Here is a 1153433-nt window from a genome sequence, read left to right as displayed (position 1 = left end):
TATGCAGTATACCTTTCTACTCTAACATTCCTATGTGACTCTTGCACTACATCTATTCATATCCCTTCCATATGTATATAGAAATATAACGAGAATCAACAGTCTCTTCTTTGTGTGACTACATCTAGTACATTTCAATTGTTTTCCTGTTTGTATCTTTTACTTAACGCATGTAAATCAAAGTCTTTAGGTTTGGCAACTGGTTCTTATGTAAAGCGCTCTGACACCTTCGGGTAAAGTTCGCGCTACATAAAATCACATTAAATAAAACTTTACCCCACAAATCCAACCATCCATTTGTGCCTAGGCTTACATTTTACGGCCTCGAAGCACACAGAGAAGGGACAGTTTACTAAGTTGAGGCTTTGTAGGGTGCATGGCAGGGGACAGTTTTAGGCGCCAAGGGAGGGTAGGGAGCAGAGTCAGAGTACTTCACGGAGGTAGGGGAAGTATTTTATGGTTCAGGGCAGGGGGCTGCGGTACTTTTTGGAGCATGGCCTTATTTTAAAGGGCTCAGTTCAGGCGGAGGAACGGCACAAAACACCGGGGAGCCCAACCCAGGGAGCTCTGCAGAGGGGGTGATGTGGAGCCCGACTCACCTTCAAGCAGCAGTGTTGTAGGCGCTCTCCGGGGGGTGGGGGGGATCAATGCATTTTTTCATTACTCACTGTACCCCGTTGTGGCAGCTGGTCGCAATGCTGTCCTCAAAGTCCCCGTCACTCCCACAGTCGCGGCAGGGGCGGTGAGCAGCCGCCTGGGGCTCCACGCGGACGTCCCGCCCCACCCGCAAGGAAGGGATGGCCTCTTCAACTCAGGATCCCACAGTTGTGCTTTCAGACTCACAGGTATGGCCAGCAGGCGGGAGAGTTCGGGGTTGTCAGTCCTGCACCTCCCAGGCACCGCACCCAGTCCCCCGTCGCAGCCTAAGCAGGGAGTAGAGGGCCGAGAGCGCCCACAGCAGTCAGGCCAATGTTGGGTGAGGAGAAGGGGGGCGGCCCCTCGGCAGCACTGTGTCCAATCTGGGCAGGTGGGGAAGCGGGCTGTATGTTACTCACCGCTAACCATAGCCGCGATGATGCGCTCTCAAGCTGCGGCGCAACTTCTCTCACCCGGCCACGGCACGTTGGAGTCCGGCCATAGCGATCCCCATGCGGCGGTGCTCCGTATCTTCTCGGGCCACCCGCTCACCTCCCCAGAGCCAGTCGGATGAATTCCGACGTTCAGTAGGGAAGACTAAGAAACACCCATGTTAACACGGGGAGGGCCTCTGGAGAAGCAGTCTGGAGAGGGGTGTCCCTAGCTGCGTCAGGTGCGGCTTAAAACTGGGCTTCACGCAGCCTGCGGCCTGGCCAGATCTGGGTGCCTCTCACCGAGGTCTCCGTTATTCTACTCCGAGTCTCCGATTATGTGCAATTTAAACGCCTAAAAGACTCACCCAGTGTGATTTTCGGAGGCTGAATACCTGATCCGGTGTGGTGAGAGGGGGCCTCGGCATACGGGAGAAGCATCAGCCTGGAGTTTGGTGTCCTGAATGAAAAAAACATGGCGACGAAAACAAACAAAAAAACTCCGCCAAAGAAAAACAAGTCAGGTCCCGGGCCGGCAGCCAATCACAGCGCGGCCCGGGAATGACGTCACGGGGGTGTCCCGGGCCGGCAGCCAATCACAGCGCGGCCCAGGACAAAGGGGCGGAACTTAAAAAAACACCGCGAAACGCCCCCGAATCGCGTTTTCAAGAGAAAGCGTGATTGACAGCCTCTGTCTCCCAATGGCTAGCCTCCATTTATGGAGCTAGCCAATGGTAGACAGAGGCTGAACCAAAGTACATATGTAGGATCATGAGGTTTCGCCGTGGGCGGAGCAACTGCTACGCAGTTGCAACGCCCAGGGCGAAACCTAAAAAGGAATAGCGTAGTAAGGCGATTGTATAAGGTTTATCCATCCAGCTAATGTTCTAAGGACTTGCAGATTTGGGAAGAACGTCTGGCTATGGTAATGTTGATTTAAACCAAGTTGGAACTTCTCTGACTCCTGTTCATTGTTAGTCATTAGTCCAAACAGGGTCTCATTAGGGATGTATGTGTGTATAGTCCGGATACAAAGTGGGTTTGAAAGGCCCACTCGGGGTCATTGCAAGTATAGGTTACAAGCCAGTGATTTTTAGGAAGCTCAAGCTAATCCTGGTTTGCACCAAGTTAATCGAAAGTAAAGTTGACACCCCTTTCTTTATCATGTAAATGACTGAAAAAGAAGTCTGAGATCTTTTGTATTGTTGCATGTTTTTAATAATCTCACTCAGCACTGCATGCCTTCGTCACGTAACTGTGAGCACCTTTTCATAATTAAAAATTGTTTCAAAAATATATGCAATTAATAAATTAATTGTATTACGAATTTAAGTACTGTCCTGCTTTTACACTTGCTTGTTATGTATTATGCATCGCTGGGTCTTTTGAAAAAAAATGCCCAAGACCTATTGGGTTTTATACACCATGGAGACCATATGGCCACTGTGAACCACTGCTCTTTTTTTTCCTCCCAAATACATTTATTGCCACAGGGCCCCAGGTTCTCAAAAACTGTGGGCTCACCTTGTTCTATAATACAGACATTTGACAAGAGCACAGATTGAAATTTGATTCAGTTTTGGAGAGGTTGGTTTGATTTGGTGATTTAGGATGTTAGGTTAATAGTTTTAGAGTATTACAGGATTATAGAGATGAGTGAGCTAAGTACATTGAGCAGCATAGAGAGTACTATTGAGGAGAGGATTATGAAAATGCTGTCAAACCTCTCCATGGATTTTAATAATTAGATGGAGAGAAAGCTGTATGACTTAATTCAGAGTAAAGGGTTAGCCACTCTGGATGAGAGATGTTATTCTGCTGTTCAGCTGGAGAGGTTCTGGCAGAAAGAAAGAATGGGAAAGTGAGTGGAAACATAAAACACCTTATTGAGGTGCGGAATCAGGCAAAGAAATTACAGACCTACTGGTGCTGAATAAGGAATTTGTGGGCACACGAAACATTATGGTGCCATGGACGTATAAGGGGACCAGAGAAAGAGTCTAGAGAACTCAGTAAGGAGGATAACTGAGACTCACAAACATTCTGCATTGTTGTATGATGAGTCCTCTGGCAGTGTGGAGGTATAGTTAAGATGTTCTTCTGATTTCAATTCAGATGTTGAGAACAGAGGAAGCGTTTGGAAATCAGCACCCGTGGTGGGCGAGAAAGATGGAGAAACGGAGGCATTTACAGATTGGTTGGGGGAGTATATGTTCGACCCAGTGCCTTTAAAACATTTATTCTCTAGGAGGCGCTAGGTGGCGCTTGACCAAGATGGCTGCGCTACTGTGAGGCTCCAGCCCCTCTGAGCCTTACATGAACCTTCATCCCATCCTGAGGTGCACTATTATACCCGCACTCATCACCGTTAGCATCGCGAAGTGGTAAGGACTCTGGCGATACCACACACACTGCACTTATTGCCAGGATCGTCGCACTAAGTCCGCCTTAATCTGTATGCGGACCACGCCGGCCTCCCTTGGAGCTTCAGGTCCGGACACGACTGCCACTGCACACCGTGGCTTGCGGGCCTGTCCGGACTCACGGAGCTGCCTGCCCGGGAGCCCCTCGCCAGTAGGAGCGGAGCACGCATCCTGCTGCCTGGAGCAGGTGACAACCTGCGCGACGCTGAGGTGAGGAACTCGTCTGCTGAGCCCCTGCCCCGCTGCCCTGCGTTCATACGGGAACACAACCCTGCCGTGCCCGGACTCCCGTGCGGCTGGCGGAGCCACTTTAGACCAGGGCTTAGGGCCTTCTCCCCTGCACTCTGGGACTGCCTGCTCTTCCAACACAATACGGGACATGAGGAACCCGACGCCTACACTGAACACTGAGACACGCTAATGATTTCAAAGCACTGTGCCGAGAAGTTGCCTCGAACTCCACCCACTGAGTTGCTCCCGCCACGTCTACCAGGTGTGGTGCGGCCTTACGGACTCCAGACGCCCGCTACCTGAGGCGCAAAAGTGGGGGACATTGCCATTTAAAGACCGCAACGCCAGTAGCGCTAGCTCACAGTCCTGCCCCCCGCACTGAGCTTTGCCCGGCGCGGCCTTGATGACGCCTGGCGCTGACTCCTTGGCCCCCCCCCAGCGAACAGGGCTGTCTCCTCGGCGGAGGGGAGCAGCAAACATCTGTGCCCTACCACCACTCCACACAGCCAGGTATACCGAACCTGCCTGAAGTCCCGTGGCCTTCATCCTCTGGGACAGCCCAGCCGCGCAGCCCTGTTAATACCCCACCTCAGTGGCCGCCGCAGCCTGGGGGGCTCATTATTGACTTTTCTGAACCTGCTCTAGATACACACTCCCCCCCCTTCCTGAGCGCTGAGAGCGGGGTCCAGTTAAGCGCCGCCCGGACCCTGGCCGGCATTCTCGCGTGGGCTACAGGAGCAATCTTGGAAGACGCCATTTTGACTCGACCTCCATTTTGTGAGTCACCCTCCTTTTTCTGTGGCACCACTGGCTCTGGCTGCTCTTTCCTGGATAAACCACGCTGTTAGTACTACCCGGGCTGCTCAATACCAGCATCACTACACGCCTACAACGGATATCTGAACATTCAACCTCACCTGCCTCGGGCCCCGGGGGGCAGACACCAGTTCCCATTGGTCGCTGTTCAACGCACTTCGCTGGCCGCAGTCTGCCACCTTGGGCGCTTGCATTTCCTGCTGGGCCTGGAGCGCCCTATGGCTCGACCCTGCTTCACCTGCACTGCCGGATTGCATATCGAACAATCACTGGCTTCTGCTTCCGCGCGGCTCCGCTGACTCCTGGCAGCCTGCATCGCATCTTTTTCGTCACTGGTTACAATACGGGGCGTAATGATGCCTGACAATCCAAACTGCCCTATGAAGCCTGGAAAACCCCACAATCCCAGCCTGTGGAGCAGACCGCTACTGGGGATGCAGCTCCACCTGACGAAGACTGGAAGTCACTCCTCCTGGGCATGAAACAAAGCCTCACTTCAATCGACTCCAAGATCGATGCGCTCAACACCAGAATGGACACTGTGGTGGCGAAGCTAAGTCAGCATGACACTCGCTAAAAGGAGGCTGAGAGTAGAATCTCAGAGCTAGAGGACACCGCCACAGCCAACGGTCGCCAGGTCACTCAAATGGACAAGCTACTTAAAATCATAGCTGACAAAAATGAGGACCTTGAAGCTAGATCACGGAGGAACAACGTGCGAATTTTAGGCCTTGCGGAGACAACCAATACTGGACACATGGAGGACTTCATAGAAAAACTTATAGCTGACCTGTTTGGCAGGGACTCCTTCTCTCCACACCTCACGATTGAGAGAGCGCACCGTTCCCTTGCGGCCTGTCCCCCCAGTCCCCCCCCCCCCGGCGCTCCACCCAGGCCTATTATTGCGCGGTTCCTAAACTATCGGGACTGGGACATGGTTCTGCGGCTGGCATGAGAGAAACAACATGTCCCATATGAGAACACCTCGCTGTCCTTCTACCCGGACTTTACAACTACGGTGCAGAAGGCGCGCTGCAAATTCACTGGAGTCAAGAAGAAGCTGCAATCCCTTGAAATTACCTACGCTATGCTATATCCGGCCAAACTTAAAATCACTCATCGTGGCAAACAACACATCTTTGTATCCCCACAGCAGGGGATAATGTCACAGACAAGCGACTTCCAAGACAACGGAACCCAGTAGCTGCTCCAGATCACCCTCACCTCTTTCCCAGCAGGACTGACTCCTTAGACTGTTACGTTTCCCAGAGGAAGACCTTGCCTCACTTGCTATGATGCGACATTCTGAACTGCTTGGTGATGTATAAGACTGTTCTAATGTTTGTTAATGCACTCATTATATTGCTCAGATTTCCATCTCCGTCCCACGCTCGCGTACTGGGCTTCTGGCTAAGGTACCAGTGGGTGAAAGTAGGGAGATGAATGGACGGGTCAATGGCCCCTAGCGACTCTTCCCTCGTTACAGGGCGAACCCCTGATCTTCCTTTACTGCTATCTGGGTAGGGGGATCACTGTTTTATGATGAGTTTTAGATTCATGGGAGGGATTGTGATGCCCGGTAAGTTGGAGAAGCCGAAGTGGGGGGGGGAGGGTTTACTGTACAACGTACCATATTTCATGCCAAAGCATTGTCTGAATCTGTGCCGCACTCTGGGTCCGATTCGTGGGACCAACTGCTCTTTTCCACCGCACACTCCACACATTCACCCCTGATGACACAGGACACGCATGGTGATAGGCTCCTTGGGTGAGAATGGGACACTACAGCACATTAAATTGACCTCCTGCAACATACGCGGTCTAAACGACCCTAGGAAGTGCAGACAGGTGTTGGGGTACCTGGACAAGCATGGGATCAACATCGCACTCCTACAAGAGACATCTGGCTCCCGGTGGGACTGCGCAGTTCGCATCTAGATGGGCCATGAGCCGCACTTTTTCCTCCTATTCTAGCTACTCCAGGGCGGTTACCATTCTTATTAAGCGGGGGTGGCAGTCACGCCCAAAGGTTTAGACAATGATGCAGAGGGCAGATTCTGTCTAGTATGGGGACGACTACATGCCCATGATATCCTCTTTGCAAACTACTGTGGCCCGAATATAGACAACCCTAATGCCTTACTCGTACTGTGGGGGAAGATCCAAACGCTGGGCATTACACATGTCATTTGGGGCGGGGACTTTAACACTGAATTGCGCCCCCCGATGGACAGATCTAGAATGCTCCCCTCCCACTACAATACCATGCAGAGGACACTCTGTAGTATAGTAGATGACAACAACTTAACTGATGCTTGGAGACATGCTCATCCCACCCTCAAGGAAGGCACACATTACTCTTACGTGCACTCTACATGGGCGCGACTAGACCATATTTTCATATCGGCGGGCTTGGCGCCCTGGCTGCTGCACGTGAAGCATTTAGCCCGCACTTATTCGGACCATTCTCCGGTCCTCTTGGAACTTGGCATGTTTACCTTACTCAAGCTGGCGGCTTAACCCGGCACACCTTAACGATGCCGTTTTTAAGGCCGAAATGGAACAAGACATTCGAGACTTCTTTGAACGCAACTTGTCCTTGGTCGATAGTGTCTCTACAGTCTGGGAAGCCTTTAAGGTTACAGTTAGGGGTTGGTGTATAGCCAAAGGCGGTGGCATCCTGAGATCCTTACACACAGACCTACATAATTTCGAAAAAGACCTACGAGAGCTCGAGCGTTCCACTGCTCAAAACCCTAATGATTGCGCAGCACAAGCCCGTATGTGAGAAAAACTCACTGAATACACTCAGGTGGCAGATAGGGAATGTAAATTCCTTGGGCGTCCACACAGGGTTGGCATTTACGGGGAGGGGGACAGACCTGGCAGGGCACTGGCGAACTCGATCAAACCCCCCAGGTTCCATAACTACGTCACCGAACTACATGACCCTGACGGTAACATACATAGGAACCTCCCAGACCAGCTCCGCATATTTCAGGACCACTATCGTGAGCTATACTCCTCGCACAGGACGGAACCTCTTGACCTCCCGGCATATTTCAGCGATGTGGCATTGGCCTGGCTAGGCGATACCCAGCAGAAATTCCTGCATTTAGAGCTGGAGTTGGATGAGATAACTGAGGCTATTATGGGTATGCGATCTGACAAAGCTCCCGGGTCCGATGGTCTACCCATTGACTTTTACAAACTTTTTGCTCCCCTTTTGGCCCCCATTTTTAAACAAATATATTATGCAGCGCTGGAGGAGGGAAGTCTCCCCCGCACCATGCGTGAAGCGCTCATAACCTCCCTGCTCAAGCCTGGTAAGCCCCCCACGCAATGTGACTCCTACTGGCCCCTATCGCTTTTAAATTGCGACACTAAGATCCTGGCTAAAGTACTAGCTACACCCCTTAATCTTCTCATGGAACGATTAGTCTTGCCAGATCAAGATGGCTTTGTTCCGAACCAGGCAACCTCACACAACCTTCGCACTCTATAGGCGGTACTACAGGACATTGACCCAAAATGCGAGGCCGTGGCGGTGTTCTTGGATGCCACCAAGGCTTTCGATTCGTTAGAGTGGGACTACCTGCTGGGCACACTTCAGCACATGGGGATGCCGTTTAGCTTCTTAGACTGGGTTAGGCTATTATATCATCAGCCAATGGCTACTGTATTGCTCAACGGTGCCAGATCTACCCTCTTTACTGTCCAGAGAGGCACACGACAGGGCTGCCCCTTATCCCCTATTCTTTTCGCAATCGCGATTGAGCCCCTAGCCGCGAAACTCCGTCAAATTCACAATCATCGCGCCCTCATCTACCCTGCCCGTCAACTGCTCGTATCGCTTTACGCGGACGATATGACGCTCTATATTAAGAAGCCCCAAGATAACTTAAACCCAGTGCTACGTGAAATCCCCAAATTTGGGGGTCTAGCTGGCGTGCAAATCAACTGGGCCAAATCTGCCATTTTCCCGTTAACTGACAACACTCTTCCACACCAGCTCGATTACCCTCTTGTATGGGAACAGGACGAATTGAAATACCTGGGCATCCGAATCTCCAGGCAAAGGGATGCCATGATGCGCACCAACTATGGCACTGTAATAGATAAAATAACGGATAGTGTCACCAAGTGGATCCACCTTCCATTATCAATGGCAGGGAGGATAGCCCTTGCTAAGATGGTACTTTTGCCAAAACTCCTATACCTCTTTGTCAACATTCCGTATAACTCAGGGAGGTTCTTCTTTAGTTCCCTGAGGTCCCAACTCACGAGACTAATATGGGGCGGGAAACAGGCACGCCTCGCCTTGACACACTTATGCTCCCCTTCCATTTAGGTGGATTCGAAGTTCCCAACTTCAAAAGATACTATGACTGCGCCCAAGCGCACTTTGCTGTATATTGGTATCATCCTCCACCGTACATGGCACATCTTGCCGTGGAAGATGGCTATATGGCTCCAACTTCTAGAACCAGATATATTCACACCCCAGTGAAGCCCAGAGAGCGCGACCCTACAACGGTTGGTTGCACTGCGGCTGCATGGGGCCGAATTGCACATACCCTCGACTGTCCGTTTCTATACTCACCCAAGCTGCCACTGGACTGTGATACCAGGCTTCAGGTTACTTGCGAAGCGATTGGCCACAAAATGCTCAGGGAACTGGCATATTGCCTTTGGGGCGATATATATGTAAATGGAACTTTTCGGACCAAGGAGCAGTTTTTTAAGTAGAGGTCAGCATCTATTATGGATACCTTTTTATTCGCCCGGCTATGTCAGAATGTCCGTGCGATCACTCCTTCTTTTCCCACTGAGTCCGACACTTTTGGGCTACTACACGCCATTGTACACACAGATGTACCACGACACATTATCTCACAGCTTTACAAACACGTACAGGACGCGCCACGATCCACCACATCGAGGGCTCGACTTGAATGGGACAGGGACCTTACAGAACCATTAACAGATGAACAATGGGAGCTCAGCTGCACACAAACAAAAGCAATCACTGGCAACAATAGATTAAGGCTCATACATTACAAATTCTTGCACCGGGTATCTCACACCCCTGCTCGGTTAAATAAATTCCATCTGCGTGAATCGGATTGCTGCCTCCGCTGCAGATCAGCGGGGCTGACTTCATGCATCTAGCCAGGTCCTGCCCCAGGGTTGCCACTTATTGGACACAGGTATTTGAGGGGCTCTCCACCATGCTGGGCGTCACAGTGATCCCCTCTCCGTTAAAGGCGCTTCTGGGCCTGACCAAGCTGTGGTAACTGTGCATAAGAAATTCCTGGCACTTAGCCTCTTACTAGCCAAACGCTTAGTGGCGTGTAGATGGGGGCGAGGGCGGGGTCCAAAGTTTAAGTGCTGGATCAGTTCCATGTCCACATGGCAAGTACATCTGCACGACTACGCAGAATTACTGCCTTTAAGATCCAGGCCTAGAGACATCTGGGGTCCTCTCATGTCCTTTCTCCTACGACAGCAGGGGGAGGATGAGGACGGGCGGGAAGCACCACCCACTGCGGGCATCAGTGCATCGCAGGCCTCAGCCTCAGGATAACACCAATAGAGAAATAAACACCTGTGGCCTCACGGCGACACACTTGATGGGCGAACATCCCTTAACGTACATGCTGGAATGTCTGTAAAATGCCGAACACCCATACATTGTTATTGACTTGGGTCATGTTGTACCTTGCTGTTTCTATTACTGAACTGAACATCTGAAAGTAATTGAGGTCGTTCACAATTCGCTACTTTGTCTCGGACTTGGATGTGCCATTTGCTTCAGAGATCCCTATTATATTGTTTTACTGGGGGTACTGTTGGTGGGGGCCGTGGGTTAACCATCTAGTTCCTTTCGTAAGAAGAGGCTATTTCATGTAGGACGTCTAGCATGGGAAGATGCCCACACTTTGTAAATTACGTGACACACAGTTGCTCGATTGCATTGCATTGATGTACCATGCGTCATTTTCTACAATAAAGGTTTTTGAAACTTAAAAAACAAACAAAAAAAACCCAAACATTTATTCTCTAGAGTGATCTCTGGCAGCCCACGTGGTGAAGTATGTGGAGACCTGGATAGGAGGTAGATACCTAAGGATGTTACGCTTCACTTGAGATCTGAGTGCCCGAGACATAGTCTGGCAAATAAGATTATGTTGATTTCTGACCTTGATGCAAAAATGATGGCCTTCATAGGCAAAGGGGGACGGGACCCCAGGAAAGGTTTTGATAAAGGACTTAAAATGTGCCAAGATCAATTATTGGACCTGACTGACCAATCGCAAAGATTTTCAATATGGCTGAGGAGGTGTAGTTTACAAAAAAAAACTTTAAATGTGGTAGAGCTAAGGCAGTGGATGCAAAGGGCATCGTGCCTTTTAGGAAATACAAAGAGTGGCCCGAAGTTGGTTGAGTTGGCTAACAACGAGGCAGGTCAGGCAGCAATATACTTTGCTGTTGGGAGTTATGCAAACAGCAGTGTGGGCAATAGGGGCAGCACAGTGTATTTAATTTTCATATATGTATAGTAGAGATGCTCAATTTTTCCCGTGACCCCACCGCTAAGAAGTCACAAATATAAGAGAAAAGACTTTCTCTCAAAGTAATTAGATTCTGAAAAGGAGCACACAATTGAACATAATACCTTCATTAATTGTGCACAAGCATGTAATGAAACATCTTTTTTTCCTTTCTTTCCCCCAAATTATACAAAATGTAATGGGATCCACAAAATACATGCAAAAATGGAGTGCAAGGAGTCTTGAGATTTCTTATTTTCAATTATTCTTTATTTGTAGGCAAATGCATCAGCCCAGCCAACTCGTTTCGTCCAACATACATGGACTTCATCAGGGCTGAAAAGACAATAATAAAACGTATGTCGCTTAAAGTATCTCATATACACCAAAAAGTTTGTAAAACCTAGGCGCAAAGACTAGATAGACATGAAATACAAAAATAGCCAAAACAAATCAACCTTTGAATGAACAAACATCAATAATCCAAGAGAGTTGTTACCTCTCATCAAAGGCTTCCTGCCTATATACAATCACAATATAATATTACAAATAACAATTGATTGGTTAATGAAACACAGTAGCATTATGAATTAAAAAAAAGTGACTCCAATTACTAAACATCAGACATGGATAATACAACATAGACTTCATTGTTAGTCTTAAAGTTTTCAAATTGCACATGTTCAGTCAGCCATTTTTGAGACAACACATATGTTTATCAAAAGCTAAAAATAAAGGAGAAATTCTCCATTCAAGATCTAAGGGTCCTCTTCAGTATGACCAGCAAAATAAATTACTTCCTGGTTAAATGGTAGCACCAAAATCAAATTCTCAAGAAAGACTCGCTTGGAATGGTCTTTTTGAAGATCACCAATATGTTTCTCTATTATAACCACCGTAGCATCTGTTAGATAAAGACTTTGAAAGAATTAATAACTTAGATTCATACTGAAAAAGGAACAGTAAATCGTTTACTATTAAAGCTTAGTAATCTCTCTTCCAACGATTGGATTAAGAATATTATACCATGGTATGGCTACAAATTAGCTATCAATTTGAGATCTATAAATCCTCATCATTGTAACCGTTTTTTTTAAATTTCTGGCTAAATATATAGACCACTAACCATAGGACTAAGATCGCGGCACCAAGATTCAAGAGTTCACTTCATTGTGACCATAAATGATTTAAATTATAATTAAGTATAAAGACCATTTACCATATGACAGCAACCAAATAAATCTCTCAAAAATAGACTCACTTGAGATTAGCGTATTGATGATCACCCAGAAGCTTAATTTATTGCCAGATGTAGTCTCAATGCGCTGGTGATCACCGTTGCTTCTGTTCAATAAAATCTTAAAAGGATAATTGCCTTTAGATCATTACTAAAAGACAAGAGAATTTCATTTGCTATTTAGGATCAAATAGTATAGTATACCTTCCTAAAAATCCAGATGGGAATAGTAACTAATTAAGAATAGTCCCATGGTCAAGAATGGTTTCCCATTAATAACAATCTTCCTGGACAAATATAAGGGTCCAATAACAAGCAAGGTTACTTGTTCTCACATTTAAAATACTGCAAAGTGATAAAAAAATCCAGCCGCCCCGTAGAGGTCCCTTCCTTCAGGAGGACTCAGCTAGCATGTTATTCGCTTGGGTGCGTGAGGCTGTCTTTCTATCCATTGAGGAATGTGATGGTTTCTCTGTCCCTTAGATATGTTGTATCAGCCGATCGAAAAGCTTGTTGCGACCTCCAAGTGCATCATAGGAGAAACTATTCAGTCTGGGAAAAGGTTCCCTCTCTGCTCCTTTTATGAAAACAACTAATCAAAACGTGTCATTTGGATCCTAGCCCAAGAAGACTGTGACCACTTCCTGTTTTAACAGGAAGTTTCATTCAAGCTCCCCAGAAAAAAGAATACTGAATCTGAGCGTATGTTCCCTTTCTGGTCCGGACAAGAGTCTACCAATCATAAGAATCCCTGCTCCAAGTACATCATAGGAGAAACTATTCTGTCTGGGAAAAGGTTCTCTCTCTGGTCCGTATATCAAAGCAACCGATCAAAGCATGTAATTTGGATCCCAGCACGAGAAAACTGTGACCACTTCCTGTGTTAACAGCAAGTTCCTTTCAAGTTCTTCAGTAAAACAATACTGAATCTGAGCGGATGTTCCCTCTCTGGTCCAGACCGGAGTCTACCAATCTGAATGTGCTATATCAATCCTAACAAAAAGGAGCAGTAATCTTTCTCTCTCTCTGGTCCATTTGCTGTTCAAGGATGATTTCAATATGAAAATGTCCAAATATGAGGGTGGGGCATTTAGTTTGTTGCAGAACAGGGTACCAAAGGGACAGGTACAGCACAGACTTGTTCAGTTTTATGGAAACTGGACTCGGGTAGCAGGGGATCCATGGGATATGACAGATTTTTTGGAAGAGCCTATTCAGTATCATTATTCAGGGATAATTAGGGTCAATGCAGAACCTTCGGCTTGGGTGAGCAAAGAGGTTCAGGAATTAGAGGCAAAGGGAGCAATTGTGGAGGTAAGGCACCATGTGAAGGGGTTCATGACTAATATTTTTCTGGTAGAGAAAAAAGACAAGATGTGAGGCCTGAGGTAAATTTGAGGGGCCATAAAACGTAGATTTTCCTCTACTCACATGGACAGAAAATCTGGATTTTATTAAGGACACAGAAGCTAATATCATTTACTTGTTCTCAGCCCAGAATAAATTGTGTTATTTATGTTATAGCTCGAGCACAACAATAAGGATGAGGAGGAGCTACAGAGGACATCGGAATCACTGTAAATATTTGTTGGATGTTCTGGAGGACTGTTTTGGTTTAACTTGGACTTTGAGTATATTGTGGACTTTGTTACTTAATTTCGAAAGTTGTTTGGTACTTTCTTTGAGTTTGACACAGAAAGATAAAACAAAGAAGGATGATCAATGGGTGTTCTACTGTTTTATATTGTTGGAACTTTGTTGTTTCATGTTCTTTAAGGGGCTGCTGAATTGTGGTGGCATTAAAGGAGACTGCAATAATATTAGCCACTGTGTCTTTAATGAAATCCAGATTGTTTGTCCACCGGAGCTGAGGAAAATCGACATTTTCAAGACAGGAATTCTCATGCCTTAGAAACAGAGTGAAATCATTTACTGGATGTCCATGATCCTCTGTGGAGGAGGAAAGGCATAAATATGGGTGATGTCCAGTACTGACCATATGAACTGGAGATGTTGGGAGTGTCGTAGGTGAGAGTTGGGCTTGTTGATTGAAAATACCAGGTCTAACAACTGGGATGTTGTTGTCTGCAAATGGCGGGCAACCAACTAGAAAACTGGCTTTAATCAGTCATCCAGATCAAGATTTGAATGCCCGACCTTCTGGGATGGACCACAACTACTGCCATCACCCTCATGCTGAAGTAAGACCAAAAGGTAGTACCGCAAACTGGTAGTACGTAGAACCCACTATAAATCGCATGTACGGATAAGAATATGGTAGTATGTATCCTACTGGTTGAGCAACACCATCCGGTCTCCACATCCAAGTGCCAGCAGTACTTTAGCTAAGTCAGCATCTTGAATTTCTCAATTTTAATGAAAGAAGTCAGGCTCCTGAGATCTAGAAATGAACGAAGCTCACTGTCCTTTTTAGGTCTCGGCCTAGCGTTACACTGCGCAGCAGTGTTTGCGCAGTCGAGATTTAATGTCAACAGTATTGGGGGTTTAAACCCGCCCCTCTTCTCCATTGGCTGGCCTCGTAAATGCTGGCCAGCCATTGGAGGAAAGGGGCGTCACTCCATTTAAGCCCCGTCTTTTTGGGACAGAGGGGTGTGTTTTTGCTCTTCTTTCTCTCCCTGACGTCATCGGGAGAGAGCACGCCCCTCATCATGCTGCCTGCACGCGCCAGTCGGCCATCTGATAGGTGTTCCTTATTAACCAATCAGAGGGCCGACTTGCGCGTGCAGGCAGCGTGAGAAGGAGCCCTGCTGTGACTGCGAGGGTATTAAATAATCTTCAGAGAGCACAATGGAGCATGCTTGCTTTGTAACGCCGTTGCTGCGCCTAGGTTTTGCCCATCAACTTTAGGGAAATGCTAATCTTGTCACATTCAGCAGCTGGGCCTGTGCAGTATTGCCTTCCTTCTCCTAGGGGTTAATTAGCCTTCTTTCAAAGCGTGGCCTATTTAGCTGCAGCCTCACATGATTCAGCCAGCGCTGGCTGTACAAAGCAGAGTCGCGAACAGGCGGGTGTGTCCAACTGCTTAATTAGCCAGAATAATAAAAAGGTCCTTTGTCAAACAAGCATCTGTTGCTTGTTACACACCTGACAGCCGCATTAGGCAGGGAAGGCTGCCTCGAAACCGTGCACATCTCCCGCTCTAAGAACGTGCCGCTCATTTGCATCCGCTCAGCACCTGGGGCCGGCTGCATGGGGCTCGTGCAGCTCCTCAAAATGGATGCGTGTGTGACTGGTAAACCAACATTGCCAAAACGAGCTCCGGAGCCAGCTAAACTCAGCAGGCTGCCTTTAAATATGAACCACTTGCACCCTACCCCGAAATATGAACAGGAGCGAGGCAGAGCGCAGTGTTTAAATAATGTATACCCTTGAGGCTGAACGTAAGGCATACTTTTCAGCACTCAGAAATTCCGATGATATATGGAAGCATATTTCATTCTAGAAAATGTGAAGACAGGCCAAATGCTTTTTTGAGACATCCATGCCAGGAGATTAGGAATACATTATCCGCCTAGTGACAATTGGCAAGGCTGTTTCACACCTAACGCATTTTTGAATTTTAATTAATCAACTGTGAAATCATGATACTTATTTTATCGCTTAAGGGAGTTCCCAAATTTTTCCCGCAACCTTAGATGACAAGTGTTCCACTTAAAGGAGCCAAGAAAGCAGAATGTGTTTGTTTTATAAAGACAACACTATTTGTTGGTGGATTGTACTCCAAATGTAACTAATCTGTCACTTGTTAATGTCATCCGTGGTAGGCTTCCCAGGACAGTGCTGCATGCGTTTCCAGTCGGAGGGGGGCATGGGCAGGTGATGCCTACGGGAGCATGCTGCTTGTGTTCGCAGCTGACAAGACTCTAGGAGAGATCCACTGCTAATCTCCCTTCTTTCTCCGCGGTTACTGGGATAGGGTTCACTGCACCCGATGTATACCGGGCAGCCACTTCCTCGATACCCTCCCCGTGAAGTACCACCTCGGTTCCGGCACCAGGAACAGAAACAGCTCCTGAAGCGGGGCCAGCCGTTGCCTACTATCGCTGCCAACCTAGAATCTGCTGCTAAATTGTTGAACGGCCAATCAGGGAGCAGCACTGTTAAAAGCAAGAGCCGGTCGCCAACGGAGAGGTACCGACCAGCGATAACAACCATTCAGGTAAAATGGAGGGGGTGTGGGGGTGTTTGGGGGTACTCTAGCAAACCCAAAGCCGACTCCTTAGGCTCATTTATAAGCCCTTGTTTGTGTTTTTGTTGTTAAAGTGACTCTGTGTGTGTGGCTAATTACTTCTAAAGCACTGCTAATATGCAGACTTTGTATACATCTTTGTTTGTGGAGTATGTGTTGCATACCGTTGATATTTGTCAGCTTATGATTTAAGATCGTGCATTGCTACAGTGGATTATGATATAATTATGGTGGTCTGCAGTGCCGACTAGTTGGAAGGCAATATGTAGCTTGGTTTCAGTCAGCCCTGTTGTCCCCCAATGTCTGATCTGATAGAAGTGTTGACTTCCCTTGGGCTGAGTCGGGTTATTTTTAACAGTACTGTGCAGTTGGCCACCCTTGAGGCAGCTGCCTTTTGTGTGCTCAGCTGTTGCATTTATTCCGATCAGTGTGACTGTGTGAAGGGAGAAGTCACTTGGGGGTAGCACTAGCAGGTGGAGACGATTACCATGGTTAATAGCCCCCTCGTTGCTTGTGCTTGCTGTCCTGCCCCCTCGTTGCTTGTGCTTGCTGTCCTGCCCTCTCGTTGCTTGTGCTTGCTCTCCTGCCCCTCCCTCGTTGGTTGTGCTTGCTCTCCTGCCCCTCCCTCGTTGGTTGTGCTTGCCCTCCTGCCCCCCTCACTGGTTGTGCTTGCTCTCCTGCCCCCCCCTCGCTGGTTGTGCTTGCTTTTCAGCCCCCCCCCCCTCGCTGGTTGTGCTTGCTCTCCTGCCCCCCCCTCGTTGGTTGTGCTTGCTTCTGCCCCCCGCCCCCTCGTTTAGTTGTGCTTGCTCTCCTGCCCCCCCTCGTTGGTTGTGCTTGCTCTCCTGCCCCCCTCGTTGCTTGTGCTTGCTCTCCTGCCCACCCCCTCGTTGCTTGTGCTTGCTCTCCTGCCCCTTAGTTGCTTGTGCTTACTGTCCTGCCCCCTCGTTCCTTGTGCTTGTTGTCCTGCCCCCTCGTTGCTTGTGCTTGCTCTCCTGCCCCCTAGTTGGTTGTGCTTGCTGTCCTGCCCCCTCGTTCGTTGTGCTTGCTCTCCTGCCCTGCTATTGGCATTGTAAATGACAATGCCATTTATTTATGTTTTAAAAACAAAAACATAAATAGAAATGTCATGAGCAATGCCAATAGCTCTAACTTTAAGAATGCCGAGACCATTGCATTGTAAATGCTTGTTGTGCATTAGGAAGCAATGTGCTTACAATACCATCTCCATTGCTCCTTTGAACAGAAGTGCTGCCACTTCCTGTTGCAGGATTGCCGAGTGATCCATGCAGGGGTGGATGGATGGGGGATACAGAATCTGGGGCCTGCAGGAAGGGAAGGGCATAACCTCTTTCCAGAATTTGAAGGACATTCTGGTCTGAATTAATGGCCTTCCAGGCCAGTAGAAAGGAGAACACAATTCCCCCCACATGAGCCAAGGACAGACTGGGAAGAGAAATAGGACTGCTTTCCAGTGAGTTCTGAGAGTAAGAGGATGATGGTTGTTGATGAGAACAGCATTTTCTGCTTTTACTCCTTCCTTTATATTGGTGGACCAAAGGATTTTGTAGCTGAAGACCTTGTGGTTGGAAAGTTTGAAGGTCCCTAAATGAGAATCCTCTTGCAAAGCCACAATAAGATTTATATTGATGGTAATCTCTTTGAAGTTGGTTTTGCTGAAGCTCACAAGAATGCACAGTGGTTTTGCTAGCTTTAAAATACTGTAGTGCTGCATTTGACTTTCCCTAAATAATTTGGTACAATCAAATGGTAGGTCCAATAAATTAGATTGTACGTCATAGGAAAATCCAGAGCTTCTGAGCCAGCCATGACATCGATTTTCTTTTTTTTTTACGGAGTTGTTTATAGCGCAAACTTGACCTGAATCAGGTATCAGAACACTTTACATAGCACCAGTTGCGTTACATCAGGACACACATTCATTTTTGTTAGACACGGGGAGATTAAGTGATTTGCCCAGAATCACAGGATGTTCAGCGTCATTTCCGAGACTCGAAACCAGGACCCCAGATTCGAGGTCGTCCTAGCCATTAGGCCAATTCCTCTCCCCTTCTATTGGAAAGGGCTACCAAACCGGCGGTATCTAGCCAAGATTTAATAATGTGACGAGCTGCGTTCTGACCATCCATAAGGTCTTCTTGGAAATGGTCTTGCAGGTCTTTAGCATGAGAAATCACTTTTGCAACACACCTAATAAGGAATTTATATATCGAACTGACAAGCAATTTGCACTTAAGGATTTTAACACCATATTGTTGGATGTGAATACTTTCTTCACCCTTGCCACCCTGTCCACTGCGGTAGAAGGGAATGCCCCTTGAAGCTGGCTGTAAGAGCAGAAAACTTGAATCACCAGACTCTCTGGTGAGGGGTGAGTTGACAAAAAGGTAGGGCCTCCCAGACAGGGCGGAAACGTCTGGCCACCATTTGGTTTATTGGTTAAGTAGGTTTCTCCCAGGCTGCCAGACAGGGTCAATAAAAGCCTCATTAGAAGGCCCTTCAGGGCACCTGGTGGAGGGCACAGTTTATACAGTACATAACCGCATGCGTGCGGCCGCTATTTTTGCGCTGTGCGGCTTTTTGCGAAAAGCCGCGTTACATGACGAGCTGAGCTCGTCATGAGCATGCGAGCGGCGCAACTCATGACGAGCTCAGCTCGTCATGCGCATGGAAGGGGTTAAAGCATATAGAAGGATGTTGTGGCATCTTGATTGGATTCTTCTGGGTGAGGTATTGGATGTATTTTAATGACCTGTAGGATAACCTCGATTAACGTTTGCGGCCTCAATGAAATTAATAAGAGACAGAGTGGCGGCGTTGCTTAGAACTCTGCACCTAGACCTGGTATGTCTCCAGGAAACCCACATAGAAGTAACAAAGTCATATCTTTTGGATCAATTGGGGTTTACAGTTTTAGCAAATAGTAAACAGGGGACCAAAACTAGAGGTGTGGCAGTATTGGGGAGAAGTAGGGATGTGGTGCTAAGAAGGAAGAAGGAGGACCAGTGGAGGAGGTGGGTAATTCTGGAAATAGATTTTAAAGGTGAGAAGTTAACGCTGGTTACAATATATGGCTCCACAGAGGATGATCCTGATATCTTTCAGTTTATGGATGCAGAGTTGGCTCAGTGGCCGGAGCCCATTATATGTTGTGGTGATCTTAATATACATGATCCGACGAGCTCATTTTTACAGCCGGGGGGAAGCTATGTGGGGAGAAAAGGGAAACGTATAGAGCTCTTTCAAGTATGGTATTTCACAATTCCCTGGGGGATTCTTGGGTCAAGTTGCAACCGTTTTTGGACGGTAGTACTTTTATTTCCGCACCTCACAAAATCTTGGTCAGGCTGGATTATTTTCTGATTTCCAACTTCTTGATTCCTGGCTCACAGATAGAGAAACAGCCCAGGATTGTCTCAGATCACAGCCCTCTGGTGTTGACATTAAAATTGGCCCAGGTTCAAAGAATAAATATGCAGTGGACCTTTGAACGAGCTTTATTAAAGGATTTGGCATAACGGGAACACATGGAAGCATGGATTACATTTTTTGGGGATATTAACAGAGGGACAGCCCCCCGGGGGTGGTGTGGGACACTTTCAAGGCTGGGGTGAGGGGGGAAACATTGAGTTTTGTTCTAGCAAGACAAAAGAGGGAGAGAGCGAAGATAGAGGAAATACGGCAAATTCTACTTAAAGAGGAAGAGGATCTAGCCTCAGCTATACGGCAGAATTCCTCGCTTGAACCACATTTGCTTAAAATTATAGCGCTTAAAGCAGAAGCTATAGAAAGTATTGTTAGGAAAGCAGCGGAGAAGTATCTGACTAATAGGGAAACTACGTATGAATTAAGTGAAAGAGTAGGGCATATTTTAGCCGTTCGCACTCGGCAGAGATCAGCCACAGCCGATATCAAAGAGATTGTGTATATGCAGGGTAATCTGGTTGTGGATGCCGAACTGGTGAGGGAAGTCTTTAGGAACTTCTACACAGATCTATACGCCTCTGAAAAAGTGGACGGATTGGCAGAGATAGAAAGTTATCTTAGGGATACCTCTCCCCCGTCTATGTCTGAGGAGGAAAGGGAGGTATTAGACGCCCCATTACATCTGGAGGAATTCATTGTTGCCTTGAGTAGTCTACCCTCGGGAAAGGCAGCGGGGCCGGACCAACTTCCGGTGGAGTTCTATAAAGTGTTTAAAGGTGTACTCCTGGTAGATATGTTTAATATTATGCTGCAGGCACAAAGAGGGGAATCGAGTCCGGAATCGTGGGGCGGGGCCGATATTTTCGTTATAGTAAAAAAAGGGAAGCCCCCGACGGCGCCTGGATCATATAGGCCAATCACCCTGATGAATTCGGATGTCAAGATCTATTCCAAAATGTTAGCAAAAAGGTTGTCAGGGATAATCGAGCATCTTGTAAGTTCCTCACAACACGGGTTTATACCCGGTAAAGGCACAACACAGCATGTTAGGATGGTTGTCACAATGTTCGTTGTGGCGGGGGTCCTGGGAGACCCTATGGCGGCGCTGTTCTTAGACGCAGAGAAGGCGTTTGATAGGGTCTCCTGGGACTTCCTATGGCTAGTTATGAGGTCGTGTGGCATAGGAGAAGGGTTTATTATGGCTATACAGGCTCTGTATAATGAGCCAACCGCCAAGATCAGAGTAAACAGGGGACATTCAGCAGCAGTGAAGATCAGGAGAGGGACTAGGCAAGGGTGCCCCTCGTCCCCGCTGCTATTTGTGCTGTATCTAGAACCACTTCTGCGTAGGTTTGACAGTAATCCTCGGATTCCCCCAATGAGGGTAAACGGTTGTACGGTAAAAACCCTGGTTTATGCTGACGATGTGGCCATATTAACTCCCAACCCAGTACAAGCTATAAGAGAGGTGGAAGCTGAGGCCCAGCTGTTTGGGCAGGTCTCTGGCTATAGCCTGAATAAATCGAAGACCCAGATGGTAGAAAATGGGCACTCCAGTAGCAACGATTTAAGGGTGCTTAGTTCCGCAGTATATCTTGGGGTGGCAATTTCGGCGAATCTTGATACTGTGGTGGAGAATAATGTGTCCCCATTAATGTCTAAGGTAAAGGCGGATTTGGAAAGAATGACTAATCTACACCTTTCTTTAGTGGGTTGTACCAATGTCATTAAAATGCTGATTCTGCCCAAATTTCTTTATTTTTACAGGTCTATTCCGTTATTTTTTTAATCTAAATGGTTTAATGCACTGGAGATAATCCTGAATAGGTTTATCTGGGCGCATGGTAAGACCCGGAGGGCCTATAGATTCATGACTCTCCCAAGAGAAAGGGGGGGTTGGAGGGCCCCTGATTTTAGATTTTATTATTGGCTGCTGCCATACAGTATATGCAGGGATTGATTGGTGGTGGGGGTACTGAGCAAAGAGTCACAACTAAGTCTACTGAAGTGTATGCGTTAGTTTTGGGTGTAGAGGCAGAAAACAGTTTTTTGAACTGTACCGAGTTTGGATACCTTAAGAGGACAAGATTCAAGACGGTTAATGCAGCAATCAAAATATGGAACGCCTTTTTGAAAAAATCTGGATTAGGGAGATTTAATAGGTACACTAGGTTGTATAACAATAAGTCCTTCACAGCAGAAGTTTTTGCCGATTTAACAATGGCTGGATGGGCGGAAAAGGGGATCGTGCAGATTAGTGACCTGATGGACTCGGAGGGGGTTGTACAGTTTATAGATCTTATAACCAAATATGGCATAGACAGAAGGTTTTTTTTTTTAAATACCTGCAGGTTAGGAGTTTCTTTAGTAATAAGCAAGGTGGGCCAGCAGGGTACAACTGTAATGAAATTTTGGAGAAAATAAAGTTAGGTGGGGACTGCACGATTAGATCTTTCTATGCATGCTTGGTGAAGGGGAAAATGGACGATATCGATAAATATAGTACCAAATGGGTCGAGAAACTAGGTAGAGAAGCCAGAGGATTTCAGGAATCACTGGAACTGGGTCGCACAATTCTGTGCTCAGCTGCTTTACAATCCCAGCATTACAAAACTCTGTATTCACTGTATTTTACCCCAGCTAGGATAGCAAAGTGGGGGGGCACTGTGGGTACCTCCTGTCCTTGATGTAATTCGCTGAAGGCAGATATTATCCATATATTCGCTACCTGTCCCCAACTACATACTTTGATTAAAGACATAGAGGGATTCTTGGATAGGTCATTAGGGATACAATCAATTTTAACTCCTACTTGGATTTTGTTAGGGATTGGTCCGGAGGGGAATAACCCGCAGAGGTAATTTATGTTTGTGGCCACCGCAGTTTACAGATTGACTATAGCTAGGGCATGGCTGGATAAAAATCTTCCGGTTATGCAAGTTTGGCTGGCGAATTTATTGGCCGCGAACAACTTGGAAAGACCCATATATGCACGGAAAGGGAGGAGGGGTAGGTTGCGAGGATTAAAAATCTGGGATCCTATATCCAGTTGGAGGGAGGGGCTGGGGTTGAACTAAGACCGCTAGTTTGAATCCAGTTTTGGTCGCTGTTATTTCTCTTGGCTTTTTCTTTTCCGGTTTGGGTTTTTTGTGTTGTTGAAAGTCTATTATGCCATATTATATTGTAATTAGTTTGGAACCCAAGATGAATTGCAAAGAGTATGTACTGTATATACATAATGCTAACTGTTGAAATACCAAATGTCAAATGTATAATGTGTGTTAAAAGGAAAAATAAAAAGAGGAAAAAAAAAAAAAAAGAAGGCACTTCAGGGCTCAGAGGTTGGGCAAAAGTAAGGAGGACCACTTAATACATTCGTTTTGACATCATGCAGGAAGGCACAAGTCAAGAACGTCAGCCTCTGAATGATAGATGTCTTGGGACATCAATGGAAAACTGCTTTTATTCACACAAACTGAGCTCAGTGACACTTGCCTGCCATGGGTTTGTTGCAGAAGTTTCCACAGTCCTCCACTGTCAGATAATTCCATTTGCCCCCTATAAGCAATATGCATGGCCACTAAAATTATGTGATTGTTGCAGTTACACGCTTTCCGCACTATTGTGGATTTGCAGAATTTGCCACACAATCCATCATCTGTTAGATAATCTGCAAATCTATCAGAAAAACGTGTTTCTTGCTCAAATGGATCAGAAGTTACTAAACATTCAGCAACACACGATGCCGTCTAGTTGGAGGCCCTTCGCAAAGGTTGACTGGTCAATTTTGTATCACTTATTTCTGTATTTGGGTGTTAAAGTGGTACTAAGAAGGTGAAAAGTTGGCCCCGAAAGAGTTAACGTGTACAAATTTCAAAATAATTAGCTAATGCGAACACAAAATGTGCAACATTATGCTGCATAATTTGCCCTTTCCTGGTGCATTATTTATTCAACTCCAAAACTTGGTCATCTCATGATGCATAATTACAGTGGCCCGGGCAATATGCAAGGCGCAGAATTGATGTAAAAGTGAAACTAATAAACATAAGCAACATAATCCAAGTAAACTGTGAATCGTGAACTAGGTCTGCTGTTTGAGATGTGAGCTGGTAAGTTGTAGGAAACATGAGGGGTAGCTCTGCAGTGTGATGCCCTCGCCTACAAGGTTTCTCCAGTCAATTAGATTTTTTGTTAAAATCCACATTCTATTTGGCTCTATGGTCTAATTCGTCTTCGTAAGGTCTGACGCTGGAAGTTGGGTGTACCTATATTTGACCATTGATTGAAACCTTTCTAGACAGAGGAGAATCCCTTTAAAGTTTGCTCCCAACAAAACTGTTCCTTATCAGAACCTCCTCACTCAATAATCCTGGATTTGCCCCAGAACTGCAAGCGCGGCTCCACCCTGAATCACTGAAGTATAACGACATAGCCTCACTATTGGACCCAACACTGATCAGCAAGAACATCCTTTCAGCACTTCCCACTCAGGAGCATCAAACAGAAGTTAACAAATCACTGTCCAGCCAAAGAACATACTTTACATGTGCTCACGCGATCAATGCAAATACACGGGTAATTTACAGTGGATATATCTTACGGATACTAATGGTTACAGTACCTACCATAGGTATAAGGATAGGTTACTATGGTAACTGTACTTTGGCCCAATACCCTGGAGGTGAGGAATCTCTGGGGTACAATGGGTAGTTTCTCTCTGCTCTCCACCTTATGTCAGAGTTCAGTGTCACAGTATCTTTGCCAAAGTATGTATTCATTGAGGCAGGGCGCAGCGGCTGGCATCTTTCGCGCTGGGGGCACACTGACCCAATGGGGTATTTCCTAGGACAGAGAGGTTGGCATAGTTGTCCCCACCCAACTTACATGCTTGCGCTCTGGAGATAACTTTTAGATTGATAACAGTGTCCATTGTAGTAAATGAAATGTAAATATGACACCAAATGTCACCAAGTTAGGGAGAGGTGTGGTGCTGCGGCCAGGGTGACTGGCGCTGGAATCAGGGGATCACGGTTCGATTCCTGGCGCCGGCGGCAGATTAGCCCAGCACCATGGGACTCTGGGCAATATCTTGCTTAATCTTCCTGACAGCCCCCAGCGCCTGGAGACCCTTACGGGTGATTGTTTGTGCTTTACAAATGTGGATTATTATTATTAATGAAACATTTTTTCCATCATTTGAATTTAATTTACTTCGTTATGGTTCTTGTTTGCTTACTGACAAAAGCGCCAAGTACATCAAGTGGGGCTGTTTAAACTATCAGGTGACAATTGTCACCTCTTTCAATGCTTGAATAGAGCAATCAACAGCTAAAAGGTGACTAACTAACTCTTGACAGTACCAGGTGCAATGTTCACCCCAGGTGGAGCATGTATATAACATTTGATGTGATTGCACTAGAAAATGTTTTGGTTGCAATCTGCATATAACTGACAACACCCCTCTCTGAGCTTTTTATACGAGGACAAGTCTGGAGTGAAAACCACAGCACTGGCACTGGGGCCCCAGGACTCTACAACAAACCAAGGAAACTGCAGGAAAATTTAACCAAGGGTGAGACAAGGCAAATCACACAGACATTTATCAACAGCTGTCATGAAGCAGAGAATACAAAAGCAGAACAAGAGATAATGTAAGGAGGACTAGAGTTTACTGCCATACGCAGTCCGCTGACCACATAAGTCAGTGGCGGTGGAAAGGACATAGTTTGTTAGACATCATGGGTCATGGACCAGGACTGCATTAAGCAGTTTTACAACCTAATACAGCTGTAACACAGACCCCTGTGGTGGCCGCAAAGCCAGGGTGCCACAAAGTTTTCAAGGGGCCCCTAACCCCACAGGGAACCTCTATTTAGCCTAATGTCAATGTGTATCTGTGAGATGGGCGCCCCTCATCACATTCCGCAAGGGTGTCCATCATTCTGCATTATGCCACTGCAACCTGTTTAAGTAGTGCTGTAACCGGGTAATCAGCCGTATGCATCTATGCACGTACTTGCCTTATACAGTGTGTCTTACCGTAAAATTAAAGAGTACATATCGATCTGCTCTTAAGTCCACTCCACTTTATGAACTACCAACATATCGTCAAAGCGGCAGATGTGGAGTTAGGAGTAGTAAACTCACCCTTACCTGTGGATGTGATGGAGTGTAAATTTTGCATCTGCATTTATCTATTTGTAGGGGTGCATTATAATCATGTGTACAGCACACCTGCATAAATTCTTGTTTTATGTAAACATGAGTATTGGAAATGTGAACCATGTTGATGTAGTTACGTGACATATTTAGTTTAATACTAAACAGTGTAAAATGCTAACATAAGGTATAAATGTGACTATCAGAGAACATTAACATGAAGGGACCGTGTTTTGAAGTATTGACACTGCTCAAGTATTAGATATGGTTTAATAATAATACCTCTCGTAAACGTGAAAATGCAATATAGCTTTATGCAAAATCATGATGCTTAGTAATGTACTCTTATGTTAGTCGACGCTGAAACAACTCTCGCTTTAGGATTAATGCTCAGAATTTCATGTGTATTGTGCAAGTTGTTCCTTCTCAAGTTTTACATTGCAGTTGACAAATAATTTTTGGGGGCAAATGAAGGTCTTTGTTTTAGCTGCTAGATAAGGAGAAAAGAAGTTACAATTGCGTTGCCTAGAGATGATAAGAGAGAGGAGTCGGTTTCACACGGGAGAAGGCAAGGGAACCAAGGACGAATTGTTGCAAGAGATCTACATGAAGAACACAGTGGAAAAGTACGCTGACTGTACCCATTGTAGAGTATGTGAGAGAGGTGCATCATGGGACTTCTACCCAAGGATGAATGTTAGAATTAGGGCTAGAGCCCCATTTTTTCCTTGCCTTTGGAGAGGGGGCATCTCAGAGCGAACTCATTCTCTTGTGATAATGGATTCATGCTGCTTGACCCATCTCAACAGTGTAGAGGCTTCTTAGGAAGACTCCAGGACTGACACCTTTCCTTTTAAAGATGCTTATTCATTAACTTAGGGATAGTGATAGGGATTATCTTAGTGATAGTGTAGGGATTGATTCTAAATGCTCTTTACTCATCAACCCTCGATGCAGGGGAATTTGGACTCTTGGTTTTTGATCGACTGTAATCATCATCCATGAGCTACTAGTTTTGTTTATGCTGCACCGGATGAACTGGTTTCGGAGGTTTGGCTTCATGCTATTTCCTTTGTATTTTTATACCATTGTGTTGAGGTGTGTCTATTGCCAGTTATTTTTGGCTTTGTACTAAATTCCAACTAACTTTCTTTAATTGTCCTTTAGTAATTTTGTATCGGAAAGAGCTACTTTGAACTAAAATGTTGCCTCCACGATTTTCCTCCCCTTCACACGTTCATGCTGCTTTACAGAACCACTGGAGTGTGACTCTAGATAAGTTTCAGAAGGAATAGGCCCGGCCCTTTCAGATGTCTCCCTGGACTATACGTTGGTTACAGTGAAGTCCATATATACGCAGGCTGACAATCGTGCCCTTGACACTTAACCAACAACACTAAAAACTGAAGCCTAGCTGTAAAGAAATGTGAGGGCTTCACAAGAGTCAAGAATAGTGCAACAAGGTAGGGGGTGAGGGACAGAAGAGGGGACGTGGTGAGAGAATACCCAGGGCCTGGAGCGGTGGGGGAGAAGTGGTGAGGTAGAAAGGAGTACCACGGGGTGAATTGGGAGGAGAGAGATGGAGTAAAGGCAACCACGGGTGAGAGAAGAAAAGGAAACACATACTATAGGATGATATATTACGGCAAGATGTACAGGTAAATCTGTTTATATTACATTTTGCATATAAATTGCAGAAGTGCCCTATTCATCTTCATAAGCAGTGTAATGCAATATAAATACAGTACGTCTGCTTGACGAATGTTACAGATGTGGTCGAGCAAAGTACAACAGTTAGAGCCCCTTTCTGCTAGGGGAGGCCAAGAAGAAAGTGTTACAATCAAGATCATAGCATCGTGGCTGCTCATAAGTAACAACTGCAGTGAGCGCCACAATACATTTTTACCCAGGCCTGCTGAGCTGCTCTCACTCTTGTGTCACCAGCAGGATCTGCAGCGCCCCGTATCCCCCCCCCCTCCATCAATGCGTCCCGGACTGATGAAGGTCCGCAGGGTGTGGGGGGGAAGGAGACCCCGGAGAAGGTGGAGAGCAGAGATCGGTTACCCACATTGTACACCAAGGTCCTTCCCGCCTCATAGTCCTGGAAGAGACCCATAGAAATGGGGGCCACATGGAGGGGACGGTCAGAAGGGTGGGAGAGGAGGCGAGAGCTTTGTATTCACCATGTCTGAACTGCACTGTCCAGAATCCATTTTCCGGTGATAGATATTTCCCTTCCTGCTCACAGCCTCGTCACACACCCCCAGGTCCTGGGCCGTCTTGTCTCCCACCTCCACCTCCCAGTAATGCCTCCCGTAGCTCAGCCTATCTCTCCCCAGGACAGCTCCGACAGGGTTGAATCTTTGGGGCGTGTCCGGCAGAGCCTGAGCTCTGTCTCCCAGCCTCACGCTCCTTTTGTCCTCAGACGGGATGAGGTTCCGATGAGCACTGTCAGGATCCAGGGTCACTGCAGTTGCGGGAGAGAGAAGCAGAGATCAGCGCTCAGAAATCTCCCGTCCACAATAAACCCATCACTCGTACTCAGCCGGTCCCAGCAGCAGCAAGTGAGTTAAATTCAATCCTGATGGAAAACCCTTGGATGACTTCACCCCATGTCAGCAGCACGCAATAAAGGCAGCCATTAGAACAGCTCAGACCACATTATAAAAGGAGAAACAATTTTTAATAGTCAAATTGTACAAGTCATAGACAAAAGAGGGGGCACTGACATGTAGGCCTGTGGAACTCAGGACACTTGCCCACCGGATCAAGGGAACCCACTTAACCTTTGACACTGGGCTGCAGTAATGAACGAGAGAGAGATAACTCTCAAAGTAGACACTGCTGACTGTGAGAGGTAGTCACTGGCACTGGGCCAGGCATTGCTGTAAGGTGGTGTGGAGAGTCATCCACTGTACCTGTAGCAACACTTGACTAGACAAGGGCCAGAGTTCAGCTCACTAGACACGCCCTCACCAGTGCAATCCCTACCACCAAAAAGTCGCTGTGACTCTTGCAAACAGCCTACTATGAGCAATGATCGTTTACACCTGATGTAACAATCCCTGACGTACAGCAGCTAGCTGAGCACCACCACAGCCAGGATGAGCAGTCGCACACTTGCTGCGGCCCCTGCAGTCCACTCTGCAGATGAGGGAGGTCTGTCGAAGCAGTACCCGGAGCAGAGCGAGAGACGACCGTCATTAACAGGCACACTTTGCACATTTGCACTTTGCATCACAAAAGCTTAAGGTGTGACCTCAGAGACTACTGACACTCCCAGCATTCTGAACGTCCACATGACCAGCAATGGACTGCGGATCTGTTATGCGTTCACATGACATTGCATGGGGACTCCACTTTACAGCTGCCTATGTGATGACAGGGGGTGGGCGGTAAACTCCGCTGGCAGAGATTTGCTGAACTACGCACTTAAAGCGAAGAGTAGAGTCGGCAAAACTCCTCAAACTCCATTGGCGGCGCAGAGTTCATTGACCACCCTTACTTTAAACCAGTCCGCTTACGCAAGGACTGGGCCCGAAGCCAGCCTATACCGCTACATCTAAGTATGTATCCACCACAAACGAGATATTGCCAGGAGCTGAGATTAATTCAAGTATTCCATCAATCACCTTGTTGCTGTTTCAAAGGGAAGGAAGTGATAGGTCAGAGAGAATGAAAGAGCTGGTCATCAGCTCCATGGAGTTGAGTGTTACTTGTTTTCCTACGGTGCAGGACCATGAGTTCTAGATTAAGAATCTTCATATTTGCATGGTCCACACAGTGGATTCTATACCCTGAGGGAAGGACAATGAGAATGAGGTGAACCAGGTGTGATGAAGACGGTGTGGGCGCGGGATACCCCTTAAATTCTACAGAACAAAAATACTTCAAGAGTACGCCCAAGGGTTGGTGGATTGGAATGGTGTTAAACCTCAATTTCATGAGGCAGTGTGTCCCAGGATAGGCTACCAATCAGCAACGTAAAAATACAGTCAATAAGTGAGCTCTAGGGCAGAGTGAAGAATTTAGATAATTTATAACACAAATTCAAAGGGTACAATAAAGGATAATCAGAATGCAGGTGCATAAGATCATTGCCATAAAGGCCATCAGACCACCCTAATTCCCAAGTCCTAAATGTGTGGGAAAATCAATAAGGAAATCGAGAGCATCACCAGCAGATCCAAATGATTTGAGGGTTTACATAGGAAATCTTCTAATAGGAATTCATTGAAAGTGCAGATTCATCAGATTCATCATGGTGTGAGCAAAATAATACAATTTCAGCAAATCAAAACATAGAAATATTAAGCGTCATATAGTGGTAAGGCTGTAAGCACTAACCCACTATTCAATATTAGTTCAGCCCCCTCTTACCTACTGTCATCCAAAGATATCAGAACAAACTAGTTTTTAAAAAAACAACATTGCACTATTATGAATAAATACAATACCGCATGAATACAAAAGGACAACGAGAAAGATTCAATGCTGGCCCCTTGTTTTGGGAAGGTAAAGTCCTCTGGGTGGTAATGAACCTGTAACCTTGTCATGAGTGCCCAACCGGACTGTCTGTATCCCTAATGCTGATATTTGTTGTCATAGGCAAACTTGTATCCTGCGTGTGCACCCTGACATAGGCCTGTCACAAGCACTGTGGTCTTGTAGGACCAGGGTAGAGCGCCCAAAGCACAACAACCGTGGTGGTGTTAATATGCTGCCTTCACCAGGAGTTACTGTTGAAAAGCACAAGGGAACCCAATAGTCAATTGGTCAGGGACCTTGGGTAGGTTAACTATTTATAAAGACAGTGGTCCCTAGACAGTATTCTAGTACAGTATAAATTAATATAGACTTGATCAGTGCTATATTTCTGTCCTGCATGCATATCCAGCCCAGTCTAGTTGTGCACACCACTACCCCCATTTTGCCTAAGGAGGGAGCCAGAGAGTCATTGAACGCCGAAAACGCCAGATCGCCATTCCGCCATCATCCGGAGACGGGAGCAGGCTGCCGTTTTGCCGTCTTCATCCCGTCGCTATCCCGTTGTGCCCGCCAATGGTCCAGCAGGGGTTCAAGAAGAAATCAGGGAAGAAGCAGCGGAACGGGAGTGGGAGCGGGAGCGAGAGCACCGGGGCCGTCCAGCGGCCAGCCTGACCACAGCCGACCGCACAGCTACGTAATCGGTGAGCAGGAGTCGAGGAGGGCGGGTGAGACTCCGCAGAAGCAGGCGAGTTGCAGGCAGGTGTGAGCACAGCAATGCGCTGAGACAACAACACCGCCTCCACTCTGCCACCGCCACCACCATCGCCATCTCCTCCTCAATCACCGTAAGAATCCACACCACGAGCCACGAGCCCAAAGCCTCCAGCAAGGTGCAAGGTAAAAGGTGCCACAGGTGGGGGTGAGCGCTATTCCAATGCTACCCCAAAAGCGCCGAGAGCCCAACGCCAGCCCCCGTTGTTGATGCGCTGGAGGTGGGCATGAGCGCTGAGCTCCACGGCGGAAGGGGAGCCCGCCTGCCTGTCCAGCCTTGCTAGTCTTGCCCAGCTCGCCTTGCCCCTGAGTGGTCCAGCCCCCGAAAAACCCCCAGGGGGGGCCCAAAAAGCCGAGCCGGAACCCTAAAGTTGGAAGCAGAGGAAGGGCGTTGGGGAGACAGAGAGTATTGGAGCCAACGCTGTAGTCGGAATCGGAGGATAAGAGGACCCACCCACTCAGCCACCCCATCCATCGGTGAGCCAAAACAGAGGCAGCCAGACAGCAAGCACCAGCCGGGGACAGGGCGGGGGGGGGGGGGGGGACTCGCAGCGCACGCACGCACGCAGAGTGAGATCAAGACCAAGAGCGAGAGCAAAGTTTCATTCCACTCACAAGGTCGTGCTGATCCGAAACCGACTCATACCGGACCACGCCAAGACGCCGTGTCTATTACACCCCTCTTTTAATGATCAGGGGTTTAGGGGTTAAGGAACACAGAGAAGTGGGCTAAGAGCCCTAACCGGGGGATAATGAGGTCAGGGAGAACTCGACACCCAGTGGAAAACAAAAAGCCCCCAAAAAATTTAAAGAAGTCAAACGTAGCAGACACATCTTTGGGGGCTTAAGCCGGCCTAAGGGAGAGGTTGGTCTCAAGAGGTTGGTCTCAGCGCCCACCCCCGAAACGACATCAAAACTCACAAGAAAGTCGGGGCTCCTAAAATTCTTTTACTTAAAAGACCCAATTGCAGCGATCTACACACCAACAGCTGAAGCCAGCAACTTACCAAACCCAATTTCTCCAATTAATGTACTATCCTCTCTGGACAAAAACAAGCCAAGCATGAGCGACGGGCCAAATCCCTGCACACAATCCAAGGGTCCCACACCCAAGGGAAGCACACTGACTGTTACCGCACAAGTACACCATCTAAACCCCCACTCAGGGGAAAACAACCACGCAGAAACTCGAAAGCACACCTTGGCTGATGCCACCATAAAGGACTGCAGCCGGAAAACAATTGATAGCACAACACTTACCGACGTGTTGGAAGTAAATGATCCCAAAGGTCCGATAAGACCCAATGAGGGCCCAACAAGCCACAGCAACCTACATGCAGAATCCCCGTGCGACAGTGACCCATGGCACAAACCATTGTTTTTGTCAAACGACTCCGAATTGGAAGAACTGACGGAAAGAATATCAATGTACCTAGAAACGCAAGGCAGAGCATTACGAACTGAGCCAAGTCCGAAAAATCTACACCAGAGTCTAGGTCTGGCGATGTCTACTCCTCGAGGGCCAGTAGAAAAAAGAAACCATCAAAACCTTACTATAAATGACAGTAACATCATGACAAGAAACGATCCTTACGTGAATCAAACTGCACCAATAACCATCTCGTCGGGCAGCTCGATGGACATTGATACTAAAGTTCCAAACAAGACACAAGGAGATCAGTCGTCCATTTGGATTAAGACCTTACTAAGCTCTTTAGATCAAGCCATAAAAGTCCTGAACGTTCAATCAAATAAAATGGAGGTGCAAATCGACCTCATCACCCTAGTGGCAGGCCACATTGCGGGCTTAAACTTAAAAATGGACGCACTTACCTCACTTTTAAAAAATATGGGGAAATTAGAGGCCCAAACAGGCTCCAATAAACAACAGCTTTGTTGTGGTTGTGGTTCAATAATTGAAAAATTAGCAAGCTTGCCGGCCATTCTGATGGACATTTTACAGGAGGTAAGACACCCTCATAATCCAGCCGAAAAACCACAAATATTACCCCGGAAAAATCATACTCCCCCCCCCCACAGGCCAATCATAAAGGAGCATTCAACCAGTAACTACCTAAAGGATTTAGAATACAACCCGAGGGAAGCGGGGCTAGAAAGATCAGCACAAGACCAGGAAACATCACTGTCCCCCCAAATATCAGTTGAAGAGGAAAAAATTGCAGTTAGAGAGGAAAAAATAGCAACCAAGAGACAAAAGAAAAAGGCCAAGAAAGCCAGATTAAAGTACAAGCAGCAACAAAATACAGAACCAGGCAAGCTGTTTCCGATCTTCAACGCAAACTCCGCCCAGGACTCCAACCCCCATTCTCCTACCACGCCGCAAGACGGCAAGGAGGGACTAATTCAGCCGCCAGTAAAACTAGAGTCCCAAATCCCCTCGAGGGAGGATGAACCAAGGCAGAGCGCGACAATAACATCTGTTAACCAATCCTGCACAATGAACTTCGTACCAGCCAAAGCTCTTAGCGGCCCAAAGGAAAAAACACCAGTACCAAAGAACGACCAGATTCACAGGGAAGGAACTCCTAATTTTACCCAGATTACTGAAAAGCGAGGCCCAGAGCAAATAAGGCCCAGAGAAAACACGGGAGACCACATAGGGGGACAACGTCTGTCAAAATTGGCTGACAATAACAGCCCGAATTCCACCGGAACACAGTCCAGCCGCCTGAAACCGGTATCCCTCCTAATTAAAAAGTCAGGAGAAACTCTAGGACCACAGTTAAAAACTGTACCTACCCGCATGTGCGTTACCGTTTCGGAAAATGAGCGCACCTGTGCCCTACTACAAACTCGGCAAAACTCTTTTTCAAAGGAGCATCATAACCCAGGTCTAAACCAAAGTCCAACTAATCTGACGACGTCAGCAAATATGGACCGGGAACGAGACCCCCCTTGTACAATACCCAAACTCAATGAATTTACGAAGCCTCAACAGTCTAAATATCCCAACGAATTCCTTCATCATCCTCAAACTATACACCACAACCTAACATTTATCCCGGAATACCCATCAGAGGGGCCTCAGGACTTCTTAAACCGAGGCAACCTGCTAAAACTGTTCCAGGAAATAGAGGCGCTAAACGAGATAACATCACAGGACCTTCTGACAGTCGAATTTAAAAGAAACCCTCATCACACAGAGTTTGAAGTCACCGTCACAACGTGGGCCTCAAAAGCCATCGCTGACAAGATATTCTCCACAAAAGATCACTTCGAAACATGGGGAATCTTGCTTGTACGAAACTCACGCCCAAGATATCCATTTCCTTTACAAAAAAACACCCACAACGAATCAAAGGGCAACGGAAAAAAACGTTCCCCGTTCTCCTGTCTACTAGGAGCACGTGCTACCTCACCAGCCGCTGCAAGTTCAGCGGACGGGGTAATCTCTATAGATACCAACCAACCAACCAGGCAGCATGGCCGGGACAAAACGGACTGGTCCTGGCCCCCCACGTTTCTGTGTAAAAAGGGACCCTAACACGGAGAAACATTTTTCATCGTCTCCATGTAGGAGGGAGGAAACGCAGAGTGCCAAAATAATCTCAACAAATATCTCAGTATGCGCATGGAACGTACATGGATTCCAAGAAATGGAGCTGGACTACGATACACAATCCTTTTTTTCCAACCAAGACATAATAATGATTCAGGAGTCATGGAAATTAGCACCAACTGTAATACCAGGCTATAAGGCCCACCACATCCCGGCAGAAAGACATTCAAACTTTGGGCACCCCCGGGGAGGTCTATCAACTCACATAACTCAAAAATGTAACTGGTCATCAGAAGCACTGGATGTAGGCCTCAATTGGGTACAAGTGACCAGAATCACTGAATCCATGTCAGCTGGGCCTAAACAGTGGCAAATCATAATCCTCAATGTTTATATCCACCCGGATCGGAAGTTACACCATGAAAAACAAATTAGCCTGACGTCGCTGATTAAAATGATGCAAAAAACCCATTTAGGATGTCCACAATTAATCTCTGGGGACTTCAACTGCGACATAATTGGTAAACATAGGGCAAAAGGAATCACGCGACAGCCCAAAGGAGGCCTCAGGTTAGCCTTCGATCTAAGAGACCTCATCTGACGATCTTGAACGGCACCACGACGGGGGATAGGCCGGCAGGTATTACGTACCTGAGTGGAAGGGTCCACTCAACAATAGATTACACAATAGTAAGTGACGACCTAATTCCAGGCATTGAGACCTTCAAAATTGTCCAACGGCCAGAAAGTGACCACTTTCCCCAAATAACTTCCCTAAATACTGCGCCCAACGTGGCACCGAAAATATCAAGTTTACTTCACCAAGCTTCTAAATTCAATTTAAAGAAACTAAAATGGCGAGGAGAAATGCTGGAAAAAATCCAGCTCGCCGCAACAGCTCGAAAACTCGAGTTAGGGCTGCAAAAAAAGGAGGACCTGGTAAAAAATTGGGAGCAATTGGTCCTGGACCTTCTCCACAAATTTCCAGCAACTTCAGGTGTACCGAGCAAGTCTACCCTTAAAAAGGAGCCCTGGTTCTCCAACGAACTAAGAACAAAAAAAAGGAGGGTAGCGAATGAGGACCGACTTCTAGCTCGGCAAAAAAGACTGGGGTTACAAACAAACAAGGGGGACCTGATAGAAGCCAGAAGCGCTTATAGGAAGTCACTAAACATCGCAAAATCTGCCTATGAGGAGAAGCTATGGAATAAACTGCTAAGTGCAGGAAAACACCCCAACAGTCGAGAATTTTGGGGCATCATTAACGAACTAAATAAAGGACCAAAACTCTACCAGGAACCGGGAGTAGGAGCCGACTCTTGGTCCCAACATGTGCAATCCCTTTACAGCACAACAACAGCAGGCCTCTCGAACAATACACGGGTAACAAATCCAGTAGAGAATGGCCAGTTGGGAATTTACAACATAGATACAGTAGGACCGGGGATAAAGGATTGTTCAAAAGAGGAGACGATAGTCCCAGAACTAACCACCAGAGGGGAACTCTGTAAAATCATCACAAGGCTAAAGGCTGAAGGAGCACCAGGCCCGAACGGGCTGCCCAACGCCATCTTTAAACACGACCCGGAATTCTGAGCAGAAACCCTAACGCCACTTTTTAATCAAATCTATCATGACACACAGGTACCTGCATCTTGGAAGGGCAACGTGATTCATCCAATATTTAAACATGGCGACCATGGCAACCCAATAAATTACAGACTTATATCGCTGATAGACGTTGAAGCAAAGCTCTACGCCTCTTGTATCCTCCTAAAGCTGCAAGACTGGATCGAAGAATCTCACAGAATCCCCTGGTTCCAGACAGGCTTCAGGCGGAATATGGGAACAATTACCAACTTAACTTGCCTGTCACTATTAATGGATAGAACAGCAGCAAAGGGCGCACAATTGTATGCCTGTTTTGTAGATATTAAATCTGCCTTCGACAGAGTTAACCGAGAGCGTCTATGGGGTAAACTGCAGCATTGGGGGACGCCAACAAAACTAATACAGGCAATAAAAGTTTTATATGAAGACACATGGGCAAAGGTTAAATTGGGAAATGGAGCTTACACAACGAGGAACATACCAACGCACCAGGGCCTAAAACAAGGCTGTGTTTTAGCACCCACCCTTTTTAACCTTTTCCTTTCCGATCTTGCAACAGTGCTGTACACAGATGAAGTGCACCCACCTTCATTGGCAAACCTGCGAATTCCCTGCCTGCAATACGCAGATGACATAGTCCTGCTGAGCAAAACCCCAGTTGGTCTACAAAGAGCCTTAAACATACTAGCAGCGTACTTAAAACAAGAAGGTCTGGATCTAAATAAAGAAAAAACCAAAGTGGTCCGTCTAGTAGACCCAAAAAAACTTAGATACACATGGACGTTCAACGGGACGAAGGTGAACGAACAAGGTTCGTATAAATACCTCGGAGTTACAATATCCCAGGGAGCAAAACAAACAGAGCATATAACTGCAATACGCGCAAAAGCCCAAAGCCTAATTTTTGCTTACCGGTTGCTAAAAACAAAAATGGACTGTCCGAACTACAATCACCTCTTGAAGGTCATGTCGGCACAAACTTTACCATCCTTGTCTTATGGTCTCGTCACCTGGTGTGGCAAGGAAATAGACCTACTAAATGAGCTCCAAACCAAAATCTATAAAGCAGTTTTTAACCTTCCAAAGTGTGCTTCAGCCCCGCAAGTCAGGCTGGAATTTGGTCTGCAAAACCAGAAATATAGGAGCATGAGCGGCTTCATAAAACTGTGTTATAAGCTAAGATCAGCAGATCCGGATTCAATGGATTGGTTAAACTGGGAAGTTATAAAAAATCAAGGAGTGAAGGGAACCCCTTGCCCTTGGGGAAAACATCTGAAAATCTGCGTAAAAGAGCTGGGGTTGGAAGCCGCATGGGAGTCCGTGACGGATAAAGCAACCATAAGTAGATTAGCCAATAAGGCAGCAAGGACGAAATCTTTCCAAGATGACAAAGCGTCACTTCTTAAACGGCGACATGGTTGGACCACAATCAACTCCTTCAAAGCTGGACTACCGCATGCTTACTTATCCTCTCACTTCAATGTGCACATAAAAAGAGCCTTTACAGACTTTAGGATGGGTATGCACATCTCGAAGGATCTAGCGCCATCCTGGAAAGGTAACTACCAGACCGAGAGTTGTAGACTATGTGGCTACAAAACAGAATCACTAGCTCACTTTTTGTGTGTCTGTCCGGCTCTCCCGGCACAACGTCGTCGATTATTAAAACAGATCTGCAACGAGCTAAAAATCCGCACCTGCAGGCAAGCGGTAACTTGTTGGCTGGGAGGGAGCTCAATCATTATGGCTTGTCGGGGAACAAAATTCTTGGCAGAAGTGAAAAAATGCCTGAGTCTCGTGGAACAAGGACAGGGTTAAGAAGCGGGTCACCAACGCTGCCTTGATCCTAATGACTGGTAAACCTTGCACAAACATGTAAAAACATTTTGACCTCCTAAGCCAGTGGGAGTATCCCCGGAAGAAATTTTTTACACTGTTACATCATTTTAACAAGGAGGAGTCTAATCTTTTTAGTAAGCATCTTGACTTTTTGTACCATAAAATTACCATGTGGAAATTGTAATGATTTTAATTAAGTATGCAATAAATCTTTTTTTGACCTTTGACCTTGACCTGTCCTGCCGGACAGGAATTTAATATATAATAAATGTATAACATTAAGTAGGGTAAAAAAATCCAAGTGGGACACAACCTGCATCCTACTGACATGAACAGACAAACAACATTAAGCAAAGGGTTCACACAAAGAAAACGTGTCTGGATACAAGTTGGATACAAATGAAACAGACAGAATATCGTAGAGACACCATTACATATTTTAACAAAGCAGTTTAGTGAATGTATATGTGTACATTTTGTCGATGGCATTTTGATCCCTTAAATAAATAGTGGGATCATCTTCAGGACATTAGAGAGACATGCCTGTATAGAAAAAGCTATAATTGCGTAAACCATGGAAAAAATAGTGGTCCATACAGTGCTCAAAGGTTATCTCGATTGAAATATCAGTCGTGATGTGCGCAATTTATTAAGGTCAAGGTGAACAAGAAATGGCCGTATTATAAGGATGGCGACGAGAAAGCGGGAGGGATAAAGGATCAAGGACAGAGTAGAGCCAGGAGTCATGTGTCATGATCTGGCGAGAGGAGAGCGAGGTGAAGAAATCGAGGTAAGGATAGAAAGGAAAAAATGACGAGTGATTCGTGACGAAGCAGGCGAGATGAGAGGAGCATTAATAGTGGCTAACCCGCTGGCAGGGCAGGATTTGTGATGCCAGTGCTTGTTGGACAATAGTGTCCTGTGCTAGGAACTTACCAGATGGGCAGGGCTCGCAGTCGTCAATGAGATGGCAGGACACCATCCAGTTTGAGACAACTGGTGGCTGGCTGCAATTGGAACAATGTAATTTAAATGAATGTGCCCATTGAGTGTGGAAGAATGCGGCCAGCTACTGTGGTGAGGACGTTTACCAGAGAACCGGGAAGGTCCAAAGCGGTATGAAAGCACTAAGGAAGTTGCATCTGGCGTCTTGAGGGCGTGGTGTAAGCCTGCATGGGGAAGGGAAGCTAAATTACACGTGTGCTAACGACTGTAGGCGCCTGGGGGTGCACTATACTCTGCCATGCGCTTACTGTGAAAATTCGAGTGCCGAGTGGCACAGCGATTGTAGAGACCGCGTTGGGATAGGATGAAGCCTAAAACAAACAAGCATTTACAATGCAATAGGTCTAGCATTTGCGAGAGTTAAAGCTATTGGCATTGTAAATGACAATGCCTTGTATTTATGTTTTAAAAACCACCACGTAAATAAAAGGCATAGCTATTTACAATGCCAATAGCTCAAACTCTCACAACTGCGAGACCTATTGCATTGCAAATGCTTGTTAGATATTGACTACAGGCAGCCTTTATTTGTGAAAGATCTAATGTGGACAATTCAAATACGTATGGAGGACTTTGGGAAAGCCTATTGTTTACTCCTGGTTAGCTTTCTTGTCATCCTCATTTGCTTGCATCTAACTCAATGCCTTTCCTTCCTCTTTTTGCATTTAGCATCCTAGTGACCTCGGTACCATTCTACTTGTCCTTCCACTGAAGAAACAAAAAAGTGATTGATGAGCAGAATGCTTTAATTATTCACCTCTTGCATGGCCTGATCCCACTATTTGGAAACTCTGTTCCAGCCTCTGCTGTTACCAGTAATGTATGTGATCGTCTGCATGTGTGTGCATGAGAGGCATGCACTCCACTTGCCTGAGCTGTATCCGTGTGTGTGCAGACATGCACTGCTCCTGCTTGTGTTTTAACTTGTGTGTGGGAGTGTACACGAGTATGGTGGGCATGTTAGTATAGTATATACAGCATGCCCTGTTTCCACTAGTTGTGATGTCTGCATATGTTGGAGAATGTTGTATTGCTGCTATTCATGCTGTGCACTTTAGTGAAGTCCATAAGTGCTAAATAGAAGCTCTGTAGCTGTAAGAAGGCGAACAGCTGAATCCATCCATCTCCTAATTTATATTCATATATTTTGAGAGCTAGTAGGATTGTACTAGCATGATTAAGATAATCAATATTAATGACATAAAGTTGTTCATTCAAAGTATGATTCAGCTAAGACTGAGATGCCTATATTTTTGCCATGTGGTGTCTCGGTGAATCAATGGCAGCTTGGTACATTTCCTTAGCCACAACAATTCTCTTACCGACTGTATATTTTTGTCATTACCTATCAAACGTGAAAGTGGATTGGTCTTGGAGGAAATTGTCACCTCATTTGAACTAGAAACATAAAACAAGTTGCACAGCATCCAACACGCGTGACTAAAGTTAAGTAAAAAAGAAAGCATTTGATGCCCACACCAAGCATGCGCACCTAGAATATGTTATAGATGCTTTTTTTCTTTTTACCTTCTAATCCGAGTTGAATTTGTAACTAAAAAGAAAAGAAAACGAGCAAAATCATGTTTTTAAGACACAGGGAGCAGAAGCATCATTATGGAAGGTGGTGGGAACATCAGACCAACATGGGAGACATTAGTGGGCAAACGGCAAAGCAACACAGGCGCTTGAGGGAGAGGACGAACGGTGAAGCTACACGGGGGAGGTGGGGATGCAGAAACAACGGGAAAGGCTGGGGCGTAAAAAGCAACAGGTGGTGGCAGGAGCAGAAGCAGCACTAGGGATGAGGGAAAGGAGAACAGTAGGCGGACACGAGTAGAAGCACTGGAGAGAAGCACGCAGGCGAGCGCGAGGGAGGGGCAGGGGCATGCAGCCAGGCAACAGGAGTGTAGGGGAGAGACTACACGAGGGAGATGGCTTAAAACGCGTGCACTCTATAGGAGTGTTTCACACAAAAGGGAAACTAGACAACGAGATCTTACCTTATCCCTCTTCGGCCAGTGCACAATGGGCAGCCCCGTCAAGGCAAGCTTCTTGGGGTCGTTGGCGTGTTCCTCCAGCAACTTCTGAACGAGTGGTGCGCGCGCGCCACAGCGAGACATGTGGTTTCAATTATCACGCCTGTGTCTGGGCACAATAATTGAAACCACATGCCGGCCGTGCGGGTAACCGACACCAATAGGCCATGGCGGAGCAATGCGCCCATCTTTGGCCACATGCGTGCTGGCTTTGTTAAAAAGACGCACACAAAGGCCAATAGCGTAGGACAAAAGAAAAAGCATACACACAAGCGTGTGCGTGTGTGAGTGCAGATTTCAAAAGCCCCTACATAAAGTCGTCGCCAGAACAGCGCATGCGCGCGGTTACAGGCTCGACCTAAACAGCATGGCACTCTGTGAGGGGGAAAGCAGGGTTTATGCCATCCTGCCTAGCGTACCGCATTTTGGGCGCGGGCTTACCTTGAAAATGTAAGTTGCAGGGATAGAAAGGAGCCACACTCGCGATCTCCGTAATGGGCAGTCCTGGGGGGGTCAAAACCAGATGGGGACTGGATTAGTAACAGTGATTCAAGGTCCACCATCCCTTTCCTCGATTTGAACATCCAACATAAAGACAGACAACTGATAACCAGTTTATTCAGGAAACCCACAGAGCGTAACACACTGCTCAGATATGATAGCCACCAACCCCGTGCCCTCAGGGATTCACTCCCCTACTCCCAGTTCCTCCGATTCAGGAGGAACAGCTCACTAAAAGAAGATGACTTTAAGGAAGCACAGGTCCTAAGTAATAAACTTACAACACATGGTTATCCCCGTAGGCTAGTCCGGAATTCGCTCAAGAGAGAGTGGTACTGCCCCAGAGACGTACTCTAGGAGCCCAAAACCAAGAATGCGCTGAACCGGATGGTCTGTGTAACAACCTGTTCACCGGTCTCTCACCACATTCGCAAAAGTGTCATCAAACATTGGAAAGTACTAAATGCAGGAGTGCTTAATCTAGACCACCCCTTGTTAGCTTTTCGCAAAGCTAAAAACATTAAAGACCATCTAGCGTGCGCAGACCTACCACCAACAGATGTTAAGAGCACCCTGAATGACCTCTGGGGCCTACCGCCGCTTACTGGCCATGCAAAATGTAGGGAGTGTAGTGTTTGCCAAACAACAATAGAGGGTAAAGATTTTGTGTATGATAAGATTAAGTTCAAACGTAAATTCTTTTCAAATTGCAACACCTGTAATGTAATATACGCTATATTTTGTCCATGTAACAACATATATATTGGCCAAACAACTCCCCAAACGCACGAATGATATGAAATGGACAATCATCTACGTGATTAAACCACCTCTTAGGGGCGCCAACATCCATCAACTCCTTAACAAAGAGGAACTTAAATGGATTCTGAAAACGGGGGGTATACATACTGGCCTCAATCACCTTGAAGATTGGACCTCTTTACTCTAATTGCCCCCCCCTGGTCACCACTGTTACAAGACAACTTCAGAGGAATTACAAATGTTTTTATTTTTAAATGAAAAGAAAATTTTAAAAATGCTTGCATCTTCACACTTTCTTCCTTTACCCTCCACGGGCATTAGTGCAAGTAATCTATTGGAACTGTTCACCTTCCAAGATGGCCGCCATGGTGGGCTCACTTTGTCGGCCTTCCACACGGGTCACATGACCGCCTACCACATAGCCGCGCACGACTGAAGACAGACGCCGAGATTCACTCAGGCTGTTGTCCTTTGAGACCGCATCCGGAAGCCAGACACCGAGATCCCCTCGGTAAGCGTCCCCACCCTACCGCCCTCCCTTGTAGAGGTAGCTAACTACCGCTTCAATCACTGTTACTAATCCGGTCCCCATCTGGTTTTGACCCCCCAGGGCTGCCCATTACGGAGACTTTCATTTTCAAGGTAAGCCCGTGCTCATAATGCGGTACCCTAGGCAGGATGGCAAATAGCCTGCCTTCCCCCTCACAGAGTGCCTTGCTTTTTGGGTCTCGCTGGCAAAATGCATCCGCAAGGATGCATGTGTCCAGCTGGAGACCTATAGCGATCAGTCTGGGGGGAAGGAGGACAAGAGGGTGCACGAGCTTTTTCAGGCTGGATTCGTGTGCGCGAACGCGCACGTTCCGTCCTGCGCCGCCCTCCCATACTCCCAGCCTAACGCGCATGCATGCATGCACACAGACACACACACACACACACACACACACGCGCGCGCACACGCACTTACACAGACACGCAGGCACCCAGACAGGCAACCGCCTCCTCCTCCCCCACAGTCACACACGCATACACACAGACTCCAAGACGCACGCTCACACACATACACAGCCCGCCGCCGCGCGCGCGCACACACACATGCCCCCCCCGCCCTCGCAGGCCAGCCACAAAGCCCCACTCACCGGCAGCAGGACTCTTCCTCCCTTCTTCGGCACCGGGGCGCAGGGTAGGCTCCTGCCTGCTCCGGTGCTGCAAACAATCGCGGCTCTTCCGGCTCTTCCGTGGGAGGCGGGGTAGGCTCCCGCCCTCCTACTTCCTGTTTCCGGTTGTCCCGCCCGGCCTGCCTGACTTCCTGGTCGCAGGCCGGCGGCGTAGCGCGGTTGCGCTTCTGGGATGCCATGTAAGTTATGTAAATACAAAACATATTGCATTACAAATGCTATAGGTATCACATTTGCGAAAGTTATAACTATTGGCATTGTAAATGACAAAGCTATTAATTTAGCTATTTAAAAAAAAAACATAAATAAAAACTTTGCCATTTACAATACCAATAGCTCAAACTTTCCTAATGCGAGACCCATTGCATTGCAAATGCTTGTTTATTTTAGGCTTCATCATATCCCAACGCGGATTCACAGTAAGCGTGCAGCAGAGTATAGCGCACCCCCAGGCGCTTACAGTCAGTAGCACACGTGTAATTTAGCTTCACTTCCGCTTGCAGGCTTACATCAGGCCCTCAAGATGCCAGATACAACTTCCTTTGTGTTTTCATACTGCTTTGGACCTTCCCGGTTCCCTGGTAAGCGTCCTCACCACAGTAGCTGGCCGCATTCTTCCACACTCAATGGGTCACTCACCGTGCATTCATTTAAAATTGCAGCCAGCCACCAGTTGTCTCAAATCGGATGGTGTCCTGCCACCTCATTGACGACTGCGAGCCCTGCCCATCTGGTAAGCTCCTAGCCCAGGACACTATTGTCCAACAAGCACTGGCATCACGACTCCTGCCCTGCCAGCGGGTTAGCCACTATTAATGCGCCTCTCATCTCGCCTGCTTAGTCACGAATCACTTGTTTTTTCCTTTCTATCGCACAGCCAGCAACCTTACCTCAATTCTCTCACCTCGCTCTCCTCTCGTCAGATCATGACACATGACTCTTGGCTCTACTCTGCCCTTGATCCTTTACCCCTCCTGTTCTCTCGTCGCCATCCTTATAACACGGCCATTTCTTCTTCACCTTGACCTAAATAAATTGTGCACATCACGACTGATATCTCAATCGAGATAACCTTTGAGCACGACTGTATGGACCATCAGCTGTCCCTTTTAATCTTGTGTTTCTCTTGCTTCCGCCCTATTTGTTCCATGGTTTACACAATTGTAGATTTGTATATACAGGCATTTCACTCCAATGTCCTGAAGATAATCCCACTATTTATTTAAGGGATCGAAACGCCGTCTACAAAATGTACACCATATACATTCACTAAACTGCTATGTTAAAATATGTAATGGTGTCTCTACGGTATTCTGTCTGTTTCATTTGTATCAAACTTGTATAAAGACACGTTTTCTTTGTCTGAGCCCTTTACTTAATGTTGTTTGTCTGTTCATGTCAGTAGGACGCAGGTTGTGTCCCACTTGGATTTTTTTCCCCTACTTTATGTTATACATTTATTATATATTAAATACCTGTCCAGCTGGACAGAAATATAGCACTGATCGAGTCTATATTAATTTGTACTGAACTAGAATACTGTCTATGGACCACTGTGTAGGAGAGTAGGATCTGCTTACTATGGTTACCCCCACTTTTTGCTGGGGTTTCAATGTTTTTCGCATTTAGTCTGGCTGGGGCCCTGCTATTCAGGAACCCAGCCTAGCTGCTTCCTCTCTAAATTGACTGCATGTACTTTAGGTACACTCCAGATTGGTTACTGGGTTACCCTTGTGAGTCCCTAGTATATGGTACCTTCGGTACTAAGGGCATGGGTACCCCAGAGGCCTACCAGGGGCTGATGCATGTATTATGCCACCCCTGGGAAGCCTTCAAAAATGGCACCACAAGTCTGCTACTGCAGCCTGGGAAAGGTGGTGCCTGCACCCCTTACTAAGATATAGGCTACCTATATCTACCTTTAATCACTGACACATATAAACCTATAAGTCACTCCTATGGCAGGCCTCATCAATCCTGAAGGCAGAATGCTTGGTTTTGTCTGAGAGGGTGCCCAAGCATGAGCTGGTGCTCCCTTGTGGGGTTTTTCGCCACAAGGGAAAATACAAATCGCAGAAAATACTTTCCTTAGAACACTGCTTGGAGTTCCGCAATCAACACCAGTTTTTTCCTTGCACACTGAATTAGGCATAGGCTATGTCACTGATGAGTTACAACTGGCCCCCCTAGTTTATTGGGCAAAAACCTGGCTAAACAACGAGATCCCCTTGAACCATTGCATCCTTAAGGATTGTTTGGCGCTAGACAAAGTGTCAAAAATTCCCTGGCTAGCATATATTAAGAATACGGTGAATAAAATGGGCAGGCCAGATCTCTACAAACACCCGACCAACATAGTTAAAGGGGACATAAAATGGATCAAGGAAAACTTCTTGCTAAGGGCGTACCAGGCCAGGGAGGAGGAGGAACTAACTAAGCCAAAAGTTAGAGGAAACTTTCTGCTCTTAACCACTCCTTCTCTAGAACCCAACCTAAAAATTTTAAGCAAACCATTTCACCGCCACCTCCTCATTAGATTCAGGTTCAACATTATCCAAAACTCCCTGGGGGACTTCCCAGTGTGGGGGGTACCTGATTCATCAAGTCCTTGCAGTTGTGACAATTTTTCAGAGCAGACCCTGATGCATTTTGTCATGTTCTGTGAGCACTTTAAGGAGGGTAGAAGGCGGTTCTTAATTCCTATCCTGAGAGAAGCGGGCTTCCTACAAGTACGCCCAGCCTTGTTGTATTTACAACTATTAGGAACTACAAAAGTAATTTTCGGGGTTGCTAGCTTCCTGGTAGCTGCTATGCGTATCAAGACCAGGAAGCTATCCCCGAGTACTCAGGTGGAGTGATTAAAGACACGGTGCTTGTTTTTACTGTTTTTTAACCATTTTTAGCATGCCCACTTTTAATAATTATGGAATGTACTTTTATTATTACGATGTTGTATGTTTTTTAAACCGATGAAATGTGACATTTTTATTGTATTGATTCTGCTTTTATGATTTTAACAATCAAATAAAGCTTGTTTTGACTGACTGACTGAGCTGAGCCCCTCTGCAGCTTTCGGAATCTATTCTCTGAGGCTGTTCTGCGATGCAGCCAGACCATATACTCCTAAGTGCATTATAACCTCACGGTAAATGCTAACTTTGGAATGGCTGCATGGAAACATGTCGTGTTTGGTGTCAAACACTTTGGAAACCTACCCCCCTCACCCCCCCCACCAGTCCTGGCTGCGGGGGAAGAATTCCACTCTTCTAGAGGGAGAAGACATGCAAACACTTAACTGGTAATAGTTTTAAAGAGCCCTGGCAGCACAAAATGGATGCTGCAGCCACAGACACGAGTCTGACCTCATACTGCTGTACGAAACACCAGCAGGGGAGGCCTGGACTATAGGTTTCCTGTCACAGGGAGGTGTAACCACCTCCCAGACAGGCTTTAGTGTATTGGGGCTGGGTAGGTGCATTCATAGAATGCTTTTTTCGACAGTGGGCACACTTGGTGTCCCTGTGCATACCCCAGTTTAAGCCGGTTGTAGGGGCACTCAGCCCCTGCTCTGGCGCGAAACTGGACAAAGGGAAAGGGGTGTAACCACTCTCACCCTGGGTCCTCCCATAGGTGGGACCCTAGAGTAAGTCCAATCCCTAAACTTAGTATAAGTACAGGAACCCAGTCCTTGGGACTTTAAATTCCCCTGGACGAAACTCTGCAACATATATCCTGGAACTTCGATATTCTGTTTCGACTAGAAGACAGAAGAATCTCCCTTGGGGTCAAGGAGTGACTCCCCTGTTCAAACAGGCACCAAAAAAGCATCTTGCTGGTCTGCATTGCTAAGGCTCCCGCCGGATTTGCGACACAGGACCCAGACTTCCAGACTTCTCCGAGGCCGACCAGAGATCCCAGCAAAGCTGAGACCCGCAGCCCTCACGAGTGACGTGGAACCGGAACCCCTGGACACCATGCACATTTGCTAGTGCATCGACTTCCCGAGCTTTCCCAAAGTTGTGCATTGGGCTACTTGTAGTCCAAGCCCCAAGCACCATTTGCATCGAAGATTGTGGGCCTACACTCCACGAGTGTTCCGTGGGCCCGCTTCTAGCATTTCCGATCGAGGCTCTTCTGTTTCTTGGGCTTTCCTGGTTGCTCCAGATGTGCTCTGACTCCCCTCCAAAGGGTAAGTCCCTCATACCTTGCTGGTCTGCACCAAAGCCAATGTTTGTTTTCCGCGTGGGTTACTGTTGCCAAGGCTTGTTGGGTCCAATCCGGAAACCAACACCGCAGTACTCGACATCCTTTGTGGGACAGCTCGAATCCAGCTCCTGGTCATCGTCGACACCTCCTGATCCTCGTGGCTGAAGAGTCAAGCTTCACCTTTTGTCACCTGAAATCACCCGACATTGGTTGGCATCTTCTCCTCCTCGTCAATGGCTAGTGACCTAGACTCTGTCCTCTGCTTTCAGGTTCTTCAGATCTCCGATCCACCCTTGGATCCACCCGGACACTTTCGACTTCGTTGCCTGCAGCGCTTTCCAGCAGCTCGCCATTGAAAACGACAACGAAACCAGACACCAAAAGACACCTATGCACCCGGCTTCCCTGGGTGAGGTAACTCGAGTACTCCCATGCTCCCATGGGTATTGACTCTAGAACTGCCTAGTTCTAAAGGAGTTGGCTCCAAGTCATCTTCTAAGTGTCCTTTATCTGTAATTTTCAAACTGCAACTTTCCCCATAGAAGTTAATGGTAATTCGCGGCTTTGTTTAGACCCTGCACGCGTCCCCGTGGGTCCCCTGTGTCATTACCATGGGTGGTTCCTGGTGGCCCCAGCGGTTCTAAAGGCTCTAGGCCTTGTATCTATGTCAGTCGTGGTTCTTATACCACTTTCTTAGTATATGGTTTGTGACACCCCTAGGGCTAATCATATATTGTGCTAATTTACTGTGTGCTAAATACGTTTACTTTATGTACTTGTGCCTCTAGCCTCATAAAGAAACTAGAGGGATGTGTTTAGAATAAATACATATATTTTATATTTATACCTGGGGTGCTTCTCCTTTCATTTGGTCATTTCATGAGATTATAAACTGGTAAAACAAGCTGCTTACATTCTTTCAAGACTTAGCCTGAAAGCTGCTCTCCACAGCTACCACTAGGATAGCTTTCTATAATGTTGTCTTTAACCTACCATCAAGAAGGGGTCGTTTGGACTGGAGCAAGGCACCCACTAGAATAGTGGACAGCATAGGCCAGGCCAACTTCTCACACACTGTCTTTAGAAATAATTCACGAGGAGTTAAGTAGCACCTGTGCGTTGGTGTCAGCATACCATCCAGTAATCAGTAGGAGTGAACAAGTTCTTATTACCCTGTGTCACTGGAGTGTCACCTGTTTTAAAGTTCCACTGGCCTACATCAAGTAGATGTAGAATGCTGCACGAGACAGGATTGGTGACACTGCCCTGGATTTATGTGTGCTGGGAAAGGGTACAGCAAAGGGATAGAGCGATGTTGTTCAGTGCATGCAGGATGAGTGTGTGCACTGGGTGGATGCATACCGTAGAGGAATACATTACACGAGTGATGTAGTGCTGTGCAGTGCATACCCAGTGAAATCATGTGCTGGGTTTATGTGTGCTTGCAAGAAGTACTATACATGAAGGGTGCTGTATTTGTATAGGATTGTAAAGTGCTGGAATCGCCCCAGAAGAGGTATCTCCGCGTTGCAGAAGAAGAGTATGCCAGGTCAAAGCCACTAGTAATGAAACAGTTCTGTCTTTAGGAGTTTCCTCAAGAGAAGAAGGTTGGTGGACTTACGTAGCTCAATGGGCAAAGAGTTCCAGTATTTCGGAGCGAAGTAGGCAAAAGTATTGTCCCCAGTTCAAAGTTTTCTAAAGCGTGGGACAACAAGCAGCCCTTTGCCCTCCGAACACAGAGATCTGCCAGGATGGTAGAGTTTATGTTTTTCTGCCAGATAGCTTGGGCTACCGCCATAAAGCGTCTTGTGGGCTAAACAGCAGATTTTGAATTTAATTCTCTGGCGGATGGGAAGCCAATGCAGCTGCTTCAGCAATGGCCTAGAATATGTTCTGGGAAGCATATTGAGGGCGAGGTGAGCTGCTGTATTCCGAATCACCTGTATTCTATTCAGAAGAGATTTATTGGCTGTAGCAAGGAGAGCGTTGCAGTAATCAAGATGGCTTATAACCAAAGCCTGAATCAGGGTTCTGAGGACTGATAAAGGAAGAATCTGGAACACTCTGCGTAGAAGAATAAGTGTGTGGTTGCCGATGCCTGAGGTGGCCATAACTTGGTCTCTCATAGAGAGGGATCCAGTCGGACCCCCAGATTTTTAGCCATAGCTTTGGGATGGGGGCTGAGCCCAGCTCGGTGGACCACCAGTCTGGGGACCAGATCTTCTGAGCGGCGCTAAATAGTAGAATCTCAGATTTGGTAGCATTCAGCTGGAGGACATTATCAGTCATCCACCTAGCTATTGCTAACATGCCCTCAGCGGAGACGTTTGGTCGAGGCTTTATCATTATCAAAAGATAAAAGCAATTGTGTATCATCTGCAAAGGAATGGGGCATGAACCCATGGTCTCTGTGGATTTTTGCAAGGGGGGCCACATACACACTAAACAGGGTGGGGCTAAGGCAGGAGCCCTGGGGTACCCCTTCAGTGAGCTTCAGGGTGCAAGAAAAAAACAGCATTTCTGGCGGCCCACTGGCAAGTGAGCTTATGGATCTTCTCACAGGGCTCAATTTCTGCCACCATATTAATTCTGCGACCCACATCAAAGGGCACACGTTGGATCAGATCTGGAGCGCCAATCTTAGTATTTCGCCCCCTACTATCTCTCCATGCATATGGTCTGATAATTTTCTAGTCAAATTTCACATCTTCGTTCCTAATCCCCCGGTAAATCAAGACACCAGAGAAGGTTTTATTAGGAAGTGGGGCTCTCTCAACTTGCCAGCCTTTCTGGAGAGCCTGAAGAACTCAGTCCCGGCGTGCAATACTGATCTTAACCATTCCGTAGCCAACATTTCTGAATGGCTCTCTAAAGCTAGTGATACACACGCCCCTTTGAAAAAACTGAGGACTCTGCGTCAATCTGACGCGCACAAATGGTTCTCTCCAGACCTTAGGGCAAAAAAACGAATTGTTCGCCAAAAAGAACGCGAGTGGAGAAGGAACTATGACCCTCTCAGAAAGACTGATTATGTAGTTGCCCGCTCCGTCTATATGAAAGCCATTTTCCTAGCAAAAACTGAATTCTTTTCTAATGCAATTGAAAAGTCCAATAATAAATCTAAGGAAATTTTTTCGATCGTTGATAAACTATCGAACCCTGCCAGAACTCAGCCTAAACCTATAATCACTCAAGAATTTTGTAACACCCTCAACCAGTATTTCCTGGATAAAATTACACTTATAAAGTCCATTATCCTACCTACCTGCCCTGTGTCCCCTGATTTCACTCATACCCCCAATAAATTCTCCCTTGATCGTTTTCGTGTTGGACGTCCCGTCCTTGTGCGTCCTTACGGCAAGAATTAAATCGGGATCTCCACGAGACTGCTGCCCCCCTCACGTCCTAAAAAATGTAATCACTGACTTTCCTCTTCCCATATTGGCTATCCTTAATTCTTCGATAAATCAAGGTGTAGTACCTATTTCTTTTAAGGAGGCAGTGGTAATGCCTTTGCAAAAAAAATCAGGCATGGAACCCACTACCCTATCTAACTACAGGCCAATATCTTTGTTACCATATTTAGCTAAAGTACTTGAAGCCCACGTTACATCTCATTTGTCTAGCTTCATTGAACAGTCATTTTGGACCCTGCACAAGCCGGTTTTCGTCAGGCGCATTCAACTGAGGCGGTCATTACTGCAGTCCTAGATTCCCTACGCCACAATGCAGACTTGATTCATAAAGGGGGTGGTGATGGACAGAGCATCTGAATTAAGCAGAACACTCCTACCCAGTCGAAAGATCAGGGCTTGATCCATCACCGTTTTTTAGCTCACTGCACCATCCCAGTTCAGAACCTGGCTACATGCAAATTAGTCTGTCCTGCACTGGGAACAGGGTAGACCAAACTACCAAGCCAATTCTTTACTGGAAAGGAAACAAGCTTCCGGGGACCGGTTTCTGGCAAATCATTTTGGCCACCACAAGTGTGGAAGGGTATGCTCAGATGTGAGTCCCTTGCTCACTGCACCATCAGGATTCAAGCAAGCCGGGCCGAAGACGGCTGTAATGCCAGAAACCGTTCCCCGGAAGCTTGTTCCCTTTCCAGTAAAGAATTGGCTTGGTAGTTTGGTCTGCCTTGTTCCCATGATGCACTGGGCCAGGGTCTGACTAATCTGCATGTAGCCAGGTTCTGAGCTGGGATGGTGCAGTGAGCTAAAAAACGGTGATGGATCAAGCCCTGATCTCTTGACTGGGTAGGAGTGTTCTGCTTAATTCAGATACTCTGTCCATCACCACCCCCTTTATGAATCGTTTTGGCCACCACAAGTGTGGAAGGGTATGCTCAGATGCGAGTCCCTTGCTCTCTGCACCATCAGGATTCAAGCAAGCCGGGCCGAAGACGGCTGTAATGCCAGAAACCGGTCCCCGGAAGCTTGTTTCCTTTCCAGTAAAGAATTGGCTTGGTAGTTTGGTCTGCCTTGTTCCCATGATGCACTGGGCCAGGGTCTGACTAATTTGCATGTAGCCAGGTTCTGAGCTGGGATGGTGCAGTGAGCTAAAATACCGTGATGGATCAAGCCCTGATCTCTTGACTGGGTAGGAGTGTTCTGCTTAATTCAGATACTCTGTCCATCACCACCCCCTTTATGAATCGTTTTGGCCACCACAAGTGTGGAAGGGTATGCTCAGATGTGAGTCCCTTGCTCACTGCACCATCAGGATTCAAGCAAGCCGGGCCGAAGACGGCTGTAATGCCAGAAACCGGTCCCCGGAAGCTTGTTTCCTTTCCAGTAAAGAATTGGCTTGGTAGTTTGGTCTGCCTTGTTCCCATGATGCACTGGGCCAGGGTCTGACTAATTTGCATGTAGCCAGGTTCAGAGCTGGGATGGTGCAGTGAGCTAAAAAACGGTGATGGATCAAGCCCTGATCTCTTGACTGGGTAGGAGTGTTCTGCTTAATTCAGATACTCTGTCCATCACCACCCCCTTTATGAATCGTTTTGGCCACCACAAGTGTGGAAGGGTATGCTCAGATGTGAGTCCTTTGCTCACTGCACCATCAGGATTCAAGCAAGCCGGGCCGAAGACGGCTGTAATGCCAGAAACCGGTCCCCGGAAGCTTGTTTCCTTTCCAATAAAGAATTGGCTTGGTAGTTTGGTCTGCCTTGTTCCCATGATGCACTGGGCCAGGGTCTGACTAATTTGCATGTAGCCAGGTTCTGAGCTGGGATGGTGCAGTGAGCTAAAAAACGGTGATGGATCAAGCCCTGATCTCTTGACTGGGTAGGAGTGTTCTGCTTAATTCAGATACTCTGTCCATCACCACCCCCTTTATGAATCGTTTTGGCCACCACAAGTGTGGAAGGGTATGCTCAGATGTGAGTCCCTTGCTCACTGCACCATCAGGATTCAAGCAAGCCGGGCCGAAGACGGCTGTAATGCCAGAAACCGTTCCCCGGAAGCTTGTTCCCTTTCCAGTAAAGAATTGGCTTGGTAGTTTGGTCTGCCTTGTTCCCATGATGCACTGGGCCAGGGTCTGACTAATCTGCATGTAGCCAGGTTCTGAGCTGGGATGGTGCAGTGAGCTAAAAAACGGTGATGGATCAAGCCCTGATCTCTTGACTGGGTAGGAGTGTTCTGCTTAATTCAGATACTCTGTCCATCACCACCCCCTTTATGAATCGTTTTGGCCACCACAAGTGTGGAAGGGTATGCTCAGATGCAAGTCCCTTGCTCTCTGCACCATCAGGATTCAAGCAAGCCGGGCCGAAGACGGCTGTAATGCCAGAAACCGGTCCCCGGAAGCTTGTTTCCTTTCCAGTAAAGAATTGGCTTGGTAGTTTGGTCTGCCTTGTTCCCATGATGCACTGGGCCAGGGTCTGACTAATTTGCATGTAGCCAGGTTCTGAGCTGGGATGGTGCAGTGAGCTAAAATACCGTGATGGATCAAGCCCTGATCTCTTGACTGGGTAGGAGTGTTCTGCTTAATTCAGATACTCTGTCCATCACCACCCCCTTTATGAATCGTTTTGGCCACCACAAGTGTGGAAGGGTATGCTCAGATGTGAGTCCCTTGCTCACTGCACCATCAGGATTCAAGCAAGCCGGGCCGAAGACGGCTGTAATGCCAGAAACCGGTCCCCGGAAGCTTGTTTCCTTTCCAGTAAAGAATTGGCTTGGTTGTTTGGTCTGCCTTGTTCCCATGATGCACTGGGCCAGGGTCTGACTAATTTGCATGTAGCCAGGTTCAGAGCTGGGATGGTGCAGTGAGCTAAAAAACGGTGATGGATCAAGCCCTGATCTCTTGACTGGGTAGGAGTGTTCTGCTTAATTCAGATACTCTGTCCATCACCACCCCCTTTATGAATCGTTTTGGCCACCACAAGTGTGGAAGGGTATGCTCAGATGTGAGTCCTTTGCTCACTGCACCATCAGGATTCAAGCAAGCCGGGCCGAAGACGGCTGTAATGCCAGAAACCGGTCCCCGGAAGCTTGTTTCCTTTCCAATAAAGAATTGGCTTGGTAGTTTGGTCTGCCTTGTTCCCATGATGCACTGGGCCAGGGTCTGACTAATTTGCATGTAGCCAGGTTCTGAGCTGGGATGGTGCAGTGAGCTAAAAAACGGTGATGGATCAAGCCCTGATCTCTTGACTGGGTAGGAGTGTTCTGCTTAATTCAGATACTCTGTCCATCACCACCCCCTTTATGAATCGTTTTGGCCACCACAAGTGTGGAAGGGTATGCTCAGATGTGAGTCCCTTGCTCACTGCACCATCAGGATTCAAGCAAGCCGGGCCGAAGACGGCTGTAATGCCAGAAACCGGTCCCCGGAAGCTTGTTTCCTTTCCAGTAAAGAATTGGCTTGGTAGTTTGGTCTGCCTTGTTCCCATGATGCACTGGGCCAGGGTCTGACTAATTTGCATGTAGCCAGGTTCTGAGCTGGGATGGTGCAGTGAGCGAAAAAACGGTGATGGATCAAGCCCTGATCTCTTGACTGGGTAGGAGTGTTCTGCTTAATTCAGATACTCTGTCCATCACCACCCCCTTTATGAATCGTTTTGGCCACCACAAGTGTGGAAGGGTATGCTCAGATGTGAGTCCCTTGCTCACTGCACCATCAGGATTCAAGCAAGCCGGGCCGAAGACGGCTGTAATGCCAGAAACCGGTCCCCGGAAGCTTGTTTCCTTTCCAATAAAGAATTGGCTTGGTAGTTTGGTCTGCCTTGTTCCCATGATGCACTGGGCCAGGGTCTGACTAATTTGCATGTAGCCAGGTTCTGAGCTGGGATGGTGCAGTGAGCTAAAAAACGGTGATGGATCAAGCCCTGATCTCTTGACTGGGTAGGAGTGTTCTGCTTAATTCAGATACTCTGTCCATCACCACCCCCTTTATGAATCGTTTTGGCCACCACAAGTGTGGAAGGGTATGCTCAGATGTGAGTCCCTTGCTCACTGCACCATCAGGATTCAAGCAAGGCGGGCCGAAGACGGCTGTAATGCCAGAAACCGGTCCCCGGAAGCTTGTTTCCTTTCCAGTAAAGAATTGGCTTGGTAGTTTGGTCTGCCTTGTTCCCATGATGCACTGGGCCAGGGTCTGACTAATTTGCATGTAGCCAGGTTCTGAGCTGGGATGGTGCAGTGAGCTAAAAAACAGTGATGGATCAAGCCCTGATCTCTTGACTGCGTAGGAGTGTTCTGCTTAATTCAGATACTCTGTCCATCACCACCCCCTTTATGAATCGTTTTGGCCACCACAAGTGTGGAAGGGTATGCTCAGATGTGAGTCCCTTGCTCACTGCACCATCAGGATTCAAGCAAGCCGGGCCGAAGATGGCTGTAATGCCAGAAACCGGTCCCCGGAAGCTTGTTTCCTTTCCAGTAAAGAATTGGCTTGGTAGTTTGGTCTGCCTTGTTCCCATGATGCACTGGGCCAGGGTCTGACTAATTTGCATGTAGCCAGGTTCTGAGCTGGGATGGTGCAGTGAGCTAAAAAACGCTGATGGATCAAGCCCTGATCTCTTGACTGGGTAGGAGTGTTCTGCTTAATTCAGATACTCTGTCCATCACCACCCCTTTATGAATCACAATGCAGACTTGGGCACTCCTCAGGCCCTGGTCCTGCTTGATCTGTTGGCTGCGTTTGACACGGTCGACCATGATATTCTGCTCGACCGTGTCAAACTAGCCGGCATATGCGGCCTCGCACATGACTGGATCAGATCCTTTCTTTGTGACCGCTCTCAAGCCGTCGCTCTACCACCTTTTTCATCCTCCAAACTTCTTACCACCTGTGGGGTTCCTCAGGGCTCCTCCCTATCACCCATTTTGTTCAACATTTATATGCTTCCCTTGCTTCACTCCCTAAAAACTTTTAAAGTTACTATCGATGACTCCCCAGAATCTGTCCACCAATTTCAGTCCACCATGCTCTTTATACGCCAGTGGATGGACGGTAATCAACTGAAGTTGAACCCGAGAAGACAGAGCTGTTCTCTTTGGCAAAAGTAAGATCTTTTGGGGCCCACATTATTGGCCTTCAAATCTGGGCCTTCCCCCCATTCCTTTCAGCTCTGTCAAAAGTTTAGGGGTCCTTATTGATGAAGAACTATCACTGAGACCTCAAGTTAACTCCGTGGTATCATCGTGTTTCTTCCAACTTCGGAAAATAAGGAAGATTAGACGGATGCTCACTCAATCTGCTCTGACCCAAGTGGTGATGGCCCTGGTGCTGTCGCATCTAGACTACGCCAATGCCATCTACCTGGGTCTTCCGGCTACTCTCAGTAAACGCCTCCAAATGGCTCAAAATCATGCAGCCAGACTTATTTACCGTCTCCCGCGTTGGCAATCTGCAAGACCACTGTTGAAGCAACTTTATTGGCTTCCTATTACACAGCGCATACTCTTTAAAGCCTATGACGTTTAAGTCCCTCCATACACGCAGCCCTAAATTCATGCAAGAACTTTTGCCCAAGTATACTCCTTCGCGCAACCTACGATCTGCATCACAAACTCTTCTGATTGTCCCCCGTTATAAATTCCAACGCAAAGGAGGACGCAGGTTTGCAACTCTTGCCACTAAACTGTGGAACTCTCTTACCTGGGAAATTCGCTCCTGTGTCACTATTCTCCAGTTCAGGCGACTCCTCAAGACATGGCTGTTTGCCCATGCATTGGCTTAATCCCTCTCAGCCTCTGAGCAGTAATTTCCCAGAGTATATCAGTAAGCGCCATGAAACCCTTGGGTGAACGTGCGCTCTATAAATTCTTGATAAGATAAGATAAAAATAAATGGACCCAGGTTCACAGTATGAGTGCGCTGGTCCAGTAAGTTTGCAAGCCATTTTGGCGCCTGTCCCTGAATACCGTTCTCTCTTAGTCTATGAACTAGCTTCTGGTGAGACACCGTTTCAAAGGCGGCTGTCAAATCCATCAAAACAAGCAGCACTGCCTTGTTATTGTCAATTTGATGTACTCTGTGACACCTATAAGGGTGGTCTCGGTAGAATGGTTAGGTCTGAACAGTTACTGTCAGGTTACTGTCAGTGTGTGTTTGCAAGACGGCAAAACACACAAAGCTTACAGTACTGGGGAAGGAAGAGCTAGGCTCCCTAGGTACACCTCAGAGGGTGCTCTCTGATTTAGTGAAAGATCGCAAGTAAAGGACCTGGACACATCTCAGGAAGAATGGTGTTGATAAGATAATCATAAAGAGTAGGGCTGGGAGCCCAGGATTAACCTTTTCATGCACCTATCCCTGTGGCCGAAATCCAGGTGTGAAATCTAGTCACTCCCATGGTCTGTGTAGTGGGACTATCGGCTTCAGAATCTCTCCTGCTTCTACAGGCAGTCTTTTAAGAGGAATAAGAGAGATAAAAGTGTACACTTCAAGAGTAGCATAACCCCAGCATAAAGCTTCAAAGACCAAGGCACTAAATCACATTTGGAGTCTGGAAATTGACTATAAGCAGCAGCTGAGACCCCAAAATTGGTCATCTGCCAAGCAGCCAAACAGGCCTTGTGAGGAGAGAAAGCGCTGCAAGACTTCTGCCCGTGGCCAGGTATAGAGGCCAAGGCTTGCTAGACTCCCTGCTAGGTGAGGGTATATCACCCAGGGAACCAAGACCACCTGCTCTGGAGCCTGGAGAACTAGCACCTGCCTGCTTGCCAGGACCAGTGTGCCCTGTGAGATCTTGTTGGAGGGAGCGAGTTTCGGTTGAAGCACAGCATGTTGAACTCCCGATGCAAGGAGACAGCTGTTGCACTGGTTGGGCTGTTGAGTGTGCATATTCCATTCAGTGACCCTCGTAAGTCAGGAGGTGGCTGCCGTGAAAGGAGTGTTAATGTGGGAGGAGTGAAGCTGTGCAGTAGCTGTTACGGTGACCTCGCATGCCAGGTCACTTTGGTGTTTTACAACCAATGACAGCAGTAATGCAGAGCCCTGTGGTGGCTGCAAAGCCAGGGTGCAGCAATGTCTTCAAGGGGCCCCTAACCCTACAGGGAGCCCCTATTCAGCCTAATGTCAAGGTATATCTGAGACACATAGGACCCTCACCACATTCTGCAGGGGGCCCCATCATTCTGCATTGTGCCACTGGAACCTATTTGAGTTTGAGTAGTGCAGTAACAGGGTAATCAGGAGTATGTACCTATGCACGCACCTGCCTTATATAGTGTGTCCTACCATAATATTAAAGGGTGGTGAGCTGAACCCACAGCGGATCAAGAGGGGCATGGGCGGCTGGGAGCGGAGAAAGATTAGCTCCGCTCGGCACCAAAGTTGCTGTAAGCGGAGGCAGAGGGGACCGCAAGGTGGAGGCGGGAGTCCTGGGTGCCCTCTGCCGGTCGCACTGGTGCAGACACAGGAGGAGGGCCCTGGACGAGTGCTGCAGACCTGTAGAGCTGCCTCTCTCTGAGATTGTCTGGTAATCGAGGCCCGCAAGAGGAGGGTGGCGGTGCTCGTGACCGGAGAAGAGACTAGTCTCTGCCTGCCCGGAGAAATCTCAGAAGAACATGGGCACAATTGAGGAACGGTGAGCGTGCCCACCCCCCGACTTCACCATATTGGAGGGGAAAGTGGCCGAGGTGAAGTGAACACGCAGGGTGCCTGAATTGCTGCATGAGCGCCCAAACTGAACCGGAGCCCACCAGCGGTGATCCGGGGTCTGAGCTCTGGGCTTATGTGGTTTTATAGGCCAGATTCTGTAGCAGGGGACTCCAAAACAGTTTATTGCAGGGCCTGGAACATCCTTGAGAAACTGTTTTCTTGCCGATGATGAGACTGGCCCGGACATGTCCATCAGCACATTATTGGTTGGTGTGGGGGGTTGCTGGGCCACTGAGGCGACCAAAGCCTGACCACACCACGGGACCACTGTGTGGGCGACCGCAGCCATAAGGTCTTCAGCTACTTTGGAAACTCTAACACAGGAGACGAACAAGAACTAGGGCATAAACAGCCAAAGGAGAATATGGGGCTGACCCGCGATGATCTCCTGGCCACACTCGGGGACTTTAAAAGAGAGCTGCGCGACAACATTAAAGCCAACATCAGCGCTTCTCTTGATGCCTTCAAATCTGCCCCTTACCCTTCTTTGCTCCATCCACCTTGCCCCCTATGTTCCCCTTACAATTCCTTGCTTCGTCCACCTTGTCCCCTACGTTCTTTAAATGCTTTTCTTGATAATTATGTAACTTTTAACTGATGTAAATTGCAGCATTATTGTTCCTCATGTAAAGCGCTCAGATTCCTTTGGGTCTGGCCAGCGCTCTATATAACTAATTAATTAAATATGTTCCCATTTAGTACCCTTTCTCTCTTTGTCTACTTTCCTGGCTCCTATCCCCTCTCCTATTGCCTGCTACTCTGCCTAGCCCCCTGTCCTTTGTGCCCTTTGACTAAGCACTCCTTATCCCCTTGTTGGGGAAAGATCCAATATTTATACTCTGGAGTCTCAGCGAACCCGCTGAGAGAGTCCACTGCGCCAAGGGAGCCACTCACACTTGAGGTATGGTATGGCACCCCTTGCCAAAGCACTCCCTCGCCCCTTTTTGGGGAAGGATCCAGTATGTAGGCCTTGGAGTCTCAGAAATGTAAATGTAAATGTACAGGAATTTATATAGCGCAAAAAATCACCGAGCGGTTTCTAAGCGCTTGCTTAGGGAACCCGTCCTGGTATTCCCCTGTGAGATAACCCCGGCAGGGTATCCGCAAGGTGAAAGCCAGGCATCCCGCCGCGAGGGGCCGTTGTGGAGATTAAGCAAGCTATTGCCCAGAGTCGCAGAGTGTGAACCCGTGAATCCATTTTAGGACTCAAGACCCCGCCGAGCCGGGAATTGAACCCTGGTCCCGGGCTGACCTCTGCTTCCAGGTCTGCCTCCTCTAACCAGTGAGCCACACTTCTCCACTGAGAGAGTCCACTGCGTAAAGGGATACATGTAAATAGGGGGTCCCCGCAGGAAGGGTGTATTGTACTCGCTACACACACTAACAATGCTTCAATGGCTAACAAAAACCAAGTCAAAACAAAAAATCAACAATTTCAAAAATTTCAAAAGTATTGCAATTTATTTACAACACCCGACAACTACAATAATAGAATTACTTCATATTACTTCATATTAGATGAATAGCCCCAGAGGGGAGGAAGGAAGGAAGGGGGATGCTCAAGGGTGTGAAAGTTGAAGTAATAGGCACAGTTAATCAAAGAAACACAATTATTGATACCACAATCAATAGGGAATCAAACATTTCAAATACAAAAGCCGAAATTTATGGCCTCCATTGATAAATTAATACAAAAAGACATTCTACGGTCACGGACTGTGAAGGAAACTGTCAGGGGCATGTGCCGGATGTCCAAAAGAAAAGAGCCGTCGACGTTTTGACCCCTATCTGTAGGTTAAGTTAGATCCTTAGGCGGGGTCTTCATCAGGACATACAAGGGGGGGTGTGGGGCAATTGTATCATGGAAATTAGGCCTGGAAAGCTCTAATGCAGGAACTAGACTTGACCGCTCAAAGTAGTGGTCAATCTCAACGATACAGATTCGCAAAGCAAACTCCACTCATTCATCCGAATGGTGAGGTTATATGAGATCGCGGTTTTCACTCGCCGTCTGAAGGGTGTGTCCCAGCATGATGGATAAGGAACGGGCGCAATCAACAGTTATGATCTTTAGTCATAAAAGTACACCAATTTACTTGAATGGAAATTAGGCCACCACGATCCTCGACTTCCAATTGTGAATAGAGGAAGGGCAGCTAGTTCCTAAAGCGTCAATGCAGTAGGGCGATCACTCCAAATTGGAAAAACGGCACAGCACGGCAGACACTCCGCAGCCGGCACGGTTTGAAAAGGCAAATCTAAGATCAGGCAAAAGCTCCGTGATGGTAACGATTCAATCCAATTATCGAGGCACCGCTCACGGCACACCAAGTCACTTGGATTGGTGTACTTTTATGACTAAAGATCATAACTGTTGAGATTGCGCCCGTTCCTTATCCATCATGCTGGGACACACCCTTCAGACGGCGAGTGAAAACCGCGATCTGATATAAACTCACCATTCGGATGAATGAGTGGAGTTTGCTTTGCGAATCTGTATCGTTGAGATTGACCACTACTTTGAGCGGTCAAGTCTAGTTCCTGCATTAGAGCTTTCCAGGCCTAATTTCCATGATACAATTGCCCCCCCCCCTGTATGTCCTGATGAAGACCCCGCCTAAGGATCTAACTTAACCTACAGATAGGGGTCGAAACGTCGACGGCTCTTTTCTTTTGGACATCCGGCACATGCCCCAGACAGTTTCCTTCACAGTCCGTGACCGTAGAATGTCTTTTTGTATTAATTTATCAATGGAGGCCATAAATTTCGGCTTTTGTATTTGAAATGTTTGATTCCCTATTGATTGTGGTATCAATAATTGTGTTTCTTTGATTAACTGTGCCTATTCCTTCAACTTTCACACCCTTGAGCATCCCCCTTCCTTCCTTCCTCCTCTCTGGGGCTATTCATCTAATATGAAGTAATATGAAGTAATTCTATTATTGTAGTTGTCGGGTGTTGTAAATAAATTGCAATACTTTTGAAATTTTTGAAATTGTTGATTTTCTGTTTTGACTTGGTTTTTGTTAGCCATTGAAGCATTGTTAGTGTGTGTAGCGAGTACAATACACCCTTCCTGTGGGGGACCCCCTATTTACATGTATCACATAGCGCCCAGGTCCCCGTGACTGCATGGGTTCAACCCCCCTTTTTGTAACGCACTGCGTAAAGGGAGCCTCCAGCAACAGAGATAGGGAAGTGATACCACTTCCCCTGGGATCACAGCTACTGGACTTTGGACGTTTGCCTTGACTCGTCTACCGGTTTGTCTCCCCATCGCCCTTCCCCTCCTCTTTCCATGCTTTGTCTCTCACCCTCCCCTCCTCTTTTCCGCCTTCATTATCTGTCTACTTCCCCAGCTCCTACCCCCTCCCCTGAAGCTCTCCCCTTGCTTGCTTTTCCCCTTACGTAGTTGCGCTTATTGTTTATCTGGACCTTACAAGTAAATATGTTGCCATACTCTTATAACTGTGTAACCTTTGTAACGATGTAACCTGTAACTATGATCTGATGCTCATGTAAAGCGCTCTGATACCTCCGGGTCTAGCCAGCGCTATATAAAACCTTTAAAATAAATAAATAAATAAAGCTTAAATATTTATCCACACTTATGTGAACTCCACTTTATGAACTAGCAACATATCATCAAAGCAGCAGAAGTGGAGGTAGGAGTAGTAAACCAGCAAGTGCCTATGGATGCCTCCCTGGACTGTATGTAAACACACAGGCTGACATTTGTGACCTTGATACTTAATACAACACTATATAATGGTAACCTGGCTGCAAATAAATGAATGTGAGTGCTTTAGAAGAGTCAAGTCTAGAACAACAAGGGAGGGGAAGAGGGACAGAAGAGGGGAGTGGGGAGAGAATACCACGGCCTGGAGCGGTGGGGGAGGAGTGGTGAGGTAGAAAGGAGTAACACCGGGTGAAATGGGAGGAGAAAGGTTAAGTAAAGGCAAACACAGGTGAGAGAGAAAAGGAAACACATAGTCCAAGAAAGTAAAGGAAGATGAATGACGGTGAGATGTATAGGAAGAGAGACAGAGTCAGCGGGAGACAAAATATAATCCTTGCATGTCATTTCTAAGGGGGTGGGGGGGCATGCTCCTGCCCCCCCAAAATATACTCCTGACTACAATCCTCACTTGAGCAGAAGGTGGTAAAGTACGATTGAACAGATAAAAAAGGTTCATTTTAAAAAATTTCCATATGGAACTGCTCAATGAATGATTTTAAAAAGTAACTGACATGGTGTTTTATGGAAGATTTTTTTTTTTTTTTTTTATTAAAACTGATAAAGGAAACAAGGCACAACTGGTTCCATTCTATTGAGATGTTCTGGTCAGTGTCAAGACAATTTCCAAATCAGAAAGACAGACATGATAGGGGTAAAAGTTTATTGTTCAGTCCTTCCTGATACAGGAGTGGAATATGGAGTGTGGGCTTCATTGAACTAGGCCCTGAAAAATGTGGGCAGTATCCTAACTCCCAGCACTGTCCCTGACTGGGCAGAGAGCGGTATCCCGGGGTGTCGGCAGGAAGCTATATTTTGCACTTACCGGCCAGTGCTCAGCAACACGCCCAATTACAAAGGGGTAACGCAACACCGGCCCTGCATCGCACTGATCTGAAACAAATCCTTTGCCGTTTTCACCTTTAGTGGATGCTGGGAGTGCAGAGACAGATATAGAAACTGCACTGCTGTTCTAATTAGACTGTCTACAAGCTTACCATTGCAGAGAAACAGTATGTGGCGGAGGGGGAAGGTTGATTGGGCACGGGCTGAACTGCACGCGGTGAGTTGCAGTGAGGGCAGTGAAGGCCCGAATACATTTTCACCCACCGCTGCTGCTGAGGGCTGCTCTCACTCTTGTGTCACCGGCCGGATCCGCAGCGCCCCCGGATTCACCCCTCCCTCGTTGAGTCCTGGACTGAAGAAGGGCCGCAGGGTGGGGGGGAAGGAGGCCCCGGAGAAGGTGAAGAGCAGAGACCGGTCATCCACATTGTACAGCGAGAGCCTGCCCGCCTCATAGTCCAGGAAGAGACCCACAGCCCAGGGGGGCGCAGGGGGGGTCAGGAGGGTGGAGGGGGAGGTGGCAGCTTTATATATACCATCTCTGAGCAGCATTCTCCAGTATCCATCCTCAGGTGCTGCTGTGATCATCATCCCCTTCCTACTCACAGCCTCGTCACACACACCCAGGTCCCACTCCGTCTTGTCCCCCACCTCCACCTCCCAGTAATGCCTCCCGGAGCTCAGCCTCTCTCTCCCCAGGACAATGAGGTGTTTAGTGAATCTCTGGGGCGTGTCGGGCAGATCCTGTTCTCTGCCTCCATCTCTCACGCTCCTTCCGTGCTCAGACAGGACGAGGCTCCGCTGAGCAGTGTCAGGATCCAGGGTCACCGCAGCTGCAAAACAGAGAGAAGCAGAGACCAGAGGTCAGAGATCACCCATGCACAATAAACACATCACTCATACTCAGCCGGTCCCAGCAGCAGCAAGGGAGCTTCCTTCTATCCTGAGGCCCCACCCTCGGCTTATGGCATCCCCGTTTCATCGCAGTAATCATAAAGGTGCATAATAATCATCAGAAGGCACTTCATGTGCAGTATTAGTATTGTAGTCTGTAAGTAGCAGGTTATTATAGTGCACAGGTTTTTATAGTTTACAACTGAATCAAGAGGGGGCGGAAAGAACCGCCCCCCTGAGCGGAGGGTGTTTGTGAACAGGAGCACTGAGTTACTGGCTTTCACCACATGTTTAAAAATGTAATCAGAAAACCATCTCTCAAATATCACATGAACCCCTGAAGGGCTCTGTAGTCCTCATTTCATCCAAACATGTTTTTTGCTGTCAGATGCCACTTTATGTGTGCATGTAAGGACAGCCCTCCCACTGACGCCATTAACTCCAGATCTACCAACTTACATAGTGCCACCGTGTGTCACACGGTATCAGCATCTTACACACAGGCACACAGCCAAGAGCCTTCCATACACAGGAAGCACAGAACTGTGGTGATCACCTTTGTTTGCCTATTAGGGAGAGTAGTGTGTGAAAGCTCCAGGTAATACCTCTGACATGTCCACCAGAGGTTTCCCAGTGATAGAGCAGGTGGTGGCTAGTCATCAGGAAAACCATCACTTGACCTGTGTCTGGTAGATGTCCCATTACCGCTCATCCAGACATAGTGACCATAATATCTTGAAGGAATGAGCCATGTTACTTATATTAAATGATGTGGAGTTTACAATCCAAGTTGGAGAGGTAGACAAGGCATGTTTGGAAAGGAAGCTTCGCTGAATGAGGTGAGTCGAGTAAGAGACGAACAAGTATACATTTATTTGTAGGTTTAGTTTGAGATGATTAAGAGCCATCCACAGCTTATTTTGTGAAATGCTCAAGAGAGTGAGAAGATCTTTAAATATAATTAATGGTATGACATGCAAGGCAATGTAAACAATGAAACACTTTGTGAGAGAAACAAGGGCCAGAAAAGAGGCCCCCACCTTATGTGCTGTGAGGGATTTATCCAAGAATAGCAGAAAAACTCAAGACAATACTATCTAGACATTTAGAATCTTTAATGTCCAAGAAAAGCCTTACGAATGGCCATACCAAAGGTGCAGCTAAATCTAAGAGGACCAATATACACAAGCGACCATCGAAATATACAGAAAGCATTATCAACTTACACAAGCGACCATCAAAATGTACAGAAAGCATTATCAACTTAATGCAGCAGGAGTTTCATTACTGTGATCGGGTCAGAAGTCAGAGGGTAACTCTTCCAGCAGGTTCATTCCAAATAAGAAATATCTTTGTAGGGTGGTCATGCAACCTTCCCGGGCTTCAGTATCAATTGAAGTCACAAGACTGGACACAATTATTTAGATACTCTGTGTCTACAGAATGATTTTTCAATTGAGCCTCAGTCTGGAACGGTTCAGAGAGAGTCCAGATGTTTACTTATGTCTTTTACAAGTATTCCCCGAGAGGGATCAGCTGATGGTTTGAATTTGAGATTATATTGGTTCCACCCCTTTCAAAGACAACCAGTTAGATGGGAAGGTTCTGAGAAGCAGCCAAAGATGATGTTTGTGAGAAGGGATTGGAAGTGACACTTTTCTACTGGAAAAAAATAGCACAATCTTTGATTTCTCCTCTGATTCAGATAAAATGACGAGGAGTGGTAGATTTTAATTAATTTGGGACTTGATGAAAGAGCTAATATGATTTTTTATATGTTAAGACATATTTTTCGCAACAATGCAGAAGGAGCACAGACAATCTCAGAATGGTCATATCCTATGAGTAGAGAAAATTAATCTCAGTTTTATTGATTTCCATTAAATTAGCATGTCAGCCCGGCCAATGAGTTTAGTCCAAAAGAACTTCATGAGGGTAGGTATTTCCATAAGCCAAATATCTCCATGCTTCCTTTAACAGGATTGGTCGGTAAACAATCACTATTTGTAGATTTATGTATCTCATCCTCAGTGAGACCATCACTATTTATGACTCTGATCCAAAACATGGGAAATTCCTCTAAGCCTAAGTTGGTTGGGCTGACATGTATCTTTTATGAAAATCAATAAGATTTGTCTTAGAAAAGAATACACAACTCCTTCATACAATGATGGATATTATTGGTGATATTTGGAGAACATTCTATGAATAGGAACCCAATGCCATTTCATTTTTAATTGAATTGTCTCTACTCAAAGGATATCAGCATTTTGAGATTGTCTGCTCTTATTTTGCATTATTGTTTTGTGATTTTGTTAGTGCTTCTAAGCAGTGCAGTCACGCAGAGTTAAGCGCAAGAGGTTGCACTGAAGTATAAAAGAGGAAACTATACACAAGTGCGACCCTTAAAGGTCTACAGTGCTTTTTCGTTGTTTATTTTAACATATCTTTCACAGTGTAAACTCTGATGGGTGTTGTTTCCCTATCCTTTCAGTAGCACCAAGTGTTTTTCTTTCTTCAATCAGTAGACAGTGAAGAACTGTGCTTAAACTATCCTTTCAGTCTTTTTTCTTAACCTCTTGCATGCTCATGACAAGGTGAGCTCGTCATGAGGCACACTGGAGCTGTGCTCATGACAAGGTGAGCTCGTCATGTATAATGGGATTATCAATCAATCAGCACAGGAGGGGAAAAGCCTTAGCAGCCAAGTGGTTAAAGAGGGGCTAAAATATTATCTCAATAGAGTGCAAAGTTAATGAATTTATATCTGCTTTTACAAAATTTGATTTAAAAAACAGTGCCATAAAGAACATTCCATTACATTTTTCATACCATAATGCAAGAACCTAAAAAGAACAACACAGCTATGAATTCATCATTCGTACATATCATGACTAGTGGTGTAACCAATAATTCATACACCTTGAGCGGGGTCACATGGGATCACCAATGCGATCTGTGAACAGGAATGCAAGTAACCTAAGACCGGTTTCGCCCTGATAAGATCGGAGCTGTTCTTTAGATGTGCCTTGCACCATAAGCAACAGCACAGAATGAAACAAGATTTTACAGCTTCATTTCGATATGTCTTTAAACCAGTCTACATCCCCAAAAAATACCTCAGCAGTACGACCAGGGGTTGGTGGATCGGGATGGTGTTAAACCTCAATTTCATGAGGCAATGTATCCCAAGATAAGGTACCAATCAGCATCTCAAAAATACAGTCCATTCGGAAAGGACAGACTCAATAAGTGAGTATGAGGGCAGAATTAAGAATTCAGAGGGTTTATTAAAAAACATTCATAGGATAATTAGAATGTAGGTGCATCAGAGCATTGCCACAAAGGCTATCGGGACAGAAAAGTGACACAATCAAGAGAAAACCCCAAGTCCCAAATAAGCAGCAAAATCAATAAGGAAATGGTCAGCCTCCCAAGAAGAACCCGCAAGATTCAGACTCACCCACAAATTTGAGGGTTTACATAGGAAACCTTTCCAAAGGACTACATTGAAAGTGCAAATTTGTCATGGTGTGAGATAAATAATACAATTCCAGCAAATTAAAACACAGCAATATTAAGCGTCGTACGATGGTAAGGCTATGTGTACTAACCCACTATTCAAAATCAGTTCAGCCCGCTCTGACCCACTGTCATCCAAAGATGTCAGAACAAACTAGTTACAAAAACAACAGTGAACTATTATGAATAAATACAACACTGCATGCAATCCAAAGGACCTTGAAAAAGATACAATACGGACCCTATTAGTTGGGACGGAAAAGTCCTCTGCATGGTAATGGACATGTACCCCTGCCTTGTGTGCCCAACTGTACTGTTGCCTGGATCCCTAATGCTGAATTTTGTTGTCATAGGCAAACTTGGATCATACGTGTGTGCCATGGCATAGGCCTGTCACACGGACTGTGGTCTTGTTGGACTGGGAGGGGTGCCCAAAGCACTACATTCGTAGTGGCGGAAGGCTACTGCCTACACCAGGAGTTAAGCAGCCCGTGCGCGGTGGTGGCAGCATTCCGTCTAGTGATCAGTAGGAGTGAGCAGGTTCTTATTACCATGTGTTACATGAGTGAGGCCTAAAGGCTCACTCACCTCTTTTAAGGCCCCACTGGCCTACATCAGGTAGACGTAGAATGCTGAACAGCACATATGTGGTGACACTGTGCTGGATATATGTGTACCTGGGAATAGTATAGTACAAGGATAGAGCAGTGCAGTTCAGTGCATGCATGGTGAGTGTGTCTATTGGGTGAATGTATGCCCAAGAGGAATATATTACATGAGAGATGTAGTGCTGTGCAGTGTGTGCGCAGTGAAAGCATGTGCTTGCGGGAAATAAAATACATGAAGGGTGAAGTGTTGTGCAGTGCATGCAAGGAGAATATGGGTAGTCGTGTGTGTTTTCAGGTAACACCCCATGGCAAAACACAGGAAGGCTACAGTACTGAGCAGGGCACACAGAATGAAGATGTGGGTTGCATGCGTGTGTGTCTGGGATGGCACAATGCATGAAAGTAACAGTACTTAATAGTGTATGTTATGCCTATACACTGAGTGAAAGTGTGCCGGTAATTTTACATTACATGTAGGATTCTGGGTTTCATATTGGGAGGCCAAGCCTGCCAGGTGAAGACATAAGGAATAGAGGAATCCCCCCCTCCCACAGACAGATTTGTTTATTGCTGTATTCCTGTGAGCTGGGTTGGAGAAACAGGGGAAGGGAGGGATACACTCCCTCCTCTACAGTTCAAAGGGTGCTCTTTGATTCAATGATAGATCACAAGTAAAGGGCCTGGACATATCTTAGGAAGGAAATGGGGCTGATATGGGAACCATAACGAGTAGGACTGGGAGCCCAGGATTAATTTTTTGATGCACCTATCTCTGTGGCTGACATCTAGGTGTGAACTCTAAGAAGTCCCATGGTCTGTGTTGTGGGACTTTCAGCTTCAGGGCCTCTCCTGTAGTTATAAGCAGCCTTTTAAGAAGAATAAGAGAGATAAAAGTGTACCCTTTAAAAGAAGCAAATGTCCAGCATAAAACTTCAAAGACCCAGACTCTAAATCACATTTGGTGTCTGGAAATAGATTATAATGGGGATTTGAGACCCCAAAATCGGTCATCTCCCAAGTAGCCAGATGGGCTGCGTGAGGAGTGGGAGCTCTGCAAGACTTTGTCTGTGAATAAGACTGAGGGCCAAGGCCTTCTAGTCTCCCTAAAGGGTGAGGGGACATGACCAAGAGAAACCAATACTTGCAACACGGAGTGTTCGGATGTGCATTCTGACATCTTCAACAACATTAGCCACTTAAGTTCTTACGATTGAAATAGCATCTTTAGCTGGCCTTGTGGAATTTAAAATTGTAAATGGTTGTTTCTTGTGCCATGTTATTATAGTGAACAAGTGACAATGTATGTATGCCCGCTATATTCTGCTCCCAGAGCTAAATGGCTCGGACCGGTCTGTAGAAATCTAGGTACCCGAATGGCTGTGGAAGCCACTAGATTGTTAAGAACTAATCTAGATTCCCTTATTGTTGTCGGGGTTGCTAAATTTCTAGGCTGGGCCTGGGTGCTTAGAAGTAGGTATAATAAAAGTACTCAAATGGTGACAGCTTAGTTTTTGTTAATCATCTGTCCTTCGGTTGCACTAGAGCTTTCATGTAAAACCTAGCATATTTGTTTAAGAAATTGATTAATTTTAAATGATTTATATACCTGTTTTAAATTGATTTATGGCTGTATTCAAGTCCCATTATAAAGTTGCTTATTTATCTGTACAAGAAGCTGATTAGTTATAAATGATTTAATACTTGTTTAATTTCACATGTATGTTTATCTTGTATTTTATGTCTTTTATGATGAACTAATCGAATAAAGACTTCTTGAAATTGAATTGAACAAGTGACAACTACTCAGTGTCAATTAGTTCTTACACCATATTCCAGTCGCTCCAGTTCAAGCCTTTGGATGGTTTCTTTACTTTATATTTGAAAAGCCCTGAGGAAGTCTAGTAGACAAAACACGTGTAGACTGTTTGCTCAGACTGGACATAAAACAGCCTGTTTGTTCATATTTCAATGTCTGATTTCTCTTGCGCAAGCATTGAGACTGGACGAACAAATTACTCCCTTCCAAGCCTCAGAATACAGGTGCAAACTAGCCCTATACGTGGACGTATATTGGTTTATACCAACAACCCAGCAAGACTGAGGTAATGTGCTGGGGTGTTGATAACTGGTCTGGAAGCTGCAGTAAGGAGCTTAAGTACTTGGGGATAACTATAGTACCAGATTTAAGTAACATCCCCCTGATTAATTTGAGGAAAGTGGGTAAGGAAATCGACCATCTTTTTTCTAGATGGCAGAATTTACCCCTCACCATCTATGGCCGTGTAAACTTAGTTAAGATGGTTATTCTGCCTAAATTGACGTATTTATTTAGCACTATTACCCTTGATTTCCCAGGTAAGCTCTTGGGTAAAATCCAAAGTAAAATAGGCAGCTTCATATGGTCTAATAAAAACTCCAGGTTATCCTGGAAGAAGTTAAAACAAAGACTTTTAAAGGGCGGTCTATTCTTTTGCCTTCCAGTTCAAAAATATATGCTCTCTACTCTCAAGTCCCGATGATACCAATTGGGGGAGGATTCTGAGGGTCATGGCTAACTTTGAGGGAGTGGGTATTGGATTTCTGTATAAGTTCGGGGCGCCAAGGTTTTTTAAGAAGGTTCGCCTAAAGGTTTTAAAATCAGCACTCAATGTGTGGCATAAAGTTAAGGCGAGATGGGGGATAAGATATTATTCAGACTTCGCTCCAATCGGGGACTTCCCGGGACTGCTTGTGTGCCTGGAAGACAATTTAGCGTCCCCCGCTAAGAAGGCAGGAATCATGATCTGGTCCGACCTAATATCGTCTGACGGAGTCCTTCCTTGGGAGGTTTTAAGATCTAAAATTGGTGACTCTCTCTCTAGATTCAAATACTTGCACTTGTGCTCCTGGTTTTCAGCAGAGAAGGAGCATATAGCTGGAAATTGGGAGATTGAGTATATACTTCAGAATGTAAACCCAAGAAAAAAGGAGGTTGGATTCTGGTATATCTATTAGACGCCGAGGATGTAGAGTTTCCCCCTTCTCATCTTGTATGGAATTCAACCGTATTGGGAGATGCATTTGTTAGTTTATATGCTCTATCTCTTCAAACCCTATATACGTTTGTTAAACCGGCTTCTCTTAAAAAGAACCACTTTTATGTTGTTAATAGGCTGTACTATACGCCTAAGAAAATTGCAAAATTCATTTCCTGCCCACCGCCCAAGTGCCCTATATGTGATTTGGTTGAGGCGGATGATATACATATTTTTTTGGAAGGTATTCATTTAAGAGACTTCTGGTATAATGTGGAGCGCGCCCTGGAAGGCATTTTTAAATTTTTTTTTTTTTTTTTTAAATATGTTTTTATTGCAGATTTATGGACAAACATCGGGATAGCCCAACCGACATCACCACCTCAATACAACAATACAAGGTACCATACAGTCTCAAGGTTGTACACAGCCCATCAGCCCACATCCCGGAGGCCGGGCGGCGTCAGTACAAAGTCCATTAATAGGTCTCCTATCATGGTACAGAGGGGTTTCCGGTCAACAACCTAATTATGCATCTGCTTTTTTGTGTCCCCTCAACTGCTCTCCCCCTCCCCCCCAGATCCCCCCTGGAAGAGCCGTGCCAACTATACGAGCAGCCCCTGCTCCCACTAAAGCCGGTGATCAGGATACCGCTAAAACCCTACGATTGCGATGTGCAATGTACCCTTCCCATCGCTACCTGCGTCCCTAGCCCTACCAGGGTGGTCAAAGAACTCCCCCAATCCCGCCCTCCCCCTAACTGCTGCCGATGCGGGTTGTGATTATCGGTGTCATACATAAAGGAGTGCTCTCGATAGCGTTCGGATGTACGCGCCTTCAGCCTCATGGAACCGCAGTCTCAGAAAGTCTCTCCTCCTCAACCCCTGTCAAATAATCACACAAAGCCTGCACAATCGTCTCCCAAGCCCTAGCCGGCTCCAGGCTCCTGTCATTCCCCAATCTGGTGGCCTGGCGCATCCTCAGTACACTTTCGCATCGCGACCATTTCAGCAACCTATTCGTCCACCTCCTAATCGACGGGCCTTCCCTGTTTTTCCAGCGCCATGTAACCTCCCTCTGAGCTAGCATGAGCCCCAAATCAATAAATTTGCTTGTGACTTTCGTCCTCGCTGTGTGAGGAAACCAAAGCAACAGACATGCCGCCATATCAAACTCCACCTCCCTATCCGTAATCTCATTCAGAAGAGCACCCACCTCAGACCAGTACGTACCCAATTTTGGGCAGTCCCACATCATATGATCCAGTTCAACCCCTGGCGCCGAGCACCTGGGGCTCTCCGCGTCCTGCACTTGAAAATGCCGGCGTAGCTTCCCCGGGGTCAGGTAAGCTCTATGCAAAAGGAAAAAATTGACCTGCTGGAACCTAGCATTCCTACTACCTTTCCATGTGCGCGCCAGGATGTGGCCCCACTCTGCATCTGGAATAGGCTTGCCTATGCTATCCTCCCACTTAGCCTTCAGTGCCGTGAGCGGTGCCAGCCCTTCGCTCAACATCCGAGATTGGAGGCAGGTTACCGCCTTGACCGTTCCCGCGGCCATCACCACATACTGGCAGGCCATGGTCGTAGTCGGCTCCGTCAGTCCCACCCTCCAGTGTTTTTGCATCGCTGCAGAGACCGCCGCATGTAGGAGATAACTCCCGTCCGGGAGGCCAAACTGCTCCTGCAACACCGCAAAAGGGGCCATCACACCCTCCACGAACAGATCACCTATGACGTGTAAGCCTAACTCCTCCCAGGCCAACAGCTGCGACCAGTCTCCCCCGTGCGGCAGCCCGGTCAGCATCCCAATCGGTATCTCCGGGGCATAGGGTCGCGCCGCCCGTGCACGTTTCAAGCTCCTATTCCAGAACAACCGAAGGGTTTGTTCCTCTAAGGTTAACTCGTGTAGAACCAGTCTTTGCTGCATAACTATATAGGAGAGGACATGCCTCTGGATACCTGTCCCACGGGTCTGATCCGGGCCCCTGAATTCTCTAGCAACATTCTGTGTCAGGACCTGAAGCTGAGCTGCTAGGTAGTATAGTTCGAAATCCGGCACTGCCATCCCGCCCTCGAGTTTGGGTCTAGTCATGGTATGCAGCGCCACCCTACGTCTGCCATGCCCCCAGATGAACCCAACAATCATCGACCGCAGGTCGCGAAAGACCCTCTGAGGGATCCAGATAGGTAATGTTCTGAAGTAATACAGCATCCGAGGGAGAGCCACCATTTTTACCAATGCCACTCTACCCTGTACCGACAAAGGGAGAGAGGCCCAGAAAGACATGCAGCCACGAAGTCCCCTGATACACCTCCCTACATTTCCTTCTAAAAGGCTCGTCGCATCGTGGTAGATCCGAACTCCCAAGTACGTAAAGCATCTGTCCGCCCAGATCACATCCACTGCCAAAGGAGGGCGCTGGATTTCCATGCACAGCGGAAAAACACAGGTCTTGGCCCAGTTCACCTTAAGTCCCGACATACCGCCGAAGGAGGAGAGCATCCCCTTGGCCCCATCCAGTGCCCCTCCCGTGTTTTCTAAATACAGCAATAGGTCATCCGCATACAGCGAGATGTAATGAGTAGTCCCTCCGTGGCGGATTCCATTAAAGGAATCTCCCAACCTAGCCTTCGCTGCCAGTGGTTCCATCGCGAGAGCGAACAGAAGGGGAGAGAGTGAGCACCCCTGCCTGGTGCCTCTGCGCACCGGATAGGCGGGCGATATGAGCGGGCCCACTCGCACCCGTGCAGTAGCAGAGGAATAAAGGACTTTCGTCCAACGTCCAAACCCTCCGCCCAGTCCGAACTTCTCCAGTACCCCATCCAGGTAACACCACTCGAGGCTATCAAAAGCCTTCTCAATGTCTACCGATAAGACAGCAGAGTCATATTCCGAGCTCGAGGCCCCTTGCAGTATACGGATCAGTCTATGGGTGTTTATGGCCGTGTTTCTAGTAGGGATGAACCCTGCTTGGTCCTCATGGACCAGCTTGGTCATGTGCGGCAGCAGTCTGGTGGCCAATATGCGGCTCAGAATCTTGTAGTCCGCCGTCAGCATAGAAAGGGGTCTATACGACGTCACCTCCAACGCATCCTTGCCTGGCTGCAAGAGCGGCACCACCAGTGCCTCCCTCATAGAGGCAGGGAGGCATCCCATGGCCGCCGCCTCCGTGTACACGGCCAACAATCTAGGCGCCAATACCTCGACATACTTCGCATAAAACTCAATTGGCAGGCCATCTACCCCAGGCGTCTTGTTCCTGGCCATCTGCTTAATAGCCCCTCTGATCTCCATCAAGGAGATCGGGCCGCCCAATTCCTTCGCCGTCTCCTCAGTTAGCACCGGGAGCTGAACCTCGCTCAAGTAATCACTCATTCCAGAGGGTCCCACCTCCAACTGAGTATCGTAGAGGCCCGTGTAATACCCCTGAAACCGACGCAATATCGCTGTTGGGGAGTGGACCACCTCCCCCACATCGGTACGTATACTCATAATCGTGCTACTTCTTGGGTCTTGCCTAGCCAGTTTCGCCAGCAATGTACCCACCTTATCCCTTTCCGCATGGACTTTTGTGAGGTATAGTTTATAGTCGTAGCATCGCAATCTCTCCGTCTCTCTCGCCACCACCTCTTTCGCTTCCAACAGTCGATCCTGCAGATCCAGCCGCTCAGGTCTACACCGCTCAATCTCTCTCAGCGCACATTCCGCCTTCTCCAGATCTGCCAGAACCGTTGCCCGCACATTCGAGAAGCTGCCCATGCAGACACCCCTCACCACCACTTTCATTGCGTCCCATTCTACCGACCTCGTGTCGGCCGAGCCCTCGTTCTCACTGAAATAGTTCTCTATTTCCTGTCTGACCCTGTCACCAAACACCAAGTCCTCCAGAGTATCCGGCCGCAGCTTCCATGTCGGGATCGCAGACCTCGCCCGTTGCCATCTCATCGCCATCAGCAAGGGATTGTGATCCGAGATGGTTCTAGAAAGGTATTCAGTGTGTGTCACCATGGTTGCTATGGGGGCGCTACACAGTATGGAATCTATTCTGACATGCAGAGCGTGCAATGCCGAGTAGAAGGAGTAATCCCTAACAGTAGGATGATGCGTTCTCCACACATCCAGCAGACTCCACCCATTCTGCCATTCCCGCCTACGCTCTGACAATCTGCGCACCGGGGAGTCCACCAGTGGTGGATCCGATCTATCCCATTCTACATCAGCAATTGAGTTAAAGTCTCCTCCCAGTATAATGGGGCCCGCCAAAAAGTGGGCCAGCGATCCCTTGAGGACGTCAAAAAAACAGGCCTGATCAACATTGGGAGCATATATACTACACAAAACCACCTCACAGCCGTACAGTCTCCCCTCCACCGCCACAAACCTACCCCCAGGGTCCACCAATTGACTCGTGATCTGGAACGGGATCCCCGCCCTAACACATATCAGTACCCCCCTTGCAAACGCTGAGTACGAGGTACCAAACACCTGGCCACGCCACCTTTTTTGCAATGCCTCACACTCTTGCTTAGTTAAATGAGTCTCCTGCAACATAGCAATTTGAACTCCCCTCCTCACTAGATAGGCATGCACTTTGTATCGTTTTGACATATTCCTGAGTCCACGAACATTCCATGTTAGGCATTTCAAATCAGGTAACGACCCCATCACTGACATCCCTCCTCCCCTTCAGCAGCGTCAGATTACTCCCCGCATCGGTGCAGCCATACCCTCCCCCCAAAACACCCCAACAAACTTCCCCAACCCCACTCCCCAGGACAGGACCTAATAGCACTGCTTTAGCCCCCATCCAAACCTGTAACATCACTCACAGTCTACTAACCTGTGGCAATCACCACAGAAAGCCTTAAGGGCAATGGGGGTTGTTCCAGTACCGCCCCGGGGCAGGTCAACCCGTACACCTTGTCCGTGATCCCATATGAAAGTGTCAACAGAGTACCTGCCAAGTGCCAGCCATCAGTATAATCATGCTCCAGCGGTGAGCCACCACCAAACCCACAGTTTATTCATTGAACAGTCCATCCGCCGTCTGAGGTGTGACCGTCGGCCCCGCAGAACTGTCCGCCTCCGAAAGTTCTCCTCCAGACCTCCTTCCCCCGCTCTCCGATTCCGATTCCTCCACCACCTCTCCACGCTGTGACCCCGTGATCGTCGCCGTCGCAGCAAGCGCTCCCTTCCTTTCCGCTGCCATCATGTCTTCTCCCATTGTCCGCTTGAGCCTGTCTCGTTTGCGAATCCGCTGAGATTTTCGGATCTGAACTGGTCCCTTTTTCTCCTTCCCACTTTTGGGCTGACGGTCAGTTCCTGCTCTGTACATTTCCAGCCACGACCAAGCCTCATCCGGAGTTTGGAAAAATTGGGTCGCACCATCTAGAATCACTCTCAGTCTAGCAGGAAAGAGTAGCGAGTATTGTATTCCCTCCACTCTCAATTCCTTCTTGACCGCTAGAAATGTAGCCCTGCTCCGTTGAACTTCCTGTGTATAGTCCGGGAAGATTGTGACCGAGCTATTGTCCACCTGGAAGGGGCCCTCTGCTCTCGCTCTTTGTATTAACAAGTCTCGGTCTTTGAAATGTAGAAGCCTAGCAACCATCGGTCTGGGGGGTCGACCCTGCATGGGTGGGCGAGAAGGGACCCTATGTGCCCTTTCAATCGAAAAGAACGGAGATAAGCCTTCAGGAGCAACCGTGGACCTGAACCAGTGCTCCATATATGCCACTGCATCTTCCCCCTCGATTTTTTCCGGCAGGCCCACTACCCGTACGTTGTTCCTCCGGTTGCGACTTTCGGAATCCTCCGCTCTTCTCTCCAGCGTCGCCAGTCGGGTCAGGATGTCCGACAGTTTATGCTCCGCAGTGACCACCGCCGGTTTTAGCTCCTGGAGGAGCAGTTCGTTGTCCTTTACTCTATCCGAGAGTTTGGCGTGATCCGCCCTCAATAGACCCAGTCCCGTGGCCACCTGCGCAATATCTTGATGCAGTGCCTCCTTGGTCGCTGTAATCGCTTCCAATATGTTGTCGAGGCGTGCATTCAGTCTGCGTTCCTGCGCCGTAGCATCCGGGCATTCCTGGAGCGTGCTAACCATGTTCGGCCTTTCCGCGTGGTCCTGAGCCAGCCCCGCCGCCGCCGCACCACCGACATCAGCCATCTTGGATACCACTCTGTCCTTCGCGACAGCACTCAGATGCAGCCTGCGCAGTCCCAGTACCAACTCCCCGGGAATGGGCCCCCCTATACTTTAGCACTGTGGGTGCCCCGGGTATGTACTGTCTCCTGTGGGCCAAAGACCGCCCGGTGTACGGAAGTTTCCTCAAGCGATCAATATGGCCGGCTTCCACTCGCTCCTCTCGGGGGCCAACCTCCCCATGGCAGTCGACTGTCCTCGCCACAGTCCGACCTCCCGACCAGGCTCCCTACGTTCCGGTGCCCGCAGCTGGACCCCTGCTACTCCGCACTCTGTAGCACGCGCGGGCGTCAAGCCTGAGGGGGGAAGGGGCTCACCGTTCCCCCACCTCCGTGGAGCTCCCAGCCCAAATCTTCACTTCTGGCCCCGCAGGAGCCCCTGCTGCTCAGCACGACATTCGCCGTCGTCTCCCGCGCCTGTCCACTCCAATTGTGAGTGGCAGCGCAATCGCAATCCAGCTCCACATCAGCACAAAAGCCTCACAGTAAACCCTCCAGGGGCCGGCATCCAGCCTCCCGCCACCACTGCCAGCCCTTCCTACCTGCCGGATATCGCACAGGGCCCCCTCGTCGATTGGACGACCAGCCGCCGGGTCGGGGATCCGGGGGGGGGGGACCGGGGGCTGTTTCTCAGTGCGTTTGCCCCCCTTCTCAAAAGGCCCCCGTTCCTGCCTTCTCGGACCGGCGACCAGTGCCGGTCCCGCCGCCTCCGTCTCTCTGCACAGGGCGGCCCGCGTCCTAAAGCAGCCGAGGACAGCGGTTGGGGGAGGGGTCTCCCGGTTGCCCACCGCCGGGTAGCCTTGCTCACCCCTCTTCGCGGATTACCCCAGCCTCCACCGCAGCAACGGGCCACTGTTTCTCCGCGTCTCCCGGTCAGCAGCGCACCCTTCACCTCTGCTGGGAGGCGCCGCGGTCCACAGTCCCTCCTCCTCCAGCCGGAGCCGCCGCCATCTTGGGGTCTCGGTCGCGATCCCCGACAAGGACCGTTCTGGCTCCCTACCCCGCTCTGGAGCAACCGCCGTCGCTGCAAAGTATGCCTCGGCAAAACCCGCTTCTATGGCGAGGGTCCCGGGCTCTCCGCCGGCGTTTCGACGAGGTTCAACAGGATAACTTCGGGATCCTAGACGAAGCCCCGGGCTCACGCCGCCATCCGAGTCGGCGCCCAAACCACGCCCCAAGGCATTTTTAAACTTAAGCTGCATTTGAACCTAGCCCGAGTTATTTTTGGTTTGGATAATGATCTTATAAGTCAGCTCTCTGCGGTGCAAGTGGGCTTATTTTTCTGCTTGATTTTGATAGCCTGCAGGGAGATCTGTAAATTGTGGAAAGACCCCAGACCCCCGCTTTATGAGAACTGGTTGGGTGCGGCATTGAGCACAGCGCGATTGGATCAGGGCTTGGTAGACAATAGGAACAACAACATCTGGTCACCACTGATTTCCTGGGGTATGGAAATGAGGCTGGTCTAAGGTCTCAAAGGTCCAATGATTACACCAAGCCTCAAACAAAAGAAGCTGGCCTGGTTGGCCTAAAGCAAATGCAATAACATAGGCCCTGGGTGCCCAGGTTGGAATGGGCTTTTTTTGTTAACTTTGCAGACGCTAAATGGTGAAATGAGGACTAAAAAAAAAAAAAAGAAATGTCTGATTTTCTAGTCAATTACAAATATATTAAAGACTTTCATAAGTTCTATGTATTCCTTATATTTTGGTTGCGTCTAATATATCAGCACATTGTCCAATTCTTGCCATGTATTGAAGAAAAAAATAGTTTTGGCTTTATTTTAAAATTGCGCTGTGTATGTTTAATTAATGTGGAATATTTGTAAGATATAGATTGTAATAAATCTGATATTGCTGTAATTTTATGTGACATTGAATTGATATAGTGCGCTCCAGACAACAATATATGAAATAATAGAAATAAAGTACTTCCTTTTATTATAAAAAGATGTATTAGCCTGGACATTGATTTTTGACACTACTGTGCACTCTTTGCGTTAAGACTCGTGTTCACTGACCTATATTCACGGACCTTGGACTGCTCAACCATACCTACCACTGAGTCAAGTGCAGAAAGGGTATTCTACCAGTTGCTCAGGATCCATTCTAGGTAGGGCTCCAGCGCATTAGTAGTAAAAATCCTAAAACATCACGGTCGGGCCCAGTAACCCATGCACGCCCTGGTGCCGTCTGAAAGTGCTTCTGACACCATGTTAGAGAGCTTCCTTTTCAGTTTCAATAAGGAATAAACAAACATGACTTTGCTTGACTGGGTGCAGCAGTGAACAGTAAGCAGTGAATGCGACATCCATTTTGAACAAGATGGCATCAAACCCTTTTTTAGGCATAGTTAGCCAAAACACAGAAAATGGACTTTAACAAGTTATATCTATATCGTTTCATAGGCATTAACATAATGCCAGTATATAAATGCAAATTCAAGCGTAAAACCACATTCTGCATGTTGTTAACTATGCCACAAAAAATATAAAGTACAAAAACATCTCCAAAGGCATCAAACTTGTGATAGGTGATAAGGTCTGCAATATTGGGTGCCTGGAGTGCTGCATGATGAGAGTTAATGCGCATGTGTGGATGAGGTTGGATCTATGTCTCATGGGAATGCTAACTGAGTGTTTGGGTCATCTAGATCTTTGTGTAACAGTTGAGATTGCAGTATGGGGTACTGGATGAGGCACATCATTATATTTTACTTTGTAGATTTCAGGGGAACAGGGGTTCTGGCACAACCACAAAGCCCTTCCTAGCTCTAACAGGCCCAAAGAGGTAGTGCCCTTGGTGTGTGTTACCCCTTTTCTGGGGTCGCCCAGGCGATGGGACCCCATGAAAAGTTGAATGAAGTAAGGAGAAGGCAGAAAGTGATGTCACATTCTGTGCTGATTGACGATGGAAAGCGCCCTGAGACCTTTTTTGGTGAATTGTTGGGCTATACAAAAGCCTTTGACATTGACATGTCACTTCCTGTTCAAATGGATGATGGGAAATTAAGTCCTTTAGCTTGGCCTCTTTTTTGAAAGGTATTGCTGCAAAGAAGCCAATCATGTAACTTACGGGGGAGAAGAATCATGGTGAATGAAGTCCTTGCTTCTTTTAAAGATGATTTTGGCGGGAAACAAGTGATGTCTCTTCCTGTGCAGATGGATGATGGGAAATGTCCCTAAAGTCACCACGGTTTAACAAGTATTACAAAGCATAAGCTGAAAAATCTTAATTACATGCCAAGCGAATTTAAAAAGCCTTATGTTTATATGAGAAAAGTCTAGCAGGCACAGTTCTAATCGATGCCTTACATCATCCTGATGTTAATTAACATTAAGCCTAAGCTGAGCTAGAAGTCTATCATGCCCCGCCCCTTGTTCCATTTGCGTAGTAAGGATGTGCGTGGACATAGAAAGTCATTGCTGCTATGCAGGCCAACACAAATGTTCAAGCATTTAATGTTACTGAGTGCCCAGCTGGGTCAGAGTTTCAGCAGGGCCATGAAAACACTGTACACCAACCCATCCACTTCATACTCCCAGAGTGCAAATGCTGTCCGTGCCACACAAAATAAACAGTGCCAATCAGGAAGCACCCCAGTAACCCAGGCTAGTTGTGATAATACCCAAAGCACTTCAGGAATATTACCCAGCAGAACAGTTCAAACTCACGCCTCCCCAGCAATCCGATCCACCCACCCATGGGCCCTTGTAGTGACCAATTGCAGCGAGAACGAGCATCTCAGAGTCCGGCCCACAGTGCTGCTCAAATATTGTGAATGCTCCTGCACTCCGCCCCCTCAATTAGGGGGTCTCAAAACTATCAGGATCCCAGAAACAGCACAAGTTCAATTTAGTAGCAATGGCTAAGGTAGCAGCCACATCAGTAAAAAAATAAAATAAAATAAAAGTGAGATTTGACCTGCAATATTATAATGATCTTTTCAGGCTGTAGCATGGCAGCTCAGTTGTTGTTGGCTCTCACAACCTCCTTAAGGCATCCAAAGTGCTTGCGCAACTCCTGCACTGCAGTCATGAAGTAATTATAAATACTTTGTGACTAACATTCAAAAAGTCTCCAAACTCGCTAGCAACCCTCAGAACTGATCCACAGGCACTTTAGTTCTGAACCTTTGCATTGATAAGTATGGGATTGTCTCCAAGCTTCGTTTTGGGACCCAGTGACCTGTGGGCCCTTTCAACAGGAAGATATTAGATAGAGTTGCTCCACAAAATGCTCCTTCGGGTCCTATTACACCCTCTTTGGCACACCAAGCAGACAAATATTATTCCTTTGAGCTCCCCCTTCTTGATCTTCCATTCTGAAATGCACAGCTTTAAGTTCTTGAGTGAGTGTCTGAACCCTTCTTTCCAAAGTGTGCAGGCCACCCTGAGTAAAGCTCACCCTGTCCTACATTTCAGTGACTTTACCCGTTAAGGTTCAAATGCTTCTGCTTTAGGTCCAATTTAATATAGAAATAGTCCACTTCGTATGCTAGGGTAGCTCTCATATCCCTCATAACACCCGGAGAGAAACCTATTCAATTATTGACTGAATCCAAGAGAAAGAAGGAATTAGAAGGTAATCAGAGTGGTCTGATCAGGCTACTAGTAAAGGGATAATTCACTCATAAGAGACCCCTTTAAAGATTATGCGGTCCAATAGAGGGCTCTTTTCGTGTTGGGGTTAAGTACAGTAATGCATAAGATCATTATTCTTAAAATGTCAATTAGGATACAACTGAATCCTTGTCACCACCAAAATGTAGATTTAAATCCTCAAGGAAGACAGGAGGTGCCAAAAATATGTAAGCAGGAATGTCATCAATTTATTGCAGCACAAAGGAGGAATGTTCACACACAGGATGGTACAAAACATTCCATCCTGTGGATGTAGTAGGATTAGATTTCAGCACCACACAAACATCGAAAGGTGGAAAGAGATCCTGGAATAATGTATTCACTTTGTAGGGAGTGTTATAACTAATTTCATCTGATTTTCTGTTACAATCTAGATAAATATAAAGAAATAATCAGCTGGGAGTTGAGAATCCACTTTGATTTAGGAGGAAAAATGTATCCAAGTTTCAATCAATCAATGTTCATTGATGACACCAGCAATGCCTCTTTTTGGAGATGGAAAAGAATAGTAACTGGAGTTTTAGTGTAGGTCTAGGAATGGGGAATGGAGTGATCCGAAGTAGGTTACAGTGTTCAGCCTATAGGACACAAGATCGGTGAAGGTCCTTGTAATGAAATGGTAGAAATATAACACTCATCTGTAGGTCAGAAGAGAAGCAATTAAGGACGCATCTAAAGGGTGTCTTCAGTAATTCTAGGAATAGCATTTATGATCTGTGATTCCTGAAAAGAGGATAATTATTTCAGGAAAAGTGTATTTTTATCCAAGCACCATCCAAGGGATGTTCTAATAAAACGTTTACCATTTCCATCCTGTTTCAATTTCTAATAGAGAACATCAGTGTCTAGGGAAGCAAATACTGCTCTGTAGAGTTGATCCTGTCACATGAGAGCGCATGGCACTCAGAGAACCTGAAAAGTGTTTTTCTAATTACCAACTCTAGCAATTTAGGACATAACCTAACACTTTTTCAGCTGCCCTACTGGTTTTAGGCAGCAATCCTGGGTGAGAAGAAAGCAGGGGAGTGAGGAGAGGGGCAGTGAGGGGAGAGGTAACTCTAGAATTCTGCCACTGAAAGCCCCTCCTCATATCTCAGGTGGCCCGTTTTTGGCACATAACCCTTTGATTTTAACAACCCCAAGACCTTCCCACCTGTGGTAGATCTGGAAGATAGAGTTTAGTCACACGTGCGTAGGAGGGGCGACCGTGGACACTGACGCACAGTTTCACAGGTTGCATTACTTATTCCTTAAAAATTCTTATTATATGCAACATTATGTTTTGATGTAGGAAAACACATAATATTACCTATATTTATTATCTATTTTGCGGAAATGCAGTGTTTAAATATAAAAAAATAAAAAGCCCCCCCCCCCACCACCACCCTAGTTAACTGAGGTTGGCATGTACCACAACTGAGTTAACTCGGATTTTAATATACAAAGTTGGATGGCTGTGCCTGCCATCTGTCTGCCAAGTTCTCTCCACAAGGGGCCATGATAGTGTTGCATTTTGAATTTCCCCTAGTGCTTGACCACTGATAGCTGCACTTTAGACGCCCATATGGTCTCATGAGGTCCTGTAAAATCAGAAGGACCAACACCCCCAAGGGTCACTTTTCTAAGAGAGAGAGTGCTGGGATTGTGCTCTTGAAACACTTTTCAGTCAACTATTCAACAGCACATCTCTGGGTTTGTGAATAAACAACATATACTGTTTCAGAGGTGTAAATTAGCTGAATTCAGGAGGGTGTTTTTTCAGCCAGTCGAGGTTTATCATTAAACAATCATGCGAATGCTGGAATTTGTATTTTGATTTTACCACACTAACAGTATGAGTCAATAAGTCCCAAAATATGTTCTCAAATTGGATGAACTAAATACAAGTCTCTCTAATGCCATAAGGGTACACAAATTTGAAGTTCATAGCCCATCCATGAACCCTAAAACCCCACATTATCCTTAAACTTCACCCATCCCTTAAACCTAAAAAACACCTCACACTTCTAAACACCACTCATCGTTGAACACTAAAAATCTCTCATCACCCCTACACTCAATCCATCCCTGAACCCTATGCCCGAACTTCAAGTATTGCTGACCCTAAAGCCCCTCATCACCCTAAACATTACCAATCACTGAACCACCCCAAAATCCCATAGTAGTCATAAACTCCACCCAAGTTGAACATCATTTTGGATTTCCTTAAAATAGTCTTTCCTTAAAATTGATTGATTTTCCATGATTTAGTTTTCACCAATATGGTTTCTCAGTTTTTGTTTTCCATTAATTCCGCCACATGAGTAAATATGTATGGTAGGAGCGCCTAGTTGACGGTATGTATATCTCACATCACTCTGATGGTTTATCGTCCTGTGTGGTTCCACTGACCTAGGCAAATACTTTTGATATAGGCACTATATATACTGCTATCCAGGATTGTTCCACTTTCATATGTTCAGGTTTAGTTAGGGAGTACATGAAACAATCCTGCAATTCCTGTCTTTCCCTCTCTAGGTTTATAGAGACCAAGAAGGCAGCATTATGTAAAGGTCCTACTGTCCCTGCTTGGGCCTTGATGCATCTTTAAACAAGATGCTCTGAGGGCAAACAGGGATAGTACGTACGCCATTTACATTTACCCATCCAGGGTTAAGAGTTTGTGACTGTCAATATGAAAGATTTGTACTCACTTGCCCAGGTTTTAATGTATATCCACTCTGAAAGTAAGAAGAAAATGGAGGACATGTAAAATCAAATCGAACAACAAATAGGTTATACTAAACCATTTATAAATATTTATTAAACTTACCCCGTTCTGTAGGAAAAGTGGCTGTTTAAAAAAAAAATCATACATTAGATCTCAAATCATATCAGTCCATTCTTACTTGTCTTCGTATGAATTGAAACAATCTTCTACCTCCACATAATCCCACCCTTCCCTCCACCTGTTACCACTCATCCCAGTATTCTATGTACCCCTCATTCCTCTGTCCTTTCCACCCCAGCGCCCCACTAGCTGACCAGTGAGCATCCAGGGGTGATGTACCAGATGATTTCAGGGGGAAGACACATCCCGGACGTTATTCCAACTCCAAACTACACAGTACAGGGTGAGAAGTAGGCACAACAGGAATCAGGTACAATATTCTGGAACACAATACTGTATTTGGGGGGAAGGCAGGTTAATATCCACTTATGGTATTCGTTTATAAATGATGTGATTTCCATATTTTCTCTTGCGATGACTAAATCCTACTGTCTCTTTTTATGAGATGATATTCTATATCAGTTTCACACCTCTTGTCACCTTTCTGATAACTGTGACAGAAGTTTTGTATCATACTAACAGGCCAGATTCATTGCTACACTTGAAGAAGACAAATGATCTAAAATGGAGGCCTCTTGCCTCACTTGAGTTTTTTCTGACCAGCTTCTTTGTCTGATTTCCAGGTAGATTTCCCCCTCTCCTATTGCATTATAATTCAAGCTCCTCTTTGTCCTTTTCTCGGACATTGATTCCTCCACATATTTTCGAACTTTCCCCACAAAACTGTTCCACATCGCCTCCTTGGGCTGTGACAAGTGAATATAAGAACTAAACCAAAAGCAGTAAATCTTCAGCTAAGCAGGGAAGCATAGAAGTGAATGCAGGTCAGCCATGCAGCCTTGGCAAGTGGGCACTCTTACCCTCCACAAATAAATCTCAAAGAGTGAATGGGGTGTTTTATATGGTGTGGTTCTGCAGCTTCACCATGTAATAATACACTTATCAACCCCTTTAAGAACCTAAGGTTACGCCTGTTAACCCCTCAGCTCAACCCTGGGTAGCTGTGGCACTGAGCAGCGAAGCTTACACAGAGGAATAAGTGTATAGTATTTGTACAGCAACAAAAAAATTGACAAAGAATTCAACACGACACTTAAGAAATCCAACAACAATTTATAAAAATAGACAGTATTTTTATAGGAATTTAGACACTAGCAAAAAAAAAAACATGAGAGGGTCCTGGAGATATGGATTGCACAAGAAATAATAAATCAAATAATTTTCACTGAACTGCGAACAAGCCTTGGCAAATTTGATGAATTTGATACTTATAAACTTGTTCCAAGAAAACTTGGGTAGGTGTCTTAGCGCTCGGGTAGAAGCACTTGGGGCAGCCAACTCCTGCAATGATTTAATCAGGGGACCAGCAAGGTCCTTATAAACAATTAACTTCACAGAAGAAGCAGTCCTGGAGCAGTTGCAGACACTCTATTCACGTTGCAATGGATTCCTTAGGAGTGGTCCTGATGCAAGGGATGAAGGATGCTGAAGATGCTCCAATGAGGCTTTGGACACGACCCCATCTACAGGGGTCTTCATTTGGGATTTACCTAGTCCACAGAAATGGTGAGGGTGTCCTGGTTGCAGGGTCGGTGTCCCACGAGGTCCTCGCGGGTCAATAACTCGCCTTCTGTGTGTCCTAACACCTCTCTGACAGCACTCCTGGGCTCAGTGTACTCAGGTGCAACTCTGCGTCAGGTCTTTGTCCTTGGTGCTGCACGGTGGTGGTGGTAGGAACTTTAAAAGCTTGGGCTACCAACTGGCTCCAGTTGTTGTGCCCTGTGCTGTGAACAGGAGGACGGCCAGCTGGCCCTTTGCGTTCTCCTCGCTTGACTGGGCTCTGGAGACAACTTCTGCTTGAGCATGACACAACAGGCACAGTGCCTCACTTTGCTAGACACCAGGTGCAATCTTCGATGATGCAGCCTCTCTTTGCTGGTTCTTCAGTGCAGCAGGGCAGTCCTTCTTCCAAGTCTGTTAAGATCTTAGGTCTGGGTGCCAGGGGTAGCCCCTTTATGCTGAGAAGGTGTCCTCAGGGCAGCAGAATGCAGTTGGTAGCCAATAGGCTACCAGGTTCCCTCCCACTTGGTGACTACATCCTGTGGAGTGCAGCATTTGGCTATCCCAGGAAGCACTCTTCTGCCCACTCCCCAGATGGCAAGACACCTCTCTTTGTATTCAGACCTCTGTAGCCCACCCCTGGGGTGTGGCTACCCCCGGGCTACACACCCCTGGGGAAACAGGCTTGGCAACTGGTTCTCACCTTTTGCTCTTTGTGCCAGCCTGTATGCCTAAACAATGGGGCAGCCGTATTCTCTAGTGTTCTCTAGTGTGATACATCTGCCCTTCAAAGGTGTCCTCCCATATGAAGCCTACCTTTCGGGGATAACACCCAAGTGGCATCCTACAGAAGGGAGGTAACATCTCCATGACCTGCAATCCCTCATTGTTCACCGTCCTGAGAATCTTTGACACATCTCTGCAGGAGGACAGAAAGCGCTACAGTGGAACAGGCTCAATGTGTGCCCTGGAAGGCACGGGAGATTTAGAGGCAACAAAGTGTCAGCTTGCTAAAGCTGCACACTGCAACAAGTGAAATTCATTGCGCCTTGAGATACAAGTCGGGCTTAATGTAAGGAGTGGTTTGATACCTTCGTATGCCCATTTTGGTCACACCGTTCTGGAGTTAGCAAGGCTTAGGGATCAGCATGTAACCTTGTACTTGCCAATTGCCGGCCAAGACTTTCCACAGTAAAAACTGTAGTTTTGCAGGTTTAAATGTCAGATCAAGTAAGATATATGTCCTGCGTGTGTCATATATTGCACCCTGACTTTAGGACTTGGTAGGCATGCCACAGGGGTGACTAACACAAATGTACAAGAGAAGTGGTGGCTTTACCATTCCTTTCAATGGCAACGATGGGCTAGCAGTGCAGGACTGCTCTATCAGTCTGCAATGGCGGACTGGGAGGCTTGTCTTACCTGGAGGAATGCCAGGGAGGCACAAACAGTCCTGCAAGCCTTGGGTTACCCCTCTAACTTACATGCCCAGAGTACCTGTGAGCCATTTACTAGCAACTTATAGGTAAGTTAGCCATTTCCAAATAGGTACAGCCAACTTGACATACACTTTAGGGCCAGGGCACTGGCACGGAGGTCTGGTTAGCAGGCCTCAGTGCACTCTGAGTCAGAAAACCAGCAGCATCAGTCGAAAAACGTGGGTGTGACCATACAAAATAGAGGCTTTTCCTTACCAGAAGACTTTTTATACAGAAATAAAAAACTAATGTCTCTAATGACCAGGGAGGTGCAATTCTTTATCGGGACCATCATGGTTCATATGGAGAACCCGGACAGCTGATATGGCTTTGTATCTCCAAGAGTGTGTGCTCCTGTTGTAGGGATTCTGCTCAGACACAGAACTGTGCACAAAGACCCAGGACCTCAGTGAACTGTGGTGGACCAAAAAACGCACCTCAGTACAACTGACTAGCATCAGTGTCACATTAGATCTTTGTTCTATAGCAAAGGAACCAATAATTAGACAACCGAGAACATGCGACTTAGGTTATACTCAGGAATGGTGGGAATCAAGAACACTCTTTCGTTTGTTATTCTCATACCAGTCCACAACAGGAGTAAAAAGAGACATGGGAAAGTTTAAAATGTTTATTTTAACGACGTGCTCTAAGATGCAGCATTTTTACTAATACAAAGACGTATGATTAGAAATAATATCAGCATTGTTACAACTCCATAAAACACAAAAGGAGAAATCATATTATAATGATTGTGAAAACAGGTTATATAGCGCCTAGTATATCACCCTCCCTAGCAAGGAACTTAAAATAAAGAAGGTCTGGTAGGCTTGAATAGGGGATCCCATACTTCCAAGATCAGCAGGAATGAATCACATCAGAATCTGCAATAGCTCTTTCTCTATGGGAATCAGATTTCCTCCAAGTGTCTGAAACCATGCCTACAGTGCAATATTAAAGACGCCGAATCACAGTTGGCTGCAGCTGCATGTATGTTATGTCTAAAACGTGAGTCGATCAGCCCGAACAGCAGCTACCTTGTTATGATAACCTTGGAGGCTTTAGCGCTCACTGTGCAGACTAAGGTCGCGATGCAAGTCTAGGGATGCCGAAAACAAGCCTTTCTCATGTGAAGTAATTCACGGAGCAACAACAACTATATGCAGTGTGGTGTGCAAAAGCAACAAAAGGTAAAATGGCGTTTAAACTTCTAATAAGCCTATGCTAACATAGCAATGCGCGCAAATGAGGTTCAGCCCTCACTACACCCTCCCTTGATCGGAACACTTACAAACACGGGGCAAATCAGGAACGCAGAGTTCAAGTGCGAGAGATAGAATCACGTTCAAATTTGCCAAAATGGAAAATTGGGAGTAAATTCTGAATTATTTAACGACATATCATTTAAAATCCAAGTCGGGGCAGTTCAGTTTCAGATGCAATGAATATGTGGAGAGAGAGAAAAAAAATTGAAAAAAGCTCGAGTCCAGTACACGTTTTGAAGCAGGAAAAAATGACACCTCAATCCAACAGTGTATAGGCACAGTACATTTCAACTGCCTCCAATAGGAAGTCATTGTTCTCATCCGAAAGCATTTCAGCCATCCAATTTAGTAATGGAAAGGAACAAACATGTTCTTCGATAGCCGGAGCCCCTAGCACCATCAGAGGACAACTTGGGTATTCTTCAATATAACTGCGTGCCAGAAAGTCATGTGCTGCTGCACAGATATTCCATGCATCGCTGCTAAGGCCATAATCCTGATGCCAGAACAGTGCAGTTCATGAGCAAGGAAGGGGCTCATCAGCCGATCATAATCCGGATTGGGAGACACCGTATTGCAGAGACACAAATCCAGAGCCCATTCAAAATCGCAATCCAGGCAATGGAAGACAGGTTGCACGCATGTAAAATAGGAAAATCGAAATGATAATCCATATGCTGCACTCAATGTAGCCAGAGGCAGCGTTCCATAGTAATCAAGCATCCGGTTGCGAAACAGCAGCAGCCGGGGCAGATTGTCGTGTGACACAGGTTGTTCAGCCATTTTTAAGCAGACAAATTAGCAGCAGCACACTGGTAGCCCAGCAAGAATTAACGTGAAACCGCCAAAGAGGCTGGAAAAAAATAGAATGAAAAAATGCCGGTATCACACCAAATATAGTTTGGAATGAAGTCACAAGGCCAGAACTTACTACTTTAAAAAAGTGCGCCAAGCCTGAGGTCGACGAGGCATTGAATATAGTCTGAATCAACGCTCCAGAATGCAGGGGGAGATCAGTATTCAGTAGGGCATGTACCTCGGTACGAGAATTAGCTACATGAAGGACGAATGTTTCACGCGCTAATGTAAGGGCGACTTCTTTTTGAGACAAACGCGCCCTTATTCGACTTATCTTGTTGAACTCTGCTTTCAAGGTCAGAATGGAAGGCCAGATGGATATATCGAGCTTCCCATGTGGAGGAGGAAACGGCACATTCTTACAACAGACTACACGTTGGGAGACAGTCACTATGTACGGTATCCCTGCCAGCATACCACAACAATCTTCATTAATTAATAGTTAATAACTACCGTTTGCTAACAACGTGAAAGTCGGTGTAATAGCCAGGGCAGGTGTACCTTTTAAAATACAGGCCAAATTTGGTGCGTCTGAATTACAAGAGCCATGCAATATATATTCCATCAGACCAATAAGTGGTCGGGAGTTGAAATGCAATCTTCACCTTTTAAATAAACCTCTTTATCCTTCATGGAGATATGCGCTACCTAATGGTTCATATCTGCCAATGGCATAATGCTTCATGCAAGCTTAAACAGTGGGAAAGGTAGCGTTATTAACCCATGAATAAGACAAACTGCAGAATTTGTTTCGGCCACAGAAAACAGTAAAGGTTCTAACTTTTCAATATGCAATAGTAAAGACGTAGCATCTTTCATTGACATAAATTGTTGTTTAACAGTCAAATTAAAGGGCAAAAATAGCGAAGAAGTGTTCATGTAGTCCCAAGAGAAGGAGCATTTCATTTTTTAGACGTAGCCAATCCAAAGCAGGTGGTTTGTGAAATAGTCGAATTCAGAAACAACATATGGTTTGGGATGAGACATGCACGATGCAAAGCCTCAGTGCCTTGCACTTGCCAGTTTTTACAACCCCAAACATATTTAAGATCAATGGTATCTTTTCACAGCTCATAGCCTCCTATTGCCAATTGTTCGATAAAGGACTTTGAATACAATAATTTAGTGTGGGTATGTCTAACTTTGGAAGAGGACTTCTCAGTCATCTTAAAATAAAATGCATCAGGGTTGGATTGATTAAAATCAGTAAAGTAAGAAAACTTTTTTTAAAGAGTTTTGGAGCTGCCTTCAACAGGAGTGGGACAATGTTCCCATTGTGTGCAGCTAATCACATTTATAAATGTGTTTGCCTTATGCATAAAGTGATTGCCATAATGTTGATAGCTGAATGAATTAGCATAATTTGCGGAATATAAGTAAAAATCTTCAGCATCAAAGGCAGCATAATATTTCAAATCAGAAAACAGAGCCTCTACGGCTTGGACATCAAAATGATCAGAGCGTATATTTTGTTTAACCACATCCCGCATTGAAACACGAAGTACATTAGGGACATTAATAACCTCTGTGCGTCTGTGTATCTGAAATTTCACAGCATTCCATACAATCCCATCCAAGACAGGCCAAGCAGTGATATTCACAAAAGTCTGGTCCCTCTTCATGATGTGTGATGAGGAGAGGGGTGCCAAAGTTCCATCAATTAGTCTAATTGTAGTTCTTAAATTAACATCGTGTCCATTCACAAGACAGAAAAAATACACCACAAATTCAATGGACATGAATAAAAAAATTGAAAAAACACCAGCCAAATGTAAGTCCAAGAGGGAATCAAAAAATGTTTCTTAAACCAAACAGCAAAAATCGAAACCTTTGAGGGGGACTTTGATGTGGTAGAGTCAGAGTCAAATGAAAAAAGTACTGATTAGCCACACAGGTCTCTAAATCGGGCATAGATAAGTCTGTGGGATAAGTGTACTCAGTATCATCAGGGGGATCACCAGCCAGTGGATTCAATAAAGGATTCGTAACTGTATTCATCTCAATGGCAACATCAGGCCTGGTGGTAGATGCCGGAGCAAAAACAGAGTTTCTCAGCATTGCTGGACAAGAGACCGCAGGTGTCATACTAAGAAGTATCGGCCACTCTGTGTAGTTTGACATTGTCAATGGAGATGTACCTGTTTTCCTTAAGACCAGGTTGTGGAGGTAAAATGACAGTTCTTGTACCCTGCATGCCAAGCACAGGAACTGGAGCACGATATGAGGGGCCAAATTCCTTCTTGTTCTCGACCTTCTCTCGGACCAGTTCACCAACTCGGGGTAGCCAGTCAACTACCGGAATCTGCAAAGCAGCATCAGATGTGGAGGGCAAGTTTTTCTTTGCAAAACTGTCATGGGTCTTTTGTAGATTCTGGAAAACAGCACAATGTTCATCTACGTCAAAGGGAGCGGCAGACGCCACCTGGTCTAGACCCGGAACAAACATTTTGATGCCAAAGAGCATTTCGTATGGGGTCCGCCCACCCAGAGACCTTCTAGGGAGATTATTTAGTGCGCGCAGAACGCTATTGAGGTGGGCTAGCCAGCTCTGGCCTGTACCTAATAGCTGTCAAGGATTGCTTTAAATTACAGTTCATCTGCTCCACAACACTTGCCCTCAGGCCTGTATGGAGATGAAAATTTTACTTGGAACCTCAAGGAACACATGGCATCCTTGTACGCCTTAGAGGCGAACGCTGGACCCTGGTACGAGTGGAAGTTACCACATGCAAAAATTCCTACAAAGACACACAAATCCCTTATGACAGTTCGAGAATCAGCACTCCTTTGGGGCCACACCCACACAAAGCGCGTGCAAGAATCAACTGCAACTATGATGTACTTATACGCAGTATCTGAGGAGAAAGGACCACAGTGATCCAAGTAAACACAACCAAGTGGTTTATTAGATATATACAACTGTCTGGGGCGGGCATGCAGCAGTTGAAGGTTTAATCTGCTGGCAAATGTCACAATGAAGGACATAATCACAGGTTTGTTTGTAGAATCCGCACCACCAGTAACGCTGTTGTAAAAGAGATACAGTCGCAGAGATGCGGGCATGAGCAGCTGTTATCAGTGTGGACCTGCGGTCCGCGTTGGGAATCAACCTGTCACCATAGTCGTTAATTCACACATAAGGAACTTTATCAGGACTTAAATGATCAGAGTATCTGGAAGGGAAACCTCTGGGGTAATTACTTCACTTCTCTGTTGCGGCAATAGCTGCCAAGATGTCATCATGCCGGGTCTGGTGGCTCAGTGGACTAATGCATCCACTGCAGGGGCCTGTGTTTCCCGGCGGGTCCACTCAGCCTTTCATCCATTTGAGGTCAATAAAATGAGTACCATTGAGTTGGGTAACAATATACATCTGTTATTTCAGCGCCAAGATGCCCCGTTGCTGGGGTGAAAGTGCGCTTAACAAATACACCTGTTATTTTATGTTATCAATCTTACTTTTGGAACGTGTAACTGCTGCAACCAAATATGTCGCTACTGCTGTCTTTGCCGCTTCATCAGCAAGAATATTGCCAACAGCATGAACTCCAAAACGCTGGTGATCAAGAGTATGAATCACAAACAGGAGTGGCAGCCGTTCTTTAAGCTCGGCCACTGGAACCCAGATCATTTTGTGTTTTATTGAACTACCTTTGGAATCACGATATTCATTTTGAATCCAAAAGAACAAATTGTCACTGTAAGACTGTACGCAGTAGTAAGAGTCACTTACTATAAGAGTAGTCACACTAGGATCAGCGTACTCCAATGCAAGCATCAGAGCTCGGAGCTCTGCCAATTGGGCGGTACAGTCCCCTAATGTCTGTGTATGCACGACATCGAACTTGAACTCTCCATTCACCATAGTACCAACCACTATTGCGCAGGCCGAAGAATAAGCATGTTTTTTAGCCCGTCGCTGGTTGCGCAGAACCGTCAGTGTAAATGATACAATGGAAATTCTCCAGCGGGCGCATGATCACGAGGAGCCGGATGAACGAATTCATACTGCAAATACTCCTGAGTTTGCAAAGAGGAATCAAAAAATGAACGTGACATCTGGAGATGTCAAGGACGTAGCCCATTGTATCCACCTCGGATGCAAAGCTTTTGAATTTGGTACACTGGCTTTCGTCACTGCCTCCAGGGCAGGATACGGAGTAACAACCAACATGCATTTTCCCTGCGACAGTGCACGTTCTTTCAGAATCGCCATTTGCACTGCTGTCAAAACTTTTTCCACAGTGGAAAACCGCAGATCAGCCGAAGTGTATAAGTGTGACTTGTAAGCGATAGGGACTGTGTTTCCCTCATTAAAAGTTAGGTACGTGATACCCACCGCCCCAGGTACGATTCTTATCACCAGGTTGGTATGGTTATCACGAGTCAATAAGAATTTAGATTCTAGAAGATCAGCCTGCAAGGATTGCAAGATGGCTGAATGAGCAGGCAGCCAGCAAGATTTGGAGAAAATAGGTTGTACCAAGGCGTAAAGAGGCTTGATATGCAGGGCATATTCGGGAATGTAAGTATGCCCGAAATTCAAAAAGCCCAGTAAAGATTGTAGTTTCTTCAGTGTCGTAGGAGCGCGCAGCTGTGGGCATTTCTCCAATAAGTGAGGTGCTAAACCTCGACCTTCATTGTTGAACTCATAGCCCAGGAACAACACTGTTCTCAGCAATGTGAGATTTTGCAAAGTTACATTTATAGCCAAAGTCTGCAAAATGGCAAATTATGCGGTCAACGCGCCACAGATGCGGCCATAATTCGTCGTCTGTGAGATAAATGTCATCCACATACAAGCATGCAGCTGGGTCAAGTCTCTCCAAAAGAGAGACTATGTGGGCAGCAAAGATGCCTGGACGGTTCTTATAGCCCATAGCCAACCTTCTGAACCGGCGTTGTTTGCCACCACTGGTAAAAGCGGTCCATTGACTACTAATAGAGGACAGGTTGTGGCTGAAAAAGCCATTGGATATGTCAAGTGCGGTCTTAAACATTTTACGCACGAGACTATCCACAAGGGCAGAACTGTGAGTGTTTTGTACCACGCACGTACGACAATGAGAATTTAAGTGCCGGTAATCCAATACCAAACGGTACGCGCCATCAGGCTAAGTCACAGTAATAAGAGGGTTAATCATCGGAGACACACACGTTTCAATCACACCTTGAAATTCCAATTGTTCAAAGATCTCTGCCACAGGAGCTTTCGCTTCACGGCGCATGCTGTATTGGGGTTGAGGCTGTGGCATAGACCACAATTGTATCTCATGGTGGGGGTAAAGTTTGTCCCAGCCACAGTGAGTACGGTACAAAGGCGGTGCAAGCACCGTAGCCCAATCTTCTGCAAAATGCAGTGCCTGCTCCTTCGGCACCGTGTGCGCGAAACTAGGGAGGATTACCTCGTCCCCTTGCGGAGCTGCGAGAACAAAAGATGGGGGCCAATCTGCCTCTGCCAACAAAATGTCATAGGTAGTAGTTAGATTCTCCCAAAAATCACCTTTTAAAGTACGTTGTATGTCACCTTCAATTAAAAGGACAATTTCAAAAAGTCTTTCAGGGGGAGCCACTCTAGTGTCAGCAGTCTCAACAACAACAAACGTGTCAGTTGCTGTCACCTTCAGAAGTGGAAGCATGCTTCCCGCACTATGGTAGTTTCCGCTGCGCTGTCTAGTAGCGTCAGCGCCCAAGTCAGGTTCCGAAGCAGTATTCTCACTATCCGTGGCATATCTCGCTGTTAGAGCAGCAAATTTCTTGTTCTGAAACTGGGGTTTTGAAGTGTAGAGTAGTCATGCTTGCCTTTACCGTCTGTCTTGCGGGGTTGCTCTTGTTTTGCACCTCGTCCTCTGCTGCGGTCTCCTCCACCGGTGGGTGAAACCGATGTGTCCTGCGCGGAGAATGTTGATCAGGAACCTGAAAACGATCAGGTGACTTAATCGTAGTGCGGTCGCGCAATTCATATGTGCGCTCAGCAGACGCAGGTATTGGTGAAGCAGGACGGGACCCTTGTTTCTGTTGCTGTTTCCTCTGTTTTTTATTCTTATTCCAATTCTGCTTTGGAACAAAGGGTCAATCATCTTTGTCAGACTTCGCCGCCTGAGTTTGCTTTTGCTTTGTTGTAGCAAAAGGCTTAACACCTAAACTATTTCGGCCAATGGTCTTATAAGCCGCCGTATAATTTTCGGTAACTGACGGGGTTTCTCGGCATCGGGGACATCGCGCAAAGCATTAGACACCTGGATGCTTACAGCATGTCCCTTTACATTAGAAAGGACAAGATCGGAAACTACGTCAAACACTCCAACGAGTCTCATTCCTAATTCAACAGCCACCTCCGGTCCGTGCTCATCCTGAACATGCTTAATGACGGAGGGTAGGACAGCCATGGACAGAGTGCCAATATCATACCCCATGTGTTACAATCAGTCACTTCCGTCACTAAATCTTTCTGCAAACTAATTGTAGGAATCCTGTGTTTCTCCACAGGAGTCGTATTAGGAAATACTGTCTCCAGTTGGTCAAATTTCTCGGCAAGCCAAAAAGGCATCTCATCCTTATCCTGGGGACGCTTGCCCATAACCGCATTAACCATGACGGGACTAAGCTTCATCTCGCCGGCCCAATTGGATGCGCCCAGCACCAGGTGCCCCACCCTGGATGTTGCGGGTTATGTATTGAACCAAGGCCCGTATAACCCCTACAGCTGAGGTATAAAGGGGCCTCAATTCAGCAACGGAAACCACGAAGGAACGTGGGTGCGGGGTAAATCCAGCCAAAACAGGCCAAGAACCGCCTGGGATGGACAAAAGACCTAACCGAACCGCCGTTAAAGAGTGGGGAAGGGCGCCATTAAACCAAATTCGATGCTGCCAAGCTGAAATTGGAATCTCCTGTGTCCTATAAGGAGTGTACTGCATAGACACGGCTGTGGGAGCATAAACATGAAGCGTATTGCTATCTGCATTCACCGCAGGGAATGTAACCCATGAGTAGAAAAGCTCAAACGTGTATACCGCATCAGGACTCACCACAAAAACAACTACCATGCCCTCCAAGGGAACGGTATAAGTCTGCAAATGGTTGTGGACCGCCATACGACTATGCTGGGGTATATCAACATCACCCATAATGACACAGCAGAGATAAAAGACAATACAAAGTAACATAGCACAACTGGGTAGTAACTCAATAGAAACAGTTTTAAATTATCAAGCTTAAAAAGATCTATTTAACTATAGGTAGATTTATCTGTCATCAATGTCAACTGGAAACCATAGTGAGGGGGCCGTGGACTGATATAAGCACTACTCGAGTCACAAAATAAGACCACTAAGTTGGGTGCGCCATGTTGAAGGGATTCTGCTCAGACACAGAACTGTAAATAGAGTGTAGTGTAGTTCCTATATTCCCAATAGGCTCTGCGCATTGGAATAATATATCCTATAGATTTGACGTAGGACTGAGGTCTACTAGGTCTCTATTGAATGTACTAGACTTAATTGTGAGTGCCAGCTAGTTCAGAGGTCCCTAGAAACTTTCTCGAATAAATAAGAAGGGATTAGTTTCGGACAACCGCATAAACATGACAACTTTGTTTCCCAAGAATAAGAAATATATCTCTAGAGTCGCAGAAACAATAGATAGTTATTTCACTCAGTCAATCGTGCATGCTTCGTTTCACGAGAGGTGCAGCGAAATAGAGAGATGGGCGTTTTCAATAAAAGGGTATTTATCGAACAGTCTTCTTTCTCATGCATAAGAAAGGAACTGTTACAATCGTAATACTGGTTGCAAAGTACAATGCGTACAGTACGAAGAGTATTATGAAATAATACTGTAAAAGCATAATAAGGTTTCCAAGCCATAAAATATATAAAATACAAACATCAATAAATAAAGACTAAAAGTACTCAACTGGTGCTTCTAAAATACGCCTACCCTACCTAACCTAGGTCTAGTACAAGGGAAGAAGTAAGTGAGGTGTAGCTTAGTTTAAGTATTCTTTGCCAAGAATCTTATCCAAGAATTCTCTAAGGGTCTAATCAGCTCTATACCTTTGTTTCAGAATGAAGGAGGTCTTGTATCTCTCTCTCTTAGGACTCGATTTCCCAGCAACCCGCAAGGGTAGCCTGGAAACACTGGAGCTGGATTTCTCAGCAAGAGAAAAGACAGCGTCTCTCTCAGTGAGTCTGCTAGAGGGTCGGCGTCCTTCGGCACTTGCTGCAGCAGGGTGTCGGGCAAGTGGATAGTCGAACTGCTCCAAACCACCGTGTGTTTGCCTGAGCAAGTGTGGGCATATTTTTACCTTGAAGGTGCCTTCTTTGATGTAAGGTTGGACATAATGTAAATGTAAATGTAAATGTAGTATACTTGTAAAGCGCACAGCTGCCCCAGCAACGGGGCGTCCCGGCGCTGTATAACTCTGGGGAACCCAGATAATAATAGCGTCATCAAAGACTCAGTTCTTTGAAAACTCCATGAGTTGTTGGATAAATCAATATTCAAGCAAGGGGAGTCCTTGACTGCTGAAGGCGGGTTTTTCCAAGAAATCGATTTTCGGAACTAATGGAAGTAGCCTGCCGTATTTGGACTGCATAGGCTAAGTCTAAATATGGTTATGATTTCAAAGCCTATATAAGGATAGGGTGATTTATACCTATATATGGGCATGAATCGAGAAAATTACACTAGGGTCCTAAATTCATATACAACACCCACTCCACTTTATTATGTTTAACATTACTAAATTATAAGCACTAAAACATATCTAAAGCATGTGTTTACAATCCCACCCAAAAATACACAAAATGCATTTGAAGAAGGTTTGTACACGAAAAAATTAGCATTTGGCTGTACGCATTTAAGAATAGTGTTTTCATACTAAGTATAAAGCATAGAAGCATTAATACTAACTGAATCAATAATAAAAATGTACATTCATGAAATGGCTCTTAATAACAGAAAAAAGTTGAGACCATCCCTTAGCAGAATAATATACTGTTTTGGGTTTGAGGACAAGATCAAATATTGTCTCTAGGAAGTGTTCAAGAGTGAATTTCTTGTTCTCTAAGAATAGTTCTACTTTAAGCAGATTACTTTGTGCCAAAAAGAGTTAAATTTTGGGAAAAAGTCAAAAAATAGTAAAAAAAATTAGAGTTCCAAAGTTAGAAGCTTTGTTTTTGAAAAACGAAGACCGAATTCAGAGTTCATGGAACGCTGCGTGCAAATTTCAAAAGTTATTCTCGGTGTCAGGAGAGAACATCAAATCGTCTAAGCTAGCAAAGAAGTCGTCTACCACAGTAGGTGAAAGTGGAACTACTTCAGTAAGTAGGTCAATTGTGCACAGATGTGAAGCATCGCCGTCAGCGTCAGTTGCCGCGTTAGCAAAGTTTAAATCGGATGGTACCTGTGTGCCTGTTGTTCCTCATAACTCACCTCCAGTTGGATTTGCTGGTGAGATCTCAATGATCCCCCACCGCCACCCTCCGCACCTGGACCCCAGTGACCACCGAAGACACAGACCGCACGATGAACACCATCCACTCAGGATCTCCGACCGACCCCTGCCCCCACCACATCTTCAACAAGGCTGACTCCACCATCGCACCCCAACTCCGAGACGTCATCAACACCTCCTTCGACACCGCCACCTTCCCGGAGAGCTAGAAGCACGCCGAGCTCAGCGCCCTACTGAAGAAACCAACAGCGGACCCCAGCAAACTCAAAAACTTCCGCCCCATCTCGCTCCTCCCTTTTCCGGCGAAAGTCGTCGAGAAGATCGCCAACAGACAGCTTGCCGCCTTCCTCGAGACGAATGGATCCCTCGACCCCTCGCAGTCCGGTTTCAGAGCCAACCACAGCACCTAGACCGCCCTCATCGCAGCCACCGATGACATCCGAGCCCTTCTCGACAACGGGGAAACAGCGGCACTCATCCTCCTGGACCTCTCCGCGCCGTTCGACACTGTCTGCCACCGCACCCTAGTCCAACGCCTCAGCAACACCGGCATCCAAGAGAAGGCACTGAAGTGGATCATCTCGTTCCTCGCTGGAAGAACACAGAGAGTCCGCCTCCCCCTGTTTCGATCCGAGGCCACCGAAGTCATCTGCGGCATCCCGCAAGGATCATCACTCAGCCCCACCCTCTTCAACGTATACATGAGACCTCTCGCAGCCATCGCTCGCCAACACAACCTCAACATCATCTCCTATGCCGACGACACCCAGCTGATCCTCTCCCTCACCAGAGACCCCGACACCGCCAGAACCAGCCTTCACGAAGGGATGAAAGACGTCGCAGAGTGGATGAAGAACAGCCGCTTGAAACTGAACTCAGACAAGACGGAAGTCCTCATCCTTGGACCTTCACCCTCCGCCTGGGACGACTCCTGGTGGCCCCCAGCCCTGGGGACCGCCCCCACACTGACAGACCACGCACGCAACCTGGGCTTCATCCTGGACTCCTCCCTCTCGATGACCAGACAAGTCAACGCCGTTTCCTCTTCGTGCCTTCACACCCTCCGGATGCTCCGCAAGATCTTCCGATGGATCCCGATCGAGACCAGGAAAACGGTCACCCAGGCCCTCGTCACCAGCCGACTGGATTACGGAAACACCCTCTACGCCGGAACCACAGCCAAACTATAGAAAAGACTACAACACATCCAGAACGCCTCCGCCCGACTCATCCTGGACATCCCTCGACAGAGTCACATCTCCGACCCCCTAAGGAACCTGCACTGGCTCCCCGTCAACAAGAGGATCACGTTCAGGCTCCTCACCCACGCACACAAGTTTCTCCACAACCTGGGCCCCAAGTACCTCAACGACCGCCTGACCTTCCACACGCCAGCTACGATCCGCTAGTCTCGCCCTCGCCACCGTACCACGCATCCGAAGAGCCACCGCCGGAGGCAGATCCTTCTCCTACCTGGCGGCCAAGACATGGAACTCCCTCCCCATCCACCTTCGGCTGACCCAGGACCACCTCGCCTTCAGGAGACAACTCAAGACCTGGCTGTTCGAGCAGTAGCAACACCCTTCCCCCAAGCGCCTTGAGACCCTCCGGGTGAGTAGCGCGCTATACAAGTGCCGTGATTGATTGATTGATTGAATGAACGCCGTCATCAGGATCGGTAGCCGTTGGGGGCAACACAACACGTGAGCCGTTACCGGACCCAGTAATGCGTCTGCATCCCTTGGCGCAACCGATGGTAGTGTTAGACAAACATCTAACACACCTTCTTCTCCGCAAAGCAGGCATCGTAGAACAGGTAAGATGCAATCTTGCCAGATTGGTCTGAATGAAAGAAACCATTTGGTATTCAGTTCTCTTAAACGAGCCAAGCCAAGAATCTATGCAATCCTGTCACGATACCACATGGCTAGGAGAGCTTCTTCCATGGTAGTCTGGGTACCGTTGGTGACTGGACTTGCCATATCGGAGCAGAATAAACAAAAATAGAATTCCTGCTACAAGTCCCAAAATGAGAGGCAGGCCACCGAACACAGAGTGCATGAAATTTGGAAAAAAGCAGAGGACTGCTTCAAAGGGTGCTAACAGTCCCGAAAATTCGTCTTAAATACATGTGCAATGCCACTGGTATCAGACATGTTTAGGATTTGACCTAACATTTCTGTGAAATGTACTGGGCAGTTGGTTGATAATAATGCATGTATCTCTGCAGAAGTCCTTGCAACTTACAGATCATACGTTTCTCTAGACGAGGTCAGTGGCACAGTTTTTTGCAAAAGAATGGCTTTCATTCTGCTTAAAGTATCAATTCGTATAGAAGAGATATTCAGTGAAGACCATAACGCTAACTCCCTGTCTGTCTTGCTTTATGGATACAATACTTGCACACAACAAGTGACCCTGGCCGACACACTAACTAGATAAGCTTTTCCTGGCACCATGCCACAGCAGCTGTAATCCTAGAGCATAACATAGCTGCCAGAAAATTGTTTCTATCACTGCTGCTGGTGAGAAAGGTTATTTGAAGAACCTTCGCAGGCTCCGTGTAAATTAATACTTTGACACAAAAGTGTACCGCTTAGTGAGTTCTTACAATTTTATCCACTAAGAAATACTTCCTTTCCCCCACTCCAACATTTGCGTGTGTATGGTAAATTCCAGGTTGACTTAATGTATCCTTTACCCAACCTTTCATACAGGCCTGCTGGCATATGCTGTAGACAATACTGAAATTGGAAAATCGTCACTGGTATCGTGATGGTGCCATGTGTTATCCATTCTAAGACAGGTTTCTCAGAAACGGTTAATGGTAATCTTTCCAGTTTTTCTAATGCTCAGCACCGTATAGTCTGCTCCTCTTTGTGCCAACAAGATTTGTTTATCTGTAAGGTTAAACACAGTAAACAATGACGTGGTATTAATTAGACGCCATGGCACGTAGCCTGAACGGAGATTTTGTAACGTCCAGCCTAGCAGCATTATAGAACGTAATTGAGACCGGCCATGTAACATTAGCAAGCCCTGGTCTATGTCATAGCAAGCCCTGGTCTATGTCAATGGCAGATGATACAATGCTGTCCAAAGAATAAATTCTGGAGGACAGAGAGAGCTTTCACTAAATTAATATGATCAATTTCTCGTATTCTTTCTGCAGTTTCCATTTGCGTGATTTTCCATGCTTCATTGTAAGCAGAATATATCACGGGGTATATGAAACGTTTTTGACGTTGTTTACGAGGTCCAAGTAAGAAGTCTTGTAAGTCAACGCCTTCTTTAAGTAAAGTAAAGTGTTGTTTAATTTCTGGAAGTGTAGATTTCTCTAGCCACTCAAGGCATAGTTTTCCTACACTGTATGTGGTAACTATCCCTGGATGTTGTCTCTGGGAATATCTTGGATCTGGCCTGTTCATTTTGAACCCTTCTGTTTCGTTCAGAAATCTATCTTGACAGTTATTCGTGTCTGTGGGCCAGAGTAACCATTTTTTCCAATTAGTATTAGTTCTGTTCTAAAATATAATTTAAGTCTACCTCCTCATCGAAAGTCAAATTACTGTCAGGTGTGGCTTTAGGTATGGATGGTTTGTTTAAATCTTTTATTAGCTAAGCCAAGACATGATGTTTGTTGAACAGTGTCATTTAAAAACATTATTTGTTCTGGGATAATGCAGGCTCTTAATAAGGCTTCTAAACCTTGCACCTGCCAGTCCTTTGTGCCCCGACAGTTTTTGTCTCAATGTTGTCTTTCCAAAAGTTAAAACCTAATGTAGACAGCTGAGCATAAAAGTTTGCAGAATTAATTTGTTTAGTATTGGTCAACATGTTTTTCATTCCTGTCTTCTTCACATTTTTTAAATAAAACGTTTCTGGATTTGTGACGTTAAAACCTGAGAAGTATGGAAACTTTTCATAAAATGTTTTTGAGCTGCCCTTTGGCGGCGTTGGACAATGTTCCCATTGGTTATAAGTACAAACATTTCTAGAGTTTGCAGATGTGTGCAAGTAATGGTGACCATAATGATTAAAACAGTACATTTGTTCATAATCTGATAAACCTTCTAAGTATTCATGTTTAGTGAATTTAGCTGACATTTCTAAATCGGTCATCATGTTATTAACAGTTTCAAAGTCCCAATCATCAGAAAATGTGCTCGGTAAGACAAAGTCACTCAAAGAAACCTTAAACTTGTGTGGAATCTTCAACAGCTCCACCTTGCCATAAATGTCATAATCAGTTGTGTCCCATGCTATACCACCAGGTATAGGAATGGCTGTGATGTTCACTGATGACAGGTCTCTTCGTTCACGATGAGATGATTTGTAAGGTTGCAGGAGCAAGTTGATGTTCTTACTTGCTGTGTCCATTGTACTGTAATTTCCATCTATCATTTTTCCCAAACTTAAAACAAGAATGAGCAGGAGAAAAAGTACACCTAATACAATCCAAAATTCAACCCATGGTGAAACCAGATATGTTTTTTCAAGTTGATGAACGAGTTCTGTTATTTTTTCTTTGAAAGTTTTATTTACTGGCATAGTTTCAGGTTCACTGGGATCCTCAGAAAAGTTGATAAAAATAGCCAGAGGCAGTTCTGTCACAAGTTCCATGGCTTTGTTGCCTAGTCCTTCTTTTCTCACTGCAGGTTTATCAAATGTGATAAGTCTTTCAGTTTGAACCTCTTGGATTGTAGCAAGATTTGGGTCTGCTACATCTTGGGAGTCCACTTGGCCTACTACTTATTATCTGCCACATGATGTGGTTTTACCAGGTCGATGGATATGGTTCTGTTCTCCCTTTTACCAGCAAGCGGCGGTAGTAACACTGATCTTGTTCCAAGGATTGCTAAGAGAGGTACTGGTTTTCTGTAAGAAGGCCCAAATTTCTTCTTCACTGCGATCTTTTCCCTGACTAGATCCCCAAATTTTGGAATCCAGACAGGTCTTGCTGGGACAGGTGGTTTTTCTTCAGTGGTCGTTGGCTTTTGTGTTGTGTTACTCAGACTTCTTCTTGATTCATTTAAGTCCTGTAAAACACCCAAACGGTTTTTGATATCAAAGGGTTTTTGTTCTACCGAACAAGTTACTTACCTTCGGTAACGATATATCTGTAAGAAACAGTAGTTAGTATTAGATTCCTTACCTTAGAATATCCCCAGGCGTCAGTCTGGATCCGGAAACTTTTGCGTAGCAGTACCCCTGCGTGTCGGTAGGCGTCGTCTGCAGGCGTCCCCTGCGGCTCCGCGGCGTCGTGCGCCGTGATGACGTCGCTGGAGTATATAGACGCCGCCTCCGCGCGCTGACGTCAGTTCTTTACACACAGCTTTTCCGCGCCAGAACACGCAGAGCCATGTGAGAACCAACACTGGTGCCATGTGAAACTAGGGCCCTGAAAGGGATGTCCTTAACCCTAGGTATCAGTTCGCAGAACGGGGAGGATGGGTGGGGCGGTAAGGAATCTAATACTAACTACTGTTTCTTACAGATATATCGTTACCGAAGGTAAGTAACTTGTTCATCTGAAAGAAACAGGTTAGTATTAGATTCCTTACCTTAGAATAGATACCCCAGCAATACCAACCCCGGTGGTGGGTCTGCAAACCAATACAACCTACACCAGAAAATCCTGGAGGACCGAACGGCCAAAGAAGCCATCCCTCCGGACTTGACTGTCCAGGCAGTAGTGCCTCGCAAAGGTGTGCAGCGAGGCCCACGTAGCCGCCTGGCAAATGTCCTGCAAAGGGACTCCCCGGCCCAGAGCAGTAGTAGCCGCCGTGGCCCGAGTGGAATGGGCTCTCAGCCCGACAGGAGGCTCCTTCCGAGCCAAAGAGTAGCACGCTTTGATGCACAGGACGACCCAACGGGAGATGGTTCGTTTCTGTACCGCCCGTCCCTTCTTCTCACCCACGCAGCCAACAAACAGTTGGTCATCCACCCGGAACTGGCGTGTGCGATCCATGTAAAATGAAAGCGCACGTTTTGGGTCCAGACGATGGAGCCGCTCCTCATCTTTTGAAGGATGCGGAGGCGGGAAGAAGGAGGGTAAGGTGATGGACTGCCCGATGTGAAAAGCAGAAACTACTTTGGGCAGGAAAGAAGGTCTAGTTCTTAGAACCACCTTGTCTGGATGAATGGACATGAAAGGAGGTTTGACAGAAAGAGCCTGGAGCTCACTCACTCTCCTGGCAGAGGTGATGGCAACCAGGAAGGCCGTCTTTAAAGTGAGGAGACGGAGAGGACAGGAATGAAGCGGCTCAAAGGGAGCGCACATCAAGAAAGTCAGAACCAGGTTCAAGTCCCACTGAGGCATCACGAACAGAACAGGTGGATACATGTGCGTGATGCCCTTCAAGAATCTCGTTACAATAGGGGACTTGAACAAAGATGGCTGATCAGGTAGCCTTAAGAAGGCGGAAAGGGCAGAAAGGTAGCCCTTGATAGTGCCCAGAGCAGAGCCCTGCTGGGCAAGAGAGAGAAGAAAGAGGAGAACCTCGGAGAGAGGGGCAGAAAGGGGATCCACAGCCTCTGCTGTGCACCATGCCACAAATCTGTTCCACCGGCAGGCGTATACCGACTTTGTGGCGGGACGCCTGGCTGCCAGAATCACATCACAGACTTCAGGAGGCAAGTCAAATGGCCTCAACTGTCGCCGCTCAATCTCCAAGCATGGAGGTGGAGACTGGACAGGTTCGGGTGGAGGACCGTCCCCTGCTGCTGCGACAGAAGGTCCTCCTGAAGGGGCAGGCGGATCGAGGGACCGACTGACATGCTGAGTAGCTCGGGATACCAGTACCTTCGAGCCCAGTCCGGAGCCACAAGGATAACTTGGGCCCGGTCGCGCCTGATCTTCTGCAGCACTCTGGGCAGAAGTGGTATAGGCGGAAAGGCGTACAACAGACCGCAACTCCACTCGCGCCGAAAGGCGTCGCCGAGCGAGTGCCGTCTTGGAAACTCCAACGCGCAGAACTGATGACATTGCGCGTTCTCTTCTGTGGCGAATAGATCTAACCAAGGCTCTCCCCATTGCAGAAAGAGACCTTTCGCCACGTCCGAGTTCAGACGCCATTCGTGATCCACCGAGCACCGACGGCTGAGTTCGTCCGCCCTGGCGTTCAGAGAACCTGCCAGGTGTTGAACCGTCAGAGTCACGCCCTGACGTTCCAGCCATTGCCAGAGGCGCAGAGCCTCCTGGCAAAGGGTCCACGACCCCACTCCGTCCTGCTTGTTGCAGTACCACATGGCGGTGGTGTTGTCCGTGAACACCTGCACTACACTCCCGTTGACAAAGGGGAGGAATGCCTTCAGTGCTAGGCGAATCGCCCGCAGCTCCAACATGTTGATATGGAGCCGGGACTCCGCCGGAGACCAGATGCCTCTGATCTCCGCCTCTCCCAAGTGGCCTCCCCAGCCCTGGAGGGACGCGTCCGTCACAACTACGTGCTCCGGTTGGGGAAGGGAGAGGGATCTGCCTCTGACCCAATCGCGGTCCGTAAGCCACCACTGCAACTGTCTCGCAGTGCCCTCCGAGATCAGGACATGGCCGGATAGGTTGCCTTGATGCTGGGCCCACTGAAACTTCAGGTCCCACTGCAGAGCCCGCATCCGCCACCGGGCGTGATGCACCAGAAGGATGCAGGAAGCCATCAGACCCAGCAGCCGCAGCGTCAACCTGACCGAAACCCGGGATAACGGCTGAAAGATGGGAATCAAAGCCTGTATATCCCGGACCCGCCGTTCCGGAGGATAAACCCGAAACTGCACCGAGTCGAGAACCGCTCCGATGAAAAGGAGCTTTTGAGAGGGACACAGGTGTGATTTCGGCACATTGATGGAAATCCCCAGCTCGTGCAGGAGGTCTGCCGTCATCTGAAGGTGGTGGACGACTGTTTGGGGCGAGCCCGCCTTCAACAACCAGTCGTCGAGGTAGGGGAAGACTGAAACCCGTAACCGGCGCAGATGAGCTGCGACCACCGCCATCACTTTCGTGAACACCCGTGGGGCGCTGGTAAGGCCGAATGGGAGCACGATAAACTGAAAGTGCTCGTGGCCAACCGTGAACCGCAGGTAACGCCGGTGGGCCGGCAGGACGTAGATGTGAAAATACGCATCCTGCAAGTCCAACGCCACCATCCAGTCTTGCGGGTCTAGAGCAGCCAAGACCTGAGCCAAAGTCAACATCTTGAACTTCTCCTTCCGGAGGAAGCCGTTGACGTTCCGTAGATCCAAGATGGAACGCAGGCCCCCCTTGTCCTTCTTGGGTACCAGAAAGTAGTGGGAATAGCAACCACACCCTACTTCTGGCCCAGGAACGCGCTCGATGGCCCCCTTGGCCAAGAGGGCCGCAACTTCCTCCTGCAGAAGTGTCAAGTGGTCCCCCGACACACGGTGGTTCTGCGGTGGCATGGCTGGAGGAGTGGTCTCGAAGGGGAGGGAGTAGCCCCTTCGGACGAGCTGCAGCACCCACCTGTCCGATGTGATAGTGCGCCAGCGGGAGTGGTGATGGCGAACCCTGCCACCCACTGGCGTCACATGGGCCTGAAAGCTCGGACTAGGAGGATTTGGAGGCTGCTGCGGGGGGAGGTGTGGCCTGACCTCGCCGCTGTCCCCGACCGCCTCCACAGCGGAATCCACGGCCGCCACCGCGTTGAGAAGTGTTCTGCGGTGCGTGGCTGGCAGCACGTGTGGGACCGCCCCTCCCTTGGCCACGAAAGGAGCGAAACGAACCCGTTTGCTGGCGCTGGGTCGAGAGACCCAAGGACTTGGCCGTGACCCTGGAGTCCTTGAAGCGCTCAAGCGCGTTGTCCGCTTTGTCGCCAAACAGGCGACTGCCATCGAACGGCATGTCCATCAAGGCATTTTGGACATCTGCCGAAAAATTGGCGGATCTCAGCCAGGCGTGGCGACGAATTGCCACCGTCGTGGACATCGCTCTGCCCAGCGAGTCGGTCGTATCAAGACCACACCTGATGGAATACCTTGCCGCGTCTCGGCCTTCAACCATAGCCTGGCCGAGCTTGTCCCGTACCTCCTGCGGGCATTGCGGCAGACACTCCGCGACCGTATCCCACAGAGAGTGGGTGTAGCGGCCCAAGAGGCATGCAGTGTTGCAAGACCGCAGTCCCAGACTCAGGGACGAGAAGACCTTTTTGCCATACTGGTCGTACCTCTTAGATTCCCGGTCGGGCGGGGCCGACGGGAATGCAGATTGGGATGTTGAGGCCTGGATCACCAGACTCTCAGGGGTGGGATGGGTGGACAGAAACTTAGGGTCGTCCGAACACGGACGGTGGCGCCTGGCAACGTTCCTATCAACAGGCGAACCTGAAGCGGGTCTGGACCACGTGCCCAAAAGAACGTCCGTCAAGGCTTCATTGAACGGCAGCAGAGGCTCCTGCGGGCATGACTGCGGTTTGAAGACCTCGGTGAGGATGTTAGGCTTCACTTTTGCGACGGGGAGCTCAAGGCGCAAGGCCTTGGCAGCCCTCATCAGCACCACAGAATAAGCAGCCCCAGCCTCCGACGCCACAGTGGGAGGCGAGACAAAACCAGGGTTAGGAGAGTCGTCCAGACCACTGGCATCACCCAAGTCACCTGTCCAGTCCACGTCGTACTGACACTCGCGTGACAGAGGGTCCTCAGACCCCTCCCAACCCTCTCCATAATCTTCATCATCACCATATAGTGATTCAACGATGTAGACCGGCTCCTCGGGGTCAATGGGCCCCATCGGCGCCGGACGACGCCGGTCCGACTCCGCGGCCGGAATAGGAGAGGGAATGGGGGTGGCGCCACCCGGAGCCGGCGCCGGAGCCCCGACGCCGGCCGGAGCCGGCGTCGGAGTCACGGCGCCGCGCGGAGGCGGCACCACGGGTTGCCCCGATGGAATCGGTGCCGGAGAGGCCGGTTGACCAGCCGGCGACGACCCAGAAGGGCCCAGCGGCGCCGGGGCCGGAGCCGTCGGGGCCGGAGCACCCGACGGCGTCGGTGCAGGAGCACCCGAACCGCTCGGGCCCCCGGACGGGACCACCGGGCCCGCAGGCGCCGTAGGCCCCGTCGGAGGAGACAGCGCCCTCCTGGCCATGAGGAACTCCTCTATCTCCTCGCGCGACGCGCCTTGCCCAGGGACCGACGGGTATGGAGCAGGCAGCGTCGGCGACCCACGCGGGGCCACGGGGTGGGGCTACCCGAACCCCAGGCCGCATCGCACGAGCGTCGGGGGGAGTCGGGGGTGCGATGACGACGCCCCGACTTCTTGTGTTGCTTACCTGAGGAACCGGAGGAATGGTGACGACTCCCGGAGCGCTCGTGGCGGCTCCGCGACCGTTCTCTCGACCGCTCCCTCGACCTCCGGCCGGACCGGGACCGCTCCCGGCGCGGGGCCGACAGCCGGAACTTGAGCAGCTTGCGGGCCCGCTCCCGTCTAGCCTTACCCGTCAAGGCCCGGCAGTCGACGCAGGACTCCACGTCGTGGTCGGCGCCCAGGCACCGGAGGCAGAGTCGATGGTGGTTGGTGACCGACATCAGGCGGTCGCACCCGTCACAATTTTTAAAACCGGGCATCCTACCGGCACCTAAAGAGTTAGAGTAATCAAAAAACTTTGGTCAAAAGACCGGAGTACTGCTCTTCGCATCTGCGCTAACTGGCGCGGAAAAAAGAAGAACTGACGTCAGCGCGCGGAGGCGGCGTCTATATACTCCAGCGACGTCATCACGGCGCACGACGCCGACGACGCGGAGCCGCATGGGACGCCTGCAGACGACACCTACCGACGCGCAGGGGTACTGCTACGCAAAAGTTTCCGGATCCAGACTGACGCCTGGGGATATTCTAAGGTAAGGAATCTAATACTAACCTGTTTCTTTCAGATACTGAAGTTTGACAATTAAGATCCTGGATGAGCATTCTAGTACCAAATAGTAGTTCATATGGATTGACTCCCCCCAGAGAATTTCCTGGCAGATTATTAAGACTACGTTGGACACTTATTAGATGTTTGACCCACCCATCACCCGAACCTAATACCCTAGCTGTTATAGATTGCTTTATGTCATGTTTTTTTCTTTCCACTACCGCATTTCCCTCAGGATGGAATGGACTTGAGTACCGCAATGCAACGCCCAAGCTAGCCATGGCCTCCTTGTAAGCCAGAGAGCTAATCGCAGGACCCTGGTCAGAATGTAGCGTGCCGATTACGAATGTGCCGATAAAGACTCGCAAATCTTTGGATATGGCCTCAGCCGAGTGCTGAGGCCATATCCAAATGAATCTTGTGCAGGAATCCACTGCGACCATGATATATTTATAATTGCCATCCCTCTATAAGAGACCACAGTGGTCCAGGTAAACGCACGCTAATGGTTTATCTGAGATCAGAAGGTGCGTCTGTGCAGGTCGTTTGACGGTCGGGAGTTTCATCTTCTAGCAGATTTCACATTCTAGAACATAGTTTCTAGCTTGTTTCCTCATGCACGGCCACCAATTTCTCTGTTTTAGTAAAGATACGGTGGTGGAAACACCTGCGTGTGCAGAGGCAAGCCCTTCATGTGCTGCTAAGATTAGTCCTAAACTATGTTCCATGTTTGGGATTGCCCTATCCCCCACTCCAGGGATTGAAGCAAAAGGAGCATTATTTGCATCAGTTATATATGAGTACTTTACTGGAAAGCCTTTTGGGAGTGTTTTACCACTGTCTTTTACAGAAGCGGTGACAGCCTGCATTATTTCGCTGTCTATTTTCGTTCTTGAACGAGTGATTGCAGCTACGGAAGCAGTTTGCACAGCTGCCTTTGCGGTCTCATCAGCCAATGAATTACCTGCAACGTGAACGCCATCACGCTGATGACTCAGTGTATGAATCATATGATTTTTTTGTAGTTCTTTCTGTAATACAACTACTTGTTCCCAAAGCGTGTTGTGCTTAATTGTGCCACCATTTGCATCTTTGAAACCGTTTTGAACCCAGTTCTGCAGATATTCATTGTAAGACTGGACGCAGTAATACGAATCGCACACTATGAGTGTGGGGAATTCGCGATCAGTATTTTCAAGCGCCATCTTGAAAGCCTGTAGTTCAGCTTGCTGAGCTGTACAGTCTCAGAGCGATTGAGTTTTAGTGACCATAGGTCAAAATTTACCTTCGCGCCAGCGACCTTTAACAATCATGCACGCAGCACTATAGGCTTGTTTACCCCCAATTGTGGGCTGTGCTGATCCGACTGTATAGATTATACAGTCGTAATGTTCTAGAGGCAGAATTTCAGTCGGCAGAGGACATTCTTGTTTGTATTGGAGAAATTCTTATGTCTTCAAGTATGGGTCAAAAACGTATTCAACGTCTGTTGCAGCAAAAGAGTTAACCCTTTGTATCCATCTCGGATGTAAAGCTTTAGCATTGGGAATGCTTGCTTTTGTTACTGCCTCTAAGGCAGGTACAGGTGTAACTATCATTATGCGTTTACCCTGCACTAGAGCTCTCTCTTTTGCTAATGCAGTTTGAACCGCTGTCCGAAATATTTCCGTAGAAGTGAATTTCATTTCAGCTTGTGTGAACAAGAGTGATTTGTACACTATTGCTACCTTTTCACCTTCATTAAAGGTTAGGTATGTGAATCTGCATCTCCCTGGGATGATTCGGATTACAAGATTGCGCACGTTGTCGCGTGTCTGTAATTGTGTTTTTGCTAACATGTCTGTTTACACTGAACGCAAAATTCCTGTATGTTCTTGAGTCCAATTAGTTGGTTTGAAATCAGGTTTGATTAGTTCATAGAGAGGTTTAACCCTTTTTGCATAATTTAGAACTTAAGTTCTTCCGAAATTCAGGAAACCTAGAATTGACTAAGTTTTTCAGTGTTTTTGGAGGTTGAAGCAGCGCACAATTCTCTAGAAAGTTGGCTGCCAGGCTTTTGCCTTCACTTGATAACTCGTATCCTAAGAATAGGACGTTGAGGTGGGCAATACGTGATTTCTTGACATTGAATTTGTACCCTGCAGAAGCGAACCCAAGTAATATGGTGTTCACTCTTTTCAAGTGCACGTCCAAGTTGTCGTCTGTAAGATAGATGTCATCGACATAAGATAATGCCTCATCATCATACATTTGTAGTAACTCTGGACTATTCTTGAATCCCTGGGGGAGCCTGCAAAATTGTCACTGTGTCCCCATATTTGAGAAACCGGTCAAATACCTGCTTTCTGGTGCAATGTTTTGACAGAAAAAAACATTAGAAATATCTAATGTGTTTTTTTAAAAACTCTTTTTATTAATAAACAAAGACAATACAAAAAAGAAAATTAAGGACATCAGGTGATCTCATACAATCTAATACACACAGGTCATTCTGGCCAGGTACAGAATGTCAAGCAATAATATACAATGCTAGGATCAAGGGGATTCCTGCACTTCCAATGCCAAACTTGGTAGCGGTGGTTCACAAATCTCTCCCCGGTGAGTATTCCATGATCACCCCACACCTTCTCCCACTTCCTCGGACATCCCATGGCTATGAACACCAACTTTTCCCTGAGCATGCACCAGTCAAGGTCTTCGGCCCACTGCGTGATTCGGGCGGTTGGCTAGCTCCCCAAAGCCGGGCAATGTTCCGCTTAGCCACCATATATGACAGAGTGACCCACTGCTTCTGGTATACATTCAGGTCCGTAGGCTCCCAAACATTCAACAGACACCGCCGGGCTTCTGGTAATATCTCCGCTCCCAAGACATCTCTCAATACATCATGAATCTTGATCCAATAAGTTTGTATCACTGCACAATGCCATAATATATGGATCAGGGTGCCAGATTCTCCACACTCTCGCCTACACTCCCCACTCTCTCCCTGTCCCATTCGTACCATTCAGGGCCCTGTGATATACGATCTGTGCAGTATCTTCAATTGCACAAGTCGGAGCCTCATCTGAATAGCAACAACCTTAGGAGAGGAAACCGCTTCCACCCAGTCCTCGTCATCCAGTTCCAACCCGTCCATACACCACTGGACTCAAACGCGCCACAGTGGATTCTCCATGTTGTTGACCAGCTTATATATCAAGGAGAGTCTTCTCGGGAATATGCCCGTCGAGCACACGGTCTTCAAGGGGAGACGACTCAGGGAGAACCGAGTCTTTAGGTATATGTGTAGTAAGAGCATGCCTCACCTGCAAGTACCGAAAATGCTCATTATTATGTAGACTATATGTTTTTTGGAGAGACTTGAATGGAAGCACCGCATCTTTCCCCCAGACATCTTTTATATGAGTGATACCAATAGTGTCCCATTTATTGAAACCCTTAGTTTTCCACAGGCTACCCAGCTTCTCTGAATTCAACAGGGGAGTAGCCAATGTAAGTCTACCTTCCCACCCTAGACATCTATTAGCCACATGCCACACTTGCACCGCGTGCGCAGTCGGGGCAGTTAGTGCGAACTTCCCCAGTTTGGCATATAATGCTCTGTCTAACATTCCTCCTGGTGCCTGACCTTATTGGTATATCGCAGCCGCGGATCCAGCGTGATGTAAATACCCAAGTACTTGAATCCTATCGTCTCAATCTGGATTGGACATGATCGCGGGACCACTGGCGGATCACCAACCAGGACAAGAGCTCCGACTTTGTCCAATTTATGGCCAAACCCGAGTACCTGCCGAAGATATCCAGGACATCCGAGAAGTTGCTCAGGGAGTCTTTCGGATTGGTAAGATAGAGCAAAACATCATCCGCATAAAGCGAGATCTTATCTTCCCATTCAGGCGTCCACCTTAAGCCTCGTATCGACCTATCCCAACGGACCCAGGCCGCCAGGGGTTCCATAGCAATCGCAAAAAGTAGCGGGGACAACGGGCATCCCTGCCTCGTGCCCATCTTCAGGGAGAAATCGCTGAACCTGCAGTTATTAACCACCACTCTAGGTGGTTAATAAGGTTCCGCATACAGCAGTCATACCCAACTAACAAACTCTCGCCCAAAGCCCAACTTTGCCAACACTGCAAACAAATACTGCCATTCTACCCTATATCTAATGTGGTTTTATACTTTTTGCGCACAATGTTATTCATCAGTGCGGAACTGTGTGCATTCTGTACTACAAAAGTTTAGCAACAAGAGTTTAAATGTCTGTAGCCCAAAACTAGACAATATGTTTTGTCTGGTTTGGAGACAGGAAACAAAGGATTGTTCATAGATGAGGTGCATGTTTCAATCACCCCCTGGTATTCAAGTTGATCTAAGATCTCCCTGACCTGTTTTTTAGCTTCTTATCTGGATACTGTGTCTGTGCAGTAGGTTGATTTTTTAACTGGATTTTATGGTGAGGAGAGTCCTCATCCCATCCCACATGATTTTTATATAATGCTGGAGCCTGGAAAACAGCCCATTTTCTGGCATAGGTGCATTTTTTATGAATTGGAATGTGATAAGACAAGGCTGTCATAATTATCTCTTCGCCATGTGGGCACTCCCTGACAAATTCAGGTGGCCAGTCTTGTTCAGCTAGAAGAATGTCATAACCCTTAGATAGCTTCTCCCAAAAGAGTGCTTTTATTTTCCTAGTTATGTCCCCCTCCATCCGGAGTGTTACTTCATATAACTTATGGGGTACACTAACCCTGGTGTCGGCAGTTTTCACTTGAATGCATTCATTCAAGTCCACTGTCTCCGGATGATCCATCAGGTTCTTGCGAGCTATGTTTAACTCTGCTGCGCTGTCTAGCATTGTCTGGGCCCACTCCCCGTTCTGGAGTTGTGTCCTCCAGATCCTCGGCATGTCTGATCTTTAGACTTGCTACTTTCTTTTTGGGAAATTGGCTTTTCTTATTTTTTGGAACGTGCTGTTCGTCTTTGGCCTTCACACGTTCTTCTTTTTGTTCTGATCGTCCTCTTCGCTCGGATTTCTGCGAAGAAGTCAGAAAGGTACAAGAGGAACGTGTATCAGTATCTTGATATCTATCAGGACTTCTCAAAATATCCCTATTTCTAAGGTTATATCTTTTTTCAGAGGGCTCCTGCACTGGGAACGCTTCTCTCTAGTAAGCGTCTGTTCAGTGTTCTCCCACATTTTTTTTTTTAGGAGTAGTGAGATTATTTTTAATAAACACTTTTTCAGGATTTTCAGTTAGTTGGGGCTTTACTGGTTTCCCACCCAAACTATCTCTACCTAGTTCTTCATATGATTTTTCAATAATTCTGGCAAGCTCATATGGTTGCTCAGTAATATCTTTTTCTTTTATTTTTTTGAGGATCGCCACTGATGCTGCTTTACCTTTAATGTTAGCTAATAGTATAGCTGAGACCTGTTTGAAATCTTTTAGTAACTTCATACCAAGATTCAAGGCCGGTTCTGGACCGTATTCATTTTGAATCTGTCTTAGAACGTCTGGTATTACCGCCATAGACTGAACACCATGTGTTTTTGTGTAGATTGAAGCATAGCCTGTGTAATGTATTTACTATGGGAACTGTACCGATATTCCTAGTTCTGACCCTTGTCCGGTTAATAACTCACTAGCAGCCATACAACGACACAGAAACCCGTTCTCTGACTAAGTCATAGCACGTGCTGTCAGAAATTAGGCAAGCAATATCCCTCCAGCCCCCCTAGAAAGCATACAGAGTTCTCAAAACAAATCAAACCTCCTGCCAACCTGGGAAATCCCCCGAAGCTATTGTTTTGATTCAGCCAAGAACTCCGTAAAGAATGGAAGAACGACCAGTTCTTATGACATCCTTATTGACGTATTTATGTCCATCCTTACGTCAAACTCGGGACCTTTCAGATATAAATATTACCGACATTGCCCTAAGCAACACACGGTGGTGACGAGTTGGAGCAGCGCTACTTTCCGAGGAGCCCAGCTGATGCAGAAAAAGCCCACGGACGCTGCCCCTCCCTTTTGACGCGCTGAGAGAGAGACGCTGCCTTTCTCCTGCCGAGAAATCCAGCTCCGGCGTTCCCAGCCGCCCTCGCGGGCAACTGGGATATCGAGTCCTGAGATTGAGATACCAGCCCTCCAGCCTTCTAAATCCCAGGTACTGAACTGAATAACCCCTTACAGAGAATTCTTGAGTCAGATCCTTGGCAAACCAAACTTAACTAAAACTGCTACTTATCTACTCCCGCCCAAGTATTAGGCTTAGGTCAGGTACACCGGGGTAGGCGTAGCTAGAAGCACCAGTTGAGTATGATTAGTCAATGTATATATGTATGTATCTATTTTATCCATTTTAAGTATCATATGGCTAAGAAACCATATCAATGCTTTTCCAGTATTATTTTATAATCTTGCTTTTACTGTATGCACTTTACTTAACTATAAGTATTGCAATAATAGCGATTCATTTCTCTTGTATGAGAAAGGAGACTGATCAATAAATAACACCTTTTTATTTGTAATTTGTAATTTGTAATTTGTAACTGTGTTTTGTATCGCGCCAACTCACCGACAGGTCTCAAAGCGCTACTGACCAAGTACAGCAACAAAGATGGAATAAAAAAAATACGGGGGTGTCTGATCTTATAGCCGATTATTGGGATGGAAAAGCGTCCCTGAAGAGTAAGGTTTTCAGGGACTTTCTAAAGTGAAGGAGGTTAGGTTCCAAGCGCAACGCCTCCGGTAACTTGTTCCAGATGGTTGGTGCCTGAACTGAGAAAGATCTGCCTCCTTTAGTTGTTAACTTGAAGCGTGGACAGGATAACAGGAAAGATCCGGACGATCGCAGGGCACGCTTTGGTTCGTATAGCTTGAGCCTTTCTTTTACATAGGCTGGCGCCTGTCCGTGGACTGCTTTGTGACAGATACACATACTCTTGAATTCAACTCTCTGCGCTATAGGCAGCCAGTGTAGCCTATAGAGCAGAGGGGAGGCATGAGACCTCCTCGGCAATCCAAAGATCAAGCGTGCTGCATCATTCAGGATAACCTGAAGACGGTTGATGGAACTCTTTGGGAGGCCGAGGTACAAAGCGTTGCCATAGTCTATTCTAGACACTATGGTGGCTGATACAATGGTTCGCAGCATGTTTCTCGAGAGCAAGGGGGCAAGTTTTCGTAGTTGTCTGATCAGGTTGGTGCAGGAGCCAACTACGGTGGATACTTGGTTGACCATCGAGAGTTCCTGGTCAATTTTCATGCCAAGGCTCTTAACACTGGGGCAGGGCTTTGGGGTAGGTCCTAACTCTTGTGGCCAAAACAAATCATTCCAGGGGGAAGTAGAGGTGGAAACTACAAGCACTTCCGTCTTGTCTGGATTGATTTTCAGCAAATTGGACGACATCCAATTCACTGTAAATCGTAGAATGTCTTGGGCCAGGGACTGAGCCGATGGAGTATTGTCGATGCTCAGCAGCAGCTGAGTGTCGTCGGCGTAGTTAAAGACTTTGCAATTCATGTTTGCCAGGGACTCAATCAATGGTTGTAAGTACATGTTAAATAAAAGCGGAGAGAGTGCCGATCCCTGCGGGACTCCACAGGCCAGCATGCCCACATCTGAGACCTGGTCTGCCAACTGGATCTTCTGCGTCCTTCCTGTCAGAAAAGCTGTTAGCCATTTAAAGGCTTGCTCTCCTATCCCACATCTAGCCAATCTGTCCAGGAGCAATGCATGGCTGACGGTATCAAACGCGGCTGAGAGATCTAATAAAATCAGGGCGCTTGGCTTTTTACCGTCAGCCATGCATCTTAGCTCGTCTAGTACCGACAGCATTACTAGTTCTGTGCTATGGTGGGCACGAAAACCAGCTTGCCGCTCCTGGAGAAGATGGTGAGATTCCAGGAGGGATGACAGTGATTTTAGTACATGCTGTTCTAGTACTTTTGACAGAAATGGCAGCTGGGAGATTGGCCTGTAGTTCTTTAAGTTAGTTAGTTAGTTATTGAACACGCCCGTCTCTTCCTTTTCTCTACAATCTGGTGAAACTAAGAATGCACGTACTGACTGAGTGAAATAGTTGTCTTTTGTTTTCACACAACTCTAGAGATATACTCTTGATTAGGGGGAGCAAAGTTGTCATGTTCTATGGTTGTCAGAAACTAAATCCCTTCTTGTCTATCCAGGGAGGTTAAACTCCTCCTTGCCTATTCGAGAAAGTTTCTAGTGAACTCTGAGCTAGCTGGCACACATAACTTTAAGTCTAATATCGTCGGTAGAAGACCTAGTTAACCACAGTCCTACGTCTATACTATTGAAGATATTATTCCAATGCGCAGAGCCTATTGGGAAAATAGGAACTACACTACATGGCGCCCAATGTTTGGATAGACGATAAATCTAACGCAAGACATTAGAGTAACTCAGTCGTGCTTTTTCACACAGACCCTTTTTTCCCATAAAACTCCAAAGACGTCTGGAGTGGGTGAAAGGTTAAATCCGCCAAACTTAGTAGGAGGAGACTCCTATGTATGGTTCTTGGTTTATTCAACGTTGAAGGATACAGTGTTCCAAAATATTGTGCATCTAATCTTTGTTTCCATAGAAACCTGATCTGCAAATAAACAAAATAACCTTCTTGTCAGTAAAATGTCAGAGACTGAAGAAGAAAGAGAGGCAGCTAGAATAGCAGCTCAACTCATAGCAGATGACACAAGTCTCGTACAGCAAGACCCGGATGCAATACTCATCCCGGTCAGCATAAGAAAAACTATAACTTTAAAACTTATAGAAAATGGACTGACACCGAGAGGTGGTACAGTCATATTCGTAATTGAGGCACACGAATATCGGCAGACAGAGGTATTCTATTCATGGATAAACTTTCCAGCAGCAAACGCTGTAACAAAGGAGTTCCACTATTATAAAATAGAGGAACCACCGGATATCTACAATCCTTTCGAGGAGGTGGAGATACCACTCAAATACCAAGAGCACCTGCTCTGGTTTAATGGCGCCCTAAAACATAATAATCACATCACCAGGCTAGGTCCACTAGGTAGACCAGGAGCAACGTGGCCGGTCCTAGCCGGATACACACCACCTCCAGACATTGAAGAAATGACTGCACCAGATCTTTTAGCACAGCTAAAACAAGTAATAAAAATACACAGACAATTAGTCCAATATGTAATGCGGACTTCAACAATCCAACCAGCTATTAAAATTCCACAGCTGACCCCTCATCAGGGGAACACAAATAAAATTACACCACAGAACATACAGTCCTGTCTAGGTAAAGTACCCGCTAAACGGGAACAAATTCCATTCTGGTTAGCACAAAAAATCACTCAAATAGAGGCGGTATTTCCAGATACCACCCCTGTTGAGAAACACAGGATTCTGACTATCTGTCTTCCAATGGGAATCGCACCACATGTGGGGCACAGTTTTTGCATCCGTTTACACAAAAACACATGGTGTTCCATCCATGTCGGTAATACCAGATGTGCTAAAACAGATTCAAAACGAATACGGTCCAGAACCTGCTTTAACTCTTGGTATGAAATTACTAAAAGACTTCAAGCAGGTATCGGCAATATTACTAGCAAACATAAAGGGGGAAGCAGCAAATGTGGCGATCCGCAAGAGGTTGAAAGAAACAGATATAGCAGACCAACCATTTGAAATTGCCAGAATCATAGAAAAATCCTATGAAGAACTAGGAAGAGATAGTTTGGGTGGAATACCAGTAAAACCCCAACTAATTGAAAATCCTGAAAGGTATTTATTAAAAATAATCTAAACAATTCAAAAAAGAGCTGGGATGGAAATAAACAATCCACTCCCAAAGAAAAAAGATTCCAGTCCAGAGGAAGGTCTCCTCGGCGGAGAGAAAGATCTCCAGACCAAGGACACAAGTCTCCCCAGAGGGAGCCCTGTGAGAAAAAATACAACCTTAGAAATAGGGATAATTTGAAGAAACCTGATAGATATCAAGATATTGATACACGTCCCTCTCGATCTTTTCAGACTTCCTCGCAGAAATCCGAAAGAAGAGGACGGTCAGAACACAGGGAAGAGCACGTCAAGTCCAAAGACAAGGAACCTGCTCACCAAAATAAAAAGTTACAATTTCCAAAGAAGAAGGTAGCCAGTATTAAAGTAATCAAACATGCCGAGGATACTGAGGACACAGCTGAAAACGGAGAATGGGCTCAGACAATGCTAGACAGCGCAGCAGAAGTGAGCATAGCTCGCAAGATCCTGATGAATCATCTGGAGACAGTGGACACGAATGAATACATTCAGGTGGAAACTGCAGATACCAGAGTTAGCAAACCTCATAAAATATATGAAATAACATTGCGTATAGAGGGGGATAAGACTAGGAAAATAAGGGGTCTATTTTGGGATAATCTCTCCAAGGGCTATGACATCCTTCTAGCTGAAAAAGACTGGACACCAGAGTTTGTCAGGGAGTGCCCTCATGGCGAAGAGATGATTATGCCTGCCTTCTCAAATCAAATTCCAATTCATAAAAAATATACACTTGCAAGAAAGTGGGCAGTAGCCCAAGCTTCTGCATTATATAAAAATCATGTGGGATGGGATGAGGACTCTCCTCCTCACAAAATCCAGTTAAAATCTCAACCTACTGCACAGAGGCAGTACCCAATTAAGCAAGAAGCTAAAAAACAGGTAAAAGAGATCCTAGATCAACTTGAATACCAGGGTGATTGAAACTTGCACCTCACAAATTAACAATCCCTTGTTTCCTGTCTCCAAACCAGATGATTCATATCGTCTAGTTTTGGACTACAGACACCTTAACTCATGTTGCAAAACCTTTGCAGTACAAAATTCACACAGTGCAGCACTAATGAATAGCATAGTGCGCAAAAGATACAAAACAACAATAGACATCTCTAATGGATTCTTTTGTCAAAATATAGCACCAGAAAGCAGATATTTGACCGCGTTCTCAATAAATGGCTCGCAGAAAAATTTCTGTCGTTTACCCCAGGGGTTCAAGAACAGCCCAGGATTATTCTCAGCAAGGGTAACAGAGTTACTACAAACATATGATGACAAGGCATTATCCTACGTCGATGACATCTATCTAACAGATGATTACTTGGATACTCACTTGAAAAGAGTGAACACCAAGTATACTTGGGTTCGCAGCAGAGGGTTACAAATTCAACTTTAAAAAGTCAAGAATTGCCCATCTAACTGTCCTGTTTTTAGGATATGAACTATCAAGTGAAGGCAAAAGCCTGGCTGACAATTTCCTAGAGAAATGTGCTGTAATCCAAGCACCTAGAACACTGAAGAACTTGCAATCAATTCTAGGTTTTTTGAATTTCGGAAGAACATATAATATAAATTACGCAGAGAGGGTTAAACCTCTCTATGACTTAATAAAACCAGATTTTAAAAGAATCAACTGGACTCAAAAACACACAGAAATTTTGAGATCTTTACAAACAGATATGTTAGTTAAAACAAAACTGCAAACACGCGATAACACACGCAACCTTGTAATCCGAGTCATCCCAGGAAGATGCGGATTCACGTACCTAACCTCTAATGAGGGAGAAACGGTACCAATAGCATACAAATCACACTTGTACACAGAAGCTGAAAAAACGTTCAGCATTAAGGAAAACATTGTTCAAGCGGTTCAAACAGCTGTAGCAAGAGAAAGGGACCAAGCTGACGGCAGACGTATTACAGTCAGAACAGCAGAATCAGCTTTTGAGGCATTAACAAGCCCATGTAATTTACCTACTATGGCATTAAATCCAAGATGGATACAATGGGAAAATTGTCTTGCTACAAACAAAGTAAAATACTATTTTGACCCGGAAATGACAAAATTAAAATATCTAGAATATGAAAGAGAATATCCTCTGCCAATCGACATTCTGGGCATACGACAGTACGCCTGTGTAATAAATACAGACGGACATGCTCAACCCTCAGTTTGGGGAGAGCAAGCATACAACGCCACATGCGAGATTGTAAAAAATGTGTGGCGTGAAGGTAAGTTAAAACCACTGTTGACAAAAACACACTCAGTGGAAAATAATTCAGAACAACAGACTGAAATATTAGCGTTAAAAATGGCGCTAGACAATGCCGATCGCGAATTCCCGACACTAATAGTGTGCGATTCGTATTACTGCATCAAAACTTACAATAATGATTTACAGAAATGGATTAAAAACGGTTACAAAGATGACACAGGTGCCACAATAAAGCACAAATCGCTTTGGGAACAAGTAGTTCTTTTACAGAAAGAACTACCAAAGACTCACGTGATACACTCACTGAGTCATCAGCGTGATGGCGTTCACGTTGCAGGGAATTGATTGGCTGAGACAGCCACAGCGGTAGCAACTGAAACGGCTTCCGTAGCTACAAAAAAGCGTACAGAAAAACACATTGACGGGGAAACAATGCTGGCGGTAAAAACGTCATCAATGGGCGACTGTTCAGCGCTACCCATCATGTATCCACTCAATTATACATACATAATCGATGCAAACTCCGTTCCTTTTGCTCGAATCCCTGGAGTGGGGGATAGAGTGATTCCAAACATGAACAGGAGAGTCTTGTTAATAGTAGACGCACATATTGGTGAGGATCTTAGACATCGCACAATTAAGGATTCTCTAGAAGAATTACAATCAACATACTGGTGGCCAGGAATGAGTCTGGACCATCACCTATTCGCGAAAAACTGTCCAAACTGCAACAGAGATCGCAGTGGCGAACGAAACGGTGTCTTCCCACGGCTTTTCGCTCAATAAGGAATAGGCTATCTACATAAAGAACCCAGTATGAATAATGCGTCATATTAACATATAGAGACTATTTTTCACTTATAATGTAGACCCCAACTCTCGGCTGAAGCCAGAACTGTTATAAAAGATTTGCGAGTCTATAATGGCATATACGCTAGAAGAATGTTATGTTCTGACCAAACTCTTTCCTTTAGCTCTAAAAAGCTGATGGGGGGTGCCTGGCCAGAATGAACATTGCATTGCGGGACTCTTCTCACTTCCACCCTGAGGGAAACGGAATTGTGGAAAGAAAAAACCGTGACATAAAGCAATCTATAACAGCAAAGGTATTAGGTTCGGGAGCTGGGTGGGTCAAACATTTAATAAGTGTCCAACGTAGTCTTAATAATCTGCCAAGAAATTCTCTGAGAGGTTTCAGTCCGTACGAACTATTGTTTGGGACTAGAATGTTAGTCCAGGACCTAGATAGACTTCAGTGGTTAAAGAAAAATGCTTTGATATCAAAGATCGTTTGGCTATTTTACAGGACTTAAATGAAACAAGAAAAAACCTGAGCAACATAAAGTTGAAACACCAGCCAACAACCACTGAAGAGAAACCACCTGTCCCAGCAAGACCTGTCTGGATTCCAAAGATCGGGGATCTAGTCAGAGAGAAGATCGCGGTAAAGAAGGAATTTGGGCCTTCTTACAGGAAAGCAGTTCCTGTCTTGTCTGTCAACGGGACAAGATCAGTAGTACTACCGCCCCTTGCTGGTAAAAAGGAGAACCGAGTTGTATCCATCGACCTGGTCAAACCACAATCATGTGGCCGATAACAAGTAGTAGGCCAAGTGGACTCCCAAGAAGTAGCAGAAGACAAAAGTTTGCTACAACCACAGAGGTTCAAACTGAAAGACTAATCACATTTGATAAACCTACAGTGAAACAACAAGGACTATGCAACAAAGCAATGGAACTTAAACCTCTTGAAACCCAAATCAAAGCTTTACATCAAGAAACTGCATTCTATAGTGATGTAAGCACAGACTATGCTAATGAAACAAAACAAATTCCAAAAGCAAAAAGTAATCCAGAAGCAATTGACACGATTGACAGAACAGCATCAGGCTACTTCATCAACTTCGATGATTTTTCTGAGGATCAGAGTGAACCTGACGATCATCCAACAAAAAAAACTTTTAAAGACAAAGCAAAGGAACTCTTTCATCAACTAAAAGAAACCTATCTGATTTCTCCATGGATTGAAATTTGGGTGGCACAAGGTGTATTTATCCTCATACTTTGGCTCATCATGGTACTATGCTTGGGACATTTCATTGAGGGAAAATATGCTACAATGGACACAGCAAGCCAGAAAATCAACTTGGTCCTTAAACCACACACGTCTTCACACGTTGAGAAAAGAGAACTTTCTTCAGTAAACTTCACAGCCAATCCTATACCCGGCGGGGTAGCTTGGGACAAAACTGAATATGAAATATATGGTCCGGTTGAACTCCTAAAGTATCCACACCAATTTAAGATTTCATTAAGTGACTTTGTAAAACCTAGCACTTTTGCTGATGAATGGGACTTTGAAAGTATTAATGATATGATGTCTGATCTAGTAATGTCAGCTAAATTTACAGAATATGATTATTTGCAAGGTTCATCTAATTACGATCAAATGTTTTGTTACAACCATTATGGTAACCATTATCTGCATAAATCTACTCAACCTAGAAATGTTTTAAATTTTAACCAATGGGAACATTGTGCAACTCCACCAAAAGGCAGTTCAAAAACATTTTATGATAAATATTCATATTTTTCAGGGTTCAACACAAGTAATGCAGAAACATTCTATTTCAAATTGTTAAATAAGACAGGAGTGAAAACCATGCTTACAAACACAAAATTGATATATTCAGACTCATTTTTTGAAAAAATGAATACATTCGGTTTTGATTTCTGGAACAATAACATTGAAACTAAAACGATCTGGGGCACAAAAGATTGGCAAGTGCAAGGTATAGAATCATTATTTAGAGCCTGCATGATCCCAGAACAAATTATATTTTTGAATGACAATTCAACAGACTACCTGTCTTGGCCTAGCCAAAATCAAAGACTTAAACAAACCGTCTATTCCAAAGCCAACAACGGATAGTAATAGCACTACGGATGTTGAGATAGACGTATCCCATATTTTAAACCAAAACAGAACACATCCTGATTGGAAACAATGGTTGATCTGGCCCACAGACACAAATAACTGTCAAGACAGATTCCTGAATAAATTACAGGGGTTTACATTGACCAGGCCAGACCCAAGATACTCCCAGAGACAACATCCAGGGATAATAACCACTTACAGTGTGGGAAAGCTCTGCCTTCATTGGCTACATACATCCACACTGGCAGAAATTAAGCAACACCTAACTTTACTTAAAGAGGGTGCTGACTTGCGTGATTTCATTTTGGGACCACGCAAACAGCGTCAAAAACGTTTCATAGCGGCCTCTATATATGCAGCTTACAACGAAGTTTGGAAAGAAACTCAAATTGAAACAGCAGAAAAAATACGGGAAATTGACCATGTTAATTTGGAAAAATCACTTTCTGTTGTGGACAATGGGTTAATGACTCTGTCTTCCAGAATATATTCACTGGACAGTATTGTATCTTCTGCAATCGATATAATAGAACAAGACTTACTGATGTTACAACACGGTCAGTCTCAATTACGTTGTATTGTACAGCTTTGCTGGACGTTACAAAATCTGCATTCAGGCTATGTGCCTTGGCGTCTAATCAACATAACGTCACTATTTAATATCTTTAACCTTACTGATAAACAAATCAGTTTGGCACAGAAGGGTGCTGACTATACAATTCTGAGCATTGAAAAACTTGAGAGATTACCATTGACAATGTCAGAATGACCTGTCATTGAATGGATAATACATGGGATAATAAATAAATATTCCGATAACAACTTTCCAGTTTCAATACTGCCAAAAATATATACAGGCAGGCCAGTATGAAAGGTTGGGTAAAGGATACATTAAGTCAACATGGAACTTGCCCTATACACACACATGTGTCAGTAACAAAGGACAGAGTGTATTTCTTAGTGGTAATAATTGTGAAAAGTCACTAAGTGGTATACTTTTGTGTCAGGGTATTAGTTTGCATGGGGCCTGTGAGGGGACTTCAAATAACCTTTCATGTCATCAGCTCGGCACACCTGCAACACGAATAGAACCATTCTTTAGAAGACTTTCGAACGGGAGTTACATTATAATTGTAGATCGCAGATGTTGCAGCCTGCTGCCAGGAAAACCTTATCTCATAAGCGTGACTACCAGGGTCATGTGCTGTGAAAGAGTATTGTTCCCGAATGATACTCCAGACAGGGAGGGAAGGTTATGGCCCAGTTTAAATTTCTCTTCTATTCGAATTGATACTTTAAGCAGAATGAAGACTGTGCTCCTACAGACGCCAACCCAGTTGACGTCATCAAAAGAAACGTATGATCTCCAAGTTGCAAGGACAACGGCAGAGATTCATTCACTGTTATCAACGAATAGCCCCCTACACTTCGCAGAAATTCTAAACGAAATCTTAAATATTTCTGATACAAGTGGTATCGCAAGTGTATTTAAGACAGTTTTGTCAGGAGCTTTGACCCCATTTAAAGCCATCCTGGGTATTTTTCCTAACTTCGTCCATGCCATCTTTGGCGGACTTCCTCTCCTGTTGGGACTAGTAGCAGGCGTCCTATTTTTGCTACTTTTGCTTCGCTATGGCAAACCGTGTCACAGACATGACTCCAGCAACAATGGAAGAAACGATCCTAGCTATCCGCTACCGGGACCGCATAACTAAAGTCCTTGGATTAGCACGGCTACGAGATTTAAATATGACCTGGTTTCTTTCATTCAGACCCTTGTGGCAGACTTGTGTTATGCCTTTATTAAGGTGCTTGCTATGCGGCGAGGAATGCCTGTTGGACACCTGTCTCGCACTACAATCAGAAGTGCCATTGGATGCAGAAACATTGTTGAGTCCAGTAAAGGCTCATGCATTGTGCTGTCCCCAGCGGCTACCTATCCTGATGACGGCATTCGTGGAGACTTCACCACTACGATTGAAGGGTAGTGAAGTACTAGATGAAAGCAGCATCGATCAGGTACGACCATCTGTCAGCTATGCTGATCAAACCATCATTGAAAGCAATCATGCGCATGAATGCATGGTAGCGACATTTTCCAATCTAGCCGAACTCTCACCTGAAGCTGTAGACTGTTTTTTCGAACATCTGAATGATATGATGTTTTCACCAGAACAGAAAGAATGACTTTGAGCAACGTGCACACAGCGTTCCCTGAACTCTGAATTTGGCCTTCAAACTTTGAAAACAAAGCCACTAAGAATTTTTTCCAGTTTTTTTTTCAAGAAAACATGAACCTTTTCTCCAAAAATCAAAATATTTAAAAAATTTTTGGGGCACTTATCTTCTGCTTAAAGTAAAACTATTCTTAGAGAACAGAAAACCTCTATTTTTAGGTAACCCTAGAAGACATTACCTCGACCTCTAGGTTGTTTACAAGTAGAATTATATTTTATGTGATGAAGTGGTCTCGCACTTTTTCTTCTGTATTAGGAGCCATTTCATGTGTTATTTTGGCAAATCATTCATGCTGATATAAAAATGTGCATCTCTTTTGAATGATTACACTGCTTAAATGCATACAGTAGCTATACTCATTTTCATGTATTGCGCATAACCATTTTTTGAATACAAATTAATGTATTTTGGGGTGGTTTCATATACACATACACTGTAGTTATGTTTACTATGCTTAGGTTAGTAAATATGGACATAGATTCCGTGGAGTGGGTGTAATGTATTTACTATGGGAACTGTACCGACATTCCTAGTTCTGACCCTTGTCCGGTTAATAACTCACTAGTAGCCATACAACGACACAGAAACCCGTTCTCTGACTAAGTCATAGCACGTGCTGTCAGAAATTAGGCAAGCAATATCCCTCCAGCCCCCCTAGAAAGCATACCGAGTTCACAAAACAAATCAAACCTCCTGCCAACCTGGGAAATCCCCCGAAGCTATTGTTTTGATTCAGCCAAGAACTCCGTAAAGAATGTAAGAACGACCAGTTCTTATGACATCCTTATTGACGTATTTATGTCCATCCTTACGTCAAACTCGGCACCTTTCAGGTATAAATATTACCGACATTGCCCTAAGCAACACACGGTGGTGACGAGTTGGAGCAGCGCTACTTTCCGAGGAGCCCAGCTGATGCAGAAAAAGCCCACGGACGCTGCCCCTCCCTTTTGACGCGCTGAGAGAGAGAGAGACGCTGCCTTTCTCCTGCCGAGAAATCCAGCTCCGGCGTTCCCAGCCGCCCTCGCGGGCAACTGGGATATCGAGTCCGGAGATTGAGATACCAGCCCTCCAGCCTTCTAAATCCCAGGTACTGAACTGAATAACCCCTTACAGAGAATTCTTGAGTCAGATCCTTGGCAAACCAAACTTAACTAAAACTGCTACTTATCTACTCCCGCCCAAGTATTAGGCTTAGGTCAGGTACACTGGGGTAGGCGTAGCTAGAAGCACCAGTTGAGTACGATTAGTCAATGTATATATGTATGTATCTATTTTATCCATTTTAAGTATCATATGGCTAAGAAACCATATCAATGCTTTTCCAGTATTATTTTATAATCTTGCTTTTACTGTATGCACTTTACTTAACTATAAGTATTGCAATAATAGCGATTCATTTCTCTTGTATGAGAAAGGAGACTGATCAATAAATAACACCTTTTTATTGAACACGCCCGTCTCGTCCTTTTCTCTACAATCTGGTGAAACTAAGAATGCACGTACTGACTGAGTGAAATAGTTGTCTTTTGTTTTCACACGACTCTAGAGATATACTCTTGATTAGGGGGAGCAAAGTTGTCATGTTCTATGGTTGTCAGAAACTAAATGCCTTCTTGTCTATCCAGGGAGGTTAAACTCCTCCATGCCTATTCGAGAAAGTTTCTAGTGAACTCTGAGCTAGCTGGCACACATAACTTTAAGTCTAATATCGTCGGTAGAAGACCTAGATAACCACAGTCCTACGTCTATACTATTGAAGATATTATTCCAATGCGCAGAGCCTATTGGGAAAATAGGAACTACACTACACCTGTACCCAAGTGTCACAGTCCTCTACTTGTGGTGCAATCCCCATTGGTAAACAGATTGTCAGAATTCTGTGTTTCTCATGAGGTGTACTATCAGGGATTACTGCCTCTATTTGATTAATTTTCTGGGCTAACCAGAACAGAATTTGTTCCCGTTTTGCGGGCAATTTACCGATTACTGACTGTATAGTCTGTGGTGTAATTTTGTTTGTGTTCCCCTGATGAGGGGTGTGCTGTGGAATCCTTATAGTAGGATGGACTGTTAAAGTCCGCATGACATATTGAACCAATTGTCTATGTATTTTAATTAATTGTTTTAGCTGAGCTAATAGTTCTGCCCCTGTCATTTTGTCAATGTCAGGATGTGCTGTATAGCTGGCTAGTACCGGCCATGGTGCTCCTGCTCTACCTAGTGGACCGAGCCTGGTAATGTGATTTTGATGTTGTAGGGCTCCATTAAACCAGAGCTGATGCTCTTGGTAAGTTAGTGGAATTTCAACGTCCTCTAAAGGAACGTATTCCGCTGGAGGTTCCTCTACTTTGTAGTACTCGTATGTTACTGGATTTGCTGTAGGGAACAGAATCCATGATTAGAATACCTCTGTCTGCCGATATTCATGTGCCTCTATAACAAAGATTACTTTACCTCCTCTCGATGATACTCCATTTTCTATACGTTTTATAGTGATGGTTTTCCTTATATTTACCGGGATGAGTATAGCATCCGGGTCATTTTGTTGGAGATTTGCGTCGTCTAAAACTGCCTGAGCTCCTTTCGTCGTCACTCTCCGTCATTTTGTTGACCGAAAGTGTACAGAGCAAGTTTCAAGGAAGCAAAGATTAGGTGCACAATATTTTGGAACACTGTATCCTTCAACGTTGAAAAAAACAAAAAATAATACATAGATATTATATCCTTTTAACCCACTCCAGACGTCTATTGGAGTATTTTACGGGACAAAGAGGTCTGTGTGAAAAGCATGACTAAGTTACTCTAGTATCTAGCGTTAAATTGTCGCCTTACCAAACGTTGGGCGCCATGTAGTGTAGTTCCTATATTCCCAATAGGCTCTGCGCATTGGAATAATATACCCTATAGATTTGACGTAGGACTGAGGTCTACTAGGTCTCTATCGAATATACTATACTTAATTGTGAGTGCCAGCTAGCTCAGAGGTCACTAGAAACTTTCTCGAATAAACAAGAAGGGATTGATTTCTGACAACCGGATAAACAGGACAACTTTGTTTCCCAAGAATAAGAAATATATCTCTAGAGTCGCGGAAACAATAGATAGTTATTTCACTCAGTCAATCGTGCATGCTTCATTTCACCAGAGGTGCAGAGAAGTAGAGAGACGGGCGTTTTCAATAAAAGGATATTTATTGAACAGTCTTCTTTCTCATGCATAAGAAATGTACTGCTACAATCGTAATACTGGTTGCAAAGTACAATGCGTACAGTACGAAGAGTATTATGAAATAATACTGTAAAAGCAGGATATGGTTTCTAAGCCATAAAATACATACATCAATAAATAAAGACTAAAAGTACTCAACTGGTGCTTCTAAAATACGCCTACCCCGGTGTACCTAACTTAAGTCTAGTACAAGAGAAGAAGTAAGTCAGGTGTAGCTTAGTCTAAGTATTCTTTGCCAAGAATCTTATCCAAGAATTCTCTAAGGGTCTATTAAGCTCCGTACCTTGGTTTCAGAATGAAGGAGGTCTTGTATCTCTCTCTCAGGACTCTATTTCCCAGCAACCCGCAAGGGTAGCCTGGAAACACTGGAGCTGGATTTCTCTGCAAGAGAAAAGACGGCGTCTCTCTCAGTGCGTCTTCTGGAGGGTCGGCTTCCTTCGGCACTTGCTGCAGCAGGGCGTCAGGCAAGTAGATAGTCGAACTGCTCCAAACCACTGTGTGTTTGCCTGAGCAAGTGTGGGCATATATTTATACCTTGAAGGTTGGACATAATAACGTCATCAAAGACTCAGTTCTTTGAAAACTCCATGAGTTCTTGGATAAATCAATATTCAAGCACGGGGAAGTCCCTGACTGCTGAAGGTGTCGATTTTCGGAACTAGTCGAAGTAGCCATGCCGTATTTGGACTGCATTGGCTAAGTCTAAATATGGTTATGATTTCAAGGCCTATATAAGGATAGGTTGATTTATACCTATATATGGGCATGAATCGGGAAAATTACACTAGGGTCCTAAATGCATATACAACAAAAGACCCAGGATCTCAGTGAATTGAGGTGGACCAAAAAAACTCACCTCAGTACGTAGAAACCCTAACCGACCAGCATCAGTGTCACATTAGGGCTATATCCTATAGCAAAGGAACCAATGATTAGACAACCCAGAACATGCGACTTAGGTTATACTCAGGAATGGTGGGAATCAAGAACACTCTTTCGTTTGTTATTCTCATACCAGTCCACAACAGGACTGGACGGGACTGGGAAATTTTATAGCGCCCAGTATATCACCCTCCCTAGCTAGGAACTATGTTTTATAAAATATACAAGGTCGCTTAGGCTTGAATAGGGGGCCCCATACCTCCAAGCTCAGCAGGAATGAATCACATCAGGATCTGCAAAAGCTCTTTCTCTCTGGGAATCGGATTTCTTCAAAGTGTCTGAAATCATGCCTAAAGTGCAATATTAAAGGCGCCAGAATCACAGTTGGCTGCAGCTGCATGTATGTAATGTCTAAAACGTGAGCCAATCAGCCCGAATAACAGCTACCTTGTTATGATAACCTTGGAGGCTTTAGCACTCACTGTGCAGACTAGGGTCGCGATGTAAGTCTAGGGCTGCCGAAAACAAGCCTTTCTCATGTGAAGTAAATCACGGAGCCTAACTTATAACAACAGCTATATGTAGTGTCGTGTGCAAAAGCAGCAAAAGGTAAAATGGCGTTCAAACTTCTAAAAGCATATGCTAACATAGCAATGTGTGCAAACGAGGCTCAGCCCTCACTACACTCCGGAGGAAGGCTTACCCAACGGCAGAGTCATTGGCACTTTTGACTCCCAACTATAAATGAGGAAGAATTATATAGCTTTTAGATATTTTTCTGGTTTTCTTACCTTTAAATAAAACGTTGGAACCTTTTCCGAAACCTTCTCTCACGATGCGTCTTGAACCCATCACTACCACATCAGTATCTGCCATGGACTTGTGGCCTCTGCAGACACAACTGCCTACGTGAAGGCTATCTAAGCTTGGTCAAGACATGGAGTGTGAAGGACATGGCGTGCTGTTACCACATTGTGGAGGATTACTCTCACCAAGAGTCTCAAAGCTCTTCCTCAATGTTGGCTGTGGTTGTTTATTTATTTTTTTACATCTTTTTATGACTGTGGTCATTATTAAAACGATATTCATTTATTAGATGCATTTTCGTTACACTATTGTCTGAAGCTCAGAATAAAAATTATCCCAGCTCTGGAGGCTACTGACTGATCTGCCAGTCCTATAATCCCAAACCATGTTCCTTTAATTAAGTAATCCATATAACCGCTCTGTCGGATTATATGAGGTCCTGTAAGAAATCTCTACTCTGTTTCCTTTTCTTATCCCAATCTGCTATTGTTTTAATCTAACATCGGATTTAGCCCAGATTTAATGACAAAGTTATCCATTTACCACAACAGGTTTCAATTATTTTCCATTATTATAATTTTGTGAATTCCCTGATATGTAACATTAAAAGTTAGTTTTCAAAAACAAAAACAGCTGCATCGCCTTTGGTAGCTCATCGACAAAGAGATCCAAATTTCAAAAACGATTGAAGAGAAAACACCAAACGTTAGGCCAGATAAGTAAACAATTCTGCCAGCAAGCACATCACTTTATTAATCCCAAACTGAATAAATCTTGGAAAAAACAAAAGAGTCCTAAAGCACACGGTCATAAGTGCTCAATAAGCACAACTCCTTTGAACCCCCAAGTGGAACTTCTGCAGTCCTGTACCCTGAGGCTTCGCAAGTGCTACATCTACAAGTATACTGATGTTACTCACATTCACCAGGTTTGATGTATCTGCTCTCTAAAATTAAGAAAAGAATAGGAGGGTATGTGAAATTAGAAAACAAAGTGTAAATATCATATATTGAAAAATGTCATGTCCTTTATTAAACTTACCCAGTTCTGCAGGAAACATTTCTGCATAAAAAGACACAAAATTCTAGATTAGATCCCACATTATTATATAGCTTTTTAATATGTCATATCTTTTGAGGTAAGGTTTATTATAATTTAAGTGGTTAGATGCTCATTCTGTACATTTGCCCAGAAGGGATGCAACTGAACAAGTTAAACACCATGGGTAATGCTCTTTCTTGTGGAAACTCTATCCAACCACAGATTCTTAACCTTTATAATATTGCCCAGGCCCAAGACTGGATCCGGAAGCATATTTCTTCACAGTTTTCTAAAAGTGCTATACATTACTCTAAATTTGCTCTTCTGATGGATACTTCTATTCACAGATGTCTCACCTTTGGAATTGATACCAAAGCAGTGCCTCCCGAAAGCAGAGAGTCTGTGGCGTGGACTTAAATTAAAAAGTCATGCATGACCGGACTTGCAAAAAGCCCATCCTGACCGTCCTGGTTGTCAAGTCAGTATTGCTTTGTGAACCTGTGCATCAATGCCCACGTCACAACCTTGCTGATGTCAAGGACAAAAGCCACTGCAGCGGGAGCAATCTTAGCCCTGGTGGAATGGGCCTTAATTTCTGGCAGAGTCTGTTTTTTAGCCAGTGTGTAGCAGATCTTAATGCAAAGAGCAATTCACCCTGATAGAGGACTTTTTCCCTTGTTTGGCCCACTGAAATCAACAATAAGCTGTGTGTCCATCCACTAGTCCTTGGTACCAAAAAGTTTAAAAGCTCTTTTAGGGTCCAACTGATGGAGAGTGATGGATTGCCCTATGTGAAAAGAAGTTATGACTTTTGACAAGAAGGCCACCAAGTCCTGAGCACCAGTTTGTGTGCAGAAAGGCTGTTGTAGGGCAGTTGCATCAACGGTGGCTGCAGCTCACTCAGAAAATGAGCTTAAGTGATTGCAATGAGGAATACCGTTTTTGGAGTCAGAATATGATTGCAATGAGGTAAACAGTTTGTGGAGTCAGATTATGAAACCAGCACTTTGCATCAGGTAGAAGAGGGTGCACATGAGAACCATCAAGACCAAGTTAGGTTCCCACTATTGGATTGCAAAATGTTTGGGAGGGAACAAGTGTGTCAGAACTTTAATAAACCTAATCACAACAGGAGGTGTAAACAGGGACAGTTGGTCCAGAAAACACAAAAAGCCAAAAGGACTGTCAAATAAACTTTAATAGTGACCACTCCCTAGCTGGGTAAAAGGCAAAACAAACAATACAACATCCAATAGTTTGGCCTGTGGGCTCCACCCCAGGACACAAATGTGTCCCATCACCTGGTATGGAAGGATGTCTGACAGCCAGGATGACCTCCACAACTTCGAGAAACAGATGCATGCAGGTGTAGATTGCTCAGATTCGAGAGACAGAGCCTGCCCTGCTCCTGCGACACAAGATCATGTCTAAGTGGTAGCCCGAAGAGAGGGCAGATGCCCATTCCCTGATGTTCAGGGTATCACCCTCTCCTGGCCCAACCCAAAGCCACAAAGATGACTTGGGCCTGACATTTTCTGATCTGACCAACAGCAACCAATCCCTGTGCAATAATCTAGTCTCCTTCTTTCAGGTGAAGATAAAAGATATTTGCAATACCTTCATGGCAAATTTTTAGCAGACCACTCCACCTCAAAGGGAGCTCTCGCTGGAGGCTGAACCGGAAGCATCATCCCAGAGTCATAGGAGAATAGCCATCCTGCAAAGTAATCTAGAAATTCTTTCATCCTTTTCAGCACTGACGGCTGATCAGGTGTTGGACTTGCTTCAATCTTCAAAATCGGGCTCCGCTTTGGGCCCCTGACCCCCTAACATAACTCAATTGGCTCCCAAAGTAATAGCTAGCCATCTGGTGAAAATATTTAACAAAATGTTTAACAGAGGTTATTACCCTAAAGCCTGAAAAGTAGCCTCCATGTCGCCCTTACACAAGAAAATAAATATCAGTCCATCGAACCCCAGGCAATTAATGACAAATATCACACAGCCCTTTTCCAGCCAAAATTGTCAAAAAGGTGTTAAGCAAAGAACTGGTCTTGTTTCTTCAATCCAATCATCTCCTGGACCCCTCTTAAATTGGTTTCAGGACTGAACACAGCACCGAATCAGACCTGATCATGGTATCCGAAGAGCGGTGAGCCACCTTACACAAAGGAGGATTTGCAGCTTTGATCATACTTGACCTCTCAGCTGCATTTGACACCGCCAATCACAACTTGCTGATTGACCGTATCCACTCTATTGGCATCAGGAGAGCAGCACTTACTCTTCTAAAATCATTCTTATCAGAGAGACTACAATTTGTCGCTATAAATCGCTTTACAACTAACATCTACTCTTTGCCCTGTGGGGTGCGTCAAACTTTTTAATCTATATGCCATTCATTAAAACCTTCAGTTTCTCAGTGTGTCCTACGTGGACGATATCCAGATAGTGGTTTCAGTGTCTGGGAATCTTGATGTCTAATAACTGGCTAAAATTTTACTCTGGGAAAACCGAAGTACTTCTGCATGGCAATAACATATCCTTTCGGTTCACAGCCTCGTGGCCGCAGGACTTAGGAACACTGCCAACTTCTGTTTCTCAATTGAAAAATCTTGGGATTCTTTTTGATGACAAATTGTCATTTGAGAATTAAATCAATGCTGCGACCTTTTTATTCTTTTTCTTAGAAATCTTGAGGAAGGTTTTCTCTTTTAATCAGCATGATTTGCAGAAGACAGTTGTTAACGCTCTTGGGCTCTCCAAGTTGGATTACTGCAATGCCTCACACACCTACGTGCAGCAAAGACGTTTAAACAAATTGCAAGTCTTGCAGAATGCTGCGGCTCCCATGCTGCCTGCGATCCGTAAACATCAGTCTGCATCGCAGGCCCAAATCCAGCTCCATTGACTTTAAGGCCTTATGTATGGCCTTTAAATATCTGCATGATCCAGGTCCTGTCTATCTAAAACAGAACTTCACACGGTATACCCCGTCTAGAACTCTGCACTTTCTTCTGCTTACAATGTAGTCACTCCCAAATTCAAAAGAGCCCCTTGGGGCGGCAGACGCTTTGTACACTGCACGGCTAAGTTGTGGAATGTTCATCCGCTGTAGCTGAAGAAATGTGCAGGCCTCTTTCCGTTTAGAAAGGCGTTAAAAACATGGCTTTTTAATCATTAGGTTTATTCTCTCAGCCAGGCTTCTGATTTAGTCTCTGTTTTCACTCTTTTTGTCTTTTTATTGCTGGCAGCGCCAAGGCTGGTCCTCATCATCAGTACGACAAAAAGCATATCTGACGTCCTAATCATCAAGATTAACTTTGCAGAGAATGTTCTCAAGACAAGCATAACCATTTCTACCTTTAAGTCATGTCTGGCAGAAATAAACACTGAAATAAAAGAACACATGAATTACTCGATGCAACAGAGGATACAGAAACTCCAAAAGGACATCCGAAGATTTGATAAGAAGATATACCCTTATACCAAAGAAGACCACCAACCGTCCGGCAGCGACCAGTCATCTGATGATGGCTCAATATCGTCTCAGAGGGCACCCCAGTCATCCAACAGTGACTCCAGCAATACAGCCTAGACAGTAACAGCCATCAGGGACTACTACCAACGCCCCCGATGTATGGTTTCCATGCACCACCATTCCCAGGTATCCCGGCTCTCCTGGGCAACAACAACTATTCCAACACTTCTTACAACACCCTGTCCCCCAACCTTTTGGGAGCAGAGGCAGAAGAGGCAACTACAAACAAATACGATGGCAGGAGACTGAGACCTAATGCCAAACCAGGGGCCAGACAGCCACAAAAAACGAATCCTCAGATCATCAGATAGCATACTAAGTGAAGACAAAACCACAGTCCTACAGCGAGGACTTGGTTTTATCCCCACCCCTCGTGAAGACTAGTTTCTTAACAGGTGCGTTCCCAGCTGCCCAGCTAGTAGTGGGCAGCTGCCACATTTAGGTTTGCGGCAAGTGCGCCCCCATGACCGTCGCTGCATTGGCAGAGTGCCCTGACTTATTGGGCAGAGAGCATTTGAGCCCCTTATAGATGGCCAGTTGGCCCAGGGGACTATTAGGTTTGTAGGGCGCAAGGCCCTAGTGTACCTTTTATAGGCGCTAGGAAATTTAATGTTTGTAGTGTGATTTATGCATCTTGATTTATGCTTATAGATGTGCTTTTATGCTTACTAGGTTTTACCTACTGTCTTATGTTTTCTACTGTGGTCTAGGTTTGATTTATTCCCTACTGCAGCTATGTTACTTAGTTTAAGTCTATTTCCTAATGCAAGTAATGTTAGTAGTTGTGGTCTACTAGATTTAGGCTTAGGAGGTTGGTGCAGAATAGAGTTCTCGCCTTATGTGCTACAGTGCCTGTTCTTTGATGTAATTATGTACGCGAAGAGCTTGTATGCTTGATGGGGCTGCAGAACGGGAGGGCTCCCTGATTATTGCAGAATGACTCTGGAGACGCCACGCCAGACCTGCCACTCACCCCCTCTGAAAACATGCGGACACAGGCCCTGTCCTCCTGCCGCTTCACGGCATAGATTACACCCCCTATGCTTTTGCTTTGGGAATTTTGGGAACCAACTGAACTTAACACCAAAGTCTCGACCCCCCTGCCTGACCTCAAGTTGGCAGCCTCAGTCGGTCTGGCTATTTGACAAATAATGTACCCCTTCCCCAAGCGCCTTGAGACCCTCTGGGTGAGCAGTGCGCTATACAAATACCCGAACTTGAACTTGGTCTCTCCCTGATGCTCTTACGCTCCCGGACAATAGAATTGGTCAGCGTACTGAGCTTAACCACATCCCTCACCTGACCATGATCCTGCTCTCCCTCCTGGACATGTACTCTGAACCTTCCCTCGACTGTAGAGACCCTGCTATTTGTCCGATGTCCAGTGGAACTACCTGTTAGCTGAAGAGGAGATGGGTTGTGGATTCGCCCTCGTCCGTCACCTACCCAGCCGGTTTTGGGCAGACTTTCCTTCGTCTCTCTGTCGTTTCCCCCTCCTACCCTTTCACCTCACCCCCTTCCCCCTCTACGTTCCCTTCTTCTCGCCCTCTTCCCCTTTAATTGTTTTTCTGTTGAGACCTAGCCATTTGACCGATGCCCAGTGGACCTACCGGATAGCTGAAGAGGAGATGGACTGAGGATTCCCCCTCGGCCTTCACCTACCCAGCCGGACCTTGGACAAACTTTTCCTTTGTCTCTCCGCTGTATCTATACACTACCCCTTTTGCCCTCACCCCCTTTTCATTCCTCACCCCATTTTCCTTTTCTTCTATGCTCCTAAAAAGTTTTTTCTGGTATCTTTTGTAACTATTTTCCCCTCATCTCTACGTCCTGTCTTCCTCCTACCCCTCTACCCTATCCCCTTACACTTCCTGCTCCATTCACCTTGTTCCCCTATGTTCTTTAAATGCTTTTGTTGATACTTATGTAACTTTTAACTGATGTAATTTTCAACATTATTGTCCCTCATGTAAAGTGCTCTGATTCCATCGGGTCTAGCCAGCGCTATATAATAACTCATTAATTATGAGCCCCAACAGCGCTAGGATGCCTGGCTGCACCTTGGGGGTGCCCAGGAGTGGGCGCCTCACAGGGAAAAAGCCAGGAAGGGTTCCACAGCGGTATGCGTAGAAGCGCCGGAGAGACCCTATGTGGGGTGATTCGGGCGCTATACAAGTACTACAACATTTATATTTAATTAAATTTGTTCCCATTTAGTACTTTTTCTCTCTTTGTCTACCTCCTGAATCTCTCACCTTGCCTGCTAGTCTGCTTAGCAGGCAAGGTGCCCTTTGACTAAGCACTCCTTCTCCCCTTGTTGGGGAAAGATTCAATATTTATACTCTGGAGTCTCAGCCTACCTGCTGAGAGAGTCCACTGCGCCAAGGGAGCCACTTACAGCTGAGGAATGGTATGGCACCCCTTGCCAAAGCACTCCCTCTCCCCTTTTTGGGGAAGGATCCAGTATGTAGGCCTATTGAGTCTGTTTCCCGCTTTCATTACCTATCTACTTCCCCAGCTCCTTCCCCCCTCCCCTGAATCTTTCCCCTTGCTTGCTTTTCCCCTTTCGTATTTGTGCTTATTGTTTATCTTGACCTTACAAGGAACTATGTTGCCATGCTCTAATAACTGTGTAACCTTTGTAATGATGTAACCTGTAACTACGATCTGATGCTCATGTAAAGTGCTCTGATACCTCTGGGTCTAGCCAGCGCTATATAAAACCTTTAAAATAAAATAAATAAATAAAATCCACAAACCGGCTGATAAAGGAGGCTCCACTGTGATTCTGAAGACAGATGACTAGGATCTAGAGTGCCAAAGACAACTGGCAAACACTGGATATTACAAAGGATTGGATACTGACCCTACTAGCAGTCTTCTCAAATGTATCAAAATAATGGTTAACTCGGTGGAGAACCAGGGTTGGATCTCAAAAAGAGAAGCAGCCTTCTTGGTGAACGATTCACCCACCACACCCTACTTATAAGTATTAACTAAAATACATAAGGAGACACGCCCACTTCCCAGCAGACCCATTGTCTCTGGGATCGGGTCAGTCTTGGAACCTTTGAACCAGTTCTGTGATTACTCACTTCAACCACAAGTCCAACCAACACCGTCATTTCTGAAGGATACCAAGGATGTACTTAACCTAATCATCAGCATGGAGAATCCAGAGGAGATGTCCTTCCTAATGCCACTCAATATGGAGGCTTTATACACAAACATCCCTCAAGATGCCACAATAGAGGTGATCAACACATTTCTAGTGACAGCCACCTTATCGACCACCACTGCGGTGGATTTCATAATCGAATGTGCTTCCCTAGCTCTGAAAAAAAACTTCTTTATGTATAAAACCCAAATATACCATCAAATAGAAGAAGTCTCGATGGGAAGTACCTTAGCCCCCTCAGCCTGACCTGCCTCTATATGGCCGACTTCGAGTCAAGGCACATTTTCTCTTCTCCAACCCATTCCAGGCAAACATTAGCTCATGGAAGCGGTATACAAACAACATCCCCGTCTTCTGGAAAGGAGACAAGACTATCTCGGAGGCCTTTGGAAACTGGTGCAACTCCCTTAACCATTTTCTACGTTTTGCAAGATCGATCACAGATGAAGTGATCCCATTTCTGTACCTTTGAATCTGTCTCACTCAAGGTCAGATACACATCAGAACCTACAGGAAAAACACAGACTGTAACAGCCTTTTGTCTTTTGAGAGTCACCACTCTAAAGCTCTCTGTGAGAACCTCCCATATGGTCAATACCTTTGTGTCTGGAGGAATTGCAGCAGCTAGAGGTGACTACGACAAACAGGTGAAAGACCTCAGCAAGAATTTACTTGAAAGAAACTAACCTCCAAGAGTAATCGGAATGATGAAAAGAGAGCCCACAACAACAACAGAGAGACCCTACTAGACAACACAACATGACCTAAGCATGATGCCATGAAATGTGTCACCACATTTACGCCCTTATCCAATAAGGTGAAAAGCATAATAATAAAACATTGGAAAATTCTCAATACAGGCAACTTGGATCTTGAACACCCTGGTTTCGCTTTCAAGAGAAGTTTGACTTTAAAGGACCAACTGGTGAACACAAAACCACAGACAAGAGAGTCCAGATCTCAAGCCACACTCTGGAATTTACAACACGTGAGTTGGCACTATCCTTGTGGGAACTGCACCACATGCACCTCAACCAAACACTCTAAGACGGTACAGTTGGGATTGTTGTCCTGGACATAGAAACCACACAAATTGCAATACCAAACATTTGATCTATCTTATACATGCCCTTGCCATATGCTTTATATAGGGATTGCGACTAGGCCAAAAAAAAATATGAATAGGGGAAAACAAGAGTACTATAAGATGTGGACGCAATGCCACTAAGATGTGTAACCACTTCAATAACCTGAAACACTCCACTGACTAATTGAAATGGACGATCCTAGAATCAAACCCATAGTGGAACCCCACCACATTATTCAGACGAGAACAAAGCTGGGTGTTCCGCCTCCACACCAATCATGAATGTCTCAATTATGATATTCCTTGGATCTAAATGTAGGCTCCCCGCCGCTGGCCACCCACGACATACAGCAGTAAGACTATAAGGTGATATGAACAGATACTTTGGCCGCCCCATGACACTTCATATATCCGTCCATGACATACCTCTGGATGCTACAATAAGACTAGGGTTGTTCAAACATCACCACCTTACACAGAGGGATACAGTTTCCACCCATCTATACCACCAACAATTGTAGATGGTCTTGGGAATTAGACGATAACAGCCATTAGAATATATCCACCCTTTCACTCCCATCACTAACCCTCAGGAAACTGTGTGGCAACATATCACAGCCACCAATGACATATAATCCTGCTTTACTTATTTCAAGATTCTCATAGTCTCCACTCTAACTATAATATAGAGTCTCTTCATTATGACAAGAGAGCAACCCCAACATGGCCCCTAATGATTATTACCAACTGCATGCAACTGGCCATCCCCAACATGTCTTTTTGACATGCTGGTTCCAAGACATACATTTTCTATGTTCAACACCATTATTGAGAGCCATTCCAATTATGGCCACTTTGCATATGAACATACACAGAAATCAACTACATGCGACAAGGCAACCAAGAACATATCATTCTGAAATAATTGTGTCGTATTAGACACATTCTCTATTCACAACCTTAAGAAAGAACCACTTCAATTTGGCCACCAATCAATCAATCAGACCATTTATGGTGCACGCTACTCACCTGCGAGGGTCTCAAGGCGCTGGAAGGGGGGGGGTGTGCTACTGCTGCTCGAAGAGCCAAGTCTTAAGGTGTTTCCTGAAGGCGAGATGGTCCTGAGTAGTTCTTAGGTGTGCGGGCAGGGATTTCCATGCTTTGGCCGCCAGGTAGGAGAACGATCTTCCACCAGCAGTGGTTCTGCGGATCCGTGGGACGGTGGCGAGGGCGAGGTTGGCGGATCTGGCAGGTGGGCGTGTAGAACGAGAGGCGATTGTGGAGGTATTCGGGGCCCATGTCGTGGAGTGATTTGTGTGCGTGGGTGAGGAGCCTGAAAGTGATCCTCTTGTTGATGGGGAGCCAGTGCAGGTGTTTCAGGTGGGCGGATATGTGGCTGTGGCGAGGAATGTCGAGGATGAGGCGGGTGGAGGTGTTCTGTATGCGTTGTAGTCGTTTCTGAAGCTTGGCGGTAGTTCCTGCGTATAGGGTGTTTCCGTAGTCCAGTCGGCTTGTGTCGAGGGCATGTGTAACTGTCTTTCTGGTTTCGGTGGGAATCCACCGGAAGATCTTACGGAGCATGCGTAGGGTGTTGAAGCATGATGACGAGACGGCGTTGACTTGCTTGGTCATCGTGAGGAGGGAGTCCAGGATGAACCCCAGGTTGCGTGCGTGATGGTGCCCAGAGCCGTGGGCCACCAGGAGTCGTCCCAGGCGGAGGTGGATTGTCCGAGGATGAGGACCTCCGTCTTGTCTGAGTTCAGCTTTAGGCGGCTGAGCTTCATCCATACAGCGACATCTTTCAATCCTTCCTGTAGGTTGGTTTTGACGGTGGCAGGGTTTTTGAATATATTGACCTCCTGAGGCGGAAGCCGGGAGAGTCGCTCCTCGTTTTTTAAAAAATTGTGTAACTACTGTGATTTTAAAACCGCTTTTACTTATTTGAGTGTAATTTTGTGATCTGCTACAAAACCTACCTCTCTCCTCTGGGCACCCCCGCGCAGCTGCAGGAACGCTTCCGCGGGACACTTCCTGGTATTGACGCCCCCCCTGGGACACTCAGGCCACGCCCACCACCTGTCAGGCCACGCCCCTTTTTACGAGCGGATAAAAGCGGACCAAAAAAAGCGCGAGTCTGAATACATTGTCCTCCTGAGGCGGAAGCCAGGAGAGTCGCTCCTCATTTTTTTTAAATTGTGTAACTACTGTGATTTTAAAACAGCTTTTACTTATTTGAGTGTAATTTTGTGATCTGCTACAAAACCTACCTCTCTCCCCTGGGCACCCCCGCGCAGCTGGAGGAACGCTGCTGCGGGACACTTCCTGGTATTGACGCCCCCCCTGGGACACTCAGGCCACGCCCCCTACCCCACCTCCTATTTAGTATGTGCTTCCACCGGAAGCGCAGCGGACGGGCGCAGCGGGCAAGCCCGTAAGCCCGTCTGCGCCCGTCCGCGACCAGACTGCGGCCGGGGCCAGGCATGCTGCCGGTAAAGGGATGCGCAGTGTGGTCAGGAGAGGACCTATGGGCTTTTAATTCCACATCTGAGTGCTGCACTCACGAGATAGACCCTCAGACCTTTGCGCCCCCTCATACCTGTGGGACCTGTGGGGTATCTCTCGGTCCTAGAGACACGGTGAGGCTCCCCAAACCATCAATTCACAAAGGCCTCAGAGCAGGCCCGCTGAACTGCAGATCCCTAGTCAAACATACAGACGATGTCTGGCTTTTACTAGAAGAGCAGGAGTGGGACGTTCTGTTTTTAACAGAAACTTGGATCAAGGAGGATAATATGACCGCCATCGCGCTAGCTGTCCCTCTGGGATTTAAAATATGTCTCGCTAATCGCTCAGGCACTAAAAGAGGTGGAGGTGTAGCTATCATCTTTAAAGAACAGCTAATGTTAACCTCTTCGGCCCCTACCATGATTCAGGGAATTGAGGGCCTTCACTTCTGTTTTCAGGTGAGCCCTCAGCTATCTTTAGCAGGATTAGTGATCTATCGCCCTCCAGGCGGTGAGGATCCCAATTTAGTTGCTCTGCTAGATACGATTGTTCAGAGCTCCTTCCTCCACCCTCAATTCATCGTGGTCGGAGATTTTAACATTCATATGGACAAAACGGACTGTGCTGTTGCTGAACTGCTCAGATCCACACTAAATACGGCCAAGCTGAGGCTGATTAATGACGGACCCACGCATAGAGCAGGCCACACGCTCGATCTCATCTTTTCTAATATTAAGGATGTGCAGCCAGAGGCACCACTACCACTAACATGGTCAGACCACTCATTGATTCCATTTAATCTGAATTTGGCATGCGATAGTCCGGCTTCAAGTAAATGCTCTTTCTTGAAGAGAAAATGGAATAAACTTGTCCCCGATATTATGGGCCCTGTCCTGGTGCAGAACACTCCATCTCTCACCGCCAACGCGAACATAGACGCACAGCTTCTCAATGACTGGGTCGGGAATATGGTTTCTTCCATTGCACCGGCCTCACGAGCTCTATCGAAGAGGGACTCCCCCTCCGCCCCCTGATTCTCTCAGGACCTTAGAAAGGAGAAAGCAGCCTGTAAAAAGCTGGAGAGACTATGGAGAGTAAACTGCGGGCTGGCAGAAAAAGCCAAATATAAGGAAGCATCCAAAAAACTAAAAAAAGCTATTAGGAAAACAAAAAAACAATTTTATGCGGAATCTATCCAACAGCCTGAGCAGTCAAGCAAACAGATCTTTAAGGTGGTACAGTCCTTTTTTAAACCCAAATGCATCGAGAGGGAGGTTCCCCCGTCACCTACTATATGCGAAAACATCTCTGACTTCTTCGACCTAAAAATTTAAAAAGTTTACGAATCCTTTAGGCCAGAAACAAAAACAGTGAAATCGGACCTAGCGACTAAAGATGTGATGGGTGAAACCCTTACTCAATTCGAGATTATACCTCTGAGTGAGGTGAAACAAGAACTTACCCGATGCAAATCCGGCTCCCCGGACGACCCATGCCCAGCCAAACTATGGGGCACCATAGCTGATTTTGTGGCCCCCACAGTACAACAAACCTGGAACTCCTCCACCGCTTCGGGGATATTCCCGAACGTTTGGAAACATGCAACCCTCCTCCCGCTTACAAAAAAACCTAATGGGGATCCAGAAGACCTCAGCAATCTTCGCCCGATCTCGTTGTTAGCTGCCCCGGGAAAAATGTTCGAGACATTAATACAGCGCCAGCTGAGTAAATTCATCGAAGCAAACAAGATTCTTCATGAGACGCAATCAGGCTTTCGTCCCGGCTTTAGTACGGAGACAGCACTAATTGAGGTGGCAGAGTCAGTAAGGTGGTCGATGGATGCAGGAAAGTCAGCGATGCTGGTACTCCTGGATCTGTCGGCCGCCTTCGACACGGTTGACCACGCCAGACTCCTGATGCGACTGGCCGAGATAGGCATCCGTGACAAAGCACTGGGGTGGATACATTCATATCTGTCCCAGAGAGCACAGAAGGTGGCACTAGGGACGGTCTCTTCAGCACCCAAAGTCCTCAGTTGTGGAGTCCCGCAAGGGTCGGCACTCAGCCCCCTCTTGTTCAACATCTATCTTGCTCCTCTCTTTACATTGATTGCCAACTGGGGTGTCAAGGCAATCTCTTATGCCGATGACACCCAGTTGGTATTTCCGTACTCAGAGGTGTCACAGGAGGCCTTCTCGAACTTTAAGGGCTGTCTCCAAGACATAGCCTGTTGGATGAATACGAACAAATTAAAACGCCAATAAGACTGAAGTGATCTTCTTTGGAAAAGGCCCCCCCCCTCCCTCAGAATTGTGGTGGCAAACGGAGATGGGCCAAGCCCCCTCACCCAGCCGCACAGCAAAAAATCTTGGAGTAAGATGGGATGATAGCCTGTCCTTTGCCTCGCACATTCAACAAGTAGCCGGCTGTTGTCTGAGTAAGCTGAGGAACCTCCGTAAGATTCTGAGACTTCTCCCGGAGAGTTGCCGGAAAACTGTAATCCATGCCACAGTTACATCTAGGCTGGACTACGCCAACGGACTCTATCTGGGCCTACCAAGATACCTGACTCAAAAACTTCAGGGGGTCCAAAATGCGGCTGCGAGACTGCTGTTGCGAATCCCTTTTAAGCAGTCAGTCTCTCCGCATTTGCGATCACTGCACTGGTTACCAGTTGCCAGCAAAATCAAATTTAAGGCACTTACGCTGGCCTTCAGATCTCTGTTTGGCACCTGCCCGGAGTACTTGAAAACTCGGCTCCCGAGATACTCCCAAGCCCGCGCGCTTCGTTCCAATGTCCGCGTTCAACTGGCTGTCCCACGAACAAAAAGAGCTCGATTAGGAGGTCGAACTTTTTCGGCAAATGTTGCTGCCCCTAGCAGTTCAGCAGGCCCCCTCTGAACCTTGCTTCAAGAAGTTGATAAAGACTTGGCTCTTCACTCAGCCTCGCTAAAACACCCTCTCTTCTTTCCTCTAGGTCAACTGTGTTCTTCTAGCGCCGGGACACCTCCTAGTGAGGTAGCTGTTCGCGCTTTACAAAATGCTGTATTATTATTATTATTATTTGGTGAGGGAGAGTATCAGCTGGGTGTCGTCGGCATAGGAGATGATGTTGATGTTGTGTTTGCGTGCGATGGCGGCGAGGGGGCTCATGTAGATATTGAAGAGGGTTGGGCTGAGTGAGGATCCTTGGGGTACGCCGCAGATGATCTTGGTGGCTTCTGAGCAGAAGGCAGGGAGGCGGACTCTCTGGGTTCTGTCGGAGAGGAACGAGATGACCCAGTCCAGGGCCTTTCCAGGGATTCCAGTGGTGCGGAGGCGGGTTATTAGGGTGCGATGGCACACGGTATTGAAGGCTGCCAAGAGGTCCAGGAGGATGAGGGCGGTTGTTTCTCCGTTGTCCATCAGGGTCCTGATGTCGTCGGTGACTGCGATGAGGCCGGTTTCCGTACTGTGGTTGGCTCAAAATCCAGACTGGGATGGGTCGAGCGAGTGGTTTGCCTCGAGGAAAGCGGTCAGCTGCTTATTGACGGTCTTCTCGATGACCTTGGCCGGGAAGGGAAGAAGAGAGATGGGGCGAAAGTTCTTCAGGTCATTGGGGTCTGCTGTGGGTTTTTTCAGAAGGGCGTTGATTTAATCCTGAACATTTTTACTTATTTTTAAAATTGTATTGAAATTGAAACTGGACACAAATAGAATTTATTAGTGGCACACTGTTCTAAATACCACATACTCACACGCATTGAGGGATCGGCTTCAAAGGTAGCTCGACCTGTGCCTGCACGCCCGGTCCGACCCTCCATCCAATCACGGGTGCGGAAGGCGGGGCAGAGCCAGGCACATTAAGGGAGGCGAGCGGTTAGCGCTCTAGCTCTCCCTTACTCGAGGGGTATAAAGCAACTCGTCGGCTACAACGCGCAGTGTTGACGCGCAGTGTGGCGCCTATTCCAGCGCCTAAGACGAGCCGAAGACTAGCCCGTCTGCGCCCGTCCGCGACCGAACGGGACCAGGGGCAGAGGGCTATGGCGGATTGCATTTCTCATCAGGATATATTCTCCTGTAGTAGACTTACATATACCAGCCAGACACTATTGGATATTGGTAGGTACACTCCTATACCATGCACTCACAAGGTGGGAAATAACCTAGTGGGGCCTTTTTCTTGCTGGGTATGTCATGAGCAATTCTCTATCTGCGCTGAAACCGGACCAAGTCAGCTAGGGTCTCGGTTACTGGTCCCTATCACACATCCTGCAGAACTGTTTGACACTCCACTTAAGGGCCCACCCCTAAATTGTAAAAGCTTATTGTGTAACATCCGCTCTTTAGTCAGACATGCAACTCAGGTATGGGATCTCATAACATCTGAGAGACCACATCTATGCTTTCTCACTGAGACATGGCTGAAGCCACATACTGTCTCGGCCATAACACTTGGGGTAACGCTAGGGTATAAAATGGTGAGGATGGACCGCCCAATTAAAACAGGAGGGGGGATAGCCATTGTGTTCAGACAGGAGATGGATGTTATTATTACTGAAACAATGTGCACTCCCCAGATGGAGCTCCTGATCTTTACAATTAATCCTAGTTCAAGGGAAACCAGGAAGGGGGCTTTAGTCTATCGCCCCCCAGGCCCGAGTGAGAATTTCTCTATTCAACTTGTTGAAGCTTTGGCACCTCATGTGCAGGAGAACTCGGATTTCATCCTGGTAGGGGATTTTAACGTCCACAGCGAAATTGCCAACTGTGTTGAGGCTCAGACTTTACTAACTGACCTGGGTACACTGGGGCTAAAAAAGATAAATCAGGGGCCCACACACTTGGCAGGCCACACATTGGACTTAGTGTTGTCCAATTCAACTGCCATAAAATGTATGCCGCCCACCCAGGTGGAATGGACAGACCATTCCATCATCAGTTTTTACACCCGCACCAACCATAAACCAAAGGCTACTCAGAGGGTGATGGCAGACATCAGGAGACCCTGGCACAAACTAACACTAGAGGGTTTTAGGGGGAAATACATTGAACCCAGTTGGGAGGAATGTGGGGGCAATGCTACCACTGCACTGCACAAGTTTGATGAAGCGGTGACAGTGGCTATAAACTATGTTGTACCTTTAAGAACATTTAAACCCCGACCCGCTCCCAAACAAGAAGTCTGGTATACGGATGACTTGAGACAATTAAAACTAACTATGAGAAAGTTAGAAAAACTATGGAGGATTACTCACAAGACTGAGGACAAGGAAAACTATAGTATTTCTCTAAAAAGCTATCATAAAGCCATTCGGGCTGCACGAAAACATCATATAGCAGCCCAACTATTGCAAAAGTTTTATATCAAGTACTACAAACCTTCATTAAGCCTGCTGCTTGTGAGACCGCGGAGATAGCATCCCAGGAACTTTGCAATAATATCTCTCAGTTCTTCACTAGAAAGATTGAGGGCATATATGATAAAATATTGGCCTCCAAGAACATTAGTAATAACATGGCCACAGCTGACAACATTGCTCAGTCACCCACTGGAGTACAAACGAACTGCGTTGGTAAGCTTGCAGAATTTCCTCCCATATCAACGGAGGAGGCCATTGCCTTAACTACTCAAATAAAGAGCGGGTGCCCTTCAGATATCATCCCGGCACGCATCATGCCATTATTGGCTAATGATTTGGGTGCCGGAATTCGACACATAGTTAACTTGTCCTTGAGTACAGGGGAAGTTCCCCCTGATTGGAAGCATGCACTTGTGAGACCTCTGAGGAAAAACAACACCATCCCTTTGACTGAATTGACAAACTTGAGACCAATCTCACTTCTCCCTCTATTCGGGAAGCTTACTGAGAAGTTTGTTAATCAGCACCTGTCAAATTATATCGAAAGTGCAGGGGGGGCTAGATCCCTCCCAGTCTGGGTTTAGGCCGAGGCATAGCACCGAGACTGCCTTGATGTCCGTCGCTGACGATCTTCATATGCTACAGGATAGAGGTTTTTCCGTTATCCTGGTGCTTTTAGATCTGTCAGCGGCGTTTGACACTGTGTCATATGACATCATGATCTCCAGATTAATTGACATCGGGCTGGAGGGCAAGGCGTTGGCCTGGCTAAGGAGTTTTCTTACAAAGCGTACCCAGAGTGTCATCTTGGGTCCGTATCGGTCGGAGGAGGTGGAGATCTCAAAGGGGGTGCCACAGGGCTCTTGTTTGAGCCCCACGTTATTTAACATCTACGTGGCACCCCTGGCTAACATCATGAGATCCCACGGCTTCATCCCGGTATCGTACGCGGACGATACTCAACTCCTCTTTCCGTTCAAAACGATGACACCTGAAGTGCGAAACTCCTTTGCCAGGGGGATGAAAGAGGTGGCCCACTGGATGGCATCAAACTTCCTGCAATGCAATGTTTCCAAAACGGAGGTGAAGCTCTTCGGGGAAGCTAAACGCCTGTGGACTCCTGACTGGTGGCCTCAAGATCTCGGCCCAGTCCCTGAGCCCAAACAGGTTGTAAAAGATCTTGGAGTAAAATTGGATCAGGAGCTTGCCTTGAAACAACATGGAAATCAAGTGGTTGGCTCCTGTTTCCATGTTATTGGGCTTCTCCGGAAAGTGTTCCCCCTGCTCCCTGATACCACCAGAAGAACTCTGGTACAGTCGCTCGTGTTGAGTAGATTAGATTATTGCAATGGATTGCTGCTAGCTGCCATCGAGGGGATCATTGCAAGATTACAAGTCGTGCAAAACACCGCTGCACATCTTGTTCTTAATGTCCCTGCTCGTACTCCATCTAAACCTCTGTTAACCAAACTTCACTGGCTTTCAGTGAAACAAAGGGTGAGGTTTAAAATATGCTGTGTCATTCACAAATGTCTCACAGGGAATGGCCCTGGCTACCTGACTAAAAAGTTTAACTTATATGTCCCCTCCAGATCTCTTAGATCAGGAGATCAACAACTGCTATGTGTTCCCAAGTTTAAGAAGACAAGACAAGGGGGTAGAGCTTTGTCAGTGGCTGGCCCGAAGCTGTGGAATGATCTCCCCATGGAAATCAAACTATGCAGAGAACACCTTCCTTTCAGGAAAAAATTAAAAACTTTTCTCTTTCAGTACTAGGTCATCTATCTAGGGATGACCGCCATATGTTTGGGTTTCTTTGCTCTTAGATGATGCCAGAGGCGCGGAGATACTCCTTCGGGAATCGAGTCCTAGCGCGGTATAAGTTTGCAAATAAATAAATAAATACATTTCTGCGTGCTTCCAGCTCCTGGGAAATGTGGCTGATGCGAACAAGCTATGTTCTGGAGATGGGGTGCGATGATGGTGTCAGCTTTGTTGAAGATGTGATGAGGGCAAGGGTCCAAGGGGGAGCCGGAGTGAATGGTGTTCATGATGCTTATGGTCTCTTCAGAGCTGATAGGGGTCCAGGAGCTGAAGGTAGTGGTGGGGGCTGCTGGTTCGGTGGTTGGAGGCAGGGTCTGGGGTCCGAAGCGGTCGTGTTGATCTGCGATCTTTCCGTGGAAGAACGTGGCCAGGGAGTTGCAGAGTTCTTGTGATGGTGTGATGTCGTTGGAGCTGGCGCTGGGGTTGGAGAGCTCTTTGACGATGTTGAAGAGTTCCTTGCTGTTGTGGGTGTTGGTGTCTAGTCGCTCTTTGAATGATGTCCTTTTGGTGGAGCGGATCAGCTGGTGGTGTTCACGGGTGGCGATCTTGAGGAGGGGATGTTTTCTGAGGTTCGTTCGCGGCGCCAGGTTTTTTCGAGGGTTCGGCAGGATTTCTTAGATTCTTTGAGGGCGTCCGTGAACCATGGGGTTTTCCTGTTGCTGGTCACGCATGGGGGGTTCTTAAGTGGTGCGAGGTTGTCGGCGCAGTTGGTGATCCACTGTGTGAGGTTGTGGGCTGCGTTGTTGGCGTCAGTGGAGTTGGCTGGTGGGTTCTGGCTCAGTGTTGAGGAGCTGGTCTGTGGTGATTTTGCTCCAGCATCTGTGGGGGATTTGTTGTGTGCGATGGTGGTGAGTATCCCTTTTGAAGGTGAAGTGGATGCATCTGTGGTCGGTCCAGTGTTGTCCGGAAGAGTGGCTGAAGGAGACGTGGTTGGTGGCGGAGAAGATGGGGTCAAGAGTGTGGCCAGCGATGTGGGTGGGGGTGCTCACCAGTTGCTTGAGTCCGAGGTTGGCGAGGTTGTCGAGCAGGGTGGTAGTGTTGATGTTGTTGTTTTTCTCCAGGTGGAAGTTCAGGTCCCCGAGGAGGATGTATTCTGGTGAGGCTAGGGAATGCGGCCTGATTAAGTCGGCGATGGTTTTGCTGAATTGCGCGCGTGGGCCTGGGGGTCTGTAGATGAGTGTTCCTCTGAGGGTGGTCTTGGGGTCGGTGTGAATCTGGAATTGTACGTGTTCGGCGGCGAGGGGTCGGGATGTTGATGGTGTACCTGTAGATGATGGTGATTCCTCCTCCGGTTTGGTTGACGCGGTCCTTCCGGGCGATCTTGTAGCCGTCGGGGATGGCTATGGCGATGTCTGGGGCCGAGGAAGCGTTCATCCAGGTTTCCGTGATGAAGGCGACGTCTGGTGCTGTTAGGTCCAGGAGGTCCCATAGTTCGACGGCGTGCTTTTGGACGGAGCGTGTGTTGAGGAGGATGCACTTGAGGTGGTTGTTGTTGTTGCGAGGTCCGGTGGGTGGTCTGCACATACGGAGGCATGTGTATTTGCAGGCTTGACAGGTGAGGGGTCCATGGGTTCGCTTTGGGGTGGCTTGGTAGCAGGCTGCTGTTCGTCCGGTGTTGAGGGCGTTGAGGGAGGCGGAGTCGTGTCTCAGTTGATATGTAAAATAGAAAACAGACAGGTTCACGACCCTTGCGGTCTAATCCTGCCGGCAAAACTCCTTTAAGATAGGACCTCATTTTTATGAAACGCTATTACAAAGTGAGATTTACTTACATTTATGCTGCACAATGTCTATTTGTTTCACTGGGCAATATGAATTAGTTGCACAGTGGCAACAATTTTACAAACAAGGCTGATACTCATTCTCAAAAAACACCCACATTTTATTTATTTATTTGTTTATATAGCGGTAGAATCGACCCCTGAAGGGGTATCTCTGCGCTTGAAGCAGACTGTGAGGGTATGCAGCAAGTTCCAGCAAGATCAGCAAACACAGAACAGGAAGGTCTTAAGCAACTTACTGAACTGTAGGTGATCTATACACCGTCTTAGAGGTAAGGGGAGCTCGTTCCAGTGGCGGGAGCCAAGGTGGGAGAGAGCTTTTCCCCCTAATATTGCCTTTCTTACTCGAGGTACCACCAAAAGATGTTTGGAACTCGAACGGAGGGATCTTGATGGAACACATGGCAAGAATTTCTCAGAGAGATAGGAAGGGCCCAGGTTGAGCAGTGCCTTGTGTATGGTGCTTTTGTGAATTTGCCAACAAGGGAATTTGTTGATGCCTAAGTTGCAGGTAATTGATCAATCTAAACCTTTACGATTGGGATCAATTTGATTCAATCATAACCTGTTGTAAATCTATTTTGTCACTTCAGTTCTTGACACAATGGTAAATACTCACAGGAAAAGGAAAAACTACACGGGGAGTAGATTTAAAGAATTTAAACTTTATGTAAAGTTTTCATCATTCAGGGTACATTATTTTTATCTTCAGCAAAAAAAGAAAATAAATCAACAGTATACAAATGGACAAGAAGTAAATTAATTATTCTTAAAATCCAGTTGCGTTGTATTCCTCTCTTTAAAGATATATAGCAGCAAATCTTGTTAATTATAAACAAAGATCACGTTGTCCAGAATAAATCGGTTTAAAAAGATGTGGATTTATAAGTGGACGTTTCGGCCTTATTGTTGTCAAATCCTTAAGGTCATCTTCAGGACCTTCAATCTTTAAAACAATTATGAACCCCTGAGTGTCCGCTTGATCGTGTCTTAATACCGTGTTTGTAAGGGATTTGCGTCTTTGAGTCTCCTTATTTTATTAAGACTCGGACACGAAAAGGACGAAGAAGAGGTTTGATGCTGCGTACTTAATCCGCTTCACCAATTTATTATTTCAGTAATCTGATTTAGAGAACAGAACTTCATACGGCATGGCGTAGTCTCGCGAGGAAGTTGATCAGGAGGAGTGGAATACAATGCAACTGGATTTTAAGAATAATTAATTTACTTCTTGTCCATTTGTATACTGTTGATTTATTTTCTTTTTTTGCTGACGATAAAAATAATGTACCCTGAATGATGAAAACTTTACATAAAGTTTAATTTCTTTAAATCTACTCCCCGTGTAGCTTTTCCTTTTCCTGTGTGTATTTACCATTGTGTCAAGGACTTGAAGTAACAAAATAGATTTACAACAGGTTATGATTGAATCAAATTGATCCCAATCGTAAAGGTTTAGATTGATCAATTACCTGCAACTTAGGCATCAACAAATTCCCTTGTTGGCAAATTCACAAAAACAAATTTTAGCCCAAGCTCGCAAGGGTTTATTGGGTCACCCACTCCGAATAGAATTGTGTATGGTGCAGCATGTTTTAAATTTGACCCGTTGGCGGATAGGAAGCCAGTGCAGCTTTACAAGGAGAGGGTGGGAGGGGGTCTGGGGCAGGACATTAAGGACCAACTGTGCCGCCGTGTTCCTAACTACCTGCAGTCTGCTGAGTGAGGCATTATTAGCCGAAATCAACAGGCCATTACAATAGTCCAGGCGGCTTAGTACCAATGCCTGGACTAGAGTTTTGCGGGTAGAATCAGGAAGCAGAGGGAAAACTCGGCGGAGTAGGCCTATTACATGAAAACATGAACCAGCTGTTTGGGAGACATGCTCCTTCAGGCTGAGGGCTTGATCTAGGCGGATACCCAGATTTTTAACTGTAAGCTTGGGAGCAGGATGAGGACCCAGATCAATTGGCCACCAATCTGGTGTCCATTAGAAAAGGCCAGCCGCACTGTTGACGTGAGTTTGTTGAATGGGAAGAGTAGCTGGGTATCGTTGGCGTATGATTTGGGAATGAAGCCATGTGTCCTCAGAAGATTGGCCAAGGGAGTAATATAGAAGTTAAATAATGTAGGGCACAAACATGAGCCCTGGGGTACTCCCTTGGTCAATTCCATAGGGGCCGAACGATACGAGACTAGATTAACAATGTGAGAACGATCAGACAGAAAGCTCTTCATCCATAATAAGGCTGATTCTCTTAGCCCAACCTCTTCCAATCTTTTGATCAAGATACTATGGGAAACTGTGTTGAACGCTGCGGATAGGTCCAACAGCACCAGAATCATAGAATGGCCCTTAATCAGGGTTATCCTGATATTATCTGTAACTGCAAGTAAGGCAGATTCGGTGCTGCATTTGGTCCTAAAACCGGACTGGGAATGGTCTAAACATCCAGTCAGTTCGACATAGTTGGAAAGATGGGTATTAACATGTTTCTCCATTAGTTTGCTCAAAAATGGAAGAAGTGAGATGGGACGGAGGTTGGAAAGATCCATCCACGGAGTTTTAGTATTCTTGCGAATAGGCCTAACCTGGGCAACTTTCCACTCCTGCGGTACATGTAAGGGAGAGATTGATAAGAGATTGCACCGAGGGAGACAGCTGTTTAGCCAAAGATGGAATGACTTTGGCTGGAACGTGGTCAGAGGGGGACCCAGACTTTATCTTATGGATCCGTGCTTCAACCTCTACTAAAGTAATAGTGGGAAAGCTCTCTAGCAACTGAAAGTTATCCATATTCAGTTGGTCCAAGGCCATAGGAATGTGCTGCAGATTACCTGCTGCCGTGATTTTTGCATAGATGAGCTCTATCTTTTGAGTAAAATATAGAGCAATATAATCGCACAACTGTTGGGAGGGGCCTCTAAGCTTTCACATGCCTTGGGATTGATAAAATACTGAAGGATTTGATGCAGGGTTTTAGAGGAGTTGCCGGCCTGGGTTAACTGGGATGTTCTGTGGGTTTTGTGTGCTATTTTTATGTTTTTATGATAACTGGACAGAGTGGAATGATACTGATCTCTTTCCGCCTCATTATGTGAGGCACGCCATATTCTCTCCAACTTCCTGCAAAGTTGTTTTTGCACTCGCAAATGAGTTGAGAACCAGGTTGCCTGTGGGCGATTAGGATGGCTCAAAAAGGATTTCAGAGGTGCAATGTGATCAATGGCTATTGAGATAGCCGAATTATATTTAGACAGTGCTTCCTCAATATTGTCAGATGCAGAACATTGGGGCCTCGTAAAAACACTTTGGAAGTTTTCCGCAGAAACTTTCTGCCACTGCCTACGCAAATAAGATGTAGCTGGTTCAGAGATTTTAGAATCTGTGAGTTCCTGAATATAAAATTCAATACATGAGTGATCTGACCAGATAACTTGTTGGGGGGGGTTCTAACTTGATCTTAGTGGAATTAGAGAACATAATATCCAGACTATGACCAGCTATATGAGACGGGCCTTCATTAAGCTGGGATAAGCCTAGAAGGGATAGGTCCGCTAAGAGTCTTAGCAGAATGACATTCACTGTGGATATTAAAGTCTCCTAATAGTAAACATTTTTGACATACCTTCATATGCGGGGCTAGTAGTTCAACCAGTTGTAAGGAGAAGTCTGCTATGGGTCCTTGGGGGCGATAGATTAATGCCCCTTTCCAGCTAGCCTGCAGAGAGGAATCTATTCTAAAGACCAACATCTCCATAGTAGCGTCACTACGTTGGTCTAGGACAGAGATACTGATTCCATCTTTATATACAATGGCAATGCAACCCCCAGTTTTTGTGGTCCTGTCCAATCTAACCATTTTGTATCCTTCTGGTATGCCTAGAGTTATAGCAGGCACAGAGTGGGACTTTAGCCACGTTTTAGTAAAAAAAGCTCAATTCAGGTTGAGCTGAAGACGCTAGGTCCCATACCTCAACTGAGTGTTTGGGCAGGGATCGGGTGTTACACAGCACATTTTTCCACCCCTTCTGTGAGTTATCCACAGAAGAGTTATTAGGTCGACCGGGAGGGATAGAGTTTGCCTGAAATTGGCATGCTCGGAAAGAAAACGGACCTTCTGGACACTGCCAGAATTCAGTTTGGCAAATAGGGGATACTTTGGTCTGTAAATCAATGAGTTCTTGTCTGGTATAGCATAATTGCATAGGGGAGCTATTGTTTGTAGGAAATCAACCAGGGTCTCTGGCTCCTGGCGATGTCCTGGAGCGGACAGGCGCAGACGAGCTTGCCTTTGGCTCGCCGCCGGCGCGTCCACTGCGCGCTCCGCTCTGCATGCCTATTTATGTCCGAATCAGGCTGAGGACTAGACCGCCAACCGGAAGTTGCTGCTTCCCTCCACACAAACGGGACTAGGACCCGCGGTGGACCGGGGAAGAGAACCGGAAGTGAGGCCAGGTAGGGAGAGGACGAGACAACCGGTAATTCCCTCGTTATAATTTAAAATATTATAGAATGTGTGCGCAATAAAAAAAATGAAGATACTTTTTAAAATTCAGCAGCAACAAGTGTCTTACAAGCGTCATACAACTAGTGCTGGGCAGTATCAAATGCAAACATGCACACCTACCGCACGCGCATTTATACTGCACAATGTCCATTTGTTCTACTTTCTTCTATGACGTGTTTTTTTGTATTAATTTGCACACGTCTGAAAGCCATTTCAGCGCCAAACACACATTCTGGTCCACGAGAAGGGACATTCTTATGCCTGAAATATGATGATTTTGTTGCTATATTCTTCTCTTTCCTAACAGGTTGTACAGCCAACACTGAGACAAGTAGGTATCACTCATAGGGCACTTGTATCAAAACAATTGTGTCACTCATAGGGCACTTGTATCAAAACAATTGTGGGGTAGAAAATTGTAAATGAAAAACAGGTCACTAACCTGTTATCGTGCCTTCCCTTACCAGCCAAAATTCTCGAAAAAGCTATGAACCAGGAGCTAATGGAATTCATAGACCAAAATAACGTACTAGATTCCACCCAACATGGCTTTAGGTCTTGTCATTCCACGGAATCCGCTCTAATCATGGCCACTGAGGAAATCCGCAGGACCTTGGATGAAGGAGGAAGAGCTGCCCTGATCTTGCTAGACCTTACGGCAGCATTTGATACTTTCAATCATGGGGTCCTAGTGAATAGACTCGGAACAATAGGCATCACAGACACTGCCCTAACTCTACTCAGGTCCTTCTTAGAAGCCCGATTACAGCTAATCCACTGGGAGGGTCTTCAATCAAGAGAGTTCTCTCTCCCATGTGGCGTCCCCCAGGGATCGGCGCTCTCCCCTACTCTATTCAATTTGTACGTGACCCCTTTGGCTGTACTCATTAAATCTCATGCCCTGTGTCTAGTGTCTTATGCCGACGACACCCAATTAGTGGTGTCACTCTCCCAGACGGTGGAAGCCACAGCAGAGCGCTTTCGTAACTGTCTTTTACACGTTAAGAACTGGATGAGTGAGAACTTTTTAAAACTCAACGCTGAAAAAACCGAGGTGATTGAGTTTGGCCAAAAACCCTTCATCTGGAGTCACCTTTTGTGGCCTCCAGAAGCTGGCATATGTCCAGACCCAGCTAAAAAGGTTAGGAACCTCGGTTTCATGATTGATAAAGAACTAACCTGTACAGCTCAAATCAGTCAGGTTACCTCGGCCTGCTTCTTCACAATCAAGGTTCTCCGTAAAATCCTCCCATATATCCCTTTCACTTTGAGGAAAACGGTGATGGGAGCTTTGGTATTGTCCCGTGTAGACTACTGCAACGCACTTTACCTAGGCACGGGGGAAGAACAGCTCGCAAAACTCCAATCAATTCAAAATGCGGCAGCCAGAGTCTTACTAGACCTCCCTAAGCGCCATCCGACATCGCACGCCATACGGCAGCTTCATTGGCTCCCTGTCAGGCGTAGAGTCCAATTTAAGGCTCTCTGTTTAGTCCATAAGTCCCTTAATGGAACAGGGGCGAAGGACTTGACTAATCTATTCCCTCACTATGTGCCATCCCGCTTACTAAGATCTAGCAGCCGAGACCTAATTTGTATGCCTAAAATAAGGAGAGCTCAATGGGGCGGCCAGTCTTTCTCTTACCAGGCAGGGAAACTGTGGAACACCATGCCCATAGCGCTACGCTCTGACACGAACAAAACCAGTTTCAGGAAAGCCTTGAAAACCAGGCTTTTCTCTAGGCTCTAAGTGCCAATCCTATTTTGTCTTCTGTCTATAGCACCAAGACGCCTCGGCATAAGCGCGCTTTATAAATAATTCAGTCAGTCAGTCAGTAGGAAGATTCATCCATTATTTTTCTCCTGAAGAAGCGCCTCAGATCTTTCTGAACACTAGGGGTGCGAAACATGTTGACCAGAGGTTGACCCTAATAAGGGTACGAATGACAAGCTACTAGGGTATTTTATTACCCCATTAGTAGCACTAACCTATGAAGGTTTTTTAATCTGAGAGGGGAGTCAAGATATTAAAAGTTTCAGTGATATCCTTAACCCCTTCCATGCTCATGATGGAATGGTTCCGTCATGAGCATCGGTGCTCCTGTGCTGACGACGGAACCATTCCGTCATGAGGCCAGGGGCACGAAATCCCTCTGCTGCAGACAGCAGAGGGATTTCCTTTTCACCCCTCTGACCTTGGGAGCTGGGGAAGAGCTTCCCCAGCTCCCGAGGCCCCCTCCCTGGTTTCTGTTCAATGACCATCAGCGCGCACGTTGCGCTGTCGTCATTGAACACAAACCGAAACAAAAATGAGCCTTTAGGCTCATTTCAGTTTCACTTTCTACATGCTCAGTGGGCTATCTCAGCCCCCTGAGCACGTAGAAAGACGGGAGAGGTACCATTGGAAAGGGGAGAATCTCCCCTTTCCAATGGTACCCGTCCCGAGTGGATCCCTGCTTGGGGATCGTCCCTGGAGGGCGATCCCATGGCAGGGATCCACCTACTAGACACCAGGGAGGGGGGAGCGGCCCCTTGGACAAGGGCCTTCACTCCCCCCATAAATAAATTTGTAGTATTTAGTCTTTCTGCCCCCCTCTGGGGGGCAGATGGGGCAATAGCCCCCCAATCTGCCCCCCCGGGGGGGGGGGGCAGAAAGCCCACTATACACCAGGGAATTTATTTGGTGGCACTTTGTTTAGGGTGGGAGCTGCCCGAAATGGGCGCGCCAATGCCCCCACCCCCGGCACCATTACAGCCTTTCTGCCCCCCCTGAAGGGCAAATGGGAGCAGTAGCCCCCAATTTGCCCCCCCGGGGGGGGCAGAAAGCCCACTATGCACCAGGGATTTTATTTTGTGCACTTTGTTTTATGGTGGGGGCTGCCCGAAACGGGCACGCCAATGCCCCCACCCCCGCCACCATTACAGACTTTCTGCTCCCCCCTGGGGGGTCAGATGGGGGCAGTAGCCCCCAATTCCCCCTCCCGGGGGGGGGGGGGCAGAAAGCCCACTAGACGCCAGGGATTTTTTTGTGGGCAAATTTTAATTTGGATGGGCTTGCCAAAACGGGCATGCCTATGCCCCCACTCCCTCCCCCACAAAAATAACAGCCTTCCTGTCCCCCCTGGGGGCTGATGGGGCAGTAGCCTCCAATCTGCCCCCCAAGACACCAGGGATTTTTTTAGGCAAATTTTTATTAGGGTGGGGGCATTGGCATGCCCGTCTTGAGCAGACCCCATCCAAATTTAAAATTTGCCCCAAAAACTCCCTGGCGTCTAGTGGACTTTCTGCCCGCCCTGGGAGGCAGTTGGGGGTATTAGCCCCCAATCTGCCCCGCCAGGGGGGGGGCAAAAAGCCCACTAGACGCCAGGGATTTTTTGAGGGGGCAAATATGAAATAGTGTGTGGCTGCCCAAAACAGGCATGCCCATGCCCCCACCCCCTCCCCGCAACAATTACAGCCTTCCTGCCCCCCCTGGGGGGCAGATGGGGTAGTAGCCCCCAATCTGCCCTCCCAGGGGGACAAAAAGTCCACTAGACACCAGGGATTTTTTTAGGCAAATTTTTATTAGGGTGGAGGCATTGGCATGGCCGTCTTGGGCAGACCCCTCCCTAATTAAAATTTACACCAAAAACTCCCTGGCGTCTAGTGGACTTTCTGACCCCCTGGGGGTAGATGGGGGCATTAACCCCCAATCTGCCCTGCCGGGGGGGCAAAAAGCCCACTAGACGCCAGGGATTTTTTGGGTGGGGGACAAATTTGAAATAGGGTGGGGCTGCCCAAAACTGGCATGCCCATGCCCACCCCCTCCCCCGCAGTGGCCCCAATCTGCCCCCCCCTGGGGGGGGGGGGCAAAAAAACCACCAGACACACAGGATTTTTGGGCACATTTGCCTTAGGTTGGAGGCTGCCCAAATTGGGAATGCCAATGCCCCCAACCCCGCACCCGCAATAATGACAGCCTTTCTACCCCCCCCTGGAGGGAGGATGGGGGCAGTAGTCCCGAATCTGCCCCCCCCGGGGGGGGCAAAAAGCCCACTTGACGCCAACGATTACGCTGGCTTTTTTATGTGTGGGGGCTGCCCAGAAAAGGCATACCAATGACTCCTCCCCCTACCCCCAAAAAATATAGTCACAATGTTTCTGCCCCCCCTTGGGGGCATATCGGAGCAACCCCAGCCCCAAAATCTTCCCCCCAGGGCAGCAGAAAGCCGACAAGGCAAGGATTTGTTTTTAGCAATACGCCTACCAGTGGATTTTGGGCCCTAGCGCAGCTGCCACATAGGGAAACCTAGCAAACCTGTACATTTTTGAAAACTAGACACCCAGGGGAATTCAGGATGGGGTGACACGACTGCCTCTCACCGGGTTCTGTTACCCAGAATCCCTTGCAAACCATAAAAATTGACAATAAAACGCATTTTCCTCACATTTCTGTGGTTGAAAGTTCTGGAATCTGCGTGGATCAACAAATTTCCACACACCCCGCGTTCCCCCAGGTCTCCCTTGCGTGGGTAGGCATAGTGGCTGCAACAGGAAAAGGCCCAAATCGTACGGTGGAGAATTTAAAATAACCTATAGCAAAACTACCTTATTTTTTGGGGGGGGGGACCTGAGTTTTTGGCCCGGGGCTCGGCGGCAAACTTGTGAAACTACCAAACCCAAACAGTTCTGAAAACTAAACATCCGGGAGAGTCCAGGGAGGTATGGCATGCGTGGGTCCCCCAATGTTTTCCTACCCAGAATTCCTTGCAAACCTTAAATTTAGGTAAACAAATCACTTTTCCAAACTTTTTTGTGTGGGATCTCCGTGCCGGCACAAATGACCTACCACCCCGCGTTCCCCTTGTTCTCCCAAGTAAAATGATACCTCGTTTGTGTGGGAAATTTGTGTGAGCCCAGTGGTGCCACGCATTTCCACACATAAAGGTGTGATAAAAACGTTTTTGGGGACATTTGGGTTTTTGGCCCCGAGCTAGACGGCCATCTAGGGAAACCTACCAAACCCATACATTTCTACAAAGTAGACACCCGGGGGCTTTCAAGGAGCTATGGCTTGCATGGATCCCCCAACGTTCTCTTACTCAGAATCCCTTGCAAACCTCATTTTTTGCTGAAAAAAAATCTTTTTTCCACACATTTTTGTGTGGAAATGCGTGGCACCAATAGGCTCACACAAATTTCCTCCCACCGAGTGTTCCCCTAGGTCTCCCGATAAAAATGGTATCTCACTTGTGTGGGTGGCTCAAGGACCCGCGACAAGCAAGGGCCCCAAATCTAAGGAGGCGACATCAAAATAACCAAAGACTAACCAACCTGTTTTTGTAAGGGGGTTCCCATGTGTTGTTGGCCCGGGGCTCGGCGGTCATCTAGGGAAACCTACCTAACCCAAACAGTTCTGAAAACTAGACACCCGGGGGAGTAGAGGGAGGTATGGCATGCGTGGGTCCCCCAATGTTATCCTACACAGAAATCCCTGCAAACCTTAAATTTAGGTTAAAAAAAACACTTTTCCATACATTTTTGCGTGGGATCTCCGTGACGGCACAAATGTCCTACCACCCAGCGTTCCCCTTGATCTCCCGAGTAAAATGATACCTCACATGTGTGGGTGGGCCAATGGCCTGTGACTAAGGTGAGGTGCTTAATTTGTCAATCCTAAATACTACAATTTTTAAAAATTAATTTTTAGCCTGTTCTGCTTTGGGGCACCCACACAAGGTGGCAAAACCTTACACCACTTGGCCTCCAAAGCCTGGAACCACCTGCCCAAAAACATAAGATTTGTAACCCACGAAAAACTTTTCAAAAAATTGCTCAAAACCTGGATCTTCAGCCTTAAGGATGATTTCATCAAAGCCGCCATTTAACTTCCTTTCCCCCTACTACGGGATGCCTCTTCCACCGGGAAATATCAGCGCCAAGATGCTCCTTCCGGAGCGACCGTTGCGCTCTATAAATACCACCACAAATACAAATACAAATACAAGTGAGGTATCATTTTACTCAGGAGAACAAGGGGAACGCTGGGTGGTAGGACATTTTTCCAGGCACGGAGATCCCACGCAAAAAAGTTTGGAAAAGTGATTTTTTTACCTTATTTTAAGGTTTGCAAGGAATTCTGGGTAGGAAGACATTGGGGGACTCACGCATGCCATACCTCCCTGGACTCCCCCGGGTGTCTAGTTTTCAGAACTGTTTGGGTTTGGTAGTTTCCAAAGAAGGCCGCCGAGCTCCGGGCCAAAAACTCAGGCCCCCCCCAAAAATCAAGGTAGTTTTGCTATAGGTTATTTTAAATTCTCCACTGTACGATTTGGACCTTTTCCTGTTGCAGCCACTATGCCTACCCACGCAAGTGAGGTACCATTTTTTTCGGGAGACCTGGGGGAACGCTGGGTGGGTGGAAATTTGTTGATCCACACAGATTCCAGAACTTTCCACCACAGAAATGTCAGGAAAATGCGTTTTTTTTGTCAATTTCTTAGCTTTGCAAGGGATTCTGGATAACAGAACCTGGTGGTAGGCAGTCGAGTCACCCCATCCTGAATTCTCCTGGGTGTCTAGTTTTCAAAAATGTATAGGTTTGCTAGGTTTCCTTAGGTGCCGGCAGAGCTAGGGTTCAAAAACAAAAAGGTAGGCTCTTTGCCAAAAAAGGGCACGATTTCACTGCGAAATTGAGGTGCGACCACGTTGCATTTTGCGCTGTTTCCTGTCGCAGCCACTAGGTAGACCCAGGCAAGTGAGGTACCATTTTTTTCGGGAGACCCGGGGGAACGCTGGGTGGGTGGAAATTTGTTGATCCACGCAGATTCCAGAACTTTCCACCACAGAAATGTGAGGGAAATGCGTTTTGTTTGTCAATTGTTTAGCTTTTCAAGGGATTCTGGGTAACAGAACCTGGTGGTAGGCAGTTGAGTCACCCCATCCTGAATTCCCCTGGGTGTCTAGTTTTCAAAAATGTATAGGTTTGCTAGGTTTCGCTAGGTGCCGGCAGAGCTAGGGTTCAAAAACAAAAGGTAGGCTCTTTGCCAAAAAAGGGCACGATTTCACTGCGAAATTGAGGTGCGACCACGTTGCATTTTGCGCTGTTTCCTGTCGCAGCCACTAGGTAGACCCAGGCAAGTGAGGTACCATTTTTTTCGGGAGACCCGGGGGAACGCTGGGTGGGTGGAAATTTGTTGATCCACGCAGATTCCAGAACTTTCCACCACAGAAATGTGAGGAAAATGCATTTTTTTGTCAATTTCTTAGCTTTGCAAGGGATTTTGGGTAACAGAACCTGGTGGAAGGCAGTCGAGTCACCCCATCCTGAATTCCCCTGGGTGTCTAGTTTTCAACAAGCATTTACAATGCAACGGTTTCGCCTTTGGAAAAGTTAGAGCTATTGGCATTGTAAATGACAAAATTTGTATTTATGTGTTGCACCAGATGACGACGGTCATAGTATTTTATGCCTGGTCAATAAAATGCATTGACAGCCATCCGAGCCCTGTGTAGATTTAGCTGAGCTTCGGCAGAGACGTTCTAATCTTAGGGAAGGTAGGCGCAGGCCCCCGCCCGGCTCCTCTTCCCCCTCACGTAAAATGAGGTTACAATCCGGAGTTGGTGCTGGGCTGGGCCCGAAAGGAAGGTCTCCTTGATGGACTAGGTTAATGAGGCGTTAAATCCTCACCTGCAGAGAGCGGGAGGGGCTCTGTCCTCGGAATGTTTTAAAAAAAATATATATATTATCACACTCCGCATTGTGAAGTGGCTGCTCAAGTGGGACATGGGAAGTGTTGAAAAAACAAACCCTGTTCGGGGTCATAAAGAGTGAGCGCTTCCTGCCCCCGCTCCCTGGGGGGGCTTACGGCTCTTTGCCGCTCCCATTGCGGGGCCAGCGGGGAGCTGTGTGCAGGGAACGGGCCGCAGACCTCCGACCCCCGCCCCGTCACATCGAGGCCCCTAACCCTGCATTTAAGACCCGTCTGTAGCAAGAGCTCTGTTACTTGGCGATCTGCTCAGTAACTGTATAAAGGGCCCACCGCTTACACAAAGGAGATAGATACAATTATAAAGCACTGCTCAATCACAAAAGCCATTGAACTGAGTTTATCCACCAACCCTGGGCTGCCTGTGTACACTTGCATTTTCAGAACTGCCTTCTCTTCCACGAAGGAGGTGGGATGTGTGCTCACAGCGGGTGCTGCTTTATCCGTAGACCCTGTGTTGACAACCAGAAGGGCCGGGACACCTGCTCGATACCCGCCACGCTGCAGAGTGGAGTCCCTTCTATGGATTCTGGAGCACAAGGGCAGCTCCGCCTCCAACCGCACAAAGCACTGCTTGCCACCGAGGGCAAGTACAAACCACTCTGGAGCCAGCACAATGCTTTACAACGCTCCACAGAGATCAGGAACTCGTACTAACACTATGTACGGAGTTACAAATGCAGTGGAGAAAAAAATGCACTAATTTCCAGAATTAGAACATTCTCAGCTCTAAATAGTCACAGCAATAGCATTGCTGCAGTAACTAATTTATCTGATGCCACTGACCAGCATTGGCAAAGACAATTGGTGTGGCTTGTTTTAGGCGACTGTCACCCAACGCAAAGCTCGTCATTTGGAGGAATGCCCTCTCCCCTCCCCCTCCCACACAGACACTCACAGACACACACGCACACTCACACACACACTCACATGCACACACACACACACTATCTCTCTCACACACACACCTGGAACGTCCCCCGTGTTTCCACTGGTCCTGGGTCCGAGGCTGGTGTTTCCCGCGGGTCAGGCTGAGTCCAGTAGGGTTACTGTCCTTTCACCAGCAGGGGCAAGGGAAGGGAGCCCCGGGAGTGCCAGCCAGCACCATGCTGCTGTGACCTCAGGGGGGTCCAGGGCACGGGGTGCAGGACCATCCTAGTTCTGTGTCCTCGGGTGTGGGACCAGCCTAGTTCTGTGTCCTCGGGTGCGGCGACCATCTGAACGCACTCAGATGAACCGGGGTTCAGCAGCAAAGTAGGGCGGGGCGGACACGACCACGCGGAACCCCCACTCAGTCTGTCCCCTGAAACGCCGACACGAGATAGCCACACAATACACTTTCCCAGAGACTCGAGGCTAGTAGGAACGAGGGGCGCCCTTCGGGCTGAGGGCAGACGCAAGAGGGAGGGGGCAACGAGGTGGCTGCAAGGGGCGTTCAGAGGGAGGTATGGCCAACACTACCGGTGGTCTCTGCTGTCCAGGAGAGCCTCTTTTAGAGAGTAAAACTAGTGACCAAAGCTCCCTCCGAGAGGGCAATTTGACCAGGGAGTGATAAACTTTACAGATCTGTAAAAAGGTGGGATCCGAGAATGGGGGGCAAGGGGGCAGTCCCCCGGCGTCTTTCTGACAGTGCTGGGGGTGAGAAGGAGTTGTGCTTCAAAGCTTCGATCACGCAGTTTTTGTGATGGGGTGCCTCCCTCAACAGGCATCCAACTGTGTACAATATAGTTAATTTAGTGCACTTTGCCGACTGAAACACACACACGATGTAAATCTGCAGTTTTTGGTATGGACAGCGCTTTATATCGCAGGAAGTATTTCCAATGTATTAACGTATTTAGGGACTGAGACTCAGGGAGGAAAGTGAATTTACTAGGATCACACATTTTGTCAATTCAGCTATCAGACCAAATCAAACCCCACTACAGCATCCTCCCCCCACACACACACACTATTGCTGCATGGAATGTCATTACCAATCTGTACACCTTGTTATTTTTGTTCTGAGTGTGTGTGAACGATGTTTCTGAGTAGTGCTCGGGAGAACGGATGAGAAAGAAACCTCCCCCGCCAAAGATGTTAATCCTTTACTCGCGCAACCCACAGAGCAAGTTTTATTTCTGTAGACACAGCAGAGCTACAGCCCATACTTATCTCCCCACCGGCCAGTCTGCCACAAAGGTATCACAATTCCACTCGGGTGATGTAATAAAAAACAAGATTTGCAGTGCTGAAGGTCGGGCGGATCAGGTTACGCTGCTCTCTGGAGGCCGTGGCTTGCCTGCGTGGAAACGGACATCCCGGCGGCCCTTGAACACACCAGCACGTACATATCGTTTGCTTTCACTTGTAACACTCCGTCCTATTAGTGTTTGTAGAAAGTACTCTTACCATCAATCTTTATTAACAAGCATCGTGGAACAGATGCAATTTACAGTGCGATTTCTGGACGATTTCTTCCGGCGGGCGGCGGTCCGGGGAAATGAGTAAAAGCCTACCTCCGAATGACGCAGAGAAAAGGGGCGGGACTTAAAAAAAGACCCAGAAACGCCCCCGAATCGCGTCGTGACGGGGAAAAGAGTAACGGACACCCATCTCTTCCAATGGCTAGCCTCCATTTATGGAGCTAGCCAATGAAAGAGAAGGAGGACCAAAGCCCCACACTGTAGGATCATAAGATTTCGCCGTGCGCGAGCACTGCTGCGCAGTGCTACGGCCAGGGCGAAACCTAAAAATGTATAGGTTTGCTAGGTTTCCCTAGGTGCCGGCAGAGCTAGGGGTCAAAAACAAAAGGTAGGCTCTTTGCCAAAAAAGGGCACGATTTCACTGCGAAATTGAGGTGCGACCACGTTGCGTTTTGCGCTGTTTCCTGTCGCAGGCACTATGCAGACCCAGGCACGTGAGGTACCATTTTTTTCGGGAGACCCGGGGGAACGCTGGGTGGGTGGAAATTTGTTGAATCACGCAGATTCCAGAACTTTCCACCACAGAAATGTGAGGAAAATGCGTTTTTTTGTCAATTTCTTAGCTTTGCAAGGGATTCTGGGTAACAGAACCTGGTGGTAGGCAGTCGAGTCACCCCATCCTGAATTCCCCAGCGTGTCTACTTTTAAAAAATGTATAGGTTTGCTAGGTTTCCCTAGGTGCCGGCAGAGCTAAGGTGCAAAAACTACAGCTAGGCACTTTGCCATAAAAGGGTCAATTTTTAACTGCAAAATTGAGGTGTGACCACGTTGCATTTTGCGCCGTTTCCTGTCGCAGGCACAAGGCCGACCCACACAAGTGAGGTACTGTTTTTATCGGGAGACTTAGGGTAATTCAGATTGGTAAATCAACTGTTATTACCAATTGAGTTTTCATGCATTTCTCCCTTCCCAATGAAAGACATTGTGTAAAAAAAAAATCTTTTTTAAAAATGACCAATAATTCTCATGCTAGTATGAGTATTCCCAATTTTGAAAATGTGCAAATATATACTGTTTTTAAACTCTATCATTTGTACCCAATTCAGAAATACATAGGTGTCTTTCATACAGATTCTTCCATGTATACATTTTCCAAGAATAAGTGCTCTATACCCAGTAAATAATAAAATACCATTGCAAGTTGCTGCTCAGTTTTTGGATCTGGGTTCGTCGGGTTCTTGGTGAAAATACAAGTCCTATATATCCCCACAACCAGGAAGGTCTAACGGATGTAACGGTATATTGCTTTCCAAGAGCTGTCAAAATTATAAGAAGTTATAGGTGAAAACGTTGAGACAAAAGGCTGTTTTTTTCAACAAATTTTCAATTATTCCAATATTTTACTGTTAGTTTCTATAAGGAAACCTTCAAGGATTTAGACAAATGGCCCCTTTCTGAATTTAGAATTTTGTCTACTTTTGGAAAATGTATAGCTTTCCAGGATCCATTATTGCTTTCAAACTCATTTCTACCTTTAACTGGAAGGAGGTTGAAAGCTCTAAAAATAGCAAAAATAGGCTATGTCCCAGAAAAATGCCAAAACTGTGAAAAATGTTGGTGCTCTGACAAGACTGTCATTCCCTAAAAGCTGAGAAAATGGAGATTTCAGCCCCACAAACCCTTTTTTGATAACATTTGCAGGGAAAACCCCAGAGGCTTTCATTTGCAGCCCGTTTTTCGAATTTGTCTGAAAAAAACTTAAATGTCACTGTATTTTGGTTAATTTCTGGGACCCCTCCAAGGGAATCCACAAACCCTGGGCACCTTTAGAATCCACATGATGTTGGAAGAAAAGGACGCAAATTTTTCGTGGATACCTTATGTGGTCAAAAAGTTACAGGGGCCTAAGCGCGCACTACCCCAAATCGCCAAAAAAAGGCTTAGCACAGGAGGGGAAAAGGCCTAGCAGCGAAGGGGTTAATCAGTTTTAACTCGCATCACAGCACACCCAACACCATCTCACATAGACTATCACTCATCATATGGCAATAAAAGCAAAAGATCTCCGCCAAAGTGACCATTCGGGGGACCCATAGGGAATCGCTTTGCAGGCCTGATTAGGGGCAACCACCCTATGATGAAGCGTGACATTCCTCGGGGTGTGTGAGGGAAACATGAAAATCTTGTTGACTGCCACTCTAAATGTGTCTAACTGAAAAAATCCTCTTTCGTTCTCCTTTCATAACTAGGAACAGTGACCTCAAGTTTTTGCAATCATATCAGGAGCACGGGCACTGGATCTCCTTCCAGTTGCTACTCCCCCCCTCATATTTTTTTAAAGAGTGCCAAGACGCCTCCAGGCAAAAGCGCACTTTACAAAATATATTTTAATTTAATTTAATCTTTTTCAGAACTTGGGGCAAAAGAGGTAGGGTTGAGAAGGCCAGAACACATATCATGGTGACTCTCATTGTGGAAAGTCAAACGAGCAAAATGAAAACTATTGGCACTGCACCACCTTGTGATACAGACATCATTAGTGATCTGTCAGATGTTGTTGGCTGAGCTCGTCTGCCCAGGCATTCATAAGGTGGTTCAAGACGAGGGAAATGACCCGATGCACCAGCCAACTCTACAGGCAAAGGACCCAGGGCCATACTCTGCCCCACTTGTTGCAGTACCACATGGTGGTGGTGTTGTCGTTTCTTTAATAGACTATCGGAAGTCCTTGAACATCAATTGAATGCCTGCAATGGCAACAGATTGATACGGAGCCAGGTTTCTGCAAGAGACCACGTTCCTCTGATCTCTACCTCGCTCAGCTGGCCTCCCCAACCCAGCAGTGATGCACCTATCACCACCATTAGCTCTGGGTGGAGAAGGGAGCGGAGTCTGCCGTTGGTGCAAGTGAGCTCGTTTGGGCAGATGAAGTGCAGTATCCGAAGTAATCGGAACGGCATCCAACAGATTTCCTTGGTGCTCCGGCTCATTGGAACTTGAGATTCGATTGCAGAGCCCACGTGTCCCATCTGGTCTAGTGGATAAGAAAACTCATCTCTGCTCACACAGATATTAAGGATAGAAGGTGAAACATCTGGATCATAACATGAATGTCCTGATCTTGTTGCAACAAAGGACAATAACTGACAGCTCCTATGAAAGGAAGCCTCTAAGATGGAGTCAGATGTGACTGACTCATTGACGGAGAACCCCAACAATGTTAGGAGGTCACTGTCTTGTGGATGTGTTCTACGACTGACTGTGGTGTGCCTAGCTTCAACAACTAGACATGAGGTAGGAAAAAACTGCTATTTACAACCTCCAAAGATGCGTAGCTACCACCTCAATGACTTTCATCAACACCCAGGGGCACTAGTGAGGTCAAGGGGAGCACTTCAAATTGAAAAATACTATTGGCTGCCCTGGGACAGCAAGTAATACCAGTGGAAATATTTGATGACCATATAGAAATATGCATCCTGCAGGTCAAATGATACCATCCAGTCACCCTTGTGCAAGACAGAGAATCATCAGCCCATTTCCGTATTACCATTCCTGGCTGAAAGCCCAGAAAAACACATTCATAGACCATTATGAGACTACCTGGAATCTTACAAACTCCTGCAATTGTCTCAATTGGATTTCCCTCCGAGCCACTGTACGGACTCTGTATGCCTCTGAATCTCAGAAAACCTAAAACAGACATTAGACAGGGGTGGAACTGCAGCACTGATCCTTTTGACATGATATCCCACACTTCTCTTCTGAGGAGAATCTAGAACTGTGGGGTTACTGGTAAGGTCTATCACTGGCTCACTCCCTCTTGGTGGCTCACTTCCTTCTTCGAGCATCGATCTTTTCAGTTTGCATCTAAACCTTATGCATCCACAAAATATTCCATAATTTGTGGGAAGCCAAGGAATGTTTTCTGATGTCTTTTAATATCTATGCCCACCCATAATCTCTAACGAGGACGATACTCTGATAGTATTCTCCTTGAATCGGGACTCCGATAAGTCCCTTTCAACTCAAACTCCGTTTGGAAGTGGTTGCCCATTGGAAGAGGCTGAATTGCCTCAAACTCAATGGCAGCAAAACAGAGATTTTGATAGTTGGGTACCAACCAACCTGTGGGATTCACCTCGGTAACCGCACTTATTAGGGTCATTGCAGCAAGTCATAAAGGTGGTGAAGAATTTGGGAATATCATTGGATAAGGAACTGAGATTAGATGATGGGACCAACACTGTGACTGGCTGTTGCTTTGGTATGTTGAGAGGCAGGAGGAAGATTTTCTGGCTCCTGTCTGCATCCACCTAAAGGGCCATTGTCCATGCATTGATCATAACACAGACGGAGTATGCCAATATTCTGTATCTTAGAGCTTCAATGGTCTCAACCAAAAGACTCCAAATAACCCAGAATGCAGCCATAAAGTTTAATGGCCACATATTTAGGTGCTGAACTGGCTTGACTCAGCTGAGGAACCTCCCCTGCTGAAGTGCATCCAATTAATAGCACTTTGATTTGTCTGTACAGTGCTGTCACCATCAAGATCTCATTATCTGAGGCAAGTTGTGACTTCTTACTGTCTTTCTAGCTTCTTGCACTCTGCTATTCTTAGTCTGGCTCAGGTACCACAAATTTGCAGACAAGGAGGGCATTCCTTTAGATATTTGGCACAAAAATTATGTAACTCCCTCCCCCTCTACCTCAGTACAGCAGAGGCATTATTATGCAAACATCTGAAGACTTGACTGTTTAAAAGGGTGGCGTTTGCTTCGGGTGGCTGAGATTCTATTTGGGCATCCATGTGTTTTATATCTCTCTACAATAGTAGTAGAAATCTTGGTCTGCGTGAGCATTTGGAATCAGTTCTTCTGCAGCGGGCGGAGATCTAAGATACATCAAAGGCCTCCATCCATCTTCGAAACAATGATATAGCAGGAGCAATACCTCTTTCTTATTTCAGAGTCGAGAACTCTATTGATGGCTTCTTGCATTAGAATGGAAAGGGGCTCGTCTGAGACCCGCTTCAATGTGGGGGGAAGGTGTGGAGGGCAGAAAGAAACATCAGGGCAAAGCAGCTGAAAGATTTGAAGGGCCCATTTGTCAAGAGTGATGACTCGCAACCCTGGGAGAAAGTGCTGGATCCTCCCCCTCTGGGTGGCTGTGTGCTACTGATGGTATGCTAAAGAGGCTTGGAAACAGCATTTACAATGCGGTTGTTACCACGCAGGTAGATAGCAACGCAGTCGTTACAAAGACCGCGTTGTTACCACACGTGGTTTTGCATCGCAAGTCGTTTCTACGACTTGCACTAGGTGGTGTGCAACACTAGGGAATGTGTTGGATTTTAAGTCCAACACATTTCCTGCTGTTGCGCTAACTGGAGTAGGAATAGTAATTTACACTATTCCTAAGTCCAGCGCGCCATCTAGCAAAATTCGTAGAAACGACTTGCGATGTAAAGCCACGCGTGATAACAACGTGGTTGTGGTAACGACCGCGTTGTAACCTACCACGTGGTATTTGCTGGCGTAGTAACGTCATACATTCAAAGAGGCTTGATGGCTGTGGTAGCAAGGGAAGTGGACTGGCAGAACTGATACCATTGATGACCTGCTCGCTGCCTGCAAAATTCACGATCAGACTTCTAATGGACTTGGGTGATTGCCGTAGGGGCTGAGGAGACTGGCAGTGCCTCTACAACAGCACCCTGGAGTAGCCTTGGAATTTCATGAATTTGTGCAGGAAACAGTTTGGCAGTTCTTGCCAGGCAGAAATGTATTTTTCTCTTCACAGCGTCTTGCCCATTCTGAATAAACTGAGCTAGTGATGTCTTCCTGAGCCGTCGGCAAGATCTTCTTGGCCATGTCTCAGAGGACAGGAGCATAGACCCACTGCAGTTTTAGGAGGGGGTAATGGTTCTCTTGACTTAACTTAAGACCACTCTCTGTACTCTCAGCTCGGTTATTACTAAGTGCAATTCTTGGACCTTCTCATTTAGTTTAGCAGAGCTCTATATTCTCTATTATAATCTGAGATCAAGTTAATGCATTTCCACATCTATGTACAGTTCTAATCTAGTTTCTTTTCCCTTCCTAAATTCTACATTTTGAAATATATTATTTTTAACTAAAAACAGCAAATTTCTAGCAACTTCAGAAAGTTAGGTTTTCCTTGACGGAAGCTCCTGAGGGCTAATTTCCATTGATCTGACAGCAGCAGGCCTGCCATTGCTTAATGTAATGAGGTGTGAAAGCTGCCGCCAGAGCAGAAACAATGTCTGGGTGTGGGGAGCTGTTAGTCTTCCCTTACAGGAAGACCAGCCTTGGTAGATCCAGGATCTTCATTAACTTGTAGAGGGCCTGTCCTTTCACAAGTAAATGTAAGGTAAGTTCTTTGGAGGGCACCCGAGCTGGCTAAAAATGAATTGGGAAAAAAACCTAGCTAGCTCCAATACCAGTTTTGAGTGACCACAAAGGCAGGGGCACTCATTTCCCTGAGCACACCTCTGGGCAGGCACAAAGACTCTGCACAAGGGACAAAGTGTTCCCACATCTTATATTTAAGGAAGAAGGCGCAATTGTGGGACTGTTTGCAGTAGGGCAAACAGGAACTGCTAAAAAAGTGGATAGGGTTGCATCTGGGAACTTTTACCCGACTAGCTAGTGCCAACAATAAATGCAGCACTCAAAGGAACCCTCTCCAGATCATTGGACCTGTGAAAGATCACCTGCTGTTCGAGACATGTGAGGAGACCTGAAGGACTAGACCTCCTCCCACTTATACCCAGGACAAAAAAGTAGACACCAGGATCAGCTGGCCCTCGGGTGTGTGTGCAGGGATACAACAAGCTGCACAGGGTCTTTTTCCTAGAGAGAGCAGTTGCAACTGGAAGAGGACGGGGAGCCTGCTAAACAGCTCTGCTGGAATAAGTTCTGACCCCTAAGTGATGTCCACGAAGTCCTGGGACCCTTGTCTGTAGCTAGTCAGACCACTGGAGGACCAGGACTGACCCAAGTCAATCTGCCCAAAGCGCAACTTCGCTGGACAAGAAAATCAAGTTGGTGACGCTCTGAGGTTTTGGACGCTCAAACGGCCCTTTGAGTGGATCTTCGCGACAAGCCTACCCAACTTAAATGTGAACGTCCTGGATCCAGCCCACAGCCCTTCCCCGCTGGAGGATTCTGAGCTCCAAAAGACCAAGTACGAACTTTCCTGGGTGGCAAATTTTAACCTTCTTGGATAAAGTCTGCAACCTAGCCCCACTGAAGTATTTTGACTTCCATTTCAGAGACTAAGTCCTCAACTGGGATGACTCTTGGTGGCCTTCCGCTCTAGGCATAGCTCCCACACCCACAGACCACGCACGTAACCTTGGCTTCATTCTAGACTCCTCTCTCTCAATGTCCAGACAAGTCAACGCTGTCTCGTCCTCCTGCTTCAACGTCCTTCGCATTCTCAAAAAGATCTTCCGCTGGATCCCCCTCGAGACAAGAAAGACTGTCACCCATGCACTGGTCACGAGTCGTCTGGACTACGGCAACACACTTTACGCCGGAATTACAACAAAATTACAGAAAAAACTCCAGCGCATCCAAAACGCATCAGCGAGACTCATATTAGACATCCCGCGCCAAGAACACATCACCGGACACCTAAAAGACCTCCACTTCTCCTTCCTGCCTGCCAAGACCTGGAACTCACTCCCCAACCACCTCCGCCTTACTCAGAACCACATCTCCTTCAGAACAGAACTGAAAACCTGGCTATTCGACAAATAATGTTCCCCTCCCTCTAGCGCCTTGAGACCCTCTGGGTGAGTAGTGCGCTATATAAATGCCGAACTTGAACTTGAACTTGAACTAAAAGATCTGACTGTGCTGAACCTGCTGGTCGTACCTGACCTGCACCCCCCTCGAACAGTGACTAACAATTTACTTTTGGTTAGCTTTTTTTCTTAATATCTTACAAAATTAATACCTGTGGTTTAAATGTTTGTCTTTTTGATGTCATTTGTCATTTTTATGTCATTTTAGTTGTTTTTTTGACATTTTCTAACTGCTTTGGTACTACTAAATGCTTTACACATTTCTGCTAAGCCTGTCTGCTGTGTGTCATAGCTATCCCGGGTTAAGCTCAGGTTTAAATTTCTGAAACCTTTGCCTGGACCACACAAGTTAATGCCTCTATTTCTTGTGGTGGACTACCATCCACTCCAATTAATAATCCACTTTGTTACACTATTCAGGTATTTATAACTACATGTGAGCAACGATTCCTTCCTGGGTCGCAGGCCTCAATTAATTTGGAAATACAGTAAAGTTTCTCAGATCCTATTGCCGCATCCTGCTGAACACATTCTATATGAAAGAAAGAAGTGAAGCATTCTCTCAAAGACGTCTCTGCAACACTCGTCCTGATCAAGAAGATTCCCAAAATACAGACTGCACAACACATTCATTGACATCCATGCAACCGTACATAGATTCCCGCACACGACACAGATCTTCAGTTCAAATCCAGTGTCACGGGCCTCCTTTGGATTACGTGCATTAGTGTCTCACAGTGCTGCCTGTCCAATCATACTTTCATTAGCACCGTTTACAACTACTCCATTCTTGCTATACTCATAATTTTCTTTTCTCTCGCTCTTTATTTTCTTTCACTTCTGAAAACAATCCTTTATTTGTTTACACGACCCTCCAACCTAACGTCACTGAACAAGGACAGTACTTGTGTATCCTTTGCCTGTGTGTAAAGTATTCTTCGTAGGATGCATTTGTCATGAACAGTTCTTACTTGGGCTTTCCCTTTCAATCTGATGTCCGTTTACCTTTTAATTCCAAGAGTTTATCCTGCAAGGAGGAATGTTCGCCAATGCTCTTCAGAGTCTGCTCCACGACCATATCTTCTGGAGGTTTCTGAGCCTTCACGTTATTACACCTGTGGATTACAGAGTGATGCAATAAATGGTCCTCAGAAGCATACTCTGCTCACTCTCACTGCATCTTTTCGTCTACACCAAGGTCTAGCACACTCTGCAGAATCGCATTGCTACATCCTATGTGGCATTCTCTTATGGATCTCACTGCACTCTCAACAGCCTTTACTCTGGGTCCTGGATCAGTCAATGGTTACAGGAAATGTTTGGTTCTCAGTTATTTCACTCTGACTTTGTTTCCAGTCCCCAGTCACACAAATAAATAGTGCTAGACAAGACGTTGCTGCTAAGATACAACAGCCTTTGTTCCAGATTCTCAGCAGCAATGAGGCACAACTCGTGGGGTTCAGACGAGATCACTGACAATTTACAGAAGCCCAAATGTTTTATGGTGTAACAGCACATGACCATAAAAGACATGCTCATACAAATTCATTTGCAGTGCAGATTCACAAAAGGAGGAACCATTTTGTTACATACCTAAACCCCTATATTTTAAGTGCCATCATTAAACACAGTAAGAAAGTTTCATGTCTCAACTCTTAAAATAACAAAGTAGGTGAGGGTAATGCCATGGTAACGCAAAACACAACCAACAAAGAAGGACATATGATTCTTCTAATCTAAAACAGGGCACAAATGAAGATTCAGAAAGAACCCCACACCATGCCTTACGAGAGCCAAGCATCACACAATATGGACTATGAGGACTGCCATTAGGTGACAATTAGGAGCATCACAAGAACACATTAAAGCAGTGGTATCCAAGCCTTAATTGCAGGATACCAACAACAAAACCTGCGGGTCCGTGTGCATGTGTTGAAAACTGCATTGCACTGTAATGTTTTGGGTAAATTGCTGAAGCTATTTACATTTTCTGATTTTATGTGCCCTACGTGAAAAGGTTTTTGGATTTCGGTATAAGGTTGACAGATTTATAGAAATCCAAGTTCTCAAGATAATTTTATGAGGTTGTTTGCTGAAAAGACATGTGGAGTCAGGTCAAGTTATAGGTTAAAGTCCTGTAAAACCCTTCATAGTCTAGCTGTCTATGAACTCATCTGGGTAGTGTTGTTTATTCTTTTGTGCACGAGGATAGACACGCTGACTCTAAAGGTAGGTTACTGCTCATCAAGAACCTATATTGGTGTGGATGAAAGCACTTAAGGCATTTTTCCCTTTCTGTAGTTAGGTCCGTATCCTGATGGACAGACACATGTTTATTTGTTTTGGTTCCTGCATTGTGTTTAAATTCTCATTTTGCAATTGTATTGTGATTGGTTGTATTGGTGTTGTGGGCATTGTGAGCTCGGTTGAGATTTCAATGGGTGCACTTTTGAATAAATCTGCGATTCTGGATAGCGGAGGAGTGTCTCCACCCTCAATTGGTACCCCGCCTATGAGATGCTCTTGGATCATGGATTTCATACAAGTTTGCGGCTTAGAAAATGGAATGCAATTACTGCTGGCAATAAAAAGTTTCCGTTTACGGTGTATGGTAAATTGGATGTGAAAAAGATTGAGAATTTGAGGCGTGCCATGATTGGGATGAAAAGCAGCTCTGACTTGTACAGTTTGAAAGCTTGAATGAGTGGGACTATGTGATGAATGAGAAAGCGCACAAGAAAATGCTGAAAGCGCAAATTGGTAAGGTTCGGAAGAAACAAAGAGACAGGAAGTGTTAGAAACTAAAGCTGTGATTACTGATGAATAAAACAAAAAGAAAACAGAAGATAACAAAAATGAGAACAACAATCTCAAACCCCTCCTACCTCTCACCTCTTTATGTCCCACCCCCTTCCCCTCTAATCGTCACAATTCCCCCTCCGATGGCCCTCCCTCCCCATCTGACCTTCAGTCTCAAACGCCGCCTACCTCTCACCTCTTTTGATCCACCCTCCTCTCCTCTCTTTTTTTCCTCTCAACTTCCCCCCTGACGGCCCATCATGCCCCCCCCCCAATCTCCCGTCCCCACTCCCCCAGATCCCGCCTTCTCTAGACATGGTCCCAATTCCTGGAACATCGTATACCCATCCAATCTATCCAAACATGCCAAGAAAAACTTTAAGCATAAGTTACTGACTCATCACCCCGAAACGCTCATAGTTTACTCCTACCCTAGCCTCACCTCGTCTATAAAAACAAACCTTATTTTCTTCTACCAACAGCACTCCAAATGGAAAAGAATCCTCCTGAACTATCTCACAATCACCAAATCCGGCAATATCCCATATGGTTTCAAACTATATACCTTCCCATCCCCAGCTTTTAACAGAAGTTGACATCTCAATTTATAAAACCGGCAACATTCTCATTCAAGCACCCGAACACCACCTCAACACCTTCGACCACCTCTACAGTTCCCTGACAGACCTATTGAAACCTGCCCCTAAACCCTCTCCCTTCCAAATGTCGGTCACCCACATTTCCCTCCCACCAGCCCTGAGCCCACACACCCTAGACACCCTAATTGAGCATCCCTCCACCCAAATCCCCTCCTTATCTAACGACCGACATCCCCAAATCCACCTCGCTACCGATGACCTCTCTACATCTCCCGAATCCCTCCCCCTGAGCGTCAACCCTCTCGCCGCCCAAAACACCTACTACGAACTACGCTCCCCCCACGCACGCTGAGACAATTAAGTCCCGGCTCCTTCTCCCACTGCTTTCCACCACTCCCCCCACTACACCTATACCTCTACTACCGAATATCACTCCTCCCCTCATCATGACATCACCTCCCCCCTCTCCTCTCTCCAACATATCCCCTCCCCCGGCCTCACAACCTACCTGCATGAGTGACCCCTCTCCTCAACGTCCCACCTCACTAGCTCCCCACTGACCCCGCCACACTGCATCTCCCCCCGCCACCCATCTCGTCTCCGGCCAACATCAAACCCTCATGTTCCACCCTCTCCTCCCCGCCCGAGATAACACTCAACCTTATCGCTCGGACATTCTCGAATATTAGAGAAGACTTCAGGGTTCTGAACAACAAGGCCCTCCGCAATCTGGATCCCCCCCACCCCACGCTCTTGCCTCACTCACCCCTCCCAATAGAAGCTCTGGAAATCTATTCCCCTCTACAACAGATCTACTAGGCTGCATCGTGCTAGGTACAGTCTCTCCCCCTCTGCCACTATGGACCTATGCAACTTTTACCTCCCCAAACCCCTGATCCCTGAACGCACCCCCCATTTCTCCAGCATCCCAGTGATCTTGGGAACGAGCAGAACCCCCTCCTCTCCCATCTCACCCAACTCTCCTACCCAACTTACCACGATAGACTCGTGCACTACCGCCAAAGCCAACCCTAAGCTCCTATCCTGCATGCTCGTTAACTGCAGCTCAGCTGTACGACACAACTGAAATATCCAAAACCCTCTGTAGTAATCAGGAGACCACATCCATTGTGCTATGCACGTGTGGGTTCGGATCCCATCCTCGTCGCCAAAACTAAGTGTAGTAATCAGGAGACCACACTGGAGTGATTATGTAAACGTAGGTTTATTCAGGTATCAGGTAAATAGGTAAACAAGTCCAGGTAGAAGTCATAGCAAACCCCACCGGGAGCAGGCTGCTAGCTGCTCAGCCCCATCCATCAACTGTCATCTCTCATTCAGTCACCCAAGCATTCCACTCATAGTCCACACACCAAGCATTCCATTCAGAACACTCACACAGGCTGAGCAGCCAGGGACAGGGAAACATGGGAGAGGCAATCCACAACATCAGGACACTACACCCTCCTTAGTGAATCCATTGACATCGCCTTCCTTACAGAAACCTGGCTTAATGACCACTCAATGGCCATCTTTGACCTACTCACGCCCCCAGGCTACTCCGTCATTAGGAAAGACAGCACAGACAGAATTGGTGGTGGCCTAGCTATTGTTTACAAAAATGAAGTGCAACTCTCCAGGGTTAAAAACGCCGAACACTTAACCTTTGAATACCTTGGCGCTGAACTCATTATTCAGGGTTCCCCCCCCAACTCGCCTACATAACATCTACCACCCTCCGGGTGATCCACTTCCCTTCGCTGAGGAACTATCCAACTTTCTTTCACAATCCTCTCTTCTCCAACTCGAAACACATCTTCCTTGGAGACTTTAACACTCACTGGAACAATACTACTGACCCCACAGTCACCCATCTCTTCAATCTTCTAGAAATCAATGGCCTTGTTCAACTTTGTCACTCGCCCACCCACACCAAAGGTGCTACTCTTGATGCCATCATATCCAATAATGACCTGGCTACCATCTCCAGCATCCTTCCCATTGACTGGTCTGACCATCACCTCATCCTGTTCAAGATCGAATCCGCTCCCCTCCCCCTCCTATTAAAAATCACCCACCCTTGAAATGGACCAGAAACCTCAACCAAATCCCTCCTGGCAAGCTGGAGTCTAAACTACAAGCTCAACTTCTTCTCACCCCTCTCTCCCAAGACGCAAATTAGCTCACAGAACTCTTCAACAAGACCACCAGTGAGGTCATAGACCTCCTAGCCCCTCCCAAACTAAAAAAAACTAAGAACCATTCCATCTAAAACTTGGTTTAACTCTGGTCTCAATGACGAAAGGCGTTCACTTAGACGGACTGAAAGATCTTGGAGACAACACTTGTCCGCCGCCCACCTTGCCTGTCTCAGAGCCGCTAGATCATCCTATAAAAAACAGATCTTCAAGGAAAAGACCTCCTTTTTCCAAATACAGCTCAATCGGGCAAAAAACAGACCCAGAGAACTATTTAAAATTGTTCACAACCAAACATCCACAGCCTCCCCTAAACTTACTACCTCAACAAATAAATGTGAAGAAATTGCCAACTTCTTCTCGGATAAAATTGCAAAACTCGAACACTCCTTCCACCTAACTGAGATCATACCCAATTCCCCTCTCGTTGCTGACAATACACTTATCGATCCTCCCGTATTGAATCCGTCTCCTTACCCTTCCACTCCCCCTCCTGCTACTACCCCTCCAGATCCAAGCCTTCCCCCTCAGCAACTAAAAAACTATGCATCTTGGTCTAATTTCCATCCTGTGACTGAACTCGAAGTCTCTAACATCATAACCAAACTTAAACCGTCCTCACACACCAAAGACCCTATCCCCTCCAGTCTTATCCAGAATCTCAACCACATCATTGCCCCTTATTGGACCAACATTATCAACACCTCCTTCTCCACAGGTTGTGTCCCGGACTCAACTTGGTCAAATCACGCCTATCCCTAAAAATACCACCTCAGACCCTAATGACCTGAACAACCTCCACCCTATCTCTAACCTACCTTTTCTTTCCAAAGCCCTGGAAAAATGTGCTCTGCTTCAATTAGATAAACACATTAACAACTTCAACCTTCTTGACCCCTTGCAATCCGGCTTCAGAAAAGGCTGCAGCATGGAAACCGCCATGCTAAATATAATCAACGACATTCACGCTTCCCTTGACAACGATGAATCCTGCTTACTCATTCTCCTCGACCTCTCGGCTGCCTTTGATACAGTCAACCACAACTCCCTTCTCAACTCACTCAAGTCCCGCTTTGGCCTTAACGGTCAGGTCCTTAAATGGTTGACCTCATTTATCCAACACAGAACACAACAAGTCAAAATGAACGACTGTCTATCCAACCCCTCTCCGGTTTCCCTAGGCGTCCCCCAAGGTTCTATTCTTTCCCCTTCACTCTTTAACCTCTTTATGGAACCTCTTACCCTCATCCTGAAACAAGCAGGAATCAACTACCACCTCTATGCCGACGACACACAACTGTACTATAAGATTAGGTCCCATACCTTAAACAAGATCCAATAATGGTTCCACTTCAACCAACTCAAACTCAATCCCAAGAAAACTGAAATCATCCTCTTCTCCCCTAAAAACAACTGACTCCCCGTCCAAATTTCTGACCTCAATGCACTCAACTTCTCGCTCTCTTTGTTCTTTACTCTTTGACAAAAATCTAAACCTCAACGACCACATAAAAAGCTATGCTAAAGGAGCTCTCTTCACTCTCCGTCACCTGAAGAAAATCAAACCCTTCATTCCACCGGAAGACTTCAAATGGGTCGCCCAATCCCTGGTACTCTCAAAAATCGACTATGGGAACGCTATCCTCACAGGAACCCCCAAAGTCCACCTAGCCCCACTCAGATCTGTGCTCTGCCTAGCAGCCAGGCTCATCACTGGCTACAAACGCTTTGATCACATCTCCCCTCCCCTGAAGGCTCTCAACTGACTACCCGTTGATGGTATATCCTCCTACAAGACAGCATGCTTCACACATAAAGCCCAACACCAGAATGCCCCACTGTACCTCACAAACTTAAAAAAGCGGGCAGCTCCAGAACGATGAGGAGCACAAACGCTTTCCTCCTCATCCCTCCCTTATTCAAAAAGAAAACCACTCAATTTCGCTCTTTCTCTGGAAATGCGACGATCGTCTGGAATGCCCGCCCTAAGGAATTGCACTGCAACCCCCCTACATTGCCTTAAAAAAGATCTTAAACTGCACCTCCTCGGCAAATACTGGGGTCCTTAAATCTTACCTCGGACGACCCTATCCTCTTCTACTTCCCTCCCTCCCCTCACCTCTCCCCTCCCTCTTCTATCTTCCCCAACCTATATAAAAATGTATGTAAATGTATCTGCTATTGGTATGTCTCTGTTTATTAGACCTCAATGGAACGTTTGTTTTTATTTATTGTTTCATACTGTGCTTTTGAGCAACTCCTGAAATCTTGTTTTTCGCACATGTAAAGCGCTCAGATACTCCCGGGTCTAGCCAGCGCTATATAAAACCTTTCAAATAAATAAAATAAATAAATAAACAAAAATTAGACGGAGAGGGATTTTGAAGGAGTGGATGATGAGATAGTCAGACTGTTGACTGAAGTGACACCACCTCTTTGTAATTAGGCTCGTTCGTAAGTGCAAGGGGAATAGATAAGAGCAGGATAGCCGAGGAGAGATGAGACGGTGTCTAGTTCATCTTCACGTACTGAGACGAATGTGATGGAGATTGATACTTTCAAACTCAAATGAGATTTGGGTATAAAGGCAGGAACAAGAATTTATAAAGACAAAATCTGAATGTATAATAAAAATGAATTGCCATTTTTGAATGCAGAAGCAGGAAAATGTGCATATCGTGCATTTGAGAAAGTTCAAGAATTGACAGGCTAATTAAAAGTAGATTAAAGACAAAAAGAATTTGTGAGTCATATAAGATAGGGTTGACTGAAAATGAATGAATGAATCAGACTTAAAAAAAGTCTCATAAAAATGTTATACATGGTTAGAAAATGTGACGAGGTATCAAAAAATAAATGGATGAAACCACCTGATAATTCTGGGGTGTCGACAAAGACAAATATGAATATGAATGATTCTGAATGTGAAGTGGTTCTTGACAAAGGGTTACCAGTGACAGACGTGCAGGGAGGAAGATGTGTGCATGTCATTTGGGCAAGGAGCGATCTTTAGACATTTATATCAAGAATTTCTCAAAGCTCAGAGTGGTGGCCAACAAGTGGTACACAGAGGTGAAAAGGATTGTGCCAATTTCAAATGTGCTTTGGATAGATTTCGATCCTTTATTTTCAATGGTAGTGCCTCAATATATGTGGACTGACTGTGTTTTTTTTCTGGCCACTGTATTATGGTCTCTTATAGAAAGAAGCCCTTCAAAATAAGCCTTCTCCAATTATTATGGAGAACTGTAATCAGGTTATCGAGTATTTGAAAGCAAATGTTCCACAGGAAAAGTACATTGGGAAAAGACCATGAGGGCAGCACAAGATCCAGGTGCATGCATAGCATGAGAGATTGATGCAAATTTACAGACCGTATAGTCATAGCTGCCAAGGTTTCAGATGGCTATGTGTGACATTTTAATAATTTCAGTGTAATTATGAGTGACATTTCAACGACTATGAGTGACACTTTCTCACGAGCAAAAATCAAGCAATTAAACATATAGGGAAACATATAAATATCAGAAATTACACCCATTTGAGCAACAAGAAACTCTACTTCAATTACTTCACTAAAGTGCACCAACGGGGGTTGTGCAAAAGCGACGGCGAGCTGCTCTGCCAATCAGTGCGCCTATGCTGAGTGATAGACTGAGTAAAAGCATCTATGAAAACTAAAAATAAGGCATACATAAGTAAATGCGCAACTTACAATATGTGTAGAGAGAAGATCCAGTGTGGAAAGCAGCATATTCAGGGCAATGTCGGTGACTTACCCGCCCATTACACAATCCCTAATACAAATAAAAGTTATCCTCCAAGCAAAGTGATAGTCCGCAAACTCGTCATATACAACACAGGTGGAAACAATCCTTTTAAACATGCAGCAGAGCTAATCTACAGATATGTGACTGCAAGCTGAGCCAAGAGATAAATGAAATACGTGACTCTCTACAATGATACTGTGCTCATTCACCATGTTTACTACGTGAAAATAATACCAAGCACAATGCAAGGAAAAGTGATAATCAAAACAACTGTAAACAGCCCAAAATGCAGCGATTGCTGCCTAAATTAACAATCAATTATTACCTTAAACCTGATGATGCAGCACCCTCACAATCTCGATTCAAAACATAAACGATGAAAATACTTTAGTAGTGCATCAGTCACCAATGTTTAAATGCACCCTTTCGTCGAAAACAAAACGCAAAAGAAAAAAAAATGAAACAATATCCCTTGCATAATTAATTACCATTTGGTGTTGTATAAAGATGACTCCTGCTTATGCACAGAATACCAGTCGATTTTTCCAGGGGGCTTCTGACTTTTCGTAATATGCAACTGCTCTTTCAAACGCTCAGGGTGCAACATAACCAGGCGGGACAGAAATAAGAATGAATGATAGTCTGAATGCACTCCGTTTTTTCCCAAAAAGTTATCTTAGATGCTGGAAGGCATGAATATCAGGAACGAGACCCGAGAATGACCGCCCAGCGTGACTGGACGAGTAGTGTGCCCCGCGAGCCTCCCAACAAATAGAACAGACGAATCATAATATTTATGAACCGGCGGTTAAGTGTGCCCCGCTGCGCAACATGTGAAGGTCTGTGCAGGTGAATGTTGCGAGTGTGGGTCGGCCGTAATACAAGAGTCGACTCCGAAATTAAAATTAAAACCTGTCCCCTTCCTCATAGTTTTCTCCAACACAAGTCTGCTGCCAGAGACGGGCATGCTAGGAAAATAAAAGCCTTGCAGCCTAGAAGGCCAATTACCCTGCAAGCAGTAACCAGAAAGCGTGCCTTGATAAAAACAACAACGAGGATGAGCTGCAAAAGACATCTTGGATGTGCTGTAGATTATTGATTGACCAGGCTTCACTTCGCTCCAGTTCACTATGTATTTATTTAAGTTCCTAACACAGTCAGACACATGCACGCTTTCTATCGCACAGTGAGCTCCCAGTTGCAGTTCCTTGTAACAGCATGCGATGGGGGTCCCTAATTATGCGTGACTAATGCATGTAGTGCGGGGATGCGGACACCAGCACTGAAATGCCTTGGTGTCACGCCTGATGCGTGACACTTGGCAGGGCTGTATAGTATAACCTCACAAACGAAGACGTTTCTGAATTCATTTAAGCTTTTGTGTTTGGATTGAATCTGGAGATTAGTTCACATAATCAGCAAAGTGTTATGTATTAAAAGGCCAAATTGTTGGATAAAATAATGAATAATGGGCAATGCAAAGTATTGTAGAGATTGCTGCAATGGAAAGAAGAAAATGATGGTGACTCGGACAAATGTTTCCAAAAGGGTGGCCAGGATGTTTTTCAGGTTCATTAGTGGTGCAGCTATTGGTGTGCAAGGGGTTAATGCACAAGTCTAAAAAAAATTTTTTTTTATATCTTTATTAAATTTTTTATATTTTCCCATACAATAGTGTACAGGCATCCATATGCATCTCTCTACAGTTACAATAGCAGTTGCTCGACAGCATTATACATGTAAACCAGGACATTACTCTCTCACTGTTTCCGCGCCGTTTCCTGTTGTGGCATGATGCTACTACACGTGCGTTTATAGGTTATCTTGGGCTCCTAAAGCCCGTACATTCTGTCATCTCCAATGGAGGGCCGGAATAACAGTATATATTTCGTAATTTTGTACTCGTATATGGTAATACGGGAAAGCGATAGTACATGCATATCAAGGCTTTACATAACTGGTCTCAGCTCTTTAATAGAGGCGGGTATCGCATCATAATCAATTAAAACAGTAGATATGCAAGTGTCAGGCCTGTATGCTTAGAGATTGATTCTTATAATAAGACAACTACATTTTAACAATAACCCATACTAAATCTAAACCCCCCCAATAAATAATAAGGGGGGGGGACATCAGATGACCGAACGTGTATGTAGCAAGTGTTTAGTGTGTCAATTGAGCATTATCGCAGCTGGGTATATCGCGCTGGTATAAGGTGTGGGCCACCACTCCCGCTACCTATGATGTAACATGTCTTTTCTTTGTGGGAAGATGTCGTTTGATAGGTGTTATATCTGTTGAATGTCTCCAAAGAATACGATGGCCTCGCCTAGTTCAACAGCGACAGTCAGAGTGGCATAGAAAGACAGCAAATCCTCTACCCCCGAGTGGCTCCCTAAGTCTCTGGTCCTGCTCGCTGCGCAGGGAGTGGCTGCTGCAGTGCGGCGTCCGGAGGTGTGAGTGTTCTGAGCATACCATCCCAGGTCTGCGCGATGGCGTACTTGCGCAGCCTCGCGGTTTCTTCCCGATGGAGGGTAGTGCTTTCCGCTCGTGCCCAGACTGCAAAGGATTTGACCCAATGCGATGCCTCCGGTGGATCCTTGTGCTTCCACCTCTTAGTTATAAGGCGTTACGCTGTTATGAAGCCTAAGTTCCAGAGCCTGGAGCTCACCCTGCTCGTCTTGGTTCTCTTATACAAGCCCAAATTGCAGACCTCCCACGTAGTAGGTGCCTCAGTGTTAGTGCAGCTAGCAAGTGTTTCCGATATTGTACACCAGTAATGTGTAAGCAGATGGCAAAACCATAGCATGTGTAATATGTCAGCACCTAAAAGGTGACACCTCGGGCATTCGGAGGTGTTGATATTAAAATATTTGTTAATTTTGTCCGGTGAAAGATACGCACTTTGCAGGATGTATGACGTTACAACGCATGCTTTTACCACGCATGCTGTTACAACGCAGTTTTTACAACGCATGCTGTTACAAAGCATAGCGCTTTGGGGTGCTGGATAGTGAATAGTTTAATTTACTATTCCAACTCCAGTCCCCATGGATAGTAGGGAAGGTGTTGGATAGTAAATTAAAACTATTCCCTATCCTAGAGCACCCCCCAGTGCAATGCGTTGTAAAAGTTTCATTGTAAAGGATGTTTCCCCCCTGTGCAATATATAAGTTTGTATAAGTTTGAATCGCGCATTTCGTGGTATATGTGTGGCGCCAGCTAAAACTCGATACCATTCTTTATCTGTCCAGGGGCGGCCTCTCTCTTCGGTCCAGTATGTGCAGAGTTTGTGTAGTGGCTTAAGTACATGGGCCAGCAAGGCCTGCACCAGCCAATGTATCACATGCGACCCCTCCCCCATTACATGCAAATACAGCAACTGATGTGTCGGCGGTTCGTTAGTCAAATCACCCCACGCTAGTGTGAACGTCTGCGTAATGGCTGCAGTTAGGATAAACGGCCCACCGGCAAACCACTGTCAGCCAACAGTGTCGCAAATGGCTGTAGTGTACTGTCGGCGTATAGGTCCCCCAGTGTCTCCAACCCCGCCTCCACCCAGGATGTCAGTGCCACGTCCGTTATAAAGTCCCTGCCTCTGGGCGTCCCAAGAAGTGGCAGTACCAGGGCATACAGGATGACGTCCTTCGTGAGGTAAAGGCTCCTCTTATAACACCTATGTGCAAGTTCCACATGAATTTGGGACGGACGAGGGAGTTTCGATAGCAGGTGAAACAGTCCGCAGACTCGGGCTTGTGTCCACATTGTCGTGCCGGTTGCCATATCCGCCAGGCTCCTGCCACTAAGCCACTGCATAACCCATTGTAATTGCGCCACCAGGAAATATAGTTCCAGGTGTGGAACCGCTAGGCCACCACTTTCCGGGGGTGCATACATTTCTGCAGTGCTACCCTAGGCCGTCCCACATTTCAAATCAGACCTCAAACTAACCCTTCTAATTCTCTAAAGATCTTCACTGGGACATACACCGGAAGGTTCGCAAAAAAATATAATAATCTGGGTAGTACTATCATTTTGGTCAAGGTGACACGGCTCATCACATTAAGTGGCAAGGTCTTCCAGAATTGTATTTGCGACCGTATTGAGGAGATGGCACGGACCAGATTACCTTCTAGTATGTCCGCTGGGGTCCTGTAAACATATATACCTAGGTACCTGAATGTGGTCGGATACCAGCTAAGTGTAGTTCTGTCTAATATTATTTCAGTCACAGCTACGTCCTCGTGAAAGGAGTAAGTGCCCGACTTTGCCCAGTTTACCCTGAGGCCTGATACTGCCTCAAATCTACAAAACAGTTCTGATATCTCCAGCGGCACAGCGTGGAGATCTCGTATGTACAACAGCAGGACATCCGCATATAAGGACACCGTATGCAACCCATCGCTCAATGGGATGCCCCAGCCTGCGCCACCCTCTCGGAGGAGCGCTGCCAACAGCTCCATGGCAAGGGAAAAGAGTAACAGGGACAGAGGGCACCCCTGCCTGGTCCTTCTTCTTACCCTGATTTTGTCTGATATGAGCCTGCCCGTACGAGCCCGGACTGTGGGGTCGCTGGTACAACAGTTGTACCAGCTGCAAGTAGACATCTCCCAGCTCGTATTTGAGTAGGACTGCCGCAAGGTAAGGCCACTCCAGCGAATCAAAGGCCTTCTCCAGGTCTAATACTAGACAGACTGTTGTATATGAATTTAGGACCCTAGTGTAAATTTCCCGATTCATGCCCATATATAGGTATAAATCACCCTATCCTTATATAGGCATAGAAATCATAACCATATTTAGACTAGGCTGTGCAGTCCAAATACGGCAGGGCTACTTCCACTAGTTCCGAAAATTCACAACGATTTCTTGGAAAAACCCGCCTTCAGCAGTCAGGGACTTCCCCTTGCTTGAATATTAATTTATCCAAGAAATCATGAAGTTTTCAAAGAACTGAGTCTTTGATGACGTTATTATGTCCAACCTTACGTCAAACTCGGCACCTTCAAGGTATAAATATGCCCACACTTGCCCAGGCAAACACACGGTGGTTTGGAGCAGTTCGACTATCTACCTACACGACACCGTTCACCGCAGCAAGTGCCGAAGGAAGCCGACCCTCCTGCTGATGCACTGAGAGAGACGCTGTCTTTTCTCCTGCCGACAAATCCAGCTCCAGTGTTTCCAGGCTACCCTTGTAGGTTGCTGGGATATTGAGTCCTGAGAGAGAGAGAGATACAAGACCTCTTCATTCTAAACCAAGGTACGGAGCTGATTAGACTCTTAGAGAATTCTTGGAATAGATTCTTTGCAAAGAATACTAAAACTAAGCTACACCTCACTTACTTCTTCCCTTGTACTAAACTTGGGTTAGGTACACCGGGGGTAGGCGTATTTTAGAAGCACCAGTTGAGTACTTTTAGTCTTTATTTATTAATGTATGTATTTTATGTATTCTATGGCTTAGAAACCATACCATGTTATTACAGTATTATTTTGTAATACTCTTTTTACTGTACGCACTTTACTTCATGGCAAGTATTGCGATTGTAGCAGTTAATTTCTTTAGCATGAGAACGAAGACTGTTCAATAAATACCCTTTTATTGAAAACGCCCGTCTCTCTATTTCTCTGCACCTCTGATGTAACGAAGCATGCACGATTGACTGAGTGAAATAGCTATCTATTGTTTCCACGACTCTAGAGATATATTTCTTATTCTTGGGAAACAAAGTTGTCATGTTTATGAGGTTGTCAGAAACGAATCCCTTCTTGTTTATTCGAGAAAGTTTCTAGTGACCTCTGAGCTAGCTGGGACTCACAATTAAGTCTAATATATTCGATAGAGACCTAGTAGACCTCAGTCCTACGTCACATCTATAGTATATATTATTCCAATGCGCAGAGCCTATTGGGGATATAGGAACTACACTACAAGACAGATCTGGGCTAGACTTCCTTTTTTTTTTTTTTTTTATATTTTTATTAAAAATTTTCTTGTTCCATTGGCACACAACATACAAGAGAAAAACAAAAAGAAATTGCCATTTGTTTAAACAGAGATCACAATGCGAAACTTAAACAAACTAATTACTATAAAAAAGATTTAAAGAAAAACATATAAAGGTGGAAAAAAGAAAAACAAAAATCTTATTGACTATGGCGTGCACTTAGTCTCTCTTTCCAGCAATATACAGGTTCCCATATTTTCAAACCTAGTCTTCTTGCTCTTTTACCTTTCCTAGCATATATACCTTTTTCGAGGTTAAATATCCCCAATAATAAAGCAATCCATTGTTGTGTTGTGGGAGGGAGAGGGTCCCGCCATACTCTAGCAATTAACAACCTATACACTGCCATTGCTAAGAATACAAATTCAGTATTATCACCCCTAAATCCCCTAACCCCTAGCATAATAACAGTTGGTGTTAGAGTCACATTTAAACCAAGTGTATGTCGAATGAATTCTTCAATACCCTTTCGTAAATTATCTAATTGAGGACAGAGTGCAAAAATATGAATACTATCTGCTGCCGGAGCGTCGCAGCGAGGACAAGTTGTCCCTGTAATCGCACCCCACTGTGCAATGCGGTCCGGTGTATGATAAAGTTGATATAAAGTTTTAAAATGCTGCGATTGAAGAGAAGCAGAGCACAAAGCAGAACAACCTAAATCCAATGAATCCAAAAAGCACTGATTCTGTACCCCTAATTTTCCTGCCCACTTATCCCCGAATTTCCCAGTGTCATCCTTCTTTAATTCTGCTAAACTAGCATAAAAAAATCGTATAGAGCACTCTCCACCCTGATCTATGGATTCCATAAGATTATTTTTCCGAAATCCACATTCTCCTCCTTTTTTCTTCTCCAAAAAGCTCCTAACTTGCAAATATTTAAAAAAGCTATTTCTTGTTATATCAAATTTCGCGATCAAATCTGAAAATTGTAAGATGTTCCCATCCATCCCCATCAGGTCCCCTATTTTCTTTATACCTTTCATATTCCAGTCTGCCATTATAGAGTCAGAGAAGATCAAGGGTGGTAGTGTTCTATTCCTATATATTCTAGTATACCTATTGTATCTTCCCAATCCGCATTTTTTTACTACCGCTATCCAGATATTATATGCAGCTTTAACTGTTTTAAAACGTGTATGTTTATAGTAAAGGAAATCCGCACAATTTAGAAAAGCATTTGAAGCATCTGCCCCCAATACGATAGAGTATACCATTGTCGAAAATGATCTAACATTCAAATCTAAATCGCCTGCACCCAGCAAGCCCTGAGTGAATTGTAGTACAGATGCCCAATAATACAACCTGAAATCCGGGACCCCCCATCCTCCAGTAGCCCTCGGCAAAGTCATAAACTTATAGGCCCTTCTAGTCTTCCCATATGACCATATAAATTTATTTAATATCGATTCCAACTTATTAAACCAGATTGATTCAAAAAAAAGAGGGATGGTGCGAAAGAGATAAAGGAATTTGGGGAGTATAATCATTTTTATAACATTTGTACGCCCGACTAACGTAAGCCTAAGATTATTTATTCTGACCAATTCTGTGCTTACGTTCCTAATTAAAGGGGAGATATTCCGTTCTACCACGGTGTCCAGATTAGGTGAGATCTCGACTCCTAAATACACTGCTGCTGGAACCACCCGTGTATCGATATATTGAACCTTTGTATTTTTAATAATCTGTGTTTTTGCGCTATTTAATTTGTATCCAGATATTCTGCCAAATTTACTAGCCTCCAGCTCAACCTCCCCCATTGCTTTAGATGGATCTGGGGTGATTATAGCAACGTCGTCTGCATACGCTAATACGTTAACCTCTAATCCGTTTGAGACAAGAGGTATGATATTAGGATTCAACTTCAGATAACGCAAATACGGATCCATATATAGTGCAAATAGGAGAGGAGAACTAGGACAGCCCTGTCTAGTACCTCTTTTTATTTGTACAGATGCGGTTAAATCTCGATTTACTTTAATTCTAGCTGTAGGTGCCTTGTATAGAGCCTGGATTGCCCTAATATATTTGTTGCCAAAGCCATATAATTTCATTATTTCCCACATATAATCCCATGCGACCCTGTCAAAGGCCTTCTCGGCATCGAGGAATAAGGCTGCCACAGGGCCGCCGGCAACTTCCATAGCATCAAAGCAAGTAATCACGGTTCTAACATGTGTTGTGGTGCCTTTCCCGGGGATAAAGCCATGTTGTTCCGGCAAAACTAATTTGTCTATGACAGTGGACAGCCTTGTTGCCAAAATTTTTGAATACAGTTTCACATCTGCATTCATAAGGGCGATTGGTCGATATGACCCTGGGGCTGTGGATGGCTTGCCTTTTTTTAAAATAACTATAATCTCAGTGCCTCCCCAGGAATCTGGGACTGACACTTCCCTCTGTGCTTGTAAAAGGGTATCCAATAACTCCAGACTTATAGATGAAAAAAAAGTTTTATAAAATTCGATTGGGATGAGGTCTGGTCCTGCAGCCTTAGAGGATGGAAGTTCTAGTAATGCTATCGTAACTTCCTCCAATGTTATGTCAGAATCCAGCTTAATCTGATCTTCCATTTCCAACATATCTAGCTGAATATTTCCCAAATAGTCTCTTATTTCATCCCTTATTTCATTGCTACCCACTCTGGTATCAGAATCATACAAGTCCGTATAATATTTCCAGAATTCATTCCTTATACCATTAGAGTCTAGGATCACATTTCCTGAATTATCTATTATATTTTTAATATCCCCAGCAGACTTCCGTAGCATATTTTTTAACTCTAAATAGTTGTCGAATATTGAGAGAGGTGCTTCTAGTGGGCACAAATCCATTCTGGTCTGCATGCACCAGACTTGGCACGAACGGAGCAATTCGTCTGGCTAAGGCCGAGGCTAGGATTTTATAGTCGGTGTTCAGCAGGGCCAGTGGGCGATAAGAGCCCATTAGACCAGGCTCCCTGCCGGGTTTCAAAAGGGAAACTAGTGTTGCTTCGTTTTGTGTGTGGGTGAGCATTGCATGTTCTAGCGCTGCCGCATATACTCTTATCAATTCTGGCACTGACACATCTGAGTATGCCTTATAGAATTCAGCCGCAGTCCATCAGGACCCGGCGTCTTTCCATTCGATAAAGAGAAAATACTGTCTCTTATGTGTTCCAGTGATAGAGGAGCACCTACTTCTTCCTGCTCGCTATAAGCTGTGGTAGTGTTATTGTAGATAGGAAACTCTGTAGCTTTGAATCTGTAGCTCTCAAACAGGATTTGTATATTGTGGAGTAGTGTGTCAGAAATGCGCAGTGGTTATCATTTTGAGTGTACACCATGACTCTGTATTGCTGTCACAGGTGTTGTGGTCATGTCTTGCCGTATCAGCCACAACATCAGTCTACCGGACTTGTCTCCCATATGATGGGTACGCACTGAGTGTGCTGCGTAGTTTAGATTACGGAGCCATTCAAGGAACCTGGAGTGTTCTTCCCGAAATTGTTCCAGAGGCCCAGTGTTTTCCTCCAGCGCTTCCCCCCTCCCTGCGAGCGAGCCAGTCTCAAGGGGCATGATGTCAGCCTCCAGCTGTCGCCGCATACCTGCTAGTGCACCTAGGCATTCCCCCCTGATCACAACCTTGAAAGCGTCCCATTCTACTAAAGGAGTCGTGGCTGTGCCGGTATTATCCTCGAAATACTGGTGGATAGCAGCAGCTAGCAAGTCACGGAAAGGTGCATCTAAGAGTATGTCCGGCTGCAGCCGCTATGTTGGGATTGTCAGGCGGGGGTGCTCTCATGCCAATTCTAAGATATGTGGGTTGTGGTGAGAATGCGTCCAACCCAAATAATAGACCGCCGACACATATGGGAGCAGTACATCCGAGAGCCTGTATCGGTCTAACCGCACATGCAGATCATGAGCCCCTGAATAATAAGAATATATCCTGTCAAGGGAGTATCAATGCCTCCAGTCATCACTGAAATGCCACTGTGCTGCCCAATTAGTCAGTGCCCTCATAGCAAGGTGCGTGACCGTGCCTGGGAGAGGTGGAAAGGATCTGTCCAGGGACACGTCGAGGACACTATTGTAATCGCCCCCAAGCCACATGGGGATGTCGTGCCAAGGTGCAAGAATGTGTGATACTCTGTCGAGGAATGCAGCCTGTTCCGTGTTAGGAGCATATATCGATGCAAGCACTATTTGGCGGCCATCTAGTGCACCCCTAACTATTACATACCTTCCCTATGCGTCTACCAGGGTTTGTGTTACTGTGAGTGGAACGCCCGACCTCACCCATATTAAGGCACCGCGCGCAAAAGCTGAATACCCTGTGGCAAATAATTGACCACGACAGCGGCGGTGTAAGCGCTGTATCTCTACCTTGGCCACATGGGTATCTTGCAGTAGGGCGATTTGTGTATGATGTCACTTGAGGTACGAGTAAATCTGATACCTGCACGATGGCGAGTGCATGCCCCTCACATTCCATGTACCATTTTTAAACAATGACATAAACCCTATAATATATCAGGTGAACGGGTGTCTGCGGCAGCCCATCAAGCACATACATTGAATAAGACTTAGAATTGCACATTTTACCTAGCATAGTGACACCACAAATCGCAAAGAAATATATGAACATAAATAATACCAAAAGGGAGAATATGCAACCTGCAATCGTCCAAACCTCCAGTGGGAGATAACAGTCAAAACAATATGGGGGTGTACTACAATCTGCCCTACTTTAGTTTACAAGCTGCTTGTCAATCGCCCTAGAGGCCCCCCATGCACAGGCGAAACATATAATAGAAAAGAGCAGAGTATATACGTCAACTTAGGGGTACATTTCCAGTGTGTTATGCATATAGGTGTCCATAAAGTAACAACAAGCCATATCTCATTGAAGTAGAGTAACGATACATGCAACGGATACACCATGCAGGGTCTCAATAACGTACATTGTAAATGTCTATGCGGCTAGCGACAACATGTCTCAGTTCATGCATCTCAATACCTTAAGTTGTAGTCCATACCAATGCAGGAGCTTGCAACGTTTATGAGATCAAGGCCGCCATCTGCGGAGTGACATCTGGCTGGTCATTAGAGTCCTGTGTATTCTGCAAGCCATATATTTGTTCATCGCCACTAGTCCGCTCATGTTGGCTGGAGTTAGATGTATCCTCCGTCCGCAGCGAGTCACTAATTTCTGCTATGGCTTGTAGAGCATCCCGTTGCCTGCTGAGGATCAGCTCTGAACGTTGACCCACAGAGGCGAAGGCGGCGTCCCCATTCGCGTAGCTCTGCGCTCCCTCCGCCGATGGCGAAACGGGCCTTTTAGTTTCAGTGATGCTACAGTCGCAGCCCTGTCTCGGGGTCCTGCACTGGTGAAGGTATCCAGCCAGTCTTCTGCTTCCTCCTAGGTGTTAAAAAAGTGTGTTTTATCACCGGCGATCACACGCAGTCTTGCAGGGAACAGCAGAGAATATTTCAAGTCATAATGACGAAGGCGCTTCTTTACTGCCATGAATGAGAATCTTTGACGCAGCACCTGGATGGTATAGTCCAGAAAGAACATTACTCTGTGGTTGTCAATGTGGACATCTTGGAGATTCCTGGTTTCTTGCAATATGGTATCTCAGTCTCGGTAATTAAGGATCCGAAGGAGCAGGGGTTGCGGATTCGAGCCAGTAGGGGGAGGTCTCATCGGGACTCTATGGGTAGGTTCAATGACGAAGTGCGGCGAAAGGGATCCCTCCGGTAGCAGACCCCTGAGCCAATCCTCCATATGCAGGGCAGGTTCGTTCCCTTCCAGTTTTTCCGGTACACCTACTATACGGATGTTGTTCCGTCGAGTCCTTCCCTCAGCGTCCTCGGCTCTGTCTTCTAGGAACTCCACATGATTCAGCAAGTCTTGTACATGCTCATCCGTCTGCGTCACCTGTGGTTTGACGTCTTCCAGTGTAGCTGCTAGCACAGTGGTACGGCCCGGCAGCTTCCGATGATCCACATGCAGGTGAGTGAGGTCAATAGCACCTTGTCTATTTTTTGATTCCAGGGAGGTGAAGGTTTGATTCATAGTTTCCTCCAGATGCTCCATTGCAGCAAGTACTGCGTCCAGCTTGCTTGCGGTCTGATCCGCCGGCCCCTGTTTCGTCATGTTTTCTGTTTTGGGCTTGGATGTTGTCGGTATGGCTTGCACTCCCCCCGTTCCGGTCTGCGCTCGGGTGCCACCCGACATCTGGTGCAGAATCTACTCACTTATGCCTCTTTTACATCCAGGGAAAGCGCAGTGTAGTGCCGCCAGGGCTCGAGGACCTCTTTGGAGCTCTCCACAATGCCAATAGGCTGTAGTTAGTAGGCAGCCAACAACTCACGGCCGGAGCAGCAGGGCCCCGCCCACCACTTTCCAGTATCGTCCCCGCGATTTAGTCATCCACCCCTGTATTCAGCCACGCAGACCTCAGCTATTGAGGGTGCAGCAGCGTGTTCTGCAGCAGATGAGTAGGCCAGGCCTGGATTAGTGGGTCATCCATTCGCAAACATCCACCGCCGCAGTCTGAGCTTATAGGACACGCCAGGGACAGCCCAGTCGGACAGCAGCAAGCCAGCAACAGCTGCACGGTGGCCGTTAGTGCAGTATCGTAGAATGCACCGCTGCCTCGCAATAGTTCCGGCCTCAAAGTCGAGTCCCTACGTCTTCACGATGACGGCTTGGTAGGGGCGCCAGCTACAGGCACTCCTCGCATCAAACACAACAGGAGGGCCTCCGGGGTAGTGAAGTACTGCTGCTCAGTACATTAAAGGGGGATGTCTCATCCGGGGGGAGGGCAGCCGGAGTCCAGCACGGTGTCTCACTTGGCAGTTCGCTAAATCAAACTCCGGCTGGTGGCGCTCACTGGCGCCGGTGCAGAGCATCGGCACGCAGTGGGTGCTCCTTAGTAGGTGGGGCCCCCTGCCCTCGGGTAGCAACACTAGTGGTGAGGCGGCCGCAATGGCCAATGTGGTGTCACTGCAGCGCGTCCTCCCATTCCACAGCCTCCACAATCAGAGCTTTCATGCACAGGGGTCGCCTCCACTACATCACCCCAGCGTCCACAGAAATATAGTAAGAGCAGGGAGGGCCAGACGCAGCTCCCGGCACAGCAGCGGGGGTGTAATTATCCTGATCCCTCTCCGGCGGTGGTAGCAGACTCTCAATCAGGCCACGTCCCCAGCCGGTCAGTGGAGGAGGGGGGGGGGGCATCCTCTCGGTGTCCCTCGCGGTAGTGGTGTTAGCTTGACAGGTCCAAATGGGAGCTACCCGCACCTCATCCCCTCAACTGCCACAGCCATTAAGCACAGAGCCAGGCGACTGCAAGACCTGGGAGCATGCGGTGATTCCGCCGGGGCTTAAACACCTGACTTGCCTCCCCCAGCAGCAACACTCAGCAGGACGTGAGGGTGAGCGCTTACAACAGTGCGCCGGGGGCCGCAGTTCGCTCACTGTACCTCCAGAGCAGCTGCCATGACGGGAGTCCGGGCGCCATCGCCGCATGCAGCTCCTCCTCTCATGGCGTGGCGGGTGGCTGCCGGCTCCGATGAGGACACAGTAGTGTGGGTAGGTTGCGCCGCGGGGGTCCCGGTGCAGACACCCTACAGCCCAGCGAGCTTCAGGGCAGCAGGCATGATTTCAGCCTCCGGCAATCTGTTTCTTTCCACTGCGCCATCACTCGCGGCCGTGTGGGCGGGGTCAGACCTCAGGCTTGCGTAGCCGAGGCCGACCGCTCTGAGGCCACACCGCAGGCAGCTCCTCCAGTCAGGAGAGTCACAGCATCACAGCAGACTCGGACAGGGCCAAATTATCACCGCCGCTTCAACTTCTGGCATTCAGTCCGGTCAGTCACTGTCCCCAAAAGCGACTACATACGGAGATATTGGCCTGTTTAGAGGAGCCTCCTACAGAGCTCTACCCGAACACATCTGTCTCTATTGCAGCTGTAGCTACGCCCCCGTTAATGCACAAGTCAATGGTGCAGAATGTGTGCCAGGTGGAAATGGTGGGCCTAATGGCAGAGTCTTTAGTAATAACATGCCTAATCTGTTCTTACTGCTCTGTGTACCTGCAGCCTGTCTCCAAAACACGTCTGGGGCAAGTGACAACTACACTTTTTTGCATTCCCTCTAGGCAGCACAAACACAGGTAGGGTATGTGTGTCTGACTACTCATCTGCATTCTGATGGCTCTTCATGGGCAGGAAGGGAGGGGGGAGCTGACACTTACACCTGAATAGGCTGTATCCTGCTCCCACACAAATGGCTGATTACCCTCTACTGGTAGTCTGGTAGTCTGGAGCCAGGGCTGAGAAGAAAGACCTCTGTGCACTTCAAATAACCTTCTTTGAAGTAACTCTCACTTCAAAGGCAGAACTGGGCATAAGTACTGGGTCTCTGACCCTACCAAGGGAGTACACTACTGGACTTGTGAAGAACTCTGTCAGGAAGAAGGACTGCTGTGCTGCTACAAGGAGTGCCACTCTGCTAAACTGCTGCTCTTTAAGAACTGTTTTCTACTCTGATGTGCTTCCTGTTGCCTGCTACCCTCTGCCCTGCTGAGCAAAAGGACTTGACTCATCTCGCCTGAACCTAGAGTGACTACAAGGGATTTCTGGCTTGCCCCCTATTCTGAAGTCTCAGGGCCATCAAAGACTTTCTACAACCCTGCAACAGCACCTGGACTGTGCCATCTGTGAGTTGTGCCTTGTCAGGCGGTGCCAATCCAGTCCTGAGCCTTGGATGTGACTTTTCTATGCTGACCCAGCAGAACCCACGCATCGACGACTTTGCGCCAATCGAAACCAACATATCTCATTTAATGGCGACGCAGTTGCTGCTCGATGACATCACTGTGACGGACTGCCCGGCTCGACAACGACAGACTGCGCGGCTCGACGATGACGCATCGCAAAAGGGTTTGTCGATGAGGGTTCACTGACTGTGTGGATCCGAACCGATGCAAGACCTACATCCACGGGATCGATGAAAATGGATCGCCTCCTCTGCTCCTCGTATCGGGTTGTCAATGTCGACTCTACCTCCATCCAATGTACTTTTTCAGCGGGACCTGTGTCGATCTTGTAGACAGCCTGCGCTCCATCGCGGCCAGCCTGAACTTTGGATTTACCCTGGTCCAGAGCAACCAGATGTCCCTGGTTGGAACTTTATGATTAAGCACTATAATTTCATTTTATCTTTAAAATGTCCTACTTCGGGTTCTACTAATTCGATTTTTGTCGTTTTGGTCACAAAAATATTATCTATGATCTAACCCTGTGTGAGTATTTTTGCAGTGTTATCATTGTAATTCATTCATTAAAATCGTTCCACAAGCTGATAAAACATGAATAAAGTATTCATAACATAGAATGGCAGAATGATTCAACAATTACAGAAAAAAGATTTCGAAACAATTAAAAGATACCAATATTAATTTAAATTGTTTGGGAAAGTTTTTAAAAAATAGATTGAAAAACCTTTGCTCCGTGACAAATCTCAGCTATGCCTTTAGTGTTCAGGCAGAGTCCCAATGGCTCACTTTAACTTGTCAATTTATCTGTGAGCACCTGGGACCCAAGTACCTGAACGACCGCCTGACCTTCTACACGCCCGCCCGCCAGCTACGATCGACCAGCCACGCACTCGCCACCGTACCACGCATCCGCAGAGCCACCGCCGGAGGAAGATCCTTCTCCTACCTTGCAGCCAAGACTTGGAACTCCCTCCCCACCCACCTTCGGCGAACCCAAGACCATCTCTCCTTCAGGAAGCAGCTCAAGACCTGGCTGTTCGAGCAGTAACATACCCCTCTCCCCCAGTGCCTTGAGTAGCGCGCTTTATAAATGCTGTGATTGATTGATTGATTGAATCTGCATCGCTTGTACTGTACTATCAGGCAGCAGCATAAAAGGTGGACTAGGGACTCCTGTTTATAGTCAAAGTCTGCATTGCGACTGTGTAAAAGATTCCAAGCACCCAGTTTATCAGAATTTCTTTATTTGAAAAAGCATAAATCTCAATATGATTATTTTGTTGATTTAAGTACCTGCACAAATAAGTAATAATGAGCATCCAACAAGTTGTAGGAGTTCATGATTAAACAAGACAATTTTCTTTTGATTAAATCTAAAGTGTCTCCAACTCGATTTAACCAAGTCATTTGAGATTCAATTCAGTTTCCAGAGCGAGTTAATCTATACAGTTTGCTTTGCCTTGTACGATCTACTCTTCTGACACTGTGCACTGGTGTGGATACCTATAGTTCTAGTACTCTGAGACAAGCGGTCTTCAACGGATTTGACCACTTTTGACAGCATTGATAAAACAATATCCCCCATCCCTGTTTGTAGCAGAATGCGTAGTTTCTGACTGTCATGCTTATTTTGCCATTGCTTGAACTGTTCTAAAGTACTAGCATTACAAGTCCTTGGTCTGGACAACAGATAAGTTTCTGCTAAAACTAACTGCTGTCACATGATCCTACTACACTGACTTGTATTAAAAGAAAATGTATATGGACTGGAGTGAATTATATGTAAAGCACACTAGTCCAACAAGAATTTAGAGCCTGGTTATGATCTTGACAGATGGGATACTCTGTCACAAACGTTTCACAGGTTATAATGGAATTATAGTTCAAAAACAATACTGAAGGGGGCGTGGCCAAGGCGGCGAGCATGGCGGACGCAGCTTAAACGAGCTCCGTCCCGCCGGCACAATATCCTGCAAAGTATCCTGCGTTGCCTGAACTGAGGCGGGGTGCGTGGGGACAAGGTGCTGGCGCCAATACTGTGAGCCTTCAGTTGGATGCGAGCGAGAGCGCCAACCCCCCAGAACCCCGTGTGTGCTTCCCCCCAGACCTCGAGGGAGCGGCAGAGGTGGGGGTCGGTGTTCCCGCGCTCCCCACGGCCTGGCATTTTGCCCTAAGCTCAACATGACGAGAGGCGGAAACAGCGGCGGCACCACGAAACAAGGCCCGATGGACAAATTTGCGGGGCCGAGCGGAGGTGCAGGGGCACCCGGAGGTCAACAAAGCTCGGGACCGGATAATGCTGTTCTGATGGCAGCTATTACGCAATCAAGGGACATGCTGGATGCAAAAATTGGGGCAGTCGGGGCTGATGTGACCTTGCTCCGACAAGATTTACGTAACGCTGTCGCCCGCATCACCGAAACAGAAACCAGAATCACGGAGGTGGAAGATGATGTGGTGATTCTCAAGAAGAAGGTGGCCGCCATGGAGGGGATTCAAAAGGGTCTTGCACTCCGGGTTGAGGATGCGGAAGGACGGGCCCGGAGGAACAACCTACAGTGCGTGGGATTTCCGGAGGACAGTGAGAAAGGCAACATAGAGGCCTTCCTGACCCAGTGGCTGGAGGGGTGGCTTCCCCCGGAGTCCCTCTCGCGCTGCTTTGTCGTGGAGCGGGCACATCGTGCACTTCTTCCGAAGCCGCCAGTGGGGGCTCGCCCCCGATCAGTGATTGCCAAACTGCTCAATTATCATGATCGGGACACTATCTTGCGACAAGCCAGCGCCAAAGACCCTCTAATGCACGAGAACCACAAAATTCTGATATTCCCGGACTACACTAAGCTAGTGCAGCAGCAACGACAGTCCTTTACTGCAGCGAAAGCGAGAACTCAAGATTCAGTATGCCCTACTTTATCCGGCCCGCCTGCGGGTGGTGTTCCAGTCCCGTACCCAGTTTTTTAACTCCCCGGAGGAGGTCTTTGCTTGGACAGATGAAACGGTTCGCGTTAAAGTACACACCCCTCCGAGACGTGACTCTGACTCGTCATCCACGGCGGGAAGGACTCCCCGACGATCACGGAGTAGGAGCAACTGGAGATCGCGCTCACAGAAGCGCCCACCGCCTCGGGAGGAGGCGACGGAGGATGCGGAAGCGGCGGACTCTCAAATCCTGAAGCTCGGAGACCTTATATTACTTTGAGTCCGCCTGACACAGAGGCCCCCGGTGGCTGTTGAGGGACCGTGATGGCGCAGGGGACGAAAATGCTTCTTGCTGACACGCCACCTGAACTTTTGCTTCACAGTGAATGTACGTAGGTGGGACATGGGTCGGGGGACGCCCGAGAGAGGGCGGGTCTACTCCCGAAGTTCATTTTGTAAGTTGGGTAAGGGGTAGACTAAGATCAGGTGGGTAGTTGGGTGGGATCCATTGGCGTAGTGGGTCTCTGACCTCCCGTTGGAGGGTGGGGATCGCCTGCACCGCGACAGGTACTTCAATGTTGCTGAGGTATGGGGTGGTGGGGATGGAGGGGGAGTTGTGGGCACTGTTTGGGGCGGGGTGGGAGTGGAGGGAGGTCGGGGGAGACCGGGGGGGTGGGGCGGTCTGGGGGGGATTTGGGGGGGTTGGGGTAGTTAGCATTAGCACAGTGTGTACGAGAGCCTGTTCGATTTTATGTATCTGTGTGTGGTCTCTGACGCCCAGCACTCTGAAACTTTGGCCTGTGGATGGCGGCTGATGTACAGGAGACGGGCCTCCCGCGGGCATCACTGCGGATTATGAGCTGGAATGTGAGGGGGATGCTTGACAAAGTTAAAAGAGGCGCAGTCTTGCGACTGGGGAAGAGGGAGAAGGAAGATGTGTTGCTCTTACAAGAGACACACCTCCTGGGAACCAAAACCCTTAGCTTAAAAAGATATGGCTATGATCAGGTATTTCATGCTGGTTTTGCGAGAGGGTCCCGGGGGGTTCTGGTACACCGTAGGGTGTCTTATACGCATGAGACGCAATGGATGGATGCCCATGGCGGATTTGCTTTCATTAAGGGAATGGTGGGGGATGATCCCATGGTGTTTGGCAGTGTGTATGCTCCCCCCCCCCGCCGCAGGAGGCCCTTGTAGAGCGGCTGTTCGATATTTGGGTTGAAGTCCAGAGTGTGCTGACGATAGTGGGCGGTGACTGGAATGACGTGATGAATGGGCGGTTGGATCGCTGTAGGTCCGGAGGGGGTCTGGTTGCGGACACTCCCACTAAATTGAGCAGCTTGGTGCGGGGGATGGGTTGGATAAACGCATGGCGATACCAACATACCCATAGCCGTGAATTCCCTTATGTTTCTGCAGTCCACAAATCCTTCTCTAGACTCGATTACCTGTTCATTCCTCAACCCTGGATTGGGAGGGTGAACTCTACGTCCATACTCCCGCGTGGCCTGTCGGATCACTCCCCGATAACAATGGACTTGCTCTTCGATAGGAGGCGGCAGCCTTTTCGATGGCGCCTTTCCACGTGGCATCTGCAACAAGACAACTACCAGTCGCACATGAGAGAGGCCATAGCACACTACTGGGACGACAACGATAGGCCAGAGACCGATGCCATGACCCTGTGGGAGGCCCTGAAACCTGTGCTTTGTGGCATAGACATTGCTTGGTGCGCTGCGAACCGTAGGACCCGCAGGGGGGCCATTGAGGAGGCAGCGGCTCAGGCCCGCAATTTAGAGGCGGAGTGTGCTTCGGGGGGGGAAGTTGATGCTGTAGGGCGTTTGCTATGTCTTCAGCAGTCGTACACATCCTTATTACTAGATGAGGCCCGTCAGCTATGGCTGGCTACGCAGAGTAGGATATACCAATGGGGTGACAAGTCCAGTACGATGCTGTATAGACTCTGCCAAGGTGCCTTCCAGGCACAGTCCCTACCGGGACTCCGAGATGAGGCGGGGGACCCTGTGACTGCCCCCGAGCTCCTGGCCGCTACCTTTGCGCATTACTATGCGGCTCAGTACACCCCCGGGAGGCACTCCCGGCAGAGGAGGTCGATATATTCCTTGCGGACCTTCCACCCAGGGCGCTTTCGGATGAAGGCCGTGCTCGGCTTGGACTCCCGCTGTCGGCGGAGGAGCTGGGAGCGGCGCTGGGGGAATTGAATGCTGGAAAGGCCCCTGGGCCCAACGGCTTCCCGTGCGAGTTTATGAAAATGTTTCATCTCCAGCTGGGGATGCGCTACAGAAGGGCGCTGGAGGCGGCAAGAGACTGTGGGCGCCTGCCGGCGGACTGGCGGCATGCGGAGGTTGTGGTTTTTTGTAAACCTGGGAGGCCCCCGGACCGCCCTGAATCATACCGACCGATCTCGCTTCTCAATGTTGAGGCAAAAATCCTGGCAAAGGCCTTAGCTAATCGTCTCCTCCCATATATCGCAGACTTGGTCCACCCGGATCAGGCCGGGCTTATGCCCCACAGGGCAACGAGATACAACATAAGACGGGCGCAATTAGTGGTGGAGGCGGCGCGGGCAGCAGGGATTCCGGCGGCACTTCTCCTTGCCGATATTGATAGAGCTTTTGATTCGCTGAGTTGGACATATCTCCGAGCGCTCCTGTTTCGCCTCAATCTGGGACCACATTTCCTGTCCTATATACAGCTATTGTATACGGACCTGATGGCATCTGTGAGAGTGGCGGGGGCGGTCTCCAGCCCCTTCCCTATAAGCCGCGGCACCCGGCAGGGCTGTCCCCTTTCACCCTATTTATTTGCCCTAGCCATGGAGCCGCTGGCGGCGTGGGTGCGAATGGACGAACAGCTGCGAGGTGTTGAGTGGGAGGCGGGGCCGTCAGATAGAATCGCGCTCTACGCCGATGATGTTCTTTTCTTCCTAACGGACCTAAATAGATCTGGGCCCAGGGTCCTTGAAATATTGCGAATATTTGGCGAAGTGTCTGGTCTCCACTTGAACGTACAGAAATCAAAGCTGTGGGTGCTGGGGGAGCGTAGTGGTGTGGGTTCCTGGGCATCGACCCTACAAGAGGCGGCAGGCGGCGTGCGGCATTAAGTACCTGGGCGTTTTTCTGACAGATGTGCCCGGAGTCTCCTGGTCACGCAATGTACTACCTGTTTGGGACAAAATACGATCTGATATGAAAACGTGGTCTAGGATGCCTTTGAATGTCTATGGCCGCTCAGCCATATTCAAGATGGTGGCTCTCCCTCGTATTCTATATCAATTAAAAAACCATCCATATCCTATCTCGCTGCAGTGGTTTCGTCAGGTAGATTCGGCGCTACGCCAGTTCTTATGGGCCGGTGGGGCGGCGAAAGTAGCGCTCCGCACCTGCTTCCTCTCTACCTATTGTGGGGGGCTGGCCACGTCAGACGTCCTGTCTTACTACCAAGCATCGCATCTTTTGGTCCTAAACGAGTGGTGGTATGGGGACCGGGGCGACCCGGCCTATGCCCTGGAAAGATACCTGATGGATCCGGACACGCTGCACACTATCTTGTACTCGGCAGCCATCAAAAAGAGGCTCCCGATGGTCACCCATGTGATCTTTCAGGTGTGGCGTGGAGCTCTCCGCCGCATGGGGTGGTGGAACACACTGACGAGGGAAACCCCGTTGTGGCACAATGGGAGGTTTCCAGCACTAGCGTCCTTACGGGGATTCAGTGGCTGGGATGCGATTGGTATTTCGGCGCTGGGTCACGTTATGAATGGCACGACCCTTAAGTCCTTTCAGGCACTACGAGAAGAATACGATATGCCCCATACCCAATTCTTTAAATACTTACAGCTCCGACACGCCCTGTCCCCCACTTTGGTTGGCTTGGAATCTTTGCCGGAGTTCAGTCCCCTGGAGGCAAAGGTATTCATGGGGGAATTAGAAACTAAGAAAATATCTAATATATATCAAACACTCGTTACACATTGCTCCTCTTCCCTTGATAAGTTGCGGTCTGCATGGGAGGGAGACGTAGGAGACTTGGAAGAGGAGGATTGGAGAGAGGCCCTGGAGGCCCCAAGTGGGGCAGCGGTGGCGGTGCGCTTGCGCTTTATTCAATTTAAGTACTTGCATAGGGCCTACGATACTAGGGACCGCCTATGGCGGGCTGGTCTGATAGCCTCCCCTGACTGCTTGCGGTGTGGCTGTTCAGTTGGCACCTTTCTACATACGGTGTGGGCGTGTGCTGGGTTGCTGCGGTTCTGGACCGGTGTGTGGGATTGTCTGACGGAGGTGTTGGGCTGGGACCTCCCCCGCTCACCGAAGCTGGACCTTCTCCATGTCATGGAACACGTAGGAGGAAATATCTATAAACGCCATCTGCTGCTCCTGGGCCTTACGGTGGCTAAAAGAGACATAGCTCAGGCCTGGAAGGACGCTAGGGCCACCCTGGTGGAGGTGTGGAAGAGGGGCATGGACTTTAACATGGGGCTGGAACGCCCGGTATTTGAGGCCAGGGGCTGTCCCAGAAAATATTTTAAAATCTGGAAAAGATGGGCGGACTACAGAGGTCTGTGGCTGGAACCTCCGGCGCCACAGGATACTGATGCAGAACATTTACTTGTTGACTCTGGGTGAAACGATACACACATAGATGCTGAATTAACTATGCTCTTTATCATGAACCATGTAGGCACTGTGCGGGGATGGGGGTGGGAACCGGGCGGGAAGTTATAAAGGTGGGAGTTTGGGGGCAGGGAGTTCGGGGCAAGGTAATTATATCGAAATGTTGATTGAATAACTGGTATGTGATGGATAACTATATACACGCTGCCTCTCTGGCTTCTAGGGAGCGGTGCCTTCTTTGTATTCGGTCAACAGCAAAAAATCCAATAAAATTTTGTTCTGAAAAAAAAAAAACAATACTGAAGCACTCAGAGAGGTCAACAGTATTATATGTCTGTTCAATGAAGTAGTGAGACGAAGTTGCAATTGACTTACGTGATTTCACAGAACCAAGTATGGAGCGTGCTGTAACAGGCCTTGATAAGCCTGTGTGCGAGCAGTAAAATGCCTGTATGCAAGCAGCAAGAAAAGTCAGAAGAATATGGGCTCCATAAAAGTGAAATCACGTAACAAGAGAGAGGCACCATACGTGCGCAATGAAGATGGCCGCGTGGGCCGGTGCCTCCGTGGAACCCGCGCCCGACCCGCAAAATCCTGAACCTCTCCTGAGGCGCCGTGGAGGGGACCGGCTATCAGAAGTGAAACAGTGCTCACCGACGCCGCTCCGGTCCCGCTACGACATCGGGAGCCCAAGCGGTGCATCCCCGAAGTTTGGGCCACCGAGGCGGCTGGAGCCGGGGACTCGCATGGTGGCGATGGCCGGCTGCGAGTTGATCAACACCCGGGGCGGCGACCTGAGATTGCCGGTCGCGCCCGGGTCCAAAAACGCTTCTGGTACAGGTGGGGGGGGGCGCATTGGAGGTGGCGCAGAGAGAGCGCTTCCCCCTGAGGGCCCCTCCCCCCCTTCTGGCCATTAAAACGAACTGCTGCAATCGGTGGAGCCCCCGGGGGCGCCTGGCCCTGATGGTGGATAAAGCGATACAAAAGGGGATGATGGACGGAGCATTTGAGCTAATCAAACACTCACCCCCAGTCACCTGATCTGGGTTTAATCCATCACCATTCTTTAGCTCACTCAGCCACCCCAGTTTGGCAAATCAGTCTGACCCTGTGCCTCATGGGAACAGTCCAGCCCGAACTGCCAAGACATGTCTTCCCTAGACAGGAAACAGGCATCATGGGACGGGTTTTGGATTCATAATCCTCATCAGCCAGGCTATCTTGAATCCAGTGGCCAAGTGAGCAAGGGACTCACGTCGGAGCATACCCTGCCAACTTAGGGCGAACAAAGTGATACAACTGATCTGGGTTTAATCCATCACCATTCTTTAGCTCACTCAGCCACCCCAGTTCAGACATGGCCATATGCAAATCAGTCTGACCCTGTGCCACATGGGAACAGTCCAGCCCGAACTGCCAAGCCATGCCTTCCCTGGACCGGAAACAAGCATCAATGATGAGTACTGCCGTCGCTTGTGATGTATGGTCTTTCTGGGGGGGGGCTACGTACGAGACATTTCTACGGGTATGCTCTTCGAGATTGAGAGTCATAGTAGGCGCAAGATCTATTATCCTAAGGGCGGGTGCGGGGATGCGGGGTGGCGACTTCCTCCTCAGATCTACTTTTAGATAGTTGGTTAGTTAGAATATGGGGCGACAGGCACACTGCAAATTGGGGGTTGGCGAATGCCGCGAGCAGGGGTGCAGGGTGAGGGAGGGGGGGTGGGAAAGTTGTTGCATAGTAGTTGTTTTCTTTTTCTTTTTTCCCTTTTGTCAGGAGATGGAGTAGTGGTAGTATGGCGTGTTTTTTTTTCTTTTTGCATCAGGTGAGAATGAGGTGAACAGAGTTTTGTTGTGTGGGGCCGATGACACAGGTTAATCAGGGATTGGGATAAAGGTGCTAAGCTGGAACGTGAATGTTCTGGGAGATAGGATTAAGCGAGGGATGGTTAATCAGCTCATTAGAAGACATGCACCGGATGTCGCATTATTACAAGAGACACACCTTGGGGGTAATTGCTGCATGGCCCTCCATAAAGGGGGCTATAAGTTAGCGGCACATGCTGGATTCACAACTGGCCCCAGAGGGGTGGGGGTTTTGATCAAGAATTCCTTTCCTATGGCAGTACAGTCAACGTGGCTGGATGAGAGGGGTCGATATGTTGGTGTGTCGGGGCAAGTATGGGGAAAGAAAGTTACCCTTTTGTCACTATATGTGCCGCCTGGTCTACAGTCCGACACCTTTCGTGACCTGAGTACAGTGTTCCTCTCCTTGCCCGTGGGCCTTTTGATATTGGGGGGTGATATTAATGCGGTGCTAGATGGAGAGGCCGATAGGAATCCGCCACGACCACTTCCACCATCGCAAAGATGACTTTCGAATTTCCTTGAGACTTTGGGACTGGTGGATAGCTGACGTGTACGTAACCCGACACAGACACGTTTTACCCACATATCAGTGGCACACAAGAGTTTATCTAGACTAGACTACATATTGCTGCCGGCGGCTATGGCGGCCACTATCCTGGAGGTACGGTACCTAGGTAGAGTTATATCCGATCACACTCCACTATGGTTACGTCTTGCGTTTGGGCAGACTGCGGTGGGTAGGGTGGCCCTATTAGTGCATGGCAACTAAAAGATCCGACTACCAAAAAGGAGGTTATCCAGATGTCAGATCGCTATTTTCGGGAAAATAAGGGTACTGTTGAATCGGCTCAAACCCTTTGGGAAGCATACAAAGTAGTGGCTAGGGGAGAGGTCTTATCCTTGGTAGCGGGGAAAAAGAGAAAACGGTGGCTAGGATGGAAGCTGAAGTGTTGCGATTAGAGGAGAGGGTAGCTAGAACGTCGGCATCGGAAGATATCCATCATATGAAGCTACGTCAGGACGAATACAGAAGCCTAGCCAGAGATAGAGCTACAGCTCAAAATGAAGCTATACAAAGCAGAATATATGAGCATGGAGACAAAACCGACAAGTTGATTGCGTGGCTTGCACGAGGAGCGGGCATCTAGGTCAGTACCTGAGATAGAGGGAACCGATTCAGAAATAGTGACGGACCCACAAGCGGTTGCAGACACCTTTTTAGAGTATTATAGGTGTGTATATACCGCCGGTACTGGATTCACAGAGGCTGAGAACAGTGAAATGATCAAAGATATTGTCATGCCAGGGTTATCAGCGGAGGAGGAGGACTATTTAGACTCCCCCCTCACAGACGATGAAGTGGCACAGGCAATCAGGGGGATAAAATCCGGTAAAGCGACTGGCCCTACCGGGATACCAATAGAGTTGTACAAGTTATATGCTCAGAACCTCGCTCCATACGTCTGTGCCATGTTCTTGGAGAGTAAAGAGAAGGGCCAGCTCCCTTACGACCAGCGTGTAGCAAATATAGTGGTTATTCATAAACCGGGTAGGCCCAAGAAGCAGTGCTCTTCTTATAGGCCGATCTCGCTCCTCAATGCAGAGCCCAAACTTTTGGCAAAACTGCTGGCTACTAGATTGGTCAAAGTGGTCACCACCCTCATACACCCAGATCAATCCGGCTTTATGCCGCGCCGCAACACAGCACTGAACCTGCTGCGGAGGTTGCATGGAATTCTTGGGGGTGCTTCGAAAATACTGGAGCCGGCGATCCTGGTGTCTTTTGACGCCACTATGGCGTTTGACCGGGTTGAATGGAACTATCTTTTTGCGGTTCTGGCGAAGTGATTTTTCACTGGAGAGGGGCACGAGACAGGGATGCCCACTGTCCCGCTGCTTTTTGCACTGGCACTGGCACTGGAGCCGCTTGGGTCAGATGGGATCGAACGATACGAGGCTTGAGGTGGAAGCCAGGCTGGGAAGATAAAATCTCGCTATATGCCGATGATATCTTGTTATACCTTACCAACCCCAGAGCGTCTTTGATTTGTTTCCTGGATGTACTGGATACTCTGGGTTTTTTGTCCTTGCATGCAAACCCCCGGTGATTCCGCAGTCCTTCCCCATTCAGATAGAGTTGACTGGGTTTAAATATCTGGGTATCTATATAACGCTTGACCCGAAGCTTAGTTATACCAATATTTTGGTCTCCCCCTTGAGTAGGTTTAGGAAAGATGTGGAGCGCTGGAGAGCCCTTCCGCTTTCATTACTTGGAAGGGCGACGTTGTTGATGATGGTCTTGCCTAGATTTTTATACGCATTACAGAACTCAATGGACCCGGTGCCGGTCTCCTATTTGAAGGAGATTGAAGCGCTCCAGAGACAACTTCTTTGGGACAGCAGACCCCGAATAGCGTTCGTGAAATTAACTCTCCCGTGGTATGACGGGGGAATTGGACTCCCGGATTTACGGAAGTATTATTGGGCGTCGCAATTAGCAGTGGTGAACCATGTGGTCTGTGGTCCCCCTGGAGACGCGGAATACGCTATGGATCGTGGGCTGGCGCCGGGTGGAGATATTAACAGAGCTTTGTATGCCAAGCCAGGGCGATTTGATTTGACAGGCCCAATGGCACATGCGGTACAGGTGTGGCACCCGCTAATAGGTGTTTGGGCTGGGAGGGCAAATTGACCTTGGCAACCCCTCTGTTTAGTTCGGAGAAACTTGGGAGCCTGTGGAAGACCAAGGGGTTTGACAAGTGGGAACTTGTAGGGATTGCCCAGATAAAGGATATGTGGGGAGGAGGGGAGATACATACGTTTGACTTTCTTAAGCAACAGTACAGTATGCATGATACTGAACATTATCGATACCGACAGGTGAGACATGCTCTCCTGACCCATGTATCTAGGGGTGCCACGATTCCAGAGGCTTCCCCTCTTGAAGATCGGATACTTGACGGACACCTTCCCGAGAAGACTATCTCCTTAATATATAAGAAGTTAGTCAATAATACGGAGGACCCATTGGGACGTATTACAGAGCAGTGGAATGCAGAGGGTCTGGAATTGGATGATGAGGATTGGGTGCGGCGGTCTCCTCCCCGAAAGTAGTTGCGATTCAGATGAGGCTTCGCTTGGTGCAGCTAAAGATCTTGCACAGATCATATATCACAGGACCCCGGTTGGTGCGTATGGGGCGAGCGGAGAGTGGAGATTTTAGGAGGGAATGCGAAGAGCCTGGCACCTTCATACATATTCTTTGGGATTGTGGGGTGATTCAGGCATACTGGATGAAAGTTCATGATGAGATGAAAGAGGTGCTGGGTGTGGCCATGCGTCCGGAGGCTCGGAGTGGTCTGTGGAACGTGTTAGAACCTACTGATGTGAATGTGAGCCAGAGGCAATGGGCTACACTCGCCTACATGGTGGCGAAACGAAATATATCTCCGCTGTGGGGTGCGGGTCAACAGCCTCGGGTTTCCAGGTGGGCCGAAGACTTGGACTGGTGTATGTTCAGGGAAAAATCTGTGTATGTGGCCAGGGGGTGCCCGGAGAAATGGAGAAAGGTCTGGGTGGCGTGGAATAGGCACCGTGGAGATATATGTGAACCACCAGCGCCACGAGCGGTATCAGTGGCGCAAGAATCCCCATGATCCCCTATTATGTAAATAATTGTAAGTAATTCTGTACTTGTGATACACGGACTAACACGATAAGAAAATGTGACTCACCTGATGCTTGTTTAAGTTCTTTTGTATTATGGTTCTTTTTCATTTTTGTCAATAAAAAGATTTCTTTTTTTTTTTTAAAGAGTGAGGCACTATATTGAGGCGCACTCTATCATCATTCTCTTCATTGTACTTCCTATTCCAGCCTTGAGAAAATCTCTTTGACGAAACACGTGTCGGATGCCTTTCTGCATTTGGGTATCAATAATTGACAAATAATGAACAGCATTGTGAAAGAAAAAAACCACACGGAAGTCAATCACAACTTTGTCTCACCACTTCGTTGAACAGACATATATTAATGTGGACCATGGTGTGTTTTGAACAATTATACACCGAACTGGACTTTTCCTGGTCTGGTTTTGAACCCCAGGTGGCAGGGTGCACATACCATGGTAGCACCAAATCTTACCGGATTGCTTGTATTTTACATTTGAATTCCCGGAGATGTGTGTACAAGCTCTGAATGTGCAGGCATTCTTTGCATAGCCACTGATCATGTGTTTATTATATAATGGAATTGTTATTTGGTGGACAGGATATCCGTCAAGTTTGTGACAGAGTAACCTGTCCGCCAATATCGAAATCAGGCCCTTAGTTGTAATGAAATTTGTCTACTGATATTTTGCTTTGTTGCCTGCTATGTTGCGCTAAATCCTGTTTCAGACTTGGGCTACCCAAGCTGCTATGTTTTATTTTTAACAAATACTCCTGCAAAGGCACATTTTTCCAGCACCTTGACAATTGTGTTCGCTGCTTTAGGAGAAGTATACAATGATTAACACAGTTACAGGTCTATCCATGATTCTGCCCACATTTACCTTTGCTAATGGCCTAGGCACAACCTTATGAAGTTACCATGCCTGTTTATATTTGGAGCAGCAATTGCTCTTGTTTGCTCAGACCATATTCCACTCTGTGATCCTCTTAAGGAGTTGGCCTAACGGCTAGGGCGGTCAACCTCAAATCTGGGGAACTGGGTTCGAGTCTCGGCAAGGACGCTGAACATCCTGTGATTCTGGGCAAATCACTTAATCTCCCTGTGCCTAACAAAAATGAATGTGGGTCCTCTTGTAACGTAACTGGTGCTATGTAAAGCGCTCTGATACCCGATTCGGGTCAAGTTCACGCTATATAAAACTCTGCAAAAAACAAAAACAAATGTAGAATGTAACCTTCAGGCGCAAGCTTCATACTATGCCCCAAAAGTGACAAGAAACCACGTTTTGGTGAAAGGGGACTTTTTCAAAAACGTATACCATAATGAAAGGGTATTTGAAAATCAAGCATGGGACAAAGGCAAGTCTCAAATGTACATAAGAGGAAGAGAACGTACCTGCTCAAGATGATCTGCACTTCCTAGGGAGGAAAAGAGAAAAAAGAAGATAAATATTCATCCTCCACAATGCTTAGCATAGATATAGTTTGCGAAGAGACATTGAGCCGCTACTGGGGGACAAGAGGTTTTTCAGACAGATGGGAAAGACACTTGTACCGTATCTAGCCACCAGCCAAGGATGTGGATTGTGACTGAATTAACAATTACAGTATATAACACATACTGAATTGTTATGCTATGTTATTAAACACTTACACAGGATCATCTTGGCACAACATTCACAACAAAGAATGTCTATTGATGCAAAAAGCAAGGTCTTAATCTACTTCCTGGAGCCTTAATGAAGGCAGATGCTTTTAATGGTTACAGCAACACCTTTCAGAGACAGAACCAATACATTCATAGGACCTTTTGTAATAACTTCACTATTAGCCTATGTAAAAAGGTAGAAACATACTTAAAATACTTACTACAGCCACTAAACAACTCGAAGTGGCAGATTTGGAAGAACAACAGCCACCCAGCACACCTCCAAAGCAACCCCCTCTCACTCAATAGGCGGTACACCAAATTATGGAAAATATAATGTATGACATTGCAGATCTGCACGAAATATTAAATACGATCTGAAAACCCCTTGTGTAGCATCTTCTGGGGATTGAGTCAGGCCTGACAAGACCCCGCATTAGCATAACCAAAACCTGTCAACAATGATCAGACTGCCCTTCACGAGGAGCGGTGGGGAGGGGGGAGGGGGAAATAAAAAAAGCACCAGCAAATAAAAAAACATGTCCTTGTGTGTGCAAGGGCGGGTGACAAGGATAACATGAATAGTTTGTTATTTGCTGTTGGACCTGGCCCTTTTGGCAGGTTCACCCCGAAACTTTTTGCTTTTTCCTAGCCAGTTTCTGTAACCTGGAGTTGGTGATTTTAGGCCTCTGCGCACTTTTTCACTGTGGTACAGTGTAAAGTGCGTGAGATCTCTGTGTATGTGTGGTGAGTGACCTGCCCTCCCATAGGAATGCATGGGGAATATATGTGACCATGGTAGTTCCTGATGTGTGGGGAGTGCAGGATCGAGTTTGGTATGTGCGAACTCGTGAGATTGAATGCTGCGCAATGATGTATGCAGCATTTAGTGTTATCATTCTCCCCTGAGGCGGAAAGCCGGGGGTTTTAGACTCGCTGCAATTTTATACTTGTGTTAGTTTATTTCTGTTGTATTTCGAATTTTATCTCCCTCCAGCCACTTTACCTACTTTCCCTCGCCGTATCTTGAACCTTGCTCCCCGCGCAGCCGACTAGGCGCTGACGCGGCAGGAGATAGGGGTGGACGCCATCTTGGGTGTACAGCAAGGTAGCGGACCAGCTGTTGACTGCCTCCCGCCCTCCAGGATATTTAAATCGCGCTGTAGCGCGCGCACAAGATTTACCCTGAGGCGGAAAGCCGGGGGTTTTAGACTCGCTGCAATTTTATACTTGTGTTAGTTTATTTCTGTTGTATTTCGAATGTTATCTCCCTCCAGCCACTTTACCTACTTTCCCTCGCCGTATCTTGAACCCTGCTCCCCGCGCAGCCGACTAGGCGCTGACGCGGGAGGAGACAGGGGTGGACGCCATCTTGGGTGTACGGCAAGGTAGCGGACCAGCTGTTGGCTGCCTCCTGCACTCCTCCTTTGCCTATAAAATGATCACCAGATCCTGACCGCGCAGCGGGCGGGTGCACCAAAGGCAAGCCCGTCTGCGCCCGTCCGCGCCCTGAGACGCCCAGCGGCCAGTAACTCTGCTCAAAGTGAGCCCGAAATCCGTGGCCCAGCCTCGTATTCAGCTGAGGAGTTACGCCGATTTGGTGGTGGCTCTCCCTTTTGCGTGCCACTCGACTGCTTGGCTAAAGAGCCGGTGAAATGTTCACACTGTAATTTTGAATTTACTCACAACACTGTGCCTTCAGTGCCATCAACTCCATCTTATAAGTTTTGGAGCATCAACTGTCGCTCTCTGCCAAAAAACAGAGACCATATTTTTGACTTACTAACCTCCACCCAGCCAGATGCTTTGTTTTCAACAGAAACCTGGCTTCATGCCAGTTCTGGACCAGATGTGGCCAGCGCCCTGCCATCCGGCTATGTCATAGTTAGACAAGACAGAGATACTGGGAAAGGTGGCGGGATAGCGATTATTTTCAAGGCTATCTATTCTTGTTAACTGGAAGCTCTTTCATTTCCAGACTGCGAAGCCGCACTGTTCAAACTAGCGGTCACCCCCCAACTGACATTATCGGGAATGCTTATTTACCGCCCTCCTGATAAATCCACTCAGTGGCTATCATCGTTTATCGAGCGTGTAGCCCCATATGTCCTGAAGTCAGCTAATTTCACCATTTTGGGGGATCTGAACCTCCATCTAGAAGACACTGAAAATGGCTTAAGTAGAACGTTCCTATTTGACTGTGAGGCCATTAATCTAATATTACGCAATCAAGGTCCTACTCACCAGGCTGGCCATTTACTCGATCCTGTCATATCTAACATCCCACTTGACTGCACCTCTCCTGCTCTCCCCCTTGAATGGTCCGATCACTTTGCCATTTACTTTAGTCTGCTCGTTGAGACTGCTAAGGAAATGCCTTTCTCTGGCACCAAGGGTAGCTACAGAGCCTGGACTAAGCTGAATATCTCGGCGTTTAACGCCTCACTCACTGCTAGCCGCCCTGATACAAAGCTAATGTGTACTTCTCTGAATCAGGAAGTATCCCACTGGCTGACCTCTAACACTAACCGCCATCTGCCGCCATGTCCCAGACGACCTATTTCACATCTTTCTCCAGCCCCATGGTTTACGGACGATCTGAAAACACTGAAGTCCGAATGTAAACACCAGGAGAGATCTTGGAGAAAAACATTTGCTCTTAGTGACAAATTGACATACCGATCAGCACTCAGGCAGTACCACCGAGCCTGTAGAAAGGCGAAAGCCTGCTATGTCTCGGAGTCTATCAAAAGGGCCATTAATCGGCCGAAAGCTCTTTTCTCAATGGTAAAGAAGTTAGCAGGTTCGAATACCTCCCCCACTCCACCTGCTTTAGGGGAATCTAAATGCAATGAAATCGCAGACTTTTTCCTATCTAAAGTCGAAACAATCTATAACTCCCTCTCATCGGCTCCCCCTAGGATATCTCCTGATCTCCCCACTCTGGATATATTGGGTTTTCCATCTCCGGAGGTACAGATCTCGGAGTGGCCCTTGCTAGATCAGAATTCTTTTCTCGCCTGCATGGCTAAGGTAAACTCAGGCTCTCCCCTGGACCCAATTCCTATGGGTATCCTTCGACAGCTATCTCCTGACTTACTTTTGGTCATTCAAGAGCTCTTGAATTCTTCATTACGGGAATCCATTGTCCTGGATGAATGGAAAAGAGCCATGGTGGTTCCACTTCTAAAAAAAACCTGGCGCAGACCCCAAGACGCTTTCCAACTTCCGGCCAATCTCCTTGCTGCCTATGTTCTCAAAGATCCTGGAGAGGCATATTAATATACATCTCACCTCATGTGGAGACTACAGGATTTTACATCCGTCCCAGTCTGGGTTTCGTTTCCATTTCTCCACAGAGACAACCCTCTTGGGGGTCACGGAGAATCTACGCTCTCGTCTTGATCAGGGCGAAACCTCGGCGCTTATTCTTTTAGATTTAAGCGCCGCATTTGATACAGTTTCGCACCCTATCCTTTTGAAAGCATTGAAAGCGGCCGGGGTGACTGGTCCTGCTCTGGCCTGGTTGTCCTCTTTCTTGAGCCGCCGGTCATATCAGGTTATTTCCTCCGACTCCTCTTCTTCCGTCCGTTCATCTGCGCATGGGGTGCCGTAGGGGTCCTCACTGAGCCCTATGCTCTTTAACATCTATGTGAGGCCCCGGGCAACCATCGTGGAAGACGCTGGTCTTTCCCTCTTCTCATACGCAGATGACACTCAGATCATTTTCTCCCTTTCCTCGGCTGAATCAAGTACTTCATCTGTTCTTAAACAAGGACTCAGCCGAGTGGCAGAGTGGATGCAGGCGAATCTCCTGAAATTGAATGGAGACAAGACGGAGGTGGTTATTCTGGGAAAGCATAAGCACCTCTGGAGCCCCCACCATTGGCCGTCGGAAATGGGCTCTCCACCCCTCCCAGTTACGCAGGTACGAAATCTTGGTTTTGTTCTGGATGACTCGCTCTCCATGCGGCAACAAGTGGTCAAGGTGGCGGCCACCTGCTTTTCCATCTTAGGGTGGCTTCAGAAAATCCTCTGGATGCTCCCTGTCTCAACAAGGCGCACAGTGGTCCAGGCTTTGGTCACCTCTCGACTGGACTACGGCAATGTGCTTTACCTTGGAGTCACCTTGGAGATTCAGAGGAAACTCCAGCTTGTCCAAAATTCGGCTGCTCGCCTTCTATGTAAGGTCCTGTGGAGATCTTCCATCTCCCCCTTTCTTAAAGACTTACATTGGCTTCGTATTGAAAGGCGAGTCAAATTTAAAGCCCTCTGCTTTATGTATAAGATCAAGCAAGGGTTGGCCCCGGCCTACCTACAGTCTCTCGTCCAACAATATTCCCCATCTTGCCTTCTTAGATCCTCATCTCAAGGAAACTTTTTGATCCCGCGTTTCAAACTGATGAGAATGGGTGGACGCTCCTTCTCTTGTGTGGCTCCCAGGCTGTGGAATTCTCTCCCGGTCACACTGAAACTTGAGCCACCCTTGATGAAATTTTGCAGAGACCTTAAAACCTAGCTCTTCCCTCAATGATAACTGCTAGCTTTACCTTAGCGCTATTTCAAGCGGCGCCGGGAGACCCCATGTGGGTAGCTGTGCGCCTTATAAATGTAATTACAAACACAAATACAAATGAATGTGTCTAGTGTGGAAGTGCCACTTCTAGAAGTTGGCATGTTAGTGTAATTTGTGTCTGGCGTGTGATTGGCTGGAGCCTGGCTCCAGGAGTCTGGATGGGTCTGCCCAGTGGTGAGTGTTGAGATTAGCATGCTGATGTGAGGTGAGGGGTGCACCTGGGCCCTGTTAGGACTGGGCTTCCCCTCCACAATGCTGGCTCCACCCCCTGTGGTGCGTCTGATGTCCCTAGCCTGGCCAGTGACAGGAGTTCCCCATAACCAGTTGTAGCTGGTTCTCACACTGCCTATACCCTGCTAGACAAAGGATTTTGGGTATAAAAAGGGTGCTGTGACACTCTGAAAATTTTCTTGTTTCTGACTTGAATCCTGCCAGGGGCGTGCTGCTGCTTAGGCCCAGGAGAAGGCTTGCCTCCCTGGGCCCTGCCCAGCCCCTGGATGTCCTACCCCTGGAGGCTGGAGGACTTTCCTTTTTCTTAGGGAGCTGCTTGCTCCATATGGTTGGTGTCCAGGACTGCTGGGATCCTTTCCTTTCTAGAGGATTCCTTCTTTGGGGGGTTTGTAATTACCTTGCCCCAGTGCCTGGTAGGCACTTTTCTTTTCAGTATGGGCAGAGCGCTGTCGTGTTCCCTGTGGGGGGAAGCGCTCCTGCCCTTTTGTGGCCCTCAATGCTGGATTTGCTCGCAGCAGCGGGAGTGCCCACCTCGCCCATTGTGGATATTTTAGCAGGTGCTCACCCTGCATGATGGCCGCCGTGCCGATGTACCTTTAATTCAGGGCGGGTGCCCACCCCGCAATTACCGCTGAAGAACCTCGCCGCCATCAGCCTCAGGGCCGCGTTGGGACCGGGCCGCCGAGGGAAGCTTTTCTAAGGAGCCGCGCAGCCATTGGTTGGCTGCGGGAGGCTCGTCCTGTGGGCCGCGTGGTGATTGGGCAGCGCGAGAGGAGCTGCCACGTCAAAGGGAGGCTCGTCCAGAGAGCCGCGCTGCGGTTCGACCACGCCGGAAGAAGCTGCGGCGTCACAAGGGGCTAGACTTAAAGGCTGCGCTGAGATTGGCCCGGCGCTCGTGAGGGTTCAGTGCTCGTTGCCACGTCCGAGGGAGCCCCGGCAGAGAAGTCCCGCGCCGCCTGCTCAGAGAAGCGCCGCCCGAGGTCCGGTGAGTCAGGGCTGGGCCGGGTGATGCGGGGGCAGTTCCCTTTCTGCTCCACGAGGGAGCTAATGGATTATTTTGGTGCCGGTGCGAGGCACTACGTCAGAGCGGCTCAGTGGGCCGCTCCAACGTGGGGAGAGTTGTTCCCTGGGCTAGAAGGCCCGTGATGTGTTCAGCTAAGGGTGTATTTTGATTTAGAGCCCTGAGGGGTTCCGTGGGGGCGCAGGTCGGTGCCTGTGTAGGCACAGCGTCCGAGGGGCATGATTGTTTTAGGAGTCAGAGTGCTCCGAGGGGCATAATTGATGTTTCTAGCCCAAAGGCTCCAACGAGGCCCACAGTGACTTTAGGGTCCCCACGAGGGACTTGGGGGGCATTATGTTGTTGAGGAGCCAGAGTGCTCCAGAGGGCCCATGTAGTGTGTGCAGAGCCTAGAGGGCTCCCCCCATTTTAGCGCAATGTGTTTCCAGAGCCAGATGGCTCCGTCTGTCGCAGTTTTGTCTCCAGCTGCCCAGCAATTAGTGGGCAGCTGCACCATTTAGGCGCCAAGGGAGAGAGAGTCCCTGTGTGGGACAGAGATGGCACAGAGGTGCCAGGCCTTCTACAGCTGCGCAGCACTTAGTGCCAGCTGCAACGTTTAGGCCCTGTTATTGTCATCAGCTGCCCAGCAATTAGTGGGCAGCTGCAACGTTGACCGTCCTGATCCCCTCAGACGCGGTCGCTCCTCACGCTGCTCCCTGATCTGCTTGCCGCCTGTGGTATCGTAGCGCTATACTCCCGAATTGCTCTCTGCTACCTCGCATTGCTCCCACAATTATCAGTGCCTGAGTGCATATTACATTGGTATTGTAGCGCTATTATTCGTGCCTGATTGCATATTACATTGATATTGTAGCGCTATTGCGAAAGTGCGCTTTCAAGAGATTTAAATTGTGCTGCGCTGCCTTTTTGCCAGAATATTTCAGTTGTGCTTGTCTGTGCCGGTGCCACTGCCATTTTCATTGCGTTCATTTCGATTGTGCCCCAATCCTGTTTCGCTTTTGGCTTGCTGCCATCTTGTTGTTTGTTGTTGTGCCTCCCTGCCCGGCTCTCCACCCCGCTCCTGCCTCCCAGCTGCTCCTCCCTCGCCCCCGCCCCCTCCACTATCCACATATGACAGATGCTTTTGCGCGCAGCGTTCACGCCCAATGCGCGCCGAAGGTGCGCCAAAGGTAAGCCCGTCTACGCCCGTCCGCGCCTGGACCGCGCCCAGCGCCAGACCCTCTGCCCCCCGCAAAACCCATTCCACCCGCATTACTTACGACACCGCAACCCTCTCAGCCCTTAACCCCGGCCGACTCCCAAACTGCTATCTAGCCGCGCCTGGACACACCCATGGACCCTTCACCTGCCACTCCTGCAAGTTTGACTGCATCAGGACCCACACCAAATCCATAAACGCCAAACAGAACTCCGACACTAACCACCTGAAGTGCATCCTGCTCAACACCCGCTCAGTCCACAGACACTCCATTGAACTCTGGAACCTACTCGATACCACATCGCCGGACGTCGCCTTCCTTACAGAAACATGGATGAACGCCTCATCAGCACCCGACATCGCCATTGCCATCCCGGACGCCTACAAGATCATCCGAAAAGATCGCACCAACCAACCAGGAGGAGGCATCGCTATCGTCCATAAGAACACCATTCGCATCACGACTTCCGACGATAACCTCACTTCCGCCGAACACCTTCACTTCCAGATTCACACCGACCCCAAAACCACACTCAGAGGCACCCTCATCTACAGACCACCAGGACCCCGCACACAATTCAGCGAAGACATCACTGACTTCATCAGCCCACATGCCCTCCCCTCCGAGAACTACATTCTACTGGGAGACCTCAACTTCCACCTGGAAAAGAAAAACGACAGCAACACCACCACCCTCCTAGACAACCTGGCCAATCTCGGACTCAAACAACTTGTTGACACCCCCACCCACCTTGCCGGACACACGCTCGACCCTATCTTCACCTCCAGCAAGCATATCTCCGTCAATCACACCACAGCTCTCCATTGGACGGACCACAGCTGCGTTCACTTCAACTACAAAAAGACCACGACCCACAACCCCCCACAACCTATTCCTCGAAGAAATTGGAACAAAATCACCACCGACCAGCTCTTCACATCGCTTCACCAAAACCCCCATGCCATATCATCGGACCCAAACCAAGCAGCCACTAACCTCACACAATGGATCACCCACAGCGCCAACGTACTAGCACCCCTGAAAAACCATCTAATCAAGCAAGGTAGCAAAAAAGCCCCCTGGTTCAACGATGACCTTAAGAAATCCAAGAAGCTCTGTCGTACTCTCGAGAAAACCTGGAGAAAAAACCCAACCACTGACAACCTAGCCACCTTCAAGAACGCCACCCGCAAACACCACCAACTGATCAGATCCACTAAGAAATCAGCATTCAAGGATCGACTTGACAACAATGCCCAAAACAGCAAGGAACTATTCAACATCGTCAAAGAATTTACTAACCCCACCGCCGGCACCAACGACATCACTCCCTCCCAAGACCTCTGCGACTCTCTATCCTCATTCTTCCACAAAAAAATCGCCGAAATACATAACAGCTTTGAAAACCAGTCCGAAGACCAGTCCACTCCACCTACCCCCGAACCAAAACCGCACTCTAGCAACCTCTGCGCCTGGAACCCAATCACCACCGAAGACACCATCCGCCTGATGAACTCCATCCACTCAGGATCGCCTACCGACCCATGTCCCCACCACATTTTCAACAAAGCAGACTCCATCATCGCACCTCACCTCCGCGATGTCATCAACTGTTCCTTCAACTCCGCTACCTTCCCGAAAAACTGGAAACATGCCGAACTCAGCGCCCTTCTGAAGAAACCCACAGTAGACCCCACCGAACTTAAGAACTACCGCCCCATCTCGCTCCTCCCATTCCCCGCCAAATTCATTGAGAAAGCCGTCAATAGTCAGCTCGCCGCCTTCCTCGAATCCAAAAATCCCTCGACCCTTCACAGTCCGGCTTCCGAGCCAAACACAGCACCGAAACCGCCCTCATCGCAGCAACAGACGACATCCGAACACTACTGGACAACGGAGAAACAGTCGCCCTCATCCTACTTGACCTATCCGCAGCCTTCGACACAGTCTGTCATAGCACCCTCATACAACGCCTCAGCAACGTCGGAATACAAGGAAAAGCATTGGACTGGATCATCTCATTCCTCGCCGGAAGAACCCAGAGAGTCCGCCTCCCCCCTTTTAAATCAGAGGCCACCGAAGTCATCTGCGGCGTACCACAAGGATCATCACTCAGTCCCACCCTCTTCAACGTATACATGAGTCCCCTCGCATCCATCGCACGCCAACACAACCTCAACATCATCTCTTACGCAGACGACACCCAGCTAATCCTCTCCCTCACCAAAGACCCAAACACCGCCAAAACCAATTTACACGAAGGAATGAAAGAAGTAGCCGAGTGGATGAAGAACAGTCGTCTTAAACTTAACTCGGACAAAGCGGAAGTCCTCATCTTAGGGTCATCCCCCTCTGCCTGGGACGACTCATGGTGGCCACCGGCCCTGGGAACCGCACCCATACCTACAGACCACGCACGTAACCTGGGCTTCATCCTGGACTCCTCCCTCTTGATGACCAGACAAGTCAACGCCGTCTCATCATCATGCTTCAACATCCTACGCATGCTCAAAAGAATCTTCCGTTGGATCCCCACCGAAACAAGAAAGACGGTCACCCAAGCATTGGTCACAAGCCGACTGGATTACGGAAACACCCTTTACGCCGGAACCACAACCAAACTACAGAAACTACTCCAACGCATCCAAAACGCCTCAGCCAGACTCATTTTGGACATCCCTCGGCAAGCTCACATTTCCGGCCACCTGAGAGACCTCCACTGGCTCCCTGTCAACAAGAGAATAACGTTCCGTCTCCTCACCCACGCACACAAAGCCCTCTACGACCTAGGACCCGAATGCCTCAACACGCGACTTTCCTTCTACACCCCCTCCCGCCAACTACGATCGTCCAACCAAGCCCTCACCGCAATTCCGCGCATCCACAGATCCACCACGGGAGGAAGATCCTTTTACTAGTTAGCGGCCAAGACCAGGAATTCCCTCCCCATCCACCTCAGTCTTACACAGAACCACCTCTCCTTCAGAAAACAACTAAAAACCTGGATATTCGATAAGTAAAGCACCTCCCTCCCTCAAGCGCCTTGAGACCCTCTGGGTGAGTAGTGCGCTATACAGATTTCGCAACTTGAACTTGAACGTTTGACTGGCGCTGCGTGGCAGCGCGCCCTGACATTCTGGACACAGGGCTTTTTGAGTCCCCTTCTTGAGATGGCCAGTTGGCTGGTATGTGGGTAGGGCGCAAGGCCCTAATGTGATTTCTGCGCAATGTGATTTTGCTATGTTTTTGATAGTAATTGCCTAAGGTGATGTTTTGTGCAATTGTGTTTTCTTACACCTCTGAATGTGTTGGTTATACATCATGTGTTTTCCTGTGTTGCACCTCTGAATGTTTTAGGCATCATGTGTTTTCCTTCCCTACACCTCTGAATGTTGTGATGCATCATGTGTAATGTGTTCTTGCATATACCCCTAAATGTATGGTGATACTTAGGTGGTTGTTCTTTCTAGTACAGATGTGCTAGTGAAGCCCAGGTTCCCGGCGTAATATTCTCCTAAGGTGGTTAGGGTTGTGTAGGTGGTACTTACCTGTTACCAGTAGTTACTGGTTGTGTGCTAAAGTGATTATTATTCTATGATCTACAAAGTGATATTTCTAACAGTATTTCTAGTTCTAAAAGTGTTGATTCTGACAGTGGCCCATGTGGCCCTGTCCTGTAAATAATCCCTTGTGAATATTGCCCGTGCCAGTTGGCACAATGTACATGTGTGATTACTATCTGATGTGTTTTGACAATACAAAAGTTATTTTTATATAACCTTGTGTGGAGTTCCTTTTGTGGTGTGCCTAGGATGTTGTTGCTGTTGTGTGCGTGCACAAATGCTTTACACATTGCCTCCGGGATAAGCCTGTCTGCTCGTGCCAAGCTACCAAGGGGGTGAGCAGGGGTTATCTTGGCATGTGACTCCCTTGCCCCGACTAGAATGGTGGTTTCTGCCTGGCTTTAGCGTAAGCCTTAGCTAACCAGAAATCCCAGTTCTAACATTTGCAAGTTAAAAAGTAAAATGGAGACGTTTTGATATAATATTTTGGAAAGCTTTGTATGAATGTATCTGAAAGTTTCTCAATAAAATAGTTTGAAATTAAATAAAAAAGAAACCGATACAATTTTTAAGAAATAATGCTGTAATCATGAACATCGATTACACTCGAGAAGAACACAGTTGTTGTGATCATTATTTCATGAAAGAGGTGGAGGACAACGTTTTCAAAATGTCTGCAAACTCAAGATTCAAATAAAGTATCCTCCTGATCAAAATGCCTCTACTGGGCCACCGAGAATATACCCACAATGTCCATCTCCACTGCCCCAAGATTAACAAGCAATGGCATAGCCAATAGGCCTCGCCTTTAGGTCTATATAAGTGTTTAGCCATACAGCAGATTAACCTGGGTCCTACAACATCTATTGTTACTTAATGAGCAGCACATTATCCAGTGTATGTGTGTGTTCAATCAATCAATCAAGAATTTGTAGAGCGCACTACTTATCCGTGAGGGTCTGAAGGCGCTGGGGGAAAAAAAGTAGGGGGCGCTACTAGTCGAACAGCCAGGTCTTGAGTAGCCTCCTTAAGGTCAGCAGGTCTTGGGTCTGTCGTGGGCTCAGTGGGAGGGTGTTCCAGGTCTTGGCGGCGAGGTGGGAGAAGGATCTGCCGCCGGTGGTTGTTCTTCGGATGCGAGGGACGGTGGTGAGGGCGAGGTCGGCGGAACGGAGCTGGTGGTTGGGGATGTAGAAGAAGAGTCGTCTGTTGAGGTAGGCTGGGCCAGTCTTGTGGAGTGCCTTGTGTGCGTGGATGAGGAGCTTGAAGGAAATCCTCTTGTTGACGGGGAGCCAGTGCAGGGTTCTCAGGTGGGGGGTGATGTGGCTCTGGCGTGGTACGTCGACGATCAGGCGTGCAGAGGCGTTTTGAATGCGTTGCAGTTGTTTGATGAGCTTGGCCGGAGCTCCCGCGTAGAAGGCGTTTCCATAGTCAAGTCTGCTACTGACGAGGGCCTGGCTGACTGTTCTTCTTGTATCTGTCGGGATCCACCTGTAGATCTTGCGGAGCATGCGGAGGGTGTTGAAGCAGGAGGAGGAGACTGTGTTGACTTGCTTGGTCATGGAGAGTGTTGAGTCGAGGATGACTCCCAGGTTGCGTGCGTGGTCGGTGGGTGTCGGGGCTGCTCCCAGTGCCGTAGGTCACCAGGAGTCGTCCCAGGCTGAAGGGTTGGAGCCAAGGATGAGGACCTCAGTCTTGTCCACGTTCAGCTTCCGTCGGCTGATCTTCATCCAGTCTGCGACGGCCTTCATTCCTTCGTGGAGGTTGGATTTGGCCTGAGGGGGTCCTTAGTGAGGAAGAGGATAAGTTGAGTGTCGTCTGTGTAGAAGATTATGTTGAGGTCGTGCTGTCGGGTGACTTGTGAAAGGTCCTTTGGGCTAGAAGTTCTTTCCTACGCCGACGACACACAGATCATGGTCTCCATAACACAATCTGTGAATATTACAGCTTTTAACTTTAAAAACTGTATGGAGGCGGTCGCTGGTTGGATGCTCAAGAACTTCCTCAAGTTGAATGCGGAGAAAACCGAGGTCCTCATTTTTGGAGGCAAACATGAGACCTGGTCGATGGACTGGTGGCCTCCTGCCCTTGGTGCTTGCCCTACGCCATCCTCCTCTGCCCGCAACCTGGGCACCACTCTTTCCCTTGACAAACAGGTTAGCAGGACAGTTTCCACCTGCTGTGGTGCCCTTGGGATTTTAAGAAAAATCACCCACTATCTCTCCCTAGAAGCATGCAAACAGGTCGCGGTGGCTCTTATAGCCTCCAGGTTGGACTACTGCAATGCACTATATCTAGGCATTAACAACGGCTTGGTCCAACGCCTTCAGATTGTGCAAAATGCAGCGCCCCGGTTTGTCGTGGATGCCCCTTCAGGTTCTGCCATCAGAAAGATCCTGCACTGGCTCCCCATGCAGGCTAGGATACATTTTAAGGCCCTCTGCCTTACGCACCGTGCCCTGAACAGGACTGGGCCCGAAGATATCCGTTTACTTGTGTCCCACTATGTTCCCGGTAGGGCTCTTCGCTCCGCCAACAAAAATCTGCTGGTTGTCCCCCGAGTATCCAAGGCCAGATGGGGTGAAAGGGCCTTCCGATTTCTCGCACCCAGACTTTGGAAAACTCTCCCTGAGGACCTTTAGGGTCTTGCTTCCCATGCCCTTTTTCGCAAAGCACTCAAGACCTGGCTCTTTCAAGAAGCCTACCTGTAGCCCGCCCCCTGTCCTCCTCTGATCAAACAGTTGTACCACCTTTTAGCGCCTTGATGCCTATGGGTTTAGTTGCCCTCTACAAATTCAAATTCAATTCAATTCAAGCGGGGCCATGTAGATGTTGTACAGTGTCGGGCTGTGGGATGATCCCTGGGGTACGCCGCAGATGATCTTGGAGGGTTCGGATCGGAATGGGGGGAGGCGGACGCTCTGGGTTCTGCCGGAGAGGAAGGAGGTGGTCCATTCCAGGGTTAGGGTACACTATTCCATCCAGGCGGCTGGGGAAGGGGATCATAACTTTTAAAGCTGGTTTAAATCACACATGCCCCCCCACACACACACTCACTCAAAAAAAAGCCAACTTTGGCGGACTCTAGAAAACAGCGCAATCTCTGAGCGAGGTGCGTGGGACGAGGGACACAATTGAGGAAGGGAAGGAAGTGACAGGCTCTTCCCAGATCAAACAGGAGGGACAGAGGCCCTTGGCAGAGAGTGGGCACAAATGAGCTTTGTGTGAGTGAGGAGATGTGAGGAGAGCCGCGTTCATCAAAGACATCCCGCCTCGTCAGCGTCAAGAACCTCGCAGAAAAAGGTATCCGATCGTGGAATCGATTCAGAAAGGAAATTATAGAGTTTGCATTTTACAATTCAACTTAAAACACCAGGTTAAACCTGATCTGGTCAGGACAAGCGTCACTTTGTGAATGCTAATACTTATAGAAAACCGGGGGTCTGATGCAAAGCCAAATCAATAGGCTATAAAACAGGCATGACTGTTTCCAAATCAGTCAAGGATACAAAATTCCTATAAAGCCTATAAAGCAAGACATAACAGTGAACAAAACCCAGAGCTGCAAGTGATTGTTGGTGAGACTCAAAAGAAATATCTATGTGGTCAATGGATTCCCATCAAATGTCATGCGATGATCAATAATCTCATTTGGTCATCCAGAGTCTTGGGGTGGTCTTTCTCTTGATCATTGAGACCATTTCCACACCCAATATGTAAATATTCAATGGGTCAAGCACACAATCACTGTGCTGACCATGAGAGAAGTAGAATCATATGGGAACTAGTGCAGTGCAAAAAAGGAAAAAAAGTGGTGAAATAGAGTGAAGAGACGAAAAAAGGGGGCTTTTATTTGAGATATTGTCTCTTCCCCTAATTAAAACCAAGAACAGTGCAATAAGGCAGTATCAAACAAATAATTAACTGCCACGAGGGGCCAACATGTTTCAGCCAGTAGGGAAAAAGGTCCCACGGTTTTCTTCAGGGCCTCTGTTCTACAAAATATTGCTACCGCAAGTGTGAATACAAAAGAATAAACTAATAAATCATGAAAAGGATATGGATGGACATATTAGTCTGTGTTCATATTCCTCCGTATCAAACGGTGTGTCTCACATCTAAAAAGACAGATATAATGGAGTCCAAATTAAACATTCACTGTATGTCTCAAACAAACAAATGCTTTTATGATAACAATTATAAGTTTACACTCACCCAGAATGACCGGGGACAAGACCTCACCTCCCGTGGATCAAGCTCAGGAAGATGGAGGCCCCGCTCTGTGAAAGCAAGGTATGGGGTGCATTGAGTGAAGAACGGGCTATGAGCACGCCTGATTTCTTCTAAACATAAAATACACCCTTCCAGAACTCTCTCTCACTGACACACGTTTAATCTGATTAAGGACAAAGCCAAGGCTCACTAGAGTCAACAACCCTCGCAAAGCCGCTAAATTGTGCTATTATTAAGTGTGTTTAAACACCCATTTGTTTACATGGAACCCAGCTCGAGCTTTTAAAACAAGTTACCAGTCATTAGATAGGTTCAAACTCCCCTACGGTTTGTGTTTCGATCGACAGATTCAACTTCCAGCAAAGGAAGCAACGACCAGGGGAATCAGAGGAAGAGTACGTGGCGGCGTTAAGGAAGTTGGCGTCCACGTGTAAATACGATACATTCCAAGATGAATTCATCAAGGATCAAATTGTGATGCACACCACGAGCACGGCCGTGCAAGATAAGCTGTGGGCCAGCGGCGACGCCACGCTGAAAGAGGTGATGGTAATAGTCAAGAGGGTGGAATTGGCGCGAAGGTGCGCGGAGGCGGCAAAGAGAGAGACCGTAGCAAGTCCAATGGTGAACAGGGTAGAAGACGAGGAGCCCCGCAAGGACAATAGAAACAAAGGGTCCTCATCCAAGGGACCGAACAGGTGGCAAGGAAATCCAGGACCACCGGGGAAACAGACAGGGAACAACAAGAAGGCCTGTTATAGATGCGGAAGCTGGGCACACGAAGCACATGACAGGAAGTGTCCGGCGTTTCGCGTCAAATATATGTACTGTGGGATCGTAGGACACTACGAGAAAGTGTGCCGCAGGAAATCCTCTAGGAACATGGTGAAATACATCGACCAAGGACAAGAGGACCGGGAAGAGAATGACGATGAAGATGACAACACCATACTCTGCATCTACGACCAAGTGTTAAGCGTGGACAACAAAAGATCAACCAAGCCGGTGCTGGACAAGACGATCGGAGGAGTGCCAATAAGTATAGTGGCAGATACTGGATCGCCCTACACCATAGTCCAGAGAGCGGTGTGGAACGAAACCTTCAAGCCACACGGGCCCGGACCTGGAGAGACTGGACATACGGCCAGTCACGTACAATGGTGATCGCATACCCATGGTAGGATTCAGGCCATTAAAGTTTGAATTCAGAGGACGCAGCGCCAACTGCAAACTGTACATATCTGAAAAGGGACCATCGGTGCTGGGATGGCAAGACCAGGGCGACCTGGGCATCAAACTGGACCCAGGAGGGAAAGAGCAGATCCTACTTACTGAACCTGAAGTTTGGCCAGACCTGGACAAGTGGAAGAGAGAGTACCCCAAATTATTCGGAGGCACGGTGGGGAGGCTGGAAAAGTTCGCGCACAAAATTGTTCTCAAGGTAGATGCCATACCGGTGTCTCACACAGTGAGAAACGTACCCCTCGCAGTGAGAGAGGCGGTGCAAGAAGAACTGCAAGAATTATAAAGAAAGGGAATCATTGAACCGATCACGTGCGCTGAGTGGCTGGCGCCATTGGTGGTGGTCATGAAACCCAGCGGGAAGGTCAGGCTATGCGTAGACCTGCGCGAATTGAATAAGAACATTGTGGTGGAGAAGTTCCCCTTGCCAAGGATCGAAGAGATGTTGGCCAAGACGAGAGGAATCAAGTGGTACTCAACCATAGATCTGACCTCAGCCTACCACCAAATCGCATTGCACCCGGAGAGCAGGAAGTTGACATCATTCATTACCCCCTTCGGGTGCTACCAGTTCCGTCGCATGCCGTTTGGACTAGCATCGGCGGCAGCGGTGTTTCAGAAATTGATGCACCAATTGTTTATAAATATGGACGGCATCCAGTACTTCCAGGATGACATCCTAGTGATGGGGCGAGACAGGTTAGACCACGACGCAAAACTAACCAAAGTGCTGAGAGTGTTGGAAGGTAAAGGCCTCACGGCGGAGTGGGCAAAGTGCCGCCTGGGCATGGGATCAGTGACCTACTTAGGGCATGAAATCGGAGTGCAAGGGATCACACCCAAGACTGAAAACGTAAAAGCGATCTGTGATGCACCACCACCCGCCAGCAAGGAAGATGTCAGGTCCTTCTTAGGAATGGCAGAATACTATAGTAAATTCGTGCAGCATTTCGCGACAAAGACGCACCACATGAGAAAGTTGTCAAGAGAGAGCTCAGTGAGAGAGAGAGCTGGACGGAGGAAGCACAAGGGGAATTCGAGAACACCAAGAAAGACGTGGTAGGAGCCATACCCCTGCAAGGATACGATCCCCATGGTAGGACGGTACTCACGACAGACGCCAGCGACAAAGGATTGGGCGCGGTGTTGATGCAGGACCGAGAGCAAGGAGTGATGGAAACCCTCAGTTTTGCCTCTCGCACATTGAGAGACACAGAAAGGAAGTAAAGCGTCATTGAAAAGGAGATGCTGGCTGTTGTGTGGGCAATGACAAGGTTTAGACAATTCTTGTGGGGCACACGGTTTCAGTTAAAGACGGACCACAAACCCTTGGTGAAGGTACTAACGTCCAGTGGGCACGCGAGTGCTACCCCCAGGATTTCGAAAATGACATTGAAGCTACTGGAATTTAGATATGACGTAGAATACATTCCAGGCAGTCGGAACAAAGTGGCCGACTACCTAAGTAGGGCGGCGGCCATGGAACCTGGAGAAGAGTACCAGACAGGTGGGGAAGAAATGGTGGCCCTGACGGACGACCAGGAAAGGGTTATCAGCAACCAGGAATGGAATGAAGCCTACAGTGAAGATCAGGCCATGCAGGAGGTGAAAAAATGCATTGTAAAGGGCTGGCCAAAAAAGAGACATATCAGCGAAAACCTAAGGCTGTACTACGAGGTCAGGGAAGAGTTGTCAATGGATGATCAAGGAGTGTTTGTTTATAGGGGAGACAAGGTCATCCCCCCAGCAGGCATAATTCCTAAACTATTGGCGATACTCCATGAAGGCCATTTGGGGATAGGTAAGATGAAATTGGGGACCAAGCAAGGATACTGGTGGCCAGGCATGGATCTACGGGCTGAGCGGTATGTCAGGGATTGCTCACAGTGCCAGGGAGCGGACAAGACACTCAAACCTCTGCGACCGACGCTGGGAAGATTTGACCCCCCACAGAACCCGTGGGAGGAGCTGTCCATAGACATCTTGGGCCCGATCTTAGATGGACAAGGTATCCAAAAGTATGTGTGCGTCCTCATTGACAGATATTCGAAATGGCCTGAAATGAAGGTGGAGGAAGTCATGGACACAGAGACTATCTTAAGGTTTTTGAACGGCACGTTCGTGAGAGAGGGCATTCCCAAATCCATTCTGAGTGATAACGGCCCCCAATTTACCTCAGACAAGTGGATCAGCTTTATGGAAAGGAATGGTATCCTCTCCAAACACAACTCAATCTATCACCTGGCCGGAAATGGACTGGTAGAACGTTACAATAGAGTGGTGATGGGGTCAGTGCAAGCAGCGATATCAAACAACAAGGACTGGGAGAAAGAAATATGGCACATGATATGGGCGTACAGAATCACCCCCACAGGAACGGGATATAGCCTCTTCCAAATATTGAGAGGCCGTGACCCCTTCACGAAGGACAATCGAGTATGGAAAGAGAAAACCATAACGAGCAAATGGTCCCCTGCAGTGGTCCAGGCAAACTTGGAGAAAGCACAGGCAGTATACGCTAAATACTACAACAAGCGTAGGAACGTGAAGGACACTGGGTTAGAAGAAGGCGAGTGGGTGCGAGTCAAGTTGGCGACAATGCAAAGGAAAGGGGACAGCAAATACAGTAAACCTCTGCAGGTTAAGGAGGTGTATGACAGAGCAGCCTTGCTGAGCGACGGGAAAGTATGGTCTCAGGACCGCATGGCGAGATGCAAAAGTATTAGAGTGGAGCCAAGGTGGACAGGATCTGGAAGGTGTGGAGGAACCCAATGCAGAACATGAACAATTCGATGAGGAAATGGACATGAGGGGAGGAGAAATTGGCGAAGAACAAAGTGACAGCAGCGGCCTCGGGATGGTGAAGGAAGTGAACACAAGGAGATCAATGGAGAGCTCGGCCGCGCCGAGCAATGAAGGAGGTGGCGCAGAGACTCATGAGAGAGAGGCCACGGCTACCCCGGTAAGACTGACCCGGAGGGGAAGAACAGTGGTGAGACCTGCCAGGTTTCAAGACTTTGATATGAGCAGCGGACTGTAAGTTAAAAGTTCCATTGTTTGGAAAAAAGGGAGATATGTAATGTTAGCGTTCTAGTGTACGCGCGTCGCGACGAGACGTGCTGGTGGCCATTTTAGGGATGCGCGCGCATCCAGAGAGGAAAGGCGGGAGCGTTGGAGCACGGAGGTTTACCGGCTCGGCGCTCTCGAAGTGTGTAACCTGAATAAACAGCGTACCTCCAGCAGTGGTGTTGTCATCTTTATAGGGAGACCTGCACCTTTACAGATAACACCGACATCCGCAGCGGCCACACACATTCTGAGCTCAGTAACGCATTCATAAAACGCCCAGTGGGTAGAAGCCTTTTTTTTTTTTACATTACACTGGGGGCGTACTACCTTTTAATAAAGGGTTAAAACATTAGAAACGTGCTAATGTTAAGGGCAGTATGGTTTATTACATCAGTGAGGCGCACATTACAAAGTTACAATTTATAAAGTCACAGCAAAGCTTTCAATGGAAAATTATCGTTAAGAGGCACTGTAGCGCCGAGTGCTGTTTGGACACGAGTAACGCCTAGTGCTGTATAGACAAAGTGCGAAGCGGTCACTGGTTTTTCTGAGAGAAATGTTTGCTCTGCAATTTCTCAAAGTCTCAGTTACTCCAGGAAAAAGAAAACGATAATTTTGATTCTGACTTGTGGTCTCTTCCCGTCCTGTCACTGCATAATCTCAGCTGCCAGCGAAACCGAGAGTCCAAAGAGAATCTAGCGCTATAATACGGGCCTGATGCTTCTTTGTGTTGTTGTATACAGGAGGACCGTCTGCCCCAAATGTGCTGCACTGAAAGTGCACGTGCTCCTTTGAAGGTACAGGGGGAGGGATCTGATAAAAACATTATGGGAGAGGCTGTTACTGAAGTTTTGCAGGTGCTCTGCACGCAGGGGATTGCTTTCTTCCGGGCGTGAAACGCACTGGTGCATTCCTACTTTGATTATAGTTACATCAGTATCCTGGTATCTTATGTGTTTTTTTTCTATCAGTTTCTACAGCTTTCACTTGGATGTTTACCTGGTGAGTTCTGGTTTGCTGCTAGATGTCGACAAGCCCATCACTCTTTGATGCCACCGGAAGGTATTTTCTGAGTTTTGCGCTGGAATATTCATCAAAGTATTTTCCCCGTATGGTGCCAGTAATACAGTTGCCAAAAAAAATCCAGAGGTGCATTTCTGTTTTGTCAGAAACTGTTAAGCCACGAATATTCGTTACTGCGAGGAAACGTAGTCTCGTTTTTGGGATGAGGAACCCCTGCTAATCAAAAACTTCATATATTCACAGTGTTTAAAAAAAAAAGTGAAAGTTCCCTAGATGGCAAGGAAAATATATTGGATCTTTTGTGGTGAACCCATGTACATTTAACATTTAAGTCTTGGTGCATTTGCCTACTTGAGCAGTATACAACAAAGAACTTAACTGGAAATGGGTCACTGAATGAGTCATGTAGAAACTAGTGCCACGAACATGAAAATAATAAGAAGTATTTGATAAATTTGTTCATGTTTTCAGGCTGGCTTGTTTTGCTTTCAAGGGGAAATCATTATTATTCATGAATTCTATTAACGTGTATTAAAATGTTACGATTCGATTGGGCGCCACAAACCAAAATAGAAAGCCCACGCTGATGACTGGTTTGAAAAGGGCAGCGTGGGTGCCCACCGGTGTTGGCACCATTTGCTGTGTGGGATTAAACTGCTTTGACTGCTCCTGCTTCTGCCCACAGCTTTAGCCGCGCCACATCCAGAAGTGGTGTGCAGCCCTGGGGTTCGGTGCTGACCGAGGGTCTCAGGGAGAGTGAGGGGGGCCGCATCGAGAGATGCTTCTGGACCATCAGCAGCACACCTCTGGGTAAGGTGCGGCAGATTTAACCAACTCCTAAGAAGCCACGCCAAGCTCTACCTCACCGCTCTTGTGCGCACTTAGCTCTGCACCAAGCTACTCTTCCAACTGAAGATAAAGTCTTTGAGCGCACAGAACTGTTCTGTCACTTTATGAGGGACATCGGGTCAAAGAAAGGTGAGTCACTGTGTTAGCCCACTTAAAACAAGTGCAGATTGCAGCCAAATCAAAGCGCGACAGTGTGTTCATAATTGGAAACAGATGGCACTAGGAATGCAGCAGGCACAGTGCAGGGCCGCTGCTCGCCCCCGAGCTCCCTAGGCCAGGGGAGAGAGAAGGCGGGACATGCAGCTGCCTTTGGCCAATTGTGTGCTGTCTTTCTTAGAAAGAAAAACCAAAGGTGGTGATGGACGGATCGCTGACAATACAAACACTCACCCCCAGTCAACTGATCTGGGTTCAATCCATCACCGTTCTTTAGCTCAGTCTGCCACGCCAGTTCAGACATGGCCATATGCAAATCAGTCTGACCCTGTGCCTCATGGGAACAGTCCAGCCCGAACTGCCAAGCCATGTCTTCCCTGGACCGGAATCAAGCTTCCCAGGACCGGTTTCTGGCATTACAGCCGTCTTCAGCAGGGCTTGCTAGACTCCAGTGGCAAAGTGAGCAAGGGACTCACGTCTGAGCATACCCTGCCAACTTAGGGCGAACAAAGAAAAACCAAAGGTGGTGATGGACGGATCGTTGACAATACAAACACTCACCCCCAGTCAACTGATCTGGGTTTAATCCATCACCGTTCTTTAGCTCACTCCGCCACCCCAGTTCAGACATGGCCATATGCAAATCAGTCTGACCCTGTGCCTCATGGGAACAGTCCAGCCCGAACTGCCAAGCCATGTCTTCCCTGGACCGGAATCAAGCTTCCCAGGACCGGTTTCTGGCATTACAGCCGTCTTCAGCCAGGATTGCTTGACTCCAGTGGCAAAGTGAGCAAGGGACTCACGTCTGAGCATACCCTGCCAACTTAGGGCGAACAAAGAAAAACCAAAGGTGGTGATGGACGGATCGTTGACAATACAAACACTCACCCCCAGTCAACTGATCTGGGTTTAATCCATCACCGTTCTTTAGCTCACTCCGCCACCCCAGTTCAGACATGGCCATATGCAAATAAGTCTGACCCTGTGCCTCATGGGAGCAGTCCAGCCCGAACTGCCAAGCCATTTCTTCCCTGGACCGGAATCAAGCTTCCCAGGACCGGTTTCTGGCATTACAGCCGTCTTCAGCCGGGCTTGCTTGACTCCAGTGGCAAAGTGAGCAAGGGACTCACATCTGAGCATACCCTGACAACTTAGGGCGAACAAAGAAAAAACAAAGATGGTGATGGACGGATCGTTGACAATACAAACATCCACCCCCAGGCAACTGAGCTGGGTTTAATCCATCACCGTTCTTTAGCTCACTCCGCCACCCCAGTTCAGACATGGCCATATGCAAATCAGTCTGACCCTGTGCCTCATGGGAACAGTCCAGCCCGAACTGCCAAGCCATGTCTTCCCTGGACCGGAATCAAGCTTCCCAGGACCGGTTTCTGGCTTTACAGCTGTCTTCAGCCGGGCTTGCTTGACTCCAGTGGCAAAGTGAGTGCTGTTTGGACACGAGTAGCGCCTAGTGCTGTATAGACAACGTGCGAAGCGGTCAATGGTTTTTCTGAGAGAAATTTTTGCTCTGCAATTTCTCCAAGTCTCAGTTACTCCAGGAAAAGGAAAACGATAATTGTGATTCTGACCTGTGGTCTCTTCCCATCCTGTCACGCCATAATCTCAGCTGCCAGCGAAACCGAGAGTCCAAAGAGAATCTAGCGCTATAATACGGGCCTGATGCTTCTTTGTGCTGTTGTATACAGGAAGACCGTCTGCCCCAAATGTGCTGCACTGAAAGTGCACGTACTCCTTTGAAGGTACAGGGGGAGGGATCTGATAAAAACATTATGGGAGAGGCTGTTACTGAAGTTTTGCAGGTGCTCTGCACGCAGGGGATTGCTTTCTTCCGGGCGTGAAACGCACTGGTGCATTCCTACTTTGATTATAGTTACATCAGTATCCTGGTATCTTATGTGTTTTTTTTCTATCAGTTTCTACAGCTTTAACTTGGATGTTTACCTGGTGAGTTCTGGTTTGCTGCTAGATGTCGACAAGCCCATCACTCTTTGATGCCACCGGAAGGTATTTTCTGAGTTTTGCGCTGGAATATTCATCAAAGTATTTTCCCCGTATGGTGCCAGTAATACAGTTGCCAAAAAAAATCCAGAGGTGCATTTCTGTTTTGTCAGAAACTGTTAAGCCACGAATATTCGTTACTGCGAGGAAACGTAGTCTCGTTTTTGGGATGAGGAACCCCTGCTAATCAAAAACTTCATATATTCACAGTGTTTAAAAAAAAAAGTGAAAGTTCCCTAGATGGCAAGGAAAATATATTGGATCTTTTGTGGTGAACCCATGTACATTTAACATTTAAGTCTTGGTGCATTTGCCTACTTGAGCAGTATACAACAAAGAACTTAACTGGAAATGGGTCACTGAATGAGTCATGTAGAAACTAGTGCCACGAACATGAAAATAATAAGAAGTATTTGATAAATTTGTTCATGTTTTCACGCTGGCTTGTTTTGCTTTCAAGGGGAAATCATTATTATTCATGAATTCTATTAACGTGTATTAAAATGTTACGATTCGATTGGGCGCCACGAACCAAAATAGAAAGCCCACGCTGATGACTGGTTTGAAAAGGGCAGCGTGGGTGCCCACCGGTGTTGGCACCATTTGCTGTGTGGGATTAAACTGCTTTGACTGCTCCGGCTTCTGCCCACAACTTTAGCCAGCGCCACATCCAGCCCTGGGGTTCGGTGCTGACCGAGGGTCTCAGGGAGAGTGAGGGGGGCCGCATCGAGAGATGCTTCTGGACCATCAGCAGCACACCTCTGGGTAAGGTGCGGCAGATTTAACCAACTCCTAAGAAGCCACGCCAAGCTCTACCTCACCGCTCTTGTGCGCACTTAGCTCTGCACCAAGCTACTCTTCCAACTGAAGATAAAGTCTTTGAGAGCACAGAACTGTTCTGTCACTTTATGAGGGACATCGGGTCAAAGAAAGGTGAGTCACTGTGTTAGCCCACTTAAAACAAGTGCAGATTGCAGCCAAATCAAAGCGCGACAGTGTGTTCATAATTGGAAACAGATGGCACTAGGAATGCAGCAGGCACAGTGCAGGGCCGCTGCTCGCCCCCAAGCTCCCTAGGCCAGGGGAGAGAGAAGGCGGGACATGCACCTGCCTTTGGCCAATTGTGTGCTGTCTTTCTTAGAAAGAAAAACCCCAGTTCAGACATGGCCATATGCAAATCAGTCTGACCCTGTGCCTCATGGGAACAGTCCATTTCCGAACTGCCAAGCCATTTCTTCCCTGGACCGGAATCAAGCTTCCCAGGACCGGTTTCTGGCATTACAGCCGTCTTCAGCCAGGCTTGCTTGACTCCTGAGTCCCTTGCTCACTTTGCCACTGGATTCAAGCAAGCCGGGCTGAAGACGGCTGAAATGCCAGAAACCGGTCCTCGGAAGCTTGTTTTCGGTCCAGGGAAGGCATGGCTTGGCAGTTCGGGCTGGACTGTTCCCATGAGGCACAGGGTCAGACTGATTTGCATATGGCCATGTCTGAACTGGGGTGGCAGAGTGGGCTAAAGAACGGTGATGGATTAAACCCAGATCTGTTGACTGGGTGTGAGTGTTTGATTGGTTCAGATGCTCCTTCCATCACCACCCCCTTTTGTACCACGTCTTTCTTAGAAAGACGCACGCAAAGGCCAATAGCGTGGGCACCAAAAAAATAACGCGCATGCACAAGCGAGTGGTCCCAGTTAGAAGCCCTTACACAAAGCCTCGCAGCCAGCGCATGCACACTGGCTCAGACGAGACCTAAAAAGTAGGTCCAATCTCTTTAACCTTTTTAAGGCAGTCACATAGGAAAGAGACCATACTTTCATAAAATGTGAGATGGGTATCACTGTGCGCATGCAATATATAGATCTATAAAACATTTAAATTCCAATTGAAGGCCCCACTTTATGTCCCTTGCGATATTTCACATCTGTATGTGTCATCCAGCAGTCTTATAAAGTCTCTCCTATCTATTTTAATATTTTACATATTTGTGTAAAAGATGATTCACTGTACAACTGAGGAAGTATAGGATTAAGAGTACGGGCAGCAGTATCCAGGTGAGAAATTTGCCATTACTCTTTACAGGACAAAAAAAAAATAACACAAGTCTACTTTTGAAGCGCGTACTCGCAGCTAGAGTTGTATCTTTATGTGGACAATAGATGGTTTTTGTTACCCAGTTTAATGGTGCTAATTGTACCAGCCTCAGAATGAGGAAAGGCTGAGCGGAGCCAGTACTTTACACCGGCCACTTAGTACATTATGTCACTAATTTATTCACTCATACATAGTCACCTCCACCTGCAAATGGTGAGGTGAAGACACAATAGGATGATGGAGACAAAATGTGTTTTGCTGAGATTACCTATAGAAAATTCTCTTACTGGGAGGCATTGCAAACATACCTTTTTCCTTTTTTTAAGCTGCAACAGGGCTATTTTCTGGATTGAAGGTGCAAGAGAGATATTGAGCATCCACTCAACTTGTTCATTCTCTGATTTGGAAGATGAATCCTCTGTACTTCAGTACAGCCCAAGTGGAGCCATCATCCTTGGAGCTGTAACAATGAAGTAGCACTGGATTTTGCTACCATGGTGTGATTAGTAAAATCTTTCTGCTAAATTCTTTGCTCAAATAATTTCACACAGTCAGCTTAATTACCAACAGGCGTGGGTGATAACACAAAGAGCAGAATTAAAAGGATTTCTGTGCAAAACAAAAAGGTGTGGAAAAAAACAGAAGACAGAAAAAAAACAGTTATTCCATAAAACCTGTCCCATGGTCACAATCCTCTCTAGGACTTTGGTAAATAAAATTCTTCTGATTTTGAAGTGCTTTTGATGTCAAGTGTTTTTTTTTTAAATATTTTAATTTTTCCACAGTTGGAGCATATGGAAAAGAGCAAAAAGTCTTTAAATGTGAAGAAGGGAGAAAAAGAAAACAACAAAAAAACAAAAAAAGGAAGAAAGAATACATCAAACATCATATCTCCCTATAATCATAAAGAGACCCCCAGATAAGCATACCCATTTTACGCTTTCTTGCTCCCTTAACAGAATAGAGACTCCATTCCAAATTAAACAGATTATACAGTTTGGCCCACCAGAATTCAAATGCTGGGGGCTCCGATTGCAGCCAGTCTGTTGCGATACATAAACGTGCAGCAGTCATTGCAACAAATAAACAAGCGAGCTCCGCACTGCTTGGTGCCGGTAGGAGAGGGGGGTGAGGGGGAGGGGGGCAGAGGATCGGGTGCAAGCGAGCTCCGCACTGCTTGGTGCCGGTAGGAGAGGGGGTGCTGGCCAGAGAGGTAGCACTGAAAAGAATATCGCGCAAGAGCATTACAGAGTGAGGAAGGTGTAAATCAGTAGGGAGCTGGTGGGGCGTGGAGGGTTAAAAGGGTGCGAGAGAGAGTGCTTGGAAGTCTGGGAAGATGAGGACATGCGTGTGTATAGAAGGAAAGCAAATGAAAATTACAGGGGTGGGAGAGATAGGAGGGAAGGAGGAAAGTAAAAAAAGAGGAAGACTCGTGAGAAAAGGAGCGAGTGGGGCGTCATGCAAGCCGAGGGAGGGTGCCGTTGTGAGAGCAACAAACATTCCGAGAACTGGTTCACACACAAGAGCTCAGAGAACTACGCAGAGCCCGCAGAGCCGGGCGAGGGAGAGGGTAAAAGATAGCGAGAGAGAGAGATCAGGAGGGTCTGAACTGAAGAAGAGAAGGAGAGCGTTGGCAAGAGAGAAAGAGAGGGTTAATGAGATGGGTGGAGAAAGATCGAAAGGGAGAGAGGTTGAGGAACAGGTTTAGAGAGGCAGAGACAATCAGAGTGATGGAAAGAGAGAACGCACAAAATTGGGGAGGGAAGACGAGGGAATGCAGCCAACTAAACAATATGCAAAGCCGACCTACGAAAATGACGGCGGGACTTTACAACAACTGACAGGAAAAAACGAGCACCTACGGGCACACGGACAGCGGGAGTGGGGGCGGGAACGGACAGCGGGAGGGGGTGCGGGAACGGGCACACGGACAGCGGGAGGGGGCAGGAACGGGCACAAGGACAGCGGGAGGGGGGCGGGAACGGACAGCGGGACATCGCGCAACCTACCCCTGCAAACGACACTTCCAAAATGGAGAAAACAAAGCTTAAAAAAAAAAAACACCGCCGCATGACGATCGCATGGGGGCGGGATGAGTCAAAATCGCGGGAACGCCCACGAATCTGCTCCGGCAATGACGGACAGATCGCTCTTCCAATGGCTAGCCTCCATTTATGGAGCTAGCCAATGGGAGAGAAGGCGGGACAAAGTGCCCATACTGTGAAACATAAGATTTCGCCAGCGCGACGCTGCTGCGCAGCGGACGCCAGGCGAAACCTAAAAAGACCTATGTTTATACAGGGGAGTCCCCTTTTCGACAGCTTGCCCAATCCCCAATAGCATAAGAGCGGGAGAAATCCTAAACATAGTCCGTAACATTCTTGATAAGAAATTTTCAATACCATGCAAAAAATGAGACAATTTAACACAACTATAAAATATATGCAGAATATCTGCGTTATCACTCCCACAGCGAAAACATTTGCCGTCATATCGGGCTCCCCACTTAAGCATACGATCCGGAGTATAATTCAACCTAAATACTGTTTTAAAAAACTGTGCTTTTAAATTAGCCGAGAGGAGGACTTCGCCAGAAGTAATAATGGCATTTTCTATTGAAAGATCTTGCTCCCCCAACATTGATTGCCAATATATATTATGTTTCTCAATATCATCTGGTCTAGTTGATAATATTTGATATAAACCCTAATTTTCTCCTGGCGTCGAATCGCCTCAACCAAATCATTCGGTGCAAGGGCCATATGTTTTCGTCTAAGAAAGTTGCGAATCTGGAGGTATTTAAAAAACTATGTGTTGGGTAAATCGTATTTCCTCACAAGGTGATCATAGAGCGGTATCAAACCCCCAGCTTCATAAAGATCCCCAATTTGCACAATGCCCTTACACAACCAATCTCTAGCTACCCTGTCCCAAAATATAGAGGGGAGCAATTTACTAGCATTCGTGGGGGTATAATAAGGTAATCCCTCCAAGACCAATATTTTTCGTACCCTTCTCCACACTTTGAATGCTGCTTACAAAACTTTAAACCGGGTCCGTTTGTAGTAGTTGCCTTCTAGCTCTCTAAATAGACATATGTTAGCCTCAGTCCCTAAAATTAATTGAAATATAGACGGTGCTTCAGCTATATTGCCAATCTGTTCCCCAGACAATATTATACGCATTCTCTGCCAAAAACAAACATAATAATAAAGAATAAAATCTGGTATGGCCCGACCGCCTCTTTCAATTGGAAGTGTCATCAATCTCATAGCCCGGCGCGGTTTACCAGGAGCCCAAAAGAATTTAGAACATAAAGATTGCAGCTGTTCAAATGACTTTGTGGTATCTCCAGAGGGATAGATCTAAATAAGTATAATACTTTAGATAGAATGCTCATTTTTATAATATTCCCTCTTCCAATTATAGTAAAATGAAGACGTCCCCATCTATCAAAGGATTGTCTTAAATTCTGTAATAGAGACGACCAGTTTACTTCTACTATGTCTTTCATTGACGTTTTAATTTTGATACCCAAATACGTGACTTCAGAGACTACTCTAGGATCCTGTATTAAAATATTATCAGCACATAGGACTTGTGTTTTTGAAACATTAAGTTTGCACCCAGAAACCTGGCCGAACTCAGATGCTAACCACTCGATCTCTAAAAGGGCCGTAGCCGGCTCACCAGACGTCACCGCTATGTCATCTGCATACGTGAAGACTGAGTGCGGAACATCCTGAACAAAGAAAGGTCTAATTAACTGACTATTAGATAACATTTAAACAAAAGGGTTTATATACAGCGCAAATAGTAAAGGGGAGCAAGGGCACCCTTGCCTTGTTCCTCTTGTTATTTTAATAATCTCAGATCTCATACCCAAGGCAGCGATTCTAGCACTTGGAGAAGCATACAGCACCTGAATTGCCGTCATAAAACCTTTCCCAAACCCTGCCCGGTTCATCAAATCCCAAAGATAATGCCATTCCACGCGGTCGAACGCTTTCTCAGCGTCTAGTAAAATTAACCCAAGTTTCCGTTTTTCAACTTGAGCAATATCAAAAAGAGTAATAACTTTATTTATATGTGTAACGGTTCCTCTATCAGGACTAAATCCATGTTGATTTATTGAAACTAATGAGGTTATAACTTTTGCAATGCGGTTGGCCAAAATTTTTGAGTAAATTTTACTATCGCAATTAAGTAAAGAGATCGGACGATATGAACCTGGCAGCTCTGGAGGCTTACCCTTCTTATTAAAAACCACTATGGTGGCTTCATCCCATGATTTAGGTGCACCCCCTTTTTGCGCTGCGTTAAATGTTTCAAGCATTACATATTTCCGCTGACTAAAGAAAAGCTTATAAATCTCTCCTGGGATAAAATCGGGACCGGCCGCCTTCCCTGATGCTAAACTTTTCACTGCATTTTCTAGTTCTTCCATCGTAAGAAGACAATCCAACCATTCTATCTCGCTAGGGTCTAACTGTTAAGAGCTCCCCCCAGGTATTACAAAATCAACTTCCTCATCCCGCCTTTGTTGTGTATATAACGCTGTATAAAACTGATGAAAAATAGTTAAAATCTTCTCCGAGTCCTGGCACAATTCTCCTGTAGAATCTATTAAACCCTCAATACGTCGCGAGGTTTCCTGCAGACGTAATCTTAACGCAAGGCACCTCCCTGTTGCTTCCCCATACTCATGACATTGTTTTTTAAATGCCAGGTATTTCTTCGCAGTCTCAATATTCCAAACCCCAGTAATTTTAGCTCGACCCCTAGCGACTGCATCTTCAAAATCCGAAATATTCCCCCCATTGGTCATCCCTTGAATTTCTTGAGTCAACCTCTGCTCCGCTACTCTTAGTGCGGAATAAAGGTATCGCATTTCTGCTTTAAGTTTCTTTTGATGAGAGATGCCATAGCTCAAGACTTCACCTCTAAAACATGCCTTAAATGAATCCAATACGATATCTATACGAGCAGAGTGTGCATCAATACCAAAAAATTCTGTAATCCATTTTGACATGTACCTCTTAAATTGATCATCTGCACATAATTTCCGATCAAGGGTGAGGCCTCTACTTCTGTGATCTTTCCGTAAAACGGGTATTTCTAACATAATAGGAGCATGATCAGAAGAGATCCTAGGGAATAATTGCATCCTCGCCCCAGTTAACAAAGATGAAGGCATAAAGAAGTAATCCAATTGTGCCATTTTTTTATGGGGAAAACAAATTGTAGGTATAGCCTGAGTTGGTGGGGTACAAACTGCTCCATACATCCACTAAACCATGATCTTCTAAAAAAATGTAAAGAGCCTTAAAGGCCCGTGGTTTGCGTCCTATATAATTTGTAGTTCCTCTTATAATTTCTTGAGGAGTTAAACTGATATTGATATCTCCGCATACAACCAGGGGAGTTGCCCATGCCGCCAATTCTAAGTTCAGACCCTCCAGAGTCACTGCCTCATCCAGATTGGATCCATAAATGGAACATGAAGTAATTTGAGAGCCACCCATCCTTAATTCTACTATGGCCCAGCGGCCCCATTTGTCTGTTAGACTTCGTCCGATTGAACAGACATTTGATTTGATTAATATCATGACTCCTCGGGTCGTGGATGACTGTTGTGAGGCGGCAATTAAAGAATACCCCAGATCAGCTACTAAGTGTCGATTACTCCAGGGCAAATGTGTCTCCTGGAGACATAAAATATCAGGTTGTATATGCCGTAGCTCTATAGCTACCCTCTTCCTTTTGTTAACATTATTGAGAACCGAGAAATTTAAAGAGCATATTTTAATTCCCCGGAGCACCATAATAAAGAATGAATAACATAGACGACTGAAAATTAATTAACATTTTACCATAAACTGTCTGGTTGTTTGGAAGCTTTTTATCCGTTCTATCGCTCCTCTCTTGCTCCAGCTGTGGTTTTTAACCCATTTTCACCCCACCTCAGTGCCCCTAGCCCCCAAACCCCTCCACCCCTGATCCACCCTAACTTCCCCCCTCCCCTTCCCCTTATAGAGGCTTTAGGACTTATGGTCCTGTAGATGTAAAGCTTCCCGTATTTCCCTACCTTCTCTCACAAGAATATACATTCAGAAAAAACATATTACACTTTACAAATTTAGGAGAAGCAAAAAAAATCTAAGCAAAGCCCTCTATCTACTTCAATATAGAATAGAAACCTAAATGGAATTCAAGAACTCTTTTGCGCGCACGTCACATGTGAAAAACCAAATGCGTTCCTGAAAAATAACTTTTAGCTTGGCAGGGTTCATTAAGAAAGCTTGAGCCCCCTTGGCCTGAAATTGAGTAATCAACTGACGGAGTTGCCAGCGGCTCTCCATTGTATAACGACAAAAATCAGGCGTAGCAAAAAACTCAAACCCCACCCCAACCCTTTTCTTATTGGGACGTGCCAGCAAAAAAACATCCTCTTTAGCTAAGAAACTATTGAAAGAGATCAAAAAAGGTCTAGGTTAAGCCTCAGCCTGACCTGCCCGAAGAAGGATATTTAACGGAAATCTATGCGCTCTTTCAATTTCCCTGTCCCAGTCCCATTTAGTCAGCTCAGCAAAGGCATTTTTAAAAAGTTCAACTATAAACTTGCGAGGGTCCTGTCCCTCTTTCCCTTCTGGAATCTGCATCAATCTCAGATTATTGCGTCAAGCACAATTTTCAAAGTCAGCTATTTTCCATTGTGTATCTTTTTTAATGTTACGTAGTGATTCTGTAATTGCCTTCTGTTGAGCCAATTCATCTTCCAAGTTTGAAGTCCTCGACTCTTCCTCGGTAAACCTTGAAACAAAATCTGCCTGAGATTTAACCAGACGTCGCACCGAATTCTGCAGCTTACGACATGAGTTTTGCGCCCTTTGACTCTCCTCTCGTGTCTCATCTCGGTGAGACATAATGGACTGGTATATCATTGATAAAGTGAGGTCTTCATCAGTATATTCTTTTTGTCCTTTATTGAAGTATAATTGGTCAGTCTCCACACCCCCCCTTATCCAAGACTATATCACCTTTTTTCCACACTGTATGAGGGCTGCCATCAATAAAGTCCGCCGAGTCCTCCAAACCGATACTACTGTGGGCACTATCATCAGCCATATTCATTTGCCTAGAGTACTGCAGCGCCAGATCTTCACAAGAAGAAGTAGAGTGTTCTGAGAGAGAGTAAAAATCCCCAGATTCACCGTCCAGTGTATATGCTTGTGTCCGTACCTGTGCTTGCCCTTTCCTTTGTTGCACCTTTTGAGTCTGGGGGTCAGCACCTTGTTCTAAATCCTCTGAAATAATATCTACATCACCGGGGCCATTCAAGATCTGAGCAGTACTCCGATCATTCAAACGCTCACCATCCCCCGAGCCCGGGTTAGCCTCTAATAAAGTTACCTCAGCAGAAACAGTAGTAATATGTCGCACCAACTCGCTGCCTTCAGTGGCATCCTCTGTCTCAACCACAGACCCTTCAATGTAAATGTAAATGTAAATGTACCGGCATTTATAGAGCGCACAGCTACTTCCCTGAGGTAGTGTCCCAGCGCTGTACGTATACCGCGTAGGAACCCTTCCTCGTTTTCCCTGTGAGTGTCCACTCCTGGGCACCCCCAGGGTGAAACCAGGCATCCCAGCGCTTTTGGGGCCGTTGTGGAGATTAAGCAAGCTATTGCCCAGAGTCGCAGAGTGGGACCCATGATTAGAATAGGCACCGAGGCGAGAATTATCAGGTCCGAGGAAATTGAGCCCAAGACCCGCCAAGGCGGGTATTGAACCCTGGTCCCGGGCCAGACCTCTGCATCAGGGTCTGCCGCTCTAACCATTTGAGCCACACAATCTCTGCTGTGCCGACATTCGATCCTACTTGTCTCACTTCCAGGGCAGCGAGTATCTTTTTCCCCTTCCATTTCTCTTTAGAGGCTGAAAAGATTGCAGGAATAGTTCTGTTATCGCCCACGTTTGTTTCAACTTTAACCATCTCGATATCTGAGTTTTTATTAGCGCTGGTGGAACTTTGGGCAGCTTTCTCAGTCTCTATCTCGTCCTGACCTCGAGGTCTGCCGCGGGTTCCCTTCGGCGGCATGGCTGCTTCGGCATTCTTCCCAGCAGAGTAAGCCCAGGAGGAAACACTCGCAGCCTCCCACGCAGCCTCCCTCAGCCGTGCAGCAGCAGCGGTACCCGTCCACCAAGTGCGCCGGCACCTAGTGATTCCGATCGCGAAAGCCGAGAACACTTCTAACATCAGCCGTCTCCTCCTCTGCACAAACAGAAGAAGCAGCCTTTCAGTGCACTCGCGCAAAATCCTTTTCGGATCGTAAGTGGCTTTAAAAATGATATCTTTCGAGGTTCATTCCCCTTGTTTCTGAATGACGGTTCTTTGCTCCTCCACCAGCTTCTTGTGAGGTCCGGCGGAAGCGGTAAGCTTACGCGTCCACTCGTGTGGCCGCCATCTTTTGCCTCTCTCGGGCACCGAACCAAACACGATGTCAAGTGTTTCTTAATAAATTGTTGAAGCTGCTTTTCAGTTCCCTTCATGCTGGCTTCTGAACTCTATGGTAGAAAAAAGAATCTGAAGATGCTGGGTACGTATCGTGTGGACGTCATTGTGACAAATTACTCCTAGGGTCTACACTCAAAATAAAACACTTAGATTTCTTAACATGTTTTTCCCGACACAAGAAATATATGAAGGGGAAATGTAGAGTATGTGCCCCTAGAATAACCCCACACTGCAACATGAAGGCAGTTCACCAAGAAACCTAGAATCTGTAGCATATCCAAGATTGCCAACAAGTTCATCAGGGTCTGTGTGTAGAGAAGACCATGTTTATTGGTTGATTGTGGAGATATAGATGCTAGTTTCTTATAGAAACCTAGGTGATCACCACTACTCTCCAATGCGTACAAGTTCCTGAACTGATCCCGGTCTGTATTAAAAATCATGACATTTCAAGAAAGTCTCCTCATCAAGAAGGTATCCTGATCAGTTTGAAAGTCCCAAAGAAACAAACGGTTCAGTGACATCAGCCTTCACTGACCAGTACTGGTCCAACTCAAGAAAGAGTTAAATCCAGCCTCCACTTCTATACAACTGTACTCGAGGATGGATTGGATGTAACACTCAATCTTCCCCTTCCTACCAGGACTTTGAATGTCCATCAGTTGCTATTAGATGTTATAGTTACCAACTCTCCCTCTGCCGCCTTCTGGGGCTTGTTTGGCAATTGCTATGGCAGAGGGGAGCTTGTCCTGCGGTGGCGGCTATCCATTTCTTCTCTGTTCTTTTGTGCCAGATCTCGTGAGAACTGCGGCTGCAGCGCCCAGAACAATGAGTGCTCTTTATGGCTCAGCTTTCTGGTTCCTCCATGCAACTGCTCAGACTTGCCGAGTATCTCTGGTGCTGTGAGCTGGTGGCCTTTTGGGTCCACGGCTCCTTAGGGGATGGGTACTAGTGGTCATTTCCTTCTGATCAGTGAAAATCTTCTACCAATTTTCCCATTTCCCCTTGCATTGTCACCAGCACTTGTTCTGGGTAACTCTGATCCAGAATGATACCCAAAATCCACTGTTCCCTCAAACCTAGCAAGGTTTAACCTATCTCTACTACAAACAGTTTTTCTTTTGGCCGATTTGTTTTTAGTTGACTAATGCCGCATGGAAGTACCCAAACATGGCCAGTTTCTACCCACAATATCCTTCGGGTTCAACATCTTTTTTCCATAAGTTCACTCTACCCTGTCCCAGGCATTTCTATTTATCAGTGTGTAGAGCAAAACAAGTACACCAACAATATGGTTTATCACAATATGTCTATGGCAGCAGGACATAATATATTCCACAAATCAAAGCTATGATGGAGGTAAACGACTCAAGCTAGGAAGACTGCCTATAACTTTACAAGAGGGATGGCAGAAGGTAGTTCTCCGAGAGTAGCACAGATAGAAAAGCCTTTCTTCTCACTATGATTACACGGCCACCTCTTCCCCAGAGCTGTGTCAATTAATTAGATAACTCAGTAATACTGCATGAACCACTGAACTCACTGGGACTTCTGTGAAGGGCAATTCAGAAAATCATTTAGGGCAAGGCAGTGCTGCTTTCCAGTGCCAGGCAGAGAACTTCCATCCCAACAAATTATTTGATGAAACAGACTTGTTGAAGAAGGGCGGATGGTATTGTAGATAACAAAATATTAAGGCAGAGCACTTACTTTTTTAAAATAATGCACATTGCTGATAAGGTTTGCTGAAAAGAAACAGGCTAACGAATGCAAGCTGTCTCAGAGTGATGGCGCATGGGCACAGCATTTAATGGGAGTCTCTTTGCCAGTGTCAATATGCAAAACAGTGGGGTAACCCAGTATCCCTCAGAACCTGGGCCTATGCACTATGAACAACAATCGGTTCTGTCAGGTCAAACAATTTCTTTGTGGTATTAAATATTTGAGTAAACATAACAAAGGGACACACAAAGAAAGAAACAACGTATGTTTTCAAAAAGATAATATTTTACTTTATATTATCAAATTATTCAGAAAAGGTCAAAAATTACCACAACAAAGAAGGGAAGGCTGTCTGATAATTAAAATGGTGAAGCGGCACATGTGAGCGTGATTAAAGTGACATAGCGAGTGTGGGGACAAAGTGACGAAATGTGTGTATTAAACACAAGAACACACATAATACTGTACATCAAAGAACAAAGTACATCAAGAACAAAAACACACATAATACTGTACATCTATTTACAATAAAAACTTTTTTGAAGGCAAGCTCCAATTTCAAATTCAAACAAACAATAGCACCAGCTAGAAAATTGAATTATGTGAATGTATGCGCTAGCAGGCCTGATGAAGCATGAATGGAAAAATAACTGTCACGTTTCGACCCTGACAAACAGCATGAATTAAGTTGTCGTCCTGATTGCTATACAACACAGAATATTAAAATAAACTTTACTAAAAGATGTATTTTATTATTCTGAGTTCAGGCATACTGAACTCAAATTTCTACCATGTTCTCTGAGCCTGTTAGGATTATAAAATGTAACAATTCTAACAGCCCATTCTGGCCTATGGAGAACAGGTAGCCTTGCAATAGTGAAAAACGAAAATGGCTGTAATTCATGATTAGGACATGCCACACACATCAGGGCTTGTCCTACCTTATACTTACAATGCACCCTGCCCTTGGGCCTACCATAGGGGTGACTGATATGAACAAAAGGGAAGGTCTAGGGACTGGCAAGTGGGTGCACTTGCCCAGTCAGCATGACAGTACCAGACTGCACGCAGGATCTACAATGGCAGACCTTAGACACATTTTACAAGGCTGCTTCTGTGGGTGGCACAACCAGTGCTGCAGGCCCACCAGCAGCATTTGGATTACACGCCCTGGCACACTCAGTGCACTAGACTAGGGTCTGACAAGTAAACCAAAATAGCCAAACATGGAATCACTAATCCATACATCAATTTACAATAGGGAGCACTTGCACTGTGGCACTGGACAGCAGTGGCACAGTGCCCAAAGCAACTAACACCAGCAAAAATACACGAGGCAACAGCAAAAAAATGGAAGGGAGACCCACGCCAATGGCGCCAGGTCTAACAGAATGGCATTCTGTTTAATTTGAGTAACTCTTGCCCTCCCAATACAATTTTATGTGAATCTCAAGCAATACTGAGTGGTGTACATAAAAACAAAAACTAAGTTTAAATAAAATATTTCAGTAGTTCCCTCTAGTTCTATAGATGGTTAACTCTCACCTTCAGTAGCTCCACATCCTGCTGCTGACACTTTCCCTCTACCTCTGTGATCAGGTCCCGGTGGGTGGATTGCTGCTTCTCCAGTTCACGCAGTTTCTCTTGAATGTTCTTCATATTTTCTTTATGCTCGTTTTCCAGCTTACTAATAAGTTGCTGCTCTTCCTTGTCCAGAAACTTTTTCAGAAGCTCAAATGTACTACGGATCACCTCCACCTGGCTCTTGAAGTTTCCCTTCATTAAAAACAACAAAACAAAGCATATAATTTTTGTATTTGTATGCCACACCAAACTGTAATCACACTGTCTGCATCTGACGCAAACAGTGGTATGTGCTTACCACAAATATACACATAGAATTATATACCTAACCATTTCTTTGTGATGCAGAACACAGTCAAAGACATATGCAATAAAATTGAGCAACAACTGGCAGACAATTCAACTCTCTATCACTCATTATTTGATCCATCTCCCAGCACTAAGTTTAGAACTGATTTACTGGTAATATAGGCTGTAAGCCTTTAAAACCCATCAGTAGTGGATTTACTTTTTTTAAAAAAAACATTTGCAAAATAAAAAACTAGAAAAGGCAAACTAAAGTCAATTCAATTACACACACATCCAGGAGGCTCTTAACTATTCAGTGACATACTTTGCCAAGAGTCGAACCATCTATTAATCCTTTAATGCTGGCAAGAACAATGGACATGGGCTAGTGTGGTAAGTTGTTGTTTAGCCCCAGTGAACTCTCATCACAGAAGGTTAAAAAGATTAACATCCCATGTATGAACAAAATACATCTGCAAAGATATACCACACACACCTATCAAATGTTTCTATCTGCAGATGTCAGCAACATGTCTTGTAAAGTGGCTCGTAAAGAAAGGTGACCTGGACACCAGTATCCATGTTTTTCTTGTACCAAAGAGCTTCTAGCAGTACCGAGATGTGCACTCCGTGGCACACTATACCCTTGGTTACTGAAAGACGTCCTGAGAGTTTCCAGGTGACTCCAGCCATCTTCGCAGTTTTTAAGATCGGACCTGTAGGCAGCGTACATGCCCTGTTGCTATGGAGACAATCTATTGAATCTAAAAAGAAAAAAAATCGAAAAAGAGCCTTTTAGCCCACCCATTACTTACCATTTGTTAGGATCATAATACTCTTCTTTGCTGATTCTAATTCGACAGCGTGTGAGAGGCCTCACTTCCTGCCTCAGTTCATTTCCTTGTGTGGAGCATGGACCAAGTACACATCGATTTACCCAATTAGTGTCCATCAGCTGCTCACGCTGTGATTGAGGTACTATTTTTTTCCTTTTTGCCATTTTTATATAGCCTGACCACAACCTGACCTGAAGGTATTGGAGCTCTTTACAAGAGCACAGTTCACATTACTTTTTTGTAGTATGAGAGATTAAGTTATTTGTACAGGATAACAGGATGCTGAGACTAGGCTCGAATCTGGTTCTTCCTTTTGCGATGGTCAGTGCTGCTCTGAGGTCGCAAAAACAATTTTCGGGATTTTGCACTCTTTTTAGGGCTGCACTTTTCAACTAATATAACACAATGTTTCTGAAGGTCATTACCCACAAGTCAGATATGTGGTGTTACTGCCTCCTCTCTCACATTTAACCTGAAACAAAGCTCTATTTGTAGGTTTTGTCTGCTTGTGAAATCTCTTGTATTAAAAAAAGAATATCTTAAAAATGGGCTTAGAATCCACCCAATGTTTACCTGAACTTACCATTGGTTGATTCCAACGTCACTCTAATTTACATGCTTCTGAGTGGACAGAACATCTACTTTGCACGTCTTGTTGCTCTGCTTTGCCTGTCCACGCAGTGGCGCGGAGCTTGGACCAAGTACAGCTTCAGGTCACTGGCCAATGGCTACTACCCAGTGTCCTTCCACTCGCTGCTACTCTGAAGGTACAATTTTCCCAGCTTGTTGCTGCTACTTTTCCCACTCACTCTCCTCCCCCTGTTGCTGTTCCTCCCCGTACACCTGCCTCCTGTTTATTTACAAACTGCTTCTCAGAAAAACCTTGAGAAGCTCAGATTAAAAGTGCAGCCCACTTCTAAAGAGCCTTTCCTTCACTCTTATAAAAAACAAATTGTGTCTGTGTTCGCTCGTACTGTGCTCCTATTCAATACAGACAACCAATGCATGTGGAGTCAAAGTCTGTCTTTCCTTTTTCAAGTGTGAAATAATCTTTGGAGCCCGTGATTCTGGCTATAATATGGCCTCCATAGTGTTGGCCTCCGTAGTAAGTGTTGGATCATGTCAGCAGAGTGTGGATGTCTTTTTTTGTAGGTTTATAGCACAAGCTCATCCTGATGGTATTGGAGCATTTAACATGGCCACAATTTTCTTTGCACAAGGTACACACATTTTTTTAAATGATTTTGCCTCGAGGGTTTTTAGTGGGTAGGTCAGAATCACAGGGTGTTGTGCAGATGCTGAGACTCGAACCTAGCTCCCCAGTTCCAGAGGTGCAAGTTCTGGTTACATTACTCGCCATTCCTTCCCTCCTGCAATATGCTTTCCCTTACATTTGCCTTCCATTTCGGTTGTGAACCATTTGCCCGCCCGCCCGCCCCAAAGAGTACTTTCTGGGCCATGGCCCCTTTTCGGCCACTACTGCTTGGTCCCACCATTAAATGCAACATTTCATCCCTCGACTTTTGCCTTTCTGTGATCCCTATCTCCTGTTACTCCCCCTTTGGTTTAAATGTTTTAGACCACATTTCCCCACCATAATCCTGCATGTTCCACCCCACATTTCTGCCACATTCTTGCTTGTAATTCTGTCTCTTTGTTTAAACATTCTCCTTGTTCTCTAATGCACTTAACATATACGCCTTCTCCGAATCTCCGATTACTCTACATCCACTGGACATTTTTACTTCTTACTCGCCCCCACCCCTCAATATTGGGTTTTGCTGTAACCCTTTTCCTCTGCAACACTGAACTGCAATCTGCCTCCTTCCTTCCCTACCCCTAAGTCTTCCCGACTTCTTTTAATTATATGCTTCATTGCAATCTCGCTTATGCTCATGCTTTCTGTTTATTATTCCACTGGTGACCTCCATTTACCCATTTCTCACCACCTCCTGCTTGCCTTGTTTCTTCTGTATCGACTATCATTCTGCATCCTGGTATTTTCTGAACGGGAAAAAAGCGCAGTGACTGAGGGTGAGTGTCTGAAAAGTTTCAGCGCTCCATCCATCATCTCCTTGTGTTTGCTTTAAAACTGCAAGCCATGTTGCACAGCAGCATGCTGCTGTGCAACAGGCACAAAAAAAAAAAAGAACAATTGGCAAGGCCAATAAATTTTGCATTGGCGAAACCAATGCCTGTTTTTCTCTTCGGTACTTACTCATCGAAAAACAATAACACTTGTACAACTGGAGGAGAAGCAAGTGCTGGCAATAAGCACTGTGCTCTGGTGCCATTACATTGTACTGTTGCGAATGATTTCAGATTTCGACTCGTCTATGCCACACTACTCTACGCCACTGTACTCCCCTCTAATCTACACTACTCTGCTCTACATCACTCTACTCTATGCCAGTCTTCTCCACCCAATCCACTCCATGCCGCTATACTCTATGCAATTCTACTTTACGCCATCCTACTTCATGCCACTCCACCCTACGCTACCACACTCTATGCCTCTCTACTTTTCTGAACACCACTCTACCCAATGTTACACCACTCAACTCTAATCCACTTTGTCGTCCACCACTCCATCCTACGTCACTCCACTCAACTCCTCTCCATTCTACGCAATTCCACGCCACACTACTCTACTTCACTCTGCTCTATGCCACTTTTCTCTATGTCACACCACTAACTTTTAGCCATGCAGAAAAGCAGTCACACTTCTGTACAAAGAGGCTAAAAGACATTGGCAAAGCCAATAGCTATCAATTGGTTTTGCCAATGCTTGTTTACTTCTACAGTCTGTTGTCACTCCTCTTGGACCAACTTAGCGGTTCTGGTGGCTGCCCTATGGGACTTGTTTTACTGCCAGGCAATTGACTAGTTGAACGTCAGTTACCTATACCAGATTGGTAGAATTGTGGCACTGAACAACAAAGTGATGGTCTTCTCCATGCAGCTGAAATGGTAATTTCCATTGTTATGTGCTCGAGTTAGGCCCAAGTAGCAATGCTGCAAATTTTTCTTGCATTGTCTTCTCTCTGCACAATAACATTTACGGTAACCTTTTGCACAAATTTGTGCGGTGACAATCAATCAATCAATCAATCAGCAAATTTGTAGAGCGCGCTACTCACCCGCTAGGGTCTCAAGGCGCTTGGAGGGGGGGGATTCGCTACTGCTCGAACAGCCAGGTCTTGAGTTGCTTTCTGAAGGAGAGATGGTCCTGGGTCATCCGAAGGTGGGTGGGGAGGGAGTTCCATGTCTTGGCCGCCAGGTAGGAAAAGGATTTTCCTCCGGCGGTGGATTTGCGGATTGGTGGGACGGAGGCGAGGGCGAGGCTGGCGGATCGGAGCTGGCGGGTGGGTGTGTAGAATGTGAGGCGGCTGTTGAGGTATTTCGGGCCCATGTCGTGGAGAGCCTTGTGTGCGTGGGTGAGGAGTCTGAACGTGATCCTCTTGGTGACGGGGAGCCAGTGCAGGTCTTTCAGATGGGCAGAGATGTGGCTGTGGCGAGGGATGTCCAGGATGAGTCGTGCAGAAGCGTTCTGTATGCGCTGGAGTCTTTTCTGGAGTTTGGCTGTGGTTCCGGCGTAGAGGGTGTCCCCATAGTCCAGACGGCTGGTGACGAGGGCCTGGGTGACAGTCTTCCTGGTTTCGGTGGGGATCCACCGGAAGATCTTTCGGAGCATGCGCAGGGTGTTGAAGCAGGAAGACGAGACGGCGTTGACTTGCTTGGTCATCGTAAGGGATGAGTCCAGGATGAAGCCCAGGTTGCGTGCATGGTCCGTTGGCTTGGGTGCGGTGCCCAGTGCAGGGGGCCACCAGGAGTCGTCCCAGGCGGAAGGGGATGGTCTGAGGATGAGGACTTCTGTCTTGTCGGAGTTCAGTTTCAGATGGCTGATCTTCATCCATTCCGCGACGTCTTTCATTCCTTCCTGGAGTCTGGCTTTGGCGGTGGCGGGGTCGTTGGTGAGGGAGAGGATCAGCTGGGTGTCGTCGGCGTAGGAGATGAGGTTGAGGTTGTGTTGGCGTGCGATGGCAGCGAGAGGGCTCATGCAGACGTTGAAGAGGGTGGGGCTGAGTGAGGATCCTTGCAGGACGCCGCAGATGACTTCGGTGGCCGCGGATCGGAACGGGGGGAGGCGGACTCTCTGGGTTCTTCCGGCGAGGAACCAGATGATCCACTCCAGGGCCGCTCCTTGGATTCCGGTGTTGCTGAGGCGCTGGATCAGGGTGCGGTGGCATACGGTGTCGAAGGCAGCTGAGAGGTCTAGGAGGATGAGGGCAGCAGTTTCGCTATTGTCGAGCAGGGATCCGATGTTGTCGGTAGCTGCGATGAGAGCGGTCTCGGTGCTGTGGTTTGCTCGGAAACCGGACTGTGATGGGTCGAGGGACCTGTTGGTCTCGAGGAAGGCGGAGAGTTGTCTATTGACGGTCTTCTCAATGACTTTGGCAGGAAAGGGGAGGAGCGAGATGGGGAGGAAGTTCTTGAGGTCCGTGGGGTCCGCGGTGGGTTTCTTCAGGAGGGCGCTCAGCTTGGCATGTTTCCAACTCTCCGGGAAGGTGGTGGTTCCGAAGGAGCTGTTGATGATGTTCCAGAGCTGGGGTGCGATGATGGATTCGGCTTTGTTGAATATGTGGTGTGGGCAGGGGTCGGTTGGAGAGCCGGAGTGGATGGTGTTCATCAGGCGGGTGGTGTCTTCGGTGCTGACAGGGGTCCAGGTGCAGAGGGTGGTGGTGGGGGGCGTTGGTTCGGTGGTTGGGTGCGTGGTCTGTGCGCCGAAGCTGTTGTGTATGTCGGCGATCTTGCGGTGGAAGAACGAGGCGAGTGAGTCGCAGAGGTCTTCGAGGGTGTGATATCGTTGTTGCAGGTGCTGGGGTTGGAGAGCTCTTTAACGATGCTGAAGAGTTCCTTGCTGTTGTGGGTGTTGTTGTCCAGTCGTTCTTTGAATGTTGTCCTTTTGGTGGTGTGGATCAGCTGGTGGTGTTTGCGGGTGGTGTTCTTGAGGGCTGTCATGTTTTTTGTTGTCTGGTCGTGGCGCCAGGCTTTCTCGAGGGTGCGGCAGGTTTTCTTGGAGCTTTTGAGGTCGTTGGTGAACCACGAGGCTTTCCTGCTGCCGGATCTTCTGGGAGGGTTCTTCAGTGGTGCGAGGTCGTCGGCGCAGGTGGTGAGCCACTGTGTGAGGTTGCGGGCTGCTTCGCTGGGGTCCGGCGTGTTGGTGGGTGGGTTCTGGCTGAGGGCGGTGGTGAGCTGGTCGGCGGTGATCTTGCTCCAGTTTCTGCGGGGGACCTGATGCGGGTGGTGGTGAGTCGTGGTTCTCCTGAAGTTGAAGTGGACGCAGCTGTGATCTGTCCAGTGTAGTCCGGAGGAGTGGCTGAAGGAGATGTGCTTGCTGGAGGAGAAGACGGGGTCAAGCGTGTGGCCGGCGTAGTGGGTGGGGGTGTTCACCAGTTGCTTGAGTCAGAGGTTGGTGAGGTTGTACAGCAGGGCGGCGGTGTGGCAGTCCTTGTTGTTCTCTAGGTGGAAGTTGAGGTCCCCTAGGAGGATGTAGTCTGATGAGGTGAGGGCGTGTGGACTGATGAAGTCTGCGATGGTTTCGCTGAATTGTGTGCGTGGTCCCGGGGGTCTGTAGATGAGAGTGCCTCTGAGGGTGGTCTTGGGGTCAGTGTGTATCTGGAAGTGAAGGTGCTCGGCGGCGGTGAGGGTGTCGTCGGAGTTGGTCGTGATGCGGATGGTGTTTCTGTGGACGATGGCGATGCCTCCTCCGGTTTGGTTGACGCGGTCCCGCCGGGTGATCTTGTAGCCATCCGGGGTGGCTATGGCGATGTCGGGGGCTGAGGAGGCGTTCATCCAGGTTTCTGTGAGGAAGGCAACGTCTGGTGATGTTGAGTCGAGGAGGTTCCAGAGTTCGACGGCGTGCCAGTGGATGGAGCGGGTGTTGAGCAGGATGCACTTAAGGTGGTTGTTGCTGGTGCTCGGCTTGGCGGGTGCGGTGCAGGTTCGGAGGCAGGTGAATTGGCAGGCTTGGCAGGTGAAGGGTTCGTGGGTGCGTTTCGGGGTGGCTCGGTAGCAGGCGGGGTTCCGGCCGGCGTTGAGTGCGTGGAGGGTGGCGGCGTCATGGGTCCGCCGGGTGGGCTGGCATCGTTGAGGACCAGGGTTCCTGGCGCTGTGCGCGGTCCAGGCGTGGACGGGCGTAGACGGGCGTAGACGGGCGTAGACGGGCTTGCCTTTGGCGCGCAATCGGCGCGCCCGCTGCGCGTACGCGCGGTCCTCGCCATTTATGGTGAAGTGGGAGGGAGGAGCAGCTGGGAGGCGGGAGTGGGGCGGCGAATGGGGAGCGGGAGACAGGAGAGGGGGGCGGGCCGCAGGGGAGCAGGGGCGGGGAGCAGAGGGGGGGAAAGAGCGGGAAAACGAAGCGGGGGATAGCAAGGGCAAGCCTGAGCAAGCCTGGAGATCGGGGCAAGCCTGGAGAGCGAGGGCAAGCCTGGAGAGCAGGGGCCCTAAGAAGATGCGGCAGCAAGAGGGCCAAGCAGGCAGCGGCAGCAGAATCCGGGCACACGGGGGCCGTGCGGCAGTGGAGTGACCGGGTCAAGGGTCAATGTTGTATTTGTTCCATTGAAACGGTTTACTTATACATCTGGCTTCGTACAACATTATCATGATGCCTTGAACATTAAACACAAGGCCTTTATGCACGCTGTACAAATGGCATTCCATCTTCAACCACGGGCCGGCAGGACTATCAGCATACCCACATAAATGCTAATCTGCATATACATCACAAGGATGTTTTTTATTCTAAATAAAGTACAATTTCCGGGGGTTGGCCAGAGGAGAAACTTCTGCTGACATCGAGGGGTCCCTGCCTGCTGAGGCTTCACCAAGCAGCTGCCTAACATTTCCGTAAGTGGCTTCCAGTTTGTGAACAAGACAGGGTCCTACATTCTTTCCCACTCGTTAATGGTGTTTGATCATGCTGTGGGGGATTCTTGGCTATACACCAACATACACTCTAGACGCACATAGAGTAGAGATTGCATAGTAGGAGTACGCCTTATTACTACCTTGTTTTATATGCCTGCATATAGATACTGTTCTTAGCACCATGGTGGATCTATATCTGCTATTTACTATTCTGGTGCTTGTAATCACCTTTCTATGCTTCTGTCTACTGATTATCGCAGCACATGTATTCTATACAAGAATAACGTTAGTTCAATAAATATATAGAAGAAAGCCCCCTTGTGTATTATTTGTATATTTCTCTGAGAACAAGAGAACACGAACGCCTGAGCGAAAGGGTTCTAGATCTGTTACCTGGGAGATCGGGGTTGTCATGTTCAGTGGTAGCCAGAAACCATTCACTCCCAGTTTGGGTTAGGGGGCTTATGGTGGCACTGCCCGCTAGCAGGTCTATATGCCAACCTACACTGCGGGCTGCCTGGAATCAGTCTAGGCACCTCACCCAAAGTTTATGTTGTCCACAAACATGCAGATCCTACAGATTAGTGGGAACTACACAACATCATCAGCTTTGCTTACCCATCTAAATGAAATGGTAGGTTTCCCTGCTCTTTCTATAGTTTCAGGTCTTTCTCTGTCCTTGTCTGGTGAGCACTTCTCTCGTCTACCGCAAGATCTGTCATGAATTCCACCACATCTCTAATCTCCAATTCTTACTGTCAGAAGTACTGCCTTGTCTCTCAGCTTTTTTTTAAATCAGAGCCCCCCCCCCCTCTCATCTATCTACAAATACAGTCAGGAAACCTCTCACCTCCACCTTGGACACGGTCCTTTTTTCTTTAGCTGCCCATATCTGCAGGCTCTCCAGCTCCTTTTTCAGTCGTTCCACGTGGCCATAAAGTGTTTTCTGAAAAACAGACCATGTGTTAATCTTATCCAACATCTATTCTGTATATCAATATTTAGCTAAATTACTCCAAGCAAGCATGAATATTTCATCTTTGCAGCTGCCCTATTATGCCACAGACTGCTTTTGTTGTGGTATACAGTCCACACTGTAAGTATAGGCCATTATGTCAAGTTTCTGCTTAGACACGATCTTCTATAGGCTTCAAAGGTGAACATCACCGTTATAGGAATGTGACGCCACATAGACACTTCGTATTCTCCCACCTCTTCACCAATTCGTTTCTGTTTATCCTTCTTAGAAATCTTCCTCAATGCATACAAAAGTCTCATCTGCAGCAGAAATGCAACGCCTCAAACACTACCTGCACCTCATCAAGACCGGATGACCCGCACCTACCTGAAGCTCAACCCCACCAAGACAGAGATCCTGTTATATGCCGAGAGCAGCAAGCAAGAACCAGTACAAACCCGGCTATAAGACACAGACCTGCAAGGATTAGAACCCAAATATTTCACCCAATGGCAAGCCACTCAGATGCGCACTTAGCACTGAGTGCATACTCAAGGAACACATCACCAAGAAAAGACTGTCTGATACCATGTCTCTACTGAATAAAGTGAAATCATCCCTCCTAGACAGGGACTTCATAACTGCTCTTCAAGCCCTCACATCTGCTCATCTAGACAGTGACAATGTCCTAATACCCGGCCTTCCATATCCACCCTGGACCCCCTTAAAAGCATCCAACATACTACAATACACCTTATGAAGGGCATGAAAAAAATATGACCACATCACTAGGCCCCACACTCTGGCTCAGTATCTCTCAGCACAACTTTGGCCACGACAATATCAGAATGAAGATGAAGAAAATGCAAAAATAAATAAATATTAAGTAACCACCCACATGCAGTAGCAAGATACCAGCTACCGCTCCAATCACGTTAAAAGCTTTTCACACTGTACATTGTGCTTTTAGATATGTTTCTGCTCTACAACTACCACATACAGCAAGAAGCACCCCAAGAAACATACTCACCACAATATTAATTAAATTGAGAGGATTTTATTTTGGAAAAAATTAACAAATAGATCGATAAAGGAGGCAATACCTTCATTCCCAAATGGTATTCTTCAATGCAGCTCATCCACCAGGTTGCTCCTTAACTGCTCAATCACTCTCTGGATACGCACCTTATCCTATATTTCGGTCTCTACAGCCTATGGAATGTTCAGCTCCTTACATCCCAGCTTCAAGGATACCCCACATTTTCCTCTTCGAGGATGTTACAGATTTGGGCAAGTCTAAACTTTTCCAAGAAGCGAAATAGAAGCCTACTATTTTTCAGAACATATTCTAGTAGGCAAACAACATTCCTATTTACAGATAACAATGAACATGTGTCTCCTGCATCTCCCTTGTACATTTAAATCATCACACAGCCTGCATGCTTCTTAGGTTTCTCTCTGTCCTCTTCCTCAGGTTAAGGAATAACAAGAGAACTATCTCTTTACAGTCTCTAATTTCCATAACTTTGTCACTCGTTTTAACAACTCCACTCAAAATGTACGCATGTGAATCCTTTGCTGCAACTGCATTAAGTGAACAAATTTATCACTATAATGGATTACAGAACTTACACTTCTTCTCATTTCGCACCAATGCATATCTTCTTTACATCCCCTACACTTTCTTTTGTAATCCCTTTTGATTTCTTCCATTCAAAATGTTCCTTTCCTTATCAAATCATCCTTTCTGTGTACCCGCTTTTCATCTTGGGTGGCATTTTCAACATTCTTCACTTGATTGACCCTCTCTGGACTCACAAATGAGTTTAGTTTCCTCCCTCTGAATAGCACATAAGGTATTCTTCCCAGGACAGCATGCAGGGAATTCTGCATCCATTCTCTTTTGTAACGCTACCTAATTTCTCCCATTGCCTTTTGACAAATGCATTCCTTCTTTTCCCACGTTGTTCACTCTTTCAACCCTTCCATTTGCTTCTGGGTAGTTCAATGCTGTTTTCTTATGTATGTATGTATGCATTCATGTATGTATGTATCTGTGTAGCTATGTATGTGATATTTCAATTGCACAAACCTAGCAGAGCGCTCTACAGGGTCACTGACAAGCATTAAGTTAGTGAGTGATAGGACAGGAAACTGGGTGGTGGATGGTTCATGCACTAATTTGTAGTGTCCTTTAAAGAAGTGTTGCTTCAATTTTTGTCTGAATTGGAGCAACATGGAAGTGGTAGTGATTTTTTCTTCTTTACACTTCTTAGTCTGATGGTATCCTGGCTGCAGGAGTGCAGTTCACCACCTGAGATGGTGAGCTTGTCTGCAAGATGAGTAGGGAGGCTGGTCATCAAGGTTTTGTAACTGATGCAAATGGCTCTGAAGATATCGTGGCCATGTAAGAGGAGCCAATGGAGTTTCTTCATGATGGGGGTGATGTGATCATGTTACTTCAGGCCCTGCATGGACGTGTTACAGTGTGTAGGGTGCCCTCAAATATTGCCAGTGTGGAGTCTGGGAGGTCATGGAACAGGCGTTACTACCATCCTGAAGCACGAGTACAAAGGCTTGGAGAGCACTTCTGGAATAAATGGCGTAACTTTCTTTAGAAGAGATAGCTGGTACCAGGCCTCCTTTGTTTTTCAAAATGTTTTCTTGAGGGTGAGGTTGGTATTGATAGTGAATCCAAGAGGTTTGGCATTCAGTGAAAGTTGGGGTTCATAGGTAGTTCAAGTCATTAAACGAGGTTTGTAATATTTGTGGTGTTTGGGGGGAAAAAGGAAGTCAGTCTTGAATGGTGTGGGAGCTTCATGGAGGAGCTGGAAATCTGGATGAATGGCAAGCTGTATTTGAGGCATTGGGCATCTGAAGCAGAGAAGACTTTAAACTACAGCTGTGTATCATCAGCATATTGGTGAATCGTGATGCGGTTATCTGCGAGTAAAGCACCAAACAGCTCCAAGAAGAAGTTGAAGATGACAGCGGACATCATGGACATAATGTAAAGTAGGGGGACTCTGCAGCTGAGGTGGATCTTTTCGGACCTGGGATTGCCCATGTGAACAAAGAAGTGTTGGTTAGAAAGGTGGGAAGAGACCCAGTGGAGGACACACGCTGGCCACCCTCTTCCACCGCAAGATCGCAGACATCCACGAATGCTTCAACGCCACGACCGCCCCGACAACCACGGAGACCTCCGCCCCCACGTCCACCATCCGCCTGCTCTCCTGGACCAACATCAACGACGACGGCACCATCAAGATCATGAACACCATCCACTCCGGATCTCCGTCAGACCCATGCCCACACCACATCTTCAACAAAGCCAGAACAGCCATCGCACCCCTTCTCCAGAAAGTCATCAACACCTCCTTTGAGACAGCAACCTTCCCGGAGAGCTGGAAGCACGCCGAGATCAACACCTTACTTAAGAAACCCAAGGCGGACCCCAAGGACCTCAAGAACTTCCGGCCCATCTCCCTGCTTCCGTTCCCGGCAATGGTCATCAAGAAGACTGTCAACGAACAACTGACCCACTACCTCGAGGAGAACAACATCCTCGACCCTTCCCAGTCCGGGTTCCGGAGCAAACACAGTACCGAGACTGCCCTCATCGCCGCCACCGATGACATCAAGTCCCTGCTGCACAACGGAGAAACGGAGGCCCTCATCCTCCTGGACCTGTCAGCCGCCTTCAACGCGGTCTGCCACCACACACTACGAACAGGCCTCCACAACGCCGGGATCCAAGAGAAGGCCCTGGACTGGACCACCTTCTTCCTCTCCGGCAGAACACAGAGCGTCCGCCTTCCCCCCTTTCGTTCTGAAGCCACCGAGATCATCTGCGGCATACCCCAGGGCTCATCCCTCAGCCCAACTCTGTTTAACATCTACATGGCACCGCTCGCCCACGTCACCCGTCGGCACAACCTCAACATCATCTTCTACGCCGATGACACCCAGCTGATCCTCTCCCTCACCAAGGACCCCCACACCGCCAAAACCAACCTTCACGAAGGAATGAAGGCCGTCGCTGAATGGATGAGGAACAGCCGACTGAAGCTGAACTCGGACAAGAAGGAGGTCCTCATCCTCGGATCCACCCCTTTGACGACTCCTGGTGGCCGACCGCACTGGGAACCGCCCTAACGCCCACCGACCACGCAAGCAACCTAGGGGTCATCCTCGACTCCACCCTCACCATGGCTAAACAGGTCAACGGTGTCTCCTCCTCCTGCTTCAACACCCTCCGCATGCTCCGCAGGATCTACAAGTGGATCCCCACTGAAACGAGAAGAACGGTCACACAGGCCCTCGTCAGCAACAGGTTGGACTACGGAAACGCTCTCTACGCAGGAGCCTCGGCCAAACTCCTGAGATGGCTCCAACACATCCAGAACGGCTCTGCACGCCTGATCTTTGACATCCCTCGCCGCAGCCACATCACACCCCACCTGAGAGCCCTGCACTGGCTCCCGGTCAACAAGAGGATAACCTTCAAGTTCCTCACCCACGCACACAATGCACTCCACAACACTGAACCAACGTACCTCAACAGACGACTCAGCTTCTACACCCCCACCCGCCAGCTCCGCTTCGCCGACCTCGCCCTCGCCACAGTCCCCCGCTTCTGAAGAGCGACCTCCGGCAGCAGATTGTTCTCCCACCTCGCCACCAAGACCTGGAACACCCTCCCCTTCCACCTACAGCAGACCCAAGACCTGCTGACCTTCAGAAAACTCCTCAAGACCTGGCTTTTCGGGCAGTAGCAGCATTCCCCACCCATGCGCCTTGAGGCCCTCATGGGTGAGTAGTGCGCTTTACAAATGATATGATTGATTGATTGCATGTTTTATTTGGGGTGTGGATTTTCAAATTTTTCTAAAATGTGTTAAAGCAGTTTAGAAGGGTATAGGGTTGGTGTCAGACGTGGAGTTAATAGGGTGAAAGATGAGTTCAATCATTAAGTTGTCTATGGAGAAGTTTTTGACCTTGGTTTGTGGTAGGATGCTGGGCAAGGGAATAGGGTTGGCTAAGTGGTGGGGCCAGTCCAGGGGTATTGACGATGTGGCCTTTGGAGGGTGTTGGTTGTGTGCCCTGCTGTACCACGTTGAGTGGAACGAGGTTGAGGAGAGCGTGATTCACTAGTTCCAAAGCCAGTTGCTCTGGACATTATGCCACCTAGGACCACAAATTGCTCAGTTCCTGAATACAAATCCAGGGTGAATACAGATACACAGGAGGAGCTGAAGATGGCACAGGAATAGTGACAAATTATGAACAAATATTTTGCCAGGCACATTCTTCCTTTACCAGCCCCAACATAAAGCTACTGCTTACTCTCACCTACTCACAAACATCACAGGGTTGTGCATCTGTCTTTCAGCAGCCCTGCAGCCACATTCGAATGAATGAAACTACACCACGGACTCTCATGGACTTCTTTACTTTTCTTTTGTCCTGGCCGCCATTTTGCTGCTGTTCTCATCCGCTTTTCTCTGGAACCTGGCCCGCCATCTTGTCCATTCCCTCGTCCTTTACCCTTTTCCCTTGTTTCCCCCCTTAACGATCCTCAAATGTTTCTTCCCTTTTCTGATTTGCCTTTTCTCCATACCCTTGTATCCCTCCCACCCTCCCATGGTGCTGTGAATGCGTCCCCCGCCCGACCTCACTTAATGGAACTCTGCTCTTCTGTTTTTAGGTCGACCTCTGCCAATGCGCTTGCGCATTGCAGATGTCGATCTATTGTAGCTGAAACAAACTCTTTGAACCAAGCGCGGATTCGGATTACATGGAGTTCATGTGCCCGTGCTTCAGACCCGCCACAGCAATGCCGAGAGAGCTTCACACTTCAAAGGTTCCCTCTCACCCTTCCGACTTCAGGCATTCAAGCGTGAATTTTCCCCAGTGCTGTACTCTGTCCATCTGCGGCTCTCAATGATTAGTCTCTTCACCTTCTCTTTCAACAACTCCTTTCTCTTATGTTTCTTTCTCCTACTGCATTCTCCATTACATATTTTTGTCCATCTCTCTACAGTCTCTCTGAGTCTTCTCCTGGTGCGAATGTCTCTTTCATTCTCCCATATCTCTCTCGAAGTTCTACACTTTATTCTATTAATCATTTCTAAACAGTGCCTGTCTTCTAGAGAGCCTTTTTCTACCACCTCTCTGCAATATTTGCCCCACTCTTTCTGCTCATTCTCCCAGCAGTAGCCATTTTCTGTCTCCTCGTCTTTCCAGTCACTCCCTCTCTCTTTGCAAGCCCCCAATTATTTATTTTCTCCTCCTCCTTTCAGTGTTACTTTCACAGCCTCCCTTTCCCAAATGTACACTTCCCGTCCCTCGCAGAGATTTTTTTTTCTCCCATCTCTCTCGAGTGTATTTTTTCAGTGTTTTTCACCCACCTCCCACACCCCCGCCATCTCCCACCCCCATTCCACGCTCTCCGTTTCATCCTGCCTCTATCTAATTCTCTATCCCCTCTGCTCTCTTCTCTCTACTTTGTCTTTGTGCTAGAGCCCGGAAATCACAGTACTGCTGCCCGTGTCTGCTGCTTTCGTCACATATTGCTTTTTCTTGCACCGGTACCTGAGCAGATATGCTGGAGAGATATTATGAGGGAAGTGTTCAGGGTCAGATTTAAACATAAAAAAACACATCCAATACGTACTCCAGACGTGTGCTCTGATAGTACAGTATGGCAAACAAAGCAGAAACTGTCGACAAGCACAAATTTCTTAAACATGAGCAGTAAACTAAGTAAGACATTTATTGTTCGTGTTCCTGCAACTCTAAGGTGTGTGATATGTTCCTCTGTTCGCTGGTATGTGATAGAGTTGATTAAAAAAAGGGGGCAGTAATTTCACAGGTGATAATTGATACTTACTATGACCACAGGTTAGATTGGGAGAAAAAGCAGACCTGCTTGCCAATCAGTTGTGAAAGATTTCCAAATCACCATGAAGAGCTCACAGATTGATTAACCTGTATAATGTTACAATTTTGTCACTCAGGTAAAATTTCATGACGTCTGTAAATATAGTTTTTTATTGCTTCACTATTTGAAGGAAATACCTTATTACAAGTAGTGCTGTTAGGTAGATGCTCTTCTTAGTGAAAGTGCTACTAGTTTCTTGAGGGTGTCAGACACTAGTGTGAAAAACTGTCGCACCCTGTAAAGTCAGATTTTCTGTTTACTAATTGAACTGGCCTCCCACCCTGGTACAGGTGTTCTAAAACGTATGCACAGGCATAGATAGAGGCAAGGCAGACAGGGTTCATATATCCTGCTCTCTTGATAGAGGCTTTTACAGCCCATCTTGTTTATTTAAGATTTTTTCCCTCGTAGTTTTATATAGCGCACTTTGACCCGAAGATTTCTGGTATCGGAGCGCTGTACATGAGCACCAGTTTCCTTACAGATGGACACATTCATTTTTGTTACGCAAGAGGAGATTAAGTGATTTGCCCAGAATCACAGGGTGTTGAGCGTCATTGCCAAGACTCGAACCCGCTCCCCAGATTTGAGATCGACCGCCCCAGCTGGTAGGCTACATCTTCTCCCCATTTGAGTGCTTCACATGGATGTTACCATTTTAAATGTAAAATGGCGGTAGTTGCCCTCTAACTCAACCCTCCAAGTCAACACTCAAAAACCACCATCCAACTACAAATCCACCCTCCAACACCGCCCTCGAACTCCACCCTCCACCTCCACCTTCCTCCAACTCCACCCTCCTCCAACTCCACCCTCCACCTCCACCTTCCTCCGACTCCACCCTCCTCCAACTCCACCCTCCACCTCCACCTTCCTCCAACTCCACCCTCCTCCAACTCCACCCTCCACCTTCCTCCAACTCCGCCCTCCTCCAACTCCGCCCTCCTCCAACTCCGCCCTCCTCCAACTCCGCCCTCCTCCAACTCCACCCTCCACCTCTCTCCAACTCCACCCTCCTCCAACTCCACCCTCCTCCAACTCCACCCTCCTCCAACTCCACCCTCCTCCAACTCCACCCTCCACCTCCACCTTCCTCCAACTCCACCCTCCTCCAACTCCACCCTCCTCCAACTCCACCCTCCTCCAACTCCACCCTCCTCCAACTCCACCCTCCTCCAACTCCACCCTCCTCCAACTCCACCCTCCTCCAACTCCACCCTCCTCCAACTCCACCCTCCACCTTCCTCCAACTCCACCCTCCTCCAACTCCACCCTCCACCTCCATCCACCTCCACCTTCCAACTCCACCTCCACCCTCCAACTCCACCCTCACTCTATCTATCTATCGCCCTCACTCTATCACCCTCACTCTATCTATCGCCCTCACTCTATCTATCGCCCTCACTCTATCTATCGCCCTCACTCTATCTATCGCCCTCACTCCATCTATCTATCGCCCTCACTCCATCTATCTATCGCCCTCACTCCATCTATCTATCGCCCTCACTCCATCTATCTATCGCCCTCACTCCATCTATCTATCTATCGCCCTCACTCCATCTATCTATCTATCGCCCTCACTCCATCTATCTATCTATCGCCCTCACTCCATCTATCTATCGCCCTCACTCCATCTATCTATCGCCCTCACTCCATCTATCTATCGCCCTCACTCCATCTATCTATCGCCCTCACTCCATCTATCTATCGCCCTCACTCCATCTATCTATCTATCGCCCTCACTCCATCTATCTATCTATCGCCCTCACTCCATCTATCTATCTATCGCCCTCACTCCATCTATCTATCTATCGCCCTCACTCCATCTATCTATCTATCGCCCTCACTCCATCTATCGCCCTCACTCCATCTATCTATCTATCGCCCTCACTCCATCTATCTATCTATCGCCCTCACTCCATCTATCTATCTATCGCCCTCACTCCATCTATCTATCTATCGCCCTCACTCCATCTATCTATCTATCGCCCTCACTCCATCTATCGCCCTCACTCCATCTATCGCCCTCACTCCATCTATCGCCCTCACTCCATCTATCTATCGCCCTCACTCCATCTATCTATCGCCCTCACTCCATCTATCTATCGCCCTCACTCCACCCATCTATCTATCGCCCTCACTCCATCCATCTATCTATCGCCCTCACTCCATCCATCCATCTATCTATCGCCCTCACTCCATCCATCTATCTATCGCCCTCACTCCATCCATCTATCTATCGCCCTCACTCCATCCATCTATCTATCGCCCTCACTCCATCCATCTATCTATCGCCCTCACTCCATCCATCTATCTATCGCCCTCACTCCATCTATCTATCTACTCTATCTATCTATCTACTCTATCTATCTACTCTATCTATCTACTCTATCGCCCTCACTCTATCTATCGCCCTCACTCTATCTATCGCCCTCACTCTATCTATCGCCCTCACTCTATCTATCGCCCTCACTCTATCTATCGCCCTCACTCTATCTATCGCCCTCACTCTATCTATCGCCCTCACTCTATCTATCGCCCTCACTCTATCTATCGCCCTCACTCTATCTATCTATCGCCCTCACTCCATCTATCTATCGCCCTCACTCCATCTATCTATCGCCCTCACTCCATCTATCTATCGCCCTCACTCCATCCATCTATCTATCGCCCTCACTCCATCCATCTATCTATCGCCCTCACTCCATCCATCTATCTATCGCCCTCACTCCATCCATCTATCTATCGCCCTCACTCCATCCATCTATCTATCGCCCTCACTCCATCCATCTATCTATCGCCCTCACTCCATCCATCTATCTATCGCCCTCACTCCATCCATCTATCTATCGCCCTCACTCCATCCATCTATCTATCGCCCTCACTCCATCCATCTATCTATCGCCCTCACTCCATCCATCTATCTATCGCCCTCACTCCATCCATCTATCTATCGCCCTCACTCCATCCATCTATCTATCGCCCTCACTCCATCTATCTATCGCCCTCACTCCATCTATCTATCTACTCTATCTATCGCCCTCACTCTATCTATCGCCCTCACTCTATCTATCGCCCTCACTCTATCTATCGCCCTCACTCTATCTATCGCCCTCACTCTATCTATCGCCCTCACTCTATCTATCGCCCTCACTCTATCGCCCTCACTCTATCTATCGCCCTCACTCTATCTATCGCCCTCACTCTATCTATCGCCCTCACTCTATCTATCGCCCTCACTCTATCTATCGCCCTCACTCCATCCATCTATCTATCGCCCTCACTCCATCCATCTATCTATCGCCCTCACTCCATCCATCTATCTATCGCCCTCACTCCATCTATCTATCTACTCTATCTATCGCCCTCACTCTATCTATCGCCCTCACTCTATCTATCGCCCTCACTCTATCTATCGCCCTCACTCTATCTATCGCCCTCACTCTATCTATCGCCCTCACTCTATCTATCGCCCTCACTCTATCTATCGCCCTCACTCTATCTATCGCCCTCACTCCATCTATCGCCCTCACTCCATCTATCGCCCTCACTCCATCTATCTATCGCCCTCACTCCATCCATCTATCTATCGCCCTCACTCCATCCATCTATCTATCGCCCTCACTCCATCCATCTATCTATCGCCCTCACTCCATCCATCTATCTATCGCCCTCACTCCATCCATCTATCTATCGCCCTCACTCCATCCATCTATCTATCGCCCTCACTCCATCCATCTATCTATCGCCCTCACTCCATCCATCTATCTATCGCCCTCACTCCATCCATCTATCTATCGCCCTCACTCCATCCATCTATCTATCGCCCTCACTCCATCCATCTATCTATCGCCCTCACTCCATCCATCTATCTATCGCCCTCACTCCATCCATCTATCTATCGCCCTCACTCCATCCATCTACTCTATCTATCGCCCTCACTCTATCTATCGCCCTCACTCTATCTATCGCCCTCACTCTATCTATCGCCCTCACTCTATCTATCGCCCTCACTCTATCTATCGCCCTCACTCTATCTATCGCCCTCACTCTATCTATCTATCTATCGCCCTCACTCCATCTATCTATCTATCGCCCTCACTCCATCTATCTATCTATCGCCCTCACTCCATCTATCTATCTATCGCCCTCACTCCATCTATCTATCTATCGCCCTCACTCCATCTATCTATCTATCGCCCTCACTCTATCTATCTATCGCCCTCACTCTATCTATCTATCGCCCTCACTCCATCCATCTATCTATCGCCCTCACTCCATCCATCTATCTATCGCCCTCACTCCATCCATCTATCTATCGCCCTCACTCCATCCATCTATCTATCGCCCTCACTCCATCCATCTATCTATCGCCCTCACTCCATCCATCTATCTATCGCCCTCACTCCATCCATCTATCTATCGCCCTCACTCCATCCATCTATCTATCGCCCTCACTCCATCCATCTATCTATCGCCCTCACTCCATCCATCTATCTATCGCCCTCACTCCATCCATCTATCTATCGCCCTCACTCCATCTATCTATCTACTCTATCTATCGCCCTCACTCTATCTATCGCCCTCACTCTATCTATCGCCCTCACTCTATCTATCGCCCTCACTCTATCTATCGCCCTCACTCTATCTATCGCCCTCACTCTATCTATCGCCCTCACTCTATCTATCGCCCTCACTCTATCTATCGCCCTCACTCTATCGCCCTCACTCTATCGCCCTCACTCTATCTATCGCCCTCACTCTATCTATCGCCCTCACTCTATCTATCGCCCTCACTCTATCTATCGCCCTCACTCTATCTATCGCCCTCTATCTATCTATCGCCCTCACTCCATCTATCTATCGCCCTCACTCCATCTATCTATCGCCCTCACTCCATCTATCTATCGCCCTCACTCCATCTATCTATCGCCCTCACTCCATCTATCTATCGCCCTCACTCCATCTATCTATCGCCCTCACTCCATCCATCTATCTATCGCCCTCACTCCATCCATCTATCTATCGCCCTCACTCCATCCATCTATCTATCGCCCTCACTCCATCCATCTATCTATCGCCCTCACTCCATCCATCTATCTATCGCCCTCACTCCATCCATCTATCTATCGCCCTCACTCCATCCATCTATCTATCGCCCTCACTCCATCCATCTATCTATCGCCCTCACTCCATCCATCTATCTATCGCCCTCACTCCATCCATCTATCTATCGCCCTCACTCCATCCATCTATCTATCGCCCTCACTCCATCCATCTATCTATCGCCCTCACTCCATCCATCTATCTATCGCCCTCACTCCATCCATCTATCTATCGCCCTCACTCCATCTATCTATCTACTCTATCTATCGCCCTCACTCTATCTATCGCCCTCACTCTATCTATCGCCCTCACTCTATCTATCGCCCTCACTCTATCTATCGCCCTCACTCTATCTATCGCCCTCACTCTATCTATCGCCCTCACTCTATCGCCCTCACTCTATCGCCCTCACTCTATCTATCGCCCTCACTCTATCTATCGCCCTCACTCTATCTATCGCCCTCACTCTATCTATCGCCCTCACTCAATCGCCCTCACTCAATCGCCCTCACTCAATCGCCCTCACTCAATCGCCCTCACTCAATCGCCCTCACTCAATCGCCCTCACTCAATCGCCCTCACTCAATCTATCGCCCTCACTCTATCTATCTATCGCCCTCACTCCATCCATCTATCTATTGCCCTCACTCCATCCATCTATCTATTGCCCTCACTCCATCCATCTATCTATCGCCCTCACTCCATCTATCTATCTACTCTATCTATCGCCCTCACTCTATCTATCGCCCTCACTCTATCTATCGCCCTCACTCTATCTATCGCCCTCACTCTATCTATCGCCCTCACTCTATCTATCGCCCTCACTCTATCTATCGCCCTCACTCTATCTATCGCCCTCACTCAATCGCCCTCACTCAATCGCCCTCACTCAATCGCCCTCACTCAATCGCCCTCACTCAATCTATCGCCCTCACTCTATCTATCGCCCTCACTCTATCTATCTATCGCCCTCACTCCATCCATCTATCTATTGCCCTCACTCCATCCATCTATCTATTGCCCTCACTCCATCCATCTATCTATCGCCCTCACTCCATCTATCTATCTACTCTATCTATCGCCCTCACTCTATCTATCGCCCTCACTCTATCTATCGCCCTCACTCTATCTATCGCCCTCACTCAATCTATCTATCGCCCTCACTCTATCTATCGCCCTCACTCTATCTATCGCCCTCACTCTATCTATCGCCCTCACTCTATCTATCGCCCTCACTCTATCTATCGCCCTCACTCTATCTATCGCCCTCACTCTATCTATCGCCCTCACTCTATCTATCGCCCTCACTCTATCTATTGCCCTCACTCTATCTATTGCCCTCACAGGGGTGTGGAATTTAATGAAATATGTACTTGTCCAAGGGACAAGTAGCTTCATAAATCTACTTGTCCTGTAACAAAATCCACTTGTCCCTTTGGTGCCACATAGTGCGCCGTAAAATAATAGCAGCCATCTCAATATAGAAGAGCTCTGATAGTAGCCTCTCTGGTAATGTCAGGCTAATACTATAAAAGGATTTGACTTTTGGGGGTTTTCACTAGCTTTTCTCTAATCTTTTCCCATACTGAGAAAGGTTGGAAATTTACTACCCCTGACAACAGCAGAAGTAAAGTTTCTTCCAGGGCTGGGAAAATATGGTTCGAGAAAAAGTTGACTTGTAAACACTCAGATTTCCACTGGGGTACATTCATCTTTGCTCATGCTAAAATGCAATTCGCAATTTTTCTAGAATTACGGTTTCCTGGCCTACTTAAGGAAATTCATGTGAATTCATGAAAAACGTAAATCTGCATTAATATAAGGACATATATCCTGGGTGCACTTTAGTGACTTTCTTTAACATTTGAGCCCCTAATTCAATCTGACTTAACCAAGACTTTTTGTTTTTATTTAAATGCTTTCTCATCCTATCTATCGGCTGGCTTCATTGTGTGTGACAACATTCTGCTCTTTTACAAAGTAGTTTTGTTCAGTACCAGGAATTTCTATGGCAATGAGGCCTTTATGAGACCAAATACTGGCTGTCTAGTAAGAACGTGCTGGCGAACAGCACCACACCTACCTGATAATCTCTAGGTAGAGGAAGGAGCATAGTGCAGGCCAAGTGAGTAACCAGAAAATTGAAATACCCCCCCACTTTGATCCAAAGCTCTTATGCCACCAAGCAAGCGAAAAGTGTCACTGGAGTCCTCTCTAGAATTGCTCTGTCTCTTCCATCTAAGCATCCATCCATTCATCCTTTCACCCACTGATATCTAGCATTTCATCTTTACATGGTCATCCATTCATTCTTTCATCCATTAGCCTTTCACCAATATGTTCGTCCATCTGTTGATTTGTCAGTCCATCCGCTCCTCAATATCCAAACCCACCCATCCATCTGCAAACCTAACAATTTCAGCCATCTGTCCATCCTTTCGCTCAACCATACAGTCACCCTTTCCCTCCATCCATCCTTTCACTTATCCATGCCTTTCACTCATCCAGTCACCCTTTCACTCATCCATCCACCCAACCTACAAATCCATCAATCCATCCTTCCACTCATCCATGTATCCTTTACACTCATCCATCGTTTCGCTCCCTAATCCATACACCCTGTAACCCATCCATCCATTCAGCTTTTCCTTCATTATAACATCCTTTGTCCATCCACTATCCCCGTCACTCAACCATCCCTGTCACATATTCATCCATGCATTTAGCCAGCAACACTTACACTTACTCATCCTTTCACCCACACATTCATCCATCCTTTCACTCACACCCACCCTTTCACATTAATTATGAGCCTTTGTCTGTCGAGCTGCAGACAGAAGAGGCCCATCAAGAGCTCCACCTCTACAGTAGCTGCTAAAGTGGGGTGTTCACGAAGCCCCTGTTCATACCTATCCTTCCATCTCCAAACCTATCTATCAAACTCATCCATCCCGCCTTCCTTTCACTCATCCATCCTTTTGCTCATCCATCCATCCATCCATCCATCCTTTCACCCCATACATCCTCTTTTTCGCTCATATTCATCCACCCTTTCACTCATCCCTCCATCCATCCTTTTGCTCATACATCCATCCTCCTTTTCACTCGTATATCCTTCCACCCTTTCACTTCCTCCATTTATGCTTTAGCTCATCCATCCACCCTTTTACCCCATCCATCTTCCATTTCGCTCATATATACATCCACCCTTTCACTAATCCCTCCATCCATCCATCTTTACACTCAACTATCCACCCATCCATCCACCCTTCCACCCAGCTAGCCACCTACCCACCCACCGATTCATCCACCCACCCAGCCATCCATTCATCTACTCTATCTCTCACCCATTAATCCCCCTTTCATTCAGCCATCCATCCTTTCACTCATCCATCCACTTTCACCCCATCCATCCACTTTCACCCCATCCATCCACTTTCACCCCATCCATCCTTTCACCTTTGCCCATCCATTCTTTCACCCATCCTTCCTTACATGCATCATTTCACTCATTCATTCATGCATCTATCCATCCACCCTTTCACTCCACCCATTCATCCATGCACCTATCCATCCAACCTTTCACTCATTCATAAATGCATCTACCCATCCACCCTTTCACTTATTCATCCATGCATCCACCCTCTCACTTACTCTTCCATGCATCTATCCATCCACCCTTTCACTCATTCATCCATGCATCTATTCATCCACCCTATCACTCATCCACCCACCCCTTTCAAATTCATTAGGGGCCTTTGTGTGCAGACCTGCAAACTGAAGAGGCCCATCAAGAACTCCACAGCTGCTGTATTGCTATGGCAGTGTGTTCAAAATGCCCCTGGTGTATGCACAAAGTGAGATGAGAGGCCTAGTGCTAAGACAGAAATGGGGGTGGCCTTAGGACTGCATGAAAGCCTCATGGAGAAACTTATGAGCTTTAATGTAAGCCCTGAATGACTGAGAAAACGAGAGGCCAAGGGGGGCAGGTCCGGGCTGTCAGAGAGGCCGGTGTTAGCAGGTTTAGGCACCGGGTGAAACATAAAGTGTACAGGAAAGGCAAAGTGGAAAGAAGGAGGGGCACGAGGTGCACGAGAAGGGAAAGCACTGCTCTTGGGGCCGTATGAGGCCCAAGAGTGGAGCAGAGATTAAAACGCAGGGGTCATAGAGTTCAAGTCAGAGCAAGGGGCCAAGAGGCAGATAAGGCAGCCTCTTACATGACAGTGCTGCGAGTGTTCTGGAGCTGCAGAAGAACGATGTTTGTCTCATGCTCAAAGAAAATAAAAGGAACAGGGGCGGACCTGGGGGCCACACAAGCTTATGGAGCTGGCTGCAACTTTGAGCTCTGCTTTATCTCTGTTCTGCTCTAGGGAAAATTAAAGTGCGGGCCCCAGCACCATTAAACTGTCTACTTGTCCTTTGGACAAACTGCTAATTAAAACCTCTTGCCCTCCTAAGAAATCTAGATGTCTCGGGCGTCGGGAGATAGGAATTCCCCACCCCACCCCTGCCTCACTCTATCTATTGCCCTCACTCTATCTATCTCCCTCACTCTATCTATCTATCGCCCTCCCTCTATCTATCTATCGCCCTCCCTCTATCTATCTATCGCCCTCCCTCTATCTATCTATCGCCCTCCCTCTATCTATCTATCGCCCTCCCTCTATCTATCTATCGCCCTCACTCTATCTATCTATCGCCCTCACTCTATCTATCGCCCTCACTCTATCTATCGCCCTCACTCTATCTATCGCCCTCACTCTATCTATCGCCCTCACTCTATCGCCCTCACTCTATTGCCCTCACTCTATCTATCTATCTCCCTCACTCTATCTATCTATCTCCCTCACTCTATCTATCTATCGCCCTCCCTCTATCTATCTATCGCCCTCCCTCTATCTATCTATCGCCCTCCCTCTATCTATCTATCGCCCTCCCTCTATCTATCTATCGCCCTCACTCTATCTATCGCCCTCACTCTATCTATCGCCCTCACTCTATCTATCGCCTCACTCCATCTATCGCCCTCACTCCATCTATCGCCCTCACTCCATCTATCGCTCTCCCTCCATCTATCGCCCTCACTCCATCTATCGCCCTCACTCCATCTATCTATCGCCCTCACTCCATCTATGTAATGTAAAATAAATTTATAAAGCGCATAAATCACCCGAAGGTCTCAGAGCGCTGGCAGGATCCTCAGAGCAGATAGACAGAGCAGGTCTATGGGCTAGCAGCCAAAAAGAGCCAGGTTTTTAAGTGTTTACGGAACCTTAGATGGTTAGGTTCAGTCCTAATCTGGAGGGGAGGGGAAGGGAATTCCAGGCTACGGGGACAGTTTTACTGAAGGCCCTATCGCCATTTCTGACTGTGCGTTCCCTGGGGATTGTCAGCAGAGACTTGCCAGTGGATCTGAGGGTTCTTAACGGGTTGTGGGGTTTAAGCTTTTGTTCAATATACATTGGTCCATGTCCATTGAAGGTTTTGTGGACTAGGCAGCATAGCTTAAATTTGATGCGCTTTTTTATTGGGAGCCAGTGTAGGGTTTTAAGGCAGGGCAGAGATGGGGTGCGCGGGGGGAGATTTAACACCAGTCTAGCCGCAGTATTTTGGAGAACCTGCAGGCGGGCCAAGAGGGTTGAGTTGACTGAGGACAGTAGCGAGTTCCCATAGTCTATCCGATTGATAATGAGTCCCTGGACAACGGGCATGCGAGATGGGAGAGGGATCCATTTGAAAATCTTCCTCAAGCTGCGCATAAGGCCGAAACTGGTCTGAACTACTTTGTTGACGTGTTCAGTCATTGATAACTTATTATCAATGATCACCCCAAGATTTCTGACTGAAGATTTGGGAGCGGGGCAGGGGCTGAGGGAAACTGGCCATCAGTCATCGGACCAGGTCTTATCGGCCTTTCCAAATAGCACAATCTCCGTTTTGCTGGCGTTCAGCATCCGGAAGTTCTTTGTCATCCAGTTTTGAACGTCAACCATGCACTTTTTAAATCTCAGTTTGGTCTGATCTGGATCATGGTTAATTGTGATCAGTATTTGGGTGTCATCTGCGTAGGACACGGTTTCAAAGTTGTGTGCTCGAATAACCTTTGCCAAGGGGGAGACATAAAGGTTAAAAAGGGTGGGGCTCAAAATTGACCCCTGTGGGACACCCTTGTCATTAGCATGAGAGCAGGAGGAGTGGGAGCCAACTTGGACCTTTGACCGTCTCAGCAAGACGTTTTAAAAGAATGTAATGCGAGATGGTGTCGAAGGCTGCAGACAGGTCAAGTAGGACAAGTATGGCCGACTGTTTAGAATCCAGGGTCATTCTGATATTGTCAATGATCTCAAGCAGGGCAGTTTCGGTACTGTGGGATGCCCTGAAACCCGACTGTGATGGGTCCAGAAGTCTGTAAGACTCAAGGTGGGTGATAAGCTGCCTATTTATTAGAGATTCCATGATTCGGGTAAAGTTCACGCTATATAAAAATCGCATTAAATTAAAAAGACTGATCTCAGTACCATGCTGGGAGTCCAGATTTTCCCTTTCCATTTTTGGGATGCGTAATCCTGCTTTTATAATAGAAAAATAAAACTACACGTCCCAGAATGCAAAGAAAACCATCTGGAATATTAGGAACCTATGACTCTACAGGTGCAAATATGAAATAAAAACGTTTCCGATTCAGAACCTATGGAGGGCAAATCGGTGGCATACCCACCTTGTAATCCTGGCAATTAGACGAGTCTGGAGAGGGCAATACCCAGATCACACATCTGGATTTTACTCACCTTGTACTCCTGAGCAGCTTCTTGCATGGGAAGTACTGAGTGAGCTTTGTGGACCCTGGACTCTCGACAGATCAAACAGATGGGCTCCTGGTCATCTTCACAGAACAGTTTCAGCTTCTCTTCATGTTCTCTGCACAGATTCTCCCCCTGGACGGACGCACTCGGGGTGTGAAGCTGTTTCAACAGTTCCACTATGTTTCCCAGCTGTCTGGCGGGTCTTAATATTTTGTTCTTAGAGGTTTCTCTGCACTGAGGGCAGGGGAAGTCTGTCTGCAGCCCCTCCCAGCACCGAGTGATACATGACAGACAGAAGGCATGTCCACAGTCCGCAGCCACGGGGTCTGTGAAATATTCCAGACATATGGAGCAAGTGGCCTCCTCCCTGAGCTGTTTGTTTGCCGCCATTTTCCTATATGAAAGTTTCGTTTCTCACAGTCTGTGAAGTGGGCGTGTCTTTGCCTGTTCTTCGGGCGTCTCAGGGCTGGATCCAACAGAGGTGGGAGTGTCTGCAGACGAACTGGGCGTGGTTTCTGTGAAGGGGCGTGTCCGCATTTGTAACTGGGCGAGCCTGCAGCAAGACAGTCTGGCGTGTGGACATCTGTAAATAGGAGTTTCTGCAGCGGCAGAGGCGTGGCTCCAGGTGTAATTGGGCGTGGCCCCAGCTGAGCTGGGCCTCTCGTTAATTAGTTTCTGCCTGGTTTGGCTAAGACACGCCCCATGGTTAGTTCAGGCACTTGTGCTTTGCTCTGGACCCGGTGACTAAGGGCGGAGTTTTTACTTCCCCACAATTCAAAACCGGCAGGATTATAATTTCGAGTCCTGATCAGATGTCATAACTTTCTTTGTGTTTGTATCCTAGCGCGCTTCATGCTATAAGTATAATAAAAATAAATGTGAACTACAAGTTCCAGCCCCAGAGGCACAGAATGAAGTGCCTCTTTATTCTTGAGTTTTATGTAGCTCGACCTACGCTATAGTTAGGGCATTGGAGCGCTTTACGTGAGTTCCCCTCGCCGTCAAGAGATGTGGGTTTACTGCACTGTAAGATACCTGGCCATAATGTTCGAGTCCCAGTAAACAACACACAGCAACAAACGTGACGTCACAAGCAACCATCGGCACCGGAATCCCCATTCACACATACAGACCAGTTACAACACAGGCAGCAGTTCATGTATATCAGCAATACACACAGCACAGGCACATTATGAGCAGTAGCACAGCAGCAAGCTCCCCTCACACCTAAAAGAACAGGCACAGTATGGACAGAGCACACTGCAGGCTTATCATATAGATTACAAGGAGCACCAACAACAGCAGTGTGAGCTCACCTCACAAATGGAACACGCTAGCATTAAACAAGCTACCTTCACACACAACATGTGGAACAAGGGAGGTGGTAGTATTCACACTAAAAGCCACATTCCCCTGATGTACAAAACCAGGCGGGCAACTAGAGCCAAATTTCGGGGGGGGGGGGGCTAATTCTTCCAACCACGGACAGAGTGGCTGGAAGAAGGGGTGAACACACCACAAAAGCCTCATTTACAAGTAAATGGTCTTTTAAAGACCTGTTAAGTACTCGGGTGCGGCTGCAATTTGATGCTCGCCAGCCCGCGAAGCTGTCACACGACGGGGGTGGCTGAAGCCCCTTGAGCCCAATGGGTGTTGCGCGCCTGTATAAAACATGATACCGGGCCATAATGTTCGGGCCATAATGTTCGAGTCCCAATAAACAACACACAGCAACACACGTCACTGTAATATTCTATTACAGGACCGGAGGCTTCAGATTATGCTTCTCATTCTTTACTGCAAACATCACAGCAGCCAATGAAAATACGTATTTTTCATTAAATAACAGTAAACAACTACATTTCCCATCATGACTTGTACATAGGCACGCCCCCATAGTCCATAAGAACCCCTTGTGTGCGGCCATCTTCCTCTTTCTTTGCTGCTCACAGCAAGAGATAAGTGCACCTTGTTCCCTCCTATTGCTGTAGTGCATGGCCTATATGGTTATACTTGTTTAATTGACTTATACTTGTTTATTGGACTTTATGTGTGCTTACACATTATTCTGGCGATACTTGCTTTGTATTTAATGTGTTCGAGCGTAGCCTCTCATACCTGCCTTGTATTTCATTGTTGAGGGATTTTTGGGTGCTCGGCGGGCGAGCGCGTGACTGCAATGCGTCTCCTTAGCCCGCCTTCAGTCATTCCTCTGTGCTTGCGCGAGCGCCGCGCCGCCGGCGGGCGCCTAGAGATCACGGTCGCTGACCGGGGGCAGACCGTCACCTTCACATCCACCGAGCCTTGGTCCTGAGTGTTCCCACGGTGATAACGCGCTTCAGGCGCACGTGCAAGGGCTTCCCTCATCGCCTTATGACGCGGTACAGTCCGGGTGGCTCTCTGCTGTAGTGCGCTCCTCAACGTGCTGAATTTGGGCTCCTTTTGGGATGGTTTTGGTAGTGTTTGGCGGCACGTTCTCGGCGCGTATCCCCTGCATTACAAAACTCGTGTTTTTTCATCGGTGATAGCCCTGCCTATACTAGCGCCTGAAAAGGTTGTAAAATTCTGGCCTTTAGGAGTGAGCACACGCTCTGTGTACAGTGCTACTGGCCTGGATCACTGATCCTACAGACTACAGCTTTGGTGAGGGGGCTTAATTGATTTGCATTTTGTGTGCTGTTGGGCTGACTCCCCCATTACCCTCCTTGTGAATCAGTAAGGGGACTTAGTACCATGTGATACAGATTATTAGTAGGATCTGTTTATAATTCAAGCCTACACGATGGCGGAATGGGGAGAATACCAAGAAGAGTTTGCTGAGGAGGAGACTTATGAGGGACAGCAGGAGGCTGTCTTGGAGGACAATTTAGTTAATGCTTTGACGCAGTCCTCAGTGAACAGGGCCATGGAGACCACGGTCCCCCAAACGGTTCAACAAGCCCTAGCAGCAGCCCTACGCCCGATCAGGAAACAGCTGGAGGGCTTCGCCAAGAGACACGGCTACGACAAGCCGCAAAATAAAAAAGCAGAGGCATCTACTTCTGGCACAAGCTCGTCTGACGCAGTTAAGTGGCCACATGCGCAAGCTCTCGCGGAGTTGCCTGCCAGCGAGGCAGCTGATCATTCATATTCAGAGGGCAAGGCTAAAGCCAAACGTAAGACCCAGTCCGATACTGACACCGACACTAACACCACGAACACCACGAACACGGACACTGATACAGACACATCGGAAGAGCCTCCTCCACCAAAAAAGGCGAAGACACCTCTGCCAACCTGGGGCGACACCTGTCATTACCCCATTTACCTTCGACCCTTCTGATATAATGCACCCCAGATCCTCTGAATGGGTGCCTCCTACAGCAGTCGCAGCATACCTGCATGAGAACCTTACGAAGAGTTTCCCAAGGGAGGTGCGCAATCGCCTCAAATCAGAGTGTCCACGGCCGGAACTCCCGGACAAGGTGGCGGAAACGCCAGAGATTGATTGATGCTAGCCTCTTGACCTTTCCATGCAAATTTTCTAAAGACCCTAGGCGAGGTCTTGACCGAGCATGGAGAGGATGCCAGGACAAAATGCTGAATGTGGTGGGCCCCTTGGCCAAGATCCTAGAGATGGCCTTAGCGGCCAAAGAATCCTCTACCCCAGTAGATCCGGATGTATTGGCAGGATGGACCCAGAGGGCCATATGCCTCATTGGCAACGCCAACTGTGCCATATCTTCCGAGAGACGAAAGTCTCTCTTAATCAAAATGGATAGTAACCTGACCGAGTTGGCAGATGCAGAGCCAGGACCCCTAGCAGCAGGTCAGCTCTTTGGCAACAAGTTCGTAAAGGACGTCTCAAAGTACGTTGGGACTTTCACAGCCTTGGATAAGGCGCAGACCGGGATCAAGAGAGCCCTTAGCCAGGGTGTTTTTAACAGGGCCGGACGAGGCGGGGGTCGCTCGTCAGGCCGTGGAGGTCCCCAAGGCTCCCAGAGAGGTGATTATGGTCGTGGAAGAAGTGACTACGACTCCACCAGAGGCGGGACCTTCTACCCCGCCCGCAGGAGGTTCAACACGGGATGCTACCAGTCAAATAACAACAGAGCGAACTTCAAGGTTCAGCAAAACACAGGTGAGCGTTTCAGACCTTTCTCTTCTTCCGTTGGGGGGTCGGATTCAACACTGCCTGCGGCAGTGGCAGGACTTAACACAGGACGCCTGGGTGTTACAAACAGTGCAGGGTTTTCACTTAGAGTTTTATTCTCGTCCTGTTCAATCAGGCATGCCTGCAGATCTCCATTTTACCCAACAAGATCGCAGTTTTATAAAGGAGGAGATCGTTGGTTTGCTGCAAAAGCGGGCGATAGCACGAGTCACCCAAGGGCCTCGCGGCTTCTGCAGCAATATCTTCATTGTACAAAAGAAGGGAGGTGGAAACAGACTGGTTCTGAACCTCAAGGATTTCAATCAATTTCTAACGTACAATCACTTCAAGATGGAAGGCATCCATCTGCTAACGGTATTGTGTTTTTATCTAGGAACCTAAATCGATATTTCCATTTTTATGCCATTATACGGTTATAATCAATAATATCCCTATGGAGGCATAATAATCATATCCAGATTTAAGTTGTAGCCCATGCAGTCACATTAAGCAAGGCTACTTCCCCGGACTCCTAGAAAGCACAACGAGTTCTCTAAACAAACCAAACCTCCAGCAACCTGGGAAATCCCTGTTTGCTTTTGTTTTGATTTCATCCTAGAACTCCTGTGAAGCACGGCAAGAACGGCCAGTTCTTGGTGACATCTTTATTGACGTCTTATGTCCAAACCTTACGTCAAACCCGGCACCTTTCAGGTATAAATATACCAACGTTGCCTTAAGCAAACACACGGTGGTGGTTTTGGAGCAGAGCAGCTTTCTACTTGCCCGAGAGCCCAGCTGATGCGAGAGCCCACGGACGCTGCCCCTCCCTTTTGACGCACTGAGAGAGACGCTGTATTTTCTCCTGCCGAGAAATCCAGCTCCGGTGTTGTCAGCTGCCTTCGCGGGCTGCTGGGATATCGAGTCATGAAAGAGAGATACCAGACCTCCTGCTTTCTACTACCAAGGTACGGAGCTGACTAAACCCTTAAAGAGAATTCTTGATTCAGATTCTTGGCGAAACCAACTTAACTTAAACTGCTACTTACTTACTCCTTCCCACGTATTAGGGTTAGGTCAGGTACACCGGGGTAGGCGTAGTTAGAAGCACCAGTTGAGTACGTTAGTCAATTTATATATGTATGTATATGTTTTATCTATTTTAAAGTATCATATGGCTTAGAAACCATATCAATGCTTTTACAGTATTATTTTATAATCCTCCTTTTACTGTACGCACTTTACTTTACTATGAGTATTGCAATTATGGCAATTCATTTCTCTTGCATGAGAAAGAAGACTGCTTAATAAATTACACCTTTTATTGAAAACGCCCGTCTCTCTTTTTTCTGCACTCTGGTGAAACTAAGTACGCACGATTGACTGAGTGAAATAGCTGTCTTTTGTTTTCACACGACTCTAGAGATACACTCTTATTCTGAGGGAGCAAAGTTGTCATGTTATATGGTTGTCAGAAGCTAATCCCTTCCTGTCTATCCAGGGAGGTTAAACTCCTCCTCGTTTATTCGAGAACGTTTCTAGTGACCTCTGAGCTAGCTGGCAAACCTTAAGTCTAATATAGTCAGTAGAGACCTAGTCGACCTCAGTCCTACGTCTACACTGCTGAATATATTATTCCAATGCGCAGAGCCTATTGGGAATATAGGAACTACACTACATGGCGCCCAACGTTTGGTAAGGCGATAAATCTAACGCAAGACGTTAGAGTAACTCAGTCGTGCTTTTTCACACAGACCCTTTTTCCGTAAATACTCCAAAAGACGTCTGGAGTGGATAAAAGGTTAAAATCCGCCGGAACTTAGTAGGAAGAGATTCCTATGTATAGTTTTTGGTTTAGTCAACGTTGAAGGATACAGTGTTCCAAAATATTGTGCACCTAATCTTTGTTTCCTTGAAACTTGATCTGCAACAAAAACCTTTCTGCCAGTAAAATGGGGGAAAGTGAAGACGAAAGGGAGGCAGCTAGAATAGCAGCTCAACTCCTAGAGGATGACACAAGTCTCCTACAGAGTGACCCAAATGCTATACTCATTCCGGTCAATATAAGAAAAACTATAACTCTTAAACTTATAGAAAATGGACTGACATCACGAGGTGGTACAGTCATATTCGTGGTAGAGGCCCATGAATATCGGCAGACAGAGGTATTCTAATCATGGATAGATTTTCCAGCAGCAAACGCTGTAACACATGAATTCCACTATTACAAAATAGAGGAACCTCCGGAGGAATACACTCCTTTCGAGGATGTTGAAATTCCATTAAATTACCAAGAGCACCTGCTCTGGTTTAAAGGCGCCCTAAGACATAATAATCACATCACCAGGCTCGGTCCACTAGGTAGACCAGGAGCAACGTGGCCGGTTCTAGCCAGCTACACACCACATCCAGACATTGATAAAATGTCAAACGAAGAACTCTTAGTTAAAATAAAAGAATTAACAAAGGCATATAGAGAGTTAGTTCAATTGGCAATGGGGGATATAACTCACCTCCAGAAATTGAAGGAAACAGATATAGCAGAACAACCATTTGAACTTGCCAGAATCATAGAAAAATCCTATGAAGAACTAGGTAGAGATAGTTTTGGTGGGAAACCGGTAAAACCCCAACTAACGGAAAATCCTGAAAAGATATTTATTAAAAATAATCTAAACACTCCAAAAAAGAGCTGGGATGGAAATAAACAATCCACTCCCAAAGAAAAAAGATTCCAGTCCAGAGGAAGTTCTCCTCGGCGGAGAGAAAAATCTCCGGACCAAGGAAACAAGTCCCCCCAGAGGGAGCCCTCTGAGAAAAGATACAACCTTAGAAATATGGATAATTTGAAAAAACCTGATAGATATCAAGATATTGATACACGTCACTCTCGATCTTTTCAGACTTCCCCGCAGAAATCGGAAAGAAGAGGACGGTCAGAACACAGGGAAGAGCACGTCAAGTCCAAAGACAAGGAACCTGCTCAAAGTAAAAAATTACAATTTCCAAGAAAGATGGTAGCCAGTATTAAAATAATCAAACATGCCGAGGATACTGAGGACACAGCTGAAAAACGGGGAGTGGACACAGACAATGCTAGACAGCGGAGCAGAAGTGACAATAGCTCATAATACCCTGATGAATCTTCTGGAGACAGTGGACACGAATGAGTACATTCAGGTTGAAACTGCAGACACACGAGTTAGTGTGCCCCATAAGCTATATGAAATAACATTACGTATAGAGGGAGATAAAACCAGGAAAATAAAAAGTATTTTTTGGGAAAAACTTTCAAAAGGCTATCACATTCTGTTAGCTGAGAAAGACTGGCCACCAGAGTTTGTCAGGGAGTGCCCTCATGGCGAAGAAATAATTATGCCTGCCTTCTCGAATCACATCCCGATTCATAAAAAATACACATATGCAAGAAAATGGGCAGCAGCCCAAGCTCCGCCTTTCATATAAAAATCATGTAGGATGGGATGAGGACTCCCCTCCTCACAAAATCCAGTTAAAATGTCAACCCACTGCACAAAGGCAGTACCCAATTAAGCAAGAAGCTAAAAAACAGGTCAGGGAGATCTTAGATCAACTTGAATACCAAGGGGTGATTGAAACATGCACCTCTCAAATAAACAATCCTTTGGTTCCTGTCTCCAAGCCAGACGATTCATATCGTCTAGTCTTGGACTACAGACACCTTAACTCATGTTGCAAGACATTTGCAGTACAAAACTCACACAGTGCAGCACTAATGAATAACATTGTGCGCAAAAAATACAAAACTACATTAGACATCTCTAATAGATTCTTTTGTCAAAACATTGCACCTGAAAGCAGGTATTTGACCGCTTTCTCAATAATGGGGTCGCAATAAATTTTTTGTCGACTCCCACAGGGATTCAAGAATAGCCCAGGATTATTCTCAGCAAGGGTAACAGAGTTACTACAGATATATGATGATGAGGCATTATCTTATGTCGATGAGATCTATCTCACGGATGATGACCTGGATACTCACTTGAAAAGAGTGAACACCATAATACTTGGGTTCGCATCAGAGGGTTGCAAATTCAACTTTAAAAAGTCAGGAATTGCCCATCTAACTGTCCTGTTTTTAGGATATGAATTATCAAGTGAAGGCAAAAGCCTAGCAGACAACTTCTTAGAGAAGTGCGCTGTACTCCAAGCACCAAAAACGCTGAAGAACTTACAATCAATACTAGGTTTCCTAAATTTCGGAAGAACTTACATTCTAAATTATGCAGAGAGGGTTAAACCTCTCTATGAATTAATAAAACCTGATTTTAAACCAATCAATTGGACTCAGTCACACACAGAAATGCTGAGATCATTGCAAACAGACATGTTAGCTAAAACAAAATTAGAAACTCGCGACAACACACGCAACCTTGTAATCCGAGTCATCCCAGGAAGATGCGGATTCACGTACCTGACCTCTAATGAGGGAGAAACGGTACCAATAGCTTACAAAACACATTTGTACACACAAGCTGAAAAAACATTCAGTCTTGCGGAAAATATTGTAAATGCGGTTCAAACAGCTGTAGCAAAAGAAAGAGCCCTAGCCCAAGGCAGAAGAATAACTGTTTATACAGCAGAATCTGCCTTTGAGGCGTTAAGAAGCCCAGTCAATCTAAAAACAGTGGCTTTAAATCCAAAATGGATACAATGGGAAAATTCTATTGCTGCAGAAGACGTGAAATACTATTTTGACCCGAAACTGAAAAAACGAGAAAATCTAGAATACGAAGAAGAATATCCTCTGCCAATCGAAATTCTGCCTCTCCAACAGTACACATGTGTAATCTATATGGACAGATTTGCACAACATTACGATGTAGAGAAAAAATCCTACAACGCGGCATGTGCGATTGTTAAAGGTTGCTGGCGCTGTGGTAAATTCAGACCGAAAATTACAAAAACTGAATCACTTAGAAATTGCTCAACTCAGCGAGCTGAAATAAGATCTTTAAAGATGGCGCTTGAAAATGCTGATCGTGAATTCCCGACACTAATTGTGTGCGATTCGCATTACTGCGTCCAGTCTTACAATAATGACATGCAGAACTGGGTTCAAAACGGTTACAAAGATGACACAGGTGCCACAATAAAGCATAAAAAGCTTTGGGAACAGGTAGTTCTTTTGCAGAAAGAACTACAAAAGACTCACGTGATACATACACTGGTCATCAGCGTGATGGCGTTCACGCTGCAGGGAATTCATTGGCTGACACAGCCACAGCGGAAGCAGCTCAACCGGCCTCCGTAGCCAGAAAAAAGCGTTCAGAAAAATACATAGACAGGGAAACCATGCTAGCAGTAAAAACGTCTTCCAAAGGCGACTGTGCAGCATTACCTGTGAACTATCCACTCAATTATACATACATAATAGATGCAAACTCCGTTCCTTTTGCTCGAATCCCTGGGGTGGGGGATAGAGTAATTCCAAACACGAACAGGAGAATCTTCTTACTACAGGAAGCACATATGGGGTTGGGTCTGAGGCACCAAGAAATCCTGCAATCTTTGATGGACTTACAATCAGAATACTGGTGGCCGGGAATGAGCGTAGATATCCATTATTTTGCAAAAAATTGCGAGGACTGCAACAGAGATTGCAGTTGTGAACCGGTCCAGCCTGTAGCCCAGATACCTTTTCTAGATAGATTAAGGCTATCTATACGCAATAATGCGCCCCATAATATTTAAGACTAGATTCACTTAAAAATGCAGACACCAGCGCTCGGCTGACGCCAGAACTGTTATAAAAGATTTGCGAGTCCTTATCGGCACATACGCAATTAGCATGCTACATTCTGACCAGGGTCCTGCTTTTAGCTCTCGAGCTTATAAGGAGGCCATGACCAGCATGGGCATTGCATTGCGGTACTCTTGTCCCTTCCATCCTGAGGGAAATGGGATTGTGGAAAGAGAAAACCGGGACATAAAGCAATCTATAACGGCAAGGGTATTAGGTTCGGGTGCTGGGTGGGTCCAACATTTAACAAGTGTCCAACGTAGTCTTAATAATCTGCCAAGAAATTCTATAAAAGGTTTCAGTCCGTACGAACTATTGTTCGGTACTAGAATGCATATTCAGGACTTAGATAGTCAGACTTCAGTTGTAGAAGAAAAAAAATGCTTTGATATCAAAGATCGTTTGGCAGTTTTACCTGACTTAAATGAAACAAGAAAAGCCCTGAGCAACATAAAGTTAAATCAACAGTCAACAGCCACTGAAGATACACCACCTGTCCCAGCAAGGCCTGTCTGGATTCCAAAGATTGGGGATCTGGTCAGAGAGAAGATCGCGGTGAAGAAGGAATTTGGGCCTTCTTACAGTAAAGCAGTACCTGTCTTAGCTGTCAGCGGAACAAGATCAGTTGTACTACCGCCCCTTGCTGGTAAAAAGGAGAACCGAGTTGTATCAATCGACCTTGTAAAACCACAATCATGTGGCCAATAATAAGTAGTAGGCCCAGTGGACTCCCAAGAAATAGCAGCGTACCAAAATTTGCTACAATACAAGAGGTTCAAACTGAGAGACTGATCACATTTGATACCCCTGCAGTGAATAAAAAAGGACTATGCAACAATGCCATGGAACTTGTGCCTCTTGAAACCCAAATTACAACAGTTCGTCAAGAAACACCTGTCTACAACGATATAGCCTCAGACTATGCTAATGAAAGAAAAAATCCAAAAGCAAATGAAGATTTGGAAGCAATTCAAACAATTGACAGAACTGCATCTGGCTACTTTATCAACTTCGACGACTTCTCCGAAGATCCAAGCGAACCTGAAGAAACGCCAGTAACAAAATCTTTCAAAGACAAAGTAACTGAACTCGTTCATCAACTCAAAGAAACCTATCTGATTTCTCCATGGATTGAATTTTGGATTGTGTTAGGTGTACTTTTCCTCCTGCTTTGGCTCATCATGGTTCTTTGGTTGGGAAAATTCATTGAGGGAAAATACAGAACAATGGACACAGCAAGCCAGAACATCAACTTGGTCCTAAAGCCACACAAGTCATCTCACATCGAGAAAAGAGAACTATCATCAGTGAATGTCACAGCCATTCCAATACCCGGTGGGGTAGCTTGGGACAAAACGGATTACGAAATCTATGGCCCGGTTGAACTCTTGAAATATCCACATCAGTTCAAGGTTTCATTAAGTGACTTTGTAAAACCAAGTACATTCTCTGATGATTGGGACTTTGAAAGCATAAATAATATGATGTCAGATTTAGTTATGTCAGCAAAATTTACAGAACATGATTACTTACAGGGTTCATCAAATTATGAACAAATGTACTGCTACAACCACTTTGCACACCATTATTTGCATAAATCTGCTCAACCTAGAAATGTTTTTAATTATAATCAATGGGAACATTGTGCAACTCTACCTAAAGGCAGCTCGAAAACATTTTATGAGAAATTCCCATACTTCTCAGGGTTTAACACAAGTAATGCAGAAACGTTTTACTTCAAACTGTTAAATAAGACAGGGGTAAAAACAATGCTGACAAATACTAAATGAATCTATTCGGAAACATTTTATGAAAAAATGACTACATTTGGTTTTGATTTTTGGAAAGATAACATTGAAACAAAAACCATCTGGGGTACCAAAAATTGGCAGGTCCAAGGTTTAGAAGCATTATTTAGAGCCTGCATGATCCCAGAACAAATTATATTCTTGAATGACACCATTCAACAGACAACCTGTCTTGGCCTAGCCAAAATTAAAGACTTAAACAAACCGTCTATTCCAGAGCCCATACCTGATAGTAATAGCACTACTGATATGGAGATAGACGTATCCCATATTTTACACAAAAACAGAACAAATCCTGATTGGAAAAAATGGTTGATCTGGCCCACAGACACAAATAACTGTCAAGATAGATTCCTGAACAAAATACAGGGGTTCAAAATGACCAGGCCAGACCCTAGATACTCCCAGAGACAACATCCAGGGATAGTTACAACATACAGTGTAGGGAAACTATGCCTTGAGTGTCTAGAAAAATCCACACTGGCTGAAATTAAGCAACACTTGACTTTACTTAAAGACGGTGCTGACTTGCGTAATTTCTTAATGGGACCACGCAAACAGCGTCAAAAACGTTTCATAGCGGCCGGTATATACGCGGCATACAATGCAAATTGAAACAGTAGAAAAAATACGAGAAATTGATCGTATTAATTTGGAAAAATCACTTTCTGTTGTGGACAATGGGTTAATGACTCTGTCCTCCAGAATATATTCACTGGACAGTATTGTATCATCTGCTATTGATATAATAGAGCAAGACTTACTAATGTTACAACACGGTCAGTCACAATTACGTTCTATTGTACAGCTTGGCTGGACGTTGCAAAATCTGCGTTCAGGCTACGTACCATGGCGTTTAATCAACACAACGTCATTGTTTTCTATCTTTAACCTTACTGATAAACAAATCAGTTTGGCACAAAAAGGAGCAGACTATACAATTCTGAGCATTGAAAAACTTGAGAGATTACCATTGACAATGTCAGAAAGACCTGTCATTGAATGGATAATACACGGAATAATTACAATCCCGATAACAACTTTCCAATTTAAATACTGTCAAGAGTATATACCAGCGGGCCAGTATGAAAGGTTGGGTAAAGGGTACATTAAGTCATCATGGAAATTGCCTTACACACACACATGTTATAGTGAAAAGAAACAGAATGTATTTCTTAGTGGTAACAATTGTAAACGACCACTGGGCGGTACACTTCTTTGTCAAGGCATTAACTTGCATGGGGCCTGCGAAGGATCTTCAAACAACCTTTCATGTCACCTGCACGGCACTCCTGCAACACAGATAGAGCCATTCTTTAGACAACTTTCTAACGGGAGTTACATTCTAATAAACGACCACAGATGTTGTGGCATGGTGCCAGGGAAAGCCTATCTCGTAAGTGTTAGTTCCATGGTCACTTGCTGTATGCAAGTATTGTATCCAAAAAGCACTCCAGATACGGAGACAACAATTTGGCCTTCTTTGAATATCTCTTCTATTCGAATTGATACTTTAAGCAGAATGAAGTCTGTTCTTTTGCAGACAACTGTGCCTATAACGTCATCAAAAGAAACGTATGATCTTCTGGTTGCAAGGACAACTGCAGAGATACATACCCTTTTATCAACAAATTGCCCCGTGCATTTCGTAGAAATGCTAAGCCAAATCCTAAATATGTCTGATACAGTGGCATCGCACATGTATTTAAGACAATTTTTTCGGGACTGTTAACACCCTTTGAACCAGTTCTGGGCATCTTTCCCAATTTTGTCCATTCTGTCTTTGGCAGCCTACCACTACTTTTGGGACTCGTAGCAGGAATTTTATTTTTGATCCTTCTGCTCCGATATGGCAAGCCAAGTCGCAGACAAGACTCCAACAACGATGGAAGAAACGATCCTAGCTATACGCTATCGGGACCGCATAACTAAAGTCCTTGGATTAGCCCGGCTAAGAGATCTGAATATGACCTGGTTTCTTTTATTCAGACCTATCTGCCAAAATTGCATCTTACCTGTGCTTCGATGTCTGCTATGCGGAGAAGAATGCGTGTTGGACACCTGTCTTACACTACAATCAGCAGTACCAATGGATATCGATACTTTGCTAAGTCCTGTAACGGCTCATGCATCGTGTTGTCCCCAGAGGTTACCGATTCTGATGACAGCATTCGTTGAGACTTCACCACTACGATTAGGTGGGAGTGAAGTACAAGATGAGAGCAGCATCACCCAGGTACGACCTTCTGTGAGCATTGCTGATCCTGACATCGATGATAGCAATCATTCTCACGACTGCACTATTGCAGCATTTTCGAACTTGGTCGAACTTTCACCTGAAGCTGTAGACAACTTTTTTGCGCATCTGTCTGAAATGATGTTCTCCCCTGAACAGAGAGAATAACTTTTTTAAACGACTAGCACACAGCGTTCCCTGAACTCTGAATTTGGCCTTCAGCTTTGTTAAAGAAAAGCTACTGAAAACATTTGGAACTATTTTCTCCCCTGAAAGCGAAATTATTTTTTTTCAACTTCCAAAATATTTACCTTTTTCTGGCACACATACTCTGCTTAAAGTAGAACTATTCTTAAAGAACAGAGCTTCTATTTTTAGGAACTCTAGAGACAATATATTACCTCAGCCTCTAGCACACTTACAGCCATTGTATTTATATGTGATGGAATGGTCTCGACCTTCTTTTCTGTATTAAGAGCCATTTCATGTGTCAATTTCGCAAATCATTCAGCTGATATATATATGCATCCTTTTTTCCTGAATGATTACACTGCTTGAAAAGCGTACAGTACCAATAATCATTTTCGTGTATTTCGCATACACCATTTCAAATGCAAAAAATATATTTTGGGGTGGGTTGGAATACACATGCACCTTTAAATGTTTACTATTGCTTAGTTTTAGTAATGATGGACATTAGATCTTGGAGTGGGTATTGTGTTTTTATCTTGGAACCTAAATCGATATTTCTATTTTTATGCCATTATACGGTTATAATCAATAATATCCCTATGGAGGCATAATAATCATATCCAGATTTAAGTCGTAGCCCATGCAGTCACATTAAGCAAGGCTACTTCCCCGGACTCCTAGAAAGCACAACGAGTTCTCTAAACAAACCAAACCTCCAGCAACCTGGGAAATCCCTGTTTGCTTTTTGATTTCATCCTAGAACTCCTGTGAAGCACGGCAAGAACGGCAAGAACGGCCAGTTCTTGGTGACATCTTTATTGACGTCTTATGTCCAAACCTTACGTCAAACCCGGCACCTTTCAGGTATAAATATACCAACGTTGCCTTAAGCAAACACACGGTGGTGGTTTTGGAGCAGAGCAGCTATCTACTTGCCCGAGAGCCCAGCTGATGCGAGAGCCCACGGACGCTGCCCCTCCCTTTTGACACACTGAGAGAGACGCTGTATTTTTTCCTGCCGAGAAATCCAGCTCCGGTGTTCTCAGCCGCCTTCGCGGGCTGCTGGGATATCGAGTCCTGAAAGAGAGATACCAGACCTCCTGCTTTCTACTACCAAGGTACGGAGCTGACTAAACCCTTAAAGAGAATTCTTGATTCAGATTCTTGGCGAAACCAACTTAACTTAAACTGCTACTTACTTACTCCTTCCCACGTATTAGGCTTAGGTCAGGTATATATGTATGTATATGTTTTATCTATTTTAAAGTATCATATGGCTTAGAAACCATATCAATGCTTTTACAGTATTATTTTATAATCCTCCTTTTACTGTACGCACTTTACTTTACTATGAGTATTGCAATTATGGCAATTAATTTCTCTTGCATGAGAAAGAAGACTGCTCAATAAATTACACCTTTTATTGAAAACGCCCGTCTCTCTTTTCTCTGCACTCTGGTGAAACTAAGTACGCACGATTGACTGAGTGAAATAGCTGTCATTTGTTTTCACACGACTCTAGAGATACACTCTTATTCTGAGGGAGCAAAGTTGTCATGTTATATGGTTGTCAGAAGCTAATCCCTTCTTGTCTATCCAGGGAGGTTAAACTCCTTCTCGTTTATTCGAGAAAGTTTCTAGTGACCTCTGAGCTTGCTGGCAAACCTTAAGTCTAATATAGTCAGTAGAGACCTAGTCGACCTCAGTCCTACGTCTACACTGCTGAATATATTATTCAAATGCGCAGAGCATATTGGGAATATAGGAACTACACTACAACGGATTTTCTACAGGAAGGGGACTGGATGGTCAGGTTAGACCTCAAAGACGCCTATCTCTCAGTTCCCATCTTCCCTCCGCATCGCAGGTACCTACAGTTCAGGTGGAACGGCCGATGGTACGAATATTTGGCTCTGCCTTTCAGGCTCTCCTCGGCTCCTTGGTGCTTCACCAAGATAATGAAGCTGGTAGTGGCTCACCTTCGAGAGAGGGGGATACGTCTCATAATTTACCTGGACGACATCCTGATAATGGCACAGAGTCAACAGGTTCTTCTGCGGCACCTCGCCCTTACGACGACGCTGCTTCAAACCTTAGGATTTGTCATCAATTCAAAGAAATCTGTGATAGTTCCCACTCAAGTAATAGATTTCCTGGGTTTCACGATAGACTCGATGTCGGCCCAGCTGTGCCTTCCAAAGGCGAAACTGAAAGATCTCAAGAAAGAAATCCGGAAGTTGTTGAGCAGGCAGACAGTAACTCTCAGGGCGATTGCCAGAGTAGTAGGGATTTTGGCCTCATCTGTCCAAGCGATATTCCCGGGCCCTCTTCACTACAGGGCCCTACAAAGGCTAAAGATCAGACATCTTCAGAAGGGACTGTCCTATTCGGACATCATCCCTCTATCAGAGGAAGTACGGACCAAGCTACAATGGTGGCTCGGCCATGTAGACGCCTGGAACGGCAGGGCGATTTTCGGTTCCCAACCAGAAGTCGTAATCGAGTCCGACACCAGCCGGTGGGGCTAGGGGGCGCGCTGCGGAGACATCTCGACAGGTGGCAGATGGTCTCCACAGGAGCTTGCTTTGCATATAAATTGCTTGGAACTACTCGCATGGTCGTTCGCAGTGCGGACGTTATCCCCGAGGCAGACCTCTTGTTGTATCCTCCTGCGCATGGACAATGTTTCAGCAGTGAGGTACATCAACAAGTTGGCCGGCACGAGGTCGTCGCTTCTTGTGCAGATAGCCAAGGATTTTTGGCATTATTGCCTGACGAATCAGATATCGGTAGTGGCAGAATATCTTCCAGGCCAGTCCAATTTGGGGGCGGATTGGAATTCGAGGTACCTCAGAGACTACAGCGACTCGAAGCTGTTTCTGGAGGTATTTCAGTGGATACAGACCATTTGGGGTCCATTCCGGACGGACCTCTTTGCCTCCAGACTAACATGCCAACTTCCGCTTTTCTTCAGTTGAAGGCCGGATCCATTAGCGATAGCGACAGATGCCTTTCTCCAGGATTGGTCGAAGGCGACCCAATATGCCTTTCCCCCTTCATGTTCATCCCCAGAGTGATGTCACAGGTGATCAGACAACGGGCGGAGATAGTCATGGTGACGCCGTGGTGGACGTCCCAGTCGTGGTTCCCCAAGTTATTACAGTGGAGTTGCGATCTCCCCAGACTCCTTCCGGAGTCGGAGTTGCTATTGCTGGGCCCTCATCAGGAGCGGCACCCACTGGTAGTGGAAGGCAGGCTCCAGCTGATGGCCTGGAGGCTTTCCGGGAGCAGTGGCAACTGCCAGGTGTTTCGGACAAGACTTCCGAGTTTATCAGGCAAGCCTGGGCACCATCCACAAGAAAACGGTATTCCTCGGCCTGGAAAATCTGGGTGGATTAGTGCGTGGAACGACATTTGGACCCCGTGGGGGCAGAGTTACCCCACGTGTTGAATTTTTTTATCGGATAAAGCAGCGGAAGGATTGGCTTATAGATCGGTGAACAATTTCAGGTCCGCAATTTCAGCGGGACATGCCCAGATAGACGGGAAACCGGTAGGCATGCACCCAGTGGTGTGCAAGTTGCTTAAAGGAATTTGGGTGGCTAATCCACCTAAACCCAAATATACAGGTTTGTGGGATGTTTCACTAGTTCTCGCATTGTTTAACAAATGGCCTGTCAACACTCTCTTAAATAGGAAACAATTATCGGCCAAATTGGCCATGCTACTTTGCCTTTCTGCATGCCGACGTTCGTCGGACGTGCGAGCTCTCGACGTTACAGGTAGAGTATTTACTCCGGAAGGAGTTTCATTTATCATTATAGGACGCACAAAGACAATGTCACGTCATATTAGTTATAATGCATTTCATGATAATGAGAAATTATGTGTAGTACAATGTTTGAAGACATATGAGGAATGCACAAAGGCCTTCAGGCCTCAGGGCTGTTCACAATTGTTGATTACATTGCAAAAACCTTTTAAAGCTGTGGCGGCCGCCACCATTGCCAGATGGCTTTGTTATGTTATGAAAGAAGCTGGCATTGACATCACCATTTTCGGTGCTCATTCTGTAAGAGGCGCTATGGCGTCAAAATCATTTATGTTGGGTTCCAGCATTCAAGACATTATGCGTAGCGCAGATTGGTCCTCAGAGTCTACTTTTAAGACGTACTATTATAAGCCAGTGGGGGATATTACCTCTGTTGTTTTCAATGAGCGTTAAACTAGCATAATCTGAAGCCTCCGGTCCTGTAATAGAATCAAAAATTAGTTAGCATTCGCGGCAAGAATTTTCAATTCTATTAAGGACACGGAGGTGAGGATTATCCCACCCGGCTTGGTTATGTGTAACAGCTTACCCATGTAACAACCATTGAGGGAGAGTAAGGGAATTTTTCACCAGAAGTGAATGGGGATTACTCCTGTTCCCTTGAGTAGGTATGTAGCAAACAAAAGAGGAGTATCACCATAAAGATTCAAAAAATCTTAATCTGTTATGTTTGCTACATAACAGTTTACCCACCCAATTATTTTCGGTGGTTACGGTTTCATCTCCTTTGTTTCAGGTTCAGACAAGAAATCTGATTAAACGCAGAAGACTGCCAGGATATTCAACCTGAGGAGGACGTTCTTTCTTCCATCTTGGAGGAGTTATGATGTTATTCAAGTTATTTTGGACTTGTTCGCTACAAAGAAAGAGGAAGATGGCCGCACGCAAGGGGTTCTTATGGACTATGGGGGCGTGCCTATGTACAAGTCATGATGGGAAATGTAGTTGTTTACTGTTATTTAATGAAAAATAAGTATTTTCATTGGCTGCTGTGATGTTTGCAGTAAAGAATGAGAAGCATAATCCTCGCCTCCGTGTCCATAATAGAATTGAAAATTCTTGACGCGAATGCTAGCTAATTTTTGATCCTCCGGCTGGGTAGAGTTTCAGTCTACCCACGCCAGAAGTGACGAAGGAGCGCTGACGCATGACGCCAAGTGCGAATATAAAATAAAGAGGCGTGGCCCATCTCCGGCAGTCGGGACCACACTATGAAAGTAATTAGAGTGTTGAGTCATTATTCCGGCCCCTGCCGTGCTCGGTAATTACCGCGCCGCGGCAATTATCACGCCAAGTGGTAAACTAACGCATTTTAAGTTAGGTTACCGCATTGCCGCATGTAAAACTATTGTCACGCAAGTCAACTTACATAAAACTAAATGTATCACTGGTTTTCATGGTTCGCAGAGTCCGATATTTTGTATGGGTACACTTTAAGGAAAGCAAGCAGCGCACAGCAGCCAATGCGAGTTCTGCTGTGCTGGTTTAGCCTGATTGGACGGTGTTTTTTGCTTGTGGTACGTAACTTACATAGAAGGCTGACCTGACTACATCGCCCGGTACAGGCGTGCAGCGGTATGGCCTGCCCACACAGGAAAGTTACATTTTACTATTCAGCAGTGCGTCACCGTGCAGCATCAGTGCTTCTAAAAGAATAAAGTTATTTAATCAAGAAGCGCGAAGTTTCGAGGAAGGCGCGCCTCCGCGCTGGCTGGTTTGCAGAAGGTTCCGAAGTAACATTAGGCAAGAAAGAAACCTGGTGGCAAGAGATTCTCTCGCATTAACCAGGGAAACGTCATAAGCTAGCATCTGACAGTATCAAGTGGAAAAGTTGATATCTGTTCAGACAGCGCTGACTTTCGCTTTCCGGAGAGATCAGAGAGCACGTACCCGGTGGACTCTCTTGACAGCCTTGATGAGAAGATGTTCTCTGCAGCAGGAAGAGAGGTTCCGCTGCAGGGTGATCCTTGAGAAGCTTGTCTGTTCTAAAACCGATGGCAAAGCATAAATGCACTAAGTCAGTTTAAAATGACATAAACTGTTTAAATCTGCTAAAGAGTACATGCAGTTCTCTTAAGTTATTAACTCGCCCAAGTAAGTTAATTGTGTAGGTGGCGGTGCGCCGGGCCCCGGGCCTCTCACTATACTGGTGTGGCATTTGGAAATACTACAGCCAGCTGTGTGTGTCTCACAGCCTCTCCTGAAGCCTGCCCAGCAATCATTGCTGTTAGCCTGTAACACATGTGTGGACTGAGGCGGCTGGAGTCTGTGAGTCAGCTTACTCTGAATAATTTATGGTATAGGCTCTAGGCAGCTCATCCCTGTGTTAGGGCCATCACATCCCGTTTAGGGTCATATGGTTCTGCAGTCTAAATGCTAGTCCTTTCTCTTTTTGCTACTAATTCTTAGAAGAGCCATGTGACCTATTTTTTAAATGTCCGCTTTTTATTGTTTTGTAGTGGTGGCATCTGAGGCTGATATTAATAGTTACTTGAAAAGTCTTACATTCCAGATTACAGCATTTTCTTATGGATAAGGTGGCCCCTGCAGAGATAAACCTTTTCCCATCACATTCATTTTTTGCATGATAAGTCTTGGACAACAGCCACCACATGGTAAAAGTGATTTGTTTTATTCTCCTTGTTTTAACGTGCTCCTTTTCTTTTATTTTTGCCTAATTAGCTTAATTTTCGCCTTTTTCCTTATTGGTCAATACATTATTCTATCCAAAATTCACAAGTTTATTATACACCCACCATTGTACAAGGGCAACAATTAAATAGCAATATAAGAAAGCACATACTTCCTATCTACACTTTTATGAAATATGTTCGTATGGACATGATCTTCAAAGCTTTGTCATGTGAAGTGATGCCCACCCTCTTTCATAGCTGCCAAGGTTTCAGATTGCTATGTGTGTCATTTTGATAATTTAGTTGTAATTGTGAGTCGGCCATATCAGGTATTTGCAGCAGTTTTAAAGTCTTCTTGAAGTTTCTCGATGTTTCCCTCGTCTTTATTGCTTGATTTCCTGCTTGCAAGACAGTGTCACTCATAGTAGTTGAAATGTCACTCCATAATTACACTGAAATTATGAGAATGTCACACATAGCAATTTGAAACCTTGGCAGCTATGTACTGAGTCGGCTTGGAATTCGTACACCATTGCATTTGTGTAGAAAGCTTTACGCCAAAAGCATGAGGAATACTATCCCACGCCTTCGTTTATTCAAATCAGGCCTGCTTGGACTTCCTGCTTCATATTTGCTGCATCCATTTGAAAAGTGTGTGTGTGTGTGTTTGTGTGTGTGCCGTGATCTTCCACCCAAGAGGGGCTGGTATTGTTCAATATTGACAACCAACACTGTGGGCTGATGCCTCAAGCGTTTTTGCCACCCACTTCGCCAAATCCAAATAATTAGCAACTGGTTGTATTTGCAGAGCCTTCTCATTGCTTGCAGTAGGAAACCAAATGAGTCAATTACCTTTATCGTGTTTTCGTGAGAAAGACAATCTGCACATTGCCGGAAACCAAAATATGAAATTAAATTACGTTCATCAATCAGAGAATACTCCGCTTGAAAGAAAACATATTCTAGCGATCATTTCTTTTCCTCACGTTTGATGCGAATAATTCATAATCGCACCTGTTGTTGATGTAGACAACATCATCCTACCAGAAACCCCCAAACAGATGCCAATGATTGATGTTGGAGGAAGCCGTAGAGTTGCAATACCTACATCATCACGTGACCACTCCCAGCCCAGAGGCTGCAAGAAGTAATGCTTTATTCATCATTACTGGTTCATAAAGAGGCCTCTCACTTTCCAACTATTCATAGCATAATCTAGGCCTCTATATGACCTACGTATTTAGTTTCAGGCACACTCTTACCAGTTGCGACTCTGTGCATCATTAAAACAAAAGCATTTCAAATCAATTTTTCCACACTATTTGCACATTTTGTATATTTGAAAAACCCTTCGACAGATGTTTCATCCTGCACTTTCACTGTTTATTATTTATGTTTCACGTATTCATACAAGCTATGTTTATTTTATCATAATGCTGTTTTTGAGGAAGAGTCTTCGGCATGGGCTCAATATCGCAATGTTCTTCTGTCTGTTTGTGGTATTATATTTATTCACAATGGTTCATTATTGTTTTGTCACCAGTTTGTTCACCATCTATGGATGACATTAGGTCAGAGGGGGCAGAATCAATGCTCATGTAGTTGGATAGTGCTTAGCTGGACTGGCAATATGATGCTGCTGTAGAACTCCCTTCTGTCCTTCCTTATTTGACTGTATTTGGATATCCTGTTTTGTACCTTATCTTGGGACACACTGACTCATGAAATTGAGGTTTAACTCCATCCCCGATCCACCCACCCGTGGGTGTGTGACTGTGGTGTCTTTTAAAAAAAGACTAAATGTAATTTAACAAGGTGGGTTGTGCACTATCAGGTTTCAGTGTTTATCAGAAATTAACGTAAGATCTGCTCATTATGAAGGATTTGGAAAAAAGCAAGAGCAGATTGCACTTCAACCGGTCTGGGAGCTTCCTCTGCACACTGAAAGGTGTTGCTGGTCAGGCTCCTTTTTCAAGCATTTTCCTGTGACGCAAACAACTAATTCCCCAATTACAAATTATTCAGGTATTGTTGGTGTACCAGTTGCCTGGTGGACAGCGAATGGGTCAGTGTACACACTGCTAGACCCATCTGCTGCTCCACTCACAGCAAGATCGGAGGACCAGCTTCTCACTTTAAATGATTCACCATGTTCTAGTGATAGCACAAGGCGAGTCAGCACACAGTTTAAACGCCCCATGTGCTCTTCTCCTAGCCTCGACTGGCTGCAGCAGTGCCCGACACATCCCGCTGTGTCTCCCGGCCTGAGGAAAATGCACCATGAGCACTTTGAAGTGACATTCAGAAAACAGAGGGTGGAGAATCCAGCTCCTCCTGTAGTGGCCAGAAGAGTTCTGTATGAAACTTGAATGGCCTCGCTCTGTAGTAGCAAACTGTGCAGACAGAACTGTGCCCACCCCTCCTCTGGGACCTGATGCACTCTACCAGCTGCATGACTGCCTTTCTACAGCTGCGCAGACAGTGGTGTTGCTACCAGAGACCACCGGGCTCATTTTACTCCACTGAGTGACTTGTTGCCTGCCCCAAGTCACAAACTTAGGCCTGGTGTCAGTGTGCACTGTCAAAACCCCACAAACCGATACTGTATCGCTGATGTCCTTCCCCCTTTCTGTCTGGTGACTTAATACAAGATGATGACACCCCACTCCGAATGTCATAAGGGGGTGCGAGAATCTCTATCTCACACATATGTACGGGTTTAATGTGGTATGGGGGCCCCCTGAAGTATGGAGGCAGAGCCTGTCTTTTGCCCATATCTGGCTCAAAGCACAACTCCCACCAACTCTGACAAAAACAAATGCAGTGGGACTCAGGAAATGGTGAACTCAAAAGCGCTAATGAGGGCAGGAGTGAGTTTTGGTATAAGGGCTTTAATGCACTTAGCAGGTGGAGCCATTAGGAACATAGGTGTTGTAGTGTACTGCTGGACTTGTAGTTGTTTCCAGCCACACCCTGTGGGCTGGCTTTACATCCCCCCCACAACCATCAATACAGGTGTCACCGGTCAGGCGACCAATAAAAGAACCTGAGCGCATGTGCTCGTGGCCAGCTGACTACCGCTAATACCATTGTCTGTGTCATCCTTTATTGATCATGAGGGCCAAGGACCCAGAACATTACATTGGTGACAAGCGGTCTGACCCCATCTGCTGGGAAGCAAGGAGCACAATGTTTCCCCGTGTGGAAGGTGTAGGATGAGTCTGGAGCACCTCGTCCAATTCTCTAAGAGATGCAGCAACCAAAGTACAACGGTTGCTGCACCTTGTGATGGGATGAAGGGAAAGTCTACACGCTGCCGAGGACAGTTGCCATCATCGTCCCTCGACACCATCCCCATGAGTTGACTCTGACCCTCTCCAGCACCTCTAGCTGAGGCTGTGCCCCGCAATGTCCCAGCAGTGAGCAGAAAGCCAGGACGCATCACATGGTCTGTTGGGTCTCCGAGGGTCACAGCAAGGCATCTCAATCTTGCCGGAGAACAGTTCTGTGGCTGAGAGGAAACGTGAGGGTGCTTCATCTGGCGAGGCCACATAAGGGCAGGAGGTGCACAGCTGCTTAGTGCCAATATCGGCAACACACTCCCCATCACACATACAGCAATCTCCTGATGAAATAAACAGACAAGACACCTTTTTCGTGGAAAAAATAGCTACAGGTTTATTTGCATACCAAATATGCCAACATGGTTGGTTAGCTTACAGGCAATCTAAGGGCAGCAGCCCCTCCGCCACCTGCCCACCTGACGAGCCAAATTGCATTGTGGCCCTAGCCAATCAGTGCTTACCAATATTGGGGGAGCGTTTACCCCACCTGTGGACCACCAGTCTAGCCCTATACGTACGCACCCTGAGTGGGGTGGAGCATTCCAGGCAGCCCCCGGTTGCTCAGGTTTAAAACCACCCTTAGGACTAGCGGGGCGCTGTTGCTCCCACAGGGTCCACCGTGAGAACTTCCCAGGAATATTTGCATTTGCACCCTTGTTGTGCTCCTTAAGAGGGTACCCGTGTGTACCTTTCAGCCTCTGGATCACCCTGTAACACCACCACAGCTCTGGGTGTGGCCACGTCACAACCAGGGCCCCCCCACCAAGGCCAGCATTCTTACCTACATTCTGCTGATTTCAGGGTCTCTCCCAGATCTAGCAAAACAAGTCCATGCCCACTCTAGACAGGTGAACCCCATCTTCTTCAAAACACCCTGTGGACTTGGCATGCATTTCCCTCCTCCCCAAGAGAGTTGGATCATTGCCTCCCAGGTGTATGACAAGGATGTTGAGAGGGGAGACACCCTCCCTAATCTGTGCTTCAGCTACTTCAGCAAGCTGTTCCACTGCATGCCTGGGTACCCCAACCAAATTATCTCGTTGGAGGAAAACCCCTGCCGCCATTTCCTGCTTTCTGCCCACCGTGCCACTCTCAAGAGGCGGCCCAAATGGCCAATCACCCAGTCCTCCGATCCTGGTCCAGCAAAAACAAGTGCATGCTCACTCTAGACAGGTGAACCCCGTCCTCTTCGAAAAACCCTGTAGGCTCGGCATGCAGCAGACCATGCCTGATAAAGCCAAACCCCCACTGTTCAGTGAAATTGCGCATGGCACTGTTAACTATCCTGCGTGAGGTTTCCATGTCATCCCCTGACTGCGCTCCTCGCCACACTAAACGTGGGGTTATCTCTGACCACTATAACTCACATGCCCCCAATTGGTTGCTGAACTTACACATGGAGGATTTAATTTCTTGCAGCAGTGCCCTCCTACCCATGAGAGTCAAATCATTGCCTCCCAGATGTATGACAAAAATGTTGAGGGGAGACACCCCCCACCCTCCAGCCTGTGCCGCAGCTTCTACAGCAAGCTGTTCCAGCACATGCCTGGGACCCCCAACCAAATTAACTCAGTGGAGGAAAAATCCATGCCTCCATTCCCGTGCCTCTCTCAAGGCGCATGAAGGCCATTCACCCGGATTTTTGATCGTGGAAAAATAAAGAAATGCTGGGTTGCCAAACACATTTATTGAAGCACTGGGCAACATTCTATACCGCTAGTCAAGATTGCCCATAATTTCACACAATAACACTGCACCCGGCCAAAATTGAATGCACCACAGGGTTGCCATCGGTAGACTCAAAATTCACACTGTACATAATTCACTTAACTGTCCTCCAGCCTCTCCCCTGGGTGGCTTACCGACGGAAGTACCGTCAAAACATTGGGATTCCCATTGTCCCACCTGCATGATGCGCTCTGCTACATGCCCGCCCTGAAGACAAGTCGCTGCCCCTCCAGAAAGAGTGACTGCAAAAGCGCTTGCCAGGACCCGCATTGCCTGACATTGTAAAGTATGCCTACATTACCTGCTCAACCTGGACTTTGGTAATGGGTGAGCTGTCAGCATGAATCAGTAAATAACCCTCTTCTGAAGGGCGAAGGGCCAGACCTCCTTGGAGTCACAGCACACCCATATATGGAATGACAGCCCATGATTGCCCATAGCTAGCTTCAGAAATCAGGCTGCTCCTGGCACTGTACCCTTCTGCCCTTGTATGGCCAATGTAATACCCTGGCATCACACCTGACCCCCCCGTATTCTGCTTTATAACATGGCCATGTAGCATTCTGGCCCCTCACCTTCTGCCAGCGGTGTATAACTGCTGTGATTCCAGGCTGCTGTCCCCTCCTAGCCCAAGTCATGCATTTTCAAACTTCGCCAATGTGAGCCATGGCGCAGACAAGTGGATGGGGACGGGGGGGGGGGAGGGCACTATAAGTACAGCTACCTGCCTTCGCTTAAATCATGGACATGCCAACTTTTCCTAATACATTGTAGCCTTTTACTGCTTTAATACCTTGTTTCCCCAACTATGAGACAGCAGCACCCTTGTAGATGTCCGCTTCCTCAACCGGCCTAGCTCGGCTGGCGATCCGGGCAGGGAAAGTTTTTTAACCAAAGCAACCTGTAACATGGCCCCGGGTCCAGTGTGCAACTACTCTGCTGAGTTAGCCCAGATTTTTGCACTGCCTTTCTGATTGCTAAACCATGGCGAACCCCTGGATGGTGTCAAATCCGGTTTGGGGGAATATTTGTATTGTGTCAACTATTGCAGACACTGCACCCTCTTTGGAGTGACAACTTACACAGCCCCCAAGACTTACTTACTGTAGTCCGATCCTAGGTACACCCTACCTGCTGACCAACTGTGACCCTTGGTGCTTCAACCAGCAATAGCCCTAGTTTGCTTTGTTATTCCCGGAATTGTTAGCCCTACACAGAAGCAAAGCTGAGTACGGCTTCCCTTCTAGTTACCTTGTAATTACTGCTGGAACGGTTTTACTCCACTGCAAAAGAGTCTTGCGTATATTAAACCAATAAAAATGTGTCAATTTGAGGTTCCCAGATTCATGTTTTGCCGCAACCCACCTTCTGTGGGTCCACTGAAATCCCTCTGCCCCCTGCACGTGACCTTGTAACTTAAAACCTGTTCCCTTATTGCATTTGCCTGTCACTCCAAGACATCTGGGAACAACCTGATGCAGCAGCTTGACGAATGAGCAGGTGCAAATATGACTTAGGGAATCCCCAGTTGCAACTAGAAATGTTTTACTGTCCATCCCGATGTGTTACATAGCGAGCTATTAAGTACCTAACATATCTCTTCCCCTTGGGAAGATACAACAATCGCTTTGGTTTTGAGGACCTCACTAAGCACAACATTTTATCATGGACCTACCTCTAGAGAGGTAACAACCCTTCAGCCTCTGAAAATCATACTGCGATCAGCTGGCTGAAGCCGCGGCTAAAATTCATTACAATTGTTTGCACTCGGGCCTGTCGAAAGTAAAAGTTATTCCACTTATTACCATTGTGCAAGATCCAATACCATTGGCTCTCCATGTGTTTGTTCCTGTCTTTACCGCATAGTCAGGAAAACTTGCTGACTGTGATTGAAATCGTCTATGCCAAAATTAACAGGAGTGTGCTTGTGCACCATCCCCCCCCCCGAGGGCTATCCCGCCACTGATTAACAGGTGTTTATTGCTACCCAACTCGATGTTACACACTTTATCAACCTCAGGAGGGTGAAAGGCTAAGGGGGCGGGCGACACACTATCAGATGGAAAATTACTAATCATGAGCCTGGAAAGGGTGTCCCATTGGATCTTTCATAGGCATAGCCAACAAATGGGGGACTGTACGCCCCTCCTCTATTTGGAAGGGATGGGGAGGCTTCCCAAGTTAAATGAAGGTAGGTTCTGTGTCGACGTATGGGATGTGTCTCCCCGTGCTCTTCTGAATCCTGACTGGTGAAGAACCCATTCCCCTGAGCAACCCCATGTCTGTGCAGCCTCCCCAAGACGGCAACTGCATGTACTAAGAAGCCAGATACAGCTTCCTGTAACCTAAAATGCCGGTTGCCTTACCAATACCGACCACAAGAATGCATGATCCGGTATCCTTTTACCCCTGTATGCTGGCACCTCCGTCTTCCTCCTAGCTCTCTCCCCATACTTGGCGCCGCTGCCGCCCCTACTCCATCTGGAATGTCTTGTCCATCTTTCTGCAACCAAGCTGCCACTATCGTAGCACGGTTCAACTCCCAGCTATCGCAGACAGATACCATGTATGATAAATAAAAACGCATATGATCAGTGCATTCTCCAATTGCCATAAAGAACGAGCTCACATGCCAGCTTAATTGTTTGCTTCATGGAAAAATAGTTTCCCCCCTTATATCCCGCACCAAAACCAGCCCCATCTTACAAAGAGGACCCAAACCCTAAGGAAGGGTAGCACTCATCTTGTGGTGCAGCACCTAGGGGAGTGGTAGAAGTGTGCGAAATGGGCATGTAGGTATATTGAAGGCTGAATGTAATTTTGCAGGTCTTGTGCTATGCTGTGCCTTCATAAAACATGCAATAGGATTGCGCCATGATTACAGCAGGGAGCTCTGCCCAGTAACTGCCCACCCATTTTGAGACCCGGGCAGGAAAGGACATGCAACATCCCAAATATCGTTGACCTAACAGTGGCCCAGCAGCTGTGCCCACAGAGCTCACAGATAGCAAACGATAAGTGATTACATTTTGGAGAACCAGATGCCAGGACGGCGTCAGGCGGGCACTCAAGTTTGCACCACACATTGCTCCTGCCGTGCTGCCAATCATAGTAACATCCCAACTACTAACCCTGACACTTGAGCAACTAGATGCCAGGGCTCACAACAGGCGGCCACTTCAGGTTGCACGGCACATCGCTCCTGCTGTGCTGCCAAACCTAGTAACATCACAACTACTAACCCTGACACTTGTGCAAGTGTGATGATTCAGTCTATTCCAGGCCCCCAAGGCTATAGGAATGGCTTGGGCAGCAGGCAATAGTAATTTTAATGTATATTGAATTAATCAATGCCTGCTGTTGTGGTCATCTCTAAAACAGACAGACAGCGCTGACTTGTGGCAGGCTGTCACAAGCGCCGGTGTTGACAATTAAGTGACGGTGCCGAGCACCAGAAACCACCCGGTCCAATATAGCACAGGTAAACTAGATGTTGTAATATAGTATTAGTAGGCCATTGCAGCACTTTATTAAAGTCCATGGGTAACTTTCTCACAGTGTGGCATTAAACAAAAGAGGGTGAAAATTTAAAGCGGGGTCGAATATGTAAAGTGTGTATCACTGTGACTTTTTGTGGCGGCGTGAAATATGTTTGTGTCCCTCCCTCTGCAGTATTCAATTCCCAATTGTATATCAACTAAATGATCTGTAGATGAATGAATGTAAGAGTCATCCTTGTACATCACAATATAATCCAATTAAGGGACAGGCGACTGAGGTTGTATTTTATACCTTTATAATCCTATGATTTTTTAGTCCATCCTAGTGTTATTCTTCACTACACCATTTGTACAGACATCCACGTGAATGAGAAGCTCTGGTGTTTTGACACCTCTTAACTTGAACAACAGGCTTGTCACAATAGTGAAATATTTGATGTGCTAAGAAGTCCAGAGCTGCTGGCTCTGAGCTCTGTCCCTTGTAGATAGGTCCACGCGCCGGACCAGTTTATGACTTCCCCTCAAAGCCACTGCACATGCTATAATAGTAGGAGGCAGGCAGGAAGTGTAGGGTTTCTGATAACAGCCTGAAAAGGATATGCAAGCTCTTGAAAGAGAGCAGATCAACCCGGCCCGCACTCCAACCCCGCTGATCTTTAATCCCAGGATTACGGTTGCATGCACATTTCCTTACAGCTGCAGATGTTCTGTGCTGGTTCACTGTTCGGAGGGACAGACAGGTAACACAATTAATTGTGAGATACGGGAGACTTGAGTGCCCCACATTACATTCATGTCAGAAGTTGGGGGGCAACTATTTGCGTTACCTCGAAAGGGATAATGCAGTAGCGTAATGTCTTGGTTTCTGGTCCTTCGCCACTAGGCTTTAAACACAGTCACCTTCTCTACCTGAACTGGTAGACAGTGGCTTCTGACTGCTATATCTCTGTGAGAGCTCTCTACTCACTTGGCATTTGTAGTTTCAATTATCTGTTACTTGTACTTTTTCTTATTGCAAATTTCTCTTAATGGTGATTCTTTATTTTCCATTTAATATATTCACAATGTTATCAATTTTAGAATGCCTATGGTTGTTTCTAATGCCTTTTCCTTTTTTCTATGACTGGTAATATTCATATTATGTCCTGGAATGTGAAGGGTCCACGAAACCCTATAAAGAAACAAAGTGGAAGATGTGTCATCTTTGGAGTTTGCGAGTCTTTAATAGAGAATTTTAGCGATTCGCTATTAAGGACTCGCAAAATACAATGTATGTAGGTTTCGCAATAATAATTGCGATTCCTACATATTTTTTAATTGCGAATCGCAAGTTGCGATTTGCAATTAAGGAATATCTACCCATTCATTCCTTTAGCAATGAATGGGAAGATTTCAAGGGTGCAAGGGCGCGAAAAGGACACCCTGTTGCACCCCTGAAATATGCATGTGTGCACATGTGGCGCACATACATGCCCTAAGGGCATATTTGTGCACCACATAGCACTTTGAAAAATGCAAAAAAGTGCATTTTTCAAGGAAATCGCGAATTAGAAACAACTTTAAGTTGGTGACAATTTGCGCTTTCTTAAGGTAAAATCGCACAACTTGGGTGCTTTCAGAATTGCATTTAAGGAATCGCAATTTGCGATTCCTTAAATGCATTCGGAAAATTTTGCGAGGGCCTCTTGGGATGATACATCTCAAAAGGTTTTCTCCTCTTTGCAAATGGGCCGATTCTGAGAATCGGCCCGTTTGCAAACGGGAAAAAGGCTTCATACATCTGGGTCAAAGAGTCCTTACGCATTTATCTAGACTACAATGTAAGATTGCAATGCTACAAGAGACGCATCTTACTGAAAGTGATATATACTCAAGTCAAGTCAAGTCAAGTCATAAAATTTGTATAGCGCACTACATACCCAGAGGGTTTCAAGGCGCTTAGGAAGGGGAGGAGGATTATTTGTCAAATATCCACGTTTTAAGCTGCTTTCTGAACGCTAGGTGATTCTGGGTGAGGCGAAGGTAAGCGGGGAGTGAGTTCCATGTTTTGGCAGCCAGGTATGAAAAGGATCTGCCTCCCATGGTGGTCTTGTTGATGCGAGGTACAGTGGCGAAGGCTTGGCTGGAAGAGCGAAGTTGGCGGGAGGGGGAGTAGAAGGACAGTCGAGAGTTGAGGCAATCTGGTCCGATGTCGTAGAGTGATTTGTGTGCGTGGGTAAGCAGTCGGAAAGTACTCAAGAAGCATTGGGTGGGTCATGTTTATTGTTCCCCAGTTAAAGAAAAAAAGAATGGTGTGGTGGCTCTATTTCATAGGTCTCTTTCCCTAACTATTGAACGGGAGAAGGATGCTGATGGTAGATGGCTTTCCCTTCACTTTGTTATTAATGGCATTCCATCTTCCCTCCTTAATATTTATGGTCCCACTGGCTTAGACGTACAGTTTTGGCAACACATGTCCTACATTCCTGTTCAAACACTAATCTTCTCGTTGATGGAGACTGTAATCAAATTATGGATCCTTTCATCAATAGAAAATCTGTTTCCAGATATGTTCCTAACAAAATGCATACAACTTTTGCAAACTCTATCCAATCCAGAGGTTTGGTTGATGCTTGGAGGATTTATAACCCGGAAAATTTGGAATTCACTTTTTATTCCCCCAGACATAATTCAGAATCTAGAATTGCCAACAATGTTGTGACCCCTCAATTTCTTACTAACTTAATTCATGTAGAAATTGGATCCATACTTATATCAGATCACCGGTTTCTATTGATATAAATCTCCCATCCTAACCCTCCAAACCTTGTAGGTGATGTTTTAATAACTATCTACTCAAAGATCCTATTTTTGTGGAACATCTCAAATCTTTTCTAGTGGACTATTTTCATACTAACACTACCCCTGACATGCCATTTCAAATTGTATGGGATGCTTTCAAGGGAACAGGCAGAGGTTATATTATTGATTATGTTGCTGTTAAGAGGAAGAAACTTCTCAAGGAATCCTCATCCTTATTATTGTCTATTAAGCAACTCGAACAAGCTTATTACACTTCTAACAATGATGATACTAGGCTAAAGTGAATTTCAACAGAAAGTCTACTGAGGAGGCATCAGTGTATTATTAAAGATCAACTCTAAATTTTATGGCGGGCGCAACAGAGCAGGTAAATTGCTCGCAAATTATTTGAAGGTTAAATCCCAAATATCCCAAATAGTCAATATCATTGGATGATAAAGGTATAAATCATCATAAAGATGAAGAAATGTTGCTTTGTTTTACAGAGCTTTATAAAAATGTATATACTCCTGAGTCCTTCCCTTCAGATGCTGCCTTGGATTTGTTTTTTGATTCTCTTTCTCCTAGTTCTTCCCCCTCTCCGGACTGCTTTTTTCTTGATCAACAAAACACACAAGATGATGGACGGAATGTTGCACAATGCCAAAACATTCACCCCCAGTCACAGTTTTTCTTGATCAAGACTTATCTTTATCTGAAATTAAGGCGGCTCAGGCTCAACTACCTAGGGATAAAGCTCCCGGTCCAGATGGTTTTACAGCTGAATATTTTTTGCTTTTCGCAGACTCTTCTCCCACATCTCCTCTCCCTATATCACTAATTCCTCTCGCAGAATGAGACTTGCAGCATTTTTGGGAAGCAATGATCTGTTTGATTCCAAAGACAGACAAAGACCCCTCATCTTGTGCTAATTATTGCCCTATTTCCTGTATAAAGTTAGACTGCAAAATGTTTGCGAAAATGTTAGCTCTCCGCATTAATCAGTTGATTCCCGACCTGAATGGTATTGAACAAACTGGGTTTGTTAGGGGTAGAACTTTGGCTGACAATTCTAGAGCTTTTTTGAACATTATACATCTTGCATCTAAGAGTTCCCCCCCTTTAGCTGCTATTACCCTAGATGCAGAAAAAGCCTTTGATCGCCTACATTTACTTTTTATGATAGCGGCACTTCAATGGCATGGTTTTGGCCCTGTTATTCTGTCTCTTAGAAGCTTGCTTAATTCTTCTCCAACTACTTCAGTTTTTTCCATGTGGAATCGCAAAATTCATGATTTTAAAATGTTGCAAGTTGACGCTTTCTGTTTTTGATGGCATAACTGTTGGTCTTTGTTAAAATAGATAAAGAAAACAAACTCACAACTGGCATCCATTCTACGAAGATGATCTAGCCAGTCTCAAGACAATTTCCAAATCAAAAAGACAGACATGATAGGGTTACCATTTTATTTTTCAGCTCTCCTCAATACTAAAGAGGAATAAGGGGGGTGAGCTCCATTGAACAATGCCCCTGAAAAGTGTGGGCTGCATCCTCACGCACCACAGTGTCCCTGAATGGGAAGAGAGCTGTATTCTAGGGGCATGCAGGTGGATGGGAGGGGGGCAGTGGGCAGACGTACTCCGCACTTACTGGCCCGTGCTCAGCAACACTCAAGTACAAAGAGGCAACACTGGTCCTGCGCCGCACAGCTTCTGAAACAAATGTTTGTTGGTTTCCAGTTTAGTGGATGATTGGAGTGTAAACAGAGACGGATATAGAAACTATACTTCTGTGCTAATGTGACTTTCTAGCAGCTTAAAACAATGAATAGAAACAATATGTGGTGGGGGGCACTGGATACGCTGTGGTTGTAGTGAGTCCCAGAATATATGATTACTAAGCTGTGCTGAGAGTTGTTCTCACTTTTGTTTCACTTGCAGGATCCGCAGCGTCCCCGCATTCCTCCCTCCGTCATTAGTACATGGATTGAAGAAGGGCCGCAGGGTTGAGGGGAAGGAGACCCCAGAGAAGGTGAAGAGCAGAGACCGGTCATCCACATTGTACACTGTGAGCCTGCCCGCCTCATATTCCAGGAAGAGACCCACAGCCCTGGGAGGAACACAGGGGTTCAGGAGGGTAGAAGGGGAGGTGAGAGCTTTGTATTTTCCTTCTCTGAGCCACACTGCCCAGTATCCATTCTTAGGTGTTAGTATGATCTTTCCGGTCCTGTTCACAGCCTCATCACACACACCCAGGCCGTCTTGTCCCCCACCTCCACCTCCCAGTAAAGCCTCCCAGAGCTCAGCCTCTCTCTCCCCAGGACAATGACAATAGGACTGAATCTCTGGGGCGTGTCAGCCACATATCGAGCTCTGTCTCCCAGCCTGATGCTCCTTCCATCCTCAGACAGGATGAGCCACCGATTTGCAGTGTCCGGATCCAGGGTCACCGCAGCTGCAAAACAGACAGAAGCAAAGATGAGCTTTGAAACTACCCGTCCACAATAAACATTTCAATCATATTCAGCTGGTCGCTGCATCAGCAACAGTGCTTCATTCAATACTGATGCACAACACCCGGCTGACGTCATCCCTATGTCAGCAGGACCCCGTCTAATCGTAGTAATAATATTGTATAATCATTGTTGCAGCTGTTTTCCAAAACACACTTCATGCTGCTGTATTTCAGTCTTTAAGTGCTGTAAATATCAGGTTATTATAGCTCACAGGTTGTAATAGCTCACAACTGAATCGGAAGTGGCACAGCTTTAAGTAGGATGGGTCCTGCCGGTGCTCAGCAGTGGCAGTTCTAAAAAACCAAGTGCCAAGACTGGTCCCTATCGGGCTCTCCAATTTTGCCCTCAACCTCAGTGTGAGAAAAAAAATCTAAACTCGCAGGCAGTACCAGCCATCACCGACCGGCCTTCCAAGAGACTCCTTTGTTTGATAATGATCTGAAATCCGCAGGGAACAGAATAGGTGGAGAGCAGAGCTCAGGCTCTAAATGTAACACCAGCTTCTCCATGTTTTTGTCATCAACGATAACTTTCTCAAATGAAAAAAGAAATGTGTCCAGTGAAGGAAAAGTGTAGAAGAAAGAATCAGGACCCAGTGAGAAACTGAGACTAAAGAAGTCTCTATTAAAATTGGGCTAGACTCACACACAACCTTGTCACTTTTATTCCGAACTGTGAGTCTGCCCAATGTTGGCGCCCGCGCTTTCTCTAATGCTGAGGAGCACGCAACGGGGTCATGTGATTGAGATACGTCAAGACGCGCATGGAGTCAGAGCGTGTCTTGTTTAAATAGATGAGATCTGCCCGTGTACGGCGTGCCGGGTTGAACTACCACTTAAAGTCCCTGGGGAGGAGCGGTAAGAGTGTGTTGGTTGTGAACGATGGCGGCAGGAATATTGAAGCCCCTTGGAATAGTTATGAGGCTGTGAATGAGGGTGAAGTAGAGTGAGTAATACATCACTCGAGGCCAGATGTAGGTAGGCCGTTACCGGTCGGTAACGGCCGAAAATACCGATTTTCGGCCGTTACCGACCTGTATTGAGCGTTCGGTATGTAGGTGACCAAAAATAGGCTGAATCGGTAAATTTACCGATCGGTAAATTTACCGATCAGTAAAATACCGATAACGGAATTTTACCTAGCGGTAATGTTACCGATCGGTAATGTTACCGATCGGTAATGTTACCGATCGGTAAATAAGGATAGGTAATGTTGCCGATCGGTAATGTTGCCGATTGGTAATGTTACCGATCGGTAATGTTACCGATCGGTAAATAAGGATAGGTAAAATTGAACATTGAGATGTAGGGAGGCTCAGAAATACCGATTTTGAGGGTCGGTATTTACCATGGATTCAAATCAGGTGGTAACCAGGTGCAGCCTATAAAAAAGGACCCAAAATGCAATTCAGTTTGCACAATGGCGGCATTCTATGTAATAGCAAGACGTCTATGGCTATGGGAGGAAGGAGAGAGGGAATGGCTGAGACAGGAGCAGGTCTACAGGCAGACGGTCACCCTGTTCATGCTGACAGAGGAGGAGATACTACAAAGGTACAGGTTGGCTCCAGACACCATCATGGAGCTCATCAGGGACCTTAAACCACTGTTGGAGCACCCCACCCCAAGGGCACATGCAATTCCAACACATGTACAGGTGCTGTGCAGCCTCCACCTGCTGGCGTCAGGGAGCTACCAGAGCGTGGTTGCTGTGGTGGGAGGGGTGACCCAGAGCAGCCTCTCAAGGTTTTTTCACAAATTCCTTGACGCCATGTTGCACAGGATGGAGCATTACATTTCATTTCCATCCACCCATGCTGAACTGGTACAAACGAAATCAGACTTCTACCAGATGGCAAGATTTCCCCATATCATCGGATGCATTGATGGGACACACATCCCCATTTGTCCCCCTGCTGCCACAGAATACATTTACCGCAATAGGAAGTCAAGCCACACCATCAACGTCCAGGTGATTTGTGATGCAAAGTACGTCATCACAGACCTTGTAGCTAAATTCCCTGGAAGTACACATGACTCCTATATATTTCAGAACAGCGGCATCTATGAACGGCTGTCAGCAGGGGAATTTGGCGAAGGATACCTCCTAGGTAAGACAGAGTCTGCGACAGCATTCACACATATTGCAGTGAGATTTACAAGTATGCATGTGAGTAATGTATTCCCATTTCCCTTTTAGGAGACAGTGCATATGCCCTACGTTCTTTTATCCTCACTCCCTACCTCAACCCCTCCACACCCAGCCAAAGGAGGTATAACCGGGCACACAAAAGTACAAGGAATGTGGTAGAACGGACATTTGGCATCTGGAAGAGCAGATTTAGATGCCTTCACAAGAGTGGAGGCGCAAGGCAGTATACCCCCACAACATGCTGCAAAATCATAGCTGCCTGTGCCATGTTGCACAACTTGGCTGTGAGAAAGGGTACAGAGGTGGAGTTGTCAGACTACGAGGATCATGACGACGACAATGCCGTGCCTGACATACAACCTGCTGGAGTCACAACACCAAGTGATGGGAGATACAGGCGTGAGGAAATAACAAGCAACTATTTCTGAGTAAGTAATGACACACAGACAGGTTGTGAATGGAAGTAAAGTATTTATCTGTTGGCACGAACTTACAGCACTTAGGTGCAACAAATCAAAATGTACAAAGGTGGGGACAACATGTCCAGGGTTACTTCACCCAAAATTGGAGAGTCACTTTTTCTGCCGCTTCCCAGACACACTGGGATTATCCCCACTGCCTTCCTCCAGGCTTGAAGGCTCAGCTGCGCGCCTCCGGCTCCTACGAGCAGGCACCACAGCACTACCCAAGCTGCTGCGGCTACTACTGTCCTCTCCTTCAGCCACATCCAGGGCAGGATTGTGAGCAGCATTAGTGATCATCATTGCCTCTAGGGCACTGGTTATTTTGGCTATGCCCCTTGTGACCTCTGCCGTATTTTGTGTTAGGCTTTCCTGCATATTGTTTCCTCTCCTGCATAGCTGTGCAGTGGCAGTGGCAAGGCGATTCAGCGCCCTGTTGGTAGCGCGGGTGTCCCTGCGCCTTGCGTTCTCGATGTGGTCCCTCTTATCGCACAGCTGCGTGATAGCAGACGTAATACCAGCAGCTAGGTTGTCATTCGATTTTACCATGTCCCTGTTGCTATTGGCTATATCATTAATGCCCTTCCCCATCTCTCCTACAGTTTGATTGAGGGCACGGAATTGCCGGTGGCATGCCTGGATGGATCTGCCCTGCATGCGCTGGATGCGCACCATGCTTCCTTCCAGCCCCCGGAAGACAGTGCCTTCTCCAGTGCCTCCTGCAGTGCTGGGCATGCGGCGACGTCTGTGCATGGTGTCTTGATGAGTGTTTGCCTGCAGTGCAGCATGAGGCATAGGTGGAGTTTGCTCAGCCTGATCTAATGCTGCCTCCATCAAGGGCAGTGTGGCCACGAGTCGCCTCCTGGCTGGTGGTGTTGCAGGTGCAGCCTGTTGCATTACTGGGGAAGTCTCCGGAGAGAATACTAATGCAGGTGATTGTGACAGGTGTGGGGAGTGTGGAAGGTCGGGGGTGAGGTCTGTCTCCTCCTCCTGTGCAATGCCACTTGTGTCCTCCTCATCTTGTGATGCTTGCACATGGCTTGGCCCTGCCTCCTCACTCTCCTCCCTCGCTGCTGCAGTCCCTGGTGTCGATGTGCCTTGCCTGGCTGATGGTGCCCCTAGGTGTAAATAAGCGTATGAACATTGATTGTTACTGTGTCACAGTGACTAAAAATAAATCTTTACACATTTAACTTTCATGATTCTGCAATACTTTCACTGCCTTGCTGATGTCTGTTCAGTTATACATGGTCTAATATATGGTGACTACATTTCCCATAATGCATTGCTCCTGTATAGTGCTAGCAGTACTGGACTGGGCTTGGCCTGTGCACAGAGGTTTAAGGGATGCTGCTTGGTATGGGGTGTTGTGCTGCGCATGCATCTTACCTTTTGATTTGGCTCGGGCTGAGCTGTCCACTGCTCCCAGTCCCACCACACTGTCTCGCTCGATGGTAGACGCCACCAACTCCTCCAGCTCAGTCAGGGGGGGTGCTGGATTCCTGCCTCCTCCAGTGACACCAGCCTGTTTATGCTGCTCTGCAAGCTTCTTCTTGGTTTGGCTCCTGAGGTCATAAAATCTTTTCTTTAAATCCTCCATGCTCCTGCTGGTGACTCCCACTGCATTTACCCTTTCCACTATGTGCAGCCACAGCTTTCGCTTAGCTGACTCAGCCAGGGTGAGGGACAGCTTCCCAAATAGTTGGGTGTGCACCCTGACCACCTCCTCAACTAGGACTTGAAGCTAAGTGTTGCTGAACTTAATTTTTCTCTTTTTCTCACTGCTGCTTGCCATTATTCCTGGGTTTTAAACACAAACAACTCTCTCCCTGCTCCTCTCTCTGTGTGCTCTGCTCTGCCTGTCTCCAGAACTTTCTAATGAGTTGCAGCTGGCTGGGCAGGCACTTCCTGGGAGGAAGGGGGAGGGTGGTTGCACCTGATTGGCTGTTGTGTTAAGTTTCACTTTTGTTTGCGGCACGTTTTTTTGTAATACCGATCGGTATTTACCGATCGGTATTTGCCGATCGGTATTTACAGATCGGTATTTCCAATGCATTCCTATGGGCCAAAAGGCCCATAGGAATGCATTGGAAATGCCGATCGGTAAATGCCGATCGGTACATACCGATCGGTAATACCGATCGGTAACTACCGATCATCCGATACCGACTTTTACCGAATCGGTAAATTATACAGATTTTTTACCTACATATCATTTTCCGATTTTTAAATACCGATTCGGTAAAATTCGGTATTTAAAAATCGGTAAAATGGATTTACCTACATCTGGCCCTCAGTTACCACGTTCAGGGAGTCGGTAGTGGCTGGCGCATGGCTGGAAATCAAAGTACCTAATGCCGCATAGCGAGGATGTCAAGTGTTGTTTTAAACTGAAGTGTGTCCGCGCCTTGAGAGTTCAGCAGGCTAGACATTGGGGCATACTTATCAGGCGGACTGAGGGAGAGTGTGTTGGTGGATGCATGGCATGGATGTTGTGCTAATTTCGATGCCATGATTTAGACACACTAAATGATATATGTATATTTCCACAGATAAAATTGTAAGCAATGACTGTGCTATATCAAGGAAATGAAAGAATATATGATATACATTCCTACGACTCAGTGGGAGCTGGTATGTGGGTCCATGACTCCTGCTAGGTAAATACCATGTATTTTAATACAGGACCAGTTGCTAATACCTAGTCTCTCGTGTGTTTTTTAATCCATACCTGTACTGAAAGTAGCCTGAGGTTGGGGGTGTTTTCTCTAAACACCCCCCTTTTGTACCGCGTGGGCTACAAAAGCATTTAATTTTAAAAACGTTGTTTACACATGCATGCAGGGACATTTGGCTTGATACCGGTATATATTGTAGCCCCAACCGGAGCCTGGAGAAAGACAAGCCTCCACAAGCTCCGCTCTTCTCAACCGTCATCCCCGCTCACTTCTGTTCCCTAATGCCACCAGATGAGTGCATTTCACTCGGCAAGCACAGAAACACCACATTCCTAAAACACAAGCCGAGATGAAAAACAAAACGTGTGCACCGTAACGAGCATAAATCGTCAGGAGAGAACTGGTACATGTAATAGGGCCAGTTGCCATGGGAGGAAGCCACAAAAAACACAGTGGATGGACAGAATGTAGAACAATGTCATACAATCACCCCAGTACAAGGATCTGGGCCTAAATCCATCCTTTTTTTGCACTCCACACCACCCTGGGTTAGACACTGGCTATATGCAAATCAGCTCTGACCCTGTGCCTCATGGGAACAGTCCAGTCCGAACTACCAAGCCATGTCTTTCCCAGACCGGAATCAAGCATCCAAGGACCGGTTTCTGGCTATCAGCCTTCATCAGCCTGGATAGCTTGACTCCAGTGGTGTGGAGAGCCTGGGACTCACGTCTGAGCATACCCAGCCAACTCGGGGTGAAAATTACAAAAAACACAGTGGATGGACAGAATGAAGAACAATGTCATACATTCACCCCAGTACAAGGATCTGGGCCTAAATCCATTGTTTTTTTGCACTCCACACCACCCTGGGTTAGACACGGGCTATATGCAAATCAGCTCTGACCCTGTGCCTCATGGGAACAGTCCAGTCCGAACTACCAAGCCATGTCTTTCCCAGACCGGAATCAAGCATCCAAGGACCGGTTTCTGGCTATCAGCCTTCATCAGCCTGGATAGCTTGACTCCAGTGGTGTGGAGAGCCTGGGACTCACGTCTGAGCATACCCAGCCCACTCGGGGTGAAAATTACAAAAAACACAGTGGATGGACAGAATGTAGAACAATGTCATACATTCACCCCAGTACAAGGATCTGGGCCTAAATCCATCATTTTTTTGCACTCCACACCACCCTGGGTTAGACACTGGCTATATGCAAATCAGTTCTGACCCTGTGCCTCATGGGAACAGTCCAGTCCGAACTACCAAGCCATGTCTTTCCCAGACCGGAATCAAGCATCCAAGGACCGGTTTCTGGCTATCAGCCTTCATCAGCCTGGATAGCTTGACTCCAGTGGTGTGGAGAGCCTGGGACTCACGTCTGAGCATACCCAGCCCACTCGGGGTGAAAATTACAAAAAACACAGTGGATGGACAGAATGTAGAACAATGTCATACATTCACCCCAGTACAAGGATCTGGGCCTAAATCCATCGTTTTTTTGCACTCCACACCACCCTGGGCTAGACACTGGCTATATGCAAATCAGCTCTGACCCTGTGCCTCATGGGAACAGTCCAGTCCGAACTACCAAGCCATGTCTTTCCCAGACCGGAATCAAGCATCCAAGGACCGGTTTCTGGCTATCAGCCTTCATCAGCCTGGATAGCTTGACTCCAGTGGTGTGGAGAGCCTGGGACTCACGTCTGAGCATACCCAGCCCACTCGGGGTGAAAATTACAAAAAACACAGTGGATGGACAGAATGTAGAACAATGTCATACATTCACCCCAGTACAAGGATCTGGGCCTAAATCCATCGTTTTTTTGCACTCCACACCACCCTGGGTTAGACACTGGCTATATGCAAATCAGCTCTGACCCTGTGCCTCATGGGAACAGTCCAGTCCGAACTACCAAGCCATGTCTTTCCCAGACCGGAATCAAGCATCCAAGGACCGGTTTCTGGCTATCAGCCTTCATCAGCCTGGATAGCTTGACTCCAGTGGTGTGGAGAGCCTGGGACTCACGTCTGAGCATACCCAGCCCACTCGGGGTGAAAATTACAAAAGACACAGTGGATGGACAGAATGTAGAACAATGTCATACATTCACCCCAGTACAAGGATCTGGGCCTAAATCCATCGTTTTTTTGCACTCCACACCACCCTGGGTTAGACACTGGCTATATGCAAATCAGCTCTGACCCTGTGCCTCATGGGAACAGTCCAGTCCGAACTACCAAGCCATGTCTTTCCCAGACCGGAATCAAGCATCTAAGGACCGGTTTCTGGCTATCAGCCTTCATCAGCCTGGATAGCTTGACTCCAGTGGTGTGGAGAGCCTGGGACTCACATCTGAGCATACCCAGCCCACTCGTGGTGAAAATTACAAAAAACACAGTGGATGGACAGAATGTAGAACAAGGTCATACATTCACCCCAGTAGAAGGATCTGGGCCTAAATCCATCGTTTTTTTGCACTCCACACCACCCTGGGTTAGACACTGGCTATATGCAAATCAGCTCTGACCCTGTGCCTCATGGGAACAGTCCAGTCCGAACTACCAAGCCATGTCTTTCCCAGACCAGAATCAAGCATCCAAGGACCGGTTTCTGGCTATCAGCCTTCATCAGCCTGGATAGCTTGACTCCAGTGGTGTGGAGAGCCTGGGACTCACGTCTGAGCATACCCAGCCCACTCGGGGTGAAAATTACAAAAAACACAGTGGATGGACAGAATGTAGAACAATGTCATACATTTACTCAAGTTAAAGGATCTGGGCCTAAATCCATCGTTTTTTTGCACTCCACACCACCCTGGGTTAGACACTGGCTATATGCAAATCAGCTCTGACCCTGTGCCTCATGGGAACAGTCCAGTCCGAACTACCAAGCCATGTCTTTCCCAGACCGGAATCAAGCATCCAAGGACCGGTTTCTGGCTATCACCCTTCATCAGCCTGGATAGCTTGACTCCAGTGGTGTGGAGAGCCTGGGACTCACGTCTGAGCATACCCAGCCCACTCGGGGTGAAAATTACAGAAAACACAGTGGATGGACAGAATGTAGAACAATGTCATACATTCACCCCAGTACAAGGATCTGGGCCTAAATCCATCGTTTTTTTGCACTCCACACCACCCTGGGTTAGACACTGGCTATATGCAAATCAGCTCTGACCCTGTGCCTCATGGGAACAGTCCAGTCCGAACTACCAAGCCATGTCTTTCCCAGACCGGAATCAAGCATCCAAGGACCGGTTTCTGGCTATCAGCCTTCATCAGCCTGGATAGCTTGACTCCAGTGGTGTGGAGAGCCTGGGACTCACGTCTGAGCATACCCAGCCCACTCGGGGTGAAAATTACAAAAAACACAGTGGATGGACAGAATGTAGAACAATGTCATACATTCACCCCAGTACAAGGATCTGGGCCTAAATCCATCGTTTTTTTGCACTCCACACCACCCTGGGTTAGACACTGGCTATATGCAAATCAGCTCTGACCCTGTGCCTCATGGGAACAGTCCAGTCCGAACTACCAAGCCATGTCTTTCCCAGACCGGAATCAAGCATCCAAGGACCGGTTTCTGGCTATCAGCCTTCATCAGCCTGGATAGCTTGACTCCAGTGGTGTGGAGAGCCTGGGACTCACGTCTGCGCATACCCAGCCCACTCGGGGTGAACATTACAAAAAACACAGTGGATGGACAGAATGTAGAACAATGTCATACATTCACCCGAGTACAAGGATCTGGGCCTAAATCCATCGTTTTTTTGCACTCCACACCACCCTGGGTTAGACACTGGCTATATGCAAATCAGCTCTGACCCTGTGCCTCATGGGAACAGTCCAGTCCGAACTACCAAGCCATGTCTTTCGCAGACCGAATCAAGCATCCAAGGACCGGTTTCTGGCTATCAGCCTTCATCAGCCTGGATAGCTTGACTCCAGTGGTGTGGAGAGCCTGGGACTCACGTCTGAGCATACCCAGCCCACTTGGGGTGAAAATTACAAAAAACACAGTGGATGGACAGAATGTAGAACAATGTCATACATTCACCCCAGTGCAAGGATCTGGGCCTTAATCCATCGTTTTTTTGCACTCCACACCACCCTGGGTTAGACACTGGCTATATGCAAATCAGCTCTGACCCTGTGCCTCATGGGAACAGTCCAGTCCGAACTACCAAGCCATGTCTTTCCCAGACCGGTATCAAGCATCCAAGGACCGGTTTCTGGCTATCAGCCTTCATCAGCCTGGATAGCTTGACTCCAGTGGTGTGGAGAGCCTGGGACTCACGTCTGAGCATACCCAGCCCACTCGGGGTGAAAATTACAAAAAACATAGTGGATGGAAGAATGTAGAACACTGTCATACATTCACCCCAGTACAAGGATCTGGGCCTAAATCCATAGTTTTGTTGCACTCCACACCACCCTGGGTTAGACACTGGCTATATGCAAATCAGCTCTGACCCTGTGCCTCATGGGAACAGTCCAGTCCGAACTACCAAGCCATGTCTTTCCCAGACCGGAATCAAGCATCCAAGGACCGGTTTCTGGCTATCAGCCTTCATCAGCCTGGATAGCTTGACTCCAGTGGTGTGGAGAGCCTGGGACTCACGTCTGAGCATACCCAGCCCACTCGGGGTGAAAATTACAAAAGACACAGTGGATGGACAGAATGTAGAACAATGTCATACATTCACCCCAGTACAAGGATCTGGGCCTAAATCCATCGTTTTTTTGCACTCCACACCACCCTGGGTTAGACACTGGCTATATGCAAATCAGCTCTGACCCTGTGCCTCATGGGAACAGTCCAGTCCGAACTACCAAGCCATGTCTTTCCCAGACCGGAATCAAGCATCTAAGGACCGGTTTCTGGCTATCAGCCTTCATCAGCCTGGATAGCTTGACTCCAGTGGTGTGGAGAGCCTGGGACTCACATCTGAGCATACCCAGCCCACTCGTGGTGAAAATTACAAAAAACACAGTGGATGGACAGAATGTAGAACAAGGTCATACATTCACCCCAGTAGAAGGATCTGGGCCTAAATCCATCGTTTTTTTGCACTCCACACCACCCTGGGTTAGACACTGGCTATATGCAAATCAGCTCTGACCCTGTGCCTCATGGGAACAGTCCAGTCCGAACTACCAAGCCATGTCTTTCCCAGACCAGAATCAAGCATCCAAGGACCGGTTTCTGGCTATCAGCCTTCATCAGCCTGGATAGCTTGACTCCAGTGGTGTGGAGAGCCTGGGACTCACGTCTGAGCATACCCAGCCCACTCGGGGTGAAAATTACAAAAAACACAGTGGATGGACAGAATGTAGAACAATGTCATACATTTACTCAAGTTAAAGGATCTGGGCCTAAATCCATCGTTTTTTTGCACTCCACACCCCCCTGGGTTAGACACTGGCTATATGCAAATCAGCTCTGACCCTGTGCCTCATGGGAACAGTCCAGTCCGAACTACCAAGCCATGTCTTTCCCAGACCGGAATCAAGCATCCAAGGACCGGTTTCTGGCTATCACCCTTCATCAGCCTGGATAGCTTGACTCCAGTGGTGTGGAGAGCCTGGGACTCACGTCTGAGCATACCCAGCCCACTCGGGGTGAAAATTACAGAAAACACAGTGGATGGACAGAATGTAGAACAATGTCATACATTCACCCCAGTACAAGGATCTGGGCCTAAATCCATCGTTTTTTTGCACTCCACACCACCCTGGGTTAGACACTGGCTATATGCAAATCAGCTCTGACCCTGTGCCTCATGGGAACAGTCCAGTCCGAACTACCAAGCCATGTCTTTCCCAGACCGGAATCAAGCATCCAAGGACCGGTTTCTGGCTATCAGCCTTCATCAGCCTGGATAGCTTGACTCCAGTGGTGTGGAGAGCCTGGGACTCACGTCTGAGCATACCCAGCCCACTCGGGGTGAAAATTACAAAAAACACAGTGGATGGACAGAATGTAGAACAATGTCATACATTCACCCCAGTACAAGGATCTGGGCCTAAATCCATAGTTTTTTTGCACTCCACACCACCCTGGGTTAGACACTGGCTATATGCAAATCAGCTCTGACCCTGTGCCTCATGGGAACAGTCCAGTCCGAACTACCAAGCCATGTCTTTCCCAGACCGGAATCAAGCATCCAAGGACCGGTTTCTGGCTATCAGCCTTCATCAGCCTGGATAGCTTGACTCCAGTGGTGTGGAGAGCCTGGGACTCACGTCTGCGCATACCCAGCCCACTCGGGGTGAACATTACAAAAAACACAGTGGATGGACAGAATGTAGAACAATGTCATACATTCACCCGAGTACAAGGATCTGGGCCTAAATCCATCGTTTTTTTGCACTCCACACCACCCTGGGTTAGACACTGGCTATATGCAAATCAGCTCTGACCCTGTGCCTCATGGGAACAGTCCAGTCCGAACTACCAAGCCATGTCTTTCGCAGACCGAATCAAGCATCCAAGGACCGGTTTCTGGCTATCAGCCTTCATCAGCCTGGATAGCTTGACTCCAGTGGTGTGGAGAGCCTGGGACTCACGTCTGAGCATACCCAGCCCACTTGGGGTGAAAATTACAAAAAACACAGTGGATGGACAGAATGTAGAACAATGTCATACATTCACCCCAGTGCAAGGACCTGGGCCTTAATCCATCGTTTTTTTGCACTCCACACCACCCTGGGTTAGACACTGGCTATATGCAAATCAGCTCTGACCCTGTGCCTCATGGGAACAGTCCAGTCCGAACTACCAAACCATGTCTTTCCCAGACCGGTATCAAGCATCCAAGGACCGGTTTCTGGCTATCAGCCTTCATCAGCCTGGATAGCTTGACTCCAGTGGTGTGGAGAGCCTGGGACTCACATCTGAGCATACCCAGCCCACTCGTGGTGAAAATTACAAAAAACACAGTGGATGGACAGAATGTAGAACAAGGTCATACATTCACCCCAGTAGAAGGATCTGGGCCTAAATCCATCGTTTTTTTGCACTCCACACCACCCTGGGTTAGACACTGGCTATATGCAAATCAGCTCTGACCCTGTGCCTCATGGGAACAGTCCAGTCCGAACTACCAAGCCATGTCTTTCCCAGACCAGAATCAAGCATCCAAGGACCGGTTTCTGGCTATCAGCCTTCATCAGCCTGGATAGCTTGACTCCAGTGGTGTGGAGAGCCTGGGACTCACGTCTGAGCATACCCAGCCCACTCGGGGTGAAAATTACAAAAAACACAGTGGATGGACAGAATGTAGAACAATGTCATACATTTACTCAAGTTAAAGGATCTGGGCCTAAATCCATCGTTTTTTTGCACTCCACACCCCCCTGGGTTAGACACTGGCTATATGCAAATCAGCTCTGACCCTGTGCCTCATGGGAACAGTCCAGTCCGAACTACCAAGCCATGTCTTTCCCAGACCGGAATCAAGCATCCAAGGACCGGTTTCTGGCTATCACCCTTCATCAGCCTGGATAGCTTGACTCCAGTGGTGTGGAGAGCCTGGGACTCACGTCTGAGCATACCCAGCCCACTCGGGGTGAAAATTACAGAAAACACAGTGGATGGACAGAATGTAGAACAATGTCATACATTCACCCCAGTACAAGGATCTGGGCCTAAATCCATCGTTTTTTTGCACTCCACACCACCCTGGGTTAGACACTGGCTATATGCAAATCAGCTCTGACCCTGTGCCTCATGGGAACAGTCCAGTCCGAACTACCAAGCCATGTCTTTCCCAGACCGGAATCAAGCATCCAAGGACCGGTTTCTGGCTATCAGCCTTCATCAGCCTGGATAGCTTGACTCCAGTGGTGTGGAGAGCCTGGGACTCACGTCTGAGCATACCCAGCCCACTCGGGGTGAAAATTACAAAAAACACAGTGGATGGACAGAATGTAGAACAATGTCATACATTCACCCCAGTACAAGGATCTGGGCCTAAATCCATAGTTTTTTTGCACTCCACACCACCCTGGGTTAGACACTGGCTATATGCAAATCAGCTCTGACCCTGTGCCTCATGGGAACAGTCCAGTCCGAACTACCAAGCCATGTCTTTCCCAGACCGGAATCAAGCATCCAAGGACCGGTTTCTGGCTATCAGCCTTCATCAGCCTGGATAGCTTGACTCCAGTGGTGTGGAGAGCCTGGGACTCACGTCTGCGCATACCCAGCCCACTCGGGGTGAACATTACAAAAAACACAGTGGATGGACAGAATGTAGAACAATGTCATACATTCACCCGAGTACAAGGATCTGGGCCTAAATCCATCGTTTTTTTGCACTCCACACCACCCTGGGTTAGACACTGGCTATATGCAAATCAGCTCTGACCCTGTGCCTCATGGGAACAGTCCAGTCCGAACTACCAAGCCATGTCTTTCGCAGACCGAATCAAGCATCCAAGGACCGGTTTCTGGCTATCAGCCTTCATCAGCCTGGATAGCTTGACTCCAGTGGTGTGGAGAGCCTGGGACTCACGTCTGAGCATACCCAGCCCACTTGGGGTGAAAATTACAAAAAACACAGTGGATGGACAGAATGTAGAACAATGTCATACATTCACCCCAGTGCAAGGACCTGGGCCTTAATCCATCGTTTTTTTGCACTCCACACCACCCTGGGTTAGACACTGGCTATATGCAAATCAGCTCTGACCCTGTGCCTCATGGGAACAGTCCAGTCCGAACTACCAAACCATGTCTTTCCCAGACCGGTATCAAGCATCCAAGGACCGGTTTCTGGCTATCAGCCTTCATCAGCCTGGATAGCTTGACTCCAGTGGTGTGGAGAGCCTGGGACTCACGTCTGAGCATACCCAGCCCACTCGGGGTGAAAATTACAAAAAACATAGTGGATGGAAGAATGTAGAACACTGTCATACATTCACCCCAGTACAAGGATCTGGGCCTAAATCCATCGTTTTTTTGCACTCCACACCACCCTGGGTTAGACACTGGCTATATGCAAATCAGCTCTGACCCTGTGCCTCATGGGAACAGTCCAGTCCGAACTACCAAGCCATGTCTTTCCCAGACCGGAATCAAGCATCCAAGGACCGGTTTCTGGCTATCAGCCTTCATCAGCCTGGATAGCTTGACTCCAGTGGTGTGGAGAGCCTGGGACTCACGTCTGAGCATACCCAGCCCACTCGGGGTGAAAATTACAAAAAACACAGTGGATGGACAGAATGTAGAACAAGGCATGTCTTTCCCAGACCGGAATCAAGCATCCAAGGACCGGTTTCTGGCCCAGATCCTTGTACTGGGGTGAATGTATGACATTGTTCTACATTCTGTCCATCAACTGTGTTTTTTGCAATTTTCACCCCGAGTGGGCTGGGTATGCTCAGACGTGAGTCCCAGGCTCTCCACACCACTGGAGTCAAGCTATCCAGGCTGATGAAGGCTGATAGCCAGAAACCGGTCCTTGGATGCTTGATTCCGGTCTGGGAAAGACATGGCTTGGTAGTTCGGACTGGACTGTTCCCATGAGGCCCAGGGTCAGAGCTGATTTGCATATAGCCAGTGTCTAACCCAGGGTGGTGTGGAGTGCAAAAAAAACCGATGGATTTAGGCCCAGATCCTTGTACTGGGGTGAATGTATGACATTGTTCTACATTCTGTCCATCAACTGTGTTTTTTGCAATTTTCACCCCGAGTGGGCTGGGTATGCTCAGACGTGAGTCCCAGGCTCTCCACACCACTGGAGTCAAGCTATCCAGGCTGATGAAGGCTGATAGCCAGAATCCGGTCCTGGGATGTTTGATTCCGGTCTGGGAAAGACATGGCTTGGTAGTTCGGACTGGACTGTTCCCATGAGGCACAGGGTCAGAGCTGATTTGCATATAGCCAGTGTCTAACCCAGGGTGGTGTGGAGTGCAAAAAAAAACGATGGATTTAGGCCCAGATCCTTGTACTGAGGTGAATGTATGACATTGTTCTACATTCTGTCCATCAACTGTGTTTTTTGCATTTTTCACCCCGAGTGGGCTGAGTATGCTCAGACGTGAGTCCCAGGCTCTCCACACCACTGGAGTCAAGCTATCCAGGCTGATGAAGGCTGATAGCCAGAAACCGGTCCTTGGATGCTTGATTCCGGTCTGGGAAAGACATGGCTTGGTAGTTCGGACTGGACTGTTCCCATGAGGCACAGGGTCAGAGCTGATTTGCATATAGGAAGTGTCTAACCCAGGGTGGTGTGGAGTGCAAAAAAAACCGATGGATTTAGGCCCAGATCCTTGTACTGGGGTGAATGTATGACATTGTTCTACATTCTGTCCATCAACTGTGTTTTTTGCAATTTTCACCCCGAGTGGGCTGGGTATGCTCAGACGTGAGTCCCAGGCTCTCCACACCACTGGAGTCAAGCTATCCAGGCTGATGAAGGCTGATAGCCAGAAACCGGTCCTTGGATGCTTGATTCTGGTCTGGGAAAGACATGCTTGGTAGTTCGGACTGGACTGTTCCCATGAGGCACAGGGTCAGAGCTGATTTGCATATAGCCAGTGTCTAACCCAGGGTGGTGTGGAGTGCAAAAAAAACGATGGATTTAGGCCCAGATCCTTGTACTGGGGTGAATGTATGACATTGTTCTACATTCTGTCCATCAACTGTGTTTTTTGCAATTTTCACCCCGAGTGGGCTGGGTATGCTCAGACGTGAGTCCCAGGCTCTCCACACCACTGGAGTCAAGCTATCCAGGCTGATGAAGGCTGATAGCCAGAAACCGGTCCTTGGATGCTTGATTCCGGTCTGGGAAAGACATGGCTTGGTAGTTCGGACTGGACTGTTCCCATGAAGCACAGGGTCAGAGCTGATTTGCATATAGCCAGTGTCTAACCCAGGGTGGTGTGGAGTACAAAAAAACCCGATGGATTTAGGCCCAGATCCTTGTACTGGGGTGAATGTATGACATTGGTCTACATTTTGTCCATCAACTGTGTTTTTTGCAATTTTCACCCCGAGTGGGCTGGGTATGCTCAGATGTGAGTCCCAGGCTCTCCACACCACTGGAGTCAAGCTATCCAGGCTGATGAAGGCTGATAGCCAGAAACCGGTCCTTGGATGCTTGATTCCGGTCTGGGAAAGACATGGCTTGGTAGTTCGGACTGGACTGTTCCCATGAGGCACAGGGTCAGAGCTGACCCTGGGTGGTGTGGAGTGCAAAAAAAACGATGGATTTAGGCCCGGATCCTTGTACTGGGTTGAATGTATGACATTGTTCTACATTCTGTCCATCAACTGTGTTTTTTGCAATTTTCACCCCGAGTGGGCTGGGTATGCTCAGACGTGAGTCCCAGGCTCTCCACACCACTGGAGTCAAGCTATGCAGGCTGATGAAGGCTGATAGCCAGAAACCGGTCCTTGGATGCTTGATTCCGGTCTGGGAAAGACATGGCTTGGTAGTTCGGACTGGACTGTTCCCATGAGGCACAGGGTCAGAGCTGATTTGCATATAGCCAGTGTCTAACCCAGGGTGGTGTGGAGTGCAAAAAAAACCGATGGATTCAGGCCCAGATCCTTGTACTGGGGTGAATGTATGACATTGTTCTACATTCTGTCCATCAACTGTGTTTTTTGCAATTTTCATGGGAGGAAACCAAGCACACAAAGGAGGGACAAATACAACCAATGCACCAATGCAAAGCCACAATGTCAAAACGGCACATAAAATAACAAACGGAAAATGATGGGCGTGTTCAAAGCCCAAAGAGCTGCCAAGGAAAGACCTAAAAATGTAACTTTGAAGATCACTTTGTTAGAGAAACATGGGCCAAAAAAGAGGCTCCTAACTTGTATGTGCTGTAAGTGATTCAGCCAAGAACAGAAAATCTTCTACCATTACTAAAACGTCAAATGTAACTTTATTCGGTTGATTAAAACCATCAAATTGCATGACAAAACAAAACAATTCAAGCACAGTATATAAATACATTAAAATGACTCCATCAAGTTATGATGCCCTCCTCAAAATTGCACTAAGACATCATATAACATAGTCAAACCCCCAAACAGTCCCTGGTAGGAGAAACAAGAATTAGGTACTCCAACCAAATTTACTCAGTCCTGGGAGTTAAATAAATATCTAGGATAAAAGTTGGCCAGGTCAGAACTTAACCGTTATCAAACGAGGTTAGAATAAAATAGTAACTAAGTAACATAGTTTAAAACTGAGTTCACACTATGGTTCAGTGATAGCCTATTCCTACGCCTGATTGCGCCTAACTTGCAACCCCAAAACACACCACTGGTGACACCAGCATTTGCAGATATGCCAGTGCTGGCCTGACTTGTTCAAAGTTATGACCTCTTAGGAGGGGGATAATACATTTCCTACGTAGTGAGTCATAATAAGCACAGAAAAATATCAGATGGAGAGTATTCTGTTCAAGGAAGTTGTCACATGGACAGGGACTTAATGACCCTTCTTTAAAAAATCCTTTCGGAAATGTTAGGAGCCAGGAAACCATATTATGCTTGAATCTTATTAAGACAAATAGATGGTAAGGTTTGTTTATATAAGATAAATATGGTTGCAACTGCTGTCTACCTAGACTCAACGTGACAAAACTTCTCACGGTAGGTTTAACCAATTCCCTTTCCTCCCTTATCAAGCTCGATCTGTCCAAAAACTGCCACTTAAACCCTCTAATGGCTGACTTACCCAGAGCTCTGGGTCTCAAAAATAAGTCAGGACATCCATGAATTTCCATTCTACCAATACTAACTATCTAGACCTTTAAAATCTTTAAGAGTCCAAATAGAGCCTTATGAATGACCATACCAAAGCCACAGCTAGATCTAAGAAGACCTTTATACACTAGCGACCACTGAAGTATACAGAAGGCATTGTCAACTAGTTGTAGCAGGAGTTTTATTACTGGAATCTGGTCAGAAGTTAGAGGGTAACTCATTCAGCAGGTTAATTTCAAACAAGAAATAGCTTTGTAGGGTGGCCATGCAACTCTCCCGGGCTTGGGCAAGAATTGAAGTCTTGACACTAGACAAAATTATTTAGATACTCTGGGCCTGTGATTTCATTCGCTGCCCCGCTCCAGCCACCCAGCTGCTCCTCCCTCCCGGCTCCTTACTTATGACGCCCCCAGAGCGACCGCGCAGCGGGAGCGCCGATTGAGCGCTGAAGGTGCGCCAAAGGTAAGCCCGTCTGCGCCCGTCCGCGCCTGGCCCGCGCCCAGTGCCAGGACCCCTGGCCCTCCCCGCCGAGGCAAGACGACCCGACTTACCTACGACGCCGCCACTCTCAACGCACTCAATGCCGGCCGGACCCACGCCTGCTGCCAAGCCACCCCGAGACGCACCCACGGACCCTTCACCTGCTGCACCTGCAAGTTCACCTGCCTCCGAACCTGCCCCGCACCCGCCAAGACAAACACCAGCAGCAACCACCTCAAGTGCATCCTGATCAACACCCGCTCCGTCCACAGACACGCCGTGGAACTCTGGAACCTCCTCGACGCTACATCACCGGACGTCGCCTTCCTCACGGAAACCTGGATGAACGCCTCCTCTGCACCCGACATCGCCATCCCGGACGGGTACAAGATCATCAGGAGGGACCGCATCAACCAGACCGGAGGTGGCATCGCCATCGTCCACAGGAACACCATCCGCATCACGACCGACGCCAACGACTCCTTCGCCGCAGCCGAATATCTCCACTTCCAGATTCACACCGGCCCTAAGACGACCCTCAGAGGCACCCTCGTCTACAGACCCCCGGGACCACGCACACAATTCAGCGAAGACATCACAGACTTCATCAGCCCGCACGCCCTCCCCTCCACTGACTACATCCTCCTCGGGGACCTCGACTTCCACCTGGAGAACAACAAGGACCGCAACACCACCGCCCTGCTGGAAAACCTCGCCAACCTCGGACTCAAGCAACTGGTCAACACCCCTACCCACTACGCCGGCCACACGCTTGATCCCGTCTTCTCTTCCAGCAAGTACATCACCTTCAGCCACGCCACCGGACTCCACTGGACCAACCACAGCTGCGTCCACTTCAGCTTCAAAAGATCCATGACCCACCACCACCCGCAACAGGTACCTCACAGAAATTGGAGCAAGATCACCGCAGACCAGCTCACCACCTCCCTCAGCCAGAGCCCACCCGCCAACACAACGGACCCCAACGAAGCAGCCCGCAACTTCACACAGTGGCTGACCGCCTGCGCCGACGACCTCGCGCCACTAAAGAACCCTCCCAGAAGACCCAGAAGCAAGAAGGCATCCTGGTTCACCGACGACCTCAAGGACTCCAAGAAGACCTGCCGCACCCTCGAGAAAGCCTGGCTCCTCGACCGGACCACCGACAACATGACCGCCCTCAAACGCGCTACCCGCAAGCACCACCAGCTCATCCGCACCACCAAGAAGAAATCCCTGAAGGAACGACTGGACAACAACGCCCCCGACAGCAAAGAGCTCTTCACTATCGTCAAGGAGTTCTCCAACCCCAGCACCGGCACCAACGACATCACTCCATCACAAGACCTCTGCGACTCCCTCGCCTCGTTCTTCCACCGCAAGATCGCCGACATCCACAACAGCTTCGGCGCCCCACCCACGCACCCAACCGTCGAACCAACGCCCCCCACCGCCACCCTTCGCACCTGGACCACGGTGACCACCGAAGACACAGCCCGCACGATGAACACCATCCACTCCGGATCACCGACCGACCCCTGCCCACACCACGTCTTCAACAAGGCCGACTCCACCATTGCACCCCAACTCCGGAACATCATCAACGCCTCCTTCAACACCACCACCTTCCCGGAGAGCTGGAAGCACGCCGAGATCAGCGCCCTCCTGAAGAAACCTACAGCGGACCCCACCGATCTCAAAAACCTCCGCCCCATCTCGCTCCTCCCTTTTCCTGCTAAAGTCATCGAGAAGATCGTCAACAGACAGCTGACCGCCTTCCTCGAGATGAACGGATCCCTCGACCCCTCGCAGTCCGGCTTCAGAGCCAACCACAGCACCGAGACCGCCCTCATCGCAGCCACCGACGACATCAGGACCCTGCTCGACAAGGGGGAAACAGTGGCCCTCATCCTCCTGGACCTCTCCGCTGCGTTCGACACGGTCTGCCACCGCACCCTAGTCCAGCGCCTCAGCAACATCGGTATCCAAGAGAGGGCACTGGAGTGGATCATCTCGTTCCTCGCCGGAAGAACACAAAGAGTCCGCCTCCCCCCGTTTCGCTCCGAGGCCACCGAAGTCATCTGCGGCGTCCCGCAAGGATCTTCACTCAGCCCCACCCTCTTCAACATCTACATGAAACCTCTCGCAGCCATCGCACGCCAGCACAACCTCAACATCATCTCTTACGCCGACGACACCCAGCTGATCCTCTCCCTCACCAGAGACCCAGACACCGCCAGAACCTGCCTACACGAAGGGATGGAAGACGTCGCCGAGTGGATGAAGGACAGCCGCCTGAAACTGAACTCGGACAAGACGGAAGTCCTCATCCTGGGATCTTCGCCCTCCGCCTGGGACGACTCCTGGTGGCCCCCAGCCCTGGGCACAGCACCCAAGCCAACCGACCACGCACGCAACCTGGGCTTCATCCTGGACCCCTCCCTCTCGATGACCAGACAAGTCAACGCCGTCTCCTCATCGTGCTTCAGCACCCTGCGTATGCTTCGCAAGATCTTCTGCTGGATCCCGACCGAGACCAGGAAGACTGTCACCCAGGCACTCGTCACCAGCCGACTGGACTACGGAAACGCCCTCTACGCCGGAACCACAGCCAAGCTACAGAAAAGGCTCCAGCGCATCCAGAACGCCTCCGCCCGACTCATCCTGGATGTCCCCCGACGCAGCCACATCTACAGCCACCTGAGGCTCCCCGTCGACAAGAGGATCACGTTCCGGCTCCTCACCCACGCACACAAGTCTCTCCACGACCTGGGCCTCAAGTACCTCAACGACCGCCTGACCTTCTACACGCCCACCCGCCAGCTACGGTCCACCAGACTCGCCCTCGCAGCCGTACCACGCATCCGAAGAGCCACCGCCGGAGGAAGATCCTTCTCTTACCTGGCTGCCAAGACTTGGAACTCCCTACCCATCCACCTTCGGCTGACCCAGGACCATCTCGCCTTCAGGAAACAACTCAAGACCTGGCTGTTCGAGCAGTAGCATACCCCTCCCCCCAAGCGCCTTGAGACCCTCCCGGGTGAGTAGTGCGCTATACAAATGGCATGATTGATTGATTGATTGGGCCTGATTGACAAAGGTATGCTCACACAGTCTTATCTTTTTATGTATGGAGACTCTGCACACGTGAAGATACTACTCATAAATTCTGTTGTGACTACCAATTGTAAACGTACACAAACGTGTACATTTACCTTTGTGAATTAGGCCCTCGGTGTCCACAGAATAACTTTTCAATTGAGCTTCAGTCTGGAACTTTCCAGAAAGGGTCCAGATGTTTGCATATGTCTTTTACAAGTACCCCTCGAAAGGGATCGGCTAATGGTTTGAATTTGAGCTGATGTTGGTGTATCCCATGTAAAGCCAACCTGTTGGAAGGGAATGTTAGGTGAAGCAGAGAAAGAAGCTTGTAGGAAAGGATTGGACTGATAATTTTCTGGTGGGAAAATTCAGCCCAATTTTTGATTTCCCCACTGGTTCATATCGGATGAGGAGGATTGGTATGTTATAATCAATTTGAGACTTGATGAAACAGCATATATGCTTTTGTATATGTTTAGACATATTTTTTGCAATTTAAACTCAGATTGGTGTTTTTTCCATGTCCTTTCAGTAGCTCCAAGTGTTTTTCTGTCTTCAATCAAATCAACAGCGAAAAATTATGCTGAAACTATAATTTCACTCTGGTTTCTTAAAGAGGGGCAAACACACTCCCTCAATGGAGTGCAAAGTTAATGAATTTATGTCTTTTTTTCAAAAAATTGATTTGGAAAAACAGTGCCATAAAGAAAATTTCATTTTATATTTCACAATATAATGCAAGAACCTAAAAAGAATAACACATCTCTTAATTCATTGTTCGTACATATCGTATCTAATGAGGTAACCAATACATCATACACTTGGAGCAGGGTCACATGGGATCAGTATTGAGATCTGAGCTGGTCTTTAGATGTGCCTTGCAACATAAGCAACCAGCATAGAATTAGCTTTTTAGCTTCATTTAGGTAGGTCATGTCTTTAAACCAGTCCACGTACTCAAGGACTGGGCCCAGAAGCCAGCCCATACCTCTACATACATATCTACCACGTCCCGAGCGACTGCCAGTGGCTGAGACTAATTCAAGTATTCCATCCATCACCATGTTGTTTCTGTTGCAACTGACACACTACATGTGACGGGTATGCCCAGACGTGGGTTCCGCACTCATTTTGCCACTGAAATCAAGCTATATCTGGCTGATGATACCTTATCAGGGCTAAAACGCTCCCAGGTTACTTGTATTCTGGTTTAAGAGGAACTCGCTTGGTAGTTAAGACTGTACTATTGCCATTAGAGCAGGGTCAAAATTGGTTTGCATATGGCTGGGTCCAGACTGAGGTGACATGGTGGGCAAAAAACTATGGTTTGGAATGCCATTGAACAATTGTCAATGGCTGAGATTTATTCAAGCATTCCACCCATCACCTTGTTGTTGTTGCAAGGAGAAAGATGTGACATGTCAGAAAGATGGAATTAGTATGCCATCAGCTCCATAGATCTGGGTGTTGCTGGCTTTCCTAAGGTGCGGGACCAGGAGGAGTTATGCATGACAGAAAGGCCTCCTCTCTTTTTATGTGCATGGTCCACACAGTGGATAGTAAAGCCTGAGAGAAGGACATTGAGGATGTGGGGTTTAACCATGGTATTGTGATGAAAATTGAGTGGGCGCGGGGGTATCCCTAAAATTCTACACCCCCAAAAATACCTCAACAGCACATCCATGGGTTTGTAGCTCAAGATGGTGTCAAACCTCAATTTCATGAAGCAATGTGTCCCACTATAAGGTACCAATCAGCATCTCTAACAAACAGTCAATTAAGAAAGGACAGACTCGATAAATGGGTTCTAAGGCTGAATAAAGAATTCATTCAGCTTTTGATTTTTACTATTCGCAGCGGCATCATGAATATTAAAACGTATTTATAAAGAAAATTGTCAACATTTTGGGCAAAAGGGTGGCTCTGAGCCGAGCCTTTGTTTTCATTGTATGTGACAGCTAAACATAAGACAGGATACAGAGTTTCAGGCTGCTGAGAAACACTGTTACCTTTGTCTGTAAAGTGAACAACATCACTTCTACAGTGTCCATGCATGTCAAAACATAGGTTGTTGTTGCAGATAGAGCCCGTGTTATGGTCTCTGAGAAATGTAGAAACAGTTTTATTAACATGTTTTCTGGATTTTTCAATTTGTGGACAAAATTGATTTGATCACTTTAATTTCTGCCTTTGGCATATGTTGGAGTATACCAAGACAGAGTGAGGGTAAAAGTGTCATTAATTGTGCAACGGTATCCTCCAGTAGGATATTCAGTCCTACCCCAGTCAGTGTGCCTAGGTCCTTGCCACCACAGTGCACAATCATGAGGTCATGGGGTGACAATCCACAATACTTTTAACCAAAGGCAACAATTGATACAACTTTAACCCTCTCAGGCAAGTCCAAGTTATGCCCATATTCGCCAAACCCAAGTCCCTGTCAATACCACTCTTTTTCACAGACTCGCTAGCCCAAATCACATAGCTCTGGCCCACAATCATCCACACTCTAAGCATTTTGAAGTGAAGCATCTGTAGCAGACAGGGGAAGGCTGGAGCTGAATGAGACAGTTTTCAAAATGAAAGACAGTTAAAATAGAGGTGTGCTCCGGTTTATAAAAACATATTTGATTGGATGCTGTGAATATGTAGGTGAATAAAATTAGGTAGTGTCTTGAAAGGCTAAGTACCTAGACCTGTGATTGCCATAAAGCATGGTGCTTTTTGCTTAAAAGATGAGGGATGTCCTTTTGAGTTCAACAAGTTATGAGTGCGCTTGCAGGCCCCTATGCCAAGTACTATAAACAGTATGCCACCCATAAAGCAACAGACATACATCTTCACAAAAACATAGAGACTCTCACCCAGCCAGCCAGATAGGTACAGAAGAACTTGTACATTCAGTCATACACTCAGAAACTACTTATGTATGCAGCCACACCTACATACCCATTTAATTCCTAACACAGGAACTGAGGTATTTGTTCAGCCACTTACATACACATTTATGGTTTAAATCTTTTATTAGGTTTTCAATAAAAAAAAACAAGACCCCCAGCTCCATGTAGACAGTGCGATACAGACAACAAGTGTCTTAGATAATAGTATTACCAAGGTAAGATGAGTGGAGCAGGTCAACTATAAACAGAAAAAAGAAACGGAAAAAGGGAAAAGGGAAAACACATAGAGTGAAACCAACATTGCCTCCCCCCACCCCCATCCACCAAAAAAGGGAAGAAGTAATGTGGAAGTCACCGTCGTCGCTTATGCTGTTGTGAGGCATCATGGTTTTGGGAGTTGTGTGTCAGAAAGACGGAGAAGCCTGAGTTATCTGGGACACGGTAATTCACGGAACTCCGACGTGAGGAGGGACAGAAAGGGCTGCCAAAGTTCTTTGAAGTCGGACCCATGCCAGCTAGTGTAAGGGTTAGCTTCTCCATACCTAATACCTACCATTGCCCTTGTAGCCATCCCGTAAAGGTGAGAGGCTGGGGAGTGCACCAATGAGTCAGGATTTTCTGTGTAGCTGTGCCCAGTGCAATGGCTATCAATCGGCCTCTCCGGGATTTAAGCGGATATGTTAAGGGATTGGGTAGCCCCTGGAGGGTATATGCAGGAAATCTTGGAAGAAGTGCCTTCAAATGGGTGTCTACTTCATCGAGCACCTGTGACCAGTATGATTGGATGTAGTCGCAGTCCCACAGAAGATGCACTAATGTGCCAACCTTCCCACAGCCCCTACAGCAGTTAGTGGTTTGTCGTGGGTCAAAATGGTGTAGTTGTTCCGGTATGTAATACTAGTATGTGGCTACTTTAGTCAGTGTCTCAGTGAGTCCCATGTGGTATGCTGAGTGTTGGGCCCTATGATATATACCCTCCCTTTCTTAGTGTCATGCTCCCATCATGCTCGGCTGGTGTTGTACGTGTGTGTGTTCATTGCCAATACCATTTTATAAAGGTCTGAAATTAATTTTTTAACTGATGTGCGGGTGATGAGCCATTTTTCGTAAGGGGTCAAAAAACGTTGGGCCTCAGGCCTGGTGTGTGAGTAGAGTGCCCAGTGGCAGGGCTGTAGATAAGGCAAGCGTTCCGATTCGGCGAGGCTATAATCTGCCTTGAGCTGTGGGAATGGGATAATCCCTTCTTAGTCGAAAAGGTGGCCTGGTGATCGACATGTGGTGGGGAGCCAAGCGGAAAAGGCCTTCTCACACAAACCTGGTTGAAATTCTGGATTGTCGAATAGTGTGGTAAGATATGAGGGAAAGGTGGTCAAGTTATGGGTAATGTTAGTGCAGCCCCAGGCCTCGAGAGTCGTACTCGTGATATATGATGCATAGAGATTGGGCGGTGTGGCGGGGTTGGGGTAGGAGAAATGGACTGGAGACTGGATCTAGGTAGGTAAGGCTTTATTTTGATAAAGGACTTCTTTTTCTTGGTCAACAGTCTTTCTCTGGAGGAAGCAGCAGGATCCGTGGTAGCGCTGGTTACAGGGGGTGGTCCTGCTTCTTAGGGGTCCTTTCTGTCCAGGTTCTATAACAAGGCCAGGAGCTCTTGGTATTGCCGGGTGTTCCCACCGGGGTATGAGCCACAGGGCAAATGGGAACAAACAAAAACAGAAGGGTATAATCAGATCTCTGTCTGAAATATCGTCTGTCAGGGAGCCCAGGGAATGAGGGAAATCTCCGGTGCTATTGGTCGTCAGACTGCCCCAAGTGCACTTTGTGAAGGGGAGTAGTGTAGGAGGGGGGAACAGTAGGGGTGTACGGAACAAGGGAAGAGTGCCTCAGAATTATATATACACGGACACTTAACTCCTCTCGGACCCGCCCCGCCTCCCGACCCAGTTCGACACCCTTTGTCGTACCTGGGAGAGCCACACTCCTCCATGAGTGTGGCTGGGCGACTCGTAGGAACGTTGACCTCCAGGCGTATCCTCTCCTTCTCCGACTCTCGTTCTTTGCACAGCTTCGCATCCTTCTTCCTCCGGTATCCGTCTCAGTTCCTCTTCTCTCGCTTCCTCCTCCGTGTCGTCACACGCCGAGTCCCGGACTTCCTCTCTTTTGACCAATCGACAGGCTGCGACGTCATGCCAGGGAGGTTCCTCTAACTCCGTGCACGCCCCCTTAAAGGAATATTCCTTGTCTTCTTCTGATTGTCGTCCCCAGAGCGGCTCCGTGTCGGTTCTCCAGTCGTTCTGGGATGTCTGGAGAGAGGGGAGAGGTGAGGCGTCAGCAACCCACCAGTCTGTAGAGGGAGCCTTATTTCTGTGGGATTTATGAAGGAATGGTATGCCTTGGAGAGGTGTGGCAACAACAGCCTGATCTTGAAACAGCCAGTGTTTCTCCGATTTCGGGCGATGCCATTCCACTAAATATCTTAACTGTGAGGCGTAGAAATAAAGTTGGAGATCCGGCACCCCTAGGCCCCCCTTCTCCGGTGGGAGGATTGATATTGCATGTTTGAACCGAGGTTTGCGGCCCTGCCAGATGAATTGTGCAAGGTCCGATTGGGTCTGCTGAATCCAGCCTGGAGGAGGGCGAAGGGGCAAGGTCTGAATTAAGTACAAGATCTGAGGAAGGATGGTAATTTTAGTTGCTGTGATCCTGCCAAGAGAGGGAATGGTGTTTCCACCGGCCCAGCTCCTTACGTCTAGGTGAGCACAGTTTAGAGTAAATAGCTGTGGCCTGTAAGGGGGGAGCTAGTTGGACCCCTAGGTACGGGATCGAAGAAGCTGACCATTGTATGGGGTGTTCTTCTTGAAGGTGGGTAAAGGTGTGCGGAGAAAGAGACATGTTAAGTGCTACTGATTTGTCCATATTGATTTTAAACCCCTAAGCTTGTGCGAAGCTATGCATTTCAATGAAGAGGGATCGTAACGCAGGGATCGGGTAAGATGTCATCCGCGTACAGCTAGTGTGTATGGTCCACCAAACTTGATCCCGGATATGAGGGGATGACGTCTCACCCGTAGGGCTAAGGGTTCCATGTATAGTGCAAATAGAAGGGGTGAGAGGTGGCACCCCTGTCTAGTGCCCCTGCCAATGGAGAAACGAGAAGACGTGTAGCCATTAACCTGGACCGTTGCTTTGGGGAACTGATAACAGTTGAGGATCTGAGTGCACAGTTTCTCACCGATGCCTACTTGTGCGAGGACTTCTTCCAGGTATGGCCAGTGCACCCTGTCAAAGGTCTTCTCCGCGTCAATGGCAAGTAGCATGTATTCTCCTTGGGTGCGAGAGGCTTTTTCGATTAAGTGAAGGACCTGTTTAGTATTATCGCTCGTTTGTCTCTGTGGGATAAATCCCGCCTCGTCTGGCTCGACTAACTGGGACATATATGGCGCTAAACGAGATGCCAATATACTGGTGTGGAGTTTAATATCTATATTCAGAAGGGATATTGGCCTGTACGCGCCACAAGATGTTCTGTCTTTACTTGGCTTCGGAATGACTACTATGGACGCTTCAAGCATATCCTCTGGGATAGCCCCGGTCTATGCAAAGGAGTTGAATAAGCCTGTCAAAAAGGGTGCTACCAGGTTGCAGAAGATTCTATAGAAGGCTGCCAAGTAGCTGTCTGGCCCTGGTGATTTGCCTAGTTTGAGGCGTGAGTTAGCTGCAATTACTTCTTCTGTCCTAATGTCCCTACCTAAGTGACATGTGCCTGGGTGAGAGAGGGCATGTTTGCAGCTGCTATATAATCGGCATTAAGGGAGGTATCCAGGGGTTGACTAGAATACAGCCCGGCGTAGAAGTCTCGAAAGACTTCAGCTATTGCAAAGTCCTCTGTGATGAGTTCGACCCTGGCAGAGCGGATGGCCTGAATGCCCTCCTTTTGCCTGGCTTCTCGCAATTTGTGGGCCAGTAGGCGGCCACACCTGTCGCCGCTGGTGTAGTATGAGTGACGGAGATGGAGAGCTGCAAATTCAGCCCTGTCCCGGTCTAGTGCTGCGAGATGTTTCTGTTCTGCGCACAATTGGCGCCAGACCTGGGAAGCTCCGGTCCGCTGGTGCATTTGCTCAAGTTCTGTAACACGTTGAGTAAGATCGCCCACTTGCAACTGAGTTCAAGGTTATTGGCTGTGGAGATGGCTATGAATTCCCCCCGTATGACCGCCTTGCGCACCGCCCACAGTGTCGCTAGGGTAGTGTAGGCGTTGGCGTTGTGGGTAAGATATTCCTTAATAGCTTTCCTAATTTGGTCTACCACGGTGGTTTGGTGGAGGAGAGTGTCGCGTAGGCGCCAGTGTCGAATGGGCTGTTGTGTCGGTGGGAGCTGGAAGGTGGCCATAACTGGGGAATGGTCTGATAGAGAGGCTGTCAAGATCTAGGCGCCTGAGTAAAAAGTATATGCGCGACTGTGAGGGTGAAAGTGCCGCCCTAGATCTATAAGCCGTAGATCTTGTAGATGGGACCTTCCAGCAGGTGAGAGCGAACCAGTCGGACCTGTCCTCTGGCAGGAGCGGTCGTGAATGTTGTCAAAGACAAGATTTCAGTCGCCCCCCCAGTAGTAGGCGTTGTGCTGGTGTGGCCGTTGAGTCAGTGAGGAAATCATGGAGGAATTTGTCTTGTCCCTCGTTGGGCGCATACACCGACCCCGCAATGAATGTCATCCCACCAACTAGGAATTGGTATGTGAGTAGTCGACCTCTGATCTCGGTTTCCTTCTGTAACACTCTACCCTGAAACCAATATCGCAAATCCAGCAGATTTGGTGGGGTTAGACGAGAACATCTGGGTTGGAAACATGCGGGATTTCATCCTATGGTAATCTTTGGGGAGGAGATGGCTCTCTTGTAAGAGGCATATGTAAGCTTTGGAGTGTTCCAAGTAATGAAGGACGGCCCTGCGTTTGATAGGATTTTTCAATCCTCGCACATTCAGGGTGAGAATTTTGAGAGAGTTATGTGGCATCCAGAATTGGGAGGAGATGGATGCGATGGCAAGGGCCGTATATTTCCACAGAATAAGGAGTCACGGCGGGGAGAGGCCCAGAGTCGTGTATCAAATAACATCTAAAGCACATCGGCGGAAGGTGGACGAGAGAACCCAAACCCCCAAAAACAGAAAGTCCCAAAAAACTATGGCTCCATACTAGAGCCGGAACAATAACATTCAGGAAAAATAGCATCAGGAAAAATTGTCCGTCATCTCGGGATGACCAGAAGAACATTGAAATAGGGTCCATGTTGCGGCCAAGTGTGGAGGTCCCAGCCCCACCCGCCGCCTGCCCATGGTAAAAAGAAAAAGGTGCAAGTAAATCGAGCACCCCGGCCCCTTCACTTGTCACTAGAGCATGCTCTCGCAAGGACGTCTGATATGGAAGCGAGGACTCCTGGGTATTTCTGCTTTGTTCGGTTTCTGGAAGCGCCACCGCCAGCCTTGTAGCTGCCATCCCGATGGGGAGATCTCAGGTCATCATCGCATGTTGGGGTGAGGCCAAGGAGGCGGCAGGCTTCCGTGAATGAGCAGGGTTGATGGAGCTTGCCATTTTGGCAGAATATGAGTCTGAAGGGGTGTCCCCAGGAATTTTTATGTACGAATCTAGGACCCTAGTGTAATTTTCCCGATTCATGCCCATATATACGTATAAATCACACGATCCTTATATAGGCATAGAAATCATACCCATATTTAGACTGAGCCTATGCAGCCCAAATACGGCATGGCTACTTCCACTAAGTTCAGAGAATCCACAACGATTTTTTAGAGAATCCCGCCTTCAGCAGCTAGGGACTTCCCCTTGCCTGAATACTAATTTATCTAGGAAATGATGGAGTTTTCAAAGAACTGAGTCTTTGATGACGTTATTAAGTCCAATCATACATCAAACTCGGCACCTTCAATGTATGAATATGCCTACATTTGCCCAGACAAACACACGGTGGTTTGGAGCAGATCGACTAACTACTTGCCCGACACCCTGCAGCAGCAAGTGCCGAAGGAAGCCGATTTTCCAGCAGACGCACTGGGAGACTCTGTCTTTTCTCCTGCCGAGAAATCCAGCTCCAGTGTTTCCAGGCTACCCTTGCGGGTTGCTGGGAAATCCAGTCCTGAGAGAGAGATACAAGACCTCCTTCATTCTAAAACCAAGGTACGGAGCTGATTAGACCCTTAGAGAATCCTCGGATAGATCCTTGGCAGAGAAATACTAAACTTAAGCTACTCTTCACCTACTTCTTCCCTTGTACTAGACTTAGGTTAGGTAACCGGGGTAGGCGTATTTTAGAAGCACCAGTTGAGTACTTTTGGTCATTATTTTATTACTGTATGTATTTTATAAGTTTTAGGCAATTTATGGCTTAGAAACCATATCATGCTTTTACAGTACTACTTTATAATACTTTTCGTAGTATATGCCCTGTACTTTATAACCATTATTTGTTTGTTTGTTTATAGCTTTATTTCGATTTCATTTGATATCTTAAAAGCATTACATGGACATTAAAACAGTTAAAAAAATGAACAGTACAAAATACATAGCTCTATGGAACACTCTATACAAATGACTCAGTAAAACAGTACAGCAATGTAAAATGGGCTCAGACAAGATGAGAAAGTCTATTAAGTCTAATACGCCATGCCCAACCTAAAAACTTGGCCCAGTATTACGATTGTAGCAGTTCATTTCTTATGCTTGAGAAAGCAGACTGTTCAATAAAAACCCTTTCATTGAAAACGCCCGTCTCTCTATTTCTCTGCACTTCTGGTGAAACGAAGCATGCACAATTGACTGAGTAAAATAGCTATCTATTGTTTCCGTGACTCTAGAGATTGATTTCTTATTCTTGGGAAACAAAGTTGTCATGTTTATGTGGTTGTCAGAAACGAATCCCTTCTTGTGAATTCGAGAACGTTTCAAGTAACCTCTGAGCTAGCTGGCACTCACAATTAAGTTTAATATATACGATAGAGACCTAGTCGACCTCAGTCCTACGTCTAAACAATAGTATATGTTATTCCAATGCGCAGAGCCTATTGGGAATATAGGAACTACACTACATGGCGCCCAACGTTTGGTAAGGCGATAATTTTACGCTAGATACTAGAGTAACTCAGTCATGCTTTTCACACAGACCCCTTTTTCTAGTCAAATACTCCAATAGACGTCTGGAGTGGGTAAAAGGATAATATCTGCCAAAACTGAGTAGGATGAAAATCCTATGTATTAGATTTTGGTTTGTTCAACGTTGAAGGATACAGTGTTCCAAAATATTGTGCACCTAATCTTTATTTCCTTGAAACTCGCTCTGCAAACTCTTCAGTCAGTAAAATAATGATGTCTGACAAAGAACTATCTGCAGCAGCAGCTCAAGCAGTTTTAGATGACACAAATCTCCAACAAAATGAACCGGATGCAATAATCATCCCGAGAATATAAGGAAAACCATAACTATAAAACTTATAGAAAATGGAGTATCATTGAGAGGTGGTAAAGTAATTTTTGTCATAGAGGCACATGAATATCGGCAGACAGAGGTATTCTATTCATGGATTCTGTTTCCTACAGCAAATCTAGTAACACTTGAGTTCCATTACTACAAAGAAGAGGAACCTCCAGCGGAATACGTTCCTTTCGAGGACATTGAAATTCCACTAACTTACCAAGAGCTCTGGTTTAATGGCGCCCTAAAACATCAAAATCACATTACCAGGCTCGGTTCACTAGCTGGACCAGGAGCAATATGGCTGGTACTAGCCAGCTATACACCACATCCTGACATTGACAGAATGACAGGTCCAGAACTGTTAGCTCAGCTGAAACAGTTAATTAAAATACACAGACAATTGGTTCAATATGTCATGCAGACTTTAACAGTCCGACCAACTTTAAGGATTCCGCAGCACAACCCTCACCAGGGGAACACAAACAAAATCACACCACAGACTATACAATCAGTCATTGGTAAATTGCCCGCAAAAAGGGAACACATTCCGTTCTGGTTAGCTCAGAAAATTACTCAAATAGAGGCAGTATTCCCTGATAGTACACCTCATGAGAAACACAGAATTCTGACAATCTGTTTACCAATGGGGAGAGCACCACATGTGGAAGACTGTGACACTTGGGGTACAGTCTTTGCTTCAATCTAAACAAAAACACATGGTGTCCCGTCTATGGCGGTAATACCAGATGTCCTGAAGCAGATTCAAAATGAATATGGTCCAGAACCGGCCTTAAATCTAGGTATGAAATTACTGAAAGATTTCAAACAGGTCTCAGCTATATTATTAGCTAACATTAGAGGTGAAGCAGCATCCGTGGCAATCTGCCAAAAGTTACAAGAAACAGATATAACAGACCGACCATATGAGCTGGCTAGAATTATTGAAAAATCTTATGAAGAATTAGGAAGAGATAGTTTGTGTGGGAAACCAGTAAAACCCGAATTAACAGAAAATCCTGAAAAGGTGTTTATTAAAAATAATCTCACTACTCCCCAAAAAAAAGTGGGAAAATACTAAACAGACACTTCCTAAAGAGAAACGTTCTCAGTCCGGAGGAAGATCTCCCCAACGGAGCCCTCTGAAAAAAGGTATAACCTTAGAAATAGGGATACTTTAAGAAAACCATATAGATATCAAGATAATGATACACGTTCCTCTCGAACCTGTCAGACTTCCTTGCAGAAATCCGAGAGGAGAGGACTATCAGAACAGAAAGAGGAACGCGTGAAGTCCAAAGAAGAACAGCACGTTCCAAAAAATAAGAAAACTCAATTCACCAAAAAGAAGGTAGCAAGCGTAAAGATCAGACATGCCAAGGATCTTGACGACACAACTCAAGAACGGGGAGTGGGCTCAGACAATGCTAGACAGCGCAGCAGAAGTTACCATAGTTCGCAAGATCCTGAAGGATCATCTGGAGACAGTGGACTTGAATGAATCCATTCAACTTGAAACTGCAGTCACCAGGGTTAGTGTACCCCACAAATTATATGAAATAACACCCCGGATGGAGGGGGGACATAACTAGAAAAATAAGAGCACTCTTTTGGGAGAAGCTCTCTAAGGGCTATGACATTCTTCTGGCTGAACAAGACTGGCCACCTGAATTTGTCAGGGAGTGCCCACGTGGCGAAGAGATAATTAAGCCAGCCTTCTCAAATCACATTCCAATTCATAAAAAATACACATATGCCAGAAAATGGGCAGTAGCTCAGGCTCCAGCATTATATAAAAATCATGTCGGATGGGATGGGGACTCTCCTCAGCATAAAATACAGTTAAAAAATCAACCTACTGCACAAAGGCAGTATCCAGTTAAGCAAGAAGCTAAAAAGTAAGTCAGGGAGATTTTAAATCAACTTGAATACCAAGGGGTGATTGAAACATGCACCTCGACAATGAACAATCCTTTGTTTCCTGTCTCCAAACCAGACAATTCATATCGTCTAGTATTGGATTACAGACACCTAAACTCTTGTTGCAAAACATTTGCATTACAAAATGCACACAATGCTGCATTGATGAATAACATCGTGCGGAAAAATTATAAAACCACATTAGATATTTCGAATGGGTTTTTCTGTCAAAACATAGCACCTGAAAGCAGGCATTTGACCGCTTTCTCAATTATGGGGACACAGCGACAATTTTGCTGTCTCCCCCAGGGATTCAAGAATAGTCCAGGGTTATTTTCAGCCAGAGTAACAGAGTTACTACAAATGTACGATGATGAGGCATTATCTTATGTCGATGACATCTATCTTACAGACGATGATTTGGACGTACACTTGAAAAGAGTGAACACCATAATACTTGGGTTCGCATCTGAAGGGTATAAATTCAATTTTAAGAAATCACGAATTGCCCACCTCAACGTCCTATTTCTAGGCTACGAGTTATCAAGTGAAGGCAAAACCCTGGCAGCCAACTCTCTATAGAAATGTGCGCTCATCCAACCTCCAAAGCTGCTGAAAAACTTACAGTCAATTCTAGGTTTCCTGAATTTCGGAAGAACTTATGTTCTGAATTACGCACAAAGGGTTAAACCTCTCGAATTAATCAAACCTGATTTCAAACCAACTAATTGGACTCAAAACCACACAGAAATTTTGCGTTCAGTACAAACAGACATGTTAGCAAAAACACAATCACAGACACGCAACAACGTGCGCAACCTTGTCAATCATCCCAGGAAGATGCGGATTCACATACCTAACCTTTAGTGAAGGTGAAAAGGTACCAATAGCATACAAATCACACTTGTACACACAAGCAGAATTAAAATTCACTTCTACAGAAAAAATTCTGACAGCGGTTCAAACTGCAGGAGCAAAAGAGAGAGCTCTCGCACAGGGAAAACATATAATGATCGTTACACCTGTACCTGCCTTAGAGGCAGTAAAAAAGGCAAGCATTCCAAATGCTAAAGCTTTACATCCGAGATGGATTCAATGGGTTAACTCTCTTGCTGCAACAGACGTTGAATACGTCTTTGACCCCTACTTGAAGACACAAGAATTCCTACAATACGAACACAAATGTCCTCTGCCGACCGGGATTCTGCCTCTAGAACATTACGGATGTATAATCTATACAGACGGTTCAGCACAGCCCGCAATTGAGGGTAAACAAGCCTATAGTGCTGCGTGCGCGATTGTTAAAGGTCCCTGGCACGAAGGTAAATTTAGACCTATGGTCACTAAAACTCAATCACTCGGAGACTGTACAGCTCAGCGAGATGAACTAAGGCTTTCAAGATGGCGCTTGAAAATACCGATCGCGAATCCCCACACTAATAGTGTGCATTTCGTATTACTGCGTCCAGTCTTACAACGAATACCTGCAAAACTGGGTTCAAAATGGTTTCAAAGACGCGAAAGGTGGCACAATTAAGCACAAAATGCTTTGGAAACAAATAGTTATTTTACAGAAAGAACTACAAAAGACTCACGTGATTCATACACTGAGTCATCAGCGTGATGGAGTTCAGGTTGCAGGGAATTCATTGGCTGACGAGGCTGCGAAGGCAGCTGTACAAAGGGCTTCCGTTGCTGCAATCAATCGTTCAAAAACAAAAATAGCGAAATAATGCAAGCTGTCTCTGCTTCAGTCTAAGACAGTGGTAGGACACTCCCGAAAGGCTTTCCAGTAAAGTACTCATATATAACTGATGCGAATAATGTTTCTTTTGCTCAAATCCCTGGAGTGGGGCAATGGGCAATTCCAAACATGGAACATAGGTTTGGGCTAATCTTAGCAGCACATGAAGGACTGGCCTCTGCACACGCAGGAGTTTCCGCCTCAGTATCATTATTAAAACAGAGATATTGGTGGCCAGCATGAGGAAACAAACTAGAAACTATGTTCTAGAATGTGAAATCTGCCAAAAAATGAAAGTTTCTACAGTAAAACGTCCTGCACAGACGCCCCTTCTGATTTCAGATAAACCTCTAGCATGTGTTTACCTGGACCACTGTGGTCCCTTAACAAGTCGCAGTGGATTCCTGCACAAGATTTATTTAAATGTGGCCCCAGCGCTCGGCTGACGCCAGAACTGTTATAAAGGATTTGCGATTCTTTATCGGCACATACGCAATCAGCAAACTACATTCTGACCAGGGTCCTGCGTTTAGCTCTCGAGCTTACAAAGAGGCCATGGCTAGCTTGGGCGTTGCATTGCGGTATTCTAGTCCCTTCCATCCTGAGGGTAATGCGGTAGTGGAAATAAAAAACTGTGACATAAAGCAATCCATAACAGCTAAGGTATTAGGTTCGGGTGATGGGTGGGTCAAACATCTAATAAGTGTCCAACGTAGTCTTAACAATCTGCCAAGAAATTCTCTGGGTGGAATCACTCTAATATGAATTACTGTTTGGTACTAGAATGATAATCGAAGACCTCGATTGACAAAATTCAGTGGTGGAACAAAAACCCTTTGATGTCAAAGATCGTTTGGCTGTTTTACAGGACTTAAATGAAACAAGAAGAAGTCTGAGTAACACAACACAGAAGCCAACGACCACTGAAAAAAACCACCTGTCCCAGCAAGGCCTGTCTGGATTCCAAAGATTGGGGATCTAGTCAGGGAAAAGATCGCGGTACAGAAGGAATTTGGGCCTTCTTACAGAAAAGCAGTACCTGTTTTGGCAATCCAAGGAACAAGATCAGTAGTACTACCGCCCCTTGCTGGTAAAAGGGAGAACAGAGTTGTGTCCATCGACCTGGTTAAACCACAACATGTGGCCAATAATAAGTAGTAGGCCCAGTGGACTCCCAAGATGTAGCAGAAGACCAAATCTCGCTACTATCCAAGAGGTTCAAACTGAAAGACTTATCACCTTTGATAAACCTGCAGTAAGAAAAGAAGGACTATGCAACAAAGTCATGGAACTAGTGCCTCTGGATACCCAAATAACAGTTTGTCAAGAAACACCTTTCTACAATGATGTAGCCTCTGACTATACGAATATGACAAAGAAAGAAGAAGCTCCAAAGATTAATAACAATCCTGATGCAATTGCAACAATTGACAGAACTGCCTCTGGCTATTTTATCAACTTTGATACCTTCTCTGAGGATCCCAGTGAACCTGAAGAAATGCCAGCAAATAAAACTTTCAACAACAAAAATAACAGAACTCTTTCATCAACTTGAAAAAACATATCTGGTTTCACCATGGATTGAATTTTGTATTGTGTTAGGTGTACTTTTCCTCCTGCTCTGGTCATTCTGGTTTTAAGCGTGGAGTAGTGTGGCTCACTGGTTAGAGGCGGCAGACCCGAGAGCAGAGGACGGCCCGGGACCAGGGTTCGATTCCCGACGCGGCAGGTTTCTGGACCAGGGTCAGCGGACTCGATAATTCTCTCACCTCGGTGCCCACTCTGATCAGCGATCACACTCGGCAACTCTGGGCACTAGCTTGCCTCATCTTCACTAACGGCCCCACCAGACCGCCGGGGATGCCTGGTCTCACCCTGGAGATACCCATTAAGGGACCATCTCTCAGGGAAGCCAGGAAGGGTTTCGCAGCGGTCGAAGCGCGGAGGTACCCCTTCGGGAGTGATTCCAGCGCTATATAAGCACATAATTAATTAATTAATTAATTAATTAATAGATGGAAAATACAGTACAATGGGCACAGCAAGTAAGAAAATCAACTTGGTCCTGAAACCTCACAAATCTTCTCATTGTGAACAAAGAGATCTCTCATCAGTGAACATCACAGCCATTCCCATAACTGGTGGTATAGCGTGGGACAGAACTGATTATGACATCTATGGCCCGGTGGAGCTGCTGAAGATTCCACACCAGTTCAAGGTTTCTTTGAGTGACTTTGTATCACCCAGCAAATTTTCTGATGATTGGACTTTGAGACTATTAATAATATGATGTCAGATTTAGAAATGTCTGCAAAATTTACGGAACATGACTATTTAGAAGGGTCATCAGATTACGAACAAATGTATTGTTTTAATCATTATGGTCACCATTATTTGCATAAATCTGCAAGCCCTAGGAATGTTTTTACATATAATCAATGGGAACATTGTCCAACGCCGCCAAAAGGTAGCTCAAAAACATTTTATGAAAAGTTTCTGTAGTTCTCAGGGTTCAATGCTACAAATCCAGAAACGTTTTATTTCAAAAATGTAAATAAGACAGGAATGAAAACAATGTTGACCAATACTAAACAAATGTATTCTGCAAACTCAGCTGTCTACACTAGGTTTTGACTTTTGGAAAGACAACATTGAGACAAAAACTGTCTGGGGCACGAAAGACTGGCAGGTGCAAGGTTTAGAAGCCCTGTTCAGAGCCTGCATTACACCAGAACAAATAATGTTTTTAAATGACACTGTTCAACAAACTTCTTGTCTTGGCCTGGCTAAGATAAAAGATTTAAATAAACCGTCCATACCTAAGCCTAGATCTGACAGTAATGACACTGTAGAAGAGGAGGCAGACGTGCCCTATATTTTAAAACACAACAGAACTAATTCTGATTGGAAAAAATGGTTTATCTGGCCTACAGACACAAATAACTGTCAAGATAGATTCCTGAACAAAACACAAGGGTTCACAGTGAATAGACCAGATCCAAGGTATTCCCAGAGACAACATCCAGGGATAATAACAACATACAGTGTAGGAAAACGATGCTTTGAGTGGCTACAGAAATCTACACTTCCCGATATCAAACAACACTTATCTTTACTTAAAGAACGCAATGATTTGCGAGATTTCTTAAGGGGGCCTCGCAAACTACGTCGAAAACGTTTAATATACGCCGGTATTTACGCTGCGTACAACGAAGCTTGGAAAATAACGCAAATGGAAACTGCAGAAAGAATACGAGAAATTGATTGTATTAATATAGAGAAATCTCTCTCTGTAGTGGACAATGGGTTAACGACTCTGTCATCCAGAATATATTCATTGGACAGCATTGTATCCTCTGCAAAAGACATAATAGAACAAGACTTACTAATGTTAAAACATGGCCAGTCTCAATTACGTTCTTTAATGCAGCTAGGCTGGGCGTTACAAAATCTTCGTTCAGGCTATGTCCCATGGCGTCTAATCAACATAACGTCATTGTTTGCTGTATTTAACCTTACAGATAAACAAATCTCTTTGGCACAAAGAGGAGCAGACTATACGGTGCTGAGCATTGAAAAACTGGAAAGATTACCATTGACAGTACGCAGAAATGTTAAGTCAAATCTTAAACATGTCTGATACCAGTGGCATCGCACATGTATTTAAGACGATTTTTCGGGACTGTTGACACCATTTGAAGAAGTCCTCTGCATTTTTCCAAATTTCGTGCACTCTGTGTTCGGCGGCCTGCCTCTCATCTTGGGACTCGTAGCAGGAATTATATTTTTATTCCTTCTGCTCCGATATGGCAAGTCCGGTCACCAGCGATACCCAGACTACCATGGAACAATGCTTCCTTGCCATGAGGTATCGTGAGAGAATTACACAGATTCTTGGCTTGGCTCATTTAAGAGATCTGAACACAACTTGGTTTCTATCGTTCAGACCAATCTGGCAAGATTGCATCTTACCTGTTCTATGATCTCCTGCTTTGCGGAGAAGAATGCGTGTTGGACATTTGTCTTACACTTCCATCAGTCCTGCCATCGGATGTTGACGCTTTGCTAGGTCCGGTAACGACTCATGCATCATGTTGCACCCAACGGCTGCCTATTCTGATGACAGCATTCATTGAGGTCTTACCGGCAAGTCTAACTGAGGGTGAGATACGTGGATCAACAGGCACACAGGTACCACCTACTGCGGACATTGCTAATGCATCAAACGCTGACGGCGATGTTCCTCATCTATGCACATTTGACCTGCTAACTGAAGTGGTTCCACTTTCGCCTACTATGGTAGACAGTTTCTTTGCCAGCCTAGACGGTCTGATGTTTTCTCCTGACACCGAGAATTACTTTTGATTCATGCACACAGCGTTCCCTGAACTCTGAGATTCGGCCTTTGTTTTTTCAAAACAAACTAGCTAACAAATTTAACTTTTTCAAAATAGAAACTTTTTATACACAAAGTAATCTGCTTAAAGTAGAACTATTCTTAGAGAACAAGATTTCTTTTGAAAACTTCCTAGTGACAATATTTGGCCTAATCATCATAACAAAAGGATTTAAATATTGTGCTATGAGACAGTCTCGGTTTTTTTTCTGTATACTTCAGAGACGTTTCATGAATGTAATTTTATATTTTATAAATGTTTATAAATGTTAGAATGTATGCTCTCATACTATGCTTCATAACTATAGAGAGCTGATTTTCATACAGTCTATCCTCATTTCATGTAAACAAGCCTTTTCAAATGCAATTTGTATTTTGTACTTTGGGTGGGATTGTAAACACTTGCCTTAGATATGTTCAGTGCTTATACATTTAGTTTTATTAAAGTTAATATCGTGGAGTGGGTGATATGTACGAATCTAGGACCCTATTGTAATTTTCCTGATTCATGCCCATATATAGGTATAAATCACACGATCCTTATAAATGCATAGAAATCATACCCATATTTAGACTGAGCCTATGCAGCCCAAATACGGCATGGCTACTTCCACTAAGTTCCGAGAATCCACAACGATTTCTTAGAGAAACCCGCCTTCAGCAGCTAGGGACTTCCCCTTGCCTGAATACTAATTTATCTAGGAAATCATGGAGTTTTTAAAGAACTGAGTCTTTGATGACGTTATTAAGTCCAATCATACGTCAAACTCGGCACCTTCAAGGTATAAATATGCCTACATTTGCCCAGACAAACACACAGTGGTTTGGAGCAGATCGACTAACTACTTGCCCGATTCTTGGATAGATCCTTGGCAGAGAAATACTAAATTTAAGCTACTCCTCACCTACTTCTTCACTTGTACTAGACTTAGGTTAGGTACACTGGAGTAGGCGTATTTTAGAAGCACCCATTGAGTACTTTTAGTCATTATTTTATTACTGTATGTATTTTATACGTTTTAGGCAATTTATGGCTTAAAAACCATATCATGCTTTTACAGTACTACTTTATAATACTTTTCGTATTATATGTACTTTATAACCAGTATTACGATTGTAGCAGTTCATTTCTTATGATTGAGAAAGAAGACTGTTCAATAAAAACCCTCTCTATTTCTCTGCACTTCTGATGAAACGAAGCATGCACGATTGACTGAGTAAAATAGCTATCTATTGTTTCCGCGACTCTAGAGATTGATTTCTTATTCTTGGGAAACAAAGTTGTCATGTTTATGCGGGTATCAGAAACGAATCCCTTCTTGTGAATTCGAGAAAGTTTCTAGTGACCTCTTAGCTAGCTGGCACTCACAATTAAGTTTAATATATACGATAGAGACCCAGTCGACCTCAGTCTTACATCTTAACTATAGTATATGTTATTCCAATGCGCAGAGCCTATTGGGAATATAGGAACTAGACTACAGAATATGGAATTCCTTGTTGGCGAAGGTGGTCTGTTACAGGGCGGAATTGCCGACGTCGCTGAAGAGTAATCAGAGCCAGGTCTTCGAATAGCACTGGAAGTTGCCCCTGGAAAGAGATGGGATGCAATGATCTCGCCTTGGTGAGAATGGCCTCCTTGGTCTTGAAGTCCTGGACATACACAAGAATGTCCGCTGGGGGGGCGTTGTTCACCCGACGGGGTCCGACTGTGTGTGCTCGGTCTAGTTTTGATTTATCAAGTGAGTCACCCAAAATATGATTGAACAGCCCCCTGGCAAATCACCAGTATCCCCTGTAGATTTAACCCCGTGAATCCGGATATTGTGTCTGCATGACCGGTTCTCTAAGTCCTCCAGATGGGTTTGTATGTCGAGTTGTTGATCCTGCAATCTAATCACCTCTTGTTGGAGGATGGTTGACTCAGACACTGCGTTGTCGTTTTTCTCCTCTAGTGCAGCCACCCGCTCTCCGATATCATCCATGTCCCAGAGGATGTGTTTGGTCTCAGCAGTGAGGTCTTTTTTCACCATCTGCAGGTCCTCTCTGAGAGTTAGGAAGAGGGACTCCAAGAATGCTTTCGTTATGGGTTCATCCCCAGTAGAGACAGTCTGGGTCGACATTGTGACTTCAGAGGGGATACTTGCCATATCGGGGTTGGATTGCAAGCGTCCGAAGATGTCTTTCAGGGGCTTAACCTTCTTCGTCCTGGAAGAGGACATAATCAGATGTCTCCCCCAGGTGAAGCGCTGACCAGGCCGGAGACACCGGTGAGTTAGCAGTAGTGGGGAACACAGGCAGGGATTCGCTGGTGTGCCGGTTCCGCAAGCTACGCTAGACGTGAGGAGTGAGGTGGCGACTTCCCCCTGGGCGTGTAGTGCTCGTGCCGTTCTTGGTGACCAGCATGTTGGTCTCACGATCGGGTACAATATAGGCAAGGGGCGCCAGGCACGTAGGGCTCCAGAGGAGAGTACAGGATGTCCGCGCTGCTCTCCACAACTGGCTTGAGGTACTCACTGGCGGACACTGCAGCAGGGTAGTAGGCTGTAACGAAAAAGCGTAGCGCAAAGTCACGTGCTCCACCAGTTTTCAGGCCGCTATGTCACAATGAGGGCTCACTGGTCAGTGTCCGGTCTCCTGGGAGGGTCGCGGGTCCCCCAAGGCTTCTTCGGGGCCCAGGCACTTCAACCCTCAGCAGCGGCGATTTAAGGGCTTTCTGCCAAGGAGAAGCGCTCTGCCCGCCAGATCGTATGGGCGACGATCAGCAGCACCCCCGTCCCGGTTTGTGGAAAAGTAAATTTTGCCATGTTGTATGTGCCTACGTGTTCCCCATATTATGCTATATGTGCATGATCAATATACATGTATCCCCCTCTGACCGATTAAAGACGCAATTATAGTTGTGTCCATCTCTAGTATGCCAGTTTCCAGTTCTCGTGAAAGCAACGAGTATTAGGCCTATGTTGCCACATTTTACAGTGTGCACGTTAATTCATTGAATTATCCCCGTTTCTAGGCCTCAAAATGGCCCGGACATCATATTCAAGCTCCAGTCTCCTGAACCCTCTCCGAGGAGCGATACAGCCCCCACCTGCATCCCTGACCCTTCGCTTACTTCCTGCCTCACAGTGCCCGGCCCGGCCTGGCTCTGCCTGCCAGTCTGCCAAGAGTATGTTATGCTTCTAGTTATCAGTCCAGCCCTCCTTCTCTGCATTCCTAAGCTACTGAATCGCATCAATAGTTTCCGTCATGGTCTAGCCTTCCTGTCTCCATGTAAGAGAAATACTGTATTAATATTCATAGAATATTCCTCGCACACGCAATACATGTAGAATTATGCATGCACCAGTCTTAATGTCTAATAGCCTTTGCCCTGATAACTTTTGGATTCTATCAACATGTACTCCAAACACTAGATACTAGATATGCTTTAGGTACATGTCGCTCTGACACTACAGACTTTAGTCTCCTCTTCTAGCGCAGAAGTCATAGCCCCCAGTTCTTCCTGGTAACACGTCATTGCCCGTTTGCGCGCACCACTAGGTCAAAGGTCCCAGCTGCTCAGGTAGCCCCCTCCATGTTTCCGCCCCGTTTATGACATTTCTGTTACGTTTACATCACATGTCTATGTATACGCCCTGTACACGCCTTCTTGTTACTCCCATTTTGTCCTTATCTTTCGCGACTGCTACAAGTTACGCCTACTGCTACGCCTACTGTATGGAATGTAATCTATTTGTTTAGTATATATACTGTGCACTGTTACTAAAAGTTACCCTTCTTACCCTTATCCTTCCCCATGCCATTTCCCGTGCAGCTGCCGTCCCGTGCTTTCTATTGCAGGCTGTCCTGTTCCTGTCCCTTTTGCCTGATTAAAGCCTGTAGACTCAAGATACCTCGAATCCTGTCTCTTATTTATTGAGCTATCTGTTTTATTCATTGTATTCAAAAATAGTACCGGTAATTAATTATTTATTTACCACATAATGGCGCCCGAATAGGGACTTGCCCTTTCCCCACGCGCCGGCGAAGCCACGCAGGCCCCCTGATCCTCTGCAGCCGTGACGGAACCATACCGTGCACGTGCAGATATTTCTGCTTCAAGTATCCCTCAGGCCCACGGAGGAGACGGAGGTTGCGGTCCAGCATCCAGACGAGGCGGTGAGGAACGCGGCGAGTCCCGACCAGAGCCCAAGCCGAGAGTCCAAGGTCCGAGGTATCCGGAGGCCCACCTGTAACTGAAGTCCGAAGTTCGTAGTCCGACGTCGTAGTAGTCCAGTCCAGTCCGAGGCCTTCCGTTCTTGCTGCCCGGTGAGTACCGTTGCTGGGGTAGTATCTAGACAGGGTCAATTAATTTGTCTCTGGTCCGTGGGTTTGGGTACACAGATCCAATACGAAGTGTTCACCTAGGTGGACGCGGGTCGACGTGTCTCTTTATGGGACCGGTAAGTTTCGTACTGTTTAGCAGTGCATCTAGTCATTCTAGTAAGTTTCGTTCTCGAGAAATTCATGTGTTCTGTTCTCAGTATACCAGGTAATATTCTGTCCGAACTGTTATTTTAAATGTCGTTTAATGTGTTGTCAATGTCGTGGTATGAGTGATTTGTTTTTCCAGTCATTATTGTGTTTATCGTGTATTGTATTGTGTTCGGATTCCAGCCTAGAGAATGCCTCTATTCTCCAAATTACGTCAGTTAAAAACCAGAAAAGGGTTATTAGAGGAAGCAGTTCCTGTCCCGCCTAGGGACAGTCCAGGTCATTTTATGTATCATAAGCATGGCTTAAGTGCCATATTATATCTAGACTTATGGGTGGATTATACCAAGGAGTTAGAAGAGAAGTATAGATGGCCCATGTCAGGTACATGGGATGCCGAGTGCATCATGCGAGTAGAAGAAGCATTATGGAAAAAGAAAGCCAGACAGTCCCAGAAAGATGCCATCGAGTTATGGCGCAAAGAATCTCACAAAAGAACCGAAAAAGAAATCAGAAAAACAGAATTAAGTAGGGAATCCTCAGAAAGAGCCCAAGAAAGGGAATTAATCGAAGTCGGTGAACGAGTTAAAGCAGAACAGTCAGACAGACAGAGAAATGCCCTTATTAAGGGTATGTATCCTCTTCTTGCCGAGGGCTTGCCAAAAGCAACCCCGGAAGCACTATGTAATTTTCCGCCGCCATTAGTTCCGATTAAGCTACGTCACAAACCGACCGCAGCTGATATTTTTCTCTCGTCCTATTTGGACGATACAGTCCCGGAATATGCAAATCCTGTTCCGCCTGCTCCCGTAAATAATGTAATTCCTGTTCCTCCAGCCATAATGGGCACCCGTTGAAGCATCTGTTACGGTACCCCCGGTCCAGCCTACCGTACATGTACCCGCTACATCAGTCACTCTACCAGCACGTACAGTACACACCGACGATTCTAGTTTAGGAGCCGCGGGGGGAAGTCCTCCTGGAACCCCGCCTCAACACCGACGTATGACGCTGCTTGAGCTACATGAACGAGCGTCACAGCGTTCGCCAAAAATTCAGACATTTGCAGATATCAAGCGAGCACTTACCGAATGTCGTTATGATCCAGTTTCAGGCGATGGTAATATGGTCATATATTCATTACGTTTAAGACGGGTGACCGAATATTTGGACACCCTGCCCAATATGAAAGAATATCTAGACAGAATATATCGTTTTATCCGTACAGGAGTGGATCCAGAGAGTGTTCGCGACGCCATGATTCAAAGAAAAGTCGAGATTCAGCTCATGCTTTTAAAGTTTTTAATTAATTGTTTAATAAGAGAACAAGATTATCCGGATAAAGATCCAGAAGAAATGAAAGTCCTGACCAGGTGGAGTGACCATATAAGTGAGGGAAGACACAAGACACAAAATTGTATAGAGAGTATGTACAAGAAAATTCGTAGGGAAATAATAAAGTTACACGAGAAACGAGAAGCAGCACAAGTAACCGAGAAAGAAGACAACTCTGATAACGAAGAGGTAGACGACGAAAATCCCTCCAGAATAGCGTATGTAGGTAGAACTAGACTTCCCGACCGACATTCACGCCTAGATCACAAGAAAGTTTTCCCTCCTCCAGCACCAGAACAGGGTTCTCTTGAGCAAGTATTCCAAGCTACCGATCACATTCTGAAATCACGAATAGGTTATAGTGAACTTAGTACAATGCATGAACAAGAATTAGCCCGATCAGCAGTCCGATGGACTACTGATTCTACCACTTTTCCAGACGAAATAGTGGCACAAATGTTTCTGAAACTGCCCCCAGCCGAGCAGCGACTGGTGGGTATGTATATGATCCAGCACCTCATTACACTGTATGAGGGACAGCATTCTGATCCAGGTCCGTTACATGATGTTCTGAACGAGTTACTCCAGTATAGATGGAGAGGTCTAGGTACTGATTTAATTAGTGTCATTCTAGAACAGCGCCACAAATATCGAACGTTTCTAAATCCGCATTTTGTTCACGTCTCACCTCCAGAAAGTAAATCATTTTACATAGATAGACAGCATCCGTTACGAGAAGTACACCCAGTTAGAGGAACGGGTGGTGAGCTAGAACGAGTATTTGTTTACACCCCTATCACAAAGATGGAACTCTTAGAGATGAAAAAGTTAATTCCCTGTCACGACAAAGATCCAGCAGGGTTCCATCGAGAATTAAAAGACATGCTCCGTATGGGAGAATACACGTATCCTGATATCATTAAAATGTTAAAGGTTCTGTTGCCCGCAGGGGTATATGAGAAACTCAAGGAAAAAGAATGGGAGGTGGGAGAGAAAAAGATTGATTGGACAGCTCTAGAAGCTGAAGATGGTTTACGAGTACCAGGTACCGGTCTTGGAGATAAATGTAAAGATTTGCCCGAGTTATTGATACAAGTTTTGCCAAGGTTACTAGCCACGAAAAAGGAAGATTGGGATGCAATCTCAGCTTGTAAACAGAAACAAGATGAAGATACTAGTGATTTTTATTCTAGATTTGAAAAATGTTTTATTATTAACAGTGGTCTGAAAACAAGTAGTGAATCGTACCCTCATCTTTTTGTTACCAAACTAGTCGAGAATTCAAGTCCACAAGTTAAGAATCGAGTTTTGAAAGTTGAAAGTACCTGGCAAGCTAATACTCCGTCACAGATGTTACAAATGCTCCAGTATCACCAGAACAGAATCAGGGAAGAGCAAGAACACGAAAGGAGACGTATGAAAGACACGAAAATGAAAGTATTAGTTGCACAATCGGTTCCACAAGACAGTCAGAAGAGGGGTCCGAATCAAGCCAGTCATCCTGCAGCTCCCGTTAAAGGGACATGCAATTACTGTAAACAGCCAGGTCATTTTATAAACGAGTGTGCAGTTCTGAAACACAACATAGCTACTGGTAAAACTAAAGAAAGACCACGTCCGCCCAGACAAGAACAAGTTTCACAGACTTCTCAGCCACAGAATGCACAACAGACAGTTACAGCACCGCAGCCTATCGCTGCAACACAGCATGTTACACAGCAGATGTACCAGTATGCCCAGACAGAGTATCCAGATTATCAGCCGTATTCATGAAACAGCCTAGAGAGGGAGGTATGATTTATAAAAAGGGGGTAACCCTGTGTCCCTTAGAACCTGGGTATATGCGATTAACAAACAAAATGGTTCTGTTGGGTAGCAAAAACAATTCCTTTGGGAGAGGCTTAGAACAGCTCAAAAGACAAGCAACAAGCACACACTCTCTGATATACAAAGTTTTTATATATATTAAAAACCGAACAAAAGACAATATCCTGGAATTACTTCATTCCCTTACATTGCTAGTAAATGCATTAACTTTGTGAAAAGGTGACAATGGTGATTAAGGTGACAAGTGTAATGTATACAGTGACACTTATATACACAACAATTATTTACAATAAAACCTTAAGGAGAAATGACCAGGGGCGGTGGGGGGATTGGTTTGGAGAGGAAGGAGGAAAACGAGGTATTTTTTGTCGTTTAAGAGGCCAGTTTTTTCAAGTAGATATTCCAAGGAAAACAAAATGGTTGTTATCCAAGTTCCTGGAGTTTTAACTTGGCCAAGGTAATAGCGTCGACGTTTCGACCCTCGTTGCACCCCAGTTGGTGGTTGCGGCGGGTCTTTATCAAGACAGGGGAAGGGACGGGGATCGGTCAAATGGTGAACGTATTCCTGAAGGTAGCCCGATGGTCAACCTTCGATGCAGTATTTATCTGCAGTTAAACACAGCGACCTGGAAATGAGCGCCAAACCGAGCTGTCCGGGAGAAGGAGGGAGAGGGAGGTAGGTTTGCCTCTCATCGAGATACCTGTAGAGCAAGAGGGTCCCTATGTACACAGTCAAGTATTAGGGAAAGATAGAAAGTTTCTGATTGATACAGGGGCAAGTAGGACTACCATCAGTCATGACGAGGTTCCAGGGGCTCCGCTCTCAGGCTCTAAAAATGTTTCCCTTGGATTTTCAGGAAAGCCGATTGTTAATGATATATCGAAACCAGTTACTCTAGAAGTCGGTCCATTGTCCCGAACTACTGATTTGTTACTTCCGAAATCTTGTCCAGAAAATTTGTTAGGCATTAAGACATTGAAAGAATTAGGAGCAGTTATTTGCTGTTCCCCAGAAGGGGTCCGCTTGTTTTTGAGAGACTTCAAAGGTCATTATGTATTACGTGATTTTGATCCAAGATTGTCGAATGTACCACAGCATTTATGGGCGCAAGGCCCAACTGATGTAGGTTGTATGCATATCACACCCCATCGTGTGACTCTGAAGCAAGGTGTAGTTTTGCCACGAATCAGACAGTACAAATTGCCACCTGAGGCTGTAGCAGCCTTATCCAAAATTATTGACGAGCTTATTGCTCAAGGAGTGGTTGTAGAAACTGACTCCAATGTATGTAATTCTCCTATCATTCCAGTCCTGAAACGTACTGATCCAAATGCACCTCCAGTATATCGATTAGTGATTGACCTTCGAGAGCTTAATAAATGTATCATACCTCAGTATCCAGTAGTCCCAGATATTTCATCCCTCTTGACAGCCATTGATTCTGAAGCTACGTTCTTCACAGTTATCGATCTCAAGAACGCATTTTTCAGTGTCCCCATTCATCCAGACAGCCAGTACCTTTTCGGTTTCTGTTTATATGGAAGAAGCTATAAATTCACACGAGCTCCTCAAGGTTTTACAGAAAGCCCTAGTATTTACAGTCAAGCACTTAAGAGACAACTAGACAATATTCACATGCCAACTGACACTGCCCTGCTCCAGTATGTCGATGATCTACTGATCACAGCCCGTTCTGAACGTGACTGCGAGCGTGCGTCACTTACAGTTCTGTATTTTCTGGCCGAGCAGGGGCACAAGGTGTCCCCTTCCAAATTGCAATTCTGTGTCCAGCAAGTGGTATACTTGGGACACTTGCTGTCCAAGTGGGGTAGGCAGTTGACACCTGACCGTATTCAGTTAATAGCGAGTCTTCCACAGCCCAAGACACAGAAGGAGGTACGAGCTTTTATCGGCCTCACTTCTTACTGCAGACAATGGATTCCTCAGTATGCATTTCTAGCCAAGCCACTGATACAGTTAACGACACAGGAGGCAGCCGTATCGACTGTCCTCCCTTGGACCAAGGAACATACACTTGTTTTCAATGAGTTAAAGAAAGCCTTATGCCAAGCACCTGTTCTAGCAACACCGAACTACAGTAAGCCTTTTACACTTTTTGTCACAGAACGTGATGGTACTGCATTATCTGTTCTCACACAAGACCAAGCAGGACAATACAAGCCCTGTGCTTATTTCTCGAGCACATTAGATCCAGTGGCCCAGGCTCTGCCTGCGTGCCTTAAGTCAGTTGCAGCCACAGCTCTAGCTATCAGACAAAGTGATTCCATAGTGTTAGGGCACTCCCTGACAGTACAAGTTCAACACTCCGTGGAAGTTCTTTTAAACCGAACACAGACTCAGCACTTGACAATTGCACGTTTAACAGGGTATGAACTGACACTGTTTCAGCCACACATAGAAATCAGACGCTGCAACATTCTAAATCCTGCTACACTGTTACCGTCAGTCACTTCCAATTCTGCCACACATGACTGTGTGGAAGTTGTTAACACTATGACGAAGCCAAGACAAGATCTGACAGACATTGCATTACCTAATCCCGACCTGACACTTTATGTGGATGGTTCATGTATGAGAACAAGTACAGGAGAACTAGTAGCCGCGTATGCAGTGACTACTGAAACTGAAGTTATAGAAACACATCGTATTGACACCCTGTCTGCTCAAGCAGCAGAGCTAGTCGCTCTGACCCAAGCCTGCATACGTGCCAAGAACCAGAAAGTAAACATATACACAGATTCACGTTATGCATTCGGAGTCGTACACGACTTTGGAGTACTCTGGCAGGAGAGAGGTTTTATGACTTCTCATGGAACCAAGATCCAGCATGGTCTTCTCATTCAAGCTCTGTTAGATGCAATACATTTACCGACAGCTATCGCTATCATGAAGTGCAAGGCACATACGAAAGTCACTGACATCATTTCCCAAGGTAACGATCTAGCAGATCGAACAGCCAAGCTTACAGCTCAGACTCCAGACATTCCAGTTAACACGACACAGACACTTACTCCAGACCAGACTACTTGTATGACAGTTAAAGACCCTACACAAGATGTCATAGACATACAGTTACATGCTACTCCTGAAGAAATCAAGAAATGGTCCGAACAAGGAGGGGTCCAGACAGATCAAGGATGGTTGACGAAGGGAAAAGCCACATGGTTTCTCCCCGACTCTATGGTTCAAGTCATTATTAATACCGCACATAGTCCAGCACATCTAGGAGAAAAAGCTATGTTAGACAGTATTCAGAACCTTTGGTTCAACAAGCATTTACGAGCTGCAGCCAAGCAGAAAGTCCGTGCCTGTATGATATGTTGTCAGTTCAATCCAGGTAAAAGTGTCCCGGTGGAACAAGGTGGATTCCAACCTCCTGACCACCCTTTTGAAGTCCTCCAGATGGATTATATTCAGATGGAGCGATGTCGAGGTTTCAAGTATGTCCTCGTAGTTGTATGCGCTTTGTCCAGGTGGACAGAAGCATATCCAGTTCCAGATTACACAGCCGCGACCACTGCCAGGCAGTTGGTTCGTGAGTTCTTTCCCCGCTATGGACTACCTAGGGTCGTGTATTCAGATAACGGCCAGCCATTCTCATCCGAGCTCATGAAACATGTTTCCCTTCTGTTAGGGTACCAGTGGAAGTTCCATTGTGTGCGCCATCCTGAAGCAGCCGGTCTCGTAGAGAGACATAATCAGACTTTGAAAATCCGCATTGCTAAAGTATGTAGAGAAAAAGGTGTAGATTGGTTAGTTGCCCTGCCAGTCGCTTTATTCTACATGAGAATGGTTGCACATTCCAGATCAGGTCTGTCCCCGTATGAGGTCGTATTCGGCCGTCCTCCAAACATGTGGGGTACACCTAGACCCCGTAGTATTACAGATGTTTCCAGTAATATGCTGACAGATTACCTAGCTTCCTTGATGTCTGCCCTACACTCTTGTCGTTCACAGGTTGCCGCTGCATTTCCAGACAACACTGAGGTGAAACCGCATGAAGTCGTTCCGGGAGACCATGTCCTGGTGCGCAATTTTGATCGTTCAAGTCCGCTGGAGCCCCGGTGGAAGGAGCCTCAAATGGTGTTGTTGACAACAAGGACCGTGGTGAAACTTGAAGGCAGGAAGGGGTGGGTCCACACCAGTCATATCAAGAAGTTCCATGGACTGCGACAAAAGACATTTGTTAAGGACTGCCTTATTCCTAAAGACTGCCCAAAAACAGACTCTGAGTTCAAACTTCCCCTGTTAGAGAAAACTCCGCAGCAGGAGTATAAAACGAAACTCCGGTCTAGTAAAATAAGTCAGCCAGTTTAATTGTCTAAGTCCCTCTCGGGTGAAACGGTTAGACAGGTTCCTGACATGTATGAGACAGACCCACACAGTGAGAGAGTTAGTCAAAACTCTAAAAGATGTATTATTGTTCTATTCTTCTTGTTATTTTTGAGTCTTATGGTTACATGCATAAGTTATGCTTTACATTTATGTTTTCCAATTTCACATGTACATATGTTTTCTAATGCTACAGTAGAGCACACATTTAGTGATCTGCCTCCTCACGAGCTATCTTATCGTCTTGCTATGCGTAACAATAAATTCATCCGAATGTTGCACTATTCACACCAGACCAGCAATGCCACTAATTGTTGGGTGTGTGGTCGACTCCCTCCTTTCCAAACACCGAAGGGAGTTCTGCCACTCTTTCCTTATCCGTTTTCACATAATGGTTTGTGTGGAGCATGGTCCACGTTAACGTCATCCTCTACTGATATGTCCTTTCTGAATCGAACATGTTTTCCAGACAAGCAAGGTCTTTCCCATAGAACAGGGTTAGATCTAGAAAATGAAGTATATGATTTAGGTAATTATTCTTCGAATTTCATGGTCCTGAATGTTCAGTCCGATACTACCCCAGATTTGCCTGCTATTTCAGTACTACCAGTCAAAGGCGAATTATGTATCAGAAAGAATGGTTCCGCACATGTAGGACATAGTGATTGTACTACTACTGTCGAGTATAGTGGCAGTGGGAAATCTATTTTCAAAGCCTCACGTCATTCTTATTTTGTTTGTGGTCAGACCGCATATGTTCGTCTGCCCCTCGATTGGGATGGAACATGTTACATTGCCTTCCTACTGCCACCAGTTTTTCTAGCCCCATCAGATTATCACAGAAACACACATCTAGTACACGTCAGACATAGAAGGGAGATCGAGTCCCCGATTGTCGATCAAACTGACACTACTCTAGAACAGTATCAAGACTTCAATAAAGGTTTCTTTTTCTTTATAGGACCTGTCCAGAATAGTAAGTTAATACGTAGGTTAACCAGAACCCTTGAAGCAGTAGTGAATGAGACTACTTCTGCTCTAGGTAATTTAACTGAAGAGCAATCTGCTATGAGATTTGTCGTGCTCCAAAATCGTCTCGTTCTTGACGTCATACTGGCCGATAGAGGAGGAGCTTGTAGAGTCATCGGATCTAGTTGCTGCATTTTCATTCCTAATAACGCGCCGTCTGTTTATTCAGCTATAACCAGACTTCATAAAATTGCCCATCAGTTACACCAGAATCCAGGCACCTGGACATGGTCCGGTTGGCTCTGGAGTATCATATCTGCCTGGGGATGGAAGGTATTGTCATTCCTAGGTATTGCAGTAATGATTATTTTCAGTTGCTGCCTCTGTATACAATGTGGCCCTGCGATTTGCGGCATGTGTGCTACCTCTTGTATTCCTAGTCCTAAATCCCGTTCCAAGACAATTCGAGACGAGCAAATGATGCTATATGAAATGATAGATGGTATCATGAATATTGATGTTTCCTGATGGAAACGTAGGGCACAAGGAGGGAATGTGGAAAAGTAAATTTTGCCATGTTGTATGTGCCTACGTGTTCCCCATATTATGCTATATGTGCATGATCAATATGCATGTATCCCCCTCTGACCGATTAAAGACGCAATTATAGTTGTGTCCATCTCTAGTATGCCAGTTTCCAGTTCTCGTGAAAGCAACGAGTATTAGGCCTATGTTGCCACATTTTACAGTGTGCACGTTAATTCATTGAATTGTCCCCGTTTCTAGGCCTCAAAAGGGCCCGGACATCAGATTCAAGCTCCAGTCTCCTGAACCCTCTCCGAGGAGCGATACAGCCCCCACCTGCATCCCTGACCCTTCGCTTACTTCCTTCCTCACAGTGCCCGGCCCGGCCTGGCTCTGCCTGCCAGTCTGCCAAGAGTATGTTATGCTTCTAGTTATCAGTCCAGCCCTCCTTCTCTGCATTCCTAAGCTACTGAATCGCATCAATAGTTTCCGTCATGGTCTAGCCTTCCTGTCTCCATGTAAGAGAAATACTGTATTAATATTCATAGAATATTCCTCGCACACGCAATACATGTAGAATTATGCATGCACCAGTCTTTTTTTTTTTTTTTTCCAAAAACACTTTTATTGGTTTTAACAAGAATTCAGCAACACAATAAAAAAAAACAGTAGGTCCCAGTTGAAGCTGTGATCCCTCTCCCACTCACAGTTTCAGTAATTTACACAGATATCGTCTCATCTTCAGGTGCATTCCCCTCTGTGGAGTACAGGCAGTACTTTCAGAATCTGTCCCAGGTTTTGGGGAATTTCCAAAGACAACCCAAGGAAATAAAAAATTGGTTCTTCTTGTTTAGCACACCAATCCATGCTGGATCTCCACAATCTCTTTTTTTTTTTTTTTTTTTTTTTCGTTGGCAAATTCAGACAAATAAAACAAATACACAAAAATAAACAAAGCAGATAGGTACGATGTGCATGTAGTACAGCATAGAAACATGTCATATGTTGAAGTAAGTAGCCAATATAATACCAAGAAAATATAAAACATCTTTAAATTAAAGATATCTTAATGGATTAGAAATCAATAAAACGGGAAGCGAAGAGGAGCATAATATCAAAATACATCAAACATCCAACACTTGATTTCCACTTTCGCAATTATACCACCTAATAATAGGTTCCCATATCTGTTTCCCTATTGCCCTCATTTTCCTACCTCTTGTGGCATAGATTGCAATTTCTTGTTTATAAATAGCTATAAATCGACTGAGCCACATATGAAAGGTAGGGGGCTCTGCATCTTTCCATCTAGCTGGCAAAATTATACGAAGCACGGCGTATCCCAGAAAAAGCACCGCCTGTTCTTCACTGTTGTGCTCCAAAGAATCATCATGGCCTAATAGGAGCAATGTTATAGAGTCTTTTATTTGATGCCCAAAGATTTGGGCCCAATATTCCAGCATCATAGCTTTGACTGTAGTTAATGCGGGGCATTCAGAAAACATATGCAGGAGATTTGCAAGTGGCTGATTACATCTAGGACAATTATCATCAGTCCTGAGCCCCCAAGCAAGCAATTTAGCTGGCGTATAGTATAGGTTATAAATGGTTCTGTAATATTGAGCCTTTAAATTAGAGGCGATAAAATATTTTGCTGCGAGGGCTAAGGAGAGATCTATATCTACATTGGGATTAGCTAATTTCAAGGCCCAAGATTGTTCCGTGCGCTCAAGGTCATCAGGGGCGTTGACCATAAATAGCTGATATAGGACCCCAATTCTTGTGGAATTTTTCCCTATAATATCCAGTAGTGGTATATTATCTAGTATAATTTTTGGTGTAGTATTACAGATAATAGATGAGATTTGATAGAATTTTAGAAAATCAGAAGCGGGAATGTTGTATCTTTCCTGAAAAGACTCAAAGGATAGGGGAGTACTGTTACCAAAAAAATCGCCTATTGATTTTATGCCTAGTAGCTCCCAACTCTGAAATCTATTGTCGTTAAGAATGGAGGGAAAAATTTTGCATTGCCATAATGGTGTATATTTCGTAAATGTAGGAATACCCAGATGTTTGCAAATAGCTTTCCATACTACTCGAGCGTCTAGAACTGTCTTTAATTTAATTTTTTTGTAATATGATAGTTCTGGCTGCCTTAAGAACAGAGCCTTGTGTTTTTCACCTAAACTAAGCTCATATATTGATGGAATATATGAAGCTATAGGGGTTAAGACTCCGGGTTTAGTAGTCACAAGAGGGTCCATATGTTGTACTAGTGTTGCCCAAAAATATAATCTCAAATTTGGTAGAGCTAAGCCACCTCTATCTTGAGGGAGCGCTAACAGGGGAAGGGCACGTCTTATTTTACCATAGCTCCACATGAACTTTGCAATAAGGGAATCTATAGTCTTAATAACGTGTTCTCCAGGTAATAGAGGGATTGCTCTAAAAAAATATAAAACCCGTGCGAATATGTTCATTTTAATATAATTGGCCCTTCCTATTATCGAAAGGTGCAAGCTATCAATCCTTCTAAGATCAATTTTGATTTTATCAATAAGGGGAGAATAATTTATTTCACCAATCTTGCTTATCTCCGCAGAGAGGCCTACTCCTAGATATGTAGCCTGTTTAACCCTGAGTGTACTTTCATAATGGGTGTTATTAGTGGCTAATACCACCGTTTTATCTCTATTCAAAGAGTACCCTGAATATATCCCAAATGCCTGAGTAATTATCTCGATTTCAGAGATTGCTTCAGACGGATTGGTGGTTATTACAGTGACATCATCAGCATATGCCATGACTTTAGTGGAAAAGGGTCCAGTAATAACTGGTTGAATTGCGGGTGAGGTCAATAATTTCTGAATAAGAGGATCGATATATAGGGCAAATAAGACCGGGGAGCATGGGCAGCCCTGTCTTGTGCCTCTTTGAACCTTAATGAACTCCGACTCGACACCAGCTATAGAAATTTTGGCCGTGGGGTTGATGTAAATGGCTTTAATGGCTTTAATAAAGTTGTTTCCAAAATTTTTTCTTTCCAAGATATTCCAAAGAAACTGCCATGATACTCGATCGAATGCCTTTTCGGCATCGAGGAGGATCATCGACATCTCACCCCCGTGGCGCCCATGATGTCAAACAGGGTTATGGCTCTCCGAGTATGGTCAGTAGTGCCCTTGCCGGGGATAAAGCCATGTTGCCACGGGGACACAAGATGTTCGATGACCCTGCTCAGTCGATTTGCAAGTATTTTAGCATATAGTTTTGAGTCGGAGTTAATCAGGGATATGGGCCTATATGAAGAAGGGAGGTGAGGTGGTTTACCCTTTTTATGAAAAATTATTATATTTGTTTGCTTCCATGACTCTGGAGGAATTGTGTGGTATTGCACTCCAAGAAACAAATCAAGCAGGAAAGGGGTTATTTGGTTACCAAGAATTTTATATAGATCCAATGGGATTTTATCCGGGCCTGCCGCCTTGCCTTTGGCCATATCGGCTAGAGCAATTTCCACTTCAGTAATCGTAATTTCTCTATCCAGATTGGCCTTAGTCTCATCATCAATAAATTTATGTAAAGTCCGATCTGGAAGCCAGTTATTTAAGAATGTTGTTATTTCATTATTAGGATGTGAAATATCGCTACCGTAGAGTTTTTGATAATATTTTTGAAATACTTTAACAATCTCTTTAGGAGTTGTATGCTCATTACCCTCAAATTCGATCTTCTTAATACTACCTAGTGATTGTTTTTGTCGAGTACGTAATGCTAACTGCTTCCCCACATTTTCTCCTGATTCATACAGACTAGCCTTATGAACCTGGTAAGTTTCGGCAGCTTTTTGGATAAGCATGCTATTGATCTCATTTTTAATAATCATTATTTTGTTTAAAGTTTTCCCAGGATCTGAGGTAGAATCAACTTGCCCTCTTTGAGACTGATTTATTTGGGAGGCATGAAGGGTCTCGAGATTAGAAAGCTCTTGCATCAGTTGTATATTAGTCTGCTTTTCCTTCTTTCGTTGATTAGCTACAAATGAAATGGTTTCACCCCTCAATGCTGCTTTAAAAGAGTCCCAAACTATTAAACGGGATGCACTGAACTGGTTACAATCAAAAAAGGACTGGGCCCATGATGTAATATACGTTATGTATTCCTGATTAACCAGTAACCTCCTGTCAAAAGTCCACTGGGTCATTGGTCTAACCAAATTGGCCGTATCGAAGATGAAGGTCAGCGCATTGTGGTCGGATATTGTTTTCGGGGATTTAGTTATTTCTATAATGTCCCTCTCCTCTATAGTTGACATAATATAGTCGATTCGGACGTATTTATTGTGGGGGAAAGAGAAGTAAGTAAAACCATCTGCATTAGGCCCCTGGAGTAAACCCCAGACGTCCACTAAATTATAACTTTTCATCATCTGACCTAGAGCGCTGTATACCTTCGGTTTCCGCCCTTTATAATTTAAAGATAGGTGATTCCCTGTGGGCAACCCTATATCAATATTAAAATCCCCGCAAAGGACCAGAGAGCCAGACCAAGAGGCCAGTTCGATTTCGAGCTCCCGAAAAGTATCAGGATCGTCTAAGTTTGAGCCATAAATTGCACAGATAGTAATACCCACCTGTAGCTGAATTATGACCCATCTACCATGTTTGTCGGCCAATTTACGAATTGGGGAGCCTATTATAGGTTTAGCCAAAATGGCTACCCCTCTAGTTTTGGATGTTTGGGATGTGGCTGCCATTAAATTATAACCAGGTAATTTGAGTAAATCTTTGTCAGTATATGCAATATGTGTCTCTTGAAGACATATTATGTCAACTGGGTTTTGACGTGTTAATTGAAATAGCTGGGCCCTTTTATTTTTATGATTGAGGCCTGCCACATTCCACGTGCATAAACTTATTCTCCCCATTTATTAGTATAAGAATCTGACCCAGGTTTAATATTTTGGAACCAAAAACCTCCATTTATCTTGAAATGCATAATACAGTTTTGCTTTTTACAATTTTTACAATTTCGTTTTTTGTTTAAACTATATTGGTTCACATCATACCATAATCTTCTTGTGCATCGTAACACATGACTGAGCTTGCCAAAACTTTTTTTTTTTGCATTTCCCCCCCCTTCTCAAGTACCTCCCCGAACCCCAACCCCCTCCCCCCACACACCACCCTTTGAGGCATAAAGACTCTTACTAGAGTCTATAGCGATGGAGAAACACCCCTGCGCCGCGCCATATTATTACTTCCATTTTCATCTAATAACACATGTGCGGACTGATAGAGAGGTATAAAGCGTAAGACAGATAAATCTAGAATAGAATAATCAATCTAGGACCCTGTGGTACCCACTGAGCCGAAAAGAGAACCCGTAAGTGCTAGCCAATCATACATCGGAGCAGTAATACAAACAACAAATTCTTATTCATATTCTAGGTGACTATCAGAAAAAAATAGGAGTTAATATCAAGCTTAGAACTTCATAATTCTATTAATTATACTTATTCCTCCTATGTCATTAAGCATAACCCACCGTCCGGGGGTTATGTATTGTTCATAATAGCCACTGTATTTAGAGTTCCTGGAAAAAAAAAAAAAAAAAAAGAAGAAGAAGAAAGAAAAGTGCTATTATTTCGTATTTATGTCAGGCTATCTAGAAAGGCCCTCGCTTTGATTTCAGAGGAAAAAATTTTTACCTGACCATTATACAGAACTTTGAGTGTGGCAGGATTGTTCAAATAAACCTTGGCCTTTTTGTCCAAAAAGGGTTTGATTAGCTGTCGGAGTCGCCATCTCCGCTCCACAGTTGTGTGGCAAAAATCCGGCCTAACAAAGTATGAAATGTCGCCTCGAGACCGATGGGCATCAGGCCTCGCTTTCTCTGCAATAGCTTGACGTAGTAGAAAGTTGCCGAAATAGACCAATATCGCCCTAGGATATTTGCTTTGCGAATTGGTAGCTCGTAATGTAGCCGGGGTTCTGTGGACACGCTGAACTTCTAGTTCCCAATTCCATGAGGATAACTCGGGGAAAGTATCTTTAAAGAGTTGAATCACAAAAACGCGTATGTTATCCCCTTCGCTTTTCTCCGGAACCCCCAGTATTCGGAGGTTGTTTCGGCGCATGCGATTTTCCATCTCCTCGAGCTTCCACCTTACATCAGTCAATTCAGCGTCATGGGCATCGACCTGATCTTTCACCACAGTTGCTTCAGCCTCGTTAACCACTATTCGTTCTTCCATATCGGCCATTCTTGCATTTGAGGCCGCCACAGTTTTGGAGAGCTTGCGCACCACTCCTTGTACCTTTTGTAGGGCTTGCTGAGCTTTCCGGCCATCTTTAGAGGTTTGTTCCCTGTGGGATGCGATCGCCTGCAGCACCGTGTCCATTACTGCCGTTAAGGTAGTATCTTGCTCCTTCAAGAGAGAAGCCCCCTGAGATCTGGAGGCTGTTACAGGCGCACAATCCCGGTGGGGGCCTGCTGCATGATGGCTTCTTTTTTTTTTAATCACTGTATGCCTTCCCAGTGTAGCTTCGCCCAGTAGATCATCCGCATCACTATCCTGTGTGCTGGTGCTAGAACCTGTGTGCAGATCGGATAGGGGATCTAAATCAGAGTCTAAATCATGGTGGCATCCTAAGTCCTCGCGGCCTTCAGAAATAGTATAGAATTCTAGCGGTTCCAAATCCGTGTCAGAAGCGATTCCGGCTCCACCAATGTAGACTGGCAAAGGCAATGCTGACTCTTCTTCATTTTCCTTCTCCACTAATGTGGTTGATGCAGGAGTGCCTTGAATCTGAGCCAGTGTTTGCGCTTGAGGGGGCGTTGTTAAGCTGCCCCCCACGTTAACCAGGTTAAGTGGTGTAGAATGCGTTTCAAGCCGTGGCTGGTCGGGCAAATTTGTTATGTTACTCGTGCCAATTGTGCCAATTGTAAGGGCAGTAAGGGCAGTTGTAGGGGCGAGTGTAGCTTCAGCCTGTGACTGTAGGTGTGGGTGTAGCTTCGGTTGTATAACTCTTGCTAGTAGAGGCTCACATATGGTAGGTGTAAGTGCTGTAGCCTCAGCTACTATTGAGCCTGGTTCTTGAATCGGTACATTTGCCCCTTCTACTGTTGTTAAAGCTTGTATTTGCGCTGGTATTGCAAAAGTATTTCCCCCCGACGCTGTCTCTACAGTGTAGCTCCCTAGCCCTTCTGTTGTGGCTGTTAGGCATTGCGGCAGTATGGACAAACCAGCTGTAGCTGTAGCAGGGAAACTTACTGTGAGGCTTGCTCCTTCGAAAGGCACAGAGCGGGCTGCTGCTGACACCAACGAATCCGTGTTGGGAGGTGCCGCCGGGATTGCGAGTGGCGCTGCAATCAGCGGTCCGCTTGTTGGATGTTGAAGGGAGGGGGAGAGAGCAGCTGCGGCCGGTGTTTTTCGGAGCAGATCCACAACGGAGGGACCCGGACCCGGACCCGGGGGGTTGATGTTTCTTGCTGCCCTTTGTTGTTTCTGTTGAGGTTGAGCCTGTCCCCCATCGGATCCGACAGCTTCGTCCGTCAGAGAGCCGGCGCGTCTTGCTGCTAGCTTTTGGTCACGGAGCGTTTGCTTGGCCGCCCGGGTCTTTGAGGCGGCTGCCACCGCTGAAGCATTTTTTGGGGCCATCTGTATACTCTGTAGTATGAGATCGTTGACAGGGGCGCTTCTGGGCTTAGCTTGATCGCCAGAATGTTCACGAAGCTGGATAAAGAGCCTTAACACTGTAAGGCCGAGGGCTGACGCAATCCAGTGAAGTAGTGGTCGTGACTGCACCGGTGAAAATGACAGGTCATCTGAAGCTGCAAGGTAAGCGCCACTCATCGTTCATTTTTTAAAACCTTGCCACAGCAGTCTCAGCTCGATTGCTTTTCCGATGTCGTTCCCCGCTGTATCTGTTTCTATTGCTTTCACCGTGCCCCGTGAGTGCCACAAGGTCTTAACCCCTCTCCTAGCCCATTAGTTAGGCACGGCGCGGAGAGTGTCTCACAGCGGTCTAGTGAGCCGCCGCCATCTTGCCCCGGATCTCCACAATATGTGGAAAAGTAAATTTTGCCATGTTGTATGTGCCAACGTGTTCCCCATATTATGCTATATGTGCATGATCAATATGCATGTATCCCCCTCTGACCGATTAAAGACGCAATTATAGTTGAGTCCATCTCTAGTATGCCAGTTTCCAGTTCTCGTGAAAGCAACGAGTATTAGGCCTATGTTGCCACATTTTACAGTGTGCACGTTAATTCATTGAATTGTCCCCGTTTCTAGGCCTCAAAAGGGCCCGGACATCAGATTCAAGCTCCAGTCTCCTGAACCCTCTCCGAGGAGCGATACAGCCCCCACCTGCATCCCTGACCCTTCGCTTACTTCCTGCCTCACAGTGCCCGGCCCGGCCTGGCTCTGCCTGCCAGTCTGCCAAGAGTATGTTATGCTTCTAGTTATCAGTCCAGCCCTCCTTCTCTGCATTCCTAAGCTACTGAATCGCATCAATAGTTTCCGTCATGGTCTAGCCTTCCTGTCTCCATGTAAGAGAAATACTGTATTAATATTCATAGAATATTCCTCGCACACGCAATACATGTAGAATTATGCATGCACCAGTCTTAATGTCTAATAGCCTTTGCCCTGATAACTTTTGGATTCTATCAACATGTACTCCAAACACTAGATACTAGATATGCTTTAGGTACATGTCGCTCTGACACTACAGACTTTAGTCTCCTCTTCTAGCGCAGAAGTCATAGCCCCCAGTTCTTCCTGGTAACACGTCATTGCCCGTTTGCGCGCACCACTAGGTCAAAGGTCCCAGCTGCTCAGGTAGCCCCCTCCATGTTTCCGCCCCGTTTATGACATTTCTGTTACGTTTACATCACATGTCTATGTATACGCCCTGTACACGCCTTCTTGTTACTCCCATTTTGTCCTTATCTTTCGCGACTGCTACAAGTTACGCCTACTGCTACGCCTACTGTATGGAATGTAATGTATTTGTTTAGTATATATACTGTGCACTGTTACTAAAAGTTACCCTTCTTACCCTTATCCTTCCCCATGCCATTTCCCGTGCAGCTGCCGTCCCGTGCTTTCTATTGCAGGCTGTCCTGTTCCTGTCCCTTATGCCTGATTAAAGCCTGTAGACTCAAGATACCTCGAATCCTGTCTCTTATTTATTGAGCTATCTGTTTTATTCATTGTATTCAAAAATAGTACCGGTAATTAATTATTTATTTACCACAGGTTGCAGGATATTTGCGCTTACCGGGTGCTCAGGGGGGTTGAGAGGTCCTCAGGTGCAGATCCCACAGTTTTGGGCGCTCTGGCGGAGAACAGAGGCCCGAGCGTTGGAGGATCGCTGGTCGGGTAGGCAACTCGGAAATTGAGGCCGGGGATGCGAGCAGCCTTCTGGTTACCCGATCCTCTCAGGTCCGTCCACATCGGGGTCTCCGGGCAGGTGGGCGGTGTGCTAGGCAACCTACGGGGCCTCACGGTTGTCCAGCAGGCGACGGGGCATAATGTTGTTGGCCTCGGTAGTCTGTGTGTTTAGAGCCACTGTGTTGTCGACCCCTGCCGAGTGCTGTGGACGGGGAAGGAGCAGGCCCGCCACCCTCGCGGTTCTTGCGATTCGGCTCCAAGCGATGACGGCGCCGGTTATATGCAGTAGCTGCAAGCGGGATCCCCTTGAGGAAATAGTCCGGGGGACCCCAATTCAGTTTTGTGTTTCGTGGCGGCCCGAGAACACCAGGTAGGGCAGAAAGCCGGTAGGTGATCAGCTCAGTGCATCCTACCTCGCCGCCATCTTGGCCACACTTCCTTACATACACATTTAAACAGAAATAGAGGTACTAAAACAGACTGTCACATACCAGCACATTTACCTAAACCTCTCATGGTACTGCTATAGGTGGACTCCTACACTCACACTGATATGAAGGCAAGTATTGACACAACCATGTCATTCATCCAGCCAAATAGTCCTTTAAACATGGGTCAGGCCTACTAGTGCAGACGCTGTCTGTGCCCTCTAAACGCTAGCTGTCTTAAATGCACATTTTAGTACACATCGCTTACCTCTGAGATAAGCTGCAGATATGCCATGAAGCACGGTGCATTGTGATTAAAAGATAGAGAGATGTCCGTTTGAGTTCTAGCAAGTTAGTCATACACTTGCAGACCCCTATGCCAAGAACTACATAGAGGATGCCATCCAAAATGCACCTGACACATGTTTGCAAAGCAAAGAGCCTCTCTCTAACCCGATCACACAGCGGCAAAGGGACTTATACATTCACTCACATACTCAGAAACTACTTATGTATGCAGCAGTATCAAAGGTATTTCCAGGTACACCTACATGACCTTCTATTCCCTAACACAGGCACTGAGGTATTCGTTCAGCCACTTACATACACATTTAGAGAGCCACAGAGGTACTAAAACAGAGTCCCATACGCCACATTAAATGAAACATATCATGGCACTGCTATAAGTGGCCTCCCACAACCACTCAGATATATAGGCAAGTAGTGACAACCAGACAAATAGTCCTATAAACATATGTCAGGTCTTCCAGTACAGAACCAGTCTGTGCACTCTCAATGCCACCTTCACTTGGCATGTGAAAGTGGTTTGTGGAGTCTTAAATCCACGTTTTAGTACACATAACTAAGCTCTGAGATATGCAGTAGGTATACTATAAAGCACAGTGCTTTGTACTTAAAATATAGATAGAGGTCTGTAGTATGGCTTATAGGTCCATTGTCGACATTTGCTAAGGTAGCATGAGCTTCGCTGCCATGAGGCTGCTTTTGCTCACGACACTGCATGCATATATTTCACAAGACCCTGTTTGTGCCCCTTTCACATAAGAACTGTCTACCTTGCACGTTCTCTGCTGTACTCTGAGGTTTAGTCTCCACACACTGTTCAAGGTTAACCAACAATGACCCTTGTTATTCCGGTCAGTCCCTCGCACATAGACATAACATGCTACACAAAGCTGCACTACTAGAAATCGTGTGCTTTAATATTGCAAGCGCAACATGTTTTGACACACTTGGAGAGACACCTTTCCGAAGATAAGAGCTGTGCTTGTCCTGAGATGTGAACACTGCATCTAGGCCTTGAGGTATGGGGGTCTGCTGACAAAGCCAAGAGGTCTTCTTTTTGATAATAAACTATCTCTTGTCACAGGGAGGGTGGTTAGGTAGTTTAGCCCTTTTCCAATTTTTTTTCTAACATGATATCCCCATTTGTATTCTATGGTAATGTAACAATGCTGACCATATTGTGTTTATGCATTTTGCTGCTAGTATTGGCACGTGTTCTGCACCATAGAACGCGTTCGTTGAAATAAATATTTTAAACTATACCGCGTCTCTGATTACTCTCATTGTGGACAAGTACGAGTGAGTGAGCAAAAGAGTGTCTGGCTCCCGCGATTCTCAAGACAGAGTGATGTGTTCTGGGTAGGGGTGGGCGGAATTTGCATAGTCGTGCTACGCAAAGCTCAGCGAAACGGTAAAAATCTCCACGAGCACGCAGAGTTCAGTGAACACGCAGAATTGCTTGGTCCCCCTTTTGCGATGCTTGTTTCCTGTTTGCGAACGCTGTTTGCATGCTCCGGGGGAAAAATCTCGCAAACACGCATTTTGAAGTCACGAACAAGCAAAAAAGTACGCAAAGCCGCGGATCGGGAAATTCGTGGCAATTGTGTTTTCTCCGCGGAACACAAAATTACCTAAATTCCGTGAGCAGAACGGAATTTACTGCCCAGACCTAGTTCTGGGTTGTCTAATCATTGGTAGCTTCGCTGTAGATGGAGAGCAAATAAAAACACTATGGCTAGTCGGGTTGGGATTTTGTGTACTAATGTGGTGGGTTGGTACACCCCTAATCACTGGGGTCCTGTTTTCCTGTGCATAGTTCTGTATATGTGCAGAATCTCCGCAACAGGTCCTTTTGAGTTTTACTTAACTTAGTCATACACTTGCAGACCCCTATGCCAAGTACTACATAGAGTATGCCATCCACAATGCAACTGACACACATGTTTGCAAAGCAAAGATCCTCTCTCTGACCCAGTCACACAGCAACAGAGGGACTTATACATTCACTCGCATACTCAGAAACTACTTATGTATGCAGCAGTATCAAAGGCATTTCCAGACAAACATACATACCTTTCTATTACCTAACACAGGCACTGAGGTATGTGTTCAGCCAATTACATACACATTTAGAGAGCTATAGAGGTACTAAAACCGAGTCACATACCAATATGTTTATTTAAACATGTCATGGCACTGCGATAGGTGTACTCCCATACTCACTCAGATATGTATGCAAGTAGTGATGCAACCTCCAGAGGCGTAGCTGGGGGGGCGCCACTATTTTGGGGGCGTTGGCGCGACCCTGGTGGCACATGGCAGCAGCGATTATGATTTCATTGGGGACACTGACATCTCCCCCACACATACGGCTGTGAATCTGTCGCTGAAGTCGGAGCACGGTCTGCACACATGACGTGCAGTTATGTTAGTGAAAGCGCACCGGCTGCAGTGCATGCACGCACCATCTAGCAAGTGGTGGTGGTGCGTTGCGTACCGTGTATGTGGTTCTCAGGGCCGTCAATCTTGTAGCGCGCAAAAGCGCTCTGAATGACGGCCCTGGGCATAATTTTCATCCAGCCCCTGCGCAGTGCTGCTAAAATGCAGCAGTGACGCGGGTCACCACTACGCGCTCTTTTGATAAAGTGGAGTCTCGGCAGGGGAGTGCTGGGTGATTTACAGAACCCCTATTGTAGCGGCCCTGCCACCAATATGGAGTCTACAGGAGAGGTAAGCTAAATATTCGCAGCAACAACAAGCAGATTCGTTTTTGGGAAAATCTTTAAACGCACTTGCATAGCTGCCAAGGTTTCAGATTGCCCAAGTGTGACATTTTCATATTTCAGTGAAATTATGAGTGACATTTTAATGACTATGAGTGACACTTTCGCGCAAGCTAAATCAAGCAATGAAAACGAGGGAACCATATATAAATATCAGAGAAATTACACACATTTGAGCAATGAGAAACTCTAAGATCTTAAAACTGCTGCAATTGACCTATGGCTTTGGTTTTACTCACTATTGGTGACTGCTGTATTTCTACTATAATGCTCTTTGTCTTTCATATCTTGCCCAACACCATCGTGTAGTGCCAATCATTTATATGTCGTGTATATAATCTATTTAATTTCTAAAGCACTCTAACATCTTTTGGTCCCTCTCTCACCAACAGTTCATTTGCTTTATAGTTATGCTCATACCAATGTAGGGTGTAAGGGCACTTCACATCAGGCACACATTATACCAATACAATTACTCTTTCGTAGTTACTATAGTCTAGCAAATGTTATTCGTAGCACATCTCCACTGACAGCAGCTGAAGTGTCTAATGGGTAATTCATCCATCAAGCAAGCAAGCAATAGTGAGGGGTGAAACTGACGTGCTTTGCAGTGTTCACAAGCATTCTGTCAGATGTACTGCAAGAAATCCGAGCACAAATAAATAATTAGCAACTGGGGGCTCAGGCCAGCAGGATATTCGAAATTGAAAAAATCCCGCAGTGCCACCTGTGACCTTAGTACTAACACAGGCCGGCACTGGCTGCAGGCTGCAGCTGTGCCTGACCATGCGCTGCCTTTCATTCTGTAAATCACACAGGCTGGTGGCACTTACTTTGGCAGTAGTCGCAATGTCTGGAAGAGTGTGGCGGGCTACCATACACACGGGCAAGTGTTCCCGAGTGATGCCATTGAAATGTATGCTACATCTGTCTGCGCTCCGCCCCTTTGTCCAAAAATCTTGCTCGCCACTGTTGCTGTCTTCTTTGAATACCAAAGGAGTCCCGGGCACGCCTGTGCCCAAAACCTTCTCCACTGTAACAGCACTGTGGATGGGATGATGCTGCGCCAGGGTCTCAGTATAGTCACTGGGAACATTAATCTCAACAGGCAGTTTGGTGCTAGGCAGTTTCTGAGCCAAATGAAGAGTCATTCAAGAACTACTTACAAACCACACTTACTTGACACAAAAGTATTTTAGGAGTGATTGATTTGGGGCACAACGGAGACCCATAGAAACAATTTCAAATGAGTACACATTATTAGCCGCAGGTGTGCGGTAATCCTGGGTCTTTCATTAAAACACATCCTGCTCTGCCTGCATGCACGCTGTATCGTGGTCCCCTCGGCTTCTCAAATACACGAAGATCTGCCAGCCAGAGATAGTTTCACTTGTGGTGACTTAAGGGAATCAGATTCATTAAAAAAATCTTGAGCAAAGAGCAAATGTTTATGTTACTGGGCAGAAGACATAATACAAAGCGAATGAAGCACTACAGAGCTGTGTTTGGACAACAAGCAGGGTCAGGGGGCTGTGAATGGATCGACTGCCTCAGGGGTAAGAGCTGCCGTAAAGTAAACACAGCAAATAAAAGGGGAAGCCGGCGAGCAAAGAGCACAGGCGCACTCCACAGAACTTTATCTCTGCCCTAATAGCCGCCATCCCCTACACTCAAAACCCATCACCTAGCAATTAGCACATCTCAAATATCACGTTGGGAGGGAGGGCGAGGGGAGGGGAGAAAAGTAGACCAAAATATTTGAGTGTGAAAAAGGCCGCTTTATTAGGAAACAGGTGCACATTACAATATATATACCCTGGCAAAGCCTTCCAAAACTAGACCTCACTAAATAAATAATTAACTACAAACCCCGCCCCCACCCCCTCCCCTAAAATTCTTTGGCCCCTCCCCCACCCAACAATACAGAATTAAAACATTACAATAACATTATAAACATAACATCATCAATAAAGCATTACATCATCAATTACATCATTATGTCATCACTTAACACATTACGTCATCATCAACCCCAATCACATAATGAAAACCAGGCCCTCGATAACCAAAACCCTGCCTGACCCTTCACCCCTGTCAAGACCCCCCAAAACCTGAACGGTCAAGCAATGACCAACTTCCCCTTTACCTGTCAATCAATGAATCAGCCCAATACTCACCAAAAACGTTACAATAAACAGCACCGAAACAACAAAAACCCCGCACTGCACCTGTTCCTAGCGACAAATACAAACCAAAAAAAAAAAAACCCTTGTACACCTGATAACAAGAAAACAGCCTTTGGACACAAAAGAAGAAAACTATAAAAAAGAAAGGGGGTATAAAATCTCTACCAAAAAGGAAGGAAGAAAGGAAAAATCACCAAGAGTCAAGAAAAAATTATTATAGGGAGGGAGGGAGGGACAAAAAACGCTAACTATACTCCTAGCCACCAGGTCACCAAACCTAAAATGGTGGCTAGGAGGAAGGGACACAGGAGTTTATAATTGGGCTGGCTAAAACCTACTAAACTAGCCCAATTCTGGAAAGTTCTACATTTTGTTTGACCCCTCGCAGCCCTCCCAAAATGCCCGGGGGAGGAGACCTCCCTTAGGTCAGCTACCTCCCCCAAGCCCCCCTTGGGAGGGAGGGCGAGGGGAGGGGAGAAAAGTAGACCAAAATATTTGAGTGTGAAAAAGGCCGCTTTATTAGGAAACAGGTGCACATTACAATATATATACCCTGGCAAAGCCTTCCAAAACTAGACCTCACTAAATAAATAATTAACTACAAACCCCGCCCCCACCCCCTCCCCTAAAATTCTTTGGCCCCTCCCCCACCCAACAATACAGAATTAAAACATTACAATAACATTATAAACATAACATCATCAATAAAGCATTACATCATCAATTCCATCATTACGTCATCACTTAACACATTACGTCATCATCAACCCCAATCACATAATGAAAACCAGGCCCTCGATAACCAAAACCCTGCCTGACCCTTCACCCCTGTTAAGACCCCCTAAAACCTGAACGGTCAAGCAATGACCAACTTCCCCTTTACCTGTCAATCAATGAATCAGCCCAATACTCACCAAAAACTTTACAATAAACAGCACCAAAACAACAAAAACCCCGCCACCCAGAAAGGTAGGGGGGGGAAGGAAAAGTACACCCCCCTTTCTGCCCCCCCAACTAGGAAAATAGAAGCAGATACTAACATAATTCAACGCTGCATCGTCAGTGATCGTGCCAAAACTTCACGCAACTCCAACAAATACAGGTCCATCCCTACTCTGGAAAGGTGAACACCATCGTCCCTGAAAAATTCCACGTCTCAAAGCGTATCTCTCTATGCGAAATCCTGCTGAAACCCAGGAAACGGCAACATCTAGAAACCTCAGAATTTACCTTTTTCCTGGCTCTGTCTACAGCTCGGGGGTTTACCGCTCCTCTCCAAATCCTACGCGGAACTAGTTCAGTCCAGAAAACATGGCAACCAGCCCAAAACTCTTTAATGAGACTCAAATCTTTCTTGATAGCGCGCAACAATACAACACCCTTAGTGGTACAGAGATCGTTCTCCCCCAAATGAATCACCAGGATGTCAGGACAGAGCCCGCCCACCATACTGTTGTTGAGACATGGAATTAACTCTCTCCAGAGCATACCACCTTTCCCCTTCCAAACCATGTTGAACATGTGAGCATTAAAATCCAAAAGCTCTCCGAAGTAACTCTGCGCCGCCTGGACTCGGGCCCATTTCACGAAAGAATGCCCAACTATCCAGACTGTCACCACTGGAGAACGGGGCCCAGCGACAGATCCTATAAAAGAAAACACAGTTAAAGCTTATGGAAAGGAAGATGACGCATGCGCCTCCTCCGCCTGACCTCTCACGTAACGCTGAAAGCAGTTTGAAGACCAATGCCCCAACCTCATGATATCCCTTTGCGTCCATCCTCTATTAAAAGCTTCAGTTGCAGCACCAATCCGAAAAGAATGCGTACCATATAAATTCCCATCCAGACCCAAGTGTTGTAACGCCTTGCGCAAAACCATGCGAAATTGGTATGCTGTAACAGGAGTGTTATTAATATGCTGGAAAACAAGAGCATCCTCACCACCCCCTGATAAAGAACGCCAGCGCCGTGCCAACATTAAAGGGCAAGTGATTTTAGGAGAGCGCGCTTCTAACCACACTCCTTTCCCCAACTTCTTCTGATCAGTTTTGGAACTAGCTAACCAAACATGCACCCCTTCATCAGAACAAAACACATCACGCCAAAAAATTCCACACTTACATCTGCAGCCCAACAACTCCGATACCCTGAAAGCTCCAAAAAACATAAATGCCATCAACATTGAGAACAAGCAAGACTCAAAGTCATCTGAACAAACCGAAGGCAAAATAGCGATCAACCGAGCCAGCATCTGCCAAGATAACGGGGCCCTTAATCTACTAGAATGACCTTGTTCTCTAGCCCAGCCCTCAAGCATTCTCCTGCCAATCTCACCCGCTGAAGGAGAATAACCCCAAACCAACTTACCCATGAAAGATATCCCTGCCAATTTTCCAGCAATCGTTACTCTAGTCAGACCTTTATCCATGAGATCTAAAATTAATTTCACCACATCTTCAGAACGACGCCAAACCTCCTCACGCCTGCAAGCGCCGGACTCCAGAAACTCCCTCCAAGCCAGAGAATAAGCTGAACGCGTAGACACAGATAAAGAACCTACCACCAGTTGTAAGACCCGACGTTGCCTACGTGCCACAGATGAATCGGCATCGGGGTTGGTGATCTGTCTGCCTCCCTGGCCAGTCCACGGAATCTCCCCCACTGTGAACGAGACAAAGCATCCGCAATGTCATTGTCCACACCAGGAATGTGCAAAGCACGAAAGTGAATGTCGTGTTTCAAACAGCCCAGCACAAAGACTCTCATGAGCTTCAAGACCTGTTCATCCCTGGCGGACTGTCGATTAACAATCTCCACCACAGCCATGTTGTCCACACGAAAAAGCACCTTCTTGTGTGCCAAGACCTCCCCCCACAGGGTCAAAGCCACCAGTAAAGGGAAAAGCTCCAAAAAGGTTATGCTGCGACCACCATTCAACCACTCATCCGGCCATCGTTCTGCACACCAACTCCCATTCCAATACAAACCAAATCCTTCACTGCCTGCTGCATCAGAAAACATTTGCACATCCCACTGGAAGTCAACATCCCGAACCAACGGTACACCATTAAAAGAAGAGAGAAAAAATGTCCACATTCTCAAATTTTCCTTGACACCAGTAGACAAGCGAACACGATGGTGAGGCAAATGCTGACCAGCAAGGGCCCTGCCCAATCTGCGACAAAAAGTCCTCCCTGCTCTCACCACCCTACACGCAAAATTGAGGTGACCTAGCAGCACCTGAATATCTCTCACCATCACTTTCCGTTTTGACAACATGGTGTCCAGCAACTCCAGCATCTTCACTTTTTTGCCACAGAATCAAGTTCAATTCCCAAAAAGGACAAAACAGTAGCAGGACCCATAGTTTTCTCGGGAGCTAAAGGAACTCCCATATCCTCCATAAGCCCTTGGAAAGTGTCCAGAGCAGACAGGCACTCCATGGAGCCCGGGGACCCGACAAAGAAAAAGTCATCTAGGTAGTGCGTTACCAGTGAGTGACCAGACTGATGAGTAAAATACCATTGTAAAAAAGTGCTGAAACACTCAAAAAGAGCACATGAAATAGAGCAACCCATCGGCAATGCCTTGTCCACATACCATTTTCCTGAAAATTGTATGCCCAGTAGACTCCAGTCATCTGGATGGACAGGCAGCAGCCGAAAAGCAGACTTAATATCACACTTAGCCATCTCAGCAGCTGCGCCCGCGGTCACAAGTGACATGGCTACGTCAACTGAGGAATAAGAAACCGAAATAGAATCCGGATCAATAAAATCGTTTACAGATGACCCTTCCGGCCATGACAAGTGCTGAATAAGCCTGAATTGTCCCGGATCTTTTTTAGGGACCACTCCAATAGGTGATATTATCAAATTATGGATCGGCCAATCATGAAAAGGGCCAGCCATCCGTCCTTCATGCACTTCTTTATTCAGTTTTTCTTGCACCACTGCGCCATGCTCAGACGCTGATTTCAAATTAGCAGACCATCTCCTTTGTCTGGAACCCATGTAACCCAAATGAAATCCAAATTCAAAACCTCCCAACAATTTCTGTTTCACAGCTTCATCATCATAATCCTGAAGTGCAAGGCGCAACTTTTCCAACTTAACCGGCGTATGAGCCCTTGGGCCCAATACCCTGATTACCTCTAGATCCCCTACCCCCTGAAAACTGCTGGGACGTTCCCAAACCACCTGCACCTGACTGTTGCCCCTGCTGACCTCCTGCTGGCTTGTGATCCCAGCATCTAGCCAAGGGGTGCCGCTTACCACAACCGAAGCATTCATGTCTGAACTTACAATATTCCCTACTACAGGACCCTTTGTTAAATTCCCAGCATGTGCCAACTCCAGACGGTGTGTTTGAGCCACTCCACACCCCTCCCCGGGTGGGCTTGCCCTGAAAGGGCCGGTAAATTAAAGGGAGACCACTGGCCGTAAAAATCGTCTTACCCCCCCGATGCAGATCCCATAGTATGCTGCCATAAATCAGTGTCCAGCTCCCCCACTTGGCCTCCGGATCCCAAGCCATCCTGGCCCTGAACTCCTAATCATATTGGGACCAAGCAATACCCCCCCCAGTAAGCTGCGCCTTACGTATAACATCCATGTATTTAAAAAGAGACACGCTGCGCTCTGGAAATTTTTCATAATAGACACTCGCATAAATAAGGAATGCAGCCGTCCAATTCTCAATGGTTAACGGAACTCTAGGTCGTTTTGCAAGCTCAAACTCTTCTTCTTTCGACCCCTCTTTGGACCGGACTTCCCGTGTGGCAGTTTAAGAATTTCAACATATTCTCCCTTCCAGATTCTCTCTTTTGTAACCGACATTAAATGAGCACCCAAAGGCTTCGTGACCCCCATATAAGGCAATTTTTTAATTTTCAATTCCTTGCTAGCCAATGGCTCTTGTACCCCACTCGAAGCCTCAGTGCTAGTACTACTCTCAACTTTACCTGTAATCTCTAAAACATCATCAGTGCCCACCGCAGTGTCTTTAACGTAACGTCCCTTCAGCAACCGCCCTTCACCAACCCCAACTGCCCCTTCCCCTCCTGTGCCCACAGACACCATAGTAGGTTTGGCCTGTGTAGCTAACTGCTCACCTGGTAACAAAGAGACCACTCTCGCAGGCTCTGCCCGTGGTGCCGATACCAATGTATCCTGTCTTTGAGGCGCCCTGACTGACGGGCCGTGTTCTCGTCTCCCCTTCACTTGTCTTTGCACCGCCTGAGCCTGAAAAACACTACTAGACACATGAGAGGGCTCCCCCCCCTCTAGTTCCCGTAGCTCTCCTTCTTCGGGACTATCTTCATCATAGTCCAGGACCACTGAATCAAGTTCAGCTGAAACACCACACTACGGGTCTTACCTAACCCGGCATCAGCAATATTACATTTTAATTGTTGAGAAGAACCTCCAGGAGGGGGAGCAGACTGTACACGCCTTTAACTCCCCTTGCGCTGACTCTGTGGCTCCATAGCCGACGGTAAGGTGGACCACGTAGACCTGCTATTCGTTGGGGCCAGCGGGGTCACACTGGACCCTCGTGTGCTGACCGCGGCGGGTTCCCTCGGTGGGACAGAGAGGGCCGCGCTAGGCATTCTCCTCACTTCACCTCGGCGAAATTGGACTGGACCACGCCCTGCCAAGTCTGGACCGGCGCACCTATCCCTGTCCTGAAAAGAAAAAGTTTGGACTGGTGTGCTAGGATCCCTAAATACAACACCTGACGCAGACCCTGCCCTCTGCAAATTAGAACCAACAACCATCCCTGGAAGCCTATCCAAGGAACGCCCGCCAAGACTACCCCTCCAAGGCACCTCCCTGACCGGAGAGTCGCCTATCACCTCTTCATCCTCACTCCCATCCAAATTATCAACCGCCACCGCTGTAGAAGAAGCCCGAAAAGGAGCCCCTGCACGCAAATCTTGACTCTCACCATTCTTCTATAATCCACGCTGCGCCAAACCTGCAGCACCAAAATGCTCCCACCCAGGAGAACCAAACATCAAATAGGGGCCTCCTGCGCCCCTCGACCCATATGGAACCGCATCCAAAGGCCCCTGTACAGGCCCACCACTTACTTGCCTGAAACCCCCGTCATGCTGTGACGTTGTGCCATGAAAACCAACACCCCCCACACTCCTTACCCCAGGTTGCCAAACCCCTGCAGAATCACCCACCACTGCCCTTCTATGCCCCAAATTCCCTGCACCAGGTACATGACCTGCAACATTGACATCGCAAGAAAAAGCTCCATGGCCCACCAGTGGCACACCCCTACCCTTTCTCTGAAAAAGGTCATCCACCTCCATGAACCCAAAAGACCCAGCACCCCCTGGCCGAGAAGCCTCCAGCTCCAAAGCAACACCAGAAACCGAACCCCCGTCCCCCACTTGAGCCCACTCTCCCTCTCCCCTGGAACCCCCCCACAGACAATGCAGCACCCACAGAAGAACCAGGAGTAGAAAACAATAAAGGGCTGCCCACATTTTCCTTCACCTCCACCTGACCAGCACCAACATCCTGAGAAGAAAATACCTGACCAACTTGAGGCTCCAAACCCCCAGAGCCCTCCACCCCACCTGATACAAACCTGCCTGGAAGTATCCTTCCCACAACCTGTTTTCCTGGCACTAAATGTCTAGAAGGGGTTAATAAAACCCGAGTGCCTGCCTCAAACATAAACTGTGTCTCAGCAACAACCAGCTCCGAAGGATTAAAACTGGGCTCAACCTGTTCCTGGCGAACCCCTTGTAAAGCACTAAATTGCACAGAGCCCCTGCGCGCCCCTCGCGCAGCAACCACATGCTCAGGCTCCAACCGACGCTCCATTACCGGGTCTGAGGCGGAGCGCTTCTTGCTCCCTCTCCGACCCCCCCTACCCCGCCTGACCGTCGACGACACAGCTGAAGCTAACGCTTCACCGGGAGCCACACTGCCCGCCCGCACCGCCGCAGGGACAACCAGCGCGCCTGCCGCCTCACTTGCATGCCCCACAAAAACGCCAGACACCTCCGGAGCTTCCCCCGCCCCAACCGCCACTCGCGCTTGCACAGGAGGGGCCGGCTTCCTCGTACGGGACCGGCCCCTCTCACTTACCTGCCCGGAGCGTCTCTTCTTCGGAGAGGAGCACGCCATAACCGCGGCAGCAACACCAGAGGAGGCCTGGCGCTGAGGGCGCGCCGGCCCCCCTCCAACCAACAGGTCCATGCGACCTGCTTCGGACAGCAGCCTCATCACCTCTAATACTCGATAATCCTCCATTCAGTCGATGAAAAGGGGGAAAATAACACTAAATGGGGGCTACCTACAACTCTGAAATAAACACCTCAAAAAACGCTAACTATACTCCTAGCCACCAGGTCACCAAACCTAAAATGGTGGCTAGGAGGAGGGGACACAGGAGTTTATAATTGGGCTGGCTAAAACCTACTAAACCAGCCCAATTCTGGAAAGTTCTATATTTTGTTTAACCCCTCGCAGCCCTCCCAAAATGCCCGGGGGAGGAGACCTCCCTTCGGTCAGCTCCCTCCCCCAAGCCCCCCGTCTGCGAGCTGCTGCTAACGTCTTTCCTGTCTGCTGATGTTTAGCAGAATTTTGGTCGATTGCGAGAGGGTTTCAGTCAGTAAGATCAAAAATGAGGTATATTTATGTGAAAATAGACCCGCACGGGGACTCGGACACTGCTTGCTCCTTCGACAGTTAACTTTCCTGTTGCAAGGCAGAACTTGTAGGACACGTTTGCTCCTCTCCTAAGTGAATGGAACCAAGACATTTCAGAGAAACTTTGACAATAATCGAACCCGGGGAACGGGAAAGGGGAGGGGAGGGGAAGGACGGGGAAAGGCGCTGGCATTTTATCAGTTCAAAGGGGGTCCCCACAGGAGAGGGGGCGAAAGGAAAGAAAACAACCAAGGAAAAAAAACACAGCCAGCAAAACAGGTCACATGGAAAAAAAAAATACATTACATTTTGGTGCAGACTGTCAGCAGGGTTGCATTGGTCTTATGAGATGGAAAAAGCAATGCATACATAAACATTTACAAAATGGCACTGTTATGAACAAAATTCGCACGTCCAACGTTTTAAAAAACTTGGAACGTTCTGTTTGTTCTATTGCAGACAGGATTCACAGTCGATTACAATATGAATAGTCTAATAAATAAAACTCTACGCCCCCGATCGTACCACACGAAACTCAGCTCGAACTTAGTTTGCAGAATCCGGAATCCCTTCGAAGTTGCAACAGCCAACCCTGATCAGAAACCCTTGCAGAATGAAATTCCAACCGACCACCTTCATTGCTGAATAGGAAGGAGTAAAACGGGTGCATAACACTGCAGCCTGCAGCTGTGTTCTTCTTTAGCAGGGCACAGGCGGCCGCAGTGGGCGGCCATAGATTGAGAGAGACAGACTGCGTCTCATGCGCAGCCTGCACACTCTAATTTCCCGCCGCTTCTGCACTTCCTAGTTCCATCCTCCGGACGTGACGGCACTACCGCGGCCGGCACATCCGGATTTAATCCTGGCCCCCTGGTGCACCACCGTGATAATTGACAGCTCTGAGCTGCACTAGTGTATCGCTGAGCAGGCAGCCCGGCCCCCCTGCAGACTGTGATGAGGATTCTGAGATAGCCGCGCCGGCGCCGCACCATTTACCGCATTAGTAGTTTCCAGGGCAACAGGTGTCAGACAGGCAGCTCCGCAGAGAGATACATTGTAGCGCGCCGCTGACACTACAGAACAGAGAGCTCAACTGCAGTCCGGTTAACTGTTTAGGCACTAAGTCGGGCTGAGCAGCACCTCTCAAAACAGCAGCGAGAGCCCGGGCACAGAGCTACTGGCGCGCCTTGCACAGAGGTGGCAAAAATGCGTGACAATTCATTTCAGTGCGGTGATGCGGATCACCGCACTGAAATGCGTGAGCGTCACACCTGTTGCGTGACGCTTGGCAGGACTGCACTTGAGTTGCTGGTGTTATTTTAACTGTCTTCGCTCTCTTCCTGATTTACATCCTAGTCTGAGCCTGCAGTGCCTCGTATCTTTTTTTTTTGTCGTTTTAAATAGCGCGGTCTATCAGTATCAGCATAGCTGCCAAGGTTTTAGATTGCCATGTGTGACTTTTTCATAATTTCAGGGTTATTATGAGTGACATTTAACAACTATAGAGTGACACTTTCTCCCGAGTAAAATGAAGCAATTAAGATAAGGGATTCACGGTCTATAATTTAAGGTTCTCTGTATTGTACTTACTTGGACCTCGGCCTCGTCCTCAGATAAATCCCGAGTCAACCCGGAGTGAGTCTGTGGCGAAGGCTGCTGGTGGTCGCAGGCAGCAACTCTGCAAGGGCTGGCTGCGGCAGGCAGGCTGAGCTCACGCAAGGCCACAAGACACTGCAAATTGGGTTTCCATTCCAATTGCCGCCCGGCCCGGGGCCTCCACAGATGGTGATTAGACTCCTCTGAATTCCCGGGTCACGGTCTCAGGTCTCCCCCCTCTGGAGTCAGTGGGCTCGGGTTGAATCAGGCGCGGGCGGGAGTAAAATAAGATCAGCTAGAGCAGTGTCTGCGGCGGGTACGAGCTGCCTGTAGCAAGCTGCGAGCTGTGCCATGATCATTGCCTGACACTTGGCAGGACTGTATCAGAGCGCTTTACATGAGCACACGTTGCCTTATCTTAACCTTTACTGGAAACAAGGGCATTTTCCCCTTTTTCCTCGTTAATAAACTGGGATCATAGCAATTATTATGATGGCTGGCGTTTTGCCTATGGTACTTTAGAATACTGTAGAAGTGGAGTTGAACCGGAAGTGAACAGATTCATCAACAGTGAAGCGACTTTAGTTCTTTAAATAATATAGGGCAAGAGGGAGGAACTGAGTTTGGCATTTGAGACGTGAAATAGGTGAATAGCTTGCTCTGCCAAAACATGTTTCCGTTTTTGATACCTGTTAAGGTCACCCTTGCATTCTCATGCTCGTAATTATTTGTGAGAAAAATGATCATGTGATTAATAGTAGAAACCTTTGTATAATAAAGTATGAATATGGGACTTGCCTGCACTTGTCCAGGTTGCCCACAGGTGGACACTTGATTCTGTGATTCAGAGTATTACTTTTGTCAACAAGCCTATTCAGACTCAGATTAGCATGTAAGGAATTTTCTTTGACATGATAAAGGCGTACCTTTGTACAATAGCATACAAGTAAGGAGTCTAACTTATTCCGCGATTAGTAATAAAGGGTCAAGACCTAAAAGCACCAGGTCAGGTGGTTCAGGGCCAGCATTGGAAGTAGAGTGCAGTAATCCCCTCCTGCTGATGTACAGGAACCAGGCTCACCGGGGGAAGGCTTCTTGATAGCAGCTCTGTGCTCACTTGTACCATCTACAAAGCTTCCTTTAGAACTTTGTTCGACTTACCCATTTTGACACTCCAGGTCCAAATTCGGCTAATGAAACAAACTTGAGATATGGAATCAGATTTTTTGCCATCTTCTTTCAACTTTCAAAAATTATAGGCCCCACTAGAACATCTTTATTGTCGGCAGAAATGTTAACATTAAAAGACATGCCCAGCCATCCTTGACCTAAGTCTCATAACAGAGCAATAAAACCCCTCAACATGGAGAAGAACTGGAATGAAACTATTTAATATTTGCCCTTTAGGGGGATATACTAGCAAACCAGATGAAAGTTAAATCCAAGGATTTCCTATGACCTGCAGAGACGAGATACTCATGGATCGTTATGAATTCATGTAGGTTTTGCCGCTGCATGACTCCTTCTCAATGGAACTGACAATCATGTTCATCAGGATTTTTTACCTGTAGTTGAATTCCTCTTTAGCTACAAATCACCCACACCATTAGTGATTGCTAGCACTGCAACTACAAAAGGAGAAACCAGCTAAACCCAATATGGCCTCTCTCCGTAGTGGCAAATTGGCAAGACATCAGAGACTGTTCGAGCACAATTCAGAAACTGAATTTAGTAGAACCTTTAGAATCAGTACAGTAGTATTACTCTCATACTTCTCTGTTTTATGTGTTGAGATCTCCACCCAAGGAGGTATACATTAAAGGTGTAATAACATCTATTCAGACCAACACATTGCCACCGCATATAGTACTCTGGTCCTATTTTTGGTTAAATATGCTAGAGGTTGCAAACAAGTCAACCTTGATACCTCTGTACTTATATATTATTATTGCAAAAAGAACAATTGATGGACAAAATACAGAACAATGTCATACATTCACCCCAGTACAGAGATCTGGGCCTAAATCCTTTGTTTTTCTGCTCCCAATGCCATTCCAGTTTGAACCCAGCCATTTCAAATCAGCCTTGATTTGCATATGACCAAGTCTAAACTGGGTTGTCATGGTGAGCAAAAGAATGATGGATTTAACCCAGATCCATGGACTGGGGGAGAATGTTTTGATTTGTTCTGCATTTTGTCCATCAATTGTATGTCTTTGTACTGCCGGTGCATTCAACTGTGTAGCCTTGGCCCGTGTCATGTATGTACATGTACCTTGCATGATCGAGGTAACTATTACTAGTTATACCACGGTTCTTTTGGACCTCTTTCAAGTGCTTGCCGTTCTTTTTACCCAGCATCCCACCCACCCCTGCTCTGCTGCCTGCCATGGGCGGCAATCTGAGGGGTAGACCCTGGCGCCAGAAGCTCTAGCTACGCCACTGGCAACCTCGTTATCCATCCAGACAAATAGTCCTTAAACAAGGTTTAAGCATGCTAGTGCAAAGCCTGACTGTGCACTGTCACTGCCAGCTCGAGTTGGCATGCAAAAGCCCTATGTCAAGTGTTGAACCTAGGCGCTCCTGCTAGGTTTCTAACACTCAGTTGTGCTCAGTATGCATGGGATGACCTGCTTGAATTCTTTCGTGAAACAAACTCACTATAAAAGACATCAATCTAAAGACACAAGGAGCACTCTGCTAGTTGGAACCTGCAAACGTTTGCAGATATTTTAACCACAGGTCTCAAGTCATGATGACTTTCATCTGCAATAAAACGAATCTTACTCTTGGCGAAGGAACGGATTTCTTTCTATGCAAAGAGCACCAACCTAGAGGTGCTCAACATATATACATGCTGTTAAGGGTAAAAGATGCACCAAAATTGGGAACAAATACTGATGAATCTGTCTTGACTTTCATACAACCAAATGTGACATGCGCCATTCCAAAAGATGGTGCTAACAAGTGCTTGAGACAACAAGTGCTTCGTTTTGAAACGCCTAGATTTAGAAAGTACTGTCGTTGAAAATACAGATGCAAAGGAACATTTCACCAGAGATATCGTTTTGGATTCCCACGACCTGTAATCTCAGAAGGAAGAGTGAACAGCTTTTTGTCTGCAGTCAAACATACACTGACATGGAAATCTCCGAAAAATTCATACAACCTCAGAAGAGCAGAGGCTTCCAAGTATATAAATGACTACAACCCTGTGATTCTGAAGATATGGAATGCAAATGATAAACGGAATAATATCGAGTTGTTAACGTCGACTTGCACTAATATTGAGTGCAAAATATCGTAATACAAAAATATCGACTGTCCAAATATTGTTGTCAAGAATATCGAGAGTGAGGTAAGTAATATCGTTTTTAAAAATATTGGTCATTTATATCGTTTGCTAAAAATCGTTGTTTTAGTGTTATGTATTTTAGTGTGTATTTTAAATGTTTGTGTTCTATCTACTTTTTTGTGTGAGTACTGCATTTGTTTTTTATTATATGTGTTTAATTTTTAGAAGTTATTAGTTTGTTTGATTAAAGTACATTTTGCGTTTTAGTTCCGTAGCGGGTTGTGGGTTTATAGGGGAATAGGGTGGGAAGTAATTTAATTATAAAATATTAATAATTTTTAGAAGTTCTTAAAAATAATTAATAAACTTTTGCGTTTTAGTACCGTAGCGGATTGTGGGTATATAGGGGAATAGGGTGGAAAGTCATTTAATTATAATTAATCAATTGATATTTTTTATTAATTAATATTCTTTGTTTAATATTTTATATTGTCAATTATGGCAATTAATGTATTATTTATTCATTATTAATTGGTTAATTATTAATTAATTATGTTACTTGTGCCATTTTCTTTAGGAGCGGGTTGTGGGTTACAGGGGAGTAGGGTGGTAAGTAATTTAATAATATTTAACAATGTCCAATAATTAATATGAATGTATTTGATATTTTATATTGTTAATTGTGGTAATTCATTTGTTATTAATTTGTTATTAATAATTATTAATTAATTGTTAATTTTGTTAATTGTGTAATTATTTTAGGAGTGTGTTGTGAATAGTAATTTTTACCCCTTCACTATCTAACACTTTCCTTACTGTTACACTCGCTGGAGTTGGAATAGTAATGTTATCCCCTACGCTATCCAACACTTTCACTACAATTGCACTCTCTGGAATGGGAATAGTAATTTTTACTCCCACGCTATCCAACACTTTCCCTACTGTTGCTATCCCTGGAGTGGGAATAGTAATTTTTACCCCTACCCTATCCAACACTTTCCCTACTGTATCACTTCCCGGAGTGGGAACAGTGAATGATTCCTCTCCACTATCCAACACGTACCCTACTCTTGCACTCTCGGGAGTAGTAATAGTCATTTTACCCCTCCGCTATCCAATACTTTCCCTACTGTTGCACTCGCTGGAGTGGGAATAGTAATTTTATCCCCTCCGCTTCCCAACACTTTCCCTACTGAAAAGGAAATCTAATTAACCACAGAAAGGTTAGTTGCCAAAACTCCAAAGAGAAGAGAGTTTTTCTACATGGCAATTTTGCAGTTGTACAAACCATGGCGTGCTGTATCAGAATTACTTGGACACTATGACTGTTATTAAGGTTCTCTCAACGCTATGAAAGACAGTATTGAGTAGTCAGTTTTTCCAACCTACTTGCAAATGTTGAAACATGAGATTGAACGGGAAGAAGCCCTTGTTGCTGAGACAGCCAGGGAGAGTTCTCAAAGCAGCCAAAGTTCTGCACCAGCGAGTCAAGATCCTCTTGGAGAACCAATAATTCAAAATGAAGGAGCTATAGCTATGAATGAGATGGAGGATGCAATGCAGCAAGCAAGAGAGGAAGGAAACTGTTTACTTCTAACAGTTAGTAGTAGGAGAACTGAAAAAGAAATGTACAACAAAGTTAACGATAAAATAGAGCATGGATTTCTCCACGAAAAAAAACTGTGTGATTGATCTTCATACAAAACAATATTACTATACATCAGTGGTCAACCTGGCACTGGAAAAGGTTTCCTAATTAAAGTTCACGGTTATCTACAGAAGACTAAAGATTCAAATTTGCCATGTGCATTAACAGGACCAACAGGATTAGCTGCACATAACATAACATTAAAGGTCTTACTCTACATCCACTACTAATGCTACTTGTTGAATATGGCAAACTGGAATACCCTAAATTATCTGGTGATGCTGGTCATGAGGTGTCAAGTGAATTGAAAAAATTAAAGTTCCTAATCACTGATAGAGTGAGCATGTTATCGAACCCAGTGCTTGCCTTTATACACTTAAGAATGCAGCAGATTTTAAGTACAAACTACGATGTACTCTTTGGAGGAAAGCATTTAATTGTGTTTGGAAACAGAACAAGAAACACATGCATGCATAGACTGACACATCCAGACGCACAGTCATTCATACACTAATACATCCACATAAATATTGATACATACAGTGACATACCCATGCCTTCACTGATACACCCAGACACACTCTTGTGTATACACTGATATACCCAGGAACACACTCTTCTATACACTATTACACCTATACACACAATAATACCGCCACACACAATAATACCGCCACTGACACAGCCAGGCACCCACTGATGCAAACACTGATATAGCCACTGACTCACTCATAGAGCTACTTATACATACACATATTCACTCACTCGTATACTCAGTTAGTTATTCATCCAAACAACTGCTCACACAGACAGTCACCCAAATAGACAGTATCTTGCACCCAATTCACTCAGATATACCACCATTTAGATATCAAGTGACTAACGTACACCCACACTTACCCAACCACTCACCCCTATAGCTACTAACACACCCTGTCACTCACTTATACATACATTCAGCCACTCAATCACTAACTCATAGGCACCCTAAAACATGCAATGACTTACCTATGCAGTCAGTCAAGCAATGACTCACTCAATCATAGTCACTGACACATGAATGTATTGATTCATACAGGCACTCACACAGCATGTCACTTACTCACCCAAATAGAGAGTACACATAGTCAGTCAGTCATGCAAAAACTCACACACTCAATCATTTACTCAGTCAGTCAAACAGCCAGTTGTTCAGCTATACAGCCAATCAGACTAGCACTTACTCAGTTACACGACCAGTGACACACCCACTCTCTCACCCATATGAACAGTCACACAGACAGTCACTGAATGGTGCAGGCACTCACATACCTAGTCATTTACCCATATAGCCACTCATTCACCTAATCAATCACTCATGCAAGCACTCACACCCAAACACTGTTTATACTGCCACTTACACACCCACTCTCTCATCCATGCAGCCACTCACATAGTCACTCACTCAGCCATAGAAGCACTAATACATTGATCTTCTCATGCATACATCCACTCACGCACCCACTCACTCACTCTTACAAACACACTCACTCATAAAGCCATCTACATACCCACTATCTCACTCACACAGCAGGTCATACACCCACTTGTTCACTCATACACTCACTCAAAGTCACTCTCACACTAATACAGGCACTCACCCAATCACTCACTCACACAGTCATACACACACCCAGCAACTTACTTATGCCGAGACTCACCCATCCAGTAAGTCATTCATACAGGCACTAATACACAAAACCACTTACTTATACAACCACTAACACTCATTCAGTTATCCAGGCACTTACATAGCCTTTCACTCACCCATACAGGAAGTGACACAGGCAGTCACTCACTTGTGTAGCCACTAACACATGCAATCACACACCCATGCAGCCACTAACACACTCAGTCAGTAGCTTAAACAACCACTCCTGTTTATACATACACACACAGTGATCTTTTTTATCCATGAAAGGCGGCTTTGACAACAACCTTTTTTTTTCTTGGAACTGGTGTTGTATTTATTTTGGTTTTCTAACATTTTGTATATTTTTTGTATTTTAACAAAAATGGTAATTAGGAAATGAAATTGTTTCCACAAACAAAAAACAGTGGAAAAACTATTGTATATATAAAAATATTGATCAGCTATGTTTTTGCGCTGTTTCCAAAATCACGTCAACTCACTGCTCCCGGGCTGTGATGGTGGTGTTACAGTCCAGACAAAAGCTTCCAACCCTCCTTAACTCTGGTGAAATGTGTGGCAGATGCCTCTCCACTTGCACAGGTATTCTCTCTCCAGGAACAGGTGGTGTTGTCGTAGATGTTGATGGCCCCTCTCCAGCTCTCTCCTTCTGTGGTGCCCTCTTGAAATTATTCTGCCACACAGGCACTCACAGACCCACTCACACACTCAAAGACCACAGAGACATTCAACTCACAGACCCACACATCCATTAACAGACCTGCACAGGTGCTCACACATCCACTGTGAAATGTTACAGGTTAGAGTTGTGAAAAACAGTTTATAAAAACCTTAGAAATTCACTGAAAAAACAAAGCTAAAGGGAAGCTTTAGTTAGGCTCGGATTTCACTCATACAAAGACAGAGAAATTCAGCAGTTATAGTTGCCTAAGCTAACTATAAATTATGCCCCTGCAACGCACTGCTTATGACCTCACATGTTTTATCACTCATGACATGGTCAGTGACATCACTGATTACATCATTGATGACATCATCTGCAGTACCACTCACACCCCCATAACAACCTCTCATTCACCCACTCACATACCCATACTAGTACTCACACGACTCACTCACCCATAGCCACACACACCCACTCACTCATACAGCTACTCATACAACCAGCCACCCACTCTCACCCATACAGCCTCTCAACACATCCACTTACTCACTCTTATGAGCACTCACACACTCACACAGCCACTTACATACACATTCACTCATCCACACAAGCAGTCACACAAACACTCATTCACCCACCCACACAGCCATTCACACACTTGCTCTCAAATACAGCTATTCACATACCTACTCAGTTAGCCAAATACCCACTCAAACAGCCACTCACTCACCCATAAAGCCACTCATCCACCCATGCAGTAACTCACAAAGCATTTCACTCACCCATACAGCCACTCACACTTCCTCTTAATTACCCATACAGCCACTCACTCACCCACTTATTTACCAATATGGCCATTCACACACGGACACCCACACACACATATAATATATGTTAGAAATAGTATCACTCAATAGTAGTACACAAAGTAAACTAATTTAACATTTGTTGCATCATAGTATATATGTTTAACACTCAAACTATTAGAAAACACGCACAATTACTGGATTATGTCATCAGTGATGTCACTGACCATGTCATGAGTGATGTTATATATGAGGTCATCAGCAGTGCATTGCAGGGGCACAATTTATAGTTAGCCCAGGTAACTATAACTGCTGAATTTCTCTGGTTTTGTACGAGTGAAATCTTTCTCAGAATGGTGTGGTATACTCGCAGGTATTTTTACCAAATATGCAAGCCCTACAAGAACTGCACTTGTAGAAACCATTTCTCGGTTGTAACCTATTTTTCCTCTCAAACAATTCTGGGCTGCTTTTGACGAAGTCGAAAGGGAGTGTGCAGTTCCTGGCTGGACGTGGGGGAAGGTCAGGTCTTTCTCCGTGATGCCCTCACAAACCCCGAGGGATGTCATGCTTCATCATCAGGCGTTTGCCCCTCGTCAGGCCGGCACTGCAATGCCTGATGGCCTCCTGTAAACGGGGCTCTTTATTAGGGATCTTTCTGAAGAAGCTGTTGGGTGCGTGTGGGTGTGGGGGCTGGGTAGTGCACGGAGGAGTGAGGTAAGTCAAATAGGTCTGGAGCAGTCCTACTTAGGTCAAGTTTTAATTTTTAAGGTAGCTCTAGCCTGGTAAAAAACGATGCGAGTGCCCCTATGTGGGAATAATGTTCCTAAAGGGCTGTCAAGGTGTAGTTGGTCAACATGTGTCGTGCCCAGTTTGCCCCTAACGGGTCAATTAGCACTTCATCAGGACCGAGAAAACTAAATGTGAAAGGTGCACTACCGTCAGGTATTGAGATTCTGTGAGGTAAATTACCAGATACAGTAGGGAGTACCCTAGTAGACTTGTACTGGGGAGTAGAGTAGATCTGTGGGAGAAGGGGAGAAGAAGGGGAGGTACAACCAAGAAAAATAAAACAAGTGAAAGTAAAAGCATCAGCCAGCAGTGTGGCAACATGTTCATGTAGAAAAACTGTAACTTGTACTGACATCCAAACGGACAAATACACAATTACGCGTCAGTAAGCTGAGGACATGCTTGCTTTTGACCAAGGCATCCCTCATAAAAGAGGCCTTTCCAAATGTAATGGACGGTGACTTGAGAAGAGTGGGTCCTAATACTGCATCACCTTGGACCAAGACGAATTTTTTTTCAAGGCGGCCCTTAATTTTCTCTCCTGGTTACTGAACGTTAGAATTAATCATGTGGTGGAATCTTTGGTCTTTGTGGACCAATGAAATAGAAGCGCCTCCCTGCTTTTCTGATTGGCCTTTTTCACAGCATTATCCACAGTGGATTTACGATAACCTCTCTACAAAAATCTATCGATTGACTCATCCTGGCTTGTCACTACATCCTCAGGGCAAGTACAATTTCTCCTCATTCAGAGCATATCCCGGTAGGAGATACTAGCCTCAAGATGCATGAGATGGAATCTACTAGCATGTAGCCTGGAGTTCCCCGCAGTTGCCTTTCTGTATACTCGTGTCTCAATTCTGTTGGGTCTAATAAATATCTGCAGGTCTCGGAATTCCACTTGTGTCTTGCTAACATGTGCTACAAGATGTAAATTGATAGAATTATTGTTAATGAATTCAACAAATGATTCAGCTGACTCCAATAACCCCTCCATACAACAAATAAGTTGTCGATATAGCACAACCAGCAAACATGTTCATTCCACAGTGGACGATGGTCGGGGATGAGCACCAGCTCCTCCCACCAGCCCGTGCACATCACTGTACCATGCCTCTGGTGAAAAATTTGGTATACACTCAAAATATCCAGTTTTTAATATCGAGTTACATTAATATCAAGTTAAAAATATAGAATGGACACAATATCGAATGGACAGAATATAGACTACAAAAATATCGAATAGAATAGCATTAATATCGAATCAAAAATATAGAATGGACAAAATATCGAATGGACAGAATATAGACAACAAAAATATAGAATGGCAGAATATAGACAACAAAAATATAGAATGGACAGAATATAGACAACAAAAATATCGAATTTGAGGTAAGTAAGTTATTATTAATTTTTTAAAGTATTTTTTGTGTTAGTATATGTGTGAAAAGTGTATATTTATTTTATAATTTATTTTAATTAATTAATTTTATGGTATTTATTTTTTGCGTAATATAATTCTGTAGCGGGTTGTGGGTTTATAGGGGAATGACTTGGGAAGTATTTTAATTATAATTAATTAAATATGTTAATTTATTTATTGGTAGTTATTTTGAATTAATTGTTAATTAATAATTAACTGTTACTTAATTAAAATATAATTGGTAATTATTTTAATACATTGATTAATTGATAATTATGTTAATTTTATTAATGTATTTTCTGTAGAGGGTAGTGGGTTTATAGGGGACTAGGGTGGGAAGTAATTTAATTATAATTAATTAAATATGTTAATTTATTTTTGGGTATTTATTTAGAAATAATTGTTAATTAATAATTAATTGGTAATTAATTAAAATTTAATTGGTAATTATTTTAATTAATTGATAATTATGTTAACTTTATTAATGTATTTTCTGTAGCGGGTTGTGGGTTTATAGGGGAATAGGGTGGGAAGTAATTTAAATATAATTATTAAAATGTTTAAATGTATTTATTGGTATTTATTTTGAATTCCTTGATATTTAAAGTTTTTAATTGGTAATTAATTCAAATATAATTGGTAATTCATTTTAATTAATTGATTAATTGATAATTATGTAAATGTTATTAATGTCTTTTCAGTAGTGGGTTGTGGGTTTATAGGGGAATAGGGTGGGAAGTAATTTAACTCGTTGGCTGTTGCCGTCGGCCACTGGCGGACGGCAGCACTACCTTGCTGGTGCTGCCATTGGCCAATGGCCGACGCGACCGCGCCCGTTTTTTAAAACGGCCGCATTGCCGCAAAAAAGCGGAAGCAGCCAACGAGGTTAATTGTAAGTAATTAAATATTGTTATTTATTTATTGGTTTTGTTGTTATTTTTAATAATTTTTTAATTGGTAATTAATTAATTGGTAAATAATTTGTATTAATAGGTAAATATTTGTAATAATTAATTTTTTGTATTTTTAATTTATTAATTATTATATTATATAAAATAGTTAATTAATTTTAATTAATTTGTATTTGGTATTAATATTTAATTTATTTTTATTCTAATATGAAGTATTTACTTTCCCTACTGTTGCACTCTCTGGAGTGTGAATAGTAATTTTTACCCCTAAGCTATCCAACGCTTTCCCTACTGTTGCACTCTTTGGAGTGGGAATAGTTATTTTTACTCCTACGCTATCCAACGCTTTCCCTACTGTTGCACTCTCTGGAGTGGGAATAGTCATTTTAACCCTCCGGCTATCCAACGCTTTCCCTACTCTTGCACTTTCTGGATTAAGAATAGTAATTTTTACCCCTACGCTATCCAATGCTTTCCCTACTGTTGCACTCTTTGGAGTGGGAATAGTAGTTTTAACTCTCCCGCTATCCAACGCTTTCCCTACTGTTGCACTCTCTGGAGTGGGAATAGTCATTTTAACTCTCCCGCTATCCAACGCTTTCCCTACTGTTGCACTTTATGGATTGGTAATAGTAATTTTTACCCCTACGCTATCCAACACTTTCTCTACTGTTGCACTCTTTGGAGTGGGAATAGTAATTTTTACCCCTACGCTATCCAACACTTTCCCTACTGTTGCACTCTCTGGAGTGGGAAAGTAATTTTAACCCTCCCGCTATCCAACACTTTCCCTACTGTTGCACTTTCTGGATTGGGAATAGTAATTTTTACCCCTACGCTATCCAATGCTTTCCCTACTGTTACACTCTTTGGAGTGGGAATAGTAATTTTAACTCTGCCGCTATCCAACGCTTTCCCTACTGTTGCACTCTCTGGAGTGGGAATAGTAATTTTTACCCTTAAGCTATGCAACGCTTTCTCTACTGTTGCACTCACTGGAGTGGGAATAGTAATTTTTACCCCTACGCTATCCAACGCTTTCCCTACTGTTGCATTGTCTGGAGTGGGAATAGTCATTTTTACCCCTATGCTATCCAACGTTTTCCCTACTGTTGCCATCTTTGGAGTGGGAATAGTAAATTTTACCCTGCCGCTATCCAACGCTTTCCCTACTGTTGCACTCTCTGGAGTGGGAATAGTAATTTTTACCCCTACGCTATCCAACGCTTTCCCTACTGTTGCACTCTGTGGAGTGGGAATAGTAATTTTTGCCCCTACGCTATCCAACGCTTTCTCTACTATTGCACTCTCTGGAGTGGGAATAGTAATTTTTACCCCTACGCCATCCAATGCTTTCCCTACTGTTGCACTCACTGGAGTGGTTATAGTAAATTTTACCCTTTCCGCTATCCTATGGTAAAAATATTGTACATTTTTTATTAATATTGTGTTTATATATGTGTATTAACAAATCAATTTGTATTTTTTTTTACTTACATTAATTATGTATTAATGTTAAGGTTATTTAAGTATTTTAAGTATGTTTAAGTTAATTATATTTATTATTTAATACATTTTTCATTAATTTAAAGCATTTTTAAAAAATTCGATATTTTGACTTACCATATTTTTTACATCGATATTTTTGATTCGATATTTTTGTACTTACCTGTTTAGAGATAAGAGGTCGATATATTGGTATTCTATATTTTTACCTGGATATTTTTGTAACTAGATATTATTGACCTAAATATTGTTTCAGTGATCCGGAAAATGTCTCAACTGAAGTGGAAACCATTATTTTCTAGACACCATTTAGTCATAGAGAGCAATGTGCGACTGTGTGTACACATATTCCAAGTTCTACGCTTTAAAATATACTCCACAGCATGCAATCCATCTTCATGATTAATACTAGTATATAATGACCTCACATCAAGTCATTAACACATATTCTGAAGGCCCAGGTATGCCATATCTGTTTGAGAAAGTCACTTGTATTAAGCACAAATTATGGTAAGTTACGAACAAAGTAGTGGAAAAATAAATTAATATAACGTGATGGGTTCTCAAAAGTACTGTCCTGTGCAGAAGTAATAGGTCTTCCTGGAGGCTGTGCTCTGTTCTTATGCACTTTAGGTAACAGATACAGGTTAGGTATTTGGGGGAAATCATTCTTCAAAAATTGCCACTCCTCATAACTAAGTAGCCATTCATCTCTTGCAGGCTATTAACCAATCTTGATTTGGAGAACAAGAACTCTCACTGAGTCAAGGCTGCTCCTCCTTTACAAGTCACCATAATTTGCCTCTTGCAGACAATCACTCAATGACTATAGAAGGATGTTACCACCTTTATCTGAATTACGTATAAAAATATGATTTTGAAACTTTTTTATCAAGTTTCGATATTTTACTTGATGATCATTATATTTTCTTTGGGCAAGCTGAGTAGTAGAGTCAACTTTTCACCATCCTCCACTACCTTATTATTAACCAAATCAATGGCTTCACGAAGCATGGAAGAAATAAAAGTAAAGCATGGCTTAAAGGAGTTGATACTATTTCAGAGACATTCAAAGACAAATCACTGACAGCTTGTTGAGTAGTAATGCTTGCCCTCATCAAGACTTTCCTCCTGCAGCTCTCTTAGATCACGCAATAAATACAAATTATCAAAATGCAATGGCTGTTGATCAATGACCATGACCAGTTCAATGACCATTTCCTGTTGTGCATTCTGTCTCTTCATGGGTTTCGGTAGAAGGAATTTATCTAATTTCAGCCTTGGAATATATTTGAAAATGTCCACTCTGGTTTGGGCATAATTAAATGTACTTTCATGAAATATGGTTTGCGAGCTTTAATTATATCATCCTGTTTCTTTAAGCGCTGGCTCATCTCATCACAATGTTTAGAAATCCACTCTTCATGTTGCTCTAATGCAATGAGCTCATCATTAAGCAACTGAATTTTTCCTTGTAAAGCCTCACAACCGATTTCAGCGTATATATTTTCACTGAATAAATAGAAAGGTTTCAAGGACATTAAAGTAAGGCTCAGATTTAACATGCACAAAACCATAGAAATTCAGCAGTTACAGTTACTTGAGCAAACTATAACTTATGCCCCCGCAATGCAATGCATATGACCTCACATATTGCATCACTCGTGACATGGTCGGTGACATCACTGATGACATCATCCAGTGAGTGTAAGTGTTTTGTAAACATTTTTGAGACTTAAAGATAGATACTAAGCTACTGTATAAGTTAAATTACTATTATTTCTGTACTACTTAATGATAGTATTTCTAACATATGTCATCTGAGTGGCTGTGTGACTATCTGTGTGTGAGTGGGTGTCTGAGTGGCTGTATGGATCTGTAAGTGGGTGTGTGAGTGGCTGTATAGGTCTGTGAATGGTATTCAGGGTGTGTGAGTGGTTGTATGGGTGTGTGAGTGGTTGTATGGGTCTGTGAGTGGGTGTGTCAGAGGATATGTGGGTGTGTAAGTAGTTGTATGGGTGTGAGAATGGTTTCATGGGTATATGAGTGCTTGAGGGGCTATGTGTGTATAAAAGTGGGTGTATGAGTGGCTGTTTAGGTGTGCGAGTCATTGTGTAGGTGTGAGTGGTTTCATGGGTCTGCAAGTGGAGGTGTGAGTGGTTGTATGGGTGTATGAGTGGTCGTATGGATCTGAGTGTGAGTGTTGGTGTAGGTGTGGCTATGTGAGTGATTTGGGGGTGGTTCTGCGGATGACATTTGAGAGGTCATCATTGATGTCACTGACCATGTCAAGAAATATGTGAGGTCATAAGCAGTGCATTTATTTGGAGTGTGAGTTATTATTAGCTCACAAAACTAACCACTGGATTTTAGAGGTTTTGTGTGTGTGAAATCTGAGCCTTACTACAACGTCCCCATAACCTTTGTCTTTTTTCAGTGGATTTCTAAGGTTTTTAATGTTATTTCCTAACTGTAAGGTCCTGTAACCTTAGTTTATTTTGTGAAGGGAAAAAAAATATATCTATTACCTACTGGCGGTTGCCAGTAGGTAGTTATAGTTAGAACCTAGCTACCATAGGAAATCCGCAACATTCTATTGGGAATAACTTTGGTGCCGGTTGAGGAATTGCGATTCTCCTATTAACATGACCAGAGAATCTGGATTTCATTAAAGACACGGAGGCTGACATTATGCATTATCCTTTAATAGCAACTCACAGCAGCCGCACTACATCATAAAGGATAAAGTTCTAGAGTTAACACAACAGTGAACAAAGGATGTATCCAGGAGATGATCTGCCACTTTTAAAAGAATTGCAGCAGGAAAGAACTTCATGAACGGAGAAATCCAAGTAGAGCTTGAAAACATCATGGAATAAACCTCAGTATCTCAATGGACAGCCGGTTAAACGGAATTACCTGAAAGAAAGAAATGATTAAGAACCAAATCCATAGTTAAGAGCCTAGAGAGCCAAAGACTTCATTACATTCAGTAAAGATAACAGAAGCATAGGAATAATAATAGAGTAACAACAATTGAAGTAATCAATAAGTTCATAAAAGACATATCAAAAGTTGTAAAAGGGAGGAGGGAGGGATAATGTCAGCCTCCATGTCTTTAATGAAATTCAGATTCTCTGGTCATGTTAATAGGAAAATCGCAATTTCATTACAAGGCCGGAGGCTACATTATGCATGTTCGTAGCCCTGAAGGACAACATCAGACATATGCTCGATAGGCTTACAATAATGACGAGCAAAGGTGTTAGCATTAGATAAGTCAGCAGCTTTAAGGATATCATCCAGCTTACCACCTGACCAGAAGGATTTACTGGCCATAGCTCCTCTGATAGAATGTGCTTGAAACTTAGAGCGGTCAATACCAGCAAGGCTCATGGTAGACTTAACCCATCTAGCTATGGAGATGGATGAAACTGGTTTAAAAGGTTCAACAAAAGAAACTAAAAGTTGATTTGCATCGTTAGGACGTAGGAGAGACATCCTCACGTCATACTCTTTCATACAAGCAACCACACAAAGTTTAGGAAAGCTGTCAAAACGAGGATAAAAGATAAAATCCGACATGGTTTTAGTTCTTCTTAGTAATTCAAACTTGACGCCAAAAATATCGTAACTTCTATTTGAAATATCTAAGCTTCTGATCTCAGATACTCTCCTACAGGAGATTAAACACAAGAGAGTGGCGAGTTTGAAGGAGAGAAATTTTCTATTAAGGGAAGAGTTATCTGGCCAAGAACAAAAAAGGTCTAGAATACACTTGACATCCCAAAGGGTCTGATACTTAGGTCTAGGGGGTCTCCTTAGCCTAATACTCTTGAGGACTCTACAAATGATAGCATTTTTACCTACCGATTTACCGTTGATACGGGAATGGCCCGCGGAGATTGCGGATCTAAAGCAATTAATAGTACGATAGGATAGCCCTCTGTCAAATTGTTCGACCAGAAAATTTACGATATTGACGACAGGAGCCTCCACGGGATCCAGACTCCTTTCCAGGCACCAATGAAACCATTTTTTCTAAATGTTGTTATACCTAAGGTGTGTTCCGGGTGCCCAAGATTCTCCAAGAAGAGAGAGAGCTGTCGACGAAAGTCCAGACAACTCGTTAGATTGCCTGACACTTTCCAGGCAAGAAGGTTTAAATTCCCCTCGAGAATAAGATGATGATCTTTCCCGTCTGCGTTTGAAACCAGGCCTGTAGACACTGGGATCAGAAAGGGAATGTCGCATGCTAGTTCCAGGGCTGTCGGGAACCAAGCTTGGGACGGCCAAAAAGGAGTTATTAGGATCAGAAGGCATTCTTCCGACCTGACTTTCTGAAGGACCCTCTGAATCATGGCAAAAGGAGGGAAGGCATAACCCAGGAAGTGAGACCATGGTTGGAGAAAGGCGTTCACAGCAAGTGCGCCCGGGTCTGGCATCCAACTGAAGTAGTTGGGTAGCTGGAAGGTAAGCCTGCTGGCAAATAAGTCCACGTCTATGGGACCCCAAAAGTGGAAGAGGGTATTGAAGACGTTCACATTGAGTTTCCAGTCTGAGAAGTCTAGAAGGAATATCGAATTCCAATCTGCAGAAATGTTCGATTTCCCGGGAAGATATTCCGCCCTGAGGGAAATTTTGTGTTCCAGACAGAACATCCAAAGTTTCCTGGCAAGATTGGAGAGATCTGCAGATCTTGTTCCCCCAAAACGATTGATATAGGCCACAGCAGAAATGTTGTCCATTTTCAGAACAACAGACCTCCCTTGAATGGAGTCTTTGAAGCTCATAAGAGCGTATAAACCAGCTGTCAATTCCAGAATATTTATGTGTTGAGAAGATTCCGTCAGGGTCCAAACCCCTTCGGTGTTCTGGTCTTCCAAACGTGCACCCCAGCCATGAAGGCTGGCTTCTGATTCTAGGACAAAATTCGGGATGAACCGAAGATAGCTTTGCCGTTCCAGGCGTCTAAGTTCTCCAGCCACCAAAAGAGCTCAGCTCTGGCATCTGGGTCCGGAGAGACAAGATCCCCATACCAGAGACCTGAATTGAGCGCTTTTCTCTTTATTCTCTGAAGCGCGCGGTAATTGAGAGGACCGGGGAAAATGGCCTGGATAGAAGAAGAAAGAAGCCCAAGAAGTCTGGATAGTTCGCGGAGTGTTAAAGATTCTTGTTTCAAGACGGACCTGATCTCCTTCCGGATCTTGGCAATCTTCTTGGCAGGAAGAAGAAGACATTTCACGGTGTCCAGAGGGAAACCAAGGAATTCTATGGTCTTGCAGGGAGAGAGAATGGACTTCTCTTTGTTGATGATGAATCCTAGACTCTCTATTAAATTCATGGAAGTTTTCAGATCTCTTAGGAGGTCTGAATGGGATTGGGACATGATAAGAATATCATCCAGGTAGATGATGAGACGGATACCCCTTTTTCTTAGAATTGTAACGATACACTTCATGATCTTGGTAAAACACCAAGAGGCAGAGGAGTGGCCGAAGGGTAGAGCTTGAAACTGGAATAGACGCTCCTTCCAAGAAAATTGACGGAAAGCTTGGTGCTCTATGTACATAGGGATGGTGAAGTAGGCATCCTTCAGGTCCAACTTGACTAACCAGTCTCCTTCGAGAAGGAGATCCCTTAGAAGGTGGATACCTTCCATTTTGAAATGACGATAGACCAGAAATTTGTTGACTTCTCGAAGGTTTATTACGGGCCTCCACCCTTTGTCCTTTTTCTGAACAAGAAACAGTGTGCTTATGAATCTTGCATCGGACCAAAGAACTTCCACTATAGCGCCCTTTTTGAGCATAGACATAATTTCTTCCTCCATGATCTTTTCTTGATCCTCTGAAAGGGCAAAGGGTTGGGGTAAGCACAATTAGATGGGGATCTGTAATATGTCGATCTTGAAGCCCATAACGGTTTCTAGAACCCATGGATCTCAGGTGATTGAATCCCAAACATGATAAAACTGTTTTAGTCTGCCCCCTACTATGGGAGGGAAAGAAGAAGGATTAGTCTTACTTGTAGAATTGGAGGTGTTGGAAGTACCACAACCTCTCGAACCTCGGTTTCTTGGACCTCTCCCTCTTTGGGGGAAGAAGGGTTGTCTAGGGGGGTAGAAGCCTCTTCCAGTTCCTCTGAATGACGAATAGGGTCGTTGGTTGCCTCGGCCGGAAGAGCGACCCCTTCTCCCGGCCTGACCAAAAAGGTTGGTGTTAAACTGTAAGGTCCTGTAACCTTAGTTTATTTTGGGAAGGGAAAAAAAATCTATCTATCTATCTATATATATATATTTATATATATATATATATATATATATATATATATATATATATATATATATATATATATATATATATATATATATATTACCTACTGGCGGTCGCCAGTAGGTAGTTATAGTTAGGACCTAGCTACCATAGGAAATCAGCAACATTCTATTGGGAATAACTTTGGTGCCGGTTGAGGAATTTGCGTGTAATTTTCCAAAATTTAGGCCAGCTCCGCTCCACTCCTTCCCTGAAAGTTTCGTGGGGATTCATGAAGTGGGGGCCGAGAAAAAAGGGGGTCCCAAAACGTGTTTTCCCCATGTTAATTTCTATAGGACGAATTGACAAGGCTACAGCCCGAACCGCTGAACGGAATTACAACAAACTTTGCAAAATTATAGAGACTGGTACACAGATGTGCCTTTGCTATATTTGGTGAAAATTGCTCCAGTGTTTTTTTTTAAAATTAACTTCAAAAACACATATATATCTGTAAGCGCGCTACAAGCGCTCACCGGTACGCGTACCGGGGAGCACACCCGGCGCGCTACGGGAGTTCGCGAGCGGAAAGCTGATTGGCTCTTGGGTGTCTGTCAACATTCTAAACAGTCCGGAGAGTCCGCCATCTTGTGTCTCGGTAGAATCGAGACACAAGAGGTGAAAATAAAAAGGGGGAAATGATTAAAAGGGGGCAGGGTAGACACCCCCGACCCACTAGGTTTTCTGAGGGGGGCCTAGAAGGACCCTGAAGGGCAAAAAAACGTTTTGTTTTTTTTTAAATTTTCACGGGGTAAGCGCTGGGTGCGTTCCCATGTGCGCTCTCCGGTACGCGCACCCTGAGCGCACCACGGGGAAAAACAGTGTAAAAAGTTATAGTAAAAAAATATTTAGAGTGCTTAGAGGTAGGGTAGCTCTGAAAAGAGCTGTTGTGTTATGTGGGTGTTTTTTGTACCTACAAGAAGGAACCAATGCAGAGTCTCAAATTCAAGAGGAAGACTCTATTCCCCTCATCTGTAAAATATACACCATCTCTCCTATAGATGCCTTGCATTTTGTAACGCAAGTTGTTGTGGTAAATGGAACCCATACCATAGTCTCTGAGGAAAGCAGAAACAGATTTATTCGCATGTTTCCTTGCTTTCTCAATCTGTGGACAAAATTGGTTGGACCAGTTCCATTTTTGCCTTTGGCATATATTAGAAAATACCAAGGCAGTTTTTGGAAAAAGTGACATCAATTGCCCAAAGATGTCCTTTAAAAGCATTTCCAGACCTACCCCAGTCAAAGTGCCCAGGTCATTGCTACCACAGTGCACAATTATGAGGTCAGGCTGTGGTAGATGCATAAAGTATTTTATCAATGGTATCAATTGGTGACTTCTTAATCCTCTCTGTCCAATCCACACAATGTCCACATTTGGTAAATCAAGGTTGTAAATACCTCTGTTACTTGCACATTTTTCACTCCAGTAGACAAAGCTATGACCCACAAACCAGACTTTTGGCATCTTGAAGGTAGATGTGCTTGTATTCTGATGAGTTGTGGAAATGAAATGGCAGTTTGAGAGTAGGAATTATGAAAAAAAAGTGGTTGAGATTCAGTGCACTTGAAAAACAAGAAATGATTGATGCTTTCTTAAAATTCACCACTGAAAATTAGGGTGCATGCTTTTTTTTAAAGAAGTAATTTTAATGGTTGAGAAAAAGTCATGGAAAGAAACATTGCACATGATTAGCTAGTACATTGAGAGGTCAAACACCCTTGCTGGATTCTTTTGCAACATAGTATGATGAACTTTTCAACTGTGTGCTGGGTTAAGTGGGAGTTACCATGGTAACAGGGTGAATGAGCAGTGGGGGGATGGGTGAATTTTATGTGAGTTTCAAAGTGTTGAAATGTACAACCAATTAAAATGTGTAGTTTGGTTTTGAATTTGTGTGGGAAGAATTTTCATTGGTTATGTACAAGAATATGGGTCTGAAATGAGAGGTAATCTGTGCCATTATTCTAAGGCTGCAGTGACAGAAGCATTATTCAGAGATTCTGCTTAAGAAAATCTGGTGTGTGTGACTGACACTGTTCTACATCTTCCAAAGCATTTTTAAAGGTGAGTAATGATTCTTTTAATAAAGATAGACTGCTGTATGTACTATGGGGAAGATTAAGAAGCATATTGTGCTTTTTTATTCCTGCATTGTGTGTCATGTTTTTTTGTAATGCTGTTAAAAACATTTATGGGGCATATTTGAAATGTATTTTGGAAATGAGTTAGGTTTCTGCCTTGTTTTGTAGTGGTCATTTAAATGGGCTGTGCTCTGTGTTAAAAATAATTTACTATGGAAAATGTTTTCTGGTAAAATGTCTGGCTTTTAAATTTTGGTCAAAGATTACAGTGAGTGTCTGTGTGAAATAAGGAATTATGTTTTTACATTTTTCAATAATCATCACCAGTGTCTGCTGTCAGTTTGCCTCTCTTAGCTTAAAAGGTAGTCTGTGCCTGTGTTTCATGTCACTTTGCACATGCATAATCTCTCTTTTTCTGTGTGTCATTTCTCTCTTTGTGTGTGTGTCATGACACGTGTCTAATGTGCCTAAGATGGTAGATTACATGGAACATCCTGGTCATGTGATGTGCAATCAAGATCCAGGGTGTGCTGTTGAAATGAAAAAGGAATGTTATGTCTTGCTTATATATATGTGGTCTGTTTTTTGCCAGTAGAGACAGTGAAATAGTATGAGCAGAGACACACATAATGCATGCAGAGACAGACATGGTAGATTACATGTAACATCCTGGTCATGTGCCTAAGATCACACTGTGAGTCAAGCTCTATTTTAAATGGATCTGGGTGAATAATTTGCTTAGTTGATGTGTTTAAAAATATGGAAATACATGTTTTCTTAAAGTCAGTTAGGCTTTAGCATATGTACTAGTAGGGAATCTTAGGCAACATGTCTGTTAGGCCTCTTACTTCACAAATAGGCTCTAAGCTGTGCAATCAAGATCCAGGGTGTGCTGTTGAAATGAAAAAGGAATGCTATGTCTTGCTTATATATATGTGGTCTGTTTTTTGCCAGTAGAGACAGTGAAATAGTATGAGCAGAGACACACATACTGCATGCAGAGACAGACATGGTAGATTACATGTAACATCCTGGTCATGTGCCTAAGATCACACTGTGAGTCAAGCTCGATTTTAAATGGGTCTGGGTGAATAATTTGCTTAGTTGATGTGTTTAAAATATGGAAATACATGTTTTCTTAAAGTCAGTTAGGCTTTAGCATATGTACTAGTAGGGAATCTTAGGCAGCATGTCTGTTAGGCCTCTTACTTCACAAATAGGCTCTAAGCTGTGCAATCAAGATCCACGGTGTGCTGTTGAAATGAAAAAGGAATGCTATGTCTTGCTTATATATATGTGATCTGTTTTTTGCCAGTAGAGACAGTGAAATAGTATGAGCAGAGAGACACATACTGCATGCAGAGACAGACATGGTAGATTACACGTAACATCCTGGTCATGTGCCTAAGATCACACTGTGAGTCAAGCTCGATTTTAAATGGGTCTGGGTGAATAATTTGCTTAGTTGATGTGTTTAAAAATATGGAAATACATGTTTTCTTAAAGTCAGTTAGGCTTTAGCATATGTACTAGTAGGGAATCTTAGGCAGCATGTCTGTTAGGCCTCTTACTTCACAAATAGGCTCTAAGCTGTGCAATCAAGATCCAGGGTGTGCCGTTGAAATGAAAAAGGAATGTTATGTCTTGCTTATATATATGTGGTCTGTTTTTTGCCAGTAGAGACTGTGAAATAGTATGAGCATGCATGCATGCATGCAGAGACAGACATGGTAGATTACATGTAACATCCTGGTCATGTGCCTAAGATCACACTGTGAGTCAAGCTCGATTTTAAATGGGTCTGGGTGAATAATTTGATGAGAGTTAGAGAGATGGAAACTGTGAGGAGACACAGGTGACATCATTGAAAAATGTGAAAATATAATTCCTTGTTCCATACAGTATGATACTTGTCAAAAATGTTAAAGCCATACTTTTTACCATGAAACATTTACCAGAGTGAGATGAGATAAAAGGCAAACAGACAAATGACACACAGAAAGAGAGAGAGATGGGGAGGCACAGAGTGAGATGAGACACAGGAACAGAGTGAGGTGAGACACAGGCACAGAGTACCCTTTTAGTTTACAGATGCAAACTATGAGCAGACACAGGTGACATTATTGAAAAATGTGAAAATATAATTCCTTATTTCATATAGACACTTAGTGTGATCCTTGTCAAAAATGTTAAAGCCATACTTTTTACCATAAAACATTTACCAGAATGAGATGAGACACACGCAAACAGACAAATGACACACAGAAAGAGAGAGAGATGGGGCAGGCACAGAGTGAGATGAGACACAAGCACAGACTGAGATTAGACACAGGCACAGAGTGACATAAGACACAGGCACAGAATGAGATGGTGCAGGCAGAGAGTAAGATTATAATGAAACTGTACTGCACTGTTACTGTGACACAGTTGCTGTGGTATAAAGTAACTTATGTTGTAAACTAGTGTTTATATAGTTTACTTATTGTAATTGCTATGTAATATGTTTGTAGTGGACTATAATATGTTATTTTTTCTTTACCACAGATTATAATCATCTATAGAAAGGTAAAAGAATATGCCGTCAAAGAAAAGACGTCAAAAGAAATATAAACAAGATTTACGGTCCAAGAAAACAGAAAAACAAGACTCATCCAAAACACAATCTTCAGTAAAAAAAATAATGCTCCCGGTAAGCAGGTTCAGGTTTCAGGTTTTGAAGTCTTTATTTCGATTTGTACATCATAAAAGACAATTAAAAAGATAAAAAAGGGATACAGTTCTGAGTTTAAGAACATCATTATTACATAATACATAATACAACTCATTATTAAAATGGAATTAAACAATGTAATAAAGACCATTTTTACAAAAACCCATTAAGAATCAAGATGCCTATAACTGTTTTGCTCTAATAACCCATGCCCACCCCAGGAATTTGGCAACACCTACAACCACCGCCTCGGAGGTGGTGGTACGTAGCGCCCACAGCACCTCGGCACTCCCTCGTACTTTGAGGAGGAGGCAAATGGGCGTAATCCATTTGTTTCTCGGTGCATAATAGGCAGGGCAAGCAAATAGAAAATGACCAATACTCTCTTTATGGTCGATACACCAAGGGCAACGGTCATTCGAAAGGGCGGACCATTTCTTGGTAAAAGACCTTAGAGGCAGGGACCCGACTCGGAACTGATGGTACAGTTTTTTATCTAGTGGCTTAGTTATAAGGTCCCAGTAGTTCTCAAAGGAGGGGTCTAGTTTGTGGGACAGGAATCTCCCAGTTAAACTGGTAGCATCTGAGCTAATGACAGACTCCTGTCAAACACAGGCCCAGAATAGTGCTTTATAGTCTTTCTTAGAGGGAAAGGGAGTAGACTGCGGGGAGACCCACAGCTGATTGCAGCCCATGTCTTCTAAAATTGTTTTAACTTCACGCCGCCAGGGTATGGTATTAGAACCCCGAAGCGATCTCACTTCCTCTAATTCCCTAGCAAAGAGGCTTAAATCTGAAGATGTCCAAATGCGTCTCCACAGGGCTACTAGCCGATATCGGGCCAGCTCGTTGATAGGTGCACAGCCCATATCCAAACAGAGTGGTTTTGTCGGAGTGGATTGGGGAAGTCCAACCAGCTTTCGCAAAAATTTATTTTGAGCCTTAACCAAAGTTGAAAGGTCCATGAACCCCCAAAGATCAGCCCCGTATAAGATTGCGTAGCTGATCTTAGCTTCATAAATCCTGAGGGCGGGCTTAACCCGTTTGGTTAGGGACCTTTTTTGCTCTCGCAAAAGACAGCCAGTAAGACGTGCAAATCTTAGAAAAAGTGTGTCAACCTGTGGTTTCCAGCTGAGGCGGTGATCCAAGGTCACTCCTAGATAGGTCATGACCTCTACTTGTTCTAGACTTACTCCGTTCATCCTCACATGACTTTTAATTGAACGACTTTTATTTAGGACCATGAATTTGGTCTTACTAACATTGATTTTCAAGCCGTTAGCCAAGCAGAACTCCTCAAATCTATTTAATGCAGTTTGCAGGCCACTGCGGGTCTTTGAGAGGAGCAGGGTGTCATCTGCAAAGATGAGCATGGGGAACTTACTCCCACCCAGTGAGGGGGCATCAGTGGGGGTATCGGCAAAAAACTTCACTACTTGGTCGATGAACAACAAAAAGAGCGTGGGTGCCAATACACACCCCTGGCGGACGCCTCGTGTTACGGGAAAGCAATTCGTCACCTGCCCTTGACCACCCCCACCTCACCCTAGCGAAGTTGCCCTCATGTAATCTTAGTACCAGGTCAAGCAATTCCATCGGCAGTCCCAGGTTTTTTAGGACAGCCCACAGTTTAGCCCTAGGCACGAGGTCGAAGGCCGACTGCAGATCAACAAAGGCGGCATAGATGGATCCGCCGCCTAACAGCACCACCTTCCAGTATATCAGAGTGCATCTGAATACTTGGTCGATGGTGCTGGTGCCTGATCTGAAGCCGGCCTTCATGGGAGAAAGAATGCTTTGCATCTCCATCCAACCCTGGACCCTAGCAACGACCATCCTATCGATGATTTTTTGAAGGGAGTCTATTAAACTTATGGGGCGATAATTACCCGGGACCGATCGGTCCCCTTTCTTAAAGATGGGAAGGATTTCCGCCCCCTTCCAGGAAGCTGGAATCCGTGCCCCCTTTGAGATGGCATTCGCTACTGATGTTATATGAGGGACCCAGAGTTGGAGATTGATTTTAAATAAATCGGCCGGGATGGAATCCATCCCTGGCGCTTTCCCACGCTGGACCAAGCGGATTGCTAACTCAGTATCTAGGGGCGTAAACATTAACACTTGGTTATGAGTGTGGGGGGAACTTCAGAAAAAAAAATGCTCCTGGTTAGCAAACTAGGGACTTTTTAAAGAAGTTATTGAAAAGTAAAAAAAAAGGGTGTTGATTCAAAGAAGAATACGGCACTTCTAAGTAGAAAGAAAAAACTGTACCCCTCCAAAAATGTTAGACCTGTAGAAGGAGATGATATTGTCTATAGCAATAGAAGGAGAAATCAATTTATTGAAATTCGTAGACGAATGTTTTATAACAGAATAGTTACAAATTTATTAAAAAATGTAAAGCTGTATCAAAAAAGACTGCTTTTTACAAGAAAAAAAAAAGCATAGTGAAGATTGTGGATGAAGCATTTAAAGTGAAAAATAAATTATTTTGTTTAGTAATCAATAGAATTCGTACACTAGGGCGCCGATTCCGATCCTGGAAAAACGCTGTACAAATCGTGGTATGGAGCGTTTTCCCCATACAACTCGTACTTGTAAGGAGGCCCCTACAACCTAGGAAGTACGATCCGTACAAATAGACGCACTCCATACATATTGTAAAAAAGACCATACAACTCGTATATACAAGCGATTCTGATTCGGATTGCTCTGTACACGGCGTTCCCATGTAATCCCTGCAGCAGTTTACAACCCGGCAAATACGATTCGTACAAAGTGCACTCCATACAGCTCTTTTTTTACAAGAGCCAAAAAGTGCCGGAAAAACCTTGTACGCCCCGAAAACAGTACGAGACAGACCCCCTCATGTACGCGCCGTACACCCCATGAATACAGGGTTACGTGCGTATGTACGGTGCGTACGGATGGCACGGAAAGTGGGGTACGGTGCGTACATACGCGGTGAAGGGGTACTGGTCGTGTACGCACCGTACAAGCACCGTACCCCAAAATCGCGTATGTACGCACCGTACCCCAAAATTGCGTATGTACGCACCGTACCCCAAAAACGCGATTTTGGGGTACGGTGCGTACATACGCAATTTTGGGGTACGGTGTGTACATATGTGATTTTGGGGTACAGTGCGTACGTACGCGATTTTGGGGTACAGTGCATACGTACGTGATTTTGGGGTACAGTGCATACGTATGTGATTTTGGGGTACGGTGCGTACATATGTGATTTTGGGGAACGGTGCGTACGTACGTGATTCTGGGGTACGGTGCGTACACGACCAGTACCCCAAAATCACGTATGTACGCACCGTACCCCAAAAATCGCGTACGTACTTTGAGTACATGCGCGATGTTGGGGTACGCACCATACACACACCTCGCATGTGGGGGGACCCCTGTACGCCTCATACCCCTATACGACCCGTACCCCGGTATGAGTCGTACCCCCAGAACGAGTCATACCAGGGTACGAGGCGTATAGGGGTTCGCTTCGTTGCCCGATACGAGTCATTCCCCGTATACAGGCCATTTTCCATACAAATCGTATGCTGACAACCCGGTACGAATCGTACTTGACGGGTTGGACAGCCTTTTTACAAATTGTATGGTCTTTTTTACAAGTCTGTGTCGTACAGCTTTTCCCGATCCGATTTGTAAGGATCGGGCCGATCTGTATGTATTTTTCCCGCACGAATCGTACTACACGGGTTGGAAGGGACTTTTACAATTTGTATGGAAAAAAATACAAATCCTATTTGTATGGAAAATAAAAATCCAGAATCAGAATCGGCCCCTAGATAAGGTAATCAATGTGTTCAAATCAAAATGTAAGTGGAAAAGAGTAATTAATCGGACTAATTTTTGTGATGTTTTTTCTGGAGAATGGAAGCATAGTTCAAGTTGTGAGACATTTTTTAATGAAGAGAGTTACTTTCAGGATAATGATTTGGTGCATGCAGTTGACACCAGTGGTCGAGCATATGAGGTGAAGGACGGTTGTCCGGTTGAAAAAGAAAATATTGTGCCTAGAAATGCAGAAGAGGTGTTAGCTGATGAAGTTTTAGGGAGATGTCCTAAGGCTCCAGTGTATACTTGGAATTGTAGTAGTATTTGTAGTGTGCGACAGGATTCAATTGATTTGTTTCTCAGTTTCTTACGGACATATACTAAAAAAAGTCTAAAACAAAAAATGAAAATTTTGCAAGAGTTAGATCCTTGTAGAGTGAGAGAAAAAACAGGTTTGCATGGACATTCACTGGCTTGTCTTTCAAGAAAAGTATGTCAGAGTGTTTTTCACCATTTTAGGATGTTAGCAGTGCATCATAATAAAGTGAGGAAATTAGTGAGAAGTTCGTATTATGCAAAAAGTCCAGCACTTAAGCTAAAACAGTTAAACAGTGCTCTTTTGCATGGAACTGAATTAGATGTGAAGAACATTTGTAAAGAAATTGAGTTTTGTTACTTTGGTGAAAAAGAGGACAGTGCAGAAACTGATACAGTAATAGAAGGTAATGTGGAAGAGAATGTAGAGATTTCAAGTACAGAAAAATTTGACCATGACATTACAGAGTTTAAGGTCAATTCAAGTGAAAGGCCTAATTTTACTTGTGTGTGTTGTCGACGAACTCATTAGACTAGATTAGCTGATTTATATGTAAAAAGTGAAATGGAAAATAATAATGGGTGGAAGGATTTTGCAACTTATTTGTTGGTAGAAAATTGTTTTGATTTGTGTTCTGATCAACGTATTTGTAAATATTGTTATAATAAATTAAATGAAAACAGAATGCCTGCTAGAGCTGTTCATAATAATCTGGAGTTGCTAGACATTCCTTCTGAATTGATGGATTTAAATACCTATGAGTCTATTCTGATTCAATGTGTACATCCTTTTCAGGCTATTGTTCGCATGGAGCCTAAGACAGGGAAATTGCCTCCTTCAGATCTACAGAGAGGATTAAAGGGAAGAGTTGTTTATTTGCCTCTAGATTTTAAGAAAAATATTGATACAATTGGTGTAGAAAAAGTAGAAGAGGAACCTCTGGTTATTCTAGTTAATGGTGTTCCGACTGATGAAGCAAAGCTTCGCATTTGCGACTTGCCGAATTCATGAACCTCGTTCATGTGTAACAAAATAATAATTTGTACGTCTTACTAACGTTTATTTCATGTTTAAACGAAGTCCATGAAGCTTGCTTATGTGTTTTCCTAATACGAATAATTTGAGTCCTAAAAATGGCCGATGCTTTGAAATAAGTGTCTGCGCATGCGTCAGTCACACTCACGTGTCCTGATGTGTTTGCAGGTTTTGGAGGGAGATAGTTGCGCATGCGTAATACGTAGCTTTGCCAGTAACGTGGTACTGCTCGTGCCACTGCTCTTGTGCTCGTATATATTTGGCTAACATTTAGACTGCATAAGTATATTTCTTAGTGATAAGTTGAAAGTACAAACCCAATGATGTATTTTCATAACGTTATTTCTATGTATTAATTTGTTCTCGCTTACTTTTCATGTACCGCGGGGAATGGGGGTCTGACTGAGCCGAATGCCATCTTGGAGGTCCTTAATGCGCATGACCATCCTCCTGGGGAGAAGGAAACCTTGGCTGGTGGAACTCAGCCAGCTGGCAGGGATGGGCAAGATGCTCCTGTGAACTGACCTGCGAATTCAGCAGGACGGAGTCATGTGTCCCCATTTTGAAACAATGTACACTTGTCACTGTATTTCCCTGGACTTTTCTCGTGAGAACCCCAATCTCGCTAGGCGGTACCCAGAGATGCAAAATAGGCATCCTAATAGTGTGTTCTGATTGGTGTGTTACCCAAATCCTACCTTAGGACCAATCCAAATTGAGGGATTCTGACACTTTGCAACATTGGGGGGTGGTACACCGTCCCCAAACTGTATATCTACCCTGGGTGCACCTAGGGAATTTGTCCGACTTGTCTGGTTTAGCTGACCTGTCACTGACCCATCGTACTCAATAGGTGACTGAAGATACAGAGAGCTGCGGAGCCCTCTGTCCGAAATTGACCATAGACTAAGGTTCTACTGAACCGTAAAGTGCTGGCGAAGCACTTTGCTGGGAGTTCGCTGACCCAATCGGGGTCTTGATCGATAGCTGCAGAGAGGGTGGAGCGCAGGCGTTGCTTCCAAACTGCGGGTGCGGTCCTGTCCTGAGCGGTCCTGTCCTGAGGGTTTCCTGTCCTGTCCTGAGGTCCTGTCCTGATTCCTAATCTGAGGGTATCCTGTCCTGTCCTGGGTGTCCATTCTGCACCTGCTGTCCTTTGAGGGGTATCCTTCCCTGAGGGTTTCCTGTCCTTAACTGACCCGTGGCCAGGGTTTGGTTTCCACACCAGTCTAGGTAAATATCGCTCTAAACTCTTTAAACTTGCACCTTTCTATTTTTCTGTCTTTTGCTTCAATAAAGAGACACCTTTGCATATGTTGATTTTTCCATGCTTTTGCCGCAACTATTGAAACGTAAAGTCATTTGCATATTTTCATAACGTGTTCCCATGTTACCCTACCTTTTAGAAATCATATTTTGCATTGCAGTTTGTCATTTCCTGATATGGTCTAGAACGGCCTTTCTTAAACTGTCCAAAGAACTTTTACCCTGAATGCATAGCGTTTTCTGTTGCATCTCATATTAGCATTTCCATGATTACCCTGACTTTATTTCTCTACAGTTATGTACTTTTCGTTATCTTGATTATTGATTGCCTTATTCTTGTAAATCTCATGCTAGAAGAAAACGAACTTTAGATAAAGATTTTAAAACTTCCAGTTGTCCGTGGTCATTTACAACAGTATTGAATGTCATTTTGAGTTTGCATTTTTGCTGCCTTTCCTTTACAGCTAGCTCCCTGATCCGTTGTGGTCATAGGTACCCGTGTCGGTGGATGGTAACGCGGGTACGCTGAGTAATAACAGTAGGGAATTCACACAAATTGGTAGCAGCCCGTGAAGTCACCCGGTCAATGTATATTGTGAATTGAAAGTATATGGGCCCGAAGCCGGAAACGGCGAAATTATTGGTTGGGTGACCTCGCGCGCGCTATCAGTTTTTCTGGCTAGCAGAGGATGGTTAGGGACTAGTTGAAGGTTAGGCAGGATTAGTTAAGACTAGTTAAGTCGGTAGCTGCTAGTATATTAATGCTGCTATAAGAGCGGCCGTTCCGAGGGACCTGATCATTCTCTTGTGAATACGCTGCTTTGCATTTCATGAATTGTTTTATCATTGTTATTCTTGTTCTTATATTGTTATATGTACTAATCCATGCATTTGTAAACCGTCTTGTTCATTGTTGTCCGAACTCCCCGGGGAATTGAAAAGGCAAGTGGTGAATAGAATCCATTGCCTTGAGGTCGCAGGCTCGAGGAAAGTTAGGTGCAGGTTAGGATAACCGGGAAACACTAACTAGGGTTTTTCTGAATACGTGTGTGAATAAATGTCAGTAACGAGGTTCATTGGCAAAATTCCCATAGTGGCGTAACCTAGTGAGGGTCACATCGGAAGAGTAGCAGGTTCCTCGGAGCTTGGGTGAAAGCAGAGGGGTCCGCTGGGAAACCTTAGACTCGGATATATCCCGGAGAAGTGGATGAGTTTAGGGGAATAACAGGTTCACCGATGCTAGAGTGAAGGGTAGGCGGAAGAGATCTACCCGCAGCGTGTGAAAAGTAAATGGAAGTAGTTTACTTGCAGTAAAATAAATCTTTCCTGTCTAGACACTTGAGCACTGCGGCAAATGTGTATTCGTTGTAAAATAACCAAGCACTAAGCACTTTAGAGAGAAAGAAAGTTTTCGTTACCTTGTGAAGGGAGGGAGTCAGCCGCGAAGCGTCTCTGACGTCACTCCGTGCCGCGCTGGGATTGGTAGAAGCAGCGGGCGGGTAGCGGGGCTGGAATTGTAAAGGAGGGGTGAAGCGCCAGAGCGTGAGGACAGTCTCACGAAGGGGCCGCGCACCCATTGGTCGAAAATATTTGAATGCGTGCACCCCATTGGTCGCACGGAATTGCAAGACGCGTTCTGATTGGAGGTAACTTTGTGAACAGAGTTAAGCGTAGAAATCATATGTGGCACTCGTATTCTCCAGAGACTAGACCCGATCCAAGAAGCCAAGGGTTTGAAAGGGATCAGTGGAAAGCCAAGAGATACGATATTATGTACGGAACTAAGAGAAAAATGTCCCTTGTAAATAGGGTAAAGAATTATTTCAAAACGGACAAACCGATTAAGTCCAGAGAGGGCGTTATTGTCCCGCCACCGAACACTCCCGCCTCGTTCATGATGTTTGATCGAGGGTATAATACCTGTGTGTGGTTGGAAAATTGGGTGAAGTACACAAAAGATGACGGAATATTGGCTTTTCCGTTAGACGGTACTTTCAATGGCAGGATTTTATTTAATTTGAGAACCCGAATGAATGAATTGCATCCAAGACCGAGACTAACGCAGTATGAGGCATTAGAGGAATGGGAGATTGAGGCTTTTGAAAGAGAGAAACCCCGGTTGGACAAAGGTCTGACCAAGTGGTACCCAAGGCTGAAACAAGAGACCAGGGATAAAAGGATGAAACAGTGGAGACAGAGCATGATTGTTGAGGGTCTGTTTCCCATGATGCCAGCGGGTAACCCTTCTGCGGGAGAGAAAAAGACAGAAAAGAGTAAGCATTGGGGAGCGCTTGGGGAGTCAGACGATGAATTATTAGATGACATTTTTACGTGAAGCCCGCCCCCTTATAATGAGGGAGCCCGACCTTCTAGTACAGGCGAAAATCCCCAACGTCCATCTATTATGGAGGAGGACAGATCCCTAAGTAGGGGGGGAGGTGGCCAGGTACTGCCCTATTTTGAGAATCCCGGACCCGCGGAGGTACGAGATATATATCCTAGAATGCCCGTGAGCCCGGAGGAAAAATATTCCCGTGAAAGAGCCTTTTTCCCCAGACCTCTTTATGAAAATGAAGAAAAGCCATTAAGTTCAGGAATGCCCTTTTTACAGCCTCCATATGGGGAAGAGCGCAGGTCATTTGGCACAGGAACTTTGTTCCCTAAACCAAATTATGGTGGAGGACCAAGTGAAACGCATCCTACTGCCCCGAGTTTTACCCCTCACCTGACCCCACAGATAATACCTGACCGAACCTTAGGAAGAGTACTAGATGAAAGGGAGCAAGAGGCCATAGCTAGACAGAGGACAGAAATAATTCAGAAAATATCCCAGTTAAATGCCAGTTCTGAGGCTTTGACTATTCCGGTAACAATCGGACCAGTGGTTCCGTTGTATGGGAATAATCAAGGAAGTCCAAACCCTCCAGTTATGAACCCAATAATGGCCCCGCCGAGGCAGGAGCCACTACTGATAGACGATCAGTCCAGTGAGTGCGAGTCCGAAGTTGTGTTCTTGGACCTGCCAAACAAACAGACCGGGAAGGGAGTGCAGAAGAGGCATAATCCTTTTAATGCGAAAGAAATTAAATTAGAATCAACGTCAGGTACTAGGAGTGTCTCTCTGGTAACTCCGGAAGAAATTGAAAATTGGAGTCGTGAATTAGAGAAACAGACTCCGCAAACGAAACCTTTAGACCTCTACAAACTGAGGGTGGAAATAGAGGAATTAATGGCAGGAAATGTGGGATTAGACAGATTAAATACCTACTCTGAAGAAGAGTTGCTGTTTATGTGTAAAAGCCTTACCAGAAGTACCAGAGTGCTCCACGAAAAACTGACAGACACTGCAGCTAGTATGGGGGTAGATATTTCAAGATCCAAGCCCTTGCAAAAACCCTACAGAGCTGAATTCTCAGACAAGGATATAGAGAACTTGAATGTGTCAGGGAAAAAGTTGCAGATTAAAGAGTTGCTTGCAGTTTTGCAAAAATGGGGAGACGTGGAAAAATGGAAAAGCAGGTGGGCGCGAAAGAAAGATGAGGCTCGATCCAGACAAGCGACCCCTGGGTTCCCTTTGAGAGAAGTAGACAAGCCCGAAACGTTATGCCCCATGCGTGAAGTGCCAGGTGGGAGGTACGTGCACGTTCCATGGTCCAGACAGGATATTGTGTCTTTTACTAACGATTTCCCGAAATTACGCGAGAAGCCAGTTGACTGGTACCGGCAAGTGGAAAGGTTCGTAAAGGTGCAAAAATGCCTGTGGAAAGACCTGGTGTCAAGACCGCTCTGGCTATAGTAAAGATGGACATGGCAAAATGCAAGAAACCCCTCCAAAGAAAGGCACCTTTAAGGCACAGACGTTGGAAACGACAACATGTGGTGTCCGTTTCTTTTCTTAAGCAATGCTTGTCCAGCATAGGCGCTCTTGATCAGAAAATGGTGGGCGCTCTGCGCCGCGGTGGAGTCAGAGGTTACCGCTCTAGTGTCTGAGGCATCACTGCTTCAGCGGTAAGGCGCGCGCTCGAAATTTCAACTGCGCACTTCAACTGAAGCCTGACAGCAGCAGCAGTGTTTTCCTGTCTTCGTTGTTTTCTCTTCAAAATATCCAAGTTAAGTGTATCAATTATCGCATGCGCAACGTGGGATTCAAAGTAAGAGTACTCCTAACCAGGAGTTTAGTTGGCAAGCATTTTCTTGTGGAATATTCAAAGTTACCGTGACATTTCTTGGTGAACTTTCCCTGCAATAATTTTGCCTCAGTTTTCAAGCCACCGGTTCTTATTTAACTGAAGCTTCCAGTTTTATGTCATAGCGAGTATAAATACCCATTTCATTCTTAGCGAGTGGTTTATCTCCTGCAACCTTAACAAGCTATTTTCAGGTAGACTTTCACTCGCTCTTCATGACAAGGAACTAATTAAATAGAGTCGTTTGAAAAACTTTATTCAGTTGAAGGAAATTATAAACGCCACCAGAATCTGTGACAGGTATTTAGGAAGTTAATCCTTATGGAAAATTCAGTTTGGAAAAGTATAGATATATGTTAATGCTAATTGTGTTATATATTACAGTACCACAGATTCTGAATAACCACAGCAATATTGGGAGAGCAGCATTAGCCTTTGGTTCTTGGGGTAAGATTTTAAATTTAAAATGCAAGGTTGAGTAAGTGTATAAAATTCTGGTTGTGGTGTAGTACATATGTTTTTTCCTACAGGGCGCTACCACAAGCCTGACGGAACCAGCAGAAGTACCACATCCAAAAAACAAAGGCTGTCTCTCTCTCTCTTTTGTTATTTTCTCCACTACCCCTTTCCCTTCTGCTTCTGGGATTGCCTCAGCATTTATTGTTGGGCGGTCACTGAGGTGGAGGGGCGTTGGGATCAGCATCGGCTCCTGTGGATTACTGGCATCTTGACAGATTGAAGTGCCGTTGTTCCACCTGAGTCGACATGGCTGAAGGGTTGGACCTGAAGTCGTTAGCAGGGGTATTAGAGGGATTACAAAATCAGTTATCACAGTCCGCGGAGGAGAATAGAGCCCTTAGGGATGAAATAAAACGCTCCCAGCATGAAACTCATCAAGTCAAATTACAGATGGAAAGATTCATGGCGGAGTCTACCCCTCTGCCCAGGTTTAGTTCTATTAGCAGCTCAGCTACTGAAGCTGCTACTCAGGTCATACATTCAGTGGCTCCAGTGGTTCCCCTGGCTAATCCGGAAAGGTTTAGTGGGGATCCTAATAAGGCTCAAATCTTTCTTACCCAATGTTCGTTACATTTCTTATGTAGGTCAGTGGTGTTCAAAGAAGAGCACGTTCGGGTCGCTTTCATGCTGTCGTATATGAGTGGTGATGCCGCTGCCTGGTCTATGCCCTTGATCACTCGAAATGACCCTGCATTATACAACTTTGAGTTATTTAAAAAGGAGTTTCTGAGAATCTTTGATCGAAGAACGGCCAATCAAGCCACGGATAATGAACTCTTGGATATTAAGCAAGGGAATCGCGACCTCATTGCTTATATAGCTCATTTTAATCGATTGATTGTAGAGACCGACTGGCCTAATGAGAAACGCTCTGCAATATTCTATCGAGGCCTCAAGGATGAACTCAAAGACGCCTTGGCGCAGATTCCTAAAAGACCCCAAGAGATATCAGAATTAATTGATCTGGTTCTACAAATGGATCATCGATTGTATGAAAGACGATCAGAGAAGAGAAAAGATTTCAAAACATACATTCCTCGTTTAGATCGGATGAAAACCGAAAGTACCAAACCTGATGCAGGTGTCGCTGACGAACCAATGCAAATAGGATCCATAAGAGGGCCACTGTCCAAAGAGGAGAAGGAGAAGCGAAGAAATAATCAGCTGTGTATGTACTGTGGTGCATCAGGACATTTCGTGAAAGAGTGTCCCAAAAAACCAAAATTCAGTGCAGGTTTAAAAGATCGATCCCACCAGTAGAGGGAGTTGCCCTGGCGGGATGTAACAAAGAGTCAACTCGAGAACAGCAACAATTGATCAACACCTTGCAGTCATCGGCTCCCCATCTCACTGTTTCCTTTACCGTGAAATTTAGTTCACATGAGATTAAAGGAGTTTCAGTAATGATTGACTCGGGGGCTACTGGGAACTTCTGCGATTTGGGTTATGCCAAAGAAATGGGCATTAACTTTATTAAGAAGAGAAATCCTGAAGTTGTGAAGGCGGTTGATGGTACAAATCTTACCTCTGGCCCGATTGTTGAAGAAACTGAGACTTTGGAGTTGATGGGATTACACGGGCATCGGGAATTCATAAGGTTCAATCTGATAGATGCCCCGCAATTTCAGTTGATTTTGGGATTACCATGGTTGACTGAACACAATCCCACTATTGATTGGGAACGGCGTACTGTGACCATGAGCTCGGAATATTGCCAGTCAAACTGTTTTTCTGGAGTTAAACCTAAGATGGCAGAATCCCCAGTTGCAACCCTTACTCAGTTTAGCACTAACATCTGCGTAGTTGAAACACAATCCATTCCTAAGGAGTATCATGATCTGGTTGAGGTATTCGATAAAAGGAATGCAGAAAGACTACCCCCTCACAGAGAATATGACTGCAAAATAGAACTGGAACCCGGAGCGACATTGCCTTGCAGTCGTATCTACGCATTGACTGAAAATGAAAACCTATATCTAAAAGAATATTTGGAAGAATATCAAAAAATTGGGTTCATAAGGCCATCCCAATCACCAGTGTCCTCGCCACTTTTTTTCCGGCCAAAGAAGGATGGAACTCTTCGAACATGTATTGATTATAGAGCCTTGAATCAGGTCACGGTGAAGAACAGATATCCACTGCCCTTAATTTCACAACTTTTAGATCAAGTAAAGGGGGCCAAAATCTATACCAAACTCGACCTTCGTGGAGCGTACCATCTGGTGAGAGTTGCAGAGGGAGACGAATGGAAGACAGCATTCAGAACTAAGTATGGGCTGTTCGAATATCAGGTGATGCCTTATGGACTGAGTAATGCTCCAGCAGCCTTTCAGCACTTTGTAAATGATGTCTTACGAGAATTCTTGGATCGGGTGGCAGTAGTATACATAGACGACATTTTGATTTTCTCCAATTGCATAGAGGAACATGTCGTAAATGTTAGAGCTGTTCTGAAACGGTTGCTTGAGAATCAACTGTATGTAAAGCTAGAAAAGTGTTCATTTCATGCTGAACGAGTGGAATTTTTGGGGTTTGTTCTGTCAGCAGATGGTGTGGAGATGGATGATTCCAAGGTCCAGGCCATTCAAGATTGGACCTCGCCGAAAAATGTAAAAGAGATACAAAGCTTCATCGGCTTCGCCAACTTCTATCGACGGTTCGTACCCAATTTCTCAGATAAGGTTTCGCCTATCACTCAACTGTTAAAAAAGGGGAAGAAGTTTGATTGGTCTCAGGAGGCGGAAAAGGCGTTTCAAACTCTAAAGAAGGCCTTTGTGACTGCTCCGGTCTTAATGCATCCAGACCCTGAGCACGAATTTTTTGTTGAGACTGATGCTTCAGACTTTGCTACAGGTGGAATATTGTCACAAAGAGACAAACTTAGTGGGCAACTTCATCCTGTGGCTTATCGTTCAAGGAAATTATCAGAACCAGAGTGTAATTATTCAATTGCCGACAAGGAATTGCTAGCAGTCAAAGAGGCCTTTCAGGATTGGCGTCACTATTTGTTGGGAGCAAAACATTGTGTGACTGTGTTTACCGACCATAGAAATCTACAATTTTTGAAATCAGCAAGAACGCTCACGCCTAGACAATTAAGGTGGTCTTTATATTTTTCAGAATTTGACTTCGTGATCACCTATAAACCCGGAGCACAAAATGGCAAAGCTGATGCTTTATCTAGAATGAATGCTTCTATGGAAACTAGGCCTCCAATTCCAGAACCTATTATTCCTTTGAGCAAAATAATCGGAGCAATCCATCTACAAGAGTTCACGGAAGATATCCTGAAAAATCACGCCGATGATCTGAAGGATTGGGCGGATTCTGATGAAAAGAAAACGGTGAAAGATGGTCTGCCATTCTATGAAAACAAATTGTTCTTGCCTACTAAGGAGATGCAAGAAAAGGCCATAAGAAGTTGTCATGACGATCGCCTAGCAGGTCATCGAGGAGTCAGGAAAACCCTGGAGTTGGTCAAGAGGCATTTCTGGTGGCAAGGCATGGCGGCTCAGATAGGACGGTATGTGTCGACCTGTGAACTGTGTATAAAGGGTAAACCAAGTCGTAGAGCCCCTCAAGGTTTGTTGCAACCATTGCCTAATCCCCCACATCCCTGGCACACTGTGACATTGGATTTGATAGTTGATCTTCCAGCTAGTTTGGGTAATACTGTCATTCTTGTGCTGATTGACTCATTTTCCAAAATGGGACATTTCATTCCATTAAAATCTGTGCCCACAGCCCCGCAGTTAGTGCAGATATTTAATCAACATATAGTGCGTGTGCATGGAATTCCAAAGGTCATTATCTCTGACAGAGGGTCGCAGTTTGTATCAAAATTTTGGAAAAAATTTATGCATAGCTTAGGAGTGGACACACGATACTCGACCAGTTTCCATCCTGAAACAGATGGTCAAACAGAGAGAGTAAATCAGGAATTGGAGCAATATCTTAGGCTCTATCTGCTGGAACAGGAGGGAAACTGGTCGGATCTGTTGTGGACAGCGGAATTTGCATACAACAATGCGGTGCACGATTCCACTGGTTATTCTCCATTCTACCTAAATTCAGGCAGGCACCCAAATATGGTTGTAGGTAGAACAGATGATAAGGTCCCAGAAATCACTAAAGTCATGTCAGAATTGAGAGAGTCTTACAATCAGGCTCAGGAGAACTTGAGTAAGGCTAAAGAGTCATATAAGAAACAGGCAGACAAGAGAGCAGGGCCAGCTTTTGCAGTGGGAGATCAGGTATGGCTATCTACTAAACATTTAAAGTTAAAGGGGAATAGGAAGTTTCAACCAAGATTCATAGGTCCGTTTAAAGTCTCCAAAATCATCAATTCAGTGGCTGTGAAACTAAAGCTTCCTAAAACCTTAAAAATCCACTCAACTTTTCATGTTTCACTATTAAAAAAGAACCCAGAAAATGCCAGGCTCAGAAACACCCCATCACCTATTAGGTTAGAGTCAGGAGATGAATTTGAAGTCAGCAGAATTCTGGATTCAAAAATAGTCAGAAAGAGACTGTATTATTTGGTGGAATGGAAAGGTTTCGGCCCTGAAGAAAGAACTTGGGAACCATCCACAAATGTACATGCTCAGAGATTGATCAACAGTTACCACAAGGCATATCCAAAGAAACCCAAGTTGGGGGAACCCATTTTGGAGGGAGGTACTGTCAAGACCGCTCTGGCTATAGTAAAGATGGACATGGCAAAATGCAAGAAACCCCTCCAAAGAAAGGCACCTTTAAGGCACAGACGTTGGAAACGACAACATGTGGTGTCCGTTTCTTTTCTTAAGCAATGCTTGTCCAGCATAGGCGCTCTTGATCAGAAAATGGTGGGCGCTCTGCGCCGCGGTGGAGTCAGAGGTTACCGCTCTAGTGTCTGAGGCATCACTGCTTCAGCGGTAAGGCGCACGCTCGAAATTTCAACTGCGCACTTCAACTGAAGCCTGACAGCAGCAGCAGTGTTTTCCTGTCTTCGTTGTTTTCTCTTCAAAATATCCAAGTTAAGTGTATCAATTATCGCATGCGCAACGTGGGATTCAAAGTAAGAGTACTCCTAACCAGGAGTTTAGTTGGCAAGCATTTTCTTGTGGAATATTCAAAGTTACCGTGACATTTCTTGGTGAACTTTCCCTGCAATAATTTTGCCTCAGTTTTCAAGCCACCGGTTCTTATTTAACTGAAGCTTCCAGTTTTATGTCATAGCGAGTATAAATACCCATTTCATTCTTAGCGAGTGGTTTATCTCCTGCAACCTTAACAAGCTATTTTCAGGTAGACTTTCACTCGCTCTTCATGACAAGGAACTAATTAATTAGAGTCGTTTGAAAAACTTTATTCAGTTGAAGGAAATTATAAACGCCACCAGAATCTGTGACAGGTATTTAGGAAGTTAATCCTTATGGAAAATTCAGTTTGGAAAAGTATAGATATATGTTAATGCTAATTGTGTTATATATTACAGTACCACAGATTCTGAATAACCACAGCAATATTGGGAGAGCAGCATTAGCCTTTGGTTCTTGGGGTAAGATTTTAAATTTAAAATGCAAGGTTGAGTAAGTGTATAAAATTCTGGTTGTGGTGTAGTACATATGTTTTTTCCTACAGGGCGCTACCACAAGCCTGACGGAACCAGCAGAAGTACCACATCCAAAAAACAAAGGCTGTCTCTCTCTCTCTTTTGGTATTTTCTCCACTACCCCTTTCCCTTCTGCTTCTGGGATTGCCTCAGCATTTATTGTTGGGCGGTCACTGAGGTGGAGGGGCGTTGGGATCAGCATCGGCTCCTGTGGATTACTGGCATCTTGACACCTGGATGGATTTTTCGATATTGTGGTCCCGGTAGATCTATGGACCGAGTGTAAAATAGCCATAGGCTGGCCTAGTGAGGAGTACCCGAGGGACTCTAACACAGGGGAGCCGTCGATTGAAGTGATGAAAAAATACGAACAAGTAATGCTGCATTTGAAAAATAAGGTGCCCGCAAAGGAAACTGATTGGACCAGGATAGATAGAACCACGCAGGAAAGAGACGAGACAGTGCACTCCTATTATGAAAGGCTGTTGCAGGTATTTAAAACATACAGTGGTATAGATAACATCGAGATGAAGGATATGACGCATTTCATTTACAGGTTTGTAAACGGTTTAAGACCTGAAATTTGTCAGTGGATAAAAGATAACAAAATTGTTGGCACTCCAAAAAGATAGACGAGGTCCTGCGGTACGCAAAGTACTGCGAGGACGAGATGGCAGAAAAGAAAAAGGCTCTCAAAGAAAAGGTCATGTGGGCTCAAGTGAAGCTCGCAGAACAGCAGGAAAAAACAGTTAAGTAATATGGTCAAAAACACTCAGAACCAAGGTCCTGGGGGTGGGGGAGGAGGTAAGCCCCGGCCCAAAATGAGCAGGGAAGAGGCTATGAAGAAATTTCCCTGTCACCAGTGCGGAGAAATTGGACACTGGCGTAACGAGTGTCCTTATTTGCCTGACGATAACCCCAAAACACCTGATTTAACTCCACAGACGCAGAAAGAAAGACCAAGAAAGACTCAACCACAGGTAAAAACGATTCAGGTGCCCCGAGCTCCTAAGCAAGTACATAAGGGAAAAGGCACAGAGGGTGATGAGATAGAAGTCTGGGAAAGCAATGAGAACAGAAATGCAGCAACTTCGCAGTATTTGTTAAACGATACCTTCCTTTGTGATGACCAGTACTGACGGGGCCTGAGAGGGGCCTCCTTGCCGGTAGACCAGTCCGGACCATACATTGAAGGAAAGGTTGACGGAAATGATGTCACTTTTCTGTTGGACACTGGCGCTACTCGTTCTACTGTGAGAACAGTGGACGTTCCAAACCTACCCCTCTCGGGAGAAGCCATCCAAGTAGTAGGTGTATCTAATCAATTGATTAGTACTCCTGTTACCAAGCCCATGGAGATCTCAATTGGAAACTTTAAGGAAATGCATAGATTTGTCGTTTGTGACACCAGTCCAGTGAACTTACTGGGACGTGATTTGCTGTGCAAAATGAACTGTACCATCTTTTGCACACCAAAGGGTGTTGAAATTCAGACCCCAGATGAAGACGGCATTTATAAATTAATGTTAATCAGACCCGACTCAGAAATTAAATGAATGACCATGCAGGATTTGCCCAAAGAACTCCAAGAAGCAGTGAAGCCAGAGGTATGGGACTTTACTGGGAAAGATGTAGGGTTAATGAAAAACGTGGATCCCATACAGATAGCAATCAAGGACAATGCAGTATACCCCAATACTAAACCCTACAGGATGAATGCAGAAGTGAGAGCAGGTGTCACTCTGGAAATACAGAAATTGCTTGAAGGAAACATCATACAGGAAGTAATGAGTAGCCCATGCAACTCCCCGATTATGGGCATCAAGAAGCCTAGTGGCAAGTACAGAGTAGTGCAGGACCTACGAAAAGTCAACAAAATAGTGGTCCCCTGCTGCCCTATTGTCCCGAACCCAGCAGTGATTCTGTATCAGATTCCCTGGGATGCTGAGTGGTTCACTGTGATAGACCTATGTCATGCATTCTTTTCCATTCCCTTGCATCCAGATAGCAAATTTCTTTTCTCATTTGCCTTCAATAGTCACGTGTATGTCTGGAACAGGGTCCCTCAAGGGTACACAGAGAGCCCCTCTATCTTTAATCAGATCTTGAAAAAATGTTTGGAAACTTTGGTCTTACCTGGGAACTCTGTCCTAGTGCAATACATAGACGACCTCTTGGTGGCGTCTAAAAGTCATAGGGATTGTGTGATTGACACCATTGCCCTACTGAATCACCTGAGTGAGAAGGGACATAAAGTGGCCCCTGACAAATTACAGTTCTGTGCAAAATCAGTGAAATATCTGGGGCACCAGATAGAGAAAGGTGTCAGGAAAGTGACATCAGAAAGAGTGAGAATAATTCAAAAGATGCAGTTACCCCGTACTCAGAAAGAGATCAGAATGTTCCTGGGAGTGATAGGATACTGCAGGCAGTGGATTCTGGGATTTGCAGTCCTAGCTAGGCCCCTGATAAAAATGACCAAGAGAGGAACGCCAGATATTGTAGAATGGGATGATGAAAGCTTAACAGCCTTCACAAAACTGCGGGATTGTCTGTGTACAGCACCTGCATTGGGAATGCCAGACTATTCCAAGGAATTTGCCCTATTCTGTGACACTCGCGATAATTGCGCGTTGTCAGTCCTGACACAAGATCATGGCACAACCAGAAGGCCTGTGGCATATTTCTCTGCCACCCTGGATCCAGTGGCTGCTGGATTACCAGGTTGTCTGAAAGCAGTAGCTGCTACCTGTGCAAGTTTAGAGCAGAGTGAGTCCATTGTCATGGGACATCCTGTAACTGTGTATGTTCCACATGGAGTGGTAATTTTACTGACCAGGACGAAGACTCAGTATCTCACCCTATGCGGTAGTCTCCTTAACCAACATTGAAGAAGCAGGTTATCTATTTGACGTAAAGTCTGCACAAGTAGCCGAACTGATCGCTATGATAAAAGCTTGCAAAATTGGGAAAAACCTACGCATAACAGTGTATACTGACAGTCAGTACTGTTATGGGGTTGTGCATGACTTTGGCCAGTTGTGGCTACAGAGGGAGTTCCTGACTTCATCAGGTACCCCTATTCGAAATGGAAAAGTTGTTCAAGACCTTTTAGAGGCAATCCAGTTACCAAAGGAACTGGCAGTGGTAAAATGTGTTGCTCATAAGAAGGGCATGGACACTGTATCACTGGGAAATGATTTTGCTGATCGAGTGGCCCAATGGTGCGCCAGAGATCGGTATATCATAAATCCAAAACGAGGGGGGCCAGGAACCAGCTGCCAACTTCAAGTGTTTGAAGAAGTGCCTACATGGGATGAAGTGAAAGAGTGGCAGCAGGCGGCACCTTGGCAAGAAAGAGAGAGGTGGAAGGAAGATGGGTGTAGACCAAGACGTGTGGATGGTGTCATCTTGGGCCCAACTGGTATGCCTGTGTTACCTAGACACTTACTTAGCACAATGGCGAGATTGATACATGAAGGGTCACACATTGGTAGGGACGCCATGATTCTAGTGTTCCAACAGACTTGGTACAGTAAAAAGTTCAGGAAAGTAGCAGAGTCCCTCTGCCAGAGGTGCCTGCCATGTCAAAGGATGAACGCAGGAAAGAAAACTGCGGTGGAACTGGGAAAAATTGGGAGGTCAGGGGGTCCCTTTGTGAGAATCCAAGTTGATTTCATCACCATGCCCCGTTGTGAAGGGAAGCGATATGTCCTTGTCATGGTCTGTTTATTTTCAAAGTGGGTGGAAGCTTTCCCTACTCCCCAAAATGACGCAATGACAGTAGCTAAGTGCTTACTAAAAGAACTGATACCTAGGTTTGGGGTTCCAGTCACTATTGAATCAGATAGAGGCCGACATTTTCAGAATGATGTGATCGACGAACTCTGTAAGGCCTTTGGAATCTCACAAAAGCTTCACTGTGCATACCGTCCAGAGGCTTCTGGAATAGTGGAACAAGTAAATGGAACTATCAAAAACAGACTAGCAAAACTGTGTGATGCATCTGGCATGACCTGGGTGAAGGCCCTGCCCTTGGTCCTGATGGGACTCCGAAGTGTTCCTGACCGCAAGACAGGCCTAAGTCCCCATGAAATCATTATGGGAAGAGTGATGAGACAAGCATGGGTGCCAGGAAGCAAACTGTTGAGTATTACTGATGATTTGGTGCTTGAATACTGCAAGAGATTGGGTGACCAAGTGCGTTCTATCTCTCGCCAGAGCGGGGAAGACGCCATCCTCAATCCAACGACTCCTCTCCACAAACTGGTCCCGGGGGACTGGGTCAAGATAAAGAAGCATACTCGGAAGAGCTGCCTGGAGCCAAGGTGGGGAGAGAAGCGTCAGGTGATCCTGGTAACAACCACAGCAGTAAAGTGTGCAGGGGTTCCCCATTGGATACACGCCAGCCACACCCAGAAGGTATTACCAGACGGAGAGCCTGAAGAAGAAGGGCGTCCAGCAGAGGACTCTGCAGGAGCCAGACCGGAAGTAGCTGACGACGTACAGCCCAGTACCAGTCGAGCTGCAGGATCAGCAGACGTTGGCCCAAGAATAGTTGATAACGAACTACCAAGAGCCCAGCCTGCTGAAGGGGTCCAAGAAGCTGAGCCAGAAGTAGCTGAAGACGAGTTGCCGAGCATATGGCCAGAGGAGTGGATACCATTGATTGATCTCACCGAAGACCCCATTCGAACAAGTGAGCGACTTTGTGAAGGTAGAGAGTGGACTAGAGAGGAAAAGCAAGGCACAGGCGAAGAACCTCAGAATCTTGAGATTCACATCAAAACTGAGGAAGGAGAAGGTCAGACAGGGACAGAACAAGTGAATGATACAGAGCAAGTGATTGATACTCCTCCACTGACTCCTGATGTCGGGAAGGGACAGACTAGACATAGCGTAATAGTTCGAGCAGAAGAAAGTCCAGAGATCGAAGTGCTTGAACAGGATCAGATAGGATTAGAAGAACGTGTTCAGGAAACAGAAACAGAGACATTTGAAAAACAAACGCAAGACTGTTCTGAACAAGGCCAGATTAGTAACCAGGCAGAAGAAATAGATGCTAGCCCTGGAAACAGTCAGATAGAAGAGGGAGAAACTGAAGCAGAATTGCCACCGACTAATGAAAACAAGAGGGCAAGAGAAGAAAACGAAGTCCAAGTACCAACTAAAAGACTTAAGAAAAGAAAGCACATTGAGCCTGGATTTGTCAAGAAATTGAGGCTAAGGATAAAAACGGTGGAAGAAAAACGTGCAGAAGAAAGGAGAAGTGCTCGCATAGCAGAGCAACAAGAAGGTACCTCCAAAAGAAGGAGTGATCGAATAAAGAGACAAAACAAAAAGTACAAGTCTCCTGAATGGACACTTGTGTTGGAAGAATTTGAAGATCTTGATATAACTGACGAGAGCGACGGAGAACCCGTCCCTGAGTACTCTGCCGAAGAAGAAGACGAGCCACCGTGAATTTGCACAAAGTAAGCTACTCGTGTAAAGTCACAAAGAGGGGTCGAGAAACTTCTTCTGAGCCAAAATGTCTGATTCAAACGTGAGTGGTAGACCTAGTCGCAGCTGTTGCAAAACTTGCTGCAAGGTATGTGTATGTAGTATAGTTATACTGATATTAGTTTGGATAGGACTAACAATTTTCATTCCCTTTGCTGTGAGCAAAAATACTAATATTGTCCCTACTGAAATTGTAAATATTGACAATGAGGAGCTGACAACACAGAGTGTAGCAAGACATGAGAGAGCACTGAGACAAACAAAACAAGACTTAGAAGCATCAGATGAGGGAGGACTACATTATCACGGAGTTAAGAACAAGACACACTTAAATGTTTTCGCAAACTTGTTAATACACTATGTAGAGACTATGGAAATTGAAGATTGCTATGTCTGCATGAAGCTACCTACCTCTGTAGCTGAAGGCGTGACCTACCATCATTTGCCGCTGACATATGGAATCTCCTGTAGCATTTTAGCTAGTTTATTTTACAAAAGAGGACCGTTACGGTACTATTGCTCTAACAATGACGTGATCTTTTCTGAACTTCCTATACGTGGGAATTTGAATCCTGTACATACCAAAAGTGACGTTACTCGATATATGGGCGAATACTTTCTGACTATAGGTAATATCGACATAGGTGACGCACACAGAGATAACTTGACTTGTTCTTTGCGTGAGCAGGAAAAGATGTTCCTGAACATGGCAGAGAAAAGGAGAATAAAAATACAAAGAAAGGCCGATGACGAGAAACAGAAAAGGCCAAAGTGGGCAGAGAACATGGAAGGCACCTCAAATGGTGGGGCGGGTCCTGCTCTGTTGCTGGATTTTGAAAAGAAAGGCAAGCTATGTCTTCACCGCGAGAAGACTAGCTATTATAATAACATTTTCATTGGTTCCAGTGAATGCGAACATAACTACAAGGTAATTGGAGGTTGGGGTTTCAAAAATGGGTCAGAGCCTGTGTTTCCTGGAATTTATTATATTTGTGGGGACAAGGCTTATTTCAAATTGCCGGATCACTGGTATGGAAGCTGCTACTTTGGCATTGTCTTCCTGAAAATATACTATGTGAATGTAGTTGCTGGAAGCAGTGAAAATACTAATGGCTTAGTGCGTAGTAAAAGAGAAAGCGTAGGTGAAATAATGGGTAGTATTTTCAGTGCACTGATACCTGGAGTGGGAGCGGTTCTGAACACTCACAGAATTTGCAAATTGTCCACTATAGTGGATGTGTTATCTACTGACACAGCTCATGGATTTCTGCTGGTCAATACCGAAATGGTTGCGATCAGATCAATGGTTTTGCAGAACAGACTTGCTCTTGACACCTTATTAGCGAAAGAGGGCGGAGTCTGCCGGATGTTGAAGGCGCAACATTGTTGCACTTATATTCCGGACAAAAGTGTGCAGCTCAAAAGATATGTGAAAAACATTACTAATTTGGAAAGGGAACTCAAACCACTCGAGGTTGACAGTGCCTGGAAGAGACTGGTAGATGGTCTCTCAAATGTAGGTCATTGGCTTGCTAGCGTAGGTAAGAGCTTATTGTTTAAGGTACTGATGCCAATTGGAATTATAGGTCTCATCCTATTCTTCATATTTGTCTGTTGCAAATGCCGTAAGCACACCAGAAAGCATCAAGTGAATGCGAGAGGGGTGAAACGAAGTGTGGATGAGCTTGAATTGGAGGAGATAAATAATCAGATCTACAAAAGGGTGAAGAATTCTCACCCTACAAAAAATGAGTAAGAAAAGTTGAACAGATTGCTGGAAGAGATAGAGCTGTATAAAGTGTGAGAAGTTGGCATCTGGTTCCATTTATTTTGTGATGATAGTAAATATCATCAAAGAGGGGATTGATGAAGCAAAGCTTCGCATTTGCGACTTGCCGAATTCATGAACCTCGTTCATGTGTAACAAAATAATAATTTGTACGTCTTACTAACGTTTATTTCATGTTTAAACGAAGTCCATGAAGCTTGCTTATGTGTTTTCCTAATACGAATAATTTGAGTCCTAAAAATGGCCGCTGCTTTGAAATAAGTGTCTGTGCATGCGTCAGTCACACTCACGTGTCCTGATGTGTTTGCAGGTTTTGGAGGGAGATAGTTGCGCATGCGTAATACGTAGCTTTGCCAGTCCATCCTCCTGGGGAGAAGGCAACCTTGGCTGGTGGAACTCAGCCAGCTGGCAGGGATGGGCAAGATGCTCCTGTGAACTGACCTGCGAATTCAGCAGGATGGAGTCATGTGTCCCCATTTTGAAACAATGTACACTTGTCACTGTATTTCCCTGGACTTTTCTCGTGAGAACCCCAATCTCGCTAGGCGGTACCCAGAGATGCAAAATAGGCATCCTAATAGTGTGTTCTGATTGGTGTGTTACCCAAATCCTACCTTAGGACCAATCCAAATTGAGGGATTCTGACACTTTGCAACATTGGGGGGTGGTACACCGTCCCCAAACTGTATATCTACCCTGGGTTCACCTAGGGAATTTGTCCGACTTGTCTGGTTTAGCTGACCTGTCACTGACCCATCGTACTCAATAGGTGACTGAAGATACAGAGAGCTGCGGAGCCCTCTGTCCGAAATTGACCATAGACTAAGGTTCTACTGAACCTTAAAGTGCTGGCGAAGCACTTTGCTGGGAGTTCGCTGACCCAATCGGGGTCTTGATCGATAGCTGCAGAGAGGGTGGAGCGCAGGCGTTGCTTCCAAACTGCTGGTGCCGTCCTGTCCTGAGCGGTCCTGTCCTGATTCCTAATCTGAGGGTATCCTGTCCTGTCCTGGGTGTCCATTCTGCACCTGCTGTCCTTTGAGGGGTATCCTTCCCTGAGGGTTTCCTGTCCTTAACTGACCCGTGGCCAGGTTTGGTTTCCACACCAGTCTAGGTAAATATCGCTCTAAACTCTTTAAACTTGCACCTTTCTATTTTTCTGTCTTTTGCTTCAATAAAGAGACACCTTTGCATATGTTGATTTTTCCATGCTTTTGCCGCAACTATTGAAACGTAAAGTCATTTGCATATTTTCATAACGTGTTCCCATGTTACCCTACCTTTTAGAAATCATATTTTGCATTGCAGTTTGTCATTTCCTGATATGGTCTAGAACGGCCTTTCTTAAACTGTCCAAAGAACTTTTACCCTGAATGCATAGCGTTTTCTGTTGCATCTCATATTAGCATTTCCATGATTACCCTGACTTTATTTCTCTACAGTTATGTACTTTTCGTTATCTTGATTATTGATTGCCTTATTCTTGTAAATCTCATGCTAGAAGAAAACGAACTTTAGATAAAGATTTTAAAACTTCCAGTTGTCCGTGGTCATTTACAACAGTATTGAATGTCATTTTGAGTTTGCATTTTTGCTGCCTTTCCTTTACAGCTAGCTCCCTGATCCGTTGTGGTCATAGGTACCCATGTCGGTGGATGGTAAGTCGGGTACGCTGAGTAATAACAGTAGGGAATTCACACAAATTGGTAGCAGCCCGTGAAGTCACCCGGTCAATGTATATTGTGAACTGAAAGTATATGGGCCCGAAGCCGGAAACGGCGAAATTATTGGTTGGGTGACCTCGCGCGCGCTATCACGACAAAGAGTAAGAAAATCTGGCAAGAATTAGTGGATGTTAGGAAAGTCAAAAAGGCAACGTTGTATTTGGTAAAAAATAATCACTACTACAAAAATGTATATGTAGGAGAAGAAGAAACAACTGTAGAAGAGGACAGTGATTTCTCAGCTGGGCAAACTGAAAAAGTTGATGTCTCTAGAAGTGAAGAAATTTATGAACATTATAGTGTTCATCCATTGCATTCCAAAGAAGTAATGGGGAATGCTATTGACTTGTTTCAAATGAAAGAAGCAAAAGGGAGTCCCATTAGTGTATGGGAAGAAAGTTTGGAAGCTCGTTGTTTTCCACAGTTATTTCCAACAGGTCAAGATGGACGATATGACGACCGACCTGTTCAAATTCCTGCATCTGAATACCGGACTTCAAGATTATATGCAGAAGATCCAAGGTTTCTTCAATGCATTCCATATTTGTTCCATCTACTGTTTGAGAGTGACTTGTCTGGACTTTCTTATGCAGTGGACCATATACTGAAAAGTGGAGTACATCTACAAAATGTTTCGGCAAGGGACTTTATGGATAAAGTAAAACTGCAAGACAGTGTTTTGGAATCTCAGCTAATTAATCTCATGGCATGTCAGCGTGGTACTAATGAGTATTGGTACCGTCGTCATGGGGAATTGAAATGTATGCTAAGAAACTTAGGAACTCCTACATGGTTCCTCACTCTTAGCTGTGCTGAGTATGCTTGGGAAGACTTACTTCAATTTCTACGAGAGGCAAATAAAAACATTGAAAATATTGAATACAAGACACCTGGAGAACTGTGCTCTTTGGATCCAGTTTATGTATGCAGGTATTTCAATCATAGGTTTGAAGCTATGATGTCTTTCATTACAAACAAATAAAATCCTCCGCTTGGAGACGTTTTGGATTTCTTTTGGAGAAAGGAGTATCAAGCAAAAGGTGCTGCTCACATACATATGCTGCTATGGATTAAAGATGCACCAAAACTTGGAACAGATTCAGATGAGAAAGTGATGAGTTTCATTGAGCAGTATTCCACATGTGCTGTCCCGAAAAGTACAGAAGAAAACAATTTAAGACATCAAGTTTTACGCTTTCAAACCCATTGTTGTGGAAAATACTGTAGTCGAAAATACAAATCCAGCGACAAGTTCTACACAAAATGTCGTTTTGCATTTCCACGTCCAGTAACATTGAAAGGAAGAGTGAACAATTTTATGTCTTCTCTGCGACATACTGTGACAAGAAAATCACCTAAAAATACATACAACCTAAGAAGAAATGAGGAATCGAAATACATAAATGACTACAACCCAGTCATTTTGTCCATTTGGAATGCTAACATGGATATTCAATATGTTGCTGACAACTCTATTGCTGTGGCTCGATATGTGACATCTTACATCACAAAATCAGAAAAGACGGAACTGAAGGAAATGTGGGAGGAAATTTCACATGAAAAGAGTCTAAGCAAGAAATTATACAGTTACAGTCTGAAGATGTTGTCGCATCGAGAAATTGGAGCATATGAATGTTCTGATCGGTTATCATCAGCAGGTCTATATGCCAAATCTAGAACCATCATTTGGGTGAGTCTAGGTCTTGCTGCAACACATAACCAAGTTTTGAAATCTGTACAAGAAATAGAGTATTTGGCGGAGAAAGAACCAAACAATACAGATATTTTAAAGACAAACATGTTGGATACATACTATCCAAATAGAAGTAGTCATCTTGAGAACATTTGTCTGTATGAAGTTCTGCAAACCTATACTTTTAAGAGGAACATCACAGAAGATATCAATAAAGGTGAACATGCTGTAATTGGATGTGAAGGCTGTCTGGTGAAACAAAGAAAAGGCCATTTGATTAATCATCGAAAATTGAGTTGTGAATCTCCAGACAAAAGAGAATTTTATTACTTAGCTCTTTTGCAACTCTTTAAGCCTTGGCGTACAGAAGAGGAACTACTTGGAGATTTTCTTACTTATTTAGATTTGTTCAATGCAACCAAGGATACCATAGAATGTCCTGTTTTTTCAAATTATCTGCAAATGTTGAACGAGGAAATACAGCAAGAAGCTACAATTGCAGCAAAGATTGCTAGAGACAGTTCTCAAGACAGTCAGAGTTCTACTTCATTGAGTCAGGATCCACTAGGAGGACCAATTATACAAAATGTAGATCCCACTGCCATGGATGAAGTTGAAAGAGCCATGGAACAAGCTCAGGATGATGTAGTTAAATTAGAAGATTTGGAAAAAGAACTAAACGTTGAGCAGAGACAAATATATGACGAAGTCACAGAACAGATTGAGCATTGTTTATGTCATGAGAAAAAAGAGTGCTCATGTACATCATTTATACCTGTATGACTGTACGTGACTGGAGAAGCAGGAACTGGAGAAAGTTTTCTGATTAAAGCAATTGCAACTTATCTGCAGAAAAGAACGGAGTCATCGCTGTCTTGTGTTGTTACCGCTCCAACTGGGTTGGCAGCACATAACATTAAAGGGATTACTTTACATCGCTTATTGATGCTACCAGTAGAGCATGATAATAAATTACAATACCACAAGCTATCTGGAGAAGCTTGTTGTGAAGTTTCCCGAGTCTTGAAGAAAATGAAACTTCTTATCATTGATGAGGTAAGCATGGTATCAAATGTAATGCTTGCTTTTGTGCATTTAAGAATGCAAGAAATTCTTAAAACAGAGTATGATGTGTTATTTGGAGGCAAACACATCATTGTTTTTGGAGATCTACTGCAGCTAACTCCACTGAAAGGACAACCAGTGTTTAAAATGCTTACACATGAAGATACAAGGAAGTGTCTAGGAAGCATTGGAAATGTTAACATATGGTTAAATTTCAAATATGCAGAACTGCTACAAAATATGCGACAGGCAAAGGATGAAGATTATAAACATATTCTACAAGATGTAAGAATTGGAAAATTAAGTGAGCATGGGAAAGCAGCTTTACATGCATGATTAATTTCAAATTTGTTTCCAAACGAAAACATTCTCCCAGAGAATATTTTTAAGAAAATTCCGGAAAACAAATCTATCATATGCTTGATGCCAACTCTGCAAGAATGTTCAATCTTCAACAACAAAATGTTAAAGTTGGAAAATCAAGAGATTGTGAAACTGGAAGCTATTGATAACATAGAACATGAAGGACAAACTATTATTTTGTCAGAAAAGTTTAAATCAAAATTGGAATCTTTAGAGAAGACAATATCTAAAACTGCTGGTTTGGAAAAGAGTCTGTATGCATCTTTAAATTGTCGTATAATTTTACGACGTAATTTCCATGTGGAAAGAGGTTTAGTAAATGGAGCGATGGGTCATGTTGTTGATTTTGTGAATTACCGAAATAGAGATGGAATTGAATTTATAAAAATTAAATTTGATGGTATTGAAGAAGTACAATAAATCAGTCGTTGTTCTGCCCGATTTTTGCTTGTGAAAGATTTATATGTCCGCAGAAAACAGTTTCCTGTTTCTTTGGCATATGCAGTGACTATTCATAAATCTCAAGGTTTAAGTGTAGATAGTGCTTTAATGAATATTGGAAGTTCTGTGTTCAAGGAGGGTATGGCATATGTTGCTTTATCTCGAGTCAGAACTTTATCTGGATTGTACTTGATTGATTTTGATGAGACAAAGATTAATGCAGATCTAAATTGTGTAAAAGAATATAATAGGTTAAGAAGAGAGTATACTCCAAATTTACCTCAATATCCTCTATTTGAAAAGCGTGTAGTAGGCCGAAAAAGAAGAAATGAGAAAAATTGTAGTGAAGTTGTAGCAAAAAGAAAAAAAGTAGATGAACCAGTAAGCAGAAAGGAAAAGGATTCAGTTAAAGATGTTGTTGGATTTCAGTTTGAAAACAGTTCTGGTGTCAACTGCTATGCTAATGTAGTAGTTAATGTTTTTTTTTCCTCCAAACTGTACAAGAACAGATTGTTGAAAATCGAGATCAAAGATTTTGTTCTTTGTTGAATTCTGTGTTTGAGAAATGTAGCAGAGATAGAACAAAAATACAAAGTGTTTCTGAAATTCGAAATGTTTTAGACATATGTTCTGGTCTAAATCAATTTTCACAGAATATTCTGCAAGATTGTCAGGAATTTCTAATGTATATGCTTGTTGTATTGCAAAATGAAGGTGTAGATGTAGAAAATCTTTTTGGCCTTTCTTATAAATGGCAGCATGACTGCGACAATTGTTCCTTTTCAAGTAGTACTACAATAGACACTGAAAGATTTATATATTTGACTTTACCAGACTGCAAATCAGTGTATTTTAATAATCTAGTTAGAGAAGCAAATCAAAACATGGCCTGTACTCAATGTAAATCTGCAATGCTATCAACATTAATTATAAAAAGATATGGACAGTATGTAATTTTAATGTTCCAACGATGTAGACCTGATGGAACTAAATTGACAACTTTAATTAAGAATTTGGTGGCTTCTCAATTATCAATTTCAGGAAGAACCTTTGCAACTGCAGCAATTATTTACCATGATGGTCCTTCGACAACATCAAGACATTACACAGCTTATTTAAAATGTCAAAAAGGCTGGAGTAACTGCAATGATACTCAATTGACTTTCAAACAACGTTTGCCTTCTGACTTACAAAATTCTTACCTAGTGTTCTTACAACCGAAATTTTAGGGAAGGTAATTGGCCTATGAAGATTGGAGCAGTTAATAAAACTTAGTTTGCTGTTCAAAATTACTTTCCGAGTGAGAGTGATTAAGATAATAAAAAACATGTAGTTCTCATAGAGGTAGTATAAGTGTATCACTGTAAGGATTGCAGGCTGGTTCCACAGGAGCGTCAGGAATCCGAAGAGTAGTCCGCAGCCTTCCCCTACGGTCTTCCGACTCTATCAAGCACTAGAGTACGAGAGACACGCCAGGGGAAAACAGGGAAACAAAACAAGGAAAGATGGGGGAAAACAAAGATGGGTGGTGGTGATCTCCAGTAGTGAATGCGGGGTGCTTCAATGAAGGGAACCGGATAACAGGTAGGCTGTAATGAAAAGAGGAAGTAAACACTCTAGCTCTAACCCAATAACTGGAATATGCTAACATACAAGCACACAAAACCTATCACGTACCCCAGGTTCTATTTGTCGCTGATTTAACATATGAAGTTGGAAATAAGGTACAGCATCTGGAGCTGGGATAGGGATGACACAATAGGAAAATGAGCACTTGCAGACTAGATACTGTACATAACAAACTGGTCTAATTAGTCCCCTTCTTACTTCAACTGTTGTGTAACAGGCCTTGAAGATACTTTCACTACTGTATGGCACACAAAGAACCTTCCGCCCACTTCTTCTGCAGATGTTTATGAGGTTTATAACCATCTATGAAAACCAAAACGGAATATATATTATCTTCACACATGAGCCAATAGTGATAAAAGGATGGGTAGCGCTTGAGCGCTCTTACCGTGATTCCCTGTAGTGTGGAATATATGCACCCACCCTGATCCACGCAAGAGTGCCACCAAATGCCAAGGAAGGGGGAATCCAGTATTCAAGGCAGGAATAAATGAAGAATACACTGGAATCAGGGGACGTGGAAGGAAGCGTGGTAAAAAATAGGGACAGGAAAACTGATTGGGAGCAGCCTAACTAACTGACTAAATAAATGGGACGTCAAAATTAGGAACAGGGAAAGCACCGACACCGGACAGCGGAGCACAAACCCGGCTGTCGGATGTAGCACTCTATAAGTCCCACCGGATGGCGGAGCAAAGCCCGGCCGCCGGGCGAGGCTCAAGGGAAAAGGGAAAAAACTAGGCGTCTACAAAGTACACCTGATGCAGCGAAACGCTGCAGATTGGAAGCGTAAAAACGGAGCCCGCAAATTGAATAGCGCGGGGGTCGAATACGCTAAGCCAAGAACAAACAGGAAGATCCAAACAGGAAATACAGAGTCAGGCAACAGGATTCAGATGGAAACGGAAACAAAGGGAGCTTGACGCAGGAACGTGAAGCGTCGTTCCTTGTTTCCTAGTTCATTAAATATCATGTGTCTTAAAGGGACAGCGGAGGGGAGTCCCGAGGCATGACAATCACCTAGTGTGTGATGTGAGTATTATAGGAAATATTAATAAAAAGTAAGCTAGAGGTGGAAATAAAACTATTGTTTCATAATGTATAAGATATTGGAGCTTTTCTTTCAGAAACTCGGGTAAATGGGACATTAAGAATACTCTTGAGTAATTTCCAAAGAAAAGGACTTTCCATATACTATTTGGCCTCGTGGAAAAGTATGTGGATCAAAAGTGAGTTAAGATATGTTTTTTCTAAATGTTACATTATTTATTGAAACGTTGTATGCGTTTTTTAAATACAATCATTTTGATTGTGTTTTTTTTTGCCCGCTGTCATATGATGAGTAGTATTGAAGTCACTGTTTTAAGTGAAATTCAATATATTCTGAGAACAGCAAAAATAAACCATATAACATGTACAAATTATTTTGTATTTTGTATTATGAAATATATATCATTCTCCACTTGTCTTATGCTCACTCACCTTTTTCCACCCTCTATCACTCCTCTTAACTCACCCTCACCGGCCTTCTCTCACTCTCCCTCACCTCCCTTCCCTTATTCTACTTCCCTCATTTATCCTCATTCCCCATTCCTTCACTGCCCTTTCCCTCTCTCCCATCCATCACTTTCCAGCTGTCAGTCACTCTACTTCACTCCCCTTCCCTTTCTTTCCTTTCTTTGCTCCCTCAATAATTCCCCTTCTATCACTTACCTTACTCCACTTCAGTCACTCCTTCTCTCACTCCCTCTGTCCTCTCACATCCCCACTCCCCTTCCCTCACTCCCTCTCTCTTAGCCTCACTTCTCGGTACTCTCACTCCTCTTCCATCATGCTCACTCCCTTACTTACCTTTCTTTGCTCTCTCACTCAGTCCCTTTCTGTCACTCTTTCCTTCACTACCTCTATGTCCTCACTCCTTCACTTCCCTTGTCTCATGCTCACTTGCTTTTATCCTCCCTCTATCTTCCCTCTTTCCTCAAACTCACTGCCCTTCACTCACCCTCCCTCACCCTTGTTCCCTTACTCCGGTTCCCACAGTTATCCTCATTCATCATCGTTAACTCCCCTTCCTCTTTCTCTCCTCATGCACTCACCTTTTTTCAGTCCCTTTGCTTCACTTCTCTTCCCCTTCTTTCCTTCCTTTGCTCCCTCAGTCATTCTCCTTCCCTTACTCACCTTACTCCCCTTTATTCACTCTTTCTCTCACTCTGTCCGTTCTCTCATATTCTCACTTGTCTTCCCTCACTCCCTCTCTGTTACCCTCACTCCCATTGTCTCCTCACTCTTACGACGCTACATTCTCCCTCACTCACCTTCCATCCCTCATTGTCATGAATCCACCATCACTCACTCCTGCTTCCCTGTCACTCACTCCCCTTTCTTGACTCCCCTTTCTTCCTTTAGTTTTCCTAATGCACATTCCTTTAGTATATTACTCACCTTCACTTCATTTCTCTCTCCTGCTCTTCTTCTCTGTCACTGAATGTATCCATGTCTTTATCCTTTTAGCAATTTGCTCTCCCTCTATTTCTTTTCCACTCTTTCTGACCTTCACCATTCCTTTGTTTTCTTTCTGAGTCCTTCACTCCTACTTTATCTCTTACTGCCCTTTTATCACTCCCTCTGTCCTCTTACTTACTCATTCCCCTTCCCTCACTCTCTCTCTCTTACTCCAATTCTGTCCGTCCTCTTAGTCTGTCACTCCTCTTCTGTTACGCTCACTCCCTATAACTCAGCCACACTTCCTCACTTATCTTTCTTTGCTCCCTCACTCAGTCCCTTTCTGTCACTCTTTCCTTCAGTACCTCTATCCCCTCACTTCCTCACTCCCTTTGTCTTACCCTCACTCACTTTTATCCACCCTCTTTCATCCCTCTTTACTCATGCTCTCTGCCGTTCTTTCACTCACTACCCCTCATTCCATATCTTTCTCTCCTTTTCCCTTTACTTTCATCCCCCACTCACCTTCTCTCAGTACCTATGCTTCACTCCTCTTCCCCTCTCTTCCCTTCCTTCGCTCACTCATTCCCCTTACCTTACTCACCTTACTCCACTTCACTCACTCTTTCTCCCACTACCTCTGTCCTGTCATATCCTCATTCTCCTTCCCTCACTCCCTCTCTCTCAGCTTCACTACCTCTATCCCCTCACTCTCTCACTCCTCTTCCGTCACGCTTACTCCCTATAACTCACCTATACTCCCTCACTTATCTTTCTTTGCTCCCTCACTCAGTCCTCTTCTCTCACTCTTTCCTTCACTTCCTCTGTCTCCTCACTCCCTCACTCCCCTTGTCTCACGCTCACTTGCCTTTATCCACTCTCTATCACCACTCTTTCCTCAACCTCACTGCTCTTCTCTTACCCTTCCTCACCCCCGTTCCCTTACTCCGCTTTCCTCTTATCCTCATTCCCCATGTTCACTCCCCTTCCCCTCACTCACCTCCCAAACTCACCTTCTTTCAGTCCCCCTACTTCACTTCCCTTCCCCTCTCGTCCCTTTCTTTGCTCCCTCACTCATTTTCTTTTCCTCTCTCACTGCACTCCACTTCACTCACTCCTTTTGAATTTGTAAAGAATATAGCTCTTTTGGAGAATTGGAACTGTTTTTTTTCTTCTTTTTTAGTTGTTGTTTTTTTTTTTACTTTTTCCAAACATTTTTCAAATTTTTTTTTTTCAGAACAAAAACAAAAATAGGGAATGCCAAACTGCTCAACAGGAGCAAAAAAAAGGGGAACAATTAGGGCTGGGGAGGGCAGCGGTGTTCTTCTCTTTTGCGAACAATTAGTAGGATACTCTGCTCCTCATAACAAAACAGTTCGTCACACTGCTTACACCTAATGGTAATATCAGTGAAAACAGGCTGAATGTTGGGTATCAGCTCCACTGCTCTTCCTCTCCCCGATGATGTTGCTCCTCCGGTGGAAGTTGAGGCGCCATCTCTAGGTGCATTCCGTGCCAGGTCCCTGACACTCTACCGGGCATAATTCCACAGGCTCTCATGTATAGTCATTGATATATGCCAACTCTCACATTCACTGTGTTTTACATATGAACTTACTTGGACATGTAGCACTGAGATATCCATTCACTCACCAACACACCCATGCACACAGTCAACCGCCCATACAGCTGTTTCCACATGCACTGTTGAACCCATACACCAAGTGAATCAACTGCTCACACATCTATGCAGAGAGACACACACCTCCCAGCCACCCCCACACACATTCACCCTCACATACAAATACTTGGGCAACCAATCAATAACCCATATAGCCACTCATATAGCTACTAATCAACACATGCAGCAGCTTACACAACAGACATAATGATGCACACAATCAGACAGTTTAGTCACTAACCCATGCATTCAGTAAGACACATTTAATCACTCACTCATACAGTCAATCAAGCACCTACTAAATCCTTCATCCAGACACTCATATCAGAAAATAAAGGTTTCGATACATAGAGCTGCGTTGCAGAGAGGTGTAAAAAGGGGCATGGCCTCTGAACACTTCTTTGCAACGCAGCTCCCTGGCGCATACTGGAGGTACCTGGTGGGCTAGTTGTTCCCCATTGACCCTCAGGACTCAAGGGTAATGAACACCCAATTTACAACGCGCCAGGGGGTACATTTGCACAGTGGTGCACGGAGGGGGCGGGGCCATACATGCCAAGTGTGCAAATGCACCCCCTGGCACATTGCAAATTGGGGGATTAAGTCCCCTTCAATTCTGAGGGTCCCTGGGGGACAATTAGCCCATCAGGTACCTCCAGTAAGCGCCACAGGGCTGCGTCGCAGAGAGGTGTAAAAAGGGGCATAGCCTCTGAACACCTCTCTGCAGCGCAGCTCCTTGGCACATACTGGAGGTACCTAGTGGGCTAGTTGGCCCCCTGGGACCCTCAGGATTTAAGGGGACTTAATTCCCCAACTTAAAAAACGCAAAAAGGGGTGTTTGCCCAGTGGCGAAGGGAAAAGCCGGGGTCTGAGGTGACGTGTTCAAACACGCCCTGTGGCGCGTTTTAAGGTGGGGAATTATTTATTTTATTTATAAAGTATTATATAGCGCTAGCTAGATCCAGGGGTATCAGAGCGCTTTACATACACAGGAAAAGAATAAGTTGCACTACATCGTAGACCATGAGGAATCATACAATATATGAGCAAAGACATCACACTTAAGTATACATTGGGGGAGTGAAGAACGCAGGTGGTTGAAACAGTCAGATGACCCCCATCCTAGAAAAAGTCAGAGTGAGAGGGGAGATCATTAGTCTATTGATGCCTGGTATGGTTGACTTCGTCAGGGAAGTATTGGTTGAGGAGCAGTAGTTTCAGGTCCTTTTTGAAGCCAGGGAAGGAGGGGGTGCATCTGAGGTGAGTAGGGAGTGTGTTCCATATCCTGGGAACATTACCAGAGAAGGATCAGTACTGGGTCTCTTTTCTTTTCAGTTTCGGGGGGATGAGAAGAAGTGAGTTGGTGCTTCTCAGAGTTCTTGATTTTCCTGCTTTAACCAGTTTGTTGTTCAGGTAATTGGGGGATTGGGTGTGAAGGGCCTTGTGAGTGATGCAGGCCAGTTTGTAAATATATCTGCCTCCCATGGGGAGCCAGTTGAGAGATTTGAGGGTAGGTGTGATGTGATCAAATCTTTTTCCACCAGTTATGAGTCGAGCTGCCATATTAAGGACTGACCTTAGTGGGGCAAAGTGAGCTTTTCGTGCACCTGTTAGGATGGCGTTCCCGTAGTCTAGTTTAGAAAGGACTAGGGATTGTACAATTGTCTTAAGATCAACCTGTGGAATGAAAGGTTTAATTTTCTTGAGGTATTTTAGAGAGTAAAGAGTACCTTTTGCAGAGCTCTTGATGTGGTCTTTCATTGACAGGTTCTTATCCATGGTAATGCCTAGAGATTTTACTGAATCCGATAGGACAAAGGAGCAGTTTAGAGCATTAAGATTCTTGAGCCAGCCTTGGATAGGTCGGTGGTTACTTTTCGGAGACAACAGTATTAATTCCGTTTTGTACGGGTTCAGATTTAATTGGTTTGCGTTAAACCAGGATTGGATCTTGGTAAGCGTGGTATTGAGGTGTTGGATATGGATGTATGACGTTACAACGCATGCATTTACAACGCATGCCATTACAACGCAACTTTTACCCCGCAGGTGCCATTACAACGCATTCCAATTACAACGCATGGCATTACAACGTAGGTGCTTTTACAACGCATACCATTACAACGCAAGTATAGGTAAGTATTTTTTTATATTAATTTAATTTTAATTAAATTACAAAAATGATTCAATAAATAATTGTAATTAATTTTTAATTTGTAAATATATTATATAATTAATAATTTTAACTCCAGGGGGGGTGTAATAGTAGGGTAAGTGCTGGATAGAATAAGGGTTACAATTACTATTCTAACTCCGGGGGGGTGTAATAGTAGGGTAAGTCCTGGATAGTGTAAGGGTTAAAATTACTATTCTAACTCCGGGGGGTGTAATAGTAGGGTAAGTGCTGGATAGTGTAGGGGTAAAAATTACTATTCTAACTCCGGGGGGTGTAATAGTAGGGTAAGTGCTGGATAGTGTAGGGGTTTAAATTACTATTCTAAAATACATTTAATTAAGAAATTAAACATTAATTAAATAATAAAATGTATATTTAGAATTTTTTTTTTAAGTATTAAAAATGTAATAATTATTTTAAATACATTAATTTATTAAACTAAAAAAATACAACCTAAAATTAAATACTTTCCTTAACTATACTTACATTATAATGGCATGCGTTGTAAAAGCACCTACGTTGTAATGCCATGCGTTCTAATGGAATGCGTTGTAATGGCACCTGCGGGGTAAAAGTTGCGTTGTAATGGTACTTCGTCGTAAAAGTAGCGTTGTAAAGGTCGTTCCCCGTTGGATATCCTTAGGTGATTTGATTTTGTGGTATATTTGAGTGTCATCGGCATAGAGGTGGTATTGAACCCCTGCTTGCTTCAGAATAACTGCAAGGGGTTCCATGAAGAGATTGAAGAGGGATGGTGAGAGAATTGATCCTTGCGGGACTCCAAGTCTGACACGTGATGGTGCAGAGAGGCAGGAGTTGATTTTGATTTATTGCGAACGGTGCTGAAGGAAGGAAGTGAACCATTTAAGTACTGTGTCATTAATGCTAGAGCGTCTTTTCGGAGTTTCAAGTAAAGCTGTATGGTTTACTGTGTCGAATGCAGCTGATAAGTCAATAAGGATGAGGAGAAAGGCCTCACATTCATCTAAGGCTCTGTGGATATCATTTGAGATATTGAGCATTGCTGTTTCAGTGTTACAACCTTTCCTGAAACCCGATTGAAAGGTGTCCAGCAGGTTGAAGTCGTCCATATGTTTGTTGAGTTGTTGGAGAACGCATTCCTCTAATGTTTTAGCTAGGAACGGTAGGTTGGAGATAGGTCTGAGGTTGTTGAACTCGTTGGGGTCGGCCCCTGGTTTCTTGAGTATAGGGGTGATTTGCCCTTGATGAAGGGAGTCTGGGACACAACCTGATGAGTTAATGATTTTTGTCCAAAAAGGGGTACAGATGTGGTTGAGATTTTTTACTATTGAGGATGGGAGGGGGTCCAAAGTGTGGGAAGATGGCTTTAAGCTGGCAATTATATTGAAGACTTCACTTTCTGACATGAGTTTGAAGTTTGACCAATTAGCGCAAGTAGCTTGCGGGGGAGGGAGGCTTTGGGGTTTGGATGAAGGATAGCTCACTTTTTGCGACTTTATCTGTGAAGAAGCTGGCGATTTCTTCGCATCGATCCTGGGTGGCAATTATTTCTTGTGGCGGTGTGACGTTAGTTTGACTTTTTACAATTTTGAAGAGTTCTCTAGGTCTATTCTTTGCCTGGTCTAGTTTGGTGCGAAAGAACGAGGCTTTTTCTCTAAAGTTGTGTTTCTTATATGCCAGCCGGGAAGACCTAAGTTGCGCTAGGTGGAGAGTCGAAGGGTTTAGTCTCCAAGTCCTTTCCGATTGTCTGAGTTGTCGCCTTTCGTTATTAAGATCACCATTTAACCAGGATTTAGATTTCGTTGATCTCAATTTTTTTAGTTTGAGTGGAGCTACTTGATCTAACACCTCTGTCATTGTGGAATTAAAGTGGGCTGTGAGGTCATCCGCCGTCGTATTGGAGGGTTGGGGTAGTAGCTGGGCCTGAATCCTGGATTCTAGGTCGGTTATGGGGATTCCTTTGATGTTCCTGGTCCAGTGCTTAGGTTTGACAGGATGTATAGAATGGTTTCTGACATGTGAGACAATATTAAACAATATGAGGTGGTGATCGGACCAGTCAATGGGAGAAATCGATCTCAGAGAGACCAGCTCATTTTTGGTGATGATCGTATCCAGTGTAGCTCCTTTGATGTGAGTTGGTCCATTGCAAAGTTGTTTGAGGTTGTTTATTTCAAGCAGGGTGGAGAGGACCTGTGTAGTGTTGTCTTCTGGGTTGTTCCAGTGAATATTGAAGTCACCCAGGAACATGTCTTCTGTGTCTGTTAAGAAGTGAGATATTATGTCAGTTAGCTCTTCAGTGAAGATGCACGTTCACCGGGAGGATGATAGATGGTGTGAAATTTGATGGGCGTGGTGCCTTTGATTGTAAGTTCAATGCCTAGGTACCTACAATAAGCGCCACTGCACTGCGTTGCAGAGGTGGGCCACGCCACGCCTCTTTTTACACCTCTCTGCAACGCAGCTCTGTGGCGCTTACTGGAGGTACCTGGTGGGCCAGTTGGACCCCAGGGACCCTCAGGATTCAAGGGGACTTAATCCCCCAACTTACAACGCGCAAGGGGTGCGTTTGCAGAGTATTGGAGAAAGGGGGAATGGCCTTTGTCTACCTCTCACCAATCCCACTGCGTGGGGCTTACTGGAGGTAAAAGGTAGGCTAGTTGGCCCCTAAAGGACCCCCAGCAGTGAAGGGGACTTCAATCCCCATCCAAGAGCCTGCCAGGGAGCGCGTTTGTAAAGTGGTGGGCAAAGTGGGCATGGCCTGGTACGAGTACTTACCAGTGCTGTTGTGTGGGACTGACTGGAGGTAATAGTTTGGGAAGTTGGCCCCCAAGGATGTCCTTGGGGGCCAACTATCCCTCTTGTTATCTTCAGTAAGTCCCACACGGTGGGATTGCTAAGACGCCTTCGGAGGCCATGGCCCCCTTTCTCTACCACTCTGCAAACGTGCCTCGTGGCATATTACGGGATGGGGGATGAAGTCCAATTTAGTCCTGAGGGAGTTTGGGGGCCAAGAACCCCTCCTGGTACCTCCTGTAAGTCCTACGCCACGGAATTCCTGAGCGCTGGTCAGAGGCCCAGAACCCTTTCTCCACCACTCTGCAAACGCGACTACTAGTTAAAGTAGCATATTTCTGCACCTCTGACTTAGATGTAGTTTTAATCCCGCCGCCCTATTATTTTACTAGGGCCTTACAGAGGAGGTCTTGCGAATTACAGGGGTACCCCAACGCACAGTGTTCCCTAGTATACGTAGGTGTTTTCATTGTATTTTAAGTGTCTTTTAGCATAGCACTGGCTCTTGGCCTGGTTAGTCAGGGTCAGTTACCACCAGTACCCGTCTGCAAAATGTGTGTGCATAGGATGATTTTGCAACAAGGCCTCTTTCTGCTCCTCTGTTGGTTCTTTCTGCACGTCTAGCTTTTTCCTGCACTTTTCTTCGTCTTTGTGGACTTCTGTTGCTTCTTTCTGCATTTCTTTTGCTTCTTTATGTGCGTTTTTTCTTCTTTCTTCACATGTCCTACCTCTGTAGGCATAGTTGGAAACTAGCATTTAACAATCTTTGAAATTAGCATTTAAAAAACCTTAGAAATTCACTGAAAAAACCATATGTTTTAGGGAAAGTTATAGTTAGTTTCACTCGTACAAAACCAGAGAAATTCCCCCGTTACAGTTAGTTCAGCTAACTATAACTCGCGCCCCCGCAATGCACTGCTGATGAAGTCACATATTACATCACTCATGATATGGCCAGTGACATCACTGATGACATCTCAAATGACATCACTGATGACATCATCCATGTGATAAATTGATGCATATTCTCACGCCATAATATAACCTTGATACACCCACTCTAAATTACAGACTGCCATTCTCAAAACCATAGACACTCCAACACCAATAACTACATACCCACTCACTGATTCTTAGGTTTACGCACACATCCACTCACTGACTCGTACAGTCACTCATACTTATGGTCACTCAGTACAGGACTATCATATGCCCTCATACACCTATATAGACACTCACACACCGCCACTCATCCATAGAGGTACTCACACACCTAGTCAGTCATGCAAATAATTAATCACACTGCCATTTACTCACCTATTCAGTTATACACACACCAGCTCAATTAGTCAAATACTAGCACATTCTTACACTCTTTTACAGTCAGTGATGCAAGCACACACTCATCCATACAGCCACTCACACAATCACACTCTCACTTATAGCCATTTATGTACTCCAACACACATATATACTGCTTTTCACATATGTAGTTACTCACACATGTACCACTGAGATATACATTCACTCACTAACACACCCATACACACACTCACCCACCCATACAGTCCATCACAGATGCACTCTTGAAACCATGCACCCAGTGAATCACCCACTCACACATCTATGCACAGTCACACACCACACAAGCACTCATACAGATACTCAAGACAACCAATCAATAACCAATTTAGAAACTCATGTAGCTATTCGCAAACCCATGCAGCCGGATACAGGCATTCACACAGTTTAATCACTAACCCATGCATTCAGTAAGATACGTTTAATCACTCACTTATAGAGTCAGTCGCGCACCTACTAAATCATCCATTCGGACACTTATACACCCACTCAATCTTCAATACGCCTTTCCCTATATATATTAAACATATTTAGAAACACAGTCACTGGATGATGGCATTCCTCTCCGGCAGAACCCAGAGCATCCGCCTCCCCCCCTTCTGCTCCACTGCCACCAAAATCATCTGCGGCATACCCCAGGCTCCTCCCTCAGCCCAACGCTGTTCAACATCTAGATGGCACCGCTTGCCCACGTCGCCCGACAGTACAACCTCAACATCATCTCCTACGCCGACGACACCCAGCTAATCATCTCCCTCACCAAAGACCCCACACCGCCAAAACAAACCTCCACGAAGGACTGAAGGCCGTCGCCGAATGGATGAGGAACAGCTGGCTGAAGCTGTACTCGGCCAAAATGGAGGTCCTCATCCTCGGCTCCACCACTCAGCCTGGGACGACTCCTGGTGGCCATCAAAACTAGGAACAGCCCGACACCCACCGACTACGCACGCAACCTGGGGATCATCCTCGACTCCACCCTCTCCATGACTAAACAGGTCAACGCCGTCTCCTCATCCTGCTTCAACACCCTCCGAATGCTCCACAGGATCTTCAAGTGGATCCCCACCAAGACGAGAAGAACAGTCACCCAGGCCCTCGTCACCAGTAGGCTGGACTACGGAACAGCCCTCTACGCAGGAATATCGGCCAAGCTCCTGAGACGATTGCAACGCATCCAGAACGCCTCGGCACGTCTGATCCTCAACATCCCCTGCCGCAGCCACATCACACCCCACCTTAGAGACCTGCACTGGCTCTCCGTCAACAAGAGGATAACCTTCAAACTCCTCATCCACGCACACAAAGCTCTCCACAAGACCGGCCCAGCATACCTAAACAGACGACTCAACTTCTACTCCCTCACCCTCCAGCTCCGCTCCGCCAGCCTTGCCCTCGCCACTCTTCCCCGCATCCGAAGAACGACCGCCGGCGGCAGATCCTTCTCCGACCTCGCCGCCAAGATCTGGAACACCCTCCCCACCATACTGTGGCAGACCCAAGACCTAACGGCCTTCAGAAGACTCCTCAAGACCTGGCTCTTCGATCACTAGCAGCACCCTCCCCCCAATGCCTTGAGACCCTCGCGGTATGTAGTGCGCTTTATAAATGGCATGATTGACTGATTGATCAGTGATGTCACTGACCCTGTCACGAGTGATGTAATATGGGACATCATCAGCAGTGCATTGCGGGGGCGCAAGTTATAGTTAGCTGAACTAACTATAATGGGGGAATTTCTCTGGTTTTGTACGAGTGAAATGTCCAACTAACTATAACTTTCCCTAAAACCTATGGTTTTTTCAGTGAATTTCCAAGGTTTTTTAAATGCTAATTACTAACTATAACGTGCCTGAAACCTATGTTTTTTTAGTGATATATATATATATATATATATATATATATATATATATATATCAGAGCAAATCCCTTTCAGGCATAGAGTGACATAAATTAATGCAAGAAAAGAAGCAGAGAACTCAAGTTTAGGTGGAAAGCAGCTCCAATATACAGCACTCTCAACCCCAGCAACACTCTATCTGCTCACCTCAAATGTCTGCTTTTTAATCACAGTCTTTAAGCGTAGGATCAAGACACAAGGGAGCACCCAGTACAAGTTAAAACAAAACCCTTTCAGGCATAGAGTGATGCATACATTAGAGGTTGAGAGTGCTCTATATTGGAGCTGCTTTCCACCTAAACTTGAGAAGTACCCAGAATTCTCTGCTTCTTTTTTTGCATATATATACATACAAATATATCTATCTATCTATCTAGCATTGCTTTGACTACAGAGTTAGAAATAAAATACTTTTTATTATGAGAATAAGTATTTGACTGGAAATCGATTTGTTTTTACACTGCTGTGTGCTCCGAGTTAGGAGTTGTATTCACTGACCTGTATTCACACTCCTCACCCATGTGGGAGCCTCAGATGACTCTACCATATGTACTACAGAGTCAAGTGCAGAAAGGGCTCAGTTGCTTAGGATCCTAATTAGGTCAGGCCTGGGGACATCAGGAGTAAAAAAAAAAGCCTCAACCCCAAACGATCAGGCCCTGTAACCTCTGCATGCTGCATGGCCATATGAAAGAGGTTCTGACACCATGTTAGAGACTTCCAATGAGAACACCGTCAATAAACAATAAACAAACATGACTTTGTTTGAGTGTGTACAGCGGTGAACAATAAACAGTAAATGTGACATCCATTTTCAATAAGATGGTATCAGAGACCATTTGAGGCCTAGTTCGCATAAGCAAAGAAAATGCGCTTTAACAAGTTGTATCTAATTTGTTTCAAAGGTAATAAACTATTGATAGTATATACATGCAAATTCAAGCGTAAAACTATATTCTGAACCTTGTTCAATATGCACAAAAAAATAAAAACGCACAAAAACATCTCCAAAGGTGTTAAGCTTGTGATAGGTGATGAGGTCTGCAATGTCTGGTGTGAGGAGGACTGTAGAAAGGGAGTTAATGCGCATGAGTTGGAATAGGTCTTCTGTAGTTTGAGTAAGGGCCATATGTATCAAGAAACCAATTAGCGATTCTGTAATAGCGATTTCTAAGAAATTGCTATTTCAGAATCGCTATTTGGTATGTATCAAGAAAATCGCAATTTTTTAGCGATTTCTTGATATTCCTTAATTGCAAATTCGCAAATTGCGAATTCGCAATTAAGGAATACTTTCCCCTTCATTTCTATGGGCCTCCTGGCCCATAGGAAGGAACGGGAATTTATTCTCAATTTGCGATTCGCAATTTGCTAATCGCAAATTGAGAATAATTTCAAGGGTGCAGGGGTGTTCAAAGGACACCCTGTTGCACCCCTGAAATAAGTATGGGTGCACATGTGGTGCGCATACATGCCCTAAGGGCATACATGTGCGTCTCATGGCACTTTGAAAAATGCTGAAATGTGCATTTTTAAAGGAAATCGCAACTTACCACCAAATAGAAGTTGGTGGTAATTTGTGATTCCTTAAGGGCATTTTGGAATTTTTTTTGGCTTTATACATTGCATTTAAGGAATCGCAAAATTTGCGATTCCTTAAATGCAATTGCAAAATAAGGAATCGCAAATTTTGCGATTCCTTATTTTGCACCCAATTTTTCTATACATTCCATTTAGCAAATTCGCATTCGCAAATGCAAATTTGCTTGATACATATGGCCCTTAGTGAGGTAGCTAATGGGGTGTGCATGAGGTTGGATCTATTTGTGATGGGAATGCTATGCGAGTGTTTGGGTCATCTAGATCTGAATGTGACAGTTGAGAATGGCAGTATAGGGAACAAGATTAGGCACATGATTATATCTTACCTCGTAGATTTCAGCAGAACAGGGGTTCTGGCACAAGCACAAGGCCTTTACTGGCCTTAACAAGCCTAAACAGGCAATGTTCTTTTCTGTTTCGCCCTTTTTCTTGGGACGTCCAGGCGACAGGACTCCATGAAAAGTTGAATGATGTAGGGGAAAGCAGGAAGTGATGAGTCATCCTGTGCAGATGGATGGTAGAAAATGCAGTGATTTTGCTGGAGATGGATGATGAAAAATGTAATCATTGTGCTTGGCATCTTTTAAACATGGCGGGAAAACAGTGAGGTCCCTTTCTGTGCAAATGGATGATGGAAAATTAAGTCGCTTTGCTTGGCCTCTACTTTGAAAGGTAGTGTTGGCGGGAAACCAATCATGTAACTTCCGGGGGAGATGAATCCTGGTGAATAAAATCCTCCTTTAATGCTTCTTCTTTTAAAGACGATTTTGGCAGGAAACCAGTGATGCCACCCCGGTGCAGATGGATGATAGGAACTTTCTCTAACGTCTTACATTGTTTACCAAGTATTTCAAAGGATAAGCTGAAAAGTCTAAATTGCATGACACGTGAATTAAACAATTCTTATGTTTATATGAGAAAACTCTAGGAGACACAGTTATAATCGATGCCATACACCCTCCTGATATCTATTAACATCAAGCCTGAACGGAGTTAGAAGTCTACCACGCCCCCTTCCTTTGTCCCATCTGCATCATGAACAAAATAATGACGTGCCTCGCGCATCTGGACATAGAACGTTTCAAGAATACAAGCATTTAATGTTACTGAGTACCCAACTAAGCCAGAATTTCAGCAGAGCCCTGAAAAAGTAGTGCCCCCCCCGAGGAACGTACCCACTCGATACTCCTGGAGTGCATATGATGTACGTACCACGGGAAATAAGCTGCGCCTGTCGGGAAGCACCCTAGTAACCCAGGCAAGTCATGCCCCAAAGCAGAGGAGAAATACCACCCCGCCAAACAGTACAAACTCAGGCCTTCCAGTAATTCATTCCTCCAACCCACTGGCCCTTGCAGTGACCAATTGCATTATGCTCTTCTATGCAGCGTGGGCAAGCAGTTCACCTTCCGACAGGGTCTACCCCCCCCCTCCCCCACGCTGCTCCCATATGGTGAATGCTCCTGTACTCCACCCCATCGGTCAGGGGTCTCAACGCTATTACGATTAGCCCAGAGGCAGCACTGTAGTGACACCTGTGGTGACCTACATTATAATACCATGTACAAGTGTAACTTTCCATTTACCTCAGGAGGGGGAACATGGTTACTGCATCCTGTGGCACATGCTCCCTTGCGTTTGAATAGGTTCTCAGATTAAATTGTTGTTTTGTCAACTCCCATAACTTAGCTGGACACCCTTACTGTTATTAATTGTCTTGTAGCATTCTATATTTTGATTCATTAAAGTATTTCACCCTTCCTCATTTGCCTGGCAACTCCATTGGATCGGATGAGCTCTGCCAACAAGCGAGACCAATGTAGCCAGAGACATGTCCAGTAACTACATGTGAACAACAAAGTGACAATGCAAATAATGTGGCTACAAAAATTTCTCACTCCGAATCAGAATACTAGAGTAGAGATTACGCCCAGGAGTAGTTATCAGTTCATCAAGTTGTCAGCAGTAATGGTGAAGGTGGCAGCAACATCAGTAAAAAAATAGAAAGAAAAAAAAAGTGAGATCTCACCTGCACTATTATATTAAGCTGTGCAAACTGCAGTATGGTATATCAGATCTTCTTGGCTCTCACAACCTCTTCAAGATATCAAAACTGAGTGTGCAACTTGTGCACTGCAATCATTAGATAATTATTAATACTGTGTGAGTAACATTCAAAAAGTATCCAGACTCGCTAACAACCCTCAGCAATGATCCACAGTCCCTGTAGTTCTGAACCTTTGGAATGAAGGGTCTAATATTAGTATTATTAGTTTATTGTTTAGTTAGTTAAAACCATAACAATTTTACATACAACATTTCCTTCACTCAAAAATTTAAAACAAGTAACATTTTTACAATATAAAAATCATCATAAAGCGTGCAAACAGCAACATAAAATCAGTGTGTAACGTGCATCAATATTGCTCTTACTTCCTTGTTTTACTTGCTGACATATGGTGAAACCAATACAATGAATATCATTGAAGTAAACAATATCAGCGTCAGGTTATTTTTTACTTCCTTTCTGGCCTTGAGTTGCATCTGTAAGACACTTTGTTACATACTAACAAATTGTATTGACAGTACCACTAAAGGGAGGTCTACTTTGTTAAATCAGATAATCGAAGATGACTTCCTGTATTGTCTCCTCCTTTGTACCATGGCAAATATGAATAGCTGCCTGTTAAAGTTAGCTGTTTAAAGTGCTTCTGCTTTCAAAGCTTGTTCCTGAGTGCGTAAAAACGTTATACATTTACACTTCATTTGGGGATCAGTTGGGTCCAGTCCTCTAGGATAGTAGTTCTACATGAGTTTATTCCTCTACCCAAGAACGCTCTACTTATTCACGCTGGTTGCAGTTTCTTACAGTGACATACAAGATGAATAAAATCTTCCTTTATACTGCTGCAAATGTCAGCATTCTTTTTTCTCCAAGTGTTTCCAGTGCGGCGCATCCGCCAGAGTAGGGAACTCCCAAACCGCAATGCCGTTAGTTGTCTTTTTATATGAATAGAGAAAGTAGAATCTATGTAGGCTGCTTGTTTAAGGATTTTGTAGTTATTGATCACTGTCCACGAGTGAGATCTTTGGGAAAAGATGCTTTTGTCAACTAGCAGCGAATGGAATTTTGCGGCTTTAGTTAGTGCCAGCTTGAATGTTGAAAAACGCATGTGTAGGTCTCTTGCCTGACATTGCAGCTCGCATGCGCTGCTCGCTCTGCTCTAATCGATAAGGATAAGTTACTTACCTGTAATCCTAGTTCTCTTCCAGGGGTATCCTCATCAAAGTCATAAGCACTGAATATTCCCGCCCATGTGCGGGACCCCGGAAACAATATAAAAATATACATGTAAAAAACACATATATCTAACTCCACATATATGTATGTACATATATTATTTTTCTCATACCAATGCAGCCCCAAAAAGAGGCTAACACAATGTAAAACCTTGTACATGTACTGCAATTATAAAGGAAACAAAGAACACATTGAATCAAATATCCTTTGAATTTGTGTTTTAATGAGTAAAACCACTCATAACTCCTGAAAATTGCTCATAAAAAGACATTGTCAGCCTCAGGCTGCATTGAAAAGCAATAACATAGAAAATGAAAGCATTTTCAACCAAAAAAACTGGCACTGTGCCTTTAAGGCAGCCATGAACCCAGGCTTCCCATCATTCCTCAGGGGTGACAGTTAGGTCAGTTGTTCTTTGCATAACCCTGATGTCAGGGCTAAATACACATATGAAAACGTACAGCTCTCATTTACCTGGGGAGGCGGGTGGGTTGCTTATGACTTTGATGAGGATACCCCTGGAAGAGAACTAGGATTACAGGTAAGTAACTTATCCTTCTCTTCCAGGGGATCCTCATCAATAGTCATAAGCACTGAATAGAATAGCAAGCCCAACAACCACCTGCAGGTAAATGAGAAGTACATCTTCTACCTTAAAAGACCCAACATCACAGCCCAGACTGGCTGCTAAACAGATTCCGCATGGAGGCTTGGCCTTCTTGGGTATCTGCTCTCGTGTCAGAATCAAGACAATAATGTTTGGTAAATGTATGGACGGACCGCCAGGTCGCCGCCTTACAGATCTCAGACATGGGCACATTATTGGGAAAAGCCGCAGTCGCAGCTCTTCCCCTGGTGGACTGCGCCTTGGGAGAAAACCCCAGGGGTTTTTGCGCTAGCTGGTAAGCAAGTTTAATACATGAAAGGATCCATCTGGAAATGGAACGCTTCGAGGCACCATGGCCTGTCCTGATCGATCCATAGTTAACGAAAAGATGATCAGAATGACGAATCACTTTAGACCTGTCAAGATAGAATTTTAAAACCCTTTTCAGGTCTAAAGAATGCAGAGCCCTCTCAGCTGGAGTAGAGGGGTTGGGAAAAAAAGTGGGCAGAGAAATGATCTGATTTACATGAAAATCTGACACCACTTTAGGCAGAAAAGATGGATGCGTCCGTAGCACCACCCTATTCAAATGGAACACCATATAGGGTTCTGATGCACAGAGAGCTTGGATCTCGCTCACTCTGCGAGCTGACGTGATAGCCACCAAAAAAAGCCGCTTTCCATGAAAGATGTTGTAAAGTAGCTTTGTGAATGGGTTCAAAGGGAGAACCCATTAACTTTGATAGCACCAAGTTCAACTCCCAGGGTGGAGAAGGAGGACGCACTGGAGGGTATACTTTTTTTAACCCTTGCAGGAAGTCCTTGACAGATGCTAGCTGAAAAAAAGAGGTTTGAGAAGGTGACCGCCTATAAGCCGTTATGGCCGCTAGGTGCACCTTGATGGAATTAAACTTCAAACCTGCTTTAGCCAAATACAACAAATAAGGAAGAACTGCTTCTTCTTGACATTTGATCGGATCAGGACTATTCTGTATACACAACATATAAAATCTCTTCCACTTGCATGCATACGAATGTCTGGTGGAAGGACGCCTTGCCTCTTTCAGAATGAACATGCAGTCCTCTGGCAATCCTAGATGGCCGTATTGGATGACCTCAGGAGCCATGCTGCCAAGCTCAGTGACGGAAGGTTGGGATGGAAGATCCTCCCGTCCATCTTGGACAACAGGTCCGGCCTGCATGGCAGCCTCTTGTGAGGTGTAATTGACAGATGAAGCAGGTCTGTGTACCACCATTGCCTCGGCCAATCGGGAGCAATCAGAATCATTGTTGTGCACAAGTGTGTTAGCTTGCTCACCACCTTCGGAATCAACGGTTTGATCAGTCGATCAAAAGAGCATTCCCTCTCGAGCCTGGCCGGTGGAACCTGGAGGCGAAGCTTCGGCATTTGGCGTTTTTGTCGTCCGCGAACAAGTCTATAGAGGGACGGCCCCAGGATTGAAAAAGTTCCTCCACTACTTCGTCGTGAAGAACCCAATGCCAGATCCTCTGCGCTTCCAATGACAACATCCGAGAGCGCGTCCCCCCCTGCTTGTTCAAGTAGTACATCGTGGTGGTGTTGTCCGTCTGTACTAGCACCGATGACTCTTGGATTGAAGGGAGGAACGCTTTGAGAGCTAGGTGTACTGCTCTCAGCTCCAGCATGTTGATATGGTAAGTGCTTTCCTTGTGTGACCACTGACCTTGAACCTGCAGGGGACCCATGAGCGCCCCCCAGCCCAGAAGGGAGGCGTCCGTGATCAGCGTTTGTGCAGGAGGAGGTTGATGGAACAGGACTCCCACCTGCATATTCTGAGCTTTTGTCCACCACGGAATAGACGCTCGAGCTGCGTCTGAGATAGTGATGTGATCGTCCCAGCGATCCGATTGCTGATCCCACTTGTCCTCTAGATCCTGCTGAAGAGGACGCATGCGGAGTCTGGCATTCGGAACCAGGAAGATGCAAGACGCCATCGACCCTAGCAGGGAGGCAATCCTGCGCACTTTCTGAGTATTGCCGCGAAGAATCAGCTGACATTTCTGGGTGATTGATGATTGTCTCTCCTCCGAAGGAAACACTTTTCCTGCTTCGGAGTTTAGCAGAGCTCTAAGGAAGTGAATCCTCTGGGTGGGCTGAATGACTGATTTTCCGAAGTTGACATGTAGCCCTAGTCTCTGGCAGAGCTGTATACAAGTTTGGGACTGATTTCTTACGCTGACTGGGGAAGGACCTTTCACCAGCCAATCGTCCAAGTATGGATACACAAAGACCCCTCTGCGACGTAGTGCAGCTGCTACCACCGCAACACACTTCGTGAACACCCGAGGGGCCGACTTCAACCCAAACGGCAGGACTTTGAACTGATAGTGAGAGGTCCCCACCCTGAACCGAAGAAATCTTCTGTGACTGGGATGTATTGGGACATGGAAATAAGCATCTTGAAGGTCCAGCGAACACATCCAATCTCCCTTCCTGAGATGTGGATATATTTGGTGAAGCGCCAACATGCGGAATCTTTCCTTTTTGACATGCAGATTTAGCATTCGCAAGTCCAGGATGGGTCTGTATTCTGCCTTCTGTCCTTTTTTCTTGACCAGAAAATAACGGGAGTACACTCCTTTTCCCCTCTGAGAGACCGGAACTCTATCTATAGCTGACTTTTCGAGCGGAGTGGTGACTTCTTTTTGCAGCCGGTGAAACTGATGATTTGATGTAGACATTGGGGGAACTGGTGAAGGCAGACGACTGAAACGAAGACAGTACCCATTCTGAAGCGTAGACAACACCCATCTGTCTTTTGTGATGGTTTGCCACTCTTTCAAATGCTTTGACAGGCTTCCCCCAACTGGAGTGGTCCACGGCGCTGGGGGAAGAGACGACTCATTGCTTGGCTTGAGCCTTGCCGGTGTTGTTGTCTTGGCGCTTATTATTTCCCTTGTAATTACGCTTGCCTTTATACTGGGACTTTTGCTGCCCTTGCTGATCTTGGCTCTTCTGCCAGTTTGGGGTTTGAACCCGCTGCTTTGTAGAGCCCTTGTTGAAGGAGCGAAATTTCTTCTTGAACTCCTTCTTCTTCTCAAGACCCACCGCCTTGAGAGTTTCCAGCTCTGCTTTCATGCGCTGCATTTCCTCGTCTGCACTTGTGCCAAACAATGAAGCACCTGAAAAAGGCAAGTTCAATATACGTGCTTGGGCTTCTGGTTTTAAAGCCGTTAGTCGCAACCATGATGACCTTCGTGCTGTTACCCCATGAGCATACCCATGAGCTGCTAGGGTAGCTCAATCCGCTGCGGCGCTTATCACCTGGTTGGAGACTTGACTGCCTTCCAGGATGATTTCCTCAAAGTCCTTACGATCCTCTACTGGAAGTTTCTCCACAAAACATTGCAGAGGATCCCACAGGGAGCGGTCATAACGCCCCAAGAGGGCTTCCGCATTGGAAACCTTGAGGAAAGACGCTGATGTATTGCAGAACCGCCTTCCCCACGAGTCTTGCATCTTACTGTCCTTATCCGGAGGAACAGTGGAGGATGAGGCAACTGCATTGGACTTCCTCGCCGCCGCAATAATCACTGAGTCCGGGGGAGGATCAGCTCTGAAGATTTGTACTTTTTAAGAATCCTTGCCGGAGCCGCTTTGACCGTCGCTGTGGTTAAAAAAACATCCATGACTGGCTCTATAATTGCCGGCACCAAAGGCAGAAGAGGTTTGGGTGCAGACCTATGTTGTAATGTTTCAAATATTATCGAGGTCTTGACCTGCGGAGCTTTTAAGGCAATTCCCAGCTTAAGAGCTCCCCTACCCAGAACGTCCTGAAAAGTGAAGATATCATCTATTGGAGACACCCTCGTTGAAGGAGAATCTGTCAGGGTAGGAGAGTAGTCTCTGTGACAGCAGGTCAAGGAAGAAGTAGAAGGAGTTCTTCGATCTCTCCTTGTGCTTCTTGAGCGTGATCTACACCTGCCGGTTCGTACCCTGGAGCGTTATCGTTCCCTTTGACGAACTGGGGAGCGCGATCTTTCCCTCTGGCGAACTGGAGAGCGTGATCTTTCCTTCTGATGTGATCTTTCTCTCTGGCGAACTGGGGAACGTGTTCTTTCCCTCTGGCGAACTGGAGAGCGTGATCTTTCTCTCTGGCGAACTGGGGAACGTGATCTTTCCTTCCGGCAAACTGGAGAGCGTGACCATTCTCTAGGCCTAGAGAGCGGTTGCTGCAATCGATACGCTGTCTCCTTGTCCGGAGCCCAGTGATGCAGTGGCTTGCACCATCTCGGTGAAAGTCTGACAGTAGGCGATTTATGTGTTAAATCCTTCACTGGAGAGTGTGATAGAGGCGTTGCACCCCTTTGCAAATGCCTGGATTCCTCGCTGCCCGACTGATGAATAATCACATCCGGGCCAGAGTCCGAACCTGAGCCAGCCGCAGACCTGGAGCGACCGCGAGAGTCCCTCTGTTCCGGAGACTCCTTCCGCTTGGCAGTGTGACTGTCACTCACTTGCGAGCCCTGGTCATCCTCCGCAGCCGAGGCAGACCCAGACGACCTTATAGACTGCTGTGCCACGGTCTGAGGTTGGACTAATAGAGCAAGATTTCGCATCGCGACTTGCTCGAGTCAAGAACCTCGGAAAAAATCTATTATAATCTCGTAACTTTAATTGTTCGTTTTACTAATTTTATGTATTTTGAATGTGCGTGGGTATCATAGAGATGCTTGCTTATGTGTTTCACTAATACGAATAACCCTTGTCTTTTAAAATGGATGCTGCTTGAATTCTGATTCTGCGCATGCGTTAGGCATAATCACGTGACACGCCGCAGTCACATTTGGAGGGAAAGGGTGCGCATGCGTAACGGCCATAAAAATGGCTGCGCTTTCTAACAACGAGGTGAAGCTTGCACCGTTGCTTTTGTGATTCTGTTTGTTGCACTAATAAATAATTGCATAGTATATTTTTATAGTGATAATTCATAAGTACACGATCATGTTATGTAGTTTATTCATTTATTTCTATGTGTTAATTTGTTTTCGCTTGCTTTTCATGTACCATGATAACTGGGGGGGTCTGACCGAACCGAGAACCATCTTGAAGGTCCTTTCTGCGCATGTCATGCAGCCAGGGGAAATTCAGCCTTGAACAATGGAACTCAGCCAGCTGGCAGAGACGGGCAAGATGCTCCTGAGAAAATGACCTGCGACCCAGCAGGACGGAGTCATCTGTACCCATATTGAAACAAATGTTAACAATTCATTGTATTCCACTGGCTAGTCTCATGAGAACCCCAATCTTGCTAGGCGGTACCTTAACATGCAAAATAAGTCTTACAATAGTCTGTTCTGATTGGTGTGTTAACCAAATCCTACCTTAGGACCAATCGAAATTGGGGATTCTGACACTTTGCAACAATTGGGCGGTGGTACACTGTCCCAAAACAGTATATCTAGCCTAGGTTCACCTAGGGAATTTGTCCGACTTGTCCGAATACTGACCTGTCACTGACCCAACGCACTCAATAGGTGACTGAATATACAGAGCGCTGCGGAGCACTCTGTCCGAATTTGACCATAGACTAAGGTTTTACTAAACCTTAAGTGCTGGCGGAGCACTTTGCTGGGAAGTTCGCTAACCCAATCGGGGTTCTGACCGATAGCTGCAGAGAGGGTGGAGCGCAGGCGTTGCTTCCGAACTGCGGGTGCTGGTCGTGTCCTGGTGGTCCTGTCCTGATCCTAATCTGGTTTTCCTGTCCTGTCTTGGGGTGTCCATTCTGCTCCTGCTGTCCCATTGATGACTGCTATTCCTTGGGGTATTTCCTGTCCTTAACTGACCCGTGGCCAGGGTTGGTTTTCACACCAGTCTAGGTAAATATCTTGCCGAAAAACTCAAAACTGCACCTTTCTATTTTTCTGTCTTTGCTTCAATAAAGACATACTTTGCATATGATAATTTTCCATGCTTTCCGCAACCATTGCATATCATAAAGTTATTTGCATTTAATTTCATAGCGTGTTCCTATGTTACCCTACCTTTTAGAAATCATTTTCTACATTGCGGTTTACAATTTCCTGATGTGGCCTATAATTTTCTCTTAACATTTAACTGAAGTACTTTACTAGAGTTATAGCATGATTTCACTTATCACCCTTACTATAGCTGTTTAGGATCCTTATTTCCCATTCATATTCATGAAATATTTCCATAGTATAATTTCTGACTATTGACTGTTTACTGTAAGCTATGATTTTCCAAAACTGAATTCTAGATAAAGAAACTTAAAACTTTTCAGTTGTCCGTGGTCATTTGATGAAACATCGAAATTAAATCTAGGTTGGGTTTTGTATTTTTGCTGCCTTTCCTTTTACAGCTAGCTCCCTGACCCATCGTGGTCATAGGTACCGATAACGGTGGATGGTAAGTTGGGTACACTGGAAGTAATCGAAAGGGACCCACAATTATTGATAGTGGATTGTAAGGTCATCTGATCAATGTATATGGTGAAATGAAATATATGGGCCCGAGAACACAGTGGTGAAAATATTGGTCGGGTGACCTGCGATCTCTATCAGTAATTTTCTGGTAGCATCGAGGATGGTTAGGGAATAGTTAAAGGTTAGGTAGGACTAGTTAGATTAGCTAAGTTGGATGCTGCTAGGTAGGAAACCTTATTTGCTGCTAACGAGAGTAGGCAATTCGGGTGATCTGATCACTCACTTGAAATGTTTGCTTTGAAAAATCATGAAATGTTTTAAAATAATTTTTCTTGTTATTATACTGTTATATGTATTAATCCATTCGTTTGTAAACCGTTTAGTGTGTTGTTGGAAATCCCCGGGGAATTGAATAGCGAGTGGTGAATAGAATCCACTTGCTTTGAGGTCACTGGCTTTCAAGGAAAGTTGGTGCAGGTTAGGCAGAACTGGAAGCACTAACTAGGGTTTTTTCTGAATGTATGATTGAATATATGTTGGTAACGAGGTTCATTGGCAAAATTCCTATTGTGGCATAACCTAGTGAGGGTCACACCGGAAGAGTAGCAGGTTCATCGGAGCTTGAGTGAAAGCAAAAGGGCTCGCTGGTGAAACTTCAGACTTGGATATATCCCGGAAAGGTGGATGAGTCTAGGGAAGTAGCAGGTGCCCCAATGCTAGTGTGAAGGGTAGGCAGAAGAGATCTACCCGTAGAGTGTGAAAAGTAAATGGAAGTAGTTTACTTGCAGTGAAACAAAACTCTTTCCTGTCTAGACACTTGAGCACAGTGGCGAATGTATATTCGTTGTTAAATAACCAAGCACTAAGCACTTTAGAAAGAAAGAAAGTTTCCGTTACCTTGTGAAGGAGGGAGTCAGTCGCGAAGCTGCTCTGACGTCACTCCGTGCCGCGCTGGGATTGGTAGGCGTAGCGAGCTGGTAGCAGAGCTGAAATTGTAAAGGAGGGGTGAGCGCCGGAGCGTGGGAACTGTCTCGCGAAAGGGCCGCGCACCCATTGGTCGAGATTATTTGAACTTGTGCATTTCATTGGTCGCACGAAAATAATAGACGCACTCGGATTGGAAGTGATTTTGTAAACAAAGTCACTCGTAAAAATCGTATGTGGCATTCGTATAGACCGCATACCAGACCTGATCCACGGCATATGGGATTTGAGAGCGATCAGTGGAAAGGCGTTAAAAACGACATTATGTACGGAAATAAGAGAAAAGTGTCTCTTGTAAACAAAGTGAAAAATTATTTCAAAAAGGACAAGCCGATTAAAACTAGAGAAGGTGTTGTCATACCGCCACCCAACACTCCCGCATCTTTCATGATGTTCGATAAAGGGTACAACACATGTGTATGGTTGGAGAATTGGGCGGAATACACGAAAGATGACGGAGTATTGGCTTTTCCGTTAGAGGGTACCTTTAACAGTAGGATTCTATTCAATTTAAGAACCCGGATGAATGATTTACATCCCAGACCTAGATTAACGCAGTACGAAGCACTAGAGGAATGGGAAATTGAGGCTTTTGAAAGGGATAAGCCCCGAATGGATAAAGGGTTAACTAAATTTTATCCAAAATTGAAGCAGGAAGCCCGAGCCAAAAAGATGAAACAGTGGGGACAGAATATGATTGTAGAAGGGCTGTTTCCCATGATGCCAGCATGTGGTCCTCCTGGGGGGGAGAAGAAAACAGAAAAGTGCAAACATTGGGTACCCCTTGGAGAGTCGGATGATGAATTATTAGATGACCTGTTTATGAGAAGTCCGCCTCCTTATAATGAAAGAAATAGACCTTCCAGTGAGGGGGACAATTCCCGAAGACTTCATCCCCAGGATGAGGCCCGATCAGCCAGTGCAGGAGGGGGTTGCCCCATACCTCCTTATATCGAGAGCTTAGGTCCCGTAGATACAAGAGATATCTATCCAAGAATACCAGCTAGTGGGGATGTCAGATACTCCCGTGAAAGCGATTTTTCCCCGAGACCTCCCTATGAGGGTGAGCCAAGACCCTCAGGTTCAGGAATGCCATTTTTACAGCCTCTATATGAAAGAGAACCAAGGTCCCTAGGTACAGGAAGTTTGTTCCCAAGACCAAATTATGGTGAAGGACCTAGTGAGACTCATCCCACTGCCCCGAGTTATGCTCCCACGCTGACCCCGCCGGTGTTACATGACAAATCCTTAGAGAGATTACTGGAAGAAAAGGAGCGAGAAATTCTAGCAAAGCAGAGAGCTGAGATAATTCAGAAAATGTCCCAGTTAAATACCAGTCCTGAGGCATTGACAATCCCAGTAACAATCGGACCCGTGGTTCCATTGTACGGGGATCGGCATGAAAGTCCAAAACCTCCAGTCATTTCCCCAGTCATAACCCAGCCAAGACCAGAACCCTTAATTGTAGATGAACAGACAAGCGAGGGCGAGTCTGAAGTCTCACTAATGGATCTGCCCAAAAGAAATACAGGGAAAAGAATGCAGAAAAGACATAATCCTTTCAATGCGAGGGAGATTCAAATGGAATCGACTTCGGGTACTAGAAGTGTCACTTTGGTCACACCTGAGGAAATCGAAAGATGGAGCCAAGAAGTAGAAAAACAAACTTCGCAGACGAAACCTTTAGACCTCTACAAACTGAGAGTAGAAATAGAAGAACTTATGGCAGGAAATGTAAGATTAGACCAATTAAATACCTACTCTGAAGAAGAGCTGTTGTTTATTTGCAAAAGTCTTACCCGCAATGCCCGAGTACTACATGAAAAATTGACAGATACTGCTGCTAGCATGGGAATAGATATTTCAAAATCGAAACCCTTACAGAAACCATACCGAGCAGAATTTTCAGACAAAGATTTGGAAAACCTGAATATATCAGGGAAAAAGGCACAGGTCAAGGAACTATTGACAGTATTACAGAAATGGGGAGAAGTAGAAAAATGGAAAGCAAGATGGGCTAGGAAAAAAGATGAGGCCAGGTCTAAGCAGGTAACTCCTGAATTCGTCCTAAAGGAAGCAGACAAACCAGAACAGTTATGCCCTAAAGTGCCAGGAGGAAAATATGTACATGTTCCATGGTCCCGACAGGATATTGTGTCCTTTACCAATGACTTCCCGAAATTACGAGAAAAGCCAGTCGATTGGTACCGGCAGGTAGAAAGATTTGTAAAAGTGCAGAAATGCTTGTGGAAGGACCTGGATGGATTCTTCGACATAGTGGTCCCTGTAGATCTGTGGACTGAGTGTAAAATAGCCATAGCTTGGCCTAGTGAGGAATACCAGAGGGACTCCAAAACAGGTGAACCGTCTATTGAGGTAATGAGGAAATATGAACAAGTAATCCAGCATCTGAAGCTAAAAGTGCCCGCAAAGGAAACTGATTGGACCGAGATAGATAGAACCACACAGGAAAGGGACGAGACTGTGCATTCCTTTTATGAAAGGCTGTTGCAGGTGTTCAAAACATACAGTGGTATAGATAACATCGAAATGAAGGACATGACGCATTTCATTTACAGGTTTGTAAACGGTTTAAGACCCGAAATTTGTCAGTGGATAAAAGATAACAAAATCTGTTGGCAGTCCAAGAAAATGGACGAGGTCCTACGGTACGCAAAGTACTGTGAGGACGAAATGGCAGAAAAGAAAAAGGCCCTGAAGGAAAAGGTGATGTGGGCTCAAGTAAAGCTTGCAGAACAGCAGGAAAAACAATTGAGTAAGATAAATAAAACTACTCAGAACCAAAGCCCTGGGGGTGGGGGTCGGGGTGGAGGAAAGCCCGAGCAAAAATGAGCAGAGAGGAAGCCAAAAAGAAATTTCCCTGCCACCAGTGCGGGGAAATTGGACATTGGAGAGACGAGTGTCCGTATTTGCAGTCCGATAATACCCAAACCCCTGATTTAACTCCACAGACGCAGAATGAAAAGCCAAGAAAGACCCAGCAGCAGGTAAAAACGATTCAAATACCCCGAGCGCCAAAGCCAACTTTTAAGGGAAAATCACCGCAGGGAGATGATATAGAGATCTGGGGGGCAATGAGAACAGAAATGCAGCAACTTCGCAATATTTGTTAAATGACACTTTTTTCTGTGACGACGAGTACTGACGGGCCTGAGAGGGGAGGACAAGGAGTGCGTACTTGGCGCCTCCTTGCCGGTAGACCAGTCAGGGCCATACATTGAAGGAAAGGTTGATGGAAATGATGTCACCTTTCTATTGGACACTGGTGCTACCCGTTCTACTGTGAGGACAGCAGACGTTCCAAACCTACCCCTCTCGGGAGAAGCAATCCAAGTAGTGGGTGTATCTAATCAATTGATTAGTACACCTGTTACCGAGCCCATGGAGATCTCAATAGGGAACTTCAAAGAAATGCACAGATTTGTCGTCTGTGATACCAGTCCAGTGAACTTACTGGGACGTGATTTGCTGTGCAAAATGAACTGTACTATCTTTTGCACACCAAAGGGCGTTGAGATTCAAACCCCAGACGAAGATGGTATTTACAAGCTAATGTTAGTCAGACCTGACTCAGAAATTAAGCGAATGACCATACAAGACTTACCTGAAGAACTCCAACAGACAGTGAAGCCAGAAGTATGGGACTTTACAGGAAAGGATGTAGGATTAATGGCCAATTAGACCCAATACAAATAGCCATAAAAGAAAATGCAGCCTACCCCAATACTAAGCCTTATAGAATGAGTGCCGAAGTGAGAGCAGGAGTTGCCATTGAAATACAGAAATTGCTAGAAGCAAACATCATACAAGAAGTGATGAGTAGCCCGTGTAATTCCCCAATAATTGGAATCAAGAAACCTAGTGGTAAGTACAGAGTAGTGCAGGACCTGAGAAAGGTAAACAAGCTGTCCTATTGTCCCAAACCCAGCAGTGATTCTGTATCAGATTCCCTGGGATGCTGAATGGTTCACTGTGATTGACCTATGTCATGCATTCTTTTCGATCCCATTGCATCCAGATAGCAAATTTCTTTTCTCATTTGCTTTCAACAGTCACGTGTACGTTTGGAACAGGGTCCCCCAGGGGTACACAGAGAGCCCCTCTATCTTTAATCAGATCTTGAAAAAATGCCTGGAAACTTTAGTCTTACCTAGAAAGTCAGTTTTGGTGCAATACATTGACGACCTCTTGGTGGCGTCCAAAAGTCATAGGGATTGCGTGATTGACACCATTGCCCTACTGAATCACCTAAGTGAAAAGGGACATAAAGTGGCCCCTGAAAAATTGCAGTTCTGTTCAAAATCAGTGAAATATCTGGGGCACCAGATAGAAAAAGGAATCAGAAAAGTGACCTCAGAGAGAGTTAGAATAATTCAAAAGATGCAGTTACCCCGTACTCGGAAAGAAATCAGAATGTTCCTTGGAGTTGTAGGTTACTGCAGGCAATGGATTGTGGGATTCGCAGTCCATGCAAAGCCTTTAATAAAAATGACAAAGAAAGGAGCCCCGGACCCTGTGGAATGGGATGATGAAAGCTTAACAGCATTCACTAAACTACGGGATTGTCTGTGTACCGCTCCTGCTTTGGGAATGCCAGATTATTCCAAGGAGTTTGCTCTATTCTGTGACACACGAGACAATTGTGCATTGTTGGTCCTAACACAGGAACATGGCTTAACTAAATGGCCCGTGGCATATTTTTCGGCCACGTTGGATCCAGTGGCTGCTGGATTACCTGGATGTTTGAAAGCAGTGGCTGCAACATGCACAAGTTTAGAACAGAGTGAATCTATTGTCATGGGACATCCTGTGACCGTGTATGTTCCACATGCAGTTGTGATTTTACTAACCAGAACCAAGACTCAGTACCTCACCCCTAGTCGGCTGACTAAATATGAGAGGATTCTCGTGGGTGCTGCAAATGTGGCCATCACTCGGTGCAATATACTGAACCCTGCCACTCTACTCCCTGACTCAATGGTTTTAGAAGACCAGGGAGAGAACGAGCATGACTGCATTGACCTGACAGAATTCAGTACTAAACCCCGCCCAGACATTAAAGAAACACCCTTGCCTGTACATGATGAAGAATGGTTTGTGGATGGTTCATGCATTAGACACGACCTTGTAGGCCTAAGTGCTGCCTACGCTGTGGTTACGTTAGACAAAGTTAAAGGAGTTTGCTCTATTCTGTGACACACGAGACAATTGTGCATTGTCGGTCCTAACACAGGAACATGGCTTAACTAAATGGCCCGTGGCATATTTTTCGGCCACGTTGGATCCAGTGGCTGCTGGATTACCTGGATGTTTGAAAGCAGTGGCTGCAACATGCACAAGTTTAGAGCAGAGTGAATCTATTGTCATGGGACATCCTGTGACTGTGTATGTTCCACATGCAGTTGTGATTTTACTAACCAGAACCAAGACTCAGTATCTCACCCCTAGTCGGCTGACTAAATATGAGAGGATTCTCGTGGGTGCTGCAAATGTGGCCATCACTCGGTGCAATATACTGAACCCTGCCACTCTACTCCCTGACTCAATGGTTTTAGAAGACCAGGGAGAGAACGAGCATGACTGCATTGACCTGACAGAATTCAGTACTAAACCCCGCCCAGACATTAAAGAAACACCCTTGCCTGTACATGATGAAGAATGGTTTGTGGATGGTTCATGCATTAGACACGACCTTGTAGGCCTAAGTGCTGCCTATGCTGTGGTTACGTTAGACAAAGTTAAAGAAGCATCCTGTTTATTTGGAATAAAGTCTGCACAAGTAGCCGAACTAATTGCCTTAATACGAGCTTGCAAATTGGGAAAAGACCAAAGAATAACCGTGTATACTGACAGCCAGTACTGTTATGGGGTTGTGCATGACTTTGGCCAATTATGGCTACAAAGAGAATTCCTGACTTCATCAGGTACTCCCATTCGAAATGGAAAAGTTATCCAAGACCTTCTAGAGGCAATCCAATTACCAAAAGAATTGGCAGTGGTCAAATGTGTTGCTCATAAAAAGGGCCTTGACCCTGTGTCATTGGGAAATGATTTTGCTGATCGGGTAGCAAAACAATGTGCTATGGATCGCATGTCAATGAATATCAGACGGGGTGGGACTGGAAACAGCTGCCAACTTATGGTGTTTGAAGAAGTGCCTACCTGGGATGAAGTGAGAGAATGGCAGCATGCTGTGCCCTGGGAAGAGAAAGAGAAGTGGAAGGGACTTGGTTGTCGACCAAGACGTGAGGATGGTGTCATGGTGGGCCCAGATGGTATGCCTGTGTTACCTAGGAACCTGCTTGCCCCTATGGCCAGACTGATACATGAATGATCACACATTGGTAGAGATGCCATGGTTCTGGTATTTCAACAGACCTGGTATAACCCGAAATTCAGGAAGGTAGCAGAATCCCTTTGCCAGAGGTGCATGACGTGTCAACAGTTCAACGCTGGCAAGAGAACAGTAGTTGAACTGGGGAAAATTGGAAAGTCAGGGGGTCCCTTTGTGAGAATACAAATTGACTTCATCACCATGCCACGCTGCGAGGGAAAAAGATATGTCCTTGTAGTGGTCTGCCTATTTTCGAAATGGGTGGAAGCTTACCCTGCCCCACAGAGTGATGCCTTAACAGTAGCCAAATTGTTACTACGAGAATTGATACCTAGGTTCGGGGTGCCAGTCACTATTGAATCAGATAAAGGCGGACATTTTCAGAATGAGGTGTTGGACCAACTCTGTAAAGCACTTGGAATCACACAAAAATTGCACTGTGTACATCGTCCAGAGGCTTCTGGAGTGGTAGAGCAGATAAATGGCACTATTAAATCAAGGTTGGCCAAAAGGTGTGACTCAACTGGAATGAATTGGATTACTGCTTTACCTCTTGTTCTGATGGGACTCCGAAGTATTCCAGATCGGAGAACAGGCCTGAGCCCCCATGAAATATTGATGGGAAGAGTGATGAGACAAGCATGGGTACCAGGAAACAAACTGTTAAGCATTTCTGATGATTTGGTACTTGAGTACTGCAGGAAACTGGGTGACCAAGTGCGTTCTATCTCTCGCCAGATTGGGGAAGACGCCGTCGCCAACCCGACAACTCCAGTTCACACATTGGTTCCAGGTGACTGGGTTAGAATAAAGAAGCACACTCGTTCGAGTTGCCTTGCACCGAGGTGGGGAGAACAACGCCAAGTAATACTGGTGACCACAACAGCAGTGAAGTGTGCAGGCATTCCCAGGTGGATCCATGCCAGCCATACTCAAAAGGTAATTCCAGACAAGGAGACTGGAGCTGAAGGTTGTCCAGCTGAGGGGTCTGCGGATGTCGGTCCTGAAGTAGCTGATGACGAACAGCCGAGCGCCAGTCCACCTGAGGGTCCTGTAAACGTTGGTCCGGAGGTAGCTGATGACGAGCAACCGAGCACCAGCCAAGATGATTGGATACCTATAAACGATTTAATTGAAGACCCAATCAGAACAAGAGAGCGAATCTACGAAGATAGAGAGTGAAATAGAGAGGTCGAGACAGGCACAGGCGAAGACCCTCAGATCATTGAGATTCAAATCAAATCTGAGGACGAAGAGGGAGGTCAGACAGGGACAGAACAAGTGATCGATACTCCTCCACTGACTCCTGATATTGAGAAGGGACAGACTAGAACTAGTACAAAAGTTCGAGCGGAAGGAAATCAAGAGATCGAAGTGCTTGAACAGGATCAGATAGAACTAGAAAAACGTGTTCGGGACACAGAAACAGAGACATTTGAAAGCCAAAACCAAAATTCACCTGAACCAGGCCAGCTTAGTAACCAGGCAGAAGAATTAGATACAAGACCTGGGACTAGTCAGACAGGAAGGGAAGAGACAGAGGAAGTGCCACAAACGAATGAAAACAAAAGAGTATTAGAAGAAAGTCAACTAACAGTGCCAACCAAAAGACTCAAGAAAAAGAAAAATATCGAACCAAGATACATTAAGAGACTAAGACTGAGAATAAAAACAGTAGAAGAGAAACTTGCTGACAGAAGAAAAAGCATACGAATAGCAGAGCAAACTGGAGAAAGCTCCAAAAGAAGGAGTGATCGAATAAAAAGACTGAATGAGAAATACCAGGATCCTGAGTGGACATATCTGATTCTGGAAAATTTAGAGGATCTTGAAATTACTGACGAAAGCGACAGGGAACAGATTACTGATTACTCTGCAGAGGAAGAGGACGAACCGCCGTGAAATTGCTCAGCCTAAAGGTACCTGGGCAAGGCCACAAAGAGGGGTTGAAAACTTCTTCTGAGCCAAAATGTCTGATTCAAACGTGAGTGGTAGACCTAGCCGCAGTTGTTGCAAAACATGCTGCAAGGTATGTATATGTAGTATAGTTATAGTGATAGTAGTTTGGATAGGATTAACAGTTTTCATTCCTTTTATGGTAAGCAAAAATACTAATATTGACCCTACTCAGACAACCGACACTGAAGAACTGACAACACGAAGTGTAGAAAGCCGTGAAAAAGCACTCAGACAGACAAAACGAGACTTAGAAGCATCAGATGAGGAAGGACTACATTACCACGGAGTTAGAAACCAGACTCATTTAAATGTTTTCGCAAACCTGTTAGTGCATTATGTAGAAACTATGGAAATAGAAGATTGCTATGTCTGCATGAAGCTACCTACTTCGGTGGCTGAAGGCGTGACATATCATCACCTACCTCTGACCTATGGAATCTCCTGTAGTATTTTAGCAAGCTTATTTTACAAAAGAGGACCGTTACAGTACTATTACTCTAACAATGACGTGATCTTTTCTGAACTTCCTATACGTGGAAATCTGAATCCTGTACATACCAAAAGTGACGTTACACGTTGTATGGGAGAATACTTTCTGACTATAGGTACAATAGACTTAAATGAAGCACACAGAGACAACTTGACCTGTTCATTACATGAACAAGAAAAGATATTTTTGAACATGGCAGAGAAGAGAAGGGAGAGTTTCCAAAGAAAGGCAAATGACAAAAGACAGAAAACACCAAAATGGGCTGAGGACATGGAAAGCACATCAAATGGCGGGGCAGGGCCTGCTTTGTTGCTGGATTTCGAAAAGAAAGGGAAACTCTGTCTTCATCGCGAGAAGACTAGTTATTATAATAATATTTTCATTGGTTCCAGTCAATGTGAACACAATTACAAGGTAATTGGAGGTTGGGGTTTAAAAAATGGGTCAGAACCTGTGTTTCCCGGAATTTATTATGTATGTGGAAACAAGGCTTATTTTAAATTTTCAGATCACTAGTATGGAAGCTGCTATTTTGGCATTGTTTTCCCGAAAATATACCATGTGAATGAAATGGCTGGAAGCAACGAAAACACTAGTGGCTTAGTGCGTAGTAAAAGAGAAAGCGTAGGTGAAATAATGGATAGTATTTTTAGTGCACTCATACCTGGAGTGGGAGTGGTTCTGAACACTCACAGAATTTGCAAATTATCCACAATAGTGGATGTGTTGTCTACGGACACGGCTCATGGATTTCTGCTGGTCAATACTGAAATGGTTGCGATCAGATCAATGGTTTTGCAGAACAGACTTGCTCTTGACACCTTATTAGCAAAAGAGGGCGGAGTCTGCCGGATGTTGAAGGCGCAACATTGTTGCACTTACATTCCGGACAAAAGCGTACAGCTCAAAAGATATGTGAAAAACATTACTAATTTGGAAAAGGAACTCAAACCACTCGAGGTTGACAGTGCCTGGAAGAGACTGGTTGATGGTCTCTCCAATGTAGGTCATTGGTTTGATAGTTTAGGTAAAAGCTTATTACTTAAGGTACTGATGCCAATTGGAGTGATAGGTCTTATCTTATTTCTCATATTCGTCTGTTGCAAATGTCGCAAACACACAAAGAAATACCAAGTGAATGCGAGAGGAGTGAAACGGAGTGCGGATGAGCTTGAATTGGAAGAAATGAATAATCAGATTTATAAAAAGGTGAAAAATTCTCACCCTACCAAAAATGAGAAAGAGAAACTGAATCGCCTGTTAGAAGAGATAGAAATGTACAAAGTGTGAAAGAAAGTTGGCATCTGGTTCCATTATTTTGTGATGATAGTAAATATCATCAAAGAGGGGATTGATAGAGCAAGATTTCGCATCGCGACTTGCTCGAGTCAAGAACCTCGGAAAAAATCTATTATAATCTCGTAACTTTAATTGTTCGTTTTACTAATTTTATGTATTTTGAATGTGCGTGGGTATCATAGAGATGCTTGCCTATGTGTTTCACTAATACGAATAACCCTTGTCTTTTAAAATGGATGCTGCTTGAATTCTGATTCTGCGCATGCGTTAGGCATAATCACGTGACACGCCGCAGTCACATTTGGAGGGAAAGGGTGCGCATGCGTAACGGCCATAAAAATGGCTGCGCTTTCTAACAACGAGGTGAAGCTTGCACCGTTGCTTTTGTGATTCTGTTTGTTGCACTAATAAATAATTGCATAGTATATTTTTATAGTGATAATTCATAAGTACATGATCATGTTATGTAGTTTATTCATTTATTTCTATGTGTTAATTTGTTTTCGCTTGCTTTTCATGTACCATGATAACTGGGGGGGTCTGACCGAACTGAGAACCATCTTGAAGGTCCTTTCTGCGCATGTCATGCAGCCAGGGGAAATTCAGCCTTGAACAATGGAACTCAGCCAGCTGGCAGAGACGGGCAAGATGCTCCTGAGAAAATGACCTGCGACCCAGCAGGACGGAGTCATCTGTACCCATATTGAAACAAATGTTAACAATTCATTGTATTCCACTGGCTAGTCTCATGAGAACCCCAATCTTGCTAGGCGGTACCTTAACATGCAAAATAAGTCTTACAATAGTCTGTTCTGATTGGTGTGTTAACCAAATCCTACCTTAGGACCAATCGAAATTGGGGATTCTGACACTTTGCAACATTTGGGGGGTGGTACACTGTCCCAAAACAGTATATCTAGCCTAGGTTCACCTAGGGAATTTGTCCGACTTGTCCGAATACTGACCTGTCACTGACCCAACGCACTCAATAGGTGACTGAATATACAGAGCGCTGCGGAGCACTCTGTCCGAATTTGACCATAGACTAAGGTTTTACTAAACCTTAAGTGCTGGCGGAGCACTTTGCTGGGAAGTTCGCTAACCCAATCGGGGTTCTGACCGATAGCTGCAGAGAGGGTGGAGCGCAGGCGTTGCTTCCGAACTGCGGGTGCTGGTCGTGTCCTGGTGGTCCTGTCCTGATCCTAATCTGGTTTTCCTGTCCTGTCTTGGGGTGTCCATTCTGCTCCTGCTGTCCCATTGATGACTGCTATTCCTTGGGGTATTTCCTGTCCTTAACTGACCCGTGGCCAGGGTTGGTTTTCACACCAGTCTAGGTAAATATCTTGCCGAAAAACTCAAAACTGCACCTTTCTATTTTTCTGTCTTTGCTTCCATAAAGACATACTTTGCATATGATAATTTTCCATGCTTTCCGCAACCATTGCATATCATAAAGTTATTTGCATTTAATTTCATAGCGTGTTCCTATGTTACCCTACCTTTTAGAAATCATTTTCTACATTGCGGTTTACAATTTCCTGATGTGGCCTATAATTTTCTCTTAACATTTAACTGAAGTACTTTACTAGAGTTATAGCGTGATTTCACTTATCACCCTTACTATAGCTGTTTAGGATCCTTATTTCCCATTCATATTCATGAAATATTTCCATAGTATAATTTCTGACTATTGACTGTTTACTGTAAGCTATGATTTTCCAAAACTGAATTCTAGATAAAGAAACTTAAAACTTCTCAGTTGTCCGTGGTCATTTGATGAAACATCGAAATTAAATCTAGGTTGGGTTTTGTATTTTTGCTGCCTTTCCTTTTACAGCTAGCTCCCTGACCCATCGTGGTCATAGGTACCCATAACGGTGGATGGTAAGTTAGGTACACTGGAAGTAATCGAAAGGGACCCACAATTATTGATAGTGGATTGTAAGGTCATCTGATCAATGTATATGGTGAAATGAAATATATGGGCCCGAGAACACAGTGGTGAAAATATTGGTCGGGTGACCTGCGATCTCTATCAGGACCACTGGAGTTCCATGTCTCGACGTCGATCTCCGAGGAGGTGAAGACCCTACAGGCTTCTCCAACATCGAACTTTGCTCAACTTTCGACGGCGAGTGCCCTGCCGACGTTTGTGAATGCCTCGACGTCGAGCATCGATGGTGGGACGCCGACAGAGGAAGCTTCGACGCCGAACTACCATGGTCCTGACGACGAATGCCTTGACGTCGAATGTCGATTGGTCATCGACGGAGAATCTCTCAACGTCGAACGCCGATGACCTGGCGACGACGAAGGATGCTTCGAGGTCGATCTCTTCCTCGACGTCGATGGCTGATGACCTGGCGACGACGGGGGATGCCTCGATGCCGATCGCCGATGACCTGGCGACGACGGAGAATGCCTCGACGTCGAAGGTCTATAGCCAGACGACGACGGAGGCTGCCTCGACGCCGAGCGCCCATGACTAGGCGACGGCGGAGGCTTTGACGTCGAAAACTCTACCTGAGCCTTCGACGACGGAAGTCTCGACGTTAAGCCGCCCTGCTTCAACGGAGACCTAGACGTTGCACTCGACGCTGCACATCGCCCGGTTGACGGCAGCGGAGTCTTGACTTTCGACGCTGAAGACTTCACCTTCTTCGTCGTTGGAGACCTCGACGCCGATCCCGACGCCGAAGGAGAGCAGGTCGGAACTTTATTCGACGTCGACCGCTTCATAAGTCTCTTTGGAGACCTACCTCTCTCAGAAAGTCCATAAATCCTGCTTCTTTCTCTGTCCTTGATAGTTCTGGATGACAAGGACTGGCAGTGGACACAATATGCTACCTCATGAGAGTCAGGTAGACAGCGAATACACACAGGATGTGTATCAGACCAAGCCTTCTTGTGCCCACAGGCAGGGCAGGTGTCAAAAAGAGCCTTGGGCATTTCTGACAAAACATTAACCTTTTTTGAGCCCAAAAAAGGTATAACTATCTCTCTAAGGTAAGTCAAAAAAAGGTGGGAGCTGTTAACCAGGGTCCTGACAGAAGGAGCCGGAAAGAACAACTGACCTAACTGTCACCCCTGAGGCATGATGGGAAGCCTGGGTTCATGGCTGCCTTAAAGGCACAGTGCCAGTTTTTTGGTTGAAAATGCTTTCATTTTCTATGTTATTGCTTTTCAATGCAGCCTGAGGCTAACAATGTCTTTTTATGAGCAATTTTCAGGAGTTATGAGTGGTTTTACTCATTAAAACACAAAATTCAAAGGATATTTGATTTAATGTGTTCTTTGTTTCCTTTATAATTTCAGTACATGTACAAGGTTTTACATTGTGTTAGCCTCTTTTTGGGGCTGCATTGGTATGAGAAAAATAATATATGTACATACATATATGTGGAGTTAGATATATGTGTTTTTTACATATATTTTTTTATATTGTTTCCGGGGTCCCGCACATGGGCGGGAATATTCATGCTTATGACTATTGATGAGGATCCCCTGGAAGAGAACATTCAGAAGTGGAGTGTAGTCTCTGCCTCGTATTTTATTGGCTTGCGTCATTGTTGCGTCTTTGTTTATGGTAAACTCTGGCTTTTTATTGCGAGTAAGGCTTTTCAGTCGTGTTTTGTTACCGCCCTGTCTCCTTTTTGTTCCGTTTACCCAGACTGGATGCTTTACTGGTGAAGTAACATGGTCTCTTTTATAAGCCTGTTAAGCACTCTTTCATTTTCTTTTTCAGTGCGGTCCGCTTCGGCCGTGTTTGTTAATCATTTTCAGCGTTGTCCGCTTCGGGCTCGCTTGTTAATTTACTTATTTATTATTTATTTTCTCGCAGTGGCTTGTTAATCTAGTTTTATGAAAGGAAGCTCATATTGGTGACCCCTGACCAGAGAGCTCCAGTGGATGTTTCCATGTTGTTTGCTGCATGATTTAGAGAGGAGGAGGCGCAGGAGGAGTTGGACCAGGCGACTGACAGAGAGAGGCAGCAGCAGCAAAACCGATTTACAGGACACCGGACAGCGTTTGCAATGCAGGGGCTTCTCACAGTTTTTTTTTTTGGGTGGTGGTGGTGGTAGGGGAGGTGGTGGTGGTGGTGGGTGCTGGGTGAGCTGCCGGGAGGAGAAATTACTCTGGAATCCATCATGGCGTGCTGCAGGAGTGAGGAGGCAAAGGAAGCCCGGCAGCGCAGTCCTCGGCTGAGGGCACACAGTATGTGTGGGCCCTGGATCTTGTGTAAATGCCTGGGCGGAGCAGGGTTGTTTTTTTTGCACACATACCTGTGTGCACGATGCTTTCGATACTCCTCAGAGGGGGCGTTTACGAGCCATCTGCTCTGATTAGGTAATGGTGCTGCTGTGCCTGTGTTGGTACCTTTCAGATTTAATTGCATACAAAGCGATACTTACTCTATCACAGTCGGTGGACTTGCTTGTTCAATTCCACAAAAATGTAGGCTGTTGTATCGGGTGGCTGCTTGAGAAGGGTTGGATGTGAATTTCTAGGCCCTCAGGAAACACAAGCGCTGGGTGCCTGTAATGTGGGAAGAAAGATGGCAAACGCAAAACACAGATAACATGCGTCGGGCTTGGAAGTTGATACACGTTTTGGTGCAGGTCGAGTTTATTCGCACATGCCTCATCACGCATGGCCTTTCATGTCTCCGTTGTTGTGTAGCATCTTGGCATGGCGTTCTGTGTGTGCATTACTCTGCACAGAACCAAGGCCCAGATGAGGAGACAACAGTAAGGGCGGGATGGAAACGCAGCCCTTCTTACAGAAGGCTGTGGTGTACAGTGGGGTTCGAATGCACCAATTTTGTCTCGAGAATGGTACGCCCTGGATGGACATAGTGAAGTAACTTTTCGCGATTAATGGGTCTTTGAAATACATCAATACAGGTAAGGATGAGAAATAAATGGAAACATCATGTGCTACATAGCTAAAAACGTATAAGGTCCCAAAGGTGAGACCTATTGGCTATTCCAATGCTTTTTTTATTCCAGAGATCAATAGAAAGAACAAGTTGCCTGAAGCGTTAGTCCAAAAATTGGGGGCCGGCGATTTCTTTTCCTTTTCTAGTTCCAACCATAATGATTCATTGAGGCTATTTTCCTCTGTGTTTTGTTTTATCAGGTACCACACCTTTATGTATGTATAAAGTCTACCCAGTGTTTCATTCATTAGCCCAACTTCTAGGCACATTTTCTCTGTTGCGGCGATCATGGGGAGCTGAAGAACCTTTTCATAAATACTTGTTATTAAATTATTAAGAATCCCAGAGTCCTTCCCATGCATAGCGGTGCTAGCATTAGATAAGGTTGGCAGTACTTTGGCGGATATGGTCGACAGGAGTGGCCTTAATGATGGCCCGGCCCAATTTCTTTGCCAATGCCCTGAATGCGAATGTTAGGGCCCGCTTGCTGTGTCATGTAGTTTTTCTGATCACGAAGGGATAACTTGTCATTTATATAATATCCCAAGTACTTGTAGCTGGATACATTCTCCAGTCATTGGCCTTCTAGCCAGATGTTATGTTGTGGGGCAAGTCGGTTTGTAATAAGCATTGTTTTGGATGTATTAAGTTCCAGCTTATTTGTGGACAGAAATTGAGAGAATTCCATTAAAAGCCTTGTCAAACCAACCTTGGTTAGACTCAAGAGAACAATGTCAATTGCATAGGCAAGGTGCAATTAGTTGCAGCTTACCTCAATTCGGTGAGTGTGAATCAATTCCATCGAGCTTTCAAGATAGGTCTGAAATGAATAAGTTAAACAGGTAGTATACACTTTTCTAGAGATTCTAGGACCATCTCCAAGCTTCACTCGAACCCAAGTATCTGTATAAAACAACAGTAGACCCCTTAAGATTCTCTCCGGTATGTCCCAGGCTTTTAATTTTGCCCACAGTAGTTTACAGTGCACGCTGTCAAATGCAGCTTTTAGGTCTATGAAGCACAAGTGCAGATCCTGATTCTTGTTCTTATATTTTTCTACTATTAGAGAAATTGACAGAATGTTAGCGATAGTTCCAATCCCCTTTTTGAATACTGTTTGATTTTTTGTGATCAAATTGCATTCCCCTGACCAGGGGGCAGATGTATCATCCCCATCATTTGTGATTACCAAATAGCGATTTTTAAGGAATCGCTATTTGGGAATTGCAAATTGGGATGTAGGTAGAAATACGCTATTTTTTAGCGATTTCTTAAAATTCCTTAATTGCGATTAGCAAATTGCTAACCGCAATTAAGGAATAATTTCCCATTCATTTCTATGGGCCAGGAGGCCCATAGGAATGAATGTGAAATTATTCTCAATTTGCGATTCGCAGATTGAAAATAATTTCAAGGGTGCAAGGGTGTCTTAAGGACACCCTGCTGCACCCCTGAATTTGACATGTGTGTGCATATGGCGCACATACATGCCCTAAGGGCATGTATGAGCGTCACATGGCACCTTTAGAATTTTAAAAAAGTGATTTTTTAAGAGAATTCGCAAATTACCACCAACTAGAAGTTGGTGGTAATTTGCGATTTCTTAGTCAAAAATCGCAAAACTGAAATGCTTAACACATTTCAATTAAGAAATCGCAATTTGCGATTTCGTAAATGCTTCCACAATATTAAAGAATCGCAAAATTTGCGATTCCTTAATATTGCGAGGCATTTTGCATGATACATTCCAAATCCGTTTTTTTTGTCGCAAACGCTGCTAGTTTGCGACAAAAAAAACGGATGATACATCTGCCCCCAGTTGACCAGATCTTCAAGGATTAGCTTCAACATCCTGTAAGGCATTTGCCTGTAATTTGAAGTGATAGTTCTATCTCCTACTTTGTAAGTTGGGGTTATGATTGATCCCTGCCAACAGTCTAGAACCTGATTATTGATCAAAAACATCAGCGTAAAGCTTCTCTAGATGTTCCAAATCATTTTTTAATGTGGCTTGCGGGATACCATTCTGGCCGGGGGCACTGTCGCTTTAGCCTTTATTTATTATGTTTATTATATCCTCTGTTGCATAATGGGAATGATATTTTAATATGACTAATTCATACACTGGTGACTGAACCATGCCCGTTGGTGGTGATTGACAGTCGCCTACGTCTTTGGACTGTTTCTTTTTAATTTTCTCTGTGAGAAAGTTAACCCATTCCTGCTCATGGACATTTGATGTTAAGATGCAAATCATGTGGCTACAAAAATGTTTCACTCAGAATCAGAATACTAGAGTAGAGATTAAGCCCAGGAGTAGTTATCAGTCCATCAAGTTGTCAGCAGCAATGGTGAAGGTTGCAGCCACATCAGTAAAAAAAAACAAAAAAGGTGAGATCTCACCTGCACTATTCTATCAAGCTGTGCAAGCTGCAGTATGGTATATCAGATGTTCTAGGCTCTCACAACCTCCTCAAGATATCCAAATTGCGTGTGAACCTGTGCGCTGCAATCATTAAATAATTATTAATACTTTGTGAGTAACATTAAAAAAGTATCCAGACTCGCTAACAACCCTCAGAAATGATCCACAGTCCCTGTAGTTCTGCACCTTTGGAATGAGTGATTTAATAGAATTGTTTCCAAGCTTCGGCTTGGGCCAGTGACCTGTGGGCCCTTTCAACAGGAAGCTATCAGACAGAGTCGCTCTACAAAATACTCCATCCGGCTCTATTCCACACTCTTCAGCACCGCATGCAGGCACTTATTATTTCTTGAGTTCTCACATCTTGATCTTCCATTCTGAAATGCACAGCTTTAAGTTCTTGAGTGAGTGTCTGAACACTTCTTTTCAAAGTGTACAGGCCAACCGCAGTAAAGCTCACCCTGCCTTCCATTTAAGTGACTCTTGTCATCGGAGTTTAAATGCTTCTGCTTTAGGTCCAATTTAATACCTAAAAAGTCCTCTTTGTATGCTAGGGTGGCTTTCATATTCCTCATATTCTCCGAGAGAGAAGGAATTAGAAGGTAATTAGAGTAGTCTAACCAGCCTACTGGAATGAGGTAATTCACTTATAAGAGATCCTCTACAAAATAATGTGGTCCAATATGGAGCTCTTTTCGTGTTGGAGTTTGGTACAGTAATCTATCAGATCATTATTCTTAAAATGCAAAATAGGACACAACTGAATTTTCGTCACCACCCCGATTTAGATCCTTATTGAAGACACTAGGTGCCGATAATATGTAAGCAGGAATGTTTTCAATGCATTGCAGCACAAAGGAGGAATGTTCCTACAGAGGATGGTACAAAACATTAAATTAAGTGGATATAGAGAGATTCGATTTCAGTGACACATTAAACATTGAAAGGTGGCGAGAGATCCTCGTACTATGTATTTATATTGTAGGGAGTTTTATAACCCATTTCATCAGATTTTTCGTTACGATCTAGATAAATATAATGAAATAATCAGGTGGGAGGTGAGATTCCACTTTGATTTAGGAGGAAAAATGGCTCCAAGTTTTATTCACATCTATGCTAAGTTAATTGATCACACCAGCAATGCCTGTTTGAGGACAAAGAAGAAAATAGTAGCTGGACTTTAGTGTTGGTTTAGGAATGGGGGATAGAGTGATCCGAAGGAGGTTATAGTGTTCAGCCTATAGGATATAAGGTTGGTGAAGGTCATTGAAGGTCTCTGTAATGAAATGGTAGGGATAAAAACACTCATCTACAGGTCAGCAAAGACTTGATTAAGAGCACATCTGAAAGGCATCTCTGGTCATGAAGGGCATCTCTGGTCATGAGTAATTCTAGAAATGGCATGGGTGATCTGTGATTCCTGAAAAGAGGATAATTAATTGACAACAAGGTTATTTTCATCTAAGCACCAAACAAAGGCTGCTCTAATGAAATGCTTTACAAAAGGGGATGATGGACGGAGTGCTTAAACAAATCAAACACTCACCCCTAGTCAACTGATCTGGGTTTAATCCATCACCATTCTTTAGTTCACTAGGCCACCCCAGTTCAGACATGGCTATATGCAAATCAGTCTGACCCTGTGCCTCATGGGAACAGTCTAGCCCGAACTGCCAAGCCATGTCTTCCCTGGACCGGAAACAAGCATCCTGGGACCGGTTTCAGATTCATAATCCTCATCAGCCAGGCTATCCTGAATCCAGTGGCCAGGTGAACAAGGGACTCACGTCTGAGCATACCCTGCCACACTTAGGGCGAACAAAGCGATACAAAAGGGGATGATGGACGGAGTGCTTGAACGGCTGGAATGCCAGAAACCAGTCCTCGGAAGCTTGTTTCTGGTCCAGGGAAGGCATGGCTTCGCAGTTCGGGCTGGACTGTTCCCATGAGGCACAGGGTCAGACTGATTTGCATATAGCCATGTCTGAACTGGGGTGGCAGAGTGGGCTAAAGAACAGTGATGGATCAAACCCAGATCTTTTGACTGGGTGTGAGTGTTTGATTGGTTCTGATGCTCCGTCCATCACCACCCCCTTTTGTACCGCTTTGGCCGCCATAAGTGTGGCAAGGTATGCTCAGACGTGAGTCCCTTGCTCACTTTGCCACTGGATTCAAGCAAGCCGGGCTGAAGACGGCTGAAATGCCAGAAACCGTTCCTCCGAAGCTTGTTTCTGGTCCAGGGAAGGCATGGCTTGGCAGTTCGGGCTGGACTGTTCCCATGAGGCACAGGGTCAGACTGATTTGCATATAGCCATGTCTGAACTGGGGTGGCAGAGTGGGCTAAAGAACGGTGATGGATCAAACCCAGATCTTTTGACTGGGTGTGAGTGTTTGATTGGTTCTGATGCTCCGTCCATCACCACCCCCTTTTGTACCGCTTTGGCCGCCATAAGTGTGGCAGGGTATGCTCAGACGTGAGTCCCTTGCTCACTTTGCCACTGGATTCAAGCAAGCCGGGCTGAAGATGGCTGGAATGCCAGAAACCGGTCCTCGGAAGCTTGTTTCTGGTCCAGGGAAGGCATGGCTTGGCAGTTCGGGCTGGACTGTTCCCATGAGGCACAGGGTCAGACTGATTTGCATATAGCCATGTCTGAACTGGGGTGGCAGAGTGGGCTAAAGAACGGTGATGGATCAAACCCAGATCTTTTAACTGGGTGTGAGTGTTAGATTGGTTCTGATGCTCCGTCCATCACCACCCCCTTTTGTACCACTTTGGCTGCCATAAGTGTGGCAGGGTATGCTCAGACGTGAGTCCCTTGCTCACTTTGCCACTGGATTCAAGCAAGCCGGGCTGAAGACGGCTGGAATGCCAGAAACCGGTCCTCGGACGCTTGTTTCTGGGCCAGGGAAGGCATGGCTTGGCAGTTCGGGCTGGACTGTTCCCATGAGGCACAGGGTCAGACTGATTTGCATATAGCCATGTCTGAACTGGGATGGCAGAGTGGGCTAAAGAACGGTGATGGAGCAAACCCAGATCTTTTGACTGGGTGTGAGTGTTTGATTGGTTCTGATGCTCCGTCCATCACCACCCCCTTTTGTACCGCTAATGAAATGCTTGTCATTTTCTACCCGTTTCAATTCCTAAAAGAGAACATCAGGGTTCTAGGGGAGAAGATTGGGCTCTGTTGAGTTCATTGTTTCACATGAGAGAGCATGGAAATTGTAAAGTGTTTCTTTAAGGACACAGCCTACCTACCGGTTTTAGATTGCAATCCTACAGCTGTTTATGAGCCATATGAGACCTCGTTGTTGCAGTACACTTGCGGCTAGAGGTGAAATTTCTGTGTGGTCTCTGGAAATGGAAGCTAGTAGTGTCTTCCTCTTTTTGGGTGTTCAATAGAGGTCCAGCAGTTGTCAAAATATCAGCAATATTTTTGCTCTATAGCCAGAGTAGTGGCTAGGTCCCTAATTCTACAGAATTGGAAGTCTGATAAGTCGCCTTCGATCCAGCACTGGCAAGAGTAGATGGCCAAGACATACATTTGGGAGGAAGCATACACCAAACATATAGAGTCTCTTCGTAGATTTCTAGTGACCTGGTCAGGATTTTCCAACAATGCATTTTAAAATGGAAGTCAACACTCACACCCCCAAAAGGGTCATAGAGCTAACCCATTATATAGACGGTATTTGACCAAGAGGGCATCTAACTTTTGTTTACTAAACTGCACTTTATCATTTTGGTTTTAATTGGATGTAAAACAAGATGCTGCTATCGAAATATTTAATAATGGTTATCTCTATTTCGTATATTTTAGTGATATTTGCACTCTATCATCGATCTTCTACTGTTAGCACCTTATTCCCTCCGTACTAGCACTTTACCGATGCATTCATGAATTAATTGTCCAAGTGGATATGTGCTGTAATTTCTTATATGTTGTTGATATTCCTTGATCCCACTCTTTGCACTTTATCTTCATTGCACTAGCACTTTATGGATGTATTCAGGAATCAACTGTTTTAATGTATATAAGATGTATTATGCAATTGTGTTGTCTTTTTCTTTTTGTTGTCGTTTTTCTTTCTGTTGGTAATCCACTCGATAAAAAAAAGAAAAAAACATTCTTCTCACACCAAGGGCACATCAAACATCCTCCTCATTCACAGGGCAGATTAGACAACCTTCTCACATTCAGGGTACCTTAAACATTCTCCTCACACACAGGCCAAGTCAAACATCCTCCTCACACACAGGTCAGCTCAAACCTCCTCCTCACACATAGGGCAGCTCAAACATCCTCCTGACACACAGAGCAGACCAAAGAGGAATGAAGAGAGGTGGAATGAGAGGGAGTTGGCTCAGGGTTGGTATTGAATCTCATTCTAAAACATACATTCTAGAGCTCACTTGTGGCAACTGTCCCAGCGTTTAAAATAGATTTATTTCTATCTCAATGTTCTGTTGTTTTTGCTTTTATTGCTGCTTCAAAGGACAGTGAATATGTTGTTGAGATAAAGCCAGGACCCTCTGTGAGGCAGTGGGATCAACGTTGGTTATAATAATTAATTATCTGTATTGTCCATTGACTAAATGGCTTCAGGATTGAAGTGCATTAGCAGAGTTGTACTGAGACCAAAACTTGATGCACTGCAGGACGGAGAGAAAGTAAAACTTAGTTTAGCTAGGGTTTTAACAAAATTGTTAAGAGTTTGTACTGCTCAGGATCAGGTCTGACAAGCTGCTAAATATAATTTTAATTTCTATAGCCACAAAATGTTACCACAATAAAGAATATGTGACTGAAAATGAAATTAGTTTTACTCTGAACTTATTGAGAATATAAATGTTGATTTATCTAAAGTTACAGTAACAACACTTTATTTTAAGATTCCAGTTCAGGAAGCTAAATGGTAAATGTAAAGACTGGAAATACGCAGTATATGGTTGTTGAGTAGGTTTATTAGTATAATCAACCCCTTCAGGCATCAAGGTCCTGCTCCTCCATCAACCAAGTCCAGATCTCTGCCACCTGGATTCTACATTCCAGAATCCAGTAAGCAAGGTGGAACATTTGCATATAAAGCAACACACACATTATTTAATATATTACAAGATATAACATATCTCCCTTCTTAAATTACAAAATTAAATTGAACTGGTAAATGAAACTAACTATATAAAAATTAAAATTAAGATGAAATTTGAATTATAAATGCTAATAGATTTGCATATGCTTTTGAATAGATTTGTATATGTTTCTGAATACTTTAGATAGTGCTCTGGTGCATGTATCAAAAGTTATGGCTGACTGAATAACTATATACAGTTTATGTACACTTTTAATCCTTCATCCAAACGGGCTTAGATTTAGGACGGACACATCTCCCCCTCACACTCGAATCCGCATCAAAAAGTTCTGTTGAATTAGATGTTGATTCGATACATCCTTGGCTACTAAGAAGTTTACATTCTAAATCATTGCATTTTGTTATACTCCTCATGTTCCATTTCTTCCCATCATTAAGTTTGACTATATTTCCTACAACATAAACAATTTGTTTAGGATCAGACCACTTGGAAGAACCGGGTTTTCTGTTCTCCATGCGCTGTGTACGTACCCAATCACCACTTTTTAAAGGTTTCATTGCAGTCTTCACTCTCACATTGTGCTTCTGAACATATTTTTCTTGATAATCTTGTACTTTACCAGATATTTTTGTGTCATCCCTGACTAATTTGTCATTATTTTTACACATCCAATTGGGTTTGACTTTGGAACCCGCTTCTCGTCCTTTTAAAAGACTGAAAGGAGATGTTCCTGTGGCTGAGTGCGGAGTGTTTCTATAAGACCATAACATGTTTTTTTACAGCTTCTTTGCAATTTTCACCATTGTTGTTAGCTAGTTGAATACATCCTTTCAAAACACGGTTAAACCTCTCTACTAAACCATTTTCCCTTGGATTGTAGACTGAGGTAGTGTTGTGTTTAATACCAACCATTTTGAGATAACCTGCAAATTCACTCACCACGAATTGTGGAACCATTATCAGATAGAATTATACTAGGATACCCTTCTCTTCGAAAAACTTCCTCCCAAAAATCAATTATGTTAGAAGCTTTGATGTCTTTTACAAAGGCTACTTCAGGCCATTTGGAATGAAAATCTACCAAGACTATGGCATATTTGTCTTCAATACCTTTTACATGAAATGGACCACATATGTCCATGGCAACCTTGTCCCACGGTTTGTCGGGAAAAATTGTTGCCGAAATTGTGGTTTCTTGTGACTTGTGAGACTTATCACTACACATGCATGCTACACAATTTCTAACACATCTTTCGATGTCCTTGTCCATGCCTATCCACCAAAAATCATTCCTAGCCCTCCTCTTCATGCTAGTCATTCCACTGTGCCCCTCATGTAATAAGTTTAACATCTTCTCTTTAAGGGAAAAAGGTACCACCAAACTGTGACCTCTCCTAAGAATACCGCTAACTATAGATAATTCTCCCCATATCATCTTGTAATCAGCCAAATCTGTTTTTACTAAGGTGGATGGATCTACACCTTCCTGCAATTTTTTAATTATGTGTTGCAAAGTGTCATCACCAGCGACAGCTTCTATCCACTCCTGTTCTTTTACTGCATTGTTGCATGAATCTTCAATGTTTGCTATTAACTACTCATCCTTGTCATTGTCTATACTTTCTACATCACTATTCAATGGCAGACGTGAAAGACAGTCAGCATTGATGTTCTTGTGACCTGGCACATACTTTATCTTGAAATTATATTCTTGTAATCTATAAGACCATTTTGCTATCCTAGGTGTGGCTTTTGAAGCTCCCTTGGTAGTGAATATATCAATTAAAGGTCTATGATCAGTCCATAACTCAAATGTAGTGCCCCAGATAAACGTCTTAAAGTGATCTACACCCCACCAACATGCTAAAGCTTCTTTTTCAATAACTGAATAAGATGGTAATAAAACTACTATGCTGGTCTTCTTCCCATAGTTTTCTTCCAAAGCTTTTAAGGCTTCAGAATAAACGTCTATGGATGTATCATTGGAACTAGTTTCACTGGTTTCACTACTTTCATCTACAGTATCAACCACAGAAGATACAACACGATTATTTACAGGTAAAGTTTTTAGTACTTTTCTTCCTTCCACCCCCAAATTGTGTTTGAGCAAAGCTAATTTCCTAGAGGGTAAAAACACATCTCCCCCTATAGCTTCTAAATAAGTTTCAAATGATTCAGACCAATCTTCCCAATTCATAGAAGGTGAAACAGGATTTTGAAGAAATTTGGGAGGAGGAATGACAGAAGAATTTACATCCATTGTAAATATTCTGGTTACTACTAATGTTCAGATTGTGTGAATTGTCAAACTTGCTGGAAGGTAAACAACAGTTCAATTATTGCTCAAATGTTATGTGTGTTTCCTGTGATATTTCAGTTCGTGTGTTTCCTGTGATATTTCAGATCGTCTGATAGTTAATTGAAAATATTTGCAGTATTGTGTATAAATTGTATATTTTCCGTTTTATGAATTGCAGTGTCAAAATTATTAATATCGCTTTATTGTAGACGCGATAAATCCTGAAACGACGTCTTCGTTTTTGTTCCGTGAAGTTATTTGTGTGTTGCTATGGTGACGTAAGATGGCCGCCGTGCGTCGGAATGCGTTGTTACGCGTTCAACGAGTGACGCTTATTGAAGCGTGAAGACGTAGAGATGCGCATCAGCTCAGCGACGGTGATATTGAACACTCTGAGGCGGGCGCGCAGCTTCTTTGAAAAGCAACACACTTTGAAAATCAATACGTACAACTGTAAGTGGACATCGCGTTTTAGGATGTAAAATGTTCAAAGCTTTTGCATCAATAGAGTAAATCGCCGAAAATGCTCAACGTTTCGGGCAGACCGCTCACACATTCTGAGGTTGTAGATTGAAGTTGACAAACGATATTTCAGTTAGAAGATCAAGGTGCACTCGTACTGTTCAGTCATGCAAGGTTGTAGAAAATAATATTGACGTATTCAAGGAGGGTGGAAATAAATTGTTCATATAAATAAATTTAGGTACCTTGTAGTTGAAGCAATTAGCCTGGGGGTTGAAAATTTTCAGTATAAGTTGAAAGTTCTCTTTTTTCTTTCATAAATTCATTTGTTTCCAGTAAAGTTCAGGCAAAGTTCACTGTTGATTTTTGATACTGCATCCCATCCTCGTGGCCACTGTAAAGACTGGAAATACGCAGTATATGGTTGTTGAGTAGGTTTATTAGTATAATCAACCCCTTCAGGCATCAAGGTCCTGCTCCTCCATCAACCAAGTCCAGATCTCAGCCACCTGGATTCTACATTCCAGAATCCAGTAAGCAAGGTGGAACATTTGCATATAAAGCAACACACACATTATTTAATATATTACAAGATATAACAGTAAAGGCGAGAGGTGAGTTTCAAAACTCTTTCCAGATGTAGACATGTAACTGTAAAAGATGACCCACAGTGATTTCAAGGCCACTGACCCCCATCCAAGGCCAGAGCTGAAAGAACTAGTCAGGAAGGAGAAATATACGGCCTTATTTCAGGGGCACCACTACATATTAGGTCGAAGTCGACAGTGCAGCTGTCTGGTTTGCTGAAGACATCTAGGGGACGTTCAAAAAGCTTCACTGGGAATGCATTCTGCCCATTGCTTACCAATGGCTTTGTGGTTTCCCATTTGGTTGCTTTCTATTTGCTGACTTTATTTGTTTTAGGCTATCAAGATTGAGTAGTCCATCCTGTGGAGTAGATCTGTTTAATGTATCCTTCCAAAAGCTTTCTCTCTTTAAATTGGTCTTTAAATTTTGTTCTTATGCTGTTATATTTGCTGAGGTCAAATGTCAGGGTCTGTCTTCCGAGGGAGCTCGGTGTTTACTTTTCGTTCTCGGACTTCAAAGCGAGAGGATTTTTATGTAACAATACTACTGGGTACACATGTGAGACAAAAGACTGTAGGATGTTATTGTTTCTAGCACACAACAAAATTTCAATGTCTGTAAATAAACTTTAAAAATATTTCAGAATATATCATAATTAGTAAAGCACAAAAGAAGCACTTTAAAAAAAAAAAAAAAAATTGAAGTGCTGAGGAAACATATTTTAATACTCAATACACTTGCTGATGCCATTTCCACACATTATAGTTTGTGTTGTATAGTTTTATCAGTAAAACTGTATATCTGTGCAAATGTAAAAGCCATTTCAATTGAAAATGTGCTGCATGTAATGGCAGTGTGCTATCACAAAATGCCACCTCATCTCTACACCAGTCCACAACACACTATGACACTGTACAGCCTTCTTTGCTACGCCACTTCACACCACTCCACTCTCGCCCACTTTACTCCATTCTATGCTACATCACTCCACGGTCCTCCACTCTACCACACTTCACAACCCCTCTACTTTATGACACAATACTCCACTCCACTCTATGCCACTTCCGGCCTCTCCACAACACTCTAGGTCACTTTACTCCACTCAATGCCACTCCAATCTACAACACTTGGTGCCACGTTACTCAACTCCACGATACAACACTTTACTCCACTCTCTGACACTTTACTTCAATCTGTGCTACCACTCTACACCCCTCCACTGTATGCCACTCTACTCCAATCTATGCCTTTCCACTCCACAACACCCAACTCCTTGACACTCTACCACACTACACTCTACAGCACTACACTGCGATACGCCACTCTATGAACTTCCACTCTACATCGGTCTACTCTACGATGCTCTACTTCACGCCCCTCCACTCTACGACAAAACACTCTACACTATTCTGTGCCACTCCACGAAACTCTTTGCCCCTCCATGGCACTTCACTCTATGCAACTCCATGTCACACCTACTCCACTCTATGACACTCTACCCCACTTCACTCTGAGCCCCCCCACAACACTCTACTCCACTCTACGTCACAACACTATGCCCCTCTACGTCCCTTCATGATATGCAACTTACACTACGCCAAAACACTCTATGCCACTCTACGCCACTGCACTTCATGCCTCCCCACTCTATGCCACAAACTTTAGCCATGCTGAACAGTAGCCATGCTAGTGTACAACATGGCTTAAACGCATTAGCAAAGCCAATTGCTCTTGCATAGGCGAGACCTATTGGCTTTGCCAATACTTGTTAGAACTGGTTTGTGGTTGAAGTATGGATTGCATCTGTTGCCAGTCACTGCAATGATATGGTGGCTCCTTTCTAAGGGGCAAACACGTTGTGCCCCTATTGCACATTAAATAATACGTTTTATATGAGTTAAGTCACCTTTACGTGACAGTGAGGCTCCAAATCAGTCTATATACTTCTTCAAAACTTACTTTGACCCCAGATGTTCTATATACTCTCCCACAGTCGTATGTGCCTTGTCTGCATTGTCATTGCCCTCCCTTTCACTCCCAGCTTCTGGAAGCCTCCATCCAGATTTAAGAGTTTCTGACTGTCAACATGAAAGATTTTTACTCACTTGCCCAAGTTCTAATGTACGTCCATTCTGAAAGTAAGAAGAAAATTGAGTAATTGTTAAGTCAAATCTAACAATGGTATTAGATTAAACAAAACTATTCATTAGTATTTATGAAACTTACCCCGTGCTGTAGGAAAAGTGGCTGTATAAAAAAAAAAATTATACATTAGATCTCAAATCATATCAGTCCATTCTTACTCGTTTTCCTATTTATTGATAATACACAACTGAAGGCCTGTCACCACAAGACACTCTTAGTTTAATTTAAATATAAAGCTGGTCAAGTGATATGAAAAAATTCTTATTCATCACCGGCCAAGTAATCTTTGGCTATTCATAACCATACGAGTGTCAAAGATTAATATGGTACTCACGTAACAAGACAGTCGCTCCACCATCACCCATCAACAAGTGTTCATAGGAAAAAAGTGTGGAAAAGAGAGTGAGCCCCTCACGGAAGAACCGCCAATCGGGTTTACCTGACTAGCAATTGTCAGTAATCCCAATTATCATCATCGGTGACTCACTCTCATAACAGTGGGAAAAGGAAACGAACAACAGAAAAAGACCAACAACATGTAACAGTGCTTTTTCTCAACATCAGCCCCACAATCTGCTGATTGTTGTTGTAGCCACGGGTTGACGTTTTTACCTTCGCTCCGCTCATGTGCACAATTAACACAGAAACAACACACACCCCCAGTGAGAACAAAAAACGTGAATCTCACACAGTTAAAAACGGAAGGATTCACTGGCCACTCTGAATTTATTCTGGGCTGTGTATCCTGCCAAGTTAAAAATGACTCACACCATATGCAATCTCAGGTGGGTCATCACTGCCAACATGTTTCGTTGCCAATACTTTCTGCAACTTCTTCAGGGCAGGGGGTTGCCCACTGTATATTAACAATTTTTACACACACCTGGGGTTAGCGACTTTCTCGCATACCTGCTACCCCTTTAAATGCCAGTATATTTGTGTCCAACAGGATCACGTATTAATTCTGGAAACCCGCTGTCGTCAGGTTTTCCGTATACCATCACCGGTACTGCGTGACTTCAACCTATTTATTGAAACAACCCTTCTACCGCCACCTAATCTCACCCTTCCCTCCACCGGGTACTCTTCAAACTATAATGCTATGTACCCCTCATTCCTCCCTCTTATCCATCCCTCACGCACTAGCTTTCAGTGAGCATTAGTGATTTATCATATCATTTCCAAAGGAATGGTGAAGGCCGGAAGTTACTGCATTTTCAAATTCTCACAGTACAAGGTGAGGAGTAGTTAATACAAGCATCAGCCAATGTACCCGGGGGAGGGGGATTGTCAAGATGCACTCACTTTTTATTTGTAAATAACCATACGAGCAATCGCACTGGGGTGGTTTCTCAATTTTTTCTTGGGGTTGACTAATCCGATTATACCTTGTTGATTCAGAGTAGATAGACTACTAATTGCATACCTGTGGTTACTAATCAGATGACTTGATAGACATTGGTCTCATATTAACAGGTCGGAATCATCACTACAAGATAATACGACATAGCCAGCTTCACTGCCCGATTTCCAGATAGATTGTCACTTCTATGGTTTTATAATTAAAGCTCTTTTTATCCTTTTCTCTGACACAGAATACTCAACGAATTTTCAAATGTTCCTCACAACATGGAGTAGTGACAAGTGAAAAAAGGAATTAAGCCAAAAGCAAGTACCGCTTCAGCTAAGCAGATACATCTATGTATTTATCTGGAAATAGTTATCTAAGTTGTGGTAGCTTTGAAACTTTCAATTTTAGTTTGTTATTATTGTCACATTTTTTGTTCTTTAATGAGGTAATATTTCTAGCATATACATATGCTAAATGATCTTTTCATATATAAAGCTCCTTGCTTTAAGATATTTTGGTTTTCGCTTTTCCTCCGTATTTATCCATGAAGAGGTTTTTTTCTTATTGGATGTACTCACATTTATGTTTTTGTCCTTTGAAAAAGGGTGTTTCTACCACAATTTTTCAACACTTTTACAAAAAAAGGAAAACGATAGGGATTGGCGTTTTAATAAATTGCCATACATAATGCCATATACAATTTTATTAAGGTTTCAATAAACACACATTGTGAGCGCTTACCCTATACAAATCCCACAAACACATTAAGGTAGTTGTTGGACTGGGTCCTCCATGCAGGGTCACCCCCAAACCTTTTGCCTTCACCCCTCATGTTTTCTGAACCCATTTTTGTTGGCTTTTAGGACTCTGTGCACTTTACCAGTGCTATCCAGTGCTAAAATGCTTGTGCTCTCTCCTTTAAAGATGGTAACACTGGCTTTCACCCAACTGGCTCATTTAATTTACTTACAAGTCCTTAGCAAAGGGGTACTCACTGTACTCCAAGGCTGTACATTAAATGCTCTTAGTGTGCTTTCAGCACTTGTTGTGCCACCCTCAATATAATGGGGGATGCTTGTGATTGAGCGCGACTATGAATAGAAGAAACCCAGCAATGTGGGTCAAATGTCTTTGTGGCAAAAGAGAGGACCTGGTACATTTTATGCTGCTCTGAAAAGTTTATGATCAGGCCACGCCAAATAAGATAATTAAGGTCTTATGTAGAGAGTAGCTTGACAACACAGCATACTCTTTTTGCTAAGTGATCTCATGGGCTATGTAACGAAAGCAACTGGCCAGTATTCAATACTAAGCTGGGATATTCGTGAAAAACACTAGGTTGCCTAACTAGTCGGCTTAGTGTAAAGGCAAGCTCACCAGCTTAAATGCCTTGTAGCCCGACGACTTTTTAACATGGTTTTATTCTCTTAAGTATTTTATCGATATGGAATGGTATAATATGTTTTTACCATACAGCATTTTTTTGGGGTAGCTATTGAACTATAAAGTGTGATTTATATATTTGTATGTGTGGAAGGCAGCCATGTTTTGTACTGTGGGCCGAAAGCAATGTAATTAATTCTTGGTGCCACCCACTTAAGTAGACCTTTAAAACATGTCTCAGTTGAACCATTTCGACCTGTTCAATAAACGTTTGCTAGGTCTTCCTTTTTATTACCTAAAAGTCAATCCTAGGGTAGGCTCTAAACAGTCCATGGGCATGGTGCATTATATTTAAAAGGTTGGACATGCTCTTTTAAATTTAATAAGTCCTGGTAGTTAAAAGCATTTAAATTTGTTACATTTTTACACTTAATAAGTGCTAACCTTTGATTGGGAACAGGTAGGAAAGTCAAGTTTGGTTTCTAATGAATTGTAATTTAAAACCCTCTCTAATGGTACAGTTGGAGTTTAGGTCACAATTCTGAATGACTGGACCTGCTCCATTCATCTCAGGCTCCCTGATGTGACTTCAAGAGTCAGCTGACTGACCTCTTGTTTAGAGCTACTGGGACATAACAAGCTTCAGAGGCCTCCCTGCAAATGCCTGCGAATGAAAAGCTGACCTGCTGTACTGGACCTGCTGACCTCTGCAAGAGCAAGACACCGATCACCAAGAGGTGCCTCCAGGTCCTGAGGCCTTGTGAACTTGAGTCTTCACACTACACAGATCGCCAGCGCCGACTGGTAACACAAGATTAGCACTTTGCATTACAGCACCGAAAGTCCGAGGTGACCGCCACTCAAAGCTCCAAACAGCACCCGTCCTCAACTCCTGACAGGATGCTCTTGCTACAGTGACATCCATTCACAATGCTTTCCCTGCTCCTCGAGGCCTTCGCAACCGTGGACTGGAATCTTCGCATCGGACATTGAGGAGATAACTTTTTTCAGCTGGACTAACATGAACCCAATATCTGTCACGCACTCCATTGCGGATGGCCTCAGTTTGTGCCTTTTCCATGGTCTCACATTACCAGATTACCGCTAGTGGTGCTTTGTGCTTTTAAACGCTACTTACCTAAATATTTGAAACAGCATATCTTCGGTTCTACTGATTGGATTTGTGTAGTTATAGTGTGAAATAATGTACTAAATTTTACTCTATTTTTCAGAATTGGTGTGGGATTTTTCTTGTGCTATGTTTTCACTTTATTACTGTTTGAGTGCTACAAAAATACTTTACAAATTGCCTGTAAATTAAGCTTGGCTGGTTTTGTGCCAAGCTACCAGAGGGTTAAGCACCAGTTAATTTTGTGACTTTTTGTATTTCACCCTGACAAGGATTGTGGATGTTGCTAAAATAGGGGTTCACCCTCCTCAGCCAATTAGCCAATTACTCAATCCCTCACAGTAGCGGAAACAGAAGTCCTGGAGTTACTACTTTAAAATCAAATTACCTGTTCCATCTTTTTTATGTTTAAAAATAAATGCAGACAGGGTAACAGATTCATTTTTCCTCTGTATATGTATAACAGGAAAACAGGAAGCTTCCAGCGGGTGGAAGTTTGGGGATATTTAGCATACAGCAGACCTCACACAGTGCGGTTGACTTGGTGGCAGCATCACCTCCACTGAATCAGTTGCCACACTGACCTCCACTGAATCAGTTGCCACACTGAAGTGTTCTTCAGTTCTCGTCAGTTTTTTTCTCTACGCCAGGGAAGTCTGGAAGCAGTAGCAGGTCAGTCATCCGAAACAGAGGATCTTTTTTTCAGGAAAAACACACTAATGTCTTACAAAATGAGAGATCTTATTATTTGTTGAGGACCATCATGGTTCACATGGATTAACAGGAGAGCAGATGCAGCTTTGAAGTTCTGCCTTAAATCTGATGATTTTTTGTTGTTTGCTATATAATAAAACTATAATTAAAAAAAACCTGATGATTTTTAGATGCCATGGACACCAGTATGTGCTGAAGTGGAAAGCTTTTCCAACAATGAGGCTATTTGCAGTTCTGCTCTGACATCTAAATGAGGCTGTCAGTAATTAAACAGCCTTTAGATATGTTCCAGTTTTCCTATCTTTAAATAAAGCATTGGAAACTTCTCATGTACCTTTTCTCTGGATGTAGCTTGTACCCAATCAATGCAGCATCATCATCGTATGGCCCCTGCAGAAAACAGCTGCATGAAGGCTTTCTCAGCTTGAACAAGCCATGAAATGTGAAGGACATGGTGTGCTGTTACCAAATGCTATAGGATTATACCCACCAAGAGACACAAAGCACTCTCTCATCAGTTTTGCTGTTGACATTCATAAACCAATATTCATGTATGAGATATATATTCTTGACACTAGTTTCTGAGCTCCAGAATAAACATTACCCCAGGACTGGAGAATGCAGACTGATCTGCCAATCATACTAGCTTGGGTAAGTGATCTTCATGACAGCTCTGTCTAGCTATATGAGATCCTGTAACACATCCCTATTCCTTTTTACGTTCTTAAATCAATCTGCAATAGTTTTAATCTAACGTCTGATTATTAAGGTTATCCACGTTATCCACTTATCATACCGGGTTTTAATTATTTTACATTATTGTAATTTTATGAAGTCCCTGACAGGTAACATTAAAAGTAAGATTTAAAAGATCCAAATTCAGATACTACTGAAGGGATATCAAACCTTAGACCAATAACTAAACAATTATGCCAGCAAGCATGTGATTTTATTAACTCCCAGGGAACAACTCTTGCAAAATACAAGAGATTCCTAGAGCACATAGTTATAAGTGCCCAATGAATTTAGGCAACAACAGCACATAACTAGTTTAAAATCCCAAGTGTATACATCTACACCCCTGTAATTCCTGACTTCACGAGTGCTACATCTCCCAGTACATGGATATTAGTCACATTCACCAGGTTTGATGTATCTGCATTCTAAACGTAAGAAAAGAAGAGAGGGTATGTGAAATTAGATAAAGAAAATAGAATACATGATAATGTTTTATATGCTTTATCAAACTTACCCAGTTCTGCAGGAAACGTTTCTGTATTAAAAAAAAGAGAATTGTAGCTTAGAACACAAATTATCAGGCTTATAGCTTTTTCAATATATCTTACACCTTTTAATGTAAGGTTCAATTATGATTTAGATGTTTAGATGTTCAATCTATAAGTCTCCCCTAAGTGGGTATAGTTTGATGCGTGGACAGTAGGTGTTCCCATTAAAGATGCCCCTATAGGGTATAGCTATTTTGTGATTTGCAAAAGACATGCAGATTTGTACTTCTGTAAAAATCCTCTCATATGTACAAAGCCAACAGCAAAATTTCCAAAAATGAAACCAAGCATCTTTTATAACCCGTTGCTGCTGGTAAGCCAATAAAACGAGCGTGAGCAGGGGCAGACAAGGTATTTACTTCCTCTATTGGTTGTGGGCTGTTGAGTCTGTTCAATTAAAGTGCAAGACATACAGTTTGGCTGGCACACAAAAGCACTCTACTACTTTGCGTCTCAATTGGACTACTTTAATAATCTCCAGTATAATGGGCGCCTCAAGCATGTTAATTCAATAAACACACTGGGTTTTTTCCATAAATATAATGGGTTTTGGTAAAAGGTATCTGCCACATAACATTGGTAATACTATTGGGGTTAATAAAGGAGCAATAAAAACCGTCTGACAACAAAAACAATATCACAATTTGGATTTCCTTATGTGGAAAAGTGTTGAGCTCAAAGACTATCAAAACAGTACTGTTGGCAACCAGAGGACATTGTTGACCCACAGCTGACCGACTCTGGAAAAACAACATAACCTTAAAGCTAATGATTATGATGAAGCTGAGTCTTCAATAAGCTTAGCCCCATATGTAATATCTACTCTACAATAGACCAGAATCAATCTTTAATATTTTTTTTGTGAAATGGAAATGAATAGTCATTGAAGCTAGATTAGTCTCTCACAGTAATGCCCTCACAGATCAACACACTAATGATTCTAATTGTTTAAGTGTGATATTGGCTGCTTGGTTTGGGTGCTACTGGACTGAAAGGATGACACACAGCAGCAAAATTTACATTATGGCATTTATTTGGAGAGCCAGGCAGGAGGTAAGTGAAACCAAAGGGGATGATGGACGGAGTGTTGAACATTGCAAGCACTCACCCCCAGTCAACTGATCTGTGTTTAATCCATCATCATTCTTTAGCTCGCTCCGCCACCCCAGTTCAGACATGGCATATGCAAATCACTCTGACCCTGTGCCTCAGCCAGCCCGAACTGCATACGGCCATGTCTTCCCTGGACTGGAAACAAGCATCCTGGGAACTGTTTCTGGCTAATCAGCCGTCATCAGCCAGGCTAGCTTGAATCTAGTGGCAAAGTGAGCAAGGGACCAACGTCTGAGCATACCCTGCCAACTTAGGGCGAACAAAGCAAAACCAAAGGGGATAATGGACGGAGTGTTGAACATTGCAAGCACTCACCCCCAGTCAACTGATCTGGGTATAATCCATCATCATTCTTTAGCTCACTCCGCCACCCTGTTCAGACATTGCCATATGCAAATCAGTCTGACCCTGTGCCTCATGGGAACAGTCCAGCCCAGTTCAGACATAGCCGTATGCAAATCACTCTGACCCTGTGCCTCATGGGAACAGTCCAGCCCGAACTGCCAAGCCGTGTCTTCCCTGGACCGGAAACAAGCATCCTGGGAACGGTTTCTGACTAATCAGCCGTCATCAGCCAGGCTAGCTTGAATCCAGTGGCAAAGTGAGCTAGGGACCCACATCTGAGCATACCCTGCCAACTAAGGGCGCACAAAGCAAAACCAAAGGCGATGATGGACAGAGTGTTGAACATTGCAAGCACTCACCCCCAGTCAACTGATCTGGGTTTAATCCATCATCATTCTTTAGCTCATTCCGCCACCCCAGTTCAGACATGGCCATATACAAATCGGTCTGACCCTGTGCCTCAAGGGACCCACGTCTGAGCATAGCCTGAAACCGGTCCTAGGATGCTTGTTTTCAGTCCAGGGAGGACCTAGCCTAGCAGTTCGGGCTGTACTGTTCTCAGTGGGCACAAGGTCAAGACTGATTTGTATATGGCTCGGTCCAAACTGGAATGGCATGGTGTGCAAAAAAACGATGGATTTAGACCCAGATCTCTGTACTGGGGTGAATGTATGACATTGTTCTGCATTCTGTCTATCAATTGTTCTTTTTGCAGGAGGTAAGTGACAGCCAGCACCTCACAACTTCTTCCTTTCTGAACCCCCTTCAGAAACAACTGCACGCCGGGAGGAGCCACGCGCTTGTCTAAGATGACCGCGTAGGAACTCGGCTCCTCCGTGCCCGACCCCCAGCCCTGATATCCTGAAATAAATCCTGAAATTGGAGCGCACCACTCGATATCAGAAAGAAAGCGACGCTCGAGACTGCAACTCCGGCCCTCCGGCAACATCCGGTGCCGGAGCCACAACATCGTGAAATTCCGGCCTGTACGGGGCCTGGAGCCGGGGACTCGGGTCGGTGTCGAGGCCGGAGTGAAGTGGAACAACAGTGGGCCGCGGATCGGAAATCCCCGGCCCGCCCTACTTCTCGAGAGAAACTACTGTGAAGTCTTGAAGACGGAGGGGACGAGTTGGGGCGTCTTGGTGGACCCCCCCTCTGCGCATAGTCCCTGGAGTGGCAGACAAAGACCCGTGAAACTGAGCCAGTGCTGGAGCAGTTTGGAGGGAGAAGAGTGCGAGGTGATCCTGAGGGGTGCCCGGGGGTGTGCTGGGGCAGTGGGTGGAAGGCTCCCCCCCTCCCTCTCGCCTACATGCTATAGAGGTGGGGACACACCGCGAGCCCTGGAGGGCTGGTTCCGGTGCCCCAGCGGCCAAACAGCTTGCCGGGCAATCGCCGATTGAACCCGCTGTGGATACCGGGGTCCCCGAGTGTGTGGGGTTGATGGCCGCCCCCCGAGGCTACTCCTTGGCCAAGGGGGGACTGCGGAGCTAGTGGGTGAGCAGCGAGGGTGCAGCGCAGAGACAGTAAGCAGAGGCCTGGCCCAGGCACTGTTGTTGGGGGGCCCAGGAGAGGAGCACCTCCTCCACAGAGAGGTGCTCACCAGTCAGCCGCCTGACTTGAGAAGAGCTGGTATCTGGGCCCCCAGGGGCACCAGTTCCTTCGCGGACCGGATAGTGCTGAGCACTGTGGCAGTTGTGATCTTGCAGTGCTGAGGTGGTGCGTTGTGTCCTCCGGCCTGGACCCTGGGAGGGAAGAAGAGACGCAGATAGCCATCGTGTTTGAAGCGGGCCGCAACACTCCGTAACGCAGTTGGAGAGGGGTACGGGACCGGCGTGCCCGGGAAACGAATTCCAGATGGCCACCAAACAGGATGCAGACAGGCACTAGCCCAGGATATCCAAGGGGACAAGACAGGTCCAGTCAAACAAATTGGACCGCTACACGATGCTAAGAGGTTCCCCTACAGATCCGAGGCATCCTCTGCCGACGGGGGGGGGTCGACTCCTCGGGCCCACTGCCTGACCCGTCACTTCATGATGTCATGGCTGTAATAGACTGGGTCAAATCGTCCCTGGGTCAGAAAATGGGATCGCTGGACAATAAGCTAGACACCGTCACCATTGAAGTTAACCTTATCCAAGCAGACCTCACTGAATTAAACAAGAGGGTTAAATCGCTTGATATAAAGACTGCTAGCTTGACTGATGACGTGGCGGAGCTCCAACAGGAAGTGCGGGAGCTCAAAACCTCTCGCAAAGCGACTGAACGTAAGCTAGATGAGTATGAAGGGAGAGCCCGACGCAACAACGTTCGCATACTGGGGGTGCCCGAGAAGTCTGAGGGCCCGGACCTGTTTGTCGAGGAACTTATCTTTACCCACCTCAAGCCCAAGGGTCTGGGTAACTTCTTTACCATAGAGCGGGCACACAGTGTGCCTGGTGCGCCGCCACGGCCAATGATTGCCAGGGTACTAAACTTCGGGGACAGAGACATAATCCTGCAGGCAGCTCGCCTGGGACCCCCTCTGCAGTACGAGAATGCCACCATTTCGTTCTTCGCTGACTTCACTCAAATAGTGCAGACACAACGCCGGAACGTCCTAGCGGTCAAAAAGAAACTTCGGGACAAAGGGATCAAATATGCAATGATGTTCCCGGCGTGCCTGATGGTGGAGATTGACGGGAGAGCTTGGTTCTTTGATAATCCGGAGGTGGCATCGGACTGGATCGACAGCCATCCCCCTGGTGGCTCCAGGAAGCGTGGCTGAGACGGAGAGGAAGCACCACAGGAGCAGGAATGAGAGCAGTTGCACAGCGACTGGGACTAATGTACATTGTCAGGTATTGGGGTAGCGACCCAATAGCTGGGCTGGATACAATGGGGCTAGTAGATAGCTGGTGGGCGCGTAACCAAGGCGGCGTGCAATACACACATGTATCCTGTGCACATCACAGCCTGTCCAGGATAGACTACGCACTGGTCCCAGTCGCTCAGGCACACGCCTTTCGGGAGGTGCGACATTTAGGTAGGGGCATCTTGGATCATTCTCCACTTTGGCTCCAAATGGAAGTTGACCAGGTCAATGCAAGCAGGATAGCCCCTATCAACCCATGGCACTTGAGGGAACCTAACACAAAGAAAAACAAAGTTGTAGCCACAGACAGGTACTTCCATGAAAAACAAGGGCACTGTAGATTTGGCGGCAATCTTGTGGGAGGCGTATAAAACGGTTATTTGGGGAGAGGTGGTATCTCTGATCGCAGGGAAAAAGAAGGAACGGCAGGCTGACCTGGAAAAGGCGGAAGAGGAAGTTCTAAAATTAGAAAGGGAGGTATCTCAAACGGTAACCCCTGTCGGTCTTCACAGTCTGAAACTACGGCAAGATGAGTTCAGGGCTAGGGTGCAGAATGAAGAGACTCCGAGCAGATTATATGAGCATGGTGACAAGGCAGGTAAACTGATTGCATGGCTCGAACAGAGGGATTGGGTGTCGAGGCCTCAGGTCCAGCGACTTCCACTTGGGCACGGGCACCAGACAGGGATGTCCCCTGTCCCTGCTCCTTTTCGCCCTGGCCTTGGACCCATTGGCGGCCTGGGTCCGACAGGATCGTTCGATACGTGCTATGCGGTGGACAATGGAGTGGGAGGATAAAATCTCACTCTACGAAGATGATATCCTGCTTTACCTCACAAACCCGAGGGGATCCCTAATCTGTTTCTTAGACGTTTTGGCTGTTTTTGGGAAGTACTCAGGCTTCGCGATAAACTGGTCCAAATCGGTACTATATGTTCTTTGAAACGACCCGCCAGTGGTCCCAGACTCTTGCTCGATACAGATTGCGCCCGTAGGATATAGGTACCTTGGTATCTATATCACGCTTGACCCGAAGCTCCGCTACACTTACAACCTGGACCCTCCTCCGACGCGATTTAGAGGTGACATGGTGCATTGGAAGGCTCTGTCGCTCTCCCTGTTAGGGAGAGCGGTGCTTTTTAAAATGATGGCTTTGCCCCGTTTTTTATACGCGTCCTACTTTCGGGAAATCGAGGCCCTCCAGAGGCAGCTACTCTGGGACGGTAAACCTCGTATAGCATTCTCCAAACTTACCCTTCCCTGGCATGATGGGGGAATAGGACTGCCGGATATAAGGAAATATTACTGGACCTCCCAATTGGCAGCAGCGAACCAGGTGATATATGGACCCCCCAGATGGCCCCGGGTATGCAATGGACCGCTGGCAGCTACCAGGGGGAGACTATACTAGAGCGCTGTATGCCAGACCTCGCAGGTTTCCACTCACGGGACCCATGCACATGCCGTCCAGGTATGGCAGGGGCTTACAGACACCTCAGATGGGAGGGAATGCTCACACTTGCCACCCGCTTTGGAACTCAGAGAGGTTGGGAAGTTTATGGAAGTCCAAGGGATTTAATAAGTGGGACCTTATAGGGATCACACATATAAAATATGTTTGGGGGAAGGAACTATAGAAACATTTGACTCCCTTAGGCGGCAGTATCAATTGAACGACTATATTTCAGATATCTCCAAATCCATCACGCGTTACTCACACACATTCTTAGCGGCACTACACTCCCTGATGACTCTCCCCTTGAAGACAGAATACTGGACGGGCATCTCCCCGAGAAAACCATCTCTCTGATATACAAGAAACTTATAAATAACATGGAGGACCCATTAGTCATAATAAGGCGACGCTGGAACGAGGATGGTTTTAAGTTAGATGATGAGGACTGGCAGGAGGCGGTTTCCTCCCTGCCGGTGGTGGCGATTCAGATGAGGCTTAGACTGGTGCAACTCAAGATACTACACAGGTCCTATGTAACCGGGCCCTGTCTGGTCGGTATGGGCCGCTTGGAGAGCGGAGAATGCAAGAAGGGATGTGGGGAACTGGGGACATTCACCCATATACTGTGGCACTGTTGTAGCGTACAAGCGTATTGGGGAGAGGTTCATCGTACGCTGCGAGCGGTCCTGGCTATACCATTGCAGCCAGAGGCCCGCAGATGGATTCTGTACGTCTGGGAACCTACGAACCTGGACGCATACAAAAAGCAATGGGTAACATTGGCCTTCATGATAGCGAAGCATAATATCGCCCAATTGTGGGGAGCCAGCCAGCCGCCCCGGATTGAGAAATGGATGGAGGACTTAGACTGGTGTATGTTTAGGGAGAGGTCAGTCTATTCTGCCAGGGGATGCCCAGGGAAGTGGGGTAGGGTCTGGGAGGCCTGGAAAAAATACAGCAGTGATATCTGTGATGCACCGGCACGTCAAGAAGAATCGGACGCACACAAACCCCCTTGATCCATCGACTGTCGTAACTGCATGATATTTTTAATGTATGGAATGTCATTGAAAACCTTGAAATAGTCATGAATATGTCACCTGATGTGTCTTTTTGTTACTTTTATTGTTTAGTAAAAAGAATTGAAAAAAAAAAGAAACAACTGCACACTAAGGGTCCACGTTGCATGGAACCTTGAGGTGCTAAACTGAACACATCCCTCCCCTTTCAATAATAAATATTAAACAGAAACCACGAAGAAAACAAGTAAAACATACTCACTAGCAAGGGTGAGAGAACAGAGAAAACTAAGGGAGTAAACACTAAACACATTAATGTAAAATAGATAGCATACCCGGGATTATCTAACAATATACTCTCTAAATCGGTCCGGAAAATACCTGGAAACAATTGAACATGAGGGGTGAGGCAACCCTGCATAACATGAAGTTTGTAAACTACAATCATCAGTGGACATTCCCGTGTAATAAGGCACAACATCAACCTTGTCATGCCAATCAACACCAAAGCAAACTTGTATACCTCAACAGGGACTTCTAACGGGTAACCAATGTCAAAAACTAACTTCATCAAGGGAGACAAGTCAGATTCCACAGGAATTACTGGTGAGTGTTTTGAGACGTGACCCATGGCTCAGAACACATGTTTCACAGTCATGTACAACGGTCTCCACATGCTTGTCGATGATTGGCCACCAAAATTATTTTCTTACTCTCCTCTTTATTACTTGAATTCCCATGTCATGTGCCCTTCATCAGCTATCAGCCATCATCAAGACTCTTGTACTGTAAACACTCAGTACTAATAGTTGTTCGATTCTCCATACTAAACCTTCTTCACATGTCAACTCATCTGCTACTTGAAAGTAGGGACCAAATTCCATACTCCCACTTGTAGCATCTGGCCAATTACCACTAAACCAATTCTTCACCTGAGACAAAACAGTTTCAAGTTCAAGAGCATCCCTCTGTTCTTGCTCAGATATTACACTATTCGTCACGACAAGCACTTGATGCATGTTACACACAACTATTTAATCTTCCATTTTAGACTCAGCTTCATTATTTATTGACATTCTGGAGAGGTGATCTGCTGTCACGTTCTTTCTGCCTGTCACATACTCCATGCGATATTGACACTCTTGTAAACAGTATTGCCCTTTGGCAACTCCTTACGTTGCGCTACCACTGCCTTTGGTATTAAATGAAGCCAATAGGGGTTTGTGGTCAGTGCAGAATAATAATAACAGGACCTCAAACAAATGTTCTGAAATGCTGAGTACCCCACCATAACAGCATTGCATCCTTCTCACAGGTAGGATAGGTTAAGTCTGACCTATGTAATGCTCTAGAGGCAAACACAATCACTTCTTGTCTAATATCTTTCCTTTTCTGTAATATAGCTCCCAACCCATCATTACTGGCATCTGTGATGATGATGTTGTGAATTAGAAGGGTCAATAGGCTTTAAAGGCATAGCTCCAGCAATATCTGACTTAATTGTATCCACTGCACATTGGAACTCTTCACACCAAACCTACAGATTCCCCCTTTTAAGTAAATCTGTTATGGTTCCATTATTTTCTGAACATTTGGAATAATATTCCACTAAACCTAAATATAATTTTTATTATTAGCACTTGTATTGCGCAACGAATCATCCCCAAAGGGATCTCTTGCGCCTTAGCTGCACACTACCGGTAACTTATGACAATATGGCAGTTAAAACATCCATGTTTTAAGCTGCTTCTTAAACTGCACCAACGTTGTGCAGGCTCGGATCTCATCTGGTAGTCTGTTCCAGTGGAAGGGAGCAAGATGAGAGAATGCATGCCCACCCATTTTGATTTTACTGATTTTGCAGGGGTAGAGCAGTTTTCGATTACTCAATCTAAGTTGGCGTATAGGAACAGAAGGAATTAACTTCTTCCTTAGGTATGCATGGAGAAGTGTGGCTCAGGGGTTAGAGGCGGCAGACCCGGAATCTGAGGTCGGTCCTGGACCAGGGTTCAATTCCCCGCCCCGGCGGGTCTTGGGCTAAAAATTCCACGGACTCGATAATTCTCGTCCCGGTGCCTCCTCGACTCACGGGTTCACACTCTGTGACTCTGGGCAACAGCTTGCTTAATCTCCACAACGGCCCCTCGTGGCGGGATGCCTGACTTTCACCTTGTGGATACCCTGCTATCTCACAGGGGAATATCAGGAAGGGTTCCCTAAGCAAGCGCCGGGAAACCCACTGCGGGTAGCTGTGCGCTATATAAGCTCAACTACATTTACATTTACATTTATGCCGGGCCCATCCCTTGCAGTGCTTTAAACACAAAAGTCAGGAGCTTAAACACTGCTCTTCCTAATGGGCAGCCAGTGCAATGTTTGCAGAAGAGGTAGTGACGAGGTACGAACCGGTTACTTGAGAGCCAGCCGTGCTGCTGTGTTTTGCACAACTTGCAGCCTTGATGATAGATCCTCCCTCAGTCCTACTAGTAGTACGTTTCCATAGTCTAGTCTAGGAACTAGCAGTGCCTGTATTAAGGTCAAGTCAAAAGATACTTTATTTCGGCCTACAAGACCTTAAAAGCACATTTGAAACAATTACAAATTCATTACAGTTTATCGATGTACATTTTTTTGTATACTCATAAGAAAATATAAGAAAATCTAAAAAGTTAAAAAGATAAAATATTGAATAGCTTGGTAGGCATTAAGTATCTGGATCATAAAATGGAAAGTCAAATGTATTAAGAGATAAAACTAATTAAAATGCGGTGTCCGGGTCTTGGAAAGTGCAGAGGGTGGGCAGTTTAAACTTGTACTTTCTGTGCAACGAGCACACCACATTGAGAACAAGTAAAGGGAGACAGAATAAACAATTGGCATGCCGGTATCATATTTTAGGATTCTGTAGACCTGTAGGTAATGGGAAGTTCCAAGGTTCCTACAAAGCTGTCTTAACCAACGAGCCCTTATAGCCTTATACGTAGGGCAGAAAAACAACACATGCAAGTCGGTCTCCGCGCAGTTATTGCAAGATGGACAATCTTTCGTCAGACTACCCCCCCCACTTATAGGTAACAGCACCATGCCTGAACTGCATGTAGAGTTTTTTAGCTAGGGAGGGATGTATGTCATCAATGCTAGTTTCTAGAAGGTATAGGAATTTGACATCTAGAAAGGAAGTAGTAAGTGTTCCTGTCCTGGGGCCCCTCTGGATTAAATTGCGATGATGATCCTTAAAGTTTTTTATCAGGACTTTTCTTGGTGTTACCGAAGAGCTTTCTTCCGGGCTATCCCATAGGTCTCCCATTCCAATGGTTACAAAGGAGTTCTTAATATAGGTGAGCCAAGAAATTTTGCTTGCCCCCCTGAGATTGGCCACCTCCCTCAATTCCTCCTTATACGTGGATAACTCTGCGGAACTCCATAGGAGGTGACAGTAAAGTAGGGGTATGAGCGCTACCTCCTGTGCCATTGGGCTCACGCCCAGGTCCATTCGGAGCAGAGTTAAGTGGTGCTATTGGGAAGACCCACCAGCTGCCAGTAAAGTAGGGGTCTGAGCGCTACCTCCTGTGCCATTGGGCTCACGCCCAGGTCCATTCGGAGCAGAGTTAAGTGGTGCTATTGGGAATACCCACCCTCCTGTCTAAGGAATGAGTTTTCGATCTTTACAAGTTGTTCGGTTGGCCTATTGCCCCATAATTCAGCTCCGTACATGGCAGCCCCTCTAACCTGCGCCTTATAGATTTCCAACACTGGCCCCAGCATCTTACATACACACTTCCTCTTCTGTTTCTCAATGCCCCCGGACGTTTGCGTCAGCTTGAGACAAACCTTCCTGATTTGATCACCCCACTCCATTTTCTGATTGAGGGTTAGGCCCAAATAATCACAGGCAGAGACTTTCTCTAAAACTTCCCCGGCTAGTTGTGGATTGGGACGCTTTGAGTGGCCTGCATTGAACATTATATATTTTGTTTTCTGGGTGTTTATTTCCAGGCCCCTGTTCTTGCAGAATAGAAAAAAATATCCAGTGCCCTTTGAATACCTATCGGTGACTTTGACAGCAGGAGGGTGTCATCTGCGAACATCAAGGCAGGTACCTCGAGGCCCGCTAGTTTTGGAGCGTCAATGTCCCCTCCTGCTGCCAATTCTCCCACTAGGCCATTTATAAAGAGACAAAAAAGGGTTGGGGCTAGGACACACCCCTGTCTTACGCCTCTCTCTGTGGTTATACGATCGGTGAGATCTCCATTCTTTCCAAATCTAATTGGGGCATAGTTGTTCGCATGCAATCTTTTCAGGATCTCGCATAAGTACGGAGGCTCCCCTAAATCAGATAGGATAGCCCATCATTTTTCTCTAGGGAACCAGATCAAAGGCCTTTCTGGCCTCTAGGGGGAATCGACCGAAAGAACTTCCTCAGCATCCACATTATGCCAAAGCATGTACCTGAGACTGTCTTCACGTGATCCACCAGAGACAGTTTATTATCAATCATAATTCCCTGGTTCCTTGCCTGCTTTTTTGGACTGGGTGCCTCCCCAAGTTCCACAGGTCACCAGTCCGCCGACCAGTAGCTGGCTATTATGGACCCAACCTGGATGACCCACTTCCGCTCCGAGAGATGCTGGCAGAGTTATTCGTTTTTTAGGATTCATTAATTCTCGCCGGAGATTTTATTCTGGTGCTAGATCCCCTGTTGGACAGAACTTACAAGAATAGGTCACCACATAATTGCAAGATGAGATCTCTCCTAACAAGTGAAATGCAGCAAATGGGATGGGTAGATGTATGGCGGAAGAGAATGGGAAATAAAAGGGGGTATACATTCCATAGTAAACAATATGGCCACAGATCTAGGCTAGATTTTTTCTTGATTAGTAGGGAGCTGTTAGGCTGGGTGATAGACTCTAAACACTTAGGAGGTCACTTATCAGATCATTCGCCAGTTTCGCTAGTACTGAAACTATCTACTATGCAGGGTACTAAAAGATGGACCCTAGACCGAACTATTTTTTTAGAGGATGAAGTTGTACAAAAGTTGATAGGAGAGACAGAGAGCTTTTTCGTGTAGAATTTAGAAACTTCTCCAATTGAAATGGTATGGGATGCATACAAGGCATTTCTGAGGGATCTCTCAGCCCAGAGGCTCACGCTTCAGGGGGATATTCAGGAGGATTTGTTATCATATAAGTTAGAACTAGCGGGGGTGCTAAATACAAGGTTGAGGAAAAGGTGGGAGGCCAGTAAGCTAGCCCACTTTGAATATGGAGAATCTAGTAGTAAGCTCCGAGCCTGGAAAACCAAACAGGATCTAAGCAAAAACATTATAAAAGAAGTTTTATGTAAGACCTCTGGAAAATTTTGGGAGAATCCCATAGATATTGAAGAAGTTTTTTACAAACACTTTGAACAGGTTTACAAGGAAGATCTAACTCCACAAGACAACTTGATTCAATCATGGCTGGATCAATACTCTCCGAATAAACTCAATGAGGAAAAATTCTATAATCTAAACAAAACGATTCGTTTAAGTGAGATAACCAAGGCAATCGAGGTTGGGAAAAAGGGCAAAGCACCGGGACCCGACGGGCTGCCAGCCGAGCTGTATAGAGTTCTAGCAGTAGTCCTTGCACCTATGCTGCAAAAGTTATTTGCTCATATTTTTGAGAACAGAGGGAAGGCGCCTCCCTCATGGAAGGAGGCAACGGTGGTCCTGATTCTAAAGCCATCAAAGCCACCAAGCCATTGCGATTCTTACAGGCCAATCTCTCTGCTTAATCTTCACTACAAGATCTTTGCCAAGATTTTAGCAGAGAAATTAAATGGTGTAATAGGAAAGCTTCTTCATAATGATCAAAAAGGTTTTGTTAGAGGGCAGAGCATGCAGTACTTGACACATAATTTGGTTGGTGCTATAGATATAGCAACACTGCATAAATTGCCGCTGGCTATCATAACATTAGATGCCACAAAGGCGTTCGATCGCGTGAATTGGGTTTATTTAGCACAGGTATTGGACAGTGCAATCTGGGTGAAAATATTTGCAGAACTATTTCATCGATTTATCAAAAACCCACAGCCAGAGTATTAGTAAATGGCATTCTTTCTGCGGCTGTAACAATTAAAAGAGGGACAAGGCAGGGCTGCCCCTTTTCACCTTTACTTTTTGACGTCTATATCGAGCCTCTGGCGGAGAAGTTTAGGCAGCAAGCTAGCATAGCTCCTTTCAAGTTTCGAAAATGGGAATAAAAAGTATCTCTGTATGCAGACGATACGATGATATATACATCTGACCCAGTAGAGGCGATTCCAACAATATATAACATAGCTTCCCAGTTTGGGCAGATTTCTGGTTATGAGATCAATCAGTCAAAAACAAAGTGTATGGTCTGGAACATAAATGTCCAACTTCCTATATTGAAAAGGGAGATAAGGTATCTGGGTATCAGAATCACACAAGATATTGATCATATCACAGACAAAAATGTATCCAGAATAGACAAAGAAATTGCAGACTCCTTAAAAAGCTGGGCGTTTCTCCCCTTGACATTAATAGGCATAGTCAACATATTGAAAATGATGCTTTTACCAAAACTTATATTCCTATTTCAGAATATCCCAATAGCATTTAAGGAGGAGACTTTAAGGAAAATACAAGCTAGAATGAATTCTTTTGTTTGGGCTGCTAAGGGCACAAGGATTTCTTGGAAAAAGCTACGAAGGAAGAAAAATAAAGGGAGTCTATGTGCACCGGACTAGAAGCTCTACACCTGGGTATTTCTACTACGGGCAGGGAAGATGCTCTTGAACGAGCCAAACAACTCAGATACAGGAAAAATGCTTAAAGAAATGTTAAGGGACATTAAAGGAGGTGACCAAGCCTTTAATGTATAAGTTTGGTGATCCACGCTTCTTTAAGAAGGTTCGTTTAAAGCTGCTGAGAGATACAGCGACTATCTGGTATAAAATCAGAAGTCTTTTGAAAATTGGTTACTATAGTACCCTGGCCCCCATATGGGATTCGCCAGGATCTCCAGAGTGGGCTAAAGATGTACTCGCAATTCCATTGAAATTGGCACAGATAGTATGCTGGGCTCAGCTAATGCCGGAGGGCTGCCTGTTATCATGGGATGAGTTAAATGACATCACAGAAAGAAAAATATAAAAATTCAAATACCTTCAAATACGAAGCTGGAGCATGGCAATTGGCTCAGTTGTGAGTGCCTCAAACGAGCTGGAGAGGGCACTACATGAGAGAAAGCGGAACAAGAAAGAGACAGCGAATCTATACTGGATGATGTTGGACTGGGCTGACTGAGACTTCACCTTACCGATTGAGCTTTGGGGAAAATGCTTGCCAGGTGAGAATACAGAAGAAATTTGGCAAGTATAGTATCTGATGCCAATTTAAAAAGAAATCATCTTTTTTCTCTCCACAGAGTTTACTGGTCCCCTCTGAGGCTGTCAAAATTTTCAAGGGGTCTCACCCCCCACTGCCCGAAGTGTCAGCAGGAAAAAGCTGACAATATTCACATTTTTTTTCAAAGATATGTTTATTGAATTTAACAAGTGAAATGCGACATTCCCGCACAACTTCCCTCGCAGGGAGAGCATTCCATGGCACAGCAAAAATGGAGACCGTGACATATGAAGAGATCTAGCATAATTGCAACCCCCATTACTAAGAGCGGCTTACTAAAGGTTACAGCTTCTAATATCAACGGGGTTCACAGTGCAATCCTTCCTATGAAGAAGACAAGCAATAGCAGTACATGTCATCCAGTCTCTTGCCATCAGGTGTAAGATTATGCGCCTCCCGGTCAGAAGGCGACATCCGCCGTGATCTTAGTCTCAAAATATAGAGCTCCCCTACTGAGCGCAACCCGCGGGAAAATCCAAAGAAAGAAAAATAAACCCTCCCCAACCCCTCCACCCACCCCCCGTGGTGGCGGCAACGTGCAGGCAGTGAGAACAACCTCCTACAACAATGTGGCCTCAGAGTTGAAAAAGATAGAGGACCCTAACGCTGGAAGGGCAAACTGCTGACGGAAGGCCCGTGAGAGGAAGGAGACCCGAGGACCCCACCGAAACTCAAAGTTCTTAAAATCATCCCAAAAAACATCAGACATGCACTCCAGACTCAGTAATTTCCATAAGCGGGAGTGCCAAATGGAGATGGCCGGCGCCTCTCTCCTTTTCCAGGAGGCCGCCAGGGTAATCTTGGCTACTTCAATACTGAGCCACATGATCTTTTAATCCGCTTTAGTCTGATGCTCTAGGGAGGAGTCTTGTAGACCCAAAAGGATACTAGCCATAGATGTGGGGATGGGGTAACCCAGCATTTCCTTAATGTGAGCTAAAATCTCTTCCCAAAAGGGGCGAATAATAGGGCAATCCCGCCAAATATGCTAAGAGTCCCCATGAAAACCACATCCCCTCCAACACCTATCGGAGGCACCGGGAAAGTTCTGTCGAAGCGTGCAAGGGTGTAGGTACCAGTGCAACATAGTCTTCATGTGGGCCTTCCTGAGTTCCAATGAGTGGTTAAATCTTGAGATGTCAGACCATAAATGAGTCCACTCCTCATCGGTGATGTCTCGTTGAAGTACCCCATCCCACATGGACATATACCTTGGCCGGGGTGTGAGCGCCGTGGTAAGTAGGAAGTTATATATGAATGAGATTACTCCCTTCATCGAAGAGGACCTAGTTAGAAAAGCCTCAAATTTTGTGAGGGGGCGCGTAGCCGCCTCCCATACCTGAGGTGTGAGCGCCCAGTGTAGCAATTGGGCATGGTCATATCTTTCCGAGTCCCCTATCCCATAATCCCGCTTGCAATTATCGAAAGAGAGAGGATCACAATTATGGAAAAGGTGTGTTAAGGCAAGACAGCCTCCCTCTCTCCCTGCGGCAAATGGGCCCTCGTGTAGCGCTGGGGGAAAAGCAGGATTAAAGTGAAGTGGTGTAAATGGGGAGGGAAAAGTCGTCCACCTGTCATCCCTTGTCACGGAGTCCTAGACTTTTAGAGTGGTGCGAGTGGGGGTACTGATATACGCATTCCTAGGTCTGTCACATTAGGGTCTTCAGACTAGGTCCCATATGGTCCTCCCCGTCACACTACGGTCCATATGTAACCAATGTTTTTCAGATTCTAATTGCGCCCATTCTACCAACACTCGTAGCTGTGCCGCTTTGTAATAGAGGTGAATGTCCGGAAGACCCACCGCACCCTCCTTACGAGGCCGGCGCAGTATAGAAAAGGAAAAGCGTGCTCGCCCCCCTTGCCAAATAAAGCGAAGAATCATGGTCTTCACTCTCCTAAAGAAGTCCCCATCGAGTTCAATGGGAAGGGCCTGAAACAGATCTGAAACAGATACAATAGCTTAGGGAGAAGGGACATCTTCACAGCAAGTATCCGACCCATCCAAGATAGAAACAAAGACTTCCATCTTATGAGATTGGCTTGAATCCGGGTTAATATTGGGGGAAGTTGGCTGCATATAATTTTCCCACGGTTGGCGTCAGATGTATTCCCAAGTATTGAATGGAGGAGCCGGCCCATGGCAGGGGTGTGAGTGACTGAAGTCTGCAAACTTCCGACTGGGGGAGAGTGAGGTTAGGTATGTACGGCTTGTCTAAATTGATTTTAAAACCTGCTACGGCCTCAAATCTTTCAAGCTCTGATTGCACATGCGGGAGGGAAAAGGCCGGATCGGCGAGAGACAAGAGGACATCCTCTGCAAATAAAGAAATTTTATGCGATTCTCCCGTAAAGGGTAAGCCTTGTATATCAGGGTTAGCCCTAATCGCCAGTGCCAAGGGCTCAATACTTAGAGCAAAAAGCAGGGGCGAGAGGGGGCAACCCTGCCTAGTGCCCCTAGAATGAGTGAACAAAGAGGACTGGCTCCCGTTCACTGCGACTCTGGACCAGGGAAGTAAATAGTTAGCACGGATCATAGTTAAAAATTTAGATGAAAAGCTGAATGCTGTTAATGTCTGGAAGAGAAAAACCCAATCTACCCTGTCAAATGCCTTTTCGGCGTCGAGCCCCACTAGCACAGCCGGGATCCTAAACTTATTGGCCTTCTCTATCAAGTGCATGATTCGCCGCGTGTTGTCATGAGTCTGTCGTCCCTTAATGAATCCGGACTGATCGGGATGGATGAGAGCCGGCATAAGATCGTTGAGCCGTTTCGGGATTCTTGAGAAGTATAATTTCGCATCGAGGTTAAGTAGGGCAATGGGCCTGTAAGAGGCACAGCGGCTAGGGTCCTTCCCAGGTTTAGAAATGACCGAAATCATGGCCTCTGCCATAGTACCGTAAGTCTCGCCATCTTTGGCCATTTGATTAAAAAGTCATACTAAGTGAGGGCTAATGTCCGAGGAGAATGCCTTATAGAATAGGGATGTATAGCCATCAGTTCCAGGGGCTTTATGGGGTTTAAAAGCTTTAATAGCAGAGGCAACCTCCTCTCTAGTGATAGGGGCTGAGAGTTCCTCGTTCCACTCCGCGGATCCAGAGTATCCCGAGCGTACAGGCTATTGTAAAATGAGCCGAAGAGTTCAGTCTTGCCCTCATCTTTATGTGTAATGTCCCCATAAGGTCCTTGGATGCCCCCTATATACTCCCGCTCTCTCTTATCTCTCAGCTACCTGGCGGGGTGTTTACCAACCTTGTTGCCCTGCGAATAGGACAGTTGTCTTAATTTTAGCAGGGTGTACTCCGCCCTATTATTGTAGAGCGCCCGTAGTTTACCTCTGACCGCAGTCAGATTACGGTGCGTTTGTCTAGTGGGATTCGCTCTATGGGCTTTTTTGAGAATGGACAGTTCCCCCTCTAATTGTTCCCTTTCTTTCCTGCGTTGCTTATTTAGCGCAGCATTGAGAGCTACACATTGCCTTCTAAAAAACGCCTTAAAGGCATCCCATGTGGTATACAATGATGTGTCCTTCGGATTGTTATGGGTAAAGAATTCAGAGATGGATTCCCTTAGTTTAGTACAAGAGTCCTTGTCACGAGCCAAAGATGTCGGAAAGTACCATCTGGGGGGGGGGGACTGGCCGTTCACACCCCAGCCAACACAGATAGAGAATAGACTAAGGTCAGAGACTGACAATGGAAATATATTGGCCTCCCGCAGGTTACCCTGTAGAGATTGGCTAAGAAAGATATAATCTAGGCGAGAGTAGGAGCGATGGACGTGGGAGAATAACGTATTATCCCGGGACTGGGGGTACAGAGTCTGCCAGGCGTCCAATAGACCCAGATCCTGAATCCGCTGTTGTGTGTCTAGTGAAAACGAGCCCATGTCAGAGCGTTGTGGATGAGTACTGTCGAGGTCCTTCTGCCACACTAGATTGAAATCTCCCATTAGGAAGATTGGCCCTTCAGCAAAGTCCGTGATTTTCCCCAGAAGAGCATGGAGGAAACCAGTCTGACCAGAGTTAGGAGCATGTACCGCTACAAATGTACATATTTTCCCCCTCAAATGACCCTTAACCATGACCCAGCGGCCGTCTTTGTCACTCTGGACTCCCAGTGGTTGGAATTGTATGACAGAACCGAACATGAGTGCCACCCCCCTATGTTTCTTGGATGCTGAGGAACGATAAATAAGTGGGAATTGTTTGTGTTTAAGACGCGTGTCCTCAGACCTGACTAAGTGGGTCTCTTGGAGGGCTACTATGTCCAGATGATGGGTCAATGACATACTTCCATAGCTTTTGACGTTTCTAGGGGGAGTTAAGTCCCGTAACGTTCCATGTTCCGATGGTAATCGGCATCATAGTAGAGGAACAAACAGCTTTGCCCTACAAAGCCCCGTCTCACCCACATCCCAGATGGTGGTACAGAGCCTCCAAAGAAAAACTACCCCACCTGAGCATTCCAGTGGTACCCTGAGCCAGCACAGTGGGCCCCCCGCACAATACAATTAAAAACCGAAACCACTTCCCTCCCTACCCACCCCCCCAACACCCTTAAAAGGAAAACAGACAACATAAACCAAAAAACTGTGCAAACATCCTTGTTAGGTCGCCCAGTGGGGCAGTAAAGCCTCTACATGGACCAAGGGGGACACCAAGGCCAAGGGCCCGGTCCACGCCCCTTCCGGCAGGATACTCAGATGCAAATCAACAGATTGTCTCAATAGTCCAGGCAGCACCGGTGGCACCCCCAAACGGCCCCCCACAGCATCTTGCATCGTGAAACCAGCAGATTAAGACTGGCACACAGTAGAACATTAGCAACAAACACTTGATGGGCTGAAGGCCCTGCATATTTAAAGCCAAGGACAAAAAGGATATGATATAGTCCTCGTACAGAAACCTCCATAAGCCTTGACATGTCCTCCAGGCTAGCGTCAGGACTAAACTTCCCGATTATGGGACCGATGGGGAGCCCGAGGGCATGCATCCACATCTCTCGGGAGACTAAGTCTGGCGGAACCCCCATACCCCATTGCTCCTTGAAAGTGTTCATATTCCCAAGTAAAACATTTTCAGGAAAGTTAAGATGCCCATCGACCATTGTGTCGCTCCTCACCAGCAATTTACTGCGCCCTCTGCGTGCATTCGTCACCCAAGTAGAAGTGGAGCTTTTGCCTTGCGAGGAGCCTCCAGATGCGCCCGGGAGAGGACCTTCCCCTTCGGGAGGGAGACCCAGGATTTCCAACCCCTCCTTTAGATCGACAATGTGGCGCCGCTTGTTCTGGAACTCAAAACTGAGCCCAAATGGATAAGTCCACCGGTACCTAATGCCATCAGCCTGCAGTTTGGCGGTGATCGGCCGGAGCATTTGTCTTCTTGCCAATGTCGATGGGGCGATGTCCTGGTATATAGTGCAGGAATGGCCTTGAAATGAGATGGTGTCTTTCGAGCGTGCCGCTTGTAGGACTGCCTCCTTTACTTTGTAGGAATGAAAATTCGCCAATACGTCCCGAGGTCTTTTCTTGTCACAGGGCGGTAAGGGACCCTCCCGGTGGACTCTGTCAAGTTTTATCTTGAGGACCTGGGGACTCAGAATTTCCGCAAAAAGACCTTCCATAAACGCCCCAAGGTCCGGCTCCTCCTCCAGGTCTCGGACCCTAATGTTCTCCCGTCTTGCCCGGTTCTCAAGGTCCTCTGCTTTAAGCTGGGTCTGGTGCAGTTGCTCCTTAAGCACACGGACATCGTTAGGTAACTCAGTGGAGTGCTGGCTTCATTCCTGAGTTTGCGATTCCAAGTCCAGTACTCTAGTGCCCACCGAGTCTACATCTTGTTGGAGTGAAGTTAAGCGACTCGTCAGGTCAGACCTCAATTGGTCAATGGAGGCAGTTATGTCCTGACCCAGTTCCGTGCGCAGCTCCGTTTTAAAATCCCTAAGCATAGCCATCCAATCCGACTTCGTGAGTGCCATGGCCGCCCCTCCTGTGACTCCTCGCAGGGTCAGACGCTTATCGAGAGATGAAAAAAAGTCAGATACCTTGCTGGTCTTGCCCGTCGCTTTCTTTGGCGGCATATGGATGAGGCCTCATGCAGCCTGCCTCTCCGTTGGCCCGTTCATCCCCTCGCCGTAGATAGCCCAGGCGGGGCGTTGGTGGTGAAGTAGCCTCGGGCGTCAAATCCAGCAGGTGAGTCTAATATACGCCCGTTGTGTGCTGAAAGATCAGGTCCCCCGGTGGTGGAGAGGTGCCTCGCTGTTTGCGGTGTCAAACCGTTAGGGGGGAAGCATGCTGTAGATCCCTGGGAGTCACATCTGCCCTTCAGAGCCCCCAGCACCGAGGCAGTGAAGGTTATGTCAGCTCACAGGGGTCAGGCGGGCCCGGGGGTAGCTTGTAGACTGTACTACTATCGTGCACTCTCCTCGCACTCAGACCAGGATTCACAAGCCCGAGGGAGCATTCTGGAAGGGCCGCTGCTCCCATCACAGAAGCGCGGCCGCCATCTTGGGGTCAGGCAGGAGTGCCGAAGTGGCCGGCAGTGCTCGACGCTGCAGGGGACCATCGGAGCAGATCACCGGACTCACCCCCACATGCGGACAGGTCGCTACTCTGCCGCCGGTCCACTCCTGGCTCCACACCACACCTGGCCCTTAGACAGTGGTCGAAGTGGGCGGGGACGGAAGGGCACGGCGTGCCCCTACTTCTTTCATTTAGCCAAGTCCGTTCCCCTACTTTTTTATTTAAACACGCGTCCCAGAGCGTCCCAGGGACAGAAATAGCAAAAGCCTATAGATAAGGCTTGCCGATCGTGGAAGGTCGGGGAGGCAGTACTGACAGAGGCAGAGAAGGAAAAGGACTTTGTTTCCTGCCCAGAAGCCCTGCAATGCCCATTGCCGCCCCCCACCCCCCTCCCCCGTGTGTGTCAGCCCGCCTGAGACAACTTCGGGCACACAGGCAGCCGCTCCCGAGCACTTCACAAGTCTTTAGAAGACCATTAACTTGCTAACGCAGCCTTTGTTGCTTTTCAGCCCTTCTTTGAGCTGATGAAGCAAAGCTTCGCATATTTTGCGACTTGCTGTATTCATGAACCTCGTCTGTGTGTAAGAAGGTAATAATTTGTACGTCTTACTAACGTTATTTTATGTTTAAATGAGGTTCCCCGACGCTTGCATATGTGTTTTACTAAAATAATTTACTCGGGTCATTTAAAATGTCCGCCGCTTGTATTTAGTTACTGCGCATGCGTCAGTCACACTCACGTGTCCTGACGTATCTGCAGAGTTGGAGGGAAATTTATGCGCATGCGTAATACATAGCTTTGCCAATAATGTGGTACTGCTCGTGCCACTGCTCTTGTGTCTGTTGATATGTAGCTAACATTTAGACTGCATAAGTATATTTCTTAGTGATAAGTTGAACGTATAAAACCTATGATGTGTTTTCATAATGTTATTTCTATGTATTATTTTGTTTCCGCTTACTTTTCATGTACCGTGGGGAATGGGGGTCTGACTGCACCAAAAGCCATCTTGGAGGTCCCTTCTACGCATGTGCGACTTTCTGGGGCACCGACAACCTTGGCTGATGGAACACCGCCAGTTGGCAGTGATGGGCAAGATGCTCCTGAGAACTGACCTGCAACCTCAGCAGGACGGAGTCACATGTCCCTATTCCGAAACAATGTTATATCTCTTTTGTATTTCTCTGCAGTTTCTCATGGGAACCCCAATCTCGCTAGGCGGTACCCAGATATGTAAATGAAGCATCCAAATAGTGTGTTATGATTGGTGTGTTACCCAAATCCTACCTTTGGACCAATCGAAATTGGGGATTCTGACACTTTGCAACATTTGGGGGGTGGTACCCTGTCCCAAAACAGTATATCTACCCTGGGTTCACCTAGGGAAATTGTCAGACTTGTCTGGTTTAGCTGACCTGTCACTGACCCATCGTACTCAATAGGTGACTGAAGATACAGAGCGCTGCGGAGCACTCTGTCCGAAAATTGACCATAGACTAAGGTTTTACTGAACCTTAAAGTGCTGCCGAAGCACTTTGCTGGGAGTTCGCTGACCCAATCGGGGTCTTGATCGATAGCTGCAGAGAGGGTGGAGCGCAGGCGTTGCTTCCAAACTGCGGGTGCGGTCCTGTCCTGAGCGGTCCTGTCCTGAGGGTTTGCTGTCCTGTCCTGAGGTCCTGTCCTGATTCCTAATCTGAGGGTATCCTGTCCTGTCCTGGGTGTCCATTCTGCACCTGCTGTCCTTTGAGGGGTATCCTTCCTTGAGGGTTTCCTGTCCTTAACTGACCCGTGGCCAGGGTTTGGTTTCCACACCAATCTAGGTAAATACTGCTCTAAATTCTTTAAACTTGCACCTTTCTATTTTTCTGACTTTTGCTTCAATAAAGAGACATCTTGCATATGTTGATTTTTCCATGCTTTTGCCGCAACTATTGAAACGAGAAGTCATTTGCATATTTCTTGATATGTTCCCATGTTACCCTACCTTTTAGAAATCATATTTTGCATTGCAGTTTGTCATTTCCTGATATGGTCTAGAACGGCCTTACTTAAATTTTCTAAAGAGTTTTTGCCTTGAATGAATAGCATTTTCCCTTTGCATCTCATATTTGCATTTAAATGATTACCCTGACTTTATTTCTCTATAGTTATGTACTTTTCATTATCTTAGTTATTGATTGCCTTATTCTTGTAAGTTTGATGCTTGATGAAAACGAACTTTAGATAAAGCTTTTAAAACTTCCAGTTGTCCGTGGTCATTTTACAACAGTATTGAATGTCATTTGAATTTGCATTTGCTGCCTTTCCTTTTACAGCTAGGCCCCTGATCCGTTGAGGTCATAGGTACCCGTGTCGGTGGATGGTAAGTCGAATACTCTGAGTAATAACAATAGGGAACACACACAAATTGGTAGCAGCCCGTGAAGTCGCCTGGTCAATGAATAGTGTGAATTGAAAGTATATGGGCCCTGAAGCCGGAAACGGCGAAATCATTGGCTGGGTGACCTCGCGCGCTCTATCAGTTTTTCTGGTAGATCAGAGGATGGTTAGGGACTAGCTAAAGGTTAGGTAGGACTAGTTAGACTAGTTAAGTCGGTAGCTGCTAGTATATTAATGCTGCTATAAGAGCGGTCATTCCGAGAGACCTGATCAATCTCTTGTGAATACGCATGAATAATCTCTTGTGAAAACAATTCATGAACTGTTTTTTCATTATTATTCTTGTTCTTATATTGTTATATGTATTAATCCATGCATTTGTAAACCGTCTCGTATTGTGTTGTCCGAACTCCCCAGGGAATTGAAAGGGCAAGTGGTGAATAGAATCCATTGTCCTGAGGTCACAGGCTTAAGGAAAGTTAGGTGCAGGTTAGGATAACCGGGAAGCACTAACTAGGGTTTTCTGAATACATGTGTGAATAAATGTCAGTAACGAGGTTCATTGGCAAAATTCCCATAGTGGCGTAACCTAGTAAGGGTCACATCGGAAGAGTAGCAGGTTCCTCGGAGCTAGGGTGAAAGCAGAGGGGTCCGCTGGGAAACCTTAGACTCGGATATATCCCGGAGAAGTGGATGAGTTTAGGGGAATAACAGGTTCACCGATGCTAGAGTGAAGGGTAGGCGGAAGAGATCTGCCCGCAGCGCGTGAAAAGTAAATGGAAGTAGTTTACTTGCAGTAAAAGAAATCTTTCTGTCTAGACACTTGAGCACTGTGGCGAATGTGTATTCGTTGTTAAATAACCAAGCACTGAGCACTTTAGAAAGAAAGAAAGTTTCCGTTACCTTGTGAAGGGAGGGAGTCAGCCGCGAAGCGTCTCTGACGTCACTCTGTGCCGCGCTGGGATTGGTAGAAGCAGCGGGCGGGTAGCGGGGCTGGAATTGTAAAGGAGGGGTGAAGCGCCGGAGCGTGAGGACAGTCTCACGAAGGGGCCGCGCACCCATTGGCCGAAAATATTTGAACGCGTGCACCTCATTGGTCGCACGGAATTGCAAGACGCGTTCTGATTGGAGGTGACTTTGTAAACAGAGTTAAGCGTAGAAATCGTATGTGGCACTCGTATTGTCCAGAGACTAGACCCGATCCAAGAAACCAAGGGTTTGAAAGGGATCAGTGGAAAGCTAATAGATACGATATTATGTACGGTACCAAGAGAAAGATGTCCCTTGTAAATAGGGTAAAGAATTATTTTAAAACAGACAAACCGATTAAGTCTAGAGAGGGCGTTACTATCCCGCCACCGAATACTCCCGCCTCATTCATGATGTTTGACCGAGGGTACAATACCTGTGTGTGGTTGGAGAATTGGGTAAAGTACACAAAAGATGACGGAATATTGGCTTTTCCGTTAGACGGTACTTTCAATGGCAGAATTTTATTTAATTTAAGAACCCGAATGAATGAATTACATCCCAGACCGAGACTAACGCAGTATGAGGCATTAGAGGAATGGGAGATTGAGGCTTTCGAAAGAGAGAAACCCCGAATGGACAAAGGTCTGACCAAGTGGTACCCCAGGCTGAAACAAGAGACCAGGGATAAAAAGATGAAACAGTGGAGGCAGAGCATGATTGTTGAGGGTCTGTTTCCCATGATGCCAGCAGGTAACCCTTCTGTGGGAGAGAAAAGGACAGAAAAGAGTAAGCATTGGGGGGCCCTTGGGGAGTCAGACGATGAATTGTTAGATGACATCTTTACGAGAAGTCCGCCCCCTTATAATGAGGGAGCCCGACCTTCCAGTACAGGAGAAAATCCCCAACGTCCATCTATCAAAGAGGAGGACAGATCCCTATGTAGGGGGGGAGGTGGCCAGGTACTGCCCTATTTTGAGAATCCCGGACCCGCGGAGGTACGAAATATATATCCTAGTATGCCCGTGAGCCCGGAGGAAAAATATTCCCGTGAACGAGCCTTCTTCCCCAGACCTCTTTATGAAAACGAAGAAAAGCCAGTAGACTCAGGAGTGCCCTTTTTGCAGCCTCCATATGGGGAAGAGCGCAGGTCATTTGGCACAGGAACTTTGTTTCCGAAACCAAATTATGGTGGAGGACCCAGTGAGACGCATCCTACTGCCCCGAGTTTTACTCCTCACCTGACCCCACAGATAATGCCTGAACGAACATTAGGAAGGATACTGGAAGAGAGGGAGCAAGAAGTTCTAGCTAGACAGAGAACAGAAATAATTCAGAAAATCTCCCAGTTAAACACCAGTCCTGAAGCTTTGACTATTCCCGTAACTATTGGACCAGTGGTTCCGTTATATGGGAATAGTCAGGGAAATCCGAACCCTCCAGTTATGAACCCAATCATGGCCCCACCCAGACAGGAACCTCTAATAATAGATGATCAGTCCAGTGAGTGTGAGTCTGAAGTTACGTTCTTGGACCTGCCCAACAAACACAGTGGAAAGGGAGTGCCGAAGCGGCAAAATCCTTTTAATGCGAAAGAAATTAAATTAGAATCAACATCAGGTACTAGGAGTGTCTCTTTGGTAACCCCGGAAGAAATTGAAAATTGGAGTCGTGAATTAGAAAAACAGGCTCCGCAAACGAAATCTTTAGACCTCTACAAACTGAGAGTAGAAATAGAGGAATTAATGGCAGGAAATGTGGGATTAGACAGATTAAATACCTACTCTGAAGAAGAGTTGCTGTTTATGTGTAAAAGCCTTACCCGGAGTACCAGGGTGCTCCACGAAAAACTGACAGACACCGCAGCTAGTATGGGGATAGATATTTCAAGATCCAAGCCATTGCAGAAACCATACCGAGCCGAATTTTCAGACAAAGATATAGAGAACATGAATGTGTCAGGGAAAAAGTTGCAGATTAAAGAGCTGCTCGCCGTTTTGCAAAAATGGGGAGACGTAGACAGGTGGAAAACAAGGTGGGCAAGAAAGAAAGATGAGGCCCGATCCCGACAAGCCACCCCTGAGTTCCCTTTGAGAGAAGCAGAAAAGCCCGAAACGTTATGCCCCATGCGTGAAGTACCAGGTGGGAGGTATGTGCACGTCCCGTGGTCCAGGCAGGATATTGTGTCCTTTACTAACGATTTCCCGAAATTGCGCGAAAAGCCAGTTGACTGGTACCGGCAAGTGGAAAGGTTTGCAAAGGTGCAAAAATGCCTGTGGAAAGACCTGGATGGGTTTTTCGACATTGTGGTCCCGGTCGATCTATGGACCGAGTGTAAAATAGCCATAGGCTGGCCTAGTGAGGAGTACCCGAGGGACTCTACCACAGGGGAGCCGTCCATTGAAGTAATGAAAAAATATGATCAAGTAATTCAGCATTTGAAAAATAAGGTGCCAGCAAAAGAAACGGATTGGACCAGGATAAATAGAACAACGCAGGAGAGAGAGGAGACAGTCCACTCCTATTATGAAAGGCTGTTGCAGGTGTTTAAAACATACAGTGGTATAGATAACATCGAAATGAAGGATATGACGCATTTCATTTAAAGGTTTGTAAACGGTTTAAGACCCGAAATTTGTCAGTGGATAAAGGATAATAAAATCTGTTGGCATACCAAAAAGGTAGACGAGGTCCTGCGGTACGCAAAGTACTGCGAGGACGAGATGGCAGAAAAAAAAAGGCTCTCAAGGAGAAGGTCATGTGGGCTCAGGTGAAGCTCGCAGAACAGCAGGAAAAACATTTGAGTAACATGGTCAAAAACACCGAGAACAAAGGTCCTGTGGGTGGGGGAGGAGGTAAGCCCCGGCCCAAAATGAGCAGGGAAGAGGCTATGAAGAAATTTCCCTGCCATCAGTGCGGCGAAATTGGGCACTGGCGTAACGAGTGCCCTTACTTGCCCGATGATAACCCCAAAACACCTGATCTAACTCCACAGACGCAGAAAGAAAGACCAAGAAAGACTCAACCACAGGTAAAAACAGTTCAGGTGCCCCGAGCACCAAAGCAAGTATACAAGGGAAAACAAGCAGAGGGAGATGAGATAGAAGTCTGGGAAACATATGAGAACAGAAATGCAGCAACTTCGCAGTATCTATTAAATGATACCTTCCTTTGTGATGACCAGTACTGACGGGGCCTGAGAGGGGAGGACGAGGAGTGCGTACTTGGCGCCTCCTTGCCGGTAGACCAGTCCGGACCATACATTGAAGGAAAGGTTGACGGAAATGATGTCACTTTTCTGTTGGACACTGGTGCTACCCGTTCTACTGTGAGAACAGTGGACGTTCCAAACCTACCCCTCTCGGGAGAAGCCATCCAAGTAGTGGGTGTCTCTAATCAATTGATTAGTACTCCTGTTACCAAGCCCATGGAGATCTCAATTGGAAACTTTAAGGAAATGCATAGATTTGTCGTTTGTGACACCAGTCCAGTAAACTTACTGGGACGTGATTTGCTGTGCAAAATGAACTGTACCATCTTTTGCACACCAAAGGGTGTTGAAATTCAGACCCCAGATGAAGACGGCATTTATAAATTAATGTTAGTCAGACCTGACTCGGAAATTAAACGAATGACCATGCAGGATTTGCCCAAAGAACTTCAAGAAGCAGTAAAGCCAGAGGTGTGGGACTTTACAGGGAAAGATGTAGGGTTAATGAAAAATGTGGACCCCATACAGATAGCCATCAAGGACAATGCAGTATACCCCAATACTAAACCCTACAGAATGAATGCAGAAGTGAAAGCTGGTGTTACTGTGGAAATACAGAAATTGCTAGAAGGAAACATCATACAGGAGGTAATGAGTAGTCCATGTAACTCCCCGATTATGGGCATCAAGAAGCCTAGTGGCAAGTACAGAGTAGTGCAGGATCTACGAAAAGTCAACAAGATAGTAGTCCCCTGCTGCCCTATTGTCCCGAACCCAGCAGTGATTCTGTATCAGATTCCCTGGGATGCTGAGTGGTTCACTGTGATAGACCTGTGTCATGCATTCTTTTCCATTCCCTTGCATCCAGATAGCAAATTTCTTTTCTCATTTGCCTTCAATGGTCACGTGTATTGCTGGAACCGGGTCCCTCAAGGGTATACAGAGAGCCCCTCTATCTTTAATCAGATCTTGAAAAAATGTTTGGAAACTTTGGTCTTACCTGGAAACTCTGTCTTAGTGCAATACATAGACGACCTCTTGGTGGCGTCTAAAAGTCATAGGGATTGTGTGATTGACACCATTGCCCTACTGAATCACCTGTGTGAGAAGGGACATAGAGTGGCCCCTGACAAATTACAGTTCTGTGCAAAATCGGTGAAATATCTGGGGCACCAGATAGAGAAAGGTGTCAGAAAGGTGACATCTGAAAGAGTGAGAATAATTCAAAAGATGCAGTTACCCCGTACTCAGAAAGAGATCAGAATGTTCCTGGGTGTGATAGGATACTGCAGGCAGTGGATTCTGGGATTTGCAGTCCTAGCTAGGCCCTTGATAAAAATGACAAAAAGAGGAACACCTGATATTGTAGAATGGAATGATGAAAGCTTAACAGCCTTCACCAAACTGCGAGATTGTCTGTGCACAGCCCCTGCATTGGGAATGCCAGACTATTCCAAAGAATTTGCCCTATTCTGTGACACTCGCGATAATTGCGCGTTGTCAGTCCTAACTCAAGAACATGGCACAACCAGAAGGCCTGTGGCATATTTCTCTGCCACCTTGGATCCAGTAGCTGCTGGATTACCAGGCTGTCTGAAAGCAGTAGCTGCTACCTGTGCAAGTTTAGAGCAGAGTGAGTCAATTGTCATGGGACATCCGGTAACTGTGTATGTTCCACATGGAGTGGTAATTTTGTTGACCAGAACAAAAACTCAGTATCTCACCCCTAGTCGGCTGACAAAATACGAGAGGATTCTTGTGGGTGCTGCAAATGTAAACATTGTTAGGTGCAGTATTCTAAACCCAGCCACCTTACTCCCCGACCCAAAGGATATGGAAGGGGGGGTGGATGATGAGCATGATTGCATTGATTTAACAGAATTCAATACCAAGCCACGTCCAAACATTAAAGAAACACCATTGCCTGTGCATGATAAGGAACTATTTGTGGATGGTTCATGTCTAAGGCATGAACAAGGAGGCCTGAGTGCTGCCTATGCGGTAGTCTCCTTAGAGAAAATTGAAGAAGCAGGTTATCTATATCACATAAAGTCTGCACAAGTAGCCGAATTGATTGCTATGATAAAAGCTTGCCAAATTGGAAAAAACCTACGCATAACAGTGTATACTGACAGTCAGTACTGTTATGGGGTTGTGCATGACTTTGGCCAGCTGTGGCTACAAAGGGAGTTCCTGACTTCATCAGGTACCCCTATTCGAAATGGAAAAGTGGTTCAAGACCTTTTAGAGGCAATCCAGTTACCAAAGGAACTGGCAGTGGTAAAATGTGTTGCTCATAAGAAGAGCATGGACACTGTATCACTGGGAAACGATTTTGCTGATCGAGTGGCCCAGTGGTGCGCCAGAGATCGGTATATCGTAAATCCAAAACGAGGGGGGCCAGGAACCAGCTGCCAACTTCAGGTGTTTGAAGAAGTGCCTACATGGGATGAAGTGAAAGAGTGGCAGCAGGCGGCACCTTGGCAAGAAAGAGAGAAGTGGAAGGAAGATGGGTGTCGACCAAGACGTGTGGATGGTGTCATTTTGGGCCCAACTGGTATGCCTGTGTTACCTAGACACTTACTCAGCACGATGGCGAGATTGATACATGAAGGATCACACATTGGTAGGGACGCCATGATTCTAGTGTTCCAACAGACTTGGTACAGTAAAAAGTTCAGGAAAGTAGCAGAGTCCCTCTGCCAGAGGTGCCTGTCATGTCAAAAGATGAACCCAGGGAAGAAAACTGTGGTCGAACTGGGAAAAATTGGGAGGTCCGGAGGTCCCTTTGTGAGAATACAGATTGATTTCATCACCATGCCCCGTTGTGAAGGGAAGCGATATGTCCTTGTCATGGTCTGTTTATTTTCGAAGTGGGTGGAAGCTTTCCCTACTCCCCAAAATGACGCAAAAACAGTAGCTAAGTGTTTACTGAAAGAACTGATACCTAGGTTCGGGGTTCCAGTCACTCTTGAATCAGATCAAGGCTCACATTTTCAGAATGAAGTGATGGACGAACTCTGTAAGGCCTTTGGAATTTCACAAAAGCTTCACTGTGCATACCGCCCAGAGGCTTCTGGAGTAGTGGAACAAATAAATGGAACTATCAAAAACAGACTAGCAAAATTGTGTGATGCATCTAAATTGACCTGGGTGAAGGCCCTGCCCCTGGTCCTGATGGGACTCAGAAGTGTTCCTGATCGCAAGACAGGCCTAAGTCCCCATGAAATCATTATGGGAAGAGTGATGAGACAAGCATGGGTGCCAGGAAGCAAACTGTTGAGTATTACTGATGATTTGGTGCTTGAATACTGCAAGAGATTGGGTGACCAAGTGCGTTCTATCTCTCGCCAGATCGGAGAAGACGCCATCCTCAATCCAACGACTCCTCTCCACAAACTGGTCCCGGGGGACTGGGTGAAGATAAAGAAGCATACTCGGAAGAGCTGCCTGGAGCCAAGGTGGGGAGAGAAACGTCAGGTGATCCTGGTAACTACCACAGCAGTCAAGTGTGCAGGGGTTCCGCGTTGGATACACGCCAGCCACACTCAGAAGGTACCACCAGACGAGGTGCCTAAAGCAGAAGGACGTCCAGCAGAGGACTCTGCAGGAGCCAGACCGGAAGTAGCTGACGACGTACAGCCCAGTACCAGTCGAGCTGCAGAATCAGCAGACGTTGGCCCAAGAATAGTTGATAACGAACTACCAAGAGCCCAGCCTGCTGAAGGGGTCCAAGAAGCTGAGCCAGAAGTAGCTGAAGACGAGCTGCCGAGCATATGGCCAGAGGAGTGGATTCCATTGATTGATCTCACTGAAGACCCCATTCGAACAAGTGAGCGACTTCGGGAAGGTAGAGAGTGGACTAGAGAGGAAAAGCAAGGCACAGGCGAAGAACCTCAGAATCTTGAGATGCACATCAAAACTGAGGAAGGAGAAGGTCAGACAGGGACAGAGCACGTGATTGATACAGAACAAGTGAATGCTACAGAGCCAGTGCCCGATACTGAACAGGTGAAGGATACAGAGCAAGTGATTGATACTCCTCCACTGACTCCTGATATCGGGAAGGGACAGACTAGACATAGTGTAATAGTTCGGGCAGAAGAAAGTCCAGAGATCGAAGTGCTCGAACAGGGTCAGATAGAATTAGAAGAACGTGTTCAGGAAACAGAGTCAGAGACACTTGAAGAGCAAACACATAATTTACCTGAACAAGGCCAGATTAGTAACCAGGCAGAAGAAATAGATGCGAGCCCTGGAATTAGTCAGATAGAAGAAGAAGAAACTGAAACAGAATTGCCAACAGTTAATGAGAACAAAAGGGCAAGAGAAGGAAACGAAGTCCAAGTACCAACTAAAAGACTTAAGAAAAGAAAGCATCTTGAGCCTAGATTCGTAAAGAAATTAAGACTAAGGATAAAGACGGTAGAAGAAAAACGTGCAGAAGAAAGGAGAAGTGCTCGCATAGCAGAGCAACAAGAAGGTACTTCCAAAAGAAGGAGTGATCGAATAAAAAGACAAAACAAGAAGTACAAGTCACCTGAATGGACACTTGTGTTGGAAGAACTTGAAGATCTTGATATAACCGACGTAAGCGACGGAGAGCCCGTCCCTGAGTACTCTGACGAAGAAGAAGACGAGCCACCGTGAATTTGCACAAAGTAAGCTACTCGTGTAAAGTCACAAAGAGGGGTTGAGAAACTTCTTCTGGAGCCGAAATGTCTGATTCAAACGTGAATGGTAGACCTAGTCGCAGCTGTTGCAAAACTTGCTGCAAGGTATGTGTCTGTAGTGTAGTTGTCCTGATATTAGTTTGGATAGGACTAACAATTTTTATTCCCTTTGCTGTAAGTAAAGATACTAATATTGTCCCTACTGAAATTGTAAATACTGACAGTGAGGAGCTGACAACACAGAGTGTAGCAAGACATGAGAGAGCACTGAGACAAACAAATCAAGACTTAGAAGCATCAGATGAGGGAGGACTACATTATCACGGAGTTAAGAATAAGACACACTTAAATGTTTTCGCAAACTTGTTAATACACTATGTAGAGACTATGGAAATTGAAGATTGCTATGTCTGCATGAAGCTACCTACCTCTGTAGCTGAAGGCGTGACATACCATCACTTGCCGTTGACATATGGAATCTCCTGTAGTATTTTAGCTAGTTTATTTTACAAAAGAGGACCGTTACAGTACTATTACTCTAACAATGACGTGATCTTTTCTGAGCTTCCTATACGTGGGAACTTGAATCCTGTACATACCAAAAGTGACGTAATACGATATATGGGAGACTATTTTCTGACTATAGGTAATATCGACATAGCTGACGCACACAGAGATAACTTGACCTGTTCTTTGCGTGAGCAGGAAAAGATGTTCCTGAACATGGCAGAGAAAAGGAGAATTAAAATACAAAAGAAGGCTAATGACGAAAGTCAGAAAAGGCCGAGATGGGCAGAGAACATGGAAGGCACCTCAACTGGTGGGGCGGGTCCTGCTCTGTTGCTGGATTTTGAAAAGAAAGGCAAGCTATGTCTTCACCGCGAGAAGACTAGCTATTATAATAACATTTTCATTGGTTCCAGTGAATGCGAACATAATTACAAGGTAATTGGAGGTTGGGGTTTCAAAAATGGGTCAGAGCCTGTGTTTCCTGGAATTTATTATATTTGTGGGGACAAGGCTTATTTCAAATTGCCGGATCACTGGTATGGAAGCTGCTATTTTGGCATTGTCTTCCCGAAAATATACCATGTGAATGGAGTTGCAGGAAGCAGTGAAAATACTAATGGCTTAGTGCGTAGTAAAAGAGAAAGTATAGGTGAAATTATGGGTAGTATTTTCAGTGCATTGATACCTGGAGTGGGAGTGGTTCTGAACACTCACAGAATTTGCAAATTGTCCACTATAGTGGATGTGTTGTCTACTGAGACAGCTCATGAATTTCTGCTGGTCAATACCGAAATGGTTGCGATCAGATCAATGGTTTTGCAGAATCGACTTGCTCTTGATACCTTATTGGCGAAAGAGGGCGGAGTCTGCCGGATGTTGAAGGCGCAACATTGTTGCACTTATATTCCGGATAAAAGTGTACAGCTCAAAAGATACGTGAAAAACATTACTAATTTGGCAAAGGAACTCAAACCACTCGAGGTTGATAGTGCCTGGAAGAGACTGGTAGATGGTCTCTCAAATGTAGGTCATTGGCTTGCTAGCGTAGGTAAAAGCTTATTGTTCAAGGTGCTGATGCCAATTGGAATTATAGGTCTCATCCTATTTTTCATATTTGTCTGTTGCAAATGTCGTAAGCACACCAGAAAGCATGAAGTGAATGCAAGAGGGGTGAAACGAAGTGTGGATGAGCTCGAATTAGAAGAAGTGAATAATCAGATCTATAAAAAGGTGAAGAATTCTCACCCTACCAAAACTGAAAGAGAAAAGCTGGAGCGATTGCTGGAAGAGATAGAGCTGTATAAAGTGTGAGAGAAAAGTTGGCATCTGGTTCCATTTATTTTGTGATGATAGTAAATATCATCAAAGAGGGGATTGATGAAGCAAAGCTTCGCATATTTTGCGACTTGCTGTATTCATGAACCTCGTCTGTGTGTAACAAGGTAATAATTTGTACGTCTTACTAACGTTATTTTATGTTTAAACGAGGTTCCCCGACGCTTGCATATGTGTTTTACTAAAATAATTTACTAGAGTCATTTAAAATGTCCGCCGCTTGTATTTAGTTACTGCGCATGCGTCAGTCACACTCACGTGTCCTGACGTATCTGCAGAGTTGGAGGGAAATTTATGCGCATGCGTAATACATAGCTTTGCCAATAATGTGGTACTGCTCGTGCCACTGCTCTTGTGTCTGTTGATATGTAGCTAACATTTAGACTGCATAAGTATATTTCTTAGTGATAAGTTGAACGTATAAAACCTATGATGTGTTTTCATAATGTTATTTCTATGTGTTAATTTGTTTCCGCTTACTTTTCATGTACCGCGGGGAATGGGGGTCTGACTGCACCAAAAGCCATCTTGGAGGTCCCTTCTACGCATGTGCGACTTTCTGGGGCACCGACAACCTTGGCTGATGGAACACCGCCAGTTGGCAGTGATGGGCAAGATGCTCCTGAGAACTGACCTGCAACCTCAGCAGGACGGAGTCACATGTCCCTATTCCGAAACAATGTTATATCTCTATTGTATTTCTCTGCAGTTTCTCATGGGAACCCCAATCTCGCTAGGCGGTACCCAGATATGTAAATGAAGCATCCAAATAGTGTGTTATGATTGGTGTGTTACCCAAATCCTACCTTTGGACCAATCGAAATTGGGGATTCTGACACTTTGCAACATTTGGGGGGTGGTACCCTGTCCCAAAACAGTATATCTACCCTGGGTTCACCTAGGGAAATTGTCCGACTTGTCTGGTTTAGCTGACCTGTCACTGACCCATCGTACTCAATAGGTGACTGAAGATACAGAGCGCTGCGGAGCACTCTGTCCGAAAATTGACCATAGACTAAGGTTTTACTGAACCTTAAAGTGCTGCCGAAGCACTTTGCTGGGAGTTCGCTGACCCAATCGGGGTCTTGATCGATAGCTGCAGAGAGGGTGGAGCGCAGGCGTTGCTTCCAAACTGCGGATGCGGTCCTGTCCTGAGCGGTCCTGTCCTGAGGGTTTGCTGTCCTGTCCTGAGGTCCTGTAATGATTCCTAATCTGAGGGTATCCTGTCCTGTCCTGGGTGTCCATTCTGCACCTGCTGTCCTTTGAGGGGTATCCTTCCTTGAGGGTTTCCTGTCCTTAACTGACCCGTGGCCAGGGTTTGGTTTCCACACCAATCTAGGTAAATACTGCTCTAAATTCTTTAAACTTGCACCTTTCTATTTTTCTGACTTTTGCTTCAATAAAGAGACATCTTGCATATGTTGATTTTTCCATGCTTTTGCCGCAACTATTGAAACGAGAAGTCATTTGCATATTTCTTGATATGTTCCCATGTTACCCTACCTTTTAGAAATCATATTTTGCATTGCAGTTTGTCATTTCCTGATATGGTCTAGAACGGCCTTACTTAAATTTTCTAAAGAGTTTTTGCCTTGAATGCATAGCATTTTCCCTTTGCATCTCATATTTGCATTTAAATGATTACCCTGACTTTATTTCTCTATAGTTATGTACTTTTCATTATCTTAGTTATTGATTGCCTTATTCTTGTAAGTTTGATGCTTGATGAAAACGAACTTTAGATAAAGCTTTTAAAACATCCAGTTGTCCGTGGTCATTTTACAACAGTATTGAATGTCATTTGAATTTGCATTTGCTGCCTTTCCTTTTACAGCTAGGCCCCTGATCCGTTGAGGTCATAGGTACCCGTGTCGGTGGATGGTAAGTCGGGTACTCTGAGTAATAACAATAGGGAACACACACAAATTGGTAGCAGCCCGTGAAGTCGCCTGGTCAATGAATAGTGTGAATTGAAAGTATATGGGCCCTGAAGCCGGAAACGGCGAAATCATTGGCTGGGTGACCTCGCGCGCTCTATCAGAGCCCCTGCATCTCCACTCTGCATATTGCTAGAAGAGTCAGCCCCCCCACTGAAATTTTTCGTAGCCCCCTCCCCATGTGAGTGTAGATACACATGGTATGCGTTCAAGGTTAACGCACTCAGAGTGCATGTGGGAGACTCCGTTAATGCAGACAAACTCCCTGATTATAAAATGCCCTAAATTATCTTCGGCCCAACAAGTACTCTAGTGCCTGTGAAACATTAACAGTTTTTCAACACTGTTACAAGTGTGAACAATAAATATCCTTTTGTCCTCTGAATTTATGATTTGCACTGATGCATTCTGAAAAGAAACGGCTACAATTTGCCGGTACTCTTTGCTTTTACACCATGCACCTACATGGTTCCTCGGTCTGCGCCCGGATGAATTGCAAATTTGTGTGATGCATGAGGCCATGGCTGCTGCGCTCAAGATGCACACCAAAAATGTAAATCTGCGCGTGGGTAAAGATGCTTTTTGCGCTTGCAGAAGGTGAGTTGTCCCCTTTGAACCGGAAACTAGGCTAATTTCCACATGGCTGGTCCCTGTCTGTAATGTAATGTAAGAGCTAAAAACGACAGAATGGAACGGGGACCACAGTCATTTCCATCACCTTTTTGTGGTTGTGCTCTGCGCATGACACCCCTACCTGATTTGAGTGAAACCAGTGACCATCACTATTCTCATTCATTCTGTGACTGCAGATAAAATACCACCCTGCCATTCCTAGATCATGAAGAAACAGAAATTGCCAGCTGCATCACATCCTTATGCGTGCTAAACAATGTTTGAGCCTTTCGATCATTTTTGCAGGAGAATGGGTCGTTTGCAGTGTTTAAAATGGAAAACGAAAAGTGCCAATACTTACTATCACACAGTACCTGGTTGCTACCTAGAACTGCCTGGACTCTCCTTTTAAACATATTGCTCGTGCTCAGAGAAGTACAGTACTTGAGTACCCGCCCAATTAAAGCACTGCTTGTATGAGAAACATAAAACATTAAACATGCTAATTCCCCAGCAGACCATTTTAGCTCTAGGCTTTGTGATGATTTTTTTTCTCAATTTCTCCAACTTTACTTTTTCCACTTTTAAACTAATTGTTACTTGAAAGCCCTATTCCCTTGAATTGGAACATTACTCCCTATTCCCAAGAATTGACCATGATTTTACACCCGTTTCCTATGAATTCATTGTAAACTCTTTACACATTGGCATTTAAGCCCTGTTCCTATGAATTTCACCTAAACCCCTTTCTTAAGAGTTGCTATTAAACCCTTTTAATGTTAGTTGCCACTTTATACCCAAATCCTGGGAATTGCACCTGGACACTCTTTTCCTGTGAATTGACATTAGACTACATCCACGAATTGCCACATTAGACCCTTTCCCTTTGAATTTCTTCCTTATACCCTGTCTAGTAACTTGGCAATCTGGACCAGAGGGCCTGGGATACTTTGTAGACAGTTGCATTGCCTTGAGGCAACTACATTGAATGTATCACGATGAGCGGCTGAAAGGTAAGCTGAGTAAAGTTAATATAGCTCACATGATGGGAAAAGGCGAGTTCCTGAAAAGTAGCTACCATTTGCAGAGCTAAAGAATCTGAAGATTCCCCATACTTTTCTTCCCACACCATTTGTGCCCCTACCAAACTGTATTGTGTTTCTCTGGACCAAGAACCCTCCAGTGGTGCCGGTTTGCTTGTTCTTTTCATCTCGTAGCAACTTCTGGCTCAGTAGCCCCTGGGGCACTTTTGTCTAGTCTACTGGCCCCTATTTGTCTGGGGAGAAGGTCCTGACATGGTTTCCTTTCTGCCTGTTCAAACCTTGCCCAATTGGGATCTTCCAGGTTCTATGCCACCCCCAGGCCTTGTGGAGTACCCCATGGCTCAGTCCTGATCTCCATCGCTTTTGATATCTAAAGTGGGCTGCTTGAGGCTGTAAGAGTATGGATATTCCCATCCATTACATACTGAACTCCAGACCCATTCTCCCTCTGCGTGGGAGGGAATGCCGGGGTACGAGGGAGTGTTTACAATTATAATAAAAAATAAAATAAAAAGTTATGCTTACATGCTGCCGGACGCCTCCCGCGTTGCGCCACGGTGCTGGGACTCTGGGGCATGGGGATTGGCCTGAGCGGACTGGAAAGACGCTCCACTCAGGTCAGGGAGTCTGTGGGGTTTCTCTAACCCAGTTGTTCAATACAGCGGTTAGAGAAACCTAAGTGTGCACGTGTGTTGTGGTCGGCCTGAGATGGCCGTCCAAACAAACGAGTACTTAGGAAGTGCACCTAGCACTCCTCCTCCCCCTCCCAGGCCTCGGCCCGCCCCTCACTGTACATGCTGGCTGAGCCAACGGCTTAAAAATAAAACAATATTGAAATATATTTTTTCTTTTTTTGCTGCTGGCTCTGAGACAGTGGGGCTACGCTCCTCCACTATTGTAGAGGCCACCCCTGCATTTCCCCAGAGGTACAACTAGCTCACTACTTTTATGGCAACTTTTCAAAACCTTTTCACGACTCCCTTCAAAGCAACCCTTAACCCCACCAGGTAGGCCTCTCCCCCTCAGCACAGCACAGCCTGTGTGTCCCCTGCCTCAGCTCCCGCTGTTGAGGAAGTTCGAGGCCCTCCACCACCCGCAGGCTACCACCTGCACCTCATCCCTGGTGGCCAGTGGTAGGCCTTAGGTTTGTTTGTCATTTGTCATTCCATTGTATTGCACTCTCTTGGTGTCCGTGACTGCTATTGTCTGTCTCCCCTTCATTGCCCCCTTGATCACATAGAACAGTGAGCTATTAACTGTCATCTAAGAGCTGCAATCAAACTGCAAGGTATAAATTAGAGATTATATTCTTTCACCCAGTGTTTGATTATCCTAATGTTGCAAAGGGTGTTCATATAGATAAAATCAACTCTGATTATTAAAGAGTACCCCCAACCATGGTATTACGTTCTAAATTCAGAGTTTGTGTTTCTCCAGACAAATCACTATTAAACTATACTGCTTACTAGTATAGTGCCATGTGACTACTACACCATGTAGTACTTTTCCTTCTGTATTTCCTAGAGAGTGATTTACACACATATGATTGAATGTCTCTCTGTAATGTGTGTGATGTAAAGTGCTCTGACACCCTACACTGGTATCAGTGGCGCTGTAAATCAAATCAAATGCATCTGAGCGAAAAAGTGGTGATGGAGACTCGAGGGGCACTGTTGAAGGGTGGTAATGAGGGAATCCATGGAGCAGGGAGTCATTTGGGGCACCAACAAACATTGTCCCGCATAGCTTCCACCAGCGCTAAATCCAGCCTTGCCCTTGAGACCAGTCGGCTGCAGCTATTGGTACCTCTATTGGCCTTGTTTCAGCAGTAGCAGGTGCAACTCACCAGGGTTCAACGATGCAGGATTTGCACGCACACCAAACTTAGTTTACAAACATCATGGTCTTTCTGCTTCATGCACAAGCACTTTAGGCATGTGCTGCCTGCTTTGGGGCCACTGGAATTATGTAGGAATGGAGGATAACATTATTCTGCAGTGTTGACTAACTTATGCAGCAAAAACAAAAAGCTGCAGAGTAATAATGTATATTTTCTTTTACACATGCTAACAGTCTGCAAACATTTTGCCTTATTAGTAGCAGTGCAACACACAATTGCAGCAGTGAGAAGCGTGATCAGTCAACCTTTGCAAAGGGCTGTCCACTTCGCAGAAACACAAGTCACGTTTGTTTGTAACTTTTGATCCGTTTGAGCTACAAAAAAATTATTAGTTAAAATCATCAAATTATGCAGCTGGTGGTGCATTATCTGGCAAATATTGCAGAGACATAATTGTATAGAAAACATTTGCAAACTAGGATATTTTGCCATTCATGTTTGAACTGCACTTGTGGAAAAAGGGAGAAGTGCTGATGACAGAAATTCCATGGCTCAGAGACAAATGGCTTGTGATTTCACTTTTAATCGTATTTGGGACATTCTGTTATTGAAAACAAATCCCACTTTGTGAATGTATTTTAATGTCAATAACTCATATTAAACCTGAAAAAAACGTGTATCTATTGGCCGAATTAAATAACGTAATAAGCTGCAGCTGGGTAGTGAAATGCCAAACAAACACTAAAAATTTGAATGATTTGCTCTTTCTGGCCACACCTCTGACTCCGCCCACTGAGCTAATCCTCGGGTTAGTCCCGCCCCCTGACCTCCGCCCACAGTTCCCCTACTTTCTTCCCCCCACTTCGACCACTGCCCTTAGATCCGTCCCGGGATTCGGGGGTTTCGGCTGCCATCTTAGATCACACCGGTATCAGCCATGGTCGAGAAACTCCGCATGCAGAGGGTCCCGGGGCAGCAATTCACTCCCCGCACACGCCGCCCTACATCAGCAGCCCAGGGATGTCTCTGACTGCCGATTCCGCTGTATTTAACCACTGAAAATCATCCACGGAAAGCGCGCGGACTGGGAGCCGAGACGGTCTACGTCCGCTCGGCCATCTTGCCCGGCCACGCCCCGATATTCACGTTTTTAAAGTGCCCAATGTTAGATACATTTTGGGGTGCGGTTATTGAAGGTATGAAAGCCATGTTCACTTTTAAAATTCATTTTGTTTTTTTTTGGTATCTTCCCGAATTATGATTTGTTACCTCGAGATGTCAGTAAATTGTCTTTTTATTTAATTGTACTTGCTCGCAGAGAAATTTGTAAATGTTGGCTTAAAAGCACCGCACCGACTTTTTCAGAAGGTAGGGAAATTGTTGCATGTGCTCCAGGTCCAATGTCCAGCCCAAAAGGTCAATTAATGTTCCCAATCCACATGTATAACCATATAATAATCCACTGTTTCATTGTAACATTCAATTTTGCCCGATCCTTTAAGCATTTGCTTATTTCACTCATCCTCCCTAGAATTTCAGCCTGTATTCGCAGCCTCTTGCCCCTTTTGATCAATAATGTGTGGGGCTCAATCCTCCATGCAATAGTTATTTATATTGGTGTCTGTATATGCTGAGTAGCTGTCACTTTTTTTAATCCTCATGCCGTCTATTCTGTCTTTGTTGAGTCCCATTAAATGATAGCAGCATGTATGTGAACACGTTAGCAGTGGGTCTTGGCAACATTCATTTTCTGGTGCCTTTCCACCAAGGCATAGTTTATGTAGGGTTGGTTTGTATCTTTGTGTTATAACAAAAACAGGACAGAATGCGTGCCAAGTGACAGCGAGCACCTTGCTTGGAGCAGAACCTGTTTGCATGCTTGGTTTCAGGAATGTTAGATGACAACCAAGAGTTTGGTAGCACCCTCATCTGAAGCATAAAGTGCTTTCTCGCATTCTTCTCTACCATCTAGGAAGTCAATGTGCAATGTTGCACTGCTTTGAAGGATTTCAGTTTCTAGTAACATACCTTTTGCCTATTGAAGTACTTTTGAGGTCACACGAAGCCTATGGCTTTTATATTTGGACACTGGCGATCCCGTTGTGTTCCACCTTAGATACTTAGCATTGCCACCCTAAGGCCTTGGAGGATGTCCGGAAGAAAATAGACTTATAAGAGCATCCATGCTGACAGGGTCGGCCTGACCTATAGGCAACGTGGCAATGCCAGAAGGGCTGGTCTGACAGGTCAGTGCGTGGGCTGTTTTTGTCAGTTTGTAGTCTTGTGTTATGGTCTGTCGATTTCCATGATATTACTACACCTTTTTGTCTAGATCATCCACAAATGCATGCACTCTCCCAGACCTTGCAAAACACCCATACAGGGTGTCTTTGCAAGGTCAAAACTACCCTGATATGGAAATGTGGGCCATTTTGTAAGAGATGTGATTCACTAATGCACCACTTTTATTTTGGTGCCAGAGCCTATTTTGTGTCCCAATCCGATCCTACATGCTTGCTGACACTCTTATGTAGGTAATGATTAGGTTGATCTAGCTTAAGGGTGATCTAGGGATCAGTGGTGAGTTCGCCCAACAGTTAACACTTATCATAAAAAAGCTAGAGCCGTCCTATTGGTGGCTTCAGCACAGTACAGTTTTGTTTTTTAGAGCTCATTAACGTAAGCTCCCAATCATCTCTCCCCCTCTCTCTCTCTCACACACACACCTCTCTTGCTGTCTCACACACTCTTCCCACCTCTCTCACATGGTTTACTTCAGGTCTTTGAGCACCATTTCTTTTCTGTGCCCTTTCAAGAGTTCCGTCCCTCAAACCCACGCTCTCCTTCTCTTCTTAGGGAGTCTTCTGTGTACACAGTTGCACCGTCTTTATGAGTCTATGGCCTGTTTGCCCCTTCTTTCCCTCTTTCTCACATACTCTGGTGGGTTCATTCACCACTTTGTGCACACATTGCCTATCCCTCTTGTTCTTTCTATCTATCTATTCTGTGCAGCTTTTATCCCAACTATTTGCCATGCCACATAATTCCAATTTTCTATTTTTTTGTCTACCTTTGCAATTTTCAAAATGAGAAAAACACAATAAATGTGCACAATGTAGCCTGTATTTTTATATATGAAAGTGTATTTTAAAAAATAAGCTGTTATGTGGTAAATCCCATCTATAGGCAAATCTAATATATTTATGACTTCAAATGAAAGAACATTTCCTTCCTAAATATCTCTACAGGCCTATATTAATTTGGAAATGTAGTAAATATTCTCAGGTGTTGATTACCCATGGATCGGACCATATTCAATAGACATCTTTACCAAAGAAAGATATTCAGATCTCTCTCAAGGACGCCTAAGAAACAGTCTTCCTGATTTAGAGGAGTCCCCAAATACAGACTGGAGAACACATTTATTGGCATTCCTGAAGCCTCCAGAGAGCCCAGCACATGAGGGATCTTCATTTGAAATGTAGTGACCTCTCAAGGGTCTCTTACTCATTGCAAGCAGTGCAGTCTCACAATGCAGCTTTTCCCATCATAATGTAACTGCCACCACTGACTGGCACCATTGCTCCCCCATTCTGGCTGTTGTCATTCTCATAATGTTCTCTTCCCTCGCTCTGCACCACTCCCAAACGCATTCATAGGATGTTTACACTCCCCTCCTATCCACCGTCACAGAACAAGGACAGCACTTTCCATCACACTTGCTTGTGTGGAGTCTTCTTCGCAGGATGCAGGAGCGTGGGTGCAATGCACAGGTTTCTCTACAATGAACAATTCTTCCTTATATGGTCTTTGTCTCACAATCTGATGTTAGTTTACCTTTTAATTCCAAGAGCTTATCTTGCAAGGAGGCATGTTCTCCAATGCTCTTCAGAGCCTGCTCCACAGTCACATCTTCTGGAGGTTTCTGGGCCTTCACATTATTACAGCTGTGGATGAGAGAGCAATAAAGTAAATGTCCCTCAGCATACTGTCCTCATTATCACTGTATCCTATCTTCCACACCAAAGTGTAGTATACTCTGCACTATGTCACTGTCACCTGAGTTTGGGTTTCTACTACGAATCTCATTGGTCTTTGAAGAGACTTTTCTCTGGTAGTGGATCAGTCAGTGGTTACCAGACAGGGTCTGAGGTGGGGCTTTAAAGTGCACTTCAATTGGATAAGCGCATCACTCTCCAAAGGAGGTTCTGTCTAACTTTCAAGGCCTGCTGCTCGAGGTAGTAGTAGGTTTTCAGCTCGGATATAGTCTGCTACTGTAATAAACTCAAGGTCCTGTCAGGGCTACTTTTTGTAAAAAAAAGAAATGTAGTGAAGTCAGAAGTTGAATATTAAACAAATCAATTACTAGCACTTTTTGGGTCAGAAGTTTGACCCACAAAGAGTTTTGTTACTCTTGACTTAGGCTCCCAGGTTTCCCTTCTTACCAATTTGTACGGATAAATACTGACAGAATATAATGTGCAGAAAATGGGTATCTTTTGAGTGACATGCTGTTATTCATGACTTTCAGGCCAGCAGCCGAGCAGATTCACAGCATGGGAAATTTCAAAGCTGGTTGAGATTTCCTTAAATCAATGCATAGTTCATTGTATATTTGTTGTATAATGCTAAGATTTTCATATAGGTGTATCATTTGATTTTATTTGGCTATTTAATGTATTTAAACCTGACAGGCATCAAAGTAGGATTGCATATTTATTTATTGGTAAAATAAATGTGGAAATATACAAGTTCTGACTTAATTTATTCACAAAACACAAAATAAATATGGATAAATACTAATAAGATGGCCACAAAATAAATATGGAATTCCCAATTCCTTCACTTTGACTTTGTTTACAGTCCCCAGCCAAAAAAATAAAAGGTGCTGGAGAAGTTGTTACTGCTAAGGTATGTCTGCCTTTGTCCAGTTCCTCAGGAAATGCAATTAGGCACAACTCTGTAGGTTTGATGCAAGATCACTAACAATCTACAAAATTCCAAAGGTTTTATTGTATAAATCGGTTTATTAGGATACAACACATGACCATCAAAGACAACTCCACTGCTAAGAGGACTCATAAAAAGAGGAAGCAAAGTGTTACATCCCTACAATTAGATGTTTTAAGTACCATCATTAGGTTTAAAATGTAAAGAGGTACCCCCTGAGGCTAAATTGTAGGTCTGGGAGCAACTGGGAAACAAACCACAAATTTATGAGAAGAACTTCCTCACGACCTATATACTTTCTCTATAGGCTTTCAACAGCTCTATGGACTGTCCATTGCTAGGCATACAGATCAGAAATTGATTGTATGGGTTGTCATTTTATTTTATTATTTTATTCATTCATATTTTTTATTTAGTTTTTCAATTTCTCTGATTGTACAAACGTTAAAACCACAAAACATTCATAAGTGCAAATATGCAATTATTCCGTTTGGAAATACATGTTAGATTTGTTTCAATATATCATAGTTTGTAAAAAGTACATGGATATTTAAACACAAAGTATATCCCCTGAATCAATCACACAACCATCCTAACATTTCGCACAACACCACACTAACATTTACACAATCACATACATAAACAACCCATCCAGAGATGCATACACCGTTGGAAGTCACAGAGAGACCACTCCATAAGATATCTGCGATTGTGTTGCCAGCTGGGATTTCACCAACAAGCAGGTCAACGCACGTTTCAGTGGAGATTATAAATTGCATCCACCTTCATCAGGACCTCCCTTTTATGTCTTTAAAGGTGAGTGGTAGGGGAATCTTAAAGATCACCAACGCTTGTTTTAGAATACCGGTAAGGGTTCACTGTAGTGAGAAAATGAATACTACATCTCACTAATAGGGCTAAAATGTGGTGTAATAGTGTCGCCAATGACGTTTCAATCCACAGAGGAACAAGTCTCCAACTTAAAGGTAGCTTATTAGATGGACTATATGATGGCTGGCAGATCACTTGATATGGCTTGCACTGGTGCCTGAACTATTTCTGCAATGTGTCTAATTCAGGTCACAGACACTTAGGTTCTCATTCATTCAAATACCTGGCATCAAAGGGGCGATCGCTGGATACGTCAGTGTCCTACGTCTACGCGTGGTTCACAAACCTGAATTAGACACATTCCAGAAATAGTACAGGCACCAGTACAAGCCATATCAAGTGATCTGCCAGCCATCATATAGCCAATCCAACTGAAGCCACCTTTAAGTTGGAAATGGGTTCGTCTGTGGATTGCAACGTCATTGGCGACACTATTGTACCGCATTTTAGCCCTGGTAGTGAGATGTAGTATTCATTTTCTCACTACAGCGAGCCCGTACCGGTATTCTAAAAGAAGCGTTGGTGATCTCTATGATGGTAAGGGAGAGTTAGGAGAATGTGGGTGCAATGGCTAACGTGGAACTCTACCAAAATGTGAGACATGATTCTCTGTAATATGAAACGGGCCCAAATAAAAATTCAGAACCCCACACCATGCTGTACAAGAGGCCAGCATTTCATAATATGCACCATGAAGACTACCATTAGGTTCACAATTAGGAGTATCTCTAGAATGCATTCAAGCAGTGGCATCAAAGCTTTTACTGCAGGATGCCTACAAGATGCTTCCAGCTGTGTACATATTTGTACAGTACCATTCCTCACCACTCAGTCTGGCATGGTGCCACAGGGCGAAGCCTCCACGCCATGTAAATTAAACTTTTTCTTAATGAGCTTTGGCCCCTTGCTATTTTAAATGGGCTTCTGAGCATATGTCCGTAAAGATCTGTGTTTTACTGTCACTCAGTTGTGGGTATTCTTTTTATTTGCTGCTCTCGTTCATCTGCATTGGGGAGTCAGATCAATGATGACAGGGCCACATTCACATTGAGTTTTTCCAGATCCCTTGATGGGGATTCTGATCTCTTTATGTACATATGACTGTACTTTCGACTACCCTCAAATACCTCTTTTTGCAACAGGAATCATCCATCCACCCCCTCTTACAAAGGCGGGACCTGAAGAACTTGGATTTTAGATGTTTTTGCCATGTTCTCCAGTCTTCCATCTTAGCTTTGAGTATCGTATCGTAATCGTATCGTAAGGGATGCTTATAGAGCGCACTGACACCATGGGTTTCCTGGCGCTGGTTGGAAGTGGAGGAGGCCGAGAAAATAACCAGATTGGGGAAAAAGCCAAGTTTTTAAAGATTTACGAAAAAGTGTCAAAGAGTTAGAAATTTTAAGGGAGAGGGGGAAAGAGTTCCAAAGCTTGGGGGCCAGGTATGCAAATCTCCGGCCCCCGGATCTACAGAGCTTGTAAGAGGGAACAGTCAGGAAGTGAAGATGGGAAGATCTCAAATTGCGGGACGGGCAATAGGGTCGGATGAGAGATTTTACAAAGGTGGGACAGAGACCAGCCAAAGATTTGAAAGTGAGGCAGCCGATTTTGAAGGCTGCCCTAGAAGCAACAGGGAGCCAGTGGAGTTTGACGAGAAGGGGCTTGGCAGATTGCCACTTGGGGATCCCTAAGGCCAGTCTCGCCGCCTGATTTTGGACCACCTGTAGTCTGCCCACCGATGTTTTAGGCAGACCATGGTAGATCGAGTTGGAAAAATCCAGGCGGGAGAGGACGAGGGCCATGATGACCTGCAGGAGGGCATCGGGTGTCAAAAGATATGCCACTTTCCTGATCCTGCGCAGTTGGTAGATGCAGGACGAGACCACGGTCGCCACCTGCGGCCCTAGGGATAGGGCGGAGTCAATAGTGACCCCCAAGCTCTTCACCGAGGCCACAGGGGTGGGAGAAGGGCCCAATTCCACCGGCCAGAATTGGGGCCCCAGAAAGTGGAGCTCCTACCAGGAAGGAGGAGCTCCGTCTTACCGGGGTTCAACTTTAGCTGGTTATGGCCCATCCACTGGAGAATATGGGACATAGCTGACTGAAAGTTGGGAATAGCAGAGGGGGAATTAAGAGAGAAGATAAGCTGCAGGTCGTCCGCGTAATTAAACACGGTGACGTCCCACAGCCTTAGAGAGAGAAGAAGGGGGCGAAGATAAAGATTGAAAAGAAGAGGAGACAGAGAAGAACCCTGGGGGACCCCACAGAGCAAATGCTCTCTAGGAGCCCTGAAAGCACCCAGGCTTAGGGTCTGAGACCTGCCCGTCAGGAAGGATCTGACCCAGGCCAGAGCCAGGCCCTGGATGCCAGCCTGCTCGACACGGCGGAGAAGGATGTTGTGATCCACCGTGTCGAAAGCGGCTGACAGATCTAACAATACCAGGGCCTGGGGGGTGCCCCTGTCAACACCGTCCCTCAGGGCATCCAGCACGGCCAAGATCACTGTCTCCGTAGAGTGGCCGGGTCTGAAGCCAGCTTGGTTGACCTCGAGGAAGTTGGAGCTCTCGATAAACTGTGAGAGACAGGTGGTGACGTGGGCTTCCAGGATTTTTGAAAAGAAAGGTAGAAGGGAGATGGGGCGGTAGTTTGCCGGAGCGGCGGGGTCAGCCCCCGGCTTCTTCAAAAGAGGCACCAACACGGCCTCCTTGAAGGAGCCCGGCACCGAGTAGTGACAAAGTGTTTATTAGTTCGAAAATAATCTTTATTCACATGTGTCTTAGTTAGCATGACTTGACCACAAATTAATTTGCTGGACCTCTGAATGTTCGCATTGACATATTTTTTAAAGTTGCTGGAGAAAATGTGGATTTTAAAGTTGAGGGAACAAGTTTCCCATGTGAATGTGTTTCTCGTCTGTGTTTCTTATTTTCCTAAAATAGTTGAAATGGGATTCTTTTAATGGTGTTTTCTTCTACTCCAATATATCAGTGTGCCTTAGGAGGCAGCCCTGTCAAGATGTTCTTTATATGTTGCAATATTCAAGGATTGCCGCCACAACTGTATTTCGTTCAGGTCTTATTTCTAGTTTATGTCAAAAGTGCAATATCAATTCCTTTGTTTGTAACATTTGGGGATTCATATTTATTAATGATTCAGGAGCTTCTTAAAGTAACTTATTTGAAGTAGCTCATTTTTTACGGTGTTTATTGGTTTAGGTCTTGTATCTTTGTTCGCACAACCCTATGAATCCACTTCGAGTGCTTCGTTATTCATTTGTCAGAAGCTGTAAAATGTGCCTTTTTGGGGATGCGTGCCAGACCTTTTTATTGCGTTCATATCTGCCATTCCTCATGTCGGACTATTATATGACTTTATAATTAGTCTTTGTATTGCTTTTAAACTGATCGGACTCTAAACTGTCCACTGATTTTCTCTCTCTTCTCTGAGGCCGACTGCATGTCAGTCCCTCATTACTGATTACACTTTGATTTAAGGACCTAGAAATTTTAGTGAACAAATTCCCTTCTGTAATGACCTCTTGAAATTGTTTTTATTTTTCTGTATTAGTGATGCTGATTTGAAATCTGGCTAGCTAACTACCTTTTGGTTTTGATTTTGAATATTGTCCTGCAACGGTTTTCTTTGTTTGCTTCTAGAGCCGAAGTCATATGGGACTCAGACTGCCCCCAATCCTGCACAACGGCCCATGGAAGGTGTGGCGACCTGACAAGCAGGGACCGAGGACAGGACACTAGGACCCTGTGGGTCATGAGGGAGGTGACCAGGTCACCAGACACGACATCCGGTCAGGGGACAGGAAGTGGGGAGACCAGACTAGGGCGACCAAGGGAGTGGACGTGGGTACGACCAGCTGCAACAAAGAAACCAATAAAGAAACGTAATTGTACCAACCTTTGTCCTGTGGATCATTGTCCTGTGTGGTGCCCACTACGAGGACACGACAACTGGCGACGAGGAGGGATCGACGTGTGCCCATTCGAGATTTCGATTCAGGAGCCCACCCTGGATCGCGTCGTGAGGAAAGAAGAGGAAAGTGCCTTCAACGTGGGAAAGAAGAGGAAAGTGCCTTCAACGCGGGAGCCCACCTCGACTGATGTGGATACGAAGACTGCTGACTCCGGTAAGCGCTGTGTAGCAAAAAGCGCGAAGTAAAAGGGAATTGGCGCGAGCTCTCGCGAGAGTCTCGGCGGCCATTTTCAAATCAGGCGGGAGAACCAATCATCGCGAAGAAAAGGACGGCGGCCATTTTGGAGTCAGGCATCGCGTTGATAGGACGCGAAGCCTCACGAGAACACCGGCGGCCATCTTAAGAGCAGGCGCAGGAGCCAATCAAATTGAAGGAAACGGCGGCGGCCATTTTAAAGAGTCAGGCACAGCGCAAAAAATAGAAAATAAGAGAAATAAAGGAAATAAAGATGGAAAAGAAATGAAAGAAAGCGCACACAAGAATAAAGGGCACTGAAAGTGAAAGAAAAGGCAGAAATAAGTGCCAGAATACCATAGATATATATATAAAAGAAGAAAAAGGAAAGAAAAGAAAGAAAGAAACTAAGAAAAGGAGAAGACAAAGAAATAAAACAAGGAGACATAAAGAAATAAAACAAAAAGACAGAAGAAATAACACAAGGAAAAAAAGGACCAAGAAAGCCCAGAAGAGGCCAAAGAATGAAAAGACAGAAGAAACAACACAAGGAAAAAGGACAAAGAAAGCCCAGAAGAGGCCAAATAAAGAAAAGGCAGAAAAGACAAGGGAAGCCAAGAAAATAAACTAAAGAACAGAAGAAGAAGAAGAAGAAAAAGGAAAGAAAAGAAAGAGTACAAATAAAAGGAAGAAGGAAAGAATGGCAGATCCAAAGCCCAGCGCGCAATACAGGACACCACTACCTTTCAACTTGTCGGAGCCACACACAGGAATAAGGTGGGAGAAATGGATCAGACGGTTTGAAAGATATGTAGATGATACCGATGTAGCAGATGGAAAGAAACGAGGATTACTGTTGAACCTAGCAGGGGATGACGTTGAAGAACTCCTGGTGACACTGCCTACCGAGGAAACAAAAACCTATGACCAACTAAAGAAATGTCTAACAGCCAAATTCGACCCACAGCGCAACATTGATTTTGAACGATATACTTTTACCATTGCCTGTCAACAAGTCGGCGAAACACTAGACAACTTCGCAACAAGGCTGAGAAAGTTGGTAACACATTGTGAGTTTGACAAATTTGATAACGAGCAAGCAATCAGACTACGGATCATAGAGGGCTGTCGCGACACCGGATTCAGAGCAAGAAAACGAAAGGAACCGACCTCATTGGAGAACATCCTGTCCCTAGCAAGAGCAGAGGCAAGAGCAACGGAACATGCCAAGGAAATGGAAAGAGGGAAAAGCGTTGAAGTCGAAAACGCGCTTTACGACAAACAGATATCGCACAGACCGATGGAAGAATGACCGGAGGGAACAAAAAGAGAGGAGACGACCTGAAGGAACATGCTACAAGTGTGGAATGGAATTTCCACACCGAGGTCCATGCCCAGCATTTGGCCAGACATGCAGAAGATGTGGTGGAAGAAATCACTACGCCAGCATGTGCCAAGGCGCACAATTCAGAGGAGACGACAAGGGGAGAACAGGAAGACAACAGGAATCGACAGCAAGACATATCAGGTACATCGACAATGACAGGAGAAGTTCATCACGAGGGTCAGGCGAAGAAGAGGAAGAAGTGAAAGTGGAAAGATTATACCACATGTCGGAGGTACGCATTGAGCGGAGCGAGGAAGAAGAAGCAGGAGAGACAGCACAGCCAGCAGACAGAAGCACCAGAAGAAAGATGGACCAAGCAAAGATAAGAGTAGGAGCGCATGAAACAGACTTTATACTGGACAGTGGTGCAACATGCAATGTCATGTGTATATCGGAATACGAGAGAATGGAAGTAAAGCCGGCACTGAGAGCGTCCCAGGCAAAAGTTTTTACCTGGGGGGCAAGGAAAGAAATAACAAACTGGGGAAAATTCACAGAGGAACTGAGATACAAGGACACAATAAAAAGAGAAGACATTCATGTTCTACAAGGCGATGTCCCAGGGCCATGCCTGATGAGCAACAGCACAGCGAAAACGATGGGCCTCATAACGATGATATATAACAAAAAATAATAGACCTGCTGAGAACAAGCAAAGAGAAGACTCAGGGAACAAAGAAAGAGGAAGAGAACAAAAAAGAGTGATTGAAGGAACAAAATACAACAAAGGGCGGCGGTAGAAAGAAAGAAACGAGAAGCAAAACAGAGGGCCGAGAATAACGATCAAGACGACGAGAGACTGACAAAAAGGGAGCAGAAGGAGGACCATGGAAGAACAGAAAAAAGGCAAAAAGGGGAGAGCAACGACGAAGAAAAAGAGTGGTTGGCGCACTGAGAGCAGACGGAGGACAACAGAAAGGCAGGAACAACGCTGATGGCAGAAATGGACAATCAAAGAAAGAGAGCAAGGAAACAAAGAAACTACATAGAAAAAAGTAGGACGCAGAGACTGGGGAGAAGGGTCGACAAGACGGAAAGTAACATCTCTCTCTCTCTCTCTCTCTCTCTCTCTCTCTCTCTTTCCTCTTTTGTCATCACCACAACAAGCAAATGCAGTCAGGACTGAAGGGGCGGAAATGGTCAGGAAAGTAACATCATGAATATTTTGTTTACCCTCGATCACCCCCGCCCCTGCGCAGCCCACACAGGGTGCACCACACGCGGCTAGGATTCATGACACACTACCACACGCACATACACTAGTCCAGCAGTTGTTGAAATGTTTCTCCCTCCCCCTCCTCTTTTAATTCCCAGTTATACCTTTTGGTTGACGCAGAGACTGTTGCTTTTGTACACGCGCTAATGCTCGACCCCCCCCTCCCTGTTTCCGTATCATACAATGGCAACTGGGTGTTTTCATGTACAGGCAGCGGAAGCCCAGCGATCCATGTGACGACGAGGGATACGATCCTGCTCCAGCTCGCTACTGTACAGAACAGGGAACATAACTTAATGCAATGACTGTCGGATTTCTTACAACACCCTGGTCCTAGCGCAGTGCCATGAGCCACAAGCGCTACGGCACGAGACATTTCCTAACAACGCTACTTGTGAACTAATGCATTGCCACTGGCTACTGTTTATTTTCACCCGTATTTACTTGACATGTCATTATGTACTGATAGCCGAGTACCGCTTGTAGTAGTGGTTTGTTGTTATGACACTGTGTGACTGCTGTTTAACTCATCTGTGAAACTAAATAAAGTTTGGGACCGTTGGTCTTAAAAAAAAAAAAAAAAAAAAATGAATATTTTTGTTTACAACAAAGGGGGAGATGTGGCGACCTGACAAGCAGGGACCGAGTACAGGACACTAGGACCCTGTGGGTCATGAGGGAGGTGACCAGGTCACCAGACACGACATCCGGTCAGGGGACAGGAAGTGGGGAGACCAGACTAGGGTGACAAAGGGAGTGGACGTGGGTACGACCAGCTGCAACAAAGAAACCAATAAAGAAACGTAATTGTACCAACCTTTGTCCTGTGGATCATTGTCCTGTGTGGTGCCCACTACGAGGACACGACAGAAGGCATTAGATTAAAGCACCAACAGACGTTTAGTGGATAACTGGGGCAAATGGTGGGGGGAGTGGCTTAACACGACGGCTGAGTAGATGTGTTCCCTGGATCTCCTGTTAACTCCAGTAATCCGGAAACATCCTGTGTGTGGAAGACGACCATAATACTTATAAGTAACACGAGGGAAGGTCTCCCTTCTCTTCATGCCACCCAAGCGCCCTGCTCCCTGTAAGGCGATATCCGTGAGCTATACTGGGGGCGGTTAAGCTGCCTGGGAACCATCTTGCACCTGCCGCTGGTGACCGGCATGATGGAGCTGCGGCAGAGTGATACAGAAGGCGGCAGCTGCGTTGCGCAGAGGCTGAGGCACGCATGGGTGGCCGCTGGTCGATCACAAGGAGGAGAGTGACCCTGGCAACCCATGGAACCGATGCCCGGTCTGTGAAGGCCCGATTCCTCCAGAAAATCGGTCAGGAGACACGGGTGCACTATCGCTGGGTCGTTGATATGGTAGCGACCGGCTCACGGACAGCAGCTCTGCAATACGGCTGAACAGGGGAAGCAGACAGAGATGGGCTGCGGAGACAGGGTGCAGTTCCACGTAGGCTGTACCCGACTGAGAGTCGGCCCCGCTGATGCAGGGACTGTAACGGAGGGCCAGGCCGGAGGGAGAGAAGCGCCTGAATGGGTTCGGACACGCCCAGAACTCAATGCATTTGCTGGGAAGGCCGGTGACTCGAGGTGGGCTCTTTCCAATATGGGCCAGCTATTCAGACTTTCTAAACATGACGAGGTGCCGCTGAGGCACCTAAAGCTTCCCTAGGAACTGAGGCCTGGCTCTGAAGCAGACCCCGACTGAAGTAGGGGCCAACGAAGGGGGTAAATGAACTGCCTCAAATTAGATCTGAATTATTTACAACAAGGGGTGGTGATGGACAGAGTCTCTGAATTAAGCAGAGTACTCTCACCCAGTCAAGAGATCAGGGCTAGATCCAACACCGTTATTTTTTAGCTCATTGCTAGTTCCCATGATGCACTGGGCCAGGGACAGACTAATTTGCATATAGCCAGGTTCTGAGCTGGGATGGGGCAGTGAGATAAATAACGGTGATGGATTAAGCCCTGATCTTTGGACTGGGTAAGAGTGGTCTGCTTAATTCAGACACTCTGCTCATCACCACCCCCTTTTCTGTATCGTTTTTGGCCACTATAGGTGTGGCAGGGTATACTCAGACATGAGTCCCTTTCTCACTGCTCCATCAGGATTCAAGCAAGCCGGGCCGAAGAGGCTGAAATGCCAGAAACCGGTCCCCGGTAGCTTGTCTCCTTTCTGGTGAAGAATTGGCTTGGTAGTTTGGTCTGCCCTGTTACCATGATGCACTGGGCCAGGGACAGACTAATTTGCATATAGCCAGGTTCTGAGCTGGGATGGGGCAGTGAGATAAATAACGGTGATGGATCAAGCCCTGATCTTTGGACTGGGTAAGAGTGGTCTGCTTAATTCAGACACTCTGTTCATCACCACCCCCTTTTCTGTATCGTTTTTGGCCACTATAGGTGTGGCAGGGTATACTCAGACATGAGTCCCTTTCTCACTGCTCCATCAGGATTCAAGCAAGCCGGGCCGAAGAGGCTGAAATGCCAGAAACCGGTCCCCGGTAGCTTGTCTCCTTTCTGGTGAAGAATTGGCTTGGTAGTTTGGTCTGCCCTGTTCCCATGATGCACTGGGCCAGGGACAGACTAATTTGCATATAGCCAGGTTCTGAGCTGGGATGGGGCAGTGAGATAAATAACGGTGATGGATCAAGCCCTGATCTTTGGACTGGGTAAGAGTGGTCTGCTTAATTCAGACACTCTGTTCATCACCACCCCCTTTTCTGTATCGTTTTTGGCCACTATAGGTGTGGCAGGGTATACTCAGACATGAGTCCCTTTCTCACTGCTCCATCAGGATTCAAGCAAGCCGGGCCGAAGAGGCTGAAATGCCAGAAACCGGTCCCCGGTAGCTTGTCTCCTTTCTGGTGAAGAATTGGCTTGGTAGTTTGGTCTGCCCTGTTCCCATGATGCACTGGGCCAGGGACAGACTAATTTGCATATAGCCAGGTTCTGAGCTGGGATGGGGCAGTGAGATAAATAACGGTGATGGATTAAGCCCTGATCTTTGGACTGGGTAAGAGTGGTCTGCTTAATTCAGACACTCTGCTCATCACCACCCCCTTTTCTGTATCGTTTTTGGCCACTATAGGTGTGGCAGGGTATACTCAGACATGAGTCCCTTTCTCACTGCTCCATCAGGATTCAAGCAAGCCGGGCCGAAGAGGCTGAAATGCCAGAAACCGGTCCCCGGTAGCTTGTCTCCTTTCTGGTGAAGAATTGGCTTGGTAGTTTGGTCTGCCCTGTTACCATGATGCACTGGGCCAGGGACAGACTAATTTGCATATAGCCAGGTTCTGAGCTGGGATGGGGCAGTGAGATAAATAACGGTGATGGATCAAGCCCTGATCTTTGGACTGGGTAAGACTGGTCTGCTTAATTCAGACACTCTGTTCATCACCACCCCCTTTTCTGTATCGTTTTTGGCCACTATAGGTGTGGCAGGGTATACTCAGACATGAGTCCCTTTCTCACTGCTCCATCAGGATTCAAGCAAGCCGGGCCGAAGAGGCTGAAATGCCAGAAACCGGTCCCCGGTAGCTTGTCTCCTTTCTGGTGAAGAATTGGCTTGGTAGTTTGGTCTGCCCTGTTCCAATGATGCACTGGGCCAGGGACAGACTAATTTGCATATAGCCAGGTTCTGAGCTGGGATGGGGCAGTGAGATAAATAACGGTGATGGATCAAGCCCTGATCTTTGGACTGGGTAAGAGTGGTCTGCTTAATTCAGACACTCTGTTCATCACCACCCCCTTTTCTGTATCGTTTTTGGCCACTATAGGTGTGGCAGGGTATACTCAGACATGAGTCCCTTTCTCACTGCTCCATCAGGATTCAAGCAAGCCGGGCCGAAGAGGCTGAAATGCCAGAAACCGGTCCCCGGTAGCTTGTCTCCTTTCTGGTGAAGAATTGGCTTGGTAGTTTGGTCTGCCCTGTTCCCATGATGCACTGGGCCAGGGACAGACTAATTTGCATATAGCCAGGTTCTGAGCTGGGATGGGGCAGTGAGATAAATAACGGTGATGGATCAAGCCCTGATATTTGGACTGGGTAAGAGTGGTCTGCTTAATTCAGACACTCTGTTCATCACCACCCCCTTTTCTGTATCGTTTTTGGCCACTATAGGTGTGGCAGGGTATACTCAGACATGAGTCCCTTTCTCACTGCTCCATCAGGATTCAAGCAAGCCGGGCCGAAGAGGCTGAAATGCCAGAAACCGGTCCCCGGTAGCTTGTCTCCTTTCTGGTGAAGAATTGGCTTGGTAGTTTGGTCTGCCCTGTTCCCATGATGCACTGGGCCAGGGACAGACTAATTTGCATATAGCCAGGTTCTGAGCTGGGATGGGGCAGTGAGATAAATAACGGTGATGGATCAAGCCCTGATCTTTGGACTGGGTAAGAGTGGTCTGCTTAATTCAGACACTCTGTTCATCACCACCCCCTTTTCTGTATCGTTTTTGGCCACTATAGGTGTGGCAGGGTATACTCAGACATGAGTCCCTTTCTCACTGCTCCATCAGGATTCAAGCAAGCCGGGCCGAAGAGGCTGAAATGCCAGAAACCGGTCCCTGGTAGCTTGTCTCCTTTCTGGTGAAGAATTGGCTTGGTAGTTTGGTCTGCCCTGTTCCCATGATGCACTGGGCCAGGGACAGACTAATTTGCATATAGCCAGGTTCTGAGCTGGGATGGGGCAGTGAGATAAATAACGGTGATGGATCAAGCCCTGATCTTTGGACTGGGTAAGAGTGGTCTGCTTAATTCAGACACTCTGTTCATCACCACCCCCTTTTCTGTATCGTTTTTGGCCACTATAGGTGTGGCAGGGTATACTCAGACATGAGTCCCTTTCTCACTGCTCCATCAGGATTCAAGCAAGCCGGGCCGAAGAGGCTGAAATGCCAGAAACCGGTCCCCGGTAGCTTGTCTCCTTTCTGGTGAAGAATTGGCTTGGTAGTTTGGTCTGCCCTGTTCCCATGATGCACTGGGCCAAGGACAGACTAATTTGCATATAGCCAGGTTCTGAGCTGGGATGGGGCAGTGAGATAAATAACGGTGATGGATCAAGCCCTGATCTTTGGACTGGGTAAGAGTGGTCTGCTTAATTCAGACACTCTGTTCATCACCACCCCCTTTTCTGTATCGTTTTTGGCCACTATAGGTGTGGCAGGGTATACTCAGACATGAGTCCCTTTCTCACTGCTCCATCAGGATTCAAGCAAGCCGGGCCGAAGAGGCTGAAATTCCAGAAACCGGTCCCTGGTAGCTTGTCTCCTTTCTGGTGAAGAATTGGCTTGGTAGTTTGGTCTGCCCTGTTCCCATGATGCACTGGGCCAGGGACAGACTAATTTGCATATAGCCAGGCTCTGAGCTGGGATGGGGCAGTGAGATAAATAACGGTGATGGATCAAGCCCTGATCTTTGGACTGGGTAAGAGTGGTCTGCTTAATTCAGACACTCTGTTCATCACCACCCCCTTTTCTGTATCGTTTTTGGCCACTATAGGTGTGGCAGGGTATACTCAGACATGAGTCCCTTTCTCACTGCTCCATCAGGATTCAAGCAAGCCGGGCCGAAGAGGCTGAAATGCCAGAAACCGGTCCCCGGTAGCTTGTCTCCTTTCTGGTGAAGAATTGGCTTGGTAGTTTGGTCTGCCCTGTTCCCATGATGCACTGGGCCAGGGACAGACTAATTTGCATATAGCCAGGTTCTGAGCTGGGATGGGGCAGTGAGATAAATAACGGTGATGGATCAAGCCCTGATCTTTGGACTGGGTAAGAGTGGTCTGCTTAATTCAGACTCTCTGTTCATCACCACCCCCGTTTCTGTATCGTTTTTGGCCACTATAGGTGTGGCAGGGTATAGTCAGACATGAGTCCCTTTCTCACTGCTCCATCAGGATTCAAGCAAGCCGGGCCGAAGAGGCTGAAATGCCAGAAACCGGTCCCCGGTAGCTTGTCTCCTTTCTGGTGAAGAATTGGCTTGGTAGTTTGGTCTGCCCTGTTCCCATGATGCACTGGGCCAGGGACAGACTAATTTGCATATAGCCAGGTTCTGAGCTGGGATGGGGCAGTGAGATAAATAACGGTGATGGATCAAGCCCTGATCTTTGGACTGGGTAAGAGTGGTCTGCTTAATTCAGACACTCTGTTCATCACCACCCCCTTTTCTGTATCGTTTTTGGCCACTATAGGTGTGGCAGGGTATACTCAGACATGAGTCCCTTTCTCACTGCTCCATCAGGATTCAAGCAAGCCGGGCCGAAGAGGCTGAAATGCCAGAAACCGGTCCCCGGTAGCTTGTCTCCTTTCTGGTGAAGAATTGGCTTGGTAGTTTGGTCTGCCCTGTTCCCATGATGCACTGGGCCAGGGACAGACTAATTTGCATATAGCCAGGTTCTGAGCTGGGATGGGGAAGTGAGATAAATAACGGTGATGGATCAAGCCCTGATTCTTGGACTGGGTAAGAGTGGTCTGCTTAATTCAGACACTCTGTTCATCACCACCCCCTTTTATGTATCGTTTTTGGCCACTATAGGTGTGGCAGGGTATACTCAGACATGAGTCCCTTTCTCACTGCTCCATCAGGATTCGAGCAAGCCGGGCCGAAGAGGCTGAAATGCCAGAAACCGGTCCCCGGTAGCTTGTCTCCTTTCTGGTGAAGAATTGGCTTGGTAGTTTGGTCTGCCCTGTTCCCATGATGCACTGGGCCAGGGACAGACTAATTTGCATATAGCCAGGTTCTGAGCTGGGATGGGGCAGTGAGATAAATAACGGTGATGGATCAAGCCCTGATCTTTGGACTGGGTAAGAGTGGTCTGCTTAATTCAGACACTCTGTTCATCACCACCCCCTTTTCTGTATCGTTTTTGGCCACTATAGGTGTGGCAGGGTATACTCAGACATGAGTCCCTTTCTCACTGCTCCATCAGGATTCAAGCAAGTTGGGCTGAAGAGGCTGAAATGCCAGAAACCGGTCCCCGGTAGCTTGTCTCCTTTCTGGTGAAGAATTGGCTTGGTAGTTTGGTCTGCCCTGTTCCCATGATGCACTGGGCCAGGGACAGACTAATTTGCATATAGCCAGGTTCTGAGCTGGGATGGGGCAGTGAGATAAATAACGGTGATGGATCAAGCCCTGATCTTTGGACTGGGTAAGAGTGGTCTGCTTAATTCAGACACTCTGTTCATCACCACCCCCTTTTATGTATCGTTTTTGGCCACTATAGGTGTGGCAGGGTATACTCAGACATGAGTCCCTTTCTCACTGCTCCATCAGGATTCGAGCAAGCCGGGCCGAAGAGGCTGAAATGCCAGAAACCGGTCCCCGGTAGCTTGTCTCCTTTCTGGCGAAGAATTGGCTTGGTAGTTTGGTCTGCCCTGTTCCCATGATGCACTGGGCCAGGGACAGACTAATTTGCATATAGCCAGGTTCTGAGCTGGGATGGGGCAGTGAGATAAATAACGGTGATGGATCAAGCCCTGATCTTTGGACTGGGTAAGAGTGGTCTGCTTAATTCAGACACTCTGTTCATCACCACCCCCTTTTCTGTATCGTTTTTGGCCACTATAGGTGTGGCAGGGTATACTCAGACATGAGTCCCTTTCTCACTGCTCCATCAGGATTCAAGCAAGCCGGGCCGAAGAGGCTGAAATGCCAGAAACCGATCCCCGGTAGCTTGTCTCCTTTCTGGTGAAGAATTGGCTTGGTAGTTTGGTCTGCCCTGTTCCCATGATGCACTGGGCCAGGGACAGACTAATTTGCATATAGCCAGGTTCTGAGCTGGGATGGGGCAGTGAGATAAATAACGGTGATGGATCAAGCCCTGATCTTTGGACTGGGTAAGAGTGGTCTGCTTAATTCAGACACTCTGTTCATCACCACCCCCTTTTCTGTATCGTTTTTGGCCACTATAGGTGTGGCAGGGTATACTCAGACATGAGTCCCTTTCTCACTGCTCCATCAGGATTCAAGCAAGCCGGGCCGAAGAGGCTGAAATGCCAGAAACCGGTCCCCGGTAGCTTGTCTCCTTTCTGGTGAAGAATTGGCTTGGTAGTTTGGTCTGCCCTGTTCCCATGATGCACTGGGCCAGGGACAGACTAATTTGCATATAGCCAGGTTCTGAGCTGGGATGGGGCAGTGAGATAAATAACGGTGATGGATCAAGCCCTGATCTTTGGACTGGGTAAGAGTGGTCTGCTTAATTCAGACACTCTGTTCATCACCACCCCCTTTTCTGTATCGTTTTTGGCCACTATAGGTGTGGCAGGGTATACTCAGACATGAGTCCCTTTCTCACTGCTCCATCAGGATTCAAGCAAGCCGGGCCGAAGAGGCTGAAATGCCAGAAACCGGTCCCCGGTAGCTTGTCTCCTTTCTGGTGAAGAATTGGCTTGGTAGTTTGGTCTGCCCTGTTCCCATGATGCACTGGGCCAGGGACAGACTAATTTGCATATAGCCAGGTTCTGAGCTGGGATGGGGCAGTGAGATAAATAACGGTGATGGATCAAGCCCTGATCTTTGGACTGGGTAAGAGTGGTCTGCTTAATTCAGACACTCTGTTCATCACCCCCCTCTTTTCTGTATCGTTTTTGGCCACTATAGGTGTGGCAGGGTATACTCAGACATGAGTCCCTTTCTCACTGCTCCATCAGGATTCAAGCAAGCCGGGCCGAAGAGGCTGAAATGCCAGAAACCGGTCCCCGGTAGCTTGTCTCCTTTCTGGTGAAGAATTGGCTTGGTAGTTTGGTCTGCCCTGTTCCCATGATGCACTGGGCCAGGGACAGACTAATTTGCATATAGCCAGGTTCTGAGCTGGGATGGGGCAGTGAGATAAATAACGGTGATGGATCAAGCCCTGATCTTTGGACTGGGTAAGAGTGGTCTGCTTAATTCAGACACTCTGTTCATCACCACCCCCTTTTCTGTATCGTTTTTGGCCACTATAGGTGTGGCAGGGTATACTCAGACATGAGTCTCTTTCTCACTGCTCCATCAGGATTCAAGCAAGCCGGGCCGAAGAGGCTGAAATGCCAGAAACCGGTCCCCGGTAGCTTGTCTCCTTTCTGGTGAAGAATTGGCTTGGTAGTTTGGTCTGCCCTGTTCCCATGATGCACTGGGCCAGGGACAGACTAATTTGCATATAGCCAGGTTCTGAGCTGGGATGGGGCAGTGAGATAAATAACGGTGATGGATCAAGCCCTGATCTTTGGACTGGGTAAGAGTGGTCTGCTTAATTCAGACACTCTGTTCATCACCACCCCCTTTTCTGTATCGTTTTTGGCCACTATAGGTGTGGCAGGGTATACTCAGACATGAGTCCCTTTCTCACTGCTCCATCAGGATTCAAGCAAGCCGGGCCGAAGAGGCTGAAATGCCAGAAACCGGTCCCCGGTAGCTTGTCTCCTTTCTGGTGAAGAATTGGCTTGGTAGTTTGGTCTGCCCTGTTCCCATGATGCACTGGGCCAGGGACAGACTAATTTGCATATAGCCAGGTTCTGAGCTGGGATGGGGCAGTGAGATAAATAACGGTGATGGATCAAGCCCCGATCTTTGGACTGGGTAAGAGTGGTCTGCTTAATTCAGACACTCTGTTCATCACCACCCCCTTTTCTGTATCGTTTTTGGCCACTATAGGTGTGGCAGGGTATACTCAGACATGAGTCCCTTTCTCACTGCTCCATCAGGATTCAAGCAAGCCGGGCCGAAGAGCCTGAAATGCCAGAAACCGGTCCCCGGTAGCTTGTCTCCTTTCTGGTGAAGAATTGGCTTGGTAGTTTGGTCTGCCCTGTTCCCATGATGCACTGGGCCAGGGACAGACTAATTTGCATATAGCCAGGTTCTGAGCTGGGATGGGGCAGTGAGATAAATAACGGTGATGGATCAAGCCCTGATCTTTGGACTGGGTAAGAGTGGTCTGCTTAATTCAGACACTCTGTTCATCACCACCCCCTTTTCTGTATCGTTTTTGGCCACTATAGGTGTGGCAGGGTATACTCAGACATGAGTCCCTTTCTCACTGCTCCATCAGGATTCAAGCAAGCCGGGCCGAAGAGGCTGAAATGCCAGAAACCGGTCCCTGGTAGCTTGTCTCCTTTCTGGTGAAGAATTGGCTTGGTAGTTTGGTCTGCCCTGTTCCCATGATGCACTGGGCCAGGGACAGACTAATTTGCATATAGCCAGGTTCTGAGCTGGGATGGGGCAGTGAGATAAATAACGGTGATGGATCAAGCCCTGATCTTTGGACTGGGTAAGAGTGGTCTGCTTAATTCAGACACTCTGTTCATCACCACCCCCTTTTCTGTATCGTTTTTGGCCACTATAGGTGTGGCAGGGTATACTCAGACATGAGTCCCTTTCTCACTGCTCCATCAGGATTCAAGCAAGCCGGGCCGAAGAGGCTGAAATGCCAGAAACCGGTCCCCGGTAGCTTGTCTCCTTTCTGGTGAAGAATTGGCTTGGTAGTTTGGTCTGCCCTGTTCCCATGATGCACTGGGCCAAGGACAGACTAATTTGCATATAGCCAGGTTCTGAGCTGGGATGGGGCAGTGAGATAAATAACGGTGATGGATCAAGCCCTGATCTTTGGACTGGGTAAGAGTGGTCTGCTTAATTCAGACACTCTGTTCATCACCACCCCCTTTTCTGTATCGTTTTTGGCCACTATAGGTGTGGCAGGGTATACTCAGACATGAGTCCCTTTCTCACTGCTCCATCAGGATTCAAGCAAGCCGGGCCGAAGAGGCTGAAATTCCAGAAACCGGTCCCTGGTAGCTTGTCTCCTTTCTGGTGAAGAATTGGCTTGGTAGTTTGGTCTGCCCTGTTCCCATGATGCACTGGGCCAGGGACAGACTAATTTGCATATAGCCAGGCTCTGAGCTGGGATGGGGCAGTGAGATAAATAACGGTGATGGATCAAGCCCTGATCTTTGGACTGGGTAAGAGTGGTCTGCTTAATTCAGACACTCTGTTCATCACCACCCCCTTTTCTGTATCGTTTTTGGCCACTATAGGTGTGGCAGGGTATACTCAGACATGAGTCCCTTTCTCACTGCTCCATCAGGATTCAAGCAAGCCGGGCCGAAGAGGCTGAAATGCCAGAAACCGGTCCCCGGTAGCTTGTCTCCTTTCTGGTGAAGAATTGGCTTGGTAGTTTGGTCTGCCCTGTTCCCATGATGCACTGGGCCAGGGACAGACTAATTTGCATATAGCCAGGTTCTGAGCTGGGATGGGGCAGTGAGATAAATAACGGTGATGGATCAAGCCCTGATCTTTGGACTGGGTAAGAGTGGTCTGCTTAATTCAGACTCTCTGTTCATCACCACCCCCGTTTCTGTATCGTTTTTGGCCACTATAGGTGTGGCAGGGTATAGTCAGACATGAGTCCCTTTCTCACTGCTCCATCAGGATTCAAGCAAGCCGGGCCGAAGAGGCTGAAATGCCAGAAACCGGTCCCCGGTAGCTTGTCTCCTTTCTGGTGAAGAATTGGCTTGGTAGTTTGGTCTGCCCTGTTCCCATGATGCACTGGGCCAGGGACAGACTAATTTGCATATAGCCAGGTTCTGAGCTGGGATGGGGCAGTGAGATAAATAACGGTGATGGATCAAGCCCTGATCTTTGGACTGGGTAAGAGTGGTCTGCTTAATTCAGACACTCTGTTCATCACCACCCCCTTTTCTGTATCGTTTTTGGCCACTATAGGTGTGGCAGGGTATACTCAGACATGAGTCCCTTTCTCACTGCTCCATCAGGATTCAAGCAAGCCGGGCCGAAGAGGCTGAAATGCCAGAAACCGGTCCCCGGTAGCTTGTCTCCTTTCTGGTGAAGAATTGGCTTGGTAGTTTGGTCTGCCCTGTTCCCATGATGCACTGGGCCAGGGACAGACTAATTTGCATATAGCCAGGTTCTGAGCTGGGATGGGGAAGTGAGATAAATAACGGTGATGGATCAAGCCCTGATTCTTGGACTGGGTAAGAGTGGTCTGCTTAATTCAGACACTCTGTTCATCACCACCCCCTTTTATGTATCGTTTTTGGCCACTATAGGTGTGGCAGGGTATACTCAGACATGAGTCCCTTTCTCACTGCTCCATCAGGATTCGAGCAAGCCGGGCCGAAGAGGCTGAAATGCCAGAAACCGGTCCCCGGTAGCTTGTCTCCTTTCTGGTGAAGAATTGGCTTGGTAGTTTGGTCTGCCCTGTTCCCATGATGCACTGGGCCAGGGACAGACTAATTTGCATATAGCCAGGTTCTGAGCTGGGATGGGGCAGTGAGATAAATAACGGTGATGGATCAAGCCCTGATCTTTGGACTGGGTAAGAGTGGTCTGCTTAATTCAGACACTCTGTTCATCACCACCCCCTTTTCTGTATCGTTTTTGGCCACTATAGGTGTGGCAGGGTATACTCAGACATGAGTCCCTTTCTCACTGCTCCATCAGGATTCAAGCAAGCCGGGCCGAAGAGGCTGAAATGCCAGAAACCGGTCCCCGGTAGCTTGTCTCCTTTCTGGTGAAGAATTGGCTTGGTAGTTTGGTCTGCCCTGTTCCCATGATGCACTGGGCCAGGGACAGACTAATTTGCATATAGCCAGGTTCTGAGCTGGGATGGGGCAGTGAGATAAATAACGGTGATGGATCAAGCCCTGATCTTTGGACTGGGTAAGAGTGGTCTGCTTAATTCAGACACTCTGTTCATCACCACCCCCTTTTCTGTATCGTTTTTGGCCACTATAGGTGTGGCAGGGTATACTCAGAGATGAGTCCCTTTCTCACTGCTCCATCAGGATTCAAGCAAGCCGGGCCGAAGAGGCTGAAATGCCAGAAACCGGTCCCCGGTAGCTTGTCTCCTTTCTGGTGAAGAATTGGCTTGGTAGTTTGGTCTGCCCTGTTCCCATGATGCACTGGGCCAGGGACAGACTAATTTGCATATAGCCAGGTTCTGAGCTGGGATGGGGCAGTGAGATAAATAACGGTGATGGATCAAGCCCTGATCTTTGGACTGGGTAAGAGTGGTCTGCTTAATTCAGACACTCTGTTCATCACCCCCCTCTTTTCTGTATCGTTTTTGGCCACTATAGGTGTGGCAGGGTATACTCAGACATGAGTCCCTTTCTCACTGCTCCATCAGGATTCAAGCAAGCCGGGCCGAAGAGGCTGAAATGCCAGAAACCGGTCCCTGGTAGCTTGTCTCCTTTCTGGTGAAGAATTGGCTTGGTAGTTTGGTCTGCCCTGTTCCCATGATGCACTGGGCCAGGGACAGACTAATTTGCATATAGCCAGGTTCTGAGCTGGGATGGGGCAGTGAGATAAATAACGGTGATGGATCAAGCCCTGATCTTTGGACTGGGTAAGAGTGGTCTGCTTAATTCAGACACTCTGTTCATCACCACCCCCTTTTCTGTATCGTTTTTGGCCACTATAGGTGTGGCAGGGTATACTCAGACATGAGTCTCTTTCTCACTGCTCCATCAGGATTCAAGCAAGCCGGGCCGAAGAGGCTGAAATGCCAGAAACCGGTCCCCGGTAGCTTGTCTCCTTTCTGGTGAAGAATTGGCTTGGTAGTTTGGTCTGCCCTGTTCCCATGATGCACTGGGCCAGGGACAGACTAATTTGCATATAGCCAGGTTCTGAGCTGGGATGGGGCAGTGAGATAAATAACGGTGATGGATCAAGCCCTGATCTTTGGACTGGGTAAGAGTGGTCTGCTTAATTCAGACACTCTGTTCATCACCACCCCCTTTTCTGTATCGTTTTTGGCCACTATAGGTGTGGCAGGGTATACTCAGACATGAGTCCCTTTCTCACTGCTCCATCAGGATTCAAGCAAGCCGGGCCGAAGAGGCTGAAATGCCAGAAACCGGTCCCCGGTAGCTTGTCTCCTTTCTGGTGAAGAATTGGCTTGGTAGTTTGGTCTGCCCTGTTCCCATGATGCACTGGGCAAGGGACAGACTAATTTGCATATAGCCAGGTTCTGAGCTGGGATGGGGCAGTGAGATAAATAACGGTGATGGATCAAGCCCTGATCTTTGGACTGGGTAAGAGTGGTCTGCTTAATTCAGACACTCTGTTCATCACCACCCCCTTTTCTGTATCGTTTTTGGCCACTATAGGTGTGGCAGGGTATACTCAGACATGAGTCCCTTTCTCACTGCTCCATCAGGATTCAAGCAAGCCGGGCCGAAGAGGCTGAAATGCCAGAAACCGGTCCCCGGTAGCTTGTCTCCTTTCTGGTGAAGAATTGGCTTGGTAGTTTGGTCTGCCCTGTTCCCATGATGCACTGGGCCAGGGACAGACTAATTTGCATATAGCCAGGTTCTGAGCTGGGATGGGGCAGTGAGATAAATAACGGTGATGGATCAAGCCCTGATCTTTGGACTGGGTAAGAGTGGTCTGCTTAATTCAGACACTCTGTTCATCACCACCCCCTTTTCTGTATCGTTTTTGGCCACTATAGGTGTGGCAGGGTATACTCAGAGATGAGTCCCTTTCTCACTGCTCCATCAGGATTCAAGCAAGCCGGGCCGAAGAGGCTGAAATGCCAGAAACCGGTCCCCGGTAGCTTGTCTCCTTTCTGGTGAAGAATTGGCTTGGTAGTTTGGTCTGCCCTGTTCCCATGATGCACTGGGCCAGGGACAGACTAATTTGCATATAGCCAGGTTCTGAGCTGGGATGGGGCAGTGAGATAAATAACGGTGATGGATCAAGCCCTGATCTTTGGACTGGGTAAGAGTGGTCTGCTTAATTCAGACACTCTGTTCATCACCCCCCTCTTTTCTGTATCGTTTTTGGCCACTATAGGTGTGGCAGGGTATACTCAGACATGAGTCCCTTTCTCACTGCTCCATCAGGATTCAAGCAAGCCGGGCCGAAGAGGCTGAAATGCCAGAAACCGGTCCCTGGTAGCTTGTCTCCTTTCTGGTGAAGAATTGGCTTGGTAGTTTGGTCTGCCCTGTTCCCATGATGCACTGGGCCAGGGACAGACTAATTTGCATATAGCCAGGTTCTGAGCTGGGATGGGGCAGTGAGATAAATAACGGTGATGGATCAAGCCCTGATCTTTGGACTGGGTAAGAGTGGTCTGCTTAATTCAGACACTCTGTTCATCACCACCCCCTTTTCTGTATCGTTTTTGGCCACTATAGGTGTGGCAGGGTATACTCAGACATGAGTCTCTTTCTCACTGCTCCATCAGGATTCAAGCAAGCCGGGCCGAAGAGGCTGAAATGCCAGAAACCGGTCCCCGGTAGCTTGTCTCCTTTCTGGTGAAGAATTGGCTTGGTAGTTTGGTCTGCCCTGTTCCCATGATGCACTGGGCCAGGGACAGACTAATTTGCATATAGCCAGGTTCTGAGCTGGGATGGGGCAGTGAGATAAATAACGGTGATGGATCAAGCCCTGATCTTTGGACTGGGTAAGAGTGGTCTGCTTAATTCAGACACTCTGTTCATCACCACCCCCTTTTCTGTATCGTTTTTGGCCACTATAGGTGTGGCAGGGTATACTCAGACATGAGTCCCTTTCTCACTGCTCCATCAGGATTCAAGCAAGCCGGGCCGAAGAGGCTGAAATGCCAGAAACCGGTCCCCGGTAGCTTGTCTCCTTTCTGGTGAAGAATTGGCTTGGTAGTTTGGTCTGCCCTGTTCCCATGATGCACTGGGCAAGGGACAGACTAATTTGCATATAGCCAGGTTCTGAGCTGGGATGGGGCAGTGAGATAAATAACGGTGATGGATCAAGCCCTGATCTTTGGACTGGGTAAGAGTGGTCTGCTTAATTCAGACACTCTGTTCATCACCACCCCCTTTTCTGTATCGTTTTTGGCCACTATAGGTGTGGCAGGGTATACTCAGACATGAGTCCCTTTCTCACTGCTCCATCAGGATTCAAGCAAGCCGGGCCGAAGAGCCTGAAATGCCAGAAACCGGTCCCCGGTAGCTTGTCTCCTTTCTGGTGAAGAATTGGCTTGGTAGTTTGGTCTGCCCTGTTCCCATGATGCACTGGGCCAGGGACAGACTAATTTGCATATAGCCAGGTTCTGAGCTGGGATGGGGCAGTGAGATAAATAACGGTGATGGATCAAGCCCTGATCTTTGGACTGGGTAAGAGTGGTCTGCTTAATTCAGACACTCTGTTCATCACCACCCCCTTTTCTGTATCGTTTTTGGCCACTATAGGTGTGGCAGGGTATACTCAGACATGAGTCCCTTTCTCACTGCTCCATCAGGATTCAAGCAAGCCGGGCCGAAGAGGCTGAAATGCCAGAAACCGGTCCCTGGTAGCTTGTCTCCTTTCTGGTGAAGAATTGGCTTGGTAGTTTGGTCTGCCCTGTTCCCATGATGCACTGGGCCAGGGACAGCCTAATTTGCATATAGCCAGGTTCTGAGCTGGGATGGGGCAGTGAGATAAATAACGGTGATGGATCAAGCCCTGATCTTTGGACTGGGTAAGAGTGGTCTGCTTAATTCAGACACTCTGTTCATCACCACCCCCTTTTCTGTATCGTTTTTGGCCACTATAGGTGTGGCAGGGTATACTCAGACATGAGTCCCTTTCTCACTGCTCCATCAGGATTCAAGCAAGCCGGGCCGAAGAGGCTGAAATGCCAGAAACCGGTCCCCGGTAGCTTGTCTCCTTTCTGGTGAAGAATTGGCTTGGTAGTTTGGTCTGCCCTGTTCCCATGATGCACTGGGCCAAGGACAGACTAATTTGCATATAGCCAGGTTCTGAGCTGGGATGGGGCAGTGAGATAAATAACGGTGATGGATCAAGCCCTGATCTTTGGACTGGGTAAGAGTGGTCTGCTTAATTCAGACACTCTGTTCATCACCACCCCCTTTTCTGTATCGTTTTTGGCCACTATAGGTGTGGCAGGGTATACTCAGACATGAGTCCCTTTCTCACTGCTCCATCAGGATTCAAGCAAGCCGGGCCGAAGAGGCTGAAATTCCAGAAACCGGTCCCTGGTAGCTTGTCTCCTTTCTGGTGAAGAATTGGCTTGGTAGTTTGGTCTGCCCTGTTCCCATGATGCACTGGGCCAGGGACAGACTAATTTGCATATAGCCAGGCTCTGAGCTGGGATGGGGCAGTGAGATAAATAACGGTGATGGATCAAGCCCTGATCTTTGGACTGGGTAAGAGTGGTCTGCTTAATTCAGACACTCTGTTCATCACCACCCCCTTTTCTGTATCGTTTTTGGCCACTATAGGTGTGGCAGGGTATACTCAGACATGAGTCCCTTTCTCACTGCTCCATCAGGATTCAAGCAAGCCGGGCCGAAGAGGCTGAAATGCCAGAAACCGGTCCCCGGTAGCTTGTCTCCTTTCTGGTGAAGAATTGGCTTGGTAGTTTGGTCTGCCCTGTTCCCATGATGCACTGGGCCAGGGACAGACTAATTTGCATATAGCCAGGTTCTGAGCTGGGATGGGGCAGTGAGATAAATAACGGTGATGGATCAAGCCCTGATCTTTGGACTGGGTAAGAGTGGTCTGCTTAATTCAGACACTCTGTTCATCACCACCCCCGTTTCTGTATCGTTTTTGGCCACTATAGGTGTGGCAGGGTATAGTCAGACATGAGTCCCTTTCTCACTGCTCCATCAGGATTCAAGCAAGCCGGGCCGAAGAGGCTGAAATGCCAGAAACCGGTCCCCGGTAGCTTGTCTCCTTTCTGGTGAAGAATTGGCTTGGTAGTTTGGTCTGCCCTGTTCCCATGATGCACTGGGCCAGGGACAGACTAATTTGCATATAGCCAGGTTCTGAGCTGGGATGGGGCAGTGAGATAAATAACGGTGATGGATCAAGCCCTGATCTTTGGACTGGGTAAGAGTGGTCTGCTTAATTCAGACACTCTGTTCATCACCACCCCCTTTTCTGTATCGTTTTTGGCCACTATAGGTGTGGCAGGGTATACTCAGACATGAGTCCCTTTCTCACTGCTCCATCAGGATTCAAGCAAGCCGGGCCGAAGAGGCTGAAATGCCAGAAACCGGTCCCCGGTAGCTTGTCTCCTTTCTGGTGAAGAATTGGCTTGGTAGTTTGGTCTGCCCTGTTCCCATGATGCACTGGGCCAGGGACAGACTAATTTGCATATAGCCAGGTTCTGAGCTGGGATGGGGCAGTGAGATAAATAACGGTGATGGATCAAGCCCTGATCTTTGGACTGGGTAAGAGTGGTCTGCTTAATTCAGACACTCTGTTCATCACCACCCCCTTTTCTGTATCGTTTTTGGCCACTATAGGTGTGGCAGGGTATACTCAGACATGAGTCCCTTTCTCACTGCTCCATCAGGATTCAAGCAAGCCGGGCCGAAGAGGCTGAAATGCCAGAAACCGGTCCCCGGTAGCTTGTCTCCTTTCTGGTGAAGAATTTGCTTGGTAGTTTGGTCTGCCCTGTTCCCATGATGCACTGGGCCAGGGACAGACTAATTTGCATATAGCCTGGTTCTGAGCTGGGATGGGGCAGTGAGATAAATAACGGTGATGGATCAAGCCCTGATCTTTGGACTGGGTAAGACTGGTCTGCTTAATTCAGACACTCTGTTCATCACCACCCCCTTTTCTGTATCGTTTTTGGCCACTATAGGTGTGGCAGGGTATACTCAGACATGAGTCCCTTTCTCACTGCTCCATCAGGATTCAAGCAAGCCGGGCCGAAGAGGGTGAAATGCCAGAAACCGGTCCCCGGTAGCTTGTCTCCTTTCTGGTGAAGAATTGGCTTGGTAGTTTGGTCTGCCCTGTTCCCATGATGCACTGGGCCAGGGACAGACTAATTTGCATATAGCCAGGTTCTGAGCTGGGATGGGGCAGTGAGATAAATAACGGTGATGGATCAAGCCCTGATCTTTGGACTGGGTAAGAGTGGTCTGCTTAATTCAGACACTCTGTTCATCACCACCCCCTTTTCTGTATCGTTTTGGCCACTATAGGTGTGGCAGGGTATACTCAGACATGAGTCCCTTTCTCACTGCTCCATCAGGATTCAAGTAAGCCGTGCCGAAGAGGCTGAAATGCCAGAAACCGGTCCCCGGTAGCTTGTCTCCTTTCTGGTGAAGAATTGGCTTGGTAGTTTGGTCTGCCCTGTTCCCATGATGCACTGGGCCAGGGACAGACTAATTTGCATATAGCCAGGTTCTGAGCTGGGATGGGGCAGTGAGATAAATAACGGTGATGGATCAAGCCCTGATCTTTGGACTGGGTAAGAGTGGTCTGCTTAATTCAGACACTCTGTTCATCACCACCCCCTTTTCTGTATCGTTTTTGGCCACTATAGGTGTGGCAGGGTATACTCAGACATGAGTCCCTTTCTCACTGCTCCATCAGGATTCAAGCAAGCCGGGCGGAAGAGGCTGAAATGCCAGAAACCGGTCCCCGGTAGCTTGTCTCCTTTCTGGTGAAGAATTGGCTTGGTAGTTTGGTCTGCCCTGTTCCCATGATGCACTGGGCCAGGGACAGACTAATTTGCATATAGCCAGGTTCTGAGCTGGGATGGGGCAGTGAGATAAATAACGGTGATGGATCAAGCCCTGATCTTTGGACTGGGTAAGAGTGGTCTGCTTAATTCAGACACTCTGTTCATCACCACCCCCTTTTCTGTATCGTTTTTGGCCACTATAGGTGTGGCAGGGTATACTCAGACATGAGTCCCTTTCTCACTGCTCCATCAGGATTCAAGCAAGCCGGGCCGAAGAGGCTGAAATGCCAGAAACCGGTCCCCGGTAGCTTGTCTCCTTTCTGGTGAAGAATTGGCTTGGTAGTTTGGTCTGCCCTGTTCCCATGATGCACTGGGCCAGGGACAGACTGATTTGCATATAGCCAGGTTCTGAGCTGGGATGGGGCAGTGAGATAAATAACGGTGATGGATCAAGCCCTGATCTTTGGACTGGGTAAGAGAGGTCTGCTTAATTCAGACACTCTGTTCATCACCACCCCCTTTTCTGTATCGTTTTTGGCCACTATAGGTGTGGCAGGGTATACTCAGACATGAGTCCCTTTCTCACTGCTCCATCAGGATTCAAGCAAGCCGGGCCGAAGAGGCTGAAATGCCAGAAACCGGTCCCCGGTAGCTTGTCTCCTTTCTGGTGAAGAATTGGCTTGGTAGTTTGGTCTGCCCTGTTCCCATGATGCACTGGGCCAGGGACAGACTAATTTGCATATAGCCAGGTTCTGAGCTGGGATGGGGCAGTGAGATAAATAACGGTGATGGATCAAGCCCTGATCTTTGGACTGGGTAAGACTGGTCTGCTTAATTCAGACACTCTGTTCATCACCACCCCCTTTTCTGTATCGTTTTTGGCCACTATAGGTGTGGCAGGGTATACTCAGACATGAGTCCCTTTCTCACTGCTCCATCAGGATTCAAGCAAGTCGGGCCGAAGAGGCTGAAATGCCAGAAACCGGTCCCCGGTAGCTTGTCTCCTTTCTGGTGAAGAATTGGCTTGGTAGTTTGGTCTGCCCTGTTCCCATGATGCACTGGGCCAGGGACAGACTAATTTGCATATAGCCAGGTTCTGAGCTGGGATGGGGCAGTGAGATAAATAACGGTGATGGATCAAGCCCTGATCTTTGGACTGGGTAAGAGTGGTCTGCTTAATTCAGACACTCTGTTCATCACCACCCCCTTTTCTGTATCGTCAAATTAGATCTGGGCACTGGCTACGGACGGACATGAGGAGTAGGCCTGGCCGGTAAATTCTGTCCCGCTCGTGGAATTTGGGTGATTTTGCGTTCCGCGGAAAACGCGAAATTGGCCACAATTCTGCGTTCCGCGACTTTGTGACATTTTTTGCTTGTTCGCGTTCTGAAATTTCGTGTTCGCAATATATTTCCCCCCGAGCACGCAAACGGCGATTGCGAACAGGAAAAAAGCAATGCAAACAAGCAATTCCGTGTGTTTGAGGAATTTCTGCGTTTTCGCAGAGATTTTTTACCGTTTCGCAGAGATTTGCGTAACTCAATTACGCAAATTACGCCCACCCCTAATGAGGAGCCCTGCAAAGGCAGTAGTTGACTGGTGGTCATGGTCAATATGTGTACGATTAACTGGTGGATTGAGGTGAACAATACAAGCAGCAGTAGGAATTTCTGAACGGGGCTCACGTAGCAACACAAACTCGGGCAGGTATAAGGCAGCACTGGACTTTCACCCACCACAGCGGGGGCAAACTTTGATGCAGGCCCGGCTCAAGGAATTTTTATTTGGGTGGGCCATGTGTGCATTCGGGTGGGCCACAGCAGGCCCAACTTGTCGCTTATATGTCTAGCTAGGCCTGCTTCAGGGCCTTCCTTTATTTCTCCTTAGTCTGACAAGGCCCAGTAAAACGCACTCTTTTCCAAATCTCTTTCTAAATGTTATCACTCTCAATAAAGTGTTTTTTCCATGTAATTGGTGGAAGAGGAGGTTTCTGAGGTAGGAATATCAGGCAAGTTACACTACTCAGGCTCCCTCTTTGCGAGCCTTCAGGGAGAATCCCTTTTCATTATTACCTCCACCTGACCCCGGACTCTGAAGCACACTCCCTTGCAGGCTTGATTATCCACTTTTCTACCACCCCTCTCCAGTGCACCTTATCTCACAGCTGACCTTGGGCCCTAGCTCCATATAGGACACCATCCGGTTCCACTTTCATTATTCCCGGTAAAAAACATTAGGAAAATCACCTTTAACCTCTTGAACGCCCCGCATATTTCCTGTTCTGTGCTGGAAAATGCAAAAACCCATTGTTCATGACGAGCTGGGCTCGTCATGAGCGTGCGAGGAGGCTACCTCATGACGAGCCCAGCTCGTCATGAGCGTCGAAGGGGTTAAACTTAAAACATTGAATATAGCAGTAAATCTAATTAGCACGTACTTTGAAATATGTTCAACAATTGTCCTAATGACCCGATTGCTAATTAAATAAACAAAAATAGAACAGCCATAACAGGGCTGACTTTATCGCTGGTGTGAAAGTATTTTTTGTTGCCCCACCAATGACCTCTTCCTCCGTAGATACCTTTACTACCGCCCTCCAACAGTGCACCTCATCTCTCCGTAGCCTCTCCCCTCATTACCTTTTCCTCAGACTCCTCACTACCACCCTCCAACAGTGCCACTCATCTCTCCGAATCTCCCCCATGACATCCTCTGCAGACTCCCTCACTGCCACCCTCCTTCACTCACCCTCATCTCTCCGTAGGCCGTCCCCCTATTGACCGCCTCCTCGGATTCCCTCACTACCCCCCCCCCACCAGCACCCCTCATCTCTTCGTAGCCCACCTCATGACCTCCTCCTCAGACTCCCTCACTGCCACCCTCCAACAGCACCCCTCATCTCTCTGTAGCCCCCTCATGACCTCCTCCTCAGACTCCCTCAATATCCTCTTCCACCAGTGCCCCTCATCTCTCCGTAGCCCCTCCCCCTATTGACCTCCTCCTCGGATTCCCTCAGTGCCACCCTCCACCAGCGCCTCTCATCTCTCCGTAGCCCCCCTTATTGGCCTCCTCCTCAGATTCCCTCACTGCCCCCCTCCACCAGCGCCCCTCATGTTTCTGTAGCCCCTCTCTCATATGCATTTCATTTGTTGTATAGCTCTACTCATATCAGTGTAGGGTGGCACAGTACTTTACATCACGCACAATTATACAGAGACAATGAATCATACAAGTATGTAAATCAGTCTACAGGGAATGTCATATAAGCCAATGAGGATTACATGGTGTAGGAAACACGTCATCCATACTAGTTGGCAGTATATTTTAAGAGGGTTTGGTCTGGGGAAACACAAACTCAGGATTTAAGGAGTACTCATTGGTTGGGGGTTAGCTTTAATGATAAAAAAAATGTATATCTGCCCAAACAAACTCTTTTTTATCAACATTAAAATAATTAAAGACTGGGGAAGTTCTAACTATATCACAACACAAATAAAGCAAAGTTCTAACTATACAAAAACACAAAAAAAGCAAAGTTCTAACTATACCATTCAGGTTTGTATGCAGCCCTTTGATGACAGTTCATAGTCACTGTCCATGTTAGGATTGTAATTTCTTAACGGCAAGAAACACAGGGATCTCTGTTACAAAGGCAGTAACCAACTGAGCTATCCACATAAAATACAATTTATCTGTATTTCAAAACTACCAAAAGGCAAATGATTGCTCTCCAGCAAAATCATTAATCACCAGTGTTATCTGAACCTTTTCTATTTTTGTCACCATGAAACAAATCCCTTACCTTCTTCGTTCCTCGTCACAGCCCGATCTGATAAGCAGCTGCAGGGGCGTGATTGGGGGTGCCTGTGAGAAAGAGACCAGGCCCAATCAAGCAACAGGAACAAAAACAACGTTCGGAGGAACGTTTTAAATGAAAGTGGCCGTTTTCTACTGCCCTTCATGCAGTCACTGCGAGGGCCAATGCTCATATTTTGGTGGGCCTGGCCCACCCGGCCCCCCCTCTAGAACGGGGCCTGCTTTGATTTCTCCTCGTATACTGACCTGCTTAATATAAGGGAAACACTTAGTTTGCCAGCGAAACACGCTGGCCTGACATGTCTGAACGGCCTACAGCCTGAAATAACGATCCAATCCAGGTCAACAGAGTGAAGACGAGTGGTCCTGCTGTTTGGGTACCTGCTCGAGAACCCCGGCCTGGTGATACGATCGGGACTTCCTGGAGAGCGCAGAAGGGCCACTGACTAAGAATGGTGAAAGAGAAGGGAGGCAAGCCGGCCTCAGGCCAATAAAATCTCAAAGATTGCGCACCTCTCCCCCTGGAACAGGGGGCACAGACACGGCCTTGGCCTCACTCGAGGACGGTATGCCACAAGTCGAAGTGCGAGCCCCCTCTATTGCTGATGTGCTGACGGCTATCCATTGTATGAGGGATGAGATGATCCACAAAATAGACTCCATTGCCTTTGATGTTAATCTGCTCCGCGGCGTTCTGAGGAAGGTCTCAGACAGGGTGACCACCACCGAACAAACGGTGGATACCCTACAGACGAAGCTTCCAGGGCCGGCTCTAGGCTCACGGAGGCCCTGAGCAGGGAGTGTAGGTAGGGGGCCCGAGGCGGCCAAATCCCTGCCAGGGGCCGCCACGCAAATATGTATCTAAGGATATATATTGGCGTGGCGGCCTCTGGGGTTTGGCGGCCCTGTGCAGGTGCACAGCTTGCACATGCCTTAGGCCGGCCCTGAAGCTTCATACCATAAAGGAGACTGTTGACGACTTTCAGAAGTGTGTGGTGCGCCTAGATGACCGAGCTGAAGAAGCTCTGGGAATATGTCACAAAGGAACAACCTCCGCTTCGCGGGTTTTCCCGAAAAAGCAGAGGGACCATCCGCCAAGCTGTTCCTGGAGGACTGGCTTGTTGACGCATTGCCCCCAAGAAGCGCTCACATTTTTTTACCGTGGAGTGGGCATAAAGGGCGCTTGACCACCCCATCCCCCGAGATGGGGGCACCGCCCAGGCCTCTCATTGCCCGGTTTCTCAATTTCCGTGACCGGGACACTATCCTGCAACTTACCCGAAGCCAGGGTCCGCTGTTATAAGAGGGCCACCAGATATCCATTTATCCGGATTACACACAGCGAGTGCAGGATCAACGACAAACTTTATTGGTGGTGAAAAGGAGCCTAGGAGATTTAAACCTCAAATACTGTCTCCTCTTTCTGGCGAAGTTGAGAGTCGAGAGCAAAGGAAAGTACTGTTCTTCTTCTCTGCGGCAGAGGTGAGCGACTGACTGGACGCACAAAGATCACCGGGAGCTTGTCTGGTGCCTTCAATGGAGACATCCCAAGCGACAGGGTCGGGCAAGCCACCCCAGGTTCGACAAAAGCAAACCCTTTTGCAGGTCAGCAACAGGACTTGGTGTTCTAGTCGAATCAGGGTATGCCGAATGGAACATTACATGCCTTGGATGTTGTTCCAGACTTGAGGGCTTCGTCCCCCAATCGACTCACAAACATTATCCCATGTGAAGACACGGACAACTAACAGAGACAGGCGGTTGAGGAACGAGAGAAATATAAGCACAATTAGTGCTAACATCATTACACAACACTTGGCACGAATAAAGGATGGCTGCCAGGGAGGTCCGGAGGCTTCTATAGACAAGCTGAGAAGAGCTGACGGGGGTCTGCCCCCAGAGGCAGGTACCTGGTTGGGGAGATGGAGCCTTGTTCTCGCACCCCACCAGCTGGCCAGCAACTACTGTTGGGGTGAGCGGGAGGGGGATTTCTACCCATAGTGGTGGGTTTTCTTTTCCTATTAGTGTTCTAAGCTGTGGTATTTCTCATGTGGGCTATGGGGCGACATCTACATGCCTTCACCTTGGTATGTTCAGATTTGTATGAAAATGTGATATTGCCCAAGGTGTGGAGGGAGTTGGTAATATTTTGGGATTGGTTTAAAGGGTCTTTGGTGTCAGAAGACAGAACTTGCAGTGATGGTTGCAGGGTTAAAGTTACATGTATGGTCTGTAGCAGAATGGCCACGCAGTGGCAGAATGGCCACGCAGCGGCAGAATGGATGATGTGTGCACTCTATGGCAGCTACCATGACTAAGTTGATTACATGGAATGTTTGGGGCATAGCTGCCTTTGAAAAATGTAGGCATGTATTTGCATACCTGAAAAGGTATAAGGTCGCTGTTGCCAGCCTTAAAGAAACGCATATCTGGGGGACGTTATACCATGCCTAAGGAAGCGAAGGAGAGGACAATTGTATGCCACTTCATATTCTGGGTTTGCTAGAGGGGCTCTTATTTGGGTGGCACTGGGGCTTCCTTTTCAACACCTATATCAAGTGGTTGACACAGAGGGGAGATATGTCATTCTGTATGGGAGACTAGATGGCATGGAAGTGTGCATTATTAATGTCTATTAATGTCTACACCCCCAATGATGACAGTGCCTCTTTCTTCCCTGCTCTCATGGAGACGGCTACACCATATTTCAGGGCACCAATGCTGCTGGCTGGGAATGTTAATTGCGTCCTTGACAGTTCACTCCACCGTGAACCTCCGCTACCACACTAAACCTCACATGACTAGTGCACTACAGGATATACTAGAAAGTATGCACCTAAGAGATGCATGGCGCTCGCACAATCCAAACATTAGGTAGTTCTCCTGTCACACCCCCGCCAAGGGGACCTCTAGCAGACTTGATTATTGGTTTCTCCCTATAGACCTCGGTTACAGTGTGGGTGGGATACCTTTTTTACCTAGATACCTCTTGGATCACTACCCTGTCCTGCTGGAGCTTGGGGGGTGTGAGGTTAGGTCCGAGATTCCCCTGTGGCTGCTCAAAACTAAAGCCCTGACAGACCCTCCATTTGTGGCCAAGCTTTCCGAAGAACTAAGCCGTTGCTGTGTGGAGAATTGGGAGTCAACCTCGAGCTTGCGACTGAATGGGAGGCCATGAAGGTGGTTATAAGGGGGATATGTATCAAAATGTCTTATGGGGTTCAACGGCAACTGGAGAGAGATGTAGCTACTCACGAGGCAATCCTGGGTAGACTGGAAACTGAGATCCCCGTGGGCCCCCAGAGAATGACGGAGTGGTGTGCGGCCAAGGAGGCCCTGTTGACAGACCTCCGTAGACTAGAAAAACATAATCATGCAGCCTTTCGCCAAAGAATGTACAGAGAGGGGGCTAGAACGGGAGCTTTATTGGCACGACTGGTGAGGGAGGAAACCCCCGTTGTCCCAATAATGCAGATCCGTAATGACAACGGGAAATTGGTGTATACACAACGAGGGATAGCAGAGGCACTGGCGAGCCATTTACAGGCTGTATATAAGGGATGGCCTTCCTCAAATCCTGAGGGAAATCTCACTTTTTTAATACTGTCAAGATCTCCCAGCTGGAGCCCGAGGAGACTGAAGCACTTTGTGCCCCAATTACAAAAGTGGAATTAATACTGGCCATACACTGACTTAAACTGACCAAGAGTCCGGGCTCCGATGGGCTCTCGTTGGAGTTTTATAGTCAATTTGCCCCAGTGCTGGCAAACAGACTCTATAATGAGGTGTTGGGTAAAGGATCTTTTTTTAAGTTATAACAAGGGAACCCAATGGATACCAAAGGACCATGGGCGAACAATCTATTTTGGAAAACACAGGTCCCAGGGTGAATATTTTCACCATACAATGAAATTATAGTCTGGAATCAGTCCTATATGTGATTTTCCAATACCCAGCCGGGCAAGGAAGTTTTATTAAATATATTTAGCAGTTTTGACGACCACAAGGGTCAAATATAAAGATTTGATAGGGTACAAGTCTGCACCTAACCAAGAGGAAACAATCAAACAGTAAGAGGGAAAGGTAGAAATCAGAAGAAGACAAACAATATCAGGCAAAAAGACATGGGAGCCAAATGTCTCTTGCAAAATAAGTAAATGGTAACGCAAGTTCAGACACACAACCTCTGTAAAAATTGGTCACAATGGATATATTACAGAGTTGTTTAAACAGTCGACGTTTCGGTCCCCTGGCTCCTAATGAACCGGGACCATCATCAGGACTTAAAAGTTAAGTTGCCTTTTTTGGTAACAAAGCTCCTGGCGGTTTCCAAGATATTACGAGGAACCGTAACAATTACTGGCAGGATTGTTGACCGTGTAATGTCCCTGGTCAGCGGTGGTGATGCCTCGTGTGGCCGTGTTGGGACACGGGTAGCTTGAGGACAAGAGGTTCCTTGTGAATCAGTCCTTCTTGGGTGAGTTATTCGCGATGTGAAGTATCAACATAGGGCGATATAACTTCAGCGGTTACTGAGATCAGTTTGCGGGTGACGGTAGTGCTCCACAGTCGGGCTCTATCGCGGGGGTCGTTGGACACAATGGTACCAGTGCACGACCACTAATGAGGCTCATGTGCAGGTGAAAGAGATATGAGTCAGATAGCTACGTGTCTGGAGATATGAGATGGTTCTTTCCTGCTCACACTTTTGACAAAGACTTTGGTTTGACTAGTGTTTCGCAGTCGACGTAAGCCAGCTATCTACTGTTCTGTTTTATTTATACGCAAAAGTCTATTTCTCTACAATGGTCTGTTACAGATTCAGGTTCTTTCAAAACACACCTTTTAGAACTGTACTACTTTAGTAATTACAGGATGTCTCCCATAGATCTTTAAAGACTATGGGCCAGATGTAGGTAGGGTTTTACCGGTCGGTAACGGCCGAATTCGGCCGTTACCGACCGGTAAAAGGATTTTGAGATGTAGGGGGCAGAATCGGTAAATTTACCGTTCGGTAAATTTACCGATCGGTAATTTTACAGATTCGGTAAAATTGATATGTAGGTGGGACTCTTATGAGTCCCACAAGGTCTAAGAAATCGGTATTTTACCATCAAATTCAATTTGATGGTGAAATACCGATTCAGGTGTGCATGCACATGTGTGCATGCACACCTGTGCCATATGACAGGCAGACCTGCCCTTAGGGCAGGTCTGCCTGCCATATGGCCCCCGACCCTTTTTTGGGGTGCTAGAGGGTGTCAAAGTGACACCCCCTGCACCCTTGTCAAAATCGGTATTTACCGATTCGGTAAATACCGATCGGTAATGCCCCATTCATTCCTATGGGCTTCAAAGCCCATAGGAATGAATGGAGCATTACCGGTCGGTATTTACCGATTCGGTAAATACCGATTTTTACCGATTCGGTAAAATACACATCTGGATGGACCTACATGTCCACCCTTCCTATTTACCGAATCTTAATTACCGAATCGGTAAAATTCGGTAATTAAGAATCGGTAAATATTTTTTACCTACATCTGGGCCCTAATCTGTTCATGAAGGTTGGATGAAGATGTGTTGGCAAGAAGAATGTAATGCTGTGTCAACATTGGACTTATGGAACATACAGAGGGAACTAGAAAATCTTATGCACGTACAGGGCAATCTCATGACTGCATCATCTTTTATATAGCGTTCCATATTAAACATTTCGGGGGGTTTATAACCATTTAGTACACTTTTTACACATCAGTTTTTGGTACACAATTAATTGAATCACAGCTGTGATTCAACCAACATTTTCAACCTTCTACAGGTAGATATGCAATTCTATCTCACAATTTGATTTTCAGAAGCCTACCCCATCATTGACTATCCCTCAAACTTTTGCCATTTCTAAGCATGGCAAAAACACATGAGCTACCTGCCCACTCTCAGATCAATAAATTGAAAACTTTAAAGGTTTTCAATTTATTGATCTCAGAAGGATCTTGTATTGCTCCATATCGAACTTGTGATCTATAGGTCAAAGCAGGTACCAGTGGTGAGTGTTAACTCCTTCTGGCTCCACAGAAGACTCCATATAATTTCCTACCAAATTGGCTGCAAATACCTTTTCATGCTCATATATTACACATTTATTGTCTCCTGACCAATATACATTTTTGGTCCAATGACTGAGTTCAGATGTTCTCACATGAAACCTTCTTGAACGTATAATCATGAAGTACTTCCTTGAATTCTATACATTGGAAGAAGGTATTGCACATTTCAATCTCCACATTCAATGAATCATGAAGCCAGGTCATATCTGCTTGGTTCAAAAATGCAAGGGGTAATGGATCCTGCTGATTTGCACGTCCTGTGTGAAGTTATGTATGTTGGCATTTGTCCTTGGAAAAGGGGAACCCCTCACCCATTAATTCCGTCGATATATAAGTGAACCAGGACAGGTGAGTATCTATAGTATTCTGGAAAATCAAAGGTTTTGATGAATAATATTGTATGCAATGTGGTAGGCAAGTCTTTATTTTCCAAGAAAATCCAAAGCTCAAAATGTGATTCTTTTATAATCTGAATCACTAAATCAAAAACATACGTTAGCACAGCTAACATGTGTTTCATCCCCTTGCGGCATTCAAGCCTGGGGCTTTTTCAAGGCTGGTTGGTTATTAAAACAAGGACCCAAAGTTAAACGTAAATGAAACGTAAATGAAAACCAAATGTATACAATAGTGGAATATCAAGTGAAACAGTTTCCAAAGCAATCATAGTACTAGAATAGAAAAAGAAAAAGCACAGGGCCGCAAGTACGAACAAGTGCCAAATTTCAAGAGTGTTCGGTATGCAAGTGCAAATATAGGACTTGAAATATCGTGAGATGAGTATATTCAGCATAATTACAAAACAAAGTCATTGTCCAGGTGTGTTATAGAAAGACATAGCGATTTTTCAATCATTGGTAAAGATGCACATGAGAAGGAAACCCCCCCAAAAATGTAAACAGTTTGTAAATATATAGAGAGCCAGCAGTGATTATATAGGTCAAGCGTATATTGAAAAAACAAAAACAATTCTATAATACGTCAAATGTAATTCTGAATATATTTATAGAAAAGTGCAAATGCATTTTAATACAGCACCGTCCTAGTGTACTAGTGAGGGATCGAAGTATAGATCCAGTATATAGAAAAGAAGATAGCAAGTCTCAGATAGACCTGTAGTACGGTTAGGTAATTGCAGATATTGGGAAGTAACAATCCCAGTTCACCTAACTGGTGATTACGATGCCGGAAACATATGCGGGTGATCCCTGAGGATTGCCACCGGGCGTTAAGAAGGTAGATCGGAAGAAAGGACTAGGGGTTATCAAAATTATCAAAGAAAACAATCACTGTGGAAGTTAAAGGTGACAGGCGCCCATAGGGGAAATAGTAATTTACAGGGCTCTTACCGTAATCTGGTAGTCAGTGTACAATGGATTAATGGTGCGGCTAGAATGCTGAAAGTCAAGTAAAATTTCCATTATGAATTAGATCATGACAACTTATACAGCAGCTCTATTTGTTGGACTTAAAAAAACATATTACCTGTATGTATGTCGGAAGCAGTTGCAAAAGAGGCGTGTCAGGCAACCTATTACTTGTATGTTCTTCGGAAGCAGTTACAAGAAAGTTTTGTCAGGCATAAAGATCGATGCATCTGCAAACTTTAAACGTGTGTTAGATCAAGATGAGGTAAGCTAGCAAAGGCTTGTCAAAGTGAAAAGAGTCATGTGGGAGAGATCCTTACCTGCAGTTGCTTGGTTGAAAGGTCACATTCAGTCGGCATAGCCAACATGTGTTTTCCTCTAAACACTGTGCGAAAAAGATTTCAGTGTTGAGGTTACTAAACCTCAGTGCTTAAATTGAGCCTGTGGTTTCCGATGCTTGGCACCAACACTTAATTCACAACACCGGCACTAATGACAGTGTACCACATGGTGGCGTTGTCGGTGTAGGTCTGTAGACAAAGTTCAAATTCAAAATGAAGCGAAGATTCACATATTTCAGTGGATCCAGGTAGAGTTTCTAGCAGCAGTGTTACAGCTGCAATTTGATCTTCTGCAAATCAGGTTTATTCCATCAGTCTCATAACGTGTGTCATCAACAACCCATATGCTGGTCCTGCCCCCACTACACTCCAATTGGCTCACAATTACGGACACTCTTACCAGCTGTATGAACACCGAAGTGCCACACACATGGGAGGTTTGCATCCTGGGGTTTTACAAACGCACGAAAGTTAACAAAGTAAGCTCTAGATTCTGTGATTTAGGTTTGATCATTGCAAAACGTCTGATAACCAAGAGATGGAAACATAAAGACCCTACGGTGGCACTCCACTGGCTAAAATCTCTAGAAAATTGGGCACAGGCGGAGAGTACCATTCTTCATAGAGAAGAAACGGCTGGACTGCGTAAGTTCCCCATCGCACAGGTCTGGGACGATATCCTGAAGCTTCTTACACAAACTGGCACGGCGCTGTGTGCTCCCCTCACACAGCGAGCGGGAGATGATGTCTGGGTGGAGCGAATAGGCTGAGTACACTAGGCACCCTAGGACGTGACTGTCAAGATGAGCAACGATCCCGCACTCCTTCATGTTGTTATATGGACACAACCCCAGATACATGATACCCTAACAACCACGCAACCACATACTGTCTATGAATAGCAACCCAAACTTACTAAAAGCACGCGACCCTTGGCATGACTTCACTGGAAAGGCACATACTGCACTGGAGACATAATTTATTGTGTATCTGATATCTCCTTTTCTTTTGCTTGTATTTATTTTATGTTTATTAGTTGTGATTTAAAAGTTGGAAAACGAAGGTATCTTGCATTCAGTGACATTGTTCACTTCCTATCACCTGTGCCTTATTGTCTATCGTTATTCAACAATTGTATTGTACAACAAGTTGTATGTAACTGTGTTGATAGACCTATTCGCTTCTGACTAATTATAGCTGGAAGAAGATATATATGTTGGACATGTCCTGCCCCCTCAATCTGGAGGTGATAGCATATGTGGGCACCAGATGCCCATACTAAACTGCCAATGCACGTTACCCTCTGCGGAATAGAGACGGAATACGCTGTGATCACCAAGGGGCAATATTCAGGGTCATATATGTAATAACACAGTGATATTGATCTTGTATGCAAGTGCAATGTACACCTATGCTTGATTTGTTTGTACTGTGAAAATAATAAAAATGCAATAAAGATATATAAAAAAACAACCCATATGCTTTTCAGCGAAAACTTCCTTGATCACGGGTGAAGTGCAACAATTGACAACATACATAAAACTTAAACACAGTCTAATGAAAATAAATGAAGGCACAAATGACTATTGCTAGTGTTGCAATGCGGCTGCCATATTATAACAACCTGTGGAATTTTATGGCATGACACAGAGGCCAATATTATGCAAATCTCCTTTATTGCGTAGCTCACAGCAGCAACAATGAAAGATCTAGAACTTGAATAAACATTCCAATAGAGAGGATATAGTCCATGAACACACAGTAGACTTCCTTCTTTGTTGCTGCTGCTCACAAGATAAGTACCCTGTTTTGACTCTCTGCACTGTACTTCCCTGTGCTCTTATGTGTGCTTTATCTTGGACTGAGGGAGGTTATTTGTCGAGTGTGTCTTCACCCTCTCCCTCCCCGTCCTTTGGCAGCAGTGTTATCATTTAATATCCTTATTATCTCTTTTTCTCTCTATCTGTCTAAGACTTATTGACCGTTAATAACCTAATAACACTTATTGTGGTCTTTTATCCGTGCCCTTTACCCGCTGTTTAAAGCCGTTTTGTCATTTACCCGCTTTCGTGCTGACCTAGCCACACCCCTCTTGGGCTCTTTTCATATTTCCCTCACTGAGCGTTTAGGGATCGCTTTTGCCTTCTGATCAACTTCTCACTCTAAATGCCCACATTTATAATTTCTCGCATTCCCCCCTCGGCCCTTTCAGGCCGAACGCAGACTTTGCGGGATCGCTCAGGACCGGCGTCCTTTGAACGCCGGCCCGCGCTTCACCAGTACACGCGTCTCCATGGCAGCGCGGCCTCTCTCCTACGCAGGGCCGCGCTCCGTTGCCATGGGGACGGGGACTACGCTGATTACGAGGAATTAGGCTCTGTTCAAAACAAGCCTTTCCCGTCCCAATCTACGGCGTCCCTTCGCTCTCCCCCTCCCGCGCCGACTTACCGTGTTTCATCGCGCTGGTCGTATCACGCCGGCATACCCCTGCCAAACCTCTCCCGTCTGTCAGACCTGTCACGTCGCTTAAAATAAAAAAAAAAGACACGAACAACGAAAAGGGACTACATGGGGATTAACCATTAACACTGCATATACCAGCAAAATAGAAAAAGGACTACACGAAGTTTGCCACAAATGGATAAAGAACTTCCTTGATTTAGAGGAAAGACCCTAGCTAACCCACCTGTTGTCATGACTACATAACATCCATTTTGTTGTCAACATTCCTGCTTTGTCAGTTTGTTCCCCATTGCTAAGTACCTTTTTTTGATCTCACCTTATCGCTATGCCTTCTGACCCTTCTCCCTCCTCTATGGAGGATAAATTGGAAGGCCTTATCAACAAAACGATAGATAAGGTAATGCGATCCCTTGATGACACCATTAACAAAAAACTGGAAACCCTGGCAAAATCAGGCTGGCCACCTATGAGGACCCGAGGGGATCCTACCGAGGCTTCAACGAGCCAAAGAAAAAGACAGACCACTCCAAATCCGTCTGAAAATGTTAAAAAACCCAGAAGCTCTAAGCCCATGTTCTCGGATTCACGCTCTGGCGGTGACAATGCTGGTGCCTCGGGCACGCTGGATGGGCAACTCAGAGGCCCTAGCCTTCCTATCCCCATTGATAGCGATGATGGAGTCGAAGACGAAATTGACCTGTCTTGCTCCTCAGAGTTTAACTCCGATGAAGAGGAAGGCGAAATTAGAAACTTATCTGGTGAGGCATCAGGGGCCTCGGGGTCAAAGATGGGAATACTTGACCCCTTTGGGGAACATATGTTTGACCCGCTCCTCATTAAACATCCGCTCTCCCCGGAGTGGACCCCATCCCAACATATTGGCGAATATCTGTCCTTTTGGCTCCGCAAAGAAATGCCAAAGGAGGTCAGGGCCCGCCTCAGGTCCGAATGCCCCCGCCCCTCCCTCCCCGACAAAATATCCATGACCCCTGAACTAGATAGTAAAGTAGTGGCATTTATTGCCAAGACGGGGAAAGACCCGAGGAGGGGGCTTGACAAAGGACTCAAGTCCTGCCAAGACAGACTCCTGGATATTACAGGCCCCTTGACCAAAATGTTTGAAATGGCCGAAGGAGCTTATGTTTCTGATTCTCCCATCGACCCGAAGGAACTGCGAAAGTGGGCGCAAAGGGCTATATGCCTCCTGGGCAACGCGAACACTGCTCTTTCTAACGAAAGGCGTAAGAGCGTGCTTCTCAAGATTGACCCCAAACTAGCTGAGCTATCTAACAAAGAAGGCGGTGCTTCCTCCCAAGGTCTCCTCTTCGGAGAAGAATTCATTAGGGATATGGCCAAATATGTGGGAGTCTTTAACTCCATCCAAAAATCTCAGAAGGATATAAAGAGGGTTTTCAATAACAGAGGAGTTTTTTCCCGGGCCGGGAGGATGCGGGGTTGAATCCCCGGCCGTGGAAATGGCTCAACAAGACCCTTTGGAGGACGAGGAGGAAGGTCCTTTCAGTCCGGTTATGGCTTCCAGTCATCCTTCTTTCCCCAAAGACAACGATCCAGAGGAAGAGGATTCAGAGGTGAAAGGAAGACGAGACCCTTCTCTACCGGTAAGATCTCCCAAAGACCCTTCAGATACCCCTATAAAGGTGGGCGGGAGACTAGCCCTTCTCTGGGAATTGGACCTTAGTGAGTCAGGATCCTTGGGTGCTAGACACCGTCAGGGGATACAAAATAGAGTTTGTAGACTTTCCCGTCTAGAAGAGACTCCCCCAAGAAATACGTTTCTCACAAAAAGACTCTGTCTTAGTATCCCAAGAAGTAAAAGACCTTTTTTCAAAGGGTGCAATCCGAGAAGGGGAAGAGATTGGCTTTATCAGCAACGTCTTCCTGGTAGAGAAAAAAGACAAAAAAATGAGACCTGTCATAAATCTCAAAGATTTGAACCAGTGGGTGGTCTTCCGACATTTAAAAATGGAGGGAATCCATCTTCTCAGAGATGTTTTGAGAAAAGGCGACTGGCTTACTCGCCTGGATCTCAAAGACGCATATTTGACTATCCCGATCTGGCCCCCTCACCAAAAATTTCTTCAATTCTTCTGGGAGGGCAAACTTTGGCAGTTCTGCAGCCTTCCCTTCGGTCTTTCTTCGGCCCCTTGGTGTTTCACCAAGGTTCTTCGTCCCATAGCAGCTTGGCTAAGGAACAAAGGGGTCAGATTGAGTCTTTATCTCGACGACATCTTGATAATGGCCGAATCCAAAAAGGTCGCTTCTCAGCACACTACCCTTGCCATAAATCTTCTGGAACATTTAGGGTTTGTGATAAACACGAAGAAATCCTCTACGTCTCCAACCCAAGTCACTCAGTTCTTGGGCTTTTCAGTAAATACTCTCCAAGCGGAGCTGAAACTTCCTGGCGACAAAGTCAGGAAACTCAGGAAAGAGTTGAGGAAAGTGCTAAAGATCCGCTCCTTTCCTCTAAGGAGCCTAGCAAGGATACTGGGTCTACTGTCCTCAACTATCCAGGCAATTTATCCAGGTCCCCTTCATTATCGGGCGCTTCAGAGGCTCAAAGCCAAAGCCCTCAGATTAAATCCACCTTATTCTCAAATGGTCTCCCTGGACACAGACTCCAAGAAAGAGATCATATGGTGGTTGAAGAATGCAGAAGCCTGGAACGGCAGAGCAATCTTCGGAGAAGAACCAGACCTAGTCATTCACTCGGATGCAAGCCTGGAGGGTTGGGGCGCGACCTGCGGTGATTCCTCGACCGGGGGACTCTGGACCCCACAGGAGAAGGATCTACATATCAACTGCCTGGAACTTCTGGCGGGATCCTTCGCTATCCAGAGTTTTACCAAGGATCTGATGAAATGCTCGGTCATGCTTCGCATGGACAACGTATCCGCTGTTAGATACGTGAACAAAATGGACGGGCCTCATTCCAAGGGCCTCTCGGACCTAGCCAAGAACTTTTGGGCCTACTTCCTCAACAAGGGCATTTTGGTCGGTGCCGAACATATTCCGGGGTTGAACAATGGGGTAGCAGACTGGTTCTCCAGGAACTATGTAGATTCAAGCAACTGGAGACTAGACAGGAACATTTTTCTTGCGATCCAATCTCGCTGGGGTCCCTTCGGAATAGACCTTTTTGCGGACCGTCTCAATACTCAGTTGCCCATATTTTTCAGCTGGAGACCGGACCCTCTGGCCTTGGGAATAGACGCCTTTTTTCAGAACTGGCTTGGTCTGAGACCCTATGCATTCCCACCTTTTGCCATGCTTCCTCGCCTCCTCATTCAAGTCCGGAGGAACAAAGAATCCATAGTAGTAATAACTCCTCTCTGGAGTTCCCAAGCGTGGTTCCCCATCCTGCTGGAAATGAGTGTGGATTTTCCAATCCTCATCCCCGATTTCGAAGAGCTACTGGTAGGACCTCACGGAGAGTCCCATCCACTTCTTCTTCAGGGCATCCTGTGTCTGATGGCCTGGAAGATTTCAGGAGACAGTGGCAGATCCCTGGACTTTCGGAAGGCGATTTCAGGCTCATGTCAGAATCATGGGCCCCCGGTACCAGAAAAGCATATAGATTGGCTTGGCGTAAATGGGTTTGCTGGTGCCTTCGACGGGGTTACGATCCCGTTTCAGCTGATATAGTTCAAGCACTTAATTTCTTAACTGAAATCTTCGCTTCGGGTCTGGCTTATCGGACCGTTAATGTTTATAGATCGGCTATTGCTGCAGGTCACTGCTTGCTAGATGGTTCTTCGGTAGGCCAGAATCTTCTGACCAAAAAACTTATGAGGAGTATGCACGTTTTAAATCCTCCTCTACCAAAATACTCCGCTCTCTGGGACGTGAGAGATGTCCTCAGACTACTTTCCTCTTGGGGTGAGAACTCCTCTCTCTCTTTAAAGAAATTGTCTTTTAAATTAACTGTTTTACTGTGCCTTGTCTCCTTCAGACGTACCTCAGATGTTAAGGCCTTAGATGTCTCTAATAGAGCTTTTCAACCTGAGGGTGTTTGCTTTTTCATTAAAAGACGGACTAAAACTATGTCAACCTCGGTTTTCTATCCCTTTTTCCCTCAAAATGAGATCTTGTGTGTGATTCGATGCCTTTTGGAATACGAGAAAAGGACCTTAGGTCTAAGGGGTTCTGTAGATCAATTAATCATTTCCCACAGGTTCCCTCATAGAGCTGTTTCCTCTCCCACCTTGGCTAGATGGGTTAAAGATGTCATGAAAGAAGCTGGAATTGATATTTCAATTTTCGGAGCTCACTCCCTTAGAGGTGCTTCAGCTTCAAAAGCTTTTATTTTGGGTGGCGGCCTTCAGGATATCCTTAGGGCTGCAGATTGGTCGAATGAATGTATCTTCAAAAGATGTTATTTTAAACCTGTTTCAAATGTCATTGATAATGTTTTGAACACACTTTGAACTTGCATAATATTGGCCTCCGTGTCATGCCATAAAATTTAGATTTTTCACAGCCTGCTGGGCAGAAAATCTGGATTTTATTAAGGACACGGAGGCTAAGATTATCCCACCTCTTTTGTTCCCACCCTGGGAATGTTTATTACCTTTTTGCTCTTCTTCTTTTTCAGATTAATTTCTTCAAAAGAAGTCTCGGATGAATTCTCTATGGTTTTACGTTGGATTCAGAGTCTTCTAAGTTATTCCTGAAGTTATCTTGTTCGCTTACAAAGAAGGAAGTCTACTGTGTGTTCATGGACTATATCCTCTCTATTGGAATGTTTATTCAAGTTCTAGATCTTTCATTGTTGCTGCTGTGAGCTACGCAATAAAGGAGATTTGCATAATCTTAGCCTCCGTGTCCTTAATAAAATCCAGATTTTCTGCCCAGCAGGCTGTGAAAAATCTAAATTATCCTTGTTGTCAACAAAAAAATCCTTGCCATAAAATGCTGCGTACTGTGAACAATCCACAACAATATACCATTTGTTTTGCTTTGTCATGACTTGCACCCAAAATTATTGTACAATGTATGGGTATAAATTGAATATGTAACGTTACAACGCATGCCATTACATTGCATGCCGTTGCAACGCTAACCTTTACCCCGACTTTCTGTCGGGGGCGCTGGAAGTTGGAATAGATTCATTTTCTATTCCAACTTCAGTGTGTGTAACAGTAGAGAAGGTGTTGGAATTAAATCCTACACATTCTACCCGCTGCTGCACACCTTTTTCGTTGCAACAGCGTGTGATGTAATGGCATGCGTTGTGACAAATGCGTAAAGGCTGCTTCCCATATAAATACAGCAAAATAGGGAGTTGACTCAGGATCGGAGTGTAAAAGTAACCACACCCGATATTACCAACTTCTACACATTATATTTATTGCATATCAAGCCGCAGTGGGCAGCATATCATCCAAAGTTTAGAATCTGTTGATTCTTGCAACACAGTCTGCCAAGCATTACATCTTTGCAGTCATCAAAAACATGCAAAATGATGTGTAAAACAACATGTTGGATGCAAGGGGGTGCAACCCACTATATTTTCCCAGTAAAAGCCCTAAATAAACATTTTTTTAAATTGATCCTACTAGAGTGGAATGCACCTCAGCAAGTCATGAAATCAGATTTCGTAAGCACCTTCACAATGCATTTCAACCAATTCTAGAAATCAAATATATGCACATTGGACTTGGTAATAATTTAGATTAAGCCCAAGAGGGCATCATTCACAAATTGAATAGTTTTCAGTCTAGCAGTTCCTGCAACTCTGATGCAAGCCTTTAACTGTTTGCATAAAAAAAATACATTCTACTGCAGATACTATAGAGGCTGGAGTTGTCAGTTATGTCATTCTTGCACAACCTATTCTTCGAAGTTATCCCCTTTCTGTATGTAATTTTGGGATGACCCTACAGTTTCTCTTAGTCTCTGCTTCGTCGCTTGAAATCTTCCAGTTTTTCCTCAAAGATACTTCTAATTCCATGGACTCGGTGATTATATTTTGTCTGCCTCTTGCATTGTGGTCCTGGAAATTATTAATTCTTCCCTTTGTACTAGCCTGGCACATGCGAGGCTGTATCCAGTGTTTCCTTAGGCTAGAGTCTTTTCTTAAACCCACCTTGCTGTTGCATTCCAAAATCAAAAGTCTCAGAGCCGCAATTGTGCAGGGCCCAGTGCAAGTCGCCATTAGGAATACTATGTATCAAGGATTTCGGTTAACTACTATTAATGTAATAGTGTGTTTCCAACAGCAGCTTTTCTATGCAGATTAGGGGTGGACTATTCTAAAACTGTCATATTGATGTCAAAAAATGATATTTCTTGTTTTCTGATGTGGCCTGTAAATTTGAGGGTCTAGTTCGTATTGTTGAGTGCTTATAAAATAATTGGCCTTTTTCCTGCTCCCTTTCCAAATGACAAATGATTTGTCAATGTATCTGATCCCGATGATGACATGTATTAAACTGGTCCAGAGTTCTGACGATTTGCTCCTCCCACCAATTAATCAACAGCTTGGCAAAACTGGGAGCATTACTAGAGTGTTAGGATACACATTTTTTGGTCTGCTAATAACTAAGCCATCCCAAATACTTTAAGAAGATCAAGCTAAAGACACTGCAATCAGCTGCAAAAACCTGGTATGGAGTAAGAAGGATCCTAAAAATCCCTTACTACAGAAAGTACGCACCAATCTGGGACTCCCCAGGAACCCCTGAATGTCTGAAAGACAGGCTAGTAACCCCCCTAAAGGAAGCAAACATAAACATTGGGGACAGTTAATAGAGAATAATAAAATCATAGGATGGGAGACCCTAAACACGAAACCCCAGGGACTATTAGTGAGATTTAAATACTATCAATTGAACAGCTGGATAAAGGGTATAAAGGAAAACTTACAAGGGGATGAAGTGTTGAGCAAAAACTACTGTGCACAAAGCTTTTCAAGAAAGAGATATCATATTGGTACTGGGCTCTCATAAAAGCTGGAGAATCGGAGTATGAAGCCCCGAAAGAAATCTGGGGAAATCCCTGCCATGGCTGGACATCTCTCACTACTGGCAAACCTCAATGGCAATTCTAGGGAGCATGGTAAGGTCTGTCCCACTGAAGAAAAACCACCTTTACACGACACACAGAGTGTATTGGACTCCAAAAAGACTGTCAAAGATCGACAGCAACAAGGTAAAAAAATGCCCCAAATCCGGGGAGGAGAGAGCAGATGACCTGCATATGTTCCGGGACTGCGTACAGCTGGAGGATTTCTGGAAGCAGATGGGTAAGACTCTCTCTGATGTGCTGGAACAGCCCATAGAGGTAAGCGTGGAAGCAATTATTTTTGGGATTAACCAAAACACAAGCTATCGAAATATTGAATAAAGATTAGGAAAACATGTTTTTCTCATTAATCCTGTTAGCCAGAAGGGAGATATGCATTAATTGGGTAAAAGCTACTCCACTAGTACATAATGAATGGCTAAACTCCATACTAAGGGTATATAAATTAGATTACCGAGGAAGAAAGAGTAAGAAGCGTAGATTTTGGAACATTTGGGAACGATACATCCAGACAAAGCAACAGGCATCCGTATAAAACAACAGGGCGTCCAATGATTAAGGCAACAGCAACAAAGATTTCAAGTAGGATCTTGAATTGAGTAGTCATCATGGCTAGCTCCCTCCCACTTCCAAACAATCTCTGTGCCTGGAACTAGGAAAAAAGAGGCCCCTGAGGACAAGGTTAGTTATATCCCTTGCACAGAATTGTAAGGACATAGCGCGTTGGGCAAGGAGCATATCATTTTTTTTTTTAAACAACTAAGCCGCTGTGTGATGGATCTTCACAAAACTTTCCAAAAAAGTCTCCTCCACCTCTGTTCCTTCCTGGAAAGTTTTGGGGTGATCCGTTAAGTGGGGCAAAGAAAAAGGTTGATGGGAGTGTGCCAAAACTAATTTTTCCCATTAATTTTGTCATATGAAAATAAGACACAGCTACAGCAAAAACGGCTGAACTGAATTACACCAAATTGGAAAGAGAAAGCTAGATCTTAGTCTGAAAAGCAGCCTTGTTGTGATTTGGGTTGATTGTGTTTAGTAGTTTTAGAGAGATTACATTTAAAAGAATATAGACATTTCATGCCGCTGAGGACCCTCTGAGCACACAGATCTTAAGATAAGATCTGTTTGGCTGCCACCACATCAACAAAGATGTGATGGAAGCCATTTTAGGACTGTCATTCCTGTCCAACCTATCCTTCAAAGTTATCACCTTTCTGTATGTCATCTTAGGATGACTCTCTACAGGTTCTCTAAGGTTCTGCTCCGTCGTTAAACTCTTCCAGTTTTTGTCATAGATATTTCTAATTTCATTGACTCTGTGATTATACGTGTTAATGAATATGGTATTGTTGTTGTCAGCCCCTTGTGTCATGGTTTTGGGAATTAATAATTCTTCCTTTTGTACTTGCATGGCACTTGTGAGGGCAGCATCCAGTGTTTTCTTTGGATAGCTTCTTTCCTTAATCCTCACCTTGTTATTGCATTCCAAAATCAAAAGTCTCATTATAGCTGCAATTGTGCCTGCCCCAAAGCAAGTCACCATTAGGAATACTATGTATCAAGTATGTTGGGTAGCTGCTATTAGCATGTAATAGAAGTGGCTTTTATTTGCAGATTAGTGATCAATCTATTCTAATACATTTCTCATTGATGACCAAAAATTCGATTTCCTTTTTACTGATGTGGTGTGTAAATTTGAGGTTCAAGGTATTGCTGTTGCGTGTGGTTACAAACTCAGTTATTTTTTACTGCTCCCTTTCCAAATGATAAATAATTTGTCAATGTGTCCGATCTATAAGACAACATGTATATTAAATTGGTCCAGGGCACTAATGACCAGCTCCGCCTACCTATTAATTAACAGGTTGGCAAAACTGGGAGCAAAACAAGTACCCATGTCAGAGTTAGGAAATTTGTTTTTGGTTTGCTAATAACATAATAGGCAGCCATGTAGGTTAGGGCCCCAGATATGGATAAGCAGTAGGTTTCATTGTTGTTCCCTACCTATTACCGGTTATTAAAGAGATAATAGGTAGTGAAATTAATCGTATTCCGAGATTCCCTGACAGGAATTACTCTGAATTTTGGCAATTAATAACTCTCTGTAATATAATGTAATATATAAAAATGTATACATGTGTTTATGAAGGTATTCATCGAAGACCACTATAATTGTTGTTTTCTTCCCTTTAAAGCTTCACACAGTATTACATTTGCTGATAGGTCTGCAGGACCATGTAGTCCCTGGAACCATGATGCCTCATGTTGTGCATTTCATATTTTTTATAAACGTAACCTTGTTTTAAAGTCTGGCAAAGAAAGTGGGGGTTTTGTCAGAAGCGTAGTGTTAGTATGTGTGCATATGAAAGATATCTTTCCTCAAAGGTCATTCAGTGCTTCCTCGGTCTGGACATCAGCATACTCTAGATAGGTTTCTTCTGATACCAATTAATTGCAGTCAAGTGAGCCTGCAACATTGACTTGTATTAATTAGGAGAAAGTCTATATATTGGAGATAATTGTACATGCCTGTGGAGAAGCATGCAATGAGTAACACATTTACAGGTCTATCTATTATTATGCCTATATTTTCCTTTGCAAATGGCCTAGATGCTACCACCCAATCATATGAAATGACAATGCCTGCTTATACATGGAGCTCTCTGCCAACAATTGCTTAGGTTTGCTCAGACCATCTTCCATACTGCAAACTTCTTAACCCCTTCGATGCTTATGACGGAATCGTTCCGTCACGGCCACGCCCTTTATTGAGCACCTTCAGCACAGCGCGAAAATTCGCACCGCGCTGAAGGTGCTAAAGATCTACCAATCTATAGCAGAATGCAAACTTCCAGTGAAGATTTATACTATGCACCAAAGGTGAAACTAAACCACACTTTGGTGAACAGTGCCCTTAATAAAAACATATACCATAACAAGGTAGAGGGGAAAATTAAAAAAATTAAGCAGGAACAAAGGCAAGTCTGGAATGGACATGAGAAGAAGAGAACGTACCTGTTCAAGATAATCCGTACATCCTAAGGAGGAAAAGAGATTAAGAAGATAAATATTCATCCCTCACAATCCTGAGCATTGATTTCCTTTGCGCAGAGACATTGAGCCGCTACTGGAGGACAAGAGGTTTTTCTGACTGATGGGAAGACCCATTCATCTGTATCGAGCCACCAGACAAGGATGCGGATTGTGACTGAATAAACAATTACAGTACATAATGCACATTAAACTGTTATGCTATGTTAATAATCACTTAGACAGGATCATCTTGGTAAAACATTAACAAAAGAGAATTTACAAAGATGCAAAGACAAAGTTCTTAATCTGCTTCCTGGAGCCTAAATGAAGACACATGCTTTTAATGGTTACAGAGACACCTTTTAGAGTGAGAACCCACACGTTCATGGGACCTTTTGTGATAACCTAATTATTAGCATATGTCACTGGGTAGTAATAGAGATGCATGGGCCAAACATATGGGCGAGTCCACCAAGTTAAGACAGCTACTAGACAATTGATAGCAGAGGACTGGAAACAACACCCCTCCCGCCCCCCTCCCACCACACACCACTCTGATTTATGGAACCTAGCAGCCATGGAAAACATTTTTTATGACATTGCAGATCTGCGTGAAACGTTTAGGACGATCTGATAATCCTTAGCTAACCAACTTGTGGGGATTGAGGCAGGCCTGACAAGGCCACACAGGCTCCAAGCTCTGGATCTGAACCTTTAGCCATAAGAGAAACCTGTAAACAACACCAGACTGCCATTCAATAGGAGCAGGAGAAGAGAGGAACAAAGATGGCCACAACAAATCTGACCCTACCCGTGCAGTGGATGGGAGAGGCTAATGGGGATATCATAAATAGTTTGTTATTTGGTGGTCAAGAAAGGAAAAAGGAGAGGTTTTGAAATAATGCTTTAGAAAGCTTTGTAGGAATTCCATTGAATATTTCTCCATACAATTGTTTGAAAGACTAAAAACAAGATACAATTTTTAAGAAATAATGTCGGAATCATGAACATTTACTAGTCGCTTTGATCAAGGTTAACAAAACTGTTTCGATCATTGTGACATAGAAAATTGGATAACAGTCTTTCCTCAAATCTGTAACCTTGGATTCAAAGAAGGGATTATCCTGAACAAAAGACCCCCACCCAAGATTTAAAAGCAGGTCCCACTCTATGTACCGCACTGTATTTGACACTAGACCCGTTTTTGTGTTTATGACTTTTAACTTTGTTAATGGAGAAAGTTTAGGATTGCAGGCATCAGTATCCAGTTGAGATATTCATCATTATTGTTTACAGAACCGAAAACAACAGAAAGCAACAGTCTACAGTGCTTTTTTTAATATGGATAATATATGATTTTTGTTACCCAGTTCAATGTTACTCATTTTATTAATGTTAGAGTAATGAAAGGCTGAGCAGAACCGAAGCGTTATGAACTTGTTACGAAACGGTTAAACACAGGCCAACAAGCCACTGAGTACACTACTCTACTGATTCATACACTCTGCCATCTCCACCTTCAAACGGTGAGGTGATGACACAAAAGGATGATGGAGACAAAGCGTGTGTTCCTGAGATTTCTAATATGAAATTTTAGACTCCTATAGTCTCTTACTGGGAGGCATTTCAAACTTACCATTTTTCCTTCTTTTAGCTCCCATAGGTCTGTTTTGGATTGAAGGCACGACAGAGATAATAACGATCTACTCAGCTTGTTCCTTCTCCGATTTGGAGAATTATTCACTCTGTACCAACTCAGTCCAGCTATCATCCTTGGGGCGGTAAATCTAAACTAGGATCAGATCTCGTCATCATGGTGTGATTAGCGTAATGTTTCTACTAAATGTTTTGCATCAAATGATTTCACGCAGTCTGCGTATTTACCAAAGAGCATGGTTGATAACAAAGAGGGTAGAATCCGAAAGGAGTTTTTCTAGAACTAAAAAGTCGTGACAAAACCCAGGAGATACAGAAAAATAGTTACTCTATACAATCTGTCCTATAGCCAGAATCCCCTCTAGTTTGCGGAACTGAGAAAAAACATCCCCCTGATTTTGAAGTGGCTTTGATGTCATGTGTTTGTTAATCAAATGTTGCTTTTCAGTCCCATTAGATGCATGCTTCTGAAGCGGATGGTGAGGAAAGGACCTGAAGATGGCGGTCATGCACTGAGTGGACATCGTTGTGACTGATACAAATTCCTCCTTTTGTCTACACTCAAAATAAAAAAATACACTTCTCAACATGAATTTACAGACCCAAGAAATATATGGTGGGACAATACAGAGCAGGTGCCCTAGAGCAGGTCCACCTTGCAACTTGAGGGCAGTTCACCAACAAGTTGATCAGGATCTGTGTGTAGAGAAGAGCATGTTCCATTGATGGTTGAGATGTAGATGTTAATTTCTTTCTGAAACTTAGGTGAACATCACCACTTTCCAAAGCTTACCAGTTTCGAAACGGATGCCTACTGTGTATAAAAAATCCTCACATTTCAAAAAAGTCTCCTAATCAAGTAGGTCAATCACGGGTCAATACAACTGAAGAAAGGGATATATGACGTTACCACGCGTTCTTTTACCACGCAGACCATTACCACGCATTTTTTACAACGCAGGACCCTTTACCACGCATACCATTACAACGCTGGTATTTACAACGCAGGTACTATTACAACGCATACCATTACAACGTAAGTATAGGTAAGTAAATAATATGGTAAAATAATTTAATTATTAATAATATTTTTTAAATTAATAAATTATTATTTTAATATTTAATATTGTAATTATTTATATTAATATTTATTTATTAATTTTTAAATATATATGTTAAAAATACCCCTGTACCCCAAAACCCAAACCCAGCCCTAAAACCTAAAAATACCCCTGAACCCCAAAACCCAAACCCAGCCCTGAACCCTAAATATACCCCTGTACCCCAAAAACTGAAAACTGACCCTGAACCCTAAAAATACCCCTGTACCCCAAAAACTGAAAACTGACCCTGAACCCTAAAAATACCCCTGTACCCAAAAACTGAAAACTGACCCTGAACCCTAAAAATACCCCTGTACCCCAAAAACTGAAAAGTGACCCTGAACCCTAAAAATACCCATTTACCCAAAACCCAAACCTAAAATATTTTAAATAAAATGATATACTTACCAATACTTACGTTGTAATGGTATGCGTTGTAAAGGTACCTGCGTTGTAAATACCAGCGTTGTAATGGTATGCGTGGTAAAGGGTCCTGCGTTGTAAAAGTTGGGTGGTAAAGGTAGGTCGTGGTAAAAGTTGCGTGGTAAAGGTTGTATACCGAAGAAAGGGTTGCATCCAGCCTAGACTCCTATACATTTGTGCTCTAGAGCGTATAATTTTGGTGGATAGGTTGTACTCCAATATAATTTGGAAATTCTAATCTTCCTCTGGAATAATTAATTACCTCCGTAAAACTTTTTTGCGCTCCCTCACTAACACTGGAAGTGAAATCAATTATGTCAGACCCTCCCTATCTCTACGGACAAGAAAGAAATGCTTTTTGCCCATTTCTACAAATCCTCTACCAAGCCACTTCCTCATAGGAGCTGGCCCAGTGGACGGCGAGAACCACAATCATTCTGCTTTTGTTGCCTGTCTTTGGCATAAATCTGGAAATTGGCATAGCCAGGCTCTGTATTCTAAATGTCTTTCCCCTCTCCAAGTTAAAACTGTGACTATGCATGGCCAGTCCTCCTTGTGGCTCTGGCCATCCTTGTGGTTCTGATGAAGTGGACTGGATGCTGGCGAGCATGGATCCAAGGCTTCCAAAGGGCTACGGCCCTGTTAGTTTTCCTTCAGAAGTAGTTCTCTCAGCAGTGAGACCTGGGTCAGCTCTTTGGGTTCTAAGCACCAAACCGAACTTGTCCATGATTTCTGTGGTGTCATCACTATACTGTTAGAGGGTTCTGTTCGAAGCTCTCATGGCTCTCATGTGGTACGACACCCAAGCTGCAGAATCCAGGTGCCTCCCTGGGATCCAATGGGGCTGTGGCTTGCTCATTTGCTCACTCTCTCAGGGCATAGTTCCCCAGAGATGGAAAAAGGCAGTGGTGAAGGCACTTCTAAAAAAGCCGGGATTGGATCCCTCGAATCTGGCCAATTTCAGACCAATTTCACTGCTACCTGGTTTTTCCAAAATCGCAGAGAAGCTGGTTAACCGTCAGCTCTCCGGTCATCTAGAGTCATACCACCTGTTGGGAGACTCCCAGACTGGCTTCCGGCCCGGACAGGGGACGGACACGGCCCTGCTGGCAGTAGTGGAGGAAGCGAGGAGCATTCTTGATACAGGAGGGTCAGTGGCAGTGATCCTCCTGGACTTGAGTGCTGCCTTTGATACCGTAAGTCACCAGGTACTCCTCCACCGTCTGTCAGAGGTGGGTGTGTCCGGGATGGCCCTTAAATGGCTGGAGTCCTTCCTCGCCAATCGGGTCTACCAAATCTGGGAAGCGGCAGAGCAGTCGACCCCATTCCCCCTTCAATGTGGAGTCCCGCAGGGCTCATCCTTGAGCCCTACTTTATTTAATATATATATGACTCCGCTTGAAGGAGTGGTTGCCTCTTCGGGAGTGAAGATTATCAGTTATGCTGATGACACTCAGCTGGTGGTAGGCCTCACCCAGCTGGCGGAACAACCTGATGTCCTTCATGACTGCCTGGCAAAGATCCATCGTTGGATGTCTCACTCTGCCTTGAAGCTCAATGGGGAAAAAACAGAGCTGATGCTCCTGGGTAAATCCAGTCCCTCTAGTATGGCTAGCTGTTGGCCCCGGTCCCTGGGTGATCCACCATCTCCCAAGAAGGAGATCAAGACCATGGGAGTTTGGTTGGAGGAAGATCTGTCCTTTAGAACCCACGCCAGGAAGACCGCGGGGACGTGTTTTGGCCTGCTGCGGTCAGCCCGCAAGGTGTTGCCATTGCTCCCGGATCCAGCAAGGAAGCTACTGATCCGTGGCCTAATCTTGTCGAGGCTCGACTATGGCAACGCATTGTTTCTGGGGGCTCCTGAAGCTACCTTTAAAATTCTTCAGCAAGTACAAAACGCAGCCGCCAGACTGCTGTTGGATGTTCCCAGAAGGCATTCAGCGGCCCCAGCTCTGAAAACGCTGCACTGGCTCCCTGTTAGGGAGCGGGTGAAGTTTAAGGCGTTATGCACTGCCCATAGAATTCTGCATGGTAGGGGTCCCCCTATTCTCTCTACTTTCGTACGTCCCTACAAGCCTACTCGTCCTCTGCGGTCGGATCAAGGACATCGTCTGCAGTCAACCAGAGTAAGGAAGGCTCGCTCGGGGGGCAGGCGTTTCTCAGTGCAGGTGGCGACGCTGTGGAATTCCCTGCCCCTTAAGATCCGCTCAGAGCCCAGGATTCTACTATTCAGGAAACTTCTTAAGACTCACTTGTTTCCAGTATAGTGGGTCAGCCTAGTTTTCTTCTTATCTGTCTAGCGCCGGGATGCTCATGGGTAACTGAGCGCGCTATAAATTTTGCATAATAATAATAATTTGGATCCTCTGTATGGGTCCAACCTGGCCTGGAAGGGTGTTGTGGGGATTTGGAGGGATGTGAGATTGGAACACAAGCAAAACAAATGAACCTGTTCTTAACTCTAGTAGTTTGGCACAATAGCAGTCAGGCTTGACTTATAGGCAATGCGTGAAGTAATTTTGCAGCAATGCGTGAAGTAATTTTGCAGCACACACACAGTAATAAAGTAAAAAAACAACACAAGAAAAATCCCACAACCAGTTAGAAAAAAATAGTAAAATTTAGTACACTATTTGACACAAAGGCCCTGATTAAGGGCTCGATGCATGAATCTGTGTACACCGGCAAACTCTTAATCAGGACCTAAACTGACAAAACGCCAATTAGTAGTACTGATGATGTGCAAATTAAAAGATGTAGGTAAAAAAAGTGCTTAAAACAGGGAGAAAATCGCAAGTTCAGGCTGAGCACGATAGAGTGCGAGTCGGATGCATGGACCAAGTTAAGCCCGCTGATGATTGTACCCAAGTTCTGGATGCGGAGTGCTGCAGCACGAAGTGGCGGCTCCAAGGAGCACATCGTGAGTGGCGTTTCCGAAGGGCTGTGATGCGGGCTTGCATCAAGGTTCATTTGTGGTGCATAGGTTCCGATTAGAAGCTTTGAGGGCTTGAGTTGGTGTTGCATCATGCTGCGTTTGTTCCGGTGAGCTGTGAAGCTGTCTCGGGTTAGTATCGCACTGCTTTAGATTCTGGTAAAGTCCACATATGGGCTGGCAGAGCACCTTCTGCCCCCACTTTTAAAGGTCCAGGACTGGAGGGGCACTACCAGCAGGAAGAATCCAGGTTCTGGATGACTGGGGCAGATTCTGTCCCTGAGGCTCTGAGCAGGAGGCCAGCAACTAGCCCTTGGAGTTCCTCTGGTGGTCCTGGGTTCAAGGTGCAGGTCCAGTCCTTCTCACTCAGGCAGCAGGGCAGGACAGCAGAGCAACCTTGGAGTTCCTCTGGTGGTCCTGGGTTCAAGGTGCAGGTCCAGTCCTTCTCACTCAGGCAGCAGGCCAGGACAGCAGAGCAACAGGGTTGCAGCAGAGCAGTACTTCTGAGTCTTCCACAGGCCGAGAAGTGATCTGAAGACGGGGTCTGAGTATTTATATCTGGTGTCTTTTTTGACATGGGAGAAGCTTCTAGAGACATCCCCATATAGAGGTGTTGGGAAATTCCTTCCTCCTCGTCCCTGTCCTGGCCCCAGCTTGTCTGGGAGCACAACAGGCTATGGTAAAACTCTTCTCCAGTGTGCTGAAGCAGAGAATTTGTGATGTGCAGGTGTGGTAGGTGACAGCTCCTTCTCTCATCCTGACAGAGATGGCCCATCCTGCCAACACCTATTCCCCGTTTGTCTCGCTGTCTGGGAGGAATACACAAAGCCCAACTGCCAGCTACAACTAGTAATGTGACCCAGGTTACAGACTGCAGGCACAAGGTGTTTAGGAAAAGAACATGGCAACTTTCTAAAATTCGACTTTAGCATTATAGAGAGTTTTAAAAAAAACTCCTAAACTCACTATCCCCACCTGCTCCCAAGTGAGAGCGATCACTTATTAATGTAATAAAGTAACTCAATGTTATGCTATGAGAGAGATAGGCCTTGCAGTAGTGAAAACAAATTTAAGAGTTTTTCACTAACGGGACATATAAAGGAAATGTACATGTCAAACATTTTAACTACACTGCACCCTGCCCTCTTGCCAGTTTAGGACCTACCTTAAGGGAAACTGCTGCAGACCCACTACTAGAATTAAATTTACAGGTACATGGAGTAACACTTTACTAGGGACGTACAAGTGCCAATTGGATGTAAGGGAAGAGAGCACAGGCACATTAGCACTGGTTAGCAGTGGTATAAGCTAAACTGTGAAGAGTCCTAAGGCAAACAAAACAAAATCAGCAGAAATGGGAGGATGAAGGCAAAAAAGTTGGTGGAAGACCATCCTAAGGCTGACAGGTCTAACACTGGTCTATTATGGGTTGCTGGGTTCAGGGCTCTTGTGGGCCAAGGAATCCATGTACTCTACCTTTTGGGCCATGGTTGTGCCCCTTGATCCTCTGCATCCGTTCCCAATACGTTTGTGGGGTGGTGTACTATTTGATCTGTTTACAGGATTGACAGTGTTCCATGTGGTCTTACTTCAGGTTAAGCTCTGTGCCATGGCTGGCCCTCTGTTTTCAAGCTTAGCCCTTTGTTTCTATACTGCATTGGCCTCTCAACATCACAGGCAGTAGACCTAGTGGGCACTTAATCTGGGGATCCTGCTGGTTAGAAAGCCAAACAATCTTCTTCTTTGGTTCTGCATTCTGTGTTCTGCATTATATTCCCTGGATCCCTATTGAGTTCAACGCTGGAGTTGTGGCTCCTCTTCTTCTCAGTGGGGCTAGTATTTTGACTGTGCCTTTCCCAGCAGTGGGCTTCCTGCTGAGCTTGATTCTGGGTGTTCTCTAGCCCACTGGGTGCCTCTTGTGGTCCCTTCACTGGTAGATTTCTGTGCATGTCCCATGTTTCTCTTCTTAATCTCTCCCCTGTAATACTCAATGATCTTTGATCTTCCTATCTCCCTCTACTACCTATTGATCAGCGAGCTCCACACTTCTGTCAGTTGTTTCACCTGTCTTTTACATCAGCTTTGGTCCACGTTAAACAAAAGCATGCTAAAGTTACCCCCCTAAGAAGCTGCAGACCCTCTGACCCGCTCTGGTTACCAGCCTATCTCTTACCTGCCACTTAAACCCGAAGCTCTGAACAAATTTATGAATTACCAACTCCCATTCAGGTTTCAGGCCGCAGCATGGCACAGAATCATCTCTTTTAATCGGAAAAGAACACCTTCAGATCTGGTCCTAGACTGGCTAGCCTCCTTTCTCAAAGAATCCAATCAATTCTGTTAATCAACAAGTCAACTACTCTTCGGCAATTTGGTACTGCTTCCACATCTGATGGCCAGTGGCAGAATCCATAGTTTTGAAGGGGGAGGCCTTCTTATTACATTGAACTGTGTCCTCCTTATTTTTGCAGTGTTAATTGGGTAAAACTCTGTATCTTGGAAGTATGTTGGCTGTTAAGACAAAAGATTACTATTACGTCCTAGTAAGCGCTCAAAAGAACAGGTGTAGAGTCTTGTACAGTCTTATCCAGAATACAGTTCTTTATTTTCTTGGTCCTTCACAACATTTAGCTAGCATATATTTTGTCCGGCATAATTGCTTGTGACTTCCTCAGGGCTAGAAAATATATGCAAACTCAAACTACCATAAACATATGGCTCAAGCTAACCTAAAATCCATCAGCGAAAGAGAAAGAATACCAAGCCCGTGATTCATGCTGCAGATTTTCAGTGCATACGAATTGTAGCGGAAACTATGGGCCATATGTATGAAGAAGTCATTTTGCGATTCTCAATTAGCGATTTTTTGCGAATCGCTATTTGAGAATCGCAAAATGCTATGTATGTAGGATTTGCAATACATTTTGCGAATCCTACATATTCCTTACTTGCGAATCTCAAATTGCGATTCGCAATTAAGGAATACCTTACCATTCATTCCTATGGGCCTAAAGGCCCATAGGAATGAATGGAAAGACATTCTCAATTTGCGATTAGCAATTAGCGAATCGCAAATTGAGAATGAAATTTCAAGGGTGCAGGGGTGTCAAAAGGACACCCTGTTGCACCCCTGAAATAAGCATGGGTGCACATGTGGCATACATACATGCCCTAAGGGCATGTATGTGCGTCACATGGCACTTTGAAAAATGCAAAAAAAGACATTTTTCAAAGAAATCGCAAATTACCACCAACTTGAAGTTGGTGGTAATTTGCGATTCCTTAAGGCGAAATTGCATTTTTTGTGTGTTTTTTACATTGCATTTAAGGAATCGCAAAATTTGCGATTCCTTAAATGCAATCACAAAATAAGGAATCGTAAATTTTGCGATTCCTTATTTTGAACGCAGATTTGCTTGATACATACCATTGAGCAAAAATGCATTCGCAAACGCCGAAATTCTGCTAATTTTGGCGTTTGCGAACGCATTTGTGCTTGATACATGTGGCCCTTTTTCCCGCCTACGGACGCCTGTACTTCGTTCAGTGCACCACTGCTTGAACGTGAAAGTCCAGGTTCTTGTTGCCCCACATAACCCCTCATCTCTCTGATTGATGTGGTCTCAGTGTTTTCTGGGTTACTACCAGTGCCATAAAGGTTTCACTGATGCAGTGGAATTTCAACTTCCATTTCAATCCTAAAAATATCACACACAAGCTTTCCATTAAGTTAGAGACATTTTATGGCTAAAAAGTGTTTATTTCAACATTCCAATTCTGTTGCTTAGCACAGGAAAAGTAACCACACAGAATATGATTAACACAGCACTGAGGCACACAACCAATTAGAATATTATGAACATTTCCAACATAGTAAGAAAACCATTTAGCAATTAAACACCTACTTTTTTTATTCAGTATACCATGAAAGCAGGGGGCAGATTAACTTGCATGTAGAGTTTCTTGGGAGACAACATACTGCATTCCTGTTCAGAGCAAGGTGCTGTGGTTATCAAGAAGACTGGAAGTGAGTGTTCCCCCGAAAGAAACCACACAACAGCTGGGTTCAGCTCTTCTCCTCTCTGCGCATGATCAGCATTCAGCATGGGACTGTAGGCTGCAGCAGCACATTTATCTGGCACATTCTGCCAGGGGAATCTCAGACAGCATCCAGTGCGATAATCTGGGTTGAATACCTCTCTGATTTGGTGGCGTTTCAAAGTTTTTTTTTTATAGCAAATAGACCCCTCTTATCTATCTTTAATAGTGTATTGAAATAATTATAGACATCAGATGAATGTATAATAAGGTCAAAAATATGTTAAAACAGACCACTCTGTTTGGGTTATTGCTGTTAGGTGCCTTTTCCAAGGTCAAATGTCTCAGTCTAGTGTTGCCGGAGGAGCTTGCGTTTGTGTGACTGCTGGGAGGATATGACAACTTTAGTATGTCATTACCAGCAGGATATGAAATCATTACATATTAGGGTCAGGAGAATGATGCGTAACGGCTGGAGACTGCCCAGGAGCTGCGCCAGATTGGGACACCATAGACATCAGTGAGGCATAGCGGAATGGAAACCAGGGAGAAAAGATAACTTGGGGCAACGCGCAACACAGCAGCGAACAACGCTGCGCTGCAGAAGACGCTAGTAAGAGGGGACAGGTGCAGCCAGCGAACAAGCATTGTTTGAAAGCCGGCGAACTGGCCAAAAAAGACCTGGTGGACGATACTTGCTCGTGGCAGGATTGCCCACGCGCGCTGGATTGCATTAGGCTGCCCGCAAACAGACACGTGGCGCTGCAACACTCAACCCAGACGCCATCAGTGTTCTTGCATACCCCCTGCCCGAGAGTGCTTCCCTAATTGCGCTTGTTGAGACTGAGTCACTAGTTGGGCGCGCTGCTGGTCGCCTAACCCATGGACATAATACGCACATCCACGGCACTGCCCATGTCTGGGGGCACCAGGGCGCGCACAGGCTCCGGTGGAGCGTAGCTGCGGGGCAAGATGGCCAAATTCTCTAAACAAGCGGAGGCTGATCAAGTAACGTCCAAACTTGACACATTATTGGCGGCAATGGAGAGACTGGAGGAATCAGTGCAATCCACACACACGTCACTGGAAACGAAGATAGATGGAGTCGCCATTGACCTAACACATCTACGTGCGGACCACAAGAAGCTTGCGGAGCGCACCACCACCCTGGAGCGTTCTGTGTCGGACCTTGAACCCTGGGTCACCCAATCGGAAAAACTGATGAGGGACCTCCTCAATAGAGAAGAGTTCCTGGAGGATAGAGCAGAGGATGCGGAAGGGCGGGCGAGACGGAACAACGTGAGGATAGTGGGAGTGCCGGAAAGATGGGAAGAGAGAGATACCACAACGCACGTGGAGGACTGGCTGCAAACGCTGCTACCTGAAGGAACGTTATCACCCCACTTCGTGGTGGAACAGGCACATCGAGTTCCGACGAGGCCTCTCCCGACGGGCTCCAACCCACGCCCACTCCTCCTCCGCATACTGAACTACAGAGACCGGGACTCCATCCTAAGGGAAACGCGCAAGCTCCATGATATCCAGATAGATAACACCAAAATCATGTTTTTCCCTGACTATACGGTCCAGGTACAGCGCCTAAGACATTCTTTTCTGGCGGTGAAACAGCGACTGCGCCAAATTGGACTCAAATACTCTCTCCTGTTTCCGGCAAAGCTCCGGGTGGTGGCACAAGACAAAACGTACTACTTCACTAGCTCGGAAGAGGTGGAGGCATGGTTGGATAACGGTACAGACAAGGCTCCCAGAAGGCCCGCTGAAAACTCTCAAGCGAAGCGGCACAGAGGCCCGAGACGGAGACGCCGGAATAGATCATTGCCGGTCCTGGACGACCATACACAGCAGGGCGCCGGACCACCTGAGGATGTAATACAACAGGGCCAGCAGGATGCACTGCGCATAGTTGCGGAACTTAGCAACTCGCCACTTTCACATTCGATCCCGGTAACCAGCCCTCGATTCCTGCCTAGTGATGACGAGGCTATCTATGGGATACCAGACACTCAGTTATCCTCTGACCTACCAGATGTCACACCACAGACGGTGGACCTGTTTGGTTGAGAGACAGACCCTTTTCCCCCCCTTCTTCTTCTTCCATGCCGGGCCTGGGGCACCTGGCGGGGGGGCCACGGCGGCCGGCCGCGTCTGGCTCCGACGGCTTATTGATGACGGGATGGCGCACAGGGGGCCACCCCTGGGACAATTGGTTGCCAAACAGGAGGCGCAGTGAGTATTGCTCCTAATTACATGACTGCTGGCAGAAAGACTGCAAACCAGAACACGTAGCTGCATTTGCTGGCAAGGCCTGGCGGCTAGCCCTTTGACTCAATGAGCCTCATAGAACTGCAATACCAGCGCAGTCAGCTGCCACACACTAGGGGTGAAGTACACGGTGGCCGTCGCGCCACCACGATCCCCTCCTGACACGCTACAGGGCCAGCTGTGCTCACTAACTACTCCCCCGGGAGGGAGAATCCACACACTAACATTTACTCATTGGTTAAGACACTCTCACCTTGTTCGACGGACAGCAACCCCCCCAGACCTGAATGTTGACTGTCTCATTAGTGAGTTTGGACGTCTGCGCGTTTCGCAATCGACCTTTTGGTATTATTCCCCATGATCGTTATACAAGTTTAGTTGCACTATATGGATTGTTTGTTGTTTTATTGCATCCTTCATTATTTATTGCAGGTAATCATGATTGTGTCTTTGATGTACGAATGTGGGGACTCCTGGGAGGCAGAGCCTTTGCAGCGGGAATGGTGGCATCGAACAGGAGGGAGGCGGGGATCACTTGAACAAACGTAATGGCTGCGGTTAAACTATGTACATGGAATGTGCGTGGCATGCACACACCCTCACGTAGATACCAAATGTACTCTTATCTGAAGAGACACCGAGTCCAGATTGCGCTCTTACAAGAGACCCACCTAAATGACGTAGAGGTACATACGTTACGCCGCAGATGGCGTGGGCAGCTATATGAAACGGGTTACTCCTCCTATGCCAGGGGCGCATTGATATGGGTGAGGCCGGGAACCCTCCTTGAAGTGGAACATTCCTATATTGGAAGGAAAGGAAGACTGGTGGTGGTGAGGGGAAGACTAGATGGGCGCCCTGTAGTGCTAGCATCAATATATGCCCCAAACACAGACCAACAGGGGTTCCTCACGAAACTCTCTACCGTCTGATCCCCATGGCATGGTCTCCCATGGATATTGGGTGGCGATTACAACTGCGTCTTAGACGCCGCACTAGATCGCTCCTTCCCACCCTTACCAAGTGCACCTGTGCTGGGATCCATGAAAGCCTTTGCTGCCTGGGCCGCGCAATGGGACCTGTGTGATGCATGGCGGTGCCGCAATCCGGACGCCCGGATATATTCATACTACTCGGGCGCACACGACCTACATGTACGGTTGGACAGATGCATGCTGACTAACGATTTGCTCCCGCAAGTGACTGACACCTATTATATGGGTCGCACGCATTCTGACCACAATCCACATGTTTAAGACCTAACATGGACACATACACGTCCCCCTGTTCCTACCTTGAGACTGCAGCCAGAACTGTTGCTAGACGCCCCCTTCCGCGATTCCTTATTTGCACAAATAGTACACTACTTTGAGGACAACACAGACAAGGCATCCACCCCCCAGATAGAGTGGGACGCCTTTAAATAGTCATACGAGGCCACTGCTTAGGTACACAGGTTAACATACGGAGGCAGTTGGAAAAGGATCCAACGAGGATTGAGGCAGACCTCATACATAAAGAGCAGATGGAGGATGTGGGTGGAGGGAGGGACGTGTTGGAAACTCGGGCGGAGCACGAGCGGTTACTGTAAAGACTGCGCTGGCTCAACTACGCGGCCCATTCGGCCCACACGCACAGTAAGGGAGATAAGCCTGGCAGATTGCTGGCCTGGCTGATTAGCAGGGAAGACCGAACAAAGCCAGTTACAGCGATACAGAATGGCGGGGCGATATGCTCTACTCGCAAACCGAAATACACAACGTGTTCACCGCTCATTACAACGCACTGTACCTCTCCTACCTACAAACGTCTGCTCAGGACATAACCGAATATCTAGCAAACATACCGCTGCCGACACTGCGGGACGCCCAACGCGAAGACCTGACGGCACCGATAGCGCCAGAGGAGCTCCGCGTGGTCATTGCTGCGCTATCCAATGGCAAGTCCCCGGGCCCGAATGGATTTCCAGCAGAGTTTTATAAGACCTATTCGGATTTGCTGATCCCGGAATTGATCCAGATGTATGAGACGGCAATAGAAGACTCCTCACTTCCACCCACGCTCAATGAGGCAACCCTGGTCTCCCTCTTGAAACCAGACAGAGATGGGAAGCAATTGGGGTCGTACCGACCCCTTGCTCTTCTAAACACCGATTATAAAATCCTGCCATCCACTTTAGCGCAGAGACTGGCCCCCTTCACACCCACACTGGTGCATGCCGACCAGAATGGGTTTGTGCCCACAAGGAGCACCTCATACAATATCCGCCGATTATTCAGAGTACAAGAGTATGCTGTGAAGCAATGGCCAAGGTCGGGGTGCTTAGTGCTAGATTTAGAAAAGGCTTTGGTTTCCGTGGAATGGCCCTACCTTCGAGCGGTGATGCAGAAATACGAGATGGGGGACGCCTTCATAGACATGGTCAACTTGCTGTATCAGACGCCCACAGTGCGGGTCCGCACCGGTGGCCTATTGTCCGCAGCCATAAGAGTCAGGAGAGGCACGAGACAGGGCTGCCCTCTGTCGCCACTGCTTTTTCCCCTAGTGATGGAGCAACTAGCGGAACTGTTAAGAAGTCAGGGTCTGGACTGGGGAATCCCCTTGATAGACAGAACCCATGCAATCTCGCTATACGCAGATGACCTACTTAGGGTAAACTGGGGTAAATCCGGGGTATACCCCTTCAGCTCAGATATGCAGGAATGCGAGGTGCGACTCGGTGGAGTGCGGCTGGCCTGGCACGCTACCAAATTCCGATATCTGGGCTTCCATATATACCGATCCCCCGCGGATGTGTTGGAGGGTAACTTGGTCAGAGCCATCTCTTCCCTCCAAGCACAAATGACCTTCTGGAAAACGCTCCCCTTAAACGTCCCTAGCAGAGTAACCCTGACAAAAATGATCGTACTACCAAAGGCTACTGTACTACTACTCCAACATACCGGTGTACGTCCCAAACCGCATCTTTCGAGAATTGGAAACCATGACTAGAGCGCTCATTTGGAACACCGGCAGACCCACAGTGGCACTGGCGAAACTTTATGCACCAGTGGCAGCGGGGGGACTAGCGGTTCCCAACCAGGAACTCTACTACCTGGCAGCACAATTGCAATGGGTGGTTGGCTGGCTGAGTGGGAAATGCCTGATGGACAAGACTTCTGATACCTCGACTCTGACCAACGCACAAGTCCTCACATTGTTTCATCCCCTGGCCCAACCACCTCGCCCGGCGCAATTACATTTAGCAGTAGCATATAAGTGCTATACGCGCAGCCTGCGGCTCACACGGGCGGTGACGCCCTATGCCCCTGCGCTCCCACTGTTGGGCACTCCCAAAGATGGAGGGATAGTAACTGCGTCCGCACTAGAACGATGGGAACTAGCCGGGATAGACAGGAGTGCTGACCTTTATGCGGAGGGCACCCTGTTTCCATTTGATAAACTAGCAGCGGACACAGACCTACCGGTGGGACAGTTCCTGTTGCACGCGTCCTTGATACGTACGTATACAAAGGCTTGGGGAGACATGACCGAGGAACCACAGATGCACTTGCTGGTGCAGTATTTGCACATCATGGGAAATGGATCCCATGTGATACATTGGCCGGCACAAGCACTATTGTCACACACAACCCGCACCCTCCAACCACTAAGAGACAAATGGGCAGCTGATAGGGGTAGAGACTGGACAGACAAAGAATGGGAGAGAATACAGGAGGGGCCCATTAATATCCCATGCAATTCGCGTTTTAAAATCATACAATTTTATATTGTACATAGAGCATATCTGTCACCAGACAAAATTAATCAATATTTCGCAATAGACACGTCTGCATGCCCACGCTGCTCACTAACAAACGCAGGCATCCTACACATGCTCTGGACCTGTCCTAGACTACTCACATACTGGCAAGGCATAACGTCATTGTTGACGAAAGGGGTTGGTATGGAACTACCACACACATGGGAGGCATGTTTGCTGGGATTGTTTAAACGAACGAAACTTACTAAAGTTCACACCAGGTTCTGGGATCTCGGACTAGTCACTGCCAAGAGACTTATCACCAAGCACTGGAAGAGCAGAGACCCACCACAACTCCAATATTGGTGCACCTCCCTTAATAACTGGGCGGCAGCGGAAAGCACAACCCTACACAGGGAGGAGACGGCGGGACTGAGAGCCATACCAATAGCACAATCCTGGGGTGACATCGTAAACTCATTTCACCAGGCGTGTCTTGACCAGGGGTCACATAGACGACAATTAGGTAAACTATCATTGAAATAACAGATGTGAAGAGGGGTAGCACGCTTCGGGGAGGCGACCGGGTCCCAGTAGACACGCACACGACACAAGGTAACGACCGCGCACCACCTAGAAGCAACTCCAACCCGCCCCGCATGTAACATCGGACACCGATACCCCGCTATGACCACGCTGCAGAAAAGGCCACCCACCCCAACGCCACATTCCCCATACCTGGAAGAAATGACATGCATACATCAGCACAAGCGACCACGTTGCCTGCATATATGCCTTCCTAGCCTTACCCCAGTATATTGCTTCTTGTATTCCTTTTCCCTATTATTATTATCGACCCCCCCCTTTTTATTTTTTCATTATTTCACCTGCATATTTGTTCTTCCCCCCAGTTCGCCAAGTTGGCAATATCCCTAAGAATTCATTATTGGACGCAATAGACAAACTGATCGAAACCTACCGTGCCACATGATATACGGTTGCTCCTTTAATGGTTCGTAATTCGCATGCCTTTATCTGAGGAGACACTTCGCATAACGGGTCTAATCGGCATGATACGAGACGAGACAAGCCGTCACATAGGAATGACGCTGGGTCCTAACCGGCGCACATAAGTGAAATGCACCACACTTACAACAGATCCAAACGATGACCTGCCCTTACGACACCCCACTGGGCACACACTTGCTGCACACGATGCGACACAACCACATGACATGTACCATCGACTCAGTTACCAAGCACCATCTCCATTCTAGCTGATGGTCCATGGCTCTGTGGAGACAGGCAGTATGAAGTACCACGAGGAACTGTTATTTGATTCATGTATTGTTTTTCCTTTTCAGCATCGACAGCTAAGAAATTAGAAGACTGTAATGTATAATACTGTTGCTGTACATGTTCATTGCTATGCATCACAAAGATAACCTTTATTTTACCCTCCTCATACTATTGCTCTGTATTGTTTCTATATGTTGAACTTTCAATCAATAAAAATATTCAAACAAAGAAATTAGGGTCAGGAGAATGAGACACATTCATGGGTCAAAGGATGTGCGGTATACATTTTCCCAAGGAAGCTAAAGACCACCAGGTTTTAAACCAAGCAAGCAAAAGGTAGCCACTTCCCACGCACGCCAAAGACAAAATGGAGTCCCAATCAGGGACAAAGTTGAGTCAGATCATAGGGTCTACACAACAGAACCTCGCCAATTCTTTCTATAACAGTCTAAAGTGTAATAAGATAGCTCACACAAATCAATTTCATAAATCTGAATCTCTTTTGAAGTTAAACATTTATTTGCAGACCTCTTAATTTAAACTAGTTTGGATTGGTTGTCTTTTCATCTATCCTCTCCCAGCTTTTCTCCATGCACAGCCTTTGTGCAGAGTCGGGAAGATGATCCTCTTGAGCCCGTAGGAAAGCCATAAATCGGTCTTTCACGCTCTGGTAACATCAAAACTAGAGAATGCGAATAGCCTGTACTTAGGTTTACCATCCTATCTGCTTCATCATCTGCAGATCATTCAGAATGTGGCAAACTGTCTGATTCTGAAGATACTAGCTGGTGCCTATGTCACAGCTCCCTTGCGCAGTCTTCATTGGCTGCCTATTGTTAGCCACATAAAATTTTGCTAACAGAGCATGTGAGCAAAATGGCCCTGGTTATCATGAGCAAAATGGCCCTGGCTATTAGGAGAAAAGATTGCTTCCCTACCATCAGAAAAGTAGGTGAGACGATCTCCAGCATTGTGGGGTTTGAAGTTAAGGGGAGTCTCCCACAGGTAATTTTTGGGGTAATCCCAGATGAGGATATAACAACTAATGTGTCTAAAAATCAGAAAACCCTAATGTTTTTGCTAATTTTACTGGCGCGCAGGGAGCTGTGAATTAAGTTGCCTGTCCCCCCCGTAGAGTGTGAATGGATCAACTCGATACATAGGGTTGCAAAATTAGATAGGGCTATACGTGTAACAAAAAAGTTTTGGAATATATGGGACGAATTGTGCAAAAGAAGACAAATGTAAAAGAGTTAAAAATTTGCCAGAAGCGATTCTATGGTAGCTATTGTTTCTTTTGTTTTCTTTTGTATGGACTTTTCGTATGTAGCTTTTTTCAGTTAAGGACATCTCCTTCTCGATAACTGTTATGATGGTTAATTTAGTCCTAAGATTATGTGATAGCCGTACAGGCCAGGAAAAGTCCAAAAGGCATGGACTGACAATCCTGGTGCAGAGTTTTCTGCGGGACCTGTTATAATGGAGAAAGGAGAATGGGAGGGCGAGAAACGAGTAAGAGGTATAAGGTATGGAACGGCCGAGGGCCCGAAATGTGCAGCACATGCTCTCTGTAAAAGGAGTGATCGGATGCCCTCATTATGTCAAACCTAAAGTGGGAAGTTTAAAGGTTTCCTCTATTGTTTCTCTCAGGATCTTGTTTGAAATCTCGAATATACATTGGCTTATTACAAATGAGGACAAAAAAACAAACAAAAAAAACATCAGGAGAGAGCCCTCGGCTCCAATGGAGAAAACTTTCTACATGTTCCGAGGGTCAGCAAGGCAAGAAGAGGCGGGTGCTCCTTTTCCTACTTAACCACCAAACTTTGAAACAGTCTTACCTGGTTCCAGGAAAATTGGCCTTCGAGGTACTGTGATTACAGACAAGAGTTGCTGGTTTCACAGCTCTCTAACCGTGTGAGAATAGTGGTTTGTAACTCCCTTTTCAAATTAACAAATTCACTCTGACAAATTTCATCCTACAAAAACTCAACCTTCTTTCCCAGGAGTGCCCTTAAATAGCTGACTTATCAGCATAGTTGTTTATGAACTTTCCATAGTACTCTATCATACCAAGGAATTAAATCAACTCCTTCTAAGAACGAATATATGATGATACAACGAATTCCGTTGCAACGCATGCCTTTACCACGCATGCGTTACAACGGAATTCGTTTAGCACGCATAAACCTTTCACCGACTATTTGCGTGGTGACGTCATACGTCGTGAAGAAAAAACGGCATTTTTTTACCGATTTCTCTTAATCGACTCTGAGGCCGACGTGACTTAAGGTGAGTTGTTTTATTTGGGGGGGAGACCCCCCCAAGCCCCCCCCCTTTTTTTTAACTTTTACCACATATGCCTTTACTACAAACATCGTAGTAAAGGCATGCGTGGTAAAGGCATTAGTTGTAACCACGCATGTGTTGTACTGCATGCGTGGTTAAAGATTTCGGGGAAACGGCTTCGTTGTAAAAGCCGTTTCCCTCTTAGAACAAGGTCCTTTAAATTAGCTATCACAGGAAATTTTGTCGCCCAGATAATCCACTTCTGTCACACCAAACTTGCACTTGCTCTTCTTCAATGTCAGCCCAGCATTCATCAGTCGGTCCAAAACCAAACAAACACAGGTATCAGGTTCCTCTACGTTTTTTCCAAATATAAAAACTACATCTTTATAACATCGTACACCCATTAATCCTTTCAATATTTTGCCCATAGTTCACTGAAACATGGATGCTGCAGAAATAAATCTAAAGTGCATTCTGCTAAATTTGTATGCCCCCCATGGGCATAATAAAAGCAATTAGTTCCCGAGAGGAAGCATCTAATTCTGCTTGGTGTGATATGCAGCTGTCAAATCAAGGGATGTAAAAAGAAACTTTGCACTCACTTAAGTTGACACAAATTCATCAATAATGGGATATGGAAATCTGTCCACCATCACCTCTTCGTTAAGTGCTCTAAAATCGACACAAAATCTTATGTCCCGACTAGCCTTTTGACCCAGGCTATAGGAGCCAACCATTCAGTGGCCTCAACAGGCACTATCACGCCTACATCCACCAACTTCTACAGTTCCACTTCAGCACTGTTTTAAACACTAATAGGAATGAGACTACATTTGGCTATGACTGGAATAGCTCCACACCTGAGTCTTATGTGATGTTTATAGCCATTGAGACATCCCAGTTTCTCAGAGAACAATGACTGATATTCAGCCACAAAATCTATTATCAGAGAGTCAATTTCATGCCCCAAAACCTGGGGATTGGCATTGGGATTCAGGGTGGCATGCAAAGGTTTCTGATGTAGCCAACCAATCAGATTGTCTCCTTTCATCGGAACATAAACCTTTGCTATTATATATTTATTACCAAACCCCATGCACACATTGAAATAACCTAGCATCTTAATAGGATGGCCACCCTACTCTCCAGGTTTTAGGTCCATAGAAGTTAACGTGACTTTCTTTTGAAAATTCTGTTCAAATGTAGCTTTAGAGATAATAGTCAAATGTGAACAGGAATTATATCTCATGAGTATATTAGGAAGGTGCCCTGTTTTGCATGGTTAATCCCCACACTGTTTCGCCTGACATGTGATGTAACCTGACTTGATGTGCCCTGGGTCCCTCCCAATCAGGTTCCCGGAGCCTATGTTCTTTCCCAAGCTGTACCTTTGTAACCACAATTGGCAAATCCCTGGCCACAGGTAAACCCCTTGTAAAGGGTACCATGGGCACTGTGACCAGGGAATGCCTCTAAGGACTGAAGCACTTATTGTGCCACCCTAAGAGGCCCTGCACCTTAACACACATGCACTGCTACTGCAGGCTGCATGTTTTGATGCAGAGAAAGGTCGACCTGGCAAACATCTTTATGTGCCATTCCTGCAATCCACTGCTTAAGGCCTAGGTCAGTCACCCCTCTAGCAGGGTGCACTAGCCCTAAGGTGAGGGTACAGAGGCATGTGCCCTTTCCCCTTACAGTGTCTAAGTCCATTCTTTGGTCTGGGAATTGGTCATTACAACCTGCACAGATTCATTATGGCTTAACTAAAAACTGGGAAGTTTGGTAGCAAACTTCTCAGCACATTAAACCAACACTGAAGTCTGTGTGGGATTTAATGTAAAATGCACTCAGAGGGCTCCCTGAAAATCGACCAGCCCTGGTGTGGCTTCTGAATGGCTGCCCGCCATTTGCCACCAGCAGACACGTTTCTGGACCCCTGGGTAGAGAGCCTCCGCTCTCTTGGTCCAGAAACATAGCCCATCCTGGGCAGAGGTGTCATGCTTCCTCCCCCAGGATGGGCTGGGTCAGCGAAAGGGGAAGCTTCAAAGGTCTGCCACCTTTGGACAACGTCCTTGCCTTTTGCTGCCCCCCGCAACTGGCTCCCAGTGGTTCTGGCCCCCACTTTGGTCGGGAGACTCGGCGGCAAAAACAAGCTAGGAAGAGAGGTGTGCCCACCTTTGCCAACCTCACCCCTCAGATGGGGGAGGCAAGGTGAAGCACACATCTCAGTCCCCTCCATTTTGAAGAGGAGTAGACACTGACAATTAGGTTCATGCCCCCTCCACTGGAGGGTGGCATAATAGGGGGATGCACCCAGTCCAAGGAAGGGCTCTATTGGTCCCGGCCTGCACATCTCTCTAACATCCCTAAATTTAGTATTAGGGGCAACCCTGAACCTTGCCTCCTTTAGATTCGAGGAAGAAGGAAGAAGGACCAAAGAGCCGTGCTGACCCAAGAAGAAGAGGACACTAACTGCCTTGGCCCCAGCTCTACGGACCCGCCCTACAACATTCCTACAGACTCTGTCTCCCGTGAACACCGGATTTGCTCAACCAAAGACTCACCTCCAGAATCCAGATTACGCCGACTCCACGATCCTGCACCACTCTGCCCCCAAAGACCACTGCCCGAGTTGGAGTGGGCCACCACCTCAAGGAGGTCTCACCAGCCATCCTGATCGGGGATCTGGTGATCCCGACCTCCCTCAAGCCTCAAGATGACACCTGCAGCCTCAACCTGCAGGGTCCCCCCGACTGTGACTGGAGCTGGTAAGAAAACCTGACGGCAGAAGACACTCCTAGCACCCGACGCCCCACAGCCTTGGGTGGCCCAACCGACTGCGTCCAGGTATCCCCCAAGATCCCAACTTACCTCTCCCGCGCCGGTGGTTGCCTTTAAGAAGTCTCCCTCCCCGAGCCTGCAGCAACTTTGCAAAACTGTAGGTCTCTTATGGAAAGCACAGGGTCCCCGACGTCTGTTTTGCACCCTGCACCCGGGCGCCCCAGTGCCGCTGGTGGTGCAGCTCCTGTGCTAGTCGTTGGCCCCTGCAGTGCTGACCTTAACCTCAGAAGCTCTGCTCCCACACTCGACCCTAACCAAAGGCCCTCTTAGCCCTATTGGCTAACATTGGGCCCCTGCACTCTGCACCCGGCCGCCCCAGTGCCTCTGGTGGTGCAACTTGAGTGCCCATCTAGACCTTGGGGAGCCTTGGTCCTAACCCCCTAAAGTCACCCTTGTAAGCTGTATACTTATCTGTGAAATCACTAACACTTTCTCCCTATAGGAACCCATGTAAAGAGATTTTCGCCTAAAAAATGTCTAATCGTTAAACCGTATCGGAATTGTATGAAGAAAAGAGAATTCTATTGCAAAGTATAAAAAGTCATACTTACCTTGTATTTAGAGAGCCTAAGGTGTGGTATCCAGGCATACCACCCCAGTACTCAAAGTAATCCCAAAATAATCCAAGAGTAATGAAAAGTAATCACCCAACCTTTCACTGATCAAAAAGTTCTTTCTTCTGGTTGATGGACCATTAGTTGAACTAGTTGATAGAGAAACTTAACAAAATTCTAACTTTTGTACTATGACGTAAATAACCACAGACTCTGGAAAGTTTTAAGTCTTTACCTAAATTATTTGCATGTGAACCACTTCAAAGTACAGCACATTCACCAATACTCATAGGAGAGAAGGTTCAATTACTCATATCAACAACACATACTGCAAACTTGCAATGATTTGTGCCCAGAAAGGAGTGGACAGAGAGAAGAGAGTACCTGCACATTCATGAAATCTATATTTAACTAGGATGGTGTGAAGACCAATCCCCTGGCCAAAGGGCTGGTGGGGGTCCCCCGGGATAGACCAGGAGACAAAGACTTCAGGACAGAATTCAGGACAGGATAGATGACCTCTCTAGAACCGATGATCACGTCACACCCCTCTCTGACACACTCTTACTCCTCGAGATTCTTCCGCGATCTTCTTTCTAAGCCTAATAATTTAGGATATTAAACTCTGCATTGGTTTCATCAGCATCACTCGCTACTCCAACAGCATTCTGAGCTCTGCAGCATTCAGCATCGACGTCTCTCTAACTAACTAAAAACTATCTCAATTATACCTTTTCGTTACTCATGTACCACCCATTAATGTTTCAATATCGTGAAAATACTAACTCTGATTGGTCAGGCAAGGGGGAAGATCCTCACACCATGCTTACATATCACTCTTTTCATGACCACACACTGAGGATAGAGGCAATAGCAATCCGCACCTGACAATATAATATCTGAGTGAGGGGTGACAGTGCAAAGAACCAAGGAATACTTCCCTCTATACTCCTTAATAAGGAACACGTTCCTATACAAACATCAAAGCAATAGGTTCATCACTCCATAGTACATAATCAAAGCATAATTCCATAAAAAACTTTTTTTATTCCGAATTTGAAACAGACGCACGCACACGCCACCGGTTACCAAGCCGTAATTATGGACACAAATAGTGTATGAGATTCGGGGGTCTATTAACCAAGCAACTTATTCCATCTAATTGTAATGCGGGGGTCTATTAACCAAGCAACTTATTCCATCTAATTGTAATAGATTTCTCAAGTGGCCTAAGTTCTGTCTGGATGAGTCTAGATTGCGGGAGCTAGATGGAATCCTTGCAGAGCAGTTAGCTAGGCTATCTGCAGCTTGTGATGAGGTGGCTGGGTCAGCGGAGGTAGAAAACATCTATACTGCCACTATGGATCAGATTGGCAAGTTGTTTACGGTCCCAGTAAAGAAGAGCCCGGCAACTACTAAGCCATTGCAGGACTGGTTTGATAGTAATTGTAGAAGGAGGAAAACTGATTTAATTTCCGCCATCAAATCCTTTAATTCAGTATCTGTACGTTCGGCCAGATTGTCTTATAGAAAGGCAATTATAGCCGCCAAAAGGGCTTGGGAAGAGTCCCATTGGGAAAATCTTAGAGATGCAAGTCACAGCAAGGATGGTAACCTGTTTTGGTCACTAGTCAGAAAATCATCTGGGTGCAGCTCGAACCAAATTCCAAATCATATCACGGACAATGAATGGTTTGAACACTTCTTCAAACTCTATGGTGGGAATGACCTGCCCCGAGTCCCTGGGCATTTGAGCGGTGCTCTGGTTGATGGTTCCGGGCGGCTCGCACCAACTAGAGTTAATAATAAAGAGGCTCTTGCTGCAATAGCCAAAATAGTATCTGCAAAAGCCCCAGGACAGGACAGTGTGCCCGGTGACCTTTTTAAAGCTAACCCCGATGGTTCGGCAACGTATTTTGCCACCTTAATAAACGCATTGATGGCAGGCTCACCGGTCCCTAATTCTTGGAAGGCGGCTGAGATGATTCCCATCTATAAGAAGGGCCCTAGGGAGAACCCTGCCAACTACCGTCCAATTAGCCTAATAGACGCTGGACAGAAATTGGTGGGCAGGGTTCTCCTTGAGAGGATCCTCTCGTGGGCAGAGGAGCACAAGATCATTTCCCCTTACCAGGCTGGCTTTAGGGCATACACAGGTACAACTGACCAAGCGTTTAGGTTGTTACTCCTTCACTGGAAAGTGGTTACCATTGGCAAAGGCGGTCTTTATTTGGCATTTATTGACTTGAAGACCGCCTTTGACCTGGTTCCCCGGGATCGCCTGTGGACCATATTGGAGGAGATGGGGATTCCGCCTCCAATCTTAAACCTTTTGGCACGCATGCATGATGGTACCTATGCCCGTATTAGATGGGGCTCCCAAGGGCAAAAAAAACGATAGGATTCTAGTGAAGCATGGGGTACGACAGGGGTGCGTGTTAGCCCCAACACTTTTTTCTTTGTTTGTGAATGGTGTGGTTTCTTTTCTGCTTGAAATAGACGCAGACGCCCTGGTTCTGGCAGGCGATAAAGTGCCCACCTTACTTTTCGCAGACGACACCTTGTTGGTTTCGAAAATCCCCGTAGGCCTGCAAAAGTTGCTGAATCGCTTCAGTTTGTTTTGTGAACTTAGGGGCCTTGTTATTAACACCTCAAAAACTAAGCTCCTTTATTTTAATCCTAGTAAGTCCTCCAGGTCCACCCTCTTTCTTGATGGAGTACCATTGGAGCGTGTAAAAGAATTTGACTACCTGGGAATTAGAATTTCTCAAAACTTGAAGTGGCAGGCCCATATTGATAAAATGCTTCTGAACATAAAAGGGTGGTTGGTGTTTTGGGGCGGGAACATCGTATGTCCACCTCTAAGCCCGTTGCCCCTGCCCTGGATATATATGCTGCAAAGGCTGTGGGCAGCGCCCTCTATAGTGCAGAGTTGTGGGGCTTTGAATGTATTAGCGGTCTCACCACTTCTGAGAATAAGTTCCTTAGAGAGCTGGTATCCCTTCCAATGGGCACCCCCATCAAACAATTACTGAGCGATCTGGGTCGCCGCTCTATCTGGTATCTAGCCAGGTTACGACCGATTTTATTTTGGGCTAGGCTTTGGCGGACCCCTGAGCTCTCTAAGTACCTTGATGGTTTAATAGAGGTTATGAATCTTAATGGCTCCTACAAAGTCAGCTGGATCCGTAACATTAAGAAGCTTTTGAATGATATTGGTTTGCCAATCAATTGGGAGGTTGGAGTTCCCTTATCTAAGTCTGAAATCAAGCGAGTCTACTGGAACTGGGTGGACGTGCAAGATCTAAGGGACCTAAAACAAGGAAGGCTGACCGAAGAGTTTAAACAGCATAAACCCAAGCCTCGTTTGGAGCCTTACTTGGATTTTATTAAAAAAACAAGGGATAGATCGCTGTTTATCCAGTTCAGGCTGGGAAACCTACCATTACACGATTACACCTGTAAGTGGAAGCCTCCGTATCAAACCCCACCTGACTGCCCAATTTATGAAGGTGTCACTGAAAGCATCGCTCATGTCTTTTTTGCATGCCCAGCCTATGCAAAACCGAGACAGAAATGGCTAAAACCTGCATGTCTATTGCTCGGAACCAGGAATCACTCTGTAGCTTTAAGAATACTTAAGACTGACACTAGCACATGCTTAGTTTGTGGGGTTGCCAAATTTCTGAGCTGGGTATGGGTAATTAGAGCAAAAGCTATGAGATGACTCAGTTTTTAATCAAATTTTTAAACTCTACAAAGCTGCTAATGTTTAATATGCCTCTTAATTTATTTATTGTAACATGAATGTTTTTATTGTAACCAACCTTGCAAAATGTAAGATTTATGAATTGTGGTTTTTCTTTTTAAATTTTGTATGTGCTTTTATGATATCGTGTGCATATCGAAATAAAGCTTTGAACAGTATGAGATTATTTTTTGAACGTTGGACCGATGAAACAGTTATCAGCCTTGAAAATGTACTGTGACCCTAATGAGCCCTGAAGAAGTCTCCTTGTGAGACGAAACGATTCGGCTATGGTCTTTTGAATTGTAATGAAACAAAATAGTGCAAATTCTTTCTCATAATCAGGCATACCTAAGGTAGGGGCCTCACACAGAGAATTTCGCAATCTCACAAATGCTTCCACACTCTCATTTTTCCAAACAATTGGATCTTTCACTCTCTTTCGTGTCATCTGAATCAATGGCTTTGCCAGCAGGGAAAACCCAACAATCCACTGCCGACAGTATCCAACCACTCCGAGAAACATTCTTATCTCTCTTTGCGTTCGTAGTAAATGCATTTGCTTGATAATTGTAACTATTTCTGGGGTCACTTTTCTCACTCCTCTTTCAATCTTGTGGCCTAAATATCTGACTTCTGTTCGACAATATTGTAACTTGTCTGGTGACACTTTGTGTCCTCTATCAGACAAATGGTTCAGTAATGCAATAGGATCAGTAATACAATCTTCTCGCAGTTTTGATGCCACTAGTAGGTCATCAATATATTGTACCAAGACTGAATTTCTGGGCATGACTAATGTTTCCAGACACTTTTTCAGAATCGGATTGAAAATTGAGGGACTCTCTGTATACCCTTGAGGAACTCGGCACCAGACCAAAATACGATTTCCAAACTTAAAGGCAAAAAGGTACTGGCTATCTGGGTGCAAAGGAATATAGAAGAAGGCTTGGCATAATCAATTACTGTAAACCAGCCTGCATCCAGGGTATCTGATAAAGGATCACTGCTGGATTTGGTACTACAGGACAAGGTACTACAATTTTTTTGATCTTTCTCAGATCCTGCACTATCCTGTATTTTCCGCTAGGCTTTTTAAGTCCCATTATAGGCGAATTACAAGGACTACTCATTATTTCCTTCAAAATGCCTTGTGTAATCATTCGATTTATTTCTGAAATAACTCCTGCTTTCACCTCTGGACTCATTTTGTATTGTCGGGTGTTGGGAGAAACTGCACCTTCTTTTAGTGTCACCTTCACTGGATCTACTTTTGACATTAATCCAATTTTTTTCCTGTGAAATCCCATACTTCTGGGTTCACTGTCGTTTTCAGTTCTTCTGGTAAATCATTTTTTGTCACCAAAGAATACATTTAATCTACTTCTGTGCCTTGTTAAGCTAGCATGATTTTATATACAACATCTTCACCAGGGGTTTGGAATGCAACACCATCCGGTGTGCAATAAATTGTGCAATTCATTTTGCACAACAGATCTCTTTCCAATAGATTTACTGGACTAGAGTCACAACTACAAATCTATGCATGTCTCTAAAATTTCAATATGCACTTCCATTGGTTCTGTGATTGGGGTGCTAATCTGTTGATTAGAGACGCCTACAACTTGGATCGAATATCCCACGAGTGGTAGGTTTGGAATGTCTGCTGTTCTCACAGTAGAACGGGTAGCACCGGTATACAAAAAAAGTGGTATCATTACCTTCCACTTTCCCATTAACAAATGGACCTGACTGATCTACCGGCAAGGAGGTGCCAAGTACGCACTCCTCTTCCTCCCCCCTCAGGCACCGTCATTGCAAGTTACTAATTTCATCATCATTATTCTGTGAAAGATATTGTGAAACCACAGCATTTTTTCTACTACTTACTCCTTGAAATCCGGCATCCGTACTGTACTTTGGTTGGTTCACAAAATTTGGCAGAGGAGCTGGTGGCACCTGACACTGTGGATTAAATACCTGCTGCGGCTGATTCATAAGCACCTCATTCTGCGTCCGCGGATTTAAATTTTGATTTGGCCCATTATTATTCTGAATACTCTTACACTCGTTCTTCCAATGTCCAAGCTTTCCGCACACATGACAAGGACACTTCTTCTTGGCATCCTCTCTGTTCATTCGTCCTCTCAATTTACCACCATTCGCTACCTGATCATTCTGAGTCTGTTCTTTCATCTGACTATAAGTTTGACCATTCAACTTAATTTCCTGCTGTTCTGCCAATTTTACTTGTGCCCACAGCATCTTTTCTTTTAACTTTCTATGCCTTGCCTCAATATCATCTCCACAATATTTTGCGTATTTCAAGATGTCATCTATCCACTTTCCCTACCAACACAACATGTGCTGCTGAATCATCTGACTAATCTCCTGTTTCAGACCATACACAAACCGATACACCAAATGTCCCATATCCTTATCTCCAATATTCTCAAATCCATATACTGCTTAAACACATGTAGCAGTTGCTCATAATACGCATGTACAGACTCAGGTGACCCTGTGAGGAGCATTCGGGACGACTTGGGAGCCCGTACATTTACCTGCTTTGGCTGTTTGCTGTGTGCTGTTGTCCGTTCACGGCTCGCCGCTCCCGCTGCGCGGGAGCCGCTTCGATACGTGGGACCAACTAACCCACCAACGCTGTTGCCCTCCCTCGCTTGCTGGCTGGCTGAACACACCATCGGCGGAGGCTGCAGGGGTAGCGCGGCAGGGACTCACTATCCCAGGAGTCCCTGCTTGACCACGTTACATCCGGTCAGCGCCCCCCTGCGTGCCCCGCCCCCGCCGGCAACACGAACAAAAGGAGAGTTTTGGCCAATAACTACTGTGACCCTGTGAGGAGCATTCGGGACGACTTGGGAGCCCGTACATTTACCTGCTTTGGCTGTTTGCTGTGTGCTGTTGTCCGTTCACGGCTCGCCGCTCCCGCTGCGCGGGAGCCGCTTCGATACGTGGGACCAACTAACCCACCAACGCTGTTGCCCTCCCTCGCTTGCTGGCTGGCTGAACGCACCATCGGCGGAGGCTGCAGGGGTAGCGCGGCAGGGACTCACTATCCCAGGAGTCCCTGCTTGACCACGTTACATCCGGTCAGCGCCCCCCTGCGTGCCCCGCCCCTCGCCGCCCTCCCTACAACATCGGGAGAGAGCACGCTCTGCGGGACGCAGGCGGGACGCCAGGCGAAGCCCGGGCAAAGGGCGGGCCGTCTGTGGCCATCCGGGGCCAGCAGGGGCCGGGACGGGCCACCCCCCCAACACCTAAGGTAAACTAGAAGCGCATTGCGTGGGGGTTTATATCATCATTGCCCACGGCGATATTTGACTCTTATGTCTGTATATTCCCCAATGGCTACCCGCTCTGGCAGATGCTCGCGCAGAGGGGGAAATTCCACGCTGGGGACCATGGATAATTTTATCACACGCGCTGTCTCTGTTGTGGAGAAGGAAATCATCCTAGCAGAACGTAGACTATCACGTGAATACTTGGCGAATAAACGATCCTCTATGGGGTCACTTGCGGAAGCCAAATCTCCGCCAAATATCATTTCATCGGAACCCAATACCCCCTTACTTCTTAGCGACCAGCAACCCTGTGTTGTTGACCCGAGGCCGGACAGTGACCTTTTTCTAATAATGCCAGAGCCAGCACTGTCAAACAATATACCAGCTAATAATGTAGTAAGAATTGAGTCTAATACTACAGCGCTTGCCCCACCTGTCTTACCCCCAATAATGATACATGATACTCCTAAAGAACAAGCTCTACAATCACCACCTCAGCAAACAAGTAGGGCTACTGCTAAACGGAAAAGACTACTCACCCCACGCAAAGCATATAGATTAAAGGCTCTAAAACGAATCCGTAGAAACTATATGATTGGGGGAGTTAATTACAAACCACTAGCCACTGATTCTATGATAAATGGGATAGATCGAAGTACCCCTCATGAGTCTGACTTACTGAACATTTCTGCTGGTACAACCCCGGTTATTGATCTTGCTAACAACTCTGAAGCCCCATTAGCACCGGATTTACTGATAGAACGGATGCAATCCCTTATGACAAGCTTATTGCTACCTGTAACGGAAAGATTGAATGGATTAACGGAGCGCCTGGACAATTTTGAGCAAAAGTCCTTGGATAATTTCTTTGCTATAAAATCATTGATTAAACTTCACTCTAAGATTGGACAGGAGTCTATAAGGATGGATGGGAGTTCAATGACCTCTAACCCAGCTCAACCAGCTTGTCCGCCTGGGATTGATAAGGTGGTAGACCTAGGTGGGACAAATGCTGTATTGAGGGGTCCGAGAATGGAGCCCACCGAAGTACAATCAATGACTGGTGGACAACCATTGGCTGCTCCTCCAAAGCCTGCTCCGCGTAGATCCAAACAAATTATCAACACTACCACTTCTTCAACTTCGGTGCATACACAACCTACAAATGGGACGGGACTTATAGCCCCCACACCAGTGTGTGACAAGAGTAATAATGCCCAAACATCAGATGGCAATTTAGGAATGCAAGTGTCAAAGAAGGTTCCAAATGCACAACTTCCACCTGGGTGCCAACCATATGTGGTAGTGCTTACTGGCGTTCCCTCTTTGAAACCTAACAAAAGGGAGTCTTACGACGAACTGAAAAACAAGACCTTATATTGGTTAAGGGAAAACAGACCTCTACCGTACAATGTTAACTGTGAGGTCATTCAAGTCCGAAGAGTTAACTGGTTGGGTTTTAGGCAGAAAGACATTGAAGGGGACTGTATTTTGGTTAATTTTAAAGATCCCTCTGTAGCACAACTCGTGTATAACCAACAGCCACGAAGAAATAACCGAGGAATTGGGACTTGCGACCTCAGTTATTTTTACCCAAAGCAATGGAATCAAGACAGTAGGGCCCGCCGTCAGCCAGGTTTGATGGATAGTAGATTCTCATTCTTTGACCCCCCGACTCCCGTTGGTATAACAAACCCATTAACCAACGAAACGGATAAAAACTGGTCTTGGTGGGGCCATTGACAAACAGAAAAAAACTACAAATCCAATGGATTGCCTTCCCCTATGGCTAGTGTGGACCTGTGGGAACCAAGCACGTCACTAAATGCAGGTATTGGTGCTCTGCCTTCTGCAATAGAGTTAACCAAATCCACTAGGGATGGAAATTTCTTAAATGATGAATCTGGGGCCCAGATATGTGGAAATGAGTTATTGGTGGAATCTATTGAGGGGACCTCATTGATCACAGGGGTTAGGCACCAAATCAACATAGTACCAAGTAAACCAAAACGTGATCTGAAAATTATGTCATGGAACATTGCGGGGTTGGTAAGAAACCTTTGTGATAGGAATTGGAGCACCTTTTTGGAGGAACATGATGTTATATTCCTACAAGAAACCTGGGCAACCGATATTGTACATAGATTGGGTTACAAAGCTTTTTTTTGTGGTGCTATTGCATCAGTAAGAGGGAGACCATCAGGAGGTTTAATAATCTGGATTAGTATTTCTCTGGATGTTGTTGTATCACCCTTGTACCTTGCCTCTAAAGATTTGCTCGTGGTAAAGATAGCTACGAAAGATCTGGGCGACATATACATGATAAATGTTTATAATAGACCAAATCCACAAAAAAAAAAGGAATCAGTAGTTATAGAACAACTTAGCTCCTATTTGTGTAATCTAGAGACAGACTCGAAAATAATCATAGGTGGGGATTTCAACTGCCGATTCGAGCCCATATTGGGGCTTGAAAACCTATTGGAAGATGAGGACAGAGCTCATAACATCCCGCCCCTAGATAGTGTTAAGTTAGTAAAAAGTACAGTGGCAGCTATACAAATCTATGAAATGACTGTATCCTATAACTTGAGGGCTTGCAATGGACGATTGGATCCAGATAAGCCAGCTAATGACACATTTAGCAAGGGACAGTCAAAATCACTGATTGACTTTATGCTGATTTCAACCAACCTCTGGTACCTATTGTTGGACTTTAAGGTCGTGAACAGATCAGAAAGTGATCACTTCCCCTTACAATTGGGGCTGCAATCAGGTCCTTTTTTGATAACTGCCAGTGAGATCGAACAAGAAAGAGAGGTGGCTGAGGTTGTAGTTTCCAATAATAGAAAAGCAGTAAAATGGCCTAACATTTTGGCAAAAGAAGATATGCTTGTGGGCATTTACAATACTTTCTCAGATATCATCCCCTTATATGAAAACCTAAAGTTGGGTTCTCATGATGTCTTGATAATGCATAATCATTTAATAGATTCTTTAACTCCCCTCCTGAGCAAACCATGTAATAACAAACATGGTAATACAAGAAGGCAATTGGAACTAGAGACACCTTGGTATAATAGACAGTGTCATCTAGCAAAAACTAATTTAATTAATGCCGTAAAATCCAAAGTTCAGATGAGGGTTAGAGAATGCAGACAAGAATACAAAAGACTTTTGCATAACGCAAAAAAGGAATGGGATGATCTAATCTGGGAAGATCTCCTAAATGCCGCTAGGAAGCACGACCAATGCACCTTCTGGAACTTAATAGCTAAAAATAATAAAACAGGTAGTTCAAACAGAGACTTCTTTTTGGATCAAAAAATCTGGTTTGATCACTTTGAAAATCTCTATGATCAGGTTGGGCCATTTCCTGAGCCCAATTATTTCGGATCTCTCCCTTTGTGCTCTAACATAGAGAAATTCAGCATTAATGAAACACTGTGCGCAATAAAAGCTATTAAGGCAGGAAAGGCTCCGGGGCCTGATAAACTACCTGGTGATTTATTCACCCACAATATTGAAGTATGGTGTCCCTACATAAACTTCTTGTGTAACTCTATCTTGCTGGGAACCCCGATCCCAGAAACTTGGAAAGGGGCTGAAATAGTCACTATTTACAAAAAAGGGGACCGCTACAATCCGGGTAATTACAGACCAATAAGTTTAATTGATATTTTACAGAAAATCTTTGCCAGACACATTTTAAACAGACTTTTAAATTGGGTAGAGGAATCTGAAATCCTTTCAAAATACCAAGCAGGATTCAGAACTAAAACAAGCACCGTGGATCAAGTGTATAGGTTCATGTGTATCTGCTGGAAATACATCAATATAAAGAAGTGTAGTATATATGTGGCATTTGTGGACCTACGCTCAGCGTTCGATCTTGTTCCTCGTCACCTTTTATGGGAAACACTAAGGAAGATGGGGGCTCCAGAAGACTTGTTGACTAACCTTATAAAGCTTCATACTGACAACTTTGCCAAAGTTAGATGGGGAAGAAATGGCGAACTTACCCAAGCCATACCGGTAAAAAGGGGGGTCAGGCAAGGGTGCGTGCTGGCCCCAACCCTTTTTTCTTTATTTGTTAATGACATTCCCCTCTATTTGGCACAATGTAATCATGATTCCCCTAAGTTGTGTAATGAGGCAGTCACAGCACTGTTATTTGCTGATGACACCATTTTAATATCCCAAACGCCAAAAGGCCTGCAAAACTTAATCAATAAATTTAATAGTTATTGTGAGATAAAGGGGCTAGAAATTAATTCTTCTAAAACAAAGTACATGGCCATTAATCCCCCTAAAACTTTTAAGAAGAACTTGGCCCTGAACAACTCCAAACTTGACTATGTGGATTTTTTTGATTATTTAGGTATTAGGCTGGATAGCAGAATGTCTTGGATAAACCAACTAGAAAAAAGTAGGCTAATACTCAAGCAAAACTCCCTCCCAATTTTAAAAATCCATGGTGGGAGTAGCTCAAAAGCTATAACTCCTGCGATTGAGGTGTTTAAAGCCAAAGCTCAATCTGCTGCCCTTTATGGGGCCGAGATCTGGGGGCCTTGTATAAAGAAAACATTTGATACTGATGAAAATGTTTTCTTTAGACGTCTATTAAGACTACCAGGAAGAACGCCCCTAGTACCAGTATACCTAGATATTAGCTTAAAACGCACTGGTCATTTGAGTTGGCTGAGGCCATTGCTCTACTGGGTAAGATTATGGTCCACCCCGGAACTCGCTGATTACAAAGCAGGACTATTGGAAGTTAAGGAGTTAGATTCTTTTAATTCAATCAAGTGGTTGAGACATGTATCCCATTGGCTCATAAAAATAGGCCTCTCACACTTTTGGGAAACACCTGCGCAATCAATTATTTCGCTAACCATTTGTAAAGAACAAGTAAAATCTGCCTATTGGAACTTTGTGAACACTAATGTATATGAACGCGCTACTGGCTCACTAACGCATAAGTTTTTACAATTCAAGGACTACCCCTCATTTGAATATTTTATGGATGAAATTGAGCCACCCTTGGCAAAAACTGTTTACCTCCTCTATAGATACGGGGTTTTACAGATTAATGCGAATACTTGCCGGTGGGGAGGAGCTAAAAATGATCCAATTTGTAAACTGTGTGATTTAAAACAAAGAGAAGACGAGACTCATATTCTCTTTTTTTGCCCGTCATACAGCTTACAACGTAAGAAATGGATCATACCACTTTGTAAAAACCTGGGCACACGCTCTTATAAAGAGGCAGAGCGGTTACTTAGATCCTCAACTGCTAGATTGATAACATTTGGTGTGAGCAGGTACCTTCATGGTGTTTGTTTAACCAGGAAGAAACTTGGAATGATATTGTAAGAATATTAAATGTTTTTATTGCTGGCTTTTTAATTATTTATAATTGTATAAAAATTGTTTTTAATACTGGGTCATGTAATATTGCTGATTGTAGGTTCTACATCTTTATACGATTAATGTATCTCCCTAAAATTACAAACAAATTGTAAATATGGATCGGGGTTCGCACTTATTGCACTTCTGTATATATGAATGTTTTGTTATTTGTAAAACAAATTTTTAACTGTGAATATGTTTGCTTGTTTGTATTATATGTCTGTGTTGGCTTTATGACTAAGTGTCGAATAAAAGCTTTTACAACAACGACTCATTTGTCTCTTGAGTTGTTTTATCTAGCTTTACCCAATCTGTTTCTTTGTGTGGAATGTTCCCTTTCAGAAAAGTAATTACTTGATGATATTTCGTCATCATATCACCTTAGGGCTCTCCTGTTTTCGAGTCCCATGGATACTCCTCATTTGGCCAATCAATAGTAATTTTACATTCCGTCCACAAATCAGTAGGCACCAATATGTCAAACAAACCATCCAAATCTTTTAACAAAATCCTCGAAACTTTCACAAATGTTTCAACTTGTTTGTACCCTTCAACTGGTTTCTCCCGTTTTCTAGGAAAATCATTAGTAAATGACAAAATATCCTGTCTGCTTCATGGGACATGAACGTATCCACCACCAGGTACCTCTCTCATGGGACACAATCTTTCTGCCTTTTCTGATTCTTACAACAAAAATGCAGACGATGCCTCCTTCGCCTGAGCTTCCTCCTTCTTTCTTGTCCACCTAGTTCTCCACTTGTCAATGTCTCCCCATTTTTGCAAAATATTCATTAACTCTTTAACCTGTTGTTTCTTACCAGATACATTCATATTCTCCAAATCCTTACCAGTAAATTCCACTCAATATGGTTTTTGTAATGCTTTTGATCTCCCTATATCTATTCCCATCTCTGAAGCAAGCTCTGTCAATTTCTCATGAAACAATTTCGCATTTCTAGTTATACTACTGCACACAAAGAACAGTTTTTCTTTATTGTAATTATTCAACCTGTCTATTCCTACGTTTCCAGCTATCATCTCTTCCAATTCTACTTTCAATTTGTAAATATCTAAAATCATTGGGGATGTACTCTGCTTTTCTATTCCCTGTGCCCAGCTCTCCAAATCTTCTGGAGTTACCATTGCTGAGCTTCTAGTTCCTGAGGGTATCACAGATCTTTTCTCTTTTGAACTCCTGGGTGTAACTCTCTTTGGGGTTTCACTTACTGGTTCTCTTATTGGTAAATCCATTAACGAAATGACTGAATCGCACTCATTGGCTTGATCATGAGATATTATTACCTCCTTTCTACGATTTTTCAAAGGAGTTGTTATAACTTGGGGTTTTTGACAATTTATTTTATCTCCATATAATGGAATAACAGGACCTATAGTCACTGGTACAGTCAATGCTCCAGGGCTCAAATTTTATTGGCCTATTTTGTGTATTAACTCTTCCCTATTTTTAATTAAAGCTTCTTTCTCTCTGTCTTGAAGCACCCTATTAACTGATGTATCATGCAAAAATTGTGGAATTAAGGGTGTTTCCATTACTGGTGCACTCTGGGTGACACTACTGGGTCCTTCTTGATACAGTGGAGGGTTTTTAGTTAAAATGTCCTCCAGCAATTCATCATCTGACTCACCATACCCTGTCCAATTCATGTGCTTTGTTTTTTCCTTACAATTGCTCCCTGACTGTTCCTCAGCCATTAACACTGGATATAAACCTTATGATACCATAGCTCTCCTCCATTGCTTCATCTGATCTTCCTGTGACATACGTAAATATCGAGGACAAGGTCCGAAATCATTCCCACTCCTGTTTCTCTCTCGTACAAATGCTTCAGTCTCCCACTCTTCTAAAGCCTCATACTGGGTTAACCTAGGTCTTGGTTCTAGCTCATTCATTCTCAATCTCAAATTCTAAAGAATTCTTCCATTAAACGTACCATTTTCTGGGAAAGCTAGAACTCCATCACCTTTGGTATATTCTATCCAATTCTCCAACCACACACAAGTATGATATCCTCTCTCCATCATCAAAAAAGAAGCAGGCGTTTTCAGCGGTGGAATAAGAATTACATATCTAGTCATCACAGGTTCATCTTTCTTAAAGAAATTCTTAATTGTCTTTATTAATGACATCTCTCTTTTCCCTCCATACATTTTGGATAAACGATGTTTAATAGAATACTCCACAAACTTTTGAAGTCTCCTGTCAGTGTGATCCACACCCGCAGTCAAATCAGAATCTGACATACAATTTTTGTTTTTAACCAATGCTAACAAATCTTCTATCTAATGTCCAATTAATTTATTTATTTATTTATTTATTTTATATTCTTCTATAGCGCAAGAATAAACCCCCGGAGGGGTATCTCCGCGCTTTGCCAGTGAGTAAGTTCTCAGATGTTAATTAGGGAGGACAATGGAGCATATAGAGAGAGAGATCAGTTACTGGGAAATAGATATGTTTTCAAGATCTTACGAAAGGTCAGATGATTGGTTAGAGTCCTTATCTCAAGAGGCAGAGAATTCCAGAGCTTTGGTCCCAGGTGGGCCAGGGCTCGCCCCCCTTGTCTGGCCTTTTTTATTCTGGGCACCTGCAGAAGCTGTTGGTTCACTGAGCGCAAGATGCGCCCAGGGGCATAAGGTAGGAAGATGTTGGCCAGATATTTAGGGCCTTTACCTATCACACTCTTGTGAATTGTGCATAGGGTCTTGAAGTGCACTCGTGAAGTGCATTAACACTCAGGTTCTCACTGACTAATTAGCCAATGCGAGTGCGGCTTCTATCTAACAACCAACCAGACTCAGGCTCACACTCGTGGTCTGACCAATGCTAGCGCAGACTTTTGTGACGTCAGTTTCACTCCTTACTAATGACCCCTCCTTTACAATTTGCTTCGGTCTCACGCCCGCTGTTTCAACCAATCGCAGCGCGGCCCCTTGTGATGTCAGTACTACCCTGGCGACTGACCCTCCCTTCACAAGATTAATACGAGAACTTACTTTCTGTACTTTCCTTAAAATAAAATCAGTTAGTGACGACATAAAAACATTCGCTACTCTGCCTGTTCCACAAAAACAAAGGATAGATCGTCGATTTATTCTGGAGTCTCAGAATTGCTCCTTCTCTTACTGCGAGTAAAAACCTCAGTTTACCCTTCATTCAAGCTCGAGAGAACCTGCTACTCCTGCAGTGTTACCCTTACTAGGTGATATAAGACCAAAGTTTCACCAGCGAACCTTCTGTTATCTCTCACAATCGACTTTTATACAAAATAGTCCCTAATTTAACACCGCCAGCCCTGCGTAGCTTCTCAGTGCTATTCCAACAGACGAGTATTCTCAATGCAGTGTGGCTTCTATCACCACCCGCTATACATATTCCGGGAATTTTCCAGACAACATAAAACAAGTCGCTAACTCTTTTTGTTAAACATAAATCCATAATCAAAGATCAATATTTATCACCAAACTTGTCAATAATAACCATAGCTGTGCTACCAGAAAACGGATCCAGCGGCGTACCAGCAACAGATACTCCAATACCATATATTCACCTGGGCCCATAAACACTCACAATTTGTGTAAACCTCTGGAGTCAAAGTTTATTATTTTCATACCTCAAGATTGATTATTCCTCATTCCTAACCAACCTTTCACTGATCAAAAAGTTCTTTCCTCTGGTTTATGGACCATTAGTTGAACTAGTTGATGGTGAAAATTAACAAAATTCTAGCTTTTGTACCTTGAAGTAAAGTACCACAGACTCAGGAACGTTTTAAGTCTTTATCTAAATTATTTGCATGTGAACCACTTCAAAGTACAGCACATTCACCAATAATCATAGGAGAGAAGGTTCAATTAATCATATCAACAACACATACTGCAAACTTGCAATGACTTGTGCTCAGAAAGGAGTGGACAGAGAGATGAGAGTACCTGCACATTCACAAAATTTATATTTACCTGGGATGGTGTGAAGACCAACCCCCTGGCCAAATGGTTGGTAGGGGTCCCCCGGGATAGATCAGGAGACAAAGACTTCAGGACAGATTCAGGACAGGATAGATAACCTCTCTAGAACTGACGATCACTTTGCACCCCTCTCGGACACTCTCTTCCTCCTCGAGATTTTTCCACCATCTTCTTTCTAAGCCTAATCATTTAGGATATTAAGCTCTGCATTCGTTTCTTCATCAGCATCACTCGCTACTCCAACAGCATCCCCAGCTCTGCAGCATTCAGCATCAACGTCTCTCTATAACTAACTAAAAACTACCTCAATTATATCTTTTCATTACTCATGTACCACCCATGAATGTTTCAGTATCGTAAAAATACTAACTCTGATTGGTCAGGCAAGTGGGGAAGATCACCACACCATGCATACAAATCACTCTTTTCAGTTGGCCCTTTGTCAATAAACCCATCTCCTTAATTTTTATTCATACTTTATTTTCCCACCCACATTTACATTACATACAATGCAAATGTTTAACTTTAATATGTGGTCTTATTCATTCGGGTCTTGTACTGCCGATTCCCAGGCTTCAGACAGGCTGTGGCCTTGCACTCTTCTTGAACCACACGTCATCCTTCCGGACTGACTTCCACTTGCCATGCGCCAGAGTCATGTGACATGGCTCACTCCAGACATACCCAAGAGGCCCAAATGCACACTAATAATGAAGTTAGAAAGACAGATGTTATGTTCAAGAATAAATGGTTTCACTGTATACCACAACAAAACAAATAATCTGGGGGTCTCTTGAAACCAAGCCCTTTCTGAGGAGGAACCTCTGAACATGTATTACATCAGGAGCACTACAGCAAACAATTACAGAAAAGAAAGACCCGTACGAGCAATCGGATTCCCATCATTCACTGAGGTGATCAGTATCATCATCTGGGTATCCTTCCTACCATCACTGTACCTCTTGATCATAGAGGGATTTCCAGTGGATAAATTTGTATGGGTCAGATAGGAGGAACAAAAAAACGAAAAAGAGCAAAGCTCTCAATACACATCGAAATTGCTTTCAAGCAAGTCTCTTTCAACGAGTCCTTGCTCCATCAGTTCTATGGCTCCATAAGATGTTCTTCAACTCTTCCCTCCAAATCAACACTCTCTGCACCGCCTGCATATATTAAATTGCTCCACCAAACCACTGTCATGAGGGTGGTGTAATATTTTATGGCGTTTCACCCCTCCTTTGAAATAAACTATGGGCTATTATCAGTACTTTTTTCTTAATGTTATCCTATCCCCCTGAAGATGTTTTTCACAAAATTTCACAACTTGTGCAGTTTTGGCTTAATTAATGAAACTCACCTCAGGTGATGTAGAGTGATAATTAACATGCACCAAAGGAGTCGTTTCTTACCTGCAACTCCAGTTCTGTAGTAGGGGTATCTCGGTTATAGTCATAATCTAGTGAATAGTCCCGCCCAGGTGTGTGGACCCCGGAGCAATCAAAAATAATCTCTTAAGCTGTCTTCAATGCAGTCCTGCATAGACACTTAAGAGAAAATTAAAGACAATAATGCAGCCTATACCTAAAAGGCTACACTGTCCAGTACTTCAACTAGAAATGCCAAGGATATTACACCAATAACACATTTAACACAATCTGTCAAGTTTCCTCCCTTAGAGAAACTTTCCTCCCCTCACCAAATCCTTGGAATGATAGAGAGGAAGAGATGGACAGACAAGCCTCCATAGGCTTCCATTATGTGTCTGGAAAAGGAATACAGTGCCTTTAAGGAACTCTCCAGAGACCCTCGGTATCCCAGCATGCACAGCCCACTCCTTTTACTTTCAGTTCTTTTTGAAGGTGCATAAAGCAAGGCCTGTAGCATACATCACAGTACCATTTTCTCCACCGGGGAGGAGGGCGGGCACTTATGACTATAACAGAGATACCCCTACTACAGAACTGGAGTTACAGGTAAGAAACTACTCCTTCTGTAGTAGAGGATCTCTGTGTATAGTCATAATCTAGTGAATAGAATGGCAAGCCCATCCAAAAAAGAACCCGGCGGTGGAGAAAAATAGACAACACCACTATTGTGCGAACAGATTCCGCAGCGAAGCCTGCCCAACCTGAGCATCTGCTCTGGCATCAGAATCCAGACAGTAATGCTTAGCATAGGTGTGGACCGACTTCCAAGTGGCCGCCCTGCAGATCTCTGCAATGGGAACATTTCGAAGCAAAGCTGTTGTAGCTACTTTGCCCCTGGTAGAATGCGCCTTAGGCTTACCCCTGAAGGTCTTATTCGCTTTCTGATAACAGAGCTGGATACAAGACACAATCCACCTGAAGATGGACTGTTTCGAAGTAGCCAGACCAGTCCTAACCGACCCATAGTTGACAAACAATTGGTCGGATCTACGAATATCCTTGGTCTTATCCAGATAGAATTTCAACACCCTTCTGACATCCAGGGAATGAAGAGACCGTTCCGCTGGAGTGGAAGGATTCTGGAAAAATTTTGGTAACGTTATAGTCTGATTAACATGAAAATCAGAAATCACCTAGGGAAGGAACTTAGGGTGAGTACGCATAACAACCTTAGCAGCATGAAATACAGTATAAGGTTCCTAGCAACACAATGCCTGAATTTCACTCACCCTGCGGGCCGATGTAATGGCCACGAGGAACGCCGCCTTCCAAGACAGGTGCTGCAGTGAAGCCTTATGAATAGGCTCGAAAGGTTCCTTCATCAGCCTGGACAGCAACACATTCAGTTCCCATGAAGGCGAAGGAAGCCGAACAGGAGGGAACCCTTTCTTCAACCCTTCCAAAAAATCCTTAATCACAGGAATCTGGAAGAAGGATGTCTGCGAAGGGCATTTTCTGTAAGCAGTCAATGCAGCCAGGTGAACCTTAATGGAATGGACATTAAGGTCAGACTGAGAAAGATGCAGAAGGTATGGAAGGATAACATCCTCCTTGCAGGTCGTCAGATCATAGTTCTTAGACATGCACCAGATGCAGAATCTCTTCCACTTGTAAGCATAAGAGGTCCTAGTAGATGGCCTCTTAGCCTCCTTCAATATGTCCATGCAATCCTCAGGAAGATTCAAATGGCCATATTGCACTATCTCAGGAGCCATGCCGCCAAACTCAACGATGAGAGGTTGGGGTGCACCATCTGCCCCCTGAACTTCGTGAGAAGGTCCGTCCGACACGGCAGCCGTCGATGAGGCAGGATCGACCGGTGAAGCAGGTCCGAGAACCACCACTGCCTGGGCTATTCCGGAGCAATGAGGATCATCCGCGCCAGGCCAGCTTGATGAGCACCGCCGGAATCAGGGGAACGGGTGGAAAAGCGTACAGAAAGCTGTTCGACCAGCTTATCCATAACGCGTTCCCCAGAGTCCCCGGCTGGTAATACCTCGAGGCGAAGTCGCGGCATTTGCTGTTTTCGGCGGTGGCGAACAGATCCACTTCTGGAGTGCCCCACATGGCGAAGATGTCGTCGAGCATCTCGTCGTTTATGACCCACTCGTGGTTTTCGTGAAGCAACCTGCTGAGGGCGTCCGCCTGAACATTCTGCACACCTGGCAGATGAGTTGCCGTTATCGTCAGTCCTCTGGCTAACAGTCAGCGCCAGATCGCCTGCGCTTCCTGTTACAGTGTGCGCGATCTTGAGCCCCCCTGATTGTTGAGGTTATACATCATGGTCATATTGTCCGTCTGCACAAGCAAGGAGTTGGTCTGGAAGGACGGATGAAAGGCCTTCAGTGCCAAGTGAACAGCTCTGAGTTCCAGGAAATTGATGTGATATGTGGACTCTGCCAGAGACCACGTTCCCTGGATCTGTAGATGGTCTGAATGCACTCCCAAGCCCAGGAGAGACGCATCCGTCATGATAGTCTGAGTTGGGATGTCCTTGTGGAAAGGAACCCCTCCGAGGAGATTCTCTGCCGAGCACCACCATCTCAGGGACTGTTGGGCGTGAAGAGACAACTGGATCCTGTCGTCCCAACACCCTTTCCTCTGGTCCCACTGGTTTTCTAAACATTCCAGTAGCGGCCTCATGTGTAGGCGCACGTGCGGAGTGAGGAAGATACAAGAGGCCATCGATCCCAGTAGAGAAGACACCGTCCTCACTGTTGTAGATGGAGCAGCTATGAGAGCCTGAGCCTTCCGAAGGATGGATAAGCGTCTCTCCTCCGAAGGAGACACGCTTGCCGACAGTGTATTGATGGAGGCTCCCAAGTACTGCAGGCACTGTACAGGAATCGGGACAGACTTGGACAGATTTATGTCTGTTCAGCAGGACGGCCGTCCTGTTGAAGTGCAATTGCGCTTCCTGGAATGTGGAGGCTTTGATCAACCAGTCGTCCAGGTACGGGTAGACAAACACCTTGTTCTTTCTCAGGTGCGTTGCTACCACAGCCAGCATTTCGAAAAAGTCCTGGTGCAGACTTCAGTCCAAACGGTAGTACTGTGTACTGATAGTGATTGGTGCCGACGAGGAAGCGCAGGAACTTCCGATGCTTCCGTGCAGTGGACATATGGAAGTACGCATCTTGCAGATCTATCGCGCACAGCCAGTCTCCTCTCTGCAGCTGAGGATAAATCTGGTGCAAAGACAGCATGCAAAACTTTTCCCTGCGAATCCACTTGTTTGCTTGTCGCAAATCCAGAATGGGTTTGAACTCGTTCTTGTCCTTCTTCTGTACTAGGAAGAAGCGTGAGTAAAGACCCTTTCCCCTTTGAGACAGAGGGACGTCTTCTATCGCCCTTTTTCTTTACAGGGTATCGGCCTCCGCCTGGAGCTCGCGCGGTTCGAACTGCGGGCCAACCAGTGGAATTGTTGGAGGCGGGCTGGTGAACCGAAGACTGTATCCATTGCAAACTGTTAAGACACATATCGAGCGAGTAGGACTACGTCCCTTGAAGTACATTGACAGTCCCCGCTCGAGAGTTATCGAGTGCGAGTGACTTTGTACCCCTTTGAACTCTACCAGTCCCCGCTTGAGGGCTATCGAGTGTGAGGAAGAGACTGGAATTCCGTTCGTGTTATATTTGTTTGCCCTCCGTTGGAGCATGTCAGGACTGACACGAGTGCGGAGGACGACTTTATCACGCTAACCAGATTATGCAATATTCGAGTGGCATTGTCGGCCATTGATTAGCACGTTGTCCTCTGTTGGTTGATGCTAGGACTGGCATCCGTGCAGAGGACGGTTTTGAACGTCTTCCGTAACCCTACAAGGCATAGCATAGTTACTGGTTCATCTGATGGTAGCAAGCAGAAATAAAGAGCTGGTTTACCATCAAGACACGTCTGTTACTTCTTCTTGAGGGTGTTCTAGGGTGGTGTCAGGGTTACCCGATCCCGAGGAATCAGGATTACACAAACAATATTCAGCACCCACTTGTCCTGAGTAATGTTTCACCACTCTGCCAGGTAATGTTGGATGCTTCCACCCACCGGAGCGGGTAACGGATGAAGGGGAAGTAGCACCTCAGGGCCTAGACCCAGCCGGGCCTTTGGTCGCGGAGGAAGACTGCTGACCACCTCGGCCCTTCTGGCACTTTTGGAACGGTCTCCGCTGGAACTGCTGCTGCTGCTGTTGCTGTCCAGCCTGCCGACCTTGCCCTCTGCCTTGCGCCCTGTACCGCCTCTGGAACGGGCAGAAGGTATTTTTCTGTTCCTTAGGCTTTTCTAACCCGACAACCGTCAGGGTTTCCGCCTCCGCCTTCATGAAGGCCATCTCGTCGTCCGCAGGTTTCTCGAAGAGGGTCTCGTCCGAAAAGGATAGGTAGGCAACCCTCTGCTGCGCCTCAGGCTTCAAAGATGTAAGACGTAACCAGGCATGGCGCCTCAGGTTCACCCCATGGCAATACCCGTGGGCTGCCAAGAGGGAGGAATCCGCAGCCGAGCCTATCACCTGGTTGGAGACCAGCAGTCCTTCATTAAGGATCTCTTGGAAATCTTCCCTCTTCTCCCGGGGAAGGTGATCCGAGAACTGTTGGAGGGACTCCCACAGAGCCCGATCGTAATGTCCCAACAGTGCTGAGGCACTCGCGACCTTCATTGAAGTGGAGGCCGTCCCGCAAACCTTCCTGCCTGCCGAATACATCCAGAAGGTGGTGGAGGATGATGAGGAGGAGGAGGAGGCGGTGGAGGAGGAGGCAGTGGAGGAGGTGTCGGATTACGCAGAGGAGGTTCCTTGGGTAACGGAGGAGGTGTAGGTGACCTCGGCTTGGAGGGCGAATAGACTTGCGAGTGCTCCGAGCCCAGAGACTTTTCCACTCTCCTTTTCTTCGCCTGACCTGAAGGGGGAGACCTCGAGGCCTTACCCCTCATAGACGAGCGACGGCGCCGCCGCGACAGTGGACTCGTGGAAACTGAGGACCCAGATCTGGCCTAGGAACTCCTCCTGGACGACGATGCTTTCCTCCTTGACGCTGAACGCCTTTTCGATGTCGATGACCGTCGTCTCGACGTCGATGATAGTCGTCTCGACGTCGATGATCGTCTTCTCGATGTCGATGATCTCCGTCTCAACGTCGATGATCTTTGTCTCGATGTTGACGGCGAATGGCGGTGTCGCCTCGACAGCGAGCGCCGGTGCCTTCTTGAACCCTCTCGACATTGATGATGGCTCGACGACAAAGCAGTCCTCGACGTCGACCTCGTCGGAAGTCTCATAGTCAATGCCCGCGACGTCGAACTTCAACGCCGCTTCGGAGAACGGAGAATGGTGGCGTATTCTAGCCTTCTACTTACTGGGGAGCCCCCCAGAGGCCGAAGCACGGGCAGAGGAAGAGGTCCCTTCACGCCCAGACCCACCTTGACCTTGCTGCTTTCTTTGCTCCAGTCCTTGAAGCCTGTTCTTCTCTCTGTCCTTCAGGGTCCTACTGGAGAACTGCTGGCAGATCTCACAAGTCTCAGGAACATGAGAAGAAGGGAGACAAAGGATGCACACCTTGTGTGGATCAGATTTGCCTTCTTCCTGGCACACACAGGACATTTATCAAATAAGGCAGGCATATTTGACACAAAGTGGCCAAAATCACCAGAAAACTCCAGCAAAGTGAAGAAGAAGCAAAAATACGTCGAGTGAACACACTATAACACTTTAAAAGTGCCAAAAATTACACAAAACACCCAAAAAGGGAGAGCTCAATGCTCCCGGGTCCTGCTAGCAGGAGCTGGAAAAAAGAACTGAAAGTAAAAGCAGTGGGCTGTGCATGCTGGGATACCGAGGGTCTCTGGAGAATTCCTTAAAGGCACGGTATCCCTTTTCCAGACACATAATGGCAGCCTATGGAGGCTTCTCTGTCCATCTCTTCCTCTCTATCATTCCAAGGATTTGGTGAGGGGAGGAAAGTTTCTCTAAGGGGGGAAACTTGACAGATTGTGTTAAATGTGTTATTGGTTTAATGTCCTTGGCATTTCTAGTTGAAGTACTGGACAGTGTAGCCTTTTAGTTATAGGCTGCATTATTGTCTTTAATTTTCTCTTAAGTGTCTATGCAAGACTGCATTGAAGACAGCTTAAGAGTTTATTTTTGATTGCTCCGGGGTCCACGCACATGGGCGGGACTATTCACTAGATTATGACTATACACAGAGATCCCCTACTACAGAACCAAAGATACTACCATATCTCAAAAACAAAATGGACCACAAATGCCCATGGTTACTTTCTGCTATGCATGTTCTTCCACACATAACAGCTGTGATGGAGGTAAACAACCCTTGTCATGAAGACTGAATAGAACATGAGATAACCAGAAGTTGGTTCTCCCACAGTGTCACAAGCAAAAAGGCCTGTCTTTTTCACTATGATTGCACGACCATTTCCACCTCTGAGCTGTGTCACTGAAAAGGATAATCCTCAGTGGTCCTACAGGATTGCTGAACTCACCGGGCCTGGGGATCTGTGTAGGGTCATTCATAAAAACATCTACAGCATGGTAGTGTCGTTTTCCAGAGCCATGCAGAGGAACTTCTATCCCAACAAACCGACGGATGATACAGACTTGTTGAAAGAACTACAGATGGTACAATACATGACAGAACGTTAAGGCAGAGCACTTTTACTATTCACAAACAATGCACATCAATCACAATTTTTGCTGACATAAAATAGCCTGCCAAATTCAAGCTGTCTTCCAGAGTGATGGTGTATAGGATCAGCTTTTAAGGAGTATGCATATTTCCTTAAAGGAAAAAAGGCAGATGAAAGTGAAATAGGAAATGGAAATAACATCAACTTCCATTTTTAGGTCTCGCTAGAGCCAGCACATGCGCTGATCTGGCGAGACATTTAGTTAGTGGGTTTTCAAAGTGCTACCCAGGCTTTTTCTGGCCTGAAGCTTGCGAGTACGCGCGCAGAGCCGCCATCTGCCTTTCCTTTGTTGTCATGGGTAATTAAGCGTCTCTCTCGCAGGCACATTTTTTTATTGCAGTTCTAGGATGTGCTCTCTGTGCAGTGCTTGTTTAACTTTCAGCGCGCACGCTTGTTTTTGTTTTTACCATGCCAGCTGGTGTGTGATGTATACTATAGTTCAGCTGATGCTTTAAACTTCAGGGCTATGAATATTAGTACAGCTGTGAAGAGAGGCGGTGCTTTCGAGGAAGCAGGATGAGAACTCAAGAAAGGCGGAGGTGATGAAGGCTCCAGCTAACGAAAACGATCGAAAATGCTGCAGCAAACTATGACCTTTGTTTTCATTTTTAGCTCCAGCCACACATTCTAAGGTGAGGCAGCTCCGTCTGCTGGTCTGGAGCGGTGCTGCAACTGCCGCATAATATACAGTAAAGGAGTGAAAACGCTGTTTCTGTTGTTCAAATATATTATCAATTATTTTGCGTGTATACCATCACTTTCAGTAGGGATCCTTTTGCCATGCAGCAGTACTTGAAACCAGAGGAACAACAGTTGTCAATTTACACAAGGAAAGTGGGTCTTCCGACGTCCCGGTTTAACAGTAAATATTGAGGAGCAGCGGGCCAATCACTGTCACGGGCACTGGTGCAACTGAACCCGCTGCACAATGTGATAGATCTATTCATGGGAGCAATCAGCACTGACATTCTATAGAATAACATATGGTGCGGGAATAAAATAAAACGGGGCATATGAGTGAGCACACTTTTATAGTGCACATTGCCAACAAAATCTGCTCCAAGTACTGATCAACAGGAAAATAAAGTTCTTTGCCCAGGATCAAACAACTTACAAGAATAGTGAAGCTGCATTTGGAGGCTACCTCTCCGAGCTCCAAAACTTTGACGTCAATCTTTTATACTTTTTTGTTTCGGATTCAATCCGGCTTTGTCTTGCTCAGGTAGCTAATGCCACTGGGTCTAAATTTAAGCCATGCACATTGTGTTCCCGACCATTTGCAGCAGCGGCCTTGTATAACTTTTGCACCTTTTGTTTGAGAATACCAGTGCTGTGTGTGTGTGTGTCACACCAGTAGGACGAGACTCCAGAACTAGTTAAGAAGGGAGCACTACTCCCACAAGGGATACTGGATTTTATCATTAAGAGAAACTGTCTAAAGGTGAACACAGTGCCTTGGGTTTCCAGGTGTAGTCCTGATCACACTTCCTGCTAGTGCAGTAGGAGACACGATATCCCATTCTACATTAAACAAGCGATGGCAAAGCCAACATGTCTGTCATTGGCCATCAACCTTTTTCCTTTGTCAATGCTTGTTTTGCTTCGTTATTGTTTTTCCAAACACTGATTGCAGACGAAGCAGCTGGACACTCAATCTTAAAAAAAAAAAAGAAAACAGTGCTGAAACCCCAAATATTTTTGGGCTCTCAAAAAGCATCCATTTGCTAGTGGTTGCCATTGGCACTTAAAGGATCTGCTTAATGTATGGATGTGCTCTTTTTCAAAGGGCAGAATGCCGTCACTCTCAGTGACGGAAGTGGGCCTACCCTCTACCCCATGCTGAGGTGGTGGAAGAAAAATGTGAATGACACACCAACAGAGGAATGGACGAAGAGGGCTGACTGAAAGAGTGCTATACATTTAGGGACTCTTTATTACTTTTCGCGGCCCCCGCTCCGCGGGGGCCGCTCACAGAGGTGTGTGTTTTACCGGGACTGGAGCCTTTAACGAAGGGACTGCGAGGACCAGCTGGCAATTTCCCTCGCAGCTGCAGCCTCTTCCCTCAACGCACACGCCCCTTGCCTGGAAGATAATACTGATGTCATCTACCCGCGACGCGGGACGCGCGCAGGTGGGCACCGGGCAAAGCACGGGTCAAGGGCGGGCCCTTTTTAGCCCATTCGAGACCGCAAGAGACCGGACCGGGCTTCCCCTCTTACGCCTCAACTCTGGTAAGACTCACAATTCAAGAGGGCTGTATGAGCATTTATCTGGGTGTTAGCCATTGTAAAAATAATCAGGAATGACCGCCCGGGAACTGAGAAATAAAACCATGGCCGTCAGGGGCCAGCTTACAGGTACCCTGGATAACTTTATTACAAGGGCTAATTCGGTGATTGACCAAGGGATAACTCTGATGGAGCAACGTGTATCGCAGGACCATGCCATGGCGAAATGCTCTTCGATGGGCCAAATTGCTAATGCTCGCACACCGGAACACGAGCGACCACCAGGCATGATGTTCGTTTCAGCCATTGTCCACACCTCGCCTGCTTTCCACGTGGAGGAGCATATTTCTTCATTCGGATCCCAGCAAGCTGTGGACCCCCCATTGACTGTGGATACTTCAAACCGGGCCGACCTCTCTGAAGAACCATTAACTACACATGTTCAGGGCAGCAAGACGGGGGGTAATTCAAAAAGAAAGCGCGCAGTAACTTGTGTGGCCGGCAGATGGAAATCGAAGCGCTCTAAAGCTGTGACTGAAAGTGTCATATTACCTGTGGACGAGGGAGGCTGTGTTGGAAATGCTTTGGCTGCTCAGGGGACTGAGACATTGCACCAACAGGGTTCTGGTCAAAGTACTATAGATGTGGTCCAGCAGGCTGTAGGTTCTAATGTAGCTAATGATCATATAATAACTATACTAGGAGATCTGCTTAAGACCTTGCTTGGACCACTGGAAGATAGATTAGGGCGCATTGAGCATAGGCTTATCCAACTTGACCAGGCTAAAAGGGGTACTATGTCAAAGAGAAAGCCCAAGGTAGTAGAACAGGGGAATGTAGCTGTGAACACTAGGTGTGAGGGCGCTTCTGTGCATAAATCGCCCACCCCAACTGTTGGTGTTAGTAATGGTAATAACGCGCCCCCTGAGTTGTACTTTAGACCGCTGCGCCCCTAACCACGAAAACCTGAGTAAAAGCAGCTCCTTGGGTGTGACAAAAACAACGGAGAATGGTCAGATTTGGTCCCCGGAAGCATCTATGCGATTCCTAGTATTTATTTGCCACCGGAAACTAGTCCGTACCTGGTGATCCTGACTGGTATTCCTGAACTAAGGAACACGGAAAAGGAATCATACAGGTCCCTAAAAAACAAAGTGACCCATTGGTTAAATGTAAATAGACCTTTGCCCCCTCATGTCACCAGTGAACTAATGATGGTACGAAGGGCTTCATGGGCGGGACGCAGGCCCAAAACTATAGTGGGCGACTGCATTTTGGTCAATTTTAGGAATCCCCGCACTGTTGAGCATATTTGCAACTGGAGTCACAACAGTAACGGGTCAACAATTCGGCCTTACTCGCTATCCTTTTTCTATCCACCAGCCAATTATAGGGCAGGTGGATAGTACTTAGTGCAAAACCATCATGGGGTTAGATTAGAAGGGGCTAGGCACGATCAGATGCCCGCACAGAGTTACCCAGCCCTGTAGAACAGGTTCACTTGCCTGGATGCGGTAGACTGACTGGACCTCAATGAGTGGGTCGAAGAAATGAGTACCCAATTTAGCAACATAACGGGGGAAGGCAGGGCATTAAAGAGGTTAAAGAGTGATTCCCTAAGTTCTCAGACAGATATTCATGCAGCCATTACGGGATCTGACCAGGTATTGGACTCGGAGGATCTGCTTGGGCCAGCCACTCCAGATGGGGCGCCCTTCACTCAGTTAGAACGAGAGGAGGAATCCCAGGTGGGGAGAACAGCCATTCCGGACCCAAAGAGGATGACTATACTATCATGGAATGTTGCAGGCCTAGCAAATAAATTTGACTCCACAGACTGGGGTTCCCTAGTGGATAACAACAACATTTGTCTTTTTCAGGAGACATGGGCTAGGGGGGTTTACCCCAGGGAGGACTTTGCAACTTTCTATGTTCCTGCCAGGTGGGGTGGACAAGGGATGCCGTCAGGCGGCCTTGCAATCTGGGTTGCCACCCATTTGGGCTGCACCGCGGAGAATATGTTAACGCACTCGGAAGATGTCCAGTGCGTAATCCTCAAATGGCCAAATGCTTCCAAACTAGCTGTTGTGAACGTGTACTCACGTCCAGTCAGTCTGGCAATGGAATCACCCACCATAGATGAATTATCCCACTTTCTAGGGTCATTGCCAGGTGACTGTAAGCTTCTGGTGGGAGGGGATGTCAACTGCCAGTTCGAGCCACTTCGGGGATTAAAGGAGGGTGCTCTCATGGGTGAGGACGACTACTGGGGGATTCCCCCATGTCAATCGCCAAGTCCAAAATCATGGTCTCCCTTGGCGATACAGATTATGTCCTTTACCCTGAACAACGCCTTGAGGGCCTGCAACGGGCGTACTCCGTCCGACAGCCCTTCAACGCGTACCTTCAACAGGAAGGGTCATGAATCACGCCTAGATTATAAACAAGCATGTGGTCCAAGGTTCTGGATTTTAGTGTAAAGGCAAGGGCTGATAGTGATCATAATGCCCTTTGTCTGGAAATGGTTTTTCCAGGGCCTAATGAAAGTTCCATCCCTGAAACAAATGACTGGGACACAGGGGCGTTAATACTATCAAATAAAAGGTAAAGGGTGAAATGGGGGAAACTAGTGGACTCCCCAGAGAATGCAGCGAACATTTTTGATCTGGTCCTTCCACGATTCACCGAGGTGGACATTTTGATCAATCAACCCATAGCTGCAGATTTTAACGAGAAACGAGGGCATGTCGGGGCGCTAGAGGGCGCACGAGCAGCATGGCCGCACTGTTGTGAGGCTCCTGCAGCCTGTGCCATTATCCGTCATTTATCCTTCTTTAACCACCTCCAATGCTGCTGAAAATTGGTAGGATGGCAGAGGACTTATGATATACCACTCGTCGCAAGTTTGAGGCGAATCGGACGATGTGGTGAAGAGATATGCTGGGAGTTCGAGGCCGACTGTGGAGGTGGAGCCTGCGTGACCGAGGGGCCGGACACTGCTGCTACGAGAATCCGGGGCTCCCACGAGGTGTGTAGGCCTCGGTCGAAGGAAGAGAGGGATCCCCGCGACTATCCATAGTCTGGAACCTGACGACGAGGGGCTGCAGTTGCCGGACTGCTCTTCGGTGACAGGAGAAACCTCGGAAGTGTTGCTGTGCTGGCTGGAGTTGCTCCGATGTCTGGCCGGAGAGATATGTGGTGAGGCGCACCCTACGCAGCGACGAGACCGGCACTGGTGGATGGGCCTCACGTACCCCCCCTGGTAGATCGCGGCCCCCCCCCTCATATCCCCCCGCTGGAGCGGAAGGAATGCGCTGAAGTGCGGTGCCCCGGGGGAACGTCGTAGATGCGGGAGCCCGACTGCCGATTACAAGACGGTGCACACCGGGGGGGCAGGTGCTGTCGGCAAAGCTGTGGTGTCCGGTATCCTGTGGCCGGGTTCTCCTCTGGAATCACCTCGGACGTGAGAAGGCGGACGGTAGGCATCCTGCGCACGCCATGCTGTGGCGGGACTGAGGAGTATTGAGTGGCCTGGACTTGAAGGTGACCACGCGACGGCCCCTTGATGCAGCCCTGGCAGTGAGACTGCGTCTCTAAGCGTGTGTGTAGCGTTCAGAAGACGCGCTGGGTTTTTGGTCGTCCCTGTGGACTTGCCTGGGCGCCCACAGCACCTCTGAATTGCGTTGTATTACAGAGCACTGCAGGGATCACCAGACAAGCCTGGAAAAGGGGGTGCGCGATGCAGGGAGACACCTTCGAGGAAGACCCTAGCACCAGAGTGAGGGGGTTTGCATGCCACGCACGAGGGACCCGCAGGCTCTGGAAATTAGTGACCTGGCCTCCACAATTGACTCTTGCTGGTGCATTGGCACTACGGCTGCTTTGGAACTGCACGTAGTGTATTGTGTGGAGGCCAGTGGACGCTGGGATGGTACTGCCCCGGCAGCGTAGAGTGGCGTAAAGGTAGTGCTCTTAGACGATTTTTGGCGCCACAGGTAGCGCGGTAGTTACTGAGTGCACTACCTGGGAAAATTTGTGGCTCCGGGGAGGTGGTGCGGGGCCCCTTCCACTGAGACCCTACCGCCTCTGGAGTACCGTACAACGGTGGAAGGACGCGCCGCGGTGGAGCGGTGCTTGATCCGGAGCAAACAGACTGTCCGTGTGTGAACACCAGGGGGGTGGCCGGTCGCACGGGATCACGGATACGACTGGCGGATTTTTCTGGTGGACGTGGGGACTGGACGCTGTGACTCTACCGATACATGCCCAAGGCCTCTGAATTGCCGCGAGGCGGGAGCGCTCGAGCGGCCTCGTTGACCACGGTGAAGTCGGCTAAGGGTGCCGCCATGGGACGACAAGATAATCGACAGCCGAAAATATCCTTTGACTCTGCACGCCATCGAAGAAAACTGTGAGGACGGCGTCCGACTCGAATGGGGCTCAGAGCCCGCTAGCAGCGGAGATTAGTTGTGATGTGGCTGCGCCGGACATGCATATACTACTGCAGGAAATGAAACAGGGGTTTGCGACAGTGGTGGACAAGGTTGATCGCTTATCCTCCAGAATGGACGCTATTGTGCAGAAGATGGACGTTCACGAGGAACGCATCACAGAGGCGGAAAGAAGGATATCAGACAATGATGATACCGCGGCTTCCCTTGCTACCAGGCTGTCGAGAATGGATAACATCCTCAAAGTGATAGCTGCAAAGAAGTTGGAGGCGCGCAGCCGCCGCAATAATGTTCACGTGGTTGGTGTGCCGGAGTCTACGAACACTGGTCGGATGGAGGAGTATGTGGAACGAATTCTACAGACGGCGATAGGGGCAGACGCCTTTTACAAGCAGTTTATTGTGGAGCGAGCACACCGTTCCCTTGGTCCAAAGCCCAAACCAGGAGCTCAACCTCGACCGATAATAGCTCGCCTACTGAATTATCGGGACAGGGACGTCGCACTGCGAGCTGCAAGAAACGCTAAACAATTGACGTGTGATGGGGTCAATTTCTCTCTATATCCGGACTTCACGCCCATCGTGCAAGAACAGAGAAGAAAGTTTTTAGAAGTGAAGAAAAAATTGAGGGACCTACAAATAGACTATGCTCTACTATACCCGGCCAAGCTCAGGGTCACGCATCAGGCGAAACAATTCTTCTTCTTGAACCCGCAACAGGTTGATGATTTCCTCAAAACATTGAAACGTGATCGTGGAAAACGCCCTGCAGAGGATGATGTGGAGAATGAAGAAGACTGATCTACGCACGGAGTTTGCTGGGAGTTCTTCTTATTTGGTGGGATCCGAGTCTGGGATTGTAAGCTATGCTGTTATCAAGATACTGAGTCGGAGAAGATGTTTTTGTACTGATAATATGGACAGCCGTAAGCGATGGGGACGGCATTGGACCTACAGGTGGTAAAGTATGCCAGGCAACACCCCCTTCCCTTGAAGTGTCCCACTCAGGGTGGTACAGATTGAGGGATGAGGTGAAGGGGGTGGTAAAGTGTGTACCTTAGATGACCCTACTAGGGTGTACCCCATGGACAATGTTCGTTACACTGCAGCTGTTGGGGTGGTTGCTGGCGGTGATGGGTGGGGGGGGTGGGTCGGGGATGCTGGAGAATTGAGGGTGCTTCAGTGGGAGGTGGGTGGGATAGGTCCAACGGTGAACATAATGTGCATAGACTATTCTGGTGGGGGTGGGGAGGGAGTAGATAGGATTGTCTTTGACATAGGACCTTGTTTGGGGGAAAAGTTGCAGACTGATACAAGTTGGAATCGCTGGTTTGAGTGGGGGAGGCGTGTTTGGACATGGTCGACTGTAGGGGAGATTCCTCAGGTGCCGCTATCCCACACGAGAACCGAGTGGGCGAGAAGATGGGGGTGGGGGGGATCCGGGGGATGCTTGACTTGGTTGGGGTGAGTCAAGGGGGAGGGGGGGAGGCGGGAGAGTTTGGTTGCACTGGACTACGGTTACACACGAAATTGCAGATTCAATGGAAGGTATGTGCTGGAACGTATGGGCGGCGGTCGGGATGGGCGGGGGTGAATATTGTTACTACTGCTGCCGATGTCGGGGGCTGATACAGCGGGGAGCAAACTGTCGATAATGTCCTGGAATGTGCGGGGCGTCAACGATTCTAGGAAAGGTAGAAATATACTTGCTTATCTGGACAGGCATAATGTACATATAGCTTTGTACAGGAGACGCACTTCCGCCCCAGATCGGATCCTAAATTTGCTAGCAAATGGGCCTCGGTCAGGAAATTTTCATCATATTCCTCGTACTCTAGGGGTACTGCAGTATTGATCAAAAAGTCAATTGCCTTTCAGATGTTGGGTGAGATCCTTGATACTGATGGACGCTATGTGATATTGTGGGGTAGATTGGGTGTGGATACTGTTGCTATCGTAAACTGTTACGCTCCTAATGTTGACACTCCGGAATTTTTCACTACACTTTGGGGACATGTGTTAGGAGCGGGAACCACGCACGTTATATGGGGGGGAGACTTTAATGTTGCATTAGTTCCCGGCATGGATAGGGCTGATGGCTGCGGTCAATATAACAGGCAAGCGAGGGATGTGCTGCTGGGCGTCATTGAGGAGGCAGGGCTAGTGGATAGTTGGAGATACACACATCATACGCATAAAGAGGGCACGCATTTTACTTCACACGCTAACACATGGGCTAGACTAGACTATTGTTTTGTGACAAGGGGGCTCTGTGCTGGTATAGGTACGGTGACACATTTGCCCAGAACGTACTCGGATCACTGCCCAGTATTGCTGTCACTGAAATTTCCAGGGCATGATAGAGTAAGGCCCCCATGGAGATTGCTTCCATCTATGCTGCTTGACACAGTTTTTAAAACAGAGTTAGGTGAAGAAATTGAGGAGTTCTTCCCCAGGAACAAGAATTCAGTAGATAGTGTTGAGACGGTGTGGGAGGCATTCAAGGTTATGGTCAGGGGGATTTGCATATCCAAGGGTGGAGGGGTGTTGAGAGACATCCAAAGGACGCTAAGTAAGTTAGAGCGTGAGCTGCAGGAGTTGGAACTTAAGATGGCAAGAAGTAGGGACACGGTGTTGCATAGCACATTTAGAGATAAGCTTTCCGAATATGAGGAGGAAGCAGCGAGAGAAGTCAAATTCAGGGGAAAGTACTGGAAGTATTGCAAGGGGGAACGACCAGGCAAGGTACTAGCGGCAATAACGAGGAGGCCACGATTTAGTGCTACTATATTAGAGATTGTCACAACGGAAGGCACACGCTGTCAGGATACGAAGAGGATTCAGGAGGAATTTCTGTTGCATTATGGGCAGCTATATACTTCACGACATGCTGCCGAGGTTGAGATGGGGAGCTTTCTAGATGATATTGCATTGTGCTGGCTCAGTGATGTGCATAGGCAATTCCTAAGTGCACCTTTGGAGATTGATGAGATACGCGACGCGATTTTGGCACTTGCTAATGGCAAAGCGGCGGGACTGGATGGACTCCCTGCGGAGTTTTATAAATGTTACATAGATATTATGGCACCGGTCCTTAAGGAAGTCTATGAGGAGTCGTTGGAAGTTGGGGAATAGCCGGGATCAATGAGAGAGGTGGTTATTACCTCCTTGTTGAAACCGGGGAAGGATCCGACAGATGTTGACTCATATAGACCACTGTCTCTCATCAATTGCGATGCGAAGATCCTTGCTAAGGTGCTTGCAACACGCCTTTCACTGATCATGTCTAGGATAGTGTTGCCAGATCAAGCTGGTTTTGTACCGGGCCGCGCCACTACACATAATCTTAGAACATTGTTTTCTTTGATACAGACGATTGCCCCGGAACTCCCAGTTGCTGCTATCTTTTTAGACACGCAATAATCAAAAATTGACCCAGTCCTCAAGGCAACACAGAAATATGTGGGACTGTAAACAGTTCTAGATTGTCAAAAGAGCATTCTAATTATATCTCTAATTATAGAAGTTATAACTCTGTTTCAGTCTATTGTCAAAACTAAAAATAAGCCCATCTCTGATAAACAGAAACCCGACCAACACAGTACAAACATATACTAGAGGGACAACATTTAGAAAAAGGTGTGAATAGCTAGATGACACCTCACGGGCGCACCACCAATGGGACCCCTGGTTGGTACTCACCAGGTTGGCCCTGTTCTCATCATCGGTGTCAAATAGCTTAACGTAAACGTGTCCAAAACCCAAAGTAAAGAAGAAAACAGTGAATGGTGCAGTGTACACACAACATATATGTGACACGGACTAACAACGTTCAACATATAACACACACACTACTGCGCAACAAGATACAACTCTCTCTTTATTTATATTTTCTTGTTGCATTGCAGTAAACATGTAATATAAAAGGGGGAGTTATGAATACTACCTATCGTCTCATACTCAGCCCGCAGCCGACATGTTTCATTGCCTTAGGTATTGTATCAGGCAATTTCTTCAGGGCAAACGTAAATTTAAGGTGCCACTGCCAGCAATACTGTGCTTTAAAATGCTGAAAATCAAAAACATAGAACACATATATATATATATATGTAGCCATCTGCCGGTAGCATTACTGCATATTTAACTCTACATTGCACCCAGTAATAGACAAAAATGCTCGTTACCTAGAGACATCTTTAGCTTTCATACCATTACCAATCTGGCTCTAGTTTCGTGAAGCTACACCGTTCCAATATGGCCCCCGTAGTTCCTGAGATCTATTATGTGGCTTTTGTGCTTGAGGACCGGCAATGCTTTCCGATCCTCTATATGCCCCGCGGAGGTCGTAGTGTTCTGTCTTTATGATTGCCCCACCGCACAAAAATATAATAGAATGCTAGTGTATAATGAATTATAACATCGGGTGCTTGCCGGTTGGGACAGTCACGTGATCTGCGGGTCCAATCAGGGTCTTGCCTCTCACGTGGCATTACTGCCCAATCAGAGCCATACAATGCGGAAATACAGATAAATACACTACGCGTCTTAGCCCCGGCGCTCCGGTGCTGAGAAAACGCCGTTTGAAGTCCCTCCACTAGTAAGCACGCAGATGCAGGACAACATAACGTTAAGACGGTGAGACTAGAAAAGCTGTTTTTAATGCGCGCCCGTATGGCGTCTTCCCTCCGTGTCTCCTGTCCAGGCGAACATAGAAGGGAGGCAAGACCACACTTACCGACTGGAAGTGGGTCTAAGAGTTTCACAGAGCCAGATTGGTAATGGAACAGGGCCAACCTGGTGAGTACCAACCAGGGGTCCCATTGGTGGTGCGCCCGTGAGGTGTCATCTAGCTATTCACACCTTTTTCTAAATGTTGTCCCTCTAGTGGATGTTTGTACTGTGTTGGTCGGGTTTCTGTTTATCAGAGATGGGCTTATTTTTAGTTTTGGCAATAGACTGAAACAGAGTTATAACTTCTATAATTAGAGATATAATTAGAATGCTCTTTTGACAATCTAGAACTGTTTACAGTCCCACATATTTCTGTGTTGCCTTGAGGACTGGGTCAATTTTTGATTATTGCTTGATTGAGTGGAGGGCGATCTAGTCCTTTATGTCCCTCTTGACTCCTATTGTTTGGATATCTTTTTAGACACGACAAAAGCTTTCGATTCGGTCGAGTGGCCATACCTCTTTACTATCTTACGTAGGATGGGCTTCCCTAATTTGTTTGTTAACTGGATTGAGCTGTTATATACCAAACCAACTGCTAGAGTGGTTGTTAATGGATTGTTGTCATCCTCGATGCCGATAACGAGAGGCACCAGACAGGGGTGCCCTCTCTCCCCTTTGTTATTTGCCATGGCAATCGAGCCACTGGCATGCCGAATTCGTCAGTAACATAAAGATAGTGCCGCTCAGTCCTTTCAACGTCAAATTGGGGTGTCATTATACGCAGATGACATCACGCTTTATGTGAAACACCCTCAATCCAATCTTAATCCTATCTTGCGGGAGTTCCTAGTTTTTGGTAGGCTATCGAGGATACACATAAATTGGAAGAAGTCTCAGTTTTTCCCGCTCACGAGTGCCGTTACGAAATTCCAACTGGATTACCCGCTTGAATGGTGTGACACAGATCTTAGATATCTGGGAATAGTTATATCCCTGAACAGAGACGAGACTCTCAGGGTAAATTATGGGGTGGCCATAACAAAATTGGCTGACAATATCACACGTTGGAAAGCACTGCCGCTGTCGATGGCGGGTCGGGCATCGCTTATAAAGATGGTGGTACTGCCCCAATTCCTATACCTATTCTAAAATGTGCCTTACTTCCCAGGAGTTTATTTCTTTAAACGGTTAAGATCGGGACTCGTTAGTCTTTTTTGGGGGGGGTAAACAACCGCGGGTGCGTTGGGCCATACTGACGCAGCCTTATGACAAGGGGGGATTTGATGTGCCAGATGTTAAAATCTATTATGTTGCTGCCCAAGCGCAATATGCCTACTATTGGCTAAAACCCACACCTTGCATGCCACAAATCGCTGTGGAGGATTGGATAGCGCGCCCTCTTCCTCTTAATGGCCTAATACTGGGTACGGTTAAAGATATAGACACACCGTTTACTACGGTGACTTGCACTATGGACGCGTGGAGTAGGATAGCGGGGGTCGTCGGTGCTCCGCAACTGTATTCCCCGGCACTTCCTCTTACATATCACCCTCGCATATCGCTCTTGCAGGAGAAGGGTTTTCAGTTGATGTGCAAACGCATGAAAATTGCCACATGGGGAGACCTGTTCATTAATGGACGGTTCCGTACCAGGGAACAGCTGTTTCAGGATGTTACACCTACTCCTCTAGAGGTCTTCTATTATATCCGACTTCGACAGGGCTTGCGGGAAGTATTGCCCAGGTTTCCGGATGCCCCGGACGTGGTTCTATCACTGCATGCCATGCTTCTGTCTGACGGCCGCCACCTTGTCGCTTGACTGTATAATAATATTAGGTTACAGCGCCCGGGGCCTGAGAGTTCGGCATGACAACACTGGAGTGTGGATTTAGACCGGGACATTACTGACGACCAATGGACCTATTGTTGTGCTATCACCGCTAATATTTCCTCTAGCAGTCGGTTGAAGATCATTCATTTAAAATTTTTACAACGTTTCTACTATACACCTGTTAGGAAGCTACGCTTTCACTTGGCAGATAATGATAGATGTGATCGCTGCAATGTAGGGGGGGCGGGATTCTTCCATTTAGCATGGGAGTGCCCAGGGGTTTCCGAATTTTGGTCACAGGTACAGGATGCCTTGCAGGTCATGACGGCCGGGGTGATTGACAGAGACCCGTTACTCATGCTGTTAGGATACACGCGGGATGTGCCCAAGCCTATCCGCAGATTTACAGATGTTGCACTGTTACTGGCTAAGAGACGGGTTGCATGTCGTTGGGGTAGAGGAAGGGCTCCAAAGTTTAAGGAGTGGATTGATGACTTGGTTTATTGTCAAGATCAGAATACTGTTTATGCTGATTTGATGCCTGTGCGGAGCAGGCCAAACGATATCTGGGGTCCGTTGCAGGCCTATTTGTTACAAATTGCAGCGACATCCACAGACTCAGATGATGACAGTTGAGTGCTGGGGCAATAGCTTTCACCTTAATGGGACCCATTCTATTGACACTTCAGGTGAACACCAGTGGACACTAGTGCGGGACACTATAGCGAACTGTCTTAGGGACGGGGCTGAACACATTATAGACTGTAGGTCGTTTGGGGTGTAGATCAGGGTCTACCTGCACTACGCTATTCCTGTTTTGGTGTTGTACGGACACTGGTCTATTGAACTGGATAAGGGGGGACGTGTACGGTATTCCTGTCTGCTTGATTCAACTGCCTGCGATACATGACTATGTATATGTTAATTACTGTAACTTGCTATGAAATGCCTGCTCCCCTGTACTGAATAAGTTGTGATATTTGAGTACTCCTTGCCCGGGCTGATCGCCTGCCCGTGTACAATGCCTATATGATTGTCAAATGACTGCAATGTGTACCTGTGTAACCTACCTGGTTGTTTCTTCTTTATGATGTTCATCGAGAAAAACTTTATAAATAAAGATTTAAAAAAAAAAAAAGAAACTAGGGCATGTCTATGCAGACCTAGTTGATGGGCTGGGAGATGTCTTCTACCCTGTGTTCACTCGAAGAAAGAAGAGGACACCAACTTCAGCCTGGTACAACTCTACATGCAGAAAGGCCAAGGCTGAGTTGATCTCAGCGGTTAAGTCTGGCACTAATAAACACAAAATGCATGAGCTTAGACTGCAGTATAAAGAGGTAATGGCCCATGCAAAGAGTGAATGGGACTGGGACAGATAGCATAATCCAATAATGGCCCTGGCAACAAGGGATGCACGAAAATTCTGGTCGCTAGTAAATACAGGATCAGGGGATCCGAGAGCGGCTGTAGAACCAAATATCGCTGCCTCAGTTTGGGAATCCCATTTTAGTGCATTATACAGTGATGGACCCACTGCGCTTATTGAGGCCGACTCTCCAACTCCATATGAACAATATGATCCATTGGAGTTTACACTGGGGGAAGTCCATAACGGAATAGGGAGGCTCGCATTGGGGAAGGCTCTAGGTCTTGATAAACTTCCCGGAGATATATTTAGGCACCAACCTGAGATCTGGGCCCCCTATCTGCTTATTAACTTTAATTCAATTTTAAGGGGCATGGAGATCCCCTGTATTTGGCTGGGCACAGAGATAGTTCCGATCTTTAAAAAGGGCTCCCCTCTGCTCCCAGCCAATTACAGGCCGATCAGCCTTATAGATGTCTCCCAAAACCTTTTTGCTCATCTTGTGTTGGATCACCTCTTGGGATGGATGGATGATAATGAGATCCTAAGTCCCCTTCAGGCAGGATTTAGGAGGAACACATCCACCATGGACCAGATCTTTCGCCTCGTTCTCCTTTACTGGAAAACGGCAAAGATTGAGGGTGACAGCCTCTACATGGTGTTTGTGGACCTCAGGTCCGCATTTGACTTGGTGCCGCGAGAGAAATTGTGGGCGGTTCTCAGGGAATTGGGCGTCCCGCCCCAGCTTTTGCACGTATTGATTAGGCTCCATGAAGGGAACTTCGCCCAGGTCAGATGTGGAAGGGATGGGGCACTGTCATCCAGGTTTCTAGTTGGCAGGGGGGTGAGACAGGGTTGCGTCTTAGCACCGACCCTGTTTTGCCTCTACGTCAACGGTGTAATATCACACCTTGACAGTGTCCCCAACAATGACGCCCCAAGGCTGGCAGGCAGGAGGGTTCCGGCAATCATGTTTGCTGATTACACCCTCCTGCTTTCCAAATCCCCAATGGGGATCCAACGGATACTGGACAGGTTTGGGGACTTCTGCAGAATCCACGGCCTTGAGATAAATGCTGAGAAAACAAAGTTTATGATATTTAATCCCTCGGCAACTACCCGACCAAATCCGACTCTAGGGTCGGACAGGTTGGAAAGGGTTATGACGTTCCAATATCTTGAAAATTTATCTTGGGGACCACAGCAAGTAAGATCCCATGTAAAGCTATCGCAACTGGTGGGGGGCATTCTGAAGGTTTCAAACTCCTCAACCTTCAAGCCAGTAAGTCCAGCACTGGAGATGTATAAAACCCAAGCCAGAGCAGCAGCTCTCTATGGCGGAGAGCTGTGGGGGTACAACAGTAGCACTGAATTTACCAAGGTAGAAACAAATTTCATTAGACAGTTGCTGTCGTTACCACAAGGCACCCCATTCTTACCCTTAAGATTAGATCTGGGCCTCCCATCTATAGGAGATGAGTTAGCACTGAAACCACTGAGGTTTTGGCATAGGCTATGGTCCACCACAGAACTGTCATACTATAGGCAAGAGCTGAAGCATGTGCTGAGCTTTAACTGCTCTGATAGAATACCTTGGCTGGCCTTTGTTAAGCGAGAATTTTTACGATTGGGCTTGGCTGTTCTGTCGGAGGACCCCGAACGGGGTTGTTCCGAGGTCTCCCGCAAAACCCTGACCAGGATTTTTAAGGATAAAAGTCTAAGCATGGCTGTGTGTGCTCCAAAAGTCGGCACCCTAACTGAACAATTTTTGGTTTCCAAAAGTTTCTTTAAGTTTGAAGATTTTATGGACATTGTTTTTTCTATCACTGTAAGGAAACTCTTTATTCAATGGAGGTATGGTACCCTGCCTCTTAAAGTCTTCACAAGTAAATGGTCTGCTACGGACGACAAATCTTGTCCAGGATGCAGCGGTAGCGCGGAGGATGAAATTCACGTGCTTTTCTTTTGCCCCGCTTACAGCAGATCAAGGAAGCACTGGCTGGTACCACTCTGTAGGAATTTAGGCTTCAGAAATTGCTTACACTCTTTCAGAATCCTAAAGACGAGCACTTCAAGCTGTATCGTATTTGCAGTCTCTAAGTATTTACTAGCTATGTGGATGACAAGGCAAAAATTATTGCTTAGCTAGTTTTTAACTGGAGGATGAATTATCAGTGCATAGTATATTGATTATACACATTTTACATATATATAATGCAACTAACTGTTTTTTCGGGCTGCACATCTCCTTGTAAAATATCTCCTTGCAATATTGTAATGATTAGATGTTCTTAATGTTTTAATTGCATTTTTATGATTGGATGATTTTAATGTTTTTATTGCATCTTTTATGGCCTTGATGGCCGAAATAAAGAACTTTTGGATTGGATTGGATTGGCTATACATTTAGTGTTTGTAAAATCAAAAGGTTTTTGCCAACGCCAGTCCTTTAAAAGCGTACTGGTTGTTATCTTAGCTAAAGTGAACATACCTGGCCCCTCAACACCATTCCAGTGGCAAATACACTGTGGTTTTATTTAACAAGCATTGGCATAGCCAATAGGTCTCGCCTTTCAAACCTTATAAGGCTGTCCAGGTAAGCGCGAGTGTAGGTGAAGCATCTCTGACTCCCTGCTGCTGCGCCTGTTATTTTACTAACTGTCTTGTAATCCCACTCGTGGAGCTTGCAATTGTATTTTAAAAAGGCAACACATGCTTAGCGCTTCATGCGCGGTATGTGCGTTTTATTTGTAGCGCATTTTAAAAAGGAAATTTGCACTTGGCTAGGCGGCTATTAGGGGGTTTCTTAGGACATACCCACACATAAAATTGGTTGTGAATCTGCACCGCTGTTTGGCGGCCCGTTAGTTGGACTGGGGCTAGGTGACATCTTGGGAGGGGAAGTGCCGGCAGGAGACGCCATTTTTGTTCGCGCTCTAGCTGCTGTCGCACACATAGCACGATTGGGTGCTATTTAAGTCGTTTGTATTAGGCGCTCGCTCTGTCCAGGTAAGCGCGAGTGTAGGTGAAGCATCTCTGACTCCCTGCTGCTGCGCCTGTTATTTTACTAACTGTCTTGTAATCCCACTCGTGGAGCTTGCAATTGTATTTTAAAAAGGCAACACATGCTTAGCGCTTCATGCGCGGTATGTGCGTTTTATTTGTAGCGCATTTTAAAAAGGAAATTTGCACTTGGCTAGGCGGCTATTAGGGGGTTTCTTAGGACATACCCACACATAAAATTGGTTGTGAATCTGCACCGCTGTTTGGCGGCCCGTTAGTTGGACTGGGGCTAGGTGACATCTTGGGGTACAAGAGCGCGCCGGCGCGACTCTAACATCTCTACTCTGAACTATGGCCTGCTGAATACTCGTTCACTGCAGAGTCATAAATTGGAGGTTTTCGCTCTTCTGGAGGACGAGGAGCTAGACGCCCTTGCACTCACCGAAACATGGCTGGGGGATTGTTCGGTGCCGGATCTTGTGACGGCCCTTCCCGCCAATTATTTGGCACTCCATTTCAACAGGGAGGGAGCAAAGAGAGGAGGGGGAGTGGCCCTTCTTTACCAGGCACGTTTTCGTGCCGATAAGTTCCTTTCCGAAACCCTAGGGGGAGCTGAGGTTATGGGGGTTAAGCTTAGGTGGGGAGCGGTATGTGTGGTGTTCCTGGTGGTATATCGGCCGCCTGGGGCGTCGCCAGATTTTCCGACTCTCTTCACAAGATTGGTTCAGGATTTATGTACGAGATACGATAAAATGGTAGTGGTTGGGGACTTCAACTATCATTGGGAAAAAAACCCCAAGGAGGGGCAAGCACTACAGATCGAGGAGGCTATCTCCTCCTTGGGTCTTACTCAACAGGTGAAGGGACCAACTCATGAGAAAGGACATGTACTAGACTTAGTCTGGACTACCATGCCAGCTCAGGGCGCTACGGAAATCCTGCCTTGTGCATGGTCTGACCACTTTTTAATAAAGGGCAGACTCATACTGAAGGCCTACTTGCCCAAACCTGAAGATGGCTGGAAAATGGCTCGGAAATGGAGAAACCTCGATGGGGAGAAAATGGTCTACCTCTTGGAACACTCCCCTTCAGTGAAGGAGAAGGTTGTTAACATTGATGTCCTTTGGGGGCACCTTCAGCACAAAATGGGGAGCGCCATTGATGCGGTGGCACCCCTTCGTAGGGTGAAGAAGGTGGCGAGAGGGGCTGGGGCCCCTTGGTACACTGATTCCCTAAGGGAGATGAAACGTGGGGTGAGGAAAAAAGAACGGGCATGGCGCAAACAATATGACGTCGTAGCCAAAAAAGAGTATATCTCATCCTTGGCTAATTATAAATTAGCCATACAAACCAGGAAGGCTGTGTTCTTCGAGGAAAGAATAGTCGCAGCAAGAAATCCGCAGAAGGAAATCTTTCGGGTCCTGGCAGAGCTCAGGATAAATAAAGAGCATAGTGCTGAGTTCACCCAGGAGGATTGCCAGAGGTTTCAGGACTTCTTTATAAATAAGATCTCCGATATTCTGGGCGAAATTGCTGCGACTACACCTCTCGAATGTCCCCGTCCACCGGCCCTCACTGCTCCGCTAGATATTCCACCATTAGCGGAGTTTTCCCCAATCTCTACACAGGAACTATTTAAAATCATGGACCGTGTTAAATCAGGTTCCCGGGCGGATCTATGCCCTCCTGATGTATTTAAGCTGGCAGTACCAGGAATTGAAGAAGAGGTTCTGCGCTTATTGAATACCTCCCTTCGTACAGGACAGGTCCCTTTAGCTTTTAAGGAGGCCCGCTTGATCCCCCTACTAAAGAAGCCTGGATCAGACACGAAGTGTCTGAAAAACTTCCGGCCCATCTCCCAGTTGCCTTTCTTGGCTAAAGTGATTGAGCAGCATGTGTTAACATCACTCTCGGGTCATCTAGAGAGTAACAACCTGCTGGAGACCAATCAGGCAGGGTTCCGTGCTAATCATAGCACGGAACTTGTTATGTTGTCCATCCTGGATGAACTGAGAACTCGGGCTGATGTAAAAACACCGAGCGCCCTGATACTACTGGATCTCTCCGCGGCTTTTGATACCGTGTGTCATGAACAACTTTTGTCGCGGTTGAGATCCTTTGGTGTCAGGGGTACAGCACATGCTTGGCTCACATCATTTCTGCAGGGCAGGACGCAAAGAGTACAGTTGGAAGATTTACTTTCCACCTCTGCTCCGATCACCTGTGGGGTTCCACAGGGATCTGCCCTGTCACCCCTACTCTTTAATGTCTACCTGCAGCCATTAATCGCTCTGCTGAACAAGATGGATTGCCTGGTGTACAATTACGCCGACGACACTCAAATAATCGTTCGGCTGGACGATGGTTTGGGAGCGTCCACCAGGTTGCAGGACATACTAAAAGCTACGGTTAATTGGATGTCTGAGAACCATCTAAAAGTCAACCCGGACAAGACGGAAGTGTTGCCCATTTCCATCTCGGGCAACCCCTGGAGCGAAAAATTTTGGCCTGTGGAGCTGGGTGTGCCACCGAAACCAGCGTCCGCAGTGAAAAGTCTAGGCCTTCACGTGGATGACAAACTATCCATGAACAAACAAGTCATCTCGGTAGTGGGCACCTGCATTGGCCTGCTACGACAACTAAGGAAGATCTCCGCCTTACTTTCTTTCTCCACTTTGAGGCATGTGGTCTCAGCCACAATTTTGGCTAGGCTGGACTACGGGAACTCCTTATACATAGGCCTACCCCAGCGGCTGCTGGATAAACTACAGGGGGTTATGAACGATGCAGCTAGGTTGATCTATAAAAAACCTAGATCTGCCCGTTCGTCCCCCCTGATGCAGGAGTTACACTGGCTCCCGATCCGCCAGAGGATTGTCTTTAAAGGAATGTGCATCGTACACAAGGCACTGTATGGCAAAGCTCCAAGTTATGTGAAATCCCGTCTATTCCCCTACATACCTGGAAGGACTTTGCGCTCGTCTGATGCTACCCTTCTGTCCCAATCCCGCTTTAAATTGACCACGGTGGGGGGTCGTGCTTTTTCTAACACACTCCCAGCCCTATGGAACAAATTGGCTCCAGAGCTTAGGAAGGAAAGTAATCTATTATCCTTCAGGAGGAAATTAAAAACTGTACTCTTCAAACAAGCATGGAGTAGCCCCTAGGCACAGAAATGGGATCAAGTGAATGCTATACCTTATCATGTACATCCGGACAAACAGCGCTTAGAGACCCCGGTGGTTATAACGCGCTATATAAGTTAAATAAATAAATAAATAAAATAAATAAATAAGTATTTAGTTATGCAGTACAATATCCTTACTGCAACAACATCAACTGTCGCATGGCTAAACACTTATAAGGTCCCAAAGGCGAGACCTATTGGCTATGCCAATGCTTGTTAAATAAAACCACCGTGTAGTTTACATGGTTCTCTTTTAGCTGAAGCAAATAATCTATTCACACCCCCACTGACATATTTATTGCTCCAAGTAAGATTTAAAAGTTAACTATAGAATCAGTTTCTTAACGGTGCAGATAAATTCAAATTTAAAAAAAAACAATAAAAGACGTATTTAATAAATGCATTTATAAGTCATGGTAAAAAAAAAAGGTAACTGATGTAGTAGGTTACGCTATTTACTGCAATGCAAGGCAGAAGAAAGCAAATGAACTCCAGATGACTTCCCACTTCTCTGCCCGAAAGAGGCATTGGTTTGCGTCCCTCCCAGTGCAAATGTAAGAGAATCTCAAGCAATGGTAAATGGTGCATGAAAAACAAAAAATTAAGTTTATGTAAAATATTTCAGCAGATCCACTTGTTCCGGTTTCCTCACTCTAGTTCAACAGACATTTGTCCCTCACCTTCAGTAGCTCCACATCCTGCTGCTGACACTTCCCCTCGATCTCTGTGATCAGGTCCCGGTGGGTGGATTGCTGTTTCTCCAGATCACTCAGTTTCTCTTGAATGTTCTTCATATTTTCTTTATGTTCGTTTTCCAGTTTGCTCAGAAGTTGTTGCTCTTCCTTGTCCAGAAACTTCTTCAGAAGCTCAAATGTTGTACGGATCACCTCCACCTGGCCCTTGAAGTTTCCCTTCATTAAAAACAACCAACCAAAGCACATCTTTTATATATTTGTATGGAACACCAAAGTGTAATCATATGGCCTGCTTCAAAAATATACATTTATAAACCTAACTATGTATTTACGATAACATATGGAGTCTGACATAAACAATCTGTGCAACAACACATCAAAGAGTCAGCTCAGCCACTCATTTCACCCATCGCAAGGTTTTAAACATAGCTGATTAACCCAAAGATTTATTAGTAATATAAGCTGCAGATCTTTAATTTGAACCCATCAATAGTGGATTTACTAACAAAAATAAGTGAAAAGTTAGCAAATGGAAAGTCTAGAAAAAAAAATAACGTTTATACAATTACAAACACACAGGAGGTTCTTAACTACTTCAGTAACATACTTTGCTAAGAGTGGTACCATCCATAATCCTTTAATGATGGATGGCTAAAGTTGGCAAGTGAACTGAACATGGCAAGTGTTAAAGAGATTAACAACCCATGTATGGACATATTACCACTGCAAAGGTAGACAGCATGCGCCTATCAAGTGCTTCTATGGGTAGATGTCAGGGACTGGCTTTGTACAGTGGCTCGTAGAGAATGATGGCCTGAACATCTGTGTTCATGTTTTTCATGCACCAATGTGCTTCTATCAGTACCTGGGTGTGCACTCTGTGGAACACTATGTCCTCGGTTACCGACAGAAGACTTGGCAGTTTCCAGCAGACTCCAGCTATCTTTGCTGTTTTTTTACTTCTCTAGGCTGTTGGCCCGCCTCCTGGACTGATTAAGGGTTTCTGGCGGGGGCCCTACAAGACTTCTTTTACCATTTGCTGCCAGGTCCGGGGAGTTGTTGAATGTCGGTTACCTATACCGCAACCTACGTTCATCCCATCATGGCCTCCTCCAGACGCCCCTTTTTAAACTCAAGCGTTCTGGCGGTCGCAGGTTTGCAACACTGGCTCCTTGTCTGTGGAACACCTTCCCTCTTGAGATTCGGACCTGCCAGGACCTCCTCTCATTTCGGAAAGCTTTGAAGACCTGGCTGTACAGACAAGCATACCAATAACTCACCTCCCCACATCCATGATTATGTTACTGTTGATCTCAGCGCCAAGAAACCAATCGGTGATAGTGCGCTTAATAAATGCCTTATTAACATAACATAACATAACATAACATACCAGATTGGTAGAATTGTGTCATTAAACAACAAAGTGACGGTCTTCTCCACGCAGCAGAAATGGTAATTTGGATCGGACTTGGCTTTCACCACCGCCATGTGAAATAGCAGGCTTACATGCCAATTAGGGACTTTGCCCCCACCCTCGGTCCCCATCTGATGAGCTCCTCTCTCCAGATCAAAATGAAGAGCCTAGAGGAAGAGCAATCGTAAGAGTCTCCACCTGCTGTTGAAGTTCTTCCTGAGGTCTTCTGCACAATCCGCTGGTGAATCTATGCCATTACACAGTCCATCACTGGGTCAGGTTTTTGGCATGTGCAGGATTCATAGGATTTCTTGTGACTTCCTTCTCCTGGAATCTGTAGGTTCTATAAGACTGGAGCTTTAATCTTTCCTCTCTTAGTGCGGCAGTTCAATCTATCTCAAATTGACAATCCAAGTCAATCCAAACATGGACTCTCCTCCTCTGGTACTAACTCCATCACCGAAAAGATTGATAACGTAAGGTAGTGTTTGGTCGTGAACAGGGTCAACAAAACAGCAGTCTAAATCAATATCTATGGCGACCACATCAGCAATGGCTTCTATATTGTATCCATAGTTAGATACCCTGGTCAGAGGCTTGCCTTGAATCTCATTAGCTATCACTAAAGCATTAGGCAAGTAGTGCAAGTTCTGGAACTAGCCAGTGTGGCTGCTTCCACCATGCCCAGATGGCTATGCATGATGCAGCATTGTGTCACTGTCCCATAATCGGTAGCTCATATTTCCTATGCCATCGGAAAACCTATCTAGTCCATGTTGTCTGGTGGAGCTCCTCCAATGATGATACATTTTGCTGGTTCCTTTCCCCAGCAGTGATCCAAGTGATAAGGTTCTGACAGCCCATCTTGCATCTCAACAGGAGTATAAATTTAAGCAGTGCCTCGAGGAATATTCTGCAGCTATTTAGTGGATGCTTTGTGGACACTGTGGGTGGAGGTCAGGTCCAGGAAGGGAGGTAGCTGAGCTGGGGCACAGGAAGGATGAGATAACATTATTTATTTTTAAGAGTTTTATATAGCGCTGGTTAGACCCAGAGGTATCAGAGCGCTTTACATGAGGTTCCACAAAATTACAAGATTACATCAGTTCCAATTTACATCAGTTGCTAGACAAACAATTACAAGAGCATAGAAGACAAGATAAGTGAAGTGAAGAGGGGAAGGGGGTAAGGGTAAAGGGGTAGGAGAGAGATACGGCAGAAAGACGGAGGAAAGTCTGCCCAAAGTCCGGCTGGGTAGGTGACGGTCGAGGGGGGAAGTCCCAAAACCCATCTCCTCTATAGCTATCAGGTAGCTCCACCGGGCATTGGCCAAATATCTAGGTCTCAATGGGAAAACATTTAAAGAACATGGAGGGCAAAATAAATGGAGCGTAGAGGGCAGGGGGCAGGGAAGGTGAGAAAGGGAGGATAGGGGAAGAGACAACAAGGAGAGACAAAATGAAGTCTGTCTAAAGACCGACTGGGTAGGTGACGTCCAAGGAGGGAATCCCCGACCTGTATCCCCTATAGCTAAACCAGGTAGCTCCATCGGGCATCAGACAAAATAGCTGGGTCTCAAATGACTAGGGAAAATTCACAGATAAGCAGGGTGGGGACTAAGGGCCAGGACATTCACATTCTCTTAATCACCACCGTCGAGGGCATTCACAGGTGTTTGCAGGGTGTTGGCAATAGGTATGTCGAGTATATACCCCCACTGCTAGAAATATCGCCGTCAGTGGAGCGCGGATGTGTCTGTAAACATGAAACGTGTGTGTTGGTAGACCAAATAAAGAAATCTCGAACATAAGAGAAAATGAACACCCATATCTGGCATGAAACAAGTCAGAGCGGTGAGCATTGTTCTCATTGAAATCTTGATACTTGGCACATATGCCCGAGCTCTCAGAAAAGTTGTGTGACTGATGAGTTCTTCCTCCCCTCCTTCCTTTTGTTTCATGTTTACAGACCTCCTGGTTTGACACAGCCACATATAGGTATGTGTTACTGCCACGATTAATCCGCACCCTCACGTCACTTTGATCCTTATCACGTTGCACGAACTGTGGATGAACCGATCACTACTAGTTGCACCCGCTTACACGAGAGCCCATAATATATGTTTTTTCCACATTGAACTTCTCTATATATATTATAAGAGTCATTAACAACGCCTTGGTGTGATAAATGAAGACGTACTCCAGAGTCTTCTTTCTATATTCTTATCTCACTTTTTCACTTAAATAACACCAGCACAATCTTTTAATTGCGCAAAATACGCACACTCGCCACAAATGCGTTGGGGTGCACCCTTTTTTCAATTAAATGTAATTTTTCTCACATACTAGTGGAAGCAATTATTTGTTTTTCACATGTTATGAGATGTTGTGTTGAATATTACTGCACAACTGCATATGAGATGCTCCATTGTCACCTATTTGTTATTTCAGCCCTGAGGATTCGCATAGGCGATGAAACACGTGTCGGCTGGCTGTCTAACACAATAAAGGAATGCATCGGATTACTCTCCCATTGGAGAACCCTACAATTTGCTGTTGCTTTGTTTTTCTGTACATTGTCTCATGATTGTTACACAATGTTTTATTAATTTTGTGAGTGCATAGGGTACTTCTGCTATTCCCTTAGTTGGTAGTTCTTTCTACTAACTGCTGAGTGGTTCCAAAGGTTTCCCACTCACCCAGTTGCACCACTTCTACACAGCGCGCTATACTTTGATGCGTTCACAGATGGCAGTGCACCCTTAGCGTTTCTGACATTACAAACCTTTTAGGACCTGTCAACATGTCTTTCACCTCCAGTTGACAGATGAACTCACAGGTCTCGCATCTCCAGGTATGTCAGGATTATCCCGAAGTCCTTCACCTCAAGTTCTATCATGAATACGCCTGTACTAAATGGGCCACTCGTGTGGTCGAGTACCCAGTGATGACCGTCGACTATCACCATCTCTGACTGATTTTTTTGTGTTATTTAATTCCAGCTATAATGAAGAATGATATTGCATATGCCTGCCTTGTGAGAATAGTTATGAAATAGGGCAGTGTCCCTTTTGAGACCTTACTATCGACTTTGACACAGTCTTCTGTCAATCTTGTTGTTTACTTTATCTTGCTTTACGACAGTGCTTGCTATTGGCTTTGACATGATCTCATGATACCTTGCGTACTAATTTGGTTCTGCTCTAGCTTCTTTACCCGCACAACAACGCTTGACAAGGTGGGGAGCGCATGTTTTGCTCCTCACTTGTTTTTCGCACCTCGCAGACCAGAGCGAACTGGATGTTATTGAAGGAATGTACAAACTCCGCCTCGAAGCCAAAATACAGGGGCTTGGCCAACTTCTGTCTTGACCTTGACGCGAACTGGTACGTGCCAGCCCGGTTAAATCCAATGGGATGTATAATTTCACTTTATTTTTGATAGTTTATTCCTATTATCCTATTGTTACTTGGGAGTCTGCTATGACTAATGCATTTGGCCTGCCCTTGGTGACCGTCCTGAGACCCTCAGAAGCGGTCGCTCCTCACGCTGCTCCCTGATCCCAGTCTGGTATCGTAGCGCTATACTGCCTGAGTGCTCCTTGCCCTCACTTTCAGCTGCCCATTGCTCGCATTGCCCCTGCAACCATTTTTGCCTTATTAGCGCCTTGAATATATTTAGATCGTAGCGCTATCGTAACTGCCTGCTAAGCTGCGCTTGCATTGTTTATCGATTTGTGCACTGCTGCCTTTGAATAACTTGTGCCTGATTGTGCCGGTGACGCTTCCCTTTTATTAAGGAGTGTTGGGGTCTCGTCCTGTGCGACTTTTGACTTGCTGCCATTTTGTTGTTTGTTGTTTGTGCCTTCCCAGCCCGGCTCTCCACCCCGCTCCCGCCTCCCAGCTGCCCCTCCCTCGCCCCCGCCCCCTCCCCCTCCGCCATCTACACATGACAGATGCTTTTGCGCACAGCGTTCACGCGCAGCGGTCGCGCCGAAGGTGCGCCAAAGGTAAGCCCGTCTACGCCTGTCCGTGCCTGGACCGCGCCCAGAGCCCGACCCCCTTGTCCTCGCAAACCACAATCCACCCGCACAACGTACACTGCCGCTTCCCTCTTAGCATTCAACCCCGGCCGACTCCAAGACTGCTACCAAGCCGCCCCTGGTCCCACCCATGGACCCTTCACCTGCCACTCCTGCAAACTCGACTGCATCAGGACCCACTCCAAATCCACAGACTCTAAACAGAGCTCGAACACTAACCACCTGAAGTGCATCCTACTCAACACCCCCTCGGTCCACAAACACGCCATTGAACTCTGGAACATACTCGACACCACTTCGCCGGACGTCGCCTTCCTTACAGAAACCTGGATGAACGCCATCCCGGACGGCTACAAGATCATCCGAAAAGACCGCACCATCCAAACAGGAGGAGGCATCGCCATCGTACACAAGAACTCCATCCGCATCACGACCAGCTCAGACGATAACCTCGCAGCCGCCGAACACCTTCACTTCCAGATCAACACCGACCCCAAAACCACACTCAGAGGCACCCTCATCTACAGACCACCAGGACCCCGCACACAATTCAGCGAAGACATCACTGACTTCATCAGCCCACACGCCCTCCCCTCTGAAGACTACATTCTACTAGGAGACCTCAACTTCCACCTGGAAAAGAAAAACGACAGCAACACCACCACCCTCCTGGACAACTTGTCCAATCTCGGACTAAAACAACTTGTTGATACCCCCACCCACTATGCCGGGCACACGCTCGACCCAATCTTCACCTCCAGCAAGCACATCTCCTTCAACCACACCACAGCTCTCCACTGGACGGACCACAGCTGCGTTCACTTCAACTACAAAAAGACCACGACCCACAACCTCCCTCAAACAATCCCCCAAAGAAACTGGAACAAAATTACCACCGACCAGCTCTTCACTTCGCTTCACAAAAACCGTCCTGCCAAATCATCGGACCCAAACCAAGCTGCCACCAACCTCACACAATGGATCACCCACAGCGCCAACGAACTAGCACCCTTGAAAAACCACCAAATCAAGCAATGTAGCAAAAAAGCCCCCTGGTTCAACGATGACCTTAAGACATCCAAGAAGCTCTGTCGTACCCTCGAGAAAAAACCCAACCACTGACAACCTGGCCACCTTCAAGAACGCCACGCGCAAACACCACCAACTAATCCGATCCACCAAGAAATCAGCATTCAAGGATCGACTTGACAACAACGCCCACAACAGCAAGGAACTATTCAACATCGTCAAAGAGTTTACCAACCCCACCGCCGGCACCAACGACATCACCCCATCCCAAGACCTCTGCGACTCCCTAGCCTCTTTCTTCCACAACAAAATCGCCAACATACATAACAGCTTTGAAAACCAGTCCGGAGACCAGTCCACCCCACCCACCCCCGAACCAAATCCCCCCTCTACCAACCTCTGCGCCTGGGACCCAATCACCACTGAAGACACCATCCACCTGATGAACTCCATCCACTCAGGATCGCCAACCGACCCATGTCCCCACCACATTTTCAACAAAGCAGACTCAATCATCTCTCCCCATCTCCGAGACGTCATCAACTGCTCCCTCAACTCCGCTACCTTCCCAGAAAGCTGGAAACATGCCGAACTCAGCGCCCTTCTGAAGAAACCCACAGCAGACCCCACTGAACTTAAGAACTACCGCCCCATCTCGCTCCTCCCATTCCCTGCCAAAGTTATTGAGAAAGCCGTCAACAGTCAGCTCGCCGCCTTCCTCGAATCCAACAAATACCTCGACCCTTCACAGTCCGGCTTCCGAGCCAAACACAGCACCAAAACCGCCCTCATCGCAGCAACAGACGACATTCGAACACTAATGGACAACGGAGAAACAGTTGCCCTCATCCTACTTGACCTCTCCGCAGCCTTCGACACAGTCTGTCATAGCACCCTCATACAACGCCTCAACAACGTCGGAATACAAGGAAAAGCATTGGACTGGATCATCTCGTTCCTCGCCGGAAGAACCCAGAGAGTCCGCCTTCCCCCTTTCAGATCGGAGCCCACCGAAGTCATCTTCGGCGTACCACAAGGATCTTCACTCAGTCCCACCCTCTTCAACGTATACATGAGACCCCTCGCATCCATCACGCGCCAACACAACCTCAACATAATCTCCTACGCAGACGACACCCAGCTGATCCTCTCCCTCACCAAAGACCCAAACACTGCCAAAATCAACTTACACGAAGGAATGAAAGATGTAGCCGAGTGGATGAGGAACAGCCGTCTAAAACTGAACTCTGACAAAACGGAAGTCCTAATCTTGGGATCATCCCCCTCTGCTTTGGACAACTCATGGTGGCCACCGGCCCTGGGAACAGCACCCATACCAACGGACCACGCACGCAACTTGGGCTTCATCCTGGACTCCTCCCTCTCGATGACCAGACAAGTAAACGCTGTTTCCTCATCATGCTTCAACATCCTTCGCATGCTCAAAAAAATATTCCGTTGGATCCCCACCGAAACAAGAAAAACAGTCACCCACGCACTGGTCACAAGCCGACTGGATTACGGAAACACCCTTTACGCCGGAACCACAGCCAAACTACAGAAAAAACGCACCCAAAACGCCTCAGCCAGACTCATACTAGACATCCCCCGCCAAGTTCACATTTCCGGTCACCTGAAAGACCTCCACTGGCTCCCCGTCAACAAGAGGATAACGTTCCAACTCCTCACCCACGCACACAAAGCCCTCTACGACCTAGGACCCGAATGCCTCAACACGCGCCTGTCCTTTTACACCCCCACCCGCCAACTTCGCTCGTCCTATCAGGCCCTTGCCGCTATTCCGCGCATCCACAGGTCCACCATGGGGGGGAAGATCCTTCTCCTGCTTAGCGGCCAAAACCTGGAATGCTCTCCCCACCCACCTCAGCCTTACACAGAACCACCTCTCCTTCAGAAAACAACTTAAAACCTGGATATTCAATAAGTAAAGTACCCCCCCTCCTCCCAAGCGCCTTGAGACCCTCTGGGTGAGTAGTGCGCTATACAAATCTCTGAACTTGAACTTGCCCTGGTTGAAGTAGTGTATGAATAAAAGTCATATGTGTTATATTCCATATGATTGGATTGGTATTATTATCTCGCCTTAGGGGAGTGCTGGGTTTTGCCTCGGCCTGAGGGAGTAGTGTGGGTAAGATCTGTCCTTTTGGTGAAAAGCAGATTCCAGAACAACGCCCCACATCTCATTTCCAGTCCTCACTCTCAGAAGTACCCCCTTGTCTTTTGGCTTTATTTAAGTAAGAGGACACAATGTCTCTCAACTCTCTACATAAAGCGAGGAAACCTCTCACCTCCACCTTGGACTCAGTCCTGCTTTTTTCAGCTGCCCATATCTGCAGGCTCTCCAGCTCCTTATTCAGTCGTTCCAGGTGGGCATGAAGTCTCTTCTGAAAAACAATCCATGTGCTAATATTATCCAACAGCTCTTCTGCATATCAATATTTAGCTTGTTTATTCCAAGCAAGCATGAATATTTCATCTGTACAGCTGCCCATATGATGCTACAGACTGCTGTTGTTGGAATAAATACTGTACGAACTGTACTCACACATCAATATGTCATAGTCCACTTAGCCACGCTCTCCACTAGGCTGTCATGAAGGAGAACATCACCCATAATAAGCTTTCTCCTACCCCTCCGGAGTTCTTTTCAGTATGTTCTTCTTAGAAGTCTTTCTCAGGGCATACAAAAGACTCATCTTCTGCAGACATGCAACGATTCAAACACTGCCTGCACCTTATCAAGACAGGATGTCCAACACCTACCTGAAGCTCAACCCCACCAACACTAAGCTGCTAAGAAGAACTTGTTAAAACCTGGCTCAACAAATGGATTTGAACCCCAAAATGTCACCAATGGCAAGTCACACAAATTCACACTCAGCACTGACCTCACCTTGTGGGAACACTTCACCACGAAAACTAAGACGGTCTTCTACCAGCAATCCCAACTGAGTAAGAATAGGGCACATTTTTTTGTACTCTTTCAGACTTGATAAAGCAGAGGATATCGAGCAATCTAACCAGGAAGCAGCATTTTACAGGTCACAGTGCATTACAAGGTTAGTGCATAGTCGGTTTTTTGTCCGTGCGATTTAGATTGTCTTTTATTGAGGTAATAGAACACTATTACTGGTTAATATAGAATTCATATTGTGATTTTTTATAGATCTTAACCCCTTCGCTGCTCATGACGAGCTCAGCTCGTCATGCAGCACACTGGTCGTGTGCTTATGACGAGCTGAGCTCGTCATGATCCATGGAATATAAGAATTTCCAGCACAGGAGGGGAATTGCTGTAGCAGTCAAGGTGTTAAACACACTATTGTCTACCAGCACGGAGCGGAAGGTTCGTACCTGCAGATTCTACTCTCGCCATTCTTTCTATTGGTACTAACTCACGAGTCTAGAAATATGGCGCACCAAGGTCACCACGTTTTTGAACTGTGGTTTTGTTGGACATAAACATGTTATTTGGGCGTGTTATCGCCGCATGAGTATATTTAGTTTATCTGCCTTATAACCCACCTCGGGTCGCATCTCTCTCATTCGAGCGCTTAATCACCTAATGAGATTTTTTAATTCACCTTCTTTTCTAACTTACCACAATTATTTATTTATTAGAGTTCTCACACACCAAGTGTTAAACCAGCATGGATACAACAGAACAATCCTCATTTGATTTTCAATGTATAGAATTCTCAGACTGCTTTACCCGAACATGGGTTCTGTTTAAAGTGAAAGCTTGTTTATTTTGTTCACAGATCAGTCCCCTGAAGAAGGGCCGATGGGGCCTGACATGCATTGGGCGGTTCTCATAAAAAACATTCACTCTGTGATGTAAAACAATAAAATGTATTGAAGCAATTGACAAATCACCTCAGAAGATCTCCCAGGCTCTCGTTCCCTCTGCAGGAAGCACTGCTGCGTCATAAGAACAGTATCCACACAAGATATTTACCAACTTGTCTGAGAAACCAACAAGACATTGCCATCTTCTGGAGTGCAGCAAATCATGTTGCCTTTTCCTCAAAGGTCCAAAATATTGTTTATTTAGGATTGCTTTGATGTAGCAAGTTGGATATATTTCCATTTGAATGTGTGCAAAGACATCTCTAAAATGACTGACAAAATATAAACAGATTAATTGGCGCATATCGGAGTTGCTCGGTAAACAAGTACTGAAGTGGATGCCTGCTTGTGCTCAGGGGAGACAGTGGAGAGCACTCAAGTGTGTGCCTGCTTGTGCCCCCGATGCACTAGGAAGCACATGCTTTGTCGGGAGCACAGAGTAGGAATAAAAGGCAGTTGGAGGATCTCCACGAGATGATAGCTTGCAAATCCCACAGCACTCGGGTTGCGCTGTAACTTTAAAGCCAGGGTAGAGGTCGCTCTTGTAGTGACTGCAGGCTGAGATGATTAAAAGGAGTTCCACCAAAGCGGATAAACACACTTCTTGGCCAATAGGAAACAGATATGAGAAAGATACAGAAACTGAAGAAAAGTAGGTGGCAAGCACAGGAACCAATGAAAAGCGAGGGCAGGCACAGCGCAAGCGCTGTGTAGGCACAACCTAACCAGCATTTGCAATGCAATCGGTCTAACATTTGTGAAAATTAGAGCTGTTGGCGTTTAAAATGGCATTGTTTTTTTACTTTTGTTTTTTAATTTGCAGTTGCCTATGCTCGACCTAAAAAGCAAAGGACTCCTGTAAACAAAATCAAAGTTGTTTCAAACCCAAAACTGTTACCAGATGTCACAGACAGAACTGTATGTATGTAGTATGATTTGTAGAATACTGCTAATGCTAAAAAAAGAGCTTCTAGTAGCTGATACGTTAGACAACAAATGCAGAGGAAGGATTATGAAAATGGAATAGAAAGGTAGTAGAGAGCAGAGAGCGTAATTCCTAAAGATTGACTTCAAATTAAATAAAAGCAAAGGACTAAGCTTTGAAATGTTACCGCAACAGAAGGATAGGAAGATCATAAGAAAGCAAATGACCTCGGAGGAGGGAGCTAGTCGGATTTGTAGGTCTGCTGGCATCCACCAAAATACACCTTGTTGTCTGCCCACGAGGCAGTCCAGATGAGTCACTGGTCAAAGACGACACATCCTACTGACAGATGTGGGCGAAGGTTTAAGGTGCGCAATAGTTCACAGTTTGTTCTTCATTTTTCTATTATTTTTATGTTGTCTATTAAACATTACCTTAGAAATATGTTGCTGCTAAATACCTATAGAGTGACTGAATAACGCTCAGATATTCTGTCTCACTGTGTGTGTAATGTGGATACTGTACTCTTACTATAGGACCAAAAATATGAAAAATACTACTACCAGATACTCCACTCCATCAAGACAATGAGACACATGGAAGCTGCAAATTAAAAGAGGACTCAGAGACCAGAAATTCAGCTGAGTGTACAGGCTATAAAGTAAAGTTTGAGTACAAACCAGTTTCCCTACAGATAAAAAACATTACAGAACAAGATCTATTGGCTTTGTCAATGGTTACAGTCATTTTGTACAGCAGCCTTACTGCACTGCACCTGGCTAAAAGTTTTTTTTTTTTTAAATAAGTGCTGCGACATGGTCAACGTTGTCCTCTTTCTTTATAGCGCTTTTTTTCTTACTTTCCAACATGCTTCACAGCAGCCACACATTTGTACAACGTGGCAAAGAAAATATTGACAAAGCCAATAATCCTATTATTTGGTTTTACAATTTTTTTAAGCCACGTTGTACGGTTGTGTTCATTATGGTTGAAAGTAATACAAAATCGCTTCTGCACGGCCATCGTTAAAGGTGTCATAGTACTTTTTTTATTTTATAGTTTCAGCCTGCTGCACTAGGTAGGATTTTGTACAGCATTCCTAAAAACAATAGAGCTGGGAAACCAGGTTCGGGCGTCCGCTCAACATCCTGTGATTCTAGGCCAATCAATTAATCTCCCCTTGCCTACCAAAAAACTAATGTGACAGAGTGTAACGTAACTGGTGCTTGTGGAAAGCGCTACAATACCTTCGGGTAGATATATAGCTGCTAAAAAAGTGTCTAGAAATGATTCAAAGATAACAGGAAGTTCGTAGGCTTGCTTCTGATTTTATCCAAAGTGAAAAGTGTCATTAAGGTTGATGGGATTCATTCTCTGACGATAGGTGACAGTGCAGTGTTTTTAGGTTTTGCCTTAGCCATGCGTACGAAGTACGCATGCGCTAGCAAAACCTCTTGATTCCTATCTGGGGTGATGACCCGCCTCTGCCTATCATTGGCTAGCTCCATAAATGGAGGCTAGCCATTGGGAGCAGAGGCTGTCAATCGCGCTTTCTCTCGAAAACGCGATTCGGGGGCGTTTCTGGTGCTTTTTTTAAGCCCCGCCCCTTTGTCCCGGGCCGCGCTGCGATTGGCTGCCGGCCCGGGACACCCCCGTGACGTCATTCCCGGGCCGCGCTGTGATTGGCTGCCGGCCCGGGACACCCCCGTGACGTCAGTCAATCACAGCGCGGCCCGGGACCTGACTTGTTTTTCTCTTGCAAGTAGGTCTTTTATTATTTCCCCACAAAAACGAGGCCAGTCCCCATCCCGGAGTTTCTACATTCTTGGGTTATAGGCTTCATATCTTTGCAGATAGAGTGCAGCTGTTTTACAGAATTACCCAAAGTTCTTACAGTCAGTCTGTCCCAGACATTGGACGAGAACCCCCGGGTCACTTTTCCACGTGCAATGTATCGTTTGCTACCTCTTGTATTTTGTTTGCCTCTGATACATGCACAATTGTCACTATTGCCTCGTGTAAAGTAACGTTTGCTTTTGTAACATGCTCACTTGTAATTTTCTCCTTATGTATCATTTCGGTTCCTATTGTGAAGCGCTCTAACACCTTCGGGTATATAAAAACGCATAAAATAAATTAAAAAAAATAAATAGCCCGTCCCGCAGCCAAGGGCAGACCCACCGGAGGCGCGGCCGTCCACCCTCGAGCTGCAGTGCCCACGACTGCCAGCAGGTGTCGCTGTGCTGTGCTAACCTGAATAACGGGGCCGTGAGTGAGGCGCCATGGGATGTGCCCGTGTGTCGCTGGCTGAGAGGAGGAGGGTGCTCACACGCGCACTCATACACGCCGCAGGCTCAGCAGAGCTCCGGGAGCAGCGCGGCTCAGAGCGCAACAGGCGGGGGCAGAGCTCGGCGGAGGCCCGGAGAGGACCTCGGAGGAGAGCCCGGCTCGGTCACTGGTTGCGGGAGCAGCTGTTGAAGTTTGGGCAGAAGCATCAGCGCAGACACAGGATGCAGCATGAGGAGCTGCGCGCCTCCCTGCTCCGACCACGCTATGGCTGTAAGTAAAGCAGATAGTAGGCTGGCACCCCCCCCCCCTCCCTCCCCAAAAAAAAACAACAACAAAAACAGTATTTATATATCTGCATTCATTATCTAGGAGAACCTGTGGTTTTAGTTTGTGTACCGGGGGTGTTTTGTGTTTTTCCGCACCGCTCAATGTATGAAAGTGTTTTTAAATGAGTTGTGGCCCCTCCTGTGCGCCTTCAAGGTGCGTCTCGTGAAGCCGCAGGCAGGTGGGTCTGTAGATTGGCTCTGCAGGCGCGTGGATCCCTCTCCGCGGAGGATCAGCCGGGATCCTTCACGGTGTGTGCTGGCGCGGGGGCGAGGGAGCCGTGCAGGAGGGTTGACCCCCTACCCCCCTCCCAGGTCCGTGGGTGGTGGCTCCGCTCACCTGACCCGAGCATCCGGTGTGTGATCTCCCAGGGCGCCCGCGGCAAGTCACACGTGGGATCCCCCCGAAGATCTGCGCGGCGGGGCTCCCTCTCAGGCTCCTGTGAACTCAGCAGCTAAACCTGCTGGAAGAGGTGCTGATCATCAGTGATAGAACACACATGAACATGTTGGTCCAGGCTGCACGCCCTGGTAGCAACGCACGTGACACTTTAAGACCGTGCAGACCACACAGCGGCCTCTCTGCACCTTGCAGCAAGAATGCTGGGGCTGTCCTACTTGTTTTGAGTGAGTTTGTCGCTGTGGGCGATGGTTTTACATGTTCCACTGTGTCTCCGAGACAGGAAGCACATGCGCGCGGAGTGAAAGGATGGGGCTACTAAGTACCTATAATGCCTGCTGTGCCCCCGCACCCCCTGCGGAAGAGCCCCCAGAGCTGCTTCGTGTCACCCGCCCGCCCCCAGGCAGCCCTGGTTTCCGGTGATTCACGGCTCCGTCTGCCAGAGACACGTCCTGGCGGCCAGGTCTGTCGCCGGAGGTCACAGCAGAATAATGCCAGCTGCTGGACTAATGCAGCGCGCTTAAAGGCCCTCGCCGCCTTTTTAAAATAACGAGCCACGTTTAACATAATTACCCATGCCTTTAACTAGGGGAGGCAGTGCCTTGTGTGAAGGCAGACATGCCGTGTGTGTGGGAATGTAAAAGCGACTCAGTATTTTCATCATGACAGATAGAGTTCGTAGCCTGTGACCTCGGATGCCAACTTAGTCACGTTTTTGTATTTTCTCTTGCCCTGCGTGTGCTCTTTCTGTCTTCCCGGTCCTCCACGCAGTGTTGTTTCAAACAACCCGTGACAGGGTGTGACAAGACAAACAAAGGCACCGCCCCCTTGCCCCCACCCCCCCCCTCCCCCCGTCACCTCCACAGCCAGCCTGCTCTCCCTCTGCGAGGTGATTTAAGAGTGCCCGCCAACGCACAACAGTGCATCTTGAAATACTGCCAGGGACAGCAATGTAAGGTGTTTTTTCATTCAAGCTATAACCTTTCTGATAAAACCATAACGCATATGGTTAGCCGCTTTCTAAAACCTGCTCCAGTCATCCCTGTCAGTGAGTTAGAGTTTAGCAATTTGGCTTCCTATCCTACATCGGGCCCTATGTCTTTTATTTATGTTATAAAAATGAACACATAAATAAAAGGCACTATCATTTACAATGCCAATAGTTCAATCTCTCGTAAATGCAAAACCTATTGCATTGCAAATGCTTGTTTTAATAAGTGTGCAGCTTTGTAATACACATTCTGTTACGTTTCTCATGATTTGAAGCACTTGTTTACTGTAAAACTATTGAAGCCTATTGCCCTGTTTGTGCTGCCTAAGTATGGTGACTTCTAATCAAATAATACAACAAAGATCTCTACATTAACTTGGGTGAAGATTAAATTCCAAGCAGTCAGGCCCCAGAGGCCATCTCCACTCACCCTGCTCCATGCACAACGATACAGCTCTTCCCTTCTGCATGCAGCTGCTTCACGATGGCTGATGCTCTCTGGGGGGCATCGGGTCGAACAGTTTCCAGCTGCCCTTTGAGTGTCAGAGCGCTGACTCCGAGCTGGACTGTACAGTCATTACCCCCAGGTCCCTCCGTCCTCGACACCTTCATACTGAACAAGTGGAGATAACCATCTCCCAACAGAAAAAAAGAACAGAGGCATGCTGGGACCTTAATACTGCCCCTCCCACCGGGAGTACATAAGCAGTACTTACCCAGCATCCCGTCTGTTCTTTTTTTCGGTCTTCGACAGAAAGGATTGTTGGTGTGCTGTGATGTTGCTGCTCCTGCTCCTGCTGGGCTGGGGTGGCGTGCTGTTTCTACTCTGCTCCCCCTGCCCGGCTGCCTCGCTTCGCGGGCAGGGTTGCTGTTTCCTGCTGTGTCTGCCTCCCGGCCTGCCTGGCTTGCTGGGATGCATGGCTTCTTCCTGGCCGGTGTTCTGGTGCTTTTTGCCGGCCCTTTGCGGCTGGTGCGCCGTCTCCCGGAGGTGCTTCCGGGTCACTGTGCCCGTCTCCCCGAGCTTGGCCGGGTGGGAGACGCGCTGCTCCTGATGTTTGGAGACGCGGTGCTGGAGGGATTCCGGAGCTGGCTGTGTGAGTGGGGGCCTTTGTTCATGGTGCTGCGGCCCCCGCTCCGGGTGAGTCCCGCTTTGCGGTGTTAACTCTCTGCATTACTCTATTTCCCGGTTCCGATAGGTGTGCTTGGCTGACTGTCGGTTTCTGTGGGGGTATGTCACTGACACAGGGGAATGGTCTGCGTGGTGGGTATGATTCTGTTTCCCCCACGGGCCTTCTTCCTTTGGGTCGCTGCCTTCGGGTGGGGTCCTTGCTCCTGGCCTTGCGTGCTTTTGCGTTTTGTCCCGGGCCTTGTTGAGGGTTTCTCCTCTCTGTTGGGCTTGTTTGATGCTCGTCTGGGTTGTTGGCATTCTCCCTTCTTTTTGGTTGCCTTCCTCTGGTTGGCGTCGGTTCCTGTTGCAGCTCTGTCTGTGCTTGCTCCTGGAGTTCCTTGTGTTGTTGGGTTCTTCCTGGCTGCTTGCTTCCGCCTTTCCCACTGCTGCTCTTGTGTCGGGGCGGCCTGTTGGGGTTGGGCTTTTCTTTCCCCCTTCTTCTGGTTCCTTTGCTGCTCCCGGCCCCTGGATGGTGGTGGGTCGGTGTTTTGGCTGGGGTCCTGTTGGCTCCCCTGGGTTCCTGTTTGCCTGCGGCGGGTTTTCCCCGCTTTTCTTTCTGCCCCTCTGCGCCTCCTTCTTGGGGTGTCTCTGGGTGGCTGTCGTGGCCTGGTGTTGGTTGTGCTGCTTCTGCCCCTTTTTTCCGGGTGGCCTTGCCTCTGCTGCGTGCTGCCTGTTGTACTGTGGCCTGTGCTCCGCTTGCGGTGCGCCTCCGCTTCCTGGCTTCGGCTTGGTTGGTCAGGGTTTGGTCTGCGAGGCGGTCCCTGTTCGAGTTCCGGGTGTCCTTCCTGGTGCTCTTGGGGGCGTTCGGCCTGCTCCTGGGTGTTTGGTGCTGCCTTGGCTGTGGCTCTTTACTTCGGGGGCGTGTGCCTTCGGGTGTTTCCCCGGGACCTTTTTTGGTCTTGGTTGCTTCTGGGGTCTGGCTGCTTCTGTTCCTTGTTCCTGCCCTGGCTTTCCCTGTGCTTGCCTTTTGGCTTGCTTTGGGTGTTGTCCTGCCTGCGCCTCCTGGTATTGCCTGGGTTTCTGCAGGGTTTGTTCCTGGTTGGGGGCCTCCTGTGGGTTTGGCTTCTCTGTCGGGGCTTGTGGGGAGCCTGCTCTTCTTGCCCTGGTGCTTCCTCCCCCCGGTTTATTTTTTCCGGTGGTGTTTTCCCTTCTGGGCTCTGGTGTTCCTGCCTCCGCTGTTTGGGCCTGGCTGTCTTTTGCTGGTGCCGCGCCCTTGGCGGGGCTCCTGTTTTTCCCCTCTCCGGGTCTCCTGTTCTCCTGGGTGGTGGCCTGGGGCCGTGCTGCCTTTCTGCGCTGGCTGGGTGCCTGCTGGGGCTTTCTGCTCTTGCGTGTTGGTCTTCTTTTGGGCTCTGCCTCCTTGTCTGGGCTCTCTTTGTGTCCTGGCAGGTCGCTCTGCTGTTGTGTCTGCACCCTGGTGGGTCCTTCGGGGCTTGCTTCCTGCTGGCGGGTCTTGGCGGTATTCTTCTGCCTGTGTTGGGGCTTTTGTGGGGTCCTTTGGCTCCGGTGGTCTGCGGGCTTCCTGCTTGTTCTGGTTGTCCTCGGGCTGTGCCTTCTGTGCTTCCTGGCTGTTTTGACCTCTCTGGGGGTGTTTGGCTGTGGGTTTCGTGGTTTTGGTGTCCTGGTTGGCTTCTGCCTTCCTTGTTTCTCCAGCCTTGTTTCCCGTTGTGGGGCTGTTGCGTGCCCTCCACCCCCCCTTTTTTTTCTAGGTGGGGTGTGGTTCCGTGGTGATCTTGCCTCGGTGGGGTTCTCCCTTCTGGCTGCGGGTTGTCTGGGGTTTTCTGCTTGTTGGCCCTCTGCTTCCTCTGGCTTCCGCTTTGGCATATCTCTGTTCTTTCCACCTTTCTGTGTGGTTCTGGCGGTGGTGTGCTGGGGGTTCCCGGTTCCTCCCTGCCCTTTTTGCTGTGCCTTGGGCTCTGCGTGGGCCTCCTGCGTTGTCGGGTTGCTTGGCTCTGGTCCTGGCTTCCCGGTTCTGCTGGTGTTTGTTGGCCTCTTTTTTGCGGGTTGCTTGGCTCCTCTCCGGCGTTGCTGGGTTGGGGCCTTGTGGTGGGGTCTGGGTGCTGTGCTCCCTGGGCTTTCTTTTTCCTGCTGCTCCTGCCCTTGCTGCTGGTCCGGCTTGGGTGTGGGGTTCCTGGGCGGTCCTATGTATTCTGGGCGCCTTCTTTGTGCTGCTTTCTGTGCCTCTTTGGGCGGCTGCTGGGGTTTCCCGGTTGCTCTGTGCTCCCCTTCTGCCTTGTGTTCCTTCCCTTTGGGGTTGGGGTATCTGGGCTTGTGGTCGGTTTCTCTGCTCCCGACCTGGTTCTGTTTTCTTTGTTGCTGGTTTCTGGTCTTGTTGGCCTCTCCTTGTTTGGGGGGCCTTTGGCTGGGTTGTGGGGTTCTTCCCCGTCCGCTCCTTTTGGGCTCCTGGGTGCTTGTTGCTTGTTGCTTTCTGGGCCTCCTCGGATGAGTTTCCTCCTCGGGTCTCTTGGGCTCGTGTTCTTTTCTTTTTGGGAGTTTGGCCGGGTTTTCTGGCCTGTGCTTCTCCTTCCTTTTTGGGCTGGGTGCTTGTGCCTGTGCTCTGTTGGCCTTTTGTTTCTTTGGCTTTCTTCCGGGTTGTCTCGTCTTCCTGGTGGGACTGCCTGGCCCTGTGTGCCTTCCTGCTGGTTCTGGCCTTGGCGGTCTTCTCCGGTGGGTTCTTTTGGCTGGTCTTGGTGTCCTGGTCCGGGTCCCGGTTGCCGGTTTTCTCGGGTTGGCGTCCTCCTTTTCTTGGTGCCCTGGCCTTTTTCTTTGTCTCCGGTCCTTGTCCCTGCTGTCCTGTTCTGGGTTGCGGGCCGGGGGTTTCCTGCGGTCTTCCTTTTCCTCCTTCTCGGTGCTCCCTTGGGTGGCTACTTTTGTTGTGGTTTCCTGGGTGTGCTTGTGCTTGCGGAAGGCCGGGTTTCTGCTTTGGTATTCTCCACTTGTTCAGTATGAAGGTGTCGAGGACGGAGGGACCTGGGGGTAATGTCCTATTACTTACCGGTAATCTTCATTACTCCGGGTCCCATAGTCCTCAACACCTTCATACGCCCCTCCCTCCCGGGCGGCCGGCCTTCCTGTCTGGGCTTGGTTGTACAGACGGGATGCTGGGTAAGTACTGCTTATGTACTCCCGGTGGGAGGAGCAGTATTAGGGTCCCAGCATGCCTCTGTTCTTTTTTTCTGTTGGGAGATGGTTATCTCCACTTGTTCAGTATGAAGGTGTCGAGGACTACGGGACCCGGAGTAATGAAGATTACCGGTAAGTAATAGGACAACAACAGCCAAGCCTTTTCAGGGTTCACAGGAGACAGAAACAGCACAGGGAAGTACTGCAGCCATTTTACTCATATGGACTTCACGTCAGCACTGAGAAGAAAGGGAGGCATAACCAATAAAAGCATTTACAATGCAACAGTCTCGCCTTTGCAAAAGTTAGAGCCATTGGCATTGTAAATGACACATTTTTTATTTATGTGTTGGTTTTGAAAACAGATAAATAAATGGCATTGTCATTTACAATGCCAATAGCTTAATCTCTCGCAAATGCGAGACCTATTGCATTTGCACCCACACACACAGAGCCACACACACACACACAGCCACACACACACACAGCCACACACACACAGCCACACACACACACACACAGAGCCACACACACACACACACAGAGCCACACACACACAGCCACACACACACACAGCCACATACACAGAGCCCCAGGGCATAATTCCAAGAGCCAGTGTAGTTTAAAAATAACTTGTGAAGAAGCATCCGGGGCACCGTGGAGGCGCTGACCGCGCATTTGCTACCGTGCGTCCGGGGGTCCATCACTGGATGCTGAGGTAAACACCCTGCGTCACGAGGCTGCCAGAGACCTAAAAAGAAGCCCCACTACTCCCAGGCCCACCCTTCCTGTCACACACTTAAAACATTTTAAAGCATTTTAGCAGAATATGTCACAAAGAGGTGTGCGGGGGGAGGACACTTTTTTTGGTAAATGACTGCTCGGCTTAAAAGGGAATGAAGAACCTTTGACCATAGATTGGTCATGACCTATATCTGAAAATCTTTGAAGCCGATAGATGTTGCTTGTAGGTAACTCCATGTAACTGAAATACATGATTTTTAATGAACGGAGTGCATTCTGGGAGCGGTAGTCTTCATTGGGGTATAAATAAACTTGGAATAAACATGCCGAATATTGTCAGAGCATATAGGAAGCAATCACCAAGGCAAAAGAAATAAACTGCAACAGGTAAAGGCATCCCAAGAGGAGCTTAGCAGAAAACCCCACTTCTCCCAGGCTCCGTCCCTCCTCTCTTCTCATGCAAAGGCTACCTTTTACTAATATGAGCGTGTCCGTCAAATGGAACCCATCTGGGGGACTTGTGCATGGTCATGGTTTTGTTGTCTGGGTTCAGAATGAAATGTCATCTTGTAGTTTGCTCACAGTAGCACTCTATCTCGCTGCTGCAGGGTGTGGTTAATTTTATTCCACATGAAGCCCTCACATGCACATTGCCATGTTGGATGGTGTTTGCCTGCACATACCAGCAATGCCTCGGTCTCCAGCTGTGGTTACAGATAAATATACAAGTAGCACACTTGGTTCTCCAATGTAATGATAAACAAGAGCTTCATCTTTGCCAATGCAGCATGAACCATTTTCTAACCATAAGACAAGGCGTTCACTCTGGTACCTCACTGCTGACTCACTCATGGGATGAGCTGAATACAGAGATACTGCAGTGTACTGATTCTCAAGACAAGGTAAGTGTCTTCTTTAGATACAAGTAGAATTGATACCAAGTGGCCTCATCAAGCCAGGCACGATGAGCCAGCCCTTGCTTTTTTACACACTTTTCATGCTGCGGAATATATGCCTGTGCTCCTACCACACATTGTAGAATGCAGTGCACTATTTGTTGAAAGGCCATCATTGGTTGATGGTGTCACATACGCCGTGGATAAATTTGGACAGAACGGTGGAACTACTTACTGTATTTATTGGCATCTGGAAACCTGACTGCGTAATCACAGTACCTTTTGTATCAAGCTACACTGCCAAGCACACGCAGACGTTGAACTAACACCCTACCAATCATTCTAATGATCATGCAGCAGGAAATGAGGTAACGGGTTTTTAGGAACCCGCTGGTGTCAGGGGATAACACCCGAAGACCTCTGAGTTCCCTTGTTCCGGACCACAGAAACACGTAGTCTTCTAGTCGCAGTCAAAGATCAAGTTTTATTGGTAGCTACCAAGTAACACGTGTCCCAGAAGTACACCACACAGAGAGTAGGTTCTTGGGAAGACTGTTCGTTTTTACAGAACCAGCCGTCTCCTTATATATCAAATATATGGCTTCAAGCAAGAATTCTTGAGTTTATGGTATGGCAACACACATATTTCTACAACAATACAAAGAGCGAAGTCATGTAAGCAAGCCCATATTTTAGATGTCCAGTTTGCTGATAGATTACCCAGTTGGATCGGGAACTCCCATCAGATATAGATGAACCACCAATAAAGGAAGGTACAACCCAGCCATAAAAGGGCCATAAACAAGATACGGGGACAGGTGCGTGTTTGAAGGAAACATGGGCTGTATGTAGTGAATGGTTCGTGGAATGTTATGCGTAGATGCTATCGTATTCGGCCACTGGGCGAGGAGCTGCCTAAACAGGTTTGGCCGAAGACAGTGGAGTCAGTTGGGACAGGTCAGGGGAAAGTCACGAAAGGTGGACGTGTCTATTTGGATCAAGCTCGACCTTTAATTGACTTATCATGAGGGCAAGATGCAAGATGGATGCCGTTCACAAAATGGAGTTTAAGGGATGGGACGGAAACTGTGATTTAGGGGTGTTGGCAACCCTCGATTGTAACGCAAATACATAGGAATGATGTCCTAATCATTATCGGTTCGTAGACACCAAAATCGTCTCGGTACGTTGAGGTTTCGTGACACGGGTATTGGACCTCGATATCGGGAAAACCACAGGGTCTGGATTTTGGGAACCACAGACCCTCCTTTTGCCCTCATATAAGGCAATAACTCATGCTAATCTGAGTCCAAATCGGTATGAAGAAATTCGTGGAGATGTTGCTGGAGCATCATTCTGCTACTCAGCTCGTCCTGTGACACAGACTTCCGTACACACGAGGTAGCACAGAGGCCACATAGTGCAGGAGCACACTGTATACACAAGCAAAACATGAACAGAAGTGCCAAGATCATCCCGATGAAAATCAAAGTTTTCCATCCCCAGGCAGTGATCAGTTCCCAGAACCACCCCAGCAGGGACCAATCCCCTTTCTCAATGTGAAGGGAACCGGATATTTCGTGTAGTTTGGAGATGGCCTGGTATACTGTTGGTGCGTTATCAGGGATGAAAATGCAGCAACTGGATTGGATGACTCTACACACACCACCACGATCGGCGAGTATAATGTCTAAGGCAATTCGGTTCTGAAGGGTCATAAGTCGATCCGACTGAAGCTCTGTTGTCAAATTGCCAAGTGCTCCGGCCGTTGTGGTCACGGCGGATTCAACTATCCTCGCTAACTGGCGAATATTCCTGCTGTTCACCATAGGCCCCCAAAATGGCAGGAAACCCTTTGCGAAGTCAGCGAATTCCTGAGCCGCGGTGTCGTCTTTACTCACGACACCTCTAGCTGTCCTTGTCCGGTGGTAATCTGCTCGGGCCGTGTAGGTAGGAGGCAGCAGAAATGAAATAAAACATATACCTGAGAAATCAGGGGGCAACCACGTGTAGGCTTGGTCGTGGCAAACGAAATACGTGCCTTTAGCTGCCAAGAGTATCGGGGAAGTTCGGGAAGCAAATACATATGTTTCCGTGCAAATGCTCTTTCCTAACTGTGCTGTGGGGTTCCTACCAATACCCTGTAAGCATAAGTGACCTCGGTGGGGAACTATCCAAACTGGGCGAGATTTCTGTGCTGCCTGGCTCTTGACCAGGTAAACCCCATGTTTGGTCACGTTCCAACGGGTGTAGGGACTCAGTTCATCTTTGGGGATTGTCAGATACGTGTCGATATCCCTACTCATGTTCCTTATCCCTGCAATTAGTGCCTTGTTACTGGAGTCGCTCGCAGCGGAACGGGTCGGGTATGGTTCTAGGGCGAATAGGAACATGGTCTGGAAAGCCCACAGAGAACCATAGTAGCTAAATGGCAAAACGAAGTATGGGATACCCTTATCGGTTGTGTGTGGCATAAGTCCGCATATCCAACAGTTTGACGTGTTCATTATGGACTGGTGTTGGTGTAGAAGCTGGATGAAAGAGTTGTTTACAAATTCGAGTCTTCGGGCAGACTCGTGTTCAGGTAAAGGGTGAAAGTAGTGTGGAGAAATAGTGGGAGGAGGTGGTGTCTGGGTGTCATTCGAAAAGGTAACTTTAAATACGAACAAGGTATAACCAATAAAAAACACAAGTATGCTACATAACATTAAAAGACATAATATCAGGAATCTTCTTCTGGACAGTATCGTGCATAACTGTTTTTCGAAGTTCGTGAGTCTGACAGGTCTCTCTACCCTTGGAAACTCCATCCTCTAGTTGCTGCCCGCGGTGGTTGATTGATTCTCCCAGGGAGCGCGCTCTGCTCAGTCCGGGGTAACTCCCGTGGACCAATCAGAACCGTGGACCTAGAACTTCCCAGTTGCACTCCCCAGACTTCAACCGCGACCCTAGCAGCAGAACCGGATGGCGGTTCGAAAAATCAAAAATGAGCTAGTTCCCGTGGGACGAGAGAGCTGAAAATTCAAAAATAGTTATTAGGGGAGAAGAGGAAATTACATTAGATCAAGCTTTTATTAGTTCTTTTGTCTAGACCGCAGGTTGTATCGTCGTTTCCCAGGTACGGTGTGATCTTCAAACAGCGTTTCAGGGTCAGTAGTGTCCAATTGCATAGATGGTGACACAAGTCCTTGCAAAATATGATCACTCTTCTTTTCGGTGCTAGTTTCTTTCAAACGGGCATCGCTGAAAGGGATGAAGCGAGGTACGGATTCTGTCTCAGAGTCAGCAAGTCCTTTGTTGACCCACTGGTCGTATGGAAGGGGTAGAGGGACCCGTTTGCAGTGGGTCCCATGTACCCAGTTCTTCTTGCCTTCAACCCGAACAGCAGATCTTGTTGAAAGTAGTACCAGGTGCGGTCCGGTCCACCTCGGTTGTCCGTTGTTGGTGCGCTGAAAATTCCGCAACAAAACCCACGAACCGGGTTCGATGAGGTGACCTGGATCGTCAGAGGCTGGTGGAGAAGAACTGTGAACCTGTTGGTGTAAAACACGCAATTTAGTTGTCAATTCGCACAAATAGTCAAGCAGTACGGGGGCTCTATCTCGCTCAGTTTCTTGGGTCTTGGCACGCCCCAGACGTTGGCTGGGCGGCCAAACACGATTTCATGGGGGCTAAGTCCTAACCTGGAGTGGACAGTTGTCCTGGTTGACAAAAGTGCTAGAGGCAAGGCATCAGGCCATTTAAGACCTGTACTGGCTTGGATTTTGGCTAGTTTGAGTTTCAGAGTGCCATTGCAGCATTCTACTAATCCAGCCGATTGGGGGTGATTCGCAGAGTGGAATTTTTGGTGTATGCCTAGACACTCACACACTCTCTTCATCACGCATCCTACGAATTCACTTCCGTTATCACTCCAGACAATTCTAGGCATACCGAATCTAGGGAAGAACTCTTTGACAAGGGCTTTGGCAGTCGATAAGGCGGTGTTGTCCTTACGGGGGTACGCTTCCACCCACCTTGAAAAGGCGCAAACAACAACGAGAACGTATTTCAGGTTGTTGCACCTCTCCATGTGGATGAAATCTAGCTGCAAAACCTCGAACGGGTACGTTGGAGGCGCAAAATGACCAGCTGGAGTTGGCGTTCCCCTACCGGGATTGTACTTCAAACATACCATACACTTTCTGACCACGTTTTCTGCGTACTTTGGGATATTGCTATTCTGCCATACTGGGGCCAATAGTTTACATATTCCTCTCGAATTGATGTGTGCCATTCCGTGAGCCATCGTTACCACTGCAAGTACGTATGCATTAGGTAGTAACCATCGCTGGTGTTCCGATAGTTCGACCCAACAACCATTCGCATCCAATCTACCTGTGCTTTCTCTCCATTCATTCATCTCGTTCTCAGTGGCCTCGGCTTGTATTGATTTTACGCTTTCAATGGTGTCCTCACACATTCCTACATCAGCAGTCCATCTAGCGGGACCCATGACATACATCCGATTCATTGTGTTCCTTGCAGTTCCTTTCGCAACCTCATCTGCAAATGCATTTCCGCGGCCAACATCATCCTGAATCTTTCTGTGTGCACTACATTTTATAATGGCGACTTGTAGGGGCAAGGTGAGTGACTCAAGGAGCTCATTAACTAGCTGGCCACGTTGTATCTTTGCACCATGGCACGTAAGGAACCCACGTTCACGCCATAATCTCCCAAAACTGTGAGCCACACCAAAGGCATATTGGCTGTCAGTGTACACATTCACTCGCTTTCCTTTCGCCAGCACACATGCTCTAGTAAGCGCTATCAACTCTGCAGCTTGTGCAGAACTGTGGGGAATGCGTGCAGTCTCTACAATGGTGTGTAACGTCGTTACGGCATATGCTGTAGTCGTATCACCATTCGGCAACTTGAAACATGAACCATCAACCCATAGAGTATCATTGCATTCGGGAAGGGGAGTGTCCTGTAAGTCTACTCTCCCTTTTGTCTCTTCCTCTGTCCTGAAACAGCAGTCATGCTTGTCAATCTTGTCTGTCTCTGTCGGGATGGGTAATAACGTAGCGGGATTGAGTGTATCACACCTCTTTATATGGATGTGACTTGCTAGCAGGGTAAGTTCGTAACTGGATAGTCGAGCGCTAGTAAGGTGTTGTGTCTTTGTCCTATTTAGTAAAATGTCTACTGCATGCGGAACCATAACGATCAGAGTGTTATTCATGACTAATCCAGCAGACTGTCGAATGCAGACAGCTGCTGCGGCTGTTGCTCTTAGACAACTTGGCAGTGCCTTAGCCACTGGATCCAGAGTTGCCGAAAAATACGCGCATGGGCGCTGTTTGTCCCCAAAGAGTTGCATTAAGACTGATAATGCACAACCTTCTTTTTCGTGGACATACAATGTAAAAGGCTTACTGTAGTTGGGGTTTCCCAACACAGGAGCCGAACACAATGCATCGCGCAACTCGCGGAAACTCGTCTGACAATCTTCAGACCAAGGCATAGGTTTAGGCGTGTCTTTGCGGAGTAGTGACAGTAAGGGTTTGGCTAGTAGTGAGAAATTCGGTATCCATTGTCTACAGTATGATGTAATGCCCAAAAAAGCTCGGACACCTCTCAGTGTCCTTGGGGCACTTAGTTCTGTGATTGCCTGTATTCTTTCTGGTGTCAGTCTCCTTCCCTCCTTCGATAAGATGTGACCTAGGTAGGTTACTTCTTGTCGACAAAATTGCAGTTTTGAAAGGGAGACTTTGTGCTTCATGTCACATAGGTGACGTAATAGCGACAACGTAGCTTCCTTGCAAATCTCTTCAGTGTCTGCAGCGATCAGTAGATCGTCTACGTACTGAATCAATGTTGACCCATCTGGCAGTATAATTGTGTCTAGTTGTGTTTTCAGAGCCTGACTGAATATTGATGGACTTTCGCAGTAGCCTTGAGGAGCGCATTTGAAGCGGAAGCTTCGTCCTCCTAAATTGAAACCGAAAAGGTCTCTACTCTCTTCGGCGATCGGGATGCTGAAGAAAGCGTTCTTCAGGTCAATCACCGAGAACCAAGCTGCTGAAGCTGGAACCATTGTCAATAAAGCAGTAATGTCGGGGACGACTGGAAACTGCGGTATAACTACCTTGTTTACTTCTCGGAGGTCAATCACAAACCTATACACAGGGGGCTGTGAAGGATCAGTACGTTTCAAGACCGGTAAAACTGGACTGTTACAAATGTTTCCTGTTGTTTCCTCGATAACATCTTTATCGACCAAATCATAAACGATCGTTAACAATGCCTGTTCGCAGTCGTTAGAAATTTTGTATTGGGGAATACGTGGCAATCTGACGTTTGCTTTCAAAGTTATGACATACGGTGCTATCTCTAAACGACCTACATCGTTGGAACCATTAGCCCATAGTATATCTGGAAGTGATGACAATTCGGTTGGGATACCTTCTTTTGACAAGTATATTGGAGAAATGACTTTTCTCCCTAAAGTAAGCTGTACTCCCGAGGGAGAACAGTACAAAGTCGCGTACAACCACTTTAGCAAATCCAATCCTAACAAATTTTCACCGCAACCTGTTGTAAGAATGAGGGGTGCTTCTAATTCACAGGGGCCAACAGAAACGGAAATAGGACTAGAGATCGGGTTTCTAACAGGGGCGCCAGAGAAGCCTACTGAGACATTCATTTCGCCAGACAAAGGTGCGCCAGGAAGTTTTGAGTGCATAATAGAACTTTTTGTAGCACCAGTATCCAGCAGAAATGGCTCTGACACTCCTGAGGTAATTACCTCGACATAAGGTCCATCCTGATCTACTGGAACTGAAACAACTCCCTCTCTTTGTCCATGGCTGTCCTAGCCATCGTTACCCTCATTGTCGTGTTCGGTGTAATAGTCGTCAGCATAGTACTGAGCTGACTTGGACGATGAATTACCCTGTTGATCAAAGCTATTCATTGATTTCTGAGGTGGAAAAGAAGTTATATTCTGAGTGAAATTTCCACAGCCTCTACCTCTAGAGGCATGCTGAACACCTCTTTCCCTTACACCTTGTGCACCGTTCAAACGTCGTGCAAGAGCCGGACAATTATTCCTAAAATGGCCCTCTTCTTTGCAATACGCACATTGATTCGGGCCATACGTAGGACGCTGATGGGAAAGCTCGTTTCCTTGCGCGTCTCTAGAGTACTGCAGATTCTGTTGATAATTAGGCTGGCTAGCCATACGAGGCTGATAGGCCTGTTGGAGAAGAACTTTAGTTTTCAAATCTTTCGTCTTTTTGTCTGCCTTGTCTAACTCGTCTTTACGCCTATTTTCATAGTACTGGGCTGTTGCTAGAATCTGCGCTGACGTAGAGACAGCCCAAGCACTTTCTGAGTCTTTTGGTTTAGCACACAATTCAGGAAGCAAATTGTGTACAAACTTGTCTACAAACAGTCTTTGGCCACCCTCGGTAGCCATATCCTGACCACTATGGTCAGTGAAGGTTTCCTCAAATCTCGTGAAGAAGTCAGACACATTCTCGTCTTTCTTCTGCTTGCACGCGGATAGCTTGTCCCAGTTTACACGTACTTCAGGCATAATTGTCTTCATGTATGCGATAATTCTACCAGGAAGTTCAGCTATTAACGGCTCAGGCTTGAAACCACCGATTTGTCTAGCATCTGTAGTCGCAATGTTTGCCCATGAGTCACCTAATTCTTGGTCATGATCCGTATGACGTATCTTACTCCATAAAGGATGTGGAACAATGTTCCCAAACAACATGTCTATATCCGCTAAATTCATTATACATGAGCTTGCAGTTTGGGACAACTCCTTATAATACCCAGTCGGGTTTTTACGGGGATCGGGTAGTGTCTGCTTGAGTGCTAGAACTTCGGATCTTTTCCAGGGGACATGTACCCATACACGCTGGAAATGAGGCAGAACCGGTGGAACTGCGTTTGCATCACCTTCCCTCCACACCGGAGGAACCTCTCTCATAGGGTACTGTCTCGCTCTTTTCCTACTATACGTACCACTGTCAGAGGATGACCCAGAATTACCACCTGTACTTCGATGTGATAATAATATCTCTACTGCTCTTTCAACGTCGGGACCAACTATCATACCCTCCCCAAATTTAAATCGTAACCTACACAACTCCTGCAGGTTGCTCTTCTGACCATTATCTTCCAAATCCTCACACAGGAAAACACACATCTGCTCAAAGACGTATCTTTGCGTTGGTTCATCCCATTGACGGAAAACGTTCATGACAGACTCTACATCATATCTCGCTGTATCCATAGTCCAATTTCGTGCTAACTTATTCAATGTTTCCCTTTCCTGATAATCAGGCATTTGGCTTCGTAATTGTCTTCGTTCCGTGTTAGGGGTCGTTTTAGGCGACCGAAAAAGTGGTGAAGGAAAGTTAGTAACAATGCTGGCCATTTTATGCCAGACGAAAGGTGAAAGTGGAGGAATAGCTGGTAGTAGAACAGAGTCACGCAAAGCAGAAACAGAAATGTTCGTAGAACGAGTATCAGAGAGACGAGAAGGTGCGCTAGGCGAAATTTTAGAAGGAACGGTAGGAGAAATAGATGTAATCGATGAGCCTTGAGGAGGCTGTGCCAAAGAAACAGGAGCCAGCTGAAGAGTAGCTGGTGAGTGCGGTAAAGGAGCCTGTATTACAGCTACCAAAGGTGCAACGAAAGGTTGCGGAGGTGCTGTGGCATTTTATGCATAGGGTGGCGGAGAATTTAATAGGTGGGACATCAATGGATCTTTCTCGGATCCTTCCTGTTGACCTTTTCCTCTATTTGGCAGCATTGGGTAACATTTATCTATCGCTAGTTTCTTGCTCCTAAGCATCTGTTCGCTCTCCTGCTCTTCCTCGTTATCTCTGTATGCAACGGCAGCTTGCACCATTGACATACCTCTTTTATTCTTTTTTGCTAGTCTTATTTCTTTCTGTTTGGCTTCCTTGCGCCATAAGCGGAAAGAGTCAAACATTGCCGGCCGGGCTTTCTTCTTGAACAATTTGACCTCTAAGTTATCTAATATTTCTTGGTCGAAACTACCATATTGGGGCCATTTTAAAACACCATCCTTGCGGGTGTATTTTATCCATACCTCGTTATATGTGATAGGACCTACGCCGTGCTTCACATAGAGTTCATACATTGGAGTTCCAATTGGAGGAACCGGACAAGAATCTTCCAACTGGGAGTCCTTACTACAACCAAGACAAAACAAGTTTCCAAGTTTGCTAAAACCAGGCATCTTCGCTCACTGGTCTAGCTTCAAACTTCAAAGGATTATCTGTTACGATATTTCTCGTGAATACACGAGTCCTTCGGCTTTGGGGCTTGCAAGTTCCAAATCAAGTCGTATCTCAAGGATACCAAAAACTAAGAACAAACTAAGGACTAGGAGACGCTCCACTTATACTTAACTGAAGTATTTGAAGATCGATGACGTCGCTAGAAGACTCGTCTATCGTTTCGCTCTACCAAGGATCACTGGGTCCAAAACAAGGCGATAGTCAGGGCAGCAGTCCTTCGTAGCCGTCGGGACGCGGGGAACCTCGCAGCAAAGACCTTCGGAACCACGTCGACATACAGGGGTCGCTGAAGTGGCTGGCCGTCCTCCGGAATTTTCACACGAAGCTCCTCACGAACATCTGGCTTGGACCGTCACCGCTTGATATCGCCCCACGTTGGGCGCCAACTGAGGTAACGGGTTTTTAGGAACCCGCTGGTGTCAGGGGATAACACCCGAAGACCTCTGAGTTCCCTTGTTCCGGACCACAGAAACACGTAGTCTTCTAGTCGCAGTCAAAGATCAAGTTTTATTGGTAGCTACCAAGTAACACGTGTCCCAGAAGTACACCACACAGAGAGTAGGTTCTTGGGGGACTGTTCGTTTTTACAGAACCAGCCGTCTCCTTATATATCAAATATATGGCTTCAAGCAAGAATTCTTGAGTTTATGGTATGGCAACACACATATTTCTACAACAATACAAAGAGCGAAGTCATGTAAGCAAGCCCATATTTTAGATGTCCAGTTTGCTGATAGATTACCCAGTTGGATCGGGAACTCCCATCAGATATAGATGAACCACCAATAAAGGAAGGTACAACCCAGCCATAAAAGGGCCATAAACAAGATACGGGGACAGGTGCGTGTTTGAAGGAAACATGGGCTGTATGTAGTGAATGGTTCGTGGAATGTTATGCGTAGATGCTATCGTATTCGGCCACTGGGCGAGGAGCTGCCTAAACAGGTTTGGCCGAAGACAGTGGAGTCAGTTGGGACAGGTCAGGGGAAAGTCACGAAAGGTGGACGTGTCTATTTGGATCAAGCTCGACCTTTAATTGACTTATCATGAGGGCAAGATGCAAGATGGATGCCGTTCACAAAATGGAGTTTAAGGGATGGGACGGAAACTGTGATTTAGGGGTGTTGGCAACCCTCGATTGTAACGCAAATACATAGGAATGATGTCCTAATCATTATCGGTTCGTAGACACCAAAATCGTCTCGGTACGTTGAGGTTTCGTGACACGGGTATTGGACCTCGATATCGGGAAAACCACAGGGTCCGGATTTTGGGAACCACAGAAACACATAACAACATCTTAAGGACTTGTCTGGGCAAAAGGCATGTTCAACTTTTGCATGTTTCTCTACTTTGCAAAGTCATTTTCTGTCACCAGAAGGGCATGCTGGGGGACATTCACAGCCCCTCGAAGATGGGTGCAGATGCAAAAGTCAAATTCGTGCAGTCAAAAGCAAGGTATGTACATATTCAAAGCAATAAAAACAAGAATAATTTAATTAAAAATCGAGTAATAAACTGTAAAGTGTCACAAAAAAGTAAAACGTCTGTCTCTTTAGTCAGAACAAACACTCTCAACTTGTACTCACTTACTTCTAATGGTTCTAGAGTGTCAGATCCCCTTCCGTTCCCCGCAGTAACGAAGGCAGAAATGTTTTGCTTTTTCATTTTAGTCTCTTCGACGACGCTCCCTTGCCTTATTCTTCTCGCCTTGTCCTGAGAAATGGTAGTAGTCGTTTTTATCTCGTTTCCCCTTCCTGATCTCTTTCTCTGCTCTCTTTTCCGCTTAGCTTCAACGTAAAGAGTAAAGCACATTTCAGACGATCCCTAAAGCAGGGGAAGGCGAACCCTTGTTCTGTTCTATTGTTCCCAGCTTGGCCTCTTACCACTGGGGTGGCTGCTGTCATGCCAAAGATAGAGAAAGCGGACTGCAAACGGCAAGGAGTCCCACGCCGACCATTTTAGAGCACATCGTTCTTTTTAATTAAATAAGCTCAAATAAATTACAAAGCTAAATCGTCACATATTAGTAGAGATATCGGTTTGAAATTAATTAGCAGGTATGTACTGTCAAAAATATTTGGAAAACAGGCTGCATTTATTAAATTGGCTTGTGAAAATTATAATGTTCAAGAAAGTATCCCAACTCAAAAAAATTGTGTATTTATAATTCAATTTATGAAGCGGTTACGAACATAAAGCTGAAAGTCGCTTATAAATTCGCGTGAGGTCGTTCTCTTCAAGATGGCGTTCATTTGATTGGGAGCCACAGCTGACCAGACTTACCACCCATTTCTGTCAGTGCGCAGTACCTCCGTCCTAGTGTAGGGGTCGCTGCCGGGCTCTTTCGCTCCCTCCCTCTCTCACACACACAATCCCCTTCTCTCAGGCGAGCAGCAGCCGCCGCCGCCTCGCATATCCCGGGCTCTTTTTGTGTGTGTGAGTGTGTGCAGAGTGCGAGTGCGTCCTGTAAGCAAGCGCAAGCGGCTGGTGTGTGATCGAATGTGGTAAGTGCGCCCGTGGAGGTGGCTGCGGTGTCCGTGCAATACATACACACATACACTTCCCCTGGATGTCTTCCGAAAGAACCGACAGAAAAAGCCCTTAAAAATTAAATAAACCAGGAAAAAAACACTGGATCTCCCTTGCCGAAGCTGGTGAGAGGCGTGGAGTGGGGCGCGGGGCAGCCGGGTCCGTGTTTCCATTGGCCCTGCTGAAGATCCCAGAGCCCCCCAGTTCAGCCCGCCGACAGCCCTGCTATCACCCCCCTCTTTAAATCCCAACTTTTCTTTGTAAAGAGACAACACTCCGTCCCCTTCTGTCCCGAAGACGACGATGGGGACTCAAGTTCCCTAACACGGCGAGAGGGGATTAAAAAAATTAATAAAAAGGGGAAAAAATATATATTGTTTTTAAAATCCCAAAAACCAACAAGGGTAACAAAGCCCCCGCGGTCTTGATTAAGGCCGATGGTGACGTGAGAAGCAGCTGGGCTCGCGCTGCTGATGCTGTGCACAGGCACAGGCAGCGAGAGCTCCCAGGCCCCTCCCACCGACCCACGCCTTGGCTGAGGTCACGGGCGGAGTGCAGAAAAACAAGCGCGTCCACAGACCGGAGTCTGCTCGTGCATCGGTCTGTGCCACTTGGGGAGGGAAGACAACGACAATAAGGCTCGCTGGCGGCAGCGCTATGCGCTGCAATGCCAGGCGAGCCCTAAAAAGCATTTGCAATGTAATTGGACTTGCATTTATGCGAGACCTACTGCATTGCAAACAGTAGTAATCACGGACACCGGGAGGGAGGACGGGGAGAAGGCACGAACAACGGGAGTGGGGGCGGGGGGGCAGAAGGCACGGACAACGGGAGTGCGGGCGGGGGGTGGGGGTGACAAGGCATGGGCAACGGGAGGAAGGGGGCAGTAGAGAAGGCAGTAGGAGAACCTCATTAAAGAAAATAGTGCTCACAGTCTAAATAACACGTACCATGTAACACTCGAAGTAAAGCGGCAAGTAACCATGGGAGGATACAAATGATGACATGGCCGTCATAAGGAGGGACTAACAAGCCCATAAACCAATCTGAAGGCAGCATTTACGAAGGACACTCTTCTCCACTCCCCCCAACCACTCCACTGACCTCCCTCCTATCACTGCACCGGCTACCAACTCCCCTAACTCACAACTAAAGAACAATACATCCTTGCTCAACTTCCTCATCGTCACAGAGCAAGAAGTCCTCAAAATAATTGTCAATCCTAAACCGTCCTCCCACACAAAAGACCCTGTACCCTCCAATCTTGTCCCCACCCTTAAACACATCATCGCCCCATTCTGGACAAAAATTATCAACACCTCTCTCGCCACGGGCTGTGTCCCCACCTCCCTTCAACTTGGTCAAATCTCGCCCATAATTAAAAATCCAAATGCTGACCCAAATGGCCTAAATAATCTTCACCCTATCACCAACCTCCCCCTTCTCTCAAAGGTCCTTGAAAAATGAGTCCTACTACACCTTGACAAACACGTCGAAAACTTTAACCTACTCGACCCCCTTCCGTCTGGCTTCAGGAGAGGCTGCAGCACCGAAACGGTAATGCTCAATGTCATTGATGACATCCATCAATCACTTGATAATGGGGAGACCTCCCTTCGTATCCTCCCTGATCTCTCTGCAGCGTTCGATACAGTCAACCATTCAGCCTTACTCAATGTTCTTATGACCCGTTTCGGCCTTAACGACACTGCCCTCAAATGGTTCACCTCATACATTCAACACCGAACTCAGCAAATAAAAATTCAAAATTGTCTCTCTAACCCCACTCCTGTCTCCCTTGGAGTTCCTCAAGGCTCTATCCTCTCCCCTTCCGTCTTTAACCTCTTTATGGAACCCCTCACTCTCATTCTTAAACAAGCAGGCATCAACTACCACCTATACGCTGATCACACCCAAATCTATTACAAGATTAAAACTCACGCTGACATCTTACACCTGAACAACTCCCTTCACAAGATTCAATCCTGGTTCCAGTCAAATCATCTCAAACTAAACCCAAATAAAACTGAAATCATCCTCTTCGCCCTAAAAATAACCGTCTCCCCATTCAATCGTGGATCTCAGACCTTAACACACTCAACTGCTCACTCACACTGTCCAACTCCGTCAAATCGCTTGGCATTACTATCGACAACACCCTCACCCTTAACGTTCACATCAAAAACTCTGCCAAAGGAGCCCTCTTCACTCTCCGTCACCTCAAGAAAATCAAACCATTCTTATCCATTGATGATTTTAAACTTGCAGTTCAATCAATGGTTCTTTCACCTACTGACTATGGCAACACCATCCTCAACGGAATCCCCAAGGTCCACCTTGCTCCTATTAAAGCTGTGCTCAACCTTGTAGCCAGGCTCATCACAGACTGCAAACTCTTCGACCATATCTCCCCAGCTCTCATATCGCTTAAATGGCTCCCTATCAAAGGGAGATCAACTTACAAAACGGCCTGGATTACTCATAAAGCACTCCACCAAAACACTCCGCAGTACCTATCAAAGAAACTCCTTATCGCTGGTACCACTCGCCCTCTGAGAAGCTCCAACGCACTCCTCCTTATCCCTCCTCTGCACAAAAAGAAAGCCTTATAATCTCTCTCCTTCTCTGGAAATGCCCCAACTATCTGCAATTCCCTCCCGAAAAACCTTCGCTGTAACCCCTCGTATGCCAGCTTCAAAAAAGTCCTCAAAACCCACCTCCTTAACTTCTACTGGGGATCCTAATCCTGTGCCTGACTCCTGATCGCATTTCACTATACCATATTTGTCTCTGTAATATATGGCCTTCTTCCTGTAATTCAATCTACCTATATTACCAGTATTATACTGCTTCAACTCCTGTTTCATTCCTCCTTGATTTAGTAATTTTGTTGTTTTTTACTTTGTTATTATGCTTTTTATACCATGTGTGCCTTATTCTATCCTGATCATGTAAAGCGCTCTGATACCTCTGGGTCTAGCCAGCGCTATATAAAACTTTTAAAAAAATGAATAAAAAAAAAAAACAACTAATGAAATATATGGGCGGGGGAGTGGGCGGGGCTTCCCTCACGTACTGAACTACAGCAGATCTTCACCAGAGCAACGTTTGCGCAGTGACTCTAGGCTCGACCTAAAAAGGGCATCACCAACCCTCTTTTCCTTTTTTTATTGATTTTATAAGTATTTTCAATTACACTAAATAGAATACAGTTGTGTTTTCATTTTGGCTGGGTACAGTGCAACACAGCAACAGCAATACATAGTATGCGATTCATAGTAAGGTTGAAGCAGTCATAATAGCAGGGTTCAAACAAATAATTAGTGATTACATTCAAGGCCATAATTCCGGTAATGAGTCTGGGCAGCATGTACATACACTCCTCCCACCCATGTTAATGTGATAAACCTTTGTGTTGTCTTCATATATGTCTGGAATAAATAAAACTACCTGTGTTTTCGCCTTCCGGTTCCCCGGTCTCCTTTCCCACTGAATATTGTTGATACAGCCCCCAAAAACCTTTGGGGCAATTCTGTGGAGGAACTCATTGTAAGTTTCGGATTGAGTGCTACCATAGAGCATATCTTTAGTCCAGTCATCTATGATTGGCACTAGGCCTTTAGCCCAACGCATAGCAAATCTGCGTTTAGCAAGTAGTAGGCCCATTGGCACTAGTTTTCTTATACTTTTATCAATCCCTACGTCATAACCCAGCAAGGCGAGCAGTGGATCAGGTTCAAGGGTGAGCCCTCTAATCTCACTCAAGGTACGAAAGATCTTCCCCCAGAACTCTTGTATATTGGGGCAATACCAGTCTAAATGCAAGAACCCAGCTACTTGCTCTGTGCAGCAGTGAGATTCCGTAGAATCGTGCAGTCCATACCGGCAGAGCTTCTCTTGTGTGTAATACTCTCTGTTGATATATGTAAAAAGTATTAGTCGGTGTCTACCGTTCAGAGATATGTGTTTTGTTACTTAGCAGCAATATTGCCAACTAATAACTAGGTCTACATCTTTCCTGCCAGTCGTGGCGAATATTCATTAATTGCGTTCTCCTGGATTCTTGCGCAAAGCTACAAATTCTAGTTACCAGGTTAGTGGGGGTTGTCAGATCGTATAATGTAGGTAAGTGTTGGCATCTCCAATGGTTCCTGCATATCTTCGCCCAGTAGGTCATGCCATGCATGTCTGGTTCTGAGGTATTGATATTGGGTGAGAGACGAGGGTTCCTGTGCCTCCTCCAAAACGTCATCCCACTTACGTTTCACCAGGTCATGAAAGAAATCGCCCATCTTAGATATACCTAGTGTTCGCAATGCTCGGGAAACTTATTTTTCTCTCCCAGTGGGAAACTAGGAGCACCATTCTAGCGGAATTAGTGGGGAGTACATCAATGCTTCTCTCCAGCAGGTTTCGCATGTACTGTTGAGTTTAAGGAATAAAGGATACCATGTCTTCTAACTGGGGCTCTGAATCGCACCTTGGGGGAAGAGTGTCAGGGTCCGCAGCATCACTCTCAATGTGTAAGTGGGATAATTCCTGTGGGCCATGTATGCAGGTATATTCATTGCGAGCCCTGCGCTGCTATACAATATAGCTGGAGATCTGGCACATTTAGGCCACCCATGGAGTAGGGTAGGGTAAGAGTTTCGCACTTAAACCGCAGCTGCTTGTCAGCCCAGGCTAATTTGATCATCAGTGAAAGAAGAGTGTCTAATATATGCTGCAGAATCAGCATCAGTATAGGCAGAAAGAGGAATGGAAATCTGGGAAGGACAACCATTTTCATGATTGAGATTAAGTTAAATCACATAACATGACCACAGTAAACTATGCGGACGACACCCAGCTCCTCTTCTCTTGGGAAGGCGAAGATTCCATCCCCTTGCAAGCCTTCCATGACTGTCTAAGAGACACTGCGAGCTGGTTGCACCAGAACTCCCTCCAGTTCAATGCCTCGAAAACCGAGGTATTGTTCTGTCCTGCGATTCGTATACCCCGCCCTTTGCCCGCTGAGTTCTGGCCCCCGGAAAACTAACAACCCGCCACCTGTCACCAGTGTCCGCAACCTGGGCGTCATGCTAAATCACCAACTGAGCATGGAAACGCAGGTCTCAAGAACAGTCGCTACCTGCTCTGGCCTTATGCGCTCACTGCGCAAGGTTTTGCCTTTGCTACCTTCTTCCGCCAGAGCATTAGTAGTCAGGTGTACTATTCTTAGTCGCCTTGACTACTGTAATGGCCTGCTGCTTGAATCTCCTGCGACTCTACTGGACAGACTCCAACGAGTTCAGTCAGCAGCAGCCAAACTGGCTCTCGGCTGGACCAGGAGATCCTCGGCCACGGCTGCACTGGCCGAGCTGCACTGGTTGCCCTTGAAGCAACGCATTGCCTTCAAGGCCCTCTGCCTGGTCTTTAAGGCACTACATGGTGCAGGACCCAGACCTCTTCAACGTCTGTTCTCTTGGTATACCCCCACCAGAACACTCAGGTCCACAACTGCCTGCCTGGCGAGAGTGCCCAGATATAAGAAGGCCAGGATGGGGGGAAGATCGTTCAGAGTAGCTGCAGCCAAGCTGTGGAACAGTCTGCCTGTCGACATTCGTCAAATCCCTCATCTCATCCCCTTCAGGAAACGAATCAAAACATGGCTCTTTCCTTCACCCCTCTAAACAGGTCAGCCATAATCCATTCCCCCCCCCCCGTCAATAAACCCCAGGAGTAGCTAACAGCGCCAGGATACCTGCCAGGTGACAGTCGCGCTCTATAAATGTTTTAAATAAATAAAATAAATAAAGATGCGGGTGATCAATGAGAGGGGTGATCTAATCCATCGGCAATATCCTCTTCAAGTTTATAAATAGCTTTCCCAAAATTATCTGTTAGCACTATTCTGGGGTCTGTGTGAATTTGTATTCCTAAGTAACGTAGTGAATCTGTAGTCCACTGCAGTGGGAAGTCCAATTTCACCGGAGTCATAGATGGAGTCAGGGGGAAAATTATAGATTTTGACCAATTAACCTTGAGGCCAGATAGTTGCCCAAAACGGACAACCTCAGTGAGCACAGGGGTAAGATGCCTCTCAGGGTCTCGGGCATAAAGCAGCATATTGTCTGCATATGTCAAGACTATTAAACGATATCCAGGAAATGTTAACCCCTATGGTCATTGTACTCCCTCAGGTCACAGGCATGGGCTTCTGCCAGCAGAGCATACAGAAGGGGGAACAGTGGGCGCCCCTGTCGGGTTCCCCTCGAGATTGCAATAGGGCAAGTGACAATATTGCCCAGTCTTATCCTGGCTTTCTGGGGCGGTGTATAAAACTGAAACCAGCCGGAGAAACACCTCACCAACAGTTCTGACATCTGGGTTTACTCTTTGAATGGTCCCAAAGATGGTTCTGAGATAGTAAGTTATGCTCCGGTCCGGAACAAAACCGGCTGGACCACCAGAGGGACCAATGGGGCTAGGCAATTGGCTAATATTTTGGCAAAGAGCTTGGTATCTACGTTCAACAGCGATAGTCTATAGAAAGAGGAATTATCCGGAGGTTTTCTAGGTTTCAGTAGTGTAACTATTAATGCTTCTCTCATAGACGGGGTCATCACATCAGCCTTGACCATTTCCTCATATAGTGAGGTATAAGCAATTCCTGAAAGATTTTGTAAAAGGCCACTGTGAGGCCATCTAGTCTGGGTGCATCTCCAACTCGCATTGTCTTAAGTGCAGTGCAAATTTCTCTAGGATCAAGAGGGGCCATAAGGTGTTCCCTATGTGTATTGGTAAGCCATGTCATTTAAATATGTTCCAAGTATTCTTTAATTGCCTCATCACCCCAGTGATATCCGTGAACTGTATAACTCAGCGTAATATCTACCAAACCTCTCTGCAATCAAGTTTGCTTCATAAAGCAGGCGACCATCCTCATCCCGTAACTCAATAATCGTACCTGCCTGTCTTTAGGGCGCAGTAATGATACCAATGTAGCTTCTGGGCACTCTCCCTCACCATAAACCCTAGCCGCAGAGTATTTGCAGAGGTGCTTAACCTCACTATTAGAAGTGCCATGGTACTCCTCGAGAGCCTATTTAATGTCCACAAGGAATTTTGCATCGCCTGAGCATTGATGGGCTTGCTCTAATTGGGCTTTCACCCTTTCTAATCTCAATAATCTGTCTCTTAAAGCATGAAGCACTCCTGCATGCTTCGAAATTGTCAGACCTGTAATGAAAACCTTAAAGGCCTCCCAGACGATTTCAAAACTGGTTACTGAACCTAAGTTGTTCTCAAAGAACATTTCTATAGATGAAGCCATGTCTGTCTTAAAGAGTAAGGGGAAACCTCCAGATAAATGGTGTGAATTTCCTGGTAGACAGATCAATGTCCAGCAAGACTGGTGAGTGATCCGAATAAGTTCCTGGGAGTGGGTTACAAGTGATAACACATGAAAATAGACTCCTAAATATCAGCCAAAAAATCTATTAAGGTGTGGATATGATATGCAGCAGAGTAGTGAGTGAATCCTGTAGTTCCGGAGGAAGGCTGTCTTTAAACATCTAGCATGCCTAATTGGTCTGTTATATCTGCTATTGCGCCAGCAGCTGCAGACGGGCAGTGAGGAGGACCCGTAGAGCGATCACAGGTAGGGTCTAAGATGCAGTTGAAGTCCCCTTCCCAAATTAGTGGAATATCCATGCCCTGAATTAAGTGGGAGCCAAGTAGTGTATAGTAAAATTGTGGGTCGTCGTGATTGGGGCCATATACATTAACTAGTTTCACAGTTAGCCTTTCTTTATGGCATCTAGTGATGACAAATCTTCCATTTGGATCTATTTTTATTTCCTGTAGCATAATGCTTGATTTTTGGTTGACCCATTTGAGAACGCCTCTAGCATGCGATGTAAACCCAGCCGCACAATACTTGCCCTGCAATCGTTTATGTGTGAGGATACTACTGTTAGGAAGCAGGTGTGTTTCAAAGTAGAGCAACATGTATCTGCTGTCTTTTTAGATATGCGACGACCTTACGTACTTTCCTATAACCGTTTACGACCCTAACGTTCCAGGTCAGAAATCTTACTCTATTGCATGCACTCTGTTCCACCCCAGTCAGAACCATTCCGCCTGTGGTCTGTGAAATCTGTCCCACTGTGAGCATTGCATTGCCAGCCAAAACCCAGTTTCACATGACATCAATTGAACAATAGCAATTACAGGTGATAACAAGTGAAAAAAGACTCTTAAGTATCAACCAAAAATCTATTCAGGTGTGGATATCATATGCAGCAGAGTTGTTAAGTGAACCCTGTAATTCCGGAGGAAGGCTGTCTCCAAAATTCTAGCATGCCTAATTGGTCTGTTATATCTGCTATTGCGCTGGCAGCTGCTGATGGTCAGCGAGAAGGACCCGTAGAGCGATCAAAGGTAGGGTCTAAGATGCTGTTAAGCGGGAGCCAAGTGTATAGTAAAATTGTGGGTCGTTGTGATTGGGGCCATATACATTAACTAGCATTACAGTTAGCCCTTCTTTATGGCATCTAACTATGACAAATCTTCCGTTTGGATCTATTTCTATTTCCTGTAGATTAATGCTTGATTTTGGGTTGATCCATGTGAGAACGCCTCTAGCATGCACAATACTTGCCCTGTAATCGTTTATGTGTGAGGATACTACTGTTAGGGTCAGGTGTGTCTCGAAGTAGAGCAATATGTACCTGGTGTCCTTTTAGATATGCAACAAACTCACATAGTTTCCTAAAGTCAGTTAAGACCCTAATGTTCGAGGTCAGAAATCTTACGCTATTACATACACTCTGTTCCGCCCCAGTCAGAACCATTACGCTTGTGGTCTCTGAAATCTGTCACACTGTGAGCATTGCCAGCCAAAACCCAGTTTCACATGACATCAATTGAACAATAGCAACAACAAAAAATCCCACTCTATGCAAACCCAAACAGCGCATAGTCAATAGTCTACCCTCCCCCCACTAAACAATGCTTGAGCTAAGGAGGTAAACAGTGCAAGTTTATATACACACTGTGGGTCACACACGAGGGCAGATGTTGCTAGCATTAAATCCCCCACACCCCCGTGGCCCAGAATTACCTAACCGGTATTAATGTAGTATGCTTCCCATGTTAAGTGACGGTTCATGACTATTGCACCCTCCCTGAGTCAAACCAACAAGTGTGCCGCGTTGCTCTTACCCATTAGCATTTCCCCGCTGGGTCAATAAGCAAAAAGGGGACAGAACTGAACCCCCCTTCAGAATTATTAGGCAAGTCACTGTGCCTTATGAAGTACTTTGGGGGGGACCACCTCAGCCAACCCAATGTTGTAAATATTGTGCCATATCGCAGGGGCAAATTACTGTAGGTTTAAGAATTTCAGTAGTCTTAGGCCTATCAAACCCAATTCAAAAGAGGTTTGAAGCTTACCGCAGCTGAAAGTCTTACACCTATTCAACAGCGGACAGTTTGGTCTCTGGGCTAGCATTATTATTCCATGTCTGGAGTGTCATCTCCCCTATTGCAGTGAGAGCTAGAGGATCCCTTCCGAGACACCACCCCATTTTTTTTTAGGAACTGTAGTGCCTGTCTAGGATTTGTGAAGACATGCCATTTTCCATCAACTTGTAGTCATGGTTTAGCAGGGTACATCATGTTATATTCCAGATGAAGATTGCAGATCTTTCTTTTAACTGGTATTACCGGGTATAAACTTGCTGCGTAAAGTACGGATAGTGGGAGAAGTTCATGCCCTCGTATCGTAGCGTCTGTAGTTCCCTGGCCTTACTGAGAGCAGCTTCTCGATCTCTGTAGTTAAGGAGTTTCGCAATTATAAGGTGTGGGGCAGGGAGCGGTGTGCACGCTCAACAACGAACATGTTTGAGAAATTGTCTCTGCCCAAAAGGGTGACAAGAAGCTGCTCAACAAAAAGTTCCATATTTGGATTATTAGTGAACTCTACTTCTCCCACAATCCTAATGTTCTTGAATCTTGAGCACGCCTCCAAATCCACAGCTTTGGCTTGCACAGTAAACAGTAGTTTATCCATTGTAGAGTATGAAAGTGAGCTCAAGTTTAGGACGTCTTCTGTGTCTGAGACACTTTTTTCCACTGCGTCTCAGCTTTCGGTATGTTTATCCAACCGTTCAAACATCCTATCCATTCGGAAGGAAAGTGTGTCAATTTTAGTCAAGCTATGTTGCATGGCAGCCAGGATTTGTTTTAAATCGGTGTCAGTGGGTGGGTCACCTGTCTCAGAACTGGATTCAGAAGCGTTTTTGTTGAGCTCCTGCTGCCTGGGTGTTGTCTGCGGCTCAAACTGTAGTTTTGACTGAGATTGTTTGGTACTCCCCATTGTGGGATTCTTAAGGTACCCATTCTATGAGTGTGATGCAACTTACAAAGTGAGGAAGAAGGTAGTGGTTATGTGCTGGCAGAATGTCTATTAACACACCAGTAGAGTAGCTTTATGGTAGAGTGATTATTGTGCGTTATCTCACGTAGACTATGATGGTAAAAAAAAGTCAATGCCACTCTGCATGTGCAATCACGATGCCAGGAGATTTAGAGGGTACCCGGTCACACCCTACAGTAACAGTGGTGTAACAAAACTTGAGGGGGCCACCCTGCAAAGCACAATGAGGGGGCCCCTCCCCAGCGGCCCGGCCCATCACCTACCCCTTTGTCACACCGACAAAAATAAGCAGTCACCTAAAGCTGTATTTTTAGCACTTATCTGTGCGAACTGCAAATATAGAATGCACTTTAATTGTGTTCTAGGGCTGCCTAAATGATGAGATCCATGAATTATAAGTAAAGGGAACAAAGGCAGAAAAATAGCATTACATATGAATACATACTTCTTTATTTAGTACCCTATTTAGTACCAAGACAAGGTCTTTCGAGGTTCTTTAAACACACGGTTGGAATTTTTCTATTGGCAACCCTACTTTATATTCCTGAAATTCATGAAATGCATTCTCACACTACAGCTGTAAATGTAAATTTCAAATGGAAGGAATAGGCAGTATGGGGGCCCAGGGGGTACTGGAACCAGAAAAAAACGAAACCTCTGTAACTAGTTTACAAAGGTTTGTTTACTGTGAACCACAGATAGAGCATACAGCTGACTGTTGTGGTGCACTGTAGCACCCAACAACACTTTTCAATAATGTACATCACACGCTGACATGTAATAGCGCTCACTGGGTAGAGCTTATATAGCTCATAGCTCAGAAATACTATATAGATGGATGGCAAGCAGCTCTCAAGAGCATTTTAAGTAGTTTACAACATGCAAGCATCGAACAGAACGCTCTGGACAGACCTGGCATACACCCCACATAGCGCAGATATACTATACAGCTGGCTGCAATGTGGCCCCAAACAGCACTTTTCAGTAGCATGGAACATACACAAACTTACAACACAACACATTAAATAGAACAGTTTGCTTACATCTAACTAAGCACAGACATGGCATTTGGGCCGTGGTCCATATTTTCCATAGATGCAGTATATAAACATAAATAATGTACCATAACATGTACTTGCTGCCCCTATAGTTGTGTAGCTCTATCTGTAACTTGGTCATCAGAATGTGCTACAACAAAGATGATGATGCTGGGCTAGTAAACAGGAGATAGGGCCAGCCCATCTTCACTATTGAGAGGCTCAGAAGCGCACCATTTAATTTATGAGGCAGGCCGCCTGGCCGCAGTACTGACAGTGGAGAAGTGTGGCTCAGGGGTTAGAGGCAGCAGACCCGGAAGCTGAGATCGGTCCTGGACCAGGGTTCAATTCCCCGCCTCGGCGGGTCTTGGGCTAAAAATTCCACGCACTCGAAAATTCTCGCCCCGGTGCCTCCTCGACTCACGGGTTCACACTCTGCGACTCTGGGCAATAGCTTGCTTAATCTCCACAACGGCCCCTCGCGGCGGGATGCCTGACTTTCACCTTGTGGATACCCTGTTATCTCACAGGGGAATACCAGGAAGGGTTCCCTAAGCAAGCGCCGGGACACCCACTGCGGGTAGCTGTGCGCTATATAAGCTCAACTACATATGAGGCAACTGGTGCACCCATGCTGCAGTTACGCGCTACAACTACTGCAATGATGGCCCGAACTCTACGTCTCTCTTCTCTATGCCAGTGCACTTTTGGGTAGAGGTGAATGAGTGAGCGAGGTGCCCCAGTACTGGGCTAGAAGTGCCAGCTACAGATCAGAATTGATTGGGCACATATGCAACTCTGAGTGGATCTCTGTACTGGAATTGCAGAGGGGGGCTGTCCTACAGGCCGGACACATGCTGGGAGAGTGGCCAACTAGACGCTGAGCACAGGGGTCATTCCCAGAGTGCAAGTGTCATGGCCCACTCTAAACATGTCTCAGAGTGCTCTGCAAAGCTGAGACTCCCCACCATACCCTGGGTGCTTGCCCTCTGCTGGCCCCATGCTTGCGTCAGGGGTCAGGAACACTAGGGCTCCTCCACAACACATGATCCAAGGGAATGCTAATTTACCCCAAATTAACAAAGACGTCCGTGCACTGTCTTCCTGCTCAGTCGGAGGCTGTGCACATATTTCACAGCATCCGTTTACAGGCCTCAAAGCAGGCTGAGCAAACAACTGGCAGGCTCCACTTACAGTCTCAGAGGAGGCTGTGCACACGTCCCACTGCATCCATTTACAAGCCTCAAAGCTATCTGCATATACAGCTGGCAGGATCCATTTACAGTCTTAGAGAAGGCTGTGCACACATCTGGCAGAATACATTTACAATCCTCAAACGAGGCTGCTTAAACACCTGTCAGGATCCATTTACTCCCTTAGAGGAGGCTGTGCACACATCTGGCAGCATTCATGTCATGGCCTGAAAGGAAGCTGCGTATGCAGCTGGGAGGGCACATTAGAAACTCAGAGGAGGCTGTGCACACAGCCGTCAGCATCCATTTACTGGTCTCAGAAGAGGCGGACTACAGCTAGCAGGATCAATTTACATGCTTCAGACGAGACTATGCACAGCTAGCTGGCAGGACCCACTATGGCCTCTGAATAGCCGGTGTACACAGCTGGCAGGATCCATTTGTAGCCCTCAGAAGACACTATGTACAGCTGGCAAGGCTTGTTAAGACCTTGGAGGAGGCTGTGAACACATCTAGCAGGTACCACCATGCCTCAGAGGAGGCTGTGAGCAGAGCTGGCAGAAACCATGTCTATGCATCAGTGGAGGCTGTGCACAGCTAGTTGGACCTCCTTACAGGCCCGGTTTGGCACCTGTAAAAGTGACCATAAAACAACACACTGTCTGTTGTAGGTATTTAGCATGGGGTGTGGTTAAGATTTGAAACAGATCAAAAAGGGGTCCATTCACAAACTGTATTTTTTAGTACATAAAGTAGCACTAGGTAGTACTTCTCATGTACTATAAAATGCTATTCACAAACCTACAAGCAGAGTCATCCCTGGTAATGTCCCGAGTGGACTATTGCAATTCACTCTACCTGGGCACGGGAGAAAAACAACTGACCAAGCTACAGGCAATTCAAAATGCCGCAGCTAGGGTCCTGTTGAACCTGCCAAAGCGTCACCCAACCTCCAAAGCCATACGCGAACTTCACTGGCTCCCAGTTAGGCGTAGAATACAGTTCAAGGCCCTCTGCTTGGTCCACACATCCTTGCATGGCAAAGTTCCTGACGATCTAGCCAAATTCCTTCCTCGTTACACGCCACTACGTACCTTAAGATCAGCCAACCAGGACCTAGTATGTCAGCCCAGAATAAGGAGAGCCCGATGTGGTGGAAAATCTTTTTCCCACCAAGCCTCCAAATTATGGAACGCGCTGCCTCCCGCGCTTCGCTCACAAAAATCCAAAATGAGCTTTAGGAAGGCATTGAAAACCTTGCTCTTCTCCTTGCCCTAACCTGCTCTCACCTGCTCTTCTGTACTACAGCGCCAAGACGCCGCGGCAATCGAGCGCTTTAAAAATATTTCAGTCAGTCAGTCATCCATACCTCCTATCTTTTCTATGTGAGATTTCTGTAAAAGTGTCAAAGGTCTCCTCACACATAAACCTACGTTTTAGCTGTAAATGTCAGAGGGACAATGGAAAGCTGCTGAGAAATGAACAATAGTTACTACTAAATGGGAGGGGTTCAAGGTGTAGTAAAGAGAAGTTTATGGGTGTAAGAATGGGCTACGGGTGGGGTCTGCTAACACAAACACACAGTTCTTTCTTATCCTGTTTGCTACTGAAAAAACAACAATCATTCTGAGCCCCCAAATCACCTGTCTGTCACAGTGCAAACAAAGGCCGAAGGCCCTAGCTCAAGAAAAGACAGCAGTGCCTCCCGAGATCTGTGAACCCAACAGCAGCTCCACACTATGGCCCTCTTTACAAGGGACTCCAGATGAGGTGTTATCATCCAAATAATGAAGTGTGCTGGAATTCCGAGGTGCAGTGCACCCCACTATTAAGAAAGTTCCCATACGGAATGGGGTATAACTTGGAAATTGGTGTTTCTGTAATGATTTTGACATATTTTTCCATATTTTGGGCCGTGCAATCCAGGGGTCCTAATGCATACAAGTACATACATTCTTTTATAAGCACATATCTAAAACCCAGCCGCAAGGAGACATTTACCCCAGCAAATAACTGGGTCAAATGGATACATCTATGCACATAACGCAGAACAAAGATGTAGGACAGCATTACATTAATTTTACTTTCACTTTAATCGACATTACCCATTACTAAATTCGACATGACCAAAATTCTACCTGTCATACACGACTAAACTTAGAGAGCCATATGCAACCGGTCACTGATAAACCCGGGACCCTGTGACAACGATGCCCAGAGTAGGAGTGACCCATGCTAATGGGAGAAGGCGCTATACAAATACAACAAACATAAATTCAAAATTGGAGGCACTGTCTTTTGCTTCCGTTTGAAAAATCTGGCATCAGAAAGACAATCACCTGCACCAGCACATAGTGTAACACAACGTTGTAGCCCACAGACATGCATGTTGTGCTGCTGTAAGACTCGCATAGGAGAAATATGTCACTACTCGGTATCCTGAAACAAATGTGATATTACACTGTCCAATTGTGCACTTATAATTCCAATGCTTACAAGAACAAGCTTGTATTTCCTAAATCAGACTACATGATGGCTCTTTCTTGTCTGGCGTTACAAGAGCTCTAGGCCTATGTTGATTGTTCCTGAAAGGTGTCTATTTATACACTGAGAGGTCAGAGCTAGAAAGGAGAGATGGACTCGATGAATCAATAAGTGTGTTTTTATACACATATACACATATACACACATTCCATTGAAGACATGGAGGTTGAAATGTATGCCGTGTCAGACAACTTTTCAAACTTGAGAATGTGTAGGCGACAGACTGACTCACCTGAGGCCTGGCCTGCAGCTTCAGTGGCAGGCGCAAGTGGGCGGCAGAAGACCAGGCAAGGCATAGCTGACAAGTTTTCATATTGCTATGTGTGACATTTTCATAATTTCTGTGAAATTATGAGTGACATTCAACAACTATGAATGACACTTTCTAGTGAGCAACATCAAGCAAAGACCAGGGAAACATACACATAAATATCAGAAATCACACAAATTTTAGCAACGAAAAACTGAAAGAAGATCTTAAAACTAGTGGAAAACACCAGAACTGGAAGGGCTCTAGTGCCGAGAAAGAGTGCTCCAGGCAGCAAGTGATGTATCGTAACGCCCGAGTGGCACTATTGCAAGAACGCTACTCTTTGGAATCGCTGTGCATAGGAAGTACTGCCGTCCGCAAGCAGCGATGTGTTCTTGACCCTGTGTACAGACCAAGTGGCTGTTGTCGGCGGAAGTGTGCTTACTGACAAAGGTGTTCAGTTGCTTCAGCACCGGATGTCCCTTACTATTAATAACAGATTACGTATGAGCACAGTTGCAGCAGAATCTGAAACAGTTACAGTAGAAACCACAAACTCTGTGACCCTAACTCAAGATACTGAAGGAAACCTTATTTTTCGTTGTCCTCAAAATGATCATGAAGTGAAATCCGAAGAGAACTTAGAACTATCTCAAAAACGATTCTGTTTTTCTGAGGATAGTCAAAGTGCAGATGAATCCACTCAATCCTTGCTATTTCAGAGAAGGACCAGAGGTTTCAGATGACTATGACAGCTACTACGAAGTTACCAAACTATGACATCCGTGAAGAAACTATTACTCAAGTTGATTATCTTCAGAATGAACAACTGGACAACCTTTCTCCTACAGCAAATGAAGACGTGAACCCTGTCAGCCAGGCCTTGTTCAACAAGAGAAGATAAGGATTCCCTTACTTATAAATGCCACAATTGGAAGAAAGGAATGTGGTCAAAGGAAGAAATTGATCTTTTAATGTCGAAAATTGATCGATATTTAAAGGTACGTGGCATGACAGATGCCTCAGAAATAATCTTTGAAATGTCAAAGCATGAGAGAAAGGATTTCTACAGGACCACGGCCTGGGATCTGAATCGTCCCCTTTTTGCAGTGTACAGAAAAGTTCTTCGCATATACGATGACACACACCTGAAGAAATTCTAATCAATCAATCAATCAATCAATCAATGACATTTATAGAGCGCGCTACATACCCGTAGGGTCTCAAGGCGCTGGGGGAGGGGGGGTTCCGCTACTGCTCGAACAGCCAGGTCTTCAGCTTCCTCCTGAAGGAGAGGTGGTCCTGGGTCAGGCGAAGGTCGGTCGGGAGGGAGTTCCAGGTCTTGGCGGCCAGGTAGGAGAAGGACCTTCCTCCTGTGGTCGCTCTTCGGATGCGGGGGACGGCGGCGAGGGCGTGGTTGGCTGATCGGAGGTGGCGTTTGGGAGCGTAGAAGTTGATTCGGCTGTTGAGGTAGCTCGGGCCTTGGTCGTGTAGGGCTTTGTGTGCGTGGGTGAGGAGGCGGAAGGTGATTCTTTTGTTGACGGGGAGCCAGTGAAGGTCTCTCAGGTGTCCGGAGATGTGGCTGGTTCGTGGGATGTCGAGGATGAGTCTGGCCGCGGCGTTCTGGATCCGCTGGAGTCTCTTCTGGAGCTTGGCGGTGGTACCGGCGTAGAGGGCGTTGCCGTAGTCCAGTCGGCTTGTGACGAGGGCCTGGGTGACGGTCTTCCTGGTCTCGGTGGGGATCCACCAGAAGATCTTCCGTAGCATGCGTAGGATGTTGAAGCATGATGAGGAGACGGCGTTGACTTGTCTGGTCATGGAGAGGGAGGAGTCCAGGATGAAGCCCAGGTTGCGTGCGTGGTCCGTCGGTTTGGGTGCGGTGCCCAGGGCGGGAGGCCACCAGGAGTCGTCCCAGGCAGAGGGTGAAGAGCCCAGGATGAGGACCTCCGTCTTGTCGGAGTTCAGTTTCAGGCGGCTGGTCGTCATCCACTCGGCTACATCTCTCATCCCTTCGTGTAGGTCGGCTCTGGCGGCGGCTGGGTCGTTGGTCAGGGAGAGGATCAGCTGGGTGTCGTCGGCGTAGGAGATTATGCTGAGGTTGTGTTGGCGTGCGATGGCCGCGAGGGGGCTCATGTAGACGTTGAAGAGGGTCGGGCTCAGAGAGGATCCTTGAGGGACGCCGCAGATGACTTCGGATGCCTCTGACTTGTACGGTGGGAGGCGGACTCTCTGTGTTCTTCCGTCGAGGAAGGAGAGGATCCATTCCAGCGCCTTGTCCTGGATTCCGACGTTGCTGAGGCGCTGTACTAGGGTGCGGTGGCAGACAGTGTCGAATGCCGCGGAGAGGTCCAGAAGGATGAGGGCCGCTGTTTCTCCGTTGTCCATCAGGGCTCGGATGTCATCGGTGGCGGCGATGAGGGCGGTCTCGGTGCTGTGATTGGCTCTGAAGCCGGTCTGTGAGGGGTCGAGGGATCCATTCGTCTCAAGGAAGGCGGCCATCTGCTTGTTGGCTGTCTTCTCGATGACTTTGGCTGGAAATGGGAGGAGCGAGATGGGGCGGTAATTCTTGAGTTCGGTGGGGTCCGCTGTGGGTTTCTTGAGTAGAGCGCTGAGTTCGGCGTGCTTCCAGCTCTCAGGGAAGGTGGCGGTGTCGAAGGATGTGTTGATGATGTCTCGCAGGTGGGGTGCGATGACAGCGTCGGCCTTGTTGAAGACGTAGTGAGGGCAGGGGTCAGTCGGTGATCCGGAGTGGATGGAGTTCATCGTTTGGATGGTGTCTTCGGTGCTGATCGGGGTCCAGGCGTGGAGGGTGGTGGTGGGGGGTGGTTGTTCGGTCCTGGTGTGCGTTGGTTGGTTGTTGAAGCTGTTGTGTATGTCTGCGATCTTGTTGTGGAAGTATGAGGCGAGGGAGTTGCAGAGGTCTTGCGATGGGGTGATGTCGTTGTTTCCTGCGCTGGGGCTGGATAGCTCTTTCACGATGTTGAAGAGTTCCTTGCAGTTGTGTGCGTTGTTGTCCAACCGGTCCTTGAATGCAGTTTTCTTGGCGGCGCGGATCAGCTGGTGGTGCTTCCGGGTGGCAAGCTTGAAGGTGGTTCTGTTGTCCGGTGTGGGTTCCCTTCTCCAGACTTTCTCGAGGGCTCGGCAGTTCTTCTTGGAGCTCTTGAGTTCGTCGGTGAACCATGGGGCTTTCTTGCTGCCGGGTCTGCTGGGCGGGGTCCTCAGCGGGGCGAGCTCGTCCGCGCAGATGCTGATCCACTTCGTGAGGTTGTCGGCAGCCTGGCTGGGGTTCGCTGAGCTGGCAGGGGGGTGCTGGCTCAGGGAGGTGGCGAGCTGGTCTGCTGTGATCTTGTTCCAGCTTCTGCGGGCGGTCTGTTGCTGGTGGTGGTGGGTCGTCGTTCTCTTGAAGGCGAAGTGGACGCAGCTGTGGTCCGTCCATTGAAGCTCTGTGGCGTGGCTGAAGTCGATGTCTGGGCTGGAGGAGAAGACTGCGTCGAGTGTGTGTCCGGCGAGGTGGGTGGGGGTGGACACCAGCTGCTTGAGTCCAAGATTGGCGAGGTTGTCGAGCAGGGAGCTGGTGTTGCGGTCGTTGTTGTTCTCCAGGTGAAAGTTGAGGTCCCCCAGGAGGATGTAGTCGGCGGAGGGGAGGGCGTGCGGGCTGACGAAGTCGGCGATGTCCTCGCTGAATTGTGTGCGTGGTCCCTGGGGTCGGTAGATCAGGGTGCCTCTGAGGGTGGTCTTCGGGTCGGTGTGGATCTGGAAATGCATGTGTTCGGCGGTGGTCAGGGTGTTGTCGGTGCTGGTCGTGATCCGGATGGTGTTCCTGTGGATGATGGCGATGCCTCCTCCCATCTGGTTGGCGTTGCGGTCCCTCCGGACGATCTTGTAGCCGTCTGGGATGGCGATGGCGATGTCGGGAGCTGAGGAGGCGTTCATCCAGGTCTCCGTGAGGAAGGCGACGTCAGGGGCTGTGGCGTCTAGGAGGTTCCAGAGTTCGATGGCGTGTCTGTGGACGGAGCGTGTGTTGAGCAGGATGCACTTGAGGTGTGTGGTGCTGGTGTTCGACCTGGCGGGTGCTGGTGTGAGGCGGGTCCGGGTGCAGGAGAATTTGCAGGCGTGGCAGCTGAAAGATCCGTGGGTGCGTCGTGGTGCGGCTTGGTGGCATTCTGGGAGTCGGCCGGTGTTGAGTGCGATGAGGGTGGCGGCGGAGTACGTCAGGCGGGTCGGTTGGGGTCTTCGTGGGCCAGGGGTCCTGGCGCTGGTCGCGATCCGGTCGCGGACGGGCGCAGACGGGCTTACCTTTGGCGTGCCTTCGGCGCACAATCGGCGCGCCCGCGGCGCACAATCGGCGCGCCCGCTGCGCGTTCGCACGGTCGCCATATAAGGCGAAGTGCGCGGGTGGGCGGAGCAGCTGGGAGGCGGGAGCGGGGAGGGAGCAGAAGGAAAAAAGGGGCGTGGACAGCGGTGGTGGCGGGAAGCGGGGGGCGGCGAGGGAGGCGGGAAACAGAGAGGAGAGCGCTGAGATGACAAAAAACAGGCACAAATGTCAGTCAAAACGCAAACACGGGCAAAATAACTATACGCAAAACAAGCACAAATGCAGGGAAAAACAAAACAAAACAACGAGGAGAACGCTGAAATGACTTAATACAGGCACAAATGTCGAACAAAAACGCTAACACGGGCAAAACACTATACGCGAAACAGGCACAAATGCAGGGAAAAACAAAACAAAACAACGAGGAGAACGCTGCAATGACTTAATACAATCACAAATGTCGAACAAAAACGCTAACACGGGCAAAACGCTATACGCGAAACAAGCACAAATGCAGGGAAAAACAAAAACTCAGAGAGCTTCGCATTAAGCACGGAAATGACTGGGCCATGATAGGAGCTGCTTTGGGCAGAAGTGCATGTTCTGTAAAGGATCGGTGCATGCTGATGAAAGAAACCTGCAATAGAGGGAAATGGACAGAAGATGAAGAAAGGCGACTCGCAGAAGTGGTCCACGAGTTGACGGGCACAGATGTAGGCGATGCTGTCACCCAGGGTGTATCCTGGGTGGCTGTGGCAGAGAGTTGGTTCGCGATCAGAACCAAGTGGTCAAATTATCTAAATTGGAAGCAGAGTGGGGGGACCGAGTGGACAAAATAAGATGAAATGACTCTCATTCTGAGAATAACCAAGCTTGACGTGCTAGATGAAAATGATATAAACTGGGACATACTAGCTGAAGGCTGGTACCTGACCTGGTCAGAGCCGGTCGCTCCACCCGCCTCGTGCCTGTCCCTCGATTGCTGCCCGCTGTGCTTCTGGTGTGCCCCTGAGCTGCTGAGGTCGCCATGGATCTGGTCGTGTACATCACTTTGTTTTACTTTTCGCCCTGTATTTGAATTGTTGTGCCTGTTTCGTTTTTGCCCTGCATCAATATTGTTGTGCCCCCTGATTGCGTCCGACACCGCTGCCCGCTGCATTAATATTGTTGTGCCCCCTGATTGCTGCCGCCACCGCTGCCCGCTGTGCCTCCCTGGTTTCGTTTTCGGTTCTGGACTCCATTTGTTGTGCCCTGTGCCCCTCCACCCCGCTCCCTGCCGCTGCTCAGCCCAATCACCGCTCCTTCCCTCCCCACTCGCCACCCCGCTCCCGCCTCCCAGCTGCTCCTCCCTCGCTCCGCCCCCCCTCCACTCTCCACTTATGTCAGAGTGGCCGAAGGCGCGCCAAAGGTAAGCCCGTCTGTGCCTGGACCGCGCCCAGCGCCAGACCCCCTGGCCCCCGCAAAGGCCATCCCTCCCGCCGAACTTACGACGCCGCAACCCTCACTGCACTCAACACCGGCCGCCTCCACGACTGCCACCTAGCCGCCCCAGGACGTACTCATGGACCCTTCACCTGCCAATCCTGCAAGTTCTGCTGCATTAAGACCCACACTAGTACCACAAACACCAAACAGAGCCCCGAGAACAACTACCAGGGGAGAGGTGTGGCGCCGCGGCCAGGGCGACTGACGCTGGAATCTGGGGACCACGGTTCGATCCCCGGCTCCGGCGGCAGGTTAGCCCAGCACCATGTGACTCTGGGCAATAGCTCACTTAATCTTCCTGACGGCCCCCAGCGCCTAGAGACCCTTACGGGTGATTGTGCGCTTTACAAATGTGGACTTTACTTTACTTTCACCTGAAATGCATCCTGATCAACACCCGCTCGGTCCACAGACATGCCATTGAACTATGGAACCTACTTGACACCACGTCGCCGGACGTCGCATTTCTCACGGAAACCTGGATGAACGCCTCTTCAGCACCCGACATTGCCATAGCCATCCCGGTCGGATACAAGATCATCCGAAGGGACCGTACCAACCAAAAAGGAGGAGGCATCGCCATCGTCCATAAGAACACCATCCGCATCTCGACCAACTCCGACGACACCTTCATAGCCCCAGAACACCTCCACTTCCAGATTCACACCGACCCCAGGACCACACTAAGAGGCACCCTCTTTTACAGACCCCCAGGACCCCGCACACAATTTAGCGAAGACATTGCTGACTTGGTTAGCCCACACGCCCTCCCCAACGATGACTACATTCTCCTAGGAGACCTCAACTTCCACCTGGAGAATAACAACGACAACAACACCACCACCCTGCTGGATAACCTCACCAATCTCGGACTCAAACAACTGGTGAACACCCCCACCCACTACGCCGGTCACACGCTCGACCCAATCTTCTCCTCCAGCAAACACATCTCCTTCAATCACACCACGGGACTCCACTGGACGGACCACAGCTGCGTCCACTTCAGCTTCAAAAAGACCACGACCCACCACCACCCGCAACAAGTTCCCCGCAGAAGCTGGAACAAAATTACCTCCGACCAGCTCACCACATCTCTGAACGGAAACGCCCGCCATATCAACGGACCCAAATCAAGCAGCCATCAACCTCGAACAGTGGATCACCCACTGCGCCAACGAACTAGCACCCTTGAAAATCCATCCCAACAAACCTGGAAGCAAAAAAGCCTCCTGGTTCAACGACGAACTCAAGAACTCCAAAAAGAACTGCCGCACCCTCGAAAGCGTGGCGAAGAACCCCAACCACAGACAACATGACCGCCCTCAAGAACGCCACCCGCAAACACCACCAGCTGATCCGCACCACCAAGAAATCAGCATTCAAGGATCGACTAGACAACAACGCCCACAACAGCAAGGAACTTTTCAGCATTGTCAAAGAGCTCACCAATCCCAGCGCCGGCAACAACGACATCACTCCCTCTCAAAACCTCTGCGACTCTCTAGCCTCGTTCTTCCACAGCAAAATTGCAGACATACACAACAGCTTCGACGACCAGCCCGCTCCACTCACCACTGAACCGAAGCCCCCCACCACCACCCTCCGCGCCTGGACCCCAATCACCACAGATGACACCATCCGCTTGATGAACTCCATCCACTCCGGATCGCCAACCGACCCATGCCCCCGTCACATCTTCAACAAGGCCTACTCCGTCATCGCTCCCCAACTCCGGGACATCATCAACTGCTCCTTCAACACCGCTACTTTCCCAGAAAGCTGGAAACATGCCGAGCTCAGCGCCCTCCTGAAAAAACCTACAGCAGACCCCACTGAACTTAAGAACTACCGCCCCATCTCGCTCCTCCCGTTCCCCACCAAAGTCATAGAGAAGACCGTCAACAGTCAGCTCGCCGCCTTCCTTGAGTCTAACAGTTCCCTCGACCCCTCGCAGTCCGGCTTCCGAGCCAACCACAGCACCGAAACCGCCCTCATCGCTGCCACAGACGACATCCGGACACTGCTCGACAACGGGGAAACTGCGGCCCTCATCCTCCTGGACCTCTCCGCAGCGTTCGACACGGTCTGCCACCGCACACTGGTACAACGCCTCAGGAACATCGGGATACAAGATAAGGCACTGGATTGGATCATCTCGTTCCTCGCAGGAAGAACCCAGAGAGTCCGCCTCCCCCCTATCAGATCAGAGGCCACCGAAGTCATCTGCGGCGTACCACAAGGATCATCGCTCAGCCCCACCCTCTTCAACGTCTACATGAGTCCCCTCGCATCCATCGCACGCCAACACAACATCATCTCCTATGCAGATCCCAGCTGATCCTCTCCCTCACCAAAGACCCAACCACCGCCAAAACAAACCTACACGAAGGGATGAAAGACGTAGCCGAATGGATGAAGAATAGCCGCCTAAAACTGATCATCCCCCTCTGCCTGGGACGATTCATAAAATTGTAATTGTAAATTGATACTTGTATAGCGCACTACTCACCCGCAAGGGTCTCAAGGCGCTTGTATGAATACCGCTGTGGAACCCATCCTGGCTTTCCCTGTGAGGTGTCCACTCCTGGGCCCCCCCAAGGTGGAGGCCAGGCATCCTTAGCGTTGTGGGGGCCGTTGTGGAGATTAAGCAACGCCGTCTCATCATCTTGCTTTAACATCCTACGCATGCTCCGAAAGATCTTTCGATGGATCCCCACCGAAACAAGGAAGACGGTCACCCAAGCACTTGTCACCAGCCGAATGGACTACGGAAACACCCTCTACGCGGGAACCACAGCCAAATTGCAGAAAAGACTTCAACGTATACAAAACGCATCCGCTCGACTCATCCTAAACATACTTCGCCACAACCACATGTCCGGTCACCTAAGAGACCTGCACTGGCTCCCCGTCAACAAGAGAATCACGTTCCGTCTCCCCACCCACGCACACAAGGCCCTCCACGACCTAGGACCCAGATACTTCAACACCCGCTTGACCTTTTACACCCCCACCCGCCAACTACGCTCGTCCAACCAAGCACTCGCCGCGATTCCGCGCATCCGAAAAGTCACCACGGGAGGAAGATCCTTCACCTACTTGGCGGCCTAGACCTGGAACTCCCTCCCCACCCACCTCCGTCTCACGCAGAACCACCTCTCCTTCAGAAAGCAAATAACCATTCTCCCTTAAGCGCCTTGAGACCCTCTGGGTGAGTAGCGCGCTATACAAATTTCTGACTTGACTTAACTTGACTTGGAGCAGTGCTCGTTCACCTCAGTGGCTTCGAAGTAAATGGTGGACTGTTAAGAGGCAAATTGCAAATCACATTTCCTCATTTCCTGTGCTAATCAAAGGACTTCGACACCTGCACAAAACCCCTAATCATCTTCCAGGACAACTGACAATAGATAAAAAATATGGAACCGGATTCTACAACCCTAGTTCGAATACAGGAGTCCATCATCTACAGATTCGCCTCACTTGCTTGGGTGAGAATTCAGTTTTACCACAGAGTCCTATGGGAGCACTGCAGTTTTAAGTACAAATTACTCGTGTTTCTTCCACGGATTCCCCGTTCTGGTGATTCAGATTCAATTACACTAAATAGTGGCACACTACAGACCATTGAGATTGTTCCATCTATACATCTGCAGCCTTCTACAACCCCGGGCACTTTTTTATTTCAGACGAACTCAAGCCAAGGCATTCCTTTAACTCTAACCACCGGTCCTACAATGAGTTTAACTTCCAATGCTTCACCAGCCTCCTCGGATCAGGTCTCAGTGCATTCCTTATCTCCAGAACATTTGCTGAATATAAGTGACAGTGTGACAGTGCAATGTTGCACTTCGAATGCCAGCATGCACACTTTGTCTTCTGAAGATATCACCTTGTCAGAAACGTACTTGTCCAATATGGTTTCCAATTCTTGCACGGGAACAGAGATGCTTAACTCCCAAATCCCACAAAGCAATTCCAACGGGTCTTATTCAGAACCCCTTGACCATTACCCAGAGGGAAGGGGGAAATTGGATAAAATAACAAACAAAGAAGAGACTGGTCCGGAATGGTTCCTTAGTCAGCTATCCGCAGACATCGTCTAGCTTCAACGGAACCTGTAAATTAATACACCATTAATAACACAGTCCTACACTTCCTATTGGTTTGTAGTTTCTCTATTGACAATATCTCACCCCTTTATTTCCGGCACCTCGCTTCTCTCCTGTTAATATTGGAATGAGTTTTCCTCAACAGCTAGTTGTCACTATTAAAAAGAAACAGGTATTTATTCTCCTAGTCAGCCTCTCTATTCTAGTGACTCTTATTATAGTTTTTGTGGTTCACTTACTTCACTAACTGTGGAGTTGCCTATTTAAGCGGTGTTCTGTATTTTCTGTTGCTGTCTTTCTTCTTACTTGCCTTTCAAGTTAAGACTGTCTTTATCTTTTTTTATTTTCACAGGAATTTCTGCATCAAGGTTATAGTTCAGGTAAGAGTTCCAACTTATTTTCGAACTGAATTGAATTCAACCTGTCTAGTACCTCTACTTAAGTTTTCTCTTCTGCCTTATAGGTTTCCTGATTTTAGACGATCCTTCCTTAGCAGGTATTATTGTATTCTCACATGTACATCTATAAATATAACGTTTTTTGAGTCGTTCTTGTTTTTCTTTGTTCAGGTAATAAATATTCAGCCTTGTCTTTCAGTCTTTAGAATTCAGCTAATGCTGCAATGTTACAAAACCTTCTGCAAATCCTTGTACAAGCCCAATTTTTACTTATCTCATTAGCCGCTGTAACCTCAGCTCTCCGAACTCTAGGACGTTATCTCCTCACTTCAACTATGGTGACGCAGCGCCTCTGACTTCTCAACTGCCGGGGAAAACGCTTCACAGTTACTCGTCTCCAAACCGGCAAACTCGATGAAGGAATAATAAATAACACTCTCTTGACTCTCCAGAAATCTTCTCTCACGAAATGGGACACTACGATATGGAATTGGGAAGTTTTGACGGACTGCGCAGATTCTTTTTCTTTACTGTTCGCGTAACTCGGTGAAGTGCGCCGATGAAGAGGCGCTCGCACCGCTTACCCACTTCTCTGTCGCAGCAGCCCTGCAGACTAGTCCGCTAACCTCCGGTTCTCTTCGAGCGGCCAGATCAGGTGCCATCTTGAGTCGTCGGGAACGAACCAACTCTGCCCATGTAGTTGGATTCAAGCACTTTTGCTGGTTGGTTGGAAAGTACAGTCCACAAATTCGTGCTCCGAGTCTAGGGGTTCTGACAGTACCCCCCAACAAAGTAGCTCCTTCCCTTCTTGGCTTTGAGGGGTACCGTTGATGAAAAGATTTACTCAACCTAGGAGCATGTATGTCCTTTTCTAGCTCCCATGATCGCTCTTCAGGTCCATAACCTTTCCAGTCAATTAAATAATAAAGTTTTCCTTTGGACCTCTTGGAGTCTAGAATTTCTTTTACCTCAAACTCAACTCCTGTCTCTAATTGAATTGGTCTCGGAGGTGTCTTCAACCTAAGATCCTTAGAAACCTTCTTCAGGAGGGACACATGAAAAACTGGATGAATCTTAAACTTAGGTGGCAATTCAATTCGGTAGGTGACCTGATTGATTTTTTCTTTCACCTTATAGGGACCAATGAATCTAGGCTGAAACTTCCGATTCCCCTTTAATCTCAGATTTTTAGTACTTAACCAGACTGAATCCCCTATATTCAAAATTGGCCCTTCTCTCCTTCTTCTATCCGCATAGTTCTTATATTTCACCTTGGCTTTTGTAAGGTTGTCTACCGCCCTTAACTGAGTTTGGTGCAAATGTGTAACGACTTCCTTAACTGCTGGTACTGAGATATCAGTTTGCCTAATCGTTGCATGTGGGTGCCTGCCATAATTTAGAAAGAAGGGGGAATAACCTGTTGAGCAGTTTTTTGCATTATTGTGAGCAAATTCTGCTGTCCACAAATAATCTGACCAATCTCCTTCCTCTTTTAAAAGGTACAATCGCAGGTACTGTTCTAATTCTTGATTGACCCTCTCAGTCTGCCCATCAGTCTCTGGGTGATAACTAGTGGAGAATCTTATCTCTGTTCCCAACCCTTCCATAAAGGCTCTCCAGAAGTGAGACACGAACTGAGGGCCCCTGTCCGAAATCACTACCTTAGGTATTCCGTGCATCTTCACAACTTGTGAGCTGAAATGGGCGGCTAACTGTTTGGCAGAAGGTAACCCCTTTAGAGCAGTGAAACGGGCCATCTTGGAAAAGGCATCTACAACCACTAGGATTGTGTCAAAACCTTGGCTCTTGGGTAAGTCAGTAATCAGATCTAACGTGACGGTGTGCCAAGGATATGGAGGGGTGGGTAAGGGCAGTAATAGACCCTTTGGGGCCTGCCGTTCAGATTTTCCCTGAGCGCAGAGCTCACAGGACTTAACATATCTCTCAATGTCTGAAGTCATTCTGGGCCACCAATAGTGTCTCTTTACCAACTCTTCAGTTTTTGCTTCTCCTTTGTGACCAGCCAATTTATCATCGTGGCATTCTCGCATAATTTGTTGTTGCAACTCAGCAGTGGGAATGTACAAGGCCTTTCGATAATAGGGTAGTTGCCGGATAACTTCTCTTTCTGGATCCTCCTCCGCCCAATCCAGTATGGCTTCTGGGCTCATGACCTTTGCGACGACTTCTTCTAGACTGATAGAGGTGATTGCTCCTAAGATTTTTTCCCTCGGAATGATTGGTTGATTCTCCGTAAGGGTCCTCTGTGTTTCTGTACCAATTCTAGACAAGGCGTCTGCTTTCCCATTCTGAGCTCCAGGACGATATGTGATCACGAAATCGTAGTCAGCAAAATACAAGGACCACCTTAATTGTCTTGGGGTGAGGGTCCGGGCTGACTTTAAAAACTTTAGATTTCGATGATCTGTGAATACTGTCACTTGGTGCTGAGCCCCCATCAAGTAATGCCGCCACTCTTTGATGGCATTTTTAATGGCCAATAACTCCTTTTCTGTGATGGTGTAGTTGATTTCGGCTGAAGTTAATTTCCTAGAGCGATAAGCAACTGGGTGTAACTGCCCTATGGTTTTATGTCGCTGAGACAATACTCCACCCACTGCTTGATCTGATGCATCTGTCTCTACATAGAAAGGTTCAGCTGGATCAGCGTGTAACAGGACTGGAGCTGTGGTGAAATCCGTCTTCAACGATTGAAAGGCTTCCTCCGCCTCCTGGTTCCATTCAAATTTGATTCCTTTTCTCAGTAACTTGGTAAGTGGAAGAATCTTCCTAGAGAATTCTCCAATAAATCTTCGGTAAAAATTGCAAATCCAATGAAACTTTGGACTTCTTTGACACTCGCAGGAGACTCCCAATTCTTCACCGCCTCCACCTTCTTCTGGTCCATTAATATTCCTGAAGGCGAAAGGACAAATCCTAAGAACTCAACTTGTGACACATCAAAGGCGCATTTTTCCAGTTTCACGAATAACTTATGTTCTTGTAATTTCCTCAATATTCCTCTCACTTGCTCATGGTGTCTTGACACATCAGACGAGTAAATCAAAATGTCATCTATGTACACAATTGCACATTGGTCTATAAATTCTTTCAAAATGTCATTGATGAAATGCTGGAAAGCAGACGGGGCATTGCACAATCCATAGGGCATCACTTGGTATTCAAAAAGTCCAAATCTGGTCCGGAATGCAGTTTTCCACTCATCTCCTTCACGCATTCAGACCAAGTGATGGGCTCCCCTCAGGTCCAATTTCGTATAGATTCGGGCTCCTTTCACTTGATCCAAAAGTACAGAAATCAATGGCAAGGGATAGCGATTCTTTTTTGTAATTTTATTGATGGCTCTGTAATCGATACACGTCCTTAAGTCTCCTTCCTTTTTCGGAACGAAAAATAAGGGAGACGAAACTGGCGACTGAGAAGGTCGCATAAATCCATTTGCCAAGTACTTATCCAAATACTCCTTCAGATGATGGTTTTCCTTCTCCGTCAGCGCGTAAACACGACTGCAGGGCAAGTTGGAACCGGGTTCCAGGTCTATCTTGCAGTCGTAGACTCGATGTGGTGGTAACTGCTCTGCCTCCGTTTCACTAAACACATCTTGGAACTCTCTATATTCTTCTGGAACCTCTGTAGTATTTATCACACACATGGAATGCCCGATGGAGCAGAGAGATAGGGCTGGATTTCCTTCAAAAGGTTTTTCTTCGACACCAAAACAATTTTCATGGCAATACTTCGACTTCATCTCAATTGTCCTCGAACTCCAGTCGATGGTTGGGTTGTGCTCAGTAAGCCATGGAAGACCTAGAATCAATTGAAATTGTGGTGCATCTATCAAATTAAATTGGATTCTTTCCCAATGCCCATCACCTGAAATCAACTGAATTGTCTCTCTGTGACTTACAATTGGTCCTGACGAAAGATTGGTTCCGTCCACGGCTCGCACTGGCTCACTTTTATCCTTCTTAATTGCTTGAATGCCCACCTTAGCTGCAAATCTCAAGTCGCAAAAGTTTCCTGTAGCTCCGGAGTCAATCATCACCGACACTTCTGTTAAAATGGTTTCTCGGAATCTGACTTCCATGGACTGGTTCAAATGTGGGGCTGCTGATTGTAAGGTACTTGCCACCCGATGTTAATTTGGAGTCTTTTCTTGATTTGCATCCACCTGTTCAACTCCCCCCACAGGTGGTGCCGCTAGTTTTCCTTCGGCTTGTAAAGGCTCTTGGGCTTTTTTGGACAATTTCTAACGAAATGCCCCCCAGACCCACAGTACATACACAAATTTCCTGATCTCCTCTTATCCTTCTCCTCTTTAGTTAAGGGGCCTCTGATTGTTCCAATCTGCATTGGTTCCACTCCTTGCTGGTTCTCGGTGCTTCTGGTGTTATCTGTTCTAGCTCTGTCAAATCTTGGGGGAATTGTTCTGAAATCTTTTTTCTTTTCTCCTCTTCTTTCTCCTTGACGAAAATCAATTTCCAAGACTAAATCTTTTAGTGCCGAAACCTCAGTGGGACGGTTCGGAATTTGTGCCAGCGTATCTTTTAATTCATCTTTCAGTCCACGGTAAAACACTGCGGCTCTCTTGCTCTCGGGCCAGTCCGTCTCGACCACCAACTTGTTGAACTGTGGCAGGTACGCAATCAAGTCTCGGTTTCCCTGTCGTATGTCGAGTAGTTCGTTATCCACTACCTGGGATATCCGTCGTCTGTCAAATATCCGAAGGAATTCTTTTTTGAAATCTTCAAAATTTCTAAGTAGGGGGTCTTCCCGAGAGACCAGAGGCATTGACCACGAAGCTGCGTCTCCGCTCAGATATGAGAGTATGAAAGCTACTTTGGACTGCGCATCAGGGAAAATCGAAGGGCGACACATAAAATGCAAAGAGCACTGTGACAGAAATATTTGTGCCTTCTGGGGATCCCCATTAAATCTTTCAGGTGCCGCCAATGGAATTACTGGGGATAGGGAATGAATTACTTGGGTGGTTGTCCTATTAGTGGCTTCTAATACTGGGTTCATGGCTTCCCTCTCCGAACTACTGGGTGACCGAAGTCTTTGTGCTAATTCCGCAGTTTCTCTTCTAGCACTAACTACTTCTTGCCTAAGATTCAGATTTTCCTCCCTCACCGCTCCTAGCTCTTTCTGTATTGTATCCAGGATTGTTCCTAGGGACTGTAAGTCTATTCCTTCAGCCATCTCTGTTCAGGTGCGAAGGCAACGTGGGCACTTCACTCTGTCAGAAACGTACTTGTCCAATATGGTTTCCAATTCTTGCACGGGAACAGAGATGCTTAACTCCCAAATCCCACAAAGCAATGCCAACGGGTCTTATTCAGAACCCCTTGACCGTTATCCAGAGGGAAGGGGGAAATTGGATAAAATAACAAACAAAGAAGAGACTGGTCCGGAATGGTTCCTTAGTCAGCTATCCGCAGACATCGTCTAGCTTCAACGGAACCTGTACATTAATACACCATTAATAACACAGTCCTACACTTCCTATTGGTTTGTAGTTTCTCTATTGACAATATCTCACCCCTTTATTTCCGGCACCTCGCTTCTCTCCTGTTAATATTGGAATGAGTTTTCCTCAACAGCTAGTCGTCACTATTAAAAAGAAACAGGTATTTATTCTCCTAGTCAGCCTCTCTATTCTAGTGACTCTTATTATAGTTTTTGTGGTTCACTTACTTCACTAACTGTGGAGTTGCCTATTTAAGTGGTGTTCTGTATTTTCTGTTGCTGTCTTTCTTCTTACTTGCCTTTCAAGTTAAGACTGTATTTATCTTTTTTTATTTTCACAGGAATTTCTGCATCAAGGTTATAGTTCAGGTAAGAGTTCCAACTTATTTTCGAACTGAATTGAATTCAACCTGTCTAGTACCTCTACTTAAGTTTTCTCTTCTGCCTTATAGGTTTCCTGATTTTAGACGATCCTTCCTTAGCAGGTATTATTGTATTCTCACATGTACATCTATAAATATAACGTTTTTTGAGTCGTTCTTGTTTTCTTTGTTCAGGTAATAAATATTCAGCCTTGTCTTTCAGTCTTTAGAATTCAGCTAATGCTGCAATGTTACAAAACCTTCTGCAAATCCTTGTACAAGCTCAATTTTTACTTATCTCATTAGCCGCTGTGACCTCAGCTCTCTGAACTCTAGGACGTTATCTCCTCACTTCAACTATGGTGACGCAGCACCTCTGACTCAACTGCCGGGGAAAACGCTTCACAGTTACTCGTCTCAAAACCGGCAAACTCGACGAAGGAATAATAAATAACACTCTCTTGACTCTCCGGACATCTTCTCTCATGAAATGGGACACTACGATATGGAATTGGGAAGTTTTGACGGACTGCGCAGATTCTTTGTCTTTACTGTTCGCGTAACTCGGTGAAGTGCGCCGATGAAGAGGCGCTCGCACCGCTTACCCACTTCTCTGTCGCAGCAGCCCTGCAGACTAGACCGCTAACCTCCGGTTCTCTTCGGCGGCCAGATCAGGTGCCATCTTGAGTCGTCGGGAACGAACCAACTCTGCCCATGTAGTTGGATTCAAGCACTTTTGCTGGTTGGTTGGAAAGTACAGTCCACAAATTCGTGCTCCGAGTCTAGGGGTTCTGACACTCCTCCTCCATTGCCCAAGAAGAACTTACCATTGGTTTAGCTCAAAAGAAGAATTCAAAACCACCCTGGCAGCAGATTTGTTTACAGAGGAAATCCAGCAGTCCAAACTTACCACAGATGAACATTCTTCTTATGGCATGGATCAGCCAACAGATTTTAATGGAAGTGGCAATGTGGATTTACTGGAGCATTTTGCAAGGACTGATGAAGAGATTGTTGATCCTGTTCCCAAAAAGGAGGAAGCCTCCCATCAAAATTTTGTAACAAAGGGCCTTGCATCTCCCAGCATGGAAGACAAAGAAAGACTAATTGTGTGACTATACTTGTTCCTTCTCCACATAGATTTCTCCAGACAGCAACCAGCTTAGATGGTGAATCGGTCTTACCATTGACATCCTTGACAGATCCAATATTGGAGTACAGTGAAGAGAGAGCCCACATCGTTGGATGGTCTGGCAGCTCAGGATCACTAAAAAGATGCTGAAGATTTTTAACTTGTGACTAAAGTAACAGTCTAGCATCTGTATCAGTAGCACTTCACTGTGTGAAGTTGTAGTTGGAGCCAAAAGGAGTTTCTTCTTATGAAGTAACTTTCATAGGAGTGATTGATTTCTGTCTTCTCAACGCTGGGTATTTCCACTGGCTATAATCACTTGAATCTAAACACCTCATCTAAAGCCTTGTAAAGTAACTCAGTGCTCCAAACCCAAGTTTGTAAAAATGTGTTATTCTGAAGGTTATAACCTCTTAGAAATTTGACACTATTTCTATGAAGAGGTGGTCAACTATCTTTTTCCCAAACAGTACTATTTTGCATGCCGCTTTCTGTTCTACAATTTAAATTATACATCGTGAGGATGGACAGTAATATATGAGGCGCTTGCAGCAATAAATAAATATATGCTAGTTTTCACTTGTTACAGTCATCAGTTTTACATAGAACAAACAAGAAGAATGCCTGTCTGGTAACAAACATACTTGCACGAAATGCATTTTAATAAGTGTACAGAAAAGCCATTTTGTGCTTTCATGTTTTTACTGTGGGGTACCTGGAAGGAAAAAAGTAATCAATAAAAAAAGTTTCAAATATTTTGATTTCTAGGCAAGCAAATACTATACACATCCTGCTTTCTGACCGCAGTTCTATAGGTAAATTAAGAATAGTACGCTTTGTAGTTTATTTGAAGAATAAAGATCATCCAGAAGTTAGACGTTCCACAAAGACTACAGCCTGGCTTACAAGAGTGGGACATAATTGTAAATAAAAACGCATTAAACAAATATGTAACCATACCATTAACAGCCTACACGATTAGTGATGTGAGCACAAGCAGAACGAAAAAAATCGCTTCTAAAAATTGCTGAATTCGATTACAGGTTAAGGCTGAGTCTGTAAACTTAAATGAATTTGCAATCCATCCACGAAGCAGGTCGGGATACTACAGACCTGATAGTAACTGAGCCCGCGTCGAAGATCAGTCTGCAGCAGTCCGGTCGTGTGGGGTGAGGCAGGGGCATCATGATGCAAGGCACTGGTAGCACGGGGCCTCATGATTACAGGCACAGGGGGTGGGGGGCATGAATATGACTGGCGGCTAACGAACGCAGTGGCAGGCTGCAAAACTTAACTTCAGAATCTTAACTGCCGTCATGACATCACGTGACTGCCGCCATAGCGCAAAAGCCAGTGATAGCCACGGAACCAGGGGCGTAACACCATGGAGGGGGGCCCCCTGGAGCGTGCCCCCCCCCGCACCGCGTGGGCTGCGGGGGCCTGTGTTACGCCCCTGTACAGTAAGCAAGTAATTGTGACTCCTAAAGCTCTGCAGCAAGCCGCCCACGCAACTAAGTCACACTCCACGTTGTGTAGCTAAAAGGGTTTGCCAAGACCCATCATGCAGTCTGGAGGGGGAAACACTGTTTGCACGATTCCTGCTCAGTAGATGGCGGTGAGTTGTATTGTCACAGGTGGGGGCCTCAGACACCATCACACCACTGTGCATTGGTCTTGCAGGTTCGGCTCAGCATGGGCTCCTGTTGCATATTGTCCCCTCCCTCCGCATCAGGATATTTGGATTGGGCGGGCAGGATCACCGCAGCCTCAGCAATTCCGGGCATACATCAGGGGCATACATCAGCATTCGCGCTCGTAATGCCGCCGACTCAAGGTCAAGGTCAAAAGGTAAATTTATTTAGATCATAATCTTTAACCCAATATACAGTACTATGTGCATTAAAATATTATCTATCGACAACAATTCAACAACTCTCATTAAAATCTCATTCCTTAAAAAGAAAGGTGTAAATGGACTTCCCCCAGTCATATGACGTTTAGAGCAGGGTACAATTACTCCAGATGATTTTTGTGCTAATAAAATTCATAAAACCGGTTATCTCTAGACATATTTCTATTTAAGACAGTAAAACATATTCCTGACCTAATATAAAACTCTGTACAACCTTTATAAATTTCCCAAGTGCAATTGCAATATCAATGCTTGGAAGTTCAGTAATTAGCTCAAGCGCTTGTCTCCTATTCCTTATATCATATTTTATAAATATTGGACGTAGCCAAAGTTTGCGCTGTTCTAAAATATTTATACAGTCCAACAAAAAGTGCACGGTATCCCCTTTTGTACCCAACCTGCATTTACAGTGCCCATTAGGGTCCAATATTTTGATTTTGAGTTCTTTGTTTGATATCCATGGATTGATCCCAATGCGTAACCTTAGGATCTCTTGTCTATACCACGGGTTAGGCAACAAATCCAAGTAAGGGAACCAGGTTTCCTTTCCCCATGCATTCATCATAAAATCCACCGATATTTTCTTCCCAAGATATTCCCTATCCATGCTTCTAGTAACTTGTCCATTAGTTCTTAGCTCATGTTTTGAGCACTCTATTGTTAGTGAATCCCGAGATATATCCACTTTCATATTTCCGCAGGCCAGTAACATTCTCTTCCTACACATTTTAGCCCATTTTAGGTCACTTTGTTGTATTTCATTTCGGCACCACTGTGCAACTTTTTGATCGTTTCCAAGGCGTTTCCAAAATCTAATTACTGCACATTGTGCCTGGACCCCCCAAGCAGTTGTCCCTAGCTCCGTTCTTATGGGTTGCACCATTGCCGATTGGGGTAGGGACAAGAGCTTTTTCAAGCATTTTCCTTCCTCTAAGTCCCAGACTCCCTTACCACTCAAATAAAGGATTTCTGCTCCATAGAGGACTTGTGGTGGAATCATCGCATTAAAAGCTTTCAATAGTGGTCGGTGCGACTTGTCCCCATAGTCCCGGTTAAACATTTTTAACCCAGCAATTGAAGTTTGTGACTTCGCTTTTTTGGCTTCAAGGTGTGTTTGCCATTTTAATTTTTTATCGAACCACACACCTAGGTATCGATATTCATTTACGGATTCTAATTTAAGATCCCCTAAAAATCAATTAAACTTAATCGCTTTTTTCCCAAAGCATAACATTTTCGTCTTGTCTAGATTTACCTTTAAAAATAACTTTTTACAATATTCATTAAAAGAATTTAGTTACCTTTGAAGGCCAATTTCTGTTTGATCCACTATTACTAGATCATCTGCGTATAGCAGACACGGCACCTTTTTGTCATCCATCCTTGGGCTGGCGCTACCCTTCACTTCAAGGCATTTCGGTAATTCGGATAGGAAAATGGAGAATAACTGGGGGCCAGTACGCAGCCTTGCCTCAGACCATTTCCGATAGGAATTTTCGGCGTCAGTGACCCCTCAGTATCCCTGATCACTTGAGCCCAATTTTCCCGGTGCAATTCTTTTAGTACCGTCAACAGGTCTCTTGGGATATTTTTCTTTATTAATATTTCCCAGAGACAATCCCTATCCGCAGAATCAAATGCGGCTCGGAAGTCCACGAAGCAGCAGCAGAGTTTTCTGTTCTGCTCCGTCGACTTCCTTGCCATTGCCCATAGGGAGAAGCAATGGTCCATCGTTGAATGTCCTGCTCTGATCCCTCCCTGTTCAATCGGTATTATTGAGTTCTCCTCAATCCAGTCATTTGTCTGTTTAAGACTAGTTTTGAGAAGACCTTTTCCCCCAGGAGGTTTATCAATCTATAGTTTTGCGGTTCCCCTGGGTTCCCCTTTTTGTGGATAGGTCTGATTATAGCCCCCTTCCAATTTATTGGCATTTTTCCCTCTGTTAGGATTAGTTGGAAAAGGTGGGAGAAAAACTTTGCCCACCATTTTATTAGGGATTTAAGAATTATGACTGGGAGGTTATCCGGCCCTGCCGCTCTAGTTAGGTTCAGCTTCTTAATTATTTCTGCCACATGATCTTCTGCAAAGTCTAATTTGAATTCATTTAAGATTTCCTGCCAACTTGGGGGTACTCTTGCTCCTGAAACTAATCTAGTTTCGTACAATTCCCTTATGTGTTTATCCCAGGCTGCCTCGCTTACGACGCAGATCAAGTCTCCAGCTGGGGGAGACGATGCTGCTTTTATCAATTTCCAAAACTGTCTCAGGTTCTTATTTTCAATTGATTCTAGCAGCTCTCCCCAGCATTTCTCTTTATACTCCCTTTTTGCGTCGAGTACCATCTTTTTAAACTCTACTTTTAGAGAAATAATATATTTTTTCCTCTCTTGGTTGAATTCTTTCTTTTGTTTTCTGGCTTCTGCCCTTATCTCCCTTTTTTTTATTTGGCAGTCCATTGAGAACCATTTCAGACGGCTGGCACGGTTTATTAAACCTTTACTTTTAATCTTTTTTAATTCTATCCTAAGGCATTGGACTGATTGGGCAATTTTCCTCTCGTACCATTTTAGATTTAACTTTTCTAAGTTTACTAATTCTGTCTTTTGTTGGAACGATTTTAACTTTTCCACATACTCTTCGGTTACTCTGGTTGTTGCCCTTTTTGGGTAATCCACTTCTTGGTGAATCACCTTTTCCCTTGGTTCCACCCTTCCCCATTTTAATTTCACGGTGGGTAGGTTATGGTCACTACCCTCACCGTGAAGTACCTTGAAGTCCTGCACTAAGGGGAAATTCCAAGCTGGCATAAAGACATAGTCAATTGGGGAGTTTTGTAATCCTTTTTTAAAGGTCTTCTTTGCAGGGCAGTCTGTTTTAAACCTGCCATTTAAGCAAAAGAGTCCCTTTTCCCCCAAATAATTGACCAATTCCCAGTCCCGCTTTGAGGGGTTGCATGATGGAAAACTAGCATAACTTATTTCATAAGTGTCTAATAATTCTGTGTACCAACGATCGGTCTTCATTGGATATAGCTTATGGTTAAAATCCCCTAAAATTAATACTATGTCTGAGGAGAACCTTTCAAAAATATCCTCTACGTCCTGTTTGAAGTTTCCCATCTCTCTTACGTAGTCACCTACATTGTCCCACTGTATATATACATTTATGACAATTAACTTTTCATGTGTCTTATCCTGGGAGAGATGGTTTATCCTGCACACCAATAACCATTTACACTTTACTTCTAGCAATGTCACATTTCTTAAAATTTTTGTTGAGATAAGCGTCATTATTCCCCCCGAAGGGCGACCAAATCTTTGTCACGTTGCTGGTCGATTTAGCTGGTAGTAGCCCTCGAAGATAGGGGTTTCGCTGCATGCCCAAGTCTCTTGTAGGCAGGCAATTGCTACTTCGGTTACTCGATTCTTTATTTGTTCCCTTTTTAGGTCATTGCCTAGCCCATTTACATTCCACGTAAGAGACTTAGGGCAGACGGCACCCCTCTCTCCTATTCTATCTCGCTTAGTCCCCCAGCTACCCCACTTCCATCCAGATCGCTCTCAATTGAGTCACCTACATAACTGCATTGACTCCAATTGCCCCACCAATCCTCTTTCGCTGTGTTATTTATCACTATCTTTAGTTGGTTACCCCCTTCTTCTTTGCCCTGGTGTTATCTCACCTGTCTCTTCCTCAGACATGCATGGCAATTCAGGAAGTCCCTTCCTGGAAGTGCATTTCCCCTTAAGTCTTTTTCAGTCAACAACTTTACTCCCTCTTGGAGAATCTCACTGGCTGCCCTCAGAATTGCCTTTTTTACCAAGTCTGAGTATAATCATACTTTTGTTATTTCCCTACCTGGCATGCTATCTATGAAGCCCACCTGTCTTAGATCTTTTGTATCGATCCCACTCAGGCTTACACATTTAGAGAAGATCGCCAAAATTTGTGATCTATTTAGGGGTTTTATTTTTCTTGACTTCTTAACCCTTTGGCCTTCTTCGGCTGATTCTAAGTAGACCCATTTATTGTTCCCCTGATCATCTCCCTTCCCTAGGGACGCTATGATTATCTGTCTTGGACCTTTCTTCCCTGTTGCACCCATTTCTAACTCGTGCGACTGGGGTGTATCTTCCAGGTTACGATATCTCGGGGGGGTCTGCCTTTGGCTTTTTAGTGAGGTGGTTATTCTCTGCTCTGTCTTATAGGTTCTTTCTTTTGTACTATCTCTTTTGGGTAATTGCCAGTCTGCCTCTTTTTCTGTATGTTTGGGGCCTTCCTTACCACTTCTATTTCTGAGGGTCTGGTCTGTACAAAAGACTGAGCCATAACATTTAGTTTACCTCTGGTTTCCTTTCTCTTAATCTTTCCCTTTAGCGCTACCTGTCTGGCCTGCTTTTTGCCTGCCGCATCTCCTTCTTACCAGCATTGGGCGCCTAGAGATATACACATTATCTGAAGGCTCTACCAAATCACTTCCCAAGCTTTGTTCAGTCACTTGGGGAGTCCCTACTGGTCTTATCAAGGTAGACATTTGTCCTTTAATTCCAGTCAACTCATACTCTATCTTCTTTAGGTATTGCTTTTGGGCATTCAGAACCCCATTGTTCAGCAGTGAAACTTCGAGGATCCCTTGCAGGGTTTTTTGTAGCATTAATAGAAGGTCCATCATTGAGGTGGTAGGGGCAGCTAAAAGATCGGGATCCTGTTGACTGTTTCTCTCAGGGATTGTTTGGCTTCCGTTTTTTCCTGGATTCTGCTTATTTGAGATATTTCCCCTTTCTTCACTCAATGGTACTTGGTTGGGGGCTGCCCCCCAAACGAAACTTGTCTCAAGGCTGTCTCTTCTAATGTGCTCTTCATTTCCCGCAGCTTGAAAGGAGAACAGTTTTGGGGATGACGAGAGCCGAGGTAACAGCAGATTTGAATTCTGACCATGAAGTGATACATTTATTAACAGGGGGTCCTCCATCTCATCTTCCAGTACTTTTTCTGGCGTTTCTCTCAGGTTTTGATCCTCTTGAAGCACAACATCCGTTTCTTTATTTGTTGTCTCGGGGTCATCCTCCTCTTCCGAGTCCACATTGATTGCAGTTGGAATCTGGACTTTATAGTGTTTACCTAAGAAGTCCTTTACAGGGTTAGGGGACTCGGTGGTCTTCTTTTTAGAAGATATTAAGGTGCACCCCTTGTTTGCATGCGAGCCTTTTTAGGTCCTTTTTAGGTCTCGGCTAAGCGCGATGAAGCGCGTTTTCACCGAGAACCTTTTGTTGCCGTGTCTGCTTTCCAGCAGACAATCCTGGCCGCGCGCATCTCCTTGGAGGCGATTTGAAACTTGCACGCGCACAAGTACGAGCGCTCTTGCAAGTTTCTTTCAATGCGCGCAGCTCCAATACAACACACGCATGCGCATACACAGCAACACACACACTAGGGCACACGCACGCACATACATACAGAGACACACACCCCCCCACACATACACACACGCGGGCACACACACACATACGTGCACCGAGGCCCCTCCGCCGCCGCCACCGTCGCACACATACATACACATACGAGCATACATACACACACACACACAAGTGCACCAAGCCCCCCCAGCCCTTTTTAACTTAACGGGCCAATCTCGGGGGACTCCGCTCTCAGAACGCGGCGCGCAACCTCCTGCTGGCGGCCCCGGGGCTCTCCACCGCTCACAGGAGCCCCGGGCCACGAGACGCATTGACTCCGCCTGCCTCCTCTTCCGGTCCGGACGCGGCCTTGCCCCCTTCACAGGCGACCTTGCCTGACTTCCGGTGCGGCCACGGTGGGATTCCGGGGGCAATTTTTTATTTATTTGCAGCGCATTCGCGGCCACGCTGGTCTCCTGATCTTGGAAAGGTCTGGACGAGTTTAGGGATTATTTTGGTGTGAGCCGCTGCATCCACGGCTCAGAACTGATTGATAAAGGGCGCTCTTCCATATGAGGTAAGCGGACTGTGTCACCACAAAGTGAATCTCGAGTGAAAGGACGCTAACTTTATGATTGCTTCAACACAAACCTTACCCTAGACTTTTACTGTTTGTAATCGGAACACGGATAAATAAAATTAAAAAGTGGCCTACTCGGTCACGGCTTAAGAATGGATTCACCAACATATCGTGCTGGATCAGTGCATCCTTGTATTAGTGCTGGGGAAGTTGCTTTCTGCTACTCGCGCTGCTACCTCTTGTTGCAAGCTCAGCTGCGGAACTTGTGCATGCCTCACGAGTTTTCGGTGCACTCTGTAGCCAGCTATTTATCACTTTCAACTCTGCAAATCAACTAACGTCTGACTTTGCTGGAGGCACTCCGCCCACTCAGCTATTGCACCCCGGCAAAAGCTAATGTTGAAAAAAAAGAGGTATTCAGTGCGGGGAGGTACGGGCTTTACGCAAGATACAATTATAAATGCTACAGAAATATCAGCCAGTTATTCATCCTGCTACGCGCCACCGTGCTGCCCCCGCTTCAGTCCGCCTTACCAGTTCTGGCCCCGGTTTACCAAGCAAGTTTCCACTTGCTTGTCCATCCTCTCGGGGGTACCGCCGCCCGCGCACCGACCCACTGTATGTGTATTGTAGCATGAGGAAATAATCAATGGTCGACGGCAGAATGAGGGCAAAGTAATTAGGTATGGGTGAAGGGGGGGGGGGTGGAATTGGAGGCTTTTGGGGAGCATGCGACTAAGAGAACAGCAGAGACTGGTGTGTAAGGGAGCAGTATTTGGTCCGTTTCATAAAAAGAAAGGGGGCGAGTATGGACTGTGTTCATACGGGGCGCGCAAGTAAAATTCGGGGCTCGAGTGGTGTGTTCATTCATGTGAAATAGGTTCAGGTAAGTGGAGGTGCCCTGTATTTATTACTTGTTTAATAATGTTGCCTGCCTTAGTCATTCTGGGACCCAGTTCCCACTGTAGGCCACAGGTGCTTGTTAACCAGACACCCTAAAAGGAGAGCTCGACCAGCCCCCCAGCCAAAGTCATTTGACGGCCGGACAAGAGGCTACAGCTGAAAAGAGAATGCATGGGAAAATGTGCTTTCAAAATGTAGACGTTATAGCACATGCAGAGTTGCTCAGCACAGCCCTATAATCAAGTAATTCTTGACAACATGTTATATCCATTAGTTAAAAGGACTTTGAACGCCAGAGGCTAGCAGGGGAAAGAGGGGCATTACTAGAGGCTGTACCACGTGCTCTCGGTTTTTAGTCCCAGTCCACCGGCTGCGAATGCTATTTACTAAAAATATTAAGAAATGCACTTCTCTGGTAAGGCTTGAAAAACGTCTGCTACGTACATTTATCAAAGGGCATGTTTGCTTATAAAGTTTGTAGTGCAGGCTTTTGTAACAGTAAAGGAAATGTCAAGTCTGCTTCGGCTATCTTTACCAGAAACTCAAATTCAAGGGGCCTGGTAGGGCTGTGAGAGGGTGGTTTGGTTAGTAGGTTCTGCCCTTCACTGAATGCTGGCGGTAACAGTAACAACAAGAGTGTCCTTTGGTAGACCAATGTAGAACCAACTCTTGCATACACCACTCACAAAGTTACATTGTTAGCTACGTATTTCAATATAGAAACGCCAACTTGTAATGTGCTTGTCCCTTGACACACACAAGCACACACACACACACACAACACAACCACACACACACGCAACCACAACCACACACAAGCACACACAATTACACACATTTTATCATAAAAACACATACTTACAATATATGCTTAAACTGCAAAACTAGCAGTCTATCTCCCACTCCATCGCTATCATCTTGCAAATCATCTTTATACACCAATACAGACTTTGCTAAAAATTGTATGCAACACATTGTCATATACAATGTCAATAACTCAAACTTTAATGCTGCGAGACCTATTGCATTGCAAATGCTTGTTTACATTTCCCTTTCTTGCGTCTACCCGCGGAAATGTCCTCCTGAGACATCAGACTCTCTTGACTCTCTTCCCTTGACCTGGACCCTACCAGTATTTCACTTGTCTCCAGACTGTTATCTTGCGCATGCTTCCGTGCTTTCTGTCTTAATTTGGGGGCCATACCCTTTTATGGGATTATACCGGTGGGATTATTTACTTTATCCCTACTAGATTCCCTTTCTTCTTACTTTACAGTGTAAGTAAGTAATCGCCAGTTAAAATTAATATATTCTAGCTTGAGACATACACTCTTTCACACTCCTCCACACTGTAGCTCACTTACCTCTGGTGTGCACTGACCACCAGCCTGCCTTGCCGTGAGTTAATAAAATTCTCCTCCTTCTCTTCTTTCTCTGGAAGTCTTTTCTGTCTTTTCCCCCTAAGCTGGGGTATCCAAAAGAGTTCCAAAAGCTCAGGCTTGTTGGAAAAGTTCAGGCTTATTGGAATACTCACGTTACACTCTACGCGTCCCCCTGGGGTCACAGCTGGCCTCTACTCACGCCCTACTCCCACCATACTCAGTCTCCCAGTCCCAGGTTTTCTCCGGCCCCGACCGGGGCACTTGGGGGCTTTTCCGTGTGGCACAGGCTTCACCCAGACAGGAGGCGCAGGGATGGGGATAATGGTTCAACCTGCCGCTTTTCCGTACCTCACTTCGCTGCCCAAGCGACTCGGCAGACTGCGGGGGATGTACCCCTCGGCTCGCGCTCCCCGGCCGCACAGCACACCCCGGGCGCACAGTCCTCCCCAGCCACACGGCGTTTGATGTTTATAATTAGTGCTCACGTCCAGGGTCTATTGTGGCCACGGCTTTTATCGTGCTGTTTTTCGGCGTATTCCCCGTGATCTCCACGTGTGGCAATCAGTTTGCAGGGCTATAAACCCTCCGTTCAGTTCCGAGCGTCCACGGTGTTTTCGCGCCGTTTACTCCGGCGTCTCCTCCGTGCTCAACTCCGTCTCCTCTCTCGTTGCACCTCCTCCTCCAGCGTGGACGGCAGTGCTCAGCAAGGCAAGGCGGGCCGTGGCAACAACAGGGCAACCGGCAATCTTCCGGCTCCCGACTCACTGTGAACCGTGGGGGAGCGCTCCGGTTCCTGTGGCAATGCACCGTCCCCTCTAGTGCAGCAGGCTTGGGTAAGCACACAGTAGTCTGTCCAGACTCAGGTTCTACAAGCAGCACTGGCAGCCGATGCTCAACGACTAATGAGCAGCATTGGTAATTCTGTATGGAGTAGTATTTGCCGTGTACGTCAATTCTTAACCAGTTCCTAAGTGAGGGCACTCCCCGCAGTCACAGAGCTGCAGCAGGATTGTCTCAACCAGGCCTCGCTCCAGAGTTCAGCGCGTCTGGTCTCACCTCCGGATCGGGATGCCTCCAGAGTACACAGTCGTGCTTGGGCCAGCAATGACGTTGCAATCGACTCTAATTCAGGTGCCAATATCTTCCTTTCTTGGGGCCCCATTGTCACCTTACTCTTTATGGGAGTCGGATATTATCAACTTCAATGAATGGACCAAGAACCGTGCAGACTGCTTTGTACCTGTCAAAACCAACAGACAACAAACATTCCAGCTGGTACACATAGAACCTCTGAGACACAAACCGTTACTGCAGACAGCTACAAAGGAAATGGAGACCCAGCCATGAGACCAGAACCACACACAAGACTGCGCTCAGAGGCTACCACCAGCAACTGAGAGTCACCAAAAAAAGACTACTAGCTGAACGCATCGAAGTGAGCACCAACAGCTGAAAGGTGATTTTCTTCAATGTTAAAGAATTGACCAAGACTGCAGTAAACAGCATCACCTCCTCCCAGGAACTCCGTGACAACCAATCAAACTTATTCAACAGCAAGATAGCAAACATCTACAGTAACTTAAAAAACCAACCGGACCCCAAAGTCCTCATTCCCAGCCTGCCCGCCACCAACCAAGATGGACACCTGACTGAATGGAAAATACTCTCCAGAGAAGACACAGCAACAGTAATGAAACCACCCACTTCAAGGCCCTAACCGATCCATGCCCTCACCACATCTACAACCTGGGATAATCTCCTATCAACAACATCTTCACCCACATCAACACCTCCATCTCATCCACCACTTACCCGGAAATCTGGAAGCATGCAGCAGTCAACGCCCTCATCAACGCCCATATTAAAAAATCTAATGGCTGACCCACATCAACTAAGCAACTTCTGTACCATCTCACTACTCCCCTACCAGACACAATGATGGAGAAGGCCATCAACAACTCACCAGCCATCTCAAACTACACCACATACCGGACTATACCCAATCAGAATTCAGAAGTAAACAGAACAAAAATGGCACTTATTACTGCCAGATGACATCCGGACCATCTTGGACTGAGGAAAGACTGCATTCTTCATCCTGCTTGACCTCTCCACAGCCTTCAATATGGTCACTCACTGCACACTCATCAGAAGACTCCACAACATCAGCATCCAAGGACCTACCCTCAACTGGATCGGCTGCTTCCTCACGTGAAGAACCCAGAGTCAGACTACCCTTACACATCAGAATCCAAGACCCTGATCTCCAGAGTCCCCTAGCGCTCATCTCTCAGCCCTATTCTGCTCATGACTCCACTTGCCAACATCATTCAATCCAGACGACACCCAACTCATCCCATCACTAACAGACAAAATCACCACCAAAAGAACCAGCTTCAAAATCACAGTAGCAGAATGGATGAGATACAACTGACTGAAGCTCAAAATCAACAAGAGGGAAGTACTTGTCTTCTGAAACAAGAACTCTCCATCACCATCTCCTTCGAGACGACGACATTCCCAGAAAGCTGGAAGCACGCCGAAATCAATGCCTTACTCAAAGATCCCAAGGCAGACCCCAAAGACCTCAAGAACTTTCGACCCATCTCCATGTTCCCGTTCCCAGCGAAGGTCATCGAGAAGACCGTCAACAGACAACTGACCCGCTACCTCGAGGAGAACAGCCTCCTGGATCCATCCCAGTCCGGGTTCTACAGCAACCACAGCACCGAAACTGCCCTCATCGCTGCCACCGATGACATCAGGATACTGCTAGACAAAGGCGAAACCGCCAACCTCATCCTCCTGGACCTGTAAGCCGCCTTCGACACTGTCTGCCACCGCACCCTTCGCATACGCCTACACATCGCTGGAATCCGAGACAAAGCACTGAACTGGACCACCTCCTTCATCTCCAGCAGAACCCAGAGTGTCCGCCACCCCCCTTTTCGTTCGGAAGCCACCGAGATCATCTGCGGCGTACCCCAAGGCTCTTCCCTCAGCTCGACATTGTTAAACATCTACATGGCACCACTCGCTCACATCGCCCGACTGCACAACCTCAACATCATCTCCTATGCCGACGACACCCAGTTGATCATGTCCCTCACCAAGGACCCCCTCACCGCCAAAACCAACCTTCACGAAGGAATGAGCGCCGTCGCAGAGTGGATGAAGATCAGCTGCCTGAAGCTGAACTCAGACAAGACGGAAGTCCTCATCCTCGGCTCCACCCCATTGGCGTGGGACAACTCCTGGTGGCCGACCACACTGGGAGCAGCACCAACACCCACCAACCATGCACGCAACCTACGTTTCATCCTCAACTCAACACTCTCCATGACCAAGCAGGTCAACACCGTCTCGTCCTCCTGCTTCAAAACCCTCCGCATGCTCAGCAAGATCTACATGTGGATCCCCACCGAAACAAGAAGAACGGTCACCTAGGACCTCGTCAGCAGCAGGCTAGACTACAGCAGTGCCCTCTATGTAGGAGCCTCGGCAAAACTCCTGAAATGACTACAACGCATACAGAACGCCTCTGCACGCTTGATCCTAGACATCCCTCGCCGCAGCCACATCACACCCCACCTAAAAGACCTGCACTGACTCCCCGTCAACAAAAGGATCACCTTCAAGCTCCTCACCCATGCACACAAAGCACCCCACAACACAGGACCGACATACCGCAACAGCCGTCTCACCTTCTACACCCCGAACCGCCAGCTCCGCCGCCCTTGCCACCGTACCCCGCATCCGAAGAGCGAACACCGGCGACATATCGCTCTCCCACCTCGCCGCCAAAACCTGGAACTCCCTCCCCATCTTCCTACAGCAGACCCAAGACCTACTCACCTTCAGGATGCTACTCAAGACCTGGCTTTTCGAGCAGTAGAAGCACCCCTCCCCTCAGCGCCTTGAGACCCTCACCGGTGAGTAGTGCGCTTTACAAATGCTATGATTGATTGATCCATGGGAATCTACCTGGTGGCCGACAGAGCTAGGACCCACACCCGAACATGACAGAAACCTAGCCTAGGAATCATCCTGGATGATAAACTCAACATAAAAGCACAAGTCAACACAGTGAGTTCCTTCTGCTTCCACATACTACACATGCCAGATCTTCAAATGACTACCCCAGAACACCAGACGTACCATCACACAAGCACTCATCACAAGCAGACGGCCACAGCAACGAACTCTACGCAGGAATCTTCGAACAGCTCCTACACAGACTCCAGACCATCCAGAACGCTGCTGCGAGACTCATCCTCAACATCCCATGTCGCACCCTCCACATCTCAGAGAGGTCCACTGGTTCCTAACTCACAAACGCAGCTTATTTAAGCTTTCTTACGCACACATACTTAGCACTGCACAAAATTGGACCAGCATACCTGAATAGGCTAATACACTTTCACCAGTCTGCCACACACTTACTTACACTCAGCATCACTCTCACTTGCTCACACCCCTTGCATTCACAAAAGCAGAATGGGAGGTAGCTAATTTTCTTACTCCACACCCAAAACCTGGAACAACCTCCCACAGCTCAGAGCCTCCTCCTCACTTCTTGAATTCTGCAGGAGGCTAAAGACTCATTTTCAACTAGCTCTGCAGGCCCCACGCGCACAAACCTGTTCTAGCGCCTGGATACCCTCACAGCAGGGGCGGGTGGTGACATTTGAAAGTGGTTGGGCGTAAACGTTGCGGGTAGCGCACTGTGGCAGCGCGACCCCGAACATAAGAAGGGGGTTCGGGAAAATTTTGAAAAAATAGCGGCCAAATGGTGCATTTTTAAGGATATTTCAGAAAACAAGAATATTAATAAAGCAATTGAGAAAGTGTAGCTATTACATCAATATAGAGATTTTGTATGACAATATAATGTAGGTTGCGGCTTATCAATATAACCACAGATCTTCAATACAGCACCGCCCTCAGGAATGTTTAACAGTATACCCAGCACCACACTTAACAGGTGGCAGCACTCACAAAAACGTTTAATCATGGACGGGTGAAAATAGCTGGTAGGCAGAGGAGCTGTGCAGGAATGGAGGGGAGGTCTTTGTAGGCCAAGTTCCAGTCACAGAAAGGATTAGTAGTGTAAAACACACACAGCGGCAAAATATTTAGAATAGCAGACACAATATACAGTTCTCATTTTGCAAGGTTGCCAGCATTCTGGGTGAAACAGCTGTAGAATTGTTTCAGTTTTCCTACTGACAGAATTACCAACCTTGATGGCATGAGAAGAAAACGCGCAGTTTAACCTACTACATTGTTATCCCAGAATGGAAAGACATCCCCCTGCGATCTGATGACTTCACAAGAAGTGAAACTGCAAACAAGGTCTAGCCCTGATGACATCACAGTGAATGATACTGCACAGCCTATAGACAGAATTCGGTTGCGAGTGGAGAAGTGTGGCTCACTGGTTAGAGGAGGCAGACCCGGACGCTGAGATCAGACCCGGGACCAGGGTTCAATTCCCGACGCGGCAGGGTCTTGAGCCCAAAATGTCCACGTACTCGGTAATTCTCGCTTCGGTGCCTACTCGAATCACAGGTTCACACTCCTCAACTCTGGGCAATAGCTTGCTTAATCTCCACTACGGCCCCCCGCGGCGGGATGCCTGGCTTTCACCTTGTGGATACCCAGTAGGGGATATCTCACAGGGAAAAACCAGGACGGGTTCTCAATGCAAAGCGCTTTGAGACCCGGCAGTGATATTGCGCTATATAAAAACCCATCCATCCATCCTCAATGCAAAGACAACCTTTTCTATTGTTCAGCTGGGCGTGAGTCCTATATGGGAGATGGCAGTAGTCTGGATTGAGTTGATGTCATGTGTGTTTGTGTCACAATAGAGCACCCTGGACACATTTCGGTTTGATATAATCTATGAATGGATTTGTGGATTACAATGTTTAGAATGAGGTTCAATATTATATTTTACTTGGAGGAAGTACATTCCACGTTCACGAATGTAAATGGAAATAATATTTGTCTCATGTTTCAATAATAGGCACTGAAAGTGCAACTGACGTAAAGTAATGCTACTTATTCAATTAACAATTCCTTTCAAAATGTACGTGCAGGAAGTCAGTTGAGTTCTAAAGAAACTTTATGAAGGAGTGAGCAAGGAGGCTGATCTGCAGCTTGAGGGCTCTAAAGACAGCCTTCATCCCAGGGTGCAAGCCCATGAGTACGGTCATGGCTGCGGCCCCTTGTAGGCGGGCGCGGTGACAGAATTGTTTTAGAGCACACCGGTCCTGCTGTGTAATCGAGCGAGGCTTTCGCCCTGAGACAAATCACCAATTGGATGGTGCTGATCAATTGCACTCTGCAGCGCACTCTTCAGTCCCGTGATTCAGTGTGTCATAGGAGTGAAAAAGAAAAGCATGCTCGTCTCCCTGAGCCCCTGGGGTAGTTGCTTGCTACTGAGAGGTGCCGGTGCAATGCCATTGAAGTACTGAAGGACTGCTGAGGAATGCTGGTACTTCTCAAATCAAAGTAGTGCAGGTGCTCAGTACATGACTGCAGCTGCCCCTTTAACCCTGGCCATAATCACATTTTGAATATATCAACGTTGTCTGGCACGAGACACAACAAAGTTATGAATTTCTTAGCATTTGCCCCCACGCCGTGATCCTTCTTCTCCAGATATTAATATCCGCTAACCTGTCGCATACATTCTGAAGCATTATGCAACCAAGTTCTGTTGTTTTGCTAAATGCGGTTGCCACGGAAATGGATTAAAACGAAGTATAAAGAGCGTTTCGGTATTTGTATCACGCTTTTAACCAGATTGTGTATTTTAGAGGAAAAAAAATACCACGTGTTTCTGAATGTTCCGGGGAATGATTGCCCAGGGAGATAATGAAAGCTCAGTCCAGCAAACTACTGATAGAGCAAGCTTCGCATTGCGACTTGCTCGAGTCATGAACCTCGCCCGTGTGTAATCAATTAATAAAATTTGTACGTCTTACTAATCTTTATTTTCATATTCGAACGAAGTAGATGAAGCTTGCACATGTGTTTTCTAATACATCTAATCCGTGTTCCTAAAACATGGCCGCCGCTTGGAAAATTGCTTCTGCGCATGCGTCAGTCACACTCACGTGACCTGACGTAGTTATAAGTTTGGTGGGAAAAGGTGCGTATGCGTAATACACAGCTTTCGTGAATAACGTGGTGATGCTCTTGTGAACGTGTATATGTTGCTAATGTTTAAACTGCATAGTATATTTTTTATAATGATAAGTTTAAAGTACAAAACGAATGAGGTGTTTTTCATACCGTCACTTCTATGTTTTAATTTGTTTTCGCTTACTTTTCATGTATCCTCGACTCGGAGGGGTGCTGGGGCTGGGGAGTCCATCTTGGAGGGTATTTCTGCGCAGAATCACTAGAGGCTGCCATGACATTGAACTCAGGCCAAAGAAGGTTGATGCCAGAGCCACCATGGGAAAGTGCACCTTCACCCAGCAAAAGCATCATGATTATGTTCTATTGTATCGAAATGTATTCTCTGTGACTTCCCATGGGAACCCCAATCTTGCTAGGCGGTACCCAGAGATGCAAATTAGGCTTCCAAATAGTCTGTTTTGATTGGTGTGTTACCCAAATCCTACCTTAGGACCAATCCAAATTGAGGGATTCTGACACTTTGCAACATTGGGGGGTGGTACACCGTCCCAAAACAGTATATCTACCCTGGGTTCACCTAGGGAAATATTCCGACTTGTCTGGTTTAGCTGACCTGTCACTGACCCAACGCACTCAATAGGTGACTGAAGACAGGGGTGTGGACATTTTTAAATATTCTACTTGTCCATGGGACAAAATGCAACATATATCTACATGTCCTGTAAGACAATCCACTTGTCCCACCTGTTCCCAAATCAATAATGTGGGATGACACAGAGCCATTAATGGATTTTTGTTTTAATAAAACTGACCAGTGATATCAATGATTTGCAAAAATGTTGAAGGAAAACTTGACTTTATTGCGGAGAAAAGCGATAATATCCTTAAGTGCTGAAACAAAACAATAAATGATCTTCAATAAACCAATCAAATGACACTTGTTAAAGCCCACAGCTGGTTCGAAGGTAGTGTCCCAGCAATCTAGCAGACAGTAAAGGAAGGCCAAAGTAATAAAAAATTAAACTGAGTCAAATAGCCAAGTTTTAAGTTGCCTTTTGAAGGCTGACAGTCCACCGTAACTGAAAGGAAGAATGTCAATAATTTTGCAGTGCGTACAGTAGGTTTGCTGAAACAACGAAACTTCAGAAATTTTGGAATCCGCAGGAGTTGACTATTGTTGGATCTAAGTGCCCTCTTTTGAGTATACAGAGACAGTCTATTCAGGAGATAACATGGGGCCTCACCATGATAAGTGCTGAAAGCCAACGTTAGAGTTTTGAAGTTGATACCCTATACCACTGGAAGCCAGTGCAGATGTCTCAAATATGGAGAGATATTATGGCACCTCGGCACTCTCCTGATTAGTCGTGCCACTGCATTTTGAATTAGCTGAAGTCGGTGTATCAAATATGCAGGAAGACCAAGGTTGAGCCTGTTATATTAGTACAGATGGGACAAAATTAAAGAATGAACTACTGTTTTCCTTGTCTCTTCAGAAACCAGATCAAGAAACTTCTTTATCATGTTTATCTTTATAAGGCAGTCAGACGAAATATGTTTAATTTGAGACATAAAAGAGAGGGTGGAGTCAAAGATGGTGCACACATTTCTAGCAGACGTGATATGATTAGGACAGGTGGTTGGCAGGCCACCACCAGATAGAAGGTGGCAGGGGTCATTTTGGTAAAAACCAAAACATTTGATTTGTCAGAATTGTGTTTTAAACAATTTGCATCCATCCAAGTTGTGACTACTCCAAGACATTCTTTGAAGTTGTGAAAAGGTTCCTCCATATTATCTTGGAAAGATCTTGAATAACTGACTTCAGGTATGGTAGCTTCGATATACTGGTCCAAATCACAAGCTGCAGCATATTTGCACATCCATCCATGTTGGTTGTATGTTGAAATATCTACTGCAGAAACATCATGCTGCCAAAATATTGAGAACCAAAATATAGAGTCTGGAGTTAGGAATAGTAAATCTTTACTTACCAATTACTTTCTCCAAATTTTGACGCTCAAACGTTTGTATATAATATTCTGCTAGCACGATATACTTATTCATAATTAAGGTGGAGTACCTCAGTGTTGCATTAAAAAATTAAAGGGATGAGAAATGCTGTGCAGTTGGTGAGGTGCTGTCTGTCACAAAACGTCTAGCCTCCTTCCAGCCTAATTAGTTCTTCCCCTTTCATCTTGCCAAACTGACATACTCACTGCACATACACACAACCAAACTGCAATGACACACACACCTGGGACAGACAGACACCTTCTGCACACTCAAACAACGCCATTGCACAGACACATAGCAGCTACACTGCAGATGCATACACTCATACATCACTTAATGGACAGACACACAACCCCATGCAGGACCACACCCCTAGAGACATACCCCCCGCGCAGACTTAAGCACACCTCCTATAGATAGGCCCAAACACTTCCTATTGATAGGCAGTGCCTAACAGGAAAGGTTTGCATAACATGTGCTTAACTTGGCCCTGACTGGAGCAGATACTGCCTGCAAACATATCCATGGATTTCCAGAAAAGGCTGAAAGAAGCCACTCTTTTTCTGTTCTAATGAAGGACATTCTACAAATGTATGAGAAATACAAATGTATGTTGCAGAAGGGGAAGGGTTCCAAGGAAGTTTTGAATTAGGTGACAATGATGTCCAGCATAGGTCCACGAGGGCAGGTCCGAATCCATGGCCAGACTTTCCAAATTACCACTGACTATTCAAATTAGTTCCAATGAGATTAAATTGGTATATGTTTATTTTATGTAATAATCCTGAAAATCTAGTATGGGTTTGGCCCTCCTTGGCACATGTTGGACACCCCTAGTCTCTGGCTGTTTAGGATCTATAGTTTGCCAATGCTTATTTCAACTTTGGTTAGTAAATAGCACAGCTTTTCAGGTTGTTAGGCTCAAAGTGTAAATGTGCACTTGTAAAAAGATTCACTTACACCTACCTTTTCTTGTGAATAAATATTTTCTGAGGTGTGAGAAGAGGGTGTTTCAGGAGGGTATTTCAGGGTCGGTATGCCATGGGAAGTTTATGCACGCCCACAAAATAATGCATTTGGGAGTATTCACAACTCTTTCCACAGCCCATTCTCATCATGGACATGGCCAAATATCTATTCATATCAAAGATCAAACAAAGTCTGTCCAGGGTAAACCGTGGAAGAAAATTCCACCTAATTTGGTAGGATTGTAGGGAAAGGTCTCACTGCTTGCTTTGTGGTTCATTTTCCAGAGAGCATTGGGAAAAATGGAGACCGTATTACTGTTGGGAAAAGTACTTGTTGACTCGGAAGTATGTCGATTGTCCAATTCAGGGGTTATGTGGCAGTTCTCATTGCTCAAAAGGAGTAGTTTCTGATGTGCATTTCTTCACGTCTTCATTATTCGGTTTACTCACAAAAAAGTGTCACTCGAGGTGTCCAACATTTGGCAGAAGAATGTACACTGAATCCACGGAACTGTCACACAGCAATAAAAAATTGTCAGCTAATAGCACAACCTCATATAAAAGGCCTTCAAAATGCTGGGCTAAGTGTGTCGTTAAAAGAGCCAAAAGCATAACTCTTAAATCTTAAAAAATACTTTGCCATGTTAAGGGTCGGGCAGGATAGCTCTTAAATTTCACACATAAAATAACACAACGTCAAATTTAAATACTCTGAAAATATGAAATTGTAATGCCTAAACACATCGAAAATGTGGCAGCGCCTCTCCCGAACACAAGATCACCTTTCAGCACCTAAATGACAAGGGGGGACCCAGGGAGAGCCAGGCGCGAGCTGGTCTTTCCCTGGGTGCGTTCGCGCGAGGGATCTGGGAACAGGTGGGGGTGATTAGGGGAGGTCATAAAGGGAAGTCAGGCTGGCGGTTGGGAAGTGCGTAGCGGGAGGCAGGGGAAGGGAGGTTCTTTTTGCCCCACCCACCCTCCCTTTATTCCTTTAGTTAGGTTTTACTTTGCGGTGCTCTAGGCGCTGCTCTGGTCTTTTGGGCCTTGCCACTGTTAGGACAGGTGTCTTTGTTCTTGTAGGAGGCGGTTTTTGCTAGTGGGGTGGGCAGCCTGGAGCGGGTTGGCCATCCTGAAGGGTAGCTCGTTGGGTAATACTGGGGGTATTAGTCAAGAGTTAGTTTCGGGTTCTGTTAGGTAGGGAGTTTAGGCATACTGTGTAGATTGGAATTTTATGAAATAAATAAATAATGAATGTGTTCAAGAAATGTATTATGCACCTGTCTTAAATTAAAGTGGCCTTTCTTGCTCCTTGAAGAAGTGTGGACAGTGATTTCTTGCGCGAGGTCTATCCCGTCCTGGCGGCCAGTCAGGGTCTCTTAGATCTTAAAGCACCATCCAACTCCACTGCCCTCTTTAGCACAGCCTTGGCCGACCGCTCCAACCCTTGCAGTGCTGTCATGGCCAGTACAGGAGAGAATCTGAGCCAAATGGGACCCCGCATGCCAGAGACAGCCCTCTCCAGCGCTACCCACGCAGGACTGCTTCAGGGCGCACCAGTAGTTAAGGATTTTAAATACAAACTCACTCCCTTCGTGAGCAATATTCACCACACTTTCGATTTGTTTGGACAACTGCACCAAAGGAAAAAGAGAAAACGGACAACCAAACAGATGGACGAAAGTATTTACCGTGCCTAAGCCCATTTTATACTGCGTTCTAATTTTACCCTAAAACAAATTAAAATAACTTTAATATGGAGTTCATTCTTGTATAATCGTGTCAATTATTAAACAAAAAAAATGCAGACACTACGCTTTTAAAGACCCCTCTCCTAGCTTGCTCATCCCGGTTTCATTTTCTTTCGCCTACTTCGTGTGCTTGCAGAGCAAAAGTGTCCACTTTTCAGCACTAGCCACGCAGACAGCTGCTAGGAAAACACAAAAACGTGTTTTTATAATCCTACCAACAAGGCAAATAAATTGTACATTCTACATTAGGCATCACGTGCCATCACGCATGCTATGGCATTAGTAAAGCAAATGACATAGACTTGTGGGGCAGTCATAGGCAGACCATTGTTCTTGTGCGCACTCCTAATACACAAGAGATGCCTGTGTACAGAAGCTACAACCAGTAGTGGAAGAGAAGCTACGTCTGACAGAACTCTACCAGACCCTCACGGAGCTGACAGCTGTAGGGGCGGGGCCGAGCAGGGCCATCGCCGTTTACTTTGATTTAATGTCTAGTTGTCTGTCGGACAAAATAGACATTAAATCTTCTTGCCCCTGACAGAAATCAACATGTCTCGGGCGTCGGGCGATATGAATTCCCCACCCCTGCTGAAGATACAGAGTGCTGCGGAGCACTCTGTCCGAAATTTGACCATAGACTAAGGTTTTACTAAACCTTAAAGTGCTGGCGGAGCACTTTTGCTGGGAGTTCGCTGACCCAATCGGGGTCTTGATCGATAGCTGCAGAGAGGGTGGAGCGCAGGCGTTGCTTCCGAACTGCGGGTGCCGGTCCTGTCCTGAGGGTCCTGTCCTGAGGGTCCTGTCCTGAGGGTCCTGTCCTGATCCTAATCTGGTCTTCCTGTCCTGTCCTGGGTGTCCATTCTGCACCTGCTGTCCATTGAAGGGTATCCTTCCTTGAGGGTTTCCTGTCCTTAACTGACCCGTGGCCAGGGTTTGGTTTCCACACCAGTCTAGGTAAATATTGCTCTGAAAACTCTGAATCTTGCACCTTTCTGAATTTCTGTCTTTTGCTTTAATAAAGACATACCTTTTGCATATGTTAATTTTCCATGCCTTTTTCCGCAACCGTTGAATCATAAAGTCATTTGCATTTGCTTCGTAACGTGTTCCTATGTTACCCTACCTGTTAGAAATTATATTTTGCATTGCAGTTTGTCATTTCCTGATATGGTCTAGAACATCCTTACTTAAACTGTCTAAAGAACTTTTGCCTTGAATGCATAGCGTGCTCTTCTTCATAGTTTCTCCTATAGATATATATATATATCCCGAAAATCCTGTCTCATTTCTTTTAGATAATTCTAGAATACTAGTCCTAATCAAAGCCTATCCCATCTTTAGTGATTCATCTTAAACATTCTAATTTCTGATCCTTCATTTTGAATGTGTCCTGGTTCCATTAGTTTATAAATGGTTGCACTGACTTATTTGCTATTTAGCTATATACTTTCTGTTATTTGATTATTGATTGCTTAAATTACTGTGAATTTGATATTCTCTGAATTTTACTAAATTAGATAAAGACTTTAAAACTTCCAGTTGTCCGTGGTCATTTACAAAGAAATTTGAATATTATTTGTTGGGTTTGTATTTTGCTGCCTTTCCTTTTACAGCTAGCTCCCTGATCCATTGTGGTCATAGGTACCCGCATCGGTGGATGGTAAGTCGGGTACTCTGAAGAATAACGAAAGGAACTCACAAATTATTGATAGTAGACCGTGAGGTCATCCGATCGATGTATATGGTGATTTGAAATATATGGGCCGGAAGTGGCGAAATTATTGGTCGGGTGACCCGCGCGCTCTATCAGTATTTTCTGGTAGCAGAGTTATGGTTAGGGAATAGTTAAAGGTTAGGTAGGACTAGTTAGGCTAGCCAAGTCGGTAGCTGCTAACATTATTGCTGCTGTAAGAGCGGCCATTTCGGGGACTTGATCACTCTCTTGAAATGCGTTGCTTTTGAAATTTATGAATTGTTTGAAAATTGTTATTCTTGTTCTTATATTGTTATATGTATTAATCCATGCGTATGTAAAACGGTTTGTTAAGTGTTGTCAGAAATCCCCGGGGAAATTGAATGGCAAGTGGTGAATAGAATCTACTTGCCTTGAGGTCGCAGGCTCAAGGAAAGTTAGGTGCAGGTTAGGTAGAACCGGAAGCACTAACTAGGGTTTTTTCTGGATACATGTGTGAATAAATGTTAGTAACGAGGTTCATTGGCAAAATTCCCATAGTGGCGTAACCTAGTAAGGGTCACATCGGAAGAGTAGCAGGTTCATCGGAGCTTGGGTGAAAGCAAAAGGGTCCGCTGGGAAACCTTAGACTCGGATATATCCCGGAAAGAGTGGATGGGTCTAGGGAAGTAACAGGTTCACTGATGCTAGAGTGAAGGGTAGGCGGAAGAGATCTACCCGTAGTGTGTGAAAAGTAAATGCAAGTAGTTTACTTGCAGTAAAACAACTCTTTCCTGTCTAGACACTTGAGCACTGTGGCGAATGTGTATTCGTCGTAAAATAACCAAGTACTAAGCACTTTAGAAAGAAAGAAAGTTTCCGTTACCTTGTGAAGGGAGGGAGTCAGTCGCGAAGCGTCTCTGACGTCACTCCGTGCCGCGCTGGTTAGAGGAGGCAGACCCGGACGCTGAGATCAGACCCGGGACCAGGGTTCAATTCCCGACGCGGCAGGGTCTTGAGCCCAAAATGTCCACGTACTCGGTAATTCTCGCTTCGGTGCCTACTCGAATCACAGGTTCACACTCCTCAACTCTGGGCAATAGCTTGCTTAATCTCCACTACGGCCCCCCGCGGCGGGATGCCTGGCTTTCACCTTGTGGATACCCAGTAGGGGATATCTCACAGGGAAAAACCAGGACGGGTTCTCAATGCAAAGCGCTTTGAGACCTGGCAGTGATATTGCGCTATATAAAAACCCATCCATCCATCCTCAATGCAAAGACAACCTTTTCTATTGTTCAGCTGGGCGTGAGTCCTATATGGGAGATGGCAGTAGTCTGGATTGAGTTGATGTCATGTGTGTTTGTGTCATAATAGAGCACCCTGGACACATTTCGGTTTGATATAATCTATGAATGAATTTGTGGATTACAATGTTTAGAATGAGGTTCAATATTATATTTTACTTGGAGGAAGTACATTCCACGTTCACGAATGTAAATGGAAATAATATTTGTCTCATGTTTCAATAATAGGCACTGAAAGTGCAACTGACGTAAAGTAATGCTACTTATTCAATTAACAATTCCTTTCAAAATGTACGTGCAGGAAATCAGTTGAGTTCTAAAGAAACTTTATGAAGGAGTGAGCAAGGAGGCTGATCTGCAGCTTGAGGGCTCTAGAGACAGCCTTCATCCCAGGGTGCAAGCCCATGAGTACGGTCATGGCTGCGGCCCCTTGTAGGCGGGCGCGGTGACAGAATTGTTTTAGAGCACACCGGTCCTGCTGTGTAATCGAGCGAGGCTTTCGCCCTTAGACAAATCACCAATTGGATGGTGCTGATCAATTGCACTCTGCAGCGCACTCTTCAGTCCCGTGATTCAGTGTGTCATAGGAGTGAAAAAGAAAAGCATGCTCGTCTCCCTGAGCCCCTGGGGTAGTTGCTTGCTACTGAGAGGTGCCGGTGCAATGACATTGAAGTACTGAAGGACTGCTGAGGAATGCTGGTACTTCTCAAATCAAAGTAGTGCAGGTGCTCAGTACATGACTGCAGCTGCCCCTTTAACCCTGGCCATAATCACATTTTGAATATATCAACGTTGTCTGGCACGAGACACAACAAAGTTATGAATTTCTTAGCATTTGCCCCCACGCCGTGATCCTTCTTCTCCAGATATTAATATCCGCTAACCTGTCGCATACATTCTGAAGCATTATGCAACCAAGTTCTGTTGTTTTGCTAAATGCGGTTGCCACGGAAATGGATTAAAACGAAGTATAAAGAGCGTTTCGGTATTTGTATCACGCTTTTAACCAGATTGTGTATTTTAGAGGAAAAAAAATACCACGTGTTTCTGAATGTTCCGGGGAATGATTGCCCAGGGAGATAATGAAAGCTCAGTCCAGCAAACTACTGATAGAGCAAGCTTCGCATTGCGACTTGCTCGAGTCATGAACCTCGCCCGTGTGTAATCAATTAATAAAATTTGTACGTCTTACTAATCTTTATTTTCATATTCGAACGAAGTAGATGAAGCTTGCACATGTGTTTTCTAATACATCTAATCCGTGTTCCTAAAACATGGCCGCCGCTTGGAAAATTGCTTCTGCGCATGCGTCAGTCACACTCACGTGACCTGACGTAGTTATAAGTTTGGTGGGAAAAGGTGCGCATGCGTAATACACAGCTTTCGTGAATAACGTGGTGATGCTCTTGTGAACGTGTATATGTTGCTAATGTTTAAACTGCATAGTATATTTTTTATAATGATAAGTTTAAAGTACAAAACGAATGAGGTGTTTTTCATACCGTCACTTCTATGTTTTATTTTGTTTTCGCTTACTTTTCATGTATCCTCGACTCGGAGGGGTGCTGGGGCTGGGGAGTCCATCTTGGAGGGTATTTCTGCGCAGAATCACTAGAGGCTGCCATGACATTGAACTCAGGCCAAAGAAGGTTGATGCCAGAGCCACCATGGGAAAGTGCACCTTCACCCAGCAAAAGCATCATGATTATGTTCTATTGTATCGAAATGTATTCTTTCAATTGTATTCTCTGTGACTTCCCATGGGAACCCCAATCTTGCTAGGCGGTACCCAGAGATGCAAATTAGGCTTCCAAATAGTCTGTTTTGATTGGTGTGTTACCCAAATCCTACCTTAGGACCAATCCAAATTGAGGGATTCTGACACTTTGCAACATTGGGGGGTGGTACACCGTCCCAAAACAGTATATCTACCCTGGGTTCACCTAGGGAAATTGTCCGACTTGTCTGGTTTAGCTGACCTGTCACTGACCCAACGCACTCAATAGGTGACTGAAGACAGGGGTGTGGAAATTTTTTAATATTCTACTTGTCCATGGGACAAAATGCAACATATATCTACATGTCCTGTAAGACAATCCACTTGTCCCACCTGTTCCCAAATCAATAATGTGGGATGACACAGAGCCATTAATGGATTTTTGTTTTAATAAAACTGACTAGTGATATCAATGATTTGCAAAAATGTTGAAGGAAAACTTGACTTTATTGCGGAGAAAAGCGATAATATCCTTAAGTGCTGAAACAAAACAATAAATGATCTTCAATAAACCAATCAAATGACACTTGTTAAAGCCCACAGCTGGTTCGAAGGTAGTGTCCCAGCAATCTAGCAGACAGTAAAGGAAGGCCAAAGTAATAAAAAATTAAACTGAGTCAAATAGCCAAGTTTTAAGTTGCCTTTTGAAGGCTGACAGTCCACCGTAACTGAAAGGAAGAATGTCAATAATTTTGCAGTGCGTACAGTAGGTTTGCTGAAACAACGAAACTTCAGAAATTTTGGAATCCGCAGGAGTTGACTATTGTTGGATCTAAGTGCCCTCTTTTGAGTATACAGAGACAGTCTATTCAGGAGATAACATGGGGCCTCACCATGATAAGTGCTGAAAGCCAACGTTAGAGTTTTGAAGTTGATACCCTATACCACTGGAAGCCAGTGCAGATGTCTCAAATATGGAGAGATATTATGGCACCTCGGCACTCTCCTGATTAGTCGTGCCACTGCATTTTGAATTAGCTGAAGTCGGTGTATCAAATATGCAGGAAGACCAAGGTTGAGCCTGTTATATTAGTCCAGATGGGACAAAATTAAAGAATGAACTACTGATTTCCTTGTCTCTTCAGAAACCAGATCAAGAAACTTCTTTATCATGTTCATCTTTATAAGGCAGTCAGACGAAATATGTTTAATTTGAGACATAAAAGAGAGGGTGGAGTCAAAGATGGTGCACACATTTCTAGCAGACGTGATATGATTAGGACAGGTGGTTGGCAGGCCACCACCAGATAGAAGGTGGCAGGGGTCATTTTGGTAAAAACCAAAACATTTGATTTGTCAGAATTGTGTTTTAAACAATTTGCATCCATCCAAGTTGTGACTACTCCAAGACATTCTTTGAAGTTGTGAAAAGGTTCCTCCATATTATCTTGGAAAGATCTTGAATAACTGACTTCAGGTATGGTAGCTTCGATATACTGGTCCAAATCACAAGCTGCAGCATATTTGCACATCCATCCATGTTGGTTGTATGTTGAAATATCTACTGCAGAAACATCATGCTGCCAAAATATTGAGAACCAAAATATAGAGTCTGGAGTTAGGAATAGTAAATCTTTACTTACCAATTACTTTCTCCAAATTTTGACGCTCAAACGTTTGTATATAATATTCTGCTAGCACGATATACTTATTCATAATTAAGGTGGAGTACCTCAGTGTTGCATTAAAAAATTAAAGGGATGAGAAATGCTGTGCAGTTGGTGAGGTGCTGTCTGTCACAAAACGTCTAGCCTCCTTCCAGCCTAATTAGTTCTTCCCCTTTCATCTTGCCAAACTGACATACTCACTGCACATACACACAACCAAACTGCAATGACACACACACCTGGGACAGACAGACACCTTCTGCACACTCAAACAACGCCATTGCACAGACACATAGCAGCTACACTGCAGATGCATACACTCATACATCACTTAATGGACAGACACACAACCCCATGCAGGACCACACCCCTAGAGACATACCCCCGCGCAGACTTAAGCACACCTCCTATAGATAGGCCCAAACACTTCCTATTGATAGGCAGTGCCTAACAGGAAAGGTTTGCATAACATGTGCTTAACTTGGCCCTGACTGGAGCAGATACTGCCTGCAAACATATCCATGGATTTCCAGAAAAGGCTGAAAGAAGCCACTCTTTTTCTGTTCTAATGAAGGACATTCTACAAATGTATGAGAAATACAAATGTATGTTGCAGAAGGGGAAGGGTTCCAAGGAAGTTTTGAATTAGGTGACAATGATGTCCAGCATAGGTCCACGAGGGCAGGTCCGAATCCATGGCCAGACTTTCCAAATTACCACTGACTATTCAAATTAGTTCCAATGAGATTAAATTGGTATATGTTTATTTTATGTAATAATCCTGAAAATCTAGTATGGGTTTGGCCCTCCTTGGCACATGTTGGACACCCCTAGTCTCTGGCTGTTTAGGATCTATAGTTTGCCAATGCTTATTTCAACTTTGGTTAGTAAATAGCACAGCTTTTCAGGTTGTTAGGCTCAAAGTGTAAATGTGCACTTGTAAAAAGATTCACTTACACCTACCTTTTCTTGTGAATAAATATTTTCTGAGGTGTGAGAAGAGGGTGTTTCAGGAGGGTATTTGGGTCGGTATGCCATGGGAAGTTTATGCACGCCCACAAAATAATGCATTTGGGAGTATTCACAACTCTTTCCACAGCCCATTCTCATCATGGACATGGCCAAATATCTATTCATATCAAAGATCAAACAAAGTCTGTCCAGGGTAAACCGTGGAAGAAAATTCCACCTAATTTGGTAGGATTGTAGGGAAAGGTCTCACTGCTTGCTTTGTGGTTCATTTTCCAGAGAGCATTGGGAAAAATGGAGACCGTATTACTGTTGGGAAAACTACTTGTTGACTCGGAAGTATGTCGATTGTCCAATTCAGGGGTTATGTGGCAGTTCTCATTGCTCAAAAGGAGTAGTTTCTGATGTGCATTTCTTCACGTCTTCATTATTCGGTTTACTCACAAAAAAGTGTCACTCGAGGTGTCCAACATTTGGCAGAAGAATGTACACTGAATCCACGGAACTGTCACACAGCAATAAAAAATCGTCAGCTAATAGCACAACCTCATATAAAAGGCCTTCAAAATGCTGGGCTAAGTGTGTCGTTAAAAGAGCCAAAAGCATAACTCTTAAATCTTAAAAAATACTTTGCCATGTTAAGGGTCGGGCAGGATAGCTCTTAAATTTCACACATAAAATAACACAACGTCAAATTTAAATACTCTGAAAATATGAAATTGTAATGCCTAAACACATCGAAAATGTGGCAGCGCCTCTCCCGAACACAAGATCACCTTTCAGCACCTAAATGACAAGGTCTATCCCGTCCTGGCGGCCAGTCAGGGTCTCTTAGATCTTAAAGCACCATCCAACTCCACTGCCCTCTTTAGCACAGCCTTGGCCGACCGCTCCAACCCTTGCAGTGCTGTCATGGCCAGTACAGGAGAGAATCTGAGCCAAATGGGACCCCGCATGCCAGAGACAGCCCTCTCCAGCGCTACCCACGCAGGACTGCTTCAGGGCGCACCAGTAGTTAAGGATTTTAAATACAAACTCACTCCCTTCGTGAGCAATATTCACCACACTTTCGATTTGTTTGGACAACTGCACCAAAGGAAAAAGAGAAAACGGACAACCAAACAGATGGACGAAAGTATTTACCGTGCCTAAGCCCATTTTATACTGCGTTCTAATTTTACCCTAAAACAAATTAAAATAACTTTAATATGGAGTTCATTCTTGTATAATCGTGTCAATTATTAAACAAAAAAAATGCAGACACTACGCTTTTAAAGACCCCTCTCCTAGCTTGCTCATCCCGGTTTCATTTTCTTTCGCCTACTTCGTGTGCTTGCAGAGCAAAAGTGTCCACTTTTCAGCACTAGCCACGCAGACAGCTGCTAGGAAAACACAAAAACGTGTTTTTATAATCCTACCAACAAGGCAAATAAATTGTACATTCTACATTAGGCATCACGTGCCATCACGCATGCTATGGCATTAGTAAAGCAAATGACATAGACTTGTGGGGCAGTCATAGGCAGACCATTGTTCTTGTGCGCACTCCTAATACACAAGAGATGCCTGTGTACAGAAGCTACAACCAGTAGTGGAAGAGAAGCTGCGTCTGACAGAACTCTACCAGACCCTCACGGAGCTGACAGCTGTAGGGGCGGGGCCGAGCAGGGCCATCGCCGTTTACTTTGATTTAATGTCTAGTTGTCTGTCGGACAAAATAGACATTAAATCTTCTTGCCCCTGACAGAAATCAACATGTCTCGGGCGTCGGGCGATATGAATTCCCCACCCCTGCTGAAGATACAGAGTGCTGCGGAGCACTCTGTCCGAAATTTGACCATAGACTAAGGTTTTACTAAACCTTAAAGTGCTGGCGGAGCACTTTTGCTGGGAGTTCGCTGACCCAATCGGGGTCTTGATCGATAGCTGCAGAGAGGGTGGAGCGCAGGCGTTGCTTCCGAACTGCGGGTGCCGGTCCTGTCCTGAGGGTCCTGTCCTGAGGGTCCTGTCCTGAGGGTCCTGTCCTGATCCTAATCTGGTCTTCCTGTCCTGTCCTGGGTGTCCATTCTGCACCTGCTGTCCATTGAAGGGTATCCTTCCTTGAGGGTTTCCTGTCCTTAACTGACCCGTGGCCAGGGTTTGGTTTCCACACCAGTCTAGGTAAATATTGCTCTGAAAACTCTGAATCTTGCACCTTTCTGAATTTCTGTCTTTTGCTTTAATAAAGACATACCTTTTGCATATGTTAATTTTCCATGCCTTTTTCCGCAACCGTTGAATCATAAAGTCATTTGCATTTGCTTCGTAACGTGTTCCTATGTTACCCTACCTGTTAGAAATTATATTTTGCATTGCAGTTTGTCATTTCCTGATATGGTCTAGAACATCCTTACTTAAACTGTCTAAAGAACTTTTGCCTCGAATGCATAGCGTGCTCTTCTTCATAGTTTCTCCTATAGATATATATATATATCCCGAAAATCCTGTCTCATTTCTTTTAGATAATTCTAGAATACTAGTCCTAATCAAAGCCTATCCCATCTTTAGTGATTCATCTTAAACATTCTAATTTCTGATCCTTCATTTTGAATGTGTCCTGGTTCCATTAGTTTATAAATGGTTGCACTGACTTATTTGCTATTTAGCTATATACTTTCTGTTATTTGATTATTGATTGCTTAAATTACTGTGCATTTGATATTCTCTGAATTTTACTAAATTAGATAAAGACTTTAAAACTTCCAGTTGTCCGTGGTCATTTACAAAGAAATTTGAATATTATTTGTTGGGTTTGTATTTTGCTGCCTTTCCTTTTACAGCTAGCTCCCTGATCCATTGTGGTCATAGGTACCCGCATCGGTGGATGGTAAGTCGGGTACTCTGAAGAATAACGAAAGGAACTCACAAATTATTGATAGTAGACCGTGAGGTCATCCGATCGATGTATATGGTGATTTGAAATATATGGGCCCGAAGCCGGAAGTGGCGAAATTATTGGTCGGGTGACCCGCGCGCTCTATCAGTATTTTCTGGTAGCAGAGTTATGGTTAGGGAATAGTTAAAGGTTAGGTAGGACTAGTTAGGCTAGCCAAGTCGGTAGCTGCTAACATTATTGCTGCTGTAAGAGCGGCCATTTCGGGGACTTGATCACTCTCTTGAAATGCGTTGCTTTTGAAATTTATGAATTGTTTGAAAATTGTTATTCTTGTTCTTATATTGTTATATGTATTAATCCATGCGTATGTAAAACGGTTTGTTAAGTGTTGTCGGAAATCCCCGGGGAAATTGAATGGCAAGTGGTGAATAGAATCTACTTGCCTTGAGGTCGCAGGCTCAAGGAAAGTTAGGTGCAGGTTAGGTAGAACCGGAAGCACTAACTAGGGTTTTTTCTGGATACATGTGTGAATAAATGTTAGTAACGAGGTTCATTGGCAAAATTCCCATAGTGGCGTAACCTAGTAAGGGTCACATCGGAAGAGTAGCAGGTTCATCGGAGTTTGGGTGAAAGCAAAAGGGTCCGCTGGGAAACCTTAGACTCGGATATATCCCGGAAAGAGTGGATGGGTCTAGGGAAGTAACAGGTTCACTGATGCTAGAGTGAAGGGTAGGCGGAAGAGATCTACCCGTAGTGTGTGAAAAGAAAATGCAAGTAGTTTACTTGCAGTAAAACAACTCTTTCCTGTCTAGACACTTGAGCACTGTGGCGAATGTGTATTCGTCGTAAAATAACCAAGTACTAAGCACTTTAGAAAGAAAGAAAGTTTCCGTTACCTTGTGAAGGGAGGGAGTCAGTCGCGAAGCGTCTCTGACGTCACTCCGTGCCGCGCTGGTTAGAGGAGGCAGACCCGGATGCTGAGATCAGACCCGGGACCAGGGTTCAATTCCCGACGCGGCAGGGTCTTGAGCCCAAAATGTCCACGTACTCGGTAATTCTCGCTTCGGTGCCTACTCGAATCACAGGTTCACACTCCTCAAATCTGGGCAATAGCTTGCTTAATCTCCACTACGGCCCCCCGCGGCGGGATGCCTGGCTTTCACCTTGTGGATACCCAGTAGGGGATATCTCACAGGGAAAAACCAGGACGGGTTCTCAATGCAAAGCGCTTTGAGACCTGGCAGTGATATTGCGCTATATAAAAACCCATCCATCCATCCTCAATGCAAAGACAACCTTTTCTATTGTTCAGCTGGGCGTGAGTCCTATATGGGAGATGGCAGTAGTCTGGATTGAGTTGATGTCATGTGTGTTTGTGTCATAATAGAGCACCCTGGACACATTTCGGTTTGATATAATCTATGAATGAATTTGTGGATTACAATGTTTAGAATGAGGTTCAATATTATATTTTACTTGGAGGAAGTACATTCCACGTTCACGAATGTAAATGGAAATAATATTTGTCTCATGTTTCAATAATAGGCACTGAAAGTGCAACAGACGTAAAGTAATGCTACTTATTCAATTAACAATTCCTTTCAAAATGTACGTGCAGGAAATCAGTTGAGTTCTAAAGAAACTTTATGAAGGAGTGAGCAAGGAGGCTGATCTGCAGCTTGAGGGCTCTAGAGACAGCCTTCATCCCAGGGTGCAAGCCCATGAGTACGGTCATGGCTGCGGCCCCTTGTAGGCGGGCGCGGTGACAGAATTGTTTTAGAGCACACCGGTCCTGCTGTGTAATCGAGCGAGGCTTTCGCCCTTAGACAAATCACCAATTGGATGGTGCTGATCAATTGCACTCTGCAGCGCACTCTTCAGTCCCGTGATTCAGTGTGTCATAGGAGTGAAAAAGAAAAGCATGCTTGTCTCCCTGAGCCCCTGGGGTAGTTGCTTGCTACTGAGAGGTGCCGGTGCAATGACATTGAAGTACTGAAGGACTGCTGAGGAATGCTGGTACTTCTCAAATCAAAGTAGTGCAGGTGCTCAGTACATGACTGCAGCTGCCCCTTTAACCCTGGCCATAATCACATTTTGAATATATCAACGTTGTCTGGCACGAGACACAACAAAGTTATGAATTTCTTAGCATTTGCCCCCACGCCGTGATCCTTCTTCTCCAGATATTAATATCCGCTAACCTGTCGCATACATTCTGAAGCATTATGCAACCAAGTTCTGTTGTTTTGCTAAATGCGGTTGCCACGGAAATGGATTAAAACGAAGTATAAAGAGCGTTTCGGTATTTGTATCACGCTTTTAACCAGATTGTGTATTTTAGAGGAAAAAAAATACCACGTGTTTCTGAATGTTCCGGGGAATGATTGCCCAGGGAGATAATGAAAGCTCAGTCCAGCAAACTACTGATAGAGCAAGCTTCGCATTGCGACTTGCTCGAGTCATGAACCTCGCCCGTGTGTAATCAATTAATAAAATTTGTACGTCTTACTAATCTTTATTTTCATATTCGAACGAAGTAGATGAAGCTTGCACATGTGTTTTCTAATACATCTAATCCGTGTTCCTAAAACATGGCCGCCGCTTGGAAAATTGCTTCTGCGCATGCGTCAGTCACACTCACGTGACCTGACGTAGTTATAAGTTTGGTGGGAAAAGGTGCGCATGCGTAATACACAGCTTTCGTGAATAACGTGGTGATGCTCTTGTGAACGTGTATATGTTGCTAATGTTTAAACTGCATAGTATATTTTTTATAATGATAAGTTTAAAGTACAAAACGAATGAGGTGTTTTTCATACCGTCACTTCTATGTTTTAATTTGTTTTCGCTTACTTTTCATGTATCCTCGACTCGGAGGGGTGCTGGGGCTGGGGAGTCCATCTTGGAGGGTATTTCTGCGCAGAATCACTAGAGGCTGCCATGACATTGAACTCAGGCCAAAGAAGGTTGATGCCAGAGCCACCATGGGAAAGTGCACCTTCACCCAGCAAAAGCATCATGATTATGTTCTATTGTATCGAAATGTATTCTTTCCATTGTATTCTCTGTGACTTCCCATGGGAACCCCAATCTTGCTAGGCGGTACCCAGAGATGCAAATTAGGCTTCCAAATAGTCTGTTTTGATTGGTGTGTTACCCAAATCCTACCTTAGGACCAATCCAAATTGAGGGATTCTGACACTTTGCAACATTGGGGGGTGGTACACCGTCCCAAAACAGTATATCTACCCTGGGTTCACCTAGGGAAATTGTCCGACTTGTCTGGTTTAGCTGACATGTCACTGACCCAACGCACTCAATAGGTGACTGAAGACTCAGGGGTGTGGACATTTTTTAATATTCTACTTGTCCATGGGACAAAATGCAACATATATCTACATGTCCTGTAAGACAATCCACTTGTCCCACCTGTTCCCAAATCAATAATGTGGGATGACACAGAGCCATTAATGGATTTTTGTTTTAATAAAACTGACCAGTGATATCAATGATTTGCAAAAATGTTGAAGGAAAACTTGACTTTATTGCGGAGAAAAGCGATAATATCCTTAAGTGCTGAAACAAAACAATAAATGATCTTCAATAAACCAATCAAATGACACTTGTTAAAGCCCACAGCTGGTTCGAAGGTAGTGTCCCAGCAATCTAGCAGACAGTAAAGGAAGGCCAAAGTAATAAAAAATTAAACTGAGTCAAATAGCCAAGTTTTAAGTTGCCTTTTGAAGGCTGACAGTCCACCGTAACTGAAAGGAAGAATGTCAATAATTTTGCAGTGCGTACAGTAGGTTTGCTGAAACAACGAAACTTCAGAAATTTTGGAATCCGCAGGAGTTGACTATTGTTGGATCTAAGTGCCCTCTTTTGAGTAAACAGAGACAGTCTATTCAGGAGATAACATGGGGCCTCACCATGATAAGTGCTGAAAGCCAACGTTAGAGTTTTGAAGTTGATACCCTATACCACTGGAAGCCAGTGCAGATGTCTCAAATATGGAGAGATATTATGGCACCTCGGCACTCTCCTGATTAGTCGTGCCACTGCATTTTGAATTAGCTGAAGTCGGTGTATCAAATATGCAGGAAGACCAAGGTTGAGCCTGTTATATTAGTCCAGATGGGACAAAATTAAAGAATGAACTACTGTTTTCCTTGTCTCTTCAGAAACCAGATCAAGAAACTTCTTTATCATGTTCATCTTTATAAGGCAGTCAGACGAAATATGTTTAATTTGAGACATAAAAGAGAGGGTGGAGTCAAAGATGGTGCACACATTTCTAGCAGACGTGATATGATTAGGACAGGTGGTTGGCAGGCCACCACCAGATAGAAGGTGGCAGGGGTCATTTTGGTAAAAACCAAAACATTTGATTTGTCAGAATTGTGTTTTAAACAATTTGCATCCATCCAAGTTGTGACTACTCCAAGACATTCTTTGAAGTTGTGAAAAGGTTCCTCCATATTATCTTGGAAAGATCTTGAATAACTGACTTCAGGTATGGTAGCTTCGATATACTGGTCCAAATCACAAGCTGCAGCATATTTGCACATCCATCCATGTTGGTTGTATGTTGAAATATCTACTGCAGAAACATCATGCTGCCAAAATATTGAGAACCAAAATATAGAGTCTGGAGTTAGGAATAGTAAATCTTTACTTACCAATTACTTTCTCCAAATTTTGACGCTCAAACGTTTGTATATAATATTCTGCTAGCACGATATACTTATTCATAATTAAGGTGGAGTACCTCAGTGTTGCATTAAAAAATTAAAGGGATGAGAAATGCTGTGCAGTTGGTGAGGTGCTGTCTGTCACAAAACGTCTAGCCTCCTTCCAGCCTAATTAGTTCTTCCCCTTTCATCTTGCCAAACTGACATACTCACTGCACATACACACAACCAAACTGCAATGACACACACACCTGGGACAGACAGACACCTTCTGCACACTCAAACAACGCCATTGCACAGACACATAGCAGCTACACTGCAGATGCATACACTCATACATCACTTAATGGACAGACACACAACCCCATGCAGGACCACACCCCTAGAGACATACCCCCGCGCAGACTTAAGCACACCTCCTATAGATAGGCCCAAACACTTCCTATTGATAGGCAGTGCCTAACAGGAAAGGTTTGCATAACATGTGCTTAACTTGGCCCTGACTGGAGCAGATACTGCCTGCAAACATATCCATGGATTTCCAGAAAAGGCTGAAAGAAGCCACTCTTTTTCTGTTCTAATGAAGGACATTCTACAAATGTATGAGAAATACAAATGTATGTTGCAGAAGGGGAAGGGTTCCAAGGAAGTTTTGAATTAGGTGACAATGATGTCCAGCATAGGTCCACGAGGGCAGGTCCGAATCCATGGCCAGACTTTCCAAATTACCACTGACTATTCAAATTAGTTCCAATGAGATTAAATTGGTATATGTTTATTTTATGTAATAATCCTGAAAATCTAGTATGGGTTTGGCCCTCCTTGGCACATGTTGGATACCCCTAGTCTCTGGCTGTTTAGGATCTATAGTTTGCCAATGCTTATTTCAACTTTGGTTAGTAAATAGCACAGCTTTTCAGGTTGTTAGGCTCAAAGTGTAAATGTGCACTTGTAAAAAGATTCACTTACACCTACCTTTTCTTGTGAATAAATATTTTCTGAGGTGTGAGAAGAGGGTGTTTCAGGAGGGTATTTCAGGGTCGGTATGCCATGGGAAGTTTATGCACGCCCACAAAATAATGCATTTGGGAGTATTCACAACTTTTTCCACAGCCCATTCTCATCATGGACATGGCCAAATATCTATTCATATCAAAGATCAAACAAAGTCTGTCCAGGGTAAACCGTGGAAGAAAATTCCACCTAATTTGGTAGGATTGTAGGGAAAGGTCTCACTGCTTGCTTTGTGGTTCATTTTCCAGAGAGCATTGGGAAAAATGGAGACCGTATTACTGTTGGGAAAAGTACTTGTTGACTCGGAAGTATGTCGATTGTCCAATTCAGGGGTTATGTGGCAGTTCTCATTGCTCAAAAGGAGTAGTTTCTGATGTGCATTTCTTCACGTCTTCATTATTCGGTTTACTCACAAAAAAGTGTCACTCGAGGTGTCCAACATTTGGCAGAAGAATGTACACTGAATCCACGGAACTGTCACACAGCAATAAAAAATCGTCAGCTAATAGCACAACCTCATATAAAAGGCCTTCAAAATGCTGGGCTAAGTGTGTCGTTAAAAGAGCCAAAAGCATAACTCTTAAATCTTAAAAAATACTTTGCCATGTTAAGGGTCGGGCAGGATAGCTCTTAAATTTCACACATAAAATAACACAACGTCAAATTTAAATACTCTGAAAATATGAAATTGTAATGCCTAAACACATCGAAAATGTGGCAGCGCCTCTCCCGAACACAAGATCACCTTTCAGCACCTAAATGACAAGGGGGGACCCAGGGAGAGCCAGGCGCGAGCTGGTCTTTCCCTGGGTGCGTTCGCGCGAGGGATCTGGGAACAGGTGGGGGTGATTAGGGGAGGTCATAAAGGGAAGTCAGGCTGGCGGTTGGGAAGTGCGTAGCGGGAGGCAGGGGAAGGGAGGTTCTTTTTGCCCCACCCACCCTCCCTTTATTCCTTTAGTTAGGTTTTACTTTGCGGTGCTCTAGGCGCTGCTCTGGTCTTTTGGGCCTTGCCACTGTTAGGACAGGTGTCTTTGTTCTTGTAGGAGGCGGTTTTTGCTAGTGGGGTGGGCAGCCTGGAGCGGGTTGGCCATCCTGAAGGGTAGCTCGTTGGGTAATACTGGGGGTATTAGTCAAGAGTTCGTTTCGGGTTCTGTTAGGTAGGGAGTTTAGGCATACTGTGTAGATTGGAATTTTATGAAATAAATAAATAATGAATGTGTTCAAGAAATGTATTATGCACCTGTCTTAAATTAAAGTGGCCTTTCTTGCTCCTTGAAGAAGTGTGGACAGTGATTTCTTGCGCGAGGTCTATCCTGTCCTGGCGGCCAGTCAGGGTCTCTTAGATCTTAAAGCACCATCCAACTCCACTGCCCTCTTTAGCACAGCCTTGGCCGACCGCTCCAACCCTTGCAGTGCTGTCATGGCCAGTACAGGAGAGAATCTGAGCCAAATGGGACCCCGCATGCCAGAGACAGCCCTCTCCAGCGCTACCCACGCAGGACTGCTTCAGGGCGCACCAGTAGTTAAGGATTTTAAATACAAACTCACTCCCTTCGTGAGCAATATTCACCACACTTTCGATTTGTTTGGACAACTGCACCAAAGGAAAAAGAGAAAACGGACAACCAAACAGATGGACGAAAGTATTTACCGTGCCTAAGCCCATTTTATACTGCGTTCTAATTTTACCCTAAAACAAATTAAAATAACTTTAATATGGAGTTCATTCTTGTATAATCGTGTCAATTATTAAACAAAAAAAATGCAGACACTACGCTTTTAAAGACCCCTCTCCTAGCTTGCTCATCCCGGTTTCATTTTCTTTCGCCTACTTCGTGTGCTTGCAGAGCAAAAGTGTCCACTTTTCAGCACTAGCCACGCAGACAGCTGCTAGGAAAACACAAAAACGTGTTTTTATAATCCTACCAACAAGGCAAATAAATTGTACATTCTACATTAGGCATCACGTGCCATCACGCATGCTATGGCATTAGTAAAGCAAATGACATAGACTTGTGGGGCAGTCATAGGCAGACCATTGTTCTTGTGCGCACTCCTAATACACAAGAGATGCCTGTGTACAGAAGCTACAACCAGTAGTGGAAGAGAAGCTGCGTCTGACAGAACTCTACCAGACCCTCACGGAGCTGACAGCTGTAGGGGCGGGGCCGAGCAGGGCCATCGCCGTTTACTTTGATTTAATGTCTAGTTGTCTGTCGGACAAAATAGACATTAAATCTTCTTGCCCCTGACAGAAATCAACATGTCTCGGGCGTCGGGCGATATGAATTCCCCACCCCTGCTGAAGATACAGAGTGCTGCGGAGCACTCTGTCCGAAATTTGACCATAGACTAAGGTTTTACTAAACCTTAAAGTGCTGGCGGAGCACTTTTGCTGGGAGTTCGCTGACCCAATCGGGGTCTTGATCGATAGCTGCAGAGAGGGTGGAGCGCAGGCGTTGCTTCCGAACTGCGGGTGCCGGTCCTGTCCTGAGGGTCCTGTCCTGAGGGTCCTGTCCTGATCCTAATCTGGTCTTCCTGTCCTGTCCTGGGTGTCCATTCTGCACCTGCTGTCCATTGAAGGGTATCCTTCCTTGAGGGTTTCCTGTCCTTAACTGACCCGTGGCCAGGGTTTGGTTTCCACACCAGTCTAGGTAAATATTGCTCTGAAAACTCTGAATCTTGCACCTTTCTGAATTTCTGTCTTTTGCTTTAATAAAGACATACCTTTTGCATATGTTAATTTTCCATTCCTTTTTCCGCAACCGTTGAATCATAAAGTCATTTGCATTTGCTTCGTAACGTGTTCCTATGTTACCCTACCTGTTAGAAATTATATTTTGCATTGCAGTTTGTCATTTCCTGATATGGTCTAGAACATCCTTACTTAAACTGTCTAAAGAACTTTTGCCTTGAATGCATAGCGTGCTCTTCTTCATAGTTTCTCCTATAGATATATATATATATCCCGAAAATCCTGTCTCATTTCTTTTAGATAATTCTAGAATACTAGTCCTAATCAAAGCCTATCCCATCTTTAGTGATTCATCTTAAACATTCTAATTTCTGATCCTTCATTTTGAATGTGTCCTGGTTCCATTAGTTTATAAATGGTTGCACTGACTTATTTGCTATTTAGCTATATACTTTCTGTTATTTGATTATTGATTGCTTAAATTACTGTGAATTTGATATTCTCTGAATTTTACTAAATTAGATAAAGACTTTAAAACTTCCAGTTGTCCGTGGTCATTTACAAAGAAATTTGAATATTATTTGTTGGGTTTGTATTTTGCTGCCTTTCCTTTTACAGCTAGCTCCCTGATCCATTGTGGTCATAGGTACCCGCATCGGTGGATGGTAAGTCGGGTACTCTGAAGAATAACGAAAGGAACTCACAAATTATTGATAGTAGACCGTGAGGTCATCCGATCGATGTATATGGTGATTTGAAATATATGGGCCCGAAGCCGGAAGTGGCGAAATTATTGGTCGGGTGACCCGCGCGCTCTATCAGTATTTTCTGGTAGCAGAGTTATGGTTAGGGAATAGTTAAAGGTTAGGTAGGACTAGTTAGGCTAGCCAAGTCGGTAGCTGCTAACATTATTGCTGCTGTAAGAGCGGCCATTTCGGGGACTTGATCACTCTCTTGAAATGCGTTGCTTTTGAAATTTATGAATTGTTTGAAAATTGTTATTCTTGTTCTTATATTGTTATATGTATTAATCCATGCGTATGTAAAACGGTTTGTTAAGTGTTGTCAGAAATCCCCGGGGAAATTGAATGGCAAGTGGTGAATAGAATCTACTTGCCTTGAGGTCGCAGGCTCAAGGAAAGTTAGGTGCAGGTTAGGTAGAACCGGAAGCACTAACTAGGGTTTTTTCTGGATACATGTGTGAATAAATGTTAGTAACGAGGTTCATTGGCAAAATTCCCATAGTGGCGTAACCTAGTAAGGGTCACATCGGAAGAGTAGCAGGTTCATCGGAGCTTGGGTGAAAGCAAAAGGGTCCGCTGGGAAACCTTAGACTCGGATATATCCCGGAAAGAGTGGATGGGTCTAGGGAAGTAACAGGTTCACTGATGCTAGAGTGAAGGGTAGGCGGAAGAGATCTACCCGTAGTGTGTGAAAAGTAAATGGAAGTAGTTTACTTGCAGTAAAACAACTCTTTCCTGTCTAGACACTTGAGCACTGTGGCGAATGTGTATTCGTCGTAAAATAACCAAGTACTAAGCACTTTAGAAAGAAAGAAAGTTTCCGTTACCTTGTGAAGGGAGGGAGTCAGTCGCGAAGCGTCTCTGACGTCACTCCGTGCCGCGCTGGTTAGAGGAGGCAGACCCGGACGCTGAGATCAGACCCGGGACCAGGGTTCAATTCCCGACGCGGCAGGGTCTTGAGCCCAAAATGTCCACGTACTCGGTAATTCTCGCTTCGGTGCCTACTCGAATCACAGGTTCACACTCCTCAACTCTGGGCAATAGCTTGCTTAATCTCCACTACGGCCCCCCGCGGCGGGATGCCTGGCTTTCACCTTGTGGATACCCAGTAGGGGATATCTCACAGGGAAAAACCAGGACGGGTTCTCAATGCAAAGCGCTTTGAGACCTGGCAGTGATATTGCGCTATATAAAAACCCATCCATCCATCCTCAATGCAAAGACAACCTTTTCTATTGTTCAGCTGGGCGTGAGTCCTATATGGGAGATGGCAGTAGTCTGGATTGAGTTGATGTCATGTGTGTTTGTGTCATAATAGAGCACCCTGGACACATTTCGGTTTGATATAATCTATGAATGAATTTGTGGATTACAATGTTTAGAATGAGGTTCAATATTATATTTTACTTGGAGGAAGTACATTCCACGTTCACGAATGTAAATGGAAATAATATTTGTCTCATGTTTCAATAATAGGCACTGAAAGTGCAACTGACGTAAAGTAATGCTACTTATTCAATTAACAATTCCTTTCAAAATGTACGTGCAGGAAATCAGTTGAGTTCTAAAGAAACTTTATGAAGGAGTGAGCAAGGAGGCTGATCTGCAGCTTGAGGGCTCTAGAGACAGCCTTCATCCCAGGGTGCAAGCCCATGAGTACGGTCATGGCTGCGGCCCCTTGTAGGCGGGCGCGGTGACAGAATTGTTTTAGAGCACACCGGTCCTGCTGTGTAATCGAGCGAGGCTTTCGCCCTTAGACAAATCACCAGTTGGATGGTGCTGATCAATTGCACTCTGCAGCGCACTCTTCAGTCCCGTGATTCAGTGTGTCATAGGAGTGAAAAAGAAAAGCATGCTCGTCTCCCTGAGCCCCTGGGGTAGTTGCTTGCTACTGAGAGGTGCCGGTGCAATGACATTGAAGTACTGAAGGACTGCTGAGGAATGCTGGTACTTCTCAAATCAAAGTAGTGCAGGTGCTCAGTACATGACTGCAGCTGCCCCTTTAACCCTGGCCATAATCACATTTTGAATATATCAACGTTGTCTGGCACGAGACACAACAAAGTTATGAATTTCTTAGCATTTGCCCCCACGCCGTGATCCTTCTTCTCCAGATATTAATATCCGCTAACCTGTCGCATACATTCTGAAGCATTATGCAACCAAGTTCTGTTGTTTTGCTAAATGCGGTTGCCACGGAAATGGATTAAAACGAAGTATAAAGAGCGTTTCGGTATTTGTATCACGCTTTTAACCAGATTGTGTATTTTAGAGGAAAAAAAATACCACGTGTTTCTGAATGTTCCGGGGAATGATTGCCCAGGGAGATAATGAAAGCTCAGTCCAGCAAACTACTGATAGAGCAAGCTTCGCATTGCGACTTGCTCGAGTCATGAACCTCGCCCGTGTGTAATCAATTAATAAAATTTGTACGTCTTACTAATCTTTATTTTCATATTCGAACGAAGTAGATGAAGCTTGCACATGTGTTTTCTAATACATCTAATCCGTGTTCCTAAAACATGGCCGCCGCTTGGAAAATTGCTTCTGCGCATGCGTCAGTCACACTCACGTGACCTGACGTAGTTATAAGTTTGGTGGGAAAAGGTGCGCATGCGTAATACACAGCTTTCGTGAATAACGTGGTGATGCTCTTGTGAACGTGTATATGTTGCTAATGTTTAAACTGCATAGTATATTTTTTATAATGATAAGTTTAAAGTACAAAACGAATTAGGTGTTTTTCATACCGTCACTTCTATGTTTTAATTTGTTTTCGCTTACTTTTCATGTATCCTCGACTCGGAGGGGTGCTGGGGCTGGGGAGTCCATCTTGGAGGGTATTTCTGCGCAGAATCACTAGAGGCTGCCATGACATTGAACTCAGGCCAAAGAAGGTTGATGCCAGAGCCACCATGGGAAAGTGCACCTTCACCCAGCAAAAGCATCATGATTATGTTCTATTGTATCGAAATGTATTCTTTCCATTGTATTCTCTGTGACTTCCCATGGGAACCCCAATCTTGCTAGGCGGTACCCAGAGATGCAAATTAGGCTTCCAAATAGTCTGTTTTGATTGGTGTGTTACCCAAATCCTACCTTAGGACCAATCCAAATTGAGGGATTCTGACACTTTGCAACATTGGGGGGTGGTACACCGTCCCAAAACAGTATATCTACCCTGGGTTCACCTAGGGAAATTGTCCGACTTGTCTGGTTTAGCTGACCTGTCACTGACCCAACGCACTCAATAGGTGACTGAAGACAGGGGTGTGGAAATTTTTTAATATTCTACTTGTCCATGGGACAAAATGCAACATATATCTACATGTCCTGTAAGACAATCCACTTGTCCCACCTGTTCCCAAATCAATAATGTGGGATGACACAGAGCCATTAATGGATTTTTGTTTTAATAAAACTGACCAGTGATATCAATGATTTGCAAAAATGTTGAAGGAAAACTTGACTTTATTGCGGAGAAAAGCGATAATATCCTTAAGTGCTGAAACAAAACAATAAATGATCTTCAATAAACCAATCAAATGACACTTGTTAAAGCCCACAGCTGGTTCGAAGGTAGTGTCCCAGCAATCTAGCAGACAGTAAAGGAAGGCCAAAGTAATAAAAAATTAAACTGAGTCAAATAGCCAAGTTTTAAGTTGCCTTTTGAAGGCTGACAGTCCACCGTAACTGAAAGGAAGAATGTCAATAATTTTGCAGTGCGTACAGTAGGTTTGCTGAAACAACGAAACTTCAGAAATTTTGGAATCCGCAGGAGTTGACTATTGTTGGATCTAAGTGCCCTCTTTTGAGTATACAGAGACAGTCTATTCAGGAGATAACATGGGGCCTCACCATGATAAGTGCTGAAAGCCAACGTTAGAGTTTTGAAGTTGATACCCTATACCACTGGAAGCCAGTGCAGATGTCTCAAATATGGAGAGATATTATGGCACCTCGGCACTCTCCTGATTAGTCGTGCCACTGCATTTTGAATTAGCTGAAGTCGGTGTATCAAATATGCAGGAAGACCAAGGTTGAGCCTGTTATATTAGTCCAGATGGGACAAAATTAAAGAATGAACTACTGATTTCCTTGTCTCTTCAGAAACCAGATCAAGAAACTTCTTTATCATGTTCATCTTTATAAGGCAGTCAGACGAAATATGTTTAATTTGAGACATAAAAGAGAGGGTGGAGTCAAAGATGGTGCACACATTTCTAGCAGACGTGATATGATTAGGACAGGTGGTTGTCAGGCCACCACCAGATAGAAGGTGGCAGGGGTCATTTTGGTAAAAACCAAAACATTTGATTTGTCAGAATTGTGTTTTAAACAATTTGCATCCATCCAAGTTGTGACTACTCCAAGACATTCTTTGAAGTTGTGAAAAGGTTCCTCCATATTATCTTGGAAAGATCTTGAATAACTGACTTCAGGTATGGTAGCTTCGATATACTGGTCCAAATCACAAGCTGCAGCATATTTGCACATCCATCCATGTTGGTTGTATGTTGAAATATCTACTGCAGAAACATCATGCTGCCAAAATATTGAGAACCAAAATATAGAGTCTGGAGTTAGGAATAGTAAATCTTTACTTACCAATTACTTTCTCCAAATTTTGACGCTCAAACGTTTGTATATAATATTCTGCTAGCACGATATACTTATTCATAATTAAGGTGGAGTACCTCAGTGTTGCATTAAAAAATTAAAGGGATGAGAAATGCTGTGCAGTTGGTGAGGTGCTGTCTGTCACAAAACGTCTAGCCTCCTTCCAGCCTAATTAGTTCTTCCCCTTTCATCTTGCCAAACTGACATACTCACTGCACATACACACAACCAAACTGCAATGACACACACACCTGGGACAGACAGACACCTTCTGCACACTCAAACAACGCCATTGCACAGACACATAGCAGCTACACTGCAGATGCATACACTCATACATCACTTAATGGACAGACACACAACCCCATGCAGGACCACACCCCTAGAGACATACCCCCCGCGCAGACTTAAGCACACCTCCTATAGATAGGCCCAAACACTTCCTATTGATAGGCAGTGCCTAACAGGAAAGGTTTGCATAACATGTGCTTAACTTGGCCCTGACTGGAGCAGATACTGCCTGCAAACATATCCATGGATTTCCAGAAAAGGCTGAAAGAAGCCACTCTTTTTCTGTTCTAATGAAGGACATTCTACAAATGTATGAGAAATACAAATGTATGTTGCAGAAGGGGAAGGGTTCCAAGGAAGTTTTGAATTAGGTGACAATGATGTCCAGCATAGGTCCACGAGGGCAGGTCCGAATCCATGGCCAGACTTTCCAAATTACCACTGACTATTCAAATTAGTTCCAATGAGATTAAATTGGTATATGTTTATTTTATGTAATAATCCTGAAAATCTAGTATGGGTTTGGCCCTCCTTGGCACATGTTGGACACCCCTAGTCTCTGGCTGTTTAGGATCTATAGTTTGCCAATGCTTATTTCAACTTTGGTTAGTAAATAGCACAGCTTTTCAGGTTGTTAGGCTCAAAGTGTAAATGTGCACTTGTAAAAAGATTCACTTACACCTACCTTTTCTTGTGAATAAATATTTTCTGAGGTGTGAGAAGAGGGTGTTTCAGGAGGGTATTTGGGTCGGTATGCCATGGGAAGTTTATGCACGCCCACAAAATAATGCATTTGGGAGTATTCACAACTCTTTCCACAGCCCATTCTCATCATGGACATGGCCAAATATCTATTCATATCAAAGATCAAACAAAGTCTGTCCAGGGTAAACCGTGGAAGAAAATTCCACCTAATTTGGTAGGATTGTAGGGAAAGGTCTCACTGCTTGCTTTGTGGTTCATTTTCCAGAGAGCATTGGGAAAAATGGAGACCGTATTACTGTTGGGAAAACTACTTGTTGACTCGGAAGTATGTCGATTGTCCAATTCAGGGGTTATGTGGCAGTTCTCATTGCTCAAAAGGAGTAGTTTCTGATGTGCATTTCTTCACGTCTTCATTATTCGGTTTACTCACAAAAAAGTGTCACTCGAGGTGTCCAACATTTGGCAGAAGAATGTACACTGAATCCACGGAACTGTCACACAGCAATAAAAAATCGTCAGCTAATAGCACAACCTCATATAAAAGGCCTTCAAAATGCTGGGCTAAGTGTGTCGTTAAAAGAGCCAAAAGCATAACTCTTAAATCTTAAAAAATACTTTGCCATGTTAAGGGTCGGGCAGGATAGCTCTTAAATTTCACACATAAAATAACACAACGTCAAATTTAAATACTCTGAAAATATGAAATTGTAATGCCTAAACACATCGAAAATGTGGCAGCGCCTCTCCCGAACACAAGATCACCTTTCAGCACCTAAATGACAAGGTCTATCCCGTCCTGGCGGCCAGTCAGGGTCTCTTAGATCTTAAAGCACCATCCAACTCCACTGCCCTCTTTAGCACAGCCTTGGCCGACCGCTCCAACCCTTGCAGTGCTGTCATGGCCAGTACAGGAGAGAATCTGAGCCAAATGGGACCCCGCATGCCAGAGACAGCCCTCTCCAGCGCTACCCACGCAGGACTGCTTCAGGGCGCACCAGTAGTTAAGGATTTTAAATACAAACTCACTCCCTTCGTGAGCAATATTCACCACACTTTCGATTTGTTTGGACAACTGCACCAAAGGAAAAAGAGAAAACTGACAACCAAACAGATGGACGAAAGTATTTACCGTGCCTAAGCCCATTTTATACTGCGTTCTAATTTTACCCTAAAACAAATTAAAATAACTTTAATATGGAGTTCATTCTTGTATAATCGTGTCAATTATTAAACAAAAAAAATGCAGACACTACGCTTTTAAAGACCCCTCTCCTAGCTTGCTCATCCCGGTTTCATTTTCTTTCGCCTACTTCGTGTGCTTGCAGAGCAAAAGTGTCCACTTTTCAGCACTAGCCACGCAGACAGCTGCTAGGAAAACACAAAAACGTGTTTTTATAATCATACCAACAAGGCAAATAAATTGTACGTTCTACATTAGGCATCACGTGCCATCACGCATGCTATGGCATTAGTAAAGCAAATGACATAGACTTGTGGGGCAGTCATAGGCAGACCATTGTTCTTGTGCGCACTCCTAATACACAAGAGATGCCTGTGTACAGAAGCTACAACCAGTAGTGGAAGAGAAGCTGCGTCTGACAGAACTCTACCAGACCCTCACGGAGCTGACAGCTGTAGGGGCCGAGCAGGGCCATCGCCGTTTACTTTGATTTAATGTCTAGTTGTCTGTCGGACAAAATAGACATTAAATCTTCTTGCCCCTGACAGAAATCAACATGTCTCGGGCGTCGGGCGATATGAATTCCCCACCCCTGCTGAAGATACAGAGCGCTGCGGAGCACTCTGTCCGAAATTTGACCATAGACTAAGGTTTTACTAAACCTTAAAGTGCTGGCGGAGCACTTTTGCTGGGAGTTCGCTGACCCAATCGGGGTCTTGATCGATAGCTGCAGAGAGGGTGGAGCGCAGGCGTTGCTTCCGAACTGCGGGTGCCGGTCCTGTCATGAGGGTCCTGTGAGGGTCCTGTCCTGAGGGTCCTGTCCTGAGGGTCCTGTCCTGATCCTAATCTGGTCTTCCTGTCCTGTCCTGGGTGTCCATTCTGCACCTGCTGTCCATTGAAGGGTATCCTTCCTTGAGGGTTTCCTGTCCTTAACTGACCCGTGGCCAGGGTTTGGTTTCCACACCAGTCTAGGTAAATATTGCTCTGAAAACTCTGAATCTTGCACCTTTCTGAATTTCTGTCTTTTGCTTTAATAAAGACATACCTTTTGCATATGTTAATTTTCCATGCCTTTTTCCGCAACCGTTGAATCATAAAGTCATTTGCATTTGCTTCGTAACGTGTTCCTATGTTACCCTACCTGTTAGAAATTATATTTTGCATTGCAGTTTGTCATTTCCTGATATGGTCTAGAACATCCTTACTTAAACTGTCTAAAGAACTTTTGCCTTGAATGCATAGCGTGCTCTTCTTCATAGTTTCTCCTATAGATATATATATATATCCCGAAAATCCTGTCTCATTTCTTTTAGATAATTCTAGAATACTAGTCCTAATCAAAGCCTATCTCATCTTTAGTGATTCATCTTAAACATTCTAATTTCTGATCCTTCATTTTGAATGTGTCCTGGTTCCATTAGTTTATAAATGGTTGCACTGACTTATTTGCTATTTAGCTATATACTTTCTGTTATTTGATTATTGATTGCTTAAATTACTGTGAATTTGATATTCTCTGAATTTTACTAAATTAGATAAAGACTTTAAAACTTCCAGTTGTCCGTGGTCATTTACAAAGAAATTTGAATATTATTTGTTGGGTTTGTATTTTGCTGCCTTTCCTTTTACAGCTAGCTCCCTGATCCATTGTGGTCATAGGTACCCGCATCGGTGGATGGTAAGTCGGGTACTCTGAAGAATAACGAAAGTAACTCACAAATTATTGATAGTAGACCGTGAGGTCATCCGATCGATGTATATGGTGATTTGAAATATATGGGCCCAAAGCCGGAAGTGGCGAAATTATTGGTCGGGTGACCCGCGCACTCTATCAGTATTTTCTGGTAGCAGAGTTATGGTTAGGGAATAGTTAAAGGTTAGGTAGGACTAGTTAGGCTAGCCAAGTCGGTAGCTGCTAACATTATTGCTGCTATAAGAGCGGCCATTTCGGGGACTTGATCACTCTCTTGAAATGCGTTGCTTTTGAAATTTATGAATTGTTTGAAAATTGTTATTCTTGTTCTTATATTGTTATATGTATTAATCCATGCGTATGTAAAACGGTTTGTTAAGTGTTGTCGGAAATCCCCGGGGAAATTGAATGGCAAGTGGTGAATAGAATCTACTTGCCTTGAGGTCGCAGGCTCAAGGAAAGTTAGGTGCAGGTTAGGTAGAACCGGAAGCACTAACTAGGGTTTTTTCTGGATACATGTGTGAATAAATGTTAGTAACGAGGTTCATTGGCAAAATTCCCATAGTGGCGTAACCTAGTAAGGGTCACATCGGAAGAGTAGCAGGTTCATCGGAGCTTGGGTGAAAGCAAAAGGGTCCGCTGGGAAACCTTAGACTCGGATATATCCCGGAAAGAGTGGATGGGTCTAGGGAAGTAACAGGTTCACTGATGCTAGAGTGAAGGGTAGGCGGAAGAGATCTACCCGTAGTGTGTGAAAAGTAAATGGAAGTAGTTTACTTGCAGTAAAACAACTCTTTCCTGTCTAGACACTTGAGCACTGTGGCGAATGTGTATTCGTCGTAAAATAACCAAGTACTAAGCACTTTAGAAAGAAAGAAAGTTTCCGTTACCTTGTGAAGGGAGGGAGTCAGTCGCGAAGCGTCTCTGACGTCACTCCGTGCCGCGCTGGGATTGGTAGATACAGCGGGCGGGTAGCGGGGCTGGAATTGTAAAGGAGGGGTGAGCGCCGAAAGCGTGAGAACTGTCTCGCGAAAAGGCCGCGCACCCATTGGTCGAAATTATTTGAGCTCGTGCATTTCATTGGTCGCACGAAATTAGAAAACGTACTCCGATTGGAAGTGATTAGTAAACAAGGTCGCTCACAGGAACTTATATGTGGCATACGTATATGCCATATACGCGACCTGACCCAAGGGAGTTGGGTTTTAGGAACGATCAGTGGAAAGGTCGTAACCCTAATATTATGTACGGAACTAAGAGAAAAATGTCCCTTGTAAATAAGGTAAAGAATTACTTCAAAAAGGACAAGCCGATCAAAACTAGAGAGGGCATTGTTATTCCACCACCAAATACTCCCGCCTCTTTCATGATGTTCGACAGAGGGTACAATACATGTGTATGGTTAGAAAATTGGGTGAAGTACACAAAAGATGACGGAATAATGGCTTTTCCGTTAGAAGGTACCTTTAATGGTAGGATCTTATTCAATTTAAGAACCCGAATGAATGAATTACATCCCAGACCGAGACTAACGCAGTATGAGGCATTAGAGGAATGGGAGATTGAGGCTTTCCAAAGAGAAAAGCCCCGAATGGACAAAGGGCTGACAAAGTATTACCCAAAACTGAAACAAGAAACCCGAGACAAAAAGATGAAAGAATGGAGACAGAGCATGATTGTTGAGGGACTGTTTCCCATGATGCCAGCAGAAGATCCTCCTGGGGGGGGGGGGAAAGGACAGAGAAATCCAAACACTGGGGGCCCCTCGGAGAATCAGATGACGAATTGTTAGATGACATATGCATGAGAAGTCCGCCTCCTTATAATGAGGGACACCGACCTTCGAGTGCAGGAAATATTCCCCGGAGACCCCTACAAAGGGAAGAGGTCAGGTCCACAAGTGTAGGAGGGGATTATCTAATTCCTCCTTATACTGAGAATCTAGGACCCGTAGAAACCAGAAGTATTTACCCAAGGAGACCAATTGGTGGGTAGATGGGACATTCACGGGAAGGAGATTTTTGCTCTCGTCCCCCCTACGGAGGTGAGGTGAGGTCCTTAGGTTTAGGATTGCCGTTAGTGCAGCCCCGGGATGAGGAAGATCAGAGAATTCTAGGCACAGGAAGTTTGTTTCAGAAACCTAATTATGGCGGAGGACCAAGTGAGACACATCCCACTGCCCCGAGTTATGCTCCCATTCTAACCCCGCAGGTGTTACATGACAAATCCTTGGACAGGTTATTAGAAGAGAAAGAGCGGGAAGCGCTAGCAAACCAGAGAGCTGAGATAATACAGAAAATGTCACAGCTCAATGCAAGTCCTGAAGCCTTGACGATCCCAGTAACGATCGGACCGGTGGTTCCGTTGTACGGGGACCGTCAAGGAAGTCCGAAAACTCCAGTAATTACTCCTGTCATTGCACCGACCAGACCAGAACCATTAATTGTAGATGACCAGACAAGTGAGTGCGAGTCAGAGGTCTCGCTGCTAGATCTGCCCGTTAGAAATACAGGAAAAAGGATACAGAAAAGACATAATCCTTTTAGCGCGAGGGAAATTCAGATGGAATCGACCTCAGGTACTAAGAGTGTCACATTGGTGACTCCTGAAGAAATCGAAAGATGGAGTCAAGAATTTGAAAAACAAGCGTCCCCAACGAAACCTTTAGATCTCTACAAGCTGAGAATAGAAATAGAGGAATTGATGGCAGGAAACGTAGGATTAGATAGATTAAATACCTACTCTGAAGACGAAATGCTGTTTATCTGCAAGAGTCTCACCCGAAATACCCGAGTGCTTCATGAAAAACTGACAGACACTGCTGCTAGCATGGGAATAGATATTTCAAAATCAAAACCACTGCAGAAGCCATATAGGGCAGATTTCTCAGACAAGGATTTGGAAAACTTGAATGTTTTAGGAAAGAAAGCACAGGTCAAGGAACTATTGACCGTATTGCAAAAATGGGGAGATGTGGAAAGGTGGAAAGCCAGATGGGTCAAGAAAAAGGATGAGGCCAGGTCCAGGCAGGCAACTCCCGAATTCTTGCTAAAGGAAGCTGACAAACCAGAACAGTTATGCCCTATGCGCGAAGTACCAGGTGGAAAATATGTGCACGTTCCATGGTCCAGACAGGATATTGTGTCCTTTACTAACGATTTCCCGAAATTACGAGAAAAGCCCGTGGATTGGTATAGGCAGGTAGAAAGATTCGTGAAAGTGCAAAAATGCCTGTGGAAGGACCTGGATGGGCTCTTCGACATAGTGGTCCCTGTGGATCTATGGACCGAGTGTAAAATAGCCATAGCTTGGCCGAGTGAAGAATACCCAAGAGATGACAAAACAGGGGAACCATTGAAAGAAGTGATGAGAAAATATGAACAAGTAATTCAGCATCTGAAGGTAAAAGTGCCCACAAAGGAAACCGATTGGACCAAGATAGATAGAACCACGCAGGAAAGAGACGAGACAGTGCACTCCTTTTATGAAAGACTGTTGCAGGTGTTCAAAACATACAGCGGTATAGATAACATCGAGATGAAAGATATGACACATTTTATTTACAGGTTTGTAAATGGTTTAAGACCCGAAATTTGTCAATGGATAAAAGATAACAAAATCTGTTGGCATACTAAAAAGATGGATGAGGTCCTACGGTACGCAAAGTACTGTGAGGACGAGATGGCAGAAAAGAAAAAGGCTCTCAAGGAGAAGGTTATGTGGGCTCAAGTGAAGCTCGCAGAACAGCAGGAAAAACAATTGAATAAAATGGCCAAAACTACTCAGAATCCAGGTCCTGGGGGTGGGGGTGGAGGAAAGCCCCGGCCCAAAATGAGCAGGGAGGAGGCAAAGAAGAAATTTCCCTGCCACCAGTGCGGAGAAATTGGACACTGGCGAGACAAGTGTCCCTATTTGCAGGATGATAACTCTCAAACACCTGATTTAACTCCACAGACGCAGAATGAAAGACCAAGAAAGACCCAACAACAGGTAAAAATGATTCAGTTGCCCCGAGCACCAAAGCCAGTATTTAAGGGAAAATCCACGCAGGGTGAGGACGTAGAAATCTGGGGGAGCAATGAGAACAGAAATGCAGCAACTTCGCAGTATTTACTAAATGATACCTTCTTTTGTGATGACCAGTACTGACGGGGCCTGAGAGGGGAGGACGAGGAGTGCGTACTTGGCGTCTCCTTGCCGGTAGACCAGTCAGGACCATACATTGAAGGAAAGGTTGACGGAAATGATGTCACCTTTCTGTTGGACACTGGCGCTACCCGTTCTACTGTAAGAACAGTGGACGTTCCAAACCTACCCCTCTCGGGAGAAGCAATCCAAGTAGTGGGGGTATCTAATCAACTGATTAGTACTCCTGTTACCGAGCCCATGGAGATCTCAATTGGAAACTTTAAAGAAATGCATAGATTTGTCGTTTGTGACACCAGTCCAGTGAACTTACTGGGACGTGATTTGCTGTGCAAAATGAACTGTACCATCTTTTGCACACCAAAGGGTGTTGAAATTCAGACCCCAGATGAAGATGGCATTTATAAATTAATGTTAATCAGACCCGACTCAGAAATTAAACGAATGACTATGCAGGATTTGCCCAAAGAACTCCAAGAAACAGTGAAGCCAGAGGTATGGGACTTTACCGGGAAAGATGTAGGATTAATGAAAAACGTAGACCCCATACAGATAGCAATAAAGGACAATGCAGTATACCCTAATACTAAACCCTACAGAATGAATGCAGAAGTGAGAGCAGGTGTTGCCCTGGAAATACAGAAACTGCTAGAAGGAAACATCATACAGGAAGTGATGATTAGCCCATGCAACTCACCAATTATGGGCATCAAAAAGCCTAGTGGCAAGTACAGAGTAGTGCAGGACCTAAGAAAGGTAAACAAGATAGTGGTTCCTTGCTGCCCTATTGTCCCGAACCCAGCAGTGATCCTGTATCAGATTCCCTGGGATGCTGAGTGGTTCACTGTGATAGACCTATGTCATGCATTCTTTTCCATCCCCTTGCATCCAGACAGCAAATTTCTTTTCTCATTTGCTTTCAACAGTCACGTGTATGTCTGGAATAGGGTCCCCCAGGGGTACATCTTTAATCAGATCTTGAAAAAATGCTTGGAAACTTTGGTCTTACCTGGAAATTCTGTTCTGGTGCAATACATTGTCGACCTCTTGGTGGCGTCCAAAAGTCATAAAGATTGTGTGATTGACACCATTGCCCTGCTGAATCACCTGAGTGAGAAGGGACATAAAGTGGCTCCTGAAAAATTACAGTTCTGTGCAAAATCAGTGAAATATCTGGGGCACCAGATAGAAAAAGGCATCAGGAAAGTAACGTCAGAAAGAGTGAGATAACTCAAAAGATGCAGTTACCCCGTACTCAGAAAGAAATCAGAATGTTCCTTGGAGTGATAGGATACTGCAGGCAATGGATTGTGGGATTTGCAGTCCTAGCTAGGCCTTTGATAAAAATGACCAAGAGAGGAACACCGGATATTGTAGTATGGGATGATGAAAGCTTAACAGCCTTCACAAAATTGCGAGATTGTCTGTGTACAGCCCCTGCGTTGGGAATGCCAGACTATTCCAAGGAATTTGCCCTGTTCTGTGACACTCGCGATAATTGCGCATTGTCAGTCCTAACCCAAGAACATGGCACGACCAGAAGGCCTGTGGCATATTTCTCTGCCACCCTGGATCCAGTGGCTGCTGGATTACCAGGATGTCTGAAAGCAGTAGCTGCTACCTGCACAAGTTTAGAACAGAGTGAATCCATTGTCATGGGACATCCTGTAACTGTGTATGTTCCGCATGGAGTGGTGATTTTACTAACAAGAACGAAAACTCAGTATCTCACCCCTAGTCGGCTGACTAAATACGAGAGGATTCTCGTGGGTGCTGCAAATATAACAATTGTCCGGTGCAACATTCTGAACCCCGCCACTCTGCTTCCCAACTCAATGGATATGGAAGATGGGGAGGAAGATGAGCATAACTGCATTGATTTAACAGAATTCTGCACAAAACCACGCCCAGACATTAAAGAAACACCTTTGCCTATACATGACAAGGAATTGTTTGTGGATGGTTCATGCCTAAGACATGAACAAGGAGGCCTGAATGCTGCCTATGCTGTAGTCTCCTTAACCAAAATTGAAGAAGCAGGTTATTTATTTGGAATAAAGTCTGCACAAGTAGCCGAATTGATCGCCATGATAAAAGCTTGCAAATTGGGAAAAAACGAACGCATAACAGTGTATACTGACAGTCAGTACTGTTATGGAGTTGTGCATGACTTTGGCCAATTATGGCTACAGAGGGAGTTCCTGACTTCATCAGGTACCCCTATTCGAAATGGAAAAGTTGTTCAAGACCTTTTAGAGGCAATCCAGTTACCAAAGGAATTGGCAGTGGTCAAGTGTGTTGCTCATAAGAAGGGCCTTGACCCTGTATCTTTGGGAAATGATTTCGCTGATCGAGTGGCAAAATTATGCGCCACTGATCGACTGATCATCAATCCGAAACGGGGGGGGCCGGAAACAGCTGCCAACTTCGAGTGTTTGAAGAAGTGCCTACATGGGATGAAGTGAGAGAATGGCAGCAGGCGACACCCTGGCAAGAGAGAGAGAAGTGGAAGGAAGAAGGGTGTAGACCAAGACGTGAGGATGGTGTCATCTTGGGCCCAAATGGTATGCCTGTGTTACCCAGACACTTGCTTGGCACAATGGCTAGATTGATACATGAAGGATCACACATTGGCAGGGACGCCATGATTCTGGTATTCCAACAGACTTGGTACAGCAAAAAGTTCAGGAAAGTAGCAGAGTCCCTCTGCCAGAGGTGCTTGTCATGTCAACAGCTCAATGCAGGCAAGAGAACAATGGTGGAACTAGGAAAAATTGGGAGGTCAGGGGGTCCCTTTGTGAGAATACAGGTTGATTTCATCACCATGCCACGTTGTGAGGGGAAGCGATATGTCCTTGTCATTGTCTGCCTATTTTCAAAGTGGGTGGAAGCTTACCCTACTCCCCAAAGTGACGCACTGACAGTAGCCAAGTGTTTACTGAAAGAACTGATACCTAGATTCGGGGTTCCAGTCACTATTGAATCAGATAGAGGCCGACATTTTCAGAATGATGTGATCGATCAGCTCTGTAAGGCCTTTGGGATCTCGCAAAAACTCCACTGTGCATATCATCCAGAGGCTTCAGGAGTGGTGGAACAAATAAACGGGACTATCAAAACAAGACTAGCGAAATTGTGTGATGCATCTGGCATGACTTGGGTAAAGGCCCTGCCACTTGTTCTGATGGGACTCCGAAGTATTCCAGACCGGAAAACAGGCCTGAGCCCCCATGAAATCCTGATGGGAAGAGTGATGAGACAAGCGTGGGAACCAGGAAGCAAACTGTTGAGTATTACTGATAATTTGGTGCTTGAATACTGCAAGAGATTAGGTGACCAAGTGCGTTATATCTCTCGCCAGATCGGAGAAGACGCCGTCGCCAATCCAACGACTCCTCTCCACAAACTGGTTCCAGGGGACTGGGTCAAAATCAAGAAGCATACTCGGTCGAGCTGCCTGGCACCAAGGTGGGGACTGAAGCGCCAAGTAATCCTGGTAACGACCACAGCAGTAAAGTGTGCAGGTGTACCCCATTGGATCCACGCCAGCCACACCCAGAAGGTACTACCAGACAAGGAGCCTGGAGAAGAAGACCGTCCAGCAGAGGGGCCTGCAGAAGCAAGACCAGAAGTAACTGACGCCGTACAGCCCAGTACCAGTCAAGCTGAGGGGTCCGCAGACGTTGGTCCAGGGGTAGTTGATGACGAGCTACCAAGAGTCAAGCCTGCTGAGGGGTTCCCAGAAGTTGGTCCAGAAGTAGCTGATGACGAGCTGCCAAGCATATGGCCAGATGAGTGGATACCCTTGATTGACCTCACCGAAGACCCCATCAGAACAAGGGAGCGAATTTGGGAAGGTAGAGAGTGGAATAGAGAGGAAAAGCAAGGCACAGGCGAAGAACCTCAGACTATTGAGATTCACATCAAAACTGAGGAAGGAGAAGGTCAGACAGGGACTGAGCAAATAATTGATACACCTCCACTGACTCCTGATGTCGAAAAGGGACAGACTAGACATAGTGTAATAGTTCGAGCAGAAGAAAATCAAGGGATCGAAGTGCTCGAACAGGATCAGATAGGGTTAGAAGAACGTGTTCAGGACACAGAAACAGAGACATTTGAAAAGCAAACACAAAACTCTCCTGAACAAGGCCAGTTTAGTAACCAGGCAGAAGAAACAGATACGAGCCCGGGAACTAGTCAGATAGGAAGGGAAGAAAAGGAAGCAGAATTGCCACAAGCAAATGAAAATAAAAGAGCAATAAAAGAAAACGAAATCCGAGTGCCAATTAAAAGACTTAAGAAAAGAAAGCACCTTGAGCCTGGATTCATAAAGAAATTGAGGCTAAGGATAAAAACGGTAGAAGAAAAACGTGCAGAAGAAAGGAGGAGTTCTCGCATAGCAGAGCAACCAGAAGACACTTCCAAAAGAAGGAGCGATCGAATAAAAAGACAAAACAAAAAGTACAAGTCTCCTGAATGGACGCTCGTTTTGGAAGAATTTGAAGATCTTGATATAACTGACGAAAGCGACAGAGAACCAGTCGCTGAATACTCTGCCGAAGAAAAAGACGAGCCACCGTGAAATTGCTCAAAATAAGCTACTCGTGCAGAGACACAAAGAGGGGTCGAGAAACTTCTTCTGAGCCAAAATGTCTGATTCAAACGTGAGTGGTAGACCTAGTCGCAGTTGTTGTAAAACATGCTGCAAGGTATGTGTATGTAGTATAATTATAGTGATATTAGTTTGGATAGGACTAACAGTTTTCATTCCTTTTGCGGTGAGCAAAAATACTAATATTTATCCTACTGAGATTGTAAATACTGACAATGAAGAGCTGACAACACAGAGTGTAGCAAGACATGAGAGAGCACTCAAACAAACAAAACGAGACCTAGAAGCATCAGATGAGGGAGGACTACATTATCATGGAGTTAAGAATAAGACACATTTAAATGTTTTCGCAAACTTGTTAATACACTATGTAGAGACTATGGAAATTGAGGATTGCTATGTCTGCATGAAGCTACCTACCTCTGTGGCTGAAGGCGTGACATACCATCACCTGCCCCTGACATACGGAATATCCTGTAGCATTTTAGCAAGCTTATTTTACAAAAGAGGACCGTTACAGTACTATTACTCTAACAATGACGTGATCTTTTCTGAACTTCCTATACGTGGGAACCTGAATCCTGTACATACCAAAAGTGACGTTACTCGCTATATGGGCGAATACTTCCTGACTATAGGTAATATAGACATAGGTGACGCACAAAGAGATAACTTGACCTGTTCTTTGCGTGAGCAGGAAAAGATGTTCCTGAACATGGCAGAGAAGAGGAGAATAAAAATACAAAGAAAGGCAGATGACGAAAGACAGAAAACGCCAAAATGGGCTGAGGACATGGAAGGCACCTCAAAGGGTGGGGCGGGACCTGCTCTGTTGCTGGATTTTGAAAGGAAGGGAAAGCTATGTCTTCACCGCGAGAAGACTAGCTATTATAATAACATTTTCATTGGTTCCAGTGAATGTGAACATAATTACAAGGTAATTGGAGGATGGGGTTTCAAAAATGGGTCAGAGCCTGTGTTTCCTGGAATTTATTATATATGTGGAGACAAGGCTTATTTCAAATTGCCGGATCACTGGTATGGAAGCTGCTATTTTGGCATTGTCTTCCCGAAAATATACCATGTGAATGAAGTTGCTGGAAGCAGTGAAAATACTAATGGCTTAGTGCGTAGTAAAAGAGAAAGCGTAGGTGAAATAATGGGTAGTATTTTCAGTGCACTGATACCTGGAGTGGGAGTGGTTCTGAACACTCACAGAATTTACAAATTGTCCACCATAGTGGATGTGTTGTCTACGGACACAGCTCATGGATTTCTGCGGGTCTATACCGAAATGGTTGCGATCAGATTAATGGTTTTGCAGAACAGACTTGCTCTTGACACCTTATTAGCAAAAGAGGGTGGAGTCTGCCGGATGTTGAAGGCGCAACATTGTTGCACTTACATTCCGGACAAAAGTGTGCAGCTCAAAAGATACGTGAAAAACATTACTAATTTGGAAAAGGAACTCAAACCACTCGAGGTTGACAGTGCCTGGAAGAGACTGGTAGATGGTCTCTCAAATGTAGGTCATTGGCTTGCTAGTTTAGGTAAAAGCTTATTGTTCAAGGTACTGATGACAATTGGAATTATAGGTCTTATCCTATTTTTCATATTTGTCTGTTGCAAATGCCGTAAGCACACCAGAAAGCATCAAGTGAATGCCAGAGGAGTGAAACGGAGTGTGGATGAGCTTGAATTAGAGGAAATGAATAATCAGATATACAAAAAGGTGAAAAATTCTCACCCTACCAAAAATGAAAAAGAGAAGCTGAATAGATTGCTGGAAGAGATAGAGTTGTATAAAGTGTGAGAAGTTGGCATCTGGTTCCATTATTTTTGTGATGATAGTAAATATCATCAAAGAGGGGATTGATAGAGCAAGCTTCGCATTGCGACTTGCTCGAGTCATGAACCTCGCCCGTGTGTAATCAATTAATAAAATTTGTACGTCTTACTAATCTTTATTTTCATATTCGAACGAAGTAGATGAAGCTTGCACATGTGTTTTCTAATACATCTAATCCGTGTTCCTAAAACATGGCCGCCGCTTGGAAAATTGCTTCTGCGCATGCGTCAGTCACACTCACGTGACCTGACGTAGTTATAAGTTTGGTGGGAAAAGGTGCGCATGCTTAAACACAGCTTTCGTGAATAACGTGGTGATGCTCTTGTGAACGTGTATATGTTGCTAATGTTTAAACTGCATAGTATATTTTTTATAATGATAAGTTTAAAGTACAAAACGAATGAGGTGTTTTTCATACCGTCACTTCTATGTTTTAATTTGTTTTCGCTTACTTTTCATGTATCCTCGACTCGGAGGGGTGCTGGGGCTGGGGAGTCCATCTTGGAGGGTATTTCTGCGCAGAATCACTAGAGGCTGCCATGACATTGAACTCAGGCCAAAGAAGGTTGATGCCAGAGCCACCATGGGAAAGTGCACCTTCACCCAGCAAAAGCATCATGATTATGTTCTATTGTATCGAAATGTATTCTTTCCATTGTATTCTCTGTGACTTCCCATGGGAACCCCAATCTTGCTAGGCGGTACCCAGAGATGCAAATTAGGCTTCCAAATAGTCTGTTTTGATTGGTGTGTTACCCAAATCCTACCTTAGGACCAATCCAAATTGAGGGATTCTGACACTTTGCAACATTGGGGGGTGGTACACCGTCCCAAAACAGTATATCTACCCTGGGTTCACCTAGGGAAATTGTCCGACTTGTCTGGTTTAGCTGACCTGTCACTGACCCAACGCACTCAATAGGTGACTGAAGATACAGAGCGCTGCGGAGCACTCTGTCCGAAATTTGACCATAGACTAAGGTTTTCCTAAACCTTAAAGGGCTGGCGGAGCACTTTTGCTGGGAGTTCGCTGACCCAATCGGGGTCTTGATCGATAGCTGCAGAGAGGGTGGAGCGCAGGCGTTGCTTCCGAACTGCGGGTGCCGGTCCTGTCCTGAGGGTCCTGTCCTGAGGGTCCTGTCCTGAGGGTCCTGTCCTGATCCTAATCTGGTCTTCCTGTCCTGTCCTGGGTGTCCATTCTGCACCTGCTGTCCATTGAAGGGTATCCTTCCTTGAGGGTTTCCTGTCCTTAACTGACCCGTGGCCAGGGTTTGGTTTCCACACCAGTCTAGGTAAATATTGCTCTGAAAACTCTGAATCTTGCACCTTTCTGAATTTCTGTCTTTTGCTTTAATAAAGACATACCTTTTGCATATGTTAATTTTCCATGCCTTTTTCCGCAACCGTTGAATCATAAAAGTCATTTGCATTTGCTTCATAACGTGTTCCTATGTTACCCTACCTGTTAGAAATTATATTTTGCATTGCAGTTTGTCATTTCCTGATATGGTCTAGAACATCCTTACTTAAACTGTCTAAAGAACTTTTTCCTTGAATGCATAGCGTGCTCTTCTTCATAGTTTCTCCTATAGATATATATATATATCCCGAAAATCCTGTCTCATTTCTTTTAGATAATTCTAGAATACTAGTCCTAATCAAAGCCTATCCCATCTTTAGTGATTCATCTTAAACGTTCTAATTTCTGATCCTTCATTTTGAATGTGTCCTGGTTCCATTAGTTTATAAATGGTTGCACTGACTTATTTGCTATTTAGCTATATACTTTCTGTTATTTGATTATTGATTGCTTAAATTACTGTGAATTTGATATTCTCTGAATTTTACTAAATTAGATAAAGACTTTAAAACTTCCAGTTGTCCGTGGTCATTTACAAAGAAATTTGAATATTATTTGTTGGGTTTGTATTTTGCTGCCTTTCCTTTTACAGCTAGCTCCCTGATCCATTGTGGTCATAGGTACCCGTATCGGTGGATGGTAAGTCGGGTACTCTGAAGAATAACGAAAGGAACTCTCAAATTATTGATAGTAGACCGTGAGGTCATCCGATCGATGTATATGGTGATTTGAAATATATGGGCCCGAAGCCGGAAGTGGCGAAATTATTGGTCGGGTGACCCGCGCGCTCTATCACTACAAACAGTTTCTTTGCAGAGACATTGGGTGGCAAGAAGATACTGTGATCTCTAAAATTAAAGAGCCATTAGAAAGATAGAGGCAGATGCGGCTCGCACTCTCGGTGGGGGGGGGGATTAAAATAAACAAAACTTACCGGGTCCGCCGTCCGCACCGCCTCTGCTACGACTCCCGAGTCCCGCATTGGCAATGGCGCCTTCAACGTTACCGCGTCACTGGAGTGGCAAGTGAAGTGAGCCAATCCAGCGCCAGGATTGGCTTAGGGCATGGTTATTCGCTGCCTGCCTGCCCATTAGGAGACCGAGGTTTGAGCCTGTGCTCAAACCTCGCCCTCCTAATGGGCATGCGCCAACCAGAGCAGCAGACACAAGTGCGCATGAGTGGGCACGGCTGAAAAATTTGCCTACTTTCCCACTCATGCGCACATGTGTCTGCTGCCTGCTCCTGACAATGCCTGTAGGTCAACATGACGCCAGACCGCCCACCCCTTCTGACTTTGAAGGGGTGGGCGGTCCGACGTCATGCTGACTGACATGATTGTCAATTCTCCCTCGGCGAGTCTGAACTTAAGTAAACTGAGAGTTTACTTAAGTTCAGAGACGCCGAGGGAGCTGCGGGCGGGGGCAACGCCCCCAATGGACCCACCGCCACTGCATCACAGGTGATTATCGCGCTTTAAAAATCCACATAACACAAGTGTTGTATAGTACTTTGCTTTGACTGATGTGATGAGTTGTCTGAGTGTTACCTAGAGCACCTTCGTTAACATGAGGTCATCCAGAGATCTGTTTTTCTTCCATTATCTTTCCTGTCAGCCGATGTGTCCTTTATTGACAACAAGGTCTTACGAGTATCCGGGTGCTGAAGGCTTTGGCTTGTACATGCATGTTTTATTTTAGGTGTAGATGTTCACACAGTTTTCCAAATTTTTTTTGAAGCTGTTTAGAAAAATATGATGTAAGACATGAAGTTGATACGGTGAAAGATGTGTTGAATCATTAGGTTGTCTATTTAGAAGTCTTTGAAAGATCTGAAGGTTTGGTGTTCTCTGTTCGGTTCGGTTTGTTGGTAGGATGTACAGCAATGTCCTAGGGATGGCTAAGTAGTCATTCCAGTGGTTTGCATTGGATTGCTGGTGATGCCGATAAGACATGGTTGAGGGTGTGTCCTTTGTAAGGTGTTGGCTGTGTGACATGCTGTACCACATTGAGTGTGTCAATGAGGTGGCGGACTGCATATTTTCCTAGTTACAAACTCGGAAGCTCTGGTATCTGGGACCACAAATGGCCCAGGTTATGAATACAAACCTCTGGTGAACAGAGATGGTGCAGGTGGAGCTGGAGGTGGCCCAAGAGTAGTGGCAAATTGTGACATCTTTTTTTACCAGACACAATCCTCCTTTGCTGTTCCAGCATAAAGCTGCTACTTCCTCTCACCTACTAACAAGCTTTGCAGTATTCTGGAACTGTCCTTTCAGAGGTGGAGGGAGTGTGCGTCGACAGAGGAAGACTTCGAGGTTAGTGCTACGGTGGGTGAGTCTAGATTTACCCTATGCATTCTGGGATGTGTAATCCTGCTTTTATGAGGAAGATAACACTACAAGTCGCAGAAAAAGAAAGAACATGTTATGGGGCAGCTAATCATGCTTAACGAGGAAAATTAGTAAACTATGAATATGCAGGTGCAAAACAAAATAAAAACGTTTCTTAATAATCTATAGAAGGCCAAATCTGTGGCATACACGCGTTGTAATCCTGGGCAGCCTTTGTATTTAGATGCGTTTTGCCCACCCCGATCATCTGGATTTTACGCACCTTGTACTCCTGGGCAGCCTCTTGCACGGGAAGTACTGAATGAGCTTTGTGGACCCTGGACTCTCAACAGATCAGACAGATGGGCTCCTGGTCATCTTCACAGAACAGTTTCAGCTTCTCCTCGTGTTCTCTGCACAGATGCTCCCCCTCGACGGTCGCACTCGGGGTGTGAAGCTGTTTCAACAGCTCCACTATGTTTCCCAAATGTCTGATGGGTCTTAAGGTTTTGATCGGAAATGTTTCTCTGCACTCAGGGCAGGGGAAGTCTGTCTGCAGCCCCTCTCAGCACCGAGTGATACAGGACAAACAGAAGACATGTCCACACTCCACTAACACGGGGTCTGTGAAATAGTCCAGGCAAACGGAGCAGGAGGCCTCCTCCTTAAACTGGCTGTTTGACGCCATTTTTCTATAGAAAAAGTTTCGTTTCTTGCAATCTGTGAAGTGGGCGTGTCTCTATTCTTTCACCGCACTAATGTACGGAGCAGCCGGGGTGGGAGTGTTACAGGGCGTGTCTTCCACCGCAGGGGCCTCGCCTCATCTGTAACTGGGAGGCTCTGCAGCGGACGTGGGAACGGCTACAACTGATCTGGGCCTATCGTTGATCAATGTCTGCCTGATTTCTCGGGTCTTCCGACAAATTACACGGACCCTCAAAACAAATTGAGATACAGTACTTCCGTTTAAGCTACTACAGGTTATCTTGCCTTAAGGAGTTCAACCACAGAAGTCTTTCGGACAAAAATAATAATCTTTGATGAGCATAATTCTGGCTAATATTACATCTAATGATTGAAAAGAAAGGAGCTCATACTTTCCTTTATGTATAGTCAAATGTTCTCATTAAATGAAAAAAGATAATAAAAGGAAAAGCGAACTGCAAGTTTCAGCCCAGAGGGCACAGAAACTAAAGGGACGGAAGGAAGTGTCTCCTTTTTTGTAGTTTTATAGAGCGTAAACTCAGCTCAAGGCTATTGGAGCACTTTACATGAGCACAATATATATTAAACATGGTCGATTTCATTTCTTTAGGTTTTGAGGTACACAGGTTGTTGAGCTGACGCCGTGACTGGAGACTGGTTCTCCAGTTCCCAAAAGTGCAGCTCTGTCCATCAGGCCACATCATCGCTTCCCTGACTCGCCTCCTTCTCACACCTGACATGGGGCACAACTAGACCTAAACGTCCAGGGGGCTAACACTTCAAGCATGTGTGTGGGGCTACATTTCTAGCTTTGCTCTCGTTGTCTCTGTGGGTACATCTGTATCTTCACTCTCTTCTACTTCATATTCTACATAATTGGAATCCGGACCCTCAGAACTACTACCTGTTGATTACTGTGTCAGGTTCTCTACATCCTCAGCTCCACTGGCGGTTGTTCTTGTCCTCTCCGTGCAGGTTTCCAGATGGTGCTAACAAAGGACGTCAGCTCCTTTGGATGGCGTGTCTAGGAGGCACAGGTAGCTCAAGGGTGCTGGTCACTGACAGGCCCCAGGCACTCTTCAAACTGAAGGGATCTGTCTACATTAAATCAATCTCTGTCACTTCCAGCGTCAAGTGAAGGGACATCATGTTCTAGTACACACAAACAATTCATTGACTTTGCTTCTGTAAACTGATAAGGAGGACCTCATTCAAGTTTTCTCTGTCAAGTAGCCCTAAAGTTAGATCAAGTTTTCTCTGTCAAGTAGCCCTAAAGTTAGAGGTGTGGGTGAAATTGCATCCTCTCTCCTTAAGGGCTTCTCACATCGGGGATCAGACAGATGAACAATCTTCTGTTGATCTTAGATTTCTGACAAGGCGTTTGTTTTTCGAGATTTGAATCTCTTCAGCTCATCTGATTGGTGAGATGTGTTTTTTTCTATTGTGCAGACCTGAAACTCCTTAAGGATGGTATTGGGTTTGTCCAGATCTTGATGTTCTCCCAAAGTTAGTAACATTAGCTCATCGGGATAAGAAGATTGTTTTGTCTGCCTTTTCCCTTCCCCATTTTCTCTAGCTGTATGGGGAAGCCTTATATTCAATTAATATAAAGAGGTCAATTTTGATTTATTTGGAATGTTCTGAAAGATTTTGTTTGGCTGATCCTCTTTTTTGTAACTTTTATAGGAGCTTGGAAGGGTAAAGGGATTAATCTTTAGCCATTAGTTGTTGAATTGGTTCCACAATTTCTTTAGCCTTCTTGGCTTGTACTCACTCTCATACGTGTCTCCAGGATAGATACAAAAGGCATGTGGCTACCTCCCGGGTGGAATTTCATGATTTTTCTTAATTGGATATTTGAAGTGCAGCTACTTTGGCCTCTTCACACACCTTTGTACAACAGTACAGCCTACAAAATCTATTGGCTGGGGGTTGTTTTTTGGACTGTGTGTATAGTTCTTTCCTGCCTTAAATTTTGTATGTCACCAATCCATTATTCACTGAGTGTTGCATTAATAAGTGACATACTGTGTGCATATTTTCTTATGTTGTATATTAAAGGCTGGTTTTTGGCTTCGGTTTACCTCCAATAATGACAAGAATGAGGGATGAAGAGGTAATGCTTTGATTACTTACCAGTACTCTTCATGCTCTGAATTCTACTCATCCTTATCACAGACTTTACAAAAAGCCCACCATTTCTTGACTTCAGCTCCTGAGTTGGCTTTGAGCAGTCAGGGCATCTATTGGGAAGCCATACAATGTATAGCACCCAGTAGAGTGGGTGTGGTCTGTTTTTTTCTGCGTGCTCCTGAGTTCTTCCTGTCTGACGATAGGCATTTCTCACAATTGATGACTTCTAATAGGACCTGCAAAATTAGGAGTAATGAAGAGTACTGGGAAGTAATCAGGACAGTAGTGATTCTACCATGATATACTGATATGTGAAAATGTTAAATAATTCCCTTGTAGGCCACAAGCCTTAAGGAAACCTATGCAGCTTGGATTGATTCAACGTTTCCGTTAGAGTTCTAGAAAATGTACTTGTGATGTTATGCAGTTTGTCACATTGCGGTCTTCTAATTCCTGAATAACGTTAATTTGTCCTCTAGCTGTAAACATGCATTATTATTTAGCTGCCACAGTATAACGGGTGGCAGCCTCTTATCATAAACAAATTAGCTGCAACCCCACAGTATGAAAATAGAATACACTGAACACTGACATCCTGGGCCAGCTGTGGAAACGTAGCTGGAATTACCTGAATAAAAGTGGGACACCTTTAACTCTGAGATGTTATGTATGTTTCCAAAAATTGTGTAGTGTAGTTGCACCATTTGTATGGTGACGTAGTGCTTTCAAAATCTGATGTGTGTGTACATAGACGTTTGTGAATTACTGACTGAAAGATTGTATAGCTTTTTGAATACAAGGGTGGAGGAAATTCAGCCCTGGTTCTCTCCTGCTGACCTCTGTTTGATGCCCCTGAACTACAACTCTCTTGCCCCGCTCACAAAAATCCCCATTTTCTGTTCATCAGTGAGTTTATTGGTGAGAGCACGAGTTAAGAAGGGCCAAGGTGCTGAAATTCAGGGGAGTAGTAATGTGTGGAAAACCTATGTGCTGTACACAGGTCCACATCAGCCATAATACATATAGCTTGTGCCCACAATTTATTGCTATGGCAGGAAAAAGGCAATAGCAATAAAAGACAATGCAGTTGGATTCTGGGGTTCACCTTTGGTAAACAGAGTGGTAGGGAGCCCAGGTCCAGAGTTTCACTGGCAGGTTCTCTGGAGCGTTCCGGAAATTACCAGAAGCCAAGTGCAGGTGGTGTTTGTCACTGGTGCTCTACAAAGAAGGGGGGCACCTAAAAACAAGCTGCAAAGAGGGACTTTTAGGCAATTCTGAGGGCTCCCAAATGGGGGCTGAGGTTGCAAGGGCCATAGGGACACGGTAGCACAGCTGGTTCGCCAATGGCCATGCCAGACGGGCAGGGTGTAGTGCGGTTTGGTTAACTGAGCTTGGTGTGCCAAAATGCACCTCATGGTCAGGGGCACACAGCTTGGAGAGACAGTATCAGTACTGCTGGGTGACTCACAAAGTGGGTCTCGAGGGTCATGATGTCCATCAGCGGGTGCTTGCTTCCTGTGATGGAGTCCGGACCAGACTCAGTCTTGTCGGTTTTTGTCGCAGGGGCTCTGGTACCCCAGGGATTGGTGCTTCTTGGCTCTGGTTGGTTCTGGTACCTCCAAACTTGGCAAGGGGGTAGATCTGACCCACCACAGCACAAGTATCCTCTCCTGTTTGGTTGTGGCTTTGGTCGGGCTGGTAAGCTGCAAGTCGATGAACCAGTCTCTGTGGTTTTGATGCCTGCGGCTGCAGGGGATTAGCTCCTCTACTCCAAGGGAGTTCTCGGGCAATGTGGTGACGAGCTGGAGTGCCTCTTGGGTTTGTGGAAGTCTCTCAGCAGTAGGATGAGTCAGTCTTTCCCAAATGTCGAGTCTGGCAGCAGTAGGCAAGGTTACACGTCCAAAGTGAACAGCAGGGTCTCAGTTCTCAGCAACAGTGGCTCTTCTTCGTCCTTGGTCTTCTTGGGTCCATCAAATCTGAAGTTCAGGTTCTAGGGGTGCTACCTAAATACTAACTTTAGGGGCATTAGGAGGGAGTGCCAGGTAATGGCTAATGGGTCATCAACCTTAGGTTGACGACACTCTCAATATGACCACCTCATGCAGATATGTCCACACCTGAGGTATAGTGCACCCTGCCTTAGGGCTGTAAGGTCTTCTGTAGGGGTGGCTTACCTATATCTCACGCAGTGGCTGTAGGCATGGCACACAGAGGTGTGTGTCATGTTGACTCTTCAGTTTTGTCTGCACCAAGACATACAGCCTGCAATAGCAGGCTGTATAACTTTGGCGAGGGGACCCTAGAGTGACACAATTCATGCTGGGGCCCTAGTAGTCCCTCATCAGCTCCAAAGCCCTTAGTACCAGGGGTACCCCTTACAAGGGACTTATACGATAGTCTGAAGATGTGCCAGATGTGGAACAATGCTACAGTTTAGGGAAAGAGCTCTGGCACTGGGGACCTGGTTGTCAGGGACCCAGTGCACTTTCAGTTGAAATCAGTATCAGGCAAAAAGTGGGGCAACCATGTCAAAGAAGAGGAACTCTCCTACAAGGGGTGAGAACCAAAACTGTTGAGGTGGTCCATCTCACTACAGGGAACAGACTTTACGGTGCAACACTGCAATGGCGCAGAGCACGCCAGCGCTGATGGTCTGTCCAGGGTCTTCCACCTAAGTGATGAGAACTCCCAGGAGGTTGGGTAGTTCGCCCCACTTTCAGTTGGCGGGAGGACGCAGGTTAGACCTGGCAGCTCTTGGTGTGATTTCCCTAGTGTTTTTACTTCTGCCTTCTGTTTATTTTTAGTGTATGCTGGATAACGGGTTTGTTAGTTTTATGAGTCTGGGCACTTTACCACTGCTAAACAGTCTGAAAGTGCAAGTGCTGTATGTCTTACATGTGATGAGAATTGGATTCTACCTAATTGGCATATTTAATTCACTTGTAAGCCCCTAGTACAGTGCACTGTATTTGCCAGGGCCTGTAATTTAAATGCTACTATTGGGCCTGCAGCACTGATTGTTGTACCCGCCCAGAATCCTTTAAACATGTCTCAGGCCTGCCATTGCAGAGAATGTCTGTGCAGTTTTAAACTGCCATTTTGACCTAGTAAGTTAAACCACGTGCTTGGCCCAAACTTTCCCTTTTATTACATGTAAGGCACTGGTCAGGTAGGACCTATGTAGCCCCAAGGGCTGGTTGCAGTGTACTTAGAAGGTAGGTCACATACTTTGTGAGTTTTACATGTCCTGGTAGTGAAATACTTTAAAATCTGTAACTTACTACTGCAAGGCCTATCTCTCCCTTAGGCTGACATGGGGACTGCCTTGCAATAGATTTCAAGCGTAGTTTTCCATTGGGAGTAGGTAGAAAATTGGAGTTTGGTGTCTCTAGACTCAAAATTTAAAAATACATCATTTAGTGAAGTAGTTTTTTAAATTGCAATCTGAAAATACAACTTTTAGAAAGTTAGAAAAAAGAAGGGGGGTTTTGTCCAAACAGACGCCAGGTTGGACATATAAATGCAATAAAGTGGAAAGGGGAAAACCTGGCTGTCGATTTATCAAGCCGCTCTTTATTTAAACAGGCAAAAGCTAAGCCCTTAGGTCCTTATGCTTAGAGTGTCTTAATCACAATCATTTATAATATTAGACACCTTTAAAGAACATTTTACTCATGTCTGGGTCAAATACACATCTATTACACAACAACTGTGATACATTTAAAGTGTATACGTAATTGAAACCAGTGTGCGACAAAAACTGTGCAAACATAAATAATATACAAATCTTTCAACAGTATACAACATTACACCAGCAGATTGTTAGTACAAATAATATAGAGCAGTTCCATAGGGCCCTACAACTTGGCAACATTTATGGGACATAGACATATCATCGACACTGCGTCTCATTAAGGAACAAGGGCTTGACCGGCAATCGACGCATCAACTCCCTTGCACGTTTCATTGTCTTTGCACCAATGACACCACTTCACAGTAAGGAATCAACGCATCACCTGCCTTCTTTGACTCATCTCCCCTGTGTCATGCATTGTCTTTGATTTCTTATGTCTGTAACTTACTAATTCCGACAAGAGGGAGGGTTCCTACTTGGGCACGGTGCAAACCACTGCCACCTAGAGACCCCATTTCTAACAACAACCTTAAAGGCATCCCACTCAATTGGCCATCCGTGACAGACCCTTCGTTTTCAGTAAAGTAATGTTCTGGGTGTGTGTCTAATTGGGCACGAAAGGGGACTTCCAACAGTGCCTCGGCTCTCAGACTTTAGGTGGGGACCATTACTATGTACCCACCCCAGGTTTCTGTCAGTTTCAAGGGGTTATGGTCGTATAGGGTGTGCCCCAAATACTGCATGTCTAGCGTCCTTGACCATATGTCCTGTTTGCAAAGCCAGTAATATAATCTAGTGTGTAGTTAGTTCATCACTGAGTCAAATGAATACTCACTGGCCTCAGGGTGCTTGCGCCTCGATACCTCCAACAGCTGCATAGCCTCCAACCACCCTTCAAGCATTGCAAGACACTAAGCCGGGAGCCCCTGAGAGAGGCGGCACTGAGCAATCAGCTTCTGTGTCCCTAACACAATTGAAGTCACCCCAAATACAAGGGACCCACAGGTGATGTAGTAACATAGGTATCAGAGTTTAAAAAAGAAATCTGCGTCAGATTTGGGGCGTAGATCACAGTGATCGAGCAGGGTTCACCATCTAAGAGGCACTCAACCACTACCTAAATGCCCTTGGGATTAATCTGGGTACATTGCACTGTATAGGGGACCATGGGGGTGACACAGACCAGCACTCCACCAGGGTATGCTGAGCATGTGGTTCTGTTTGACCCCTCCATCTTTTGGCTACTTTACCAATTTCTGGGCCGTGAGGTGTGTTTCTTGTAGACAGGCAAAGTGTATGTGTGAGCTTTTCTGGTAAGTGTGTATCACATATCTCTTCCAGGGATTAGCCATCCCATGGACATTCCAGGTTAAAGAGTTATACTGTACAGCTATAGGTCAACCAGGGCCCTTCCAAGTCACGAGGTGCACATACCGCCCCAAACCGGGCATATAGAGGTATATTTGGGCTCGAGCAGGGACCCGGACATCCTGCAGGAGCCATGTCCCAGAATTTACAAGCAGGGCCACCATACAATGAACAATTCCAACTCCCAGCCAAAGGTGGAGGACCTCAACTGGCCTCCACCATCTCAACCTACTTACTTCTACTTAGCAAATGCTGAGTCCTTCAGTCATCCTTCGTAGGGTGGAGTGAGGTGCGAGGCAGGTAATGATCCACTCTGGTACAGGCCTATCACCACCCTGTATGCCAATGTACAACCCATCCGTTTCTCCTCCGGGTCCACATTGCACGGGTACCTTCTTGTTGTACCGTCAGATAAAATCATCCGCCATTCTCTGGGTCAGAAGCAGGCTCTGTGGGCTATCTGTACAAGAAGATTCCACCTCTGTATCCCACATGTTGGCAGCAGTGTCCGGGTTTGGAGATCGCGACTTGCCTGGGCCGATGGTTTGTTGTAGGATGTCCGCTACCACCTATGCTCCTGCTTCTGCCGCCTCCTCTTCGGAGAGAATCCCCTGGGCGTCCTTGAAAACGATTGGAAGGGCATCTCTGTACACAAGGCCCACCTTCTAGTCTTGGCATCGGAGGTCTGCTGATCCTTTTCATCTGCAGCCATTCCCAAACAGCTTCAGGTGTGGAAAAAAAGAAGGACTTGCCATTTTCTGTGATTTGCAATTTGGCAGGGTACATCAGGGTGTACCGGAGGTGCTAAGCACCTGCGTGTTTTTCATCTCTGTGTAGTTTAAGCCCTGGACTTCATGATGTAATCAGGATAAACATTTACCATGTGCCCATTTATAGGCCATGGCCCCTTGGTGGAGGCCACTTGTAGTATTAAATACCTGTCCCGTTAGTTAAAAACGTCTGGCCATGATTGGTCAAGGTGGTGCTCCGAGCAGAGTCAGGTTAATTTAAATCATCATCTGAGACGTATATGTAACAAATGTACGATAACACTTCAGTATCTTCTCATAAAATCATTATGTTCTTGTTGCAAACAGCCCAGGGCTATTCTTATAACCTATGGCAATCTGGCATAAGTGTACTGAATACCACAGAATGTAAATCAGTTTGATACCGTGATTGAAGCACAAAGGGGTCAATGTTTCCTTTATCGTGTAAGGTTGCATCCATTACAAATGGTAGAAGTCAATCATCTTAAGTGAAGATGAAGTCAGAAGGCATCTGATAAATTGGATCAGAACCTGGCTTTTATTGAGCCCAATATATCACCCACTATCTGTATATCAATACTGCAGTCTCTATGTGTGTTCATCTGGTGTTTCTGCTTGAAAGTAGTCTTCAGCTGGTGACGTTCCAAGTGAGCTATGGTAACTGCTGCTGCGCTGCCCACAAGCGATACTGTCCATGTTGAGTTCCACAGAATCCCATTTTTTAGAGTATTCTTTTTCTAAGTCAAACAAGACCTTTCTTCTTCTCCTATTGAAATTCTGGTTCTGAACTTTTCTTTACACTAGGCTTTGCATAATGCGACTGTCTTTTCTAAGATTCTTAGTTCATCTCCTCCTTTCTAAACATCTATCGACTGCTGGTTGCTTGCGATAATTACATCGTAAAGGGTCATGTATTTTTGAGACATTCAGGATCGCTACTGGTCATACCCGACTGAGGGATCTTTTTCACCTGACCGAATAGAGAGCCTGGGCCAACTAACGTACCCGAGAACATTATTCGGAAAGCGTCGCTCTACTACAATCTCAGACGCAAAACATTTATCCTAGCCTTGAAAAAGTCGTCTCAAGACGAAACACGTGTGGGCTGTGCATGTTTCTGTTTCTACGGGTCAACATTGATGAAGAATTAGGAATAAAAGATTTTGACTGCGTACAATATTGGAGTTGTGCTATTAATGTCTATAAAACTGTTTGACTTACTGAGGTCACTCTTCCAACTTGTTTTGGTTTGTGCTCTGTCAATCAAACGTTTTTAGCACAATTTGCATGTTACAGCGAATGTCAGTGGGGCTCTTGTCGACCAACCTGGCTGGAGGACTCCGGGCCCTAAGGATTGTAATCTATGTGGCGCAGCAGTGCAAGACTTCATACATCTGATTTGCATCTGTCCAGTGTTGGAGTGTGATCGCCGGAGTTTACTCAGGAGAAAGTTTAACATATAAAGGTAGTCGCACATGCCGCTCAGCAATATTAAACGCGTTGGACTCTGTGGACCCACAATTCATCTGTCGAATAATTAAATATGTAACCAATTTTGAAAATTTACTGAAAAGATAACACAAGTCAGAACTTTTGAACTTTGATCTTGCGATTTATATTGGTTGATTTAAAATTTGTTTCTCAAACTATTAACTAATATCGAGAACACATGTAAAGGACAACAAGGCTAAACTTATAACTCACCAAGTTGCATACATTTTTTTCGTATGTGTTCTTTTTTTATAACAAAGTCGGTTTAAAATTGTATTTAATGTTTAATAGTAAGCAAAGGAAAGTATTTTATTAACTGGAATATTGTAACGGTTTTTATGAACTATACAATAAAGAATTTATCTTTTCAGTGGAGCTCTTGTCATAGGACGTACATGTACATTAGGACATTAAGACATATATTTAGCATTGACATGTGAAATACCATTGTTCAATTTGAGGTAATAAATACAGAATGTACTGGGCAGCCTTCAAGTTTATGAAGACAATGGGGTGGGGAAAGAAGATGGGGTGGGAGAGAGAAAAAAGAACAAAATTCACAACTCGAGAGCTCTTAGGTCCATAAGAGACAAATCATGGAATACAGAGTATTCACGGCAGAGAATGGTACATCATGTAAACAAGAGTGTGTGCTTCTACATGGGGGTGTCAAATGTGCGGGACTGGCAGAGGGCGTGCATGCCACAGGGAGAAGATAGGAGAGGTTACTTTGCCGCTAGGGATGAGCGGTATGGGCGGACGACTGTGCACAAGGAGCAGGGCATTGCGAGGAATGCGTGAAGATGCCACGAGGATAAGGAGCAGTGCGGAGAAAGGCGTGAGGGTGGGGCCGTCATGGTGCTACCTGTAGAAGTGTCACGAAAGAGTGTGTGCATTATGCAGTGTATTCAGGGGGGCCTGGGGTCTCCCAGCATTCAACCCCGTGCAGGAATTGCCCCTCATGTGGAGTAGTCAGTCAGTCATGAATACTTTTATTTGATTTCAATAAAAAAATCATAAAAGGGTGGGGAACCACTTTAAATAAAAATACATTTTAAATTTAAAAACAGGAGAATTTAAAACATTAAGACAATGCTGTTGATGGGTATGCTGGATCTAATTAAATTAGTGAATGATTTCCTTTTTATCCAGCTCTCTTGCTGCCATTTTGAGAAATGTTATTGCTCTACAGGACAGTTGGATTGATGACCCCCCCAAGGCATTGGATGACAGCAGCTCTGCATGTCCGTATTTCTTCCTTCCTTAAGGCTTCCCGGAGGACCGTTCTTCGGGTAGCTGCCAGGGAGGGGCATATGCATAACAGGTGTAAAAGGGACTCGTCCCGACCTCCGCATAAGCGACATTCCTTGGATTGCCAGGGGTATTTCCATTTTGGTGTCAGATCTTTTGATGGAATTGACCCCAGCCGCAATAACGTTAAGTACTGTTTTCTCTCCTGGGAGAAATGATCAAGTAAATATGGTAGAGGTTTCAGCCGCTGATAGCCTTGAATCACGGTCCAAGCGTGTTTTTTTTTTTGAGACAGCTGTTTTGTCCATTAATAGGGAGGTCCTTTTGATTGCGTTGTTCACTACGATTTTGAAACTGGAGTAAGTGGTGAGGGTGAGCCAGGCCTCCTCGACTTGCAGTGCCGCGAGGGAGTCTTTCAGAACACTGAACGTTGAATTACTTAGCCTGGATTGGGTTTCAATTTCCTTCCAGCAGTAGTGTGCTAAGGTGTTATCCTCTGCGTCCCTCATTCTCCTGTAGTATTTCGCTAATGCCCCATGTCTGTCGGGGGTCTGGTTTCTCAGGCCGTACTCAAGACTAATTTGGGATGGTGAAATGTGTCAGGGGATTGAGAACAGGGCCTTAAAGAGAGTTGATTGTGCTGAGTTTAAGGAGATGACATCTTTCGTGTTTAGAATTTCCGAACCGTATGAAGTTGAGGGTAAAAAGTTTGCTGAAATGGCTTTAAGCAAATGGCCTGTAGAGCACCCCGTAAGTTTTTTCTTTAAGACACTGAAGGCGAACTGCAGTTGTTTAGCTCTGGTACGGCCTTGCCCCAGTTGTAAATTGAAGTTGAGGTTACGGTCTATAGTGAAACCTAGATATTTATAGGCGTCTACTGGGGACAGGGGTTGCCCGTCCAAGTGCCAGGTAAATTTGCGATGAGCCTTGGATTTAACTCTTCTGGCAAAACACATCACTTTTGTTTTTTGATGGTTGATGGTTAATTGGGCATGGGTGGAATAAGCTCCTAGTTGGGTGATGAGTCGCTGCAGGCCTACTGGTGTTAGAGCGAGGAGCACAATGCCGTCCGCGTATTAAAGACTGGGTGTAGGGACGTTACCCAGTTTTGGGGGGTCTGATGGAATTGACCGTAGTTGGTTATCTAGGTCGGCGATATAGATGTTGAAGAGGCAGGGTGCCAGCACACACCCTTGTTTTAGCCCGTTACGGGTTTGAATCTTTTTGGTTATGCTGTGCCCGTCGACTTTCCTGACCTGAACCCACGTCTGGGAATACAAGTTGATTATGGCATCCAGGAGTTTGGTTGGAACACCCCAGTTGTGCATTTTTACCCATAGCTTGGCTCTTGGGACTTTGTCGAAGGCTGCTTTCAGGTCTATGAAGCAAGCATACAGAGGCCTGGACTTTGCGAGAGCTTGGTTGGCTAGCAGGGTAACCGCAGAGATGTTCGTGAGTGTGCCCATCCCTGCCCTGAATCTGTTTGGGTGTAGGGGATGAGGTTACTGCTTCCGACCCAGTCCTCCAGGTCAGCCAGCAAGTTTGATGCATACATTTTGGCCTCCACATCAATTAAGGCTATCAAACGGTAGTTGGAGGGGTCAGAACGGGGACCCGACTTGTATATTGGATTTTACAAGTCTATATTACATCTACAGGGACACCATCCGCATCACGACCAACACTGACAACAACCTGACAACCGCCGAACACCTGCACTTCCAGATCCACACGGACCCCAGAACCACCCTCAGAGGCACCCTCATCTACTGACCCCCGGGACCACGCACACAATTCAGCGAGGACATCGCCGACTTCATCAGCCCGCACGCCCTCCCATCCGCTGACTACATCCTCCTGGGGGACATCAACTTCCACCTGGAGAACAACAACGATCGCAACACCACCACCCTGCTTGACAACCTCGCCAACCTCGGACTCAAGCAGCTGGTGACCACCCCCACCCACCTCGCCGGACACACACTCGACGCTGTCTTCTCATCCAGCAAGGACATCGTCTTCAGCCACGCCACCGGACTCCACTGGACGGACCACAGCTGCGTCCACTTCACTTTCAGAAGATCCACGATCCACCACCACCAGCAACAGGTTGCTCGAAGAAACTGGAACAAGATCACAGCAGACAAGCTCGCCGCCTCCCTGAGCCAGCACCCTCCCGCCAGCTCAGCGAACCCCAGCCAGGCCGCCGACAACCTCACAAAGTGGATCAGCAACTGCGCAGACGACCTCGCCCCACTGAGGACCCCGCCTAGCAGACCCAGCAGCAAGAAGGCCCCATGGTTCACCGACGAACTCAAGAGCTCCAAGAAGCACTGCCGAGCCCTCGAGAAAGCCTGGACAAGGGAGCCAACACCGGACAACATGACCACCCTCAAGCTCGCCACCCGGAAGCACCATCAACTGATCCGCGCCACCAAGAAAACAGCATTCAGGGACCGGCTGGACAACAACGCACACAACTACAAGGAACTTTTCAACATCGTGAAAGAGCTCTCCAACCCCAACGCCGAAAACAACGACATCACCCCGTCGCAAGACCTCTGCAACTCCCTCGCCTCCTACTTCCACAACAAGATCGCGGACATACACAACAGCTTCAGCCCACAAACAACGCTCCCAATGACCGCACCAACGCCCCCCACCACCACCCTCAGCGCCTGGACCCAGATCAACACAGAAGACACCATCTGCACGATGAACTCTATCCACTCCGGATCCCCGACCGACCCGTGCCCCCACCACCTCTTCAACAAGGCCGACGCTGTCATCGCACCCCACCTGCGGGACATCATCAACTCCTCCTTTGACACCGCCACCTTCCCGGAGAGCTGGAAGCACGCCGAACTCAGCGCTCTACTAAAGAAACCAACAGCGGACCCCACCGAACTCAAGAATTACCGCCCCATCTCGCTCCTCCCGTTCCCAGCCAAAGTCATCGAGAAGACCGTCAACAAGCAGCTGGCCGCCTTCCTCGAGATGAATGGATCCCTCGACCCCTCACAGTCTGGCTTCCGTGCCAACCACAGCACCGAGACCGCCCTCATCGCTGCCACCGATGACATCCGAGCCCTGCTGGACAACGGTGAAACAGCGGCCCTCATCCTCCTAGACCTCTCCGCGGCGTTCGACACTATCTGCCACCGCACCCTAGTGCAGCGCTTCAGCAACATCGGAATCCAGGAGAAGGCACTGGAGTGGATCATCTCCTTCCTCGCTAGAAGGACACAGAGAGTCCGCCTACCACCGTTCAAATCTGCAGCCACGGAAGTCATCTGCGGCGTTCCTCAGGGCTCCTCGCTCAGCCCCACCCTCTTCAACGTCTACATGAGCCCCCTTGCGGCCATCGCACGCCAACACAACCTCAACATCATCTCCTACGCCGACGACACCCAGCTGATCCTCTCCCTGACCAACGACCCCGCCGCCGCCAGAACCAACCTCCACGAAGGGATGAAAGACGTAGCCGAGTGGATGACGACCAGCCGCCTGAAACTGAACTCAGACAAGACGGAAGTCCTCATCCTGGGCTCCTCGCCCTCCGCCTGGGATGACTCCTGGTGGCCCCCCGACCTGGGCACCGCACCCAAACCGACAGACCACGCACGCAACCTGGGCTTCATCCTGGACTCCTCCCTCTCCATGACCAGACAAGTCAACGCCGTCTCCGCCTCCTGTTTTAACATCCTGCGCATGCTACGGAAGATCTTCCGGTGGATCCCCACCGAGACCAGGAAGACGGTCACCCAGGCCCTCGTCACCAGCCGACTGGACTACGGCAACGCCCTCTACGCCGGAACCACCGCCAAGCTCCAGAAGAGACTCCAGCGGATCCAGAACGCCTCAGCCAGACTCATCCTCAACATCCCCCGGAGCAGCCACATCTCCGGACATCTGAGAGACCTGCACTGGCTCCCCGTCAACAAGAGAGTCACCTTCCGTCTCCTCACCCACGCACACAAAGCTCTACACGACCAAGGCCCGAGCTACCTCAACAACCGCCTCAACTTCTACGCTCCCAAACGCCACCTCCGATCGACCAACCACACCCTCGCCGCCGTCCCCCGCATCCGAAGAGCGACAACAGGAGGAAGGTCCTTCTCCTACCTGGCCGCCAAGACCTGGAACACCCTCCCTCCCGACCTTCGTCTGACCCAAGACCACCTCTCCTTCAGGAAGAAACTCAAGACCTGGCTGTTCGAGCAGTAGCGGCACCCCCCCCCCCCCCCCCCCCCCCCCAAACGCCTTGAGACCCTCCGGGTAAGTAGTGCGCTCTATAAATGCCTTGATTGATTGATTGAAATACTGCCCCTCCAAGGGTCTGGGATGGTGGAAGAAGCTAGAATTGAAGAAAAAAGTGGCGTGAGAAGATCAGACCAGAATGGAGGGTTGTACCGAAACAAGGCGTTTGGCAACCCGTTGGGTCCTGGGGCTCTCTCGGGTTTTAGTTTTTTTTTTTTTTTTAAATCTTTTTATTATCATTTTTACATTCATTTTTTGCAAGCAAAGCAGGATTAAATCAATAATAATAACCTCTCAAATCAGAATTTATATACATACAGTTGCAGAAAACACTGACAGGCAAGGGGGAGAAAAAAAAAAAAGGAGAAAAAAGCCAAGTCTACCATCAGTAAACACAGAATAAATCCCATTCAAATTTATCAGATAGTAAATACAGTAGCAAATTATAATTATCAGATCAGCTCCCCCTGGATCCATTGCCGAACTGGGTCCCAGATCTTCGTTCCCAGCGATCTTTTCTTTTTACCCTTTGTACTATATATAGCATCCTCTATATTATACGCAGCTAATAGGCGTGCTCTCCATGCTTCGAATGGAGGGGGGGAGGAGCTAATCCATTCTTGAGTAATACATGCTCTCAATATAGCCATAGATATAAATATAAGCCCTTTATGCCCCTCTGGTAGGACTTCAGCGGTTACTCCAATTAAGACATATTCCCCCGTTAAATTGAGAGGATAACCTAGCACTGTAGTCAAGAAGGTCTGAATTGCCTTTATAAACGGAGCTAGCGATGGACATGCAAAAAACATATGCAGTGAATCAGCAACATGGCACCCACACCTATTACATGTTATACCCACCGTCGCACCCCATTTTGAGACTTTTAGAGGTGTATAATAAAGGTCAAATAGAGCCATGTAGTGCTGTGTACGAGCTCTGCCAGTGACCAACACAGTATTAGCTAGTGTGATTTATTCCTCAAAACAAATAATTTCCACCCCTAACTTCTCAGCCCATCCTACAGCATGAGTCTCTAAGTCGTCAGAGCATAAAGTCTGAAGAGCTCTATAATAATGTCCAATCCTTTTTTTGGTAAACAGATCATCAATCAATGAAATCCTAGTAATACCTGAAACTTCCACAGGTGCCAAGGAATTAAAAAAACTATGTATCTGTAAATATTTAAAATAATCCTGATTTGAAAAATTATATCTGGTTGTAAGCTCCCGGAAAGTAAGTAGCCGATTATTCTGCCATAGATCATTCACCCCTTGTATTCGTTTGTTTCGCCACCGAGCCATTGCTAGATCTTGAAACACAGATCGAAATATTTTATAGGCAGTGAAGGGTGTATATATCGAGAGTTTCCTAATTCCCAGGAGTTGCCTAACTATCTTCCATACTCCAAAGGCTGCTTTCAACGTCTTGAATTTAGTTTTCTTGTAGTAACTTGGCTCTATATTTTCCAGGAAGCATCCACGACAATCTTCGTCCAATATAAGTGCGTAGATGGAGGGAGATTGACACTGTGGGATCCTTACTTTTTCACCAATAATCAAGGGGGAAATGAACTGTAAGACAGATGCAACATAATAATACAGGAAGTACGGGATAGCCCATCCCCCCACCCAGCTTTGGATAAAACCATCTTTTTATAGGATCTTCGAGGTTTTTTGTAGCTCCATATAAACCTAGATGTCATCCTTAGAATTATACAAAACCAAAAGCATAGAGCAGTAGACCAAGGTTCAGCACATCAACTTGTTCTGTTTCTCAAATTTGTCCGGTGCAACAACTCTCACCATCCACTGCCAAGGATGTCCGTTATCAACAAAGTTTATGCAAGAAATTTAAGAGGTGCACACAATGAAGTCAAGGATGCCAAGAAAGTTCAAAGATTTTCCAAAATCCTCTGTTTTTTTCTTTAATAGATTCCTTATTTTCTCTTTAGAGATATGCAGGCACAGCCAACACGTTTCATTCCCTATTACTGCCTTGGGAATTTCATCAGGGCATTGTCAAGGATCATCCGAATACGATAGCCCAGGGTTTAGTCACACCTTCAATATACGTACTAGAATAGTATTTTGTCAATGAAATTGACATTCGTTGTCCATTAGTGGATAATCCAGTTTGTAAACGATAATCGGTGTTATTCAAGGGATGGTCTGAGTCAATTGTCAGCCAGCATCCATCAGCGTCGTCGTGATAAACTCAAAGAACGGAGCCTCTGATAAGGTCTCCACAATCTTCTGTTCCTCCACGCGGATAGTTTGAAGCCTTCAAACTATCCGTGTGGAGGAGCAGAAGATTGTGGAGACCTTATCAGAGGCTCCGTTCTTTGAGGTTATCACGACGACGCTGATGGATGCTGGCTGACAATTGACTCAGACCATCCCTTGAATAACACCGATTATCGTTTACAAACTGGATTATCCACTAATGGACAACGAATGTCAATTTCATTGACAAAATACTATTCTAGTACGTATATTGAAGGTGTGACTAAACCCTGGGCTATCGTATTCGGATGATCCTTGACAATGCCCTGATGAAATTCCCAAGGCAGTAATAGGGAATGAAACGCGTTGGCTGTGCCTGCATATATCTAAAGAGAAAATAAAGAATCTATTAAAGAAAAAAACAGAGGATTTTGGAAAATCTTTGAACTTTCTTGGCATCCTTGACTTCATTGTGTGCACCTCTTAAATTTCTTGCATAAACCTAGATGTCATCCTTTCCAATTGCTTAAAGAACATCAGGGGAAACTCAAGTGGAATAGAGCGAAACATATAAAGAAACTTAGGAAGTATTATCATTTTCAATACATTATTTCGGCCAAATAAGGATAAATGAAAATGATCAATCCGTTCAAGTGTAGCATTTGCTTTTTGAAAAATTGGGTTAAAATTCATAGCTGGGATATATGATATAGAAAAGGTAATTTTGATACCCAAATACGTCGCTACTGGAACCAATGGGATCGATGAGGGAGGTGTCTGACCTACAAATAAATTTTGGGTCTTGGCTATATTCAGCTTATAACCGGAAAAGGCGCCAAAGCAAGTAGCGAGATCTTCTATTACTGGCAGAGCTTCCTGAAGACTGGTTGTAAGCACCACTATGTCGTCAGCGTATGCGAGTGCTCTATAATTCAAATTCGCTACTGAGACAGGTGGGATTCCCGGTGCTGAGTTCAATTTATTTAAAAAAATATCTAAATAAAGGGCAAACAGAAGTGGAGAAGCAGGGCAACCCTGACGAGTGCCTCTAGAAATAGAAAAAGAATCCAATTTTTTTGAACCAAGTTTTATACAGGATGTGGGTGATGCATATAGCGCTTTTATGGCCGAAATGATCCGGGGACCAAAACCTTTAATTACTAGCATCTCCCACAGGTATGGCCAGGCTACCCTGTCAAATGCCTTCTCGGCATCCAACAGGGTAATACCAAGGTCACTGCTCGTCGCCTCAGCTCTATCCATTAAAGTAATTACACGCCTAACATGATCTGAAGTGTCCCGACCAGGAATGAAACCATGCTGAACCGGCGAGACTATTTTAGAAATTACCCCCGATATACGAGAGGCTATAATCTTCGAAAATATTTTGCTATCCGCATTTATAAGCGATATCGGTCTAAACGATGAGGGGAGAAGAGGTGGTTTGTCTTTCTTTAAAAATGCCATAATTGTAGAGTGGCTCCATGAGGGAGGTGCTACCCCAATTTGCGCTTCCACACACGTTAGCAGAAGATCTTGTTTCAGGAGAGCTCTAAAAACTCTATAAAATTCTAAGGGTATGCCATCTGGCCCCGTAGCTTTCCCGGTGGCCAGGGAAAGAATAGCCGTTTCTATTTCCTCCCATGAAATTACAGCCTCTAAAGCTATGGCTTGAGTATCAGTTAGTTTTGAGATGTTGTCCTCCCCACAGAAATTTAGCACTGTTTCTGAAGAATATGATGAAGAGTTTACTATAAAATAAACGAAAGATCTCCACAATATCCTCAGGTTGGCTATATATCTGACCCGAATCATCCTGGATCTACTTTACATTATTAAATGTTTCCTGCTGCCAAAGTCTCTTAGCCAATATCCTCCCTGTCATTTCCCCCATCTCATAAATTTGCGACCGAGATACTGCAGCCTGTTCAGCAAGTTTCTTTGCAAAAACCTCATACAATCTGGACTTATGAATAGCCCATCTTGATTTAATATGCTCCGTATCGTGAGCTGTGCTAATAGCAGATGTTAATTTAGCTTCCCACTCTTGTACTGCCCTATAATAAGTGGCAAGTTTAGCTCGGGAGGACCTTTGTTTATTAATGGAATATGACAAAGTTTCTCCCCGGACTGCAGCTTTAAAAGAATCCCAGACCATTTGGGTAGTAGCTGTACCACGATTAACATCAAAGAATTCCTTAATCCATGTGGTCATATGCTCAATGTACAAAGAGTCTGCCGAGAGTTTACGTTCAAATGTCCAGGAATTTCTATCACGGGCTATACCATAGCCATATTTGATCTCTATTAATATGGGATTATGGTCCGAGATTATTCTCGGGAATATCTAAAAAATGATATCATTTAATAATATCGTGGAGATAAAAAAAATAATCCAAGCGTACCATCTTCTGGTGTGGGGCAGAGTAGTATGTATAGCCAGGTTACCCATCTCTCGAAATGAAGCCTACATCCACCAACCCAAACTCTGTGACTAATCCTCTTAATGCTTTGTAGGTCTTCCTCTTGAGACCAATATAAGGATTTTCTGATGTTAAATCAAAGTCTCTGTCTAAATGAATATTAAAATCCCCACAGAATACTAGCGGAGCTGGCCATTCTGCAAGTTCTATACTTAAGAAGTTGAGGAGGTCAGAGTCATCAACATTTGGGCCATAGACTGAGCAAATGGTTAAGGGTTTTCCATCAATGTATAGTTCTAATATGACCCATCTTCCATACTGATCAGTTTTGATACGGTTGCAGGACCCTATCCCTTTTCTGATAAGTACTGCCACTCCCCTAGTAGTAGTTCCTTGGCTAGTACAGCCCACAAGGCACATACCCAGATCATTAAACCATTTTCTATTATTCCAACTCAAATGCGTTTCTTGTAAACACAAGATATCGATTTTCATACTATAAATAATTTGAGCGCACATACCCCTTTTCTGCTTGTTATTCAACCCACAAATATTCCAGGAACAAATCCTTAATTTATCCATTTACTTTTGTATTATTTTCTGTTTTTGTTCTCCCCCCCTCATATATATCACAATTTTGTTTAACGGGCCCTGCTTTATCTAGAATTAAGACAAAAAACATATCATCATCATCATCTAATTTACAATAACTGTAACAAATTACATTAATCCTGCACTTGCTTGCCCCTCCACCACACCCCACCCTCCCCCAAACCCCCCCTCCCACCCCCACCACCAACACCAACCCCATCCCAGGAAATCAAAGGGACTGATCAGTCCCTAAAAGTGATGGTCTGAGAAGCATATTGCGTCTCGCTGTGGGCACTCATCTGCATAACACCCATCTAATTAGGAAAAAAGTAAGGAATAAAGAGAAAAAAAAAAGGTCTACCCAGATAGAGGCTGCTAATTAAAGATCAGCTCAATAAGAACGTTATAGTCCCTCTTTTTTCGGTTTCTCAATCCCTCAAGAGATAATAAAAAGGAAAATGGAAAAAATAAAAGAGAGACAGCATATATTATGACATCTATTATATCAAGTCAACCCATTGTGGATAATAAGTCCTTTGCTGCGCTCTCCGAGGTAAGAAAATGGGTTCTTTCCTTAAATATAACTTTGAGCTTCGAGGGGTTAAGGAGGAAGGCTTGTGCGCCCTTTGCCTGGAATAAAGGAATAAGTTGGCGAAGCTGCCATCGCAGTTGAACAGTAAAATGGCAAAAGTCTGGCCGAACAAAGAAATCCACACCCTTCCCCCTCCGTTTGCGATCAGGTCGAGCCAAGTCATACAATGCTTCGCGTGCCAGGAAATTATTCAAAGATATCAGAATGGCTCTTGGTTGATTCTTAGAAGCAGCCCCAGAGTGTTTATTGCGCTGAAAAGGGAATCTATGAGCTCTCAGAAGCTCCCGGTCCCACTGCCACTGGGCTAGCTCTGGAAAAGCCTCGGTAAATAGTTCTATGATAAACTGCCTGACATTAGATCCCTCATTTCCTTCGGGAATACCCAAAACGCACAGATTGTTGCGTCTAGACCTATTTTCTAGGTCAACTAACTTCCAGTTGAAGTCCTCCTTTGTGGTAACCAGCGTAGTAAGCTGAGCAGCCTGTTGCGTCATAGCATCTTCAATAGCTGAGATTCTCCCTTCAGCCTCTTGCACTCTAGCCGATGTTTCATTGCAGGTTTTTACCACTCTTCTGAAATTATTTTGAAGTTTGCGCACTGCAGCCTGCGTACGCAAATTCTCAGCTCTAGTTTCTTCCCGGTGCTGCAGCATTACTTGATGCAGCATATCTAAAGTAGTCCCAGATGTCTGCGGTGTCTGAGCCGAATTAGCTATTACTGGTGAAGTATTCTCAGCATGGGTAGTCAGGGCGGGGGATCCCAGATTCTTTTCACGTTCGTTCTCCAATTGTGAGACCCCGCTGCCACTGCCGGCACCCCCTCCTCTGAGTACTGTGTTATCAGTTATCCCCCACTCCATTCGAGCAAAAGGAGGATCAGCATTATCGAGCCCATCTTCTTGCATCTCACCTGTTATACTAGAATTACTAGCATCATCCCCTGACTCCACACCCAGACTTTCTGACTCTAATGCTGTAGATAAATCGGACATCGAATAAAAATTCCCGGCAGAGTCCACTGATTGTGTATCCCCTGTGATTTCAGCCTCCTCCTGTGGATTAATATGTAGATTATTGTCCGATACAAGATCTAAATGAGAGTTTAACCCCTGAGAGAGAGGCAAACTGTCAGCAATTATCGGTATAGAATTAGTTCCGGAGTCATTGTTAGAGGCTTCAGTAATTACGTTGCTGCTCGTATCCTCTAAAGAGTTTTGATTTAACTGTGGCAGATGTTCAGCAGTATTTTTCTCCTCCCTGTTTGATGCTTTATTTCCTTTTTTAAACATCCCAGGTATCTTTTTAGATATCACGCCACTACAGTTCCCAGAATGCATTGGGACAGCCTCAGACAGAGACGAGCCGGAGTTGTTACCATGTTTCCCCCCTGCACGGGTCCTGGTACATCAATAGTCATATTTTGCACAATATCAGAGCTGCCTGGCTTACCGGTAACACTGGCTGCTGCAGTCACCGCCCGTGTTTTTGGTTTAGGACCCATCACCGGTTCTCGTCTCCGATGCCGTCTCCCCAGCGCTTCTTCCCGTTTCTCCGAGCTACCAGCAGCGCCCGGGCCCGCCAAAAGTTCTTGTGGCCGATATGACTGTGCTTGCAAAGTTCCTTCAGCACACGTCTGGCCAGTTCTTTCACCAGGTTTCGCCAGGGATCTCCGGGCCCGATGCAGCCGTCGTCCGGAATCTGAGAGAGCCGCCGCCAGATACTGCCTCGCAAAATCAGCCGCCGAGCGCCAGGCAGCTTGCAGGTATCGGCGATATTTCAAGTGAAGGTCTTGCCGCATATCCCTTAATCTGCCATTAATTCGGTAAACGTCCGTGAAGAGACCAGTACAGATGAGGCGCTTAACAGCGAGGACAGGTCTGCCGCTCACTCGGATGCTGACGCATCCGCCGTCTTGCTTTCTGGGTTTTAGTTTTTTAATGATTTTTAATACTTGCTCCTTCCGAATTTGCAGAGAGTATTCGAATGCTTCGGATTTGGGGGTGGTTCTGGTATGACCTACAACAGTTGGCTTCTCGCCTGATTCCAGGCCGTGAGTTACCGGACAAACCATTGATATGTCGTTGTATAGATAATCAATGTGAGCACTCCAGGAGTCCTCAGTGATGTCAGAATTGTGGTGCCGGTTCCTGCCATTTGCTAACTGGTTAATTATTGACCAGAACTGCCTTGAGTCCCTTTGTTTGGTAGAATGGTGGAGTTTGGCCCATAGTTGTTCTTGGAACGCTTTTTTAGCTGCCTTGATGTCTTTTTTTAGGTCTTTTCTGGCTTTGGCGATGAGTTGCAGGAGGTCCTGGGAGGGGGCAGAGCACTGAGTGTGTAATCTCCTGGGGTGTTTGTTCAATTGTTGTTTTTGCTTCCTGAGGTATTTTGTGAACCATCCAGCCCCTTGATGACTTTTGGCTTTTTTCCCTATGACCTGCTTGCAAAATATTTGATTTCATTCTAGGATAAAGCACTCCCATGCCCGAGTGTTAATGGGTTCTGTTTGAAGTCTTGAAGAGGTTGGTACATGTCCCCATGATGTTGTTAATCGAATCTGATTTCCATACCAGATGTTTTAAGTTAAAGCATTGCGTTTGGTGTGATAATACTCTGGATGGCTCTGCGTAGTCTGTATTAATTAGTAACGTGAATGTTTGCGGTTGGTGGTCGCTTTCAGTCCTATCCAATATTTGGAAATTTGTGATGAAGGGGGAAAGCTCTTGATCCGTGAAAGTGTAGTCTATTGTTGAGGCAGATTTGTGAGTAATCCTGGTGTGTGCAGCTGGACAGTCTGTCGGGCTGCTCCCGTTTAGCATTTGCATTGAAAGGTTCCACCAGACTGGCCGCACATCTCTTGCAGAGCAACTCTCGTAGTTTCGGTGCGTGTGTGCGCTCGTCAATGGCTTTAAGTAAGTTCATATTAAAGTCCCCAGACAGAATGATATTTGCTTCCCGATAGGCAAGTTTTAAGGTTGTCATTGTTGCCAATAGATGGTCTACGCATATCTTTTTCTGACTGAACGATGGGTGAATATAGATATTGAGTATCAGCAAACAAGTTAGAGGCGGGGCTTCAAGTTTGACACATTGCAGCCAAGAAAACTCGAGTTCTATTGTTGATGCTTGCCATGGAATATCGGTTGAGACAAACGTTGACAGCCCTCCTTTGGCTCTCCCTAGTTTTCCTGCCTTTTCGGCAGGGCACTGAAATTCCTTGTATCCAGTTTTGGGGGTAGGATTAATCATCCAAGTTTCCTGGAAGAGAAGAATTTTATACTTTAAAATGAGATCCATGAAGCCTGGATCTTCAAGTTTAGTGTTAAGCCCGAACACATTCCGGGAGCAGATGTTGCAGCCTTGGAGACGACTGGAAGCTGCATGAGTGTTGATTCATGCCGTATCTTGAGATGGTCCGGCTGTGGTCCGGTCCAGGAGTCCAAGGGACTTAATGGATTCTGGGTTAGCAAAGGTGATAGTAATGTTCTTGGACATGCACTCGTTTCTTTTTTGGAAAGTTTGATGGTCCGAGCCTTTTGCCCCTTTTAGCAGACCCACTGACGGGTAGACTGGTTGGAGCAGGTTGGGGTAGCAGGGGGGGAGGGTCGATCTTTTTTAACTCGATACCCCACGTTGCACATTGATCCCTCTGTTGCCAAATTTGTTCACTAAAGGAGGTGGCTGAGAACGGGGCTGTGGTGATTTCCTGTCCCTTGAAGAACGTATTCTGTTTAAATGCAATACTAACAATGTCACTGGTATTTATGTGGGAGGGCAGTGCTTTAAAGAGTTTAGGTAGAATGCTTCTATTTATAATGTCATGATTTCCCCTTGATACGTAGTGGGGGATGAAGTATAATTTGTTGGAATTTGAGGAGAAATCCTGGTGCGACGCTGGGTGTACTACCCTTCCCAAGACGTTGTCGGGCAGTGATGGTGCTGTTGTTCTCAGAGAAGTGGTCAAGGTTACGTCAGCATTGTTTTTGGTTGGATATTTGTGGACAATTGTCGGGGTTGCTTGATTGCTTCCTGCATTAGAATTATTGGCTGTGTCGGTTTGACAGATATTGTCCCCTAGATTTTCGGTAACTGAAAGTGCATTCCGTGGACTTGGTGTGGTTGTATCTATCATATGTTTCTTTAGTTTAATTGGTGAGTTCACTGAGTGGGTTTCCTTGGTGGATTTAAGGTGTTTTACTTTCGTTGGTGGCTTAAAAATACTATATACTTTCTCAGACTGCGGTAATTCCCTTTTGATGTTAGTTGGACGGTTTGCGTGAGTGAATTGCGTGGGTGGGTGATTCAATTGATTATTGTATGAAGTTGTGTCAGGAGGAGTGAGGGCTTCATCGTGGTCGCTCTGATTCGGTTCCTGGTTGGTTTGCACAGGAAATGAATTGATTGCCTGTCTAGGTTGCCTTTTGTTTCTTGTTTTCCTAGGCGTTTTCTCTCACGCTTGGTTAGTAACTTGATTGGTGTGAGTGGCTCGGATAGTGATTGCTCCACATTTTCAGCTAGTTGTAAGACTGAGATATTTGGGTTGGTGACAGTAGTTGCTGGACTAGGTGCTGAAAGGTCTGACTGTAATTGATTTGAAAAGGGAACTGCGCCGCTTTGTATCTGTTTGCCCACATGGTTGGGTGATTCGGGATCAGTCTCCCTTAGTGCTTTATTATCTTTCACTGTTTGCGGGGCGTCCTTTTCTGTGACTTCCCTACTTGAGACAAGTGGATCTGAGAGGATGGTGGGGACCTCCGCTAGTTTGTCTATTATTTGGGTGCAATGGCAGTTACACGTTTGATATGTAGTTTCCTGGTCTCACTGCACCCTCAAGACCATCTCGTTGAAGCTTTGCAGTTTCTGTTCTACCCCCTGAACGTGAATTGCTAGGATGTTTAGAAGGTCCACTTGGGTATCCAGCTTGTCAGCGTGGTAAGACATTTCTTTGGCGATTGTGTCCATTGTTTGTAACAAGAGCTGCCAGGCTGATGGGGTTGAATCACTGCCTGGTTCGATTGGGGAAGCCTGGGCACCATTTGTCCTTTGTATTGAGCAAACTGACCAAGGAGGGTGTGGAAAAGACGGGGTCCTGCTAAGTGATTCCCTGGTTGGGGATAATGGCTGAAAAGGGTCTAAGTCCTGCATTGCTGGGAGGGGGGATTGCACCTCCTGGGGGGTTGCCTGACGAGGGGACTGGGAGTGGTTCCGTACTGCATGTGCTTCAAACCAAAGTGGAGAAAAACGAGACTTGTTAATGGGGATGGGGTTGGCGAATCCCTGGGCCCGTGGATTTTGACGCCCTGGGGGTTGGTCTGGATCATATCAAAAACACAGGAGGGAGGTAGAGCTGATTGTTGGATTCACGCTCCACTTTGGTACTTAAATAAACAAAGGAAATCCAACATTGAAAGGGAGAGGGAAAGAGTGATCAATAGATATTGAAACACTCAGTGTTTGTTAAAATACCCCTCACACACCAAAAGGCCCCTTGGTGTCATGCTTCATCATCGGGGTCTTCGCACCCCTCTATCGGGATGCGGCGTGCTGCGACCTACGGCTACGCAGGAGCACTTATAGTATTGACTATGTGTGATGTACAGTGTGTGGGGTGTGTTTTAAAGTGAGTAGGGGGTGCAGTGAAAGGTTAAAAAGTACCTGGCACTAGAGTGTGAAAGAAAAATTTTTTTATTCTGAACTCTGGCTGGTACTGTTAAAAAAGTGCAGGGCGAGGTCAAGTCTGTTGAATTAATGAACAGGACCTCTGGTGTGCTTTGTTGTCGACATGTTTCGGAGACAGGCTCCTTCTTCAGGACGGGGGCACAAACTCCCCTCCCTACTCACGTCTTCTTCTACAAAAAAGTGTGTATTTACAGAAAAGTGAATTTTTATAGAAATAGGCTAAGTGTGCCTACAGCGGTCTGCTACAAGCTCAATGACTTGTGAAGCTTGTTTGTAGGCTTCATGAGCAAAAAGGAACGTCAGGGCGTTGCTCCAATGGCTATAAGGTCAGGACTCTCTGATCGCCACCTCACCCCTCACGCTGCTCCGCTGGTGTGGCACCATTTGTCCTTTGTATTGAGCAAACTGACCAAGGAGGGTGTGGAAAAGACGGGGTCCTGCTAAGTGATTCCCTGGTTGGGGATAATGGCTGAAAAGGGTCTAAGTCCTGCATTGCTGGGAGGGGGGATTGCACCTCCTGGGGGGTTGCCTGACGAGGGGACTGGGAGTGGTTCCGTACTGCATGTGCTTCAAACCAAAGTGGAGAAAAACGAGACTTGTTAATGGGGATGGGGTTGGCGAATCCCTGGGCCCGTGGATTTTGACGCCCTGGGGGTTGGTCTGGATCCCCATTAGGTTCCCGGTTGAATGCGAGATGTTTGTGGTCTTCTCCTCGGTGGGGGTCCCTTCGTTGTGACCTTGGGGTCCATCTATACGTGGGAAAAATGAGAATGAAATTGGTGTCCGATGTTTGGGAAAATCAACTGGAGTGGGAGGGTTATGTATTTGTGCCTCGAAGACTTGGTTGTACTGCTTGTATCTAAGTTCAGAAGGGATAAGGGCCAAAAAACTACTGGGGGCATTCACGAACCGCCACCTATCTGTGTGGATTGTTGGCTGCCACGCTCTCTTGCCTCGCTCTCCCCCGCCGCCGCACCTGCCATAGCGGCCGCCGAGAGGGGGGAACGATCACTGCATCAAACTGCCTACAATTCCCAGCGTCCCCTGCTAGGACTCGGGGACGCCGCCTGCAGCGTCACTTGCCAGCGCCCAGAGGCGCATAAAGAAGAGCCGCTCCTTCCGTGTCGCGGGACGCGCGCGGGCGACGCCGGGCAGAGCCTGGGCAGAGGGCGGGCCGTCTGTGGCCATCCGGGGCGACCAGGGACGGGAGGGGCCACCCCCCTTGACTTTGACTAACTCTACAGGTACTTTCCATTCGGACTGGCATTTTGTTATTGACTGGGGTATTCAACACGCTGATACTGAACTGCCTAAAACGGAGAAGTGGGTGAAGGGCAAACATAGCTTATTTCAGTCTCCACGGACTCATTTACAATAAGGAAGCCAGGATTGACAGATAGGGTTGGGAAACAGTTAATTAAAATCCTACTATGGCCAATCCCCCTAAAACACGCTCGGCTACGAGCAAAGCTTATCTAGCAGGCACTCCAAAACAAACCATGGCAGAAACAAATATCGTACCTCCTATCAAAGCAAAAAAACCTTCTGCAATTGATTTGATGTTGAGGAAGGTATCGGGGGAGATAGAACGTATGGAAAGGAGTCTGTCCTCCTCACCAATCCCTATATTAGTTACCCCAACGCAATCCAGGGATCAAACATTATCTGAAAGCCCCAACATGACTGGGAATATAGTGTTAGTAAGTAACTCAATGGAGGGCATTCTCTGTGCTTAACAGGTACTACAATCCGGGGCAGGAAAATCTAGGGCACAGCAACCTTACCGCTCATAGTAAACCCAAACAACGGGGGGGTGGCAAGGGCCAGCATAGGAAAAACAAATCAAATATAGGAGCTTGTCGAACTAAAAATAGACAAGAGGTCATCCCTGCAGATGATAGAGTGTCAACCAACGTAAAACCATCAGGGTGGATAGAGGAGGTAATTGGGGAACTCAAAAAACAGATGGAAGTTTTTATTACCACCCAGTTAAAACCGATTGTAAGCAGGATGGATAAAATAGCCAATGAACTGACTAAACAGGGCAAGATAATGGATCCGACAAGTAAGAAACCTTCCTCAGGCCCCAATCAACCCACAATTGTGGCCACTGATAACATAGTGACCAATAACAACTGTGTCAGTAACATCCAACACACGATCGCCCAGGTACATGACCCTCCTAAAGCTCCTCAACACCCTGAGAGGGGATTAAATCACAAGATTGGAACTAAAAATATAGAAAATGTCCAACAGCAACCAACTACACAAATGGGGCAGGGAGACCATTACTAAAGCCAAGGCCCTTCTAGTTCATCCCAAATGGATTATGATCCATTCCATAGCCCAGAAAGTCCTCCACTACATATAAATCTACCACCGGAAGCTAGCCCCTATGTTATAGTATTCGCAGGGGCACCGGAACTCAGGGCAGCAGAAAAAGAATCACATTCACAATTACACTCAAAAATTGCAAAGTGGTTGAATATCCATAGGCCCTTGAACACCGGGGAAAGGAGGGAGATATTACATGTAAGAAGAGTAAACTGGCTAGGAGGCAGGAAAAAAGATATAAGAGGGGACTGTATTGTGGCAAATTTCAGCGATGTCAATCTGGTGGAATATATACTGAGAAATTCTAATAGAAATCACACCAGCACAATTTGCACCCTCCCCCTGGGGTTTTTTTACCCAAGGAGACGGAGCATTAATAACCCAAACTATCCAATGTGGAGCACTGGAAGGTTACCAACTATCCAAAGGGGTAGAATCCTGAATCACCCCGACCAGTTTTTATCTTCCCGAGACTACCCACAGTGGAGAAACAGATTTGCCCTGTGGTAAATAAAATATTACCCTGTCATAATTTCTATAAATAAACAAAGTGTCATGCATTAAATGAGAGGCAGAGTCCGTGGTATCCGAGTCAAAGGGCTTTATTCCAATAACTCGAGTTAAGGGAGAATCTGTTCCATCACCTCTAAGGTTCAGGAAGGGTCTTCTAAACATTATTTTCTGATTACATATTTATACGTGCAATTTTGTACATAGGAGGAGCGCTCGAGGCAGAGCAAGAGAGAAAAGAAGATAAGAGCATGTGGGCGTGCATGAGGGTGTACACTTGATGAGTCATAGGTGAGTCATAGGGGGGTGGATACATGGAGGGGGGTTGCATGGCAGGCTGGAACTTTGCCCTACTTGTGCGTGCAACTTGATCATGACGTGCAACTGACGTGTGACTGGGGGGAGCTGACATTCAGTCTAGTAGGGAGGCCTTCAGTGTCAGGGCGACCAGCACGTCTGGTATTATCTGATATCTTGAGTCCGGGGATGTTTTATCTGAAGCAAAGGTCGCTCATCACTAAGAGCCAGAGAGGGCATATATTTCTTCGTTCATTGCATGGGGGCCGTGGGCTTTCTACGGATGCAAGCTCTGTCATTTACTTAAACGGAGACAGAAAGGCTAGGCCCTATCTCTGCAGACGGGTTCTGTTTACCTTCTTCACCAGGCAGGAATGTGATTCTGTAGAGCAAGCAGATAACTGTTTTGCAAAACACTGTCTTGGCACCCCGTGCTGGGCCTCTTTCAGCTGAGCCAGAAGTATGCGAGGTCAGGGATACGTAACTGTAGATCTCAGAGTGTCTGGAGTCATGAAACCCTAATTCAGAGACTGGCTCAGGCTGAGCCACAAAACGGGTTCATCGTGATTTATTTAAAAGTGCACAATGCAAATACATGGGCCTTAAATGCTAACTTAATATTTCTTACATGGGAGACTTGAAGACTGGCATCCTAATGCAGGACGTAATTCAGAGGCCTCGATATTCAGGCCACTTAAGGGAAAATGCATGGATGACATGCACATACATTAAACATAGGGTACACGCAGGGGACATATTGGTCATGTAAAATTTCATTTTCCTCATTCCCTCCTTGTCCCCTACTTTACCCTTCAGGACACATCTATATTCATGAGACCGTATAGTTGATCATACAGCATCATTTGTTCATCTTTGATCCTTTGTATACGTGGATGTGGTACACAGGCAGTCGCACACAGGCCGCAGATGGCCGGGCCACACTGCAGACAGAGACAGCAGCCGAATATCATAAGCAGTATGGAACGCTATATAACATGTCCCACCCCAGTCTGGGGGCAGATGTACATAGGCTGTCTGACCGCAAATGAAATAGGTATGGCGTGATGTTTTGAAAGAAGACTGTCCTTTATCGTTAAACTCTACTACAGCTTTACACTCGCTGTGTCCCATATGTACTGAGCCTTTCTTTCGAACGCACAAAGCACCTTTTACTGGTAGGACTGATATAAACGGTGGACCTATATTTTGCATGGGCTGAGCGTTCAGCATTACAAAACTAACGGATGCATTTCCTTGCTCGTACTCTTCATTTTCTAGATCGGTTCCCTTCTTTTGGGGAAATCCGTCTTTGTCTGGAAAACATGCCTTATTCATTACTTTATTCAGGTTTCCATATATCCATTCATCTTGGTAAACTATGGACTTTTTGTCTAGTGAGGTCATTAAGGCAAACCATGCTCCGCACGAACCATTGTGGGAGAACGGTAAAGGGAAGAAGGTTAGAACTCCCTTCGTCTTTTGATAAGGTGGCAGTTGGCCACATACCCAGCAATCAGTCGCATTGCTGGTCTGATGAGAACGGTGTAACATTCGAATGAAAGTATTGTTACGCAGGGCAAGTCGATATGACAGTTCATGGGGTGGCAGTTCACTGAATGTATGCTCTATGGTATTGTTAAGGGAAGAGTGCATATGTGAGGCAATAGGAGGAAAGAAAACATGTAGTATTAAACTAACACAGATTATAACGATGCACAGAAAAAAAAGAATAATCAAAGAAACTATACATCTACTATGTAATATCTTGCAGTATTTCTCTTTCATTTTGCTCTTCTTACTATTGTCGTATGCGATCTTATACATGTCAGAAATCTAGTCTAACCGATTCACCACCTAGTGGACTTAAACAATGAAACCTCGTCTGACTTACTAGATCTTAACTTAGACTTATACTCTTGCTGTGGAGTCTTTTCTAGCAAAGGCGGCGCAAGCGGCGCAAAGTCTTTAATGTCTTTAATGTTATTCTTTTCCAAAGTTCCAGATTGTCCAAAGTATCTCTTACAATGTTGAGCGTGGAACCATCCCTTTCGTCCCTCCACTTTTATGGCGGTCCTCGTGGTCAGTAACACCAACTTCGGCGTCTTCCAACGTGGCTCAAGGGGGCTTGATCGATCAAAATTCCGCACAAAAACGAAGTCTCCAGGGACTATGGCGTGTTCCTTGACCTGGGTGTTGTCAGGGAAGGCGGCAGCAACCTGTGAACGACAAGAAAGTAGTGCAGACATCAAGGAAGCCAGGTAATCTGTCAGCATGTTACTGTCAACATCAGTTATTTTCTTAGGCATAGGCGTACCCCACATATTTGGCGGTCTACCGAAGACTACTTCATACGGAGATAGGCCTGTTCTGGAATGAGCTACCATACGCATGTAAAAGAGGGCAACCGGCAAGGCTACCATCCAATCCACGCCCTTTTCTGCACAGATCTTTGCAAGTTTCGTCTTTATTGTCTGATTATGTCTTTCTACAAGGCCTGCTGCTTCAGGGTGTCATACACAATGGAACTTCCAATTATATCCTAACAGAAGAGACACTTGTTTCATTAATTCAGAGGAAAATGGCTGACCATTGTCTGAATAGATGACACGGGGCAATCCATACCTGGGGGAGAACTCGCGCACCAACTGCCTGGCAGTTGTCACAGCAGTATAATCTGGAACAGGATATGCTTCTGTCCATCTAGATAGTGCACACACAACTACCAAGACATACTTGTAACCTCTACATCTGTCCATTTGGATGTAATCCATCTGGAGGACCTCAAAAGGGTGGTCAGGAGGATGAAATCCGCCTTGTTCCACCGGGATGCCTTTACCTGGATTGAACTGGCAACAGATCATACATGTTCGTACTTTCTGTTTCGCTGCTGCGCGCAGGTGCTTGTTAAACCAGATATTCTGTAAGCTGTCTATCATTGCCTTCTCTCCCAAGTGTGCTGGACTATGTGTTGTGTTTATGATTACTTGTACCATGGAAACTGGAAGAAACCATGTGCCTTTTCCCTTAGTCATCCAACCTTGGTCAGTCTGGACCCCTCCTTGTTCAGTCCATTTCTTTATTTTCTCTGTGGTGGCATGTGTCTGTATGTCGAGTACATCTTGAGAAGGATCCCTGACTGTCATACTTTTTGTCATTAATGGTAGCTCTGTCTTTGTCGTGTCTGTTGGTGTCTGGGCTGTAAGTTTAGCAGTTCGGTCTGCCGGGTCATTACCCTGGGAAATGGTGTCTGTAACTTTGGTGTGAGCTTTGCATTTCAGGATAGCTATGGCTGTAGGTAAATGTATTGCTTCCAACAGGGCTTGAATAAGCGGGCCGTGCTGAATCTTGGCTCCATGAGAGGTCAAGAAACCTCTCTCCCTCCATAGTACTCCGAAATCATGAACTACGCCAAAAGCATATTGTGAATCTGTATAAATGTTCACTCTTAAGTGCTTAGCTCTTATGCAGGCTTGTGTCAGAGCGATGAGCTCTGCTGCTTGTGCTGACAGTGTGTCTATCCTTTGTGTCTCTATGACTTCAGTAGCAGTAGTCACGGCATATGCTGCTACTAACTCTCCTGCACTTGTTCTCATGCATGATCCGTCTACATAGAGTGTTAGGTCAGGGTCTGGAAGTGCAATATCTGTCAGGTCTTGTCTTGGTTTCGTCACTATATTCATTATTTCCACACAGTCATGTGGTGGTGCATTTACTGTACTTGAGGGCAAAAGTGTAGCAGGGTTTAGAATATTACATCTTCTGATCTCTATGTGTGGTTGAAATAATGTCAGTTCATATCCTGTCAGTCTTGCTATAGTCAAATGTTGTGTCTGTGTCCTGTTTAAGAGAACCTCCACTGCATGTGGTACCTGTACTGTCAGGGGGTGTCCCAGCACTATCGAGTCACTTTGTCTTATAGCTAGAGCTGTTGCTGCAACCGATTTCAGGCACGCAGGCAGAGCCTGGGCCACTGGGTCCAGTGTACTAGAAAAATAAGCGCAAGGCTTGTGTTTTCCTGCTTGATCTTGTGTGAGGACAGATAACGCTGTTCCATCCCGTTCAGTTACGAAAAGCATAAAAGGTTTACTGTAACTAGGAGTCGCTAGAACTGGCGCTTGACATAATGCTCTTTTTAATTCCTCAAATGCCAAAGTATGTTCTTGTGTCCAAGGGAGGACAGTCGAAGACGCTGCCTCCTGTGTTGTCAATTGTATGAGTGGTTTGGCTAGATAGGCATACTGGGGAATCCATTGCCTACAGTATGAAGTGAGGCCAATAAAGGCCCGCACTTCCTTTTGTGTCTTGGGCTGTGAAAGGTTAGAAATGAGCTGTATACGTTCTGGTGTTAGCTGTCTACCCTCCTTGGACAGCAAGTGTCCAAGGTACACCACTTGCTGTTCACAGAATTGCAACTTTGAAGGGGACACTTTGTGCCCCTTGTCTGCCAGAAAGTGTAAAACTGTCAGTGATGCATTTTCGCATTCTGGTTCTGATCGTGCTGTAATCAGGATGTCGTCTACGTACTGGAGTAGAGCAGTGTTGGGAGGCATATAAATACTGTCCAGCTGTCTCTTCAATGCTTGACTGTAAATGCTAGGGCTTTCTGTAAAACCTTGTGGAGCTCTTGTAAATACAAAGCTACGCCCTTTTAAACTAAATCCAAAAAGGTATTGGCTATCTGGATGAATGGGAACACTAAAGAAAGCATTCTTCAAGTCTATGACAGTGAAGAACGTGGCCTCGGAATCAATGGCAGTCAGTAATGAAGAAATGTCTGGAACCACTGGATATTGTGGTACTACACATTTATTCAATTCTCGTAGGTCAACAACTAGTCGGTACACTGGTAGTACACTAGGGTCAGATCGTTTAAGTACAGGAATGACAGGTGAGTTACATATATTCGAGTCAGTCTCTACCACTACCCCTCGTGAAATGAGCTCGTCAACTATTTTCAATAAGGCTACTTCGGCATCAGGTGGTAACTTGTATTGTCTAATACGGGGTAGTACTACTCCTGCTTTGAGAGTGACATGGTGTGGTGTTATGTTCATGTAACCTACGTCAGTCGGTCCTTGTGCCCATAGGAGCTGTGGCACATTCTGGAGTCTGTGGTCAAAATCAGTCAGCACATAATGTCCTTTAAAATCACGTAAGAACAGTCTCACTCCTTCTGGAGAACAACAGATAACTGCTCCTAGTTCTTTTAATGTCTTCATACCAAGTAAGTTTTCTGGACATGATTTAGTAAGTAGCAAGTCTGTGGTACGTGACAGTGGACCAACCCCGAGGGAGACTGGTTTCGATACTTCATTAACAATAGGCTTTCCTGAAAATCCCAGGGAAACATTCTGTGAGCCAGAGAGAGGTGCCCCTGGAACCTCGTCATGACTGATGGTAGTTCTGCTCGCCCCTGTGTCAATAAGAAATTTTCGGTCTTGTCCTAGTACACGACTATGTACATACGGACCCTCTTGATCTACAGGAACCTCAATAAGAGGCAAGCCAACTTCCCTCTCAAGGCTGTTTCATGAGAACTGTTGATATTCTGGATAGTCTGACTGTGTGTTCTGATACATTTGTGGTGTGGCATGAACTGGCGGTGGTGGAAAGTTCGCTACTGTCTGTTGTGTGCTCTGTTGGGTGCTATTTTGTCTAGGAGTATATTGTTCTTTTGTCTTGCCTGTAGCAATATTGTGTTTCAGGACAGTACATTCCTTTACATAGTGACCTGGTTGTTTGCAATAATTACAGTTCCCCTTGACATGTATCGTGTTATTTCTGTTCGTATTTGCCGGTACCGTCTGGGCAACCAGCACCTTCATTTTTGTCTCTTTCATGCGTCTCTTTTCCTGATCCTGCTCTTCTCTAATCCTGTTCTGATGATATTGTAGCATCTGTAACATTTGTGAAGGGCTGTTTGCTTGCCAAGTACTCTCAACCTTCAGTACTCTATTCTTGATCTGGGGTAAAGAATTCTCAACTAATTTGCTCACGAAAAGATGTGGATATGATTCGCTACCTGGCTTAAGGCCACTATTAATAGTAAAGCATTTCTCAAATCTAGAATAGAAATCACTTGTGTCCTCTTCTTGTTTTTGTTTACAGGCTGAAATAGCATCCCAGTCTTCCTTTTTCGTAATCAATAGTCTCGGTAAAACCTGTATCAGGAGTTCAGGCAGTTCCTTAGCTTTTTCCCCAAGACCAACCCCCGGGAGCCTGCCTTTGTCTTCTGTTTCCAGTGCACCCCAACTTAACTTTTTCTCGCCTACCTCCCAGTCTTTTTCCTTAAGCTTCTCATAAATACCAGCAGGCAACAGTACTTTCAGTAACTTCAGAATGTCAGCGTACGTATAATCTCCTATGCGGAGGATGTCTTTTAATTCTCGGTGAAACCCCCCCGGGTCTTTATCATGGCAGGGCAGCATCTTTTTCATTTCTAGTATTTCTAGTTTCGTTAAGGGGGTGTAAACATACACCCGTTGCAACACATTGTCCGCATTTTTGACGGGATGTTCCTCTCGTAGGGGGTTCTGTCTGTCTACGTGTAAGTTATTTCTGCCGTGGTGTGAGATTGGAAGCATGCATGTGGTCAAAGAATTTATGTACTTATGTCGCTGATCCAGGATAACATTAATTAATTCAGTACCTAGGCCTGTCCATCTGTCTAGAAGCAAGTCGTCTAATAATTTATACAATTGACCGGGATCGGAATATTGACTCTCATACAACGTTATTAAATGCTGAACCATGTAAATACCAGCCAAACGCTGTTCGTTCGGTGGAAGGCTCAAGAAAGTCTGAGCCACTATATCACTGCTATATATATTAGAGTTAGACACCCACTGGGTGGCTGACCGGGCCAATTCCATTTCGTGTGAGGTGGGAGGTCGCTCGCTCCCTATCCGTTTTTTCAGGGCTGTTTCAGTAGCTTGGAACAGATTTTCAAGGGAATATCTTTCTTTTATAGCTGGCCCCTGTTTACGGTAGTCGAGGCACTTGGGCCTGTCAAACCGTCTTGCATTGCCTACATAATTCATTTTGTCTTTTGCTTTGTCTTCTGAATCTACCCCTTCCGTTGATGACTCACTCTTCTCGTCTGGTCTGTGTATTGCTAATATTTCCTTTTGTATTTTCCTGTACATGCTCTCTATCTGTCCCTGTTTATCATGTCGACCGGCATCTATGTGGTCACTCCATTCTATCAAACCAGGTCTTACATCTCCATCTCCTCCGTCTTGTTCCCTGATCAGACAGTTAATAATAAAACGTAGGATATAATTCTTAACCCCAACCTTTGTGTGTTGCATGGCTCGTACTATGCACTCGGGTTCCTCCCCCGTTCTAATGAAACGGTACATTTTATCTAGGTGCTCTTTCATGTCTGGTAATTTGTCTAAATATGCGACGGCTTGTCTTAGTCTTAGTGAAGTCACAAGCATTGAACCCTTTCCTGGTTCTGGATTATATATACACTGTGGGATTGCTACATCTACAGTAGGCTCCCCTCCTACTGCCCCTGTCCCTACGTCATCTTTCACGAGTTGCTGGAGCTGATCGGCTGGTGGAGGCGGAGGGAAATCTGGGTTTGCGTAGTCCGGTAGGGGTTCGTCTAGATACGAGGAAATGAACGCCTCGGATGCTGTCGGCTTTATTCTACGTACTCTATATGGTACAGGTGGTGGCGTTCGCGACCTACTGGGTGTTTCTGAGGTGGTCACTCTAGCTAGTTCTTCTGAGAGGACGGGATAAATACCAGTAACGACGGCATTTCTTTCTCTATCAGCCTGTTCTGCCTTGACCCGTTCCCCCTCCTCCCGCAGTTCTTTTTCTTTCGCTTTTTCCCCTGCTTGTTTAGTTCTCTCTGCTTTGTTCAATTCTTTCTCTGTTCTCCTATGTGACTCTTTGCGCCATAACTCAATGGCATCTTTCTGAGAGGGTCTTGATTTCTTTTTCCATAGCGCTTCCTCTACTCTCATAATGCATTCAGAATCCCATGTTCCCGAGACAGGCCATCTATATTTCTCCTCCAAATCCTTTGTGTAGTCCACCCATAAGTCTAAAAACAAAATGGCGTCTAGCCCGTGCTTATTATACATAAAATGACCAGGTGTGTCTCTAGGCGGGATGTTAACGGACTCTTCTAGTATACCTTTCCTGGTCCCTATCTGACGTAATTTCGAAAACAGTGGCATGTTGAAACCAACACAATGGAAATACAATACACACAGAATAGACTGAAACAATCAACAATCATTCACACTACAACACTAAAACACTAAAACAGATACAGTCTAACCTGATACATGGAATAAAACATGTACTTGAAAACAGTTAACTTTATGCACTGGAATACAGTGCAACCATACCGGTCCCAAAAATGAGACACGTCTTTACCGTGCCCACGTTTACCGTGGACCCGTCTTTACCGGTCCCACGTTTACCGTGGACCCGTCTTTACCGTGCCCACGTTTACCGTGGACCCGTCTTTACCGTGTTCGTGTGAACGGACACGTCTTTACCGTGTTCAAATAAATGAACCCGTCTTGAACTTTATGCGTTCCCCATAGTGGTACTCACCGGGAAGCAGAACTTGAAGGCCTCGGAAACTTGATACTTGAAACTCGATACTACGCATGCGCCTCGGAACAGGTGGGCCTTCGGAACCTCGGACCTTGCTCTCTCACGGGTTGGGCTCTGGTTGGGATGATCCGCGATCCTCACCACCTCGTGTGGACGCCTGGTCGCAGTCCGTCTCCTCCGTGGGCCTGAGGGAGTAAGCAGGAAGTCCCGCTGACGTGTGCACTTTGAAGTCCGTCACGGCTGTAGAAGGGGGCAAAGGCTGGACCTACGTCTCCGGCGCGTGGGGAAAGGGATATGTCCCTGTCGGGCGCCAAATTAATGTGGTAAATAAAATATTACCCTGTCATAATTTCTATTAATAAACAAAGTGTCATGCATTAAATGAGAGGCAGAGTCCGTGGTATCCGAGTCAAAGGGCTTTATTCCAATAACTCGAGTTAAGGGAGAATCTGTTCCATCACCTCTAAGGTTCAGGAAGGGTCTTCTAAACATTATTTTCTGATTACATATTTATACGTGCAATTTTGTACATAGGAGGAGCGCTCGAGGCAGAGCAAGAGAGAAAAGAAGATAAGAGCATGTGGGCGTGCATGAGGGTGTACACTTGATGAGTCATAGGTGAGTCATAGGGGGTGGATACATGGAGGGGGGTTGCATGGCAGGCTGGAACTTTGCCCTACTTGTGCGTGCAACTTGATCATGACGTGCAACTGACGTGTGACTGGGGGGAGCTGACATTCAGTCTAGTAGGGAGGCCTTCAGTGTCAGGGCGACCAGCACGTCTGGTATTATCTGATATCTTGAGTCCGGGGATGTTTTATCTGAAGCAAAGGTCGCTCATCACTAAGAGCCAGAGAGGGCATATATTTCTTCGTTCATTGCATGGGGGCCGTGGGCTTTCTACGGATGCAAGCTCTGTCATTTACTTAAACGGAGACAGAAAGGCTAGGCCCTATCTCTGCAGACGGGTTCTGTTTACCTTCTTCACCAGGCAGGAATGTGATTCTGTAGAGCAAGCAGATAACTGTTTTGCAAAACACTGTCTTGGCACCCCGTGCTGGGCCTCTTTCAGCTGAGCCAGAAGTATGCGAGGTCAGGGATACGTAACTGTAGCTCTCAGAGTGTCTGGAGTCATGAAACCCTAATTCAGAGACTGGCTCAGGCTGAGCCACAAAACGGGTTCATCGTGATTTATTTAAAAGTGCACAATGCAAATACATGGGCCTTAAATGCTAACTTAATATTTCTTACATGGGAGACTTGAAGACTGGCATCCTAATGCAGGACGTAATGCAGAGGCCTCGATATTCAGGCCACTTAAGGGAAAATGCATGGATGACATGCACATACATTAAACATAGGGTACACGCAGGGGACATATTGGTCATGTAAAATTTCATTTTCCTCAGCCCCTCTGCAGTCGCTCCATGAAAACGACTGACTACCTCTTATAGACATCGAGCAAGCAAATATTATAATAGGGGATGGATCTGTTCTTAGCAGGGAAGGGATAGGAGGAAGTGCGGAAACTAAGAGGACAGAGGATCCCCCAATGCAGAGGGAGGAGGTTGATAGTGTTCTAAAGGCTTGCAAAAAAAGAGTGTGTAGACTGAATGACCAGACCGCAGTGGGAAGGAAAGCTTCTAGGGCAGGGTTAGTCCTTTTGTCCTGGAACATAGCGGGCCTGGGGGGGGTAAATTCGAAAATAAGGAGTGGAGGGAGTACATTAGGGGCTTCCACATTATAGCCTTACAGGAGACATGGGCACGAGACCCCGATTCCTGTCAACTGGAGGGCTACAAATGTTTCTTTAGGCCAGCGCAGGAAGGCAGATCAGGGAGGGCGAAGGGAGGGCTAGTCATATATGTTGACCTAGATTTAAAAGGCACATGGTCACAACCCCCATGGGTATCAGACACCATACAAGCAGTGGCATTCCAGGGACAGGTACAAAGGTTCCTAATATTACATTTTTATAATTCAGGTCCAATTGAGGGAAACTACCTTGTGTTACAAGATCTAGAGAGTAGACTAAGTGATGAAACTGACCTAAGGCAGGGGGGCCCTGAACCAACTATTCTGTTGATGTGTGACTTTAATTGTCACCTGTGCCCAAAACTACTCCCCATGTCCCTTGATTGGTCATCCTGCCCTGAAGAAAGTGGACCACACTTTGAACACAACAAAGAGGGAACACTGCTTATGAAGCACAATGGACCTGTTGGCTTTGAAAAACAGGGGACACTCTTAACCCAACATTTAAGGGAAGAGGCTGCTCTTCCATCATAGATTTTATTTTAATATCTGCCTTTGCTAAAGAGCAGATCAAAGAGGTAAGAACGGAGTGGAGCCCCTTTAGCGATCACAACCCCCTAACTGGAAATCACAAAGGCAATTCAAGGCCTGACTCGGAATAAGGCACCAGGCCCGGATGACACCCTTCCAGACCTCTACTTAAGCAACATTGAATTATGGGCACCAATTGTGACAAGAGTACTAAACGCAGCAATAAAATCTGGGCTCCCGCGATCTTGGTCAACAGCGTTGATTGTCCCCATCTACAAGAAAGGGTGCAGGGATAACCCTCAATGCTACAGACCAATCTCGCTGATTGATGTGTCAGCTAAACTACTAGGCAGGGCAATTCTAAATCGCCTTGTTGAGTGGACTGAAGCACACCACACCCTAGCAGACACCCAGTACGGGTTTAGAGCAGGCAAATCAACTAGTGACCAATGCCTTAATCTCTATCTACTAGTTGCCAAATACATGAAATCTGGCAATGGAACAATGTATATGGGGTTCATGGACCTGGCAGCTGCGTTCGATAACGTAAACAGAACCAAACTCTGGGCCCTTATGTTTAAATTGGGAATTGATCCGGATCTCATAAACATCCTAAAGGAACTCCACTGGAACACCACTGCCAAAGTCCGCTATAGTGCGGGGGGGCGAGTACCGATCCCTTCCCGTGCTCTAGCGGGGTGAGGCAGGGGTGTATCCTGGCTCCCTTTTTATTCTCCCTTTACATAAATGACTTGGAGAGCTCACTGACCGCTTTGGAGACTGACTGCCCTAGAGTAGGGTCGCGTCACGTACCAGTACTGTTGTACGTGGATGACGCGGTCCTGCTTGCACGAACAGCACTGAGTCTGCAACATTTGGTCAGTGGATTCGTAAGGTTCATGGAGAATCTCTCGGTAAACCTGACCAAGTCATTTTTTATGGTGGCAGGGGAAAAAAAAAACAAGAGATTTGTATTTAAAATAGGAACACATGCCTTAGAAATTGTGAACACATTCTCGTATCTGGGTCTCCTGTTTGATGGAGATATTAGGTTTGCCCCTCTGTTGGAGGAAAGGTGCAGGAAACTGGTCTCAGCAAATGGCGCCATTTTAAATTTCGCACATAGGATGGGCCGCTGGTCACCAGAGCAAGTAATGACGCTGTACAGAGCGGTTAGTACTGCCGAAGCCACGCACGGGGCAGAGGTGTGGGGCTTGAGGGATGTACATCAGATACAAGTAGAGGAAGACAAATTCCTAAGAAAATTGCTGAAGTTACCACAGAGCATTCCAGCAGCAACTGTACACAAGGAGCTTGGTATCCCGTATATCTCTGACCTGATTAAAGTGAGACCGATCCTAACCTGGCTCCGTATCTGGTTAAACCCAGAAGCTGAACTCAGTAGACAAATAATTAAAGATTGCCTCCAGAGAGATAGGTGCCTACAAATCCCCTGGCTCAAATACGTTAAAGAAACTCTAGAGTGCATAGACCATCAAACATTATTTACTGACCCGTCAATGATTGACACCTCTTGTAAACACCGTATTCACAAGCAGCTACTTGACAAATATGATTGTAGTAGGAAACAACTTGATTCTACCAAAACATCTGTAGTAGCGCACTCTTCAGTGAGCAACTGAGAGGGTATGGAACCATATCTATTTTTAATGCACAATCAACAAGAGAGGTTTTTAATGTGTCGTTTTAGGCTCAATTTGTTACCTAATATGTTAGCTTAGCCGTCTGGTTTTACTTTAACAATTGAGCAGAAGGGTGCCTGCGGCTACGACAATAGGTCTCCGCAGGACACCCTTCATTTTGTATTATTATGTTCCTTTTATAGAACCCCTCGCCGTAGATTTCTTGTAGATATTTTAAAGGAGTCAAAAATTTATCAAGCTAAATCTGCTTTAATATTTTTGCAAAGAGCTACTGATATGCGTACTCTGTGTTCTATCATGAGTTTTTTTTAAATTGCTGGTAAACTAAGAAACACTAGGGGCTGATGGGAGGTCGAACTTTGGAGTTCTTCGGCTGCTACCGCTTTAGCTTTCTCCTTATTCTTTAGTGGAGGTGTGCCTCTTACTCTCCCTGACCGCATCCTCCGTTACTCCGCCCCTAAGGGAGGGGGTGGATGTAGGTGCGATTTAATAGAGGGAAATTAGGAGGTGATGCGAGTTGCACCGGATGTGCGAGGCAGCTGGATACTGTGTACTGTATGCTGGTGCGCAGTGGCAACGTGACCGGTTCGTGGTTGCTTGCGGCGGCAGTGGGAGGCAGTGGGAAGGGGTTGAGGGAAGCAGGTAGCTGGTCTCGCTCAGGATCGCAGGCAGGGTTGTTACCGCGACCCTACTGGCGCTTCAGTCTGGGAGCCTCCTCCTGCCTCTGCTCGCCATACTATACACTTTGGGAAATTGTCATTGCTTGGCCGCTTAGTGCTTGGCTCCCACACCACTTGCTGCTTGGCTGCCACACCACTTGCAATGTCAGCTCACCCCAAGACACACTCTATCCGCTCCTTGTCTCCGCTGCCTCCACTGGACTCTGAGCCACTCCTCCGTGCCGCTGGCCACCGAACGGCGAACTGGCCACTTGCTGGGAGGACGTTTACAAGTGGAACAGCAAACGGAATGGCCCAGCTGCAGGCCGACAGGCTCTGGCAAACCTGCCCGGGATCCTCCTGGAATCCTGGGTGCGAGAACCGGGACCAAGCTGGGAATCGAAATGCAGCCACAACGATGCAGGAATGAGCGGGAGCTAGAGCAAGGGTCGGGTCACCACACAGCAGCCTCTGTCCCCCTGCAACGGTGTTCTGGGTGTAATATCCCCAGCGGTCTAGTGGTCGCGCGCACACACGCATCCACACATCCGCAGGCCAGGTGTGGCCTGCGGGGTTAAATAAAAGGAGGACGCCCGCCCAAGGACGTCACTTCCGACTACAGCACTGTGTCGGTGTGGTTTGCCTGCTGCTGCGCGACCTGCCCCCGCGCTGCCTCATGAGCCAAAGCGAGGCCTGGGTCAACCCCAAGAGCAGCCCACAACATTGGCGACGAGCGGAGGGGCCTGACCTCCGCCCGTGCACCGGAGAGTGAGGCGGAGCATCCTGCCTCCCTACGCGACCCTGCCGCGTGTCTGCTCACGACACCGGCCCTGCCTGTCTTCACCTGGCCACCCCTGCCTCCTCACCTTGGGGATCGCTGGAGGCCCCAGTGGTCTGCCCCCGGAGTCGGCGCACCGCGGAGAAGAACCGGGCCGGCGGTGCGACTTGGTGCCATACCTCACGCTTCTCGCGTGAGTCGCGGAGTACCCTGTCAAAGCTCATGCATCTCGCGTGAGACGCTGCAAACTGCTCCTGGTGGTTTCCTTTCTGCGCCTGAGAGGGAGTGTGAACAACATTCTGGCCTGGGGAAGAACTCCGCCGTCCCTACACGTTCAGACGCCCGCAGAACACTCGACGAAGCTGAGGTAGGCCGCCCAGCTGACACGTGGTGTCGCGGATTTGGTGGGTAGGAGGGAACGCTCAGCGAGGACACGCACCACCCGGTTAAGGCTGCAGAAAAGGGGAAGAAGGGGTAATCATCCCGACGAACTACCACCATGGGGGATGAAGACGCGCCAGCAGCCACCATTAACATTCCGTTCCAACATGCTGAGTCTGGGGTCCTGTCACCATTCAGCAAAATGGAAGATCCGTCTACAGCGTCCCCACGTTGGAAGGTATGGCTCGAGAGACTGGAAAATTACTTTGTGGTCACGAGAGAGACGGACAAAGCAGTGAAGAGGTCTCTATTGCTACAGTACGCAGGGGACGAGATATTCAGACTATTCAAACACTTGCCTAATACGGGGGTGGCGGATGATTATGACGCTGCTGTAACCGCCCTCAACGATTTTTTTGACCCACAGATGAACATAGACTTTGAAGTTTTCAAACTGTGACAGGCGCGTCAGAGGGAAGGTGAGACCATGGACCGGTTTTATGCGCGTGTAAGGGAGCTAGCAAGTTCCTGTACTGACGAGGATCAACCGAAAGCCATACGGAGGCAAATCATCCAAGGGTGTCGAGACAAGGCACTGAGAGGATCGATACTACGCAAACCAGGGATCTCCCTTGAGGACATCCTAGTGCTGGCCAGGTCCCATGACCTCTCAAACGTCGGGGCCACCGCCATGGAACAAGCCCTCCACAAACCCCAAGGTAAACCAGAGGCCATCAAGAGTGAACGGGCAGACGCGGTGAGGGCCAAGCCACGTGGGCCACCCCAGAAAGAATACCGGAAAGACCAATCCCGGGCAAGGTGTGGGTATTGCGGGCACGAGCCCCATGCAGCCAAAGACTGCCCGGCCCAGGGCAAAACCTGCGCAAACTGTGGGATTCCAAACCATTTTGCGACGGTGTGCCGAAGAAGGAACACACCCAAAAAATATATTTGCCAACCGCATCAGAGCACACCAGGTGGACGAGCTACTGGGACGATTCCCCGAACTTTTCAGGGGCCTGGGTTGTATAAAGTGTGAACCAATCAGACTACATATCGATAGGTCCGTCACCCCCACCGCCCTGCGACACCGCCGGATTCTGTTCCACTTACGTCTACTGGTGGAGAAAGAGCTCGAGAAGCTGGAAAACTTAGGCATCATCGAAAAAGTCACGGGACCCCCTCCGTGGGTTTCACCAATGGTCATTGTGGAAAAACCCAAACAACCGGGTGAAATCCGGTTGTGCATTGACATGCGATTACCGAACACGGCGATCCGGAGGGAGAGACACCTGACCCCTACCATGGACGATATTATTGCGGACGTAAATGGGTCGAAGTGGTTTTCGAAGATTGATCTAAACGCGGGATACCACTAGCTACCGTTGGCGGAGTAGAGTCGCTTCATCACCACTTTCAGTACCCATCTGGGGCTACGACGATATAAGCGGTTGAACTTTGGCATCTCCTCAGCAGCCGAGGTGTTCCAGAACACCATTAGAGAACTTCTGTCCGGGTTGCCTGGGGTAATCAATGTCAGCGATGACATCCTGATCTACTCTGCCACCGCTTCAGACCATCACAAACACCTCCGGGATGTGTTGAGGAGACTGAGTGCCCATGGAGCAACACTCCACAAGGAAAAATGTCAGTTTTTCCAGCCCTCCATAGAATTTTTCGGGTACGTCTTCAATCAGGAAGGGATCCAGGTAGACCCGAGGAAATCCAAGGCCATCAAGGAAGCCCTGGCGCCGAAATCCCCAACAGAAATAGGAAGCTTCATCGGGATGGCCACCTACTGTGGCCAATTCATACCGGGCCTAGCCACCTGGAGTGAACCACTAAGGGCGCTGACCAAGGCGGATGCTGGCAGTGGGGTCCGAAAGAAGACGAAGCGTTCCAGGGGATCAAGGACGCTCTCCTGGAGAAAGCCACCTTGTCATACTTTGACCCCAAGAAGCGCACAGAGGTGTTAGTGGACTCCAGCCCGGTGGGCCTCGGCGTGGTGCTGACCCAGGAACACGAACCCGGCCAATGGACAGCGTTAGCATTCGCCAGCAAAGCCCTTACCCCAACCGAGACCAGGTATGCCCAGGTTGAAAGAGAGGCCCTAGCCATTAAGTGGGCCTGTGGCCACTTCCATCTATACTTGCGAGGACATCCCTTCGTCATGGTCACCGACCACCAATCCCTGGTGTCCCTCTTCAAGGGGACTGCTCCACATCCACCACCCCGCAAAGAACGATGGGTGATCCAACTCCAACCATATGAGATGGAAGTCGTATATCGACCGGGAGCCAAAAACCCCGCGGATTTTCTTTCACGCCATCCATCCCTGCCTGAACCAGAGTCGGTGGACGACGATTGTGAGGAGTATGCCCAGTGGGTGGCACTTACCTCATGTCCCCAGAGCATGACGCTAGAAGAAGTTAAAGAAGCAGCTGCAACCGACAATGTCTACCTGAGGTCATTGAAAGCGGTTCAAGAAGGCTCGTCCCTCAAACTCCTGGTCAGCCGAGGACAGAGAATCCCTCACGAAGATGTGGAGAGTCAGACATGATCTAAGCGCGACGGAAGAGGGGGTGTTACTGAGAGGATCGCGCCTGGTCATCCCCCAGAGCCTGCGGGGCAGAGCGGTGCAACTTGCCCACGGGGGGCACCAAGGCACCACGAAGATGAAGGGGCGAATGAGGGAAAAGGTATGGTTCCCGGAGCTAGAGAGCATGGTGGAAGAACACGTGCGGAGATGCATGGCCTGCCAGCTGACGAGTGACCCGGAAAGGCCCCTGCCCGTGATTACTGAAGAAGCCTGTACATCTCCCTGGACCAAGGTGAGCATCGACTTTGGGATTTTTCCGGGAGAAGGACACACCCTAGTGGTCAGACTCCTACTCGAAATACCCACTAGTAGACAAAGTAGCTTCCACTGCATTCACTCATGTGGGGCCGGCTCTAGAAAAGATGTTCTCCATGTTTGGATACCCGTCAGAGATACGAAGTGATAACGGGCCACCGTTTCAAAGAGCTGAGTTCGCTACGTTTCTCCGACAAAGGGGAATTCAACACTGCCGGATCACACCCCAATGGCCCCATGCAAATGGAGATGTTGAACGATTTATGCAAACCCTAAACAAAGTATTCCGAATAGCAATGGTAGAACAGGCCGACCCGGAGCAGAGGCTACATGAATTCCTGCGGGAGTACCGGGGCACCCCTCACTGCACCACCCAGAGCAGTCCGTGGACCCTCATGTTTCAAGGACCACGAAGAGACCTTCTCCCCAATGCCCAGGGGTGGACACCGCCCCCAGCTGACAACTATGAGGCCCAGGAACGGAGGCGCCAGGGGAACCAACGAACTAGTCGGCGCAGAAATGCCACCCCTAGAAGAATGAGCCCGGGGACCCGGGTGATCATACGGAACAGACGCCCAGGGGGAAAATTCCAAACTCGGTATGATCCCGGTACCTGGACGATTATGTCCACGAGAGGCACCATGGTCACGGCCCAGAAAGGAGAGGAGGAAGTGTCAAGGAACATCTCCTGGTTCAAGGCCATATCGCCAGGAAACAGACAAGGCTCAGAGCCAGATGGGGGAAGCTCCGACTCGAGTGTGTTGACAGCCCCCGAAGGAGCAGAAGAAAGTGCGGTGATGGAAGGGCAGGTAGAGGGACATGAGAACAATTCGGTGTCTCTCACACCATCCACCATGACCAGCAGTGTCTGTCAAGATGCTGAAAATTGTAGGGCCAACTCACAGCGGTACAACCTGCGGTCCAACTTGCCACCAAGCCAGAGACTGAGAGACTACGCCTGCCTGCTGAGACCCTGAAAATTGTCACCAAGGGACACGCAAGTACTCAGGCGTTTTGTTTGCAAACATTGTTGTCCAGGATTGTTTTGTTTGTTTGTAAGCAAGGAAAAACAATATATAGTTGGATAGGGATGTAATATCCCCAGCGGTCTAGTGGTCACACGCACCCACGCATCCACACATCCGCAGGCCAGGCGTGGCCTGCGGGGTTAAATAAAAGGAGGACGCCCGCCCGAGGACGTCACTTCCGACTACAGCACTGTGTCGGTGTGGTTTGCCTGCTACTGCGCGACCTGCCCCGCGCTGCCTCGTGAGCCAAAGCGAGGCCTGGGTCACCCCCAAGAGCAGCCCACGACACTTCGCAGCCCACTCCGCTGGCTCCGCTCACTGGCTCTGCTCTGCTCACAGGCTTGCACTGGCGAGAGACTCTGAAAACACGGAGTGGCTTCTGCAGCAGCGTGACGGATGAACTCTGCTCCTTGCAACCTCTGTCAGAGCCCGATCCGATAAGCAGCTCAAGGGGTCAAGTACGCTTCTTTAAAATTTGCACTTTAAACTTCTGCACTTTAAACTTCTGCTGAATGCGTGTGGTGATGGGGAAATAGCAGGTGCAGTATGCACAGGGGTCTGGGCGGTGGGTGCAGAAACACAGAAATGAAGAGCAGAAGTGACCTGCTGGGTTAAGCTACCCCCAAGTCCGACTGGGTCCTGTTGAGAGAGAATTGAACTCGGGGGTGTTGTAACGCCCTCACCTTGCCTGCAGTATCACCGCTGCAGTGTGCCGCTTGCCGAGCGCTGCATCGAGGAAGGCAGAGCCTGTGGGACTCCACTGCCCAGGAGCCTCAGCGGCCGGAAGCCGCGCACCGGGATATCGTGCCAGGAGGCGCATAAAGAACAGCGCTTCCCCCGGCAGAGCGGGGAGAGAGAATTGAACTCGGGGGTGTTGTAGCGCCCTCACCTTGCCTGCAGTATCACCGCTGCAGTGTGCCGCTTGCCGAGCGCCGCATCGAGGAAGGCAGAGCCTGTGGGACTCCACTGCCCAGGAGCCTCAGCGGCCGGAAGCCGCGCACCGGGATATCGCGCCAGGAGGCGCATAAAGAACAGCGCTTCCCCCCGCGTCGCGGGAGTGTGCGGGAGCAGTCCGGGAGAAGCCCGGGACAAGGGCGGGACAGTCTATGACAGTCATAGACAGGAAGAGGCAGGGCTGGGCCATACTCCCTGGCAAAAACTGTGTCCTGGAGCCTAATAGACATCTGCATTGGGTAAAGTGCTGACTTAAATTATTGACACATCCTCGTTCATATTGTACCGGATATTTTCTACCCCAGTTGTATAAATCGTGGCTATAGTTTAAACCATGCCTAGTGGCACAAGGGAAAAAATCATATCGGGGGCAGGGCCTATCGACAATTATCTCGTTAAGATGGTTAATAAAATAAACAATGACAGGAGGGCCTCTCTGGGGAGGGGTAGTCCTCCCAATCTTATACAAGATCCTCCGATCACCCTGGAGACCCCTCCTGAGGCTGCCATCACCAATAAGGAGCATACTGGGATAACAACGGTTGTAGCTCAAGTTCACATTGAACCCCCCGTAGCCGACATAACCATGGCTAGCGACGAAAATGAGAGCGAAGAGGTTTTGCCCATCACTAGACCTGTTAGAAATTGCAGGAAACAACTAAACAAAAGGGGAGGGAAGCACTCGAAAAGAAGGGTAGATACTCCCTTACCACCTCAGATCAACTTAGTTGAGCCCCCCAATATACAGGATGCTTGTAATGTGGCCAGTAATTCATTAAGCACGGATCATTTCTCTAACTTACTCCGATCTTTGGAAGCTAAGTTTGAAGCTAAATTAGAACAATATGTCCAACCACTTGTGCGTAAACTTGACTGCGTCACCGCCGAAGTGAAGAGGTTAGGAGAATTGCTGTCCAAACATATATCTCTGACCGACAGTAATCAACAGGTGGCGATGGCCCAGGGAGGGACAGAGCAAGGAGCTAGAGGAGGAACTGAGCAGGTAGCTAGAGTCGTAAATCAGCAGCATTCTACCCAGCCTATAACAAGAACTGTTCCAGTTTCATCAGCCCCCTCTACTACAGTGAGTGTAGCCACACGACCAATAGCAGGGGCCGATGCAACACCTAGCATTAATCCGGCGAGGAAATGTAAATCCATTAACCTTCCGCCGGAGTGCTCTCCGTATGTAATTGTCCTAACCAATGTTCCCGCCCATGACAGTCATTCAGCTCAGACACCTGAGGAATCGCATGAATCCCTTAAATACAAAACTGTGTCGTGGCTGAACAAGCGGTGTGGTTTCCCTACTAATTTTGCCCCCGATATCATAACAACTAGAAGGGCAAACTGGATAGGGCCCTCCAGAAAGACGTGCAATGGGGACTGTGTAATTGTTAACTTTAGACACCCACAACACGTGGCGACAGTTCTGTTAAGGGCCGCTTCTATGACCTATGATACTAATAGCATCAATGTGCGACCACTTGGGTTTTTTTATAATCATTCCTGAGGGGTGCCCCCTCAAAGCGCGAGAATGAGACCACACACACCTGTTTTGGCCCAAACTCCAGCTTCTCCCCTTAGACCCGGTGGAGAGATCTATTTCAATTACGGGTCTAACATTGCCACTCGGAATAGATTTGATGTACTCTCTGGCTTAGAACTATGTGATTGACGAGAGGCTAGTGAGGGTATAAGAGAAGAGTCCCTCACAGATTTGGTTTCCACGGCACCGGATTTCCTCACTCAGTCTCTGACTCCTCTTACCAACCATTGTAACCCCGCAACTATGTATCACGGGGAAGGGGAAACGGTTAAGTTACTAAGCTGGAACATCGCAGGTCTGCGTTTTAAGAGAGAAGACAGAAACTGGTTGAACTTTATCAAGGATTATGATATTGTGGCTCTTCAAGAGACTTGGGACAAAGATTGTGAATTTTGGTTGGACGGTTTCACCTCGCACTTTGTCCCTGCGTTAAGATCTTCTGCTGGGAGAGATATAGGGGGACTAGTGTTATTAGTCTCTGTGAACGTTAGGGGTAAAGTTAAAAGAGTAGACTGTGCCTCTAATAATTTTCTTATTTTGGAAGTAAACTCCACAAATAACACCAAAATAATTTTAGTGAACTGTTATAATTCGCACTAAGTTGATTTCCCAAATGAACATCTGGTATGGTTAACTGAATTTTTAAAAGATTATAATGCTAAGCAAACTACTTTTTGCCAATATATTTTGTTGGGTGATTTTAATGTGCATTTATGTAGCCAGAATTGCCTATTAGTTGATTATGATGGGCCAGACCTCACATCACCGCAACACTTCGAGCACTCTAATAAGGGTGAAGCATTGGAGAACCTTTTGTCTAATAATGATTTGTTTGGAGCAGGGTTTTCGGATAAAGGTACTCGTGTTGCCACTTTTATAGGCAGGGATTGTGAATCAATTATTGACTACATATTTCTTTCCTCAGGTCTTTTAAAATTTGTCATCTCATATAATGCTATACCGTCTTCATTTAGTGACCACAATCCAGTGGTAATTGTGTTGATAAATGTTTTTTTTCTTTTAAACAAACTTGTTACGACACTGGCAGTAGTGGAAGTTAAAGCCAAAGATCATGGGAGGAGGGTAAAGTGGAGCAAGGTGGTGCCTGAGGACTTCTTGAATACTATTATCGTTAAGGCTACTCATGATTTAAACATCTGTGGTGACCCCCTTTCCAATGGGAAGGAGGTAATAACCTCTTATGAAGCTATTTGCTCCCAAGTAGCCAAAGAACTCACATCCAAAAGTCGATCCGCTAAAAACAAACCGATAAAGGGTTGGTTCGACCATAATTGTACCACATTGCACAACCTCCTCAAAAAAGCTCTTCAGGAGCAACCAAGGAACAAACCTTTAGTTGCCCAGCTCAGAAGAGAGTACACTAGAGCAGTACTGGTAAGGAAAAAGGAAATTAAACAAGAAGTGTGGGAGGAGCTTATGGACAAGGTAACCCTAAAAGATAGTGCTAAATTTTGGTCCATTATTAACACGCCCCTGTTCTCTAACATACAAAATAATGTTTTGGAAGTTAACATAGCAGAGGAGGACTGGTTGAGCCACTTTAAACAAATTTACGGAAGTGATCTCGAGTTAGAAACTTTTGAGGCTCCTGCCTCTGACCCTCCTGATATGCCAGTAAAATTTTATATAGCTGAAGTTATTAAAGCAATTGAAGGTTCAGCAGTACGAAAGGCCCCAGGTCCCGATGGGGTTCCCTCAGATATGTACAAGGCAAACCCGTTGTACTGGGCAACCATTCTGACTAATGTCTTTAATACCTCGGCCTGTGTAGGATTCCCCAAATCTTGGTCCCGATCGACAATAATCCCAGTGTTCAAGAAGGGTCAAAGGGGAGACCGCAGATGCTATAGGCCTATATCCTTGCTGGATTCCTCCATAAAAATCTTGGGGAAGGTCATCCTAGCAAGGATAACAGGGTGGGCAACTGACAACAACATACTGCCAGATGCCCAGTATGGCTTTAGAGCAGGGAGGAGCACGGAGGACCAATGTCTGAACCTACACCTAATAATAGCTAAATATACCAAGGCGGCTAGGGGCTCTATTTTCCTGGGCTTTATGGATCTGTCGACGGCTTTTGACCTAGTTAATAGGTCAAAGCTGTGGACAATGCTCCTGGAGTTGGGCCTGGATCAGCCTCTTGTTTATTTTTTGGCCGAGTTGCATAAAGACCTAAATGCCGCAATTAGGATGACGAATGAGGGTAAATGTACGTCAAGTTTTAAGTCTGGTAGAGGGGTGCGGCAGGGATGCATCCTGGCCCCAATGCTGTTTACACTGTATATTAATTCGTTGGAGGTAAACCTGTTATCAGCGACCCCAGATATCCCTCGCATGGGAGGTACACCGGTTTCGGTGTTACTATATGCGGATGACGCTGTTTTACTAGCAAGGACTCCTCTGGGCTTGCAAAGATTGCTGGATTCATTTGGGGACTTTATGAAAAGCCTGGATCTGGTTGTAAATCATGGTAAGTCGCATGTCATGTCACTTGGTGTTACAAAGAACAAAGTGAAGTCTTTCTTCTGTGGAGGAAAAGTAATCACTAGAGTGAAGGCATTTACCTATTTGGGAGTTGTTTTTGATGACAGGGGCTCATGGTCCCCACAGCTCACAATAAAGGTAAATTCAGTGAGAAGTTCCTCAGCTGCAGTGTTAGGTTTCGCTAAAAGGTTGGGGGGGAAACCCTTTGAGGCAATCTTGGCAATTTATAAAGCCAAGACTATATCTATCGCAAGGTATGGGGCATCAATATGGGGATTCACAAAACCGGACCCCATCCAAACAGAGGAAAATAAATTTCTGCGGTCCATTTTGGGCCTCCCTCAATCTACAGCCACCCATTCCGTCCATCTTGAACTGGGGATAGGTTACATAGCAGACATAATTATAATAGATCCGTAACTGCTATGGATTAAAATCTGGCTGAATCCTAACCTTACCCTAAATCACAAGATCCTAAACGATTGTATCAACCTTTATAATATGAAAGAAATCCCGTGGTTGTCCCATATAAAAAAGTTAGCCATGTACATGGGGTGTCCTGAGATCTTTGCTAATCCAGAATCTCTATGCAAAGCGGACCTAGAGTGGGTAAAAATGTATTTTATTAGGTTGAGGGAGGCAGAGCGGGAAGTAGCGGAATTAGGTAAAACATCGGTTAGAGGTCATGTTTTGGTTACCTTGTCTTTAGCGATGCCATCTTATTTGTCCATAGTGACAAATTCTTTCCATAGATGGCTACTGACAAAATTTCGGTTTAACCAAATACAGTCTGTTCTCTGGGATTTAGACGGCTGGAGCAGACCTGAAGACGCTGCTCCATGCAAATGTGATTGTTTTTCCCCTCAAGACACCCTGCACTTTATTCTCTTTTGCCCTTTTTATCTTGATGCCAGGAAAAGGTTTATCCTCCCTCTTCTAAAGAAAATGAATTTTATCCAGTGTAAACCTGCCTTATTATTTTTATAACTGATGGAATCTCCTGTAACTATGTTTTGTGTTGCTAGCTTTCTAGGCACTAGAAAGCCAACCCTATTTAATATAATGCTTTTATAGCTGTATCAATTGCTCTAAATTTAAAAGATGAACGTCAATATTGTTTTAATGTTTTTAATGATTTTGTACTGTATTTTTATTCTGTATATTGCATTTTTAACTAATCTTTTTTTTTTTTTTTTAAATTCTGTTGTACTGTATAGCATACTTTTATGATTTTAAATAATCGAATAAAGTGGTTTGACTGACTGAGTGCTTCTGACGGCAATACGGGCAATGCTAGGCCGTGCGAGGCAGGGCAGGGCTGTGGGCCTGCGGTCTCTCTCCTCTTCCCGCCCGCCCGCCCGCCTCTGCCTCTTGCTGCTGCTCACCTCTCCTCCACCCCCGCTGGTAACCGCTGCGGCACTAGATACAGGATGCTAGATGCCAGGATGCCTGGTGCCTGGGGGCCGCTACAGCTACCGCTGCTCCGCTCTGCTTTTCTCTGCTTGGGCTCGCTTAGACTCGGGCTCCTCGGGCTCCTCACGGCTTCTCACTGCTCCTCACAGCTTCGCCTTCCCCTGCTTACAGTTGCTCTCTAGCGCCACCGGAAAAGTGGTCACTACACTGCACTCATGTGGAGTAGTCTGAGAGTGTGAGCCTCGGCTCTAGCCCACATCAGAAAAACGCAAAGTCATTCTCCGATTTCTGGAGGAGCAGGGCAGGAGAGTTCAAGCCATGGCTATCTTTAGCTTTAATAGGACGAAGGCCAGGTCAATGAAACGGTGCAGGTGTCTGTCTCCCTTCGGGGTTGTATTCCCAATAGGCAGGATTCGGGGGTGAGAGTGAGAGGGTGTGTAGTCAAACTCAGCTACTGTTGTGGTAACTTCTGTCGACGTCAATGAGAATGGTGGCATGCCCACACCATGTGTATGAAATCTGCATTCAGTGATCTGCATCGGGGACACTCCGGGGAAAGTGTTGGGATGGGAACATGCGCTGAATACGGCTAGAGGAGAGGTAAGTGTGGTGGATGTAATTAAACTGGGTGAAACGGAACCTGAGGTTGTAGGAAACGCTCTTTGCCATCTGTAGGATGTGAGCTCAAACTGCATCAGCGTGGCTGCTATAACACTGCGTCCCACCCGGCGTGCGCACTTGCTGCGTGATCAGGCGGGGGTATTGAGGGCCATGTACAAGAATGTGATGGCATAACGGTTGCTGTCAGTAGTGTGGTTAAGGCCAGTGGTGTTGGTGGTTCGGTATCCCCGGTACTCCATGCAGGCCCGGTTCTAGCGGGTGGGCCGGGTGGGTCAGGCCCACCCAAACATCAGCCTGGCCCACCCAAACATCGGCCTGGCCCACCCAAACAGGATCCTTGGCCCTCGCAGTGAGGGCTTGAAGGCAGGCGCGCAACGCCTTTGGGATCAAAGTGCTTCAACCCTCCCCCGCTGTGTTGTCAGCCCGGGCTGAGGGGCGCACACAGACAGACAGTTTAGAGATTATCGCGGCCGCACCCGAGTACTTCACAGGTCTTTACAAGACCATTTACATGTTAATGAGGCTTGGTTTACTTTTTCACCCCTTCATCTCCGCAAGGCGAAAGGCGACAATTCCTTTCTTTGACAACAGTAACCTTTGGTACTTTGCCTACTGTCCTGCTGCGTTGTTATTTATTTTTCTAAGCACGACAGAAGTAAAGAAGTTGGTTTATTCCTATGCACCTTTCCTGACCCCTGCAGTGGCTTATCACATAAGGCTGTGACACAAAGTTTGACTAATGGAGTAGGTAAGAGAATGTGTTACTATATTTTTTTCTTTTAAAAATCTGCACAGGCCCAGCAGGACACATACTTCGTGTGTGCTTCATTTAACAGCATTTATCATTATCATGGCCGATGCAGGACAACAATAAGAATACAAAATGCCCAGATAACGCTGGTGATAATAATCCTGCTGGAGAGCGATCATTTGTCTGTTAGTAGTTTTCAAATGCACATGAACTGTATTTTATGTGGATAGCTCCAGGGCTTTAAGTGGGATGAAAAAACTGGGGGGGGGGTCTCTCTCAAAGGGGCGTAGCCAATTTAATTGAGGACGTGGCTTAAAAACAGTACGTTAAAAATCTGTGTTAAGCAGTGTGCGGCCCGACTTGTATGTTGCTGTTTCTGTCATTGCATCCAGGCATATGATACAACAAGTAACATCATACCTACAAGTCAGGACTATTGACTTTGTCAATGGTTGTTAGTTGCATAACATAAATAACAGCAACTATGGTTTGTATATAATATTGCAAAAGCTTCCACTTAAAGCACTGGTGACATCACAACAGTGTTGCTGTTCCTGAATTTCAAAAAGAGAAGAGAAATCCAGAGGAAATGACTCTCTTTAAAGTATTTCCATTCCCCCTACGATGCTCATCTGGCATGTCGTCATGCCGTAACTTTCCACTTCTGAGTAGTGTGAGCAGGGTACACCGATGTGCCTGCTGTCTCGAAACGGGTCTCTATCGGGCTCTGTTTTGTGCCCTGGCACTTTTTTCCGGACTGCAGTTTGGACAAAAACAGACTACCTGTGACCAGCGCACAAAACAGAGCCCGATAGAGACCCGTTTCGAGGCCCCCTTAAAAAGTTGCCGGTGCTCAGACCCAGTGAGACCCGGCCTACTTAAAGCCCTGGATATCTCAGTGGGTTAGTGCCTTTGTCACAGAGATCCTTGTGTTACTTGCAGTTCAGAAGTTACAATCCTAACATAGGACAGTGACCAATGAACTGTCATAAAAGAGCTGCATACAAACATGGGTGGTATAGTTAGAACTTCGCTTTTTTTGTTTTGTGATATAGTTAGAACTTTCCCAGTCTTTCATTATTCTAATGTTGCTAAATTGAGTATGTTTGGGCAGATATACATTTTTATCAGTAAAGCTGACCCCCATGGAATACTCTTTAAATCCTAAGATTGTGTTTCCCCAGACCAAACCCTCTTAAAATATCCCACCCACCAGTATGGATGACATGTGAGTCATACACCTTGTAATCCTCATTGGCTTATGTGACATTCCCTATAGACTGATTTACATACTTGTATGATTCATTGTCTCTGTATACTGTGTGCGTTGTGTAAAGTACTGACACATACTACACTGATATGAGTAGCACTATGCAACAAATGAAATGCATATGAGAGAGGGGCTATGTAGAGATAAGGGGCACTGTTGGAGGGTGGCAGTGAGGGAATCTGAGGAAGAAGTCATGGGGTGGAGGGGGGAGTCAGGGAGAGATGAGGGGCACTGGTGGAGGGTGGCATTGGGGGAATCTGAGGAGGAGGTCAATAGGGGGAGGGGCTATGGGGAGATGAGGGGCACATGTGGCGTGTGGCTTTGAGGGAATCCGAGGAGGGAGTCAATAGAGGGGGCCATTGGGAGATGAGGGGCACTGTTGGCAGGTGGGGGTAAAGGTATTTACGGAGAAAGAGGTTATTGGTGCGGTGCCAAAAAAGACTTTCGCATCAGCGCTGAAGCCGGCCTCTCTGTTTTTGTTTATTTAATTAGGAGTCAGGTCATAAGGACTACAGTGGGACATACTTTAAAGTGCGTGCTAATTATATTTACTGCTATATTCAATGTTTTAAGTTTGAAGGTGATTTTACTAATGTTTTTACTGGGAAAAATGAAAGTGGAGCCTGATGTTGCCTGATATGGGGATGGGGCCCAAGGTCAGCTGTGAGATAAGGTGCACTGGAGAGGAGTAGTGGGTAATCAAGCCTGTAAGGGAGTGCGCTGCAGAGTCCTGGGTCAGGTGGAGGTAGTAATGAAGAGGGATTCTCCCTGAAGGCTTGCACAGAGGGAGCCTGAGAAGTGTCACTTGCCCGATACTCCCACCTCAGAAACCTCCTCTTCCCATCAAAGGGACATTACATGGAAAAAACACTTTTTGAGAGCGATCACATTTAAAAAAGAGATTTGGGAAAGAGTGCGTTTTACTGGGCCTTGTAAGACTAAGAAAAAATAAAGGAGGGCCCTGAAGCAGGCCTGCCTAGACATATATGCGACAAATCGAGCCCGCAGTGGCCCACCCGAATGCACCCTTGGCCCACCCAAATAAAAATTCCTGGAACCAGGCCTGACTCCATGTCTCATGTACCCCCCTTTGTATAGTGCAATATGTTAAGAACTGACCAGGGCTCAGTCCGTAAGTCTCCAGCATTTCCTGGAATTACATAAACGTGTCCTTGTGGTAGAGATCACCCATTTGTGTGATTGCCCCGTCATTCCACAGGGCTGGGTCAATGAGCTGCGGGTCGTAGCAACAGTAAGTCCCAGATGGAGATCGTGGGAGAATAGGGAAGGATCGGGCCACTGGGATGTATGTATCTACACTAGGAGGAGCGTGCTACTGTCATTTGTCAGAATTCATGTGCTGGGCGGATAGTAGGTTCAGACAGCAAGGTATAGATGTTTGTTCCCTGTAGTGACATGCGCACAAACACCATTTCAGGGTGGCCTGGAGTGCCCAATTAGGTCACTGACCACTGTAGTTGTACTGTGGTGTAGTAGAGCTCAAAGTTGGGTGCCCCCAGTCCACCCTCAGTGAGTGGGCGCTGCAGGACGGGCAATGCAACCCGGCGGCGGCCCATACTCCAGATCAGTTCTAATAATGGACTGTGGAGTTCCCGGAAAAAGCTCCTAATGAGCACAATGGGCAGAGCAGCAAACAAATATAACAGGCAGGCGAATACAAGCATTTTGGATATTGCAACCCGACCTAGTGGGGATAATGGAAGCAAGAAGGAGAGCGAGCAGCTTATGGAAACTATTGAGATTTCCCTCCTCGAGGTCTTTCGGTGTGGTATATCTGTATGCCCAAGTACGTAAAGGTATCTTAGCACCATTGCAGGCGAGATTCCGGAGATGCCAACCGGTCATCGATTTGTACGTTTACCAGAGGAAAAAAGAACAACTTAGGCTAGTTCACCCGTAGGACAGAGACTGCACCAAAGTCATCCAGGATCTACATTTGGTCTGGCAGACATGATCCTACAGGAAGATCAAGGCCTCGTCGGCTTACAACGATATTATATGATACATGTCCCGCTCACAAATGCCCCAGTACGATGCTCATTCGCGGAGATGACAGGTCTGGGTTTCCATGGCAATAGCAACAAGTATTTGCAATGCAATAGGTCTTGCATTAATTAAGTTTGAGCTATTACTAAATATTGCAACACCAATTGCAACAAAAGTCTATAAATTGTAGGCCAAAAAAATGTGTATTTGTTTTTGTATCAATGGTGGCATGCTGTGCTTTAGATGAATATGTTTAAAAGTAAAGTGCGCCATACTGCGTTTGCTTCAATAGTTAATTGTGGATGCGTTAACAATTGATGTGTGCACTGATGGCTGGTGGTGTGTGTGCCTGTAGAAATTGTGCACAGATGGCTGGCGGTGTGTGTGCCTGGTGGAAGTGTGCAATGCCGGCTGGTGGTGTGTGTGCCTGGTGGAAGTGTGCACTGACAGCTGCTGGTGTGTGTGCCTGGTGAAAGCGTGCACTGACGGCTAGTAGTGTGTGCCTGGTGAAAGCATGCACTGACGGCTGGTGGTGTGTGTGCCTGGTGAAAGCTTGCACTGACGGCTGGTGGTGTGTGCCTGGTGAAAGCATGCACTGAAGGCTGGTGGTGTGTGTGTGCCTGGTGAAAGCGTGCACTGACGGCTGGTGGTGTGTGTGTGCCTGGTGAAAACGTGCACTGACGGCTGGTGGTGTGTGTGTGCCTGGTGAAAGCGTGCACTGGCGGCTGGTGGTGTGTGTGTGCCTGGTCAAAGCGTGCACTGACGTCTGGTGGTGTGTGCCTGGTGGAAGTGTGCACTGACAGCTGCTGGTGTGTGTGCCTGGGGAAAGCAAGCACTGACGACTGGTGGTGTGTGCCTGGTGAAAGCATGCACTGACGGCTGGTGGTGTGTGTGTGCCTGGTGAAAGCGTGCACTGACTGCTGGTGGTGTGTGCCTAGTGGAAGCATGCACTGAAGGCTGGTGGTGTTTGTGCCCAGTGAAAGTGTGCACTGACGACTGATGGTGTCTGTGTCTATTGTAAGTGTGAACTGACGGTGTGGTTGTGTGTGTGGTTGTGTGTGTGTGGTTGTGTTTGTGGTTGTGTATGTGGTTGTGTGTGAGGTTGTGTGTGTGTGGTTCTGTGTGTGTGTGGTTGTGTGTGTGGTTGTATGTGAGGTTGTGTGTGTTGTGTGTGGTTGTCTGTGTGTTGTGTGTGGTTGTGTGTGGATCTGTGTGGGTGTATGCTTGTGTGTGTGCTTGTGGTTGTGTGTGTGTGGTTGTGTGTGGTTGTGTGTGTGTGGTTGTGTGTGTGTGGTTGTGTGTGTGGTTGTGTGTGGGGTTGTGTGGTTGTGTGTGGTTGTGTGTATGTGTGGTTGTGTGTGATTGTGTGTGTGGTTGTGTGGGTGTGGTTGGGTGTGTTTGTGTGTGTGGTTGGGTGTGTTTGTGTGTGTGGTTGTGTGTGTGTGGTTTGCGTGTGGTTGTGTGCAATGCAATAGGTCTCGCATAAATTAAGTTTGAGCTATTGGCATTGCTAAATATTGCAACACCAATTTCAACAAAAGTCTATAAATTGTAGGCCAAAAAAATGTGTATTTGTTTTTGTATCAATGGTGGCATGCTGTGCTTTAGATGAATATGTTTAAAAGTAAAGTGCGCCATACTGCGTTTGCTTCAATAGTTAATTGTGGATGCGTTAACAATTGATGTGTGCACTGATGGCTGGTGGTGTGTGTGCCTGTAGAAATTGTGCACTGATGGCTGGTGGTGTGTGTGCCTGGTGGAAGTGTGCACTGCCGGCTGGTGGTGTGTGTGCCTGGTGAAAGCGTGCACTGACGGCTAGTGGTGTGCCTGGTGAAAGCATGCACTGACGGCTAGTGGTGGTGTGTGCCTGGTGAAAGCGTGTACTGACGGCTGGTGGTGTGTGTGCCTGGTGAAAGCGTGCACTGACGGCTGGTGGTGTGTGTGTGCCTGGTGAAAGCGTGCACTGATGTCTGGTGGAGTGTGCTTGGTGGAAGCGTGCACTGACAGCTGCTGGTGTGTGTGCCTGGTGAAATCTTGCACTGACGGCTGGTGGTGTGTGCTTGGTGGAAGCGTGCACTGAGAGCTGCTGGTGTGTGTGCCTGGTGAAATCTTGCACTGACGGCTGGTGGTGTGTGCTTGGTGAAAGCATGCACTGATGGCTGGTGGTGTGTGTGTGTGCCTGGTGAAAACATGCACTGACGGCTGGTGGTGTGTGTGTGCCTGGTGAAAGCGTGCACTGACGGCTGGTGGTGTGTGTGTGCCTGGTGAAAGCGTGCACTGACGTCTGGTGGTGTGTGCCTGGTGGAAGTGTGCACTGACAGCTGCTGGTGTGTGTGCCTGGTGAAAGCTTGCACTGACGGCTGGTGGTGTGTGCCTGGTGAAAGCATGCACTGACGGCTGGTGGTGTGTGTGTGCCTGGTGAAAGCGTGCACTGACCGGTGGTGGTGTGTGTGTCCCTGGTGAAAAAGTGCACTGACGGCTGGTGGTGTGTGTGTGCCTGGTGAAAGCGTGCACTGACGGCTGGTGGTGTGTCCCTGGTGGAAGCGTGCACTGAAGGCTGGTGGTGTTTGTGCCCAGTGAAAGTGTGCACTGACGACTGCTGGTGTCTGTGTCTATTGTAAGTGTGCACTGACGGTGTGGTTGTGTGTGTGTGTGGTTGTGTATCTGGTTGTGTGTGAGGTTGTATGTGTGGTTCTGTGTGTATGTGTGGTTCTGTGTGTGTGTGGTTGTGTGTGTGGTTGTATGTGTGGTTGTGTGTGTGGTTGTATGTGAGGTTGTATGTGTGGTTGTATGTGTGGTTGTGTGTGGCTGTGTGTGTGTATGGTTGTGTGTGTTGTGTGTGGTTGTGTGTGGTTGTGTGTGTGGTTGTGTGTGTGGTTGTGTGTGGATGTGTGTGTGCTTGTGGTTGTGTGCTTGTGGTTGTGTGTGTGTGTGGTTGGGTATGTTTGTGTGTGTGTGTGTGTGGTTGGGTGTGTTTGTGTGTGTGGTTGTGTGTGGTTGTGTGTGTTTGTGTCCAGAGTCCGTCCAGCTTGTTGCTGTGTTCCCTTCTTCAGCAGTGTTTAAAATGCCCTGTTTGGGGGGCGTGGCTTGAACGGCGATGTGAGCGGACGTGCTCTTGTGGAGCTCCCGCCGCCGTTGGCCTAATCATTAGCTATCAAGGTGGATTTTGGGATACCCAAACTCTCCCCGCGATACCCCTGAGTGCTAGCAGGCTGTGGTCGGGTCTCCACGGGCAGTGGCTCCACTGAAGTGCCCTGTGAGACGCCCTGTGCGAGCGGACGGCTTGGCGCGGACGGAACCCGCCTCTCCGCCATCTTGGAGCACTGCGGAGGCGACTTGCTGCCGGCTCCGGACAGACGCGGTGGGCGCCAGCGGACGTCTACCGGCCCCTTCTTTGCCCCTACAGCGAGGTGAGGCTGGCCGGACTGATTACGCACGGACTCACCTGAGGGGGGAACAACCTGGCTGCGTCTCCCTGACGGCCTAAGCGCCTGGCGCGATCGGCGCCCGCCTTTTTGAAGCACTGCAGCGGAGGTCCAGGGCTTGCTGTCCGGGCCGGGAACTGACTTCTGGGCGATCCCGTTTCCCGCTGCACTCCGAGGAGAAGGGGCAGAGCTGCGACCGGGGACCGGACGGTGCTCCGGCGTAGGCGGTGCCCCCGGGGCACATTTCGGAGCAGACGGCGCCCGCCATCTTCCCGGTCTGCGCATTGGGTGTGCAGAGACACGGCGGCCTACCACGGCGGAGAAACACGGTGGTGGGCTGCCGATCTTAGCAACGTCCTGGGGTGGCCTTTCCCTATACAATCCCCTGCTGGCGCTCGAGCGGACCAGACCTCAGCGAGCTCCCCTCGTCATCACCGGTGAGGAACAAGAAGGGGCGGTGCACGGGGCCCTGGCGGTGTGGGGTGCCCGCTGCTTTGCTTCAGTGGCGTACCGTTGCCTAGGGCTACCCCCACAGCGTTGACCCCGGATTGAGGGTCTGGAGCGGAAGGATCACCCTGCGCCGAAGCGATCGGCCACGAGGTACTGTTGCCCGGTGGGTCCCGGACTGCTTGAATTGCTGTGGGGGGAGTGCTGGGGCCCGCTGTTGCGAGGGTCGAGTGATCGGAACTTTGGGCCCTTGAGTACCCGGGGTGCGGGCTGACTCTTGGGGCTCCACGCCTGTGTTCCTCCCCTTCCCTCCTGGCCTTGCTCTTACGTGCTATTTCGAGTGGGGGCCCCAAGCTGCAGCGGCGATCAGCGGCCTACAGCAACCTCTCCTGACCAAGGCAGACGATGACGCGCACGAATAGGGGCGCCAGGGCCGACCCAGCGACGGCCCCTAAGGATAACCCTGTGACGGCCATGTGGGGCAAAGCGGGGGCACCGGCGGCCGGAGAGGGCCCATCCAGAGGGGCGACGGACTCCCTTCCAGTCACGCAGGCGTTCATGGCCGCCTTTATGTCTGACCTCAAGGCAGAGATCGGCTCCCTGAGAACTGAGGTACATTCATGCGTTACCGAGCTTAAGAGGGAGGTCACGGAGCTGGGGGACCGCGTGGATAGCTTGGAGAGGACCATGGACACGCGCACGGAGGACCAGGAACACCTGTGGCAGCGCTTGACGGCCCTTGAGGAACAAAACATTGAGCTCCAGATTAAGCAGGAAGACTTGGAGAACCGGGGTTGGCGCAACAACCTCCGTATTCGCGGCGTGCCGCTCGGCAAAGTGGGGAAGGACGTGATGGACTACATGGCGCAGCTCCTCCACGAGGTGCGGGGTGATGAGGACGTATCGCCCCCCACTCTTGACCGAGCACATCGGGTGGCGGCCCCTGCGGGGAGGTCGGGCCTTCTACCGGACATTCTCACAAGGGTGCATTTCTTTGTAGAGAAGGAGGAGATTTGGAAGTGCGCGAGGGACAAGCCTGACCTACAATACAAGGGCCATAAGATTCAAATTTTCCAGGACTTGGCGCCCAATACCCTGAAGCGGAGACGTGCTTTCCGCCCGGTGACGGAGAAGTTGCGGAGCATGAACATTCCATACCAGTGGGGCCATCCCTTCGTGCTTATCTTCCAGTGGGAGGGTAGGCGCAAAGCTTTGCGATCATACAACGAGGCGGCGCGGCTCCTCAATATCACGTGTTCTCCCCCGGAGAGTCCTTCTAGACATCCATCCCGTAAGAGAACGCCGACTGGACCGGACTGGACCACGGTGCCACGGAGGCGACGCGCACCGCCTGTTGACGTACCCACACACAGCCAGGCTCGGCAGGACGTTATAGCCCACATTAGAGCTCTAGAGGAAGCAGAGGCCGACCCTGAGGAACGCTCTCCCAAGGAGCGTCCTCCTACGCCGTGAAGATGGCATCACACTTGCTGCACTCCTCTTGAGGTACTGTTCTCACAATCTCCTTCAGCAAACAAGGGGTTGAATGGCGAAGGGGGGGTCGAATGGGCTCCTGATCCCTCTGTGCTGGGCCTGGGAGGGTGGGGGCTCCATACCTCCTAGTGATTTCTGCCAGCCATGTCCCTCTTGAACTGTCCCCTGGGGAGTGACATCCCGAAGGACATTCGAACCCGAGGGTGTAGGATGCCCTATCCTGGGGACAGTGAACTCTGGCCCTGTTGGCCGCACTTCTACGGTTCATACCTCCAGCCCCACCGGCTGATGAATGTTTGGTTTCTGTACTTGACTATCTCTTTCTTCCTCTTTTTCTCTTTTCTTCTTTCTCTTACCTTCTGTGCGGGACCTGGGAGGGTAGGTGGAGTGGCGGATGGCGTCGGGAAGGGAGGGACCCTTATCTGGGGTGTATGGATGGTGTGTGACTTGAGGAGGATGGCTCTGATTGCGTATCCTAGAGTTCCCTACCATGGCAAGTAATGTGAATAGACCCCTAAAGATCTTGTCCCTTAACGTTAAGGGCCTTAATTCGCCCAATAAGCGCAAGCAGATATGGCATTACCTTATGCGGCATGACCCCGATATCGTTTTCATGCAAGAGACCCACCTTCTTCAGGCTGATACTGGGCGAATGGCACATCCTAGATACCCTCTCCAATACTGGGCGGCGGCAGACACGAAAACGGCAGGGGTGGCGATTTTGTGCAAAGCTGGCATCAGGCGGGGGAAGGATAGGCTCTTCCGAAGTGGTGATGGCCGTTTCCTTAAGGTGACTGTTGAGGTGGGACTTCGCCGTCTTACACTGTGCAATGTGTATGCCCCTAATCTGGCGCAGGATCGTTTCCTCCGAGACCTCTTGCGCGAACAGGTACTTCAGGGTGGGCCCTCTATTGTCCTAGGGGGAGATTTTAATTTGGTGTGGTGTCCGAGGATGGACCGGAGTGAGGGCTCCTTTCACGGGGCAGGGGCGATGTCTCTGGCGCTTCGCAAACAGATCGGCGACCTAGGCTTATTTGACGCATGGCGATACTTCTCCCCGGATAAGAGAGAGTACTCTTTTTATTCGAGTGCCCACCGCTCTTATTCCCGCATTGATCATGTCTTCCTGTCCCATGACCTCCTTCAAGATGTGGTGGATGCTGGGATGTCAGACATATCCATCTCGGACCATGCACATGTGGAGCTGCTTCTCCGGGACCCGCGGGACGGTCCCCCCAGAGAACGGAAATGGCATTTACCACCGCACCTCCTTAGAGATGCGGCGTCTGTTGAGGACATTCGCACAGCCATTACCTCCTATTTTGAGTTCAATGACCTGCCGGAGACGCCTTTTCCAGTGGTCTGGGACGCCTTTAAGGCCACGATACGGGGCCACATTACATCCCTTGCGATCGCGAGGGCACGAGAGGGGAGGGTGGTGGAGGACGGCTTGGTGAGGGACCTGAGGGTGGCAGAGACGCAGGATCAGGAGGGATCCACCTTGAGGTCACAGCGCCGCCTGGCGAATCTTTGGGGCCAACTGCGACTGCTGCGTGCGAACAGAGCTGAGGGCTCTCTTTTGGCTCTGAAGCAGTTGCACTTTGACGGTGGGGATAAGGTTGGGAAACTCTTGGCGAGACGGCTGAGGGTCAAAGCGGCCAGATCCCATATAGCGAATGTGGTGCTCCCTGATGGGTCTCGAGCGACGGCGGCAAGGGACAAGATGGGGGCGTTCCGGGATTATTACGCCTCACTCTACACGGCGGACCCACTGGCCCCCGCCCTGTCGGAAGAAGTTTTGGAGCAATATAGCGGGACACAGCTGCACCCCCTTACAGCTGAACATTTGGAGGAGTCGATAACACTGGAAGAGGTAACCTCGGCTATTAAAGAACTAAATCTGGGGAAAACACCAGGCCCTGATGGCTTGCCGCTCTCCTTCTATCGCCTATTCCAATCTCAGCTGAGTCCATACCTCCTTCGGCTCTTCGCCTCTTTTGATGATGGTCAGGGCCCTTCCCCGGACATGGGGATGGCGGAAATAGCCTTAGTCCCGAAGCCTGGGTAGGACCCCACGCTTTGCTCGTCGTATCGCCCGATTGCGTTGCTCAATACCGACTTTAAAATATACACCAAGGTACTGGCTAAGCGCTTAGACCCCCATATGCCTGACCTCGTTGACCTGGACCAGGTGGGCTTCATTCGTGGCCGCCAAAGGGCAGATAATGTGCGGAAAGTTGCGCATTTGGTGGGGAAGGCGCACCACTGGCGTATCCCAGCGTGCCTCCTCTCGTTGGACGCTGAGAAAGCGTTCGACCGAGTGGACTGGTCATTTCTCCGGGCGGTCCTTTGTAAGGTGGGGCTCGGTCCAAAGATGGTTGCCAGGATCATGGCGCCTTATTTTGCGCCAAAGGCTAGGATCCGCGTGAACGGGAGGAGCGACCACTGCGCCCTCATCGGCCTGGTCGCCCCCACGCTCCTCGTGCCTCCTGCTTCCTGAGCCTACCTGCCTCCTACCTGCCTCCTGCTGCCTGCGCTGACTGCCTCTCCCACAAGCGCCCCAGCCGCCGCAGGGAAGCCCGCCAGCCCGCACTCGTTTTTTTCCCGCCGCTGCCTGCCGCGGCCCCGCCCCCCGCCAGCCGATAGGCTCCCGCCTCCCAGCGGACCCTCCCTCCCGGCTCCCTTCTTATGCCGCCCCCAGAGCGACCGCCCCATCTTGCTCCTTACTTTCCCGGCCAAAGTCATTGAGAAGACCGACAACATACAGCTTGCCGCCTTCCTCGAGACGAACGGATCCCTCGACCACTCGCAGTCCGGATTTCGGGCCAACCACAGCACCGAGACCCCCCCTGATCGCAGCCACTGACGACATCAGAACCCTGATCGACAACGGGGAAACAGCAGCCCTCATCCTCCTGGACCTCTCCGCAGCGTTTGACACAGTCTGCCACGAACCCTAGTGAAGCGCCTCAGCAACATCGGAATCCGAGAGAATGCACTGGAATGGATCATCTCGTTCCTCACCAGAAGAACCCAGAGAGTCCGCCTCCCTCCGTTCAGATCCGAGGCCACCGAAGTCATCTGCGGCGTACCACAAGGATCTTCTCTCAGCCCGACCCTCTTCATTGTCTACATGAGCCCCCTCGCAGCCATCGCACACCAACACAACCTCAACATCATCTCCTACGCCGACGACACCCAGCTGATCCTCTCCCTCACCAACGATCCCACCACCGCCAGAGCCAACCTACACGAAGGGATGAATGACGTCGCCAACTGGATGAGAAACAGCCGTCTTAAACTGAACTCAGACAAGACAGAAGTCCTCATCCTGGGATCATCACCCTCCGCCGGGGATGACTCCTGGTGGCCCCCGGCCCTGGGCACCGCCCCCAAACCTACAGACCACGCACGCAACCTGGGCTTCATCCTGGACTCCTCCCTGTCAATGACCAGACAAGTCAACGCCCTTTCTTCCTCGTGCTTCAACACCCTGCGCATGCTCAGTAAGATCTTCAGATGGATCCCCACTGAAACCAGGAAGACCGTCACCCAGGCACTCGTCACCAGCCGACTGGACTACGGGAACGCCCTCTACGCCGGAACGACAGCCAAACTCCAGAGAAGACTCCAACGAATCCAGAACACCTCCGCACGACTCATCCTGGACATCCCCCGACACAGCCACATCACCGGACACCTGAGAGAACTGCACTGGCTCCCCGTCAGCAAGAGAATCACGTTCAGACTCCTCACCCACGCACACAAGGCCCTACACGACCTGGGACCCAAGTACCTCAACGACCGAATGACCTTCTACACACCCAAGCGCCAGCTACGATCTACCAGCCACGCACTCGCCACCGTACCTCGCATCCGCAGAACCACCGCCGGAGGAAGATCCTTCTCCTACCTGGCAGCCAAGACTTGGAACTCCCTCCCCACTCACCTTCGACACACCCAAGACCATCTCTCCTTCAGGAAGCAACTCAAGACCTGGCTGTTCGAGCAGTAACACACCCCTTCCCCCAGCGCCTTGAGACCCCCCGGGTGAGTAGCGCGCTATATAAATGCAGTGATTGATTGATTGATTGATTGACAGACCCGATCGCCATCGGGAGAGGGACTAGACAGGGCTGCCCTTTCTCGCCCTTATTGTTCGCCTTGGCGATCGAGCCTCTGGCGGATTTGATCAGGCGACACCCGGGCATCCACGGCATTTCGATGGGTGGTCCATAAAGTGGCGCTTTACGCAGACGACCTCATCCTTACCCTTACGGAGCCCCGACAGTCTTTGCCGGCGCTCCACGCAGCGCTCTGCTCCTTCGAGGGCGCCTCCGGTCTGAAAATCAACCACGATAAATCGTGGGTACTTAACCTTACGATCCCTCCGGCCGATGTCCCCTCGCTGGAGCAATTATGCCCCTATCGCTGGACTGATCGCCATATTAGATACCTCGGCCTATCCCTGACCCCCTCCCTGGAGGATTGGTCGGCACTCAACTGGGCGGATTGCCGCAGATCCATCCTTGATGACCTGAGACGCTGGAAACCACTTATCCCCTCGTGGCTGGGAAGGCTAAACGCAATCAAAATGTCTATCCTGCCTAAGCTCCTTTACCTGTTCCAGTGCCTTCCTACACCTATCCCCTTGCCAAACATCCGAGCCCTGCAAAAAGACTGCACTAACTTTATATGGGGTGGTAAGAGACCCCGCTTCTCTCAGGCACTTCTTATGGCCCCACAAGATCGCGGAGGGCTAGCATGCCCTAACCTGGTAGATTATTACTGGGCTGCTCACCTGCGCTTTGTGGTTGAGTGGGGCACCAGGCGGAGCGAGAAGGGGTGGCTCCATATGGACAGGTTGTTCACCGGCCGCACCATCTGGAATCTGGCTTGCATTCACAAAGCGGGGCGGTCCCCTAGTGCATATTTGGCGGTGCCCACGAAGACAGTCCTGAACGTGTGGGACAAGAAAGCGGTACGGAGAGGTCTCACAACTTTTCCCTCCCCGCACACCCCTATTGCAGACAACCCGTGGTTTCCACCGGCTTGCCGCACCAGTGCCTTTTGCAAATGGACGCAAGGCGACTGCAGAGTCCTTACAGATCTCTTTGATGGGGGCACCCTTAAGACTTTTGCCCATTGTAAAGAGGAATTCCGACTTCCACCTGAAGCTGTGTTGCAATTTCTCCAATTGCGCCATTGGGCCTTGTCGGACGCGGTATACCCAGGGGCCACCCGGGCCTTTACCCCGTTTGAGCGTCTGGCCCGCTCCTGCACTGACACGAAGGGCCTAATCTCTCAGATATATTGAATTTTGCAACACCCTCAGGCTCCCCCCTTGCAGCCGTACCAGCAAAAATGGCACGCGACGCTGGGTGCCGATATCGCGCCGACGCAATGGGCTCGCCTGTGGGGAGATATCCCCAAAGTATACCGCAGCATACCGCAGCAAGAAAACGCGTACAAAGTAATGACGCAATGGTATTACACACCACAGCGCTTGCACAGAATGTTCTCCTCTTCCTCTCCCGGTTGCTGGAGGTGCCATCATGTGCCTGGGGACTTTCTACACATCTGGTGGACCTGCCCCCCGATCGCTATCTTTTGGAAGGAGGTTCTGAGCCACATAAGGGGGGTTCTGGGGTTCCCTTTGCCTGATGCCGCTAGTACAGTATTGCTGGGAATCAAACCTGCCAATTTGCTTGCTCTGATCCGTAGTGAATGGAATATATCATTGCAAATGCTGGGTGCTGCCAGACAACTTATTGCCCTGTACTGGAAGAAGGCGGAGCCCCCCCCCCTTGCTGCATGGTTTGGGAGACTCTGGCAAGTCATCACTATGGAAATGCTTTCAGCAAGACTACAGTCTCGCACTACACGCTTTGAGAAAGTTTGGCAGCCCCTGGTGACTTATCTGTGCAAAAGTGAACATGCGAGAAACATGCCTCCTAAGCTGCGGGCGCTGCGCTTAGTGGATGATGCTGTGATCCCCTTTACCCCCCGTAGTACCTTGAGATAATGGCCCGCGAACTCGGCATGGATCTGCTGAAGGGTGCCTCGACGATTGCTCCTCTCTGGGTCCTCTCACTCCCCCTTTCCTGACTTTTTCTTTCCTGCCTTTCTCTCTGCTCTCCCTTGACACTGTCTGTATTCTTTTGTTGCCTTCCTCTAGGCCCCCGGTTGTGTGTTGGACCGCTATGGTCAGATGTTTGTTTACGTTTGGCCCACTAGTTGCTGCCCGACCTTCAGGGCTGGACCTTATGCGTGGTGACAATTGGGCCTGGTGGACTGCACATGCTGCTCTTTCATATGGCCGGCCCAATTGGGTTGTAGGCAGAACACTGTATATGAGACTGAAGGAATTGCGGATCATGTACGCACGGAAAGCTATTGCACTTAGAGTTATGTGTCGCGGCCGGCCCCTTGGGGGTTGTAGGCTTATCGCTGTGTAAGTGTCACCTTTTTCTTTGCATATCCCCTTCTGGGGGTTTAATAAAACAGATGTTGAAATAAAATGCCCTGTTTATGCCCGTGCCGGGAGGCAGAGGGCATCTAAATACCACACCTACTTGCCTCTAGAAGCTGTACCAAAGGATTTGCGTCTTCTCTCTGATGCTTGTCGCTGCTATCAGCCGCCATTTGTTGGAGGGCTACCCGCCTGGCTGTGACAAAAAGCATCTGATAAATTGTACTTGAAAGGAGCCACTCATAAAAGGGTGGGGGCTGTTTGCTCGTGGGCAGCAGGCACACTGGGTGTGTTGGGGAAGCCCTGCAGGAGAGACTAGCACAGAGTTCAGGTCTGGAAGAGTTAATAACGGAGGACAAATGTGTGCTTACAAGTTTAAAGGCATGTTGGACCCTCGGCCTTCTCTGGCTAAATTGCATGATTTTAAAACAACATAATACGATAAAATGTAATCTTGAGAAAAAACAATAAAATGCCATCCTGAAACAAACGGACTGGGAGGCACACGATCGGAAAGGGCTGTAACCTTTCGCACTATGTAAACATTATGCCAGCTGAAAAAATATGTGTCTGTGCCTGGGAGGCCCACAATTGCCAAAGTGTTCAGCCTTTTGCACTCCAATAGAGTGCAGAAGGCTGAAACCTTCTGCACTCTATCAACATCACTTGCTTGAAAAAAACAGTTACATACAGCATTGCGACACGACGGAAGTGTAGAACGAACCGCTATGTTAAGAACAAGTCAATGTTTATTATTTGAGCCCGTAAGTAGAGTAATTAAAATAGGGAGCAGCAGCCTGGATTATACATCGTGGACAGCTCGAAAGGACGACTTCCTCTCTGTCCTCGAGAAGAGAGGGGAGCACGGTAACATATCAGCTGCGCCAACCTCCTATTTGCATATTCTCGAGCGCTTTGTGTCAAAATAAAGCATTAGCAGCTGTTAAGACGTGCATTTTTAGCCGCTCCACGTGAATTCTAATGACGCTGGAGGCTTGGGAGAGGGGAGAGCTCCTCGCGGTGAGAGCCAGGTGCTGGCGAGGGCAGGGGAACAGCTTGGGAAGAGAGGGGAGAAGTGGCCTGGGGCTGGCATCGGAGGAAAGGGGTGCTTGCATCGGATAGTGCCAGGGTCGGCACCGGGGAGGAGCGCGTAAAAGAGCTCAGTGGCACACCTACAAGGGTTGCATTAAACTTTTAATTGAGAGCTGAGGGGGGAGAGAGAGGGGGAGGGAGCGAGCGAGGGAGGGACTTGATGGAAGGCAGAAAGATAAAAGCGAGAGATGGATGCTGAGTTTCTCGTGGCTGGGAAGGATGTAAGGAATAAAGAACAGGCAAGAGGAGAGGAAGGAAGAATGAGTGATGCAACAAAGCAGGAAATACGATAATGAAAGTGGATGATAAGGATGTAGGAAGCCTAAAGCAGGAAATGGATGTAAAGGTAGAGAAGGAGCAGATGAGAGGCAAGAGTAACCAGCAGGAAGTGGGATAAGGGAGGGGGTGGCAAATGGTGATCACTTTCGCGGCCGCTTTGATGTTCTCAGTAGCTGCGCGGCTCACTGAGAACATCAAAGTGGCCGCAAAAGTGATCAGCAGGCGGACAAATGGTGCGCGCACCCGCCGCACATGCACTGTACCCGATCCGCCTGCAGCCTTTGGGAGCATTTCCAAAAGTCCCGTACTTCATTCTCGCAGAGTAACGCATGTGCGTTGGCTCAGCGAGACCTAAAAATGAGGGGAGGATAAGGGGCAGTCTTGTCTCATGTATCTATGGATGGTGAACTTATATGAGATCACCTGTCCGGTTTTGACGCACACTGCAGTCTCGCCGTAGAGGGTGCGTACCCACCTCAGGAATCCTGGGCCAAACCCCATGTTGGTTAAGGCTAAGAAAAGAAAATCCCAGGTCAGGGTGTCAAATGCTTTTTCTATAAATAACGACACTGAGACCCGTGCCTGATCATCCGACGAGGTGCTGTGCAGGAGGTGCAAGAGGTGGCGCACATTCAAAAACATCCTGCGACCCGGAATGAACCCGAATTGATCAGTGTGGACCTATAATTGTATGATGAAGAGAAGACGGTTCGCCAAGATCCTGTCCAGTATTTTGCAATCCAGATCGAGCAGGGATAGAAGTCGATAGGGGCAGATGTCCAAGGGGTCTCTACCGGGTTTGGGAAAGACTACTGTGAGGGCCTTGTGGAGCGAGTCCAGCTTGTGACCCTGGCTTAATTGAAGAGGTCAAGGAGGCATTGGGTGATCGGGTAAGGAAGGCAGTATAGTACTCAATGGGTAGGCCATCAGTACCAGGGGTCTTACCACGAGCAATTTGGTTTATGGCTCTGCGCAATGCCTCAAGTTGCAATGGTTCATCCAGCCTAGCCAGTTGTAGGGCATTCAGACGCATCAGTAGTATAGTGTCAAAGGAGTCCGGCATGCTATGTGGCGATAGAGAGCCAAGGCATTGTAAAGCTAGTGGTAGTAATCCCGGAATGCCACATTAATATCCAACTGCGTAGTTAGTAGCACTCTGTCTGTCAAGTGTATTGCACCTATGGGGATGCATTGCTGGTCTTCTTGTACTAGCCACGCTAACAGTTTCCCAGAGTGGTCACCTTTGGTGTGCTGCAGGGCTGTGCACTGCCTATATTTGTGCCTCCTTATAATCAGTTCTGCTTCATTTCGCAGCCCGTATCTCTAGGGAGCGAAGGTCTCAGTCCTCTGAAAAACCTCCTATGGACCCTCCCATGGAAGTCGACAGGCAGTGGCCGTGTACCACCACCTTATGGGCATCCCACTCAATAGCTTGCGAGGTCGCAGTGCTGGTGTTGAGCATAAACTAGAGATCTATGCATTGGGCAAGTTCGGCACGAAAAGGAGGGTCAGACAATGCCTCGGCCTGTAAATGGCAAGTGGGTATGAGGGGTATGTGAGCACCCCCACCATACAGTGAGCAGTAACGGGCAATGATCAGATAGGATAGGATGCATGCTAAAAATTCTGCTCAATCCAGCAGCGCGCTGAGGTGTACTGAGCAGAGTAGGAGCTCACTTCTGGTGTGTACATTGTGTACGTGTGAATAGATGGAATACTCACAGCCCAGAGGGTGTAGGAGCTGCCATGTGTCTTGAAGTCGGATGTGGGTTATCCAGAGATGAAGATGTTGAGCGGCGCGCTCAGTGGCAGCTGCTCGGAGGGGGTGTGTGGAGCGGTTGAGAGCTACGTCCGACACACAGTTTAAGTCTCTATCCAGAGAGCTGGGAGACAAGACCATTAAGGAGCGCTGGTGTGAGGATGTCAAGAAACTTCGTCTGGTGGGTGTTGGTAGCATATATCACGGTCAGTGGTAAGGGTGGGCCATCTAATTGTCCTTCCTTTACCACATATCTGCTGGCCGTGCCTACCTTCTGTGTGGTCACAACATACAGTACACCTGGTGCAATCTATATTAGCACCCCAAGGGCAAAGGAAGAGGCTGCAGTGCCGTGAACCTGTCCCCTCCATTTTGTACGGAGTGTAACTCAGTGGCAGTAACATGTGTTTCTTGGAGCATGGCTGTGTGGACCTGTCGCCTCTTGAGAGCAGCATGAATGCAGTAGCGATTCGCTGCTGTGGCCATGCCCGGAACGTGCAAAAAGAACAATGGATGGACAGAATGCTGAACAATGTCATACATTCACCCCAATACCGAGATCTGGGCCTAAATCCATTGTTTTATTGCGCCACATGCCATTGACATTTAAACCCAGCCATATGTAAATCAGTCTTGACCCTGTTCCCCATGGCAACAGTCAGCCCGAACTGCAAAGCCAGGTCCTCTCTGGACTGGAAACAAGCATCCTAGTGTAGTGAAGACATGTTTCTGCTTGCACACATTGCTATGTTAGCATGAGTGAATTAGATGCTTAAACACCATTTTGCCACTTTGCCGCTTTGCCGCTTTTGCACACTACACCGCATGCCTCTGTTCTTGTAAGTCTAACTACTTGCTTTTCTTTGCATGAGAACGGTCTGTTTTTCACATCTCTAGACTTACACCGCGACTTCAGTCTGTACAGAGTGTTCAAGGTCAAATAACAATGTATGCTGTTGATTCAGGTTGATTGGCCCACGCTCTAGACATAACACGCACACAGCTGGAAATAATTGAAACTCGGGTGCCTTTAATATTGCATTGCATGCATGACAGGGGCACTTGGAGAAAACCTTTCCATCTACAGAGAGCTGTGCTGATCCTGGGATGTGATTTACTTCACCTGATTTTAGAGGTATGGGGTTCCCCGTTTTAACCTAGAGATGTTCTATTATTATGAAAGCTAGCTCCCAGCAAGGGGAGGGTGGTACACAAGACGCTATAGACCTGATTCCACTATCATTATAATATGATTTCTCCCTTTGTATTTTATGGAATTGTAACAATGCTGATTGTTTTATTTCTATCCATTTGTCTGCTAATGTTAGCCAAAATACTGCATCTTAGAGCACATGGTTAAACATTTTAAACTATACCCCGTCTCTAATTACTCACGTTGTGGACTTGTATGAGAATAAAAACGAAAGAGTGTTCTTGATTCCCACTATTCCTGAGAGTTCCCTAAGTCGCTTGTTCTGGGTTGTCTAATCATTGGTAGCTTCGCTGTAGCACGGAGAATGAATGAGACACTGATGCTAGTCGGATTAGGGTTCTGGGCACTGAGGTGGGATTTTGGTACACCACAATACACAGAGGTCCTGGTTTCCTGCGCATAGTTCTGTGCATGAACAGAATCCCTGCAACATGGCACACCTAACGTTTGGCCTTATATTCAAGACACTTTAGTAGTGATTATACTAGTCCACAATACCCTCACTCCTGTTTCCGGTTAACAGTGGTGAAGGACTAACCTACCTATATAGATAAATTATAGGTTCCTTCAAGCTTGAGATTTAAAAAGATTCACAGGTTGAATTACTACCCTTTTTGTGCTACAATTTATATAAATTGTTTTACTCTTCTTTGTCCTTATGGGTGAGGTGGATATTGCTCCACATAGTCACGCAGTGCTCCAGCGTCATCTGACGCAGTTTAGAGTGCCTGGTGATGGTAATTCGGTTATCTTTGTTGTGAGTGCAGATGCAACGTTCCCCTTTGAGCTTTTCTACTCTTGGGTTACGTTTGCTGCAATTGATGCGGATGATGAAACGTTCCACTCCTACACTCACACTGCAACACCAGCGAATTATACTCCATATAGGACAAAAGAGATTCCGATTTCGCCATGGCAACATCATATTTGGTTTAATGGCACCCTCCCCCACACCGTGACTCCGGTCAGGTTAGGCCCTTTGTCGTTCCCTGGGGCCACTTGGCCAGTCTTGGCCGGGTTCACACCACATCTGCGATATCTAACTGTCCCTGTAGACGAGTTGCGTCTACTTCATGGCTCCTTGATTGGGGTACATTGGGCTTTAGTACAATACGTTTCTCGCAACCTCCAGGTGGGGGCACCTGGGGTTGCGGTGCAACCAGTTGGACCGGCTGGGATCTCTATTAGTCCCGTCATGGTTAATTTGGTCATACTAAGGACGATATGCCTTACTGGCTTGCTGAAAAATTTGACCAGCTGGAAGCAGTATTCCCGTATATGATGCCTGTGGAAAAACACAAGATCCTCGCCATTAGTTTGTAGAAAGACTTAGTACCAGAGGTAACAGATTGTGAGAATTGGGGTAAAGTATTTGCAGCAGTATATGCGAAGTGCCTCGGCACACCGTTTATGACTGTCCTGCCCTCCGTGATCAAGCTTGTTCAGGATGAGCACGGTCAGGAGCCGGCTGTCGAGTTGGGAATGAGGCTTATCAGAGTGTTTGAAGTAGTTGCAGATCTCCTCCTTGTGAATGTCAAGGAAGATGCTGTTAACTTTCAGGTGTCTAATGCTTTGCCCCTTGTCGCCGAAAAACCCCGAGGGTTAACGAAAATTATTGCAGAGGCTTACAAGACCATTGGCCGCAATAGTTTGGGTGTTAAGCCTTTTGCTAAAACAGCAGCTCAACCGCAAACACAGACAGCTAAGTCTAATAAAGACGACTGTCCAGTTTTTCCTAAACAGAATTGGAAGAATAAAAAACAGGGGAAGCAGCAACAGAAACAAGGGTCACGTCCTGCGTCACCGATACAAGTGTATACTGAGCGCACATATGATTTGCTCGACCGCAGGATAATTAGGTCTCCTGATAGATTGCCCAGGAGCAGGTGCAGAACTTTGCAGAAAAGTGGGAACTGGTGCCTGCACCGGCTTTGTACTGTACTTAGGTCAGCAGGGATAAACTTCCCCCCAGGCATGAGATAACATTGCGGTCTATGCCACAGCCAAAACCCCAATATCCCATGTGGCAGTAAGCGAAGGCTCCCATTGCCGAAATCCTTGAACAATTGGAATATCAAGGTGTGATTGAGACGTGTGTCACCCATGAATAATCCTCTTTTCACTGTTACCAAACCTGATGGTTCGTACTGCCTAGTTTTGGATTATCAGCATTTGAACTCTCATTGTCGAACCTGCGCGGTACAGAATACCCATAGTGCTGGCCTCATAGGCAGTCTTGTGAGAAAAAGGTTTAAAACCACACTCGACATTTCCAATGGCTTTTTTAGTCATAACCTGTCCTCTATTAGTAGTCAGTGGACTGCCTTTACTTCTGGCGGCAAACAAAAACAATTCAAAAGATTGGCCATGGGCTACAAAAACAGCCTGTGCGTTTTTGCAGAGGGTGTTGTCTCTTTGTTAGGCAACATCAACCCTGATGCATACTCGTACGTTGATGATATTTATCTCACGGACAACGAATTATGGCCGCATCTATGTCGTGTGGCCCGCATCATTGTCATGTTTGCGGACTACAGTTACAAATTTAAATTTGCAAAATCACACATTGCAGAGTACATGTTTTCTGTGCTATTAGCTCAATAATGAAGGTCGTGGTCTAGCACCTCACTTCCTGTAGAAATGCGCATGTTTGCGATCTCCTACAACTCTGACAAAACTACAAGAATTTCGGGCGTACCTACATTTCCGATTATGCCCAGCGTATCAAGCCGCTATATGCCTTGATACAATCTACTTTTACCAAATCATGCTGGCTTCCAGAATATTCTGCTATTCTGCAATCCTTGCAGTCTGATCTTCTTCAATCAAAATATTACTGACACGTGACAACCACACAAACCTGGTAATAAGAATTGTGCCGGGCGCAGTGGGTTTCACATAATTGACATTTAATGAAGGAGACACAGTACCTATAGCTTACAAGTCACACTTGTACACTTTGGCTGAAATGCGCTTTTCGTCTGTTGAAAAGGTTCGAGAGCAGTACAGATGGCAATTCTAAAAGAAAGAGCGCTGTCACAGGGAAAATGCATGTTGGTTGTTATACTGTATCCTGCACTTGAAGCAGTGACGAAAGCCAGTGTACTAAATTCTAAAGCTTTACATCCACGTTGGATACAATGGGCCACTTCGCTGACGTTTCCTGATGTCACATTTATCTTTGACTCCTCATTGCAAACTCAGGAGTTTTTACAGTATGAATTTGCGCCCTCTTGAGGATTACCATTGTATCATTTACACAGACAGTTCAGCGCAACTGGCAACGGAATCTAAACATTCCTATTCAGCGGCCTGCACAATAGTGGCTGGTACCATGGTGAATAGTGAATTCAAGTCCAATGTCGTGCCGACGCAGTCATTAGGGGACTGTACCGCCCAGTTGGCAAAGCTATGTGCTCTGGTTCTTGCACTAGAGTTTGCTGATCCTCCTGTGACTACTTTAATTGTGAGTGACTCTTACTACTGGGTTCAGTCTTTCAACGACAATTTATTCTTTTGGTCTAGTGTAATTCATACTCTTGGTCATCAGCGCGTAGGAGTACACGTGGTTGGCAACAGTTTAGCTGACGAAGCAGTGAAAACAGCAGTGGCCACATACTTAGTAGCAGCAGTTACAACGTCCAAAAGTAAGATTGATGATGTCATTTTGGCAGCTATCGCTGCTACATAGAAGGGTGATAATTATCCTAGAGGTTTCCCTTCTAAATACTCCTGTCATTTAAGTCCTGATAAAGTTCCCTATGTAAGAATTAATAACGTTGGTGACATGTTGATACCCAAGGCGGACCGCAGGCTTTCCTTGATAACACCCGGTCACGAAGGCATGGCCTCGGCTCATGCAGGCATCTCAGTGACACTCTCTATCTTACAGCAACGTTACTGGTGGTGAGGGTTGTACAAACAAACTTGTGATTATGTTCTCTCTTGTGACATTTGTCAGCAGATTCGACTGCTGCGTGACTGCCACAAACTCAGCTGTACATATCTAATAAACCATTTGGTTGTGTTTATTTAGATCACTGCGGTCCTTTTTCTTCTAATACTACGTATAAGTTCATCTTAGTTGCAGTGGATTCATGCACACGTTTTCTATGGGTTTGGCCACAACGCAATGCTGATGCACGAACTGTCATCAGGGATTTGTGTGTCTTTGTGGGAATTTTTGCATGTGGCACCTTTCATTCTGACCGGGTCAAGCTTTTGCCACTAAGGCGTACAAGGAAGCCATGAGGTCTTTGGGGGTGGAGGTCAACTTTTCGTTGCCATACCGGCCTGAGGGCTATTCTGTTGTGGAGCGAATGAACAGTGACTTAAAGCAATCCTTGACAGCTAGAGTTGTAGGTACTGGCAGAAACTGGTTCGCCCATTTGTATAGCGTACAGCGTGCACTTAATAATATCCCAAGAAGATCTCTGGGTGGGCGGACCCCATACGAAATGCTCTTTGGCATAAACTGTTTGTCTCAGACCTTGATGGTCTAGACATAGCGGCGACAGCCGTACCCTTTGACATAGATAATCATTGTGCTGTGTTACAGAATCTACAAGAGACTCGTCTTGCAAAGGAACACTTGCCCTCCACATCTGAAGCTGCACTACAGATTCTGGTAGTTGGCTGGCTACCTCGAGTCGGAGACCTGGTCCGTGAGAAGGTGGAGAACAAGAAGGAGTTCGGCCCCTCTTATCGTGCACCTGTTCCAGTGCTTGGCGTGCAGGGTACCAGAACAGTAATTTTACTACCACTTCCTGGTCGCAACAGTAACAGGTACTTCTCTATAGACAATGTCAAACTACAACGAGTGGCCAATTCTTCTTAGTATGACTCCAGGGGTCTCTTGTCCAGCAATGCTGAGAAATTCTGATTTGGCCTCGGCAAACACTAACAGGCCTGACATTGCCATAGAGATGCACAAAGTTACTAATCCGTTATTAAATCCACCGGCTTTTGATCCACATGAAGACACTGAGTACACTTATCCCACTGATGTGTCATTACCTGGTGTGCAAGCAAATGCAGTTGACCAGTAACAATTTTCCTTTGACACTAACTCCTCGGCATTGAGTGCAACATCAAAGTTTTCTATTTTTGTTTCTTGGTTTAAAAGACATTTTTTAATTCCACCTTGGACTTACATCTGGTTTGTCCTCATCTCCATTTTTTTGTTCATGTCGATTGGATTTGTGGTTGTCTTTTTTTTCATCTAGTCAATGGACATTACCTTACGGGACGATCTGCAATTAGGTTAATTGATGGAACTTTGGCCCCCCCACTCCTCATCACAAATCATGAAACGAGACCAGACTCGTTTTGAAAATTCTCATTCAGTTACTACCTATTCGGTAGGAAAATTATGTCAAAATTGGCTGAGACATTCCACCTTGGCGTCAGTTAAACATCATTCGTATTTATTAACTGACGATGTTGATTTGACTGATTTTCTTAAAGGCCCTGTAGGTGGCAGGTCCAAAAGATATATATATATGCTATTTACAATGAAGTGTGGAAATTGTCACAGATTGAAGCAGCTTCTCGTTTAAGGGCTATAGACCAAGCAAATTTAGAAAAAGTGCTCGCTGTTGTTGGTAAAAGCATTAACACGCTTTCCCCCAGAATTTATACTTTAGAAAATATTGTTTCATCTGTTGTGGATATTGTGCAGGATAAAGTGTCTGTTTTGTACCATGGTCAAAATCAATTGCGTTCCATAATGCAGGTTGCTTGGTCTTTAAAATCATTACAATCTTGAAAAGTACTTTGGGACTTCATGAACACTTCATCTTTGTTTTTACCTTTTATTTTGACAGAAAGACAACAGTTCATGTCCATGAAGGATGCAACATCCTCTCTTTTGCATATTGAAAAATTGGAACCATTACCATTTAGTGTAGCCGTATTAAATTCTGCTGTATGGCTCATCCATGGGTTAATAACTCTGCCATTGTATTTGTTTAAATTTAGTTCATGTATGAAACACTATGCCCTAGGCAGGTATGAACCACTGGGTAGCGCCTTTCTCCAGGAGGTTTGGTCTCTGCCATTCACATACAGGTGCCTGAGAGATGACAAAGACGTATATTTAAAAGGCGAAGAGTGCACTTCCACACCTGATCACTCACTCGTGTTTAAGAATAAACAATTGCACGGCGCTAGTAACACTCAAGCTCCGAATTTAGCTTGCATTTTTAAGGGAAATCCAGTGCCAGCTATTACACCAACTTTCACACTGCTTGCTAACGGTAGCTATTTACTTTTAAATAATTAAGCATGCTGCGGCATGTTGGCTGGGATCCCTTACATTGTGACTGTCTCCCAACGTGTTGATTTCTGTAAAAATGTGCTATTCCCAACCCCGCATGGGAGGCTCGACATCTCCATTTGGCCTTCCATTCCGGCCTTGAAAGCAGAGTTCAACAAGATGAGCAGAATAAGGGCTCTATTGTCCCAAAAAGAAGTCGCTCTTACTTCTTCTCATGAAACATTTGTCCTTCACTTGGCTAACACCCGTACAGAGGTGCATGCGCTTTTAAATACCAATCTCCCACTTCATTTTGGTGCCTTGATCCACACTATTTTCAATGCCTCGACGACAACAGGCTTGGCTCATATTTTCAAAGTTGTGGTCTCCGGCCTTGTGACCTCATTCCAAACTATGGGGGTCATTAGGATGGCGGATGGAAGGACGTCCGCCGGCATGAAGTAGGCGGAAAATGCCTTTTTTCAGTTCGCCAGCCGCGGTCTGTCCGTCCGCCACATTAGGATGGGAATCACTGTCAAAAGTACGTACGCCGCGGAAGATCAAGCACCGCCGCAGAAATACACCCGACCCCGCGGCGGACATAACCAACCAGAGACACCGCCGTACGGAATGACGTCTCCGACCGTCCACGTAATTACGATAGCGGATAAGACACAGCAAATCGCAGCGGAAAAAAGACCAGCCTGAACATGGCGGATTCATCACAGCGGAGAGCCAAAACATTGCAGAGATACCCACCACAGGCAGATCTCCGTCATGGACCCAGCTCTGAACGCATTTCCGATCCTCTTCGTGCTCCACCACCACCAAGTCATGGACCGTCGCTGACGACGCCGCAGGTACGCAAACACAACAATCAATGCCGGAAGGGGAGTACCTGCCGGGGCCGTGACGTGGAGAGGGGGGAGGTGCATGTTGAGTAAACAGCATTTACGATACCACCAATATATCAACAATTCAAGTAGGCAACCAGGAATGACACACAGAAACCACTACACGCGATTAGATTGTTTATTGCACATATTACTAAATAACTCCTAGAGTAGGCAGGAGCATGGGCACTGGATACAACAGAAAAGGTACATCTGAGGTCGCACATGAGAGGGCACAATGCAGTATCATTACAGCAACAGGGCAGTGTTCATAACAGAGCAGATACATCAGAGGCAGCACATGAGAGGGGCACAGAGCATCAACAGTCCATGGCAAGGCACAGAGCAGGTACATCAGAGGTAGAACATGAGAGGGGCTAAGTGCATCAACAGTCCATGGCACAGAGCAGGTACATCAGAGGCAGCACATGAGAGGGGCTAAGTGCATCAACAGTCAATGGCACAGAGCAGGGACATCTGAGGCAGCACATGAGAGGGGCACAGAGCATCAACAGTCCATGGCAAGGCTCAGAGCAGGTACATCAGAGGCAGCACATGAGAGGGGCTAAGTGCATCAACAGTCCATGGCACAGAGCAGGTACATCAGAGGCAGCAAATGAGAGGGGCACAGAGCATCAACAGTCCATGGCACAGAGCAGGTACATCAGAGGCAGCACATGAGAGGGGCTAAGTGCATCAACAGTCCATGGCACAGAGCAGGTACATCTGAGGCAGCACATGAGGGGCACAGAGCATCAACACTCCATGGCACAGAGCAGGTACATCAGAGGTCAGGATGCGTCACTGCAATGATACGGAGCATCAGAGGGGTCATGGTGCGTCGTGTAAGCCGGGATGTACGTGGAATCTGCCCCAGTGTCATCTCTGCCACATTCTTGCTGAGCCTGGAGATGTCGTCCCAGCGCTTGTAGCAGTGTGTGTGTTGCCTATTGCACACTTCCACTGCCCGTACATCACGTGCTATGGTCCTCCACACGGCCTTGCAAAGGTGCAGCTTGACCTACCATGATGGGAGACAAAATGGGAAAGTCAGTGGACATATGGACAGCCACACAGATAGGAGCAACACGTATCCTGCAGCAGCCATGCACAGTACAGCACATGTGAAGGTCCCACAGCACACCGCCAAGATTGCAGAAGCCAGGAGTCAGTGACCACCTCATGCACACCAACATGTCCCCCACTGCACTTACCACCTGTCCGGGGTCACCGTAGAGCCGGTCATAGTGGCGGAGCACACCGTCCACAAGGACATCGAGCTCCGCTGCGGTGAAGGGACGAGACCGGATCTCTCACACTCTCGACATGGCAGGGTCCATGACTGTGGCACAACAGCAGCAGTTGGAGGATTGGTCAGCAGCAGCAGGTAGAGGTGATGGGTACAGGCAGCAGTTGGCGGACTGGTCAGCAACAGCAGGTAGAGGTGATGGTTGCAGGCAGCAGTTGGCGGACTGGTCAGAAGCAGCAGGTAGAGGTGATGGTTGCAGGCAGCAGTTGGCGGACTGGTCAGCAGGAGCAGGTAGAGGTGATGGGTGCAGGCAGCAGCGGCTGGAAGCAGTGGATGTGTGCTGCAGAGATTCACACATATATAGGGCCTGACCTGATATCAGTGGCACACGTCTGCAGCAATTGGTTTTCCCGGGCTGCCTCTTTCAAAAAGAGCCAATGACTGGCCCTGCTGTGGCGGTGCATGGCTTCCGCTAATATTTGAAATCGCTTACGCTTCCCGCGTAACCTGTTTCCATTGGCTACATGTCCAAGGACCGTCACGGTCACACACCGGCAACCACATGTGCGCGCTACAGCGATGGTGCATCATTTGAAATTCAACACTCACTGGCGGAGCACGCATTCCGCGGGGACGGGGCAGGCTAACACATACATTTGAATGTGCAAGTGGGAATGGCAGTTGGTAACCCCCATTACAGTCACATTGCAGCACCCACCGCAGACCGCCAGGCCTTGCCGCTCACCCACCGCCAGGTGCGGACGGTGGGTGACCGCCGTGTGCAGGCAGTGGGTGACTGCCAGGTGCAGGTGGTGGGTGACCGCCAGGTGCAGGCGGTGGGTGACCGCCCTGTGTAGTTTTATCAGCCTGACATGGTTGCCCCTGGCCGCTCACACACCGCCTGCACCCGGCGGTCACCCACCGCCTGCACCCGGCGGTCACCCACTGCCTGCACCCGGCGGTGGCTGAGCGCCCAGGGGCAACCATGCCAGGCTGATAACACTACACAGGGCGGTTCACCACCACCTGCACCCCGCGGTGGCTGAGCGGCCAGGGGCAACCATGCCAGGCTGATATCTGTACACAGGACGGTTCATCACCGTCTGCACCCGCCGGTCACCCACTGCCTGCACCCCGCGGTGGCCGAGCGGCCAGGGCCAACCATGTCAGGCTGATAACATTACACAGGGAGCTTTACCACCGCCTGCACCCGCTGGTCACCCACCGCCTGCACCCCGCGGTGGCTGAGCGGCCAGGGGCAACCATGCCAGGCTGATATCTGTACACAGGGCGGTTCACCACCGCCTGCACCCACCGGTCTCCCACCGCCTGCACCCCGCGGTGGCTGAGCGGCCAGGGGCAACCATGCCAGGCTAATATCTGTACACAGGGCGGTTCACCACCGCCTGTACCCGCCGGACCCCTACCGCCTGCACCCCGCGGTCACCCACCGCCTGCACCCACCGGTCACCCACCACCTGCACCCGGCGGTGGGTGTGCGGCCAGACCCGTCGGTCTGAGGTGGGTGCTGCTATGTGACTGTAAGGGGGATAACAACTGGCATTTCGAGTTGTCCATTCAAATGTATGTGTTAGCCTGCCCCGCCAACGCGGAATGTGTGCTCTGCCATTGCGATGCCAGTGAGTGATGAATTTCAAATGATGCACCGTCTTGGTAGTGCGCACATGCTGTTTGCGGGGTGTGACCGTGATGGTCCTTGTCAACTCAGCAAATGTAATGCACTATTGCAGTGTCAAAGATCATCTCATGTGTTGGGGGAAGGCGTACCCGGATGTCGTGTGTACACACAATGCATGTCTCCACACACATGTTATGTTCAAAGTTGTACATGTGTGTCAGGACATATCCAGAAATCGACAGTATTCATTATGTCATGTCAATGGCACGTGTACACGTGTATCAGTTATGTCCATTGTTGACATGTGTGGCCATACTATTGACCTAGCCAGTGTTGAACATGGGCCCGTGATGTGAGCCCAAGTTGCGTCACATGTGCATGGCTGTGTTTACTTCTTGGTGTTGAGGTCACACGTTTCTATTGGTACACTTCTACAAGTACATCACGGCTGTGTACCCACATCCAGAAGCTGTCGTGAGTGTGTGAATTGTGTGTGCAAGTCGTATTGATGGTGGTATACATGCATACTGGGTCTGCGTATGTGTGTCGCTTGTTGTATGCCCATGCCTGTCATGTGAGGATGCAGAGCATTGTAGGTGGGGTAATGGGTGCATGATGACAATGAGGATGTGGTCCATGTTCGTGTTGTGTGTGCACGTCATGGTGTGTCTGTGGTGACGCTTCTCCAGACTTGGGCAATCTGTCATGTAATGTTGGCAGTCCTTTCAACATGTCTGCACGTGACCTTCGACATTTTAGCACAATGGATGTTGTTTCTGGATGTACAGTGTCTGTGTAGTCAGCTGTAGTGCCTTATATTTTGGTCATGTCACACATACAATCAGTGTCTGCTACATGTATAATTTGTATTGTGTTGGTCAAGATGTGATGGTGTGGCCCAGATGTGCCTTGTTGGTGAATTGACATCTGCTCCCATGTACTCCCACACAGGAGGGCTACAAATGTGCATCGACCATACACTGTGCTGGAGGACATGGTTGACGAGGAGGTAATCCGCAAATTCCGGCTGGACAGACGGAGGTTGCAGGACATTGTAGGCCAATTGTCACCTCATCTTCAGCCACGCAGGCCATATCCAGGAGCAATTACACCCACAGCAAAGGTGATGGCGGCACTTCACTTCTTTGCAACTGGCACTTTCCAGTACACAGTTGGACATGCCGGGGGGATGTCCCAATCCCTGTTCAGCATGGTACTGCGGGATGTACTGGATGCCATGATGTCTTACAAGGATGATTACATCCATTTCCCACGTCGGACAGAGCTGCCTGCAGTGAAGGGTGACTTCTATGCCCTGGCCCAGATCCCACACGTAGTGGGTGCCATTGATGGGACACATATTGGTCTGATTCCACCCCAGGCACGTGAAGCCGTCTATCGTAATAGGAAGCACTACCACTCTATTAATGTGCAAGTGGTGTGCCTGGCTGACAACATCATCTCCCATGTGTGTGCAAGGTTTCCAGGGTCCTCACATGACTCCCACATCCTACGGAGCAGCATTGTCCCCCAACTGATGGCTAATTTGCGTCAAGAACGTGCTTGGCTTGTAGGTGAGTGTGCTGTGATGACTACTGTGGTGTATGTGTGACATGCTATTACCATCAATCCTGGTAATGATGTATGTGTCTGTCATCCCCCCCACCTAGGCGACTCTGCGTACCCAAACCGACCATAGTTGCTGAGCCCCCTACGGAATCCAACTACCCCAGGAGAAATGCGCTACAATGATGCCCATGGGAGGACACGTAGGGTGGTGGGACGTACGTTTGGACTGCTGAAGTCTAGGTTTCGCTGCCTTGATAAAACCGGAGGGGCCCTGCCATACTCACCCAGAAAAGTATGCAAAATCGTGGTTGCCTGCTGCATGCTCCACAACCTGGCCTTACGCAACAACATTGCACTGATCATGGACTCTGCAGACCAACAGGTTGCTCCGCCTCCCATACCACCCATGTCCAGTGATGAGGATAGTGGGGAGGAAGAAGGTGTGGACCAGAGGCGTCAGCTCATTGCTCGCTACTTTAGTTAAATGTGAGTAACTACCTCTTGTGCTGGTGTTCAAAGCGTGATGTATGTTAGCTGGTGATGTGTGGATGTGGTGTGTGGATGGTGCCTGTTCTGGTATGTTCTGTTTGCAAATGGGTGTGGGAGATGGGGTACGTCCAATGCTCCCTGATGTGTGTCCTGTGATCCGCTTAATTTGAGATGAGTGTGGTTTGTGGGATGTTGCTGTATGTTGTGGTGTGATGGTTGTGAATCAGTTTCCTGACCTGTGCTTGGTGTTCTCTCATTATCCCTAGGTCACTCCCACAGAGACATGATTGTCAAGTACATTGATACCTGCACCTGGTAATGACAAGTACTAAGACGAACCTTTGAATGAAACATGGAGGTCACACAGCATTGAGTGTTTACGTGGTGTTTATTTACAGGGTGTGGATTACTGTTAGTGCATATTTACAAATAGGTGTTGGTGGGGAAGTGAGAGTTGAAGGTCATATTAGATGAAAACACCATGGGGACACCACATTGTGTGATGTACACCTAGTCCAACAGACGTGTGCCAATGCTTGGCATTGTGGTGCAGGATAGTTCGCAGAGTGAAAGCCAGGCACAAGGAAGGGTGAAGTCAGTGGCAGCCCCTCTTTGAGCGGGTGGTTGGTGCATTGCCACTGCTGTGAGCTGGATCCAGCCTCGGACGGCCCCTCCGTCTTGGAGCCGGAGCGGTGCCAGCTGTGGGGGCAGGTTGTTCTGGGGCAACCTCCCTGTCAGTGGCCTCAGGTGATGGTGGCAGTGGTGTTGGTGGCTTGTCCCGCTGGCCATTTGGGGGAGGGGGTGGTGGTGTTGGTGCCCTATCCCGCTGGCCACTTGGGGGAGGGGGATGTGGGGTTGGTGCCCTATCCCGCTGGCCACTTGGGGGAGGGGGAGGTGGGGTTGGTGCCCTATCCCTCTGGCCACTTGGGGGAGGGGGAGGTGGTGTGGTGTGGGATAACCACTCCCTCCAAAGAGCTGTTTGCTGCACCATGATGTCAACTATTTGTCCCAAATGGGTGTCCACTGACCGCAACAGCTGGCAAGTGTCTATGGAGTCTTGGTGGGCACGATCGGCCTGTGCCTGCGACCGCTCGTAGGAGGCTTCCACTCTGGCAATGGCATCCAGTGTCTCTGTCCCAGGATGGGCTGGGTGTTGTTCGCGGCCTCGCCTTGCAGCTGCACTCCTGTTTGTGACCTGGCCGTCACCTGTGTCCTCACCCGTCCACTCTCCCTGCTAGCCTGTGATGTTGATGGTCCATCATCGTCCGATGGGTCAGGCATGATATCAGTGGCAGGAGTGGTGGTGGTGGTGGTGGTAGGTGCACAGGTCACAGTGGCAGTAGTTGCTGTTGGTCCAGTGTTGATGGCGGTGGAGGCATGGTTGCCCTGTGAGTCTGATGGCCCTGGGAGTGTAGTGGGGCCGGCATCGTCTTCCGCACCCGAGGTGTCCACCGGATCATCACCTGAGAGTCCATGCTGTGAGGTGGACGACTGGTGCTGGAGGATGCTGGTTTCTCCTGTCAGTTCACGGTCACCTGAGGGACAAGAATATGGAAATCAATGCTGTGGACATGACAGGTTTTTTGTTGTAACATTTCTATTTTGTAGGGCATGAGGACATGGTTGTTGGTGTAATCACATTGGTGTGTTACACAGTACTGGGCATTATGGTGGTGGGGAGGTGGGGAGACAATACTTGGATATGTGTGGGCCTGTCCTGCTATTGGATGGTGCCCCTGTGAAGAAGGCTACCTACATATGAGTTTGAAGAGGGAGATGCAGCGGTCAGCACATGGTAGGGGGACTCCATATTGCTGCGGGACCGGACATGGGGGCCTGTTGGGAGTTGTAGTGCTGGACCTACCCCCCCACCCTCCCCCACACTCCACCACCCTCCCTGTGTACAAGGGGGCCTGTTGGGAGTTGTAGTGCTGGACCTACCCCCCACAGTCCCCCACACTCCACCACCCTCCCTGTGAACATGGGGGCCTGTTGGGAGTTGTAGTGCTGGACCTACCCCCCTGCCCCCCACACTAACCCCACCCTCCCTGTGAACATGGGGGCCTGTTAGGAGTTGTAGTGCTGGACCTACCCCCCACCCTCCCCCCACACTCCACCACCCTCCCTGTGAACATGGGGGCCTGTTGGGAGTTGTAGTGCTGGACCTACCCCCCACACTCCCCCACACTCCACCACCCTCCCTGTGAACATGGGGGCCTGATGGGAGTTGTAGTGCTGGACCTACCCCCCCACACTCCCCCACGCTCCCTGTGAACATGGGGGAATGTTGGGAGTTGTAGTGCTGGACCTACCCCCCACACTCCACCACCCTCCCTGTGAACATGGGGGCCTGTTGGGAGTTGTAGTGCTGAACCTACCCCCCCACACTCCCCCACCCTCCCTGTGAACTTGGGGACCTATTGGGAGTTGTAGTGCTGGACCTACCACCACACTCCCCCCACCCTCCCTGTGAACATGGAGACCTATTGGGAGTTGTAGTGCTGGACCTACCCCCCACACTCCCCCACACTCCCTGTGAACATGGGGGCCTGTTGGGAGTTGTAGTGCTGGACCTACCCCCCCACACTCCCCCACCCTCCCTGTGAACATGGGGGCCTGTTGGGAGTTGTAGTTCTGGCCCTACCCCCCACACTCCCCCACACTCCACCACCATCACTGTGAACATGGGGGCCTGTTGGGAGTTGTAGTGCTGGACCAACCCCCCCACACTCCACCACCCTCCCTGTGAACATGGGGGCCTGGTGGGAGTTGTCGTGCTGGACCACCCCCCCCCCCACCCTCCCCCACACTCCACCACCCTCCCTGTGAACATGGGGGCCTGTTGGGAGTTGTAGTGCTGGAACAACCCCCCCTCCCTCCCCCACACCCCACCACCCTCCCTGTGAACATGGGGGCCTGTTGGGAGTTGTAGTGCTGGACAACCCCTCCACCCTCCCCCACACTCCACCACCCTCCCTGTGAACATGGGGGCCTGTTGGGAGTTGTAGAGCTGGATCTACCCCCCACCCTCCACCACCCTCCCTGTGAACATGGGGCCTGTTGGGAGTTGTAGTGCTGAACCTACCCCCCCACACTCCCCCACCCTCCCTGTGAACATGGGGGCCTGTTGGGAGTTGTAGTGCTGGACCTACCCCCCACACTCCCCCACACTCCACCACCCTCCCTGTGAACATGGGGGCCTGATGGGAGTTGTAGTGCTGGACCTACCTCCACCACACTCCCCCACCCTCCCTGTGAACATGGGGGCCTGTTGGGAGTTGTAGTGCTGGACCTACCCCCCACACTCCACCACCTTCCCTGTGAACATGGGGGCCTGTTGGGAGTTGTAGAGCTGAACCTACCCCCCCACACTCCCCCACCCTCCCTGTGAACATGGGGACCCATTGGGAGTTGTAGTGCTGGACCTACCCCAACACTCACCCACCCTCCCTGTGAACATGGGGACCTATTGGGAGTTGTAGTGCTGGACCTACCCCCCACACTCCCCACCCTCCCTGTGAACATGGGGGCCTGTTGGGAGTTGTAGTGCTGGACCTACCCCCCCCCACACACTCCCCCACCCTCCCTGTGAACATGGGGGCCTGTTGGGAGTTGTAGTGCTGGACCTACCCCCCACACTCCCCCACACTCCACCACCCTCCCTGTGAACATGGGGGCCTGTTGGGAGTTGTAGTGCTGGACCATCCCCCCCACCCTCCCCCACACTCCACCACCCTCCCTGTGAACATGGGGGCCTGTTGGGAGTTGTAGTGCTGGACCAACCCCCCCCACCATCCCCCACACTCCACCACCCTCCCTGTGAACATGGGGGCCTGTTGGGAGTTGTAGTGCTGGAACAACCCCCCCACCCTCCCCCACACTCCACCACCCCCATGTGAACATGGGGGCCTGTTGGGAGTTGTAGTGCTGGACAACCCCTCCACCCACCCCCACACTCCACCACCCTCCCTGTGAACATGGGGGCCTGTTGGGAGTTGTAGTGCTGGATCTACCCCCCACCCTCCCTGTGAACATGGGGCCTGTTGGGAGTTGTAGTGCTGGACCTACCCCCCCACACCCTCCCTGTGAACATGGGGGCCTGTTGGGAGTTGTAGTGCTGGACCTACCCCCACACTCCCCCACACTCCACCACCCTCCCTGTGAACATGGGGGCCTGTTGGGAGTTGTAGTGCTGTGTGATAGTGGTCATTGGTTTGTACTTACCAGCCTCAAGTCCCTCTTCTATTCCTTCAAGGCTCTCAGGGTGTAGTATGTCCAGCACCTTCTCCTCCCATTCTGTAAATGGTATGTGCTCCGGGGGAGTGCCGCCGCCAATGTGGTGTGCCCACAGGTGGTTCTTCGCCCTGATGCCTTTCAACCTTGCCTTGAGGTCGTGCCACCGCCTCTGGATCTCATGGTGCGTAGCACGGTCCCTGAAGCATTCACTCTGCTCACTATTCTGTTCCACATGTTGGTTTTGGTTGCCAAGGTGGTCTGCTGGACTAGGTTGCCGAATAGATGTGGTTCCACATGGATGATTTCATCCACCATTACCTTCAACTCAGTGTCTGTGAACTTGGGGTTTTTCTTGGGTGCCATGGTGTGTGTTGTGCAAGGTGTGGGTGGTGTGGGGTGGGGTGTGCAGGTGTGTGGTATGTAGGGATGGTGTTGTGGAGGTTTGTGTGGTGGGTGTGCTGGTTTGCAGGTTCTGTGTGTGTGTGTGTCTCTGCTGTTGGTGGTTTCTGCCTCTTTCTTCCAGGTATGCTATGATGCAAAGGATTTTGGTAATGGGAGGGATTCCTTTTATACTCTGTGTGGTTCTTGTGTCCCAATGGTTGTTGGCAGTCAGGTGTTCTGTGGGTGTGGTGACTTGGGTGCTCTTGTTTGTGTTGGGGGGGCCTTGGGGCGTGTAGTTGGTGGTGGTGGGTGTTTCAGGTGGGTGGGTGTCCTGTTTTGTGTGTTTTGTATTTACTTCCGTCCGCCATTTTAGAATCGGTTTGACGGCAGGGGTGATGTTCGTTTGGTCCTTCCGCAGTCATGCTCCGTTTTCCGATCATTCCGCGGCGGTCGTGGGAGCTGGTGAGTTCCGTTGGGATTGCGGGGTTATCCTAATCGTGCGGCCAGACCCTCCGCAGGTCGTGCGGCGGTTGGCCCTGTTTCCGCGGTGTTTGCGTTCGCGGCGGGGGGAATTTATGTAGTACCATCCGCCTGTGGCGGTCTTTCATGTTATCCGTCCGCCGCGGTCGGTGTTTGCGGTCAGTTATAACCTAATCGCTACTGCGGATTATCCGCGGAGACGTCGGGAGTATTTTTACGGTGACCATGGCGGACGGAACATGTTTCCGTCCGCCATCCTAATCGACCCCTATATTTGGTGTCATACCGGCATTTTTTCATTCTATTTTTTCCAGCATCTTTGGCGGTTTACCACTAAATCACGCCTTGGCTGCTGGTGTGCTACTGTTGATTTGCTTGGTCCGAAATGGCTGCACTGTCTGCGTCAAGAAATAGCCAACCCCGGCTGATCCAACTTCGTAGCCGTATGCTTGCATACTATGGAAAGCTACCCTGGGACACTTTGTGTGGCATAGGGATTATCCTTCCGATTTTCATACTTTACTTGCGTCCAACCTGTATTCCATTACCTGGATTGTTCTTTTGAATGGGCATTGGATCTTTGCCTCTCCAATATGGAGAAGTGTGGCTCAATGGTTAGAGCGGCAGACCCTGATGCAAAGGTCTAGCCGGGGACCAGGGTTCAATTCCCCGCCTCGGCGGGTCTTGGGCTCAAAATTCCACGGACCTGATAAATCTCGCCTCGGTGCCTATTCCAATCATGGAGTCCCACTCTGCAACTCTGGGCAATAGCTTGCTTAATCTCCACAACGGCCCCCACAACGCTGAGGATGCCTGGCCTCCACCTTGGGGGTGCCCAGGAGTGGACGCCTCACAGGGAAAGCCAGGATGGGTTCCACAGCGGTATTTGTACAAGCGCCTTGAGACCCTTGCGGGTGAGTAGTGCGCTATACAAGTATCAATTTACATTTTACATTTACATTTTACAATACGGTGTCTCCTGCCCCGGATTATGATCGGCTGATGAGTACCTTAGTGGCTCATGAGCTGAACTGTTCTGGTGTTGGGATTATGGCCTGTGCAGCTGCGCATGGAGTTTTGGCTAATTGGGATATATGTGCGGCGGCACCTGACTTCCTGGAACGGAGTTATCTCGAAGAACACGCAAGTTGTGCTCTGATGGTGCTAGAGGCTCCAGTTATCGAAGAACATGTTTGTTCATTTACTCTACTGGATGGCGGAATTCTTTGCTGATGAGAACAATGACTTCCTCTTGGAAGCTGTTGCAACATACTGTGCATACACGCTGATGGATTAAATTGGCAGCCAACCCTCTTACATTGCATGCAATACTGAAGTTTTTTTTTCTCCTTTGTTGGCTGATGCCTCCATCTTGAATTTTTTCTTTTTTGAAAACTTTTTCTCCTTTCCTCTCTTTGGTCGCTTTACATCGACCCATTTGGCAAAAATGAACTTGTTTCTGTCTCACTCAAACTTGAACTCTGCGTTCCTATTTTGCGTCCCTTTGTTCGTTGGCCCGATCAGGGGAGGGTGTAGTGTAGACACGTTTCTGCTTGCACACATTGCTATGGTAGCATAAGTGAATTAGTTGCTTAAACACCATTTTGCCACTTTGCCGCTTTTGCACACTGCCCACGCTCTAGCCATAACACGCACACAGCTGCAAATAACTGAAACTCGGGTGCCTTTAATATTGCATTGCATGCCTGGCAGGGGCACTTGGAGAAAACCTTTCCATATACAGAGAGCTGTGCTGATCCTAGGATGTGATTCACTTCACCTGATCCTGGAGGTATGGGGTTCCCCGTTTTAACCTAGAGATCTTCTATTATTATAAAAGATAGCACCCAGCAAGGAGAGGGTGGTACACAAGATGCTATAGACCTGGTTCCACTATCAATATAATAGGATTTCTCCCCTTGTATTTTATGGAATTGTAACAATGCTGATTTTTTTATTTCTATGCATTTGTCAGCTAATGTTAGCCAAAATACTGCTTCTTAGAGCACGTAGTTAAAATAAACATTTGAAACTATACCGCATCTCTAATTACTCACGTTGTGGACTTGTATGAGAATAAAAACGAAAAGGTGTTCTTGATTCCCACTGTTCCTGAGCGATCACTATGTCGCTTGTTCTGGGTTGTCTAATCATTGGTAGCTTCGCTGTAGCATGGAGTATGAATGAGACACTGATGCTAGTCGAATTGGGGTTCTGGGTACTGAGGTGAGATTTTGGTACACCACAATACACCAAGGTCCTGGTTTCCTGCGCATAGTTCTGTGCAGAATCCCTGCAACGCTAGGACTGGTTTCAGGGTTTCACCCCATATCAGTCAGGCTAGCTTTAACTCCAGTGGCATGGAGAGCACGAGACTCACGTCTGGGCATACCCATCCCACTTGGGATGACAAATGCAAAAAGGACAATTGATGGATAGAATGCTGAACAATGTCATTCATTCACCCCAGTACAGAGATCTGGGTCTAAATCCATCGTTTTTTTGCTCCCCATGCCATTCCAGTTTAGATCCAGCCATATGCAAATCAGTCTTGACCCTGTTCCCCATGGTAACCCTCACGTACTCACTTGCTGTTTGCTGGACTTCTGGGAACTGCTGCTGCTAACTTCCTCGCTCCTGACCTCTGGGAATCCACCAGCAACTTGCTGGACCCGCTTCGCGGGTCCCGCAGCGTGAGTCAAATCAGCGGGAGTTGCTGCTGGGAGAGGGGCTGTCTTCACAATAGGAACTCGGGGCGTGTTGGGGTTGCTGACAGGGCTGCGAGCACGTAGGCAGGGACTCCATCACCCAGGAGTCCCTGCGAACCTAATTTGTTTAATCTGGGCTGCTCTCCCTGCTGGCCCCGCCCCCCCAGCCCATCATCTCTCTTTACTGTTATATAAGAAGAACGTGTAGCCGCTGCGCGGGAGCACGCGGGAGCGTCCCGGGAGAAGCCTGGGACAAGGGCGCGACCGTCTGTGGCCGTCAGGGGCTGAAGGAGGCTGGGCTGGGCCCGCCCTCTGACATTGCGCCTTTTGACGACCTGACACAGTACGTTCCCTGTTTTGAGAGATCCCTGGTGTTTGCTCATATAGTATTGTTTATTTTAAAGCTTGTTGCCTGCAAAGTATGTCTTCTCCTTCAAATACCACTGCCCAGATCCCTACTCAGGCTGAGGTGGGGTTAGCTATCTTGGGTCCTCTAGACAAATACTTTAGTCGGGTTACCCAAGACATTGACAAAGAAATCGCTTTGGCGGAGAGGCGCGCCGAGCGTAGGTTATCTATTGAACTCCTTAAAATTCCCTTGGAGAAACGGCCACCTCAGGGTTTCCCGGCATTGGCATTGGTTCCTCCCCTGTCATCTCTAACCCTGCCAGTTGTACTGGAAACGCCCTATGCTTTTCCCCCCTCGTCTGTGGGTCATGATGTGCCCATTTTGCCTTCCACCTCGCCTTCAATGCCAACTGGCTTACCTACAGGGCAGGTGATCACTGCCCAACCGAGTGTGTCAACGCACGTAGATAAAACTAAATGTAAATGTATACTTGACAGCCGAGTGAGTAAGTCCTGAGGCGGAAAGCCGGGACTCAGCTTTGCACAATTTCCATGTTTGCGCTCTGACTGTGATTTTAACATTTGTATGCTTGAAATTATTATTTTCCTACTTTCGCCCAGAATTTTAAAAAACTCATTTTCATTGTCATTGCGCACTTGGCGCTTACACTTTAGAGATTATCTGCCTGTTTTGTAGCGCGGTAGCCCCCACCACAGACGATTAAGGTGTGGCTGGGCTGACTACTGTGGGCGCCATCTTGTGTGAGGCGAGGAGCCGGCGAGCAGACTAGTGCTCGGCCCCTCCCGCCCCACAAGCTTAAAATCTCCGGCGTTTCACTCACTCGGCGATTGACAGCCGAGTGAGTAAGTCCTGAGGCGGAAAGCCGGGACTCAGCTTTGCACAATTTCCATGTTTGCGCTCTGACTGTGATTTTAACATTTGTATGCTTGAAATTATTATTTTCCTACTTTCGCCCAGAATTTTAAAAAACTCATTTTCATTGTCATTGCGCACTTGGCGCTTACACTTTAGAGATTATCTGCCTGTTTTGTAGCGCGGTAGCCCCCACCACAGACGATTAAGGTCTGGCTGGGCTGACTACTGTGGGCGCCATCTTGTGTGAGGCGAGGAGCCGGCGAGCACATTGCGCACTTGGCGCTTACACTTTAGAGATTATCTGCCTGTTTTGTAGCGCGGTAGCCCCCACCACAGACGATTAAGGTCTGGCTGGGCTGACTACTGTGGGCGCCATCTTGTGTGAGGCGAGGAGCCGGCGAGCAGACTAGTGCTCGGCCCCTCCCGCCCCACAAGCTTAAAATCTCCGACGTTTCACTCACTCAGCGATTGACAGCCGAGTGAGTAAGTCCTGAGGCGGAAAGCCGGGACTCAGCTTTGCACAATTTCCATGTTTGCGCTCTGACTGTGATTTTAACATTTGTATGCTTGAAATTATTATTTTCCTACTTTCGCCCAGAATTTTAAAAAACTCATTTTCATTGTCATTGCGCACTTGGCGCTTACACTTTAGAGATTATCTGCCTGTTTTGTAGCGCGGTAGCCCCCACCACAGACGATTAAGGTCTGGCTGGGCTGACTACTGTGGGCGCCATCTTGTGTGAGGCGAGGAGCCGGCGAGCGGTCTAGTGCTCGGCCCCTCCCGCCCCACAAGCTTAAATGGTTCCCCTGAGCCGGAAGCGCAGCGGACGAGCGCAGCGGGAGCGCCGACTTCGCGCCGAAGTCGTGCCAAAGTCCTGCCCGTCTGCGCCCGTCCGCGCCAGGCCGGGCCCAGGGGCCGCGTGCTCTGATCCTCCTCATATTAGATACTCACGTGTGGCCTTATTGAGTCTCCAACCATCCCCTTGCACTTCTGGCCCCAGCATGAATTGTCTGGATGCACCACTAAAATGTCCAAAATGTGCTCTTACGCTTGACTCTGTTCCCCTGGGCACAGACTCCTCTTCATCCACTTTCTGGGACACTCATTCTACCATATATCAGGTCCCTTTTACTAAATCGATATGCCCTGATTTGAACTTTATGAGCATTAATTGCCGATCTCTCCCTAGGCACAGGAGAGATATCTTTGACCTCCTTGAATCATCCAGCCCAGCAGCCATGTTCGTCACAGAAACATGGCTAAATGAGAGCTCTGGCCCTGACATCGCCATGGCCCTCCCCAACAACTACACCTTTGTGGGGAGAAATCGTGTTCTTAAGGAGGGTGGAGGGATTGCTGTTATTTTTAAAAGAGAGTTTTCCTGTACATGGGAAGACCTGGACATTCCAGGTTGCGAAGCAGGTCTCTTTAAACTTCTTCTCTCTCCCTCTTTCACTCTGACAGGAATCCTTATTTATCGGCCCCCTGGGTCAGCTTCAGCATGGGCCTCTGCTCTTCCTGAGCTTATTGCCCCTTTGATTTTACAATCCACTAATCTCCTCATAGTGGGAGATCTAAATATTCATTTTAATCAAGCATCTTGCCCCATAAGCACACGCTTATTACTAGACTTGGCTGCATTGGATCTCCACCTACTCAATTCCGGCCCTACTCATAAAGCCGGTAACCTTTTAGATCCCCTCATCTCGAATCTTAAATCCATTACATATCACTCATCCTCTCCGGTTATTTGGTCCGATCATTTTGTCATTGATTTTTCAATTAGGATATCCACTCACAATTCCTTTACTGGTCTGGACCCCCATAAGGTCAGCAGGAATTGGAAACGACTAGACAAGGTTAAGCTGAACACCTACCTTGACACCTCCAAACCCACGTGTCCTATCATCACCACGCATGATGTGTCTGTCGTCAGTTCCTGGTTGATATCAGCCCTAGACTTATGTCTTCCAATTCAGAGAAATAAATCACAGATTCACCATCCTCCGGCCCCCTGGTTTAATGAGGCACTTCGCCTTGAAAAATCATGTTGTAAGAAGTTGGAGCGCATTTGGCGCTCTAATTACTGTGCGACTAGTAAAATAAGATACAAGGACGCTTTGCGAACCTACCACTCTGCCTGCGACACCGCAAGAGCTAATTATGCCAATATTACCATACTTAATGCTCAAAATCGGCCAAAGGCCCTGTTCAAAGTGGTAAAAGATCTTTCAGGCATGTCTTCTGTGCCTAAAGATCCTAGTCTGGACACAACCCAATGTAATGCCTTGGCAACCTTTTTTCTAGAGAAAGTTGATAAGATTTATGCTTCTTTCGATGCTACTCCCTCGGTTCTCTCTACTTCCGTGTCTCATTTGCCTAATCTTGTTCCTACTGATACTGCTAATTTAACTATTACTGCTCCTTCACTGCACTCCTGGGAGCCGATTTCGGTTTCACTTTTTCAAAACTATCTCAAGGAAATTAAATCTGGATCTCCCCTTGATTCCATGCCTCCACAAATTCTGCGTACTCTGGACCCAGCCATACTTCAGATCATTTTAAATCTTTTAAATGCTTCTCTGGTTGAATCCACTGTCCCCAATGAATGGAAGCATGCGATGGTGGTTCCACTGATAAAAAAGGCTAACGCAGACCCAAATAATCCTTCGAATTTTCGCCCTATTTCTTTACTTCCCTGTTATTCCAAGGTTTTGGAAAAACACGTCAACTCTCTTCTTACCTCTTACGTTGAATCCTCTAATCTTTTACATCGCTCGCAATCTGGGTTCAGGGCTGGCTTTTCCACCGAGACTACACTCCTCGGTGTGTCTGAGACCATCAGAAAACAGGTGGACAGCGGGGAGACTGTGGCACTCATTCTGTTAGATTTGAGTGCCGCATTTGACACCGTCTCCCATCCCATCTTGCTGTCTACCCTGAATTCGGTGGGTATCACTGGCCCGGCCCTGGCCTGGATTGCTAGTTTTCTTTCTGATCGCACTTTTCAAGTTTTTTCTTCTTCGTCTGTCTCTTCCATCTTTTCCTCTTCTCACGGTGTTCCTCAGGGGTCTATCCTCAGCCCTCTTTTCTTCAATCTCTATGTGAGACCTCTTGCCTTTTTGGCAGAGCAAGCAGGTCTCACTATATATTCTTACGCAGATGACACACAAATCATCTATTCATTATCTACTAATAAACACCTTTCGACGTCCTCTCTTCGGTCCGGGCTGGAGCAAATTGCCAACTGGATGCTCAGTCATAAATTAAAACTAAATGGCGATAAAACTGAGCTACTTTTATTCGGTCCTCTCACCTCGCTTTGGGGCCCTCAACATTGGCCTCATCAGATGGGTCCCACTCCCACCCCTTCAGCCTCAGTTCGCAACCTCCGGGTCTCTTTTGACAACCAACTATCATTTAAGCAACATGTTGTAAAAGTCTCGGCCACCTGTACTACCATCATAAGATGGCTGAGAAAAATCACATGGATGCTTCCAGTTGATACCCTGAGGATTGTAGTCCAGGCCCTTGTCACCTCTCGCATGGACTACGGGAACATTCTGCTTCTGGGTGCTTGTAAGGAGGTAACAAGGAAATTTCAGGTGGTCCAGAATATGGCAGTCCGCCTCCTCTGTAACTTGCCGGCCAGGGCATCGGCCTCTATCCATCTGCACAAGTTGCACTGGTTGCGCATTGAGAACCGAGTTAAATTCAAAGCTCTATGTATAATGCACCACATTAAAATGGGTAAAGCTCCCAAATATCTTTCCTCTTTAGTTCAGCACTATGTCCCTTCCCGTACACTGAGATCCTCCACTCAAAATAAATTTTTGATCCCTCGGGTCAATAGAGCTAAAATGGGCGGCCGCTCGTTTGCTCTATTGGCACCGTCCCTATGGAACTCCATGCCTCAATCTTTACGATCTGAGTGTTGCTACCTTACATTCCGCAAAGGAATCAAGACCTGGCTGTTTAATACTTAGGGGTGTCCTGATTTTTCGCTTAAACTTATTCACTCTCAGTCTTTCTCTAGCGCCGGGAAACCTTGGGTAGCTGCGCGCTCAACAAATGTAATTATAATAATAATAATAATAATAAGCGCACTGTTACTCCATCTCGGAGTGTCCTGGCGCTGTATACCGCTGGGGAACCCGTCCTGTCCTTCCCTGTGGGATGGTCCCTCCTGGTGAAGCCAGGCATCCCCAGCGCTGATGGGGCCGTTGTGGAGATTAAGCAAGCTATTGCCCAGAGTTGCAGAGTGGGACCCATGGTTAGCTTAGGCACCTAGGCGAGAAATTATCGAGTCCGCGGACATTGACCCAAGACCCTGCGTGACAGGAATTGAACCCTGGTCCCGGGCCGATCTCTGCTTCAGGGTCTGCTGCTTCTAACCAGTGAGCCACACTTCTCCACATCAAGTATCAAAAGGAAAAGAAGTGCTGCCCCGAAGAAGTTCTATCTTCCCAAACATTCGAAAAAAATAAGGAAGGTTGGAATATCCCTGTGCCCTTCTTGCGAGCCTATTGGGGCTGGCTCTGGTGAGGTTGAGACTATTAAGGAGGGAGTTGTTCCGGCTAGTCCTGTATCCAACACGAATGACCCTTCAGCGATGGGTTCGGCTGAGACATTATCTTCTGCTCCAGCCCTGCTCCTCGAGTTGGAGAGGCTGATGAGGTCTCTCCTGATTCCTATCGAGGAACGACTTAAAAAATTCGCTGATCGGTTAGATCATTTCGAGCAGGCTACTCTAGATAACTTTTTTTCCACCAAAGCCCTAATTAAGTCCCACCCTAGGACGGGGGATAGCATTAATTCTCTGAAACCAAATGGCCAGGCAAATGGTGTGTCCATCGTTGTGCCCCCTCCCCCCATAGCCAGTATTGCAAGTAGACCTCAGTCGAAGGGACAAATCCCCAAGACCAACTTAGATTTGTCGGATCGCCTAAGTAGTAATACCACCAAACAAACCAAGCTGCCTGATACTGTGGCGACGGGTAATAAAGAGAGTTCCAAAAGTGGCAACCCTGTATCTAATGGTTCCCAACCCTCATCAAGCAGCTCAAAACCCTGTCTTGGTGTTCCTGTTAGCGGTAACAAAGACAGTTCCAAAACTAACAACACTGCATTGAATAGTTCCCAACCACTATCAAGTATTCCAATATCCCGTCCTGCTGCTTCTGCCATTAGCCTGCCCAACATCCTGCCGATGAAGGCACCCCGTAGGATACCTCCTATGAATCTCACCCCAGATTCCTATCCTTTCGTGGCTGTCCTCACTAATGTACCACCTTTGTTGGCCGGGCAAAGAGAATCCTTCCAGATGCTAAAAAACAAGGTAATGCACTGGTTGAAGGCAAATAGACCACTGCCCGGGGAAGTGGACGGGCTGATTATTGGAGTGAGAAGGACAGACTGGATAGGTTGTACTCCAAAGAACTTGGGGGGATGGGGGAGTGTATAGTTGTTAATTTTCAAGATCCTAGGGTGGCACGTTTGATTACGAAGCAAAATTGGGGCACAAGCAGTGGTGGAATTGGTGTTGTCGATCTCACATTCTTTTATCCAAGACCAACAGGTGTTCAATTTGGCATGACCAGTGAATCAGGTTGCTGTAACAATTTCCCATCCCCAGGGTTTGTTCCTTTCACTGTTCCCTTACAACGGGGCAATTTTTATAATGGACCAATGTATAATCGTTTTGAAGTAATGAAAGATCCAGGGTGGGTCCATTGACCAAATTGTGATTATTGCCCGAACAATAGGGACGGTATAACCCGTTGGGACATATGTGGGAAGCCTGTGTTAACTGTTTTGTCTAAAAATGTGGAATCCAACGAAATGAGAACTGGTTGGGAGACTGTGATTTTGGAGGAAACTTGTGGGGAGTGTATTCCAATTTTTGGGGTCTCTGAAAACGAGGAACTAATTACACTTAGCACTGTTGGCATCCAGGAGGTTGATCACAACACAGAGGATACCATCCGAGAGAGGGAGGGGCATGACGGAATTTTAGCAAACCACTCTGGGATGTCCTATGTAGGAGCAGTACCCATGGACGGCCCCAGTTTGGGGACGTTTTTTTCATGGAACATTGCGGGGTTGAGTAGCAAGCTGATGTCCCTAAACTGGATAGATTTCGTCAACGGCTTTGAAGTCTGTTTATTCCAGGAGACATGGGCTTGCGACCCTATATTTCTTCCAGGCTATTTACATTTTTCAATACCGGCCAGTAGAGGTTCTAGGGGCCGACCGATGGGAGGCCTAACTATTTGGGTAAGGCAATGTCTTCAGATAACAATCAAAGTGGTGGATTTGGGTTGCAAAGACATCCAAATGCTAAGAATAACCTCAGAAAAGTGGGGAGGGATAGATGTATACAACATCTATGCCAGGGGTAGCACCACTGGGAGTTCACCCATTCTAGAGGCCTTGTCCACTTTTTTGGAATCACAGTCCCTGGGTAACAAAGTTGTAGTAGCTGGTGACCTAAATAGGACCTTCGAACCATTGGATAGTTCAGACGATCCCCTAGGGCAAGAAGAGGATATACAATGGGGTGTTCCGACTTTACATCTGGCTCCTTTTAAGCGGTGGACGAAAGATATATTACAACTGAACGCCATTTGCTTGAAACATGGGTTGAGAGCCCTAAATGGGAGGACGAAGGGCGATAGGGAAGGGGCCTGTACATTCGACAATGGTCATAACCAAAGTCGGATAGACTATGTCCTTTGCAGACTTAATTTGTGGCAGTTGGTATGCGACATGAAAATCGAGGGCAGACTGGAAAGTGACCATAATCCCCTCTGTGTGACCCATGACTGGTGGATGGCCATGTCAGGGAACCCTCAATCAAGCGATGGTCCAATGCCTATTATGGCTAATGACATGCGCAGACTCAACTGGCCGAGTGTACTGGCGAATGCAGAGTCTATGGACTTTATGAGTTCGGAGGTGGATACTGCAATCGCTGCTATGGAGGCTGTAAATTCTGTAATCCCAGGTTTAAGGGAAATAACGGACATACACAACAAGCTCTTTTCCGTTTTAAAACCGCATTTTTCGAGGTCCCGCAACACAAATAGGAAAAAACCACCCAAACCAGCTAGGTGGTTTAATCATCAGTGTAGGGAAGCCAGGTTAAGCTTGGGAAGAGCAATCAGGAATAGGGATAAGGCAGCGATTGGCGAGGCTAGGAAGCACTACAAGGTTAGCGTATCACTAGCAAAAAAAACATGGGACGAAAAGTATTGGGCAGAACTAAAGGAGGCCTCAGGGGCTAAGGATTCCAGGTTATTCTGGAATATTGTCAAGTGGGGCAGAGGTGGATCTCCAAACAAACCCGACAATAATGTCGCTGAGGGTCCCTGGGTGGATTATTTCAAACCCCAATATGCTGAGACTACCGAGTTTAATGATGTGGAGGTAATTTCAGCTGTATTCCCTACTGGGAATTTATTTTCCCCTAAAGAAACTGAAGTTGCAATATGCGCTGCCAAAGGGGGAAGGGCCCCGGGTTTAGATGGGATACCCTCTGATGTTTTTATAAACGATAAGGTGAGGTGGGTTAGGTATGTATTCCTTTGAGGAAATGAAATTGCAAAGGGAACTGCAGTCCCAGAATTATGGAAGGGAGCAACTATTATACCCATATATAAAAAGGGGGATCGGTCCCTCCCGGCCAATTATAGTCCGATAAGTTTGATTGCCACTATCCAAAAAGTGGTGGGGAGAATGGTGGTAAACAAGCTAATGGATTGGGTAACGAGAACAACGCCCTGTCCCCTTATCAGGCTGGATTCCGGCGGGCTGCAAGCACAGTCGACCAGGTTTTTCGCTTTGCTCTGCTGCAGTGGGGGACGGTGGTGCTCGGCGAGGGCAGCCTGTATGTTGCCTTTGTCGACTTGCGGGCTGCTTTCAACCTGGTCCCAAGGAGAAAGCTCTGGGCAGTTCTGAGCGAAATAGGCCTTCTGGTTGAGTTACTCACCCTGATAATGAGGCTGCATGAGTGTAACTTCGCCAAAGTTCAGTGGGGTACGAATGGTGAATCATCTGCCGATTTTCCAATTGGACGCGGAGTACAACAGGGGTGTGCTATGGCCCCCCTGCTTTTTTCCCTATTCATTAACGGAATTGTGGCTCAGATGCTGGATGCCAGTGTCGATGCACCTTCGTTGACGGGCCTCAGGGTTCCGATCCTGATGTTCGCCGACGATATGCTGATTTTATCCAAAACACCGTCCGGCTTGCAGCGAGCTTTAAACATCTTTGATCTCTTCTGTGGGGAACATGGCCTGGAAGTTAACGTGGGCAAGACTAAGCTGATGGCCTTTTCACCAAAACGTAGATTCCGGCCTAAAATACTTCTGAACAATTGTGAGCTAGAGGTTGTTACTGTATTTACCTACCTTGGGGTGCAGATAGCAAACAACCTAAAATGGTCCCAACACATAGAAAAGGCGGTCCTGAGGCATCAACAGATTTCGGGGGCACTTCGGGTGGAACACAAAAAGTCAAAATCAAAGCCTATAAAACCAGTCCTGACAGTATATGATGCCAAGGCTATTGGGTCTACCCTATATGGGGCTGAGCTGTGGGGCTTCGATAGGCTTCTCCCCTTGCAAATATCGGAGAATAGGTTCCTTAGGGGAATCACGGTCTCCCCCAGAGTACACCACTAAATCCCGCTTGGTCTTGATTTAGGGAGAAGATCAGTTAGCGACCGAGCGCGATTGCGCCCGATTCTCTATTGGAGACGCCTCTGGACTACCCCAGAGATACGGCACTACGCAGAGGGGTTCCTTGCCATAATTAAAGCTGACACCTTTCATAAAATAGTATGGTTAAAAAATCTTAGGACTGCTCTAGGTGATCTCGGCCTCTCCAACCTATGGGATAATCCATCTGGGGAACCCTTTCCAAGTAAAAACATAATTAAAAGTTTGTATTGGGATTGGATAGATGGCAGACTCTGGAGTAGAATGAGATCAGACACAATGGAGGGGCGCTTCCTAGAAACTAAACTGTGTCCTATATTGGAACTATACTGGGACAGTATTACTAACCCAGTTAAGATCAGGTGCCCTTCCTCTGAGATCGCTGACGGGTAGGTGGAGGAGTACAACTACCTCGTGCTGGCCGGTTTGTGGTGCAACCGAGGAAAGTATAGGTCACTTTTTATTCTTGTGCAAAGCTTATGCCACACCGAGAAGAGTTTGGTTAGCTCCCGTTTGTAGAAATCTAGGGACATCCAGGGGTGTTGAGGCGTTACGAATTATTTGCACAGCCACTGATATGCCTATTGTTCTAGGAAAAGCAAAGTATCTGGGGTGGGCATCGTCCATTAGACGGAGGGCAATTTCTATTAATGTAATATAATTAGGGTACCTAGTGATCTCTGTGTAAATGTACACTAAAGATTTTTTATTGCTTATGTATGTATAAATATTTTAAAAGTATGTATAAATAAGAACATTTTTTAATGGGATGTATTTTAAATGTATGTTTGTGCTTTTATGAGTATATCCCTCGAATAAAGCTTTGAATTCGGTAACAGTCAGCCCGAACTGCTAAGACAGGTCCGCACATTCCAAGTAAAAGTGTGGTATTGGAGAACGGGTGTCAACCTGTGTGCCTACATGGGAGTCATACCATTCAGCGAGGGGAAGGGGCATGTGGTTTTCCATACCGCCACCAAACTAGCCCATGAGTGCTCAGGAAGTGCTGTGTTGATCTGTGGCATGCAGGCAGTTGGCAAGTATCATCTCGGACACTAGTAGATTAACTTGTAAAATAACAATAGTGAAAAACACAACCCCTCCCCACCCCCCGTGTACAAGAGTAATAAGGTCTAAGGCCTACAAGGTTTGAGCCTCTTTCTCCTGCTGCAATTCCGCTCACACTGACTCGCTTACTTGCACCTTAAAATTTTTAACAGGGGCTTGCTTTGCTCCTTTTTCATGTCACACATTTGAGCTCTTTGTTTTAAAAAAATATCTTATGTAAATACCTGTTGTCTGGTGTGTTTCACTCCTGCTTTGTGCCCCGCGTTCCGCTACCGGTGCACTCTTTGCAATGGGGCGGTAGCTTAGTGGCCTCAGGGGATTACTGTTTAGTGGCGCTGACACTAGGAGGACGCCATTATGAAAGTCGGCGCTCTAGTGGTCAGGCACACGGGGGGCATTTAAACGGACGCTGCACGGACGCGCAGCGCCTACAAGGTTTGAGCCTCTTTCCTCTGCTGCTATTCCGCTCACACTGACTCGCTTACTTGCACCGTAACATTTTTAACAGGGGCGTGCTTTGCTCCTTTTTCATGTCACACATTTGAGCTCTTTGTTTTTAAAAAATATCTTATGTAAATACCTGTTGTCTGGTGTGTTTCACTCCTGCTTTGTGCTCCGCGTTCCTCTACAGGTGCACTCTTTGCAATGGGGCGGTAGCTTAGTGGCCTCAGGGGATTACTGTTTAGTGGCGCTGACACTAGGAGGACGCCATTATGAAAGTCGGTGCTCTAGTGGTCAGGCACACGGGGGGCATTTAAATGAACGCTGCACGGACGCGCAGCGGGCGCGCCTAAGGCAAGCCCGTCTGCGCCCGTCAGCGTCCTGGAGGCGCCCAGCGCCAGCCATGCTGTCTGCTCCAATGGGGGCGCTTTGTTAAAGAGGTGCTTCTCGGTGAATACTCTCTGCAACCTGATGGCTACTGTGAACTGCCTGCCCCATAGTTGGGATGTTGCGCAGGTGCTGTTTGCACCCTGTACAGTGTGTGGCTATGTGCTGAACCCTTCAATCCCGCCTATTGCGGCTAGCTGGCCTGCACGTCAGGCAAAAGATCTCTCCATCCGGGCTGCTCTGATTAATGTACGGTCTTTCAAAAAACATCATGTGAACATTTTTGATCTTCTTACAGACCATGCCTTGGATTTGCTGTTCCTGACTGAGACCTGGCTTGATGTCTCTTCTGACCCGATTGTCTCCCTAGCCATTCCTGCGGGCTGTAAGATTTTTAGAGCAGACTGCTTGGAAGGGAGAGGGGTTGGGGTAGCTGTGGTTTTCAGAAACATTTGGGATCTCCGTGTGGGAGACTCAACAGCCTGGAATAGCATTGAAGTTCTTGATTTTAATATCCGTCTCTCATCCCACTATACCATGGGAGTCCCCCTTATCTATAGACCGGCGGGCTCTTTCCTTCGGAGTTGTGGGGATGCCATCGCTACAAGAGCTGTTAGATTCTCCCACTATATCGTTTTGGGCGACCTTAACATCCACATGGATCAAGTTGATATCAAGGAGGCTATCGACTTCCTGGACATCTTAGATCTTGCACAACTTGTGCAGCATGTTAAGGGACCCACACATCAGGCTGGTCACTTACTGGACCCAATTTGCACTAATTTTCCAATTTCTCTACACGTTCCAAGCCCGGTGTCGTGGTCGGACCATTTAATTTCTTACTTTTCCTGGTTGGTTGTGAAGGAAGAAATGCCGACACTGCCCCCTCATAGGGCAGCCTTTGGTAAAATTGACCCTCAGGATTTCATTCAGGCCCTTAACCAGTTTAGGCCCATCCTATCTGGAGATCTTGAGGAGAGCCTGCTTGGATTTTCGAATTGGATGTCTCGGGCAGTGGAATCTGTGTCCTCTTCGCAGACATGTAGGCAAAGCAGAGATTCTCCCTCCAAGCCCTGGTTTAACGCCAACTTGAAAAGCCTTAAGCACGATTGCAAGGTCCTGGAAAGGACCTGGCGCAGATGCAACTATTGCCCATGGCCAAACTAAACCTAAGAGCCATGCAAACAACATACTACAAAGTAATAGTTGTTGCCAAAGAACAATTCTTTGCGGCATGCATCGAGTCTGCGGGGAGTAATTCCACAGAGATTCTTTCTATTGTTCAGAGCTTTACCTCCCCATCTGCACAATCCAGAGTGTTGGCTCCTTCATCAGCCTGGTGTAATACCCTTGCTGGTGCTTTCAGGAACAAAATTCAGTCAATCCAGGCGTCCTTCTCTTTTGGAACAATCTCTAAATCTGCCTCATGTATCGATCCCATGGTTGTCTCCTCCTGCAAGCTGTCTGATTTTAGACCAGTTGCGCCGTTGGAAACTTTGAAACTTCTTACTAGTCTCAAGTCTGGTTCACCGTTAGACCCTTGTCCAGCTAGGCTCCTGGCGGCAGCAGCATCTAGTGTCTATGTTGAGGTGAACTCAATTGTCAATAGATCCCTCCAGACAGCTGCTGTCCCGCCGACCTGGAAGCAGGCTAAAATTCTTCCCTTATTGAAAAAACCCTCTCTGGATCATAGTAACCCCGTAAACTACCGCCCCATCTCTCTTCTCCCAGCCATCGCCAAAGTCTGTGAGAAAATTGTTAATAAACAATTATCAGACTTTGTGGCGAATGAGGCATTATTACACCCTGCACAGTCTGGATTTCGATCCTCTCATAGAACTGAAACTGTACTAGTAGAGGTGTCAGAAGCCATTCGGGAGTGCCTGGATGCTGGCGGAAGAGCAGCTCTTGTTTTGTTAGATCTCTCCGCAGCATTCAATACTGTGCCACATGACCTTCTCCTGACTCGGTTTGCGGGGATTGGCGTCTCCAGCACAGTGTGGGCATGGCTTAAGTCCTTTCTGGAAGGCCGTATCGAGCAGATTTGGCTTCCACCGTGTTTTTCTCCTCCTCAGCCAGTCACACCGGGGTTCCACAGGGCTCCGTCCTTAGCCCTCTCCTCTTCAATATCTATATCACACCTCTCATATATTTGGCTGAGGAGTTAGGGGCTAAGGTTATGGCCTACGCCGATGACACACAGTTGCTTTTTACCTGGGATAAGATCTCGCTTTCTGTTTCAACGGCTCAGCACTGTCTCGCTGCAGTTTTCAGCTGGCTGGTGGATGCTCAGCTGAAATGCAACTAACAAAAATCAGAGATTCTGCTCTTTGGCAAATTTCCATCCAACTTTCGCCAACTCCTATGGCCTCCAAACTCATTGCCGCCATCCTCCAGGGGTCAGCCTGCTAAAAATTTGGGGGTGTGGTTCGATGAGTCCCTTTCTTTCTCAACACACATTAACAAACTGACTGGTTGCTGCTTTGGTCTCTATAAAGCCCTGAGGAGTTTCTTCCAACTGCTCCCGCAAGCAGCGAAAGAGACGGTAGTCTGCGCCTTGATTTTGTCTCGCTTGGATTATGCGAAGCTCTTTACATTGGCATCCCGGCCTATTTGTTAAAGCGACTCTAGGTCATGCAGAATAGAGCGGCTAGACTGCTGTTAGGCATCTCATCTAGGATCAGCGTTCAACATCATTTGCATTCTCTTCACTGGCTCTCTGTGGCAAACAGTCAAGTTTAAAGTTCTGGTTTTGGCCCACCGCGCCCTCCATAAGCTTGGCCCTTTATACTTGCAGAGACGCTTCTTCTTTTATCGTCCTACACGTGCTCTTCGCTCTCAGTCCCTTCGCCTGGCCCGAGTTCCTCATTACTAAGCATGGGCGGATCTAGCGGATCTCGCGTACGCGAATTTGCGGATTTACGGATTCGCAATCCGCGAAGATACGCGAACTCTCGCGGATTTGCGGATTTTCCCGTTTTTTGTGTTGGCGAGCGTTCGCGCCGATTTTGGGACAATTTCGCAATTGCGAACTTACTTTTCGGCACGCAACGGCCGCGACTATGTTGTTTCTACGTCTGGTTTATCTCACAGGTTCACAGCACCCTCTGTTTCACCACTGCCACCCTCTGGGACACCCATGCCACCCTCTGGTACATCCTCACTGCCACCCTTTAGGTTTGTTTATCACTGTAGTTTATGGGGGGTGAAAAAAGCAAGCACACCTCCCCTACTTCAACTGCCATGAATTAATTTGGGGTTGATTAATGTGTCAGTTATTTAGAAAGTTCCAGTCTGGCTGGCACCTGCTTCCTTCCTTATCTGTAAATTGCTTTCTGTTGCAGTGAAATTTTTTTTCACAGGACCTTTATGGTCTACTTGTAGCTATTCTATGAGCCTGCTGTTTGGGTCATAGCAGGGTCATAGAATAGTTGCAAACTCTGGAGGGGCCCCTCAGGAAGCACTACAGTGAATGTTACAAATGTTAAGTTTGAACTTTTGCACCTGCTCATTGCTTTCAGTTTAGCAAAAATAGTTTTTTCTGCAATTTCGCGCGTTTTTTGGGGCGCGAATCCGTGCGAGATCGATTTCGGAAGCCGCGAATGCTTGCGAATACACAAATTCTTTTTTGCGACGTGTATGTTCGCGTGCTTTTGTGCGTGTTCGCGAGGCGCTTGTAGCTATACGTTTGCCAAGTTACCCTAGCAGTCGTACACGGGCGCGGCCATCTTGTTTGCGTGACGTAATTCCGTTTCCGGCCGCTATGTGTAATCTCGCAAACTGTGCTGCTCGCTAGTACAATTTCTATTTTTCTAGCTGTATATTTTTGTGTTTTCTGCTACTTTTAGTTACTTTTAAACTACTTTTTTAACCCCTTCGACGCTCATGACGAGCTGGGCTCGTCATGAGGTAGCCTCCTCGCACGCTCATGACGAGCCCAGCTCGTCATGAATAATGGGTTTTTGTAAATCCCAGCGCAGCAGCAGAATATCGACCGCACGCATGCGGTTAAACTCTTTTCTTTTCTTCTTCACTATTCTATTTCTTCTTTATCATTTAACTTTATTTCTGCCCAGACCATGGTAAAGGGAGCCGGGAAGCACCCTGAGAAGGGGAAGGGTCCCGCACCCCGTGCCTGGCTCCCGTGCGGGCATTTGAGGGGGGAGCAAGTGGTGCCACGGGAGATCTTTAGCGTGGAGGAGGTGGCCGCACTCATCTTCCACGTCCAGCGCCGCCTCCCCAAGACGATCCTGGGAGGTGGCAAGATCGCAACTGGCTATGGTATCCGGGAGCGCCGGAAGCGGTGGGAGAAGGTGTGCCGGGCCATGTATAAGCTCTCTGGGGTCCGGCGCACATATAACCAGGCCACCCACCGCTGGACCGATGTCATGGACCGGGAACGGGACTTGCTGGACGCGCTCGGCGTAGAGGTCCCCGGGCTTGGTGAGTAGTAGTAGCTATTCATCACTACTCTGTTTTATCCGGCTCTGTTATTTGCAAATCTTTGTTCTTTACCAAGAGCAATAATGCTGCCGATTACATTGTAGGTAAATTATATTTCAAAATCTTCTATGCATTTCAGGTGCACTGCTCTCCTTCTCAGTAGCCTTGCTTGCTACTATGCTTATTTGTTTTGTAAATTGTGTTCATTTCATTGGCCTGAGAAATTATGTATGAGTGTAGTGTAAAGATAAGAACTGCGTAATGCTAGACACTAAGGGTCATATTTTCAATTACCGGCGCATCCCTGCAAAGTAGCAGGGATGCGGCAGTAATTGTGTGCCATGCCACCACCACCCATTGGCCCAAAACGTCACAGAAGCCTTACGCATCTGTGCCGTAAAGGCGGCGCATTGCTGGAGTTGCGTGCCAACGATGGCGCAGCTCCAGCAATGCTATGGGGTACCCTATCTCCCCAATGCTGCATCAAGCCGTACGTCGGCTTCAAGCGCGCAGGGTTTGACTCATGCATCATTGTCTTAAAAGTGACTGATTGACATCTTGTAGATTTCCCTCAGCCACTTTTAGGATTCGTTCCTGCGCAGGTACGCCCTCCCTTGCGCCGGAACGCCCCCTGATGGCGCAGGGCTTTACAACGTGATGCATCGCCCATAATTTTTTTTTTTTAATATATACGCCGCACCAACACCATGGCGAGTCTTTTGTTCTGCCGCTGCGTCACAAAAGTCACGCAACAGTGGAGGAAAATGAGCCGCAAGGGACTTCTAAATCAGCCCCAACAGACTGAAGTCCAGTCCTTCCTTTAGACACATGGCTATAAGAAGATATAGTGGTGGTGGTGGGTGGATTGATAGTTTGAGTATTCACTGATCTGCAAGCAGGATGGACTTTGTCTGTCACTTCGCGTGCTGCGGACTGCTGCCTGCAGTGCCAGGCCTAGGCAAACCTCTTTAGTAGTCTGTTTATTGAGTTACATAGGAACTTTCTAAGTCAACGGTCCGCAAATCAGGCAATACCAATAACGTAGTGTACCACATGAGATAGATCCCGTGGAATAGTTGTCTATCTATTTGCTATTTCTCCAAAAAATTTTGTTATTGTTCTTTTGAAATGGTTGATTTGGTTGACAAATCTCATCCATGTTTTCTGGTCTTTCTTTCTTTCATGTTGTGCATCAGCTCCCCCCACGGGCAAGAGGACACAGGAGGAGGAGGGTGCTGTTCAGGATGCAGGCCAGGATCGGGCAGGCGAGGGCTCCTTTGCTGGCCCCAGTAAGTTTTAATTGTAATAAAGAGTACCTATTTTTTCCTAGCGTTCCTCATTCGATTTTTTCTAAATCGTCTTTGATCTTCTTGTAGACTGGATATAAATTCTTATCCTGGCTCGAATATGACTCCCTGTGGTATTACTAGATTATTCTTATTAGTCTGTCTGTGTAGCTAACTAAGATTGGACATTTGGCAATTCCATTGGACTCCCATTCTATTCAGCAATAGCTCTATGCACTGTCTCCTTACTGACTAGATAGTGTGGCAGAGTCATTTAGCTCCCAAAGTCACCGATGATTGATCCCCAATGATCTCTAGATTATCGTACGCAGGACAAGAGAGTACGGAGTCACAGCACAGTCAAGAAGTGTCAGAGGGACTCATGCTTGCAAAAATTCCAAAACCTTTAGCTCATCCACTCTAGTCTGGAGGACCAAAAACCACAGAGTCTATTTAAGTTTAAAAGCTTTATTAAAAGTAAACACATTTATTAAAATCTACTTTGTCATAAAACTATTTAACTGAAAACGGAAAAGTGCTTAGTGCTGACGATTAATTGGACACATTTCTTGTGGTCGAGCCGAGCTCTCACCTGGTTTGAACTTGATCCTGGTCGTGTTCTTAGGAGTCAAGCTTCTGTCTGTTAGGAGAAAAAGTGGTGCGTGTTAAAAATAAAAAGCAAGCATTCATCAGTTGTGCATAAAAGTGCAGCAAGACAACAGCCTTCCCTGGAAAAAGGGACATTTTTACTTTAGAGTAGACAGTCACAAATTATTACATTGTATTCTGTTTTTTCAACATTTCTCCTAGACCAAATATTATATAGTAGTGAGTGGTGTATTCTAACATTCTTAAATGTACTTTGTAGGTGTAACATCTGGTCACGGGGCCAGCGCGGAGGTGGCGGTGTTGGGCGAGGACTCGGAGGACTCTGGGGAGGAGGCGGTGCAAGAGCCGGCGGACGGTCCCTGTGGGGGTTCGCACGGTGGTGGCGGGAACAGGTAAGCTATATATTCCTTACTTATTGAGATTGAAGACTGCATAGTGTGCTTTCTGCACGGGTGTATTACAAATCAACCAGGTAGTAGCCTCCTTGAAATGTACTTCGACTTAGCTGTGAAGTTTTTGGTGAGAAGAATCCCAATAAGTTCTTAGACGAACGTGATGGATGGGATGAACGAAAAGCGAAAGAAGGGTGTAAGTAAGTGGGACGCGAAATTGTATGATGGCTGGCAAAGAAGCACGATATGTGTTTGCTTGGCCCCCGAGGTGGCTGGGAAGGAAAGAATATGGTATGGTGCATGGCTGGGTCAATGATGAAGCAAGGATGGGTGGAAGGACATCAGCCTGGGTGGGTGAAACAGAAACTGTATGTGTGTGTATACTTTGAATGAATGGATGCCTGGAGCATGGTATTCTCTGACTCTTAGATAGCACATGTGTATCTAGAGAGAGTAGATGGTCGCTGGATGAACTAAGTGTTACCTTGAAGAGCATGTACCACCGCACCCGCACGTCCGTTCCAGTGTAGGGAAGGCAAGGAAAAGAAATTGTAAATGTGTCCAATACTACCATGAATAGTAGCAGTACTTTGTATTGCAACTGCAAGCACAGCATATATCTGGTTATTACGGTGGACACTCCGTACCTCTCTTAATAACTTTAGTTTAGTTGTAGTGCGTCATTCATGTGTGGGTGTATCACTGTTCACTCAATATTAAGCAAAGCACCTAAAGTCATTCCATATGTCATCAAATACGTCCCATGTGAAGTGATAGATAATCAAATTATTTAGCTTCTTCATTTTCCTTTTCTAGTACTCATTTGCACTGTAGGGTGAAAGGTAAATTAATTAAGCAGTAGCCCTTGTAACAGAGTATTCTCAGTGCCACCCGTAATAGAAAAGTAATAGCTTCACCACCCGCATGTACTGGACGGGTACAGTAACGCAAGTCTGTCTCACTCATCATGGTGTGCAACTGTTTTTCTCGGGTGCAAGTTCACTGTGCTGCCATTCTGCCGGCTTGCATAAGATAACGTACCAATTTTCCTAAACAAGAGAGAAGAAGAAGAATAAGACTGGTGTACTGTCATAGTCGACTGTAATGGAAGTCCATAGTGGTCGTAGAATTTGTTCATTAAACTACCACTAATGTTAGAGCAAGGATGCAGAAGTGGGAGGTTACATAGATACTGTCCTCAATAGTTATGTACTGTGCTTTCAATTTGCTACTTGTACTGTGACCCAACTTTCGGCTCAATCACTTTGTGTTAATAATGCTAAGGAGCATTGGTTACAGACTATGTCTTTCTTTCTTCATATAGTTGCTCCTTCCAAATCAACATCACGGAGGGAGCAGGCTCGAATGGCCCGGCAACGGAGGCTGGATGCCACTGTCGCCGAATATCGGCGGCTGGTGGCCCTGGAGGAGGAGGAGGTCACGCAGTCGACCGGTGCAACAACAACATCCTCGACTGGGACAGCTGCATCCTCCTCCGTGACCCCACGGGACGCCAGCATGCGCAGTGCTCCAGCGGGACCGAGCCGGGCTAACAAAGCCAACCGCCACCGCCAAGCAACAGAAAGACCAGCTGCTCCCCACAGGAGCTGCAAGGCACGCCAACGCCGCCTAGGAGTCCGAATGTCCTACCTGGAGCAGGAGGTCCAGAACTATAAGAACTTGGTGGAGGGCCTCCGCTTCGAGCTTGCCACCCTCCGCAAGGAGTATGATGCCCATGCCGCAAAATGCACCAGCACCCTCCAGTAGTGGAGTGTCCCTTGCCCTTTTTTTATAGACTTTTGGGGGGTGGGATTTGGGAGTTGGGATCATTTTGGGACTTTTCAAAGACAATCGTTGGGGTTAGGGTGGGTCTTGAGGGAGATTATTTTGTTAGGGCTACATAAATATACATTGTTAAACTTTATCTGACCATACCTGTTTTTTACTGCTTTTCAGTCTGGTGGGTGGGGGACGGGGGTGTAACAGTAAGTTTGTTTTCCTGAACAGTCGTAGGACTTTAGTAGTACTACCGTCAATCTCTCGTCTAGTCCTAAATAATACTCCATTATACTACCTCCCACCAAACGCTTATCTTACCTGTAATTTGTGTTAGAAATTAGGGCTAGGGCCAGGGCTGGCTCCACGTGAAATGGGGATTAACGTTGGCAATCCTGGGCGGGTGAAATTTCCTCATTGCGGTGGTACTAGTGGTGTGACACAGTGGCAGTTGCATGCCTATGGAAAAAAAGAAAACGAAACCTGGTTTGTCCTTACTGTAGCATTACAACGGTTACGGTACGATCGAGAATATAGCAGGTGACAGTACACTAGAACAGTGCCATAATGTAGCCTAACAAATGGTAAAGTATTTGCTTGCAAGTATAACTAGTACTTGCGTTGAATTTATTTGACATTGACTCCTACTACTAGAAGATATAGTACTGAAGCTGAGTAAGTCTAGAAGATATCCTCGTATTCCTTCACCAGCCTGTTGCTATGACCTTATCCTCCCCAGCAAGTGTGTGGAATTATTGATGTCATTTTAGTCAGACATCAAGCAAAACAACACAGCCCGGGGGAAGAGGGTTAGGGTTTGGAAAATGGATGGGAATGGGGGTTTCTTTTTGGGTAGGTTTTGTTGAGAGAAGAAAAAAAAAGCACAGCATGGACAAACAATAATTGAAGATAAAGAGAATCTTTGGGTACAAACTAAAGCTAAGCACATGCAGTCACACTCATAGAATAAAACAATGGATACTGTATCTGTATTGCGTATGTTGTTGGAGTTGTCCTGTTGAATTTGGTAAGTAAGTTGCATGCAGCAAACAATTCCTCTTATTGGCGGCACTCCTCCATTCCAGCTGACGCTTCGTCCATCAATGTTGGTGACCACTGACAGAAGACACCCTGTCCACTGCCTGCCTGGCGGATGTTGACTGAAACCCGGCCTGTAATTATTGAACGGTAAACAGGAAGTGCTATTACAATACCACTGACAAATAAATGAAAGGTATGTACGCTGTGTGGTGCAAAAAGTGACACTTTGATTTCCCTAATAGACAGTACAATATTTTTGAAATTGCGTGCTCTGTCTGAGTCACCTTTTTAAGGATAAATAAGTATGGCCAAAATATTATAGCGGATCTTTCCCCTCAAGGTAGGTGTACTGTAAACTGTGTTTTAGAACAAAATTTGACCTTCCCAGCAATGCTCCCACCAAGACCCTTACTAAAGCCAGTCGCAAAAATGTAGAAGACCCCCAATCAGATCTCCAAAAACGATGCCTAGCAGAAAAATGGTGACAAAACGTACTTTGAAAGTAACAGTAGGCCCAAATACAGACCGTGGATTGTATTCAAACCACTTGCAAGCAAGCAAAAGTATCCATAGCCAGCATCGCTCCAACAGTGCTCTAAAACCCCAGAACTGCGTTGCAATAGAACCCCCCGAAACACATGCAATCCTGCTGCTAGGGCGAACCCTAACGAACCCTAACTTACAAAAAGTGCCAAAACTGGTGTTTCCTTATGGATTTTGTCCAAAACACTTCTATCCGGTATTAGACCTTCCCAGGAATGCCCCAGGCAAGACCCGCCAAGTCCAACCCACCCGCAAAAAACCACCCGACAACACCCCCAAACAGCGAAAAAGCTAAATCTCATACTTACAATATCTCTCAGCCTTCGGTCCAAACGCGGCGCTGTGCAGCTAGGTCATCATCATCAATCATCATAACTCCTGTTTTCCACCACGGATTTCCTGAAAAGCAAATGCAATCAAGATTAGATTGTCGCAGCAGTGCTTCGACAGAGACCCCGGCCGCAACCCACCCACGAACAGCAGGAAGCCCCCCAAAACGCTACATTGAGCAAGATGTCAGAAGAAATAGCAAAAAAAAGGCTGTTCCTTAAGGATTTTGTCCAAAACACTTCTATCCGGTATTAGACCTTCCCAGGAATGCCCCAGGCAAGACCCGCCAACCCACCCGCAAAAAACCACCCGACAACACCCCCAAACAGCGAAAAAGCTAAATCTCATACTTACAATATCTCTCGGCCTTCGGTCCAAACGCGGCGCTGTGCAGCTAGGTCATCATCATCATCAATCATCATAACTCCTGTTTTCCACCACGGATTTCCTGAAAAGCAAATGCAATCAAGATTAGATTGTCGCAGCAGTGCTTCGACAGAGACCCCGGCCGCAACCCACCCACGAACAGCAGGAAGCCCCCCAAAACGCTACATTGAGCAAGATGTCAGAAGAAATAGCAAAAAAAAGGCTGTTCCTTAGGGATTTTGTCCAAAACACTTCTATCCGGTATTAGACCTTCCCAGGAATGCCCCAGGCACGACCCGCCAACCCACCCGCAAAAAACCACCCGACAACACCCCCAAACAGCGAAAAAGCTAAATCTCATACTTACAATATCTCTCGGCCTTCGGTCCAAACGCGGCGCTGTGCAGCTAGGTCATCATCATCATCAATCATCATAACTCCTGTTTTCCACCACGGATTTCCTGAAAAGCAAATGCAATCAAGATTAGATTGTCGCAGCAGTGCTTCGACAGAGACCCCGGCCGCAACTCACCCACGAACAGCAGGAAGCCCCCCAAAACGCTACATTGAGCAAGATGTCAGAAGAAATAGCAAAAAAAAGGCTGTTCCTTAGGGATTTTGTCCAAAACACTTCTATCCGGTATTAGACCTTCCCAGGAATGGCCCAGGCAAGACCCGCCAACCCACCCGCAAAAAACCACCGACAACACCCCCAAACAGCGAAAAAGCTAAATCTCATACTTACAATATCTCTCGGCCTTTGGTCCAAACGCGGCGCTGTGCAGCTAGGTCATCATCATCATCAATCATCATAACTCCTGTTTTCCACCACGGATTTCCTGAAAAGCAAATGCAATCAAGATTACATTGTCGCAGCAGTGCTTCGACAGAGACCCCGGCCGCAACCCACCCACGAACAGCAGGAAGCCCCCCAAAACGCTACATTGAGCAAGATGTCAGAAGAAATAGCAAAAAAAAGGCTGTTCCTTAAGGATTTTGTCCAAAACACTTCTATCCAGTATTAGACCTTCCCAGGAATGCCCCAGGCAAGACCCGCCAACCCACCCGCAAAAAACCACCCGACAACACCCCCAAACAGCGAAAAAGCTAAATCTCATACTTACAATATCTCTCGGCCTTCGGTCCAAACGCGGCGCTGTGCAGCTAGGTCATCATCAATCATCATAACTCCTGTTTTCCACCACGGATTTCCTGAAAAGCAAATGCAATCAAGATTAGACTGTCGCAGCAGTGCTTCGACAGAGACCCCGGCCGCAACCCACCCACGAACAGCAGGAAGCCCCCCAAAACGCTACATTGAGCAAGATGTCAGAAGAAATAGCAAAAAAAAGGCTGTTCCTTAAGGATTTTGTCCAAAACACTTCTATCCGGTATTAGACCTTCCCAGGAATGCCCCAGGCAAGATCCGCCAACCCACCTGCAAAAAACCACCCGACAACACCCCCAAACAGCGAAAAAGCTAAATCTCATACTTACAATATCTCTTGGCCTTCGGTCCAAACGCGGCGCTGTGCAGCTAGGTCATCATCATCAATCATCATAACTCCTGTTTTCCACCACGGATTTCCTGAAAAGCAAATGCAATCAAGATTAGACTGTCGCAGCAGTGCTCCCAGACACCCAAAATCACCCACAAACACCCGGAACCCCGCCAAAGAGCACCTCAAAGGCAAGCAAGTCAGCAAAAACGGCAAGAAATTTCCACCTCATATTTGGTCCAAAACACTTTTGTCCATTATTAGAGCTTCACAGCAATGGGCCCAAATCCGTCAACTCACCCGCAAAGAAGTACAACACCCCCACAAGTGCTGAGTCTTTCTTCATTGGGCGTAATCCAGCACTCTGCTTTGAGGGAAATCGCAGTCTGGAGGAGGAGGATAGAGGAGCATGTTCTTCAGAACTTGTGAACCTGAGGAATGTAGACTGCGGCACCTTCAAATCAATAAGCAAACAAGTGAAGACAGTTCTGCTGATGGTCTTGTTTTTGGGATTAGGTGATTAAAGTTTGAATTAAATTAACTGTGCAAAACAAAGAAAGAGAGACACACAGGAATAAAAGTGAATAAGGACAAAAAAGAAAGTTCTTGATTCATTGTCTCATTTTCAGGGCTCGGTGTCAGGGAATAAGAAGAAGATTTCGTCATCATACTCTGCGAATTCAGGCAGGATGAGGTCAGTGCCACCGAACAGAGAACAAATCTCCTCATCTACGTTGCCGTCCTCCTCGTCTTCATGCGGCGTGCTTTCTCGTACTTTGTAATCTGGTGGTATGAGGTGCTGATTCATCTTGATCATTGTCAGCCGCTCCACATTTTTGGGCGAGAGGCGGCTCCGTTTGGGAGTTACAATGCCACCAGCAGCACTGAAAACACGTTCAGAAGACACACTTGCGAGTGGGCAAGACAAATAGTTTATAGCCAGGTTGGAGAGCTGTGGCCACAATTGTTTTTTGCCATGCCAATACTGCAATGGCTCATCATTAAGAAAGACCTCTGTTGAGTCATTCATATAGTCCTGCACCATCGACTCAAGGTCATCAACGGTTCCTCCACTTTGCTTACTTTTTGCTCTGCCTTTGACATTTTTTCGAGAACCATGCCCAAGCAAACTTAGCCAATCCTCCTCAGCAGCCACTGTTAGTGTTGTGTGTGGTGCAGATGATCCAGTTGCCGGTGTCTTTAACGGCTGAGAGGTCACTTGTGCCCCAGCCACAGGTGCAGAAGTGGATTCTTGTGACTGGGGATGGCCTGCTGATGCTGATGTACTGTCTTCTCCTTCAATAACCTGCCGTTCTTTTTCAAACCTCTTGGCTGACCAGGCTAACCAATGTTTGTACTTTTGAACATCTGCATCAGCAAAAGGAAAGAATGCTTCGCCTGCCAGCGCCTTTTTGTAGCGTGGATCCAGAATAGTAGCACAAATGTAATGCTGATCTGACTTGATCTTTTGAAGACGTTCATCACCACGTAGGCGCTCTAATAATTTCTCAGACAAAATAAAATGGTCTTTTTTTTGTACATCTTTTTCAAACTCAGAAGACACCGCCATCAGTTGGTGCTCCAGCATGCACAACAATGGGATAGCTTTTCCCAAATTACAGTCCTCCTGGCTGACTGCACGCGTGAAGAACTCAAAAGGACGAAGCATGTCTGTCAGGCTTTTAACTATGTTCCATTGCGCCGCACCCATCCGCAGGTCCTCCTTCTGAGTTGTACCCTCTGTTAAGAAATAGTGATCGAGTACCGTATACTGCTCATACAGACGCTCAAGCATGTAGAAGGTTGAGTTCCAACGTGTTGCCACCTCCTGGATGAGTGCTTTCACTGGTATTCGACTTTGAAGTAGCAGCCTCCTCAGATGCTTCCGGGCCTTAAAAGAATGGCTGAAATGGTTGCACATTTTGCGGCAGGTGGCCATTACCGCGAACGCTGCACTGTCTCTATCACTCAAGAATTTTTGAACTACCAGGTTGATACAGTGCGCCAAACACGGCACTCTAACATAGTCACCCAGCGACATGGCCTTAACTATATTGGCGCCATTATCCGTGGAAACATAACCAATCTTGCGTTTTATTGGAGATAGCATTTTCAAGACCTTTTTGTCAAACTCGTCCAAAATGTTTTGGGATGTGTGACTTTTCTCCAAGCCAAACATGGCTAGTGTTGCATGTTTCCGAGCAGCTTTGAAAACTTTGTCCGGGTCAACACCTGCGTTTAGCTTTGCTTTAACACCTGAAAAAGAGACCCAGTGTGCAGTGATGCACATGTAATCAGCGCCTGCGCCACTGGTCCACATGTCTGTTGTCAGATGTATTGTGTGAACAGCACTCTTCTGCAAAGCTGCCCCAATCGCCTCCAGCACATCTTCATGTAGTGCTGGAACCGCAACTCTGGCAAAATAGAACCGGCTAGGAACCTTCCATTTAGGGCAGAGCGTTGCCACTAATTCTAGAAAATCTACCGCTTCTACAAAAGAAAAAGGGAGAAGGTCCACAGCTAGCATTTTAGCCAGCTTAGTGTTATACAGACGCGTCAGTGGGTGGTTGCGTTCATATGGCACGTCTGAAGTAAGCATTGTTCTAATGTTGCCCTGGACCAAGCATTTACGGGCTGATAATGACTTCGTTGACCCAATTTTGCTCGCTGGTGAACTTTTGTGCGTTGGTGTCTCACTCTCTCCAACACTCTTAGTGTGCCTCACATTGGGTGTGCTGCTGACAGGGGTACTGGGTGTAAGGGAAGTGTTTGACACGTCTTCTTCCTCCTCGTCATCATCAGATGCAACATCAACGTTTCCTTGAATTCGGCCTTTCTTGATCGCATCTAGGTGCGCAAACCATTGGACAGTGTGCTGTCTCCTAAGATGACCTCTCTGGCCTCCGGTACCATAGTTGGTACCTGGCTTACCACGACTAACTGCAAGCTTACAAAGGGTACAAATGGCAAACTTCGGATTTTTTTGACAAACAGTAAAGAAGTCCCAAACTGGGGACTTGAAGTGTCTGTGGGACCTGGAGGAGGCGGCGATACTGGTGGTGGTGGTCATGAAGCTAATGCCAGATGAAGTGGAGGATCTGGATTGCCCAACTTTTGTACGTTGTGCACTTTCACCGCCACTAATTAAGGTCGAGGTGGATGGAGGTCTCTTCTTGCCAGAAAGAAATATGGAAGCGGGACGAGTTGGTGTACTACTTAACTCCAATGATTGTGGTGTTTCCACTGCCTCCTCATCGACAACATCATCATCATCATCACGCTCAGCAGCTCTTCGGGCTAGGGTCAAAATGTCTGTTTGCTGCATGCCCGCTGGGGCTGCAGTGACCTTTATGATGACTGGGTCGTCGTTGGCAGAGTCTTCATCAGCAGCAGTATCCGCCACTTCTTGTTGAGCCTCATCACACTCCATAACTCTGAGACTTTGGACGAGCTTCCTTTTACGCTTAACTACCTTTGTCGGATCATGGTGTGCCTCACTCTCAGACGGCAGTGGTGCTGGTTCCCAAGTTTGATCCGTATCATCAGAAGGAGGTGTGCTTGAAGAAGATGTAGACACCACCCTTGATCTCTTCCTTGCTAGGGGTGTGGAAGACAATGAAGGATCATCAGGAGGAGTGGCTTCCTCAAATGATACCTCACCTTGATTGTCGATTTCCTGATGTGCCCCTACTTCGGGAGGGACAACTATTGTGGGCACTTGTGACCCTCCATGCACCTCTGCTTGCGCATCTCCTTGCGCTGCCTCTCCTTCCACATGTACTTGGGCTTGTACTTGCACATGTGATTGTTGTTGCGGCTGTGGTTGTTCAACACTCGTCAGATGAGCTACAACAACCTGTGTTGATTGAGGGACATTGCTGCTGCTTTCTTGCGATGAGCCAACATCACTGGTCTATGGTGATTGAAGAACTATACTGGCTGCCTCTGCAGCACTCAAGGGCTTGGACTTAAGTTGGCGTGGTGGTGGTGGTGGCACTGAGCCCAATGGAGCGGGGGTGCTGCTGCCAGCTTGGTCCCCAGCAGATCCCGCTGCTGCTGCAGGCATACTTTTTTTTTTACCACCAAAAAAAGGGGCGGGCGGCACACCAGTCTCCTTGGTAACTTGCTTCTTCTGCTCCTTACTGGCACCTTTCTTGCTAGAGGAGCTACGGGTTACTTTTTTTGGGGCCATCTTCTTCAGAGCAGGTCAGAACAGCAGGCAGCAGTTGCACGAGTTGCAGAGTTGTCTGTGTCCAGACGTGACGTCGCGTAACGTTATGCTGCACACACACACCGCTGCAGGACTTCTTCCTGGCACTGGTGGTTCTCTTGAGTCTTGTGCACCTAAAAGCAATGGAAGACAGAGGAACATCAGTTCAGTTATACACCCCAAAAAATCGACAAAACACAGAAAAATCAGCACAATCCCATGCCATCCATGATGTTTACATTGAAGACACCCCACAGAAAGACTAGGGACATGCAAGTATGCAACACTCACTACCCCTGGGCATAATGGATGAAAAGTAGGCAAAATAAGTGCAGGCCTCAGACACTGCCTCTCTTCAAAATGGCCCCTTACACCCCAAGCACATGTTGCCTGTACCAGCCAGCAGCACTCAAGATGGCCACCACCACCACCCACATGGCCAGTCCACATCAACAGTACACCCCAAAAAACACAGAAAAACAGCCAGAAATCACCACAATCCAATGCCATCCATGATGTTTACATTAAAGAGAGTGAGACCACACTACAGGCACACTCAGTCCATGCACCACTACCCCTGGGCAAAGGGCCCCACCAGCAGCCCCAAAAAAACGACAAAAAACAATAAAATCAGCACAATCCCAGCCCATCCATGGCCTCAATGGTGTTTAAATTCAAGAAGACACCCCTCAGAAACACTAGGCCCATGCAACACTCACTACCCCTGGGCATAATGGATGAAAAGTAGGCAAAATAAGTGCAGGCCTCAGACACTGCCTCTCCTCAAAATGGCCCCTTACACCCCAAGCACATGTTGCCTGTACCAGCCAGCACTCAAGATGGCCACCACCACCACCCACATGGCCAGTCCACATCAACAGTACACCCCAAAAAACACAGAAAAACAGCCAAAAATCACCACAATCCAATGCCATCCAGGATGTTTACATTAAAGAGAGTGAGACCACACTACAGGCACACTCAGTCCATGCACCACTACCCCTGGGCAAAGGGCACCACCAGCAGCCCCAAAAAAACGACAAAAAACAATAAAATCAGCACAATCCCAGCCCATCCATGGCCTCAATGGTGTTTAAATTCAAGAAGACACCCCTCAGAAACACTAGGCCCATGCAACACTCACTACCCCTGGGCATAATGGATGAAAAGTAGGCAAAATAAGTGCAGGCCTCAGACACTGCCTCTCCTCAAAATGGCCCCTTACACCCCAAGCACATGTTGCCTGTACCAGCCAGCACTCAAGATGGCCACCACCACCACCCACATGGCCAGTCCACATCAACAGTACACCCCCAAAAAACAGAAAAACAGCCAGAAATCACCACAATCCAATGCCATCCATGATGTTTACATTAAAGAGAGTGAGACCACACCACAGGCACACTCAGTCCATGCACCACCACCCCTGGGCAAAAGGCCACACCAGCAGCCCCCAAAAAACGAAAAAAAACAATAAAATCAGCACAATCCCAGCCCATCCATGGCCTCAATGGTGTTTAAATTCAACAAAACAGTTGTATCATGCACCCCTAACCAACCCTGGTCCTACTGGATACTGTGGCTACCCACAATATAATTTATTTAATGTTCTGAAAAAGTTCCAAAATTGTACTTGCAGCAACTGTAATGCCCCAAACAAACTTACTTGTGAAAGTTGATTTCTAATCCAAAAGTGATCCAAAGACAGTCAAAAAGGCCTCAAATCCAAATATCCAGCAGCACCCACAAAAAGTAATCCTTCCAGCTCCAGATCCAAATGAAAGTGACCAGGAGATGGACAAAGCACTGGGAGGAGCCTGCTGGACAGGAACAGGAAGTTGGAGACTGTGGGGCACTTCCTTCCTCCCCCCCCCCCCCCAAAAATGGACTCCTTGCAAAAAAAAAAGGCCATGCAAATGTCAACCTGAGCAGTGATTCTGATAAAAATCATAATTTTCTGAAGGTTTATCCTGTTTGCTGGTGATTTTCTTGTGCAGAATTGCAAAATCTCTATTTCGCGAGTGCGAGATTGTTCCTTTCCGCCGCAACTACGTGTTCGCAATTGCGAACTCTCGCGAGGTGTGCTGTGCAAGGTGGCAAGCCGCGATTACGTATTCGCGGGCGCCAAACTCCCGCGGGATCACGCAGCAAGATCCAAAATGGCGCGGCACTCGCAAAGAAAAACAACTCGGCAAACGCTAAATGACGGAAAGTGAACGCCGTGCACCACGCCGCGCGCCGCAACCAAGCAAAAAATCCGCCGCGAGCGGATTCACGGATTTTCGACAAATTCGCGAGAGTTCGCGGATTGCGAATTTGCCGAAAATCCGAAAAATCCGCGATCGGAGCGGATTTTACGCCCATGCTTACTCATTACAAGCTTCAGCAGCTTGGAGGTAGCTCCTTTACTGTGAAGGCCAGCTCGGCCTGGAACGCACTCCCCCTTGAACTTTGTCCCATACAGCACTGTTTAAACGGAAACTGAAGACCCACCTGTTTGTCTAATTTGGCTTTTCTGTCCTTCTTACTTTCGGTCCCCTCTTTTTTCTCTCACCTGTAGCTCCGCGCCGGGACACTCATGAGTAGCTGTGCGCGTTATAAATTGTAATAACATAACATAACATAACAATGACGGGTAGGTTTGGGGTGTGGACCCTACATACAGAAATCCCTCATAGTGCCATGCCCTTGGGACCTTACCTTGAAGGTGGTTGCAGATGTGATAAGACTGCCCAGCACCAGGCCACTGCCGCAGTCTTGAGCCCCATACTTGGTGGTGACTTTCAGGTCATGTTGAAGCCCAGCCTATGAGTAGTGTGAGCCACTCGAGTCCAATCCCTACTCCGAAGAGCATCTGTCCTGAAGGGGAGCAAAGGAGTTCACACTATGAAGGGAGGCCTCCACCACTGCATGGGCCTGCTCCTCTGCTGCTTGATCTCTGGTAGGTCATGTTGCAGGAGGACGACGTCTGTGGCATCGTGGTTTAGGAAGCAGCCAGTCATCAGTTTGTTCCGAGGATATCAGTTGTAACAGATCCTTCGCATGTAGCCATGTCCAGACATCTTCTGCCAATTGGAAAATTTGGGTCTTGTCCACGGGGCTTAGTAGGAAATAAGACACATATTTGAAATTCCGTTTCCAGAGGCATTGTTTGACTTAGGAGTCGGACCCCCGCGATGTTGCACTTCCATAGTGAAGTCGGCGTATGCTGATATCTGAGCATTCTCGTAGGACCATGGGCCTTTGGTGCAGAAGCGCTGCAGGAGTAGGTCGCAATCCCAGTAGTTGAGAAGATGCAGTATGATGAGGCGTGGAGCAGCTCCCAGGAGGGGAGGTTCGCTACCCTCTCAACAGAGAAGTTCGGTGCTTTGCCCTCAAGGACATTCTGCACCTGCCATTCCCCCAAGAACAGCTCCACGCTGGGGCCCTCCGAGCGTTCAGGGAAGCCCATCAGATGAATGTTGTTGCACCTGGATCTGCCTTCAGCGTCTTCAGCTCTGCGGTGTTAGACAATGATCTGCGCCTCTACCTTTTTTGGATGCTCCTGCAGCACAAATTTGGTTTCTTCCACGCTATCCATCAGCTTGCAGTGGTCGGCTAGCAGTAGCTTCAACTCCACTGAGAGAGAATTAATGCAAGTCTCCAGTGAGGTCTTAGTGTCCATAATGGCCTGGACAACCTTGTCAAATTGCGTGGAGTGAGTCTGGAGGTTCTGTTGAAGCTGCTGAAGGCTACTGAGGGTCCTGTCCCCCGAAGTCGGATCCATTTCAGCATCGCCACCACCCATATGCTGCAGTTTGGCGCCTTTGGGTTTCACCATGTCCGTAGGATGATTTAGGGCCACTCAAAGGAGCAAAAGAGGACGATTTATACTGCAGCTATGTGGGCTGCGTCCCTTGGCCATCTCAGCCCACTGGTGTTAGTTAGCCACAGTACATCCAGCAGCCCGCAGCAGGTTGCTGGCAGACAGCCATTGCGTAGGCCCGGCTGCAGCTCATATCAGGCCGCGCGCTGGTTCAGAGTTTTCCTTTGCCAAAGGGACAGCAGGTGTTGTGTCGGTGCTGCGGGAGGCACCTGGACAGTCCTTCAGCAGGTATTCCTCTCGATGTAGGGGATAATCCACGAATAATTGTCGGGCCTGCCACGGAGCTCCGGATTACATACCCGATGTCTTTACCATCTTGACCCTGTGACATACATTCTTAAACACGCACTGCATGTAATCAGTGAGGCATCAATGTTGCCCTAGTGCTAGAACAAAATAAGGGCAGCCCACACACATGTAGTGAGTGTGCAACACCTAATTGTTATCCTGAGAATTATTTTTTGACAAACACGTTTTCGAATCAAATAATAGCGGTCTTCCCACCACAATTAAGCAATTGTGCTTTGCAATCTGTGCTTTTATTTTCTTCGGCATCCATATGGACAGATACTATCTCTCATTCCCATGTACATGCACGGACACTACTATTTTACTCAAATGCTCATATATAACACAAGCCTATATTTAGCCCTGTCAACTCAGGTTCAAATTTCACTTTCATCACAATCATATGATAGGTATGGCCACTGCATGCCCAGTTTTGCCAAAGTTTTGTGTTGTGAAACTCACACTTTTCAGCATTCAAATTAAGACCTGCATCAGCAAGTAGATGGTATACTTGGGTAAGAGCTCTATCATGTTCTTTCTGTGTGGCCTCAAATACTATTATATCATCATTATAATAGAAAGTATGCACGACAGGCTGTGTAATGCTACAAATGACATTGTGGAAAGGTTCAGCAGCTGATTAGACTCCGAAACTCAATCTTTTGTATCTGAAAAAACCAACATCAGTTGAAAAGGTAGTAACGTACCTGCAATGTTCTTTTTTTTTTTTTTTTTAGAGTTTTATATAGCGCAAACTTGACCCGCAACTGAATCGGGTATCAGAGCGCTTTACATAGCACCAGTTACGTTACATGAGGACACACATTCAGAGATTAAGTGATTGCCCAGAATCACAGGATGTTCAGCGTCATTACCGAGACTCAAACCCAGTACCCCAGGTCCGAGGTCGAACGCCCTAGCTGTTAGGCTAGGGTGATACCCTTTTTCAGATTAAGGCTCAAAAAGACTTTGGCACCATTTAAATAGGTAAACATATCGGCAATGTGCGGACCTGGATGTCATTCTCTTTCAATTGCGTGGTTTGATTGATACATGTCAAAACAAATTCACACAGACCCTACACTGTCCTTTTTATGTACCACCACAATGGGTGACACGCATGGTGTCTGACCAGTAGAGTTCTCGATTATATCATGTTTCATCTTAATTTCTTTTTCAACAACTTCTTGTAGATGAAATGCAATTCAACAATGTTGTTGAGCCACAGGACAAATGTCCTCATAAATGAAAAGCTGCTTTGGTGCTTTGTTTGGTGCAGTGAGGGTGTGTTGATGCTTTGTTGGGCACTTACCGGCGGACTTTTTGCCTGAATCTAATCCCACTTCTCGCGGCCACCGCTCGTGCAGACATTTATGTGGGTGTGCAGTTTGGACTACCTACACCAGAGGCAGTGCGGAACCTAGCCCAGAGACTACCTTACAGACACCCAGCGGGACTGTGAGGACCAGCTTGCTGTGCGGCTGGAATCTGCCGCAGCTGGTCCTCTTCCCGCCCTTCCCTGCAGATTAAAATCTTTGGCAGTACCTGTGTCTTTGGGTGCTTTGTTTGGTGCGGCGAGGGTGTGTTGCTGCTTTGTTGGTCACTTACCGGCGGACTTTTTGCCTGAATCTAATCCCACTTCTTGCGGCCCCCGCTTCGCGGGCGCCGCTCGTGCAGAAATTTATGTGGGTGTGCAGTTTGGACTACCTACACCAGAGGCAGTGCGGAACCTAGCCCAGAGACTACCTTACAGACGCCCAGCGGGACTGCGAGGACCAGCGTGCTGTGCGGCTGGGATCTGCCGCAGCTGGTCCCCTACAGATTAAAATCTTTGGCAGGACCTGTGTCTTCGGGTGCTTTGTTTGGTGCGGCGAGGGTGTGTTGCTGCTTTGTTGGACACTTACCGGCGGACTTTTTGCCTGAATCTAATCCCACTTCTCGCAGCCCCCGCTTCGCGGGGGCCGCTCGTGCAGACATTTATGTGGGTGTGCAGTTTGGGCTACCTACACCAGAGGCAGGGATCTGCCGCAGCTGGTCCCCTGCAGATTAAAATCTTTGGCAGGACCTGTGTCTTCGGGTGCTTTGTTTGGTGCGGCGAGGGTGTGTTGCTGCTTTGTTGGACACTTACCGGCGGACTTTTTGCCTGAATCTAATCCCACTTCTCGTAGCCCCCGCTTCGCGGGCGCCGCTCGTGCAGACATTTATGTGGGTGTGCAGTTTGGGCTACCTACACCAGAGGCAGTGTGGAACCTAGCCCAGAGACTACTTTACAGACGCCCAGCGGGACTGCGAGGACCAGCGTGCTGTGCGGCTGGGATCTGTCGCAGCTGGTCCTCTTCCCGCCCCTTCCCTCATCTACTATTTAGTCCTACGTTCGACCGCGCGCGCGGGTGTGCGCCGGGCTAAGCCCGTGCAAATGGCGGACCGTCTTAGGCTGTCCAAGGACGTTTAAGGCCGTGCCGAGCTACCCCCCTAACATCTTGGTGTTTGCTAACATAATTCTGGCACTTAGAACCTGTATATATTCATTGCCTAGAACACATAACATCTTGTAATTGTGTGATATCTACTGTAAATTGTTGGCAGGCACCAGTTGTAAGTAACTATGTCCTTACGGGCCGGAAAAAATTATAAAATCACTCTTGCAACTTCAAATGAGGTGGCTACTGGAACCCTCGAGCATTTTTTCAAAAGAGTTTCTAACATGCTCGAAGAGGAAATTGCTGATGTGGAGAAGCGTCTTTCTCTGGACTTAATAACAGGGAAGCAATCTTCTTTGGGACAAATAGGGACTCTGGCTTCCCCGGTGTCTACAAACCACATAGTGGAGGAAATTAGGTTGGTGGATGTAGAGGATGCCGAGGTAATCGGAGAAGAGTTGGGTGATTCTAATAGTGTTCCATCTCTGTTGAGCCTGTCCAACAGTAGTGATGATGCTGATCTATCTAACTCTCCTAGACTGTCTATTTCACCTCCCCTCAATATGAGTCAGAGAACACCACCTAAGATTAAAATTGCCAAAAAAAGAGGGGGTGGTCCTTTAAAAACTCGGCAAGCTAAAGTACAAAAGAGGAATTCGACTTCGATAGTATCAGGCGCTGCTCAATCGCTAAACCCTCCTAGGGCTCCCGTAATATCTACTTATTGCCCACACTGTCCTACTGATGAGGGCAGCTTCCTGGGAAAAATGGAAATTCTGGTGAAATCCCTGATATTGCCTATCTTAGAAAGAACCAGGATGATCAATACACAGCTAGATCTGATTGACAAAAAAGTTGAAGGGAATACACTCTTATTAGCCGATCTGACAAAGGGTCTGAGCAGTAGAAACCCTCCAGCAAACCCTGTAAACGTGATGCCGCCCACGAAACAATGTCCTCCCTGTCCTACTGTCCCCATAAATGCTAATCATGTAGGAAAAAGCTAATTCGTAAATCCCCCAAAAAAGCACAGACATCTTCGGTACCACAGAAGACGTCTGCTCCTAAAGTAGCATCAGAACGAAAAGAGAGCTATCAAGGGGGTGATAACACGAATCCGGGGGAAAAAATGGAACACCAACAAAGTAAGGCTGATAAGGAAAATGGGGCAAAGCCCCCACAAAATATATACAGACAATTAAATAGAAGAGTAGACCTACCGCCAGAATCCGCCCCTTACGCTGTCATTATAGCAGGAGTCCCTGAGCTCCCTCTGGGTACTAAGGAAGACCACCGAGCCTTAAGAAATAAAGTAGTATATTGGCTGCGTAATAATAGACCTTTGCCTGCCCACATTAACGGAGAAATCCTAAGTGTTAGGCGTGCAATCTGGGTCGGTTCACGTCCAAAAGATAGGAAGGGGGATGTAGTCATTATAAATTTTAAAGATCATAGAACTGTGAGGCATATTGGGGACTGGTATGATGCGAGAGGTACTGATTCCATCTCTACACATTATGTTAGTTATTTCTACCCGCAGACGTCAGCCCCTTACCCCACAGAATGTCTATTAGGAATGCATTCTTTAAAAAGGCCTGGAATAGAATATCATGGACGTAATCAAACATTTTTTACCCACCAACAAAGATCTATTGATTCCTATCCTAGACCGATTTACCCTCCAAATGTAAATTCGAACTTTGAAAATAACTACTTGTTGGGTAATAGAGGTGGTGCACTAAGCGCCTATAATATACCAACCCACAATCGGTTCGATTTTCTCTCGGGTCTTGAATTTGTTGATTGACTCGACAAGGATATTCCTCCCATTAACATTTTAGGAATACAGGAGAATCTGATATAATTGATAAGAATTCAGAAGAGCAGAGGCTATTGCAGGGTAAGGTGGACATTAACCTAATAGAAACTATGTCCGTAGAGATTAATAGCCTTAACAAAGGGGAAGGCTATAAGATTAATAGCAACCTCGAACAAAAGATGGGGGAAAAAATGCGGGGAAGCCAGTTCCCCGATACCTAGAAGGGAACTGGGCAACGTGTTCCTGGGCGATCCCGTAGTGACTGAGAATAGGGAATCCAGTTCCCCGATACCTAGAAGGGAACTGGGCAACGTGTTCCTGGGCGATCCCGTAGTGACTGAGAATAGGGAATCCTGCAGCTTTTTGTTTTGGAACATGGCAGGTCTGAAACAGAAAATTAAAAACCCTCTTGGGAAAGTGCTATAAATAGTCACGATATTTTGGCTTTGCAAGAAACTTGGTCAATTGACCCAGTACATATAAACGGTTATAAAAGTTTCTTCACTCCAGCAGTGGGGGGCATACATGGGAAAGGGTGGACTGCAAAGGGTGTTCCTTTCCAATCAGCTTAAGTATGAGCGGGTACGCTTTTCATCAAAGTGTAGCTCTTATCAGATAGTAACGATAGATAGTAGGAAGGCAGTTAGTTTTATTGTTATAAACTTTTACAACAATATCCCGAATAATGATATTCCCAGCACTTTAAAAATGCTGAGTGATGAAATACAACATGAAATAGATAGCAATAAAAGGGAAGTAACAATTCTCGGGGGGGGGATTTTAATTGTCCACTTTGCAAAAAGGGGCAACAAGGGATCTGTGGTTCAATGTTAGAACAGGACATTAACCTTACACATTTTGATCATTCCATGATCGGGGTCTTATTAAATGAAATACTGTTCAACTATGATTTGGGATATGTAAATGAAATTGCCCAAAAACCATCTCACTTTCTCCCGACCTTTATTGGCAGAAGAGCACTGACTACTATTGACTTTATTATTTCTTCAAATAGTTATGGCCGCAAGATTAAGAGGCTCAAGACCCTAGACATGCCATTGAGCGACTATCGGCCCCAAATAATGGAGATTGAAAACCCATTTTGGGAGCAGTATAATGATGGGTCCCTTATGCGCGCAGTCCCAGATGTGACGCTTGGGAGACAAAATGGGTATATTCTCTTAAATGGAGCAAGCTGATCCCAGAGAAATTCTTAGGCAAACTATTGAAAAACTGTTTAGATAGCTTCATGATTTGCCTGGGTGAACATTCTGACAGTGAGCAGATAATGGAACACTTTTACATTATAGCATCTTCTATTAGAGATAGTCTGTGGGTGGAGTCAAAGAAACGGGCCAAAGGCAACAGGAGATGGTTTGACAACGCATGTACAAGGGCACTTACTGACCTGAAATATGCCATTCATAGGACACCTCGAGACCCTTCACTAATAAGGGGTTTAAGGAAAACATATAACGAAGCATTAAAAAATACGAAAAATGCTATAAAAAAGGAGGCCTGGGAAGTCCTATGTGCAGCGTCGCAGTCCAAAGATCCATCTGCGTTTTGGAGGGCCGCCCCCTTCCTTTACGACAATACCAAAACGCGTTTGGAAATTGCGATCGCGGAGGACGATTGGGTCGAACATTTTTCTAATCTTTATAGCTGCCTAGATGAAACATCCAAAATCGGTTCTAACACACTGTGTGACAAAGGGGTACGGGCCCAGAAGCTGGTGGTAACTCTGGACGAAGTTATGATGAGCCTGAAAGCAACAAAGAGGGGAAAGGCTGCAGGCCCAGATGGGATCCCAGCAGATTTGTTTAAAGCAAACAGTGAGATTTGGGGCCCCATTTGAGGCCAGCTCTTTAATGCTGCACTAGTGAGGGGACTAAATCCCTCATGGTTCACCTCGGTCATTGTCCCAATATACAAGAAGGGAGATAGACAAAATTGTGCTTGTTATAGGCCAATCTCCCTTCTAGATTCATCTATAAAGATCCTTGGCAGAATTATCCTAGTTAGACTCCAAAATTGGGCCGAGGATAATGGGATAATAAGTGACCTGCAATTTGGATTCCAGAAGGGCATAGGAACAATTGAACAGGGTTTAAATGTATTTATTGTTCATCAAAAATATACCAGGGTAAAGGGTGAACGCCTATACCTTACGTTTGCCGATCTCACATCGGCTTTTGACTGTGTGTCCCATAGTAAACTATGGGCACTATTAGAAAGGTTGGGTGTGGAAGACCCTATTATTTGCTTTTTAAGGGAATTGTATTCAGGGGCGACAGCATCGGTTCGTTATGGAAAGGGGGGTGAATGTACCAGATCATTTGGGATAGGACGTGGGGTACGCCAGGGGTGCGTCCTTGCTCCATTTTTATTTTTGGTCTATATAAACGGACTTGAGCTTCGTCTGTTGCAAGAGTGCAGGGATATGCCTAGGATTGGTAAAAGATCAATCCCTGCACTCTTGTATGCGGACGATGCGGTTCTAATGGCCCGGACCCCGCTGGCCCTACAGAACCTGATAACATCCTTTGATAAGTTCATGTTGAGTATGGATCTAAAGATTAATTGTAGTAAAACCTTTTCCATGAGCTGTGGTACACGGACTAGGAAACAAATGAAAACGATGTCGATAAATAATATTCCCCTAGAAAACACTTCCACTTTACCTTACCTGGGTATCCTGTTCCATGAGACTGGCTCTTGGACAAGTGCTGTAAAGGCTAGAACTCTCTTGTTTTCAAAAACAATAGTGGCCCTAAAGAACTTTATAAAAAAGTTGGGTAAGAAACCAATAAGAGAAGTCTTAACTATTTATAATGCTACGTGTTTATCAGTGGCTCTGTATGGATCGGGACTTTGGGGATAAACTAACATAAAATCAATACAAATAGCCGAAAATAAGTTCATGAGGCATATTCTGACAATACCAGAAAGTGTTGCGACCTATATTTGCCACACTGAACTTGGGCAACCGTACATTACAGATATAATCTCCCATCCTTCTGTGGCACAGGGTATGGACAACAAATGAGTGTGCCGTAACCGGGCTATTTTGCGGGACGTCCTAAAACTAGAAAATGTGAGTAGATTTAAATGGCTAGAATATGTCAAGTGTTTTCTCATAGAAATCGATTGCCAACAATATTATGATGATCCTCTCATAATGGAAAATATATCCAGAAAGTCGCTGAAAAAACTGTGTATGGAACATCTTGAGGAGAAAAGAAGGTTAGAGGAAGTAAAGAAAAAGACGGTTAACTCGCATCAGCTGTTATTAACTGGCGATAAAGTACAGCTGTATTTAACTTTGCCTATGTCTAATTATGATAGATTTCTCTTGACACGTTTCAGATTAAATATTGTTTTTAGACTTCTGACTTTCCCAGAAATGAATTTGTGGTTGCATGATCTGCCTACGTGTCCATGTGATGAATCCTCGTGCCAATCTGACATCCATGTTTTATTTTTTTGTAAATTTTATACTTTACCGCGTAGGAAACTTATTATCCCAATCCTCAAAGAAATGAATTTAAATAGATGTCGCCCAGCATTTTTAGAGTTGCAAAGAATGGACACAGTTTTAGTAGTTGCAGTAGTCTTAGAATTTTTTAGACATGTTTTTAAATTGCGGAAATCAATTGGTCTGGATGAACTTTAATGGTTTTCTTTTTTATACTTCTGTGTAAATGAAATTTCATGTTGTTGCTTTTATGGTTATCTATTAACCGAATAAAGAACTTTTTGAACTTTTAAAAGCTGCTCTTTCATTGTCTTCAGTTGAGGTTTACCTTATCCTTGGAACGACAAAAAACTGATTCACTATGTTGTGATGAGCATTTACATTGTAATTCACAGAAATTAGTCCCAAGTCAGCATCAGTGCTGAAGCGGAGTAAGCATGCACTCAATGAAGTGCCCTGAAGGACATGGATTGGGGCTTGTACCTTTGTCTTTTTGTGTGTCAGGTTTGCAATGAATGGACCATGACTTTGTAATGGCATTGAGGCTGCTCACGTGTATACCTTCGTTTTCGATGGTGTGAGACAGGGCCCCAGAGACAGTGCCTTGTACTTTTCAGTTGGCATGCTATTTCAGTTGGCATGCTATTTACCGACGCACCACTGTCTATGATAAATGGTATATAGCAACCATTACCCTTCCATTTTATTTTGGGACACTGTCCAAGTGAATTTTGTGATATCACTTATTGATCTTTTTTCGACTTCTATTCTTCCTTGCAGGAAAACAAACCTACATGTGCACATCTTTCAGTAGTCATTATCAACATTGCACAACCATCTTGTTCACTGTTGTTCGACAGTGACATCATAGAACCTCTTGACGAGGAGTTAGATAACACTCAGCCTCTTTCAGTTTCTACTTGCCTCAACTGATGTTGCCCTTTACTTCGGTTGGCATGGCCGGAACGCATCTGGAACTTTCTGGTAGCCATTTTGTCTTCATGAAGTGACACACTCACTTTTTCACTCGCTTTACAAACTGTTACAAAATGATCTCTTTCTAACAGCTTTACATACCTGTCTAATGACGGGTCATTTACCCTCATGGGGAAAGGAAAATCCACATTGATAACGCAACTTCATTTTCTTTGGAGACATCACTTTGTGGCTTTCTTTGATCCTCACATTCAACGCCCATGCACTTGGGGCCCCTCCACCCTCCAAGTCAGTGGCTTGTTTGTCGGCACACTCTTTCGCTCTGGCCGCCATGAGCACAGGCACCAGACTGAGTGGAATAGCAAACATCTATGACTCTGAGCAGTAGGGCTTCATCATCATTTAATTCATTAATTCAAAAAAATTTGTAAAACCTGATTTTGATAAGAAAGGAGGGCCCAGTGTGAATCTATTTTGCTCCCCTCGCCCTCAAGACCTCCTTCCCCACAGATTCCCTCACTACCATCCTTCACCAGTGCCCTCGTTTCTCTTTAGCCCTTCTCTCACATGCATTTCATTTACTTTATGGCGCTAATGATACCAGTGTAGGGTGTCAGAGCACATCATGCACATTTAATAGAGACAATGAATCATACGGGTGCAAATTAGTCTATAGGAAATGTTACATAAAACAATGAGGATTACAAACTGTAGGAGTCACACATCATCCATACTAGTAGGCTATTTTAAGAGCTTTTGGTCTGCAGAAGCACATACTCAGGATTTAAAATGTATTACATTGTCTTGTTTTGCTGACAAAACCTTTCTCTGCAAGCTTCACTCACTGACTCCAGTTGACTTGTTCTCTGGTACAAGATTACAGTGAAGCATTCAAGAATTCGGAAGGTATCCCTCTGAATGTCCACTGCTATAAATGGATTCCTGGCAATGTTGGCTGCTGTAACTTCCGGAGAAGATTACCAGACCATCCATCCTGATTTCTTCCTTTTTCCAAGGAATCATTAGACAGTGTCCAAGCCAGTGAAGATGTGAAACACCAGCCTGGCTGTGGAATTCTCCTTTCCGAAGGTCTGAGCAATGATACTAATGTGGATGTAGGAAAGGGTCCTCCCCATACCTAATGCTACCCAGATATTGGACGTGGGACACAAATCTTGTACCTGGTGAAACTTTCCTGTCAGAATCACTATGACATCGGTGTCCAAAGTGCAGACCAAACAAGACACATAGCCTTGCTGCAGGGCATTTGTACTTGTAAGACCAGTCTTGTATGTGTCTATTTTGTGGTTACAGGCTGGCATGGATAGGTTAAACACATATCTGACATCACCTAGTCAGATTTAGCTTAATATCATCGCACCTCACCAATCACCCCACTTAGGACACACTCATCATAAGGCATTCAAACTAAAAGATCTCCGCCAGAGTGATCCTTTGGGGAACCTGTAAGGCATTGCAGCACCGGCCCGACAAGGAGCACCTGCCTGATGATGAAGCATGATATCCCTAGGGATGTGTGAGGGCAACAAGAAACAGTCTTGTTGACTGTCCCCTTTTTGATCTAAAACCTACCCTCCTTTCTCAGGAACAGTGAACCCCCCCCTCCCCAGGCCTTGGTTTGACAATGGATAAGTTATATTGCCTCTGACCAGAATGTTATCTGCATATGTTGTCACTACTTCATTGCCAGGGGGGAATTCACTGCTCTTGATCTTCTCGGACAGGAGCGTGAACAACTCTTGTTTGTTGTCTGCATCACACAAGAGGGTTTGCCACTGTCTTGTCCCAGACAATGTACACCCTTCTTGAGCTATCAAGCTGATGCACTATGTATGGTATGAAAACCTCAATGGCATAGTCTTCAAACATCCAAAATGTTCTCCATGTCAGGTATATAGATAGGCATCCAGCGGGCATAATTCTGAATGTCCAAGACGAAAAACTTTGAGAGCAGGGCTTTCAATGACTAAACATACAAAACAAAGTCAGCTTCTCGATGAGCTCTGTCAAGGAGGAGGCTAAGGAGTTCAAGCCTTAAGATGGTATCCCAGTACTAGAATGTTGGGCTCTTTCTGACCATTTCCTGCCTCCATGCTTCCTCTGATTCCTCAGTATCTGGGGACTGTAAATACATATCTCTGAAGTTTCTTAAGAACAACAGCACATACACGGTGTGTATGTTTCAACCTGGTGATATGTGAGCAACAGAATCAGCTATTCCTGATGAAGCAAGTTCTGCTTGTGTCAGAGCGTTTGTCCACCCAAAGCCTTCCAGGTAGTAGCCAATGGTTTTCCATACAGCTAACTCACTACAGCTAACTATGTGGAGGCCACCGAACATCACCACAAACTTGTCTTCTCTGGGCATCTTGAGCCATTTCCACTGTTGTACTTTGCCAAAGCAAACACAGTAGCATCAGTTGTAACTATTGGGATCTGCATGGGTTTGAAGAACTCTGTTGGCTGACAAACAACATCCATCCCATGCTTGATCACGACCTCCTCATAGATAACTCAAAGATGGCTCTGTCTGATGGGAAGCATGGTAGGCTGACCATGCCAGATTGTCTCCCTTTTCTACCTTCTCCTCAATCAGCTGAGAAAATGAGTCAATGTACAGTTTTTCATGCTTCATTGCTTCCAAAATATGTTCCACAACTACCTTAATCATGTCATGTTGATTGTCGGCACCTCAATTCTTTCAGAGCTACTACTGTTACAGTGGTGAAGCGGTCAGGCAAAAATAAGTTCTTTCTCTTACCCTCTGCAGGAAAAGTGATGGTTTCTCGGATTTGTCCTGGGTTGGAGATTGATGGTGTATGAAAGATGCTGTTCCCTGTGCCAAGGAAAGAACCCTTGGTAGTGGTGCTTGAAGGGGTGTGATATTGCCTATTGCACCAACTATGAAAAAAGCAGTTCAAAGCTAAGATAGGCACACAACTCCTCTCTGTGCTTTCTGGGAAACAGCAGTTGCTAGCTGATTTTCCTCCTGAAGAATGTGGTGGTAACTGATGCTAAACGGTGCAGTAGAGTTATCAAATTTCTTGATCGTGTCAGGATGTGCATATTCAGCCCTATGTACAACGGAAGTGACGGATATATATATATATATATATATATGTATATATATATATATATATATATATATATATATATATATATATGATTTTGTAGAGCGCGCAGCTACCCGTGGGTTTCCCGGCGCTAGGAGAACAGAAGTAATAGAGGGCAAACGGAAGTGTAAGGAACAGGTTACAAAGAGAACAGCCAGGTTTTCACTCCTTTGCGGAACTTAAGATAACACGTTTCAGACCGCAAAGGGATGGGAAGCGAATTCCAGAGCGTGGGTGCCAGGTATGAAAAAGAGCGCCCACCAACTCTAGCACGCTTGAAACGGGGGACAGAGAATCTGCAGTGAGTAGAGGATCTAAGGGTGCGGGAGGGACAATATTATTGGACTAAAGTGGATAGATAGTGGGGGGATTTTCCAGCTTTGATATGGGGCATAAAGCATAGTGCTTTGAATTTGGCCCGGGATTCTATGCGCAGCCAATGCAGGCTACGCAGGGAAGAAGAGACTGAGGTAGTTCTAGGCAAATTACAGAGTAGACGGGCGGCCATGTTCTGAACCACTTGGAGCTTCCGGGTGACCTCTTTGCATGCGCCCAGAAGAAGTACATTACCGTAGTCCAGGCGAGATGTCACTAAGGCCTGGACCACTGACTTCTGGGTGTCTGGGGGAAGCATCCATGTGATCTTCCTCAACCACCTGATGATGGTAGTACAGGTTCAAATGAGAAAGAATGGAGATTGTACCACAGATTTTGTTGTCTTCTTGCAGTTCATCATGATTGTTTGGGAGATAGTAAGAGTTTCCTGGGAATCGTGCAAGTCATTGAAAATAGCATTTTCAATGTCATTGGTACAGAGTTTTTTTCTTTTTGTTTAAATGGTTTTATGAACATTTTGCACAGTATTAAGAAAACATACAGTCAGAGCAGCGCTCCTGATTCAAGTGGAAAAAGACAGAAAGGTTAATGTCAGTAGCACGATGCACAATACCCTGTAGCAATAGGAAAAACAGAGATGTAAGTTATGGAGAGCACTTCAAACCATGAGTCAGTACCCCAGGGAGGACAGAGCAGTGCTAGTGAGTCACGGCACCGGGTAGCATGTAAGCGAGTCAAGTATAGTGCAGTTCAAACCCAACTAGGGACATAGGGCACAACAAAATGAGGACAACATAAGTCAAGGAAGGGTAAGGGGGTGTTGCTTAAGACTTGTGGCCGCATCTAGTGTAGCTGGGGGGGGGGGGGGGGTAAAAACTGCCAGGACCTGGTGACAATGAGGATCTGAGACAGGAAGGTTAAGTTAGCTGGGGTGTCAGTATTACTCTACGTTCCCGCCAGCGAGGGGTATACCCTTAGTAACGACCCCATGGAGTGTATTCAGTTCCCCTGTGTCAGCGACCATCCCTTGGAATTAGGAAACCATTGTGTCTCACTGGGGCGCGAGGGGGAACATTCGAACGCCAAGCAGGTCCTCTCTACGTTGTGCCACACCCTCCGCCTTAGCCCAGTTAAGCAGGGATCGGCGCCAGGCAAGTGGGTGGGGTGACAATTGGTACAGAGTTATTTTGACAGTTTGGTTGGAAGGCGGCATCAAAGTGAAATCCATCAGATCCCAATATGTTTTCTCGAATTATATTGGCAGCTTTTGCCAATATGGCTCCATTTCCTTCCTAATCTGTTAAAATATGTTTGCTTCATGCCTAGGTCAAAAATAAGCAGAACATGCGTTCCATCGTTCTGCACTTGGCCCTGTGGAAAGTAGCAAAGAACCTTTTCTTTGGAACAAACTTTGTTGACCTCCTACTGAACTCAAAGTGCCACAAGACGATCTGTATACTTGTGACACAACTCTGACAGGTTTAAGCACAAAACATCTTCTTCTACTAAGTTTTTTGTACTAAGTTGATAAGTTCAATGAAAGCCCGCACCTCCTTCTGCTTTTCTTCCCTCAGCATTTTTGCATGAGTGATCGATGACGATTCTGGAATACAGTGAGGCAATTCAGGTGATACACGCAATCTATTGCTACATCTCCTCCAGCAGCTATTCTCACTACAACAGCAGTATCCTCTAAGTCAGTGGACGTGTGTCTGATACTCTTCTCAGCATCAAGTGTCATGAACTTATGTAGGTCACCCTCACTTGATCTGCATAAGATACAGACGTTCTTTGTCTGTGACAGACTGTCTCTTTCCACAGTATCCTCAATTATATTAGGGGGGAGGCAGAAGCGTTGGTAGTACACTAGCGACTCACAATACTCGCTCCGGGAGATTAGGAGCATGAACCACTCAAAATTATTAATAATAGGTAGAGATAATTTGGGGGCCAGACTGAATAAACCACAAATTATGGATAATTCTGAAAAGGATAACTCCAAACAGGCACAAGTATTCTTAAAAATGCGGTGATAATAAAAAATTAAAAAAGACAAAAACAAGGGGTGGATCTCCTCGACAGGAGTCCTCCAAAATGCGCTACAATTTGCGTAACCGTGATACAATGAAAAAGCCTGATAGGTATCAGGATACTGATACATGCCCTGCTCGTTTCTTTCAGGAGTCAACTTAAAAACATTTGGAGAATGGAGGACGATCAGAGGAGTACGTGAAACTGAAGTAGGACTCACAATTCTTTTCTGAATTCATAATCAAAAAGTGTGAGAAGCTGGCCTGGTGTATGATGTACACTTATGTAAGTGGACACCTTGCACCAGTCCAGACAACCCTTACGGTGATTTAAGAGGTTTTAGACAACCTTACAAAGCTCTCTAAATGGTAGCTGTGGAGAGCAGCCTTCAGGCTTAGTCCAGAAGGAGTGTAAAGGAGCTTGTTTTACCAGAATGCAATTTTATTGTGTAGATTAGGTGAAAAAAAACACACAAAGAATATATAAAAATGTGTATTTATTATATAATACTCTCTAACATATACAAATATCTCCTACCCAGAGATATGCATAATGCACACAATATTTTGAAAAGAAACACAGTAAATAGCAGGTAATACACAGTGGACCCCTGGGGGGGACCTAACCATTTGCTAAGAAAGTGGTATAAGAACTCCGGTCACGTCAAGACAAGGTCGAGAGGACATAGAAGTGCTGGGGACCCAAAGAACCACCCAAGGTAAGTAGATAGGAACCCCAAGGAGAGCGTGTGCAGTGTGGGAACATGACAGCGTGCTCGGTATAAGTATACATGTAAGTCGCGGTTGACTTTTTAAAGATTAAGGACCCTTCCCAGTGGATCCTGAAGAAACCCAGTGGAAGACAGAAGGTTGGCGAGTCACCGAACCCGTGGATACCCTGGTACCCACATTCCTTAAGCAAGGGAAGCCGTGTGCATAAGGGTTCAGTGGTGTTGGAAACCGCCATCGAACCCAGTAGAGGACTTCAGGAAAGTGCCGCTACTGAAGAAGGAGAAAGTGTCCGGTGGAATCCGAAGGTGGATTCAAGGCGAGAGGTGCCTGCAAGCAGAGGGGACAGAGTCTATGTCATTCAGGAGTGACCAGGAGACTTGGAAGACAAATGCCCTCTGATGTCGGGTGTTGCTGGAGAGTTGGCGAGGACCTTTACTCTGCAGCGGTGTGGACCAGGCGATGCTGAGGGCGTCCAGAAACTGTGCGCAAGCTGTCCCACGAAGGATGTTGAGTGCAATGGGGTCAGTGTCCGGGGGAGCAACAGCAAGCCTTGGCAAAGGCACCCAACGCAGGGAGCAGAAGAAGGAGGAATGTCGGGACTAGCAAGGTCCAGGGGAATCACCACAATCAGGGGACACATGGCAGGACTGAGCAATCAGGGGAGACCAAGAGAAGCAAAGGTGACCCTCAAATGGACCCACAGGCCGGAGGCACTGGAGACGTGAGAGGACCTCAAGCAGCTCACCAAAGGATGGAGGCCATGTTGCGGTGTGGCCCAAGATTCTGGTCACAGGAAATGCTCGAGGTAGGGGTTACTTGGAGCCCGAAGATCTTCTTGGATAGAAGTCAACAAGCCTTTGCAACTGCAAGTTGACAAGGTGCATAGGGGTCCGGTTATTGCAACTCCCACGAGTCATACTGGCAGGCCTCGGGAGCTGTTGAAAACCACCACCTGTGTTGCAGAGCCATTTGGAGTCCGGAGGGGCTCAGGATCAGCAGACCGGCCGACATAGTTGCGGTGCCTGCGAATGCAGGGGAGTGACTCGTTCACTCCAAAGGAGATTCCTTCAGGTGTCTTTGATGCCCACATGCCTTGGAAGATTCCTGTATGGTGCACAGGCACAAATGATGCAGCAGACTGGAAGGGGGACGAAGTCCAGCCCAAACGAATTCCAGAGTACCCAGATGGTAGAAGAAGTAGTGTCTGATCTGAATCTTATCCCATGACGAATCTAGGGACCTCAATTAATAAATCTTGATTTCGGTTTATAGAACCATAAAAGATGCATACACATGAGTCCATGTCGATATTATTTGGAATAAGAGTGCTGTAATATACTCGATATACAAGCTCTTAAAGATAAGATATTCATGTTACATTGTATAGACACAGGAGAAGATCAACCCTAGACAAGTCTCACTATTTAATGGTTCGGCCTATAGGGACACTGATTACAGTGCTAGTGCATTAATAAATATTATTTGCGTCACAATCACTGCGGTGTACAGCCTAGCTAAACATCAACAGCCATTATAAAACCCTTATTGCAATGACCAATTAAAAGAAATAAAAACACTTAAAATATTACCATAAAACCAATTTGCAAAAGTATTGATAATTTAAAAGCACACCCATCTTGACAAATCATTATAGATTCCGTTTGTTTAGTCCATAACAATCGGGGAGTTAGACAAAGACCTCCTTCTATTTCACAACTGCACAAACTAATAGTGGTCTCGTATCTGACTTTAAAACACGTATGGCTTAATTGTGGCTGTGTCCCCCAAGTTGTCTACATACAATGGCCAGGCAATTCCTTCTCTGTCTGGCATAAGCAGCACAGACAAAGAAGACGTGGCCTATAGTTTCTTGGGGACATAAGCAGAAAGGACAGCCCTTTGGCTGAGAGTTGTTTGTCAGCCAAGAGTTGGTGAAGGCATTTATAGGTAAACTGCCATGTCTGAACTGGGTGTACAATTTCCTGTCTCTGGCACCTTAATAATATCGAAATATCTTTCTAACTGATTAATGGATTTTATGTCAGTTAATACATCAGTTAAGGTGCTGTGACGGATTTTCAAGAAGTTATTCTCCTCTACCCATGCCCAGTACTGAGTTTTTATTTGATCCTTAAAGTATGAAGGCAAAGGACCAACAAATTCCTTTGGCAGGCCAATACATGTCTGGAGGGTGTCCACATGTTTAATCCAACCAATTTTTTGGGTTTTTTCCAAGGCAGAAACTTCACTGAAGGCAGCAGCATAGGGAGCCAAATCAGGAGTGCTGAACAGTCTATGCCAAAAGAGCAATGGGCGTAGGATCACTTGGTCGTTAATGGACTTAATGCCCAAATCTAGTTTTTAAGGGGAGAAGAGGGGTGCTTTGGGGAAGTAATACCAAGCTCCTAAGGAACTTATTTTCCACTGTTGAAAGTATGTTGGCATTAACTGTACCCCACAACTCAGCCCCATAAAGCACACTACTCACTACCTTAGAACGATACAATCTGAGGGCGGGTGCCACGGGCTTGGTGTATGAAAGGCTGTGCTCCCGCCTGAAAGTCCCGGTAAGCTGGGAAAATTTCAGGGACGCCTTCGCTAGATGGTTCTTCCAGGCCATTCCCTCGGTCAGCTTAATTCCAAGGTACTCAAAGGAACTGACCCTCTCGAGCGGGACATATCCAAGACCAGATTACCTTTAAAGGATTTGTGAGGGTTCAACATCATCAACTTGGTTTTGGTAGTATTGATGATCACACCCCTCAAATCACAAAATGCCTTAAAGTGGTTTAAATGCTTTTGAAGGCCCATAGGGGTTTTAGACACCAAAAGTGTGTCATCCGTAAACAATAATGTAGCTATTTTATGATTTGCTAGGGAGGGTGCCTCGACCGGAATGGAGCACAAAAGGTTGGCAAGTTGATTTACATATAAGGAAAAAAGGGTGGGGGCCAAAACACACCCTTGGCGTAGCCCCCCGCCGGATCTTAAATGGCTTGGTGGTTTGCCCCTGATTTCACCATCTCACACGAGCAAAGTTGTCCTCGTAACCTGACCAGCAGTTCTAGAATTTCCAAGGGCATTCCCATGTTCCAGAGGACCTGCCAAAGTAGGTCCCTGGGTACTAGGTCAAAAGCTGTTTTGAGATCTATAAAGGTAAGATATAAACAGCCTTTGCCCAGCACAACAACCTTCTAATAAAGCAGTTCGAGGCAAAATGCCTGGTCGATAGTGCCGTTCTTCCGCCGAAAGCCCGCCTGGAGTGGGGAGAGGATGTCATTCTTGTCCATCCAGGTCTGGATTTTAGCTAAGAGCAACCGGCAGAAGACCTTTTGGGCACAATCTATCAGGTTGATTGGGCGGTAGTTGGCAGGCTTCGACATGTCCCCTTTTTTAAAAATGAGTATCACTTCGGCCCCCTTCCAAGTGTCCAGGATACTCCCCCCTCCTGCAATATCGTTAGCCAAATTCATGAAGTAAGTTGCCCAGTTATCCCTGTTAGCACGAAAGAGATCACCGGTGATCCCATCGGGACCGGGAGCTTTAGCAGGAGTGATGGCATCTAAAGACCGCATTATCTCTTCCCTAGTGAATGTAAGCGTACATGGTAAAGCACCTAGCATGTAGGGCATCTGTGAGCTGCCATAGATATTACTGATGGAATATAACTCACTAAAATGTTTATGCCATTCTAAGGCCAGGATGATATTGGCCAAAGGAGGTGAGCGCTCGAAGTTTGTTTTAGACACAAGGGACCAAAAACCTACTGTCAGGGTGCCCGATGGCCTCCCCTAGATCTTCCCATCTCCTTTCATCCCATTCATTTTTGCCCTGTGCCTGTTTATAATCCTTCCTGGCTTTGTGTGTGCTAGATGGATCCCTGTTCTTAATCACTACAGTCAGTCTTCCTCTCAGGCTCCTACACTCTTTGTTGAACCAGGAATGATTTCCCAAGGGCCTTCCCTGTGCAAGGCAGATCTTTTTATAAGGAACATGGAAAAAACAGGCCTATGGAAAGCACTGCAACTGCTCTGTGTGGGCGGATCCCCAGTCGCTGTAGTAAGTGTCCCTAAGTGCTTGACTAAGGCATCTTTAATCAGTTGAATCTTTGGTTCATCCGCCAGAACCACAGGACATTTAAGACATCGCTTATCGTTTGTGGGAATTAGATCCTTTTTACTTATTGATATTGTGTGCTCCTTCCCACTATCTCCCCAAAGGGGACCAATAGACAGGATTAGAGAGTTATGGTCACTGTCACAAGAAGGGACTACAACTATGTCCCGTACCAGGGGCCAAAGGGTCAAGTCCACTAATATGTAATCTATCCTGCTCGCCCCCTTTGGTCCAGTAAAGGTCATTTCACCTGTTATATGGTATGTTATATATTGATTTGTAACGCGCACTGTTACTCAAGACTGTCCTGGCGCGGAAGAGAGACCTAGTGTCAGCTGAGAACAGTGGAGCTAGAACGCTTGCTGAAATAGATGAGTTTTGATACGTTTTTTGAAACTAGGCGTCCGGTAAGTTGTTCCACAAGGAGGCAGCTCTAACTGCCAGAGATTGGCCACCTAGACGAACCCTCTTGAACCTAGGAATCACCACATGTTTGAGGGTGGCCGATCGCAACTGACGTGTTGTCTGGTAGAAAGCAAATCTGGCCCTTAAGTAGGATGGGCACGGGCCATGTAAAGCTTTGTGTGCCAGTACCAGGGCCTTGAAGAGCACTCTTTGGGCGACAGGAAGCCAGTGGAGCTCGCAGAGCTGCTTGCGCACGCTTAGCCTCCTGGGGATATCAAAGAGGAACCTCACTGTCGCGTTCTGGACCACTTGCAATTTGCGAATCAGAAAGTCTGGGGCACCGATATAAAGGGCATTAGAGTAGTCCAGGCGTGAGAGTATAAGTGCCCTGGCTACTGCTTCTTTTGCAACTTGGGGGAGGAGAGGATAAAACTTCCTGAGGGTGGTTAGGGTGCCAAAACATGTACCCGCCAGCCTCGTGATTTGTTCGCGAAAGCACAGATCAGCTCCAAACCAAATCCCCAGGTTTTTTTGTAATCCCACAGTCACCCTTGGGGCATGGTGATCCTTTGGGCCAGAGTGATTCTTTAAAGGCCACCGGGAATTTGCCGTACAGGAGTATTTCAGACTCGTCCTCATTACACTTGAGGCTGGCCCGGGCAAGCCATGCAAATACCGAGGACAGGCATTGCTGGACACCCTCCGTATGAAGGTCACCATCGTCCCATGTGAAGAGAAGTTGGGTGTCATCGGCGTAGGCCATTATTTTGGCACCCAAACTCTCCGCCAGGTAGATGAGAGGGGTCATATAGACATTAAAAAGCAGGGGGCTCAAGGTGGACCCCTGGGGGACTCATGTTTTCACCTTATTATTGGATGAGTGGAAGGGGGGCATCCATACTTGTTGGAAGCGGTCTGTGAGAAAAGATTTAACCAAGCTTAAGGCCGCGCCCATGATGCCAACATCCCACAGCCTAGAGAGGAGCTGGGAATGGGGCACCGGGTCAAACGCGGCAGAGAGGTCCAATAAAATCAAAGCCGCCCTGCCGGCCCCATCCTGACATTCTCTATTGGCCTTGGTGACCTCCACGAGCGCAGTCTCAGTGCTAAAAGAAGTTCGGAAGCCAGATCGGGCAGGGTGAAGCGCCTCGGAGGACTCCACGAACTTCTCCAGCTGTCTGAAAGCAGCCTTCTCACAGACCTTAGCTAATGCTGGGAGCAGGGAGATGGGCCGGTAATTGGAGGGAATCAGAGGATCTGCCAAGGATTTTTTAATCAGAGGGAGGAGGTTTGCGTGTTTCCATTGGTGAGGCATTGTAAAGAATCGTTAACCAAGGCTGTCACCAGAGGAGCAATTACTTCCGCCACTCCTCTCAAAACCCTGGCAGGACAAGGGTCCGCAGGGGAACCGGACTTAAGTGCTTTTTTTTTTTTTCCACAACCAATTTTATTGAGCAAATGAGCATTGAGAATGTGGCATCTCCACAACCGAAGAACACCACGACAGTATCAAAACAGCAATTACATAGGCAGCAAATGCGAGAGTAGACTCATAAAATATGCTCAGTATAGAAACACCCCAGTGACCCACCCTAACCCACAACTCCACCCCCCCAGCCCCGGACACCCCCCAACCCCCCCCACCACACGTGCATAGAAAGCAATAAAGAAAAGCAAGTAGGTGCAGCGCCACCAGGGCAATGTTACTTCGGGCCAACAGTGTCACTGTGATCAAATGTCCTCCTCACGCTCCGCTGGGGGGTCCAGGAATAGACCACGATAGTCAGCCCAACGCTTCCAAATTTTGAAGTGCTTGTGGGGACAGCCCCGTGCTTCAAAGACCGGCCTCTCCAGACCCATGAAGTAATCCAGCCCCGCCTTCCAAGCCGAAAGGGGGGGGGCCCTCACCGCTTTCCATGCCCGGGCCAGGTCTCGCTTGGCCACAACCAGCCCCAAGAGCAGCAAATGGCGCTTATATATGTTACCCCCAATCCCTTCCATGATGTGCAGTAGGCCCAACCGGTGGGTACGAGGAAGGTCCCAGCCCAGCACCTCAGCCAGGCAACTCCACACACCCCTCCAGAACCCAGTCAGCCGGCCACACGTCCACACAGTATGCAGTAAGGACCCAGGCACCGACCCACAGCGCAAGCATTCCGGGGATGCAATCAAACCAGCTTTCCACAATCGTTCACGTGTATAGTATGCCCGATGCAGGTACTTGAATTGAATGAGCCGGAGCCGGATAGCAATGGCAGTTCCACGTGGGGACTCCAGCGCCTCCCTCCAATCGTCTTCATCGAGGGGACCCACGTCCATCTCCCACGCCTCTCGAAGGGAGTGTAGGGTGGAGGAGCAGTGGACAACAAGTGTCTGGTATATCTTGGAGACCTTTCTGTCTCCCAAGTCTCCCATAAACACCTTGGCCTCGATCGGGCTAAACTCTGGCAAGGAGTCGAGACCGGCGATGCTCGGGGCGAGGGCATGGCACAGCTGAAGGTAGCGGAAGAATTGGGACTGAGGCATCTGGAATTCCGTGCGGAGCTCCTCGAAGGATTTGAGAGTGGTGCCAGACACGACCTGGCCCAGTTGTGTAACCCCTATGGCCTCCCAACCCTCAAAGCCGGCCAGAGCCGCTAGCTCTGGGAGCAGACCATTATGCCAAAGCGGCGTCTCAGCCGTCAACTTGCCCCACCATCCCATGCGGCGCAAGGATTGTCGCCACACGGCAAAGACCACCCTTGTGACCGAGGGTAACCCACGACGCAGGCGAGCCGAATACAGGATGGTGTGGAGCGTATGGTCACCCATGAGTGACCGTTCCAGGGCGTAGGCCGGATCGCTTCTATCGCCATACCACCACTCATTAAGAACAAGTAACTGGGAAGCCTGGTAGTAGGAGAGGAGGTCCGAGGTGGCCAGGCCGCCACAGTATGTGGACAGAAAACACGTCTTCAGTGCTACTCTGGCCGCACCCCCATCCCACAGGAAACGACCCAAAACAGAGTTAACCTGACGGAACCACTCCAGGCCGATGGGGTATGGGAAATTCTGGAGCTGGTACAGTAGACGCGGAAGCGCCACCATCTTGAAGATGGCCGATCTACCAAAGATAGTGAGCGGCATCCTGGACCAAGTTTTGACATCAGCCTGTACCCGTTCCCACACCGGCAGGACTCCACGCGCCCAGGCCACAACCCGCGACTCCGATAGAAAAACGCCCAAGTACTTTAGGCCTCCCGTCGCCACTCGCAACTCCGCAGCCCAGGGGTCGGCAACCACTCCGCCGCCCAGCACCCACAGGGTCGATTTGTTAAGGTTGAGACGGAGGCCCGATGCCTCGCCGAACGCCCGCATAATCTCCAGGACCCGGGGGCCCGAGCGTTGCAGGTCGGTGAGAAAGAAGAGGACGTCATCCGCATACAGCGCAATTCTGTCCGCCAGGTCCCCATTCCAGACAAAGCCACACAATCGGGCATCCACTCGTACCCGCGACGCCAGGGGCTCCATGGCAAGGGCAAACAGATACGGGGACAGGGGGCAGCCCTGCCGAGTGCCACGTCTTATATGGAAACGCCCAGAGGTAGCTCCGGCCACACGGACCGAGGCCGTCACGTTAGTGTAGAGGAGACGGACATACGACAGGAAAACCGGCCCCAGGTTGAGGCGGGCCAGGAGGGCAAACAGATAAACCCAACTCACAGAATCAAAGGCCCTGTCCATATCTGCCAAGAAGAGTGCCGCCTGCTCATCGCTAGCTCCCATAGCATCCACTGCCGCTTGCGCCCGTCGGATGTTGTGTCGGGTGGCCCTCCCTGGCATGAATCCAGCCTGGTCTGGGTGGACCAGGTCAGTGATGTGGGGTAGCAGGCGGTTCGCTAAGGCCTTAGCCAGGATCTTAGCCTCGATGTTTAACAAGAAAATAGGCCGGTAAGAGTCGTATCTGTCCGGCTCCCTGCCCGGTTTTAAGAAGACCACGATCTCGGCATGGCGCCAGTCCGGCGGCATCTCCCCCTGAACCCGCGCCGCCTCCAGGGCACGCCGATAGTGGGGCCCCAGCTGGACGTGAAACTTTTTATAGAATTCGCACGGGTAGCCACTCGGGCCGGGCGCCTTCCCGGCATTCAGTTGACCAAGGGCCTCCCCGAGTTCCTCAGCCGTGAGCGGGGCGTCCAGGGCGGTCCTGGTCTCATCAGGAACGGCCCGCGGTAGCAGGTCGTCAAGATAAGCGGAGATCCCACCCTCCTCCAATTGGTCACAAGGGGCGTACTGCGTCTCGTAATAGCGGGCAAAGCTGGCCGCCAATAGGGCCGGGTCAGTCATAACTGAGCCGTCCTCAGCCGTAAGACCCGGCAACACAAGAGGCTGGAAAGTCGCCTGACACAACCTGTGTAGCATAGTGCAGGATTTGTCGCCCCACTGGTATACCCTGCTGCGCGTGGCGAGCCACGCCTGCCGGGCTTCATCATGTAAGACGGAGGCATACGATTGTTGGGCCTGTAGGAGCCGCCGCACCATGTCTTCGTCGCTCCCAAGACTACCACGCCGTTCCAACTCCTCCACACGGGCGGCAGCGGTCACAATGGCCTCCTGATGCTTCCGCCTAGCAGCCACACACCATGCAATATCAATACCCCGTAACGTGGGTTTCAGCGCCTCCCACACCACCATTGCATCCACATCACCCACAAGATTCTCACGCCAATAATGATCAATCGCCACGCGCAGGTGATGCACGTACTCGGGCCGTTGCAGCTGCCAGGACGACATCCGCCATCTAAACGGCTGTCGTTGGGAAGGGAGGGTCATAGTTGCCAGGACCGGGGAGTGATCAGACAGGCCCCTGGGGAGTATCACCGCATCCCTGACTCGACTCAGACAGGCACCCGGCACAAACAGATAGTCCAGCCTTGAAAAGGACCCATGCACCGCCGACACAAATGTGAATTCACGCACAGCAGGATGAAAGTGGCGCCACACATCAACCCATCCCAGGCCACTCGCAGTCGCGCTCAATCTGGTGGGAGCAGCAGCGGGGGGGGGATCCACCACAGCCGGCGCCCGCCTCCGACGATCCAGGCCCACATCCATAACCTCATTCCAGTCACCTCCCACCATGGTCAGCACCTCCGGAATCTCATCCCACAGCGCGAACAGCCGCTCAGACAGGGCCCATTGGAGGGGGGGGGGGGCGTACACGCTACCAAACACCACCTGTTCAGTACCCAGCTGGCCCTTGATGAAAACAAAGCGGCCCTGAGGGTCTATCCATTGCCTCTCATGCACATAAGCCACCCTGCGGTGCACCAGGATAGCCACCCCCCGCGAGCCCCTTGTAAACCCGGCATGGTACACTTGTTGAAATCCAAACCTCTGGAGGCTAAGGGCCTTGGAACCCAGCATGTGGGTCTCCTGAAGCAGCAGCACATCTATCCTCTCCCTCTTCCCCCATCGTAGCACAGCCCCACGCTTGATTTTATCCAAAATTCCTCTCACATTCCATGTCACAACACGCAGGGCCTTAGGAGGAGACATAGTCACGGCATCAGCCATAGTCAATACAGGGACCAGCACCCGGCCCTCCACACCACCCCGGCGCACCCCACAAAACAACAAAATCAACGATCATAGGCACGTGTGGTCCCCCCCTACCCATCCCAATACTCAGCAACCCCCCCCAGACCCAGGCCCCCCCAACCATTAGCAACCAAAGAACATCCCCCCACGCCCCACTCCCCCCACCCCAATACCTCAGAGAACATTGAAGCATCTGTCGCGGCATGGAAAGACCCGGGTCCAGAACAGAGAACCCAGGGCCCGCCATACCAATGGATCCCAACACCCCAATCAACACACACACACCACCCCCCCACTACACTCACAACCGTGAGGGTCAGAGGCCCACAAAAGGTGCCTCCCGAGCCCTACCGTGCTCCCGCTAAAAGCAATAGGAGGCAGTAACCGGGAACAGACTGGCATAGGGAAGTCAAAAGAGAACAGTCTCACCAGCCTATGAAGGGCAACTCAGGACTCAGCAACAAGGCCCAGTCCCACCAGTGTTCAACTGCCGGCATCAGAGTGTTCCGAGTCCCTCGCACCACTCGTCTGCGATGCACTAGCAGAGGCCGCCCGCCTCCGAGACCGGGACCTCCGGTGTCGACCCCTCCGGTTCTGGTGGTTCGTCCGCTCCGGCGATGACCTCTGGGACCCGCCCGGATTCAGACCTGGCTGGGGATGCGGCCGGAGCTGCACCGTCTCGTCGGTCCAACGGAAAACCTCCTCAGGTGAATCAAAGAAATGCGTCCTGGACTGGTGTACCACTCGCAGACGGGCCGGGTATAGGAGAGAGTATTGGAGCTTCAAGCCCCTCAACTTGGCCTTGGCGGCCACAAAGGATTGTCTCTGCTTCTGCACCAACCTCGTGTAGTCGGGAAAGATCATGATGGTACGATTTTCAAAGGTAAGGGAGCCTTTGGTCCTTGCCTCCCGCAGGATGACATCGCGGTCGTGATAATTCAACAGCCGGGCTATGACTGACCTGGGACGCTCACCCTCCGGTGGCCGCTGGGTTAGGGCCCTATGCGCCCTCTCGATAACGAAGCACGTGGACAGCACCCCTTCGGGGAGCCAACTCTCCAGCCACCAGGTCAAGAACCCCTCCATGTCGTCTTTCTCGCACCTCTCCGGAAAGCCAATAAAGCGGAGGTTGTTCCTCCGTGCGCGCCCCTCGGCATCCTCCACGCGGGCCGCCAACGTCTTCTGGACTTCCTCCACTTCCGCCAACCGCTTCTTCAGGGCGCCGATGTCCGTTTCGGTCACCGTTATCCGGGACTCGGCCTCGGTGATCCGACCCACCGCATTCCGGAGGTCCTGGCGCAACAGCGCGACATCTTCTCCCACCGCTCCGATTTTGGCATCAAGCGCATCCCGGGATTGGGTGATGGCCGCCAGGATCGCCGCATTGTCCGGCCCAGGGCCACCGCTGCCACCGGCCGCCCCGGAGCCACCACTAGGCCCCGTGAATTTATCGATAGGGCCATGCTTAGGCGGGCCGCCACCTCCGGTTCTGGTCATGGCCCAACACGGGCTCGCCGGGACCGCTCGCCGGGCAAGGCCGGCACTCCTTACAACAAGGCTCAGGACCCCCCAGGTACTGCCACTAGCGTTGGAGGCCCCAGGCCCCTGAAGAGAACTGCAGTGGGAGAGTCCCAAGAGGCCAGCCCAGGCCCGAGGCCACGAAATCCGAGGACCGGTCTCACCCAGTCGGGACAGGCCGTCCCGGCGTTTATCTCCACAAATGTCTGCCCAAGGTGCAGGAACGGGGAGGCGCTGCCGTGGTCAGAGGGCAATCGTAGCAGTAGGGGTACTAAGTCAGGAGCGGTGCAGCGGACCCCACCGCCACCCGCAGGCCCACAGCCGCCGCCGGGCGTCACTAAACTCGGGAGCCCCGGTCTCCGGCCGGTCACCAGGCCGCTCCTCGCTGGTGCCTCCCCCGGACTGCAGGGGAGAGAGGTGTCCGCCCAAGGCACAAGGATGAGGGGCGCCGCCGCGGTCCACGGGCAGCCGCAGCAATTGGATGGAGCTAGGAGCCGTGCAGCTGAAGCCGTCACCACCCGCGAGCCCGCGACCTCCGCCGGGCGTCCCGAAACTCGAGGACCCCGGTCTCCAGCCGGTCACCAGGCCTCACTCCGTCGTTGCCTCCCCGGGATTTCAGGGGAGAGAGGTGTCCACCCAAGGCACAAGGATGAGGGGTGCCACCGCGGTCCGCGGGCAGCTGCAGCAGTAGGACGGAGCCAGTAGCGGCGCAGCTGAAGCCGCCACCACCCGCGAGCCCGCGACCACCGCCGGGCGTCCCGAAACTCGAGGACCCCGGTCTCCAGCCGGTCACCAGGCCGCAGGGCGCCGTCGCCTCCCAACGGGCACAGGAGAGAGAAGAGTGCAGGATCGGTACTCCGGAGCAGGCAGGGGACTCCACCAGCTTCGCGCCAGTCGTCGGGAAGCAGTATCGGGCTCGGGGACCAGGATAAGTGAACGAATTAAGGTCGGGCCGGCGGGAGCTCTACAAAGCTGCGACCGCCATCATCGCCCGGCAAGCCACGCCCCCTCGACTTAAGTGCTTTTAAGATGGACATCACATCCTTCACCTCAACAAAGTTAAAAGTGGACATCACATCCATCGCCTTCGCAATATTAAAAGTGGTAAGGAGCTGGAATGGTTCATTATGGTCCTGGTCAACCGGAATGGGAGGAGGGTAGACCAGAGCGGGAAGCTTAAGGCTGACTTGGATCTTTTGAATTTTTTCTATAAAGAAAGTGGACAACTTCTCGCACCAGCTGGCAGATGTAGGGGCCGACGAGGTTTCTGCCGCTGGGGACGTAAAACTCCGCACAATAGCGAAGATTTCTCTACTATTGTTTTTGGCCTTGCTAATTCTAGCTGCAAAGTCGTCACCTTTGGCGGACTTAATGGCGGCATAGTACCCTTTTCGCGCTGCTCGGAGTTCTGCCTTGGCTGTGGGGGCAGTATTCCCGCCGCCAGGCCCGTTCCCGCTCCTTACAACCAAGCTTTAAAGTTTTTAAATGTTCCGTATACCAGGGAGAGGATGGAGAGGCTCTAGAACGCCTATTCCCTGATGGATGAGGTAAAGTGCTTATAGTGGAGCTAATCCAGGTTAAGAAGTTCTCATCTGCTTCCTCTATATTATGGGCCTCGGCAGGGTGAGTGTGGGCCAGTGCATCTGCTAAGGCAGGGATACTAATTTTCGGCGGGAGGGGGCCATGATACTCCTTTCCCCGTATGTGGGCGCTGCCAATATCCCATGAGAAACAAATCAAAAACTGGTCAGACCAAGTGACTGGGCGTGGGGTTTCTAATGTTATATTAAAGTTAGAATGGACAAGATCTAGACAGTGGCCTCCTAAGTGGGTACTGTCTTGAACCTGCTGGATTAGGTGAGTAGAATCACAGAGGTCCCTCAGATCTTTGGTCCCTGAGGCTGTCGGGATTTCCGCGTGGATATTGAAATCTCCTAGTAGTAGAAATTTAGGGAACTTCAGTGCTCTCTGGGTGATCAGTTCCTCTAGAGATTTGAGGAAGGAGCCAGGAGGACCTGGGGGGGAAAAGATCAACATCCCACCCAAGGTAAATCGCGGAGAAAGAGCTATCGAAAATTCCAGAGCTTCTCCTTCAACAATAACCCCTGTGCATTCCTTCTTCAAAGACCATTTGTCCCTGTAAATCACTGCTAGACCACCCCCCCTCTGCCAGAACACCGGTCAAGCCGCGTTATCTTAAACACCCGGGGAATGGCAAGCTCGATCACTGGAGCGCAGAAAGTACGAAGCCATGTCTCCGTGATAAATAAGAGATCAAGTGATTCATCTATGATCAGCTCATGAACCTCCTCCGTGTGCTTGACTAGTGAGCGAGCATTAATAAGTGCAGAGCGAATGTTGGAGTGAGTGTCAGTGTCAACAGGAGGGGTTGAGGTAGATGTAGAGCTTCTAAACCGGAACTGGCATGCTGGGCAAGTCCGTGCCATTGAGTGAAGTACATTCCAGGGCAAGATGTTGCAATAGGAGTATTTATTAAGGGAGTATAGTAACTCTCTACTATAGGTAATGCGTGAGCCCCCAGGATCAGTCCCTGCAGCGACAGCGAATCTGGCCCTGTGCACTGCCGGTGCACGGACGGGCGCAGACGGGCTTACCTTAGGCGCACCTTTGGCGCGCCATCGTCGCGCCCGTCCGCTGCGCTCCCGGGGACACATGTGCACTTTATGCCCTGCCTCCCCAAATGAGCTAGACCGCTAACTCCGGCCTCGCTCCAAGAAAACACAGCCCAAGATGGCACCTCGCCCTCCACACAATCGGCACAGTCAGCCGCGGTGGAACGGGGCGAGGGAGGCCACAAGAAGAGCGAAAAAGCGCTAGAAATACTTTTGGCAGTAAAAACGATAAAACAGTGCACAGAGTGGTGAGTGACAGTTTTTTAAAAGTTATTATGGCGCCAGCATCTAAATCATGCCCACGCTCTCTGAAATAGCTGAACAAGCTTTGCTGGTAATAGCGAGCTCCAAGGTGTAGCTGCTCACACTGACACAGAATCCCCCCAGCAAACCTCAGGACCTGCCACCAACCTGAAAGTTCACCGCGAGCCCTGCGCTGCATGTCACTTTATGCCCTGCCTCCCCAAATGAGCTAGACCGCTAACTCTGGCCTCGCTCCAGGAAAACACAGCCCAAGATGGCGCCTCGCCCTCCACACAATCGGCACAGTCAGCCGGGGTGGAACCTCCTCTGTCTGATTTAGTTCTACTGTTGGTAGCCCTTAACCTATGTTCTAGGGATATCGCTTTCAGCTGGAGAGCAGTTTGCGATAATTTTTTGAACGAAGTAAGCTCCAGGGAGTGTTCCCTCCAGGCTTTGTCCTCCTCGGACACATCGTTGAACTCAACCAAATCAAGTGGTTCAAAGGTAACGTTAAAGTCACCACCGATTATTAGTGGATGACTATCGTGCCTAGCTCCCAATAGATTCTCCAGAACATGAAGGGTGGGCGAGCGAGCTACCACCTCTAGTGCTCCTAGCATATACGTTATAAATATCAACAGTCTTGCCTTTACCATTGGTCATCCTAATCCCAAGAATATCTGGGCTATTGGTAGCCAACTCATTTACTTCATAATTTAAAGTAAGGCTTACAAGTGCAAGCCGCCCTCCTGATGGAGGGTATTTGGAGGGTATTGCTGGTCTGTAAAAGGTCATAAACCCTGGAATGAATGAAGGGGGCAGGCACCCAGTTTCCTGGAAAGTACATATCTCCTGTTGGGTAATAAACTCCAGCCAGTGCGGGCAATCAAGCTTCCCCCTTATACCCGCCAGATTCCAGGACATCATATTTTCATTGTTTTCTCACTGCCTACGAAAAGGGGAGCCTGACAGAAAGGTGGAGCATTCGATTTAATCGATGCTCGGTTACCGATAGATGTATCTGGGTCACTAGCCTGGACACTATCACTCATTGATAGTAGTGGATTAGGGACTTGGGCCATTTCTAAAGAAGGGACCGTGCACTCTGGCTCGTCGTAAGTGTCCTTGTGGTAAATGTGAGATGGATCAATAGTGTTCATAGGACCCATGCTAAAATTACTCATAGGGACCTATACCCAGGTAAGCCCTCAAGTACCCTAGGGAAAAGGTTGGGATGACTCCCAGGGGAGGGTCTGGACAGAGGGGAGGTTACTCCAATGTCCTATGTCCAGATTCGCGCCAGAGTGGGAGCCAACGCCTCCCAGGACTGGTTTGAACAGGACTATGCATGGGGACACCAAATGTGCCCCTCATGCAGACTGAGTGGTGCTGGCAAGCGCAGCCACCCTGCCCCAATACACTAAATCATGTCTGGGAAGTGGTCACACCTTCCTGTGACAGGATGCCTATTGTTCTGCCTTTCCCTGCTCGAGCCTGGCTCAGCAGCAGGAGAGCAGAATCGTGTCTCTGGTCACCAGTAACCATTTTGTGCTGTCCGTGTCTGGAAGACTGGTACCGGGGACATGGAGAGCCTAACGGAGGGCTCTTCCAGTGCTTCAAGTCATACCTCCCACACCGTTTATGGTGTGGGGGTATAATTCCAACATGTTTATAACCAAACATGATAGGATTAGTTGCAGCCAATTTCGAAATGGTCTTCGCGTAATTACGCGATGCCCCTCTATATGTTTGCTTCACTGACAAGCAAGGAGAATGGACTCCGTAAGCTGTAGGGGTGTCCTGCTCATGCAGGGACACCCTCTCACTTAGAACCAAGCACCCTGCTTTCAATATAGCAAAGGCTAGAGGGGTGATTTATAGGTTTTAAGTGAGGTGACCCTAGATATAGGAAACCTATATCTTTTGTAAGTGGTGCTAGCGACAGCTTACACAAGCTGCAATGGCAGGCCTGTAGTTCCATTTTGAATGGTCTCTCATGGGTGGCATAATACATGCTTCAGCCCATGGGAGACCTCTGGGATACTTATGCCATGGGTACCTTATACTAGGGACTTAAAAGGGTACACCAGTATCCAATAGGGAGAAAAGCAGACATACTGGGGTCCTGATTAGCAAGATCCCAGTCAGACTAGACAATAACAGCTGAGCATCATGCAAAAAGTGGGGGGTAACCATAGAAGCAGATCCTACTTTCCTACAAAAAGGAAGAAAAAGCTACACAGTAAAAGCATTAATTCAAAATGAAGATGGTAGTTGGCATTAAAGTCAAGCATGCCATGGATATGGAGTACTCTGCTTTTGAAAAGGGAGTGGGCTCACATCATGCTAAACAGTGTGGCAGAAGTCACAATAGTTCGCCGGAGTGTCTGGTGGCTGTAGCAATGACTGTCTAGGTCCAGGTGGAAACACAAGACAGAGACTGAGTGTCCTGAATCCATTATAGGAATTGCAACTCCAGAAGGAGGGAGATGTATCACGTACTATCAACGTTCTCTTCTAGAGAAACTGGTCATTCGCCTATGCCATTCTCTTGGCTGAAAATGATTGACTTTTTTTTTTGGATTGCCCATGGGGAGAAACCGTAATTTTACCTGCTTTATCCAACCTCGTTTCAGAATCAGTAAAATACACATATGCCAAGGAGTGCGGCGCTACGGCATTAAATAACAACCATTTGGGTTGGGATGATAAGTCCCCTTACCACATTATACCTGTGTGGTCCAGCCCACATCCACAAAGACAATACCCCATTAAACATGAGGCCAAAAAACAAGTTTGAGAGATCCTCTCAAAATTTGAATGTCAGGGTGTAATTGAAAGTTGCACCTCACCTCATCTAACAAAGAGATTATTAGATATTGGGTCTCTAGTTGGGAGTCGGTATGCACCCTGTTCAAGTAGGGACCCTCACTCTAGTCCGGGTAAGTAAACTACACACTAAATGTTTGCCTGTGCTCACCCTCTGGTAGCTAAGCACAGAGAAGTATGGATATGGGATCGAGGAAGACCCGCAAACAGTAATTTGGAAACTGAAGAGGCCTCCGGGGCCTTGTGAAGAAGTGCAGAGTTGAGGTGTCGCTGAAGTCATAATACGTTGGTTCCAGAAGCTGTTGAGTCCTTGAAGTAAAACGTGTTGCAGATCGATCTCTCTGATGTCGAGGTCTGGTGCGCTGGCGGGCCACGATGTCGCAGACGATGCGTCATGCTCTTCACATGCGGAGACCATAGCTTCGGTATAGGCAGTGGTGTGGCGTCAGTGCTGAAGCGCTGTTGTCGACAGCCCCGGGGCTGGGATGGGTGATGAGGCGATGCGCCGTGCTTTACATGAGTGGTGCCCTCAGCTACGGTGCAGGCAGCAGCGTTGGAGACAAAGTCGTAGTTGATGGCACTGACGTCGACAAACCAGGGGCTGCGATGTCATCAAGATGCGTTGTGTTCTTCTCGAGCGGTGCTCTCGGCTTCGGTGCACGCAGCGGCATCAATGACGCGTGAAGCGATATCAATGAAAATCTGGGGTGCGATGTCGATCCCCATGAGAGCGGTGACCACGGGTTTGGTGCAGTGTTTTAATGTTATTTAAAGCAATCCAGCAGACATGTGTTTCGTCGCATGTGGGATTGTTTTCCCACGACTCATCAGGGCTGGGGAAGATGCAAGGGACATTGGTGGAACACATGACAGTATACATAAATACAAAAGTTTCCTTGTGCCAAGTCTCATACAGAAAATGTCATTGATTGAGAACCCAAACCAAAGGAAAAAAAACACATAACACGTGAAGGGGGACCTACCGTGTGAAGGTAGTGTGACAAAGGAGTGTGTCTATGAAGGAAGGAAGGAAGGGTATAGTTGACAGGGGTGGAGGGTCCACTGACTCACAGCATGTCAAGATTTGGATTGAACAGTGTGAACATTGCACGCGATTCCAAGGACTGGTGGAGGAAGTGTTTGAATATTAAACCATGCAGGTACTTTGTGTAAAAAAATGTCAAATGGTCGATCATACCTATCATGGAATGAACAATCTCTTGGGAAGTCTAAAAAGAAAGAGGAAAATATGGAGGAGGGACAAAGTCAGAAGGAGAAGCCTAAACTGGCAGGGATAGGAGAAGAGACGAAAAGGCATGAAGGTCACCGCTCCGCCGGTGATAGTTCCGAACCCGGCAGGGTCCAGGAGTCGAATGGCGATGTAACCGTAATGTTGGAGAGGGATCTAGAGAAGTGAAATAATTGACAGAAAGGGGAGAATAAAAAACTAATGATTCCCAAATCTCAGTATAAGGGATAGGCAGATGGCACTAGCCATACATGGAGGCTACCGTTTCGTTTCCTGACTAAAAGATACAAAAAACAACAACATTGAAGAGAAGAGTGGGGCAGAAAAGTGATCTGTACTACCTAGTATTTCACTCATTTGAGAAAGCAAAGGTAACTCTTCCTTGCTATATAAAACTGAAAGTAGAATATAGGTTAAAAAAGAGATCAATTATCTGAATACCGTCTATTGATCCCACAGGACAATATATGTAACAGGAATTTAATGCCCTGTGAAAAGAAAAAAACCTATAAGGAATAGAATCCCTTCCTGGGTAGAAACAACAGTACCTATCAGTTTTTCTGAAGCGAAAGCAAGTATTGGGACCTGAGTGAATGATGGTAACGAATGTTTTGAGCATGTATCATGTAGAACCCAACACTAAAATATCACGGAGGGGGATGAGAGTCTTATGTGTATTGGAAACCATGGTGATTATGTCATAAAGGAGAAGAAAATTAATATTTCCCTTTTTTCCGACAATAGTTTTAATAGGGCCAAAAATAATAGGATAAATATGTTCTCCTGTAGATTAAAGATATAAATTAGATTGTAGTATGTAAGGAAAAGAAAGAACTTTGAGGATCCTTGTTCTAATTATGATCTGTTGTTGTCTTATATATACAGAAATTTAGAAATGTTGACCCCATGAAATTGTGGCTGTCCTGAAGAAGGTGTTACTGTATCAATGGAATGACACCGAAACGCGTCGACGCATGGAACAATAGAACCCAAAAAAAACCCAACGAAATAGCCGATATACCAAAAGTTTGGATAGAAATTTCTATTTAGATATAGGAGGCTATTGGGTCAGTAAATCACGGTAGTAGGAAGTTCTGAACCTACAGGTGAATAGGGGTAGTTAAATGTGATTTACTATGTACTGTGAATGTTTTGATATTTTAGCTGTTAAAAATCTGTAATGTTTATATAACTCCTTTTTTTCTATTTTTTTAACCTGAAATGTTTTATGAATTATTATGAACAATTGTTTTAAATGTGATAATCAATGTATGTTTTCAAATAATGTCTTTCAGAAAAGTTTTCTGAATTTTAAAGATAGAAATCAAAAACGAATAAAATACAAAGAGTGTAAACGTCATATTTCTGTGTTGGTGTGATACATATACAAAAAGTTTTGTTGTGCCTAAGGTTTGGGTGTGTATGGAATTCTAGAGTTGGAAGAAATTTATATGTAGTCCAGGGATCCTTTGTTGACTTTCAGTGCACCACACTCCTACCCAAGATTTTCAGACCCATTTGAGTCCACATTTAGCAGTGCGCCGTTTCGTTTCCTGACTAAAAACCCTTTGGAATTACAAAACCACGGCTTCGGTGCAGGCAGCAGAGTCGATGATGTTGTCGGGATTGCTTTTCTTGGTGTTTCAGCGCAAACACACAGTACCAGGGCCCAGGACTGGTGTTGGCGCTTCTTTACAACTCCGGACTTACAGCAATAAGAGTCCAAGTGCTGCAATAAGATGTGGATGAAGTCTTTGATATACCGTAGACTTCCAAGAGGAGGCACACTCAACTCAAGCCCTTGGAGAAACTTGGAAAGCAGGATGTAGAAGGCAAAGTCAAGTTCTTTCACTGACCAAGACAGCAATGCAGCAAAGTGGCAGTTCCTCCTGACAGCAACCCAGCTCTTCTTCTTGGCAGAATGTCCTCAGTCCAGAAGTATTCCTAAGTTATGGTGTCAGAGGTCCACTGCCAATGTTGCCCTTTCAAGTAGACAAACTTCAAAGGAACGTTGTTGCAGTGAACAAGACCCTGCCCTTCTTTGCCCTGGCTCAAGACTCACTACATGGGGTCAGGAAATCTTTTGTGTGAGGACAGGCAAATCCCTATTTAAGTGCAGGTATCAGCTCTTCCAACCACTCAGGAAGGCTCTTCAGGATATGTACGGCACACCTCAGCTCCCTTTGTGTGTGACTGTCTAGAGTGAATTCACAAAGCCCAACTGTCATCCAACCTAGACATGTATTGCAGAGACAGGTAGAGGCACAGATAGGTTAAGCAAGAAAATGCCAACTTTCTAAAAGTGCAAACGAAACAATTGATGGACGGAATGCTGGGCAAAGCAAACATTAACCCCCAGTCACAAGGATCTGGGTTAAATCCATCATTCTTTTGCTCACCACACCACACTAGTTTGGACCCAGCCATATGCAAATCAGTCTTGACCCTGTTCCTTATGGGTACAGTCCAGCCCGAACTGCTAAGCCAGGTCCTTCCTGAACCAGAAACAAGCATCCTAGGACCGGTTTCAGGGCAACACCCTTCGTCAGCCAGGCTAGCTTCAATCCAGTGGTGTAGTGAGCACGGAACCCACGTCTGGGCACGCCCTTCCCACTTAGGGCAACATATGCAAAAGAAACAATTGATGGACGGAATGCTGGACAATGCAAACATTCACCCCAATCACAAGGATCTGGGTTAAATCCATCATTCTTTTGCTCACCACACCACCCCAGATTGGACCCAGCATTATGCAAATCAGCCTTGACCCTTTTCCTTGTGGGAACACCCAGCTGAACTGCCAAGCCAGGTCCTCCCTGGACCGGAAACAAGCATCCTGGGACCAGTTTCAGGGCATCACCCTTCATCAGTCAGGCTAGCTTCAATCCAGTGGTGAGGTGAGCAAGGGACCCACGTCTAGGCATACCCTTCCCACTTAGGGCGACATATACAAAAGAAACAATTGATGGATAGAATGCTGGACAATGCAAACATTCACCCCAGTCACAAGGTCTGGGTTAAATCCATCATTCTTTTGCTCACCACACCACCCCAGTTTGGACCCAGCCTTATGCAAATCAGTCTTGACCCTGTTCCTTGTGGGAACAGTCCAGCCCAAACTGCCAAGCCAGGTCCTCCCTGGACCGTAAACAAGCATCCTGCGATCGGTTTCAGGGTATCACCCTTCATCAGTCAGGCTAGCTTCAATCCAGTGTTGTAATGAGCAACTTTTGAAAAGTGGAATTTTCAGGCTTCCAATTTAAAAAACTACTTCACTAAAAGAGGATGTTTGTAACATTGTGAGTTCAGAGAAACCAAACTCCAATTTTCTATCAGCTCCCAAAGGGATTTTACATTTGAAAGATGTTTCAAGACACACCACAGGTTATCCTGTGAGAGAGATATACCTTGTAGCAGTGAAATATGAATATAAGAGTATTTCACTACAAAAACATGTAAAACGTATAAGTACATGCCCAACCTTTTAAGTACATTGCACCCTGCACTTGGGGCTACCTACGGCCTACCTTAGGGGTGCTGTAAATATAATAAATAGGAAGGTTTGGGACTGGCAAGTGGTTGAACTTGCAAGGTCGAAATGGCAGTTTAAAATTTCACTGACAGACTCTACAATGGCATACCTGAGCCATGTTTAAGAGGCTACTGAGTAAGTGGCACAATCAGTGCTGCAGGCCCACTAGTAGCATTTAATTTACATGTCCTGGGCACATATAGTGCACTGTACTAGGGACGTACAGGTAAATTAAATAAGACATTTATGGAGGAACCAATTTTCAGTACATTTAAGACAGAAAGCACTATCACTTTAGTATTGTTTAGCAGTGGGAAAGTGCCCAGAGTTCTAAAACTAGCAAAGCCGAAATCTGGCACACAGTCTAAATACAGAAGCAAAAAGACAAGGGAAATCACGTCAAAAGATGCCAGGTCTAACACCCTTGTTTTCTATCAAAAAACTAGACTATTCATATCGCTTAGTGTTCGATTACAGACACTTGAACACTGCTACATGCACATTTGCTGTACAAAATGTGCATGGCCCAGCACTAATGAACAATATAGTGTGTAAAAATATAAAACTGCATTGGACATTTCAAATGGATTTTTCTGCCAATACATTGCATTGTAACGCATGCGATGTAATGGTATGCTGTGTTAAAGCCGCGTTGTAATGGCTGTTTACTGTTGGGAAGGACACCAATTGTTGGACATCTAAGGTCAAAGACCAGAGTTTAATTCAGCAGTTTAACAACCTACCTGCTTGGTAGTGAGGTAACAGGGTAATCAGCAGTGTGCATCTAATCATGTATCTGCCTTATATAGTGTTGTAGTGTAGTTCCTATTTTCCCAATAGGCTCTGCGGATTGGAATAACATAAACAGCAGTGTAGACGTAGGACTGAGGTCATCTAGGTCTCTACTGACTATGTTAAACTTAATTTAGGTTTGCGCCAGCTAGCTCAGAGGTCACTGGAAACTTTCTTGAATGAATAGGGAGGTACAAACTCCCATGGCTCAGACAAGAAGGGATTCAGTTTCCGACAACCGCATAAACATGACAACTTTGCTCTCCCAGAATAAGAGTATATCTCTAGAGTCGTGTGAAAACAATAGACAGCTATTTCACTCAGTCAGCAGTGCATACTTAGTTTCACCAGAGTGCAGCAAAATAGAGAGACGGGCGTTTTCAATAAAAAGGTGGTATTTTTTAAACAGTCTTCTTTCTCATGCAAGAGAAATGAATTGCCACAATTGCAATACTTAAAATAAAGTGCGTACAGTAAAAGTAGTATTATGAAATAATACTGTAAAAGCATTGATATGGTTTCTTAGCCATATGATACTTTAAAATGGATAAAATATATACATACATAAAAATATTGACTAACGTACTCAACTGGTGCTTCTAACTAAGCCTACCCCGGTGTACCTGACCTAAGCCTAATACTTGGGAAGGGATGAGTAAGTAGCAGTTTAAGTTAAGTTGATTAAGATTGTTTTGCCAAGAATCTGCATCAAGAATTCTCTTAAGGGTTTAGTCAGCTCCGTACCTTGGTAATAGAATGTGGGAGGTCTGTTATCTCTTTCCTCAGGACTTGATATTCCAGCAACCCGCAAGGGTAGGCTGGAAACACCGGAGCTGGATTTTCTCGGCTGGAGAAAAAGACAGCGTCTCTCTCAGTGTGTCAAACAGGAGGGGCGGCTTCCGTGGGCTTTCGCATCAGCTGGGCTCTCGGGCAAGTAGATGGCCGCTCTGCTCCAAACCTCCGTGTGTTTGCTTAAGGCAACTGTTGGTAATTTATACCTGAAAGGTGCCGGGTTTGACGTAAGGTTGGACATAAGACGTCACCAAGAACTAACAGTTCTTGATGGACTCCAGGAGTTCTTGTTCAAATCAAAACAAAAGCAGGGGGGAATTTCCCGGGCTGCTGGAGGCTTGGTTTGTTTAAAGAGCGCGTTGTGCTTTCTAGGAGCCGATGGGAGTAGCCGTGCTGTGCTTTGGACTGCATGGGCTATTACTGAATATGGATCTGATTCTTATGCCTTTGTAAGGATATTATTGATTATAACCGCACAAGGGCATGAATCCGGAATATCAAATTAGGGTCCTAGATATAAATACAACACCCACTCCACGGATTAATGTCCATCATTACTAAAAAACTAAGCAATAATAAACATGTAACAATGCATGTGTGTTTTTCAATCCACCCCAAAATACATATTTTTTGCATTTGAAATGGTATATGGTGAATACACGAAAAATGAGTATTGGTACTGTACGCTTTTCAAGCAGCGTCATCATTCAGATAATTGCCTATATATCTCAGCTGAATGATTTGCGAAAATTTACACATGAAATGGCTCTGAATATAGAAAAGAAGGTCGAGACCATTCCATCACATATTTATTCAAAATACTGTATGTGCTAGAGGCTGAGGTAAAATATTGTCTCTAGTATCCTAAAAATAGAAGTTCTGTTCTCTAAGAATAGTTCTACTTTAAGCAGAGTATCATGTGCCACAAAAAAGGTAAATATTTTGAAAAATGGGCAAAAATAATTTTGCTTTCAGGGGAAGATGAGTTCCAAATATTTTCTGCAGCTTTGTTTATCAAAAGCTGAAGGCCGAATTCAGAGTTCAGGGAACGCTGTGTGCTCATTGTTTTTTAAGAGTTATTCTCGTTGATTGGAGAGAACATTATTTCAAACAGACCTGCAAAAATTTGGTCTATCACATCAGGTGAAAGTTCGACCAAGTTCGAAAATACTGCAACTGTGCAGTTGTCTGCGTGATTGCTATCATCGATGGTTGGATCAGCAATGCTCACAGAAGGTTGTACCTGTTTGGTGCTGCTTTCCTCTCGTACTTCACTGCCACCTACTCGTAGTGGTGAAGTCTCAACGAATGCCGTCATCAGAATCGGTAGCCGCTGGGGACAACACGATGCATGAGTCGTTACAGGACCAAGCAAAGTATCGATATCCATTGGTACTGCTGATTGTAGTGTAAGACAGACGTCCAACACGCATTCTTCTCCGCATAGCAGACATCGAAGCACAGGTATGATGCAATCTTGCCAGATCGGTCTGAATGAAAGAAACCATGTTGTACTTAGATCTCTTAGCCGGGCCAATCCGAGGACCTTAGTGATAAGGTCTCGGTATCGGTATCGTATTGCTAGGATCGTTTCTTCCATCGTTGCTAGAGTCTTGCCTGTGGATTGGCTTGCCATATCGGTGGAGAAGGAGCAAAAATAAAATTCCTGCCACGAGTCCCAAGATCAAGGGTAGGCCGCCAAAGACAGAATGGACAAAATTCGGGAAGATGCCCAGAACTGTTTCAAAGGGTGCTAACAGACCCGAAAAAATTGTCTTAAATACATGTGCGATGCCACTTGTATCAGACATGTTTAAGATTTGGCTTAACACTTCTACGAAATGTACGGGGCAATTTGTTGATAAAAGGCTATGTATCTCTGCCGATGTCCTTTCCACTTGCAGATCATACATTTCTTTTGATGACGTTAAAGGCACAGTTGTCTGTAAAAGAATAGACTTCATTCTGCTTAAAGTATCAATTCGAATAGAAGAGATATTCAACCGAGGCCATAACGCAGCCCCCATATCTGGATTGCTGTGTGGATACAATACTTGCATACAGCAAATGGCCCTGGAAGTTACAGCTGTCAGATAGGCTTTTCCTGGCAGCATGCCACAACAGCTGTGGTCACTTATTAAAACGTAACTGCCGTTAGAAAGTGGTCTAAAAAATGGCTCTATCCGTTTTGCAGGCCTGCCATGCAGGTGACATGAAAGGTTATTTGAAGACCCTTCGCAGGCTCCATGCAAATTAATACCTTGACACAGAAGTGTACCACTTAGTGATTTTTTACAATTTTCACCACTAAGATATACCTCCTTGTTTCCTTCACTATATCATCTGCGTGTATAAGGTAAATCCCAGGTTGATTTGATGTATTCTTTACCCAACCTTTCATACTGGCCTGCTGGTATATACTCTTGACAGTATTTAAACTGGAAAGCTGTTATCGGAATTGTAATTGTTCCATGCATTATCCATTCAATGACAGGTCTTTCTGACATTGTCAATGGTAATCTCTCGAGTTTTTCAATGCCCAGAATTGTATAGTCTGCTGCTTTTTGTGCCAAACTGATTTGTTTATCAGTAAGGTTAAAGATACCGAATAATGAAGTTGTGTTGATTAAACGCCATGGTACGTAGCCTGAACGCAGATTTTGCAACGTCCAACCAAGCTGTACAATAGAACGTATTTGAGACTGACCATGTTGTAACATTAGTAAGTCCTGCTCTCTTTTATCAAAAGCAGATGATACAATGCTGTCCAGTGAATATATTCTGGAGGACAGTCCACAACAGAAAGTGATTTTTCCAAATTTATACAATCAATTTCTCGTACTTTTTCTGCTGTCTCAATTTGCATTACTTTCCATGCTTCGTTGTATGCAGCGTATATACCGGCCGCTATGAAACGTTTGAGACGCTGTTTGCGTGGTCCCATTATGAAATCACGCAAGTCAGCACCTTCTTTAAGTAAAGTCAAGTGTTGCTTAATTTCAGCCAGTGTGGATTTCTCTAGCCACTCAAGGCATAGTTTCCCTACACTGTATGTTGTAACTATCCCTGGATGTTGTCTCTGGGAGTATCTAGAGTCTGGTCTGGTCATTTTGAACCCCTGTGTTTTGTTCAGGAATCTATCTTGACAGTTATTCGTGTCTGTTGGCCAGATCAACCACTTTTTCCAATCAGGATGTGTTCTGTTTTGGTGTAAAATATGGGATACGTCTATCTCCACATCTGTAGTGCTGTCACCATCAGTTATGGGTTTCGGAATAGACGGATTATTTAAGTCTTTTATCTTAGCTAAGCCAAGACAAGTAGTTTGTTGAATTGTGTCATTTAAAAATATCATTTGTTCTGGGATCATGCAGGCCCTTAATAGTGCTTCTAGGCCTTGTACTTGCCAATCTTTGGAACCCCAGATCGTTTTTGTTTCAATGGTGTTTTTCCAAAAATCGAAACCAAATGTAGACATTTTGTCATAAAATTTTTCAGAATAAATCAGTTTTGCATTTGTCAACATTGTTTTCATTCCTGTCCTACTTAACATTTTGAAGTAAAACGTTTCTGGATCACTGTTATTAAACCCTGAGAAGTACTGGAATTTCTCATAAAATGTTTTTGAACTGCCTTTTGGTGGAGTTGGACAGTGTTCCCACTGGTTATAAGTTAAAACATTTCTAGGCTGAGCAGTTTTATGCAAATAGTGATCACCATAATGGGTGTAACAATATAACTCTTCATAATTCGAAGAACCCTGCAAGTAATCATGTTCAGTACATTTGGCTGACATTACTAAATCTGACATCATATTATTAATGTTTTCAAAGTCCCAATCATCAGAAAAAGTACTCGGTGTCACAAAGTCACTTAATGAAACCTTAAACTGGTGTGGATACTTCAAGAGCTCAACCGGGCCAAAAATGTCATAATCAGTTCTGTCCCATACTACCCCACCGGGTATTGGATTGGCTGTGATGTTCACTGGTGACCGACAACATCTCCGCTACGACCACACCACAGATTCCCGACCCCAACCACCTACAATGCATCCTTCTCAACACCCGATCGGTCCACAGGCACGCCATTGACCTATGGAATCTACTAGACACCATCTCTCCAGACGTCGCCTTCCTAACAGAAACATGGATGAACGCTTCCTCCGCCCCAGACATCACCATTGCCATCCCTGAAGATTATAAGATCACACGCAAGGACCGTACCGGCCACACAGGAGGAGGAATCGCCATCGTCCATAAGAAATCAATCCACATCTCTACCAGCTCTGACGTCAACCTCGCCAACTCTGAACACCTTCACTTCCAGATCCACATCGACCCCAAGACCACACTCAGAGGCACCCTCCTCTACAGACCACCAGGACCCCGCGCAAAATTCAGTGAAGACATCACGGACTTCATCACTCCACACGCGCTCCCCTCCAAAGATTACATCCTTCTGGGAGACCTCAACTTCCACCTTGAAAAGCACAACGACCGCAACACCACCACCCTCCTGGACAACCTCGCCAACCTCGGACTTAAACAACTGGGCACTTCCCCCACCCACATCGCAGGTCACACACTCGACCCCATCTTCACCTCCAGCAATCATGTCTCCTTCAGCCACACTACGGATCTCCTCTGGACTGACCACAGCTGCGTTCACTTCACCTACAACAAGCCGAAACCCACCAACCACCTCCAACCAACTCTGCAAAGAAACTGGAACAAAATCACCATCGACCAGATCTCCTCATCGCTCCTTCTAAACACCCCAGCCCACTCTTCTAACCCAGACCAAGCCGCCGCCAACCTCACCCTATGGCTATCCAACACCGCCGACATCCTAGCACCACTGAAAAAACGTCAAAGCAAACCTGGCAACAAGAAGGCCTCATGGTTCAACGAGGATCTTAAGAAGTCCAAGAAACTCTGCCGCTCCCTTGAGAAGGCCTGGAAAAAAGACCCAACCACTAGCACCAAGGACGCCTTCAAAAACGCCACCCGCACACACCACCAACTAATCCGAAAGGCCAAGAAAACAGCATTCAAGGATCGACTAGACAACAACGCCCACAACAGCAAGGAACTTTTCAACATCGTCAAGGAATTTACCAACCCCTCGGCCAACTCCAACGACATCACCCCCTCTCAAACACTCTGCGACTCCCTGGCTTTATTCTTCCACAACAAAATTGCAGACATCCACAACAGCTTCGACAACCAACCCGGAGATCAACCCACCCAACCATATGCTGAACATTCTCCCCCCTTGAACACCCTTAACGACTGGAACCCAATCTCCACTGAGGACACCATCCGCCTGATGAACTCCATCCACTCAGGATCCCCCACAGACCCATGTCCTCACCACATCTTCAACAAAGCAGACTCCGTCATAGCACCGCACCTCCGAGACGTCATCAACTGCTCCATCAACTCCGCCACCTTCCCGGAAAGCTGGAAACACGCTGAACTCACCGCCCTTCTGAAAAACCCCACAGCGGACCCCACCGAACTCAAAAATTACCGCCCCATATCGCTCCTTCCTTTCCCGGCCAAAGTCATCGAGAAAGCTGTCAACAACCAACTCGCCGCTTTCCTCGAAGCCAACAAATCCCTCGACTCCTCACAATCTGGCTTCCGAGCAAAACACAGCACTGAGACCGCCCTCATCGCAGCAACAGACGACATTCGAACTCTACTGGACAATGGAGACACAGTCGCCCTCATCCTCCTCGACCTCTCTGCAGCCTTCGACACAGTCTGCCACAGCACCCTTTTACAACGCCTCAGAAACATCGGAATACAAGGAAAAGCACTTGAATGGATCACCTCGTTTCTCACCGGAAGAACCCAGAAAGTCCGCCTTCCACCATTCAAGTCCGAGGCCACTGAAGTCATCTGTGGCGTACCACAAGGATCCTCACTCAGTCCCACCCTCTTCAATGTATACATGAGCCCCCTTGCGACCATCGCTCGCCAACACAATCTCAACATCATCTCCTACGCGGATGACACTCAACTGATCCTTTCTCTCACCAATGACCCCAGCACCGCCAAAACCAACCTTCACGAAGGAATGAAAGAAGTTGCCGAATGGATGAAACACAGCCGTCTGAAACTGAACTCAGATAAAACAGAAGTCCTCATCTTAGGTACATCCCCCTCTGCATGGGACGACTCTTGGTGGCCGGAAACCCTCGGAAAAGCACCCATCCCGACAGACCACGCACGGAACCTAGGCGTTATCCTGGATTCTTCACTCTCAATGAACAGACAAGTCAGCGCCGTATCCTCATCCTGCTTCAACATTCTTCGCATGCTCAAAAAAACATTTCGCTGGATCCCCACCGAAACAAGAAAAACAGTCACCCATGCTCTGGTCACGAGCCGACTGGACTACGGAAACACCCTCTACGCAGGTACTACCGCAAAAATCCAGAAGAAACTCCAACGAATCCAAAACGCCTCAGCCAGGATCATATTAGACATCCCGCGTAACGAACACATCTCTGGCCACCTGAAAGACCTCCACTGGCTACCCGTCAATAAGAGGATCACTTTCCGACTGCTAACCCACGCACACAAATCACTCTACGACATCGGACCAGAATGCCTCAACTCACGTCTGTCCTTCTACACCCCCCCCGCCAACTACGTTCTTCCAACCAAGCCCTCGCCACTGTTCCCCGCATCAACAAGACCACCATGGGAGGAAGATCCTTCTCATACCTGGCAGCTAAAACATGGAACTCACTCCCCACTTACCTTCGCCTTACCCAGAACCACCTAGCATTCAGAAAGCAACTTAAAACGTGGATATTTGACAAGTAATCCTCCTCCCCTCCCTAAGCGCCTTGAGACCCTCTGGGTATGTAGTGCGCTATATAAATTATTTGACTTGACTTGGTGACAGTTTTCTCGATGTGGGAGGATGTGTGAGGCTTTAGGACCAAGTTGATGTTCTGACTTGCTGTGTCCATTGTACTATATTTTCCATCAATGAATTTTCCCAAACATAGAACCATGATGAGCCAAAGTAGGAGAAAAAGTACACCTAACACAATCCAGAATTAAATCCATGGTGAAATCAGATATGTTTCTTTTAGTTGGAGAGAAAGTTCAATTACTTTGTCTTTGAAAGATTTTGTAGGAGGCGTTTCTTCATGCTCGCTTGGATCTTCAGAGAAGTCATCGAAATTGATGAAGTAGCCAGATGCAGTTCTGTCAATTGTTGGGATTTTTCCCGGATTTTCATTTGTTTTCGCATTTTTCTTTGTTTCATGTGAATAGTCAGAGGCAACATCATTGTAGATTGGTGTTTCTTGACGAACTGTTACTATTTGGGTTTCAAGAGGCACAAGTTCCATGTCATTATTGCATAGTCCTTTTTTATTCACTGCAGCTTTCTCAGATTTGATTAGTCTTTCAGCATGAGCCTCTTGAATTGTAGCAAATGTTGGTATTCTGCTATTTCTTGGGAGTCCACTGGGCCTACTACTTATTATTGGCCACATGATTGTGGTTTTACCACGTCAATGGATACAACTCGGTTCTCCTTTTTACCAGCAAGTGGCGGTAGTACAACTGATCTTGTTCCGCTGATAGCTAAGACAGGTACTGCTTTTCTGTAAGAAGGCCCAAATTCCTTCTTTACCACGATCTTCTCTCTGACCAGATCCCCAATCTTTGGAATCCAGACAGGTCTTGCTGGGACAGGTGGTTTTTCTTCAGTGGGTGTCGGCTGTAGTTTCAACTTTGTGTTACTCAGGTTTTTTCTTTTTTCATTTAAATCCTGTAAAACAGCCAAACGATCTTTGATATCAAAGGTTTTTCCTTCTACCACTGAAGTGTGACTATCAAGGTCCTGAAGAAGCATTCTAGTCCCGAACAATAGTTTGTATGGAGTGAGACCTTTTAGAGAATTTCTTGGCAGATTATTAAGACTACGTTGGACACTTGTTAAATGTTTGACCCACCCATCACCCGAACCTAATACCCTCGCCGTTATAGATTGCTTTATGTCCCGGTTTTTTCTTTCCACAACCACATTTCCCTCAGGATGGAAGGGAGAAGAGTACCGCAATGCGATGCCCATACTGTTCATGGCCTCTTTGTACGTTCGAGAGCTAAATGCAGGACCCTGATCAGAATGTAGCATGCCAATTGCGTATGTGCCGATAAAGACTCGCAAATCTTTTATAACAGTTCTGGCGTCAGCCGAGCGCGGGGGCCACATCCAAATGAATCTCGTGCATGAATCCACTGCGACCACGATATAGTTATAGTTACCATCCCTTTGTAAGGGACCACAGTGGTCCAGGTAGACACATGCTAATGGTTTATCGGAGATTAGAAGGGGTGTTTGTACTGGTCGTTTTACTGTTGATACTTTAATGTTTTGGCATATATTGCATTCTAAAACATAGTTCTTAGTTTGTTTTCTCATGCCCGGCCACCAATATCTCTGTTTTAATAGTTATGTTGTGGCGGAGATACCAGCATGTGCAGAAGCTAACCCTTCGTGTGCCGCTGTAATAAGTCCTAATCTGTGTTCCCTGTTTGAAATTGCTCTATCCCCCACTCCAGGGATTCGATCAAATAGAACATTGTTCGCATCGGTTATGTATGAGTACTTTACTGGAAAGCCTTTCGGGAGTGTTTTTCTGTCATCTTTTACTGACGCACTGACAGCTTGTAGTATGTCGCTGTCTATTTTTGTTTTCGACCGTGTGATAGCAGCTACGGAAGCCGTTTGCACAGCTGCCTTTGCAGCTTCATCAGCCAATGAATTCCCTGCAACGTGAACGCCATCACGTTCATGACTCAGTGTGTGTATCACGCGAGTCTTCTGTAGTTCTTTCTGGAAAATAACTATTTGTTCCCAAAACGTTTTATGCTTGATTGTGCCACCTTTTGCATCTTTGAAGCCGTTTTGAACCCAGTTCTGCGAGTATTCATTATAAGACTGAACGCAGTAATATGAATCGCACACTATTAGTGTGGGGAATTCGCGATTGATATTTTCAAGCGCCATCTTAAATGCTAATAGTTCAGCTCGCTGAGCTGTGCAATCTCCTAGAGATTGGGTTTTAGTGACCATTGGTCTAAATTTCCCTCCGTGCCGACGACCTTTAACAATCGCGCACGCAGCACTATATGCTTGTTTACCCCCAACTGCGGGTTGTGCTGATCCGTCTGTATATATTATACAGCCGTACTGTTCCAGAGGCAGGATTTCGGTCGGCAGAGGACATTCATATTCATATTGCAGAAATTCTTGTGTTTTTAAATTAGAATCAAATTTGTATACTACGTCTGTAGCAGCAAGAGAATTAACCCATTGTATCCATCTCGGATGTAATGCTTTGGCATTTGGAATGCTTGCTTTCGTCACTGCTTCTAATGCAGATACCGGTGTAACGATTATTATTCGTTTACCTTGTGCTAGGGCTCTTTCTTTTGCTACAGCAGTTTGAACCGCAGTTAGAATTTTCTCAGTAGAGCTGAATTTCATTTCAGCTTGTGTGTACAAGTGTGATTTGTAAGCTATAGGTACCGTTTCTCCCTCATTAGAGGTCAGGTACGTGAATCCGCATCTTCCTGGGATGACTCTGATTACAAGGTTGCGTACGTTTTCACGTTTGCAATTTTGGCTTAGTTAACATGTCTGTTTGTAGTGATCTCAAAATTTCTGTGTGTTTCTGAGTCCAATTTATTGGTTTGAAATCAGGTCGTATTAATTCATAGAGAGGTTTAACTCTCTCTGCATAATTTAGTATGTATGTTCTTCCGAAATTTAGGAAACCTAATATTGATTGTAAATTCTTCAGCGTTTTCTCTAAGAAATTGTCTGCAAGGCTTTTGCCTTCACTTGATAATTCGTATCCTAAAAACAGAACAGTTCGATGGGCCTTTCGTGACTTTTTAAAGTTGAATTTGTAACCCTCTGAAGCGAACCCAAGTATTATGGTGTTCACTCTTTTCAAGTGAGTCTCCAGGTCATCATCCGTGAGATAGATGTCATCGACATAGGATAATGCCTCATCATCATATATTTGTAGTAACTATGTTACCCTTGCTGAGAATAATCCTGGGCCATTCTTGAATCCCTGTGGGAGTCGACAGAAGTGTTTTTGTGACACCATTATTGAAAAAGCGGTCAAATACCTGCTTTCAGGTGCAATGTTTTGACAAAAGAATCCATTAGAGATGTCTAATGTCGTTTTATATTTTTTGCGCACTATGTCATTCATTAGTGCTGCACTATGTGAGTTTTGTACTGCAAATGTTTTACAACAGGAGTTAAGGTGTCTGTAGTCCAAAACTAGACGATATGAATTGTCTGATTTGGAGATAGGAAACAAAGGATTGTTCATTTGAGAGGTGCATGTTTCAATCACCCCTTGGTATTCAAGTTGATCTAAGATCTCCCTGACTTGTTTTTTAGCTTCTTGCTTAACTGGGTACTGCCTTTGTGCAGTGGGCTGATTTTTTAACTGGATTTTGTGGTGAGGATAATCCTCATCCCATCCTACATGATTTTTATACAATGCAGGAGCTTGAGCTACTACCCATTTTCTTGCATATATGTATTTTTTATGAATTGGTATTTGATTAGAGAAGGCAGGCATAATTACTTCTTCGCCATGAGGGCACTCCCTGACAAACTCTGGTGGCCAGTCTTTCTCAGCTAACAGGATGTCTTAGCCTTTTGAAAGTTTTTCCCAAAAGAGACCTTTTATTTTCCTAGTTTTATCTCCCTCTATACGCAATGTTATTTCATATAGTTTATGGGGCACACTAACTCGTGTGTCTGCAGTTTCCACCTGAATGTACTCATTCATGTCCACTGTCTCCAGAAGATTAATCAGGATCTTGTGAGCTATGGTCACTTCTGCTCCGCTGTCTAGCATTGTCTGGGCCCACTCTCCGTTTTTCAGCTGTGTCCTCAGTATCCTCGGCATGTTTAATTTTAATACTTGCTACCTTCTTTCTGGGATATTGTAATTTTTTACTTTGATGAGCAGGTTCTTTGTCTTTGGACTTGACGTGCTCTTCTCTGTGTTCTGATCGTCCTCTCCTTTCCGATTTCTGTGAGATTGAGTGAGAAGGATCGAGAGGGACGTGTATCAATATCTTGATATCTGTCTGTTTTTTTTATTTTATCCCTATCTCTAAGGTTATATCTTTTTTCAGAGGGCTCCCTTTGGGGAGACTTGTTTCCTCGGTCTGGAGATTTTTCTCTTCGTTGAGGAGACCTTCCTCTGGACTGGAATCGTTTTTCCCTGGGAGTGGACTGTTTATTACCCTCCCAGCTCTTTTTTGGAGTATTCAGATTATTTTTAATAAAGGTTTTTTCAGGATTTTCAGTTAGTTGGGGTTTTATCGGTTTCCCACCCAAACTATCTCTTCCTAGCTCTTCATAGGATTTTTCTATGATTCCGGCGAGTTCAAATGGTTGTTCTGCTATATCGGTCTCCTTCAATTTCTGGCGGATCACCACAGATGCTGCTTCACCTTTTATGTTAGCTAATAATATAGCCGAGACCAGCTTGAAGTCTTTCAGTAATTTCATACCCAGAGTTAAAGCAGGTTCTGGACCGTATTCATTTTGAATCTGTCTTAGTACATCTGGTATTACCGCCATAGACGGGACACCATGTGTTTTTGTGTAGATGGAAGCAAAGACTGTGCCCCAAGTGTCACAGTCCTCCACATGTGGTGCGATCCCCATTGGGAGACAGATAGTCAGAATTCTGTGTTTCTCAGTAGGAGTAGTATCTGGAAATACTGCCTCTATTTGAGTAATTTTTTGTGCTAACCAGAATGGAATTTGCTCCCGTTTTATGGGTACTTTACCAAGACATGAATGTATGTTCTGTGGTGTGATTTTTTTGTGTTCCCCTGGTGAGGGGTCAGCTGTGGAATTTTAATTGTCGGTTGGACTGTTGAAGTCCGCATGACATATTGGAACAATTGTCTATGTATTTTAATTAAGAGTTTTAGCTGAGCTAAAAGTTCAGGAACTGACATTTTATCAATGTCTGGATGTGGTGTGTAGCTGGCTAGAACCGGCCACGTCGCTCGTGGTCTACCTAGTGGACCGAGCCTGGTGATGTGATCATTATGTTTTAGGGCGCCATTAAACCAGAGCTGGTGCTCTTGGTAATTTAGTGGGATTTCCACGCCCTCGAAAGGAGTGTATATATCCGGAGGTTCCTCTATTTTGTAATAGTGGAAGTCTTTTGTTACAGCGTTGGCTGCTGGAAAGTGTATTCATGAATAGAATACTCGGTCTGCCGATATTCATGGGCCACGAATATGACTGTACCACCACGTGTTGACAGTCCATTTTCTATAAGTTTAATAGTTATAGTTCTTCTTACGTTGACCGGAATGAGTATAACATTCGGGTCATTTTGCTGGATGGTTGTGTCATCCTCTAAGAGTCGAGTAGCTAAGGCTTCTCTTTCTCTCTCTTCTTCACTTTCTGTCATTTTTACTGACAGAAAACTTTGACAGAAAGTTTTCTGTTGCAGATCAAGTTTCAATGGAAACAAGGATTAGGTGCACAATATTTTGGAACACTGTATCCTTCAACGTTGATCAAACCAAAAACTAATACATAAGATTCTCATCCTACTAAGTTACGGCTGATATTAACCTTTCACCCACTCCAGACGTCTATTGGAGTTTTTACGGGAGAAAGGGGTCTGCGTGAAAAAGCACGACTGAGTTACTCTAATGTCTTGCGTTAGATTATCGCCTTACCAAACGTTGGGCGCCATGTAGTGTAGTTCCTATTTTCCCAATAGGCTCTGCGCATTGGAATAACATAAACAGCAGTGTAGACGTAGGACTGAGGTCATCTAGGTCTCTACTGACTATGTTAAACTTAATTTAGGTTTGTGCCAGCTAGCTCAGAGGTCACTGGAAACTTTCTTGAATGAATAGGGAGGTACAAACTCCCATGGCTCAGACAAGAAGGGATTCAGTTTCCGCCAAACGCATAAACATGACAACTTTGCTCTCCCAGAATAAGAGTATATCTCTAGAGTCGTGTGAAAACCATAGACAGCTATTTCACTCAGTCAGCAGTTCATACTTAGTTTCACCAGAGTGCAGAGAAATAGAGAGACGGGCGTTTTCAATAAAAAGGTGGTATTTATTGAACAGTCTTCTTTCTCATGCAAGAGAAATGAATTGCCACAATTGCAATACTTAAAATAAAGTAAAGTGCGTATAGTAAAAGTAGTATTATGAAATAATACTGTAAAAGCATTGATATGGTTTCTTAGCCATATGATACTTTAAAATGGATAAAATATATACATACATAAAAATATTGACCAACGTACTCAACTGGTGCTTCTAACTAAGACCTACCCCGGTGTACCTGACCTAAGCCTAATACTTGGGAAGGGATGAGTAAGTAGCAGTTTAAGTTAAGTTGATTAAGATTGTTTTGCCAAGAATCTGCATCAAGAGTTCTCTTAAGGGTTCAGTCAGCTCCATACCTTGGTAATAGAATGTGGGAGGTCTGGTATCTCTTTCCTCAGGACTCGATATTCCAGCAACCCGCAAGGGTAGGTTGGAAACACCGGAGCTGGATTTTGTCGGCTGGAGAAAAAGACAGCGTCTCTCTCAGTGCGTCAAACAGGAGGGGCGGCTTCCAAGGGCTTTCGCATCAGCTGGGCTCTCGGGCAAGTAGATGGCCGCTCTGCTCCAAACCACCGTGTGTTTGCTTAAGGCAACTGTTGGTATTTTATATCTCGAAGGTGCCGGGTTTGACGTAAGGTTGGACATAACTAACAGTTCTTGCTGGACTCCAGGAGTTCTTGTTCAAATCAAAACAAAAGCAGGGGGGGAATTTCCCGGGCTGCTGGAGGCTTGGTTTGTTTAAAGAACGCGTTGTGCTTTCTAGGAGCCGATGGGAGTAGCCGTGCTGTGGACTGCATGGGCTATTACTGAATATGGATCTGATTCTTATGCCGTTGTAAGGATATTATTGATTATAACCACACAAGGGCATGAATCCAGACTATCTAATTAGGGTCCTAGATATAAATACAACAGTGTGTTCTACCATAATACTGAAGATTTAATATCAAACAGCACTCCTGTCAACTCCACTTTATGAAGTACCAACATATCGTCAAGGCAGCATGTGTGGAGTTAGGCGTAGTAAACCCACACTTGCATTTTGAGGCCTCTCTTGACAATACTGTGGGTATTATGAAGTCCATATACACGCAGGCGGACTGACATTCTTGACTTTGATACTTAACAAACAACACGTTATAATGGGAGCCTAGTTGTAAAGAAATGTGAGTGTTTTATAAGAGTCAAGACTAGTACAATAAGGTAGGGGGGTGAGAGACAGAAGAGAGGAAGTGGTGAGAGAATACCCAGGGCCAGGAACAGAGGAAGAGAAGTAGTGCAGAACAAAGGTGTGCTACTGGGTGAAATGGGAGGAGAAAGCTGGAGTAAAGGCAAACACAGGTGAGAGAAGAAAGGAACATAATATAAGAAAGTAAAGGAAGATAAATCAAAGCGAGATGTACAGGAGGAGAGACCGAGTCAATAAGACACAAAATGTAACCTTTAATTTTTTTTAATCTGTTTTTATTAAATTTTGCATATACATTGCAGAAGTTCCATATCCATCTACATAAGCAGTGTAATGCAATAAAAATGCAGTATGTTCGGTTGACGAATGTTACAGGTGTAGTCGAGGAGAGTACAACAGTTAGATCACATTTCTGCTAGGGGAGGTCAAGAGTTACAATCAAGATCATAGCATTGTGGTCACTCATAAGTAACAAGTCTTTCTGCAGTGTAATATCCGATGAATAAGCAAATGAATAGAAAAAAAAAGAGTGAACCTTTGAACGTGCCCGCACCTTTCCTACCGTGCAAGTAAGTGATTGTGTATTGCGTAACAAAACCTTTCTAGTTCTATCTTGGGTCTCCAGCTTTCTGCTGAGAAGACTCTTCAGGGTCCCTTCAATGTATCACTCTGTGAATTAATGATGAGGATGGTGTATGAACTGTGTTGTGTGTGTTTAGCTGTTTGAATGTGTGAGGAGGCATAAGTGAAGAGAAAGGATGATGTTGGATGATTGCTGAGGGTGAGGTGGGGCCTATATGGAACCTTGTTAATTGTGATTTGTTATCAATTTCATTGTTATTTAACTATCGATACACTACGGAACTATACACTAAAAAGAGAATAAAAATTTCTATTTTTTCTACATGTGGTCGGATTATTCGTGTGGCCTGACCGTGTCTTATGGTGAGCTCAAAGTTGTTAATTTAAAACCTTTGGACTCCTTGCGAGCCGCTAATTTGTATCATTTACGGCCGATCGTTTCTAATTTGGTTGCTCTTGTTTTCCCCTGTTGTCTGCCCTGCATTTTGTACCAGGGGGCCTCGTTCTTTATTGGTCATTTTTTCCCAGCCCTGTGCTGTGGGGTGTATGTGTGCTTGCTTAAAACCCCCGAACTGCTATGAGAATCTGAAGTGTTGAATGTTCGTGTGGTCCTGTGTTGAAAGGTAAACGGTTGATGTGACAGACTGACTAGTGAAACTGTCCCTTCAGAGAACCCTGTTTGTGTGCAGTGAGCATAATTAAGATGGAGAGCATCAAAACTTTTGGCTTTACGGATGAGGATTTTGCGCGGATGATTGGCGCAACTGAGGGTGCTGATAGCCATTTTACCCTGTCTAAGGAATAGATGGAGAGTGGGATAAACTGCTTAACCTTAGAAAGAAATCTCTCCGTACTGAAGCACATGCCAAATTCATGTTAGATTATTTAAAAGCTGGAACTATCCCCATTGGCCTTAGAGGTAGAAATATCCCGGGGTTATTCGTTGAACTGCGCCATTTCCTTGAGAAATGGGCCCTTATCTCTAACAGATGCTCTAGGGATTATATGATGCTTATTGTAGGAACGGCACGTGAGGTCCTGGCTGCCTTAGCCAAAGAGATCAAAGAATTGGAAGAGAAGCTCATAAAAGACCATTCAGTAGACATCGGAAAGAAAAAACTAGAAGAGATCAGTTTGGAGATTGACTCCTTTGCTGAATATCTCCTGAAAAGGAAGATGGAGAAATTCAGAAAGGATGTTAGATTGTTCTCCCAGGAAAAGGCTTATCCTTTCCTGAACCCTCAGTTCTATTCGAATTCGGATAACGGGGATCGATATCAGGGAAACCCCAGAGGAGGGAACAGAAGAGTGCAAACCTTCTCGGATACTACCGATTCGGACGGTGAAAGTGTGCCTAATCATGATTCCAACTATAGCACGGGCTTTCAACAACGCCCAGATTCATTTGAAAGATCCAATGGCCAGGACCATTTTTTATCCAACCGCAGGGGCACTCCAAGATCCAGGAATCGGACACCTCAAATGCCCCAATTTCATCAAGGCCAGGCCCGTCCTCAGAGATTCATACAGACCAGGAACACACAATACTGGAGAAGGTGAACAATATCCCAGTGTTCAATTTATCGGACACTCTTATCTCTGACGAGTCTCTGGCCCTTTTATCCCATGGCCTCTCGTTTGTCCCGGCTACCAAATTGGACCGCTTTGAACTCATGAAGGACGTTCATGAGCTCTTTAGAAAAATTCGTTTAAAGAAATTTTTCATGCTGCGACCAGCTCCCGATGAATCTGAAAATGTTTCTGGTTTGAAGCCCCCGTCCAATTTCACCCCCTCTATGTTCTAGGGCCCGAGGTGGGTGTGTTTGAGAAGGGTGTCATTAACAAACTGGACAGATTGTTAACATTTGTTCCTTTCCCTGACAACAATCTCCCTGACGAAGAAAGCAGGGCCCTGAAAGAATTGTGTAACAAACCCGAACTTACCATCAAGCCTTGCGATAAAGGTGGGGGTATTGTTGTTTTCAATACTCCTACTTATATCGATAAGATGAATTCCCTCCTAGCCTCTGATACCCATTACCAACGCATACTGAGGTGCCCAGAAGAAGGCCTAAAGCAATGCATCCTGAACCATGTGACGGCAGCTGCTGATAGTGGCTTTATCTGTACCAAAGAAGCTGAATTTTTGACACCGACGTTTACTAGGATGCCCATTATTTATGGTCTTCCAAAAGTCCACAAGCATCAGAATGACCCCCCTATGCGCCCGATTGTCTCTACAATTGGAGCTGCAACGGAACCCTTATCGAAATATATCGATACATTTCTGAAACCCTTGGTGAGTGAACTCAGGTCCTTTATTAGAGACACGGGCCACTTTATTTCCAAGATCGAAAATCTGCCCATTGATTCCAACGTTGATCTTCTGGTTACGATGGACTTAGAGTCCCTATATTCTAATATCCCCCGGAAGGGGCCCTTTTGGTCCTGGAAGACATACTGATGACACAGGCTAACCTTCCCAATGCTCCGGTTATCTTGAACTTCTTGAAGATTGTACTTGGTGAGAACTATTTTGAGTTCAACCAGCAATATTTCCACCAAGTGAAGGGTGTCAGCATGGGTGCCTCTTGTGCCCCCAGTGTAACGTGCCTCTATATGGGCCACTTCGAAGAGACCAACATCTATAACGAAATGGCGCCATTTTACGAGAACGCCCGATCCTGGTCGCGCTTCATTGATGATATTTTCTTCATCTGGAGCGGCGACCAGGCATCCTTGAACGAATTCATCTCTTAGTTGAACTCCGCTGACCCAAATCTTCGGTTTACTTCTAAGATGAGTGATGTGCAGGTTGAGTTTCTCGACGTATGGGTGAGACACGAGGAAGGACAACTATTTGTGTCACTATACACGAAACCTACCGCCAGGACCACACTGCTAGAGTATGGAAACTTCCATCCGCGGTGCCAACGTGATTCGATTCCCTTCAGCCAATTCCTCAGACTGAGGAGAAATTGTTCTCAGATGAGAGACTTCCTTCAACAGTCTGACATTCTAAAAGATAAGCTATCCCGACGTGGATATCCACACCGTCTCATTAGGAACTCCTTCAAGCGTGCTAGGTATTTCAACAGAGACCGCATGTTCCTGGAGCGCGAACACACTAACCAAGAGCGATTAGTGTGTATCACTAAGCACTCGGGGGCCAACAACAAGATCCGCCAAGTAGTCAACTCTCTATGGCACATTTTGAACATCAATGAATCAGACAGTCAACTATCTGAACCGATCTTTGCCTTTCGCCGCAACAAAAACCTCCGCAACCATCTGGTGAGAGGGCATGTGGTGAAAGCCGGTGAACTCAGACAACTTGGTGTATTTGGTCTCCCCCCGGTGGTGGGAAACCACCGCTGTGGGAATTGCCAAGCTTGTGCTCAAGCCTTGATTGGCAGCACTTTGACGATTGGCAATCGCCATATTGAACTGAAAAGCATGAGCAACTGCTGGACCTCGAATATAGTGTATGTCATCTTATGCCCGTGTGGGCTCCCATATGTGGGAGAGACGGGTCGAGAGTGTCGCATCAGGATTGGTGAGCACAAATCAAATATTCGCAATCAAAGAAGTGGGGCCCCTTTGGTATCTCCTTGGGCCTTGGCAGAGCACTCTGAAACTGACCTCAAATGGTCTATTCTTAAAAAAGTGCGCAGCGTACCAGGCAAGGATGTTACCTCTATAAGGAAGAAAAGAGAGGTGTTCTGGATTTTCCTCTTGGACGCTGCGAAATCAGTGCTCAACGATTTGTGCCCGTGGGAAAATGCTATTCTGTAAATTGTCGAGACGCTAAGGCAGACTTGGTGTGTGAATTGTATGCCTCCCTTTCTTTTACTTATACAACTCTCGAGTCCAACTGTCCACCTATATTCATCTGACTTACTATTTCTGGGTCGGCCTTTATTCTAAGGTATCTGTACATGTATGATTGTCTGGTCTAGAAACTGACTTCTTACCAGGTGCTCCCTCCGTGCGTGTGGGTGCCCCCGACTGATACTGCACTAGATCTAAATGCCTGAGACCTCTTCGAGCTCCTTCCAAAGATCGGATTTTTCCTTCTGCAAGGGTCTTTTTTGTAGATTGAAACTACGGCTTGAACTGGTAGCTAGCAGTCCGACATCTTCTCCGGTAAGTGGTTCACCCATCTACGCCTTTTTGATTCTATCTTTATCGATCGGAGCCTCCCTCGAGCTCGCCGCTTTTTTTGACCTACAATGCACCGCGCTAGCCTTTTGCTATGCCGACTTCAGGAATCAGAAAGAAAGGGGAATAAAACCTGCGGTCTGGTTCGCTTTTTAGATCTGGCCCTGCATTCCGTGAAAGTCCTGATTCAGGTGCCGGGACTTAACGGCCACCTCGGGTGTGACTTGCTATTTAAACCCCGGAAGATGCCGTTTTGAACTTTTCCTAAAGCCCTTCTGACGTGACGGAGGCCCGGGAAGCGGTGTTACTTCGGCCGTGGTTCGATTATTTCTGGTAAGCGGGCCCGCCTTTTAAATACTTATGCCTTTGTATCTCCAGTGTCTCACTGGTTTTTTATACCCGATATTTTCGGCTTGCCAGCCTAATTTAATAGTTCGCCTGTGCGGCCGGGTCTTATCCTGTTCTTTCCCCTGTCCCGATCCATTTATTAGATCTTGTTTACCATCTGTCCCAAGGGGTTTTACGTTTAATCTCCATCAGCAGCCCGTCTCTTACAGAAACCACCCGTTGACCTGACATCGCACATTTGACTAAATGTCTGAAGACCACCCTTGTTCAGAACCCAAACTAGTTGCTGATGTTTTGTTTCATCCCTTTCAGTATCTCTAAAGACCCTTAGGACCGAAACTGGATACCCGGGTTCCTGCAGACTATGCCTCTGATGCTGTCCGTCTAGCCTCTTTGACCGCTTGACATCGTGTTTGCCGCGTATATGGTAATTATCAGCTGTTCCCCCTCCTTCTTTCCGTTTTTTCCATTTAGGGAATGTTGAGACAAACTTGTTAGCTGGGTTTCTGCCCTTGAGAATCACCTTACGAATAATTCTATGCTAAGGAATAGGTCCTTGAATCTCGCTCTTTTTCGAATTTGTGTAAATCCCCTGGTAGCGTGTATAACCTGGCCTTAATTGATTCCTTTCTTCCATCCAGCAGTTTCCGGTTATTGCTTGGAGACGGGATTCTGAAATTTCGCGAATGTCCTTATGTCAGGAATGAGGACTTTTTATCTGTGCCTAATCTGAAAAAGGAACGTTTTAACTAGGTGAGTGTGTGGTTGACACTACGTTCTGCTTTCGCAAACAGATAATGAGAGTTCCGGCATTCCCCCATCATCTTTGCCTGACTACTTATGATGTTTTATCCTTCTTCCATAGAATTACATCTTAGGCATTTGTGTCCCCCCCTCCATGGAATTTGGGATCGTTAGATGTGAGATATTCTCCCGAAGGCTACTAAACCAGCCTAACCCTTAGGTAAAACCTTTGAAATTGTTTTCGGACTAGATTTGGAGACCTTCTGTCTTTTCTAGAAAATGCAGCCATGTTCTCCGTAGGGATTTATGTAAATCCTTGAAAGGACCGTTACCGATATTACTGAGAAGTATGAATTGTCCAGAATGGGATATTTGTGGTATCCGGTTGAATGACTGAGTGTTGTGCGGTTACGGGGGTTTTTCCTTTGTTCGCCCAATGTGTGAACTCTATCTGCATGTATTTCTATCGATTATTGATGAACAACACTTGAGCTCATTGCATTCATGGCTCTAATGAAGGTACTCAGACCTTTCTTAAAGTATAAATTCCAAATGCTTGCATGTTTCTATTTATCAATTTTGAATCTATTGCAAATTATGGAACTAAAATAATTGAGAAACGTTGCTGCAATACAGTGTTTCCATGAATGAAATTGTAAAAAGATGTTTTTTATGTACCATAGATTGGCCACAGGTTTGATTGTTGTGTTCTGCCCCACTCCACCGACGTGAAAGCCCTGATGAAGGTGCCACCATAAGATCGGGCCAAGCACCGAAACGCACGTCGGCGTTGTCATTTTGGATCCTGCTAGTTCTATCTAGGGTCTCCAGCTTTCTGCTGAGAAGACTCTTCAGGGTCCCTTCAATGTATCACTATGTGAATTAATGATGAGGATGGTGTATGAACTGTGTTGTGTGTGTTTAGCTGTTTGTGTGAGGAGGCATAAGTGAAGAGAAAGGATGATGTTGGATGATTGCTGAGAGGGTGAGGTGGGGCCTATATGGAACCTTGTTAATTGTGATTTGTTATCAATTTTATTGTTATTTAACTATCGATACACTATGGAACTATACACTAAAAAGAGAATAAAAAGTTCTATTTTTTCTACATGTGGTCTGATTAATCGTGTGGCCTGACCGTGTCTTGTGGTGAGCTCAATGTTGTTAATTTAAAACCTTTGGACTCCTTGCGACCCGCTAATTTGTATCATTTAGGGCAGATCGTTTCTAGTTTGGTTGCTCTTGTTTTCCCCTGCTGTCTGCCCTGCATTTTGTACCAGGGGGCCTCGTTCTTTATTCGTCATTTCTAGGGGGTTCATGCCCCCCAAAAATATACATCTGACTACAAGCCTAACTTTGGCAAAAGGTGGGTGTAAAAACACAATTGAAAAGTTGATCACCCAGCATTTTGTACAAATGAAAATGTTAATGACAATTATATTTTTTGTTAGAATAATAATAATAAAAGGAAACAAATGTATTACTGTCGTCCATTCTACTGAGATGATGTAGGCAATATCCAGATAATTTCCTAATCAAAAAAACAAAAACAATAGAGGTAAACATGTCATTTTTTAGCTCTCCTTGATACTGGACAGGATCTTAGGGAGGGATTCAATGACCAAGGCTCCTGACACGTGTGGGCAGTATCCTCGCTCACAGCTTTGTCCCTGGTTGGGGAGAGATGCACATTCCACTGTACTAACTGGCCAGTGCTCAGCCATACTCAAGAACAAAGATGATATGCTTGTCCCTGCACAGCAATGCTTCTGAAACAAATTCCTTCACTCCTCTTCAGTATTATGGAGAATTGAGATGCAAACAGAGGTTGATATAGAAACTATACTGCTGTTCTAATGTGAATTTCTACCATCTTAAACAATGCATAGAAACAAATGGCTCTATTTGGTGGGTGGCACTTGATATGAGTCTGCTGACTGCACGCTATGAATGGAAGTGGGCACCAGAATACATTTTTACATGGCCCTGCTGACAGCTGCTCTCAGTCTTGTGTCACCGGCAAGATCCGCAGCGTCCCCCCATTCTTCCCTTCATCATTAGTCTCTGGACTGAAGAAGGGCCGCAGAGTGGGGGGGAAGGATGCTCCGGAGAAGGTGAAGAGCTGAGACCGGTCATTCACATTGTACACCGAGAGCCTGCCCGCCTCATAGTCCAGGAAGAGAGCGACAGCCTTGGGGGGTACACTGGGGAACAAGGGGGTGAGAAGGGAGGTGTTAGCTTCATATTTACCATCGCTGAGAGACACTGTCCAGTATCCATTCTCAGGTGATGGTGTGCTCTGCCCCTTCCTGCTCACAGCCTCATCACACACCCCCAGGGTAAAGATAGTTTTGTACCCCCATTCCACCTCCCAGTAATGCCTCCCAGAGCTCAGCTTCTGGGTCCCCAAGACATCAGAAAATGTAGTAAATCTCTGGGGCGTGTCGGACAGATCCTGCTTTATGTCTCCGTGTCTCACGCTCCTTCCGTCCTCGGACAGGATGAGCTCCCGATAAGCAGTGTCCGGATCCAGGGTCACCGCAGCTGAAAGACACAGAAACAGAGATGAGAGCTCAGAAATCCGCCATCCACAACAAACCCATCACTCATACTCAGCCGGTCGCTGCAGCAGCAAGAGAGCTCCATTCAATCCTGATGCATAACTCCCGACTGACGTCATCCCCATGTCAGCAGCACCCCCTTTAAACACAGTAATCATAACAATGTATATCCATAGTCACAGTTTTTTTCCAAAACGCAATTCATGGTGCACTATTGTAGTCTGTGAGTAACAGGTTACTATGTAATTACTCACAACTGAATCAAGAGTGGAGTGGAGGTGGAAGTCCTCTGAACTGAGGAGTTTGGGAACAGGAGCACTGAGTTACTGGCTTTCACCAAATGTTTAACATCTGAAGCAGAAAACCATCTGACAGATAATATTCTGCTGCTGGGATCCCTGCAGGGCTCAGTAGTGCTTATTTTAACAAAACATTTTTTTCCTGTGTTTTATTACTGGGCAGCTCATCTCCTGATGATTAACGGCTGACTTTTCCCAGCGCATCGGCTGGACTTAGAGGAATTCAGGGAGAAGAGGGCACACCACTACCTATACCGTCGGTACTCACAAACATTTTCTCAAGGGCCACAAAGTTTAGTCTGTGATGTGACAAGAGCCCCATCAATACCAGGTGCGTGGCAAATTCGGAAGGAGGGGGTGCAGTAAGGTGGGTATAGGGGAAGCGAAGCATACACATTTAGTGGCTGAATTGCGCCATGTGAAACCAGAAAGCCTTAGATTAATCCCAGCTTCCCCACTTTACCAAATTGTGTGTTACAAAATACACATTTTGAATTTTGAAGAGACGTTATCGTATTGTTACACTTTTGCTGCAAGTTAGCTTTGAAAATTAAGACGTTTCTAAAGTTAAGTGGAGCAGGACAACCTAGTAACTTACTTTTTTAAAACTTCAATTAACCTTTAAATATAGGTTTGCCTGTATATTAACATCTTTTTAATATAACTGCTGTTTTCAGTGAATAGCAGCCTAGTGCTGCAGTTGATCAGGGGGCCACATGTAAAGGTTAGTAGGCCTCATGTGGCCCCTGGGCCGTACTTTGAATATCACTGACCTATACACTGCTAGGGCAATACCGGCTCTACTCGAAGTGACGCTCAGGGCATAGCGAGACATGCTGCAACTAATTAGGTGGTATATAACATCCAAACAGGAGACGCCACTTTGGGTGGGAGACTGGTTGGGGGGGTTCCTGAGCAGGGCCTGCAATTTCAAGAAATGGGACATTGTAGGGCTTTCCAAACTGGGCAATGGGTGGGCAGGATCCCATTTGCAAACTCCAGGGAGAATACAAGTTGCAAAATTCCCAGTTTTATAGCCTGCTTGAGGCCTGACTGGTGTTGGAGTCTATCGGAGCACATGAGTTCACCGGCCTTTCTCTCCTTGGTGGGTAACAACCCTGATCAGATGTCTAGCCTCAGGGAAAAATGGCAAGCAGACCTTGTGTTTTGGAGGACAATGAGTGTAGAAAAGCACACTTCCGTCTTATACGGCTGCATTATCTGCACAGAGCCTACGACGACGACGGCTGAAATGCCAGAAACCGGTCCCCGGAAGCTTGTTTCCTTTCCAGTAAAGAATTGGCTTGGTAGTTTGGTCTGCCCTGTTCCCATGATGCACTGGGCCAGGGACAGACTAATTTGCATGTAGCCAGGTTCTGAGCTGGGATGGTGCAGTGAGCTAAAAAACGGTGATGGATCAAGCCCTGATCTTTTGACTGGGTAGGAGTGTTCTGCTTAATTCAGATACTCTGTCCATCACCACCCCCTTTTCTGAATCGTTTTTGGCCACTACAGGTGTGGCAGGGTATGCTCAGACATGAGTCCATTGCTCACTGCACCACCAGGATTCAAGCAAGCCGGGCCGACGACGGCTGAAATGCCAGAAACCGGTCCCCGGAAGCTTGTTTCCTTTCCAGTAAAGAATTGGCTTGGTAGTTTGGTCTGCCCTGTTCCCATGATGCACTGGGCCAGGGACAGACTAATTTGCATGTAGCCAGGTTCTGAGCTGGGATGGTGCAGTGAGCTAAAAAACGGTGATGGATCAAGCCCTGATCTTTTGACTGGGTAGGAGTGTTCTGCTTAATTTAGATACTCTGTCCATCACCACCCCCTTTTCTGAATCGTTATTACAACCTGGAGCAGATGTGAATGATGTGTGGTCAGTCGGACCCAGGGTGCCGCCACACTGGGACCTTCTTCCATGATATGGGAGTAGCCTAGGGTCACACAATATTGGGAAGGAATTGGCAGCGAACTTGGCCTGGCCTCAAGAAGGTGGGTGCACCTCACCCCTAAACTGGCACTGCTAGGTGTGGTCAAACAGGGAGGCGGCATCTGGGAGAACAACTGACATTGGGAATTGGATGTATGGTGGCCAATCACAACAGAGCTAGCTGGTGTATCTCCAGGGAGGACTCGACCATTCAAGACTGGGCTAGAAGGGGAATGGACCACTGTCCTCTCAAGGAACAAGAGGTAAATTAGGGGAGAGGCTGCCCACACGAACATTACAAATCAGGTGGTTGGCCGGCATGCTGGCAAGGGAGTCAGAGCTAATTCAGACCTGTGGCTTTACAGGGAGAAAGACCCACTAGGTGCAGGGATCTAGGATTAGTGGGGCGAACCTCACTTCACACAACCCAACTGCAATGAGAGGGGTGTATGGGTGGGACACATAGTGGAAGATTACAAATGTGAGAGACATCGATTTTGGCTACTGGCCCTGTGTGGAGGAGAGAGTTATATTGTAACTGCAATGACGTGTACTTATTTATTACTGAAACCAATAAAAATTGTTTGGATTTTTTTTCTTCTGTTATCAAGAGTCCACAATGTGTGTGCATTTAGATAGACTGCTCACCGACTACAGACCAACCAATTTACATGGTGCCACCATGTGTCACACAGCATCAATATCTTTCACACAGGCAAACAGCGAAGATACTTTCATACAAAAGGAGCACAAAAATGTGATGCTCGCCTTTGTTTGGCTAGTAGGAAGACTAGACATGGCCTTAAGTAGTGTGTGATGGCTTCAGTCTTTGTTAGACCAATCCTTCTGATGGCATGTCCACCAGCGGTACCTCTTCTAAAAGAGTTTTCCCAGTAGAGCAGCCGGTTGCTCTGACATCATGAAAACCAGCCTCCCCTGACCTATAAATGATGCAGGTAATGTGAAAGGTGGTAGAGCAGGATATCCAACTGTTTTTAGTAGATGTTCCATTATCATCCACCTATAAATAAAGATCATAATATTTTGTTGGAAATGAGCAAAGGTACTTCAGACATTAAATGATGTGACGTTTACAGTCGAAGATGGAGAGGTAGTCAAGCCATGTTTGGTAAGGGGAGACAAGTTAGTATACACTTCTTTGTAGGTTTAGTTAGAGATGATTGTGAGCCATCGAGAGCTGAATTTTCTGAAATGCCAAAGAGTGAGGACATCTTCACATATAATATGTCTCATTGGCGCATTAGTGGTATAATATGACTGCAGGGTAAAGTAAAAAATAAAATCTTGAGGAACTTTTTGTGAGAGAAATGGGCCAAGAAAGAGGCTAACTTATGTGCTGTGAGCGATTCATCCTAGAAGAGAAGAAAAAACTCAGGACAGTACTATGTAGATATATGAAATCTTTTAGTGTTAAAGTAGAGCCTTATGACTGACCATAGCAAAGCTGCAGCCTAGCTAAAGAGACTAATACCATTATCCACCAATCAAATATAGGGAAGGCATCCTGAAGTAGCTTCTTTACTGTAACCTGGTCATAGGTCAGATGGAAACTCATCCAGGAGGTTACTTTCAAATATGATATAAGTTATTTGAGTCATCAAGAAACTCTCCGGGGCTTCGGCAAGAATTGAAGTCCTGACATTATAAACATTTTTGGATACTCTTGGTGTTCGGAGTTATTTTTTAATAAAGCTTCAAATAACCTGCTTTATAGCAGTCTGAAATATGTCTAGAATTACTTATGTATTTTACAAGTAGATCTGGAAAGGGACCATCTGATGGGCTGTCCATTTGAAATGGCATTGGTGTTCTCGCATTTAAAGGCAGCCAGTTCTATTCGGATGTTCTGTGAAGCAGCGTAAGAAGAGTTTAGTGACAGAGGATATTGAATGTCAATTTTCTGGTGGAAAAATTTAACAAATTCTTTGCATCTCAACTCTGGTTTAAATGGGGGGGGGAGGAGGAATGGTGGATTTTAATTAATTTGAAACTTGTTAAAACAGTATACATACTAATTCATATGTTAAGACATCATTTTTGCAGGACAAACGGAAGGATTTTGTTTCCATATCCTTTCGGTAACTCAATCTGTTTTTCTTTCTTCAGTCAAATGGACACTGAAGGATTACGTGGAGACTATGCCCTTCACCATTTTTTCTTAAGAGGGCCTAAAACATTCGGTCACTGGAGTGCAAATTTAATGAATTGATATCTTCTTTTTTCAAACTTTATGATTTTGAAATACAATGCCATAAAGAATATTCCATTACATAATTCACACATAATGCAAGACCTTAAAGAGAATAAGCATAGGTCTAAACTGATTCTTCATATATATCATATCTAGTGGGCCTGGTGGCTTAGGGGACTAAATCCTCCCCTGTAGGGACCTGTGTTCAATCTCATGGTCCAGGTTCAAATCCTGGTGGGACCACTCAGTCTTTTATCCTTCGGAGGTCGATAAAATGAGTACCACTGACTTGTGTTAACAATAAACATCTGCTATTCGGTGCCAAGATACCCTTGGGTGAATGTGAGCTTTACGAATACACGTTAAGTTAAGTTAGTGGGGTAACCTTGAGCCTTGTCACATGGGATCAGTATTGTGATCTGCGCTGTTCTTTAGAGGTGCCTTGCAACCTAGTAATCATCATACAGTAAGCTTCCTCAACTTTATTCAGGTAGGTCATGCCTTGAACGAGTCAGGAGTGCTCAAGGACTGGGTCTTTTGCATTGTTTGCAGCATACCATAATAATCATCTTCTGAAAGAAGGCTGCACCTCAAACAACCCCAAATGCCAATGCTCCAATAGTTCTTAATTTGTAAAACAATACGTGCCAGGGTTCTCGTTAGGAGGCCACTGGGCCTTGCACAATAGATTGTCCCTGCCATGCTGTCAATGATAGTAACAACACAACTACTAACCATCACACTCCTACAAGTGAGAAAATTCAGAATGGCTTAGGTGGAAGGTATTAGTCATTTTTTATGTATATTGCATTCATAATTAACCTTTGTTGTGGTCATCTCTAATTTAGCCAGACTGCGCCACCTTGTAACAGACTGTCACAAGCGCTGGTGTGGAAAATTAAGTGAATGTGCCAAGCACCAGAAACCACAGGCTTAAATTAAGCACATATCTGGTATATGTTAAAATCTTTGTAGAGCTGCAAATGTGTCTTGCTTACCATAGTTAAATGCTCATTAACCTTCTGAGATCGGCAGTTATGGATATTTCACTAGTATTCATAGATCACAAGGCACAGACATAAGTGCAAAAACCTGCCCCATTCACGCCACATGTAGAACATACATCAGAAATAGTGGGACATACCAGGTGCAGCCTGGACCGAGTAACACAGGCCTGATGAAGAAATTTAAAATGCAGCAACTTCTGCTTATAATTTAAAGACACTTTTTAAGTCTGTATGCCCACCTTTGTCCAATGCTCGTCAGTCAAGGCATGACCCAATTCTACCTCCCAAACTTCTAGAGATCCCCGAATGTCATGAGGTCCAGATCTCATTAAAACAGCATACATGAGTCAAGGACTGGTGCCTTATGTTGAGCAATCTATGTTTTATCAACTGTGCAGGATTTGTGTTACTTAGCAAATACATGTAACCTATGTAATCTTCAATTGTTTCATTACTTTGTGTTTTCCTTGATATTTGACATGATTTGAAATCATTTAAGGTTTCTGAAAAAAGTTTAAGAAAAGTGGAATAAATCACACAAGCTTGTGAATTCCATACATTGGCTTGTCATTTGAGTAACCTTGGAGTTCAAGCTACTGGACACCTTTTTCATATACAACTTATCTGTGAGTAGAGCACCGAGTGGCTCCACGTAGAAGCTGAAGATGACTAGGGACAAAATGGAGTCCTGGCTTACTCGGTCAGTAACAGTGATTTTTTGGGCTTTGGAGGGGACTATATGAATAAATTGGTGTTGGCTGGAAAGGTGGGAGGAGAACTAGTGATGGACACTGTCACTGAATCCCAGTCGATACTTCTGTGTTCGCTAAGATGATGGTAAATAACATTCAAACCTGTGGATGTAGAGAGATTAGATTTAAGCACCACACTAAAACTTCTAAAGGTGGAGAGAGATTCTGGTACTATGTATTCACATTGTAGGCAGGGTTATAATCACCTTCATCTGATTTTCTTCTTGATAACTATGATGGAATAATCAGGTGGGAAGAGTGAATCTATCTTGGTTTGTGAGGAATAATTTATCCAAGTTCCAATCAATCAAGAGAGCTATGCTATGTTCATTGATTACACCAACAATGTCTATGCTTGAGACATGGAGGAGAAAAGTAGCAGTTTTTTTAGTGCTGATTTAGGAATGGGGCTAGAGTCATCCCAAATAGGTTACAGTGGGCAACCTATGGGATGCAAGGTCAGTGAAGGTCTTTGTATTGAATTTGTAGTGATAAAAATACTGTTATTGGTACTTTATTCAAGTGTTTATGCAATTCCTAGAGATCAGAGGAGAATCGAATTAGAACGGTGTCTCTAGTCTTGAGTAATTCTACGAATGGCATCTATGGTCAATGAAACCTAAAAAGAGGATCATTATTTGAAGCGCTATTCAAAGATTTTTCTAATGAAAAAGTATGTCATTTGCATCCTGCTTCAATTCTTAAAAGAGAGCATAAGTATTCTTAGAGAGGAGACTGGGCTCTGAGTTTATCTTGTCACATGAAAGTACATGGCACTTGGAAAGTTCGAAAAATGTGGAAATAACTGCCAACCTTCCCAGTTTAGGACGCAGTCTACGGCTTTTTCAGCAGCCCTACCAGTTTATATTGGCAATATTACAGCTGTTCATGGGCCAGATGAGGCCTCGATGTTGTAGCTCACTGCCTTGTGCAGTGAAAACAGAATAACAATGTTGAGCACAGGCAGCAGAGGTGCAATTTATGAAGTGTCACTTGAAAGGGAAGCTAGAAGTGTCTTCATATGTGAGAAGAAAGCAGGGCAGTGAGTTGAGGGGCAGATAAGGGAAAGACAGCTCTAGAATGACAGCTCACCCTAAATGTGCTGACAGAAGAACAGTAAAACATGGAGTCACTAAAGGCCCGTCCTTACACCAGTGCCCGCAGCTTTTGGGGCACCATTACATTTGATTTCAACAATCCTACGACCTTTGGTGGATCTGCAAGACAGTTTGTCCTCCCTCATCGTAGGGTTGACCCAGGAAAATGATTCACAGTTTCACAAGTTGCATTATTTATTTCTTAGAAATTCTCATTATCAGCGAAAGCACATATTCTTATCCCCAGACACTTCCACACACATATATTCTCATTTCAGCAGAAATGCAGTGTTTGAGATAGAAAAAAAAAAAATGTGTTTCTTCTGGGTAAATGGAGGCTGGCATGTAACACAACTGAGCTAACTCTGGTTTTCAGAAACAGAGTGGGATGTGTGTGCCTGTCATCTGTCTGCCAAGTTCTCGCCACAAGGGACACAGGTTCTCCCTCCTTCATCATTTCCAGTAAAAGCATCAGGACCAACAACACCCCCAAGGGACACTAATCCAAGACCGGGAATGCTTATGGCTGGGCGTATGTCAAAAGATCCTGTATTTCCTCTCCTCCTCTGGAGTTTTGTAGAGACCACTAGGGCAGCACTACTTAAGGAGCACAGTGTCCCTGCTTGCGCCTTGCCACATATGTGAACAAGGGGCACTGAGCGCAAACAGGGACTGTGTGCCCCATTACATATAATGCACTGCCCCAGGGCACACAAGCTCGGGCTGACTTAGGTGCAGCACATTTGTGAAACTCGTACGGACTATTTGAAGCAGCCACTCCTTTATTCACTTGCAGGAGGCACCAGGTCTACATTTCAAAGGCAGGACAGACATCTCCCTTCAGGCAGTTGCACTGAATGGCTGACCACGTCTAAAGGGGGATGTCTGGGGGTAGGGGACGGGAGGGGGGGGGCAATCTTACAGTGCGTCACCTCATTGTGGCAGAGTGAGTGCACCTTCTGACTGCATCTGTGCCTCTATTTAAGCATCCATAATCTGGCGGATGTGCAGAGACAAACTGTTTCCCTCCTCTGCAAGCCACCTCACTCCTTTACAAATTAGTGCATGCCTCCTATTATCTCGATGATTCTATATGTGTACTAATGCTATTTGTATTACAGAAGTAGCAGCACAAGCCTATATGGTCACCTCTGGAATCCCATAATACACTGGGTGCACAGAAAGCAGACACACACACCCACACACATGCACACACCTGTTGCATCCCTGGGGCACTTAACGTAGAACGCCCCACATTATTTAGGCCACCTCTCCATGACAGTATGGATTCAAATGAGACTGAACACTTATTTAAGACTCTCTTTGACTCCAGATGATTTATACACTCTCCAATGTCTGCATTGTCATTGCTCTCCCTGTGACTCTCAACTTCTGGAAGCCTCCATCCAGCAGGGCCGGACTGGGAACTAAAACAGGCCCTGACAAAGTGCTCGGCCAGCCCCCCTCCCACCCACCCGGGTGTTAGGGGTGCGGCCGAGCTCTTTGCCAGGGCCGGTTTTCGGCTGATTTTGTTACAGGGCCGATTTTGCAGCTGTACTGCAAAAACGGCCCTGAAACAAAAACGGCCCCCAGGAGCCCAAAACCAGCCCCCACCCGTGCGGCGCACTGGGGAATTGCCCGGCGCCCGCTATGGCCAGTCCGGCCCTGCCATCCAGGGTTACGAGTTTGCAACTGTCAATATGAAAGATGTTTACTCACTTGCCCAGGATCTAATGTACGTCCACTCTGGAAGTAAGGAGAAAGTAGAATAAACTGTAAAATCAAATAATACTATGATAATTAGATTACACAAAACCATTCATTGCTATTTATTAAACTTACCCCGTTCTGTAGGAAAAGTGGCTGTATTAAAACAAAAAACAAAAAAAGGATTGATACATTACATCCCAAATCATATCAGTCCATTCATATTTGTCTTTCTATTGATTGAAACCATCCTATTACCCCCTCCTAATCCCACCCTTCGCTCCACCCGGTTCGCCCGCTTTTAATCGTTCTCCCGCTCATTCCTCCCTCCTTTCCACCCCTCACCCCCTAGCGGACCACTGCCTATCCAGGGGGGATGCACCAGATTTCCAAGGAGAAGATGAATCCTGGAAGTTATGGACACTTCAAACCTCACAGTCCAGGGTGAGGAGTAGGTGCTACTGGTATCAGATACTGTATTCTGGAACTCAACACTGCATCCTGGGGGAGGGGAAAGGGTCACGATTCAATCACGATAATTTCTGTATTTTATCTTGGTGGTGACTATTCATACTGTCTCTTGTTGCTTATGAGTAGATGTTCGATGCTAGGCTATCAGTTTCACACCTCTTGTCACTAACCAGATAACATGATAGAAGTGTGCCCCATGAATAGGTCAGATTTATGGCTACACTAGAAGAGACACAATAGCTAACATTAAGGCCCTCTGTCCCACTGGAGTCTCTTTTCTGGCCAGTTTGCTGCCCAGATTTCCAGATACATTATCACCCTATTGATTGATTGCTTTAATTCCCTTCACCTGGCAAACAGAGGTTATTATTACCCCTTCTCCCAGTGTCTGTACCTCCGAAAGACCTTGGTCAAGGCTGTCGGCTGAAAATTTGACTCTTAACTTGAAGGTTCCCGTCCCTCCCCTGTTTTGGACCCAGTACTGGCAGACGCGAATCTTAGTAGATGGTTGACCAGTGCACTTGACTCTGTCCTCCCAATAAGATCTGCAGTAAAGAGAGAGAAGAGAATGAGCTCTGCTCCCTGATATACGCCTGAGCTAAGAACCCTTAGAAGGGGTTGTAAAAAGCTTGAACGTGCCTGGAGGAAGGACTAGGAGGAGACCAGCAAGGCTGAATATCGCTCGGCGATAAGGGCATACAAACTTGCTCTTCTGTGCACTAAAGCCCAATTCTTTGAGGAGAGAATTAAGAACGCTTCAAACTCCTCCAGAGAAACCTTTCTAGTGGTTAAGGAGCTTTTGAGGGTTCCTGAGCCGCCCACAGCCAATGATAATTTAGAAGAAAAATGCAAAGATCTAGCAGACTATTTTCATACAAAAATAGTAAACATCCTATGTACCCTGCCCCAGATGACCAGAGAGCAGAGTCTAGCAGTGAATCAGTGGTACCCCCTGTTTATTTAGAAGCCTTTGGACCAGTATCTGTGGATGAGGTCCTCAAAGCTCTGGCCCCCATTAAGAGTGGCTCACCTTGTGATCCAGTTCCCATGAGGATTTTGAAACAGATCGGCTCCACCATCGCTAAACCTGTGACCGAATTGATCAATGCTTCTTTGGTGTCTGGCTTAGTCCCCCCGAACTGGAAGGGAGCAGTAGTAAAAGCTCTTTTGAAAAAGCCCAACTTAGATCCTCTTGACATGGCGAATTACAGGCCCACCTCATTGCTTCCTGGACTTAGTAAAATCACGGAAAGGTTGGTGAATCTCCATCTATCACACTTCCTTGAGTCCAATGGCCTGTTGAGAAGTTCGCAAACAGGCTTTCGGCCAGGACAGGGCACGGACACCGCCCTACTGGCAGTCGTTGAAGAAGCCAGAAGCATTTTGGATTCAGGAGGATCAGTGGCAGTGATCCTCCTGGACTTCAGTGCAGCTTTTGACACTGTCAATCATCAAGTGTTACTTCAACGGCTGTCAGATGTCGGGGTGACTGGGATGGCATTGAAATGGCTTCGGTCATTTCTTAGCGACCGGACCTACCAGGTATGGGAAGGCAGCACACGATCGGCATCAATCCACCTCCAATGTGGTGTACCACAGGGCTACTCCTTGAGCCCCACATTGTTCAACGTTTATATGGCCCCCTTGGAGGACGTGGTTGCTCCATTCAATATTAAAATCGTGAGCTATGCTGATGATACCCAGCTGGTGGTCGCTCTTTCCCAGTCTACCAAAAGCCCAGATATGCTGCATTCTTGCTTGTCCAAAGTCTACATCTGGATGTGTGAGTCAGCATTAAAGCTGAACGGTTCGAAGACCGACATTATGCTCTTAGGGCATAAAGGTTTTTCACTCCCCTGGACTATCTGGCCCAGTTGTCTGGGCACTCTCCCGAATCCCAAGGAGGAGATCAAGAGTCTCGGGGTATGGTTGGAGCAAGATCTCTCTTTCAGGACCCAGGCAAAAAAAATGGCAGGAGTCTGTTTCGGTCTTCTCCGGTCCGTGCGTAAAGTTCTGCCCCTCCTTCCATGGCTATCTAGGAAGTTGTTGATTCAGGGGTTGATTGTATCAAGACTGGATTATAGCAATGCTATCTATCTTGGTGCCCCTGAAGCAACGTTCAATAAACTACAGCAAATTCAAAATGCTGCAGCACGGCTACTTAAGAACATTCCTATGTCACGGTCGGCTAAACCTGCACTGAGGGCACTGCACTGGTTGCCGGTGCGTGAAAGGGTGAAATTTAAGTCCCTCTGTATTGCGCACAAAATTCTGCAGGGTACAGGCCCTCCCGTCCTGAAGAGTTTAGTTATACCCTAAAAGGCCAACAGAACCCTACGCTCAAACCAGAAACACTTGCTCAAGACCCCTAAAGTTAAAAAGGCACGTACAGGGGGAAGAAGATTCTCAGTGAATATTGCTGTACTCTGGAATTCACTCCCCCTATGTTTGCGTTCTGAGACTGGTCTCCTCCGTTTCCGCAAACTCTTGAAAACACATCTTTTTGTTAACTGCTGACCTTGAGTGCATGTGACTGTCACCTTTCTGTTTCTGGAACAAGCGCTGGGATGCTCCAGGGTAACTACGCACTATATAAGACTTTAAATTCATTTGTTTTACTTTCTCCCCTGAGGCGGAAGCCGGGGGCTCTTTGCCTAATCTTGTGCACTAATCTCGCTGTGATTTACTATAGCGTGTTAAAAATTTAAGCTGTGATTTACAATAGCGTGCTTTTAAAAATTGTAAATATCTTAATTGCCTGTTTTAAATATTGCGCTCACCTCGGAGCGAGAGTAACGTCGCCTCGAGGTCCCACATAGGCTCCTGTAGTCCACAGCCCACAGCGCTGTGTCTCACGCGCTGACACCTCACTTCACCCACCTCAGCAGCCATCTTGAGCGAGGTAAGGGTGGCGGTGTAGTCGTTGAACCCCTCCCGCACTCCCAGCCTTCTTAAGGGGTGGAGAGTTCTTTAGCCAGCAAATTCATTTGTTTTACTTTCTCCCCTGAGGCGGAAGCCGGGGGCTCTTTGCCTAATCTCGCTGTGATTTACTATAGCGTGTTACAAATTTAAGCTGTGATTTACAATAGCGTGCTTTTAACAATTGTAAATATCTTAATTGCCTGTTTTAAATATTGCGCTCACCTCGGAGCGAGAGTAACGTCGCCTCGAGGTCCCACATAGGCTCCTGTAGTCCACAGTCCACAGCGCTGTGTCTCACGCGCTGACACCTCACTTCACCCACCTCAGCAGCCATCTTGAGCGAGGTAAGGGTGGCGGTGTAGTCGTTGAACCCCTCCCGCCCTCCCAGCCTTCTTAAGGGGTGGAGAGTTCTTTAGCCAGCAAATTCATTTGTTTTACTTTCTCCCCTGAGGCGGAAGCCGGGGGCTCTTTGCCTAATCTTGTGCACTAATCTTGTGTTAAAAATGTAAGCTGTGATTTACAATAGCGTGCTTTTAAAAATTGTAAATATCTTAATTGCCTGTTTTAAATATTGCGCTCACCTCGGAGCGAGAGTAACGTCGCCTCGAGGTCCCACATAGGCTCCTGTAGTCCACAGTCCACAGCGCTGTCTCTCACGCGCTGACACCTCACTTCACCCACCTCAGCAGCCATCTTGAGCGAGGTAAGGGTGGCGGTGTAGTCGTTGAACCCCTCCCGCCCTCCCAGCCTTCTTAAGGGGTGGAGAGTTCTTTAGCCAGCAAATTCATTTGTTTTACTTTCTCCCCTGAGGCGGAAGCCGGGGGCTCTTTGCCTAATCTTGTGCACTAATCTCGCTGTGATTTACTATAGCGTGTTAAAAATTTAAGCTGTGATTTACAATAGCGTGCTTTTAAAAATTGTAAATATCTTAATTGCCTGTTTTAAATATTGCGCTCACCTCGGAGCGAGAGTAACGTCGCCTCGAGGTCCCACATAGGCTCCTGTAGTCCACAGTCCACATCGCTGTGTCTCACGCGCTGACACCTCACTTCACCCACCTCAGCAGCCATCTTGAGCGAGGTAAGGGTGGCGGTGTAGTCGTTGAACCCCTCCCACCCTCCTCCCACTTCCCCATGTATAAGGGCACTAGCTTTTCCCGTCCGCGCGCAGCGGGCGTGCGCAGCGGGCGTGCGCAGCGGGCGCGCCAAAGGCAAGCCCGTCTGCGCCCGTCCGCGCCGGGACCGGGCCGAGGGCCGTACCCCCTGGCCGATTGCTCTGTACCTCAGACCTATTCTACTCGCGAACGACCCTGTTAGAACTCAGACCATCGGCCGACTCGACTTGCCCACGACGAGATCCCTCAAACACATCACATGACCTTGGTGCGACTTGCCCACACTGCAGCTACTCTATCCCTTTACATACAGTTATTGCGCATTCTAAGCATTCGACCATTACTAAAGACCAATCGTTTCTAATAGCACTCATCAACGCCCGCTCACTATGTAAACATAGCCAAGAAGTAGCCGATCTCATTACTGATAACAAGCTTGATATTCTTTTTGTTACCGAAACCTGGACTAATGAGTCATCAGAACCAGACTTAGTCACCGCGGTTCCAAGCGGATACAAAGCTTATCGGCAGGACAGAGCCAGGAAAAAAGGAGGTGGTCTAGCTATTATAGCTAGAGACCGCTTCACCGTCACTATCACTCCTATTCCCTCTATCCATTGTGAAGCACTACAGTTTAGAATAAAGCTCTGCTCACTATCCAGTTTTAAGGGAGTATTGATTTACCGCCCCCCAGGGACAAAAATTGGTTTCCTTGCCAATTTTACTACAATGATGGAAACTTTAGCTACAGAAAACACGCTAACTGTTTTAGGAGACTTCAATTTCCACTTAGACCAGGCTGATCAAACTGATACAGCCTCTCTTATAGCGGACATGGAAACACTGGGGCTGAAACAATTAGTCGCCAAGGCCACGCACTTAGCGGGCCACACTCTAGACGCTATATTCTCCAATGTGGACGGCCTCTAAATAACGGACATCCGTCCAATGCCGTGGACCGATCACTATGCCATATTCGGTAAAATTACCACCAACTCCTTACAAAATATGAAACCCGCCACAATAGACCATGCCCCTTTTAAAGATTGGAAGAATATCAATCCAACTGAGCTGAAAACACAGTTGGACAATACCAGTCCATCGATTTCCACTGACTCCAACGTGGCCACACAACAATTTTACACCTGGCTTGCTCAGGCTACTGAGCACACCGTCCCCATTAAAACTCTGTCCAGGAATAGATCAAAACCGACTGCCCCATGGTATTCCAACGAGCTAAGACAGCAAAAACAAATTAATAGGAACCTGGAAAGATGCTGGAGAAAAACCTACGACATAGCAAGCAAGAAAGTCTATAAAGATGCTCTGGCACTTTACAAATCCATGATCATTAAAGCAAAAAAACTATTTTATACCAATCAAATTGATCATGCCAAAAACTCCAGTAAACGTCTATATGAAATCACTAAGACACTGGCAGGAAATGCCCCCGACCTTATTCCCCCTCCTTCCCAAGCTCTCTGCGAGGCCGTGGCAAAAATTTTCTTCACTAAGGTGAACAATATTTTTCAATCTTTCACATCTAAACCATCTATGACGAACGTCGCTCCATCAGGTCCACATCAGACTACTGTTTTTATTAGTTTCCAGAAATTGACAGATGACCACATAAAAAGCATAGTCTCTACAATTAAAACAGGCTCTGCTCTAGACCCCTGCCCTTTATCAGTGTTACCACCAGTCCTGGACTCCATTATACCAACGCTGACACAAGTCTGCAACTCCATCTTGTCCTCAGGGAATTACCCCAATCTACTAAAGAAAACTTTATTGAAACCCCTACTAAAAAAACCTGGCCTAGACAAAAATGAACTCAAAAACTACAGGCCCATTGCGAGTCTACCGTTTTTGGCTTAATTGGCCGAAAAGGCATCGAGAAACATCGATTGTTGGATAATAATATTAATAATAATAATCCACATTTGTAAAGCGCACAATCACCCGTTAGGGTCTCTAGGCGCTGGGGGCCGTCGGGAAGATTAAGCGAGCTATTGCCCAGAGTCACATGGTGCTGGGCTAACCTGCCGCCGGGGATCGAACCGTGATCCCCAGATTCCAGCGTCAGTCGCCCTGGCCGCGGCGCCACACCTCTTGGTGTGGCGCCGCGGCCTCCTAAAGCCATACTGGATGACTCTCAGTATGGCTTTAGGAGATTTCACGGGACTGAGACCGCCCTTATCAAGGCTGCCGACGACGTCAGGGCCATAAGGGATCAAGGTGGGACTGCTATTCTAGTCTTACTTGATCTGTCAGCAGCTTTCGACACGGTCGACCATAACACCCTGGTCGATCGTGTCGGAAGGCTAGGCATCAGTCACTCTGCCAAAGACCTGCTTGCCTCCTTTCTCGCCGAGAGAACTCAAGCGGTCACCCTTGGACCGTTCCGGTCGGCTCAACTCACATTGCCATGCGGTGTCCCCCAAGGCTCATCCCTTAGTCCGACACTATTTAATATCTATGTGTCGGACCTTGCAAATGTCATCAGAGCATATGGGATGAGCCTAACATCTTATGCGGATGACACGCAGCTGGTTCTGGCCATTAAGGGTGATGGAGGACAGGTGGCCCACAACTTCAAAAATGGAATGACGGAAATAGGAGCATGGATGGCCACAAACTGTCTAAAACTCAACTCAGAGAAGACTGAGGTAGTCATCTTTGGACCTCTTCTCCCAGAATGGCCAACATGCTGGTGGCCACCGGCCTTTGGTACACCCCCCATCCCAACCGCAAAGGTCAGGAATCTGGGAGTCATTTTCGACAATGGTCTCAGCTTTATGGACCATGCAAATAAAGTTGCGACAACGGCCCATTACAAATTAAAAATGATAAGGAAGATTAGCCCCTTTCTCCCAGAGGCATTAATCAAAACACTGGTATGTTCCTTAGTCTTGTCCTCACTAGACTACTGTAACGGACTCTTTCTTGATGCTCAGGCCAGGGTCATAAACAAGCTTCAGTCCATACAGAATGCGGCGGCACGCCTGCTCTCTGGAACTGCCAAATTTCACCCCATTTCAGAAACAATAAGACAATATCACTGGCTCACCATCAAAAATCGAATAAAGTTTAAGTCCTTATGTATAGTCTATAAAACCCTCAATAACCAAGGACCTCATACTCTGAAGGATCAACTAAAACTTTACATTCCCCGCAGACATCTTCGATCCTCGGAGCTCCATCAATTAGTTATTCCTCGATCAAAGACGGTGTCATGGAGTGACCGCCGTTTTCTTGTGGCTGCTCCTAAACTATGGAACACACTTCCTCAACACATTAAGATGAGTCCCTCTCTCCTTCAGTTTAGGAAACTTGTAAAGACATGGCTGTTCAACCAATGAAATTATCTGCACAACTAGGAAACAAATGAATGGTCTAGCGCCGAGACGCCTCAGGGTATTCGCCGCGCTCTACAAATGTCAAAAATAAAATAAAATAAAATAAAATAAATAATAATAATAATAAATAATCATTTAGTACTCAAGCTCCTCTTTGTCATCTTCTCTGACATTGATTCCTCCACATATTTTCTAATGAACCTCACAATATTGTTCCATATCACCTAATTGAGTTGTGACAAGTGAAAAGAAGAACCAAACCAAAAGCAGAACATCTTCAGCTAAGCAGATGCATTTATTTATTTATCTGGAAATAACTATCGAAGTGGTGGTAGCTTTGAAACTTTCAGCTTGAGGTTGTTATTAATGCCTCAGTTCCTTTTTTTGTTCTTTGATGTGGTATTAATTCTAGCATATATTTCTAATAAATTAACCTTTTCAATAAATAAAGCACCCAGTTTAAAGATACGTATTTTTTTACATTCCTTCTGTATTCATCCAAAGTTATTTTATTTGATGTGCTCCCACTTATGTATTTCCCCTGTAAAAAAAGAATGTTTCGAGCACAATGTTACCACGCTTGTAAAAGAAAAGGAACATTCATGTTTGAAAACAAAAGGGTTTAGCACTTTGTGAAACGGTCATACAGAACGCAACATAACATTTTTTAAGGGTTTACTAAACACAAATTGTGATTTTTGCTAAATTCTATTTCTCTATAGCACATGCTTGAAGGTATCCAAACACTGCACATACACCAAAAGGTAATGTTTACAAAAGTACTGAAGTGACAGTAATTATTTTAAATGTCTTAGTAATGAAAGTACCCGCTCCATCTTTTCCCTGTTTACCAATAACAGGGTGATATATTCATTTGTTCTTTGCCTGTTTATATAAGGAAAGTAGGGAGTTACCAAGGGTTTTGGGGGAGCATACATAAGATCGCCCACCGTGCGGTTTGGTTGGTGGCAATACAACCTCCACTGAATCAGTCACATTACTGAAGGTTTCTTAAATTGTTGCACGTTTTTTCAACACTAAGAAGCATGAAGTAAAATGTCAGTTATGCCGCGGCTGTGGCAATTAGACACTCTTCCCCTTCACAGAATAATCCCAAAGAGGGGTCCTTATTCAGAAAAAATAACACTAATGTCCCTGATGAACTGGAAGGCATTATTCTTTTCTGGGGCCATCATGGTGCACCTGGGTGAACCATGGAGGAATCTGGAACGTTGTCTGTGGCCCAGTATGGCTTCAGAAAAGGGATGGGCACCACGGATCAATGTTTAAATTTGCAACTACTAATAGGTAAATATACGGTGGCAAAGAAAGGCCCACTATTAGTAGCCTTTATGGACCTCTCCTCGGCCTTCGACCGAGTAAATAGGTCGAAGCTGTGGTCCATGCGCCTAACCTGTGGAGTAGACAAAAACATCGTCTATTTCCTAGCTGACCTGCACAGGGATTTATCTGCAACGGTGAGGTATGACAACAGGGTAACTGTACGGAAGACATACCTATATCTAATGGAGTTAGGCAGGGGTGCATTTTGGCGCCCCTGCTTTTTACATTATATATCAATAACCTAGATAAGGCACTAATTGCCTCCTGTAAAGATATTCCTCGTGCAGGGAAACGCCTGATTCCCGCACTTTTATATGCAGATGATGCCGCCCTCCTAGCAAGGACGGCAGTGGGACTTCAGGTAATGTTAGACTCTTTCTCTGTTTTTATGAAATCATTAGATTTGAGCGTAAATTTCTCAAAATCGCCTATAATGGTTATTGGGCAGGAATCCCCAAAGGTTAAAACTTTTTATTGCGAGGGACACATATTAACCAGGGTGACGTCATTCCCTTATCTGGGTGTACTATTTGATGACCAAGGATCCTGGGTAACCCAAATCACAGCGAAAAAAATCGTATTGATAAGGGCTACCCTGGCTGTACTGGGTTTCGCCAGAAAGTTAGGAGCCAGACCAATGCAGGCCCTCATCCAAATATACAGAGCCAAGTGCATCTCACTTGCTATGTATGGGGCCGAGCTGTGGGGCATCAAAAACACAAAGAACATACAGACGGTTGAAGAAAGGTTTTTAAAGAACCTTTTATCTGTCTCCAGCTAATTACATTGTCCATCAGGAGCTTGGAGTTGGCTTTGTTGAAGACGCCATTGCTGTGGCACCTCTATTGAAATGGATAGCCACCTGGTTAAACCCTGACTTAGTGCTTAACCACATTATTCTGAAAGACTGTATGTCACTCGACCGCGGGCTGAGTATACCCTGGCTCAAATATATTCAGGAGCTTGCAGGTAAACTGGGTCGACCAGAACTATATCACTCCCCAGAAACCTTAGTGAAAGGAGATATAAAAAGGTCTAAGGAAATGTACTTGCGCATAGCCACGATGGATAGGGAACAGAGAGAGCTGGTAAAGGTGACAGTAAGGGCCCACCAGCTATGTAAAACAACACTATCCATGGAACCGTATCTCGGCTATGTCACAAACAATAATCATCGTTTCTTATTGACTAGATTCAGTTTTAACCAATTTCATTTTCTTTTTGGTGAACAGAAAGGTTGGAAGAGGGCAGACGACCTTGGCCCCTGTACTTGCGATAATTTTTCGCAACAAGACATTATACATTTCCTCTTTTTCTGTGAACACCTCATTGTTATTAGGAAACGTGTTATTCTCCCAATTCTAAGTAACAAGGGTTCGTGCAAGTGAGACCAGCCCTTCTCCATTTGCAAATGTTGACTGATGTCTGGGAAACTTTTAACATCGCAAATTTTTTATCAGCAGCTGTAAGATTCTTGAGAAAATTAACTTAAACACTATATCATGTACATTCCCTTTTTAATATTGTGTTTAAAATGAAAGAGTTTTTAATGGTTTTAATGATTGATTTTATACATATTTATGAGTCTTGATTGTGTTTAATGGATTAGGTATTTACAACTGTTTATATATACTGTTTTTTCTTGCTTTTATGGTTTGCTCATAAACCGAATAAAGATATTTGACTGACTGACAGAGCGGATATGGCTTTATAAACCTGGTGATTTATCGGATGCCTGCCCACTAGCATGTGCAGGTGAGGAAGCTTTCCCAAAAATGGATCATTAACAACCACAGGGGCAGCCCAACCAACCTGAACCAGGGACAGTCAGTGTATAATCTCTCACTTTTCCTGTTTTATTTCTTCTCTTTTTGATATATTGTGACTTTATTGATCTGTGTGTGATCTGCATTTATGTGTAGATAGTGTATTCTTAAGCAAACTGCTTCTTGAACCGTTGTTAGGATTATTCCCAACAATGGAGCCATTGGCAGCTCTGCCCTAACGTCTAAACAAGGCTGTTAGTAATTAAATAGCCTTGAGATTTTTCTTCTTTAAATCTTTTAATAAAACATTAGAAAGGTTTCCTATACCTTCTCTTGGGATGTGTCTTGTACCCATCACTGCCATATCATCAGTCTTTGTCATGGACTCATATGGCCTCTGCAGACACAACTGCCTGCTGAAGGCTGTGTGAGCTTAGTCCAGCCATGGAGTGTGCAGGCATGGTGTGCTGTAACCAAACGGTGGAGGATTATACTCACCAAGCGACTCAAAGCGCTCACGCTCATAAGTTTGGCTGTGGTCATTCATAAACCAATATTACTTATAAGGTGTATTTTCAGCACACTAGTGTCCGAGCTGCAGAATAAACATTAACCCAGAGCTTGAGACTGCTGACTGGGCTGCCAATCATAAGATCCCAAACCATATTTGTATGGTTAAGTCATCCACAGGACAGCTCTGTCTGGTTATGTGAGTTCGGGTAATCAATCTCTATTATTTGTTCCTTTGTTAATACCAATTTACAGTTGTTTTAATCGAACGTCGGATTTACCCAAGATTTAATGATAACACACACAGTTATCCACTTATACTGGGATTACATTTTTTTACATCATTATAATTTTGTGAATTCCCTGACAGGCAACATCAAAAGTCAGATTTCAAAACAAAAGCGGCAGCATTGCTTTTGGTACCGCATCGACAAAGATCAAAATTCAGATACTAATGAAGAGGCATCAAACCTTAGTCCAGATAATTGAGTAATTCTGAAAGCAATTATGTGACTTAGTTAACTCCTGGCTGAAAAACTATGAGAAAACAGAGCACAAGGCCACAAGTGCCCAGTGAGTTAAGGTAATACCAGCACACAACTCATTTAAAACCCCACACTGTACCTCTACATCCCAGTAACCACAGGCTTCATAAGTGCTGCAGCATTACCCATTACATTGATAGTACTCACATTCTCCAGGCTTGATGTAGCTGCTCTCTAAATGTAAGAAAAGAATAGAGGGAATATGAAATTAGATTAAGAAAACAGAATACATGAAAATACTTCATATCCTTTATCAAACTTACCCAGTTCTGCTGGAAATGTTTCTGTTTTGAAAAACACAAAATGGTAGATTAGATCCCAAATTATCTTATAACTTTTTCAATATATCTTATACCTTTCGAGGTAAGGTTTCTTATAATTTAGTCTTTTAAATGTTCAATCTACCAGTCTCACTAAAGTGGGCACAGTTGGATGTTTAGGCAGTAGGGGATCCCATTAAGTCAATCAAAGATGCCCCTCTAGGGTATAACTATTTTGTAAAAATCTCCTGATTGGTATGACAGATAGGTCACAATAAAATGTTAGAGCTAGATTTAGAATTTATCATCTAGGCGAACACTTTCCGAGGCTCTTCAAATATATATATATATATATATATATATATTATAAAAAAATAATAAAATATCAAACTACCATAATATTGTGGAAAAAATATTGAGAAGCAAAATGTTGACAAGATAAGCATACAGACGAAAGCATAGGATACTCCAGTTAGCTCCACACATATGTCAGTTGACGATAAGACATGCGATGCATGGTTAAGAACAGTAAATCTATATTTTCCTACATCTTAACTTTCCAACATTTTGGCCCTCAATATTTTGGTCACGATATTCTTGTAGGACGATACTTTGCATTAGATATTCTGACACAACTGAGTGAACTATACTTGAACGGACAGAAGAGCATTTTACAAAGGACCAACTAATAAGAGGAGCAAAATAGTTATAGGATCAGTTACAGTAAATTGAATCAAGGTACACTACATATAGCACATATACATGGAACACATGAGACACAAAAGGAGGAGTTCTCAGGGTTCTATGAACCTTGCTAGGAAAAATTGTAAGAAAGAAATTAAAGAACAAGCCTGGACCAACCTATATGAAGCATCCCTGCGTAAGGATTGTACCTCTTTTTGGCAGGCAGTAAAGGCTCTGTTTTTTTCTAACAATGATGGACCAAAGATAGAGGTAGCTATTGATGAGAAATTGTGTATTGATTTTTTCTCCAACGTGTATACTGTTTAGCAATAAGGGGAACGAGGACACTATTATAGTTCCTGATTCACAACTACCTGGAGATTCAGCTGATTTCTTGCCTATTTATATCTGCATTACTGTTGATTAAGTTTTAGCGGCTATTAATGCAAGTAAAGGTGGTAAGGCACCAGGACCCGATGGGGTACGGTTAGATTTGTGTAAATGTACCACAGAGTTATGGTCCCAATGTTAACTCGGGTTTTAGAAGCATGCTGTGCAAAGGGTTTTATTAAATCCTGGTCAGAGTCCGTGATAATTCCGATAATTCCGATCTTCTAAAAAAGGGGATCGTGAAAATCCGCCTTGTTATCGACCCATATTCCTTTTAGATTCGCTCATGAAAATAGCAGGAAGGGTAGTTTTGAATAGACGCCAAACGTGTTTTAAGCCCGGTCCAATACGATTTTAGGCAGTGGCTGGGCACAAATGAGCAGGTCTTAAATCTCTGTATTTTAACAAGTGATTTTAGTTACCACCACAGATGTAAAGTGTGAAGGAGTTCCACACTGGATTCACGCCAGTCATACAAAAAGAGTGACTGAACCTGATGAAACTGAAGCTGAAGGTTGTGCAGCTGAGGGGGTCTCAAAATATCGATCCTGAAGTAGCTGAAGAGGAACAACCAAGCACCAGTCAAGATGATTGGATTCCAGTAATCGACATACCTACAGAATATGTGAGAACCAGAAGTCAAACTTATCTAGATAGACGGAGTGATAGTGAGGACGAGACAGGTTTGGAAGAAGGTACTCAGATAATAGAAATACAAGTCAAAAGTGATTCTGAGGAGGACCAGATAGGGAAAAATCAGGTACTCGACACTCCACCAAGAACTCCAGAAACTGAGAAGGGACAGACAGTAAATAGGCCGGAAGCTCGAGCAGAAGAAAATCAAGGGTTCGAAGAGCTTGAGCAGGATCAGACAGGAGTAGAAAATTTTGTTCAGGAAGAAGAAGGTGAATCAAACCAAAGTCAAATTCAGCCGATACCTGAAAAAGGCCAGATTAGTAACCAGGCAGAAGAAACAGAGATAAGACCTGGACCTAGTCAGATAGAGAGGGATACAGAAGACAGCATTGAAATAGATGTGCTGAAATAGATGTGCCACAACTGAATGAAAATAAGAGAGCGTTTGAGGAGGGCCAAAGCACAGTGCCAGCTAAAAGACTCAGAAAAGGAGACGAGTGGCCTAGGTTTGTCAAAAGACTGAAACTACGTTTAAAGACAATTAATGAAATAACAAGTCAAGCTGATCAACCTGTGATACAACCAAGAAGGAGAAGTCCACGATTGAAGAGGCTGAATAATAAATACAATGTCAATGTCAAAGGTACTTGTAAAGCGCGAACAATCATCCTAGATAGGATATCACGGCGCTGTTATGACAGAAGTGAGTAGTTGGCAAATAACAGGGTTGCAATAATAATTTAGTCAGATTTAGGGAAAAGAAATGTTTTTAATTGCCTTCTAAAGGACAAATAACAGTCAGTTAATCTACGCTCCATGGGCAACTCATTCCAGCTATTTGCCGCCAGGTGGGAGAACGCCCGTCCACCCATCCTAGCTGTTTTCACACAAGTGTTTCTTGCTCTAGCTGCCGTGCGAGATCGCAGGTTCCTAGAAGGAGCGTAAAATCTGATTTTATTTTTTAGGATGTGAGGGCCAGTATTGTGTAAAGCTCTGTGCGTTATGCACAGCAGCTTAAACGTGGCTCTCTGCCTCATTGTTAGCCAGTGAAGCTCGCGCAGGCAGCTTTTGGCTGGGTCATACTTTTAAAATTTATTTTTAATTTTATTACAGATAGCCTTCGCTGCAGCGTTCTGTAGAATTTGTAGTTTAGAAAAGAGGTAGTCAGCCATTCCCACGAACAGAGAGTTTCCATAATCCAGCCTGCTCATTAATAATGATTGGACCAGAATTTTCCTACACTCAATAGGGATCCATGGAAAAACTCGCCGGAGCATCTTGAGTATCGCAAAGCCTTTGCCACAGATTGTTGATACATGGGCTTTCATGCTCAAGGTGTTATCTAAGATCACGCCTAAATTCTTAGCCGTTGTCGCTGGACTGGGAGCGGTGCCCAGAGTTGTGGGCCACCAGCTGTTGTCCCATAGCTGTGTTTGTCTACCAAACAACAGTACTTCGGATTTATCTGCGTTTAGCTTAAGGCAATGATTGTGCATCCAGTTGGCTAGTTCAGTTAAACAATTCAATAACCTATCCTTAGGGTCATCTCCTTCGTCCAATGTGATCATCAGCTGGGTGTCGTCTGCGTAAGAACAGATCTCGACACCCCACTTTCTCCCGATCTCGGCAAGTGAAGAGACAAACCCATTAAATAGGGTTGGACTCAATGAGGCCCCCTGTGGGACCCCATACTTGATATTCCAGGGAGGAGAAACAAAATCACCCATCCGTACTGACTGTGTTCTGTCTTGCAGAAAAGACTGCAGCCACCCTAGTGCATTTTCCCAGATACCCTTGGCTGCAAGAATTTCTAAGAGTCGATGGTGGGGAACGGTATCAAATGCCGCCGAGCGATCCAATAAAATCAGAGCGACTGTTTTTCCCTGATCTACCTTGGTTCTTATGTTGTCCATCACTGCGAGGAGTGTTGTCTCGGTACAGTTATTAGCCCGAAACCCTGTTTGGGAAGTATCCAATAAGTCGTTGGTTTCTAAGAAATTGAATAGCTGCCTGTTGACTAATTTCTCAATCACTTTAGACAGATATGGCAGTTGAGAAATAGGCCGATAGTTTGCTGGATTGTTAATGTCAGACCCTGCTTTTTTTAGTAGGGGCGTGACTATGGCGCGTTTCCAGGTCTTCGGGATTACAGCAGAATTCAGCGAGGAATTAAAAACTTTGGTTACAGCCGGGCAAATTATTGGTGTTAATTGTGAGAAAATATGGCGCGGGCATGGGTCCAATGGAGAGCCTGATTTTACTTCCAACATAGCATTAGCCACCTCCTCCTCTGAGAATGGGCCAAATCTAGGACAGCTAGCCTGTGCTAGAGGTGGCACAAGGGTGTGTGGTAGTTTTGATTCAGTGTTGGAAAATGAGGCATAGATCGTATCTATTTTTTCACAGAAGTATTCATTGATTTTATTACAGCCCTCTTGTGAGGGAATGAGATCCAGTGAAAGACTGGTAGGGCTGCATAACTCCTTGACTATTTTAAATAGTTCTTTCGATGAATTTTTACTTTCGGTTATCCTCCGTGAGAAATATTCTTTCTTTGCTTTCCTGATAGCTTTATTGTAAAGCGCAAGTTCTTTTTTGTATATGGCTCTCGTTTCTTGGGTTTTAGTAAGTCTCCATTTATGTTCACAGGATGTGCATCTTCTTTTTAGAGATTTTAATTCCGGTCCATACCATTTCTCTGAGACTGTGCCCCTACGTTTGTGTTTAGAATGTGGGGCTGAGCAATGTTCTAGTGCGCTCCTGATGTTATTCTGTAGCTGTTCTATTTCATCATGAATGTTAGTTTTCCCTGTTGGTGCATAAGTAAAATATTGCTGGAATTTTTCTACCGAAAATATTTTCCCGCTCCTTGTGGGAGCTGCTGCTGGAACCAAAGGTTTGGAATGTTTGGTAAACATATTGATAGTGAACACGATCCTAGAATGGTCAGTCCATATCATAGGTTTGATCTCAACAATATCGATAGTTCCTATATTGGAAAACAAGAGATCCAAAATGTGTCCTGCCCTATGTGTTGGCTGATTAATTCTTTGTGTCAGCTGTAGAATTTCCATGTCCTCCACTAGCTGTTTAGTTAAGGGGTTGTTACTACTATCAAAATGTACATTGAAGTCCCCTATCAGCAAAATATTCTTATTGTTAAGGCCCTGAATGGACCTACATCGTATTCAAAGATTTAGAAAACCTGGAAATAAGTGATAAAAGTGATGAGGAATTGATTGCTGATCAAACTGACGAAGAAGTGAGACCAATCTGAAAACTTCACAGGGTAAAAAGGCTGTATAAAAGTTACAAAGAGGGGTTAAAATCTCCTTAGTCAAAAATGGCTGATCGTACTGTTAATGGAAGACCGAAAAGAAATTGTTTAAAAACATTCTGTAGAATATGCGCATGTAGTATAGCATGTAGTATAGCAATAGCACTCATAGTATGGTTAGGACTGACAATGACTATTCCTTACATAATGAGTAGAGACGTGAAGAATGATACTAATAAGCAACAAACTATAGATACAGACGAGCTACAAACAAAAGATACACCTAAAAGAATAGATACACAAGAAAAAGCATTTAGCATTAGGTAACAGAAGGTAGACTTAGAAGCATCAGATGAGGAAGGACTACAGTATACAGGAATTTAAAACAGAACTCACTTACATGTATTTGCAAACCTATGTAGAAGCTATGGAAGTAGAAGATTGCTATGTTTGTATGAAGTTGCCTACTTCCGTAGCCGAAGGTGTGACTTATCACCATTTGCCACTAACATATGGAATTTCATGTAGTATTTTAGCTAGCTTATTCTATAAGAAAGGACCTTTACAGTATTACTATTCTAATTCAGATGTGATATTTTCTGAACTTCCTATACGTAGTAACCTGAATCCTGTTCATACTACTAGTGATGTAACACGTTATATGGGTGAATATTTTCTAACTATGGGTACAATAGATATAGCTGAAGCACACAAGAATAATTTAACCTGTTTATTACAAGAAAAAGAGAAAATATATATTTTTTTTTTTTGAAAGACCTTTATTGCATTGGTTCACATTACACAGCTTCCAGCCTACAACCCATAGGGCCGGCCGCAACAACACTCCAAATTTACCCCAATTCTTAACACAGCCCCCTTGCCGTCAACCCGGGGGTACGGCGGCATTATAGAATATGCGTGTATGGGATACCAGTTAGGAAGGCAGATCATTGAAGGTCCGATTTTGTTTTTTGTCGAGAAGTAAAACAAACAACATATAAACACATTCACATGGCAGAAAACACATAGTCGGGAAACGTGAGGTCACGGGGGATGAGTTCCACATTAGGCATACAATAATCACAGCATCAGGTGCGGGGTGAGGGGGCAGCGAGGAGACCATGCAGTATGTAGAAGTATCTTATGTAGGCCAGGAATGCCATCTAGGGAGATACGGGAATATCAAGGGTAAAATCTTGTGGGGGACTACAAACATTACCACGATACGCATTCCATTGGGACCATATTCTACTCCACTTCTTGGGTCTGCCCCGTGACAGATACACCGTCTTTTCTCTGAACATGCACCAGTCCATGTTTTCCTTCCAAGCCGATATCGTAGGCTGTCTATGGGAACCCCACAGCTGCGCAATATCCCTCTTGGCCACCATGTTACCAAGAGTAGCCCAAAAAGTCTGAGCCGTATTATAGTCGGTAGGTTCCCAAACATTGAGAAGGCATCGTCTGGCCTCAGGGTGAAGTGAGACCCCGGTGACCCTTTCCATAGTAGCATGCACTCTGGACCAAAAGGCGGCCACTACCGGACACTCCCACAGGATATGAAGAAAGGTACCACTCATACCACAGCCACGCTGACATAGACCATCCAGGGAATGACCCATTCGTATCAGACGCGGACCAGTTACATACACACGATGAAGGATCTTTAACTGGACGAACCGAAGGCGGGCAGGGATGGCCACCTCCTTAGGGGAGGAAACGGCCATTTGCCAGTCCTCGTCGTCCAATTCCAATCCATCAGCGGTCCATAAAGCCCTAAGGCGCACAAGCAGGTCGCCTCTGTTATTAATGAGTTTTTTATAAATCAATGAGATGGTACTGTCAAGAGGCGAGGATTCAGGAATCTCCGTCCCCGAGGGGAAGGCAGAAAATAAAGCATGTCGCACCTGAACGTACCGAAAGAATTCCTTGTCGTCAAGCTCATATTCAGTCTTAAGCGCCTCAAAAGTCTTAACGGTTCCTTTGGACCAGAGATCATCAACCTTACTTATACCTATCATGTCCCATTTATCAAAACCTTTCGTCCTCCACAAGTTGACCAAACGATCAGAATCATACAGCGGGGTTGCGCGGGATAATCTATCACACCATCCCATAGCAGCACTCGCATCGCGCCATACTCGCACAGCAATTTTGGTGGGTCCGACAAGGGTCTTATATGGTTCCTTAGAATATAATGCCCTATTGAAACTCCCACCCGGCAAGAGATGTTTATCCATTGCAAAGGCAGGAGTAGGACCGGGGGCGTAAGTCACATGATTAACAGCACTCAGCTGAGAGGCCCAATAATAGCGTCTAATGTCCGGGAGGGCAATGCCACCGTCATACCATGGAAGAGTGAGTTTGGGTAAGGAAGTACGAGCACGCCCGTCCCAAATTAGTCGCCTCTGAAGGCCCTCAACTTCATGGAAATATCCAGGTGGAATGGGATAAAAAAAGTTCTGAAGTGCATATAAGAATCTGGGAAGCGACATCATCTTGAAAAGAGCCGCACGCCCCAATGGTGATAGAGGCAGCGGGCGCCACCATAAAACGTCGAGTTTGAGCCGCTGAAGGGGGGCTCCAAGGTTACGTTCACAATGGACGGCGGGATCCAGCGAAACATAAATCCCCAAATACTTAAAACCGGTCTCAGCCAACTGAATCGGGAATCTACGGGGCAACGGAGGGAGATATCCAGCCAAAACGTAGACGCATGACTTGGTCCAATTGATGACGAGACCCGAGTTCTTCCCGAAGGAGGTCAGAACATCGAAAAGTACATTTAGGGACTTTCGAGGGGACGTGAGGTATAGAAGGATGTCATCTGCGTATAGCGAGATTCGATCCTCAAAGTCGGGAGTCCACCGAATGCCCTTCATCGAGGGCTCCCAACGAAGCCACTCGGCCAATGGTTCCAGGGCGAGGGCAAAGAGCAACGGGGACAGTGGGCAACCCTGCCGGGTGCCTCGTCCGAGCGTGAAAGTACTGGAAACCCTCCCATTTACAACAACCTGGGCTAGCGGTCTTCCATAGAGGAGCTTCACCCAAGCAATGAATGTCGGACCAAACCCAAACTTAGCAAGAGCAGCCCAGAGGTACGGCCATTCTATGGTGTCAAAAGCCATAGTGGCATCAAGAGAGGCCAAAATGGCCTCAGTAAGAGTCCCAGCTCTCGCGAGAACCCCATGGAGTCTCCGAAGATTAAGGGCGGTGTTCCGGTGCGGAATAAAACCAGATTGGTCCGGATGGACCAAGTCTCCAACCACCTTAATCAATCGATTAGCTAATAATTTAGCGAGCATTTTGGGTTCGGCATTAAGTAGCGAAATGGGCCTATACGAGGCACAGCAATCACGTGGTTTACCCTCCTTGTGGATTACAACGATGGTAGCCAAACGCTGATCAATGGGAAGGACACCAGAATCGAATGCCTCGAGGAACATACCCCTCAGATAAGGCGCCATTTTGTCAGGTCGCAGTTTATAGAGCTCAATAGGCAGACCATTGGGGCCCATGGCCTTACCAGTGAGGAAAATTGAATTTTGCCTTGTCATATGTGCCTACGTGTTCCCCATCCTATGTTATATGTGCATGATCGATATGCATATATCCCCCTATGATCGATTAAAGACGCAATTATAGTTGTGTCCAACTTTAGTATGCCAGTTTCCAGTTCTCGTGAAAGCAACGAGTATTAGGCCTATGTTGCCACGTTTTATAGTGTGCACGTTAATTCACCGCATTGTCCCCGTTTCTAGGCCTCAAAGGGCCCGGACACCAGATTCAAGCTCCAGTCTCCTGAACCCACTCCGAGGAGCGATGCAGCCCCCACCTGCATCCCTGACCCTTCACTTACTTCCTGCCGCGCAGCGCGGTGCCCGGCCTGGCTCTGCCTGCCTGTCTGCCAAGAATATGTTATGCCTCTAGTTATCAGTTCAGCTCTCCGTCTTCACATTCCTAAGCTAGCGAACCGCATAAACATCTCCAGCTATAGTCTAGTCTTTCTGTCTCCATGCAAGAGAATTACTGTATTAATATTCATGGAAGATTCATAGCACACGCAATACATGTAGAATATATGCATGCACCAGTCTTAGTGTCAAGTAGCCTTTGCCCTGATAACTTTTAGATTCTATCAACATGTACTCCAAACACCAGATACCAGATATGCTATAGGTACATGTCGTCCTGACATCGCAGACTTTAGTCTCCTCTTCTAGTGCAGAAGTCATAGCCCCCAGTTCTCCCCGGTAACACGTCATGGCCCGTTTGCGCGCACCACTAGGTTAAAGGTTCCAGCTGCTCAGGTAGCCCCCTCTATGTTTCCACCCACTTTATGACACTTCTGTGACGTTCTCATCACATGTCTACGTGCACGCCCTGTGCACGCCTTCTTTTCACGCCCATGTGTTCTTATCTTACGCGTGTCACTAGTTACGCCTACTGTATGCAATGTAATTCTAATGTTTTACTATATATACCTTGTACTGTTAATGAGACGTTGCAGCTGCCTCTCTTCTATGCCATTCTATTTCAGGCTGTTCCGATCCTGTCCCTTCCCCTGTGCCTGATTAAAGCCTGTTAGACTCAGATTCATCGGATCCTGCCTCTTATTTATTGAGCTATCTGTTATTATTAATGTATTCAAAAATAGTACCGGTAATTAATTATTTATTTACCACACCAGACCGAAGGGCACGGATGGCGACGGCGATCTCATCCTCCGAAATCGGCGCGTCCATTAAGGCCCTATCCTCTTCAGAGAGGCAGGGCAATGCAATATCACGCAACAACAGCCGAGAGTCACACTCATCTCTATCACTGACCGAGGCATAAACCGTCCGAAAATGGTCACCAAAACACTCAACAATCCCAATCGGCTCCGAAACACGATCACCATTCGACCTCTCAATCACAGGCACAACCCGATTCAGTCTTTCTTTCTTATCCAGCCACGCAATTAGCTTACCCGCTTTATCACCCACATCATACAGTCTACCCTGCTGCTCCCTATTCATAACTTTAGCAGCATCAGTCACCAGGGCTCTATAGTCAGCCTGTTTCAGACCAAGGGAGTGTAAAGTCGCACGGGTGGCATCCCCCCAAGGCCATTCTCAAGTACAGTTATTTCAGATTCGAGGCGTGTCAGTTCTTCATGTTTAGCCTTCTTGGCAGCAGCAATTAATGACAATGAATAACCCCGAACAACAGTCTTAAAGGCCTCCCACAGTGAAATGGAAGAAGAAACAGACCCCACATTCTCGTTAAAATAACAATCCATTGCCTTCACAAGCTCAGAGCGTATCTTGGGGTTTCGCAAGTACCATGGATTTATAGGGGCCACTCTCCCCTCACTACCCATTCCGGCCTCAAAACAGAGCCACAAAGGGGAATGATCAGAGATGCCCCTAGGAAGGTGATGGATCTCCCTCACGAAGGATGATTGCGCTGAAGGCATTAAGAAATAATCAAGTCTGGAGAGACTACCATGGGCCCCAGAGTGGAACGTGTATTGCAGTTGTGTGTGATGTAGAAGTCTCCAACTGTCCATAAGCCCAAAGGGTTCAAGCAGCTCACTAAGCCACATCTGGGATCTAGGTAAGTCCCTGGGGGGGTAGCGGTCAGAGGTACCAGAAACCACGGAGTTAAAATCCCCACCGAGAATAAGAAAACCTTCAGGTAGCCCCAGCAGAAGCCGTCCAAGGTCAGCATAGGTGGTGGCCTGTAGGTCTGGGGGGACATATGTGTTAATTATGGAGAGTGTCTTACTCTCCCATCTCCCCGAGATCGCAGCATACCGACTCCTATCATCCAGTGTTATCTCGTCAATTTCAAGGGGTAAAGAGGACCTGATCAAAATACCCACCCCTCTTGAACCGGAGGTGAACCCAGAATGAGCAACTAACCGATACCCACGTCTATTCATCGCCCGGCAAGCGTTGCCAATCAAGTGAGTTTCCTGTAGCAAGACAATATCAGGGGAGTGGCATCGAAGGTACTGCAATACCACCCCTCGTTTTATTCTATCCCCCAATCCATTGACATTCCAGGACAGAAGTCTCAACTCACTACCCCTCATACCGAGAAAGGACCATTGCGTCCCCCCCCATGAGACCCGACAACAGCAGGATGAGTGCAGACTATACAATGCCATGTGAAAGAAACAAAGACACAAACACTCCCCCACACCCCCCAACAAGAACCCGTTACAACACCGCCCACCCTGCACCCCTGCGTAAGACTCAAAAGCCACCCCAAATTGCAGTGTGCCTGTCGCCCTCTCATCAAAACTAAAGTACACAAAGAACCCAGGAGGAGGAAGAGTCCCCTACACCCCAGCCACCCTCGGGCTCAACAAATACAGTAACAAAGAACCAAGAGCAAAACTCAGCTGACAAGCAGTTAGGAAAGATCGGACGTCGGGAACCACAATGTCACTCCTGATCCGGTTTGCCCCTCTCGGCGCCACCAGGGTGCTCAGTTCGATCGTCCCTTTTAGGCAATGAGTCAAGCCAGTCACTGACGCTATCTGGGCGATCGAAGAAGAAAGTTCGCTCCTCGTATTCGACGCGCAATCGGCTGGAAACAACATCGCATACTTGAGGCCTCTGCTTCCACTCTCAATTTGGCTGGAAATAGCATGGAGTATTTTAGTTCACGCTCCCGAAGAGCCTTCTTCACTTCGAGGAATCCTCTGCGCTGTTTCGTAACTGCTGTACTGTAGTCCGGAAAGATCGTGATCGCAGTGTTATCAATGCGGATCGGAGGGGCCTGCCGAGCGGCTTGTAGGATTGCATCAAGGTCCCTGAAATTGAATATACGCGCCAGGATCGGTCGTGGGGGGGGCCCTGGTTTTGGCCTACCATCTGGGACCCAGTGTGCCCGCTCAACAGAAAAGAAGTTAGACAATCCTCGCAGCTGGAGGTGAGTTCTTACTAGGTCCTCCACAAAAAGATCCAGGGCCTGGCCCCCTGCCATTTCCGGAATGCCAATAAAGCGGATGTTATTGCGTCTCAAGCGCCCCTCCTGATCCTCGAGGCGGGCCATCATGAGCTTATTGTCTGCCTCCAGCTGCCGTACCTGTTTCTTGAGGGTGGAAGTGTCCGACGAGAGGGCTGCTGCCGTTGTTTCAACTTCGGACACTTTGGTGGACATTTTATTAAAATCAGCTCAGATCAATGCGATGGTCCCGAATCTTGAATCCACCTTATTGAGGGTGGTCATAATGTCCTGCAAGGTTACCTCCTGCGGGGCACCACCAGTCGCCCCTGCTGTCAACGGGACATCTTTGTCGTGCGTTTCTCCCTGCAATTTGGTAAATGCATATTTGTCCAGCTTTACCTGGTTGGTCCCTTTTGCATGTATGTTGCTCATGTTAATAGCAGAGGGAAGGATTCCGTGCAAAACAGGGTCCGCGAAAGTCACTTTTTGCAGGTCAGAGCACTATAATGTCTCAGTCAGATAGTGGAGACCGTTCCCTGTGGCATGGGGGAGGGAGGGTAAATTACTACTGTCTTCGGAAATCGGACGGTCTCTCTGCTTGTGCCCCCGCAGGTGGATCGGTAAATGCCAGGTCTTGAATCTCAGGAGCACGGAGCAGCGCGGATGTAGTCCCTTCCAGAGTTGTGAGGGTTAGCAGGGCAGCCCCCAGGGGGCAGGTTGATATCCCAGCGGCGATGGCACCTCACAGTAACTATGTAGGTTAAACCCGCAGGCGAGAGGCGCCACACCCGCAATGTTTAGCGTGTTCGGGGGTGCCTCAGCCTGTTCTAGTGTGCAGCCTCTCCCCGGCGGACAGCAGCATGAGGTCTCAAGATGGCGGCAGGGGGACTCCTTCAAGCTTCCACCCTGACCGCCAGTCATTCACTTGTAGGCAGCGTTGCGGGGACGCCATCAGTCCTTACCCCGTATTGCCAGGCTCTGCCATGAACTCCGTCACTCAGCGCTACCTCGGAGACGGAGGGAGGGGGGGTGGAGGGGAGCGCTCCGCCCGCCGACACTACCGCTCCTCCCCGATCCGATCCCCAGGCCTCTCACACCAGATACCTCCGTGACTGTGGGTCCCGGCTGCCGTGTCCTATTAGGCCGCCGGACGTCGCTCACCGCCGCAGCTTCTGGGGTCCTGTTTTGGTCGCAGACGATGCCGGCCACCTTCGGCTTCTTCCCCTCACGTTTCTGGGCAGATTGGGTACCGGATAGAAGTGCGGATAGACTGGGCCCGTTTTGGGAGATCGGAGCCTCTCTAGGCTGCGTCCATATTCATTGGCTGCTAGCCACGCCCCCTGGTTTGTATCTTTGGAAAAAATACTCTGCCAGGGTGTTGCAATGGGTTTGTGCATTAAGGGGGTTTAGTGGTATTTCTGGGAGCTTAAGGAGGGTCTTAGCTATTTGATAAATTTCCTTAGACCTAGAGGCAGCTGCATTGATCTTATTTTCAAAAAGAGTTGCCTGCGTGGTTCGGATTTCGTTTTTATAGGCTTTATCGCTGGTCTATATGCGGTTTTACCGGCGGGGGAGTAGTCCAATCGCCACTTCCTCTCCAGTTTCTTGCAGAGTCATTTCTTATCCAGTAGACCAGAGGAGTACCAAGGGGCACTCTTGGTGCTGCACATGGGTTCAGTGTTTTTTAAGCGAAGTACATAGTCCAGAGAGTCCGATATCCATTTATTAAAATGTTCATTAGCTAGTGTGAGGTCGGAACTGTTGGGTGGTCTGGAGGTATCGAGCCTTGCTGCCCATTCGGCTTGAGGGAGTTTTCACCAGTCGCATTTCCAAGGATGACAATGGTGGTGGGGGGTGGGTATGTGAGGAGATCCAAGAAAGGGAATGAGAAAGTGATCCGTCCAAGGAAGAGGGGACAGATTTCCCACTGGGAGATCTGTGCAGTTACTGAAAATGGGGTCAAGAAGGTGGCCTTTAGAGTGAGTGGGTTTTTGCACAAGTTGTTTAAACTGTAGTGCAGAGAGGCTGGCGGACATTTCTAGGGCGCTCCGGTCCGTAGTATCATCGAAATGGATGTTAAAGTCCCCTAGGAGTGTGAAATTTGATGGGCTGCAAGCTAGGTTAGCTATCGTGGAGGGCAGGGAGTTGAGAAACTGACCCAAGTTCCTTGGAGGGGGGTATATAAGCATTCCTGAAAACGTGCTAATGGAGGAAAAATGTATTGAAAAAGAGAGACTTTCGCAGTCCGAAATGGAGTTTGGAGAGGTGCGGCACTCATAGCAGTCTTTGTAGATGACCACTAAGCCACCTCCTCTTCCCTTAAGGCGATCTTTGTGCAGAATTTGGTATCCTTGTGGTAGAGCACGGATAAGATCAGGTTCTGACTCAGAGTGGAGCCAGGTCTCTGTTCAAGAATAGGGTGTTTGGTTTTAAGTCCTCTAGGAGCAGGGAGATCTCTGTGGAGTGCTTAGGGAGTGACCTGCAGTTCAGGAGATACATGCTGTACTGTGAGTTTATGGGTAGAGCATCAGGGAGAGGCTGAAATCCACAGTGAGGACCGGATGTGTATTGGTCTGCTGGGTTCCAGGTCAAGGGGCAGGGGGCAGAAACATTTCCCCTTAGTTGAAGTAGGGAGGTAGAGCTATAGCTCCTGATGTGGGCAGGAAAACGGGCAGTGGTCGTGGCCCCTGGCCCCGGCTGGCCGCAAACGGGCTTGCCTTCGGCGCGCCACCGGCGCATCTGCTGCGCGAAGCGTAATGCAGGAGGCTTTATGCGGCTGAATTGGCAGAGTGCTTGTCCAATCGCGCTGCTCCCTCCTCCCCTCTAGCCCAGAATTTGTTCTGTGACCGTGCCTCCCTCCACATCAATCGGAAATAATTCCTGTGGTGGACCGGGGAGAATGCGGGTGCCGGGTTTAAAGGGTACAGGAGGGTGAGTGGGATACAATCTTTTACTTCTGAACAGTAAAAACAGTTTTACACAAATCGACGCTTTTTAAAATAGTAATACTAGGTGAGAAGTTTTAAAAGCAAAATGCCGCGCTAATGACAGATAAGCAGCGCTTAGGGGTTCCAACAGAAGGGTACCGAGAGGAAGAGCAAAGTGTTCTGACCACAGCGCTTGTGCTCATGTAGAGGACTCCCCAAATACAGCCTGGAGAACACATTTGTTGAACATGCAGCCTACATAAAGTTCAACACATGACATATCTTCATTACGAAAGTCGTGAACTCTCATGGGTCTCCTTATCATTACATGCAGTGCAGTATTACACTGCTGCCTTTACCATCATACTTTCACTGCCACCACTGACTGACACCATTGCGCCCCCTCTCCTGCTATTCTCATTCTCAATGTTCTCTTCTCTCACTCTGCATCATTTTTTAACACAATCATAGATCTATTTACAATACACTCCTACCCACCATCACAAAACAAGAACAGCTCTAGCCATCACATTTGCTTGTATGTCGAGTCTTCCTCGCAGGATGCAGGAGTGTTGTAGCAGTGCAGGTTTCTCCAGCATGAGCTATTCTTCCTTATATATTCTTTGTCTCACAATCTGATGTCTGTTTACCTTTTAATTCCAAGAGTTTATCTTGCAAGGAGGAATTTTCTCCAATGCTCTTCAGAGTCCGCTCCACAACTGCATCTTCTGGAGGTTTCTGAGCCTTCACGGTATTGCACCTGTGGATTAGAGAGCAATGCTGTGAATGATCTTGAGCCCCTTCAAAATGCACGCCTCATTCTCACTACATCTTGTCATCTACAACCAGGTGCAACGAACTCTGCATGATCTCACTGCTACATTGTGTTTGGGTTTCTACTATGGATCTCACTGTACTCGCAGTTTACGCTAGGTCCTGTAGCAGTCAGTTGTTAAAGTGACCGAGATAGGGACTGTAATTTGTACTTCAAATGGATAAGTGCATTACTCTCCTAAACAAGTTATGTCTAAACTTCAAGGCCTGCTGTCCAAGGTCGTAGTAGGTTTTCAGCTCAGATGTGGTCTGCTACTGTTATCCCAACCTCAAGGTCCTGTCAGGGCTACTTACTTAAAAAAACAAAATGTAGTACCATCAGAAATTGACCAACTAAACAAATCAAGTACCAGTGCTTTCTAGGAAACTCCCTAAGACAGACTTCCAGTGGGCTTATTTGTGCACCAAAGACAAAATTACACTAAGAAACTTAAATCACTCCATGAGGCTATGACAAATGCTCTGTTGATATACAAGCAACCTGGGTTTCCCTACTCTAATAAATCATGCCTGGCCTCAATGAGGAGATTCCTGGTTTCAGCAGGATAGGAAGACATGGAAAATGGGCAATACACTCATTGTGTGACCCTTATCCAGCTGTGTTCAAACCCATTAATTACACAAAATTGACTGCTCACATTGAACGGTCTATTTTTCTCCTCCAGAGGACAGTGACAATTACACCGTAAGTATTGAAATCAATTTTCTGAGTCTACTAGCTGGGACTGGGGAAGGGAGGTGGAGCGCGCACATCGGTTTCCGTTTAAAAACAGAGCAAATCAACGGCATCAGAAACCAAGAGCTATTTTAGTGGCATTTAATAGCTTCTTGGCCCGTGAGGAAATCTTCATGAAAGCTCGCCCAGATAGAAAGAGAAGTGGGTTGGATTGTGAGTACTTTGTGCGCCCCGACCTCTGTAAACAGTCCGTTGAGTTAAGATGGCAGTTTCTGCAGCTAATTCCGGAGTTTCAAAGTAAGGATGCTGATGTAAATGAAGATAAAAGGCTGGTAATCAAGTATATGGCATTTATTATGCACCACAGAGAATAACTGGTGATCCCATCAGAAAGCAGGGAGCTAACTGACAAGGCAGAACAGGATAGAGAATGACATCAGGGAAATGGAATGTCAGGCTTAAAGGGATACAGCAAAACATAAGTATAGAAAATACAACATATCCTCTCCCCTTCATAAGGAAGAAGCAAAAGAAAAAAAAACAAAATACAAGCATATGCTCTTCATTACAGGGAGAGAACTTATTTGCAGACAAAATCATTCAAGTAGCCTGGAGGTCTCCTCACCCTGTGAGCTCCCTGGCCGCCCATATCTTTAGGGAGAACCTCACGGCCAGGTTCAGCTTGGGCACTGGCTCCCTTAGAATGAATCTCACGGTCACATTCAGCCTTCTTGTACAACGCCACGCGCCTCAAGTTCCAACTCTCACCGTTGAATAAAGTTATAAATCTTTTGTGAACAGACCTGACCTTAAATGGTCCCCTGAACTTTGTCAACCCAACGCCGACTCGACCAGGTTTGACTTTCACCCAATCATTTACTGCAATCTTACAACTTCCAACCGGATCACTCGCAACAGCAGGATTGTCAGGACCCACATTTAACAACTCTTTCATCCAAGCAGCGACCAGCTTGGTTCCAGCAGAACGTCCCCTCATAACGTTAAAAGGAATCAATCCAGTCACACCATTTTCAGTAGTTCTGTAGGCCCAAACCAGGTCGTTAACCAACCCTCTCACGTCTAATCTGGAAGAGATTGCCATCTGAATTGCGCCCTTTACCATCCGGTTAGCCCTCTCAACTATTCCGTTCCCTTGAGGGTTGTAAAGTGAGGTTCTTGAGTGTGCAATGCCACACTTCTTCAAAAAATTAGCCATTTCTAGGGAAGTCAATTGCGTTCCATTATCGGTGACAATCCTTGTCGGGAAGCCTTCCTCTCTAAAAATGTCACTCAACACAGTGATAGTGTTAATTGTGGTGATCTCCTTCATAAATTTAACAACTAACCATTTTGAAGAAATATCAACTGCCACCAACCCAAACCTCATATCTTGGCTCAGCTGGTGAAACGGGCCAATAAAATCAAGACATATAGTGTGCCATGGACACCCAGGGTCAACTATAGAGCCCCAGCCAACGTGACTACCGACCTTGAGCCTCTTTTCACTCTCCAAGCAGTCGGTACATTTCTCTACCCACTGAGAGATTTCTGAGTCCATCCCGGGCCACCAAAAGTTCTCCCTTATTCTCCTCTTGGTGAGGGACTGGCCCAGATGGCCCTCGTGAGCTAACTTGAACAAAGTAAACCTCACATCCTGTGGAGGAATAAATTTGTCTTCCATTAAAATCAAAAAACCGTCTCTATCCAAGACAGACAACTGTTCAAGCACTTTTAGATAAGGTCGAAGAGCGGGGGACAGGCAACTCTCTCTCCTTGGACCCTTCACAATCAAGTCTTTTACCTCTCTTAGCACCACATCCTTATCCATAGAGGTGTTCCACAGGCTCTTACTAATTGCTCCAGAACAAATATCCACCACCTCATCCACAGCAGCTACAGACCCTTCAGAATTGAGTGATTCTACTCCCAACTTGTCTACCACCTCCCAAGGTAGTGGAAGTCTAGAGAGTCCATCTGCTTGGCAGTTCCTCCAACCCGGAATGTACTCAACCGTGTACAGGTACTCCTGGATCCTAGCAGCAAGTCTGGCTAACCTCGCAGAACCCTTCCCAGCTCCACCAGGTGACAGGATTTTAACTAAGGGTTTGTGGTCCGTCAGGAGTGTGAATTTGAACCCCCACAGATACATTCTGTAATACTCACAACCCCACGCTGCAGCTAAGGCTTCTCGTTCGATTATGGAGTAGTTCCTCTCAGCCGTTGTGAGTGTCCTTGAGGCAAAAGCGACAGTCTTAAGCCCAGACTCGTGCACTTGAGCCAACACCGCACCAACACCCACAGCACTCGCATCAACAGTCAAGACTGACCTACGGTTGGTATCAAATGGTGTAAGGATGCCCGCATCACAAATCTCCACCTTGATCCGTTTAAAACACTCTTCTTGTTCCGTACCCCACACAAACTTGCATCCCTTCCTCAACAACACCTTAATATTTTCAGTCTTCTCCGCAAAATCCCTCACAAACTTGGCGTAGTATTCAATGAGGCCGAGAAATGACCTCAATTGATCTTTGTCGCCTGGAGCTGGTGCATTCCTAATAGAGTCTAATAAATCCCTCTTGGGTTTCACACCATCAACCGATAGGGTGTACCCAAGGTACTCAACTTCCTCCACTGCAAATTTACATTTCTCTTTTTTCAGAGTCAGTCCAGCTTGTTCCATCCTCTCCAAGACAGTTTTTAAGATCACATTGTGCTCTTCAATATTCTCTCCGAATATCAAAACGTCATCTTGGAAATACACAACGTTGTTCACCCCCTTCAGCACAGCCCCCATCATTCTTTGAAACACCCCAGCTGCAGAGGCAAGTCCGAAGGGCATACGAGTGAACTGATAAATGCCCTCAGTTGTTATGAAGGCTGTTAATGCCTTGGAATCCTGATGTAATTTTATCTGATGATATGCGCTGCGGAGGTCCAGTTTAGAAAAGTACTTCCCTCCTTTCAGTGACAGAACTAGTTCGTTGATGTTCGGTAACGGGAAGTTATCTACAACAATGTTCTGATTCAGGGTGCGAAGGTCCACACAAAAACGAAATTTTCCGTCAGATTTGGTTGTGATAACTACGGGAGAAATCCAGGGTGATGTTTCAATCTGTTCTATTACTCCCTGATCTAGCATTTCCTTCAACATCTTCCTCACTTCTTCACGTGCAATGAATGGAACCTTCCTTACCCTGTGTTGCATGGGCACAGCATTATCACGCAGTCTAATCTTATGCACATAGCCTCTCAACTCTCCAATGTGTTCATCAAACAAACCATTCATTCCTTCAACAATTGAATCTGTGGTAATACTGTCTACCACCATCACTTGTTGTGCCGCTCTAGGATTAATGATAATACCGAGGTCATACTGTTGCCCCCATCCCAAAATTGCTGGACCAGATCTGGCCACATACACCTTTCCTTTGACAGAGCGGTCTTGAAATGATATTACACAAACCATAAATCCAATAACATCTATACTCTCACCTTGGTAACCACAAGGACTAATATCACTGGGTAACAATTGTACTCCTTTCCAATACTCTAAGTACATATCTTTGGGAATAATGGTCCACAACGACCCTGGATCAACCATTAACTGGATCTCTACTTCATCGATAAGAAATTGAGCTTTTGGCCTGAATCTTCTACCAGGCACACCTTTACTCACGCCATCATCACCCACACACAATATTTTGTTGGCACCCTCAACACCAACAATGTCCCTCACTGTTTCCCTGTTGTCTACAACAGCTACTTTGTCTGTATTGCCACTTCTACACATCTTAGAGAAGTGTCCTTTCCTCCCACACTTCCTACAGACTTTATCAATTGCAAAGCATCTCCTAAAATCTGAGTTATGAAAAGTACTCCCACACCTACTGCACATCCTTCCCTGAAATCTGTTTCTATCATTGCTAGAGAACCCATTGTTGAACCGCCTGGGACCTCTATCATTAAAATCTGCGCCTTTCTTGTTCACCGCAGCAACTTCATCCTGTTCAACACAAGAAACACCATTCCCTTGCACATTATCTTTCCCATTATCTCCCTTTTCCATCTCTTTCATACACGCATTTGACTCCTCAACTACCTTCGCAATGTCAATGGCCATCTGTAAAGTAGGATTTTTTGCAGCCCACAGTTTTTCCTGCATCTTTTTATTGCGACATTGCACTATTAACTGATCTCGTATCATTTCGTCTCTTATCTCTCCGAAGCTACATTTGATGGACAGTTCACGTAGCCTAGCTACAAATTGGTCTACTGATTCATCGCTCCTCTGGGGTTGGGTATAAAATTTATGCCTGGCCATAACGATATTTACCTCCTTTGCATATTGCTTCTTCATGCGAGCTTTTGCTTCTGTGTATACATTGGTTATTGCCCTCCCATCTTGGTTTAGTCCCACTGGAAGGTATTTAAATGAACGCTGTCCTTCTTTGCCTAGAGCGCTTAATAAAAGGGCTTTTTTCCTTGTTGCGCTGAAATCCTTACCATCAAGCGCTTCTATATAGTTCTCAAAGATATCTATCCATTCATCCCACTCAATGGGTGGATCTCCAGTAGTTTGAAGGAACATGGGAGGAACAATGACATTAAGGTTTTCCATTCTTATCAATTAAAAAAAAATGTAGACACTACTGTTTTACACAACCAGGAGGTGATTAATCTAAACTGAAATCAGTACAGTCATCACTTCATTTTGGTAAAATGTGCTTCAAAACTACTCGTTTTTTTTTTTAACTCTACTTTTTTTTTAAAACGAGGTGTTCCTTTTATGTGGTTTGTAGAAGCCGGTTGATTAGTGATTAGCCTTGGGAGTATCTTGAAATTACTTTACCTCTTGCTCGTTATACTGGTAAAGGAAAACAAGGGTGTCACTTTTCACTTGCCTGGAACAGCGCTCGTTTAGCGCAGTTAATTGGTGGTTAGTCGGAACGATGTTTTAGACTTTCCTTCGTTAGACTCTCCAATGTTTTAGATTCTCCTGTGTTGAATCGGCAAAAGGGAAAAAACGAGCGTGTTACAAATCACTCGAAACAGCGCTCGTACAGCGCGTTGTCATGGCAACAAAATGGCGTCTACGTTGCGTGCTTACGTAGTTTCCGCCTAACGCTGCCTGACGCTGATCGCCTGACTTCCGGTAGTGGATTCGTTGCGACGTCCACAAAGGCTGGTTCGAGCACTCTTCTACAATGGCTTGTTCGAGCACTCGAAAGGTAAGCGCTGACTGCTCGCGCTATCTTCTGCTTGAACTTCAAAAAAAAATGCAGAGATTTAAAAGATGCAAGTCTTTCCAGTAGATCGCGTCTTGTTCCCACAATCAGTAAAAATGATAAAATTAGTGCTCGGCCGATTAATAAGCAATTGAAGGAAAGTAGGCACAACAATTGTTCATTTTACTCCAAATATATATTCAAAAGAGGAACGTTTACCACTGTCAATAAGTACAGTTGAGCAGAAGAAAAAGGTTAAGTCTCTTAAACTCACCAACAGTTTGGATATTTCTTGGACTCAGCAAAAGTTCGAATATGTAGTCAAATCCTTTAGTCATTGATGTTGATCATACCAAAATTGTCCTGTTCTTTTGTGAGTTTTCCCATAAAGATAAGGTAGTTTCTTTCCCGGGAAATTTAAAGTCTTGTGAATTCCACTTACTTCTGGTGATCTCTTCCTCTTTGGATTTCCTTTCCAGTGGAGAATCTTTTCTTTTAATTGTTCAACAAACGAGGTATTTCTTAAAAATAATTGCGTGGTTCCTCTCTCACCAGTGGAGTTTTTCTCCCTCTGTGGTTGTTTAGCTCACGCTGCTCATCGTCGCCATGTGATGTAAATGAAGATAAAAGGCTGGTAATCAAGTATATGGCATTTATTATGCACCACAGAGAATAACTGGTGATCCCATCAGAAAGCAGGGAGCTAACTGACAAGGCAGAACAGGATAGAGAATGACATCAGGGAAATGGAATGTCAGGCTTAAAGGGATACAGCAAAACATAAGTATAGAAAATACAACAGATGCACAGGCCTATTTGATGTTTCCAGCTAAAATGAAAGTCATACATAAGGAACGCACTCACTTTTTTATGCCCGCTGTGGCTGCTAAGGAATTCCTGGGTACATGTAGCTAGCTTAGTTGACACATATACCTGTAAATTTAAGATATTGGGCTAATAAGGGCATTCTTCTTCAGTTCCGTATCTTTCTTGAGCAGCAAGGTCTTTAATTTTTCTTTACTCTTGGGATATGTAGTAAGATGTCCTGTGGGCAATGGTAGGAGGTTGGGGGCAAGCTCGCATCAACAGGACCATTAGTCCTAAAGCCTCTATTAAGGGTTGTGGGGGGTAATGAGGGGTTATGGGGGGGTCAGTGATAAGGGAGGATGGGTAGGGGGGGTGCACGAGTGGGGTGTGGGAGAAAATGGGAAAAATGTTCACAGCAAAACGCGCAGAAATTGTCCTCTAATTTTGAATATTAGAATGGACTGGTCTACATTAAAATATTTTTTTTGGATCTGAGTAACATGATGTCTGGGTATTGCTCATCAATGTACAAGTATATTAAAAAAACGCTGAGGACAAATTGTAACTAAAGGTTTAAGAATTTGCTCATTGAATGTCTCTGGGTTGAACAATGTCAATAAGAGATGTAAGGTTGCGGCCGAGTTAAGATACATATCACCACAGCTACTCTGCCTTCAGGAAACCCATATACCATGGGTAAAAAGGGAGGTATTGAAAGAACTTGGATTTTCCTTAATGGTTACTACACGACAATCTAGTACGATACGGGGGTGGCTATTCTTTGTAAGGGAAACAATGTAACTATTGGGCGGACACTAAGTGATAAAAAAGGTCGATGGGCAATAGCAGAATGTGGTGTAGAGGGGAAAAATGTGACGCTATGCACTGTGTATGGATCCAACTTAGACGACCCGGAAATTTTAAATGAAGTGAATTTGGAGCTGTCAACTTGGCCTCAGCCAGTCATAGTATGCGGCGATACCAATATAAATTTGAATAACACTGCATTGATGGATGGGTTTACTAAGTATAAGGGGCGTAAACCAAAAGTGTTCAAGGCAATGTATAATTTAGTTGAGGATCAAGGGTTGGTGGATGTGTGGGGCCATTTGAGACCACAGGATAGCGGGTATACATTCTATTCTTATCCGCATAAGAAATTGGTCAGATTGAATTACTTTTTTGCTCCAGCTTCAATACTGGAAGGTGCGACTGTCAGTGTCTACCCTAGAATTGCATCTGACCACGCCCCTATTGTAATGAAGATACAAGCAGATATAACTAGATCTAGATCTTTAAATTTCACATTTGACAGGAAACTGGGGCTAAATAGCGATTTTGAAGCCTATATGGGAAGGTGGATCCAGCTATTTTTTGAGGAAAATAAAGGTACAGCTAGATGCCCTATAATTTGGGATACCTTTAAGGCAGGATTTCGTGGAGAATGCATGAGTTTTACGTTTCATCAACAAAAGAAGGCTAGACAAGAGTTGGATACATTATATCAGCATTTAATTCAGTCTGAAATTTTATTGATGGATGGGGTGGCCAAAGGGCAGAATGATCTGAGCAACTTGGGGGATAAAGTAGCAAAAGAGAGAGTGAAAGTAGTGGGCTTTTGGTGTGTGGAGAACGCAAGGAGGTTTTTAACATCAAAGACGGAAAAACATGAGTATGGTGAAACAATTGGAAAGAGGCTGGCGGTACAGCTTCGAATGAAGGAATCGGCAAGAAATATTATGATAATGAAGGATGTTCGGGGGGTGGCACACTCTGATCCCCAAGAAATCTTAAAAATGTTTTGGCAATTTTACTCAGAATTATATGCCCAATCTAGAGGGATTGATGAGGATGGTTTAGACTGGTTAGAAATATTTGAACTGGGTTTAAAAAAATTAGATCCAAATGTAGCGTTGGAATTGGAAGCCCCGATCACGGAGGTGGAAAAAGCTGTAAAAAGTCTTGCTATCGGCAAAGCTGCTGGCCCCGATCGAATACCTATTGAGGTTTACAGACAGTTTTACAATATTATTAAGAAGGAGCTTTTAGTAGTGATGCAGGTTGCTCAGCGGGGCTCCCCTCCTAGATCATGGGCTGACGCCACTATAGCTGTTTTTTGTAAGAAAGGAAAGCCACCAGATTCAGTAGGGTCATATCGACCCATATCGTTATTAAATGCTGACTATAACATTTATTCAAAGATACTAGCTGATCGATTATCTAATTGTATGGTTTCGTTAGTGTCATTGCATCAACATGGCTTCATACCAAAAAGAGGGACGGTAGAGCATGTCAACAAAGTTATCACGTTATTTGACATTGCTGCTGTTAAAAAAAATGACCTAGCGCTCATCTTACTTGATGCTGAAAAAGCATTCGACCGCGTTCAATGGGGATATTTGTGGAAGTTGATGCACAAAATGGGTTTTGGTCCAAAATTTATGGTCGCCATACAATCTTTATATATTACCCCGATGGCCAAAATTTCCGCTATGGGCTTACTCTCGGATTTTGTTAATATTACACGTGGAACACGTCAAGGCTGTCCATGCTCTCCTCTTTTATTTGCCCTTTATATTATTCCTTTTATTGAACAGCTGAATAGGAGTTCTCTGATCCCACCTTATCAAGCAGCTGAGCATTATTTTTCTGTGTTTGCTTACGCCGACGATATTGCGGTGACAACGGTAAATCCCGGCATCGCAATTAAAGAAATTGAGCGGCTGGCCAAGGAGTTTGGGCGAGTGTCAGGATACAAATTGAAGGAGTCAAAAATGCAGATTCTGTGTTCTGAAACTATAGGTTGGATGGATGGGAGAGTAGTGAAGGAGGTAGCATACTTAGGCATTCAACTTAGGGCAAATATGATTGAATTAGTCGAGGTTAACTGGAATACATTGATGAACAGAATTAGGTACTCGCTGGATAGGTGGGATCGCCTGTACTTAACTATTCTTGGAAGCACTAATGTGATAAAAATGAATGTGTTACCAAAAGTGTTATATTTATTTAGGTCAATGCCCCTAGAAATTACTCAAGACAAGATACAGGCCCTACAGGCTAGGTGTGGTAAATTTATTTGGAGCCCAGGGAAACCGAGGCGGGCAATGAAGTTTATGACTTTACCGTATACAAGGGGCGGAATGGGAGTCCCAGATTTGTTTTCATATTATGTAACTTGCTTTCTATTAAAGATGAGGACGCTTTTCACCGGAGAGATAGAAGCCAATGTGGCTAATATCCCTTCTATTTTTGAAATGCAACTTGGGCCATTTGTGAAGCAATCGTTGTTTAAGGAGATTGACGGGTCTTACTACAAACGGACACGTTTCAAGGTAGTGCTGGGCGCATTTAAGGTCTGGAAATGGTTCTTTAAAAGAATGGCGATAGGGAAATTATCTTACTATACGCCATTTAATGCCTACAGGCTTCTTCCAGATATATTCTATGATGACATGGCTACAAGTTGGCAGCAGAAAGGGGTTAGATGTCTGGGAGATATGTCTAAGGATGAAGGGATTTTAAAATCCTTTGAGGAGTTAAAAAATCAGTTTTCTATCCCCAGAAACTTTTTCTTCAAATTTCTGCAAATTCGGGATTTTTTACACCGACGGAAAATTACATTACAGCAGAATAAAATCGTAGAAGCAGTTAGGAGGTCAGCTAACATAGGCACAGTATACCAATTGTTATTAGCTGATAGGAGTGACGATCTAGTAAAAGTGAGGGTAAAATGGCTGGGCTTACTAGACGATTCAGAGATAGATGTTGAAGATCTTTTACTCCTTTCCAAGGAGGCACTAATGTCAGCAAATTTAAAGGCCCAGTTTTTAAAAACTATTTTTGATTTGTATTATACCCCGATTCGAATGGCAAAATGGGGAGTAGGCAATAATGGCAAGTGTTTTAGATGCGGGGATGATGATGCAGGGGCAGTGCATATCTTTGTTAGCTGTGTTAAACTTCAAGGTTTTATAATAGATCTTGAAAAATGTATATCTTTTGTAATAAAAATGCCGATACATATTACCCCTGCTATGCTGTTGTTGGGAAAAATACCGAAGGATGGTAATGTTGAGCCATTATATAAATATCGTCACTTCATATTCTATGCAATGACTGTAGCTCGCCTATGTATAGCCACTGAGTGGCTTCAGGAAAAACCGCCTGTATTTCACCAATGGCGTGTCAAAATGTTAAACTTGTACAATTTGGAGTGGGGCCTTTTTTCTATTAAGGGACCAAAGAAAAGAAGATTGGGTATTAAAATTTGGAGTGCGTTTCGTGATTACTAGGAGGACTGAACAATGCTTTTTTTTTTTTGCAAGGTTTTGGGACAAGTATTTGAACTGTGATCGCTTTATTATGGTCTGTAATTTTTGCTGTGAATAATAAAATACAAAAATATATATATATATTTTTTTAAAATCAATACGAGGTGCCTGTTGAGTAGTGTAGGAGCCAGTTAAACCCCCTTTTCTTGAAACATATGATGCATTTTCTGGGACGTAGATCATGGTTACTCTTACCCAATTGAAAGTAGTTTATGGTAACTAAAATTCCCATTTTCCCTGTGATCTGGATAGACGCTTTTGAGCAAGTCACTATTCAAATTTTGGTTACTAAAATTTTTTGTTACAATTTTGGGCAAAATCTCACACTAAATACTAACGAAAAGCGAAATACGTTGAGAGCGAACCGAATATTAAATAACAAAAGGGAACTACACTTCCCATCTTTACTGCGATACAGGTGACTGCAACAGCCTTTTTCACAAACACACATGAGCAGATTTCTGTGTCCAAGCAAACACTGCGTGCAAACAACCACGTAACAGGTGCAACTCCGCCAACATGGAGCCCCCCACCCTCACCTAGCCCGTAGCATCTCATCTCCAGCACAAGAGAAGTTGGATGGCAAGAGGGGAGATAAAAGGTATTTATGAGGGCTTACCTTCCTGAAGAAGTAAGTACATGACTTCCTATTTCTCTTGGAACCATCCAGACTCCTTTGAAATACAGGCTGGGGGTATACCAATAACTTGTACCATTACTACTTGAAGCTCTAGTCTGTTGGATAACTATTATGTGTTCTCACCTCGAGGTTCTAGATTTCAGATATATTTATTAGGAAACCCCTTTTTTCACACAAAAAAGATATTATAAAAACAAACTCATTTACTCCAATGATTCCACTCTCAAACAATAACCTCTAATATTCCATAAATAATGCAAAATAAAAGTTATAAACAGCGCCTTCCACAAACCACTTCAGCACACCCTTTCCCCACACCTTTATGTCACACACCTGTCACATATCTTGCTTTGTGTTAGCCTGGCCAAACACTTTTTATGTTGCACTAACCACCAATGCATTAGAGTGAAGCATGGTTTTATTTTGGAGGCTGCTTTGTTAACCCCTTAAGCGCTGCCGTCGGCCAACGGCCGACGGCAACGCTACCTCCCCAGTGCTGCGCACGACCGTTGGCCGACGGGCCAGCGCTCGTTATTCGAACGTTCAGCACTGGATGCTGAACGTTCGACGCAGCTAAGGTGTTAATTATGTCATGTTTTACTTCTGATTTGAGTTTTTTTTGTTTTTAACTTTTATTTTACATAGGTTGGTCAATCCTAAATACATTGAAAAGGTACCTCACTGTTAGGTTTTAGAGTGCTTGGTTCACCTCTGAGTAACCAAACACTGTATAGGTAGTGTAGTATCTCCGGTCCTGACGAATCGCCACATGATTTCTTACACCTAAGGTGAGAAACATGTTGACCATTCACACTTAGCCACCTCTGACCATTACATCGGCAGTGACACTTTTTATGTTTTTAATTGAGACCAGTGGGCTCGGAGAATACATTTGTTTTGGAGCACCACTGTGCCTCATGTTAGCCTTACACACACCACCTCAGTACACACTTTCCCCACACCTACACAACGAGGCCCCACACCTGCACTTCAACTAAAGGCTTGAGAAAAAGATCTCTGCCAAAGAGCCCCTCATAGGGTGCCCCTCAGACATTGCAGCGCCGGCCTGACGAGGAGCAAGCCCTATGATAAAGTATGATACCCACTGGGTGTGTGAGGGCCCCACTTCCCAATTTGGGAGACACCATGTCTCCACCTTAGGGTAGGGGTGTTGACCAACCCAGCCTCCTCCTCCTCCTACTCCCCCCATAGTAACTACATACTCCTTCTCCTATACATATCACAAAATAAAGCATATACCTGTGGTATACCTTCGGGTATTTTGAATTTGACCAGGATCCCTGTATTGTTCAAATACTGGGTTTGAGTCCACCTTGGTAGTACCATCTAACCAGGCAGGGATGAGGTAGCCAATGATTAAGCATGCCACATTACGTGGCTGAGACTACCCCGTCCAGGTCTTTTTTTGTTTTACTCACAAGGGGTCTAAGAACCTGGGGACAAGAAGCTAAGAACAGAAAATACCTGTTCTGCCAATAGATTCACCATACCTGGTGTGCTTTTATCCTATGTTCTAGAGGAAGCATGGTGTACAATCCTACTTTTTTCTCAAAGTGGTCTGATGAGAGTATGGAGACATCAAGTGTTAGAAACTATAGGTGCTTTCCCTGTGGTTACTGATGAATCAGACAAAAAGAAAATAAAAGGCGGCAAAAATGAGAACCAGGAATTGAGAGAGAAAAGAATGACAGTGATTTTGAGGCAGACTAGTTTATGGGCAGATTGTTGACTGACGTGAGATCACCTCCTTAAAATGAGTCTCATGCACAAGTGAAGGTGGAAAAGTTAGCAACAAGGTAGCTCAATGTCATGAGAGATGAGGTGGTGTCTAGTTTGCTGTGCTGTTACCGGGCGCCTCCTCGTACAGCATAGTAATCTCGCACTTCTCACCTACCGCTGTAATGGAGTGCATCAGTGGGACGTTTGTCGGCTGCTTCTCTAGTGCAGGGACAAAATTTGTGCTTTGGAAAAAGAGTTGTTTCTGCACTACCGGCTGTGCCAGAGGGCTGTCTACGCACGATCTTCAAGGAATAACCAAGGGCCTTTACTCTACTCAGTTAGGCATAAAATGAAACAAAACAAGTGCCAATACTGAAAATTATTTGTCAATTATTACATCACTGGTACAAATGTCATTCTGTCAAAGGTGCCATAAAACATTACTTTCAAAAGAACTTTATTATTTTGAAGCTTTGACTTATTCGTCGATGAATATATACACATAAATAATCAATGACACAAATATCACAAAAACAACACCAATTCCTCCACTACAGTAAAACCGGTTACTAAAGACACCACAAGCACACCAAGTTCTCTTTCATCCATTCAACATTCATTGCTGAAACATAACCAAATCCATACACACACCAAGTTCACCAGTGGGTTAAATCAAGTTCATTCACAGCTATTTTAGAAAGGCACAACCCACAGGGGAACAATACGCACGTAGCCAAACAGCAGCAAACTCCACCATCAGTTTGAAGAAAGCAATACACAAAAAGTGTTGTGTGCTAGTGACCTATGGCCTGGACACTACTGGAAGCCAGAGCTGCACGTGAAGCAGCGGAACTGCGGGATGGCGAATTGCTGGGCGTGCTAGGAGGAGCAACATGGTGCCTACCGGCGCTGAGGCTACTGGGAGCAACCGGGGCAGGAGCGAGGGCGGAGACTGCGGAAATTGCCGGACAACAACAGCAACAGCAGCTGGGGTGAGCAAACAAAGCACAGTGTAGAGCAGGAGCGTTAATGAGCGCATCAGCCGCACCGGGCTCTTGCAGAGTGAGCCCAGGTCCCCTGAGGAGGCCGCCCAGCTAGGATTGGGTGCAGCTTGCAGGGTAGCCTGGTGAGCTCCCACTCGGCTGCAGCTCCTGCTCAGTTCTCAGTCCTACTAGTATTCGCCTTGCTCTGCTCGCATCCGTCTTGCTTTGTTCTGCTTTGCTTGCCCCGCTGCCAACTGCTAATTGCTGCCCTTCATCAGCGCCTTGCCCTCTTGGGCCCAGCTATCAGCCCTTTGAGTGTGCCGCTGTCTGCTAACTGCTGCCTACCACTGATTATTTCTCACTGCCTCTCCCACCAGGGTCCCAGGGTTCAGCCAGCAACCATTGGAGTGTGCCGCTGTCTATCCTGCCGCCTACCACTGATTATTTCTCCTGGGATCACCCACCATCTCTAGGTGCGTGCTATCAGCCATCAGCTCCAGTGCGTGCCAGAGAGGCTAGGGGTGCTCTGTGGAGAGGTTGCATGACAACATCTACACAGTAGTTCCCCAACCCCATCACTCAAATGTGTTAAAAAGAAAGACAGCCTAGGGGTTGAAGAGTAATCACTGAGCATTAAGAACAGCGCTAATAACAGCGGATCAATCAGACTGACTCCACTAACAACTCATCTCACAAATAGAGGTCCTCACCAGCCTAACCAGTAAAGGTCCAAGCAAAAGCAACAAACTGCACAAGTACACGAGGAAGGACGAACCCCAGGGGGAGAGACAATACGAGATCCGGGAAGGAAAGGAAGACAGCTTCTACAATAATCAACAAAATGAAAAGAAAGAGCAAAGGACTTAATGAAAGCGACAAGAAAAATCCAACAACGGAGGAATACGATATACCCAATCGTTTGACTTTGGTAGATATAGACTTTAACTCATCTATCAAAACAATAAACACTGGCTCCCAGCCATAGATCTACACAAATTCTTCATTTGTGAGGGACGCGGGCCGTATTATGCCCAGGTAACGAAAGCCTCAACGGTCTCCCTCCCCACTGCTCCCAGCGGTTGCAGATCAATTAATTTCCGTAGCTGACAAGTTAGAGCCAACATGTGAAGAGAACATAAGACCATTAGGCACAGGTGGCTATCAAGAAATAATGGCCCCATAAGGGGGGGAATCTTGAATTAGCAAAGAAAAATTCAGATGCATTTTGCTCTGCTCATTCCACAACAGAAGCATCCGGGGCAAACTTGAGAACATCAAGCAATAACTGCAAAGGGAACACACCCCTTGCTCTGATGGAGATCGCCGGGGGTTCAGGTGTTCCGCTTGAACCAACAATCATAATTTTGTCAAGCACAAACCTTAGCCCCAAAACGACCTGTTCAACTAAAGCAGTATCTCCAATGAACCCAAAAAACCTTGTATATGGCTTTGCACAAACAGACAATGGGGTCTCTTATAAAGGGGAACAAAAACAAAAATGAACTGACAAGGCTCCCCAATTACAGGAAATAAAGGAATCCCCATACAGCTGCCCGATGACAGATCAGGAAGGTCGGTGCACCTCAATCTGCTCTGGCCCGCCCAAGACACCACAGAGCAATATTAATACAGATCCGCAAAACGACAAGGCAGGCTCAGTCAATTTATCTAGTTCAATTGACTTGGACACAGCTACGCATCAACTTACAAACTGCCCCGCAATTATTTACAGCGAACGAGAAAAGAAACATAAGAAGTCTCAAACGCCGAAGCACTCAATACTTAATGTTTCACAACGCAAGAATGGGAACGGTTGGTAGCCTCAGACACCCCTAACTCCCTGCAAGAGGATGACGACAACAACAATACTCACCAAAACTCCAGCAATAAAGAGAGTCAAATGGGTACAGAAAAATAGGGTCATCCTTGCTAAATACTATTCAATTATCAATAAAAGCAATGCAGTATCGTTCCGACTAAATGGTTATTCAATTATCTATTCTCAACTCCCTGGCTAATCATGTCTCAAACATAGACACCAGACTATCGGACATGAATAACTTGATTAAAAGGGCCCAGGCAAAAACACATAATAAAAAAACACTGCACCTGGGCGGCTATAGTCTATAAACTCTCAATCCTTCCATCCGCAATGGGGGACCTCTTAGCAGATATAAAGAAGGCAACGAAAATGGGAAGGACTGCAGACCAAGACAGCCAAGAAAATGGTCACGCAGAGGGAACATCTAGCATCATAGTCGTGACAACCCACCGAGGCTCGGAGAAGGGACCCACAAAAGAGTCCGCTGAAACTACATGGGCACTGCCACATTCCAAATCCAGGATGACAAATACACCAAATACGAGAGTAGCATGCACCATCAAAAAGTATCAAGAGGAGAGGGTCTGTGCAGAAGGGTGATCAGGACACGATGATCACCATAAGGCCAACATACACACCAAAGATCTTGAGTCCACAGCCCATTCACTGCAATCTGCGCGAGAGCGATCAACAAGAACGGGCATATGCCTGCCTGAGCAGCCTAACGATGCAGGAAAAGAGGAAATAAAACATAGCCAAAAACAGAGGACAGAAAGAGGAAGGAGGATATAACAGCTTATTTTCAAACTGGCATCGAAAATAATAAAAAAAAACATTACAGAGGGCGATCTGTGGATCATCAACATTAGATGTGGATCACAACGTCAGCCAACCAGACACAACGACTGCAGCAGGCACAGAACCCGAAGGCAAAAAGGCTGAAAATGATTTGACCGAGTTCATCCCAAAGCAACCAAAGGGGATACTAAGACCATAAACAGCTACACCTCTGTAAGGAATGCAAAGTCAGTCCTTAAAATGAAAACAACTCCCACCATCATGGAGGTGCTGGCAGCTCTAGTTAACTCTCTAAATTCCATTATCCAGGAGGAACTCAAGCAAACTTCCCAAGTAACAATCACCAGTCACAGCCTAAACCTTGTACCATTCTGTTCATTCCTGAGTACAAGTCCAGAAGCAAGGGGGATATCCTCAACGGAGGGAATATCCTACGATTACTTACATCAATTAGTACCTGGCGGATTTAAGATTTCACAACCTGGAACAAATTGAACTCAAGGAATTCAAAAAACTCTCAGACTACGACGTACCAAAGGCAACCTGGGCCTCACACGAAATAGTAAGGAGAATTTTGGAAGAGGAAGACCAACTAAATGTTTGGTGACTCAAAATAAAGTCCTACCAAAAAACGGGTTACCCGGATCCCCTGTTACCAACAAGACATGAGCAGGAAACCTCATGCACCTCGTCTCACAGGAGGAAGATACATTCCGTGCTCAAAAGGGGCACATAGCACGGATGTACTGAAGACAGATCTAAAAGATTGGAACCCAGTCTGGCTCAGGCTAGCTAGAACATTAAATCCACAGAGTAAGAATACCTGACATGGAGCACAACAATATCGAGCAGATAAATCCCAGCTATGACTCTGTTCTTGGAACATAAATGGAATGGGAAACAAAACAACGGATACCGAGCTCTTACTTTACTTCCAAAATTTCGACCTCATTCTCCGTCAAGAAACCTGCCTAGACCAGCCTTTCCATTTACATGGCTTCAAAACACACCATCTGCCAGCAGGAAAAGGCCCCAAATTTGGGCACCAGAAGGGAGGACTTACAATCTGTTCCTCAATTAAGAGCACAAACACGACTACTCCAACAAACGCTATAAAAACACTCAGAGTGGACAAAGGTGAAGGCATCAATAAACCATAACTAATATTGTTAATTATATACATACACCCATGCGATAAAATCAACGGAGTCAAACTCTTGGGATCCGAAATAACAAGACTAATTTCAGAAGAATCGACATCCAATTTTCTGGTAAAAGGCGATTTTAACATGCCCCGAGAAAGGGACGAATTATTGGAAAAATTATTCTCGGCTGGAACATCCCCAAACAAGAAGAATGTAACTGGAGAAAGAAAGCTAGACTAGGTAAGAAACTTACAAGGGATATGGAACATCTGAGCTATTGCTCACTAAACCAGCGTTTTCCGGGAGACCAACCCCCGGAGGCAACATTGTACAATGAATCAGTCAGCACGTTAATAGATTACATCTTTGTAACCCTAAACTGAGAGCTCCTCCGTCCGAGCGCTGGGAGAAGAGATGGAGAGTTGGGCCATTAAAGGGAAGTCTCTTCCGCATCCGTCAGCAAGCACCAGTGGAATCCCTGTGATACTCGCGAGGCCGGCTGCGGTAGGTCTGAAATGGTCTCTTTTTCTTCTTCACCATACACGCGTCTGCTGGCCTGCAAAACTTGTCCCAGAGCCCCCATTTTTATGCCAAAAGGAGTGTTCAGAGCCTCCGAGGTGCCTCTGTGGAGTACACTGCCCCCCCCCCCCCCCACGAGGCAACTGAGACAGAGAAGGCGGATTGATTGAACTGTCAATCAGGGCCAACAAAGCGGAAGGAATAGTATGCCCTAGTGTACAAGCATAATTTACAAGGGGTGGTCCCCGGTAGCTTGTCTCCTTTCTGGTGAAGAATTGGCTTGGTAGTTTGGTCTGCCCTGTTCCCATGATGCACTGGGCCAGGGACAGACTAATTTGCATATAGCCAGGTTCTGAGCTGGGATGGGGCAGTGAGATAAATAACGGTGATGGATCAAGCCCTGATCTTTGGACTGGGTAAGAGTGGTCTGCTTAATTCAGACACTCTGTTCATCACCACCCCCTTTTCTGTATCGTTTTTGGCCACTATATGTGTGGCAGGGTATACTCAGACATGAGTCCCTTTCTCACTGCTCCATCAGGATTCAAGCAAGCCGGGCCGAAGAGGCTGAAATGCCAGAAACCGGTCCCCGGTAGCTTGTCTCCTTTCTGGTGAAGAATTGGCTTGGTAGTTTGGTCTGCCCTGTTCCCATGATGCACTGGGCCAGGGACAGACTAATTTGCATATAGCCAGGTTCTGAGCTGGGATGGGGCAGTGAGATAAATAACGGTGATGGATCAAGCCCTGATCTTTGGACTGGGTAAGAGTGGTCTGCTTAATTCAGACACTCTGTTCATCACCACCCCCTTTTCTGTATCGTTTTTGGCCACTATATGTGTGGCAGGGTATACTCAGACATGAGTCCCTTTCTCACTGCTCCATCAGGATTCAAGCAAGCCGGGCCGAAGAGGCTGAAATGCCAGAAACCGGTCCCCGGTAGCTTGTCTCCTTTCTGGTGAAGAATTGGCTTGGTAGTTTGGTCTGCCCTGTTCCCATGATGCACTGGGCCAGGGACAGACTAATTTGCATATAGCCAGGTTCTGAGCTGGGATGGGGCAGTGAGATAAATAACGGTGATGGATCAAGCCCTGATCTTTGGACTGGGTAAGAGTGGTCTGCTTAATTCAGACACTCTGTTCATCACCACCCCCTTTTCTGTATCGTTTTTGGCCACTATAGGTGTGGCAGGGTATACTCAGACATGAGTCCCTTTCTCACTGCTCCATCAGGATTCAAGCAAGCCGAGCCGAAGAGGCTGAAATGCCAGAAACCGGTCCCCGGTAGCTTGTCTCCTTTCTGGTGAAGAATTGGCTTGGTAGTTTGGTCTGCCCTGTTCCCATGATGCACTGGGCCAGGGACAGACTAATTTGCATATAGCCAGGTTCTGAGCTGGGATGGGGCAGTGAGATAAATAACGGTGATGGATCAAGCCCTGATCTTTGGACTGGGTAAGAGTGGTCTGCTTAATTCAGACACTCTGTTCATCACCACCCCCTTTTCTGTATCGTTTTTGGCCACTATAGGTGTGGCAGGGTATACTCAGACATGAGTCCCTTTCTCACTGCTCCATCAGGATTCAAGCAAGCCGGGCCGAAGAGGCTGAAATGCCAGAAACCGGTCCCCGGTAGCTTGTCTCCTTTCTGGTGAAGAATTGGCTTGGTAGTTTGGTCTGCCCTGTTCCCATGATGCACTGGGCCAGGGACAGACTAATTTGCATATAGCCAGGTTCTGAGCTGGGATGGGGCAGTGAGATAAATAACGGTGATGGATCAAGCCCTGATCTTTGGACTGGGTAAGAGTGGTCTGCTTAATTCAGACACTCTGTTCATCACCACCCCCTTTTCTGAATCGTTTTTGGCCACTATAGGTGTGGCAGGGTATACTCAGACATGAGTCCCTTTCTCACTGCTCCATCAGGATTCAAGCAAGCCGGGCCGAAGAGGCTGAAATGCCAGAAACCGGTCCCCGGTAGCTTGTCTCCTTTCTGGTGAAGAATTGGCTTGGTAGTTTGGTCTGCCCTGTTCCCATGATGCACTGGGCCAGGGACAGACTAATTTGCATATAGCCAGGTTCTGAGCTGGGATGGGGCAGTGAGATAAATAACGGTGATGGATCAAGCCCTGATCTTTGGACTGGGTAAGAGTGGTCTGCTTAATTCAGACACTCTGTTCATCACCACCCCCTTTTCTGTATCGCTAGTGTACAAGCAGGCAGGAACCATTAGGAAGCAGCCCTCAACCAAACTAATCAAACCAGTGCTGCAATCTGCTGCCTACAAAACTGTGTGAGCCATACCGTAAGACTCTGCCCCTACCTTGTGCCTGGTGGGGTGAGCAAAAGGAGGAGGGCGTGCCCACTGCTTATGACTGCATAGTGCCACAGGTTAAGCCTGATTGAGCTGGGTGGAGTTAGGTTGAGCCGGGTAGAGCTTGGCAAGAAGTTCCTTGCCTCCCTGCTCCCTGCTGTATGCTCCGCCCCTCGCTCCTCAAACGGCTGAATAAGCAATACAATACAATACAACATGATTGGTAACCGTTCCAAGGGTTTTCTCCCCCTTTTAAGTAAACCACCACTGATAAGTGGGCTTGGTATAGTGCAGGATGAGGTCAGGTCCCGTCCGAGGAGGTCCAACGAATAAAGGAGGAATAAAAAAGCAAAAACGGATCACTGAGATGATAGAAGGGACCAGGGATGAACCACCATCTAAAACCAGTTTAGCAGTACAGAGTGATTGCCCTTTAATTGAAATAACAACAGAAAAAACAGACACAAACATTTTAAGGGGCAAGCAACCAGCAAAAACAGAAAAAACTAACAAAACAAAAAAAAAGCCAAACCTCGTTCCAACCCAAAATTTACACTAAATTCTGCTTTTTTTTAAATGCGGGAGACACCTTACTTTCAAACACCAGAGAAGTGCCGGGCCTACAATCACCTCTCCAGCCATTTCAGCGGTTAAAGTTTACTGGTGCACAGAGAAACATCAACAGTAAGGAAAGTCATAGCTCGACAGCCAGTAGCTTACAGCAAATAACATCAACCCCACAATGCAATAAAAATTGGATGGCTCAGGACACTAGAACCATCAGTAAAAAAGTTGTAATAGACGCCAAATTAATTCAAGTACACAGGTCCAACGATGTACAAGAGATATCTGTAGACCATCTAGAAGAAAGTCAAACAGACATCTGCGCTAATGCTGGGGTCAGTGGATCACCTTGCGAGAAAACATAACCAGCAACAGCATCACAATGGATACACCAACCTGATGCAGAGGTCTGGCCCGGGACCAGGGTTCAATTCCCGCCTCGGCGGGTCTTGGGCTCAATTTCCTCGGACGTGATAATTCTCGCTTCGGTGCCTATTCTAATCATGGGTCCCACTCTGCAACTCTGGGCAATAGCTTGCTTAATCTCCACAACGGCCCCAACAGTGCTGGGATGCCTGGCTTCACCTTGGGGGTGCCCAGGAGTGGACATTTCACAAGGAAAGTCAGGAAGGGTTCCACAGCGGTATGAGTACAGCGCCAGGACGCCCCGTTGCTGGGGCAGCAGTGCGCTTTACAAGTACAAATTTATCTTCATACAATGGAAAGGAAGAGTGGGAAGATCTTATAGCCGCCTACTCCCAAGATAGGAGCAGGAGTGGGCTTACTGTAAACTCGCCGATCATGGCAACTATAGACAAGCGGGGACACCAGGTGGAGGGGGCGTCTAAAGGAGATCAAAACGTTACAATAAATCCAGGGAGTCAAGAGGAATCATCAAACCATACAAAGTATGAGAGTGCTTGGCCGAATCTGTTAAAAACAATGCAACTCCTGGTAGAGGCCCTCCGTTATCAATCGGACAAGATGCATACTCAACTAACGTTACTAGACACTCTGGCCGTCTTTGTGGTCGCCATCGACGGAAAGTTGGGTACATTAAATACGCTTCTGCAAAACAAGTTTGACCAATCGCAAGACACCAAAATGAGCAGCAGAGATGGATGTGGCCCAATTATTGATAAACTGTCTTCACTTCCAGCAATGCTGAGCGACCTGTGCACACACCTCAAAAGGCATCAACAATGCCCACAAAACGGGGGGCGTGGCCAACAGCATGGCCGGCTAGGACGTGCTGCTTCGTAGCTCCGGACGAGCTGCACTGAATCAGACTTTCTACCGATGCCCAAAAGCCCCGTTTCGGCGTTAAAAGAAGCGTAAGGGTACTGTCCTGCCTTCTGGGCTGCAATCGCACACCAAAGCGGCTGAGATCGGCCAAAAACAGCGGAGTGGAGACCGGAGCGAGCCCGGCCGCGAGAACAAAGATGGCGATGACGCGCTGATCTGAAGGGATTCGCCCAGAGAGGGGAGAGCGGCCGGGGTCTCCTAGCAGGAGAAGGAACCGAGGCCGCCACCGCGTACCTGGAGCTGATGGCAAGTGCTCCGCGGCTGTGTAGGGGTGGCCTGTGCTTCTGAGCGTGGCGCTCCGGGGACCTAGGGCGTACCGCGGCGGGCTCCGGCTGGGCCCCTGAATCACCTGGTGGGCGGCGCTGAGATCGGAGTGGAGTGAGCCGCACTGAGGCAGAGAGGCGAGAGACTGAGGCACCCGCTGGGACGAGGGGAGCCTGCCCGCGGCGCTCGGCGCAATCTGCAATCCCCTGGCGCCAATATCACTGGCGGACCTGAGAAAGGAGGGGTGAGCCAACCTGCCCGCTGCGGTCGAATGACCCGTGAAAGCACACTCGGTGGGTGGACCGCCTCGCTGGGGGACCCCGAGGAATCCGTTGATCTTGGCGGCCTGTGACGGCCTGATCCCCAGCCTTTGCCCTGCTGTGTCGCCCCGGGAGTCAGAGTTGGAAAACGGAGCCGACGGAGATCAGACTACGGGGCCAACGAGGCGCCTCGTCAGGGCCTGTGCCCGGCTGTGTGTCGCACCTTGGGTGGCAGAGGTGGAGGCCTGTGGTGCAAGAAATCGGAAGAAGCAGCATTCCAGAAGCGCCCTCAAGGTCCGCTCTGACGCATATGCCACATCCATAGACTCACACTGCTGGGCCGGTAAGGAGGTGGTAGACAGGGAGGACAAGGGACACGTATTAGCCAGCGGCTGCCTGTAAGCACGGCCATCCATCCTAGCACTACGAAGAGAAGATATACACTGTAATAATCAGACTCTCCGGCGGGCGGCGGGCGGCGGGCCCCGGGCAGACTGTGGGGCATTTCGCACCATATGGGACGTCGGGCCAGCACGGGCCTTGGAATACAGGCCGGGACTGCGCTATAGATCACGGTACGGAGCGAGACTCCGGGGACAAGACACTGAGGCGACCGGCCCTCTAGAGGCAGCTGTGCGGAGCGGCTGGGCTCCTCCCCCGCCCCTGTGGTGGGTGAGGAAGATCATCGACCCTAAGCCACGGCCTAACAGGAGGGGCGGCGAGAGGAGTGAGCTCCCCGCGAGAGTGCCTACATTAAACCGCCAGCCATGGGGAAGAAGGATACGGTCCCCAAAACTACCAGGCAGGGCCCCATGGATTTTTTTGCCACGCTGCGGCCGTCTACTGAGGCCGCGCCTACTACGCCTGGCATACGCTCAGACACTGACTTGCTGATGGGTGCCATCCAAGCATCAAGGACCGACATTCAAGAGTCCCGGGCGGCCCTGGAAGTCAAAATCGGCGAGGTGGGGTCGGAGGTGACGCTATTGAGGCAAGACTTCTGAAAGCTAACGGACAGAGTAACTACGGCGGAGACACGAATAGGCGAGGCGGAAGACTCAATCTCCACCCTGAGAAAAGACATGGCTCACTCCAGGCCTCCCATCGCCAACTGCTGTGGAAGGTGGACGATGCAGAAAACATAGCGCGACGCAACAACCTGCGCTTTGTAGGCTTTAGAGAGGGAATCGAAGGGACGGACATGGCAGCTTCCTCCACTCCTGGCTGACAAAAACCTTCCCGGCGGCGCAGTTCTCCACTTGCTTCATCATTGAAAGGGCACAAAGGGCCCTCCTGGCAAGGCCGCCGGAGTGAGCGAGACCCGACCTGTCATTGCACGCTTCCTCAACTTTGCGGACCGGGACCTGATTTTGCGAGAGTCCAGAAAGCTGGGGGAGATCCGCGTGGAAAACACAAACATTATGATATTCGCAGAACACAGCCAGGAAGTGCAAAAACAACGCCGCTCCTTTGACGCTTTCAAAGCGAAACTGAGAGACATGAACATTACCTACATGCTGCTCTTTCCGGCAAAGCTAAAGGTGATCTATAAGGACAAAACACACTTCTTTAACCATCCGGAAGATGCCTGGCAATGGTTAGAGGAACGGCCCATATTCCGCAGACAGGAGAACGCTGGACCAGGAGTGCCGGACAGGCCAACTCTCCTCAGAGCCCAATGGGAACTGCCGAAGGCCCAGAGACTGAGGGCACAAAGAAATAGGAGACAGACGCCAACTACGCCCTACCCGGGACGCACCCTGATGAACAGACGACAAGGACAATCAGCTTCACCCGGAAGGAGAGGCGCAACGGGATCTAGATTCAGTTGCCTGGAAAGAACCGCCCGATCGGAGGGAGAAGAGAGAGAAGAATCGGAGGGCCACTCCTCGGGAGGTGAAGACGGGGGAGCGCACCCAGTCCACCCACTGGAGAAGGCAATCCGAGATCTGGAGTGGGACGCTTCGGGGCACACGACTGACCCACGACCGGACACCCAGGACTCACGTTCTTGAATAGGGGCTGACCGGGCAGTTGAGATTGCAGCTCGTCATTAAGGGGACACGCAAGTTGATACACCCTCCTTATACCTATTGTTTTCATTGGTTTCTTGTTCTTATCTGTACAAATTCCTTAACTCGGACTCTTGAGGTTGATTAGTCGGGAATGTATTGCATGTTCTACATTAAATTGGACAGTGTAGGTTGAAAGGGGGGATCTTTGGGCGGGCGACAGACCCTCTCTTACTGACAGTTCCGCCTTGCAGAGGGATGGGACTGAAAGGGGAGGGAGGTGGGGTGGGAGGTGTGGGGGGGAGTTCAGTTTTGTTGAGTCTGACTGGATGGGCAAGTTGGGGGAATGGGGGGGGAGGGGATGGTGGGAAGGGGAAGTTGGGAGGAAGGGGCGAGGGGGATGAACAACATGAACAATGCATTCACTTGTCGGACAGGCACGCACACTATACACCACACACCAACACGATTCCTGCGATACCACCGGAGGTTCTTTGACACACAGGATTGGCAGCACACGTACACCTCACGGCGTATACCGGCGCGAGGCGTCAGGGGCCGTTTGATGAGATTCCACCACGATGGCTCTGGGGACTCTAGACAGAGACGCATCACATGGGGAAGGCTTTAAGGTGATGATTTGGAACGTTAATGGACTTGGCTGTAGGAGCAAAAGAGGTCTGGTTAACAACTATATAAAGCGATCTGGAGCATATGTGGTACTCCTACAGGAAACAAAACACATCTGAAGGGTACGAAATGTGCCTTCCTAGCAAGAGGGCAATATAAAGTCTTGGCTCACGCTGGGTTTACCTCTGGATCCAGGGGGGTTGCGATACTGATAAAAAAATGCCCACCAATGAGAGTAGCACAAGTCTGGACCGACCCACGGGGTACCTATGTGGGAGTACGCAGGGTGTGGGGAAGGAAGGAATACACATTTATCTCCGCCTATGCTCCACCCAAATTGCAGGCGGATACGCTAAGGGGAATATCAGACATTATTCTTAACACATCAGACACGGTGCAGATACTTGGGGGGGGGGGACTTCAATGATGTAATGAACCCATCAGTTGATAGGACGGGAGATCGAGATAGACCCACGACCCAGACTCCGTTAGCCAAAACCATGACTACCCTTGGCCTCCTAGATGTGTGGAGATGGTTGCACCCGACTGTTCAGACGTTCTCCTACTTCTCTGGAGCGCATAAAGTCTACTCCCGCCGGGACTATATTTTCATGGCAAGACAGACACTACAGATGTCAGATTCAGCGGAGTACTGTGCTCGAGGGGTGTCTGACCACTCGCCGCTGATATTAGATGTGGGCAGGAGGAGACGAGTCGGACTTAGAATTATTCGGCTCTCGGCGTGGGACCTACAGAGCCCTGAGCTCCTGAAGGGACTGCGAGCCGATGTTAAGGTATACCTGGCAGAAAACATGGGGTCCGTAGACTCCAAGGTTGTCCTATGGGAAGCGCTTAAAGTGGCGCTTAGAGACAGGGCACATTGTAGGTTAGCAGACACTAGAAAGAAGGAACAGGCGGAGATCCTAGCGCTGGAGACACAGATATTGCGATTGGAGACAGAACACCACCGAACTAAAGACTCAGGGACTTTGCGACAACTGGTTGATGTCCAAGCCCAGTATAGACAGTTAGTGACGGGGGAGGCCAAGACACAGGCACTGGCTACCCTACACCGCATCTATGATGTGGGCAATAAGTCCGGGAAGCTTCTGGCATGGTTAAGTAGAAAAGAGAAGGATGAGAGATGGGTGGAAAAAGTAAGGGTTGGTCTAGATGCGTTGGCATGTACTGATGCTGAGATAGCAGACGCTTTCACTGACTACTATGGGACCTTTTATGAGACCCGCGATCTGGGGTCCAAGGAGGACGCGTTGAACTATATAGCGACTATTGATATCCCGAAGCTCGAGGAGGCAGAATGCGAGGACTTAGAGGCCGATATTACGGTGGAAGAGGTGAGAATAGCACTGACGAAACTTCGTGCGGGCAAAGCCCCAGGCCCCAATAGATTCCCCGCGGAATTCTTCAAGAAGATGGCCGACCTTTGGACTAGACACCTTTTAGGGCTGTTCCGAGATGCCGAAAAGGAGGGTAAATTCCCTTTGGACCTCAGACAGGCCACGATCGTCCCAATCTATAAGGCGGGAAAGCCTGCAGAGGACTGCGCGTCTTACCGCCCCATCTCCCTGCTGAATGTCGAAGCAAAGCTCTATGCAACTGTTCTGGCTCTTCGCTTGCGACGAGTCATACCGCGCCTGGTACATATGGACCAGACAGGGTTCATCCCGGAAAGGGCGACTAGATATAATCTCCGTCGGACACATAACTGGCTCTGTGAAGTGGAAGGTAGGACGGAGCCCCATTGGTTCCTGTCTTTGAACGCTGAAAAGGCGTTTGACGCAGTACACTGGCCCTACTTGGAGGGAGTCCTGGAGCATATGGGCTTTGGTCCCCAGTTTAGACGCAAAGTTCGCCTCCTCTACTCAGGCCCTAGTGCTCGAGTCAGGGTAAATGGTACGATGTCCAGGGCCTTTCCCATACAAAGGGGAACCCGGCAACGTTGTCCCTTGTCGCCCCTTCTGTTTGCCTTATCTATCGAGGTCGTGGCGTGCGCGATTAGGCAGAACCCTAGGGTGACAGGTTTCCAAGTGGGGCAGGCAGGGCTACAGGAGGAGAAACTGTCCCTGTATGCAGATGATGTGTTGTTGTATGTGACACAGCCGGAGACTACCATACCGGCGCTCTTCAGTGAATTGGACCAGTACGGGGCCAGATCTGGATATCAAATCAATTGGCACAAGTCGACACTTTACGATCCCCGGGGACGGACTGAGTGGCCTGAGTTACCAGAAAGATTGCAGACGACCAGTGCGGGATTTCTATACCTAGGGATATTTAGAACAACAGACAGAAACATCTCATACGACCGCAAAATCAACCGTATTGTTAGTAACTTTAAAATAGATGCAAGTAGATGGCAATTGCTACCCCTGACAATTCTTGGACGGGCGGCCATGTTCAAAATGATCGCACTACCGAGATTTCCGTACGCATTTCAAAATGAATACTTCCTGGTGCAGCCCAAGACTTTGAGAAGTTCACACGGAACTGAGGTCCTATCTGTGGTTGGGGAGGCATCCCAGGGTTGCGCTGGCGACCCTACAGAGAAACCAGTACGATGAGGGGATCTCGCTTCCTGACCTGGAGGCCTGTTACTGGACGGAACACCTGGCTCCCATCAATGAATGGGTGCATGCACCGGCCACACACCCCACCTATGCATTAGAAAGGCACACTAATGGCACGCACAATTGCTTACACTACATATATGAGGGGAAGGGACAAGCCAGGCTGTTACCGGCCACTAGACTTACATTGGGAGCATGGCAGAGGGCCTCGAAAGCTACAGGATGGACACATAAACCTTCGAGGCAGACCCCGATTTGGGACTGCTCATGGCTGAAAGAACTTAGTAAGTTAAGAGGCTTCCGGGCTGGGATGACATAGGTATTTCCTCCTTAGGTGATGTAGTCAAGAGCGGGACCTAGAAGTCATTTCAGTCACTACAGGAGGAATTTGGGCTACACCGCTTGCAGTTTTTCAAATATATACAACTCAGACATGCTTGGCGGGAGGAAAGGACATTACAGGAGACGCTCCCTGAATATGCCCCTCTGGAAGGCCGCCTGTTGCAGGAAAAGATCCCCGAAATGGCTGTCACCCTGATGTATAAGTCAATCATGAATAATAAACCGGATAGGCTGAAGGGCCTTCGGGCCGTTTGGGAGAAAGAAGTGGGAGAGATGGATGATGTAGACTGGGGGGTGGTATTAATGCACCCTAGGGAGGTAGCGATTAAGTCGTGACTCCGCTTGATACAATTTAAGATCCTACACAGGGTATACTTTGAGAGAGTACGGCTCTTTAAGATGGGGAGGGTGTCTTTCCCTAGCTGCCTGCGTTGTGGAATTGCAACTGGAGATTTCTTACATACAGTGTGGTCGTGCTCACATATACAAACCAACTGGGGAGAGGTCACCGCTGAATTGTGTGAGGTACTAAAGATGGATATCCCACTAGACCCGAAACTCATTCTCCTGAGGATGTCGAATGATGTGGACCTGGCCCGTCCACTGCTGATCTTTTTAGCCCTAGCGCTGGTGGTAGCCAAGAGGGACATAGCCAGGAAATGGGGGGCACCGGATACACCCCAGTTAGGAGAATGGAGGAGGGGAATGGATTTGTAGATAGCGGCCGAAAGGGTCACGTATAGGGCGAGAGGGTGTCCGAAGAAATTTCGTAAAGTGTGGGGCAAATGGAGACGTTACCATGGTTTGGATGGAGGACTATGAGAAATGCTGTTTGTGTGTAACTACGATGCATACACAAGAAAGAGCCGTTCGAGTTCAAGGGACTGTATATTACGAAAGTAGTGATCGGCTATCAATACATGTGTATTTGACTATTACTGAGGGGGACCTAAACTGTGTTAGAATATGTGGGGGGAGGTGTAGGGGGGGGCGCGGGGCCTTTTGCTTGACAGTGACATGCTTGTTCTGTACTTGTTTTTCTTGGCCTGAAAATAATTTTTAAAAAATCCCCCCAAAAAAAAACAATGCCCACAAAACCAACCTCTTGATGCCCTTTTGGAAAAAGAAACAAATGATTTAAAAAACATAGAAATATTGGAAATAAACAAGCAAGGATATCCTAAAACTAAAGATTTCATGGCTGTCACGACCAAAAGAACAGAGGTCAGGGAAACTGAAACATTAGGTGCCCAAACGTCAGAAACCTCAGCGGAAGTTAAAGCAGACAAACAAATGAATGAAAAACAACGGCAAGCAAAAAAACCGTAAAGGCAGAAATCAAAAAACAAAATCAAACTGTGAAGGATTTACGTGCCTCTCTGGGAGGTGCGTACCATTAGCACCGTTAGCACAAAGCATACATAAGTCTGAGAGTGACACTAGCTTAGTAGGGACTTCTGTTGAACATATAGCTGAGGCAATAGCAAAAAATCAGATCGACAGCAGAATGACGCGAACAACTGAAAATGCATATCCTTGGTAATACCATGAGTGAAGATTTAGAAGCCCCGGACCGAGATAGGCCCAGTATATGTCTCCAACCATCCATAGAGGAAAAAGCACCTCTCGACCCTGATCAGAATCGATTACCAAAGAGCAATACCACGACTCGTTCTATTACCATTCAAACAAACTACAAACACATTCCGGTAATAAAACTTGGGAATGAAACCGAGCCTAAAAAGTCAGGAGAGAAAATAACGTGCAAACTGACAAGTCAGTCAGTCAACTGGCCTCCATTACTCAAGTGACTCCATCCTTATATATAAAGGTTAAACAGAGACAAGAAATACTGGCACCCGCAAAAAATTCAGGAACTCCGCCATACCTCCTCTTGCCCGGAGAGTACGACCAACTGGCTAAATTGTCTACACTTAATCAATCAACACTATGTCAAAAAGTAAGAGATGAAGTAGAACCTTCCACCTATTGGGTAATAATACCAGTAACATGAGGAAGTGAGCCCACACCATCAAGCCAAATTAACAAAGGGTCCAGGAGCACAGACGAACTAAGGAATGCGACAAGTGCTATATGGTTAAATCCGGACTATATTTCGAAAGGTAGGCACAACATACTAAATAGAGGTAAAATTCTATGGCTGTTATCTCATATCCCCTCCTTGGAAGAAGTGAGGTCTTCTGATCTGCCCCATATACAAAGCCAAGATACCCAGAAATATTAATTCCGGTTAAAACAGTGGAGGATCAGGCCCCTGTTAAAAGTTCCAGTATATAGGTTCTCAGAGTAGCAGTGGGGAAATGTGGAACAAGTAGTGACCTACATCCCAGTATCATTCGACGGATCCAAGATGGCAAGTCGTCACCAACTGGATCAACTGATCTAAGATGGATTGCTAGAACAATAAACAACAACATAAATTGACAAACCGGCTCATACGTAAGACCAAGTAAGCATAATCAACTGCGCATATGTTCATGGAATGTTAATGGTCTAATCACCAAAATATCCGATTCTGATTTTTTAAGCTATATAAGATCCTTTGATATTGTGGCATTACAAGAGACATGGCAAGCATTCTTGCGCTTCTTTACTGGTGCAATAAGGACAGCAAAATACGGTCATCCCCAAGGCAGTCTAGTAACCTACGTTTCAGCTACAAGTGCATTCACGGTCAAGGAAGTTGGACCAACTTCTTCAGCTTCAATGGCAGTAAACCTTCTCTGTTCGAAACTAAACACAGGAAATGGGGAAACTAATCTTACTTTGGTTAATGCTCATGTCCACCCAAAAAAGAAAACAAAAGGTAGCTAAAGAATTAAGCAGCTTCCCGAGGAGTGCATAAGGGAAAGGCAGTCAACAAACCTCATGCTTACCGGAGACTTTAACCTTTACCTTATGGGAAACTCTTCAGATGATGAGATTCTAACCCATAACTCAGCTTAGGATATTCCATCGCAAGGGAAGCCGCTAGTATCCAAACAAAACAAATTTGGTAAATAGATATTAGAAGACCTTAAATTCTTCAACATCAGAGCATTAAATGGTAGGTTTTCTGGAGATAACCCTCCAGCCACAACATTTTACTCGACAAGAGCCAATACCATACTGGATTATACTTTTATTTCATTACCCTTGTGTCAAAATATGACCTCATTTCTGATAGGTGAAAAAGCGGACAGCGACCACTGTCTCCAAGAAATTATCCTCAAAATTGTCAAGCCCAAATTTGAGATACCCTCGGCGCCGAAAGAATCAGTTTATACCATTAACTATAAAAAAAAATTAAGCACTCAGCAGCAACAGATGAACCCGTATTAGAAAAGGCCAAACAGCATTTCGGTGCTAGAACTGGATCTAGTGAAATTGAGAAATGGGAACAATTCACAACAACTATGTCCACTTATGCTACAAGATCTAAGCCACAAGTCCAATTGGGCTGCAGCAGCATGGAACGGTTTACGCAAGAGTATAAAGAGAAGATTAGGTGCACAAAAAAATAAATGTATCATAAGATGAGACAACTTCGGCAGAACCCAATGGATATAGGGAAATACGATCTCTTACGGAAACTAAAGGCAACGCTGAATAAATTAAATTGGGAAGCCAATAGATCTGTGGAAGACAATTTGTGGGCAAAACCACACGCTGACACCACACGGAGTGATGGGGCAAGATTTTGGAAAACCATAAATCAGTTCACAAGACCTATGCACGACGGAGTCTCCTCTAATATTACAGAGGAAGTATGGGCAAGCCATCTTGGGAATCATTTCAACCAGGATATGGATTATAATTTGGTGATGAAAACTGATAGTGTGATGAAAAATCTCACTAAATATAAAGCACAGTCATTCGAAAAGAGCATCGGCATTCTTGAAGGTCAGAATCAAATTATAAATGACGGACTAACAAATATACAAAGCATTATTAAGCGCCAAATTAAACAAGCATTTGCAATGCAATAGGTCTCGCATTAGGAAAGTTTGAGCTATTGGTATTGTAATTGACAAATTTGTTATTTATGTTTTGTTTTTTAATATAGAATTGGCCTTATGGCCAAATCCGGTGTGCCTATGTGGGGACTTTAATATAAATTTATCTTCTAGTTTTAATTTGTTTGAAGGTCAGAATTACGCAGGCTTAAAACCCAAGGTTTTCAGAGCTCTTCAAGCCTTGGCACACAAACAGTCATTGCTTGACCTGTGGTTCCATGAGTGGAAATATGTAGATGGGTCAACTTAATTTTTCAGCACCCCATAGGAAGATGGTCCGCCTAGATTACTTTTTCTTGTCAGATCATATTGCAGAATCCTCTTCCATTTCGATTTTGCCTAGAATGATCTCGGATCATATTTTATTAATTACCACTTGTATCATAAAAGGCATAGCAAGAACCCCAAGATCATGGACTTTTGAGCGCAAGCTATTACTGGACGAGATGTATATAGAGCATATGAGGGCCTGGATAGTTGAATTTCTGGATATTAATAGAGGTTCAGCTTCTAGTGAGGTCCTGTGGGATTCATTTAAGGCCGCAGTTCGCGGTGAGACTAAAAGTGTCTCATTTCACCGCCAGAAGTTAGTTCAAACTCAGACCAAGGATCGTATGGATGAACTACGTTGAGCAGAGATACAGCTTACAAGGGCGATAAGGGATGGGGACGACATTGATCTTATTCAAGGGCGCGTTGCTTGTATTAAGGCATCTCTCCTTGAGTTCCTCGGTCAGGATCTTGCGGCTAAATATTTACACTACCGGTCAACAATGTTTGAGTTTGGTGAAAGATCGGGCAGGGTCCTCGCAAAGCGACTACAGCAGTGGAGTTTGGCGAATCGCATTGTAAAGATTCAGGATGCTCGGGGGCAGGTCCATGATACTCCTGATGGGGTAGTAAATGTTTTTTCCGATTTTTATCAGACTTTATATACCGAGGAAATTAGTGATCTCACTATAAATCAGGAATTCAATGCTTTTATGGCCGACCTGAATACGTCCAAAATTTCGGAGTCTCAGAATGCCATCTTGGCCGCTCCCATTGGGTGGGATGAAGTAGAAACTGCATTAAATTCGCTGGCCAAAGGTAAGGCAGCGGGGCCTGACCTTATCCCCTAGAATTCTACTCTATATTTCGGGCAGAGATATGTGAAGATTTCTTGACAATATTTAGGAATGCCCAGCTCGGGTCCACTCCGGATTCCTGGCATTTGACAACCATTATCTTGATTCAAAAGAAGGACAAGCCAGCTTTGGATCCAGCTTCATTCCGCCCAATTTCGCTCATTAATACGGACAGTAAATTGTATTCAAAAATCCTTGCTGCCAGACTGGCCATAGTTATATCCCCCCTTATTTCAATTTGTCAGTACGGATTTATTCCGGGAAGGGACACAGCGCATCATGTCCGTAGAGTTATAGCCTTGCTGGACTGGGCCCAAGTCACTGAGTCCCCCCTACGTCTAATCCTGTTGGACGCCGAAAAGGCGTTCAACAGGGTTGCCTGGGGGTTTTTGTGGAGGGCCCTGCAGTGGAAAGGCTTTAATCCTAGCTTTATTCACGCCATACAATCACTGTATATTAATCCTCGGGCAATGGTATCCATATCTGGTCTCCTTTCAAACACATTTGTAATTGGTAGGGGCACAAGGCAGGGGTGTCCGTGCTCACCCCTATTATTTGCCCTTTACATTGACCAGTTTATTAATAAAATAGAGTCTTCTTTAAATATAGCCCCCGTTAAGGTTAATTCATATGAATTAAAAGCATTGGCTTATGCCGATGATATTGCAGTTTTAACCTCCAATGTGTCATCCTCATTCACAGCCTTACAGGGGTTGGCAGATTCTTTTGGCCAAATATCAGGGTATAAGCTTAACATTCAGAAAACCCGGGTTGTACAAACCACCAATATGGGTCCGTCTGTTGCACCAGTGGTTCAAAGTGCCAAATATCTGGGGGTTAACATCACTGCAGCAGTGGAACAACTACCTGAATTAAATATTCTTCCATTCATTCAAACAGTCAATGCTACGCTATGTAGATTAGACAAGCTACACCTCTCTTTATTTGGCAGAAGGAATCTTTTGAAAATGCTTGTGCTACCTAAATTTTGGTATTTATTTAGGACAAATCCATTGGAATTTGCTCAGACCAGTCTAACGCGAGCAGCAAGCTGCTGCAATAGATTTGTATGGGGTTATCATTGCCCACGGAGGGCGACTAACTGGATGCATCTGCCCCTGAATAGGGGGGGGGTGGTCAGTTCCGGATTTGGTGTTGTATAACTGGGCAGCCCTGCTGCAACATCTAGCAGAACCTCTCTTTGGGCCCAGAGCTCCGTCTTTACCAGCTTGCTTCCCATCTATTTTTGAGATAGGGCTGGGTGAGGATGCAAAAGGGGTTCTTCTTTCGGTTCTGGAGCCCAGTTATTACAAGAAGACCAAATTTAAGGTGATCCAGACAATGTATTCTGTCTGGAGGAAAATTTGTAGGAAATGGGCAATCCCAAACATTAATTACTACATACCTTTGGCGGCTGCTAGGTTACTTCCTTTTATTTTCCAAGACTTTGTTACTATCAGGTGGAGAACACATGGGATTTGTACTTTGGGGGACTTTGCTCACGGTGATACCATTGCTTCTTTTGCATTTTTAAAAGAAAAATTTGGCTTAGGTACACATGAATTCTTTAAGTATTTACAGATACGTAGTTATTTGGACAAACTCTTGAGAATTACTCCTTCAGCACTTCTTAAAAACACTTATGGAACTTATTTTGGGAAGGGCTCGGATTGGGGCCGTCTATCAGCGCTTAATAACAGGTTTACCAGATGATCTCTCTGTTCAAAACATTAGATTGGACAATAAGTTAGGCAAGAGTGGCATTGATATCTCAGCATTATTGGAGCTGGCTAACTCAGTTTTAATTTCTGGGAGCCTACGCTACCAAAGTTATATGGCCGTTTTTTACCTCTATTTCACTCCTGCTAAGGTTTCTAAATGGAGTGGTACAAGGGGCCACTGCTGTCCAAGATGTGGTCAATTTGCGGCTAACGATGTTCATATGTTTTTTGCATGTCCGAAATTGAATCGGTTTTATCAAGATGTTCAACTTTTTATAACTGCTTAGTGACTAGATCAGCTCATGAAACTGCCTTTTTGTGTATTGTAATGGCCATAATTCGCTTAACTATAACCTCTGAGTGGGCCAGTCCTAGTTCCCCAACGTTTCTTAATTGTAGGGCAAGGATTTTGGCTCTGTACAATTTGGAATCTGCAGTATTTCAAAGGGGAGGGAGTAGGAGGAGGCGAGAGAGGGGAATGAAAATATGGGCTTCACTTACAAACTGGCTGCATAACTGAGTTATGTATTTGCTGATGCCTTTTTTCTTTCTGTTTATATTTTATATGGTCTAAATTTGTTTTATTGTGTGTATCCTGTAAAGTTGGCTAGAATATATTGTTTTGTATACAAGAGAAGAAACAAAGTATGTTTTCAAGCTGAAATAATAAAAAAAAATTAAAAAATTTAAATAGCGAAATTAATAGCTTTGTCATTTACAATACCAGTTGTTCTAACTTTTGCAAATGTGACATCTATAGCATTTGTAATGCAATATGTGTTGTATTTACGTGACTTACATGTATTGGTATTTCAAATAACAATGGTTTTTAATTTTTTTTAAATAATTGATACTTAAATAAAAGTTATTGTAATTTATAATGGCAATAGCTTAAACTTTTGTAAATAACTTTTGTGAAGATTATGTTCAGTGTATTTTATTGTGACGAAGAACAGAAGTGAAATATTAACATCTTTTTGTTACATTTCTAATAAAGCTTGAAACATTGAGATAACATATTTGAACCAGTTTTTGTTGAATGGTTGCACAGATTGATGCTTTGGCGGCGCTGAGTGATGTTGTGATGGCGAACGAGTGATGCTGTGGCGTTCAGTGATGCTGTGGTAGCGCATAGTGATGTTGTGGTGCCCCTGAGTGATGCTGTGGTGTGCTGAGTGATGCTGTATGATATGCTATGTGTAGTAATCAATCACTACTGTAGAGGGTTCAAATATCAAGTTTAATAAGTATAAGTATAACAGGTGCTCCCAGCTTGGCGGCAGTCTCTCACTGCGAACATTCTGACACACACTCCCGGAGACAGAGTGGGCTGTACCAAGGGGGAAGAGGGGAAGGGGTGGTGAAGGGGAAGAGGGAGATTACAACACACCTTCCCCCCTAAGGAGAACAGAAAGGAAGGAGATGCGGCGCCCCTGGCGGGGGGAAAGCAGGGGGAGAGGAGAGGGATGGGAGGAGAGGAAGCGTGGAGACAGGAAAAGAAAGGGGAGGGGAGAGGAGACCTGTGGAACAATAGAACAGTAAACTATAGAACTCATCACGTTAAATTCAGTGTAGAGCTGACAAAAGTAGTCCCGGGCATTGGTTCCTTTGGTCCACTAGGACCCGTAATGAGTCCTGACCTTTATCCCAAAGGGATGAACACCCTAAGTGCTACAATAAGTGTTGTCGGTTATGCCGATCCTTAGAAGTCCACTTCTGCCAATCCACCATCACATTTCTAAGAACTGCGGGATAAGTCTCAAGGCAAGGGTGAAAGGCAGGGGAAGAGTGCAACCTAACTTTTACCCCTAGGATCCTCTAAGTGTGAGCAAGATTTACAGTTTATTTCCGCCTGGAGTTGAGCACTCCTCTACTAGTCTTTCCATATCCATCGGGGAGGGTATGTAGGCAGTAACGCTGTTTTCTACCTTGGGCAGTAACTGGGGCCCGGATACACCCCGCCTGCTCCCTCTGACAAGATAGGACTCTCTCTCAATGTCGTCCTCGATAACTGGTATGGTCCCTCTTTTACCCTCCTTACCTTGGCCGTTAGCAGAGTCCATACCTTTTACGAACTCCATTTCAAACAGCTCCGGATCACTAGCATCAGTCTCTACTGACCTCAGTCTGACCTTCAGCTCCCTTCCTTGATTCTCTTGGAAGGACTCCATAGTGTATCCTGGGCCATGACACTCCTGCTTGCTCCAATTATAATCCAATGGACCCTTCTTCCCTGACAGGCCACTGGGTGGAAAACCTATTAATGATTCCTGCATTTCCCCACTCTCACTCTCCATCTTACCACTGTAAGGCCTTTGAAAGTAATTAGCTTTCTTCTCACCCTTACCCTCCGACAAACTTAAGACCCTTTCTCTTTTCTGCCCACCATAGTTCACATACTCTTCTCTTGTTTCAGTCCTGAACTCATCCGGTGTGGTACTTTGCCTCGTCTCACTGCGATTCAAGAGGTATTTCTTACATTTCACTTTTTCTCGCTCATTTCTTGCATTTACAATGCGCTGCTCATTTCTCTCGACATCTCTGTTTTTCACAACTTCACTTCCACTGCCTTTTCTCTCGCATTTCTTACGTAATTCTCTTTCGTCCACCCAACTTTGGTACATTTCAAGTTTTTTCCTTAGTTTGTCCTTTGCTACTTCTTTTCCACGTCCTTTATTGCTTGCAGCTTCTTGCAAAACTACCGAACCTTTTGACAGTGACGTGCGAGCGATCCATGCTTCACCCATAGTTGCATCCGTGCCGGCCGCTCTCCCATTAACTGCTTCCTCACGCCCCTGTCGGTGGAGAACTATATCTCTTTCCTGTTCATGTTTGTCTTCATACTCTTCCCTCATTTTGATCTTGGACTCGGACAATGTGGTTCTTTGCCACGTCCCTTTGTGATTGAATTGGTTACTCTTACATTTTATCCTTTGCCGTTCATTAGCTGTAGTAATTGTGCACTCTCCCTTTCTTTTGAATTTCTTTATTTCTTCACCTTTTTTTTTACTGTTTTTCCTCTCATGTTTCTTAATTTCTTTTCCATAATCTTTGTTACTTGCAGCTCCATCAATGTCACCCGAATCCTTCAATGTCAACGCACGAGTCTTCCGTGCTTCACTGTTTTTTCCCTGTAAGCCTTGGATCTGTGCCATCTCACCCACGTGTTCTTCTCTTCTTCCATTACCTGACATTTCCAATCTCCTTGGATCCTTCCACCCTGGCCTGGTGGATCCTTTTTCTGTTATACATATGGTACTCCAAGTATTATTTCTCTTGTGCATTAAATCCGTTACTTTGTAACCTATTCCATTGATATCCTCCCCTGTGTCCATATTTAGGAAAATGTTGGCCTCTTTGAATTCATCTCCAAATTTTTTTTTAGTTAATCCTCTATTCCATTTGCTCTTGTTTAACACACTATCACGTGATCCTGAAACTGAGATCATATCTGTCCCTACTCCACCTATGAAGCTGGTATATTCCGGGTTTATTCCTCTGGTATTATCCTTCTCTTGGCTTACCATTCTTTCCTTGATCACTCCTTCCCTTTGTACCTTTATCCACAAGACTTGTTTTTTATATTCATCCCACGCACTCCCGATGCCTTCATTCACATTTCTGACTGATCCTTTCGTGAATACTTTTCCCCTTTCATGGTACTTTTTCCGTCCTTCAGTTTCTAAGATGTGAAGTAATACTTCAGCCTTTTCCTCCTGTATAAGAGATACTTCCTCTTCCTCGACGACTGATATGTACTCCTCAAAACATTCATTCCATTCACTCCATTCTGTTGTGTTTATTTCATCCCCCTCCTTAAACAGCACTGGAGGCAGAAAATTATGCCTTAGGCCCCACTCCATGTTGAATGCACCGCTATATCTATGGATTCACGTGAAGATGTGGTACCCACCACAACCAGACCGGTGGCGGTGCGAGTGTACTTTGTAGAGTTCTCTGTCGCCCCTAGCAGATTGAAAGTAATGCGCTGGCAGAGGGCACTGGGGTTCTAAATGCGAAGGAAACTTTCCTGCTCCACCTACTGTTATTCTTCTAAACTCCCCGAAATCACTAAATATGCCTTGCTCGCGCCATTTGTAGGTTTGTGGCCCTAGTACATCCACCGTCCGCGATGCAAAGAGGTTACGTGTCCCTCCCAAGGCGTACTGCCTCGAATCTGTAATGACTCCGCCACAGGGGTTCCTTACACTCCCTGCACCTTTGCAATCTTCTCACGCCGCTTCTCGGTGCTGCCTCCGTTCCGTTTCACGCGTGGCCACAGGGGTTAACTCCCTTCATGGATCACCTGAGTTCATTTATACTGCTAAACGTGCTGCCACAGATAATCTCCAATGACTGGAACGAGAGCTCGCTACACCCTCTGTTCCTCCGATTTTTCCTCACACAGCTCAGTTCACTGCAGCCGTACAGTTTCATAGGATTACACCACCGTTCCGTTTCACGCGTGGCCACAGGGGTTAAGTCCCTTTCTTTATCACCTCAGATAATTTATACTGCTAAACTTGTTGCTGCAGTTAATCTTCCCTGACTGGAACTAAGGCTCGCTTCACACTCTGTTCCTCTGATTTTCCTCCACACAGCTCAGTTCACTGCTGCCGTACGGTGCCATATGAATACAGCACACTGTGTAATCCTCCACGCTCCTCACAATGTTACCAAAGTTCGACGATCCCGGATAGAAATGAGCGTGCTTTGGTAAGTATGGCCCACAAGGTGGCAGTGCGGTATGACACCAGCTCAGCTTAAAAAACTGCGGTAGACAACACTCACGCCTGTCAAACTTTAAAATTAGCCTCACTCCACTTCTCCTCCAGCTCAATTTCATAGGTGTACCCCCTTGAATTCAGCCAAAAAGTCACTGTACCACCGACAGGGTAATTCTTTCATCCAATGTTTCACACACTAATCCTTCCTACGTAATGCAGTAAATTCCTTGAATAGCCTCTCAGTTCAAGGAGGTTCGTAAATTACTCACTAAATTTCACCTTACGATATATGTTCCTCTTGTGAGAGACAACTATCTCCATATGTCGTACCTCAACTTCCTCCAGGGTGAGTTATGCAGCCGGCAGCTTCCTTAGTTGGGACGGCGTCTCAGCTCAGCCTTGGCTCCCAAACAGTAACCCTTCTGGTTGAAGACCGCCTCACACTTGTCACCAGGGCGGTATTGGTAGAGAGCACAGCAACTGACAGAGCCCGACAGACGTCGAAAGAGGACTGTGCCTGAACCACGCTGCTCTGCCCGTCCGGCTATATTCATCCACAGCATTCACAGCAGGTATGCCTCCTCGCCCGCTTCTCCTCAGCGTCTTCTGTCACAGTGGTGACCGATTCGTGTCCCGATACCAGTCAACTTCTTCACAGTCGCGTCACCACAACTGTCTCGGCTCTACCTCCCGCTGCTTCCTGGAACGCTACTTCCACCACCGCGGGATACCGCCAGGGGACACTAGTTACCAAATCCACCGACGCCAGTCAGACCTCATAACAAGAGGGAACGTTCCTCTTCTCCACACGGCACCAGCTCACCTTCACCATTCCGGAATCGAGATCTCACGTCCCCCCAAGGGAACACCTCGATGATTACCTCCTGGTTTGCCGATATGTCTGCTGTCCAGTGATCTTCAAAAGTCAACCGGTGAGTCTCTCTTTACAATTCAAAAGTCCGCACAAGCATCACATATCCAGGGGGGAAAGCACCTAACTGACCCTGGCTCAGCTCCTCGTCCTCGTCGCCAGAAATGTAGTAATCAATCACTACTGTAGAGGGTTCAAATATCAAGTTTAATAAGTATAAGTATAACAGGTGCTCCCAGCTTGGCGGCAGTCTCTCACTGCGAACATTCTGACACACACTCCCGGAGACAGAGTGGGCTGTACCAAGGGGGAAGAGGGGAAGGGGTGGTGAAGGGGAAGAGGGAGATTACAACACTATGTTTTGTTTTGTTATGCTATGCTATGCTATGCTATGTTTTGCTATCCTATGTTTTGATTTGTTATGCTATGCTATGCTGTGTTTTGTTATGCTATGCTATGTTTTGTTTTGCTGTCCTATGCTTTGTTTTGTTATGCTATGCTATGTTTTGCTATCCTATGCTTTTTTTGTTATGCTATGCTGTGTTTTGTTATGCTATGCTATGTTTTGTTATGCTATGCTGGTGAGGGTGAGGGTGAGTGAGGGTGAGTGAGGGTAAGTGAGGGTGTGGGGGGGGTGTGAGGGTGTGTGAGAGTGAGGGGTTGTGAGGGTGTGAGGGTGAGAGGGTGTGAGGGTGAGGGGGGGTGAGGGGGTGTGAGGGAGTGGGTGTGGGTTTGAGGGGGTGGGTGTGATGGTGAAGGGGTGTAATGGTGAGGGGGTGTAATGGTGAGGGGGTGTAATGGTGAGGGGGTGTAATGGTGAGGGGGTGTAACGGTGAGGGGGTGTAACGGTGAGGGGGTGTAACGGTGAGGGGGTGTAACGGTGAGGGGGTGTAACGGTGAGGGGGTGGAACGGTGAGGGGGTGTAACGGTGAGGGGGTGTAATGGTGAGGGGGTGTGATGTGGGGGGTGTGAGGGTGTGTGAGGGTGTGAGGGTACGGGTGTGAGGGTGAGGGTGTGTGAGGGAAGGTGTGTGAACATGGGTGAGGGTGTGTGAGGGAGGGTGAGGGAGACTGGGTTGAGGGCGACAGGGGTGAGGGTGTGAGGGTGAGAGGGGGTGAGGGGGTAAGAGAGTGAGGTGGTGTGAGGGTGAGGGGGTGAGGGTGTGTGAGGGTGAGGGGGTGAGAGGGTGAGGGGGTGAGGGGGTGAGAGGATGAGAGGGTGAGGGGGTGAGGGTGTGAGGGGGTGAGGGGGTGAGGGGGTGAGATGGTGAGAGGGTGTGTGAGGGTGAGAGGGGGTGTGAGGGTGAGAGGGGGTGTGAGGGTGAGAGGGGGTGAGAGGGTGAGTGAGGGTGAGGGTGTGTGTGAGGGTGAGGGTGTGTGTGAGGGTGAGGGTGTGTGTGTGAGGGTGTGTGTGAGGGTGAGGGTGTGTGTGGGTGAGGGGGCGTGTGAGGGAGTGTGTGAGGGAGAGGGTGTTTGTGAGGGTGAGGGGGTGGGTGAGGGGGTGTGAGGAGGGGCGTGAGGGTGTGGGGTTGTGTGGGTGAGGTTGAGGGGGTGTGAGGTTGAGGGGGTGTGAGGGTGATGGGGGTGAGGGTGTGAGAGGGTGCGTGAGGGGGTGGGTGAGGGTGTAAGGGGGTGTGTGAGGGTGTCCTTTATAAGACATAGAAACAAAGAGGTCTGCGTTGAAGCAAGGGAGCCTTCAGTATACACAGCCTTGTATTTCTAAGTCGAAAAGTATATACCATGGCCCAGAGGCACTAATGAGAAGCTCGTGGGAGAGAAGGGAGGTAGAATAAGGAGGAAATAAGGAGTGATGGAGGGAAGGAATAAGGGCTGTGACTGGCTGGAGAAAGAGCAAGGTACATGGGAAAAAGCGCCAGGGAAGGAGGAATGAGGGACTTCTGCAGGTCGGGGAGCGAAAACCACGGAGGGGAAGAGACAACAGCAATAGGGATGGACTAGAGGGGGCAGGGGGCATAAGTAAAATGAGTGCATCACACGATAAGAGAGGGGGCAGAAGAAGTCAGCAGGAGCAGTCAAAGGAGGAATGTGTAAGGATAAGGCATGAGCACCAAGAAGCCGACAAACAGGTCTGTTGTTTTAAAACAGTCCCTCATGCAGGTCAATGCAAGCACTCCTAATAGCACAAGGGTGAGAGAAATATTTCTCTAGGCTGAGCCCCAACGTGATTGTCTCAAGCCAATGGATGAAACGGGCAGGTTTAAACAAACAAGCAATTTTTAATTTTTTTCTGGCCTTGTGTTGCTTTTCCAATCCCTTTTCTAATAATGTTTGGGCTGTGAATGTTATTAATCTCATCAGGCTCTATTGGCTTTGGAGTTAGGTTACATATTAGGACTGCCAGTGTGGTGTTTAGGTTTTGCTCCAAAGACTAGCCTGTTGGCATGGTAACTAACTGTGTCTGTGAGGGTTTCTCCCCCCCCTTAAGATGGTCCTAGAATTTGTGGACACCCAGGGCTCCTTGATTGTTCCAGAAGGGGACTCATTATTAGTCTCACCTGCTGCCCTTAAGTTGGCGTGTTTCCTGGTATGTTGCTCTGGTGATCTTATGTTTCATGTAAAATGGGAGGGGACTAGATTAGCTTCTAGATCCTAAGACATTAGGTATTGTGATGAGTTTGTCAATCAGATGTGTGCAAGAACATTCTGTGTGTTCTCACCGTAGTTTTGAGCCCTAATTATTAGCCTCGGTATGGGGGCGGGGGGCTATGAATTGCGCAAGCTGCACGAGAAACCTAACCTGGCTGCTTCCGTGCCATTCAGGCTTTAGCCCAGGGCCACAGCTCTAACACTGCACTCTCATCTGCCAGCACTATGACCTTCAGTGCTCCTTAATGTGTGAGATGCCTCCTGGTGCAAATTACCCTGGTGCTGAGTCCCCCTGTAGAGAGGTCCCGCGCAGCAGTATTACTGTATGCTCTATGGAGGCGCTGATGGGAATAAGGATAGAAAAGTATAAATGTTGTCCTCTCCTTCACCTCGATGGATACAAACTTGAGTTCAGGAGCTGGTTAAGTTAGGAATAGAAAAGCCTGGATCACAGCATTCCCCTATAGGAGAAGTTCAGTGCCACTCCCTCTGTCCCCTATGTGCAACTGCCAGTTGAATGCTGCACCTGCTGCTCTCCCTGGCACCGCCGCCAAGCACAGATGCCAAACCACAGCACAAATTTCAGGACGTTATCGGCATATGCATGCTCTTACACTGCTCCTGCTGGTGTAGGATATTTGGGTGTGTGTAAAAAGTTGCGGTTTGACTCAGCAGTTCAATAGTGCAGCTCGGGTCAGCTCCGCTCAGGTTGGGTGGGGCCAGATAAGGTCCCCGCAAGGCACAAGCATGACTAAGTCATGAGGTGAACACTGGAGCGCTCACTGCTTCCACTTTCACTTCCGGATCGGCATCCGGAGCAGTGATCACAGGCAGAAATAGGTTGCTATTGGACACAACAGTCTGTTAGGAAATAATCCCATCTAAATTACTTTGCTAGCCACTGAATACATACTTCATTTAAAAATAGAAATAGCACTCTAAAAGCAGGTATTGAACAAGCACTGCAGCCAGCTGTTATTTTTGGCCTTAAGGTGGCCACTTCTTCCGGAGCGATAGGAGCAGAGTTCTTCCGAGGCAGCGGGAGTTACTACTTCCTAGATGACGTAGGCTATTTCCGGGGTGGGTTATTTTCTATATTAACCAATCGTAGATCTTGCGGAGCAGTACATCGACCCAAGCTGTCCCATAAGTGTTTCTTCGCATGTCAGTCTGTGTAAACTTCCTTTCTGATTGGCTCTCCCCGCCCCAATTTTGTGTTAGTTTACAGTGAAAAGAATAGCACTGGCAATGCCCCGCGGTGGCGGCAGACGTGAAGGGCTGAGGCCGCCGATGCAAGTGCGGGGCTCCCATGAGTGAGGGAAGCCCCGCGTGTGTGCCAGGTGATGCGGCGGAGATACCAGGGGAGTCGCGACAAAAGAGCCAGGAGAGAGAGAGAGAGAGAGAGAGCCAGGAGAGAGAGAGAGAGAGAGAGAGCCAGGAGAGAGAGAGAGAGAGAGAGAGAGAGAGAGAGAGAGAGAGAGAGAGCCAGAGAGAGAGAGAGAGAGAGAGAGCCAGAGAGAGAGAGAGAGAGAGAGAGCCAGAGAGAGAGAGAGAGAGAGAGCCAGAGAGAGAGAGAGAGAGAGAGCCAGAGAGAGAGAGAGAGAGAGAGAGAGAGAGAGAGAGAGAGAGAGAGAGAGAGAGAGAGAGAGAGAGAGAGAGAGAGAGAGAGAGAGAGAGAGAGAGAGAGAGAGGGTTTGTGGCTGTGTGTGTGTGCGTGCGTGTGTGTGTGGCTGTGTGCCTGCATGAGAGAGATGGGGGGGTGGCTGTGTCTGCGTGTGTGCATGCGTGCGTGTGCGGCTGTGTGCGTGTGAGTGTGGCTGTGTGTGTGTGTGTGTGTGTGCGCGTGCGATTGCGAGAGGCTAACTTGCTGTGAATGTGGGACAGGAGATGTGCACGGCGCAGGGCTGTACATGCGCGCACACGAGGTGAAATCGCCGAGGGAAAGTGCGTACCCATCCCCTGTCCAACATTCCCGGCAAGTCGACAACAATAGGTCTTTCGCTGGACGCAGCGCTTCGTGCTCCAAACACCAGCGAGACCTAAAGGCCCCAGGTCCGAATGGAGTTCCGCCCATTCTTTACAAACAAGATGAGAATGGATGGGCAGCAGCGCTTGAACCCCTATTCTTGGAAATAAGATATTCCAACAGATTGCCAAGCTCCTGGAAGGGTTCAATCATGTCTCCAATTTTTAAGACAGGGAATACGTCTCTCCCACAAAATTATCGTTTGGTGGCCCTAATGGATAACGAGGCAAAGTATTTTGCAGGTACACTATTGGAGGAATTGCAGGTAGGTGCCGCAGAGAAATCCTTAATTCCAGTTAACCAGACCGGCTTTGCCAAATCAGTTGGGACAAGACTAATATCCTAACTATGGGTATGTTAATAGACCAGGCTGAATCAACTAAAATGCCCATCCACTTCTGTTTTATAGTCTATAAGGCTGCCTTTGACCAAATAAATCGGAACATTTTATGGTCCAAATTAAATAGTTGGGGGATACCAAGGCCTCTGTTAGACTTGCTGATTAACCTTCACATGGAAACATGGGTCCAGATAAAGCTGGGTGACGGATCACTCCTGTCCAGGCGCATACCAACCAATAAAGGTCTCAAACAGGGTTGTGTCTTGGCTCCTACACTATTCAATCTGTGTTTAGGATATCTTACCCAGATCCTAAATAGCTGTAACTCTCACGCCCCCAAGTTAGGAGGGCTTCAATTACTGTGTCTTCTCTTCGCAGACGATATAGTCCTTATCAGCCACACAAAGGTAGGGATACAACATCTTGTGGATGCTACATATGGCTATTCTGACACAAATGAACGGACCATAAACCTGGAGAAAATGCAGACAATGACGATTAGTAAGAACAAGAAAAAATCGTCCTCTTGGCACTGGAACAACGATCGAATTGAAGATACGTCAGTGTACAAATACCTAGGAGTAAAAATCGATAACAGTGGGCAGTTTACTATACAGAAAACCAGCATCAGAGGTAAAGGTCTTGCCTTGTCAATCTCTTTAAAAGCACTAAACAGAAAACTTACTGGGCCCTCCCTTCTACCTCTGGTACAAGTAATACGAGCTAAACTCCTGCCAACAATCACTTATGGGAGTGAAGTACAGAGAAGCAGAGACGCAACAACTCTCGATAATACAGTCAGAGCCGCATATAGAATTATTTTTAGCCTGCCCAAACGAACCTCACCGGCACAAATTAGGCTTGAGTTCGGTGTCCAGAAACAGCTCCTGGCAAGGCAGGGGTGCATACATAACTATCTGGGACAAAGTGCGAAAATCCAAACAAGGATCTCTAAATGAATATCTATGGATGGAGTTAGAGCAACACCCTGCCTCCCCAGCTGCCAAGTATCTTAAAAGTAGCCTGGCGAATACAGGCATAAAACAGATTTGGGATACCCCCACAAATCATATAACGTTTAAAAACCTGGTAAAAAAAACAATCAAACATCTTTCGTGGGTTGAAGATAAGGCAGCCCTCACAAAAAGGTCTCACGGCTGGATGACCCTGAACTCTTATACAACACAAGCACCACAGAGTTACCTTGGATTGGGTTATGCCAAAACTGCTCAAATGAATTTTTTAAAGTACAGGCTGGGCTTGCTACCCTGCATCCAACATTTTCCACATTGGCTGAAAGTCACTCTGCCAGTTATGTGGCTCAGTACCAGAGGATATGCTGCATTTGTTATGCTTCTGTGACAAAATGTTGGATGAACGAAAACATCTGCTTAAACGCTATTTTAATCAGCGAGGGGTATGTTCACGAAGACAAGCAGTTCTCGCCTGCTTTGCACCTCAGGATCCACAGTTGAACTGTAGTTTTGTGAAGTTCATGAAGGCGGTGGAAAAATGCCAACATTTTAATTCTAAAAGCTTTACATAATATTATAATACAAAACTTTACCTATTTCCAAGTCATCCAAAAAGGACGCATCTTTATTATTAAAAAGATTACAGTTCTGCCACATTATTACAATTTCGCTAAAATTCACGAACCTAAAATGAGTCTCTGCCCCACATCTACATCCGTCCACCCATACACATGCAGACGCTAAACAATGTAGTCCCTATGTGTTTATTCATCCATCTGTACATTCACTCCCATCCACCCAACTACAACTACATATTGATAAACCAGGATTCATCCAATAATCCATCAACCTATGTGCGATGTTTGTGGTGTATAGCAGCGGTGGCATTTGTTGAACGCGTTTGCACCGGCGGCACATCTCTATATTGTTATGACATGCACTAAATGTCGGTCAGCGCGTGCTAAAGTGACCACCTGTCTGGTACTTACACAGACCGTCCGTGGGGTCAGCTTACTATTCCTGTGTTTGCACTTCCGTATCGCATCACAAACACCACTTCTGACCATACTCCAGGACTCGTATGGAAATAGGAGGCACTGACAGTGTAAAGTGTGTAAGGTAACCTACGATTGGAACATTGGTTCTCGGCCAATCCTAGCTCACCGCACAGAATTCCGAAGTGCTAATTAGCTGTGGCGTGCGCCTGTGTGAGTGGTGGGTAAGCAGTATCTGACTACCAGTGCAATGTCTGGGTGAGTAAATGGTGGGTGAATGTGCAGGGTGAGCGGTGTCTGAGAGTAAGTGAAAGGTATGCAAGTGTTGTAAAGACAGGTCAGCAGCACAGCCAGAAAACGTTCCAGTATATAATCTATGTGATTAATAATAAGCTGTTTCGTTGTAAGTTGCCACCCTGCACAGAGACATAGGTTATGTCATCACTGGCGGACATTGGGGTCCAGAAGAAAGACCGAGTGTCCTCTTGGTACACAGTGAAGAGATAAAAGAAAAACTGAATACAGTTGCACTTTGCTGTACTTATTAATTTAATTGTGCCAAAAAAGTATTATTCTTCTTTGTTGCACAGAACAAAGGAAATCACAATGATACCGGCCGCCAGTATTTGACTGCGCCAGCAGAGTGTGTCACGTTCGAAAACGACCCGCGTGCCATGTTCGAAAACGAGTGCGATGAATTAACAGCTGAGTGGTCAAGGCCAGGACAAGTCATACAAAACCTGACCAATGCAGCAGAGGAAAGCCAAAGCGGATCAATGCTGGATCCAAAACACTGGAGCTGCAATTTAAACTTAAACATCCCACTGTCACACATGTGGGTGAGAGGTTACACTAGGCAAAGAATTAAGTTTAAAGCGCTTTGTTTGGCCTTTAAAATTATGAAGCTTTCCTCGCCGCCTGCACTTGCTAACTTGCTCACCCCCTATGTTCCTTCGAGGTCCTTGAGATCGGAGGCTCTTCATCTCGCGGTCTGCCCCCGTTTTAAACTCCGTAGGATGGGTGGCCGCTCCTACCGAGTGCTTGCCGCTGGGCTATGGAATTCTCTCCCGGTGCACATTCGAGCTTTGGATAATCTGTCCGTTTTTAGGCGTGCTATTAAAACTTTCCTGTTCTCTGTACTTGGTTAGCCGTCTTCTTTCTCCTTTCTGCGTGTTATGTTCTAGTACTTGTTCAAGCGCCAGGACGCCCCTTTGCTGGGGCAGCTGTGCGCAGTATAAATAATGTTAACATAACATAACATCTCTTTCTTAGAGAAAAAAAAGATGGCATTTTCTTTTCTTTCCCTTAAGAGTTAACTGGGCAAAACCACACCTAATATGGCTGAAAATAAAATGTACATTCGCATTCCAGCATTTAAGTATTGGTCCTCTTCCGGGTTCTCCATGTCTCAACAGAAAATAAAATACTGCAGAAATGTCAGCTATTGTGGCATAGTAGGCTATAAATAAGTACCACCTGTGCATCAAGGCTCTGCACATGCTGGCCTACACCTGGTTCAAACTGTTTGCCCGTAAAAAGCGCTACCTGAAACAGCACGGGCAACGCAGGTCGCACGAGAAGAAGGGCAAGGCCAAAGATGAGCTTTTTACTAGGGACCACCAAACACAAGTGGGCATGAGCCACCTGGCTGCTGGCCAAGCAAAGCAATGACCTGAGCTCACAGAGCCGCCAAGAACTGGTGCAAATCAGAACGGACCTTAAGCCGCCCTGCTGCCTCCTCTTTAACACGGACCAGCATGGTAAAATGCTCCGCATAGACTGCCAGTGCCAGGCCGATTAGGAGTGGGGGCAATGAAATGAAATGAAAAGACCATTTATATAGCGCGATAGATACCCTTAGGCGTCCCAGCGCTGCAATGATTACAGAAAGACAAGGGAGGGGGCGTGAGCAAAGAGAAACACAAACAAGATAACAACATGATTTACAACTGTTGGCTGAGCGTTTTAGGAAAGCCAAAACAGAAGTTCTGCGGATAAAACAGGACTTGGGCCTCGGGACACAGATAAGAGCAAACACATGAGGAAGAACAAGAAATAGCATGCTACAGTCAATAGAAACCGAGGAAAAGTAAGTAGCAAGCACAAGAGCCAATGAAAAGCAAGTGGGTGGTATGTAAGACCTGTTAAGAGATATATCAACAATAGATTTCATAAGCGAAACCTAATAAGTAGCATTAAAACAGAAATACAGTGGAGTGAAGTATCTCTGCTATGAAACAACATGGAGTAGAAGAAATTTCTTGCTTACAAAGAAAAAAGAAGCTATAGCAACGAATACAGCAGATGAACACTCCAAAAGAAAGAAATAACTTGGTCAATGCTCCAGAGAGAACACCAAAGGGAGACAGGAACGAACACACTATCAAATCGCACGCAGTTACCAATATTAAGCAAGGAAATGAGAGTGACAAGAAAGCCAACAAATGGTAAGTAATGGGCCCTTTTTAAGATTTTTATTTTTTTCAATTTAGACGCGATTTTGCAAGCATAGCGCAAGCGCAGATCAGGTAAAACCTAACAGGGAAGGTTTAGGCCTGGAAAATTGATTATTTTGATAGGTCTAATTGGAACTACACTACAGGCTGCAATTACAGGCTGGAGACATGTTTTGAAATGCTACTTTCGTGGGTGGCACAATGAGTACTGCAGGCCCACTAGTAGCATTTAATTTTCAGGCCCTGAGTACATGTAGTACATATACTAGGGACGTCTAATCAAATTACATGTGCCAATCAGGTGTAGGCCAAATATAACATGTTTTAGGGAGAGAGCAGAAGCACTTTAGCACTGGTCAGTGGTAACGTGCACAGAGCCCTTATGCAAACAAAAAACAATTGATTGGGGGTGAACCTGCATAGAGGGCTAAGGCCAACATCAGCTATTTGCTGTTCATTTTTTGTATTCACAAAAGAGACTAATCTATTCACAATGTCTGTTACACAATCCGGTTCTAGCAAAGCACACCTTTAATAAAACTTTGTCCTGCACTACTTTAGTTATTACAGGTTGTCCCCAATAGATCTTTCCAGACTATTTATTCTTGAAGGTTGGCTGAAGATGGCTCATAAGAATGTAATAATGCATCAACGCCGAAGAGATGGAACAAACAGAGTGATGGAGCAAGGATTCAAGAAAACGAAACTTGCTTGGAGCAATCCTTCATTAACTTTAACTAACAGTTAAAACTGTAGATGAGACAAAACTAATATACACCAAACACCGACATATGGGGAAAAAGCTTTAGTCATGCTTAATTAACCTTTTTGATGCTGATGACGGAACCGCCCCGTCATCAGCCGTGGTAACGCTGTGCTGATGATGGAGCGGTTCCGTCATGGCCCGCTCGCCGCACCTGCGCGGCGCGGATTCCGCGCCTGCGCTAGGCGTTCCATTGAGCGGGCGGGGCCATGACGGAACCGCTCTGTCATGAGCACAGCTCAACCGAGGCTGGTGACGGAGCGGTTCCGTCACCAGCATGGGCGCGCCGCGCGGCCGCCCCGCCCCCTTAGCGCTGCGGCGGAATAGCCGCCGCAGCGAAGGTGTTAATGTGGAATAACGTGCAACACGACTAAAACCCGCTTTAAGTTGGAAAAACTCTTTGCGCGTGTGCAAACAGAATTACGTAGAGATAACATGACTAACCCGCTTGGAGAGGGAAAAACTCTCACAAATGCGCAAGAAGGACTAACATGTGGTCGTGAGGCACTGCATGCCCTGCAGCTGCTTGCTTGAATTTAAGAGAAAGCTGCCATTGTAAATGCTTTTGCTCAGAAAAATAACAACAACATGGGATAGAGTAGAAGTGGGTGGTGAACAGTGAGGCTTATAAGTTTAAGAAAATAACATCTGTTTATGATTCTTTTATTTATAGTGTGCATTTGGGCCTGTTATGCCTATGACAGAGGGAGGAAAAAAGCGGTGGATGACAATAAGTTGCGCATGCTCAGTGGATTCATAATGTGACCCGATGACCGGAAAGCTGAATAATTGCCAGACACCAAGGACAGAAGACGTGGGAAAGAGAAGACTTGTATCACTCGTCTATGTAGCCTGTATTGAATGAATTATTAAAATGGCAACACTATATGTATGTAAAGAGAAAATTATGAATGAGCTAAAGGGGAAGGGTATGCGAAACAATAGTACCTTAATAAAAATGAATATGTCAGCATAGTATGATGGAGACTTCCCTAGCCCTGTCCAATCACATTTCGTTTTTTACTAATATTCGCAACTATGGAGGGTGGGACATGTAGAAATAAAGACTATAAATAGAGCAACTTAGAGAGCAGCATCGAGAGAGCATCAAGATCATCGAGAGAGAGAGGCGAGAGATGCTGCTTCTGGGTCGAGAGAGAGAGAGCTGTCTGGGAAGATTCAGATCCAAACGACAGCCTGATTAGATTTGAAGATTGCAGAAGAACATTGAGGAGGGAGAGAAGGAAGCGCCCTGGTGCGTTGGGTATTGACCCTGTCCTGTTCCTGTCGTATAGTCTTTGTCTCCTGAATGATTCTAATTCAGGGGACCCCACCAGTCCTTTGGCCAGAGGGATGGCTTTCAATAATTCTATTAGGTAAATATTATTCTGTCTCATAATTTGCATATTCTTTTGCAAATGTATTTTGTTTTGTGCCTTCCGTCTCTACATCTATCCACTCTTCTGCACCGATTTTGCTGAATGAGCTTGGTGTCAATAGATGTATTTGCTAAATGAATTTTTCTCTCCCATATGAAGAATGATGGAGTTTGCACTGTGAATTTGTTTTAATGAGCGTTCAATTTATGACAGAAAATCTTAGATAAAACTTAAGAATCTTACCCAGAGTCTGTGGTTATTGCACATAGATCTGTGAATTAGTTAGATAACTGTTAATATCACCATCAACTAACTCAACTAATGGGCCATCGACCAGAGCAAAGAGTGTTGATCTTTAACCGCATGCGTGCGGTCGATATTCTGCTGCTGCGCTGGGATTTACAAAAACCCATTATTCATGACGAGCTGGGCTCGTCATGAGCGTGCGAGGAGGCTACCTCATGACGAGCCCAGCTCGTCATGAGCGTCGAAGGGGTTAAAGATTAGTTAGGTAGTGCATATTGTTCAAAATTGATTGAGTTTACATTAAGTTAACTAATCAGAACTTAAGTGAATTATAAAACTTGACCCCCAGCGGATTTGCCAGAGATTGTGGATAAGCATTTGGGTAAATGTGTATGGGCCCCATTGAAATATTTTTTGTTGTGAGGTGTTTATCCCATGTCTTCCGCTGGACCAAGATACTAGCAAATCTTATGCACAGATAGAATATTCTCACGACCGCTTTAATCCGACCTGCGCTCCATGGCACTCAGTCTTAACTTTTTACTCTGACCCAGTCTCGCATAGCCAGATACCCACGATTGGGCTGTATGTGCTAGATTTAATTAAAACACTCATTAAAAAAATGTATATAACCGGTATTAATGATTGGATTGAATTGGTTTTGGTGCCATTTTATTTGTTAAAATTACTCTATTTTTCTCAATTATTGTGGGATTTTTCATGTGCTGCATTTTCACATTACTGTTTGTGCTGCCGAAATACAGCACCAGAAAAATGTCTCCAGCACTTAGACCACTGTGCTTGCTCCTTGTGGAGAAGCACTTTAACAAGGACCCTTCTGTATATCATTTACAGGTCTATCCATGGTTACGCCCACATTTGCATATGCAAATGCCCTAGGCACAACCACATCACCATGTGAAATGACCATGCCTGCTTACCTTTAGAGCACTTCCACACTGTGACCTTAAAGATCTGGCAATCTAAAATATAATTCAAACTTCAGACGCAACACCATATTATGTACCAAAAGGGACAAGAAACCACATTTTGGTGAACATTATCCATTACAAAAACATATACTGTAATAAGGTGGAGGAATATTAAAATCAAGCAGGTACAAAGGCAAATCTCAAATGTACAAGAAAGGAAGAGAACGTACCTGTTCAAGAAGATCTTCACATCCTAGGGAGGAAAGGAGATCAAGAAGATAAATATTCACCCCCACAATGCTGAGCATTGATTTCCTTCATGAAGAGACATTGAGCCACTATTGGGGAACAAGCCGATTTTCTCAATGATGGGAAGACCCTTTTACCCTATCGAGCCACCAGCCAGAGATATGGATTGTGACTGAATCAACAATTACAGTACATAACACACATCAAACTGTTACGCTATTTTATTAAACACTTATAAAGAATAATTTTGGCACAACAATTACAAAAGAGAATTTACAGAGGTGCAAGGACAAAGGTCTTAATCTGCTTCCTGTAGCCTAAATGAAGCAGATGCTTTTAATGGTTACGGAGACGCCTTTCAAATCGAGAACCCATATGTTCATGGGACCTTTTGTGATAACTTCATTATTAACATATATCAAACGATACATTTATTAAGAAATGATGTTCTAATCATAAATATTGATCTTTTCATCATCGTGACACAAACAGAGAAGAGGACAGCCTTATCTCATTGTCTGGATTAAAAGAAGGTAGTATCCCAACCCAACTGCCCTGCTCTGCCACTGTGTGAAACACACTCACAATGTCCATCTTCCCAGCCCCAGGATTAAAAAGCAAGTCCAACATCTCTGCTCTTTGACCTTTTCAAGAGATTATACATTCATAAAGGTGGGAAGGGTATTGTTGTGGAGCTGAAATACACAAAACAAATAAATTCCAACAGATGGTCTGACTATGTTTCGGCACTATATTTCACACTAGTCCCCTGTATGTGTCAGCCAGGAATCTTATAACCTCTTTCCGATGTGTCTGAATGTTTCAGAGTTTTTGTGTGGAGGATGGTCCATGGCATTGGCATCCAGTTTCAATGGTTTTAGCAACTCTTCAGGGCGTATTAAAATGTTGTGGAGTCGTTGGGTTTGCTGGCACCTCGTCACCAGTGTCAAAACTAGGTAGGACATTCGCCGATTATACAAATAGGGGATATTCTCAAGAACGTGTGCAAATCATCGGCAAAATAGGCTATCGCAATGTTCCATATTGCGGTCTATAGCGTGAAAATAACTCTGTGTTAACGTCCTATTCTAACACGGCGGTAACATGCGATAGTCTCCAGATAACGCAGCAAATGTCCATGATAAAGTCCCCAGGACGGCGATAAAAATCTAAACCCCAACGTGAAAAAAGGTGCGATGGGCCCAACCGCGATGACAAAATCATCGCTACGCTGCGCCAGGCCTGCAATTCACACACGTCAGGTGGGAAAAATCACTATAAAAAGTAGAAAAAACACATACAAAGAAAAGCAAAACAACAGCGAAGCACAATGGAGGTAGCCGGAGCAAGTACAGTGGACAACCAGAACCCCACAAGCACCCCGGAGGACCAGCCAGGGACCTCGGGGTCAGGGAAGGAAGAGAAGAAGACGAAGACGTGGTTCAGTCCGCAGGAAAACAGGATCCTGATAACGGAGGTGATAGAACCCCATCAACAACTGTTTGTCACCTCCACTGTGTCATTGGCAACAAAAAATGGAATATGGCAGTCCATCATGGACAAGGTGAATGCAGTCTGAGTACTGAAGAGGACAATGGAAGTGGTCAAGAGGCGCTGGAATGATGTGAAGTGCAAAACAAAGCAGAAACTCGGCAACAACCGGAAGGCAGCAATGCAGAGTGGAGGTGGGAGTCCAGCGCCACAGGAGGAGCTAGACGAAATGGAGGAAATGGTGTCCACAGTCATCAGTGGGGAAACGTTGGCAGGAGTTGGGGGATTGGACACTGCTCAACATGACCTGACACAACAGCACCAGGGTGAGTAACGACCAGGGACTGGGAGGGATGGGGGGAGATGGGCACAATGGCACACTTTCACAATTAAGTAGAACTCATCTGCGGACAAACCAGGCCCCAGACCTCAAACTCCTACCTAGAGACCAATGTACCCAAGTATGCAACATCACAGCACTGTAGAAGCACAGAAGTCAAAGGCACACCGCATGTAAGGGAGAAGGGGCAGCAAAATCAGAGCTGCAGGGGCGACTCTCCCAAAATGCAGTACACACACAACATGCAGAGCACATCAACATCGATAACAATGTGGTACAAAGCGCAACACGTCCACAACAGTACAGAGGACACAACTGGTGCCGCTTGTGTGTAGAAACTGGCCAATCATATTTGGCAGTGAAGGGAAATGTGAGATGATAATGTACAAACACACATCTGTGATGTTGTCGAAATGTCCACTGTCCCGCATCAAATAGACAGCTCCTCCCAAACAGTCACAATGTACACTGTCATGCAGTCTGTATGTAAATATGTACAATGCGTCAACATACATGTGAACACAATGTTAAACTGCATCTCCCATTCACATAGCAGAGGGAAAACCAACACCTCAGGCAGAGCAGGCCGAACCTCTCTTCTCTGATGACGAAGAGGACCAGACAACTTCGACCCCGACGCTCTATAACAGCTCGTGGACAGCCTCTGCATCCCTGCTTCAGGAGCAGGGCAGCCCAGCTGCAACGAGGAGACTCCACCCCCTGCACAGAATACACAGCAGGCAGCACCCACCACCACAGCTGCCTCCAAGGACCCCTACGAATAACTCATGGCCTTCCAACGCAGTGTGTTGGGGTGCCAGGAGAAGCTGGCTGAACAGCTCACAGTTCCTAACGGACACCCACAGTCCGCTCCATGCTCTCCAAGGATCCATGGCTGACATCGCTGGAGTCCTGACTTGGAGACAAGAACAACTGTCTAGTCAGAGTGGCTCCAGCGATGTCACCCAGGAGTTGGGACACCCATATTCACACAGATGGGTCATGTCTATGATCATTCAAGAGTGGAAGTATGGATGAATGTAGGGTCAGTGATTCCCCCTTACGTCCATGTTGCTCATGTTGTGCATGTTGTGGGACATGGGTGGCGCCGACACTACAACAGAGACACATGCATTAGTTACTTCCTTGTCCAGCCCAGGACGGAACCACGCCCAGAGCCCCGGGGTCATTGTTCACACCCCTACGCTGGACTGGCATACACCAGGCCAGCCCACTCCGCTTATGCTCACGGGAGGGTGACGGATGACAACGCTACATGTCCCAGGTCTTCCCTGTCGTGTTCTGCTGATCACTGGTCTAGTTTTCAGCATGCCACAGCCACTCCCTCATGGCTGGTTTACACCCACACCACACCTATCAAGCAAATGCGTCCCAGGACATGTGACCCTGCCAATAAAAAGGACCAGGCGCACGTGATGGACACCATTGCCACTCTCTATCTGGGTGTATCCGTGTGGTTATTATTTATTCATGAGGGCCAAGGGCCCAGCCACATCAAATTCCCCAGTGCCGGAGGAGACATGTTGGCGTCCACACCACAAGACTCAATCATAAAGTATCCATGACTTGCGATGCACAGACTTGGTGGCATCGTGAAACATCCTTTACAACGCAACCATTACATCGCACTACATTTACAACAAAATCATTACATCGCAACATCCTTTAAAACGCATGTCACTACAATGCGGGCATTACTACTCATACCATTACAACGTATGACACTACAACTCATGTCACTACAACGCAGGCATTACAACGCATACCAGGCTGCCATGGTCGAGGGCCCCGGGCTTGGAGCTTGCACCGGTATGTGGTGGGCCCTCTTGGAGGCACGCCGGTGGCGGAAGGTGAGCAGTGAGGCATGGGTGCGCTGGGGCGGGCAGTCACTGCTGGGCTGTGGGAGGGGCAGGGTTGCAGCAGCCTGTGTACTAGGGGCGGGCAAGCGATGATTGCGTGTGCAATTGTATGTACTCTGCCATTCATAAATCTGGACTCTGTTTCAAATAAAGGACCTGGTGGACCGCAGTGCTTACTGGCACATGGTTGGAGACACACCAGTGGCATCAGGTGAGCAGTGAGGCCTGGGTCCACAGTGTCGGCACTCTCTCTCCCTCTCTTCTTTTCACTGTCTCTCTCTCTCTCTCCCTCTCCCTCTCTTTCTCTCTAGTTCTATCTCTCTCTCTGTCCTTGGATGAGCGCATGACACACCTAATCTAGAATTTTGTCTTGCAGCTTGTCATGAGGAGATCTGCCATGACTCTTCAAAATAGTTGTTTTGTGTTTAATTTGAATACAATTATTTGTTTGGAAATTGAATGATTCTCCTTTTTCTGGCCACACATTCTTGTTGGGTATTGTGATTGTGCGACATTAGGCAAATTGTTTTGTTCATGATTTTGTGAGGTTGATGTGACATATCTTTGTCCGGGGTGGGGGGGGGCTGGGGTAGGGCCCCCCTTTCTGGGGGGGGTGGCGGTGGGTGTTGTGGCCCTCTTGGGTGTCCGTGCTGCATGATCAGTGGTTCCATGGCATCTGTTCTTCAGGTGTGGCGCTGGGCTGGGCTCCCTGTTCTGGTGCAGGTTGTCTTCCGACTTTACACCAGGTAAGAGCAGGTGTTAAATCCCTGCTGCTAACGCGCCTTATCGCATGTTCTGTGATCTTATCGCCCATCTGGCTGGGCATTGAAAATGTTGCAGAGTGGTGTTTTTGCTGCTTTTCCCACGGGAACGCCTACTCTGCATATCATTAGCGTTAGTTGCCGGGGTCATCGGTGGCAATGTTTTTTGCGGCTGCTATAGCAGGAAAACTGGTGATATGGACTGATAAGAAGCACCAGCTTGTGAATGGGGCGATGAATTTATCGCGACTTTGGCTGCGATGAAGTACCGATAACTCGGAGATAAGTCCTTGGGAATATGCCCCATAGTTTATTAGCTCAAATGATGCAATTGGCCCTGGAAGCCTTCCATGTCCAACTGTCACTGAGCTAAACACCACAATCTTTACAGAGCGAAAGCAGCGTGCAAGGACATGAGTAGGTGGCTCTTGAGAAGAAAACTGCTCTATTCTGTTGTGCCAAAGTACAACAGTGTGCTGCTTGCTTTGCCTTTATTTTTTGCCATGTTTTGAATAAATAGATATATATAAAAAAAATTAAAAAAGGGAGTAGGTGTCCCACACTCTGGAAATGGTCGCAAGATACAACAGCTTTCATAAATCACAGCTTTGATGTAAATAACCCTAGTTACGAAGACTGAATGGAACTTTACATGGTTGCATGGGGGAGGGGGCGCAGAAGTTTGTTCTCTCACAGCAGTACAAGTAAAAGGCCTGTCTTATCACTATGATTACACTGCCACCTCTACCTCAGAGCTGACTCAGTGAATTGGATACGCCTCGGTGGTCCTGCATGATTCTTGAACTCACTGGGAGATCTGTGCAGGGTCATTTATAAAAACATCTAAGGCATGGTAGTGTCATTTTCAGGGACCAGCAGAGGGCTTTCATCCCAACAAAGTGACTGATGAAACAGACTTGTTGAAAGAAAGACAGATAGTACACAGGTGACAGAACATTAAAAGCACTTCTACTTTTCACAAACAAATGCACATCAATCACATTTTTGCTGACTGAACATAGCTTATGAATGCAAGCCGTCCCCCAGAGTGATGTTGGGATCACGTTTTAATGAGAGTATGCAGGTTTTTTTTAAAGGACAAAGGCTGATCATAGTGAAGTAGGGAGAATAAATCAATGAAACTAGCATTTTTTGTAAAGTAAAATAAAACAATTGACCCATTTTTTTATAGGTAATGTTTCTGTTCTAGCTGAAACAGATATTCTGTCCACTCTCTCAATCACAATGTTGTGTTTACTGGTCCCTAAAGAATAAATGTCATTCTCTTTACTTAGAGTACCCTCCCACTCCTCGTGCAATTTTACATGGCCCTCAAGCAATGTTGAGAGGTGCAAGAACAAAAAAAATAAGGTTTGAATGAAGTTTGTCAGTGGTTCCAAATGTTACTTTTTCCTTCCTCTAGTTCTAGAGACATTTATTTCTCGCCTACAGTAGTTCCACATCCTGCAGCTGACACTTCTCCCTCAACAAAGTTGTACTCTTCTACTTCCTTCCTTGGATGTTGAATTCTCACCTTCAGTAGCTCCACATCCTGCTGCTGACACTTTCCCTCCATCTCTGTGATAATGTCCTGGTGGGTGGATTGCTGCTTCTCCAGATCACTCAGTTTTTCTTGAATGTTCTTCATATTTTCTTTATGTTCATTTTCCAGTTTGCTCAGAAGTTGTTGTTCTTCCTTGTCTAGAAACGTCTTCAGAAGTTCAAATGTACTACGGATCACCCCCACCTGGTTCTTGAAGTTTCCCTTTATTAAAATAAGCAAACAAAGCATAATATTTATGTATTTATATGATACACCCATGTGTAATCACATTTGTCTGCATCTGACCGATACAATGGTATACGTCACACACACACACATAAAATTACATACGTAATGATTTCTTTAAGATGCTGTAAGAAAGTGGCTCTGTATAAAATGGCCTAAAATAAGGTACAATGTGCACAGAGTCCACAGTCTCCAGAGGTATGGCAGAGGTTAAAGTTAATATATAACCTTACTCTCCAAAGTGTTAGCCTGGTCGAGCAGTAAGGCATTACCAGAGGGTCGTGCAAAGCATGCTCCTCTCCTGTGGGAGGGGGGCAGGAGCCTAGCTGTGATTGGGCAGGGCTCCCCATCTTCAAGATGGCCAGAGCCCAGAGTTGTGCTTCACCTCGCCTCTCCCACCTGAGAGGTGGAGTTGGCACAGGCTGGCACACCCCCTTCCTGACAAAGGGTTTCCCGCCAGTCTTCCCGCCAGAGTGGGGGTCAGAACTGGTGGCAGCCAGTTGCTGAGTACAGAAAGTGGTCTGGAGAAGCTCACAAAGGCGGAATGCCTTTGAAGCTTCCCCTGCCCATCCTGGGGGAGGAGGCTTGGCACCTCGTCCCAGGATATGCATTGTTGCAGGTCCAGGAGAGCGGGGGCTCTCCACCCAGGGGTCCAGCAACATGTCTGCAGTGTGGCAGCCTAGGCAGCCTCTCAGACAAGATGTGGATTGTAGGTTAGGTTTCAGGGGGCATCTCTAAGATGCCTTCTGTAGGGCATTTGTCATTAAATGCCACACTGGCATCTGTGTGGGTTTAATGTGCTGAGAAGTTTGATATCAAACTTGTCAGTCTTCAGTGTAGGCATTATGGTGCTGTGGAGTTCGTAATGACAACCTCCCAGCACCATATACTCTTAATGGCATCACTGCGCTTACAGTGCCCAGAAATGGTCCTGGGTACTGTAGGGGCACAGGGCTCATGCACAGGTGCCCACACCACTGGCATAGGGCACCCAGCTAGAGGGGTGGCTGATGTATGCCAGGGCAGTGGGTTTGTGGGCATGGCACACAAGGATGTGTGCCATGTCAACTCTTTTGTTTAGTTCTGCACCAGGGCACTCAGCCTGCAAAGGCAGTGTGTGTGTGTCAGGGTTCAGGGCCCCTAAGGGTGGCACAATAAGGGCTGCAGCCCTTAGGGGTCTTCTCTGGTCACAATGCCCTGGGTACCTAGGATACCATTTACTAGGGGATGACATGTGGCCAGAGATGACAATTGGGTTTAGGCTTTAGTACAGATTTTAGGGAAGGAACACAGGCCCTGGGTACCGGATTGGCAGGGACCCAGGGCACACCAAGGAAAAGTGCATCAGGTATCAGGCAAAACGTGTGTGTGGGGTGGGTGGCGTACTGCAACAGAAACTCACTTTCTTACAGATGCCATATAGAATCCGTCATAAACAATCAATCTGCATGACAACACAACAAAGATTCAACTTTGTCACTCATTTTTTGACCCAACGTCCCATCACAAGCTTTTATACACCACTGAATAACCCAAAGATTTACTAGTAATATGAGCTGCAGACCCTTACAGCCCATCAATTGTATATATACAAAAATAAGAAAAAAAGGTTACAAGAGGAAAAGCTAGAAAAAACTAATTAAAATATATCCAATTACAAACACACACTGGAGGCTCTTAACTACTTCAGTAATATACTTTGTTTGATGGGTTTCTGCTGTGACTGGCCAGGATGCATGGCCATACCATTATCAGTAGCGGAACAAATGCTTCTGGTTCTAGAGAATTGGAAGATTCTCTGGTAAATAGATTAGGCCAGTTTGGTGTAAAGCACACTGTTCTATGTAGTGCTCAAAAGACCAGCCACATGGGCTGACAAACGAGGCGGATACATTGGCATCTCAGGGCTGTGGGAGGGGAGAATGGTCACTTTTTTGTCAGTGTATGTTCCGCCGGGTCTTCAGACAGACACCTTCCGAGATCTGTGCGCGATTTTCTTAACTTTGCTCGTGGGGATACTGATTGTGGGTGGAGATTTTAATGCTGTGATGGATGGTGAAGTGAATAGGCACCCAGCTCGAACTCTGACGCCGTCTCAGAGGTGGTTGCCGGACTTCGTAGCAACAACTGGGCTTACAGATGGGTGGAGATTGAGGAACCCAGACAGAGTGCACTACACACACGCCTCTGCTGCGCACCACTCCTTATCGAGAATAGACTATGTCCTAGTACCAGCGTCGCAGGCAGCATGGATCCGTGAGGTGCGCCATATGGGCAGGGGGATTTCAGATCACTCTCCAGTCTGGCTCAGGGTGGCGGTGGGGCAGAGAGATGCGGAGAGGAATGCCCCCAATAATGCATGGCACCTGAGGGACCCTGACACCAGGAAGGAGGAGGTACAAGTCACAGAACGGTATTTCCAAGAAAATGTGGGGACAGTCAAGTCGGCACAGTCTCTGTGGGAGGCATACAAGACGGTCATCAGAGGGGAAGTCTTATCACTGGTATCGGGGATCAGGAGGATGGGCCGGCAGAGGTGGACAGGATGGAGGCAGAGTTGACAACTGTGGAGGGGGAGGTGTCAAGAGATGCTACCCCCGAGGGAATGCACCGTTTGCGACTCCTCCAAGATGAATATAAGAGCCTGGCTAGGGACAGGGCCAAAGTGCAGCACGCAGGCACCCAGAGTAGGGTATATGAACACGGCGACAAAGCAGGGAAACTGATTGCGTGGTTGGAGAAAGGGGAGTGGGCGTCGAGGTTGGTGCCTGAGTTGCAGAGAGGAGAGTTAGGCAGGGTGACGGATCCGCAAGTGATAGTAGAAGAGTTCGCTGCTTATTATAGATCAGTGTATACGTCTGCAAGCAACTATACGGAGGCCGAAAATGCGGCTATGGTACACGACATCCAAATGCCCGAGCTGTCGGAAGAGGACAGGAAGTACCTAGACTCCCCCCTCACGAATGACGAAGTGGCGCAGGCCATTAGAGGAGTCCATTCCGGGAGGGCCTCGGGCCCGAACGGAATCCCCATAGAGCTGTATAAACTCAATGCGAATAAGCTAGCACCGCTTCTCCGTGCCATGTTTGTTGAGAGCAAGGGGAAGGGCCAACTCCTGTACGACCAACGAGTGGCAAATATTATTGCCATTCACAAAGAAGGTAAGCCCAGGACACTATGCTCTTCTTACCGACCAATCTCACTATTAAAAGCCGAACCTAAGGTGCTGGCAAAACTGCTGGCGACCAGGCTAGCAAAGGTCATTACCACTCTGGTCTACCCGGATCAGTCGGGCTTTATGCGGCGCCGAAATTCGGCCCTAAACTTACGGACGCTGCATGGGATTTTGGGAGGCGCATCAAAGATACATGAACCGGCGTCCCTGTTGTCGTTAGATGCGACCATGGCCTTTGATAGGGTTGAGTGGCCCTATTTATTTGCAGTCTTGGGAAAGATGGGTATCGGCCAAGAGTTCATAGGATGAGCCGGTCTCTTGTATACGGGTCCCCTTGCCAGGGTAGTGGTGAATAACCACAAATCCGCTGACTTCCTTCTGGACAGAGGCACACGACAGGGGTGCCCGCTGGCCCCACTATTATTTGCTCTGGCACTCGAGCCGCTGGCGGCGTGGGTCCGTTGGGACCGATCGATTAGAGGGCTGCATTGGATGCCCGAGTGGGAAGATAAGATCTCGCTATATGCAGATGACATTCTGCTTTATCTCACTACTCCCAGGGAATCTTTGATCAATTTTCTGGATGCCCTGGCAATATTCGGGAGGTACTCTGGCTTCGCCGTTAATTGGGCGAAGTCGGTGCTTTTCGTCCTCAGCGGAGATCCCCCGGTCATTCCGGGTTCATGCCCACTGCAAGTTGAGCCAGTGGGATTTCGATACCTGGGCATATATGTGACCATGGACCCGAAGCTGAGATATGATAACAACCTGGGGCCCCCAATGGCTAGGTTCCGCAGAGATGTGGCGAGATGGAGATCGTTGCCGCTCTCCCTTCTCGGTAGAGCAGTGCTGTTTAAAATGATGGCCCTTCCACGCTTCCTATATGCGCTTCAGAATTCGATGGATCCGGTACCCTCCTCATATTTCAAGGAAATAGAGTCCCTCCAAAGACAGCTTCTCTGAGATGGCAGGCCCCGTATTGCTTTTCCAAGCTTACTCTTCCCTGGTATGACGGGGGGGATTGGTTTGCCGGACCTCCGGAAATACTACTGGGCCTCTCAACTAGCGGCGATAAATCACGCTGTCTATGGGTCTCCATCAGACCCCGGATATGCGATGGATCGCGGTCAGATACCAGGGGGAGATATTACAAGAGCTTTATATGGTAGGAATGTCCGGTTTCCCCTTGTCGGGCCACCGGCGCATGCGGTACAAGTGTGGCATGCTGCCACCCGAAACCTTAAGTGGGACGGGAGGCTAACTCTGGCGACCCCATTGTGGAATTCGGAGAGATTGGGTAGCCTATGGAAAACGAAGGGCTTTGATAAATGGGACCTCATAGGGATCTCACAGATTAAGGACGTTTGGGGGAAAGACGGGATCCTTACATTTGACGCTCTACAGGGGAAATTTCATCTGCAAGAGAGTGAGCGTTACAGATACCTTCAGGTCAGACATGCCCTACTTGCAAATATTCCTAGAGACAACACGCGCCCGGAGGCCTCCCCTTTGGAGGACCGGGTACTAGATGGCCATCTCCCAGAAAAAAACGATTTCATTGATATATAAAAAACAAATCAATCACATGGGGTATCCATTGGCGGCTATTAGGGAGCAGTGGGGCGCAGATGGCCTGGTTTTGGATGATGAGGACTGGAGAGAGGCAGTCTCCTCCCCGAAAGTAGTAGCCGTCCAAATGAGACTTAGGCTGGTCCAATTGAAGATCCTTCACAGATCCTACACCGCGGGAACTCGGTTAGTGCGGATGGGTCTGGCGGATAGCGGGGAGTGTCGGAGAGGGTGCGGGGAGATTGGAACATTTATGCATATATTGTGGCATTGCCCTGAAATACAGAACTATTGGGTCAAAATCCACAATAAGATCCGAGAGGTTATGGGGGTGGCGTTGGCGCTGGAGACCGAAGATGTGTCCTGAATGTTTGGGAACCTACGGACCTGAACTCATTTGGGAAGCGGTGGGTGACCTTGGCGTGCATGATTGCCAAACGTAACATTGCTCAGTTGTGGGGAGCCAGTCAGGTGCCCCAGATTGGGAAGTGGATGGAGGATTTGGACTGGTGCATGTTCAGGGAGAGGTCTGTATATGTCGCCAGGGGATGCCCCGGGAAATGGGGGAAGGTCTGGGGCGCTTGGAATGGATACAGAGGGGATATTTGCACACCTCCAGATGTTAGAGAAGTGACAGTAGCGTTGGAGTCCTAGTGATCCATAAATGTTATCCAGTAAATTCATTTTGTAATACAGAAATGTATATTCGATTAATGTGAAAGTAATGTACGTCACCTGATGCTTTTTCTTTTGAATATGTCAATAAAAAGATCTTTTTAAAAAAAAAAGACCAGAAGCCAGTGAAGAGCACTAGATGATGAGAGATGGATGAGCACGGAGGTAGTGCCACAATAACCAATCCTTTGAGTACTGATGAGTTTGGAGACAATAAGATCCTAGATAAAGTGAGTTGATGTCATTCAGAGGAGTCATAATAATAGATTGCTTATACAAATACAAGCTTATTTATTCTTCCCTCTGGCTCAGACTGCCATGGTACAACCAAGCTCCTCACCTGCAGTGTACATTGTTAAGGATACTCCTGTGCCTCTTACCTTCAAGTCAGATTGTGCCCCAGGTCTATCACAGCCATCACTCACGGTAAGGGGTATTGTCCAGACTCTCACCTTTAACTGTCAAGGGTACTCTTATGTCCTTCCCATCCAGCTCTACCAGGGGTACCTCCATGTCTCTCATCTCCAATTGTGTTTGTCACTCGTACCCCAGGTTTCTCAACTCCAGTTCCGATTTCAGGGGAACCTCAAGAGTTTTGACTCCAGTTTTGACCATCTGAAATGCCTACATGACTTTCCCCTCCTGTTGTCAGGTGAATCCACAGGTCTCGTACCTCCAAGTAAGTCATTATTACCAAGTCCATCCCCCAAAGTTCTATCATGAATACGTTCCACATCTCAACTCAGTTCAGCCTCTCTGAAGTAACCCCTTGTCTTGCGACTACATTAATATCAGGGGTACCCACATGTCATCTCTCTACAAATATAGTCAGGAAACCTCTCACCTCCACCTTCGATGCCGTCTTGCTTTCTTCAGCTAACCATGTCTGCAGGAATTCCAGCTCCTTTTTCAGTCGTTCCACTTGGCCATGAAGGGTTTTCTGAAAAACAGTCCAAGTGTTAATATTATGCAGTAACTATTCTGCATATAATTAATATGATTAATTATTCCAAGCAAGCAGTTGTTGGCGTAAACACTACTCACAGATCATTCGGTCACAAGGGCGCTTATCCACGCTCTCCATTAGGCGGTTACAACGGTGAACATCACCTGTTAAATGAATGTGATGTCATATAGACACTTAATATTATTCTACCAATCCGTGTGTTCTTTTCTGTTTGTCCTGCTCAGAGGTCTTCCTCGACACATACCGAAGTCTCATCTGCTGCAGACATCCAACACCTCAAACACTGCCTGCACTGCATCCAGGCTGGTTGTCCAGCACCCATTAGAAGCTCAAGCCAGCGTTCCTGCTATATGCCGAGAACAGCAAGCAAGAATTAGTCCAAACTCAACCCAACAACATGGACCTAGGTGGATTTGAATAACGAAATTTCACCCAACGGCATGGAACTCAGAGAGCGAACGCAGCACTGACCTCACCCTGAAGAAACATTGCCAAGAAAACTAGACTGTCTGGTACCAGCTCTCTCTGCTGAGTAAAGTGAACCCATTTCTCCTAGATAACAATATAACTGTTCTTTGAGCCCCCATACTTACTTATCTGGACAGTGGTAATGTTGTGCTACATGGCCTCCCAGATCCACAATGGCCCCCGTTAAGGACATTCTACACCTTACAACTCACCTCATCAAGGGCATGGAAAAACATGACCACAAACCTCCTAACGCCCTTACCAAATCGCACCAGCTTTAAAACCAGCTGCATATTTACATAGCCATCATGACACTCTCCCGCATTCTGGATCACAAGCTCTGCATCTCTGGAGGCTCTTGGCACACCCACTGCCAGAAGACTGTGGGCCCGGGGAACCCCTGTGTTCTTACAGCCCAAAAAGATCTTAATGTAATGCAATTGATGAATGGGTCGGGACAGTGTTAAACCTCAATTTCACCAGGCAATGTCCAGAGACAGGGCACCACACAGTATATAAAAAAATAGTCACTTAAATAAGGAAACACTCAATAAATTGGTTCTAGGGCAGTATTCGAAGAGTTTAAATGATTTATTGCACATATTCAAAAGATGTGCTACAGAAATTGTAATTTGAAATTCATAATGTCATTGCCATGAAGGCTCTAGGAAATGAAAGTCTCGACCAAATGAGCAGCAACATCAATAAGATATCAGGCAGAATCCATAGTAGAACCGGAAATCTTTCCATAAACAAACATTGAAAGTGCTAAATGATCATGGTGTGATTAAAATGATAACAATTTTAGCAATCGGAAAATGGTTTTATTAAACGTCATATTGCCGTACAATTTAAGCACTATTCCACTATCAGAAATTTGATTCCACCCATCTATGCTAATGTCATCTGCAGATGACAAGATGAAACCAGTTACAAATGTCAACTATATGAATGAATAAAGTACAGTGAGCTTGCGGAGGGGACCTTAAAAGATTATGGCCCAGATGTTTCAAAGGGTTTTTTCCATTCTGTGTCTATGGGGACATGTATTGATACACATGGCCCTATAACATTTGAACGTTTTCTTCAAGAACATCTAAATCAATGAAAATAAAAAAGGGGACTTCACTTAGAGACCTATAGGTGATAAAGCGCTATATAAATTGAATAAATAAATAAATAAATACTTGACTGTGTGCAGCAGAAATAAACAATGAAAGCAGGCAGCGACATCCAGGTCTTGAGCCCAAATGTCCACGGACTCGATGATTCTCGCTTCGGTGCCTACTCGAATCACGGGTTCACACTCTGCAACTCTGGGCATTAGCTTGCTTAATCTCCACTACGGCCCCCCGCGGCGGGATGCCTGGCTTTCACCTTGGGGATGCCCAGTATGGGTTATCTCACAGGGAAAAAGCCAGGAGGGGTTTCCAAAGCAAGCGCCGAGATGCCTCACGGTGATTCGAGCGCTATATAAGACGACATAACATAACATCCATTCTGAACAAGATGGCGTTGAAGCCTAACTGAGTCCTAGCTGAGTCCTAGGCAGCATAAGGCAGGAAAAGGCAATTTAACAAATCATAGAAAATCATAGCAAATTTGTTTTAAAGGCAATAACATCAAATAAATATACATTTGATGTTAATGAATGTAAAACCACATTTTACACAATGTCAAAAATGCACAGGTTTATAAATGCACAAACTCCTCCAACATCATCAGACTGGAGATGAAGAAATGCAAAAAATAAGAGAACAAGCAACCAGCCTTCTCTGCAACCACAATCTGCAAAAACATCCCAATTATAAGCAAGACTTCCCAAAGCCAGCAGGGCCATAGCTTCAGTACTTAACATTTCTTGTAGATAGAAATGCTTCTAAAGCTAGGTCCTGCTGACGCACCGAGAAGCATACACGCTGCTGCAATGCATCTCGGAGGTGCGCGTGCGTGCCAGCAAGGCCTAACAACTGCTTTCGGAAACACTTCTGTGTGAAGTCACACAGTGATGCACCCGTTTTTGAAAGGCACAGGGTGATTATTAACATTACCCAGAATCACAGGATGTTGACTGAGACCTTACAACCCACTAGCTAGTTTACCTCAAATAATCCACGGCATCATTCCCACTGAGGTCTTCTGCGCCTTTTCTCGCATTCGAAGGAAGTGCAGACAATGTAAAGCGCGCGCCAGGACTTTGAGTGTGTTCTCAAAATGCTACATAGCTTTCTCCTCACGACACATCGGGTGCAATAAGAGAAAAGCCTATGCTTCAGTCAGATATCATGACACCATATTATTGAGCACACTATGCCGGTACTACCAGGTAAGTATAAAAAACGGCACACATTCGACATTAGGGCATGAAATGCACCGGTGGTAAAATGAAGACACATGAATCCCTATATGGGTACTGACATAATTTTCCAAGCATTGTTTCAATCGCCATATGTGTTTTTGCATCTAAAACCTTGACAAAGACCATAGGAGTACGAAATTCAAATATTTTAGGAATGTACTTGTGTCACCATTATCGAGTACTTGCTGTGGTAACACCATGCCAAAGAGTGACATATGTCTTGTACGAGTGTCTCTGTCACAAAATACTGCCGATAAACTATTATCAGACTGGATTCTTGGTGCTCTCGACCTCCTTATTCCAGCAAAATGGTCTAAAAGTCGCAGCTACAAATCTAGTCTCTGGTAAACTCTGCGCTCACTTTCATGCGCAAAGAGTACAAGAGGTTGGAGAGAGTATGGAGAAGGGACTAGGACCCCAACTTGAAGAGGCCCCATCAAACTGCGATCAAGCAATTCCATAGGTCAATACAGTTGGTACAGGCCACTTATTATGCGGAAGAGATTAAGAGCAGTGCGAATCCTTCTAAAAGTATCTTCTCGATACTGAAGGAACTGAAAACATCTACAGCCCTGACTGGTACGCCGATATCTTCGGACGAGCAATGCAACACTCTAGCCTCCTTTTTTATCGAGACTATAGAGAAGATCTATCAATACTTGCCCCAGGTCTCGTTAGGCTCTGACCCAGTGTCTTGCCACCCTACTCTATGCACTCTGACCACTCTCCCCGCTATCTCTCAAGAGAAGCTGTCTGAACTTTGCAGCAAAGTCAAATTCGGTTCCTCCACTGATCCTCTTAAGCCAGCCTACTGGTTGAAAATCCTACCTGTGCTCATCCCTCCTCTAAGTCATGTGATCAACCTATCCCTCTCTTAGGCTGCCGTTCCGAGCACCTGGACATGCGAGAGCCGTTCCCTTGTTAAAATTTTTTTTATCTAGACGCGGCCAGACCTGAGAATTTTCATCCCATCTCCCTCCTGCCCTGGGTCTCTAAGATCGCCGAGGCAACCGTCAATACCATCTTGATCCCTCTCAGAATGGCTTCCGTCCTGGGCACAGTACAGAATCTGCTCTTCTTGCGGTCACCGAGCATCTGAGATGGGCCCTAGACGAGGGTCGTACTTCGGCACTGATTTTGCTCGACCTCAGTGCCGCGTTCGACACGGTCTCCCACCAGATTATGCTGAGGCGCTTGGAGGAGGTGGGCATAGTGGGTTCCGCCCTGGAGTGGTTTGCCTCTTTTCTTGCAAAGAGGTCCTTCCAGGTAGCCGCCCCTCCCTTTGTCTCCAGAGTTTATGCCACCAAGCATGGGGTACCGCAGGGCTCATCTCTGAGCCCTACCCTCTTCAACCTATATGTCCAACCACTGGCGATGGTTGCTAAGAACAGAGGGCTTACGGTAGTATCGTATGTAGAAGATAATCCGCTGTTAGTCACACTCACCGACGACATTACTCGGGACGCCTGTAAGTTCTGGAGCGATCTTGAAGCTGTTGCGGGGTGGATGACGGCCAACTGTCTCCAGCTCAACGCCAGCAAGTCTGAGATACGGCTGGATGGGAGAGACTCAGGGCTATGGAGTGAGTTTTGGTGGCCAGCCTCGTTGGGACTGGCACCTGCCCCTAAACAGGTAGTAAAAAACCTGGGGGTTTGGATCGACAATGCTCTTTGCTTCCGCACCCAAACCAAGAAAGTGGCCGTGCCCGATTTAGACTTTTGCGGGGGATCAAACCTTTGCTGGGATTTTTGGTCCCCCAATCATGCAGGTTATTGTCCAGGCTTTGATTATGTCAAAACTGGACTATTCCAGTTCCCTGTATCTGGGGTCCAACCAGACTGAAATTGTCAGACTACAAAGGGTTCAGAATGCGGCTGCCCGAGCTCTCTTTGCTCTGCCTAGGAGGTGCACCCCTTCTAACGCCATCCGTCGCCTTCATTGGCTGCCAATGCTTGTTTGCGATTTGGACCAAGAAGCTGAGATTCATGTTTTACCCGAAAATCTATATTCCCAGAATACTCGGAGGATTTTTATTAATTAAATTTAAAAGGCACGATAGCTACTCAAGAAGGGTTTCCCTGCACCAGGGCAGACCGTATATTGTTTAACAGCTTAGATGATTACTGGTTAAAGAGCCAAGTCTTCAATGATTTGCAAAATTGGGCATATGCCGTTTTGTTCCGAATGGCTGTGGAGGGGAATTCCAGAGTGAGGGACCAAGGTATGCAAATTAGGATGGCGGACGGATCGCCACCGCCATGCAGGCGGTGGCAATCCTCCCGACATCCGTGTCCGCCCGCAACCTATTTCCCCCCCCGCCATATTACAATGGCGGGGGGGGGACCACGGAGGAGGGAAACACCGCCCGCCGCTTTTCCACCCCGGTCGCCTTGCGGCCGGGGCGGAAAAGGGTTCCTAAGACAGCCATATTAGGATGGCCTCATGCAGATGCCTTTCCGTGGCGGCAATGCCGCCACAGAAAGGCATGTGTTCTTTACTTAGGAGGCCCCTTGCGGGCCCCCATGGTGAAGGCGAGAGGGAGGGTGGAAATGGGGGGTACCTGTGGTACCCCTGCATTTGCATACACAAAGCGGCAGGCACCACGTGGTGCCTGCCGCTTTGTGTATGCAAATGCATGTCTGCATTATTAGGTCTCTCCCTGGCGATTACAGCGCGAAGCGCTGTCTCGCCGCAAGACCTATAGCCAACTGCTGTGCTTCCCAGGAGACAAGAGATTGGCACGTGCAGTTTACCGGAATCGGATGAGGTCGCGCTCCGATTCCGGCATGCTGTTCAGTCACAATGGATCAGGACGTGCGCACACGTGCACACACGTGCACACACACACACACACACACACACACACACACACACCACCCCCCCCCTATCTGCCCCCCCCCCCACTCACCGGGCTCTTTCCGCGTGTCCCTCTCTCCCTCAGCAGCGGGTCAGTCTCGGCAACAGGCGGGGTTCTCCACGAGCACGGGAGCCCCACTAGCTCACACGCTCACTTCCGGCTGGCTTCACGGGCATAGGAGCACAGTGTAGGCTTCCGTCTGCTTCCAGTTTTTTTGCGGCCGCCCCAACACAGGTTGCCTGGCTTCGTGTTCAAGCCGGGCTGCGGCGGTGAGTTTCTCAATACCTGACTTGTTACGATATTTATGGAACAGGGTGACTTTGCCCCATTGGAGCTAATTTTGGCTATTACTAATAAAACATGTAGCGATGGGATGGCCTTGCAGGTGCTGGATGACGCCCTTCGCTAAGTAAAGGAAGGTAACATCATCTGCCTTCTGGCGTTTCTTGGTATCTCAGCGGCCTTTGATAATGTCGGCAATAAAGCACTTCGACACTTAGGCCATATTTTTTTTTTTATTCAGAGAAATACGGCACTGGCTTCCTTTTTTCCCTTGGGAAAGATCTCAATTTATATTTACTGAAACTACGACCCTCCCCCCAGCCCCTTACTTGCAGGATTCTTAAAGGTGCCACCCCATCATCAGTGCTATTTAACCCCGTGAATGACATCTCTGTGAGCTTTCAACTCACTGTCACCTCTCACTGTGTTGTAGTTCACTATTTGTGTGGATTACACCCATCTGTTATTAATTGCCACTTTGCAGTCCTGCCTCACAAGAATACACCAGTAGATTTCTTCTGCTTTTCAGAAACTAGAATTCCCACACTTAAACCTTGGCTCATTTGTGCATCTTCACTAGGCAGTGCACCACTTGCAAGTGCCCCAAGCCACTCTAAATCTCAGCCTCTGTGTCCAGAGCGGCATAATAAAGGTGCATTAAATATGCTTTTTGTAAAAAACAAGAAAGATTAATGTATTCATACCACAGAATAGATTTTGTTTGCCATGTCATGCATGTATTAGTACTTTCAGACATTAGTGGGGACAGTACTACCATCTAGTTATTTCAACCTCTTATTTTGCTAAAAGGGCATCGCACTTCATTATCATTAGGGTAAAGGAAATCTGACATCATTACCCTTTGGCTGGCCACATGCTTATCCCATGGCTACCAAACGATGATCATATAATGTACTACCTATGCTGCACCACATTCAAACGGCTCATATGCATATAAGAACATCTTAAAATAACCCCTGGGTCCGCATTTACCCAAAGCAAATATGCTAGAAGTAAAAATTAAATGAAAAAAAAGCAAGACCACCTGTTCACTCTGATGCCTAGAACTTTTACTTACATTTAAGTGTGGAGTGAGGCACTCTTCCGGAGATGTATCGGCTAGGTTAAAACAAAGCATGTCTCTTCCCCCTATGAAGGAATAGCGGGTATTGAGATTTGCCAAAACACTCGCCTCTTCTATCTATCTATCGCCCTCACTCTATCCATCTATCGCCCTCACTCTATCCATCTATCGCCCTCACTCTATCCATCTATCGCCCTCACTCTATCCATCTATCGCCCTCACTCTATCCATCTATCGCCCTCACTCTATCCATCTATCGCCCTCACTCTATCCATCTATCGCCCTCACTCTATCCATCTATCGCCCTCACTCTATCCAGCTATCGCCCTCACTCTATCCAGCTATCGCCCTCACTCTATCCAGCTAGCGCCCTCACTCTATCCAGCTAGCGCCCTCACTCTATCCAGCTAGCGCCCTCACTCTATCTAGCTATCGCCCTCACTCTATCTAGCTATCGCCCTCACTCTATCTAGCTATCGCCCTCACTCTATCTAGCTATCGCCCTCACTCTATCTAGCTATCGCCCTCACTCTATCTAGCTATCGCCCTCACTCTATCCATCTATCGCCCTCACTCTATCCATCTATCGCCCTCACTCTATCCATCTATCGCCCTCACTCTATCCATCTATCGCCCTCACTCTATCCATCTATCTATCGCCCTCACTCTATCTATCTATCTATCGCCCTCACTCTATCTATCTATCTATCACCCTCACTCTATCTATCTATCTATCGCCCTCACTCTATCTATCTATCGCCCTCACTCTATCGCCCTTACTCTATCTATCGCCCTTACTCTATCTATCGCCCTTACTCTATCTATCGCCCTTACTCTATCTATCGCCCTTACTCTATCTATCGCCCTTACTCTATCTATCGCCCTTACTCTATCTATCGCCCTTACTCTATCTATCGCCCTTACTCTATCTATCTCCCTCACTCTATAAAAGGAATACTGCTATTCTACTCCAATACATGGTTAAGAATTAAGATAGGAGATGGCTCTAGATTATCAAGAAAGTGGTCTACGAACAGAGGCCTCAAGCAAGGGTGCGTATTGGCCCCACATCTTTTTAATTTGTTCATGTCTGATCTTTCACAGAGGCTAGACTGCACTAACTCTCACCCGCCGAAACTTGGTAAGCTAGTGCTCACTCACCTCTCGTATGCCGACGATGTGGTGCTATTGAGTCTAACAAAGATCGGACTTCAAAGAGTTTTAAATGAAATGTCAGATTACATTTTAGCGAACAAACTAGAAATAAATACATCAAAAACTAAAACTATGGTGATTGGCAGTCAGCGGAGATGCAAGCAGACTATCTGGCTTAATGGCAACCAATTAGAGGAAGTTAAAAAATATAAGTACTTGGGATTCTATATTGACAATTTACAAAATCATATAGAACAAAAAAAGTACATGACTCAGAGAACTAGCGCCCTCATATTCGCCTTCAGTCAACTGGCAAAAAAGTTGAAGGGCCCATCATATAAACCACTGTTAGCGGTGTTGACGGTGAAAATCCTCCCCATGATAACATATGCCAGTGCTGCTTTCCATGGCGATGTCTCAGAGACTTTAAACCAACTAACAGTTTCTACCTATAAAAAAGTATTTCAGCTACAATGGTCGGCCTCACCGGCACAGATTTCTCCCAAATTCGGCCTAACAAATGAAATCATAGGGAGAATGTACTCTACAATAAAACTCTGGTATCGGCTGAAACAGAATGCAGCCACATCACCAATTACTGAAGCTCTTTGGACCGAAGTACAAGATGATAGAAATTCTCCTTACAATCAATACTTAAATCTCTCTCAATAACTTGTACAACTGATTTATGGAATAAAAATCTGCCTTACCAGTCCTTCAAACAAGCAATAAACAAAGCAGCTAAAATTCACTCACTACAAATTGATAAAAATATCTTCAGGTTAAGGTTGCACGCTTGGATGGTGATTAACAACTACAAGTCACTTGTACCAGCTTCATGCTTGAATTTGACATTTTCAATTTTCTTGAAAAGACAACTAATGGCATTACGTTTTGGAAAACTACCATCCGTAGTGGTTCAGCCAACCTGGGTTCATACAGGACCTAAATCATGTCGGCTCTGCGATTATCACAAAGAAGACTTTATTCATGTAATCTGCATATGCAATAAACTTTACAAAGAACGAGCCACCTTGCTCAGACAAAGTTTTACGGTGAGAGGCATTAGGTCCTGTAGAGCTGCAATAATCACGTGTCTAAATCCATCAGACCCACAACTGAATGGTAAATTGATCAAATTCCTCAAAGTTTTTGAAAGCTCTGTTAACAGGGTCGGAACCCTGGCAGGGAAAAATGGACTAGAACTTGGCAACTGAATTTTAAACAATGAAGTTTTATGAGTGTTTAATAAAGATTTAATGGACATATTGTTTATTCTCTTTTAATTTTGTTTTGTATACATACGTCTTTTATATTGTTACGGTTTTAATTGACAAAACAATAAATATTTACTTACTTACTATCGCCCTCACTCTATCACTCTCACTCTATTTTTATTTAAGTATTAATTATAAAAAAAAATTAAAGCCATTGTTATTTGTAATATCAATACATCTAAGTCACACATATTGCATTACAAATGCTGTAGGTGTCACATTTGCAAAATTTCAAAGTATTGGCATTGTAAATGACAAAGTAATTAATTTAGCGACTTTCAAAACCAACACATACATAAAAAAATTGTCATTTACAATACCAATAGCTCAAACTTTCCTAATGCGGGACCTATTGCATTGCAAACGCTTGTTAACATTGCGGCGGACGGTGCTTTCAGCACCGCCCGCCGCAATGTTAAGAATGCATGATGCGCCCGCCAGTGTGGCGGGCGCATCGTAATTGCCATGACAGGACCGCCGCTCATGTCGCTGACGGTCCTGTTTTCCACAGGATGGCGGACGAGCAAAGTCCGTCCGCCATCCTAATCGGCCCCTTAATTTGGTTCTCCACCCTGAGCCAGTGCAGGTCCCACAGGTGACTGGAGACAGAGGTGGCTCTAGGAACCCGGCAAAGTAGTCTTGCAGCACAGTTCTGAACCATCTGTAGCCTGCAAGTCACCTCCTTATTGGATCCTAGGGAAAGGACATTGCCGTAGTCCAGTCTTGAGGTGATTAGCGCCTGGACTACTGTTATCTGGGTGGGCTCAGGCAGCATCCAGATTATCTTTTTTAGCCACTTCAGGATGGTAAAGCATGTAGCGGCCATCTTGACAGCTTGATGATGCATAGTTAGCGACTCATCACCAAAATTACGGACTTGGCAGGAGGGTAGAGGAAGTGCTCCCATTTCACTGGGCCAATGTTATGGGCCCCAGAGATCCTTGCTTTTACCAAGTGTCAAGACCTCGGTTTTCTCACCATTGAGCTTAAGGTAATTTGCCTGCATGCCATGATACAATTTTACCCAAGTCCAGCAAGAGGAGGTGGGAAAGGGGGCGTGGTGGCGGGGGGGGGGGGGGAAAGACCCAGCCGCACTCTCCATAGAAAGAGAGAAAATAATCTGTGAGTCGTCCGCATAAGAGAACAGGGACAACCCGGCATCATCCGCAACATCAGTTAAAGGTCTTGCGTATAGATTGAATAATAAAGGGCTGAGGATGGAGCCCAGAGGTACCCCTTAAGGTGAAGGATGGGTATCGGAGCTGGCTGTTGGGGAAAGGAGTCGGAAAGTACGATTGGCAAGAAATTAAATGAGCCAATTTAGAGCTGAGCCACAGATGCCTAATGATCTTAACGCTTTTGCTAACATGGTGTGAGACTCTGTGTCAAATGCGCTTAAGTCCGAAAAAATAAGGGCCGCCGTGTCTCCAGCAGCCAGATGACACAGACTTTCCGTTACCCCACGTAGAGTTGTTTCCGTTTAGAAACCAGCTCTAAAGCCCGATTGAGATGGGTGAAGGAACTTTTGTATTTCAACAAAATTATATATAGCAGAGTGTAGATATCTTTCTCTAAAATTTTTGAGAAGGCCGGCAACAGAGAAATAGGCCGATAGAGGGTAAATCGGGGTCCGCGTTGGCCTTTTTCAAAAGGGGGAGCACCATGGCATGCTCCCACTCTAGTGGAACTGTCGCTTTCTGTTAGGAGGTATTTAAAAGGTCCATATTAACAAGCTGAGATTGCGGCTCAAGCTGCTTGATCACAGAGATAGGAAAAGGGTGAGGATTGTGGTCTTGGAACCTAAAAGTTCATAAAAATTTAACCTATTTTGTATATATTGGTGTCTGATTTCTTTCGTGTTGTGGGACTTTCGTATTCTGTTGCTTGGTGGGTCTAAACGCTTTACACTTGTTCCTTTGTTTAACCCTTGCTGCTCATAGCCATAGCTATCCAGGGTTGAGCTAGACGTGGTTTTACAAATGAGCCTGACTGGACCAGAGACTGTTTCATGAATGTATTGCATGGCGAGGTCTCACAACCTCACCATATAATACACCACAATCCTCACACCCCTTAACTTCTCTCTCACTCTTCCGTATCTTTGTCTCCACATCCTACGGAATGTTTAGCTACATACATTCAAGCTTCACATATTCGACACATTATACAGAAAGTATTACAAAAATCAAACAACATTCCTCTTTAAAGATAATTAATTCATCACACAGTCTTAATGCGTCTTAAGTTTCTCTCTTTTTCTCCTATTCCCCAATTCTTTTGTTATTCCTTCATTGATAGCTTCGCATAGTCGCTGATTTTACATTACTTTGTCACTCACAATAACTACTTACCTATAAATCTTTACACATGACTCCTTTGTTATAATTACATTAAGTGAGCAACTTTATCACTCGCAATTGGTTGCAGAACTTAGTCCACTTCTCATTTACCACCAACACTTAACTTCATCATGTCTCCTACACTTATTTTTGTAATCCCGGACTATTTCTCCTAGTCAAAATGTTCCTTTTCTTATCCAATCTTTCTTTGCCGTTTCCCACTTTCCCTCTTCAGTGGCATTTTCAACATTCTTCACTTGACTGACCCACTCTGTACTCACGAACAACATGTTTAGTTTCATAAAAACGTACTCTTCCCAGCAAAGCATGCACTAAATATGTATAATAGAGGTACAAAATCAAAAACGTTTTTAAATGAGAACCTATCTACCAATCCACAGAGTGGGGGGCAGTAACCCCTGGCACACAATAGCCAGTCTCCACTCTCCCTCTCAGTGTAGCTACAACTACCACTGATCTTTCAACCTAGGGACCGGACCCTCAGGCTAACCAGAGGTCACGGTCAAGAATGCCCCACCCTACCTCTACTTCTGGGGTTCCGCACCCTTCCAAGGAAGCACCCACCAGAACACATCTCTCCCACCAGATCAGGACCTCTCCCCATCACTGGTCTACCACCTGGGATCTGGAAACTATTTCACTTCGGAGGTACAAAGCACACAGCACAGTCCCTCTTCAAGCAGGTGGGGGGACAGAGCACACAGCAAAGTCCCCTTTCCTCTACCTTAGTGGAAACAACAAACTGCAGGTGAGCCCCAGAAAACACAGCAAGGGCAGCCCCCTCAGTCTCTTCAGCTGATCTAAATTCAACAGAACAAAAGGTTTGAGTGTCAGTAAAAAATGGGCGCACTGCTAGAAATCAAACGCGTTCAAGCCCTGAAGATTCGCGTGAGCGATGAAACACGTGTCGGCTGGCTGCTGTTTTTATGTCAAGAAAATAAAGAACTGAGGATTTCAGTCTACACAAGACTCCTTCATCACTTTGCTACCTTACCCTTTGGATTTATGTTCTTATCCAATTATATCACAATTGCCTGTACTTTCGAATGTGTGTGCATAGGGTATTTTTTCTAATTCTTCAGCTGATCTACTTTGGCAGAGATTCCTTCTTGACCAGGAAGTTTCCTAATCTCCAAACCTAGGGTCTAAACCCTCAGGTCGCACCGGGGTCAGAGGTAAGGACGCCCTCCCTCTGCACCCCCTTCCAGAGTTCTGCACCCTCCCACCTTGGAGCGGTACCCCTGGAAGCCAAACCGGTCAGGACACTGATTACAGATGCCCTTCCCTCCCGGTCAGGCTGAACCTGAACCTGGCCTCCCCCCTCCTCGGGGAACGACCTCCAGAGGCCCCACAAATGGTCAAGCAGTCTAGACGGTCAAATGCCCAGCGAACCAGGACTTCTGCACCCTCCACTTAGGAGCGGTACTGCCCAACACCAGGACCGCCGGAGTTCTGGTTACAGACACTTCCCGTCCTCTAGACACAGGACGATCCTCCTCAAATGACCTGTAAGTACAGCCTAGGCCCCTGACCTGGCGCTCCCTTAGGGAACCCTCCAGGCCCTGAGACAGGGTTTCGGGCCAACGTGGGACACACCGTCCCACACTCACTCCGCCTCCACTGAGACAGGACGTGAGCCCCTACACCCCTACCATTCTACTGGGACCTAGCTGGGCTACACATGAACCTCTTCCCCTACAAATGATCATCAGATACACAAGCCACTACTTTTAGAATCACTCCCCAATGCCTCTAGAAAGACACCTAGCACACCACCAGACGGCCACCTTCTCGTCCAGTGCCTCTGCAGGACCTCCTGCACACCACCAGAGGTACACCTCCCGTGCAAGCTCCTTTTATCACCAAAAACAAAATCACACCAACTCCTCCAGTTCAACACACCACTCATCCACACACTCCCCCCTCCAGACTAGTGAGACAGTTTGTCACTGTCCCCGACTCTCAACCTGTACCCCTCTTACTGAGCACCAGGCACCATACTCTGGGAACTGGGAATGGGACTTCACGCACTGGACACATTTTAGCTGCCACCACTGGATCCTACCATACTGGGGAATCCAGACACACACACTACACTCAGGGGACAAACACCCTCCCGAGTTAGCCATTTCTCCTCCACACTCCCTCTCTTCCATCTTCCTACACCTCTGGGGACAGGAACAGTGATTGGGCACTGGACCCAGCAAGGAATTCCTCATCTATGGGAACCTCCCCCTCTACTGGTATCCCACCCTGTCATTTTCTCTCTTCTGCCACTAACCATAAAAGCGCAGGAACACCATTTGAAAATGACACTTGAGGAAAAACAAAATCAAAAACAATAATCCCAAACATGTGACTATCTAAAAAGCAGAGTTTTGTAATGTAGCCTGTTGTCGCTGTGGCACTGCGCAAACACAAGTCCTAATCCTCACCGTTGATCACCAATGTTAGAGATGGGAATTCTGGTTGGCTACGGCTTGCGCCAAAGTCAGGCAGAAACCACCATTCTAGGCAGGGCAAGGGAGTCACACGCAAGGGTTAACCCCTACTCACCCCCTTGGTAGCTTGGCACGAGCAGACAGGCTTATCCCGGAGGCAATGTGTAAAGCATTTGCGCACACACACAACAGCAACAACATCCTAGGCACACCACAAAAGGAACTCCACACAAGGTTATATAAAAATAACTTTTGTATTGTCAAAACACATCAGATGTAATCACACAATATACATTGTGCCAACTGGCACGGGCAATATTCACAAGGGATTATTTACACCAGGACAGGGCCACGTGGGCCACTGTCAGAATCAGATCTTAGTAGAACTAGCACTTAGAATAACTAACACCAAATAACAATTATAGATCACAACCAGTAACTACTGGTAACAGGTAGGTACACACTACGCAATACTAATGACCATAGGCCTAGATCACGCATGGACACATAACCTCTCTAGTATAAACTATACTATTCAAAACAACCTCCTGAGCATGAAAGCACATCTAGAGGTATCACAGGCATAATGGCAAAGCACATCACGCATAAATCACATTTAGGCCTAAACAGTATAACTACAGTAGGCAATCTCTCACTAGTCTAAACGCATTAGACTCTGCCTCCTAAGAATAAATCCCATTTAGGGGCGTAACTCACAGAGTGAAACACAATCTCACTAACACCAACCTCCATAGGTAAAACCATCTCTAGAGGTACCAATACAGGGTGCGAAAAACATACTAAATGCATTACATTTCCTAGCACCACATTTAAAGCACATGAATCACATTAGGCAATCATCATCACAAACATAGTAATCACATTGCGCAAAAATCACATTAGGGCCTTGCGCCCTACCCACAAACCAGCCCCCCTGGCCAACTGGCCATCCAAGAAGGTGCTCAAAGGCCCTGTGTCCAGAATGTCAGAGTGCGCTGCCAATGCAGCGTCAGTCAGAGGTGCGCCACCGGTACAAACCTAAACGTTGCAGCTGCCCACTACTTTTTTTTATTTTTTTTTATTCCAAAACCTTTATTGAAGAGGCATGTTAAAAAAAACACAGCTCGGTGCCTACAACCTTGATTAGGCCGGCAGCGTTGCGATTCATAAAGTAAGTGGCATATAAGTAAATATCATAGGCAGCGTATAAATACACAGCAAGTCGCCTACAACAACTTCGGGCCGGCCGTGTCAACAATAATGTTTGGTCTTGGGGCTTTACTTTTTCAAATGTAGAACAAACATCAACCAAACTGGATCATTCCACTACCGCACTCCCCACCCAGTCGACAGTACAGCTTGTGGTGAAATGTGGTGTCGTTGCAACAATAAACATCGCAGGAAGTGTAACAGGCATTTTACATAACGGTCAGCAGAGCCATTCAATCAGCGGCATGCGTAGTCAGGTATGTTGTCAGGTACACCCAATAATTTTTAGGCTGAGACCTAGGTGGTAACATTTCTTCATAGGTACATAGTGTGTCCTGGCAGTAAGACATATCCCTCAACGACTGTTTGACCGATGGTACCTTAGTACTCTCCCAGCTCATTGAGATTCTGCGTTTAGCCAACAGCAAGGCCACTGCACAGAACTTACGCTTTGTGGCTTTCACCTTGCCCAGTAGACCCAGGAGACAGCAACGAACAGTGCATTCAATGTCAACCCCCACGATTACAGACAATACAGTTACGAATTCCGCCCAGTAGTTTTGTATCCCCGCGCAATGCCATGCTAAGTGGATAAAGTCCGCCTGGTCATAACCACACCTTTTGCATCGCGCTTCTTCACGTAATCCGTATCTATGCAATTGAACCGGGGTGTAATATGCCTGGTGTATGTACTTAAAATGTATAATCCGCAAATTGCCATTAGGTGTAAGCAGCTTAGTCAGTCTCCCAGTCCTTGTCTGTAAGGGGAATTTCCAGCACTAGGTTCCATCGTTAAAACATATCTGTTCCCTAAATATTTAACTGCTTTTTCCTGACTGTATTAGGGATCTCTCTGACCACTTTCAGCGCGGGGACACACTGATTAGTGTAACCAGGCGCTTTACAAGCTCAGTTAATAATAATAATACTAATAATATAAATAATAATCGTTCCTGAGCTTTTGTGGCCCTATGGCCTATTTCCGCCTGTGCCACCGCGTAGAGTCGAGATACTAAGTGTTTAGTGTTTGGGGATGTTAGGACGAGTTGTAGTGTATCCAGAGTAGGTGGTTCATCAGGAAAGGTAGGGTAGAGTTCTCTAATCGCACCTTTCAGCCTGTGAAACGTGAATTGAAATAGTGACGTTGGGTTTTGGATATAGTCCAAATCATTTGTCCTGAGGAACACTCCATCTTTATATAGGTCACCCATCGAAACCATCCCTACTCGATTTAGGAGATCCATACCCACAGACTCAGCCGTTACCGACAACCTGGGATGATGGTGGAGTGGCAAAGCAGGAGCGTAGAGTGGTAGTTTGTGTGCTAGTTGGCCTAATCGTCTCCATGCTGCGTTCGTAGCGTCAATTTTATTAATGTCCTTGTTATGGAGCGGGGGTCTATCATGTGTGATGATGGCATCCAGTGGGACATGCTTAGCATCTCCCTCCTCAATAGCTACGTGGGTTAGATATGGAATTGTGTGGTACCAAAAGGTGGCATATTGTGCCTGTGGCTCTAAAAAAGAGAGTTTTCCCAAGATGAACCCAGAAAGCACCGGGAAATATTGTAAACAAACAAAGAAATTCCTTTCTGTGTATTTCAATTTACGTAATCATATGCACTTTTGGAGGTACCACTTGTTTAGACCAACCAATTCCCTCTCAACCTTCCCTAAAGTAGAATATTAACAATCACAAGATAGAATTGTATGTATCTAGGTACTTTTTTATTAAAAATATTTTTCCATTGTCGATGTATTCACAATTTATTAAAAACAATTTTACATGTCTGTCTAGTCAAATAAAAATACACAATTTTTACAATAAATCAATGCTTTCTTTATAGTACATAAATTTGATAAAAACAAAGTTGTACAAATACAGAGAAACTTATTTTCTGTGTGTCGACGCGTTTCGGTGCTTTGATTTTATAGAACACCTTCCTCAGGACTGTTTCCATTAAAAACATCAATTCTTCTTATCTTTTGGGTACCAGATGTATCCCAGGGGTCCCAGTAATCATTCAACCTCCTCTATGTATTTCATCAGAGGATTTCTTATTTATCAGAGGGCATCATATTCCGATTCATAGAATATATCTCATATTTGTCCAATAGACCTTGTGTTAAAATCCGCCCAAAGAGATTCTTTTCTTTAGCTCTTCTATGGATCATGCAGTATACATTCCTCTTAATTATTTGAGGCAATGTTCAGCATCTCAAGTAGAACGCGACGCGGTCTGCCTGCCAGGTCACTCTCGTACTCCCAGTAATTGTGCCTGTGCACATAGGTAATATAATAGGAAATCTGGTATCCCCACCCCCCTTTGGAGTATGGTAGTGTTTTTTTTTTTATTATTATTATTTTTTTTTATATATATTTTTTTAAACATTAAAATAACGAACATCAAACAAGGCGAATGCAGCAATCAAGTCAGCCCGGACGTCAGAGGGGAGGGCCACTAATCAGGAAAACAAAGGTAGATCAATGAGACTCGGCAAGGCCGGGGGAGGGGGGGAGCAGGGAGGACAGGAAAATCCTAAAACAGAATGAAAAATTTTCGGGAACGTCAGCCTAGGGAGACAGGGTAATATCGGAGGTGTCAACCAAGGGAGGGGTACAAATTTCACCACGGTATGCATTCCATTGACCCCAAATTTTCGTCCACGCCCTGGGTCTGCCCCTAGCTACATAGACGGTCTTCTCTCGGAACATGGACCAGTCCATGTTATCCTCCCACACCGAAACGTCTGGAGGTCGGGATGCGCCCCAAAGTTGCGCAATGTCACGCTTCGCGACCATGTAACCCAAGGTCGCCCATCTAGTCTGGGCCACAGAGTAATCGGAGGGTTCCCACACATTCAGCAGGCAACGTCGGGCCGCAGGGCAACACCAGTCACAACAGTCATTAGCGCAAGTACATCCACCCAGTAGGCTGCCACCACAGGGCATTCCCAAAGTATATGCATAAAGGTAGCGCTCATCCCACACCCACGCTTATATAAGCCATCCGGGGAAAAACCCATTACAACCAGACGCGGACCAGTCACATACACCCGGTGGAGGATCTTAAGTTGCACCAAACGAAGACGGGCGGGAATGGCGACTTCCTTCGGAGAGGAGAGTGCCGACTGCCAATCCTCGTCATCTAATTCCAATCCGTCCCCGACCCACATCTCTCTGAGTCGGACCAACAAATCAGCGCGAGTATGAATCAATTTTTTGTAAATAAGGGAGATAGTGCTGTCGGGCAGGTGTCCATCTAGTATACGATCTTCAAGGGGGGAGGACTCAGGCAGGGCCACATCCGGAGTCAGAACCGAGGACAGGGCATGCCGGACCTGCAGATACCGGAAAAACTCTCTATCACTCAAGTCGTATTCTGCCTTAAGGGCCTGGAACGACTTCACGCTACCATTCACACAAACATCACCCACCTTACAAATCCCAATCATATCCCAGCGTTCAAAGCCCTTAGTAGACCAGAGACACCCCAAACGTTCAGAAGCATAAAGCGGAGTCGCCAGCGTCAGTCGATTCTCCCATCCCAAACTCACATTCGCGGCGCGCCACACGTTGACTGCGGTCCTGGACGGGCCCGTAAGATGGCGCCCGGCCGATCTAGAATAAAGCGCTCTATTAAAGTCCCCTCCCGGCAGCTGGAACCTATCAATCTCAAAGGCCGGATCGCGACCCGGCGAATATATCGCGTGGTTAACGGCAGATAGCTGGGCAGCCCAGTAATATCTCTTGATGTCGGGGAGCGCCATGCCCCCGTCGTACCAAGGGATAGTAAGTTTCGCAAGGGCTATACGTGGACGCCCGTCCCAAATCAGTTGTCTTTGCAGACTCTCGATCTCTCGGAAATAGGTAGCGGGAATGTCGTCATAAGAATTTTGAAGTGCGTAGAGGAACCGCGGCAAGGACATCATTTTAAAAAGAGCTGCCCTACCCAGAGGAGATAGGGGCAGCTTACGCCAACGGGCCACATCCAGTCGCAGTCTAAGAAGTGGAGGGAGGAGATTACGCTCAAACCGGAGTGAGGGGTCCAGGGTAATAAAAATCCCCAAATACTTGAAGCCAGACTGGACTACCTGGATAGGAAATCTGTCCGGTAAAGGGGGCAAAATACCCGAAAGAACATACACACAGGACTTAGCCCAATTAATAACAAGGCCCGAGTTCGCACCGAACAAAGTAAGAACATCAAATAAGACGTTTAAAGATTTACGCGGGGAGGTAAGATATAGAAGAATGTCGTCCGCGTAAAGAGAGACACGGTCCTCAAAGTCCGGTGACCAACGGATCCCTTTGAGTGAAGGCTCCCATCGAAGCCACGCAGCTAACGGTTCCAAGGCAAGCGCGAAAAGCAACGGAGACAAGGGGCAACCCTGACGGGTCCCCCTACCAAGGCAGAAGGGGGCAGAAACTCTACCGTTCACCACTACTTGCGCTAAGGGTTCAACGTACTACAACTTCACCCAACCAATAAACTCAGGTCCAAAACCAAATTTTTCGAGAGCTGCCCAAAGATAGGGCCACTCGACAGTGTCAAAGGCCATCGAGGCGTCTAACGAGGCCAAAATGGCCGGTTCCGTCAGAAGCCCCGCCCTCGCAACAGCACCGTGGAGACGACGTAGGTTAAGAGCTGTGTTACGATGTGGGATAAATCCGGATTGATCCGGATGAACCAAGCCACTAATTACCGTCAGTAAGCGGGTCGCCAGGAGCTTAGCCGGGACCTTAGGCTCAACATTTAACAGGGAAATGGGCCTATAAGACGAACAAAGGTCCCGCGGTTTCCCGTCTTTGGGAATTACGACTATCGTAGCCAGACGCTGGTCATACGGGAGAATACCCCGTTCCCGGGACTCCAAAAACATAGCACGAAGATAGGGCGCTACCCTGTCAGGGCGTAGCTTGTACAGCTCAATCGGTAACCCATTTGGGCCTAAGGCCTTGCCCGAACGGAGCGAGCGAATGGCAGTCGCTATCTCATCCATAGTAAAAGGGGACTCCAACGAGACACGGTCCAAATCGGAAACACTGGGCAAAGCTATATCGCGCAACAAAAGGCGAGAGTCAGCCACATCCCATCCAGACACAGGGGTATAAACCACACGAAAATACTCCGCAAAACATTCAACGATTCCAACCGGGTCCGTCACTGCAACACCATTCGACGACTGAATCACAGGCACCACACGATTCGCCCTCTCTTTCTTATCCAACCACGCCAACAATTTACCCGCTTTATCCCCCACATCATACAGACGACCCTGCTGTTCCCGGAACATCAGTTTAGCCGCATCCGTGACCAAGGACTTATATGCAAATTGTTTCAGACCCAAGGCGTGGAGTTTATCCGAGGTGACTTCCGACTCTAAGTCGGCCTCCCTCTCCGCAATCTCTCTCTCAAGGTCCACCACCTCCCGATTCCTAGCCTTCTTGGATTCAGCAATAAGGGAAAGGGCCTGCCCACGAATCACTGTCTTAAAGGCCTCCCACAGGGAAACCGCAGAGGAAACGGACCCCTTGTTGTCTAAAAAATAGGCATCCAAAGACTTAGTCAAAAGGTTGCGGGTCTCAGGGGAGGTAAGGTACCAGGGGTTAATAGGAGCCACTCGGCCCGCCGCTTCCACCCCAATCTCAAAACAAAGCCAGAGCGGAGAATGATCGGAGATGCCCCGGGGGAGGTGTCTGATTTCACGCACCGCTGGCGTTTGCGCCGCGGGTATCAGGAAATAATCCAGTCTAGACAGACTCCCATGGGCCCCCGAATGGAAAGTGTATTGAAGCTGGGTAGGATGCAGTAGCCTCCAGCAATCCACCAAGCCAAACGTGTCCAAAAACCCACCCAGCCACTGATGAGCCGAAGGGGTATCCCTAGGGGGGTAACGATCGTGTAGACCGGAGATCACAGAATTAAAGTCACCTGCAATAAAGAGAGTACTGTCAGGGAGGTTCAACAACACACGGCCCAAATCGGAAAAGGTAGAAGTCTGTAGGCCGGGGGGCACATAAACAGTAAACAAGGAGAGGGTACGACCCTCATAACGACCCACAAGGACAGCATAGCGCCCCCGATCATCAAGGATCACATCATCAATAGCCAGGGGGAGGGAAGCCCGAACAAGGATACCCACCCCCCTGGAACCCGTGGTAAACCCCGAATGTGCGGCAAGGCGATATCCCCACCTATTCATCGCACGGCAAGTATTGCCCACCAAATGAGTCTCCTGTAGAAAAACAATATCTGGAGATAGACGGCGTAGGCATTTTAACACCACACTCCGCTTAATGCGATCTCCCAGACCATTAACATTCCACGAAACAAACCTCAACCCGCTACCCCCCATCCCACACAGCAACGCCGAAACCCCTCTGCAATGAGCATGACATAAAAAACAGCAGAAGCAAGATAGAATCGCCTTGAGAACAGAACACACAAACATCGAACATCCCAACCACCCACCCCCCAAACAATCAAGAAAACACCCCCCACCCTGCACCCCTGCAAAATGCTAAAAAGCCACCCCAACATGCAGTGTGCCTGTCGCCCAAGAACCCCCATTCTACAAAAAGACCCCGGAGGAGGAAAGGCTCCGGCCCACCCGCCACCCCGAGCAAGACAGATAATAAGGAGAACACATAAACAGTAGAGGTACTGAGGCATAGAATCCCTGAAAAGTTACTCTATACGAGGGCCCAGGCGTAGACAAATTGTTCAGCTCTCCACACCACCCTCAGCGCCACCCGGGTGGGCGTCGGACTCAGTTGCAGGAGGTCGGTCAGGCAGAGAGTCCAGCCAGTCATTCACAGAATCAGGCCGATCAAAGAAGAAGGTTCGGTCACTGTACTCGACGGGCAGCCTGGTCGGAAAAAGCATAGCGTAGCATAACCCCATGTCTCGGAGACGTTTCTTGACACCACGGAAGCCCATACGCTGCTTCTGGACCTGTTGAGAAAAGTCCGGATAAAAGTTCACCGTGGCGTTCTCAAAGGCCACCGGGCCCTTCACATGTGATGCTTGCAGGATAGCGTCCCGATCCCTATAATGGAAGAGTTTCGCAACAATAGGCCTCGGCGGGGCACCTGGCTTACCCTGGCCCCCCGGAACACGATGGGCACGCTCCACCGCGAAGAATTTACTCAGACCAGACGGAGAGAGGTAGTTCTGGATCAAGTCCTCAACAAGGAGATCAACAGAGTGAGGTTCTGGATTCTCCGGAACTCCAACCACACGCACATTACAGCGACGTGCCCTGTTCTCAAAGTCCTCCAAGCGCCGGGTCATGAAATCGTTCACCCTACGGAGGTTGCCAATCTCCGTCTGTATCTCCGAGACGTCTGCCGTGAGGCTGGATGACTTGAGATCCAATGACTTCACCTTCTCATTGGTTTTCGACAGGTCGGCTCGAATCAAGTTCACATCAATGGCCACGGTGTCGATTTTGTGGGCCAAAGCCTCATATTGTTGGCCTATCGTCTCCTTCATGGCAGAAATGGCGCCCATGATGTCCTGCAAGGACGGCTCAGTTGACGCGTCCACAATGTGGTCAGCAGTACTTGATCCGGGCAGGGCGGCTCCGGGGGACCCCTTCGAATGGGTGTAGCGGTCCATAATGTTAGACTGGACCGGGCCCCCACGTAGGGGCGTCTTGGTCTTCAGAGTCTCTCGGTCCCCTCTGCCCGCCATGTTAGAACTGCGTCACCAGGAGATTTACCAGGCTCGATGGAATGGCCACAGGAAAGTAGGACTTCGGGATCAAAGAGCCGCCACTAGGGTACCACTAGTATAGGGCCAGCAGATCGGAGAATATACCAGCCAAAGGCCCGACCACCGTCTCGTGCCCCGGATCCAGCCCAGGCCAGGCTCCCCTGCCAGATGTCTCAGTCTGAGGCAGAAACGAAACCGAAACTTAAGAGGGGGACCCACAAGTCGAATCCCCCTGCCGCTGTTGTTCAACTTCAAGACGGCCACAGAGCCTCACCCAGTCCCGGGCGCACCTCGAGGGCGGAGCCCGAAAGTTCGAATCACCGTAACTCCGGCACCCCGGGTCCAAATCAAATTCCAAAAGTTCCAGGGCAATCAGCTCAGCGTCCTCTACACAAATCCTTGTAAAAAGTCAGGATATGTTCAGGATATCATGCCGGGAGCGGCGGGGGTCCGGGGAGCGCTGTGCTCACGCGGCCATCTCGGATGCCCGCCAAGCTCCTCCTGAGTATGGTAGTGTTAATACAGCTAGTTGGACGCGTGCTTGTTTACCCGCCCAAATCAGTTTCAACACCATAGCGGTTATACGCTTGAAAACTTCCTTTGGTGGTTGAATAGGGATATTATTAAAGAGGTAGAGGAGTTTCGGAAGTACTACCATCTTAACAATCGCTATGCAGTCAGCTAGCGACAATGGGAGCTGAATCCATCTCTTAACTTTGTCTTCTAGGGAGTCTATTACTTTTCCATTATTTGTCCTAATTACGATTTCTGGGTCTCTGTGGAACCAAATCCCTAGATAGCGTACAGGATCTGTTTGCCACTCCAATGGGTATTCGATCACATGCGGCAGTGTAGTGTCCGTCAGTGGGAATATCAAGGATTTTTCCCAATTTATTTGTAGTCCAGAGAATCCCTCAAATTTGATGTATGTACGCAATAGGGGTCAGGACGGTGACAGATGTGGACGGCATACTAGACTGTTTTGTGCAATGTTACGCGCATGTGTATGAACATAAGGAAACGGCGGGAGAGGATGAAATAGTGCAATACTTAGAGGACATAGCACTAGTCTGGCTATCGAAAGGGCAGCAAGACTTTTTGATGCATCATATAACGGAAGGGGGGCTAAGGGATGCGATTGCGGCATTGCCGAACAGTAAGGCGGCAGGTACTGACGGGCTTCCGTCAGAATTCTATAAAGAATATGTGGATCTAATATTGCCTCACTTGGCGGCGGTGCTTGAGGAGGCTCTGGAACAAGGACAACTTCCGGTGACAATGAGAGAGGCCCTTCTGGTAGCACTCCCGAAGCCTGGTAAACAGCAGTACCGGTGTGAGTCTTATCGCCCATTGTCCCTGAGGAATACAGACGTGAAGATACTTGCCAAAGTATTGGTTACACGCCTGCGATTGATCCTGCCCGTTATGGTACTGCCGGATCAATCTGGCTTTGTACCTCAACGCTCGACATCGCATAATCTGAGAGCCTTGTTTGCTATTCTTCATTTTCTTAAGCCTGATATGGCTGCGGTGGCGGTCCTTCTGGACGCCGCCAAGGCGTTTGATTCTGTAGCCTGTAAATATATGCTAGTGGTGTTACATCGAATGGGGGTGTCTTCTGTCTTCACATCATGGATCACTTTATTATATACTAATCCAATTGCTCGAGTGAGGGTGAATGGTCGAGTGTCAGTGCCCTTTGCTATACAAAGAGGCACGAGGCAGGGATGCCCACTCTCACCCTTATTGTTTGCTATAGTTATGGAACCCCTAGCCTGTATTTTACGTCAGAGGCACGCGGCTTCGGCTTTACGTTTTCATCTCAGATCATTGGCTGTATCCATGTTTGCCGACGATATGGTGTTGTATTTCCGAGAATCTGATAAATATCTTGAAGGGGTGCTAAGGGAATATGTCAGATTTGAACGCTTCTCTGGTCTATCCATTAACTGGGATAAGTCTATACTGATGCCATTAACAGACATTACGGTACCATTCCCAGTAGAATTCCCCTTGGAATGGGCCACAGAACCTGTTCGATATCTGGGTATATGGATACACAGAGACTCCCAGGAAGTAGTACGAGCTAATTACGGAGTAGCGATTTCAAAATTGGAAGATCAGGTGGCGCGCTGGATACGTCTGCCCCTTTCCTTTGCTGACCGGGTTGCTTTGATCAAAATCGTGGTGCTTTGTATTATTTTGTCAACATTCCTCTTGCCTTGTCGTCTACTTTTTTTGCAACGCTTCAGTCCCTGCTGGTCACATTGGCTTGGGGGGGGGGGGGGGGGGGCAAGAAACCGCGAGTGAAGTGGGACACTCTGACTAAACCCTATGAGATGGGCGGATTAGCTGTACCGGATATGAGATTGTACTATCTGTGTGCCCAAGCACATTTTGCCTCGTATTGGATATCGGCACCGCCATACACCCCTCATGTAGCAATAGAAGCTGGGGCAATATACCCGTTGCCGTTAAAGGTTATGGTAGTGAATTCGCATTCAGTGCATGAGAAGGGTGAGGTTGACACGGTGCAGTGCACTGCGAAAGCATGGAGAGAATTAGGGAGGCGTTCAGATAGATTGCCACTGTATGCCCAGGCCATGCCTTTATTGCAGCATGAGCGCATCTCGGTATCGAGTGAGGTTGGTGCACTCCAGCTATTACATCGCGCTGGGATACCGACAATGGGGGATGTTTTTCCTGCAGGGCAATTTCTTACGTTACAGACTTTACTGGAGAGTACTAATAATGGAACTATGGCTACATTCACCTATGTCAGACTCCGTGCAGCGGTGCATGATCTCTATCCGTCGTTTCCAATGGAACCGCCTGCGCTGAGTGCGTTGCAGTTGATGTACACTGCGAATACCCGTGTGAAGATGATATCTAAGCTCTATCGAGCATCACAGGAGGATGAGGGAGGTATAAATGTGCGTGCGAAAGCTAGATGGGATGCATGTTTGCAGGAACCTCTGACGGATGAGGAATGGTCTGAGTGCTGTACTATGACAGGTAACTTTGCAGCCAACGGTAATTTCAGACTTATACACTTTAAATTTTTACTGCAATGGTATTACACGCCGGAGCAACTTTCTAAGTATGGATTACGGGATTCGGATGACTGTTTACGTTGCGGGTCGAATGGAGCTAATTTTACGCATCTGGCCTGGGAGTGCCCCCGAGTGTTTGATTTTTGGACAGGTGTGAAGGTGGCGTTGACTGAAATGACGAAGGTGTTAATTGAAATGGACCCGCGCATATGTTTGCTTGGTATAGTGTCTGGTGTGCCGTTTGGATTGAGACGTCTGGTGGCATTGGCGCTACAAATGGCTAAGAGGAGGGTGGCTGTCTGCTGGGGAGGTAGGCGAGCACCTGATGTTAAACTCTGGCTACAAGAAATGGCATACTGTCGAGACCAGCTGACATGTTATTATGAAGAACTGCCGCCAGCCTCGCGCCCCAGAGATATTTGGGGCCCCTACACTGAATATATGATGTCCAAACTCAGTGGAGAAGATTAATTTTGCTACTTATCTTAGGCATACTATGATGCTCCATTCTTGCTGAGGCTGGTCTGTAGCCTGCTCCCTACTATATTATGGGTAGTCTTCCGGTTGAATCCCGGCGGAGATAAATGGTACACTGTGTCACTGGTCTCCCGCTGTGCGGCAGTCACTATACTTTTATTGCTCACTTCCAAGCTTCTACACTGGACCTGTTCTCCTCACGCCCATAATTGTCCTTAGGGTTAAGGTGTTTCCCGACTGCCTAGATTGCTCCGTCTTCTCCACACGTGCTTGCTTTTCATCCATGGTCCCGGGGTTTGGGGGGGGGGGGGGGGGGGAGTTGCTTGTTGGTACGTTTTGTGACCTATGCAACATGTAAAACCAAAGACTGAAAGGTTGTCCTACATTGGTGTTGTAAGCTCTGCTGACACATTAATGTGTTGCTATGCCGCCGGTCCTATGGATGTCGGCTGATGGGCTGTGTACTGAAAATTGGTTTAGCATATATTGTTGACACTTGCCAGCACTCTGATTATGGCAAGCCGGTATTCTCGCTATGCACTCAGCAGCGGGAACGTGAGTGTGACGCACCACCAGTGTTGAAGCATGTGCTATGTTAGTGTGCACACATCAGCCCTCAATTGTAATCACCCTGGCGTCACCAAGTTTCCTGCGTAGTGTTAAGACTGTATTTCCAGAAAGTGTGCACCGGAGGATATGCGCGTGCCGGATTCCAAAAAAGCGTCTTAGTAATGAAGAGATCTGGGCCTGTGTCAGTGTTTTTCACCATTCGATGATCATGCCAAAATGGCCACTTGGCGCGAATAAACGTTATGTGTCGGTATGGTTGGACGTTGCATGCAGAGTTTCGCCAGATCCAGCAGTTAATGATTTCTGCGTCTCCCACAAGACTCACCACCATGAGATGTTGAGCGCAATTGATGTCCATATATCAGAGGGGACGCGGCTCGTCTGCACAGCTCTCCACAGTTTCTTCAATGATTAGTTTTGCCTCAGTGTCACAGCCGGAGCGTCATACCGCAGTGCAACGTGTGCCGCATGAATGGCCGATGTATTTCCCAAGTGTGCCACGCAAAGTTAACCACATCCCCATGTGATAGAGGATTTTGGCAGAGTCAGGCGTGTGCCAGCGTGCTTGTAAAATTCACTTTGCTTTTTAAAATCACTCACCATCCCTGTGACACGACTACAGTGTGCAGGCACCCTTTCCTGCTGAAAAACGAGCGATGGGCAGGGCGAAATCGCCGTTTTCCCCGCCAACTCCATTCCCCTCGCCCTGACTGGGACACGCCCACTCGAGGCCACGCGTCTTGCATTTTCCCTTCCCTACAAAAATGTGCATGTTCCGGAAGCACAGCGGACGAGCGCAGCGGGCGCGACGATTGCGCGCCGAAGGCACGCATAAGGCAAGCTCGTCTGTGCTCGTCCGTGCCGAGACCGGGCCAAGGGCCAGAACCCCTGATCAATCTCCGCGATTGGCTCCCCACATCTACCCCAAATACACATTGATGGCACTGCGCACGCCTAATACCGACTGCGCCCGATACTATCCACACATAAGGTCTGATACCACAAAATTTACATGCCCTCACTGCAATGTTAAGCTACAGATAACCAATGAAAAATCAAAACGCATGCTGTCACTGCATCCATGTCTACCGACATTTCCGCTGCACTAATCAATGCACGATCCCTTGTCAAGCACCGGCAAGAAATACACGATCTCATTATCGACAACAACCTTGATTGTCTCTTTCTTACGGAGACAAGGACGGATGGAGCATCCGATCCTGACATGGCAGTTGCGACCCCCCCCAGCCTATAACGCCTATCGCCTAGATAGAGTAGGGCAGCGCGGAGGAGGACTAGCCATCATCGCCCGCGACCACATACCGGTAAGAATATCTCACATCCCCTCCACCTCCTGTGAAGCCCTTCTTTTCGATCTTAAACTCACCCCATCGTTCCATTTTAAAGGCATCCTCCTATATCGACCACCAGGCTCTCGCACCAACTTTCTGGCTAATCTAGGAGCAATACTAGAAGCTCCATCGCTGGAAGACTCATTTACAGTATTGGGCGACTTGAACTTCCATCTTGAGAATGCATCCGACAAGGACAGTTGTTCCTTGATATCAGACATGCACACTATGAGTCTTCGGCAACTGGTAACTACCACCACCCATATAGCCGGCCACACGTTAGATGGCATCTTTACTAACATGCAAGGGGTAAATATAATAGACACCTTACCAATGCTATGGCCCGACCACTTCGCCATCTTAATAAAAATATCACTCAAATTAAATAGACTCAAACCCTACTCCATATTGAAACCACAAACCATCAAAGTTTGGAAGGACATCGATCAAGCTGAGCTAACAACCTTACTCAAAAACACCCGTCCTGATTTAACATTTGAACCAAACTCGGCCACCCGACAATTTCAGGAGTGGTTAGGTACTGCCACGGACTCCTTAGCCCCAACAAAAAAACTCTCAAGAAATAGAGCAACGCCATCAGCCCCGTGGTTTACAGAGGAGCTATGTATTAAGAGGCAATTCTGTAGAAATATGGAGAGACACTGGCGCAGATCCTACAGCGCTGAAAGCAAGACCAGTTATAAGGAAGCACTTGGACAATACAAAGCCCTCATTGTCGAGACAAAAAAAATCTTACTTCACTGAACAGATCAATTCTGCAAAAAACTCGAGTAAAAAACTTTTTGAGATAACTAAGGTCTTAGCGGGAAACGCACCGGACCTGAATCCTCCACAATCCCAAGTCTTCTGTGATTCTCTGGCCGATTTCTTCTTCACAAAGGTGAATGATATATATCAAGCATTCTCCACGAAAACAGTAATCAGTTCCCCCACATCTAACAACGGGACCAATAATATCGAACTATCTCAGTTCTTAGACCTTGGAGAAACACAAATTAGGGAAATAACGGCCACGATTAAATCAGGTTCAGCGTTAGATCCCTGTCCTCTTAAAGTCATTCGTCCGATCATGGACTATCTCTCCCCTGACATCGTATCAATCTGCAACACAATGTTCAGAACTGGGATATACCCAGACTCCCTTAAAAACACCTTGGTCAAACCCCTACTTAAGAAAGCTAATCTGGACAAAGACCAACCAAAAAACTACCGCCCCATAGCCAGTCTTCCCTTTTTAGCTAAGGTAGTGGAAAAGGCTATGAACATACAACTCTCAGAGTTCATAGAAAAACACCAATTACTGGACAACACTCAATTTTGTTTCCGCAAGTTCCATGGAACCGAAACTGCCTTAATAAAAGCTACAGAGGACATAAGAGTGATCCGGGACCAGGGAGGTACAGCATTACTCGTAATGCTCGATCTATCTGCAGCCTTCGACACGGTCGACCACAAGATCTTGGCCGACCGTGCCGAAAACCTGGGCATCCGCCACATGGCTAAAAATCTGCTTTCCTTTCTGGCCGGGAGATCACAGTTGGTCACACTGGGGCCCTTTCAATGGCACAAGCTGTCATTACCGTGTGGGGTTCCCCAAGGCTCATCCCTCAGTCCGACACTATTCAATATCTATGTGTCGGACCTGGCCTCTGTCATCAAGGCCCATGGGATGAGGCTTACCTCATACGCGGACGACACTCAGCTTGTGTTGGCCATCAACGGGAATGGAGACAAGGTAGCTGAAAACTTCCAAGAGGGCATGCGGGCGATCGGTGAGTGGATGGCCTCCAACTGCCTAAAGTTAAATGCCGACAAAACGGAGGTCGTCATATTTGGACATCTTTCCCCCGGATGGTCCAACACCTGGTGGCCCCCTACGCACGGAACACCACCTACACCAGCCATCACCGTCAGAAACCTGGGGGTGATTTTTGGCGATAAACTAAATTTCATGGCCCATTCAAATAAAATAGCAGCAACAGCCCATCATAAACTCAGGCTGATCAAGAAAATCATGCCGTTTTTACCAACCTCAGCAGGTAAGACGCTGGTAAGCGCCCTCGTGTTGTCATCTCTTGATTACTGTAACGGCTTATTCATCAACGCCCAAGCAAGAGTGACCAACAAAATGCAGACCATCCAGAATGCTGCAGCCCGTCTCCTGTCTGGAATCCCAAAGTTCTCACCAATCTCTGACACAATAAGGGACCTGCATTGGCTCAAGATTCGAAACAGAATCAAGTTTAAAACGCTGTGCATACTCTATAAAGCACTGCACAACTGTGGTCCACATTTTCTGAAATCCCAACTCAGATACCAGTCCTCCATAAGATCGCTCCGATCTAACAACCTTAAAATCCTACTAATACCACGAACAAAAACAGTCAACTGGGGCGATAGACGCTTCCTAGTGGCAGCCCCCAGATTATGGAACTCCCTGCCAGCTTCCATCAAAGACAGCCCATCCCTGATGCATTTCCGCAGAAAGATAAAGACCTGGCTGTTTGATCAAGAATAGTTACCTGCCTAACCTTGGGAATACATTCACAGTTTCTAGCGCTGAGACGCCTACGGGCAATTACATGCGCTGTACAAATATCAAAAATAAATAAATATGGGCGCGGGCATACACACAGCATCTCCGGACACAACGGCGTCCCAAAGGCGGCCTGCCTCGATAGCAACACCGTGGCTGTTGTAAATACGGCTCCGCATTCCATAGAACCCCGGGTTGTGCTATTCGTCCAGCGAAGCGTCGAGCACTTTACCGGCTATATAGTACTCTCGAATAGTGTGCAGGCAGTGCCCTGTGGAGGCATGGGGGAGTCAGTCGCATTAACGGTGCTCCCTAGGGGCCGCCATTTTGGCTCAATCGGCTCGGTAGCTGTTCACGCTTTACTCCTAATTCGGGCACCTCCTGGCATCTCACAGCTTCGTATGCCCCATAACTATGTTAGATAGGTTACTTGGGAGAGTGGAAGGCAAAAGCTGGCAGTGTCATAACGTGAGAGCCGAGATTGCTGCAACATCTTGGGAGCGGGCGCCATCTTACCCCACCATCCCAATTTCAGCCGCGGTCCTTTCTGGGGCGATCACCGGACATAGCTCCACAATTATGCTGTTTAAAGGTCATCCTCGGGTGCACGACATGCTCCGATTGCACCACATAACATTTGTTGGCATGTTAGGTCGCATATGTGGTTGCTATACACGCCGTTTGATGTCCGTCCGGCGGAGCTGCCGCTTCAGTCAGTCATTCTGCTGTGCGCCCTCTAGCGCCCCTCAGCTGCCCACTACTTGCTGGGCAGCTGATGACAACAGGGGCTAAACGTTGCAGTTGGCACTAAGTGCTGCGCAGCTGTAGAAGGCCTGGCACCTCGGGGCCACTTCTGTTCCTCTCAGGGACTCTCTCTCAATTGCGCCTAAACAGTGCAGCTGCCCACTACTTGCTGGGCAGCTGTGAACTCAAAACTGCGACTGTGGCTTTCACTAGCCCTTAGGAGCAAACACTGCGCAATAGGTTGGAGCCCTCTAGCTCTGAATGAATAACAGAACAGTGCATTGGAGCCCTCTGGCTCTAGGCTCAACTATGCCCATTGGAGCACTCTGGCTCCTAACTCCTCATGCCCCCAACATGTGGCTTTACATAAGGGTACCCCTGGGGGAGCCACGGGGCTCTTGAGAGCAACTATGTCCAAACTGGGGTATCACTTACCCCTGGGGACCCTACTGTGCCCTTTAATAAAATGTCCCCCAATCGTTGGAGCCTTCTAGGCTCTAGGAAATCATCAAGAACGTTGGGGCGGCCCGTTGCCATCCGGGGCCGCCCTAAATGCACCCTGACCGCGGTAACTCAGTCAGGCACTGGGGGCTTTTAAATCAATCAAGGCTGCCATCCGTTGGAGCGGCCCGCTGCCATCGGGCCGCTCTGGTAAAGGCACTGCTGTCGTGCCTCCATAGGTAGGGGTGCGCAGGCCCCTTGGGGACCTCTTAACAACTAGAGGCATCGTGGGAGTGGCCCCCTCTGAGGCAGGGGCCGCTCAGAAGAGGATGCTGACATGCCCCCCTGCCCAGATCTTACTCACCGGGCTCCAGTGCAGGGGGTCTTCTCCTCACGGCGACGCCAGCTTCCCCTCGTCACGCCTGCTCCGGCCACACTCCTCCTTCACCCGGGCCCCCGCCTGGGGCTTCACCGCCTTGCTGGGGGAGGCGGGGTAGGCTCCCGTCCTCCCCGCTCACCTGCAATGCTTCCTCTCCTGTCTGGTGCCATCACGGGGCGCTCCTCTACGCATGGGAGCCCCGCAGCACAGCTCACGCCGCAGACTCTGCAGCTTGCGAGGTTTCAGGCTGCCTCCTTTTCCGGGGCTCCCTCCAGCATAGGGGAGTCCCGCAACAGGCCGCAATACTCCTCCTATGGTCGCGGCGGGGGCAGCCAGCCTCTCTGGTCACAGCAATGGCTTCCCCCAGGCAGGGGGAAGCGGAAACAACGTCCTCCCTGCCCGCCCACAACCAGGCGGCGGGCCAAATATCTCCTTCCGGCGTTTTCCCCTGGGCTGCGGCGGTGAGATTCAGGGGCACAGAGAGGGGTAGGCACCCTCAAAATACAAAGTAAATAGCGGGGCGAGTACCCGCTCTGGGGCACTTCAAAACAGGGTGGGCACCCGTAATAGAATTTATAAAATGTAAATAAAGACGCAGGGTGGGCACCTGTGCACTCGGGCACACAAAGGGACAGGAGCGCTTCCTTCCTCAGGAAAACGACAGAGATCTGCCCAGGGATGACAAGATAAAGCGCTCTCAAGGCGCTGGGGGCATAGACAGCACCAGGCCCCTAAGGGATGACCCCTACAGCAACCAGGGCCCCCAGCAACAAGGTCCTCCTAGGGGCAGAGGACAGGGGATCCAAAAGAAGTCCTCCAGCACCCCGTCAAGGCAGAGGGGTCCCCAGCCAAAGTCCATCAGCAATTCAGGGGTTGGGCAGGGCCCAGGGAGGCAAGCCTTCCCCCGGGCCCCAGCAGCAGCACACCCCTGGTAGATTCTAGTAAGGAAAAACAAGAACACTGACACGGGGTCACAGCCCCTCATTTATACAGCGAAATCCTTTGTTGTAAAAGGTGCAGGCAAGGGAGAACCAGCTGGTTATGGGGAACTCTCTTTCACTGGCCAGGCTAGGGACATCAGACGTACCACAGGGGGTGGAGCCAGCATTGTGTGGCGAAAGCCCAGCCCTATTCAGGTCCCAGGTGCAGCCCCTCCCTCACATCAGCATGCTAATCTCAACACTCACCACTGGGGCAGACCCATCCTGACTCCTGGAGCCAGGCTCACCAGCCAGCTCCAGCCAATCACACGCCAGACACAAATTACACTAACATGCTAACTTCTAGAAGTGCGCTTCCACACTAGACACAATCATGCCGCATACATCATTGCGCAGCATTCAATCTCACGAGTTCGCACATACCAAACTCGACCCTGCACTCCCCACACATCAGGAACTACCATGGTCACACATATTCCCCATGCATTCCTTTGGGAGGGCAGGTCACTCTCACCACACACACAGAGAGAGCACGCACTTTACACTGGACCACAGTGAAAAAGTGCGCAGAGACCTAAAATCACTAACACCAGGTTACAGAAACAGGCTAGGCAAAAGCAAAAAGTTTCGGGGTGAACCTGCCAAAAAGGGCCGGGTCCAACACTTACGTTTTGTGAGGATATAAGCAGTGGACATTGAAATTGGTCCATTTAGGGCCCTGTAGTCATATCCTTAACTTTTCAGGCAAAAGCGCTCACTGACTTCTGAATAGTGAGTGTAAAGGCGTTAAGGTAACCATATTGTTCCTGCTTACATTTCACATGGTTTGTTAAAATTAATTTAGCATTCCCTATGAGCGTTTGCTTTTTCCAAGATGATGTTAGTTTTTTTTTGTAGGCTGCATAGTGCTCTGGTCTAGTGCCTAATTTAAATTGAGCCGCATCCTGGTGTTTATAGCCAGAAACAATTAGGTTGTAGTTGAAGGGAGTGTGAGTTTTTCTCAGTGGGGAAGTATGGGGTTCAATGGGGGAGAGGTTGTGGCACTATGGCCAAAGCTGCTGAATTTGGAACTGGGGAACCAGGTTCAGCCTTAACCCCTTCGATGCTGGCCCGTTTCCGCCGCTGTGCGGTAAACAAACGAACAGGGCGGGGCCGTGACGAACCCCAGCCGTCATCCGCACACGAGCGCCGCGGAGCGTGACGGCTGGGGTTCGTCACCAGCATGGAAGGGGTTAATACCCAGTCAACCAGACCACTCTCCTGAGGAAGCACATTCCGATGCTAGACCTTAGAAGGCTTTGCAAGACCTTAAAAGCCCTGGTGTCTTAGCACCAGCAGGTGGACCCTAGCATGACAAGTTTAAGTTAACCTTCAAGGCTTGTTCACACAATACATACTGAAGTTCACCTCCAGTCTTGCGGGCAGGCCTATGAAGCAGCACACCCTAGAACAACAGTGACTCTGTCACTGAGGTCACAGGACCCATGAGAAGGCCCAGCTCTGGGCCTGTGCCCCCAGTGTGAATGCACCGGGTGCTGACTTCGGGTGGGGGCGTCATTTCTGCAAGTATATTATGGTTTTAAAAACACTTTCTGCCTCCTTCGTGTCCTCCAGCAATTTTCAACAACAATAAAAATGTTATGATGACTCTGGTGATTAATGTTCTTCCTAGAGAGAGATTGGAGTTTTGCTTAGTGAAAGTTTTGACTCGTGGAAAGGTAGCTCAGAGGGTTATAATGTGCCTGCTGCAAAGAACATGTACCATGCAGATCACAAAGTGCACATAATATAAATAGGTCAGTGGGCTACTGCTTTTGTCAGAGAGATCCTTTTGTTACTTGCAGTTTAAAAGTTAAAATCCTTAATTACACAACATGCTACAGACGACCAGGGACGCTTCGCAGCGATACATGGCCAGTGGGAGGGCAAGCCGCTTAATGTGGTATCAGTATACATCCCCCCGGCACTGCACTCCGTAGCGTTGCCTGCACTGGGTAAATTCCTCCTGGACCTCCCAGAGGGTGACACAATCATTGGGGGTGACCTAAATGCAATCATGGACTCTGCGTTGGACGCCTTTCCCACCAGGGTCCGCTCAAGAGGGACTACACCACTCCCTGACTTTTTAGACGCATTGGGCATTGTGGATGTCTGGCGGCATCTGCACCCCGCAGCGACCCAATACACTTTTTACTCCGCCGTACACAACAGCCTATCTCGTATAGATTACTTTTTGTTCCTGGGGGAGGGACTAGGCTCGGTTGACACGATCGACATCCTACCCAGAGGCATATCTGACCACTCACCAATCGTTCTCACCCTTACTACTAGAGAACAGAAATGCGCTAGGATCTACCCAATTTACCCAAATTATCTAAAAGTCCCTAAAATACGAAAGAAACTAAAACTAGCGACGACACACTACTTTGCGGAAAACGATGGGTCGGTGGCCTCGCCGTCGATTCTATGGGAGGCTTACAAGACCGTCCTACGAGGGACTGCAATAGCAGCCATCACGGGGCACAAACGAGATTCCCAGAAAGAACTTACAGAACTAGAATTGGCACTCCACGATGCAAACACGGCGCATATGGCGGACCGCTCCCCGACTACGACACACACACTGCAGCTACGGCAACAACAGTACCAGACCCACCTCAGAGCGACAGTGCAGGGCTACATCGCAAACACTAAACATAGAATTTATGATGTAGGCGACAAGGCAGGGAAAATGCTGGCATGGTTGGATAAGAGAGAGGGAGGCGCAAGAGGAATTCAGAGACTAAGTACTACTGATGGCCAAATACTAACACACCCGGAAGACATAGTGCGCACTTTAGCACATCATTTTCAAACCATATATACCCCAGATCGTATCGTCACTGCACAAATGGCGACAATCTCGCTAGCAGACATTGTCATCCCCAGCATAACACCAGAGACTGCACGAGACTTAGAGGCGGATCCTTCGGAAGAAGAAATCCAATTGGCGATACAATCGCTACAATCAGGCAAAGCACTAGGGCCTAATGGACTACCTGTGGAATGGTATAAATCAATGGCCTCAGAACTCAGTAGACCCCTACTGGACATGTATATGGAGAGTAGGGAACGGGCAGAACTGCCACTGGATCAACGCACGGCCACGATAGTGGCTATACCTAAACCGGGTAAACCCCCAGACGAATGCACCTCATATCGCCCGATATCATTACTAAATGTGGAAGCCAAGGTGCTGGCTAAACTTCTGGCCAACCGTCTGATGCCGCACCTGAGCACCCTGATCCACCCCGACCAATCAGGCTTTATGCCCCATAGAAGTACGGCGCTGAACCTCCGGAGGGTTCATGGGGTACTGGCACGGTCGCACCTCCTCACAGAAAAGGCGGTGATCCTCTCCCTTGATGCCAAAATGGCTTTTGACCTAGTAGAATGGGAATACCTCTTTGAGGTGCTTGCGCGTATGGGCTTTGGGTCGAAATATATAGCCTGGATACGACTACTCTACACTAAACCAGTGGCGCAGGTAGTGACTAATGGCCACATCTCAATTCAATTTTTCAATTCAAGAATCTTTATTCGGTGATTAAAAAACACCATAAAAGCACATTTATATACACAAATAACAGTAAAAAATTATTAAATACTAATTAAGATCCTTGTACATAATTGATACGCTAAAAAGAATGCCAACATAGAGGCCATATAAATACAGGTCACAGTATTTCATTCCTCTCCCCTCGTCTTTCTTAAACGTATTGCAACTTTGATAAAGTTCAAAATGCTACACAAGGTTAAGGGGTCAGAGGCTTTTAACAAAAATACTAGGGCATCCCTGGCGTGTTCCAGTTGGGCTTTTTTTAGAATATTTACAAGGAATCTACGCCTAGGCATGGAAAAATAGGGACAAAGCAAAACAAAGTGAAGGGAATCCTGCGGAGACCGGTTGTCGCAGCCGCAGGGACCCTTCTGCTCGATAGATGAAGTAAACCCGGCAGGTATAGCCAACATGAAGGGGAGCAGATTCAGTCTGAAACGGCACATTAAAAATCTGTCCTGTGCATTATGTAGAAGAAATAAGTAAGGCTCCATGCCCTCCACACTTTTTACCAAACCATGGGCCCTTACAGTCTTTTTCGCTCCTTCAGCATCAGCTCGTCGTTGGGTTTCTTTCTCCAGAAATAGTTCCCCTACTCGCTTCTTGTGCTGTGCTGAAATAGCAGCTGGGTTCGTGAAGAGATTCCCCAACCCCAAATCCTCCAGGGTATTTTTCACGTATTTGAGCCAGGGGATGCGCATTGAATGAGTCCTACCTAAGCAGTCCAACAGAATTTCTCTGCTTAGGTGCGCCTCTGGATTTATCCATATTTTTAACCAGGCCACTATTGGCCTAAGTTTTAACAAATCTTCCAAATATGGCCTCCCTAGCTCCCTGTGGGCTATGAGACCAGCCGTGCTGGGTGGCGCCCTCAGGATTGCTTTCAAATACCTATTTTCTTCCTGTTGGATTCTAGTTGTGTTCACGAACCCCCAGACTTCTGCCCCATAAATTACTTTAGAGCATGTTATGGAGCCGTACAAATTCATCACCTGTTCCGGACTCCATCTGCCCACCCTCCTTCCATATCCAGCTATCGCCCCGTTAGAGGCAATCATTTTCGTACAACGTTCTGCCACCAAGGGGGTAAATTGCAATGCACCGTCAAAAGTTACCCCGAGGTAGGAGAAAGTCTTAACCTGCTCCAAACTGTGGGAACCAATTGTGTAAACAAATTTGGAGGAGGGTTTTTTGCCTGCCAGGAGCACATATGATTTCCCTAGGTTGACAAATAGGTCCAGGTTACTCATGAACTCTGCAAACCCCTCTATCAATGTTTGTAGGCCTCGAGGTGTTCTTGCCAATAAAACCGCATCATCTGCGTAAAGCAGGACGGGGATATGCCGCGGCCCAACCCTTGGACAATCTACCTTTAGACCCAGAAGGAACTGCTCAAGGTTATTGATATAAAGGGAGAACAAAAAAGGGGCAAGTATACAGCCTTGTCTGACTCCACTCCTACATGGAAAGGAGTCAGACAGTCCTCCCTCCCTGTTAAATCTGGCCGTGGTGTCACTATGCAGTTCCCTCAATATGGTGATTAGGCCACTCTCTATCCCCATACCTGACATCATCTCCCACAACTTTCCTCTGTTGACGTGATCGAATGCTGCTGCCAGATCCATGAATCCCATATAGATGGGTTCATCGCTGGCCAAAGTGTACTTGGCAGTCAGCATATATAGGTTCAGGCACTGATCACTGGTGGACCTCCCTGTCCTAAACCCATACTGTGTGTCCGAGAAGATGTTGTTCTCTTCGGACCATTCGGTCAATCTATTCAGGATTGCCCTTCCCAAAAGTTTGGCTGAAACGTCAATTAGGGAGATGGGCCGGTAACACTTCGGGTCATCCCTATTGCCCTTTTTAAAAATTGGTACAATGATCGCCTTAGACCAGGACGGCGGAAGCCCACAGGTAATAGCGGTGTTTAGGACCCTGGTCATCAAAGGAGCCCATAGATCAGTATTACTAAGGAACAGGTCAGGAGGAATTCCGTCTGGGCCCGGGGCTTTATTTTTAGTAAGACCCTCCATCCCTGTACTGATCTCCTTAAGAGAGAATATGACTAGTGGGACCTGTCTTGGGGATACCGGTGGTTCCACATGGGTGCCCGACTCATAATTGTATAAACCCCTAAAGTGGGTTACCCATTGCTCCGGAAGAATATTAGTCCCTATCTCCGGGGAATCATTTTCTAAAAAGGTCGGTTTATTGATGATTCTCCAGAACCCCGCTAGATCTTTTCTTTCTCCAGCTTCTCTTAGATCTGCCCATGCTTCTGCCTGTAGGGCAAGTTTCCTCCTTTTGATCTCTTTTTTATACTTTTCCCTACTGACCCTAATAGTCTGTGGATCCCGTGGTTTCATCTTGAGGGAGCATTTCAGTTCCCTCAGTGCCTTAGAGCAATCTCTGTCGAACCAACGGGGATTTACCTGGTTACGTATGGGCGCACTAGACCTCAATAGTTCATCAACTAAGTTAGCAATGTGGTCGAACGCTTCCAAGACCCTTTGACCCTGTATTTCCAGATCTAAACAATCATTAATGGCCACTAGGCCCTTGTCGCCCAATGTTTTATAAAACTGTGCCCCATCAATTTTAGACCACTTCAATCTCCTGCCTTGATCAGTGGCCCTCTCCTCAATTAAACAACGGGATTTAATTCCCGTGCCCGCCTTAAAAAATAGCGTTAAGATGAGCGGGTTATGGTCGCTAAAGCTGCTCCACTCTATCCCTACACTGATTATTTTATTAATTAATGCTCTCGAGACCAAGATGTAATCTATAATAGATGCACAGCCCCTCCCCTTAAAAGTTGGTGGGAGCGTGCCATCCGACTGTGGATCTATCATGTTAATGGTGTGCTCTAGGTCGTACTTAAGCCGAAGCAACCCAAGAGCCAACCCAGTCGGCGTGTGTGTAAAATGCGGCCCCTTCTCAATCGGGCATTGTGCCCAGTCTGTATTTACCTTAATCAGTGCCGGACAGAGGTGACAGTTAAAGTCTCCTACCAAAAGTAGCCCATAGGACGGCCCTTTGCTCTGGGATTTAATTTCTTGACCCAGCCTATTGTCAAGTTCAGCCAGTAGGGGGGAATGGGTATTTAAAATCTCACTATTATAAAAGTTAAAAACCGACAATTTCAACCCCCTACCAGAAAACCGAACTGCCTGTATTCCATGCGAGTTCCATTCTGGGGACGACCAGGTACCTGGGAGGGATAAATCTACATAAACAGCTAAACCACCCATTGCTCTCCCAGAACTAGATTTCCGAGCAGGAACAAAGAAGCACTTATAGCCCTGGAGGTGATAATTATTCACCACAGCCCATGTCTCCTGTAAGCATATAACATTAAATTTCCTGATTAAATCAACCCACTCTTTGTTATTAAATATGCCTGCTAAGCCCGCTACATTCCAAGAAATAATCCTCACATCCTCTCCACCTAATGCTACACCCCCCTCGCTCGTTGGTCCTATCTCCTGCGACACCCCTTGCATAGCCCCCCCGCCTCCTCCCACCAAACTATCCACAGTCATACCCTTGTTATCAGAGAGCATAGGTTCCTCCGCCCTGACTATTTGAGTTTGCAGGGCCGTATGTCTTTGCACCTCCGGTATTTCTGCTTGGGCGCCCTTTTCTGTATTCTCCTTAGAGGCCTTCTCTGTTTGTCAATCCACCCCCTCTAGGCCGTTTAGACAATTAAACCGATTATAAGTAGGGAGAAGTGGTGTCGGTCTGCCAAGTAGTGGCCTAGGTTGAAATGCCTGGTGTCTCCCCCTTCTTCCAGCCCTCTCCCATCCATCATTATTTGGGAGTGGGTGGGGTGGGCCTGAGGCGATGGGAAAGAAGAAGGACACACGAAGGGTTTGGATGGTAGATTCCCTTGATATATTTTCCCCTTGACATATATGCGACACCGTACCCTTGTCCCTAAAGCTTACCAATAAACAGTCCCCAGGGATGGATTTCTGAGTTCTCCCCACCCATGGGACCCTTCTTACCATTATAATTTCATTATTAAGGTGTCTCGGGAGGGGTCTGTTTCTGTTTAGCCACTTAATTACCCTGGTTTTTAGGGCACAAAAATCCTCAACTTCTCCTTCATCAAGTAGCGGGACCCCTGCCATGACTACAGTAAGGTCTTTAGTCTCAGGTGGTAGGTTAGGACGACGAGGTCTTGCAGGGGGCTTTTTTTGGTAGTCCGGAGTGTTATTGTCTACCGGGTGTGCCGGAGGTACTGGTACAAGGGAGGGATTAAGTGTATTAGCGTGGAGTGAATTGGTAGCTACAGGATTTGGTTTTAAGGGTTGTTGAGGGACTACCCCATTTACAGCTTGTGGTGGAGCTGGAGCTGGGTTAACTACCCTATGACTCAACCCTTGCGGGACTGCAGTAGTGGTGATAGGTTCTAGATCACTTTCCTGTCGACCAGCACGAGTTTTCAGACTTCCCAGTGTGGCCTCCAATATGGTTAGTCTAATCTCAATCTTTTTTATACTTTCGCTGATCGGTAGTAACAGCGACCTTAACAGAAATTCCAGGTTTCCCAGCGGCACAACAGAGAGGGGGACATTAACAATACTAGTTCCTATATCTTTGATCAAGGCGGGAACTGTGTTTTCCTGAGCATTAGATTTAGGGTGTGGCTCTGCCGGTAGTTTCACTATTGGTACAGGGTGTTTTAAGGATTTACCAAAGTCCAGATGTGAAATCTTGGGTTTACTCCCTCCCTGCGCACCCTTTGCCCTCCTCCTGCGCTTTTTTGGGGGGGGTCCCAAAATTACTTGTGTGGTGACTGCTTTCGGTTTGGGATGCCTGTCATTATGAACTGTGGGCGGTTGTGAGATTAAATCAATAGTCCCCCTAGCGGGGCTGGGGCTAATAGCTAGAGCAGTGCTCATAATTTCAACTGGGGAGGTGTTAAGTGGAACATCCTCAATTCGTGTTAACTCCTCCCTAAATGTGATAGATTGTTCTCCCATGGGGGTGTTTTTCAGGTTATCCACTGATCGTCTCCGTTCCGCCCTTAGTCTGGACAAATTTCCCTCTTTGTCAGCCTCCCCCACAGCCCGTGAAAAGTAGTTTTCAAGTGTCCCAGTTTTCACTCCTCCCGGCTTCTGAGGGGTACTCTCCCTTGCCGGGGAAGGCATGATTATACTCAGAAAGGGTCAAATATGCCACACAAAGCGGGTATCACAAATTAATAATTCCAGGAAATACCTGCACAGTCTGAGAGACCAAGAGAGTAGGCCCAGCCCGGCCTACTCCGGCCGATGACGGCCTTGGACGGTCCCGCCCTTGTCCCGGGCTTCTCCCGGCGCTCCCGCGCAGCGGGGGTTCAAGGAGCTTAATATAGTATAGTACAACGTAGGTTAAGTGGTGGGAGGGGTCGGGGAGAGCGGCCCAGGTGTGTCTCGTCAGGCAGGCGGGCGCTCCTGGGATATGCAGTCCCAGTACAGCGCGCGCACACACTCGCAGCCCCGGCAATTCAACTTCCCTCGTTGTCCCCTTAGTGAAGTAGCAGGCGTCACTCCTGACACAGCGGGACCCGCGGAGCGGGTTCCGCAAGAAGTAGGCTGTGACAGGAAATTCCAGGTAGGTCCAAACAAAGGTTCAGCAAGGCGTCCCGCTCGCTAGCTCTGCGAGCACAGTAAATGAAGGCTCGATGAAGGGGTGGGAGGGGTCGGGGAGAGCGGCCCAGGTGTGTCTCGTCAGGCAGGCGGGCGCTCCTGGGATATGCAGTCCCAGTACAGCGCGCGCACACACTCGCAGCCCCGGCAATTCAACTTCCCTCGTTGTCCCCTTAGTGAAGTAGCAGGCGTCACTCCTGACGCAGCGGGACCCGCGGAGCGGGTTCCGCAAGAAGTAGGCTGTGACAGGAAATTCCAGGTAGGTCCAAACAAAGGTTCAGCAAGGCGTCCCGCTCGCTAGCTCTGCGAGCACAGTAAATGAAGGCTCGATGAAGGGGTGGGAGGGGTCGGGGAGAGCGGCCCAGGTGTGTCTCGTCAGGCAGGCGGGCGCTCCTGGGATATGCAGTCCCAGTACAGCGCGCGCACACACTCGCAGCCCCGGCAATTCAACTTCCCTCGTTGTCCCCTTAGTGAAGTAGCAGGCGTCACTCCTGACGCAGCGGGACCCGCGGAGCGGGTTCCGCAAGAAGTAGGCTGTGACAGGAAATTCCAGGTAGGTCCAAACAAAGGTTCAGCAAGGCGTCCCGCTCGCTAGCTCTGCGAGCACAGTAAATGAAGGCTCGATGAAGGGGTGGGAGGGGTCGGGGAGAGCGGCCCAGGTGTGTCTCGTCAGGCAGGCGGGCGCTCCTGGGATATGCAGTCCCAGTACAGCGCGCGCACACACTCGCAGCCCCGGCAATTCAACTTCCCTCGTTGTCCCCTTAGTGAAGTAGCAGGCGTCACTCCTGACGCAGCGGGACCCGCGGAGCGGGTTCCGCAAGAAGTAGGCTGTGACAGGAAATTCCAGGTAGGTCCAAACAAAGGTTCAGCAAGGCCACATCTCACCGGTGTTCCCGTTGGGCAGAGGGACCAGACAGGGGTGCCCTTTGTCGCCCTTACTCTTCGCGTTGGTGCTCGAACCTTTAGCAATCCTGATCAGACACACGCCCTTATTTAAAGGCATTAAATGGGAGGAGGGGTGGGAGGACAAGGTCTCCCTATATGCTGACGACATGCTCATTTACATGGTCGACCCCGACAACGGCATCCCAGCCCTGCTGGAAATTTGTAATACACATGGGGAATCGTCAGGCTATACCCTGAACTGGTCAAAATCGGTGATCTACACGTTAAAGGGTCCGGCACCGAGACTACAGGAAAACTGCCCCCTGGCGGCGCCGACGGCCTCCTTCAAATATCTGGGCATTATCATTGCACATTCTGAAGCAGATTTCTTCGCTAACAATCTAAAACCACCTATGGATCGCCTACGCGCAGACGTTAAGCACTGGGCGACCTTGCCCCTCACCCTCCTGGGGCGGGCAGCCTTATTTAAGATGATGGCACTCCCCAGATTTCTGTACATATTAGAAAACACCCCACATCCTGTCCCTCCGCGATACTTCAAACAGATTGCGGCGTTGGTCTCCAACCTCCTCTGGAACAATGGTCCAGCGCGAATAGCCTATGACAAATTGGTGAAAAGTTGGTATGAGGGGGGGGATTGCACTTCCCAACATTCAGCTATATTACTGGGCAGCTCAACTCAAAATAATTAACCAATGGATCCACACCCCGAGAGACGACCCGGCGTACAGGGCAGATTGGGCGCAATTAGGGACGGACTGCATGCTATCGGTACTGTATAATAAATCGCAACTTAAAAATCTACACGGCCCGACACGACACACAGCAACCCTCTGGCATATAGCACAAGCACGACTGGGCTGGAAAGGAAGAATCACCAAAATGACACCATTATGGGACACAAACTCACTGGGAAACCTTAGAGCATGCAAAGGGTTCGCGCAGTGGGGCCTGATAGGTATCTCCACGGTGGGGGACCTCTGGGACAAAGACACAGTAATACCATTCCCACAACTCCAGCAGCAGTACGACCTCAGACCCACTGAAACATTTTGATATGTACAAATTAGGCACGCGTTGCTCCAGGCAATCCCACCGGGCACTGATCTGCCGGACTCCTCGCCACTTGAGGACAGACTATTGACAGACTTCATGCAGCAGGGCGCCACTTCCCTCACTTACAAAAAACTGATCAACAACTTAGAGGACCCCACGATGAAACTTAAGGAACGATGGGAGGGGGAAATCGGTATGATGGATGAATCAGAGTGGAATGAGGCCTTGGCCTCCCCATTTAGACTGGTGCAACTAAAAATATTACACCGCATCTACTACACCAGGACACTACTCCACAAAATACATAGAGCGCCCAATCCCTTTTGCTTGAGAGGTTGCGGGGAGGAGGGAACACTGTTCCATACACTATGGGACTGCCCACAAATACAGGAATTCTGGAGGCAAATAATGCGCACCATCTCCCAGACACTTAAGGTTTCCACAGTACCAGAACCACGTAAGTGCCTTTTGAACGTCTGGGACCCCAATGACCTAGACAGGTACGGAATAATCTGGGCCACGCTGGCCATGACAGTAGCTAAACGTGATATTGCACAAAAATGGGGGGCTCCAGACGTGCCCACTGCAAACAGATGGGCTAAAAACATGGATTTCCTGATGGTCACAGAAAGAACTGTGTATGTCCTTCGAGCTGCCCCCCGTAAATGGAACAAGGTGTGGACAGCATGGAATGTTTATAGGGGTGAGATCTGTGAACCCTTACCAGAGGGAGACGAACTGGACTCCGAGGGGGAGGAGGAGTGATGGATGGGGCTGGGGAGGTATGCTTATTCGTGTTAAACGCAGCAACGTGTTGGAATAACTTGCCTGGATGAAGACACTGGGGTAAGGAGACCTGCTGATGGGAAGAGAAGTGTGCAACGTAAATAAAAGTGATGACAAGTTTGGGGGGGGGGGGGGAGACTTTCTCTTAGAGTTACACGAGAGTTTACCATGTTGGGTACCACAGAGCGGAATAAATTGTTAAATTCTGCTAACATATGTAAGGATATACGAAAGGGCATATACAGAATTTAGAGAGGGAGAACGAGATTACATTAAAGCGTAAGTGCTACCGATTACGATTCCAGAAATGTATTATACGAATGTGAATGTACCAGCTTGAAAGTATCATACTGTTTGGTTAATATGCCTTTATGTCAATAAAAGTTTAAAAAAAATAAAAAATAAAAATAATTAAAATCCTAACATAGAACATTAACTGTCATCTAAGAGCTGCATACAAACTGCAAGGTATAAATTAGAGTGGTATGTTTATTCCCCTAGTCTTTGATTATCCTAAATGTTGCAAAGAGTGTTCTTTTGGATAGAAATCAATAGTCCTTAGTCTTATGTAAAATTTTCTATACAGTGATTTACACACATATTGATTGTGTGATGTAAAGTGCTATGACGCTCTACAATGGTATGAGTGGTGCTGTAAATCAAATTAAATGCAACATGCAACTGAGAGCGAGTGTGGTTATGGATACTTGAGGGGCCCTGTTAAAGGGTGGTAGTGAGGGAATCTGTGGCTGAGGTGGTCATTGGGGTGCACCAACAAACATTAATGCACAGGGCGCCACCAGTGCTAACGCCGGCCCTGCCCTTGAGGCCAGTCTGCCTCACCCATAGGTAGCTCCATTGGCCTGGTTTCAGCAGTAGTAGCTGCAAATGACCTGAAATGCAGAAGTTGCACTCAAACTGAACTAAGTTTGCAAACTTTACAATCTCTCTGCTTCATTCACAAGCACTTTTAACATGTGCTGCCGGCTGTGTGGCCACTGGAATTAATTATGCAGCAAAGAAGGACAAAAGTATGCCGCAGTTTTGACTAAATTATGTATTAAAAAAAGGCTGCAGCATAATGCAGTATATTTTTTTATATTTTATTATTTTGACATGTGTACCCACGCTAACCGTCCCGGGAAAGATTTTGCCTTATTTGTACCAATGTAACATACAAATGAAGCGGTGAGAAAGGTGATCAGTCAACTTTTGCAGTAGGTCATCCACTCCGCAGCAACACAAGTCACATTTTTTATTAACTTTTGATATTTTTGACCTACAAACAATTTATTAGTTTAAATGGTCGGATCATGCTGCAGATCTTGCTTTATGAGGCAAATATGGCAGAGCCATAATTATATAGAAAACATTTGCAAACTAGGATATTTTGCCATTCATGTTTGAACTGCTGTTGTGGAAAAAGGGAGAAGTGCTGATAAAAGAAACTCCTTGTCTCTGAGACAAATAGCTTGTGTTTCCACATTTTGTTGTATTTAGGACATTCTGTGATTAGAAGCATATCCCACTTTCTGAATGTATTTTAATGTAATTAACTCATTATAACCTTAAATATTCACGTGTATCCATTGGTTGATTAAACTGGGCAGTGAAATGCCAAACAAATACAAAAAATTGGGATGGTTGCGCATTCTGGCGACACCTCTGGCTCCGCCGACTGATCCAATCCTTGGGTTATTCCCGCCCTCTGAGTCTCCGCCCACAGTTCCCCAACTTCCACCCCACCTCCACCCCCACTTCGACCACTGATCTAAGGTCAAGTCTGTGGCATACACGTCTTTTAATCCTGGGCTGTCTTTTCAGTTACAGTGTTTGGAGAGGCCCCACCCTATCACACATCTGGATTTTACTCACCTTGTACTCCTGGGCAGCCTCTTGCATGGGAAGTACTGAGTGAGCCTTGTGGTCTTTGGACTCTCGACAGATCACACAGATGGGCTCCTGGTCATCTTCACAGAAAAGTTTCAGCTTCTCATCATGTTCTCTGCACAGATTCTCCCCCTGGGGGGTCGCACTCGGGGTGTGAAGCTGTTTCAACAGCTCCACTATGTTTCCCAGCCTTCTGTGTGGCCTTGGGATTTTGCTCCGTGAGATTTCTCTGCACTCGGGGCAGGGGAAGTCTGTCTGCAGCCCCTCCCAGCACCGAGTGATACAGGACAGACAGAAGACATGTCCACACTCCACAGACACGGGGTCGCTGAAATATTCCAGACATATGGAGCATGTGGCTTCCTCCTTCAGCTGTCTGTTTGCTGCCATTCTCCCGCAATAAAAGTTTCGATTCTCGAGGTTCTGTGGAGTGGACGTGTCTTTGTGGAGTGGGCGTGACTTTGACGGGTCTTCACAGCCTGCACTGGAACCTCAATACTCTTACTGGCTGTTCACTGATCCGATCCAGCCAAAGAAGCAATGTCTGCAGCTGACTTGGGCGTGTCTTCCCCTAGAGGGGCGTGGCCTTCTTTGTATCTGGGCGCGCCTGTAGCTGACAAATGGGCTTCGCCTTAATTTGCAAATGGGAGTGGCTCCAGGTGGGCTCGGCTCTAGCTGACCAGGGCCTATCGGTGATCAGTGTTTGCCTGATTTGCCTAACACACGCCTCGCGGGCGGTTTAGTCTCTTGTGATCTGCGATTGATCCGAGGAGGAGGGGCGGAGATTCCACACCCTGCATTTAAAAAGTGAAAGGGTAATTACGAGTCCTCTTCAGAGGTCATCGCTTTGTTTGGGTCTGTGTATTCTAGCCCGTGTAATAAAAATAAATGTTGCAAGTTTCAGCCCAGAGGGGATAGGCGGAAGTTCCTCTCTTTTGCAGTTTTATAGGGCAAACCCGTCCCGAGGTAATTGTGGAGCTTTACATTATCGCCCGTTATTCCACAGAGAGTCAGCTATGTTTAGGTACAGATGACGTGATTTGCCTAGAATCACTACTAGATGTTGAGCTGACGCCGGGCCTCGAACCTGGTTTATCAATTTCTAAGACTGCTGCTCTTGCTGTCGTGCCACCTCCTCAATCTTTGACTCCACGCCTTCCCCAAATAGAGGTCTCTGCAACATGGATCTTGGAAATAGTGTGTCTGAATTCGGTCTGAATATTTGGTGAGGCCGTTTTTTTGAGTGTTCGAATGTAATATACGTACGTATGTGCCATGATCTAACAAGCACTTTGGAGCAGAGTGGTTTGCTTTGTATGATGTGAAAACGGCTCACCTGGAAAAACTTTTCTCACCAGGTACCTCCCATAATCAAGCAGGTGCAATGAAATAAATGTACCCATGAATATCTTTAAAAGATTACATCTCTTTATTAAATTTCACCTCAGAACCTATCACAAATAATCAGTAGAAGGCTGCTCTCATACAATACTCAAACGTGAATTTCCTCTTGATGCAGTAAAGTCAGATCTGCCATGTACCATGCATCAGGCGGGATACTAACGCATTTTAGTGTGGTGGTCCGCATCACCGCACTAAAATGGAACGTCACGCATTTGTAGCGCCTCCTTGACACCACTGTCGGTGAAGAGTAAGAGACAAGATGGACAGGCCAAACACTTGTGACTCTTGATGAGCAAGCAGCGCAAATGGGGGACCGCGTGCTGCTCTGGCAGAGTGTGTGATTGGTGTCAAGTGTGCAAAGTTTGTTCTTGAATGGCAGGTCAGGAGTGTCGCGCCGACTTGGTGGCTCATTGCTGCGCTGGCTGCAGCAATGAGCATTCATTATTAGACCAGCTGGTGCGGGCAGTGTTACATGGTGGGGTCATGTGAATGCAACAAACAGTGTATCCATTACTCTCTCTGAGTGTGCGGCAGGGCGAGTGGCAGTTATGTTGCTTTAGTTTGCCACTGCCCCCATCCATCGCCACAATAATTATATTGGTACCTCGTTGATCATGGGCACGGCGTTCACTGGATGGTGAGATGGGTCACACAGTCATGGCAGCGGCAGCATCAGATGATCATTACAATTAGATCTGACTGCCTCTGCAGAACTCGTCGCAGCCGCGCTGACAGGTGTGTGTGAATTCATAATATTGTTGGGAATGTTTCCTTTTGTAGTCAGCCTGATTCTGTGACTCTCAGCTGTGCTCACCACAGCTGGTGCCACGGTAATGTTGGTTAAATATTGGGTAAATGACAGCAGCTGAGATCCGCGCTCGTGCCTCTCAGCCTTCTTAGTCGGTCCCAGGTGGACAGAGGCTGCCTGGTCAGACTCATTGATGCGTAGATTAATTGATTGTGACTCCTGCAAGGTGCCTCACACCAAGCAGCTGTGCATTTAAGTAGCCAGCGTGCCCGCTCCATCTGTTACAAATAGGCGGCAACAACATTATTTAAGTTTTGTGCCTGGGCCGGGCGGTTCAGCTCAGCCCTACATCTGTTTTTGCTCCAGCCTCCACTGTAACACGTAGTTTCACAGCCGGTATTAGGTAAATATAACTAATACAGGTCCTGGCAGTGCCTGTTATATATTTAATTTAGAGCGTCAATGACTGGCTGACAGAAACCCTGTTACAGCTCCACTCTGCTCACTGCTCTCAGAGGCTGCACTGAGCAGCACAGCTCAGCTCTGAGCATGATCCAGATCTCAATGATCATTAAATGTTATTTACTATTGTCTCATGTATACGTACGAGTCAGTCACATTCTGCTTTTCGTTTAATTCTGGTCAGGTTTTCTGTTTAAACTGATTTTTACATATAAATACAGACGGAAAACAATTTTTCCTTTGTCTGTATTTATAACTTATAAACGGGAAAATACTGACAAACAGTGCGCCGCAGCCTCACTACTGCCCAGGGTTACCTCGCCATGCTCCTCTCACTAATCTACACCACTTATGCCCCTTTTAGAGAACTGCTAAGGTAGAAGAACAAAGCAGCAGGTGGTAGTAGGTGTTGCATGGTAAAGGGGTGGGGACGCTGTAAGAAATGCAAGAAATTGACCTTTAAAGCAGCACTGTGTCCGTTCTAGTAATGTCTTATAGCCGAGCATGAGGTGCTAATGGGTGCATTAGGAGGCTGGCTCACTGATAGAAATTTAGGCATCATCTGGCGGGGCCTGCTGGGGTCAGCGCTAATAAGGTAGACTGTGAATACAATCAGTGGCGGCAAGGCAGAGAGGCCTCTTAGCAGGTAGTGTTGTGCTCAACAGCAGGTGGCAGGCTTTGAGGAATTAAAAAATTAACATACTGCCAGTGTACAAACTTTAAGGAGACCCTGTTTAAAGAAAACACAAAATTATTTTATTTAAACTGTTTACACGTGGAATGCCAGCTGCCATTGTGCAATTAGCCATCTCCATCGAGAGGTATGGATCGCAGTCTCTTTCCTTTTTAGGTCTCGCCTGAGCCTGTGTGCATGCGCTGATCTGCGAGACTTTTTGTAAGGGGCTACAAAAATTTGACCACACGCTTGTGCGTGTGTTTTTGTCACAGGCTATTGGCCTTTTAATGCGTCTTTCTAGGAAAGACAGCACGCATTTGGGCGAAAGCGGGTGCATTTCCTGCCGTTGCTCCACACACGGCCTAATGCTTGCGGTTACCCGCACGGCCGCCATCTGTTATGAATTATAGTGCCCAGACGTGTGCACAGTAATTAAAAACAGATGGCTCGCTGTGGCGTGCGCTGGTGCACCACTCACATGCTTGTTTCCCTTGCAACGCGTTACGAAGGAGGGAGATCATGAACTGAGCGTCAGAATTTGGCAGCCGAAGGTCAGATTGTCTCAGCGTGTACATGGACGCAGGCACACATGCATAGCCAGTTCCAAAGGAAGAGAGATCAAAGAATGAGTACCAGAATCTCCCAGGATATGCTTTGCTGTCCTCATGCTGAAGCATTAACTAGGTGCCACGTATGGAAGTGTTTTGTGTGTAGCCAGGATAGCTTGATTCCAGTGGCATGGGGAGCACGGGACTCACGGCTGAGCATACCCGTCCCACTCGGGGTGACAAATGCAAAAACAACAGTTGATGGACAGAATACAGAACAATGTCATACATTCACCCCAGTACAGAGATCTGGGCCTAAATCCATCATTTTTTTTGCTCACCATGCCATTCCAGTTTGAACCCAGCCATATCCAAAGCAGTCTTGACCCTGTGCCCCATGGGAACAGTCCAGGCTGAACTGCCAAGCCAGGTCCTCCCTGGACTGGAAACAAGCATCCTAAGACCGGTTTCGGGCTTTCAGTCCTCATCAGCCAGGATAGCTTGATTCCAGTGGCTTATGACAGCTGATAGCCAGAAACCGGTCCTAGGATGCTTGATTCCGGTCCAGGGAAGACATGGCTTTGCATTTCGGGCAGGACTGATCCCATGAGGCACAGGGTCAAGACTGATTTGCATATAGCCATGTCTGAACTGGGGTGGCGTGGTGAGCAAAATAACGATGGATTAAACCCAAATCTGTGACCGGGGTGAATGTTTTGCCAAGGTGCAACATTTCATCCATCATCTTATGTGTTTTGCTGTTCGCCCTATGTGGGAAGGGTATGACCAGACGTGGGTCCAGTGCTCGCTACGCCACTGGAGTATGCCCAGACGTGAGTCCCGTGCGCACTACGCCACTGGAGTCAAGCTATCCTGGCTGATGACGGCTGATAGCCAGAAACCGGTCCTAGGATGCTTGATTCCGGTCCAGGGAAGACATGGCTTGGCTGTTCGGACTGGACTATTCCCATGAGGCACAGGGTCAAGACTGATTTGCATATAGCCTATGTCTGAACTGGGGTGGCATGGTGAGCAAAATAACGATGGATTAAACCCAGATCTGTGACTGGGGGGTGAATGTTTTGCCAATGTGCAACATTCCGTCCATCATCTTATGTGTTTTGCTAATGGGAGTGAAGCGTGCACTGCTGTAACATGTGATGTACCATTTCTGTGGTCTATGTATGGGAGGCTGCAATGCTAGTGTCTGTGGTGTGTGTGGGACACATTTTCACTGGTGACAAGTCTGTGGGGTATGGGGCCTTATATGTGTTTAGCCATGCAACAGTTGATCTTGTTGTACCAAGGATATTGTGCTGATAACTAAACACTTATAAGGTCCCAAAGGCGAGACCTATTGGCTATGCCAATGCTTGTTTGATGTTGCACTTGCAAAAGTAATTTCCCATGCTTTCATGCCTTCTTCATTTGTTTTCTAATCTTACTCATTAACTCTGTGCTTGCTCTCTGCATCACAAAGGGTTAGAACAGTTTGCAGGTAACTTTCAGGAGAGATTTTGTACCACAGTGCATGTTTGATGCATTCACAGTAACAAATATTTCAAACATTGACAAAAGAGAGGCTGCAAACAACACCACTCCCTCTTAGAATGCGCTGTTTAACGATTCCTGCTTAATCTGCCTCAGATGTCAGTACAATAAATGCACACTTTTTGTTTAAAATAGAATGTTCTGTCTTCCAGTGTTTTCAATTTTGTTTGGTAACCTTCAAGTGCGTGCAGTCATTACAATCTCTCCATAGCCCGTCACATAAATGAGAAAAAATACTAGCTGCAGCATCTTCATTTGCTTGCGAAAAAAATAAATGTGGATAAATACAGATAAAATGACCACAAAATAAATATGGATAGATACAGACGGAAATGGGGAAAAAATAAATACCATAAAACGGGAGCCCTAATTACAGCGTCACTGCCCTGCCTGAGCCTGTAGCTCCTGCTCTCAGGATGCGCTGGTGCCCCAGCCCTCCACGCAGCTGACACAGTGAGAGTAGTCCATAAATAAATTTTTATTATTTATTGGCGCTAAAGGTCTAAAATATTATTACAACCTGACTAACCCAGTATCACACTACCTTAGTAAATTAATTATAATTAGCAGCTGAGATCCTCATTGGGGCCTCTCAGCCTGCTTGGTCAGGTCTTATATGTGACAGAGCTGGACAGACTCTTTGTCAATTGCTAGTGCCTTTTCATTCCTGGTGGTTTACAGCAGTTTCAAGATGTTTTTAGAGTTTCTCATTGCTCAAATGGGTGTAATTTCTGATATTGATGTGTTTGCCTGGTCTCCATTGCTTGATTTTGCTCAAGAGAAAGTGTCACTCATAGTCATTGAAATGTCACTCATATTTACACAGAAACTATGAAATTGTCACACATAGCAATCTAAAACCTTGGTAGCTATGTAAAGTAACTTCACTGTCCAGGAAGCATAGTAAACAATAGGTTCAAAACAAGCTAGTAATGTGTTTTTATTTGTCTGGTAGTGTCTGTGTGTTATTATAAGTGGGGAAAATAATCCATAAAAAACTATTCTTTAACTACAGTATTGCTGTAATTTAATTTGAATCTCCAGCTGAGGTTTGGCAGAAAGCAAGAACATGATGTGACTCTTCAGAGTCTGAGTACAGGGCTCATGTTACAGTCGCAGCCAGCGCTTTGGAGACTGGTCTGGCAGGGGTAGAGTACCACAAGTACAAGAATGTAGGGGAGTTGCTCACGCAGGCACAGAACATCTTGAGCTGGAGTAGAGCATGGAGAATGCAAGAAAAAAAAATCCAGCACAAGACAAACACTAGGGGGCTTATTACGATGTCGGGCGGATTCAATATGGGTCCGACCGACCTCCGGTTGGCGGTCCCGACCAATTAATTTTGATGTGACTGCTGTGATGTATTTACTATGGGAACTGTATCGATACTCCTATTTCTGACCCTTGTCCGGTTAATAAATCACTAATAGCCATACAACGGCACAGAAACACGTTTTCTGATTAGGTCATAGCGCATGCTATCACATTAGGCAAGCACTATTCCTCCAGCCCCCCTAGCAAGCATACCGAGTTCTCATAACAAATCAAACCTCCAGCAACCTGGGAAATCCCCCGCAGCTATTGTTTTGATTCAGCCGAGAACTTCAGTAAAGAATGTAAGAACGACCAGTTCTTATGACATCCTTATTGACGTATTTATGTCCATCCTTGCGTCAATCTCGGCACCTTTCAGGTATAAATAATACCGACATTGCCCTAAGCAAACACACGGTGGTGACGAGCTTGGAGCAGCGCGACTTGCCGAGGAGCCCAGCTGATGCAGGAAGCCCACGGACGCTGCCCCTCCCTTTTGACGCGCTGAGAGAGACGCTGCCTTTTCTCTTGCCGACAAATCCAGCCTCCGGCGTTTCCAGCCGCCCTCGCAGGCAGCTGGGATATCAAGTTCTGAGACTGAGATACCAGCCCTCCAGCCTTCTAAATCCCAGGTACAGAACTGAATAACCCCTTACAGAGAATTCTTGAGTCAGATCCTTGGCAAAGCAAACTTAACTTAAACTGCTACTTATCTACTCCCGCCCACGTATTAGGCTTAGGTCAGGTACACTGGGGTAGGCGTGGTTAGAAGCACCAGTTGAGAACGATTAGTCAATGTATATATGTATGTATATCTTTTATCCATTTTAAGTATCATATGGCTAAGAAACCATATCAATGCTTTTACAGTATTATTTTATAATCCTGCTTTTACTATATGCACTTTACTTTAAGTATTGCAATTGTAGCGATTCATTTCTCTTGTATGAGAAAAGAGACTGATCAATAAATAACATCTTTTTATTGAACACGCCCGTCTCTTCTTTTCTCTACAATCTGGTGAAACTAAGAATGCACGTACTGACTGAGTAAAATAGCTGTCTTTTGTTTTCACACGACTCTAGAGATATACTCTTGATTTAGGGGGAGCAAAGTTGTCATGTTCTATGGTTGTCAGAAACTAAATCCCTTCTTGTCTATCCAGGGAGGTTAAACTCCTCCTTGCCTATTCGAGAAAGTTTCTAGTGAACTCTGAGCTAGCTGGCACACATAACTTTAAGTCTAATATCGTCAGTAGAAGACCTAGTTAACCTCAGTCCTACGTCTATACTATTGAAGATATTATTCCAATGCGCAGAGCCTATTGGGAAAATAGGAACTACACTACATGGCGCCCAACTGTTTGGTAAGGCGATAAATCTAACGCAAGGCATTAGAGTAACTCAGTCGTGCTTTTTCACACAGACCCTTTTCTCCCATAATACTCCAAAGACGTCTGGAGTGGGTGAAAGGTTAAATCCGCCAAACTTAGTAGGAGGAGACTCCTATGTATGGTTCTTGGTTTATTCAACGTTGAAGGATACACTGTTCCAAAATATTGTGCATCTAATCTTTGTTTCCGTGGAAACCTGATCTGCAACAAAAAAAAAAAAACCTCCCTGTTAGTAAAATGTCAGACAGTGAAGTAGAAAGGGAGACGGCTAGAGCAACAGCTCAACTCCTAGCAGATGATACAGCTCTGCTACAAAATGACCCGGAGGCAATACTAATCCCGGTCAACATAAGAAAAACTATAACCTTAAAACTTATAGAAAATGGACTGACACCAAGAGGTGGTACAGTCATATTCGTAATTGAGGCACACGAATATCGGCAGACAGAGGTATTCTATTCATGGATAAACTTTCCAGCAGCAAATGCTGTAACAAAGGACTTCCACTATTACAAAATAGAGGAACCTCCGAATGAGTACACTCCTTTCGAGGAGGTGGAAATACCACTCAAATACCAAGAGCACCTGCTCTGGTTTAATGGCGCCCTAAAACATAATAATCACACCACCAGGCTCGGTCCACTAGGAAGACCAGGAGCAACGTGGCCGGTCCTAGCCGGATACACACCACATCCAGACATTGAAGAAATGTCTGCACTAGATCTTTTAGCACAGCTAAAACAACTAATTAAAATACACAGACAATTAGTCCAATATGTAATGCGGACTTCAACGGTCCAACCAGCTATTAAAATTCCACAGCTGACCCCTCATCAGGGGAACACAAATAAAATTACACCACAGAACATACAGTCCTGTCTAGGTAAAGTACCCATTAAACGGGAACAAATTCCATTCTGGTTAGCACAAAAAATCACTCAAATAGAGGCGGTATTTCCAGAAACACAGAATTCTGACTATCTGTCTTCCAATGGGGATCGCACTACATGTGGAGGACTGTGACACTTGGGGTACAGTCTTTGCTTCCATTTACACAAAAACACATGGTGTTCCATCCGTGTCGGTAATACCAGAAGTGCTAAAACAGATTCAAAATGAATACGGTCCAGAACCTGCCCTAACTCTGGGTATGAAATTACTGAAAGACTTCAAGCAGGTCTCGGCAATATTACTAGCCAACATAAAGGGGGAAGCAGCAAATGTGGCGATCCGCCAGAGGTTGAAAGAGACAGATATAGCAGACCAACCATTTGAACTTGCCAGAATCATAGAAAAATCCTATGAAGAACTAGGAAGAGATAGTTTGGGTGGGAAACCAGTGAAACCCCAACTAATTGAAAATCCTGAAAAGGTATTTATTAAAAATAATATAAACATTCCAAAAAAGAGCTGGGATGGAAATAAACAATCCACTCCCAAAGAAAAAAGATTCCAGTCCAGAGGAAGGTCTCCTCGGCGGAGAGAAAGATCTCCGGACCAAGGACACAAGTCTCCCCAAAGGGAGCCCTCTGAGAAAAGATACAACCTTAGAAATAAGGATAATGTGAAGAAACCTGATAGATATCAAGATATTGATACGCGTCCCTCTCGATCTTTTCAGACTTCCTCGCAGAAATCGGAAACAAGAGGACGATCAGAACACAGGGAAGAGCACGTCAAGTCCAAAGACAAAGAACCTGCTCATCAAAGTAAAAAATTGCAATTTCCAAAGAAGAAGGTAGCCAGTATTAAAGTAATCAAACATGCAGAGGATACTGAGGACACAGCTGAAAAACGGAGAATGGGCTCAGACAATGCTAGACAGCGCAGCAGAAGTGAGCATAGCTCGCAAGATTCTGATGAATCATCTGGAGACAGTGGACACGAATGAATACATTCAGGTGGAAACTGCAGATACCAGAGTTAGCAAACCTCATAAAATATATGAAATAACATTGCGTATAGAGGGAGATAAGACTAGGAAAATAAGGGGTCTATTTTGGGATAATCTCTCCAAGGTCTATGACATCCTTCTAGCTGAAAAAGACTGGCCACCGGAGTTTGTCAGGGAGTGCCCTCGTGGCGAAGAAATGATTATGCCTGCCTTCTCAAATCATATTCCAATTCATAAAAAATATACACTTGCAAGAAAGTGGGCAGTAGCCCAAGCTCCTGCATTATATAAAAACCATGTGGGATGGGATGAGGACTCCCCTCCTCACAAAATCCAGTTAAAATCTCAACCTACTGCACAGAGGCAGTACCCAATTAAGCAACTTGAATACCAGGGGGTGATTGAAACTTGCACCTCACAAATGAACAATCCTTTGTTTCCTGTCTCCAAGCCAGATGATTCATATCGTCTTGTTTTGGACTACAGACACTTGAACTCATGTTGCAAGACCTTTGCAGTACAAAACTCACACAGTGCAGCACTAATGAATAGCATAGTGCGCAAAAAATAAAAAACGACATTAGACATCTCTAATGGATTCTTTTGTCAAAATATAGCACCAGAAAGCAGATATTTGACCGCGTTCTCAATAAACGGCTCACAAAAAATTTTCTGTCGTTTGCCCCAGGGGTTCAAGAACAGCCCAGGATTATTCTCAGCGAGAGTAACAGAGTTACTACAAATATATGATGACGAGGCATTATCTTATGTCGACGACATTTATCTAACAGATGATGACTTGGATACTCACTTGAAAAGAGTGAGCACCATAATACTTGGGTTCGCGGCAGAGGGTTACAAATTCAACTTTAAAAAGTCAAGAATTGCCCATCTAACTGTCCTATTTTTAGGATATGAACTATCAAGTCAAGGCAAAAGCCTGGCTGACAATTTCCTAGAGAAATGTGCTGTAATCCAAGCACCTAGAACACTAAAAAACTTACAATCAATTCTAGGTTTCCTAAATTTCGGAAGAACGTACATTATAAATTATGCAGAGAGGGTTAAACCCCTCTATGATCTAATAAAACCAGATTTTAAAAGAATCAATTGGACTCAAAAACACACAGAAATTTTGAGATCTTTACAAACAGACATGTTAGTTAAAACAAAACTACAAACACGCGACAACACACGCAACCTTGTGATTCGAGTCATCCCAGGAAGATGCGGATTCACATACCTAACCTCTAATGAGGGAGAAACGGTACCAATAGCATACAAATCACACTTGTACACAAAAGCTGAAATGAAATTTAGCCCAACGGAAAAAATTCTAACCGCAGTACAGACTGCTGTAGCGAAAGAAAGAGCCCTAGCACAAGGTAAACGAATAATCATCGTGACACCAATACCAGCCCTGGAGGCGGTAACAAAGGCAAGCATTCCGAATGCTAAAGCACTTCATCCGAGATGGATACAGTGGGCTAATTCCCTTGCTGCAACAGACGTGGTATACGAATTTGATCCTAATTTAAAAACACAAGAATTTCTCCAATATGAATTTGACTGTCCTCTGCCGACCGAAATCCTGCCTCTAGAACATTACGGCTGTATAATATATAC

The 1153433-nt window shown here is 46.3% G+C and overlaps 2 protein-coding genes and 2 pseudogenes across 4 annotated transcripts; 1 reads left to right on the top strand and 3 right to left on the bottom strand.

Annotated features, from left to right (window-relative positions):
- Positions 1–63428: 63428 nt before the first annotated feature.
- Positions 63429–280211, bottom strand: LOC144756205 (E3 ubiquitin-protein ligase TRIM39-like). 3 transcript variants are annotated; one of them, XM_078645817.1, is made up of 10 exons: positions 279726–280210; positions 260778–260873; positions 251835–252065; positions 214533–214555; positions 176895–177004; positions 134131–134151; positions 134009–134035; positions 85447–85467; positions 85328–85354; positions 63905–64583 (listed from the first exon to the last, which is right to left on the bottom strand). In XM_078645817.1, exons 1-10 carry the CDS (start codon positions 280128–280130, stop codon positions 64039–64041), a joined length of 1506 nt encoding a protein of 501 aa, XP_078501943.1. In that variant the 5' UTR covers positions 280131–280210; the 3' UTR covers positions 63905–64038. The 3 variants fall into 3 exon arrangements, with proteins under 3 accessions (XP_078501940.1, XP_078501943.1, XP_078501941.1); XM_078645814.1 differs by lacking the exons at positions 85447–85467; positions 134009–134035 and adding an exon at positions 63429–63716 and having other exon boundaries at positions 64107–64583; positions 279726–280211; XM_078645815.1 differs by lacking the exons at positions 85447–85467; positions 134009–134035 and having other exon boundaries at positions 279726–280209.
- Positions 280212–313628: 33417 nt separating this feature from the next.
- Positions 313629–801411, bottom strand: LOC144753955 (E3 ubiquitin-protein ligase TRIM39-like; annotated as a pseudogene).
- On the top strand, positions 719735–736672 carry LOC144752348 (cyclin-D-binding Myb-like transcription factor 1; annotated as a pseudogene).
- A 186633-nt stretch (positions 801412–988044) lies between the features above and the next one.
- Positions 988045–1142267, bottom strand: LOC144756202 (E3 ubiquitin-protein ligase TRIM39-like). Its single transcript, XM_078645809.1, has 10 exons — positions 1141803–1142267; positions 1094094–1094189; positions 1087576–1087806; positions 1081551–1081573; positions 1026996–1027105; positions 1011490–1011510; positions 1011374–1011400; positions 999331–999351; positions 999208–999234; positions 988045–990171 (listed from the first exon to the last, which is right to left on the bottom strand). Exons 1-10 carry the CDS (start codon positions 1142205–1142207, stop codon positions 989630–989632), a joined length of 1503 nt encoding a protein of 500 aa, XP_078501935.1. The 5' UTR covers positions 1142208–1142267; the 3' UTR covers positions 988045–989629.
- Positions 1142268–1153433: the final 11166 nt, after the last annotated feature.

Source organism: Lissotriton helveticus, chromosome 5_1 (genome assembly GCF_964261635.1).
Source record: "Lissotriton helveticus chromosome 5_1, aLisHel1.1, whole genome shotgun sequence".
NCBI lineage: Eukaryota > Metazoa > Chordata > Amphibia > Caudata > Salamandridae > Lissotriton > Lissotriton helveticus.
Note: the sequence above shows the minus strand (reverse complement) of the source record. Positions and strands in the feature narration are given on the sequence as shown.

Bases quoted from the DNA above. Each gene is read 5' to 3' on its own strand.
- LOC144756205 (XM_078645817.1), bottom strand. From the start codon at position 280,130: ATGGCGGCAAACAAACAGCTCAGGGAGGAGGCCACTTGCTCCATATGT. The intron at 260,874-279,725 runs GTGAGTAAAATC...TCTGTTTTTCAG, and splicing joins AAGCTGCTCAGGAGTACAAG to AAAACACTTTATGGCCACGT. The intron at 214,556-251,834 runs GTGAGAGTTAAC...TTTCCTCCCTAG, and splicing joins AGGATGTGGAGCTACTGAAG to GAAGTGCAGATCATCTTGAG.
- LOC144756202 (XM_078645809.1), bottom strand. From the start codon at position 1,142,207: ATGGCAGCAAACAGACAGCTGAAGGAGGAAGCCACATGCTCCATATGT. The intron at 1,094,190-1,141,802 runs GTGAGTAAAATC...ACTGTTTTTCAG, and splicing joins AGGCTGCCCAGGAGTACAAG to AAAACCCTTCATGGCCAAGT. The intron at 1,027,106-1,081,550 runs GTACGTTCTCTT...TCTAATCCACAG, and splicing joins GTGAAGATCTTCTTGAACAG to GTGCAATACCGTGAAGGCTC.